This window comes from Vulpes vulpes, chromosome 8 (assembly GCF_048418805.1).
Source record: "Vulpes vulpes isolate BD-2025 chromosome 8, VulVul3, whole genome shotgun sequence".
Lineage (NCBI taxonomy): Eukaryota > Metazoa > Chordata > Mammalia > Carnivora > Canidae > Vulpes > Vulpes vulpes.
Genome location: NC_132787.1, coordinates 42,187,267 through 43,272,896, shown reverse-complemented (window position 1 = coordinate 43,272,896; position 1,085,630 = coordinate 42,187,267). Strand labels below are relative to the sequence as shown.

The 1,085,630-nt window shown below is 38.9% G+C and overlaps 6 protein-coding genes, 1 non-coding gene and 10 pseudogenes across 83 annotated transcripts; 13 read left to right on the top strand and 4 right to left on the bottom strand.

Moving 5' to 3' along the window:
* Positions 1-1,496: 1,496 nt before the first annotated feature.
* ADIPOR2 (adiponectin receptor 2) lies at positions 1,497-139,558 on the bottom strand. 6 transcript variants are annotated; one of them, XM_072766336.1, is made up of 9 exons: positions 139,478-139,558; positions 117,276-117,347; positions 40,970-41,223; positions 16,744-16,863; positions 11,669-11,840; positions 9,027-9,213; positions 8,601-8,788; positions 6,328-6,521; positions 1,497-4,305 (listed from the first exon to the last, which is right to left on the bottom strand). In XM_072766336.1, exons 3-9 carry the CDS (start codon positions 41,135-41,137, stop codon positions 4,177-4,179), a joined length of 1,158 nt encoding a protein of 385 aa, XP_072622437.1. In that variant the 5' UTR covers positions 41,138-41,223; positions 117,276-117,347; positions 139,478-139,558; the 3' UTR covers positions 1,497-4,176. The 6 variants fall into 6 exon arrangements, with proteins under 6 accessions (XP_072622437.1, XP_072622438.1, XP_072622435.1 ...); XM_072766337.1 differs by lacking the exon at positions 139,478-139,558 and adding an exon at positions 117,492-117,827; XM_072766334.1 differs by lacking the exon at positions 139,478-139,558 and having other exon boundaries at positions 117,276-117,897.
* LOC112917606 (protein SDA1 homolog) lies at positions 88,217-90,286 on the top strand (annotated as a pseudogene).
* Positions 100,637-100,709, top strand: LOC112917617 (U4 spliceosomal RNA; annotated as a pseudogene).
* Positions 139,559-155,027: 15,469 nt separating the features above from the next.
* WNT5B (Wnt family member 5B) lies at positions 155,028-267,869 on the bottom strand. 3 transcript variants are annotated; one of them, XM_072766331.1, is made up of 5 exons: positions 267,440-267,869; positions 171,844-171,995; positions 170,401-170,648; positions 164,241-164,533; positions 155,028-158,707 (listed from the first exon to the last, which is right to left on the bottom strand). In XM_072766331.1, the coding sequence occupies exons 1-5, from the start codon at positions 267,443-267,445 to the stop codon at positions 158,249-158,251; spliced, it is 1,158 nt and encodes a 385-aa protein (XP_072622432.1). In that variant the 5' UTR covers positions 267,446-267,869; the 3' UTR covers positions 155,028-158,248. The 3 variants fall into 3 exon arrangements, with proteins under 3 accessions (XP_072622432.1, XP_072622431.1, XP_072622433.1); XM_072766330.1 differs by lacking the exon at positions 267,440-267,869 and adding an exon at positions 173,172-173,409; XM_072766332.1 differs by lacking the exon at positions 267,440-267,869 and having other exon boundaries at positions 171,796-171,904.
* LOC112917526 (RNA transcription, translation and transport factor protein pseudogene) lies at positions 204,598-209,259 on the top strand (annotated as a pseudogene).
* Positions 209,340-211,316, top strand: FBXL14 (F-box and leucine rich repeat protein 14). The gene has a single exon (XM_025995473.2). The coding sequence runs from the start codon at positions 209,622-209,624 to the stop codon at positions 210,822-210,824; it is 1,203 nt and encodes a 400-aa protein (XP_025851258.2). The 5' UTR covers positions 209,340-209,621; the 3' UTR covers positions 210,825-211,316.
* LOC112917525 (tetraspanin-15 pseudogene) lies at positions 238,671-239,262 on the top strand (annotated as a pseudogene).
* A 3,046-nt stretch (positions 267,870-270,915) lies between the features above and the next one.
* LOC112917596 (small ribosomal subunit protein uS5 pseudogene) lies at positions 270,916-272,026 on the top strand (annotated as a pseudogene).
* Positions 272,027-293,536: 21,510 nt separating this feature from the next.
* On the bottom strand, positions 293,537-830,961 carry ERC1 (ELKS/RAB6-interacting/CAST family member 1). 16 transcript variants are annotated; one of them, XR_012003002.1, is made up of 20 exons: positions 830,677-830,955; positions 791,385-792,208; positions 743,218-743,634; positions 726,168-726,242; positions 719,385-719,540; positions 718,052-718,135; positions 714,428-714,595; positions 690,653-690,820; positions 667,027-667,164; positions 665,361-665,501; positions 664,062-664,202; positions 652,759-652,952; positions 611,009-611,144; positions 595,922-596,053; positions 562,483-562,643; positions 442,322-442,466; positions 381,555-381,653; positions 379,990-380,056; positions 342,197-342,385; positions 293,537-298,991 (listed from the first exon to the last, which is right to left on the bottom strand). XR_012003002.1 is itself a non-coding variant. In XM_025995461.2 (20 exons), the coding sequence occupies exons 2-20, from the start codon at positions 792,051-792,053 to the stop codon at positions 298,854-298,856; spliced, it is 3,363 nt and encodes a 1,120-aa protein (XP_025851246.1). In that variant the 5' UTR covers positions 792,054-792,208; positions 830,677-830,941; the 3' UTR covers positions 293,537-298,853. The 16 variants fall into 16 exon arrangements, 10 of the variants coding, with proteins under 10 accessions (XP_025851246.1, XP_025851247.1, XP_072622424.1 ...); XR_012003003.1 differs by having other exon boundaries at positions 830,837-830,955; XR_012003005.1 differs by lacking the exon at positions 595,922-596,053 and adding an exon at positions 638,959-638,970 and having other exon boundaries at positions 830,677-830,941.
* Positions 299,797-300,301, top strand: LOC112917418 (small ribosomal subunit protein eS19 pseudogene; annotated as a pseudogene).
* On the top strand, positions 363,738-364,158 carry LOC112917447 (small ribosomal subunit protein eS26 pseudogene; annotated as a pseudogene).
* Positions 781,100-781,206, top strand: LOC112917618 (U6 spliceosomal RNA). Its single transcript, XR_003234484.1, has one exon. It is a non-coding gene; the product is annotated as a U6 spliceosomal RNA (small nuclear RNA).
* An 85-nt stretch (positions 830,962-831,046) lies between the features above and the next one.
* Positions 831,047-918,373, top strand: RAD52 (RAD52 homolog, DNA repair protein). 6 transcript variants are annotated; one of them, XM_072766319.1, is made up of 13 exons: positions 881,540-881,593; positions 889,031-889,193; positions 896,585-896,686; positions 897,778-897,879; positions 898,543-898,636; positions 898,816-898,883; positions 901,421-901,539; positions 902,434-902,509; positions 914,629-914,825; positions 915,004-915,146; positions 916,378-916,461; positions 916,834-917,022; positions 917,654-918,373. In XM_072766319.1, exons 3-13 carry the CDS (start codon positions 896,603-896,605, stop codon positions 917,713-917,715), a joined length of 1,218 nt encoding a protein of 405 aa, XP_072622420.1. In that variant the 5' UTR covers positions 881,540-881,593; positions 889,031-889,193; positions 896,585-896,602; the 3' UTR covers positions 917,716-918,373. The 6 variants fall into 6 exon arrangements, 5 of the variants coding, with proteins under 5 accessions (XP_072622422.1, XP_025851243.1, XP_072622420.1 ...); XM_072766321.1 differs by lacking the exons at positions 881,540-881,593; positions 889,031-889,193 and adding an exon at positions 831,047-831,128; XR_012003001.1 differs by lacking the exons at positions 881,540-881,593; positions 889,031-889,193 and adding an exon at positions 831,048-831,128 and having other exon boundaries at positions 916,624-917,022.
* On the top strand, positions 832,961-833,055 carry LOC112917628 (U6 spliceosomal RNA; annotated as a pseudogene).
* On the top strand, positions 846,069-847,119 carry LOC112917414 (WD repeat-containing protein 31 pseudogene; annotated as a pseudogene).
* Positions 884,189-884,538, top strand: LOC112917415 (ATP synthase subunit ATP5MJ, mitochondrial pseudogene; annotated as a pseudogene).
* A 719-nt stretch (positions 918,374-919,092) lies between the features above and the next one.
* On the bottom strand, positions 919,093-1,069,302 carry WNK1 (WNK lysine deficient protein kinase 1). 50 transcript variants are annotated; one of them, XM_072766273.1, is made up of 33 exons: positions 1,067,939-1,069,187; positions 1,006,398-1,006,570; positions 990,832-991,052; positions 988,670-988,827; positions 969,666-969,754; positions 967,382-967,601; positions 965,253-965,586; positions 964,174-964,361; positions 958,236-959,465; positions 956,021-956,098; positions 949,030-949,179; positions 947,291-947,749; positions 946,262-946,543; positions 946,070-946,123; positions 945,485-945,573; positions 945,225-945,387; positions 944,477-944,593; positions 943,989-944,162; positions 943,724-943,781; positions 943,466-943,588; positions 941,257-942,704; positions 940,058-940,141; positions 938,105-938,188; positions 937,408-937,468; positions 934,394-934,467; positions 932,101-932,762; positions 931,258-931,460; positions 929,095-929,289; positions 927,844-927,936; positions 925,547-925,588; positions 923,581-923,607; positions 922,456-922,643; positions 919,093-922,067 (listed from the first exon to the last, which is right to left on the bottom strand). In XM_072766273.1, the coding sequence occupies exons 1-33, from the start codon at positions 1,068,698-1,068,700 to the stop codon at positions 921,750-921,752; spliced, it is 8,601 nt and encodes a 2,866-aa protein (XP_072622374.1). In that variant the 5' UTR covers positions 1,068,701-1,069,187; the 3' UTR covers positions 919,093-921,749. The 50 variants fall into 50 exon arrangements, with proteins under 50 accessions (XP_072622374.1, XP_072622376.1, XP_072622375.1 ...); XM_072766275.1 differs by having other exon boundaries at positions 927,865-927,936; XM_072766274.1 differs by having other exon boundaries at positions 949,030-949,176.
* Between the last annotated feature and the right edge of the window lie 16,328 nt (positions 1,069,303-1,085,630).

Sequence of the window (1,085,630 nt, the reverse complement as noted above, 5' to 3'; positions counted from 1 at the left end):
CTTCTTGTTTTAAGTCAGCATAGCCAAGGCAGCAATGAGATGTGCTATCATGAGAGGCTTTCACATTTGTGCAGCTAGGTTCCCTGCTTCCTTAGTTTCCCTGATCCCTGCTCCAGGCCATCTCAAGTATAAGTTATGAAGTCAGATTGACATCTTTGTTTTTTACCAAGTCACGTTGCTGAAGGCAGAAAAACCTTGTACGTAAGGACACAAGGAGTGGTGGCCAATAGTCGATGACTAATGAGGGAAGGAAAACACCAAACATACTGTAACTGAAGCAAAATATTCTCTAGAGACAAGGATATTTCTAGGATAATTGTAAACAATACTGCCCAAGGGCTTCTTTAGGAAACCCAGAGCACTAGCATTCTATGAAGTCAAGGTTCAAACTTGTCCTTAATTTCCTTTACAATACCCATGGACACCACGTGAGAAAAGGAAGGCATACAGTTTTTAAGGGAAAAACAAAAATTGGAAAAAAATCAAGTGGCTCTTTGTAAAGGCCTCAAAGGAGCAGAATGCGATCCAAGGTTCTATACCCGGATAATATATGGGGAAACCCTAAAGTTGTATCTACAATTAAAAATGACAATTCAGGAAGCCTGGGTGATGCAGCTGGTTAAGCATCCAACTCTTGGGTTTTAGCTCAGGTTGTGATCTCAGAGTCATGAGGTTGAGCCCTGCCTCCTGCTCCATGCTTAGCGGGAGACTGCTTGAGATTCTCACTCTCCCTCTCCCGCTCGTGCTCTTTCTAAAATAAATTAATCTTTAAAAAAAATAAGAAATGAGAATTCAAATACTGGAAATTCCCCTGCAAAAACAATTTACCTAAGGCAAAGGGGTTGGGATTCCTTAAATTACACAAAAGGTTAACAAACCCCAAAACTTTAAATCAACACACATTAGATTATTTATTCCAAACTCTCTTCTTTGTAAAGATTGCTGGCACAAAAGTCACACTTGGTTTTTCCAAGCTTCAGTCTCCTCACTTAGGAAATGAGTAATGCTGATCAGTTAACAGGGAGGTGGTTACAAGTATCTGAGACACCTTCACATAAAGTGTCCATTATGTTAGGTATTATACTTACAAACTTTAATCATAAATTAAGAACTGCCCCTTGGAGTCAGCTCTCCTCTCCATTCTAAACCTGGTTCCAGCTGTAATGAAAGCTTAAGAGAGGTTGAGGGGCTCCTGGGTGGTTTCAGTGATTAAGCATCTGCCTTTGGCTCAGGTCATGATCCCAGGGTGTTGGGACTGAGCCCACATGGGGCTCCCTGCTCAGGGGGAGCTGCTTCTTCCTCTACACTCCCCCTGCTTGTGCTCTCTCTGAAATAAATACATAAATAAAATCTTTTTTAAAAAAGAGGGAAAGGTTGGGGAAATGTGAGTTAGGCATAAATCCTTTGATTTGTGCATTCAGAATGGGGGGAGGAGTCTGAAAATTTCTTAAGCTTCAGTGTTTAAGCTGAGGCAATAAAAAAGCACACGACATAAGTTCATATTCCATTTGGTTCTTTTTATTAGAAGTTGAGAATACAGCGAGTAAGGGAAATCCCATGGTGAATGGAACCATCACACAAGAGGCCTTTCTGGAACCCCAACCTTCTATGATCCCCAAAAATGTGCTTTGTGGCTTCAGCATTTTATAAAGGGAAAGGGAGGAAATACTGAAAAAGGCCACTATTTAATGGTGAAAGAACGAAGCTGTAGAGGTCCTAACCAGCCCAGGGCCAACAAAGAAAATTAAAAATCTGCACAGAGCAAGCCAGCCTCTGATGCTGAGAGTAAGGCATTCAGGCGCCAACCTGGTGAGAGTTCTCAGCGAGCACTGTGAAGACCAAGTGCACAGTGAGGCTGTTGGTAGTGAGTTGCACATAGACACACACATATAAATGGGCGCGCACACACACCCACCCACCCACACACACACACACACACACACACGCACACACACCCTAAAGAGGGAGATTTTTACTGGACTACATATCATTGATGTTAATTTCATTTTTCCTAACAGTTTGTGCTATGTTGAACCAGATTCAGCTCCTCCTTTGGGGTGTGGGGTGACTGGGCCCAGAAACTACTACTTCTGTTGGTGTTGTTACAGGGCTGCATCTTATACCCTGTATCCCAAAATGCATGACCGAAAAGTAAGTCTGGCTTCTGATATGTGCTGTTGCTTCCATGAGACTGTCTTTCCTTCCAGATGGCCACTGACCAAAGAGAGTAATACTGTTCTTTATTCTGTCAGGCACTCCATCAGTTCACACAAGTCTTTTGCTGGGTCCCCTAGCCTCCAGGCAGTGACTTTATCCAGAACCAAAAAACTCTTTAAGTTCTTCCCAAGTTCTACAATGGATTCTTTCTCCCAGCAAAAGCTGGGAGATTAGAAGGGAAGAGAAAGGAAGTTAATGACCAAGAAAACACTACTGGACAGGAGACCCTATCCATACACCAAACACCTATTTGAGGATGCCAGCCCCCAGGCACAGGGCTTCAATGTTTAGCTCTAAAACCTACAATCCCCAGATGTAACTCAATCACCTGAAGTCTTGGATGACAGCAAATAACCTTAGACTCAAGTGCTATTTTGGTGGTTTGCCTATGAGCCAAGATTAGAATTCTATGGTACCTCTGGGGTATGAGTAACCTTTTTCCTACTTTCAGCAGCTCTTTAAAGATATAGCTTAAGGACTGTATAAGACTCCCTGAAAGATCCAACTTTCTTTTAAAACTTCCCACCATGCTATCCTCAAAAACTGGGGTTCAGGGAATACTGATAACTCCATGGTGGGACTGGACCTTGCTTTACAAGAGTTCTACTGGCTTTCTTGTTTAAAGACAGCCAATATGTGTGTCACAACTAGGCTTACTAAGACAGTAGTGTCAGAGGTGCAATTCACCTTTCCTGATCCAAAGGAAGCATTCTTCCAACCTATGTAAATGAGCTCAGGAGGCACCTGGACAAGGGGAATCTCTTTTGTGGTTGGCTCCATGCCAGGAACTATGATGTCAGGTCCATTTGTATTCCCAGGAGGAGGAAGGGTAATTAGGGCAGTGACTGTAACAAAAGGATATTTTGGGGACGTTCCAGAGCTCCACAGCAAAGATCTGGAAAACTGTCACATTTCTGTAGATAAAAGTCACCACAAAATTGAATAGGAAGCCAGTAAGTAATTAGATCAGCCTCTATGCTAACATTTCCAGAGCTCCTCCCACTGTCTTCATTACCCCTTTGCTGGCATAATTAACTTTCCCAAGTAAATGGCTCTACTCTTTAGAAGGAGTCACTCTCAGCACAGAAAACCAGTCTCTCAAACGATACCTTAACTAGAGCCTTTATCTAACACATCCTGTCAGCCATTCACATGCTGCTTCCACTGAGAAACACATACAGCTTCCCTCTACCTCGGGATTCCCAAAGGCTCTCAAACATGAGAGTGGTCAAGCAATCAATGGGCCGGGGCTGTACTTTCTGCCCCGCAGGGTCCAAGGTATGCCAGCCTTTAGAAGGCACCTTGGTGCACCAAGGCATTATACATTCTGGGGCCATCACCTGATCTTCCTACAGTCACTTTGTGCAAAATTGAAACAGTGTGTGGTACTTGCATGTTTCATTCTATACAAAAATTCCCCTCCCTCCCCTACCCCTATGTTTTAAACATTTATATAAATTCTTATTTAAACAGTAAGTTAGAAATCTTATTTACATTAATTTCTTTGTTCTTTCAAAAGAGCATCTAAAATCACATTCCCACCCTTTAATAGGATATAAATGTTCACCTAAATTGGTTTGTATTACTGATTAAGGAGAGAGAAAGGGAGAAGAACAAACCACCAGCTAAACTGTGTTCCCAATCTTCTACAAAATAATGTGACACGGATCAGAAGCCAGTTTGCCCAGGTCGTGCAAAACCCTCAATCAGGAAATCCCAAATACAAGTCAAGGTTTGGGTCATTTCTCCTTGTCTCCAAACTGACGCACTTCATCCTTTGAGGTATGGTTTATTTGTTTTTCTCTTCTCAGTCGTGTACCAGGTGGAGCCCCGGGAGCATCACAAAGCCCATGAGGCTGTCAAAGTTTCAGGGCTCTTCTGGCACTGGCCTCAATGGCCGGAAAGGGAGGCCTGCAGATGCTACAGGCTCTGTTCAGGGTCCCTGGCTCACGGAAGGTGTCACAGTGTGTCCTCTTCGCTGCAGCCTCCACCAATCATGAAACGGAACTCCTGGAGGTTCGAGACGCCGTGGAAGTGAACAAACGCGCCCGCCACCACAAAGATGTGAAATAGCTGATGAGAGTGAAACTAGAGGCAAGGGGGAGGGGGGAGAAATCCATTCATTATTAAAGTCTGCTAAAGAGTCTTCACGCCATTTGTGCTGAGCAAGGCAGGGAATTTAGGTGACAAGAGCTCAAATTCAAGGTGTCCACAGATCTTGGAATATCCACTGGGCGTATCACATTCTGTCCCCAAAAAAGTCAAGGTGCTGCCACTAAATTCTAACCATGAAGACGTGTACACATAACACAGGAGTATCTGGTGAACTCAGGGGCAAATGGCATAAACACACTCTTGCCAACAGACTACAAAGGCCCAAAGATCCCTCTGTGCCTACCTGTGGGCTAGTCAGACAGGGGGAGGTTTTCCTCTCTGCTGAAGGAGGTTTTTATCATGGCCTAAGTAAAGCACAAAGCTATGGCCAATTTAAATGTGCTTTCTCTCTCAGAAAAACTAAAGGGGGGATCCCTGGGTCGCGCAGCGGTTTGGCGCCTGCCTTTGGCACAGGGCGCGATCCTGGAGACCCGGGATCGAATCCCACGTTGGGCTCCTGGTGCATGGAGCCTGCTTCTCCCTCTGCCTGTGTCTCTGCCTCTCTCTCTGTGTGTGTGTGTGTGTGTGTGAGACTATCATAAAGAAAAAAAAAAAAAGAAAAAGAAAAAAGAAAAAAATGTAAAAAAAAAAAAAAAAAAAGAAAGAAAAACTAAAGGGATTTCCAGGATTAGGTAGATGATTAAAACATGTCTCCTTAGCTCTAAGACTCCAGAATTACACAAATGACATCCTATATCAAAAGGCCAGCAAAGCTGGCCCTTTTCCTTCCTTCTCAAATCAGAAGCTGGTCTATAAGCACATTAGTATTTTTTTCTGATTCAATCTGTTGAATGCTAGTTCATTTCTTAAAAGGGGTTTATTGATTGCTCAGTGAACCAAACATACTTCAAAAATTCTACTATTCTATTATCATCTCAAAATGAAAAAGTACAGCTGCAAAACAGTATTCATCAAGAAAAAAATACTGATTTTAGAGGTGCAACAAGAAGGAGCCACATCTCAGGAAATGCTTCCCTGGAAATCAAAGGGGATTCATTCTCCCAAAAAAGTAGGGGGAGAAATATTTCCACAATCAATGTCAATATGATGATGAGGCAATCTCCAAAAGACAAATTAACTAATTTGAACCTGAACAGATTGCCTAAATTAGCATTATCTTCATTTTATGGAGGGCTAAATTGAACTTCGAAGACTAGGTGATCAGTTTAGTCTACAATGATCAGCAACAGGTAGAGGAACAGAATTCCAAAAGTGACTTCATAATCAAACAATTCCGCAATTCTGTACCTACTGAAAATCTTTCAGGACATCATCAATTACAAAATATCCCACCTATTGGTCCCTTACATTTCTTTTCTACTTCTCTTTCGCTCTCTCTTAACCACAATCTAGTTAGCTCTCCCTCCTCTTGCAACCAACACATGTATACACGATCTCTCATTACAAATCATTGGATTTTAGTATCAAAAAGGACTCTGGCAAACAATCTAGTCCATCACCCTCATTTTCTAAATGAGGAAACTAAAACAAACTAAATGCCTTGCCAGTTCAATGTAGTATAAAGGAGCATAGACTCTGATATTAGACTAGCCTGATTCAAATTCCACTCCTACCAGTTATAATTTGTTCTAATGTTGGACAAGTTACTAATCCCCCTAAGCTTCATTTCCTAATCCTTAAAATGAAAACATTGATATTTGTCGTATCACAGGACCAACGTATTAAATGAGGTAATCTGTGTAAAGTGTTCATACAGTACCATACCAGCCACCAAGTCAGTGCTCAGTAAATGTTAATCATCACTGTACTTAGTGTCCTGAGAAACATAACTTAATGAAGAAGAGTTACAACTAAAATACAGGTCTCTCAATTTTTAGTCTAAACCTTTTTCCAGTATTTTACTTCCCGGTCTGCCAATACACACTAACAGATATATACGTGTACACACTAACAGATATATACGTGTGCATACTAACTGCTCCTGGTCCTACTTACCCAGATATCACATTTGCCAGGAAAGAAGCGCTCAGGGATGCGGGCAGCATAGAGAGCGGCGCCTGTGATGTAGAGGCTGGCCATTAGCATGAGCCAGCCGATCTGCCCTATGGTGGCTGCCTTCAGGAACCCCTCCGCGATGACATAGTGCAAGGTAGGAATGATTCCACTCAGACCAAGGCCCAAAAATACTCCTACAATCACAAGAATAAAATAAAGTAAAAATGCACAAGACAAATGAGGAAGAAGTCAATATTACAGCACAGTACTAGTAATTCTATAAGCTGAGTATTTCAAGTATGATGCTTGTTTGAAAGGGAAAGGAAGGTTCTTCAAACTCTGAGGATACTGCCACCCCAGACAGCACAGATATGTTCTAAATGATAGATCGATTTACAAATCCAAGGAGCCTCCCACTAAGAGAAGCTTAACAAGTCAGCAGTCCTCAAAGGGTTTAGATATGTGTTGCTAAGTGTTTGAGGAATACACAGCTCTAGGAGTTTAGACTTTCCTAAATGATTCCTCTTTATAGACACATATTGCAATACAAAGCAATTTCACACATTTTATCTCTCCTTTAAAGGAACAGACATTCCTGGGTTGGAGTGGCATGGACTGGTGGGGGTGGCAATGGAGGGGGGGGTGCGGTTATGAATGCTCCCAGGCCCAAAAGTACCAATCCGGTACAGAAATCTATCAGAATCATTCCACCACAGCCCCACTGCCTTCAAAACTATCTACAGAAGTGTTTTTCAAACTTCTTGATATGACCTAGGTTATAAGATCAACTAAGTGAATTTAGATTAGCAATTTTTTTTAAGTGAACTACAATAAAATTAAAAAAAAATCACTGTTGCAAATGGAGTGTTAAGTTTTTAGAAGTTGAATAATATGACTGTGAATTTATGAGTATATACACAAATCTGTGTCAATCAAACCACCAAAGGAACACCTCATATGCTACAGCCAGTAACTGCTCCTACATTCTGACATAGGGAGTTAAACATGACACTTAACTCTCAAAATACAAGACAAGGAGCCCGTTACTTGCTTTGGACATGACCTAATAAGGTGTTGGTATACAACAATACATATACATGCACATACAAATAAATAATGGGCATCTGTAAGAGAAGAGGAAAATGGCAATGTTCCTCTCATAAAAGAAGGGAATGAAGCAGGGCTAAATAAAAACCTTTTCCTACTTCTATTCCTCACTAAAGAAAAATCCTCATGATCCTGTTTCACTTGCTATTTTCCTCCACATGCTAAACAAAGGCTCTAGTGGTCTTGTCTACCATTCTAGAAGTCAAAAGCTCAGGAACTTGGTTCTTCTGATGTGTACCACAGTAGAACATTCAGCTGTACTCTTATCTCCTGGGCTGAAGCAGGCTTAGCACCACAGTTAAGTAGTACTGGAAGCCAACCCTGACCACTGCTTCTCTACTTATATAATCACTTAAAAACCTAAGTGGGTAGACTATTGCAGTCATTAACAAGAAGTTAAATTCTTACTTCTAACCTTCTAGGTAGCTGCAGATGAACCATGGCTTGGATTTTAATATGAGATTTTCTTTTAAAAAAGGTCAAAAGGAAAAATACTCCTTTTACTAATACTTGTTCATTCTCAATAGGCACCAAGTTTGATACTGAGGACAGAACACTGAAAGACATGGCCCTGGCTATAAGGAGTCCTCGGTCCACTGAAAGAAACAAAAACATATCTCTGTGAACTCCCCACTCCTAGAGGAAGGTTCAACTTGAGGCTTTTGGCTTTCCATATGATCTCCAGAGAAACAGGCATGATCCTAAATATAAAAAGCCTCCTTATCCCTACATTAGAAGAGATATATGGTGCTCACTTTAACAGAATACAATTGTGGAGTCTTATTTACCTAAGCAGTACACATTTTCAAATAAAAATACAAAACAAAGAATGACAACAACAAAAGAATCAATCACTAAAAAGTACACTCCAAGCTGAGAAAGAGTAATCATTTTTTTTTTTTTTTTTACAAAGGTTACAGAACCACTGCCTTATGGGCATAAACTCTAGTGAATTACATTGGCCAATAAAGCTCACCATGCCCCTCAACTCTAAGCACTTTAAGACAACTAATGAACACTACTACATTAAAGCCCCTGAAGAACAGGAACTATGACTTATTTATCTTTGCATCACAAGTACATAGCACAGGACTTGGCATGTAGACCTTTAATAAGTGACTGGTAAATAAATGGAATGTCCAATGTAAAACCTTCATATCTCTTACCTGCTCTTACTCCTCGATACTGAGGGGTAGCAAACATGTCCCACTGAGAAACTATAATGGCTGCAATGCCCAGCACACAGATGACAATTAAGTAGATGAAGCAAGGTTGTGGATTACAGTAGAAAGAATAATAAAGCCATGGAACAAAACTTCCCATTATCAGAAGAGCAATACCAGAGTAATCCAATCTAAAATAAGAAAAGAAAAATTCATGTGATGTTAAAAAGTATGGCCCACTACAGGTTCCAATTGATCCCCTATGACATGAGCTAGCACTAACAGACAAGAGGCAAACAGGGATGCCTGCTTTAATTTAAAAAATGTTTTTAAGTTCCCATCAGATAGTATCAGGAATTCTGACAACTGTGCTGGATGTTTTTCCCCAACTCTAATATTTGATTACAACGTAGACTTTCTGATACTTACTTAGAGAAGAGCCGGGAGACCCCTTCTGAGTGGCAGTAGACTGTGTGGAAGAGCCATGAAAAAGAAAGGCAGAGAATGGCCCCCAAGAAGAATAATCCAAAGACCACCTTCTCCTGCAGAGGGGCCACAAAGGAGATGTTTGGGCGAAACATATAAAAGATCCCCAGGCACAGGAAGAATACACAACCTATGAAAGGAGGACAGGGAGAGAAAAAATGATCCTTGTCAACAACAGTGTTGTGTGTTGATGACATCCTCAGTCCTTCACAATCATGAATGATACCTGAATCAAAAACTCCATGAGAAAGATTTTCCAAATAACTAAAGCTTATCCAAAATTTTGGTCCACTTCAAACACTGCTGGTACCATATACTCCTGGGCTTTATAAACTGAGTGTACAGAAAATAATAATTTATTTATCTAAGAACATAATCCAAAAACCAGACAATGCTGCTAAATTAGTCTACTTCTACCTCTAGATCTAGTATAAAATTTCATTTAGAAAGTTTTTGGCATATATGTTGGAACCCAGTTTTCACAGATCCATTTTGTGTTTGCTTTTGCAATGAATTCTAATACCTCCAAACTCTGTCAAGAAATACACCTTTCCTCTACCAATAGCTGTCAGGGAACATTATGCTTCTCTGGTCCTCACCAGTTGGTCCCATAGATTCGAGTTAAGGACAATAAAATGCCTACTCATGCTATTTCATGACCAGTTTTTAAACTGCCTTTCTTCACAGTAAGATACATGTTCTTACTGCTTAGGGAAAGGGTCACTTAACACAAGGACAGAAATTAAGAAGTTAAACATGTGGTAAGTGACTGTTCTATTTAATAAAACTTTTACCTTTGAGTTAGACACTAGCAATGAACTGGATTTGACACTCTATTCTGTTCTCACTATACTAGCAGGTAGAAATTTGGGGACATAACAGAAATCAAATGTGTGATATGAAATGTAAGTCAAATGGGGTAAGCCACAAAAAAATTTTCACAAGGCTGTGCAACCATCTCTATTATTTAATTTCAGAATATCTTCATCACACCAAAAAGAAGCCCATACCTACTGCATTCATCTCCCACTCCCTACTACTCCCAGCCCTAGACAACCAATAATCTACTTTCTGTCTCTATGGATCTTCACATTCTGGGCATTTCATGTGTATGGATTATACAGTATGTGGCCTTTTGTGTCTGGCATGTTTCAAGGCTCACCCACACTGTAGCACATATTAGTACTTCATCTCTTTTTATAATATTTCATTTGCAGGGATATACAACATTTTATTCATCCATTCACCAGCTAAAAGATGTTTCAGTTGTTTCTACTTTTTAACTATTATAGATAATGTTGCAGAAAACATTTGTATACATGTTTTTGTATGAACATGTTTTCAATTCTCTTGAGTACATAATTAAGAAGCAGAACTACTGATAACTCTGTTTAACTTTTTGAGGAACTGTCAAACTACTTTCCATAAAGGCTGTATGTACCATTTTCATCCCTAATAGAAAAGTATCAAAGTTGTAATTTTTCTGTATCCTTGCCAAAACTTGTTACTTTCCATTTTCTTGATTATAGCCATTCTAGTGTGTGAAGTGGTATCTCATTACAATTTTCAAAGTATTTGATTTGCATTTTCCAAAATGACTAATGATGTTGAGCATCCACTTTTTGTTCTTCTTTTTTTTTTTTAATTGAAATAGAGTTGACACTTGAGCATCTTTTCATGTGTATACTGGCCATTTGTAGATCTTTGGAGAAATGTCTATTTGTATGCTTTACCCATTTTTTAAACTGGGTTGTCCTTTTATTGTTTAGTTGTAGAAGTTATTTACTAGATCCTCATCAGATATATGATTTGCAAGCATTTTCTCCCATTCTGTGGGTTACCTTTACACTTTCTTGATAATGTCCTTTGACATATAAAATTTTTAATTTCGAGAAAGTCCAAAATATTTTTTCTTTGGTTGTTTGTACTAAATTTAGGTGTTAATTGTAAGAAATTATCACCTAATCCAAGGTCACAAAGATTTACATCTATGTTTGCACCTACTGGTTTTATAGTTTTAGTCCTTATGTTTAAGTCTTTGATCCATTTTGAGTTAATTGTATAATGGAATGAGGCAAGGTCCAACTTGACCCTTTTACATGTAATTACTCAGTTTCCCCAATACTGTTTGCTGAAATGACTATTCTTCCCCCACTGTAATCTTTAATATGCAATTATGATGGAAAAAATATTAGATTACATTCTACTTCAAGCAAAACTGAAATTTAATTGTGAATATTCCAAGTGATGATTTTGAAAAATCAGCTTATTTGTATTAAATAAAGCATCCTCCTCACAGTGTTCATTAAAACATTATACCACATTTTGTATAGCACCTTTCCCTTGGCCTGGTTCAAAGACACTATCTGAAAATCTAGTAGAGAAAATTATGACTTAGCTATAATAAAATCAGAAGGCAAACTAGAATAACCACAGAATAAACCAGTAAGAAACTGCATCATTAGAAATTCAGAAAACAAAATGGCTGATCCCAAATACATTTTTTGTTTTATCCTTCTCCTCAAATACATAGAAAAAAAAATTTAAGTGAATCACTAATGCATTACACCACTGACATTACATACCTAAAAGATGTGTCCAGATGTTGCCTGTCTCTGTATGTATTCTGAAAATGCTCTTAAAACAGGCCCGGAAAGAAGGCATTGGGGGCCGATGTCCATGTAAAAGGAAATCATTATCCTTGAGCCAGTCTGGTAGTACATCATGAGGGATTACTCGCCATCGACCTTCCCATACCTGGAAGAAGAGTATCAAAAATCTTTGTGGTTTTGTCAATGTGGCAACACTGGCTGCCCTAAAAGCATAGTTTCAAGACTCATTTCAGTCTGGCTAAAGGTAGGGTCCACCTGTACAAACTCCCCTTCCTTTATCACCCACAACAGACTTTACTCTGAAATGTCCCTGTGAGATTAAATATGACTGTTTTTATACTTAATATTTCTGATGGTGGAAAAAGAACTACAGTTGACCCTTGAATGCTTGAACTATGTGTGTTGACTTATATGCAGATTTTTTACAGTATCATCCTATAAATGAATTTTCTCTTCCTTATGATGTTACTTTTTTCCTCTAGCTTATTTTAAGTGTAAATATAGTTTATAATACATATAATGTACAAAATATGTGTTGAATTTTTATGCTAATAGTAAGGCTCCCAGATGATAGTAGGCTATTAGTAGTTAAGTTTTGGAGGAGTCAAAAGTTATACATGGATTTTCAACTGCAAAGTAGTCAGTACCTTTAACCACTGCATCATTCAGGGCCAACCTGTATATAGAAATCACTTTTGTGCTTTCTGCTAAATTCTCTCCCTCTCCCTTCTTTTCCCACCACAACAAACATGCTGAAGTTAAAAAAAAAAAAGTACACAGGAGTCACAATCTTGGATCTCTACCATTAACCAGTTGAAGGGACTTTCATCAGAAAATCACCAAGTCTGTTTCCTCATTTATAAAGTGAGGGTAATGGTACTTTGATTACTTCATAAGAATCAAATGAAATGACCCAGAGTACTTCATAAATGAATTAGCGAGCCCCAGCATCCACCCCACAGATGGTAGGTAACCCTGACCCTCTCCAAAGGCTATTATCTATGTAAGAGTTAGTGACTAATCCACCCTTTTCATGCTGGAGAGATGGCAAAGAGACTCAATGTTAAGGGCCTTCAAAAGTCCCATCACCACCACCCCACCCCCTTCTCCTTTTTCTTCATTGTCCCTCCCTCACAGACCCTAACAGAAAAGGGATCAGGAATTTGGTACCCGTCCTTAAAAACCTGTCAACCTGTGCACTCTGCTCCTTTTAATGTATTTCAGCCCAGAGAGCTCAGATCACAAGGATCACTTAATTCTAATCTAACTTGTTTCTACTAATCAGAAAGGTATAAGGAAAAAAGTCAGGTACATGATCTACCTATAGGCTTCAGGTTCAGACAATGACCCCACTCCTACTCCCTAGGTTCTTGTGACAAACAACATGGCCAGGCAACACAAACTCAGCTCTCTTTCTACTATGCAAAGTGACTGCCAGCTGAGCCCATTCTTTTTGCTTCATGTCTTCCTGTTCTCTGCTCTCCTTAATCCTTCTTTTTGAAATACACTTGTAAAAGAACTGATCCTCTGTGTAACTCCAAAGGAGAACTAACAATTTAAGAGCAGAAGTGGCCCTCTTAACACTACTAAAACTCTCTCTCTAGCCTCCCCACTTCTTTTCTCACCTTCTAAACTCAAAACCTGAGGCCTATAGTTACTAGTGATAATCTGGCCATTCCATGCTTGTGTGTAACATACAATAAAATACAATAGTGCCAACAAAAGACTAATCTAAATTTTTAATGTCTACTGGTAATAATATTTACCACTTGTTGGTCTTTTTTTTTAAGATTTATTTATTCATGAGAGAGAGAGAGAGACAGAGAGAGAGAGAGAGAGAGAAAGAGAGAGAGGCAGAGACACAGGCAGAGGGAGAAGCAGGCTCTTTGCAGGAGCCTGATACCGGCCTCAATCCCAGATCACGACCTGAACCGAAGGCAGCCGCCCAACCACTAAGCCACCCAGGCATCCCTAGGATTACCACTTGGAAAAGTAACTGAGATCTACCAAAGGACTTTCTGGAAAGAATGATAATATTCCAAGATACTGAATTTCTTTTATCTAATCTAGACTTAAAAAAAAAAAAAAAGCGATTGTTAACATTAACTTTACAAGATGCTATTCTGTTTTACTTTGGGAGAACTGTATTTTTAAGAGAGAGAAGAAAAGAGAAATTAATCCCTTCATCCTCAAGGCAGTTCACAATATGCAAACAGCTCTGCTGTGACCATATGAAAAGTGTTACCCCACACAGCCAAGATGCTCCCTTTTAGTAGTCAGAAAAAATATGTTGAGTTTTTTACTAGTTATATTTGCATATAACGTCAGTAATTTTTCTCCATTATTTAAAAGATTTTATTTACTTATTCATGAGAGACACAGAGAGAAGCAGAGACACAGGCAAAGAGAGAAGCAGACTCCACGCAGGGAGCCCAATGTGGGACTCATCCCAGGACATGCCCTGAGCCAAAGGCAGATGCTTAACTGCTGAGCCACCCAGGCGTCCCTCTCCATTGTTTCTCAACAACCAATCTAGTGGTTTAAACTGAGCCAAGGAGCTATACTTCCATTATTATACTGAAGTTGGTGTCACATTCAACAGACACTGCACCCTCAATTCTCAACTTGGAGTCGATCCAAATGCAAACCAAAGCAGGCATCCTCTTTAACCCCCCCAGGGAAAAAAAGAACAGGATCACAGCTTGGCCAAACACATATTCCTTTATAAGCTTGACAAAGGCACTGCATAAACATCTGAGCAATGGTCCACTGGATTTATATTAGACCTTTAATACACAAACATTTCTTTTTAATTGAAGGCTGAGGAAAAAAAGCATGATGGAACTTGGATACTCTATAAAGACTAAATGATTTTTATTTCCCCTATTCCTGTAAGAAAAGCTTTTCCAAAAGGGAGTGGATACCACCACCACCACAGGACACTTCATTTAAAATTGTTTACTTGCTTCTGATCCAAGAAAAAAAAAAATTGGGGGATCCCTGGGTGGCGCAGTGGTTTGGCGCCTGCCTTTGGCCCAGGGCGCGATCCTGGAGACCCGGGATCGAATCCCACATCGGGCTCCCGGTGCATGGAGCTTGCTTCTCCCTCTGCCTGTGTCTCTGCCTCTCTCTCTCTCTCTCTGTGACTATCATAAATAAATAAAAATTTTTAAAAAAGAATTAAAAAAAAAAGAAAAAAAAAAAGAAAAAAAAAAATTTGTGTCACTAGACCCAGTTAATTTTCAAGTACACTCAATTGCATGACTGCAGTAGGCGGAGCAAACCTGGAGAATGCCATGTCACAGGAAGCCTCTCCAGTCCACTCTCACAGACAAACTGCTAAAGAATAATAAGGGAATGGTAGTAAATTTTGTGTTCCATTCACTTTTGTTTTTTTTTTCCCCAGTAAATCACAGTTTGGAGCTAACAAATGCCCTGTTTATTCTCCCATTAGCTGTTACACTGGATTTTTTTTTAAAGATTATTTATTTATTCATTCATTCATTCATTCATTCGAGACACAGAAGGAGAGAGAGGCAGAGCCACAGGCAGAGGGAGAAGCAGGCTCCATGCAGGGAGCCCAACGTGGGACTCGATCCCAGGTCTCCAGGATCACACGCCCCAGACTAAAGGCAGCAGCGCTAAACCGCTGAGCCATCGGGGCTGCCCTGGAAATTTTATTTACTTTATTCTTTACTCTCAGTTCAGAAAATGAGAATAAAAGGGCAGTCAAGTTAGCTACAGTTCCCCACTGATCTGTAAATATTAAACATCCCTAATGGCCCAGACACTAAATATTCAACTTTGAGAGATTTAACACAAAACTTGCTTTATGAAAAACAAAATATCTCCTTTACAAAATCCCTGTGTGTTAATTCTCCTGAGACAGCAATCACTAGAAAGAATCTATGATTCTGCTTAGCATTTTCTTCACCAATTTTCAAACACTGATTAAAATTTCCTGTGCTCTAAAAAAAAATAAAAATAAAAAATAAAATAAAATAAAAAAAAATTTCCTGTGCTCTGAGTAGATCCATAAATGTGTATACCCCTCCCCCAGCACTCTCCATGCATCCCCTTTATCTTAGAAGGAATGTCTATAATCAGATTATAATGTTTTCTCATCCTCAGGTCCAAAGTACAGTAGTCTATAGTCAACTGGCCCCAATTATTTCTACCACCACTGTGAATGTGGGAAAACCTAATTTAGTTTTCAGGATCTAAGACTACATGCAAAAAAAGTCTTGGTTCTATGAAACCTATATAAAAAAAAAAGCTAAGAGTCATAAAAATTCCTTTCTAAATATTTAATCAAGAATTCTCCAGAAATGTTTAACAAATGAATTTATTCATACATACTAACATAAACTGACTTATGACTTTGGATCAGTCCCACCGGGTCCCCATCAGTCAGATTATCAAGTAGCTTTAAACTTACCAGAGCCCCTGACTCTCTTCTCTAAGAAAGCAACCTCCAATTCCAGTTGCCATTTTAGAAGGGAAAAAAATGCCCACAATAGATCCCTTAAAAATCCGATAACGCATTATAAGATAGAGACAAAACATGCCAGCTGAACTAGAAATACTAAATCTGCATGAAAACTGGGAAATATGTATCTAAAGATCAGATTGATTACTTACAGAATCCTTAGAAAGATTAGCACGTTGGCCATCACAGTTCTATAGAAGAGATTCAAGGGACTTGGAAATGGCATTTTACTATCTCTAGGCATCAACCACACCCAACTTTGATCCTGTCTTATCTGAATTATCAATAAGACTTCTACTATGTTAACCTTACATCAGGAAACACTTGTTTCCCAGATGGATATTTGAGTTTTATCACAACTTTATCATGTGTACTATAGGTAAACAAATGTGTTTTGTCTTAAACAGGATTAAAGTTATAAGACTGTTTCTGTCCCCATTTTGCCACAGATTATCTCCAAAGTAAACCAACAGCTAAGGTACTGCAACTCTCCTTAAAGATTCCTGTTTGGGAAGGGGTAAACATATAGCATAGAAATGATAACAAACTGTCATCTTACCTTACAAACAAATTCTTCCATTCTTTCCATAGCATGATGGGCTTGTAAAAGAGGGGACATACCCATAAACCCCTCATCTTCCTGAGAAGCTTCATCATTGCACTCATGTTCCTCAGAGATCTGAAAGGCAATCACAGAAAGTCAGAAACAGAGACCAGGAGCCAAATGAAACTATCAACACACTAACCTTGAAAAATTATAATGAAATAATTCCCTCTTAAAGTCAAAGCAAGGCCTCAAACAAGTAATGTCAGTTTATTATAGAATCATGAGTATTAAAAATGAACAGTTATTCAATTCTTCTCTGACAGACAGATGAAATACAAGAGCATTCCCATGGCTTTTTCAGTAGCAAATTCCTGGAGTAGCTTGAATGGTTTGTTTTTTTGTTTTAATAATTATATTCACAGATATATATGTATATATAATATATGTGTATATATATATTCTCTCTCTCTCTCTCTCTCAAGAAATTGCTGAGGGGGAAAACAAGAACCCCACCTGGTACATATAAAATCAATAATTGTAAATACAATGGGGGAGGGGAGGGGAGAGGAGGAAAGAAATTTACTCAATTCTTAAGATATGCCAAGCATAAAAGAAAGGCCTTTGTATAGGCTATCTAAATTAATCCTGACAGTCTATTATTATTAGGTAAGTATTCTTATCCCCATTTAACAAAGAACATTAGGCGAAGAGGTTAAAATAAGTTGCCCAAGGTTAAGACTAGTCAAGGAAAAAAGTAAAAATAATCTGGTTAGACCTTAAGGGATAAATCAATAAAATTAAGATTTCTGTTTCCAGATGAAGCTTCATACTAGTTTAGACAGAATGATACTGAGAAGGGCAATGGACCAGAAGTCAGGAGACCTAAGTAGTTAAGTGTGGTTTTGCCACTAATATAGATGGAACCATATATAGATTTCTCGATATGAACCTCAACTTTCTCATTTCTATCTAAAATAAGGAGTTTAAAACTAAATAATCGGGATCCCTGGGTGGCGCAGCGGTTTGGCACCTGCCTTTGGCCCAGGGCGCGATCCTGGAGACCTGGGATCAAATCCCACGTCGGGCTCCTGGTGCATGGAGCCTGCTTCTCCCTCTGCCTGTGTCTCTGCCTCTCTCTCTCTCTGTGACTATCATAAATAAATAAAGCTAAATAATCTCTACAGTCTTCCCTATTCTCTAAAATTCTGAGATTCTGCAACTCACTGAAAAATGATAGCACAACTCAGTGAAAAACGACAGCACTAATTGGACTTCTGTATCAGAGTCAGCTAGATAAACAGGACAAGTTAACATGACTGAATGAAGAAATGAGTAACTTTCTATCTCCAGTCAGAAAACTGTTAAGGATGAATGTGTAGGCACAATAAGTAATCTACCACAATACTTGAATTTGAACATGTTTAAAAAGAAATCCTAAGATTTCATTTTCCTACTCTTCACTGTTCAAGATAACTAGGGGCTTAATATTAAGCATGTGAGACATGTTGCATACCCAATCTCAATTGTTACAAAGTTATGTTCTCCAAGAAATCTATCTTGATTCTGCTTCTCTACTATTCTTACTTATAAAACATCCTCCATTCATTACTTCCCTAAAACTTACCTGTCTGTCCTTCAGTGCCCAGTTTTTCTCAACCTTTCTTTCATGACTGCCACCCTCCCCTCTCCCACCAAGCATTTTTAGATTGCTTCTTCCATCCTCAGGAAATTTTATTAACACAATATACTATATATCTGTGTACATACTAGGCCCTTTGGAGGGCTACAAACTGTGGAGGCCGAGAAAAATTAAGGCCATCCCACCTAAAGTTTAGCATTAGCACAAGTACAGCCATCTTAGGCCCCTGTGAATAAGAGCTGAACTTTATTGGGAAAAACTGCAGAATGTCCAGAATTACCTGTCCTTGGCAGGTAATCCCATATCAGAAAGACAACAGAGCCCACACCCATGGTAGAAAATCCCCTAGACCAGCCTAATTCTTCCATCCCTTCTGGAAATCCCCTAGACCAGCCTATAAAAAACCCAGCTGAAAAAAAAAAAAAAAAAAAAAAACCAGCTGTAACCCACTTTGGGGTCCAAGTCCCTGCTCCGCTGTGTCGGGTATACTTGGATCCAAGCTCGAGCTTGTAAATAAACCCTCGTGTGTTTGCATCGGTGACGGCTCCTTGGTGGTTTCTCAGATTCGCAATCTTGGGCACAACACAAACCACTGTAATATTTTAGAATTTTTCCATCCCCTCTAAATCAATAAGTAATTTTCACCACAGAATGTATATATGCCCTACCTAATCCACAGCAACTGCCTCCTCTTCTGAACTTCTCTAGCAACTGAAGTTTGTAGCCCTTATTTGACAATGAATATATCTGAATTACAGCTCTTTTTTTACTTACACTTTTTTATTTCATGCTTGACAGAATTTTGCTTTTTTTTAATGTATCATTTCCTAAATGAGATTTTAAGTGCCCCGGCCCCCAGAACAGTTCTGTGTAATGGGTTACATACTTCACTATGGCTCAAGTAATTAATGCTTTAAAATTTCTTCAACAAAAAAATTTAAAAGATGCCTAATTTAAACATAAAATAAAAATGATAAAGTACCATTAAAACATCAACTTACAAATAAATTATGCCAACAGTTTCTAATAAAACTACAAATAAATGAGCATATAATGTAGGATTAGTTAAATGTTTCCTGCACCAACATAAGTAAAACCCAATTAAGTCGAAGAACTGGTCTGAAATGTCAATGGGATTACTCAATGTCAGTAGTTTAGAATATCAGGCTAATAATACATTTGGATCCATAGAAGACTACTCCTAGAAAAAGGCAAGCCAGATTCCCTGGCAAAAGAAAGGGCATTTCACACAATTAATCTTAGAAACTTAGATAAGAAAAAATGAGAATAGAATGCCTCTCTCCATAGGTACTCACAATATCTACATAAAAGAGAGAAGAATGGTTTAACCTCTAACCATAAGGTTAGGGTTAATGACACTGTTGTTGGAGATAAATACGCGTTTATTGAAAGAAAAGTACATTCATAATGTACACAGAGAGAGACAGAGAGAGAGAGAGAGAGAGAGAGGCAGGCAGAGGGAGAAGCAGGCTCCATGCACTGGGAGCCCGATGTGGGATTCGATCCCGGGTCTCCAGGATCGCGCCCTGGGCCAAAGGCAGGCGCCAAACCGCTGCGCCACCCAGGGATCCCGAGAGTTGTATTTCAATAGGTACAGAGTTCCTGTATGGGATGATGAAAAATTGTGGAAATAGTGGTGATGGTCATTCAACACTGTGAATGCAGTATTGTACGCTGAAAAATGTCTAGAATGGCAAATTTTATGCTATATGTTTTACCACGATAAAATTTTCTTTAAAAAAAAAAAAAAAGACACAGGGGTCCATAGCACCATTATTTGTAACAGTCAAAAACCAGAAACAATCCAAATGTCTATCAATAAGAAAACGGAAAAACAAGTGTGACATATTTATGTAACAGAATACTACTCAGTAATTAAAAAGAACTCTAACATACAAAAGAGTATGGGTAAGTAGCAAAAACATGCTAATCATAAAGAGTATATACTAAATGATTCCACTTATATTAAGTCCATCAACAAGCAAAGCAATCTATTGTGGTAAAAGTCAGAATAACAGTTATCTCTGGGAATAAGCAAGATGGAGAGAGGTTACAGACTTGAAAAAGGCATGAGAGAAGTTTCTGAAATGATGAAAATAATCTGAATCTTGTTCTGTGGTGATCATATGTAGGTAGTGTCATGAAGATCTGAGTAACTTTACTGTGTTTAAATCATTCCTCAATAAAATACTGTTTGTGTAAATCATCCCTCAATAAAAATGCCTTTTTTTTTTTAAAGATTTTATTTATTTACTCATGAGAGATACAGAGAGAGGCAGAGACACAGGCAGAGGAAGAAGCAGGCTCCATGCAGGGAGCCCGATGTGGGACTCGATCCCGGGACTCCAGGATCACACCCTGGGCCGAAGGTGAGTGATAAACCACTGAGCCACCCAGGGATCCCAATAAAATGTTTTCAAAAAGAAAAACAGGAGAGAGGAAAAGAGGTGCTATAGATTTTTCATATTAAAGGGTTTTAGGTTTTATTATGTAGGCAAAGCTGAGCGTTTAAATTATGAGGTTGAGCCAACCTGAACACAATTATATTTGTTTTTAGAAACTTACTTTGGCAACAGAGAGAAGGCAACAATGAAGAAGGGAGGCAGGAAAGAAGAGAAATAAATCAATACTTACCAAAGTCTAAAGCAGTTGTTCTCAACTAGAGGCATTTTTGCCTGACCCCCAACCTAAAGGACATCTGGCAATATCTAGAATCATCTTTACTTGTCACAAGGAGAGGAAATGATACTGGCAACTAGTAGGTAGGGGCCAGGATGCTGTTAAACATCCAATAATGCAAAAGACAGTTCTCCAAAACAAAGAACTATCTGGTTAAAATGTTAACAGCCAAAGAGAAACTGATCTAAAGAAATGATGGGGATCCCTGGGTGGCGCAGCGGTTTAGCGCCTGCCTTTGACCCAGGGCGCGATCCTGGAGACCCGGGATCGAATCCCACGTCGGGCTCCTGGTGCATGGAGCCTGCTTCTCCCTCTGCCTGTGTCTCTGCCTCTCTCTCTCTCTCTCTCTCTCTCTATGTGTGTGACTATCATAAATAAATAAAAATTAAAAAAAAAAAAAAAAGAAATGATGACGGAAGATCTATACACCCACTACAGTATTATGTAATAACAGATCTATACACCCACTATAGTATTATGTGTTCACATCAGAAAAAATTATACTTTATCAGATACTTCATACTTCTTACCAATAAGTGGTTACTAGTGCCACTAGCTAAGCTAAATGGCAACCATTCATTCAAAAAATATACAAAGTACTCATTGAGCAGCTACCATCTGACAGACAAAGAACCTGAGGCTAAATGATTTGCCCAAGATCACTAGAAAATACCAGTCAAGGGAAGCCCGGGTGCCTCAGCAGTTAGCGCCGCCTTCAGCCCAGGTTGTGATCCTGGAGACCCGGGCTCAAGTGCTCTGTCTCTCTCATGAATAAATAAATAAAAATCTTTAAAAAGAGAAGAAGACGACAACGAAGAAGACGACGACCACCACCACCACGACGAAGACGAAGAAGGAGGAGGAGGAAGAGGAGGAGAAAATACCAGTCAAGAAGTTCAACTCAGGTCCATACAAGTTCCAAAGTTCACGCTGTAGTCTTTCCACTCTCTTGTTTTCTAATTATAAAAGTGCCTGATTTTGTAGGTAACAGACATTTGACTGAAAGGCGACAACATATACAGGCAGGCCTTGCTTTCTAGTAGTGCAGGATACTAAAAATGACTGTGCAAGCCAAAATCATGTAAAGCAATCTTATAAACAATAAGGAAAATGGCTATTCTGTGACCTTTAAAAATTAACAAAGTATTAAAAACTGTCAATTATAAATGTACAAGGAAATTTTAAAAACAGTAAAACCAGTATGCTATATTTTACAACAGAAACATTGAGAATTAAGTATTTATTTGTAAAAAAAAAAAACTTACCAAGAGTAATTTGAACAGTGCAGGTCTTTTTTTTTTTTTTAAAGTAGGCTCTATACCCCATATAGGGTTTGAACTCACAATCCCGAGATTAAGAGTCACCTGCTTTGCCTGCTTTACTGACTGAGCCAGCCAGGCGCCTCAGTGCTTGCCTTCTTATCAAATAAATTACAATACAAAGTAAGCATCTTTTCTCTGCCTTGGCAAATTGTCCATATTCTAAGTTTGGATCAGCTTTCAACATTTCATTCTTTGTGCTTTCATGTCATGAAATTCCTAGAAGCTTTCCTTTAGATTTAACTCTTTTGCCTATATCACTTCTCTGGACATCTTCATCCTTTTTGTCACAAATGCTTTACTCCTTTATGTTGACAAGTATGCCCCACTATGTCCCTCTGGCTGCACATCTAGAATATCTTTACGTGGTAGCAGGGTCAACATTTCCCATCCCAATCAGGTTATTTCTTCTATAGCCATTTATGTTTGTTCTGACATACAATTGCAGCAGTATCAGTTTCATTTCACTGCTTTTATCTTTATTACCCAATTTCCCTTCTAAATATCTATTTTTGTAAAAAGTCACATGGTTTTATTAATGGGAAACAACACAACCGTACACTTGGTTGTCTTATGCATTAAATAGAAGATAGATGTACGATAGCCAGTCAGTCATGAAGACTTTCAAAGAAGTGACATGACTGGTCACTAATCATGATGCATATCTATTTGCACAGTAGATTGTAGACTGTAGACTGAAGACTGAAGAACTAGCACAAAAGTTTGTACTTCGTGCAATTACAGTAAATACACCACAGTAAGTGAAATCTGAGCCATAGTATTGAGGGCCTGGTATCATTTAACTAACTAACCCATGATAACTGAAACTCATGCATATTGGAACCTTGCAAAAGCATTAAAGCTGCTTGTCCACATTTTCTCTTCTCATCTTTTACAACTGCCCTTTCTATCCAAAATAGTGCTTCTAAAAAAACTAAACTCAATATAATGCAAGCCTATATGTAAGGCAACAATTTCACTGTGGATTACATTTCTAAGATATAGAACTACATCCAGTTTTCTAAGTCAGTTTTTTTTTAATAAATACCAAAAGTAATACAGCTAACCTGAACGTGGATTTGAATAGCACAGAGCCACTTACACAGGAATTTTTTACAGTACAATACCATAAATGTATTTTCTCTTCTTTATGGTCTTCTTAATAATACTTCTTTCCTCTAGCTTATACAGTATATAATACTGTATATAATAATACATATATATAAAATATGTGTTAATCAACTTGATATGTTATGGTAAGGTTTCCAATCAACCGTGGGTTACCAGTAGTTAAGTTTTGGGGGAAGTCAAAAGTTACACACAGATTTTTGAAAAGTTAGCAACCCTAATCCTGCACTGTTCAAGGGTCAACTACAATTCCTCTCTAGTAGTCTAATATATGCTTTGGAGGCAGAATGTGGTCAGTGGTCAGAAATACATAACCCAGTAAAGATAAATATCCATCCCAGTATGTCAGCAAAATTTGAGTATTTATAAAAGAATGTTTCATTCAGAAGTACAAAGTACTAAGTCTGTTAATTTATCAAGTATTATCTCCAGTTCTCACCCTCCAAAAACAGAAGACTCACAAATACATCCTCAAAAAACAAGCATCCAAAATACTAGCCCATAATTAGCTATTTATTGTGTTCAAGCACTATGGAGTTACTAATTAAGAGAGCTACATAGAGTGGATGGAAGTAAACACAGTTTCCTGGATTAGACAGAGGATAACAAGAAACAATAAAGGGTAGTGTCAAACACTGGCTAGAACATAGAATTAAAAAATGCTTTCTCTAGGGTACTGGAGCAACTTCATAGTTATGTCACACAACAATGGTTTAGAAAGCCTATCCTGGGCACTGTATGTAAAACAGTCTTTGACTTTGAATATGAACTCTAAACTACCCTGTCAAGAGCAGAAATGACTTTCAATTTCCCATTAGCAGGCACTAAAGCACGGTACCCAAAGATCTCTCTTTCAAAAATAGCAACTGTATGAAGATGATCACATACATTGTTAAATACATGATATATTCTGTTTCTGTTGTCATATTCTAATCCTCATCAAAATATGAAGAGAAACAAGACATTGTGAAAGATTAAGTGATTAAAACCAAAGCTGCCTTAAAAAGGCATAAAATTTAATTCTATAAGGCTTTCTACAAATGACTTACTCTAAACTTAAAGAAAGGTCAATGCTCTGAAGTACAAAACCACTTTTAAATATTTTTCTCGGGATCCCTGGGTGGCGCAGCGGTTTGGCGCCTGCCTTTGGCCCAGGGCGCGATCCTGGAGACCCGGGGTTGAATCCCACATCGGGCTCCCAGCGCATGGAGCCTGCTTCTCCCTCTGCCTGTGTCTCTGCCTCTCTCTCTCTCTCTCTCTGTGTGACTATCATAAATAAGTAAAAATTAAAAAATAAAATAAAATAAAATAAAAAATAAATATTTTTCTCCTACATTCAATTTAGTCCATCTGTGAAAAGACTAAGTTAAAAAAATTATTATACATCAGGGGGGCACCTGGGTGGCTGAGTTGGTTAAGTGTCTACCTTCAGCTCAGGTCATGACCTCAGGGTCCTAGAATCAAGCCCCATGTTGTGGGAGAGGAGGTTCCCCTGCTCAGTGGGGAGTCGGCTTCTTCCTCTTTCTCTGCCCCTCCCCCACTTGTGCTCTCTAATAAATAAAATCTTTTAAAAAATTATTATACTTCAAAATACAATGATATCCAACTTTGATGATCTATCCACAGTGCAACAACCTAAAATAACAATTCTGTAAAGTATATTTTGCCTTAATGATAAAGATGAATGCCTTTAAGATCAGTCTAATATGGAAAGAATTCATTTGGGCATTTACCTGTTTTATCCAAACTCAGTTCAATTCCATTAATTCCGTTAACAAATGTCTACTAAAATATTCTTAAATAGATGAGTAAAGTATAATCTTTCTTACATGAGCTTACAACCTAATGAGGGGCTGACTTAGCCATATAAATGATTAAAATAGAAATAAGGTATAACTAATTTAAAGGTGGGTAGGGAGATGTGGAGCTCAGAAAATGCTGCATGAGAAACAGAATTCTGGAAAGATGAAAGAGAATCGTCAAGAGGGGGAAAAAGCAAAAGCACCCCTTTGAAGACAAGATATCCATTCAGTTCGATTGAAACTAAGGATGCATTCAGGAGAACAGCAAGACACAAATTATAAACGTAAGTATTAGTTGAAGTAGACAGAATGTCACAGAGATTCACAATTGTAATACCTTCCACAGTTAGAAAATAAAGATAAAAGAAATGGTAAAATACCTCATTACCCTGAGATATTGGGCTTGGGACAATAAATCTTTGGTTAAAATTTGTCTGCTTTTATGGATGTCACTGAGCACTGATATCTTCTGCATTCAAGTACAGCTTAGTTATGAGGACTAAAATCTAAGGCCCCTATTTTATCATCTGTTCCAGGGAATTCCTGCCAAGGAAGGTAAGAATATAAATCAGTAAATAACTTTATTATTAGCTTTAGAAACTTCTCAAAAACTCATTTAACTAAACAACAGACTGCTCAACCAGACCCTTAGTATAATCAATTGTTCAACTGGATGAATCTGTTCACTTATCAAACAAATATTTGTTAATCAAGACTTGCTCCACCAATCCTATCTATCAAATCACAAACTTTGCAATGCCAATATGATTGCTGTATTCTTTTTCTTTAAAAAAGATTTGAGAGAGGGCAGCCCAGGTAGCTAAGCAGTTTAGCGCCACCTTCCACCCAGGGTAGAATTCTGGAAACCCAGGATCGAGTGCCACGTCTGGCTCCCTGCATGGAGCCTGCTTCTCCTTCTGCCTGTGTCTCTGCCTCTCTCTCTCTCTTTCTCTGTCTCTCATGAATTAATAAATAAAATCTTTAAAAAAAAAAAAGATTATATATAGAGAGAGAGTGTGTGCACGTGCACACACCCACTAGGGGGGAGGGGCAGAGGGAGAAGAGAGAAACTCTTAAGCAGACGCTCTGCTGAGCGCAGAGCCCAATGTAGGGCTTGATCTCATTACCCTGAGATAACCACCTGAGTCAAAATCAAGAGTTGGATGTTCAACCAACTGAGCCACCCAGGCACCCCATGAATGCTATATTCAAACACGTGACTTAAACCACTAGAACCCAGACCCTCAAACCCTATAAATATCCATCCATGACCTCTCCTTTGTAAAACATTACTAGGATGTTTTACAGTGGTATGCACTTACTGCAGCCAAGTAATAAACTTGGCTTAGTTTGAGCAACAGGTAACTTAATGGTCTTTTTGGAAAGCTGACAGGCTGGATCCAGCTTAAAATTTAAAATCTGGGACAGCCCGGGTGGCTTAGTGGTTTGGCGCCATCTTCAGTCCAGGGCCTGATCCTGGAGACTGGGGATTGAGTCCCAGGTCAGGCTCCCTGCATGGAGACTGCTTCTCCCTCAGCCTGTGTCTCTGCCTCTCTCTCTCTCTCTCTCTCTCTCTCTCTCTCTCGAATAAAAAAATAAAATCTTTAAAAAAAATGTTTTTTAATCTGAAATGTGTAGCTAAAGCTTTAAAAAAAAAAGGAAAATGAGAAAAGGTGTTAGTAAGCTGATATAGCTAACAAATACACAGGGGTTAATGGAAATTAAGGTGTCTACAGAAAATGAAAGCTGAGGGACACCTGGGTGGCTCAGCAGTTGAGCACCTGCCTTCAGCTCAGGGCATGATCTCAGGGTCCAGGACTGAGTCCCACATTGGGCTCCTTGCAGGAAGCCTACCTCTCCTTCTGCCTATGTCTCTGCCTTTCTCTCTCTGTGTCTCTCATGAATAAATAAAAAATCTTAAAAAAAAAAAGAAAGGAAGGAAGGAAGGAAGAAAATGAAAGCTGAAAGAGAAAGCACTGATGAATGCATCTCCTGAACTGTCCAGTAAAATAAGTACAATATCTAATGTATATGGACATTCATTTTGGACTGCCTAAATATATATATACTCTTAGCCTATACAGACTAGTTATCTCTATCAAAGCCTAACAGAAAAGATCTTTAAAATCATCCAATTTTTTTATTGTCACATAGCAACTCTCTCTAATCTTAACTGAATGTCCTAAATACACTTCCTCCAGAAAAGAAAATGCTGGGATCAGCAGACAATAGTGTATTTACAATTTAACTTTCTTAGGATAAAGTAATATAGAGTGGCATTATTACAAGTTTGGTTAAAGCAAAACTGCTCAATAAGTAATTCCTAGGTTAAATGAGTAAAAGTTGGCTCCTAATCCCCATTTATGAAGAAGAATCTGGAGTAAAAGAAAAGTAAGGCAATCATAAAGGCTGCTGCTCTCTTCAACTTAATACCTTGAAAATTCAGAGATGTGAAGAGAACCTGTAAAACTAAAGATCAGGGCAATCTGGAAGCCTCTTTTGTGGCTTTGTCTTAGCTTTCAAAACCCTTAAATAGGGCAGCCCCTGTGGCTCAGTGGTTTAGCGCCGCTTGCAGCCTGGGGTGTGATCCTGGAGACCCAGGATCAAGTCCCGCGTCGGGCTCCTTGCATGGAGCCTGCTTCTCCCTCTGCCTGTGTCTCTGACTCTCTCTCTCTGTCATAAATAAATAAAATCTTTAAAAAACAAAACCTTAAATATACTTTAGCATATATAGTTAAAGGAATCCAGGTTTTAAAATCAGAGGCCTAAAGAAATGGCCTATTCATTTTAACCAATATACCACATTATATATTTCAAAACTAATTTTTGATGATAAAAAGTACTGCACCAGAAGTCTAGAGACCTGGATTTTAGGCCTCAATTGTCTAGGCTTACTTGCTACCAAACCCTCCACTACTTTGCACTCTTGATCCTTCATTCTAACTATGCTGAACACTTACCAGGTTTAGACACCAGTACATACCAATGTATACTCAATACATGTTAGCTATTATTGGTACTATTCCCTAAAAAGCATCGTGCTATTTTTTACTTTTGTGTCTTCATATCTGCTGTTCCCTCTGCTTAAAATATCCTTAATTTTTTCTCTTAGTTAACTCTGAAACTCAAGTTTTGCCTCCCTAGACCCTAGTTGATGACAGAATTGCTCCCACAGTACCCTGCACAATCACACAACCAATACCACAAACGTACTGATTTCCTTGTCTGTCCCTCCAACTGGACTGTCAGCTGTTTAAGAGCAGAAACTATGTTTTATTTTTGTATTCCCAGAATGCCAATACATCCTTAAATAAAACAAAACACAAAACACAACGCTGGGGTGCCTGGGTGGCTCAGTTGGTTAAGCATCCGACTCTTGATTTTGGCTCAGGTCATGATCTTAGGGTCCTGAGACTGAGTCCCTCGTTGGGCTCCTCACTGAGTGTGGAGTCTGCTTGTCCCAGTCCCTTCCCCTACTTGTTCTCTCTCTTTCTTTAAAAATAAATAAATAAAATTCTAAAAAACAAAACAAAAACCTAAAAAATATCTGCAGAAAGAATAAATGCATGCATCTTTACTAAACTAAATTTGGTATTCCCTCCACTCTGACATTCTAGGAACCAAGTTTGGATACTTGGAAGAAAGCTGAGACTATTTGATAGAAATCAGGACATCAAAAGGAAAAGCTGATGGGGGAGGGAGCAGGCTAAATTAGTTCAATTTAAAACAGTTTAAGGAAAAAATAAATAAAAATAAATAAAACAGTTTAAGGTCCAATAAAGAGGTCACTACTAAGATGAGAGATTTAAAAATCACCTTTGTGAAAAGACTGTTGAAGTCAAGGATGGCTGAGATGGAAGAATAAGTTCAGGATGTGACTACTAGGATTTATTGTAATTACCGGACTACTATTACAAAGGAAGGACAGGGTAACAGAATTCTTATTTATTGTGCACTAACTACATGCTGGACACTTACTAAGTGCCTTTATAAATTAAATAATCAAATCCTCAGCAACCTTCTGAGATGAGTATTTCTATTCTCATTTTATGATGTGGAAAACCAGATCAAGCATGGTAAATAAAGAAATGCAATCTAAGGAAGTTACATAGCTCCCAGTGGTACCTTGATTCCCAGCCTAATGACATAATCTTATATAAATGAAGTACATTCCTGGTCAATTTCCTTCACACACTTTGTTTCAAACTAATATTAAAAATATGACCATATGAGGGTCTGTTAAATGTTTTTAATGTTTAAAGGGGGAAAGGGGTCATTCCTGATCCAGCAATTCCCCTCCTAGGTATAGAGCTAACAGAAATGCGACTATACATTCACCAGAAGACAAGTACTAAAATAGTTATAGAAATACTATTTAGAAGAGCCCAGAACTTCAAACAACCCACTAGCTATCATTAAGAGAACATATTATAGTCACACAAAGAAAACTAAAGGACAGTAAAAATGAACAAAACTACAGCTACACAAGGTATAGATGAATTTCACAAACATGATGCTGAGTGAAAGAAGCCAGATACAAGAGTATTTAATGGTTCCAATGACATGAAGTACAAAATTAGGCAAAACTAATCTATACCATTAGAAATCAGGACAATGGTTACCTCTGGGAAAAGGACGGGCTTCACTATGGAGGAGGGAAGGCATTAAGGGGACCTCTAGGGGTATTGGTTACACAGGTTACCATACATGCACTTTTCTGTATGCATTATACACTTCAATAATGTTTTTGTTGCTTTTTTCTTAAAAACGTTGGGAAATAAAAATATAGAAAAGATCAGAGATTTAAATCTAGGTCTCTCTGAACCCAAAACTTTGCTTTTGTTTTTCCTTTTCTTTTTAAAAACTGCTTCCTTAGAGATTACTGAAGCACAGTAGCTTCACTAAATAAAAACAAACTTGGTTTAAGTGATAAAAGTAGCTATTACATAATAATTTAATAAGCAAAGACACCTAATTAGACCAATCCATGAAAAACTAATTATGACCTTCATTTATCTTTTATCCTCTAACAAACAAGAGTTTACAACTATAGTACGGGGACCACAGAAATGTGGAGGTTGAGAAACCTTAGATATCACCTGGTTCTAACAACTCATTTCAATATTAAGAAAATGAGGCCCAAAGAAATAACGAAAATTGGCCAAAATCACACAACTCGCTGGTAGTGGACCAGGGCCAAAACTTAGGTTCAATCATTCATTGCTTATTTATTAAGCAAATACAATATTCCAAACTATTTTAAGTACTGGGGATAAGAATTATGTTCAGATTAGCAAAAACAGTAACAATCTTTTTTTTTTTTAAAGATGATTGCAAAGTATAATAACAATATCTAATAGATTATGCCTGGTCCTTAAACAGGCATAGAAAAAGAATCTGCCTAAGATGATTTTTTTTTTAAGATTTTATTTATTTACTCCTGAGAGACACAGGCAGAGACAAAGGCAGACGCTCAAGCATTGAGCCACCCAGGCATCCAAGATGAAATTTAAGCAAATCTTTTCTTATTGACACAAATGATATGCCATATCCAACATTTGTAAGTACTTTCCATGTACCACACACAGTTCTCACTACCACACTATGAGACAAAGTATACACTATCAGGTATTCCATTTACGGATAAGGACATACTCAGTTACTCTGGGCCTAGGTTTAACTGCCAAAAGTTTCATCAGTCTAGAACCTATACATACACATCTTATGAAAAGGAGAAGGCTATAATCACTAGTTCCCAAAACTTAAGTGTGCCCCCAGATTCATGTGAGGGAGCTTATGAAAAATAGATTCCTATTCCAGAGATTTTAAAGTACGGTTAACCCTTAAACAACCAAGGGGTGGGGCACTGCCTCCCCAAGTAGTCAAAAATCCACATAAAACTTTTGATTCTTCAAAAACTTACCTAATTGTCTACTATGGACCAAAAGCCTTACCAATAACATAATAACATAAACAGTTGATTAACACATATTTTGTATGTTATATACTGTATTCTTACAATGAAGTAAGCTAAAGAAAATGCTACTAAAAACTCATAAATAGGGGATCCATTGATGGCTCAGCGGTTTAGTGCTTGCCTTTGGCCCAGGGCGTGGTCCTGGAGTCCCAGGATCAAGTCCCACATCGGGCTTCCTGCATGGAGTCTGCTTCTCTCTCTGACTGTGTCTCTGCCTCTCTCTCTCTCTCTCTCTCTCTCTCTGTGTCTCTCATGAATAAATAAATTTTTTAAATCATAAATAAGAGAATCTATATTTATAGTACTGGTGGTACTGCATATTTCAAAAAAATCCATGTATGAGTAGACTCATGCAGTTTAAATCTGTATTGTTCAAGGGTCAACTGTATTTGATTTCTAGTCCTCTGTTTTTTAAAAAAAATCATTTTTTTTTTAAGATTTTATTTTTTTCATGAGAGACACTGAGAGAGGGGGCGGGGGGGCAAGAGACACAGGCAGAGGGAGAAGTAGGCTCCACACAGGAAGCCCGATGTGGGACTTGATCCTGGGACTCCAGGATCATACCCTGGGCCTAAGGCAGGCCAAACAGCTGAGCCACCCAGGGATCCCTAGTTTCTTAAGGAATAAAGTAAATTAACCTCTCCACTGCCTCAAATAAAGGACTCTCACACATAGGGAAATGAATGCAACTGTACAGATATTTCATTTGAAGCTCCCTAAGAGTCAATTCCACAATTACAATGGGTCAGTACCACAAGCAGGGTCTCCTTTTCCACAATTTTGACTATCTATGAAAAGTGTCCTTTAAAATGTATTAAAGACAAATAACCACTCAAACTGCCAAATCACACTTTTGACAATAAACCAGTGAAAGGAAAATCCAGCCCCATGAAGAGAAGTAGTATATTAAGTCCTCTAATAAGAGTCCCAGTGTATCACTCACATAAATTCAATGGAACCTCTGTTTCTTCATCTGTAAAACAGATTTTACTAATACCTACTCTATAAGGCTACTCTAGGAATGAATGAGATAATATGTGTAAAAGAGCTTAGAAAGTTGCCCCACACGTTGTACAGGCTCAATAAATATGAGCTATCATTCTTCTGGTAAATAATAAAAATACACTTATTCTATCATGGATTTAAAAAAGTATGTTAACTAATTTTCCCTGAACTCAAAACAGCATACTCCAATATTCTCTTTCTGTACATCTCTTTATGGAAACTACTTGAAACAGTTTAGACCTAGAACACTATATTGGCTACTGATAAATTCATTCAACAACTATGTGTTATATGCCTAGCATGAATCAAAAAGACTGGGCTTGAGTCTGAGGATGTGGTGATAAAACGAAAGATTTGTTCCACCATGGAACACAGTCTGCAAGCAAAAATAATTACTAAACATCTCATCAAACAAATACATAATTACAAGTTACGGTGTGTACTGTGATGAAATATAAAATATAAAAGACATGATTAAATATATGAGTGGGAAAGATGAAATAGAAATCAGCGGCCTAGAGTTAGGGTGTGGAGATAGGAATGATAGCTAGCTAATGGATAAAAGATTTACTCAGAGATAATAAAAATATTCTAAATTAAACTGTTCTGATGGTTGCATAATTCTGTGAATATACTAAAACTTGAATTGTACACTATAAATGGGTGAATTTTATATATGATTATCTCAATATTTTTTAAATGGTGAACTGTGAGTAACTGTGACATTTTCCTTTAACAAACAGCAAAAAATCTAATTCAATTTCCCAAATATTCCTCAGAGCATACAGAGATTGGTCTTTTTGTGAACCATGCTCCTGAGAAGATTTTAATACATTATTTTAAATAAAAGAACTATAGGGGCGCGCCTGGGTAGCACAGTTAGTTAAGCATCTGGCTCTTGATTTCAGGTCAGGTCACGATCTCAGGGTCATGATATCAAGCCCCACATCCAGCTCCATGCTAGGCAGGGAGTCTGCTTGAGATTCTCTCTTTTATTCCACTGCCTCTCCCTCTCGTGCTCTTTCTCTCTAAAAATAAAGAAGTACATCTTTTAAGGAAAAAAAAAAGGCGGGGGGATCCCTGGGTGGCTCAGCGATTTAGCGCCTGCCTTTGGCCTTTGGCCCAAGGAGTGATTATGGAGTCCTGGGATCAAGTCCCGCATCGGGCTCCCTGCCATGGAGCCTGCTCCTCCCTCTGCCTGCGTCTCTTGCCTCTCTCTGTGTCTCTCATGAATAAATAAAATCTTAAAAAAAAAAAAAAAAAAAAAACTATAACTTTAAGCACTGATTTTTAAACAGTAGTGAGTTTCTTAGTTACTTGTGAAGATTTTTAAAAATACATTCATCCAAGACCCAAAGATTCTGACTTAGTAGGTTAGGATTAAATCCTGGCATTTGTGTTTATTTTCCTTAAAGGGCATAGGTGATCCATCAGATGAGTATTCCAAAATAGATTCACTGATTTAAAGGAATCTTCTGATAAACACCTACACAAAAAGATGTATCACTCTGTAATGGATACAACTGCTTACAGAACTTTGTTTTTACAAATTCAGAATTTCACTTGATTTTTATTTTTAAAAAAAAGACACCCCTGGTGCTTTTCCTATTACATTTTTATCCTTATGCACAACTTACATTTAACATAGCTAGAGAATCTAAGGTAATTAACACATTTTTTTAAAGCCTACACAATCTACTTAAGCTCTACATTTTATTTTTTTTGTTTTTTGTTTTTTAAAGATTTTATTTATTCATGAGAGACAGAGAGAGAGAGAGGCAGAGACACAGGCAGAGGGAGAAGCAAGCAGGCTCCACACAGGGAGCCTGACATGAGACTCGATCCCGAGTCTCCAGGATCAGGCCCTGGGCTGAAGGCAGCGCTGAGCCACCCGGGCTGCCCCGAAGTTCTACATTTTATAACAAGGGAATGGGGGCCTGGGTAGCTCAGTTGGTTAAGCATCTGCCTTCAGCTCGGGTCATGATCTCAGAGTCCTGGGATAGAGCCAAACATCCAGTTCCCCGCTCAGCAAATACTTTGCTTCTTTCTCTCCCTCTCTCTCAAACAAATTTTTTTAAAAAAAATCATTTTAAAAATAAGTAAAAATAAAATGAAGGAACAAGTACTCAAAGAAAATTATACAAAATCATTAGAAATGTGAAAGAACACACCATGATGATAATGTTAGGTTATTTACTTTCAAAATAACAAAAAACTCACCGAAAAATTAGAATGCATCCAAGAAGCAAAGTTACCCTGGCCTAAAAGAAAAATGAAGTGTGTGTAACAATTCTGTCAAAAAACAAGTACCAATGATTGAATCTAACCTCTGGGCTTAACATAAATACTCAAGAGGCAGAGTTTTTTGTTTTTTTTTTTTAAGATTTTATTTATTTATTCATAGAGACACAGAGAGAGAATGAGAGGCAGAGACACAGGCAGAGGGAGAAGCAGAGAGCCCGACGTGGGACTTGATCCAGGATCTCCAGGATCACGCCCTGGGCTGCAGGCGGCGCTAAACCGCTGCGCCACGGGGGCTGCCAGAGGCAGAGTTTAGAACTGAGAAACATGAAGTCAGTCTGCTGCCAATTTTCATAAAGGCAGTTTTGTTCAGCAGAAAATACAGTCAGAAGACCTGGCACATGTTCTCATTTGGCCATGTGACCTTGGGCATATTACTCTAAACTTTCTAAATCTTACTTTCATCCACTTTTAAAAAGAAATCAGGGGATCCATCCCTGGGTGGCTCAGCGGTTTGGGGCCTGCCTTTGGCCCAGGGTGTGATCCTGGAATCCCGGGATCGAGTCCCACGTCGGGCTCCCTGTGTGGAGCCTGCTTCTCCCTCTGCCTGTGTCTCTGCCTCTATGTCTATCATAAATAAATAAATAAATAAATAAATAAATAAATAAATAAATAAACAAACAAACAAACAAATAAGTAAACAAACAAACAAACAAATCTTTAAAAAAATAAAAAATAAAAAGAGATCATATCTGGTCTTCCTATTTGAGTGCAATTTTGAGAAGCAAATGAGATAATGTCTGGAGAAGGCTACATACAAATTTAAGGCACTACTGGAATTATTCAGACAGATATACTCTATTTGCTAACAGCTAACATATTTCCACTTCAAAACTGGAAATTTCAAGAAAGAAATCCTTCCTCCAAAAACAAACCAAGGGTAGCCCGGATGGCTCAGCAGTTTAGCACTGCCCAGGGTGTGATTCTGGAGATCCAGGATCAAGTCCCACATCAGGCTCCCTGCATGAAGACTGCTTCTCCGTCTGCCTGTGTTTGCCTCTCTCTCTCTCTGTCTCTCATGAATAAATAAATAAAATCTTTAAAAAAAAAAAAATCTTAAAAAAAAAAAAAACAAACCAAAAAATTGGTGTATGGAATTCATTAAGTCCCTTGAAGATATTAATGAATTGTCTTTAATTTCAGTCTCAAAATTAAATTTTTTTATAACTCTATCTTCCTTTTCTAGCTCCTATTCTATATTATTATTATAGTATAGTATTCTTCTATACTAACATCTCTGAAATTAGCAGCAAGGGGCAGTACTGTATACAGATTAAATACAGAACAAAAGTTGCAATTAATGAAGAGGAAGGGCAAGGGAAAACTAGAGCAGTAGAAGTTTTCACTGCTTAAATGACCCAGTATGTTGAAACCACCTCTCATACAGATGCACTGGTCTCTTCATAAACCACCTTCTCATTTGCAGCAAAGAACTTCTACTCCAAAGAGAAACAATACTGAAAGGACAAATTTTCATTAGGAACAAAAACACACAATTTCCTCATTAGTAAATTGAGGAAGTTAAAACCAAAATGGCTTCAGAGAGTCTTTTCAACTCTAACATTTGACAATCTAATGCTCTCATTCCATGATTCCTCACAGAAAACCTGTTAAAGCAGATGGGAACAAAGAAATGGTTCTTTTGTTCAGGTTGTTGGCTTCTGGGTTAACTCTAAGATTAAAGGAAATTCAAATAGAGGTTTTTAAGGCAATCTAATGAGTTCATTCATAAGGATGAAAAAAATCACATTTGCTTGATAATTTGTTATTGAAACAAGGAGCACAAACATATTCAGAAGATACCACTCTATCAAGTGAAAATAATAAATAAAAATACATAGCATAATGAGAAACAGATAACCACTGTGAATCTGACACAAAAGGGACAGGATGGACAAATTCTGAATTCTAAAAACATTTTAGTCTCATAACTCATATTATAAATACAACTTCGCTGCCATTTTAAATCTCAGTCTAATTGGCTAGTCTGAAATTTCTCTAGCTTGTTTAACAGAAGTCTTCAGCTTCAATAAGCACACTTGTCAGTTTTGAATATAGTTAAGGAAAGTGGTACATTAAAAAGCATAAAGTGATACAGTTACTACCTATTCAATTATCTCTTCTAAGATGACTAAAGAGAACCTCAAATCTCATATTCTAAAATATGAAATGCTTGATTCCACCTTTTTAAAGCCTGCCCCCTCATCTTACCCATCTCAGTTTTTGCACAGTTAAAATATCCAATAATGATCTTTGATTACCCTCTTTTCCTCAATCTCTACATTGAATCCATCAGGAGGTCCTAATATATATATATATTTTGGTCCTCCAAAATATACTGGGAATCCCTCCACTTCTGCTGCTACTGCCACCCTATTTCATGCAAACATTTCTCTCACCTAGAATATTCTACAGGCTCCTGTCCTTCCATTCTGTCTTCTTACAGTACCTTCTCCACATCCAGAGTGATGGTATAAAAAAGTCACCAATCCCTCCCTCCCTCCTGTTTAGACACTCCAAAGACAGTCCACTTTCTAGCAGATTTTATTAAAATAAGACCTAAAGTCCTTCTATACACCTATATGATCAAGGTCCCTCCCTGGCCTACTGACCTCCTCTCATTTCACTTTTCCTTCTTATTCCTCATGCTCTAATTGCACTGGCCTTCTTTCAGTCCTCAGGGGGAAGAAAAGGGAAGGACAGGATATAAGAGAATACAGAGTAGCAGAGGGGGAAAAGCTTATTCCACCTCTGGCTCCCTATGGTAGCTTGTTTCCTCTACCTGGAAATACTCTTCTTGCTGGTGTTCCTTATCATTCAGGCCTCAACTCAAACATACTTTCCTTAAGTACAGCTAAGGAACTCGGGGATGGGGGGATAGGGATGGAAAGAAACGGAGCAGAGAGGATTTTTTGGGCACTGAAACTACTCTGTATAAGACCATAATGGATATATGTCCAAATTCATAGTATACAAAACATCAAGAGTAAATTGTAATATAAACTATGAACTTTGGGTGTCAATTATAGGCTCATCAAATATAACAAAGATAGCATTCTGGTGGAGGATATTGATAGTGGGGGAGGCTATGCATGTGAGGGCAGGAAGTCTCTATTTCTTCTCTCAATTTTTCTGTGAATTTAAAAACTGCTCTAAAACTAAAATCTTAGTAAGAAATAATTTATTTTTCAAAATTCTCTCAACTCCCTATGTTAGCATACTTTTCTCTTCATAACAATTATCACTTTGAAATTATCTTATTTATGTGTTTCGGGGGTTTGTTGTCTGTGTCTCCTCCACTTCTGTAATGCAGCCAACAAATTGTGGCTCTTACCCATCACCATATTCCTAGCACCTAGCCCAGCGTACCCAAACAGGGTCACTGTGTTCCACCCTGTAAGCTGTGCACATTAAAAATCACAACTTAAGATGGATCATTTACATGGATGATGATTTGATGAAATCTCTTGGGAGAACTGCAAAATGAAAGACCTGGGATCTGAAAAAATACATTCCTACAATACTTCCATTAATCAAAAGCATAATATTTTTAGATCTGCTATTGTGACAATGTGCCAATGAGGTAATCAGAACATGTATTAGCTTTCTCAACCCTGGCACTTACATACTCAGCTAGGTACTTCTTTGTTGTGGGGGCTGTCTGTGTATTATAGGATGTTTAGCAGCATCCTTGGTCTCTACCCCCAAGATGCTAGTAGTGCAATTCCCCTAGTTTTGACCAGCAAAAATGTGTCCAGACACTGCAAAGTATTTCCTGGGAGTCAAAATTGCCCCAAACAGGAAACCACTGGAATGGTCACTTAAGCTTTCACTGTCTCAGTTTTCTCATCTAGAACACAGGTTCAACATATCATAAAAATAGTCAGTTCAACTGTACACACCAGTTTATATCTTAGGAAATCTCTGGATATTTACACTACTAAATTTGTTTTGTTTGCTTTTGCTCATTATTAAAATTCAAGACAACAAACAGGAAATTAGAATTCAGGGCAATAGACAGGAACAGTTTTGTTGACTGTTTCTTTTGCTGTGCAGAAACTTTTTATCTTTTTTTTTTTTAAGATTTTTTTTATTTATTCATGAGAGGCACAGAGAGAGGGGGGGCGGGCAGAGACACAGGCAGAGGGAGAAGCAGGCTCCATGCAGGGAGCCCGATGTGGGACTCGATCCCAGGACTCCAGGATCACACCCTGGCCCAAAGATAGGCACTAAACCACTAAGCCACCCAGGGAGCCCAAAAACATTGGTTTTGGTAATGACTTCTTGGATATGACACCAAAAGCACAATTAGACAAGTGGAACTACGTCACCTAAAAAGCTCCCGCACATCACATCTGTTAGAACACCCATTACCAAAAAAGAAAATAGTAAGTATTGGTAAAGATGTGGAGAAATGAGAACCCTTGTGCACTGCTGACGGGAATATAAAATAATGCAACTCCTATGGAAAACAGTATGGAGGTCCCCCCCCAAAAAAAAACTAAAAATAGAACTGCCAAATGACCCAGTAATCCGACTTCTGGGTATACACACACACACACACAAAAAAAAAAAAAAAAAACTGAAAACAGTATTGGTGGCATTATTCACAACGGCCAAGAAGTACAAACAACCTAAATGTCCATCAGTGGATGAATGGATAAAGATAATGCAGTATATACCCACAAAGGAATAGTACTTAGCCTTAGAAAAGAAGTATTGTCATATACTACATGTACAAAACTTGAGGATATTATGCTAAGTGAAATAAGCCAGTAATAGAAGGAGAGATACTGCAGAATTCCACTTATATGAGATATCTAAAGCAGTCAGGCTCATAAAAGCAGCACAATGGTGGCTGACAAGGGCTGGCAGGGGCAGAGAAAATGAGAGGTGCTATTCAATGGCTATAGAGTTTCAGTCATGCAAGCTGTAAAAGTTCTAGAGATCTAATGAGCATATAGTTATCAATAATTCACATCGTGCTTACGGTAATTAAGAAAAAAACAAAACAAAACACCACCCCAGTCACCACTTAGGCCTTAGTAGCAAATGAGGGAAACAGCTTGCTCAGCATAGATAAGTCATAGTTAGCTGCTAGTACACATTACTGTAAAATGGCAGCAAGAAAGCAAGGTCTTAAGTGTGGATCCAAGTTCTTGCCCCAGATATCTGTGAAACTTCTTGTAAACTGTAATAATGCTGGTTTAAAGACCAAATTATATTTACTGTAGGCAAATAAGTGCTTTTACTTTTACTGATCTGTCCTGTGTACATGTGGGCATACACACGTGCATACATGTAAATCATTCACTATAACACCATTAGCCAAGAAGATAAAGATGGCTTATAAAGTATCATTAAGAATAGAAAAAATATCTTAAATTTCCTATATTGTACCTATATTGCTATAATGCTTTGATGAAATTCTTGTTAAGAGACCTGAAAGGACAAGACAACCCTCTGTAGTTCAAACCGACACCACTATTACCCACATGATAAACATTATCTCTTAAGATGGTAAATATGCAGTATGGAGTAGAGGCTTTAAAAATGTTTTAACTACAACCCACATTAAGAAATGCATACCTTATTCATATCTATATATTACCTATATAAAACTAAAGAATTTCATCAAATAATATGGTTTAATTGTATATTACTACATACATGTCCCTCTTTGTTCTCTTGCTGTTTAATTTTTTAAACACTGCTTGTACCAAAATCAATTTCACAAACCACTAATGGACACAACCTACAGTTTGAGAAACACTGTACTAGAGCCACAACAGTGGACACATGCTACATAATTCCAAGGATACAAAGCACATAACAAAATACATAAAACAATGACTTTCTGATGCTGTTCACAGATACTTATACCTTTGCTCTCTAGGTATAGTTGCTTAAATAATTTAAAAGCTGCTCTTTTCCCTGGGGAGTAAAAGGAAAGATTAGTATCTGCCTTCTGTTCCAAGAATTCTAATGACTTTCAAGGTATGCACTGGAGATAAACCATATTTGGAAAAGTAGTTCCAGCACAGAGTTAGAATTTCTCCAAAAATATACAAGATATTGTCATAACTAAAACATGGCTGAACTACAAAAACCCATTTCTCTTCTCAAGTAAGATAAAGCAGATTAAGTGTGATTTGACTATCAGCAGAAAAGGATTAACTATAAAATCAAATAATACCTAGCTAACTTAAATTTTTAAGAGACTTCAAATTATCCCGAACAAAAACTTACAAATGTGCTCAAGATTCCTTTTCAAAACCCCATCCTCTCTCCAGCATTCCTAAATATCCTCCTGCAATCACATTCCCATATATGTTTTTTTACTTACCATACTTCCCCTTTAACTTACTTTTTTATGATGGGAAGAAAGAACAGATGCCTCTAAAACAGGCTCCAAATTTCTTTGATGGCTGTCATTATCACTTCTTGTACCATCCAGTTGGTGCCCTTTTCTGAGCCTTATATCTGGCTCTGGAGTCCTGCTGCACCCCAATCGGTTTTCTGCTGTCTGGTTCATGGGATACCCAAGACTTTCTTACAAAGAGGTCTTTCTTTCTGTCCCTTCTTCTTGGGAGGATGGACTTTCTGGAGGGTGAGTTGACCCTAAGGAGAGGAAAGCTGTGAATTAACATATTTTAAATAAACACATTAAATGAGTGCTGGGGGAAGATAAAGGTTATGTTATTATACACTCAAACAAGAGAATACCTAACAATCATTAAGAACAATAAAACAATGTATAAAATATCCACATGTACTAATAGTAAAGACTGTCAAAATCTGGGACTCCTGGGTAGCCCAGTAGTTGAACATCTGCCTTTAGCTCAGGACATGATCTCGGGGTCCTGGGATTGAGTCTCACTTCGGGCTCCCCATGGGAAGTCTGCTTCTCCCTCTGCCTATGTCTCTGCCTCTCTCTGGGTCTCTCATGAATAAATAAATAAAATCTTTAAAAAGGCTGTCAAAATAAATTTTTTCTCAAAATAAATTTTTAAATGAAAAAGGCAAGATATAACATGTACAACATCCCCAGAATTTATAAAAGTATAATTGTATATGTACACAGAATAATTACTGGAAAATATTCAAAACTGTGCTTGTGGTACAGAAGTACACAGGGAAGAATCAAAGGTCTCAACTGGGGAAACTTTTCATTTTTTTCTGCCTGCATATTTTTTTTTTTTTTTTTACAATATGTCATTTTACAATATGCCAGGACTATTTTCAAACAGACCATTTTACAATCACTTTTTCAATTAAAAACAGACCAAACTGCAGAAAGAATACGTGGATTTTATGCATAAAGCTGGGTCTTACATATCCAATCTCTTAAACATCACAATGACCTCACCAGGTATATTTGTATATCTACATTTCAGGCGAGGAAACCGAAATTCACCATACTTTATATGAAATAAATAGGACAAAGTCTCTTTCATAGCACATATTAGTAATGTTTTGCATTTAAGTTCCTCAAATGTCTGACATTTCAACATCTGAGATGTTTTGAAACCTAACTAACTTGCAGGGCAAGAAACTCAGGACCAGAGCATATTCCTTTATATCCCTTCAGTTCCCAGAAAGTGCTATGCACATAAACGGTTAATGAAAATTTGACAGATGACATTTAAATATTCTTGAGTGGTAAAAACACTTTCAGAGACCATCACTATCTTTCTAAATTAGACTGACATAAGTTTCTTGGGAGTTCAATTATTTCATGTCCTTGGTCCTCTAAACTTGCAGTACAAAAGCTTTATTTAGACATGTAGTTACATATACTAATAAGGTCATTATAACAGTCAATCCAATTAGAAACACTAAAACAGGAAGAAGCCAGGGTATGCATTATGCTCATAAAATCCCATGAGATTCAGAGTTCTTACTGGGGGAAAGGAGAGTAGGGCAAAGTGGGAGGGCCTGCATAGCATCAAAAGAAGGTGAAAATATGTATTTGGTTTTCATATACATAGGCACTAAGAATTAGCCCTAAAATTTGAATTAGACTAAAAAATAGCCAACTCTTTCATATAATCAAGTGAGTTTACTGCAGGATTTCTCTAATGGCTTTCAAAGTTTCTGGAGCAAGAACAGACACAAACCTTTAAGGATCACCAAACCTTAGCATGTGCCTATCACATAAGGGCCTGAGCATGCATATTAATAATATGAGATTATAAACTATGCTATTAATGCCCAAATCTAAAAGAAAAAGCAATGCTAATAACATCTTTATTTATGTACAGCTCACAAAACTATCTGACAACAACCATTTCATTTTATCTCAGGGAAAGGAAGCTAGTATTTACTGTGGATCAATGATTCAACAAAGTTAAATTCTGTACCAGAGAATTTACACATCACATGGTATCTCTCATAATCCTAATATATAGCCAGCCCCTGAGGTGAGGTGTTGTTATAAAATGGTATTTTATCATCCATTTTACAGATGTGGAAAACTGTGGCTTCCGAAATTAATTTATTAATTTATTTTAATAAAAATAAAGAGGAACGGTTGAGATTTACACCCAGGTCTTTCTGGCCCTCATGATGTTCATGTTCTTTCTACTACCCAAAAGATTAAGACTAGGGGAAAAAAAGATAAAAATTTGAACCCTAAAGTCATTTGGCTTACATCACAAGTAAACTACAGAATCAGAATCTTTATTCTCAAATTGTTGCAAGTAAAATAAAGCTTTCTGCAAAGCAGCCTTGAAATATGACCACATCTCATAAGCCGGAGCTGTATGTGGAGTGTTGCTCATTTGTGAGAATGTTAATGGGACGTTCTATTAGAATTATTTTTGTAATCCACAACTCAGAAAAAAAGAAAGTAACATGAAGTAAGTTTTCCCAAAGAATTTGTAAAGGATTCATCTTAAAATAAAAAAATAAAAAATAAATTTCCAGGAAAGGCCTGAGATTAATATACATTCCGAACAATGTTTACCAAATTTGTAAGTAAAATAAAAAAATGAACAAAATAAGGCACTGTAAAATCTTCAATTAAAAGAACTTAATTCTATTCACTACTTTATAAGCAATGCAAGAAGGCCTAACAAAATGTTTTGAACAATAAAATTATTGAAGGAAAAAGGATTTATGTCAGTTCTGAGGTTCCTAAAGATTTAACAAAACACTCCAGTTCTAAAACACTCAAGAATTGTAATGTGCTATACATTTTAGTTTATTTGCATTCTATCTAATGACAAAAAATACTGCTACTGGATGCAATGCTTTGATACCAAAAGCATTGATACTAAGAATCTAAGATAAGTCTTAGCATGAAAACAAGATAATGGCAAGCTTACTCTAAAATCTATATGGAAGGCACAGGTCCTACTAAAAACAATCTTGAAAAATAATAAAGTGGGGAAAATCCCTCTAACTAATATGAAGACCTATTATATAGCTACAGCAGTAAAGACAGTGTGGTAATGGCAGAAGAAAAGACACACAGATTGATGAAAAACAGAGATCCAAAATGTATACCCAACTCTTATTTTTAAAGCCATTTAGTGTAAAGTAGCCTTTTTAACAAATGGTGACAGCCAAAGAAAGAAGAACTTCAATCTTAGCCTCACGGGTTATACAAAAGTTAACTTAAAATGGATCATGGACTTAAAAGTAAAATGCAAAAGTGTAAAACTTTTCTAAAAAACTCAGGATAAAATCTTCATATTCTACAGCTATGCAGATTATTGAGACCTGATACCAAAAGTAAGATCCATAAAAGAAAAAAAGTGATAAATTGGACTTCATCAAAATTAACTCCTCTCTGAAGCACTCTAAGAAGTTGAAAAGACAAGTTGTTGACTGAGAGAAAATATTTGTAAATCACATATCCAACAATAAGCTATTATCTAAACTATATAAAGAACTCACAATTCAACAGTACTTAAAAATACTGCAACTAGAAATGGGCAAGATGGCAGAGGAGTAGGGGTCCTCAACTGATCTAGTCCCACAAACTTACCTAGATACCTTCCAAAACATCCTGAACACCTAAAAATTCAACCTGAGAGGTAGAGAACAGCTGGAATGCTAAGGAGAGAAAAATTTTCCCTTCTAACAAGGTAGGAAGGTGAAAAAAATAAAAATAAAATAAATAAAAATAAAAAAGAAATAAAGTGGGGGAGGGGAACCACAACTACCTGGGCAAAAGCCTCAGGGCACGAAAGCCCAGCACTGGACAAGTGGGAACTTTAAAAATCCAAGCCTGAGTTTTCACTGACAGAAAAGTGCTTAGCAGGGAAATCGGGCAGAATTGCAGGAGGGGCAGTGAAGCATCAAGATCCCCAGATACACTTTAAGACCAGGGCCAGATGGCTTCCCAGGGGAATTCTACAAACCTTTAAAGAAGAAATAATACCTATTCTACTAAAGCTGTTTTGAAGGACAGAAAGGGAGGAAATACTTCCAAACTCATTTTATGAGGCCAGCATTACCTTGATCTCAAAACCACACAAAGACCCCACCAAAAAGGAGAACAGCAGACCATTATCACTGATGAACATGGATGCAAAAATTCTCAACAAGATACTAGCCAACAGGATCCAACAGTACATTAAGAAGATTAAGTACATTAAAAGATCCAACAGTACATGACCAAGTGGGATGTATCCCCCCAGGATTGCAAGGGTGGTTCAACACTCATAAAACAATCAACGTGATAGATCACATCAACAGGAGAAAAATAAGAACCATATGATCCTCTCAATAGGTGCTGAGAAAGCATTTGAAAAAATACAGCATCCATTCCTGATTAAAACTCTGCAAAGTGTAGGGATAGAGGGAACATTCCGCAATATCTTAAAAGCCATTTATGAAAAGCCCGCAGCAAATATCATTCTCAAGGGGGAAACACCTGAGGGCCTTTCCTCTAAGATCAGGAACAAGACAGGGATGTCCACTCTCACTATTGTTATTGAACATAGTACTAGAAGTCCTGGCCTCAGCAATCAGACGACACAAAGAAATAAAAAGCATTCAAACTGGCAAAGAAAAAGTCAAACTCTCCCTCTTTGCAGATGACATGATACTGTATATAGAAAACCCAAATGACTCCACCCCAAGATTGCCAGAACTCATACCGCAATTCAGCAATGTGGCAGGATACAAAATCAATGCACAGAAATCAGTGGCATTTCTATACACTAACAATGAGACTAAAGCAAGAGAAATTAAGGAATTCAACCCATTTACAATTGCACCCAAAACCATAAAATACCTAGGAATAAACCTAACCAAAGAGGCAAAGAATCTATACCCTAAAAACTACACAACACTTCTGAAAGAAATCGAGGAAGTCGTAATGAGATGGAAAAACACTCAGTGCTCATGTATTGGAAGAATAAACATTGTGAAAATATCTATGCTTCCCAGGGCAATTTACACGTTCACTGCAATCCCTATCAAAATACCATGGGCTTTCTTCACAGAGTTGGAACAAATCATCTTAAGATTTGTAAGGAATCAGAAAAGACCCTGAATAGCCAGAGGAGCACTGGAAAAGAAAACCAATGCCGGAGGCATCACATTGCTGGATTTCAAACTGTATTACAAAGCTGTAATCAAGACAGTATGGTACTGGCATTAAAACAGACACATGATCAATGAAACAGAATAGAGAACCCAGATATGGGCCCTCAACTCTATGGTCAACTAATATTCCACAAAGCAGGAAAAACTATCCACTGGAAAAAGGACAGTCTCTTCAATAAATGATGCTGGGAAAATTGGACAGCCACATGCAGAAAATGAAATGAACCATTCTCTTACATCATACACAAAGATAAATTCAAAATGGTTGGAAGATCTGGGATGCCTGGGTGGCTCAGCAGTAGGGAGTCTGCCTTCGGCTCAGGGTGTGATCCTGGAGTCCCAGGATCGAGTCCCACATCGGGCTCCCTGCATGGAGCCTGCTTCTCCTTCTGCCTATGTCTCTGCCGCTCCCTGTCTGTGTCTCTCCTAAATAAATAAATAAAATCTTAAAAAAAAAAAAAAGATAAAAAGTTTCTGCACAGCAAAAGAAACAGTCAACAAAACTAAAAGACCACCCTAGAGAATGGGAGAAGATATTTGCAAATGACATATAAAATAAAGGGCAAGTATCCAAGATCTATACAGAACTTATCAAACTCAACACCCAAGAAACAAAAAATCCAATCATGAAATGGGCAGAAGACATAAACAGAAATTTCACCAAAGACGACATACACATGCCCAACAAGCACATGAGAAAATGCTCATCACTGCCATCAAGGAAATACAAATCAAAACCACAATGACATACCACCTCACACCAGTGAGAAGAGCGAAAATTAACAAGACAGGAAACAACAAGGTTGGAGAGGATATGGAGAAAATGGATCCCTCTTGCACTGTTGATGGGAAACTGGTGCAGCCACTCTGGAAAACTGTGGAGGTTCCTCAAGAAGTTAAAAATAGACCTGCCCTACAACCCAGCAATTGCGCTACTGGGTATTTACCCCAAAGACACAGACGTAGTGAAAAGCCAGAACACCTGCACCCCAATGTTTATAATAGCAGCAATGTCCACAATAGCCAAACTGTGGAAAGAGCCTCGATGTCCTTCAACAGATTAATGGATAAAGAAGATGTGGTATATAAATACAATGGAATATTACTCAGCCATCAGAAGAGATGAATACCCATCATTTGCTTCGACATGGATGGAACTGGAGAGTATTATGCTGAGTGAAATAAATCAAATTGGAGAAGGACAATCATCATATGGCTTCACTCATACATGGAATACAAGAAATAGTGAAAGGGACTGTAAGGGATAGGAGAGGAACTGAGGGGATCCCTGGGTGGCGCAGAGGTTTAGCGCCTGCCTTTGGCCCAGGGCGCGATCCTGGAGACCCGGGATCGAATCCCACATCGGGCTCCTGGTGCATGGAGCCTGCTTCTCCCTCTGCCTATGTCTCTGCCTTTCTCTCTCTCTCTCTCTCTCTCTCTCTCTCTGTGTGACTATCATAAATAAATAAAAATTAAAAAAAAAAAAAAGGAGGGGAACTGAGTGGGAAAAATGAGAGAGGCAGACAAACTATGAGAGACTCCTAACACTGGGAAACAAAGGGTTGTAGAAGGGGAGGTGGGTGGGGGCTTCGGGTAACTGGGTGACAGGCAATGAGGGCATTTAATGGGAAGAGCATTGGGTGTTATATTGTATGTTGGCAAACTGAATTTAAATTTAAAAATGTAAAAAAAATTTAAAAACACTCCAACCAGAAAATGGACAAATGACAAGAGCAGCCGTTTCACCAAAGAGGATATACAAATGGCAAGTAATAAAAATAATCACGTGTTTGACATCATTAACCATCAGGGAAATGCAAATTAAAACTTAAATGAACTATCATTACAAACCTAATCAGAATGGTTAAAAAAAAAAAACCAACAACAATTTCTGGCATGACAGCATGAGGAGCTCTGCTGACCTGCTCCCCAATGAAAATGATAAAAACAAACTAAAACAAAAAATTAAAAACCTCTGGAAACAGTCCCAAAGGTAAACAGCATATAGAAAGAAACATTCGGGATCCCTGGGTGGCGCAGTGGTTTAGCGTCTGCCTTTGGCCCAGGGCGTGATCCTGGAGACCCAGGATCGAGTCCCACATCGGGCTCCCGGTGCATGGAGCCTGCTTATCCCTCTGCCTGTGTCTCCGCCTCTCTCTCTCTCTCTCTCTCTCTCTCTCTCTCTCTGACTATCATAAATAAATTTAAAAAAAAAAAATTAAGAAAGAAAGAAACATTCAAAATTACCGACAAAAATTCAGTAAGAAAAGTAAAAAATCTTTGGTATCTGAACCAAGATGTCTCTCTCTTCCCCCTCCCAACTCAGAGGGGCAGAGAAACTACTCCAGGCTCTTGCAGCCAAAAACACAGGGCCCTTTGGCCTCCAGCACCCAGATGGAGAGGTTTCCTCCGTGGAGGAACAGGAGGACATCAGTATTTCTTATTCTGTCTGGGGGTACCTACTGCCAAGGCTAATCCCAGATAAACACAGTTTACCAGTAGGGGCTCTCTTCCTCCTACAAGCCCTACTTGTGGAATTGAGGCAATTGCCATTGACCACTGAATGGTGAGAACAGCAGGGCACTGATCATTCTTGACACAGCTCAGGAGGTAGAGGTTCTACACCAGTAGAAACAAGCTGAGAGGACCCAAGACCAAAGCCCAGTGGCCCACCAAGCACTCATCCCTTAAGAGTGTGGGGCTATCACTTAGGAACTTTTCATTGTCCCCATATCTCTAGAGCCCTGGTTCAGATATTTTGCCTGGGGGTGAGAAGCTGGAAGGGAGTGGGCAGGAAGGCCTAATTCTTCCCAAAAGGCTTAACTTTATTTGCAACACTGGGTGAAGAAGCCTAAAGGCATTCTGAAGAACAGTGGAAGTATTGGGAGCAGAATCAAAATACAGACTAAACTAGGGACATCTAGGTGGCTCCACTGGTTAAGTATTAGACTACTGATTTCTGCTCAGGTCATGATCTCAGCATGGGAAGATTGAGCCCTGCCTCAGGGTCCACACTGGGCATGGAGCCTGCCTAAGATTCTCTCCTCCCACTCTACCCCTCCCCACTTCTAAAAATAAAAAGTAAAATAAAAAAGATACAGGCTAAACTCTAGGCAGGTTAGTTTGCAGAAGAGTACCAGAAAATAAGATAACTGAGAGGAGTCTAGTATGTAACAAAAATTAAACACTAAACTCAGAAACCAAACCGTTCCTTCAAAGGAGCTAGAATTTGATGGGATTAGTCCGCAGAAAAATTAAGAGTCCAAGGCATTCTTAAAATCATCAGAGCAATCATCTGGCAATTAATGAAGTTTAACAGCCAAGTGTGGTCAGGGAAAACAGAAAAGAGAGCCCAACCCAAACTAGTATCATCCCTGGGTAACTGTGGACATATCCAAAATGACACCTCCCTGAGAAATAGTAACAGAAGCTAAACACTAGGGGCACCTGGGTAGTTCAGTCAGTTAAGCAGCCGCCTTCAGCTCACATCAGGATGCCCAGGGTCCCAGGAGGGAGCACCACATCCACGTTCCCATCTGGGCTCCATGCTCAGCAGGGTGCCTGCTTCTCCCTTTCTTTCTGCTGTTCCCCCTGCTTGTGCTCTCTGGCAGAGCTCTCTCTCTCTCTGTTAAATAAATGAATAAAATCTTTAAAAAAAAAAAAAACTGAACACTAATGGGGAAAAAGACTCAATTAAAACAATCAGTCACTACTCCAGGTAACAACCAAATAACAAACATTGGAAGAGGGAGGCCAGTACCTAGATTTGCCACATTATCTAAGAGGTCCAGTACCCAATAAAAAGTTAGGGGGCATGCAAAGAAACAGGAAAGTATATCCATACACTAGGAAGAAAGGGGGGAAAAACGGTCAAAAGGTACAGACTTCCACTCATAAAATAAGTCCCGGGGATGTAATGTACAGATGATGACTATAGTTAATAAAAGTGTATTGTATATTCAAAAGTTGCTAAAAGAATAAATCTTCAAAGTTCTCATCACAAGGAAGAAAAAAAAGAACTTGCACTGTGGGGAAAAAAAGTCTCCTGTGAGAGAGACTTATCAAATAAAGACTTTATAATGTAACCATATAAACATGTTCACACAACTAAAGGAAACTAAGGTTAAAGAAGTGAAGGAAAGCACAGTAACAATGTCACATTAGGGGCACCTATCTGGCTGGCTGGCTCAGCTGGAAGAGCATGTGACTCTTGATCTTAGGGTCATGAGTCTGAGCCTGACACTGGGTGTAGAAATTACTTAAGTAAAAAAAAACTTAACAAAATCATATAGAAAATATCAATAAAGAGAGACAAAGTAGAAAAAAATTCAACAGAAATTTTGGCATTAAAAAGTACAACAAATTTAACAGTCATTATGTGGACTCAACAGCACTGAAGAAGAAAAAAATAGCAAACTTGGGTATAGAGAAGATCTTATGCAAACCAAAACACCAGAAGAAAAAAAAAGTAGTAAAATGAAGAGACCCTCAAAGATATTTCAGAAACCAAAAAGAAAAAAAAAAAGAAAAAGATATTTCAGAAACCACAAACAATGTAAAGACAGGAGAGAGCATGAGAAACTTCCAAATGCCCAGGGTTCAGTTTACAGGTCAACCACTGGTTATGTCCTCTTAATTACCTCCTCCCAAAAATTGTCAACCAAGAACCCTACGTCCAGTGAAACTATACTTCAAAAGCAAGGGAGATATCAACATTCACAGACAGACAAAAGCTGAAGTAGTTTGTGACTAGACCTGCCCTGCAAAAAATACTCAAGGGACGTCTACAAGGTGAAATAAAAAGGAACTAGACAATACCCTGAAACCATACAGAGAAATAAACAATTATAAATAAATAATTTGAAAAGCTATTATTGCTATAACAAGTGTTTCATAACTCTCATTTTCTTTGTGATTTAAAAGACTAACACATTTATTTTTTTTAAGATTGATTTGAGAGAGAAAACACACACACACACACACACACACACACACACACACACACATGTGGAGGGACAGAGGTGAGGGAGGGATTCCCCAAACAGACTCCCCATTAAACACACAGCCCAATGCAGGGCTCGATCCCAGGACCTCTAGGATCAACAATCTGGCCAAAATCAGGAGCCAGAAATGCAATAGACTGAGCTGCCCAGGTGCCCCAAGAGACTAATACATTGAAAGGAAATTAGTATTCCTTAAATACATTTAAAGGAAAAAACAACTATTAGTATAACAGCTAGTACTACTCTAACTTTGTAACACCAATCTTATTTTCTACTTAATTTAGGAGACAGGCATTTAAAAAAATTATTTGCTTTATGTTTGGGGGCAAACAACACATAAAGATGTAATTTTGTGACAATAAAAATAAATGGAAACAGAGCTGTAAGAGATTTTACACATTCTTGAAGTTAACCCGCTACAAATTCAAATTACAGTACTATAACTTGAGAATGTTAAAGGCAACAGCATGAAAACCACACACACACACACACACACACACTATAAAATATACGAAAAAGAACATTAAGAAACTTAATGCACTGCAAAACACTGTATGTTTTTTTAATCAAGAAATACAAGCAGGAATGCAAGAAGGGACAAAAAAGCTATAGGGCATATAGAAAATAAAACAGGCTGAAAGTGAAAGGATGGAAAAAGATATTCCATGTAAATAGTAACCAAAAGAGCACAGAATAGCTGTACTGATATTAGAACAGACTTTACATCAAAAAAGATTTTAAGAGGAAAAAAAAAAAGGGCATTATATACTAATGAAAGTTTCAGAAAAGAAGATACAAGTAAACATTTAGGCACCTAATAACAAACCATCAAAATATATTAAGCAAAACTGATGGAATTAGAAGCCAGAGAAAAATATTACAAAAATACTACAGACCAATCTCCCTTGTGAACACTGACACAAAAATCCACAACAAAATACTACCAAAAATTCAGCAGTATATTAAGATTATACACATGACAATTTAATTTATTCCTGGAATGCAAGAATAGTTCAACACAGAAAACTGATCGATGTAATATACTACATCAACAAAATTAAGGGGGAAAAAAGCATGTGCATCATAACTAGTGTCAGAAATTCAACATCCTCTCATGATAAAAAAAAATAAAACAGTAAATAGGAAAGGAAGGAAATCATCTTGGAAGTCATACATGAAAAAAACACAAACATCATACTCAACAGTGAAAGACTGAAAACTTTTCCTCTAAGATCAGTACTTTGTACTTTATGTATCTATTCCAAGATAAATTTAATAGTTCTAAAGAATAACAAGTAATGAAAATCCCAAACACTGAATGCGGTGTTTTTATTACCAAAATCATGAGGTATAAGCACTTTTTAAAAATTTCCAAGAATCTGGAACATAACAGGAAATTAGGCATTCCTTTCTGCATTTTATTTTTTTTTTTAAGATTTTATTTATTCATGAGAGACACAGAGAGGCAGAGACACAGGCAGAGGGAGAAGTGGGCTCCATGCAGGGAGCCTGATGTGGGACTCGATCCCAGGTCTCCAGGATCACACCCCAGGCTGAAGGTGGCACTAAACCACTGAGCCCCCCAGGCTGCCCTCCTTTCTGCATTTTAATATAGTGTCCTATAACCTCCTAAAATTAATTTTAAAAACATGACTAGTGGTCTCATTTCTCATACATACCCAATGACAATCTGAAAAAAAATAAAAGACTGATCATTAAATGACAACTTCAAAAAGTCACATTTTTTAATGTAGTAAAGGAGTTAATTATATATACATAATTATTGTAGATAGTATAGCCTATTTATCTCTCAAGCCAGACCTTTACACAGATAGAAATCACCAAAAATGATCTTTAATTTTAACAATTCAACATAACTCATCAATAACAGTATATAGATATCTGAGTTACATGCCTCATAGAATATGAGCTACTGCTTGCCAATACCACTTGACAAATTGTGGACCATCTTTCCACAAGCAATTTTTAAAAAGCAATTCTCAAAGAGCTGTACTTGACAAATGTCTTTAGAATTGCTATAACCTCCCAAAATAAGAAAGTAATAACATTATTAAACTCTTTAATTCCCAACTCCTCAAAAGGAAAACAAAACTTAGTGATCTTGAAATAGAGAGGGTTGCTATTATATTAACTTTAGTTTTTGTACATTCCATTCAACCCTGAACTACTGTCTCTGAACACTTTCTTCTATTAGATGCCTGTCTTAAATGGAGGACCTGAGCCTCAGAGGTGGAGAGCTAGCCACAGAAATATGTAGCAAAAACCAGATCCAGATCTCACAACTCTGACCTCCCACTGAGTTCAAATTCTTGGCAGAGAATGTTTAAATTCCCAAAAATAAAGTCATCTTTACCTATCATTATGTTATATATCATACCTTTCACCTAAGGGCTGCTACACTTTAAAAACATTTATCTTAGAATAAAGAGCTCTAGCTCTAAAGAAAATCACTATAGCATAGAAGACATAGCATTCATAGTCATCCCATCAAACTTGACATTTATTATAAGAGTCTCTAAGGCTTTTTAGTTCCAGGCAGGTTATTTGTCCCAAAGGCACACTTTCTGGCAAACTGTGAATTCCCTACTTGTTTTCTAATAGTTATAAGCCTGTCAGTTGGACACTGAATTAAACCAAACCACTGTTTATTTGCCTTAAGTTTTGCTACTTAACAATTTAAAGCTTTATCTTTCCAAGTTATATTCTCCAACTTGCTGACATAGCAATCAATTTGCTACTAATACAGAGTTATTTGCCTTAGTGGACAGTATTATACAACATTATTGCTAAAGATACTCCTCCCTTATCCCAAATCCCTATATCCAATCCATTAGCAAATGCTATTAGATATTAGAGATATACCTCTCAAATTCTTTCCATTTCTTTCCCTTTTCTCTATCACTTCTTAGGCCAGGTTATAAATATCTCTGACCAAGAATACTTTTGATAATCCCCTAATAATGGGTCTCCCTGTCTCTATTCTCAAACCTGCAGTCTGTACAGTGGCCAAAGTGTTCTTTCAAACAGAAAAATCATACCAATTACTCCACTAAAATTCCTCCAGTAGTACATTTTATTCCTCATGCAAAAGAAAACCAACATCTTTTCCAGAATCTCCACAGGCCTTTCATGATTGGGCCAACAATCTTTCCAACTTAACTCATAAAGTTCCCTAACCTGTTCAGTTATTCTTCTGATCCTTGTCTATACGAATCCTGACCATCATGAAGACCTGGAAAAAGATCTGGGCCCTAACGTCACCTTTTCCAAATACATTCACAAGACTATCCTTACCTAACAAAGCATTACCCCAACCTCCATACCAGTTACTGATAGCTGTTTAATTTCCTTCATAGCACTTCCCACTCTGTGAAATCATATTTCGTCTTTCTATTATCTATCTTCCCTCACTAAACCATCAGTTCCTAAAGTGTCAAATTTTGTCTGTCCTGTTTACCATAGTACATAGGCTGTCACATAGTACAGCCTCAAAATTTACCTAATGATTAAATGAAGCTTTCAATTAGAAATTCCTCAGTATTGGGGTGGCCGAGTGGCTCAGTTGGTTAACTGTCTTCAGTTCAGGCCATGATCTCAGGGTCCTGGGATTGAGCCGCGCATCAGGCTCCCTGCATGATGAATCTTTAAAGCAGAAGTATGCTTCCCTCTCTCTCCATCTGCCCTTGCCCCATCATGCTGTATGCTCTCTCAAATAAATAAATAAAATCTTTAAAAAAAAGAAAGAACTCCTTTGATGTTATGGACTGAATTCTGTCCCCCCAAATTCATCGTATAACCCTAGCCCCAAGTACTTTAGAATGTGATTATATATGATGATAGGGCTATTAAATTTTTAACAGTGGGCTCTTATGCACTAGAACTGGTATTCTTATAAAAAGAGGACACCAGAGATGCACATGCATAGAAAAAAGGCCATTTGAGGACACAGCAAGAAGGCAACTGCCTGCAAGCCAAGAAGAGAGACCTCAGGAGAAACCAAAAGTGCCAGCCCCTTGATGTTAGGCCTCTAGCCTCCACAATTATGGGGGGGAAATGTCTATTGTTTAAACCACCCAGTCTGTGATATTCTATGGAAGTCCTAGCAAACAAATACATTTGCCTTTCAAAAGTAGCACTTTTCTTCAGAAATAAATGAAAATTAATTACATCTCAATGTTTATCTCTAGTCGCAGACATCATCATGGCCCTTTATATACTCCTTTACCACTTAATTTTTAACCATTTAATAAGTAATTTGGGGAAACCGTTTCAAGAGCATATATGACTTAGCTAATAACTAATCAGCATTCAAGACACTCAGGCAGGATCAACAAACTTTTTCTGTAAAAGTCCAGACAGTAAACATTTTAGACTTTGTAGACCATAAAAGGCATCTACCACAGCTACTTAATTCTGTTACTGTAGTGAAAAACTGGCCTTAGATAGTACATAAGCAAATGGGTGTGGCTGTATACCGATGAAGTTTTATTTATGGACACTGAAACTTACGGGTCATATAATTTACATTCATATGTCATAAAACAACTTTTTAAAAGTATTTAAAAATGCAAAAACCACTCTTAGCTCATGAGCCATTAAAAAAAAAAAAAAAACAGGTGAAAGCCTGAGGGCTACATTTCACCAACCCCACCCTAAAACAGTAAATTTACTTTATCACTCCCATTTTGCAGATTAGAAAATCTCCAGAACAATGATTAACATAGCAACCCAATACCTAGACTGCAAGTATATTCATCTATCTCTAAAGTCTACAAAACTATGCAAATAGCAGAACAAAAAGGTATCACAAATTGGGTTTATTCTATCCTGAAGAGCTGTCTTTACTAAACCTAAAATATCATTCTTCCATAAATTATATTTCTTCTCATACCATGAAGAAATTTTTAAAAATTATATAAATTGACAGATCAAATGACATGTCCCACTATTTGACAGCAATTAGTAAGCACCAGAAATAAGATACAGAAAAATACAAGACCATTAGATTCTGGTTTCATAAAGATTTTTAAAATGGAACAAGTGAGGGCAGCCTGGGTGGCTCAGTGGTTTAGTGCCGCCTTTGGCCCAGGGTCTGATCCTGGAGACCCAGGATCGAGTCCCACATCAGGCTCCCTGCATGGAGCCTGCTTCTCCCTCTGCCTGTGTCTCTGCCTCTCCCTCTCTCTCTCTCTCTCTCTCTCTCTGTGTGTGTCTCTCTAAAGAAAGAATAAATAAAATCTTTAAAAAAAAAAAAATGGAACAAGTCACAGATAACAAAATTTATAAAACCACTCGAGGTCACAATTCTGTTTCCAGGTGCCTTCCTTCTTTGCATTCAACAACAACAACCTTTATTTTTTAACTCTTAAAAAAAATTTTTTTTCGGGGGATGCCTGGGTGGCTCAGAAGTTGAACATCTGACTTCGGCTCAGGGAATGATCCTGAAATCCAGGGTTGAGTCCCACATCAGGCTCCCTGTGCCTGCTTCTCCCTCTGCCTATGTCTCTGTCTCTGCGTCTCTCTCTCTCTCTCTCTCTCTCTCTCTCATGAATAAATAAATAAATCTTTAAAGAAAAAATAATTTTTGCCCTGCTTAGGTAAATGGAAAACAGAAAACGCATTTAGAAATATCCTCACCACTGAGAAAATGGCTGTTGGGATATCAGAAAAGAATGGCTTAAATTACCTTCTTTTTAAAAAGTTAAACATAAAGTTATTTCTTCAAAAGAAAAATTTCAACCTGGAGGTAAGAATTAAGTTTGCCAACTGAGTCAGACCTGAAACATGCCTAAAAATTCCTTTCTTTTTTAAGAGTATAAAGGAGCCCTGAGACCAAAAAAAATTGTTAAACCCTAAGCTAAAAGCCCAACGGCCAATGAAAAATGAAATTAGATAGTGGAGTGTGATTTGGGTTCTTCAAATTTTCATCTTTCACCACGTCCAGACAAATCTACGTTTTTATATTTGTAATTTTTAAGCCATTTAATTTATTCAAATTAAAATAAGGTAATGTGTCACCCCCACTTAAAATCTTTAAACGAATGCTCACAGCTTGTAGAATAAATAAAAACGCTTCAGTGCAGCACAGAAGACATCCAATCTTCTTACTAGAAAGCCACTTCAGGCATACTAAATTCTAGAGTACCCAATGCACTCAGCTCCCTCTTCTCTCTAGGTGTCCTCCATGTTGCACTGGATATACAACCACCTCTACTCTCATTTTTAAGTCTCTCCTTTTTCAGAACTCCAGTCAGGTATTCCCATCTCCTCCAGGAAGCATCTCAAAATAGGGTGATTACCACTGTGTTTTATAATTTCAAATGGTCCAACTCACTGTTCCCTTACTCACCTATTGTTCCCACTAGAATACAAGCAAAAGTAGACCAGAGAGCAGTACTTTAATCATCTTTTAAATCCACAGCTAAGTACACTTCCTGGCACACAGTAAATTTTCAATTTCCTTCTAAAGGAATTCACGTTTTATTATTCTCTAACTTAAGATTTTCCTTTCAGTTCTATTACTGCCCCCTCCAAAAAAAAAAGCCTCTCTGCTAAGTTCTCAAGAAAAAAAAAAAATTTTATTGCAGTAGAAAATTTATATTTTTTTAAAAAGTTTTTTTTTCATTTAAGATTTTATTTATTAATTCATGAGAGACACAGAGAGAGAGGCAGAGACACAGGCAGAGACACAGGCAGAGGGAAAAGCAGGCTCCATGCAGGGAGGGCAGAGACACAGGCAGAGGGAGAAGCAGGCTCCATGCAGGGAGCCCATTGTGGGACTCAATCCCGGGTCTCCAGGATCAGGCCCTGGCCTGAAGGTGGCGCTAAACCGCTGAGCACCCAGGCGGCCCTGCAGTAGAAAATTTAAAATGAAATCTTGGGACACCTGGGTGGCTCAGTGGTTGAGCATCTGCCTTCGGCTAGGGTCATGGTCCCAGGGTCTGGGATCAGGTCCCACGTCAGGCTCCCTGCAAGGAGCCTGCTTCTCCCTCTGCCTGTGTCTCTGCCTCTCCCTGTGTCTCTCATGAATAAATAAAATCTTTTTTAAAAAATTAAAAAAATAAAAAAGAAATAAAAATAAAAAGAAATCTTGCACTAAAGAGTACGTCACTCAAAAACTTATTCTTTAAAAACAAGTGATCTGGGCAGCCCGGGCAGCTCAGTGGTTTAGCGCTGCCTTCAGCCCAGGGCCTGATCCTGGAGATCCAGGATCAAGTCTCACATCGGGCTCCCTGCATGGAGCCTGCTTCTACCTCTACCTTCTACCTCTGCCTGTGTCTCTGCTCCTCTCTCTCTCTCTCTCTCTCTCATGAATAAATAAATAAAATCTTAAAAAAAAAAAAAAGTGCTCTGCTCCCAAATATACTTAACAGAAATGGACTTTTTATTAATTAATACAACTATTAATTTGCATTTTTAAGAACATTCCTATGTTCTTCAAAGGATTATGAATATAAAAATTTAGTCTCAGATCAAAATAGAGAAAATCATCCATGAAAATGGCTTCACCATTCAACAGAGAAGAAAATCTGTCTCTTAACTGTACCCACTCCATTAATAAAAATGCTTATGAAGCTACCAGATAGTTTTGAGGGACAGAGTTCATCCACCCACAAAAGGTCATCACCTGGGAAGACAGGAGAGACCAGCCTAACTACCAATTTAAGATAAGATAATTATTGCAGGCTGCAGAACTCACTTAATTACTTATTCAGTATTTTATTCTTTTAGGCCCTAGAATTTCACCAAACACTCTTTAAGGGAAAAAATAAGAAGGGGATAAAAATACAAACTCCTTGGGGAGGAGGGGGAAAAAAGTTGTTTTGGTTTTCTCTAAAACAAGAAATGACAGAATTAGAGCTTTTTCTGGTTCAACATGAAAAATTAAACCCAATTTATAAATAAAACAAAATAATAAAACTTATTAAAGTGTGACCATAAGGGAATCAAGTACTGAAATCAAGTATTGAGGGGGACCAGAGTGGCTCAATTAAGCAGCTGCCTTCCAGTCAGGTCATAATCCCACGGTGCTGGGATCAAGGCAAAGTCAGGCTCCCTGCTCAGTAAGGAGTCTGCTCTCCCTCTTCTTCTGCAGCTCCACCTGCTTGTGCTCACTCACACTCTCTGTCAAATAAATAAATAAATAATCAAGTATTGATAATATTCTAACATTTATTTCCACTTCTGAATAGAAAACAAAATTATCAAAAAAAAGTGAACCTGACATTTGACAAATCTAATTAAAGACACTGACCATATCTTAAATTCTAAGTAAGAATACGGAATGGGTGGGGATAATGCTTCCCTTCTACAGCTAAGGAACCTGAGGCTCAAACAGGTTGAGCAGGTAACTCCCAAGTCTCACATATGGCAAGTGGAAGAAAATAATTCAAACTCACATCCTTCAGACTTTCTCCACTCAGCCATGATGCCCTAAGTAGAAGTGAAAATAGGCCAAAAATATGCACAGAAGCTCTGATCAAATTTTTGTACCAAAAATAAGGCACATGGCTTAACTGGAAATATATTTTCCTAACTTTAAATTCCTATATTTGAAATGTACCTTTAAAAAGTCCAATTTAATAACCTATAAAAAGAGGAAAAAAATTTGATCTAGTAATTCTATTGATATTTAACTTGCAAAAAAAGAAGTTAATGCAAGTCTCAAGAGTTCAAATATTACTCAAAGCTATATCGAAGAGTATGCTGTGTCAAGGAAAGCCTGTTTCCCCACCTATAAAAAGAAGTATTTGAGAAAGAATCTTATTTAACTATACTAAATGCAGATTTAGACTATACTATAATAAGAGAAAGTTAGGCATGTAGTAAAACTATGTATCTAAAACTTTCAATAAACTACTACATAAAGTTCTCAAGTAATCAAGAACAGAAGATCCAGATGACAAACATTAATTTCTGAACAACAAAAAAACACAATACCACCACTTTCTTAAAGGAACAGTGAAAACCTTAAAAACAAAAAAGTTGGACTTTAGAATCACACATATAACTGGTATTACTCTTGTCTGGATAGCAACATAAACTGTAGTAAATCTCCAATGTACATAAAACAGGATCCGAAACCCTTAGTAAAGAATTATCTTAAAAAAATGGCCCTGACTCCTTGACCTACTCCTACTCTTTGGAATTTCCCTTGAAATTTATATTAAAGCAATATAAAAGAGGGAAATCTATATGTACAAAAGCATTTTATTTTAGGGGGAAGAAAAGAAGCAATAAGAATGATAAAGTATGTTCATTTTTTTCTTTAGAATATTAAGTACATTTAGAAAATGTACAAATGATTTGTTTATGGTATCTTAAAAGTAAAGAGCAAGACAAAATGCTCATTGCAATTAGATGAAATAAGTTTTACAGCTATATAAAAAAGTGTGTGCCTAAATATAAAAGTTAAAAGGCAATTTGCCTAAATGAGGTGAAAACTTAGGTCCACACAAAAAGTTGTGTAAATGTTTATAGTAGCTTTATTCACAACTGTCAAAAGTTGAAAGCAAGTTAAGATAGTGATAGGTGAATAAACTCTGATATATGGACATAACAAGGAATTATTCAGTAATAAAAACAAACAAGCTATCAAACCATGCAAAGAAACTTACATAGACCAAACTTATATGAATATTGCTAATGGAGAGATGCCAATCTGAAAAGCTACATAATGTATGATTTCAACTATATGACACTCTAGAAAAGGCAAAATTAGACAATAAAAAGATTAGTGACTAACAGGGGAGTTCAGGGGAGAGAAATGAATAGGTGAAGCACAGAGTATTTTTAGGGCAGTGGAACTATTCTGTCTGATACTGTAATGGTGAATACATATAATTATACGTTTGTCACAACCCACACAAAGAATAAACCCTATTGTACACTATGAAATTTAGTTAGTAATAACACCAATATTGGCATATCAACCATAATATACTATACTAATGAAAGATATCAGTACTAGAAGAAACTGGAGGGAATGAGAAGGTATATGGGAACTCTGTACTTTCTGCTCGATTTTTCTAAAACCTTAAAATTGCTTAGAAAAAAAACAAAGTATGAATTTTTTTAGAATAAACTTTCATAAATTGAAAAAAAATACAAAAAGCTAAAACCATCTGAATAGTGAATTATCAGTGATTTTTCCCTTTAAAATTAGTTATTTTCATGTGTCCTTTCTAGGAATAAATCACCATGAAATACAATTCTAGCAATGTCTGTAATAGCTGCCCAGTCCCCAAGAAAAAAAGAATCCATTAATTCCCAGCTTTACCTACATAAAACCGGGCATAAATTGCCCATCTGGGATGTTTTTAATTGTCCTTAATTTTACAATAAAAAAACAGTTGAGTGGCAGTTTTCAATTATTATACCACATATTGAGGGGCAGGAGAATGATGTGAGGAATTCATACAATTGTCAGCTAAGTTCAGTCTGCTTACTTAGGGAATCACTAATGATTTCAATGGAAAGTGAAGAACTAAAGGCCACTGTGAACAACGGGGACATATGCCTCAGATTTTTAAGACCTTAGAAGAAATGAGCTCTACATTTTTTACTCATCTCTCATAATTACCACAAAACCATCCATCAGACCACGACAACTTTATTGCTAACAAGGTACTATATAGTTATAATGAAAACCAACACTAAAAATAAATGTCTGACTGAATCCATCACATTTTTCAACAGCTAGACATTTGTCTCAACCCCACTTTAAAGCTGCTTTTTTATAGCTAGGAATTCATACACCAATTTCTTGAAAATTCAATATAAAGTCCAATCTAAAATCATTCTAGGGCAGCCCGGGGTGGCTTAGCAGTTTAGCGCCGCCTTCAGCCCAGGGCATGATCCTGGAGACCCAGGATCGGGTCCCACGTTCGGCTCCCTGCATGGAGCCTGCTTCTCCCTCTGCCTGTGTCTTTGCCTCCCTCTCTCTCCTGTGTATTCTCATGAATAAGTAAATAAAATCTTTTTTAATTTATAAATAAATAAATAAATAAAATCATTCTAAATATTTCCAATATTATTGTTTGTTATCTGAGTTAACATGACCAGCTAAAGTCATGCATACATCATGAAAAATCTCGTAAATATAAATGTTGCATTAAAAGAAATCTACAAAGAGTGACACCAACATGAAGGAATAGGGAGTTTTCAGCACTCATTTCTCATACAAACAACAATTTTGACAACTGCCTATGGCCTAGAGTACCTTTGTGAAAACCCTGGGGTCAGTAGAGAAGTACCATCACTCATCTCACACTTTCCCTACAGCAGCACACATCAGTGCCAAGAAAGAACCGCCTGTGATTTCTCCCATAGGGGAAACTGAGAATAGAATGTGCACCCACCTCCCCAGCTCTATGGGATGCTGCTCAGGGGTCCCTTCATTCTCACTCCACCCAGAACATTGAGAGCATCAGGAAAGCAGGGAAAAATAAATGGATGCACAACAATCAGGGCACAGCATTCAACAAAGGGCGGATGATTTTACTGACTACTCCCAGGTTCCAGCAAGAGGCCTACCCACAATCCTCAGAAGACACATTACCTGATGACAACCCCAACTAGGCCCCATCTAGTGGGGCCTGATGACAATCCCTACTAGTGTCCCTAGCACTCCACTATGCTCCTTCTCAATGAAACCAGCTCACACAAGGCACTGCAAAACATAGACAAGCAATCACAGATGGCTGGCTCAACACTCCTGGATTGAAAGAAGGTACATATAATCTTGAAAACATCAGGTCACTGCCCTGGGAAAAAATAAATGGGCACCTTTCAGCATAAACAAACTAACTGTTTTTAAGGAAGCTCAGTGAGCTACACGAGAGCACAGATAAACAACTCAACAAAATCAGGAAGATACACAAAACAAGAAGTTCAACAAAACGAAATCACAAGAAATAATCAAACATTAATTCTGGAGCAGAAGAATACAATTAATGAAACAAAAAATGCAATAGAAAGCTTTAACACGGGCAGCCCAGGTGGCTCAGCAGTTTAGCGCTGCCTTCAGCCCAGGGTGTGATCCTAGAGACCTGGGATTGAGTCCCAAGTCCGGCTATCTGCATGGGACCTGCTTCTCCCTCTGCCTGTGTCTCTACTTCTCTCTCTCTCTCTGTGTCTCTCATGAATGAATAAATAAAATCTTTAAAAAAAAAAAAAAAAAAGGCTTTAACAGCATATTTGATCAAGCACAGCAAAGAATCTCTGAACTCAAACACATATTTCAAATTATCACGTGAGAGAAGAAAAAAGAAAAATGAATTTAAAAAGTGAAAACACCTATAAGAATAATTTATGGGCTATGATCAAATGAAGCAATATACCCATTGTGGGAGTCCCAAAAAGAGAAAAGGGAGAGAAAAGGCAGAAAGTTTATTTAAAGAAACAATGAAACTTCCTAAATTATGGATGGATATAGACATCCAGATCCTTAAGGCTTGGAGGTCCCAAAACAGGGTAAGTCCTCAACTGATTACAAAACAACACATTATAACCAAAGTTCAAAAGTTAAAGACAAAGTGAAAAGTGTGAAATCAGAAAGAGAAACGCAACTCATAGCTACAAGGAAATCTCCTTTAAGGCAATAAGATTTATCAGCAGAAACGGCAGGCCAGAAGAAAACGAGATTACATTAAAAGCGCTAAAAGAAAATGCAGACAAAAACAAAAAAACTACAAGGGCGTCTGGGTGTCTCAGTGGTTGAGCATCTGCCTTTGGCTCAGTTTGTGATCCTGGGGTCCTAGAATGGAGTCCTGCATCAGGCTCCCTACGGGGAGCCTGCTTCTCCCTCCGCCTATGTCTCTGCCTTTCTCCGTGTCTCTCATGAATAAATAAATAAAATCTTTGGGGGGGGAAACAGTAATAGTAACAACAACAACAAAAACTACCTACACCAAGAATGCCGAGCAAAACAGTCCTTCAAAAACTAGAGATAAAGACTTTCTCAAACAAAAGCTGAGGGAGTTCCTCAACACACCTTCCTTACAAGAAATGCTAGAATTCTTCAAACTGAAATCAAAGGATACTAATTAATAACATGAAAACATGAAATTCTAACACTCACTGACAAAGTATATATTCAAATACAGACTAATACTGTACTGATGATGTGCACATCACTTGCAACTCTAATATAAAAGTTAAAAAAAACTATTAAAAAGACAGTCATTATGTAATAATAAAGGGGTCAACTCATCAAAAGGATATAAAAATTGTAAATACACATGCAACCAATATCAGAGAACTTAAATATATAAAGTAAATATTAACCAAGCTAAAAGGACACATAAATAGCAATACCCACTTTCAAAAATAGATCATCCCAACACAGTAAGCAAATACTGGGCTTGGAAAACACTTTAGACCAAGTAGACCTAATAGTTATGTATAGAACATTCCATCCAATAGCAGCAAAATACACATTCTTCTTAGGCACCCAGAAAACATTCTCTAGGATGGATCACATGTTAGGCCTCAAAATAAACCGTAACTAATGTAAAGGACTAAAAGTATACCTAGTATCTTTTCCAACCATAATGGTATGAAACTAGAAATCAACAGCAGGAGGAAAATGGGAACATTCAAAAAAAAATGCAGAAATTATATGCCAGGCCCCTGAACAACCAATAGGTCAAAACAAAAATCAAAAGAGAAATAAAAAAATATGCTAAGATAAAGATGGAAAAACAAATCAAAACTTCTAGTAAAAAGGGTTCTAAGAGGGAAGTTTAAACCAATAAATATCTACCTTGAGAAAAAAGAAAAATCTCAAATAAACAATCTAACTTTACACTTCAAGGAGCTAGAAAAAGAACAAACTGCTAACCAAAGTTAGCAGAAAGAAGTAAATAATAAGATTATTTTTATCTTTTTTAAAAAACTTTATTTGTACACACATATGGGGCAGAGGGGCAAGGAGAAGCAGACTCTCTGCCAAGCAGGGAGCCAGGCATCGGACTCAATCACAGGACTCCTGGATTATGACCTGAGCAAGGAAGGTGTTTAACCAACTGAGCCACCCGGGTGCCTGGGGTTTTGTTTTGTTTTGTTTTAAATATATTTTATTTTTTCATTTTAGAGAGAGAGAGCAAGCAAGAGCTGGGGAGGCAGAGGGAACAAGAGAAGTAAACTCCCCGTGAGCAAGGAGCCCAATGTGGGGCTCAATCCCAGGACCCTGGGATCAGGACGTGAGCCAAAGGCAAATGTTTAACCAAGTGAGACACCCAAGAATCCCTGTTTTGTTTTTAAGATAAAACTGACAAACCTTTGGATTGGCTAATCAAGCAAAAAGATTCAAATAAATCATATTATAAATGACAATGGAGATATTATAAATGATACTGAAGAAATGAAAAAGATCATAAAATACTACTATAAAGAATTACACTCCAACAAATTGGATAATCTGGAAGAAATGGATAAACGACAATCATACAACCTACCAAGACATAATCATGAAGAAAAAAAAATCTGGGCAGCCCGGGTGGTTCAGCGGTTTGGTGGCGCCTTCAGCCCAGGGCGTGATCCTGGAGACCGGGGATCAAGTCCCTTGTCGGGCTCCCTCCATGGGGCCTGCTTCTCCCTCTGCCTGTATATCTCTGCCTCTCTCTCTCTCTCTCTCTCTCTCTCTCTCTCTGGTCTCATGAATAAATAAATAAAATCTTTAAAAGACAAAAGAAGAAAAAGAAAAAAAATCTGAACAAACCATACCAAAAGAAGATTGAAACAGTAATCAAACATCTTGAACAAAGAAAAGCCTATGACCGGATGACTTGACTGGTGAATTCTATCAATAATTTAAAGAACATAGATGCAAAAATCCTCAACAAAATATTAGGAAACCTAATTCAACAGCACATTTAAACAATCACATAACATGATAAAGTCAAATTTATACCTGGGATGCAAGGAACAGTTCAACATATGCAAATCAACAAATGTATTATATACCAGTTAACAAGATCAGTATGATCACAGTTCATATGACCATCTCAATAGCTAACATCTCAATAGCTAATGACAACCTTACACCATATTCAATGATAAAATGCTAAAAGCTATACATCTAAGATCAGGAACAAGACAAAGATGCCAATTCTCACCCCTTCTATTCAATATAGCATTGGAAGTCCTAACTAGAAGATTTGGGCAAGAAAAAGAAAAGGCATCCAAATTGGAAAAGAAGTAAAATCTCTATTTGCAGATGACATGATCTGATATAGAAAAGAACCCAAAGGGACACATGGGTGCTTCAGTCAGTTAAGCCTTGGGCTCAGGTCCTGATCCCAGGGTCCTGGGATTGAGCCCCGTGTTGGGCTCCCCGCTCAGCTGGCAGTATGCTTCTCCCTCTCTCTCTGCACCTCCCACCCTTCACCCTGTGCTCTCTCTCTAGCTCAGATAAATAAATATTATATAATTATTTATTAATTAAATATTATATTTAATTATAAATAAATATTTTTTTAAAAGAGAAAAAGACCAAAAAAACCAAAGACAAAGACAAGACAAAACCAAGACAAAGAAACCAAAGACTTCACCAAAAAATTTTAGAATAAACAAATTCAATAAATATGCAGACACAAAACCAATATACAAAAATTGCACTGAACCATCCAAAAAAAATAAAAAAGCAATCTTTTACAATAGCTTTAAAAGGAATGAAATTTAAAACTAATAAAAATTTTTAAAAATAAATAATAAAATTTTAAAAATAAAAGAATGAAATACTTAGAAATAAATTTAACCAAGGAACTGAAAGATCTATACACTGAAAAGTCTATGATACTGATGAAAGAAACTGAAGACAACACAAATAAATGGCAAGTTATTCCATGCTCATGAATTGGAAGAATTAACAATGTTAAATGTGCATACTACTCAAAGCAATCTACAAATTCAAGGCAATCCCTACCAAAATTCCAGTGACATTTTTCAAGAAATAGAGGGGGGAAAGGTACTAAAATCCATATGGTACCAAAATGAATTCCAAGTAGTCAAAGTAACCTTGGGCTAAAAGAACAAAGCTGAAGGCATTACACGTCTTGATTTCAAAATCTATTACAAAGCTACAGTATTGGCATAAAGAGTCATAGACTAATGGAACAAAACAGAGAGTCCAGAAATAAACCCATACATCTACAGTCAACTGATCTTCAACAATGGTGGCAAAAACACATAATGAGGAAACAATAGTCTCTTTAATAAATGGTGTTGCGAAAACTGGCTATTCACATGCAAAAGAACAGAACTGGACCATTATCTCACACAAAAATCAACTCAAAATAAATTAGACTTAAATGTAAGACTTGATGTTGTAAAACCTAAAGAAACCTAAAGAAAAAACGGGGAAAAGTTTCTTGACATTAGCCCAGGAATGATTTTTTGCATAGGCCCCCAAAGCAAAAGTAATCAAAGCAAAAAGATGGTGGGATTACATTAAACTAAAAAGCTTCTGCACAGCAAAGAAAACAATCAGCAGAGTGAAGAGACAACCCACAGAAAGAGAGAAAATATTTGCAAACCATACATCTAATTAGGGGTAATATTTGAAATACACAAGTAACTCAACTCAACAGCAAAGAAACAAATAATTCAAACTAAAAAATAAGCAAAGGATCTGAGAAGACACATCTTCAAAGAAAACACATAAATGGCAACAGGTATATGAAAAGATGCTCAATATCACTAGTTATCAGGGAAAGCAAATCAAACCCAGGAGATATCACCTCACACCTGTTAGAACAGCTATTACCAAAAAGATAAAAAGTAACATGAACTGATGAGGATGATCCAGCAATCCCACTTCTGGATATACAGCCAAAAATGAAAGGATATCAGGATCGCAAAAAGATGTCTGCACTTCCATGTTCATTGGAAGCATTATTCACAATATATTCATGGGAAAAACCAGTGTCCACTGACAGATGAATGAATAAAGAAATTAGGATACATAGTATCCCATTACACACAGGCATAGCACTAAAAGATGGAAATCCTGCCACTTGCATCAACATAAACTGAAGGATATTATGCTAAGTAAAATGAGCCAGACACAAATTGACAAATACTGCATAAACTCACTTATATGTGGAATCTTAAAAAGTCAAACTCAAAAAAACAGGAAGTAAATTGGCAGTTGCCAGGGGCTAGGTAGTTGGGACATGGAAAAACTGAAGAGTACAAAGTTTCAGTAACACAGGATGAGTAATTTCTGGAGATCTAATATACAGCATGGTGACTACAGTTAATAATGCTCTACTGTATACTTGCTATCTACTAAGAGGGTAAATCTGAAGTGCTTTCAGGGCCAAATAAAAAGGGAGGGGGAGATAACTGTAAGGTGACGGATATGTTAATTATTTGTTTGCAGTAACCACTTCACAATATATATATGTGCATATACATATGTATGTGTATATGTACATATGTATATCAATCAAATCATCCTATTCTCCTGAATTATATATAATGTTTTATTTGTCACTTTAAGCCTCAGTAAAGGGCAGCCCAGGTGGCTCAGTGGTTTAGCGCCACCTTCAGCCCAGGGCGTGATCCCGGACACCAGGGATGAAGTCCCACGTCCGGCTCTCTGCATGGAGCCTGCTTCTCCGCCTCTCTCTCTCCTCTCTGTGTATTCTCATGAATAAATAAATAAATAAATCTTAAAAAAAAAAAAAAAGCCTCAGTAAAGCTAGAAAGATCAGGGAAGGAATCTACATAGCAGTACTATTCACAATGGCCAAAAAGTTTGAACAACAGATGAATGGATACACAAAATGTGGTATAATCGTAATATAGAATATTCTCCAGCCATAAAAAGAAATGAAATTCTAGGGCAGCCCGGTGGCTCAGTGGTTTAGTGCTCCTTCAGTCCAGGGTGTGGTCTTCAAGTCCCAGGATCAAGTCCCACATCAGGCTCCCTTGCAAGGAGCTTGCTTCTCCCTCTGCCTGTGTCTCTGCCTCTCTCTCTCTCTCACTCTCTTTCTCTATGTCTCTCATAAATGAATAAAAAAAAATCTTTAAAACAATGTGATATAAACTAATTTTTAATTAGGTAAAGCATAATTTACCTGTCACAGTAGCCAAAAAAAAGTTATTGAAATTTGTAATTAATTGAAGATCATTGAAATTTGTAAATACACAGTTTTAATTTGCTTCTACCCCAAACCTTTAATTAAGGTAAAAAAAAAAATATCCCTTTGAGTTATGATTTACACTCTTCCATTCTGTGCTTTGTCTCCTTAAAGAGGTGCTAATGATCAGCAAATTGACCAGGAAATTTTGTAGTTAAAGAAATAAAAAGCTAAGAATTTAAGTAATCTGAAACCCAGGTCATCAAATGTTAGCTATAAACAATATAGAGGGCTCATCAAGTGTTTCTGCTGTAACAGTACTGATTAAATAGTCCTTTCAAAAAATTTGTCTCTTAGGATTTTGAGTAAAAGTCACTACTCAAGGTAAAGACCTACTAATTATAATTTTTCCTGCCTAAGCTCTAGTAAGAAAACTTTAATACCCATAACTATAGTGACTATGATTATGTGAAGTCCTAGAGGTATATCCAATTATCTCTAGAGATGCCTTGGAATTTTCCCAAACAACTTAGCTTAGCTTTAAATTAGCTTAAAATGTAAACAAGAATCACAATGCACTTTCAGAAATGGGGACATACTATATACAGGTACACAGCAGTTGCTTAAATGATATATAATACTCTTTCCTCCACATTTTTTTATTTGTTCTTTTCCAATGTGCCTCAGTTCTTAGCTAAGGATCCTAGGATGAATAGTACCACTAAACAAGGTGGTATTCCTATCGTGTGAATTCAGCTTTGTTTCCTATTCATCCATTCACTCACTCATTTCTTTTTTTTTTTTTAAGATTTTATTTATTTATTCATAGAGACAGAGAGAGAGAGAGAGAGGCAGAGACACAGGCAGAGGGAGAAGCAGGCATCATACAGAGAGCCTGACATGGGACTCGATCCAGGGTCTCCAGGATCATGCCCTGGGCTGCAGGCGGCGCTAAACCACTGCGCCACCGGGGCTGCCCACTCACTCATTTCTTTAAATTAAAATTTACTATATGCCAAATTTTGTGCTTTTCCCTGCCTTCTCACTACAGTCTTACTACAAGGCAAGAAATAGTTATATAGATGACATTTCTTTCTCCTAAGAAGTAAGTAGAAGCAATACAATATACAGCAAAAAAACAAAATACAGGATTTTGGGGGAGAATGGAAACTAAATTTGGAAGTCAACTATTCAGGATAGGATAAGAAAATAACTAGAAGCTATTAAAAGCAAACATTACTCAAAAAACAAAAAAGCATATAGTAATATATATATCACTTTCTATGCTTATCATTCTAAAGAAAAAAACTATAAAAAAGATTGTCTAATTATGATTTCTAAACTACTAATAAAGGAAAAACATTCCAAGTCAAAAAATCTAGGAACTTAAACTTTCTCCAAAAACTAATACACAAACAATACATGAAAGCCAATATTCAAATATTTATTATAGTATAATACCAGGAATCAAAAAACCAACCTCTGTCTAATAAAACCTCCAGCACATTCTTGGGATAACAGAGAAGACATAGTCCTGAGGCACAATATTTTTATCTATATCATGATGATCTACTGCAAGTTCCAAAAAGAAATTATGAGTGGAGGAGAAAAAAAGATTTAGATAAAGCACAGAACAAAAGTATTAAAACTATGAACTGCCCCACTGTGCTTAAACAAATGATTGTCTAGTGAGGAAGAGTGAAAATAGGAAAAGTACTTGGAACTAGGTTTTAATTTGCTCTAAGATTCTTAACAGTAAAAGGGAGTAATGTAGGAGATGGAAAGTAAGACTTCTGAGTATCATTATGTCAGTCAGAATAATCTTTATTCTACTTACACGGGAAAATTTTCATTGATCAAGATGCTATGCGAGCACCTGGGTGGCTCAGGTGGTTAAGTGTCTGCCTTTGGCCTCGGTCATGATCCTGGAGTCCCAGGATTGAGCTCCATATGGGGACTACGCCCCACATCAGGCTCCCCACTCAGCAGGGAGTCTGCTTCTCCCTCACCCCACTCTCTTCTCTCTCACTCTCTTGCTCTAACTAAATGAATTTTTTTTTTTAAGATTTTATTTATTTATTCATGAGAGACACAGAGAGAGGCAGAGACAGAGGCAGAGGGAGGAGAAACAGGCTCCATGCAGGAGCCCAATGCGGGACTTGATCCTGAAACTCTGGGATCACATCCTGGGCTCAACTGCTGAGCCACCCAGGAGTCCTCAATTTTTCAAATCTTACACCTCCTCCTATTACAAGGCTCCTCCTTCCCAATGTCTACATTAAATATCCTCTTACTCGGGCGCCTGGGTGGCTCAGTTAAGCGTCTCCTTCGATTCAGGTCATAATCCCAGGGTCCTGGAATCAAGCCTCACATCAGGTTCTGCTCAGCAGGAAGCCAGCTTCTCCCTCTCCTCGGCCTGCTGCTCCCCCTGCTTGTGCTATCAAATAAATAAATAAATATCCTCTCATTGAGTGAATTATTATGCCTACAATGTTCGTTGTAAAAGAGACTCATTTTCTGTATAAGATCATTTAAGCATAAGTTCTACTACTTTTCTTTTTAGAAAATACATTCTCACAAAATAATTTTTCTGTAGGCAGACTTACTTTTAAGTTTGCTAAGGCTATGTTCTCAGAAGACAATAATAGATGTTCTATAGATGATCAAATATGAAACTATAAAACTACAGACTTACAAGAGAGACTTGGCCTTACATGCTCTAGGAGCAGACTCAAGGAGTCACTAATTCTGTCCAAAAGAGATGTCGAAGGTCTATAAAAGGGGTTTGACAATCACAACAGATGAAAAGTATTCATAAAGGTACAAAGAAAATAGCATATGCAAACAAGGACTGCAAGGTGTGTTCAGAAATTAAAGAACAAGGGGCAGATTAAAAATATACTAGTAAAGAAAAATCAACATCTGAATGATTGATTAAATAAGGGTCAATGAAGAATATAAAAAAAATCAGATGACTCAGGTTTTCTGCTTAAGTGGAGTGTATTTAGAGTATGGCATTCACTGAGATAAAAGGATGATAAAGGGGACAATAATATGGAACCAGAATGAACTTGTTTTTGGAAAGGAAGTTTGAGATGACAAATATTCTGTTGACATTAGGAAACACATTCATTTGTGTTTCCTTAATGAAAATAAGCTTGAAAAAAGAACTGGGTATTATCAGTATATAAAGTGATGTACTAAATGGTTAGCCTGGGCAGCCCCGGTGGCGCAGCAGTTTAATGCCGCCTGCAGCCTGGGCTGTGATCCTGGAGACCTGGGATCGAGTCCCACGTCAGGCTCCCTGCATGGAGCCTGCTTCTCCTTCTGCCTGTGTCTCTGCCTCTCTCTGTGTCTCTATGAATAAATAAAATAAAAAATCTTGTAAAAAATTTTTAAAAAAATAAATGGTTAGCCTAACAGTGGTCAAAATCCTTTATAAAGAAAAAAAAGTGGGCAGCCCGGGTAGCTCAGCAGTTTAGCACCACGTTCAGCCAATCTCTCCATGTGACCCTGGAGACCCAGGATTGAGTCCCACATCAGGCTCTCTGCCTGCTTCTCTCTCTGCCTGTGTCTCTGCCTCTCTTTCTCTGTGTGTCTCATGAATAAAATAAATAAAATCTTTAAAAAAAAAGAAAAAAAGCTATGAAGCACCTGAGTGGCTCAGTCGGTTAAACATCCAACTTTTGATCTCAGCTCAGGTCTTAATCTCATAGTGTGAGTTCAAGTCCTGCACTGGGCTCCACATTGGGCATGGAATTTACTTTAAAAAAAAAAAAAGTGAAGAAGTGAGGAGGGACAAAAATGAAATGAAGACTCCAGGAGAATACCAAATATTTCATGATGAAGTCAAGACTAGAACCTAGATCTCTTGACTCCCAGTCAAATGTACCAAGTTGCCTTCCTAATGGGAAAGCAATGGAATGGAAAAGTTTAAATTCTCACTTCTTAGACTTCACTTTCCTTTAAAATAATACTGCATTAAATTATTACATTGCTTAAAAGTACCATGGTTACTTAAATGTACCTCAAGCAATTTTTTCTACCTAAAGAAATTGCTAACTTAATTGTCTGACATCAGCTCTAGTAATAAACTCTATTGCAGGAAAAGTATTCTTAGGAAATCAAGTTTGTATGTTCTATGAGGGCAAGGATTTTTGTTCACTGCTGAAATCTAAACTGCAACAGACACAGTAGACATTCAATATAGGTTGTTTGAATGAATTAATGAATGAACGTCCCATTCTCTAGGGGGACAAAAGGAAAGAAGGAATTAAAATTATTTATACTTAATCGTAGTTCAACTGGGCTTGTCAAGATGGATTATATTAGTAAAATGTATTACTTCACCTATTTCATAATTTTGATTTTTATGTTGCCCTCAATTTTAAAAGAGCAGGAAAGATGTGGAAAACAGTATGGTAGTTCCACAAAAAAATTAAAAACAGAAATACTACAGGATCTAGCAATTCTATTTCTGGGTATACATGCAAAAGAATTGAAAGCAGGGTCCGCAGAGACATTTATACACTCATGCGTATAACACAACATTACTTATAACAGCTAATATATGGAAGCAACCCAAGTCTCTATCAATGGATGAGTCAATAATATAGTCTATACATAAAATAAAATACTATTTAGCCTCAATAAGGAAGGAAATTCCAGGGCACCTGGGTGGCTCAGTCAGGTAAGTGACCAACCCTTGCTTTCGGCTCAGGTTGTGATCTCAGGGTCATGGGATCAAGTCCTGAGTTGGGCTCCATGCTGAGCGTGGAGTCTGCTTAGGATTCTCTCCCTTTCCCTCTGCCTTTCTCTCTATTCATGCACACACTCTCTTTCTCTCAAATGAATCAATCTTAAAAAAAAAGAAAAAAAGGAAGGAAATTCTGGCACAAGCTACAACCTGGATGAACCTCGGCATTATGCTAAATGAAATAAGCCAATCACAAAATACGAAGACTGTATGATTCTACTTATATGATATAACTTAAGTAGTCAAAATCATAGAAAGTAGAATGATGGTTGCAGGGTTTGGGGGTAGGAGAGAACAGGGAATTATTGTTTAATGGGTATAGAGTTTTTGTTTTGCGAGATAAATGGTTCTAAAGATGAATGGTAGTGATGGCTGCATAACATGAATGTACATGACTGCACACTTTAAAAGTGCATAATAACAAAAGAAAGTAAATTTTATATGTATTTTACAATTTTTTCAATTGAGAGAAAATGCCAATCTCAAAGTTACATACTGTATGAATCCATTTTTATAACATCCTTGAAATAATAAAAATAAAGAAATGGAGAACAGACCAGTGATTGTCAAAAGTTAAGGCACAGGCATGAGAAAAAGTGGGTATGGGGCATTTGGGTAAACTCAGTCAGTTAAGCATGACTCTTGGGTAGCCCGGGTGGCTCAGCGGTTTAGTGCCGCCTTCAGCCCAGAGTGTGATCCTGGAGCCCCGGGATCGAGTCCCAGCATGGAGCCTGCTTCTCCCTCTGCCTGTGTCTCTGCCTCTCTCTCTCTCTCTCTCTCTCTCTCTCATAAATAAATAAAATCTTAAAAAAAAAAAAAAAAAAAAGCATCTGACTCTTGATCTCAGCTCAGACCTTGATCTTAGGGCTGTGAGTTCAAGCCCTGCACTGGGCTCCATGCTGGGGATGGAGCCTACTTTAAAAAAAAAAAAAAAAAAAGAAAGAAAGAAAGAAAGAAAGAAGAAAGAAAGAAAGAAAGAAAGAAAGAAAGAAAGAAAGAAAGAAAGAATGAATAAGTGGGTATGGCCATAAATGGGCACCTTGGGGTAAAAGAATTGTTCTGTATCTTGAAAATGCCAGTATCATGATTATAATATTGCACTGTATTAATTTTCTAAGATTTTACTACCGGTAGAAACTAGGCAAAGCATATGGGGGAATCTCTCAACATCATATCTTACAACTGCACATAAATGTACAATTATCTCCAAATGAAAAGTTTAATGAAAAAAAAAGAAGGGCACCTGGGTGGTTCATCTTGATCTCAGCTCAGGTCTTGGTCTCAGAGTCGAGTTCAAGCCCCATGTTGGGCTCCACACTGGGCATGGAGAAAGAAAGAAAAGAAAGAAGAGAAAGAAAGAAAGAAAGAAAGAAAGAAAGAAAGAAAGAAAGAAAGAAAGAAAGAAAGAAAGAAAGAAAGAAAGAAAGAAAGAAAGAAAGAAAAGAAAGAAAGAAAGAAAGAAAGAAAGAAAGAAAGAAAGAAAGAGAGGGAAGGAAGGGGAAGAAAGAAGAAAAGAAAAGAAAAGAAAAGAAAAGAAAAGAAAAGAAAAGAAAGAGAAAGAAAGAAAAGAGAGAGCAAGCAAGGCAAGCCCAGCTCCACAGCTTTAAACGTAATACTCCACAACAAAAATTCCAATTCAAGGAGTGGAAAATTATGCACACAGCTTCCAATAAACATGTATACCACAATGCTAATAGCACCTGGGTAATAATAATTTCTAAAAAATAAAAGCTCATCCATACATTTTACCAAATGATGATAATGGTAATAAAAACGACAGTGACAAGTTCCTCAAAAAGTTAAACACAGAATTACTGTGATTCGGCAATACTACTCCGAGATATACAGCCAAAATAATTGAAAGCAGGGATTCAGATATTTGTATACCAACACTCCCAAAAGCCAAAACATAGTAACTCTACTAGTATCCATGGACAGATGATACAAAGACCGATTAAGCTACCAATGATAAAAGAGCCCCCCCGCAAAAAATTTTTTTAATGATAACAAAAGAGAATGAAGTTCAGATTCATGCTACAGAATGATCACAGGTAGAACATTATCAGGGCTAGTCACAGAGAGTAAAGGGAAGTTATTGCTAATGTTTAATTTTTGTTTTAGGTGATAGAGAAGTTTTGGGATACTGGTGTTGGCTACATAACATTGTGAATGTATTTAATATTTAATACTCCTGAAGTGTAAACTTAAAAATGGTCAAAATGGTAAGCTACATATGTATATTTTATCACCACAAGAAATATGGTAATAGCAGCTATAACTTATTTTGTGTTTTACCATATGCCAGGCACTGTGTCTTTTAAAGAATATATAAGAATTAACTCCGTAAAAACCCTATTATATGCATATTATCAATCCCCACTTTATAGATGAGGAAATAAAGCAAGACAGTCTGTATAACTAACATACAACTAGTAACTGGTGAGTTAGAATTTGAATCCAGTCAGTCTCACTCCTGGTGCTCTTAACTTAGCTACTTCTATAATTTTATTAATAAATGATTAATAACAGCAAAGAAAAGCTAAATCCGCTGATCATTATTTGAGGAATAAATGAAAAAAGGTAAATTTTTTTAAGATGTTATTTATTTATTCATAGAGACACACAGCCACCGGGGCTGCGCAAAAGGTAAAATTTTTTAAAAGTAAAATTACGGGCAGCCTATGTGGCTCAGCAGTTTGGTGATGCCTTCAGCCCAGGGTGTAATCCTGGAGACCTGGGATCAAGTCCCACATCGAGCTCCCTGCATGGAGCCTGCTTCTCCCTCTGCCTGTGTCTCTGCCTCTCTATAATCTTTAATAATAATAATAATAATAATAATAACCCCATTCCACTAATAGTTGATTTTTATCCACTATATTTTACTTCACATTGAAGTCTGAAAGAAGTAGTAATAAGGGATACAACATAGCAATATCTGGGCAGCCTGGGTGGCTCAGCGGTTTAGCGCCACCTTCAGCCCAGGGCATGATCCTGGAGTCCCAGGATTGAGTCCCAGGTCAGGCTCCCTGCATGGAGCCTGCTTCTCTCTCGGCCTGTGTCTCTGCCTCTCTCTCCTCTCTGTGCATTCTCATGAATAAATAAATAAAATCTTAAAAAAAAAACAAAAACATAGCAATACTTCATGTAGAACATTTGGTACCACTCAGGTTTCCAATGAAGGAAAAAGCATGAACTTGATAACAAATCTCAGGATAACAGAAATCTTGTTAACCATGCACCAACGTCATAGGCATACTTCAGTGTGCAATGACAGACCACACTAGAATAGTTTCCATATACAACTTTAAGTCACTCTGAAATTAGCTACTTTCACCTTAGAGGAAGTCAACAAAACCGTAGAACGTATTTTGCAGCCCATCCTCTACTACTGAATAATCTAATTATAGAACTAGAAAGTGATGCCACTAGATTTCAACTATTACATTCTATGCACTGTGTCCCAACTAACACAAAGAGACATCACACTATTGGCTCTCAGAATGTGAAAACTTAACATCCTAATTTTTAACAACAAAGGTCCATGGCAGATAAGAAGTTAATCTGTAAAAAAACTAACAATCTCTACTTCATATGTCGTTGTGAGAACTGAATAAGCTAACAAAGCCCCAAGAATTAATTTAAATCATGCCCTATGAGGTTAGTGATAGACTGGGATCTTTGGTGAGAAAGCCTAGCCAAAATACCACATGCCAAAAAAACAAAAACAAAAACAATAACAAAATACCACATGCCAAGTAGTGGTAGTCATACTTGAAGATTCAGAAGCTTCTGATCACAACAAACACTAATAACAAGCAATTTAAAAACCACCTTAATGTCATTTCATCCTCAATTTCTACATTCTCTTTGCTATTTTTTATTTGGAAGATGACATACCTACAGTATAAAAAAGGATTAACTAAGTATAAATTTAACTTTTAAAATATATGGCTGAAGCCCTAGCTCACAATCATATGATGAACTGGAAAATTATGGAAATACAACAAATAAACAAAAATACCTAATCTTCTTTCATTAAGCAATATAAAGAATAAAGCCAAATACAAGATTTCAAAATATGTGCCAGATTCAATGCTTTATGTTACCAAGTGAAAAACATTCAATATGTTCTTAAAGGTCTCTAAGGATGGTGATCTACAAGGGTTTCTTTAAATGTTCAATAGTCTGTAAGATCTAGAAATTAATTCTATTTAGAGTGAATGTCAAAAGACATCATCTATTTTAGTTCTCCACAATAACATCCACTACTTTACTACAAATATTTATTAATTCAATATTTGACTAATCCAGGTTAAATAATTCTTATTCAGGGTCACCTGCCTGGCTCAGTCAGTTAATCCCAGGATTGTTAAGTTTGAGCCCCACGATGGGTGTAGAGATTGCTTAAAAATAAAATCTTTAAAAACCCAATAACAATTATTGGGGCTCCTGGGTAGCTCAGTCAGTTAAGTATCTGCCTTCAGTCCAGATCATGATCTCAGGGCCCTGGAATGGAGCCCTGCATCAAGCTCCCTGCTCAGCCTCTCTCTCTGCCATTCCCCCTGCTTTTATGCACCCGCTCTCTTTCTGTCAAATAAAGAAATAAATGAAAGAAAGAAAGAAAGAAATTATTTCTTATTTGCTAAACTTTCCATAAAGAATCCATCTTCTGATTTCTCATCATTTCCTGGAGACTATGCTAGAACTAGTCCACAGTTTTTTCTGTGGACTATGCTAGTCCACAGTTTTTTCATATCATACCTAGCATAAGAAACTGAAAATCAGTTACAATATTAATAAAATGCTTACATAAATTACAGGAATTACCATGTGGTGATACAACATATACCTGTAAAACATTATTTAAGCGTCAAAGAGCATTATTATCCTGTAATAAAGTTTCTGCTAAATTTCTGAGTTGTATAATTTTATTTTTTTTTAAAGATTTTATGTATTTATTCATGAGAGAGAGATGAGAGAGAGAGAGAGAGAGAGAGAAAGAGGCAGAGAGACAGGCAGAGAGACAGGCAGATGGAGAAGCAGGCTCCCCACAAGGTGCCCGATGCGGGACTCGATCCAGCATCCTGGGATCACGCCCTGGGCCAAAGGCAGACACTCAACCGCTGAGCCACCCAGGTGTCCCAGAGTTGTATAATTTTATTAAGAACTATAATTAGGGGATGCCTGGGTGGCTCAGCGGTTGAGTGTCTGCCTTCGGCCCAGGGCGTGATCCTGGGGTCCCAGGATCAAGTCCCACATCAGGCTCCCTGCAAAGCCTGTTTCTCCTTCTTCCTATGTCTTTGCCTCTATCTCTATGTCTCTCATGAATAAATAAAATGTTTTTAAAAAGAACTATAGTCAGCTTTTTATATTAAATAACCTAACAATTAGCTACATGATTCGTACTGTTACCTATCAAAGTTTCTTGTTTCACAAAAAAGGATATCAAGAAAAGATTCTCCCAAAGAATCTGTGACAATTTACAGCTTATAAAGAATTTTCACATCTTTCATCTTGTAATCTTTTAAAAAACTCGTAGATGGGACTTGAACAAATTCATAAAAATTTAAAGGGCATTTTGGTATATCAAAAAGTACCCTATATGGGATATCAAAGTGAGTACAATTACAGGTTCCATCGCCTTGTAAATTCTTGAATTGTCACTTAACTTTCTTAGACTAAAATCTCTCATGTCACAAAAGGAAAAGTATCATTTATCTCAAAACTATACAGATGACTGGGTAAGGTACATAAAATAATCTTTAGAATGCACTCAAATAATAACTGCATCCAAGCTAGGCCTTACATATAGACACAACTATTTTTCTGCTTCCCTTAAACAGGAAAATGTCTCAAAGAGGAGTCTATGGTTGCTGTCTCCATTCCCCAACCTCACTCTCGCACTCCATCCTCAAACCTTTCTACAACCTATCTTCTATTTCCACTGAGCCTACACTTAACAAAGTTGAAATCCTCACCAAATCTAGCAGATACAAGTCAGTGCCAAATATTTATCTCTCACTGAACCCCATAACCTAGAACTACTATTACTTACCACCAAGTATAAAAACTCTACACAGATGTCTAATTGGCACCTCAAACTTAACAGAACTCATGATTTTCCACAAAACCTCTTCTCCCCTCCAGAATTACCTATTCCAGTTAAAATACACTACCAATCTTCTAATTGCATTAAGTCCCAGGATTTCTCTCACTGGTCATAATTCAGTCAGCAGGTCCTACTAATTAATTCAGTCTTCAAAACACAGCCCAAATCTACCCATTTCTCTCTTCTATTATGTTCTGGTTCAAGCCAGAAATTAAAATCTCTCTCACCCATCCTAAATACAATAGCCTATAAAGATCTCCTTGGTTCCATCTTTGTTACCCAACTATCCTCACTCCTTATCCTCAGAATCCAGAATCTACTCCCCAAACACAGCAGTCATAGTGATCTTCATCAAGAGGCACTCCCTTGCTTTGAGTTCTTCAATAACTTTCTTTTATAACTAAGAAATCTTTACTATGGTTTACAAAACCTTAAATGACTTAGCCCCTACCTCTGGCCTCATATTGTACTCCTCTGCCCCTTGCACACTACATTCCAGCCACACTGACCTATATGTTCCTCTAACACTCCAAAAGCTCAATCAGCTTTGTTACCTGGTTTCCCAAAGCCTGGAATGCTCATCCTCTCATAATTACCCATTACAGGCTCCCTCTCCACAGGCTAATCTCAACTTCAAGGTCACCTACTCAAAGAATCCTTCCCTGTCCACAATCTAAATCACCTCCTCTAACTCCACTTACTCTTTATCACATGACCTTTTAATTTTAATCTCTTTTACAGTACCGGTCCGTGACTTTTTTACTACGGGTCTTCTCCTATTAGAATGAAAGTTTCTGAGAAGGGACCTTGCCTTCTTTACTCCTATATTCCCAGGACCTAAAATAGCAACTGGCAAACAGTAGCTGTATTCAAAAAAGTATGTGCCCAAGAAATTAACGGGCAATTTCTACTCACACTTCTTAAGAAGTTCAGAGGCAGAAATTAATTTCCCTGATCTCCCCAGGCTCCTGATACTATGTCCTTTATTCTTCTCACTTACTGTTTTTATTACGGTACCTGTCACAATTTATTTCATTTATCTGTTTACATACCTGTCTTCCCCTCCTGAAGAGTGAAACTTCTTAGGGTCAAGAAGCCTCTAGAATCCATTTTTGTATCACAACACCAAGCACAGTTTGGACGCAAAAGCAGGTCAAAAACCTTTGCTGGATGTAGAGGACGAGAACAACTAACATGCACTGAATATTACACACAAAGAACATTTCCCGAGAATTATCTCTTTAATCTTTACAATAATCCTGGGAGACAAGTACAACTATTTTCTACATTTTGGAAATGACAAAATACCCATGAAAGTTATAAATAACTTGCCTGAGTTAACTATATAAGTGGCAAACTAATCTACCTAATCAACCTACTCTGCCTAACATCCAAATCAATGCTCTTATCCACAACTGTTTCCAAAAACCATAAGCTGTACTCAATAAAAGCATACTACTTAAATGCCAAAAGCAGGAGTTTCGACACTGATAATATATCATACTTGACAACAATGTTGAAAATATTTTGAAACAGTCAAAAATGGGGGAGAATATAGAGCCTTGCTACAGGTTGAAAACAACTGATTAAAATTGGAATTCTTTCCCAAACACTTGGAACATTTTTGAGTAGAAAAATGTCAATAAAACAAAACTGGTAACTGAAAAAAAAAGTGGTAAAATGGGTAAAGTTCCCAACATGTTACAGATACAGCCCTTAAGAAAATGACAGTTGAGGGATCCCTGGGTGGCACAGCGGTTTGGCGCCTGCCTTTGGCCCGGTGCGCGATCCTGGAGACCCGGGATCGAGTCCCACGTCGGGCTCCCTGCATGGAGCCTGCTTCTCCCTCTGCCTGGGTCTCTGCCCCTCTCTCTCTCTCTCTGTATGACTATCATGAATAAATAAATAAAATCTTTAAAAAAAAAAGTTTAAAAAGAAAATGATAGTTGATAACTGAGAAGAGGTAACATCTTAATTTTTTTTTTTAAGATTTATTTATTTTATGATAGACACAGAGAGAGAGAGAAGCAGAGACACAGGCGGAGGGAGAAGCAGGCTCCATGCCAGGAGCCTGATGCGGGACTCGATCCCGGGTCTCCAGGATCGCGCCCTGGGCCAAAGGCAGGCGCCAAACCGCTGAGCCACCCAGGGATCCCCACATCTTAATTTTTAAGACAAGCACTCTCAAGCCTTCATGTTCATAAAGTCGCAACTGCTATAAACCACACACACAAAAAAAAACATGTCAAATCAGTTTGTTTTTAAGAAATTATTTTGGACATATAACGAAAGGCAACATTTTCTATCATTTACACTACTTTTTCCCCCTGGCATGTAGGCCAAATTTTAAGTGAAATCACATGTTCTAACTGCCACATCCTACTGACTAACTTTTCTGAGGAAGAGACAAGTATCATCACGTGAAGCAGAGACTGGAGGGGCAGGGGGGACCCAGTAGAGCTGACGACACAACTGGTCTCTTGTTAGGCCTAATGCAAAGATTTCCAAAGTGATAAAAAGATGCCAATGTTATATGCTGAGCTTCTGTTAGGCCTTCCCACTAGTTATCAAGTCCATTTTGGCCATTTAAAAATCCTTCAGCAATGTTTGTAAAAATTCACAGAACTGGACATCTAAAAAAAGAGTGAATTTTACTAAGTATAAACTATTACTAATAAATTTGACTTTAAAAAGCTAACAAAAAAATAAAAAGTCAATTTTAAAAAATAGCTGACAAATACCATAAACATGACAAAAAAAAAAAAATGTTTTTACTCCTCAGTAAAAATCATCTGATTTTGTCAATCCCAAAATAAAAGTCAAGTTCTAAGGCTTTAAAAAACAGGGTTGGTGGGGGATCCCTGGATGGCGCAGCGGTTTGCTGCCTGCCTTTGACCCAGGGCACGATCCTGGAGACCGGGGATCAAGTCCCACATCGGGCTCCAGTGCATGGAGCCTGCTTCTCCCTCTGCCTGTGTCTCTGCCTCTCTCTCTCTCTCTCTCTCTCTCTCTCTCTGTGACTATCATAAATTAAAAAAAAATAAACAGGGTTGGAGGTAAGACACTGGACTTACATCATGTGTTATATACTATATTATCATAATAAAGTTACAGTAGAGAAAAGCTTCTGAAAAAAATCATAATAGAAAATACACTTGAAGTACTGTACTGTAAAAAAAAAAAAACAAAAAAAACAAAAACATGTTTAAGTAGACCTGAGCAGTCCAAACCCAAGTTGTTCAAGGGTCAACTGTATTCCGAAGTTTCAAGTATCAAGAGGTCAATTGAACACCTGCTTATCTAGTTTCCAAAGTCTGTGAATATGAATCACCAATGTTAAAAGCTAGCAACCTGTGTCCTCACCAGTGTAGCCTCAAACTGTCAGCAACCTAGTTTTTATTACAAAAATGGTTAAAGAAATGACATTTGGGTGAGATCTACTAAATATGCTTTGTATCTCTCTCTCCTCTAGGTTATATTTCTGAATCAAGTAATCACTCAATCACATTACTCTTCCTCAGAAGTCACAAACTTGAACATGTGAAGCAGCCTAATGAAAGACAAAACGGCCATTACTATGCTGAACCAAAAACTGCTTGAAAGAATTCAAATTTTAAAACACATTGTTAAATGGTGTTGTAGTAACCAGCTATGCATATAAAAAATTGAATTAGATCCTTGCCTCACATCATACATACACACAAAAAAACTTTTCCTCCAGGCAGAATCAAGACTTAAATGTCAAATTAATTAATTAATTAATTTTTTAAAAGATTTTATTTATTTATGAGAGAAAGAGAGAATCCAAAGCAGATCCCACACTGAGCACAGAGCCAAATACGGGGCTCAATCCCACTTCAAAATGATGACCTGAGCCAAAACCAAGAGAAACCAAGAGTTGGGTGCTTAACTAAGCCAAGGCAACTGAAAACTTTTAGAAAAAATATGCAAAACTCTTAATGACTCTGGGGTATGGAACAGATTTCTTAAGATATAAATGAATAAGAAAAATAGTGATAGATTTAATAATCACTTCTATTCAACAAAACCATATAAAAAGTTAACAGATAAATCATGTACTAAAAGAAAATATTTGCAATTCACTTAACAGACATAAAGAGAATATGTCATAAACTCCTCAATTTAAAAAAAAAAACACAAAGCAAGGGTGACTGGGTGGCTCAGGCATCTGACTTTTTGTTTTTGGCTCAGATCATGATCTCAGGATTTTAAGATTGGCTTCATCTGGGGCTCTTTGCTGGATGTGGAATTTACTTGGGATTCTCCCTCCCTCTCCCCCTTTTGTCCGCCCCACTCCACAGACTCCCACACCCTCACCCCTGCTCTGCTGGCAACATACATGTGCACTCGCTTTAAAAAAAAAAAAAAAAGGCAAAGCAACGAGCATGGGGGTGTGGAAGGGAAGAGGCAGAGAGTCAATTTAAAAAGCAGAAACTTAAACAGTCACTCAACATTTGAAAAAATGCTCAACTTCATAATTAACCAAGAAAAATCTTAATTAAAAGATTAAAATGATGTGGTATCATCTTATCTGTAAAAATCACATCTCATTTGTAAACATGTAAAAAATATGACAATGCCATGGATCACAGAATTTGGAAACAGCAAATTCTCATATTCTCATGATAAAACAAAGTGGGACAATTTTGGAGAGTAATTTGGCAATATCTGATACAGTTCAAAGTTCACATAAGGGCAGCCTGGGGGGCTCAGCGGTTTAGCAAGGCCTTCAGCCCAGGGAGTGATCCTGGAGACCTGGGATCAAGTCCCACGTCTGGTTCCCTGCATGGAGCCTGCTTCTCCCTCTGCCTGTGCCTCTGCCTATCTCTCTCTCTGTCTCTCATGATTAAATGAATAAAAATGAAATGAAATGAAATGAAAATGGAAAGGAAAAGGAAAAGGAAAAGGAAAAGGAAAAGGAAAAGGAAAAGGAAAAGAAAAGAAAATCCCTGGGTGGCGCAGAGGTTTAGCGCCTGCCTTTGGCCCAGGGTGCGATCCTAGAGACCGGGGATCGAATCCCACGTCGGGCTCCCGGTGCATGGAGCCTGCTTCTCCCTCTGCCTACGTCTCTGCCTCTCTCTCTCTGTGTGTGTGACTATCATAAATAAATAAAAATTAAAAAAAAAAAAGAAAAGAAAAAGAAAGAAAATGTCCCAATAACTTCCCTTCTGGGTAATACTCACTACAAAACTTCATTCAAACTTAATAATCACACGGGGGCCTGGCTGTCTCAGTCAGAACAGCATGTGACTCTGGATCTTGGGGTTGTGAGTTCAAGCCCCACGTTGGGTACAGAGATTATTTAAAAATAAATGAACTTTTAAAAAAACAAACTTAGGGGCATCTGTATGGCTCAGTGGTTGAGCATCTGCCTTTGGTTCAGGTCGTGATCCTGAGGTCCTGGGACCGAGTCCCCCACCTGACTCCCTGCATGGAGCCTGCTTCTCCCTCTGCCTGAGTCTCTGCCTCTCTCTCTCTCTTTCATGAATAAACAAATAAATCTTTATTTTTATTTTTTTTTTAATTTTTTATTTATTTACGATAGTCACAGAGAGAGAGAGAGAGGCAGAGACACAGGCCGAGGGAGAAGCAGGCTCCATGCACCGGGAGCCTGATGTGGGATTCGATCCCGGGTCTCCAGGATCGCGCCCTGGGCCAAAGGCAGGCGCCAAACCGCTGCGCCACCCAGGGATCCCAACAAATAAATCTTTAAAAAAAAAAACAAAAAACTTAGTGGGCAGCCCTGGTGGCTCAGCAGTTTAGCGCCACCTTCAGCCCAGGGTGTGATCCTGAAGTCCCGGGATCAAGTTCCACTTCAGGCTCCCTGCATGGAGCCTGCTTCTCCCTCTGCCTGTGTCTCTGCCCCCCACACCCCGTGTATCTCTAATAAATAAATAAAATCTTTAAAAAATAAAAAGAAATGACCAACACCAAATTCATGATAATCATTACTTCTGGGAACAAAGTGCAATGCAATCCAAGGATATGCTTCAAGGGTGTGTGCAACCTTAAAAATGGAAAGTAGGAGGGCACCTGGGTGGCTCAGTGGTTGGATGTCTGCCTTTGGCTCAGGGCGTGACCCCCGGGGTCCTGGAATCAAGTCCCACATCCGGCTCCCCACAGAGAGCCTGCTTCTCCCTCTGCCTGTGTCTCTGCCTCTCTCTCAATCTCTGTCATGAATAAATAAATAAAATCTTTAAAAAAAAAAAAAAAAAAGAAAGTAGGAGAAAAATGTCAACATTTGATACAGCTGCATGGTGGATATACGAATTTTAATTATATTTGTCTCTATTCTCCTGAATGTCTGAAATACTTTAAGGAAAAAAATCCATTAGCCAAAAAAAAAACCACACACCTGCAGCCTAAATTCAAACCAAAACCCATGCAAAATTACTTTAATTGCCTTGAAATGTTAACTCTTAGTCCTCACCCTATAACCCCTTTAACTAGGCCTCTAGCAAAAACAAGAAAAAAAACAAAAAACAAAAAAAACAAGAAAACAAAACAAACCCAACAGTTTTTATGTACTTCCCAACTTAAATAGTTCTTTAAAATCTGTCAAGAAAAGATTTACCCCTGGAAAACTGGGTCTTGTTCCTCCTCCCTGTGTAGTGCTATGTATTTTATCATATTTCCATCTTTACCTTTGCTGCCAAGAACACTCAAATCCAAATTTTATTCTTAGTCATGGAATTATGCTTCTTTCTTTTCCTCCTTTCCTCCTTATACTTTATTACACTTCTGGATGAAATAGGATATAAATATATTCCACGAAAATAAAAAGTAACCTGTCTGTTCCACCATGCTGAAGAGTTTTTACCACACCACTTTCTTCCACGACCAATGGAACGCATGTATAGATACAATCATGTATATATGCTCACTAAACTAAGATTTCAGGGCATACAGGATTAAAGTGAATATACTGCCAGTGAAAAATAATTAGCTAATACACTAACAAACAAAACAAAACAAAAAAGCATACAAAAGGCCTAGATGGCCAAAATTTAACAAGGTAAGTTTATCTCTTCAAGATCATATGCTTTACAACGCTTTGTTTTCACACATGGATACTTTGGAAAATACAAAAGTCTAACAAGAATATGTAATACTATAAATCAGCTATCAAAAAAATTCTATTTTTCTGTACTCTTACATTTAAAAAATTCAAGTGTCCTTTCCCACAGGTATTTTCCCCATGTCTGAAGATACTCTGGCAGTTTCCAGAATTCAGCTTTGCTTTTCCTTCTCTCTGGACACTTATAATGTCTAATTAAGCCAGACTACAAAATCATTTAGCCAGCATACACCCCCTCTAACACATAGTTTACTCCAATACAGAAAAATCAAAACCATGGGTTACATGAAACAAATCCATTTAATCCATTCCTTAACTTCCAAAACTGAATACAAAATGCTACAAATTGAATAGGTTAGGCTAATTACTCCTAACAGGTCCTTGGATATCCATCTGCCTTTTTTATCTCATTTCAGAATTAAAGAATGAGACAGAGAACATATATCAAGATGACAATTTTATGCTGCAGTTTTTTTAAGTTTATATTTCAAAGACTTTGAAAAGTTTATTTTTTTTTTGAAAAGGTTATTTTTAACAAAATTAAAGCACTTCACTCAGCATAAGAACACAACCTAATTTAAGTTTTAAAAAGACCATTTACTTCCCACTTGCTATATGCTAGGATTGCTGTTCGATATAAAGAAAGTTACACTCTCCTTATCCAAGAAAGCTACACTCTCCTTATCCTTAAGAAATACATAGTCTACTGGCCATCCCTCAGACTCTTAACAGGAGTGGCAAAATCATACTGCTTTCAAGAGCTAGGGAGGGATCTAAATAGGTGAGCAGATCTAAAAAAAAAAAGTACTAGGAAGAACTACGGAATATAAACTCCACCTAAAATAATTCTAAATCAACTTCAAAAGAATGCCATCACAACAAAACACACCTCCTAGTGAGAGAGAACAATACACTGCAAGAAATGTTTAACTGACAATCAGATAAACAAAGATTAAAAAAAAAGTTGGCAATAACATGGAGAAGCTAGACCTCACCCACATTTGTGGTGAGCATTTATATTGCTGTGACCTTTCTGGATGGTACTCTGATAACATGAAAACCATGTTGCACTGTATGGTAACTAAAATTAAATTAAAAATGCAAAAAAAAAAAAAAAAACGGAAACCATGTATTTCCTTCAACTCAGTAACCAGATTCTTAGAAAGTTATCCTAGAGTCATTAGCATCAACAATTGTACTATAATGGGTATATACATAATACAACAAATTTAAACAATCTAAATATCCACTAATATGAACGCTATTAAATTATGACTCACCCATTCCAAAAAAAAACTAAAAAGAACTACTAAAGAACTACTACAGATGGACTAAGAAGCTATTGTGAATATTAATTTTAAAAGCAATGAGCCAATATGGCGCCACCTGCCAAGCTCCAAGGCTATTTCTATTCACATCCAGAAGCAGGATTCCAAGCCAGCTGAGAAGGGTCGGCTGGTATCAGGTGTGGGTTTTCTGAGAGCTGCTTATCGCCAGCCAATCTGAACTCATCAAGTCCAGTGGAAACGAACACTAGCTGCCCCGCACCCTGCAGCAGTTACAGAATTAGTAAAGTGGATGCTCTGTCCTATGCTGAGGAGTTTCTACAATCCAAGTGGAGATTTTCAAATTGCAACCAAATAAACCCAGCAAAGAACTGGCAAAGCTGGTGATGTTTATGGCACTGACTGGTCACTGCTACCCAGAACATCTAGATGACTTTCCTCAAGAGCTGAAAGTTCTATTCTCCTAAAATTACACCGTCTTGAATGTAGATCTTCCGATAACATTTTGCAAAGCTTCTGAGAGAAGAATCTCATCAATCCATCAAGTTTGCTACTGCTCTTCTCTGAACTTCTATATACTATACAAGCTTTTATGACTTAATACACTCATTTTGTGACTAACAAAATGAATCAAAGTCCAAAATACAAGAATGAAATGAATATACTATTGCAGAATTTCATGTACAGGTTAGGAAACAGAAATGCAATTGCAGCCAAGATATCTATGAAAGTGTAAGCGAACTCTTCAGAAAAAGCATCTGAAATGATGCCAAGACTGTCAATATTATCGTAATTCAAGCTCTTCTGAGGTCACCAAAGTATTAGTTGCTGCCCTGACCTTTTTAGGAAAAGATGGACAAGAGAAAAAGGACAGCAACCAAGAACGTTAGTGCAGTATGCCACAGGGAAAACAGGCTCCAAACAAGAGTAAAGGTTGAAAGGTAATGAAAGTACTTAGAAACAAAAGATGGAGAGAAAAAAAACCACACACACACACACACACACACACACACACACAGAGGTGTTTAACTTCTCAAGTATCCACTTGATTCATGATTCTCCAAATTCTGCAAAAAAACTACTACTGCAGTTGAGCTAGAGCTCTAAAGAGATGTTTGAATTATGATGCTCTAGAAACTTTTGTCCAGATTGGTGGGAATTCATGAGCTTTTTCTAACTTATATCCCTTTGTGCAAAGGTTTCTACAGGAGCACCAAAGTAGTAAGAGCCTTCTGTTTGGTGCACAAACACACAAACATCTCATCACCTGGTAGTCCCAAAGATCATGCAGTCACTCATGATTGTGGCCACCTATTTTGTTACGGACAAAAATTCTGGGGGAACCATGACAGAGGAATCAATGAAAGAGATTCTATGAAAGACATAACAGCTCAATGACTTAACTTCCTCAAGGCCTGGTCCACAATAAAACACGCAAAGTTAAGGAAGTGATAAATGTCTCTCAAGTCTGACTCAGTTCTTCCAAACACTGAATCTCCTAGATGCAGAAGAAATTGCAAGGTTAAGACCAGATAAAATCCAGAGTACAAGAATATGGAGAATTAGGTGAAGTTTACATTCTAGGAACAAAAGTGTTGGAAACTGAAAGAGGAAAAGAATGCTAAGAACAAAAAAGATGGATGAAGAAATATCTCTCAGTAAGGAAGATGTTAATGGTAACTAGGTTGATATGCATCACTCTTCCAATGAAGAAGAGCATGAAAATCTCCAAGAAGCTGAACAGCTGGCAGCGGTTTAGCTTTGGCGCCTGCCTTCGGCCCAGGGCCTGATCCTGGAGACCTGGGATAGAGTCCCACGTCGGGCTCCCTGCAGGGAGCCTGCTTCTCCCTGTGTCTCTGCCTCTCTCTCTCTCTCTCTCTCTCTCTCTCATGAATGAATAAATAAAATCTTAAAAAAAAAAAAAAAAAAAAAAGCTGAGCAGCTTCGAGGAGTCAGAATGTCCAGAATGCATTCCTCCCAAGAAAAGCAACTGGCACCGCAACAAACTTTTTAAGAAAAAAAGAATCCTATAGCTTCCAAGCAACTGTTCCATTCAAAAAGACCATTAAAATTGTGTTAATCTGAAAATTAGTGAATTAATGGGTTTTTTGCATTGAAAAGTCCAGAAGCATGATACTTTAAAAGGCACCCAAAAAACCACACTGCAGAACAATGACTGGCTGGATCTTTTTTTAAAAAAACAACTCTGCAACATAAAAAGGAGCCCTTTTATAAAAGATAGATTTTAATTAATGACTATGTAACAATATTGGTTCATCAACTGTAACAAATATCCCACATTAATGCATGATATTAATAACAAAAAAAAGGTGATACAGGAAGTTTCTATACTATCTGCAAAATTTTCTGTAAACTAAAACTGCTCTAAAAAATGAAGTCTATTAACTTTTTTAAAACCTGCATACAGACAGACTTGTGAATAAACATTTGTATAAGCAGACAAAGAGCTGGAAATCTCTATATCAGACCGCAGTGGACTTCTACAGAGACTGAAACTGGAAAGAAGGGCACAAGGACTTTTTTTTAAGATTTTATTTATTTATTCATGAGAGACACAGAGAGAGGCAGAGACAATGGCAGAGAGAGAAGCAGGCTCCATACAGGGAGCCCGATGTGGGACTCGATCCCGGGACTCCAGGATCATGCCCCGGGCCAAAGGCAGGCACCAAACCGCTGAGCCACCCAGGGATCCCACAAGGACAAATTTTTATACTGATTATACCAGAGGTATATATATCATATATCTCTATGTTGTCTCAACTTTCTTATCCTGAGCAGTGCTCTAATGAGACACTCTGGCATATTGTGAGCCTGGGTACAGACACCAGAGTGCATAGATTCAAATCCCAACTACATTATTAATTGGCTGATAAACTTGACCAGTTAATTTCTCTGTGCCTCAGTTTCTTCATCTTTAACTATGGATACTAGTACCTGTATCCACAGAGCTGCTTCAGGTATTAAATAATACATGTAAGGTATTGAAAAACTACCTAGTACACAATAAGTGCTCAATAAATGGTTTCACCACCACCACCACCATCGAGCATCTATTATCCCTGATTTTTTTTTAATCTTAACTAGTAAGACAAATCAGGAAAACGTTGGTTCATCAAACCCCTTTCTAGTAAGCTCTTCAAAGCAGAAAAGATAAATGTATTCAATAGCCAAATAACAACAATCTGAGGTGTTTTTTTAGTAAATTTGTTTTTTATTGGTGTTCAATTTGCCTATACATATATATATGTATATTTTTTTTAAGGTAGATTACACACAGGTGTGTCCAGCTGGCTCAGTCCTTGCAATTTGTGATCTCAGGGTCATGAATTCAAGACCCATCTTGGGGGGATCCCTGGGTGGCTGGGTGGCGCAGCGGTTTGGTGCCTCCCTTTGGCCCGGGGCACGATCCTGGAGACCTGGGATCGAATCCCACATCGGGCTCCCTGCATGGAACCTGCTTCTCCCTCTGCCTCTCTGTCTCTCTCTGTGTGACTATCATGAATAAATAAATAAAATATTTTTAAAAAAAAAAAAAAAGACCCATCTTGGGTGCAGAGATGAACTTAAAAAAATAAAATCTTGGGGATCCCTGGGTGTCTTAGCGGTTTAGCGCCTGCCTTAGGCCCAGGGAGTGATCCTGGAGTTCCAGGATCAAGTCCTGCATCGGGCTCCCTGCATGGAGCCTGCTTCTCCCTCTGCCTGTGTCTCTCTCTCTCTCCTCTGTCACTCATGAATAAATAAAATCCTTAAAAAATAATAAATTAATTAAAAAATAAAATCTTAAAAAAAAAGACTACAAACCACCACTTAACAAGATGAGTCCATTTATACAAAAACAATCGCTAACATATTCTGTAAGAATCACAAAAACAAACCCCTCTGAGTGGTGTGATTCTGGACAATTTTTACTTTCTTCTTTATACTTTTCATTTTAATTTTCTACGTTACATATGCATGATTTTTAACAAAATAAAGTAGGAGTCAGCAAGCTTTTCCTATCAGGGGCCAGATAGTATATATTTTAGGCTTTGCAGGCCATGAGTCTGTCCCACTACTTAATTCTACCCTTGCACTGCAAAAGCAACCACAAACAACATCAAAATGAATAAAGATGGCTATATCTCAATAAAAACTTAATTTACAAAGACAGCAAAACTTGCCCCACAAGCTTGTTGGCCCCTGAAATAAATTATAAATAATATATTATATTATATATAAATAAAATTAATTTCATTTGGAACACAAGAAACTGCAGCAGCTAAAATGACACTACTGGTGGAAAAAAATCGATCCATTTATTTATTCGTACTAGTCTAGGAATAGAAAAACTCTCTTTTAGGCTCTGGAAATCCTTTTCTCATAGCTAGTGTTCAGATAAGAGAAAATTTGCTATGAGGTAGCCTATAAAGTTCAGGTATGGACGTATACTGGTGGGTATGCAGTTACAAATGAAAACTAAAAGAAATAGCTTTCATATTTTAATCAATCTGAATTTTTTTCAAAGATCATATTAATTCAGCACCAAGTAGCTGCCACCACAAGCATGCAAGTCCCAACTACTAATGAAATTGTTACACATTGTCATCAGTCAGCACTCCAACAAATTTGTGAGAATGCATGAAAACATCTATGAACAACAACATAAGAAAAGAAATTTCTGGGCAGCCCAGGTGGCTCAGGGGTTTGGCGCCGCCTTCAGCCCAGGGCTGATCCCAGAGACCCAGGATCCAGTCCCACGTAGGGCTCCCCATGGAACCTGCTTCTCGCTCTGCCTCTGCCTCTCTCTCTCTCATAAATAAATAAAATAAGAAAAATAAATAAAAAAATAAATAAGTAAGAAAGAAAAGAAAGAAAGAAAGAAAGAAAGAAAGAAAGAAAGGAAATGTCTACGAAATAAAAATCACAAATGAAAATCTTCATTCTAGGGATCCCTGGGTGGCGCAGCGGTTTGGCGCCTGCCTTTGGCCCAGGGCACGATCCTGGAGACCCAGGATCGAATCCCACATCGGGCTCCCGGTGCATGGAGCCTGCTTCTCCCTCGGCCTGTGTCTCTGCCTCTCTCTCTCTCTCTCTCTATGTGACTATCTTAAATAAATTTAAAAAAAAAAAAGAAAGAAAGAAAATCTTCATTCTATAAAATGAAAAACTAGTAGTTTTTCAAATTATCAAATTCTGTTTTTTTTTAATCAAATTCTAACAGAATGAGAGAGAGTGATAAAAGGAGACCAACGGGTGGGCTTTAATAAGAAAACACTTCAGACTTCAGAAATGACAGTCTAAGATCTTCCCTCCAAAATTAAAGCTTTGGGTTGAAGAAATTATTTTTAACATTTCATTGAGTAGCTCTGTGATCAAATGATTTTAAATGTTACAAAAGATTTCTTCGAGTTTTAAACGGTTTCTTGGGAGCTGGGGGACTGTCTCTGGAAGAGATCTAATGGGATTAACAGAAGGCTGAGAAATCCAGAATCTAAAAATAAAGTATCAAAAGGCCATCCTACTAAAAAGAATGCCAACAACCTGCACTCAAGTTACCATATCCAGTACAATTCCGGCCGGACATCTGAATCTACCAAAAGTCACAGTTGGGCTGTCTCGTCTGGTTGCCAAATTCCAGAGACAAACGTATTTATATCTAACGTCAGATGCGAGAGGGAGAAGGTCGCTATCAGTTCCCACTCCGAACTCTCTCACAGACCCCTGGAACTGATTTAAACCCTGTTTTCACTCGTTCTAAGCGCAGCACACAGGGACAGCGGAAAAGCCAAAGGGGCTTGGCAAACCAGGGCCCAAGGCACTATCCCCAGTCGGCTGCCTGGAGCGCCACCGAAGGGAAGGTAGAAGAATCTTCCACCCGAGGACTATAAAAGTAGCACTGGGCAGAACCCGTTCGAAGCCTGCAACCAAAGAAATTCCTAGAACTAGTCAGAGACCGAGATGAAGACGGGGACCCGGGGGGGGGGGGGGGCAGTAGGAAGGGCAACTGCACGCACCGGGAGAGGAGCGGAGGGGGCTCCAGACCCGCGCCGGGAGGGGCGACGCGGGCGGGGGACGCCGGGCACACACAGCGGCAGGACCGAGGGCGGATCCAGGCCCCGACGGACGGCCCCGGGGCCACAGCGCCGCACGCCGTGCCCCGCGGCGACGCAGGGAGGGAGGCCAAGTTGAAGGCTGGGACCCGCGCGCTGCCCGGCCCGCGCCGGGAACACTATCCCCCTCACAGCCCTCACCTCCTCCTCGACCCGGGCTCCCTCCGCCCGGGAAACGGCGCTCACACTCCAGAGACCCTCACCCAGAGCTTGTCGCCGCCTCGCCGCGTGTCTCGGAGTCGTCGGGAACCACGGCTGAGGGGAGGGGGAGGAAGGGGAAGCGGAGGAGGGAGGGGACCCGGTGGAGCCGCGCCGCTGCCGCCGCCGCGATACCGCGTCTGAGATCCTGCTCGCGCCGCCGCGACAGCCGCCGCCGCGTCTTCCCGCCCCCACGACTGCGCGTCGACGTGACGCGCATCGCACGAGGCAGTTCGAACCAATAGGGCCCCAGATCGTACGCAGGCGCACTAGCCCAGACCGGAAACTGCTCTTCTGACCGCTCAAGAATGTGGATGCATCCTGGGAGTTGTGGTTCGGCCGGAAATTCAGCGAAAGCAGGACTGAGCATCGAGACACAGAGAGAAGGAGTGCTACTCGGGCGGGCACACAAATCCCCTTCGTTTTTTCCCTCCCACCGAAAGCGGAAGCAGTTTAGATCAGAGGAGGCAGGGGCCAGCTCGGGACGCTTTTTCCGGTCTCTATGGATACGGGCTACACACCTTGGGCGGAAGCCAAAATTGAGGGATTTAGACTGGATCATGTTTCTGCCAATAGCCAATATTCTGCTGGGCGTCGTCTGTGAAAGCTTCCGAAATAAGTCTTGGGCATTAGCCAAGTCTTGTACAAAACAATAGCGTTTGCCTTTTATTACCTTAGTACAAGGCTCCTCAAAAACATGTAAACTCACTCACTCTTACTCATGTAATTCAGGATGATTTGTAAAATGTGTTTAATGTAATGGCAGATCAGAAACTAATTCGGCATTCAATACTGTGTCCCTTTCCCAAAGTGAGTGATTTTCTACATATGAGCTTTCAACGGAGCTCTAACTTCTTAGAAATCAAATAGATGGTTTGGTTACCTACTTATTCTAAAAGAAAGGGAAGTACAAGCTCCCTACTCTCTCAGCCGAAAGCTCGGTTTTTCAATAACCAACAGAATTACAAAAAAGGGTTTTCACTTTTCCAAACTGGTAATTGTTTCTGTGCCTTCGCCTGGGCTTCGGAAAGGCTTCCTAAGAACAACAATTTGCATTTTTGCATTTTTGGATAGGCGGAGAAACCTGGATAGAAAGTGGTTGGCTTTATAAAAATGTTTTCCTCACGTTCGGTTCTGAGATGAACGTATCACACTCTGAAGAGGTAATTGCTTTAACTGTAAAACCCCTTGTTAACGATTAGAGGAAATCCGTAAGCTTTCAAGAGCGTTATGCCTATACCTTGCTTGTCCTACCCGTGATCCACAGCAACAGGAAACAAAGAATTCTGGAAAAAGCTGCACAGATCTCATACTAGAAGGCCTAGAGTCTAATGTATGAGGGACTCCCCACTCACCCCCCCCCAAAAAAGATAAAGAACTCTTCAAGCCTGGAGGTGTAAATTCTAGAAATGAGTAGTTACTAAAATCACAAAAAGCATGAATAAGATGGTCGTAATACTGGTATTTTAGGCCACCCAGTTAAGCATGCAAGAGATAAAATTAATACAAATTAAATAATAGAAATTAAATTTGAAGGACCAAATTCCCTTCAATAATGACTTCTATTTTTCCATAGATACATAAAGTTTTAGAAATTGAAATTCAGGAAGACATTCATTCATACACTTCCACAGCACATCAGAAACAAAATACAGGCAGCTTTGAATAGCAAATTTGAAACCCAAATTTGAATAGCAAATTTAAATTTTGAATAGCAAATATCACCTCACATAGCGAAAAGTTGAGAACAGGAGCCTCAATAAAAGATCTGCTGAAGGTGACAGATCTATATAAAAAAGACAATTTTAAAAAGAGATTGTTCCAAGATCTCAAATCTTTTCTTAAATCATCCTCTCTCTTAATGACTTGCTTTGACAAAGTGCTTTACTCTATGAAACTTCCTCTGGAATGGTCCAATGTGTGGTAAAACGTGAAAGTGTTCTCATTTTCCCACCAACATTTTACCTCTCATTCTCTGTCACCTTGATCTCATTCCCAGATCACTATTGCCAATCCCTGATGCTTTCTTTTTTTTATACATTTTTTAAAATATTTTATTTATTTATTCATGGCAGACACAGAGAGAGAGAGAGGCAGAGACACAGGCAGAGGGAGAAGCAGGCTCCATGCAGGGAGCCGGATGTGGGACTCGATCCCGGGTCTCCAGGATCACGCCCTGATCCACTGAAGGCCCTAAACCACTGGGCCACTGGGGCTGCCCTCCCTGATGCTTTCAATGATAAAATAAACCACATCATTTCCTCAGAATGCTCACACCTTCTCAGCTAGTGAGGATGGTGCCACCATACATCCCATACATGTCCCATGTCCATGCTGGCTTCACCCATGTCCCTTACCTAAATGTCACCATTCAGTGTTCCAAAGCAGATTTCTCAGGCCTGTCTCCCAGGCTGTACTTCAGTTAGTAATCCCTGTATATTATCTTATGACTAGATGTTCAAAAACCAAGGAGGAATCGGTAAAATTCTGTATCCTCCAGTGTCAGCTGTGGATCTTTAGAATCTCTGCTCTCTCCATTCTTATCGTGTCACACTTCCCCATAGGAGAGTGGAGTTCTTCATCTTTGGCAGCACTAAGAGAAGAGTCCTGTCCACCCCTACTCCCTATACTAGTCACCAGTGACACAACAGTGCCCTGTGGCACAGCTAGTCTGATGTAGTCATCCCCACAATTATCAGATGTTGTTGACAAGGAGAACGCATCACTGGGTGAGTAACATTCATAATCTATTGTGGCCATCCCAGAAGGAGGCTTCAGTGACATTATAGTATGTTGCTGAAATGGTGATATTGGACTTGCTCTAGGAACAGACTTAGCGTGCATTGTGATATGCAAGTCAATAGACAAGTTGAAGATGTGTCTAAAACAACAAGCAAATGAAGGTGCAGCTTCCAAATTCTAAAGGGTAAAAAAAAAAAAAAGGCACTCTGAACTCCATTGAACTTAAACTTGAGTTCAGAACTGATTTCTGTTACTTTTATAAATAGAAGAGGAATTATTTCATTCATTATTTTTCTAATCAGAGCAATTGCTATTTTCAAAAAGAAGGGAAAAAGTCAAATTATCTGCTAGGTAAAACCAAAATTATCAGTCTTCTTTGAGAGAACTGTTTTATGACTTTCCCCTAAAAGATCACAAAGAGAAATCAACTTCATTATTACAAAATAGTTAAAGCCCTCTAAACTCTGCTTTTCTCTCCCAATATCTTTTTTTTTTTAATTTTTTATTTTATGATAGTCACACACACACACACACAGAGAGAGAGAGAGAGGCAGAGACACAGGCAGAGGGAGAAGCAGGCTCCATGCACCGGGAGCCCGACGTGGGATTCGATCCGGGGTCTCCAGGATCATGCCCGGGGCCAAAGGCAGGCGCTAAACCACTGCACCATCCAGGGATCCCTCTGCCAATATCTATAAGCTTTTGAAATATAAACATTAGAACTGAAGGAAAAATCTGGACAATATAGAACTTGGACCATAAAAAACAGAAACCAAAAAAGAAAGAGCAAGGAATGTCAAAGCAGTCCCTGTAACTATCTCATATATATGCCGTAAGAGAGGAAAAACTTTCTTCTATCCTCTTATGTTTGTTCCACGGCTGGCCTACGAATTAAAATGACATAAAACAGATGAAGAGGAGAAAAGCACACCAATATATTAAATATCTTTACGGGTACACGGGAATCTCCAGAAGGAAAATGAAGACCTGCGGAAGACTTTAGACGTAAAAGCTTTTTACACAAAAATTGAAAAACTGTAGGGATGTGACAAGACAAAGGCACTTCCTCTAAAAACAGTAAATTGTGGGACAATGACTAGGAGCTATACTTGGCAAACTAAGAGTTGCCATTCTAGGCTTATTTGTACATGTCCATTTTAGCATTGAATCTCAGTATCTGATGATACGAATGTTCTTCTCATGGGATGGATGTCAATTAAACTTATTATGGTGATCACTTTGCAATATATACATATATCCCATCATGTTGTACAACTTAAATTCAGACAATGTTAAATGTCAATTATGTCACAATAAAACTGGGAGCAAAAGAAGAATGTTCTCTTCCTGATACAGAAAGGGTACCTTTCTCATGGGAAATTTTATGACCTGTTTTTAGATAGAAAGGGTAAGGGTAGAAAACCCTTTGTGCATCTGTTGTTTCTCAAAGTGCTCTCAGCTCAAAATAACCAACTCCACAAAGTGTCATATTTTAGGGTGGCACATTCTGAGCCCCTTCAAATGTAAAACAGTCAAACTGGACTTTGAAGCATTGGGATTCAATGGTATTAGTTGCTGTAAAAATAATCGAGTAATTTAGGGGGATCCCTGGGTGGCTCAGCGGTTTAGTGCCTCCTTTGGCCCAGGGCGTGATCCTTGAGTCCCGGGATCGAGTTCTGAGTCGGGCTCCCTGCATGGAGCCTGCTTCTCCCTCTGCCTGTGTCTCTGCCCCTCTCTCTCTCTCTCTCTCTCTCTCTCTCTCATGAATAAATAAATAAAATCTTTAAAAATAATAATAATCTAGTAATCTACATGGAAAAATTAGAGTGAAAAGCATAAGTATCTGTATTCTGTCTTAATTGCAGTTACAGTGATATCAAATATATATTGATAATTATCACAGTCTTTGATTTGAAGGTTTTCGAGGAGTCCGTTTCCAACACTTAGAGAAACATCATAACACTAAATTTCCATTTAGGTCACATTTTAGTATTGTTTAAAACTGAGGATAAAGAGCAGTGTAAACATTCTCATAATTACACAAATTATAACAGCAGCTCCACAAACACCAGTTAAGTAACATAACTCTGAGGAAAGAGCAGGAGACTGAGAACATTACTAGTGACTGTTCTGCTAACTGACTCACTGTTTAACTCTGACCTACGTGCAATTCCTGTTAAGTTTTGATATTTTCATCAATGAAATGAAGATGTCTATTAATACTTTTTTTAAATGGACAGAGAAAAGGAACACACAACTTTATGAAATGTGCTTGCTGGTGATAAGGGGTGAACAATAAGTATGGGAATTAAATACTTCACCTTCATTAGTAATAGTTCATGTCTAATATAAGAAAATAGATAAAGCAAATGACAGATGTTTAACATCATTTATTAATGCTGGGTGATGTGTCTTAGAGTCTTTAGAGTCTTCTCTAAACATTTTTTTAAACAAACTTTTGAGTAAGATATTTTATTTATTTTATTTATTTTATATTTTATTTTATTTTATTTTATTTTATTCTATTCTATTCTATTCTATTCTATTCTATTCTATTCTATTCTATTTTATTGGGGGTGGGGGTGGGGGTGGGAAGGGACAGAGGAAAGAGAGAATCTTAAGCAGGCTCTAAGCCCAGCCCAGAGCCTGACGCAGACTTGATCTCACAACCCTGAGATCATGACCTGAGCCAAAATCAAGAGACTAACGTTTAACCAACTGAGCCACCTGGGCACCCCTTCTCTAAACATGCTTTTGTAGTTTGTAAAAATCGACTTTATCGAAGTATACTTTACATACAATAAAATGTACCAATTTTTTGTGCACAGTTCAAATAATGGGCTTTCCTCAGTTTTATTGCAGCACAATGAACTAACAAAATTGTAAGACATTTAAAGTTTACAACATGATTTGATATACATGTACATTGTAAAAGGATCTCCCCACCTCCCCACCAGCGAGTTAATCAACACATACATCACCTCATATATTTACTATTGTGTGTATTAGTGAAAACACTGAGGTTCTACTCTCTTAGTAAGTTTCAATGATAAAATACAGGCTTTGCACAGTGGCAGTATCGTAGCCAATGAGGCTTATCCGAGGCACAATTATTGTTAATGATAAAATAGAGTGTTATCAACCATGGTCATCCTATTATAACTTAGATCCCCCTAAGACCTTCCTTACCTTATAACTGAAAGTCTGTACCCTTTTACCAACCTATTTCCCCTACCCTGCAGCCCCTGGCAACCTCTTTTCTACTCCATGATTCTACAAGTTCAACTTTTTGTTTTAGATTCCACATGTGATATCATGCAGTAGTATTTGTATTTCTCTGTCTAGCTTATTTCATTTAGCAATGAACTCCAGCTTCACCCATGTTGTAGCAAGTGACAAGATTTTCTTCTTTTTATGGCTAATTATATTCCACTGTGTATATATATACACACACATATATATACATATATATATACACATATATACACACACATATATATATATCGATCCATTCATGTGTTGATAGACACTTGAGTTGTTTCCACACCTTGGCTATTGTGAATAATTCTGCAATAAACACAGGACTGTAAATATCTCTTCAAGGCAATAGATTTGTTTCCTTTGGATATATATCCAGAAGTGGGATAGCTGAATCATCTGGTAGTTCTAAAGTAAACTCTAAATCCCATGTGGGGCTCAAACTCATGAACCTAAGATCAAGAGTTGCATGCTCTAACAAGTAGGCCAACCACATGGCCCAGTAGTACTACTTTTCATTTTTGAGGAACCTATATACTGATTTATATTGCTACCAGCAGCATACAGCCAGTAGCATACAAGGGTTCCCTTTTCTCATTTTTTTTCCAGCATAGAGCCCAATGCCCAGTGTGGAGCCCAACACAGGGCTTATACTCACAACCCTGAGATCAAGACCCTAACTGGGATGAGCCAGATGTTTATCCAACTGAGCCACCAGGTGCCCACCTTTTCTACACATTCTTGACAGGATTTGTTAGCTCTTGTATTTTTTTTTTAAAGATTTTATTTATTCATAGAGGCACAGAGAGAGAGAGAGAGAGAGAGAGAGAGAGAGGCAGAGACACAGGTAGAGGGAGAAGCGGGCTCCATGCAAGGAGCCCAACGTGGGACTCGATCCCGGGTCTCCAGGATCATGCCCCGGGCTGCAGGCGGCGCTAAATCGCTGTGCCACTGGGGCTGCCCAGCTCTTGTATTTTTGATAATAACCATTCTAACAGGTGTGAGGTTATATCTTATCATTTTTATTTAATTTCCCTGAAGATTAGTGATGTTGATCTTTTCATGTATTTGTTGGCCTTTGGATGTTTTCTTTGGAAAAATGTATATTCAGGTCCTTTGGCCATTTTGAAATTGGATTGGTTGTTTTTTGTTTTTTCTCTTTTTGTTTCTGCTGTTGGGTTGTAGGAGTTCCTTCTATATTTTGGATATTGACCACTTATCAGATATGTGGTTTCCAATATTTTAAGCCATTTCATAGGTTGCCTTTTCATTTTGTTGTTGATGGTTTCACTTGCTAAGCAGAAGTTTTTTTTTTTTTTAATTTGATTTCTTTATTTCAGACAGAGAGAGAAAGCATGAGCAGGAGGAGGGGCAGAGGGAGAAGCAAACTCCCCGCTGAGCTGGACTCAGGGCTCACCAGGACCCCGGAATCATGATCTAAGCCGAAGACAGACGCTTAACCAACTGAGCCACCCAGGTGCCCTGAGCAAAAGCTTTTTAATTTAATGTTGTCCCACTTGCTTATTTTTGCTTTTGTTGCCTTTGGTTTTAGCGTCAAATCCAAAAATCATTACCAAGACCAATGTCAAGGAAATTATCCACTATGTTTTCTCCTAGGAGTTCTATGATTTCAAGTCATACAGTCAAGTCTAATGCATTTGGAGTTGATTTTTGTATATCCTGTGACATAATGGTCCAATATCACTCTTTTGCATATGGATATCCAGTTTTTTCCAACACCATTTATTAAAGAGACTATCATTTTCTTATTGTGTATTCTTGGCTTTGTCAAAAATTAATTTACCATATATGCCTGAGGTTTTTTCTGTGCTCTCTATTCTGTTCTATTGGTTATTGTGTCTATTTTTATGCCAACACTATACAATACTATATAGCTTTGTAATGTAATTTGAAATCAAGAAGCATGATCCCTCTAGCTTTGTTCTTCAAGATTGTTTGGCTATTCAGTGTCTTTTGTGATTCCATGCAAACTTTAGGATTGTTTTTCTATTTCTGTGAAAAATCCCATTGAAACTTTGATAGAGGGGATCCCTGGGTGGCTCAGCGGTTGGGTGCCTGCCTTTGACCCAGGGTGTGGTCCTGGAGTCCCACAATCGAGTCCCACGATCAACTCCCACAATTGAGTCCCACATCGGGCTCCCTGCATGGAGCCTGCTTCTCTCTCTGCCTGTGTCTCTGCCTCTCTCTCTCTGTGTCTCTCATGAATAAATAAAATAAAATCTTTAGAAAAAAAAAAAAGAAACTTTGATAGAGATTGCATTTAATCTACAGATCACTTTGGATAGTATGCACATTTTAACTATTAATCCTTCCAATCCGTAAACATGAAATATCTTTCTATTTATTTGTGTCTTCAATTTTTTTTTCACCAATACCGTATAGTTTTCAGCATATAGAACTTTTACCACCTTGGTTAAATTTATTCCTAAGTGTTCTATTCTTTCTGAAGCTACAGTAAATGAGATTGTTTTCTTGATTTCTCTCTCAGGTAGTTTATCATTAATGTATAAAAACACAATTGATTTTTGTATAGTGATTTTTTAACCTGTAAATTTGCCGAGTTCATTGATTAGTTATGGCAGATTTTGTTTATTTTTTTATCATTATTTTTTATTTATTCATGATAGTCACACAGAGAGAGAGAGAGAGAGAGAGTGAGAGAGAGAGAGAGGCAGAGACACAGGCAGAGGGAGAAGCAGGCTCCATGCACTGGGAGCCCGACATGGGACTAGATCCCGGGTCTCCAGGATCGCGCCCTGGGCCAAAGGCAGGCGCTAAACCGCTGCACCACCCAGGGGTCCCCAGTTATAGCAGATTTTGGATACAGTCTTTTGGGTTTTCTTCTTTTAAGGTCGGGTCATCTGCACATAGAGACAATTTTATTTCCTCTGGATGCCTTTTATTTCTTTTTCTCACCTAATTGCTCTAAGACTTCAAATTCAATGTTGAATAAAAGTAGTAGGAGTGATCATACTCATCTTGTTCCTGAGCTTAGAGGGAACACTTTCTACCTTTTATCATTGAGTGTAATGTTAGCTGTGGGTTTGATACAATGGCCTTTATTATGATGAACTACATACCTTCTATATCAAGTTTGTTGAGAGTTTTGTTAAATGTTTTTTCTGCATCTATTGAGATGATCATGACTTTTATCCTTCATTTTGTTGATGTAGTGTATCACATTGACTTATGGATGTTGAACCATTCTTGTATCTCAGATAAATCCCACTTAATCATGGAATTTCATCCTTTTAATGTACTGTCAAATTTTGGTTTGCTAGTATTTTTTCAGGATTTTTGCATCTATGTCCTTTAGTGATATTGGCCTCTAATTTTCTTTTCATGCAGTGCCCTTACCTGGCTTTGGTATCAAAGTAATTCTGACTACATAAAATGAGGGAAATGTTTCCTCCTCTATTTTTTGGAAGACTTTGAGAAGGATTAGTATTAATTCTTCTTTAAATGTTTGGAAGAATTCACTAGTAAAGACATCTTACCCTGGACTTTTGTTTATTGGGAGGTATTTGGTTACTGATTCAGTCTCCTTACTAGTAACTGATCTCTTCAGATTTTCTATTTCTTTATGATTTAGACTTAGTAAGTTGTATATTTCTAGGAATTTATCCATTTCCTCTAGGTTATCTAATCTATGGGCATATAATTGTTCATAGTAGTCTCTTACGATCCTTATTTGTTTGGTATCAGTTGTAACTTCTCTACTTTTATTTATAATTTTATTTGTTTGCATTCTCTATTGCTTTTTGGTAAATCTAGCTAAAAGTTTATGATTTTGTTTATCTTTTCAAGAAAAAAACAGGTCTCGGTTTCATTGATCTTTTCTATTGTCCTTTTAGTCTCTATTTTTACTATGATCTTTATTGCTTTCTTCCTTCTACTAGCTTTGAACTTCATTTGTGCTTCTTTTCTAGTGCCCTAAAGTGTAAAGTTAGATTGTTTAATTGATATATTTCTTTTTTCTTAATGTAGGCATTTATCACCATGAACTTCTTTCTTAGAATTGCTTTTGCTGCCTCCCATAAGTTTTAGTATGTTTATTTCCATTTTAATTTGTCTCAAGATATTTTTTTATTTCTCTTTTGATGTATTTGACCCATGGATTGTTCAGTAGCATATTGTTTAATCTCCACATATTGGGTTAATTATTCAGTTTTCTTCTCTAGTTTTATACCATTATGGTCAAAAAAGACACTTGACATGACTTAAATCTTCTTGAAGTTATTAAGACTTGTTTTGTGGTCTAAAATAAAATCTATCCTGGAGAATGTTCCATGTGTGTTGGAGAAAACTGTGTATTCTGCTGCTGTTCAATGGAATGTTATGTAATATGCCTGTTAAATCCATCTGATCAAACATGTAGTTTAAGTCCAATGTTTCCATATTGATTTTCTGTCTGGAAGTTCTATCCATTGTTGAAAATGTGGTATTGAAGTCTCCTACCTACTATTATTGTGTTGCTGTCTATTTTTCCCTAGCAATCTGTTAACATTTGCTTTATATATTTAAGTTCTCCTATGATGGGAACATAAATATTTACCAGTGTTCTATCATCTTGATGAATCGACCCCTTCATACAATGGCTTTTGTCTCGTTACTATCTTTGGCTTAAAGTCTGTTTTCTGTTATAAGTATAGTTAACTCTGTTTTCATTTGCATGGACTACCTTTTCCATCTCTTCACTTTCAGGCTATGTGTGTCTTTAAAGCTGAAGTGAGGGGCACCAGAGTAGCTCAGTTGGTTGGGCATCCAACTTTTTGATTTCTGCTCAGGTCATGATCTCAAGGTCCTGAAATTGAGTTCCAAGTTGGGCTCCATGCTCAACAGGGCATCTGCTTGAGATTCTCTCTCTTCCTCTCCCTCTGCCCTTCCTCCTGCTCATGCTTGCATGCTCTTTCTCTCACAAATAAATTTTAAAAAAAAATTTTTTTTTTTTAGTTGAAATGAGTCTCTTGTAGGCAGCATATAACTGGATCTTGTTTTTATCTGCCTTCAGCTCAGGTCATGACCCCAAGGTCCTGGGATTGAGCCCCACATTGGGCTCCCTGCTCAGCGGGGAGCCTGCTTCTCCCTCTTCCTTCTGTTCACACTTTCTCTCTCACTCTCTTTCAAATAAACAAATAAGATATTTAAATCTTTTTTAATTTTAAAGAGTATAGAATGTCCCCAACATCTGCCCCAATTCCCTCTTGCCCCTTTGGAGTTCAACAGCCCCCTCCCAAACCTGGCTGCAGCCAAGCATTGATCTTCTTTCTGTCATGGCACATTAGTTTGGCTCTTCTAGAATCCAAATCAACGGAATTGTGCAATATGTACTCCTTTGTATCTGGCTTCTCTCTTTCAGCATAATGTTTTTGAGTTCATTCATGTTATTTATACATATCAGTAATTCATTCCTTTCTATTGCTAAGTAGTATGCATATACCACAGTTTCATCTATTCACCCATTGATGAATTTATGTATAATCTCCAGTTCTTGACTGCTATGAATAAAGCTGCTATGAACATTCATGAATAAATCTTTGAGAAGACATATATTTTCATTTCTTTTAGGTAAATACCTAAGAGTGAAATAGTTGGGTGATATGATAAGTTTATGTTTAAACTTATGTTTATGAGAAATTGCCAAATTGTTTCTCAATGTAATTTTATCATTTTACACTCTTACCAGCAATGTATGAGATTCCCAATTGCTCCACATCCTTCCCAACACTTGGTTTGGTCAGATACTTTTATTTTAACTGTTCTAGTGACTATGTTAGCATTATCTTATTGTAACTTGTCTTTCTCTGATGACAAATGATGTTGCAACTTTTTCATGTGCTTATTGGCCATTCTTATATTTTCTTCTGTAATAAGTCTATTCCAATTTTTTGCCTTTTTAAAACTTGAGTTGAAAAAAAATAAAAAATAAAAAATAAATAAAATAAAACTTGAGTTGTTTCCCTTCTTTTTATTGAGTTGTAAGAGTTCTTTATATATTCTTGTATGGAAGTCCTTTGCCAAAATAAAAAGCAAGCAGAAAATATTTTTTAAGAACTTCAGGGTTACAGGGGTGTCTGGGTGGCTCAGTTGGTTAAGTGTCTGACACTTGATTTTAGCACAGGTCATGATCTCATGGGTCATGAGATTTAGCCCCAAGTCAGTCTCCACACTGCGTGAGGAGTCTGCTTGAGATTCTCACCCTTTGCCCCTCCTTCTCATATGCACTTGTACACTCTCTCTCTAAAACAAATAAGTAAATTGGGCTTCCTGAGGGAGCCTGCTTCTCCCTCTGCATGTGTCTCTGTCTCTCTCTCTCTCTCTCTGTGTCTTTCATGAATAAATAAATACAATCTTTTTTTAAAAAAAAGAGTAATAAAACTCCAGAAATACTAGAGGAAAAAACAGAGAACAGAGATGAAAATCAATAAAGAGAAAAATAGTTTCATAAGGAATTTGGAAGCACCTGTTAGTAAAAATTTGTCGACTTTGAAGTAAGCAAAAATTCAAGACAGCATCTGCTCTGCTTAGTGACTACTTAAGCAATCACCCACACAGAGAAAACTGTGAGCCAAAAAGAAAAAAAAAATTAAAAAGAGCATTTGTTGTGCTAAACTTTGATATCCATAACATAAAAAAGTTTATTAACCCTGAAATATCTTGATGATATTTAGTTAGACTCAGAACTTTTTTTTAGAAATTTTATTTTCTTTAAAGGTTTTATTTTATTTATTCGTGAGAGACACAGAAAGAGAGGCATAGACACAGGCAGAGGGAGAAGCAGGCTTGCTCTATTCAGGGAGCCTGATGTGGAACTTGATCCCAGGACTCTAGGATCACGCCCTGAGCTGAAGGCAGGTGCTCAACTGCTGAGCCACCCAAGTGTCTCTAGACTCAGAACTTAAAACCAAGTGTTTAGGGTAATTTGATAAGAATTCTTTCATGGGGACACCTGGGTGGCTCAGCAGTTGAGCATCTGCCTTTGACTCAGGGCATGATCCTAGAGTCCCGGGATCAAGTTCCACATCAGGCTCCCTGCATGGAGCCTGCTTCTCCCTCTGCCTGTGTCCTGCCTCTTTCTCTTTCTGTCTCTCGTGAATAAATAAGTAAAATCTTAAAAAAAAAAAAAAAAAAAAGGAAAGAAAGAATTCTTTCATGAAGTTACCCAGGATGAACCCCTGAGTCCTTGGGGTTACAATTTTGTGAAGAGACAACTGGCAGAAATAAGTTCCAAGAACTGACAGACATTCACTGGGGAGGAGATGGACTGATCTGGGATCAAATTCCAAAGTATTCGACCAAAGAGTCACTGAGGATGGGGCTATAGGATCGGGATTATTCTCGTAGCATTGTTTCTCTGATGTTTTTCCTTTTCTGTTTTTTTTTTTAGAAGTAAAAATAAACTTGGCTCTGGCAAACAACATAATCCCTACAGAAAAACTGCCTAGATCACTGAAAGTCTCCCCTCTCCTCTCAAATTTTCTTTGTTTAATCGTTTCATATGCCTTGGGTGTCATCAGCAAAGTTTAGCCATGCCTCGCATACTAGTGACAGGCTGCAAACAAATGTAGAAGAGGAAAGGGAAGAAGGAGTGCAAAGAGGGAAAGAAAGTGGAAAGAAAAGCTGAAGGTGGCACAGGGCAGCTGCCTCAGGTAGCTATCAAGGCAAGCAAGCCATACACTTTTAAAAGACAGAATTGAAAAAAATAAATAAATAAAAGATAGAATTGCTTTTTCTTCCCAAGCCAATGAAAGTGAAAGGTTATCAACTTTTTATGTGTACAAAATTAACATCAGAGAGCTTGTTGAGAATGATGATTCACACACGCTATCTCCAGAGATTCGAATTCATTAACTCGCCAGTAAGCCCCAGATATCGGATTTACCAGTAAGACTGCAGAGCTTCTGATACCATCGGCTCCACACAGGCTTGGTTGGGCTCATGGGTGTATGCCAGTGCCAAGGCACAGGGCTCTGTGCTCTAAAGGACTCTTCACTTACGTGTGTGTGTGTGTGTGTGTGTGTGTGTGTGTGTGTATTTATTCATTCACGAGAGACACAGACAGAGGGAGAGGCAGAGACACAGGCAGAGGGAGAGGCAGGCCCCATGCAGGGAGCCCGATGCGGGACTCGATTCCGGACCCCGGGACCACGCCCTGCGCCAAAGGCAGACGCTCAGCCGCTGAGCCACCCGGGCGTCCCTTCACTTACGGTTAACGCTCCTGCAGCTCTTGAAATTCTTACCTTTGAACAAGAGATACCACAAGCCCCACCATGTTCATTATACCCTGAGTCTTGGAGACATAGCAGGTCTTGTCCCCACGGACCACACTTTGAAAGACAATGCAGGGGATCCCTGGGGGGCTCAGCGGTTTGGCGCCTGCTTTTGGCCCAGGGCGGGATCCTGGAGTCCCGGGATCGAGTCCCGCATCAGGCTTCCGGCGTGGAGCCTGCTTCTCCCACCTCCTGTGTCTCTGCCTCTCTCTCTCTCTCTCTCTCTCTCTATCATGAATAAATAAATAAATAAATAAATAAATCTTTAAAAAAAAGAAAAGAAAGAAGAAAGAAAAAGAAAGAAAGAGAAAGAAAGAAAGAAGAAAGAAAGAAAGAAAGAAAGAAAGAAAGAAAGAAAGAAAGAGGGCAATGCAACAGGGGTTAGATCTTAGATGCCAAACTTTCACTACCAAAAATATTCAGGCAATTATCTCTAGGTCTGCCGGATTTTTTTTTTAATTTTTTTTATTTATGATAACCACAGAGAGAGAGGCAGAGACACAGGCAGAGGGAGAAGCAGGCTCCATGCACCGGGAGCCCGACGTGGGATTCGATACCAGGCCTCCAGGATCACGCCCTGGGCCAAAGGCAGGTGCTAAACCGCTGCACCACCCAGGGATCCTGGTCCCTCAGATTTTAAGTCTGACAGGTAACCAGCATCTGAATAAAATCACTTTACACAATTTCTACTTGGCACTCCTGGATCCAGGGTTCCCAAGTGGATTTGTTTTCAGAGGGAGCGCCCACAGAGACAAGTAGCCCGGAAGCAAATTTCTGGGGCAGTTGTCACAGGAATTGGAAATTTTTTTGTACAAGGAAGGGAGGGGAAAAAAAAAAAAGAGAGAGACCTCCAAAATGTTTGTCAGATTGTGCCAGTATTTTGTGGGAGAACTGTAACCGAAAAGCTTTAGGACAGCTAATCAAAAGATCCCATTAAAAAATTTTTTTTCCCCATTTCTCCATGCATTATTATTGGTAAAGCATCAAAAATGCATATTCAATGGAGTAGAAAAACAGAAGCACAGCAGTGAGTCAGTTCCAACCCAGGATGAAAAAGAAAATCAGTGTATATGTTAGTTAAATCTAAAAAGCAAACTGCTTTTGCTCCTGTAATGTAACTTGAATATACTCATCTCAGCGGTCGAATCATTACCCTGGCTTAAAAGTCTGGCTATCTTTAAAGTAGAACAAGAAGAGAAAAGCTGTATTAGCTTTACCGAGGATGGTCAGCAGGTTATAAAACATTTCTTATGGTTACTCATTTTCATTCACTCTTAAGTGGCTTCAGGAAGGTATAAGTCATCATGATTTCACCATCATTATTACCAATGCCATATCTATGTAATAATTATAATAACAATAGCTAATATATAGAATATATACTATGTGCTAAGCATTTTCTGAGTTATTTACACATGGTTGTTAACTCATGGCATAGTACTATCATTATCTCCATTTTACAGATGAGGAAACTGATGCACAGAGAGGTTAAGTGACTTGCTTATGGTCACACAGCTACATAGCAGAGCTAAGATTCAAACACAAGGACTGTGACTACATTACCCAAGCACTTAACCACTAGACAATGTAGCAAAGGGAGCTTAATGAAGCAAGGCAGAATTGCTTTTAACATTTTTTGGGGTTATGAACTCTTTTGAGAAGTTATATCCTTCAGAAAAATAAATTTATACTCCACACATTTACAAACCACTAGAGGACTGCCTATGTTCCTCCAAGACCACACATTTACCTCTATGACTCAATCTCGGGCTAAAAATGCCTACTCTAGACACTCATTACTTAAAATTATAAAATAGCTGTCACTAGCAAAGACAAAAATATTTTTAAAATCTAATGGCTGTGAAGTATAGACTCAGAGCAATAATAAAACTGTAAGCCTCATGCTTGTGCCATGTCATCAAATTGAAGAACTGGTTATTTTTAAATAACAAACTTTAAAGCTTTTCATCAACTGCCAAATTATTTCAAGATGAAAAAACAAATCACTGTAATTTCCAGCATTTTATGTTATGCTTACCTGTACTTAGTGCTCAATAAATGCTAATAGAAGGAAAGGGAGAAAAGGAATATAAAGGTATCTTAATATTCTTTGGTAGTATAGTAATGTGTTTCCAAAATATCATGCAACTTCTGTTTTTTAAGATTTTTTTAAAAATTTTTTACCTTTTAAGTAATCTCTACATCCAGTATGGGGCTGGAACTCACAACCCAGACATCAAGAGTCACATGCTGAACCAAGTGAGCCAGCCAGGTGCCCCTCAATTTCTTTTTAATAGCATCCACCCATTCAATCATTTATTTAACAAGATTCATTGAATATTTATTGGTAATAAAAACCAAGTGAGGCCGTCAAAAGTATGAATTTAAAAAACACTATGGAACAGACACACCAAAAATTGAGATAAGTTGTCACACCATGAACAAAACTAGCAATTAGAAAAACACATAAAGGAACATATAAAGGTTTAAAGCAAATTCCAGATAGATAGATGTTGCAAATTTGTTTTTTGTTTTTTTTTGTTTTTTTTTTTAAATGTTGCAAATTTGGTGAGGGAGCATCAATATCTGCCTTTACTTTCCAGGTTCTTTCTTTCCTCTGTCCATACCCACACCTTGACAACTCATTCTCAGAATTAAGTTATTTGAGTTCTTTTCCAATAAACTTCTTAGCTTCATAGTTCTATTGCTTTTGTCAGTTCACTCATTCATTAGCTACTAAATGTGGCATTTCTCAATAGCTAGTATTCATTTAAATTTAGCCAACTAAGAAACAAGTTAGAAAACAACACACAACAATCTGGGAAAGGGAGACTCCCACTCAAGACATGGAAGAAAATAACCTCAGAACATACCAGAGAAATAAGAGAACAAGCACAAACCAAGATAGTTTGGGTTTCCATCATGCCAACTGGACATATGACCTAGTAAAAACAAGTGATCAAATTGGCTTGTTATGAAATTTGGTAGAATGTCCAGATCAATGATTTCAGAAAATCTTGTTAACACTAGAAGCAAACAATGGGAGACCACTTAAAACTCTTACTGCTGATGCTAAGAACAGTTGTTCAGGGGCACCTGGCTGGCTCAGTGGTTGAGCATCTGCCTTTGGCTCAGGTCATGATCCCAGGGTCCTGGGATTGAGTCCTGCATTTGAGGTCCCCACTGGGATCCTGCTTCTCCCTCTGCCTATGTCTCTGCCTCTCTCATGAATAAATAAAATCTTAAAAAAAAACTTGTTCATACTCTGTGGAGCTATGGATCATTGTTTTACTCTAATTTCTCTGTTTTAAAACCACTTTTCAAACTATAGCGATGCATGCTTTTCAAGCCTGGGTTCAATCACAGGAAAGTTCTAACTAGTGCCACAGGCTAATGAGCAGACATTTTATAAATAGCATGTCTAAAAGTTCTTCCATTGGGAAGCAACTTAGCTCTATAGAATGATGTCATATGTCTATATCAGCATCTTTCCTCAGCCCCAATTTGGTTAATAACTACAATTATGGATTGGTTATTTCAACAGCTCTGAGACTTTGTCAAACCTTACTCCTATTATGTGTTTTCATACCTTTTTCTTAGGCTACTACAATAAGTTCCTAATTAGTCTCACTGCCATCAATCTCACCACCCTCTAAATAATTCTATATACTGCTGCAAACACCAATCTTCAAACTGAATGAAGTTCAAGGAGTGCCTAGGTGGCTTAGCTGGTTAAGCATCCAACTTTTTTTTTTTAACATTTTATTCATTTATGAAAGACAAAGAGAGAGAGAGAAGCAGGCTCCACACAGGGAGCCCGATGTGGGACTCGATCCCAGGACTCCAGGATCACACACCCTGGGCCCAAGGCAGGTGCTAAACCACTGAGCCACCCAGGGATCCCCAAGCATCCAACTTTTGATTTCAGCTCAGGTCATGATCTCAGGGTTGTGGGATTGAGCCGTATGTTGAGCTTTGTGCTTAGCACAGAGTCTGCTTTTCCCTCTCCCTCTGCTCCCCCACCCCCAGCTCTCTATCAAATAAATAAATAAATAAATAAATAAATAAATAAATAAATTCCTTAAAAATACAAAGAACTAATTTTGAAACCTTCGCAGACTTTCAAAGTCCAAATTCCCTCAGGTGGAAAGCCAAGGCCCTCTACAGTCCATTAATTTACTATTCCAGAAATTTGCTCACATTATCCCATGTACCATGTACTGCAATACAGCCAAACCAACTATTTTCCTTTCCCAGAATATGTCGTCCAATCTCTGCCTCTCTGTCACTCATTCCCTTGGAAAACCTACTAACCTTCCTACTAACCTATTAATAAGTACTTTTAATTTTGCAACTAAAAATGGGTATTCTTTGTGAAGTTTTACCCTGCATATAAAAGCTAATTAATATATTTTATGGTATGTGCTTTACCATAATTTAAAAATTGTTTAAATTAAAACCACACACAATTTAATAATCAAGTTTGGCAACTTGGCAGACCAGATAACCTGAAAATTCTCCTGTGATAAACACCTAGAACTGATTAATAAATTCAAAAGCTTTCTTTTAAATGCCAAGCTGAATACTCAAGAAAGAAAGTTAAACTCTCAGGTTTCAGAAACACAAAGGGAATGAAAACCACTGTAGGGAATGTGAATTAAAACTTCATTTGCCCCTGAAGATAGGGAGGAGAAAGAAAAAAAGCCTTCCCTGAGGAATTAATAACCTTGCAATAACCATGTAGCCTAGGATTTAAATGCAGAACAATATTATTGAAGCTAAAAAATAAGTATCTTAAAATTATAAGCTATCTAAAAGGAAAAAATGTAAGAAAGAGCAAAAACAAATGAAACAAGAACAAGTAGGGCAGTCTGGGTGACTCAGCGGTTTAGCACCACCTTCAGCCCAGGGTGTGATCCTGGAGACCCAGGATCAAGTCCCACGTCCCCTGCACAGAGCCTGCTTCTCCCTCTGCCTGTGTCTCTGCCTCTCTCTGTGTCTCTGTGTGTCTCTCATGAATAAATAAATATTTTTTTAAAAAAAGAAACAAGAGCAAGTAGAAATGCAAAACAAATTTCTAAAAACTAAAAATAAAAATTTAGTGAATAAATTGAACTGTAGATTAGCTATCACTAAAGAGAAAATCAAGAGATGGATTGTATTTACCTGGAAGACATCACAGAATGAGAGAGAAAAAATAGAGATTTAGAGAAAAGAGGGTAATATGTCCACTATAACTCTAATAATAGAGAAAACGGAAAGGGGAAGATGGTGATAGTGTAGGAGAATCCTAGGCTCACCTCGTCCCATGAACACCATATAATTACCAAATCATCTTAAGTACTCTAGAAATTGATCTGAAGACAGGCAGAACAAACTCCACGACTAAAGGTAGTGAATAGATGGAATATTACTCATCAAAAAGAATGAAATCTTGCCATTTGCAACAATGTGGATAGAATTAGAGGGCACTATGCTAAGTGAAATAAGTCAGTAAAGAAAGACAAATACCATATGATTTCACTCATATGGGGAATTTAAGAACAAAAACAGATGAACATAAGAGAAGGGAAGGAAAAATAAAATAAGATGAAAATAGAGCAGGAAGCAACCATAAGAGATGCTGAACTCTAAGAAACAAACTGAGAGTTGCTGGAGGGGAAGTAGGTGAGGAGATAGGGTAACTGGGTGATGAGCATTAAAGGAGGCACTTAATATAATGAGCACTGGGTGTTCTATGCAATTGATGCATCACTGAATTCTACCCTGGTAACTAATAATACAGTATATGTTAACTAAATTGAAATTAAATAAAGAATTTTTAAAAATAAAAAATAAAAGTAGTAAAGAAGTCACATTGAAGAAGGTAGGAAGTGCAGAAGCATGGTTTGGGAGAGAAACAGATTATGGTCGCTGCAGTGGGGAGAGTTAGGTCTCAGAAAAGGATGAGAAACAAACCAGCACACAGGGGAGCACATGGGAAAACGAATCCCCACAGCAATTGGCTTGTAAAGTGAGAAGGTCCATATTTTGTGAGTTCTTAAACCAGTGGGGCTTAAAGCCTGGAGTTTTAAAGGTCATTATGCTTGGCTTTAGGAGAGCTCAGAGGCCACTGGGACTGCTCTTGAAGAGAAGGCAAGCAAACAATCCATGGACATATGGCATGGAAAGTGTGATCTGAAGAATGCCTGGGGCACACAGTAGTGAGGTTAGTTGCGTTAGTTGCTCATCTTGGAGCATGTCCCAGAGAAGCAGCATAGATGGAGAGACCCCTTTGGAAACAAAGGAGTTAGCTTGCACCATTTCCCTCCCTCACCACTCAGCATAAGCACAGAGCCACCTGTGGAACCAGCATAGCACCCACACTCACTACCTAACTTACTCACATCAAACCCCACCCCCACACACTTCAGAATAACCACCCTTCTCAGTCACACAGTCCCAACACAGTGGGCCCCTCCCCCAACCCAGCCCAAAGTCATCCCAACACCATGTCTCCTGACCCAAGAGCTTTACAAGGCCTTGGATCTGGTGGTGGTGGTGATGAGTCTCATTTCTAAAGCAGGCCAGAGCACACATAGTTAAAACTTACTTTATTCAGGCCAGGGACCAAACACTGCCCACAACAGGCAAAGAGAACCTCTGCAGACAATTGGCCTGAAAATTGAAGTAGCTAGGACAAAATAACAGAGCACATGACGCACACATTGGAGACACTCCTAGAAGCTCCAGGCCCTGGGGAACAGAGGACACTACACTGTAGGGCACAACAGGACCTCTTCTTCATAAAGCCATTACCCTCAAGAACAAGAGACATAGCTGACTTTCCTAACACAGGAGACAGGCTCAAAGACTTAGATAAAATGAGAAGACAGAGGAGTTTGTTCCAAATGAAATAACAGGACAAGGCCATGGCCAGAAATCTAAGCAAAAAACACATAAGTAACATGCCTGATGGAGAATTATTTTTTTAAGATTTTATTTATTTATTCATGAGGGACACAGAGAGAGAGGCAGAGGGAGAAGCATAGACAGATGGAAAAGCAGGCTCCTTGTGGGGAACCTGATGCAGGACTCAATCCCCAGACCCAGGATCACGACCTGAGCTGAAGGCAATGCTCAACCACTGAGCCATCCAGGCATCCCTGTCTGATGGATAATTTAAAGGAATGATCATAATGATGATCTCACTGAACTTGAGAAAAGATGGAGGACATCTGTGAGATGTTTAACACAGAAAAAAGGACTAATACACCAGAGATAAAGGACTCAAATGAAGGGAAACATGCTTGATAGAAAGAACATCAGGTGGGAAGAAACAGAGGAACAAATGAATAACATAGGAGACATAGTAACATAAAGTAATCAAGTGGACACAAGAGAAAAAAAGGAATTACGCAAAATGAGATTTTACTTACATAATAACATTTGTATTATAGGAGTCCCAGAAGAAGAAAAAAGAGAAAAGCAGGCAGAGAATTTATTTGAAGAAAAATAGCTATAAACTTTCCTAATCTGGGGAAAGAAACAGATATCCAGACCCAACGGTCACAGAGAACCCCCAACAAAATCAACCAAATCAGATCCACACCAACACATGTTGTAATTAAAATGGCAAAATAGAGTGATTAAAAATATATATATATTAGGGCAGCCCGGGTGGCTCAGCGGTTTGGCGCCTGCCTTTGGCCCCAGGGCGCGATCCTGGAGACCCGGGATCGAATCCCACGTCGGGCTCCCGGTGCATGGAGCCTGCTTCTCCCTCTGCCTATCTCTCTGCCTCTCTCTCTCTCTCACTGTGTGCCTATCATAAATAAAAAAAATAATAATAATAAAAATAATAAAATTAAAAAAAATAGAATTAGAAGTCTCTCAATAACTGGGACATATCAAGAATAAATCAGGTTGCTTAGACAATCATTAAAGTTTGGGGAAACAACCAAGGGCTAAACAAAGTCAAATGATAAGCTTTCTTTCCTACAAAAGGCCATTCCTTCAAGACTGAAGGATATAAGCTGTTTCTCACCTAATGCATAGAAACAAACAGAGAGTCAAGCAAAATAAGAAGATAGGGGTATGTTCCAAACAAAAGAACAAGATAAAACCCCAGGGGGGAAAGTCTTTAATGAAATAAAGTTAAGTAACTTACCTGATAAAATGTTCAGGGTAATGGTCATAAAGATGTTCACTGAACTTGGAGAATGGAGGAACACAGTGAGAACTTTAACAAAGAGAGAGAAAATATAAGAAAGTACCAAACAGAAGTTAAAGAACTAAAAAACACAATAACTGAACTGAGAAACTACACTAGAGGGGTTCAGCAGCAGACCTGATGAAGCAGAAGAAAGAGGGAAGTGGAACTCACCCAATCAGAGCAGCAAAAAGAAAAAAGAATTTTAAAAAGTGAGACAACACCACACAGAATAACATCTGCATTAGAGGCGTCCCAAAAGGAGAAGAGAAAGGAGAAAGGAGCAGAAAATTTATTTGAAAAAATAATGGCTGAAAACTACCCTAACCTGGGGAAGGAAAAAGACATCGAGATTCAGAAAATCCAAAGAATTTCAAAAAAGATAAACCCAGGGAAACCCACACCAGGACACATTATAATTAAAATGTCAATAGTTAAAGAAGAGGAGAAAAATCTTTAAAGCAGCAAGAGAAAAATAAATCATTATGTAAAGGAGAAAGGTTTCAGGCCAGAAGGAGTGTTATGATGTATTCAAGTGCTGAAAGGGAAAAACATCCAATCTGGAGCACTGTATTTGGCAAGGTTATCATTCAGAATTAAAGGAGAGATAAAGAGCTTTCCAGAGAAACAAAAGCTAAAGGATTAGTTCATTACCACTAAATTGGCCCTACAAGAAATGTTAAAGGAATTTCTTTAAGCAGGGTTAGGGGGTGCAGAGGGAAGGGGGGCGAGCACAAATTAGTAAGAAGAAAACATGTAAGAGTAAAAATCCCAATGGTAAATATATAGTAAAGGTAGTGGGTTAATCATTTATAAAACTATTATGAAGTTTAAAAGGCAAATGTAGCAAAAATAACTGTAACCACAGTAATTAGATAAGGGATATACAAAATAGGGATGCCTGGGTGACTCAGCAATTAAGTGTCTGCCTTCTGCTCAGGGCATGATCCTGGGGTCCTGGGATGGAGTCCCACATCGGGCTCCCTGCCAGGAGCCTGCTTCTCCCTCTGCCTACGTCCCTGCCTCTCTCTCTCTGTTTCTCATGAGTAAATAAATAAAATCTTAAAAAAAAAAAAGGGATATACAAAATAAAAAGATGTGAATTGTGACACCAAAATGCAGTCTATCTTAAGCTGATAACAAGTTTGAATACATTCTAACACTTTATATTTTTACACCTCCCCGTAACTTTCTGTTTTTGATGTCACATTTTGCATCTAATATCAGAGAAATACAAGGGATCATAAGAAATCACTATGAACAATTATATAACCACAAATTTAACAAACTAGAAAAAAATAGATAAATTGATAGAAACATAGTCTTCCAAAACTGATTCATGAAAAAAATAGAAAATTGGAATAAGCCAATTACTGCAAAGGATTTTTGCAGATGAAAACTAGACATTGTAGTGATCATTTTGTAATGAAATGTCAAATCATGTTGTACACCTGAAAACTAATATGATGTATGTCAACTATACTTCAATTTTTAAAAGCTACAGTAGCATAAATGAATTGCAAAACATAACGTGTTTTGAAATAAACAAGTCACAGTAGAATACATACAATATGATTTTACTTATACAAAATTTTAAAAATATAGGCAAAACTATCTAATTTATTGTTTTCGGTTAGATACGCAGTCAGCTTTATTTATTTTTTTAAATAAATTTATTTTTATTGGTGTTCAATTTACCAACATACAAAATAACACCCAGTGCTCATTCCATCAAGTGGCCACCTCAGTGCCCGTCACCCATTCCCCCCCACCTCCCACCCTCCTCCCCTTCCACCACCCCTAGTTCGTTTCCCAGAGTTAAGAGTCTTTACGTTCTGTCTCCCTTTCTGATATTTCCTACCCATTTCTTCTCCCTTCCCTTCTATTCCCTTTCACTATTATTTATATTCCCCAAATGAATAAGAACATACACTGTTTGTCCTTCTCCGATTGACTTACTTCACTCAGCATAATACCCTCCAGTTCCATCCACGTGGAAGCAAATGGTGGGTATTTGTCGTTTCTAATGGCTGAGTAATATTCCATTGTATACATAGACCACAGCTTCTTTATCCATTCATCTTTCGATGGACACCGAGGCTCCTTCCACAGTTTGGCTATTGTGGACATTGCTGCTAGAAATATCGAGGTGCAGGTGTCCTGGCGTTTCATTGCATCTGTATCTTTGGGGTAAATCCCCAACAGTGCAATTGCTGGGTCGTAGGGCAGGTCTATTTTTAACTCTTTGAGGAACCTCCACACAGTTTTCCAGAGGGGCTGCACCAGTTCACATTCCCACCAACAGTGTAAGAGGGTTCCCCTTTCTCCACATCCTCTCCAAAATTTGTTGTTTCCTGCCTTGTTAATGTTCCCCATTCTCACTGGTGTGAGGTGGTATCTCATTGTGGTTTTGATTTGTATTCCCCTGATGGCAAGTGATGCAGAGCATTTTCTCATGTGCATGTTGGCCATATCTATGTCTTCCTCTATGAGATTTCTGTTCATGTCTTTTGCCCATTTCATGATTGGATTGTTTGTTTCTTTGGTGTTGAGTTTAATAAGTTCTTTATAGATCTTGGAAACTAGCCCTTTATCTGATACGTCATTTGCAAATATCTTCTCCCATTCTGTAGGTTGTCTTTTAGTTTTGTTGACTGTTTCTTTTGCTGTGCAGAAGCTTCTTATCTTGATGAAGTCCCAATAGTTCCTTTTTGCTTTTGTTTCTTTTGCCTTCGTGGATGTATCTTGCAAGAAGTTACTGTGGCTGAGTTCAAAAAGGGTGTTGCCTGTGTTCTCCTCTAGGATTTTGATGGAATCTTGTCTCACATTTAGATCTTTCATCCATTTTGAGTTTATCTTTGTGTATGGTGAAAGAGAGTGGTCTAGTTTCATTCTTCTGCATGTGGATGTCCAATTTTCCCAGCACCATTTATTGAAGAGACTGTCTTTCTTCCAGTGGATAGTCTTTCCTCCTTTATCGAATATTAGTTGACCATAAAGTTCAGGGTCCACTTCTGGGTTCTCTATTCTGTTCCATTGATCTATGTATCTGTTTTTGTGCCAGTACCACACTGTCTTGATGCAGTCAGCTTTAAAAGACAAAAGTGGGGCAGCCTGGGTGGCTCAGAGGTTTAGTGCCGCCTTCAGCCCAGGGCCTGATCCTGGACCCAGGATCGAGTCCCACATCGGGCTCCCCACATGGAGCCTGCTTCACCCTATGCCTGTGTCTCTGCCTCTCTCTCTCTCTCTCTCTCTCTCTCTCTCTCTCTCTCTCTCTCCCCCCACCCCTCTCCTCTTTCTGTGTCTTAGGAATAAATAAAATCTTTAAAAAAATTAAAAAGAAAAGAAAAAAGCACAGAAATGATGAGGAAGTTTGATCAAGGAGTGACATACAAGTGCCCCCCCTTTTTTTTAAAGATTTTATTTATTTATTCATGAGGCACATAGAGAGAGAGGCAGAGACACAGGCAGAGAGAAGCAGGCTCTATGCAAGAAGCCCGATGCAGGACTTGATCCCTGGATTCCAGGATCACGCCCTGAGCCAGGGGCAGACGCTCAACCGCTGAGCCATCCAGGCGTCCCACAAGTGGCTTTTGAGGTATAATAATGTTCTATATCATGGCTTGGGTACATTTTATTGCTATTTTTTTTAACTACTTTTTTTCCAGGATGCCTGGGTGGCTCAGCAGTTGGGCATCTGCCTCCAACTCAGGGCATGATCCCAGGATGCCTGGATCAAGTTCTGCATCAGGCTCCCTGTATGGAGCCTGCTTCTCCCTCTGTGTCTCTGCCTCTCTGTGTGTGTCTCTCATGAATGAATAAATAAAATCTTAAAAAAATAAAAAATTAAATTAAATTAAATTTAAAAAGGATGCCTTGGTGGCTCAGTGGTTGAGCGTCTGCCTTTGGCTCAGGGCATGATCCTGGGGTTAGGGGATTGGTCTGCATCCGGCTTCCTGTATGGAGCCTGCTTCTCCCTCTCCGTGTCTCTGCCTCTCTCTGTGTGTCTTTCATGAATAAGTAAATAAAATATTTAAAAACAAATAAACTACTTTTTTCCCCATTCATTTATAAAATATTGAGAACCTACTCTCAGTCCATCCCTGTGCTGGGTGTTGGAGATACAACAATAAACAAGTTAAACAAGTCCTCATTGAGTAGTTTGATAGGAATTAGATTTATGAATACCAATAACCTTTTTTGTAGAAGTAGAAAACTGATTCTAAAACTAACAGGAAAAAGCAAGGAACATGGAATTGCCAAAACAATCTTGAAAAGAATAGTCAAAGGGCTTACACTTCTCAGCTTCAACTTCAACTTCTCAGCTTCAAAATTTACTTCAAAGTTTGATTAATTACAGTAATCAAAACAATATGATATTGGCATAAGAATAAACATATCAATGGAATAGAATGAATAGTCTAAAAATAAGCCCATATATCTATGGTCAGTTGATTTCCAACGAGGGTGCCAAGATCGCTCATTTGGAGAAAGGATAGTCTTTTCAATAAATGGTGCTGGGGCATATTCAAAATCATAAATTTAGGCCTCTACCTCACACCATATACAAAAATTAACTCAAAATGGCTCAAAGATCGAATGTCAGAACTAAAAGGATGAAGTTCTTAGAAGGAAACATAGGTATTAATCTTCATGATCTCAGATTAGCAACAATGTCTTAGATATGACAACTAAAACATAGCCAACCAAAGAAAGATAGATAAATTAGATTTTATAAAATGACTTTGGGAGAGCCTGGATGGCTCAGTCTATTAAGCATCTGACTCTTGATATTGGCTCAGGTCATGATCTCAGGATTGTGGGGTTTAGCCATGCATCCAGCTCCATGCTCAGCAGGCTGTCTGCTTAAGATTCTCTCCTTTTGGGATGCCTGGGTGGTTCAGCGGTTGAGTGTCTGCTTTCAGCTCAGGGTGTGATCCTGGAGTCCTGGGATCAAGTCCCACATTGGGCTATCTGCATGGAGCCTGCTTCTCCCTGTCTATGTCTCTGCCTTCTCTCTGTGTCTCTCATGAATAAATAAATAAAATCTTAAAAAAAAATAAAAAAGATTCTCTCCTTTTCCCTCTGCCCCTCCCCCTGATCATGCTCTCTCTCTCTCTCTCTCTGTCTCAAATAAATAAATTAATTAAATCTTTTTAAAAAGGAAAGTCTTTTATGTAACAAAAAAGAAAAAAGACAAGTCACAACATGGGAGAAGTATTTAAAATCATATTTTGATAGGAGTCTAGATCTAGAACATATCAAGAACACTTATAACTCAATAAAAAAGAAAACAGCTCATTTAAAAATGGACAGGGGTGCCTGTTTCCCCATTTGGTAGAGCATGAGGCTCTTAATCTCAGCTCCACTTTGGGCAGGGAGCCTACTTAAAAAAGAAAAAGACAAAATATTTGAAGAAACATTTCCCCACAGAACATCTATAGATTGCCAAAAAGCACTTGAAAAGATGCTCAACATCATTAGTCACTAGGGAAATGCAAATCATTTTGCATAAAAATCAAAAACCAGGGATCCCTGAGTGGCGCAGCGGTTTGGCGCCTGCCTTTGGCCCAGGGCGCGATCCTGGAGACGCGGGATCGAGTCCCACGTCAGGCTCCCGGTGCATGGAGCCTGCTTCTCCCTCTGCCTGTATCTCTGCCTCTCTCTCTCTCTCTGTGACTATCATAAATAAATAAAAATTAAAAAAAAAAATCAAAAACCAGGGGGGAGGGGCAGGATGGCGGAAGAGCAGGGTCTCCAAATCACCTGTCCTCAACAAATTACCTAGAAAACCATCCAATCATCCTGAAAATCTACGAATTCGGCCTGAGATTTAAAGAGAGACCAGCTGGAACGCTACAGTGAGAAGAGTTCGCGCTTCTATCAAGGTAGGAAGACGGGAAAAAAGAAATAAAGGAACAAAAGGCCTCCAAGGGGGAGGGGCCCCGCGAGGAGCCAGGCTGAGGCCGGGGCGAGTGTCCCCAGGACAGGAGAGCCCCGTCCCGAAGGAGCAGGAGCTGCACCAACCTTCCCCGCGGAAAGGGGCTCCCCGGGAATTGGAGCAGGATCCCCAGAAAGGCAGGGATGCCCTCGGGCTCCCTGGGACAGTAACAGAGGAACTGAGCCCCGGGGAGATGCGCCGAGCTCCCTAAAGGCTGCTGCGCCGAGCTCCCTAAAGGCTGCAGCGCTCGGCGGGACCCGGAGCAGCTCGGAGGGGCTCGGGCAGCGGCTCCGCGGAGGGGGCTGCGCGGCTCCGGGAGCAGCTCAGCGGCGGCGGCTCGGACGGAGGAAGAAGCTCCGCGCGGAGGGGGCGGCGCGGCTCCGGGAACAGCTCGGAGGGGCTCGGGCGGCGGCTCCGCGGAGGGGGCTGCGGGGCTCCGGGAGCAGCTCAGCGGCGGCGGCTCGGGCGGAGGAAGAAGCTCCGCGGAGGGGGCGGCGCGGCTCCGGGAACAGCTCGGAGGGGCTCAGGCGGCGTCTCCGCGGAGGGGGCTGCGGGGCGGGAGCGCGAATCCAACAGCGCAGGCCCCGGAGCACAGGGCGCCGGGACACAGCCCAGGATCCGGCCTCCCCCGGGACAGGCAGAGGCCGGGAGGGCCCAGGACAGCGAGGACGCTCCTGTCCCGAGCTGAGCAGATCAGCGGCCCCGCCCGGGAGCCCCCAGGCCCTGCAGACGGAGAGCCCCGGAGCTACTGCGGGAGCTGACTCCAGGGTCCCAGAGCTGCCCCCGCCACTGTGGCTTCCTCCGGGGGCCTCACGGGGTGAACAACCCCCACCGAGCCCTGCACCAGGCAGGGGCAGAGCAGCTCCCCCAAGTGCTAACACCTGAGAATCAGCACAGCAGGCCCCTCCCCCAGAAGACCAAGGAGACGGACCAGTTCCAAGGGAAGTCAAGGGACTTAAAGTATACAGAATCTGAAGACACTCCCCCGTGTTTTTTTTTGTTTTTTTTGTTTTTGTTTTTGTGTTTTTGTTTTTTTTTTTTTTTTGTTTTGTTTTGTGCTTTTGTTTTCTTTCTTCTTGATTTCTGATTGCTTTTCCCACCCCCCCTTTTTTCTTTTTTCTCCTTTCTTTCTTTTTCTTTTTCTTCTCTTTTTCCCCTTTTTTTTCTTCTTTCTCTTTTTTCTTTTTCTCTTTTCTTTCCTTCTCTCTCTTTTTCTCCTTTTCCCAATACAACTTGTTTTTGGCCACTCTGCACTGAGCAAAATGACTAGAAGGAAAACCTCACCTCAAAAAAAAGAATCAGAAACAGCCCTCTCTCCAACAGAGTTACAAAATCTGGATTACAATTCAATGTCAGAAAGCCAATTCAGAAGCACTATTTTACAGCTACTGGTGGCTCTAGAAAAAACCATAAAGGACTCAAGAGACTTCATGACTGCAGAATTTAGATCCAATCAGGCAGAAATTAAAAATCAATTAAATGAGATGCAATCCAAGCTAGAAGTCCTAACGACAAGGGTTAACGAGGTGGAAGAACGAGTGAGTGACATAGAAGACAAGTTGATGGCAAAGAGGGAAACTGAGGAAAAAAGAGACAAACAATTAAAAGACCATGAGGATAGATTAAGGGAAATAAATGACAGCCTGAGGAAGAAAAACCTACGTTTAATTGGGGTTCCTGAGGGCGCCGAAAGGGACAGAGGGCCAGAATATGTATTTGAACAAATCATAGCTGAAAACGTTCCTAATCTGGGAAGGGAAACAGGCATTCAGATCCAGGAAATAGAGAGATCCCCCCCTAAAATCAACAAAAACCGTTCAACACCTCGACATTTCATAGTGTAGCTTGCAAATTCCAAAGATAAGGAGAAGATCCTTAAAGCAGCAAGAGAAAAAAAGTCCCTGACTTTTATGGGGAGGAATATTAGGGTAACAGCAGACCTCTCCACAGAGACCTGGCAGGCTATATCCAGCTATATCTAGCTATACTAGATACTATACTATATCCAGCAAGGCTCTCAGATCTATACTATACTATACTATACTCCAGATCTATACTATATCCAGCAAGGCTCTCATTCAAAATGGAAGGAGAGATAAAGAGCTTCCAAGACAGGCAGGAACTGAAAGAATATGTAACCTCCAAACCAGCTCTGCAAGAAATTTTAAGGGGGACTCTTAAAATTCCCCTTTAAGAAGAAGTTCAGTGGAACAATCCACAAAAACAAGGACTGAATAGATATGATGACACTAAACTCATATCTATCAATAGTAACTCTGAACGTGAACGGGCTTAATGACCCCATCAAAAGGCGCAGGGTTTCAGACTGGATAAAAAAGCAGGACCCATCTATTTGCTGTCTACAAGAGACTCATTTTAGACAGAAGGACATCTACAACCTGAAAATAAAAGGTTGGAGAACCATTTACCATTCAAATGGTCCTCAAAAGAAAGCAGGGGTTGCCATCCTTATATCAGATAAATTAAAATTTACCCCAAAGACTATAGTGAGAGATGAAGAGGGACACTATCTCATACTCAAAGGATCTATCCAACAAGAGGACTTAACAATCCTCAATATATATGCCCCGAATGTGGGAGCTGCAAAATATTTAAACCAGTTAATAACCAAACTGAAGAAATACTTTGATAATAATACACTTATACTTGGTGACTTCAATCTAGCTCTTTCTACCCTCGATAGGTCTTCTAAGCACAACATATCCAAAGAAACGAGAGCTTTAAATGATACACTGGACCAGATGGATTTCACAGATATCTACAGAACTTTACATCCAAACTCAACTGAATACACATTCTTCTCAAGTGCACATGGAACTTTCTCCAGAATAGACCACATACTGGGTCACAAATCGGGTCTGAACCGATACCAAAAGATCGGGATAGTCCCCTGTATATTCTCAGACCATAATGCCTTGAAATTAGAACTTAATCACAACAAGAAGTTTGGAAGGACCACAAACACGTGGAGGTTAAGCACCATCCTGCTAAAAGATGAAAAGGTCAACCAGGAAATTAAGGAAGAATTAAAAAGATTCATGGAAACTAATGAGAATGAAGATACAACCGTTCAAAATCTTTGGGATGCAGCAAAAGCAGTCCTGAGGGGGAAATACATCGCAATACAAGCATCCATTCAAAAACTGGAAAGATCTCAAATTCAAAAGCTCACCTTACACATAAAGGAACTAGAGAAAAAGCAACAAATAGACCCCACCCCCAGCAGAAGAAGACAGTTAATTAAAATTCGAGCAGAACTCAATGATATCGAGACCAAAAGAACTGTGGAACAGATCAACAGAACCAGGAGTTGGTTCTTTGAAAGAATTAATAAGATAGATAAACCATTAGCCAACCTTATTAAAAAGAAGAGAGAGAAGACTCAAATTAATAAAATCATGAATGAGAAAGGAGAGATCACTACCAACACCAAGGAAATACAAACGATTTTGAAAACATATTATGAACAGCTGTACGCCAATAAATTAGGAAATCTAGAAGAAATGGATGCATTCCTGGAAAGCCACAAACTACCAAAACTGGAGCAGGAAGAAATAGAAAACCTGAACAGGCCAATAACCAGGGAGGAAATTGAAGCAGTCATCAAAAACCTCCCAAGACACAAGAGTCCAGGGCCAGATGGCTTCCCAGGGGAATTCTATCAAACGTTTAAAGAAGAAATCATACCTATTCTACTAAAGCTGTTTGGAAAGATAGAAAGAGATGGAGTACTTCCAAATTCGTTCTATGAGGCCAGCATCACCTTAATTCTGAAACCAGACAAAGACCCCACCAAAAAGGAGAATTACAGACCAATATCCCTGATGAACATGGATGCAAAAATTCTCAACAAGATACTAGCCAATAGGATCCAACAACACATTAAGAAAATTATTCACCATGACCAAGTAGGATTTATCCCTGGGACACAAGGCTGGTTCAACACTCGTAAAACCATCAATGTGATTCATCATATCAGCAAGAGAAAAACCAAGAACCATATGATACTCTCATTAGATGCAGAGAAAGCATTTGACAAAATACAGCATCCATTCCTGATCAAAACCCTTCAGAGTGTTGGGATAGAGGGAACTTTCCTCGACATCTTAAAGGCCATTTACGAAAAGCCCACAGCAAATATCATTCTCAATGGGGAAGCACTGGGAGCCTTTCCCCTAAGATCGGGAACAAGACAGGGATGTCCACTCTCACCACTGCTGTTCAACATAGTTCTGGAAGTCCTCGCCTCAGCAATCAGACAACAAAAAGACATTAAAGGCATTCAAATTGGCAAAGAAGAAGTCAAACTCTCCCTCTTCGCCGATGACATGATACTCTACTTAGAAAACCCAAAAGCCTCCACCCCAAGATTGCTAGAACTCATACAGCAATTTGGTAGTGTGGCAGGATACAAAATCAATGCCCAGAAATCAATGGCATTTCTATACACTAACAATGAGACTGAAGAAAGAGAAATTAAGGAGTCAATCCCATTTACAATTGCACCCAAAAGCATAAGATACCTAGGAATAAACCTAACCAAAGAGGTAAAAGATCTATATCCTAAAAACTATAGAACACTTCTGAAAGAAATTGAGGAAGACACAAAGAGATGGAAAAATATTCCATGCTCATGGATTGGCAGAATTAATATTGTAAAAATGTCAATGTTACCCAGGGCAATTTATACGTTTAATGCAATCCCTATCAAAATACCATGGACTTTCTTCAGAGAGTTAGAACAAATTATTTTAAGATTTGTGTGGAATCAGAAAAGACCCCAAATAGCCAGGGGAATTTTAAAAAAGAAAACCATAAAAAAAATTAAAAAAAAAGAAAACCATAGCTGGGGGCATCACAATGCCAGATTTCAGGTTGTACTACAAAGCTGTGGTCATCAAGACAGTGTGGTACTGGCACAAAAACAGACACATAGATCAATGGAACAGAATAGAGAACCCAGAAGTGGATCCTGAAATGTATGGTCATCTAATATTCGATAAAGGAGGAAAGACTATCCACTGGAAGAAAGACAGTCTCTTCAATAAATGGTGCTGGGAAAATTGGACATCCACATGCAGAAGAATGAAACTGGACCACTCTCTTTCACCATACACAAAGATAAACTCAAAATGGATGAGAGATCTAAATGTGAGACAAGAGTCCATCAAAATCATAGAAGAGAACACGGGCAACACCCTCTTTGAACTCGGCCACAGTAACTTCTTGCAAGATACATCCACAAAGGCAAAAGAAACAAAAGCAAAAATGAACTATTGGGACTTCATCAAGATAAGAAGCTTTTGCACAGCAAAGGATACAGTCAACAAAACTAAAAGACAACCTACAGAATGGGAGAAGATATTTGCAAATGACATATCAGATAAAGGGCTAGTTTCCAAAATCTATAAAGAACTTATTAAACTCAACACCAAAGAAACAAACAATCCAATCATGAAATGGGCAAAAGACATGAAGAGAAATCTCACAGAGGAAGACATGGACATGGCCAACATGCACATGAGAAAATGCTCTGCATCACTTGCCATCAGGGAAATACAAATCAAAACCACAATGAGATACCACCTCACACCAGTGAGAATGGGGAAAATTAACAAGGCAGGAAACAACAAATGTTGGAGAGGATGCGGAGAAAAGGGAACCCTCTTACACTGTTGGTGGGAATGTGAACTGGTGCAGCCCCTCTGGAAAACTGTGTGGAGGTTCCTCAAAGAGTTAAAAATAGACCTGCCCTACGACCCAGCAATTGCACTGTTGGGGATTTACCCCAAAGATTCAGATGCAGTGAAACGTCGGGACACCTGCACCCCGATGTTTCTATCAGCAATGGCCACAATAGCCAAACTGTGGAAGGAGCCTCGGTGTCCATCGAAAGATGAATGGATAAAGAAGATGTGGTTTATGTATACAATGGAATATTACTCAGCAATTAGAAAATACAAATACCCACCATTTGCTTCAACATGGATGGAACTGGAGGGTATTATGCTGAGTGAAATAAGTCAATCGGAGAAGGACAAACAGTGTATGTTCTCATTCATTTGGGGAATATGAATAATAGTGAAAGGGAATATAAAGGAAGGGAAAAGAAATGTTGGGAAATATCAGGAAGGGAGATAGAACATAAAGACTCCTAACTCGGGGAAACGAACTAGGGGTGGTGGAAGGGGAGGAGGGCGGGTGTTGGAGGGGAATGGGTGACGGGCACTGAGGTGGACACTTGACGGGATGAGCACTGGGTGTTTTTCTGTATGTTGGTAAATTGAACACCAATAAAAATTAATTTAAAAAAAAAAATCAAAAACCATAATGACCAGGATAGCTACAAATAGAAAGAAGAAAGAAACCACAGACAATAACAAGTGTTGGTGCGGATGTGAAAAAAGTGGGACCCTTAAGCATTGCTGGTGGTAATGTAAAATGATGCCTCACTGTGGAAAACAGTCTGGTAGTTTCTCAAAAAATTAAATATAGATGATTCAGCATCATCTCTAGGTTCATGCTAAAGAGAATTGATATGTTTACACAAACACATAGATATGAATGTTTCTTGCAGCATTATTCCTGAGAGCCAAAAACAGTAAATAACCCAAACATCCATCAACTGATAAGTGATTAAACAAAATGTATTATCCATAGAATGGAATATTCTTTGGCCATAAAAAGGAATGAAGTACTAGTACACGTTACAATTGGATGATCCTTGAAAACATTTTGCTAAGTGAGAGAATGATCTAATTCCATTTATATGAAATGTCCAAAACAGGTAAATCCATAGAGACAGAAAGTAGATTAGTAGTGGGGCGCCAGGGTGGCTCAGTTGGATAAGAGTTAAGTGTCTGACTCTTGATTTCTGCTCAGGTCATGATCTCAGGGTTGTGAGACTGGGCTCCATGCTGGGCATGGAATCTGCTTAGGATTCTTTATGCCCTTCCCTCTTGCCCTCCCTCATTCCTACAAAAAAATAAATAAATAAAAGTAGATTAGTGGTTGCTAGGGACTATGGTAAGAAAAGAATTTTGAGTGACTGCTAATGAGTATGGGATTCCATTTTGGAGTGATGAACATGTTCTAGGATGAAATGGTAGTGATGGTTATACAACCTTATAAATATACTAACCACTGAATTGTACAACTTAAAATGGTGAATTCTATGGTATGGGAATTATATCTCAATAAAAATAAAAAACAATAGCAAAATGAAAAGGATTTATGATGTTTCCGGCCATATCTAAGCAGGAAGGGATTTTAAATATCATCTGGTTCAACTCTCATTTTAAAGAGAAGAAACTTGAGACCTAGAGGAAGGAAGTGGCTTGTAAAAAGTGACACAGCTAGTCAGCTGATGAATGAGTGTGGGAGCCCAGGACCTTTGCTGCCAGTACAGTGCTTTTTCTTTTTTCTAAATTCCTTAACATGTATGACAATTTTCAGTTATACACAAAAATAGAGCAAATAGCATAAGCTCCTTGTATCCATAACCCAACTTCAATAATCTTCAGAACACAACCAATATTACTTCATCTATGCCATCACCAACTTTCTCCCCTCCCAGGTTATTTCAAAGTGTATCTCAGATCTCACATTACTCATACATAAAGGCTGTAGTACTTGCACATTTTCATATAGTTTTATTTGCATGTTCTATTTCTCACACACATACATACACATACTAAAGAAAAAATAAATGATCCCTGAAAAAATGGTGAGCAAAGAAACTGATAAAGCTTTAAATAAATCTAAATATGCATTCACTGTCTAAGTGTATATTATATTGATGATGAATACATAAAGAAAGTGGAACTAAAGCACCTCATGAAATAGCATGTATGATAAGGTGGTGCTGTATAAAATTAAAGTTTCTTGTATTTTTCAAAAGGAGGTGAGAGATCCTGAGTAACATGTCAGCTCCTGTGCAGTGCACTAGAGAACACATACAAGAATGGTCTTAGAACATTCTCCAGAATAGCAAAAGAACTGGAAACAACCTAAATATACATCAGTAGAGGAATGGATAAAAAATATGGTATATGGATAGTGTAATACTGTGATGTCATTAAAAGGAATAAACTAGATCCATGCAGTTTTGTGTGCACATATCTCAAAAACACATGGATTAAAAACAAGTTTTAAAACAACTTGAATAGTAAATGACATTGATCTGAATCAAAAAGAAGAACTTATCTGCTCATGGGATGGAGAGGGAGAGGGAAGAACTAAGAATGGTGGTTAAAAGGACTTTTAGCTACACTCATAATATTTTATTTCTTCAGAGAAATAAAGATAAAGCTCATAGGACAAAAGTATACAGTTATAAATCTTAGATTGTGGGACGCCTGGGTGGCTCAGCAGTTGAGCATCTGCCTTTGTCCCAGGGCGTGAATCGGGAGTTCTGGGATGAAGTCCCATGTTGGGCTCCCTGCAGGGAGCCTGCTTCTCCCTCTGCCTGTGTCCCTGCCTTCTCTCCATGTCTCTCATGAATAAATAAATGAATAAATAAAATCTTTAAAAAAAACCTTTGTGAGAATAGAAGTGTTTGCTATTTGTTTTCTATATTATCTGTGCTTAAAATTTTTAAAATATCTTATAAATGTCCTTTAAAAAGAAGAATTAAAGAGTCCAAAGAGCACTCTAAAATTTTGGCCTAATGTCATCTATACTATAGAAATATATGCTGTATAAATAATCCCCTCTAATTTTCTTGGAGCTATGCACCTGCTCCATGGAAAGATATCCACCACTTTTGCTCGCCATCGTCCCATTTCTAGATTCTGACAAAGTTGATCTACATTTTCAGATTTCCTCTTCTCACAAATTAACTCCAGAATAGAATTCAGGGTAAGTTAGAAAACAACATTCTATTTGAAGTAGTCAAAGATAACTCACGAATTAAAGAAAAAATGTTTATCTTGCATTTGTTTTTTATACTTTTTTTAAAAGATTTTATTTATTTATTCATGAGACACACACAGAGAGAGAGGCAGAGACACAGGCAGAGGGAGAAGCAGGCTCCATGCAGGGAGCCCGATGTGGGACTCTATACTGGGTCTCCAGGATCACACCCCGGGCTGAAAGCAGAGCTAAACCGCTGAGCCACCCAGGCTGCCCTGTTTTTTATACTTACCATATTTACATTGTCATAGTAAAATGCAAGATAAGTGAGAGAATGATCTAATTCCATTTATATGAAATGTCCAAAACAGGTAAATCCATAGAGACAGAAAGTAGATTAGTAGTGGGGCGCCAGGGTGGCTCAGTTGGATAAGAGTTAAGCGTCTGACTCTTGATTTCTGCTCAGGTCATGATCTCAGTAAATCATAGTAAAATAGATTCTATTTCAGATATGTAGGTTTGTGGACAAGGGTACAGGCAAATGTTAAGTAGACCAAAGGAACTGAAGAAACAGACCCGGTGGCAGAGGCTAAAAAGGGAAGCATCCCAGGGCAAGTTCTGCCATAGTTAGGGTAGATATCAGCCCCGAGGATAAGGGACAGATGATTATTTGACATTTGGGATATAGTAGCCCCATTAAAAGTGTTGGGTGTTGGGTGAGATTAAAGGTCACGCTGTGGCAACAGTGCAATTGCTGTGGTAATCTACTACTTATGTCAGTATTCCAGCAGATATACAGAATCAATATTCTGGTAAAGGGATTTGGTAATGACTAGTCAAAATCTTAAGAAGGGTAGGGTTTTTGTATTGGTCAAGAATTGTTTAGTTCCTATTAATAGAAACTCAACTCACATAATCGAGTGGCATTGACCTCAGATGCAATGTGATCAAGGGTTTAAATGATACACTCAGAACTCAGTATAGGTTTGCTATACTCATGCTCTATAGCAAGTAGCACTCAAATCTCAAATGCTAATGTAACAAGTAATGTCAAAATGTCAATGGCCTATGACAACAAACATTTATTTATTTCATGCTCACAGGTCTGCAGATTGACTATGTTTAGACTAGTTTTGGCTGGATGTGGCTGGGCTCAGGTGGACTCTAGGCTTCAGGTTGGCTACAGATCTACTCCATGTCTTCATCCTGGGATGAAACCAGAAGGATGAACAGCTATCTGTTCTCTTCCTGAGCGAGAACAGGAGATCCAAAATTGTTGGTGGAAAGTAATAAGGCCTCAACTTAGAATGGGCACACTAGTCATTTCCACCCATAGTCTACTGGTCAAAGCAAGTCATATGGCCAAGACCAAAGTCAATGGACATGGATGTAAATTACATTTACTATAGTGGGAGGTGCTGCAAAGTCAAATGGCAAAAGATTAGATAAATGATAGATAGATGATAGATAGATAGAGATGGATAGAGGAGAGAGAGGGAGAGATAGATAATAGATTGATAAATAGGTAAATCTATCTATTTATGTAATTTCAAATTAAGCATGAAGATTGGAAGCAATAATCCTTGCCCCTGCTTGTCTTCCCCTTAATGTAGGCTCTGTTGTCAAAGGCAAGATGGCTGTTAGCTACTCCTGTCTCACTTTCTCCAAGTGTGACAGTCCTAATAGATAGAGAACATCTTTCCAGGTATCTTAAGTTATTTTTTTTTTAAGTTTTATTTATTTATTCATGAGAGACACAGAGAGAGAGAGGCAGAGACACAGGCAAAGGGAGAAGAGGCTCTATGCAGGGAGCCCGATGCGGGACTCAATCCCGGGACCCCAGGATCATGCCCTGGGCCAAAGGCAGGCGCTAAACTGTTAACCACCCAGGGATCCTCTCCAGGTATCTTAAGTTTAAAAAAAAGGTCTAAGAAGGGCTCTGTTTGGGCTGGCGTGGGTTCTACTTATTCCTGAACCAACCACCACAGTCAAGGAAGATAGAGTCCTCTGACTGGCCAACCTAGGCCACAGGCCCATACTTTATTATCTGGGGATTAGGAGGGAGATGAAGCCAACCTTCACAGCTTCACCAGGATCACATCAAACTTTAGAGGGTGCCTAAAGGAACCAATACCGGGAAGACATAGACACCACAGTCTTTAATCTCAATAGGAAACCAGAAGCCTTGGGATGCCTGGGTGGCTCAGTGGTTGAGCGTCTGCCTTCGGCTCAGGGTGTGACCCCAGAGTCCTGGCATCAAGTCCTGCATCGGTCTTCCTGCACAGAGCCTGCTTCTCTCTCTGCCTGTGTCTCTGCCTCTCTCTCTTTGTGTGTGTCTCTCATGAATAAATAAATAAAATCTTAAAAAAAAAAAAAAAAAAAAAGGAAACTAGAAGCCTAGACAAGGAAACCAAGAAAAAACCCAGACCTATGGGATCAATGTGAGAAACTAGGAAGGAAACAGCAGACCTCTGGGCACCAGAATTAAAGCAATGGGACTTAGGCTGAAGCTTGTGTACTTCTCATTACTATTGTGCACTGGGGATGGGCCTGGTAGGGATGTGAAGCTCCGAGAACATCCAGCTTTAAGAGCTAGTGGGAGAGAAAACAGTATGTATTTAGCGGTATTGGTGAAGTTAAAATGCTGTTTTTTCAAAGGTGGAAAGCTAAGTACCTCTGAATCTCAGGGAACAGCTATACAGCTTCAAGATGAAAACATTGGTGCTAGTGAGAACCACAGGGTAAAATGAGCACTGCACTCACGGGTATAAATACACGGGGGCAACGTGGCAGACCTTTTACCAGATACCAGGTGTAGACTCGTGATTCACAACACTCTGTTGGACATTGTCTGATACCTTCATATCGAAAAACGAAATTATAGCTTACTTGAAGTGAGAAATTTACAAGTAAAGTCTTCTCAAAGAGTTGTAAATTTTTTTTTTAAAGAGTTGTAAATTATATCACTTCTTAAATTAACAGAATGAAGTCTAAGTCTTTAGTGTAAAATATGTGCTCAGTAAAAGCAAGGTGAATGAATGAACAAATCATCAGGATTTCTGCCATGAACCAGTTTTGTGGAGGACCTGCGCCACCAATGTGAAAAATATGGGGATAAAAACAGGAAAGAATAAGAAAGAGAGAGTGCCAACCTGAGGGGCAGTGTAGAGAATTGCATGCCATGGAAACGCTAAGGCAGGCAGGTTAAAGTTGGAAGTAAGTGAAGAGGTGACAGCACGGTTGCTCCAAGATGAAGCTGTTGCCTCCAAGGAAGTTCTTCAAAGAAAGCTTTAAAGGGCCCAAGCAGTCCCATGCATGCCCTTCCTGGTTTGATTTATTCTCCCTCCTTTGGGATGGATTACCCTCCATCCTCAAATTCTCAGCCCTCAGAAAGGGATGTGACATTAGCACTTGCCTCTCCATGTTTTTCCAGAAAAAGAGTCAGGTTAGAGTGTGGAAGAAGCCAAGAATCACCTGTGGCCTGATTGTTTGGAGTTATGGAAGAGTGTAGAATGAGCCCTGTTTTTTCTAACACCAGAAAAAATAAGATGTATTGAAGGGTTCTTTGGTCTCAGAGAGCAAAAGCTTGTAATATTTCTGACAATTAATTAGAGATTGTTTGAGGGTGGTACAAACAAAAACTACTGTGTCAAGGATTCAAATTGCATCCAATTTGTCTTTCTCCCCAATCCTGCTCCCTGAGCCAGAGCTCCTATTTGCTGGACAAATAAACTCCAACTGAAATAAAAGTTCTTTTTAGACAAGGGTGAAGGTTGAATGGGAATATTTTAGCTAGATTTCCCAATCAGTAATGGGTGTTTCAATTTCTCCCTGGTCTGAGTCTGATGGAAGTGATGTTTTCCCACCATTAGGCCATGTACTGATCACATGGTGCCAAGTGGGAGGTTTGGGGTCCAGAGCACAAGCCTGGGAGGGGCACACCAGCTGGGTCCTCTCATTGGTAGAGGCACTATAGGGTGACATGCCACAGGACACCTTGTTTTTCACTCAGACTGTTGTTTCAAAAGCAGAATAAAGTGGGTGTTGGGGCAAGCAGGGATTGGGTCATGGCTACACAAAGTTACAAAACCAGCCTTTGGCTGGCATAAGTAGACAGCAATATCTCTCCCAGATACCAGGTTCCCTCTGCCCTAGTTCTAGTCAAAGTTCAGAGACCAGAACTCTCCCTAAAGTGCAGAGCTTGAGATATGCTGGCTCACATATATTATGACACTGTCTTTGGAAAGAAATTCAGTTAGGACACTGGTGAAAAGGTCAAAAAGCAGTGAAATCTCATCCACTTGAACATTGTTAGCAAGCGGTGGCTTTGTGTGAAAGGAGTGGGGCAGAGAGTGCTCTCGCAGCTGCAAATTTTCTCCTCTGTTGGCCATCACAGAAAACAGAAATGGATTTATTGGATGTTTCCATCTATTGTGAAGGAAATCTAAGACTCACTGCCTTTATCACTTAAGAGCTGTCTGTTTAGTTTGGTTTCCTTGTTGTTGTTAGTTACATATACATTGGTTTTTTTTTGTTGTTTTTTTTTTTATTTTTTTTTAATTAACTTTTATTGGTGTTCAATTTACCAACATACAGAAAAACACCCAGTGCTCATCCCGTCAAGTGTCCACCTCAGTGCCCGTCACCCATTCCCCTCCAACACCCGCCCTCCTCCCCTTCCACCACCCCTAGTTCGTTTCCCCGAGTTAGGAGTCTTTATGTTCTGTCTCCCTTCCTGATATTTCCCAACATTTCTTTTCCCTTCCTTTATATTCCCTTTCACTATTATTCATATTCCCCAAATGAATGAGAACATACACTGTTTGTCCTTCTCCGATTGACTTATTTCACTCAGCGTAATACCCTCCAGTTCCATCCATGTTGAAGCAAATGGTGGGTATTTGTCGTTTCTAATTGCTGAGTAATATTCCATTGTATACATAAACCACATCTTCTTTATCCATTCATCTTTCGATGGACACCGAGGCTCCTTACATATACATTGTTATGTTAGCAGTGCACGCACACCACGCTTACCTATGAATGTCAAAGTCGTATCTCACTCACACTCTCCTCAGAACACTTACAGGGAGAGGCACCCGGGTGGCTCAGTTGGTTGAGTATCTGCCTTCAGCTCAGCTCATGATCCCATGGTCCTGGGATAGAGCCCCATATTGGGCTCTTTGCTCAAGGGGAGCCTTCTCCCTGTCCTCTTCGCTCATGCTCTCTCTTTCTCAAACCAATAAAATCTCGAAAGAAAGTAAAAGAGAGAAAGAGAGAGAGAAGGAAAGAAAGAAGAAAGAAAGAAAGAAAAAAGAAAGAAAGAAAGAAAGAAAGAAAGAAAGAAAGAAAGAAAGAAAGAAAGAAAAAGAAGGAAAATTTATAGGGAAAAAAATAAAGGAGGGTTTGGTTAAGGATCACGAGGCAGTAATACGACTGGTTAAGCATTGCACCTTCAAATGTCTAGTGAAAGACTTTAGGCTTGTCAGGCTTGTCAGCCACCTGGGTAGGCAACTTTTTTTCCCTCATAGAAATGGAACCATACAGGGTACGTCCTTTTGTGACTGGTCTATTTCACTCAGCATGATGTCTTCAAGGTTCATCCATGTTTGTCATTAGATTTGTATGGCTTGTTTTCCATTGGTTGAATTGTTTGTTTTGTTTTCTTGCCGAGGACTCAGACTTGAAAACAGGAAAACCATCTGAAAGTTTGCCTGGCCATGGAGTTTCCTTCCCACCACCCTAAAACATACTTATCTTTGCCACACGACATTTTTCAGTGTTTTTTTCCTGCATTGTTCATTACATAATCTCTGTGTTAGTGGCTGCTTCTAGCTTTTAGCATGGGTCCCTCAGGGGGGATTGGAGGGTGTGCACTCCTGCTTCTCCCCCCTCTCCGCCAGCAAAGACTTCAGAGCACAAAAGAAGCCTTTCCTTCCAAGGGTAATTGGACGTGACTCCATACCTAGAGGGCAGGCCACGCCTATCTTCCTCTCTAAGTACGGCTGGCTCTTAACACGGCTTTTTGTTTGTTTGCTCTTTATAATTATTAAGTAGTACATTCACATGGTTAAATATATACACAGTTGGAATGTGCAGTGAAAAATAAATCTCCCTCCCACCCCTAACAGGCTCCCTTGTTCCCCTTGCCAGCGGTCAACACTGTCACCTTGTCTACCCCTCCAGAGACAATTCCATGTAAACAAGCACACAGGTGCCTTTTTCACGCAAAAGATACCACCTTATACCCACTAATCTGTATCGTGCCTTCTGGAAAAACACAGAAAAGTAAGAGGATAAAACACAGTTTCATTGTGTTATGAATTGATGAGAATGTTTAGTCATAATTGTTTCTTTTTTCCTTAGATAAATGAAATGAAATGTTATAGACAAAACTGAAATATTCTACAACCAGAAAAAAGCAGAAAATTCTATGACCTTCACAGCCAATCCTGTTTCCCTCTCCTCCCCATCCCCAGGGTTGAGCAGTATCATAAATTTATTATATCCTTTCAGTAAATTTCTATATTTTCACATTTGTGCATATATATGTTAATGAACAATTTTGAGTAATTTTTCAATTTACATAATAGCCATGTTTAATATTCATTCCCTCAATTGACAGACATTTAGATTTTTTTAGACTTTTCCTCCCCAAATAATGATGCAGGAAGTGTTCTCTGCATATGTTTTTGTACACACATGTGAAGGTATGTTTAGGATAATTCTGCAGAGGTGGGTTCCCTAGAGCAAAGGATATGTGCATTTTTAATTCTGATAGATTGTTCCAAAGAAGTGGTATCACTTTTTACTTCCACTAACTAGTACCTGTTTCTCCATACCCTCTCTCACACAGTAATTTATCCAAAAATTGTTCATCTTTACTCATCTATTAGGCAAAAAAAAAAATTGAATTTACATACTCTTATAATTTGAATTTACAGGTTTTGTTTTGCTGAAAATGAGGTTGATCACTTTTTTATGGTTTGAAAGCCATGCATATTTCTTCCTTTTTGATTTTTTTGAAGCTCCTTTGCCCACTTTTCTTTTGAGTTAAATGGTCTTATTGACTTCCAACTGTACTTTGCATGTACAAATGAAAATGAGCTCTTTCTCATGATGTACACAACAGAGATTTTCCCAGTTTACTGCTAATATTCTGATTTGCCTTATTATTTTTGTCACATGGAAATTTTATTTTGTATGCCGTCAACTTTATCTGTCTTTACAAATATTTTAAAGTGATGGTACATCTATAGCTTCCTCTTCCTCCTCTTTCACTCTTCCCTTCCCGTTTTCTCCAAATACCAAAATTAATCTGATACCATTCTAACCAAAATCGTACCTCAGATTCCTGGATCTCAGGAAAGATCAGCAGCAGAAGTTACCCAGAGATCACCCAAGTGAACCCTGGGGGTTTGACATAAGCACAGAGGCTCTAGCTGGCTTTGCCTCAACTCTGCCCTGGTGTATATTTATAGAGTGTCCTAAATCAATCTCAAGCAGTGACATTTCTGGGACTTCTTACAATCTAGGGGTGCCCTACAACCAAGCTGGTCTGCTTACACTGCTTCTGCCCTAGTCTGACCTCCACCCTTGGAGGCATTGCAGGGAGGCTGGCACATGGGAGGCCAAGATCACAGTGACCTATTGCTTTTTTTTAATTCTTTTCAATTCCTTCAAATATTCCCCCTTGGAGCCAGGTTTCTCACTGTCAGAGAAAACAAGAATGAACTTTCTGATGTCCACTGGAATCAGAAGATGGTTATGTGTGAACTCATGATTTCCAATCCCTAGAATACAGATGTATAGCTGTGTGCACAATTGTGAGTTTGCTTTTGTGTATTCTTCAAAGGTTACACACACACACACACACACACCTTTTCATATTCATTGAAGTTTTCTTCCCTCCTTTGTGAACACAAAGCCAGCTATTTCCTTTGCCCTCTTCACATCTCTTCTATCATGAATACAAAGAGCTGCACAAAATATCATTAGTTAAGCACTGCTTTGGCGGGGGGGGGGGGGGGGGGGGGTTAAAAAATAAGACTGAAGAGAAAAACCAAAACAGAGTGGGGGGAATGGGGTAACTGGGTGACGGGCATTAAGGAGGGCATGTGATGAGATGAGCACTGGGTGTTATGCTATGTGTTGGAAAATTGAATTTAAATAAAATATTTTAAAAATTAATTGAATTAATTTAATTTAAATTTAAAAGTAAATAAATAAAAGTAAAAAAAAAATCTAAAAAGCTCATGAGTTGTTCTGGCCTGAGTGGTGCATTCCTGAGAGGCTTTTTGCCTTCCATGGAACTTCTCAGGGGGCTGACCTTCTGCACCTTCTACAGGCCCTTACATGAGTGCATCCTCCCTAGAAACATCTACCCCTGAGCTCTTTCTTCCCTCCCACAGATGCTTACTGAACTTTTAACACCTGTCAGTCACAGGTGCTGGGTACAGGCAACCAGCAGTGCCCTGGTGCTGTAGCCTTTGGACACAGATATACAACCTAATGGACAGAACGTAGTGAATCACTAAATAAAGCAGTGCCCTTCCTTCCAGAAGCCAACCCTCACCAGAAACGGGGGCTATTCGCAGATACCTACTGTAGCCTCAAGAAAAAGTGCTTTTCTCTCTCCTGCTGGAAGAGAGAGCTTTGAAGTACTCTGATCCCCTTGGCTCCCTGGATCTTCACACGGTGAAAGAGAAGACCTGATCCAGATTAGAATTGGGGGCTGGCCTAAGAGCCCAGAGCAGGCGGTGCTGCTGTGGGAGAAGAGACTATGAGGGCAGGCCAGCCCATCCATTCTGGTCTCACCTTCTTCCCCAGGAATCCAGACTCCTGTTCTGCTCTAGACAAGACAGCAGACTGATGGTGGCCCTGCTTCCAAAAGGGATCTGACTGATACTGTATCATATTCATTCCTTTAGCACTGCAGTCCTGTTCTGTATTTTGCTCTCTTAACTTCAGATGGTCCTTCTAGTTCTTTATATTTGTAGGCACAGGCTCATAGGCACACAAACCCATGGGGCAACCCATCGTGGACCAGGTATATGAGGGACAGTCCCCACCCTTAAAGAGCTAGTGTTTCAAGAGGCAAAACAGTGGGGTGCCTGGGTAGCTGAGTCAGTTAGGCGTCTGCCTTCAGCTCAGGTCATGATGGGGGGGGAGGGGGGGTCCTGGGATTGAGTCCCACCTGGGGAATCCCTGCCCAGTGGGGAGTCTGCTTCTCCCTCTCCCCCTACTCATACTTGCTCTCTCTCTAGTGCTTTCTCTGTCTCAAATAAATAAATAAAAATTTAAAAGAAAAACCAGAAGAAGAAGAAGGGAAACAGAAATGCAGACCCCTGCGTTGGTAGTAAGGAGGGCACCTCCGGAGGTATTAGCAAAACCACCCTGGGGAACTTCCTCGAACCCTCTCCTCTCCTCTCCTCTCCTCTCCTCTCCTCTCCTCTCCTCTCCTCTCCTCTCCTCTCCTCTCCTCTCCATAGTGAAGGTTGTCAAGGAAGAGTGAAGTTAGGGACACGTTTGGAGGGAGAGGGGAAGAGAAGTAGCGGAAACCCCTGACACTCCTAGTCTCTAACCTAGGGCGGAGCAGAGTCCGCGGAGGGAGAGGACCCGGAGGGGCAGGAGACCCCAGGGGAGGGGACGCAGCTGAGGAGCCGGGAGGTGGAGCCGCTGGGGCCTATCTAGGGGCCCAGTGGCTCGGTTTGCGCTTTTCTTCAGCAAACTCCGCAGCAGGAGGAGGAAGGAACAAAGAGAAATGAGAGCGCTAGGTCAAGGTGGGGAGGGAACCGTCCAAGGCCCCACGGGGGGGGGGGGGGGCCGCTTTGAATGTACGAAAGCTTTATGCATATAGATGCAAGAGACCCTTATTTTTCTAAAGATTTTATTTATTTATTCATGAGAGAAACAGAGAGAGGCAGAGACACAGGCAGAGGGAGGAGGAGCCCGATGCGGGACTCGATCCTCAGACCCCAAGGCAGGCGCTCAACCACCGAGCCTCCCAGGCGCCCAGCAAGAGACCCTCGTTACCCTGCGGGGCAGGGACGAGATTGCCTGAGGGCTCTGACAAGGCCCTGACCCGGCCCTGACCCGGTGGGAGAGGCAGTAAGGTGTTTCCTCGGAGGTCGGGCTGCGAGCCCCGCTCTGCCCCCGGCGGGCTGCCGGCGCTGGGGTCCGAGGGGGCCCGGCCTGGCGGGGGGCCCGGCCCGGAGGAGGGAGCGCGGGAGGCGAGGTCAGGAAGGCACCGCGCAGGGCCGAGGCTGGGGGAGGCCGCGGCGCGGGAGCCGGGCTGTGGGGCTGCGCGGGACGAGTCCACAGCGGCGGCCACCTGCTGTCGCCGAGGGACGGGCGAGGAGGAGGCGGCCCGGGCCCCGGCGGTGGGCCGGGGTAAGGACTGCTGCCGGGCTTGCAGGGCAAGCTCTGGGATGGAAGAGCTGCAGGCGGGAACCACCCCCCACCTACCCACCTACCCCCCCCGCACCCCCCCCCAGACCACAGCGTGGGGGCACTGGAGAAGGAAGAGCCTTTACCCTCAGAGAGTTTTTCGGTTTTGCAACTAGAAGGCGCTGTCAGGGAAAATCCAGCATCCAGATAGGGCAAGAAGGAGTGAGGATGTTTTACGATGAGTAATTCAAGGCTCTGTAAGATTTTCGTTGAATCTTCTGCATACTTCCCCTAGAACCAGAGTTGACTTACATGAGGTGGATGAGGATTAAACCCCAGGGCCTCTCTCTTGCTTTGTAAGGCTCTAGTCATAATTTTGTATTCAGGATTTTTTTCATTGCCGCCCCCCCCCCCGACCCCCATTGCATAGCCTTTTGTTTGTTTAAGATTTTATTTATTTATTCATGAGACACACACACACACAGAGGCAGAGACACAGGCAGAGGGAGAAGCAGGCTCCCTGCAGGGAGCCCGATGTGGGACTGGATCCCCGGTCTCCAGGATCACGCCCTGGGCCAAAGGCAGGCGCTAAACCGCTGAGCCACCCAGGGATCCCCTTGCATAGCCTTTAAGCTCCACAAAAGCTTAATCTACTTCTGCCTAGAACTCTGCAAATTGTGGGTTTGGAGGAAGCCCGGTTTCTATACATAAGTACTGGGAATGTAATGTACAGCCTGATGACTGTTAGCAGGGCTCTATGGTACGTTTGAAAGTTGCTAAGAGGGTAGATCCTAAAAGTTCTCATCATAAGGAAAAAAAGTATTTCTCTCTATCTCTCTGGGGTTTTTGTTTTGTTTTATTTATTTATTTATTTGTTTATTTGTTTATTTTGTTTTGTTTTGTTTTGTTTTAGTATTTACCTGAGATGATGGGTGCTAACTAAACTTACTGTGGCAGTTTTTCTGCAATATATGGAAGCCAGGTCACCATGCTGTACAGCTTAAGCTTGTAGAGGTACTTATGGCAATGGTATATATATATATATATATATATATATATATATATATATGTGTGTGTGTGTATATATACATATATATATACATAAACCGAAATAGAAATAAATAAAACTCTCTGTATGCAATGCAAAACAACAAAAACAACAACCAAAAAAACAAAAACCACCTCAGAGTTCTGATTTCCAAATCAGAACTAAACTTACTGTGGCAGTTTTTCTGCAATATATGGAAGCCAGGTCACCATGCTGTACAGCTTAAGCTTGTAGAGGTACTTATGGCAATGGTATATATATATATATATATATATATATATATATATATATATATATATATATGTGTGTGTGTGTGTATACATATATATATACATAAACCGAAATAGAAATAAATAAAACTCTCTGTATGCAATGCAAAACAACAAAAACAACAACCAAAAAAACAAAAACCACCTCAGAGTTCTGATTTCCAAATAATTTCTTGACTTCTCTATTGTGAAAAGATGAGCAAGAAAGGGGCACTTGGTGGTCTCAGTGGGTGTGAGGCTGATCTTGGGATTGTGAGTTCCAAGCCCATACTAGGCATAGAAATGACTTCAAAAAAAAAAAAGAAAGAAAGAAAGAAAGAAATGACTTCAAAATAAAATCTTAGGGGGCACCTGGGTGGCCTTTGGCTCAAGACCTGATCCCAGGGTCCTGGGATCAAGTCCCATACCGAGCTTCCCACAGGGAGCCTGCTTCTCCCTCTGCCTGTGTCTCTGCCTCTCTCTGCATCTCTCATGAATAAATAAATAAAATCTTTAAAATAAAATAAAATAAAAAATAAAATCTTAAAAAATAAAAACTTAGCAGGAAAAAATAAGAAGTGTGCTACCTGGCAGGTAATTTTTCTTTAGCATTGTTGCCCTGGTTAATACCTGAAGCTGTGTTACTGTGTCCTCAGCAAAGGTCACAATTACCCAATATTCTTCAACTCCGAGTAAAGGTTAGGTGACACGATGTTAGGGCCTGTGACTATCACATGTACAGGGTGTGTTCGTCTGGGCAGGTCTGGACCAGTCACCGCTGTGTGCTTCTGTGTCCCTAACAAACACTGGAAGTTTCTAAGCACACCCTACTCTGTAGGGGTGACACCCTGCCCACCTCCCTCTCTGGAGAACTCTGACTGAGACCAGCAATTGTTTGCACAGAATGTCCCCAACTCATGAATGGGCATTGTTCTCAGAAAGGGAATTTGTAAGTCAATTGTTTAGAATTGGAAGGCATTTCCGCTAGATAAAGAAGGCTGTGTGTAATCTTTATTACTCAGGACAGCCCCAAAGAACTCAGTGATGTGTGCCTGAAATCATGGCCTGTGCAAAGGTCAGAAACCCCACCTTGTGTAAACATGTCTTCTTCAAAAAACACCTTCCAGTTTCTTTCTTTTTTTTTTTTAAGACTTTATTTATTTATTCACGAGAGAAAGAGGGAGAGAGGGAGAGAGAGACAGAGAGAGAGGCAGAGACACAGGCAGAAGGAGACGCAGGCTCCATGCAGGGAGCCCGATGTGGGGACTGATCCTGGAACCCCAGGATCACGCCCTGGACTGAAGGTGGCGCTAAACCGCCGAGCCACCGGGGCTGCCCGCCCACCTTCCAATTTCTAACCCGCGGTCCTGGGAATCTTCTTCCCTCATCACAGACTGTCTTTGGGGGGCAGCAGGACTTCCCCAATTCTCAGCCATCCTGTGATTACCATGGCGTGGGGTTGAAGCCAAAGAGGAGAGAGAGCTATGAGCGGGATGGCCAGACAAGGAGGAAGGCAGAGAAAATTCCAGAACTCCTTTGAGCCTCTGGCTCCCCATCCACATTTTCTGAAGGCCCCAAGGAGAAGCCTACTTCTGTTTTGCTTCTAGTCCAGGTTCCTTGAGCTTTTTGAAGTTTCCTAAGATCTTTGTACCCCAGAAACAAAGGTAAACAGACTGCAGCTCTAAAAAATGTCTCCCTTTTGAAGAGTAGGGGACTTTTTAACTTAATTTTTCACTGTCACTTTTTTGAAATTTTATACATTTTACACATTTTCACTTATTTTTCAGTTAATGACCCTTTCAGGAAAAGACCACGGTTGATGTAGGAAAGAATAGTGGCTTTCCAGGTATACCAAAGAGTAAACTAAATCCAGATTAGATTCCTTGCGTTTGTAGTTGGCTTCAATTAAGAGATAATCCCCAAGATGTCATATGTTAAAATCATGTTTCAAAAATCTTGTTTTCTAAAAAAACAAAACAAAACATCTTGTTTTCTTTGCTCTTGCCTCGATAGACTCAACACATCTATGCCAGTATCTCACTCTTTCAAAGGATTATATTTTACAAAAGGTTTTCACATCTATTATCTTACTTGAGGTTAAAGATATTATTCTTCCTGTTTTATTGCTAGAGATCATTTAGCTCGTTGTTGGGGAAGCCGGGTCTTCTGCACCAAAACTGTGGCCTTGTTAATGTTTTTTTGGAGCTTGGTTAATTCCCTAAGGGAAGCAGGCCTCACAGGATCCTGTAGCTGAAGCAAGTCTCTGGAGTACGTCTGCTTTTCTCCCCATCCCCAGACTCTACTTAATTCTCCCAGAACATCTAAATGCCTCTTGTTTTCTTAAATTTCTCGAGGGAATGAAATCTATAATTCTCAGTTACCTGTCCTGGTGACAAAGAGCCTCTGTCCAGTTAGAAAGACATCCTTTATATCCACCTTGATTCTTTTTGTTACCAAAAGGAAAAAAAAAAAAAGTTTGTTTGGCAGAGAAAGTGTTTTTTACTACTTTAGGAAAACACAATGGGGAGCTCAGAAAACAGGTACTAGCCTGTAATGACTGGGTCCTTTCACAGCAGTCAACAGCACAACTGAAATAATGACTAGCAAGAGAAGGGACTGTGTACGTTTTCAATATTACTTCCTCCTCGGTGGCAGCTAACCCTTACAAAGCCCCCATGGGTGGGCTGAGCAGGCTGGAAGCCTGATGTATTGTTCAAGGTCTTACACAGATCGACGACAGAGATGACTAGAATTTGGCTCTCTGGCTCTGGGGACTAAAGCACCATGTCTCCACGCCCATCAAAAAGTCATGTTGACTTCATAGGTTACCTAGGTTTTTATTGGGGTGAGTTCTTAATTTAGTGACAAGCCCCAATTCAGGACGGCTGAGGGCAGAAACGGAGATGCTCCCTGGGGACTTTCCTTAGAGAACATGAAGCCCCAGTTGGCTTCTGCCAGCTCCTGGGCCACAGCCAGCGGGTGTGTGCACTGAGCAGTTGCTGGCTGTGCCCTGCGCAGGCTGCGTGGGAACCACAACGTTCAGAGGCTTCTCCCGAGCCGTTACCTATCAGGCCTGCCCAGGCCTGCCCAGACCTGCCCAGACCTGCACAGGAGCCGCACGGTCTCGTACGGTCGGAGTGCAGTGCTGCTTGATGCACGCTGTGCTTTGTGCATCTCTCCAAAGCTAGAGGAGTCAGCTGACCACAGTGGAGATTAGAAATGGGTTCAGGAGGTTATATTCACACAGCTTAGTATGTAGGAGGATCTGGGGACAGACTGTATCATTCTTAGTCTTTTGGGAGATTCTAATCCAGGACGGTTTGCCAGTCCCTCTCCCAGTTCACTCCTGAGTGTGTAGACATGGACGATTTACTCCAGGTTTCCATCCTCAGACCTCTAACACCCTGAGGCCTTGGTCACACCTCTTTTAAGCCCACCTGTTCCTGCAAACAGCCATTTCAATGCGTGGAACACTTTGGGTAGTCATACTAGCAACCTATCAGCAATTCTCAAAAGCTTGCTACAGAACAAAATCACCCCCAAGGTGTCTTTTTAAAACACAGGTTCCCTTGGGGCACCTGGGTGGCTCAGTTGGTTAAGGGTCTGCCTTTGGCTCAGGTCTTGATTCCAGGGTCCTGGGATGGAGCCCTGCATCCGTACCCTGCTCAGCGGGGAGTCTGTTTCTCCCTCTCCTCTTCCTCTGCGCTTCTGCCTGCTTGTACTCATTCTCTTTCTCTTTCAAATAAATACATAAAATCTTTAAAAAAAAAAAAAAAAGAAAAAAACATAGGTTCCTAGGCCCCACTCCCAGATTCACTCAGCAGTATCTCTAGGTCTGGGTCCTGGCTGGGTTCTGGGAGCCCAGATTGAGGGCAAGCAATGAGGAACTAGTGCCCAGCACACAACGGTCTCCCTCCTTACCACCACCACCAAAAGGGGAACAAAACCACTTATCTCACCATTTCCATACCCCAGATAGAGCAAGTGTTGCTTCAGACTGGACTCAAAGTAACCAGCTATATTCTAAGCTCTGCTCAGTGTCCATTTCAAACTTCCTGTCCTGTCTTGCTCTGACCTGGGCTCCTTTCTCTGAGTAGCTGGAGGATGGGGAGCCCCAAGAGCTGCTCGCTCCACAGCACTCCCTTGCTCCTATGCTCTGAGCCCAGAAACCCCGTGTGAGCTGCTCCCCTGCGCACACCCAGAAAGTGAGTGAGAAGAGCTCCATGTTTGCACTTGGCATCAAAATACCTGCCCTCTGTCTCCAAAGTACCTCTGACCCCATTCAGCCTCCTCGCCCTGACCAGTCTGGCTGTACCAGCAGCACAGCCAAGTGCCAAGTCTCTGCTGAGTTTGGGGAAGGGGCCTTTCAGTGGCTGAATATGTCATGAAATTCAAAAGCATTTCTGGTTGCCTCCTTTTCTTGCCATAGAAATTACTTCTTTGGATGAGGAGGTAAGTCCTGGCACAGAGACTGCACAGCTGGAAGAGCACCTTGGGAAAGAAGTTCAGAAGCTCAGTTCACGGTTTTGTCTGTTTGCTAGCAGACATTTTCAGAGCACTTGTGAATTAGGAAGAGCGCTATTACCCACAGGTCAGACTCCTAATACCTGAGAGAGGCAACCGGAAGAGCATTTCTCTTTATGTGAAGTGGGGGAAGCAGCACAGTAGAGAGTGACAATTCTCTGCCGGGAGCCTCCGGGGCCCCTTCCTGAGGCCTGGCCAGATTTCTACCCTCCTCGTATGGGAAGGACATTTCTGCCAGGAGACTTGGCTGCTTACTGACTGGAAAGGAAATTCCTGGAGCGAGACCTCACTGCTCCAAGATTTTTGAGACACAAGGGAATCCCAGTAATGAAGGATGATGGGGAAGGCTGGAAAGCTGATGCTCCCAGTCCCACGAGCTCAGGCCATCTTCTCAGAAGGAAGACATGCTGCTCTGGCCCCAGAGGATGATGGCCAAGCCCAGGGTTTGATTCATCAACCCAGGGACCTGTGTGACTCCCCTCCTTACTCTTGCTCTCCCACTAGCCCAATCCTGTTGTTTCCTCTGCTCCGTACATCCTGTCCTGTCCTGTAGGTCCGGGCAGGGGCAGGCCATGAGCAACTTGCATCCTTCCCCTCACTCCTCTTCCTAATAATTAAAAGTAAGGGTATTTTTCTTTTTAAATGCCACAGTAAGGCTGGGACAGTTCATTCTCTCCCTCTTAACGCTTGGGTCCGGACACCTGAAACCTCCCTATCGTTCCTCTGTGCGGCTCATTCCTTTCCCATGTGGAGTCCATCTTACTGCATCTGCCAGCCTGGTGCTTCTTCCAAGGGCCAGGACGTCTTGCCTAGCCTGAGGTCTTAAGTCCCTTTTTTAAGATTTTATTGATTTATTCAAGAGAGACACAGAGAGGGAGAGGCAGAGTCACAGGCAGAGGGAGAAGTCCGATGCAGTCTCTACCCCAGCACCCTGGGATCACGCCCTGAGCCCAACGCAGACGCTCAACCACTGAGTCGCCCAGGTCACCCTGAGGGCTTAAGTCCTAATGCTATATTAGTCACATTGCCAGAACAAATTAAGATTTTCAGAGAGAGAGAGAAAAAAAAAGCCAGGGTGCCTGGCTGGCTCAGTTGGTAGAGCATGCCACTTTTGATCTGAGTTGTGAGTTCAAGCCTCATGTTAGGTGTGGAGCTTACTTAAAAAAAAAAAAAGGACGCCTGGGTGGCTTAGCCGGTTAGCGCCTGCCTTTAGCCCAGGGCATATTTCTGGAGTCCCGGGTTTGATTCCTGAATCAGGCTCCCTGCAGGGAGCCTGCTTCTCCCTCTGCCTGTGTCTCTTTCTCTCTCTCTCTTTCTTTCTCTGTCTCTCATGAATAAATAAATAAAATCTTAAAAAAGAAAAGCCAACTCTTATGTATAATGATGCACCAGGAGGGAGCACTATAATTCATACTAACTGTGAGCTGCCTGGCTGGTTGCATTGTCCTGGGCATGTAACTCCCCAAGGCCAGCTATACACACTTCTCTCAGGTGCCTGGGTGGCTCAGTTGGGTAAGCATCTACCTTCGGCTCCCTGCTCATGGAGGGAGTGGAGTGTCTGCTTCTCTTTCTCCCTCCTGCTCATGATCTCTCTATCTCTCTCAAATAAATAAAATCTTCAAAGAAAAAATAGTTCTCTCTTTGCTTCAACATGTATGTCAATATACACTGGTTATTTTGTGCCTGGTGTTCTGTCATTAGCCTTGTATGCCTTGTCCTTTTATTTATTTTTTTTTAAGATTTTATTTATTTATTCATGAGACACACACACACACAGAGAGGCAGAGACACAGGCGGAGAGAGAGGCAGGCTCCATGCAGGGAGCCCAATGTGGGACTCGATCCCAGGACTCTAGTATCATGCCCTGACCTGAAGGCAGGTGCTCAACCACTGAGCAACCCAGGTGTCCCTGTTTTTTTTTTTTTTTTAAACTAATCTCTACACCCAATGTGGGGCTCGAACTCACAACCCCTAGATGGGGAGTTGTGTGCCCCACCAGCTAAGCCAGCCAGGCACCCCTGTCCTTTTACTTTAGATTTAGATTCGAGATCACTACGTTCCCTCTGCCATGTGCCCCATCAAAAGAAATTTCCTTACTCTTCTCATTCAGAATTCATGGTGGCCAGATGGGGAAGATTACTGTACATGCCTTGAGACTTAGAAGGAAATGGGCACCTCTTATTTCAGGTGACTATATACTGTAATTACCTAGAAATCCACTGAGGAACCAGAAAGAGCTCTGGTGTCAGCATCAATTATTAGCTGTGTGAGTCAAATGATGTTACTTAACCTCTCTGAGTCTTTGTTTTCCCATCTGTCATGTGTGGGTAATGATGCCTAGCTTACTGAGGTCTGGAGACAATGATGTACAATGTATGTTAAAGCAGCTGGTACACAATAAGCACCCGATAATTGGCAGCTATAATTATTCCCCACCTCTATAATGATAACCTTCAAACATGCAAAGTATTTGGCTGCATAGAAACCAGCCAGGGGCAGGGGATAAGCCCCAGCTAAATGCGTGCCAGGGCTGCAGCCACCTCCCCAGCCCTCACTCCACTGTCATCGCTTGTGTTCCGGGGCCCACCTGGCTGGACTAGGCACTGTGCTCGTGGTTTCCTTTTGTCTCCACCACCCCTCCACCCCATCATGGTAGCTTGATTTTTTAAATCTCATTGGTTTCCTTGACTGCACTACTTCCACACTCAATCTTTTAAAAAAATAAGTAAATTAACACCTAACTCTTCCCAAATTGGTCCAAATGAAAAATCTGAAATTCAGCTTTGCTGCTGTTCAGATTGTTTCTGCCATCTGCCCGAGGATGCCACTGCCCAAGCGTGAAACTAAGGTGGGAGCTACCAAGATGTCTGGCCAAGAACTGATGGAACGGCGACACCGTGTGGCCAGACAGACATGCGGCCCAGCCCTGTGCCGGAGCAGCCTGACCACAGCCTGCAGGTGCAGGCGGACCAGCCCTTGGAGCTGTCGGGGAGAACACAAGGTGAAGAGGGAACACGGCACCTTGCAAGGGTGAGAGGAATTGGTTCCTACCTGACAAATGTGTCCTCCCTGTCACAGCCTAAGATCTGAAGGCTGGGTGGCTCGTGCTCTCAGCGCAAGAAGGACCCAAATAGGCTAGCCCTAGGGCATGTGTAAAGTTTCAAGTGTTTGCTGTGTCGCTCCGGAGCTGTGGAAGGTTTACTGAAAAACCTTGTAATCCTTATTACAAGGATTGTAAATCCAGGCAGCCCGGGTGGTGCAGCGGTTTGGTGCCTGCCTTCAGCCCGGGGCGTGATCCTGGAGTCCCGGGATCGAGTCCCACGTCTGGCTCCCTGCATGGAGCCTGCTTCTCCCTCTGCCTGTGTCTCTGCCTCTCACTCTCTCTGTGTGTGTCTCTCATGAATAAATAAATAAAATCTTTAAAAAAAAAAAAAGGGATTGTAAATCCTTGGGTATTTCTTTTTGGTGTGTCCTCGGGACCTCAGAGACCTGGGAAAGTATGAAGGAAGCGACTGACGCTGTAGACGGGCACCGTCAAAAGGAAGGTATGGGGACACCCGGGTGGCTCAGCGGTTGAGCGTCTGCCTTCAGCTCAGAGCGTGATCCCAGGGTCCTGGGATTGAGTCCTGCGTCGGGCTCCCTGCATGGAGCCTGCTTCTCCCTCTGCCTGTGTCTCTGCCTCTCTCTGTGTGTCTCTCATGAATAAATAAATAAAATCCTTTTTCTTTTTTTAAAAAAGGGAAGATAACTCTAAATCATTACCGGAATGACAGTATAAAAGAACAGTATAAATATTGCTCCATCCGTGGGATGAAATGTCAGCCAGGACTTGTCACTAGGCCTAGTCATACACTTCTTCACAGCTTCACTCCCTAGGGCAGCCCCGGTGGCGCAGCGGTTTAGCGCCGCCTGCAGCCCAGGGCGTGATCCTGGAGTCGCGGGATCGAGTCCCACGTCGGGCTCCCTGCAAGGAGCCTGCTTCTCCCTCTGCCTGTGTCTCTGCCCCCCTCTCTCTCTCTGCATCTCTATGAATAAATAAATAAAATCTTTAAAAACAAAAAACACAATTTCACTCCCTCAACTCCATCAGACACATCAAGGAGCTATTCAGCTCCTCCCAGAAGTCTTCACACCGCTGGGCTCATGTGTTTACCTCTTTGAGAAGAGTTTAGGACTTGCCCAATAATTCTGCATTTCTACAGATAAAAGACTCTTCATGAACATTTCCAGGGTAAACACTTGGGCATTTCCATGCACAGCAACAAGCTCGATTACATATTGTCTGATCTACCATCAGCAGAGAAATCAATGAGGACAGAGTAACTTCTCTTGCTTCAATGAATTCTTAAATCCTTCCACTTCACTGACTTGAACCACTGTGAGGTCACAGGATGGTTGAGAGGGCCCCGGCCCAGGAGCCTCTGCCCCAGGGAATTTGGCACAGGCGTCTGGAGAGATTCGGGAGTCATTAACCATGGCTACAGCTGGAGCCTGTTAACTCAGATGCTTTTGGCTGCCACGTTTCCCACCACGAGGAGCAGAGGAAGTTGATCTGCTGAGGCACAAGGGAAGAGGACCCACCAAGAAGAGGGAGGAGGAGGGAGAGCAAGCCAGAGGTGTCTGCTTTCAGCTCCCAGAGACACTGGAATCTCTCTTGAACCCTTATACAACGTCCTTCCCTTTAAGCTGATTCAGGTTGATTTCTGTGGCTTCCAACTTTGAGAGAAGAAACTACTCAGTGGCCCAGGCAATTAATTTCCTCAGTTTCCTCATCTGTTCAGTAAAAATCATCTTTCACTGATCCATGCAGCAAGTATTTGTTAAACACTTTCTCTGTGCTAGGTACTTTTTAAAGTTCTAGGAGACACAGCTGGAAACAAAGGAGATTTTCTTTTTAAAAAAAAAAATTATTTACTTATTAAAGAGAAAGAGAGCACAAGCAGGGGGAGCAGCAGAGGGAGAGGGAGAAGCAGACTTCCCACTGAGCAGGGAGCCTGATGAGAGGCTCATCTCAGGACCCTGGGATCATGACCTGAGACAAAGGCAGATGCTTCACTGACTGATCCCCACAAAAGAGATTTTAAAAAAATCCTTTATGAAACTTATTTTCTACTAAAACAATCTCTGGAAATGATGTAAGTATGTGAAAGGAGGACATAAACTTCAAATCGAATGCCAGCAGAAGGGCTGGTTGACCCAACACATAGAGCACAAGCCCCAGGTCTGAGAACGCGTCCTGGAGGGCCAGGGCCACTTAAAACAATACCCATTCCTTTGGGCTTTATGATAAAACTGGGTTAAAAAGGTTTACCCTGGGGCCTCTGGGTGGGTCAGTTGGCTGGGTTTCTGCTCTGGGTCGTGATCTCAGGGTCTTGGGATCGAGCACCACGTGGGGCTCCCTGCTCAGTGGGGAGTCTGCTTCCTCGCGTGCACTCTCTCTCTCTCTCTCTCTGCCCTTCCTCCCACTTGTGCGCACTCGCTCTCTCTCTCTAAGGTAGAAGATAAATAAATAAATCTTTAAGAAAAAAAGTTCACCCTTCCTATAGTGTCTTTTCTTCTGCATCTTGGGTCCCTGACAGGGGATGCGTTACTGACAGGCCCCACACCTAGGCAAACTGTCCTGACAGATACTGTGGTTTCCTACCTGCTGTGGCTGTGGACAGCTTCTGTCTATTCTCAGTTATCAGGGGGAGCAGTAGGTAATCCACACAAGTGACACGTTAAATTCACAGATAGTTTTAAAATCTAATTTTAGCCACTCCTTTTCCCACTCAGTTATTTATCAAAAACTACTCAGGAGGCCCGAGTGAACAGATTTGGTGCAGCCTCTGGTAGAGCTGCAAATGAACAGATTGAAGACCAAAAGGCAGACAGCAGGAGGGAAAAGCAAAGAATGTAGATAATCTACAGGACGAATGCCCAAACTCTCAAACAATCTAGAAAATTAGCTGTGTGAGAGCTCAGTCTTTGGGTTGCCTAATAATGTCTGACACTCAAATCTATGGAGAAGCTTCCTACTTAGGGGCAAACTACCCACAGATCTTACATAAAACCAGGGATTAAAGCTTCCTTTACTTATTGTTTTGGTATAAATACAGGACAGGGATTCTTGAATAATAAAGGACTAACAGGAATATTTAGCAAGCAAGAGCAGTGAGCCCTTCTCAACATTCCTTCCAGAGATAGGAAGCTTGTCATCACTAGTCAATCATCAGCAAGGACTTCCAGTAAAGACAGAACAATCCGCATTCTGCAGCAGCTCAACCAGAGTGGTGACAGTGATTTTTACCTTTTTTTTTTTATAGCTTCCTTACCTTTAGTGCCTCCCCATCGCCCCTCCAAACTTAATGAAAAACACCCATTCCTACATGCATGGGTGTGCCTGGCATGTGTGCACACCCCCCACACCCACCCACAGACATGCAGGCACACACTGAAGTTCTCCTGAGGCACAAGTGACCAGTGCCAGTGGGATCTGGCCATGCATCAGAGCCTGTTTTAAGATGGAAATGACTACTTTCCTCCACCTTCTTGGGACCGTGTGGCTCTCTGCCCAAGACGTAGGTGTCTTCTCTGATAAACTACTGCAGCTGGGAGAGCTGTATGTCGCAGAGCCATCTCAACCATAGATGTCTTGCTAGCCCCTAGAACTCCCGTGGATGACAAAGCCAGAGTGAGGCAGCAGCCAGGCGGAATAAACGCAGTTTAATAAGTTTTGTTTCCCACCTCAAAGGACAGAGAGCAGACAACCAGTAAGGGTTTTGAACCCAAGTTCTTGAAAGACTCATCAGGATGCCTTTATGAACAGGAGCCTGGTCTCACCTTAATCCTAGCTGTGACTGCCTTCCTACCCTCCTGTCTACTTTTAAATGGAGGCAGTCAGACATACCTTTCTCCTGATTTTGTCTTGAAGGCAAGATGAATATATGCAATCAAAGAGCCAAGCAAGTATTACGTTACCACATTTGTAATAGGTCTGTCCCAGGTAAAGGAGGGAGGTAGAACACCCAGGGCAAACACGTTCTGTTCTGTGCCAGAATGTTCTCTCCCCTCTCGATAGAAAGGATCCCCTGGATGGCTAGGATTTCTTGGTCCAGGCATTACATCCAGTGCAATGATCCTTCAGTTAGACCATGTGTTAATCATAATAAATTTCAGGTACTGGAAAATCCTGCACAGGGTCGCCCTGTGGATCATGGGCTAGCTCATCCTGATGCTGGGTCCAGTGCAGTCTCGGGACGACCACCAGCACAGGGTCCCCTCGAGGCCTTGTTAAAGATTCAGACAGCTGTCCCGCTCCCCCAGACCAACTGAATAAAAATCTCTGATGCAGGAGGCCTAGGACTGTGTATTTTTTACAGCACACTGACGTTTGGGACTTGCTCAAGATTTGGAGGCCCTTCTCTGGAAACCCAGGAGCAGGAGATCTGACCGCACATTCTGTCCCTGCTCTAACATGTGGTTTCCAAGCAGAGGTTCGTTTTCTTAGGTTGGTCTTCATATTTTCCAGCCACATTCCTACAGCATTCCTGGTTACATCATAGACAACTGCCAGTCCACCAGGACTTAACATGTCTGTAACTATAACTACACCCCAATCTATTTTGAAGATTAAATCTTTCCTAACCTTGGTTGTCAGTGGCTGCAACAATTACACTGGTATTCAAACATGTGACTTCCTCCTTAGGTCAGAAAGAAAACATTTAAAGTTTCCTCAGTCCCCTTGCCATGACTCTGCAGGAAGACCTCAACATAATGGGGATGATGCACCTCCTTTCATGAACATGAAAGTCGCTTTCTATGGACCGTCCCTCACAGCTAATTTCCTGAAGTTGCTAAAGATGAACTGGATTTTGGCTTTTCAGGCCGAAAAGCTCAAGATGAACTTTGAGCACCTGACATAAGGTAACCCTCCAGGAGTTACAAGGGTGATGTAGGGGAAGAGCAATAGTGCCAGCCAGTGTTCAAAACCCTTATTATCGTCGATCTGTGTGACCAAGTTAGTTTGGCTAAATGCCAACTAATGAAGCCAAGGACATGGTTTGCATCTTTTGTAGGCCAGTAGGCTTCAATCACTTTCTCTTGTGGACTATTCATCTTGAAAATGTCAACCAAAGGAATCTGAGTAATAGCGTGAGGAATAAGGTGAAATAACCCTAGGTCTGATGTCCTTTGATGACAAATCAGAAGGCTCTTCTTTAGGCCCTAAAGAGACAAGTGGTATACGTGGCATGATTCCAATCCAGACAGAATCCCTTTTAGACTGTTTTGAAATATAATTTGCTCATTATAACCCAAGTTGACTCTTTAATTCCACCATCTCCCCAGAAGTAGACTTTTCTAGAATAAGACTGGTGTCTCTCTGTGGGGTGACTTACTGGGTCACCTGCAGGCCGGCCACTCTAATGCACCTGGATCAAGGTGTCCCAGGAACTACCTCCTCCCTTTCTAGGATATAACATCTCCCTTTTGGGTCATCCCTGAGCTCTGCCCTCCTGTCTCTCCTGGCTCCAGATCCTGGAGTCCGAGACTGGAGATGGCAACATAGAGAAGCCAGCAGAGTGTCCCCATCACCTGTGCCTTCCCAAGGACCCAGTGAACAGACCAGGGGGTGACCGGGTGAGTTGTAAGATGGAAGAAGGGAAGGGAAACATGAGGTTTAAACCTTAATCTCTGAATTCTTTTGTTCATAATACTAATAGTAGTAGCTAGCATTTATGAGTATTCAAATTGGCGTTGGCCCTGGGGGCGAGTGCTTCAGTGCATTACCTTATCCTCATAGTCCTCTGTCTCTGTCTCCAACCACCAGACCAGAGCTCTAAAAAGTTTCCATTTCCTTACCTCTTCCACACGCACACTGGGTAGCAAGGTTCTGAGGATCAGATCAAAAATAAAAGGAGACTCATGAAAGATACTCGTGTGTCCAAAGAAGGAAGGGGAGAGAAGTCCAGTGAAGGGGGTTTAATGTCAGAGAGAAACTGTACATCTGGGGCAGAGATGACAAGAGCGAGCCAGGCCAGCCAAGCCTGACCAGGCCACGCATCCTGTCATTTGGGGGGTCTCCACGGTGAAGGAAGTGACAACAGCAGCATCCCGTTTCCTCTCCCTGTGGGAGCACAGTGCAGCACTCGGACCAGTTACGCTCCTGGCTCTCTGCAGCTCGGGCACAAATATTCAGTTCGTGTCTCTCCTAACATGTCAGGCTAATTGACCCCTGTGCTCCTCAGCGCAGGAAGCTGGTGGCAGGAGCCAGTGAGCTGTGGAGGGAGAATAATTCTCACTGGACAGACAGGCCTGGGGTCTGGGGAGGTGCAGGTCCCTTTGTGGTCACCTGTCAGAGATGACATCGGGCCTCTTCTCATTCCTGTAACTCTGGGTTCTGCCGGGATGCACCCGAGTGAAAGGGTAAGAAAGCACTGGACCCTTTTACGGAACCAAGCAGTATTTTGGACAAGACCCTGAAGACATGACATGGCTGACTTCCTGCCACCTTGCACAGGGCCTCCTGGCCTCATGACGGGGGTCACAGGGCAGCCATCCAGCCAGCAAAGACTCCAGACATCCAGACAAAACCATCTTCTCCATCTAATCGCCACTTGTCTTCTTAAGGCCATAGTGGGTAGGCAGTGAATATCCCCAAGTCCCTACATCCTGAGAGTCCCCGGCAGAGGGAGGGAGGGGGAGAAGCCCCTTGCCCCATCTGCCGGGAGTAGAGAACCAGCAAAGTTCAATCCTCAAAGATCTCCAGCATCTCTTAAATAAGCTTTTCCTTTCCATTTTCTTCTTTTAATTATTTATCATCCATCCATTTCTTTATACAAATATATAATAGATTTATATAGATTTATATAATATAAACTTTGTGAGGCAGAGTGGAGAAGAGGCCAGAAGAGGGGGCCTTTGCAGGCTATTTACAGACATACTGGTCGACGATCTCGGTGCACTTCTTGCACTTGACATAGCAGCACCAGTGGAACTTGCAGTGGCAGCGCTCCACCTGGACGCTCTTGAACTGGTCATAGCCACGGCCACAGCACATGAGCTCGCAGCCATCCATGCCCTCCGAGGTCTTGTTGCAGAGGCGGCCCTGGGTACCCAGGGAGCCCGTGGTCTCATTGCGCAGACAGTAGTCTGGGCTGGAGTCCACATAGACCAGGTCCTCAGGGGTGGGCTGGTTGAAGCGGCTGTTGACCAGCTCCAGTTTGCCCTTGCGGGTGATGCGCATGGCGGCTGCGCTGTCATACTTCTCCTTCAGCTGGTCCCCTACTTTGCGGAACTCGGCCAGCTGGAGCCAGCAGGTCTTGAGGCTGCAGGACCCTGAGACGCCGTGGCACTTGCAGGCTACATCTGCCATCTTATACACAGCCTGAGGGGAGCAGAAAGAAGGCAATAAGAAGGAGCATCCCTGGTGGAGGATGTCAAGAGGGTGGTGAGGGGCACCTGAGGCCAAACACGGAAGGGGACTGAAGCTGGTGTGGGGGGCAGGGGAGGAGTAGTTTTTCAAAGATCTTTCCAGGAAGCTCAGTTATCCTGATTGGAAGCAGATAAAAGGAGAACCACCTAGAAAAACACCGAGGAGGCAAAGTCCATGTCTGGTCAGCTACAAGGATGGTGGCATTTTGTGCACTTGCTTTGTCTAGTGTGTCCATTTCTTATTATTTGAAAGTTGTTATGATAAATGTATCATCTTTACCACCAGGGAAAAAAAAGATATTTCTACCTTGACCAAAGTCTCAAACAAATACCAACCAACAAACCGTGTGCAATTTTTGCATGATATGGAGTACATTCGGGCAAAAAAAATCCAGTCATATTACCAGCCTGCAACAGAGCCTGCTGGCATGGCCCCCAGTTTGCCAAAAGCTCTCCCTGACTCTGCCAAATTGCCTAAGAACTAAACAGTCCCTTTTTCTGTGTTAATATTTGGTGATTAACTCCACGGAGTCACAGGGGCCTTGCTACAAACCACACCACTTTCAAGAGCAAGACCATTATCTTCCACCCCAGAACCCGCAGACACCCTCCCAGACATCCAGAGGCTGAGTACAGAGGAAGAGGGTGGAGCCCTGTGTCAAGCAAGAGCAAGTGTGGGGGGAAGGCACCAACAGGGGTGATTTTTCCAAAAACAAATCCACCTGAAGCCACTGAACCACGACAATGTGGAGTGGATTTGAACTTGGGCTATCCCAAATCAAAATTTTAAAAGCAAAAGTAGATCAGAATGCTGCTTTCCAAAATGTTTTTCGATGAAAGCATCCTGATGCATTGTGTCAAATGGCCTTGGCAGCGGGCCCAGGCATACAGATGGCAGGATAAAAATGCAAGCCTGCTGCAGAACACTTTCTTATGCCACAGCCATTGTCACTAACTGGGTCGGAACTCATTTTTCAAGGTTTCTCACAGATTTCTTTTCAAGAGTTCCCAGATTGTGTCTTTATTCAGCACTGCACTGAGACCACTGCAGGTGCAAGAAATAGCTTGATCATCATCAGCTCATATTACAATTGTCAAAACTCTTCCTGATTTTTTTTTCTGGTGTGGAATTATTCCTATTATTTTGTGGTGGAGAAACTGAAGTTCTGGAGAGGCCCAATAATTTGTTGGGGCCACCCAGAAGGGAGTCAAGAATGACGAGCGCTTTTGCACTCCAATCTGGGGGCTTAAAAACGGCTTACAGTTGAGAAGGAAGGAGGCTCCTCCCCAAGGTTAAAGGTACCAGCTCCAGGCCCAGGGCATAAAGGAACCAACACCCCATCCCAACAGGCACTTCAAAGACGGAGTCTGCAATTACCCTCTTCTGGCAACCGCCCCCCCCCCCACCCCCCCCCCCCCACCCCCCGCCAGTCTGAGCTGGGGCCTCACATTCCTCTGGAAAAGGTACTTGGTGTAGCCAGGGAGGTCAGGTATCCGGTACCACTGGAAGAAGGAAACATTTAGGGCCTAAACCTCCTGCCACTAAGTGACCAATGGGACAGGATAAGCATCTCTCCTGGGAGCCAACACTTAGGGAGATTAGAGGAAAGACAGATGAAGAAGACTCCACAGAGTAAGAACAGAAGCATTAGTAAAACAAATCCAAGAGGAAGAGTGTCACTGATCTTCACTCTGTAGACATTCATTCTGGTCCTCCTTTGTGAAGAAAGACACTGTAATACTTGTATTTTTAAATATTTTATTATTGATAATATATATAAGCTCCTCTTACAGGAGAAGGCAGAAAAGAAATCCAAATCTTTAGCCTTTCCTGCTAATTGAAAAAGCAATAAAAGCTGATTAAAAAAATATTTTTAAAGGTTTTATTTATTTATTTGAGAGAGAGAGAGAACAAAAGAAGGAGAGTGACAGGGAGAAGCCAACTCCCTGCTGAGTGGAGAGCCCAACTCAGGACTTGATCCCAGGACCCCAAGATCATGACCCAAGCCAAAGGCAGATGCCCAACCAGCTGAGCCACTGAGGCACCCCTAAAAGCTAATTTTTAAAACATTTTCTTAGTTCTGGATCCTGCCTCCTGACAAAGCCCTAAGTCCCTCTTCTGCACTGTCTAATGGTGTGACTGAGCTCAGTAACTGATATGAATGTCACGAGGATTAGACAGCTTTTATCTGGAAAATGCTTGAGCCCTTGAGTGACAGACAAGGCAATATCCACCCACTGCTCTGGCCATCAGTGTCTAAAATGGGGTTACTAGAGACTCTCAAAGGCCAAGAGAAGTTTCCTGCAAAGTATGCCTCAGATTTACTCTGTGGCCAAGATGTCAGATCCTAGGTATCCTACTAAAAAAAAAAAAAAAATTAGTTGGGGTGCCCTGCTGGCTCAGTCGTTGGAGTGTGTGACTCCTGGTCTCAGGGTTGTGAGTTTGAGCCTCATGTTGGGTGTAGAGATAACTTGAAAATAAAATCTCTAACTGGCTGTAAAATATCAACCCAGGGAATCTGCAATCCCTGCCACTGTTTTAGTCTTCCCTAAGGAATTTTTTGTGTAGGTGTGAGGCGGTGGGAGGTGCATACCTTTGGCCTCAGATGGTGATTGATGGTGGAGGCCTGTTCCTTGGAGAGGGGATAAACATTAGAGAGGGACAGGAATCCCCCACTTGGAGCAGACAGATAAAGGCTGTGGAAGAGGTGCGGAGGCTGGGGGGAGAGGCGAGGGACTGAGGAAGGCAGGGAAGGTGTGTGAGTGAGAAACAAGGCAGATGGAAGGAAGGTGGGCCAGATAAGGGTCAGGACAAACAAACAAACAATTAAGGGCAATAAAACGAGGAGCCAGGAGAAGTGAGGTCAAGACTGTGACTGAGACGAGCCCAGATCAGGATGAAAGCCTAGTCACCTCGGCATCTGCCACCAACACCCCCAGGACAGCACAGAGCGGACACAGGAAACGACCTTCCATGAATTTGACCTCTTCTTGGTGGCAGAGCAGGAACTTTGCTCTGCATGTTCCACTCGCACTGGCCTCCCCATGCAAAACACAGAGAGTTGTTATAAGAGCTGTGGGTAGATCCCAGAATACGGGGCAGGGGGAGGAGGGGAACTAAGCCAGAGCCCAAAAGGTAGCCAAGGCCCTATTGTAGTTCAGACGCAGAGAGACCACTAGTTATAGGGCATGGGAAAAGTTGTAAGAAGTAGGTGGTATCTGAACTGGAATCTTAAAAAATGAATAGAATTTGGACGTTTGGGACATAAAGTGAATATCTTAAACTTTTTTTTTTTTTTAATCAGTCTCTCCTGGGTTAGATACCCAAAGACTGCCAAGCAGACTGCCACACACAGAGAAGTCCTGGGGAACAGAGGTGGCCTCACAGATGCCCTTAGAGTGGAAGGTCATCTAAGCCACGGCTGCTCTCCGTGCCCTGGTTTGTACCAGAGCAACAACCTCAACTCCTAACCCCGCCACAGATTAACACCACTGCTCACACCCAGATCAAGCCTCTGGACATGGGCTCTGAAAGGAAGACACTGGGCAAATGACCAATTCTAATTTCGACTTGACATCACGCTATTGAGGACACTAAGTTTACACAAGCATCCACCAAGCCAACATCACAGATCCCAATTTGTATAAGACATTTCAATTACATTTATTTGATATGTGTGCCTGTGAAACATGAGTCGATTTTTTGAATTAGTAAGCACTTTTCTAGAATTATATCCATATCTTGTTACTGAATCACCAATGAACCCACATTAAATTTCTGGATTGATTTCTTGTCAAAAAACTGCTAGTCTCGCTGTTTAATTATTTCATCTTTGGTCTCATTATAGTATCTTGCCTGGGCCCCTGAGCCACCTGTCTTGACACAGACTTGAATGTGGACAACACTCCTAGAAAGAAGTCTGAGTAGTTTCCTGAGAGGTCTGTGGTCCCCTAGCCCTGTGCCGGGAGCAACCCCCTACCACCCAGCACTCAGACCTAACATCTCTCTATAAGGGAGACCTGGAGGGGCGCCTGGGTGGCTCAGTTGGTAAAGTGTCTGCCTATGGCTTAGATCATGATCTCAGGGTCATGGGATGGAGTCCTATACTGGGCTCCCTGCTCAGCAGGGAGTCTGCTTCTCCCTTTCCCTCTGCCCCTCCCCCTGCTTGTGCTCTCTTGCTTGCTCTCACTCTCAAATAAATTAATAAAATCTTTAAAAAAAGAGAGAGAGAGAGGGCAGCCTGGATGGCTCAGTGGTTTAGCGCTGCCTTCAGCCCAGGGTGTGATCCTGGAGACCCGGGATCAAGTCCCATGTCGGGCTCCCTGCATGGAGCCTGCTTCTCCCTCTGTCTATGTCTCTGCCTTTCTGTGTCTCTCATGAATAAATAAATAAAATCTTTTAAAAAGAGAGAGAGAGAGAGAGAGAGACACCTTGATGCACATTCACACTCCCCTCCACATGGGAAAACACTGAGCCAGCAGAAGGCAGAGTGTCTGACTGAGCAAGCGTCCCGGTATCCTGCAGCAGAGGCAGACCACCTCAGGTGCATCCAAGGGAAATGGAGACAGAGTGTGCACTCAGGGGAGGTCTTCAGGAGCCGGGTGCAGGCAGAGAAGGCACACGCTCTCTGGCATAGCATCAAGGAAACCTAGAGTGTGGCCCAGGCATGCTCTGCACAGGCAGTAAACCATGTTCACCTCAAAACCCACACTTTAGTTTCTACTGAAATTGAGGCTGAAAAACAGTCACGTCTCACTTGAGATTGGCCATACAGACAACCTTCAGAAGATGGTTATCTTTTCCACTCCCCTCTGCAGGGCACTCTGCGTTTAGAAGTCTGTGTGCCGTGGGGCACCTGGGTGGCCTAGCGGCTGAGCGTCTGCCTGTGGCTCAGGGCGTGATCCCGGGGTCCTGGGATCGAGTCCCACATCAGGCTTCCCACAGGGGGCCTGCTCCTCCCTCGGCCTGTGTCTCTTCCTTCTCTCTGTGTGTCTCTCATGAATAAATAAAATCTTAAAAATTAAAGAAAAGGGTGTTTGCCGTTAGCATCTACACGTGCTTTTGGATTGGGCGTGGATGCGCATGACAGCCGCCCTAGAAAGTCAGCTGTGCTTCTGCACCTCATAAACCCCAGGCTGGGTCCAATGGCCTTAGCTTCCAGCCACCTTGGCTGCTCTCCTTACGAGGGTCGAGACAAGACCTGTACGTGGAGCGCCTGGAATCCTGACGCCACGGAGCCTGAGTCTTCCCGACACAGCCGTCCCGTGGGGAAAGAAGCAAGGTCCAGCAGCACGACGCTCGCGCGCACCCTGTCGGGACGGCGCCTCGAGGAGCAGGTCCGAAGCCCCGCGGGCGTCCGGGTCAGGCCTGCAGGGAGGTGAGGCCCGCGCGGCCCGGCGCCCCGCCCCGCCCCGCCCCCCGCCCCGCCCCGCACGGAGGCGGGGAGCCCCAGGCGGGGAGCCCCCGGCGGGGAGCCCCAGCTTACCCTCCGCCCCGCCTCGTTGTTCTGCAGGTTCATGAGCACTCGGGCCTGCTCCTCCGACCCCTTGGCGAAGTTCTTCTCCCGCTCGCGGGCGTCCACGAACTCTTTAGCAAAGCGGTAGCCGTAGTCCACGTTGTCCCCGCAGCCGCCCCACAGCCAGTCCCGGGGCAGGTCCTGGGGCCGCGCGGCCCGGCTGCAGCCGCAGGTGGACAGCTCGCCCTCGCGGCAGGCCCGGCTCACGGCGTCCGCCACGCCCGCGGCGCTCACCGCGTAGGCGAAGGCGGTCTCCCGGCTCCCTGCAAGGCGAGGCAGGCGAGGCAGGCGGGGCAGGCGGGGCAGGCGGGGCGGGCAGGGGCGGGGGGGGCGGGGGGGCCTGGGGCGGGGCAGGCGGGCGGGGGCAGGGGGGCGGGGGGGGCCTGGGGCGGGGCAGGGGGGCGGGGCAGGGGGGCGGGGGGGCCTGGGGCGGGGCAGGGGGGCGGGGGCAGGGGGGCGGGGGGGGCCTGGGGCAGGGGGGGCGGGGGGGGCCTGGGGCAGGGGGGCAGGGGGGCAGGGGGGCCTGGGGCGGGGCGGGGGCCAGCTCCCCGGGCGGCCCCGGCCTCCTCCGCCCCTCCCTCTCCCGGGCCAGCACCACCGCCCCAGGCGCCCGGGCGGGAAACACCGTCAGGGGAAGCCTCCACACTTCCAGGCCACGTCCCCTGCTCTGCCGCTTAGAGACCTCTCCATAAGGAGCAGGAATGTGCCTCCTCCAGCCCTTGAACACAGAGTACAACGAATCCCTCCGGCCTCGGCCCACACCAGTACCCAGGGAAGCGTATGTGGTGGGTAGATTCTTAGGAGGCAGAGCTAAAGAGGGGACATGGGCATTAAGGAGTTTAGGGGACCCGTGGGACCAGCAGAACGAGCTACAGTGGAAATCGCAGGACCAATAGTGGGGCTCTGCAGCCTTGCAATAACCTCCCTCTCGCAGATGCCAATTTCTGACCACTCCGTGGGCCACACGTCTGTCTCTTTCATTGTTGCCATCATCTAGCTAGATAGTAGAAAAGGCCAGGAGGAAAGTGAGGCAGAATTAAAGTCCAGAACAATCCACACTGTTTCCCTGTCTTCCATGGGGTCCACACTGCCTCCCAACTTAGAGCTCAAGTGAACCAGGTCTGCAGGACACTCAGCAAAGTCTCTCCAAATGTCCAGATCATTTCCAGGAGAAAATGTGAAACGTGTTCCTCTCTATTTCTGTAGTGAACCACTTAAAAACTCATATGATCCATGTTCCACTTCAATAAAAATGTTTCTGGGATCCCTGAGTGGCTCAGCGGTTTGGTGCCTGCCTTTGGCTCAGGGCATGATCCTGGAGTCCCAGGATTGAGTCCCACATCGGGCTGCATGGAGCCTGCTTCTCCCTCTGCCTGTGTCTCTGCCTCTCTCTCTCTCCCATGAGTAAACAAATAAAATATTTTTAAAAATAAAAAAAAAATAAAAATGTCTCTAAAAAATAATACTCAGTCACCAGGGAAATGCAAATCAAAATCACCATAAGATACCACTGTACACTCAGAAGGACGGCTAGAATCAAAAAGGCCACGAATAGGGCGCCTGGCTGGATCAGTTGGCAGAGCACGCAACTCCTCTGATCTCAGGGTTGTAAATTCAAGCTCCATGATGGGTATAGCGACTGCTTAAAAAAAAAAAAATCTTAAAAATAAAACAAAATAGGGACATCTGGGTGGTTCGGTCAGTTAAGCTTCTGCCTTTGACTCAGGTCATAATCTCAGGGTCCTGAGATGGAGCCCCATGTTGGGCTCCCTGCTTGGCGGGGAGACTGTTTCTCCCTCTCTCTCTGCCCCTACCCCCTGCCTGTGCCCACACCCCCTCTCATTCTCTCTCTCAAATAAATAAAATCTTTAAAATAAATAAAATCTTAAAATAAAAGGCAACTAGTAAGTTGGCGAAGATATGTGAAAAGACTGGAACCCTCATGTACCGTTCGTGGGAATCTTAAGCTTTGAAAAATTCTGGCAACTCTCAAAAGGTTACACATGTAATTAACATATGACGTAGTGATTCCATTCTTTTTTTTTTTTTTTTTTTAAAGATTTTATTTATTCGTGATAGAGAGAGAGAGAGGGGCAGAGACACAGGCAGAGAGAGAAGCAGGCTCCATGCACCGGGAGCCCGACGTGGGATTCGATCCCGGGTCTCCAGGATCGCGCCCTGGGCCAAAGGCAGGCGCCAAACCGCTGCGCCACCCAGGGATCCCCGTGATTCCATTCTTAAGATATATCCAAGATAAATAAAAACATGCTCACACAAAAACTTAGACATGAATGTTGACTGAAGCATTATTCATAATAGCAGGAAGTGGCAACAGCTCATATTGTCCACCAGTGGATGAATGGGTAAACAAAAGGTGGCATCATCCTCGCAGTGGAATATTATTCAGCCATACAAAGTAATAAAGTACTGGTACATGCTGCAATGTGGATGAAACTTGAATTATTATACTAAGTGAATCATGTAGCATTTTTTTAAGGTTTTATTTTTAAGTAATCTCTGTACCCAATGTGGGGCGGGAACCCATAGCCCCGAGATCAAGAGCACACGCTCTACCAGTTGAGCTAGGCAGGTGTCCCTAGCATTTTGTATCTGTACTGAACTAGATACAAAAGGTGATCTCATTAATATGAAATGTCCATAATAAGAAAATTCATAGAGACAGAAAGAGTATTGGTTGCCTAGGGTTTCAGAAGCGGGAGGGAATGGAGGATGATTACCAATGGGTCTGCAGGGTTTTTTTCATAGGGTCACAAAAACGTTCTGCAATTAGACCGTGGTGCTGGTTGCACAATCCTGTGAATTCATATACGGAACTATTCACTTGAAAATGGTGAATTGTATGGCACGCAAATTCTATTTCACTACAGCTGTTATAAGAAATAATACATAATATTCAAAAAAACTCAGGTGTAGAGGAGCAGGGAGAGGTTCTTAGCAGGAAGCTGAGATTCTATCTTGATCTCAGTGATTACATTAGGCAGAATCTCCTGTTCTCTACTTCATCCTCTCCTGAGTCTTGTGGTCAGAAGTAGACATCCCATAATCCCGCCTTGGCAGGTGGAGACGGAAGGAGTCTGCAACCCTCAATACGTCTAGAATGACCTCCCACTTTGCCCTACTTCTTGATTATCTAGGCAGGACACAGTCAAGCTTGCAACCAGACAAGACTGGGCAAGTCCTGTCTTTCTCAAGAGGTAACCTGATGGTCAGCTTCTGCCATCAGGATGGACATTTGAGTCAGTGCTGAATCGCTGCCAGAGACCAGGGATCTATCTAGTTGAGGGTGGTCAGACTATGAGAATGAGCCACTGGGATGCTAGGGTGACCAACAGGTTCTTAGGCAGGAGGGCCTAACTCTCTCCTTGAGGGAGCCATGCCTGAGAAGTCTTTCTGAAATGGAGTCTCAAGCCCCTGCCCTGGTATCCCTGGGAGGAAAGAGCCCTGATCTGCAGCCCCATCTACATCCCAAACACTGTGACTCTTCCTTTTCACAGCATACCTCAGAGAAGCAGGCTGGGTTTTCAAGGCAACCCAGCCCATCGTCTTTTAATGACTTTAATCACCAGAACGTTCTTCCTTATAGTAAGATGAAAAATATCTCCCTGTAACTTCCGTCTGCTGGAGCTACACTATCCGATCCCTTCCGATTTGACAGCCCTTCCACATTGGAAAACAACTGATATGCCTTTTATGTTTTGTCTTTTCCAGGCTACATGTCTGATTTCTTCCTCAGTTCTTTAGCAAACATGCTTTTCTGAACTGAATCACTCCTCTCAGAATTGCCTTTAAAAATAATGTGCTTGCATCTGAGCATAATACTGCAGATACTATGTGCTCTGACGGTCCTGGTCTGTCACTAAGGGTTCAGATCCCAGTCTGTCCTCGAGTGCATTAGCTATCCTTGCAACTGCTCTGCTTCTTTTTTTTTTTTTTTTTCTCCTAAGGATTTTATTTATTCATGAGAGACAAGAGAGAGGCAGAGACACAGGCAGAGGGAGAAGCAGGCTCCCTGCAGGGATCCCAACGTGGGACTGGATCCCAGGACCCCTGGGATCATGCCTGGGCCAAAGACAGGCACTCCATGAGCCACCGAGGAGTCCCTGCTCTGCATCATTAGGCACCGAGGGTGGGTAGTTCCTCATTCATGAGGAGCAACTGGGTCCTCCTGTGAGCCTGGAGGTACATACTACTAGGGCTACTCTCAGCCAGCAAGACATAATGCAGGGCTTCAGAATGGACAGGCAAGGTGGGGGCTTCTCTATACGTGAAACAACTCAGAGGCAACTCAAACCATTTCAAGGATAAAGGCTAATAAACCAGCAGCCATGGGACTCCTAGAGATACCTGGCATCGTCCTCCTACAAGGAGGCAGTAGGATCATACCACACCCTCTCTCTCTGTTCCACAGTAGATCCAGCCAGCTCCCAGGAAGGCGCCCCTACGCTCCCCTGCCCAAGGCTGGGTGCAGTGCCAGCGGCTCCCGCCAAGCTGCTCTGCTGCCCTCTGGTGTTAGACTCTTGTAGTGCTTCAGAGAGGGCAGGACTTTCTTGGAAGTCCTAGGTACCCACAACAGCTGCAGGAGAGGGAGAGGCCTCAGGGGAGCCACTCCCCGCCCAAAGGGCTTGAGTGGAGGGTACCTTCCCAGGTAGCATAAGCCTGCAGGAGAGCTACAAAAGGAAACTGAAAAGAAGGCAAGCAGAGGGTTCCATCTGTAACAGAATAGGGTACCGAGAGAACAGGAGGGTCTGTTTTCATTCCCCCAAGCAAGTCTGCACCCAGTGGAGTTGCCATTTCTGGTAACTCCTTCCTTTCCTAAAGTAAAGCTCACTTTTTGGCCCTCACTCAAACAAAATTACACACGAAAAGGATCTAGCCAATATCAGGCACACATTAGGTCCCAGAGAAACGTAAGTTCCCCAAAAGTGATCAGTGGATGCCTCTCTCTCCACCTGGAGTCATCCTCCTCCCCACACCCGGAACCCAGCACAGGCAGTGCTGCTGAGACTTTACCAGATGCTAAGTGTACTTGAGAAGAATCAATAAACTATGAGCAATTCCCACTTCACCCCAAGTCCAATCTCTTAGGAAAGCTGCCCCGGAAGACTGTTGCAGGAACATGCGAGCACTCCTTGTCTGGACCTTGAGTTAATAGTGAAGGAAGAAAGCGGTTCAACGTGTGCTTTCCCCTGGTCCTCATTTATCAATATGGGCAGGGGAAAGAGCTCAGGAGGGAGGGGCCTTCCACATACCCTGCTTCCTGCTAAAGTCATTCTTCAGCCTCAGTGAACTCCCCAACGCCATCCTTGGCAGGCAAACTCTTGGAGAATGGGCCACAGGAGAATACAGGGCTCTAACACCTTCCTTCTATGGCCCTGGGGATCAGACCCCCATAGAATAGGGCCGGATTTCTCAATTTCTTGCCAGGGAGGGGAGGATTGCATTTCAAAAGGACCTAAAACAATTAGACCCCAGATCACACCTCCATTTAAGCAATAGGGCAGCCAGAGAGTCCCAAGGGAGTGGGGTGAGGGGAAGGGACAGGAATCCTGGAAGAGCTGGCCTCTCATCTTTCTTCTTGGTCTGTCCCCTTCCCCCACTTTCACACACATCCCTTTGGAATGAAAGAGCCAGGACTGGACCTAGGGCCAGGTTATGACAGCTATCACCAATTTGGCCCAAAGTTTCTATCTCTCTCAGAGTCCAAGTGGAAGAGGCAAACATCATACAGACATTCAGGGCTGCAACTTTTGGTTCTCCACACAGCACCGTCAAAGGGGCCCCTGGGCTGAGATAAGGGGCAGTGGCGGAGAGCATGTTTGCTAATCCACTTTAACAGCTCCACTGTTCTGCCTCTTTCCCAGAGTGAGCCACATGCGGATTGCCCCCAACAGGGTGAAGCTGGGAGCAGAGAGCTGGTGGAGCGTGAGCTGGGTGGTCAACACATGATCTAAGACTCGTCTTCCTGTCTCTTTGCACACCGCTTCCAAGCCTTGGAGAACTCCCCTAAACACTCGCGAGGGCCCTCTGTGCCAGGCTCAGGAGAGCGTTCTTGCACCCAGGCAGGTGAACCTGGGTCCTCTAGCCAAGCCATGTGTTGGTGGCCTCTTACCTATCTGCATGACTCTCCCAAAGACAGACATGTTGTCCACAGTGCTGCAGTTCCACCGCCTCTGACGGAACTGGTACTGGCACTCCTTGATGCCCGTCTTGGCTCCCTCCCCGATGTAGGCCATGTGCTCCTGGTACAACTGGCACAGCTTCCTCTGGCCAGGGGAGAGCCCAGGAAGCTGGCTGCACACGGGCTGGGCACCGATGATAAACATCTCAGGTCTCTGTACAGGGCTCATAGCTAATGACCTACAGCGGAGATCCAGAAAGGGGACAAAAGACCAAGGAGTGAGCACAGGCTGTGTGCAGCACTAAGTCATTCATTCAACACATTTACCCAGTGCTTTCTTTCTGTGCGCAAGGCCCTGTACTAAGGCATGAAAAGGAAACTTAGTAAAACAGAGGCCTTGCCTTCAAAGGGTGTTGTGTGGGAAACTGAGGCACAAATGCAGATGACATGGAAGATGTCAAATGATCAGACAGAGAAAGAGCTCTTGCAGCTGGAGAGAAGATTTTATAAGGCAATGGCCAGAGTGCGAACTGGGTCTCAAAGGCCGGGGGTGGGGGTGGAGGGCAGGCAGGGAAGGGCGATAGGGAGGGCATAGGACATTCATTCCAGGCAGGGGACGGAAACAGCCAAATCTCAACAGGAAAGAGGAGAGCACATGACTTATTCAAGGAGTAGGCGTGATTCATTCACTTGAGCCCCAGTGCAGGATGTATGATGGAAAGCAATAAATTCCTTTAACTAGACCTGCCCCTATGCCTGGCAAACAGAAGAAGCCAATTTACATACATCACAACACTGTCTAAATCCCCTGACCCACCCCTTCTCTGTTCAGCGGCTTTCCCTTGGCTCATCTTCAACCAGATATAGTAAAGTGTGCAGTTAGATGAGAAGACTGTATAGATATGTCATCTGAGTGCAAACGTGAGCGGGGCACAGACCTTGCAAAATAGATGAGGAGTGCCTGCCGTTTGCTTGCACGTTGACTTGGCAATGACAATAGTCTTAAGAACACAACAGAAGGCCCCACACGGTCCTGTGGATCTCTCAACTTCTCATCTGGTCATCAGACTTATAAAACAGGAATTCTACTCTCCTTGCCCACATTGGGGGAAAAAATCAATATTCTTATTGATCCAATAGCAACGCAAGAGCTATTTCTAACAACACATGGGGATGGAGGAAGGTCCAGGAAAAGGGGAAAGCAGACAGGATCAGAGGAAAATACCAAACGAACTCCTCCTCCTTTATCCTCAGTGAACCTCTACCTCTGGGGGCTTGTGAAAGACAAGGCTGTCCTAGTTTTCCTGGGATAAAAGCGATTCTTAGGATTCCTACGAATAAAGGGATGATCACAACACACGGTGACCTTTCTCTGCATTCAATTACCAAAGGAGGCGTAGGTTGTAGAGAAGGGCCTCAGCCCCCCTCACTCACCACCAGGAGCTGGCTTCGGCCGGAAGATGAGCCCAGCTGGACAGCAGTGCAGCGGCGAGCAGCAGCCGGCTGGGCATGGTGGGCCTCAGCCTTGGCCCTCCCCAGTGCCCTGGGAAGACCCCAGGGGCGGTCGGCTTCTGAAGCGGGGCTCCCTGGAGAAGAGAGAATGGACAGAGAATCAACATGGAGATGAAGCTGATGAGGCAGGACCAGAGGAGAGGGCGGGGTGGGAGCACCAAGGATGAGCTCCAGGGTGGGGGGTGGGGGCGGGGATGGGGGTCTAGTCAAGTTCTGCTCAGCCGGCAAAGAGATCCAGCCTCTTTCCATCTTCCATCTCCTAGTGCTGCTCTTCTCACCAGGGGAGCCTTTGCGTCTCCTACCCCCACGAGTGGGAACCCTACTCAGGACCTCATTCCAAAGGAAACAGTAAGCTGGGAAACTAGAAAAGAGGAATGAAAACGAGTCCTTTCAGGCCCAGAGCCTGTTCCATATAGCATGAAGGAAGATGCTTTGGTTGCTGCAGCATCCACCTGCCCTTCCTCCAGAGCATCCGAAGAAACCAGGGCACCATCCACTCCTTCCTGTTCATCTCCCTCCAGCCAGAGGCTCTCCTTCATGGGCTACGAACAGCTGGTGAGTGAGATTTACCTGCAGCCCAGTAGGAGTCTCCCCTCCCGATCCGTACCCTTCTCACTCCAAGAAAGTTTCCGTGTTCCAGCCCTTGTTTCCCAGGAATATAGCAGACAGAAGGGCGAGGACTGCACTTTCTCAAGGCAACTCCTCTGAGCAATACCATGTGTCCCTAAAGCTGCCTGGGGAGGGGGGGGACATGGCATCTTCCTAGGTGGCCTTCCTCCCCTCCTCTACACTGTGGCCCTCGAGGGGCAGCCAAGAGCACTGCTGGCAACGGTAGGGCACCACCAGCTCTGGGTTTTGCGGTCCTGATCTCAGAAGTCTGGGCCGAGGATGCATCTTCTAAAAGCAAGGACCCTTCCCTCCCGGCTCAGGACCTTCCCGCATCTTTGCCTCTGCTTTTTTATAACTCATGCCTGTGCCTGTATCCCAGGAAAGAGCACCTTTCCTCCAGCCCTTGGAAACAAATGTAAAATCCTTGCTTCTGGATCTTAGAGCAAGTCTATTAAAACACGCCCCCTCCCACTCACCCCCACCTCCTCTCCCCCTCAGCTTCCATCCAGGGCGTGACCCCACATTTCCAGTGAGTCTTCTCCCCGGGACCCCTTAACACCTCCAACTGTACACACACACACACACACACACACACACACACTGGCGCACGCGCACCCAGCGCCCCCCACCCCCCATCTCACCACGCGGCTCCCGCAGCCCTGGGTCTCCAGGCTCTCCGGGAGGGGGCGGCAGGTGCTGTGGGTCATCAGCCTAGGAGATACTTTTGTCCTGGGACCACCAAGCGAGGAAGGTGGCCTGAACAGGACCCGGGGAAGCTGGGCCACAGCCCGGTCTCCACCCCCCTTTGGTTTTTCTTCTTGAGGTTTCAGCTGGGACAGGAGTACCAACAGGCAGGTGTGTGGGGCCGGCAGGGGGCAGATCAAAGAGGAAACTTGCTCCTTCCCCTTTGTCATGCAGAGCCAGCTCGGAAATGATCCGGCCTCTGGCCCGGCCCGACTAACAGCTCCCCACACCCTACTTTCCCAACAGACCTCTCCTCCTCTAAAGGACGCCCCCTCCCCCTTTGCCTCCCCCCCCCCATAAATCCTCCCTGTCCCTCAGGGCAGGAGGTCTGTGAATGCACCGACTGGAACCAAGAGAGATGGAGCAGAGATAGGGCTGGCACCAGAAGCTAATGGCTTTATGAGGGGAGGTAACCAGGTCCAGAGTAGGGAGGCCAAGAGAAGAGCTTCAAAGGGTTTCCTTATGCAAACATCCTCAACTCCACCTCCCAGTCCTTCTAGGGGCCGAGGAGTCGGAGCAGGCCCGTCCCGGAGCCCTGCGGTCCTCCTCCCTCCCGGCCGGGCCGGCAGACCCCCTACTCCTGCCCGCCCCACCTACGTCTTCACACGTTCCCACTGCCCAAGGCTCAACGGGTGCCACCTCTGATCCCCAGAGATGTTCCCCTTATGCCAGTGTCTCTCACATCTGTCACACCTTTTCATCAAGCTCCTGTGAAATCTCTGCTTCTGCAACTCCTAGGTTCACCGAGGCCACGGCACCGGGGGTGGGGGGGGGGGCACCGTTTCTGAGCCAAGGATGGGAGTCGCTGCCCACTCACAGTCACTGTGGCTTTGACTCCCCAGTGACAGGCCGGCTAAGGCCAGGAGCTGCTAATCCCGCCCCTCAGTGCCTCCGAACACCAACAGACGGGGCTCACTGCCCAGCTGTTCCCACCAAGCCCTGATTTCCACCAAACTTTCAGCTCATTAAAAAAATATATATATGTAAAAACAAACAACAAACAAAAAAGGCCAAAGCGCATGTGGTGACTTCTTTTTCTGCCTTCTCAATTCTCAAGTCCCTGGAATTGAACGCCATCCCCCCTTCCCACCTCCCCCAGGACGACCCCTGGCGGGGACAGACACATGGGAACCACCCTATGTGTGGTCACAGAACCCAAAGGCCAGCTCTCTGCCCTGGCTGACATTCTTTTCTTTCCTTGTGAGGAGCTGGAAGGAGAAAAGTGAAGATGGGCAACTGGTTTCATCAGCATGGGCAGCATGGAAACTTCTGGCCTCAGCCCAGCTGGGCTGGAGGGTGGGCACTGAGGCTTTGGCTTTAATGACTGGGACACATTGAAAGCCCTGTGGGTTACAGGTGAGTTTTACAGTGGGGCTCATCCAGGGAAGGCTCTCCTTTGTGTAGGAAGAAATATCTAGTAAATATAGAAAAGACTGGAGAGGGAACCCCTCATGCTGCCTTTTGTCATAACTACAGATTATCTCAGATAATGAAAGCATCTCCCCTTCCTAGGAGGGGGAACATCATGTCAAACACAGCAAACACAGCTGAGCATGAGGGAATCCAGGGTCTGTATCCTTTTGTGGTAGAGGGTCAGGGAGGGGAAGACGCCTCCAGAGGGCCAGAGGAGCTGGTCAGACATCTGCTCTGCCCTACTTCTTCAGTCACTTATGTATTTATTCATTAAAGTCATTAATCAAATGTGTACTGGGGTCCTCGTATGTGCCAGTTACTACTCTAAGGGCTGGAGATAGGTCCGTGAACAAGGAAACACATGATATGTTAGGTCCAGTGAACACTGTAAGGAAAAGTAAAGCGAGGACAAGAATCAAGAATGGTAGAGGCGCCTGAGCGGCTCAGTGAATGAGCATCTGCCTTTGGCTCAGGTCATGATCCCGGGGTCCTGGGATGGATTCCCACACCAGGGTCCTTATGGGGAGCCTGCTTCTCCCTCTGCCTGTGTCCCTGCCTCTCTGTATCTCTCATGAATAAATAAAGAAGTAAAATACTAAAAACAAAAAAAGGGGGGTGTCTTGGTGGCTCAGTCAGTTAAGCATCTACCTTCAGCTCAGGTCATGATCCTAGGGCTCTGAGATCGAGCCCTGCATCAGGCTCCTGCTCCTCAGGGAGCTTGCTTCTCCCTATCCCTCTGCCTGCCACTCCCCCAGCTTGTGCTCTCTCTTTACCTGTCAAGTAAATAAATAAATAAATAAATAAATAAATAAATAAAATCTTTAAAAAATAAAAATAAATAAAATCTTTAAAAAGTTAAAAAAGAAAAAGAATGGTAAAGGGTGATAGCTTACATTCCTTGGGGCCCTTTAGGGAAAGCCAAATTCTGAAATATCTGCCCAGCTCACATCTCTTCAAACCGTTATGGAGACAGGGAAATGGTGGCAGGGCCGTAACCCTGCTACACAACCCAGACTGCACTGTGCCATGTCCCAGGTCCCTTACTGGGACTGCAATGCCCGTCTTTGCCATCGCAATTAAAGGCGTGCATATTTGAAAACAGGGTTCCAGGTTCCTCTTCCTTTCCTTCCTTTTTTGGACTCAGTCACCAACTTTCATTCTCTTAAGTAGCTCCATGCAGTTAGCCCAGAGGTAGGAGACCGAGGAGAGAGACTCGGGCAAGTGGGGCTGACCCCAGCCAGTCTGTCCTAAAGGGGCACCTCTGTGCTTCCACACACACTTCAGAGCAGTGTACCCCAGAAGCTCCTCCACACATGGCAAGAGCTTTGACAAGGTCATAGCTGTTCACAAAAGCCACCATCGGGTGTTCAGGACTGACCTCCCTCAGCACCTGAGAACTCAAGCAAGTCCTGCATGAAATGGTGTCACGTCCCGCACCCGCCCCGTTGCTCCAGACAGGCACCCTCACACCTAGAAACCTACCCAGAAAGAACCAACAGCTTCCATGGGAGCCTCTTCCTGTCATTGGCTAATTCTTTCTGTGTGACCCAAGGAGGAGCTATGTAATGTGTGATTAAAAAATACATTTGCGAGACACCTGGGTGGCTCAGTGGTTGAGCAGCTGCCTTCGGCTCAGGGCATGATCCCAGGGTCCCAGGATGGAGTTCCACATCGGGCTCCCTGCATGGAGCCTGCTTGTGTCTGCCTCTCTCTCTCTGTGTGTGTCTCTCATGAATAAATAAATTAAAATCTTTTTTTAAAAAATTACATTTGCAGGGGGCCTGGCTGGCTCAGTCCGTAGAGCACAGTGACTCTTGATCTCCAGGTTGTAAGTTTGAGCTGGGGTGTGGAACCTACACTTGCAACTTTGTTAGCATTCCTGACATAACAAGATAGAGGCTCTTAGGAGTCCTTGGGAAGAGAGTGTCTCCCTTTGAGAACTTATGACTATGCTGGTGTCCCAATGTCTGCCAGTGATGTGATGATTTCCATGGGGTGGTACAGGTGGGGGAGGAGCAGGACAGATGGAGAGCCTTCTCTCCCCTTGGCCATTTAATTTCCACCACTGTAGAGAAAGATTTTTTTTTTTTAAAGTAGGTTCCACACCCAGCATGGAGCCCAAGTCAGGGCTTGAACTCATGACCCTAAGATCAAGAGTCACACACTTAACCAACTGATTACCCAGGCACCCCGAGAAAGATTCTTTATGGATCTCAAAACACTTGACAAACACCTCCTAAAATGCACTCAGGTTCCCTAATTTCCTCCTCTATTTTCATGTAAGTACTCATCCTTCTTAAACCTGAACACCAAATCAGTGCTCTGTGGTCTAACCCAATGGTTCCCACACCAGTCTTCCTGAAACACTAATCATTTCCATTTGGAGACCTACTGTGGTTCCTAGCTCTTCAACCATTCTAAACTTCCTGGCCTGGCTTCCTTTAATTTATGTCTCATTTGGGACACCTAGGTGGCTCAGCGGTTGAGCATCTACCTTTGGCGCAGGTCATGATCCTAGGGTCCTAGGATCAAGTCCTGCACTGGGTTCTCCACAGGGAGCCTGCTTCTCCCTCTGCCTGTGTCTCTACCTTTCTCTCTGTGTCTCTTATGAATAAATAAAATCTTAAAAAAATAATTTATGTCTCATTCTTCTGAAATTCCCATTGTGGGGTTTCTTATCCAATCTCCTCCTGTTCTTGTTCTAGGAACAAGAACTGCTTTCCCCCAAGCCCCCATCTGATCCTCTTCCCAGGGATGCCTTCTGGTCTCCAACAGTACTTCCAAGTCTGCTCAAGATTCATCTCCTCCATAAAACTGTCTTTGATTAATCCCATGCCATGAAAATCTTTCCATCTACTTGATATTTCCTTGGCACTTGGGAGGACCCCATCCCACACCAGCTGCCTCATAACTGTGCATTTTTTTTCAGTAGATCCAAAGTTTCCCAAATGCATAAACTTACCTCCCCTACTTTCTCTGTATGCCTCCTTGTGCCTAGTATAGTTTTACTAGACAATAATAAATGACTGCTAACCAGTGACAATACTTGATATTAATGAACATTTATTGAGCACCTTCTACATGCATTGAGCCGAATATTGTATATCCAATTTTCTCACTTAATTTTCACTAAAATTCTATGTGGTCCATGGCATCATTAGGTTCACTTTGAATATAAGGAAAGTAAGTATAAAAAGAATAAGATGGCACCTGGGTAGCTCAGTCAGTTGAGCATCTGCCTTCATCTCAGGTTATAATGTCGGGGTCCTGCTCAGTTGGGAGTCTGTTTCTCCCTCTCCCTCTATCTCCTCTCCCCTGCTCATGCTCATGCTCTGTCTCTCTCTCAAATAAATAAATAAAATCTTTAAGAAAAAAGGCTGATCCCAAAGTTACTAGTATAAACACACACACACACACACACACACACACAGCCTTTTGGGGGTTGGGGGGGGAGACATGCTTTCCCCAACAAAAATGATATCTGGATTGAGAATAAGTCTGGCTGCTTAATGCTGGAGAAATTAAAATAGAACAGTAGTTTTTAGAGAGCTAGTGTTTATGTTGGGATGGAAAAGACAAGTCAGGCCAAGAGGTAAACGTGAGGGAAGATGGACCCTGGCACGGTTTCAGATGCTTATGGGAGACACCAGCAGAGGCAAGGAGCAGAATGGTTACCTAAAAAAATGTAAGGTTTGGAGAGAGAGTGGAAAGAAATCTTAGATCCCTCATAACAGAGAAGCTGACCAAGAGACTATATCCTAAGCAAGAGAAGATTCTATTTGATAGCATAACATTGCACTACCTTTCAGAGAATATAGTTACCAAGGAGCTCCTTTCAAAACTCATATATGACCATGTGACTTCCCTGCTTAAAACACTTCAAAGGTTCTCCATTTCTTTTCTTTTTTTTTTTAAAGATTTATTTGTTTATTTATTTTTATTTGTGATAGACAGAGAGAGAGAAAGAGGCAGAGACACAGGCAGAGGGAGAAGCAGGCTCCATGCCGGGAGCCTGACGTGGGACTCGATCCCGGTACTCCAGGATCGCACCCTGGGCTGAAGGCAGGCGCCAAACCGCTGAGCCACCCAGGGATCCCAGGTTCTCCATTTCTTAAAGGGTGAAGTCCTCATCACATTATATAAGTCTTTTCAAAAATTCGACCCTCACCAGTGTTTCCATCCTATTTGGGTTTTTGCTCTGTGCTCCAGAAACCGCAAACTGCTGTATATACTTCCTTATCCACCCCTCACACTGTTTCTCCCTTTGTGCGGTGCGGACTTCTGGGAATGTTTCTCCTCTCTCTGTACGGGTCAGGCTCCTTTGTCCTGAGGTCACATCTTCAAAGAAACCTTCCCTGCTCATCCCATCCAGAGAAGGCCTCCACTTCCATCAACCTCTCGCTAGCTGGCTTTGTATTTTTGTCCCAGGATTTATTTTTATTTTATTTTTTAAAAGATTTAATTATTTATTCATGAGAGACACACTCCCTGCAGAGAGCCTGATGCGGGACCTGATCCTATGGATCATGTCCTGAGCCAAAGGCAGACACTCAACCACTGAGCCACCCAGGTGCCCCTTGTCCCAGGATTTAATATAGTGTGGTATAATCTGGCAGGCTGACTGCTGATCTGTGTTTTGTTTCTTTCCTCATACACCCTGCAAATGGTCTTGTTCACCATTTTCTCCCCAATGGTTGGGAGAGTGCCCAAGGGTACCTGGTAGGTGCTCAATAAATATTTGTTGACCAAAGGAAAAGAAAAGGCCTCTTTGGCTCTCAAGAAAATAAAAGGCAGGCTGCGGAGGCCAGCCTCTCATGGAGACAAAGTAGTCCTTTTGGCGTCCACATGGTCCAGCCCACAAAAAACTGCCTCTACCGATGTATGAGATTCTGGAGATTCCGGGTCTCAGCTTTGTTTCTACCTTTTCCTCAAAGGCATGAGTGGCAGGCAACCTCTAAAGCTGTGCATTAAAAGATAATGTGAAAACGTCTAAGACATTGCTCCTTGAGATGCTTTAGTCTAGCAGCAGGAAACATGAAAAATCTACTCTGAAAGGCAAGACATCCCAAATGCCCAAGGAGTCCAAGGGAGCCTCCACAGTCAGGACATGGGATTGAAGTAGGGCCTTGAAGAATGTGTAGGCTTTAAAAAGGAGCAAAGGGGAAGGAGGATTTCCCATTAAGATGGGGTTTGGTCAAACCAGAAAATTTCAAGGTGCTTTGGAGAAGGGTAGGAGAGATTTTGCAAAAAGAAGGACTTCCATAATCTCCAATGTTCTTAGAATCATTCTTATTCATTAAATTTATGGAGTGTCCCTCTGAACCCCGATACTGATTTCTCACCAAGCATTCAGTATCCATCACCCCGGAGAAACTCCTGGGATCTGCAAGAATGGGACCTGAAGGGGATCAGTCACCTTTTGACCATGAAGTGATGGCTGGGTAAATCTTCCCAGAGAGCCAAGTACAGAAGTTGAGATACTGGTTGATCACACTCCTCCCTCACAATCTTGCTTGTTCTTTGTCCCCCAATTCTCTTCCTGGGTCCAGGCCTAAAATCTCACTGCTCATCCTGCCTCCTCCCTCTCCTTTACCCTCCATGCCCAACCAACAGTCAACTCCTCTTGACTGGGCCTCCATGGTATTTAGGAAGCCCATTCCCTACTCTCAGCTCCTGCTGCCCTCTCCGAGCTACTACAAGAGCCTGCAAGTGGTCTCCTTTGCTTCCAACAATTTGCTAGTGTCTTTTGTCTAATTCTTATCTATGGAACGATTGAACGAATTCCTTCCACTCAGTTCTCTAATTGCCAAGGTAATAGCTGGCTACCACGTTGCTCAAAGTGTGGTCCCCAGACTGCCAATATCAGTATCACGTGGAAACTGATTAGATATACAAATTCTCAAGCCCCACCTAGACCTGCTCAATCTGTAACTCTGTGGCCAGTGCCTAGCAATCTGTTGACACAAGCCTTCCAGGCGCTTCTGAGGCACACCAAAATTTGAGAACCTCTGCCATAAAGCAGTTCGGGGGACAATGTAAGGAATTAATGCGCTAAACCTTTCAAGGAACATGTGTCTCTGTTAACAGCAAATGTCTACCTTTTAGTGCCTTAAACTAGTGAGTGGTTCCTTAGCTGGGGCCACAGAACCACAAAGCATGCAAACCAAGCTTTATCTCTAGAAGGAATACATGTGTCCACCTACTTCTACTGTGATGGTCTACATGTATGTAGCCCCTTATAGTTAATGCAATACTAACTCATTTGAAAGCATTACTGATGATTGTGGTGGTGGTTGCACAACTCCAGGAATATATTAAAAACCACTGGATTGTACACTTAAAAAGGTGAATGGTATGGCACAGAAGTTATATCTCAACAATGCTGTTACTTTTTTTTTTAATTTTTATTTATTTATGATAGTCACACACACACACAGAGAGAGAGAGAGAGAGAGGCAGAGACACTGGCAGAGGGAGAAGCAGGCTCCATGCACCGGGAGCCTGACGTGGGATTCGATCCTAGGTCTCCAGGATCGCGCCCTGGGCCAAAGGCAGGCGCCAAACCTCTGCACCACCCAAGGATCCCTACTTTTTTTTTTTTTAGTGTCCTGATGGTGCAGCAGTTCCGTTTTCGTGGAGACGTCTGCCCACGTATACACCAGAATGCATCTCAAGAATAGCAGTGCTATTAAGAGCCTCACACTGGAGGGGTGCCTGGGTGGCTCAGTTGGCTAAGGCCTCTGACTACTGGTTTAGGCTACAGTCCCAATCTCAGGGTCATGGGATTATTTATTTTTATTTTTATTTATTTTATTTTTTATTTTTTAGATTTTATTTATTTATTCATGAGAGACACACACACAGAGAGGCAGAGACACAGGCAGAGGGAGAAGCAGGCTCCATGCACGGAGCCCGATGTGGGACTTGATCCCGGGTCCGCAGTATCACACCCTGGACTGAAGGCAGCACTTAAACCGCTGAGCCTCCAGGGCTGCCCCAGGGTCGTGGGATTAAACCCCATGTGGGACTCAGAATGGAGTCTGCTTGTTGCTCTCCATCTGCTCCTCTCTCTGCTCTCTTTCTCTCTCATGAATAAATAAAATCTTAAAAGATTCTCTCTCCCTCCCTCTGCTCTTCTCCCTTACTCCGACTTGAACAATCCCACTCTCTCTCCAAAAAAAAAAAAAAAAAAAAACCGGCCTCAAACTAGAAACAACACACATATCCATCAACATGATCAATGAATGGATCAATTAATTGTGATATAGTAATGCAAAGAAATATCAGGATGAAAGTGAATGAATGAAGCACAGTTCCATGCAACAACATGCATGCATCTTACAAACGTAATTTTGAGAAAAAGCAAATCACAAAATAATATATAAATTATGATTCCAGGGCAGCCCCAGTGGCCCAGCGGTTTAGCGCCACCTTCTGCCTGGGAATGCGATCCTGGAGACCAGGGATGGAGTCCCAAGTCTGGCTCCCTGCTTGGAGCCTGCTTCTCCCTCTGCCTGTGTCTCTGCCTCTCTCTCTCTCTCTGTGTGTCTGTCCTGAATAAATAAATAAAATCTTAAAAAAAAAAAAAAAAAAAAAAGGAGGACAGCCTGGGTGGCTCAGTGGTTTAGCACCCTCTTCAGTCCAGGGCGTGATCCTGGAGACCCAAAATCGATTCCCACATCGGGCTCCCTGCATGGAGCCTGCTTCTAACTTTGCCTGTGTCTCTGCCTTTCTCTCTATGTCTCTCATGAATAAATAAATAAAAATTTTTTTAAAAAAGGACAGAACAAGTTGAGATGCCTGGCTGGTTCAGTCAGTAGAGCACAGGACTCTTGATTTTAGGGTTGTGAGTTCTCCCCTGCTCCTGTGCTCCCACACTCTCTCTCTTTCTGTCTCTCGCTCTCTGTCAAACAAATAAATAAAATCTTTAAAAATAAAAACACTTAAAAATCATGAATGGGTATTAGATTAAAAAAATAATATAAATAAATAAATAAATAAATAAATTAATTAATTAATAATAAATAAATAAGGAAAAGGTCTCATTAATACCTAACGGTTTAGGGGGATCTTTTAAAAAAGATTTTATTTGAGTGTGCACGAGAGAGAGAGAGAGAGAGAGAGAGAGACCGAGACACAGAGAGAGAAAGCATGCAGAGGGAGAGGGACAAGCAGGCTCCCCACTGAGTAGGGAGCCTGATGCAGGACTCGATCCTGGGACCCTGAGATTGTGACCTGATCCAAAGGCAGAAGCTCTACCAACTAAGCCATTCAGGCACTCCATGGGGATCTTTATATATCTCCTCTCAGTGTAAAGTACGACTATAGCCTCATGGGGCATGTGACCTTTTGTAGGGGGTGAAGCTTACAAAAGGGTCCTCATCCTCAAAAAGAAACCTCTGCCTTAAATGCATGTTGAAAAATGGAGGCACAGAGACAACCACTTGGGATAACTACTTGAGGACAGATAGGGGTGCTGGAAAGGGAGGGGGTTCTGTGCAAACCACACCTACTGGCCACTGAATGCTAGGCCGGGATTGACTATACACATAAGAGCAGCTGCCATGACCATGACAGGGGCCAGCACAGTATTTTGTTTCTTCTCTTCCCACTCCAAGAAATAAGGGTCTGACGAAACTACCTTCTGGTACAACCACCTTTGCCGACCCTCCACCCCCTCCCCCTCATCAATTCTTAACAGTCCTGTAGCTAGTTGTTTCTTTTATATAGATCTCTTCACAGATAATTTTTTCCCTTAAAAATATTTTTAAAGTAGTGACCAAAGATGAATGCAATTATGTTTATGTAGCCAAGACTTGATCAGAAAATCCCATAACCTCTAGAAAGAATCCCCAGATGCTCATCTTTCTTCTCAGCTCAATTAACATAGCCTTTCCCTGCCAGCCTTAATTATTTCTCCCAAGAGTCTCTCTCTGTCTCTAGGTCTCTAGTTCTTCCTTCCAAGCTTTTCCCAATGAATCCTCTCAGCCCTAAGGCAGATCATTCTTTTGTGTGATCTACTTTCCCAACGGTTGAAGATGAAAATTAAAGGGGTTTTTTTTGGAGCAGGTATTCCCAGCCTCCAGCATACAGCTCATCTCCCATAGTGTCTTTTCTCTTTGTTTCATTTGCAGGAGAAATAATGCCCTGGCGATGGGGGGATGAAGGGATTAGAGGGGGTAAGAGTGATGTGATTTTCATCTGGCCCTCAAGAAAAATGCAAAAGTGCCCTTCCCGGAAACTGCGCTTGCCATTTACAATGAGAAATTTCTCACAATCTGGGAAGAATAGACCTAATCATCGTACAGGGTGACAGGGGCACAGAAATACATCCTGAGGCCTCCATGCTAATATCTAGTTCTTGATGTTTCAGAGAAAAGCGATTCCCCCGATCCGTCTCCAGCTCCTAGTGCCTGGAGAAGTGTGAAAGTGGCCACTCACACCCAGCAAGAATCATCCTACACACTGGGCAGAGCAAATCCCCAAGACCCCAGGGCCCATACAGGTCCCAAAGGTGTTCCATCCCAGCTGACTCCTTCTTGGCTGTTACACTTGGAGGGGGAATAAAAGAGCAGTGTCCTCCCCTGCCCCAGAATCCCAGGACCGTGAGATCACTACCTGAGCCAATGGCAGGTGCTCAACCGAATGAGCCATGTAGGCGCCTCAGAAATCTTATTCTGCGCAGAAAATAAGAAAATAATTTTTCCTCCTCCTAAATCCTGATAAATTATTATTTTTAAAAAAGATTTTATTTATTTATTCATGACACACACACACACACACACAGAGACACAGGCAAAGGGAGAAGCAGGCTCCATGCAGGGAGTCCAATGTGGGACCCGAACCTGAGGCTCTGAGACCACGCCCTGAGCCAAAGGCAGACACTCAACCAGTGAGCCACCCATGCATTCCTAAATTCTGATAAATTAAATTCTAAAGATGCTCTAGCAAAGAAGGCAGAGAGGTATGGCCACCGGTCAGTGTAGTATAGGAAATTGTTCTAGAAGCATGACAGCCATGGTTGTGGACTTTGTTTTAAGAGAGTTGGAGAGCTGATGGGAAAGTGGTCTAGAGGTACTGATCTTTCTCCAAGTAACCTTATTTCCTCTGAGTCTGGTTCTGTGGGTAAAAGTATTCTTCTGGGACATGGCCACCCGCTTCTGCCAATTCCCTGGCTTAGACAGAATGAATGAAGCAGAGAAATGGAACTCTGGATCCCCATCCTGGGCAGAAGGATGACCTCCCTATGCCTTTGGGCTGGTTAGAATAAAAATATATCTTGTGCTGTCAGGTAAATGTGTTCCTATTTTTGCAAACTGAAGCATATTTTAAGACATGGAAAAATCTTACTATTTAAAAAAGCAGGATCACCAACTGGCAGACAACAAAATCTCTTTGGCTAACACAATGATTTAAAATTTTTGGAATATGAATCCTTGGTGAGTGGGGGGTGGTGTACAGGCTCCCGAATTTCCCCAAATCCCCACTTTTCTCCATCGTATTTCTCCTGGCTGCTTCACATATTCATTTTGCTTGTCAGGTGCCCAAAGGCTATTAAGTACACACTGTTACAGCACCTGGGTGGCTCAGTCAGTTAGGCATCTGTCTTGGGCTCAGGTCATGATCCTGAGGTCCTGGGATCAAGTCCCACATACGGGTTTCCTGCTCAGCGGGAAGTCTGCTTACTCTCTCCCTCTGCCCCTCCCCCTGCTTGTGCTCTCTCTCAAATAAATAAATAAAATCTTTAAAAAATTACTACGCCACTGTTATTGAAAGGAATGGTAATATGTGTATTTTATATTATATATTACATACACAATAGTCATTTTACTATATGAATAATCACTCTGAACTATTTATAAATCTGGATTCGCACATACAGAGTTTTCTGAACACAGTTATGCTAACTCTTCTTTTTTCTGAACAATTCTGTCATTCCATCCCAGGAACTAAGTTTGGATGAGAATTTCTGCTTCCCCTTACTCGAGTCTTTTCACTCTCTTGGAATCTCACTGAAGCTGCCAAACTTAGCCTCCAAGAATTGGCAATTTCCACTTGGAAAAACAGGATAATGGTTTTGTTTTTATTAATGGGGGGCGTGTGTGTGAATACTGCTGTGTTAAGAGTATCGGAAGCAGCTGCCCTGGATTCAGGGGCCTGGAGTGGTAAGTGCCAGGGACTGTCCTCTGGCTGCCCTGGGCCAGGTACGCAGAAGAAAGCCTGGCTGGCTGCACTCCAGTGGCAGTGGTGGCAGGGACAGCCAGCCAGCAACCTCCCCCTGCGGCCGACTACTCATGCAGAAATGACACTTGGGGGGCACCCAGGTGGTTCAGTGGTTGAGCGTCTGCCTTCGGCTCAGGTCATGATCCCAGGATCCTGGGATCGAGTCCCACATCGGGTTCCCTGCAGGGAGCCTGCTTCTCCCTCTACCTGTGTCTCTGCCTCTCTCTGTGTGTCTCCCATGAATAAATACATAAAATCTTTAAAAGTTTTAAAAAAGGAAATGACACTTGGTTTTTTTTATTTGGGGGGAAAACAGTAACTCTAAGTTATATGGGTCTGCCTATCAACTCCCCCGAGCTATTGCTCCTATGTTTCAAATGGACCCCGAGATGCTGCTATGGAAGAGCTCCTGAACCCTCAAAGGGAAGAAGTGTCAAGCAGCTTTCTAATAAAAAACACAGACAGAGCAAAAGCATTCAGTCCCTCTCAGACAGCCTCACTTCCTTGTCACCGGGTGAGAAGCCAAGCAGGTCACCTTTCTCACCTCCCCCAGGGCTTAAACATTCCCACCTCCTGCACCACCGCTGGTGTCATGGCCAGCAGTCTTTAGACCAGGTCTGTGAGCCTCACAGGTTCTGATTTGGGGAATTCAATAACATGTAACTCTGTGGCTGCTTCAGGAAAAAGCATGGTCACCAAATTCAGGCAGGCCTGGGCACGTTCAAGAGGCTTTTGGTTCACCGCTGAGATTCTTTGGGTTTCTTTTATGGCTCTGCCAGGCCTCTTTCACCAAGCTCCACCCCTCCTGCTAAATCGCTCCTGTGGCTGCCTGCTGGCTTCCCCGGTGAAGGCCAGGGTGCTAGAGGCCGCGCCTCACGGTCTGTGCCACCTCAGCACAGGGGCTCTGTGGAAAATGAACCACACCAACAGCCCCTGGCAAACACCTAGCATTAGGCAGCTGTTTGATGAATGTTAAACGTTCATCGTTGAACCAATATTTATTGTGGGCCTACTGAGCATCCAACACTATATAGGAGGTTATAATAAAGTAATAAGATGTTACTCTCCTGGGAACTCGGTATCACTACCCTGTCCGGTATGGTAGCCACTGGCCACATGTGGCTTTTCAACAGAACATTTCCTTTTTTTTTTTTTTTTTTCAACAAAACATTTCCATGATCACAGACAGTTTATGGAAGCTAGAAGGGGCATTTGGGTGGCTCAGCTGGTTGAGTGTCTGCCTTCAGCTCAGGTCATGATCCCAAGGGCCTGGGATCAAGTTCCATGTCAGGCTCCCTGCTCAGCAGGGATTCTCCTCTCCTTTCTCTCTCTGCCCTCCTCCTGCTCATTCTCTCTCTCTCAAATAGATAAATAGGTAAATAAAGTCTTTTTATTTTTATTTTTTTTTAATATTTTTTTTAAATTTTTTATTTATTTATGATAGTCACAGAGAGAGAGAGAGAGAGAGAGAGAGAGAGAGGCAGAGACATAGGCAGAGGGAGAAGCAGGCTCCATGCACCGGGAGCCCGATATGGGATTCGATCCCGGGTCTCCAGGATCGCGCCCTGGGCCAAAGGCAGGCGCCAAACCGCTGCGCCACCCAGGGATCCCCTCTAAGGTCTTTTTAAAAATACAGTGGGAGCTAGAGGGATCCCTGGGTGGCGCAGCGGTTTGGCGCCTGCCTTTGGCCCAGGGCGCGATCCTGGAGACCCGGGATCGAATCCCACATCAGGCTCCCGGTGCATGGAGCCTGCTTCTCCCTCCGCCTGTGTCTCTGCCTCTCTCTCTCTTTCTGTGACTATCATAAATAAATAAAAAATTAAAAAAAATAAATAAAAATAAAAATAAAAATACAGTGGGAGCTAGAAATCAAATCATCACTGATACAAAATCAAAAGCTCCATTTGAAAACAATTATTTAAGTTTGGTGCAATAAGGGCGCCATAATAGAGGGAATACATAAGGTACTGCAGACACTTGAGTAAGGGCAACCAACTGTAATCCATGGCCGGGGACCAACACCCCACCTATGGGCCAGGGAGATAAATTTTTTCTATTCCAATGATAACCTCCACTCACTGTCTTCAGAATCACCAGTAGGAAAAAGAGACAATGTAACAAAGTTGGGAGCAATTTTTCACCATCAGAACTAAATGGGTAGCTATTTTGCATTTCCTACTCAAGAGAAAAGGAACAAGTTCAGACCCAATGAAAACACCAGAAAATAATGTAAATGGAATTCTTTCTGTGACTCCAATTCAAATCAATAAACAGTATTGAGCATCTACTAGGTCCTACTCAAAGAGAGAAATTCTTCTAATCTTGTAGTGGTGGACAAACACACACAAGATGACAATATTTAGGGCAGCCTGGGTGGCTCAGCGGTTTAGTGTTGCCTTCTGCCCAGGGCCTGATCCTGAAGTCCCGGGATCGAGTCCCATGTCGGGCTCCCTGCATGGAGCCTGCTTCTCCCTCTGCCTGTGTCTCTGCCCCTCTCTCTATAGTGTGTCTCTCATGAATGAATAAATAAAATCTTAAAAAAAAAAAGACAATATTTACCAGAGTGACATGTTATAATGAAGGTGACAACTACTTTCCAAATGTTATCCTTGGTATCCAAGTACTAGTCCTGAAGTAGACTAATTAATTCCCAAGGAGGACATGTTTCATGATAGAGTTAAGCTTGTCCCTAGGAGACAGATAGAATTCCCACAAGTGGAGACAGGACAGGGAGACCCTCCCATTGGGCAAAGTGCAGAGGCCTGAAAACATAGGACACATTTTCAGAATGATAAGAACATCACACAACAATTTCATGTCCAAAATTCAATGATAAAAACCAAAGAGACAGCTGTCTGGGTGACTCAGTCCATTGAGCATCCGAATGTTGATCTCAGCTCAGGTCTTAAGCTCAGGGTCATAGGGCTGAATTGGGCTCTGCCCTAGAAGTGGATCCTATTTAAAAATAAATAAGTAAATAAATAAATAAAAACAGAGAGAGAGAACCAAAGCCAAAATTCAAAGAAAAATAAGTCATTAACTGTGAGTGAAGCAGGACCTTCATTCTGGGACTTGCTCATGGAAGACCTGAGGCTCCACTGGGAGTCTGGGCTTCATTCTGTCATCTGCAGGAGTCATCCAAGGCATCTTAACAGGAGAGGCATCATCGGATCTGTCTTTGGCAAAACTTCTGATGGTCTGCCAGCAATAATGATTGATGGGGCATAGAGAGTGAGAGTATAGGGGCTGGGAGCCCAGCTGGGAGGGCTAGTCCAGGAGAAATAGGATAAGGGGCAGAAAAAGAACATTGTCAACCCAAGTGGAAAGAAAGGGAAGAGGTGTGGTCTGTGCATTACGTTAGTGGTGGGAATCAACCACCAGTACAGGCCCTCAGACCACTTGATTTTGGTCCCTGTTGAGCTGAAATAAAGAATACTGAGGGTAGTATATCTGCATGTGGCTGTGGAGAGAGCCTACTATTTTTATCCTCATCTCCAAGGCTACAGTAGGTGCTTGGCACAGGTCTGATATCCATGGAATCTTGCCATCTGGCAAATACATGTCATCGATCAAAAAGAGGCACCATTCTTGAAGAAACAAAGAGCTCAAAGTACATTTACCACCTCGAATGAGTCAGCAGAAACATGTGTATTAAAATTAACCAAAAATAAAAAAAAATAACCAAAAATATATATATTTAATAGTAGAAATAGGGGCACCCAGCTGGCTTAGTCAGGGGAGCATGCAACTCTTGATCTCGGGTTTGGAAGTTCAAGCCCCACACTGGGTATAGAGATTACTTAAAAAGAAAATCTTTGTCTATTTTAAAAGATTTTACTTATTTATTCATGAGAGACACAGAGAAAGGGAGAGACATAGGCAGAGGGAGAAGCAGGCCCCCTGAGGGGAGCCCGATGCAGGACTTGATCCCAGGACCCCGGGATCACACCCTGAGCCGAGGGCAGACGCTCAACCACTGAGCCACCCAGGCGTCTCCAAAAGAAAATCTTTAAAAAAAAAATAGTAGAAATAATTACCAATAACTTCTGCATTCCTGGGTTTGTATGTATGGATATACACACACATATATATGTTTGCCCAGAAAGTTACTTCACCCCCATGTGCTGTCTTCCCACTTTAGATCTTCAAAGCTATTCGTGGCAGAGGCCACTTGACAGTCACTGAAACCACACACAGCTTGACTACATCCTCCAGCCTCCATTGCACTAAGATGTTGTTATGTGACTGGGTTCTTTCTAAAGGAATGTTAGAAGAAATGAGGTCTACTACTTCCACTCCGGGCCCATAAAATCCACCAACAGGCAGTCTTCCTGGCTCACTTTCCTTCTCTCACCTTGCTGCAGATAAGCATGGTGGCTTTCAAAGTGAGGGCTGAGGACGGAGTCATTAAGACAGAAGCAGCCCAGGTCCCCAAATGACCACCTGGAGAACTGCCTGCCAATAAGGAACACGCATTTTGTCTTTTACCTGGGCTAGAAACAAACTTTGATGGTTTTAGAGCCAAGCTACATTTGGGTGTTTGTTCATCAAAGAAGCTAACATTAGCTTAACACACACTCTTACAACCTTCATTTTACCTTGTATTAGACTCATCTCTGTACTTTTAGAAAAATTCCCCTTTTGGGGACACCTGGGTGGCTCAGTCAGTTAAGCGCCCGACTCTTGGTTTCAGCTTAGGTCGTGATCTCATGAGTTGTGAGATTGAGCCCCACATCGGGCTCGGTGCTCAGTGGAAAGAAAATCCCCTTTATAGAATGTAAAAACCCCATTTCTATTTATAGTTGCTCAAATGGTTTCTAAGACTACCAAAGGGACCTCAATTGTAGATTGCTCTCCTCATTAAAAATATATAGGTCTTACCTAAAAATAAAATCATAAAAAAGTAAAAATATATTGAGGTATCCAACCACTCAGTTCTATGAGGACAGACTAAATGAGGGTAACTATGCTTGAATTTCTGTTCTTTGAGGTCTAAGACATTCTGTCTGTCTAGAAAGACATTAAAGCACAACATCTTTGAGGAATTAAAAGAGAAAAAAAGTTTAATCCTATATTAAACTATTTTACCTACAGCAAGAGCTAAGTAACAGCCCATCATATTTCACCTATGCAGTCTCAGCTCTTCATAACTGTGTGACCCTAGACAAGTCTGAGCCTTGGTTTCTCAATTACATAATGAAAGACTGAACTGTATAATCCCTAACATTTTGTGCAACCCTAACATTTCTGGCACCTACTGACCAGTCAACCAATGCAGTGAAATTGCCTCATTAAGTACATTGGGCAATTTATTGCTCTTTTGAAATAAATTATTTTTAAGAATTCCAACCTTTAATGAAAGTAAAGCTTAATAAAACATGACACTAAATTTTAGTTTTAAATGACAGAAGCTAATTAAGATATTTGGATAGTGTCACTTAAAAAAAATCTTTTATTGGCATGCCAAGGTGGCTCAGTGGCTGAGGGTCTGCCTTTGGCTCAGGTCGTGATCCCTGGATCCTGGGATCAAGTCTCATGTCAGGCTCTCTGTGGGGAGCTTGCTTCTCCCTCTGTGTATGTCTCTACCTCTCTCTTTGGGTCTCTCATGAATAAATAAATAAAAATCTTTAATAAAAAGTTTTAAAACAGGATGCCTGGGTGGCTCAGCAGTTAAGCATCTGCTTTCAGCTGAGGGTGTGATCCTGGAGTCCCGGGATTGACTACCACATCGGGCTCCCTGCAGGGAGCCTGCTTCTCCTTCAGCCTGTGTCTGTGCCTCTCTGTGTCTCTCATGAATAAATAAATAAAATCTTTAAAAACAAATCTTTTCTCATAATAGGTAAAAATGACTCTCTGATTTTAAGCTGCATTTCCTTGATCGTTAGTGAGGATATACACCTCTACATGTTTATTTTTTTTTATTTTTATTTTTAACCTCTACATGTTTATTAGCCATTTTGTTATTTCCCCTTTCACAGGTCATTTAGGTTTAAGATTAGAACACTGGCAGTAGGATCACAGAAGGGTACATCACTGCCTGCATCTTTCCGCCAGTGGCCAACCAAAGGGTCCTACAGCATCTTGCCCACACCCACCACCAGCTCAACCGACAGAATTGTAGGACTCTCAGCCTCTGTGCCTCCCAGAATATGCCTGCCTTTCATTATGTATTCAATTCAGTGGAATAAAAGTGGCTGCAAGCATAGCATTGCGGGGTTCCATATTTATTCTCTTTCTTTGACAGCCACATCCAATTTTCTCAGTTGAGAAGTCAAAAAGGTTACAAATTCCACTCAGGACCTGGAAATCCAGTTGGGCTGTTTGAGCTTCTTTCTGCTTCTCCATGAATAAAGATTCAAGAGGCCTTGAGCCAATAATGCTGCTCATGACGTACGAGGCAGATGGGTCCTCTTACTCAACTGGCCAAGGAGACACTGGCTTTGCCTGGCTAACTCTCCCACTCAAATTTGTTTTTGCCAAAAGAAACCCTGTAACTAGATATGTGCTGAAGTCACACAGAGAACGGAAGTGTTGAATCAGAAGGCATGTGTTGGCTTTGCTGCTTTTCCAAACCTCACCATGCTCTGTGGCCACAGCACTGTCCTGACATCACCATTCTGCATCTAGGTGATGCAGTGTGTATGTGTGTGTGCAGTGATTCAAATAAATGACAGAAACGAACAACTCTCTCCTGCCATCTGGGTTCTATCAGCAAAATAAAATAAGACTGTTGATTTCAAGAGCACTGAGAAATTCCATCTAAAAAAAAAATCGTTTTAAAAAACTGACAGAGAGGGATATGCAGATCTTTGAGGATTCTTTGCAAAAACTGCCCAGTAGCCAGTGTCCCAGAGCTGAAATCAAGAAAACATTAGCTGGAGTGCTGTAGGATCACAGCCACTGGAGTACGAATAAGGGAGGAGTGGCCCTTGATCTTCTGCAGCAAGGGCCCAGTCCTAGTGGATGTCACCGTCTGGTATGGAAGTAACAGGCAAAGATAGCTGGATCCGAAGCTCTGATAGACTACAGACAAATGTGCATTAATGGCACACAGCATTACCATGGTTGGCTTGACTTCCTGGCTGTATCAGAGAAGCTGCATTTTTCTACTCCTATGTAGTACATCCACTATACCCTGGAAAGCCTCTGCCATGGGTGGTATCCACAGATGACAGCAAGAACAGGGATGTAAAAATGCATCCCAAGGACAATTTCCAGTTTAAGATGACCAGACCCCTAGGGACATTTCAGTGGTAAATGTGCTCATTAAGAGTCATTAAGACAGCAGCAGCCCAGGTCCCCAAATGACCACCTGGAGAACTGTCTGCCAATAAGGAACATGCATTTTGCCTTTTACTTGGGCTAGAGAAATCACATACCCAACCCTAAAGGCCAATATCAGCAACCAGAAAGTCGATGTAGGGACACCTGGGTGGCTCAGCGGTCGGGGGTCTGCCTTTGGGTCAAGGCATGATCCTGGAGTGAGAGATCCCGTCCCTGTGGGGAGCCTGCTTCTCCCTCTGCCTATGTCTCCGCCTCTCTCTGTCTGTCTCTCAAGAATAAATAAATAAATAATTTTTAAAAAGGCAATGGAAAACAGCACAGCATAACATAGCAAGTATAATGTGACCTGATTTGGTTCAGTAGGGAACAGCATGGAATGGTGTACAGCAAATGATAAAACTCTTGCATTTTTCCAACATTAAGAAAACAATCCTCAAAGACTCAGGCAAAACCAGAAAGGTCTGTGTGTTTTCTATTCCAGCTCCTGCCTCCATCCCAGGCTGTTTCCCACAACCCGATTCATTCACTGATCCAATTCTTTAAAGAAACAGCTTCCTCTTCCCCTCTCTCTCACCACTCTACTGCGAACCCCCAACACGTATTAATCCAAGAAATGCGATCAGAATTAGAGGCAGTATTTGCTGAGTGCTGATTGCATACATGTACCAGGAGCTGAAGGACGGGGAGGAGCGGAGGCAGGCAGGTGAAGAGTAACAAAACAGACACAACCCTTGCCCTCTCTGCAGCGAGAGCAGCCAAGCCAGGAAGGTCCAGGGAGGGAGTGACAATCACAAGACAGGGCTGTGGGGTTGAAGAGTAGGGCCGAGTTCCCGTCCCTGTTAAATTCTAGGCAGGAGCTGCTGCAGAAATCTCTACCTGTTTGGTTAGCCTGTTGAACAAACAGAACTTGTGATAATTTGTATGCATAGAAGTAAACTTTCCTTGACCCATTAAACCCCCTCTGACTTAAACAAACAAACAGCTTTTTTATTGAAACAAAATATGGAGAGAAATGCACACATCTTAAATATAAGCCTGATGAATTTTTACATTTGTATACACCCAAGAAACCATCACCCAGATCAAGAACCATTTAACCATGAAGCAAATCAAATTGATATGCTACAGAAAAATGCAGGAATAGAAACCAGTTGGATCTCTAATGCGCCTTTTAAAAGCTGTGTTATTGTTGTTGATTTTATTTCGATGTTTAGAGATAGCTTATTCTTTGTGAGCAGGAAGGGAGCAGAAAGAAGTCCCTCAAGCAGGAGCCAGGCACACAGACACTCATTCAGAATAGAGTTTTCTTTCTTTTTCTTTCTTTCTTAGATTTTATTTATTTATTCATGAGAGACAGACAGAGGGAGAGAGGGGGAGAGGCAGAGACACAGGCAGAGGGAGAAGCAGGCTCCATGCAGGGAGCCCAACATGGGACTCGCTCCTGGGACTCCAGGATCCCGCCCCGGGCCGAAGCCGGTGCTAAACCGCTGAGCCACCCGGGCTGCCCGCAGTGGAGGGTTTTAGAGGAAGTAACAGGGTCAGATCTGTGACTAAGGGCAGGAAGACAAGTAAAAAACAAACAAACAAAATGCTCAGTTTGGAACATCAGAACTGAACAACCAGCTTTCTCCCAGAGCCGTGGATAATTTAAGACAATCTAATGTTAACCATATGATTCTTTACGTTGTTCAAGGATTGAGAAGTGCTTGAATTTTAAGCACTTACTATCTTACACGATAGAACACAGAAAAACTTTAGTTAGCATTTCATGTACTTCTGCAAATGTCTGATTATCCTTCCCACTGCAAATGGCGAGTACAAATGTAATCTTGAGTGTGCACCTGAGTGAAGAATTCAGAGATACTCTGTAGATCTAGGAAAGATGCACTCAATCTCAATTTTTCCCAGGACCCTGAGAAAATCACTTCTTTCTTCTGTGTTTTATTTTCTCCATTTGCAAAACAAACAAGTGTTGCCATTAAATGTCTACACGGTATTCTCAGAGGTTAAAAGGGAAGGTGTCATTTAATAAGTTTTGTCATTGTGCCAAAATGTTGACAAGTCCAATTTCAGTTTGTGCCCTTACCCAGCTAAATCAAGGAATTCTCCATATAGCCACTGATTTTTTGAGTAAGTTATTTGAACGCTCTGGCCTTAAATGGTAAGTGAAATTTAAAAATAAAAAGTAGGGGGCAGCCTGGGTGGCTCAGTGGGTTAGAGCTGTCTTCAGCCCATGGCATGATCCTGGAGACCCGGGATCAGGTCCCACGTCGGGCTCCCTGCATGGAGCCTGCTTCTCCCTCTGCCTGTGTCTTTGTCTCTCCCCCTCTCTCTGTGTCTCTATGAATAAATAAATAAAATCTTTTAAAAAAATAATAAATAAATAAATAAAAATAAAAGTAGGGAACACCTGGGTGGCTCAGTGGTTGAGCAGCTGCCTTTGGCTCAAGTCATGATCCCGGGGTCCTGGGATCGAGTCCTGCTTCGGGCTCCCTTCATGGAGCCTGCTTCTCCCTCTGCCTGTGTCTCTGCCTCTCTCTGTGTCTCTCATGAATAAAGAAATAAAATATTTTAATATAATAAAAATAAAACGTAAATTAAAAATCTCACTGAATTCTAGGTCTCCAAACTGAGAGGTGTTCCGAATTTAGAAAACATTTGGACAGGGTTTTTGTACTGTTTTCATGTCCCTCCCAGGAGAGGGAAAAGCCAATGCTTGGTGTGATTGACATCTTTAGGAATGACTGGTATTCAGGAAAACAGCAGTCAGTATCACATGATGGAAAAATCTGACTTTTATCTCCTAACCATCTTTTTTCTGGGTTGTGAAGAGTTAATTCTGGCTGTTTTCTAAACCTTTCACCCTAACCTCTTGGCAGAAAAGGGAAGCTGGCTGTGAGCTCTGCTACAGGGCCAGGGCCAGTCCCTCAGATTCCTTTGGGTCTGGCATTATGTAAGAAATGTAAATGCTCTGGTTCCTCCACATAGAACTTTCCAGAAAAGCCTGGCTCAGCCCCAGCACCCTTTCAAAATAGGAACAACCTTCAAACTCCAGCTAAATACGGCTTTAGACAGCAGAGTCCCAGGTCCGATGTGGAGTCACAAACTAGTTCTGAATAAGATTGATCTTGATCCCTCCTTGCCTTTTTTTTTTTTTTTAAAGATTATTTATTTACTTATTTATGAGAGAGAGAGAGAGAGAGAGGCAGAGACACAGGCAGAAGGAGAGACAGGCTCCGTGCAGGGAGCCCGATGTGGGACTTGATCCCGGGTTTCCAGGATCACACCCTGGGCTGAAGGCAGCACTAAACCACTGAGCCACAGGGGCTGCCCCCTCCTTGCCTTTTGAAATATATATCAAGATATGACAAACCTAGGAGAATGACCTTAATGGGCAGAAAGAAGCACAGCCTTAGGCTATGGAGAAGCAGGAAAGTGAGGCTTCCACTCCAGGGCACTGAGAGCCTGCAACACAGTCAGCCTGTTGGCCCCCGTCTGGGCTCACCACCCTTGGAAAAGGGAATTAAAACTGGCCAAGAATATTCCTTCTCCACTCCCACTTCAGCCTTCACCCCTGAAGCTCTGGAGAGAGCTCTGGGTGGGGTCACTGCGCCATCCCACAAATACAAAATGCTACTTGATGAAGGCTGACGATGTGGGAGCTGCACTTGAGAGCAGCTTCCTTCCCAGGCCTCTCCTCCGTCCGGAATGCCTGTCTTTTCTGCCTCCCCTTCCTCCTGGCCCAGCCCAGGGCCGTTGGTCTTTAGTTATTTCCCGTAGTGTAGTGCGTCTTCCTTTCTTCACAGCCTGCTGCTCTCTTCTTGCCCCAGGCCTCGCTCCTTTTCTCTCAGCCCAGGCCTTCTGTGCCCACCTCTCTTCCAAGTCCTGCTCAGGGAGTCTCATTTGGAAGAAGCACGACATTGACATTGAGTGGGCTGTTCAGTGGAGAAAGGGCTACTGGGGAAGTAACCACTAGAGGGTGACATAATTACACACAAGTGCACTCCTTGGGGACAATAAAAGGTCGGAGCCAGCCAGGCATCCACAGTGGGTCTGGAGGTACAAGATGGATGATCAGTGTATCTACCCACAGCATGCATGCACACATGGGCTTGCACATGCACTCTCTCTCTCTCACACACCACACACACACACACACACACACACACACACACACACACACACAAATACTGACCTACCTTGGCTAGCAAATCAACCAGGGTCTTCAAGTGTTTTGCATGGAAGCCACACCTGGCCCCTGGCCCAATGCTGCTCATGGTACAGTCACTATTTCAGTCACTGCTAACCATTGTTTTCATGGACCCCTCCGTCTTTGATGTCATATAGAAACTGCATCTTAGGAGAACCTGGGTGGCTCAGTGGTTGAGCATCTGCCTTTGGCTCAGGGCGTGATCCCGGAGTCCTGGGATTAAGTCCCGCATCGGGCTCCCCACAGGGAGCCTGGTTCTCCCTCTGCCTGTGTCTCTGCCTTTCTGTGTCTCATGAATGAATAAATAAAATCTTAAAAAAAAGAAAGAAACTGCATCCTAGCAAGACAGAATAAACCTATACTGAAGGCAGCAAGCATAGTGACTTTGAATGTGGTCTCCAGATCTAGACTAAGTTCAAATTCTAGTTCTGCTAGCTGTTTGGTCTTGAGCAAGTCACTTCTCTGTGTCATAGCTTCTTCGCCTGTAAAATGCGAACTTTCTCCATAGGTGGTACAGGTTGCAACTTTGCAACAAGTTGTTGCAAAGAACAGGTAAGTCCTTATATGTAAAGACCTTAAAGGAAAGACTAATATATAATAAATGCTTTGTAAATAGTAGCTATTTTTACGATGGTCAGGAACTGTACTAGGAGGTTACACACGTTACCCCATCCAACTCTCCCCAAACTCCCAAGATACAAAAATCACTAGTCTTGTTTCACAGACAAGAAAACCGAGGCCCTAGCTGGTTAAATAACTTGTCCAAAGTCACGAAGCTAGTAAGTTAGAGTCAAGATTTTAAACCAGAATCTGATTACAAAACTTATATTCTTTTCACTCTATCACTGGGGGAAAAATGCAGTCATCATGAGCTTATGATCTAAAAAGATAAAAGATGAATGGGGGTGGGGTGGCTGGGTGGCTCAGTCAGTTAAGGGGTAAAGCATCTGCCTTCATGATCAGGTCATGATCCTAGGGTCCTGGGAGCGTGATCTTGAGGTCCTGGGATGGACCTGCTTTTCCCTCTCCCTGCCCCCTGCTCGTGCTCTCTCTATCTTTTTTCTCTCAAATATTTAAATTAATAATAATAAAAAAAGATGAATGGGGGAACGTAGTTTTTTCTATATTATTTTTTTCTTACTAAAAAGGGAGAGCCTTTAATTTAATAGAAGTTTTAAAGCAGGAGAAAGAAAACTGGGTAGTTGGCAGTTGCTCACCAATGGTCATTGATGCCTGTGACCAGTGGTCATTGGGATCACCTGTGATCCCAGGTCAGCAGCATCAATATCACCTGGGAACTTGCTAGAAATGCCAATCCTCGGCCCCACCCCAGACCTTCTGACTCAGAAGCCTTCACAGGCATTCCAACGCACGCAAGTTTGAGAACAATTGCTCTGAGCAAAAGTGTGAGAATTGGTCATGAAAACATACTTTAAGGAAACAAGTTGGATGTTCCTCTGGCAGAAGAGGAGTCTGGGACTCTTGGTGGCTGAATGGAACATGCTGCTCTTCCTGACTTTGGGAAGAGAAAACGAGGTGCAGAGAGATAGATGGCTTGCCCTAACTGAAAAATCAGTTTATTATACTCTTGCTATGTTTCTGCTCCTTTAACCTGCACATTTATCGAAAACAGGAAATAACATCAAAAAAATGTTGAACTGTCAGCAAATGTATATCTATACAACTTGGAGGCGCACACCTGTGTGGGGCTCCCCCACCCAGTGCATTTATCAAAGAAAAAATTAGCATTTATTAGATGTCTCCGATGTGCCAGGTTCCACACTAGGCCCTTCCTTTCCTGTGGATTTCCCTCCCCCAGGGAATTTGCACAACAGTTCGTGAACAGGAATTACTTTCATTTTATAGATGAGGAAATTGAAGCTCAAAGAATTTCAGTCACTTTGCCGGAGGCCATGTGTCTATAATGGGAGAGCCAGGATTGCAATTCACGACTTCAGACTCAGAGCCTGGTGGAGATTGAGCTCACGATGCTGCCTTGGGAGCAGAGGCGATCTAAGGAGCCCCCATGTCACAAGCGCTCAAGGAAGACACACATGGAAGCCAGAACTCTGAACGGCTGCTCTCCTCCTTCCCTGCCTGAATGTGCACCTTCAGGCTCTACCTGTCAGCAGTGAATTGGGCAAATGAGGAGAAAGATAGCCAATTAAGAGCATTTTTTTCCAAGGCAATCTGGTTTGTAAAAACAGTAGCTAAGTCCAAGCCATGAACTCAAATTTTCTGACTTCAGATACTGAATTCCAATTCCAGATACATAAGAATTAAAGTTTCCTTGTTCTTAAAGGGAAAAAAAAAGCCAAAACTTCTTTGAAAAGGTGATTTGTTTAAGTTAACCTAACCGACGCCTCAAGATGGTAGAACCATAACAAAGTATGACAATGTAGGGCCGCTATTACAGAGTTCTTATCATTTTTCTCTAAACAAGTAAGGAAACACTTCAGCCTGTTCTCTAAATAAGTTTCCACCCTATATAATGACCTTTCTCCATCAACACCTACTTATAAATTCTAGGCTTCCCTATGGTGACCCTCTAAACTGAAACAGTTTCTTTTTGTCACTCTGGTGGCCCTTGGAACATCAGCAAACACACCACAGCAGGTACTCTCCAGCTCATTGCTTGGTCCTAAATATTTTTCTTTGCTTTTTCTTTCTTTTTCTTTTTTTAAAAAAATATTTTATTCATTCATTCATGAGAAACACAGAGAGAGAGGCAGAGACACAGGCAGAGGGAGAAACAGGCTCTTTCCTGAGCAGGGAGCCCGATGTGGGACTCGATCCCAAGACCCTGAGATTAGGACCTGAGCCAAAGGTACACGCTCAATCACTGAGCCACCCAGGTGCCCTGGTCCTAAATCCTTAAATGCAAAACACCACTTCAACATCTTTGTCTACTACAAAGCACCAAGTAGTGCACAAAAGTTGTTTTAATGCTTCCTGAACTCCTGACTGATTAAAAATCTACCTTGTTAGGTGTTCACTGCCCTGATAATAGTTGTATAGACAACACAATTTATTTATTTGTTTATTTGTTTATTTATTTAAGAGTTACTATATCTATCTGCTTTGTCACAAGTTCTAAGGTTTATGTTAATATTAACAAATATAGCAGATATTTGAGATCACTCTATCAAAGTATTTCTAATACTGTGGTTAGGTGCCTGATAATATGAAAACGTACATTAGAGTTAATGCTCAAAAATTGTAAATTACAGATTACCAAGGGCAAACCATTTCCAAAAAAGGAGTAGGGAGTGACCATTCGGGAAGTGATCGTTAGTAGCACCCTCTTTCACTCTCATGAGTTTTTCCAACTCCGACAGCAAAGTGCACAGTCATGGGGCACCTCGGTGGCTTAGTGGTTGAGCATCTGCATTTCGCTTGGTCATGATCCCAGGGTCCTGGGATCGAGTCCTACATCAGGCTCCATGCAGGGAGCCTGCTTCTCTCTCTCTCCCCATGTCTCTGCCTCTCTCTGTGTGTCTCTCATGAATAAATAAATAAATCTTAAAAAGAAAAAAAAGTGCACAGTTGCTCTCCGTGGGTGGCTGCCAGAGCATGGAGGGTGTCCTGAAGGCCTGGGCACACTGCAGAGAACAAGGTGGTGCCCCGCCACCTGCCCACCCCAGATGCTGCACTCAGCACCTCCACTGCCTGCGAATTTTTCCATCTAGTCCAATGGTCGCCAAGTCCTCCTTCTGGTGCTTTGTGTCTTTGCCGAAGATGATGAAGAAGTCGTCAGGGGAAACTGTCCAAGTGTGGACAGGTGTTGGAGGAATCCCCCCTGGCAGGTTTGGAACTTTGGGGCGGCAACATTAGGAATCTGAAGCACCACCCATACACAACATGTACTGGGAGTATTGGTGCCTGAATGCTGTCATCCAGTGCTATCCAGATGTGGGCGCTGCCCCAGTGCCCACTCCATCTAGATCATGAAGGTGGAGGAGACTGCAGCCAGCAAGTGCCACCAACCACCACTAAGGTGGTTCCACCACTTCCAGATCAAGTCCCTGCAGCTCCCCACATCCTGGGGCACCACACAAGCCACGCTTTACCACCAAGAGGCCCAACACTTTCTTTTTATTTTTATTTATTTTATTTTATTTTTATTTTATTTTATTTTATTTTTATTTATTTATGATAGTCACAGAGAGAGAGAGAGAGAGAGAGAGAGAGAGAGGCAGAGACATAGGCAGAGGGAGAAGCAGGCTCCATGCACCGGGAGCCCGACGTGGGATTCGATCCCGGGTCTCCAGGATCGCGCCCTGGGCCAAAGGCAGGCGCTAAACCGCTGCACTACCCAGGGATCCCTATTTTTATTTATTTTAAATATTTTATTTATTTATTCATAAGAGACATAGAGAGAGGCAGAGACATAGGCAGAGGGAGAAGCAGGCTCCCTGCTGTGAGCCTGATGTGGGACTCGATCCCAGGACCCGGGGATCATAACTTAAGCCAAAGGCAGACAGTCAACACTGAGCCACTCAGGTGTCCCCCAACACCTTTTAGATGCAGTTTCTCTGTCCCCAGGTCCACCCAAATTAACTCCTTGGGAAACACCCTCTCCTCCTCCCCCAATAATAATAAAAATAAAAAAATAAAGTGCACAGTCAGCCTAATGAGAGGGCTCTAGCTACCCAGATCCCAGGCCCTTATTTTTATTGTGGTGGTTAAAGCCCATGTTTATAGGATTTAGCAGACTAATGATTTGGGAAGAGTAAACAAATATTTCAGGGTATTCCTGGCAATTTGTTGATAGGAGAACAGTTTTCACCTATATTTTTCCTTTAATTTACATCTTTTATTTCAAAATTTTTGTTCTAGTTAAATATTCTCATTTTTAATTATGGTGAGATAAATATAATGTAAAATTCACCATCTTAACTATTTTTGAGCATATAATTCAGTAGTGTTAAGTATATTCACATTGTACAACAAATCTCCAGAACTTTCCATCTTGCAAAAATGAAACTATATCCAAATAAACAACTCCCATTTCTTCTTCCCTCAGGCCTTTGGGAAACAACCATTCTACTTTGTTTCTTTGACTTTGATTATTCTACATATTTCATATGAGTGAAATCATACAGTATTTGTCTTTTTGTGACTGGCTTGTTTCACTTAGCATTATGTCCTGAAGATTCCTCCATGTGGTAGCCTGTGACCAGAATTTCCTTCTTTTTTAAAGCTCAGTAATATTCCATTGCATGTGTATACCCCATTTTGCTTACCCAGTCATCATCGAAGGACACTTGGGTTGCTTCCACATTTCAGCTATTGTAAATAATGCTATGAAGATGGGTATACAAATATATCTTTGAGACCCTACTTTAATTTGGGGAGATATAAACCCAGAAGTAGAATTTCTGGATCATACACGTGGTAGTTCTACTTTTAATTTTTTTTTAAAGAAGATTTTATTTATTTGAGAGAGAGAGAGCACAGGCAGGGGAAGCAGCAGAGGGAGACAGAGAAGCAGCCTCCCCGCAGAGCAGGGAGCCTGATGCAGGACTCCATCCCAGTACTCTGGACTGGGACCATGACCTCAGCCAAAAGCAGATGCTTAACCAATTGAGCCACCTGGCGCCCCTATTTTTAAGTTTCTGAGTACCTATCATACTTTCTCACAGGGGTTGAACCATTTTACATTCCCACCAACAGTATGTCAGTGTTAGAATCTCCCTATATTTTCACAACACTTGCTATTTCCTGTTTTATGAATAGCAGCTATCCTAAGAGATGTGAGATGCTCTCTTATTGTGCTTTTAATTTGCATTTCCCTAACAATTCCTGGTGTTTAGCATCTGCTCATATGCTCGTTGTCCATTTGTATATTTTCTTTGGAGAAATCTCTATTCAAGTCCTTTGCCCATTGTAAAATCAGGGTATTTGTTCCTTTGCTATTGCTTGAATCTTTTTTTTTTTTTTTTAAGATTTTATTTATTTATTCATGAGAGACATGCAGAGAGAGGCAGAGACACAGGCAGAGGGAGAAGCAGGCTCCATGCAGGGAGCCCGGTGTGGAAACTCGATCCTGGGACTCCGGGACTCCGGGATCACGTTCCAAGCTGAAGGTAGACACTCAATCACTGAGCCACCCAGGTGTCCCCTGCTTAAATCTTTTATTTGCAATCCATGAATTATGTCCTCACCTTTCTTATCTTTAACATTCTCTAACAGAGAGATGCCTCATGGTATTCTCTAGTAATACTAGGAATAGAGAGAATGTTGCTGCCAAGAAATCTCGAAGTTGGAAAGGTACCATTTTATAAACATCAGAGATCCATTGTTTTGGTTGTCCAGACTCTTGGAGAAGTTTTGATATGCATGAAATCTTTCATAAAGCTATTATGTTATTACTGTTCTCATTCATTTCAGTACAAAAATATTTACAGAGTGCCTACTACATAGTAGACATTGTGTCATGGATACTTTAGAGTTAAAAGAAAAAAAACCACGAAAAACATTTTAACTCCTTTGATAATAATAATACCTACCAGCTAGACTCTAGGTCACTAATTTTGGATTTTTTTTAATTTTAAGATTTTATTTATTTATTTGACAGAGAGAGAGAGGGAGAGAGAAAACATAAGCAGGGGGAGCAGAAGGCAGAGGGAGAGGGAGAGGGAGAAGCAGACTCCCTGCAAAGCAGAGAGACCTCTGCAGGACTCCATCCCAGGACCCTGGGATCAAGACCTGAGCTGAAGGCAGACGCTTAATCGACTGAGTCACCCAGGGGCTCCAGATCTATATATTTTTTTGAATGAGTTTAAAAAGCTACAGAAGAGTCTGATCTTTCCTGCCAGATCTTTCCTCTCTGAATGAGGAAGTATACACACCCTTAAGAAAGCTTGATATTTGGGTTGGGCCTCTTAATTTTCCCAGGCCTCACCCAAGTGAAAAACACACCCTATCTGAAAATCTAGTTCCCTTAAAATTCTTGGTAAGGCTTTGGAGAGATTCCTTATATAAGGCTATCATTTCTGCTTCTCTACAGAGGCTCACTCTGAAAAAAAACTTTCTGGTTGCAACTTGTTGAATCATATTCAAAAGTCTCAACAAGTCCTTAAAATATGAACAGTCACTCAGCGTCACCAGTAGTGGGGTTGCCTGCCTGCAACTCTTCGCCTCTCGTCTCACAGTTGAAGCCCCAGGAACTAGAGTGAGAAGCCAGGACCATGTTCCAAGGCAAGCTGATGATGGCTCTCGACTACCACAGCCCTGCTGGCTTCAACTGTAAAGATGAACCAGAATTTAGAAACTTTATTGTTTGGCTTGAAGACCAGAAAAATCAGACACTACAAGATTTAAGGCAGAGGGATTTTAAGAAACATCCACAGTAGTGACTGGCCCAAGTTCTTTGAAAAGTATCTTAGAGATGCTAACTGTCCTTTCAAGATTCAAGGTCGACAAGAAACAATTAATTGGCTTCTTGGTTTAGCTGTTAGACTTCAGTCTGGAGATGATGCTGAGAAATAAAAGGACTTGGTACATGATAATAATCAAAATGGCAATGTAGAGGCATTCATCAATTTGGATGTAAATAATCCTGTTTTAAAGATTTTATTTATTTGCTCATAAGAGACTCAGAGAGAGACATAGAAACACAGGCAGAGGGAGAAGCAGACTTCCCTGGGGAGCCTGATGCAGGACTCAATCCCAGGATTCCGGAATCACATCCTGAGCCAAAGGCATATGCTCAACCACTGAGCCATGCTGGTGCCCCAATAATCCTGATTTTAAGGCTGGTCTAATGGCTTTGGCTAAGCTTCTTCAGGTTAGTGTCAGGATGATTACCTAGTAATGTTTAAGGCAAATTGTATTTTGGTCCAGGATGCAGTTACCAAAGCAAATCAAACAAGAGGGCTTGCCTGTGGCTTTAGACAAACATGTTCTTGGTTTTGACACAGCAGATGCAGTTCTTAATGAAGCTGCTCAAATTCTGTGATTCCTGCACATAGAAGAGCTCAGAGAACTACAGACAAAAAATCACAAAGCCGTAGTAGCTGTTCAGGCAATAACTGCAGACCCAAAGACAGATCACAGACTGGGGAATATTTTAGGATTTCAGCTTCGTACCTATTTAGTACAATTGGGAACCAAGCATGATCTGGCATGTGTTCAGAAATCAAATGTCACATTTTTGAGGAAGAATCCCAGAAAATCAACTACATTCTAGGGATTTACCATAATTGTTTTTCTTTAATAAAGTCCAGGGAAGTGGTGGGGTGGGATAGGGTGGGAAATGAACAGCTATCCTCAAGATTTTCTACATTGGTACACATTTTTTTCAGATAATTAATGTCTCTGCTCCGTAATACCCTCCATCTATTTTTGTGTCCCAGATCTGAACCTAAACGAAAACCCCCAAGAAGCCACTGCATGTGAAAATACTCTTAATCTCTGGCCGGCCTTAGGAAAAATCCATAAATTCCAAGGTTGAGAAGACAGCAGGACCCATCTAAGCTCATGGTCTTCTAGAGTGTTACTAATCATATAAAGACCCCTGAAAATTATCCAGTCAAATCGCCCTAGTGTCACATGAGGAAACTGAGAGCCAGCAAGGGGACACATTTTCTCAAGGCCATACAAAGTCACCATGTCTCCAGACAGCACAGGGCTCCTTTGATGCCACACTTCTTTTTCTCACTAATGTTCATTTTCTGAGATGCCTCTTGATGTTTATTTTCCTATTTACTGAACGTGGAAATAATCATATTACTGGAAATCCTTGAAATATGTTTGAATGTCTTTTTTTTTTAATTTTTATTTATTTATTATAGTCACAGAGAGAGAAAGAGAGAGAGGCAGAGACACAGGCAGAGGGAGAAGCAGGCTCCATGCACCGGGAGCCCGACATGGGATTCGATCCCAGGTCTCCAGGATCGCGCCCTGGGCCAAAGGCAGGCGCCAAACCGCTGCGCCACCCAGGGATCCCTGAATGTCTTTTTTTAAAATATTTTATTTATTCATGAGAGACATACACAGAGAGAGAGAGAGAGAGAGAGAGAGAGGCTGAGACACAGGCAGAGGGAGAAGCAGGCTCCATGCAGGGAGCCCAACATGGGACTCGCTCCTGGGACTCCAGGATCCCGCCCCGGGCCGAAGCCGGTGCTAAACCGCTGAGCCACATGGGCTGCCCATGTTTGAATGTCTTAAACAAAAGGCTCTGTATTAATAAAATTCTAGAGTTCAACCCAAGAAAAAGTTTTGATAAAACTAGGATCAAGTGGTCAACTTCTAGAGAAGGTGTTTCTGGGCATCTCTGAATGTCTCTTCAGACTTGAGCTGAGAACAACAGCCTGTCTAGTGGAAGAAAACCATTAAGTTCTTTTCTTGAGGTCATGCTCCCAAGTCTACAAATACACTCCCCTCTGCCCCGTGTGGTCTAGCACTTTGTTTTGTGTTCAGCAGGATTAAGGTGTTTGGGATTCATACTTTGACATCAATACAAACACATCCACATCCACAAATCAACAACCAAAAAAAGTGACTTTCATGTAGAGTTTAGGTAAAAGTTTAGGCAGAAGTGACTGAGATAAATATAAGGCCAGATACACATTAGGAGAAGAGTATTAGCTCAGGTATGGCCAGGAATTGGGACATCTTATTGCCACAGCACATCTGGATCATCTAGGTGACTAACAGTACAGTCTATTATTTCAGAAAGGTTATAAAAATCTATGGGCCTCATATCATGTGTAATATGGGTGGGGTAGCAAACCTGTAAAAATTTTTGCTTCTGTATTTCCTGATTGAGGAACAGGAGAGGTAGGTGGATGGGGTCTGAAATACATTAGGCCTGTTAGTGAATCTGTAGTACTTGGCCTAGTATTGGTCTCTTGGGCAAAGAGAAGTGGCCAAAAGTTCACCTCACATACTGAATATGGAACCCATTCAAAATCTTGCTTAGGTCCTCAACGAGTCAATGAGACCATTTTCCTTTTCTGATAAATACATCAGGTTGTCCTATATCAAGTTATATGAACTCATGAGTTCATTAAAAATACAGAAGGTCAGGCCACCCAGGTGGCTCAGTGGTTGAGCATGTACCTTTGGCTCAAGGCATGATCCTCGAGTCCTGGGATCAAGTCCCAGGTCAGCCTTCCTGTGTGGAGCCTGCTTCTCTCTCTGCCTCTCATGAATAAATAAAATCTTAAAAAAAAAAAAATACAGAGGGTCATTTTCTCTGACCCAAAGATTCTTGGTTTGGGGATAGTTAAAGGGAAATGCTGAAATCCTATCTGTGTAGGCACTGAAGAACCACATTTTTTTTTTTTTTTTAAGAACCACATTTTAAAAGAGAGCAGTGCCCTGGTTCCATAAAACACGGTTAATAAACCAACAGATGTTTGCTTGCAGCGCCTTAAACCAAGTCCAGCAGTCATGGTATTTTATTTAAAAAGTATCTTTGGGGCACCTGGGTGGCTCAGTAGTTGAGCCCCTGCCTTGGGCTCAGGTCGTGATCCCAGGGTCCTGGGATGGAGTACCCCATTGGGCTCCCTGGGAAAGCCTGTTTCTCCATCTGCCTATGTCTCTCATGAATAAATAAAAAAAATTAAGTATCTTTTTGTTATATACATATCATATATACATATACAGTTGATCAGTAGAACTGTGCATACAATTTATATTTAGTCCAAGAGGCTGGTGAGAAAAAAAATCCTCAGGCCAGGCTGAGGGGGGGCTGCTCTCTTCCAAGTGCAGAGCAGGCTGAGAGATGCGAGGGCAGCCGTGGCGCTGCCGACAGTTCCCAACAAAGTGCGGAAGTGCAGTGAAGTTTTGATGCACAAAGTACCACCGCGGAGCCTGGAAACAAGCAGAAGATGCTGGAAGGCAGCAGCGATGGGTCATGCTAGGACGAGGGCTAGGGAGGGTCAGTGTTAAACTAGGTCGTGATGAGTAAGGCCGAGTTTCTCGGCGGTTGGAGGCACAAGACCGGTGAGAAGGGAGGCAGCCGGGGTGGGGAGCAGCGAGCGTGTGCTGAGACGTGCTACGGGGCGAGCGGGAGGACGACTGGGAGCCTCCGCGCCGGGAGGAGGGTCTGGCAGGGCTGATAAAGGAGAGGGTGGGAGCAGGGCTCAGGGAGGGCCGCGGAGCTCCAGGGGAGGGCTGCGCGGCCGTCAGCAGCCGAGACGCGAGGGGCTGGGCCGGGGCGTGGCCCAGAGAGGGGCCGCCCCCCGCGGGCTGCGGGCGGCGGCGGCGGGCGCGGAAGCCTGACAGCCGCTCCCCCGCGGCGCCCACAGGGTTAACCGCCCCGGCGCTCCGACCGGGAGGAACTCGGTTTCCAGGGCAACGGCTCCGCCAGTTCCGGCAGCGCAGGCTCGTACCATTGCGCGGGCGCGCGCGGGGGAGCGCGGCGGGAGGGGCCGCGCGGAGGGCCCGGGGCGCGGGGTCCGGCCCGACCCGGCCGCACGTGCGCCCGCCCGCCCGCCAGGCCCGGCGCCGAGCCGCGCTCCCGCCGCCGCGTGCCCCGCGTGCCCCGCGTGCCCCGGGCCCGGGCCGGCAGCTCCCACCCGTCCGCGGACGGCGGGGGGGTGCGAGGAGCGTGCGCCCGGTGGCCCGGATTGGCCTCCGGGTCCCCCCGCCTGGGCGGCGGAGTGCGGGCGGCCCGGGCTGGGAGGTTTGAAAAGCGGGCGAGAGACAAAGGCAGCAGGAAGCCTGCTCGGCGCCCGGACCCCGAGCCCGCAGCCCCCGGGGCCCCCCGGAGCAGCGGCGGCAGCGGAGGGAGGCAGAGGATGCGGCAGGGGGCGTGGGAGCGGCGGCGGGAGCGCGGCGGGCGGCGCGGGCGGCGCGGGCGGAGCGGGCGGAGCGGCGCGGCCCGGGCGCGGCGCGCTTAGACCCCAGGCGGCGGCGGTGTTGGCGGCGGCGGCGGCGGCGGCGGCGGCCCGGCCGGGCTCGGGAGTGAGTGAGAGGGCGCCTTCCCCGCCCGGGATGTGAGGACCGAGCGGAGCCCGGGGCGGGGGGAGGGAAGGGAAGGGAGGCGACGCCGGCAGGAAGGAAGGAAGCGCGGACGGACCCGGAGGAGGAGCGGCGGCGGCGGCGGCCGGAGCCGGAAGGCGGGGAGGGGCCGGCCGTTGGGCCCGAGGCGGCGGCGGCAGCGGCGGCGGCGGCCGGGCGGACCGCTCTTGTCGCCTCTCGGGACAGGAGCGGCGGGGCCCGCGCCTCCTCCCCCCGGCGCCGCGGAGGGGGGAGGAGGAAGATGGAGACCCACATCTCGTGCTTGTTCCCCGAGCTGCTGGCCATGATCTTCGGCTACCTGGACGTCCGGGATAAGGGGCGCGCGGCGCAGGTGTGCACGGCCTGGCGGGACGCCGCCTACCACAAGTCGGTGTGGCGGGGGGTGGAGGCCAAGCTGCACCTGCGCCGGGCCAACCCGTCGCTGTTCCCCAGCCTGCAGGCCCGGGGCATCCGCCGCGTGCAGATCCTGAGCCTCCGCCGCAGCCTCAGCTACGTGATCCAGGGCATGGCCAACATCGAGAGCCTCAACCTCAGCGGCTGCTACAACCTCACCGACAACGGGCTGGGCCACGCGTTTGTGCAGGAGATCGGCTCCTTGCGCGCCCTCAACCTGAGCCTCTGCAAGCAGATCACCGACAGCAGCCTGGGCCGCATCGCCCAGTATCTCAAGGGCCTGGAGGTGCTGGAGCTGGGGGGCTGCAGCAACATCACCAACACCGGCCTCCTGCTCATCGCCTGGGGCCTGCAGCGCCTCAAGAGCCTCAACCTCCGCAGCTGCCGCCACCTGTCGGACGTGGGCATCGGGCACCTGGCCGGCATGACGCGCAGCGCGGCCGAGGGCTGCCTGGGCCTGGAGCAGCTCACGCTGCAGGACTGCCAGAAGCTCACGGACCTTTCCCTAAAGCACATCTCGCGGGGGCTGACGGGCCTGAGGCTCCTAAACCTCAGCTTCTGCGGGGGCATCTCAGACGCGGGTCTCCTGCACCTGTCGCACATGGGCAGCCTGCGCAGCCTCAACCTGCGCTCCTGCGATAACATCAGTGACACGGGCATCATGCATCTGGCCATGGGCAGCCTGCGCCTCTCCGGGCTGGATGTGTCCTTCTGTGACAAAGTGGGGGACCAGAGCCTGGCTTACATCGCCCAGGGCCTGGACGGCCTCAAGTCCCTGTCCCTCTGCTCCTGCCACATCAGCGACGATGGCATCAACCGCATGGTGCGGCAGATGCATGGGCTGCGCACGCTCAACATCGGACAGTGCGTGCGTATCACAGACAAGGGCCTGGAGCTGATCGCTGAGCACCTGAGCCAACTCACCGGCATAGACCTGTATGGCTGCACCCGCATCACCAAGCGCGGTCTGGAGCGCATCACGCAGCTGCCCTGCCTGAAGGTACTCAACCTGGGACTCTGGCAGATGACGGACAGTGAGAAGGTCAGGTGAGGGCAGCAGCACCTGCTCCCCTTGTCCCGCCCCGTTCATCCTCCGGTCACTACCACGCCCCATCCCCCTCGTTCGACATGCACACTTACACACGACACAGATCATTGTAGTGGATGAGATGGGGGCAGTGACACGAAGCCTCGGGCTCTCTTTTTCTCCCTCTTCTGGCACCTCGAGCCCCACTACACGCCCATTCCCCTGGCATCTGGGGTTCCTCTGCTACCCCGACCTTACTCCCCTCCCTCTCTTCCTGAGGGCGGAGATGGATTCAGCTACTTACCCACCCAACTCCTCTCTGCAGGGGGATGGAGGACTGTTTGAGCTACTGTATCCTCACTGCTTTGCATTTGGAAATGGGGGAGGGGGCGGAGAGTGACTAGTTCTTAAAACCCTGGGGAGTTGAGGAAAATGTCTGCCTTCACTTAAGCTTTCATTTGAATACTGTGATCTGGTTTTTATTTTGAAATGTATAAAGAGCAAACCCAACTACCACGGCCTTTTCACCCTTCTTCCTTCCACTTTGTAACTAATCCCAGGCTCTTCTCATCACTTCTCCTACAGTACTCTGCTACTCACGCCCATTTCCTTTTAATTGTCTTTCTTTTTCAAGTTTTTATTTTTTTGAAGAAATTTGAAATCACGGTCCTTTTTTTTCTGCTGAATATAGTCTATATATTATATATATATAAATTATATATATATATACATATATATATGTCTGGCTACCTCGTTTTAGTTTACTTTTTTCTCTGAAGCCCTGGAATTCTACAAGAGAGATATTTTGAGACTGAAACATTTTTGTGCCTAGACTGGAAAGATGCCCATTGGGTTTGTACGTCTTTTTTGTTTTGGCTTCTTCCCAAACCCCATCCATCCAGTATATCCCACTTCCACATTCTGGCTATAATTTTTTTTTTCTCCTTGCCCATTGGGATTTGAGGGCCCAACGGTGTTCGTAAATTTTGACTTAATTTATAGCACAAATGTGTGGAAGAAATGAGAATTGAACTTTTGTTTGTTTGAGATGCAGATTGTGTCTTGAAAATGATTATTATATATGCAAATCCTGCCCTACCCTCACCCTCTTCCAATTTTCCCCACAAAAAGGTCACATGGTGAGGCTTCCTGTTGGAAGCAGAGGAGCAGAGTTGGCCTACGGAGCCCCAGGGGCTGTAACGTGAAGGGGAGGAGACTGAAACTCTTGTCTTATCTCTGTTAATAAAATGGGTGTTTGTGGGTTTTACAAAAATCAGTTTCTAAATGGAGGAATAGATGGCTTTCTTTATTTTGGTGGGGGTTGGGACTTGTGGCTTTAAAAAAAAATCGCTTTTGAGTAGGATGTATATTTTTGTTGGAGTTTTTGTTTGTTTATTTTTTTAGAATCCTCCACTGCAACAAGAGAGACCATGGAGTTAAAGAAACCCAGAGACCTTTATCAATTAATTGTACTGTTTGTGAATTTGTATAAATAATAACAAAGATCCTCTTAAAACGTTTATATTCTTACAGTAAAAGGTTAAACTGATATTTATATAATAAAAGAGGAAATATGAAGTATGTTTTTGAAAAAAAAAAAAAAACAAACAAAAAACCTTGTATCTGTGAATTATTTTGAAGGCAGTGTGTGTTTGGGTACATGCCAAAGTCGGAGGTGCTGTTTGTGTACTCTAAGGAAATACAGTATAGAGTTCAGTGCATCCTAGGTGGTGTAAGTAAGCTCACAGTTAAAAATTTATTCTGTAAGAGATTTACTACTGACATCTAAATGTTGTGTTTCTAGAAATGTGACTGGACTGGAGACTTATATAATTTTTGGTTTTGAACTGTCAACAACATGGGAATTTAAAGAAATGGAACTTTTAAAAAAACTAGATCTGTAAGAATCACAATTTCCCCAGGGTGGAAAGGAGATCTAGGGGTCCTGTTGAATAATGGGGTCATGAGATGTGGAAGTGGGGAAGAAAAGATGGGTTGCTTTCCACTTTGAGTGGGTGTGGGGAGGATGTGAAATGGTGAAGAGTGGAGGGAACTGAAGCCATTGTTCAGAAAAGTTAAAAGAACGCTGTACGCTGTCCTTGCCTGCTCGCTTACTTTGCTCAGTCATGCATGCTGAATCTCACAGTGTGAGTGAGGGTCCTGGTAGAAAGGAGGAAGGCAGTTCAGCCCCTCTCTTTAACATTCTCCTCCAGGCCCCGCTGTATTTAAGCACTTTCCTGGGGGATGGGGAGGTTGGCCAGAAGTTCTTGCACATTTGCATTTTAAGCACTTCCAGCACTGAAGCTTGCCACTCGGGTCCACTGTGGTGTGAGGGTTCTTAGACTGAATTCGGGGCACATAAATGAATACCAACAATTCTAGCAAAGAGTTCCCTTTGATAGACAATAACTAAATGATCAACGCCCTGTGGTTGGGCTGCGGAAGTGGCAGGGTATAAATGCTCCAACAGTAGAGTAATTCACATTCACATTCCTGGTTTCACATAGGTCTTAGTTTCTGAGATTTTTTTTTTTTACCAAAAACAACAACAACAACAACAAATACAGATCCCAGCAAGAGCTAGTAAGGGGTATAAAACTTTCCTGCAAAGACACCTCTTTCCAGGAAGAGAGCTAGAACCTAAGTTTCTCTTGGGGTAGGATTGTTTTGTAAAATTTCCAAGCTTTCTGCTTGAGCATATCACAAAAGCTACATTGTTCCTTTTTGGAGAGCCATCACAATTGGGTCTAATTGAGCCTGACACTAGATCCATCTTCCTTTTCTTGGGGGAAGGTGTGGATCTCTTTATTCCCTCTTAGGTTACAGTGCTTATTGCCTGGAAAAAAAAAAAAGAAAATGTGTGAACCCTAGTAAGTCGGGATTTGGAATTAGGGTCAGCTTTCTAATTTAGCATTTGACACTATAACGCATGAAGGCTCCACAAGCTGTAAGTTCTTAGACTTTTTCTTCCTCCAAAAGACTGCATGACTGTACAGATTCAGTCAATAAAAATTTGAGCACCTCCTAAGTCTCAGACTCTGCTCACATTCCTCACTTTCATACAAAAAATAAGGGTTTTCCTTTTTTTTTTTTACTTGAAAGGCTAAATATAAGCTTGACTAAAGGTCAGTAAATTAATGTTTGAAAGTTAAGGTCACGGGCCTACTGTTCTCAACCTTGAATTGGGTATACTTAATATATCTGGAGTGTCTGGAAACCATGAATAAACCATTTATTTTCATCAGCCAAGGTTAACTGTTTATCTCTCAACCTTTGTGGATGGAAAGAAATGAATGTGTTGAGAACCCATGGTATGCTTTGCATGGTATCTGTAAATTTCTTTTAGTCCTCAAAACAGCCTGTTGAAACAGGTATCCTGATTTCTAGATAAGGCATACTGCTTGCCTTAAATCACCCAGACACTAACTGAGGGAAACCAGGACGCAAAGCAGGACCAGTTCCAAAGTCCAGCTCCCTTCTGTTCTCCGAGAAAGTTCAGTTACTGATCATACCTTGAGTCCCAGTAAGGTGACTTCACAGAAATGAGTGGTATCTGTTTGATCACAGTGCAGACAAGCTCAGGCCACAGGGCACTTACTCTTAAAGGGAATATGGGTGGATCCGATCTCCACCATACCTATTGGAATGGAAAGAAATGCTTTTAAAGACTAAAAGCACCAAAGAAAATGACTTGATATTTTTGTGAGTGCTACAAAAGTTAAAAGGCACTTCAGGGCAGTTTTTAGAGTGGCAGAAAAAAAAACTGGTGCAGGTATTTGCTGACACTTCAGAAGTGAAAAACCATTTCAAAATGGGAACTTGGTGTAAACTTTCTCACCTAGAGGTAATAAACCTCATAGGAACTGTTTGGGGGGGGTGGGGAAAGGGCTCCACACATCTTTCCTTTCTGAGTTTCATTGGGCAGTAGCCCTTAAAGTCTGTCTGGAAAAGATTATAAATGCAATGGTGGGGTTCAGACGGTTTCTGTGGTCCCCTAAGGGCCCTGACAGGCCTCCGGCTACAAATGCTGGGCAGTGTTCATGATTCTCCCTGCTGTGGTCTCCCTCCTGCGGGACTTCTCAGTCCTAAAGAGGGGAGGGGCACCCGATTCACCTCACATTTGGCAACAGGGATAAGGACTTACAGCATGTCTTTCAATAGTTAAGAGAATTCAAATTCTTTCATGATTCAAATCAATGACAAAGATCTGAAAAAGCAAATGTTTTTTTTTTTTTTATTGGAGTCTCCTTTTAGGTAAGAACTTTCTTCTAAAAAATGACACTTGACATGTAAATTGAAGCATGGTCTCTCCCCTAAATCCTGCTGGTTGCCTGCAGTGCTTACTAGATAGACGCTGGTCTTGGAATAAGCAGAACCTTTTTCACTTTTGACTTAGAAAATGTGAACTCACATGTTCAAAGGGGAAAAGGTAGTGGCCCCCAGGGACCACTGTATTTCCAAAGCACAAGAACCTCTTGATTAAAAGATCAGATTTGTAAAACAAAACCAGGACTTCATGCAGCTTCTGACAAACGTCTCTTGCCAGTCCCCTGAAAGGGTGGGCCCCTGGCCTCTGCTGGTGGCTGCCCCGCTGCCCTGCCGAGGGGGAGGATATATGGGAAGTCACCCAGTGGTCCTCTCCCTGTTGCCCTTCCCTGCAGCTCACCTCATTCCCTTTTCAGGTCATTCTATCCCTTTAGTAGAGGGCAAGACCTAAATTTTGTGCCCCTCCGAGCCCCTGTGGATGGAAAGGTGAAACTTTCTTATTTTTTATTTTTTAAAGATTTTACGTATTTATTCATGAGAAAGAGAGAAAAAGAGAGACGCAGAGACACAGGCAGAGGGAGAAGCAGGTTCGATGAAGGGAGCCGGATGTGGGACTCGATCCCAGAACTCCGGGATCACGCCCTGGGCCAAAGGCAGGCACTACACCGCTGAGCCACCCAGGCGTCCTTATTTTATTTTTTTAAAGATTCTATTTATTTATTCATGAGAGATACAGGCAGAAGGAGAAGCAGGTTCCATGCAGGGAGCCCGATGCCAGACTGGATCCCGGGACTCCAGGATCATGCCTGGGGCCGAAGGCAGGCGCCAAACCGCTGAGCCACCTGGGGATCCCCAAGGGTGAAACTTTATGATGAACTAATTCAGAGTACAGGATTCTACACTGGAAAGCTATGTTCAAACACAGTTCTTTGCTTAGTCTACGTCTCTCATTTTTGTTCAAACATAGCAAGTTAAAATATTTTGCAAAGTGAATGGTATCAAACAGATAAGACATTCATATTTGGATCATTGCCAACCATTAATCATTGAGAACTTAGCAAAGGTAAGTGCACAGCTAGAATAAGAACGTGTACTCTTAGGTCTTGGATAGAAGATGCATTATTTCTAGACGGCGAGTAAATTTAAATGTCCACAAATGATCAGTTTCAGTCTTTTCCTCTTTTCCAGGGATTGCTCTGATTTTGCCTAGTGGAGTTGCCTGTGCCAACCCAGCACACTTGGTACTATGTAAAGTCAAGTCTTCCAGGTGCAAGTAAGCTTGAAATCTTAACTGTGCAGCCCTAGCGTGGGCTCTGCTAAACATCCCTGCAAATAAAACAAATAGAAGTGGGAATTCCTATTCTTGCTGTTTGTTAACCCAGAAAAGCTCACATTATTTTCTTAAAAAAGGAAGACAGGTTTTTATTCTCTCATTCCTCTTCGACTCTTACTTGTTTAAAGGACAAATGCCACATATGCTTGTAAGTTTGCTTTTATTTGTGATGGTGGAAAATAGTGTCAGTTACAAAGAAAGAAGAATGAGGTCCTTCTGCAGCAGCAAAGAAGCCTGTGAGACAGTGTTAGGGACATGAACGCAATCTGCTGGAAGAATTTAGGCATGACTTAGTGTTCAGTTTCTGTCTCAAGATGTCTGTTTTCACAAATCTCATTGACACCGTACATTTAATTTTATAAATGGGGAAAGAGGCTTGACAAGCTGGAAAGGTTTTGCCTGGGTGATGTGAGGAGCGCATATCAGAACAATGACTGCTTCAGAGTTTAATGACCACATCAGAAGGTGATAAACATGCAGGTAGTTCTTTGATCTTTCCCCGAGACACTGCAAAATACCACCCTGACCCCTTGGCTTCAGAAAGGTGCTAATAAACCAGAGCCTATCTTCACTGGGAATAGGAAAAACACCCCAAGAGCTGAAAGTTACTATTTAATATGCATTACATTATGCAAACTTTAGATACGTTTTGCAAACATTCTGTATAGGCTTATCCAAGAAGCCAAAAAACTAGTGCAATTTGGTGAATGGGCTACAGGGTACTGAAGTAGCTAGCAGTGTCAAACCTGTCACCTGTTGTCCTCCGGGGACTTGAGCCAGTTTCTAAAGCACTGCTTTGTCACAAATAGTGATGCAAAGTACGAGTGTTGTAAGTCTGTGCTTGCAGTAGTCTCAAACCTAAGGACTTACGCGTGTTCAGCGCACTACAAATGTCTGCTGCACAATCCTTGTAAAGTAGAATCGGGTTGCCCCATCACCAGCTATTCTTCTTCATTCAAAGGTAAAAAGGCTTGACTTAACAGATGCGTTAGTTACAAATCCATCTTGTCCAGAAAGACTACACAGGTCTAATTTGTTAATACCAGGCATGCTGTCCATGTTGATTGCTCCTCAATTTAAGTAATCAACAATCCAGAAGCACGGGGCTCAGCATACAGCTCTCTGTTCAATAATTACTCCTGCTATCATGGATTGGAGTCACTGGAATCCGACTGTGGGAAAATTGTTCTTTGAGACCAGATTAACTTTTTATAAATAGCACAAGATAACTCAACATGGCTTGGAAAGTACTGTTTTCCTCATCTGAAAATAATATGAAAACACTTACAAACATTCATGATATTTCTCTTTAGGAAAGCCTTACCCTAACCTGGCATTTTTATGTACACATTTCTGTAGAACAGCTTACCTGCTACCATTTTGCTTTTTGAGGCATGGTCAAGACTTTCATGGGAGGAACCGAAAAAGTTGTCACAGTACTCCTAGAATCTTTAGTAAAATCACTGAGGCTAAAATTGGATAGATGGATAAAATAAGGGAGGAATTGCAGCAGTTAACCCCTTCAAATTCTTAATGTCCTTACATGGAAGACAACTAACTTGTACCTTCCATTTTTACTTTAGTGTTTTAAGCCTTAGCTTCATAGCTCAAAAGCTCACTGCCCAGAACAACAACAAAAAAGACCAGTAGGCAGTAGATGTGTCCCTAAGCAAACAATATGGAAATGACAAAGTGACAATTTCTAGCTCTTCTAGTTCATTTTAAATGCACACAATTTAGAGAGTTTCAGGAATCTGTAAAAATGGTATGGTCAGGTTCTCTGATCTCCAAAGCTTTATCGGGCTCACAGCTTGCAGAGAAGGTCTCCACATTCTCTGAGTCTGGAATAGCCCAACTGGCTCTTCCAGTCCTAGCTGACATCTCTGCACTTGAGCCAGATGCCCTGCTATTGTGCTAAGTGTCAACTGGCGACAATCAGAACAGTGTGGTCCAAAGGAAGACAGCTGCCCTATCGTTTTTCCACACATAAGGGTCTAAATTTTGGTGGAATCACAAGAGGAACTGCAGAAATTCACTTGAGTAAATACGACACAGGATTTAGCAGCAAGCAGCCTGCCTCATTGCTGCTTACTTTAGAAGTAAGAATGCGCAGGGGCGCCAGGCTGACTCAGTCTGAAGAGCATGCGACTCGGGGTCGTGAATTCAAGCTCCACGTTGGGTGTAGAGATTACTTAAATAAAAAACTTAGAGGGGATCCCTGGGTAGCTCAGTGGTTTAGTGTCTGCCTTTGGCCCAAGGTGTGATCCTGGAGTCCTGGGATCAAGTCCCACATCAGGCTCCCTGTATGGAGCCTCCTTCTCCCTCTGCCTGTGTCTCTGCCTCTCTCTCTGTGTCTCTCATGAATAAATAAAATCTTAACAAACAAACAAAAAAAAACTTAGGAAAAAAAAAAACTTAGGAAAAATGTATATATGCAAGTTAGGAGACAGAAGTCAAGCAGGGGTGAAAAATCAATTTTGACTCCTAGATTGTTCTCTTTCCCATCCCCACAGAAACCAAAACCAGCACACCTTTCCCAATGACACAAGATTGGCCCTCCCTCCCCATTGTGATGTAGCTATGAGTCAGGTCTAGCTAGGAGCCCGACCTTGTGTTTTTCTTTCCCTTAAGTTGGCGAAGATGACCTTACGATCCACCATAAAGCAGAAAAAGAAAGTATGGTTAATGTAAACAATGGAAGTTTGTTTTCTAATGTGAAAGGTGGAAACTGGAAAGATGAAACTGCTTTATCCACAGAGTCTGCAAGCCCTCTGTTTTGTCAGCAGGCGGCAGCATTGCCTGCGAATTGGAGACGATTTACAGTGGGGCGCCCAGACCTCCTCCCCTCTGACAAATGCCCTCCGGTCACCTCACACACCACCTTCCCCCAACCCAAAGAATTTCCCCAGGGTCTGAGAGTTGACAAACAAGGAATCGCGTGTTGCCAAAAAGATGAAATCTAATTTTACGACATCAGATAAACTATTTGAAGGTGCCCAGGTGTGCAGCACTTTGTTTTCCAAGCAAGGTAACAGATGTGACTTCACAAAGCTTCTCTAATGTAGCTCGCAGTGAGTGATTTGCTTCTGGAGGCTGTTGGGATCAAACATCAATTTCTAATTTTTCTTAAAGACTTTTTTTTAAATTTACTGATTTGAGAGAGAGCGTGCTTGAGCACCAGTGAAGGGGGAGGAGCAGAGGGAGAGGGACAAGCAGTCTCCCCGCCAAGCAGGGAGCCTGACGTGGGGCTCGATCCCGGGACCCCAAGATCATGACCTGAGCAGAAGTCAGATGTGTCACGGACTGAGCCATCCAGACGCCCCTCTTAAAGACTATCTTGTACAAATCCTGTTATATTGCCATATTTGGGAAGTTTGGGAGAAGAAATGGGGTGAAATTTTACAATCATACGTGGAGATAGTTTTAATAGCAAGAGTCAAAGTGCTGGCTTTTTTATTGTCAAAAAAAGAGAGCACATCATCTGTAATGAAAAATTCTGGAAAGCCTTTGAGGAAAAATAAAAATATTTTAAAATTTTTAATTAGGAATACCTATTTTTTATTATTTTATTATAAAATGGGCATCTTTATTGCCCAGATGAAGACATCTTCATAAAATCTAAAGAGGTCTATGAAATTGAAAACGTTTAAGAGCTTGACAGAGAAGTAAGGTTGCTCATGTATCTAAATTCCTCCTGTGGAAAATAGACACTAGAGAAAGGTAGGAGAAATTAAAACAAAGAGAACTTCTAAGCCAAGTTGGCCCAATTCCAGAAAATGCCACAATACGGGACAGGCTGAGGGCAGGCAAGGCCTCGGGGCTCTTGCCCTCTCTGAGCTCAATAGTCAGGCTTCCCGGGATCACCGTGTGGGTCTGAAGAGCCATTGGCACAGCCACGAAATGAAAATCTGGAAGGTGGAAGGTGAACAGCCCCTATGGCTCCTTCCAGCTGGCTGTAGTCACTGGATGAGGCATAGCTTTATTAGCTCAGTAACACAGAGGTCATCACTGGTTAGAGAATGAGAGAAAAGAAAGGAAAACCTTCTGGAACTCAGGGCTCAGCCAGAAAGCAAATGACCATTCCCGGTACCATTCATAAAAGTCTTAAAAAAGCAGAGAACCTTCCCAGGTGGCTCTATGGACATCGTAGCTCAAATATGCCCCTGTTGGTGACGGCACCAAATAAAGATTCAAGGACAGCAGCCCAAGCAGGGAAAGGAGGTTGCAGTGGCAGGGAGGAAGCATGTATCACTTCATGCGCAGCTGAGGAGGAGAAAACACCGGGCAGGCCAGGCTGGAGGAGACAGATGACAGGGCACCAAGTGAGGGAGAGCATGAACTATTCAACCACCAGCAGCTCCTCCAAATGGTGGGGGTGCCTCATTAGAAGGAACCAGGAGGGCTGCCCCTTGACTGGCAGCCCCCAGGAACAGTTCTCCTGAGCTAGCACACATCCACAAGAAGACGGGCCCTCCTCTTTCTTTGGTTGTCTGATGTGACTTGAGGCAGAACTACCCAGTCGTGGGCCACCAGGCTGGCCTGGAGGTGAGTCATGCCTGAGGACGTGAATGGAAGGTGACTGTCCTGCCCAGACACGTAGCTGCTGGGCTGCCCCCCTCCGCAGCCATCCTGTCTGTAGGTCTCTAGCCCCTGCAACGGGCAGGACTCGCATTTCCTTCTAGCCACCATCCTGGTTTTGCAGGGAAAACAAGCCAGGATTGACAGTGTGGCTAGGGAGACCCAGAAAAGAGGTGTTTCCAGGGCCACAGTGCAGCCACAGCCCTCGCCCAGGCCCTGCAGGCGACAGCCGGCCCCAGGGCCCCAAGACTGCCCTGGGGCTTTCCTCAGGCTGCCCTGGGCTGCAGCTTCTCGGCTCTGATGGGCAGAGAAGGTAGAGCGGACCGGACCGTGCTAGCACTAGGGATCTCCCAAAGACACCTGGATACCTCCCTAAATCCTGAGCGAGAGGGCTCCCAGAGCAGGGCTCGCCGGTCCAGGCAGCCTGACTGCTTGTCTGTGGCCTGGGCAGCCACTGCCGCTGCCGTCCTAACATCCCTTCCATCCCTGCAAGGCGTCCACACAGACATCGAAGTTAAGCCAGCACAGCCACTGCCCGGGTTTCCCAAGTTTCATCTGCCCGGTCTATGGAGAGAGTGAAGAGGGGCACAGAGAGAAGGGGGGACAGGGACAGATGACACAGACGTAGATGGCCTATTCCGAGGCACCGCTCAGGCCTCTGATACCCCATCCAGCAGGTCTCCCGCATTCCCCTGCAACCCTCCTGGATTTGGGGTGCCTCGCACTTGATGACCCCGGGGGAACCCCCCCATGTACCATTCCCAAGCCCATCAGCTCCCACCCCTATGCTCATTCCTGTCTCTGCACCTGCCCAGAGCTTGCAGGGAAACGGCAGCGCTTGTGTGCAGGGCTGCAGACACGTTCCCACCCTTCCACCGGTTGCCCAAAACAAGCCTGCTAATGCTAATCTACCCCCTCACTTGCAGCTCAACAGCTTTTCTTCTTAAGCCCCTGATAATGGTTTTACTAAAATCCCCTTTTGATGGAAAAAAATCCCAGCTGGACATTTCAGGCCTCAGCACAATGTACAAGGCTGCAGGTCCCTTTCCCTACCTCACAAAGGCCTCTAATCAAGTGGAAAATGTGCTGGAGGCCAGAGGTTTGGGTCTGCAATTATTTTTTAAGGGATTACTAGAGAAGAATAGGGAACAGCAAAGACCCCCCCCCCCTTTGTTTTCCATTTGGTCCTGCTTTTAGACATACTGAACCAGTGGCAGCGTCCAGTTCCCCAAGCACAAGAGCCCCATGTCTCCCTTCCCTGGTGGAAAGGTGTCATCTCTGGACACCATCGCTTCAAAAAGATTTAGGTAGTTTGGAAGCAATATGCAGGTCCTAGTCTGACCCCATTTAAGCCCTCATTTATAAAACCACCATCGAACAGGATCTCGTGTGTGAGGAGAGCACTCATTCATTAACCTCTAACCCCCACTCTGTCTGCAGAGGGGAGAGTTCACACCATGTCCATACACTGCTAAGATTGGGAGCATTCACGAGGGCTTCCCAGGCTTTGGAGGGCAAGAGGTCATGTTCCCAATCTTGCCAGATATCCTTCTTCTTATTTATATACATTGACCCTTCCCCTTAACATGAAGCCCTGATGAGAACCATGGATAAAAATATAAAACCCTAACCAGTCTTAGTAGCCTATTCAAAAATGTACACTATGGAAGGGAGTTGTCTCCTCTGTATATTGTCATTGATACATAAATGCTCGTTAAAGACTAATCAATAAATGAACGTTTCAGGTTGGCCCTCCATTCTCCTCATTCTGTTTCAGCACAGAGAGACTGCTCATCCTTCTAAACCGAGCTGGTTAGTGATGTATGCAAATACCCAGTAAAAAGGAAATTTTTACAAACTCCTAAACTCATTCTGGGATGATCAAGGATTAGGCTGTGCAGCGCTGAAAGTTAGAAGTCAGCACATACTGCAAAATAAATGCCAGGCTGAGTAATAATTCTCAGGTCCTTTCTTCAAAGTCCCTAAAATGTCTTTGGTCAAAAAACGAAAACCAAAAACCAACCCTGTCTGGTTTTGTCAGTAGAAATGCCTTCCTGATCTAGTTTACCTTACTAATTTTTCAGTTCTCCCTCAGAAAAGCCCGAAACAGGTGAGAACCAGATGGATAAGAGCGCAATTATTACATTTAATATCTTACATTTACTACTGCATACTAACACCACATTCATACTTTATGTTGGCCTTCATGCTTCATTGGGGTGGGTTGCAGGAAAAGGGGGCCATACAATTTTCCTAAAGAAAGCAAGTAAGGGTGGCCCCTCTGGAGTCCTCTCCCCAGATAATGAGAGCCAGCCTTGTTGAATCACTTCTGCTGGTTATCAAGGTGTTGTGACAGTCTTCTCCAGGAGTGAATAATTTTCACCCTACTTTTGATGCAGATGAACTTGTTTATTAGCAAGATGAAGTGATACACTCAAGGGCATCAGAGGGGACAGTGGACTAGATCTAAAGAGTCTAAGGGGGCCTGATTCCTTAAATAAGGAGCAAATCATGAGATAAGTCTGCCCTGCAGGAAAAGTTTGTTCCAAACCTTCCTATCCCAGATACACTTCCTGAATCATTACCCAGGATGTCCATTTGCTTCTTTCCTTGGCTTATCAGCATTATTTTATTTTGTCTTATTTATTTGTTCTATTTTTTTGAGAGGGGGAGGGGGAGGGGCAGAAAGAGAATCTTAAGCAGGCTCGATGCCCAGCACAGAGCTCGATCTGATGACCCCGATATCATGACCAGAACTGAAATCAAGAGTCGGACGCTTAAGTGACTGAGTCACCCAGGTGTCCCAGCATCATCTTAATACTCATTATTATTCTTATACTTCTCCTGTCTTTTAACATACTGTATCTAGCAGAGTATCAATTATTTTAGAAGTCATTCTTCCTACCAAAACCAGTTTAGGGAAGAGTAAATTAGCAATTTGAAAAAACAATAATTTGATAAAACAGTGATGATGATGCACTTCCGATTCTTCAGGGCAGTTGACTATTTTACTACATTGGGAGGTAAACATCTTTCAGGCTCTCATTAGATCACAAAGGTATGTAAAAACCAACCTAAGACCAACTTTCTTAATTTTCCACTCAAAAATCAAGATTACCATAATTAGAATTAAGAAGTACAAAGTATGGGCTTTCAGATTAAAAGAAAAATTTTCTTTAATGACTTAAGAGAGAAGAAAATTATATCTTGAGGTTGAAATGTTATCGGTCCAAAGTTCATTGCGTCTAGCGGGCATATCTAAAATAGTTCGGAAATGGGGTGCCTGGGTGGCTCAGTGGTTTAGCGCCTGCCTTTGGCCCAGGGCATGATCCTGGAGTCCCGGGATCGAGTCCCACGTCGGGTTCCCTGCATGGAGCCTGCTTCTCCCTCTGCCTGTGTCTTTGCCTCTCTCTGTGTGTCTCTCATGAACAAATAAATAAAATCTTTAAAAATAAATAAATAAAATAGTTGGGAACTACCCTTGAATCCATGGAGAAGAGAGAAAATATTCTTCAGATTGTACCAGGCAGGGTAACCTACAGAGAGAAAAGGAGCCTTCCTTCTCTACAGTGTCTTCTCTAGCTCCTCTCATGCTCTTAATAACTGAGGTCTACACCTAACTTCTGCTCAGATCACCTGTGTTGTACTGCTTCATATTTCTAAAATTCTCCCTGTTCACTCATTTCCATCATTATGGGCACACTCATCATCTGGCTCCCCCAGCTCTCAAAACCTCCACTTCTACGCCTATAATCTCGACTCAGCCACTGAAGACCCTGCCTGGGAATCGTGGTGCACTTGACTCTGGCTTCCTCTACTTGCCCTGCTCTGCCCCAGAACCTCCCAACAGCTATGGAACTTTCCAGAATCATCCAGAGTGGTGGTGGCATTCCCTACACCACAGTTTTAAATATTGTTTTTACTAAAGCATGCCTGCCTATTTAAGGCTGTTCTTCAAAGGGATACATAAATCCTTATATAAAAAAAAATACCATCCAGGAAGAGAAACATTTAGATGACAAAGCAAAGCCACCCTTCAGTCCCTCATCGAATGCCACTTTCCTCCCCTGGGAGGTCCCAGGTGACAGAGAGGGCTGTATCCTTCTGGACCCAATTCCAGCCTTCAGAGTTCAGAGCTGCCAACAGCAGCGAGGTGACAAATGCCCCAAATTTGGATCTGATACAGAATCTTATCCTTGTGTAACATCTTGAAATTAACCTCTTGCCAGCCTATGCGAAGCCCCCAAAGGGTCTATGGTAATCAGGCAACATAAAAAATATCTCTCCCCTGGTCTCCTGCTTAAGAATCTCTTAAAAAGTTCCTCCCTGGGAACTATTATGAGTTTATCTACATAGTGCTGACAGGCAAGTGGCAGGACTGATAAAGCTTGTGCTTGGCTTTATCAGTTATAGAGCTAAAACTACTTTAAGACCCTATAAAAATGCTAACAAATATTCCATCTGACCAACCACAGAACAGTCATTCACAATCACAAGATCCTGCTGGTTTATTGGGATTAATTGCTCACTAATAGTTAAAATGCTAGAATTTATGAATGACTTTTCAGAAATCCAAATCAGTGTGGATTCAAAGCTATCTTTCACTCAGGAAATATTTATTTGGGAGCTACTAATGGCCAAGATCCTGCACCTAGGGCTCAAGATACAGTGTAACGCCTTACACTCCCTGGTATGGAGGTCTGCTTTCTTGAGTGGGAGAGAAAGAAGTGGAGTTTCACTGGAAACTGCTCCTAACCCACAGCCTGATTTATCTGTGCCGCAGCCTATAATCTCGATATGCCCATGGGAGTGTGCCTCATGTGTGTTTTAGAGAAAAAAAAGCAGAAAGTTGGAGTTGTTGCTTTAAGAGTTCCCAGTGCAGGAGGAAACAGCCAGTGGATGATAAGGACAGGGACTAAGATGTGTGTACAGACGACACTAAATTCCTTCCAACTTTCCCCAAGGAGTGACCTCCGGGTCCCACTCGCACCAGAACCACTCCCCCTGGGTCTCTCCCCTCCTGGCACTGCCCTCTGTGTCAGTTTCAACTTGATTTCCCAGGGACCCAAGTACAGAGTGAGAGGCCACAGAAGCCGCCAGGGCCTACACTGCCCCCTGCCCCTGGGCTCTGGAACCGCCACCGGCCTCTGGGTCAGGTCAGCTTAGCCCGCCTGGCCTTTACTGGCAGAGCACAAGCTGAAAAAAGTCTCCAAGGGAGGCCAAGTCAAGCCAGGTCCTTGATTTAAATGACTATTTGAATTATTTTCTGCTTCATCTCCGGTAATTTTGTTTTATTACAGAAAAGGTTTGTGAGAAGAGAGGAAATATTTAAAGTTTCCTCCTGCTGTTCAAAGCTAGTTAAATGTAAACAGAAAAAAACCTGTTGGGCTGTGAGGAGGCATTGCGCACAATTTGTCATGTGAGTCTCGGAGTGGACGCAAACATACATGCCCAAAGCCTCCACAAGCAAGGGGACATTCCCCTGAGCTGCTTTCTTTCTTTTTTTTTTTCCTGAGCTGCTTTCTTAGGATAAGACTTTCTCTACTGAAGACCCTGTGGAGAGAGGAAGTCCAGAGTTTGTGCCCAAGCTGCATACCACTTTATTATTATGTTATTTATTTATTATTTTAAGATGGATTTATTTATTTGAGTGTGAGCAGGAGAAGAGGAGGAGGGAGAGAGATTTCCAAGCAGAGGGCAGAGCCCCTCCCGAGGCTCAATCTCACAACCCTGAGATCATGACCTGAGCTGAAATCAAGAGTTGGATGCTCAACCACCCAGGCACCCCTCTTAATACTTTTCATTTTAAAAAGTTTTTTTTTTTTTTTAAAGTAATCTCATGACCTGGAGATCAAGAGTTGCATGCTCTACTGACTGAGCCAGCCAGGTGCCACCCTCAAATGCACACCACTTTGTAATAATTCCCCAGGGTGGAAGCACAGACAGTTCCCCAAAGATACTCCCACGGAGATGGTAACCCTGTCTGTGCTCTTCCTCCAATGGGCAACTGGAAACTGACCTCATACTCCCCACTCACTGTTTTCCTTCCCGCTAACCACCAGGTACCTCTGCAAGCTCCCACGACTGTCAGCTCCAGATGCTGACACATAGTATGGATGGCAGCCAAATTCAACTCCAGCAGCAAGGACCACAGTGTGCCAGGTGGTGGGGGTGGTGGGAAGGAGTGTGTGTGTGTGTGTGTGTGTGTGTGTGTGTGTGAGATTCAGGTCCCAGAGAGCCCTTGCATGGAGCCTGCTTCTCCCTCTGCCTGTGTCTCTGCCTCTCTGTTTCTGTCTCTCATGAATAAATAAATAAATAATTTTTTAAAAATTATTTATTCATTAGAGACACACAGAGAGAGGCAGAGACACAGGCAAAGGGAGAAGCAGGCCCCGTGCAGGGATCCCAATATGGGACTCGATCCCAGGACTCTGGGATCACGCCCTGAGCCAAAGGCAGATAGATGCTCAACCACTAAGCCATGCAGGCCGCCCAATAAATACAATCTTAAAAAAAAAAAAAAAAGAAAGAAAGGTCTCTGCTAATGGCTGGAATGTTCAGGGCCAGAGATAAGTGGATAGGAAGGTAGATGGATGGATGGATGGATGGATGGATGGATGGATAGATAGATAGATGATAGATAAAAATACTTTCTTTTTGTTCAACTCTTAATCAGCATCTCCTGAGAAACTGAAGTACTTCTATCTCAAAGTGGAATAAAGGAACCCCAGTGAGCAAAGGATAAAGCTGTGGGGGATCTTTATTTTTATTTTATTTTAAATCTTTTTTTAAAGATTTTTATTTATTTATTCGAGAGAGAGAGAGAGAGGCAGAGACACAGGCAGAGGGAGAAGCAGGCTCCATGCAGGGAGCCCGACTTGGGCCTTGATCCCGGGTCTCCAGGATCCCACCCTGGACTGAAGGCGGCGCTAAACTGCTAAACCGCTGAGCCACCCGGGCTGCCCTATTTTTATTTTAATAGAAGTTTTTTTCTCCCTAGGGGTTTTGCTTATCTGTCCACAGAAAATATCATTCTTAGAGTCCAGAGTCTGCTTATGTTTGTTTGTTTTTAAGATTTTTTACTTATTTATTTATTCCTAGAGACAGACAGAGAGAGAGAGAGAGAAAGAAGAGGCAGAGACACAGGCAGAGGGACAATCAGGCTCCATGCAGGGAACCCAACGTGGGACTCGATCCCGGGTCTCCAGGATCACACCCCGAGCTGCAGGTGGTGCTAAACCGCTGCGCCACCAGGGCTGCCCTGCTTATGTTTGTTTGAACAGATTTTTAAGGGCAAATAAAGATAATCAGAGATACTATTGATACTGCTGTGCTTAGAGGATGTGTTTAGATCTTTCTCATCTAGTTCAGAAGCAATTTGTTTGTCATTACTGGCCAAAAAGTACTTTTGAAATATGCCATTAAGTTCATCAAAGATGACTTGTAAAGAAGACCCCTGGCTTTTCCAGTGAATTCCTACCAAAATCTTACCGACAAGCATAATAATGCTCACATTAGGACTAAAATGGTCATCAGGACACCAGGACCTGTGGCCAGATTACATCTGAAGTAAGGTAGGACCCTACTGGCTGTGTCCCCAAAGTTTTCTGCCCACATCCAACCATGAAAGCATGCATGTGGCAGGATTGCCTTCATGTGGCCTTATTGTCACCAATGCTGTGGGACCTCCAAGGTCTCAAGTTTTAGATGCCTCAGAAGAAGGTTTTTTTGTTTTGTTTTGTTTTAAAGATCTTATTTGAGAGAGAGAGAGAGAGAGAGAGAGAGAGAGAGAGGGAGGGAGAGAGAGGGAGAGAGAGCATGTGAGTGCATGAGTCAGGGGAGGGGCAAAGGGAGAGGGAGAAGCAGACTCCCTGCTGCTGCTGAGCAGAGAGCTGGACACGGAACTCCATCCCAGGACTTTGGATCATGACCTGATCCGAAGGTAGATGCCTAACCCCCTGAGCCAGCCAGCCCCCCAGAAGAAGGTTCTGAAGACTCCTTTGGCTGACTAGTCGGGATGGCCCTCATCAGCTCCCAGTGGACTCACTGTACCTGCCTCCCAGGGCACCTCTTCTGCCACCAGCCTTAACTTGCTCCAGCTTCTCCCACACACCTCTGTTTCTTCACGTGTGGTCTCGGGATGACCTGAGGAAGAATCACCTGGGTGCTTGGCAAAAATGCATTTTCCAGGGGGAAGGATGTGAAATTTCACTATTCTATCCCAGAGGTTTCTTCCTAAAACTGTAATTTGATCATATTGCTATCCTGCTTAGAAACCTCCACTAGCTTTCTGTTGCATCAAGAGTCCAGTCCCAAATTCTTGCTCTAGAACCATAAGCTTGCAGGGTCTCCAGTGACTCCTCAAGATCCATCTCTTGCCACTTCTCATCCTTCCAATCCCACCCTCCTATGCTGGTCATATGCAATTTTCACTCTTTTGTGCCCGTACTATATCCCCAGGCCTATAATGTGCTTCCCTCCCAGCTTGATTGGAGAACTCTTTCTCACCCCTCAAGGCCTGGCTCAATCGAACTTTGTAGAACCTTCCATTATTTTCTCCTATATGTCCCCACAACATGTTGCAGGAGGCTCTGGTTTTAGGGCTTCTGGCACTGTCTTATAATACTGTCTTATAATATCTTCCCTGCCTCCCTCCTCTCCTTAGAAGGATCTCCTAGTTGTGGGTGGTTGGGGTGGCATTTAACTGACCGGCATGAAAGTATGTGTTGAGTTTCTACTAGGTGCCCAGCTTTGTGAGAGGGGCTGAGGATATGGCAACGAACCAAGTTTGGTGCTACTCACAAGCTCACAGCCTCGTGGGGAAAAGAAACAATTAGGAAGTAATTACCATAATGGGGGATGAATGTTTTGATAGGAAAAGTACCTAAAACAGGTTGAGCGGTGAAGGATCCAAATCAAAAGGATCTAACCTGCCCTTGGAGTCAGAGACTGCTTCCCAGACAGCCAGGACTTTGCTTTTCTAGCTGTTAGTTGCACACTGGGAGGTCCCAAACACATTTTCTTACGTGTGATTTGAATGAGGATGATCCTGAAATAGTCGGTCCAGACCCACAGGCCCAACTATCTCTCGTCAGCAGACATCTCAACCCAGCACATCTAAAACTAAACGTCTTCCTTTTCAAACCTACTCTACCTGCCCAAATAATCTACAGCTTCCATAAAAAGCTCCCCCTGGTTGGCCAAACAATAAGCCTTGGAGTTATGTATGATTTCTCTTGCTCTCTTATTAAACCCTATGCCCAACCAGAGCATCTCAGCCCATCAATACTACTTTCTAGATTTCACATGTTTTTTGCCCCCCTCCATTCCTACTACGAGCTCTGCCTTAAATCAATCCTTATCATTTGTAACTTTGACTCAATTTCAATCAAGTCGGTGATTTTTCAAATGTGCAAATCTGATTTTATCACTTTCTCAGTCACAATTCTCCAATGACTCTTGCCTATAGGTTAAAATCTAAAGTCTGTCACACATCAGCCAGGACCCTTGGCAATCAGCCCTGCCTTTCCTCTCTACTGCCGCCTCCCCTTAACCTGCATATGCCAGCAGCTCTGTACCCCTGAAGCTTCCTTCCAACCTCTCCTGCCCTCCTCCAGAAATGGGGAAAGACCCCTGGATTTAGGGGTCCAGTGCAAAGGATTCTTGGGAGTACCTGATGGCCTGCAACTTAAGGACAGTTCATGGTGCCTGGTGTCAAAAATGCCAAAAGTATAATGAATACTGTTTTGATCAGATGAAAGTGTTCCTGACTTTCAAAAGGCACATTGTTTGCATTAAAATGTTTCCTGTGTCAGGTTGCAAAAGGCGCAGGAGGAAACTTTTTGGGATGATGAAAAGTTCTGTATCTTGACTGTGGTCGTGATTTCATGGGGTTTATATCTGTCAAAACTCACCATATTGTATACCTTATTATTTTTTAAAAGATTTTATTTATTTATTTATTTGACAGAAAGAGAGCACGAGCAGGGCGAGAGAGTCAGGGAGAAGGAGAAGCAGACTCCTCACAGAGCAGAGAACCTGACACAGGGCTCAATCCCAGGGCCCCGGGACCATGACCTGAGCTGAAGGCAGATGCTCAACTGAATGAGCCACCCAGGTGCCCCTATATTGTAATATTTTAAATGAGTGAAATTTGTTCTACACGAATTGTATCTCAGTACAGTTGTTATAAAATTTGTTCCCTCCATCAAAACTGTTTCATGAATGATCATACTGTTACCTTGAAATGCTCTATCCCAGGACACCTGGGTGGCTCAGTTGGTTAGGTGTCTGGCTCCACACTCAGTGCAGAGTCTGCTTGGGATTCTCTCTACTCCTCTGCCCCTCCCCATGCTCATGCTCTCTCTCTCAAATAAATGAATGAGGTCTTGAAAAAAAAAATTAAGTCCTCATTGAATTAAAAGGAAAATAAAATAAAATGCTCTATCCTGCCTACCTGCCTGTAAATCTTCTTTTATCCTCACTACTTCATGAAGCCTTTCCTGACTCCCCCAGGCAAACTTGGGTGTCATTTCTTCTGTCGCCTTCAGTTTTGGTCATCCCTCCCCATCCTTGATGGTGAGGTCTTTGAAATCCCCTTGGTAGAAGAATTTCCAGTTATGGAATTTATAGAAATGCCAGGCTCAGAGTGGTGAGGTCTCAAGTAACCACATTACAGAACTGTCTTCATTTTGGTGACCCCTACATTCAGGGAAGAGCCTGGTGTGTCGCAGGTGTTCAGTAAGTATCTGAGAAACACGTGAAGGAGAAGGTACATACTTGTACACAAGGCTCAAGTGAGTCTGACTTGAAGGAGGTAGATGAAGCTCTTAGTTATGATCATAAATGGAATAGGGATGATCTTGCATGAACCTTGCTAGTGAGAAATCTATTCAGAGCCCAGATTTATTAATAAGTCACTCTTTGATAACTGCAATATCTCTGCCCCATGGTAACCATTTCAAGATTCAATTAGAATATTTCAAGTATCTTTTTAAAAGTTTATGCAATTGATGAGGTATGTTGTTAAGCTTTGCTGATCAAAAAGTAAGTGTCTCACAACTACTGCCATACAAAAACATGCTTTTGGAGATATACACAAGTATATATAAAAATCTAAGATATTTACAAGATTCAAAAACAGTTAATGAAGGACTGTTCGGTCATAGAATGACCAATTATTAGTAATGAAGGAATGTCACACGAGATTTCAGAGACCTCACCATGAAGGATGACAAGGATGACAACAATGGCATATTTAGTTTGCCACTGTCTCAAAGGGATCTCTCACTCGAGATTCAGCAGACAGGGGAAGAGGACCCGCTGTGACAATGCTGGCATCTGCACTTGCCCCTGGCGCCACCACTCCCCCATACTCCCGGCCCCGGGCATCACCACAACCACTCTGGAGACCACCGGAGGAGTAAACATCAAGAGACAGAGGAGAATTAATACCATTTGGTCTCCATGACCATATCATCAAAAATTTATCGAATGTTTAGTGTATGCTCCAACTAAAATAGGCAAAATAGTCAAGAACCTTGGGTTCTATTCTGCTTTGCTCATTCAGTCCCTGGCCTAGCTTGACTGACCTTCCCTTGTTTCTTTTTTTTTTTTTTTTCACTTGAAAAACCTGAAAAATATTATACATAACTCTTGCCATTAGGAAATCCAGGAAAGACTATAAGAGTGAAAATATAGTGCAATTCAACAAGGATGCATTGCAGGTATAGAGCATGCAGGTGTAGGGCATGCAGCTGGTGCCCCGCCCCCCAGGCCCCTTCCCACTTCAGGGCATAGGAGCCCACCTTTCAACTGGACATTGCTTAGCAAAGCCCTCTTTGCTCTTCCTAGTAGGACTTAAGCACTGGGAAGCAAAGCTCCCTGGGACACCCTCAGCCAATGACAGAGGGCTCAACCTCAAAGGGCCCAGTGGTAACCAGCTCAGTGGCCCACCTGTTACTGGCCACCTGCCCTTCGCTGCCTCACTCTCCCACTGCCTGACCACTGGTTCTCTCACCACGCAAACAATCTACACAAACCATCACTACCTTTCCTCAACTTAGAAAGAAAAGAAAAATGAAAAGGAGAAAAATGAGAAGGCAAGACAGAGACAGGATGAGTCAGGCTATCTCATTACTTTGACTTACAGACAGGGTCTCCATAAATACATACACATATGCACATAAAGACAACATCGATTCTGTTAGCACACATAAAGATGCACCTTTTTTTTCTTCTTCTGTTCCACAGTTCTGTAGGAATTTTACTGTGTTCTTTATCCCTCACCCTTATGAAGATGTTTTTTAAGATTATTATGATTATGGTATTAAAGGTAATTATTCTAGGTTATTCTTAATGTCTCAGGGCTATACTTTGTACTGCCCAGCCCAAAGTCACCTCAGGGAAGCACATTTTAATTATAGAAACATATGTATGTTTATATATACATGCATATGTACATACATGTATATGTGTATGGATATATACACACATAAGATGATGACATATATATATATATATAATGATTATACATCTTTCTGAGAGAGCAAACTAAGATTACACAGTGATAGCCGGACACACAAGGAATTCACAACCCCTCAAAGAAAAGATGTCTGGATGGCTTGCCTAGCAATTCCCCACTAAGATATAAGAATGTCCCTATGTTTCCTCCCCTGTTCCTTCCCTGAAACACTTGCAGTCGCTTGACAAATCATTATCATTCATTAATAATGTTTCCTGAGTGCCCATATGTGAAAGAAATCCACTGCACACTTCACAGTTACAATTCCCTTCCCCACAGAGCTTTCGTTTTAATGGAAACTATAGAATATGTATGTCTTCCTCTCACATATTCTGTTTGGGTTTGTTGTTGTTTCCTGTCTTTCTCTCTTCTCTCTCTCTGGTCCAGAGGAATGATTTCCTGGTTTACAATCTAAGCTGGATCGGGGACCTGGGTGGCTCAGCGGGTGAGCATCTACCTTTGGCTCAGGTCATGATCCCAGGATCCTGAGATCGAGTCCCACATCAGGCTCTTCACAGGGAGCCTGCTTCTCCATCTCCCTACATCTCTGCCTCTCTCTGTGTCTCTCATGAATAAATAAATAAAATCTTAAAAAACCCACAATCTAAGCTGGATCATTTCACTTCCACGAGTCAGGGAACCTTTTGTGAACATATAAGAGGACAGGGGGTAAGGGGTGTAAGGAAGCAGAGCAGAGGTGAAGGGAACCGGCTAGCAGTGATGGCTGCCCCTCCTCAGCAGGGGGCAAGCATCTACCTTTGGCTCAGGTCATGATCCCAGGATCCTGAGATCGAGTCCCACATCAGGCTCTTCACAGGGAGCCTGCTTCTCCATCTCCCTACATCTCTGCCTCTCTCTGTGTCTCTCATGAATAAATAAATAAAATCTTAAAAAACCCACAATCTAAGCTGGATCATTTCACTTCCACGAGTCAGGGAACCTTTTGTGAACATATAAGAGGACAGGGGGTAAGGGGTGTAAGGAAGCAGAGCAGAGGTGAAGGGAACCGGCTAGCAGTGATGGCTGCCCCTCCTCAGCAGGGGGAAGCTTCCTGGTGGCAGGCCATCATAGGCAGGGGTCAAGGAAGAATCACTGGTGCAGAAAGAGCATACATCAAAGAGGCCAAACTGATAACAAGAAACGACTGTCCCATCATCACACCTTACATTGCCTTTTCTCAAATTACCTTGTCAGCTTGAGGGGACCCAACTCTCCTGGTCCCCATTTCAGAGCTGCAGATACTGGTTTCTGCACTACACAGCTTAAGAAGTCGGGAGAGGTGGAACCTCATTCTCTCTTCCACAACTCTCTACTAGGTCTCCCTTAGTCCAGCCAGGATGGTTGAGGTGTTAGAGAACTTTACCTCTTTTGATTGTTCTAAAAAATGCTGCCAATACCCTAAGAACCCTCTCTCTGTAACCCAAAGGACCTTCTGGCTTGGACTCTAGTAGAAGGGTCCCAAGGCGTGAGCTTGCCTATATGCTGAACCTGGTTGACTTGCCTTTTGGTGTAGAGACCCTTCCTTAAAACACGAGAGTATCATTCAGTGATGTAGACAGTTTGATGGGCAGACCTGATAGTGCATCAGAAAGATCTAGAGCAAAAAAATAAAAATAGAAAGATCTAGAGATGGTGATGATCTAATCCAGTGGTTTTAAACTTTTTTTTTAAGAACTACAACCTTTTTTTTTTTTTTTTTTTTACTAAAATTGTATGCTGAAACACATGAAATAAAAACATTTATGCAGGTGAAACTTGGGAAAGGGAAAGGATCTCCACACTAGCCCCTTAGTAAGAACTTTCTCAAGAACCACCTGTCCAGCCTGGCCCATCCATCTTATAGGCAACAGAATGGGTGCACAGAGAGGTCAGGCAAACTGCTCAGGGTTGCAGAATTAGGGACCAATCAACTTTCTGGACGCTTAATTTCTTGCTCTTTCGATACAGTATTCTGTCTTGGAGAATTTTCTGAGCCTACAAAACTGCACGTGGCACTATTAAGCTACAAAAATTACTGACTCAATGCTTTCATTCAAGAATCACTCCTGTTCACATCCTCTGAATAAGAAGTTTGGATTTCTTTGTGCCACATTAACTCTGATTGGTAACTCTGAATTCCCTGCTGGCAGAAGTAATACAGGTCAGATTCTATTAAACACATATCACTACAATAAAAAACAATTAGAATCCAGCTCATAGTCTACAAACTTCAGGAAGATTTAATCAGCAAAAGTTTAGTGCTGTATCACCAAGGAATTTGGATAGTGTAAAAAGACTGCCTATGGAGGCACCTGGGTGGCTCAGTCAGTGAAGCATCTGACTCTCGATTTCTGCTCAGTTCATGATGTCAGGGTCATGACACTGAGCCCCACATCAGGCTCTGTGCTGAGCATGGCGCCTGCTTGGGATTTTCTCTCCCTCAGCTCCTCTTCCTGCTTGCTTGCACGAGCTCTTTCTCGAAATAAATAAAATCCTAAAAAAAAAAAAGGATTTTTGTCTATAGTGTGTGTGTGTGTGTGTGTGTGTGTGTGTATTGACCTCGTGGCGATAGATCCAATAATTCAGACAACAGATGGCTTCCAAGTACCTCACCATAAAAGTGGCTGCATATTACACAACTCAACACTGAAACACCTCTTCCCGAGACCCCCTCACTTCATTCAGTTTTCCTAGGTACTTAGGCAATTTGCTACCTTGGCATAAGAAGAAAAAAAACTGTCGGCACTCCCAAGGCCCACCCATGGCCTCAATGGGACCCCTTTGGGAGTGGAGTCTCCAGCCCAGCTTCATTTGGAAGGAGTCTTAGTTATTTACAAAACCAGAGTCCTAAAACAAAAACAAAAACAAAACAAAACATAAAAAACCAGAATCCTTAAAGTAATTCTGTTCAAGGCCCTTTAAAAGAAGGGAGGATAGGGGCTTCTGGGTGGCTCAGTGGTTGAGCATCTGCCTTCAGCTCAGATTGTGATCCTGGGGTCCTGGGATCGAGTCCTACATCGGGCGCCCCACCGGGAGCCTGCTTCTCCCTCTGCCTATGTCTCTGCTTCTTTCTGTCTCTCATGAAAAAAATAAATAAAATCTTAAAAAAATTTTTTTAAATAAAAGAAAGGAGGATAAGTAAGAATTTGAAACCAATGTATGTACATATTTGAAAAATTCAGGGACAGGGTGGAAGTGTGCTTGGAAGTAGGAGGAGGCAGGGTATGGGAGTGGAAGGCTGGCCCCTCTGCAAAAGAACCTGTGAGTACAGGCCCCGCTTACTCACTCCTCTGCCCCTGAGGCTGGATGGGGGAGGGGTGACCTTAAAGTTCAGAAAGGATTGATCTCCGAAGCAATGAAAAGGAGGCCGTAAGGAATGAGGAAATTGTCGACATGGAGAATACATTCAAGGTCAAGAACCAAGTAAAATATCAAACTGGAAAGAAAAAAATAACAGAAACATTTGAGATGACAAAGCTGAAACTCTGTCTCTGGGATGTGGCTACTTGGGTTTCTCTCTCATGCCTGACAGCTCGGATCAGACCCCTGCCATTTCTAGACATGGAGTTTCTGACACGTAATGCCTCTGGTACAGATGAAACCCGCTCACTGTGCAAGTGATCTGGGCTGGGGACTAGGTGTGTGGGGCCAACTCACACCCCCTACTCGGGTTTCCCAGCCATCGGCTCGTATTTGAAACTTAGTAGTAGAACAGTTCATGCTAGGACACTCTCTGAACTCTGCTTGCCCTGGTGCTAGCATTCTGCCCTACAAAGGGAGGGCATTCTAAAAGCATTTTTTTTTTCTAAAAGCATTTTTAAAAAGGCACGGGAAAGAAGACGAAACACTTGTAAAAGCTTTTGATAGCACTGAGTCATGCTCAGAGAAGCATTCAAGTAGTCAGGGTACTGTATGTTCTGAAACACACACAATAACACTCTCAGTGGGTCAACTTCCCTATTACCTCGTGGGGCAGCAAGGCTGACTTACAGCTATGATCTAAGCTGAGGTTTCTGGAACTTTTAAATCCCCTTGCACTCAATATTGTTTTGGGGTGATTTACAGCTTCTGAAGAGAACCAGGCACTGAAGACAGAGCTGGTGTTTAAAGCTCAGTTATGTCAGGGATCCCTGGGTGGCTCAGCGGTTTGGCGCCTGCCTTCGGCTCAGGGTGTTGGTCCTGGAGACCCCGGATTGGTCCCGTGTCGGGCTCCCTGCATGGAGCTTGCTTTTCCCTCTGCCTGTGTCTCTGGCGCTCTCTCTCTCTCTCTCTCTGTGTGTGTGTGTGTCTATCATGAATAAATAAATAAAATCTTAAAAAAAAAAAAAACTCAGTTATGTCAATTACTGGCTGCACAGCCCTGAACAAATTATCTAACCTCTGGCCCTCAGTTTCCTCATCTGTAAAATGGGAGTATTAAAACCTGCTTCATAGGGTTATAGTTGAGATCAGTGAAATGAGATGATGTATGTAAACCATCCACTACAGTGCAGGCACTGTACATTTCTACCATAGTGCTTCGAGGCTCTACAGACAATCTGATGGATGACATAGAAAGGGCAATAGATGATGGTGTTAATACCTTCAAAGTTCTCACAAGGGATAAACGTCTTGTTCCTGGAGGTGGAGCAACAGAAATTGAATTAGCCAAACAGATCACATCGTATGGAGAGACACGTCCTGGACTTGAACAGTATGCCATAAAGAAGTTTGCTGAGGCATTCGAAGCTATTCCCCGGGCACTGGCAGAAAACTCTGGAGTTAAGGCCAATGAAGTAATCTCTAAACTCTATGCAGTACATCAAGAAGGAAATAAGAACGTCAGATTAGATATTGAGGCTGAAGTTCCTGCTGTAAAGGACATGTTGGAAGCTGGTATTCTAGACACTTACTTGGGAAAATACTGGGCTATCAAGCTGGCTACGAATGCTGCCATCACTGTCCTTAGAGTGGATCAGATCATCATGGCAAAACCAGCTGGTGGGCCCAAACCTCTAAGTGCGAAGAAAGACTGGGATGAAGACCAAAATGATTGACTGGCTTAGTTTTTTACTGTAGGTGAAGACTACATTTGTAGTAGTAGTCTAGGAATTGCCTGATGTTTTCATATTTTTACTTAAGAAGTGTTTTGTGTTTATATCCTCAGCTGGATGATAAAATAAACATGTTGTTGCTGTCAAAGCCTAAAAAAAAAAAAAAAAAAAAAGTCCATGTACCATGGACTTTGTTCAGAAGGAGTTTAAGTGCTGTGGCGGGGAAGACTACCGGGATTGGAGCAAAAACCAGTACCACGACTACAACGCCCCCGGACCCCTGGCCTGCGGGGTGCCCTACACCTGCTGCGTCAGAAACACGACAGAAGTGATCAACACCATGTGCGGCTACAGAACTATTGACAAGGAGCGCCTCAGCGTGCAGGATGTCATCTACGTGCGGGGCTGCACCAACGCCGTGCTCATCTGGTTCATGGACAACTACACCATCATGGCAGGCCTCCTGCTGGGCATCCTGCTCCCCCAGTTCCTGGGGGTGCTGCTGACATTCCTGTACATCACCCGGGTGGAGGACATCATCATGGAGCACTCGGTCACCGACGGGCTCTTGGGGCCTGGCACCAAGCCCAGCGTGGAGGCGGCAGGCACAGGATGCTGCATGTGCTACCCCAACTAGCGCCCCCATCTGGGCCAGCAGCTGGGCAGGACCGTGCCGCGACAGCACCACTCGGGCCACATCACGGTGGCTGGACGGGACTGTGGGTCCTCCCCCCACACTGGGCACTGACCAAAGCCCCAGCCGAGTTTGGGGGGCCTGCTCAGGCCTCCCGCGGCCACGGCCTCTCGGGAGAGCCGAGGCCCTCCCCGGGGCCGGGTCCTGCACCTGCCCGGCCTCCTGGGCGTGGGGAGCAAGGACGCCCCTTCAGCAGGCCTGGGCCCCCGGGAAAGGGGTGCCGAGCACTCAGCTCAGGGCCCATCTGGTTTCTGGCAGTGCCGTGGCCTGTGGTGTTTCGGCCCCCGTGAGGGCAATCTTGTAGTAAAATGAGCACGAAGGAGAGCACGTGTGGTGGCAGGTGTGTGGGCCCCAGGGTCCCTGGAGTCCCTCGGCCACGACCCAGAGGCCAGGTTGGGCGCATTTCGCAGCCTCCCAGGGGCCTTGAGCTGCTGCTTTGCTGACCCCGTTTTTTACGTGATTTTTGTAACATTCATTTTGTACACAGTTAACAGGAGTTTCTGACTAATCAGAGCTGGGTGTTGCCCACACGCCCCACTCTTGCCCCTCCAAGCCCGTTTATTAATCAAACAATAAAGACGTGATTTTTTTTTGCCATGGTACATGGCAGATGCTTTGTGCATTCAACCAATATTAACTGACACCTTACTATTTGCCAGGCCTTATGCCAGGTAAGCAAAGACAGATGTAGTAACTGCCCTCTTGGAGCTTTCCATATGGCCACTAGCCTATTGACTCAACAGTAGCACCTACTCTGAATTCCTTGTCTAGACTGATGAAGACTGATGGTAGCACATAGTTACAAAGATAAGAGAGATACAGACTCTGCTCCTCAGCTTCAATCTGACTGAGAAAGTAAGAGAACCATATCACTGGATGGCTCTGCTACTAATTATGTGACCTTGGGCAATTCATACAACAATTTTGGAGCTCAGCTTCCTTGTAAGTAAAATAAGGAGGTTGGATTGGATGATTGGTTCTCAAACTTGACTGGCCATCAGAATCTCTGGAAGACCTTTTGGAAGTACAGACTCCAGGCCCCCACCAACACCCGCTGGTCAGAATCTCGAAGTGTGGGGCTCAGGGATCTATCACAGTTTTTAAAATGCCCCCATGTGGTCAAATGCAGACCTCTTGGTCTTGGCCCATCTGTAAGACGCCTTCTAACAGGAGTAAAGTTCTGTGATACATCACTGTCACGGGAAGTGGAAGCGAACAGTGCCATGGAGGAGGCACCGAGTGCAGAACCAGGGTTAGGAGAAGGCAGACATCAGTGGGGTGGTGGCAGTGTGGATGTGAACTTGAGAGAGGCCAAGCTCCAAGAGGGCAGTTACTACATCTGTCTGAACTTGCAGAGGCTGGGAAAGGAAAGAGTATAGAGAAGGGAAGCCAAACATTGGGCCAGAGGACAGAGTGCTTGGATGGGAATAAATGGCTCAGAGGTTGGGAAGGCAGACTGAGACCAACTTGACTAATTATTTCATCCATCCATTTATCCATCCATCTATAATGTGACCTTATTTGGAAATAGGAAGTTAAAGTAAGGTCATTAGGTTGGGCCCTAATCCAATATGACCAGTGTGCTGATAACAAGGGGAAATTCAGGGACACCGGGGTGGGGGGGCTCAGCCAGGTAAGTGTCCACCTTCAGCTCACGGTCCTGGGGCCCAGGCGCACATCGGGTTCCCTGCTCCGTGAGGAGCCTGCTTCTTCCTCTGCCCCTGCTGCTGCTCCTGCTCACATGCTCTCATAAATAAAGTCTCTTAAAAGTGGGGGGGAAATTCAGACTGAGAGACATGCACGGAGAGAAGGCTATGTGCAGAGACACAGGGAGGCTGCTGTGTGAGGGTGGAGGAGCGGAATGCATCCCCAGACCCAGGACGCCAGAGACTGCTGCTAAACCACCAGCAGCTGGGACGGAGGCACAGAACAGATTCTCCCTCCCAGGCTGCAGCAGGACCACGGCTGCTGATGCCTTGATTTCAGACTCAAGAAGTGTGAGCCAAGAAATGTCCGCAGTTTTAAGTTCCCTCGTCTGTGGCACTTTGTTCCTGCAGCCCTAGAAAGTTAACACACGATGGAAGGGGAAGGAAATAGAGGCCAAAGAACTATGAGAGACTGTGGATTAGAGGCTGGACAACTCATTTTCTGAATTCAGAAAATTAGAAGAACCCACTAATTATGTGCCAAGAATGGTGCCGGACACCTGTCATTTAGTATCATCCAGTAGCAACAGATATTGGCTGAGTAATTAATGAGATGTTGGGGGTCAAGGAGGAGGAAAGATGGGTTCTTGGGGAGGTTGGTGGCATGTGGGAAGAAATGGAGGTTTTGTGTCAGACAAGTGAACTCCTCCTTCTAGAGGCAGCCAAAGCACAGAAATGAAGCTCAGGAGAGAAGTCTGGGCAGAGATTAAGTTTTGGGAATCACTCTTATAGCAACAATAGGTTAGATGCCATAAGAAAAAAATCTTCTAGGAAAAGGAAAGAGAGCTGAAGGCAGACTCACTGTAAGTCAGGGTCAGAAGAGGATGAAGAAAGAGGAGAGGACATAGGTGAGTCTGGTGGCACAGAAGCCAGGAGAGATGTGGAGGGATAGGCCCTAGCTATGACAGAAACAGAAAGAAAGACATGGGTTTGGGCATATTTCAAGCTATTCTCTTTTCATATAACAGTAGTTTTGTTGTTTGGGGTTTTTTTTCTTTTAACATAAATCCACACAAGTCTTGAATGGTTTTAAATGGAGCAGCTTTTGAATTTCTTAAATTCAAGAAGAGTTCTGGGACGAAAAAAAGTGTTAGTGTTAATTTCCTGAGTGTTTTAATAGCAACTTTAACCTGAAAAGCTCAAAGAGTGTTGGGTCAGACAAATGATCTAGTAGTGAGGATAACGTCCCAATGTCATAGATATGAAGGCTCAGAGAAGTAAAGGTTTGTGGATCTATTGACGCAGAACATCAGGTTCCAGTGAAGGGCTGATTCTGATTCTTGGACAAATATTCTGATCCGAGCACCAGCTGGCTCACCTGTTGATTCATTCATTGAGTACACTGCTGACCACCGCACTGCAGCAGAGAACAAGGATAAATGAAGTCACCAAGGAGCTCACAGTCCAGTGGAAACACTACCAGGTGTTAAAAGCCTTCACTAGGGAATCCCTGGGAGGCGCAGCAGTTTGGTGCCTGCCTTCAGCCCAGGGCATGATCCTGGAGTTCCAAGATTGAGTCCCGCATCAGGTTCCCTGCATGGAGCCTGCTTCTCCCTCTGCCTGTGTCTCTGCCTCTCTTTCTGTGTCTCTCATGAACAAATAGATAAAATCTTAAAAAAAAAAAAAAAGCCTTCACTAAAGAAACTTTAAAAAACAATAGTGTTCAATGATGACTGACTGGATAAGCAAAATGTGGTTCATGCATACATGCAACGCAGATGACCTCTGAAGGCATCATGCAAAGTGAAATAAGGCAGACACAAAAAGACAATTATTGTATAATTCCACTTATATGAAGTACCCAGTGGCATCACGTTCACAGAGGCAGAAGGCAAAATGGTGGTTGCCAGGGGCTGGAGGAAGGAGACAGGATTGGGTAGAGTTTCAGTTGGGGATGACAAGAGTTTTGGGGGTGGATGGTAGTGATGGTTTTGCACAACACCATGAGTATACTAAAACCACAGAACTGTACACTTAATGGTAAATTTTACATCATATACATTAACAATTTTGTTGGGGATCCCTGGGTGGCGCAGCGGTTTAGCACCTGCCTTTGGCCCAGGGCGCGATCCTGGAGACCCGGGATCGAATCCCACGTCAGGCTCCCGGTGCATGGAGTCTGCTTCTCCCTCTGCCTATGTCTCTGCCTCTCTCTCTCTCTCTCACTGTGTGCCTATCATAAATAAATAAAATTTTAAAAAATTAAAAAAAAACAATTTTGTTATCGTGTGTTTTTTTTTTTTTTTAAGATTTTTATTTACTTGAGAGAGAGAGGGAGTGAGCATGAGCAGTGGGGAGAGGCAGAGGGAGGGAGAGGAGCAGGCTCCCTGCCCAGTGCAGAGCCTGACACAGGACTCAACCCCACGATCCCAAGATCACAACCCTGAGATCATGACCCGAGCCGAAACCAAGAGTCAGATGCTCAACTGACAGGCCACCCAAGAGATGGCATCCTAAATTTCTTTCTAATACAAAGAATAGGTATGGAGAAGTTGAGTGCTGAATACGAAGTCAGTGTCAGGGTTAAGTAAAGAGCAGGTCTTAGCTGCTATTCCAGTACATCCTACATCTTTTTTATTACAACTAATTAGCATTTGCCTATTTAAAAACTCTTGGGTTTTACCTCTTTCACCTGTTTCCTTTTAGAAATGTTAGAAAACAAGAAGTGGGAATAAATAAGACTGAAAATTCTCTTACCCAGAGAGAACTACCATTAACACTCCGGCATAGCACCTTTTAGCTGGAAAAATGTCCTCTCTTCATTTTTTTTTAAAGTTCAGTCCTTTAAGTTCAATCCTTTAAGTTCAATCCATTCTCCCTCAGTACAAATGGCAAACTGTGATCTAGCAGAAAGGGTCAGGCAACTTTCTCAGCACCTCATAGTCAGGAGGGAGGTCAGAATTGCAATTCAATTCTAAGTCAGCTATCCAAGCCTCTCTGCCACTGCCACGACTATCTGGATGATTAGAGTCATCACCTACCACAGCCAGAGCCCCTGGCTAAAAATACACCCTCCTCTGAGACGGTTTCCGTCATTTAGATGTTTGAGAGCCAGCCAGGGCCTGGCCTGGGCACAGCGAACATCTGGGTAAGGCACTGACCACAGAACCACCGGGCAGCTGGAAGCCATATGGGCACGGAGCCTATGCATTTGGTGAGGCCACCCTCACCTCCACCTCCCTCCACCTCCTCATGCTGCCCGTTGGGCCTTCAAAGCCCTCCACCCTCTCTTTTGCCAGATCACAGCTCTTCTTTGCTTCTCTGCCCTACCTCACTTCCCTAATCTGTCCCAGAGGATAATTTCTCCTGCCTTCTCTGTTCCTGCTTCCCTGCCACACCTCCATGGTCTTTCTCTTCCACTCTACCCTGCATCTGGAAGAGTTTTTCCCTCTCTTGCTTGCCAGCCTGATGGCTTCCTCCAAGTGCTTCCTCAAAAGCCATTTGTCTCTGAAAGGCTTCCATGGATTTCCCACACTGGTGGCTTCCCTGCCACTTCCCTTGACTGGGTAGCCTCACCCGAGAAGGATCATTCATTTAAACCAAATTCACCAAAATCTACGCTGGTGTGATGCTACGGGCACAGTGTGCTGCAGTGGGCACAGAAGTGAATGAGAAGGGGTGTTTTCCCTCAAGGGCCCAAGTCTGGTGAAGAAACAAACAAAAAGCAAATAGTTAAAGGAATGTGCTAGGTTGTGTGTTAGAATTTGGGCGGACAATTTTGTTAGAATTTTGGGAGCTTCGAGGAAAAAGTAATTTTGCCCAAGGAGGCCAGGAGGCATGAGAAGAGGGCTCCTCTGAATGAATCTAGTGGTAAATGTGGTCATCTGATGGGCTTGCAAAGTGCAAAAGGGCACTGTCAATAGGGGATGAGGGAACGTGCAAAGGTCCAGGGCAGAATAACTCAGGCAGGAAGGGCTTGGAACTCCACATTTGGGAGTGAGGCTTCAGCTGCTCCTGGGTCCCTAGTGAAAAGGCTGACACTGGCTATGAGCTCACCAGATTCTGTAGCTAATTCTCATTATCAGTTGGGAAAGTTTAGAACAGTTTTGCGCAGGCATCATAGCAGAGTTCAAACCCTTGCTGAATGCGTTGTTAGAGGTTCATAAACATCACACAGAGTGGCCACAATGCAGTCACTGGAGTCCACTAAAGACGAATAACCTCAGTGATGTCAGATGCTTAGTCCGTGTGAGTTTGCTCATCTGCTAAATATGGCAATGGATGAGGCCAGTGATGTGCTGAACAAAAGAGGGTTTCATCGTCAAATATGGGAAACACTCCCCCTCCTTAGGGATTCACATTTGCCTATGAACACGTTAAAGTTTGTGGTGGGTGGAAACCAAAGTGTTTAATTTGGTCAAAACCAGCATTTCTCAAACTTATTTAATCACACAATTCTTCCCCCGCCCCCCTCTCCCACCAAGTATCTCTTAATCTCTAGGGAGGAAACACATGTGGGAAAGTGCTGGATGAAATGGTTAGCAGCCTGCCTTCCAGCCATTAAAACCCAGGGCTGTATGGACTGAGGATGTCACTGGGCTGGAACTGGAGCAACTGAAATATAACTGAAGCATAGACATTAACATTCATTCTAAGAAGATAAAGGGACTGCGGGTGGGCATGACTCTGGGAACGGGTGTGATGCTAACGGTGAATGGTCACCTGGAAAGCCCAGTGTGAGGACAGAAATGATGCAGAAAGCCTGAAAATGTTCTAAGGGGAAACCAAACTGGTGGAAAGCTAAAGGCAGGAAAACTTTGATCAGAAGGGATAAAGGACCCAATCAGTCAGGAAAGTTTGGGAAAGTAAGAGGGTCCTGTGGAGATTCTTCTGGTAAGGCTGAGATAGGGCTTGGGGCAGGGGGCCTTCAGGAGAAACACTCTGCCTCAGAGTAAGAGAAGTCGAGTCCTCGGGGACCACAGGCCTGTGAGAGGGATGCCAGGCAGCACGAGGAAAAGAAAGGAGAGTCCAGGGAGAAAGCACAGCGTGACCACAAGGAAGAGGAGAAGAATCAGATAACCTTGGGATGAGAAGGGCTAATGAGTACCTGGGACCCTGGAACGGCAAGCCACCCTTACCTGGAACCCATGCTCTCCTGGTGCGAACAGCCACAGGTTCACCCTTTCCCTCCTGGGGCCTCTGGCACCTTGCTCTGCTACCCACACTGTCTCTCGTGCATCTTATGCCCCCTTCCCGACCCATTGCCAAGTTCTCCTTACCTCTGGTCCCCCTGCAGCCACTGCCCTGTTCCTGACTTTGCTGCCCAGTTTTTTTTTTTTTTTTAAGATTTTATTTATTTATTCATGAGAGACAGAGACAGAGGGAGGCAGAGACACAGGCAGAGGGAGAAGCAGGCTCCATACAGGGAGCCTGATATGGGACTCGAACCCGGGACTCCAGGATCACATCCTGGGCTGAAGGCAGGGGCTAAACCGCTGAGCTACCCAGAGATCCCTGCCCAGCTTCTTTGAAAGGAGCTCCAGGGCTATACTTACAACCTCCTGGATAGACTAGCCACCTTCAATTCAACCTGTGCAAAGGTGAATCTGCAGGTGCCTGGGTGGCTCAGCGGGTTAAGCGTCTGTCTTCAGCTCAGGTAGTGATCCCAGGGTCCTGGTATTGAGTCTAGCGGCAGGCTTCCTGCTCAGTGGGATTTCTGCTCCTCCCTCTCCCTCTGCCCCCCTCCCCCTCTGCTGTGCTCTCTCTCAAACAAATAACTAAAATATTTTTTTAAAAAACCCCACAAAACCCAAAAGCCAAAATGAATCTGCCCCCTTCCCATCAATCCAGCCCCGAAGGCAGTCATTCCCATGAGGGCCACAGCCATGTTCCAGTCAGCCAGACCTCAAGCCCAGCAAGTTACGGCCCATGACTAAACGCAGGTGGCAAGTTTCATCAAATCTGCCTCCCTGCCGCTCTGTGGAGTCTCACTGTGCCACTGACCCCTATTATAGTGGCCGTATAAATGTTCTCCATACTCAGACCCTGTGAGAGCAAAGCATCACACACAGGCCGCCGCTCTCCCTCTGAGCTTCCCCAGACGCCAATCAGAAGACATCAGTAATGGATCACAGCTCTTGTTCCTGCAGAGCCTGCACTTGGCCTCACGATCCTCCTTAACAAAGTGTACGATCCAAAGAAGCCAGCAGCCGCCAATAAAAGTTGACACTCAAGATGACACTCAAGCATACATTTTATCACAGTTGAACAACTCTGAAACCTGAATGCAAATGCCAATGTCAAACACATTTCCATGCAGTCGTGACATAACTGTCACTGCCTATGAGTGGCAGAACTCGGTCACAGTTTTTCATATCATTGTCACCTCATCTGAGTAGTGTGCATGGTTGGTACTACCTGTGCTGAGTTTAACTGCCATTTTAAATGTCTTCAAAAAGATGACACCATGATTCAGCACTGAAACCCAAAGTTATTGGTACACAGAAAGGCATGGAAACAGAACAACAGAATATAAATTTTACATTAAATATTTGCCACTGGAGGAATGATCAAAATTCTAAATTTTATTGCAAAACAATAATCTAAAGCTTCGTGGGACCTAAGAAAGATACCCACAGGTAGAAAAAGTTAAGCTACTTCCTACAAAAATATGCTGATTACAGGCCAAACAATGCACGTGGAGGTAAGAGAAATGGATGAATCCTTCGGAACATATGAAAGAAACTGCAAAGCAAGAGTGGCTGGCATCAGTTCCTGTGTTCCACAGGATTATCTCAGAGGCACTGTATTGTAGCTTATTGACAGGGTTGGTCTTTCTTTACCACACAGAAATAAAAGTAGAGTGTAAAACCAAAGGCATCTTAGAGTTGATAAGCTCTTGGTTCTTGTCAGGCTTAGCATCTCAATACCTTTTCGTGCAGTGCCTGGGCCAAAGGAAATGCCCAACAGTAGGGGAGCCTGAGTGGCTCAGTCTGTTAAGCATGTCCTGGGATCAGGCCCCAGGAGGGCTCCCTGCTCAGCAGGGAGTCTGCTTCTCCCTCTCCCTCTGCCCCGCCCCCACTCATTCTTTCTTTCTTAAATAAAATCTAATGGTTCCATTTCTTAAGTAGTTAAGTCCAATGAAGTTAATAAGCCTTTATGTTCCAACAACTTAGTAGCCATTTGAAAAGACGATACACATAAATTGAAAGAAAAAACATATTCTTTCATCTTAAATTACTTCACAATAACTCTTGTAGGTGAAAACCCATAACCCCCTTTAGAGACTGGGAAGTTGAAGCTCGGAGTTGGGTGACTTTCCCCAGGTTCCAGAGCTAATAGATGGTTCAGCCTTATAATATAGTAATTTGTGCCTTAAAAAAAAATAGTCCTCCTTTAGAGCATAAGCTCCTCAGAGACAAGGAGCCTCAGTCATGTCTGTAGTTGGCAGAACTCAGCACAACATCATGCCACAAATAGACGGTGAATAAACAGTTCTTGGATTAAATCATCTCCATCCAAAGAACCCCTCTTCTTATAGTACCTCTGGCATTTTTGGGAGTCAACTGAGCTTGCCACGTTGAAGAGGATGGTGAGGAAAAGATACCAAAGGAAACAGAAGGAAGAGAGAAGAGTTGATTGTAGGGCCCGCACGGAGGCGGCCAAGAGTTGCCCGGGGGGTGACCCTCCTGCCGGCAGCAAGGAAGCCAGGGAACAACTCAGAAGCCTCCGGGTGGGCTGCTTGGCCTTCTCAGACTTGGATCTGCGGGGCCTGGAAGGCAGTGGCTGTGTCACCATGTTGCAGTCCGGGCCTGATGCCTGGTGAATCCACTGCCAGGCCCACACTGAAAAGCTCCTGTCACAGCTCTCGGCCCCTCCGCACCTTCCCAGCAGGCGCTCTGGCTGGCAAGGTACTAAGTGGCTCCAGCTGTCTGTCAGGAGACCCCACGTGACTTCTGTCGTAGTGACCGAGCACAGTGAAATCCCAGCCGCACACACTTAGACTGACGCAGGGCCGTGAGCCACATTTCCCAGTTATCTGTCCCGAGAAAGGGTTTAGATTTCCCCTCTGGAGAAAGATCCCCTCTGAGGAGAGTGCAGAGTATGTTGGAGCGAGAACAGCTGTCCGCAGGAATTCGTTTAATTCACTTCACCTCACATACCCTCCTAAATCCTGAGGCTGAGGTATGTATGGATGTTTAATACGGGGTGGCTGACAGAAAATGTGTCCCCAGGGAAAAAGCCAAGGAGCAAGTCCATGAGGATTAAGTGGATCTGCCATGGCGAAACACTGACAAGCCCATGCAGCTGACATGACAGCAAGTGAAGAAGGCAGGATTCATAGACCTCCCGAGACCGCAGAAGTCATCTGGTGGAAGTTACACGTGAGACAGAGCTTAGTAAACAGGGCCATACAGAAATAATCTGGGACCAAAGCCCTGAACCGGGAAGTTCCCACATTCCTCCTCCTGGACCTCCCAGTTCTCAAACCGTCCATTCCTGAGTAGGCAATCTGTCCAACAGGGTGGCCACCACCCAACCCTCGTCCCAAAACAAATCCTAATGGTACCTCCTATGATCTTCCGCATCTGAGGACACGAGTGCCACTTTAAAGGCCCCCTAAAACATATCCTTTCATGGATCCTCACCACACCTCAGGGAAGTTGTGGGGGCTCGCAAGAGCTCCTCAAGAAACTGTTACTCAGGAAAGGCAAGTATTGGCCTGAGGTCAGATGGTGAGTTCTCACACTCAGACCTCTCCAAGTCAGGACTTGTCTACCTCATCTTTAATCCAAACACCTCAAAGTATTCTTACTACCACACAAATTGGCAAATGGCAGAGTGAAATGATTTGCCTGAGGTCACATACACATGCAAAGCATTATCATATTATCACCTGCTCTGGGAAAATGATTCCCATGAACTACAAGCTTGCTAGCTGATGGAAAGAACAGGCTGTTGTGGGAGACTTGACTCATCCCTGATGACGGACGTGCCATTGAAATATGACTCCTAGAAACGCTTTTCAGAATATTTAATCAGATGGTTGATACTCAATTAGAATTTTGTGTTATCTCAAATTCGCTCCAATTATCTTAGAGGTGTCATGAAATACAACACTAAAATTCACACTTCAAAGACACACAGCATGTTGTATTTTGGGAAAAGAGAGAGAAGAGTTCTCACAACATGTGAGACACATATAATGACACATGTTTCCGTTCCAAAAAGTTTGCTTTTATTTTCAGGGGACTTTCACTCGCCTATAAGCTTCTAAAATTATGAAAAGACAGTACAGATACAGAAAGCTCAAGTTACTGTGGAATTTGAACATCCCTAAGATCCCTGAGCTCTAACCACTAGGTGCCTCACTCAGCCAACACTCCCCTTCAACAAGCCAGCTGTCAGATGGGGCTTTCACGCACAAGTCATCTGTTCCAAAGGAAGTCCCTAGGCTTCTGAGCTCCTGGAACCCTAACAATATTGACTAGTGACAACTGCAGGATTTTCTACTTATTTATACAAGAATACAACATTCAACACTCTCTCTATATAAGAAATTTATATTTAGGCAATTTTTCACAGCTTGACTGGCTTCTCTAAGGATGTTCAGGTCACTTCCTCTATCGATTCCTAATGCAGGATGCCTCAGAGTCCTGTATTACCTACTCAATATGTTTCAAAGTTTCTTCTTTAGTGATGCAAACAATGTATCCAAGAGTACATAACCCACAAAACAAGAGAAAGTAATTGCAAACATAATATCTGGTAACCTATGACATATTAAGAATGCTCACACTCAATAAAAGACAAATAATCCAATTTTTTAAATGGGCAAAGGATAAATAGACATTTCTCCACAGAAGATGTACAGATGGCCAATAACACAAATTAAAACCACAATGAAATGTCACTTCATATGTGTCTCAGTCTTACGTAGCCTGGGTAGCTTAAACAACAAATTTATTTTCTCACAGTTATGGAGCCTGTCAGTCCAAAATTAAGGGGTAAGAAAGGTTGAGTTCTGGTGAAGGCTCCCTTCCTATTTCACAGACAGCCACTTCTCACTGTGTCCTCAACAAGGCAAAGAGACAGTGTTTGTACTCTGATGTCTCTTCTTATCATCAGAGTGCTCCCCGTTACATCCTCAGCTAGCCCTAATTACTTCCCAAAGGCCCCATACCCATCACATTGGGAGTTATGGCTTCAACATGTGAATCTGAGGGGAACATAAATCAGTCTATACCAATACCTACTGGGGTGGCTATAATAAAAAAGTCAGACAATAACAGGTGCTACAAGAATGTGGAGAAACTGGAACACTTACACACTGCTGGTGGCACTACAGAGTGGTAGAGCTGCTTCAAAAAGTAGTCTGCTAGTTCCTCAAAAGGCTAACATGGAGTGACCAAATGACCCAGTGACTCACTGCTAGCTCTCTGCTCAGGAGACTCAAATACTGGAACACAACTGTTGGTAACAACACTATCCATAATAGCTAAAACGTAAAAACAACCCTAATGTCCATCAGCTGATGAAAGAAGAAAAGGTGATATATGTGTACAGTGGAATAGTATTCAGCCACAAGGAGAAATGAAGTACTGACCCATGCTATAAAACTGATTAACCTTGAAATCATCATGCTAAACAACAGAATCCAGTACAAAACACCACATATCGCATGATTCCATTTTTATGAAATGTCCAGAGTAGACAAATCTATAGAGGCAGAAAGCAGACTGGTGGTGGCCTGGGACTGGTAGGCGGACATGGGCAAAACAGAGTGACTGATAATGGGTATGGGGATTCTTTTAGGGGGTATGGAAATGTTCTAAAACTGATTGTGAGATGGTTGCACAACTCAGTGAATATAATAAAAACCACTGAGTTGTAGACCTTAAATCACTGAATTGTATGGTATGTGAATTATATCACAATAAAACTTTATATATATATATATATGTAAACTAAGTGGTAGTTAACATCCCTGGAATCCAGCTGACACATGCCCTAGGAGTAAGTGCCATGCCCTACAGTAAGGCCTCCTCTAAACCCAAAATAATAAACCGAGCTCTAACAAGATCTACCAAAAAAGATGAAGTTAGGGTTTGAGTCCTGCCAAGTTAGTTTGTGCTTTCTAGTGATCCAAAGTAATAAAGTGTTAAACCAAACCAAACCACTGGCACAAAGTGATCACCCAGCAATTAAACTGTCTGCCAAAACAAGAATCAACACACTTTAGAATGCTAACAATATCTGGAGTCTTTAAAATACACTATCACCCAATATTTAATAAAAAATCAATAGACAAAAATAAACAGGGGAAAGTTGAGACAAAATAGTCAAAACAAATCAAATTTGAGGGGCGCTTGGGTGGCTCAGTTGGTTAAGCATCTGCCTTCGGCTCAGGTCGTGGTCTCAGGGTCCTGGGATCAAGCCCTGCATTAGGCTACCTGCTCAGTGGCAAGTCTGTTTCTCCCTCTCCTTCTGCCCCTCCCTCCTGTTCCTGCTCTCTCTCTCTCTCTCTCTCAAATAAATAAAATCTTAAAAAAAAAATCAAATTTGACATGCCTAAATATTGAACTTACCTGACAAAGACTCTGAAGTAGCTATTACAACTATATTTAGATAATTAAAGAAAAATATGTTCAAAGAAATTAATAAAAGTAGGATCTTCATATAGAAATAAGGAAATCTCAGCAGAAAAACGGAAACTATAAAAAGAACCAAATGAAAATTTAAGGACTAAAAAGAGCAGTAACTAAATGAAAAATTCACTGGATTATCTTAACATCAAATTGGAGATGGTAGAAGAAAGAGTCAGTGAACACTAAGACACATCAATAGAAGCTACCTAATCTGAAGCACAGAGAGAAAAGAGGATTAAAGAGAAATGAACTGTATTTCAGAACCTGAGTCATAGTATCCATCAGTCTAATACAAATATAATTAAAATATCACAAGAGGATAATAAAAAACCACCAGAAGAATAACCAAAAATTTCCCAAATGTGATGAAAACCACTCACTGATAGCTATAAGAAGCTTACCAGACAGCAAGAAAGATAAACATTAAAAGAACCATGCCTAGACCCATCATAGTCAAAATTCTGAAAGATAAGGATAAAATCTTGAAAGTAGTGGAGGATGGGGATGGAGGAGACACATTATGCACAGGAACAAAAAGTTTTTAAAAAGATAGCCAATTTCTCATCAAAAACTACGGGGGGGGGGGGTGTGCCTCGGTGGCTCAGTCAGTTAAAGCACCTGCCTTCGGCTCAGGTTATGATCTCAGGGTCCTGGGATCAAGCCCCATATCAGGCTCCACAGTCAGTAGGGAGTCTGCTTGTGATTCTCTCTCTCTCTGCCCCTCCTGCTCATGCTGCCTCTCTCTTTCTCTCTCTCTCTAAAATAAATAAATAAGTATATCTTTTAAAAAATAAATAATTTAAGACTGATGAATTACTGATTTCTACTTCTGAAACTAATAATGTATGTTAACTAATTGAATTTAAATTTAAAAAAATACTGAAAGAAACCACAAAAAAGAAAACTCCTATTAATAAACTAAAAATCTCTTCTAATAAAAATAGAGAGATAAATGACAGATTATTATATTAACCAAATATCTAGAATAATCCAAATATCCATCAAAAGGGAATAAACAAATTGTCTTACATTCTTTCAATGGAATACTACTCAGCAATAAAAAGGAGGAAAAAGCAACCAAAAAGCTAAAAGAAAAAACAGAATTCTGATACAGTTCTATTTATGTGAAATTCTAGAACAGGTCAAAGTAATCTAAAATGTCATAAATCAGATCAGTGTTCGCTTGAAGGGGGGGAGTAGCCTGTGGAGATTATAAGGGGGGACTTTCTCAGGAAGCAGAGATAGGATTGAGGTGGTGGCTGCATGGGTGTCCAGGTTTACTAAAGTGTGCACTTACAACCTGTGAATTTTACTGTATACAAATTATACTCAATAAAGTTGATTAAAAAGGAAAAGTGGGGAGCATCCCCACCACTCAGCTGTGGCAATGTAGGGCAGCATGTGAAGAAACAGAGGACATGATATATGAAGTGTTGGAGTCTGGGCACTGACAGTTTACCGAACCCCCAGAAACAGACTGTGGAAGTAAGATCACGATATTTTCTCAGAAGCGTGCACTCCCACCTGAACCAGAGCTAGCAAGAGCACACCATCTCCCAGCTCACTCTGAGGGTGGCCATTGCAGGTTTTTAAGGATGAAAGGAGGATGCCACTTAAGAACAGTCCTCAGCACATGGATGGCGAACAGTATGCTTCGAGAATCTCACTCAAAAGAAAATATTTAAAAAGCTGTCTGGTAAGCTTCTGACTAGGATTCTCTTTGATTTGGTTACAGTATAATAAACTGTATGTATCCAATAATGCCATGTTATTGAGGTCCAATGACTGCTGAATTGACAGGCTTGTGAAGCTTTATTAAAGCCGTGCTTAACTATGAAAATAATACCAACTCCATCGCTTCTTTCCAGACATAACCAAGCTTTTGGTGATGTCAGCAGAATAAGTGACTGGTGATTGCACAACAGCATTTTTCGTGGTTGTTTAGGAGCATAGTTAGAGCAAATGGCTACTGAGTGATTTCTGTGCAAGCACCCTGTGAAGTGCTTTCCACACATTCTGTGTAATCCTCACCATGGCCTCTTAAGGGCTTTAACAGACCAGAAAACTGAGGAAACTGAAGTCAAGCGGGTTTGGGAATAAAAAGGAAAAAAGCGTGCACTCATTATAGGATATAACTTGTCTTTGATCCTTTGGGATACTATTTCACCTCACCAGACAAGCTTCTACAAAGTTTCAAAGACTCTTTCCTAGAAATAAAGAAATAAGAAGACAAGTGCCAGATATGAATCACTGCTGAGTCGACACCTGGGGCTGCATTTTATCAGTGGATTTAAGAAGTCTCTGTCTGGGCCACATTTCCACTCTGCACCTTTCCACTTCTGCAGATAGGAGTGGTTATAAACCACTTTCATACACACCGTCTCAATCCTACTAACTAACTACTCTGTGAGTCAGGCAAGGCGGGGCTGAGTTGTGAACCCATTTACGAATGAGGACAGGGAGACTTGCCCAAGCTCCCTGGTAACACAGGGGCAGAGACCACAGACTTCTGATTCCCAAGTGACTGCTGGGAGGCTGAGCATCAAGGAGCACCAGGGGCCAGGGCCCATGGGACATCTGCTCTTTGCCTAATATTTCCGATCTCAATTTCAACTCTTAGTGAGTAGATATTCAACATGAAGATGACATTCTAACTATCCTATTTGGCAAAATAACAGAAGGAACGCTAAGGCAGGCACCAAGAAATGACGCAGGTCATCTTGGTAAATAGTAATCCATAATATAACCTTATTTATTAGATGCTACAGATTCTAAAATGCACCATTATTTCATATCACTAAGAAAGAAAGGTCCTTGAATTAAACTATGACACGTACTGATTTTAAGATGTGTCCTAATCTCAGATCTATGAAAATTTATCTTAGTACTGATAAAAGATGACAATTCAAGACTAGTTTTCTCAAACTGGGGATTATAATCTCTTCAGAAGCCACCAGCTCATTAATTTATCAGTATTGTTAAGCAGTAACAATGCTGAGTGCTGGGCCTGTCATTGGGAAGACAGGAGCAAATATGACTAAAGGCATCATCTCCAGCATTCAGAACCCACCTCTCAGATCAGGTTCTTAAGGAGAATTCCAAGAACCAGGAGCTGCAGAGCTTTGAACAGTGTTTTTCAGGTCTTCTTTGTCTCCTCAAAGTCAAGATGAGTCAAATTATGAGACTTGTTCAGCCTTCCTCAGTTCTTCTGGACCAAACTCTGAGCAGGTACCTGGAGCAACTCAGTGACAATTTCTTGACACTTTTTCCCCCCCTCAGTGACAAATTAAAGACAGGTGCTAATACCGAGTACATACTAAGTGCCAGGAATTGTCCTGATTCACATCCATTATCACATTGAATTCCCAAAATAACCTTATGATCTGAGCCTTATTAACCCATTAATAATGTTTAAAGGATGAAGAACTAATGGCTCAGAAAAGCTGAACAGCCAGAGTGTGGTTGATCAGGATTCAAACCTGAGTCCATTTTGCTTCCCAAAGGCCATGTGCTTTCTACTGGAGAGGGGACAGAAAGCAGGGAGGATGAAAGCTTTTGAAATTTTGAAAATAATTGCTAAACTAACTTGAAATCTAAAAGGCTGATATTCTATCTAAACAATGACACAGTAAATAACAAAACCCTTTGGCTACAGGACACCTCACTCAAGCTGGGGACCCGTTTGATCTGTAGGATGGCTGTCCACCTTTTGGAGGTGATCTGAGTACAGTCCTAGCTGCATGTGGGAAGACAATTTAGCCAACCACATAACTGGCAGTGAAAAAAGACGTGAACACAAGTAACTGCAACATAGGGCAAAGTGTGGAAAGGGCCATGATAACGAATGTCTCCTGAACGGTAACAGCTCTTTGGGGGGCCAACTTCAAGCCACAGAGAGATTATTTCCGACAGAGATGACCAGGGAGATGGCATCTGAGCTATACCGTAAGAATAGGTAGGTATGGATAGGAAGAGAAGGAAGGAGAAGGAAGGGGTCTGAGAGGAACAAGTGGCATGAGCAAACTCTAAGAAACAGGACTTCTGGTTTGGCTGCAATATAGGGAAATAGCAGGAGAGAAATCTGGAAAGCTGGGTCAGGGTAAGATTTTGGAGGGCACTGAATAGCAGAGTAAAGATATGTGTTTGATAGGGAAGTAAGGAGTCACCCATGAATTTTGAGCAGGACAGGGGCCTAGAGCAATAGCAGGATTCATGTGGGAACAGGGTAAGAGTGTCCTTGTGGGGTGTGGGCCAGGGACACACAGCTAGGGGGGAAATTGAGGCCATAATTCACATCTGATCATAACTCGCACTCAGGCAGTGGTACAGAACTAGGAAGCAAGACGGATAACAATTCTAAAGGATTTAGGGGAGACAAAAACAAGGGAAATAATAGAAATGCTTTAGAACAGTGGTGCTTAGTCAGGGAAGACATTGCCCCCACCCAACACCTGGCAATGTCTAGCGACACTTTTACTTACTACTCCTCGGTGGGGGGGGAGGGTGCCTCTGGCATCTGGGGGGTAGAGGTCAGAGATGCTGCTAAACAGTCCACGATGCACAGGACAGCCTTCCTCAACCAAGAGTTATCAGGTCCAGAAACACCATTTTAGGACCATAAAGAAACAAGAGTGGTAAAGATGTGACACTGGCCCTGCAGCTCAAAAGACAAAGGGGTAAAGAAACCCAGGGGCTGGCCCCACACAGACTACAACTGCTCACCAAGGCAATAGACCACACGCCTTTTCATCATTCCTCTCATCTATGATCTTGCGCACCTGCTACCAGCCAGGCCCCAAGACACCTAGAAGGTGAGAACAGGCACAGTCCTCATTCTCAAGGCATCGCCACTGGGAAGGGAGAAAGTATGTAGGAAACACACCAATCTAGGGGCTCCTGGGTGGCTCAGTTGGTTAAGTGTCTGCCTTCGGCTCAGGTCATGATCCCGAGGTCCTAGGATGGAGCCCTGCAGCAGGCTCCTTGCTTCTCTCTCTCCTCCCTGCTCATTCTCTCTCTCTCTCTCTCTCTCTCTCTCCCTCCCTCAAATAAATAAAGCCTTGAAACAAAAAAAGAATGACTCCGAGGTTTGTGGCACAAGAAGGATGAGGCAGAGAAAGCTGTGGGAATGGCAGGTTTAAGGGAAGAGGCCAGAAGGGAGGCAGAGATGCCTCCTCAATCTCCTAAAGGAGATGTTTCTTAAGCAATCGGACACGCCAGTCTGAAGCTCAAGGGAGACAAGCAGGCAGGAGACGAGAATGTGGGACAGGTAGGAGCACGGATGGCATTTCCAGCCACCAGAGTGGATGGAAAGAGAAGGTCTGAGGGAATAAAGGAAACCAGGAAAGCTGCCACCAGTGAGAGAGAAGGGGAACTCGGAGATCACACATCAGAGAGGAGACGATGGTGCAACTGTCCATAGCGACCTGGAGGAGATCTTTTCCTATCAGTTCTTTTCAAATTATACTCAAGGTGGCTTTCTTGGATGCCTGTGCTAGGCAATCTGGGATGAAAGAGATGAGATCTAGTAACTTCGAGATGGTGCCAGTCATCTGGAATGACAGCCTAGCAAGGGACATGACTGAGTGCCTGGGATATAAGGCTCCCGGGGAACTCCTAAACCAGTTCCTTCACCATGTCTCAATCTGGTCATAGGCATGGGTGAAAACTATCCTACCAGCAGTGGCAGCAGTGGCAGCATGCAGGGATGTTGTAGCTTTCCTCGAGAGCAGCTGAGGATCCAGCCTGGGCAACAGGTCAGGTCAGTGCTTCATATCTTGGACCTACCACTGGGCCTGGATGGCTTCCTCTGGCTTCCTGTTCCTTCTGCATTTCTGCCCTACATTGCATGCCCAAACTGCCTGTGCCATGCACGGTCACAGGATGGGTCTGAAGCACAGGATATGGGAGGATAAAACAGTTGAGAGGCTTTGGAATACTGCACATTTGCTACTTGCATGTAGTAGAAGTTACCAGAAGGAAAGCTACTGAAGTTCAAAAACTGTATCTTGCACCTCCAGCACCTGGGGGCATGTCTGGGTCATATTTGTAATATGAATAATTCAATCATCATCAGAAAATCAGTAAGGGACGGCACTCATATTAGGCAAAATGGACCAATTTCTAGCCATGAACATACTATACAATTCCAAAGTTCATTGCCTTAGATCAACAATAACAAATATACACTGGAAAGCTTTTGAGCCCAGACATTGTTCAGATGCTGTTTTAGCTCTGAGGATGCAGAGACTTTTTAACAAGAACTAGGAGATGAACAGGAGACTTACAGATGGCAGGAAGGGCTACAGAGGAAACAGAGAGGGCCAGGGGACAGGTGGCAATTCTGCTCGGTGCGACCTCTCTGAGGAGCTGAGGCCTGGATGAGTGGGGAGGAGCCATCGGGCACAGAGAGGGTAGGAGGGAGCAGGCAGAGGGAGCAGCAGGTGCAGACGCCCTGAATGAGCTTGGGGTGTTTGAGCAGTATCAGGCACACCCATGTGGGGCAGGAGCTGGGTGTGACAGAGAGAAGTGCAAGATGAGGCTGGAGAGGCAGGAGCCAGGCCATGAAGGGCTTGGTAGACCGTTGTGAAGGGCTGGGTTGTATTCATTCATTCACTCATTCATTCATTCAGAGCGAGAGTGTGTATGTGCAGGAGTTGGGGAGAGGGAGAGAGAATCTCAAGCAGGCTCCAGGCTTAGCACCCAGCCCAATGTGAGGCTCGATCTCAAGACTTGAGTCAGAGACTCAGATCATGACCTGAGCTGAAATCAGGAGTTGGACGCTTAACCGACTGAGCCCCCCAGGTGCCCCAGGGCTGGGTGGAGTTTAAGTTGCAGTGGACATAAGGAGGCTTATTCTCTGGGAAGTGTGTACGTTCCCTGTGAATTTCAGGAATGATACACAGAACCTGTAGGAAACCCCGTTGGTGATGGCTCTGTTTCTGATGCCTCTGAGAGAGGTGCCATTCTCTTAGAGAAACTGGAAGATTATGTTAGAAGCGACTACGTCAGGCCTGGAGATGGGTAATCTCTGAGGTTCGACAAACTAACAGACCCAAGCGGAGCCGCTAGGGACAGTCTCCCCTCCAGTCTGGAAAAGGGTTTTTAGCTGGGGAAGCAAGTGGGTGTCTGCAAGGGCAGAGGAGTCGGGAGGGCTGACAGCAGTTTTAAATGTCAGGATTACAACAGCCCAGGTGGCTCAGCAGTTTAGTGCCGACTTCAGCCCAGGGTGTGATCCTGGAGACCCAGGATCGAGTCCCACGTCAGGCTCCCTGCTTGGGGCCTGCTTCTCCCTCTGCCTGTGTCTCTGTTCCCCTCTCTCTCTCTCTCTCTCTCTCTCTGTGTGTGTGTGTGTGTCTCGTGAATAAATAAATAAAATACTTAAAAAAAAATAAATGTCAGGATTAGAATGCCTCGAAGTGGCAAGGTCCTCTCCAGTTTGCCACAGGGAACTCTTCCTCACACATTCCTGTGTCACAGACCCTCTCCTCCTCCCTCCCTCAGGCTACCAGCTTGGCCTTTGGGGAAGTGTCAGGGGAGACTCCCACCCTGTTTCCTTTCACAGGTCTACTGTACTGCTCTGTCTCACAGCAGCAGCCAGACCTGGGCCAGGGGAGAAAGGGAAACTCTCAAATCTCAGCTGCCCCTTTATATTTAAAACTCATTTTAGGGGCAGCCCAGGTGGCTCAGTGGTTTAGCGCTGCCTTCAGCCCAGGGTGTGATCCTGGAGACCAGGGAACGAGTCCCATGTCCGGCTCCCTGCGTGGAACCTGCTTTTCATTCTGCCTGTGTCTCTGCCTCTGTGTGTGTGTCTGTGTGTCTCATGAATAAATGAATAAAATATTAAAAAATAAATAAATAAAACTTATTTTAGATTTGCTACCACAGAGGTTATCCTTTTAAGAGTAAGAAAATATGACATGTCAAGAATTTGAGTGGTTTCCAAACACAAGGAATATATCAGGATCTGCTTAGTTTAAACACCAGGACTTGCTTGAGATGGTGAGTCAGCAGGACCCTTTCCCTCTCAACCAGGGACTCCCTCCTCTCTCAACTCGACAGGCCCACATCCGAATCCACTCCCCTCGCACTCTTAGCCAGCCCTGAACATTTGTGCTCTCCTGTCTCGGGTCATTCCTCACACTGGGCCCCTCAATTCTTCTTAATGTATGATCAAAATATCTAAGCTTGCGGCACCTGGGGGGTTTCTGTCAGTGAAGTGTCTGCCTTTGGCTCTGGTCATGATCTCAGGGTCCTGGGATGGAGCCCCACATGGGGCCCCTGCACAGCGGGAAGCCTGCTTCTCCCTCTCCCTCTGCCCTTCCCCCTGCTCATGCTCTCTCTCTCTCTCTCATGCTGTCTCTCTCTCTCAAATAAATAAATAAAATCTTAAAAAACAAAACAAGACAAAACATCTATCTTGATTGGGCACCATCAATGTTGAGAGTCCTTCGAGAACTGGCAAGTACATGCTGACTTAAGCAGCGGGTATGCTTGTAGCATCCCACACAAGACAGCCCCCATCTTTAAATGCAGAGCAAGTAGGGCAGGGGGAGGGCCAGGGAGTTCTAACTGCACTGCTAACCGGCCTTCATCATCGGTGACCCTGTAACAGCTCACGCTTCCATAGCCCTGCGAAGTCCTGGGCACAACTGTAGTGCTTTACACACACTAAGCATACTACAGCCTACCTCATAACAATCACAGAAGATAAGTGTAAAGTTACTGTTTCTACTCTACAAGAGAGGGGACTGAGGCACAGAGAAGTCAGGGAACCTGCCTCGCCTAAGGTTACATAGCTAGCCACTAAGTGCTGGGATTCATGCCCGGGCAAGGCAGTCTGACGCCAAAGCCCTGGTCTCTCTTATCTTTGCTTTCTATAGTCTCTGTTTTGTTTTTTTTTTTTTTTTTAAGATTTTATTTATTCATGACAGACACACAGAGAGAAGCAGAGACACAGGCAGAGAGAGAAGCAGGCTCTCTATGGGGAGCCCAACTCGGCACTAGATCCTGGGACCCCGGGATCACACCCTGAGCCGAAGGCGGACGCTCAACCAGAGCCACCCAGGCGTCCCTCTATGGCCTCTTACATCAGGGCATCTCCTGATAATACAATCTAGAACTCCTCCCCAGCCTCTTCTCCCCTCCCCCTGCCCAAGCCCCATTCACAGCTCCCGCTCCTGAATGTGACCTGGAATGTTCTAGTTCTAATGTGCAAAATCCCTTTAAAGTCTTAATTACCTTGACTGCAGCTCTTGCACCTCAAACAAGATTTGTGCAAAGTTTTTAGTAATTCATCACTGAAATTGTCCTGAGAGAAACTTCTCAACAGCAAAGTCTGAAACTGTAAAGACGATCTATGAAGGGCCTCATCTGAGCCGCAGCCTCCTGCAGCAATAGAAGCCTCCTACCAGTGCCAGGGTACTCGATGGGAGGTGTTTGATGGGAGGAGAAATGCAGGAGGGCGCAGAAGTCCTGGTTCAGACCCAGGAGATGCCACAAGAGCAGGAACAGGAGTTCAGGCTGCTTGTGGCTTCTCCCCTTAAGTCCTGGCTCCTCCTCTGGGGAAGGAGGGCGGCAGTACACAGGATAATCCCCAGCCAGTGTCAGAAAAGCTTTGTTACCATACTTTTCGCTCCCCCAGCAGGAATCAGAGCAGATCTACCGACTGAACTTTCTAGATAACTCTAAAGTGACCTTTCGGGGCTAAGGTTTGTAAACTCAAAACTTCTAATCCACTGCCTTTTCTCACTAAGCCCAGCTATGCTTCCCAGGCCTGAGGAAATCTACTCCTGACCCTTTATCAATTAGGCAGACAAGAGCAACCTTTGAGGAGGTAGCATATCTGGGGGCACAAGGGAGTTGCAGAGGAGAAAAGGACTGGAATCCCTTTTAAGAATGGACTCCCAGGGCCTCCCAGCAGGAGTTTAGGCACCAGCCCCAAGTCACCCGAAGCTGGAGACAGAGCCTCGAGGTAATCCTCCTCAGGAGGGAGGCGGACAACCACAGAGGCTCCTGCCAGGCCAGAGCCCAAAGCCAGAAGCACAACCAGAGCCTGCAGCCTCAACCACAAACCCTGCCTGCAAGACCACGATCTGTGAAACAGCGACTGTGAAAGCAGCCGCTGGCCCAGGCCGCCCCTCCGCCCCTCCGGTGGGAACGCACCTCTTTGATTGACTGCTTCCCCTCCCCAGGCTGGGGCCAGAGCAGAGGGGTTTCCAAACGGAACCAGCTAAAGCTATTGAAAAAGACAGCAAGTTAGCACTGGAAGGGGCCTCCAACACCCTCACTTTACGAGAGACAACTGACACCCCGAAAGCAGAAGCTACAATGCATCCAGACCCCCGACGCCCACCACCCCTCACAATATAACCTTCAAGGTAACACCTCAGGAGAAGAGGCTAATGCCAAAAACCGACTTAGGTGGGGATTTGGGAGGCTGGGAGGTTTGGGGGCGCAAAAAGGAAGTCTGAGAAAACACCCCTGTGCCTTTAAGGACTGCGCTGCTGCCCGGCACTACACTTGCTCTTAGGGGCTCCCAGAGCCTGGCGGGCAGGGCTGGGTAATGACCACTCAGCAGGGGCCCTGGGGACCTTTGATGGCAGCCTGAGTCTAGGAGTCCTGAACCCTTCGAGCATGGCACTTTGAGGGCCCCCCCAAGTACCAAGCCAGGTTCCAAGTCACCCAGGAGGACAAGAGTTGGGAAGAAAGCCATACAGGTGCAGCAGGGAGGAGAGGCCAACTTTAGAAAGTCTAGAAGAGGAGTCAAGCAGCACAGAAAGACTCAACTGCACCCGCAAGGGCAAAGCCAGGAAATGCTGCTGGAGCAGCCAGCCCAAGTGGCCAGATCGCCAGCCAGTGGGTCCAATTGGGGTGGAGGGGGTGGAGGTTTAAATTTAGCCACGTAAACAGGGCCTCCACTGGGGGAGTCATCTACTCTGTTGGGGTTGGGGCACCTCTTGCTGAAGGGAGGGTGCGACAGGAACTGCCCCTCCCCGCCAACAGCAGGCCTGCTCCCAGGGCCCTGCCAGCAGGGTGGTCACGCTGCTGCTCAGAGTTGCGTAGGTTATTTTTGCTCTGATCAGAGCTTCTTACCTCCATCACAGTATCTATTCCCAACCCCCTTGCTGGATTTTTCTGGACTCCTGCATACAGTTTGGAGATGCTCAGTAGAAACCAGCCAAGGATGCCCAGGTAAGGCTGGGGACCCCATATTTGCTCCCTGCTAGGGGACCTTTCTATTAGTGCCATTGTGTGTCTTGAGAGAGACCTGAGGGAGTTATACTGCTACCACCGCCACCACCACTGCTGCCACCTCCACCACCAAAACTCAGGATTGTATTCAGGGGTGGAGCTGGAACAAAGGTGAGGTCTGAGGGAAGACTTATGTAGAAGACTGAGAAAAAGGACGGGTAGTTTGAAAAGGAGCTGGGGAGAACAGAATCAGAAGAGCGAACAGGCAAGCTTTTGTGGACATGTTGGTTTTTATTTCAGAGGAGGCTGGAACTATCACCTCATATAAAAATTTCCTCCCCTGCTGGAGATGCCAGGTGTGGCAATCCAGAAACCAGACGAACCATCCTAGAAGTAAAACTCAGAACTAGTCCTCTGCCCTTCTTGAAGAAGAGCAAACAAACAAAATCTTTCGACTGCCACTGCAGTAAGGGGGAGGGGCATGAAATATTCAGGTGAATGACCATCCCAGAATTCTGCTTTTCACAGCAGATTCTGCTTTTCACAGCAATTGCCCAGCAATTTGGCAACAGCCCTTTCACTTACACTTTTGGGATAGAAAAAATTTTAGGAAACAGTTTTTTCAAGTCAATAAGACACCCTTTGAGATATTACAACCTCCAAATGGACTAAAGAGGAGACTGGTTTCAGACACCCTGAGCAAACACCTAATGCACACACACCCTCACTCATATATTCATACTCAAATATATAAGAAATAGAGCCTGGGAAAGTAGGAAATCCATGGATGGAAGAAGGCCAGCAAGCTCCTGCAAGGCTGGCTCCTGCTCTACTGGCAGTCAGAACCCCAGGCCTCCATCCAACCTGCCCCCAGTGTGCCACATGCCCTCTGTGTGATTTTCTTTAGGAAATGAAAGGGAGCTGTGGCTGCCCTTAGGTATTCATCCACAAATTGTCTCTTTAGGTCCTTTGATTCCATTCAGCTCCTACCCTGGTGTCAGCGCCACCCACACAGTTTAGTGCTGAGACCTGGTGTTAAGTCTGCCTCTTCCCTTGGACTCATGGACTTGGCATCGCCATGGAGAGCCCAGCTACACGGCTCCTTGCAATTGTGCAAAAGAGGTCTCTCAGCATTGCCTTTCCTTCCCAGGAGACACACCTCCTTCTTACTATTTATAACCACAAATCTTCTGTGTCAAAGAGAGAACAGACATTATTTTCAAATGGAGGGAAACCACCACTCAGCCTTTCATAGGTTGGTATGTTTGCCAGGACTTGTGTTTGAGCCTGGACAGGCGTGTGGGCACAAGCTTGGGGCCTGGCACCCACTCATCCATGCCTGAGATTCGGAGTCCTGCCTTTGATAAGCCCACATCTGAATCAGACAGCAGGAGGAGCAGCTGGGTCCTGGGAAAGGGTCCCCAGGCTTCCTGAGGGTGTGTCTGCTGCTCCCAGCATCCTACGTTGCCTTAGGGGCCAGCCATAGAAGGAGCCACCCACCCTATGGTTCCACCCATGTGTGTGCATAAGTGCTGGTATTGGGCCCTGCCCATCTGGCACAGAGTTTTCTGCACCCACATGGAGGGCATGGCTCAGGTGTCCCATCACAGCTCTCTCTGTCAAGTGGGCACATTCCTGGGTGACTGTAGCAGCTCGGAGGATTGGTAACATGATCCCGAGCCTTCCTCCTCCAGGTACCAGGCTGAAACTCTGCCCAGGGTGGTAGTAACTGAAAGCTGCCGCCAGTGCCGTCAGGTGGCAAAAGCCACGAGGCGGGGGCGGTGGGCAGAGTGGAGAGCAGATGCCTCCATTCACAGCTGGGTGACCAATCCCGCCCCCCCCCCCCCCCCCAGCCACTTCAGTTTCTCTCTTGCAAAACAGAAGCCATCCGGCTCCACGCACATTGAATCATCTCTCACAGTGATTTGCAGGATGGAGATTTCTAGGAAATTTGGCTCCGACTACAGTGCACGACCAAATAGCCACTGAGGGAGGCTCCACGAGAAGATGGGGAAAGAGGTCACTTCTCACTTCTCCCAGGGCAGAGGCGGATGAGGCAGAGGAGCGGAAGAGCAATGAAAGGACCTGCTCTGAGGCACAGGCACAGGCATTCGGGCACCCACTAACCCGGCTCGTGGGGGTTAAAATAACAGATGGAGTCCTCGCTGCGGTCGGCCGGTGCGGGCGCAGACTCCCGCACCGGGTCCAGCGGGGCCGACCGGCCCGGGAAAGTGAACGGAGCTGCGAGGGGCTCGCGCGGGCCGGTCCCCGGGGCGGGGGTGCGGGGCTGCGGGGGTGCGGGGGTGTGGGACTGAGGGGCTGCGGGGGTGCGGGGGTGCGGGGCTGAGGGGCTGCGGGGGTGCGGGACTGAGGGGCTGCGGGGGTGCGGGACTGAGGGGCTGCGGGGGTGCGGGGCTGAGGGGCTGAGGGGCTGCGGGGGTGCGGGACTGAGGGGCTGCGGGGGTGCGGGACTGAGGGGCTGCGGGGGTGCGGGGCTGAGGGGCTGAGGGGCTGAGGGGCTGCGGGGGTGCGGGGCTGAGGGGCTGCGGGGGTGCGGGGGTGCGGGGGTGCGGGGCTGCGGGGGTGCGGGACTGAGGGGCTGAGGGGGTGCGGGGCTGCGGGACTGAGGGGCTGCGGGGGTGCGGGGGTGCGGGGCTGCGGGGGTGCGGGACTGCGGGGGTGCGGGACTGAGGGGCTGAGGGGCTGAGGGGGTGCGGGGCTGAGGGGCTGCGGGACTGAGGGACTGAGGGGCTGCGGGGGTGCGGGGCTGCGGGGGTGCGGGGCTGCGGGGGTGCGGGACTGAGGGGCTGAGGGGCTGCGGGGGTGCGGGGCTGCGGGGGTGCGGGGGTGAGGGACTGAGGGGCTGCGGGGGTGCGGGGGTGAGGGACTGAGGGGCTGCGGGGGTGCGGGGGTGAGGGACTGAGGGGCTGCGGGGCTGCGGGGGTGCGGGACTGAGGGGCTGCGGGGGTGAGGGGCTGCGGGGGTGCGGGGCTGCGGGGGTGCGGGGGTGAGGGACTGAGGGGGTGCGGGGGTGAGGGACTGAGGGGCTGCGGGGCTGCGGGGGTGCGGGACTGCGGGACTGAGGGGCTGAGGGGCTGAGGGGCTGCGGGGGTGCGGGGCTGCGGGGGTGCGGGGGTGAGGGACTGAGGGGGTGCGGGGGTGAGGGACTGAGGGGCTGCGGGGCTGCGGGGGTGCGGGACTGAGGGGCTGAGGGGCTGAGGGGCTGCGGGGGTGCGGGGCTGCGGGGGTGCGGGGGTGAGGGACTGAGGGGCTGCGGGGGTGCGGGGGTGAGGGACTGAGGGACTGAGGGGCTGCGGGGGTGAGGGACTGAGGGGCTGCGGGGGTGCGGGGGTGAGGGACTGAGGGGCTGCGGGGCTGCGGGGGTGCGGGACTGAGGGACTGAGGGGCTGCGGGGCTGCGGGGCTGCGGGACTGAGGGGCTGCGGGGGTGCGGGGCTGCGGGGCTGCGGGGGTGAGGGACTGAGGGACTGAGGGGCTGCGGGGGTGAGGGACTGAGGGGCTGCGGGGGTGCGGGACTGAGGGGCTGCGGGGGGTGCGGGGGTGCGCGCGCCGGGCCGGGCTACCTGCCCGCCCGCCCTCCGCGCCCTCCGCGCCCGGCCCCGCACGCTCGCCCACAGCCTCCCCCGCTTTGTTCGCGCCCCCCCACCCCCCGCGCCGCGGCCGCTGCGGGAAGGTCGGGCCGCGCAGCCCGGACCGGGGGCGCCTCCGCAGCGGGCGGCCGGCGCTTACCTGCATGTCCCGCCGCCCCGCGGGCCCGCGGGCTCCGGTGGCCGCTCGGCTCGGCTCGGCCCGGCTGCGCGCCGTCGGGGCCCGGCCTCGGGGGGGGGCCGGGGCCCGCCTGCTCCTCTCCGCCGCGCCCAAGTCCTCGTCCGCCGCCCGCGCGGGGCTGGGGGCGCGGACCCTCCCTCCGCTGCGCCCCGCTGCTCCCCGGGGCCCCGCCGGGCGCCTGCTCGGTCCCCAGGCGCGCGGGCAGCCTCCGCGGGGCCCGGGAGCGCCCCCTGCCCCGGCGGCCCCGGGTCTCGGCAGCGCGCGCCCTGCTCGGCGCCGGGACCCCCGAGCTCGGCGGGCGGGGCGGGCGGGAGCGCAGCCGCGGCGGAGCGCGGGAGGGAGGCCGGGCCCGGGGCGCGCTCTCCTCGGAGCGCGGGACCCGAGAAGTTTCCGCCCCAGCAGGCGGCGGGCGGGCGGCGGCCGCGGCTCGGAGTGCGGGGGCCGGCGCCGGGCGAGTGGATCCCGGGCCCCGCCGCCTCCGCCCCGCCCCGCCCCCGCGCCTGCTCCCCGCCCCCGGCCCCGGCCCCGGCCCCGGCTCGCTCCTTCCCACCGGCCGAGCGCGCGACGCCCCTCCCCAGGGCCCCTCCCCGGCCCTGGGACCGTGACCTCGCACCTGCCTGCTGCCGCCCGGCGCGCTCGCACCGCCCCCGGCCCCGGCCCCGGCCCCGGCCCCTCCGCGGAGCGGCCCGGCCTGGACGCAGCGGTGCCAGGGCCCCCGCCCCGCCCCGCCCTCCGGCGCCGCCCGCCGCCTGCTCCTCCTGGGACTCGACCTGGTCCCCCGAGAGGACCTGCGGGACTCCCGGGTCCAGCAGCCCCTCGGGGCCGCCCGCGCTGCGGCCGGGAGCCCCGACCTCGGGGCCGCGGAGCTGGAGGTGCCGGGAGCCGGGAGCCTTAGGGCAGCAGCAGCCCTTACGTTGGCATCAGCCGCGCACGCGTCCGCTCGCCTTCAGTGCCCCCGAGAAGCAGAGGGGTCTGTTACTTCGGCGTTACAAGCCCACGGCATCCCCTGGGACCCTGGGCCTGGACCCCCACCCTTCTCCTACAGCGCCCAGCAGAGATCTCCGGGATAGGGAAACCTAGCGGAGGAGGGGCCACACCAAGTAAACTGTGTCCAAACGGAAAATGCATTCTCTGATGGCTTGTGGGCTGAAATACTGGCCTTCCTTTTTATGGAGAAACTGAGGCATAGAACACTGGCACGCTGAAGGGAGTCAGTAGTCTGAAAAGTCCCTAGGGGCCCAGTTTTTAGCCTCAGCGCAGATCAATGTTTAAATGCTTGTATTGAGGTGCCCAAGTCCTGTTGATAAGTTAGCTCATAGCACCCCTGGGTGATCTGTCCAGGGAGTTCCAAGGCTTCACGAGAGGGGAGCTCCAGCTCCAGCCGCTGACCCTGTTCCAGACCTAGTAACAGGGTACCAAGGCACAGCAGCCAGCAAGGTTTGAGGTGCGCAGTACAAATGCCTTTTTTTTTTTTTTACACTCTGAAACCCCCCTCTCTTCCCTGAGTGAGTCAGAGGTCACCCTGGCTAAAGAAATTGCCTTTGAGTGCAGTACAGTGAGGAAACAAAACAAAACAATAGTAATAATCTAAGGCTTTGCCTTTTCTTAATTAGTAACCAAACAAGGTGACAGCCTCCCCCTTTGGGTGGGGGAAGGGGCCACAGGGAGCCTGAGGGAATGAGGGACCAGGAGCCCACCACATCGGCTGGGCAATAAGGAGCTATTGTCCTCTGGCTTTTACAATAAGGAAAGTAAGAGCTGTTTTAGCAAATACCTGACTAATTAGAGGGAAAGGCTTCCTTGGAATTGTGCTGCCTTGGGCCGGAGGTTCTCTACGACTTTTCTCACCTCGCAGTGAATGGGGTTTATGAGACCAGGTCCAGCAACCTTAAATGAATGGCCTATAATTGGCATGGGGGGGGGGGGCTGCCTTCACCGAGGAGAGCTAGTTCAAGGCTTTATCTTTGGAGACAGATGGGATTGGGGGCAGAGCTGGTCTAAAGCAGTCATAAAAGCTTTCAATCCACTTTGTCAAATCACAAATAGGCTCAGTTCCTCTCCTTCTCAGAAGAAAGCATCAGTCTTGGGGTGAGGGTCTTTGTAGGAGGTCAAGGGGAAGTCTTGTCTAGAAGGGCCTATCATTCTGGAATGCAGCCTAGGGTTTTTTTGGGGTCCACTTCATATACCCCTTTATCGAGCCCTACACACACAGAGATGACTGAGCTGGGTTCCCAGCTCAGGAAGTTTCAGGTCTGAAGGGTGGAGTTAGGGGACAAACTGCTCATTTGGGGCCTCGAATGAGCATGAGAAGGAGCACCTTTGCCTGGTGTCTAGCTGGTGACTCAGGAGAAGGGCAGGTGGTAGACGACGGCACCCCCAGCTGAATGCCAGCACAGAGTCCTTTCCCTCCTGCCACAGTCTCTGTCCAGGATGAGTCAAAACTTGGGCCCACGGAGGAAAGCTGCAGTGCCCCCAGGAAAGGAGCTTGTGGCCCAGTAACTGGGAAAACATTCGAATGAGGAGCGGGCCGAGTCCTGGGCCAGATTCCCAGGGGAAGTGGTGAGCGCCCCATTGCTTGAGTCACTGGGCTGCTGAGGAGTCCAGAGCCAGCCCTGGAGGCAAGCCCTGATGGGAATGCGGACACATCTCACCCATGTTTTGTCTGTGATTGCTGGGTGGGGTCTCTCGCCTTCTCCCCCAAATAAAACATATCCTGACTTGGCATTTGTGGTTTCAACAAAGAAAGAAAAACCAAATATTTGGGCTATGAAAACGCGTACTGATTCCGCTCCGTTTGTTGGAGACACTGTTCCTCCCTTCCTGCCATGCCCCCACAGGCCACCAACCACCCCCAGAGGTCTCTTCTGAGCCAGATGGGCTAACAAAACCTTGTCAGAGTCAGAGAGGAGCCAGCCTCCTCTATTTCCTTAGCCCCCTGTGGCTTTCCTGTATCAAGGACTGACCTCTGGCCCTTGGACTGCGCCTTCTTGGGCAGTCTTTATGCCCCTGAATAAAAAAGATTAAAAAAAAAAAAAAAACAAGAACCATGTCTTATATGGTATATACTCAACAAATATTAATGATAGTATTATTACTACTAAATAAACATGACCTGGGGCACTTGGGTGGCTCAGTGGTTGAGCGTCCGCCTTCAGCTCAGGTTGGGATCCTGGGATCCTGGGATCGAGTCCCACATCGGGCTCCGCGCAGGAGTCTGCCTCTCCCTCTCCTCTTTCTGTGTCTCTCATGAATAAATTTTTTAAAAATAGACATGACTGATTTTCTATTTGAAAGTTGAATGTTGCTCTTAATTCTCGAACTCCTGGATTTTAATCCCTACTTTTTTTTCTCCCAAGAGAAGACAGAGTCCTAAATTGTCCTTTGAGTGAATTCTTGCTTTACAAATATCTAGAATGACTTCTGCGAGAGAACACCAAATGGCAGATGACGCTGGTGCTGGGGGTGTGTGAGGGGGCCGGGGGCCCCAGGGGGCCCGGAAGGGGACGCCCTGGCCGTAGCAGTGGCAGTGGTCGGTGGGGGGGGGGGGGGCGGGCCGCGGAGCTGGTTCGTGGCAGGGGGTGGGGGGAGGCAGAGGACCAGGAGTGGATCCCCGTCACCAAGGTGGGCCGCCTAGTCCAGGACATGAAGATCAAGTCCCTGGAGGAGATCTCTTTTCTCTACCCATCAAGGAATCTGAGCTCATTGACTTTCTTTTAGGGGGCATCCCTCAAGGATGAAGTTTTGAAAATCCTGCCCCTGAAAAAGCAGACCCGTGCTGGCCCGCGGACCAGGTTCAAGGCATTTGTTGCCATCGGAGATTACAACGACAGGTCGGTCTGGCCGTCAAGTGCTCTAAGGAGGTAGCCACTGCCATCCGTGGGCCATCATCCTGGCCAAGCTTTCCGTCGTCCCCGAGCGACGAGGCTACTGGGGGAACAAGATCGTCAAGCCCCACACCGTCCCATGCAGGGTGACTGGCCGCTGTGGCTCTGTGCTGGTGCTCCTCATCCCTGCCCCCAGAGACACTGGCATTGCCTCAGCCCCTGTGCCCAAGAAGCTGCTGATGATGGCTGGTGTTGACGACTGCTACACTTCGGCCAGGGGCTGTACTGCCACCCTGGGGAACTTTGCCAAGGCTACTTTTGATGCGATCTCCGAGACCTACAGCTATCTCACCCCTGATCTCTGGAAAGAGACTGTGTTCACCAAGTCTCCCTAACAGGAATTCACTGACCATCTTGTAAAGACCCACACCAGAGTCTCCGTGTAGAGGACCCAGGCTCCATCTGTGGCTACCACATAGTTTTCTACAAGAAAAATAAAAGTGAATTAGAGCTTGTTAAGAAAACACACACACACACAGACAAATATCTAGAATGAGGCAGGCAAAGGTGTCACTAAGAATTGGCAAAACCTGGAGCCCCCAGCTGACTGGGGAGGCAAGAGTTTCAAGTGCATGCCACCTGCCACAGTCCCATAATGAGAAAATTGGGGCGGGGGGTGGGTGCAGTAGGGAGAGTGCGTGACTCTTGATCTCGGGGTTGTGAGTTCGAGCCCTGCATTGGGTATAGAGATTACTTTTAAAAAATCTTAAAAAAATAAGTAATTAAAGGGGATTCCGAGGTGGCTCAGTGGTTTAGCACCTGCCTTTGGCCCAGGGCGTGATCCTGGAGACCAGGGATCGAGTCCCACATCGACCTCCCTGCATGGAGCCTGCTTCTCCCTCTGCATGTGTCTCTGCTTCTCTTTCTCTCTGTGTGTCTCTCATGAATAAATAAATAAAATCTTTAAAAAAATAAGTAATTAAAAAGTAAAATCAGAAGTGCTAATGAATGCAGTTCTATTAATAGGCGGCAGCTCCAATACTTGATCAAAATATGAGGCACTGTTCGGAATTGTCATCAATATGAATTTCGATTTTCCCTTTAGACACCGTCACGTCCCTCCTGTGTCCCCGCTTCTCAGCTTTGACTGAGATCCTTTCTTGTATTCCATGCTGAGACATGTACTGAGGGAAGGGGGACAAGGCAGCTGCCTGCAAGGAGCTTTGCTCTAGAGGTGGGGCCAGGGTACAGGCAAAGGGAAACAAAAGGAAGGACAGATGCCCATAGTGTATACCCCCAGGAGCTGAAGCCCTGGCAGCTATGGCCGTCCATCAGGACCAAGGGTAGAGGCCTGGGCTATTCCCTTCTCCTTCCTGGAGGGGCTCCTTTACCCTGGACACCTGGCCTCCTCTCTCCGGACCTCAGTGTCCTCACCTGTAAAGCGCATGAGTCTCCCTAAATAATCCCTAAGATTTCTTCCAGGACTAAATGAATCTATGGTTGAGTCAAAGGGGAAATTGAGAAAGACGGAAGTGTGTGTGGAAGACAATGATTCTGACTGCACCATTTCATTTAGAGTGCCAGCAGGGGCATCAGGTGTTGACAGCCAGACTGGAGAACAGGGGTGGAAGGTTAAAGGTCAGGGTGGCTGGAGTGTGGTCCCCATGGAGGGAGCTGCTGTGAGGGTCAAGTCTCAGGAGATGGCAGAGACCTTGCACAAAAGTGCAGATAAACCCTAAACTAAGGAGGGCCAAAGAAGGACTTGACATCGGCACAGCAAGGGGCCCTGGGGTCAAATGATGTGGTTTTCTAGATAAGAGAGCCCTGGCCATGCTTGAAAGCAGAGAGGAGAAAAGTGGGGCGGACATCCCCCCTGTGAAGAAGGAATGGGACAGCTCTCCAGCAAGATCTCACTCCTTGTGAGCAGGGAGGCCAGGGGCTCAGCCTAGGGGGGTGGGGAGCATTCCAGAGCATGAGGGGCCCCTTCTTCCTTCCTCTCCAGAGGCTGTTAAGATGCCAGAGAACAGGGGAGGAAGAAAGGCTGCATTTGCAGTGAAGAGCACTGAAGTGGCCCTAAGGAGGAGAGACACCTAGGCCTATGACCAGAGGCTGTCTCAAGGTCATTGGCTCTAAAATACCTCCCTGGGAGGACTCCTAGGGCCCTAATGGGTTGAACTGCTCGTTTATCAGAATTTCCCAGCAAAGAATGAATGCTGAAAGCAGATTCCCAGGCTGTCTAAGCGTGTGTGGTTGCGGTCTGTAATGTCTAAGGCCCCACAGATGATTTTGACCCTCCGCCCGGTGTGAGATGCCATCACTGGGTCCCAGAGGTCCCGCACCTGACCAGCCACTCCCAGGGGTGGGGAGGCTCTTGCTGACATGTGTCAGCATAAACCTGGCTGCGGCCACCCCTGAGCCCCAGGATATTACCAGTTAAGTTCTCGAACACTACACTGCAGTGGAGGTAGAGGGGAAGGGGCCAGGGTAGAGCTCGAATCTACCCGGGTTTCCATCAGCCTGGTTCCTTCCTGCGACCGACCGCCTTGGCAAGATCTGGGCAGGTGCCCCCAGCCTGAGTGATACTGGATTCCAGATGCCACCAGCACAACCATGTTTGAGTTAATAACTTTTGCTAACTGGGTACTAATAAGGATGATAAAAGAAATCCATAGGTAATCCAAACATCTCGAGGTAAGTAACAGTTTGTCTCCTGACCCATAATTATCATCAAAAGTATTTATAAACTCCTGAATTCCACTCTACCGGCTGGCATGCTTGGCCAGGCAGTTTCCTATGTGAAGTGTGTGTTTGGCTTGAGGGAGAGTGCTGGTACCACAAGAGGCAAACAGTGATATGTGAAAATGTATAGCTGTAATGGACAATTGTTAACCCTTCAGGAGGTTAACTCTATTTTACATTTTATTTATTTATCCATGAGAGACACGAGAGAGAGGCAGAGACTTAGGCAGAGGGAGAAGCAGGCTCCCTGTGGGGAGCCCAATGTGGGACTCGATCCTGGGACCCTGGGATCACAATCTGAGCCGAAGCAGGCGCTCAACAGCTGAGCCACCCAGGCGTCCCCAGAAGGTTAACTTTAAAGCATTTGGCTCAACACCCTCCCTAGTTTTGTGACTCTTGCCATGTGGTTATGCAGGCATCTGGGGCCCACCACAGACTAACTTGAGGGTCCTGCATTAATCCTTGAGGTTCTTAAATAGATCAGAAAAAAGAATGTCTCGGAAAAAAACAGCGATCTGCTCCACTGGGAATTAGACTTGAACATTTCTCCTGTCCTAGAAGTCCTTCTCGAGACACAGGTGTGTCGCGGCCATCAAGGCACCGAGATGGAGAAAGATGACCAGCAGAGCTGGCAGTGGCCGTCGGAACTTCCTTTGCTGCCAGGTCTCAGCAATGGGCCTTGAACACCTTTGGCTCTGAGAGGAGAAGGCGCAGATAAACACCATTGGTTTTTAGAGGCTTAGCAACATGTTGGAGGGGCTGACTTGCTTTTTCCCTGAGCTGAGCAGGTAGGAGGGAAGCAGAAAAGGAGAGAGCAGGGCAAGAGGCGACGAGTCCGGGGAGGGCAGAGCCGGCCGTGACCTCACCCTAGCAAGGAGCGCTCTGGTCCTCAGTCTTCTTTTGTGCCCTAGCCTCCTACCTCCCCTTTTCATTTCCTCTTTGCCTTGCTGGTGCCTGGTAAGCCCCCTGTATCCCCACCCGCCTATCTCGTTCTTGGGCTGCCATCTGTGGTGTGCCGTAAGCAGGACATTCTGGAAACAAGAGCTACACAGCAGACGATGCTCCAGGGGTGGAATTTCAGGCACAGAGGCCTCTGTGTGCAGGAGGTGTTTCAGGGCCCCAGAGCAGGTAGGGGGAGCCCCCGGGGAGCTTCCCTGGTGTCTTTGGGTCCTACCACCCAAGCGGCTGCCTGCCTCCACCGTCTCCCTAAGGTGCTCTGCTCAGGGTTCCCCACCGCCCCAGCGGGTGGCAGCCAGCCAGCCAGGAGCTGCCAGCCTGGCTGCTTTAATTTAAATGCCCGACTGGCTTTGCAGTAAGTCTCAGGGACGGGGGTCTCTGGACACTGCTGGTGGAGGCCCAGGTCATTGAAACCTGTGCCAGGGAATCCATGGGCCTCAGGACTTTCCCTCCCTGGGAGGGGTTTTCAACGTGTGTTTCAAAGATGCCTTCATTCTACCAGGGAAAGGATCAGAACAAATCTGGTCACCATCAGCATTTTAAAACCTTCTCCCTTTGCACTTAGAGAATCCTCAGCCTGGCCCTGCTTGCCATGATGGCTGATGACAGTGACCCAGACAAAGGACACTCATTTGCGCCCAAGAACCAAGTACATAAATATTTACTTCAGTCCAGGCCAGGTCTCGTGTGCCTTTTATGTGGTGGGAAAGAGGATGGACCAGGCAGGTTGGTAGTTGGGCCAAGACGGGGAGAGAAAAGGGAGTTTCTTTTCTGGGGAGCGGCTGTATAAAAGCTGCCAGAAGTAGGAGAGGGAGGCTTGGAACTGGCAGTACTCGGGCATGGGATGTCCTGAGAGGGCACGTCCAGAGTGGGTGTACCATGAGGACTGAGCCCCACCTGAGGGGGCCTTGGGTCACCCTCACCAGCAAATGCCAGGGTCAGAGGGGTTCTCACCACCATTTGAGACAGAGTGTGATGGCCACAGACAGGAGGAGGAGACGGAGTAACACCTAGTGAGGGAGGGAGGTGACCACAGGCCCTTGCTCAGTGCCCTGGGCCAGAAGGACAGACTGGATTCCGGAATCTATAGTGCCCAGAAGGTGGTCCCAACATAGGTTATACCAGAGACCATGTGTCTTCTCCTACACAAGGAGCACAACACCCTACTCACATCCCAGTCCCTGGGGCCAAGACCCACAGAACCCCACTGCAACTTGATTTCCAATCTCGGTGGGGGCGGGTCAGTGAGGGGCTGGCCGACTGGTAGCAATTAAGGATATTTTGAGCAGCTGACTCCATGGGCATAATCTCGGCTCTTGGAGCCCTGGGATGAGATCGGGGCAGCCCCAGGGTGCCATCTTTTCTGTCAGCTGACTCTTCATCACTCAGGCTGCACCAACAAGGGGAACCACTTCACCTGAGGCTGTTTCTGGGACTTTCCACTTGACCACTGCTCTGCTCCAGAGGGCAGCCAAGAGAGATGGAGGAAGGAGGTGGAAGTAACTCTTTGGCCCTTGTTTCTAACTGAAGGGGATGCCTATTTTCTCCTGCACCAGCTCCTGCACCAGGCCCAGCAGCAACTTCCTCTCTGCTTTCACTCCAAGGCCCCAGGCATGGTTAGAGTGGGGTTGATGGTTTCCTGGCGGTTGGGAGGGAACGTTTTCTCCAGTAGAACCCAGCCTTAGAAGCACAGTCTCAGTAGCATAGATGCTGGAGTTCAGTCCTCAGGAGACGCTTTTGGACTAGAATAGCTTCCATGGCTACTAATGAGGGAGTCATCATGCTGTACCGTATGTATAGGTGTTAGTTTTTATAGACATTTATTGGGCTGCGGTGTGAGAAAGTATGCAATGGGAGGGACGTCTGCTTTAGTCCAGGACTAAATTCTGCAGGAGAATTATAACATCAGGACAACAATAATAATAACCAGTCCTAATTAAGGGCTTGCGGAAGGGATTTAATCCTTACAACACTACAAGATTGGCACTATTATCATCCCATTTTACAGATGAGGAAACTGAGAGGTCAGTTACCTACCCACACCTCCACAGCTTGCTGGCATCTGGGCCAGCTCCACACCAGTTGTGAGAGAGCCTGTAGGAGAGAGAATGGGGAGGACGCTTGCTGCTGTTTAGGTCAAAGTCCCTGGCCTAGAGCACCACAGACTGGCAAGGAATCCTCCATTCCCACCGCCTACAGTCACTCAAAGACAGGATATCTACTCTGGCCCTAATTCTATCAATAGTGGGAGAGGAAGAGTGGGGCTGTAGAACTTAAGGAAAATGTGGAAGATAAAGTGCTTTTTGTATATAATCTGTCCAAGTTCACAATAAAGCAGGAAACCAATTTTCCCCAAACTAAGAATTGAGGAAAGGCCAGTTCTTTGATTCCTTAATCTCTCATGCCCAGGGGCACAGATGTGGTTCTTTTAATAAACTCCACTGCACAAAACCCCTGAAGTCTCCTCAGGCTGTGACTGCGTCAAACTCAGGAGGAATGGCCTCTGATAGCGCAGAGGGCTGCTCTTTCCCTCATTGTAGTCTCACTGTGTCCTTTATCACCTCCAGCAAGCTGCAAAAAAAGCAAAGACCCCACCAAATCCCAGGGTGGGGAGCTCCCCCTAGTGGCCCCATGGACCCACTTGCTGATGGCCCCTGAGGTCTTGACAAAAGAGGAGGAAGCAGGTGGTTTAAACAAATCCTGAGTCTGGAATGAGAATGGCCCACTTGTACGATTGTGCCCGAAAAAATTGAAAGCAGGGACTCCAAGGCATATTTGTACACTGATGTTTATAGCAGTCTTATTCACAATATCCAAAAGGTGGAAATGACTTAAATGTCCATTGAGAGAATAATGGAACATTATTCAGTCTTTTTTTTTTTTTTTTAAGATTTATTTATTTATCTTAGAGAGAGAGAGAGAGGGCAGAGGGAGAGGGGGGAGAGAGAATCTTGAGCAGGCTCCATGCCCTGTGCAGAGACCCACGCCCTGCGCAGAGACCCACACAGGGCTCAATCTCACAACCTTTGACCTGAGCCAAAACCAAGAGTTGGATGCTTAACCAACTGAATCCCCAGGTGCCCCAGAACACTATTCAGTCTTAAGAAAGAAGGACATTCTGACACGTGCTACATTATGAATGACACTTGAGGACGTGATGCTCAGTGAAATAAGCCAGACACAAAAGGACAAATATTGTATAATTGCACTTTATAGGAAGTACCTAGTTAAACTCATAAAACAGAAAGTAGACTTGTGGTTGCCAGAGGCGTGGGAGAAGAGAGGGTGGGTTTTTAATTATTTGATAGGCACAGAAATTCAGTTGGGGATAATGAAAAAGTTCTGGAGATGGATTGCATATGCATTCACCTTGCATAACAATGTGAGTATACTTGATGGCACTGAATTGTGTACTTAGAAATGATTAAGATGGTAAAGTTTATGTTGTGTGTATTTTACCATGATAAGAAAAACAAACAAAAAAAGAGACAGAATAGATTCACTCATTTATGTGGAAAAAACACATCTTTTACAGGTTCCTAAAACATTTTTTTTCAAATCACCCAAATTATGTTGAAATTTCCTGCCTGTTTTGAAATCTGTGGTGAATAATGTCTTAAAGTCCACTGTTTGGAAGAGTAAAATGGGAGGAATTACTCTGCTTGTTGTGAAAACCTATCATATAGTTAGAGTAATCGAGGCAATATGGTCTTAGTGGAAGGAAAGACAGATCAATGGAACAGAGTAAAGAACTCAGAAACCCAGAGACCAAAACAAATGTGCTCAACTGACTTTTGGTAAAGATACAACAGCAACCCAATGGAGGAAGACTAGCCTTTTAGCAAACAGTCAGTGCTGGAGCTATTGTAGATTAAAAGTATAAACCTCAACCTAAATCTCACACTTTATACAAAATTACCATGCTTGTCATTAACTACTAGAGAAATGCAAACGAAAGCTACCATGAGGTATCACTACACACATATTAATGAACAACTAAAACACACATATGTGACAACAGATAACTTTATGGAAAAACTGGATTTCTCATGCATTGCCAGTGAATATATAGAATAGTACAGCCCCTCTGGAAAATGGGTTGGCAGTTTCCTAAAAACAAAACAAAACAAAAACAAAAACAAAAAACCTAAGCTGACACTGACCATACAACGCAGTAATTGCATACCTGGGTGTTTATCCTGGAGAAACGAAAACTGATGCTCACGCAGAAACCGTGAAAGTCCATAGCAGCTCTATTGGTAATAGCCCCAATTTGGAAACAGTCCCGGTATCCTTCAATAGATGACTGTTTGCACAAACTGTGGTATATCCACGCCATAGAATACTACTCAGCAACAAAAAAGAACCAACTACTGACACATGCAACAATTCGGATGGCTGTCAGAGGCATTATACTGAAAAAAGCCAAACTCAAAAGGTTACCAATTGCACGACTCCATTAATATAAAAATCTCAAACTGACAAAATTATAAAAATGGGAATATATCCATGGTATCAGGGATGAAGAATGAGGTGGGCAGGAGGAGGATGGAGTATTTAGAATAGCATAAGTGAATGGCAATGGATCAATTCTGTATCTTGACTGATAAGAATCCACATGTGACAATATTGCGTAGAAACACACACATGCAGGACGCCTGGGTGGACCAGTGGTTGAATGTCTGCCTTCAGCTCAGGTTGTGATCCTGGGGTCTCGGGATTGAGTCCTGCATTGGGTTCCCTGCAGGGAGCCTGCTTCTCCCTCTGCCTGTGTCTCTACCTCTCTCTGTATCTGTCACGAATAAATAAATAAAATCTTATATATAAAAAAAAGGAAACACACACATGCAAATGAGTAAGGTTTATACCATGTCAGTTTCCTGGTTTTGATACTGTCCCACAGTTATGGAAGATGTGGCCATTGGCAGAAACTAGGTGAAGGGTGCAGGGGACCTCTCTGTACTATTTTTGTAACATCTTGTGAATCTAGACTCATTAAAAAAAAAGACAGGAAAAATGCACTCAGCTCTTCAAGAGACAAGGAAGAGAAGGGAAGTGAGTGTTATGGAACATTTACCCTCTGCCCAGACCTGAGCCAGGCATACTCCTAGGATCCTCATTTGACCTCCTCATGGCCGTGTGAAGTGTCTATTATTATCCCATTTTATAGACAAGGAGACTAAGGCCCCAAAGTTGCGGAATTGTGTTTCAAACCAAGTCTGCCTGACCTGAAAGCCTGTCCTCTCTTAGGGAACTGAAGTGATATGAGCTCTTGAGGTTGAGTGTGTGAGGAAGAATATATAGTGGAGCTTTGGCTCTGCTTGCCAAAATTAGCACCACTCAGAAATGAGCCCTGTGCACTCATTTCAGTCATTGTTAACTGAACAGCTCATTCCTCAGGTTATCCTGTTTTGATGGCATCCATCTAAGCTAATCAGAACAAATCCTTGCCTTCTGAAAGCTTATGTCTTTTCTTAAACACTACTTTTGCATGTTATTTTCCTACACATAAGTCTAGGGCCAAATCCTTGGCTTGGTACTTGGGCACTTGAGGCCCCTGACCAACTGTCACCTTCGGAAATGTCCAGTAATGGGGTGTCTGGACAGAGGGCTCAGTCGATTAAGTGTCCAACTCCTGATCCCAGCTTAGGTCTTGATCTCAAGGTTGTGAGTTCAAGCCCCACACTGGGCTCCATGCTGGGCATGAAGCCTACTTAAAAAAAAAAAAATCCAGTGCTCCATTCCACTGTCGTCCACATGAACTGTCTCCTCTAGCTGAAACAGTTTATGGTCCCAGACTGACTTACACATCATTACTCCCAGAGACCCTTTCATCATTCTTAGCCCATCTAGATTCTATCCATGTAGCCCACTCTGTCTACTCCAACACTCAAGAACCTAGGTCTCTACCTCACTCACAGTAGGCACTCAGCACAGGTTTGACGAATAAGTGAATTATGGACTTATCACGTATGGCCCTGTAATGACATTAAATGTTTATTTATATAAATAACGTTTATATAATATATTAAAACATATTATATACTATTATTAATTATTAATATATTATATATAAATATATAATAAACATTTATTTATATAAATATATAATATTTACTTATATAAATAACATTTATATGTTCGTTTTACCTTTCGAACAAGATGGTCCGTTCCGTAGCTTAGCATGCTTTGTATTTTCACCAGCCCTTTGCCCAATTTGTTCCATTTTATAACAGTCGCTAATAATGAGAGCTATTTTCATGCCCATGGCTGGATGTCCCCTCCACCTCTGGTCCGCTGTTTGCATGATTCTGTGTCAGACACGCTCACTGCTAGGGTGCTGGTGGCCTGAGGTCCAGCCATCCGTTCCATTCTAATTCTTACTTCTTCTCTTCTTTGGTGGAGAAATCCAAGTTGCAAAGGGCTCAGATGTGCGGGGTCTTTACCCATCCCCCACCCCTCTTCCCATGATTATCTCCTTCAGCAATTGTAACCTTCCCTGGGGGGCTGAGTTGGCTCCTCCAGTTTCAAGATGTGAGTCCGGAATGAGCTCGGACCCCAGGACTTAGCCGCGGTCACCCATCTCTCGGATGAGCCACTAGGAGGGAGCTACGGAAAGTGTAACTGAAGGAGAATTGGAAGCGGGAAAGGGCTGGGCCGCTGCGGAGCCGGCCTGAGCGCAGGGGGCTGAGGCTCCGAGGCTCGGCGGGCCAGAGGCGGTGGGTGGGGCGGGTCGCCTCTCCTCTGTCCCCCTGCGTCTCCGAGGGCTGTTGAGCCAGTTCTGGACGCTGCTCAGGGTGCCTCTGAGAGGGAGGTTCTGGGGGTTCCCGAGCCCTGAGGCTCTGGGGTCGAGCTGGGGCTTTGCCATCTGCCAGCACTTCTCCGGAGGAACACGTGTAAGAGGCTTCTAGAAGGATTCAGCACGTGTCCAGACCGAGGTCTCTCGTGGCCCTCCTGCCCCCTGGTCAGGCAGAGGAAGGTGTCCTGACATCACAACCTAATGGCTTTGTAGGACGAGGGAGGGAGGCGAAGGGGAAGGGAGCGGGGGCTGAATCTCCACGTCTGCTTTCAGTGGTGGGTCCAGACCCAGGGTGTCAGGAGGAGCCGGTGAAGTCCCTGGAAGGCTGCTGCCCTGTGCACCTGCCCTCCGCCGCCGTCCGGCCCCCCTGCACCGGCGCAGCACCCCAGCACGGCACCCCAGCACGGCCCTTCTCCCAGGAAGCCGAACCAACATCCAGGATTTCAACAAGTGGAAAATTACGGTCTTCCCAGATTTTTCTCTAGGCTAGGGCTCAGCCAACTATACCTGAGGGCCAGAACCCAGACTACAACCTATTTTTGCCTGGCCTGCAAGCTAAGAATGGCTTTTACATTTTTTGATGGTTGGAAAAAAATGTTTTTGAAGGCTGGTATTTCATGACATGTGAAAATTGTATGAAATTCTAATTTCAGCGTCTACAAATAAAGCTTAATTAGAACACATGCATTTGCGCACATATCGCCCATGGTGGCCGTAGCGCTGCCACAGCGTGGCTAAGCAATTATATCAGACATTGTATGGGCCTGGAGAACAAGACGGGCTACAAAATCTGCAGTACAAATGAAAATGTGGGGCCTCTTGATAAAAGAGAATTTTTATTCCATGATGGCAACTATGGAGCATTAAGCCAAGTTTGGTGCCTCTCTAAAGCCAGGGGCCTCTGACTGCTGATGAAGCCAGCACTGACTTACTTATTTACTCTCTGGCTCCTTACAGAAAAGTTTGCTGGAGCACCTGGCTGGCTCAGTCAGTGGAGCACACGGCTCTTGATCTCGGGGTCGTGGCTTTAAGCCCTATGTTGAATATAGAGAAAATAAATAAATAAACCTAAAAAAAAGTTTTCTACTGTCTGCACACGCCTGCGCCCACACACACACACACACACACACACGCACACACACACACGTATGATTAATGTTAGTCTCCAGTAAAAATTTAGAGAAAATTATTAAATTGTTTCTGGATACTTTGAAAAGAAATGATTACATCTAGGATCCATTTGGTGTCACTAAAAATCATTCCAAATTAGACTCCTTTTCTTTTTGCTAAGATTGCCTATTGGGACAGGAGGGAGCACAAGGCAGTGTAGGTCAGTGTTGTAGGTATGTCCTCACACGGACACCAAAGTATTGGGGAAAAGATGTGATGTTCTCTTTATGCATGAAGTTCAAGTTTAAAAGTGCAAATTGTTTTGAGTCTTCTTGTTTCTCAGATACCATAATAACTGGTTTGAATGGTTTGAGATGGTTTCAATAACTCATTTGAAAGTCTACTCCATATAGCTCTATAAGGCTAAAAAGTTATTTTTGAAAGTGATTTCAAAGTTATTTGGGCTTCATTTCCTCAAGCCATTCCAGAGGCTCTGTTATGAAGCTGAATCTATTAGTATCTTTGTCAGATGCAGTGATTGAATTTGGTGCAGACCTCGACAGCAGATCCATGGTTCATGACTCCGAAGTGAGGAACTGGTGAATCCCCCTCTCATCCCCAAAGGGTCACATCTACACTTTGTAGTCACTGGCAATTTTGGAACATAAGTGAACATTGTAGTTTGCAAGCTGCACACGGTGTTCTGCTATTTCTGCTTCATAACACTGGCTTGTTAAATAAATGAGAGATGCAGCTTTCACGGGAGGTCCCGGGAGGGTTCCCATTTCTTGTTGCAGCAAATGATATTGATCTTTGCCATTTCTGGCCAGACAGATTTATTCTTACAATGTTGAAGTAGGAAGGACTGGGGGATGGGTGTCCGGGCTGAGCCTGTGCCTGGCCCCCTGCTCTTGGGTTAACCCTGGGGAAGGCGTGCTCTCTCTGTTGCCAGACGGCTGGGGGGGTGGGGGGGGAGTCCCCTGAGCAGGGGAGCATGTTGTCCTGGCTACAACGGGAGGAAGGGGGACAGAGATTCTAGCCGGCATCCGATTCAGCTGGGGCTGGGTCATCCCAGCTCAGAGGTCATGGGTGGCATGCTGGGGAGCCTGTGGCTATAGAGCAGGGCTCTGGGTGCTGCCAGAAGGGGGATCTTGACCGCGTTGCTTCATATTTCTAGGCTGTCTTCTGTTTCAAATGAAGAGAGTGGACAGGAGTATTTCTAAAATCCTTTCCAGCTCTCATTATCTATGAACTTATAAGGAAGAGTTTTCTAACATAAAAATCTGTTCAAAAATGAAACCAACTGTTTTACAGAGTAAAAGGGGGTCCTGTAGCAAGAGGGAAGTTAGGGCGACCCCCACTGCTCTACTTCCAATGACCTTAATCGAAAGCAGCCTTTCTTTAATATAAAGTGAATTCCTCAGGAGCATTCTCCTCTAAACTGAACAAATCTAATAAAAGGTAGTTTACTCAACCTCCTTGTGCCCTATTCCCCACTAGAAAATGGAAGGAGCCCTCAGGTGTGCTTTGAGAAGAGACAAGAAGGGGCAAGAACAGCCAGACAGCCTGGGGCATCAGGATGGAAGCCTCCCGGCTGTTTGTTGAACCGGCCAGGGCCCAGCAAGGTGCTTCCCGAGGCTTCAGCTGCCACAGGAACACTAGCTTTACACAGGCCAACACTGAGTAAAGGAGGTGGGAGGGTAGGAGCTGCTGGAAGGAGGCTCAGAGAGCAGTGTCCCGGCGAGTGCAGAGGCCTTGGTACGAGGAGGACACGTTCAGGCTTCGTGTTTGGCTAGAAGGAGGCTTTGAAAGATTCTCAACCAGGGAACAGTGGTGACGAAAGCAGTGTCCAGGACTTTAAGGATTTGGTGTGGGGGGTAGCTTGGGAAATAAACAAAGGTTCTTACCATGGTAAAAAAAAATACAGAATGGAGACTTTATCATTTTAACCATCCGTAGGTACACAGGGCAGAGGCATGAAGCATCATGATGTTAGTCACTCATCACCACAGTCTATACCTAAAACTTTCCCATCATTTCCAAGAAAAACTCTATTCTACCTTCTGTTTGTATTTTTATTATTATTATTTTTTAAGGATTTTATTTATTTATTTATGAGAGACACACAGAGAGAGAGGCAGAGACACAGGCAGAGGGAGAAGCAGTTTCCATGCAGGGAGCCTGATGCGGGACTCGATCCTGTGACCCTGGGATCATCCCACAAGCTAAAGGCAGACGTTCAACCTCTGAGCCACCCAGGCATCCCAAAACTCCCTCCTTTGTAAGGCAGAATAATATTCCACCTAAGGATATTTTGTTTTATGCACACATCCACTGATGGCCGCTTGGGTTGCTTCCACTTTTTGGCTGTGGTGAATAAGGCTGCCGTGAACAACTGTACAAATATCTCTTTGAGTCCCCGCCTTCAGTTCTCTGGAGATATACCTAGAAGTGGGGTTGCTGAATCATCCGGTAGTCCCATTTTTTTTTTTTTTTAGTTCCATGTTTAATTGTTTGAGGAGACACTGTATTGTTTGGGTCAAACACCAGCCTTTGAAAGAGCCCCAGGAGCTTCACGGAGAGAAGATGATGAAGGCCCATGGAAGGTGGAAGGGAAGGGGCCAAGGCTGAGGGCCAGGCCAGCCTGGGCATTCGTCCATTTGGTCACGGCCAGATTGTGTGACTCCACGTCAGCGCCATCCCTTGCTGAACCTCTGTTTCCCTTCCATTCGTTTATGGAACGCATTTTCATTGAACATCTAGAATGCTCCAGCCACTCTTCTAAGCACAAAGCTGTGCTAATGACAAAACAGATGTGGCCCGTGTTCTCGCTCAACATCTGTCTAAAATGTGGACAGTGAGCCCCGTCACATATGAATGGGCTGACGCGGGGTCTGAGTCATCAGAAGCACTTAATAAAGGGTCCTTTCCTTCCCTCTAACTCGGCAGCTGGATGATCAAGGACACTGTATGTTCTCGTATAAATAACCTCCTGTGGAGGTACTCCTATAAATAACTCTCTTCTAATTCTCTCTTTTTCTCTCTCTCTCTCTTCTAATTCTCATTTCTAAAATGCCCAGAAGACCACAGTGAAAATAACAGCAAACCCAAGGGTGCTGTGGGTGAGGGCAAGGCAGCAAGTGCAAGGGGGGCCTAGGCGGGAGCCGGTTTGGGTGGGCTGGGCGCCTCCAGGGTGGGGGCCCTGGGAGGCGTGGTGGGGAGCCCGCTGGGCCGGTTCACCCTGGCAACTGAAGCTTCCCACGGTGAACAGTGACTGATGCAAACCCAGGGACAAACACAGATCGGCAAACCCCAAAAGCTGGTGAGAGACATGGGACATAAATGGTGGGGCCTGGTCCACACCGCTTGGTGACTTCCGGCCGCAGGCCAGCCCGCAAGCCCGCCCCGGGGGTTCTCGGGGTGGTTCTCCAGCCGGCTGCCACCTATGGAAGGAGAGAAGCCTTCTTCCACTGTTTTTCCCCTTTCCTTATGGTCCCTTTCATTATTTAACACCTTATAATAAAACCAATCCTGGGAACCTGGGTTGGCTCAGTGGTTGAGCGTCTGCCTTTGGCCCAGGGCGTGATCCCGGGATCAGGGATCCAATCTTGCGTTGGGCTCCCTGCGTGGAGCCTGCTTCTCCCTCTGCCTGTGTCTCTGCCTCTCTGTGTGTGTGTGTCTCTCATGAATGAATAAATAAAATCTTAAAAAACAAAACGCTCCTTGCAAGCAGTGATCTTATTCATATTTCTGTGTCTTGTGGGCATAGACCCTGCCCCCGGTGAAGAGGCAGTTAATCTTTGGAGGAGGGAGGCTGCCTCGGGTTGGGTGGAGACCAGCCTGGTGGGGGAGCAGCTGGGGTGTTCCTGTCCTGCTTGTCTCTCAAAGGTTACTCACTGGGCAATTTGGGCCGGTTCTGAGACTGGCTGGAGTGCATGCTCCCCTGCCTTGCCAGGAGTCTGTGAGGTATAAGTGAGTGAACAGTATGAGGAAAGGTAGGAAAGAAGTTTCAATACGTTGAAGGCCTTACCTGGGCTCCTGCCCCATCCTCTTGCTCAGCCATTCTGGGCGGCCCCCACTCCACCTTCCAGAGGTGGGATGCCTTGGCTCACTCCCACCCACTGTATTCCTCTGCTTGATTCCTTCTGGATTAGCTCAGTGTAGTTTTACCCCAAAGACTCTGTCCGAGTTGGCAAGAGTCACATACTGGGCTGCTTGGCTTTTAATAAAGTTTATGATTTAAATCTTGTGCTCTTAACACCTTCTTTGCAAGCCTCAGAGGGAAACAGAAATGTTGAGCTTGTTTACTTATTCCGTTCCTGACACGGAGATCCTCACACCCGGCCAAAGCCCGCGTGTACGTGTGTGTGAGTGTGTGCGTACTAACGCGGAGTTCGGGTGTAGGCTGTGTGCATGCGTGCACTCAGGGGGACAAGAGAAAGCTTCAGAAACACTGGCTGCCTTTCAGACCCTGGCAGGCCCCCAAGACATCGACCGAGCCCTTCAGCATGAAGATTTCCTCGTGAAGAGCAACGAGCTGCATCAGATCCCTCACAGGGAAACCGGCGAAGAGTCTGGCCCGGGGGGACCTGGAGAGGCTGCGGGGAGACCCTTGCGCAGGATCCCAAGGCTCTGGGGTCAAACCCTAGGTGCGTCCCTCCCAGCTGTTTATACCCGAAATGCAATCATGGGGGCTGGGGGGTAGGGGTCCCTGCTGCTCCAGGGCCTGGCCTGGAAACAGGATTTGCTGGACCAGGCAGCAGACGGGAGTCCCCGTGACACCAACCAAGCAGCTGCTGCACGGGCTTGCTCTGCCCGCCCTGCCCTCGGGGGCCCTGGGGTCGTGACATGTGTTGGCACAAACGTTATCAGGGGCTGAGATATTTCCAGTGACACAGCTGTGGTGACGAGGATCCCAGGGCACAGACAAGTGAGCTAAACCATCCGAACCACTGCGGGCCTGCAGGGACTCAGAAGGGAGGCCATGTGTTCCTTGCTGTCGGGGACCTTCCGTGGGGGGTGGGGGGAGAGGGGACCAGAGCAGAGCGGCCTGGGGTTCGGGCAGAGGGGCCTCTCACTTGTGGGGGGAGTGGGGACAAGGCAGGTGCCTTCCGTGAGTCTCAGCCCACGTGGGAGCTCGAGGTACTGGCTGGCCTGGGCTTGTACTCCGTGGCCTGGACTCCATGACGTGATGTCCCGGCCAAGGAATCCAACGTTGGGCCCCAGTCTCCCTGGGTCTCTTTTGTCACAGTGACTAACAGGCTAGGCAGACAAAGCTCACATTCAAGAGCCCATCCCTGCAGGAGGATAACATGGCCCAGCCGATGAGGCAGGCACATTGGCATCTGGGGTTTTTTCCTCCTGAGCAAAAGCAATATGATTGTTGGCATTCGACTCCCCTGGGGGAGGGCACTGCGGCCTCGGCCCCAGCCCGGGCTCCCAGCGGGCAGGCCCAGAGGTGTCTGATGTGCCTTCCTGAGTTCACACAGGGCCAGGACGGAGCCTGGGAGGGGGAGAGTGAGGAGGTGGGTGGTGATTCCCCTGCATGACACTCCCGGTTCTGGGCCTCAGTTTCCCCATCTGTAGGATTTCAGGTAGGGGGAAACAGCACTTGGGGGCTCTCATCAAAGTGGGATGACCTTTCAGACAAATGATGGTCCCGTTGTCAAGTCTTTAGGCAAAACAATATGTGGATTTACTCATAGGCCACGGGGATAATTCTACCCCCAGACGGTGGCTGCAGCCCAGCAGGGTTTCCCTGGCAAAGGACGGCTCTCCCGAGCTGAGGCACACAATGGACAGCCGCTGGGGCCCCGTGTGCTTTCCCACGCATTAGTGCACCCACCTGTGAAGTAGGCACTGTTATTTCCTTATTTTTATTTTCATTTTTTAAAGACTTATTTATTTATTTGAGAGAGAGAGAGTTTGAGGAGAGGGGCAGAGGGAGAGAGAGAGAGAAAGAGAGAGAGAGAGAGAATCACGAGGCAGACTCCCAGATAAACGCAGAGCCTGACATGGGGCTCCATCCCACAACCCTGAGATCATGACCTAGCCCAAACCAAGATTCAGACACTTAACTGACTGAGCCTCCCAGGTACCCCTGGGCACTATTATTTCTATTTTTATTTTGTTTTATTTATTTATTTGAGAAAGAGAGAGTGAGAGGGAGTGTGAGTACACAAGCAGGGGCAGGGGCAGAGGGAGATGTGGGGCTCCATCCCGGGACCCCAGGATCATGACCTGAGCTGAAGGCAGACGCTCAACTGACTGAGCCACCCAGGCGCCCCTGGGAATTATTATTTCTATTTTAAAAATGAGAAAATTGAAGGTCAAAGATGTCCAGTGAATTCTCCGAGACTGCACAGCTCATGCGTAAGCAGTGAAGACGAGACGAGAGCGTAGGTCTCCCTTGCTCTTCAGGGCCAGGGCTCCCACACGCCCAGCTCTACGCCGCTTTTGTTCTCTGGCCGGTCAGCGGGCTGGCACCCTGTCCCCTGCGCCCGGGAGCCGGGTGGCCTGCAGACAGCCAGCCTGAGATGGTACAGCCCCTCTGACCGGTGTCCCCGGCCCGCGGGAAGGCCGCCTGGCTTCTTGAGTTTTCCCCGGAGGCGGGTGACTCCTAAAAGCTGTGGGACCTTCCTGACGTCAGCACTTGTGACAATGGCCAGGGGAGGGCAAGGCCCTCCAGTCACTCGGTCATCCTGGGGCCCACCGTGCTTGAGGGCTCCCCTGTGCCCTGGGAGGCGAGCATGGCAGGAGGGTCACACCGAGGCCCCAGGATGGCCCGCCCCACACGTGGCCCTGCAGGGCCGCCCTGGTAACGGCGCGGGGACTGCACACAGACGCCCCGCAAAGCCTCACTTCCCACAGTCCGAAGGAACAGAATCATCACAACAAGGAAACTCAAGCCCAGGCCAGAGGAAATGGGAGTGTGGATTCCAGCAGGGCCCAGGCGGGGGAGCGCTGCAGTGTCGGCGGACCTTCTCCCCACGCAGCCCGCGCTCCCTCTTATTGAACGTGGGTCAAGTTATTCACCCGCACAAGCGAGGCTGAAGCGCTGGGGCAGCTGGGGAGGCACCGGACCGGACAGACAGACAGACACAGGGAGGAGCAGCTGCTCAGGGAGGAAGAGGGGAAGGTGGGCTCACGGTGGGAACAGCTGACCTGCCTGCGGATCCTTCAGATCCCCTGTGAGCAGGAGGGTCGCTGCTTCCTCACACCATGTGACGAGGGGCCCGAGGCGGCATCACTGACGCTTTACACCTCACGACTTTCTCACCAAGGGCTGAAGGAGGGAGCCTGCACAGTGCGTCATCTCTCATCCTTGGGGAATAGATGGCACCCAGAGCCGGACAGCACACGCTCCTGGCGTGACTCATCCAGCCTGCAGCGGACAAGGGGGCGTTTTCTTCCCTTGTTCCCTCTGCTGTCCCTAGGCTGGCCCGGATGCCTCGTGCCCTGCAGGCTGGCAAGTCTCCTCAGAGTCCCAGCTCACGGGGAGCCTCCCATCTGGCTTCAAGCTCTGATGGTGCCCGGGGTTAGTGAAAGGAACCGCCGAGAAACACCAGCAAACAGATGGCCCCAGCTTTGACCCCAGGCCCAATGGCTTCCTGGCCTTGTAATGTGGAGCGACTCTTCCACGGCTCCAGCCATGGCCTGCTCTTTACTACCTCGAACAGCCCCCATGGTCCCTGGGCCTGGACACTTTCCAGAGTTGACACACACAGGTGCTTTTCTTTTTCTTTTTCTTTTTTTTTTTGGCGGCGGGGGGGGGGGGGGGCGGTGATCAACCTCTCATGGCGGCTGTGGTTAGGTCACTGGTGGTGTGGCTTAGGCTCCCCCAAGTTGGCCTTCTTCTCCCGTGCATTAGAGATCTTTCACAGTGTGGACTCATCCAACCTCCTTTTAAGCTATGTTTGCGGCCACCATGTCTTCTCCTCCATGGTCTTTTTTCTTTTTAAAGATTTTATTTATTCATTTATTTGGAAGGGAGAGAGCACAAATGGGAGTGCGGTGGGGCAGAGGGAGAAACAGACTCCCTGCTGAGCAGGGAGCCTGCAGTGGGGCTTGATCCCAGGACCCCAGGATCATGACCTGAGCTGAAGGCAGACGATCAACCACTGAGCCACCCAGGTGCCCCACTCTCCTCCATGGTCTTAAGCCAAGATCTTGACATTAGACTGCTTGCAATCCCCAAATACCCTATGGCCTTTGCCCCCTTCCTGTTTTTGCTCAGGCCTTTTCTGCCTCCCCCATCCTTGAACTCCTTTGCTGGCAAAATTCAGTTTGCCATTCAAGATCAAACTTGTAGGTCTATGAAGAGCATTGCCTGCTCTTCTGTGCTCCCAGATTTTATTGGGATACCTTTCTTCCACTGGACTGAGGTCTCTAACAGAAGTGGCCACAGTCGAAGAGCACGAGCCCTGGAGACGGAGCTGGGTTTAACCTCTGGCCCTACCACTTATGAGCTACAGGACCAGGAGAAAGTTGTTTCATTGCCCCATGCTTCATCTGTAAAACGGGAACAACAGCACCTGCTTCATAGGATTGCTATGACAATGAAATGAGATAAACATGGGAAGTGCTGACACCTGAGCCTGACACCTGGAAGGCATGCCCCAAACTGCTGTTTGCATCTGTGGAGCCCAGAACACAGAAGAGTCTGAATACTGAACTGAGGGCTCTGGTGGCAGTTTGTGTGGGCAGATTACTTGAATCCTGAAGAAGGTCCATGTGTGATGACTGGGCCAGCAAATTGAAGGATGTGAGTATTTAACTCAGAGAAATTTCAAACATTCACGATAATGGAACAGTATAACGAACCTGGTGCATCTGAACCCGTTTCAACAGGTACCAATTCACGGCCCATCTTTCCATATGTATGACTGGCCTCTCACCACCTCCCCAGCACACATACTGGATTATCCTAAAGCAAATGGCAGATGTGAAAAAAGCAATTTTGTTTTACACTCTTAAAGGAGTTTTCAAAAAGGAAACACATAATCATATATTATTCCTCATGGGTTATGGCTTGTGACCTAGTAGAAGGTGGCCTTATTTTCAAGGGAAAGGTTGAAGAGAGGCTGAGAGGTCAAGGGGTAGCTGAAGGCTCCCGCTGGGAGTCCAGGGCTCTTTCCAGGACATCTAGGAAAGCTTGTGGATCTCAGAACACTCTCTCACCCCAGACTCTAACTAGTTTTGTTTTTGAGAGAGAGAGAGAGAGAGTAAGAGGGGGTAGGGGGTGGGGAAGGGAGGGGAGAGACAGAATCTTGAGCAGGCTCCACACTCAGCATGGACCTGGTGTGGGGCTCGATCTTAAAATCCTGAGATGGTGACCTGAGCTAAAACCCAGTTGAGTGCTTAATGGACTAGGCACCCAGGCACCCCGAGGCTAATGAGTTCTTAAACATCTTTTAGCCAGCCTGAGATATTCCACCTCAAAAAATTAAATAATAGCAGTCTTTTCCTAATTCAGAGGAAAAAACAAGTTAATGGATGAAATTCTCAATTGCAAGTTCTCCTCTCAAATATTTTCCTTAAACCTTGTGGTCTCTGTGTCCATTTGTCTGCAATTGAGTGCTGGTAGACCATAGAGTGAATAAACAAATAGTGAGATGAGATTAATGGAAACCCTGGAAACAGCTGACCAGTGTAATCTGACAGTTTTCTGTGGACACATCTGCTTGTGATTTTATATTTTGCAGTATGATACATGTTCTGCAAGTGAAATTGTTCCTGCTTCATGGTGACAAAACGAGCAACATTGGGTTCCCAGGCCTGTAAACAGCACCGTCTCCCAGGTGTTCTTCCACCTGGCAGGATTTCGCAGCAGCTGCTCGGGCTGAGGCAGGCAGGGCTAGAGCCCAGGTGTGGGGGAACCTGCCAGCAGGGGCCACATCGGACTCGCCTGCCTCCGAGTGCCAACACAGGTGGACAGGAATCTCCACAGGAGGGGGGCAGGGGAGCCAGCAGGTTGATCCCTCCCCGGGTAGATGCAGAAATGGAGAGAGGCAGAAAACACATTCTCATACATGTCCACCCAGAATAATTTCTTATTGAGCGTAAGGCCCAAGAGAGACACCCAAACTGGGAATTTTCTTTTATTTTTTCCTTTTTTTTTCTCCAAACTGGGAATTTTCAAGCACAGGTTCTCTGGTTCCTTTATTTTTGGTATTTGCAGTTCCTGTCGGCTGCTATGGCTCCCACATCCCTGAGCTAATACATCGGGTACACCCCAATGAAGCCCAAGGAGTCCCGAGTGGAGGCCCCTCGGTCACACCCTGGCTGCTCCCCCACCTGAGCTCAAGCTCCAGAAACGCAGCTAGATGTAATGGGGACCTGGCTCAGGGCCTAACAGGGCAGGAGGGAGGAGGCAGGTGGGAACCGACTCTAGAGAGCTGGAAGGAGGCTGCCAGTGCAGAGCTGGCGCCGGACCCGCAGGAGGCCCACTCCTCTGAGGACACGCCCGGCCAGGCCCGCCAGGCCCAGCCAGCCTTGGCTCCTCCGCCCCTGCCTTCACCCGGGGCAACGCGGTTCCTGGCCAGCCGCGGCCCGCTGCGGCGCTGGCATCTGAGGACTCCTCTGCTTGCATCAGCAGACTGGATGAGACTCAAAGAAAGACAAGGCACACAGCTTTTAAATAACTTTATAATTTCCTGATGGATTTAGTTTGTGAATAAAAAAGAAAAAATGGACAAAGTGTTTACAATAATTATCAAGGCAAAGTTGACCATAACACAATTTGTTTGTAATGTCATTATCCTGTCAGTGACATGACTCCGGCCGTCACACACACACACACACACACACACACTTGAAGGCAGCGGGTGCATTTGCATCACAGACATGATCATTGCAGCTGCTACTGTCACCACAAGGAACTCAAGCTAGAAGGAGTCGTGCCCGTGCGTTGAGAGAGGGGAGCAGGTCCTGGGGACATCAGGCCTGCACCCCGGCCGCCCTGAGCGCTCAGTGGGGTCCCGGGCAGGCGAGCCGGGGGTGCCCGCCACACCACGGCGGATCGCAGTTACTGGCGGGCACGGGCAGGAGAGCTGGGCTCACAGCCGGAGGCTGAATTCTCTGGCTTGGCCGCGTTCCTGTCCTTGCCCCACTGGGGTCCAGAGAGGCAGCCCTGGCCAGGGTGGCAGGCGGCCTGAAAAGCTTTAAGGGAAAGCATCCGGGGACCGAAGCCAGAAGGAAGTGAGACGTGAGTGTGGCCCTTCGGCCTGCGTGCCAGGGGTGGGGTGTCGCTGGCTGCTATAGCACCTACTGGCAGGAAAGAGGCTGAAGGAGCGTGGGGGGGGGGGGGCTCCCACACAGGATCAGGCACACTGACAAGGGACCCAGGCAGGTCTGAGGGTGGTTACAGGCTCACACACTCCGAAACCTCTACCCCGAGGTCCTGAGGATGTACAGGGGATCTCTGGCACAAATGGGACCCTCAGAGCCCCAGATTCCAATTCCTTTGACTCAGCAGTTGTCTCTGTCCCCCAGGCAGTCCTACCTGGAGAGTGTTTCCAAGTGGGGAGCCTGGCTGTCACCTCAGCCCAGCTTGGGAGAAGGGGTAGGAGTTCGACTGCCCCGTAGCTTGAATTCCTTTATTAACATGATATCGCTTTGCATTTTTTAAAAACACAGCTCTTTAACTGTTCAGTTCTACAAACTACTTTTTAATATCTTAATCATCTCAACAATGGACACAATGTAACTGCCCCAATGCTCTGAACCACACAGACAATATTGACAAGCAGAGAAACAAAAGAGGTGGGATGGGTCAAAGATCCGCTCCCCCCAAATCAATCCCTAAAACCACCTTTCCCCCAAAAGAGTCAGGAGAAGAAATACCTACAAGAGGGTCACAGCACTCACTAAACACATTGGGGAAAAAATCAGGAGACACTTGGTTACAGTTTTGACACTAAAAAGTCTGGAAACAGTTTTTGCTTAAAAAGAGTAAGTGAAGACAGCCATTTTGTTCAGAAGGATTTCCCTGTAATGTGTGTGTGTTTTTTCTTGCCCAGACATTCCCTTAGTCCACGTGGGGAAAACTCCAGATTCTTTTAAAAACAATTCTTTGACCAGTTCAAGTCGTTGTCCTGAGAAGCACTGGCAGTGATGGAGGGTTGGCCTTGCAGGCTTGGCAAAGGGTGGGATGCCCTACTGCATCTACGCTCTGTCCTCACCTGCTTTTCCACAGCTCTGAACTCTTGTGGGTGGGAGGTAAGGCTGGAGAGGCAGACATGGATGTTACTGATATGACGGACACAGGGCCCACCATGACTCAGGAAGCGCCATGTGAAGGACACATTCCAAGTAGCAACGTATTCCTTGATTTGCTCTTTCCTCAAAACCCCTGAGGGTAGCTGGTGGGCTTGTGCTTCACTACTGGGGTCAAAGGGGAGGACAGGATGGTTCTGGGATCAGCAGGACTTTCTAGCAGCAAATCCAAATGCCAATCCTGAACGTCATAGGGGAGGGATCAGCTCAGCAGTTGACTAAAACTTTGTGAGGATTTCCTCTTCCTCTTCTGAGGAGTGGGTGAGCCAACCAGCTCCTTGTGGAAAACCAAACAGATTTTCAGTGACAAAAGGTGAAAAAGGTGCCAAGTCACACTGACACTATCAACACTGAAGGCAGTCTTGGGTCCCATCTGCTTTACTAGTATTTCTAATGATCAACTGTAAGGGAGAGAAGCATTTAGCTCTTCATTAGACTAGAAGATACCAGGTTAAAGGTTAGAGCTAAGATGGATTTGGGGATTCTCATTCATATTTCTTAATCTATTAAAGCCCATTTACAATCTTTTCCATTTCAAATGGTACCCAAGTCCTTGTAAATCTCAATTGAGATACTTCATCAAGGACTCAATGAGTACCTGGGATAGAGGTATATGAAAAGATGAAAAAAAATCACATTGTATTTTTTTAGTCATGAGCCCTGCATTGGATCCCACCCACTCTTCTTCCTGTCCCCTTTTATGATGACCTTGATTTGGGGCACAGATCTCTAGGTGCTAAGGGGCAACTAGACTTGCCAACGGAATGGATGAGTTTGGTGAAAGGAATAGGCAACGTGCAGTGAGTTTTCAAGGCTACAGACCTTCGCCAGCAGTTGAGTGACTTTGTGAAACCATGAAAATCAGAGGAGTGTCATGCAATGATAAGTCTTTGTGTGATAGAAACTGCACATTTAGTAAAAGTTGGCTTGATGAATGAGCTCAACTTGGTAAGATGCTCTATGTACTAGACACTGTATTAATTTTTCCCCTGTAATATAAAGTCAGGTCATGTTTGTTATTAAAGTTTGGCCAGAGCCTACTTTCATCTAGAACCAAACAGTCCCCAGAACCATTTGAGATGCTAGGATGACCACCCAAGAGGAATCAAGGTGCTTCCCTGGTATGGTTCACAGATACCAGACATATGATGTTTGTCCCAGGAGTTGTTCTTCTTAGAAACACTGCCAGAGGTCTTCCATAAGGTTTTGGAGGGGAAGCAACAGGAAGGGTTGGAATGAAAAGGGGACGAAAGGAAGTGCAGTCAGAGTCACACAGCAGGTGGGTGAGTGTGGCAGATACTGTATTTGAGAGTAGAGACAGAATGCGCAGGATCTAGTGAGACCTGACTGATGCCCTCCCCTGCCAAACCTGCTGGAGAATGGCAGCCAGGGCCACATCACTTCTCCGGGCATGGCCTCCTGCCTGTCTGCTCTGGCCTGCTGTAGTCCTGTGAAGGGTATCATCAAACCTCAGTTCTCTGCATTATGGTAGATAAAGTGACGTTCCAATACTTCAGGCCTAAGTACTGGGGACTTTCTATATGATTTATGGGCAGTGCAATAAATAAACAGAATTGAGGTGACTGAGCACAAACGACCACTACTTACTATCTAATCCCTACATCTCCCACCTCCCCCACTTCTGGCCAGCCTGGCTATCAGGAAGCATCTCAGTAAGAAGTTTATGAGCAGAGCCCACTTAACCTTCGATAAGAAACAGTCTACAGCTTCTCACAGGACAGACTGTTTTACACCAGGGAATTAGGGCAGCTGGAGATATGACCATATAAGTTAATGGGACAGTTGAGGGCTGCTGGTGGGAAGATACTGGGCTGATGGCCGTGGGTCACTTTACAGGCAGCACCAGATTCTCTGGAGGAATAACTGGGGAGGGGGAAGGGGGAGAATGCAAGGGAAGCACATCTAGCCCAGCAACTCTTATCAGAAGATGTGAGTGTCTGGTGGGCGTCTGGCCAGAGAGGTGGTCAAAGGGCTAGATTTGGGTTAAGTAGTCTCTTTCTTGGTGCCTGATTATTTATGACTGCCACTGTCTAAGCTTGGGAAGATGCCCTTCAAGATGTCAATACCTTCAACGGGATTTGCAATGTTAGGGTCAATTTTCTGATCTGTGACACGGGGCTGGCCAGGTTCCATGCAGTGTGCGCAGATGTGTTAAGAAAACACTATCCACTGCTGTAGCCACCCCCGCAAACGCTACACTCTTGTAGAGTAACAGCAACAACAACAAAAATCCTGAACCATCAACTAAGATCCTGCAGGCAAGTAAGCAACTCAGCTTCGTGCTCCCCAAACTCATCAATTCCATTACAGTGAGCAATGAGAAAGGCTCATTGTGGAAGATTCTTCTGGAAAAGAGGACTTCTACTAAGATAAAAGGAGTGGGGAGGGGAAGGGCAGGCCTTCTGCTGCTTTGATTCAATCAGGTATGTCTCATGGAATCCTTTATACTTCTCCATTCCTGGAGAGAGACTTTTTTCAAGGATGGGTACCTAACAGTGACTTACACACAGTAGGCATTTCATAAATATTCTTTGCATGAAAGAATGGAGAAAGGAATGTGTGTGGGATGAGAAATATTCACTGTGCCAGAGGAGGTTCTAGACAATGCACAAGCCATGGTTCTGTGGGAAGGGAGGAAGGCTAGTCATGAACATCAGCAAACACTGGGCTGCAAGAATAGGGAACGTGGGTGGTGGGTAGCATCAAGGGTCTATCTAGCATGCCAATGAAGGGGAGCTTTAGAAGAAACCAGCCTGGCCCCACAGAACGGTCATCTTCTAAAGAAGCAGAGCTGCGGGTGGTGACGGCAGGGCCTCAGGTCAAACCTCAGGTCAAACCCTTCTTCTCTTTCAGATCGAGATATATGATCTGACAGACTAAATAGAATAGGGTCAAAGGTCTTAAGCAAGAGGGACCAGGGGGAGAACTGTCCACACCATCCTCTTGTTAACTGGCTGAGGAGGGCAAGGATGAGTGAGATAAACAGGGCTGGATAAAGACTCCAAACTTGGGGTATTAGTGTTCACTAAGCCATCATGAGGCCTTGCAGCTCCCCTGCATGAAACATTACATGTGAAAGCAAGCAAAAGAGACAGTAAAAAGAAGAGTCAGTTTCTCTTTGTCTCTGTTCTCTTTTCCCCTCTCTTTTTTAAAGATTTTTTTTTTTAACCCTTTTAGGAGAAAGCACCTATTGTAATATTAGAACACTCAGCTCTCTTAGTCCATTGGGAAGTTTCTTTCAATATGCTGAACTCCAAGGAGATTCCAGATTTACTTCTCGTGTCAAGGACAGAAGGAAAAAGGGCTCTCTACTCCATGTCCCTCTATTAAGGGCAGAACCACCAGCTTCCACAGTTGTCCACTGCTGATGACTGGATGGCAGTTCTTCACGGAAATCTGGCCACTTACCAACCTGGACATCAAGAAAATTAGTGTAGAGACAATATCCAAAGTAGAAAGGCAGAGTTAAGCGGTCAACTGTAGAAAGGGTGCTGGAATCACACTTGAAGGACCAACCAAGACAGGATACAGTTTGTAGTGTTTTTGGGTGCCAAGAAGTTTCTGGGTGCCCGTTCCTTATAGCTCTTCTTTCTTGGCTCCCGGATTTACTATAGCAGGCTGCTGGGCTGGCCACTCCCATGAAGCAGGGTCAGGAAGACTCTTCTAATGCGTTGACCACTTGCTCCAGGATATCGGGGCAATGATCTGCTATCTGCTGGAGAATGGCATTGGCAAACTCCTGTAGTTCTGCATTGTCCCGTTCACCTTTTTCTAACTCATTCTGAAGCTGAAAGGGAAAGGAAAGATGGGCTTCAGATAAAATTAAATGATCCTGTTTGCACTGGGTTAAGAATTATTGTTCATGAACAAAGAAATGGCATTTCTAACAACAAGAGGGAATGGAGGGCATTATGCTAAGTGAAACAAACCAGAAAGACAAATACTGCATGGTATTGCTTGTAAGTGGAATCCGGGGGGGAAAGGAGTCACATTCACAGAAACACAAAGTAGAACAGTAGCTACCAAGGGCTGGGGAGTTGGGGGAAATGGAGACAGGTTGGTAAAAGGGTACAAACTTTCAGTTATAACATGAACTGAGGATCTAATGTATAATATGACTACAGTTGATAACATTGTACTGCATTATTATTACATATGCTAAAAGAGGGGCGCCTGGGTGGCTCAGGTGGTCAAGTGTCCAGACTCTTGGTTTCAGCTCAGGTCATGATCTCAGGGTTGTGGGAATGAGCCCCATGTCGGGCTCTGCACCAAGCACAGACCCTGCTTGGGATTCTCTCTCTCCCTTTCCTTCTTCCTCTACGTTAAAAAAAAAAAAAAATCCTAAGAGAGTAAAAAAGTGTTCTCATAAGGAAAAAAAGAAAGAAATATTTGAGATGATATATGTGTTATCTCGACTGTGGGAATCTTCATAATGTGAATCAAATCATCATGTTGTACACTTATATCACAGTTTTGTCAATTAAACCTTAATAAGCTGAAAATGAAAAAAGAAATGACCAAAAAAGTAGAGGCTTCTATGGGAAGTCTTCCTGCAACAAAGTTAACAACCAGGAAGTGGCACTTTCCCCTGGCTGGCAGCGCAGAGGCCGCACGATGCCTGGAGTTACTGTAAAAGACGTGAACCAGCAGGGGTTCATCAGAGCTCTGGCAGCCTTCCTCAAAAAGTCTGGGAAGCTGAAAGTCCCTGAATGAGTGGACACTGTCAAGCTGGCCAAGCATAAAGAGCTTGCTCCCTACGATGAGAACTGGTTCTACACACAAGCTGCTTCCACAGCACGGCACCTGTACCTCCGGGCAGGCGCTGGGGTTGGCTCCATGACTAAGATCTACGGGGGACGTCAGAGAAACGGGGTCATGCCCAGCCACTTCAGCACTTCAGGCTCTAAGAGCATGGCCTGCAGGGTCCTCCAAGCCCTAGAGGGCCTGAAAATGGTGGAAAAGAACCAAGATGGGGGCCACAAACTGACACCTCAGGGACAGCGGGATCTGGACAGAATCGCCGGACAGGTGGCAGCTGCCAACAAGAAGCATTAGAACAAATGCTGGGTTAATAAATTGCCTCATTCGTAAAAACAACAACAACAACAACAACAACAACAACCCGGAAGTGTACATGTTAACATCAAATGTTTGTTCATGAAGGTGTGACTAGTCTGAGTCCCAGAGATGGTAATCCAGCCCCAGAGCTCTCACGCCAGATGGAATATTCTCCCCACTGTGTCACAGTATCACAACCATGCCCAGCATGAGGAGAGGGGTACAGGCATGATCTCAGGATCTTAGTCTTGCATAATGGTCCTTGTCCTAGGCAAACTTATATTTAAAAGACCTATCCTGTTTGCTATGTACCACTTGTATTCAGTATGTTGGACTATCTGCTAATTTAGCTAAAGATTATGCTGAGAAACACAGAAGACAGTCCTCTGTTTAGGATTAAGTATAATTCTAACTTCTTATTGTTTCAAACACCATCTTGGACATTCCTTCAAGCATTAAACCAGCATTTAGTAAGGGCCTACTGTGTGCTAGGTCCTGAAAGGTGAATGGATTTGGTCCTTGCCCTGGAGATAACCCATTTAGGTTAATGGAAGAGACAAACACAGAAATGGATAATTAATTGGCACAGAGTTTGGTGAGTGCCACAACCAAGGCCTACACATGTGCTCCAGGGGAAGAACAGGAATCGCTGTGCATCCTGGAGGGGTCTGGGAAGATGTTACTGCGGGCAATATCTGATGTAGCTCTCAAGAATGGGGTAGGAGTCTGTAGAGGAGATCAAAGAAGAGGCTCTCAAGTAGATGAAAGAAATGCAGATGTGCAGAGCATCGGAAGGGCTTGGCATAGAGCTAGGGAAGATGGAACCCTTCCATGTGGCTGGAGCATAAGGTAAGGGGACTGGGGAGGGGATGGCAGGAAATGAAACTGAAGAGGCAGAGTGGGGCCAGACTGCAGCTTTATAGCTAAGCAGTTCAGAGTTAATCTGGCTAACAAACAAACAAACAAACAAACAAGGAAGTCTACTAAGAGTTTTTAAATAGTGCGGGGACGTGATCAGCTTCATGTTCTGAGAAGGGAACTGTGAAGATACATGCACATTAGACTGAGTGGAAGGAAAAATAAGCTGAGGGAGGTTCCTGTGGCAGGGGATATGGAGCAGGGCCAGGGGACATGGAGGGCAACAGATGGGCGGGCTTCCCAAAGGTAGGGTGATAGGAGTTGAAGTTCAGTGAGAGGGGATGGAGGATCATTTTGACAGTTCTGGTTGGGGACATGAGGCAAATAAGACTGAAAATACAGAAGGCAGAGCAAGTTTTAGGAAAGGAGAGAGATAAACGCTGAATTTCAAGTGTATTAAGGATGTGGGCTTTGGAGTTAGGCTACCTCGATCTCAATGTCAGCTGGCACTTACTAGTTTGTAGGACCTGGACCTTTCTGAGCCTCAGTCTTCTCATTTATAAAATGGGGCAAATACATTTATAGGGTTGCTTTAAGGATTTAATGAGATATTCATATAAAGTGTAGTACAATGCCCGACATAGAATGTTAGATGTTGTTATTAATTATTGTTAAATTGGTAAGATTACCTTGACAGAGCATGTAGATTAAAGAGCAAACAGAACCCAATTTTAATTACACTGCTGACAGAAGCTACATGCTATGAGCCAAGAATTAGCATGCTGCTTCTTCAAATATATCAAAGAGTTGGGAATAGATTTTGCAATCTTCTTTCTGTTAAATGAGGACATGCAAGGACCAGATTTAGACTACACTAAGTCTCCCTCTCTCTCTCTCTCTTTTTTTTAGGATTTTACTTATTTGAGAGACAGCAAGAGCGAGAGTGAGAGAGAGAGAATGGAGGGGGAAAGGCACGAGCAGGGGAAAGGCAGAGAGGGAGAAGTAGACTCCCCGCTAAGTAGGGAGCCTGACTCAGGGCTCAATCCCAACACCCTGGGATCATTACCTGAACTGAAGGCAGACACTTAAACAACTGAGCCACCCAGGCACTCCTAGACTACACTAAGTCTTAACGCATCTCAAGGTCTGGCTGTCCTATGAAAGAAGCCAAAGAAGCCAGGTGTCTTTTTAAATACAGCTGCACAGACTATAACCCAGAAAGACTGCCAGGTGAAGAGGCTACTAGTCTCAAATGTCTCGAACAGAACTGAAGTCAACCATGCAAAGTAACGGAGGAGGGTTACCAGATTATAAAACATACTGCAAAAAGACACTAATTAGCAGAGTATAATACTGATAAAATTAGATCACAGGGATTTAGAATATGATCAGGAGGCATTTGAAATCGATGAATTATATTAGGTCAACTAGGCCTCATGGTTGGATTCCTGCTCATACCATATGTAAGCATAAATTTAAAATTATCTAAAGATCTAAATTTAAAAATTATGCCACGAGTATATATTCTTCTCATGCCCACACAAAGCATTCTCTAGGATATCATATGTAAAGCCATAAAACAAATCTTAATAAATATAAGATTGAAATCACATCAAGAGGGACACCTGGGTGGTTCAGTGGTTGAGCATCTGGCTTCGGCTTAGAGTGTGACCCCGGGGTCCTGGGTTGGAGTCTCGCACTGGGCTCCCTGCAAGGAGCCTGTTTCTCCCTCTGCCTTATGTCTCTGCCTCTCTCTCTGTCTCTCATGAATAAATGAAAATGGAAATACAATATACCAAACCTGTGGGATACAGGAAAAGCAGTTTTTTAAAAAAGATTTATTTATTTATTTGAGAGAGGGGAGTAGAGGGGTGGAGGGAGATGGAGAGAGGGAATCTCAAGCAGACTCCCCACTGAGTGTGGAGCCCAACACAGGGCAGGGCTTGATCCCACAAACCTGAGATCATGACCTGAGCTAAAACTGAGAGTTGGAGGCTTGCTGGACTGAGCCACCCAGGTGTCCCTAAAAGCAGTTCTTAAGAGGGAAGCTCTTATTATTATTATTTTTAAAGGTTTTATTTATTTATGAGACACAGGCAGAGGGAGAAGCAGAAGGGGGGGGGGGGCGGATAGCCCGGGTGGCTTAGCGGTTTAGTGCTGCTTCGGCCCAGGGCGTCATCATGGAGACCCAGGATTGAGTCCTGCATCGTGCTCCCTGCCTGGAGCTTGCTTTGCCCTCTGCTTGTGTCTCTGTCTCTCTCTGTCTCTCAGGAATCTTAAAAAAAAAAAAAAAAAAGCAGAAGAGGGAAGCTATTAGTAATAAATGCCTACAGTAAGAAGCAAGACAGAGCTCCATCTAACTTTGTATCTCGAGGATCCCTGGGTGGCTCAGCGGTTTGGCGCCTGCCTTTGGCCCAGGGCATGATCCTGGAGTCCTGGGATCGAGTCCCACATCGGGCTCCCGGCATGGAGCCTGCTTCTCCCTCCTCCTGTGTCTCTGCCTCTCTCTCTCTCTCTCTCTCTCTGTCTATCATAAATAAATAAATCTTTAAAAAAAATAACTTTGTATCTCAAGGAACGTGAAAAAACCCAGTTAGTAGAAGGAACAAAATAACAAAGATGAAGGTGAAAATAAATGAAATAGAAACTAAAAAGACAACAGAAAAGATCAATGAAACCAACAGCTGGTCTTCCGAAAAGGCAAGCAAAATAGATAAACCTTTAGCGAAACTTATCAAGAAAGCAAGAGAACTCAAATAAATAAAATCAGAAATGAAAGAAGAGATGTTACAACTTATACCAGAGAAATGCAAAAGAATCAAAAAAGACTACTATAAAAAATTATAGGCCAACAAATTGGACAACCTATTAGAAATGGATAAATTCCTAGAAACATACAACCTACCAAAACTACATCATGAAGAAATAAAAAATCTGAAGAGACACTTAGCAAGGAAACTGAATCATTAATCATTAATCAACCTTCAAACAAACAAAATCCAGGACCAGATGACTTCACTAGTGAGATCTACCAAACACTGAAAGAAGAATGAATACTAATCCTACTCAAATTCTTCCAAAAATAGAAGAGAGGGATGCTCCCAGATTTATTTTACAAGGCCAGCATTACTCTGATACCAAAACTAGGAAACGACACCACAAAGAAAAAAATTGCAGGCTAATATCCCTGATGAACATAGATACAAAGATCCTCAATGAAGTATTAGCAAATTGAATTTGATACTTCATTAAAAGGATCACACACCATGATCAAGGAGATTTATTCCAAGGATGCAAGGATGCTTCAATATCTGTAAGAGAGTAAATATGATACACCACATTAACAAAATGAAGAATAGAAATCATTCTACTTGATGACCTTTTCAACAGATGCAGAAAAAGCATTTGACAAAATTCAACATCCATGTATGATAACAAAGAGGGTACAGAGAGAATATACCTCAACATAAAATAAAGGAAAAAAAAAAGACAAAAGGACAAGGATTGGTATCACTGATTATGGAAGTGGTACTACAAGCCTAATAACCTAATAGAAAACTGGTCAGAGGATATGAACAAAAACTCACTGAAGAAATGCAAATGGCTAGTAAGCACATAAAAAATACTCAACTTCGATTAGTAATTAAAGAAATACAAATTAAACAAGATAGGGTTTTGTTCTCTCTATCACACTGGCACAAGTCTTTTAAAGACTGTTAACAATCAGGGCATCTGGGTGGCTCAGTGGTTGAGCGTCTGCCTTCGGCCCAGGGCGTGATCCTGGGATCCTGGGATTGAGTCCCACATCGGGCTCCCTACATGGAGCCTGCTTCTCCCTCTGCCTGTGTCTCTGCCTCTCTCTCTCTCTCATGAATAAATAAAATATTAAAAAAAAATATTGTTAACAATCAGTGTTGGGGAAGTGGGTACTTTTATACTACTACGGGAATACAGTGAGCAATTTGGACTCATTAACCAAATTTAAACACAAATATCCTTTGACCAAATAATTCCACTCTTAAGAGTCTACTCTATAGAAATATCAGTAAGAAATTCAAGAACAGATACACAAGTTTGTTTGCCAAGACAATTTGTAAGAACAAAAATTTACTAACAACCTCAGTGTCAAACAAGAGATGAGAGAGACTGGTATGTTTGGAGAGATATATGCACGTAATAAAAGTGAAATCCAAAACTATTAAGAATGGTTAGATTGAGTGGATGGAAGGACCTTTTCAATTTTACCCGATCTGTTTTTTTTTTTTAATTCTTTTTAAAAACACTGAAGTATAGTTGACACACAATATCACCTTAGTTTCAGGTGTACAATACAGTGACTTAACAAATCTGCATGTTATGCTATGTTCACCATATGTGTAGTTACCATCTGTCACCATATGACACTATTACAATACCATTGATTATATTCCCTATGCTGGACCTTTTATTCTCATGACTTATTCATTTTATAACTGGAAGCCTATATTCCTCATTTCCCTATCCATTTTGCCCAGCCACCTACCCTGCTTCCTTTGGCACCAGCCAGTTTATTGTATTTATGGATCTCTTTCTGCTTTATGTTTATTCATTTGTTTTTTTTTTTTAATTCCACATATAAGTGAGATCATATGGTGTTTGTCTTTCTCTAATTTCACTTTGTATAATACCCTATAGGTCCATCCAGATTATTACAAGTGGCAAGACCTCATTCCTTTTTTATTTTTACTTATTTTTATTTATTTATTTTTAAAGATTTTATTTACTTATGAGAGACACGGAGACATAGGCAGAGGGAGAAGCAGACTCCCTGTAAGGAGCCTGATGTGGGACTAGATACCAGATCCTGAGATCACGCCCTGAGCTGAAGCAGACGCTCAACCGCTGAGCCACCCAGGCGTCCCTCATTACTTTTTTTTTTATAGCTAAGTAATATTCTATTGTATATTTGTATGTGTATAGATCTATCTGTCTCTCACATATCACATCATCTTCATCATTCCTCTATTGACAGTTGTCACCTGAGTTGCTTCCATAATTTGGCTATTGTAAATAATGCTGCAATAAACATAGGGGTACATATATCTTTTCTAATCTAATCAGTGTTTTAATTTGCTTTAGGTAATTGGCCGTAGAGGAATTACTGGATCATATGGTACTTCAAGTTTTAATTTTTTGAGGAATTTCCAATACTGTTTTCCACAGTAGCTGCACTGATTTACATTCTTGCCAAGAGTGCACAAGGGTTTCCCTTTCCGCACATCCTCACCAACACTTATTACTTCTTTTCTTAGTCTAGCCATTCTGACAGGTGTGAAGTGACATCTCATCACGGTTTAATTTGCATTTCCTTAATGATCAGTGATGTTAAGCATCTTTTCATGTCTTCTGGCCATCAGTATGTCTTCTTTGGAAAAATGTCTATTCAAGTCCTCTGCCCATTTTTAACTGGATTAGTTGGGTTTTTTTTTCTTCTTTTTTTGGTGATGAGTGGCATAAGTTTTTTTTAGTATATTTTGGATATTAACCTCTTACTGGATGTATCAGTTGCAGATATTTTCCCCCATTCAGTAGGTTACCTTTTTGTTTTGTCGATGGTTTCCTTTACTGTGCAAAAGCTTTTTATTTTGGTATAATTCCAATAGTTTATTATTATTATTATTATTATTATTATTTTTTTTTTTTTTTTCCCCTCACCCAAGGAGACAAATCTGGAAAAATGTGGCCAAGGCAAATGGCAAAAGAAATTACCATGTTTTCTCCTAGGATTTTTATGGTTTCAGGTCTCAATTTAGATCTTTAATCCATTTTGTTTATATACTTCTGTACTGTTTGATTTCATGTCACAAGCAGCATCAATGTAATAAGAAATATGGATAAAAATATATAATATAAATATTCAAAGCTGCATGGATTTTTAACATGTAATTATGTAATTCTGATATAGACACCGAAAAGGGACAAATAAAAATGTATAAAATATTCATTCAAAAAGTATTGACTGTTTGCCAATGAAAAGGAATTTAGTTCTGATACATGGTATGAGATGAACCATGAATACCTATGCTAAATGAAAGAAGCTAGTCACAGAAGACCACATATTATAGGATTCTATTTTTATTTTATGTCCAGAATAGGCAAATCAAAAGTCAGAAAGTAGATTAGAAGCTGCCTAGAACTGAAGCAGGATAGGGTAATTGGGAGTGATTGCAAATAAGTATAGGTTTCTTTTTAGAATGATGAAAATATTTGAAAATTGATGTGCTGATGGTTGTACAGTTCTGAGAATGTACTAAACCTACTGAATTGTGCACTTTAAACAGGTTAAGTGTATAGTGTATGGATTATGGCTCAATAAAACTGTAAAAAAATACTGAGTAATCAGTGCACGATGTAGTAAATGCCCACAGACAGGTATAAAGTGCTACTGTCTTCAGTTTGGACAGAAAAAAGGAGAGGAGGGAGGGGAAGTTTCCTGAGGAATATGGCTGTTAGATATGAGAGGATAGACGAGAGGGTTGTTCTAAATGGAGGAACAGTATGAGCTCACAAGGCACAGAGGAGGAGGATGTGCACTTGGCTGCTTGCTGAAGTTCAGGAATACAGGAATTACTGGGTCTTGACAGAAGCAATACCAGTTCCTGAGGATGATAAAAGGCTGGCAAGGCTTGGGCACAATCCCTGAGGACCCTCATTCTGTTAGGTGGTTTCAGTGAGGCCACACCTAGGGCACTGCATTCCATTTCAGGCACCTCATTACCCGAAAAATGGAGACAAACTGGAATAAGTTCAAAGGAAAATGGCAGGCATGACTAAGAAGCTGAAAGGATCACTTTAAGAGGCAGGATTAGAAGAACTAAGCAGGAGGCCTGAACTAAGTGAAAACTAAGGGAAGGGGATGTGATTCTGACCTGCAAATGTCAGGAGGGTGTACACGAGAAGCAGAGGACTGACTGCTAACAGGAGGAAGTATAACTACAAGTAACAGAAAAAGATTAAGGGGAAAAAACCAGAGGTGGACTGTAAGACTAGGCTTTTTCCAAGGGCTAAATGAATGGTTGGCCCCGGAAAAAGGTGTTTAAAAAGGGAGGGGATCAGAAGAATCAAAATTTTAGAGAAAGGACCACCCGGGGGGTGGTGGGGTGGTGGGGTGGTGGAAGTGGGTGGGGTGGGGGGGTGGCTCAGCGGTTTAGCCACCTTCAGCCCAGGGCGTGATCCTGGAGTCCCACATCAGGCTCCCTGTACAGGGCCTGCTTTTCCCTCTGCCTGTGTCTCTGCCTCTGTCTCTCTCTCTCTGTATGTCATGAATAAAAAAAAAAAAAAAAAAGTTTAGAGAAGGAAGTGTTCCTTTATTAGCTGGAATTGCTTTCCCTCTGGTGGGGCTTTCTCTGTTCTCCAGGGATCATGCATGGTTTGAGTTTTATCTGCAAGCACTATTAGATGTGGACATGGCTGAGCAGGGGGAGAGTTCACTGGCACTCCATCCATTATATGCTAATATTTCCCGTCTTGAAAAAAAAAATCTCATAGATCAACTTTTCTTGTGAAACTGGAATTACATTTAAAATGAGGATTTTTATTTTGACTTTGAAACGCAAAGCTTTAGTCATTCTGAATTCAAAGGAGTACAGGAATGTATGAAAGAAAAAAAAAAGACCACTTAGGAAAGAAAGGCAACGTGAAGTAAATCAAACTAAAAATGTAGACAGATGTGTTATACAGCACAGGTGTGGAAACAAACCTTAAAATGTGTTAGTACCTTGTTATTTTAAAATACTTCTTTAGCATGCGTATCACATGTTAAGAAAGGAAGTTTTTGTACAGTATCAGTATGCAGCAGGTCCTATGGTTAAATTGGGAAAAGGGTGTTCTAGCTTCTGAAGTGTAATTTACCAGATCTCACTCAAGATATTCTGGCTCCCTCTACCCTCCGCCCACTGCCCATACCCTGCCCCCCACGCTTGCCTATTCAACACTTACCTCCTCCTCAAAGAAAGACCCCTTTAGACTTCACATCAGAAAAGAATTTCCCAAAAAAGCACAAACATGTAATATTTGGGATTTAATGAAAATGCTTATTATATCTTAGCTGCAATGAATTAAATCTGTTTCTCTCCTTCTTTCCCTCCCTTGTTAAAGCTACATATCCAAACTTAGTGGATGTAAGACTGAGTAATCCAAAAAGATCTTCCACTTCCTATTCTCTATAATATTGGTGGGCTAATTCTGCCACTGCAAGAATTGCAGTGAAAAATACTGCCTTCTTGGTTTACTTTCTTAAAAATACCATAATTATAATGTAGCACGTAAATTCACACGATGCCCTCTATAGATAGAAAGATGCAATTTTCTGTACATGTATTGAAAGCTTTGCATCTAAAGCAAACAACAAACTTAAAAACACTTCCAAAGTAAAATAATTTCCATGAAACTGCAAAACAGATTGGTTCCCATGAATCCTGCAAGCTCCTTCTAGAACTTAAACATTAAATCCCTTATCTCAGCACCCTCGTTTTCCCCATATTTAAAGTTTCTACTACAAAATCTTCCTCAAGTCTCTTGGGCACCTCAAGATTTAGTGGAAAGGGACTCCTGGGTGGCTCAGTGGTTGAGCGTCTGCCTTCGGCTCAGGGCATGATCCTGGAGTCCTGGGATTGAGTCCCACGTCGGGCTCCCTGCATGGAGCCTGCTTCTCCCGTTGCTGATGTCTCTGCTTCTCTCTCTCTCTCTCTCTGTGTGTGTCTCTCATGAATAAATAAATATTTTAAAAAAAGGTTTAGTGGAAAAGCCCAAACATACTAAACCTTAATTTAACTAAGATACTCTGGAAGAAGGGATTAATGGAACAACAGATGAATAGGTATGCACAGTAGAGAGAATATAAAATGATGTGCTTTGCACAAAGAAACAGAAATTTGAAAGTGTGGATTAGGGATGACTGTGAGGGTAGCAAGTCCCGCTGAACCAAACATCCTGCATGTGGGATGTGGTGCCATTAGTGACAAAGGGCACAGCACTCAGGATGGCTCAGTACTGTTCATTGTGTAAGCAACCAGTGAATCTGTGGAAATTGCTACTAAGGTAATTGCAGACATTAAACACACTACCTCAAAATAACCTCACAACACTCCTTGTTCCTAATTTCTTCTCCAGACTAACTTGAGCAACCCTTGCATGCCTCTGTCTCTTGAATGAACTCTGTGTTTCTAGTCTCTCCTCTCCCGGTCTTTATTGTGGTTTCAGAGGGCACTCTCATCCTGAAACTTTTTTAATCTGCTTCTCTCACAAGCTAGCACCCATTTTTCTCTTCTTTCACCATCAAACATCTCAATGGAATAGTCTATATTTGCTACCTCTGTTTCCCATTTCCCTCATTAGCATCTAAGAATTTACTTTCTGCTATTCACTGAAACTGCTCTCTCAAAAGGTTACTAAACCAAGACTTCTACATTGAAAACTATAAAACATTATTTAAAGAAATAAAGATATCTTAACGGCAGGAATACAACATGACCATGCCTCGGAAGAATCAGAAGTATAAAGTGTTGATTCTGCCCAAACTGATCTACAGATTCAATGCAGTCCAAATAAAAACCTTGGCAGGTGCATGTACACATGAGTGTAAACTGACAAACTAATTTAAGGTGTAAGTGGAAATGTAAAGAGCCAAGAATAGCCAAAGCAATATCAAGGAACAAAGTTATAAGAACATGAAGAACAATCATGAAGAAAGGTATTACCATTAAAGCTACAGTTTTTTTTTAATTTTTATTTATTTATGATAGTCACAGAGAGAGAGAGAGGCAGAGACATAAGCAGAGGGAGAAGCAGGCTCCATACACTGGGAGCCCGACATGGGATCCGATCCCGGGTCTCCAGGATCGCGCCCTGGGCCAAAGGCAGGCGCTAAACCACTGCACCACCCAGGGATCCCAAAGCTACAGTTATTAACAGAGCTTGCTACAGGCACAAGAACAAGCATAAAGACCAATGGAACAGGGACTGTTGGAAAAGGGACTCCAGAAAAACAGCCCCAGCCTGGGAATAACCCCAACGTCCTTCAACAACTAGGTGACAAATAATGGTATATTCATTCACACAATGGATTATCACACAGCAATGAGAATGAACTATACCTATGCATATCATAATGGACACATTTCATAAACATGATGTTGAATGAAAGAAGCAAGACATAAAAGGGTTCACACTGTAGGATTCCAGGTATATAAAGTAAAAAAACAGGCAAGGCTAGTCTCCAGTGTTAGAAGTCAGTTACCCACAGAGGGTAGAGCAGTGGCATGACAAGAGGTTACTGAGGTGCTGGTTACTTTCTGCTTCTTGTTCCAGATATTACATGAGTGTGTAAAAATTCACTGATACTCCACACTAAGCCACCCAGGCAGCCCCCATCTGTATTTTTTTGGATGCATGTTATAAAAGAAACACAAAGACCAAAACTCTAACAGCACAATCCAATGGCTGTAACTGCCTTCAACCTACTTGAGCTCCTCTGTGATATCTGTTCTGGTAACATCTTTGAAAATCTCTCTCCCTCTTGGCTCTCTGGCTCTCCTCTGCCTGTCCCTGTATTTCTACTCTGTCCTGTTGCTGTTTCTCTTTCCTTCTGCTTCTTCCCACACATGCAGGGGTTTCCTGGGCTCAAGGCAGACATTCCTCTGTTCTTCCTCTTTTGTCCTCTGCTTGGGTCATACCATCTATCTTTAGCTTTATAAAGTGGTAATAAAACCAGGAAGTAACTTAGTGGACATTTATTATGGGCCAGGTATTATTCTAAGTACTTTAGTGTACTAACACATTCAATCAATCTATTTTCTTTGCCAACTTAATTATTTCTTTTGAGGTGGGTTTTTGTGTGTTTTGTGGAGTTTGAATAACTATTAGCATAGAAAGCTTCACACGTATACAAGTGAAAGTAGTAAACTAACCTGTACATGACCTAAACTTAAGGAGTACCAAGGTATGTCAATGTAATTATAACTCTGACTCCCTTCTCTGAGTTTGACTCACATTTTTGAAATGCTTAATAAACACTTCTTTGTGAATGTTCACAAAGAAAACACATCAATTCACAGGTTCATATTGTTTAATGAACTGTTGTTTTCACTTAGTAATTATGACAGTTTTTCACATAATTAAATATTCTTCTAAAACACAATTTTTATTTTTAAAAATATTTTTAAAATTTATTTATTCATGAGAGACAGAGAGAGAGAGAGAGAGAGAGAGGCAGAGAGAGAGGCAGAGACATAGGCAGAGGGAGAGGCAGGGACACAGGCAGAGGGAGAAGCAGGCTCCATGCAGGGAGCCTGATGTGGGACTTGATCCTGGGACTCCAGGATCACACCCTGGGTCAAAGGCAAGTGCTAAACTGTTGAGCCACCCAGGGATCCCCATAAAACACAATTTTTTTTAAATTAATTTTTATTGGTGTTCAATTTACCAACATACAGAAAAACACCCAGTGCTCATCCCGTCAAGTGTCCACCTCAGTGCCCGTCACCCATTCCCCTCCAACACCCGCCCTCCTCCCCCCTTCCACCACCCCTAGTTCGTTTCCCCAAGTTAGGAGTCTTTATGTTCTGCCTCCCTTCCTGATATTTCCCAACAGTTCTTTTCCCTTCCTTTATATTCCCTTTCACTATTATTTATATTCCCCAAATGAATGAGAACATACACTGTTTGTCCTTCTCCGATTGACTTATTTCACTCAGCATAATACCCTCCAGTTCCATCCACGTTGAAGCAAATGGTGGGTATTTGTCGTTTCTAATTGCTGAGTAATATTCCATTGTATACATAAACCACAGCTTCTTTATCCATTCATCTTTCGATGGACACCGAGGCTCCTTCCACAGTTTGGCTATTGTGGCCATTGCTGATAGAAACATCGGGGTGCAGGTATCCCGACGTTTCATTGCATCTGAATCATTGGGGTAAATCCCCAACAGTGCAATTGCTGGGTCGTAGGGCAGGTCTATTTTTAACTCTTTGAGGAACCTCCACACAGTTTTCCAGAGGGGCTGCACCAGTTCACATTCCCACCAACAGTGTAAGAGGGTTCCCTTTTCTCCGCATCCTCTCCAACATTTGTTGTTTCCTGCCTTGTTAATTTTCCCCATTCTCACTGGTGTGAGGTGGTATCTCATTGTGGTTTTGATTTGTATTTCCCTGATGGCAAGTGATGCAGAGCATTTTCTCATGTGCATGTTGGCCATGTCCATGTCTTCCTCTGTGAGATTTCTCTTCATGTCTTTTGCCCATTTCATGATTGGATTGTTTGTTTCTTTGGTGTTGAGTTTAATAAGTTCTTTATAGATTTTGGAAACTAGCCCTTTATCTGATATGTCGTTTGCAAATATCTTCTCCCATTCTGTAGGTTGTCTTTTAGTTTTGTTGACTGTATCCTTTGCTGTGCAAAAGCTTCTTATCTTGATGAAGTCCCAATAGTTCATTTTTGCTTTTGTTTCTTTTGCCTTTGTGGATGTATCTTGCAAGAAGTTACTGTGGCCGAGCTCAAAAAGGGTGTTGCCTGTGTTCTCTTCTATGATTTTGATGGACTCTTGTCTCACATTTAGATCTCTCATCCATTTTGAGTTTATCTTTGTGTATGGTGAAAGAGAGTGGTCCAGTTTCATTCTTCTGCATGTGGATGTCCAATTTTCCCAGCACCATTTATTGAAGAGACTGTCTTTCTTCCAATGGATAGTCTTTCCTCCTTTATCGAATATTAGATGACCATACATTTCAGGGTCCACTTCTGGGTTCTCTATTCTGTTCCATTGATCTATGTGTCTGTTTTTGTGCCAGTACCACACTGTCTTGATGACCACAGCTTTGTAGTACAACCTGAAATCTGGCATTGTGATGCCCCCAGCTATGGTTTTCTTTTTTAAAATTCCCCTGGCTATTTGGGGTCTTTTCTGATTCCACACAAATCTTAAAATAATTTGTTCCAACTCTCTGAAGAAAGTCCATGGTATTTTGATAGGGATTGCATTAAACGTGTAAATTGCCCTGGGTAACATTGACATTTTCACAATATTAATTCTGCCAATCCATGAGCATGGAATATTTTTCCATCTCTTTGTGTCTTCCTCAATTTCTTTCAGAAGTGTTCTATAGTTTTTAGGGTATAGATCCTTCACCTCTTTGGTTAGGTTTATTCCTAGGTATCTTATGCTTTTGGGTGCAGTTGTAAATGGGATTGACTCCTTAATTTCTCTTTCTTCAGTCTCATTGTTAGTGTATAGAAATGCCATTGATTTCTGGGCATTGATTTTGTATCCTGCCACGCTACCAAATTGCTGTATGAGTTCTAGCAATCTTGGGGTGGAGGCTTTTGGGTTTTCTATGTAGAGTATCATGTCATCGGCGAAGAGGGAGAGTTTGACTTCTTCTTTGCCAATTTGAATGCCTTTAATGTCTTTTTGTTGTCTGATTGCTGAGGCGAGGACTTCCAGAACTATGTTGAACAGCAGTGGTGAGAGTGGACATCCCTGTCTTGTTCCAGATCTTAGGGGAAACGCTCCCAGTGCTTCCCCATTGAGAATGATATTTGCTGTGGGCTTTTCGTAAATGGCTTTTAAGATGTCGAGGAAAGTTCCCTCTATCCCAACACTCTGAAGTGTTTTGATCAGGAATGGATGCTGTATTTTGTCAAATGCTTTCTCTGCATCTAATGAGAGGATCATATGGTTCTTGGTTTTTCTCTTGCTGATATGATGAATCACATTGATGGTTTTACGAGTGTTGAACCAGCCTTGTGTCCCGGAGATAAATCCTACTTGGTCATGGTGAATAATTTTCTTAATGTGTTGTTGGATCCTATTGGCTAGTATCTTGTTGAGAATTTTTGCATCCATGTTCATCAAGGATATTGGTCTGTAATTCTCCTTTTTGGTGGGGTCTTTGTCTGGTTTCGGAATTAAGGTGATGCTGGCCTTATAGAACGAATTTGGAAGTACTCCATCTCTTTCTATCTTTCCAAACAGCTTTAGTAGAATAGGTATGATTTCTTCTTTAAACGTTTGATAGAATTCCCCTGGGAAGCCATCTGGCCCTGGACTCTTGTGTCTCGGGAGGTTTTTGATGACTGCTTCAATTTCCTCCCTGGTTATTGGCCTGTTCAGGTTTTCTATTTCTTCCTGCTCCAGTTTTGGTAGTTTGTGGCTTTCCAGGAATGCATCCAATTTTTCTAGATTTCCTAATTTATTGGCGTACAGCTGTTCATAATATGTTTTTAGAATCGTTTGTATTTCCTTGGTGTTGGTAGTGATCTCCCCTTTCTCATTCATGATTTTATTAATTTGAGTCTTCTCTCTCTTCTTTTTAATAAGGTTGGCTAATGGTTTATCTATCTTATTAATTCTTTCAAAGAACCAACTCCTGGTTCTGTTGATCTGTTCCACAGTTCTTTTGGTCTCGATATCATTGAGTTCTGCTCGAATTTTAATTAACTGTCTTCTTCTGCTGGGGGTGGGGTCTAATTGTTGCTTTTTCTCTAGTTCCTTTATGTGTAAGGTGAGCTTTTGAATTTGAGTTCTTTCCAGTTTTTGAATGGATGCTTGTATTGCGATGTATTTCCCCCTCAGGACTGCTTTTGCTGCGTCCCAAAGATTTTGAACGGTTGTATCTTCATTGTCATTAGTTTCCATGAATCTTCTCAATTCTTCCTTAATTTCCTGGTTGACCTTTTCATCTTTTAGCAGGATGGTCCTTAACCTCCACGTGTTTGTGGTCCTTCCAAACTTCTTGTTGTGATTAAGTTCTAATTTCAAGGCATTATGGTCTGAGAATATACAGGGGACTATCCCGATCTTTTGGTATCGGTTCAGACCCGATTTGTGACCCAGTATGTGGTCTATTCTGGAGAAAGTTCCATGTGCACTTGAGAAGAATGTGTATTCAGTTGAGTTTGGATGTAAAGTTCTGTAGATATCTGTGAAATCCATCTGGTCCAGTGTATCATTTAAAGCTCTCGTTTCTTTGGATATGTTGTGCTTAGAAGATCTATCTAGTATAGAAAGAGCTAGATTGAAGTCACCAAGTATAAGTGTATTATTATCAAAGTATTTCTTCAGTTTGGTTATTAATTGGTTTAAATATTTGGCAGCTCCCACATTCGGGGCATATATATTAAGGATTGTTAAGTCCTCTTGTTGGATAGATCCTTTGAGTATGAGATAGTGTCCCTCTTCATCTCTCACTATAGTCTTCGGGGTAAATTTTAATTTATCTGATATAAGGATGGCTACCCCTGCTTTCTTTTGAGGACCATTTGAATGGTAAATGGTTCTCCAACCTTTTATTTTCAGGTTGTATGTGTCCTTCTGTCTAAAATGAGTCTCTTGTAGACAGCAAATAGATGGGTCCTGCTTTTTTATCCAGTCTGAAACCCTGCGCCTTTTGATGGGGTCATTAAGCCCGTTCACGTTCAGAGTTACTATTGATAGATATGAGTTTAGTGTCATCATATCTATTCAGTCCTTGTTTCTGTGGATTGTTCCACTGAACTTCTTCTTAAAGGGGAATATTAAGAGTCCCCCTTAAAATTTCTTGCAGAGCTGGTTTGGAGGTTACATATTCTTTCAGTTCCTGCCTGTCTTGGAAGCTCTTTATCTCTCCTTCCATTTTGAATGAGAGCCTTGCTGGATATAGTATTCTTGGTTGCATGTTCTTTTCATTTAGGACCCTGAATATATCCTGCCAGCCCTTTCTGGCCTGCCAGGTCTCTGTGGAGAGGTCTGCTGTTACCCTAATATTCCTCCCCATAAAAGTCAGGGACTTTTTTTCTCTTGCTGCTTTAAGGATCTTCTCCTTATCTTTGGAATTTGCAAGCTTCACTATTAAATGTCGAGGTGTTGATCGGTTTTTGTTGATTTTAGGGGGGGATCTCTCTATTTCCTGGATCTGAATGCCTGTTTCCCTTCCCAGATTAGGAAAGTTTTCAGCTAGGATTTGTTCAAATACATATTCTGGCCCTCTGTCACTTTCCGCGCCCTCGGGAACCCCAATTAAACGTAGGTTTTTCTTCCTCAGGCTGTCATTTATTTCCCTTAATCTATCCTCATGGTCTTTTAATTGCCTGTCTCTTTTTTCCTCAGTTTCCCTCTTTGCCATCAACTTGTCTTCTATGTCACTCACTCGTTCTTCCACCTCGTCAAGCCTCGTCGTTAGGACTTCTAGCTTGGATTGCATCTCATTTAATTGATTTTTAATTTCTGCCTGATTGGATCTAAATTCTGCAGTCATGAAGTCTCTTGAGTCCTTTATGGTTTTTTCTAGAGCCACCAGTAGCTGTATAATAGTGCTTCTGAATTGGCTTTCTGACATTGAATTGTAATCCAGATTTTGTAACTCTGTGGGAGAGAGGGCTGTTTCTGATTCTTTTTTTTGAGGTAAAACACAATTTTTAAATGGGTTATACATGATCCATTTTATGGATGTATTATAATTCAAGTAATTCCATTAGGAGAAATTTAGTTTGTTTTCAATTTCTCATTACTACCAATAGTAGTATGTTGAGTTTTCTAGTACATAAATCTTTGTATATTCATGATAATTTTCCTAAAATTTCTGGGTCAAAGGGCATATACCTCTTTAAGCTTTTGACATGTTACCAAACTGTTCCAGAAGTGTTGTACTAATTGTCAGCCCATAGGCAACAAATAAGGGAGCTCATTTCCCCACCACTCAATACACTGGGCAACACACACACACACACACACACACCAACTCTGCTGTCAGATACACACACACACACCAACTCTGCTGCTATGACAGGGCTATTTTCATTTGTAATTCTTTTCATTTGTAGTGAAGCCAAAATCAAGGCAAAACATTTATAAATATATTTATTGGCCATTTCTTCTTCTGGGAAATTCCTGTTAATGCCCTTTTCAGGCTGTTTTTTTTTTTTTTTTTTTTTTTTTTGGTTTAGTTTCTTCCTTGCTGATCTCCTGGTCACAGCTCTCTTATTCTAGTATTTTTGCTTATTGAAATAGCTTCACAAGCACATCAACCTTGGTTTGTAAAAGCACTCTTTCTAAAAACAGGTTGGATTAGGTTCCCTCCTCCTCTTACAATATTTTAAATGATCTCCTACCTATAAAACAGAGTCTAATGTCTTTGGCATGGCAGCCACAATCTGACTACATCCTACTTTCCCAATTTCAGGTCCTGTATATAGCCTTGTCATGTGCATAGAGCTTCCTGGTATTTGCCCTCATCTTTGCTTTTATTTTGATGTGTTTCCTTCATCTACAATGCGGACAGTCTTCCCTCCTACAAAGCTCTCTTCCCTGTCTTACTCATCCATCATGACTCAGCACAATTGGCTCTTCTCTCTGAGCCTTCTCTGTTCATACCTTGCTGGAAAATTAATTTGGTTTGGTGTTTCGAGAGTTGGCTATTTGTTTAATTCCCCAACTCTTCTTCAAATTCCTTACGAAGCAGGAATACCAATGCTGCTTAGCAAAATACCCTGCACAAAACTGGTGATCGATCGAGAAGTGACTGGTGCATAAACTGAAGGAACATATGCTAATCCTGGAGGGAAAACACTGATAACTTTCCAAAGAGCCTTTAAGATAAAATGTGAAGCATCTCAGAATCAAGGCGGTATGACGATGCAGATGTTATAGCAGAGCACATAAACTGTATACTGTGGCATCTCACTTGTTTTAAGGTTCTCAAAAAATGGAAATGGGCCAAGTAAAGGATACTAAGGTGGTCTCTGGCAGGAATTTTCTGGCTTTGTCTGCTGAATGTTATTATAATGTATTCTGTTCTTAGTAGCTATTCCAGCCCTCCCTGAACTCAGAGTAGTAATATGATTTCTAGAGGGACTCAAGCCAAGAATCACAAATGCAAAAGCAACTCCATCTGAATGCTTGAAGCAACACATACTAGAAGTGTGTGAACCCAAGGGAAGGAGAGAATGCTTCAGCCTCCACCACTGCTCAGGGGACAAGTAGACAGAGGAACTCAGAAAGAAACTGAGGTATTTCACAGATGATGTTTTACAACCTCATACCCATCCAAAATATTGTTATAAAAGGCTAGCAGTAAGGGAAGGCATCCAAGTTCCCTTCCTGGTTTCAGTGTTAGGATGGTTCTCTTTCAGAGCACAGAGCTGATGCATGTTATCATGGTGTGAAGAATAATAAGGAGCATAGCTGGGCTGGATGGAGGAACAGAAGTACAGTGGGGGGAAGGATGGGCCAATTGGTTCAGGGAAATTTCCCCAGAACATTTACTGCTCAGGACAGGTCATGATTTCAGAATAGCTACTATATATCTTCATAGCCAAGTAAAGACATAGAGAGGGCTAACAGAAGTTCACAAAATTAGTCTTAAGGGAGAGAAAATAGCTTTATTTCAATATAAAGAGTTCTATTCATAGTCACTGGAGATGAAGTGAAAGAAGATGATGTATGGATGGATATGAAGAAGGGATGGTTATAAGAGATGTAACTGAATGAATTCAGTTGTGTTTGGCAGTGACTCAGACTAATTGTTTTCTGTGGATGGTTTTGTGGTAGGCAGGAAATTATACAGAGATGCCTAGTTTGGTTGAAGCAGACAAGAATCTGAACTAGCAACTGGCATGATAATTGGAGCCTTTCGAAGATAATGGATCAAGCTGAAATGGTTGACTACCCTGGCCAGATCTGGGCTGGAGCCTTCCAGTCCAAATCAGCAGGCCATTCAACCACATCTGCTGAGGAGATATGAAGACATTTAACTTCTGAGTTTGGATTTTCAAAAAAACTAGAATAAAATGAAATGCCTTTTGCCATAGTATCTGTTGATAAACCACAAAATGCATGTGGTCAGAGGGATCTGAGTACATGGTGGATATTTCTTGCCTAGTCATTCACTTTTCAACAGGTATTTGGCCCCCTTTTCACTCTGTAGAATCCCTTTAGCATTTAATACCAGGAAAAGCTAAAGTTCCTCTTGAAGTATGTTCTATGATTATTTCCCACAGATTAAGACTAACTCCCAAATCCTTTCTTCCTTGGTATTTCAAGTCTGAGCTTGCAGCTTGAATCTCCTAGTTTTCTTTCTGAAGTCTCCATCTGCCCCAGTAGCTTGTCAAGTAGAGCCTGAAGCAACTGTCACCATGGCCTGAGGTTCTATGCCATGCTGAGTGGAAATGGGTCATGATCTTGAGGTTGCTACTGGTTCTGGTCCTCCTCTCTAACTTGTAATGAACTCCTTTGTCAGGCAATGTCTGATTTTGTTCTCATAAGAAGGCAAGGGTAGGGGTGCCAGGGTGGCTCAGACAGATGGTGGCTGACTCGATTTTAGTTGGGGTCATGGGATTGAACCCTGCACTGGACTCATCATGAAGTCTGCTTGTCCCTCTGTTGTGTTTTCTCTCTCTCAAATAAATAATAAAGAAAAGAAAAGAAAAGAAATAGAAGGAAAGGCTATTTATTGTCTTAGACCAAAAGTAAATACGATGTTGCTCTTCCATGACTAATCTTCAACAAAACGGCATAATAAAAACAAGAGTTTAGCACCATTCCACCAAGGGGGCCTGTAGATACATGATCCACACTCAAAATTCCACTGCTGAACAGTTTGATAGTCCAGTGATCTCCTCAAGGTTCATTAGGTTTTATATCACTAAAGGGACTTCCTCCTTTCATTCCCTCAGGACAAAAGCATCAAGGTAGGAAGGAACCCCAGGTACTTGAGCCTCTCAAAGCAAGAAAATCATAAATTACTTTCTAGTATTTTCTAGTACTTTCAAGAACATGTTATGCCTGGCATATAGTAGGTGCCCCCCAAATAGTAATTGAATGAATGCATGCCATATGCCTTGGTGTAGCTAGATTTCTCTTTAGTTTTCAAAGGTTAAAAAGAAAACAAAAACAAAAGCAACTCAGGAGCTGCTCTCTTTCTTAACTACTACAGCTCTGAAAATTCACAGTGCCACACTGGCAGCTCCCTAGCTCTAAAAGAAATAAGTAGTTAAGATTTTTAGTCAACCTGTATCAACACAAAACATATAACTTAGTTTTTTTTTTTTGAAGATTTTATTTACTTGAGAGAGAGCGAGTGAGAGAGCATGAGCAGGGGTAGAGCAGAGGGAGAGGGAGCAGCAGACTCCCCGCTGAGCAGGGAGCCTGACCTGGGGATCTATCCCAGGGCCCTGAGATCACCACCTGGGCCAAAGGCAGATGCTTAACTGACTGAGCCCACCAGGTGCCCCATAAAGTTTTCTACACTAATCTCCTCCCCAGCAAAATATCAAATAGTAGAAGTTTTGATTCTGAAATTGAGAATCATTAACCACAAGAGAGCTGAGAACTATCAGTTCAACTCTCTAGTCCTTCAAGTAAGACAACCAAGGCCTAAGGAGGTGCAGTGGCCAGTAGAGTTCAGACTGACAGAAGTGCCTGCCTTAGGAACACCTGTGTATTATCCTTCAAGCCCAACTACTAGTAGCTAGGGGATCAAACTACTCTCTCCAGAAGCACAAGATCTCCAGAGAAGAAAGGAAGTCCCCCCCTGCTTCAGAGGAAAGTTCTACAAGAAATCTGGTCTCACTAGTTAACTTCTAGATCTCTTAAGACTTGTCATATTGGGGCGCCTGGCTGGTGCAGTTGGTTAGGTATCTGACTCTTGGTTTCAGCTCAGGTCATCTGGTCTCAGGGTTGTGGGACTGAGCTCTGCACTGGGCTCCATGCTTGACACAGACTCTGCTTTAGATTCTCTCTCCCTCTCTCTCTGCTCTTCTTGCTTGTGCTCTGTTTTTCCCTCTAAGGTAAATAAATACATCTTAAAAAAAAAAAGTTGTCATATTGCTCACTGTTGTTTATTATTCTTTTCAAAGTCAGTCAGTCATGAATTTGAGAAAGGCAACAACTGAGAGGTCAAGTAACCCAAGTCAAAATGGTAAAATGAGTCAGGGTTAGTGGCACCAAAACACATCCTGCCACTCTAAATTAACCTCCTTACATACAGCAGGGGCTGGAACCAGGCAAGTAAAATGGATGTAACAATCCAGATTTAGACTGTTATCTGTACATAAACCAGCACAAACTTTTGCTTTCTGATAACTCTATTTTGTATTTGCAGATGTCACTAACAGTTTAATTTCTAAGCTACTTCTGTCTAGACACCTCAAAAACACTGGCTGCTGCTTTCTGCCTATATCATTCTTCCTTCACTGAGATAATGTGAAGGATAATGTGAATGTTTTCTGTGTAGCATTCTGTGCCTAGGAGAACCTCTCAGGTACTGTCTTTCTAAAAGACTGTATCTTGATATAGGTGTTATACTTCTCTGAGCAAGTGAAGGAGTGAACAGAGGAGTATAGCAAGAAAGCAGAAGGCATGACTGCAAAAGATAAAAGTGGGAATAGAAAACCCTCTTAACACCCAGTAAGAGATTAACATTGGTCTGTCTGGTCCCCGATACAAGAGAATAAGGAATCATCTTTAGTGTAAAAATGTCCCTGGAACATTGAGGGAACTGTGATGCATCAGCCTACTCAAAGAACAAGACTACAGTTGGTAACACTGTATTGTATAATTGAACTATAACTGAAATTTGCTAAGAGAGTAGAAGTTAAAAAAAAGGGAACTATGTGAGGTGATGGGTATGTTAACTCAATGGCGTTGGGGGATCCTTCCACAATGTAGATCAAGTCATCACACTGTACACTTTAAAAATCTTACAATTTTATTTGTCGATTATACCTCAGTAAAGCTGAAAAGAACCAGCCCATTTGGGTGGGGTGCTCACATGAAGCATGCACTTGAGGCAGAGAAATGGATGGCACTGTCTCCAATGGCTTTGCCAGTCCAAAGACTTGCTGAGTTAGTACATGACTTGCTGAGTTAGTACATGAGGCTTGAGAAAGTTAGAACCATATTTCTAGCTAGGCAGAATTTTATATGGTTGCCTAAGTTGGTCTGGTAGTATCTCACATTATCTCTTACAAATCTGTTAACTGACATAAATAGAGACATTAAAATTAAGGGCCTGTCATTATCAAAATAGTGAAAAATTTCCTTCCTTGCCAAAGAGATCCATCAGGACAGCAGCAGAGTTCTGGGAATCGCAGACACAGACAGGCTAGCTCGCCAGCCCAGTGTATTTGGTTTGGCTCTCATAAAAGAAAAGTGTCAAAAGGGAGAGGATGAAACAACAACAAAAAAGCCCCAAACCCAAACAACTAATAAGAAATCTAATGCTGAAACTGTCAGGGCAGTGAGAACTAGGCTTGCTGCAGCTGAGATTTTAGTGCTAAACCAGCACAAAGCCTGATCCAGTCCCACCTCATTTCTCTGACCAAGCAGGAGGAGAGAAGGAAACTTCCTCCACCACAGTGGCACGTGCTCAAAACACACCCTATGCCCAGGACTGCTGCCTGCTATTTCTAGCACCTGGGTCTGATTCTGGGGTGAGTGTGGCAGGGAGAGACTGGAAAACCTCCCATAGGGATCCTGCTTGAGGTTTTCTGTTTTCACTGCCAACCTGACATATTCCTGGAGTGGTGTCTCCTGACTCCTTGGTGGATGACAGAAGACCCCTCAATGTGGTACAAGTTCCTGGCTCAATAATTCAGAAGGGCCTTGGGAGGGGTGCTCTGGAATCACGTGGGCTGTTCTGAATGATTCCCCTGGGTATGCATGGCCATCTTACAGAGGACCATGAGCAGCTGTGAGGGGCAAGCATAATACAATGATGTAGCATTACCTTTCTATATGTGACATGGACAAGGCTGGGGATGAGGTAGGTGTCTGGAATTCTATGTAACTAATTCAGATTGCTAAAGGGAAGAAAATATGTGATGTGACTTGAAAGTTCTTGGGGATGGTTGAGGTTCAAAGGATATTCTCATAGCCCCTAATGCTCAGAATTTTGCAGTCAGTGTTGAGAATGAGAGGCTCCAGGGACATTTCTAGTCCAGTCTGACTCAATGAATGTTAAGGCTTACCACACTCATAGCATAGTTCCTCCAGAAAGTATGGGCAAAGCCATGGCAGTCCAGAGCTCAAATGGCCTCACCCAGCTTTATTTCCACATGGAAAGAGTGACCAAAGCTTGAGAAGGCAAGTCCACAGCAAAGCAAGTACTTCTCTGAAGTTTCATGTAGCTTATGGAGGGAAGGATCACCAGATCTTTTCTCTCTGAGGAAGCAGCTGGAGCGGGAGGTGAACTGAACCTTAAGAAGTTGCCAAGTGAGAATGTGAGCTCTTCAAGAGATGATGGAGAAGTCATGGGATCATCCCACTGCACACAACCCAAGGAGGCCAAATAAACACCCCAGCAACACCCCAGCATGTGGCTCTTCCCAGTTATGCCTGGCACCTATAGGATGGTTGCCTGTGGGCTGCAGTACACTAGCTGGTACATAAGGGCCTAACGCTGAGGGTTCAACTGAGTGTGTATGGAACAAGAGAGGTGCTGGCAAAGCTGCATCCCTGAGGTTCCAGAAACTTCTTCATAGATACTTTAAATGATCTACCATGAACTTTTCTCCCCTGAAGAAAGTCACAGTACTTGGTCTGTGCACAATGCAGGAAGACATGCACCTCTCTGCTGTGATCCATTATTAACACACACTCTGCTTGGGTTAGAAGGCAAGTGGCCTTGCAGCATCATATGGATTATAACACTAACCAAAAGAGAATACTGTTATTACTAGAGCCTCCTCTGACCAGCCAAGAGGATTTTCTTCCAGAGGGGGTTTTGATGTGCAGTAGTGGGGAGAGGTCTGAAATGGAAGGAAATGTCCTATCCCAACTGTGCCATTTAGCTTCATCATCTTGGGCAGGTCACTTTACCTCTGTGGCCTCAGCCTCCTTGTATGCAAAAGTGCAAAAGAAAAAAAAGGGGAGTGGAGATTCAAAGATCTCTAAATTCTCTCCAGCTTATCCATGTACGAATAAACATAGCTCATTCCTGATAAAATACCATTAGAACAGTGATCCTCTTACACTGTTGGTGGGAATGTGAACTGGTGCAGCCACTCTGGAAAACTGTGTGGAGGTTCCTCAAAGAGTGAAAAATAGACCTGCCCTACGACCCAGCAATTGCACTGTTGGGGATTTACCCCAAAGATTCAGATGCAATGAAACGTCGGGACACCTGCACCCCGATGTTTCTATCAGCAATGGCCACAATAGCCAAACTGTGGAAGGAGCCTCGGTGTCCATCGAAAGATGAATGGATAAAGAAGCTGTGGTTTATGTATACAATGGAATATTACTCAGCAATTAGAAACGACAAATACCCACCATTTGCTTCAACGTGGATGGAACTGGAGGGTATTATGCTGAGTGAAATAAGTCAATCGGAGAAGGACAAACAGTGTATGTTCTCATTCATTTGGGGAATATGAATAATAGTGAAAGGGAATATAAAGGAAGGGAGAAGAAATGTTGGGAAATATCAGGAAGGGAGACAGAACATAAAGACTCCTAACTCGGGGAAACGAACTAGGGGTGGTGGAAGGGGAGGAGGGCGGGTGTTGGAGGGGAATGGGTGACGGGCACTGAGGTGGACACTTGACGGGATGAGCACTGGGTGTTTTTCTGTATGTTGGTAAATTGAACACCAATAAAAATTAATTAAAAAAAAAAAAAAAAGAACAATGATTCCCAAATGAGAGCCTGCAGCCTATTTCTAGTTAGAGGAGTTCTTTAGATCTCATGAAGACTTCTCATTGTGCCTTCCCTGTGTCTCATCATAGGATGCTAGAGAAAATCTAGTTAGGTAACTTTTCAATGATTCCCTACCTTCCTGCTAGGTGCATCCTAACATGCCTCTATGGTAAACATACTTTTAGGAATAGTATCTACTGATTCAAATTTAGGCTAAAGACTTGCAAAATGTTGGTATGATTTCCCATTACTCTTGATGCATCAAATAGCCTAAAACCAGAGAATCTGAAGTATAATGATGTTTTATCACCAGGCCTGGTTTACACTGAGAAGATTAATCTGGTTTTTAATCTGGCAATGTGGCCTTTTTTTTTTTTTTTAAAGATTTCATTTATTTATTCATGAGAGACAGAGAGAGAGAAAGAGGTAGAGACACAGGCAGAGGGAGAAACAGGCTCCATGCAGGGAGCCCGATGTAGGACTTGATCCCAGGACTCCGGGATCACACCCCGGACCAAAGGCAGGCACTAAACCGCTGAGCCACCCAGGGATCCCTTATGTGGCCCTTTTTTGAACTTTCCCAGTTACTCACTGTTCTTAACATTCTGGTGTTCAGGTACCCCAGGTATGCAAAGGTGATGATGCCAATGTGCTATCCTTCCTGAATATCTGCATTTAAAAAGGCAGTGTCTTGGAGGGATAACTGATTCAAAGGAATAAACTGAACAGTGAAATTTCAGACATATAGGCAGGAGCTTTATCAAACATCCCATCCTATTACTTTTTTTTCTAAAAGATTTATTTTATTCGTGAAAGACACAGAGAGAGAGAGAGAGGCGGAGACACAGGCAGAGGGAGAAGCAGGCTCCCCGCAGAAAGCCCGGGACTTGATCCCGGATCCTGGGATCACACCCTGAGCCGAAGGCAGACACTCAATCGCTGAGCCACCCAGGCGTCCCACATCCTACTACTTTTAAGCCACTACTATCATGCTTTTCTGTTAGGTTGGCAAAAGGATGTTAGTGTCTGACCTTTTGGCTTAGGTTTACACTAGAAAACGGTATGATTAGGGGCGCCTGGGTGGCTCAGTCGGGTAAGTGTCTGCCTTCAGCTCTGGTCATAATCCTGGAGTCCAGGGATTGAACCCTGAATCAGGCTCCCTGCTCAGTGGGGAGTCTGGTTTTCCCTCTCCCTCTGCTCCTACTCCCGCAACCCCTGGTTCATGCTCTCTCTCTCTCTCTCTCTCTCTCTCGCTCACCCTAATAAATAAATAAACTCTTAAAAAAAACGGTAATATTAAGGGGTCTTGCTGGCTCAATCAGTGGAACATGTGACTCTTGATCTTGGGGTTGTGAGTTTGAGCCCCACACTGGGTACAGAGATTATCTAAGAATAAAATCTTAAAAAAAAAAAGGTAAGATTTTTAAAGTCTGATAATATTAAAACCTAATTCATCAACCAAAACCTAATTTATAGTACTACTAAGTATCACTGCAATTTAAAACAAGATCTGTTAAGTGTTAAAATTAAAGGCTCCCTTTCACTAGGAGAACACAGGCCAGGTAGGGAGATTTTCTTTTGTGCCTAAGTGGTCTTTTATATAAAAATTAGTAGGCAGAGCAATAAAGGGGCATTCATACAGTATAGAAGAATACCTCTAGAAAATTCCTGATTTCATTCATTCACTAAACAAGTATCAGCTTCATGTTTTATGTGCCTTTATGTCGATTACACAGCTTTTTTGAGGAAGGTCCAATGACTAACTTCTTTTCACATAGCATTTTGGACTGAAGTCACCAGCACACCCTGCAACTCCCCTGGGGGGAGTATTCTGTAATTAGTGGATGTGAGTAACAGATTGTGCAGTAGTGCAGCCCCCCCCCCCCCTTTTAATAAGCAGGGCCTCATGATTTATTTGGAATGCTGTTTCCAGAGTTTGTTTGAAAGTCAGTTGTTTGAAACCCAGAAACAATTACCTAAGTGGTAGTTAGGTTCCCAAGCAGTCCCCATGAGATACTGACCCATAATGCTTGCTCTGGGCTGAATCATGCTCCCTCCCCCAACTCACATATTGAAGCTCTAATCCCATATCCTCAGAATGCAGATAATTAAAGGAGCAATATCTACTTTAAAGATCTGAAGAGGTAACTGAGTTAAGATGAGGCTGTTAGGGGGCGTCCTATTGCAATGACTGGTGTCCTTGTGAAGAAGGGGAGGCAATCTGGACACAGGGACACCAGGGATGCATGTACATGAAGGAAAGGCCATGTGAGGATACAGTGAGGAGGCGGCCATCTGCAAGCCAAGGACGAGGCCTCAGGAGGAACCAACCGTGCCAATGTCTCAGTCTTGAACTGCTAGCTTCCAGAACTGTAAGAAATAAATTACTGTTGTTCAAGCCACCTGGTCTGTGGTATTTTGTTATGGCAGCCTTGCAAACTAATACAATACTGTTGGTATATGATATCATAGAACTTAACTGCCATTCGTAACATTTTACATATTGGAAGATGCCTTCTGGGCTCTAACTCCGGACTTTAGAAAAACATTTTCGCTTGCCTCAGTGGCGGGTGAGTGTGGTCCAGTCCCATCTCTCCTACTTAGCAGAAAACCTCACTTCTATGGAGTAGCTCCAGCAGCAAGATATTCTTAAAAGGGGTACAGGAGGTTCTCTTAGAGACTTAGGGAGTAACAGCAACAACAGCTAGAACAGTAACTAGTGGCCGCTGTGAAGGGCTAGGTCATTCAAGTAGCAGGGACTCGTCAGACTGCAGGAAGGGAGGTCTGTGGCAGTATTTCCTCATACTGTCTGGAAGCAGGGCTTTAGGTTGTGGGGCACAGGAGAGCCAAGTCAGGAATGGTAGTACAGCCTGTACATAGACTGAAGATTGCTTTTATTTTTTTTTTAATTTTTATTTATTTATGATAGTCACACAGAGAGAGAGAGGCAGAGACATAGGCAGAGGGAGAAGCAGGCTCCATGCACCGGGAGCCCGACGTGGGATTCGATCCCGGGTCTCCAGGATCGCGCCCTGGGCCAAAGGTAGGCACTAAACCGCTGCACCACCCAGGGATCCCTGAAGATTGCTTTTATGTCAAGGTATCCTTTTGATTTTACATCTAAAAGGTTCTGTCCCATTGGGAGAGAGGTGTACTCCCCCATCTTTGTCTTTTCTTAAGTTTAAATAAGTTTCCCTTAGAGAATGACTGTTGCACCTAGCCACTGTTACCACAGGAGCTTTGTATCCTTCTGGTGTGCTGGGGTAGAAATACGGTGGAGCCCCTGGCATACACCATAGGAGATGCTGCCCATAGAAAATCTATTTCTAGACTGTCCCACCAAACATTTGGTAAAGAAATAGTTTGGAAGAAAGCTTAGGGCCATTTATTTCAAATGTTCTGACTAGACCAAAAACCTGTCATTTCCAAAGTTTCTAAGTTCTACTGGCTTTAAGTTTGCAGTGCTTATGCTGGTCATGTTTTTTTTTTTTTTTTTTTTTTTTGTATCCACAGGATTAATTTTCTTCTTTGCTTCATCGTGGGAGCACTATCTGTGTAAGATGACATTGGAGATGACAGAGCCGTGTTTAATGTACTGGACTGTAGCAATTGTCAAGACTCATTAAAATACCAAGATGGTAAATAATTGCTCCTGCAGGAGCTCTAGGGAATCACGAGTGTTAACCTCTTCTCCCACGGGAATACTTTAAACACAAAAGGAAAAATGCAGTTAGGGAAGCTAGAAAACATTAAGATCTCTATAAACACAGAGCTTTGTAATTAACAAAACATTCCATATTCATACTTTAGAACTCTAAAGAGTCCAGTGCAAGACCAAGCTAATAAAAACTAGACTAAAAAAAGGTTCTTGCATTTTTTGTTGCAAAGTTAAGGACATGAGACCTGAATTCAGAGTAGGTGTTTTATGTTCACTTTTATTTAGTACAGGCTAGTTGGGGGTAGGCACCAGTAACGAGGACCAAGAGCTATCCTAGTCAAGAAGTGGAGGGAAAGACCTGCAGACAAAACAGAAAAAGGAGAATTCCCCTCCTCTGAGAGAAGTAAGAAAGGAAATGGTTGGAGGGATCTTGATCTTTTCTATCAAAAAAAGTTCTGGTCTAGCTAAGCCTTTTAATATTCTCTCTCCACAAGCAAGATTATACTCCATTCTGCACCAAGCCTGTAGCTCTGTCCCCATTTAAGTGCATCCTTTCATGGGTGCACCATAAGGATACTCTCACACTGGGAGTGAGTGCAAATAAAGCTTAATATCTGTGTAATTTCAGCTATGTAAGAGGTCCTTATTGTCTTTATATTCAAATCCTCATTTCCTCATCCTTTCCCCAACTCAGCTTTTGGAGGTTTTATCAGAAGACAACAGCAGGGTGTCCTATGGCCCAGCTTAGCACCCTGTCAGCCCCCATCCTCTCTTGTGGTGTCTGCCCAGCTCTTCCCTATCTTCCTCCCCCTTTTTTTTTGAACAAGCTTTTCTCTGACAGATTTTCAACATCCAACTGGCAAGATACTCTGCTCTTTGCAGAAAAAGGTTAATGGCAGCTGTCAGAGGGAGGAGAAAGTGCCAGACTGTATGAGAGCAGAGGGAGAGAAGCAGTGAGGCTACTCCACAGGGTTTTTCTCATAAATTTGTTCACACACACACACACACACACACACACACTATACTCAAGCCCAGTTCTGATACAGACACACATTTATCTTCACAGCTCTGCAGTTATTTTTGCTGGATTGCTGGTCTTGCCTCTCTCTTAGCCTCTCAAACTCTGCTGCTCTTAGTTTTTTGGATAAGGAGTTCAAACATCACAAAAAGAAGAAAGCCAGATTAGAAACAGTCAGGCTGGGAACCAGAACAAAGTTTGTTGCCCCACAAAGAACTATTCTGTTTCTTTTCTTATGTTCTCTTCCTGCTGTCCCCTATCCCTTGCCCCCCAACAGCTCATAAGTCCATTTGGCTCACTCGTGTGGGACAACAATCTGTGCAAATGCATTCAAGAGAGAAGAATGAAACGTTATGTTGTGACTGATAATTGATGCATTCCCTGAGTGAGGGTAGATGACTTTTAGGTTCTGTGCCCAATACTGCCCCAGCATTACACACTCCTGATTCACCATCTTGAAAAGAGAGGGATACAAGCCAAAGAGTGATTGATCAAAATCAAGAAAACAAATGAAGAAGGAATCCAAGGAGATGACAAGGTCTGAGCCAAGTTTTGGAACAATACTTCCCTGGAAATTAAAAAATGGGACAGAGTGCTGGGAAAGAGAGCTGGAATTCAAAGCTCCATGACCCACAGAGCAGGCTGGCTGATATAAGTTCATTCCAGTGTGTTTGGGCCCCTGATTGGAGGCTGGCATTCATGGTGGAAAAAAAGAATTTGTTTTCTAAGGAGAAACGCCATTTTTAGCTTTTTAGCAAATGTTGCTTATCAGTCTAACTGCTTCAAAAAGTTAAAAAGAGACTAGTTGTGGGGTATGATTTCTCTGTTTTCATATTTTACTAAAGTTTTTTTTTTTAAAAAAAGTTTACTTATTTTTTAAAAGTAGGCTCCATGCCCAATTTGGGGCTCAAACTCATGTCCCCGAGATCAAGAGTCACATGCTCTTCTGATTGAGCCAGCCAAACGCCACTGTTTTCATTTTAACTACCATCGACATATTGTGAAATGCATAGATCTTTAAGTGTACAATTTGATGAATTTTGGTAAATCCATTTACCCACATAACTGTCTCCCTAGCCAAATTATAGAACATTTCCAACATTCCAGAAAGTCTCTTGTATTCTTTTTTTCAGTCAATTCCTTTGGTAACCAGTGTACTAATTTTACCAACACGGATTAGTTTACCCTGTTCATAAATGTCATACAAATGAAATCATACATTAATTACATTTTATTTTGTATCTGGCTTTTTTGATATAGTGTTTTTGAGGTTCATTTGTAAAGTTACTTGTATTACTAGTTCATTGTTGCTTACTGCTTAGTAGTATTCCATTACATGATACATAATAGTTAAAAATATCTAATTTGTTAATGACATGTGGACTGTTTCCAGTTTGGGGCTTTTAAAAATAAAGTTGTTCTGAACACTCTAGTACACATCTTTTTGTGCACACTTCTCTTTAGTAAGAAGGGAACTGCTGGATTATAGAATAGGAGTATATCTAATTTAGTAAGAAACTGCCTAACGGTTCCCCAAAGTCTTGTACCACATTACATTCTTACTAGCAATGTAGCTGAGTTCTAGGGGCTGCATATCCTTACTAACAACTGTATTACCAGTTTTGTTAATTTCAACCATTTTTTTGTGAGATTGTAGTACAATCTTATTGTGGCTTTCATTTGTGCATTTTTTCATATGTTTAATTTGTGTATTTTCATCTTGTGAAATGTCTATTCAAGTCTTCTGTCTGCTTAAAAATTACGTTGTTTTGTCTTTTTGTTATTGACTTTTATTTATTTTTAAAATTTTTTAAAAGATTTTATTTATTTATTCATGAGAGACACACACAAAGAGAGGGGCAGAGACACGGGCAGAGGGAGAAGCAGGCTCCATGCAAGGAGCCCGATATGGGACTCGATCCTGGGACCCCGGGTCACGACCTGAGCCAAAGGCAGATGCTCAACCGCTGAGCCACCCAGGTGTCCCTGTTATTGACTTTTAAAACTTATCTTCTCAATGGAAGTCCTTTGTTCAACACACACACACACACACACACACACACAGAAAATATTTTCTCACAGCATTTTGATGAACACAAGCTTAAAGTTTTGATAAAGTCCAATTTTTTTCATTTTTCTCTTATGTTTAGTGTTTTATGTTTCTATACCTGCTAAATTTGGGGCACTTTTGGCTATATACCTACCATTTAGCTAATATCTGAAATTAAAACACATTTCTTTATTAAGGCCTAAAACCAACTACCCATTGCTAACCCTTGTTTACGAAGGCACAATTTTAGAACCAAAAACACTGGCTTTACCTAAAATTCCAGGGCTATTAAAGTTGCAGAAATGAAAGCTGCATTTTCAAAAATATTCAATCATTCAACATATAGGCTAAATATATTTATGGATAGCATGACATGATTTGTATCAAATGGGCAAAATATTGACAACTATGATGGGGTTAGGGTGGGGGCACTAAAGGTCTGGGACTCAATGTTAGTTTTTAAATCTCTGAAAGCAAAATCTATCATAGCCCTTTGAAATTTATTCCATGTTCACAGATTCTTCCCTGTTTAACCGGAATGTTTCTTTTTGTAATTTAATATACCCTCTCATTCTGTCCTCAGAAGAAACAGAAAAAAAAAGGAGAAACATGGGCCTTCTTACCATTTGGAAAAAAACCCTTCACCCTATAACTGAGCTCTGTGCCTTTAATTGTTCTATATAAGCTGCCCTTTTGAAACAATTATTTTAAAAATATTCCTGTCTTCCTCTTAAGTCTTCTACTTATTTTATATTTTGTTTGAGCTACAATGTCATATTCAAATACAGTCCTAAAATTTTGAGAGGCAATATTTACATTCCCTTTACCCTAGAACAATAGACAATCAGGGTTGGGGGGAAAAAAACAACCTTAAAAATAATCTGATTCAAATCATCTCCCAATGCTGAATCCTTTCTACAACCCCAAGTGAACAGCTTCTCATCCAATGAAAAACAGATTTCATATATGGCTATCCATTTGCTTGCTGACAGATCCAGTAAGCTTTTCTTTCTGTTGAACTAAAAACTGCCTTCTTAAAATGTCTACCCACAGGTCATGGGGTAACACTGCATTAGTCAATATACAAATATACAATATACAGTTACAGTTCATTCTGTAACTGATTGTATCATCTTGTTGCTGCCTATAAGTAATATTTTGGAGTTGTCTATACTAGTACACTTCTTCATATTTTTAATACTCTTAGGCATCTCCATTTTCACAAGATGATGAAAATCTGAACCTCATATTTACTGACCTAAGTTTAAAATTTTTTAAAATTTTGAAATAATTTCAAACTTACAGAAAAGTTGCAAGAATATAAAGACCTGTCCAACTCTTCATCCAGAATACTTGATAACATTTTACTATCTTTGCTTTATCATTCATTTGTTGTATCTACATATAAATTCATATATGCTTCCTAATCGTTAAATTTAGATTACATATTGTTTAGTAGAAGTATATCTTTGTTCTTCTTGTGCATATTATCAGAAAATATATAATGCTGATTTGTCCTACTAATGGTGATGTTAATTTACTTCAGTCACTTGGTTTAAATGGTATCTTTTAGGTTTTTCCAATATAAATTAACTAAAAGAGTTTTGTGTTAATTGAGTGGAATACCTTATTTATGAAGAGATACTTTCACTATGCAAATACAAACTTTTACATACTGGTTTCCACATTTATTGATGATTCTTGCCCAAAGCAGTTATTACTATGATGGTTGCCAAATAGTGATTCTCTAATTCCATCATTCCTTCCACTTTTATTAGCCCACACTCTTCTATAGGATACAGCTTTCCTTTCTCTCCTATTCGTTTATTCATTCATTTCTTTATACTGGTATAGATTCATAGATTTCCATTTTATTCAATGGGCTTCATTTTGTTCAAAGGGCATAGATTTCCATTTAATTCAATCTATTATCAATATTGATTTTGTTGCTCAAATTCTTCAAAATTTTTCATTGAGAGTCCCATGTCCTTTTGACATACCCTACCACTCTTGAACACTTCCTTACTTTCTGATATAATAAGATGTTCTGGATTTACGTTGTTCTATGCCATACACAGCCTTAGACTCAGACAGGACTCTAAGGAGTCCTGAATATCTGAATACTTGGGCAGTAATATTTAGGGTCTCCTTAAAATCATGTCTATTTAAATGAACTCTGGTGTTGTTATACATTGAGATGTTAAAAAAAAGAAAAAGCCTATGGAAACTCACTGTATATACTGGAAGGATATTGAAGACGTGACTTATAATTTGATTCTAGATGAGGACCCATGGGGACTCCTCATTGGGTTTTATCTGTTACACAAACTCCATAACTAATCAAGTTTCTCTCTTGACACTGCCTGAGAGCTCACTTCTGGATTCACCTTATTTTTCTCTAACTTCATTTCCCCTTGATTATTAGAATCATGAAAATTGGAACAAAGAATAGAGGACATTTCTTTAAGAGATTCTGAAACTCTCTATCCCTCTAGGGAGGCACTGCTTCCAGAACTACTCACTCAATTCAGATATTGTAAGATTTAGAACTGAGTTGCTGATTATTCATTTCATCCTTTTGGAACATGCTTCCCTTTAACCTCAAAGCTAACTGAATACAATTCTATGAATATAACTTCTTAATTTTATGATAAGTAAAAATAATGTAATGTGAGCTTGAAAAAAATTATCTCAAAGATAAAATGATGGTTCTTTTGTATATAAAGATGTTTAAAAACAAGCTTTCTTTGGCCATAAGCTATCTGAAATATGACCTATTCCAAATTTAATTGGTTGTCGGACCTTAACAAGATTGCAGCTAGAGATGAAGTAGCCTTAAATTCACTATTTGAACAATGTATCCCTGGTAAAGTGTAGAGATAAAAAACCAAAGGAGGGCAGCCCTGGTGGCTCAGCGGTTTAGCACCGCCTGCAGCCCAGGGTGTGATCCTGGAGACCCTGGATCGAGTCCCACGTCAGGCTCCCTGCATGAAGCCTGCTTCTCCCTCTGCCTGTGTCTCTGCCTCTCTCTCCTCTCTGTGTATTCTCATGAATAAATAAATAAAATCTTAAAAAAAAGAAAAAGAAAACCAAAGGAATAGGACCCAAATACCAAGTCTTTAAAATATAATCTGCATGTATCCATTTACCTGCACACCAAAATGCTTAAAGTGTAAACAACTAACTATAGGTATTCATTCCCAAATGAATCTGTTTAGTGTTTGGTGACTATATTGACTCTGGCCAGTGTGTGTAAATCACAATACATACAATTTCTTCAAATCAGGGTACTTTGACCCATGAACGATATTATGCTCCAACCTCGTTTCTACATTCACTTTCTATGAACCATTGTGCTGGTGACAAGTTGAAAAGTTGTTCATTGTTGTAGGGAAATCATGTTATACAACACAAAAGTGTATAAATAGGAGAGCCATAGACTTATAAATGTTTCCTCACCTCATTGTAAAGTTGAATACAATCACTTGCAGCTATGAGAAAGGTTACACATAGGGGTGTGGTATTTCCAGTATCTGCATCTGCAAATATCTAGAGTAACCCACCTTATTGTATCTTCCTGAAACCAAGGAGATAATATGTAGCATATGTTTGACATAACCTTTTAAAGACATACCTAACATTTAGGTCAAACTCATTTTTATCCCTCCCAAATACACCAAGACCCAAATTCATGAGCTCAGTGAAAATAAGTCTGAAAATTTAAAGCCTCTAATTGCCTGCATATACTGACAAGTTTTAGTTGAAAATTTCCCACAATTTTCACATAGTTCTATTAATACTTGCCCCAAGAACCAATAACTCAACTCCTTGAAGAGATGTTAGTTGTATGTTATCTAGTGTCAATGCTGGATTCATGGAGAATTGTCTGTCACTGGGGATGGGGCAGAAACACTGAAACCAGGGCTGCCTAAGACTGAGTCTGGAGCAGAAAAATGAAAAAACTTCCCCTGACCCGACCATGAGTACTGGACTGAGAAACAAAAGCAGTCTGCTACTTGAAGGGAAAGAGCATACAGAAAGAGCCTTCCATGACAAAGGCATGGGGAACCTACTGAAAGCTGAGAACACAGTGGAAAAACAAAAAAATCAATACTCTAGAATTTATATTAAAGACATGATAGTAAAAAGAAAAAAAAAATAAAAAAAAATAAATAAAGACATGATAGTGGTGGGACGCCTGGGTGGCTCAGCAGTTGGGTGTCTGTCTTTGGTTTAGGGCGTGATCCCAGGATTTCAGGACTGAGTTCTGCACTGGGCTCCCTGCATAGAACCTGCTTCTCCCTCTGCTTATGTCTCTACCTCTCTCTGGGTCTTTCATGAGTAAAATAAATAAAATCTTAAAAAAAAAAAAAGACATGATAGTGGTAGCTCACTGGAAAATTTGAAGCCTGTGGTGCACTAAAGGTAACTATAGCAAAAACAAGACTCAAATCCAGCTCAATTACTGACTTATGGAAGAGGAATGCCTATTTCCAGACATAAATATTACTGACCTCAGTTCCAATTGTTCTTTTACATATAATATTTACCATTTAATAAAAAAATTATGAGGCACACAAAAAACACAAGCAAACTTAAAGACAGACCAATGGAAATTATCCAGATTCATAGTAGGAATCACAAAATATAACATGAAAGACAAAACAAAACAGACATCCAAAAGATATGGGACAAGATCAAATAATTGAACAAATATGTAGGTGTAGTCGTAGAAGAGAGAAAGGGGCAAAAAATATTTGAAGAGATAATAGCCAAGAATTTTCTAAAATTAATGAAAGACAACAAAACACAGATCCAAGAGATTCAGAGATCCAAAACAGGATTTTAGTCCAAACAGGAAATATAAAGAAAAACACAAGTAGGCAGATTATTTTCAAATGGCTGAAAACAAAAGATAAAAAGAGAATCTTGAAAGCAGTCAGAGAAAAAAGAAACATGACCAAGGAAAAAATATGTACATGAATATAAAAGACTTTTTATCTGAAACTGTGGAAGCCAGGTAAAAATGTAACAGCATCTCTAAAATATTAAAAAATGAAACAGTCAACCTAGGATTCTATATCCAGAGAAGAGTATCTTTCAAAAAGAAGGCATATTAGCTTGCAAGGCTGCTATATAAAGTACAACAGACTGGGTGTATTTTAACAACAGAAATGTATTTTCTCACAGTTCTGGAACTTAGAAGTTCAAGATCAAGGTGTTGGGGGTTGATTTCTACTGAGGTCTCTCCTTGGCTTTCAGATGACTGCCTTCCTCACATGTTTTTTTTTCTTCTGTGATTACGTACTCCTAGCATCTCTCTGTAGGTTCTAATCTCTTCTTTTAAGGACACCAGTTATATTGGATTAGGGCCCATCCTATCAGCCTCATTTTAACTTAATTACCTCGTTGAAGGCTCTATCTGCAAATACAGTCACATTTTGGGAGTTAGGGATTCAATATACAAATTTGGTGGGACATAATTCAGCTTGTAATATCCCACCTCCACTCCCCCAAGATTCCTGTGTTTCTCACATGCAAAACACATTTATTCTCATCCCAACACCCCAAAAGTCTTAACTCATTTCAGCCTCAATTCTAAATTCCAAATCTCATCTAAATCAAATGTGGATGAGACTCAAGGTATGATTCATCCTAAGGCAAAAATTCCTCTCTAGATATGAACCTGTTGAAACCAGACAACTTATCTACTTCTAAAGTACAGCAGTAGTAGGACAGTTAGACATTCCTATTCCAGGAGGGGTCATGGGTCTCAAGCAAGTTGAAAACCTTGCAAGGTAAATTCTATTAGATTTTAAGGCTTAAGAATAATCCTCTTTGGCAGGATGCTCTGTCCTCTAGGTCCTCTGGGGTGGCAACTCCACCCCTCTAGCCCTAGGTGATAACCTGGCCTACTGAAACCTAGGAGGTAGCCCTGCCCTGTGGAACCAAGGAGGAAGAAATAGCCTTGCCTGCTAGACCTGTGCCTGGTGCTGGTGGAATATATGCTGTCTTCAAGAAACTTTTTTTACATATAAAGACCCAGATAGCTTAAAAGCAAATATATGGAAAGATATACCACACACACATTAACCTAAAGAAAACTAGAATGGTTATGCGAATGTCAGGCAAAACACATTTCAGAGCATGGAATACCACTAGTTTTCAAGGGAGACATTACATAATAATAAATCAATTCATCAAGAACACATACCAATTGTTAATGTGTATGTACTCAATAACAGAGCTTTAGGATACATAAAGCAAAAAACAATAAATAATAAAAAAAAAGCAAATCTGTAAGTTTAGTTGGTGTGATAGCCAGCCTCTAAAAAGGCAAAGGAAATAAAACAATTCTGTGAAATCTTCTGATATAAGTTTCTATTTCTATAGGCTGAGCAGTTGCAGATTATAGGGTTATGACTCAGGATGAGTCTGAATGGTTACTAACATCAATAGTAAGCTTATCCAAAGCTACTGAATGGCACTGAGGAAACTGTCTTGGGTTGCCCAATGGATAAATAATCAGCTAAGTATATACTAAACATTCTCTACACATATAATACTGTGCTAGGCACTTAAAAAATACAAGATGGTTCTGGCAGTGAAGAAGCTTCCCTAATTGGAGAAATAAGAATCTCAAATATGAAATACAAACTAGTAAACTATGCAGAACTCACCAGAATTCACTTGCTCATTTAAGTTACTGAGAAAGTGGTACTTGTTGATGTGGTGCTAATTTTAAGATGAAAATTTTGTAGTTCAGGTCTTTAACAGACAGGAAGGCTAGAATAGGAAGATGGATATGAAAACAAATATAAGTGTAGTAGTACTACAGAAACCCTAAAGAGGGAGTGGCACATTCTGCCTAGGGTTTCAGGAATGGATACATAGAAGAAATGATGTCTGAGCTGAGCTTATAAAAACTCAGATTCCTATTTAGGTATTGCCCAGGGAGACAAGGTAGGGAAGGGCATATTAGGCAGAAGGAACAACATGAGCAAAAGGGCAGAAGTATAAAAACTGTAGGTATAAAACTAAGTGCTTGAGTATGCTTCAAGGCTTAGATGAGAAGAGATGTGCATTTAATAAATAGGCCAAATGAAAGAAAGCCTTGTAGCATATGATAAGGAGTATGGGATTTATCCAATCTCTCTTCTTCTCTTATTCATTCAACAAATATTTATTTATTTATTTATTTATTTGATTTTTTAAAAAAGATTTTATTTATTTATTCATGATAGACACAGAGAGGGAGAGGCAGAGACACAGACAGAGGGAGAAGCAGACTCCCTGCAGGGAGCCCAACGTGGGACTCGATCCCGGGACTCCAGGATCACGCCCTGGGCCGAAGGCAGGTGCCAAACAGCTGAGCCACCCAGGGATCCCCTCATTCAACAAATATTTATTGAGCAGATACTATATGCTAGGCATTATTCTTGGGACAGACAAGGCTCCTGTCCTGTCCCATGAGGGTGTTACTGGGAGGTGGGGATGGTGGCAGTGAATGGCACTGGACATACACAGTTGGCTAACACAAATGTTAGCTGCAGAGGGCTCTTCATCCCCCAAAACAAATACGTAAACACACTACACACACACACACACACACACACACACACACACAAAATCGATGTCCATATTTGGCAATGATTTGGGTCTTATGTTTCTTGGGCTTCAAAAAAACTAAGGTAAACCTTGATCGTAATACTTTCACAGACCAATCATTTTGAGTATTAGGGGTCATCTTTCTCAAAAACCTGCACTGTTCCCTTAAATTCTTACTTGCAGTGAGGTAGCAGAAAACTGTTTGGTTTCTCTGCCAATCTTTAGCAGCCAAGGAGCAGCTTATAGAAGGTAGTGTTAGTTGCTGTATTATTCCTTTATGGATGACCTAAGTCTCCTGTTTCTCCGGATTCCCAGAGAAGCCTGCTAAAGACACAACTTCACACACCTCAGGCAGTAACTACAGTGACTGAGCATATTCTCAATCAAGAAAAAACTTATAGGGGAGATCCCTGGGTGGCTCAGTGGTTTAGCGCCTGCCTTTGGCCCAGGGTGTGATCCTGGAGTCCTGGGATCGAGTCCCACATCAGGCTCCCTGCGAGGAGCCTGCTTCTCCCTCTGCCTGTGTCTCTGCCTCTCTCTCTGTGTGTCTCACATAAGTAAATGAATAAAATCTTTAAAAAAAAAAAAAGAAGAAACTTATAACACAGTTCATAAATGTGAACAAAACTCTTTTGATGATTACAGTAGCCTGATTGTAACATAATGTATCATGACAAGCCTATTAATGAATTCTTGGTTTCATTCACTTAAAACTTTCAGAAAAATTCCTAGTTTGAAATTTCCTGTTTTGGTCTCAGCCTGGAGATATTTTTTTTTTCCCTTAGAAAAACTGAGTTAAGTCCACTTCAGCGTATTTGAAAAAGAGAACTAAGCAAAAATACTTTTTCATTTCAAAGACAAGCTGTTATACAAAGAAAGTTTAATGTCAGTTCAGTTTTGATATAGCAGTATGTCAGTGCTTTAAGAAGCACTGTTCTTCTGTAAAATTTTGAAGTGAAAGTTTTTAAAATTAACTAGGCATGCATTCTCCTTCCAGTGGGCTTTTAGTTGCATTTTCACTATATGGCTATTAATATCCAAAGGAGCTATTAGGAATCCAATTTCATTCTCTTCTTTAGATTCTTCCCTCCTTCAAAAAGAGAGAAGTTAAATTTTCTATGGCAATATGCTAAATTTGAACGGTAGGCCTTATCTTTACTCATCAAATAAGTAGATAACTAAATCAGCTACAATGTCTGCTATGAGGCAATATCCATATCATGGAGAAGTAAATACAGCTCTAAGACTCCAGTGTGCATTTCTTGATCTATGGGTTGACATTGCTGTCTTTAACATTATACCATGGAAATGTCTGTATTTAACAAAATTTTCCATCACACATTATGAGGAAACAAACAGTGTTTAACAAACAGCAAGGATTTAGCTGGAAAATAGCACATAACTTCAAAATTCTGGAGAATTTTCTAAATTTACAACATGAATGCAATTAAGTCTCTCAGTTGGTATGACCATAGCCTAGGTAGGGATATCATCAACCCCTCTGTAAACTAAGAACAAAAGGAGCTAAGAGTTTATATTTTAAAAATGGTTCTATTTCTCTTTTTCTGTGTTCATTCAATTTTTCTTTTGTTCACTTTCCATGTCTGTTCTCTATAGCTATCCTCATCCATTTTTATCTTTCTTTTTTTTCCATAAAGATTTATTTGAAAGAAAGCATGTGCGCACATGCACAAGTGTAAGCATCAGTGGCAGGGGCCCGGGGTAGGTGGAGGCAGCAGGAGAGAGAGAAGGTGACTCTCCACTGAGCAGGAAGCTCAATGTGGGGCTTGATTCCAGGATCCTGAGGTCATGACCTGAGGTGAAGGCAAATGCTTAACTGACTGAGCCACTCAAGTGCCCCAACTCTCTCCTTTCTAAGCAGCCCTTTCTAGTAACGGAGCAAGTCACACTGAGGGAAGAATAAAGTGGTACTTCTTGCAAAAGGTAATTCCTATTATCTGTTGAAGAACTGCTCATTGCTAAGAATCTTCAATCTGAACACTGAACTTCCCAAGGGAGCTCCTCTTACACCAATCTAAGTAGTAGCTGAATTTTACCAGTGCCTTGTCAAAAGTTCAAGTGAGAGACAGACCTGTTCCTGGGTCATCTTCTGCAGCTCATTCTCCCAAGCTGCCTGGTCATCGTCCAAGTTATAGGAAGCTGGTGGAGTAAGTCCACGGAGGATCAGGGGGTCTCGGTCATGGCAGAGGGCTGTCAGGTGTCCAATATACAACTTTAACTTGCTTCTATTTTGGTCAAGTTCTAAGAGGGGCTGGATGATCTGAAGTGAAAAAATTGAGGAAAGTCAAGGTCATTCTGAAACAAGAAGTTCAAATATCTTTATGCCTCCCAAGTTAAAGACAACTAAAGCTCCTCTAATCACCATTGACATCTTCAGGATTATAAAGAGATACAGTTCCACACACTCGAACATTTACACTGTCCCACCCAACCACTTCTGTGAGACAGGTAGAGAATGTTGGCTTAGTCTATCAATGCGAAACTGAGAGTTCCGTATTTAGGCAGGGGATTAAACACAGGACTAACTTGTTTTTAAAGAGATGACATTCCTGATATAAGAAGACTCCAGTTATCTCACGATTTGTCTTCCCATTTATTTATGAGTGGTTACAAAAAACTGCTAGTGAAATCTGCTCACTGAAATCTGGACAACATATACTTCATGTGTTCCTTCACCTCCTGGAATGGAAGAAAAATTCTGTCTCTGGAGAAGGTGCATGTTTTTCTTGGCCATGAGATGTGATGAGTGAACTCATTACTAAATCTGCCTCATTCTGGCTTAAGCTCCCTTCATTCATTTCACAGAGCTATCCGATATTCTTTTTAAACAGTGGTTGATAAATTCTTATATAACACCAAACACCTGACTCACAGCCAAGGACTCTGAAATTCTCTCAGTTCTAACAATGGTTTGATGTTTTTCTTGAAAAAACAGTCCTGAATTTAAAAATTTTTTCTATTTCCTTTACCCTGGATGAATAACTATCCCTTGACTCCCTTTGTAAGCACATTAAATGACAGATGGCTTCTGCTCCAGAATTTCATCTGACAGCCCTCATGACAACACTCTGGTCAGGTACTTGGTAGTTGGTCAAAGCCTGGTGTGCTTAGGAAGAATCCGTCCCAATCTCACATCTCAGAATGCTGAAATGTTAGAGCAGCATCTGCTTGATATATAGCAGCTGTGAGAGCTGTGAAGCCCCATCAAAATGCTGGCAATTCTTACAATGTTCCCAGGGCATACAAGGCAGAGGTCTACACCTACTGCATGTCACTAGGCTGGCATTTTCGATACACAGGACACCTCTGGCCCACCTCATGAATAAGGAGCTCAATAATCTTCATTTACAGAAACAAGGACTGGCATTACTTTCAAAAGTGACACTGATTTCTCCCTGGCCTCCTCAGAGGCCTGCTCTTGATTCTTTGTGTCTTTCAGAATTCTTTAAATGAACAAAGTTTTATATTTTTTATTATGAAATCAATACATGTTTTATTCTGAAAAATATGGGGAAAAAGTATAAAAGTAGTAAAATAGTAATAAAGTAATAAAATAGGCTATCAGTGCTCCAACAAGACTACCATTTGCAACATTGGTGATCTTCTTGTATGTCTTTTTATAAACTTTTATACATCAGCTTTTAACACTTTTGCTTGATACACTGTTTATCTGTTCAGTGCTGTATTATAAGTACTATTCCAACATCATGTATTCCTGGAAAACATGGTTTTTAATGGTTGCTTTATAAATATACCACATTTCCTCTCTCTGATATTATTTCCATGAGATAATTGAGAGGGAACAGCCAGGGCTTAATGGCTAAAATAACCTTTAGCTTACTAAAGAGATCAGAGTTCAGAGTTTAGGCCTATTTAATATTACATATGATAGAAACTGAAGCCTGGATATACAAACCAGAGAAAGTAAATCAACTTAGCATTATTTTACTTTTTAAACTCACATACACAATTCTTTAAGATAAAGGTTAAACACTTGGGTGCTGGTGTGGAAGGCTCTTGGGTTCTATAAGAGAACCCGAGTCAGCAGGCTCATGGTACCAGTTCTATCTGGCATTTCCTACCTACGATAGACATATTAATACTGTCAATCACAGAAGGAAGGGATTGTTTCAGTTAAAGCAGAGGATTTGGAAAGTTGGATGATTTTTCACAAACATCTCCAATCTCTTGAAAAGAGTTGCATTTTATTTCTGACCACAAATGCATACTCACTGCAGAAAGTTTTACAAGGAATTCCAAAGCATAATCTTTAAAAGCAGTTTAAAAGCAGTATTTCTTTTTTTTTTTTTAAACAATTTTATTTATTCATGAGAGGCACAGAGAGAGAGAGGCGGAGACACAGGCAGAGGGAGGAGCAGGCTCCATGCAGGGAGCCCGAGTTGGGACCTGATCCCGGGTCTCCAGGATCACGCCCTGGGCTGAAGACAGCGCCAAACTGCTGAGCCACCGGGCTGCCCTAAAAGCAGTATTTCTTTAAATGCATGCACACTTTGCACTTCAGTAACTAAACTGCCTAGTCATGGTTCTATTACCACACACCCAACCCTTAAGGCCTCCACACAATGCATCCCTATTTCATTTTACTTTTTTTTTTTTTTTAAGTTTGGCCTTTTCTTCCATAGACACACTGATAACAAATTTGGGGGAGGGAGTTCCCTTTTGGGATTTCCACTTATTCCTATTCTGTGTGTGTCTATAGTTGTTATCACATCTGGGCTACAAGGCTGAATAAGCTGGTATCTCAGATAATCAATGTTTGAATGTGAAAACTGGCATAGAAATGACCACAGAGAAAGGGGACAATGTGATAAATGGTAGTATTGGAGAAGTCAAATTTCTTATAAGTAAATGGAATTTAGAAAGACACTACCTCACCACTATATGACTTGAGATGAAAAAATTTTTCGTTTTAGGGATTCCTGGGTGGCTCAGTTTAGCGCCTGCCTTTGGCCCAGGGCGTGATCCTGGAGTCCCAAGATCAAGTCCCGCATCAGGCTCCCGGCATGGAGTCTGCTTCTCCCTCTGCCTGTGTCTCTGCCTCTCTCTCTCTCCCTCTATGTCTATCATGAATAAATAAAATCTTAAAAAAAATTTTTCTTTCATTTTAGGTCCTTGCTCTTAAAGATAAATTTCAAGTTGATTTAAATGCATTTCATGCTGAAGTGCTAACTGATTAAAAAACATGAGAGTCAAAACAAAACCAAAACCATGAGAGTCTTTTGCACTCTAGAATTTTTCAAAGTCAAATTTGAAAAGTTAAAAAATGATGGAATTTGACATTTTTTCCATGATAAAGTAATAGCCCAGATGTCTGTCCTTTCTTTCCATGTTAAAGGAAATCACTTAAAAAAAACAAAAAGAAAAAAACCCCATAGAGTTTACTATGTGAAAGCATAGGAAACAGCCCAAATAGCATATTCCCAAATCTACCATTAAAAAAAAAAAAAGAAAAGAAAAAAAAAAAAAGAAAAAAGAAAAAATCACTTTGACCTCTCTGGGACACATTTTAACCATGTCAATCATGTAGGAAATGCCCTTATCTCTTCCTTTTCCCTTCTATCTTACTTTCAGGCCACTTAGAAAAGAAATCACATTTCCCACAAGGTGGAACTGCCACTGTCTAATCTCAAGAGGGAAGAGGGACACTTGCCAAGTAGAATGAGGGTGCCTTCCATAAATTATGTCTTCTGTCCACATGTAACCTCAATATACTGCCAAGAAGTCTTACCAAAAATGATCAGAAATGTGGTAAGGCCACATTAATTCTATAGTTATGCAGAACAATAGTTATACACCTTTTTTGGATAAAAGAAGTTAAAAAGTGAACTTGTCAAGACAACTTCTGCTTATATAAAATATAATGCCAAATGGCAATATTCCCCCAATCCTATATTTACCAAATTGTTAAGGAAAAGAATTAAAATTGTAAAAAGGAATGAGAGACTTTTTGGTTGACATACAGATAGCTTTGCTTTGTTTCTTCTTGCAAGGATTTATTTGCTTATGTACTCGATTCTCAAACTGACTTCACAGGCCAGCATTTGATGACATATGCTGACAGAGGACAGTGATCTTCTGCAGTGTTTTTTTTAACCTCCTTTCCACTTAAGTGAGATTAGATGGGTAAAGGTTTTTGAGAAGACAGATGAGTTGCTCCTGTATTGTTCGATGTAGATTGTAACTGAAAATTCCAGAGTATTCCATTTCTGCAACCCATTTACCTCTGATATCTAAACATACTTTCTTAGACCATTTGGCTCTTCATACCAAGAGGGAATGTGCAGAGTGAGACTCCTAATTAGTCCAGTATATAGCCTGCTTTTCTCTTCCTACTCTGTTTTCTGTGTCAGACATGTACTCTAAGTATAGGTTAATCTGTTGTAACACATTCTAGGAATTCATTTTGAAAGGAATGGGGTATCTTCACGATAAAGACTGAATGAATAGGTACTGAATATTATTTGGGACTTAGGCATTTACCTTTGGGGTAACTCATATTTTGTTGTTTGGAAGATACCATTAAAAAAAAATTGGAAGATACCATTTTTTAAAAAAACTAATATTTATTGATCATTTACTGTGTTCCTGGTAATTTATTTTTAAATTTACTATGATTCTTCTGTAGTTAACTCACTGCCCTTAATTGGCTACAAAATTTTTTTTGTTCCTCTTTCTCTGCTGCTGAAGCTTTCAGAGGCAAGTTCAAACGTCCACATGTTAACAGCATAAATGCTAGTGGTAGTTTTGACTTCTCACTGGGTTACCATTATACTTCTGTCCCCCAAAGTAGGTACATCAAGAAAGTCCCAGAACAAGTAACATATTAACTTCCCAGAGACATTACTCTCTTAATTGAATTCTTGTCCAGAGGCCCAGCAGAGAGCTAATTCTGAAAAGTAAAAAATGAAACAAGAAAATAAAATTCATCGATCTAGTTTCAAAGCCTTTTTCTCCTCAATAACTAAGTTTATCTTCTTGGTCAAAAAAGGACTTCAGCTTCAGAAAGATGAAGGATAGTGTAAGTCTCTTCACAAAGGTTTGGAGCTTTGTATTACGTTTTCACGTAAGTGCAGCTATTCGGTGAAAGGATAGAATTCTTAAAAAAATATAGTAATCCTCATAAATATTTTTGCTACATTGATTAGATATGCTGCATATCAAATAACATATAGTGAAACTAAAGTTATATAATTCACTTAACATTTAGTGAATGCCTTTGTGCCATGCCATTTCACATTTATTTTAGCGAAGAGAATATTTAAAATAGGTGTGGTTCTAGTATACATTTAAAAAAATCATGAAATAATGGAACAAATGGTTGACTGTATATAAAACCTGAAATGCATTAAATTCATGATTTATCTTTAAGTTTACTTTTGAAGTTTACTTCAGGAAAACACTTAAATTGCTAAATAAACTTGGCCTCGATTGATTTCTTAAAGATTTTATTTATTGCATCAAGATTTTATTTATTCATGAGAGACACAGTGAGAGAGGCAGAGACATAGGCAGAGGGAGAAGCAGGCACCCTATGGGGAGCCTGATGCCGAACTCAGTCCTAGGAACTCAGGATCACGACTTGAGCCAAAGGCTGACGTTCAACCATTGAGCAACCCAAGTGCCCTGAGATTTTATTTATTTGAGACAGAGAGAGGGGAAGAAAGGGGCGGGGGGAGAGAATGAGCAGGTGGTGAGCGGCAGAGGGAGAGGGAGAAGCAGACTCCTCCCTGAGCAGGGAGCCGGATGCAGGCTCAATCCCACGACCCCTGGGATCATGACTTGAGCTGAAGGTAGATGCTTACCTCACTGAGCCACGCAGACACCCTCTCTTTGCCTTGATTTGAAGCTTAGCTTAACTTAGTCTTCATGCAAAAAGTTATAAAATTCAAGTTTTTAAAAAATTTTAATAGTCCCTGAGATCTAACCTCTTTTTTTTTTTTTTTCTTTTGGGAGGCAGAATGAGAATCTTAAGCAGGCCCCACACTCAGCATGGAGTCCACCATGGGGCTTGATCTCATGACCCTGATATCATGACCTCAGCCAAAATCAAGAGTTGGATGTTTAGTTGACTGAGCCACACAGGCACCCCTGAGTTCCAACTTCTTAATTAACTTTCCTATTTGAAGCCCAAACGGGAGGACATTAATGGATTCTCTAAATATTTTTGGTGTTACAGTCCTTACCCATTTTTAATCCTACCAAATAGAAAAAAAAAATACATACATTTGAGAATGGCCTCTTGATACTTCTCCTGCATGAGGTACACTGAACAAAGATATGCCTACCAGGTCTGCACTCTCAAAATAACCCATAAAAAGTCAAAACTTCATATCACTTTATGAGATAAACCTATATGGCCCCCATCAAAAACCAAACCTTATTGTTAAAATTGAGAATTTGGGGAATTTTAATAGCTTTTGACTTCGTTTTAGAGGGCTAGTCATTGAAAATCAATTCTATAGTAGCACAGCTGCTTTTCTTATCGTCAATAAACCTCCAAAATTTCAGGAAAAATTTACACATAACCCAAAATTAAAGGCAAGTAACTTAAAGGCTCCCAATCCTGACCCTCATTTCATAACTATTTTTCACGTTTATCTACTATTTTATAGAATGTGACCATCTTACATTTATCTTCCAAGCCAAAAATAAAGATCATGACAAAAGGAAAACAATACAGAATATTCCTTGTGTTAGAAATATTTACTAAGTAACTCAAATATGAATTCTGCAGCAAATCAGAATCCTTTCTTCAGCCTCCCTTACAAAAGACCTGCTATCATTATGACAGTTAATGAAAAATTTAGACCAGCTCAATTAACATTCTCAGGACTATATCTATATACTGGTGACAAAAATTCTCTCTTTAACCTAACTTTAATTATGCTTCCCTGAACTCTCTTCTCAACTGCGCCTTAAATTTGTGGCTTCTGTGTTCATCTCTACATTGCCCAGCCCTAGCAAGAATTCTGCTAAATTGGTTTATTAAGAATCTCCCATTCTTGCTATTTAATCGCCATAAATGTCAGATCAGGTTCCTCATCCTGCACCATTCCCCAGGTTGATATCCGGCCTGCCTTTAGCATGGATCCTATAGGGTCAGTTTAGCCAGAATGCACTTCGCCCTGATGTGTCCTCTCAGTAAGCAACCATCCACTGATCCCCACCCTGCTCCCTACCTAACCAATTCCATTATTTTTGTTGTATTCACTTCAAAGATTATTAAGCACAATCTTTCTGCCCACTGAAAAACTCCATTGCAGTGGTCCCTATACCTATCACAATGGTCCTGAATAAAGTCTGTCTTACTGTTTTTAAATGAGAATGGATTTTTTTTTTTTTCTTTAACACTGGGTAAAGGAGAGGAATAGTAAATACTCAGCTATCGCTAGGAGTTCAGATCCAAAGACCACTGGGGTCACTGAGATGAATAAACGTTAATCACAAATCTTACCACAGGGGATCCCTGGGTGGCTCAGCGGTTTAGCGCCTGCCTTTGGCCCAGGGCGTGATTCTGGAGTCCCAGGATTGAGTCCCGCATCAGGCTCCCTACATGGAGCCTGCTTCTCCCTCTGCCTGTGTCTCTGCCTCTTTCTCTCTCTCTCTCTCTCTCTCTCTGTGTGTGTGTCTCTCACGAATAAATGAATAAAATCTTAAAAAAAAACAAAAACAGATGAATGACTTCCCCATTCTATAGTCAAGTTCCACGGCTATTTACTTAGGAATGAGAAATTATGAGGAAAAAATTCTAGGGATGGGGGAGAAAAATGAGGCAGAAGAGAGGCTCCTACTCTTTGAGTAGGGGAGCCAAATGAAAGCTGATGCTATGTTTAAAAGGAAAAAACTAGCTAGGCAGTTGGCCACAGGCAAAAATGGCAGCTTCAACTCCTTGCATGCCTGTGCACATACCTGAGTACTGAAATTGGAACTCATGCTTTATTTGATCCTTTGAGATCTGGTGTCTAAAGTACCCCTGCTATAACTGTTTGCTACAGTCAGGTACAACTGTACTTGGCATGATTACATGACTGCTAGACAGATGGATTTGAAAAACAGTAACATACTTGTTGCCTGCTGGGCAAACCACAATAACAACCTATCACAACATCTCATTTTCTTCTCTAATGAAATGTACCAACTGCACTGGAAGTGGAAGAGAAGACCAAGTGGAACCTTCTAACCTTGCCAGTACGTCAACAAACAAGGAATGACATAAGAAAGGATGTGAAGATACATTATAGGGAGCACATCCATTGGCTCCTTCTCAGTTTATAGGAACACAGAAAAGAGTCAAGTGTGATTATCTAGTAACTATGAGATTGGATAGTTTATCTGTATAAGAGCTCCCAAACAGAGGCTAGTGTCTAGAGGGGACTGTTTTGTGATTAGCTTATTTCAAGGTCAGTTTAAAGGTGTGTATGTGTACATCTTAAAGAGTTGAAGGGGTAGACAAAGATAGTTTGCCATTAGTCATTATTATTTCAACTATAGTGTCAAATCAAATGCAATAGGACTACGTAGATATTTAGAAGTCCACTATGGAATGCTCACAGAGAGGCTGTGGCCACTGAGGGGCTCATTCTAGCATAGCAAGAGATCATTTAATATTTTCTCTGTCAACATGGCTCCTCGTTAAATGGTGCTTAACAAGAACATGGCCAAGGCAGGTATAAGTGGGAGAGAAGGAGTGTCTATCACTTGGAATGCATGGGACAACATAAATGTATCTGGAGCTATGTACAGATATCAGAAATGGGTGCTATTTAGAGAAAGATTATTTACATATAAGAATTTGATCTCTTAAAGTTAAAATCAGAAATAACCAGGAAACAAACTGACAAGTTAGAGACACATGATTTGGTGTGTATGAGAAGGCACAGTTATGTGCTTGCAGTGGCAGGAGGGTGACAAGGAAAAGATGAAAGGAAAGATCTGAGCAAAATGGCCCTTAGCCATTTATTTTCAGCTTGAGCACAACTCTGCCAACTGAAAGGATAGGTGTGTTTCTGGATATTATAAAAGAGCACTTCAAGAACTGAAACCAGTACCACGACAAGAGGCACAAAGGGTGACTCCTTAACTTCTTTTTTTCATTACTATAGATTGAAATAAAGCTAGGATCCTACTGAGGTCACAGTGAATTCCAGGAGAGGTTAGGGTATGCATCCCCTACTTTCACCCAAGCAGCATCACTATGCTGCTCTTCCTTTCCTCTCTACCTCTCTCCTCCTGACCTACCAGCATGAAGAATCTTTATTTCCATTCAAAACATACATATCAAAAAATATCATATATCTGAGAATATAGGAGGGATCTTGGCTGCTCTGACAGAGGTATCCTTGGATTTATGTCTGCCATAGTCAATCAGGAAATCATATTTATTTATTTATTTTTTAAAGATTTTATTTATTTATTCATGAAAGACACACACACACACAGAGAGAGAGAGAGAGAGAGAGAGAGAGAGAGAGAGGCAGAGACACAGGCAGAGGGAGAAGCAGGCTCCATGCAGGGAGCCTGACATGGGACTCGATCCCAGGTCTCCAGGATCAGGTCCTGGGTTGAAGGCGGCGCTAAACTGCTGAGCCACCCGGGCTGCCGTAGGAAATCATATTTAAAAAGCAAATTCTTTAAAAAAAAAATAAAAAAAAAATAAAAAGCAAATTCTTTCTTTTTTTTTTTTAATTTTATTTATTTATTCATGAGAGACAGACAGAGAGAGAGAGAGAGAGAGAGAGAGAGAGAGAGAGAGAGGCAGAGACACAGGAAGAGGGAGAAGCAGGCTCCACGCAGGGAGCCCGATGTGGGACTCAATCCCGGGTCTCCAGGATCACGCCCTGGGCCGAAGGCAGGCGCCAAACCGCTGAGCCATCCAGGGATCCCAAAAGCAAATTCTTTCTGAAAATTTTATACACCATGAACAACAAATCCCACGGATTAACGATTTCTAAACATTACCTCTTTCACCTTTGGAGTAATCCAGGCTTTGGGTGGAAGAAAAAAAAATTTGGGGAAAACAAAAATTAGGAAGATGGTTTTCTCTACTCATTTTCTTTGAGAATAAAACCTCCCATATAGTCACTGAATTAATCTCCTCCCTCTAAAACTTAAAATTGCTTAGCAAAACACAAACTCTGATGGATATCACCATTTCATTATTACTAGTAGGCTGATGCTAAGCAAAGCTTTATTATTTGAGGATAAAAATGTTACTATGACAAAATAGGCTCATCATAAAAATACCAGAAATCCTACAAATTGTGACTGATGTTACATAACTTAACAGCTAGGGGGAATTCAGGATTAAGGAACCTGGGGCAGGCCAAGCCTTTTTGTGTATGTATGACTCAATTTTTGGAAGAAGGATCCATGTGCCCTGATTCCCTCTGATCTAAGACAGGGCTTATTAAGTATTGATTAATGATCAACTCTGAAGTCTATGGCAGAGTACAGCAGTCCCAAAAGAATGCAAGGAACAGAGTGGTCAGAAAGAACAACACAAGTGCTCTGACAGAGCTGACAGATGCTGAGGAAAAATGGCAGAGTTCCTAGCAAGTAAAAAAATGCCAGCAGACCAAGGGAGAAAGCTCCAAGGATCCAGAAATGGGAGTCCGTCTAGGCTGAAGCAGGTGAAGTTATGATATTCAACAGAGTAGGGAGGCTCCTAGTATAGCTGTAAAGTCACTTGATAGTGGGGGAAAAGGTTATGTTTGTACAGAATCTTCATATTTCTTTTATCTACCAGGCTCTAGCCCCAGCTTTTAGTCCTCATGAAAAAGCTACCAAACCTATGGACCCACATTCAAATTTTTAACAGTTTTAGTGAGGAAATACAAAAGACATAGACCATGTTTCTGATATAATCAGAATACCTAACACATGATGGGTGTTTAGAAAATAGGAAACAGAATGAAAAAGTGAAGTAGAAATTCCAATTCTAAAGATGAAGCAAAGTGGAAAAGCAACAAGAGAATGTAGAATACATCTTCGCTTCACCATGTTAACCTGCTGATGTCATTAGTGCTCTTCTTGGTCTCCTTCCAGAGAGTATACTTTCAGTGTCACTCACAGCAACTAATAGAAAGAACAGCTCTCTCCATGCTTTAAGCAATCTGCTCAAATACAATTTGAGGGGTTTCTTCATACTCTGTTGCTTTGTAGGCTTCAGCAGCTGAAACCTTATATATTGAGCTGTTAATGCTGATAAGAAATAGAAAGCCTTAGATCATCCACAGGAAGCAAAGTCTTTGCCATCTTCATCTAAGCAGTAAGGTCTCATTTGGTTTGGTGTACTTCTGTATTTGTCTATCTTATAAACCATATTCACATTATTCCCAGATGTATCATTTCAAAGAATACTGCAAAGCCATTCTAAGCCTGACATTTGTGTCTCAGACTATCTTGTGAGTTCAGTGGTGTATGTTTTATGTACCCGATGGTTTTCAGATTTCCCTGATTTCATTAACATGTCCATCTAAACGATCATATTTTTCTGTGCAGAAGAATAAAACATCAGGTTCATGTATTACTTAACACCCCCCTCCCCGCCCCCATACTGTATGGTTTCATTGGCAGGCATCAGGCTCCTCTGAGCTGGAAATCCTGCATCCCAGTGTCTCTTGGAGCAATTACAACTTGTACCTTCCAGGAAACCACATTTGTTTGCCTGGCTGCTTGCCTTATCTGCTTTCCTGTTAGTTACTTCACTCATGAAATTTTTTGCTAGTTAACTATGGAATTAAAGTAATGTAGATGGTCCTCTGTATCTTATGATTTAACTTAGAATCTTACTGACTTGAATATTTGGCAAAAGCTGCTGTGGCATCTCACACCTTACAGCACCACACTCCAAGCAGACACAGTAGCCTCCATTCTTTAGTGCCAAGGAAGGCAATGTGGCTAGCTGTGGCCATAAACATAACTCAAACATGGTAGCCATAAGCAGGCAGGGCCTTGGCTGGTAATGTTAATTACTGGGCATCTAGTTTCAAAGACCGGTGAAGAAAGGCTTTTTCACCCAGAGGCTGCCCTTACCAGAGTCAGATTTGTATCACTGATGTTATCTGCTATAGAACATTTGCACTGTATTGGTAGCTCTGTGAGGAAGTGAAAAACTCTACAGCAATACTGTGGAGTAGTTAAGAACATTGGCTCTGGAGATTGGTTTAATTCCAGGCTCTGCAACATTCCCACTATGAGACCTAGGACAGTTACTTGGGGGTTGTATACAGTGTATACAGTGTATTTTACGGGGTTGTAATAGTCCTGTGTCTACTATATAGAAAATTCCTTCAAAAATTATTAACTATTATTTTCAAGAATCGATTTCATCATCTATAAAATGCATTCAAATCCATGTAAAATATAAGTAATTCTTCATAGCTTTAGCTGACAATTTTTTAAAAAGATTTTATTTATTTATTCATGAGAGACAGAGAGAGAGTGGCAGAGACAAAGGCAGAGGGAGAAGCAGGCTCTATGTAGGGTGCCTGATGTGGGACTCGATCCAGGCATCCCAGGATCACGCCCTGAGCTGAAGGCAGACGCCCACCACTGAGCCACCCAGACATCCCTGACATTCTTTAAAAAAAAAAAAAAAACGATTTTATTTACTTATTTGAGAGAGCAAGTGAGTGAGAGAAGAGGAAGGGGAAGGGGCAGAGGGATAAGGAGCAGCAGACCTCCTGCTGCGCAAGGAGCCTGACATGGGGCTCCATCTTGGGGTTCTGGGACCATGACCTGAGTCGAAGGAAGGTACCCAACTGACTGAACCACCCGAGTGCTCCTTTAGCTGACATTCTGACCCTGAGGACATTTTAGCCCTATCATCTGTATTTAGCTCTGCCAACTACTGTGGACAGTGAGATAACAACATGGGAAATGTTGAGCAATAGACCAGAGGTTGGTAAATTACAGTCCACGAACCAAATTTAACACCACTGCCTGTTTTTCTATAATCCATCATCTAAGAATGGTTTTTATGTTTTCAAAGGGTTGAAAAGAGAGAAAAGAATATTTGATAACATGTAGAAATTATATAAAAATCAAATTTCAGCACCCATAAAGTTGTATTAGATCAGAGTCATGCTCATTTATTTACACATTGCTTTCACACTGCAGCAGCAGAGCTGAATAGTGGTAACAGAGTGCAGAGTTCATAAAATATAAACTATTGACTGTATGAATCTTTATAAAAAAATCTGCCAATCCCCACAATGGATCAATTGCAGACGATAGGGTTAAGTGTAATATTAAGAAATTCTTATAATTTTCTCAAAGACTAGTTAAGAAATAAGTAATAATAACCATTAAAAAGTTCAATTCATAACTACAATGAGATTATTACCTTACTCCTGTCAGAATGGCTAAAATAAAAAACACAAGACACAAAAGTTTTGGCGAGGATGTGGAGAAAAAGGAACCTTGTGCACTGTTGGTAGGAATGCAAACTGGTACAGTCACTGTGAAAACAGATGGCGGTTCCTCAAAAAAATTAAAAATAGAACTACCCTATGATCTAGTAATTGCATTACTGGCTACTTATTAAGAATACAAAAACACTAATTCAAAGTGATACAGGCACCCCTATGTTTATTGCAGCATGATCTATAATAGCCAAACTATGGAGGCAGCTCAAGTGTCCATTGATAGATGAATGGATAAAGAAGATGCGGTCTATATATACAATGGAATATTATTCATCCATAAAAAAGAGTGAAATCTTGCCATTTGCAATGACGTGGATGGAGCCAGAGTATTATGCTAAGTGAAATAAGTCAGAGAAAGGCAAACATCATATGATCTCACTCATATATGAAATTTAAGAAAGAAAACAAATGAGTAAAATAAAAAAAAGGAAAGGTAAACCAAAAACCACACTATTAAATATAGAACATGCTGATGGTTACCAGAGGGGAGGTAGGTAGGAGGATGGAGAAAATAGAGGATGAAGATTAAAGAGAATACATTTATCATGATTAAAAAAAATGAAATGAAAGAAAAATCAATTCACAATGAATATTATTTGCATCAAGAGTAATATTGAGGGATCCCTGGGTGGCGCAGCGGTTTGGCACCTGCCTTTGGCCTGGGGCACGATCTTGGAGACCCGGGATCGAATCCCACGTCAGGCTCCTGGTGCATGGAGCCTGATTCTCCCTCTGCGTGTGACTATCATAAATAAATTTAAAAAAAAATAAAAGGAGTAATATCAAAACAAAACAAAACAAAACAATGGTGAAATAGAAAAATGAATTTGGCAATAAGCATAGAAAGAAAATTCAGTTGCAGAAAGTTATAATTAGTAAAATCTGATATGGGCAAAACTCTGAATGATAAATAAAATCATTATACATTATATATTGAAAAGAACCGATACTAAAATGGTTCAGTAGAATAAGAATATTGAAAAAATTGGATGTTTTCAATTACACATATGGAAAATTGATAAAATTAAATGGAATTAACTTGGTTTCAGCTCCAGCAAATATTCAGTGAAAATTCCCTGACAGTGCGTCTATCTTGATTTAAATGTTTGTGAATACGTCAAATATTTCTATCGAGTCAAACATTCTCAAGGTTAAACAAAAATTAAACATTAATGGGATCAAAACAGCATCCTGTACTCATTTTCAGGACAGAACATAAAAGATGGGAGGAATTTTAGAGATCATGTAGGTCATCTACTCCCCTTCTCCTCACTCTACTTTCTAAATGAAAATTTCAAGACCTGAAGAGGTAACATGACCTGTAAATATGGGTAGGAGCTATGTTACTCAGTTAGTGGCTATACATCACAGCTGATGCTTCTCACCTTGAACAATTATAGAACATGCAGGTTTTATTAACTGCTTTTTATCTGAATAGTCCCTGTGGACAAGGTAACTTTCTGAATGGTAACCGGGCATTCAGACTGTGTTCTCTATTTTCTTTCTTTTTCTTTCTTTCTTTCTTTCTTTCTTTCTTTCTTTCTTTCTTTCTTTCTTTCTTTCTTCTTTCTTTCTTTCTTTTTTTTTTAAGATTTTATTTATTCATGAGAGACACAGAAAGAGACAGAGACACAGGCAGAGGGAGAAGCAGGCTCCATGCAGGGAGCCCAATGTGGGACTCGATCCTGGGACTCCAGGATCACGCCCTGGGCCGAAGGCAGACGCCAAACTGCTGAGCCACCTAGGGATCCCCCGTTCTCTATTTTCTGAACCAAAGAAGATTAGAAACAATCTGGGACATTTCTTAGAAGAATTAATGTTTTTTGATACTGAATATATTCCTGCTTCACTAACTCTTCCACCACTGCATCCATTCTGGCTTTCAACATTACTCTCCAGGACAAAATAAGAAATGAATCTTAATTGGCCTTCTTGTTTCCAGTATTCCTTTTTGTCCATCTTGTATAGACTGCAAAGGCACACTAAGGTCTTCATGATCTACCTGCTGATTGCATCAGCCTCATGGCTTGTCATCCCCCTACCCTGACACGTGGGGTATTTTAATATAAGCCCATGAATTCTAGGACACACCTCTTATCAAAAAGGAGAGCCTAAAATACTCTGCTCCATTAAATGTGGGATGGTCTTAGTGACCTGCTTCTAAGGAACAGAATATGATAAGAGTGATGGTATGTAACTTTTGATTCTAGGTCACAGAAACCATTTGTGGCTTCATCCTTGTTCTCTTCTCCTGAATCATTTATTTGGGGTGAAGTTAGCCACCTTGTTGGGGGAGAAATCCATTTGGCGAGGAACCGAAGGTTCTTGCCAAGAACCAGCATGAACTGTGGATGAGCCATCTTAAAACTGGATGCTCCAGGGCAGCCCCGGTGGCGCAGTGGTTTAGCGCTGCCTGCAGCCCAGGGTGTGATCCTGGAAACCTGGGATCAAGTCCCAAGTCAGGCTCCTGCATGGAGCCTGCTTCTCCCTTCTCCTGTGTCTCTGCCTCTCTCTTTATGTCTATCATAAATAAGTAAATCTTAAAAAAAAAATCTTTAAAACTGGATGCTCCATTCCTATCCCAGTCAAGTTTTTGGATAACTGCAGTCCCAACTGACATCTTGACTGTAACCCCATGAGACATTCTACGTAAGGACTAAGCTGTTCAGAGGTTCCGGAATTCTTGACCCACAGAAACCACTGAGATAATAAAGGCTTACTGTTTTCTTTATGCTGCCAAGTTCGGGTTAATATGTTATGTAGAAATAATATATACCTTAAGCACTATCCATCATAAACTAAGAGCATACTAAATTTGTTATGCTGTTTATGCTTCTATGACATTGTCTAAAATCATATCTGCTGGGGAAATGCTAACTGCTCCTTTAAGAGGCAGCTCAAGTGTCACCTTCTCTGTGAAAATTTGAGTCTCTTGTGGAGGCCTGGGCGGGCTTTCCCATTGTACCTTGTATAATTCTTTTCTGTTTGAGAAAATGTAGTTTCGTATTTGTTTTATAGTCTTGAAACATATATTTTAATCCATATACCTAAAGCAGTATATGGATTGGGAGTAGACTCCCAATAAATATTTTAGAGTTAGTTTTCTCATTTCAGTCAGTTTTAAATCAAATGATAAAAATCTCAAACTACACTTACAGAATTATTCTATGTGAAGTTAGGACTCAGATGTCAATGATAAAGGATTGTGGAGAATGGGGCTTTCAGTTTGTTAAAACACGAAGTGAGGAAATCAACATCCTGGTTCAATTTCTGGAAGATAAAACAATATGAATGCTAGATTTTAAAGAGTGACCCACCAACAAAATGACTATGAAAATCTAAACATTTAAGGTATTTTCATTTAATACCCAAAATGCCAAAAGCAAAATTTGAATTATTTTATATTGACGTGAAAAGGAACCCAGACAGTCCAAGTGCTTTCTAGTTTTGCCAAATCCCTTCTCATGCAAAAAGTCTGTGATTCTACTCTTAAAACTGAGGAAGAAAGAGTAGTATATGTTCAATGTTGACTATTCTTTCAATGAAAAGAAATGAAGTCTTGCTAACAAGTGGTTTGCCTTAAAATCTGAATTTTCACCAAAAAGAACCAGCCATCTGTTTTGAATATTTTAAAGACTAACCCCCATTTTGTGCTCTGCTTTGATCTCCCAGGATAATAGGAAGACACTGATACAGTCCAGCTACACCTCAATCAAGTGTGCTCATTTAATTTATCCCAGAAATGCTGACTGCCAGATCCAGCTGGAAACTTTAGCCTCGTCATCCTCAGATCAGGAAGAAGGAGGAAGACACATCAATGGAGAATAACTCTTTTGTTTTGGTTGATGACGCATTTTTGTATCCAAGAAAATATTCCTTTAACCCAAAACAGATAGTAATATTAAAGACGGGGAGAATGTATAGAAAATAACAAATTAGTGAGAAGCTGAGGACAAGTTAATGAAAGGAATACTTTAGAACCCTATTGTAACAAGGTTGTCTAATAGTTCAGATAAAATGTGATTCAAATCATATCCTCCAGGGATGCCTGGGTGGCTCAGCAGGTTGAGCTGATCCTGGAGTTCCAGGATCGAGTCACACATCGGGCTCCTGCCTGAAGCCTGCTTCTCCTCCCTCTGCCTGTATCTCTGCCTCTCTCTGTGTCTCTCATGAATAAATAAATAACATCTTAAAAAAACAACAAATCATATTCTCCAAAACATAACTCTATAAAATAAAAACGTGATATAATAGGCAACTGCTAGGCCGGTCTTCCAAAATGATTAAAAAGGGGTCCTATCATATGTTCGCTGGTAGGTGTGGGTGGTGAACTTAATGATGTTATTCTAGAAGGTACCCTAGATATTGACTGGAGCTAAAATCAAGCTGAGAAACTGATACACATGAATGGTGTCAGATTATAGGATAAATAACTTATTAAGATGAAATTAAAACATTAAAAATATCTACTACTTAAAATGCATAAAACCTTAAATAAAATATAAGCAACTTTCTGGGGTGCCTGGCTGGCTCAGTCAGTACAGCATGCAACTCTTGATTTTGGGGTTGTGAGTTCAAGCCTGACATGTACCACTGTGCAAGGTGTATAGCCTACCTTAAAAAAGAAAAAGAAAAACAAAAACAAAAACATGTAACTTTCCTTTAGGGTAAAAACTCACCAGCTTTTTCATTCAATAAATATATATTGAACACTGTAGGGTCCTCATGTTTTCAGATGACTGTGAAAATTATGTAAGATGTGAAGAATTTTATTTTACACAAAGTGCAAGGATATTTTAAAGATTTATTTATTTGAGAGAGACAGTGTGTGTGCACTAGCAGGGGGAGGGGCAGAGGGAGAAGGAGGACCCTGGAGCAGACTTCCTGCTGAATGGAGTGCCCTACATGAGGCTTGAACCCAGGACCCTGAGGATTATAACTTGAGCAGAAATCAAGAGCTGAATGCTTAACTGACTGAGCCTAAACTGCAAGGATATTTTTATTGCCCAGGATAAATGAATGTCTCAATCATGTCCAATATAATTTGGGACAAATTATATCCCAAAGAGGAAAAAGATAGCTTTTCCTCATTAGACAAATGGTCATAATCATTAAGAACCAATGGATCTGAGAGCATATATTCCACAGACATTTAAAACACTGTAATTTTGAATTAGAGAAATAAACCATATGAGTCACAAGATAATGTCACCTTAAATTATTCAGCAAAAACTACAAAAATGTAGGATGTATACCTGTGGAACACTATAATCATGTCTTCAGAAAACATAAGAGAAAAGTCTCTCTCCCAAATTACAACTTTCTCATGTAGTCTAAGAGGTCTCTATGTCTGTTAAGCCCATGTAATCATTACGCCTGTCCAGAATTACTTTAGAAGCACAGTGCAAGGTGGTAGCTTCTACTTCTTACTATTGCCTGAAAATCATTCTCAGGTCAGAAAATTCCAGAAGATGAAATCACCTGCCATCATGGGGTGCTTCTGAAAGGTAATTAGGTCTGATTTAATGTGTGTGGCTAATTTCCCATGACCTGAGGCCTTGGAGAGGTACCGATATAGTTGCTCAGGAATACTGGTAAACTTGAACAATTCAATTAGAGATTCAGGAAAGAAGATTAATTTCTATTGCTGCAGAAAAAATTAATTACTAGGATTATGGGTTCCTTGTGCAATTAATGTTAAGAGAGAGGAGAAATCTGTAAAATAAACCATAGCATCAATGATCTTATAAATATTCTGGGGTTGTATCACAACCACTAAAACTGTCATTGCCACTATCATTTATTGAGCACTTCCTGTATGCCAGGCAAAGGGCTAAGTGCACTAAATATCTTACATATTTAATCTGCACAATAGCCTTTGTTGCAGGTTTTATTATTGCCGTTTAACAAATGAGGAACCTGATGCTGAGAAAAGAAGTTAAGTGATTTGTGGGAGAGTATATAGCTACTGAGCAACATTCAAATTGGGTCTAAAGACAAAACGTACTATTTACTATCAAGCTAAAAGGCTGTAAAAATAATATAACTGCCTCATAAAGGACACAAAAGAAAAAATATTTTGGCAGTTTCATAGATGGGAGGTTACTACATTTTTAAGAAAGTAGAAACCTGTAAGTGCACAACTGTGCATGTATCACAATTATGACAAGAACACACATCAGAAAGACAGTAACGAATATTAACTGAGGTTGTATCAGGGTGGTGGGATTATGGCTAATTCTTTTCCTTTTTTCTTTTTCCTTTTCTATTTTCCAAGTTAAGTGGTTAGTGTTGACTACAAATTCTCCTTTTCTCAATCCCCTTTCCTATAGCCCACCTGGCTTGTCCACTGGCCTCTTCAGGACTTGGGGCTCTACTCTTCACTCCTCTGCAACACGCTGCAGCCCCCACACCTCAGGGCCAGGGTAGCTGGGGGAGCAGCAGAGTGGACAGTAGGTGTAGGAAAGTTGGTGGTCCAGCTGCTACCCCCCATTAAAATACACACACAAAAAATCAGCATCTAAAGTGAAATAATCATAAAGTGAAAATATATCCTCAAATAGCCCCCAAGATCCCCACAGGGGTAAGCAGCATCAGGTGGGAGGCAGGTGAGGCTGGCTGGGCCACCGCCCCTCCCTACCACCCAACCCAGGGGCTCCAGGACTGTGAGTGCCAACAGCCCAGGCAGCCCCTGGCTCAGAAAACAGTAACTTGGGCCCTGGCAGGAGGGGAGGGGATCCGAGAAGTTAGGCTGGTCAGGACACCAGTATAGGGCTTGGTCTGGCCAGCCATGCTTGGCAAAGGGACACATGATGACATGTGCATGCGAATGCACACACCCTGGAAGCATCTGCCTTGCCTCGGTCCCTTCCTTTGATCACCACTTCCTCAAGAGGCTCACCAAATGTGGGACGGGGCAGGGATACCAAAGTCTTTGGACAGTGGCCTCCTCCTTCAAAGCCAGCCTCCCTGGATGGGGACCATTATTGCTTTAAAGGAATAGGGAAGGGACAAGAGCTGCAGCCCAGGTTAGGATCCTGAAGGATAAGGGCTGACCCTCTTCACTCCGCTGGGAACACCAGCTGGGGCCTGGACCTCGGAAAGCTTCCCTGAAGGTTCTGTTCCTTTTTCCAGACAACAGAGGTCCTGGAGGTAGGGTGAGGCCCTGCCCCCTAAGTTGGTCCTGGGGCCCAATCTTCCTCAGTCAAGTGGCCCGAAGGTAGGGTGGGAAGGCAGTCTCTGACCCTCTTGCCTCCCAGCTGGGGTCCAAACCCAGTCCCAAGACAGAAAAATATTTTGATATATTAAAAAGTGCCCAAGGAGGGAATGGGCTCAAAGGAGCAGGCAGGCAGTAGGTGATGTCAAAGGGCGCTCTGGTCTTTGATAAAGGCAGCCGTTTGGCCCTGGCCCTCATCCTTTTCTGAGTCAGATGGGCACTCTTCCTGTCAGGCTTTGGGGGGCAGCCACTTACAGGAGATGGCAGGAGGGGGAGGGGATCCGAGAAGGTAGGGTGGTCCATGGTGTACACCTTCACCCGCTGGAAGCTGAAGCCTGACTACAGCTGCAGGACCAGGAAGACAGTGACAAAGACTAGCATGATGAAGGTGTAGCTGAGGCTGGCCACCACCTTGGGCAGGTCTTATATAAAAGCTCAGATATGTATCAAGACACCAAGGTTTCACATAAAGGAAGTCCTCGCATAGTTACTTATGCATTGTGTGTGCATTCTGACAGGTAGAGAGGAGAGAGTGCATACACACACACACACACACACACACACACACACACACACACACACACCTAGGAGATACAGTGAGGCCTACTCCTTTCCTGCTTCTGGAATGGAAAATGGAACTGGGTATGGCTTTATCTTCATGGTAATCCAGTTCTAGAGGACTCTGTCCAGCTTTTAAGAAAAAAAGTAGTGAAAAGGGGTTTGAGATATTTCTAGGCTAGTGACCAGTTACCAGAGAAATCCTAGTTGGGAATAAGATAAGTAAATTCACCTGGAGTTGTGGCTCCTGGGGGCCTAAATGTTCTAGTGGGCTATTAGAAGAAGGGCAGAGGCAGTCATCTTGAAGGAATCCCAACACTTACAACACCTCTACAGCACAAAAATGTTTTTCTAAGAAAAAGTGGAACCCTTGGGTGCTTGCTTCCAATATGACCAAGAAAAGAAGGAATAATTACCATGAAGAAAAGGGCTGCCAACCATGTGCAGCTTATTCATTGCACCAACTGTGCCTGATGTGAGCTCTAGCAGTAGGCCATTAAGATGTTCATTGTTTGAAACACAGTAGAGGATGCAGCCATCAGGACATTTCTGAAGCAGGGGTCTTTGACACCTTTATGCTTCTCAAGCTGTAAACGAAACTTCTCAAGCTGTTACTGCAGGAATTATGCCATTCACAGCAAGGCAGTCAGGAATGGTATTCGTGAAGCCCAGAAGGACCAAACACCCTTATCCTGATTTAGACTTGCAGGTGCTGCCCTATCACCTTTGCCAAAGCCAATGTATGGAGCTAAATTTTTAAGTCTGATGAAAAGCTATCCTCTGGGGGGAAAAATGGAAATTATACTTTAAAAGAAAAGGAAAGAAAAAGAAAAAAGTTGGAGATAAAATCTGGTTCAATCACAGACGTTCTAAATTATGAAAGGATAGGGATCCCTGGGTGGCGCAGCGGTTTAGTGCCTGCCTTTGGCCCAGGGCGCGATCCTGGAGACCCGGGATCGAATCCCACGTCAGGCTCCCGGTGCATGGAGCCTGCTTCTCCCTCTGCCTGTGTCTCTGCCTCTCTCTCTCTCTCTCTCTCTGTGACTATCATAAATTAAAAAAAAATAATAAATAAATTATGAAAGGATAAAGAAAGGTAAGTTGAATTTAGAAGTATAAAGGTAGGGACGCCTGGGTGGCTCAGTGGTTGAGCATATGCCTTTGGCCCAGGGCATGATCCTGGAGTCCTGGGATCGAGTCCCACATCAGGCTCCCTGTATGGAGTCTGCTTCTCCTTCTGCCTCTTTCTCTGCGTCTCTCATGAATAAATAAATAAAATCTTAAAAAAAAAAAAAAAGAAGAAGTACAAAGGTAGACAAAATATGGTGAAAAAAATTGAGGCATGATTATCATTAGGAAATAGAAGCAGTATTCTATTTCCGTGATCATGTTTATAGAGCATTCAAATCTCACCAGCATGTACTACTTTATCTTACTCTATCAACTATTATAGTCCACAAAACATATAGTTGTAGTTTGAATTTGGCAAAAAACTGCAGCCTAGAGCAAAGGTTCTAGAATTCTGAGAATATCTGCAAATTATCACAAAGCATGTGGGCTTCAGAAAATGTTGATTTTTTTGGAAGAGTGACTAATCCAGAAATATTGAAAGTTGGTGTTAAACAGAGATTTGGTGTCAAACAACTATATCCCGCTCCCATGAGGATTCCCTTGATGTATTAAAAGGAACATTAAACATGTTCTAAAAACTAAAAACAAGGACTACTTGTATACACTTCAAGTACCACACAAAAGGTGTAGAGGAGGGTGTGCTAGTTGTGTGCAGGTCACCAAATACCTATTGTTTGTATAGCAAATTATGAATTTACAAACAACTTTCACAGTCATACTGCCTTAAGAGAAATACAATAGTTATCATCACACTCATTTTAAGGATGAATAAACTGAGGTTCTAAGAGGTTAATGAATTACTTAAAGTCTCTGACCTTCATTCTTTTTTAATTATATCAAACAGCTATCTACATTTTTCTTGGATAGTTCATATGAAACAGAAAAACAGACATATTTGAACTTTGAGGAATTTAATATCTTAGTGCATTAGGGCCAGAAAAATGATAGTTGATCCTAATTCTGAGTCTGTCAGAGAAAAACAACTTTGGCAGTTGAAAGGTTGTGCTAAAAGCTAAAAGTTCTGTTCGAGTCATGTAAACAGATCAACATTGTCCTGCAGTTATTCTGGAAAGCCCAAAACACATCAAGGAGGAATGATGTGCATGAGAGCTTTGTTCATAGAGGAATAATTATTTTTGTAACCAATACCTTTTCTGTCTCTTCCTTGCTGTGAGATAAGGCTGAATAGATACAGATAACTGGCACCTTTCTTAGTTGAATGAGATTCAGGATCTGGTGAAGCTGGTGAGAATGCTGATGAACAATGCTTGTTTCTGTGCTCTGCTTATCAAGGACTGTTAGCAGTTTGGGGGAAAGAGGAAAACAGAAAGTAGAAAAGGATATCATCCACTGTTGCAGGAAAATATTACTGTCCCCCCAGGAGACGTAGCAAAGTCACATACCAAAAAGTACTCTCACTTCCAACTATTAAACACAATCCAGCACAAGTGTCTTAACATTACACATGTACCCTTTATATAACAGAAATACAAATCTGAAAGAAATAATTCCTTGTAGAAAAGAATCCTAACTTTCTTCTAGTCTAAGCAGCAAAGTGCTATTCCAAAGTTAAAAAGATTAACAACCAATTGAACAGAAAGAAAAGAGAAAAAAAAGTTTCTTAGGTTTTAAAGATTCAAATAAAAGCTTCTTGAGGTCCCAAGCCATTCTGATATTTTCCCTGGTTATGAGTTAGTGAAGTATATATATCATCATCTCTTCTCAAGACATAATATTTCAGCAGATAGCCGGTAAAGAAAACCAGAAGGGAGTACTTCACTGTTTACTTTATTTCTCTTTAAAAGGTCAAAACCAATCTAAAAGAGAAGTTCATAGCAATAAATGCCTACCTCAAAAAACAAGAAAAGTCTCAAATAAACAATCTAACTTTACACCTCAAGGAACTAGAAAAAGGAAAAATGAAGTCCAAAGGAAGTAGTAGGAGGAAATACCAAAGATTAGAGCAGAAATAAATGAAACAGAAAAAAGACAATAGAAAAAAAAATCAGTGAAACTAAGCTGGTTTTTTGAAAAGATAAACAAAATTGACAAACAATAGCTAGACTCCCCAAGAAAGAAAGGAGAGAGGATTCAAATAAATAAAATCAGAAATAAAAGAGATGTTACAACTGAGACCAGAGAAATACCAAGATCATGAGATTACTGGGCATAATTATATGCCAAAAAATTGGACAACCGAGAAGAAAAGTATGAATTCCTATAAACATACAACCTACCAAGTTTGAATCATGAAGAAATAGAAAATCTAAACGGACTAATACTGAGTAAGGAGATTGAATCAGTAATCAAAACCCTCCCCAAACAGAAAAGCCCAGAACCAGATGGTTTCACTGGTGAATTCTATCAAACATTTAAAGAATTAACAGCTGGGCAGCCTGGGTGGCTCAGGGGTTTAGCGCTGCACCTGCAGCCCAGGGCCTGGTCCTGAAGACCTGGGATGAAGTCCCAGGTTGGGCTCCCTGCATGGAGCGTGCTTCTCTCTCTGCCTGTGTCTCTGCCTCTCTCTCTCTCTCTCTCTCTCTCTCTCTGTTTCTTGTGAATAAATGGATAGGGTCTTTAAAAATAAATAAAGAATTAACAGCAATTCTCCCACTTTTTAAAAACAAATAGAAGAGGGAGAACTCTTCCAAACTCATTTTATGATACCAAAATCAGAAAAAAAAAAAAGCCATAGGAAAAGAATAATTACAGGCCAATATCCCTGATGAATACAGACACAAAAATACTCAAGAATATATGAGCAAACTGAATTCAACAATACATAAAAGGATCATACCTCTGATTGGGATTCCTTCCAATAATGGAAGGATGATTCAACATTTGCAAAATTAGTCAACACAATACATCACACTAACAAAATGAAGGATAAAAATCATATGATCATCTCAATAGAGGCATAAAAAGCATTTGACAAAACTAAACATCCCCATGTATGATATAAACTCTCAACCAAGGAGGCAGAGAGGGACCATACCTCAACATAATAAAGGCTACAGTTAACATATTTCAATAACAAAAAACTGGGAGTGCTTCCTCTAAGATTAGGACAAAACAAGAATGTCTATTTTTACATTTTTCCAGCACAGTATTGGAAGTCCTAGCCAGAGCAATTAAGCAAGAAAAAGACATAAAAGCCATCCAAATCAGAAAGGAAGATATAAAACTGACACTGTTTGCAGATGACATAATATTATATAGAGAGAACCTTAAACACTATAATAAAAACTGTTAACAACTAATAAATGAATTCTATAAAGTTGTAGGATACAAAGTCAATACACGAAAACTTTTTGTGTTTCTACACACACAATAATAAAATATCAGAAAGAGAAATTAAGGAAACAATTCTGTTAACAAGAACATCAAAAAGAATAACATACCTAGGAATAAATTTAACAAAGGAGGTAAAAGACCTGTATATTGAATTTATAGTAAAACATTAACCAAAGAAGACACAAATAAATGGAAAGATACTCCAAGCTCATGGATTGGAAGAAATGACATTGTTAAAATGTCCATACTACACAAAGCAATCCAATCTAGGATTCAGTATAATCCTTATCAAATTTCCAATGACATTTTTCACAGAAAGAAATAATCATAAAATATATAATGGAACCATGAAAGACCATGAATAGTCAAAAAAGTAATCCTGAGATAAACTAAAGCTGGAGAAAGTCAATATTCAAGAAGTATTTACTGAAGGCCTATTATTTGCCAGACAACATTTAAGTGTCCTCTACTGTCACTATATATTGCTCCTTGTTGATTTAAGACTAATAAAATATTTTCGGGCAGCCCCGGTGGTGCAGCGGTTTAGCGCTGCCTGCAGCCCGGGGTGTGATCCTGGGGACCCGGGATTGAGTCCCACATCAGGCTCCCTGCATGGTGCCTGCTTCTCCTTCTGCCTGTGTCTCTGCCTCTCTCTCTCTAACTGTGTCTCTATGAATAAATAAAGTATTAAAAAAAAGACTAATAAAATATTTTCAAGACAAAAGGCATTCTTAGAAATAAAGATATTTCATAAAGACAAGAACAGTTTAATAAGAGTACAAAACAATCATAAATGGGTATACAAATAATAACAGCTTCCAAATGCATGAAGCAACAGTTGAAGAATTCAAAGAATGAATTAAAAAATTCCAATCATACTCAAAGATTTTAATAATTCTTTCTCAGCAACTAATAGACTGGGCTCCCCCACCCCATAAGTTTTTTAGTAAGGTCATGGAATATCTGAACGAGTACCTATACCTAACTGATATTTATAGAACACTGTATGTAATAACTAAAGAATACCATTCTTTTCAGGAGTACATAGTGGATTCACCACTTTTGGGTTCACCAAAGTGGACCATATTCTGGACTCATAAAACAGAAGTCTCAGAAAATGTAAAATATTAAAATAATACAAAGTATACTCTCTGATCACAATGGGATTAACATAGAAATCAATAACAATACAACCCAAAAAAAAAAAAACCCTCTCAAATTTAAAACTAGATACTTTTGCAAATCTACAGGAAAAAAAGAAGATATTTTAAAATAATAATAATTAGGATACGGGCGCCTGGGTGGCTCAGTTGCTTAAGAGTCTGCCTTCGGCTTGTATCATGATCCCAGAGTTCTGGGATATCAAGCCCCATGTCGGATTCCTTGCTCAGTAGAGCCTGCTTCTCCCTTTCCCTCTGCTGCTCCCCTGCTTGTGCTTTCTCTCTGTCAAATAAATGAATAAAATCTTTTTTTTTTAAACTACTAGGATAAGTGATGTTAGCAAAGTTGTAAGGTATTTCAATTATAAAAAAGTCACCTGTATTTTATATATTAGCAAATAACTGAAATTAAACATCATAGATAAAAAGTTAAAGATCTAATTAAATGGAGAAATATACTGTGTTCATGATTTGAAAGACTTAATAGTGTTAGGATGTCAACTGTTCCCAAATTGATTTACAGAATCAATGCAACCTCAATACCCCTCCTGCAGGATTTGTCATAGAAACTGACAAATTGAAATTTATATGAAAATACAAACAACCTGAAATAACTAAAACACCTTTAAAAAGATTAACAATTGGAAAGAGACTATCTGACTTTAACACATTATAAAACTATAATGGTTAAGACAGTGTGGTAATATAGATCAAATTAAATGATGAAAGAAAACAAAGCACAAACATAGATACATATTTATATCTTTGACTTTTTTTTTTTTTTTTACAAAGGTGCATAGAAATCCATGGAGACAGGACAGTATTTAAAAACAATTGGATATACATTCGGGAAAAAAAGAACCTTGACTCCTACCTTAATATACACCAAAATTAATTTGAGATGGGTTATAGAAATAAACATGGAAACAAAACAATAGTGTCTGGAAAAAGGAAAAAAACAGGGGGAAATATTTTAGCTCTTACATGTTATGCAAAAGTTTCTTAGAACCCAGAAAGCAATAACCATTAAAAACTGATAAGACTTCAACAGATTAAAGACTTCTGATAATGAAAAGGCACCACTGAAAAACTGAATACACAAGCCACAGACTAGGAGAAAATATTTGCAAAATATTTTTCTCAAAAAGGACTGGTATCTAAGCCATATAAAGAATGCCTATAACTTAATAATAAGATAAAATCCAATTAAAAATACACATTGGAGCAGATGCTTCAGAAAGGGCTACATACAAACAGCCACTCCATACACAGTGATGACAAAGTGTTCATCACTAATCAGTAGCAGAATTAAAATGAAAACCACAATGAAATACCTCTACACAGCCATAAAAATGGTCAAAATTAAAAATATGGAAAGTATCAAATGTTTAGAAAGATATGAAGCAACCAGAACTCTTATTTGTTGCTGATGGGAGCATTAAATGATATAACCACTTTGAAAAAGTAGCAGTTTCTTATAAAACTCAATACATAACTATGGTGTAACTAAGGCAAGTCTATTTGTAGGTAGTTACCCCCCAAAATAAAAGCATATGTCCACCAAAAGACATGTGTAAGAATGTTCATAGTAGCTTTATCCATAATTGTCCCAAACTGGAAACAGGCCAGATTATTCAAGAGATCCAAATAAACTGTGATCAGTCATCACACAATGGGATACTACTCAGCAATAAAAATGAATGAGTTTAATTCCAGTATAGTTAACATACAGTGTTATAATAGTTTTAGGTGTACAATATAGTGATTCAACAATTCTATGCATTACTCACTGCTCATCATAAGTGTGTACTCTTAATCTCCTTTTATTTCACCCATCCCTCACCCATCTCCTCTCATGATCATCAGAGTGTTTTCTAAGATTCAGAGTCTGTTTTTTGGTTTCTTTTTCTTTATTGATTTTTTGTTTCTTAAATTTATACATATGAGTGAAATTATATGGTATCTGTCTTTCTCTGACTGGCTTTTTAAGCTTAGCCTTATACTCTCTAGTTTCATCCATGTTGTTGCAAATGGCAAGATTTCATTCTTTTTTATGGCTGAATAATATTCTGTCACACACACACATCTTCTGTATCCATTCATCTTTTGATGGACACTTGGGTTGCTTCCATAATTTGGCCATGGTAAATAATACTGCAATAAACACAAGGACACATATATCCCTTCAAATTAGTGTTTCTGTATTCTTTGGCTAAATACCTCGTAGTATGATTACTGGATCATAGGGCAGTTATATATATTTTTTCCATGCCCAGCATCGAGCGTAAGGTGGGGCTTGAACTCATGACCCTGATATTAAGACCTAGCTGAGATCAAGAATCAGATGCTCAACTGACTGAGCCACTCAGGAGCCCCTGGTGGTTCTGTTTTTAGTTTTTGAGTAATCTCCAATACTGTCTTCCACATTGGCTGCACAAGTTTGCATTCCCACCAAGAGAGCATCAGGTTTCCTTTTTTCCCCATATTCTCATCAACACTTGTTATTTTCTGACCTTTTAATTTTAGTATCCTGGCAGGTGTGAGGTGATATCTCACTGCGGTTTTGATTTGCATTTTCCTCATAATGAGAGATGTTGAATATCTTTTCATGTGTCTGTGGGCTATCTGGATGTCTTCTTTGGAGAAATATCTATTCATGTCTTCTGCCACCTTTTAATTGGATTATTTTTTTTTTTGGTGTTGAGTTAGGTCTAAGTTCTTTACATATTTTGGATATGTAACACTTTATCAGATATGTCATTTGCAAATATCTTCTTCTTCTATTCAGTAGGTTGTATCTTAGTTTTGTTGGCTGTTTCCTTTGCTGTGCAGAAACTTTTAATTTTGATGTAGTCCCAATAGTTATTTTTGCTTTTGTTTCCTTTGCTTCAGGAGACATATCTAGAAAGATGTTGGTACAGCTGATGTCAGAGAAATTACTGCCTGTGCTCTCTTAGTGGATTTTTATGGTTTTGGGTCTCACATTTAGGTCTTTAATCCAAAAAAAAAAAAAAAAAAAGAATGAATTTTAAATGTAAAAGTAGTCTTACACAAGAGTACAGACTATATGATTCCATTTATATGGGGTTCTAGAACAGAAAACTAATTTATGTCAAACAAACAAAAACATTAACTGTGTTTGTCTATAGGTCTAAGAGTAGGTACAGACTGGGAAAAGGCAAGAGAAAATTTTCTTGGGAGATGTTAATGTTCTGTATCAGGAGTGGGCAAACTTCAACGGGCAAAGGCAGCCATCGTTTTTTGTATGCCTACAGGCGAAGAATAGTTTTTGCATTTTCTAATGGTTGGAAAAAACTATTTCATTATATATGAAAATTCTTTTTTTTAAAGATTTTATTTTTTATTTATTCATGAGAGACACAGAACAAGAGAGAGAGGCAGAGACACAGGAAGAGGGAGAAGCGGGCCCCATGCAGGGAGCCCGATATGGGACTCGATCCCGGGTCTCCAGGATCACACCCCGGGCTGGAGGCGGCACTAAACCGCTGTGCCACCGGGGCTGCCCGATATATGAAATTCTATAAAATAAATCTCAGTAACTATAAATAAAGCTTTACTGGAACAGAGCCATTCTTAATAATTACTTATTGTCCACTGATGCTTTCTCACTACAGTGACAGACTAGGACCCTACAACATCAGAACTAGATGTAGTTGCTACAGAGACCTTAATATTTACTATGTGACTTTTTTTTTAAGTAGGCTCCATTACCAGTGTGGAGTCCAATGCAGGGCTCAAACTCACAACTATGAGATCAAGACCTGAACCAAGATCAGGAGTCAGATACTCAACAACTGAGCCACCCAGGTACCTGTCCTATGTGATTCTTAAAAAAAAAAGTTTGCCTATTCCTTCTTTATTCAATAGGGGTTTAGGTTACATAAGTATGCATATATATTTGTAAAAAATCATAGAATAGTATAACTTAAGACTTGAGCATTTCAATTTAAAAATATCCATAAACTTATTTTGGACTTTATTATTTATTTATTTATTTTTTTAAGATTTTATTTATTTATTCATGAGAATACACAGAGAGGAGACAGAGAGAGGCAGAGACATAGGCAGAGGAAGAAGCAGGCTCCATACAGGGAACCCAACATGGGACTCGATTCCGGGTCTCCAGGATTAGGCCCTGGGCTGAAGGCAGCGCTAAACCGCTAAGCCACCCAGGCTGCCCTATTTTGGACTTTAATTAATACTCATGGGGTGATGTATATAAGTGTTTCTTAACTTACTTTGAAGTAATGAAAAAATGAGATCAACTGATGTGTAAGATGGAAAGATATATGATACATACAACAAAATCTTAGAGACTAGTTTTTTTTTTTAAGATTATTTATTTATTCATTCATGAGAGACACAGAGAGAGAGGCAAAGAGAAAGGCAGCAAGAGAAGCAGGCTCCATGCAGGGAGCCTGATGTGGGCCCAAGCCCTGGGCCCAAGGCAGATAAGGTCAACTTCATTAAAATAAAACTTCTATGCGAAAGACAATCTCAAGATTTAAGACAAGCTACACTTTGGGAGAAGATATCTGCAAAATACATATTTGATAAAGAACTATTGTCCAAAATATACAAATAATTCTTGAAACCCAACAATAAGAAAACAATTTAAAAAAAAAAAGGGTCAAAGACCAAAACCTTAACAGGTACCTCACCAAAGAAGATATACAGATGGAAAATAAGCACGTGAAAAGATGCTTCACATAATATGTCTTCAGAGAAATACAAAACTAGTGAGATGCCACTACACATCTATTAAAATGACCAAAATCCAGATAACACCAAATGCTGCCAAGAATAACACAGACTTTCATTCATTGTTGGTGGGTATGCAAATGCTAATAGTCACACTTTAGAAGACAACGGCAGTTTCTTGCTTATAAAATGAAACCTACTCTTACTATATAATCCAGTAATCTGTGGTCCTTGGTATTTATCTAAAGGAGGTGAAAATTTACATCCACACAAAAACGTGCAACACAGACAGTAGGCAGTATACCTAGGACAAAGAAGGAACTAGTTAAGACATTTCTGAGGAGAGTATACACGAAATGCTATCTATTAAACTGGAGTTTACCTGGTGTAAGTATAGTTGGAATCCTTCTCACCCAATTCCCTATTTAAAGGAACAAGAGAACTAAGAGGAAAAAAAGAGAATGCAGTAAGAGAGGGAGGGAGGCAGAAAGGGAGATGGGTATTATGCTGTAAACTGTCAACATGTGTCTTCATTATGTAAACTTCATGTAAAGTTTATGTAACTTACATGTCTTCATGTAAACTTCAACATGCAACTTCAACAGGTTGCAGACATTAATGATTAACATTAATCAAGCAATCATGACATACGGAGACACTGTTTTAAAGGCTTTTTATTATATCATTTAATCACCCGATTAATCATTATATTTATATTATATCATGTAATTACCCAATAACCCAACGAGGTAGGTATATTGTTCCCATCTTACAAATGAATAAAGTAGATACACAGAGGTTTGGAACCAGGCAATCTGGTCCAAAAGCCTACATTCTGACTAGGACCCTACAACATCAGAACTAGATGAAGAGGCAATCAACTCAGAACACAGGGATTCAGACAATGTCTAGAGGAAGCTGACTGCTATTTTATTCTTTTGTAAAATTCAATATGAATTGTTCTTGTGAGATACTCATATTTGCAGGTTTTTAAAATTTGAATTATACTCTATATTAAAACAGGAATGTGGGTGGGACATAACCATGAAAAAATAAAGGGACAATGACAGCCTCTATTCTAGCAAGGCTGGGTTTCTTCTCTTTTCTTTTCTTTTCTTTCTTTCTTTCTTTCTTTCTTTTTTTCTTTCTTTCTTTCTTTCTTTTTAATTGAGGCCTATAAGGATCAGAGATACTTCATTTTTCTTTTTTAAAGATTTTATTTATTCATGAGAGACAGAGAGAGAGACAGAGAGAGAGAGAGAGAGAGAGAGAGAGGCAGAGACACAGGCAGAGGGATAAACAGGCTCCATGCAGGAAGTCTGACGCGGGACTTGATCCCAGGTCTCCAGGATCATGCCCTGGGCTGAAGGCGGCGCTAAACTGCTGAGCCACCCCGGCTGCCCAAAGGCTGGGTTTCTACACTGGCCGCTTCTCCTTTTTAGGGTCTTCCTTCAAATTGGTTCCCATCTAAAATTCTTTTTTCGGAAGCCTTCCATCCACCTCAACTTTATCCAACCTTCAAGATCCACTTCTTGCTTCTAATCTCTACAGTTCCAAATTTGTCACCAGATTTCTGGGTAGTTGTATAAAAAAAAAATCAGTAACGTGAGGTCAGAAATCCACTTAGGTTCCTTTTATAAAGGAAATCCCTTACTGTTTTGTTATTTTCCTACACAGGAATACAATTCAATTCAACATACTTCTACCAAGTGTCTATTATGTCCAAAGAACTTTAAAGTAGAATATTCCTTCTCTTTTAATTATGGTATAATGTGAAGGGCACGGGATCTGATGTCAGTCCTGGGTTTAAATGTTTTCCACCTGTTACCTGTGAATCTTGGAAAATTACTTAACTTCCATGAACTCTGTTTCCTCATTTATAAACATCTTAGAGTGGTTGTGAAAACTAAAGATGGGGTAAGAGACATGAAAGTGGCCCATAGTGTTTAACAAATGTTACTTTCCTCTGCAATTAGGATCCTCCCGCTTGCTAAATTCTAATGGCTTTTCCAGGCTTTTAAAGAAAGAAGCATCTTGCTAAAATCTCTGATCCACTTCTGAAAATACAAGGTCAAATTCCTTCTTGCCTGTTAAGTCAAAAACTGATCCTGGTATTGGTCCAAACTGTTTAAACAGCTGGTCCAATAAACAATTTGGACCACACTGACAAAACATTCTAATTCACTACACCAATCAATTTTGTAACATCTTAATCTAATACTTCCCTTCTAGAGACATATTCTCTGGAGATTTAAGAGATTTCCACTGTAGTACTAATCAAGAGAATACTTTCAGGATGTTTCAAGCTGATAAGATTATGTGGACAACCCAACTAGGACACACCATAAGGAAAAGGAAATGCCAAAAGAAAAAGAGACTTGTTTTTAAAACACTTGTTTTAAAAGCTTAACACTGATATCATCTCTAATTAAAAAAGAAAAGGTTCATAACACACTGGTTCAAATCATGTTTTGAGAGCTATAGTGCTGATCTAATAGTCCTGCAACTCATTTCCAGATTTTAGTCAGTGGGATGGTGTGATACCAAGACCAACTGTTAAACCTCTTGACAAGTACATCCTTTATTGGAGGGGTCTGGTGCTAGTCTACAAAGTGCTTCCACAGAATGAGGTCCACAAAGAACACATGGCCATGGTACCTCTTCTTGATGGCTATGTACCACACGCTACTAGCAGAAAAGTTTCCACCTGAAAGATGTTCAGTTTTCAAGTAGAAAAGATTTCTGAATTATACTTTTTTATTTAGCATGAAATTACAGAAGCTAGATTCTCTGACTTACTTATGACTTTCCTTTGAATTTTTAACATTTCTCTCTACAAGTCTTTTGTTTCTAGACACTTCCTATCTTCCCTTTCAAAACTTCCCTTTCTTGTACTAGTAATATTTATATTAAAGCTAACAGCTAATTCAATGCTCCTAGTTTCAATGTAAACTTTACTGTTTCTTCTCTGGATCTCATGAATTTAGAAGTTAATTAATTCAATATATACTTAGTGAGGGCCTACTGGATACCAGGCATTGTTCTAGATGATAGAAATATAAAAGCAAACATATTAAAGTCCCTGTTCCCAGTGGGCCTACATTCTACTATTAAAGGAACAAAGAAAGAAAAAAAACAGGGACGCATGTGTGGCTCAGTCAGTCAAGCATCTGCCTTCAGCTCAGGTCATGATCTCAGGATCCTGGGATTGAGCTTCTGGCTTCCGGCTCCCTGCTTGATGGGGAGTCTGCTTCTCCTTCTCCCTTTGCTCCTCCCCCTGCTCATGTCCTTGCTCTGTCTCTCTCTCTCTCTCTCTTACAAATAAATACATACATACAATTAAAAAAAAAGAAAACAGATTAAAAGGATAGACAGTAGCAGGGACACATTTCACATGGATTTTCTATAGGTTGAGGGGAGAGAGAAGGGACTCTCATGCTTTCTAACTGGAGGTAACACTCACTTTATTCTGTGTGTCTCAGGAGGGTTACCTGACAGCAAATTCTTTCAAAGAAAGTTTCAATGAATACATTTCTTTCTTTTTTTTTTTTTTTTTAAAGATTTATTTATTTATTCATTCAGAGAGAGAGAGAGGCAGAGACACAGGCAGAGGGAGAAGCAGGCTCCATGCAGGAAGCCCGACGCGGGACTCGATCTGGGGTCTCCAGGATCACGCCCTGGGCTGCAGGCAGTGCTAAACCACTGCGCCACCGGGGCTGCCCAATACATTTCTTTTATAGAAAAATTCAAGGTGTTTTCTTAAGGAAAAAAATTCCTCAGCATATAAGAGATTAAAATTTTGGTGATTAAAAAGGAGATAAAATCATCAATATGTCTTAGATGAGCTACTAGTTCCTCTTTTCAGACCACAGAAATGCCTGGGGGCCTTAACATCACATCTAAATCCTCTTATTTATTATTATTATTTTTTACACCCTTACCTACAGAATGGGGGCACTGGACTAGATATTAATAGTCCTTCTCCCTCTCTGTCCTTCCTCCTTCCCACACTCTCTCTCAAAATAAAATAAAATAAAATAAAATAAAATAAAATAAAATGAAATAAACCCATTTTTACAAAAAAACTGGAGTTCAAAGATTGAGTTAATTTCCCTAGGCCACAAAGAATGTGGAGGAGTCGAGATGCAAAGTTATGTGGTCTGGCTCCATAGTTTATGCCTCTAACAAACAATTCATCTACTTCTCATAACAACCTCCATTTGAAAGATGAAGAAATTGAAGTATGAGGAGGCTAAATACTTCGTTCAAAGTCACAAGCTAATACACCGTGGTGGTAGGATCTCACCAGAGGCATTCTGCTCCAAAGCCTAGACTCCTAACCATTATGTTCTCCCACTTCTTGTGAAATTGCCTAGACCCTTTTAGCTCTATACTTCTATGATTCAATTCCTGTCTCAGTATTGATTATATCCAGTAAGACTGCTTTGCTGACATATATATATATATATATATATATATATATATATATATATATACCGTGTTACAAAATGTTTTAGATGTAAAACATTATTTATATTCTTAAGTTTGATAAGGTAAATCATCAATTTCAAAAATTTGAAATTTTGTTAGAATTCTGCAATGTTTTAGGAGTCACTCATGCATTTCTTAAGGTAAAACCCTTATGATATTATGACATTTATAGCACATTTTAAAAACGTGAAAGATCATATCATAGGAACTCCAGTTAAGGCCAGCTAATTACAACTGCACTGTGTTAAATCCATGGCAGTTAATATTTTCGTGCAATAAGCTCAATAGTGCAATAATTGAAAAAAAAACACCCAAATCAATAGCATTTGAACTCTTGATAGGAGTCATTCTATTAGGGAAGAAGAGAAAATAAAATGGAGACTTTAGGAACAAGTCTATGTGTAGGTTTGTTCAGTTTTCAGTCTCCTGGTGAAGTTATCTATGGGCCTTCTTTCCTGTGACATTAACCTATTTCTTCTGATTGGCTAGAAACGGCATACAACCAATATAATTACTTCCAACTAAGGCATGCCAAGAAGCTCCTATGTTCTGCCAAAATAGACAAGGCAGGTTCTTTTAGAAGGAAGGGACTGGTATTCTCTATACAACTACTGTATGGCCCGCACATCCTTCATGATGATAAATAACTACCCTTGCAGGAGGGAGTGTAGATAAAGAGAATTAACACATGAACTTGCTCAGCTTTAGCTTTGGCATGCAATGCTTTAACCCAAATAGCTTTTTGGCTGGTATACATTTTGCCTTGTACACCCTCAGGATAAAGTCATTTGGAAAGAATCCCATCTTCACAGTATATGCCCCTTTGTACAACTTACCTCATCATCCTTCTTGGCTGTGTTTGCTAGTGAGAGATCTACACATGTCCTCATCATTTTAAGAAGTATAACACCAAGATACAGACTTTTCAGGGAGAACTGACTCCAAAAGAGTGAGATCACCAATAAGCAAGGGCAGTGAATCCAGGGAGTGCAAGGCCACCAATATGTGTGAACTTATTAATTGTAATTATTATTTTTTCTAAGAAAAGGATTTCCTTAGTCAAACCTCCAGGGCATCAGATCAAAGGGAGATACTGCCACAGCTGGACTATATTTTCTAGCCAATTGGCCTGGAAAGGAGAATCTAGACAGTGTCCTGGCAACTGTTTAACACAGCAGCAATCCATAAAAGAGAGGATAAAGAATTCTTTAGACTGACTTTTTAAAAGGTCTTCCTTTACTTCTTTACTTTTTATTTTTAAGGATAGTTTGAGAGTAATGCCAAAGCCCTAGGGGATGTCCTTAGTAGAACCACTGACCTTGAGAATTCAGAGAATCCTTTTATAGATAGAAACCAAAGGTTTCAGTTCACAGTACAATTTTTTTAAAGACATATATTTATAATTAATTATCATGAAAAGTAGACCTCAAGCCTACTGACAGAATATTTGAACAATTTTCTAGTTCCAGTTTGATGCAAGTCACTATAAACCTTACCAGGACACTGTAATATAACACTAGATAAGGTAGTTTATAAATAAGATCAAAACAGGACAAATTTAAATATATGCCCTGGAAGTTCTCCCAAAAATGTAAAAAAAGAAATTATAAAAGTGACTATTAACACACAAAAAGAAAAAAAAAAAGCCACAAAACCCAACCCCACTATGTCAGAAGCATAGCAATACACACAGGAACCAGGTGAAAATCAGAAAACAGAAAGCACACCAAACAATTTCATGAATTACAGAGAAACAGGATGTGAGAATGATTGTGTAAAAAAAAAAAAAAAAATTGAGAGCAAACAATAAACATTTCTAGAGTTAAGGAAAGGTGTTTCTCACCGTTCTGAACAAAATGGCTGAACTAAGAGCATCTGATTGGCTATGCCCATATACCCTCCTCCTCATCCTAGGGAAGAGAGATGACAAAGGGAACAATGCCCCAGAGCAGCATGGGAATGAAAAAGAGTTGGTTAGTATTTAAAACAAAGACATAAGCATAATGTAGTAGAAGAAAATGGTCTCTAACTTCTTGACTCTTTTTATATTAGATTCGAATTCCCTAAATTCACTAACCTACCCAAAATAGTAATCAGTTTGCCATTACACTTCTACTCTTCCTACCTTTCCAAGACACTATCTCTAATCCAGGGCTGGATCTGGGCAAAATTACAAGGTTGGAGGCTTTTCTTTATTTTGCCTTTTCTTCAAACTTTCCTTGTTTTTTTTTTTTTCTTCCCACTACTCCCAGGCATCTGATTCCTTGTATTTATTCATTATCAAAACCTGTTTCAAGGTTAGGATCTAATACTCATCTTATGTACACTGGCATAAATTTAATTCTGAGTATCAGGAACAGGCACAGATAGCAAAATGATTTCTTGGCAAAGAAAGACTCCTGACATCAGGCAGACAGTTCTGCATTCTGCCTACATTAAGACTGGTATTGTTTTTCCCTTTTTAAAATGTAAGGCTTGCCTCAACTGGCGTAGTAAATGTCATAATACTGTGACTATACCTTCTGAATCTTAGAAAAAATTGCAATTTGGATATTGTTGGCTGCTCTCATCTGCAATATTTCTTCCTCTAAGACAATGCCATGGCTATCATTCAGTGGAGATATTTAGTGGGGGAGTTGCCCTTGACTCTTTAGTCATATGGATGTAATTACTTAACTATTATTTTTTCCCCTTCAGCTATATATTTTAAGATTGAGTGTGATGGAGATGTTGAAATTTGATTTTTGGCAATGGGATATGAGGTAATCTGTTCACCACTCTCCCCATCCATCATTTTCAAGATTTTGGGAGAGTTCCCTTCTTCCAAAAGATTGGAGTTGAATATGGTTCTCTTCAGACTCATCAATGCCTTTTTTGCATTGATGAAAAGTTGAAGGCTACAATTTTCCTTGAGAATAATAAATACTGCAGGGATCAATCAAGGAAATGGGAAAGAAGAAGTTTCCACTCTTCATAACAGGTGATGATCAGAGATTTAAAATTCTGCAACCAAACAACAGTTATCTCTAAACAGAGCTATGTCTTATTGAGCTCACAACAAGAGTCTTTTTTTTTTTTTTAATAAGGCATTGTTTTAACAGGAAAAGTAGGACACTTACAAATTAGTATGTATTTCTGAGGTTAATTGTTTTTTCTCAACCCAGTTCAAGGATTCCTTATAGTCCTCAAATCTTTTGAGTATCTCCTCTTAAAATAATCAGAATCATCTAGCACCACCTTCCTGTACAGAAATTGAATCTGTGTTTAAAAACACGAGTAAGGAGACTTCAGAAACTGATTATTTTTATTTTTCTAAACTTATAGTCTGGAATCTGTAACATGCTAGCATAAGATACATGAAAATAAAAGCACATTTATTTTTTATAAAACATTCAAGAGCGGTCTTACCTGGTCTGGGGAGGGTTTATGATTGGTTTGATTGGAATGGGAGGATTTGAAGTGGTCATCCTCATAATTGTCAGCCATTAGCTTCATGCGATTTTGTGTCTAAGAGGAAAAGATTTATGAAATTAAACTGCGATAAAATTTCTGTGATACACTGTAAAGTAACAAGTGCCTTAAGCTAATTCTGTCTGAAACAAAATTAAACAGAGGATTTCTGAAGAATCAGGGGAAAAAATGTAGGCACTGCTTTGAACAGAATTGTGTACTACCCCCCCTCCCCTTCATGTTCAAGCCCTAATCCTCAGTGTAAATATATGGGGCTAGACTTTAGGAGGCAATTAAGGTTAAATGAGGCCATAGGATGGGGCTCTAATCTGATAGGACTGTGGCCTTTTAAGAAGAGGAAGAGAGATCATTCTCATTCTCTCTCATTCTCATTCATTTAAGCTCTTTCTCTCTCTTTTTTCTCTCTTTGATATGGGAGGAGACAATAAGAAGTTGGCTTCTGCAAGCTCGGAAGAAAGCTCACACCAGGAACTGAATCACCTGGCACCTTATCTTGGACTTCTCAGCCTCCAGAAATTCCTGTTGTTTAAGCCATCCAGTCTATGTTATTTTGTTATGGCAGCCCAAGCAAACTAAGACAGGCACTTAAATTAGTACAGAATTTTTGAGGGAAAGAGTAATCTCCCCCAATCAAGTCCTCTATGCAGTGCTTGCTTTATTTTTAAAAATAGAGACAGAATTATTTTTTAAAATAAAGACAAAATTATTGCATACATAGGATAGGACTCCGTAACTCTATTTTTTCACTTCATGATATGCAGGACTCATATTTCCACATTACTACGGGAACTACTCATTTTTTAAACAACTATTCCATTTTGGGAGATGTTCTATAACATACAGACCATAAATATTGGAGGAAAAAGTTATTACCTGTAAATGAAATGATTATACACCTAGAAAATCTAAGAGAATTAACTGAAAAACTATTACAACTTATAATAAAGTTGAGTAAAATGGTGAGATGCTACAAAGATAAAATTCAATAATTTTTCTGTACACCATCGATAAACATTCAGGTTTCCAAAATAAGTCAGAGGTTCTGAAATTCTCTTCAACCCTAGGCTAGAAGATTAATATCCCATTGTCTTTTCTCCACGCTTACCAAAAGGAGAACTGGATTGGTGATTTTGTATGATCTGTTAATACAAGGCCTGAATAAATGAATGAATTATATATATATATATATATACACACACACACATAATGTATATACATACATAAATGTATTATATAAATATAAAAATAAATGTAGAGGCTGCTTTTAGGCAACAGGCTTGGGCAATGGAACTTGAGTGAGACAAATGGCACACAGCAAGGGCCCATAGCGACCACCCATCACTGGGTTGATGCAAACTGGCTCATTAAGCAACCCACCTTGAAATAGCCACAGGCCATAACTAACCATGGGCTACTTATAACCAGGCACAGTTACCAAAAAGGAGAAAATCCAATACATTTCCATACCTCCTCACTCTGCCCTATAACTTATCCCTCATCACTGCCTTGTTACAGTCTCTCCTTTGCTGTTCTGCTGCAGTATATTCAATAAATTTCTTTCTTTGTACTGCTTCGGGTGAATTCTTTTACTGCCTATGCCACTGGCCCCTCATCTGATTGGGATGCCCTACAATTCATATATGCATAAACCAAATAGCAACATATATATTGCACTAACAAAATATTGCCAAAACTGAAAGTTTTAAAAAGCACTGAAAATAAACTTGCTAATATTAGGTGATTTAAAAATGCTCACTGTAGGGACGCCTGGGTGGCTCAGCAGTTGAGCATCTGCCTTCAGCCCAGGGCGTGATCCTGGGGACCTGGGATCGAGTCCCGCATCGGGTTCCCTGCATGGAGCCTGCTTCTCCCTCTACCTGTGTCTCTGCCTCCCTCTCTCTGCGTCTCTAATGAATAAATAAGTAAAATATTAAAAAAAAATGCTCACTGTAGATAATTGAAAAATTAGAAAAAATTTACCTGTAAATCCCTCTCTGAAAATAATCACTCTTACTATTTAGGTGTATCCATTCAGCCTCTTCCTTATGAACATAAAAAGTTGCATATTCTTGATTTTTTTCCTCTATTTCTTCCCTATTTCTACTACAATATGATATTTTTTAAAAAAGATTTATTTATTTTAGAGAAAGAGAGCAAGCAAGCAGGAAAGAGACACAGAGGGAGAGGGAGAGAGTCTTAAGCAGAATCTATGCTGAGCATGCAGCCCAATGTGGGACTTGATCTCTTGACCCAGAGATCACACAACCTGAGCCTAAACCAAGAGTTGGATGCTTAACTGACTATGCCACCTATGTGCCCTAATATGGTATTTTAAAAATTACTATATTTTATAGTGTATTTTGATAGCTGGTACAACAAGTTGTCCTTCTCCTCTACCAATTCTGCTTTGTCAAAATTTGATTGGGTATTTTTAACACATTTTCTTCCCTAGATTAAAAGCACTTTGCTTAGTTCCATGAGAAAGTTTATAGAAAGTTTTCTTTGGTATTTTTTCATGTAATAATGCATGAGTAAGGGTTTAAGAGGCAAATGGCCTGGGTCTGAATTTTAGTTCTGCTCTTATCAGATATCTAAGTTTGGGGAAGCTACTTAAGTGCTCTGAGCTTCAGTTTATTTACTTTTAAAATGAGGATAACAATACTTTTAAGACATTTATGAGGATCAACTGAGTTAATGCAAACACTTAGAAAGGTGCCTAGCATAAAACACACACTAATTTAGCATCATCATTACTATGAACATTCTTTATCATGTCATTATTATTCTAGAGTCTATTGAAAATGGCAGCAGAATAGGAGGACCTGAAGCTCACCTTGTCCCAGGAACACAAATAGATAACTATCAAATCATCCTAAATACCCTAAAAATCAACCTGAAGACTAAGAGAACAAACTTCACAAATAAAGGGAGAAAAGAGGCCATCCTAAAGAATGTAGGAAGTACAGATATGTGGTTTAGGGGAGAAAGGGATTGCAGATGCTGCAGAGTAAAGGGAGACATGGTTGTAGAGAAGGGAGAGGGAGAAAGAGAGAGAGAGAGGGAAAAATAAACAAAGAGAATGTTTCCCAAAGCCATTGGCTTGGAAATTGAGAGGGACTGAATTTTCTGAGTTCTTACAACCAGCAGGGCTTACAGCCTGGAGTTTTAAATGTCAGCAGGCTTGCTCAGGATAGAGCCCCAAGGGCATTTCACTGCTCCTGGAGAGAAGCAAACAACCTGGGGGCAGACAGCCTAGAAACCACAATCTGAAAAACACCTGGGGTGCACAGGGGCCCGATTATAGAGTGCATCCCTGAGAGGCAGCATTCAGAGGAAGCCCCTCTGGGAACAAAGAAGCTGGCTGGTGCCATTTTCCTTCCTGGACCCTCCACATAAAACAGAACCACCTGTGAGAAGCAGCACAGGGCCTATACTGGTTGCCTAACTTGCTTCGTAGTGTAAGCCCCACCAACCTGTGCTCTGTGGCAGGACTGCCCTTCTCAGTCATGCTTGCCCCAGTCCTAGTGCAGTGGGTTCCTCTCCCAAAAATCCATGCCCACATCACATCTCATAACTAGAGAGTTTTGTAGGGCCTCAGTTCTGGTGGAGTTGGTGTCGGATCTCATTTCACAAGCAGACCACCATAGAGCTGGTTAAAACTTGCCACATTCAGGCCAGGAACCAAACATTGCTCACAGCAAGCAAGGAGAGCCTCTGCAGACCATGGGCCTGAAGGATAGAGGAGCCAAAACACAAGAGCATGCAACACGTACCAGAGACAGTCCCTGAAGTTCCAGGCCTGGGGCACTATACGGCCTCTTTTTCATAAGGCCATTACTCTCAGGAGCAAGAGATATAACTAGCTTTTCTAACACAGAGAAGAAAGCAGAGACTTAGACAAAAATGCCAAGACAGAGAAATTTATCCCAAATGAAAGAACAAGATAAGGCCATGGCCAGAAATCTAGGTGAAACAGACATAAGTAACTGGTCTAATGGAGAACTTAAAGCAATAATCATAAGGACATAGGATACTCACTAGGTTCGAGAAAAGAATAGAGGACATTAGTAAAACCCTTATCACAGATATAAAAGAGTTAAAAAAATCAGAGATGAAAAATGCAATAAACAAAATTGGAAACAGGCTAATGCAATGACTAGCAGGCTGAAAGAATCAAAGTAATGAACTAGTGTCCTAGAAGACAAAGCAGCGGAAAATAATGAAGTGGAACAAAAGAGAGAAAGAAAAATTATGCCACATGAGAACAGACTTAGGGAACTCATCCTATCAAATGTAGTAACATTCATATTATAGAATAAATACAAGAAAAAGAGTGAGAAAAAGGGCAGAAAATTTATTTCAAGAAATAATAGGAAAAAAACAAAGAATAGTAGGAAACTCCCTTAATCTGGGGAAGGAAACAGACATCCAGATCCAGGCGGTTCAGTGATCTTCTATCAAAATCAACAAAAGCAGGCCAACACCAACATATAATTAAATTGCAAAATATGGTGGTAAAGAAAAATTTTAAAAGCAGCAAGACAAAAGATGCCCTTAACTTACAAGGGAAAACTCATAAAGCTAGCTGGAGATTTCTTAACAGAACATACCAAGTCAGAGGGATTGGCATCATATATTCAAAATGCTGAATGGGGGACACGTGGGTGGCTCAGTCAGTTAAGCATCTGCCTTCGGCTCAAGTCATGATTCCAGGGTTCCTGGGATCAAGTCCTGCACTGGGCTCCCTGCTCGGTATGGAGTCTGTTTCTTCCTCTGCCACTCCCCATGGCTCATGCTCATTCTCTCTCTCTTTCTCATTCAAAAGTAAATAAATAAAATCTTTAAAACAACAACAACAACAACAACAAAGTACTGAATAGGAAAAATCTGTAGCCAAGAATACTCTCTCTCCAAGGCTGTCATTCAGAATAGAAGGACAGATAGCTTCCCAGAGAAATAAAAACTAAAGGAGTTAGTGACAACTAAACCAGCCCTGCAAGAAATATTAAAGGAGACTGAGTGCAAAGGAAAGACCGAATATGACAAAGACAGGAAAAGATAGAGAAAATCTCCAGAAACAATAAAACAAGTAATAAAATGGCAATAAATACATATTTGTCAATAACTGAATGTAAACAGACTACACACTCCAATCAAAAGGCATAGGGTGTCAGAATGGATAAAAAAAATAAGACCTACCTATATGCTGCCTACAAGAGACTCATTTTATTTTTATATATTTTTTAAAGATTTTATTTACTTAATCATGAGAGAGAGAGAGAGAGAGAGGGGCAGAGACACAGGCAGAGGGAGAAGCAGGCTCCATGCCGGGAGCCCAATGCGGGACTCGATCCTGGGACTCCAGGATCACGCCCTGGGCCAAAGGCAGGCACTAAACCGCTGAGCCACCCAGGGATCCCCAAGATCCCCAAGAGACTCATTTTGGACTTACAGACACCTGCAGATTGAGAATGAAGGGGTGGAGAAAGATTTATCATGCCAACGGATGTCAAAAGAAAGCTTGAGTAGCAATATTTGTATCGGACAAACTAGATTACTTTGTTCTTGTATTATTTTTGTCCTGCCTTGATATGAGTGATGCAGGCCTCATAGAATTTTTTTTTTTTTTAAGATCTGAGTGAGAGTAAGCAAGTGCATGTGAGCGAGAGAGCACAAGTAGGGGGAGTAGCAGAGAAGAAGCAAGGTCCCACTGAGCAGCAAGCTTGATGCAGAGCTTGATCCTAGGACCCCGGAATCATAACCTGAGCTAACAGAGGTTTAACCAACTGAGCCACCCAGGAGCCCTCACAGATTTTGAATGTATTTTCTCTATTCTGTTATTTGTAAGGTTTTGATAAAGATTGTCACTATTTTTTAAAACGTTTGCTAGAATTCACCAATGATGCCATATAGTCTTGGGCTTTTGTGTGCTGGGAGATTTTTTATTTTTATTTTTTAAATCTTTTTTTTTTTTAATTTTTATTTATTTATGATAGTCACACAGAGAGAGAGAGAGAGGCAGAGACACAGGCAGAGGGAGAAGCAGGCTCCATGCAGGGAGCCCGATGTGGGACTCGATCCCGGGACTACAGGATCATGCCCTGGGCTGAAGGCAGGTGCTAAATTGCTGAGCCACCCAGGGATCCCTGAGATTTTTTATTTTTAATTCAATTTTCATTCTTCCATTTCTTTCATGTTATTGGTCTGAGAAGATTTCTAAATTCTTGTATTAAAAATTCATGATTCAATCTTGGTAACTCGTGTGTTTTTAGGAATTATCTGTTTTTTTCTAAGCTATTTGATTTGTTAGTGTATAATTGCTTACTGTAATCTGTTATCGCACCATGTATTTCTATCACACCATGTATTATCTCTTATATTATTTTCTCTTTCTCAGATTTTGGCATTTGAGTCTTCTCTCTTTTTTGTTTTAGTGAATGTAGTTAAAGCATTATCAGTTATATATATTTTTTAAGCTCGCCATTATTTTCAATGTTATATTATTATTTATTCTGGTCTCTATTTTATTTATCCTGATTTTCTTTGTTATTTCATTCCTATACTAAATTTCAGTCAAGTTTCTTCTTTTTCTAGTTCCTTGTGGTGTAATGTATGTTGTTTATTTGAACTTTTTTTCTTAATATAAGCATTTGTAGCATAACTTTCACTGCTTTTGCTTCATCTCCCCCAAAGGAGTACATTATTGCGATGAGCATTGACTGATGTACAGAATTATCACCACTTTTTAAAAGATTTATTTTAAAGAAAGAGGGTGGGGCAAAAGGGGAGTAAAGGGAAAGTAGGGGCAAAAGGAGAGGGAGAAGGAGAAAAGCAGATTCTCTGCTAAGCATGAAGCACAGATGTGGGGTTCCATCTCATGATCCTGAGATCATGACCTGAACTGAAATCACAAGTCAGATGCTTAACCAACTGAGCCACCCAGGTGCCCCTGTATAGAACTATTAAATCATAATATTGCATCTGAAACTAATGTAACATTGTATATTTATTAGAATTTAATAAAATAAATAATAGAAAAGGAAAACTGAACATTTAAAAAAATTAAAGAATGTATTTTAAAAGTAACTTATGAATTAAAGCAGAGAAAATTGAAGTGCCTGGATGACTTAATCAGTTAAGCACCTGCCTTCGGCCCAGGTCATGATCCCAGGGTCCTGGGATTGAGCTCAACACCTGGCTCTCTGCTCAGCAGGGAGTCTGCTTCTCCCTCTTCCTGCCACTCTGCCTACTTGTGTTCTCTGTCTCTGTCAAATAAATAAATAATATCTTTTAAAAAATAAAGTAGAGGAAATCATAATGGAAACTATAAGCTATTTATAATCAACAACAAAAATGGAAAATACAACATACCAAAACTTGAGAATCTAACTTAAAGTAGTCTCAGATGAAAATTTATAACCTCAAACAAACTTTGAATATACTTATTTTAAAAAACAGTGAAGGGGTGCCTGAATGGCACAGTTGGTTAAGCGTCAGACTCTTGGTTTTGGCTCAGATTGTGATCTCAGGGTTGTGAGATGGAGTCCCATGGTAGGGTTCTGCACTCAGTGTGGAGACTACTTGAGTTTCTCTCTCCATCTCCTTCGGCCCCTCCCCCACATGCTCACACTCACTCTAAAATAAATAAATAAATCTTTAAAAAATAAAGTCAAGACAAAATAAGTTAAGCCTAAAGGAAACTGAAGAAAAAAGATAAAGGCAAATATTAGTGAACTTTAAAAGACAGATAAAAAAAGAGATAACTAACAACATAAAAATCAGGTTCTTTGAAATTAAAAATAAATGTCCAGCAAAATAAATAAGACATAAACACATAGTAAAAGGAACCAAAATAGGAGAGCATAACTATAGACAACGATTTAAAAAATCATCAAATACTATATGTATGCCAATACATTTGAATACTTAGGTAAAGGGGATACTTTTCTTAAAAAACAACTTAACAAAAATGATGCCAAAAGAAGTATCAAATAAATCAACAGTTAATGAAGAACTTGCTCTTCATTTCACTAGAGAGTAATCATTCTGTGTAATGTTGAAAGTCTGAAATGAAAACATTAAATTGAGGGACAAGAGAGGGTTATCTTTAACACTGCTCTTATTCAACATTATAATGAAAGTTCCAGCCTGGGAAATAAGGATATCAAATAAAATCAAAGACATAGAAATAGTAAAGGAAAAGATAAAACAAAACTTTCAATATTTGCATTTGCTCACTGTCTAAAGTATCCATGACATCTATATGCTATGAGACAAACGACTGTTAAATCTAAGTATTAACCAATTAACAATGTAACATGAGAAAATAAAACACAGCAATAGGATATGAAGAACTTAAAAAAGTACATATTTTTCTATATGTAAATTTTCTGTGCATGAAATCACAAACTATTACTTAAGAGCACTAAAGAATAACTTCAAAATGGGAGAGATAGAACATGGTCTTAGAATCCATGATGCCATTCACATAAGTCTTAAAAGCGTAGGAAGCAATGGTAGTGGTTGCTTTGGAATATATACATACACAGTACAAGTGTCCATAAAAGTAGAAGTTAGTGGTATGGAAGGTGGGAAAGGGGAAAGGATTGATGTTTATGATTTGGAATGGGTGACACAGTTATCTCTAGCAATTTTGTATTTGTTTCTTAATCTGTTTGGTGAGTATATGGATAGATACTACCATTCTCATTAAATACTATGAGTCCTATTTCCTTTTATGAATCTTATGTTCTCCAAGCTATTATTATTTCATTATTTTATAATTCAAAAATAATCATGGGAACCATATGTTCCTTCTATAGGCTTTAAAATTACAAGCAAAAATGTGAGTTATAAAAATTTTAAAAGTCAACAGGCTGACATGCTGTATATATTAAACTTATTCTTGCAATGAAGGGGGGAAAAGAAGAGAGTGAGAGAGACAAATAAGAACAGACTATTTAAAAAAAAGACTGAGAGAGAGAGAGAGAGAGAGAGAATGAGTGATGAGTGATAGGGAGAGAGAGAGAAAGAGAGAAGCAGACTCCCTGCTGCGCAGGGAGCACTATGCAGGGATTGATCCCAGGACCTAGAGATCATGACCTGAGCTGAAGGCAGATGGTTAACTGACTGAGCCACCCCAAGAAACAGACTTTTTTTTTTAAAGATTGTATTTATTTATTCATGAGAGAGAGATACACACACACACAGAGGCAGAAACACAGGCAAAGGGAGAAGCAGGCTCCATGCAGGGAGCCAGATGTGGGACTCAATCCCAGGTCTCCAGGATCAAGCCCTGGGCTGAAGGCGGCACTAAACCGCTGAGCCACCTGGGCTGCCCATGACTCTGTGTCTTAAGGAGCTCTCATACTATGCTCTTCTTAAGATAAGACCAACAAACAAAAGGAATAAATCCTCAAGTTTTACTGACATGAAAGGTACTTTATATCCAGATATTTTCCTTCTTAAACCATGCCATGTGCATGTGCAGGTAACTGAATTCTGCTGGTCATTGGGGAAAGAAAGAGAGGGAAAGAAAAAGGAAGACATTTACTAAAATAAACTTCTTTAGTTGTAAGTGCATATCTATGTATAAAGGTATACATACCCTTTCAGAGGAAAAGGAGTTCATTGTTTATTCTGTAATCTTTTCTTTTAAGACTGAGATGTCAGTGCTCAAACAAGGTATTAGAGAAACTGTATTTGACAGAAAAAATACTTAAGGTAAGAAATGGTGTATGTTAGTTATCCAAACCTAGGTATTAAAAGAATAGTGCAAGGGAACCACAAGGGAAGGAGGAGAAAATGAATGAGGCAAAATAAGAGAGGAAGACAAACCATGAGAAACTCTCAAATCTGGGAAACAAACTGAAGGTTGCTGACGGGGAGGTGGGTGGGAGGATGGAGTAACTGGGTGATGGACATTAAAGAGGGCATGTGTTGTGATGAGCACTGAGTGTTTTACAATACACTGGCAAATTTAATTTAAATTAAAAAAATATGAAAAGAAAAGGTTTGAATTCCAGAGTTCTCCAGTTCACTAATCTTTGCTTTTCAGTCTGTGATTATCTTACTAACCTATCTAAATAAGTTTTAGAAATAATAATACTTGGAAATCTTCTGAGATATTTTAGAAAACATATTCTAAATAAATTTTACCCTTATTAGTAAACTTGGGTTATTTCCAATTATCTTCAGGAAAATATTAAAATTACTTCTGCCTATATTTGCTAAATCTTGGAAATAATTTTATCATAATTAATTTTATAATTACATTCTATTTTTTTAAAAGATTTTATTTATTTATTCATGAGAGACATACACACACAGAGAGGCACAGACACAGGCAGAGGGAGAAGCAGGCTCCATGCAGGGAACCTGACATGGGACCCAATCCTGGTAATTTTATAATTAAACTTTAATTAGTTATATTGGTATTTGATATACAAAATGAAAAAGACATAATCCCAATCAATTTCAGTGAGATGTGTTAGATTCTGTGCTTGTTATACATTTAACAAAATATCAACAAATTATTTCTGAGCTTTTTTTTAAACTTCATATCATGAAAAACTATAAATTAGTCATTAATTCTTTTTTTTTAAGATTTTATTTTATTTTTTTAGTAATCTTAATATCCAACATGGGGATTGAACTTACAACCCCGAGATCAAGGGTTGCATGCTCTACTGATGGAGCCAGTCAGGTGCCCCAGTCATTACTTATTCTTGAGTTATGCTATGTATTTGTCTTTCTTTTTTTTTTTTTTAAAGATTTATTTATTTATTTATTTATTTATTTATTTACTTACTTATTTATTTATTTATTTATTTATTTATTTATTTATTTATGATGGATAGAGAGAGAGAGGCAGAGACATAGGCAGAGGGAGAAGCAGGCTCCAGGCAGGGAGTCTGATGCAGGACTCGATCCCGGGACTCCAGGATTGCACCCTGGGCCAAAGGCAGGCGCAAACCACTGAGCCACCCAGGGATCCCCCTGTATTTGTCTTTTTATACTCAAATGATTGAATATTATTATTGTAGTCAGGAAAATTTGTTTTCCACTGGTTGAACAGCTTTCAGAAAAACAATGTGAGGCAGTAAAGTATGATGAGGGTGGTAGCAAGATTAGAAGGAATATCTGTGCTGAATTTAGCCTAACAGCTGTCATGGTAATATTACCTTTACATTCTATTTTATTTTCTCAACTGATGTTTAAGTTCTATAACAGAAAAGTATATCTTCCACTGATTTTGTTTTGATTCTGAAATAAATCAATTTGGTAGTTTAATTTTGGTCCTGATTAGTACTTTTGGTTTTTAGATGGAATCCTGAAGCTTATTATCCTGCAAACACTTTCTATTACACACCAAGAAAAGTGAAGCCATAAAGAATCTTAGCTGCAGCAACCCAAACTGACTAATTCTTCCCATTACTATGTTATTTTTAAAAACGTAATTATTATCTTTTGAATATTCTTATACATATATCTGGCACAAGAATTTGTTACAGTAAAAGTAAGTCTATCTTCTGCTCGTGACGGTTCCTTTTCAAGGAGCTACCACAGGGATACCTCGGTGGGTCAGCGGTTCAGTGTCTGCCTTCCGTCCAGGTCATGATCCTGGAGACCCAGGATCAAGTCCCACATCGGGCTTCCTGCATGGAGCCTGCTTCTCCCTTTGCCTGTGTCTCTCATGAGTAAATAAATAAAATCTTAAAAAAAAAGGGCTACCACAGTTACCAGTTTCTTGTGTGTAATGCCAAAGATTTCCCGACATTCCATGGCTATGTAACTGTGTAGCCACATGCACACACACACACATTTCCCTCCAACAAATGGTAGCATATTTGATTCACTGTTCTTAGCTATTTTTTCCTAATTATCTTGAACAGTCTTCTGTATCAGTAAATAAAGAGCTGCCTTGTTGTCTTTGCTGACTTGTTGATGTAGACTTAGATTATTTCTAATATTTTGCTGTTACAAATAATGTTGTAAAGAATAATCTTATGATAACTGACAAATTTAAATTGTTAAAACTATCTATCATTAGGTTTTACATCATCTTCCTCCAAATAACAGCTTTCCTCTTAAGGTAAAAAGCCTAAATTTGTTTGGTCATATGGCTGGAATGTTAGATAGTCCAGGTTCCTAAGATACATACCTGGTTTTACACAAAGGTAAGGAGAGGTAAGAATAGATAAAAACACCCATATATTTGGTGGGCTTTTACTTAATTTATATAAAGACCAATGAATAATGATGGCATAAAAAAATATATACCACCTGTTAGAAAAATGTATTCCTATTTAGTATGGAAGGGCCAATATATTCAAGTAGCATATTTGCCCTCATTTATTATTTCTGAGGTTTATGGAAATAATGACATAAGTGTATATTATGTTTTCATTACTGATAAAAAGCATCTAAGAGTTATAGTTGCAGGCTCTGTTTACCAGCCTAAAAAAATTTCTTAATCCTTCCACAGAGTTGTAAAGGGCATCAGATGAAATCACTTTTAAAAGTATACTTGTGACAAATAGGAGTATGATAGAGCTCATTACGAATCAGAAATTGTTCTTCCATACTGCTATGTTATTTCCTTTACACCTTGTTTCCTCATATCAGTGTGGCAATTTCATGATGAAGACACATAAAGGATAGTGTATGTCAAACATATCACCGTGTAGAAGCACTATGAGCTTCCCGCTCCTTCCCCAGGCTTCTCACCATTCCACGTGTAACTCTCTAATTGGTGTTTCTCATCTCCATGAATGTAGTCATTATTCACTGAGTTGCTCAATCTAAAAATTTCAGAATCACTCTAGACTCCTCCTTTTCCACTAATGTCTATATCCAATTAAGCCACAAAGCCCTGGTGATCCTGTTTCCAAATATTTCTCCTATAAATATTTCCCCTATAATTAACTGTACAGTTTCATCTACATTACCTTTGATGTACTATTTTATTGCTTTTTCTAAATTGCTCTCAGTTTTATAGACTATTTGATTCTGATACTATCCTGCTTAAAAAAAAAAAAAAACCTATCCACGGACAGCAGGCAACCACCAGAGTCCAACTTTCTCAGTGAACACACTAAAGGCCTTCACTATCAGACCACATCATACCACTCTAGCTTCATTTTCATAATATGTTGAGATTATCCTTTTTTCTCCTTTTCTCTGAATCTTAATATTAAACCATCCCCAAATTCCTAAGATAAATTTTGTTAACTGTGTAACATTTTTACACATTGTTGAATTTGCTCATATTTTATTTAGAATTTTTGTATCAATATTCATAGGTAATACTGCTCTATGATTTGTTTTTTGTATTTGCAGTTTCAGCATCCAAGTTATGCTAAACTCATGAAATGTATCAAGGAGCTTTCCCTTTTTTGTATTCTTTGGAATAGTTGTGTTTTTTAAGATTAAAAAAAATTTTTTTTTATTTGCAAGAGAGCACAAGCAGGTAGAGCAGCCATTAGAGGGAGAAGCAGGATCCCTGCTGAGCAAGGAGCCCAATGTGGGACTCAGTCCCAGGATCCTGGGATCATGACCTGAGCCACCCAGACATCTCTGGAATAGTTGTTTTAAGGTAGAAATTATTTGCTGTTTGCTGTCTGCTGGAACTTACCTCTAAAAACAACTAGGCTTTGTATCCACTACTAGGAAGATTTTAAGCTGAATCTAAATTTGTTGGCTTCAAGAACTGCTCAGAGGAAGACGGAGAAAGAGAGAGAGAGTGAGAGAGAGAGAGAGAGAGAGAGAGACACTAAGAACCAGAGGGGGGATGGGCCGTGAGATGTCTGAAACAGGTGATGAAGATTAAAGAGGACATTTATCATGATGGGCACCAGGTATGGTATGGAAGTACTGGGTCACTATATTGTACACCTGAAACTGATATAACACTGTACTAACAACTATACTAGAAAATAAAAAAACTTCAAAAAACCCGAAACTGCTCAGATTTGGTGAGTTACAGATTGTCATGAAGGTTATCTTATTTTCCTATTATTTTAAGTCTGTTTTCTAGATGGAGATGTGTCTCCTTTGCCTTTTTCAAATATTGTTTATCTATATCTGGTCTTTTTCATAAACAATCTGTCCCCCTATCTTTCATTTCTAATTAAGTCATTAAATTCTATTTTGTAAGTCTTCTCCAAGAATGAGCTCTTATTTTCATTAACTTCCTCTATGGTTTGTTTTCTGTTTCATTAATTTCTGCTTGTATTTCTTGCCTCTCCTCCCCCTTCCCTTTCTCCTCCTCCTACTCCTTGTGTGTGAAAAGGGGGAATTTGCTCTGATGTCTTTTTATTTTTTATTTTAATTTTTTTAGTAGTATTTTCACTGTTGCTCTAAATATTCTGCATTTCTCTTAAGATTTATACTTTGACTCATGATTAAAATGAGCTTTAAAATTTCCAAATGCATATATTTATTGTTATCATTGATTTTTAACATTATTGAATTATATTCAGAGAACTTGGTCAGAATAGTTTAAACTCACAGGCATATGATGGTCTTGTTCTAAGATTTAGTATGAGATCACTTTTAATAAATGTTTCGTGTGTGCTTCTAAAGAATGCATATTGTCTAACTGTTGGGTCCAGGGCTCTATATGTATACACAGATAAAGACTGTCAATAATGTCTTTTATGTCCTTCTTAGTTTTTTCATGTTTGATCTGTTAAATTTCTCAACATGGGTATAAACTTGTGAATTTCTCTTTTTAGGCAATGTCGTTCTTAGATCCATAGAGCTTCATGTGTGTTATATCATTCAAGTGAATTACTCCATTTGTAATTATAATGAATATTTTTATGCCTAAATTTGCTTTTTGGCTTTAAAGCCTGTTTTGTCCAATAATCAGAGCTCTAATGGCTTTCTTTTGGTCAGTATCTGCCTGGTTTATTTTTAAAAAATCATTTAACTCTCTTTCATTCTGTATCATTTTGTTTTAGGTATGTTTCTCAAAAATATCATATTCATTCATTCAACAAATACCAGGTGCTGTGATAAATGAACAAACAAAGCTCCTTCCCTCATGGAGCTTACATTTTAAAGAATATTAGCTAAAGTTAAAAACAGCCTAGAGGTAGATTTTGTATTTTTCCATCTGTCTTCAATAAAATTTAACTTATTTACAGTTAATATATTACTGATATCTTTAGATTTATTCTTATTATTATTTTGGATAATATATAGGTATTTTTCCTACTACCTTTTTCATAACTTTAGGTGAATGGATGAAGAAAATTTTTATTCAATGTTTTTCCTCATTATTTTGAAGTTTCACATTCTATTTCTTTTACTTTACTGCTTACCTATAATATCAGTGTATACTTGACAAGTATCACAAAGTTATCACATCTTTATTCTTTCTTTCTTTTTTTTTTTTTAAAGATTTTATTTATTTATTCATAGAGACGCAGAGAGAGACAGAGAGGCAGAGACAGAGCAGGCACCATGCAGAGAGCCTGACATGGGACTCCACTCGATCCAGGGTCTCCAGGATCATGCCCTGGGCTGCAGGCGGCGCTAAGCCGCTAAACCGCTGCGCCACCGGGGCTGCCCCTTTATTCTTCTTTCTTAATAATATGAAGACTTGGGGCAATCTGTCATTGTTATTAAATTAACGTTTTATGCTCAATGCTTATTTAGATTTGCAGCACTGCTTTTGGCATATGACCTAATTTCTTCCTTACTGAAGCAGTTCATTTTTAAATGAGAGAGAGAGCATGAGTGATAAACTAACTCAGTGTTTGTTTGAAAATATTATTTCACCCATACTTGTGGATGCAGAATTTTAGATTTGCAGTTATTTTTCCTCAACACTTTGAAGATACTTATCACCTCACTTTCTCATGCTTTTTTATTGATTCTATTGAATCTACTGACAAATTCTTGTATCCTTGTACATGATCTGTCCTTTTTGCTGGCTTGTAATAGGTCTCTTTGATGTTCTGCAGTTTCACTAAAAGATTTGTATAATTATGTCTTTCTCAAGACTTCAAGTGCTTCTTCAGTTTGATCTTACATCAATAATAAAAATGTTTTATCCATTTTAATATTGTCTCTCCTGAATTTTTCTTTTTTTTTCCTGATTTTTTTAAAATCATTTTTCTTAAAACTCCTATTGGATGGATGCTGTACCATTTTAGTCTATTTCCCATGTATCTTATTTTCTATCCCAGTTTATCTCTCTCTTCTGTATTTTGGGTAATTTTTGCAATGTTATCCTTCAAATCATTAATTTTCTTTTTAGATGTGTTAATTGGCTCACTACATTTTTAATTAAATGGCTAGATTTTTTGTTTCATTTCATATTATTTGGCAAATATATATGTACTTTTTTAATAGTCCTTCCCCCCCCCCCCCCCACCAGCCCAATGCTTACTATGTGCCAAGCACTACTGTAAGAGCTTTAGGTAACTTAACTAATTTAATCCTCATAGCAACAATGTGAAGCTAGACTGTTTGTATTTGATTCTAGCTCTGTGTATTCATCCTATGAACTCTATTATATCACTTAGGCTCTCTGTACTCCAGTTTCTTCATATATAAAATTGGGATAATTGCACCTGTGTCTCTGCCTCTCACAAATGAGTAAATAAAACCTTATTCATGAGAGACACACTGAGAGAGGCAGAGACATATGCAGAGGGAGAAGCAGGCTCCATGCAAGGAGCCTGACATGGGACTTGATCCTGGGACTTCAGGATCACGACCTGAGCCAAAGGCAGATGCTCAACTGTTGAGCCACCCAGACGTTCCCCAATAAAATCTTAAAAAAAAAAAAAAAAAGGTAAAGGATATGAACCAATGTTTCTCCAAAGAAAACATACAAATAAGCAAAACGCACACTAATGATGTTCAGCATCATTAGTCATTAGGGAAATGTATATGAAAACCATGATGAGATAACACAATAATCAGGATAGCTATAATAAACAATAACAAGTGCTGGTGAGAATGTGGAGGAATGCTAATATAATGATAGTGGGATTGTAAAATGGTATTACTCCTTGGAAAACACTTTCAGTTCTTCAAGAGGTTAAACATAAAGTTACCATATGACCTAGTAACTCTAGTCATATGTGTATACTCAGGATAACTGAAAATACATTTGACACAAAAAACTGTATACAAATGTTCACAGTAGATTATAGTAAAAAAAGAAATAATAATTATTTAGCAACTTATGAATGGGTAAATAAAATGAGGTTTATCCATAATGAAATATTAGTCAGTCACAAAAGGTATCAAAGTACTGATACAACAAACGTGGATGAAACTTGAAAATACTTTGCTAAGTAAAATAAGCCAAACAAAAAGGCACATGTAGATGATTCCATTTATATGAAATGCCTAGAATAGGCAAATTCATCTACTTTTCTTCCCTATGACCTTTTATTCCTATCCTTTAAATATTTTTCCTCTATTAAATTATTTCCTCAATTTTTAGGAATGCTTTTTATTAGGGACATTAGGGACATTAGGTGACATAATTTCCTTTTTGTAGTCTCACATTTGTTTTAATTTTAAAAGCCCCATACTCTTAACTACCACACTACACTGCATCCCTTGTTCTTTCCTTACACTGTTATCTCTTAGGTTATTTTAAAATTATTTAATAATATTGCTCCTGGGGTGCCTGGGTGGTATAGTCAGTTAAGTGTCCAACTCTTGGTTTCACTTCAGGTTGTGATCTCATGAGTTCTGGGATTAAGTCCCAAGTTGGGCTTTGAGCTCAGCACGGAGTTTGCTTAAGACTTTCTCTCCTCCCTCTGCATCTCCCCTGTGCCTGAGTGTGTGTTCTCTCTCAAATCAATCAATTTAAAAAAAACAAAAATAAAAATACTGCTCTTCTATAATCTCAAGTCTTTAAAAGATGTGGTCTTTCTGTTACATCTTTCTCATGGTGGACTGATTGTGAACTCATCTTAAGGGGCACCTATTTTTTTTTTTTTTTTCCTCCATGGGAATACTGTGAAATTTGGGTTGTTGAAGGATCTTACAGTGATACTGGGGTTACTTTATTTTTTAAAGATTTTATTTATTTATTCATGAGACACAGAGAAAGAGGCAGGGACACAGGCAGAGGGAGAAGCTGGCTCCATGCAGGGAGCCCGACATGGGACTCAATCCCGGGACTCCAGGATCACGCCGTGGGCCAAAGGCAGATGCTCAACTGCTGAGCCACCCAGGCATCCCTTGTGATTGCTTTAAAGGGGCATATACGTCTGGGATAAATTTTTATACTAATATTTCAGGTAGAAACTTCCCACACATAAGAGTAAATATGCACTCTGAATCTGCAGGAGGTACAGGCTTCAAATTTTTGACATCTTATAGGGGATTTTGGGTTCCTTTCCAGAGGTATGACAGAGAAAAAGCTTCTTTGTTACCTACCAGTTGTGAAAGTTTGACTGAATTAGTCTTTCTTTCCCTTATATTTCTCTGACTGTTCTGTCCTGTAGCAAAGGTTCAACTCCAACTCCTCACCTCATGTAATCCTAATGTGTCTCTCCTCCTTTCTCTATATAGGCATGGAAATCCAAGCTCGTAGTTATACCTGGGTTATAACCAATTGTAACTTCCAGGGCTGCTGCTTCATCTGTTCACTTCCACCTCTGCATTTCAATCCCCTCTTTGCTTCTGACACCTGAGACTTTCCTTTTTCTCAATGAGCTCAATCATGCATCACACATTTTGAGAGGTGGTTAAGGCTTGCTAGCATCTTTAGGTTTGGAACAAAAGCATTTCAGTGTTATCTGGAACCTCTGTCAGACTGCAATAATCTATTTAAATATATTTTCTTCCAATAGATCATGAGTTTATGAGGGCTGGGACAAAGACTCACTCACCTTTGTATCAACCCAGTTCCTAGCAAAATTGTCAGCATTTATAAGATCTTTGATATGTTTGCCAATTCAAGAGTCTATTTTTCATGGTTGATACAAAATGAAAATAAGTTAGTAGTTCCCACTTTTCTCATCCTTTAGGACTATATTTTATTATCTTTCCAGCAATGAGATTCATATTTTGAAAGCTTTTCTACTGAATTATTTTTATTAAGTAATGTACTTTTCCACTTACATTAATTAAAAATAGATATACCAAACAGAATTTCTCATGACTATGAAAAATCTAGCATTACCACAATGAGTTATCTAAGCAAAAAGGAGAGAAAATGGACATTTTTACTAACTAGCATTTTATCCCCCCAAAACCTATAGTTGCTATTACTTGTACTAGTTTCAAAAAACCTCCAGAATCCAGGGACTCTGGTTTATAAGTATTTATGAAGTTTTTTTCTTTGATTTTCTCATACACATACAGATTCATTTAAGAAAAGGAAAACTTTTGACTACAGATATTCATGTATTTATTTTAGTGCTCAGTGGACTTTTTAAAAAAGGTCTCATGTAATTTTCCTCTCTTAATCTCAAGAGTACTCTTAGGGAAAAAAAAGTACTCTTGGGTACATCACCACTTATGGCATTAAGCTCACAGGATATCTGTTCTTTTAATATTCTGTATTTCCTACCAAAACCCTTTCTTTTTTCTCGTGGTAGAAAGCAAAACAAGTAAATATAAAACACAAAAAAACCCCAAAACAACAACAACAGATACACACAAAACTGTCTATCTGCTTGTTTGCAGGAGGCTAACCTCTTCCATCTCATTACAATCATTCCTTAATTCTTAGAGAGGCTTGCATGTGAGTCTTTGCTTCTATAACAGAGACACATAATATAGCTAGGAGAATTTTTAAATATAGTTAATAGATTTCACTAAACTGAAGATAATCCATCTTAGCTGCCAGAAAGAATATATTAATGGTCCATCCTGATTATCATGTATATCTAACAGTTTCCTATATGCCATGCAGATATTAGCTTTCAATGACAGAAGCCTATACTTTCCTTTGTCCAAAAAAAAAAAAAAAAAAAAAAAATTAACACGATGATAAAGACATAACAGCATTTTTAAATTAAAGAAATTTTAATAAAAATTTGTATTCTACTTAAAAAAAAGATTTTATTTATTTATGAGAGAAATACAGAGAGAGGCAGAGACATAGGCAGAGGGAGAAGCAGGCTCCCTGAGGGGAGCCCAATGCAGGACTCGATTCCAGGACCCTGGGATCACACCCTGAGACAAAGGAAGATGCTCAATCACTGAACCACCCAGGTGTTCCTCTATTCTACTCTTAATTTTGAAAGCTGTCATGTTTTCTGGCAAGGCCTAGTGTGTAACCGCTATACACTAGAGTGATAAAGTCAGAGTCAGATCCATAAAATCATTCCTAAAATTAAGTCACAAACTTAAGTTCCAGGAAATAAAATATCTTGATGCCAACTTGCCTACACTGACCCAAACTAATGACTAAAATGATACTGTTCAAAAACAAAGTACAACTGAAATTTTATTCCAATATAACCACCTTACTTTCTAGTATATATTTCCTCATCCTTGCAAGAAGCCTAGCATAAATCTATTCCAGTATTATTATCATCAGGATAATTTCTGCCAGCTTTACCTCTTTTCAAAGAAATGGGACACCCTACATTCTGGAAAGCAACCAAAACATTTAAGAGGAATATTAGCTGGATCCGGTGAGAGTCACTATCATACCTAAGGAAAGAAGAAAATGCAGGCAGGTGTTTTCTGTTATTCTAGAAATCAAACAAAGGCCAGGATCTGAGAACATTTACCACAGAGTTTTTGTCTATGGCTAAGGCTATCTGGATGGTTGAGTATACAATTAATGTTTTACCAATACAGAAGGCGGCCAGGAAAAAGTGACACTAAACTTCTTTACATGTAAGATACCTTAAGAAAAAAATCTTGAATGGTATTAAATACAAGTTAAAGAAATCATTTTCTGGGGCAACCCTGGTGGCTCTGCGGTTTGGCGCCTGCCTTCAGCCCAGGGTGTAATCCTGAAGACCTGGGATCGAGTCCCACATCTGGCTCCCTGCATGGAGTCTGCTTCTCCCTCTGCCTGTGTCTCTGCCTCTCTCTCATGAATGAATAAAAAATCTAAAAAAAAAAAAAATTTTCTCAAGGACAGTAGTACAAACCATAGGTATTGGTTACAACACACCCCCCCACCAAACAATTTAGTGCTGGAAAGCAGAGAAATTTAGTATTATCCCTTCAAATAAAGCCTTTTCCTTAGTAAATACATAGAAATCAACTTAAAATTATTTAATGACTTTTATTTTTAAAAAGATTTTATTTATTTATTCATTCATTCATTCATTCATTCATTCAAGACATAGAGAAAGAGGCAGAGGGAGAACCAGGCTCCCTGAAGGGAGCCAGATGCAGGACTCGATCCCTAAGCCCAGGGATCACAATCCAAGCCAAAGGCAGACGCTCAGCCACTGAGCCACCCAGGCGTCCCCATGTAATGCTTTTGATTAAAAAAAAAAAAAACTTATGTTGTTTGAGAATAACTGAGCAGGCAGAGGAGTGACCTTCAAGAATTCTGAGCATTTTAAATACACGTATACACAAAGAAAAAAAAAACACTTTAGATGACATGAATAAAAAAATCCTTAAAATAAGAAGTTTTGAGGAAATTTTATCTTTTCACAAAATCACGGTGCATGTGTGGGAAAAGAAAGAATGAAACTGGCACAAAACATAAGTTAGCTACAAATTGTACAACCAAGTGCATGTACACTGAAGTATCTTTAAATAAATCCGGGGATAGGAAAGCATTCAGATTTTTATTGAAAACCATTCACACTGAAAGCAACTGACATACAGTCAAACTCTGCAATCCCACCTTTTCTTCCTAGTCTATGAGAATTCAATATAAAAGGACTTCTCTGTTCTTACGTGACTGTACAAACTTTTATATGTGGGTAAATCATTAGAACTGGCATACCACGACCAGTGCATTCTTGGTGTTTTCTCCATTCCCCAGTTATCTCTTAAATTATAGAAAAGTACTTTAAATGATCTTATATATTTATGATGTTGAAATAATTCACTTACCATTTGATAAACTCAAGTATCTTAAAAACTTTGATTTCTAGGGATGGCTCAGTCAGTAAAGCATGAGACACTTGTAAGCCTGAGCCTCACGTTGGGTGTAGAGATTACTTAAAATCTTTAAAAAAGACACTTTGAATTTTAGAAATCAACAAGAAGCAGTAAGTATAGACAGATTCTAATAAGGAATACATACCCATTAAGGGCCATTTAAAAGAAATTAGAGAGGTGCCTGGGTGGCTCAATTGGTTAAGCATCTGCTTCTTGATTCCGAGTCAGGTCATGATCTCAGGGTCGTGGGATTGGGTTCTACATTTGGCATGGAACCTGCTTAAGATTCTCTCTCCCTCCCCCCACTCCTTGCTCATGTATGCTCTCTCTTCCTCTAAAAAAAAAAAGAAAAATAAATAAATATAAAATAAACAAAATTAGAGACTGAATATATTAATGATACTAGACAGTAAAATTTGCTACTGGAGGCAACATTTTCTAAAACACATTTATATGTGACTGGGGTTGGGGGAATGGTAATCAGTGAAAACTATGATTTAAAAAATTGGGTTATTGGGATGCCTGGGTGGCTCAGCGGTTTAGCACCTGCCTTCGGCCCAGGGTGTGATCCTGGAGACCCGGGATCGAGTCCCACATCGGGCTCCCTGCATGGAGCCTGCTATTCCCTCCGCCTGTGTCTCTGTCTCTCTCTCTCTGTGTCTCTCATGAATAAATAAAATCTTTAAAAAATAAATAAATAAAAATAAAAAATTGGGTTATTGGGCAGCCCAGGTGGCTCAGTGGTTTAGCACTGCCATTGGCCCGGGGTGTGATCCTGGAGTCCCGGGATCAAGTCCTACATCAGGCTCCCCGCATGCAGCCTGCTTCTCCCTCTGCCTGTGTCTCTGCCTCTCTCTCTCCTCTCTGTGTTTCTCATGAATAAGTAAATAAAATCTTTAAAAAAAAATTGGGTTATCTAAAATATAAGCAGTAAAATTTAGCCTATTGATTGCTTAGATATCTAAACTCAAGATACGCTTTTTGTTTTCCGAATAGAAAAGGCAGTTCTGCCTGTCTTGCTTTAAGAATAAATGTTAGCTTTAATTTCTACTTCCAGAAGATGGAGCAGATATACTTTTCCCTAATCCTTCCAAAAAATACAAAAATACCGCTAAAAAAAAAGTAAAACTAAATACTGTCTATAAGCTATATATATCCATATAAAACTACATTCAGGGGCGCCTGTGTGGAACAGCTGGTTAAGCACCTGACTCTTGGTTTCAGCTCAGGTCTGATCTCAGGGTTGAAAGATTAAGTCCCAGGTCTGGCTCCACAAACAGTGGGGAGTCTGCTTGAGTTTCTCTCTTTCTCTTCCTCTGCCCCCTCCCCTCTTTGGTCTCTCTCTTACTGAAATAAATAAATCTTTATCCCCTCCCCGCCAAAACTATATCCACATGTAAACTCACATCCATACAAACATAAAAAGGATGGTGAAAACTGGGGCCGAAAGCATGATACAAATGGTAAATTCCCTAGATTTCCTTTTTGCTTCGTATGTCCAGACTTGAGCTGAATAACCCCGCAGCCTGGAAATGCCTATAGTGACAAACTGCAAACACCTCTGTTCTCCAGCCACAGAAGTCTAGAAAGGGAAGCGTCAGCATAGCAAGACAGAAACTAGACAATCACTCGACTCCAAATGCCACAAAAAAACCCCCTGTGGTCTAGTGATGCAACTGGGTTCATCTAATCACCCATAATTCATGTTTGACATCTGATTCATTTCAGAAGTAATTAAATGCTCTCCATACCCTTCCAGAAGAATTGATAATATCTCTGGACTTCCTAAGCATGTTCAGATAGGAACTTCCAATTTTCCTTCCTGTTTTAGGTAAAAAAAAAAAAAAGTTCCTTCTTTGTCACACATGTAGCTCCTTCCCATTTAGATTAATGACAATAAGTACTAATTTTATTAGCTCAGTAATTTGTCAATAAATTAATATTTACTTTTATCAACTTGAAAAATTAATTTTTAAAGTTGCTGATTTATCAATATTCATGGACATTTGGTATTCATTGTATAATTGATTTTTAAAAACTCTAAATTTATGTTACAGGGGTTATACTGTTCTATAAATACACAGAAATATACTGGCTAAGGATCAGTTTAATGATATCAAGAGACAGATTTATCACCAAACAGGCTGATTTGTTTCCATTAAAATGTTTTTTATAAGGTAATTAGTATTTATAATATAGAATTTTTGTTACTATGATTGGAAGGAAATAATTTCCCAAAATTAAAAAAAAATCATACTTCCACTGGTATTTTGAAGCTCAATTGACTAGCCAAATATATGAAAGAACTAAATGGCAATTAAAATGAACAGGTTAACCTATCCAAGAGTATAAACAAACAAAAGGTCACTATACAGTTTTGCTAAGGAATTGAAAGCATTGAAGATTGAAAACCTCAGATGCTTTAAGGGAAATAAAGAAAACCACTTGTAATTGATAGGATTCAGACTGAATTATTTTCTTTAAGGAATTTTTTTTAGACTGCATTTATTTTACCTCTTCAAAATATTAGTGTAGCATTTATACCCCCCATCCTCCTTGTTTCCAGGAATCTATTTAAATTTGCAATGTTAAAACAGTAAAATGGCTGTGGGGTACATGATATCACAACTGCCTGTGATATACTGTGCCATAAATGCTTAAAGGATTTTTAAGACCTACAACATGGAAAAAAGATCTTAAAAACCCTGAAACTTCATTAAAAAACTTGTAGCAGCTCATATCCAATAAGGCAAATTCTGAAATTAGTTAACAGTAAGTTGTATTGAGAGCATATATTCATTATGTAACGATGAAAAGAATGGCATGTATTAATATTTTAATAGGTCTCAGAAACAGTAAACAGTAAACAAAACTTACCTATATTTTCTCTTAAGGTAATCTATTTTTGTGGTTTCAATTATAGGCACTTCTGTTTTGATGACTCCAAAATCAGTATTTCTAGCTCTCACTTTTATCTGAAACATCATACATATTAGACTTAATAGCCTTCTTGACATCTCTACCTAAGGATATGCCACAAATACCTTCAATTCAACTTTAGGAAAGAGGAATGTTCTACCTTCTCCAAATATGGTCTTTCTTCTGGAATAATTGTCTCAACTAGTGTAACTACCTCCACTCACTCACCCAAAACAGATAATCTGGCCAACGGTCTGTGGGTAGAAGTGACCTTGGGCCCCAGCATAGAAAAAACTGCACAGAACCCTCTAGCTGTCCCTTCCTTCTGCAATGACTAAGGAGACTTCATAGTGACAGAGTTAAGCTATAAAAATGTAAATAGATCAAGACCATTGCACTATGGCACAGAGAACAATTCCTCAGAGTCACCAAGACATGTAGCAGATTCTGCATAATTGAGAAACATACTATCTCTTGGTCTCAACTGTCCTTTATTTTTAAAAAAATTTAACTTAAAACCTTTTTCTTTTCTAAATTGTGGTAAAACATACATAAAATTTGCCATTTTGACGATTTTTACATGTACAGTTTAGTGGTATCAAATACATTCACACTGTTGTGCAACCATCACTACCATCTAATTTTATGGCTCCTTGTATCCTGTGACTCTGAAACTCTATAACTTTTAGACAGTAAGTCTCCAATCTCTCCTCTCCCTAGTGCCTAGCAACCACCATTACATTTTCTGTCTTTATTATTTTGATTCCTCTAAACACCCCATATAAGTGCATTCATATAGTATTTGATTTTTTGTGACTGGTTATTTTTATTTTGCGTAATGACTCAAGTTTCATTCATGTTGCAGCATACTGCAAAATTTCCTTCCATTTTAAGGCCAAATAATATTTCATTGTATGTGCAGTTGCCCCTTGAACAACATGGAAGTTATAGGCACTAACCTACCATGCAGCTGAAAATCTGCATATTACTTTTGGCTCCCTCAAAAATTAACTACTAGTAACCTACTGTTGTTTTAAAGCCATACTGGTAACATAAACAGTTGATTAACCCATATCTTATATGTTATATGTATCATATACCTCAGTCTTACAGTAAAGGAAACTAGAAAAAATATTAAGGGGAATACATCATAGTACCCTATTTTTTGAAAAAAAAAAAAAATCCATGTATAAGTGGACCCATGCAGTTCAAACCTATGTTGTTGAAGAGTCATCAGTATACTTATCCATTCACATTTTACTTATCCATTCATTCTTTGATTGGGTAAGACATTAAGGTTGCTTCTACATTTTAGCTATTATGAATAATGCTGCTATAAACATGGGCATACAAATGTCTCTTTGAGACTCTGTTTTCAATTCTTTTGGGTATATACCCCAAGGTGGAAATTCTGGATATGATAACTCTATTTTTAACTTTGTGAGGGACGGCCATATTGTTTCTCACAGCAGCTATATCATTTCACATTCCCACCAATATGGCACAAAGGTTCTAATTTATCCACATCCTTGGGAACACCTGTTTTCTATTTTTTTGATAGTAATCATCCTAACTGCTGTGCTATGATATCTCATTGTACTTTTAATTTGCATTTCCCCAATGATTAGTAATGTTGACATCTTTTCATGTTTTTATTGGCCATTTGTCTATCTTCAGAGAAATTCTACTCAAGTCGCTTGCACATTTTTTAATTGGGCTGTTTACTGTTGTTGAGTTTTAGGAGTTCTCTATATATTCTGGATACTAATTCCTTATCAAACATGTGATCTGCAAATTTTTTCCCATTTTGTTAGTTGCCATTTTACTCTTTGGATAATGTCTTTTGGTATACAAATTTAAAATTTTTCATTAAGTCTAATTTGTCTACTTTTTTCCTTTTGTTATCTATGTTTTTGGAGTCATATCCAAGAAATTATCACCAAATCCAATTTCATAAAGCTTTTACAAGAATTCTATTGTTTTAGGTCTTACATTCAGGTCCTTGATCTATTTTATTTTTAAAAAGATTTTATTTACTTATTCATGAGAGACAGACTGAGAGAGAGAGAGGTAGAGACACAGGCAGAGGGAGAAACAGACTCTACGCAGGGAGCCCGATGTGGGACTTGATCGTGGGATTCTGGGATCATGCCCTGAGCTGAAGGCAGATGCTCAACTGCTTAGCCACCCAGGCATCCCAGTCCTTGATCTATTTTAAATTACATTTTTTGTATATATTGCTTTAGGTAAGGGTCCAACTTCATTCTTTTGCATGTGGCTATCTGGTCTTCCCAGTATCATTTGTTGAAAAGATAGTTCTTTCCTCATTGAATGATCCTGGCACCTTTGTTAAAAATCATTTGATCATATATGTGAAGGTTTATTTCTGGGCTCCATATCCCACTGGTCTGTATGTCTATCTGTATGCCAATTAGCATACTGTTTTGATGACTATAGCATTGTAATAAGTTTTGAAATCAGAAAGTGTGGGTCTTCTAGTTTTGTTCTTTTTAAAAATTGTTTTGGTTATTTGAGGCCCCTTGAGATTCCAGATGAATTTTTGAATGGATTTCTCTATTTCCACAAAGGCATCACTGGAATTTATAAAACATTGAATGGACTTTTTAGATTGCTTTGAATACTACTGACATTTTAACAATATTGTCTTCTTTTTTTAAAGATTTATTTATTCAGAGAGAGAGCATGTGTGCAAGAAGGGGGATGAGCAGAGGGAGAAGGAGACACAGACTCCCTGAGTGGGGAGTCCCATGTGGGGCTTGATCTCAGGCCTCTGAGAATCATGGCCTGAGTTGAAATCAAGGGTTGGACGCTCAACTGACTTAGCCACCCAGGCACCCCAAATAGTAAGTCTTCAAATCCATGAACATGGGACATGTTTCCATTTATTTATGTCTTCTTCAATTTCTTTTAGCAGTATTGTTTGTAGTTTTCATATTTTAAGTTTCCCTGGTTAATTCCTAATATTTTATTCTTCTTAAAAATTATATTCCTTTTTTCCTTGTTTAAAATTGAAGTATACTTAATGTACAATATTATATTATTTTCAATATATTCATTCAATATATACAATATATTCATTCAACAACTCTATACATTACTCAGTGTTCACAGTAAGTATAGTCACTGTCACTAAACATCATTATTACAATATTACTGACTATATTCTCTATATTGTACTTTTCATCTTCATGAGTTATTTACTTTATAATTGGAAGTTTATACTTCTTAGTCCCCATTATTTATTTATTTTACCAATACCCCCATTTACCTACCTTCTGGCAACCATCAGTTTGTTCTATAAATTTAGGACTATACTTATTTGTTTTAAATTCCACATAAATGAAATCATATGGTATTTCTCTTTCTCTCTGACTTATTTCATTTAGTCTAATACCCTCTCCCATTCATGTTGCCACAAATGACAAATCTCATTCTTTTTTATAGCTGAGTAATATTTCATTGTTTTTATATACCACCTTTTCCGTATTGATTTGTCTACTGATAGACACTGGGTTGCTTCCATAATCTGGCTATTGTAAATAATGCTTCGATAACCAAAGGGTTGCATATTTTTTCTAATTAGTGTTTTTGTTTTCTTTAGGTAAATTTTTTTTGATGCTATTGTAAATGGAATTGTTTTTGTAATTTCCTTTTCAGACTATTCATTGTTGGTGTATAGAAATATAACTGATTTTCTATGTTGACTTTTTAAAAAAGTAGCATCTTGCTACTTTGCTGAATTCATTTTTAAGTTCTAACAGGTTTCTTTTGTGTGGAGTCTTTAGGGTTTTCTGCATAAAAGATCATATCATCTACACAAAGACATAATGTTCCTTTCCAATTTGGATATTTCATTTTTTTTTGCCTAGTCTTAGCTAGGACTCCCAGTACTATATTGAATAGAAATGGTGAAAGTGGGCATTCTTTCCTTGTTCCTCATCTGAAAGGAAAGCTTTCATTTCAGTCTTTCACACTGAGGATGATGCTTGCTGCAGGTTTTTAATATGGCTTTATTACGTGAAGGTAGCTTCCTTTTATTCCTACTTTGTTGAGTGTTTTTATAATGAAAATGTGTTACATTTCAACAAATACTTGTTCTTCATCAATTGAGATGATCATGCAGTTTCTCCCTCACTTCTTTCTGTTGATGTGGTGTATTACATCGTTAAATTTTTGCATATGGAATCATTCTTGCATTCCAGGAATAAATCTCTGACATGGTGTATAATCTTTTTAATATACTGATGAATTTTGTATGTTAGTATTTTGCTGAGGATTTCTGCAGGAATGTTCAAAAGGGATAGTGGTCTGTGGTTTTCTTGTAGTCTCTGGCTTTGGTAATGCTGGCCTTACAGAATGAGTTAGGGAGTATTTCCTGGACTTCATATTTTTGGAAAAGTTTGAGAAAGATAGGCATTCGTAAATGTCTGGTAAATTTCATAAGAAAAGCCATCAGGACCAGGGCTTTCTTTATTGAGATATTTTTGATTATTGATTCAATCTTCTTACTAGTTAGAAAATCTGAGTAGACCTATAACTATTTCTTTGTGATTTAGTCTTGGTAGGTTTTGTATTTTTAGGAATTTGTCCATTTCATGCATGCTGGCATACAATTTTCACAGTACTCTCTTATAATTACTTTTATTTCTATAGAATCAGTAGTAATGTCTGCACTTACATTTCTGATTTTAGGAGTTTGAGATTTCTCTCTTTATTCTTATTCCCTCTAGCTAAAGGTTTACCAATTTAGTGGACTTTTTCAAAGAATCAACTTTTGGTTTCATTGATTTTTTTCTTTCTATTCTCTACTTCATTTATCTATTTACATATAGTCTTTATTCGCTTCTTCTGCTCACTTTGGATTAGTTTGTTCTACTTCTGTAAGTTGTGAGAGGGCAGGTTGTGGACTTGAGATCTTCGCTTTTTAAAGTAAGCATTTACAGCTGTGAATTTCCCTTTTAGCATTGCTTTCACTTTATCCCATAAGTTTTGGCATGTTGTATCTACATTTTCATTCATCTCTATTTTCTAATTTCACCTGTGATTTTTTGATCTATTGTTTAAATGTATATTAATTTTCACGGTTTTGTAATTTTTTCAGTTTTACTTTTGTTATTGATTTCTATCTTCATCTTGTGCTCAGATAAGATATTTTGTATGATATCTTTTCAAATCTACAGAGACTGAATTTGTGATCTAACATACATTCTGTGGTGGAAAATGTGTCCTGTTCACAAGAGAAGAATGTATACGCCGCTATTGTTGGGTAGAGTGCACTTTATGTATCTGTGGTCTAGTTGGTTCACTGTGTTGTTTAATCCTTTGTTTATAATCTGATTGTTATATCCATAATTGTGAGTGGGATACTGAAGTCTCCAACTATTACTGTAGAACTATTTCTCCTATCACTTGTCAGGTTTTGCTTCATATATTTTAAAGTCAACAGGCATGTAAATGTTTATATTTCTTATATATTTTCTTGCTGTGTTGAACCTTTTATTAATATATAATATCCTTCATTGTCTTTTGTAAGTTTTTGATTTTAAAGTCTCTGTCTGTTATTAGTAGAGCCACTCCTGCTCTTTTTGATTATTGTTTGTATGTAACTGTTTCCCCATCCTTTCATTTTTAACTGTTTTTGTCTTTTGATCTCAAGAGAGTCTCTTGCAGACAGCATATAGTTGGATCCTGTGTTTTGCACCATTCTGCCAATATGCCTTTTGGAGAGTTTAATCCATTACATTTAAAGTACTTACTGGGGCAGCCCAGGTGGCTCAGCGGTTTAGTGCTTGCCTTCGGCCTGGGGCATGATCCTGGAGACCTGGGATCGAGTCCCATGTCAGGCTCCCTGCATGGAGCCTGCTTCTCCCTCTGCCTCTCTCTTTCTCTCTGTGTCTTTCATGAATAGATGAATACAATCTTAAAAAAAAAAATTTACTGATAAGGAGGGACTTACTCTTGTTATTGTGCTATTTGTTTCTTTATATGCTTTATGGTTTTTTTATCCCTGATTTCTTACATTACTGTCTTATTTTGTGTTTCATTTATTTTGTTTTGTAGTGGAATGTTTAAATTCTTTCCTCAGGGCAGCCCCGGTGGCGCAGCAGTTTGGCGCCGCCTGCAGCCTGGGATGTGATCCTGGAGACCCAGGATCGAGTCCCATGTCGGGCTTCCTGCATGGAGCCTGCTTCTCCCTCTGCCTGTGTCTCTGCCTCTCTCTTCGCTCTCTCTGAATGAATAAATAAATAAATCTTAAAAAAAAAATAAATTCTTTCCTCATTCTTTTTCTGTATATTCTATAGCTATTTTGTTGATGTTACCATAAGAATTACATTTAACAACCTAAGGTTGTAACATGCTAATTTGAATTTATATCAGCTTAACTGCAATAACATTAAAACTCTGCTCCTATTCAGCTATGTCCTTTATGTTTTTAGTATTTAATGTACAAAATTATGTCTTTATACATTGTGTACCTGAAACCATAAACTAGTAATCCTTTTAAATTACTCATCTCCTAAATAGAAAATGAGATGTGGACTTATAAACCAAAGTTAGACTAATATGAGCTTTTATGTTAATAATTGTTTTTGAAAGTATATTAGCCTCTTAAATCACACAGAAAACAAAAAATAAAGTCACAAACCATTGCAACAATAAGTAACAAAAGTGCCATTTGTTTACCTATATTGAAATCTTTATTTCTCCATAGGGTTTCAAGTTACTGTTTCAAGTTACGGTCAAGTTACTATACTAGTAACTTGAGACTAGTAACTTATCTCTCATTTTATGGCAGGACTCCCTTTAATTGGGAATGTCTTATTTTTTCCTCATTTTTGAAGGCCAGTTTTATCAGATAGAGGATTCCTTTTGTTTGTGTTTTCTTTTTCTTTTAGGGCTCTGAATATATTGGCCCACTATCTTCTGGCTTCAAAGTTTCTGATGATAAATCTGCTGAAAATCATTTGAAAACTTGTATGTGATGATTCACTTCACTTCTCTTTTTGCTTTCCAAGTTCACTCTTTATCTTTTGAAATTATGTTTAGGTGTGGATCTCTTTAAATTCATTCTACTCGGAGTTTGTTGAGATTCCTGAATGTTTATGTTGATGTCTTTCATCAAACTTGGGAAGTCTTAAGCCTTTATTTCTTCAATTATTCTCTCCAATCCTTTCTCCTCTTCTTTGGGAATTCCTTTAATACATATATGTTTATCCACTTGTTGATCTCTTAGGCTATGCTCACTTTTCTTTAATCTTTTTTCTTTCTCCTTGACAATTTCCATTATCCTACCTCAAGTACACTGATTCTTCTGCCTTACTATACTTTTTATACTAGAAAAGCTACTGTACTTTTCAACTTCGAAATTTCTTTGGTTTATTATTTTCTATTTATTGATTGATATTTCCACTTTATTCCCACATTTTTTCTTAACTTTTCCCACATCTTCTGTTAGGTCTTTGACCATCTTGAAGACTGTTGTTTTAATGTCTGTGTCTAATAATTCTGCCATTAAATCTTTTTTAGAGACAGTTTCTCTTGATTTTTTTTCCCCCCTTTAAACAGCACAAACTTTTACCTATTTCTTAAAATGCCTTGGGATTTTTTTGTTGAATACTGGACATCTGAATTTGCTAATATGGTAATTCTGGAAATCAAATTCTCCCTCTTCCCTAGGGTTTGCTTTATTTTTTTAAGATTTTATTTATTCATGAGAGACAGAGAGAGAGAGAGAGAGAGAGGCAGAGACACAGGCAGAGGGAGAAGCAGGCTCCCTGTGGGGAGCCCAATGTAGGACTCAATCCCAGGACCCTAAGATCATGACCTGAGCCAAAGGCAGATGCTCAACCACAGAGCTACCCAGGCACTCAGGTTTCTTTTTATTTAAAAATTAAAAAAATTTTTTTTAAATTGATTTAATTTAATTAAATTGATTGATTGAATGTTGTAGGTTCTCTGCTGAGGATCAGCCTGAGGTATAAACTTAAGTCTTTTCAGGTCTTTTCTGAGCCTTTCCCTGAGCATACATGGTCATTTTCTAATTTTCCTTGTATATTCAACTGTTTTTGAATGTCCTTGTCTTTAAAGCTTGGCTCTCAATAGGGAAAAATGTAAAGAATGAAGGGGGAGAAAATGGGGCTAGCCCTATAAGTCCCTTGGAAGTCTTTCCAGCTAGAGGAGGAACTGCCTTACAACAATTGGGGGAAGGGAGGGACAACAACAATGGCTACCTGCTTCTTTGCACCTCCATGATCAGAAGCAGCAATCAGTGATTAGAGAGCACAGATTCCCAGAATTTGGAGGACAGGGCTCTTTTTGCCAATTCTGCCTCCTGCAAGCTGTGTGTAAGCTGCTGTAGGAACACATGCACAGCTGCCTGCCACATGGCTCCTGGTGGAGGATGGGTAGCTGTTACTTTGCTAAGAGCTGAAATTGACTATAATTAACCATAATTTACCAACCAAGTCCTCCCCCTGGAAACTGCAAGCCTTCAACAGACTCCAGAGTTCCAAAAAATTTACATCAGACAGATTCTGCCAGAACAACTGTTTTGATGGGGATTCCTGGTGCCTCCTACTATGCCACCTTACCAGAATCAAGATTTCTTGATTCTGCCCTGTATTCTCAGCTTCATCATTTCCTACCTAGATAATTGGAATAGACTCTAAATCTTCCTGTCTTTAACCTTACCATCCTGTTATCACTCCAGGCCCCCTCAAACTTCTATTAACTGCCAGAGTTATTTATCTAAAAGAACACTCTGAAAACATCAGTGAGACTAAAAACCTCTCCAGAGCTTGGCATTACCTACACGATCAATTCCAAACTAACTTCAGCATTGTGAATACAAGGCTTTCTATGATATTCTTTTCCAGCTCTAGGATCTCATCTTATGTCACTCCCACATAAGCAGTATATATTTGGTAATAACCTCTTGTAGTCCTCTGATCTTATGATGCTTCATGCTTTTAGCACTCCCTATTGATGTTGATGGCTCTGCCTAAGAAGAATTCTTTACCAGTTTTTTTCATGAGGCAACCTCGTATTAGTCTTTTTAGGATTCTCCTTTCTCAGAAAATATTATTTCACCTCAGTTGCTTCCTGGCTGTCTCAACAATGTCTGTTGATAGAATGCATACATCTATATCAATGAATGCTAATCATTACATAGAAATGATTTATATTTCTCTTTCAAATAAAGAGCAAGCCTAACACATTCAAAGACAACAAATTTGTCCCATTCGTCCTCTTATTCCAATACCTAGAAAAATACTTGGCACAAAATAAAAGGTGAAACTGAATTCCTACCCCACATCCCAAAGTAAACTTGAGACAAAACAATATTCAGAATATTGGTGTAAAAAGTAATGTATTTTTATAACCAGTTCTATTTATATATTATGGAATCCTGAAGATATAGGAGAATGAAACTGTTAGGATGAAGGAATCAAGAAGTTATGTCATATTCACCCACATAGTAGTTTCCTAAATCTGTCATAACAAATCACCACAAACTTAGTGGCTTAAAACAACATATATATATTTTCTCACAGTTCTAGAGGCAAGAAGTCCAAAAGTTGGCAGGGCTTACTCCCTCAGAAGACTCTAGGGGGAGAATTCTTCCTCACCTCTTTCAGCTTCTGGTGGCTGTTGGTATTCCTTGGCTAATGGCCACATCACTCCAATCTCTGCCTCTGCACTGCCTTCTCCTCTGTGTCTGTCTTCTCTTCTGAGTCTTACTGGATTTGGGACCAATCCAGATAACCCAGAATGATCTCATCTTGAGATCTTTAACTTAATTCCTTCTGCAAAGATTGCTTTTCCAATTATTTGAAAATTATTTGGACCTCATGGTCATTTACAGATTCTAGGGATTTGGACATGGACATAGACTTTTAGAGCCCACCATTCAGCCCACTATAGCATGTTCTCTATCCCCCCAAATTCATATCCTCATATGCAAAATTAATTCACTCTAACCCAACATTCCCCAAAGTCTTAACCTACTACAGCATCAAGTCTTAATTTAAAATCTCATCTAAATACTAGCAGCTCAAAAGTTTCAAATCTCATCATCAGAATCGGGTTAAGAACACTCTGGGTATGATCCATTCTGGGGAAGATTCCTCTCTGTTTGTTGACATGTGGAACTAGAAAACAAATGATCAGTTTCTAAACTACAATGCTGGGTCAGGTATAGACAGGATAGACATTTCCATTCCAAAAGAGAAAAAACTGGAAATAACAAGCAAGTTTGAAATCCAGCAGAACAAATTCCATTAAGTTTCAAGACTTGTGACTAAGCCTGTGTGGCTCATAGCTCTACCCTCTGGCCATGTGCTGGCTCCACTGGCCTCTGCCTCTGGGCCTCCTTACCCGCAGCAGCTCCATTAACAAATTTATCTTAAATTTTAAAGTCTTGATTTTAAGGTAAAACTAATCAATACTGTTGGAAGTCAAGAGAGCAGTTACTCTTTCTGGACTGGGTATAGTGCCTGAAAGGCAGCATGAGGGCTAGTTTTTGGAGGTGTTGGTAATTAATGATCTGCTTTTTAGATGTGCATGTTGGCTACATGAATATGTTCCTTTATGAACATTCACTGATATGTATACTTATAACATGAATTTTCTATGTGTAAGTTATAATTTAATAAAAAAGATGTTTTCAAAAGGTTATATCACAAAAAACTTCAAGCAACAGAGGAAATGATCTCTGATAGAAACTCATTTCCTTCAATTATAGCCCATATTTTGTTTTTCTATAATTACAATATTATGGCAATGAAAAGATATTAAGTTATGAGTGCTGTCACCAGATGACATAAAAGTGGGAAACTCAGTCTCAGATTAAATGATATAATTTAGCTATCTTTTCTATTACATATATAAGATAAACATTTATTTCAGTGCACACCATAAGAATAGCTGCAAGGTGGCAGAACTGGTAATATCATTCAAGACAATAATTTGGATTAGGAAATATTGCTACTATTTGTTTTGATGTCTAAATACAAATATAGTCAATAATGGCAATTAGCTGAAGTAGACCCAGCATTGAAAACTGGTTTCCTGTGCCATATAATTCCAGTTGGCTATTTTTTCTAAATAATAAAGCAAATACACAGTTGTGGGAAAACCAATATGATCTGGAAATAAAAGGCATCCAAATTGGTAAGGAAGAAGTAAAACTTTCACTATTTGCAGATGACAGGATACTATACATTAGAAAACCCTAGGAGGGAAGGGCAAGATGGCGGGAGAGTAGGGTCCCCAAATCACCTGTCCCCACCACATTACCTAGATAACCTTCAAATCATCCTGAAAATCTACAAATTCGGCCTGAGATTTAAAGAGAGAACAGCTGGAATGCTACAGTGAGAAGGGTTCGCGCTTCTATCAAGGTAGGAAGACAGGGAAAAAGAAATAAAGAAACAAAAGGCCTCCAAGGGGGATGGGGCGAGTGTCCCCAGGACAGGAGAGCCCCGTCCCGGAGCAGCAGGAGCTGCACCAACATTCCCGGGCGGAAAGGGCCTCGCAGGGAGTTGGAGGAGGACCCAGGAGGGCGGGGATGCCCTCGGTCTCCCTGGGACACTAACAGGCACCTGTGCCCCGGGAGAGGCGCCGAGCTCCCTAAGGGCTGCAGCGTGCACGGCGGGACCCGGAGCAGCTTGGAGGGGCTCGGGCGATGGCTCCGCGGAGGGGGCTGCGGGGCGGGAGTGCGAATCCACCAGCGTAGGCCCCGGAGCACTGGGAGCCGGGACACAGCCCAGGGTCCGGCCTCCCCCGGGGACAGGCAGAGGCCAGGAGGGCCCAGGACCGCAAGGACGCTCCTGCCCCAAGCTGAGCAGATCAGCGGACCCACCCTGGAGCCTCCAGGCCCTGCAGACAGAGAGCTCCGGAGTTACTGCGGGGGCTGACTCCAGGGCTCCAGAGCTGGCCCCGCCACTGGGGTTGTTCTTCCTGGGGCCTCACAGGGTAAACAACCCCCACAGAGCCCTGCACCAGGCAGGGGGCAGAGCAGCTCCCCCAAGTGCTAACACCTGAAAATCAGCACAACAGGCCCCTCCCCCAGAAGACCAACTAGATAGACCAGTTCCAGGGGAAGTCAAGGGATTTAAAGTATACAGAATCAGAAGATACTCCCCCCGTGTTTCTTTTTTTCTTTTTTTGCTTTTTGATTTGTTTGCTTCCCCCACCCCTTTTTCCCCTTTTTTTCTTTTTTTCTTCTTTTTTTTTTTGTCTTTTTCTCTTTTCTTTCCTTTTTTTCTCTCTTTTTCTCCTTTTCCCAATACAACTTGTTTTTGGCCACTCTGCACTGAGCAAAATGACTAGAAGGAAAACCTCACCTCAAAAGAAAGAATCAGAAACAGTCTTCTCTCCCACAGAGTTACAAAATCTGGATTACAATTCAATGTCAGAAAGCCAATTCAGAAGCACTATTATACAGCTACTGGTGGCTCTAGAAAAAAGTATAAAGGACTCAAGAGACTTCATGACTGCAGAATTTAGATCCAATCAGGCAGAAATTAAAAATCAATTGAATGAGATGCAATCCAAACTAGAAGTCCTAACGATGAGGGTTAACGAGGTGGAAGAACGAGTGAGTGACATAGAAGACAAGTTGATGGCAAAGAGGGAAACTGAGGAAAAAAGAGACAGGCAATCAAAAGACCATGAGGATAGATTAAGGGAAATAAATGACAGCCTGAGGAAGAAAAACCTACGTTTAATTGGGGTTCCTAAAAAAAAAATTGGGGTTCCTGAGGGCGCCGAAAGGGACAGAGGGCCAGAATATGTATTTGAACAAATCCTAGCTGAAAACTTTCCTAATCTGGGAAGGGAAACAGGCATTCAGATCCAGGAAATAGAGAGATCCCCCCCCCCCTAAAATCAATAAAAACCGTTCAACACCTTGACATTTAATAGTTAAGCTTGCAAATTCCAAAGATAAAGAGAAGATCCTAAAGCAGCAAGAGACAAGAAATCCCTGACTTTTATGGGGAGGAGTATTACGGTAACAGCAGACCTCTCCACAGAGACCTGGCAGGCCAGAAAGGGCTGACAGGATATATTCAGGGTCCTAAATGAGAAGAACATGCAACCAAGAATACTTTATCCAGCAAAGCTCTCATTCAAAATGGAAGGAGAGATAAAGAGCTTCCAAGATAGGCAGGAACTGAAAGAATATGTGACCTCCAAACCAGCTCTGCAAGAAATTTTAAGGGGGACTCTTAAAATTCCCCTTTAAGAAGAAGTTCAGTGGAACAATCCACAAAAACAAGGACTGAATAGATATCATGATGACACTAAACTCATATTTGTCAATAGTAACTCTGAACGTGAACGGGCTTAATAACCCCATCAAAAGAAGCAGGGTTTCAGACTAGATAAAAAAGCAGGACCCATCTATTTGCTGTCTACAAGAGACTCATATTAGACAGAAGGACACCTACAGCCTGAAAATAAAAGGTTGGAGAACCATTTACCATTCAAATGGTCCTCAAAAGAAAGCAGGGGTAGCCATCCTTATATCAGATAAACTAAAATTTACCACGAAGACTGTAGTAAGAGATGAAGAGGGACACTATATCATACTCAAATGATCTATCCAAGAAGAGGACTTAACAATCCTCAATATATATGCCCCAAATGTGGGAGCTGCCAAATATTAAAATCAATTAATAACCAAAGTGAAGAAATACTTAGATAATAATACACTTATACTTGGTGACTTCAATCTAACTCTTTCTATACTCGATAGGTCTTCTAAGCACAACATCTCTAAAGAAACAAGAGCTTTAAATGATACACTGGACCAGATGGATTTCACAGATATCTACAGAACTTTACATCCAAACTCAACTGAATACACATTCTTCTCAAGTGCACATGGAACTTTCTCCAGAATAGACCACATACGGGGTCACAAATCGGGTCTGAACCGATACCAAAAGATTGGGATCATCCCCTGCATATTCTCAGACCATAATGCCTTGAAATTAGAACTAAATCACAACAAGAAGTTTGGAAGGACCTCAAACACGTGGAGGTTAAAGACCATCCTGCTAAAAGATGAAAAGGTCAACCAGGAAGTTAAGGAAGAATTAAAAAGATTCATGGAAACTAATGAGAATGAAGATACAACCGTTCAAAATCTTTGGGATGCAGCAAAAGCAGTCCTGAGGGGGAAATACATCGCAATACAAGCATCCATTCAAAAACTGGAAAGAACTCAAATACAGAAGCTACCTTACACATAAAGGAGCTAGAGAAAAAACAGCAAATAGATCCTACACCCAGCAGAAGAAGAGAGTTAATAAAGATTCGAGCAGAACTCAACGAAATCGAGACCAGAAGAACTGTGGAACAGATCAACAGAACCAGGAGTTGGTTCTTTGAAGAATTAATAAGATAGATAAACCATTAGCCAGCCTTATTAAAAAGAAGAGAGAGAAGACTCAAATTAATAAAATCATGAATGAGAAAGGAGAGATCACTACCAACACAAAGGAAATACAAACGATTTTAAAAACATATTATGAGCAGCTATATGCCAATAAATTAGGCAATATAGAAGAAATGGACGCATTCCTGGAAAGCCAAAAACTACCAAAACTGGAGCAGGAAGAAATAGAAAACCTGAAAGGCCAATAACCAGGGAGGAAATTGAAGCAGTCATCAAAAACCTCCCAAGACACAAAAGTCCAGGGCCTGATGGCTTCCCAGGGGAATTCTATCAAACTTTTAAAGAAGAAACCATACCTATTCTACTAAAGCTGTTTGGAAAGATAGAAAGAGATGGAGTACTTCCAAATTCGTTCTATGAGGCCAGCATCACTTTAATTCCAAAACCAGACAAAGACTCCACCAAAAAGGAGAATTACAGACCAATATCCCTGATGAACATGGATGCAAAAATTCTCAACAAGATACTAGCCAATAGGATACAACAATACATTAAGAAAATTATTCACCATGACCAAGTAGGATTTATCCCCGGGACACAAGGCTGGTTCAACACTCGGAAAACAATCAATGTGATTCATCATATCAGCAAGAGAAAAACCAAGAACCATATGATCCTCTCATTAGATGCAGAGAAAGCATTTGACAAAATACAGCATCCATTCCTGATCAAAACTCTTCAGAGTATAGGGATAGAGGGAACATTCCTCAACATCTTAAAAGCCATTTACGAAAAGCCCACAGCAAATATCATTCTCAATGGGGAAGCACTGGGAGCCTTTCCCCTAAGATCTGGAACAAGACAGGGATGTCAACTCTCACCACTACTATTCAACATAGTACTGGAAGTCCTCGCCTCAGCAATCCCAAGATTGCTAGAACTCATACAGCAATTTGGTAGTGTGGCAGGATACAAAATCAATGCCCAGAAATCAGTGGCATTTCTAAACACTAACAATGAGATTGAAGAAAGAGAAATTAAGGATTCAATCCCATTTACAACTGCACCCAAAAGCATAAGATATCTAGGAATAAACCTAACCAAAGAGGTAAAGGATCTATACCCGAAAAACTATAGAACACTTCTGAAAGAAATTGAGGAAGACACAAAGAGATGGAAAAATATTCCATGCTCATGGATTGGCAGAATTAATATTGTGAAAATGTCAATGTTACCCAGGGCAATTTACACGTTTAATGCAATCCCTATCAAAATACCATGGACTTTCTTCAGAGAGTTAGAACAAATTATTTTAAAATTTGTGTGGAATCAGAAAAGACCCCGAATAGCTGGGGGAATTTTAAAAAAGAAAACCGTGGTCATCAAGACAGTGTGGTACTGGCACAAAAACAGACACATAGATCAATGGAACAGAATAGAGAACCCAGAAGTGAACCCTGAACTTTATGGTCAACTAATATTCAATAAAGGAGGAAAGACTATCCATTGGAAGAAAGACAGTCTCTTCGATAAATGGTGCTGGGAAAACTGGACATCCACATGCAGAAGAATGAAACTAGACCCACTCTCTTGCACCAGACACAAAGATAAACTCAAAATGGATGAAAGATCTAAATGTGAGACAAGATTCCATCAAAATCCTAGAGGAGAACACAGGCAACACCCTTTTTGAACTCAGCCACAGTAACTTCTTGCAAGATACATCTACGAAGGCAAAAGAAACAAAAGCAAAAATGAACTATTGGGACTTCATCAAGATAAGAAGCCTTTGCACAGCAAAGGATACAGTCCACAAAACTAAAAGACAACCTACAGAATGGGAGAAGATATTTGCAAATGACGTATCAGATAAAGGGTTAGTTTCCAAGATCTATAAAGAACTTATTAAACTCAACACCAAAGCAACAAACAATCCAATCCTGAAATGGGCAAAAGACATGAAGAGAAATCTCACAGAGGAAGACATAGACATGGTCAACACACACATGAGAAAATGCTCTGCATCACTTGCCATCAGGGAAATACAAATCAAAACCATAATGAGATACCACCTCACACCAGTGAGAATGGGGAAAATTAACAAGGCAGGAAACCACAAATGTTGAAGAGGATGTGGAGAAAAGGGAACCCTCTTACACTGTTGGTGGGAATGTGAACTGGTACATCCACTCTGGAAAACTGTGTGGAGGTTCCTCAAAGAGTTAAAAATAGACCTGCCCTACAATCCAGCAATTGCACTGTTGGGGATTTACCCCAAAGATACAGATGCAATGAAACGCCGGGACACCTGCACCCCAATGTTTATAGCAGCAATGTCCACAATAGCTAAACTGTGGAAGGAGCCTCGGTGTCCATCGAAAGATGAATGGATAAAGAAGATGTGGTTTATATATACAATGGAATATTACTCAGCCATTAGAAACGACAAATACCCACCATATGCTTCAATGTGGATGGAACTGGAGGGTATTATGCTGAGTGAAGTAAGTCAATCGGAGAAGGACAAATATTATATGTTCTCATCATTTGGGGAATATAAATAATAGTGAAAGGGAATATAAGGGAAGGGAGAAGAAATGTGTGGAAATATCAGAAAGGGAGACAGAACATAAAGACTCCTAACTCTGGGAAATGAACTAGGGGTGGTGGAAGGGGAGGGGGGTGGGGGGTGGAGGTGAATGGGTGACAGGCACTGAGGGGGGCACTTGACGGGATGAGCACTGGGTGTTATTCTGTATGTTGGTAAACTGAACACCAATAAAAAATAAATTTATTTTAAAAAAAAAGAAAACCCTAAAGATTCCACCCAACTACTAGAACCTGTAAACAAATTCAGTAAAGTCACAAGATACAAAATCAACATATAAAGACCTGTTCCATCTTTTGCATTTGTATACACTAATAATGAAGTTGCATAGAAAGAGAAATTAATAAAACAATCGTATTTCAATTACACTAAAATAATAAAATACCTACGAATAAACTTAATCAAAGGGTAAAAGACATGTACTCTGAAAAGTATAAAATGCTGATGAAAGAAATTGAAGACAACACAAAGAAATGGAAATATATTCTATGATCATGGGTTGGAAGAAAAAGTATTGTTAAAATGTCTGTATTATCCAAAGCAATCTACAGATTCAATGCAATCCCTATCAAAATACCAACAGCATTTTTCACATAACTAGAACAAACAATCCTAAAATTTGTATGGGATCACACAAGACTCTGAATAGCCAAAGCTATCTTGAAAAAGAACAAAACAAGGTATCACAATCCTGGATATCAAAATATACTACAAACCCATAGTAAATAAAACAGTATGGTATTGGCACTACAAGAGACCCAAGATCAGTGGAAGAGAAGAGAGACCCCAGATATAAGCCATATGGTCAATTAATCTTTGACAAAAGAGGAAAGAATATGCAAGAGGAAAAAATTTCTTCAACAAATGGTGATGGGAAAACTGGAGAGTTACATGCAAAAGAATGAAACTGGACCACTTTCTTACACCATTCACAAAATAAATTCAAAATGGATTAAAGAGCTAAATGTGACACTTGAAACCATAAAAATCCTAGAAGAGTGCACAGTCAGTAATTTTTCTGACATCAGTGTTAGCAGCATTTTTCTAGATTTTCTAGATTTTTCTAGACTAAGACAAGAGAAACAAAGGCAAAAATTAACTATTTGGGACTACATCAAAATTAAAAGCTTTTGTACAGCCACAGAAACAAAACCAAAAGACAATTTATGGAATTGGAGAAGATATTTGCAAATGGCATACTCAATAAAGGGTTAGTATCCAAATTATATAAAGAACTTACACAATCCAACACCAAAAAAACAAATAATCCTATTAAAAAATGAGAAGACATGAACAGACATTTCCTCAAAGAATACATCCAGATGGTCAACAGATTCATAAAAAGGATCAGGGAAATACATATCAAAACCACAATGAGGGGATCCCTGGGTGGCGCAGCGGTTTGGCGCCTGCCTTTGGCCCAGGGCGCGATCCTGGAGACCTGGGATCGAATCCCACATCAGGCTCCCGGTGCATGGAGCCTGCTTCTTCCTCCGCCTGTGTCTCTGCCTCTCTCTCTCTCTCTGTGACTATCATAAAAAAATTTAAAAAAATAAAAAATAAAAGTAAAAAAAAAAAAAAACCACAATGAGATACTACCTCATACCTGTCAGAATGGCTAAAATCAGCAACATAAGAAACAATAGCTATTGGCAAGAATGTGGAGAGAAAGGGTGCACTGTTGGTAGGAATGCCACAGTGGAAAATAATATGGAGATTTCTCAAAAAGTAAAAATAAAATTACCATATCATCCAGTAATCACACTATGGGGTATTTACCCAAAGAATACAAAAACACTAATTTGAAGGCATATATGCACTCCCAGGTTTACTGCAGCATTATTTACAATAGACAAATTAAGGAAACAGCCCAAATGCCCATTTACTGATGAATGGATGAAGAAAGTATGGTATATATACACAATGGAATACAACTCAGTCATAAAAAAGAATGAAATCTTACCATTTTGAACATGGATAGATCTAGAGGGCAAAATACTAAGGGAAATAAATCAATCAGAGTAAAACAAACATCATATGATTTCACTCGTATGTGAAATTTAAGAAACAAATGAAAAAAGAAAACAGACTCTTCAATATAGAAAACAAACTGGAGGTTGCCAGAAAGTGGGGGGGGGGGCAAGGGTGAAATAAGCGAAATGGATTAAGAATACACTTATTATGATGAACACTGAGACATATATAGAATTATTGAATCACCATACTGTACATGTGAAACTAATATAACACTGTATATTAATTACACTGGAATATAAACAAACAAGTACATAAGAGATTATTAAAGTACTATTTATCACAAGACAGAATTACAGGATGAATACAGGATCATTCAAAATGGCTGAAGGCTACTGAAATCTCTAACCAAAAGCATACAGTGATGGCAACACATTTTGGTATAGTGATTAGCATTGTCAGCACTGGAATGATAGGATCTGTTATGATTCTAGCCCAGTCACTGACTAGCCATGTGACCCGGGGCAAATTACTTAATGTCTCTCTCTGAGCATCTCCTTAGTAAAATTAAGAATTTCTACTTCACAGGGTTGTTGTAAAGATTAATTAATTCATGTGAAGCACTTGAAATAAGGCTTATAGGTAAAAAAAAGTTAGATAAAAAAAATGTTAGATATTATTACTGTGAGATGACTAATGGTATGAGTACTGTTTTCTAGAGAGCTGTGTAACAGTATAGATAATTTAATCTGGTTATGTAAACTGCCCATGTAAAGGGCACTCTGTGATACCAAATGCTATAGTTTACCTAATATCACTCTTTTTGTTCTTATTTTTTTTTTAAGATTTATTTATTTATTTATTTATTTTTCATGAGACAGAGAGAGAGAGAGAGAGAGAGAGAGAGAGAGAGGCAGAGACACAGGCAGAGGGAGAAGTAGGCTCCATGTAGGGAGCCCGACATGGGACTCAATCCCGGGACTCTAGGATCAGGCCCTGGGCCGAAGGCAGGCGCAAAACCGCTGAGCCACCAGGGCTGCCCACTCTTTTTGTTCTTAAATGTAAATATCATTTAATTCTATATTCACTTTTAATAAGTATCCACATTAGTTCTAAAGAGACCAAAAGAGGCAGTAGGAATAAACTCTGTGGAATATACTAGTCTGATTCCTACCAAGAGAAGTTTAGTGGGGGAAAGGGGAAATAACCCTCAAACCAATCTTTCTAGTTTTACTTATGCTTAATGAGTTCCTCAGACCTCTCAATGAGTATAAGAGACACAATGATAGATCATGCCACCTAACAGACACAAAAGTAAGCAGGAATGGAAGGGGTACAAGCATGGGGGCAGGAAATCTAGGATGATTTATTCGCATTGAGACAATTCAAGAGGGATCAGGAAACTCAGATTTAGAAATTCCCTGTTGTTGGGATGCCTGGGTGGCTCAGCGGCTGAGCATCTGCCTTTGGCTCAGGGCATGATCCCAGGATACAGGATCTAGTCGTCCCATCAGGCTCCCTGTGACAAGCCTGCTTCTCTCTGTGTCTCTCATGAAGAAGTAAATAAATCTTAAAAAAAAAAAAAATTCCCTGTTGCATCGTAAAAGGCAGCAGCCTGATAACAGGAAGGGCAAGTTAGATTTGATGCTAGAAAAGAAGGGAAGAAAAGAGTCTTATCAATTTTTGGGAAGAATTTTCCTACATCTGGAATTGATGACAGAAACAATGGAACAGATGGATGAAAGGAGTCTCGGAGGAATCCAGATTTCCCCCATATCTCCCAACCTCTGGACTTCACTTAACTCCAAACAAGCAAAACTCATCAAAAGATGATCTATTTCTTTGTATAATACAAAAAAGGTTTTGAAAGGGATACTAAGTAACCAGGATTTATTTTTTTAACTTCAAAATGCAATACTTACTACATGCATAAAATAAGCAAATTCCTATAGATGGACTTAAACAATCCTTACATACATGTTTTCTTATGCTTTAGAATTGCTTTTTTTTAAACAATCCCAAATGTCAAAAATTAGCAGGTAATACAGCTATAAGTAAATAATTTGTCAAAACATGGAAAATAAAGAACTTTAGACTTCAAAATTCCTTTTCTCTATCCACTCAATATTACAGATGAAGAAGATAAAACTCAGAGAGGTAAGTTAGTTAGGTAGCTTGTGGTCTGGCTTTATATAAAAAACAAACAAAAAATAAATTAGATGCCAATATTTAGATATCAAGAGATTTAAAGGGGAAGAGGGTCAAAAAATACAAACTTCCAGTTACAGGATAAATAAATCCCAAGAATGTCATGGATAGCAAAGTGGCCATTGTTAACAATACTGTTCTGGATATTTGTAAGTTGAGAATAGCAGATCTTAGAGTTCTCATCACAAGAAAAAATGTGTGTGTGTGATGATGTTAATGACATTTATCATAGCAATCATTTCATAGTACATACATATATCAAATTATGCTGCACACTTAAAACTAATACAGTGTTGTATGTTGATTATATCTCAATTAAGAGAAGAGATTTATTTAAAATTGTGGATTTTCTGAAAAGGAAAAAAAAAGAAATGATGTCTGTGTAACATGAAGCTCACATCATGTATGGTCACGAGTTGGAATTAAAATTGGCTGCTTTCATAAGAAAAGCATGTGGCCCCCAGTTAATCACAGTTTCTCTCTCTTACACATTTCACTCAGTTCTTTAACTTATGATATCTGCCTGGCTCATTCAGCCACAGGGTTAGATGCTATAAAGTATTTGAATAGAACTTTGTAAATTCTGAACTGTATGTGTTAGTTGACTGTGTTATTACTGCTTAAGATTACACACTTAGTTATCAACAGAGTTGGAACTAGAGCTCAGGTCTCTTGACACTCAGTTTTATGCTATTTCTACTATACCACATGGCTTCACACATACAAGAAAACCAGACAGCAACAGTTACAGAATGGGAATTTCTACATCTGAAAAAACAGCCATGCTGATGAGAATAATTTGGCCTACAATAAATAGAATTAACAACTGTAGTACAATCAGTGAATAATTTCTCTTTTTCTTTCTTCCTCTCTTCTCATGTTTCAATTTATCCCCAAAAGAGGATAAATGTGTGAATGGAAAAGGGCACAGAATGACTTTGCTAATGATTAAAAAAAAAAAAAAAAAAGAAAAAAAACCCACCCAAACAAACCAGATTTCATGGCTAGGAAATTCCAAACTACAAAGATGAGTCTTGAAGTGAAGATTAAAGTAGAGATTAAGATGAGGAAGTAGGAGGCAATTCCAGAGGTGAGGACAGTGAATGGGAAATGCTTTGCATCCAGTTCCTTTAAAATAAATCTGGATACCATCAGCAGAAAAAATCTAGCTGATCCTAACGTTTGTAGTGGTTTCGAGAAGGAAGTATGTATACTGAATAGTTAACACATAAAAATCTAAATTGAAGGGAGATAGGATAATTAAAAATAGATTAACATTTTCATCTCACCCAGTCAGTAAGAGCTGTTAAATCATTAAATACTGATTGAATTGCAATCTTCTAGTCTGGCAACTGCTGAATATTGTGTATTTTAGCGTCTATAGACAAAAGGTTTTCACATGTTCTGTGATCACTCTCAGGAGACAATGTCAGGACTGCCCAGAGGTGGACATGTACATATCGCAAATAAAGGAGAAAGTGGGCACAGTCAAGTGCAACAACAGGGGGTTGTCTAGCAGTTCCTGCATGTATGTCTTCTCGAAGAACGTCTGCCCTGTCAAGTAAAAGATACCTGGCACTACATATGTGTGGTGGACAAATGGATATGTGAATGCTCTCCAGGGCTGGTTTCGTTATCAGGAATTTAAATTGTTTAATGAGAAGAACAGAGGACTACCAAATTTTACTTTCTATCAACAGCTTCTGTACTACTCAAGGTACTTCAACACTTGCTATTTATTTTCCCCTTTGTTCATTAACAACTCAGGAGCTCTTTGTAGCTTTCCCTGATTAATGTTCTCTGTCTAAAGGATGTAACATAGTTTTATTGTTCTCTCTCCAATTTTGAAGGTCACTTTTAAACTAGTTCTAACACTATGATGAATGGAGTTTTATAGTTGTTCCTGAGCTGTTTCTGAACAAGCCATTTTATAAAGAGAGCTTGCTGAGAGGTGGCAGAAAAGGCACTACTGCCCACCAGTCCAACACATCAGCACATGCCTTTTTAGCTTGAGACTGCTATGGGGGTGATGCTAGGACTGGGAGAGGAATCTTGATGGCACAGGAATTCATGCACAGGAGGGTCCCTCTGTCTGAGCTGAGTGGGAGAGCTCAAACACAAGTCAAGCCTAAGTCCTAGTGTATTCAATCCTAAACACTGGGTGAGAGTAAAAGGAAAGGAAACTGGCATCTCATTCCTGTGTTTGGTACTTACTTGCGCATCAGACTTATTATGTGCCCTGTGCTTAGCTGAGAAGGAAAAAGGACGACTGATGGGGTGCCTGGGTGGCTCAGTCGGTTAAGCGTTATAGAGGGCTGGTTTACGTGATCAATAGAATAAGGTTCAGGTGATGGTATGTCACTTCTGAGATTAGATTATGAAAGACATTGTAGCTTCCATCTTCATTGCTCTCTTCCTCTCTTTTGGGTCACACAATCAGGGGAAGCCAGCTGCCATGTACTAAGTAACATTACAGAGAAGACTTCATGGTGTAGAGCCAAGAGTCATATGAGCGAATCTGGAAATGAATCTTGTAGCTCCAGTCAAGCATTCAGATAACTGTAGACCTAGCCAATAGCCTGACTGCACACTCACCAGGGACCCTGAATCAGAACAATGAGCTAAGCTGGTCTCGATTCCTGACACTCAGAAACTATGTGAGATAATAAATGTTTATGTGTATGTTTTTTTCCTAAGATTTTATTTATTCATGAGAGACACACAGAGAGAGACAGAGACATAGGCAGAGGGAGAAGCAGGCTCCATGCAAACCCCGATATGGGGCTCAATCCCAGGACTCCAGGACATTGTCCTGAGCCAAAGGCAGACACTTAACCACTGAGCTACCCAGGCGTCCCTATGTGTATGTTTTTTTAAAAGATTTTCTTTTTAAGTAATCTCTATACCCACTGTGGGGCTTGAACCTACAACCCCGAGATCAAGAGTCACATGCTCCACCGACTGAGCCAGCCAGCCCTAAATAAATGTTTATTTTAAGATACTAAATTTAAGGTAATTTTTATGCAGTGATAGATAATAGATTTTGGTAACTGCCATGACAAAAAATGTGGGAGTGGCTTTGGCATTGGGCAGTGGGGTGGAAGCTGGAAGAGCTGAAAGATTTTGAAGACAAGTGTTAGTGAAATTCAAACATGCCCTGAATAGGCTCTTGGTAAAGACAGCCTTCGAGGAGGCTACCAACGGGGCCCTCAAGAGAAGTGAGCAGCATGTAAAACTAGGCATCCTTCTTAAGTAGTAACAGAAAGTTCAATAACATTACCAGCCGTAACATGGAAGGTAAAAAAAAATTGCACTTGATGAACTGAATGATTTAGTTAAGGAGACCTCCGGCTAGAGGCCAGAAGGTGTGTGTCCTGGTTTCTTCTTGCTTCTTATACGAGAGGGAAAAAAAAGCACTAATGTGTCCGCCTCAAGGACAGCTTAGCCTGGTCTTTTTATGTGTTTATGGGAACTTAACAAATAATAAACTTACTGGCAACACACTTCCTGTGAAGAATTTCATTCAAAAGGAAAAGGCTTTAAATGAGTAACTCAGCCTTTGAAATATCTATTTTCTTGGGTAGTTAAGAGTTTTTGTAAATTTTTTTCTGCTTAGGAAAAAAAAAAAAGATAAATCCAAAGTCATGACTTTCATTATATTGGGTTCATACTGGTGTATTATTAGTATGTCCTCAAACTGTTTTAACTCTGCTCAGAAGAAAAATCTATGCATACTACAGAGAATCAACAATAAGATTAGCAAGTAAGAATTCAATTATTTATCATGCTTCCAACTTGGTAGTTCTAAATGTCACTTTAATAAGTGGGTCAGGGGGATCCATGGGTGGCGCAGCGGTTTAGCGCCTGCCTTTGGCCCAGGGCACGATCCTGGAGACCCGGGATCAAATCCCACGTCGGGCTCCCGGTGCATGGAGCCTGCTTCTCCCTCTGCCTATGTCTCTGCCTCTCTCTCTCTCTCTCTGTGTGACTATCATAAATAAATAAAAATTAAAAAAAAATAATAAGTGGGTCAGGGCCTGGGGCCAAGAATATGAAAACCAAATATGAGTTGTGTTTAATGTATCTGACCTACAGTTTCATTTTTCAGAACAAAGTTGCACCAGTTCTTCCCAAAACTTAGCAAATAAGAACCAATCACATTTTTACGTACAATAGCTCTTTACATTCTCTACTCAAAACTATGAGACAGGGGCAGCCCCGGTGGCTCAGCAGTTTAGCGCTGCATTCAGCCCAGGGTGTGATCCTGGAGACCCGGGATCGAGTCCCACGTCGGGCACCCTGAATGGAGCCTGCTTCTCCCTCTGCGTGTGTCTCTGTCTCTCTCTCTCTCTGTCTCTCATGAATAAATAAATAAAATCTTTAAAAAAAAAAACAAAAAACTATGAGACAGGTAGAAGAAGACACTTCGAACAAAATAAAATGATTTGAGTTTGGCCTACTTAGAATCAATATTTAAACTATTTTTGGGATGCCTGGGTGGCTTAGTAGTTAAACGTCTGCCTTCGGCTCTGGGCATGATCCTGGAGTCCCAGAACCAAGTCCCACATCAGGCTCCCTGCATGGAGCCTGCTTCTCCCTCTGCCTGTGTCTCTGCCTCTCCCTCTCTGTGTCTCTCATGAATAAATAAACAAAATCTTTAAAAAAATGAAATAAAAAAAAGAAACAGCATTTTCTTTCATCAAAACTGTGATAAAAAAAACATGTGCACCAAAGTTGGGATTTGGAATAAATGATATTTTGTTGCACCCTAACCCTCAGTACCAAACAAAAGGAATTTACTGAACTTTCAGAAATTTATTCTCCTTTGGACCATGGATAAGCATGAGAAATTTTAGTCCAAAGGATAATTTATTTGCAAAGTTCCAAGTGCTTGGAGTGATTATGGTAAGTGCCTTTTCAACTATAACTTCACAGTTAGCATATCATGCTACATAATATTAGCCTTCACTGCTATGAGGAGGAAAAGAGAGATGAAGGATTTCTCTTTAAATGGTCAGCCTTAGGACATGTGAGAAAAGGGGTCTAAGTCAAAATAAGAAGGGCATTAAAAATAAATTATAAAAAAAAAGAAAAAAATAAGAAGGGCATTAACTTATTTACACATTCTGCTCACTATTAACAAGGGTATAACATAATCCAAAATAAAGGAAGCAAAAGAGAACAAGTTCATATTATAGACTAGGTTATTTCTGAGATATGGGGATACTGCACACTGAATACTGTCATTCTCAGTAACCAGCATGATCCTAGGGATGAGGAAGTCTGAAAGAATATACAGAAGCGGGTTTATGGATAAGTGAAGGTATGCTAAGCTGGACTACAGTAAGTGCCAACAGAAAGCAGAGGCCAGGTTCCTGGGCCTAATCAGAAGCTGTCAAAGTCCTCAGCTCTACTTGATAAAGCATTAATAAAAGTATCATATATGTCATATATAGTTCCTTGCAAGAGACTAAAAAACTAGAGAGTGGGCAGAACCTAATAAAAGACAATTAAAGTATACTTCAGGTATTTTTCATATTGTACTTATTGAAAATACTTGGAGCAATACTGAAGCAACCCATTTCCATCAAGAATTTAGAGATTAGGGAAATAAAGTGGTCTTATGAGGGTTAAAAAATTAAAATACACGCAACACAAAAGAAAACTAAGAAAGCATACAGTAACACTTGACTGAAGAGTAGAGGTTATCCCTAGTACCAATCAGAATCACCTGAGTGTAAGAAAGCAGAACTGGGACAACTGGGAAAGACCGTGTGAACAGAAAGGTGTTGTTCAGACTGAACAGGACAAAGACATGGAGGGCAGGCTCTGGGTAGCTGAGCACTGTGCAGATGAAGGTTGGCATTAGTATCTGACAGTTGACCAGCTTCCCCACGTGACAACCTTTCTGCAGAATATACACCAGGAGATCCTGACACATCACACAGCTCTGTACTTATATACTACATACAGATTTTCTTCTCCAGAAGAGCTTGGTTCTTGTTTTGTTTTCAAGATTTTATTTATTTAGAAAGAGAGCTTGAGCAAGCGGGGGGCAGGACAGAGGGAGAGAGAAAATCTCAAGCAGACTCCCCGCTGAGTGTGGAGCCTCACATGGGGCTTGATCTCACAACTCCAAGATCATTACCCCAGCCAAAATCAAGAGTTGGGTGCTCAACCAACTGAGCCACCCAGATGCCTCAAGAAGATCTTGGTTCTAACTGATCTTCAAACTTCCTGAACAGAAACAGGAGAGGGGTAATACTGACTTTGTTGGGGGGAAATGAAGCACAGATACATAGCAACTTATCCAAGGTTTTTCTGTATTCACCAAACTATATATATGTACTATTTATCATTCTTCAGGCTCACTCAGCTAGTAAATTTAGCTATCCTGAATCTATTTATAGTTCTTCTATTTGAGCATTTTGGAAACTGACAATTTGTTCAGAATATATAAATATGGGCAAATTAAAATTAGTTTAGAATTCTTACAGTGAGACAGACTGAGCAATCTGAAATTGTGTGACAAATCACTAATAAATATTTTTGCTCAATTTTCTTATGTAGTATGAAAGAAGTATAACTTCTATGCCAAACTAGGTAACCTGAAAATTCTTATGTAACAAATTACCTAGAAATGCTAGATAAAGTAGTTGAATGTGCAATAAAGAGAAGTTTCCCAGGGCAGCCTGGGTGGCTCAGCGGTTTAGTGCTGCTTTCAGCCCAGGGTGTGATCCTGGGGACCCGGGATTGAGTCCCATGTTGGGTTTCTTGCATGGAGCCTGCTTCTCCCCCTGCCTGTGTCTCTGCCTCTCTCTCTCTCTCTCATGAATAAATAAAATCTTAAAAAAAAAAACAACAAAAAACGAGAAGTTTCCCAGAGCCCTGCTTACCCTTCACCTAGGAGAGGGCTTGGTATATAGCAAGCATTAAATAATAATTGGTGAATTATTATCAATTTAGATGAGGGTCTGGAAGAATCTGTTAACAGTAAAGGATGTGGATCAAGGAAGAAGGGATTCCTGTACAGCAGGGGAAATGTGAAGGCTGTCTTGAATTATAGCCGCAGAATTATAATTAGGAACAGTGATGGGATAGTGAATGCCATCTGTGCTTAAATATGACCTTCTTTAATATTTATAGCTGATTTGTGCTGTCAGTGGCCTTGATCAGTGGCCTTGATTTTACCTTCTGTGAAATGGAACTACATTATTAATAACCTGTTTTCCTCAAAGGAGATGTTGTTAGAAGATGATGACAAAATTTTGCAAACACACCAAAGGGAAGCAAGAATGCTCAACATTACAGATAGCCAAGTATGTGTATGTAATGAAAAATATGAGGCCATCCTGACTTTATAAAGATCTTTTTGAAACTCAACTGATTTTTGAGGTCAGTATCATCACAGAAGAGAGTTCCTGATAGTTGTCTTAATAGTTCTTTGAGAATAGTTCATTGGAGGAGGAGGAGAATGGGAATACAGAAGGTATGAAGAATCACAGGTTTAATGCTGACAATAATTTTCATAATAAATTATAAATAAATATTGAGAAGAAAAGGTTAAAGCCTAAAACATTTTATGTGATATAATTCAAAAAGTGATTGATTTAAAAACAAAAAAAGAGCAACCAATCAAAATTTTGGGCTTCTCATAAGTGAATTGACTTTTCTACTTATCTTACTTAGACCTAATTTAGCATTATTCTATTATAGAAAGTAGAAGCATTTGCCTACAGAACTCAAGAGTTGAAAAGTTCACAGTGAATAACATCATCAAGAATTAAGTTTCCAGGGTAATGTGATTATGAAAAATAAGTATTTTAGAGGTAGTTACTTGAGATTATTTTTTAAAAGCATAATGATTTTCTAATTTTTGTTCTCTTAAAAAAAAAAAACTCATCCTAAAAAAACAACTAAATTAATTCAGTCTAAATCTCAAGTCAGTGGTCAGCTAAATATTCTTTAAGAACAATAGTCTTAAACCTGTAGGACCCTGGAACGACTACTCTGATTGCCTGCTCTCAGAAGTTGACTATAACTACTCTTTATTTAATTCATGCACATCATGCTCACAGGTGATCAAGGTTCAGGTACCAAAGTTTAGGTGGGCAATTTTCTTGACCCCATGTAAAGGCCACACAAACTGGCCTTACAGGCTACCTGCTGAGTACCTACAGGGTTAGAGTATCTCTTCACCACCATATATAGGTTGGGGATCCAGGGAACCAAATACTCCTCTATAATCACTCTGAAGTTTTCAAGTCTCCATTTACTCAAGATGGTCAAAGTCTCTGGCAGGCTGGCTCCCAGCTGGTGCTTTTAGGAGTTGTTTGCAGATAGTTCAAAGAAGGCAGACTGTGAAGGCGCACTGTTAGAGCAGCAGCATGTTTAGTTCTGATATAGTACTGCCATCTCCAAAGACATAAAAGAAGCTAAATTATACTTCACTGTAATTTTATAGCTTTGAGTTTCTATCACTTCTCAGTAATTTGGAAAACAGGGACAAATTCATCATTTCTTTTTTGTTTCAGGTTCTTCGGAGGCAGAGAAGGGAGGGACTGGTATATAAATACCCTTTCCTATCTCAGGGGAACAAATGATTGTCAGAAAGACTTGAAATAGCACTGTTTGTATTATTATAATTCCAATATAACTTTTTGAATTACCAATTGTCTGAAATTTCCATATAAAGATGGTAGGAATAAGAACAAAATCACCTCTTTTCTACCACTTAGTCCTTATGGAAATTTACCCAAGAAATTTAATCTTTTGGAGTCTCAGGTACTTCATCTACCTAATAGAGATAATAATTGTGGTAAGGATTAAATATGATGTATACAAAACTGTGCCCAGCATATTATAGTCAACTGATAAGTGGTAGTCATTTTTGCAGTATTCCTATTTTCACATATTTCTGAAAAGTCATAGAAGAGGGATGTATGCAAGCAAAAAGTCACAAAACTAGAACGTGAGTGAAGCAAAATATAAGCTTGGGAGTTCTAATATTCCTAATGCTGATAATTAAAGGCACGCTGGCATTTCAACAATGCTCTTTGATGATGAAAATGTTTAAGACTTAAGAAAGACATATTAATTATTTTTGAGGGCACCTGGGTTGTTCAGCCAGTAAGGTGTCTGTTGTTGGCTCAGGTCACGATCCCTGGGTTCTGGGATGGAGCCCTGCATCGGGCTCCCTGCATAGCAGGGAGTGTGCTTCTCCCTCTGTCCCTTCCCCTTGCTCATGCATGGGTGGGCCCTCTCAAATAAATAAAGTCTTGGGCAGCCTGGGTGGCTCAGTGGTTTAGCGCCACCTTCAGCCCAGGGTGTGATCCTGGAGACCTGGGATTGAGTCCCACAGACTCCCTGTGTAGAGCCTGCTTCTCCCTCTACCTGTGTCTCTGCATCTCTCTCTCTCTCTCTCTCTCTCTGTGTGTGTGTGTCTCATGAATAAATAAATAAAATCTTAAAAATAAAGTCTTAAAAAATTAATTTTGAAAAATGCTGTATTACAGTTGTATCATTATAAAACAGGTAAAAGAAAGGAAGGATAAAATGTACACTTACTATCCTCACTGCTCTGAGAAATATGTTCTTCCTCACAGGAGTAGAACACAATGTGCTGATTGTATAATTCTAAATACTACAGTCATACTGAGGGGCACCTGGCTGGCTCAGTCAGTAGAGCATGTGACTCTTGATCTTGACCCCCTTCTTTTAATGTAGCATGTATCACCCATAGCACTGTTCTCATTGTGAAACAGAAATCTTTTAAAGGGAATAGAAGTGGGAGTCTAAGTGCTTTGGATTTGCTGTATTACTTAATTTCACACTAATCCTGTGAGGTAGGTAAGTAAAATTATCCAAATGCTATAGAGGAGGAATATGAATCTCAGAGAAGTAATTTGTCTAACTGGTAGAAGAGACAGCTAGAGGTATAACCTAGGTTTGATTAGCTGCCAGGCTGTTAACTAGGAAGAAAGACATTCATTTTCCAATAATACAATATTTGACACACAGTAGATACTCAAAAAATCTGAAATGAATGGGCAAATAAATCAATGCAGGGATGTAATGCTGAGTAATGCAGGGATGATTTGCTGAGGCTGTCAGCAGGAAAAGATGGTAAAGCTACCTTCTATAGAATGGTTTTGTCACATGTTTAGAAAAACTAGGATTTTAAGCACTATAGTGTGAGCTTCTTTTTTAAGGCAAGAACTCTCTCTTTATGTCTCTCATGCCTAGACAATGCTGGAATAAAGGAATATATTGTCTGACTTCTCATCCTAATGCAGAAGATTCTAAAATTGTACTTGTAGTTGTCTAGAATCGAACCAAATTAGTTTTATAGTCTTTCCTCTTACAATGTTATAGAGGACCTTTAAAAACCAGAAAAAAAAAAACTAAAACCAAATCACATAGGTTTGAAATCCCAATCGGCCCATTACACATCTGTATAGAGCACACAGGGGCAGAGCCAGACTTCACACTAACAGCAAATACAATATGGAGGTTGTAAAATTCTTGAGGTGAAAAGAAGAAAATAATGCTGAGAGAAAGGCCATTTTGTGACAGCTGCTGTGGCTAAATAGATTGTGTTAATGCTTTCCAGGGTTCCATGTGAGAGTTTACATTAAATCCAGCATGGGGCTTGACAATCACAGCAGGGGCTTCTTCATGACTTATAATCTGAACACACTGGTTGGCACCCACCACAGCACATCTGGAGTTTGTTAGACAACCTTTATTTTTTATTGGCTCTGGCCCCTTCCTCCAATGAAGCCTCTCCAAGTGCTGCTTTGCCATGAATGAGTCAAGGAGACAAGTTACCCAGGGGTGGGTATGTAAATTGGGACCATCTTAGAGGGTGACCCCCAAATCTGTAAATCCCTTGTTGCTTCACCTCTTTCTGACAATAGGAACTCCACATGCATGCCAAAGCTCATCAGGCAGTGGCAGTTCCACTTACTGGAAAGCCTGGTCAACGATGACTGCTTTCCTTCTTAGGAAATGGCCTTTAGATTGAGGTACATTCCAGCAATCCAAGGATTAGAAGCTTTAAATTAAAACAATATTGATGCCATATCCTCTTTCCAAAGGCCTCTCCCTTGTCTAAAAGTTAGTACACACACTTAGAAAAATTAAAGAATCAAATATCTTTGGCAAGACTAGTTCCTTCTTGGGACGCCTGGGTGGCTCAGCGGTTGAGCGTCTGCCTTTGGCTCAGGACATGATCCTGGGTCCTGGGATTCAGTTCCACGTCGGGCTCCCTGCATGGAGCCTGCATCTCCCTCTGCCTGTGTCTCTGTCTCTCTCTCAGTGTCTCTAATGAATAAATAAATAAAATCCTTAAAAAAAAAAAAAAAAAAGACTAGTTCCTTCTTGCTCACAGCATCTTAGATACTCTTTTAGAGGGCAGGAATGTGAAACTCTACATGGAAAGGAAACAGGAAAATACTGTTAGGAAGGACTCCCAAGAACTACATTTATTTTTCTCTTTACATAGATCACATCACTACAGAATATTCAGGGCATATAGTTAGATGGAAGGACATTAAGCTGGTCTTTTTTTAAGCTTATAAATTTATAGATTAATTAATATCCTTAACTTTCACCTATTGAAAACATATAAGTCTTGAGAACCAAGTAATCAAAAGCCACTGTGAATGAGATGCAGTACTCTAGTCTGCTAGATATTTTATTCTCTTTGGCATCTGAAAGTAGAGGAATCATGAGCTACTTAAATCTTATGCCTGTACATTCAGGCTTGTCTACTTAGGAGAACCTATATTGCTAAATATACAGACTCCCAAAATAGTGAATGCCTTTTCTCAATAATACCCTTCTTTTTTATATATCAGCACCACTCCCAATGAAGTATTAACTGACAGATTGACAGATATAAGCTATACATTTAAGGTATACAACATAATGTTTTAATATGTTTATATCATGAAATCATTATCACAATAAAGCTAATTAACACTTCTGTCACTTCACAGTTACCTTTATAAAGAACACTTTAAATCTACTCTTAGCATATTCCAAATATACAATATATTAACTATAGTTACCATGATGTATATTAGATCCCCAGAACTTATCATCTTGCATAACTGAAATTCTGTACTCTGGACCAACACCTTCCCATTTCTCCCACCCTCCTCGGCCATGGCAACCACTATTCAACTCATATTATCAGCTTTGATAAGCCAAATTTCAGTTTTGAACTACTGGACAGATGTCTTTAATATTAAGCACATTCTTCTTGTTTTACCTAACAGGTATCCAAATACTGGATGATCTCTTCTTATGACAAAATCTTTTAGAACACTGGAAAAGATTCTTCTGCTTATAAATGAGTAATGGGGTTGATTTTTGCTGGTCATCCCTCTATCCTGTAGAAAAGGGACATCTTTTGGTATTTTCCTTTTTTTATAGGTTGTTTATTCTTTAAGATTTTATTTATTTATTCATCAGAGACACACAGAGAGAGACAGAGACACAGGCAGAGGGAGAAGCAGGCTCCATGCAGGGAGCCCAACGTGGGACTCAATCCCGGGTCTCCAGGATCACACTCTAGACTGGTGGCGCTAAACCGCTGAGCCACCCGGGCTGCCCCTTTTGGTACTTTCTCAACAAAGTGGGCCACATAAATAGACATAAAAATCTATTTCTAAGCAGTTTTTTAAAAAGATTTTATTTATTTATTCATGAGACACAGAGAGAGAGAGGCAGAGATACAGGCAGAGGAAGAGGGAGAAGCAGGCTCCATGCTGGGAGCCTGATATGGGACTTGATCCTGGCACTCCAGGATCATGCCCTGGGCTGAAAGCAGATGCTCAACCACTGAGCCACCCAGGAGTCCCTCTAAGCAGTTTTAATGCTGGTCTAGAAACAAATATATTTATTGTGTCAATATTGATTCTTGTTAATTTGAACATTAAATATTTTACCAAAAATGCCATCAATTGGGATGCCTGGGTGGCTCAGCAGTTGAGCATCTGACTTTAATCAGAGTATGATCCTGGAGACTTGGGATTGAGTCCCACATGGGGCTCCCTGCATGGAGCCTGTTTCTTTCTCTGCCTGTGTCTCTGCCTCTCTCTCTCTCTCTCTGTGTTTCTCATGAATAAATAAAATCTTAAAAAAAAAAATGCCATCAATTGATGACTGATCTGCCAGAATAGAAAAGAAGTTTCTTCACTTGAAAAACTCCCAATCTTATTACTTCAGGCAGAAGAGCAAACCTTGGCAAACATGATGCACAGAAAATGTGACTAAGAATGCAGGAGATGATATTAGAAAAGAAGATTTAAGGACACTGCAAATAGTACAGGAATGGCCAGTGAAGAGCACTGAAGATAAAGAAGCGGACTTAAAGATTCAGGTTTCTCTTTATTTTATTTTATTTAAATTTTTTTATTTTTAATTTTTAAAGATTTTATTTATTTATTCATGAGACAGAGGGAGAGAGGCAGAGACACAGGCAGAGGGAGAAGCAGGCTCCTTACAGGGAGCCCTATGTGGGACTCGATCCCAGGCTTCCAGGATCAGGCCCTGGGCTGAAGGCGGCGCTAAACCGCTGAGCCATTCGGGCTGCCCCTTCTCTTTATTTTAAAAGATTTCTTCCCTCAAGTTTTAAAATGTTAAGATATATATATATATAACAAAATTTATCATTTTAACTATTTTTAAGTGTATATTCTTTCCATTAAGCACATTTACATTGTTGTCCAACCATTATCAAAGGGAAAATGATTAGCTTTTATTTTCACAGGTCTTATATAAATATTAAACATTAAATTTGGGGGGATTAGGTTGGAAAAGAAAAGGGCAAAACTTTGCTCTTATCTTCAGAGCCTACTCATCTCTGAGTAGCTAGAAATTAAGTAAAGATATACTGAGTGCCTTCCATAGTAGGGCTTTGGTTAGATGTAAAAAATCAGGCTTTTCATTTTAAGTGTGCAGAATTTTGCTAATTTCATCCAGCTAGCTTAAAAAGAAAAAAAAAAAACTTTTCATAGAAGACTTATAAATAACATCTTCTAAACCAGTGCTCTTACCAAGAACACTCCAATTCCTAGATATAGTCAGAAACTTGTGAGGAAGATTAAAGTCTCTGCTTATGAAAACTAGAGGGACTCTTGGGTGGCTCAGCTGGTTAAGCGACCAATTCTAGATTTGGGCTCAGATCACGATCTGGGGGCTGTGAGATGGAGCCATGCAGCGGCTTCTGCTGGGTGTGGAGCTTGCCTAGGATTCTCTCTCTCCCTCTCCCTCTGTTTTTTTCCCCCTCCTTCCTCTCCCTCTGGAGAAAAGAAAACAACAATCTAACTAGATACAAAGATCAGATGTCTAACATGAAACGCAAGACCTTAAAGTACAAACTGGCAAAGACAAGTAGGACTTTCACACCAAGTCCCACTGGTAGGGACTGGTGTGAAAGCTAGTCCCGTTGCCCCTCCACCATGGGCCCTCCCTAGCATTTTAGTATACCTGCTGCTTGAGTTGCTGCACCAGACGATCCTTCTCCCGCTTCAGGGCAGCCACTTCCTCTTGGGTCTTTTTCTTAGAGGATGAAAGCTCCAGAAGAGCTATGTTGGCATCTTTTTCACTAATGGCAGCCAGAAGAGCTTCTTGCCTACAAAATAAAGAAAATTCCAGGACTTTCATTTATCCTCAAAACAATCCTTTGAAGTTATTATCATCACCCCCATTTTATGGGTGATGAAACCGAGGCTGAGAGAATTTATATACCTTGCTCAAATTCACACTTGAAGTAAATAGTGCAGCTAGGAATCCCACACAGGTTTCTCTGACTCTAAATGCTTTTATCAAGTGTTATATGGACATCTTAATAAAGAGTTCCTATAGTTAAATGAAAAAGCAAACAAAATTAATGCCTTTTAAAAACCAAGAATAATACTAATGATGGGGGAACACAGGGCTAGCTGAGGACAAGGCACGAGCTTGGGGCAACACACTGACAAGTCCTTGAAACAGGCAGAGGGACATTCCTCTACGGACTCAACTGCCTCAATGTTAATACTTTGGTAAGGGCAAAAGACAATCTTAGCCCCACCCTCAGGAGCCTTTAAGTTTACTTTAAAATATAAAAATTCCTTAAAAATTTTCCTTTATCTCTAAACCCCCAAGATATGTGTTGGCAATCATTCCCCAAGCACATGGCCCACCAACATACATCTGAAGGGTCTTATGATTCAGGTTTTATTAGACGGTAATAAGTGACCTTTTCCCAAAGATAGCCAGCCCCCTCAAGGTCCTGGAAACCTTGCTTCCAAAATTCCTTAGAGAGTACGTTATCCTTAAACCCCTCCCAACTCCCAGGTATATCAGCCACCCATCACAGGCCTAGGGGTGGGATGTGGGGGTGGGGGACAGCTGGTCTTCCTGCCCACAGGTCCTGTCCCTCTGCTTTAACAAAACCATTTTGCACCAAAGATGTCTCAAGAATTCTTTCTTGGTCGTCGGCTCCAGACCTCACCTATGATCCCAAAACTTCATCACTTACACTTCTACATTCTACCCATTTAATTCATTCTTTTGATAAGCATTCTGTACCATCCAGGAAAATTGAAGCATTACTGAAACCGAAAACATTCTTATGAACAGAATGTACAACAAACTGTAAACATTAGGAAATAGGATTTAGAAAATCATCCATCTGTTCTTGGGGCATTCTAAACATCTACAGTTCTCTTTCCCTCATCGATGCAAGTAAGTTTCCAGTTGTGGCTTTATTTGGCAATGATCTGTGCACTTAGAAACAATAACTTAAATCTTACAGATTCCTTGTAGTTTAGCTAACTACTTTTTGGTTCACATCCAGAAGGAAAAGAAGGTGGGATTTAGGAAAGAGGTGAACACAAGAAATTTACAAAATAATCTTAAGGAAGTTGGTGAACAGTCTCCTCGGCAAAATGCTCCTCAATAGCTCATCTATTATTTAAGACATCTCTAAGAATGCAGGTTTGATTTATAGGAACTAACTATTCAAGTGGCCTGAGCTTTTGACCTGAGGAAATGCTGAATCTGAGAATGAACTGCCCAAGTTTAACCTTGCTTCTGTCTTTTGTTAAGATAATTATGCTTCAATAGCAGTCATCTGGAAGAGTTTTAGTTTAGCCACAAACTGGAAGACTATCTTTTGCATATCCTGACAAGGATTTTCTGTTTTCTGGATGGGCAGGTCTGGAGAACTCTGACCAAGCAGTACTAACAAATGGAGGAGACAGATCAGCTTACATCATAGAAATAAAGATTTGTTTAACCAGTCTTTGCTGCTGGAAGGGAAGAAGATTCTCATTGACCCCAGTGTAATTTTCCACTGTCCCCACACTCAATATAATTCTAAAAAATGGCAGATGGCTTATCCCATGATGCTTTAGTCAACAGCAAAGGGATAACAATAGTCTAAATATATCCACTGATCACTTGAAAGAAATATGTTAAGTGGAGAAATGAGCTTAAAGGTGAAGGAGTTCAAGTTGGTCTCACTATGCACAATTTCCTGCTGATTGCTGTCATCTGTTCCCTTTGGGGAAGCTCAAAGACTTGACAACGCTGGAATGAGAAATGTGTTTTCTCAATAAGGGTGCTGAAGCATTTCTGTGCACCAACAGAATTACATGTTTAGCAGCAGGCAAATAACAGAATATGAATGAAACATAAACCACTCTAATTAGATCAAATAAATGAACACCTTTGCAAAATGCAAGATACAAAGGTGATGGGATCGGAGCTCCATTGTGTGCTTAAGGAAATCATCATAATGTGAAAAAGTAAAAAGTATTCTATGTTGGTGAAGCATCTTGACTGAATTCCAAATTCTTTTATAAATGATATGCTTGGCCAGCTAGTGTGGTACAGTTAATCTCTGGGGTAAAATATCACATTCCTAAACTGCAATATAACAGGTGACAATTCAGATTCTAAATTTTAAAATAAAGGATGTAGTATTAGACTCTGAGCCACTGGAATAATGATGCCTTTTTACCAAAATGTATCATTTTACGTCTTTTGTTCTTTTTATATAAAATTCAAATAGATATTTTATTATGTTGGTTATGTTATTTTTTATTGAGCATTGATAATATACTACAAACTGCACAGAATCAAACTTTTTCTCCCATACCCATCGTTCCAAACTTCTAAAAATTCCCTAACTTAACATACCACTGTCTTTTCCATTTTAAAAGCATACTCTTGATACTGATTTCTACAGGTGTATGTGGCTAAAAAGGGCAATTGATAGTCAAGAGAATAAAATGTTATGATCACATATTGTGTGGAGGCCGAGAAAAATCAAGGCCATCCCACCTAAAGTTTAGCATTAGCACAAGTACAGCCATCTTAGGCCCCTGTGAATAAGAGCTGAACTTAAGGGAAAAACTGCAGAATGTCCTCAATGTCCTCGGCAGGTAATCCCATATCAGAAACACAACAGAGCCCACACCCGCGGTAGAAAGTCCCATATTAGAATGAGAACAGAGTTCAATGCCCTTGAAAGCCCCACATCAAAATGTAAACAGAACTTGAGAAATTCCTCCACCCCTTCTGAAAATCCCCTATAAAAAAACCAGCTGTAACCCACTTCGGGGTCCAAGTCCCTGCTCTGCTGTGTCCGGTATACTTGGACCCAAGCTCGAGCTTGTAAATAAACCCTCGTGTGTTTGCATCGGTGTCGGCTCCTTGGTGGTTTCTCGGATTCTCAATCTTGGGCACAACACTGCACATATAAACATATAAACTTTGGGCAATGTCAGTATCTTTTATTGGGTATATTAGCGTTTATGTTTTCCTTTTGTTTTGGAAAGAAAGAGAGATGGTATTGTTCTCTTATCTGCAATTTTGTTAAATCTGAAATGGACAACCATAGGAGAGAGCAACCTCTTAAAAATTTTGGAAGATAGGCAAGAAGATTAAAGCTAATAAACAGGGCAGCCTGGGTGGGTCAGGGGTCCCAGGGTGTGATCCTGAAGACCCAGATTTGAGTCCCACGTCGGGCTCCCTGCATGGGGCCTGCTTCTCCCTCTGCCCGTGTCTCTGCCTCTCCGTGTCTCTCATGAATTAAAAAAAAAAAAAAAAAAAAAAAAAAGCTAAGGTTGTTTAGCCCTCTACCAAAGAATTAAAATTAAAAAAAATAATAAAGCTAATAAACAGTCACAGTCATCTAATTTTTGAGAATAAGAAAAATTGTTGTTCCCTCAATACAACTTGGAAAAGACTGTATGGAGGATGCCTGAGTGGCTCAGCAGTTGTCGGCTATCTTCGGCTCAGGGCATAGTCCAGAAGTTCTGGGATGAGCCCCATATCAGGCTTCCTGCATGGAGCCTGCTTCTTCCTCTGCCTTTGTCTCTGTCTCTCTCTCTCATGAATAAATAAATAAAATCTTAAAAAAAAAAAAAAAGAAAAAAGAAAAGACTGTATGGTATAGTTGAACTTGGGCAGTTAAGTTTTATAGAGAGCACTCAAAAGTGTCAAAACTAAAAAATTTTAGGGGATCCCTGGGTGGCGCAGTGGTTTGGCGCCTGCCTTTGGCCCAGGGCGCGATCCTGGAGACCCGGGATCGAATCCCACATCAGGCTCCCGGTGCATGGAGCCTGCTTCTTCCTCCGCCTGTGTCTCTGCCTCTCTCTCTCTCTGTGACTATCATAAATAAATAAAAAATTAAAAAAAAAAAAAAAAAAAAAAACAAAAACAAAACAAAACTAAAAAATTTTAAAGAGCACTCTGCTTTTCAGAGGGAATGGAATTCAGGGTGAAATTTAAAAAAAGCAAATTACAAAAAGAATCTTATTTTAGTAGCCCTTTAACACTTAATAAAATTGGTTCTTTGAAAAAAGAAAGGTGTTTTCTGATAAAAGTAATATCCATTTATGGAAGAAAAACTGGAGATCCAGAAAAGTAAACAGAAGAAAACAGAGGTATCAAAAATGGTTCCTTTTCAATGAGTCTTGAGATGTGGAAGTCACCTATTCTAAGTCTAATATGGCTATTTTAAAGAAAGTGAACCTTGATGGGGATTAGTAATTGACTTTAAGAGCTTTACTAACTAAAGTCTATTTGCAGAAGAGGAAGACTTCTAGTGAGGCACATTCTGATTTCATTTCCCATGAGCCCCAAGGGAGCAATACAAGCCCGTATAATATGAAAGGTAACGTATGTATGCCACAAGCACAGAGCAAAATAAGAACTGCAATGCTCTTCCTGCTAAATTACTCTCCTAGTTCTGTTAATGTCTTTCCTCAGTTGAAAAAAAAAAAAGAGAAAGAGAAAGAAAATGTATACACAGACATTTCAAAGTGATTGGTGACCCCCTACCGCTTGACTAAGATGCCAAATTACTGCATAATGAGTAGGTAGTAGCAGAAATCCAACTTTTAAGTCATTAAAGAGGTCTTTTCACTCTATCCCTGGTGCTTTAAACTACATACAGTTGAACCTGCCCTTTGACCTGAAAATTTTAATAGCATCAAGATGTCACTAAAAGTACTCTACGGTGTCATTTGAGCTTTAAGAAATAGTAAGACCACCTCTCCCTTCTGAGAACATTTGGAAACAGGAGGCAAATATCCAAGGCAAATGGAGTTCAAAATCTTTCTGATAAGGCTTGAATTTTTGAGAACACTACCACATTAGCCTGCAATTGCTAGTAAATAAGAAATACAATCATTGTTGGAATGATGGTGGTTAACAATTTAAGAGTGAGTCCTAAATATGTGAGTGTTTTTAATGGAAATGTCACACAGAAAAGGGGTATGCATGAAGGGATGCCACCAAGGTTTACTTTTCCCCCTCCTCCTCCAACTGGGTATTTCAAATTCAATGATTACACAGTCATGTAGTGCTCACTTCGGCAGCACATATACGCAATCATGTTTCATAAATATCGTAATACTGAAAACATCAGGAGATAGATCAGATGAAAGTAAAAATAAGGTCAGTTGCTTTAGATGTGTTATTGTCATGGACATGCAAGCACAGTTTAATTTTAAGATAAATTTGGAATCTAGATTCTCTTATTGATGCTTCCTTGATTCTGATGCTTCCTTTACTTATTTAACCATTTGACTATCCACAGTGAGCAGTAAATTACTAGGATATCTCTTCCACTCTTTTATCTCATTTCCTGAAGAAATCCTTCTGATTATTATTTTCTCTAACTTCACTTACAGAGGTCTCAGAGTATGGCAGACTTACTACCTTAATTAAGCTTAGTGAAAACCAGTCTGTGGGCGAGCCTACTTGGGCATGTCTGACCTTGCAAGTTTCCGTCACCTATTGTCTTATTATCTGTTTTAGGTACTCCAAAATATCTTCTTCGATGTAGAATGTCAACACTAAATAAAACTTTTCACCTATCATAATAAATTTCTTTTTCAATATCAATTAAATCACCACATTCCTAGATCCACAGGCTGACAACATCTAAATAATTTGACTTCTTTGCACCCCATAACCAATATTCACATTTTGTCGGTTTTTCCTTTCTAATGGTTTTTAATGAACCTGTGGCTTTGAATCTGCATGTTCACTATCATAGTCACTACCATCCTTTGATCATGGGTCTATATTATTCTTAAACCCATTCTGATTTGCCCATCCTTCTACAATGTCCTCTCCTAATTCACTTTCATCTGGTTTCTTACCACTCTACCTGAAATGCCTGTAGCTTTCTCTTTAAACTTGGCTGCTAATTTTTCTCTGTTCAGCATTTCTGTTCAGTATGTTCACAGTTTAAGTGATATTAATAAGCATGTGCCCTGTAAATGTCCTTCAACTGTTCTACACCTTCACGGTCTGCTTCCTCAACTGTGTTATGTTTATGGCTTATGTCTTTAAATTTTTCTTTTAATGTTTCTATGTATTTATTGGTCGGTCTTCCAATTTATTAGCTCACTAATTTAAAAATATTTTTGAACTTTTTATTTTTAATTGTGGTAAAATACATATAACAACATTTACCATTTTCACCATTTTTAACTGTACATTCAGTAGTGTTAAGTTCATTCATACTGCTGTGCAACCAAACTCTAGAACTCTTTATATTGCAAAACTCAAACTGTAACTATTAATAACTCCCTATTCTCCCTTTCTGCCTCCAACCTTTGGCAACCATCATTTACTTTCTGTCTCTATGATTTTGATTACTCTAGGAATCTCATATAAAGGGAATCACACAGTATTTGTCTTACTGTGTCTGGTTTATTCACTTAACATAATGTCTTCAAGGTTCATCTGTGTGGTAGCATGTGTGTCAGAATTTCCTTCTTTTTCAAGGCTGAATAACATTCCACTGTATATATACACCACACTGTTTATCCATTCATCAATTTGAGTTGCTTCTGCCTCTGCCTATTGTAAATAATATCCCATTTTTAATTTTAAAATATATTGTTTTCGGGATCCCTGGGTGGCTCAGCGGTTTAGTGCCTGCCTTCGGCCCAGGGCGTGATCCTGGAGACCCGGGATAGAGTCCCACATCGGGCTCCCTGCATGGAGCCTACTTCTTCCTCTGCCTATGTCTCTGCCTCTCTCTCTCCTCTGTGTCTTTCATGAATAAATAAATAAAATATTAAAAAAATAAATAAAATATATTGTTTTCTTTCTAGAATCTTATTCATGGCTTTCCACACCAGAAGCTTATAAATATTATTAATTCTATGCATTGCATATGCCTAAACTATTTTCTTTTATTTGTTATGAATTACTCTCAGTACTCTATATATTCTGGTATTATTTGCCAGTCTTCCTTTTCTGTCAAAAGCCTTTGCTTCGAAAAATAGCTGGAATATAAGCTCCACAAAAGAAGGATCTTCATCTGTTCTGTTCACTAAGGTATTCCAAATTCCAAGAATAGTTCCTGGCATGGAGTAGGCACTTCACAAATGTATCTTCAACTAATAACTCCTCCAATTATGACTCCATTTCTATCCAATGTGGTGGTGGTTTGGTTTCCCAACTATTCCAACATATTCCCTTATTGAAGCTTTTCCCTTATTTCACTTTATTTTTTTTTTTTAAAGATTTTATTTATTTATTCATGAGATACACACAGAGAGAGATAGAGAGAGGCAGAGACACAGGCAGAGGGAGAAGTAGGCTCCATGCAGGGAACCTGATGCGGGACTTGATCCTGGGTCTCCAGGATCAGGCCCTGGGCTGAAGGCGGTGCTAAACCGCTGAGACACCCAGGCTGCCCTCACTTTATTTTTAAAGGTCCTCCTCACCCCCCGCCCCCGCCCCCCAGTAGCATGCTGGAAGGCAAGTGTATAGAGGGAATGGAAAAAATTTGAAAACATGAAGAAAATCAAGACTGCAAAAGAGACCACTAACTTTGGCTAATTTATATTTCATTTAAAGAGTTCTGATTTTCTCTAAGTAGAGAGATGACAACTGGAATCATAGGTTCAATTCTAGATGTCATAATTTAAGAGACAAAGTAAAGGGTATACAAGGGAAGGTGACATGATGGGGTTATAAAAGGGCATGTTAATCCAAAAAGATTTATCCATATAACATGGTAATTGCTCTCAGAATAGCAGGAACAGGAAGAGCAGAAATAAGACATTTAATCTATGTTCCTCTAGAGGGCACAAATGGCATTAAAAGGAAGAAAGTCACAAAGATTTCAGTTTAAATGATGAACATCTAATGTATTAACTCTTGTTAACAAGAAGAATTGAGGGCAGCCCCAGTGGCGCAGTGGTTTAGCGCCGCCTGCAGCCCGGGGCATGATCCTGGAGACCCAGAATCGAGTCCCACATCAGGCTCCGCGCATGGAGCCTGCTTCTCCCTCTGCCTGTGTCTCTGCCTCTGTCTCTCTCTCTGTGTCTCTCTGTGTGTCTCTATGAATAAATAAAAAAAACAAAACAAAAACCAAACAAGTAGAATTGGGAAGTCCAAAAACTGGTAGAGCTTTCCACGAGTGGGTATTTAAAGAGATTATTAAAGAAACTATATAAATTGTTTTGTTTTTGAGTAGTATGTCTATCCTCTTTAACTGTAATATTTCAATAAAAACTAATGAGATGAGACAATAAGTGATAAGTGCCAATAAATCTTATGGATAATAAATGCTCAAGTAATACAGTAGACAAATCACCTTAGGCTGAGGACATAGGAACTGAGAGACCTTATTTTGACAGAGATAATAAGACAGAGAAAGTGACAAGTGTAAAATCATAGGCATATGTGAGGACACAATACATAAGTGGATTCAAGGGTTTCTATAGGGAAAGAGAAACTGAAAAGATGGCTTTGAATCAGAGTAGAGATGGTCTGGAATATCAGTAAGGAATACAGAGATTAGGAAATCCTTGAGGGTTCTGACCCAAACTTGACAAACAGAGGTTAATCAAAATACGGAATGATTTGATTTTGATAATACAGTAGCATTAGAAGTTCCAGAAAAGTAAAGCAAGGGTTTAGAAAGACTGATTTAAAGACAACAAGGGGAGATTGAATGATTCTTAAAACAGGAAGGTCAGGATGCTACCTCTGGAAATGTATTATGAATAGAATTCTCATATTATAAAAATTATTTTTAAGGAATGAAGGATAAAATGATGCTGTCTGAATTTTGGATTTAAGAGTCAGAGGTGGGGGCACCTGGGTGGCTCAGTGGTTGAGCATCTGCCTTTGGCTTGGGTCATGATCCTGAAGTCCCAGGATTGAGTCCCACATCAGGCTGCCTGTGAGGAGCCTCCTTCTCCCTCGGCCTATGTCCCTGCCTCTTTCTCTGTATCTCTCATAAATAAACAAATAAAATCTTAAAAAAAAAAAAAGAGTCACAGGTGGACTATAATAAACTGATATATAATTCAATGAATATTAAATTATAAAATATATCACATTTCTGTTTTGATGCTGGAAAGTAACTTCATTTTTAAAAATTTATTTATTTATTTATGACAGAGAAAGCACATGTGTGTGGAAGGGGTCGGGGGGAGCAGAGGCCTGACATGGTGGCCAATCTTAGGACCCTAAGGTCATGACCTGAGCAGAAACCAAGAGTCAGACACTTAATCCACTGAGCCACCCAGGAGCCCATGTAAAGTAACTTCCAAATGTCATCAAATACAGATTATCGTAAGGCCTTTGATCCAATAATAAATTGCATGCTGGGGCCCTGCCTCATAGAACCTTCTTGCAGCACAGTAGCAAGGCAAACTTTGCCCAGAATAATCTGGAATCTTCTCGACCTTCTCTTGCTTTATGTCTGTCTCCTGAAATAAGGGAAGAAAATTGATTTATATTAAGATATACACTGACATAAGTATGGGTAGAGAAGTTTATCCCAACTTGGACTGGTTTATTTTTCAGAAGTCCTTGAAAAGAATCAAAGTTAACACAATAAAAACAGAAACTGCTGGTAGTTACAGCTCAGTAAGTGAGGTTGATTAAACAAAATTTAGCATGGAAAACCTGTATTCATTCTTCTCCTCACTTTTTATGAAATATGAGCATTTTGGTATTCCCAAACAGTAGAGGTTATGACACATTTGGAAAACAGTTCTACTGTGATATTGACACCTCTGTTATGAAGCTTCTGCCTGCTTCTCAAACTGGCAAAAACTTGATGTTTGTATCTACATTTGTAAGAAAAAACAAAAGTTTGTATCTTTTCCATTTGTTTTAAAAAATAAAAATTAATTGAAATCTAATCCACAAAGAGACATAAAGCAAATCAGTGGTTGCCAGAAAATTAGACCTGGGGTTGAAGAAAGACAGGACAGGGAAGCAACAGAGCTTTCTGGAAATGTACTACAGCTTGACTATGGTGGCTGTAACACAGTGTATATGTTTGTCAAAACTCACCATACTGTACCCTTAACATGTATACATTTTATTGTATTGATAAAAGTCAATAATTTTTAAAATCATAAGAATTTTCTGAATGAGGAATGTTACATAGCAAACATGACAACAATAAGGACAATGCATTTTTAAATTATGGTAAAATATACATAACACTAAATTTATTATTTTAATCATTTTTTAGTATATGGTTCTGTGGCACCATATACTGACAATGTCGTGCAACCATCAAAATCACGATCTTTCTCCAGAACTTGTTTTCTCCAACTAAAACTCTATACCCATAAAATACTAACTCCTCATTCTCTCCTCCCCCAACCCAGGGCAACCACCATTCTAATTTCCCTCTTCTTCTTTTTTTTTTTTTAAGATTTTATTTATTTATTCATGAGAGACACAGAGAGAGAGAGAGAGAGAGAGAGAGAGAGAGGCAGAGACACAGGCAGAGAGAGAAGCAGGCTCCATGCAGGTAGCCTGATGTGGGACTTGATCCTGGTCTCCAGGATCACGCCCTGGGCTGAAGGCAGCGCTAAACCACTGAGCCACCTGGGCTGCCCAACTTCTGACATCTTTCACTTGTCTAATCACATTGAACATTACCACCTATACTATATATAATGTTTTGAAGAAGCATTGCTGGTAAGCTGGAGGAGGGTCTTTAATTTTTTAATGTATTTATTATTTAATTTAATTTAATATTTTTTTTTAAATTTCTTTTGCCCCCCCCCCCTAAGATTTTATTTATTTGAGAGAGAGCGTGCACATATGAGAGACTGAGAGGATGGGGGGGGGGGAGGGGGAGGAGGGGCCGAGGGGGAAGGAGACGCCCCACTGAGCAGCAGCGTGTCCAATGCAGAACTCAATTCCAGGACCCTGGGATCATGACTTGAGTCAAAGGCAGACACTTAATGATTGAGCCATCCAGGTGCCCTGAGGACAGTTTTTTAAAAGGGAATTTTGCGGGATGCCTGGGTGGCTCAGTCGGTTAGCCATCCAACTCTTCATTTTGGCTCAGGTCATGATTAGGGTTCTGGGACTAAGCTCCAAGTAGGGCTCCCCACTCAGCAGACAGTCTACTTGAGGTTTCTCTCTCTCTCCTTTTGCCCCTCCCCGGGGTCAAGCTCTCCTCTCTCTAAAATAAATAAACAGATCTTTAAAACGGAATTTTGTACATATTTAAGTCTTGAGTATTTAAGTAGGATGTAAGTTTCTTGAGTATAGGGATTATGTCTTTTTTTTAAGAGTTTTTTTTTTTAATTTTTACTTATTTATGATAGTCACACAGAGAGAGAGAGAGAGGCAGAGACATAGGCAGAGGGAGAAGCAGGCTCCATGCACCGGGAGCCCGATGTGGGATTCGATCCCGGGTCTCCAGGATTGTGCCCTGGGCCAAAGGCAGGCGCCAAACCGCTGCACCACCCAGGGATCCTGGGATTATGTTTTAATTTCACTATATCTTCCACATATAAGCTCTTCATATAGTAAGCACTCAATAAATTAGAGCCAATTAAAACTAAACTAGTTCAGAACTAAAAATAATTTTTGGTCAATTATCACTGAACCAAGGGCAGGAAAGCCCATTTACCCAAACATAAGAGAAAAGAAAATGATAAATGATTTAATAATAGCGTTATCTATTCTATATGCAACAAGGCAGACCTTCTAAGAATCAAATAAATTTTCCTCAATAATACATAATTATGTATTACAGAAAGCAAATAATTCTTTGCGTAAGAGCTCATCTAGAATCATTGCTATGCTCACTCTTTATGTTGATCTTTTAAAAGTAAAACTTTCTTGAAGAAGCCCCAGTACATTAAATGTGGGTAGAGCCCTACAGAAAACAGCATCCCTTTCTGACTCTAGTTAAGAAACATCTACCATAAAAACTGAATAGGATTGTAGAGGGAAAGCATGGTATGATTTTTAAGGAAGAAACACTTTGGCATTATGCCAGATCCTTTAAGATTTCTGAATGTGAGGCTTTTGACTCAAGCTATTCTGCAAAATTGAATGACTTCAAGGGTTCTTCAGAGGAAAAAATATAATTCCAGTTTGTCAAAAAACACATAAGAAACTTATACCATTCTTATTCTATTGAATAAGAATTATTATTCTTATTCCAATTGTTAATGGTTGAACAAACAGCAAAGACATCTTTAAGAAAATGCAGGCTCCCCTCTTGCCCGCCCCCCCCCCGCCTCCCCCCCCCCCCCCCCCCCCCCCCCCCGCAGGGAGTCCAGGACAGGGATCAGGAAGCTCAACCGCTGAGCCACCCAGGCATCCCGCCAAGACTGAGTTTTTATTTGGGATTTGCATTTACTGTTCCGAATTCAATAAGTACATAGAAAATCTTCCAATTCTATAGTGAAAATGACCCGTTTTTTTAACTCTTAAATTCTGATGATACTGCAGACACTTAATAATATTGACCATTACTGGATTTAGAAATATCATGCAGAGAGGACTTCTATAGTGTAACTCTACCAGCAGATTGTTTGAAAAAAAGTTTACGGAACATCTCCTAATGCATTCATACGTAAATTTCCTCCTTTATGGCGAGGGCCATCACAAGACAGGTGAATTTAGGATCTTCTGCTTTCTAAATCTCTGCCTTTAACAATAGCTGGCAGCCACAGGAGTTTTTGTTGGGGATTATTCAAATCCTATCAAAATCCCTAGTGAATTATGTTCTTAAACCCACTGATTTCTGTTGGAGATGGTGGGGGATGGATAGAGGGATAGCTTAGCATGAGCCTCAAGAGATGAAGCTAAGTGGTGGGTTCACAGTAACATCTGGGGATGATGTATAGAAAAAGATTTATACTGGTCTTTCTTTCATTTTGTCTTTACTATTTCATAATAGTATGTCTGTTCTGCCTCAAGTTTAATGGTATAATATGAACAGAAAATAAAATACAAACCTCCCTTATAAAGATATAGTCCCTTCAAAATAAGGCACACCTGTTATTGTTTTACTCACACTTTCGGGTTATACCACTTGTTATGTCTTTTAAGGAAGTCTCTGTTTCCAAAGGAAAATAAAGTCTTACATTGTTTCTCAGAATTCAAACTCCAGAAACCTCCATTTATTTAGTTGTCTGTTTTAAGAATTATTGAACGCTTTAAGCAATTAATCCCTGCACTTTGTCACTGTCCCACTGTTTAGTTAACCTTTCCCAGTCATAGATGGATAACATGTCCATACCAGCTGTCCACACTGTGCTACCATAGAGGCTTGCTTGCCTCTGTTTTTAAATCTCCTATTGCATTCCAAGCCTGTTTGCTATGACATTTGTTAGAAGAATGTCAGTGGTATCATGGTACTCATTTCTCCATCCTGCAGTATAATCAAGAGCTAAGTGTGCCTTGATTTAAAAAATTATCCAACATTACACAGAACATGTAATGTTTGAATTGGTTGGTACACTGCCTGAAAAAAAGTGGGTAATGTTCCAATAACTAAATATCCATAATATTCTTCAGGCTATATATGAAACATATAAAATCTATAGGGATATATGTAACTGTGGATGGTGCTGAGAGGGGACTAGAGATACTAGGGTTCCTGAGATCTTAAAGGTCACCAAAAGCACTTGGTGGCCAAAATAGATGAAAACAAATTCAGTAGTTTATTACCTTCCTCTACTAATGATTCAACAATTCTATCCATCTGCTATCAATTTGTTGGCAAAAATGATAACAACTCCTCTCCTACACAGATTTGGAATGAAACATCTGGTGGGGAAATTCTATAGGAATGGGCAAGGGGCTGTGCTTGCATTTGGCAGATGAATCATTATTGTTGTCAGCTTGGATGATCCTACCTTCTCTGCATCTTTTCTTAGGTTCTAGCTACTTGTAAAATGCCAAACATAATTTGGAAAGCATGGTTATCACACCTATTCTTCCTTTGTATGTATATAAGGAGCACATGGTTACAGCAGGCATAAAACAACGAGAAATGCAAAACCTTCTGGTAAGTTTGTGGTTTTTAAAAAAAATTTAAGTTTCCCTGCATAGCAATGGTATTATTTTTATTAGAGAAAATATGCTCAAAAGTAGTAAAGCAATAACCATCACTCCCTACTATGTCACACATTTACTTCTCGAAGACACAGGAAAATGACAGGTAAAATATTATTTCAGGGGCAGCCCGGGTGGCTCAGATGTTTAGCGCCGCCTTCAGCCCATGGCCTAATCCTGGAAACCCGGGATCGAGTCCCATGTTGGGCTCCCTGCATAGAGCCTGCTTCTTCTTCTGCCTGTGTCTCTGCCTCTCTCTCTCTCTCTCTCGAATGAATAAAATCTTTTAAAAATATATTATTTCAGAACAAGTTTTAGAATTTTACTATATGTATAATTTTTTAAAAATACTTTATTTATTTATTTATTTATTTGATATATATAGACAGAGCACAAGCAGGAGTGGCAAAGGGAGAGGGAGAAGCAGGACCCTTGCTGAGCAGGGAGCCCAACTGGGGGTGGGGTGGTCGGCTGGATCCCAGGACCTTGAGATTATGACCTGAGCTGAAGGCAGACACTTAACCCAAGGGCCGCTGTAAACTAAAAGTTTTTAAAATCTTTTAGAGGTGTTGGGCTATCTCAGTCAGTGGAATGTGCAACTTTTGATCTCGGGGTTCTAAGTTTGTGCCCCATATTGGTAAAGAGATTACTTAAAAATATAATAAACTTTTAAACTTTATTACTCTAAAAAGAATAGTAAAGTTTTTAAAGCTAGAGAAAATGATAACTATTATTGATTACATTTTGTTTGTGGCCTCTGGTTATCTTTGTCCTCAACTATTTTATCTTAGAGTACCTCTATTTTGTCATACACCATAGCAATGTACACATTTTCCCTATTTCTGAAAGCTGATTGACGGCAGTAATGTTATCAAGTCTACTTTTGACTCAGGCAATCTGCTCAGCTGTAGTGTCTAACTGGTGCCTTCCCTGCAGGGGTAAATTCCATTTTCCAAAGTATACTCTCTCTATGTCTAGTTACCTCACCTGGTCAGAGGAGTAATAAAGACAAGATAGTTTTCTGTTATTTCTAGTCTGTTCCACAGCCCAAAATTTCACTGCTAGCACACACAGTTATTCTCTAGGTTGGCATTTCTCAAAAGTATGTTCCACAGAAGTATGGAAAGAGATATCAACAAATGTCCCATGAAAAAAAGATTTGCATGGTCAAATATAGGGTATAGGTTACATATTTTTAAAAAGATGCTATATTTTAAAGCAGGGGTAGCCAAACTACTGCCCACAGGCCAACCCTGACAAACCACCTGTTGATGTAGAGCCTGTGTGCAAAAAATGGCTTTTACATTTTTAAGCGGTGGAAAAATCAAAAAGAAAAATATTTTTGTGACATATTATGTATGAAATATATGACTTATAATATATGAGAATATATAAAATAATACAACATTTTATAAAGATTTGAAATGCAAAATTTCAATGTCTATAAACAAAATATGAATGGGGCAAAACATACACATTTATGTATTTTCTTTTCTTTTTTTTTTTTTGAATTGTTTATGTATTTTCTATGGCAACTTTACTATGGCAATAGAAAATCTGGGTGGGGGCAGCCCCGGTGGCGCAGCGGTTTAGCGCCGCCTGCAGCCCGGGGTGTGATCCTGGAGACCCGGGATCGAGTCCCATGTCGGGCTCCCTGCATGGAGCCTGCCTCTCTCTCTCTGTGTCTCTCATGAATAAATAAAATCTTTTTAAAAAAAAAAGAAAAAGAAAAAGAAAATCTGGGTGGTTGTGGCAGACATCAAATTGTCCCCAAAGCTCAACATACTTACTATTTGGCTCTTCACAGAAAAAGTTTGCCAGCCCTCTTGTAAACTATTTTCCTTTTTTTTCTTCTCTAAAGATTTATTTATTTATTCAGAGAGAGCGAAAGAGAGGCAGAAACACAGGCAGAGAGAGACGCAGGCTCCATACAGGGAGCCCGACATGGGACTCGATCCCCCGTCTCCAGGATCACACCCTGGGCTGCAGGCGGCGCCAAACCACTGCACCACCAGGGCTGCCCCTGTAAACTATTTTCCAAACTTAATGACCATGGAACCCTACCTTCCTCAGTTTTCTGGGGAACACCAATTAACACTTGGAAACATACTAATATTCTAAGAAAACAGTTTGGAAAGTGATGACTTAACAATAAGTCAGTGGATCTCAAAAGAATGAATAAAAGAGCATGAACATCTGGGAAAAAATTGACTGTAATCTACTACAGAGTCGGCTACTCCGCTAAACATTTTACATGGATTAAGTAATTTAATCCTTATTATAAAAACCCTATGAATTTGTGAAAGGAGGTATCTAATAGGCAGTTATATTGATGGGCATGGAGCCAGGCCCTGAATTATAAATAGATGTGGAAATGATGAGCATAGAAGGTAGGTGAAACAAAAGGAGTGCATGAAACCACCACGATTAGAAGAGAGGCACATAGCACTGTTGTAATAAAAGTCTGTAAAGAACTGAGGAGAGAATAGTCTTAGGAGTAGAAGAAAACAAGGAGACAATGTATCTTGAAAGCTAAAGAAAGTGAATTTCAAGAAATAAGTGATCAAATACTTTGAAGGGTTTATAGACAAAGTCAAAACAAAGAATGCAAAATTTCCATTTGGTTTAGCTTTTAGAAGGTTTCCAGTTATGATGGAAAAGTAGTTTCAGGGCCGGTAGCACAAGCCATATTGGAAAAGGTTGAGGAAACACACACAGTGATATACTGTTCAGCCATGAAAAAGGAATGAAACCTTGCCATTTGCAACAATATGAATGTACTTTGAAGATACTATGCTAAGTGAAAGAAGTCAGAGAAAGACAAATATTGTATGATTTTCACCTGTATGTATAATCTAAAATATCAAAACAAATGAACAAACAAAACAAAATATATAGAGATAACAGATTGGCAGTAACCAGAGAGGAAGGGGGGGTGAAAGGTGGGCAAATGAGTGAAGGGATTATATGTGTGTTTGTATGTCTCTCTGCATGTGTTTATATAGATACACACATACACAATATTTTCTTTATCCATTAACCCATTAAGGAACATTTAGGTTGTTACCATTACTTGGTTATTGTAAATAATGCTACAATAAACATACCTCTTTTTAATATATCTTTTCCAATCAGCATTTTTTTTGAATTCTTTGAATAAATACCCACAGGAGGAAGGGCTGGTTCATATGGTAGTTCTATTCTTAATTTTTTCATTAATCTCTATACTGCTTTCTCTAGTGGCTGTACCCATTCTACATTCCCACCAAGAGTACATGAGACATCCTTTTTCTCCACATCCTCGTCAATGCTTGTTATTTCTAGTCTTTTTGATATCAGTGATAATAGCCATTCTAACTGGTATGAGGCAATACTGCATTACAGATTTAATTTGCAATTCCCTAATTATTAGTGATGCTGAACAACTTTTCATGTCCCTGTTGGCCATCTGTGTCTTCTTTGAAAAATACCTTTTTAGGGGGGAGGGGCAAGATGGCGGAAGAGTAGGGTCTCCAAGTCACCTGTCCTCAACAAATTACCCAGAAAACCATCCAATCATCCTGAAAATCTACGAATTCGGCCTGAGATTTAAAGAGAGACCAGCCGGAACGCTACAGTGAGAAGAGTTCGCGCTTCTATCAAGGTAGGAAGACGGGAAAAAGAAATAAAGGAACAAAAGGCCTCCAAGGGGGAGGGGCCCGCGAGGAGCCGGGCTGAGGCCGGGGCGAGTGTCCCCAGGACAGGAGAGCCCCGTCCCGGAGGAGCAGGAGCTGCACCAACCTTCCCCGCGGAAAGAGGCTCCCCGGGAATTGGAGCAGGATCCCCAGAAAGGTGGGGATGCCCTCGGGCTCCCTGGGACAGTAACAGAGGAACTGCGGCCCGGGAGAGTGCGCCGAGCTCCCTAAAGGCTGCAGCGCTCGGCGGGACCGGAGCAGCCGGAGGGGCTCGGGCGGCGGCTCCGCGGAGGGGGCTGCGCGGCTCCGGGAACAGCTCAGCGGCGGCGGCTCGGGCGGAGGAAGAAGCTCCGCGGAGGGGGCTGCGCGGCTCCGGGAACAGCTCAGCGGCGGCGGCTCGGGCGGAGGAAGAAGCTCCGCGGAGGGGGCGGCGCGGCTCCGGGAACAGCTCGGAGGGGCTCGGGCGGCGGCTCCGCGGAGGGGACTGCGGGGCGGGAGCGGGAATCCAACAGGGCAGGCTCCGGAGCACAGGGCGCCGGGACACAGCCTAGGATCCGGCCTCCCCCGGGACAGGCAGAGGCCGGGAGGGCCCAGGACAGCAAGGACGCTCCTGCCCGAGCTGAGCAGATCAGCAGCCCCGCCCCGGAGCCCCCAAGCCCTGCAGACAGAGAGCCCCGGAGCTACTGCGGGAGCTGACTCCAGGGTCCCAGAGCTGCCCTCGCCACTATGGCTTCCTCCCGGGGCCTCACGGGGTGAACAACCCCCACTGAGCCCTGCACCAGGCAGGGGCAGAGCAGCTCCCCCAAGTGCTAACACCTGAGAATCAGCACAGCAGGCCCCTCCCCCAGAAGACCAGCGAGACGGACCAGTTCCAAGGGAAGTCAAGGGACTTAAAGTACACAGAATCAGAAGATACTCCCCGTGGTTTTTGTTTTTGGTTTTTTTTGTTTTTGGTTTTGGTTTTTTTGTGTTTTTTTTTTTTTGTTTGTTTTGTTTTGTGCTTTTTTTTTTCTTTCTTCTTGATTTCTGATTGCTTACCCCGCCCCACCCCCCCTTTTTTCTTTTATCTCCTTTCTTTTTCTTTCTTTTTCTTCTCTTTTTCCCCTTTTTTCTTCTTTCTCTTTTTTCTTTTTCTCTTTTCTTTCCTTCTCTCTCTTTTTCTCCTTTTCCCAATACAACTTGTTTTTGGCCACTCTGCACTGAGCAAAATGACTAGAAGGAAAACCTCACCTCAAAAAAAAAGAATCAGAAACAGCCCTCTCTCCCACAGAGTTGCAAAATATGGATTACAATTCAATGTCAGAAAGCCAATTCAGAAGCACTATTTTACAATTACTGGTGGCTCTAGAAAAAACCATAAAGGACTCAAGAGACTTCATGACTGCAGAATTTAGATCCAATCAGACAGAAATTAAAAATCAATTAAATGAGATGCAATCCAAGCTAGAAGTCCTAACGACGAGGGTTAACGAGGTGGAAGAACGAGTGAGTGACATAGAAGACAAGTTGATGGCAAAGAGGGAAACTGAGGAAAAAAGAGACAAACAATTAAAAGACCATGAGGATAGATTAAGGCAAATAAATGACAGCCTGAGGAAGAAAAACCTACGTTTAATTGGGGTTCCTGAGGGCGCCGAAAGGGACAGAGGGCCAGAATATGTATTTGAACAAATCCTAGCTGAAAACTTTCCGAATCTGGGAAGGGAAACAGGCATTCAGATCCAGGAAAGAGAGAGATCCCCCCCCTAAAATCAACAAAAACCGTTCAACACCTCGACATTTAATAGTGAAGCTTGCAAATTCCAAAGATAAGGAGAAGATCCTTAAAGCAACAAGAGAAAAAAAGTCCCTGACTTTTATGGGGAGGAATATTAGGGTAACAGCAGACCTCTCCACAGAGACCTGGCAGGCCAGAAAGGGCTGGCAGGATATATTCAGGGTCCTAAATGAAAAGAACATGCAACCAAGAATACTTTATCCAGCAAGGCTTTCATTCAAAATGGAAGGAGAGATAAAGAGCTTCCAAGACAGGCAGGAACTGAAAGAATATGTAACCTCCAAACCAGCTCTGCAAGAAATTTTAAGGGGGACTCTTAAAATTCCCCTTTAAGAAGAAGTTCAGTGGAACAATCCACAAAAACAAGGACTGAATAGATATGATGACACTAAACTCATATCTATCAATAGTAACTCTGAACGTGAACGGGCTTAATGACCCCATCAAAAGGCGCAGGGTTTCAGACTGGATAAAAAAGCAGGACCCATCTATTTGCTGTCTACAAGAGACTCATTTTAGACAGAAGGACACATACAACCTGAAAATAAGAGGTTGGAGAACCATTTACCATTCAAATGGTCCTCAAAAGAAAGCAGGGGTTGCCATCCTTATATCAGATAAATTAAAATTTACCCCAAAGACTATAGTGAGAGATGAAGAGGGACACTATCTCATACTCAAAGGATCTATCCAACAAGAGGACTTAACAATCCTCAATATATATGCCCCGAATGTGGGAGCTGCCAAATATTTAAACCAATTAATAACCAAACTCAAGAACACTTATACTTGGTGACTTCAATCTAGCTCTTTCTACCCTGGATAGGTCTTCTAAGCACAACATATCCAAAGAAACGAGAGCTTTAAATGATACACTGGACCAGATGGATTTCACAGATATCTACAGAACTTTACATCCAAACTCAACTGAATACACATTCTTCTCAAGTGCACATGGAACTTTCTCCAGAATAGACCACATACTGGGTCACAAATCGGGTCTGAACCGATACCAAAAGATCGGAATAGTCCCCTGTATATTCTCAGACCATAATGCCTTGAAATTAGAACTTAATCACAACAAGAAGTATGGAAGGACCACAAACACGTGGAGGTTAAGGACCATCCTGCTAAAAGATGAAAAGGTCAACCAGGAAATTAAGGAAGAATTGAGAAGATTCATGGAAACTAATGACAATGAAGATACAACCGTTCAAAATCTTTGGGATGCAGCAAAAGCAGTCCTGAGGGGGAAATACATCGCAATACAAGCATCCATTCAAAAACTGGACATATCTCAAATTCAAAAGCTCACCTTACACATAAAGGAACTAGAGAAAAAGCAACAAATAGACCCCACCCCCAGCAGAAGAAGACAGTTAATTAAAATTCGAGTAGAACTCAATGATATCGAGACCAAAAGAACTGTGGAACAGATCAACAGAACCAGGAGTTGGTTCTTTGAAAGAATTAATAAGATAGATAAACCATTAGCCAACCTTATTAAAAAGAAGAGAGAGAAGACTCAAATTAATAAAATCATGAATGAGAAAGGAGAGATCACTACCAACACCAAGGAAATACAAACGATTTTAAAAACATATTATGAACAGCTGTACGCCAATAAATTAGGAAATCTAGAAGAAATGGACGCATTCCTGGAAAGCCACAAACTACCAAAACTGGAGCAGGAAGAAATAGAAAACCTGAACAGGCCAATAACCAGGGAGGAAATTGAAGCAGTCATCAAAAACCTCCCAAGACACAAGAGTCCAGGGCCAGATGGCTTCCCAGGGGAATTCTATCAAACGTTTAAAGAAGAAATCATACCTATTCTACTAAAGCTGTTTGGAAAGATAGAAAGAGATGGAGTACTTCCAAATTCGTTCTACGAGGCCAGCATCACCTTAATTCCGAAACCAGACAAAGACCCCACCAAAAAGGAGAATTACAGACCAATATCCCTGATGAACATGGATGCAAAAATTCTCAACAAGATACTAGCCAATAGGATCCAACAACACATTAAGAAAATTATTCACCATGACCAAGTAGGATTTATCCCTGGGACACAAGGCTGGTTCAACACTTGTAAAACCATCAATGTGATTCATCATATCAGCAAGAGAAAAACCAAGAACCATATGATACTCTCATTAGATGCAGAGAAAGCATTTGACAAAATACAGCATCCATTCCTGATCAAAAACCCTTCAGAGTGTTGGGATAGAGGGAACTTTCCTCGACATCTTTAAAGCCATCTACGAAAAGCCCACAGCAAATATCATTCTCAATGGGGAAGCACTGGGAGCCTTTCCCCTAAGATCAGGAACAAGACAGGGATGTCCACTCTCACCACTGCTGTTCAACATAGTTCTGGAAGTCCTCGCCTCAGCAATCAGACAACATAAAGACATTAAAGGCATTCAAATTGGCAAAGAAGAAGTCAAACTCTCCCTCTTCACCGATGACATGATACTCTACATAGAAAACCCAAAAGCCTCCACCCCAAGATTGCTAGAACTCATACAGCAATTTGGTAGCATGGCAGGATACAAAATCAATGCCCAGAAATCAATGGCATTTCTATACACTAACAATGAGACTGAAGAAAGAGAAATTAAGGAGTCAATCCCATTTACAATTGCACCCAAAAGCATAAGATACCTAGGAATAAACCTAACCAAAGAGGTAAAAGATCTATACCCTAAAAACTATAGAACATTCTGAAAGAAATTGAGGAAGACACAAAGAGATGGAAAAATATTCCATGCTCATGGATTGGCAGAATTAATATTGTAAAAATGTCAATGTTACCCAGGGCAATTTATACATTTAATGCAATCCCTATCAAAATACCATGGACTTTCTTCAGAGAGTTAGAACAAATTATTTTAAGATTTGTGTGGAATCAGAAAAGACCCCGAATAGCCAGGGGAATTTTAAAAAAGAAAACCATAGCTGGGGGCATTACAATGCCAGATTTCAGGTTGTACTACAAAGCTGTGGTCATCAAGACAGTGTGGTACTGGCACAAAAACAGACACATAGATCAATGGAACAGAATAGAGAACCCAGAAGTGGACCCTGAAATGTACGGTCATCTAATATTCGATAAAGGAGGAAAGACTATCCATTGGAAGAAAGACAGTCTCTTCAATAAATGGTGCTGGGAAAATTGGACATCCACATGCAGAAGAATGAAACTGGACCACTCTCTTTCACCATACACAAAGATAAACTCAAAATGGATGAGAGATCTAAATGTGAGACAAGATTCCATCAAAATCCTAGAGGAGAACACAGGCAACACCCTTTTTGAACTCGGCCACAGTAATTTCTTGCAAGATACATCCACAAAGGCAAAAGAAACAAAAGCAAAAATGAACTATTGGGACTTCATCAAGATAAGAAGCTTTTGCACAGCAAAGGATACAGTCAACAAAACTAAAAGACAACCTACAGAATGGGAGAAGATATTTGCAAATGACATATCAGATAAAGGGCTAGTTTCCAAAGTCTATAAAGAACTTATTAAACTCAACACCAAAGAAACAAACAATCCAATCATGAAATGGGCAAAAGACATGAAGAGAAATCTCACAGAGGAAGACATGGACATGGCCAACATGCACATGAGAAAATGCTCTGCATCACTTGCCATCAGGGAAATACAAATCAAAACCACAATGAGATACCACCTCACACCAGTGAGAATGGGGAAAATTAACAAGGCAGGAAACAACAAATGTTGAAGAGGATGCGGAGAAAAGGGAACCCTCTTACACTGTTGGTGGGAATGTGAACTGGTGCAGCCACTCTGGAAAACTGTGTGGAGGTTCCTCAAAGAGTGAAAAATAGACCTGCCCTACGACCCAGCAATTGCACTGTTGGGGATTTACCCCAAAGATTCAGATGCAATGAAACGTCGGGACACCTGCACCCCGATGTTTCTATCAGCAATGGCCACAATAGCCAAACTGTGGAAGGAGCCTCGGTGTCCATCGAAAGATGAATGGATAAAGAAGCTGTGGTTTATGTATACAATGGAATATTACTCAGCAATTAGAAACGACAAATACCCACCATTTGCTTCAACGTGGATGGAACTGGAGGGTATTATGCTGAGTGAAATAAGTCAATCGGAGAAGGACAAACAGTGTATGTTCTCATTCATTTGGGGAATATGAATAATAGTGAAAGGGAATATAAAGGAAGGGAGAAGAAATGTTGGGAAATATCAGGAAGGGAGACAGAACATAAAGACTCCTAACTCGGGGAAACGAACTAGGGGTGGTGGAAGGGGAGGAGGGCGGGTGTTGGAGGGGAATGGGTGACGGGCACTGAGGTGGACACTTGACGGGATGAGCACTGGGTGTTTTTCTGTATTTTGGTAAATTGAACACCAATAAAAATTAATTAAAAAAAAAAAAAAAGAAAAATACCTTTTTAGAAACTCTGTCCATTTTTAATTGGGTTGGTTTTTGTTGGTGTTGTGATGTGTTGTACAAGTTCTTTATATATTTTAGATATTAATCCCTTGCTGGATATATGATTTGCAAAATTCTTTTCCCATTCAGTAGGTTTCCTGTTTTGATGATGACTTCTTTCACTGTGCAGCTTTGTAGTTTTGATATAATCCATTTATTTTTTTTTTGTTTCCCTTGCCTCTGGAGTCAGATCCACAAAAAAGCACTAAGACCAATATCAACAGTTATCACCTATGTTTTATTCCAGCTATTTTATGTTTTGAGGTCTAACATTCAAGACTTTAATCCATTTTGAGTTAATTTTTGTATATGGTATAAAATAGTGGTCTAGTTTCACTCTTTTGCATATGTCTGTCCAGTTTTCCCAATGACATTTATTGAAAAGACTGTCCTTTCTCCATTATGTGTTCTTGGCTCCTTTCTTGTAAATTAGTTGTCTGTATGTATTTGAGTTTAGTTCTGGGATCTCAATTCTTTTTTTTTTTTTTTTAAGATTTTATTTATTTATTCATGAGAGAGAGAGAGAGAGAGAGAGAGGCAGAGACACAGGTAGACAGAGAAGCAGGCTGCATGCAAGGAGCCTGATGTAGGACTTGAACCTGGGAATCCAGGATCACACATTGAGCCAAAGGCAGGCACTCAACCGCTGAGCCACCCAGGCGTCCCTGGGATCTCAATTCTGTTCTATTGATTTGTGTACTTGTTTTTATCCCCAATATCACACTATTTTGATTACTATAGCTTTGTAGTATAGTTAAAAACCAGAGAGAGCACGATTTCTTCAGTTTTACTATTCTTTCTCAAGCTTGCTTTGATGATTTAGGATCTTTTGTGTTTCCAAATTTTAGGATTACTTATTTTATTTTTTTTAAAAATATTTTATTTATTTATTAATGAGAGACACAGAGAGAGAGGCACAGACACAGGCAGAGGGAGAAGCAGGCTCCATGCAGGGAGCCTAACATGGGACTCAATCCCGGGTCTCCAGGACCAGGCCCTGGGCTGAAGGCAGCGCTAAACCCCTAAGTCACCCGGGCCGCTCAAGGATTACTTATTATAGTTCTGTGGAAAATGCCCTTGGAATTTACATAGGGATTACACTGAATCTATAGATTCCTTTGGGTAGTATGGACATTTTAACAATATTCCTGTAATCTAGAAGCATGGAATATCTATTACTCGTGTCTTCTTCAATCTCTTTCATCAGTATCTTATAGTTTCACTGTACAGATCTTTCACCTCCTTGGTTAAATTTTCCTTGGGTATTTTATTCTTTTTGATGTAACTGTAAATAGGATTGCTTTCCTAATTTCCTGTTAATTCACTATTCGTGTATAGAAATGCCACTGATTTCTGTATATTGATTTTGTATACTGCTACCTTGCTGAATTAATTTATTGATTTTAACAGTTGTTTGGTGAAGTCTTTGGGTTTTTAATATATAATATTATGTCATCTGCAAATAGTCACAGTTTTACTTTTTCCTCTCAGATTTGGATCCATTTTATTTCTTTTTAAGCCTAATTGGTAACAGCTACGATTTCCAATACTATGCTGAATAAAAGTGGTTAAGAGTGGACATTCTTGTCTTGTTCCAGATCTGAGAAGAAAAGTGTTCAGTTATTTACCAGAGTTTGATGTTAGCTGTTGGTCACATGTGGCCTTTATTATGTTGATATACATTCACTTGATACAGTTTGTTGAATTTTTACCATAAATGGATGTTGAATTTTTGTCAAATGTTTTTTCTGTATCTACTGAGATGATCACATGATATTTTCTCTTCATTTTGTTACTGTGGTGTATCAAGTTGATTGACTTGTGGCTACCGAACCATCCTTACATCCCTGTAATAAATCCCACTTGATTATGGCATACCTACTGATATAATAGTTGATCCAATGTGTGGAACAGGAGCAATACCAACAGAGGGGGCTACTGAATGGTCTTACTGTTATCATACTGCTGGTGATAATAATCCGTTGGCTGTGAATAGAGCAGCAAATAACATCTCATCTTTATTGACTAAGAGCCAAATTAAAGAAGGCAAAATGTCCTGGGGCTTGCCCATAGATGCTGTTCAGTGGGATATCTGCAATCTGCCATTGAGAACTGGCTCCGTGGACATTATTGTAACAGACATGCCATTTGGAAAAAGGATGGGCTCCAAAAAGAGAAACTGGAACCTTTACCCAGCTTGCCTACGGGAGATGAGCCGTGTCTGTAGACCAGGGACAGGCCGAGCTGCACTACTTACTCAGGACAAGTAATGCTTTGCCAAGGCATTATCTGGAATGCTTTTTTTTTTTTTTTTTTTTGGTATTGGATTTTATAGTTACATTTCATAAAGATGTTATTTCTATCAACAGGGAATACTGTCCCTTTTAAATATTTTTCAAAGTTGTTAATTTTTACTACAATAATTATTGATACATTTAAACCACATGAACAAAAACTTGGGAAGACTCAGTAATTTTAAGAAGATAAAATGGGGGGGGGGGGGGAAGAAGGAAAAAAAAGAAGATAAAATGGGTCCAGAGAACAAAAAGCTTCAGAACCACAGCCTTAGTGAAAACAATGGGTCCAGATGCTTTGGTTGGGAGGAGGAGAGGAGTATAAGGAGATCGAGGACAAATCTTAGACATCTTTTTAATATCTTCATTGACAAATAGGTGGTAATTTTTTTTTGAGCGTTAAGGTTAATAAGGTCTTTTCAGAGATGCAGCCTGTGAAGAACCCCCAACACTACATAGATAGTGAACAACAAACAGCAGAAGGAAGTCTTGACTCAAGTGAAGAAGATAGAAAAATATTTACATTAAAGAAAGAGTTCAGAATGAAGTAATATTTACAGGATGCTAAAAAATTAATCTTCAGCCATAATAAGGCCTCTTCAAGCTCCCAAAACCTTTGCTTTCTTCTCCTTTCGTCTTTGTTCATGTTGCTTCCGTTGTGCTTCCCGAGTCTGGAGAGGAGGTTGTTTATAAGCTTTCTTGTGGAAGCTAACTCTGTTGGCATGTTGCTTGAGAGAACTATTTTCTTTAGGTTGACCCCATGGTTTCAGTTTGCCTTTGTGTGGCTCATAGTTGAGGGGACGAGACAGACTTGCTTTGAGATCCAACACCGGTTTCTTGTTGGAGACTGGAGTCTGTGCTGCCTCAGTTGTCAATTTGAATGGGGTAACAACAGAAGCAGAATTCCCCTTTGCGGTCTTTAACTTGCATGTCCCGAGCACAGCCTGGCCTTTTGGGGTACTCCCACATACGGTCACATGTGGAGACTTTCTGGCTGGAGTCTTGGTCAGGGAACGCTTATGTTCATTATCTTTGGTAGCAGCTGAAAACCTGACGTTCATCTTAGTTGCTGATAGAATGGAACACCTGGCAGACCCCTTCCCACACAAGGTGCTCTGGCCTGTAGGGCCCAGGGGCTGGCCCTGTGAGTGGCGCTGGCTGGAGGGAGTTCGAGCTTCAGGGAGCCTTCCCCGGAGAGGAACTGGAGTCACTACCACTTCTTCTTTGTGTGTGTGTGTGTGTTCCAATAAAATTTATTTACAAAAACAGGCAGTAGGACAGATTGGGCCAAAGGACTGTAATTTGCCAACCTCTGTCCATGTCCTTGATGACACTTAGTAAATGATCTAGTTGATTGAGGGGACTGTGGTCCATTTTGCACCACTGTGAACTGGAAACCTCTAAGGTCTGCTGCTTTGCTGAGTCGTACATGGGTGTAGAACAGGACAGTATGTATGGGAACTGCCAACCAGGTGGTGGGTGCAGGGCAGAATGTGAGGAGGACACTGGAATAGGCTGAGCCTCCTTCTTCCTAAGCAACATCAACAGATCTAATCCTGATCAGGCCCAACCCTCCTACCCCATACACACATGGTCCATGGGTGGGCACTGTCCGTACGGGACCCTTACGAGCCCTTATGCTGTGGTCTGACCACCAGCCCTTCCCTGGTGATGGCCCAATTGTAGCTCTTCGGCGGCGAGTCCAATGCTTCTTCCACCCATGCCTCCAGGTTCTCTCGGGTTCATAATAGTTTTTAAAAATTCTTTGCATTTCTGTGGTGTCAGTTTAACTTTTCCTCTATCATTTCTGATTTTATTAAAGCTTGTCTTTTCTTGATTAGTGTAGCCAAAGGTGTGTCAATTTTGTTTATCTTTCAAAGAACCACCTCATAATTTCACTGATCTTTTTGTTCATTTTGGTCTCTATTTCATGCATTTCTGTCTGATCTTTATTATTTCCTTCCTTTCACTGACTTTAGACTTCATTTGTTCTTTTTTTTTTTTAAAGATTGATTGATTGGTTTATGACAAAGAGAGAGAGAGAGAGAGAGAGAGAGAGAGAGAGAGGCAGAGACACAGGAGGAGGGAGAAGCAGGCTCCATGCTGGGAGCCCGACGTGGGACTCGATCCTGGGACTCCAGGATCATGCCCTGGGCCAAAGGCAGGCGCTAAACAGCTGAGCCACCCAGGGATCTCCCAGACTTCATTTGTTCTTTTTCTTCCTAGGTGTAGAGTTAGATTGTTTGATATTTATCCTGTTTCTTGTTAGATTGTTTGATATTTATCCTGTTTCTTGCTATGATCTTCTTTATAAGAACCACTTCTGCTGCATTTCAAAGATTTTTATATGTTGTTTTTATATTTTCATTTGTCTCTAGCTATTTTTTATTTCTTTGATTTCTTTGGTGACCCATCAGTAGTTCAGTAGAATGTTGTTTAATCTCCACATTTCTGTGTTTTTTTTCTGCGTTTCTTCTTGTAATTGGTTTCTAGATTCACACCATTTTGTTCAGAGAAGATTCTAATTTTAATCTTTTGGGATTTATTGAGACTTGTTCTGTGGCCTAACATGTGATCTATCTTGGAGAATGTTCCACATGTACCTGAGAAAAATATGCCTTCTGTTGTTTTGGGATAGAATGTTCTGTATATATCTATTAGTCCCTTTGGTCTAATGTGTCATTTATGGCCAATGATTCTCTTTAATCAAATTTGTTTGAATGATTTACCCACTGATCTAAGGGAGTGTTAAAGTCCTCTACTGTTGTATTGCTGTCAGTTTCTCCCCTTTGGTCCCTTAATATTTGCTTTATATATCTCGGTGTTATGTTGGATGCATATATATTTATAAATGTTATGTCTTCTTGTTGGATTGATCCCTTTATCATTATGTAATGACCATTTTGTCTATTATGACAGTCTTATTTTAAAAACTTAGTATGCTATAAGTATAGATACACCAGATTTCTTTTCATTTCCATTTGCATGGTTTCTATATCCTTTCACTTTCCGTCTCTGTGTCCTTACTTCTGAAGTGAGTCTCTTGTAGGCAGTATATAAGTATATATATGGGTCTTGTTTTAATTTATCCATTCAGCACTCAATTTCTTGACTGGAGTTTAGTCTCTTTACATTTAAAGTAATTATTGATAGGTATGTACTTACCATTTTTTAAATTGCTTTCTGTCTGTCCTTTTTCATGTACTTTCCAGTATTTATTTATGTTTTTGTTTTGTGGTTACCAAGAGGTTCACATACAGCTTCTTATGTATAGAATGAGCTATTTTGAATTGATACCAATTTAATTTTTTTTAAAGATTTTATTTATTCATGAGAGACAGAGAGAGAGAGAGAGAGAGAGAGAGAGAGAGAGGCAGAGACACAGGCAGAGGGAGAAGCAGGCTCCAGGCAGGGAGCCTAATACGGGACTCGATCCTGGGTCCCCAGGATCAGGCCCTGGGCTGAAGGCAGTGCCAAACCACTGAGCTACTCGGGCTGCCCGATAGCAACTTAATTTGAATACACTTCAAAATTTTACATTCCTGCCTTCCTGCCCAAGTAATCTATTATTTATGTTTTGTTTTATATCTTTTCATTTTAGGCATCTCTTAGTGTCTAAACTTAACTACTTATTGTAGTTTTAGTTAATTTTTCTTTTGTATTTTAACCTTCCTGTTTCATTTATAAGTGATTGGTCTACTACCTTTACTATATATTTACATTTTCCAGTGAGATTTTTATTTCCATATGTTTTCTTGTAACTAATTAGTGCTTTCCCCTCCAGTTTAGAGAGGTTCCTTTATCATTTCTTGCTAAGGTTGGTTTAGTAGTGAAGAACTCCTTTAATTTTTGTTTGGAAAACTTTTTTTTTTTTCAATTTTGTTTATTTAATAGGTAGTAATTAGTCTCAGAAATCTTTTTTTTTTTTTTTTAAATTTATGATAGTCACAGAGAGAGAGAGAGAGAGAGAGGCAGAGACACAGGCAGAGGGAGAAGCAGGCTCCATGCACGGGGAGCCCGATGTGGGATTCGATCCCGAGTCTCCAGGATTGCGCCCTGGGCCAAAGGCAGGCGCCAAACTGCTGCGCCACCCAGGGATCCCAGAAATCTTTTTCTTCATCAGATATTTGATACCTCCTTGCAAAGCTTTGGTTTTGAACTTGAAAGTGAAGCTTTACTCCAACAATATGATATTCTTGTGCATGCTGAAGTTCTTCTAAAGAAAACTGAATTCAATCCATACTTCTATGAAATCCAGTCTTGTGTCAGAAGGTACATTGTACTTTTGTACATGGCCAAACTGTGCAAGGTGTTTGCTCAGCTTACTTGAGACTGCAGTCCAGGGAATTTTTCTGACAAAAGCCACACGTTGGTTTGTACTCATGTATAGCACCAGAGAGTCCCAAGCTGCGAAAGCTGTCATCTTTAGATCTGTCTGGAAAACTCTTAATTTCTCCAAGTCTGAATGATAATCCTGCTAGGTTGAGAATTAAATTTTTTTTTTCCCTTCCACTTTCGGCCCTTTGAGTATGATGTACCACTCTCTCCTGGTTTGCAAAGTCTCTGCTGAAAAATTTGCTGATAGTCTTATGGAGTTTCCCTTGTACGTATTAACTTGTTTTTACCTTGTTGCTTTTAAGATTTACTCTTTAGCTTGTTACCATTTTAATTATAATATATCTGGTGTGGATTTCTTTGTGTTAATCTTTTCTGGAGCTCTCTGGGTTTTCTGGACCTGTATGTCTGCTTCCTTTCCAAGATTAGGTAAGTTTTTAGGCGTTATTTCTTCAAATAAGTTTTCTGGCCCTTATTCTTTCTTTTTTCTTCTGGAAGCCCTATAATGCAAATGTTATTCCACTTCACATTGTCCCCAAAATGAATTTATCTTCATTTTTAAAAATTCCTTTTTTCTTTATTTTCTTATTTTGCTGTTTTATTTAGGGAAATTCTATTGCTTTGTCTTCCAGTTTGTTAATCTAATCTTCAGGTTCATCCAGTCTGCTAGTGATCTCTTCCAATGTATTTTTGAGTTCAGTTATATTCTTCAGCTCTGTCAACTCTGTCTGAAACTTTCTTAAGTTTTCTATCTCTTATGTTAAGGATCTCACTGTGTTCATTCATTCTTCTACTGAGTTTGGTGAGTTTATGAGGATTGCTTTGAACACTTTACAAGGTGAATTGCTTATCTCCATTTCATTAATGTCTTTCTCTGATGTTTTGTCATGTTCTTTCATTTGGGACATTATTTTCTGTCTCCTCATTTTGCCTGGCTCTGTTTGTTTTTATGTGTTAGGCAAAAGAACTACCTCTCCCACTCTAAAAGGAGTCAGCCACCTTTTTAAGGAAATGGTACATGGATCCCAGAAGTGCAACCCCCTCTGACCACCAGAGCTAGGTACTCAAGGAGTGTCTCCTGTGTGGGCTGTGTAATCCCATCTGTTATGACGGGGCATATCTGTTGTGTGGGGGTTGGCAGGGCTGTCACTCAACCTGGCTGTGACACATACTTGCACCAAGTAAGTGGAGCACTGACAATGGAAAGGTAGGATGAAATCTCAAACATGGCATATGCCAATGTCCCCATTCATGGAGAAAGTCCCAACGGTTTCCTTCCTTTCCAGTAGGCGCTTTAAGATTAGTAAGTGGGACTTCTCCACATGTGGTCTATGTGCTTTTCAAATTGGTGTTTTTGCATTAGGTCACAGGGAGAATGAGTCTGTGAGTGAGCCCTCTAAGGGAGGGGGGAGTAGGGTTCTCTGTTCCCTACAGATCTATAGTTTTTCTGGGCATACTCCTTACTGTTTTTGCAAAACCTGGCATTTAGGGGTCTTATATTTAGTGTAGGATTCAAGGGTTGGCATGCCTGATGTGGAGCAGAAACTGCTCATTCACCAGGGAATAGTTCAGTATTTTTGAGATCTTTGATGATGGTGAACTGCTGCAAATGGGATGGGTCTTTTTTGGCAAGACAGTGTCTCTCCCTTTGCCTACTCATCTCAATGCTCTCTCTTTTTTGTAGCAGCTCTGCTCATCCAGTTTTCTGGTCTTTTTCAGAGAAATTATTCCATATATAGTTGCATTCTCTTTGGATCCATGGGAGGGAGTGAATTTATGAACTTCATAAGCTGCCATCTTGAACCTAAACCCTAATTATTTTATTTAAAGCAGTCTATAAGCTGGTATACATGAGTAAAGTATATTCTTAAAATCTCAGTTAAATGAAGAGTTAGTTGACATTGGAACTCCTGCTTTGATTATTTTGGAGAACAAAATAAACCTTAAGAAACTACTATAAAGAGTACAAACAACACATGTACATCTTCCATGGTTTTTTCATGATTAGAGTGATACTATTAAATTTTATAGGGATTAAAATGTAACATTATCATAGAATGTTCTTTCTTGAGTCAGATGAGGCCAAATGAAATAACTCCCTGTGAATTATATCACAGCTGACAAAGGGGCTTATTATTATCTATTGATTGGCTGGGAGTTCTGTTATCTTCCCTATGGTAGGTTTTATGACACTCTCTGCAGAGCAGTAATTCTTTTTTTTTTTAAACTTTATTTATTTATTCATGATGCACAGAGAGAGAGAGAGAGAGAGAGGCAGGCAGAGACACAGGCAGAGGGAGAAGCAGGCTCCATACAGGGAGTCCAATATGGGACTTGATCTTGGGACTCCAGGATCATGCCCTGGGGTGAAGGCAGGCGCTTAAACCACTGAGCCACCCAGGCTGCCCCTGGAGCAGTAACTCTTTTTTTTTCTTTTTTTAAGATTTTATTTATTTATTCATGAGACACAGAGAGGGGGGGGGGGGCAGAGACACAGACAGAGGGAGAAGCAGGCTCCATGCAGGGAGCCCGACATCGGACTCGATCCTGGGACTCCAGAATCACACCCTGGGCTGAAGGCAGCACTAAACCGCTAGGCCACCAGGGCTGCCCTGAAGCAGTAATTCTTAATACACCTTAGCTCTGCTACTATTCTAGCAAGCTAAGAAAATTAAAAGCTTTTTATGAAGGTAAAAACAACACAACAACAAAAAACAACAACAAAAAAAACCAACACAACATTTTATACTAATTTATAAAGCTGATTATTTGATTTGTCCAAACACACGTTTGGGTAAGAAGACTTGATTGCTTATTATACCCGAGAATTTTATCACAATGAAAACTAAGAGACTGGATTGAGTACACATCCTGAACTGGCATTTAATGTTATATTTGTAAAAGAAGAAAGGAATATCAAATTTAAAATAGTCCTATTGTAGAGCAAACATACATTTGTCTTACATAGAAGATTATGAATATAAGAAGTTGTATTTGGATGTACAAAAGAAACAAAAAGAAAGCAACGGAAAGAATAAAAGCAAGTTTCAAAAAACACCTCCGATCATCTCTGATTATGTGTGTTAGTTTTTGCAAATTTTTCTGAATTCTAGTTGCTTGTGCCAGTATACTTGAGGATACCTGCTTTAAGACTGAGGTATAGGAGAATGAGAAATTATTTGAGCATCTATTGAAAGATTGCAATTTGATGTTTTTTGGATTAAGAACATAAAATCGAAGTACTTTTTATCTATAAAAAGTCGCCATTCTATGTAAAAGATAAGTATATCAATTTACAAAGTACAGAACAAACCATTCACAGTTTGGCTTCAACCCAAATTTTCCAGCCTGATGCTTTAGATATTTGAAAATTTTCATGTTTCCCAAATATATACTTTCTTTTATGAGTACCTTTTATTTAAATCTTTTTCACTTAAAATTCAGTCTTCTAATCCATTTTGCTCCAGCTGGTTCAGCTCAGTTCAGTACACATTCATTAAATGTCTTGTAAAAGTGACAAAGGTCACAATGAGGATTAAGCCAAGATAAGGCCTCAATCTTAAAATGTTATCCTGAGAAATCTAGGTGACTAGAACTTGGGTGCATTATGAAGTTTGGTGGACTGAGCCTGGAGTGCCCTATAAACCCTTTGAGGCAATAAGGTAGGTGAAACCTTTGGCCTTTTGAACCTCTGAGGAGAATAGTATGTTGTTCTGGGTGGAAACTGGTGGCCTAATGGATTCTGCAGCCTTCTGAGGCAGTATATACTAAATAGTTAATTTATTTTTCAACTGTTTAATTTTGTTTTAAAAAGGAATTGGTTATTTCCACCTAAAAAGTTATTTGTAAATGACACTTGTAAACCTGGAAAATAATCCCTCTACTATTTGGTTGGTTAACATGTATATCAAAAAATTATTTCCCCTACATTAATAATGTCTTCCCATTAAAAGAAAAGAATCTTAAGTTGTTTAATGTAAGCATAGAAGTCTTTTAATTTGGGACTTCTGTTGTAAAACAAACATATATCATTATTCCATCAAACATACGTGTTTAAAAATTTCAGATATCAAGAGACTGAGAAGACAAGCCTTAGACTGAGAGAAAATATATACAAAAGGTACAACTGATAAAGGACTGTTACCCAGAATATACAAAAACCTCTCAAAACTCAACAATAATAAAATGAATAACCTGATTTAAAGATGGGCAAAAAACCTGGACATCTCTCCAAAAAAGACACATAAATGAAAAAAAGTTCAACATCATATATCGCTAGGAACTGCAAATTAAAACAACGAAATATCACTATACACAAATTAGAATGGCCAAAATCCAAAACACAGACATCAAATGCTGGTGAGAATAAATGACTCTCATCATTGCTGGCAATGCAAAACTGTACAGGCACTTTATAAGACAGTTTGGTGGTTTCTGCTCAAAAAACTAACTCTTACTCTTCCCATACAATCTAACAATCACACTCTTTGGTATTTACCCAAATGAACTAAAAACTTCTGTTCATGGAAACCTTATGTCCAAAAATCTGGACAGTGAAGTTTATAGCAGCCTTATTCATAATTGCCAAAAACTGGAAACAAGCAAGATATCCTTCAGTAGGCGAATGGATAAGCTATGGTACATCAAGACAATGGAATATTTTTTGGTGCTAAAAAGAAATAAGCTATAAAAGCCATAAAAAAAGATTTGAAAGAAACTCAAGTACGAATTACTAAGTGAAAGAGCCATTTTGAAAAAGATACATAGTATAAAATTCCAGCTATACAACATTTTGGAAAAGGCAAAACTATGGAGACAGTAAAAAGATAGATGGCTTCCAGGGGTTAGGGAGTGGGAGAGATAAGTGAGAGCACAGAGGATTTTTAGGGCACAAAACTTCTATATGATACTATAACGGTTGATACATGATATTATACATTTTTCAAAATCAAAAGAATGTAAAAAACTGTTAGTGAACTCTAATATAAACTACAGGCTTTGGCTAACAATGATGTAATATAGATTCACTGATTGTAATAAATATACTATCCTGGTACCTATAGTTGATAGCGGGGGATATTGTGATTATATGGGGGAAGATTGTGTATATATGGGGGATGGCAGTGTATGAGGGCTTTTTGTAATTTCTATTTGATTTTCCTATTAACCTAAAACTGCCCTATTGGGAGGGGCAAGATGTCAGAAAAGTAGGGGTCCTCAACTTACCTGGCCCCACAAACTTACTGAGATAACTGAAAGCTTGGGACAGGAAAGCCAGCCCCGGAGAAGTGGAAACTTTAAAAATCCATGCCAGAGTTTTCCCTGATGGAAAACTGCTTAGCAGAGACACTGGGCAGAATCGCTGGAGGGGCAGTGAAGCCTCAAGATTCCTAGAGTCACTATAAGAGGAGGAGCACCTAGGGGAAAGCTCACCACAAACTGCTGTCTGATCTGGTAAATGGCTGGAGTGCTGCAGCCCTCGGGGCATTTGGGAGAAGCACTGGAGGTGGCTATTACCTCATTCCCTTCAGAAGAGGCGGTCCCTGGGAGCATGGGTTCACTGGCACAGGGTCCTGGATTCCAGGACACCAAGTGGACAAAGCTGGCAATCCTGTGTTCCCCCTGGGGCAGGTGGAAGCAGGGAGAGAACAGAACATTGAGAACTCCCCTGCTGCTGGGCACCTCGCAAGCTGTGCAGACCAGTGCACCCGTGCCTGCCCCCAGGAGCATCTAGAGGCCAGTGTGGACTGGGAGCCTGTGGTTAGTTGCTAGTGGAGAGCTGACTCCAGAGTTGGAAATCTGGCTGCTGCCATTGTTGTTTTTCCTCTTTGTTTCACCCTGTACCTGGGAGAGGCAGGGCCTCTAGGGAACAAAGGCCTTGCAGGATAAACAGCTCACACTGAACCCCGGACCTGGGAAAGGGTGGGACATCTCTGCCCAGGAACAGACACCTGAGAATCAGTACAGCAGACCCCGCCCCCAGAAGACGAGCTGGAAGAACAAGGGATGAGCAAGTTTACTGACCAAGCAGCACTGGAAAGCTCCAGGACGGAGGGAAAATAGTATATAGACTAGAGGGTCCTTTTCTTTTTTTTTTTCTTTTTCCATTATGACTTGTTTTTATATCAGACTAATTATTTTCCCATACTCTTTCTCTTTTCCCACCTTAATTACAATATTTTACCAGCTCTTCATTTTTAAGCTTTTTCCTTTCTGACATTCATATTTCTAAATTACAGGTCTTAGATATGTTTTCCACTTCTGGATTCCCTTCAACATATTCAATTTAATTTTGGTAGATATACGGGATACAGGTTTTTGTTTTTTGTGACTTGTTTGGTTTACAACAGTGGAAGTCAGTACCTTCTAAAACACAACGAACATACACCCAGAACCAAGTGGAACACCATGTTGGTTCATTCTGTGAGACTATATTCTCTCTTTCTTCCCATTATACCCCTTCTTTTATCTTGTTTATGTTTTGGTGGTCAATATTGGGGCTTTATATAAGTATTGCCGGTTTATATAAATTTGGGATTGAGCATCTCTAACATACAGAACAAGATACACTCAGAACCAAGAGGATCACCCTCTAGGACCCCTCAGGTAGACAACATTCTCTCTCCACTACCATTTCTTCTTCACCATCACCCCTCCCCTCCTTTTTTTCCTCTTTGCTTTTTTATTCTCTTTTTCTTCTTTGTTTTTGGCTTTTATTTTTACTACTTTGTTTTAAAATTTGTTTTTCACTTTAGTGGTCCTTTTATTTTGTTCTCTTCTTTTATTTTCTGGTCTCTGACCTCTTCGGAATCATCTAGGGTATATTTTACTTAGGTTGTGGTTGATATTTTTGACTCAGCTTGCTCATAGAGCCACTCTGCACTGAACAAAATGACTAGAAGGAAGAATTCACGACAAAGAAAGAACCAGAATCAGAACTCTCTGCCACAGAGTTACAGAATTTGGATTTCAATAAAATGTCAGAAATTCATTTCAGAAGTACAATTATAAAGCTACTGGTGACTCTGGGGAAAAGCATAAAGGACTCTAGAGACTTTGTTCCTGCAGAATTGAGATGTAATCAGGCTGAAATTAAAAACAGATTAAATGAGATGCAATCCAAACTCGATGTTCTAACTGCTAGGGTTAATGAGGTGGAAGAGAGAGTGAGTGACATAGAAGACAAGTTGATGGAAAGGTAGGAAGCTGAGGAAAAAAGAGAAAAACAATTAAGAGCCCATGAGGAAAGGCTTACGGAAATAAATGGTAGCTTGAGAAGGAAGAATATACATCTACCTGAGATCCCAGAAAAGTCTGATAGAAAGAACTACAAAGTATCTTTGAACAAATCATAGTTGAGAACTTCCCCAAATCTGGGGAAGGAAACAGGCATTCAGATCCAAGAGATAGAGAGACCCTCCCCCCCCCCAAAAAAAAATCAAAAAAACTGTTCAACACTTTGACATTTAATAGTGAAACCTGCAAATTTCAGAGATAAAGAGAAAGTTCCTTTTTTTTAAAAAAAAGATTTTATTTATTCATGATAGACACAGAGAGAGAGAGGCAGAGGGGAGAAGCAGGTTCCATGCAGGGAGCCCGATGTGGGACTCGATCCCAGGACTCCAGGGATCATGCCTGGACCAAAGGCAGGTGCCAAACCGCTAAGCCACCCAGGGATCCCCAAGAGAAAGTTCTTAAAGCAGCAAGAGACAAGGGAATCTTAACCTTTATGGGGAGAGATGTCAGATTAACAGCAGACCTCTCTACAGAGACCTGGCAGGCCAGAGAGATGGCAGGCCAGAAAGGGCTGGCATGATATATACAGGGTACTAAATGAGAAGAACTTGCAACCAAGAAAACTTTATCCAGCAAAGCTGTCATTCAGAATAGGAGGAGAGATAAAGAGCTTCCAGGATAGGGAGAAACTGAAAGAATATGTGACTACCAAACTGGGTCTGCAATAAATATTAAGGGGGACCCTGTAAAAGAAAGGAGTCCAAACAAACAATCCACAAAAACAGGGACTGAATAGGTAATACGATGACACTATATTTATATCTTTCAATAGTTACTCTGGACATGAATGGGCTAAATGATCCCATCAAAAGACGCAGAGTACTGGACTGGATAAAACAGCAAGACCCATCTATGTACTGTCTACAAGAGACTCATTTTAGACTTAAGGACACCGCCCAGCCTGAAACTGAACGGGGTAGAAAACCACTTACCACTCAAATTGTCCTCAAAAGAGCTAGGGTAGCAATCCTCATATCAGATAAATTAAAGTTTATACCAAAGACCGTAGTAAGAGATGAAGAGGGATACTATATCATACGTAAAGGATCTATCCAACAAGAAGACCTAAAAATCATTATTTATGCCCCCAATGTGGGAGCTGCCAAGTATATCAATCAATTAATAACCAAAGTAAAGATACTTAGATAATAGTACACTAATAATAGGAGACTTCAACGTGGCACTTTCAGCAAATGACAGATCTTCTAAGCAGAACATTGCCAAAGAAACAAGGGCCTTAAATGATACACTGGACCAAATAGATTTCACAGATATATAAAGAACTTTCCATCTGAACACGACTGAATACACATTCCTCTCAGGTGCATATGGAATTTCTCCTGAATAGATCACATACTGGGTCACAAATCAGGTCTAAACTGACACCAAAACATTGGGATTGTCCCTGCATATTTTCAGACCACAGTGCTTTGAAACTAGAACTCAATCACAAGAAGAAATTTGGAAGAAACTCAAACACATAGAGATTAAAGAGCATCCTACTAAAAGATGAATGGGTCAACCAGGAAATTAGAGAAGAATTAAAAAGATTAATGGAAACTAATGAAAATGAAGACACAACCATTCAAAATCTTTGGGATACAGCAAAAGCAGTCCTAAGAGGGAAATACATCACAATACAAGCCTCCCTCAAAAAATTGGAAAAAACTCAAATACACAAGCTAATCTCGCACCTAAAGGAACCGGTGAAAGAACAACAAATAAAGTCTTGCAAGTCTTCTTCTTGCTTCTACCAAGCAGAAGAGAGATAATGAAAATTTGAGCAGAACTCAGTGAAATAGAGACTAGAAGAACTGTAGAAGAGATCAACAAAACTAGGAGTTGGTTCTTTGAAAGAATTAATAAGATAGATAAACCCCTAGCCAGCCTTATTAAAAAGAAAAGAGACTCAAATTAATAAATCATGACGAAAGAGAGATCACCACCAATACCAAGGAAATACAAATGATTTAAAAAACGTAATATGAGCAAGTGTATGCCAACAAATTAGGCAATCTAGAAATGGATGCATTTCTGGAAAACCACAAATTACCAAAACTGGAATAGGAAGGAATAGAAAAACCTGAACAGGGCAATAGCCAGCAAGGAAATTGAAGCAGTCATCAAAAACCTCCCAAGACACAAAAGTCCAGGGCCAGATGGCTTCCCAGGGGAATTCTATCAAACGTTTAAAGAATAAAAAATACCTATTCTATTGAAGCTGTTTTGTAGGGTAGAAAGGGACGGAATACTTCTAAACGCATTTTATGAGGCCAATATTACCTTGATTCCAAAACCAGACTAAGACCCCATCAAAAAGGAGAACTACAGGCTAATATCCCTGATGAACACAGATGCAAAAATTCTAAAAAAGATACTAGCCAATAGGATCCAACAGTACATTAAGATTATTCACCATGACCAAGTGGGATGTATCCCTGGGATGCAACGGTGGTTCAACACTTACAAAACAATCAACGTGATAGATCATATCAACAAGAGAAAAACAAGAACCATATAATCCTCTCAATAGATGCAGAGAAATCATTTGACAAAATACAGCATCCATTCCTGATTAAAATTCTGCCAAGTATAGGGAAACAGGGAACATTCCTCAGCATCTTAAAAGCCATTTATGAAAAGCCCACAGCGAGTATCATTCTCAATGGGGAAAAACTGATAGCCTTTCCCCTAAGATCAGGAACATGATAGGGATGTCCACTCTCATCACTGTTATTCAACACAGTACTAGAAGTCCTAGCCTTAGCAATCAGACAACAAAAAGAAATAAAAGCCATTCAAATTGACAAAGAAAAAGTCAAAATCTCCCTCTTTCGAGATGACATGATACTGTATATAGAAAACCCAAGGGGATCCCTGGGTAGCTCAGTGGTTGAGCACCTGCCTTCAGCCCGGGGCGTGATCCTGGAGACCTGGGATCGAGTCCCACATCGGGCTCCCTGCATGGAGCCTGCTTCTCCCTCTGTGTCTCTGCCTCTCTCTCTCTCTCTCTCTCTCTCTCTCTCTCTATCTCATGAATAAGTAAATTTTAAAAAATCTTAAAAAAAATAATAAAAAAAGAAAACCCAAAAGACTCCACCTTAAGATTGCTACAATTCATAAAGCAATTCAGCAATGTGGCAGGATACAAAATCAATACCAAGAAATCAGTGGCATCTCTATACACTGAATCTGAAGAAAGCAAAATTAAGGAATTGATCCTATTTACAATTGCACCAAAACTATGAGATACCTAGGAATAAACATAACCAAAGAGATAAAAGATCTGTATTCTAAAAACTACAGAACAGTTACGAAAGAAATTGACGAAGACACAAAGAGATGGAAAGCCATTCCATCTCATGGATTGGAAGAATAAACACTGTCAAAATGTCTATGCTACCCAGGGCAATGTACACATTCAATGCAATTCCTACCAAAATACCATGGACTTTCTCCACAGAGTTGGAACAAATAATCTTAAGATTTGTGTGGAATCAGAAAAGACTCCGAATAGCCAAGGGGATAATGAAAAAGAAAATCAATGCTGGGGCATTACAATGCTGGATTTCAAGCTGTATTACAAAGCTCTGATAATCAAGACTGTATGGTACTGGAACAAAAACAGACACATGGATCAATGGAACAGAATAGAGAACCCAGAAATCGGCACTCAATTCTATGGTCAACTAATAAACACAAAGCAGGAAAGAATATCCACTGGAAAAAGGACAATCTCTTCAATAAATGGTGTTGGGAAAATTGGACAGCCACATGAAGAAGAATGAAGAAACTAGACCATTGTCTTGCACCAGACAAAAAGATAAACTCAAAATGGTTGAAAGATCTAAATGTGAGACAAGAATCCATCAAAATCCTAGAGATGAACACAGGCAACAACATTTCTGAACTTGGCCACAGTAACTTCTTTCAAGATACATCTATGAAGGCAAGGAAAACAAAACCAAAAATGAACTATTGGGACTTAATCAAGATAAAAAGCTTCTGCACAGCAAAAGAAACAGTCAACAAAACTAAAAGACAGGGATCCCTGGGTGGCGCAGCGGTTTGGTGCCTGCCTTTGGCCCAGGGCGCGATCCTGGAGACCCAGGATCGAATCCCACGTCGGGCTCTCGGTGCATGGAGCCTGCTTCTCCCTCTGCCTGTGTCTCTGCCTGTTTCTCTCTCTCTCTCTGTGTGTGACTATCATAAATAAAAAAAATAATAATAAAAACATTAAAAAACAAAACAAAACAAAAAAACCCTAAAAGACAGCCTGTAGAATGGGAGAAGATATTTGCAAATGACATATCAGATAAAGGGCTAGTATTCAAAAATCTATAAAGAACTTATCAAACTCAACACCCAAGAAACCAAAAATCCAATCATGAAATGGGCAGAAGACATGAACAGGAATTTCACCAAACAAATACACATGGCCAACAAGCACATGAGAAAATGATCCACATCACTTGCCATCAGGGAAATACAAATCAAAACCACAATGAGATACCACCTCACACCAGTGAGAATGGGGAAAATTAACAAGACAGGAAACAACCAATGTTGGAAAGGATGTGGAGAAGGGGGAACCCTCTTGCATTGTTAATGGTAATGCAAACTGGTGCAGCCACTCTGGAAAACTGTGTGGAGCTTCCTCAAAGAGTTCAAAATAGGAGTACCCTAGTAGCAATTGCACTACTGGGGATTTACCTCAAAGATACAGATGTAGTGAAACGCTGGGAAACCTTATCACAATGTTCATAGCAGCAATGTCTCCAATAGCCAAACTGTGGAAGGAGCCTTGGTGTCCATCGAAACATGAATGGATAAAGAAGATGTAGTCTGGGATCCCTGGGTGGCGCAGTGGTTTAGCGCCTGCCTTTGGCCCAGGGCGCAATCCTGGAGACCCAGGATCGAATCCCACGTCAGGCTCCCGGTGCATGGAGCCTGCTTCTCCCTCTGCCTGTGTCTCTGCCTCTCTCTCTCTCTCTCTCTCTCTCTCTCTCTCTCTCTCTCTGTGACTATCATAAAAAATAAAAAATAAAAATTAAAAAAAAAGAAGATGTGGTCTATATATACAATGGAATATTACTCAGCCATCAGAAAGGATGATTACCCACCATTTGCTTTGACATGCTTAGTGAAATAAGTTAATTGGAGAAGGACAATCATATTGTTTCACTCATACGGGGAATATAAGAAATAATAAAAGGGATTGTAAGGGAAAGGAGGGGAACTGAGTGGGAAAAGTTAGAGAGGGACACAAACCACGAGAGATTCCTAACTCTGGGAAATGAACAAAGGGTTGTGGAAGGGGAAGTGGGCGGGAGGTTAGGGTAACTGGGTGCTAGGCAATGAGGAGGCCACTCGATGGGATGAGCACCAGGTGTTATACTATATGTTGGCAAATCGAACTTCAATAAAAATAAATAAATAAAACTGCCCTAAAAAATAAAATTAATTTAAAAGATATACTGAATTACTAAAGACATAGTTAAGAGTCTGTTTAGAGGACACTTAAGTCTGTCTGTCTAGAGGATGAAAAGATAAGATACAGACTGGGGGAAAATATTTGCAAACTACATATCTGACACAAGACTAATATTCAGAGTAAAGAATTATTAAAATTCAACAATAAACAAATACTCTAATTAGAAAGTGGAAAGAAAACATGAAGAGGTATTTCACTAAAAAGAATATACATGTAACAAGCACATGAAAAGACAGTCAACGTCATTGTCCTTCAGAGAGACACAAAGTAAAAACTACAATGAGATATGATTATACAATTATCAGAACTGCTGAAATAAAAATAGAGACAAAATCAAATGCTAGCAAGGATGTGGAAAGATAGGACCCCTTACACACTGTAAGAATGTAATATGGTGCTATGAGTTTGGAAAACAGTTTGGCAGTTTCTTTTTTCCTTTTTTAAGATTTCTTTACTTACTTGAGAAAGAGAGAGAGAAAGAGCATGTGTGTGTGAGACAGTGTGAGTGTGGGGAGAAAGAGAGGGAGAGAATCTTCAAACAGATTCTCCAGTGACAGGCTGTATCTCATGATCCCTGAGGTCATGACCTGAGCCAAATCCAAGAGTCAGACACTTAACTGACTGAGCCACCCAGGTGCCCCTGGTTGGACAGTTCCCTAAAATATTAAACATGCAACTACTCTACGGTCCAGCAACTGTACAACTGGGCATTAACTCCAGAAAACTGGAAATTTAAGTTACAAAAAAACATGTACACAAATGTTTGCAGCAGGGCTTTTTTGTAACAGACAAAAACGAAACAATTCTGGTGTCCTCCTTCAGGTGACTGGTTACCATAGTACAGAATATCACTCAGTAATAAAAAGGAATGAAATATAGATGGGACAATCTGGATAAATCTCCAGATAATTGTCAGAGTGAAAAAATCATCTGAAAAGATCATATACTGCATGATTCCATTTATATAATGTTCTTAAAATGATAAAAATGGAAAATAGATTAGTGGCTGCCAAGATATAAGGAAGGTAGGATGAGAGGAGTGCATATGACATAAAAGGGGATCTCTGTAGTGACAGAAATGTTCTGTATTTTTTAAAAAAGATTTTATTTATTTATTCATGATAGATTTTATTTATTTATTCATGATAGACAAAGAGAGAGGCAGAGACACAGACAGAGGGAGAAGCAGGCTCCATGCCAGGAGCCCGACGTGGGACTCGATCCCAGGACTCCAGGATCATGCCCTGGGCCAAAGGCAGGCGCCAAACCACTGAGCCACCCAGGGATCCCCCTGTATTTTGACCATATCAACGTCCATATCCTGGATGTGCTACTGTATACAGTATCTTGGTATTGCAAGATGTTACCACTGGGGAAAATGCCTGTAGAGTACAATGGGATCTCTTTGTATTATTTCTCACAACTACATGTGAATCTTAAGATAATCTATAATTATCTTAAAAGAAAAAGTTTATTAAAATAGAGATTTCGTTCGGATTAAAATGAAAAATTATTATCTTGTCCATTTTGGCTCAATATTTGAATAGCCTAAGACTAGCCTAAATCCTAAGTGCAATTCTTTTTTTTTTTTTTAAAGATGTTATTTATTTATTCATCACACACACACACACACACACACACACACACACACACACACACACAGGCAGAGACACAAGCAGAGGGAGAAGCAGGCTCCATACAGGGAGCCTAATGTGGGACTCGATCCCAGGTCTCCAGGATCACACCCTGGCTGGTGGCGGTGCTAAACCACTGAGCCACCTGGGCTGCCCCCTAAGTGCAATTCTAAGAGAATCTATTAGTGCTGGGAATCAAATGAAGTTCAAACACGAGGCAAAATTCTAATCTTATTGCAATACTGGCAATCACAAGATTAGATACAAGAGATCATTAAAGTAATGAATCCAAGAGTAGGCAGACTAAAACATAGTATACAAAAAGCCCATGGACACATTACAAGAAGAATATTAAAGTCAACCAGTTATATATATATAAAATAGGAAGAGATCTCTTGGACATGAGCTGTGGCTGGCTCTACCCTGTCACTTTATGGATTTATGGCAGTTTTCCTGTTAAGGAACCATCCCAGAAACCATGTGTGCCTTACATATTTGCCATTCCTACTATGGTATGACATAAATAAATCATGGGGCTTGGGTCAGTACAGCCAGTCTGTAAAGTGATTCATGAGGCCAGCAGTATCATCCCCTAGGACTGTGTACTTTATTACAGTAAACCTCAGAACAAGATACAATTTCCTGACTCAAGAAGCAGCCTTTAAATCAGGACACCTGGACAGCCCTGGAATCACTTAAAAAAAATACAGTAGGTCTCAATCCAGCATTGTTACTTAGTGCTGGCCTGCACTTGCCCCAGCTCTGTTCCTTTTAACATTAAATATTAAATTCAAAATGAATTCCTTTTGAGTGAATTATGGTAACAGAACTACAGAATAAATTTAAATACATCCCATCCTTATATGTTCTTTGTTCCCTGTTTTTCCTAACTTTATTTAGCCACTCAAAAAAAAAATAATATTCCTCATGTCAAATTTCCCAGTCTTTAAAACTCATAAATCAAGAAGAGCATCTTTTGGTGCCTAAAATAAAAAGCAAATGATTTTGAACCTGGTTTCCCTCTAGTCAACTCATTAAGGAGCACCATGTTAGAGCAATCTTGGAGACAAAGTCATCTGGGCATTCTTTGGGCTTGGAGACCTACTCCTGCAATCACTGTGATTTATGTAGGTATCATACATACTTTAAGCCAAGACTTGAAATAGTTCCATACTCTTGTTCAGGAAAACTGGAAATCTACACAGTTGTAAAAGTTGTTTGTTGAATTCCTACATTACATTAGGATCTAATCATGAAGTTATCTTTTTATGTACTCAAATTTTTTTAATAAAACGCTTAAAGCCACTAAAACAAACAAAATCACATTCCTAGTTATCAAAAAGAACTGCTTTTAAGCCAAAATGTGAGTTTTTAGCTAGATAATTAATATCGCTTTATGAATTTACTGAAGCCTCCAAGCCAAAGGTCCATCACATACTAATATTATTTTATACTTCTTGAAGAAACTGGAGAAAAAGTGTTGGGATTCTCCATTATGACCATAGAACTAACCCCAATACCTGATCTTTTGGGAAACAACTGATACAAATTTACTTTTATTCAATAAAGACTCACTTGATTGAACAGGTTTTGGCTCACATGCAGCCAAAAGATACACAAAGCTAGGAGGATGCCTGGGTGGCTCAGTGGTTGAGCACCTGCCTTTGGGCCAGGGTGTGATCCTAGAGTCCTGGGATCGAGTTCCACATTGGGCTCCCTGCATGGAGCCTGCTTCTCTCTGTGCCTATGTCTCTGCATCTCTCTCTCTCTGTTTCCCATGAATAAATAAATAAAATCTTAAAAAAAAAAAAAAAGACTGTTCTAGTCTAAAAAAAAAAAAAAAAAGAAAAAGAAAAAAGAAACACAAAGCTGTAGTACTTTACTACATTCCTTTGCAGTAAGAAACTGGCCAAGAGAAAAGATGGACATTAGCTCCTTAGACTCTTCACACTCAAGTCATTAAAGTAACTGGACTTACACATGCATGAGGTGTTCAAAAAATCTGAGCATGGCAACTGAGGATGAAGGCAAACTATAATAACTGAATCATAGGCCTATAAAGACAAATGCTTTCTAGTGAGTCAAAAGAGAAAAGAAATGACTAGGAATTCTCAGCAACTACAAACAAACTACGTGTTGATGACAATGGGATTGATCACATAAATCTCAAGGGACACAGATTTTTGTAAATCTTGTCATACTATGTTTTAGGGCATTTTAGGGACCCCTGGGTGGTGCAGTTGTTGAGGGTGGAAAGGACATGATCCTGGCCTGAGGATCGAATCCCACATCAGGCTTTCTCTGAGGAAACTGCTTCTCCCTCTAATACTCTGCCCCTCTCTCTGTCTTTCATGAATAAATAAATAAAATCTTTATAAAAAAAAAAGGCATTTTACATTTTTTTCCTCTTAAAAGCGGATTCTTTACCATTGACCATACGGTCCAACAAGTTTCCTAAAAAAGAATTCAGTAACAACAGTTTTTTAATTAATAAATACTAAAACTTCTATTAAAGCGTCTGTAAACAAGAGGGGCAGATATAGTTCTTCTTAATGAGCTCTGGCTCACTTCCTGCATTTGTGTCTTGCTAGAAAAGATACCCAAATCAGGAAGAGGCAGTTGGCAAATCATTTACATTGGTCATGGAGTTGTTTTTCTCTAGGAAATGCCATAAGCCTTAAGGCACAGCCTGCCAGAGAGTGTAAATAAACACTGCAGAAAAGCTTTAAAATGGATGACATTCTAAAGAATCAACACATTGGAGAGATATATGGAAAAGTAGCATGAAAAAAAATGCTCTTTTCTAGAGAAGCCTTCAATTCTTAACCTGACAACAAAAGAATACTTTTTTGGGCTCATGTGAAAACTGATACCAATCACAAAATTTATTTAGTATTCTGCAGGAAATATAGCTAAGGACCATCAAAACAGACATGGTTGAGTTTTACAGAATTCTTCTACATAGAAATTACTATATTATTTCAGTTTTTCCATTCTAGGTAATTACTTTTGATTTGGATGCATTTTACATTTACCAAGCAGTTTCAAAAAGTAAACTGTGGCACTAGTACTGGCACTAAAATATATCCTAGTATTTCAATGACATATTTCAAGAAGATACATAAGAAAATTTCCAAGAGTCTTAACTCAATTCTTTTTTTTTTTTTAAGATTTTATTTATTCATGAGAGACACAGAGAGAGAGGCAGACATACAGGCAGAGGGAGAAGCAGCCTCCATGCAGGGAGCCTGACGTGGGACTCGATCCGAGGTCTCCAGGATCACACCCTGGGCTGAAGGTGGCGCTAAACCGCTGAGGCAGCCGGGCTGCCCCAACTCAATTCTACTTAAACAATGAACTAGAAAATACCATCCTCTATTGATTCTCTGACTCCCAAGTCTAAAAAGAAAACAAAAAACCAAAAAGAGGGCAGCCCCGGTGGCTCAGTGGTTTAGCGCTGCCTTCAGCGTCAGGCAAGAATCTGTTTCTCCTTTTCCCTCTACTCCTCCCCACTGCTAATGCTCTCTCTCTCTCAAATACATAAATCTTTAAAAGATAAGAAAAAGAAAAAGAGAAACTCATTGGATATTTTCTCCAGTAAGTGGTTTCTGTAGATTGATATGCAGCTACACAGAAAGTCAAAAGCTACTCTGGTGTCACTCAGGTCTACTTCTCACCCAAATTTATTATCACAGATTCTACCATAAAGATAAGCCAGTTACTGTGCAAAATCTAAGGCTTTTATTTACATGTGCAAAGAGAAAATGTAAACATTTGAGTATCATATAAGTTTATTAGAATTGATATATATATTTTAAAAGATTCTATTTATTTACTTGAGAGAGAGAGCAAGCAGGAGAGAGAGCACTGAGGGGGAGAAGAAGAAGCAGACTCCCAGCAGAGAAGAGAGCCTGATTCAGAGCTTGATTCCAGGACCCCGAGATCATGACCCGAGCCAAAGGCAGATGCTTAACCAACTGAGCCACCTAGGTGCCTGAAGAACTGATATTTTTCAAAATTGTATGGAGAAGATTACAGTCATTTAATGTTGTGGGGGTTTTTTTGTTTTGTTTGTTTTGTTTTGTTTTTTTTTAGGATTTTATTTATTTGAGATAGAGAGCGATGAGAGTGAGAGCACGCACAAGTTGGAAGGAGAGTCAGAGGGAGAGGGAGTAGACTCTCCACTGAGCAGAGAGGCAAATGCGGGGCTCAATCCCAGGACCCTGAGATAATGACCCAAGCTGAAGGTAGATGCTTAAGTGACTGAGCCATCCAGGCACCCCAAGTCATTTAATGTTTAATGATAAAAATATATTTTCTTTTTTCTCCTGTGATCTTAAGACATCATAGAGTAAATGTGTTCAATGTACAATAAAAAATTAAGTACTAAACATTAAACAAATTATGAAAATAATCAAGTAAAAAATAAAGATCCAAATTCTTAATTTCATTTGGCTATGCTGAGCTTCATTTGGATATGTTACATCTTCAGTAAAATAGCTGTGTCAGTTAGAAGCTAAGTTGAAAGAAACACAATCTCTGTACTCAAGAGTTTATAGTTCAGGGACTGGTAAACTATAACCCAGGAGCCAAATTTATCCTGCTGCCTATTTTATGATTATTGTTGGTATTGTTAATTGTAGTAAAATATACAGAAAATTTACCAGTTTAACCATTAAGTGTGCAAGTCGGTGGCATTAAGTACATCACAGTGTTATATAACTATCACCACTATTCATTTCTGGAACTTGTTCATAATTTTAAACAGAAATTCTGTACCAGTCAAACAATAACTCACCATTTCTTTTTTTTTTTTTAAGATTTATTTATTTATGATAGACAGAGAGAGAGAGAGAGAGAGAGAGAGGCAGAGTCACAGGCAGAGGGAGAACCAGGCTCCATGTAGGAAGCCTGATGTGGGACTCGATCCCGAGACTCCAGGATCACGCCCTGGGCCAAAGGCAGGCGCTAAACCGCTGGGCCACCCAGGGATCCCCTAACTCACCATTTCCCACTTGCCCAGCCCTTGGTTAATGTCTAGCCTACTTTCTCTCTACATGAATTTGCCTATTCTATGTACCTCAGTAAGTAGAACTATATAATATTTGTTCTTCTGTGTCCAGCTTCTTTCACTTATCATATGATTGCGAGGTTCATCCATATGGTAGCATATGCCAGAATTTCATTTCTTTCCAAGGCTGAAATATATTGTGTATATACATATACATACCACATTTTGTTCATCTGCTTATTTGTTGATGAATACTTAGGTGCTTCCACCTTTTGGCTATTGTAAATAATGCTACTAAAAACAATGGTGTCCAAATATCTGAGTTCCTGCTTTCAATTCTTTTGGGTACATACGTAGGAGTAAAACTGCTGTGCCACTTGGTTTTGCAAATAAAGCTGTACTGTTACCCAGCCACATGTATTTATTTATATATTGTCTACGATTGCTCTTATACTGTAGTGACACATTTGAGTAGTTGTAAAAGAGACTATAACATCTTTTCTATCTGGCTCTTTATGGAAAAAAGTTTGCTGTCTCCTTTTATTGTCTGTTACAGTAAGATACGGAAGGGGTGTAGAAGAAGCTAATTTTGTCTTATAAAGTTATGTGGGCTCTATGTGTGTGGGAGGGTGGGTGCAAATGTGCAATGTTATGTGTGTGTACGTGTGAGTATGTATATTTTGGAGGGGGTAATGGAAAGGGGATCATTAGATCCTAACACTACAACCTTGAAAGAATTATTTATATTTTGTTTTCACACCGAGGTTAGGGTCACGTACCAACTAATTTTAATTTAGGCTTTTCAAACTATACTTCAGAGCTTCACTGAGCTTTACATTTTAATGATTATAGGTTAGCTAAACTTCCTTATTTTCTCAACACTGTATTCTCCCTTGGCTTCCATAAAATCATGCTTTGCTGGTTTACTACCTAGCTCCTAACATCTCTTCTTTATCTCCTTTGCAGGATGATTTCCCCCTCATCCATGTGTTGAATTCCCTAGTGATCTATGCAGGCCCTCTTCTCATTTTATCTGACTCCCTTCTGTTTGAGTTTCAGACCTAAAGATATTCAAATGTATATTGGATAGATCTATGTTATCATCCTGCATCTCAGTGGGTCACACGAACAACCACTTAGTTTCTCAACCCAGACACCCGATAGTCATCCTTAACTCCTCCTACTCTACTTCCTAACTCACCATATAAATTCAGCAACCAATAAATTATGCCTTTTCTATCTTTTAAATATTTCTCAAAAATCTCTTAAAGCTCATAAGTACTACTTTTTTTTTTCATAAATGCTACTTTATTTCAGCATCTCAAGAACTCTTGACTACTAGTGTTTTCATGATTAATTTTGTCCCCTACACTTCATTTTCCACAGCAGAATCATATATATGAAATGTAAATATAAATGTCACCTCTATACTCAAAACATGTAATAGCTCTTTATTGATTCCAGGATAGGATAGTCAGCCTCCAGCATGGTCTCCACTGACCTCCCACAATCTGGTATTCATACCATTTATAGACTCTCTTTCTATATTATACCAGTGGTGATCTGTGTGGTCAATATAAGACAAGATGGTTGAAGTGATTTACATATTGTATTATAAAAAATACTGTAGGTTTTGTCTTCAGCATCCTATCACCCTGGGATCACTCACTCTATGGGAAGCTAGCTGCCATGCTGTGAACAGCCCTACAGAGAGACCCATTCTGTGAGGAAGTAAAGTCTCCTGCAAATAGCCAGTGAAAAAATGAGGACTCTTCTCAACAGCTAGGTGAGTTAGCCATCCTGGCCATAGCTTTTGAACCCACAATCAACCTTCAGATGACTGCAGTCTGAACTGACATCTTAACTACAGTCTCATGAGAGGTCTGGGGTCAGAAGCACACAGATAAGGGGTTCCCAAATTCCTGACCATCAGAAGCTGAGATACTAATTTTTGTTTTAGGCGACTAAATATGGGATAAAACTTGTTATGTAGATATATATAAGTAATAAAAGATAAAGGCTAAATTCCTTACCATGGCACATGAGCTAGGATTATATTTTTCTCTCTTCCATTATCCATTTTAATTTATGCTTCAATATTACTCAATTACTCACAATTTTCCATGCCTTATCAATTGCTATCCAGCTTTTCTTTCTCTTTTTTTAAGATTTCATTTATTAATGAGAGGCACAGACAGAAAGGCAGAGACATAGGCAGAAGGAGAAGCAGGCTCCTCGTGGGAAGCCTAATGTGGGACTTGATCCCAGGACTCTGGGATCACGGCCTAGGCCAAAGGCAGATGCTTAACCACTGAGCCACCTAGGCACTTGCTATCCAGCTTTTCTGATATCACAACCTCCTAGAAGCTGTCCCTGTTCATCAATTCCTTAATGACTCATATAATTTGATGACCAGTGCCAGAATTGTGTGCCACTTTTATACATGGCCAACTGCATAGCACAACCTGAGTTGTAGTTAATATGTGAATGATAGAGTGTGACCACACACACATGGTTTTATGTATACACTCCCATTTTTTATTTTGATCATGCTTTAATATATTTGTTTATACATCCCTCCTAGCATCTGAAATAGGTACTCAATAAGCTCGTATTGAATTAACAGACTTGTGTTAAATTTTCAATATAACCAGATTATATGAACATTTAAAATATGTAATTTTACTGATAAAAGATTAACATCCAAAAAATATAAAGAACTCATTAAACTAAATTTAAAAAATATTTTAAAATGGGCACAAGAGCAAAAAAAAAAGGGCGGGGGGTAGAAGAAAAGATGCTTAACATCACTAACCATCAGGAAAATGCAAATCAAAACCTCACACCTGTCAGAATGGCTACTATCAAAAGACTAGAAATAACAAGTCTTGGCGAGGATGTGGACAAAAGGGAACCACCATGGATTGTTAGTGGGAATGTAAATTTGATGCAGCCATTATGGAAAATAGTAATGGAGGGGCGCCTGGGTTGCTCAGTTGGTTAAGTTTCTGACTCATCGTTTCAGCTCAGGTCATGATCACAGGGTCATCGGATCAGGCCCACCCACACTGGGCTCCATGCTCAGTGCAGAGTCTTCTTGAGATTCCCTTTAGCCTCTCTTGGCCCCTCCCTCTGCTCATGCTTTCTATCTCTCTCTAAAAATAAAGAAAATATATATTTTAAAGATTTTATTTATTCATGAGACACACACATACACACACACACACACACACACACACACACACAGAATGGCAGAGACACAGGCAGAGGGAGAAGCAGGCTCCATGCAGGGAGCCCGACGTGGGACTCGATCCTGGGTTTCCAGGATCACACCCTGGGCTGAAGGCGGCGCTAAACCGCTGGGCCACCGGGGCTGCCCAAAATAAAGAAAATCTTAAAAAAAAAAAAAAGAAAAAAAGAAAAAAGGTAACAGTAATGGAAATTTCCCCCTAAATTAAAAACAGAACTACCATATGACCCAGCAATTCCACTTTTAGGCATTTATCCATAGAAAATGAAAACATTAATTCCAAAAGACACATGCACTCCTATGTTTCTCACAGTATTATTTACAATAGTCATGATACAGAAGCAACCTAAGTATCCATGAATAGATGAATGGCTAAAGAAAATATACACAATGGGAAATGTATACAATGTGATATTATTACCCAGCCATTAAACAAAAAAGAAGAGGAATCTTGTCACTTGCAACATGGATGGACAAGATGGACAAGAGGGTACTATGCTAAGTGAAATAAATCAGACAGAGATGAACAAATACCTTATGACTTCACTTACATGTGAAATCTGAAAAACAAAACAAATGAACAAACAGAAGCGGACTCATAAATATACAGAACTGATGGTTGTGAACACAGGTGGGTGGCGGATGAGATAGAAAGAGGGAATTAAAAGGTATAGTATTCCAGTTTTAAAGTAAGTAACACACAGAGATATAATGTACAGCATACAGTCAACAATATCGTAACAACTACCTGTGGTAATATAAGGTAACCAGACTTCCTGTGGTGACCATTTCATAATGTATACAAATACTGAATCACTATGTTGTACATCTGAAACCAATATTGTATATCAATTATTCTGATAAAACATATACAACTTTAAAAAACAAGAATTGTGCAGAACCAATAATTATAATTCTCATCCATTTTTAATTATTCTAACTACAGACCAAAACTTTTTATCCTAGAAAAGAAATAGCCTACAGAGATATGGAGAATGTATCCTAGGTAATCCATATCCAAAACAAAAGAAAAATTTTGTTGTTGTTAAAAGAACTAAACATGTGGATTTCAGGTCCTGAGTTTATTTTTTTTTTTATTTAAAAATTTTTTAAAAAAATTTTTATTTATTTATGATAGTCACACACACAGAGAGAGAGGCAGAGACACAGGCAGAGGGAGAAGCAGGCTCCATGCATGGGGAGCCAGACGTGGGACCCGATCCCGGGTCTCCAGGATCGCGCCCTGGGCCAAAGGCAGGCGCTAAACCACTGCGACACCCAGGGATACCAGGTCCTGAGTTTAGATCAGTGTTTCCTAATCTTTTTCAGATCATGGAATGAACACAAGGAAGTGATATTTGTTTTCATTTTTTAAAAGATTGTATTTATTTATTCATGAGAGACAGAGGCAGAGACACAGGCAGAGGGAGAAGCAGGCTCCCTTTGGGGAGCCTGCTGTGGGACTTGATCCCTGAACTCCAGGATCATGCCACGCCCTGAGCCAAAAGCAGAGCTCAACTGCTGAGCCATCCAGGCATCTCAAGGAAGTGATATTTGTTCAGAAAACTGAGATAATAAATGAGGCTGCTCTTGGCCCACACCTGACACAGCAGTCTGTTGTAGCACCCTGCTTAAATTGTATTCTTTTTAAAAACACTTTAATTAAAGTACAGTTGATATATTATGTTTCAGGTATACAACATATTGATTTTGACAATTCTATACATTACTCAATGCTCACCAAGATAAGTGTAGTCATCACACAAGGTTATTGGCCTATTATTGGTGATATTCCCTATGCTGGACTTTTCATCTCCATGATTTATTTTATAACAAGAAGTCTGTACTTCTTAGTCTCTTTCACCTATTTTGCCCTTATCCCCACCACCCATCCCTCTGGCAACCATCAGTTTGTTCTCTGTATTTATGAATCTGTTTCTATTTGTTTATTCATTTTTTTCTTTAGATTCCACATTAAATGAGATCATATAGATTGCCTTTAAATTAAATTTTAAATTAAAGTTAAATTTTAGGCAATTCTGCCTAAAGGTGACAGATTTCAGAATGTCTTCTCCAATACTTAGAAGAAATACATAAAACACTGTAAAAGCCTGCAAAATATTCACTTGCAGGAACCAAATAAGACAAAGGACAAAACCTTAATTTGAGGTGCAGATAAGGAAATAAAAACAAAAATGCTGGTGGGGAATGGAGGAATTCTTAACTATGGCCAGAAACAATACCAAAGTTGGAAGTGAGGTTACATAATGGTGAGGATTCTGAGTAATAACCCCAAATTTGGAGAAAATAAGATTGAAGTGTGAATTAACAGCTCACGAAATGAAAGTGAGGAGAAATATTTATGTACAGAAGCCTCAGTAGAGGCAAAAAGAAATGAGGGGGATAAGAGTTATTATCTGAGGGTCATTAAAGAATTTCACAAATGATCTGAACCCTACTCATTCCTACCAGGATGAACATGTAACATTTTATCAAATTTCAGAACACAAAAATAATGAGCCTAGGTTCTACAACAAAGACTGCATGGCTCTACTTGAGTACTGTCCCTTCTCCTTACCTCCCTCAGACTATACAAAAACAGACCAAAATCATTTCAGCCCTACACTACTGTCTAGAAGGAGGAAGAAACCAGGTTTCAGTTAAGGTGGGAGTTGGAAAGATATCAGAGAATATTCATTCATTCTACATTAGAAGAAACACATCTGAGAGTTTTATAATCAGCTAAGTAGTTCTTCAAGTATAATGGCAAAATGAACATCAGACATGCAAAAATAAAAAAATGAAAAGAATTCAATGCCCATTAATCTTTCCTGAAAAAGCCAATTAAAGATAAAATTTAAGAAGTGCTTGGGTAGCTCAGTCCTTCAAGCCGTTGCCTTTAGATCAGGTCATGATCTCATTAGGGAGTCTGCTTCTCCCTCTCCCTCTACCCCTTCCCACCGCTCATCCTCGTGTGTGCATGTTCTCTCCTACAAATAAATAAAATCTTTAAAAAAATTAAAAATTAAAAAAAGGTAACATTCAATAAACAAAAAAGAAACAAAGCAAAGAATTCAGCAAAGTAAAGAGAAAATGTAATAAAGGACAGTGATAAGCACTGAATTTAAATGTAGAACCTAGACTAAGTAAATTTGAGAATTATAGTTAAAAAAAAATGTAAATGATACAAACCTCAGCAAAGCTGCGATGACAAAAATGTCTTTAAATATTGGTAAAAAGTGTTAATTTCCTAATTTTTTAGAGCAAAGGGTGAATTAACACTGATAGAGTATTGTTGAAAAACATGACCCTAATCTCATTAATCTTTTTTCTTATCCTTGAGAGGAAGTCTTGGAAATTCTTCTCCTGTTCAGTAAAGAAATATCCAGTTTAAATTCCATTTGATTTGTTCATGGCTAAAATTAAAAAGAGAGGAAACAACAAATGATGGCAATGATGTGAAGAAAGGGGAACCCTCTTGTACTGTTGGTGGGAATGCAAGCTGGTGCAGCCACTCTGGAAAATAGTGTGGGGGTTTCTCAAGAAGCTAAAAATAGAGGCACCCTATGACCCAGCAATTGCACTACTAGGTATTTACCCCCAGGATACAGATGTAGTGAAACGACGGTACACCTGCACCCCAATGTTCATAGTAGCCCTGTCCACAATAGCTCAACTGCAGAAGGACCAAAATGTCCTTCAACAGATGAATGGATAAAGAAGATGTGGTATACATATAAAATGGAATATTACTCCACCTTCAGAAAGGATGAATACCTATCATTTACATAGACATGGATGGAACTAGAGGGTATGATGCTGAGTGAAATAAGTCAATCGGAGAAAGACAATTATTATATGATTTCAGTCATATGTGGAATATAAGAAATAGTTAAAGGGACCGTAATGGAGGAGGGGAAACTGAGTGAGGAAAAATAAGAGGAAGACAGACCATAAGAGACTCCTGACTCTGGGAAACAAAGGGTTGTAGAAGGGGGGGGGGGGGGAAGATAGGGTAACTGGGTGATGGGCATTAAGGAAGGCACACGAGGGGATGAGCACTAGATATACTGTATGTTGGCAAAGTGAATTTAAATAAAAAGATTTAAAAAATTCCATTTGTTCATTCTGTTAAAATCAAGTAAAATTAAATTAAATTTTTACTCAAAATGGCATGCTGTTATGAGTGAATTATCTACCCCCTATTTTCCCTTTTGTATATGTGCACAGAAAAATGACAGGAATCAATACTGACTCCAAATGATTATTTCCTAAGCACTTAACTTTTGAGCTTTTTTTTGTTTTATTCTGCTTTTATTGCTTAAATTTTTAAATATTTATTTATTTATTTTAGAGAGAAAGAGACTGTGTGTGTGGGGGGGGCAGGGGAGACAGGAACAGAGTACAGAATCTCAAGTAGACTCTCCACTGAGAGCCCAATGTGGGGCTTGATCCCAGGATTCTGAGATCATGACCTGGGCCAAAACCAAGAGTTGGATGCTTAACTGATGACTGAGCTACTAGGTCCCCCTGCTATTTTTTAAAGTTTTAAAAAGAAAAGTATAACAAATAGATAAAGACTTCTGACTTGAGCTGCATTATCAGACATAAGAGCATGTGCTTTGGACTTCAAAGTTGCCATATACTTACTACCTGTGTGACCTGAGAACAGGTGATTTCTTGAACTTCATTTTTCTTATCTATAAAGTGGTAGTGCAAAGTCTTAAACTTCCCAAGATTGAGACATAAATAATATACCTCATTACAGCTGTGAATCTGGCACATGGAAAGCACTTAACAAATACTAATTTTCCTTAGGGAGCTCAGGTTTTGAGAACAGAAATAGAAAGAAGAAATTCAATTATACCCTGGGTTTTATATTTCCTCTCCAATTATATCTTTAACCTCTAGTCAAGAGTCCTTTAGTCACGAGTCTTACCTCCCTAGATTCGTGTGGCTAACTAAGTTCTGTTTGCTTTGTTACAACAGGACTAAAATGCACTGTAAAGGGGTTTCACAATATAAACTATTGTGTAGTTCTAGAATCTCCTCCTGCTGAGAAATCAGTATCTTCTTGACTCAATGCAAAAATATTATATTTAAAGCATATTAAACATCTCTTTTCCCCATTGAGATGCTGACAGGATCTATTGCCAACTGAAAGTAAGGTCATGATTAGTAAAGAAGAGCAACATGGGAATGATCAGTGATCTTAAAAAAAAAAAATAGAAAGAAGTAAAATAACTCTCCCCAAAGTGGACACTACCCTGCCTTCAGTTCTATAAAACTACAGTTACATGCTTTGTTTATAAGGAAAACGTTTTTACAATGAAATCCATTATTTAAAAGATAAGCCTCAGGATACAGTTTATTTAAATTAGCATGTAGGAAAGCCTTATTTAATAAGGGAAGCCCAGCACTACAAATTATATATGTGCTGATCTTTACAGGACTGCAGAGAATGAAGTAAAAGCATCTGAGAACTGAGTTAAGAAGGGAAAGAGTGAAGAAGATGCATAACACAGATGTTCTGAGAGCATAGGAAGGGTAAGTCACTGGTTGTTAAAGTGATGAGTTGACAGTAACCACGTAACTTCCTAAAAATGACTCAATATCAATACCAACAGAACTAAACTCCAAAGTTGCAATCTGCTTCAAGGAAGAGACGTGTAGTTTTTCCCCTAGGTACAGTATTTCTGATGTAGTTAAGAACAACCTTTTAAATTAAAAGCACCATGATGACTGCACGGGATGCTTTCATGCCAAAATGATGAGAAGCAGAATTCTGAAACTGTAAAATGCAAAGACTGATATCAAAGCTGCTATAATTTAAATGTCCCATGAAATATTTTAAAATCAGTGATCCAGGTAAAAGGGGAAAAACTAGTTTAACAAATGGTGCTTTCTTTTGGAGTGATGGAATCTGTAACAGAAAAAAAATGGTCATCTGCTTATAAAGCTTACTTGCACAGAGCTCTGTTGATCCCATGTTGCCTACTTGGGAAATACCCAGGGGATTTACAAGTCTGTTGTAAATCCAGGTGCTACTACTCTTGTCTGTCAAAACAGGGACATTTTCTTAATAAACATTTCAAAGCTGCCTACCATCAGTATTGACTAGTTTAGGGGCTGGAAGGAGGTGTAGACAGCATGAGTGACAGGCAAAAAAGAAACATTACATATATATTGATATTTATTTCATTCAAGTTCTAAGAGTATGCTTAATTCTTAAATTTACTCTAAATTCCCTTCTGGATACATCTAATGGATTCTTTACTGGTCTTGTGATCTAGTCTCTCAATTGTTAACAGAGCCAGCATTATCTTCCTGAATATGGATCGGATCATGTCACTTTCCTGTTCCCTATACCTACAGAATAAAAATTTTAATTAGCAGCATAGCATCAGAGACCCTTCTAGCTTTATCCTTCAGAATTCACCTAGAACATAATTAGTTCCAACAATACTAAATTTCAGGTAGTTTCTCAAATATACCTTAATATTTCACACCATTATGACTTTTCATATTTCATTTTCTCTACTAAGAATACTTCCAATGCTTTCTTGTCTTAGTTCTTTTTTTTTTTTTTTCTTCTTCTTAGTTCTTTGTAAGAAATAGCGAAAGGGTCTATGAAGCCTACCTTAATTCCAGGTAGACTTGGGTGCCTCCCACTCTTAAGCTCCCATTGAATCCTGTTCATATCTCCATTCTATCTACCATTACAATACATTATGATTTCTTGTTTTCCATGGCTTTCATCTATGAATTTTACCAAAAGACCAGTAACGGGCACAAACTGCTTAACATTTAGTGAAATATAAAAAGTTCTTACAAATATTTTTCCAAAGTTCCAAATTTTGAATATCTATTCTGCGATTCAGAAATAAACTTGTCAACAGAATTACCTAAAGTATGCCAAACTAATCTCAAAGTCTCAAATTCCTGGCCTATAAAAAAAATAAGTCCTGTCATACACATGCTACAACGTGGATGAATCTTGAGGATACTATGCTAAGTGACATACGCCAATCACAAAAGCCCAAATGCTGTATGATTCCACTTACATTTACCTAAAGTAGTCAAATTCATAGAAACAGAAAGTAGAATGGTAGTTACCAGGGGCAGAGGGGAAGGGGTAAAGAATAAATGTTTAATGCAAGATAAAGATCTGGAGATCAGTTTTACAGCAGTGTAAAATACATAACACTAGGGAACTACACATTTAAAAACTTGTTGAAATGGTAAATTTAATGTCTGTGGTTTTTATCTAATTCAAATCCTTGAATTAATAAGAAAACTGCAAGTTAAAACATGACTATGATAAAGTCTGCTTTAGCAGTGCTTGATATATAGTAGACATTCAAATAGTTTTAATCATTGGATATGTTAAATAACTAATTTCTCTAGCAGGTAATGTGTATTTCTGGGATATAGTTTATGATAAAGATAAAGTCTCTGCGAATCTTCATTCAACCTCCAAATTCTGTCTGGTATTTTGTATAGTATAGAATGAACAGAATTTCAAGGGAAAATAGGAATGTTAATATCTAATGCTTTAAACCGTTATGTATTTGTTCCTCTGGAAGAACAGTAAAACGGAGATGCAGTAAAGTGACAACATACTACTTACAGATAAAATAATTAGGAAATGAAAAACACCATATTCTTAACAAAAGGGGGCCAGAAAAATAATTTATGGTATATCATTTACAGGAATATTATGTTACCACTGAAAATAATGATAAAGATCAGTATTAGTTGATTTTAAAAGATTTTCATACTTTTTTTTTTTTGGTAAAGATTTTATTTATTTATCCACAAGAGACACAAAGAAAGAGAGAGAGAGAGAGAGAGACACACACACAGAGAGAGACATAGGCAAAGGGAGAAGCAGGCGCCCTACAAGGAGCCCAATGTGGGACTTGATCCCGGATCCCAAGATCACGCCCTGACGTGAAGGCAGACACTCAACTGCTGAGCCACTCAGGGATCCCAAAAGATTTTCATACTTATTGCTAAACTGGAAAATTCTTTTTCTTGAAGATACAGAGAATGAAGTCTGACCAGTTATATAATGACTAGTTAGCTCTAATGAGGACTGCAAGTGATTTTCATTTCCTTTAAAAATATTTATCACTGAATTTAAATATATCAGCACTCTTTTATAAGGAGAAAAATTAATAGCATTATAGTTATCATGTTGTACATTACATCCCCAATACTTACCAATTTTATAACTGGAAGTTTGTACCTTCTGAACATCTTAACCCAACCCAATTTCCCCATTCCCCATCTTTGGAAACCACATATTTTATTTCTTTTCCATGAGTTTGGTCTATTTAACATGTAAGTGAAATCATAGAGTTTATGTCTAGCTCTGACTTACCATAATGCTCTCAGGCTCCATTTATGCTGTTACAAATGACAGAATTTCCATATTTTTTATGGCTGAATAACATTCCATTGTGTATATCTACTACATTTTCTTCATCTATTCATCTATTCTGTCGATGGACACTTAGGTTGTTTCTATGTCTTGGCTACAGTAAATAATGTCACAATGAACATGGAGGTGCAGATATTTTTGAGATAGTGACTTTGTTTTTTTTCGGATATATACCCAGACATTAAATTGCTAGATGATATAGTAGGTTCTATTTTTAATTTTTTGAGGAACTCCATACTGTTTTCGATAGTGCCTATATCACTTTGCTTTCTTAATAACAGTGCACAAGACTTTCCTTTTCTCCACATCCTCCCCACCACTTGCTATTTCTTGTCCTTTTGATGAAAGCCATTCTCATAGGCATGAGGTGACTGCTATCTTATTTGTGGTCTTGATGTGCATTTTTCTGATGATTAGTGATGCTAAGCACCTTTTCATATAAGTGTTGGCTGTTTGGATATCTTTTTTGGAACAATGCCTATTCAGGTCCTGTGCCCATTTTTTTTTTTAAAGATTTTATTTATCTATTCATGAGAGACAGAGAGAGAGAGAGAGAGAGGCAGAGACACAGGCAGAGGGAGAAGCAGGCTCCATGCAGGGAGCCTGACATGGGATTCGATCCCAGGTTCCCAGGATCAGGCCCTGGGCTGAAGGCGGCGCTAAACCACTGAGCCACCTGGGCTGCCCCCCCCCCCCTTTTAAGATTTTGTTTATTTTTGAGAGTGGGTGTGTACACACAAGCAGTGGGTAGGGGCAGAGGGAGAGGGAGAAGCAGACTTCCTGTTGAGCAGGGAGCTGGACATGGGGCTTGATCTCAGGACCCTAGGATCATGACCTGAGCCAAAGGTAAATGCTTAATGGACTGAGCCACCCAGGCACCTCCAGGTGCCCATTTTTAATTGGATAATCTGGGGAGTTCTTTTGCAATTAAATTGTAGGAGTTCTTTATATATTTTAGAAATTAACATACTATCAGATATATGATTTGCAAATATTTTCTCTCATTCCATGGGTTGTTTTTCATTTTATTTACACTTTCCTCTGCCGTACAAAAGCTTTTCAGTTTGATATAGTCCTATTTATTGATTTCTGCTTTTGTTTCCTTTGCTTTTATTATCAAATTCAAAAAAACATCTTGAAGACTGACATTAAAGAGCTTACACCTGTTATCTAACCAGGAGTTTTCATGGTTTCAGGTTTTATGTTTAAGTCTTTAATCTATTTTGATCTGAGTTTTGTGTATGGTAAATGATAGTGGTCCAGTGTTCTCAAAACCATTTGTTAATTATATTTTCCCATTGAATATTTTTGACTCTTTTGTCATAAATTAATTGACTGTATATGTGTAGGTTTATATATGGGCTCTCAGTTCTGTTCCACTAATATATATGTCTTTTTGTACGCCTATACCATACTGTTTTACCATAGCTTTGTAATATCATCTGAAATCAAGGAATGTGATACTTCCAGCTCTGTTCTTTCTCAGGATTGCTTTGGCTATTCAGGGTCTTTTGGGATTCCATACAAATTTTAGGATTGTTTTTTTCTACTTCTGTATAAAATGTCATAAGAATATTGGTAGGGATTATACTGCATGTATAGATTTCTTTGGATAGTATGGACATTTAACAACATTAATTCTTCCAATCTATGAACAGAGGATATCTTTTAATGTGTTTATGTTTTCTTCAATTTCATTCATAAATGTCTGGTAGTTTACACTGTAGAGATTTTTCACCTCCTTGGTTAAATTTATTCTTTTTTTTTTTTTTATTTGGTTAAATTTATTCTTAACTATTTTATTGTCTAGATGCTATTGCAAATGTGATTATTTCTTTTTCATAAAACTCACTGTTAGTGATAGAAATGCAACTAATTTTATATGTTGATTTTCCATCTTGCAACTTTACTGAATTCACTGATTAGATCTAACAGGCTTCTGGTGATATTTTTAGGATTTTCTATATATAAAACTACATTTCTACTAATAAAGACACTTTTACTTTATCCTTTCCATTCTGATGTCTTTAATTTCTATTTCTTGTCTAATTGTTTGGGCTAGGATTTTCAGTACTATGTTGAATAGAAAGGAGAGGACTTCTTAAAGTTGATTTTGTTGGGTGACTTAAAAGCTTCATGAACTTGGATATCCAAATCTCTCAACAGATTTGGGAAGTCCTTTTTTAATTTCATTACATAGACTTTCTGTCCCCTCCCCCATTCTCTTCTCCTTCTGGAACTCCAACAATTCACAAATTGGTCCTTTTGTTAGCATCACTTATTATCACTTAGACATTCTTTTTCCTGTGTTCTCTTCTGACTGGATAATTTCAAAGTTCCTGTCTTCATTCTCACTGATTCCTTCTTCAGCTTGATCAAGTCAGCTACTGAGGCATTTTTAATTTACTTCACTGAATTCTTCAGCACCAGAGTTTCTGTTTCGTTCCACTTTACAATGTTTATCTCATCATGAAACTTTTTGTTTTAGTCATACAGTGTTTTCAGGGTTTTGTTGAGTTGTCTTTCTGTGTTTTCTTGCGTTCTTCTTGTTCATTGAATTTCCTTAAAATAGTTATTTGGAACTCATTAAAGTATAAGTTGTAGATTCCCATGTTTTGGGGGTTTGATAATTGGAAGATTATGATCCTGTGGTGGTGATGATGATCATGTTTCTTTGATTTCTGGTGTTCCTTTGAATTTTGTGTTGTCTTCACATTTGAAGTAGGAGCCACAACCCACTCCAGGATGTTCAAATTCATATTCTGTTTGCTCCAATAGAGTGCTGCATCCTCTGTGCACCTAGAGTTTCACAAAGGCTTTCTTCTTTGTTGGTGACTAAGTAAGTGTTCCCCAGAGGTTCACAGACCTCAGTCAAGAGCTGATTTATGGATCACTTCAGTGTCCACAGACAGGAACAAGGTCTGTCTCCCTATTATATGTTGCATGGGTGGGCACAATTCTTGCCATTCTTCCCTTGGTGTATAGTGGGAAATCCCACAGTTCCCACAAAGGCACTTCTGTTTGCATATGGATGCCAAGTATTTATTGTTAGGAGTATGTGGGAAGGACTAAAATGAGAAACATCTTATATAGCCACAAAGCTGACATCACTTCTCTGTATTTCCACTCCACCCCTCCCCCACTTTAAGAACTGAAAAAAATTATAGAGAGATGTAAGAAATTGCTTCCCGCAGTATAAATATGGTTTACTATATTTTTATTTATCTCCATGCCATTTGTTTTGCTTTTCAGTGAAGTTGACTGCCTTAGGCTGTCCTACTTCAACCATTATATTACATCTCATTTCAATAATTTATATGACCTATTTGGTCTCTGAATACATCTGAATTTGCTTCTATAGGTGTACAAGATTGAAAAACCAGAGCAAACAGCTAAGGTGGAATCCTCCTACTTAAGTCGACTGAACAGCACACTCCTCACATTCATGTAGTTTCTTAAAAATTTAGAGTTGTCTCATAAATTCAAAAACATGACACTTTGGTGGGAGAGGACTAGTTCTAGTAAAGCATTTTGCTAAGCTCATAAGTCTTTCTGATTTTACCCACCTTAGATATGCCAAATAAATGTCTGAGCATTTCAGTGTAAATTAGAAACCTTAGAACCTAAGGAGGGGTCACCACTGTGGCCACTGCAGTAATGTGAGCCACCCAAGGCACAGCACCATATCAAAATAGGAGTATCCCTAGAACTAAGCAGGATCAACTATTCAAGCCAAAAACAAATGAGCCATTCTTGATCTCTGTTTCCTTAACCTCAATATTTAATCCATGAGAATGCCAAAAGCTCAACCTACAAAGTATATTCTAGATGTGTAAGCTTTAAAACCATTAATTGGACCAGGGCAATACCCTCTTTAAGTACTTCAAAGGCTTCATACTTCATTTAGAATAAAACTCAAACTCCTTTAAAGTCTTAAATGACCTGGGTCTTTTCAACCTCTTTGGGCACATTTCCTATGAATCTCTTATTATACTCAAAGGTGTCTTTTTTTCTATTTTCCTATTTTTTTTTTTCTATTTTCCAAGCTCAATTCTGCCTCAGAGACTTTGTATTCGCACTATCTTCTGCCAGGAATGCTCTTATCCTAGATATTCACATGGTTAGTTTTCAATATTAAGGAGATAAATTCAAGAAAGACCTAAAAGATGGTTCAGTATCTGCAAATCAATAGATGCGATACATCACATTATAAAAGGAAAGAAAAGAACCATATAATTATTTCAATAGAGGCAGAAAAAGCATTTAACAAAGTACAATATCCATTCATGATAAAAACCCTCAACAGGGGATCCCTGGGTAGCTCAGCGGTTTAGCGCCTGCCTTCAGCCCAGGGCATGATCCTGGAGACCTGGGATCGAGTCCCGCATCGGGCTCCCTGCATGGAGCCTGCTTCTCCCTCTGCCTGTGTCTCTGCCTCTCTCTCTCTGTGTCTCTCATAAATAAATAAAATCTAAAAAAAAAACAAAAAACCCAAAAAACCCTCAACAAAGTAGCTTTAAAAGAAACACACCTCAATGTAATAAAGGACATATAGGAAAAATCCACAGCTAATACCCTCAATGGGGAAAAACTGAGAGCGTTTCCTCTATGGTCAGGAAATATAGGGATGTCCACTCTCACTACTTCTATTCCACATGGTACTCGAAGTCCTAGCCACAGCAATCAGATAAAAAAAGAAATAAAAGGCATTCAAATTAGCAAGGAAGTGAAACACTATCTGCAAATGACATGACACTGTATATAGAAAATCTGGAAGACACCACCCAAAAATTGCTAGAACTAATCAACAAATTCAGGAAAGTTGCAGGATATAAAATCAATGTACAGAAATCTGTTGCATTTCTATATGTCAATAGTGAAGCAGGAGAAAGAGAAATTAGGCAATCAATTCCATTTACAATTGCACCAAAATCAGTAAAATACCTAGGGATAAACCTAATTAAAGGGATGGAATACCTGTACTCTGAAAAACTGCAAAACACTGGTGAAAGAAATTATAGGTGACACAAAGAAATGCAAAAACATTCCATGCTCATGGATTAGAGGAACAAATATTGTTAAAATGTCTATACTACCCAAAGCAATCCCTATCAAAATACAAAGAGCAGTTTCCACAGACCAAGAAGAAGCAATCCTAAAATTTGTACAGAACCAAAAAAGACCCTCGACAGCCAAAGCAAATCAAAGAAAAAGAAAATCAAAATAAAGTAAAGCTGGAGGCATCACAATTCTGGATTTCAAGTTATATTACAAAGCTGTAATATCAAAACAGTATGGTACTGGCACAAAAACAGACACACAGATCAATGGAACAGAATAGAAAACCTAGACATTAACCCATAAGTATATGGTCAATTAATCTTCAACAAGGCAGGAAAGAATATGCAATGGGAAAAAGACTATCTCTTCAATAAATGGTGTTGGGAAAACTGGACAGCAACATGCAAAAGAATGAAACTGAATCACTTTCTTATGGTATACACAAAAACGAATTCAAAATGGATTAAAAACCTCAATGTGAGACCTGAAACTACAGAAATCCTTGAAAAGCACATAAGCAGCAACTCTTTTCTAGATACATCTCCTGAGGGAAGGGAAATAAAATAAACTACTGGGACTACATTAAAAAAAAAAGTTTCTACACATTGAAGGAAAAAAAAACTAAAAGGCAACTTATGGAATGGGGAAAGGTATCCGCAAATGACATATCTGTTAAAGGGTTAGTATCCAAAAAATATATATAACTTTAAAAACTCAACACACACAAAACAGAATAATCTAAAAATGGGCACACCTGGATAGAAATTTTTCCAAAGAAGACATAGATATGGACAACAGACATATGAAAAGATGCTCAACACCACTTATCATAAAGGAAATGGAAATCAAAACTATAATGAGGGGATCCCTGGGTGGCACAGCGGTTTGGCGCCTGCCTTTGGCCCAGGGCACGATCCTGGAGACCCGGGATCGAATCCCACGTTGGGCTCCCGGTGCATGGAGCCTGCTTCTCCCTCCGCCTGTGTCTCTGCCTCTCTCTCTCTCTTTCTCTCTCTCTCTCTCTTTCTCATGAATAAATAAATAAAATCTTTAAAAAAAAAACTATAATGAGATATGACCTCACATTTCTCAGAATAGCTAAAATCAACAGTACAAGAAAAATAGGCTTTGGAGAGGATATAGAGAAAGGGGAACCCTCTTGTACTGTTGATGGGAATGCAAATTGGTGCAGTCATTCTGGAAAAAAGTATGGAGGTCCTCAAAAAGTTAAAAATACAGAACACTACTATGATTCAGCAATTGCACTACTAGGTATTTAGACAAAGAACACAAAAATATTAATTCAAAGGGATATGTGAGCCCTGATGTTAACAGCAGCAGTGTCTGCAATAACAAAATTATAAAAACAGCCCAAGTGTCCACTGACTGATGAATGGATAAAGAATACATGATGTATACACACAACCACACACACACACAATTAAGGATCATCAGATACATGTGATAAACCTCTAAAATGAGAGAGGGCCAATTGGGTGGCTTAGTTGTTAAGCATCCAATTCTCACTTTTGGCTCAAGTCACGATCTCACAGATTAGGTGATTGAGTCCTGTGTGGGGCTCCACACTTAGCAGGGAGTCTGCTTGAGATTTTCTCCCTCCACTCTACCCCTTCCCAACCCTGCCGCTGGCATGTGCATGTATTCTCTCAAATAATACATAAATCTTAAAAAAATAAGATGAGAAATTTTTAAATCTTAATAATTGAGGTAGAAGGAAAAACAATTCAGAAAACAAAAAAAAAAGGTTTTTAAAAAGATCTAATTTTCTCAGAGAAATTCAAGAAGATATAAAAGCTACAAAACAAGATTTAAGAGGTCATGAAAAAGAACATTCAGAATATGAGAAGTTAGAATCTCATTACCAAAATAAAAAAATTCAGAAGGACTGAAGATAAAGTCAAGAAAATAACCCCAGAGCTGGAGGAAAGAAAGAAGTTAAAAATGTAAAATAAACTGAAGATTAATCTAGTGAGATCCTAAATCCAACTATTAGAGATTTTAGAAGGTAAGATCAATGAAATGGAGAAAAGAAAATGATCAAAGAACTAATTCTAGAATTTTTCTGAGCTTAAACAAAGGGGGAAAGAGAGACAATATATTCCTAAACCCAGGAGTCTTCATAAAAAGACTCTGGTCAAGATGTTTTAGTAAATTCATGTTTTGGGGCATATAATATATAGCAGTGACAGAGCACTCTAAAAAGCTACAGCTGGGATTAAATATAATCTAAACTATTAAATTAAATCTAATCTAAATTAATCTAAATATAATCTAAACATATTTGTGGATCAGAATGGAACACAAGTATAAAGTGAAATGGGATTAAATATAATCTAAATATATTTGTGGATCAGAATGGAACACAAGTATAAAGTGAAATGCAGGGCTGGATACACAGCCTGCCTGTAATTTGGATCAGCAAGTAAACTGGGGTGGTTAGAATTTGACTTTCAAAGAATGATGAGACTAAAAGCAGTTTATAAGATATATAAGCTCATTACTTAAAACTAGAAGCCAAATTTCCCTACCTTTATCCTTCCCAATAATTAATTGCTCTCTAGGATTAGGGCACAGAGAATCAGGAAGATAACCTCAAGAATAGAAACAGAAACAAGGCATTTATTGGCTGTACGGGTTGATCTCTGTAAAAGCTTCAATATCATGGTGGGTCAGAAACTACCATTAAACTGAAAATATTCATGGTACCACTATTTTTAAGTGCTCTTAACTAAAAAAATCTGTGTCTCCATCAACATTACAGAAATTATTAGATAGAATAAATGCTAAATAAATAAGTGATGTAGTCACATGTAATACAAATAGCACAAGACTGAAAGGAAATGTATTAAGTGGAACAAAAACAAAGCACAAGAACCCAGACACAGTATTTACTTTATAACACCATTTAAAGTAATTAAAAAACAGGTAAAATCAATATATGCTTTTAGAAGTCAGAATTCTGGTTACTGAAAGGAGGGGAACACAAAGATGGCTTCTGAAGATAGTTATTACCGTATTTCTTAAACTAGGATCAATTTACAATATATTTTTCAGTTTCTGAAAATGTAGTGAACTGAACAAAATACATTCTCCTGTAAGTGTGGTGTACTTGAGTAAAGAACTTAACAAATAAGTTACTGAAATTAAAAAGAAAAACTAAACAAGTGTGAGACTTACCACTGAACATAGTTGAAGACAGTAAATAAACTGGAAGATAGTATCAGGAACTCAGAACACAGAAAAGACAGATAAGGAGATAAAGACAGAGAAATTAAGAGATATGGAAGAAAGATTTGAGAGACTCTAGTATAGGTCTACCAAGAGTTGCAAAAGAAAACAACTCTAGAGAGACTGGGGATAAGATACTTGAAGAGGTAATTGTTGCTAATTTCTCTAAAATAGTGGAAAAAATGAGTTTTCAACTTTAAAGCACTGCTGCATATCTTGTATAAAATGAATAAAAATAAAAGTTCTACTGTCAACATTTAGGAGCTCAAGCTAAAGGGGAAAAAAACTGGGAGAAGAATAGAGGTACTGACAAACTTATTTTGCATAGTAGCTCATCAGAGAGCCTATGAGACATTGACAGAACAGCAATTACAGTTTTAAATGTATGATTCAAAGTCACAAGTAACAAACAGGAATACTGGGAGAGTGAGGGAAGGCAAGGAGCAGTTTAAGTGAGCTAAATCTTAACCTGCGTAGCAAAGAGTCAATAAAAAAAAAAACCCAGTATTGAGGCTAGAGTAATGAAGAAACTTCAAAAAGAAAAAATAATGTACTACAGGAGGTGGAACTGAAAGCAGAAAAGATAGTAATGTTGCCTTTCTTTTTAAGTCCTTTTGTACTATTTGATTTCGCACCATGGTCATGTAGTATGTTAATTATATATCTCACAAAATAGGATAACAGATAATGTTGGGCCTACAAAAAGTGAAGTTGCTGTTCCTAGCTACATAATAGAGGATGTTGATTCTCAGTCATTAAACAAAAGATATTACTTAAAATTTTAGCATTAAGTCCCCTGCTGCTGGCTCTAGGATTTAAATATCCCCATCTCAGAAACATGCACCCTTATGTTTAGAGCAGCATTATTTACAGTAGCCAAATTATGAAAGCAGCCTAAGTGTCTATCGATAGATGAATGGATAAAGAAGATGTGATACACACACATACTCTTATTATTCAGCCATAGAAAAGAATGAAGTCTTGGCATTTGCAAGAATGTGGATGGAGCTAGAGTGTACAATGCTAAGTGAAACAAGTCAGAGAAAAACAAATACCATGTAATTTCACTCACATATGGAATTTAAGAAACAAAACAAGTGAGCAAAGGGAAAAAGAGAAAGACAAACCAAGAGACAGACTCTTAACTATAGAGAACAAACCGATGTTACCAGAGGGGAGGTCAGCGGCGGGAGGCGGGGCGGGGGGGGGGGGGCATGAGTGAAATGGATGATGGGGTTTAAGGAGTGTGATTGTCATGATGAGCACCAGGTGATTAAAATAAAAACTTAAAAAAAATCACATATAGGGATGCCTCGGTGGCTCAGCAGTTGAGTGTCTGCCTTCGGCTCAGGGTGTGATCCTGGAGTCCTGGGATCGAGTCCTGCATCGGGCTCCCTGCATGGAGCCTGCTTCTCCCTCTGCCTATGTCTCTGCCTCTCTCTCTCTCCATGTCTCTCATGAATAAATAAATAAAATCTTAAAAAAAAAAAGGTAAATAAATGAAATGTGAGGATATTTAAAAATAAATATGGGGTGCCTGGACGGCTCAGTAGTTGAGTGTCTGCCTTTGGCTCAGGTCATGATCCCAGGGTCCTAGGATTGAGTCCTGTATCAGGTTTTTTCTGTATGTCTCTCATGAATAAATAAATAAAATCTGGGCAGCCTGGGTGGCTCAGAGGTTTAGCGCCACCTTCAGCCCAGGGTGTGATCCTGGAGACCCGGGATCGAGTCCCACATCAGGCTCCCTGCATAGAGCCTGCTTCTCCCTCTGCCTGTGTCTGTGCCTCTCTCTCTCCGTCTCTCATGAATCCAGAAATAAAATCTTTTAAAAAATTAAATAAAATCTTAAAAATAAATAAACAACTATGTCTAGAAATTGAAAAAGAATGGCAAAAATAAGGAACATGATATGAAGAAAGGACAATGTGAAAGGCTGAGATATGAGCACAAGGCAGATAGTGAAGGGCCCAGCATGTGTTGCCACATTGTTAATTTTTATTTATTTATTTTTTAAAGATTTTACTTATTTATTCATGAGAGACAGAGAGGCAGAGGCACAGGTAGAGGGACAAGCAGGCTCCCTACAGGGAGCCTGATGTGGGACTTGATCCCGGCACTCCAGGATCATGCCCTGAGCCAAAAGCAGATGCTCAACCGCTGAGCCACACAGGCATCCCTGTTAATTTTTATCTTGAAAGCCAGAATGAAACATGTGAGGCCTCTAAGTAGTCAAGAGACAGGATTAGCTTTATACTGAGAAAAGATCACTCAAGCAGCAAGTGGCATACAGAACAAATAGGGAAAGAATAAAGACACATGGGTAGAAAACCTGCAGAAACAGTGGAGAAAGAACAAGAAGATAAGTTTATGCAGAAGTTGACCTAAGAAGTTTATGGGATGGTTTTGAGTGATATAATACAATTAAATATAAATAATGATTAAATAGAGACATAGCTTCATCATTTTGAGAAGAGTACAGATTTCTGGTTTGAAAAACCGAATGAATTAAACATTCACTGAGACAGAAAAAACAAAAATAAATAAGTAGCTCCATCTCAGCTTTTATAATTTGTTTCCAGTGGGAATTGTTAAACTATTCTCCAGTCTCTTTAAAGGAGAAACCAAGCATACCAGAAAATTGAGGTCAAAAGTCTTGGGAGCTTTTAGCTTAAATCACTGTTGACTATTCCCTTTCCTTCAGAGTCCACATATCCCTTTGTCATTAAATCTTCTGTTCATTCTACCTCCTCAAATTTTCTTCATTGTCTAACCCTAATTCATTATTTCTTCCCTGGATTACTTTAATGTCTCTTTTTAGTACCTTAATTATTCACATTTTCCCATTCCTTTTTTTTTTTTCTCATTTTCCCATTCCTAAATCAGGTAAGATTTATAAGAGTGGCATTAGGTGACAAAAGGAAACCAAAGTTTCAGATCTGTTCCTTCCCATTTATTAGTATAACTGGCAAAATTACTCACTTTATTAGAGCCTCAGTCTCCTCAATTATATGAGTACATTGAAGACAGCTTTCTCACAGGCAGCTGAGAGGCTTCCATAAATTAACCCAGTATGTATTCAGAACACATGAAACAATCTAATAATAATTTTATTATTGGTGGTAGTGTATTTATTGTAACCTTCTGTATATCAAATAGGATTTCATTCACAGAAGGCGATCATTAAATATTTGTGTGACATGCAGTTGGTTTGGTTTAGGCTGTTATAAAATTACTTTTGAGATATTAGATGTATATAGAGAAATTGACAAAAATACAACTTTTTCTAAGATTTAATAAAAGCTACCTTTTAAAGAGACATCTATTCATTTGTCAAATGAACTCTTTAGGACTCCAAGAATGAAAAAGATGAGAGCCCTCCTTTCTTCCTTGAGAACAGAGACTGTGTCTTACAGTTATACTGCCAGGATGTAAAACAGCTCCTAACAATTTAATAGAAAAGAAAACATGCACACAGATCATTTCAACTGGTGGTAGAAAATGACAAGCAGTAAGAGAAGTTCAGATTAAACTCAGAGAAAGTGGTGACTATTCCCTGCTGTGATAACAAACTGACAAAGAAAGACGGGGGAAGGGATAAAAAAAAAGAAAAACAGAAGGAGAGAAGTTAAGAAGGGAAGAAACGAGATGAAAGTGAGGTACAAGGGCCAGGGAACAGTGAACAGAAGGAAAGGGCCAGATAAAGAATCTTGAATAATATGCTAATGAGCCTGAATTTTATCATGAAAACAATGAATAACCTTTGGAAAATTTGAAGGGGAAATGACATGGTCATATATGTGTTTTAAAAAGTATTAATCAGGAAGAAATAGAATAAAAAGACTAGCAAAGGACAAAACTAGCCAGAGGGTCAATTATTTAAGATAGTGTTGCAAAAAGAAAAAATGCTACAAGGAGAAAATATGTTGCAGAGATATAATTCTAAAGATGAGTAAGATGTGATTGAAAATGCTGTGGTGGGGGGTGGGGCAAGAGAAAGTAAGCCATTAGTAATTATTTACTGGTTTCTGCCTTGACCAACTGAGTAAATGGATCACATCTATTACTATTAGATATAGTGGTATAAAGAGGGTTTTGTTTGTTTTTGATTCCTAAGTAATTTCTACACCCCAACATGGCTCAAACTCAGAACCCTGATATCAAGTCACACGTTCCACCGACAGAACCAGTCAGGTGAAGTGCTTTTGTAAAAGAAAATGATGAGCATAATTTTAGCCATGTTGAGGCTGTTGGAATATTCAGGGGGTCATTTACAGTTGGTTGCTGATACAAATGTTCAAATCTTGAAAGAAAGACATGTGCTGGAGTAAAATATGCATATGTGTGTTTATCTATTTACTTGGAAGTCATCAGCACGTATAGATGGTAGAAGCCATTAAACAGTTAAAATTTACTGGGGAGAAAATATCAGGAGTAGAAGTATAAGAGAAGAGACCTAAAAATGGACTCATGGGGAGTATAAACCTTAAGGGAAAGAAAAATGAGCCCTTTAAAAAATGGCCAAACATGCAGGAGGAAAACCAGGATAAGGAATTAAAAGAACCAAAGATCAATCTTTAAACAATGCGAAGAACTTTCTATAAAGAATTTATTCAGGCTAGATCTCATTTAATGCTATATGCTCATCAGGATAAAGGCCTCGATATGCTCCTTAAAGTAACTAAAATACTTGTGAGTATACATTTATTCTGCTAAAAATTTATAAGAAGTTCACCGTTAGAGCATAAAGATATGAGAAATGATTCTGAAGGAATGGGTCTATAAAGACATGTAAAAAATCATCCTCATTACTTTAATAGGAACATTTTATGTTTTCCTCTTCAGTCACCAGATTAACCTTTAAAAAATGTGTGAGTATAGGGGGTTGTTATAAATTTGAAGTAATATGGCAACTAGAAAACCGAGGACCCAAGATTTAGAACTAAAACCAGGCCATAAAATAATTTTAAATCGTGTTGATTTTCAATGTTAGATATAAAGAGTAACAAAAACCTCAGAATTTATGGACCATTATAAATGAGTTAATGTGACAGATACTGTACATTTGATTACCAATAAAAATAATCTAGTTTTAGTAGAATGTAGGCAAACTTATTATATGTCATCCATAGGCTTCTGAAATTATTTTAAAAAATAGCACAGTAAAAGATTATCTAAAAATTGAGCCTGGAGTAATGTGACTGTGCTATATTCTTCATTTTGAAAAGACAAACAGAAGTTCTACTTTCTGTTGGCAACTTTTCAAGAGGGAGAAATAATTTTAAATGACTGAAGATATCACCCTATGAATTATTCATAAACAGGAAACAAACCCCAAAATACTTGGATTCTTAACCTAAAACATTTCCTTATATGCAGTTTCTATTAAAACTCACAGGAGAGGGATCTAAGGAGAGGTTTAGCGCCTGCCTTTGGCCCAGGGCGCGATCCTGGGGACCCGGGATCGAGTCCCATGTCGGGCTCCCGGTTCATGGAGCCTGCTTCTCCCTCTGCCTGTGTCTCTGCCTCTCTCTCTCTCTCTCTCTGTGACTACCATAAATAAATAAAAATTAAACAAACAAACAAAAAACGGGAGAGTTTTTGCTCTATATCTAAAACCTCACATTTCAAACACAAAGAATTATGGCACCTAGTCAGGCCTAAGTTCTTTTTGCATATAATCTTTCTGGTTTTGATAAAAAAATGTTTTAACAAAGTTCAATGTGGAAACAGTATTATCATGCAGGATCAAAACTTAGTTTGCATCCTTTCTGGTCATAGATTAATTGCTCTTCTGCTTCAAAGGCAATATATTAAAAAATATATTACTCCTTTTGTTAGGAGTACTTTCAGTTTTATAGATTCAGGATTATCCTAAGGCTGTCTAGAAGTTATCAGCTGATGATTAGGTAATTTAGGTGGAATAATGGATTTAACGCAGTTAGTTCTTCAATCTAATTTGTCAGGCCAAGGACTGTTAGGGCAGACTCTGACTTACCCTTTAACTAATAAGCTTTGAGTAAAATGTCTTGCTTCTAACCTTGTTTCACTTTGCCATAGGTGACAGATCAGTATAGTGAGGCTCTTTCTACCTTACTTTCATAAAACCAGGATTCATACCACATATATAAAATAGTCTGAAATTCTTTAAGAAATCAGAATGCATTTTCAGGACTACTAACACCATACTAACTTTGGCTCATTTTCTCAAAAAAAAAAAAAGTTTTTCCATCATAAATATCAAAATAGAAGAGTGATGGTTTTGTATTGCAAGCAAGTCCCTGAAAATGATAAGGTTTATTTGACTTCAGTATGTATATTACAAAATTAAAACAAATATCAAATTGAAGTAACTGTGTCCTGTGGTAACAATTAATAACCAAAAAAAGAAATAAGACACAAAGAAGCAAGCAGGCATGGGGAAGTGAAGAGCAATCAGTAGACAAATTATTCCATATCTTTTGTTATGAAAAAGGTTAAAAGATATACTGATGAAAGAAGAAATGCTGAGTCAAAATTGGTATCCTTAGATTATTCTTTAATGTCTACATATTTTTGTTTATTCTTTTTTTTCTCAAGAAAAAGGGATAAGTGATTGGTAAGGTCAAGTATCAGAATAGCAATCTTTAAAAATCAAATCTGAAAAGTAAATGGAATGAAGAAAGTTAAAATTATAATATTCTTTTTACTGAATTATCTTCCTCAACTTAGGTCCTTCTAATGTTAAATTTATAGAATTCTGTGAAACGTGCCTTCATCCATATGCTTACAATAAAATCAGTTGTCTTGGCTTCTGAGGGTTGTTTTCCTATTGCAGAAAATGCTAGTTAAAAAGAACAAGAAACAAAGCCAAACTGAGGGGTTATTGGACAAGATCAGCAATTTTGACCAAACCTCCAGACATAATCAGTTGGCATTTTTTTCAACATCTAATCTAGCTTAAAACAGTACATTGTAAGTTCCTTGATATTTATCAATGGAAGTTAAACAAGAAAGACTTGACATTTTGGAAACATGCATCAGACTCCTCTAACACTGAAGCAAACTGCTTTTATTTATAATCTTTCCTTTTTAAAAATGTGATTTTCTCTTTCCTCCTTATCAATCTCTTAAACTGCTAGACTACTACTGCAGATTAAAGGATAAAGGGACACCTAGATGGGTATTAATGAGACAATTTTTAAAAATTTTCCAAATTTCACGTTCTACCTAAAACTGAAAAGGGGAAGCCAAAGAACTTATGAATACCAAAACAAGCTTTTCATTACATAGTAGGACATTGTTCTATCAAATATTTCTTGAAATCAGTGGACTACTTTCAAGCCATTGATTAATCTTTTGATTACTATGATCATGTTGCCACATGATCCACAACCACAACCAATAATGATAATAATTTAATTTTCACAACCCCAAAAGGTAAATGTATCTTCATTTTAGAGATAGTTAAGATACAGAGAAGTTAATTAACTTGTTCAAATTTACAAAAAAGTGGCAGAGATTTTATCTCTAGTTTTGACCTGTCTTTATTTTTTTAAAAGATTTACTTATTCATGAGAGACAAAGAGAGAGGTAGAGGCATAGGTGGAGGGAGAAGCAGGCTCCATGAAAAGAGCCCAATGTGGGACTTGATCCTGGGACTCCAGGATCACGCCCTGAGCCAAAGGCAGATGCTTAAACGCTGAGCCACCTTTAAAAATATTTAAATTTTTGCTACATACAATTATTTTTAAATTTCAGAGACTTTCAAAGCCCACCAATATTCCATGTTCAGTACACAACCAGCAATCAACTTAAAAAATTTTGTACATTTACATCAAGTTGAGTACTGTGCTAAAAAGCGTATGTGTACAAGGGGGTATTTACCAGCAGAGACACAGTATGTAAAGAGGGGAAGAGATGCATAAGGTATTAAATAATCTATTGTTGTGAAACCTGAAAAAAAAAAAAAGGTATCAATGGAAGTATAAACTGAATTTGGGATTACAAGAGATTCATCAGCATTCATAATGAAAACAAAACTGGAAGTCTTAAACTTTAAATATTGACATTGTTTTCAAGTGATTTTGAGATTATTAGAAAACATTTTCAGAAATCAAATAGAGGTAGCTAAGGCACCGGGGTGGTACAGCCAGTTAAGCATCCGACCTTTCGTTTCCGCTCAAGTCATGATTTCAGGATCACGGATCAAACCCCATGTTGGGTTCTGCACTCAGTACAGAGTCTGCTTAAGACTCTCTCTTCCCGGGACGCCTGGGTGGCTTGGTGGTTGGGTGTCTGCCTTTGGCTCAGGGCCTGATCCCAGATTCCCAGGATTGAGTCCCATGTCGGGCTCCCTGCATGGAGCCTGCTTTTCCCTCTGCCTGTGTCTCTGCCTCTCTTTGTCTCTTATGAATAAATAAACAAAATCTTAAAAAAAAAAAAAAAGACTCTCTCTCCCCTGGGACACCTGGGTGGCTCAATGGTTGGGCATCTGTCTTCAGCTCAAGGTGTGATCCTGGAGTCCCGGGATTGAGTCCCACACCAGGCTCCCTGCATGGAGCTGCTTCTCCCTCTGCCTGTGTCTCTGCCTCTCTTCTGTGTGTCTTGCATGAATAAATAAATGAAAATCTTAAAAAAAAAAAAATGACTCTCTGCCCCTCCCCTCCATGCACCAGTTCTCTCTCTCAAATAATCTTATAAAAAAAAAAGGACATCAAATACAAGTAGCTAATAATTCTGATGTCGCACACAATATGTATCAGATAATTTTTTAATGGAAGGAAAAGATATTTAGAGAGAGAGATATATAATATCTTTTAAAGGTATGTATGAGATACTGTATGGAAGCTCAAAGGAACAGTCGGCTCACTGGGAATCTGAAGAGGGGGAGATCACCAAGGAGATGATATATATATTTATCCCAACCACCCTGTAAAATGTGGCCATTGTTAATTCTCTGCAAATAATTCTCTCTCTCACACACACACACTCATGCCTGCACATGTGTGTACACATGCACAGACTCTGTATTCAAATCCTACTTCCAATGCTTTCTCTGTGACTAAGATTTCTGACTTGCTACATTCAGAGTAAGATAACATACATTCCTCTTTGGTACCCATGAATGACATGTTACACTTCTGACAAGTATCCAAGAATACATAATCTTGAAATGTATTCTATTAAAAAGTAAAAAATCTTGGCAGGCTCCAGTGAGGCATGTCTAGGTTCCTTTCCCACTCAGTCACTGGTGAGACTTTTGAGTTCATTATCACCTCATCAGTATGTTTGTCAGCTGCTAATGGTGAGAGAAGACTAAGCCACTTACTAACAGAACTTTCTGACTTTTCTAAAGCAAAAGTAAACCCATGACAGATGGATACTTTTTAGGGCTACCATACCCATTTATTCATTTTAATTTATTGGATCAATTAATTCAGAATAGGCAACAACTAACACTAGATATGTGATTAAATGGGCACCATTCAAATACTCTATTGTCACTAAGAGCAAGCTGGCAGAGTTAAAAGCACTAAACTTTTTTGGAATGTGGGTTCAGGTCTTCAATTTTTCTCTGGGTAAAAGGTGGGCACAGTTAAATCTCTAACAAATCTAATCACTAACTAATTTGTTACATTTTTCTGTCCATACTCAGAAAGAAAATTTACTTGAAGAATACTGAGAAAACAGATTTTAGACATAAACATAAGAGAATATATTCTAGACAGGGCTGTGTTTTTCCCTACTGCATTTGATTCCCTACATACAGTTTATAGTATGCATAGAACAACAAGCTTTGAAGTCTTCTTCAAATGGTGTGACAGTAAAAGAATCATAAACACTGACCATATTTTTACATTGAAATATAGTTTTATTCATTTACATATACATCATTAATATACAAATATGCTTTGAAAAGTTGAAATATGTAAATGTAAGTAGATTTTATCTTCAAAATTAATAGCTTACCGTGGCAGGAGGGAAAGCTGATACTCAAAGTGAAGGCAGAATACATTGTAAGGAACTGTAACTGTGGTATCGCTGGTTGTAAGCTTTTGTTTCTTCTATTACCAGCCTCCTAATTCAAGCCATCAAGTGTGCTGACATTCAAATTAGAAATCTTCGACACTCCATACTTATGTCCAAAATTATTTGTCAAAGTTAAATATTCATATTCTTCATTAAATATATATAATATATATATATATATATATATATATATATATATATACACACACACACTTGGGCTCTTGTTTTTAAGATACAAAATTATGTTACAAATGTAATTTTCCTATTGTGATGCTGAAGAAGCAATAAGAAGAAAGGTGCAAGAGCTAGTAGGTTTCTCAATTCCTAGAGTTTTCATCAATCTACTACTAAGGCATATAAACTTAATATTTAATCAGCAAGACTAAGGAAAATCAGATGTAAAAAATGAAGTCAGAGATTACTGAATTAATCTAGCAAAATCATAGATAGTATGGCTGTTCTAAAATGGGCAAACTGGGTGCCTGGGTGGCTCAGTTGGTTAAGTGTCTGACTCTTAGCTTTTAGCTGAACTCATGATCTCAGAGTCATAGAATCAGGACCCACATTGGGCTCCATGCTCAGCAGGGAGTCTGCTTGAGGATTCTTTCTCCTCCCTCCCTTTGCCTCCAAAATAAATAAATAAATCTTTAAAAAATTAAAATAAAATGGGTAAACTGAGTTTGGCAAACTGGAAAACAAAGTCAGAAATAAAAATTTAGAAAACATAAATATACTCAAAATGGAAAAATGTGTTGAGGCAAGATGTAGCAGCTTTCATTAAGGATAAAAATTCAGATATGGAAAACTTTATCAGTTGAGAAGAGGCGAACCTAAAAGTAACTGCTGAGAATTGTGGAATTATCATTAGTGAAGATGATTATACTGGAACTCAACACCCATCTTTCTGGAAGGGGGTTAGTATAATGAGTGCTTAATTCTTAGCAATTTCTACAAGTACTAGATCCTATAAAGAGGGGAAAAAAGATAAACCAGTAGTTTTGTTTTTTTTTTTCTCACTGAAAACTGTACACATGAGGATAAATGAATATGGATGTTGCTTGACATGTTGGAAAGAATCCATGGGCAACTCTAGTTACAGATCTAGTTCCAGTTCTGTCACTAAATTGGCCTTTTGACTATGCACAAATTACTTAGCCATTCTGAATGCCTCTTTCCTTACATGTAAATTAAAAGAATGGAAAGGAAGAGAGGAAGCCAACATGTGCTGAAGAGTCCACTATGTACACTACACATTCTTATTTTCACATGTTGATGATACTCAATGTTATGTTTACAGTATCTTTGTGAATTAGTATTCTATTTTCATAAGTGATGAAAGTCGATTGAAGGAGACTAATCTGCCCAAAGTCACATCTATAGAATAGGCAAGAGAGTCAGAATATGTGCTCAGCTCTATGTGCCTCTGAAGTCCACGATTTAAAAAAAAAAAAAAAAATGCATTAACAGCTTCAAAAGGTGTCAGTAACCTTAATTCTCTATGGGTTTCTAATTAGAAACAAGCCATCCCTTTTGCCTTTTTCTTACTGAAGACCTTTCTTCTGACATACTGACCTAGCTCCCCGACAGGTTCTTCCTGCCCCAATTTCTCTTCTCCCTCATCTACTTCCCATTTTGTGACCAGAGTGATCTGGTCGAAGAGATACAAAGTTGCTTTTATATTCTTGCATAAAGGCTCAAAATATAGGGCCAAAAACTTCGGGATGTTTTCCGTGTTGCTTCCAACTTCCGCTCCTAACCTCATTATTCCAGTCATAACAAGCTCCTCACTATTGCCCATTATCAAAAGATTAAAAGGACTAGTAGAAGACAAATAAGTACGAGAGTGAGGTATCACACAGCCAAAGGGAGGAGATAGCTTTAAGGGAAAAAAGGAATGGTGGGAATTAGTAGGGTAGCAAATACTACAGAGCATCTATATAGAATGAGGACAGTTTGCTCCTTAACTTCTGTTAAGTAAACAAATTCTGCAATTTCATACTGAAAAGCGTGTTTTTTCAGTTAGGTATTTTCCCCCAAATGCAGATTAGAAATTACTATAATTCCAAACACTGTATATGACAAATTCAAGTATCAAAAACTTTAACAGTTGAGACCTAAGCCCCTCACTACATCAAACAGGTAGACAGGGACATTTATTTACTCTCCCAATAACAAACTTGGAAGAAGAGGACTGGCTACTTCTCAAAGCATTAAAACACAGAAACTTCTCTGATCATTGGTTCTAAAAGGATTAGCACTGCGAACATGATATGGAAAGAACCTCTTATTTGTAGGAATACACTATTAATGTAGTAATGATTCTTAGTCTTTAATTTTATTAGCAAAAAATGAGAGAAGTGCTTAATACCATATCGTTGAGGCAGTGAATTCAATAAACTTATGGAAGAGAAGTAGGAAATGTTAAAGGAAGATAAATATTTATTATGTAAATACACAAGTGTTATTTATAAAATCTTCTAAAGCAACTACATACTTTCCCAGTGTATCACCTAAAGCCACGGGCAAAAGATATTCTATTTAAAGTGCCCATAGAGAATATTCATGCTTTGCAACATGCTTTAGAGGTCTTAAGTTTCTAGGAATAAAGGCGCTTTACCTTTATTTATTTATTTTTTTGAAGATTTTATTTATTTACTGAGACACACAGAGATAGAGAGGCAGAGAGAGAAGCAGGCTCCATGCAGGGAACCCTATGCGGGACTCGATCCTGGGTCCCCAAGATCACGCCCGGGCTGCAGGTGGCGCTAAACCGCTGCACCACCGGGGCTGCCCAGTACTTTACCTTTAAATTATACTCTAAAGTGAACCAGAAAATTCAAAGCAGAAGCGGCATTTACTACACTGACAATTTGATGTATAACTGATGAAATAAAAACCATCACTGACAATCAAGTTCCACTGGGTATATGTGTAGTAGGCACCTGCTACTTTCACAAGGGATATCTGTCTCATATGAGAATATGTAGCAAAAGAAATTTAAGCTTGAGATAAAGTTACATATGTTTACAGCAAAGTGAAGGGCAACTGTTTTGTATTAAGTGTTAGAGGAAAAAGGACTGAGAAAATAGCAATAAATTTAGCTTGATAACAGCAGGAATAAAAGGCAATCAAGTAGAGTTAGTACTTCTTATTCGTGGTAGTTAGATTATATAAAGTAGTTGCAAATACTGAATTAGCAAATACTGAACTTCTGCTTCTAAGGGAAGTACCGTGTTAAGTTTGGGTAAGTATCCAGTTACAAGATTTTCATCAACCAATCAATACATAACTATATTTTATGTGTGTTCTTGTTAGAAGGTATCTTATTAGGGATGCCTGGGTGGCTCAGTGGTTGAGCATCTGCCTTTGGCTCAGGGAGTGATCCTAGGGTCTTGGGATCAAGTCCCACATTGGGCTCCCTATATGGAGCCGGCTACTCCCTCTCCCTATGGCTCTGCCCCTTTTTCTGTCTCTCATGAATAAATAAATAAAATCTTTTAAAAAAAAGGTATCTTATTAAATATATATTATTAATCTGTTAACATCAAACTCATCACCAACAACACTGTATCTCATGCCTGAACGGAGGTTCACTAACACACGTAGTTTCTCCATAAGGTCCATCACAGCCTTGTGTCTTAGGAACACTGAATGGCACTTTGTGCAAAAATGGGAAACAAGTGGCTAAAATAGAGTGTGCAAAGGATACCAGTTTACAGTTTTGGAGCTAAAACAAGAAGGCAAAACATCACCTTGTTCAACCTCAGCTGGTGATGAGTATGTAGGGTGAGTCAAAAGTTTTGCCACTCTACCAATGTCCAAAAATGACTGTAAAAGTGTCATGAAAACTGGTATCAGAGTTACAAGTAAATGATTATACTTGTTTCTCAAATTTATTACATGAAAACAAACCGTAATTTCCTACCCAGTTAGTCAATCCTGATTCCTCTTAGAGTGACTATGATCTGAAAGGGGTCACTTTTTCACTTTCAGTGAAGTTTCCACTTTAGAAAATAAGCAGGGTAACTGCACATCAAGGAACTAAATGGATAACAAAATACCTATTCACTATGCCTCAATCACGTCACTATAACTTCCTGAATCAGAACATGTAAATAAAACTGTAGATAAAATCAGTAAATACTGAGTTTAAGAACAGATCCGAAGAAGAAATTGGAATTCGTGATTTTTACCTCCTTGAATTATAATCCATGATAAGGATTCCCTTTTGCCAATTGTTTTCTTTTTTTTTTTTTAAGATTTTATTTATTTATTCATGACAGACACACAGAGCGAGCGAGAGGCAGAGACACAGGCAGAGGGAGAAGCAGGCTCCATGCAGGGAGCCTAATGTAGGAATCGATCCCAGGTCTCCAGGATCACACCCCGGGCTGAAGGTGGCACTAAATCACTGGGCCACTGGGGATGCCCCCCTTTTGCCAATTGCAAGGTGGAATCATTCTTAGAGGATTCTTAAGATGGAAAGGCTCAGAAAGGTATTGGTTTGATTCCTTGTCATCCATATTCTTTCAGCAACTCTAACAGTTTGACTATATATATGAATACTCTACCACTGATTTCATGTAGATGACATCGTCTCTAAGAGAACTAAAAATGTGCTCAGTAGTCAGAGAAGAAAAATTTACTAAGTAGAGATATGGAGAAGTGGCATCTTAATAAATTCCTAAAGTTCTGAAAAGAGATACTGAGAGTTTGCTTTTCTATTACAAAGTCCTATGAGTGACTTGTATTAAGTGTTAGAGGAAAAAGGACTGAGAAAATAGCAATAAATTTAGCTTGATAACAGCAGGAATAAAAGGCAATCAAGTAGAGTTAGTACTTCTTATTCGTGGTAGTTAGATTATATAAAGTAGTTGCAAATACTGAATTAGCAAATACTGAACACAGCTATAGTAAGGAGTCTGAGAAATATAGGGCAGATTTCTTTTTTTTAATTACCATTCTAAGAAGGGCAATGGGTATTATCAGTAGTGGTAAAAAAACAGTAGAGTAACATTTCCGCTCCTTCTCTCCATTCTTTCAAAAACACTTATATGCCAAGCAATGTCTTAGCAATGGGCTGGAAATTAGAGAATAAAACGATATGCAGCATTAATAAATTCAGGATCTATATGGAAGAGACTATAGGTAAAGAAGCAAATAAAATACAATGTGTTCCATCTGTAATCTCTCTAAACTGGAAACAACCCAAATTTCTATGGTTGAATGGATAAATTGTGGTATAGACATGGACTGGAATACTACATAGCAGTGAGAATAAATGAACTCAAACTGTATGTAGATGTAACAGAAAGCAAGAAAGAGATTGTGAAGATCTAAACATACTGTACTAAGAAAAATATTTTTGTGTAGGAGTGATATGAAGAAAGGAAATACAGACACTGAAGAATTTTGCGTCGAAGATTCACCATATCCAAACTATATGCCAAGCATTATGGTGGGCATTATGAAGCATGTATTATAATGAGGCAAGGCCACTTAGGAGGCAATTAAGGAAATTCAAGCAAAAATCATCATGAAGGTACAAATTATAGTAGTGACAGTTGTGCTAAAAAGAAAAGGACACGGGATATCAAGTATTTTAGAGTGAAATGGACTGGGTGCTAAAATGGTTGTGAGCAATGGAGGAGTCAAAGATGAGCCCTAGAATCATTCCAGAAGGAGCAGAAAGCATTTTTTTCTTTGTAGTATCTGTGTCACATTACACAGTATGTGTGTCCTTTCTGTAAGGACAGAAAACAAAATAAACTTACTCTTTAGTGTTAGCCAAGCCTTGCAGCCACATAAAAAAATTCTGAACTAGAAATTATAAGAGTTGCCAAAAATATTTTTGAATATTCTATAAATTGGCTAGTTCTTCCATATCACATAGGTAGAATGGGATACAAATAGAACACGGCAGACCTGCTGCATAATTGTGTATGTTGCAATCTACATGTAGAAACTATGTTTATAGATAAGGCAGTATTATGGGCAGGCTGACCTTATAAGGAAAATACTTGAAAACCACCCAGGTGTTACAGTATCTTCAAAAGGTTAGAAATGCTGGTCACCAGAACTCATGATAAACAACCTAAAGAACATAGTAATATATCCATTAATTTAGTGCTGCTCTAACTATAGTAAACAAGTGAAATAATATAAAAGAATGTTCTACATTTGAAAAAGTATTATTAAATGAAACTCTTTTCAGTAGGACAGAATGCAATGTGTGTATGTGTATATTACATGTTTAGATATTTTGCTAAATTTAGCAAAGGGGGCAGCCCCGGTGGCGCAGCGGTTTAGCACCGCCTGCAGCCCAGGGCGTGATCCTGGAGGCCCTGGATCGAGTCCCACGTCGGGCTCTCTGTATGATGCCTGCTTCTCCCTCTGCCTGTGTCTCTGCCTCTCTCTCTCTCTCTCTCTCTCTGTCTCTATGAATAAATAAAATCTTTAAAAAAAAAATAAATAAATTGAGCAAAGGTCATCCAAAAACTCATGGGAGAAATAGCTAGCAAGTTAGCTCTAGAATAACTTACACTGCTTGAGTATGCTTCTGAATATGAATTCTTATGACATTTCAAGAAAAGTCTAGAGAATAATTAGATCAATATCTTACCAAGTTAATTTAAATTGCCTAAAATGATGTTCAATTCTCTTAAGCAGTAGATATAAAAAGAGGGACTTTCATAGCTACACATTTGGTTGTGTTAGTAATTTCTCTTTTATAATTGCTGGCCATCCAAAGTGGCAGAGAGTAGATTGGGTAATCTGAAGTACTCCCAAGGAAACTGATAGAAAAAAGATGAAAATTAGTATAGAGGACATAAAATTTTATTTTATTAATTTTTAAAAAGATTTTGTTTATTCATGAGAGAGAGAGAGAGAGAGGCAGACACAGGCAGAGGGAAAAGCAGGCTCCATGCAGGGAGCCCAATGTGGGACTTGATCCCAGGACCCCAGGATCACGCCCTGAGCTGAAGGCAGACACTTAACAGCTGAGCCACCCAGGCATCCCAGGATATAAAATTTTAGAAGGCAAAAAAAAAAAAGAAATTGCATTTCGTTCCAATCTCTTCAATTCTTTGGACTTGGAGACCTGTGCCCAAGGCACAGAAAACTCTAAGGACAAACTTGCCAAAGCAGTCTTTTCTAATTTGGCATCTTTGACAAAAAAAGTTTCATGAAATCTTTGAGGTACAAATGATTTAGAAGTAAAACCTAGTGAAGTGAATTTGTAAGAAACATGAAACATTTAAATATATTGTAGTGATGTACTTGTTATTTTATTTATTTTCTCATATTTTAGTTTTTTAAGTAATCTCTATACCCAATGTTGGACTCGAACTCATAACTCTGAGGTCAAGACTTGCATGCTCTACTAACTGGGCCAGCCAGGTACTCCTGTATTTGTTATTTTAAAAAGCTAATATTCCTTTGTATAAATATATATATCACAATTCAAAATATCTTTACAGAATTTCCCAGAAGCTATCACTGGCTAAATTTTAGTGGCTTTTAAGGACATCCCATTGACTGACACACAAACATACACACACCCCAATGCAAGACTGCAACAGACATGCCTGACAACATATGAACCTGGCCAAAGGACTGCTTGAATCAGCCATAGCTTCTGAATAAGTGTTTTGTTCAAAGAAGCACTATAACAGCTCTTGTGTGTGTGTATATACAGATACATATTAGTTTCCAACTCATGTTCATTTTTTCACTGTCTGGTAACATAAGAGAAGTCACTGTCACAAAAATCAGGCCAGGATAAAGGCCTCCTTCCTGGTAAACTAAATGGTTCACCTCTGCCTCTATATTCACATTTACATAGAGTGGAATAAATAACAGACATTTTGTAACTAAGTTTTATCCCTCTAACATTACCTCTCAGGATTTCATAGTACAGAAGTAACTCTGGCAGAAAGAATGAAAGAAATCTAAAAGAACTTATTATTTACAAAAATGTGTCAAATGCTGGCCACTGTGTATATGCTTTTCCAAACAATTTCTTATTTCAGTTTCCTAAATCTACAAAACAGCATTTACCAGTTTCATATACATACATGAGGAAATTGAGATCCAGAGTAAACTAAATACTGAAGGTTACACAGGGCACATTAAATTTAGTTTTATCACAACATTAAGGAAATACTTAAAATATTATATAGAAGTAATACATTCTCATGGTTAAATTTTTTAAAAATTATTTTTATGTATGTAGAGAGAAAAATATCCCTCTAACCCTTGTCCATCATTTTGTACCTTCACTGATCCAGAAAACAGCAAGTGTGTGTGTATCTGCATATGTACATCTCCATGCTTCCCTCTTTTCAACAAATGGCAGCATATTGCACACATTGTTTTCCATTTTGCTTTTTTCATTTAATAATATCAGCTAGCATTTCAGATGCATATGCTATCTAACCCTACAATTCTACTTCTGGGCCTTTATTCTACAGATATACTTGCATACATGCAAAATACTTTTGTATAGGGGTATTTGTATCTTTATACAAATTTTGTATTATTACAAATTTATTACTGTTTTGTAGCACTGTATTTAAAATAGCTAAGTATTAGAAGTGACTTAAATGCCCAACAATGGAGAACTCACTGAATATAGTACCATGGAACACTCTTCTGCTGGAGTAGAAAGAGTAATGATATGGAAAGATATCTCAAATATAAAACTAGGTCAGCAAAAGTTTAGAAGATGGGTAATGTACAGTATGCCTGATAGTGTGAGGAAGTATACTCTCTCATATACAGCTGGTGAAAGCCTATGTGGTAAAACCTTTGTTGAGAACAATTTAACAACAAGGTACTAAAATAAAATACACATTATGTTTTGAGTCAACAATTCCACTAAGAATCTAGTCTAGAGAAATATGCTTACATGTGAAAAGATGCACATAAAATAATGTTCTCTGAAGTTTGGCTGCAATACTGCAAAACTGGAAATGATCTAAATGGCCTTCAACAGAGAAATAATTTTAAAAATAGTATAACATCTATATAATGGAACACTAACCAGTTGCTAAACAGAATATAACAGATCTTTATGTTGACATTAAAAAATAACCATGATATATTCTTCAGTTAAAATACAAAAGGCAGAACAATCTAACATTTCATTTACATACATAAAATCAGAAAAACAAATGTAAATGAAATAAGAACCCTACCCCCACTACAAACATACGAACAGACACACAAATATTCTATATGCTTTCCCATTTCTACTGAATAAAGACCTGCTACTTTGAAAATGAAAATTTGTTATAGTTAAGTAAAAACATGCAGATTTAAACACACCAAGAATATCTCTGTGGTGGCTACAAGTTTAACACAATAATCACATTAATAAAATTCCAAGTCCTTTATTTTCTAACACTAAAACTCAATTTGTGATGTTTCAGTGGTGATATGAAAATGTCATATGTAGGAACCTAAATGGAAGATGAAACCTGAAATAATACCTCACTACAATAAATGCTTGTGATAAAATCCAAGTGATACTTTTAATAACATAAATATATAGGACTAACTAGCTATATGTATGCATGGACACTAATTGGTAAATTCCTTGAGAGAAAAGAACAGGTATCCCATAAAGCACCAGAGACTGTTCTGCATACCCAAAGGACTTAGAACATAAATGGCAAAAAACAATGTTAAGAAACAGAAATTCTGTAATACAGAAACTCAATCTGAGTCATGTAATAAGAAGCAATCATCTGGGGACTTTCGAACCAGTAACCAGATCAGAGATGGGGTAAATGATTTAAATTTTTTCTTTTCTGGGTAAAACAAAGCAGAAAGCTAACAAATAAAGACGCAATGCTATCCTTAAAGCACATATGCAAAACTACACCCATATATAACATAAACAATATGGGATAAATTAAACATCCAAATTGTTTCTTAAATTATAATCTTAGCATAACTGGATAATATCACTGTTGACTTTTAGAAATAGGCAAACAGATACTGACCTGACACTAAGGAATGAAAAATGAAGAAAATAATCATGATGGAATAGAAAATAGCAGAAATAATAAGACAGCAAGCATAAAGCCAGCATTAGTAAGTTCAAAAGTCAGGAACACAGAAGAAACATGGGCTTAAAATTCTTTTCTTTGGGAATTCTCCTCCTTTTTGTTGGGAAGGACAAATTCTGACAATTATTCCCACAGAGGAAATGCTTTTCTATAAAGTCTTTCTCAAAATTACAAAGAGATGAGAATTACACAGTAAATGTTTGGCAGTTAATCTTGGAGAGACTGTTGCTTGAAGCAGCTATACCCAAACACTAAGCTTCTCAGCACACAGGGCCTGCTGTGGCCCATAAACTAATCTCTGTGGAGGGCCCCACTGAGAATACCCACATGTTCTACAGCTAGTGCTAACACCCCTTTCAATCCTCCAAAGGGTCACTTGCAACTCTGTAGAAATTGCCAGTTTCTCTTGGCTCCAGAGTCAGCTTCACCTGCAGGGTTTCATTTTTCTGTTTGACACTTTAACGTTGATTTTCCTATATAATACAAAAGAGCCCTCTCCAGTGCTTCTCACACAATTACACAATCACTCCATTGTAACTTGGGAGAGGATTAATGATTGGGTTTTATTTGATTGTAGTTTTGATTAATCCTGACTTTAATTTGTGACCTTTGCTGGAATCCCAAGGGCTGAGAATTAGAAAATGCACACTGTACCACTGTACTCTGAGTAGTCTAAGTGTGCCAATTTATTTCATGCCTCATTAGCCACAAAAGCTATGAAATTTTAGTCCAAAACAGCTTCACATTTTTTCAGGGTATGGGTACAAAATTCTGTAAGCTTTTCATTCTGATTTGAATATAGCAAGCCAATAATTAAGTCTATCCTGATTATACCCATAGGGTCTTAATTCCAATTGGCAGTTATCTCAGTAAAATATCATACGAAGGCAAGTCATATCATGATGCAGCTGTCTTGACTTCCTAAGGATTAGAATTAGTTTTTGTGAAGGCTGAAAAAAAATTACATTTTAGAATGTAAAAATTAAAATATTTGTTGATAAAGTTGTCTTTGGAATTCAAACCAAACCCATATGAAAAGATTTAACCCAGTTTGTATTATATCTTAAAGATATTACATCATAGAAAAGGTGCTGTAGGTTTTAGTTACGTATCATTTGAGAATCAGGTATTTATAACATTTTTATAAATAATTTATACTACACAATACTCTCTATAAAAATTTTCTCTTTTGAGGCTCCCAGAATCAACAAATTATGTATAAGAAATTACAGAAGATGCTCTTTTTATGACACTCAATTCTGCTAGTTGATTAACTTTAAAAAAAGTGACTAAAGGGATCCCTGGGTGGCGCAGCGGTTTGGCGCCTGCCTTTGGCCCAGGGCGCGATCCTGGAGACCCGGGATCAAATCCCACATCAGGCTCCCGGTGCATGGAGCCTGCTTCTCCCTCCGCCTGTGTCTCTGCCTCTCTCTCTCTCTCTCTGTGACTATCATAAATAAATAAAAAATTAAAAAAAAAAAGATTAAAAAAGTGACTAAAGAATGGGAAAATTACATATAAAACTGTACATTGTTTCTCCAATTCTTGTTGCAGATGAGGTCCAAAGCTCACCATATGATCCATTGACTTTAATTGTTCATTTTTTTTGTATCTTGTCCAGTTTTTGTTAAAGTAGGATTAGAATAGAATTTAAAGATTTCTGAAAATGATGAGTCTAAAACACCTTTAGATTTAAAAAATTCCCTCAATATTTAATAATTATCTTACTCTTCATTCAACAATGATTTTTAAATGACTTCCTTGTATCCTTTTCAACAACATTCAGCTTCATAAAAATATCTGGTCTTTCAAATGTCACTGGTTTCATATAATCATAAAAATACTTATGCCACTTATTCTTCATATTGTAATTAACAACATAATTATATTCTTGATATATATGAAAACAAACATAACAAACAGCTAATCATACAACTCAAAAAGTTAACTGAGATGGGCAGGGTATATTTGAGAGTAGTCTACTAGCTGTCCTAGCATTCTTCTAGGATCTTTAACAGAGTGAAAATAAAGCCTCAATTAATCTAACAAGTATCTTAGGGGTTAGATAAATCCCATTACATCATTTGTCTCTTATATTTCTGTCTCTCAAAGTACTGAGTCTAGAAGGTAAATGAACAGAATACTGTGTAGGTAGAATAGTACTAGGAAAGGAAAAATCCTATCTTATTTTATATGACATATACTTACTGTAATGGTGTATTATCTCTGCTATATGTTTAAGAAAGGCATCTTTTAAATTAAATAAATGTTCTTTTGTCATAAAAACTGAGGCTTCATATTTTTTTAATAATCTTTTTAAAGATTTTATTTTTTTATTCATGAATGAGAGACACAGAGAGAGAGAGAGAGGCAGAGACACAGGCAGAGGGAGAAGCAGGCTCCATGCAGGGAGCCCGACGTGGGACTTGATCCAGGGTCTCCAGGATCACACCCTGGGTTGAAGGCAGCGCTAAACCGCTGAGCCACCCGGGCTGCCCAAGGCTTCATATTTTTTAAAATAATTCTACTGGCCAAATGCATTCCTACTTTTTTGAGCAGCTTATTTATATTTTTTGCCTACTTTTCTATTGGGACCAATGTTCTCATTTCATAGATGATGAAACAGAGGCCCTGACAGATTAACTTCCTTAAGGCTCTAAAGTGAATTAATCATATCCCTGGAGTTAACATCTGGGTATCTTTCTATCACAATTGGTATACAGGAAGTACTGAGGAAATACTGATTGGCAGTAAGCTTGGCATACTGCCAAGGTATGCCAAGTCGGGATACCTCTAGCCCACGACCACCAAAAACAACAAAACAAAAAATGTTTTAAAAATAACATTTGTTATTTTTGAAAAAATACTGTAACAGTAATGGAAAACATCAGAATGTTTTTGATCTTCTTTACATGTATTTTGTTCAATTGGTGATAAAGTTTGAATTACATATAGGAGGCAACTAACCTCTTTTTGCAGAGTGGTTTAGGGTCTCTAAATGCCTGACTCTGGCATTTTATTTTATCATTTTATCATTTTATCATTCTAGCTCAGCTGAAGAGTCTCATACTCTAGGCAAAATGGAATTATTTTTCTAAACAGGAGACCTTGGCAGACACTGTTAGCTATTATTCAATATCTATTCCATCCTTCCTCCTTCGCTCTCTGTTTCTTTCTTTTTTAAAGATTTTATGTATTTGAGAGAGAGAGAGAAAGCACACCTCCAGTGGGGAGCAGCAGATGAAGGAAGAAAGAATCTGAAGCCAACTCCACACTGAGCGGGGAGCCTGGTGTGGGCTGGATCCTATAACCACAAGATCATGACCTGAGCTGAAATCAAGAGTCAGACACTTAACCGACTGAACCACCCCGGTGCCCTTCCATTTTCCTTGTTTTCTAATGGAATCTATGTTTTGAATCAGGGAATCCCTGCCCAACTAAGGCAGGATTTTCTAAGCTCTTTTGTCAGTAAGAAATAAAAGGAAATCTAGTGGGTGGGTCTTTAATAAAAGAATTAGACTCATTTGGCAAATACCTTTTGCCCCTTGTATGTGTCTTTGTCTGTAATATGCCTGCAAAGCTGCAATACCCAGACATTTTGAGAAAAGCCACGTACTAAAGAAACAGCGGGGGAAAAAATGAACCCAGACCCTTTTTGTATCACGGAACCACAAAAGTTGTTCTAGATTGCCCTCCTCCACACTTCTTGTTAGGTGAGAAAAATAAAACCCTGTCCTACTAATATTTTCTTTTACTTTTATTGGAATAGGGGCATGATTTGGATTTTCATTAAAAATGAAAACAATGCGGGGATCCCTGGATGGCTCGGCGGTTTAGCGCCATCTGCAGCCCAGGGTGTGATCCTGGAGACCGGGGATCGAGTCCCACATCAGGCTCCCTGTGTGGAGCCTGCTTCTCTCTGTCTCTCTATAGTACTTAAAAGTACTTTAAAAAAAAAAAATGAAAACAATGCTAAATTATATTAAAATAACCTGTCAAAAGTAATTACTGAGAAAAAATCGTTCTAGTATTACAGGTCAGTTTAGAGCTGAGAAAAGAGGAAGATGGACTGCAGTTACTCAGGGATAACTCACTAAATGCTAACATATAAGTGGCTGTAGCAGAAACAGAAAAGATATGAAATGTAAAAGATTTTGCAAGTAAAATATCTCAAAACAAATTCAATTCATGTGAAAGAATGGACCAATTCATAAATTTGGTAGATAATTCAAGCCTAAAAATAAACGTAATTTAAAAGAGAAAGGGAATTATTTTAGGAGTGAGCAAAGAACTGCCTTTGTTTAAAGGCAATATATAAATGTTTGTGGATTACAAGCAAACATACACTCCCCCCACCCCTGTTTTTTTTTTCTATCACCTTTCATGCTTAAGGCCAGGGGACAAGCTCAAGGTACTGAAAGTATATTCAGCTGTATACCAATTTTTTAAAAGATTTTATTTATTTATTCAACAGAGAGAGGGAGTATGCACAACTAGGCAGAGTGGCAGGCAGAGGGAGAGGGAGAAGCAGGCTTCCCACCGAGCAGAGTCCGATGTGGGATACGGGCTCAATCCCAGGAACCTGGGATCATGACCGGAGCTGAAGGCAGACGTTAACCAACTGAGCCACCCAGGTGCCCCAGCAGTATACTGCATCTTTAACAGAAATTATATATGGAGTGTGCAATCATACCTGATTACAAATAAAGAGCCCCACTTATACCTGTTGAAATAATACAAACAGTAGCCACAGACAGGAGAAAATGCACTGCTAAGAAAAGAAAATATGCTATCCAACCCCTGAATTGAGATGCAAAAAAATACCCCCAAATTATGTTCTTGGGGTAAAAGAGGGTATACAGTTTTCGAAAAATATAATTACATATTTTGGGAAGCATACATAATACCTGGCTTAATTTTCCAGAGTACAAATTCAATCTTACAAAGCCAATGAAAAAGTATTCAAATTACTCAGATCTAATGGAATACCATTCCATTTCGCTTATTTAGTCATAAGTGAAAACACTTATTTTTGACTATATATCTCCACAGGAAAAAGGAAAGCATGGCGAGCTCAAGTGAAATAGCCAGAAGGATAATTGATAACTCTATACAAGAAAGCAACTGCTCTTTTTTGAGTAAAGAAAAAAAAAAAAAAAAAGACACAACAGTGCTTGTAAATTTTCTGCCACGGATAGCAATCATTTCTAGGAATTTCTAGTCTAAAATAAGATCATCTGCAAATCAATAAACTTTAAGAATCTAATTCTTTCCAAATAAAACCAAAGACCTCTAATTGTGTTTCTTAAAGAACAAAGTCTCAGTGGGAGAATGGGAAAGGAAATAAGAAACCATTCAAAATAGTTCATCCATGTAAGTCAACACATTATATTAAATCAGAATTATAAAATTCAACACTAAAGATGGGATAGAAATTTAAAATTAAGCAAATCATCTTAGGATTTATGTGTAAAATTCTTGATCTATGCTAAAAGATCCTTTATGATGTAAGTCCTGCCATCCTCACATATCTTGGATACTTTTACCCCATTTTCTATATACTTAACCATCCTCACTTTCTTTCAGATATTTGAATAAACTAAGCTCTTTGCCACCACTGGACCTCTGTTATGTTGGTTCCTCTGCTTGGAATATTCTTCTCCTCTCCTGACCCCTAACTGGCATCCTTAGTCAGATGGCACTCCTATTCATTCTTCAAGTCTTTCTAATCTAAATCTTTAGAAATATAAATATTTTCTTCAGCTTACTGAGATACTGGTATACAACTAATGTAAGTTTAAGGTATACTACAATGTATGTACTGTAAAATGATTACCACAATACAGTTAGCTAACACCTCCATTCCATTACATAATTATGATTTTTATTCTTGGTGATAACATTTAAGACATACGCTCTTTAATAACTTTCAAGCATATAACAGAACATTGTAAATTACACTCACCATACCATATCTTAGATTCTCAAAACTTAATTTATAGCTCAAAGTTTATACCCCTGTACCAATACCTACCTCTTCATTTCACAAAGCCAAAGCCCCTGGCAAACACGATTCTACTCTCATTTCTATGAGCTCAGCTCTTTTAAGATTCCACAAAAAAATGAGAATATACAGTATTTGTCTTTCTCTGACTTATTTCCCCAAAGTCCATACATAAGAGTCATAAAAGAGAGAACCCCTTTTTTTGGCTGAATAATATTCTACTGTATATACTATACCACATTTCCTGTATCTACTCATCCACTCTGGACATTAACCTAGTCTTCCACATGTTGGTTACTGTAAATAACACTGCAATGAATATAAGGGTACAGATATCTCTTTGAAATAGTGTCATTTCCTTCAGATATATGCAAAGAAGTCAGACTGATGGCTGATATGGCAGTTTTATATTTAATATTTGGGGGAAACTCCATATTGCTTTCTCTGGTGGCTGTATCAATTTACATTCCTATTCAGAGTATAAAAGGGTTCACTTTTCTCCACAGACTGGTGAACACTTGCTAATGTCTTTTCTTGTCTTTTTGTTAGTAGCCACTTTAGAAAATGTGAGGGGATATCTCATAGTGGCTTTTATTTGCATTTTCCTGATGATTAGTAAAGCTGAATGTCTTTTCATGTACCTGTTGGCCATCTGTATGTCTTCCTTGAACACATTTACTTCAACTCCTTTGCCACTTAAAAAATCAGGTTGTTTTGTTGCTGCTGTTTTACTGTTGAGTTATATAAATTCCTATGCATTTTGGATATTAAGACCTTATTAGATAGAAGGTTTGCAATATTTTCTTCCATTTTGTAGGTTGCCTTTTCATTTTGCTGATTGTCTCTTTAGCCACGAAGAAACTTTTTAGGTTGATGTAGTCCCAACTGTTTATTTTTGCTTTTGTTGAGTTTTTGCTGTCACATTAAAAAAAAAATCACTGCCAAGACAATTCCCTCCCTATTTCCCAACCCTGTTTTCTACTAGTAGTTTTACACTTTACAGCCTTATATTTAAGTCTTTAATTCATTTTGAATTATTTTTGTGTTCTATACGACAGATGTCCAATTTCATTCTTTTGCATGAGAATATCCAGTTTTCTCAACCACATTTACTGAAGAGACAAACCTCTTTCTATTGAGTATTTGTGGCTCCCTTGTCAAATATTATCGACTGTATGTACAGGGGTTTATTTTTGGGCTCTCAATTCTGTTCTACTGTTCTGTGTGTCTGCTTTTATGCAAGTTATCATAGTGCTGTGATTACTATAGCTTTATAATGAGGTTTGATGCCAGGGATTGTGATGCATACAGCCTTGTTTTTCTTTCTTGGGATTACTTTGGCTATTTGGGAGCCTTTGCAGTTTCAGAAGTATTTCAGGATTGTTTTCTCTGAGAAAAATGCTGCTCTAATCTTAACAGGGATTGTACTGATTCTATAGATGGTTTTGAGTAATACGGACATTTGAACAATATTAATTCTTGTAATCCATAAACATGGGATATCTTTCTACTTATTTTTCTTCAAATTCTTTCCTCAATGTCATCATTTGTAGTGTAGAGAGCTTTTACCTCCTTGGTTAAATTTTTTCCAGGTATTTCATTATTTCTGACACTATTATTAATGGGGTCGTTTTATTTCTTTTTTAGAGTACACTGTTAGTATATGGAAACACAACTGACTTGTACATTGATTTTTTATCCTGAAATTTTATGGAATTTGTTTCATAGTTGTGATTTTTGGTATAGTCTTTAGGATTTTCTATATAAACGATCACGTCCTCTCTGCAGAGACAAGGTAACTTATCCCTTTCTGATTCAGATACCTTTTATTTTTTATTCTCACCTAACTATTCTAGTTATCTATCATCTAACTATTCTAGTTATCTAACATCTAACTATGTTGACTATGAGTGCTGCAAGTGGGCACACTTGTCTTTTTCCTGACTCCATTGAGAAATCTTTCAACCTTTCACCATTCAGCATGATATTGACTGTGGGTTTGGCATATATGGACTTTATTATGTTGTGGTAGATTCTTTCTATACCTAGTATGTTGAGAAATCTTATTATGAAAGGATGCTGAAGTTTATCAAATCCTTTTTCTGCATCTACTGAGATGATAATATGATTTTTATTATAAATGTGGTGAATGACATTGGCTGATTTGCCTATGTTGTTATATTCAGTTTGTTTGAGGATTTTTATGTCTATGGTTATCAGGGATATTGGACTGTAATTTTCTTTTTTTTTTTTCTGGACTGTAATTTTCTTTTCCTGTGGTGTCCTTATCTGACTTTGGTACCAGGAAATATTGGCTTTGTAAAATGAGTTTGTGAGTGTTCTTCCTCTTCACTTTTTTTGAAGTGTTTCAGAAAGACGTGGTACTTCTTTAAATGTTTGGTAGAATTCAAATCAGTGAAATGATCTGTCCTCAGCTTTGCTTCACTGAGAGGTTTGTGATTGCAGATTTTTATTGTAGGTCAATAACAAGCAAACATTAGTAAATTTAAAAGTGTATGAATGGAACAGGGAAGAGAAGTGAGTGGTCAATTTTTCTGACAAAGCAGCTGGATCTCTTTTAAGGCTCCTCGAAATTCTAGGTTGCCCAAGTCAGTACAATTAAATGAGACTGGCAAGATTCAAATCTTGATGTGTCTATCCTTAAAGTTCATACCAGCAAAGATACCTAATTGCTAAAAGTTATGAAATACAAACTTGATCATGGGCTTCCTATATCCCTGCAAGATATTCCCATTGTAGGGTAATATTACTCATTCTTCATATTTCTATGTCTCTGTTCCCAATTTCACTCCCTTGAGAGCTGCCTGGCAAGTCTTGAACAAAGAGATACACATGCTTGTTTCAGCCTCTAATGCTCTCCTTTCCTCTGATTTGTCTATGTAGAAAGTACATCCTGTTCTGCTCTCTGCCATGTAGTAAAACATCTACAGTTAATTGGCTGTGCTAGTGTGTAGATCTGTCTAATTCAGGACTAAAATATTAGAAAGGCCACTAGGTTGCAAATATAAAGTCATTTATGCTCATCAGCTTTAACAGTATAAAAATAACATTTCCATCTCCCTTGATCTGTCTTCTCTATCTCTTAACTGGATCCAAATTCAGAAGTATAAATCCAGAAAATCTAAAATAAATAAATTAATTAATCAATTTTAAAAATCCAGAAAATCTTTGCCAAGGGATACCAAATTTATCTGCCTGGGAGTAAAAATCCAGAAAAAAATGCGGCCCTTTAACTACATATATAGTACCACTTTTAAAGGTTGAAATTATTGTTTTTTCCCCAGTTCCCAAAAGTCCTAACCTCATTAGGATATTTGGGGATTATTTGTTGAGATTATTCAATTAAGATTCTAATAATAAAATACAGTGGAAGTTAATAGCCAAAGTCTGTTTTAAGTGTTTCATATGTATTTGTTTATTTAATTCCCTCAACACTGTAATTTTTTTTAAAGATTTTATTTATTCATAAGATACACAGAGAGAGGCAGAGACAGAAGCAAGGGAGAAGCCAGCTCAATGCAGGGAGGCCGTATGCAGGACTCGAACCCGGGGACCGCGGGATCATGCCCTGAGCCGAAGGCAGATGCCACTGAGCTAACCAGGCATCCCAACACTGTATTTTATTAATTCCCATTTTGTAAATGAGAAAATTCACTGTTAAATCATGTTTCACTTATGTGTATATGTGTGCATGAGAGTGAAAGGAGAGAGAGGAGCAGAGAAGAGGGAAAGAAGAGAGAGAGAACGGGAAAGGGAGAAGATGTAAAATGTTTTTCTTACTGGAGTCAAAGGGAGTTTGAAAGCCACTGTTCTTAATATGTTGAGCTGTCTCCCTACAGGTAGATGACGAGTCTATTAATTGCCTCATATACAATTTACTCACTTCCTTTATAGTTTGATAGAGCAATAATTAATGTTGAACTAAGATGCCACCAATACTTATTATTAGTTAATCTTATTAACTCTACGATACTACCACAGTTCCTGAATGGCCCAGAGAACTCACAGGGGCACTACAGAATATTTTAAATTTGTGGGGGAAACTTAGCGATATCTGTCAGATGTGAAAATTACTAGCTGGTGCTAAACTCCTGAGCCACCGGGACTGCCCGGTTCTTATTTTTCATTACCAATTCCTCATTTTAACATAATTGCAAGTGAGCTCTTTTAAAATCTCAGGTCTTTATCTGCTTCTAATCTGCTATAATACTTTAGGGCCCAAGGGAAAACTGCCTATGAAGTGATCACTACTCTTCATGCAAAAAAGCTTATAGCTGGGCAGCCTGGGTGGCTCAGCAGTCTTGTGCTGCCTTCGGCCCGGGGCATGGTTCTGGAGACCCAGGATCGGGATCGAGTCCTGCATTGGCTCCCTGCATGGAGCCTGCTTCTCCCTCTGCCTGTGTCTCTGCCTCTCTCTCTCTGTGTCTCTCATGAATTAAAAAAAAAAAAAAAATATATATATATATATATATATATATATATGCTTATAGCTAAAGCACAAAAAGAATCTCAAATGCACTGAGCATTGTAATTCAGCAGCCACTCACCTTTCATGTTACCTCTATCCCTGCCACAGCCTACAATACTGCCCTATACTGTAAGAGCAATACTGCTGTTCTTTAAATAATGAAATAAGGTCTTACATATGTCAATAAGCATTCCCACAAATGTGACCTCTGGGATTTATCTCCTGATATTTTTAACCATGTTGTCAGTATTCAGATGGGATTTACAATGAATCAAAGCTAGTCTGTTCACACTACATTACACCTACAATAGAATGCAATAAGATACCATAATATTTTCATTTGGTACTTTTTATTAGCCTATAGTTCAGTTTAGTTCTAGTCAATGAAATACACAGTGCTTTCAAAGTTGAAAGCCTCTATTTATAGCACTTCTTTAAGAAGCTGAGATGAAAAAGGAATACCACAGAGGACATGAGTCCTCTGACCTAAAAACCAAGTAAAAAATGCTTGAGCAAATTTTATTTTATTTTTTAAAAAAATTTTGTGGTCTGTGTTTTTTTTTTTAAATTTATTCATGAGAGACAGAGAGAGAGAGAGAGAGAGAGAGAGAGACAGACAGACAGACAGAGAGAAAGAGGCAGAGACACAGGCAGAGGGAAAAGCAGGCTCCATGCAGGGAGCCTGATGTGGGACTCGATCCCAGGACTCCAGTATCATGCCCTGGGCCAAAGGCAGGTGCTAAACCACTGAGCCACCCAGGGATCCCCAAATTTTAAATAAAAAATCTTAGGTAGCATAAAGGCATCACTAACTTAGCAGAACAGTGATTGGTGACCACAGAGGTACTCCAGTATTAGTTTAAAATAAAGACAAAACACAGCTCTAAAACAATCTTAGTCTTTACAAATGAAAACAAAGATGTAAATATTAGAAAGATACAACAGGTAAGCACCAAAGCTAAAAAGTGGTAGGATGAGAAGAAACTCCTTCAAACTGCTGACACCCAGAGCTAACTTCAAAGGGAGTAAATTCTATTCAATCCCAAGTACTAAAATGTGACAAACATGATTCCTGGGCCTGTGGCTCACTAAAGCATTCTGTTGAAAACCTCAAAGTAAGGGGTGGGGGATGGAAGGATTTTGGGGATTGACAAAAGGGAAGAAAATACCTTAACTCAGGAGTCAAATCACAAAGAACTTATTTTATGCAACACTTACCAAACTTTACTATTCCTTCTGTATTTACTGGCTCAAAATTAACTGATGTGATTAACTATCTGCATGACAAAAACAGAATTAATTTATTTTCAGTCTGAAGAAACTGACAGCTGCCATTTGCTAAAATAGCTCTCAAATCAGTGATAAAAGAGAGGGTTATAAATGGTCTCTAGGGCCATTCTTGCTCTGGAGTCCATCAGTACTTACCAGGATGGTGACTGGGAAGAAGGGGGTATTTACCCACACTATTCCCAGATGAAACCTCCCCAAAACAACCATGTCAATATATTTCTCTTGTTTGCGTGTGACAAATGCATAAAAGTTTGTGTGTAGTGCAATTATTTGGATATTTTCTAACAAATGGAATAACGACAAAATGAGAGGAAAACACTCTTTTAATTAGCACAGACTCAACTAGAATATGTGTATTTGTTTTGGTGAAGAAACACTGCCTACGCTCTTTCACATCTGGAAATTATCGACATCTTTAAACAATATTACTTTATCATAATAGGGCTTTATGTCTAGTAAGAAGAGTTATAGAGTCTATTTCATAATATAACAACAATTTAATCTACCTCCTGGTGTCTTAGAATTTTAGTACTGAAGGTTTTAATTACATTAAGCCTGCCAATAAAATAAAAATAAAATGAATTAAAATATCAGACCTAGAAATAACAAGAATCCTTAAATACAATTTTACATGAGAGCTGGAAATACACAAGCACAGTGTGACTGTCTTATCTCTTCAGGAAATTAGTAGCAAAAAAAGGTTCATTCCTTCAGTTTCTACTTCAATATTACCACATGGAACAAGCCCCTTTAATACCACCTGGTCTACTTCCCAGCAGTAAATTCCACTCCCAGGCTTGTCATGGCTCATTTAGATAATACAGTAAGTTTCCTCTAAAAGTCTGCTTGGAGAGCTTACAGAGTTTAAGTTATAATGAGATATGAAGGTGTTTATCATGAGGTAGAATGAACTGTGAGCCAAAGCAACAGGAGCTGGATATCATGAGTAAGCTGAGAACAGAAAGGTTTTTTTTTTTCTCCCTCTATAGTATATTGGAAAAATAAACTATTCCATAAGACACACAAAGTGTGGGTAAAGATGAACATTTTTAAGCAGAAGTAAATCTCTACCTTACAAAAACTTAAACAAAATAACAATTCAGAAATACAGATGAAGAGGGGCAAGCACGTATTTCATCACTGTTTCTTCTACCTTCCCACATAAAATTTGGTTTAAGAGTTGTGATTTACCCCATACCTTAAGAAACAGCAAACTTTTTGAAACACATACTCTGACTTAAAAGTAGCAATCAACTGAAAAAAAGTAGCAATCAAAACCCTTGTTATGGATTTTGAAGCATTCAGGAAAGAAAAATATGTATACAAAAATAAAGGCCACCAAAAATTAGGAGAGAAGGAGAAAAAGCTAACATACTGAAAATAAATTTGGTTTAAATGGAACTTATAATTCTGATAAATATTTATGAACTAAGCCAACATAAAAAGACACTCCCCTCCCGCTTGAGACTCATGAAAATACTGCATAAAACAGAAAGTAACAATGAGGTATCAAGCATGAGCTAGACCAGAAGTGTCAATAATGAACATAGAACGCAAAGTCAGAGCACGGATGAGAGCTTAAGTGAAAATAGCTGTGAGAGGTAAAAAACTGGGTTACAGACCTGAAAAGCTAAGGAAGGACAAGGGAGGAGATTCCAGGATTCAGGCTTAAGAAGAGATGGAAATGATCTACATATATAAAGCTAGAAAAAAGTCACAAAGGTTGGCTCCTTCTGTAAAGTGGGGACCAGAAAAACTTTGCCTACCAGGCCAGTGGAACAGCAAAGAGTCTACAGTTACCGGTGGGAAAATAATCATCTATGGAAATCATTAGGTTCATGAGATACACAGAATTCTAAGCACAGATATTCATATAAATATTGATCCAGAAACAACAAATGTATTTGGTCCCTGCACAAACTCAAAGCTGATCTGAATAAGACTTCCAAGAAAAGCAGTCCCACAGAAGATGAGCTCATTATTAAAAATTACAAATCATGAAAGAAAAATCCTTAAGAGAAAAAGTTAAAAGTTAACAAAAATCTGGAGAACTCATATTGTAAAAACTGGAAATAACTGAACTGTATTAAAGGACATTTACACAGAAATAACAGAAGTTCTCCTAATATAAGGGCACGTATCAAATTCTCCAGATGAATCGACATCCTTTTTCTCCCTTCCGGTAACTTTAGTGATGCTCAAGGCATACTGAAATATGGCAACTAGGAGGCAACTGTAGAAGACTATACTGGGCTGTCAAACCAACATCCATACTCCTACCTCCTGTCTTCTTCCTTCCAAATCCTTCCACAGTGTGACTCAATGATAAAGACCCTTTCTCCAGACCTCAGGGGTAGACAGATACTAATTAAAACAATGCAAAAATGGTAAGCCCCTTTTCTCTTCCCAATCATTAGGCATGTAACTCAGGCTGGCCACATGAATTTGAAGGGAAGCCTATTATGGGAGGAGAGAGGAGAAGACTTCTGAGAAAGCTGTTCTTATATCTAAGGAGGAGTCTCAAGAGCACCTATAAATGGTGGCATCATCTTGATAACAGCCCGAAGATATAATCAACATACAGTCTAAGGCCAGTATATTCAGTCAATGGATAATTTTAAACATTTCTATATTAAACTTAGCTATTTTTGCACCTCTTTGGCTTACTTTTTATAGACTATGTTTTCTTACTACAGTGCAATACTGTGAAATCAACACTGAGTACTCTCCCAATTTCATGAAAAGAAACCACCACACCTTGGATAGATAAAGGAGATTAAGGAGAAAAGCTCAGGAAACCAAAAGACTTTTATAATACACAAGGATGTACCCTACTCATACTGGCCATTTATTTTTAAAGATTTTATTTATTTATTTGAGAGTGAACAAGACAGAACACGAGCAGGGGGAGGGGCTAAGGGAGAGGGAGAAGCTGGATCCCTGCTGAGCAGGGATCCTGATGTGTGGCTCAATTCTAGGACCCTGGGATCATGACCTGAGCTAAGGGCATAATCTACCAAGGTTACTGAGCCACCCAGGCACCTCCATTTTTATACTCACCCATGGAACCCTATGCTTCATTTTACAAAAAAACTGTGTTTAGGTCTATGAGCTCTGTGAAGGTAAGAAATTGGCAAGATTTAGGCAGGTTTCTCTATAGCCGATACGATTTGGTGTGAACTGTGAGAATAAAGTGTAACCACAAAAGGAAGAATTATGAAAAAAACATTTAAGACAGAAGAATGCTTTTAGCAAAAGCACTGGGAAGGAGAATATAAAATAACTGTGAATAGATGTTTCTGGAGAATGAATATAAAAAGTATAAAAGGATGCATAGCCAGAAATTTATCAAGGGACAAAATTACAGAGGTTTGATTGAAATACGGGCCTTCTAAAGGTTTGTAAACGGAAGTACAACATAATCAGATTAATGTTATCATTGAAAGTAGGAACTGGTTATAACTAAATGTTTCAAACAGAAGCCTGGATATTAGAAAGGTCATGATAGTATTTAATCTGTTTCATATTTAATTCAGTGATATGGATTACACTGCTCACTCCCAAAGATAAAAAAAGATCAAAGAAGTAACATGAGACTTTATTATATTTCATGTTATGGGAAATGGAACCATGATATGAAATTAATAATTCTAATGTCTGCCTTTCAACAACAACAAAATAATAGTGAATAGAAATCTTGATTGTTTTTAATATATAAATAATATCCATAAACATATCTGAATCGAATACATTTTTATGACAGAAGAGAATCATCTTATTTTCACCACCTTGCTCTTTTTACAATCTTAAACCCCAGCTCCAGATTTAACCATTTCATAATTCTGAGTGCTGCAAATGTTTTATACTTGAGCTAAGAAAAAGCAAACACAAAGAAAAAGAAACAAGAGATGGGCAGCCGGGGTGACTCCGGTTAGTGCCGCCTTCAGCCCAAGGCCTGATCCTGGAGACCAGGGATCGAGTACCATGTCAGGCTCCCTGCATGGAGCCTGCTTCTCCCTCTGCATGTCTCTCCCTGTCTCTTTCTTTTTCTCTCTCTCTCTCCTCTCTGTGTCTCTCATGAATAAATAAATACAATCTTTAAAAAAAAAAGAGAGCAAAACAAAACTCCAAAATCCCAAAAAACGCAAAAAAAACCCACCAACAAACAAAAAAACAAGAAATAATCAAAGAAAAGGTAAGTTATATGAGGTAGATGTACCCAAAGACAAAGGAATATCAAAAAAGACTGCTATATATTTGTGGGTACGCTGAACTTGAAAGGTAATACCAAACATGATGCCAGAGTCCTGAGTTGGGAGATATATTCTGGTAAGTCCACTCCAGATGTGAACACTACCACCTGTGAAACTCAAGCTTAATTTCAAGACCAGAAGTATTTGCTATCTCTAGTAGCTAATAACCAGCCACTTTGCTCTAAAAAGCAACAGTATCTCTAATAAGAAAATGCATGACCACAAATAAACAGAAAGAATAACTTCATTCTAGGTGGAAAATTATACCAGTGTTAATGGGGTATTATAAGAATATCACTATGTGGAAGAAAAGACAAAGAAGAAAAAGAGTGAGTCCAGCCACAATTACTTTCACATACACAGCAAGATATTCTGTTAAAATGAGAGGTTCATCTTTTTTCCCTCTGAGAAGGACGTATGTGTAAAATTGATGTGTATATCACACATATTTTCCATAGCAATAGTTCCTAGCCAAATTAGCATCTTATATTTAATTTCCTAAATTATTAAACTAGAGAGAAAAGGTGAACTCTGGGCCTAAACAATATTCAATGTGTTGTAAAGACCAAACATGTAAAAAAAGACAAACACAAAGGCTTTTTAAAAAAAGTTATTTGGCTTTATATTCTCTTAAAATACTTTCACTTTGAAGATAAAAATAATTCAGTACAATTCAAAAAATATTTACTGAGTGCCAGTTATATGTTGGGTACTAGGCTTTTTTCCACAGATTCAAGATGAGCAACACTTCTAAATGTCAGGTATCTGGAGGAAGGAAATAAAGCTTGCAAATAAATGACTGTAACACAATGGGGTAAATCCTATTTACATATATGTAATTAATAGATATCATTTGAAAGTTCTATACAAAATATTTTTCACATAAACACCTTTTATCTTTGACAATTATTTTCATTTTCTTAGTGGTGTCTTTTGAAGAACAGCTTTTAATTTTGGTCAAATCCAGTTAATCAATATTTTCTTTTATGGTTAACATATTTTATATACCATGAAATCTTTGTCTACTCCAAAGTTTCCAATTTTCCTCCAGAAGATCATGGCTTACCATTTATGTTTAGCCTCATGATCCATTTTGAATTAATTTTTGCATATGGTATAAGGTTTTTACTTCATCTTGACCCTACAAATATCTAGTTGTATCTCCATCCATTACTGAAAAGAAGTCTATTTCTCCACTGATGCCTTTGACCATATGTATCTAGGTCTATTTCTATACTCTTTATTCTGTTTCATTATTTTATGTGCCAGTCTTCATGCCAATACTATTATTTCTTTTAGTGCAAGTCTTCCAAATCTGTTCTTTTCAAAATTGACTTAGCTCTGCTATATCCATTTCAATCTCCTATAAATTTTAGAATTCAATTGTCAGTTCCTATCCAAAAAGATGATTTTGGCTATGATTCAGGTGCAAATATAAATCAATTTGGAGAATATGGCATCTCAAATCATGAGCTAGATATACCTCTATTTATTTAGATATTTTAAAAATTTTCTCTAAGTAATGTTCTGTAGTTTTCAGTGTAGAGATCTTGTATATTTTTTGTTAAATATATTCTGAAACACTTTATGCATTTTGATGCCATTGTAAATATTTTCTAAAATATCAGTTTCCATGTGTTTGCTGCTAATGTATGGAAATACAACTGATTTTTATGTATTGTCCTGCTTAGACAATCATGTTATCTGTGTATAAAGAAAACTGTATTACTTCTTTTGAATTAATTATTATTTTTCTTGACATACTACATAACTAGGATCTCCAATATAATTAAGAACAGAGAGGTAAAAAGCAGACATCTTTATATCCTTTGCAATTCTCAGAGGGAAGTGTTCAACTTGCATCATTAGGCATGATGTTAGCTGTAAATATGTCATAAATGCCCTTTATTGAGCTGAGGAAACTGTTCTCTACTCCTAGTCAGCTAAGAGCTTTTATCATGAATGGATGTTACCTTTTATCAAAAGAGATTTCTCAATGAAGTGATAATTGTATCATTTTTATTCTCTTAATGTAGTGAACTTATTAATTCATTTTCAAATACTGAACAAGCCTTATATCCCAGAAAAAAGCCTAACTTGGTTGTTAATGTATTAGCTTTTTCCTTATGTTAGACTGAATTTGCTATGACTTTATTGAGGACTTTTATGCCAATGTTCATGAGGCAGATTGACCAGCAATATTTTCCTTTCGTAACGTCTCTGCCAGATTTAGGCATGAGGGTAATTCTGGTCTTGTAAGGTGAATTAAGTATTTCTTTCTCTATTTTCTGAAAGAGGTTCTATAAGATTGTTATTCTTTGTTTTTTTTTTTTTTAAGATTTATTTATGAGAGACAGAGAGAGAGAGAGAGAGGCAGAGACATAAGCAGAGGGAAACGTGATCCCAGGACCCTGGGATCATGACCTGAGCCAAAGGCAGACACTCAACCACTGAGCCACCAGGTGTCCCAAGATTATTATTTCTTACTTCAATATGTAGTATTAATTTACCAGTGAAGCTACCTGGGCCTGGAGTTTTCTTTATGGAAACATTTTTATTACAAATTCAGTATCTTTAATAGATACAGAATGGACAATTTTATATTCCTGATTTTGAGCCAGTTTTAATAAACTTTTTCAAGGAATTTGTCTATTATATCTAAGTTATCAAATTTATTAGTATAAACTTATTCAAAATATTCTATTATTTTTTTCAAATGCCCTTAGAATCTTGAATGATATCCCCCTTCCTCTTTTTCCTTCCAAAAAATGTTAATTCATGTGTCTTCCTTCTTCCTTGGATGAATCTGCTAGGGGCCTATCAATTTTATTAATTCTCTGACAAATCATAGTTGACTTTTTGAATTTTCTGTGTTTTCTCTATCCTTGATTTCTGTTCTTATGTTTATTATTTCCTTCTTTCAATTTACTTTGGTTTACATTGCTCTTTCTTTTTCTAGTTTCATAGTGTAGGAACTCAGCTGGATTTAAACTTTCTTCTTTTCTAATACAATCAAAGATACAAGCACTAGTTGAATTGTAGAAAACAAAGTTTAACATTTGTATTTTCATTTTCATTCAGTACAAAATGATTTCTCATATTCCTTATGATTTCTCTGAGCCATGGTATTTAGAACTGTATGATTTAATTTCTATACACTTAGGGGCTTTTGAGATACCTTATTTAACTTCTAACTTAATTCCACTGTGGTCAGAGAAACAATTCTGACATATTTAGTCTTATGAAACTTATTAAGATTTCTTTTTATGGCCCAGCTTATGGTCTACATTGGTGAACATTCCATACACATTCAGAAAACATACATATCCTTCAGTTGTTGGGTGTACTATTCTATACATATTAAATAGGTCAAGTTGATAGTCTCAAATATTCCATATTATTACTGCTTGGGTTGTTTTTTTTTTTTTTTTGGTCACTTATTCTATCAATTTCTGAGAAACAGGGATTATAATCTCCAGTGATGACTGATGACTATGGATTTGTCTGCATTCCAGTTTAGTTCTTTCAGTTTGCCCTTCAGGAATTTTGAGGGTACATACATTACAAAGAACTATTATGTCCTTCTGACTATTTGTCTCTTCTAACATTATGATATATCCTTCTTTAATTCAGAAAGACTCTTTGGAAGTCTCCTTTATCTGATATTAATATAGCCATACTAAGCTTCCTCTGATTGCTGTCTTTTTCCATTCTTTAATTTCAACATATTTGTGTTTATTACAGTCTGTGTGTTATAGACAACACTGCTTCTTTTTCTGAATTCATTCTGATAATCTCTGTCCTTTAACTGGAGTGTTTTAGTTCATTTGATTTTGATGTAAGACTATATGCTGAATTTCTATTATCTACTTATCCCTTCTATTCTTTGTTCCTGTTGTTCCTTTTCCTTTTTCTTCTGATTAAATGAAATAATTTTTAGTATTGTTTTATTACCTCTATTGGGTTTTTTAATTTTTGTTTTTGTACTTAACTTTGTGAAGTTGCTCTATAGCTAACAATATGCATCTTTAACTTACACCATCCAGTAAGATTAGAAATTATAAAACTTTGTAACTGATTCTTCCTACTTTCTACTGTGCAAAGATAACCTTAAAACAATACAGAGCTACTCCCCAACCGCTTGTGTTATTGTTGGCATATTCACTTTTATATATATTGTAAATTCCACCACACAATACTGTTATTTTTGCTTTAAATAGTCAGTTGTGGGCAGCCCTGGTGGCTCAGCGGTTTAGCGCTGCCTTCAGCCCAGGGCCTGATCCTGGAGACCCGGGATCGAGTCCCACGTCAGGCTCCCTGCATAGAGCCTGCTTCTCCCTCTGCCTGTGTCTCTGCCTCTCTCTCTCTCTCTCTGTATCTCTCATTAATAAATGCATTTAAAGAAAAATAGTTGTCTTTTAAGTAGAGTATGAGAAGAAAAAGTTAAGTTTTCTATATATGCCAACTAATTTGCCAGGTCTGATGTTCTTTATTCTTTCCTACAGATACATGCTCCCATCTGGTTTCATTTCCTCTTAGCTAGAGGAACATCAATTTACACTTCTTATAAAGCATGTTTTCTAGAAACGAAGCCTTCTCATGTTTGTTTGCCTGAAAATGTCCATATTTAACTCTAAATTTTTAATCAGTCTTTTATTAGGCCATAGAATTTTAGTCTAACAATTTTTCTCCCCAGTATTTTTTTTTTTTTTTTAATGGTAGACAGAGAGAGAGAGAGAGGCAGAGACACAGGCAGAGGGATAAGCAGGCTCCAGGCCGGGAGCCTGACACGGAACTTGATCCCGCGTCTCCATGATCACGCCCTGGGCCAAAGGTAGGTACCAAACCGCTGAGCCACCCAGGGATCCCCTCTCTCCAGTATTTTACTTTATTTATTTTTTTGAAAGATTTTATTTATTTATTCATGAGAGACACAGAGAAAGAGAGAGAGAGAGAGAGAGGCAGAGACACAGGCAGAGGGAGAAGCAGGCTCCATGCAGGAAGCCTGATGTGGGACTCGATCCCGGGTCTCCAGGATCATGCCCTGGGCTGAAGGTGGAGCTAAACCGCTGACCCACCTGGGCTGCCCGCTCCCCAGTATTTTAAAAGAAGTTCCATTTTCTTCTGATCTCCAATGTTTTTGATAAGAATTCAACTATCATGTTTTCTCTCTATGTAGTATGTCGTTTTTTCCTTGCTGCTTTTGTTTTTCTCCTTATGTTTTGTTTCCACATTTGAATTACAAGGTCAACAGATGTGGTTTTCTTTCTATTTATGCTGCTAGGTTTCACTAAGTTTCTGGGATCTATAAATATATGTGTGTTATTTCTAAAAGATTTTTATTTTATTATTTTTTAAGATTTATTTATTCATGAGACACACACACACACACACACACACACACACACACACACACAGAGAGAGAGAGAGAGAGAGAGAGAGAGAGAGAGAGAGGCAGAGACACAGGCAGAGGGAGAAGCAGGCTCCATGCAGGGAGCCTGATGTTGGACTCGATCCCGGGACTCCAGGATCATGCCCTAGGCCAAAGGCAGGCGCTAAACCGCTGAGCCACCCAGGGATCCCCTCTAAAAGATTTTTAGAGCAGTTATAAGGTTTATAAAAAAATTGATAAGGAGATACACAGATTTCCTATAGACTTCCTTATATTTATGTATTTGGAATCAAATTAGAGAAATACTTCAACCATTATTTTTTCAAAAATTTTTTCTGCCTCTTTCTTACTCTTTTATCTTTTTTATGTGTAGTTATCTGTATGTTAGTATATCTCTATGGCTCCATTCATTGTGTAACACTCCTCATTCTCCCCATTCTTCAAATTGACTATCTACTGATCTCTTTTAAAATTTATGGACTCTTTTCAGCTCTAATCTGTTACTAGGACCATTCAATGAACTTTTCATTAAATTTCAGTTTCCAAATTTCTACTTCTCAATAGTTTTCCTTAGTTGGCTAAGATTTCCTGTATCATCGATAGGGCATTTTCTTTTAAGTTCTTGACACATATTTATAATAGTGACTTTAAAGTCTTTATCTGTTAAACATGATTCTTAGGACTTCTTGGAGTTGATGTCTACTGCATGCTTTTCTTCATTAGGAGTTATGTGTTACTGTTTCTTTCCATGTCTGACAAATTTTGAAACCCAATATAGTATGTTGTAGTTGATACACTGTAAAGGCTCTGGATTCTGTTATGTTATTCTGAAGAGCAATAATTTTTATTCTAGTAGGTCACTTTTTTTTTTTAAGATTTTGTTTATTCATGAGAGACACAGAGAGGCACAAAGACATAGGCAGAGGGAGAAACAGGCTCCCTGCGGGGAGCCTAGTGTCCGACTTGATCCCAGGATCCTGGGATCATGACCAGGGCCGAAGGTGGATACTCAACCACTGGGTCAACCAGGTGTCCCTATGCTAGTAGGTAATTTAGTTAATAGTTGACCTCCTTGTACTTTTGTAGTCTTACATTTATCCTTTGTTAGTCTGATCTGCTGAAAGCTCAGGGTACTTCCCAAACCTCTCTATCTTGGTAAGACTTATCCTCCAAATTCAATCTTCCCTACTGACTTTCTTGGAACTTTAAGTTTTGTTGGTATGGCTCTACAGCAGGCTTTATCGTATGTCATGATCCCTATTCTTAAAACCTAGCTTTCTGTTACTTCAACAAAATGCCAGAAGTTTTAACAAGCATTTTGCCACTCTGAATGGACTGGAACTTCAAATTCCTTAGCACTACTCTACCTTTAGTATCACAATTCCACTTTCATCCCCATAGTGGTTAGTCTCTGGTAAACCCTGGGTAGTCTCCTGTCAATGTGCAGCCTAGTCCTCAGCCAAGAAATCATGGACATCTGACTCCCAACTTCTTTTCAGTATACTGTTTATTCATAAGTTATTTCCAAGATTTACTCAGAGCATTTACAACTACAGAATCAAGACATCTCAGAAGGTCACTCAAAGAACTATACAATTTTTAAATGATAGAGATCTTAGAGATTTAAGAAACCCTTTCATTTCTGATTAAAAGAACTGCAGACCTAAGAAGTTAAGTACAGAGTGGGTCTTCCATTCTGAATATCTTGCTTTGCAAATATTCAGCTTCACTAATTTCAGAGAGTTTCCATTACTTTACCTCATTTGATCCTCACAACAATATGAGGTGGGTCTAAGTATTACTATACCGGTTTTATATGTAAGCAAATTGGTTCAAATGTAAACACATTCTTTGCTGCAGGGAGCATCTTTGATACTCCTACTCGATCTTCTAAGGAAAATCTTATGGTTAAATGGATGGATTACTACCATCTACATCCAAAGCTCAACAGAAATTTTATCCATTCACAGAATGAGTAATTACCTCTATGGTACTTTCTGAGGGCATTGTAAAGGAAGGTCCTGAAAGGAAAAGTTCGCTTTAACTCCCAAACCAAAAAAAGTTCTCATCCTGGTATATTATATAACAGATTTTCTCAAAATGATATTGCAATTAGGTTAAGGCTTATCTAGCTGCATCAGTTAGCTCTTTAGCTGATACATTCCCACACCTCCAGTAGAGAAGAAAATGAAAAGAAGTAGGACAATAATCCTACTCCTTTCCTCTTTGGGAGAAAGAAGATAACCTATATTCTTGATTTCATCCTTGCACAGTACGGACATTCTTACACACAAACCACATATATTGATGGGGCAGAGAAAGCACAATAAAACCTGAAAAAGAAAGGTTCTTTGGGGCCCTTCATCTGAAATGTTTTAGTTGCTACTTAGAGATTATTCCAGCCATTTGAGGGTCTTTACATGAAAAGATGATTAAGAAGAATGATTTTTTGAAGAATACGGTTTCTTCTATTTGGAAAGTATATGTGGCTCTAAATGGCTAAAAGGTAGATTAAAGTTTTAAGGGAGGAGAAAGGCATGGGATTATTTGTAATTGATTCCAATTCAGGTTTCAAGAAAATAAAAAGGTTTGAGAAAAACATAATACACATGCCGTATCTCTTGAGAAAAGCAGAGATCATGGTCAAAGTTTAGGAGCAGAAAGGGGTTAAAAATTCTAACAATTACTATATTTAATTCATTTCTTCCATTGTTCTATAACAACTCAGAGCCCCAAGTAAACTATTAGTCTAAGAAGGGAAGATGCTAGTAACAGTTAAGATCACACATTCTATAAAGTGGGTACGTAAGCGAGCTGGAGATAATGGTAGAAAAAAGGGGGCAGAATCAAAGAGTTAAGCAAGACTAGAAAGGAAGACCCTAAGTCCCAAGGGATAGTTGATTATAGACACAAACTCTGCTTTGTGTCTATACAAAGGACCAGTTCCACCATTGTTACTTGTTTATAGTTATGCTATATAGCATACTTTGTTTTCTTTTTCAAGTATAGGAATTTTAAAAATTAATTTATATGATTTCCTACAGAATATTTAAAATTCAATATTTTAGGCTTCCAAGTTCACTCTAAGACCTTTATTATATGTCTACTGCCTCTAATAAGGGCATTTGATGTAGGTATAAATAAATGTGGCTTTGCAAAAAGTATACAAGTTCTTATGTAACTTAGAAAACACCTCAATTTGTTACTAGGGTATAACTGTTCCTAGGATATATTTGTATAACTTTTTAATTTTCTGGTTAATTTGGAAGGTTGTCATAAATCCTTAGTTGGGATTTCTTTTCTTTTTTTGTTTTTTTAAAGATTTTTAAGGGATCCCTGGGTGGCTTAGCGGTTCAGTGCCTGCCTTTGGCCCAGGGCATGATCCTGGAGTCCCGGGATCGAGTCCCGTGTTGGGCTCCCGGCGTGGAGCCTGCTTCTCCCTCTGCCTGTGTCTCTGTCTCTCTCTCTGTGTTTATCATGAATAAATATAAAATAAAATAAAATAATAAAAAAATAAAATAAAATAAAGATTATTTATTTATTCATGAGAGAGAGAGAGAGAGAGACACAGAGGAAGAAGCAGGCTCCATACCAGGAGCCGGACATAGGACTTGACGCTGGGCCTCCAGGATCACATCCTGGGCTGAAGGTGGTGATAAACCGCTGAGCCACCCAGCTGCTCAGGATTTCTTTTTTTTTTTTTTTTAATATCAGTAACTTTAAAATAAATTTCAAAATGAAATACTACAGGATATCAGAAGATAAAATAATTTAAAATATGGACTCTTTGGGCACCTGGGTGGCTCAGTTGGTTAATTGTCTGCCTTCAGCTTGGTTCATGATCCCAGGGTCCTAGGTTGGAGCTCAGCATTGGGCTCCCTGTTCCTGCTTCTCCCTCTCCTTTTGCCCCTCCTCCCATTCGTGTTTGCTCTCTTGCTCTTTTTTGCACTCTCTCAAATAAATCTGGAAAAAAAAATACAGACTCATTTTAACTATTCAAGGTGTAACAGACTGACATTTAACCTATACTATCCCCAAATAGCCTGAACTTTTTCAAGTAACCATTTTCAACTGCTTTCTTAATTCGAAACATATTCTATTTTTCTCTCTTAGAAGATTCTTTAAATTTCAGAATTTAGTTTATATTCCTGGACTCTCCTGGACTCCACATGAAAATTTACTTTCTGTTTCATAAAGTTAGAACTTTCTTTAGCCAAAAGGCATCTCAAGAGTATATAATTTAGCCCACAGAGGATTTGATTTCTCTGCCAACTTTACTAGTGGAATGCTACTTAACAAAAAGTTCTGGAATATCAAAGAAACAAAAGAGCTCTTCCATCACTTCCCCAAACATACTTGTTTTCAGGATGGTGAAATTCATAGTTTCATAAAAATTTTTATTAAGCATGAAAAATGAGTCTTTTTATTCATAGTGCCAACATAGGGTGAGATGGCAGCAGGAGTGTGAATGCAAGGCACTGGAACCAGCTATTCTAGAAATTGTACCACTCAAACTCATGACCTGAATTGATACTTAAAATTTACTATGGTTATTATAACAGTTATTTTATTATTTTGGCCCCTTCTCCAATACACCCTTTCTTTCTTAGGGAAGGAGAGTAATATAAAAGTGGAATAAGAAAATAATGGCTAACAAAATCACAGCATAAGGAAAGGAAGAACCAACATGGGATCTGCCAATAAAAATGTTCCTTTGAGGATGGCTAATCAACTCAAGCATTTCTACTGACTCACTAACATGCTACCAAGTGAACAGTTTTACATGTCTTCAAACGCAGGATCACCATCTGTTTGTTGCAGATGCTCAAAAATTACAATTATAAATGCTAGGGTTAGAGAAAAATGATTAGGTCATTCCTTTTGGTCTGACTTGGTCAGAATTATTGCAGAAAACTAGACTATTCCAGTGCTTTGCTAAAACAAAGTCTGTATTTTTTAGATATATAGGTCAGCTCTGCCTTTTCCTCGGGGAGACCTTTCTTATTCTAGATTCCTTAAATATGCATGTTTCATTTCTCTTGCAGAGTGCATTCCTCCCATATTTCTTCAACATTTCAAATTATCTGGTTAAAATGAAAAATTCCTTTTACTTATTCAATTATCCATAATTAAACAATGTAAACATTTAAAATATGGCAGGTTCTGCCATGATTAGAGTGAAGAATCTGGTCGTCACAGTCAATATCCAAAAGAAAGATAATATCTTTTTCCATTGTAATTTATTTTATTATCATGAAAATTCTATGAAGCAGGAACTATTACTACTATTTTAAAAATGAGCAGACTGAGGCAGAGAGTGGTTAAAGAACTTGCTGAAGTCACAGAGCTAATAAATTCAGATTCAGGCTCTTTTATTCCAGGAAGTATGTTCCTACTAATCGTCATAAGTAATTAGAGGCAGGTATCACATACAACTAGTTGGAAGGAATAAACTCCTTACAAATTAACAAAAGAATGAAGTGAATTCTGAGCAAACTGTAGAAACTGAGAACCCCCAACTGAGGAAGGATGATTAGCAGAACTTGCTCAACCTATGGAAAATAGGTACAGAATATAGCAGAATAAAGACTATTCTCTTATTCAGTTTCATAGTGAAAAGGAATTGAAAGGGACTGTATTAGAACCCAAAATATATCATTCATAGTATTTTGTGTATAATTAAGTTTAGGTTATAGTTTTCAATGGAGGTTTTATGAATCATTACTTTTTTATTTGTATGGCATACTTTGGAAATCTACATTTTTTAAAAAACAGGGAATTTAATTCACTGTTCCAGAGGTAAAAATAAGGTAAAAACTGTTCCTTCTTTGACTTGGTAGTGCCATGTGGGTTGGCCTACAGGGCAGTGCAAACAGAGAGGGCCAGTTAAAGAACGACCACTCTCTCAACAGATTATCTAGGTAGAGGATTATGTCTAAAGTGCTGAGATAACTTATTAAAAGAAAGGTATTAAATGACCACTTTACTAAGATACGAAACTGAAAGACAGCAACAAGGGGAAATTTAAAAGGAAATTAAAGCAAGGACTACTTTTAAAACTTTATGTTGCTAAATCTGTATGACATAAAACTTGTGAAACATAGAACTAAGAACATCATGGTGCCACAGAATATATTCTGAGCAACTGAAGAAAGTGATTTGAGAGACAAGGTCATCTATCAGAGCCAGATTTTAGCATTTTCTAGAACTTTCGTTTAATGTTTGTTTACTAAATTTCTACACTACTTACAAATTTCTCTTAGATACTTGAATCATTTATCCTATGCCCTGTGTGAGTGCTTGATGTTACCAAAAATAGTTTTGCTAATTGTAGTAGTTTTCAGAAATGTAATCTCTGACCTGGTTGGAAAGGGAAGTCCCAATAGAGTGTAACACTGTGATACCAAAAAGGAAAAACAATTACACACAACTCCCTTTCCATGGCTTGAAGTCAAGCATTCGTTTAAAACTTCTTCCATATCTTCCCAAAGTTCTAATGATAAAGGAAAATTCCCACACAAATACACCACTATTCTGTTATACACAGATACCTGTACTTAGTAGGAAAGATGTGACAGGTAAAAATCAAAATATTAGTGCATGGAGAAAAGAAAACAAAACTTATCAATACTGTGACTTTAGTGAGGCCTGTTTCTGCTTCAGAACATCACATGGGAATACTTTATTTTCCACAACATGATATCCATCCTTCTTCCATTTTCTTAAATCCTCTGGGCTCTGATTTAATTTGCTTCTCAGCTCTATCCCCTACCACGTTTTACGAATGGTTCCCAGACCTCTCCCATTCAAATAATTTTGCTTTATCACTCAAAAGTTAACTCTGCTACTCCATTTCCAAAATATCTTTTAATTTCACCTACCAGTGACAAAAAATTTGTCTTACACCTCTTTCACTAACTGCTCCCTAAGCACATGTTAACTAATTTTATCCTGATGATACTCAGAACACTAATTTCTCCCTATTTTTCCAGCATATAAATTTATTTCTGGCTTCACATACTCATCACTTCCAAGAGTAGATCATCTGTAATGCTTTTCCAAAAGGTTAGAATCTCTTAACCTTGCACTGTGGCCTAATAATCTATACATGCAGGTGACAACTCAACAACTGCTTCCTCTGTTCTTAGGTAGCTGTCAGGATATCACATGTGCCATGAAAACAACTCACGCTAAGGTATCATGGCAAGATCCTCTTCTAGTCTGTAATCTAGGTACTCAACATTTATTGATAGTTCAAAGCTGTAGAAAAGAAAAGGTGATGTTACCCTGAAGCACTACCTGAGCCGAGAAGTCTGGTTATTCTAAGTCAGAGATACTCAGTATTTATGCAGAGAAGAAACTAATAGAAAGTGAGCAGAGATTATATGAGAGAAAACTAACAGATGAAGATTGCAGAGAAGAGGACCTGTGCTTCAAATATGTGGTAGAGATCAGAAGCTAGCCTTATGATGGAGAGAGAATATTTCTTCTGAAACTGAAGAAAAGACAACAAAAATATAGATAACTGCTAAAGTAAAGAAGGGTAATCGAGCTATCCCAGGATAAATCTGTCTTCATAAAACCTGAGAGCAGGATAATTATGTAGGGGTGAGAGCTGGGCATGGTACCACAATAAAGAAAAGGCAGCATCTATTATGGACTAGCTGACCTGCATATGCTCACAACAGATTATCTCAGGGAGCTACAAGATGTGGGACTAGTGGGAAAATGATGTACAGCAAGCTTCTACTAATATTGACAATTTGTAAAAACTGACTAGAGTGTAGCAAAACATTAATTGTTACATATGGGGAATATATACATAGGGTCTCATTATACTACTCTCTCTACTTTTGCATACCTTTGAAGTGTTTATAAGAAAAAATGCTTTAAAAAAGTGCCTCGCTATCACACGGTCTCAGGACCAACAGTCATGTCCCTCACTAAGCTCAACAATATGGCTGAACTTTCCATAAGATTTTAGAAATTTCAGAGATGCAATTGGATGTAGTTATACACACACACACACACACACACACACACAAACTCTCCCTCACTTGGATTTTAAAATTCAATAAAGAGGCAAAAATAATTCTATTTTACCAGAATTTGTTCCAAATTTGTTCTAAGGAGTGAGAAATACAAATCTGCATTAAAATTAAGCTAAATGTTTTGGTGGTAATAAACTGGGTCAGATGATGAAAACAATGAGAAAAAGATTTTCTACTAAGCACATGCTTAAAAAATAAGATTATAAACACTTACTTCATCTCCAGAACTTCCTCTAAGTGTTTCCTTCTCTCTGCCCGAAGATTGGTCAAATGAGTTTCCTTTTCTGCTAGAGACTGTTGAGTGGAGGACAGCTTTGCTTTCATGGACTCCAGTTCTTGCTTTACTTTCTCCATGGCCATCAGTAATTCCTCCACCTATGATAAGTATAGAAAAGAGAAAAACTTAGCATTTTGACCAATTAAAGACAGAGGAGCTAGGTAATGGGCAAAGATTAAAAGCGCATACACACATCAAAAATCCTGTACTCTTGCTGGATCAAACATATATATCAAGACAATACACCAGATAAAGAAATAAAATCTCTGGCCTTCCCACCACTATAATTCTTCTCAGGTTATGCCAAAAAGAACTTCATTTTCTTTTTGATAAACACAAGAGCTTGAATGGCATCAGTTCAAGAAGTCACACTTTGCTATAGTCTGCCCCCTTAGAGAATTTATTTGGAAATGGTTGACAAATTTTCATGGAAATAACAACATAACACACATAAAAACATAAGGAACAAAATCATAGTAAATATCTCTACAAGGATTTTAGGAAATAAAAAACATAAACTTGACTAATAACATTCAACATAAACACAAAGAAGTAATTTTCATTCATCCAAAGATTTTTCTGTTTACACCAATTAAAAAGAATTTTTTTTGGAGAAAACAGCTAAAATTCAATCAGATAATTTCTTGTTCTAAAGCCAGGTAGGTAGAGTTTACGTGACCTCATAGAGAGGAGAGAGAAAAGACCTGAAAAAAATTCTGAGAGAAAGGAAACAGAACTCAAAAACACAAGGAACGAAGAGAACACAATATGTACTTCATCAGTTACTTCCACTTATTCTAGGTGGTGTTCAAACCAGAATTACTTAAGTAAACATATTCATTTTAATTCTGAAGCAAAATATATGTCGGCAAAAATGTGTTAATACCAAAACCAATCTGAACCAGGTAATCAACCAGCCAACTGAACCTTTCACAAGAGCTTACATCAGGTTGTTGCTTGCCAAAAGGTAATTTTGGTGACAACAAGCTTTTTCAGAGGAAGAGATGAGGGATTTGCCATTCAATGACTTCTACATAAATAAAACCAATCTGTATGATACTAAAACTGAGAACAATTTAGAAACAAAAATGCAATAGAACAAAAATCAGAGTTGTTAATAGATCCCAGGATGTTAGCACCTTAGACCTAACCAAAACTTCCATGTTGATTGGGAACAGCTGTTAAACACTGATAATAAACAGATACATTTAGTGTTTTGGCACCTAAATCACTTTACTTTGTCTATCTTTTCAGAAGTGATCCAGTTAATGTTCTCAGTTAATAGCTGTGAGAACACTGCTATGAGAGTATATATTATTATACAGCTCTCCTTGGATATGTATTCACATATTTACAAGCTTTACTTATTAAACATGTATCACCCCTTCGAAAACTGCAAATAAGTATGATTCCATTTTAATCAGTTAATTCATGTAAAATCTTATTTAAAACTAAGTTGAAATGATATACCAAGGTATGTTGTTATAACACGAAATCAGTAATGGACAGCATCATTTATAAAAGCTCTAATAGAATATGGGATTATGCCCATCTTTTATGAACTCATCTTAAATCTCAAAAAAAAAATCTCCCTCCCAACTTTTTTTTCACTACCTCAAGCAAGTTATGGTATCAGTTTCTTACATAACATAGATATTATTTATTTATTTATCTATTTATTTATTTATTTATTTATCTATCTATTTATTTCATAGATATTCTATACATACATAAGCAAGCATGTATAAATAACTTATTCCTCCTTTTTGTACAACAAAAGGAAGCCCACTTTATATATACATGTATACATCTAAAATTTTTGGTGAATGTTTTATTGAAATACAACATAAACACAGAAAAATACACAAATGATAAATGTGCCACTTAAATAATTTTCTCTAAGTTGAACACACCAATGTAATGAGAACACAGACCAATAAACGAAACATTAAAGTCCCCAAGAAACGCATCTCAAATCCCCTTCCCAGATGAAGAGTTACCATTACTCTAGCATTCTACATTAGTTTCTCCTATTTAACTTTGTACAAATGGAATTACATAGTATATAATTTGAAGTACAGCTTTTCTTCACTCAGTGTTATATCCGTGAGAGCCTTGTTGGGTATAATTATAGTTCTACAATTCTCTTAACTGTATAGACTGTGTGAAAATAACAAAATTTACTGAAGGCACTTTTGACAATAGGAATGAAAATTTTTTTTTCTAGTTTTACCGAGAAATAACTGACATACATTACTGTGTAATTCTAAGTTGTACTGTACAATAGTTAGAGTTACACATATTGTGAAATGATTACCACCATAGGGTCAGCTAACATCCATCTTCTCCCACAAACACAATAAAAAGAATGAAGAGAAAAACCTGATTTCCTTCTTTTGATGGCAAATCTTAGGATATGCTCTCTTAACAACATTCCTATACCACAGAGCACTATTGTTACAGTTGCCTACTACTACAGTTGCCTACTACTTATCTTGTAACTGGAAGTTTGTACTTTTTGACCACCTTCCTCCAAATTCCACTTGACCCACCCCCTACGTCTGGTAATAAGACTGATCTCTTTTTCTATGAGTTTTTATTTGTTTTGTTTTGTCTTAGATTCCATATATAAGTAACATCATACATTATTCGTCTTTCTCTTAACTTCTTTCACTTAGCATGATACCTTCAAGATCCATCCACCTTTTAATTTTTTAGGTTAAAAACTAGGGAAATTTTTATTAATTTTAGTGGGCTAACTAGTTTTTTCATTTCTATTTCTTTTATGATTAGAGCTTCTTGTATACTAGATAAGAAAATTTTGTCTACCACAATGTCATGGAAATATCCTATTCTTCTAAATCTTTTATTTAATTACTCATTTCACATTTAGATCTACAATATAAATACAACTGAATAAATACCGTGTAATGGTCAAAATTCATTTTTATCAAAATGGATATTCAACTAAGCACTATAAATAGTAGAAGGACTTTAATAGGCATGGTAGGAAGGCACTTTTGGTCTACTCAGCAAATGATCAGAAATAATCTATTTTTTAAGGGTTATTTATTTTTAGAGGGAGGGGAAGAGACAGCATGCAAAAGAAAAGGAGGAGCAGAGGGATAGAGAGAGAATCTCTAGTAGACTTCCTGCTGAGCACGGAGCCCAACACAGGGCTTGATCTCATAACCCTGAGATCATGACCTGAGCCAAAACCAAAAGTCAGCATCCAGAAGCCCAAGACCAGAAATTAAAGTCTACTTACAAATTGTAGGAAAGATAATTTCACAATGCTTCCTATTATACATACTTTTAAATTTCATAAATAGACAATATAATATATACATACTTTTAAATTTCATAAATAAGCAATGTGAAATATTACATATATATAAAAGGAATATGTATATATTCCAGAACCAAGAACAATCCACACATCTATATACTCACTAACCATAAGCTTTTTGAGTGCAATTATCCAATTGTATGCCCTCAGTACCCCTTGATAGGTCATCACCATTCTAAATTTGTTACTTAAACTCTTCCTTCCATTTCTTTGTTTTTGCCTTTGATACATATATTCCAAAATAAATAACTTTCATTCTATCAGTTTATGAACATTGTATAAATGGAATCTTCTGACCTTATTTCATCCAACATTATGATTTTTCTTGCATATAAAAAAAGGGCCTACCCTATGTATATATTCAAGAACCAAAAGGAAAACATCACCTACATACTCACTACATAGGAGTTAAAAGCAATGAGAGCCAACAACTTTGAGCACCTCAGCACCCAGATTATAGTTTGCTACTAAAGTGAATGGGCTTCTTAAAAACAGAGCTGATTCCAGATTTAGGGGAAGAAACGTACAAAAGATGAACTTTGAACAATTTATGCCAGAAAGCAAGAAAAATGGGAATCGTGGCAAACAAGGATCACAATGCAGAAACCCTGGTAAGAAAACCAGAAAAATATATCACGAGAAAGAAAAAAAAGGAAATTATACAGGAATATTCCTACTGATTATAGGAACAAAAAATACTAGGAAATCAAACAGAGGGAGATTAAAAAATTGAGATTTATCCTAAGACTGCAAGGTTTGTTTAATACATAAAAATATATTTCCAACAACCTTTCATGATAGAAACAGTCAAGAAAGTAGAGAAAAAAATGTTCTCAATGTGATAAAGGGCATTTATGAAAAACCCACAGCTAATATAATCTTTAATGATGAAAGATGGAATACTTTCCTTCTAAGACCAGCACCAAGAACAAGATTAGAATGTCCCTTCTCACCATGTTTATTTAATATTGTACTAGAAGCAATAGCCAGGAAAATCAGAATATACAAAAAGTTAAAAGGTATCCACACTGGAAAGGAAGACAAAACATTATCTAATTGAAAATGACATGATTTTATATAGTGAAAAACGCTAAGAAATCTACTAAAAAAATTATAATCAACAAGTATACAAAGGTTGCATGATATAAGGTCAATATACAAAATCAACTGTCAATACACAAGCAAAGCACATTCCAAAAATGAAACTAAGAAAATAATTCCATTTAAAATAGCATCAAAAATAAAGAAATAGCTAGGTATAAATTTAATTTTAAAAATACATAACATGTATATTAAAAAACTGTAAGATTACTGAAAGAAATTAACAAAGATTTAAGTAAATGGCAAAACATCATCTTCACAGACTGAAAGTCCAAAGTGATCTACAGGTTTAATGTAATCCCTATAAAGACTCACTATTTATGGAACATGGGGTTTTTATTACTTTTGGCTAAAGACATATCTTTTTAGTAACAATAAATATGTTTTAAAAGAAGCCTCCTTTTTCTTAATACACCTTGAAAGGTTTTTAAATTGTTTGATATCTCGTCAAGTTGAGATTTTTAAAAGCCTCATTTTTATTTGGAATAAAAGTTTACAACTTGATTTTTTTAAAAAAGTCAACAAACGGCAAGCACCTATTAATAAAGGTCTTAAATACTTGTCAGAAAACACACACACAGAAAAAATTGTCACAGCCACCCCCAACTTCAGCAACCACAACCCAGACCAGTCACAGCCATCAATGTGGAGGAATCTCCACCAGCAAAAATATTACAACTTGCTGAAAGCTCAGATGCTAGTCAGCATTTTTTGGCAATAAAATATTTTTAATTAAGGCATGTACATTGTTTTTTTAGACATAATGCTATTGCACACCTAATAAACTACAATATAGTGTAAACATAACACACACACACACACACACACACACGGAAACCAAAAAATTCATTTGACTCACTTTATTGCCATATTCGATTTATTGTAGTGGTCTGGAACCAAACTGGCAATGTCTCCAAAGTATGCCTGTATACGCATGTATATGCAAACATGTAGCACACACATACACACTGTATTCAATATATACCCAATTGGTTTTGTTTCTCTGGGGAAACCTAACCAATAAATAACAAATATATAATACTGTTAAATTAATACAACTAAGTATATTAATATAACATCATATAGCAATTATATTAACATATAAAATATATAACATATGTTAAATGTACATTTTATAAGAAACTATATATAATACATAATGCACAATATAGATTATAAAATACATATATGTTTCATATATGTGTGTGTGTTTTATATAAGTGCTGGCTCATGTGATTATGGAATCTGACAGGTGCCAGGGCCTGTAAACTGAATGGGCATGCTCAAGACCCAAGAGAGGCAATAGTGAAGTTCTGGTCCAAAGATTGGCCGACACAAGACTCAGGAAGAGCCAGTATTCCAGTTAGAATTAAAAACAGGCAAAAGCCAACATCTCACTTCAAACACAGTCAGGATTTACTCTTATAGTCAGGGGAGAGGAATCAACTGACTGGAAAGCCTGAATAGAACAGGATGATGGCCACTCACCTTACAGAAAGCAATGTGATTGATTCAAATGTTAATCTCATTGATTTAAATGTTAATCTCATCCAAAACACCCTCACAAAAACACCTAAAATAAAGTCTGACTAAGTATCTGGGCAACCTGTGGCCCAGGCAAGTTGACACATAAAATTAACCATCACAGTTTACTGTTATTTTGTAGTTGTTATATAATACCTGACTGAAAAGCTATCTAAGAGTGTTAAGTATTGTGTTTGACATCTGATCTTTAACTACCTGGAATTGCTTTTTTGTGTATCATGTGAGGTAGGGAGCCAATTTCATTTTTCCCCAGAAGAACATCCAATATCTCAGTATAATTTATTAAAAATCCATTCTATCCTAACCTTTGACATTCATCAAGTATCTTCATAAGCATGGGTAAGTGTCTGTGCTTTCTATTATAATCCACTAGTTTGCCTATTCTTAAAAAACTACACTGTCTTAATTGTTATAGCTTTATATCTAGAACAAATCTTCTCTTTTCAAAAGCATCTTTGCTATTTTTGAATTTTTGCAAAAAATATTTACTAAGTCTACCATAGTCTGCACTGCCTCAGTCTACCACAATGTTGAACAGAAATGATGACAGCATGTATTCTATTTTATTTTTCATCCTAAAAGAATTGCTTTAACAGTTTTATCTGTAAGTAGTATAACTTTTTAAAAAAAGATTTATATGTTTATTTGAGAGAGAGCAAGCCTGACTGGGAGGGGTGAGGAAGAGAGAATCTCAAACAGATTCCATGCTAAACATGGAGACTGATGTGAGTCTCAATCTCCTGACCCTGAGATCACGACCTGAGTGAAAGCCAAGAATCAGATGCTCAAATGACTTCACCACCTAGGTGCACAAGTAGTATAATTTTTAATAGATATTCTTTATCAGGATAAGGAAATTTCCTTCTTAGATATTCTCCCAAAGAAGACATATAGACGGGGATGCCTGGGTGGCTCAGCGGTTGAGCGTCTGCCTTTGGCTCAGGTCATGATCTCAGGGTCATGGGACTGAGTCCCGCATTGGGCTCCCCACAGGGAGCCTGCTTCTCCCTCTGCCTATGCCTCTGCCTTTCTCTCTGTGTCTCTCATGAATAAATAAAAAATCTTTAAAAAAAATTTTTAAAAAGACATATAGATGGCCAACAGACACATGAAAAGATTCTATTCATCACTTATCATAAAGGAAAGGCAATTCAAAATTACAATGACATATCACCTTACATCTCTTGGAATAGTAAAAATCAGTATACAAGAAACTGGTGTTGGCAAGGATGTGGACAAAGGGGAACCCTCTTGTACTACTGGTGGGAATGCAAACTGGTGCAGCCATTCTGGAAAACAGTATGGAGTTTCTTAAAAAAGTTAAAAATAGATGATCCAGCAACTGCACTACTAGATATTTACCCAAATAATACAAAAATACTAATTCAAAGGGACACATGAACCCCAATGTTTATAGCAGCATTACCTACAATAGCTGAATTAAATTATAGAAAGAGCCCAAGTGTCCACCAACTGATGAACGGATTAAGAAGATGTGGTGTGTGTATACATGTGTATAAACATACACAGACACATGTGCACACAACAGATTATTCAATCATAAAAAAGAATGAAATCTTGCCATTTGCAGCTAAATGGATAGAGCTAGAGAGTATTATGCTAAGTAAAATAGAGAAAGACATGTGATTTCACTCATATGCAGAATTTAAGGAAAAGAAAAAAAAGCAAGCAAAGGGGGGAAAAAAAGAGAGAGAGAGGAAAACCAAGAAAGAGCCTCTTAACTACAGAGAACAAACTGATGGGTTACCGAATAGGGTAGGGGTTGGGGGGAGATGGGGCTCAATAGGTGATATATCGAAGTGTTGAATCATTATATTATACACCTGAAACTAATATTACACTGTAGTTAATTAACTGTAATTTAAATAAAAACTTAAAAAAATTCCTTCTTACCAGTTAAACAAATTAAAGTTTCTACATTTATTGAGATGATATGACTTTTTCCCTATCATTAAAAAAAATTTTTTCTCTATCACCTTTTAATGTGGCAGACTATAGTAATGAATTTCTTAAAGACATCAATCTTGACTCCTGGAATAGGCCTAAAACAAATGTCTTCATGCTTATTTTTCTCTTTCATATACACTAACTTTATTTATTTATTTATTTATTTATTTATTTATTTATTTATTTATTTATTTATTTATTTATTTATCATTTATTCATGGGGGGAGGCAGAGACATAGGCAGAGGGAGAAGCAGGCTCCATGCAGGGAGCCTGACATGGGATTCGATCTCCGTACTCCAGGATCACGCCCTGGGCTGAAGGCAGTGAAGGCTGCTAAGCCACCTAGGGATCCCGCACACACACACTAACTTTAAATTGGCAATATTTTATTTAGGAATTTTTGCATTTATGTTCATGGTTGAGATAGACCTAAACTTTACCTTTCCTATAGTAACTTTGTCAAGTTTTGTTTTGTTTTAAAGATTTTATTTATTTATTCATCAAAGACACAGAGACATAGATGGAGGGGGAAGCAGGCTCCCTGTAGGGAGCCTGATGTGGGACCTGATCCCAAGACCCCAGGATCATGACCTGAGCCAAAGGTAGACGCTCAACTGCTAAGCCACCCAGGTGCCACAACTTTTCAAGTTTTGATATGAAGTTATGCTTATCTTATAAAATATGTTGGTGATTAATTATTTCCTCTTTTTTATTTTCTGGAATTGTTTCTGTAAGACTAAGATTATTTGTTCCTTTTACATTTATTACAAAATCACCATTGTAACTCTCTAGGCTTGAAATCTGTAGGAAAAAAATTATTACTGACAAAGTTTTTTCAAGTTTTCTTTTTCAGATTTAGCTAGTATTGCTAAATTTTTTTTTTTGCATTTGCTCATTTAGTCTATATTTGATATGTACTAGCAAAATATTCTTGTATCTTTTTAATACTTATAGGACTTGTAGTTATAAGTCCTGTATCACTTCAAACATTGTTCACTGTGACGACTTTTTTTTTTTTTTTCAGTATGACCAAAGGCCAGTCAATTTTCTTAATTTTTCAAAGGACCAATTTTGGGCATTGTGAGTCTCTTTTAAACAGGGTGAGAAGGGGTGCCTGGGTGGTTCTGTTCATTAAGCATCAGACTCTTGATCTCAGCTCAGGGGCTTGATCATGAGTCCAGGCCTTGTGTTGAGCTCCATTAAAAAAAATAATAATAAATAAAATAAAAAGGTTGGGGAAGTTGGTTGTCCATTAGATTCTCCATCTTGGGCTGCCATGGACCTTTTTTCTTACAAGATGTTCAAGTTTAACAGCTACTGTTCAAGTTTAACAGCTCATCAAGTACCTATATTTGAATTCCCTGTCTATTCATCTCCTGATTATTTATTTTCTTCCCAACTTATGATACATATTTCATTAACCCTCTTCAATTGTTTCTGTGGAAGTTATTTTCCTAACATCTAGTCTTCTGTGTTGACAGACATGTTTTAACTTTCATCCTATACTTCCACTTACAGGATTTTGCTGTTAGTAAAATTTAATTTTCTTCACAATTGCTTTATTTTTCCATCCATTTTAGTGCCAGATCTCAAGGTATTCCTACCTCAGATTATACATACAACCAAGTAAGTTTTAAAGCCTTTTTGTATTTAAGGCTAGAATGGTACCACAGGCCAGGATTTCCAAATAATTATCTCATTTGTGCTTGGGCTCTAGCCAGGGAAACAGTTTCAAGGTCAAACTGAAATACTCTGTTACTTTTCTACAACCCCAGCAAACACATCCTACTATCTCCATTTGGATAATCTATTCCATCGCATGCCTACCACACAGCAGTTATTACAATTTTAGGTATAGTCACTGAGAGATGGAGGTAATGAAAGTTGAGGAGAAGAAACGAAGAGATATATTACACATTAAACAATGAAGAAATTCTCCACCATTTAAAAATGTGCTCCAGGTCACAGTATGATCTTCAGAAACATATGTTTCAAGACAAAAAAAGCCCAGGCCAGAGCTGGATTCAAGTATGCAACTTAACTGCCTCCAGTAACATATTAAGAGAAAGCACAGGGCTTGATAGTGTGCATTGCCAGCAGGACCAGATGGTTTGCTTAAATCACAAGCTAATAAACTTTTACTCAGAATAAGGAGGAACAAATTATGACTTTACCACAGACCCATTTTCCTTAAGAAACCAAAGCAATTAGGTGCTTCAGGTGCTGGCAAGAATGTGTTTTCAAGTTTCCCACCTTCTTCTGTTCTCCAATCGAGAACAAAATACTTTTTTGTAGTTTCCAAGATGCTTATGGAAAATCTCGTTACAGTTTCTTAGGGGGGTAAGAAGCATAAGCCTCCAAAGGAATAAAACGATTAGAGAAAAAAAGAAGTGTACAAAGGGAAGATTACCTAGAGGTTAAGCATTCATCATAGAAGTCAGATTTTCATTTGAGAAGTCCACTAGTTCTTTTGATTTCAAAGAAATTCTAGACTAGGAACACTCTATTATATAATTACCAAAATTTTTTTAAAAATTTGCCATGTTCCTTAGTTGAGCATTTTTGAAGTATTAGTTGAGTACTTACACACATACATATCTTCTACTGTCCTCTCCCAACAAACTCCTTTAGGTATCACACAACACTACTACTGAGAATTTAAATTTATGGAATTTCTAAAACATGTATCCTAGTATTTATACTAGAAATATTCTCTTTTCCCATTATGCTATTTTTGTCAACACATGGTAATTATTTGACAAGATATATGCCAATCATACAGCATTTTATGAATAGAAAATAGCTATAGCTATTATAACAATAGTAACAACACAATAGCAACTTACCTTGTTTGAATACTTTGTTCAAAGCACTTTACAGGTATCATTTGTTAAATGCTCAAAATGATCCTATGAGGCTGGATATTAGGTATTATTATTATTTCACTTTTACAGAAGACAATACAGGTTTGGAGGGTTGAAGTGCCTTATTCAAGGTCATAATATCTAGAGAGGATAGAATCAGGATTGCAACCTAGGCAGTGAGACTCCACTGTATTCAGAGTTAATGCTGCTTTGCTACAGTGTGTCAGTATTCCACAACAGCTTTCCACAATTATATCTAATAAGTCACTCTGTGGAGTGTTCCCATGCCCAATTTTGCATCTTTCCATCTTTCCTTTCTCTCCCTTTTCTCCTACTCCCTAAATATTAATTCCTACCCTGTGCTAGGTATTATGTGTAAGCACTGAAGATGTAACAAAAACAAAACAGAAATAGTTCTGTATAGCTCTTGAGCTTTCAGTCCATATAGAAATAGTCATTAATAAAATTCATAAATACTTAATTATAAACTGTGTATAGTGCTATGTAGGATGTACATAATACCATGAGAGTAACATGAGGCTTTGATCTGTTTTGGGGGCCTGGAGAGTTTCCCCAAGAAAGTAAGGAGCAGATGGGGAGGAAAGGGGCATTCTGACTTGTATAATAGCCCTAAAGGGGGAAAATAAAGCGAGAAGATAAAAGATAAAAGTCCTGAGAACAAGGAGAAGGGTGCAAATGTGGTAGGAAAGGGAGAAAGGGGCCAGATGTAGAAGGATCTTTATAGGCCGTACGAGGGATTTGGGCTTTTATTGCAAATACAGTAGGAAGATACCAAAGGAATCTGACTAAATAGAGGAGCAAGAGGATTCAGAATGTGAAAATTAGAATTACTAAAATAATGGAACAAGGATTCTAAGCTGAACAAAGAGAGAAACAAAGATAGGGACTACAGAGGGAAGGAAAGACAGGGCTAATGGATTAGGATGAAGCAAAAGGAGAAAAAGAGGTTCAAATGACATGGAAAGATAGTTCAAATGAACAAGAATGCTAAAATAATATGCAGTTGTGTACGTGTGTTTTTTAAGATTTTATTTATTTTTCATCAGTGACACAGAAAGAGAGACAAAGAAACAGGCAGAGGGAGAAGCAGGCTCCATGCAGGGATCCTGATGTGGGACTTGATCCTCGAACTCCAGGATCATGCCCTGGGCCAAAGGCAGGCGCTAAACCGCTGAGCCACCCAGGGATGCCTGCAGTTGTGTTTAAAGAGGAAGATATTATAATGAGTGAATGTGGCGGTAGGCTAGATTACAACAAAATTTAGAATGTCAAATATAGGATGAAGAAAGTCAATGGAGACAAAGGTCAAGAAACTGAAAGAACAAGGTAACAAATGAATCATCCATGCAGATTCTAAAGTCAATGGGATAACAATCTTTAATGAAGACCTTCATTGCTCTATCTGAATGGCATGAGACTTGAAGAAGTAGGGGTTCTCATAAGGATGTCATATATTAATAGTCTGAAGGTATAAAAGAAAACAAGAAGGCTGAAAGTCCCACCTCTAACCCTGTGGTTCAGAAGAAACTTGTATTTGTCACCAGAAAGAGTTGCTGCAAGTCATAAAGGAAAGGCCAAATTATACTTCAGGCAAAGAAGGTGAAAGCTTGTTCAAGAAGAAAAAGAGAAGATCAAATATGGCATGATTTCACTCATATGTGAAATTCAAGAAACAAACAAACGAACAAAAATGAGCAAACACAAAAGAGAGAAAGAAACAAACTCTTCAATACAGAGAACCAACTGATGGTTACCAGAGGAGAGGTGGGTGGGCATATGGGTGAAATAAAGAGGATTAAGACAAATGAATCTGTGATCACACAGTAGGAAGATGTAGAAGGAATAAGGAGAATATTCTGAGCCAAGAAAGTACTGAACAGATAGGGATAATGATGTGGTACAGATGATTGGGGGTTTATTTTCTGGATGAAGTCTAATGAAATTTAGAATGAAAAGTGCAGTAAAATTAACTCTACTAGATTCTTTGAAAAGGGTGGGCACTGGTCCCATTGTACCATGACTTCGAAATAAAGATGTTACCAAAGTAAGAATTAATAATTATTTTCTTAATGCATATGACTTATATGATAGGATTGATTTAATTTTCTGTTTATTGAAAATAAGATATTATAAGTCAGTCCTGAAGTAACTTAATGGTAACAGATACCACTGAATTCAGCAGTATATTCAACTTAGGAATTGTAAGATACTACTGCTTTCTTTTCCTCCTGATTTAATGAAGAACCCAAATATGAGTCGGAGTCACATATATATAGCACTGAGAAAGAAACCAAAGAAAACACATTTCTCCAATTCAACTTTGAGACACATTAGATTTCCTGACTTTTTTATTTATTTATTTGAGAGAGACACAGATAGCAAGAGAGAATATAAGCACAGAGAAAAGGGAGAAGCAGGTTCCACTGAGCAGGGCACCTGACATGGGGCTCAATCCCAGGACCTGGGAATCATAACCTGAGCTGAAGACAGATGCTCTACTGATTGGGCCACCCAGGTGCCCTGATTTCTTGACCTTTTAAGTAGTGTCACATTTATCTAATAAGTAAACATTGTCAAAGGTTTGTGAATGTAAATAAAATTAGCAATGAGACTTTAAATAATTAAAGTGCTCCACTGGTAAGCAATTTACAAAATGTTTTTACCATCCCTCATAGATCACATTCCCACTGGGCACTTAATGATGTTGGGTATTTCTATAAAAGCATATGGTTTATAAGAATCTACAGTTAAGACTGACTTGTAGAAGATGTCTTAGAATGTAAATGCACATTGATTGGCTGTGTTTTTTCATCAGCAACTGCCTTTAAGTTTCTAGTAATATTATGCTGTGGTAACAAATCTTTAGCTGAAGATAAATTTTTTTAATTGAAGTATAATTGATATACAATACCCTTTTAGTTTGAGGTGTATATCATGGTGATTTAATATCTTTATACATTATGAAATGATCTCCACAATATGTCTAGTTACCATCTGTCATATTCCATATGCTGTATATTACATCCCCATGACTAATTTATTTTTTTGACTAATTTATTTTATAACTGGATGTTTGTACCTCTTAATCCCCTTCATCTATTTCACCCATCCCCCAAATCTTCTCTACTCTAATAACCAATAGTCTGTTCTCTGTAAGTCTCTTTCTGTTTTCTTTGATCATGTTCTTTTTTTATATTCCACATATAAGTAAAATCATATAGTATTTGTCTTTCGCTGACTTATTTCACACAGCATAATACCTTCTAGGTCCATCCATGTTGTTGCAAATGGCAAGATTTCATTGTTTTCAAAAGTTTAAAGAGTGGAAACAAAACAATAGAAAGAACAAGCCATCTCAATTTTTCTTTTTTCTTTATCAACCCAGAGGCCTTGGGTAGATAAATCCTATAAAAAAGCCTCATCATTCTTTTTTTTTTTTTTTAATTTTTATTTATTTATGATAGTCACACACACAGAGAGAGAGAGAGGCAGAGACACAGGCAGAGGGAGAAGCAGGCTCCATGCACCGGGAGCCTGACGTGGGATTCGATCCCGGGTCTCCAGGATCGCGCCCTGGGCCAAAGGCAGGCGCCAAACCGCTGCGCCACCCAGGGATCCCCAGCCTCATCATTCTTAAGTGGGGCTTTAAAAATCAGACAACAATAAAATGTGGGTGCACATTTTCAAAGCAAAGCAAATGTTCCCCTGCTACTATGAATCTCATCATTTGAGTCACTGAGGCTGGAAAGCATCTTTAGGAAGGGCTAATGTTTTTTTCACTGCCCATTCCACTTAGGTGATTTTTTGGTAACAAAGCATCAAAACTAAAAACTAAAAATCTGAATTAAAGCACTCAAAACCAGTTTTTTTAAATTTTTTTTATTTATGATAGTCACACAGAGAGAGAGAGAGGCAGAGACACAGGCAGAGGGAGAAGCAGGCTCCATGCACTGGGAGCCCGATGTGGGATTCGATCCCGGGTCTCCAGGATCGCGCCCTGGGCCAAAGGCAGGCGCTAAACCGCTGCGCCACCCAGGGATCCCGTTTGTTTCTTTTTTTCAGAAGATTGTTACTTGATTAAGATCTTTTATAATTTGCTTACTTCAGGCACCTAGCAGTTCATACCAGAATCAAGTAAAACAAAAATTTAGTAATTGCCTGGGTTCACATACACTCCATGGCTCTTCTCTAGAAAAGGATAGAAATAATCTAAGTAACATCACATTTTCTTTCTCTAGCATTAGTAACAAAGATGTGGTAACCATAATTTTACACTCTTCTGCATCTGGGTCTGAAAGCTCTTTATATCTCATTAGAGTTTGTGACAAACAAGTAATTCAGGGAAATATAAATAGAGGTGGAAAGACAAGACTTCCCTTGAACTTTGAGCTCTAGAAAATTCTCTTCTAAAAAAAAATTGTGTGTGTGGGGGGAATCTCTAGGAAGTCAAGACATCAGGCTAAAGTACATGCTAGGAGAGTTGTACAAGCTGTCCAGCTTTTGAGAAGAAATTTCCTTTGTAATTGTAATCATTTGGCCATTTCATATGGAAAAAACATTAATTTCTTTTCATCACAGAGAACAGCAATCCCCTGACTAGCATAAAGTCACAGAGAACAAAGCATTAGAATTTGAGCTGCTTTTCTAAGATCAAATGAACAATTTGAATAAAACAGCTTCATACTCTTCCCTTAGGTTTTCAACAATGTAAGTTTCGGGCACTTTAGTGGAAATTTTTAATCCCTCATATTTGCATTGCTGGAAAAAAGTCAAACAGTTATCTAAAAGTAAAAAGAGTGATATTTCATCTATTGCAGATACATTTTTGTGGAGAAAACATGATTTCAATATAACCTCTGGAAAATGGTTACCAAAAAATACTAACAAATGAAATGACAGTTATATGACCTTATCAAAAATTTATTAGTCAAAGAAGAAAAATAAAAGGGTAGGATTTAAGATCTGCAACCCAAGAATACCAGAGAGAACTCATAAGCATCCCGTAAGTGTGTATGTACACACACTCACACACACACACACACGTACATACACAATTATTATGGCCACAGTAACAACAAAGCTCAACATTTGTCTTTATAGGCCACTAAAACACTTGTGGGGCTAATAATTTAGTTCACTCCACTACAGAGGCTTAGAAAGATTATGAGCCATACCCGAAATCATAGATAGTAAACAGAAGAGCTAGAAGCCACATCATTAACTTCTGGTTCACTACACTAGCCCTTATTACCCTTTTATTCATTCATTAAAGAGAGTGGAGATATAGAAACTATCTGTTATGTAGGATAAATCCTGCTGTGCATATTTCTCTAGGAAAAGGTGCAGCCAAGGAGAACATAAACTGCATATAAAAATCAGTGGAGGGGATCCCTGGGTGGCGCAGTGGTTTGGCGCCTGCCTTTGGCCCAGGGCGCGATCCTGGAGACCCGGGACTGAATCCCACGTCAGGCTCCCGGTGCATGGAGCCTGCTTCTCCCTCTGCCTATGTCTCTGCCTCTCTCTATCTCTCTCTCTCTCTGTGACTATTATAAATAAATAAAAATTTAAAAAAAATTTAAAAAATGACAAATATTTTAAAAAAAAATCAGTGGGAAGCCATCTGACTCTCATGACTTCACCTTCAGTGATACCTTGGATGACTGCCTCTACCATGAGTAACTTGGTTTATCAAACTTCTCAGTAGGAGATAATAGAATAATGGCCAAACACCCCAAGAATTCATTGCAAGCAAACTAAATATCATCTGTTACAGATCTGCCACATAGATTCCAAAAGTGCTTCCCAGTGCAGTAGAGGTTATATAGTTTAGTCAGAAGTACAAAAACATGTCTACTTTGAAAACCAATATTGGGCAGCCCGGGTGGCTCAGCGGTTTAGCGCCGCCTTCAGCCCGGGGCGTGATCCTGAAGACCTAGGATCGAGTCCCACATCGGGCTCCCTGCATGGAGCCTGCTTCTCCCTCTGCCTGTGTCTCTGCCTCTCTCTGTCTCTGTCTCTGTCTCTCTCGAATGAATGAATGAAAGAATGAATACATAAATAAAATCCTTAAAAAAAAAGAATGAAAGAAAACCAGTATCTACAGATTTTGCCACTCATCTCTGTGGTTCAGTTTTGGGGTATGCCAAGGTTTTATTTCTTTTCCACTGCAGTTAATTTTTCATTTGATTATAACTTTTGAAAACACAGATGTGGTCCTTTTATTGAATGAAAAAGAAAAATCAAGCCAAAATTTAGAAACATAGATATTTCCTGAACTTCCATAATAATATAATCATATACTATTTTATCAAATATTTTTCAAGAGCAAAAAACTATAATAAAAAAGGCAAACCAGGGATGCCTGGTGGCTCAGTGCCCTCGGCTCAGCGCGTGATCTCCAGTGCAGGGATCAAGTCCCATACTGGGCTCCCTGTGAGGAGCCTGCTTCTCCCTCTATGTCTCTGTCTCTCTCTGTGTCTCTCATGAATAAATAAATAAATAAAAATTTTTTAAGGCAAACTCAAATGCATTTACTTTAAGAATTACTGTTACAAACCACTTGTGTAAGAAGATTAAAAAAAAATTTTTTTTTGGTCATACCATTGCATGTGGTTATTTCTTGGGAGCTCCAGTTTCCCCTTCAGAATTTCTTAACTTGTTGTCTACTGACCCCATCTGGCAAAATTATAGAGGAAGTCATAGTGCCTAAAGCTTCTGCCAAAGTCAGCCCTTTTGATATATATATATATGGAAGTTTTAAGGGGGGAAAAAAACCTCAAGATCAGGGGGCAAAATAATATAAGGATTCTTAGCTTTATCCTTCTATAATAGATGATGAGAAGGAAAACACTGTAGTTTTAAAAAGGTCATGCCACTGACTTGTAATAATTTTAAATTCCAGGCTGAGCCCTACTCTCACTGCATGCCACATATAAAATCTCCGTATTTTTACTGCCCTGTTATTTATAAAGTTTCCTGTCTTCTTTTTCAAGTATAATACACATGACTCCATCAAATGATTATCTTTTAGGGCTGTCAGTATTCTAAATCAAAGAATTCATGTTCCTGCCTTTTCCTTGTTACTCTTCAAGATGCTTGTTAGTATTTTGATCTTTTATTGGAAGAGTTTTATTAAAACCCTAAGCTCTTTTCTTTGTTTAACACAATGATGAGGAAATTATTTCAAAATTGATCCAGCATACGTGGGTGAATAACATTTTAAACAGTGTAAGGTAGCTTAAATTTCAAGTACAGAGTTACTAAAAGGGGAGAAAGAGAAATGTCTGTTTAAACCATGCAAATTGGACTTGAACCTACAGGCTTTAGTTGTCGGCCATTCCTACTATCTACTAAAGGGGATAAAAATTATGAGGAAAAATTAAAGGAGAGTTTTAAGAACACACTGAAAACTCCATTTTATTCACCATCTGACTTACTGCACTTCTGTGAAAGTGGCTACAACATTAACATGAAATTTCATTCTTCTTTTGAAAATTCATCCTCTGAGACATTTGAGTTTTTAGTCCTACAGTTATTTGAAGATATCTGGGTAATTTCCATTAATAAGTGAATTGAAATGCAGAATAATATCGGGTTGCCATTGCTACAGAATCTATCATTCCTTTAACTTAAAGCCCATTTCATACATCTTTCTAAGATCAAAAGAAGAAGAAGTCTAAACATGAAGATTTCTGCTATGGCAGGGTACAGCCATTTACTTCTTCTTTCAACAAGCCATAGATGGCAGAATTCTCTTTGAAGTGGCAGCCCTGTTGGCCTTTGAAGTCCCTTGTCAATTGCAGAATGGCTCTGGAGGGGTTTGTTTTGTAGCCAGCTGTCACCATGAAGGCAGACATGACGTATTTCCAGCAGTCTCACTTCAGGGTCTGTCAAGTGACTGATTTCATAACCAGTCACCATAACAAAGGAGATTCAAACTCATTGACATTAGAACAAGAGTCTACAATGAAACTAAGTTCCTCTTGACAGAGCTTGATTTAAATATTGAAATGATTACACAATGGCAAAGAGAAAATGATTGTGAATTTAACTGTCACCATTTCAGACTCTTGGAATATTAAAAATGTACTATGTGTTTACCAATAAAATGTTTCATAATAACTTATTTTTTTAAATGAAGTATCTCTGAACAAAATACCTTCAATCTTCGCACTGACCAAAAACGATTGACTTCTGCAGACATCAGTAATCTGTTTTAAAAGCACAGCTTATACTGCTAATTTACAACTGGATTTTCTTCCAAGACTGAATGATTCCACACAGTTCTGAGAAACATGTTTGTCTTTCTACTTTTAGACTGCTCACTCACCTCAAAAATCCCTATCACTACCAACATAAAAATAGGTTTAAGACATAAAAGGATAGTGAAAAAAACGATAAACTTCTACAAACTATATAGATAGCCCATTAGAGTACTGTATACAAGCAAACAATCTTAATAGTACAAATCTAGCTTTAAGGTAGGAGATGTGACACAAATCCTGAAAAACCTAATGTCAAATTTACCAATGATGATCAGAAGTATCAGTCTTACTGGAAGGAAATAAAGTAGGATCAAAAACATTTTCATCCTAATTTGATCACATCTGTTCTGTAGAATGTTTTGAATTTTTACATGTTTGTATAACATGGCTTACTGCTATTTCAGAGTTGAAGACTAGGTGATACATAACACCACTCTTTGCTAGCACCCACTATCTGCTAGGTGGGACAGAGTGCTATGCATTCACTGCATGAGACATAAGTCTTCTTACTTCCCACCATAAGGGTAAGTCAAGGATAATGAGGATTTCTAAATTTTATTTTTCCATTATAGCTAACCATGCTCTAAAATCAAACACTCTATACCACAAAAAAAATAAGCCTTCAAATAATAATATCTAATTCGTTAAATCTACAATTATGAAATCTTTCTTGTTTCTCTGGCAGATGACAAAGTACTTCATCAAATCTCATGAAGAGGAACTGCAGGGGCACCTACGTGGCTCAGGGGTTGAGTGTCTGCCTTTGGCTCAGGTAGTGATCCTGGGGTCCTGAGATTGAGTCCCTGCAGGGAGCCTGCTTCTCCCTCTGCCTATGTCTCTGGCTCTTTCTCTGTGTCTCTCGTGAATAAATAAATAAAATCTTAAAAAAACAAAAAAAAGGGGGCAGCCTGGATGGCTGAGCAGTTTAGCACCGCCTTCAGTCCAGGGTGTGATCCCAGAGACCCAGGATCGAGTTCCACATTGGGCTCCCTGCATGCTCCTTGCTTTTCCCTCTGCCTGTGTTTCTGCTTCTCTCTCTCTGTCTCTATGAATAAATAAAGAAAATGTTTAAAAAAAGAAGAAGAATTGCAAGAAAGAATAAAAAGAACTCAAAGTATTTTTGTAATAACTCAAAATATTTTTTTGGTAACTAATATAAATCTCATAAAATTGCCATTGAACTTTTACATCGTTTAGTATATAAAGTGAGGCTTCTGTTACCAGGAGTACAAAGATTCAGGAGGTCAGAATAAAATGTCATTCATTCACTCCCTATTAATTCATACACTCAACAAATATTCACTGAATGCCACTATGTACCAGACATGATGGTAGGTCCTAAGGATACGACAGTAAACAATACAGCCTCTGCCCTCAAGGAGCTTTCATTCTAATAGAGAAGATGGAGATACTCTCTTAAAGTAACAGACAGTAAATAAGTAATAATAACACAATGTTGTCCAACAAATAGTACAGAATGCTGCTGAGAAACATGGGAGAGACATATAACTCAGTCTTAGGAAGTAAGAGAAGGTTTTATGGAAAGAGAATTAAGATTTATCCAGACAAGAGAATGGAATAAAGGGAGGGAACATAAAGTTCAATAAATGTAAACCATTCTTCATTCTTCTGCAAAAGGACCCAATGAGGTCTGATGTTCTTTTTCTCTCTAGGAAACATTTCTATATCTAATAATTTAAGTGATTAAATACTATTAAGTATTTCTCATGATTACCAGCAGTTAATAGGTAATCAATAAATGTCAGTATCTCATGCCCTTTAATTGTATTAAAGAGTAAGATGCTATGTACTTTCAGTATGTCACATTTTCTAGCAATAATAGAGAGTAAAGAGGTACTTTCTCAATTTATGTGCATTAGAGAGTAATTGAAGTGTATATTTTTAGCTTACAGCACATTTCTGAGCTAAAGCCATATATCAAAATCCCTAGGTGACAACTCCTTCAGGAGAAAGAAGGCAAGGTATCCCAAAATTGATATACACATAACTGAATCCCCACCCTAAACTCTTCTTCCTCCAGTTTTCCCCATAGTTCAATAAACACCACCACCAACTTAGCCTTCAGGGCAGAAAATATGGCCATCAGCCTTGCCCCCTCCCTCTCCCTGATCTTCACATGGAAAAATCAGCAAATCCTAAAGAAATCTCCAAAGAAATCTCTCCATCTCAACTGCCAACACTCTACCGCCTTCCTGGATTATTATGCAAGATCTTCCTAACAGGTACTCCCCATTGTGCCCTTGTTTATTTATTTTTTCCCTACTTATCCTCTATTTATTTTTCATAAAATTGCCAGGAATAATTTTAAAACATAAATGGATTTTTATCATTCTTCTGCTTAAAATGATTTAAAGGCTAACCATTACAATTAAGATAAAATCTAAAATCACTGATACGACCATCCTGCATAATCAGGTTCCTGCCTACCTCTCCAGTTTCATGTCATACCATCTGTTCTTTTATTCCTTTATTCACTCACTCACTCACCTACCTACCCACTCAGCCACCAACTCACTTCTACTCAGCATTCTCCACTAACTGGTAGTTTTCTTTTAGTTCTATAGCATAACTGTGCCATGCTCTTCCCATTATTAGGGTGTTCACACATGTGGTCTCCACTGAAGTAAATTCCTCAGCATTCTAAATCTCACCCATTCCTATTTACTTTTCATGTGTCAATTTAAGTATCAATGTCTTAGAGATGCCTTCATGTGTCAATTTAAGTATCAATGTCTTAGAGATGCCTTCTCTGGCCATTTATTCTAAATAAGTTCCCTTTGTTATACTTTTTAAAATAATTCTATACTTCCATTTATTTGCCTGTATCACAATCCTAAAGAATATGTTTATGTCTGTGATCATGTGATTAATTTCCCTAGGATAGAAGCACCAGGAGGAAAGGGACCATATTTGGTTTGTTCACTAATATATTCTCAGTTTCTAGCACATAGTAGACCCTCAATAAGCATTACTTGGAATGAATAACAGAGTAATGGAAGAAACGGTAACTCCAAAGCCATTAAATTCTTAACAACATTACGGCGGCATATTCTATGGACAGACACCTCTTTCTCACTTCTATAATTTTTCTGCTTTTCCTACTTGAATTCCATCATGCATGCTATTAACTGAAGTATCTGATATTGTATGAACATTGGGTAATCCACACACACACACACAAAATTATGATATCTCTTGAAAGTGACCTAGTCCTTTACTAACCTAGTCTTTTCAACATTATTTCTTAAAGGAATAATTATTTTTGACAAATAGGTTTTTAGACCGCAGATGTTTTTCCAAAAAGGAAAAAAAAGGATCAACAACATCAGGAAAGTGCTTGTCCTTATATTTATCAGTACAACAACTCTGTCAGGCTCAGAAGGAAAACTAAATGGTAGTTGCTCTATGTGTATGTGTAAGTATCCATCCATCTAACACAGTATTCATTACAGAAGCCACTAGTCAGAGATGGTCATTTAAATTTAGTTAACATTAAAAAAAATGTAAAAATTCAGTTTTTAGAGGTTTTAGACATATTTTAAGTATTCAACAGCAATGTGTGGCTAGGAGCTGCCATACTGAACAGAAGAGGTATAAAACATTTCCACTGTGTAAAAGTTATATTGAATAGTGCTGCTATAAAGACTACAGAGGCTTTGGTCACAATAAGCACTTGTGAAGAAAAAATGTATACTCCTAGAATTCACTTTATGTCAAAAGAAAAAAGTAACTTCTGTTTGGAACTCAAATCCTTTTAATACAGAATGGTATTTGGATACCATACCTGGGCACTAGGAGGGTACACTACAACTGAAATTAATTTTTTAAGGTATTTTTGGGACACAGGAAATGTGTGTTTGTGTGTGTGTTCGCGAGCCCGCGCATGCGTGCACATCTGAGTGTTTAAGAGAAAAAAAACATGACTATCCAAACAGATATTTCTAATTTAAGATTATGCTGATCAAACACAAATTTTTTTTAATCTTAAATTTTCTGTATCTTCCTACTTCTACAAATAAGGTCTAAGCATAATGTTCTCAAATCCTTATTTTGTTTTAAATTGTGTTAAAGAAAGTATTATTTTTCTTTCCCTCTCTACTTTCCTTCCTAAAGGAAATCACAGAATAACACATGACTTTGTAAAACTGAAGGATAGCATCAGAATTGGATTTTACAGCATACATTTGTAGCCATTTACTAAAACTATTTTTATGAGAGAGATCTAAAAGAAAATTGGAAAATAATGGATAGACTAAGATCCTGTGTTAACCTAAGATAGACACTCAGAGAATGAATAACTCAACAATAAGAACGATACTCATCTGACTGACCTATTAGTTGGTTGTGGTATTCTCAGCTGATACACATACTCTACATTCTAGGCTGGGAAATGGCAGGGAACAAGATTTTCTCAAGTCAAAAGGATTAAAACTTGATATATGAAAATGGGAACTTTGAACAAAAAGCAGATTATCACTTGTGCTGAATTGACCAGGTGGTGTCTGTAGATACTAAGTTTCTCTTGGGCATTTTGCTAATCAGTACAACCCCTTCCCCTCCAGCTATCAAGAGCCATAGTAACAAAAGCTCAGGAGTAGCTAATGTTTACTGGGTGCTTACTATATGCCAACTCTGTTATAAGTGCTTTGTACATATGACCTCTCTTTAGTGTGGCAGTTACGGTAAGTATCATCAACAGCTCAGGGAACTGACACAGAAGTAACCTGCCTGCAATTACAATTTTGAAGGGATGGAACCTAATTCCAATCAAGGATTCTAACCCAGAACCCACTTTCTAAGCCATGATGTAATATAGCTCTCCTAAAGTTCTGGAATAGCTTTCTCAACTAGAGAACCATAGTTTACAATCTTTGTTGTTGTTGTTGTTGTTTAAGATTTTATTTATTTATTCATGAGAGACAGAGACAGAGGCAGGCTCCATGCAGGGAGCCCAATGTGGGACTCGATCCCAAGGCTCCAGGATCAAGTCCTGGGCTAAAGGCTGCGCTAAACCGCTGAGCCACCAGGGCTGCCCAGCTTACAATTTTGTACCTAATCTATCACTTCTGCCTTCCTTGAACTTGCTTCTCCTAACACTCACCATGACTAATTTCAGCTTTTTAGGGTAAGCGTTTTCTCACTTAAGATGAAAAAGCCTGGGGGAAGAAAATTGATTTGAGGCAAGGAATATAGAGTTCTGGATATGGATGGTTTCAGGTTGAGATGTCAATGAAATATCTGAAAAAAGGTATTAAGGAGACATGAAACAGACTACCATCTACTTCACTGGTTTGGACCTCAAAAGAGAATACTGGGTTGACATACACATTTGATGTGGTAAAACTCTACTACTACTACTAATGCAGGTATCTTTTTTCTTTTTTTTAAGATTTATTTATTCATGAAAGACACAGAGAGACAGAGGCAGAGACATAGGCAGAGGAAGAAGCAGGCTCCATGCAGGAAGCCCGATGCGGGACTTGATCCAGGACTCTGGGCCAAAGGCAGGCGCTCAACTGCAGAGCCACCCAGGCGCCCCCGGGTATCATTTTTTAGCACAATTTCTTGATTCTTATCCTCAAACAAGTTTTTCCCTTAGGATTTCTCATCTTAGAAAATGAAACCACTGTCTGCTCAGTTGCCTAACGAAATTGGAGAATCATCTTTGTTCTTCTCCTTCATCTTTACCCATACATGCAATTCACCAAGTCTTTTAGTTTTATTTGCAAATGACATTCTAAATCCATCTACTTGTCTCTATCCCCACTGCTGCTATGTAATTTACCTATTTCTTAATTTACAGATTCTTGCCTGGACCAGGAATCTACATAATTTTGCTTGCATGCTTCCTCAAAGATTTTATATAATTCTAACTTGATATTTATTTTTTTTAACATTATAAGTTTAAAGAGTTGCAAAGAATATGATTTCTTAGGTATTTAAAAAATTGTTTTTAAAAATAAAGCATCACTCTTTTTTAAAAAAGTATCCAATTAAATATAAAATGCTATGATGACAATATTTACTTTTATCTATTTAAAAACTGTAAAGACAAACTAATCTTTCTTTTTTTTTAAGATTTTATTTATTTATTTATTCATAATAGACAGAGGGGGGCGGGCAGAGACACAGGCAGAGGGAGAAGCAGGCTCCATGCAGGGAACCCGATGTGGGACTCGATCCCGGGTCTCCAGGATCATGCCCTGGGCTGAAGGCAGATGCTGTACCACTGGGCCACCCAGGGATCCCAAGACAAACTATTCTTAAGTAATTAAGAATTTTATGTGTTCCTTTTTCACTTTGACTTGGTATTTATGTTACATTTCTTCCTAAAATTTTATACTGATGTAATTTATTTTATGCTAGACTCTATATAAATCCTCTACTGTAATTTTATGAATCAAAGATATAAGTTTAAATTTCATATTTACAAAATTTCCTGTGGTCATAACTCTATTAAGAAATTCAAATTGAGGGCAACCCCAGTGGCACAGAGGTTTAGCGCTGCCTGCGGCCCGGGGTGTGATCCTGGAGACCTGGCATCGAGTCCCACGTCCCATGTCAGGCTCCCTGCATGGAGCCCGCTTCTCCCTCTGCCTGTGTCTCTGCCTCTCTCTCTGTGTCTCTATGAATAAATTAAAAAAAAAAAAGAAATTCAAATTGAGTGATCATGACAATTAATAACAAAACATTTTATATTTTGAAAGAATACTATTAAATATGAAAAGTAAAATTTTATTAAACTGTGTCTTATCATTAAACATATTTACCTTAATGAAATTTATGGTATTTTTATTTTATTAGTTTATATATTCCTTGATGAATATTACTTATTCAGGGTTCAGTATCCATTCTATCATATGCTTCATTTACAGGTGTAAGCACTAAGTAACCTTTATAAAAATATATAGATAAGAACGGAAGGAGCTTTGTTATAGCGATATATCTCAATTTTTTGCCCTCCTTCAGAATTATATGCCCCAAATCACACAGTAGCTTATCATTAAAAATTACTTAAAATCATCATCTGGTAACTTAATCAAGCTATCCTTCAATTCTATTGAAAAGAAAGAATTATAAACAATCTAACTTTCTGATCCATCTTCTTAATACCAATATTTGGAACTATCTGTTTGTAATTGCTACACAGAGGTTTTTTTCCTTCCCTACAAGAATAAAATACTAAGATTCAGGAGAGGCATGCCTATTGTAAAGTGAGGGGTGCACACTGTGAAAAGGGAAGTAAAAAAAGAATCTGCTCATCTTAGGTGCCTTCTGAGGCAGATCAATTTTAGAAGCTGAGGACCTGTGGCAGTGCACTCTTTTGGAAAATGTTTGCGCATCTCCAGGTATATGTGTATCTCAATTTAAATACCTCTGGCCTAGACTACTCTAATAACTCATCTGATCTTGCTTCCACTATAAGTCTTGTGGAATCCATTTTCCAACTAGTGGCCAGATGGTCTTTTAAAAACACAAATCAGCAGATGTTATGCACTGATTAAACCTCTTTAATGGCTTCCACCATTCTTAAACATAAACTCCTGGCCACCCCTTAATAGGCCCTGCATGCCTTTCACTGCTCCGATCCCCCCCTCCTGCCCCCTCATACCAGTTGTCCTCACACATGCCCAGTTCTTCTCACCTTACTATCGTCAAAAACACTGATTCCTCCCTACTCCTCACATGGCATGCTTCTTAGCCTTCAAGACCCAGGTAAATGTTACTTTCTCAGAGGACCCTCTCTGAGCACGCAATCAAAAATAGGTTCTAACCTCCCCAAATTCCACCAAATAATATATTGTCTTTTGCAGAAAACCTGTTCCTATTCTTTATAGCACTTTTGGTAACATGTAATTAAATGGTTTTTTTGTTGGATTAGTGTCTGTGATCCTCTGCAGACTGGAAGCTCTCTTAGGGGAGAAACTACAGCTGCTTTACTCATCACAATATATTACTCCAGACTACCACAGCACCACTGGATACTCGATAAAGATCTGTTGAATGACTGTGCAAGCAAACTCATGAAAAAATTTAGTTATTTGCTTAAAATGCTTCAATAGTTCTCCACTGCCTTGAACATAAAATTAAATGCTGGAGTACAACATGAGACTAAATGATCAGACTGTGTGCAATTCCCACTCCCTTCCCTCCACCCTCCCATTCCTAGCTCGTGCCAAACATATTTGTCCTGAACTATAGCTATTAACCACTACTTAAAGTTTCCTGGATATTTCTAGCATTCACATATGCTGACCCCTCTATATGGAATATGGTGAATATCCTTCCACCTCTTTTTGGCTTATTTCTTTTTAAGACTCCCCTCATGCATTAGCCATCTCCTCCAAGAGGTCTTCTATGCACCTCTCCAATCTGGTAACATGCCTGACCTTCCTCTTCTACTCTTTTTTTTTCTTTTTTTAAGATTTTATTTATTTACTCATGAGAGAGAGAGAGAGAGACAGAGACAGAGACAGAGACAGAGACACAGGCAGAGAGAGAAGCAGGCTCCATGCAGGGAGCCCGACGTGGGACTCGATCCTGATCCCGGGTCTCCAGGATCAGGCCCTGGGCTGAAGGCGGTGCTAAACCACTGAGCCACCTGGGCTGCCCCTTCCTCTTCTACTCTTAAATCTCTCTATTCAGATCACAACCATGACACTTATCAAACTGAACCATATTTTAGGTTCATTCTTCAGTGTTTCCATATAAACTATGAACTTCTTGAGGCAGAGGTTGTCTTTATTACCTATTTCCAGTGCTTAGTGTAATATCTGGGAAACTACAAGGTATTCAATAAATGTTTGTCAAAAGAGTAGGATTAGTAAAAGGGTCATTATTTATTTTCTGAGCATCACTACCATTTAATTTACAAAATGAGAAATATAACTTACTATAAATATTCAGATCAGTACAGGACTATGTTATATGGCCAGAGAATAAGCTATCAACTCTGGGAACAATTAAAAGAAGGCAAGCACCAAAAAAAAAAAAAAAAAAAAAAAAAAAAAGGTAAGAGGGCAACAGAAAGGATTGGAGGGTACAATTATAACTTTATTAGCATACATTATCGTCTATAGGCTACTCAGTTACTAGTGATGCTTCACTAGTGGCGACTTGTTTTGTCTGAGAAAGTATTTGGGCATCCTGGTGATAAATGACATGTAACTAACTGGGTAGATTCACAGCCAAAAGAGAATTTAATAAATCTTTAAAGAGTAAAAAGATGGGACACTTGGTGATTGCCAATTGTAGTCTGCACCCCACTCACTCATGTACCTTGCTCCATTTCCTCCACAAGTGTGTCTGACAAACCAGATGTGGCTGAGGATAAGAAATTTGACTAAGCTGAAATGAAGAAGACAGAAACACAAGAAAAAAATCCACTGTCTTCAAAACGAACAATGGAATAGGAGAAGCAGGAAGCGAATCATGATGAAGCATGTGCCACCAATATGCATTCCATTAGCACTGCCTTCTTATTTTACTTTTTTTTAGCTATTTAACTTTGTAAGATGCAAAGAGGCTGGATCAAGTTTAAATGACTATACTACCCATTTTCACAATAAAGAATCAAGAACTACAGAAAGTGAAGGACAAGTCTGGCTCTCCCACCTGCCCATCTGGCTGGCAGGGAAGGAAAAGAACTTGAATGCTGAAGAAAGAAGTTGGGTACTCTGTGAGATCCAGAATAAAAACCAAGTGAATCCAATGTGTCCTGTTAGGCTGTAAAATGCCATTTAATTAGAGTGCCATTTTTTGTTGTTGCTCAAGTGATTTTAATTATTAGAATGCACAATATTTAATATGCAAGTATCTGGAGAAAAATCTTTAGGATATAATCCTAAAAAATGCTCAGTGATCTAAAACTACCTGTAAATCATAGGTAAAACCTTATGATCTTCTGGGTCAAAATTTATAAGTAACATACAAGCCAAATAACAACAAAATAGTAATTTAAAAAATGAGTACCACTATGAAAAATGAATGTTGAAAAATAAAAGAATTCATGAGCAAATTTTAGTTATATTGAAAGGATACGTCTTTATCACTGCTCAAAACACTAAGAAATACTCTTTAGGAACAGATAGAAATCCAGCTTATTGAGCCATAAGAAAATGTCTTATTAATTTAGAGGCATTTTTTAAACTTTTAGTTAGCAATGTAGTTGCAAAAGACTTCAAAGAATAAGCTTACTCTTAGTGAAGATATTTAGAACATTCTTTTCTAGTAAAAAGAAAAAAGAATTTCAAGAATTTAAGTTTATAGCAGCACTGCTGAACTAATGATACTGTTCCTACCTCCTCACAATTCTGAGACATAAAAGAATGAATTTTACTCTAGTCTCATTTTAAGAAAATGGGACTCACAATCAACAAAACACAAAACCTGCTAAAACTTGAGCAGAGACAAGTTTCAGAAGAAGAAAGTCCACATAGAAAAGTACAAAGCAAAAGTAAAAGGAGCCCTTGGGCTTCCCCTGAAGGGATTATCCACTTTCATCTCTCTACTTGCCCACACAGGTTATAGAACATCTTCCCTCTTTTTTTTTTTTTTAAGATTTATTTATTTATTCATAATAGACAGAGAGAGAGGCAGAGGTACAGGCAGAGGGAGAAGGAGGCTCCATGCCAGGAGCCCAATGCGGGACTCGATTCCGGTACTCCAGGATTGCGCCCTGGGCCAAAGGCAGGCGCTAAACTGCTGAGCCACCCAGGGATCCCCGAACATCTTCCCTCATGAGATCATTATACAATTTCTTTATATTTTGGGCATGAGCTCAATATAGAGCAGCATATATTGGGAATAAAGAAACTATAAGGGGGTCCTATAAGAAGAAATGTTTTCTTTTGTGAGTTTTTCCTCTCAAACTTTAAAAGGTAATGTTTTTTATTTTAGTAAGAGAGATTATTCCTAAACAATTTTACTTTGCTCTTTAAGAAATCAAGAGATACAGATATCCTTCCCTTCTAACAGAGGGAGTTATTTCTTCTCAGAGGCTAAATTTAGGTAAGAGACAGATAATTTCTGGACCTGAGTAAGATAGTAAGAATAATGTCCCTAGCCAAAAAAAAAACTTTACCCATTTAAGATACTTCAAATGAATATGTGTAGATTACCTTGGTATTACAATATACAATTAATACATATAAGTAAAATTAACAGTGGAGTTAGAAGACAGAAAAATATAAAAATAAGAAAAGAAAACAGAAGATGACAGAAAGAGGGGACAGTGGATGAAGGTCACATGGCCTCAGAAATACAAACATAAAAGTGGCTTTTTCATAGCTTAAACCACTTAGGACCCAAATGACTGGTCTCATGCAATATTTCACTCAACAGCTTCAGATAGGCAGTGAGTAGCAGAATGGTAGAAAGAAAGATAAACAGGAAGAGAGAAAGAAAAAAGCATGCAATTAAAAAGCAAATTATATATAGCTACTTTGGAAGACAGTTTCACAGTTTCTTACAAAGCTAAATATAGTCTTACCATACAATCCAGCAATTCCCAGGTATTTACCTAAATGAATTGATAATTTATGTTCATACAAAAACCTACACATAAATGTTTATAGAAAAGCTTTATCCTTAATTGCCAAACATTGGAAGTAATCAAGATGTTCTTCAGTAGGTGAAGGAATAAACAAATTGTGGCATGTCTATACAATGAAATATTATTCAGAAGTAAAACAAAATGAGCTATCAGGCCACAAAAACCGATGGAAGAACCTAAAAATGCATATGCTAAATGAAAGAAGCCACTCATCCCTGGGTGGCGCAGCGGTTTAGCGCCTGCCTTTGGCCCGGGGCGCGATCCTGGAGACCCGGGATCGAGTCCCACGTCGGGCTCCCGGTGCATGGAGCCTGCTTCTCCCTCTGCCTGTGTCTCTGCCTCTCTCTCTCTCTCTCTCACTGTGTGCCTATCATAAATAAATAAATAAATGAAAAATTAAAAAAAAAAACAAAAAAGGCTACCCACTGTGTGATTCCACCTACAGGACATTCGAGAAAAAGAGAAACTATGGAGACAGCAAAAAGATCAAGGATTGGGGAGATGAAGGACGGATGAATAGCTGGAATACAGGGGAACTTTGGGGCAAACTATTCTAAATAATACTGCAATGGTGAATACATAACACAATACATTTGAATACAATACATTTGGCAAAACCCACAGAACTGTATGAGATGAAAGTGAACCAAAATGTAAGCTATGGACCAGTTAATAATGTATCAATATTGGCTCATCAATTCTAATAAATCTAGCAAAGCAATCCAATATGTTGACAATATGGAAAACTTAGGTGAAGGAAGGAATATATGGGAATTCCATGTAGTTTCTGCTCAACTTTTCTGTAAACTAAAAAAACAAAACTGATCTAAAGTAAGTCTATTATAAATAAATAACACATAAATATATTAAAATCTACCACCAAGAAAGCAAATGATAACTAGTTCACACAATAATACATTTTTAAATGTGTACTACCAATTTATATGTCATAGTTACAAGATGTATTATTGCCAACATTTCTATATGATCCCCAATATGTCAAGCAGAAAGAACTCTGTACAGAAAGAAAAAATAGGGACATTTTGAAAATGAAGGTAAGAATACAAAAAAGGTAAAATCAAGATGAAAAAATCCCTCTTCACCTTGGAACAATGACTGTAACCATCCCTTTTCTGAAGCTCTCTACTACTACCCAATCTCTATTTAACTGTGTCTCAGGAAGTATTCAAGTAAGAAGTGGACAAGGCATTTATATAGGAACAGGGCACTAAAAAACACTACAGACTGTGAAAAGTTCCATTTTTCTTCAGTTTCACTAGTAAATGTCAGTTTGTCTTTCTATACTAAGCACTAAAGAAATCATATCCTCATACTAACACAGTTATGGAGGGACTCCCTTACGGCACATATTACAACATGTCTGCTTTAAAATGTACCTTTCGGGGACCTCCGGGTGGCTCAGCAGTTTGGCACCTGCCTTCAGCCCAGGGCATGATCCTGGAGTCCTGGGATCGAGTCCCACATCAGGCTCCTTGCATGGAGCCTGCTTCTCCTCTGTGTCTCTGCCTCTCTCTCTCTCTCTGTGTCTCTCATGAATAAATAAATAAAAATCTTTTAAAAAATTAAATAAATAAAATAAAAATAAAAAATAAAATGCACCCTTCTTGCAATGCAACTACCTTAACACATAAGACCACAGGGTCTCATCTTGGTGGTTTCCCAAAAGATTCAAGTTGCCCTCTCATTGAATTTTTCACCCTTTTGGCATGTATATTTCTCCAACAAAGAAATGGAAAGGAACAATACCTGAAAAAATTAAATGTCACGCATCTCTGTAAGGGAGATTCAAAACCTCAAATCAGGGCAACCCTGATGGCCCAGCGGTTTGGTGCCGCCTTCAGCCCAGGGTATGATCTTGGAGACCCGGGATCGAGTTCCACGTCAGGCTCCCTCCATGGAGTCTGCTTCTTCCTCTGCCTATGTCTCTGCCTCTCTCTCTCTCTGTCATGAATAAATAAATAAAATCTTAAAAAAAAAAAAAAAAAAGCAAAACTTCAAATCATACTCATTTGAATTGAGATTAGAGCCTTCACTTGTTGAAACCATTTTTTCCATTAACATTTCCTATCTTTAGTTATCCTTCCTAACAAAATGTTAAAAGCAAGTGTAGAGGAATCTAAAAGACACAGAAAAATATGTAAAGCAAACACCACACACAGCAGCAGTAGAACTCTTCAACAAGTCACTTCGGAAATGAGGCATGCCACTCTGGTGCTCTCAAGTGCCATGATAACTATGTCCGTCATACTTACTATTAACCTTGTTAATATCTTGTTATAATTTTAACTGCTCTTTCCAATAAGACAGGGTATAAAATAAATAAACCATCTGATATTTAAAATTAACATTTTAACTCAGAAATGTTTGGCTTTCCCATTCAACTTAAAAGCAGGATTGTGACCATCTTGCAATAAACAGACAAGTTCCATTTCATCTCACCAGATACATGAGCATATAGCATATACATTTTACTAACGCAGAGACTTTCAACATGAGTCATTCTTATGCAATCACATTTCAATTCTTATTTAAGTCTCGATACTTACACCTGATGAAGTGCTTCTGAAACCCTATAAACACATGGACAGTTTCCCTAAACTATACTGGTTGAGTTTTTACCTTTGGTTTAACCAGCAGCATTGCCAGTAACTGTATAAAATTGCAGACCTGTTTTTCAGCACTGGTCCTGGCTGACTCCTCTTGTGCTAGCACCATTTCTCGCTCTGCAGTTATCTGTACACTCTCTCTTAGTGCTTCTTCCAGCTCTTCAATCCTGTCATCCTTCTTACGGAGACTGTCCTAGAAAACGATGGAAGACTAAGTGAAGTAGACTAATTAGTTAACCCAGGAGAGCCTATTTATCAAGAAAGGATTATTTGCTTATTAAATATTCTTCCTTCAGAAAAATCCAGGCCAGAAAAATATCTTCAACAGAGGAAAGAACAAGGGAAGAAAAGAAGTATAATAAGAGGTTGAAAAAGAATATTACTAAGAGCAAAAGGTCGAGTTAGTTAAGCAAGACAAGTTTGTGATGGATTTGTTCTCTGTAACAGAGAGAATAAAACTGTTAAGCAGCATAGGCAGCAAGAGCACGATTACTTAAAACACAAAGCTGTTTTGAACTACTTTCTAAACTGGGCTTTAAGCCAGCTTTGATGAAGCCTAAGTAATAAGACTCAATACCAAAACATTCTCTCTCTCTCCAAAGTTCAGCCTCGATGAAAAAGTTAAATAAATAGCATGACTTTTTAGATTATATTCTTCATACAGACAATTGTTAGCAAACTAATTTAGAAATGAAAAAGAAAGTGATTTTCTAAATGATTTCAAGATAACAGAGTTTTCTCTTAATCTCATATGAGGAAACTAAAAATGGATATAAGTGGTTGGGCTAAGCATGAAAAATTTATAGTTAGCCAACCAATTCCCACTATCCTTGATATTTTAAATAAGCTTAAAAATTAACTCCTGGGAATGTAAATATGGATTTCTAGCAGAAAGACAATCCTACAGAACTTTAAGAACAAGTAAGAAAGGAAAGATCTTAGAATAGAAAGGATACATGAAGAATTCAAACAGTATTAAAAATAGATTCATCAGGTTACTCTAAGCATTTCCTCTTGAAATTCTTCTAGAATGCAAAGATTAAAAATAAAATGCTGCCTTTTATTAATATAATTAAATTAAAAACAACAGAACAAGAGTTGATAAAGCATTCTCCAACTTTCAGAATACTTGTATCAGTAAAAGATGTATCAAAGGATTTTGTCTTTCATCTATGCAACTCTCATTTAATTAGACTGCAGTTCACTTTTATAAGTGCAAGGCACAGAAAGTCCTTTCTAACTCTGTCTTCAGAAATCCAGACTGGAAATCTGTCAAAGTTAAGTCAGTTTTTTCTTTGAGCACTGAAAGAATGACATCTTACTATTTAAGATCTTTCATAATAAAAAGTTGACAAAATTTGTTTTCTCTCAGTTTTCTCAACTAAAAAAAATGAGGTTTAAAAAAAGAATATTAAAAAAAAAGAATATTCACATTTCAGTAATATATGTCATGTTCATTTTTTTTTTAAAGTGTTCACTCTTCTAGGAGAAAATGTTATAAAATACTGTGATTTAACCCCTAAGTAAGGTTCTATCTTCTACATGGCAGTTTAGCTATATAAAAAAAATACTTTCTTGAAATCTTAATGCTTCCAGGTGGCTTGCCATGAGCATGAGTGCAGCTTCCAAAACGGAAGTCACTGCTCAGGGTTTCTAAAACAATGTCAAGCAGAAAGGGACATGAAATGATTCTTGTAAAAACAAAGGTTTCTTTTGATTCAAAGAAAATGAAAGGTAACAGAAGGATCCCATGGAAAGGGACAGATGCAATCATCAGTGAGTTCAGTCCTCTCAAAATCTCTGATGAATAACTATTTGTAGTACCGTGGGATTCTGAATTACAGACTACTGTAAGTGAAAAGAAACATGAATGTTTCCCATTACCAACTGGTTGTGAATAACTAACTCAGTATGTTTTTGTCCAGTCTGCTGTATTCTTTACTCTTAAACTGTCTTTGGGAGATCTCGCAAGAGGTTTTTGTTATTCTAACCGAAACTGAGGCCAAAAAACATATCCCAAATAACTTCCCAAAACCTATTTCTTTTTTTTTTTTTTTTTTTTTATTTATGATAGTCACACACAGAGAGAGAGAGAGAGGCAGAGACACAGGCGGAGGGAGAAGCAGGCTCCATGCACCGGGAGCCCGATGTGGGATTCGATCCCGGGTCTACCAGGATCGCGCCCTGGGCCAAAGGCAGGCGCCAAACCGCTGCGCCACCCAGGGATCCCCCCAAAACCTATTTCAAACAAACAGGTTTATCTGCATTTCTGCATGGCTGAAAACCAGCTCTGTGGCTTTATCAGTAAAACTTCTTTAGAGAGAGGATACTTGGTAATTTGTCATAATGCAGATAATCACTACAGGTTTTCATACTGAAAGTTTTATCAAAACCAGTTGGAAAATCAGAGGGTTTTTTGTTTTTTTTTTACTATTTAAGAAAAGTTTATTTTTTACTATTTAAGAAAAATTTATTTAAGAAAAGTTTTCTGGGGGGATCCCTGGGTGGCGCAGTGGTTTGGCGCTTGCCTTTGGCCCAGGGCGCGATCCTGGAGACCCGGGATCGAATCCCACATCAGGCTCCCGGTGCATGGAGCCTGTTTCTCCCTCTGCCTATGTCTCTGCCTCTCTCTCTGTCTCTCTGTGACTATCATAAATAAATAAAAATTTAAAAAAAAAAAAAAGAAAAAAAGAAAAGTTTTCTGGACTTAATGGTAAAGCCTGGCTCAAAATTCGTGTGTATAATAAGGACAAAGAACAAAAGCCAACAAATACCAAAAATAAAAAGCAGAAAACTGTTAAATGATATTTATTAAATACTATAAATTACATAATTATAATACAGTCGAAAATCAATGTAAAACTAAGTGTGGAGCCATATGCTCTAAGAAAGCTGTATCAAACCAGGGTGGTAACAAGAGAAATGAAGACAGTGAATACTCTTATCACCTTCAACACTAACAAAGTCCCTAACTACTTAATCCATCTAGTGAGAAAATTTGGCTCCAGTTTTATTTTCAGAATCTTAATATCTCAGATATCTGCTAAGGTAAACCAAGGAAGTTTCCTTTATATTGAATTCCACACCTTGAATCTGTTTCATTTAATAAAATCCTGAGCCAATGCCAGAAATGAATAGAATCTTTTAGTTTTATAAATACTGGAGTTCTAAGCACACTACTAGATCATTATTTATAATTATCCTTTCTTGTTTTTATACTTTAAATGAAGACTAAATACATTTTTATATACTTAGACTATAACATGGGTATTCTATGTTTTTTAGTTTAGAATACTAGAGAAAAGATTCTAAGTTTTAGAAAGGCCAAAAATGATCGCCCACAAAGAATAAAGTATAGGAAGGCACTGGAATTTTTTATGGAACACAAGGAATTAGAAGTCAACTGAAGTAATGCCTTCAAAACTCCGAAGGCAAAATGCTTTCTGATCTAGAACTCTATATCCAAACTATCAATCAAATGTAAGGGAAGAAGGCAAAGTCTTAAAAAATTTACCTCACATCACAGATTCTCTCAGAAAGCTACTAGGGATGTGCTCCATCACTTAAGAAGTCAACCTAGAAAGAGGAAGACATGGGACCCAGAAAAAAAGGGATCTACCACAAACGGGAAAGGGAACCTTGAGGATAATGGTAAGCCTAGAGAATAAGTACAATTCAGAGGAAAGGGCAGAAGCTCAAGGTAAGATGTTTCCAAGAAAAAAAAAAGTGGATGAATAGATTACAAGGTTAATAAAATAAGGGATGATGTATTCTCTAACAGTACCAACATCAAAAGAAATGTTATAGTAGGAGAAAGGAACTTGGGAATAAACTGGTGATATGTATACACATAAAAAATCCAAAGCTATTATTGCACCAGGAAAAACTATAAGTACGGGAAAGGAAATGTAAGCATAATATACTATATGCCTGAGACATAATAATGTAAAACTTGTAAAGAGGAAGAAAGAGGAAAGTGTGTGTGGTAACTTGCATTGAAAGGCTAATTCCTCATCATTCAAAGTAAGAAATCAATAGATAACTATATAAATAAAAAAATAAGAAAACAGCAGTATAAAAATGTCATCTGGAGAGGTGGAAGTAAACTGCAGAAGAAACAACCAAAAAAGGTGAAAGCATCTTATCTTAGGGGAGCAGGAATCCAGGTAAGACAATGAGATAGAGGACTAGCATTATTTATTATAAGCCCTATAGTATCACATCACTTCGTAAATGATAATAAATAATTATTGTTCAGAAAAAAATTCAAAATCAAATTTTAAAATGTTAAAGGAAAAAGCACATACTGCAAAATAATTAATAAGAATACATGAATTTCTGGGGGGGCCCTGGGTGGCTCAGTGGGTTAAATGTCTGTCTTCAGCTCACGTCATGATCCCAGCATCCTGGGATTGAGCCCCAGATCGGGCTCCCTGCTCAGGCGGGGGGGGGGGGGGGGGGGGGGGCGGTGTCTGCTTCTCCTTCCCCCCTGCTCTTGTGCTCACTCTATCTTGCTCTCCCCCCTTCTCAAATAAATAAATAAAATAGTCTTAAAAATAATACATGAATTTCTGGAAATAATTATAAATGCAGTGACTATTTGAGGTATGGATACTCTATAAATACATGGGTTAACTATTTACTGGAAAGAGAATAGACTGGGCAAATACATCTCAAGAAAGGGCAAATGGTGAAAAAAATACATGAATTTTAAGTCACTTTTCCTCAGTTTTTTATTCAAAAGTTGAAGTTCTTTATGCCAATAATTTGCATAGCTGGTCGAAATTATGAGAAATTCTTTTCAGTCTTTAGGAAACCAGGTAATATTCTAAATAACATTTTTTAAAGAGATAAAATATTGCAATAAGTTCTGCTGTTATTCTGAAAATACCTAAAGATTAAATATCCCAATAGCATATGTGTAAGACGAAGTACCAAGCCAAGAGCTTTGAAAACTGTCCCCTATCTCCCCTCCTGTGCAAATAGTTTTTTTTTTTTTAATACCTATGAAAATAGTACTGAGTAGATTTCAGTGATAGTTTGACAAAATTCTACAGACAACATAGCTCATTTACATTGAACTTACTGGTATTTGGGTTTGAAGGAAGAGAAAAATCTTGTAATCAATTCGATGCCAATGCATGGTTACTACCCAACTTCTCTGAGCCAAAAAAATATCCGTTAGTAAAGAAGTATAGGACTTCAGAAACTGCAAAACACAAAAGAGTTGGTATACTTCTACTCTTGGTAAATAGAGTCTAGAGAAAGTAAGGGGATGTGCTGAAATGCCCAGGAAGTGTTTCAGTGGCTCCAGTAGTGACGGTGGTTACAACAGCTATATCCTAAGCCTCCAGATATATGCTGTACACATTTAATTATACGCTCTCTTTTAAAAAGTCCACATTCACCAGTCTTCAAGATAAATCGTGAGGTAGTCCTGCCATTCTAAGTCTGTAATCCCAGAGAAAAGTACACAGAACCTCTAATATCCCTAAATCCTTCTATTCTTAGGATATTCCACAGCTTCAAAGGATCTGAAGTATTCAGAAAATAGAGGGTGACTTACTGGAAACTAACTATAGACAGAGATTAAAGTTAAGGTATGACTGGCACACTTTAGTTTGTGAAAATCATTCCAGTTGCTTATGTGTATTAATGACTTCTTGCTTTAGCTTGGAAAAAAATCCTAACTTCTCCAACTAAATATATATTTGTACTTCCCAATACAGTAGCCACTAGTACATGTGGCTACTGAGCACTTAAATTGTGGCTAGGCTATATTGAAATGAGCTATAAATACACACTAAATTTTGAAGAAAGTACAAAAAAAGTGAAACATTTAATCAATAATCTTCACATTGATTATATGTTGAAATGATAATATTTTAGACATACTGGATTACATAAAGTATGTTACTAAAATTATGTTCCCTTTTGGTTTTTTAAGTGAAGCTATCAGAAAATTCAAAATTATATACATTTTTATTTCTTCTGGATAACACAGCAATAACTAGAACATGTTATAAATTTATCCCTTGGGGCACCTGGGTGGCTCAGTCAGACTCAGCGTCTGCCTTTGGCTCAGGTCATAATCCCAGGGTGCTGGGATCAAGCTCCACATCTAGTTCCCTGCTAGTGCTCAACTCACTCGCTCTCTGTTAAATAAATAAATAAAATCTTAAAAAAAAAATAAATCATCTCTGTTCTTAGTTTACAGCCTATCAGCATACAGGTATGAGTTACATGGGTGAGAATTCTTATAGTAAACTGCCTCAAGTTCTAATAATCCAAAGCACTGAAAATTACTGCAGTGATAATATTAATAAAACAAATTCCAATAGCATTAACTCTTCTGCCAACAGAGAAAACCAAACTGGATTTTGGGAAAAAAAAAAAAAATCAACATATGACATATCGCTTTAATACCTAGGATATAAAGTGCCTGTATTCGTTGTTCACTGTTACATAACAAGTTGCCTCAAAACACAGCAGCTTAAAACAATAGTGAACATTTTTTATCTCATACAGTTTCTGTGGGTCTGGAACTAAAAAACAGCTTAGCCAAACAGTTCTTGTTCCAGGGGATCTCATGGTGTTACAGTCAAGATGCTAGTCAGGATTCAGTCCTCTGCTTCCACTTACACAGTTGGCAAGTTAGTGATAGCTACTGGCGAGGGGCCTCTGTTCCTCTCCACAGGGCTACTGGAGTGTCATTATGATATGGCACCTGGCTTTCCTCAAAGCAAGTGATCCAAGAGAACAAGGCAGACACATCAACATCTTTTATGATCTTCAGAAGTCACATACTACCACTTCTGACATTTTCTATCGTTCATACAGACTAATCCTGATACAATGTGGGAGCAGACTACACAAGGGCTCAAACACCGGGAGGTAAGGATGATCTGGGACCATCTTGGAAGATGATTATCATAGCACCCTAGAGTATACTTCCAGCCTAAGAAAACTGAACTATCAATGAAGCAATGAGGCATGAAAACAGTGATTCTCAAAACTGCTGAGAGAAAAATACCTGTTAGGATAACAGGGTCTTTACCAGAAAGACACAGCTTTTTTTAATGAGATTATATTAAGGTGGAACTGAATAACACTAGATTTCCTGAAATGTCAAAGGCAGACATTAAAGATACTTCACAAAATTAGGATATCCAATGGATATGAGATCAGCAAAATATACATTTTTTCAAAAATTATTCAGAATAAAACCTGCAATTGGATTGAGGTCTAATGAAATATTTTATGATTCTGGTAGAAATGAAGAGTAATCCAACTTAATTTGTTAGTAGTTCAGTACTAAAGAATACTCAACAATATGCCAATCAAAGGTGAACTGAAAAAAATCACTGGGTAGACGTTTAAAGAGCTATACATAATAGATGTTATTAATAAGTTTAGTCCTCACATTTTAGTGAAGTTCCTTTCTTTTGGGAATAAACACAGTTTTTAGGAAATTATGAGAATGAAGTATTCCTGGTCCTATTGGCCCCCATGGACTAAAGACTCTCCTCCTTAAATTCTGTTCCCTTATGCATTTTCATTATAATTGATTTTACTCTTAAGGGGGAAAAAATCACAAAATTTAGTGAAAAATAACAGCCTAATTTAAAATTACAAAGAGGGGGCTGGTGGCCGGAGCCAGCACGGCAAGAACCATGTTGCTTCCGAACACCTGCTCACCGGTACACCAGGGGTTGGAAAAACCACACTAGGCAAAGAACTTGCATCAAGATCAGGACTGAAATACATTAATGTGGGTGATTTAGCTCAAGAAGGGTAATTATATAAAGGCTACGATGAAGAGTATGATTGCCCCATTTTAGATGAAGACAGAGTAGTACTAACAAAGACCAGTTTTCCTACCACTAGATCAGGTGCTGAAACCTACTTACTATGCCAACTACACTTATCAAATGAGGTCGCATAAGACCACTTCATTTGCAGAGTATAGGGTTCAAAGCAGGGGATTTGTGTGACTAGTTTTGGGGGAATGCGGGAAGCTATCAAAGAATTCTTCATATCCTTGAATAAGAAGATGCCTAGAGTCGAATGAGATTAGGGCAAAAGCTGTGACAGCTGTAACATCAGGAAAATTAACAGTTTGACTGGATTATAGCAAATCCTATACTACTACTAACTCTCCTAATACACTCATCTGAACTATGCTTCTTAACATCAGCTCTGTCAACATCAACTACATAGCACTGCAGCTGTAAAACTCTAAGTCTCCACAGCTTTTCCTTCAAATCAAACATTCAATAAGAACAGCAAAGGCAAAACAAAAAACGTAGAAATTTTAAAATAATTTTTTTGTTCTCTTCAAATATCACTCACAAAAGTAAAAGAAAAAAAGGTTCAATACTACAATAAAAGAAAAAGAAACCACTTGACAATGACAGATCTTTATAAGCTTTTTTGTCAGCAGCAGAAGGAAAGTCACTGCAGATCTCACATAGATTATCCAAAGTAACCCAGCCTCTCCTGTTCACCTGTCCCTTTTTCAACTTGGACTCTGCCTTGGTTATGGAGGTCATTTCTTTGGGTTAATATTAAGAGCTGCTTCCTTTGGAGTAACCCGCATTTACCAAAGAGGCTTTAACATGTTCTGAAAGATACTGATATTTTCCTTAACGTAAAGAGACAGTAACTCTGTATTACCCTCCACCCTACTGCTTATTCTTCCTCCCTTTTCCCCGTCCCCCAAGCATACACACACCTGCAGAAGATTTTATGAAAATCATTCAACATGGCAGAATTCAATTTCCAACTACTCATATGTTTACTGGGGGGAAAAAATTGAAGCCAGATGCACTGATGAAGTCAATTTTAAGAAAAGAAAGCTAGCCTAACACAGAGACAGAATTTGGTTATATGCACAACTAAACTTTTTACTTTAAAGAGATGTTTTGGGTTAAATTTTAATTTTATTTTCTTCCCCCTTCTGTCCAAAGTCCCTCAAATATCTCCCCTATTTAGAGAACTCTGTTACAAACCTTAATTTAAAAATCAAACAAGAGTAGATGGATTTTATGAAAGAAATGGACATATATACATATAAAATGGTGCTCTACATAAATAACTTTTACAGAGCATATAGTACCAATCCCCCTTGCAGATGAGCCAGGTTCTTATCTTAAAAATTCTGGGAGCTGGGTATCAGAAACTTGAGCAAGGACATAGGGTTTTCCTAATCTTACTGCATGTCTCCTCTGATCGATAATGCTTATAAAAAGAACAAGCAAAAATTTTCCAAGTCTTTACCAAAAATTCCAAAGATAACCTTTTACTTAAAATAATAAACAACTGATGTGGTCTATAAAAGGATGACTTTTCCCTTGAGGTCTTGGTAAAGGGAAGAATAAGGCCTTCTAATGCTCTCTCTTAAAAATAAAAAGAATCTTCTCAGAGACTTCACTTTCCAAATATAAAGGGGAAGTTTCCACAACAACATAAAGGATTAAACCATTCATTTCATTGAGGTGAGGACATAGTACTAAAAATTTTGGTGCCAAATGTAACTTTAACCACTTATTTTTTTTTTAAGATTTTATTTTTTTATTCATGAGACACACACACAGAGAGAGGCAGAGACACAGGCAGAGGGAGAAGCAGGCTCCATGCCGGTGCCTGACGTGGGACTCGATCCTGGGTCTCAAGGATCACACCCAGGGCTGAAGGCGGCGCTAAACCGCTGAGCCACCTGGGCTGTCCCCACTTATTATTTTATGGGGAGTATTCTTGTATTAAGCTAAAAGGATTTGGCTTAACAGTTCCCATAGAATAGGGGTAACCTAACAGTAGGAAGTAGCTTTGTTAGGCTACCTACACATTAATATTATCAGTAAACATTCTTTCAGTACATTTCACTGGCTGTCAAAAAGAACTGAATTTTGGCCAGAGAGAAAAGTTATCTCAAGAGTCCATTTCAACCACTGCTGAGCCTTAAAATGATTATGACTTGTTTTGCTTTTTTCTAAATGGTAAAAAGCAGCACAGTTTAGGCTAAAAGCTTTAGAAAATCGCACACAGGCCAATAATTTGAGTAGGTGCTTCATCTGCAGGAAAATCAAATTTTGAAGTTAATTTCAGCATATTTGCACAAGGTTGTTAAAATGGATGCTAATTTGTATGTATATTTTTCCAGTATGATCCCTAGCTCCATTTAATACTTGCCCGTAACATCCTAAAAATCTACCTATGCCCGTAGTCTAGACAGAAAAAAGACCTGTCTTGCCAAGAAAAAAAAATTAATTAAAGAAGAAAAGATGACATAAGATTAAATCTTTCAACAGGTCAAGGAAAATATCTGTTAAGAAACCAAAATTGATTTTTACAAGAAAATCATTAATATATCAGAGGTATCTAATCAGGTGACACATCACATACTATTTCTAGAAAAGACATCAGATAATCTTAATTTTTTTAAAGGTTTTCTTAATTATCCTCATGGCCAATGTGAAAACCAAAGATAAGTAATCCTCATTTCAGAAAGGAAAACAAAATTTCTTACCAAAATGGAAGAATTTTCATTTTTGATAGAGTAAATCCAAGCGAATTTTAAAGATAAACACAAACATTTCACTGATAAGTCATCTAAAAAGAGAATATGCCTAAATATATGTAAAGTTTCCCTATCTCTATTTCTATTGTTTTCATTCTCTTTGAACTTTATTCTTAATATTCACTGGTCTCAGAAGAGCTGACTCACAAGAACCACAGTGTTCTTCCAGCAATCCCATTAATCTCCTTGACAGTACCCTTTCTCAAGGTTAAATTCAAATACTTATCTTTGTTATAAATAAAAACAAAGCACCAAACCACTGTTGATATGAGGTTCCTCCCCCACCAACCTTCAGTCTACTTTGTCTTATTAGAATATGACTAAAACTTATAGTTTCATCCAAAGACAAAGTGAGTGTTACTGCTTAAAGAATAAAAATATGTAAGGTAAATATTCTCAGCTAACTGAAGACCTGACATTTTCTTTTTTAAAATATGCAAACTCCTTAAAGGGTAACCTATAAAATTTTAGAGAATATTAGAATGCTAAATGTAGCATCAGGCAAATATTTTTTTAGGTTATAACTAAACCTTTAAATTTTATTTTATTACTTATAACAATGATTTTTAGCTACACTTAATGAACGGCTACCTATGTAAAACAGTATTTCAATATCTCTGAAATGTTTAAAACAGCCCTTAATCTAAGGCAGATATAAACTGGTTGAGAAGGGAAAGTGATTAAATCACACAGGCTCAATTATAAAATAATATATTAAAAAGCAGAAAACAATAAAGTATAATTAAAGTATAATTAAACATACAGGCCGAGGAACAGGGATAAGACAATAACAAAACAGGGTGTAGAGATCAACAGCAAAGGCTAATTTTAAGCCAGAATCTTTAGGTGGTAATAATAGAAATCCAAAGAAAAAAGATCGTGTGTAAGAAAAAGATCATAGATCAGAATATCAATTTACTATATTTAAGAAACACCAACACTATCAACTTCTCTAGAATATAGTAGCTATGCTAAGTAAGTATCTCACCTAAAGATGAGGTTAGAAATACTTAAAGGTTTGGCTGATGAAAGACTCCAAAGGTCATGCTAAAATGCTTGTGAATGAGAGTTCTGGACATCTACTGAAATGCCACTGAAATAAATAAACACTTTTAGAGAGAACCAACTATGTACCATATACCAAGACCTGGTTCACAAATTCAAATATGCGGGGGAAACAACACACAAATTATGAGTATATAATACAAAGCAAGAGAAAATAAGCTCTGAAAATTTTTTTTAAAGATTTTATTTATTTATTCATGAGAGGCACAGAGAGAGAGAGAGAGAGGCAGAGACACAGGCAGAGGGAGAAGCAGGCTCCATGCAGGGAGCCCGATGTGGGACTCGATCCCGGGGCTCCAGGATCACGCCCTGGGCCGAAGTCAGTGCTAAACTGCTGAGCCACCAGGGCTGCCCAGCTCTGAAATTTTTAAAGCAGAAATAAAGTCTAATGGAATTAAAACGGGCTGATCAATTCCAACTGTGAGGATTCAGGCATGCTGCACAAGGGAGGGAAGAGAGCATTTGATCTGAATTTTGGAAGATGGGTAGGCTTTCAACAGAGAGCTTTTCTAATTGCAACATCACCATCAGTCAAATCAGCTAAGATTATGCTTTCATATACCATTTATTTAGGAGGTCCTTATTGCTGGGATTTGCCTAATTTCAGTTTTTTATACAGCAATTACTTATGAATTGCACAATAACACCCTTTTGGACATATCCAGCATATCCCAGTACTCAGCCTAGTGACTGTTCCATAATAGGCACTCAATACATTTTTACTGAAGACAGCTACAGATTATCCTGAAATATTATTAGCCAATTAAAATAAAATATGGCTTACAAAAAATAATAACCACTGTAAAATCAAGTCTTAATATTAGTCAAATATATGCCTAAGAAAAGCATTACAAAGACTTTGTTATAAAGGCAGTGAATTTTGATAAGTGTATGACAGAAAAATTGGCCAAGGCAAGGGTCTGCATCAATACAGGATTATCAAAAAACAAAACAAAACAAAACAGAACAAAACAAAACAAAACAAAAAAATACAAGATCATCCATCTCCAAAGTCAATAAGGTATAATGGAAGACATCTATCCACCTTAACCCAGGGAGATCCCGCTCTTTCTTGACCATTCTAAACACAATGGATCACATCACTCATCTCTATGCTGTCCTCTTTCTCAGCCTCTCAGCACCACTAATATGATGTACTTCCTCCCCTTCTCTGAAGACAATCTTCTCTCTTGCCTTCTATAATGCCACACTCTCCTTTTTCTCTCCCACCCCTCAAGTGATCTTTCCATTTTAGTTTCTTTTCAAACACCACCTTCTACCCAACCCCATCTCTACAGGCTCAACTCTAACTCTAATGTTCTTCTGTCAGTATTTTACTTCCAGATGTTATCACTGATTCTTATGGACTTCCATATGATTTTTAAACTCAAGTCCCCAAAATTACTTATTCTAATTTCAACAGCTTTTCCCTAATGTCTTATATCTGTTCCAGGATTCAATGCAGGATCTCACATTTCATTTAGTTAACATTTCTTCTAAGTTCTTGCCAATCCACCTATAACAGTGTTTAGTCTTTGTCTTTCACGATCTTGATACTTTTAAAGTATACTGTGCAGTTATTTTATAAAATGTCCCAGAATTTGGATTTGTCTGATATTTTCTGATGACTGGAATAAGATTATACATTTTGAAGAAAAAAGCAACACAAAAATGATATTGTATCCTCAGTATCTCATACTACTGGTAATGTTACAACCTTCATTTTATTAAGGTGGTGTCTGCTAGGTCTATTCATTGAACAGTTACATTCTTCCCTTTATAATTAGTAAACATCTCAAGGTATATATTCTGAGACTATGTCTGTCTTATTATTTCTCAAAAGTTCACTAACTTTCACAACTATCTGGTCTATAACAATTATTACTGAGTTGTTTGTTTCATGGTGATTATTTAAAATCTACTTCCTGGGGATCCCTGGGTGGCTCAGCGGTTTGGCGCCTGCCTTTGGCCCAGGGCATGATCCTGGAGTCCCGGGTTCGAGTCCCACATCAGGCTCCTGGCATGGAGCCTGCTTCTCCCTCTGCCTGTATCTCTGCCTCTCTATCTCTCTCTGTCTATTGTGAATAAATAAAATCTTAAAAAAATAAAAATAAAAATAAAATAATATCTACTTCCTTCTATACTTATTAATTAGAAATCTTCTTCAGGAGAAAGCTGTCCTTAACAATACATTTGATTATTTATAGCAGTATGGACTCACGAATATTTATTTCATTCTATGGATTAAATTAAAATATTATTATTTATTTTTTTACTCCAATTGTTTTAGCATGAGACATCAGGTGCTCCTTTAGGTTGGCTCCTCTGTGCTTTCCACAAGCCCCCATTCTTTGTTGAGCACTTTCCCATTTTCTGGAACCACAAGGTTATCACTGTATTTTCCATGCCCCAGCCCTGGAATCAACCACTTCTCCAAGATGCCTTGCTCCATTTCACTGGAGACAGGTGCATAGAAACCAAAATCTGGGTGTTAGTTATGCTTACTGCTTCTAAGCCTTCTTAATGGACATTTAGGAAATACAAGCATGTATAATAACCATATATATGTATATATATATATGTTTCTTATATACATATCAATATTATTTCTAATATTTCTTATGATATTCTTCTTTAAAATTTAAACCTTCATTCTGACAGGCTAGAGATCCAGAAAGTCTCAGTTAAAATCATGGCTGAGCCACTTAGAAAACTGTGTGGAAAAAAAAAAGAAAGAAAGAAAACTGTGTGCATTTAGGTAAATAATTCAATTTCTCTGGGTCTATTTCCTTATCTATAAAATGTGCACAAAACCATCTGCTCCACAAGAGCAATGTAAAGGTTAGAAACAATGAATTACCAGGGCCTACGGCCAAAAGTATTGGGCACATATGGTCACTTATCATACCGTCACTACTCCTATTGTTATGGAGTCTAGTTTCACCTAATTTGTGAATAGTTAGGGTTACACATCAATTATCACACCACTGAAGTGAAAAAGAGTTTATACATCATATAAGACCATGAAATATGCTCTCTGAATTGAATATTTAAAAAGAAGGGAAAGAAAGAAGGAGGGCAAAAAGGAAAAGGCAGGGGAAAAGGCAAAAGAAGAATGAAACACACAGAATGAAGTTAAACAGATACGAACCAAGTTTAGCAATGCAGTTTGATGAAGGAAAATGGCAAACAGTAACACCGACCCCCTGGAACTTAAAAGAACCCACTCATTAAACTGACATTAAACTTACCAATGAAATGTGATCAACTTGAAGCAAGATGAAATTTCTCCTATGCTGAGGTGTCCTCACAAAGCTGTGGAATAAAACTTGCCTTTTCTATTTAAAGCCATTCCTTTACTGCTAACCAGTTGATCTCAGAGGAAGGCAGCAAGCAGGGTTAGAAAGAGAAAAAAGAGGAGGATAAAGATGAAGAGGAAAACAACATGCAATTACGGATCAAATCTCTTCACCCGATCTTTTCAGACTGTCCTCGAGTTCTAACCTGTAGTTGTTGGGAGCTGTCATTGAGATTGTCCTCCCTTCGTCGAGCCTCCTCAAGCATCTGTGCACTCTTCTTCTTTTCCACCTGTTCCTTGTGCTTCAGATTCGCTACCTTCTTATTCTGGTCCTTCACTTGCCTATTGATAAAAGTGAGAAAAGCAAAGCTTTTCACATATATATATGCACGGAGAAGAATATTTTCATTTACAAATTTATACCGCTGACACCAAGGAACAGCTGAAAACCAACAAAGAAGTCTTGCTGCAAGATTTTTCTAACAATTCAAAATTCTTTCCTACCAAGGGTAGCAAATTGGTAACAATGATGTTCAGAAACTATGTTTAAGCATGTACTTTAGGAAGCACAAAACCATAAAACAAAAGAAAGGCATGAGATAGTCTGAAATGACAGGAGAAATCAGTTCAGAGATTTATGTTGGAAATAGGAAAAGTCTAGTACTGGCAACAATGCTATGAAACAGTAGATCAGCTGATTAAGAAAAGTTTGGAAACCTAACTCTAATTTTACTATTATTAAATATATCAAACTTTCAAAAGACTATAAATGATATATATGAATATGAAAATAACAATATAGTCTGCTTCTATTTTTCTGTGTACTCGCATGCTCATAAATAAACAAATAAATCTTTTTTTTTCTTTAAGAGGGGGTGCCACATGGGTGGCTCATTTGGTTAAGCATCTGCCTTCAGCTCAGGTCATGATCTCAGGGTCCTGGGATCCCTGCTCAATGGGGAGTCTGCTTCTCCTTCTCCCTCTCCATGCTCACCCAGTCTCTTGCTCCCAAATAAATAAATCAATAAATCTTAAAAAAAAGAAAAGAATGATATAACAATCTGGGAACCTAGCTTAAGCAACAATCTTACCTAATTCAGAAGTTCCCAATTATATTCCACTACCTCCATACTAAAATAAGGATGACTTATATTCTAAATGATGTGTTTAAAAATCCCTTTGCTTTTATTATAATATGCTACATATAAAGTATATTTCACTTAGTTTGCATACTTTGAAATTCATATGCAGTTTATTAAGAAATGATTTTTTCTTTTCCATACATGTCTTGAGATTCACACTAAACAATGAGTGTTAATGAAGTTTTTTCAATCCCCTCAATTTTCACTAAAGTATAAATATAAAAAATTGTTTCAACCCATTCCCAAAGTGATGAACAGTGCAGTTCGTTTTTCTTACTATTATATACAATGCTGCTAGATATACTCTGATAGATCTATGCAAGAGTTTCTCCAAGGCATGGGCCTAGACACTGAAATGCTAGGCCATACAATAGGTATACCTTCCAATTCACTATTTTCCAAAAAATTGTGTATTAACTTGTATTTTCACTATAGTACACAGCGATATCTGTTACACTTCTAGGAAATGAGTGACACTTGGTACTATCTGATTTTCAATATTAACAACCTGATAGATATAAATAGTATCTCGTCATAGTTTTAAAACGCATGTAGCTTGGGATCCCTGGGTGGCTCAACAGTTTGGCGCTTGCTTTTGGCCCAGGGCGTGATCCAGGAGTCCTCCCAGGATCGAGTCCCACGTCGGGCTCCCTGCATGGAGCCTTCTTCTCCCTCTGCCTGTGTCTCTGCCCCCCCCCCCCAAAAATGAATAAAAATCTTTAAAAAAATAAAATGCATGTAGCTGACTATTTAAGTTGAATATCTTTTATTATTTCTCTTTTCTTAAATTTTAACTCTAGTACAGTTAACATACTAGTTATATTAGTTTCAGGTGTACAATACAGTGATCCAACAATTCTATACATTATTCAGTGCCCATCATGGTAAGTGTACTCTTTTTTTCTTTTTTTTTTTTTTTTTATGATAGTCAGACACAGAGAGAAAGAGAGAGAGAGAGAGAGAGAGAGAGAGGGAGGGGCAGAGACACAGGCAGAGGGAGAAGCAGGCTCCATGCACCGGGAGCCCGACGTGGGATTCGACCCCGGATCTCCAGGATCGCGCCCTGGGCCAAAGGCAGGCGCCAAACCGCTGCGCCACCCAGGGATCCCGGTAAGTGTACTCTTAATCCCCTTCACCTATTTTATCCATCCCCAACTCTCCTCCCCTCTGGTAACCATCTGTTTGTTCTCTAGTTAAGAGTCTGTTTTTTGGCTTGTCTCTTTTTTTCTTCATTTGTTCTATTTCTTAAATTCCATATTGTGGAATCATATGGTACTTGTCTTTCTCTGACATATTTCACTCAGCAGGATACTCTCTACCTCCAATTTACACTGTGGGAAAAAGGCAAGATTTCATTCTTTTTACAGCTGAATAATATTCTTGTGTGTGTGTGAGAGAGACCTTCCATTCATCTATCCATAAACATTAGGGCTGCTTCCATAATCTGGCTATTTAATGCTGCACTAAACATAGGAGTACATACATCTTCTGGTTTTGATCATATCCATTCTGACAGTTGTGAGGTCATACTTCATTGTGGTTTTCATTTGTTTCCCTGATGATGAGTGGTATTGACCAATTTTTGTGTGTCTGTCAGCATACTGTATGTCTTCCTTGGAGAAATGTCTGTTCACATCTTCTGCCTTTTCTTAAATTGGACTTTGATTTTTTTTTTCATGTTGAGTTGTGTAAATTCTTTATATATTTTGGGTACTAACCCTTTAGCAGATATGTCATTTGCAAATATCCTCTCCCGTTCACTGGTTCTGTTTTGTTGACTGCTTCCTATGCTGTGCAGAAGCTTTTTATTTTACTCTGGTCCCAGTAGTTTATTTTTGCTTTTGTTTCCCTTGCCTCAAGAAACATAGCTAGAAAAATGTTATTACAGCTGATGTTAGAGAAATTACTGCCTGTGCTCTCTTTCAGGATTTTTAAGGTTTCAAGTATCACATGTAGGTTTTAGGTCAATTTTGAATTTATTTTTGTGTATGGTATAAGAAAGTGGTCCAGTTTCATTCATTTGCACATAGCTATATCATTTTCCCAACACCATTTGTTAAATAGACTTTTTCCTCACGAATTCTTGTGTATTCTTGCCTCCTTTGTCGAAGATTAACTGACCATGTAATTGTGGGTTTATTTCTGGGTTTTTATTCTGTTCCATTGATCTATGTGTCTATTCTTATGCCAGCATCATACTGTTTTGATTACTATAGCTTTGTAACCGCATCTTGAAATCTGGGATTATCTGTGTTATCTCTAGTTTTGTTCTTTTTCAAGATCGCTTTGGCTATTCAGGATCTTGTGTGTTCCATAGATATTTTAGAATGATTTGTTCTAATTCTGTGAAAAATGCTATGAATATTTTCATAGGGACTGCATTAAATCTATACATTACTTCAGTTGTATGGACACTTTCACAGTGTTTACTCTTCCAAACTGTGAGCATGGAATATCTTCCCATTTCTTACTGTTGTCTTCCATTTTTTTCATCAATATTTTATAGTTTTCAGAGTACAGGTTTTTTACTTCTTTGGTTAAATTTATTTCTAGGTATTATACTTTGGGAGCAATTGTATATGGAATTATTTTCTTAATTTCTCTTTCTGTTGCTTCAATATCAGTGTATAGAAAAGTAACAGATTTCTATATATTGGTTTTGTATACTGCAACCTTACTGAATTTATTTATCAATTCTAGTAGGCTTTTGGTGGAATCTTTAGGGTTTTTTGTATACAGTATCATGCCATTTTCAAATAATGAAAGCTTTTCTTCCTTGCCAATCTGAATGCTTTATATTTCTTTTTGTTGTCTGATGGCTATGGCTAGAACTTCCAGTACCATGCTGAATGAAGGTGGTGAGAGTAGATATCCTTATCTTGTTCCTGATCTTAGGGGGAAAAACTCTCACTTTTTCCCCATTGAGGATGATGTTTGTTGTTTCATATAGGGCCTTTATTATGTTTAAGTATGGTCCCCATACCCTGTTAAGGGTTTTTATCATGAATGGATGTTATACTTTGTCAAAAGCTTCTTCTGTATCTTTTAAAATGATCATGTGTTTTTTTTTTTTATCCTTTCTCTTGTGGATGTGACATATGATATAATTTATGACTACTGAACCACTCTTGCATCCCAGGAATAAATCTTGCTTGGTGATGGTGAATGATTTCTTAAAAATGTATTGTTGAATTTGGTTTGATAGCATTTTGCTGAGGATTTCTGCATATACAGTCATGAGAGATACTGGCCTGCAGTTCTCTTTTTAAGTGGAGTCTTTAACTGGTTTTGGTATCAGGGTAGTGCTGGCCTCACAGAATGAATTCGGAAGCTTCCTTTCTTTCTATTTTTTTGAATAGTTGGAGAATAATAACTATTGACTCTTTTTATTTATTTATTTATTTATTTATTTATTTATTTATTTATTTGTTTGTTTGTTTATTTAAAGATTTTATTTATTCATGAGAGACACACAGAGAGAGGCAGAGACATAGGCAAAGGGAGAAGCAGGCGCTTTGCAGGGAGCCTGAAATGGGACTTGATCCTGGGATTCTGAAGGCAGGTGCTCAACCACTGAGCCACCTAGGTGTCCCGGTCTCTCCTTTAAAAATTTGGTAGAATTCATCTGTAAAACACGCTAGTCCTAAACTTCTTGCTTTGTTTATCTGAGTCCTCTCTTTTTTCTGGGGAGTTTGGCTATAGGTTTATTAATCTTGTTGATCTTTAAAAAAAAAAAAAACAGCTCCTGGTTTCATTGACTTCTTCTATTGGTTTCTTTTCTTTTCTTTTAGTTTCTATTTATTTCTGCTCTACTCTTTATTATTTCCTTCCTTCTATGGCTTTCGTTTGTTCTTCTCTCCCTAGCTCCTTTAGGAGGTTTATTTGAGGTTTCCCTTGCTTCTTGAGGCTGGCATGTATTGCTGGAATCTTCCTTTTAGAACTGCTTTTGCTACAGCCTAAAGGTTTTGGACCACTGTCTTTTCATTTTCATTTGACTCCATATATTTTTTGATTTCCTCTTTGGTTTCATTGTTTAGTAGCATGTTACTTAGTCTCCACTTATTTGTGGTCTTTCTAGATTTTTTCTTATGGTTGATTTCTAGTTTCATAGTGTTGTGGTTGGAAATGACATTGCAGGACTTTGACCTTTTTGAATTTGTTGAGACTTGTCTTGTAGCCTAATATGTGATCTATTCTGGAGAATGTACCAATATGCACTTAGAAAAAAAGGTGTATTCTACTATTTTAAAATGGAATGTTCTGGGATCCCTGGGGTGGCGCAGCGGTTTGGCGCCTGCCTTTGGCCCAGGGCGCAATCCTGGAGACCCGGGATCGAATCCCACGTCGGGCTCCCGGTGCATGGAGCCTGCTTCTCCCTCTGCCTGTGTCTCTGCCTCTCTCTCTGTCTATCATACAAAAAAAAAAAAAAAAAAAAAAAAATTAAAATGGAATGTTCTGAATGTATCTGTCAGATCCACCTGGTCCAATGTGTCTTTCACAGGCACTGTTTCCTTGTTATCTTCTGTTTAGATGATCTGTCCATTGATGTGAGGTATTAAAGTCCCTACTATTATTATATTACAACCAATTACTTCCTTTATGTTTGTTATTAGCTGTTTTATGTATCTGAGTTCTGCCCTGTTTGGTACAGACATATCTATAATTGCTATACTTTCTTGTTGAATTGTTCCCTTGATATAGTGTCCTTGTCTCGTTACAGCCTTAGTTCGAAAGTCTATTTTGTTCAATATAAGTATTTCTACTCCAGGTTTCTTTTCACTTTAATTTGCGTAATAGATGATTTTACAACCCATCACTCTCAATCTTTAGGTCTGAAATGAGTCTCTTGTAGGTAGCAGAGAGATGGGTCTTTTTTATCGGTTACCACATACGTCTTTTGATTGAAGCATTTAGCCCATTTATATTGAAAGTTATTTTTGATAGGTATGTATTTATTGCTATTTTGTTGCTTCTTTTATGACTGTTTTTGTAGTTCTTCTCTTTTCTTCTCCACTGTCTCAGTTTGTTGACTTTCTTTAGTGATTTACTTGGATTTCTTTCTCTTTATATTTAGCATATCTATTACCAGTTTTTGATTTATGATTACCATTAGGTTTATATATAACATCTTATGCATGTAGCAGTCTATAGTAAGTTGATGATAGCTTAAGTTTGAGCTCATTCTTTACTCCTCCCCCCATGCCCACCACATTTTAGGTATATGGTGTCATACCCTACATCTCATTGAATCCTGTGGATGATTTTTACAGATTTACTTAATTTCATTGCTTCTGTGCTTCATACTTTCCTTACTCCTGCTTATGGTCTTTCTTTTCCATTCCAGAGAACCCCCTTTAACATTTCTTGTAGAACTGGGTTAGTGGTCATGAATTCCCTAACTTTTGTTTGGGAAAAACTCTTTCTCTCTCCTATTTTGAATGACAGCCCTGCTGGATAGAGTATGCTTGTTCACAGGATTTTTTCTTCCAGCACTTTGAATATATCATGCCACACCCTCTGGCCCACAAAGTTTCTACTAAAAGTTAGCTGATAGCCTTATGGGGTTTCCCTTTTATTTAACTGTTCTCCTTTCTCTTGCTGCTTTTAAAATTCTCTATCACTACTTTCTGCCATTTTAATTACTATGTGTCTTTCTGTGCCCCTCCTTGGGTTGATTTTGTTATGGGCTCTTTGTGCTTGCTGGATCTGGATTTTTGTTTCTTTCCTGATATTCGGGAAGTTATCTTTTTTTTTCTTAAAGATTTTATTTATTTATTCATGAGAGAGAGAGAGAGAGAGAGAGAGAGAGAGAGAGAGAGAGGGGCAGAGACACAGGCAGAGGGAGAAGCACGCTCCACGCAGGAAGCCCGACGTGGGACTCGATCTCAGGTCTCCAGGATCAGGCCCTGGGCCAAAGATGGCGCTAAACCGCGGAGCCACCAGGGCTGCCCAGGAAGTTTTCATCAGCTATTACTTCTTCAAATAAATTTTCTACCTCATTTTCTCTCTCCTTTTTCTAGGATCCCTATAATATAAATGTTTTACACTTGATGGTGTTAATGAGTTCCCTAAGTCTATTATCATGTATTATATTTTTTTTTCTCTCTCCTGTTCAGCTTGATTGCTTTCCATTACTCTGTCCTGCAGGTTGCTGATCCATTCTTCCATGTCCTCTAGTCTATTTGTTCCATACTGTATTTTTTAAAAATAGATTTATTTGTTTATTTCAGAGAGAGACAGGGCAGAAAGGGCAGAGGGAGAGAAACCCAGCAGACTCCTCAGTGAGTACTGAGCCCAACACAGGGCTAGATCCCACAACCCATGAATAATGACCCAAGCCAAAATCTTCAGTTGGATGCTCAACCAACTGAGCCACCCAGGTGCCCCATATAGTGTATTTTTAATTTCTGTCATTGAGTTCATCTCTGATTGTTTTTTTCTAATGTTTTCTATCTGTTAAGGGTCCCACTCTTTTCTCAAGTCCAGTGAGTATCTTTTTAACCACTATTTAAATCTCTATCAGTCATATTAATTATCTCCATTTTGTTTAGGTCTCTTGCTGTGATTTGGTCCTGTTCTATCATTTGGGATATATTCCTTAGTGTCCTCATTTTGTCTAACTCTCTGTGATTGTTTCTATATGTTAGGAAATCAGCTACATCTCCTGTTCTTGAAATAATGGCCTTATGAAGAGGTCCTGTGTTGTCCTGGACACAATGTCCCCTGTTCACCAGAACCAGGTGCTTCAGGAATGTCTCCTTGTGTGCTTCTTGTGCCCTGCTACTGTGGTTAAGCCACTTTTGCCTTCAGTTCAGTCATCTGAAATGGCTATCTTTGCCTTTTATGGGTAGGATTTTGTCCCTCTGTTGTTAGTGCACTAGTCCAGGGATCGCCTGGGCTTTAACGGAGTCAGACCAGGCATTTGCCAGAGATGTTGGGGCAGGGCATGAGGTGCCAGCAACATCCATGCTGGTGGGAGGGGACCTGTAGCAGACTGGGACTAAGCTAGGTTAGAAGGAATAGTTCCACAGAAATGCTGCAGGGATGAGATGCACAGTGTCAGCAAGGTTTGCATGGATCTGCTGAGGGAGAGTAGCTGGTGTCCAGGCCTGGCTGGAGGGGGCATGTCCACTGTCAGTAAGTTAGGTAGCAAGTATGGGTACAGTGCTTGTTCCCACAGGTAGTCATGTGTTTACACTTGTGGGCCCAGAAGGGAAATGGTGCCCAAGAGCTTCTTTATTCCTGGAGAAATCTCACCAGGATGGCTCCCCTTCCAACACACACTCTGATAGTAAACAAATCTCTCTCCAATACACCCCAGGTGTTTTTCAAACTGTTCCTTCTATCCTGAATCTCTAGGGAGCTATTTGTTGTGCTTTCTCTTTAAAAGTGGGAGCTGAGTTTCCTGTTACTCTCCTGGTTCTCCCGTGAGCCTGCTGATTTTCAAATTTCCAGGTTTTAGGCCCCACTGATATATTAAGAATTCAAGAAATTCAGCACCTCTGGTTTTCAAAGACAAATGTCACCGGAATTCCTCTTCCCCACCCAGGCTCCATAGTGTGAGTATCTATTTCTTTGACCTCTGCATGTCCAAGGCATCTCTCCCCTCCACAGAAAATCCTGGGTCCACTGAGCTCCTTACTACTTTTCCACCCCTCCTACTCTCTTCAATGTTGCCTCTTCTCTACATTTAGCTACGGAGAGTCTGTTCTGCGAGTCTTTGGATCCTTTTCTGGGTTGTTTTGAGTTATGTGGCTGTTATCTAGTTGTATCCACGGGATGAGGTACACTTAGGGTACTCCTATTCTGTCATCTTCCCCAGTAGTTCTGAACATTTTTTATATGGTATTTGGCCATTCTTGTTTCCACACTTGCAAAACAGCTATTTATGTATTTTGCTAATTTTAAAATTAGGTATCTTTTTCTTAATGACTTACAAGTATTCTTTATATATTCTGTATAATAATCTCTTATCTATTATATGTTATATAAATATTTTCTTCCAATCTACAAATTATTTATTTTATAGCTGCATGGTATGTTTTCAAATATAAAATTTTAAATTTTTAATGGGGGACGCCTGGGTGGCTCAGTGGTTAGGTGCATCTGCCTTCAGCTCAGGGCGTGATCCCAGAGTCCCAGGATTGAGTCCCACATAGGGCTCCCTGCATGGAGCCTGCTTCTCCCTCTGCCTCTCTCTCTCTGTATGTGTCTCTCATGAATAAATAAATGAAATCTTTTAAAAATTAATTAATTAAAAATAAATCAAAAAAATAAAATTTTTAATGGTATCAAATGTACCAATCTTCATTGTGGTTTGCAATTTTATGACTTTTTCACAGTATCTTCCCTATTCCAAGCTCATAAAGATATTCTCTTTAAAATTTTGTAACTTTGTCTTTCATACTGAAGTCATTAATCCATCTGACACTGATGGTATATATTGTATAAGCTAAAGATATAATTTCATTTTTGGGGTATGATATAAGGTAAGAATAAAATTTCACTTTTTACATATATATAGATAACTCATTGTCCCAGCAATACTAACATGCATTGTCACAACTGTCATATATAAAGTTTCTGAAACATGTGTGCCTATCTTGTCGCTCTCTGATATCTTTGTGTATTTCTGTGTCAAATCTATACCTCCTTAAATAGTATACCTTTATAAGACATCTCAATAGTTATTTCAGGCAAGCCTGCCTACCTTGTTCTTATCAGGACTATGCTGGTGCTTCCTGACCTTTTCAACTTCTCATATAAATTTCAGAACCAGACCCAGACTGTCAAGTTACACAAAACCAGCCAATCAACCAATCAACCAACCAATCAACAACAGCAATCTAAACTCAGCAGCAGCCTTTTGGGATTTTTATTGAAACTGCACTGAATCTATTTAGGAAGAACAGACACCTTCCTGCTCTTGAATCTTTCGATTCATTGACAAAGTATGTCTCTCTAGTTAGTTATCCTTAAAAGGTTTTCAACAAAATGGTATAATTTCTTCAAATAGAAGACTTCCATTTATTTTATTCCTAGGCACCTTATATGTTTTGTAGTCATTTTAAATTCCAGACACCATGTCATTATACACAGTTCCTTATACAAAATAATCCCCCAAAAGTAGTTTTCAACAATGTAGGTATTGACAAAATTAACAATTCATTGTTCTCTAGTATCCAGTACATATTCAATGTTCCCTAGTTATCTCAAAAGAAATCTTTTCACAGTTGGTTTGTTTGAATCAAAATCCATAAAAGGTCTACAGCATTCTTTGTTAAATCCTTGAAGCCTTTATTAATCTAGAGAAAAGTCCCTTACTTTTTCCTCCACCCCCTTTTGTTTAATGCTAACTTCTTAAACTGATTCGGTTGTTCTGTAAAATGACTTACATTTTGGGTTGTCTGTTTCTTCATGGACTCATTTAACTCATTTCCTGCTTTTTCTTTTTTCACTCTTAGATATTAAGAGTTAGCTTTAAATATTTGACCAGAATCAGTTTTAACTTTGTAAGTCATATTAAACAATCGTGTTGTATACTTCTTATTGCCTCACATTGGAAAGCATATAATGTCTGGTTTTCCTACCTCAATGAAGCTAAGATTCATCAGTGGATTAAGGTAATGACAGCCTTCTCTTCTGTGTATAAAACTCATCTTTCATCAACTTTTCACCTAATGGCCCCAAACATTTATGAACTTTTCCTGAATAAATTATTCCAGTGATGTATTTTATTACATTAACTTTATTCTAATGTTTTTTTTGCTAGAGTTTATCATGCTGATGTTTTGATTTTGTATTTTCATTTCATTGACAGTCTAAAACACACATATGTACGTATTTTGGGTCATCTGGGTGAAATCCTGTAACTAGCATATTTATCCGTATTCATTTTGTGGTATCCGTATTCTAATTGTTACCAAATATTACTGATATAATTGCAATGGACCAATAAGAAAAGAAAGTGGCTTTTATTTCAGGCAAGGTTTAAATGATGTTATGATGCACTGTAGGAAGCAAACTTGTCTTTAACCACTTTGACAAACAAAAGTTTGGGGACAATTTAATCTTCTTATTACTCAGAAGCACTTGGACCATAGTAGTAAGTACCATACATATACTGTGAGCAGTGATTTGCCTGCATATTAAATCAATATTGGCAATTTGAATTTCACTGTATATTTTAGCTTTTCTTATATTTAATCTGTAACTCTAGAGTTAATATTTTTGTATTTTAAGTATTGCCCCTGAAATTGCAGTTTTAAATGAAGTGCTCAGGAAAAGCCATACTGTGAATGTAACATTTAAGTAAAGATGTAAAGGAAAAAGAGGAAATAAGCCACAGCTACACATGTATTAAGGAGAAAGTGTTCCACACAGGGCAAGCGGTGTATAAAAAGATCCCAATTTAAGAGCGTGCCTGGCAGACATGATCAAAGTAGATGGAGACACATCATAACTGGTAGATGAGGACATACAGGAAATGAAGGGGCAGACCCTTCAACAAGGGTGAACAAAAAAATTTATTTTTGGAAAAGGCCAGACAGTAAATATTTTACACTTTGTAAACCATTTATAATCCATGTCACCTATTCTTTTGTTGTCTTTAACTGTTTTAAATATGTGAAAGCCAGTCTTAGCTTGCAGGCTATATAAAGGGTACAGGAAACTATAGTTTGCTAATCCTTGTTGCAGAGTTTTGTAGGTCACTGAAAAGTCTTTTGCATCTTTTTAAAAGATTTATTTATTTATTTGGGGGGTTGGGAAGAGGGAGAGGAAGTAGAATCTCAAGCCTCCCAGCTGAGTGGTGAGCCTGATACAGGGCTTGATCCCATGACTGTAAAATCATGACTTGAGCCAAAATCAAGAGTTGGACACTTAATCAACTGAACCACCCAGGCACTCAACCTTTTGCTTTAGGAAATAATTCCCTGGTATCATAAAGTACAAAAGAGTATCTCATAAAAACTAATAAAAATAGCCTGATAAAAATTCAAGTTTCTATCAACTAAGCTACACATTTGTCTATAATTTAAAACCAGCATGCATTCTGGGACACGCAGGTGGCTCAGTTGGTTGAGCATCTGAATGGTGATTTCAGCTGACATCATGATCTCACGGGTAGTAAGATGGAGCCGCAAATTGGGCTCAGTGCTCAGCAGGGAGTCTGCCTGAGATTTTCTCTGTCCCTTTCCCTATGCCCCTCCCTTCACTCGTGTTTTCTTTCTCTCTCAAATAAATAAATCTTAAAACAAACAAAAAAAACAACATGCATTCTAAACCTGTCAAATTTTTCAGAAAAGAGTTATCCTTCACTTACTTATTTAGCAAATATTTACTGAATGCTAACCAAGCACTGCACAGTTTTAAGGAAGAAAATAGAATATAACCTCATTGCCCTAATAGAATTTATTTTTGAAAGAGGCAAAACAACATAAACTAACAAAGAAGCATCTCATAGCACAGTGGCATGTACTATGGGGAAAATAAAGCTGAGCAATGTAATAGAAATACTGAATGTGATAGCACAGTTTATTTAGCTACAAGGGACAGGGTAGACATCATTGAGGATCAGTCACAGAGGATGTGAAGAGAGAGCCATATAAAAGAACCAGGGGAAGAGATAGAGACAACATAAGTACAACTGCTTTGAAAATAGTAAAAGCTTGGCTCATTTTTTTTAAAGTTGATATGGTGATATATAACAAAGTGAAAATAGAGGTGGCGAGAAGTCAGATGACCAAGAGCCTTATAAACCATGGTAAGGAGACTGAGTTTTATTCAGAGCATATGGAGAGAGCACACTAAAAAGTCTTAAGCAGGGAGTGACAGCATTTACTCTAATTTTTAAGAGTCAGTCTAGCTGCTATAGGGAAGAGACTAGTAGAGAACCAAAATGTAGAAGTAAAGGTACCAGTCAGAAACCTAATCTGGGTAGTTTGAGCAAGAGATAATGCTTCATAGGAGGGCATGAAGAGAAATGGTTAAATATATATATTTGTGATGTGTGATAGGACTTACTGACAGATTTAATGGGGAGTGGAAAGAGAGAAGAATTAGGACTTAGTTGGTGATTTATCACCTAAGCAATGGGTGAATGACAATATTATTTATTGAACTGGAGAACACTGGGGACGAAGTTTTGAAAAGGATGGGCAAAATGAAGAGATCTGTTCTGGGCAAAGTTTGATATCTAATTAAAGACATGGAGAAATTATCTCCACAATACATTATTCTGGACGTGTGTGTATGTGTGTGTGTGCATGTGTACACATATCTATATACATGACACATATGTCCCATATACACAATAGATGAGAGCCATAAATATATGATTAATGTTGAAAGTCATGAGACTTGAAGACATTTTCTGAGAAATGTATATGTAAAAAGGACAACAGGGCTGAGAATGGAGCCCTTTGAGTTCTAGGGGAATATGGGAGAGTCAAAATAACAACAGAGAAGAAATGACAATTGAAGGACAGAGAAAATAAATAGAAAAGCCAAAAGAAAACAGTGTTTCAAGGAAGGGAGAGTACAAAATGATGCTGAAAGGAAAAGTAAGGTGACAGAAAGTGACTTTCGGACCTGGCACTGGAAATATACCACTGGAAAAACCCTGGCAAAAGCAGTTTTAAGGAAGTGATAAAAATAGATTTAAAAAATAGATAAAAGAGAAGCCTGACTTGATGAATTTGAAGAAAGGTAAGAAAATATAGATAGCAATTATACACAATTTTTTTTTAACAAGATTTACTGAGCAGGAAAAGAGAAAAAGCGTGCGTCAGCTAGAAAGGACTATCATGTTAAGGGAAGTACTTTCAAAGATGGAGGGTGGAAATGTTAAAGCAGGTTTATGATAAGCTAGGAAAGAGCAAATTTTTAAAATAAAGGAAAGAATTATCATTAAACTGGGGAACTACGATGGGATGAAGAGGAAAAGTAGTAGAGCCAAACTCAGAACAGTGACACTACTGTAAGAGAACACGCAAAACAAACCAGTACAGATGCATGGAAGCTGGGGGATCTAATGCTGGGATTAGGTAGCATCTGATTCTCATTTTCTCAACGTAATATGAAATGAAGTCAGCAGCTCTGAGGTACGGGATCGGGATTTTGAGGATTTGGACAAGGGAAGACAAAGTAGGATATAATCATCTCTGAAAAATGTAAAATCAAATTAATTAATTAATTTATTTATTTATTTATTTATTTATTTTAAAGATTTGTTTTTATTTATGATAGACATAGAGAGAGAGAGAGAGAGAGAGAGAGAGTCAGAGACACAGGCAGAGGGAGAAGCAGGCTCCATGCCGGGAACCCGACGCAGGACTCGATCCCGGGATTTCAGGATCGCGCCCTGGGCCAAAGGCAGGTGAGAAATTGCTGAGCCACCCAGGGATCCTCTGTAAAGTCAAATTTAATAGGTATCTGCATTATAACTGCCTGTATAATTGGGAGCACATTTGAAATATGTGGCCATAAATCTGAAATGAAACCTGACAGTAGTGTGACTTTTTTCCAAACTACCATGCAGCATCTCTGTGCAAAGGCAGTAAAGGACAGGAAGTAGTGGTCAGAACTGCACTATTATTTTGCAGCAGCACTTAGCCAAGGTGTAGAATTCCAACAGATAATCATCAACTCCACATATTTAAATACACAGGAAAGGAAAGAGGGAAGTTTTAGGCTGGCCAGAAGAGGCACACAATCCCCCGATCCAAGAAAGACACTGCTTAGGAATAGCACCAGAACAGAAAAAAAGAAAAGCAGAGAACCCATTCTCACATTTCTTAGTATAACTTGTAGAGCTGTTTTACTACAATGGATGGTGCTTGTTACCCAAACTATATAAAGAATCCAGCACTGTTGGTATATTCAAGATCAATTAAAAAGTCTGAGAAAAAAAAACACACGAAGGGCATGACACAATGCTACAGTTGTACTGTGCCAAGAAATCTGAATATGTGCCAGAGAAACAGAGAACCAAAGAAAATTCCTGTCTTAAAATAATGACTTGACTTTTTGGATCTGTGGCAGAATAAATACACTGTCATTTGTTTTCATTCTTTAAAGAAAGCTGGTCTGTGTTGTTCACTCTGGATTTCTCCTTGATTTACCGATAAAGATACAGGAAAGCACAAGCACTGTATGGAGAATATCCCCATTTATTTTATGCATCATCATAATTTCTATCATTGTCTAAAACAAGACATATAACCTTAGACTTTTGAGCAAAATTTTGGTACTTAGGCCTCACCTCTATTTTTCCTCCCTTTTCAATTTTATTCTTCTTCTCCAACACTCCTACTTCATTTAATTTTCTTCTCCCTTTCCTATTTTTCTGTTTCTACGCTTCAGGCCTCACAGAATAAACCAGAGATCCAAGCCTTCTTGGTAGAAGTCAGACCTAGGAGATGGATGGCCCCATGACCTAGGAAAAGTAACGTTCTAGCATGAACAGGACAATGAAACACATATAGCTTTTTTACTTTGTTACCTTGTTTCCCCACTTTCCAATCTGAAAAGTGCTTTGTGGATATTAAGGCATTTATTTTCATTGCCCCAAGGCTCTGTCAATGATGAGCACTGTGAATGCCACAGTTTAATCATACCACACAATAGTGTATTAAGTTGGGTGTGCAGAAAGAACACACCATTCATACGGCTCAACTTAAAAACTTGAACATTTTTCTGTAATACGCACAGGGAGAGCTGGAAGCTACTGTGAGAATCAAGGCATTTTAATATAGCATTAATAAAAAGTAGATATATTAAGTAGGTAATGGTAACATTTTTTTCCTCTGGTGAAAACAAAAGCTAGGGATGAGCAAATCCCAGAAGTGGTTTTCTTCATAACTTTTGGGTAAAACACAATGAAAATGATCAAGTCAATATTAACCACCATAGCATTCCACTGAAATGGAAGGAAAGAAAAAAGTGTAAAGTTTCTGATTTCATTAATACAGGATGGGCCTAGAGGAAGAAAAGGAGGCAAAAAAAAAATTGTAACTTATGAATCTGAAGATTTTCACTATATTTTCATCACAAAGACATTTAAATTCAACCTCCAAGGGGTCTTTGGCCAATAGAGTTCTGACTGCACACAAAATATGATTTAATTTATAAAAACTCAGTATTCCACAAGTGAATTATAGAAGTTTAATGTACATTCCTCTCTTGCTTTTTACTTTTGTTAGAAATATACTGACCTCATACTAAAATCCAAACCCCTTTAATTAGCACCAAAGGTCCTTAACAATCATCTGTATTTCTAGTCTATATTTCTACTCTTTTTTTTTTTTTAAGATTTTATTTATTTATTCATGAGAGACACAGAGAGAGGCAGAGAGAGAGGCAGAGACACAGGCAGAGGGAGAAGCAGGCTCCACTCAAGGAGCCCGACACGGGACTCAATCCTGGGTCTCCGGGATCATGCCATGGACTGAAGGCGGTGCTAAGCCGCTGAACCACCCGGGCCGCCCTCTACTCCCTTTTGCACTAAGATTTTTGTTCTGGGGTGTTTTTGTTTGTGCCTCTTCACATGTCTCTCTCTGCCTAGCATATAAGTAGTCATCCTTCAAAGAGAAGTTCAAATGGCAGCATTTGGCAAAGCTTTCTAACACTCCCCTGAACCGAACTGCTTCACCCCCATGTCTGCACCTGGACTACAGGTATATTATAGCATACATGTAAAGGGAAATATTTTCTAGATTCTCTGTTCATAAATTATAATACTTAAAATACAAAAATATTAACTCTAGAGTTACAGATTAAATATAAGAAAAGCTAAAATATACAGTGAAATTCAAATTGCCAATATTGATTTAATATGCAGGCAAATCACTGCTCACAGTATATGTATGGTACTTACTACTATGGTCCAAGTGCTTCTGAGTAATAAGAAGATTAAATTGTCCCCAAACTTTTGTTTGTCAAAGTGGTTAAAGACAAGTTTGCTTCCTACAGTGCATCATAACATCATTTAAACCTTGCCTGAAATAAAAGCCACTTTCTTTTCTTATTGGTCCATTGCAATTATATCAGTAATATTTGGTAACAATTAGAATACGGATACCACAAAATGAATACGGATAAATATGCTAGTTACAGGATTTCACCCAGATGACCCAAAATACGTACATATGTGTGTTTTAGACTGTCAATGAAATGAAAATACAAAATCAAAACATCAGCATGGTAAACTCATCAATCTCAAAACATGTTCAAGGTCCCCAGGGATGTGAGAGCCCCTGATAGGAATATAATGATAAGAGAGAACTATGGATTAAATATTGGTTTACAATTCATTACTTATGTGATCATTAGGCTTTCTAAGCTTCAGGGTTGATTCTGTTTGTTTAGCTTTTTATTTGTGATACAGAGTGGTTATGTGGGAAAATAATGTATGAAAAATGCACAGCAAAGGATTTGGCAAAGAGCAAGAAGCTAGTGACATTCACTGTCACACATGCCCACAAACATGGATATCTAACTTATTATATTTTAATACATAAATTTAAATACCTAAATTCCCCATACATTAACCTGCAGAGAATCACAGAATATGCTTTTCCTATTTTGCAGGTGGTAGGAAGGGTGTGTATATGACTGAATGTTCTGTGTTTGAACGTTAGTCTAGCATTATGTCAGATAAGATTCTATAAGAAACATCTTTATGAGGATCCCTGAGTGGCTCAGTGGTTTGGTGCCTGCCTTCAGCCCAGGGCCTGATCATGGAGCCCCGCGATCGAGTCCCACGTCGGGCTCCTTGCGCTTCTCCCTCTGCCTGTGTCCCTGCGTCTTACTCTCTCTGTCTCTCTCTCTCCCTTTCTCTTGTGTCTCTCATGAATAAATGAATAAATCTTTAAAAAAAAAAATCTTTATAAGTTTCTCATCATATACCAAGTACCTTAATGTTTATCATTAATCTTTTCTTTCGTCACCTATTCAAAACACTTTCATGAGGTTTTATTAATTCAACTTCATAGACAAAAAGCCCAGACCTTCAATAAAGTTTAGTAATTAGCCCCAAATCACAATTTTACACATTATGGAAATGGTACTCAACTCCAGTCTGTCTGACCGCAACTACCTTATACTCACCCTCTCTGCTATAGTAATTGTAAGTGAAAATTGCTTATTTCATAACATTTCTGAAACCAAATATTGATTGAATATGTCTTACATGATACATACAAAAATCAATGAGAAGGTGGAAAGTCATTGCTTTATAGAGCTGTTATCTTCCATGGCTTCCTTTGTTCTGAAGAAATTCATCCTTCATTCTTTTTTTCCTCTTTCCAAAAGAGCAGCATCTATCTTACCATTCTCATATTGACTCATTTCATCTTTTTTAATTGATCTCTTCAGCCCTAAGGTTGGGAGCATTGCTATGCAGTTCTGCCTTTTAAAAACTACATGTTCCCTCCATTTGAAATGATGAGTGGAAAAAATAATACTTTATTCTACCACAGATTTGTCTCTTCATTTATATTAGATGGTAGATGTGAAAGTGTACTGTAAACTTAGAAACTAAATAAATGTAAAACATTTTAACTTTTTAACTTTATGTAGACAGCCCAAAAAAGGAGCCAAAGGCTTCAGGCAGAAAGAGTCAGGGAATAATTCTACATTTATAAGAAATTACCTCAGGGCACCTGGGTGGCTCAGTCTGTTAAGCATGTGCCTTTAGCTCAGGTCACGATCTTAGGGTCCTGGGATGGAGCCGTGCATCGGGCTCCCTGCTCAGTGGGAAGCCTGCTTCTCCCTCTCCCCGCCCCCAACTCATCTGCTCACTGGCTCTTATGTGTACGTGCGCGCGCTCTCTCTCTTAAATAAATAAACAATATTTTTTTAAAAGATTTTATTTATTCATGAGAGACACACAGAGAGAGAGAGAGAGAGGCAGAGAGACAGGCAGAGGGAGAAGGAGGTTCCATGCAGGGAGCCCGATGTGGGACTCGATCTGGGGTCTCCAGGATCAGGCCCTGGGCTGAAGGCGGCGCTAAACCGCTGAGCCACCAGGCTGCCCATAAACAATATTTTTAAAAAATTTACCTCAAAGTCATATGGTTGCCAAAAACTAAACCAAATACCAGGTCACAGGTAAAGGTCAATCTCACCAAAGGGTAGAACCCACATTACCAATTAATTAAAAAAAAATATGTCTAAGGCATTGCTTGGGAGGAAATGGGCTGTGGAATGTAAGATGGTCTATGTTTCTCTAAGCTTTAATAGCCTGCAAAGTTCTTTACATTTCATTACTCATTAAATCAACAAGTATTTGGTTAAACAACACCATCAGCTGTCAAACACTAGGGATATAAATCCATGAATAAAAATAATTCCTGTTCTCAAAAACCTCCCAGGCATCCAAGCAAATACAGTATACATACTGAGTACTACAAGAGTATATAGAGGAAAGGGACCTAACCTTATCTGGAAGTAGGCATGATAGTGATAATCAGGAAACACTTTCTGAAAAGTCATACAGGAACTTCCTTAAGGGATCACTCCAGGTTACTAAGCAGAGGATATAGTAATAGGTAAAGAGAACTGTACCAATAGAGCCCTGATGAAAAGGGAAATGAGTTATGTTGGGTGAAAACCATATTCAGTATGACTACAGCTTACTTTTTTTTTTTTTTTGACTACAGCTTAAAATTGGAGGAGAGTAAAGAAAAAGGAAGCTAAACTTAACAAAAAACAAATAACTATTTTATGCTAAGCAAGGAACTGGTATTTATCCCAAATGCGTAATAGAGAAATGATATAATCAGATTTCCAAAATTTAGAAAACACACTGAAGGGGAATCATAATTTGGGGGACAAAGGGACAATTAAATAGCTTTTATAGCAATGCAAAAAAAAAAATCAATTTGACTTTGCCCTGAAGTTACATTGATAAACTGAACTAGTAATGATAACAGATAAGCTACTATGCTTTATACTAACCTCTTTTAAATCAGGTAATGATAGACTGAGCTGATAGACTTTTCCTCTTACAATACATTCTATAAAAGTTTTCTGATTATTTCCAAACTAAATTATCATGATCACTTCTCCAAACCCATTATTCCTTGCTTCTAGTTCTCTTAGAAAATTATCTGCAAAGAACTCTCCTTTTTACATCTCAATTCAAAGATCACATATGAGGGGCACCTGGGTGGCTCAGCTGGTTAAATGTCTGCCTTCAGCTCAGGTCATGATCCCAGGGGACTGGGATCGAGCCCCACGTAGGGCTCCTCACTCATTGGGGAGTCTGCTTCTCCTTCTCCCTCTGCCTCAGCCACTCCCTCTCTGTCTGTGCTCACTTGCTCTCTCTCTGTCAAATAAAGAAATAAAATCTTTAAAAATAAAATAATCAGATATGAAGGGAATCAATTTTTGCTACCACTTTGAAAATAGTTAAGTTTTACAAGCTTAAGTGATTTTTGAATTTAGAAACTCATAACTAACATTGAAATGCTTAATACAGAGACCAAATAGCTAGCTACAGCATCTTAAATGTCTTTTGTGGCCAGCGGGGGCATCCCAAACACAACAGAAACAAAATAATCGCACCTTAAGAAAAACAAAGTAAAGAAAATTAAAGCAGATACATTTCTTCCTGCCTATGACAAAGGTCGTTCTTCCATTCCACTAGACTTGTATTGTCTTCACTGACAAAGACCAACACAAATCACCAAACATCAACAATGGATAAACACTGCAGCTTAATTTTTTTTTAAAGAGAGCGTAGTATCAATGTGTATGCAAATAAACCAAATCACCTTAAAACGGACCATTAAGATTACTAATTTCCTCATCTTCATCTCCCAGTCTACAATCTCAAATTCTGAGATCTCGAAGTCATATAGGTTATAGAAACTGGAGGTTGGAAAGTTTCTGCAAAAGTGTAATCCGTACCCAAGCAGCTAACTGTCCTGAAGTTTTGTGATTCACTCCCTTCCCCTTGCTACACTCTCAATTCCCTGTTACTCCGTTATACTGCTCAACATGTTTTTGTACATAAAATGACAAGGTAACAGGGGCCAATGAAAACAATGCTTTTTAGTATCCTAAGAAGTTTAACTTGCCTCTGTACCCATGCCAATATGACGCTTCAGATGATGGTCTTTAACAGAGGCAATGGGTGGTACTGCCATCCTGAAATCAATAGAAAATGGATTTTTTATAAGTTCAAAATATGAGCTGATATAGAGAAATCAACAGGGATAATGTTAAATGTTGGTGAAAATGTTTTAAAAAGGATAAAGATAAATTCCAAAAATATTCTTTCATAGATAACCACTGTTCTAAAGCCTTGCCAGTCAAAGCATTCTCCGTAGCTGCTTTGACTGTTAGAGCTGTTAGAAATGTAAAAAAGCCCAGGCCTTATCCAAACCCACATCAGAACTACATTTTAACAAACTCCAATACAATTTGTACATTAAAATTTGAGAAGCACGGTTCTAAATTGCCTTACCAAATAAATCATATTTTCTAAAACGTTAAGCTGTTGTGGAGCCCCCCCCCCCCCCCCCCCCAGCAAGGCTTAAAGTATTGTGTGAATCATCAGGGCAACACCCAGAAATAATCTTGTCACTACTAGGGTGGATACAAGCAGGCTACAACTGGCAAAAAGGTGGCAATTCTCACCAAAGTATAACACATTCAATCCAACTTCTGACCTTCACACTCAGAGGAGCTAAAAAACATAAACTTAAAAAACCTATCAATCTACATATTGCATCTAGACCTCACAAGGACATACAAAACAAGAAATAGAGGAAAGTTAAGGTATGTGGTAAACATGAAAGATGAGAAACTGAATTTGTACTGAAGACTGTGCCATAAAGTGGCAACGACCCTGATGAGTAAGTCCACTAATGCTGAACCTCAATTTTCTCATTTGTAAAACAGGAAAATATCATCCATTTCTTACAATTGTTATGATCTTAAGTGAGATAAAGAATGAGATTGGGAGGGACAAGGTTTTTCAGATAAAATACTAAACTCCACTCAAATTTATATTTCAGATATGTGACAATGTTTTAGTATAAGTATGTCCTGGTACTTACAAGACATCAAATACTAAAAAAAAAAATAGTCATTGTTAAACAACAACAACAACAACAAAAAAAATAGTCATTGTTTATGTGAAATACAAATTTAACTGATAGCCCAAATGTGAATTTGCTAAATCTGGCAACCACATAAAATTCAAATTTTAACTAACTGTAAATTTAGCCTTCCTCCCTTCTCTATTGAATTTACCATCTTTAGCTCATGTAGAGAATGCCAGGTAACTGTCTACAGCTGCTACCAAGAAAAAATACCTTTGCCACTTCTCGATGCATGATAGCACAAAACTCAATACTTCTCAATAGAACAGTTAGGTAGATCAGTACAAGTATGTGCTCACACGTTTTTTTTTTCTACCAATGATTCATTCAAAATAGTAGCACTATATTTCAGGAGTAGTTAATGGGAGGGTGTGGCAACCCACCACCCTTGTGTGACCCAATCCAAAAACACTAGGCAATATTCTTGCTTGAAAGGAAAGAAAATGAGGAAAAGTCTCTTGAACAATAAGGATGTTTTAAAAAGTTAAAAGAATGGCAAATAGGTGCAAAAAATGCAATTAACAACAGATCATTCTCCTAGATTATAAACTCTTGTCTACAAATAAAACTCTCTGAAACAGAACAAAGTCAAAAATACTCTTGGGCCTATAAAATCCTGAACACTGCAGCTAGAAAACAAAAAGGAAAGGAATGAAGCCTTCAAAATACAGACATATCTCTTCTTTGTAAATGATACCTTATGAGATTTTAGTGCCTAGTCAGACAATAATGAAAAAAACCTCTAAGATGTGCAATCAGAGAAATGGCTGGTTGACAAAGTCAGATTTTAGGAATTAATGTAGAACTCTTTTATCAAATTAGATGAAAGTAACAAGTAACTATAACAACAGGAATAAATCTGAGCAACACATCAAGTATGTAGCTTTTATTATGTAATAATATAGGCACTCTGGTCTAAATGCAGTTGATAGAAAGTATCCCACAGACTTCAAACATTTGAAGATCAGCCTGCAATAGGCACTGCTAAATAAAATGGAGTAATAATAATATTGAGCCCAATTTGTGTATACCTGAAAGTGAGTAAAAGAGATATTTATAGGCTTCACTTATTGAATGTCTTGCCTTTAGCCAAAGTTGCTGTGAAATAAAAAGTAACAATGATTCTGAATCAAATCATATATTTTCATCTATTCATGGAATCATTTCTTTGCATTCCTTCTCTGGAGATAATGTCATTGAATAGTAACGAAAGACATGTATATATGTTTAAGGATAGAGATCGTGAATCTTCAGTCATCTCTCTAAAAATCTCTCTGCTCTGTATTAAATGGAAACAGGGACAGAGGGAAACAGGAGAGAACCAGAGAGAGAGGAAGAGAGAAAGCAAATAAATCTATTCAAATCAGAAATGCTTAGTGGAGGACACTAAAAAACAAATACTACGGTTAAGGTTAAGTGTCACTACTAACTCAAAACAGGTGGTTAAAACATACATTTAAGAGTTAAGTATCTTGCCCAAGGTCCCATAATGAAGTTATCCAAATATCTAATCTAATCTTAAACTATCAATACTCTCTTGATGATCTGCTCCATTGGACTTGATAAAACAATAACTAAAATGGTGAAATGCTTCTGTATAGAAAAAATACTGCAAAAAATAATTTCAACCAGGAACAAAAAAGGCTTTATTACACACTACAACCAAAACTATCTTTGCTACTGAAAAAATAAATAAAGATCATTGCTCCTGGGGCACCTGGGTGGCTCGGTGGGTTAAGCCTCTGCCTTTGGTTCAGGTTGTGATTGATCCCTGAGTCCTGGGATCGAGTCCCTCATGGGGCTCCCTGGTCAGTGGGGAGCATGCTTCTGCCCCTCCCCCTGCTTATGCTTTTTTTCTCTCAAGTAAATAAATAACATCTTTAAAAAAATCATTGCCACTGTTTTATTTTGTATTCCTTGGAAAATAAACTTATTTAGAAATAAGTATACTTCAATGGCATTTATTGCTAGAGTAAAAACTACTAAAATGAACCAGCTAACAATATTATAATTAACATAACTTATAACTCAGAAAATTATGTATACAATAATGGCTTCCACAGACAAATTATTCCAGGGCAGAGTTTTGTTTAGAGATATTTAGATCAAAACCTGTCATACAAGAGACACAGTGAAAAAACCTCCCTGTAAAAATATGTCCACTTGATGCTTAAGTCAGAGATGAAAGTTCTCCAAAGACAAGGCTTCAATGGTATTTTGTTACTAAAGCTGAACTGTGTTCAGACTATGCCATACTTGGAATTACACAAGGAGAAAAACATTTACAATAGAAAATGGGAAAATCACTTTTTAAATACAGTATTTGGGCTTGCTATTTTTATTGCAAACAATGTAAGATTTGTTCTGTAATAAATATGGTTTGAAATAGAAGTTCCATAAAAACTTAAACAAAATAAATAAAACTGGGAGTAGTAGGCAGGTTAACCAATAATGTAAGTGAAAATGAAATTTCTTACAAGAACATGAGAAAGCCCAAAAGTTAAGGAACATGTATAAAGAAGAAAAGGAGCAGTGCCTGGGTGACTCAGTTGTTTAAGTGTCTGACTTCAGTTTGGTCATGATCTTGGGGTCCTGAGATTGAGCCCTGCATCAGGCTCTGTGCTCAATGGGGCATCTACTTGTCTTTCTCCCTCTACCCCTCCCTCTGCTTGTGCACACACACACACTCTCTCTAATGAATAGGTAAAATCTTTAAAAAAAGAAGGAGAAAAGAAAAACAGACTGAAAAATGTCAATGAGGTGTTAAGAGAGCTAGCAGAAAACAATGTCACATAAACTACAAAGAAGAGTTTCTAAAGGAAAAGAGATTATAATATTTAAAACCCCAAAAAGGTCAGTAGGCCCAAGACAAAGTCACTCAGTTTGGCAACCAGTATATCACTGAAGCAGTGAGAGAAGAATCCAGATTACATTTGGAAAACAAAGATAGGGCAGCCCGGGTGGCTCAGCGGTTCAGCGCCTGCCTTCAGCCCAGGGCATGATCCTGGAGATCTGGGATCGAGTCCCATGTCAGGCTCCCTGCATGGAGCCTGCTTCTCCCACTGCCTGTGTCTCTGCTTCTCTCTCTCTCTCTCTCTCTCTCTCTGTGTGTGTGTGTGTCTCTCATGAGAAAATAAATAAAATCTTTAAAAAAAAATAAAAAAGGAAAACAAAGATAAACGTGGAAGTGGTGGCAGGGAGCATAAAAGATTATTTCAAAAACTGTGCAAGCCTGCAGAAAAAGAAAGATAAAAGTAAGGTACTAGGGATCCCTGGGTGGCGCAGTGGTTTGGCGCTTGCCTTTGGCCCAGGGCGCGATCCTGGAGACCCGGGATCGAATCCCACATCGGGCTCCCGGTGCATGGAGCCTGCTTCTCCCTCTGCCTATGTCTCTGCCTGCCTCTCTCTCTCTCTCTGTGACTATCATAAATAAAAAAAAAAAAAAAAAGTAAGGTACTGTACTGAATTGAGGCCAAGGAAAAGATACTTAGATTATTTCCATTTCTTTTTAAGGATGGGGAAACTAGTATATGTTTTATATTTGGAAGAATCTGTGGAAAGGAAAAGAATATAAGTAAGGAGAAGTTCATTTATAGAGCAAGGGTCTAAAAACTGAGAATAGGGTAAGAATAAAAGAGAATAGGAAAATTTAGCCTTGGAAAAGAGCTGGGGCATGAGATCCACTGAAATAAAAGGAAGATTAACATGAGTGAAATTAAAACCCAGGACTGTGGATACCCTAAAACTCTATTTACCAGGCAAAGGGAGGGAAGACGGGGGAGGTCATCTGCTAAGAGAGAAGGAGGAGGACAGTGTAAATCTGACTGGAGAAGCCTCTTTATAAACTAGATTAGTATAAATAAGTATGAAAGAAGAGCTTACTGTGTTTCTTACTGTATTTACAACTCACACAAATTGCTTTTCTCTTAAATGAATCAAAAGTAAGGGGACTTTTTCAAAAATATCACTTAGGTTATCAATTTAAACACTGAGAAGATTGGGATCCCTGGGTGGCGCAGCGGTTTGGCGCCTGCCTTTGGCCCAGGGCGCGATCCTGGAGACCCGGGATCGAATCCCACGTCGGGCTCCCGGTGCATGGAGCCTGCTTCTCCCTCTGCCTGTGTCTCTGCCTCTCTCTCTCTCTCTCTCTCTCTGTGACTATCATAAATAAATAAAATTTAAAAAAAAAAAATAAAAATAAAAAAAATAAACACTGAGAAGAAATACCAGGGAGTAGAAATGGGAAAGGGAATCTTTTTTCCTAAAATGCTTCAACATCTTATCTTTCTACCTATATAGAAATATAGCAACTGAAAAGGTAAGTCAAGTCTTAAAATACCATTACAGAAGAAATGTTTCCTTTTCTCATTTTCTACACATACACAACTTTGCACTACGATTCTACTTTGCATTTTCTATTAATAGTGGTAAGAACCAATAAGAACAGTATAGTGTTTTAAAGAATCTGAAATATATCACCTCATGCTATCATATGCTGGATCAAATAGGACTCAATGAAAAATGCAAAAAGGAGCTCTATATATCAACTGTTTACCCTGTATCAGATACTGTTCTAAGTGCTATTTATACGAACTCATTCAATGTTTACATCAACCCTTTAGATTAGGTAATTATCCCAATTCTACAGATGAAAAATCTACCTAAGAAAATTTAAGCCATCTGGAGCTCTATGGCTCATACTCTAATTCTGACAGTACAGTACATAAAATACATAAAGTCCTGAGGTTGAAATGAGAAGATCTGGCTTCAGATCTAAGTTCCACCACTTACTAGTCGGTTGACCCCAGGGAAATCATGTTCCCTACTCTTAGTTCCTCATCAGAATGATAATCTGTCCTGTGTAACCCATATGCTATCTGTGAGACTCCAAGACAGGAAGGAGGCTTTTATAAACAGTAATATATATGATACCATTACTATTAGAAAACAGCTGCTAGGTTAAGCACATACAGTCATATCATTTTTGGAACCATATCAGAAATTCTCATGCCTTGATTTACATTTCCATGCTCACATGCAAAAGAAATAACTTCTAAAATTCATGTTTCAGGGGTGCTTGGGTAGCTCAGTTAAGTGTCTGACTCTTATTTTTTCAGCTTGTCATGATCTCACAGTTATGAGATCAAGAACCACATCCGGCTCCACACTGGGCAAGGAACCTGCCTGGGATTCTCACTCTCTCCCTCTGCGCCCCCCTCAAAAAAAATTCATGTTTTCAATTGTGCTGTTAGCTTTTCTTCCTAATAAAGATGGACAAATAACTTAATGGGCTTGGAAACTGTGGTATTGACCTCAAGAGTGGAAATAATAAATCTCTACATATTTGCTGGGAAGATCATTTGAAATAAAATATGTAAAGGTTCTATTATAGTGCCTCTGGCACTTATAAATCAAAGTAGCGCTGGCTGCTTCATTATCATTTGTTCTACCATTCAGCAGAATCACAAAACAAAACCAAAATTTCAAGGGTGCATTGGTTTATGTATAGTAAAATAATTTCAAGATTCTTCTAAAATCCACAGACTATGGCAACTTTCCCTCCAACATTCACTCTGCATTTTGTCTCTGATGAAATTTTAATTAAATTAAAGCAATTTTTCTTCTCATTCCCCTGGTGACTCCTCCTTTCATCTTCGTTTCGCTCTGAGTCAAAACCTGCTCAGTCTGATTCTTGCTTTCTGACTACTTTATCTTTTGAAGCACAGAACTTTGAATCCACTCTTCGGTAAACCTAAAACTTCTGACATTTTATGCACTCATAACTAGATTTCTAGACATATCTTTCCTGGAGTAAGTGCTATCATTTCAGTTCCTCATTAGAGTTCAAGATAATGTTAGTATACTATGCTCTTATCTTTGTTAAAGTACAAGCATACTGACCTTGAGGTGAGACTGAAGACACAGCAAATCCAGGGAGAAAATGTGAAAGAGAAAGTTAGAAAGAATTAATAAGGACAATATTCAGGAAATAATGTTATTTATAGACACAAACAAAACATAAAAGCACAGGATTAGAGAAGGGAAAGGTGTAACAGATTCTGCACAGGCACTAAAAATTAGTAATATCAGATTTTCAACTCTCAAAAAGTGTATTTTCACATTAGATTACACCATCGTACCTTAACGTAAGTTTGAAAGAAAATTTTTTGTCTAGAATTCACCATTTCTTAAAGGAGGGGAAAAAAGACAATTTATTAAACACAAAGGAAAAGAAGAGAAGGTCAGCACTTCCCCTTTTTCATTTAAGTAGCTAACTGTGACTTCACAATTTAAATCATCTTAATTTTATACATATCCACCTTATAACTACTCCTTTAACCCACCCCACTCCATTTCTTGAATCCAAGTTATCCATAACAAAAGCAGAAAAACATTTAGAGCTTTAATCATTCTGTAGAATACAGACAGAATTCTAATTGATGAGGAAGAACTTGAAATAATGGTCCCAAATGTGAAAACAATAATAATTTTTTCCTAATTAAAACCTAATTTTTTTCTCATTCCAAATCTACCAAACTCTCTCAAATGGTGCAATCTAAAAGCAATAATGAACAAGAACATACAGCTCTATAAACAACACTCCATTTCCAATACTGCTCAGCAGTTAGAGATGCAAAGTTGCCATGCTCAATATTCCTACATAGCATGAAGCCCCAGTGGTTCATTATTGCTTTTTATAGTAACAAGCAGTTTTCCCTTTTAAAACATTAATCAATTTCACTGAAGTTAGTATTATTCTTCAAATACTTAAGACTTCTAATGGCCAGTGCCATCCAGATTGTGTTCAGGATCTAAATTTTACTTCAAGAATCTAAAACAAAAGGTTTATTTCTTGGATGCAAGCACCATTTCAATTTGTACTTTAATATTTTCTTATGTTTCAGTATTTAAAACCAGGATTTTTAAACCATTGTGAAAATAACAAAAGATAAGGATGACAAGATTTATTACTTCCACTATATAAAATAAAGAGAAATGAAAAACAGATTAAAAATGACTCCCCTCAATCACACACTGAGTAAGTGGCAGATCCAGGATAAAAATGGGGGTCTTTGACATCTCCCTGGGCATATTTTACATGTTCTATGATGCTTACAGCTTTTTTTTTTTTTTTTATGATAGTCACACAGAGGGGGGGTGGGGCAGAGACACAGGCAGAGGAGAAGCAGGCTCCATGCAGGGAGCCTGATGTGGGACTCGATCCCAGGACTCCAGGATCACACCCTGGGTCAAAGGCAGGCACTAAACCACTGAGCCACCCAGGGATCCCATGCTTACAGATTCTTAAGGGGGAATGTATAAAATAAATCCATGCATCTTTGGCATATATAAAACAGTAGAGAATGCAGATAACATTCAAAGGCAAAACCGGCCAATCTCTAAATGACTGTTCCCAATTATCTTTTCTATCTTTGTTAGTTATGACACAATAAATTAGAATAATTTTAGATCAACAATGACACTAACTGAAATTTCCGATAGTTGCAAGACTTTATTTTTTTTTAAATTTTTATTTATTTATGATAGTCACAGAGAGATAGAGAGAGAGGCAGAGACACAGGCAGAGGGAGAAGCAGGCTCCATGCACCGGGAGCCCGACGTGGGATTCGATCCCGGGTCTCCAGGATCACGCCCTGGGCCAAAGGCAGGCGCCAAACCGCTGCGCCACCCAGGGATCCCAGTTGCAAGACTTTAAATAAGACTTGGATGGGGCACCTGGGTGGCTCAGGGGTTGAGCATCTGCCTTTGACTCAGGTCATGATTCTGGGATTCTGGGATCAAGTTCCACATCAAGCTCCCCACAGGGAGCCTGCTTTTCCCTCTGCCTGTGTCTCTGCCGCTATCTCTCTGTGTCTCTCATGAATGAATAAATAAAATATTTTTAAAATAAAATAATTAAGACTTGGGTAAATCTTAAGGGAGGGATCCCTGGGTGGCGCAGCGGTTTAGCGCCTGCCTTTGGCCCAGGGCGCGATCCTGGAGACCCAGGATCGAATCCCACGTCGGGCTCCCGGTGCATGGAGCCTGCTTCTCCCTCTGCCTATGTCTCTGCCTCTCTCTCCCTCTCTCTCTCTCTCTCTCTCTCTCTCTGTGACTATCATAAATAAATAAATAAATTAATTAATTAAAAAAAATCTTAAGGGAAAAAAATTAAGCTTACTGCTATCAACAGTGAGCAACTTTTTATCTATTTTATTGTTCTGGGTCATATTTCACTTTGGCATCAAACTATAGCTCTTGAGAAATTAATGTGGAAGAAAAAATCTACATATAGAATAATCCTATAAAATTCTAATGTTTGCACTTTCAAGTAAAAATTTAAGGTGATCACTAAACAAAAATTCCTATAAAGACTGTACTATCAAATTACAAGGTGCTGTGCCACAAGAAATTTTGGCAAGATGACCTAATATAATTGACTATGCAAAGCTGTGTAATTTATTCTTCTTTAACATGAAATCAGTGAAATTCATCAAGGAGGAAAAGAAAGAAACAAGCAGCTTCCTGAGAAAGCAAGCTGAAGCAAGCAGGATCAGATAAAGAACCAGTCATCTTCAGTTATTCATAGTCTTAGTATCCTTTCTCTCTCTTTTTTTTTAAACACTATCATTCTTACTCAGTCAAGAACACACAACTTCCACAGCAGTGGTCACATCTCTTCTCCTCAAACTATAGGAAGACCACAATCTCTGACACTGAACTTCATGAGTCAAAAATACATAACCATGAATCTAAAAGTAAGGAAATTCTTCTCTAAGGAACCATTTTCCTTATGAATTGTTTACTAGTTTATACCACAGCTATATACAGCTTAACATTAATTTTTAGACAGAAGATCTCTGCAGATCTTAAACTGAGTATCATTTTGGCATTTCTGTACAAAGAAATTATAAATATAAAGACTAAGTATGTAGGTTTGCATTTTTAGGTTATACTGTATAGATGGCTAAATATACAGTGATACCAATATGAAGCAATCACAAACATAAAGCCCATGTTCACAATGAAAGGTTCAAAAATAATTTTTAGGTCAACTGACATAAATAAACAAGGAGGTGGGTAAAACAGTCAAATATCTAATTATAATAGTATATTTATTCATTTGGTTATACACACATTTAAAATAGGATACATTAGAAAATAAAGTTAATTTGGAAATATTTCTTCTCCTCCCACATTCTCTGTAACAGTTTTATCTACTCTCTTTACGTGCATCTTCAATATCAATTAGCCAAGGACAGAATATTACCATTACTTTATGTATCACTAAGAAAGAAAAAAGTATATATACTAATTAAATTATGTTATGCCATTATTTATACATGTATCCCAGATTTAGAGATGTTAAAACATAAAAATAAAAGTTATAATTGGTATTTCATTGTGATAAAAGAGGGAGGAGACTATCTATATTTCTATCTAATCTACAGATCAAAAAATAATCCCACTGGATCATATTAAATTATATAAAAATATTTTATAGATATGAATTTACTTACACTTTGTTACAGAGGGAAAAGGATAGGTGCATGTATAAACACATTACAAACATATAGAAGAAATGAATATAAAAATAATATCTAAAAAATAATAATATCTAAAATATATATATAACTAACAAATGTATAAGGGACTAAAATCTCCATATGTTTGATTGGTGGAAGGTCTGAATACATAGGTGATGGAAAGATAAAAAGGAAGAAATATGGGATGATTAGATAGTGAAACAAGAAAGGCATTCTCCTTGTATTAACATTTTATGTAGTTATTAGGCCCTCAATAATGTAGAGTCATAGGACAGAACATGGTAAACACCATTAAAAAATAGCACATATAAAGGAAACAGAAATTACTACCTCAGGAGGTCAGGAAAGCTGGCTTTCTTTTCCAAAAATATAACAGTTAAACAGAGTCAAATTCCCACAAATGAAAGTAGAAAAACAAAATTTTAATAAAAGAGAAAAAAATAAGAAAAAGCAGATAAAAAAGGACTCATCTTCTAATTTTGAGGTCCATTTTTTTTTACAAAAAGATGTAATTCTACAAAGACTACCAAACCAAAAATTGAAAATATCATCCTGTAAACTAGTTCACATTTCCCAACACATTTTAGAGGATTTATGAAAAATAAAGACAACTCCATTTTCATTACATAAAATTTCAGACACTAGTAATCTTTAAAAGCAAATCAAAAATTCAAAAGGCCAAATCCTTGAGCCACGGGATTTAAGCCTACCAACTATCTTCCCTAATTTCTCCAAGTACCACCAGAAAAGTGCTTTCTCTTATACAGACACACATGCAAATAACACCTAGATTATATCTCACTCATGGCAGGATAGGAAAATGACCCCAATCTTTGTGTTCAAGCTCAGTTCAGTACGTTGATCTTGATCTACAGAAGTACAGACTTATCTCACTTACCAAATGAGATTAAGTTACTACTTTATCGGCTCAGACAGCTAATTCAGGGGTTAATTACCTTGAGCCTAAATTCTGAGCAAAGTGAGAACACTCCTGCTTAAAAAAAAAAAAAAAAAAAAAAAAAAAATCAGGGTGGGGGAAGGTGGCAAAATCAACGAAAATGGCTCCAAATCTTACTGGATACAGTCCACTTTAAATAAAGCCAGTTGTTTATAAATCAGAATGTAATTCCCGGGCAGCCTGGGTGGCTCAGCGGTTTAAGCGCCTGTCTTCCGCCCAGGGCATGATCCTGGAGACCCGGGATCGGGCCCCACATCGGGCTCCCTGCATGGAGCCTGTTTCTCCCTCTGCCTGTGTCTCTGTCTCTCTGTGTCTATCATGAATAAATAAATAAAATCTTTTTTTTAAAAAAAGAATGTAATTCCCTTGGAAATAATATTATAGATGCAGTTTAGGTATTTTTGCTGGCCCACAAAATTTAAGTTTAGGCATGATGCAAACGCCTAGAACTCACAGTTCAAGATGAAGTCTAAAAAAGATGGTTAGCAGGGAAAATAAAATTAACCATCAAAAAGTGGAAAAACTAAGTGTCCTCTATTAGAAGTACTTACAGGACTGGCCTAGTAATATACGTGAGTGTGAATGAATAAATAAAGCGTGTCTTGGCTTCTCTTGCTTCCTTACCATAGTAGCAGCAGCATCCTGGCTTCCCCTTGTCTCTATGTACACCTGAGTTCACAGACCTGAAATTAAAAGTCTACAGTCCAGAACTACCTACTAATGCTCCAACTAACAACCTCGCAAGACATCATGACTGAATATTGGTCTTAGAAATTAAAAGACCATACTGAAGAGTACAAAGTTCAAGAAGTCTCATATTCAGGGGCACATATTAACTGGATACCTTGAGTAGTACTTCTCAGGAGAGCTTAACCAAACCTTAAATTGAAACCTTATCACTGAAATTTCCATCCATTACACAAGCCATGGAAAGATGCCTCTGCTAGCACCATCACAAAGGAAAAGACAACAGCTGCTTTCTGTTGAAGTCTTAGTCTTCAGGGGCCAGAAATATCTCTTTATTGAGTCTAGACTGACAGGAAGGCTGAGTCAGACATGGAGAAACTGGCACCAGGCAACAAAGCGACCCACATTTCAATTCCAAAGTACCTGTCCTCTAAGATAGCATTCTAGAATGTGGGAAAAACCTTTGGCCTCAGCAAGATCTTCAAGTGAACAGCCTCTGAATCATCCAATTGTCTTCATCTTCCTCTTCTAGAATATAAGCTCATTAATAAAATCTAGAACATAGGATTGGAGGGGGGAGGAAGGGAAAGACTCTGGAATTTTAGAATTCTTAGGCATAACTCTATTACCACCCACCTACTTATGTGATACAGGACCAGCCATCTAATCTCTGTGCCTCAGCCTCCTTATCTGTATTTTAAAAATCTATATAAGAACCCTTTTCAAAAACAAACGAAAAGGTCATGATGCAAGAAGGGGCAACTAAAATCAACAAATACAACTACTAAACAAATTATATTAAAAGTCTGGGGCATCTTTCTTAGAAAAATAAGATGTACCTGATAAATATCAAAAGGAAGACATGTAAGGTTTGCAGAGTTCCTACAGGAAATCTTCACCCAAAATATGTGCCATTTTGCTTTTTAATGTTTCCACTAAAGGACAGAAAAAAAACTGATAGTCGAATATAAATGAGCTCATGCTCATGGCTCAGTCAGTTAAGCAGTTAAGAGTCTGCCTTCAGCTCAGGTTAAGATCCCAGGTCCTGGGATCCAGCCATGCCCTGGGATTAGGCTTCCTGCTCAACAGGGAGCCTGCTTCACCCTCTTTCTCTGCCCCTCCCACCAACTTCCCAACCCTCCACTCCCCCTCCCCATGCGCTCTCTCTGCACTTTCTCTCTCAAATACATAAATAAAATCTTAAAAAAAAAAAAAATACAAATGAGGTAAGAGTAATGTCCACATCTGTCACACTGAAACTTTGTTTTTAGGGGATCCCTGGGTGGCGCAGCGGTTTGGCGCCTGCCTTTGGCCCAGGGCGCGATCCTGGAGACCCGGGATCGAATCCCACATCAGGCTCCCGGTGCATGGGGCCTGCTTCTCCTTCCGCCTGTGTCTCTGCCTCTCTCTCTCTCTCTCTGTGACTATCATAAATTAAAAAAAAAAAAAAAAAAAAGAAACTTTGTTTTTAAAACGTATGCTTTTTTAATATATGCTTCTTTAAAATAGTTGCCTGAGAGCAAAAATCTCCTGTATAAGGAATAAATACAATTTCAAAAAGTGAAGGGATGGGACGCCTCAGTGGCTCAGCGGTTCAGCTTCCGCCTTTGGCTCAGAGCATGATCCTGGAGTCCCAGGATCCAGTCCTGCATCAGGCTTCCTGTATGGAGCCTACTTCTCCCTCTGCCTATGTCGCTGCCTTTCTCTCTCTGTCTCTCATGAATAAATAAATCTAAGAGAAGAGAAGAGAAGAGAAGAGAAGAGAAGAGAAGAGAGAAGAGAAGGAGAGAGAGAGAGAGAGAGAGAGAGAGAGAGAAAGAGAGAGAAAGAGAAAGAGAGAGAGAGAAAGAAAGAAAGAGAGAAAGAGAGAAAGAAAGAAAGAAAGAAAGAAAGGAAAGAAAGAAAAGAAAGAAAGAAAGAAAGAAAGAAAGAAAGAAAGAAAGAAAGAAAGAAAGAAAGAAAGAAAGAAAAGTGAAGGGATGAGATCTGTTCCAGGCATTTGGGTGGAGATAAAGTGAGAAGAGACAGAGAGAGGACTAAAACAAAGGTAAAGGAGCACTGGCCTCTGTGTGGACGTCTGAACATCAGCATAGAATTATTTGCAACCACTTTGACTAGTATCCTCAAATCACTGCCTTATTTAAAAGAATCAAAATTGGCATAACAAGGGAATCACTCATGATTTCAGGCAATAATTAAAAGTGAGGAAGTTAACTGTTTTATTCATAAAGTATTAGGTAGACAAAGATAGCCCAACCTTGGTCAAGGCCTCTAAGCTACTTCTGTTCTAGCTCCTTCAAATCTTGTTTAACTTCCGAAAACTTTAAATCTTTTCAAAATGGTTGCTTCTACTATAGAAACACTTATAAAAGAAAACAAAAAAGAGAGAAATAAGTTTGTAATTACTATAACGGTTTGAATGCTTTGGGTGGCAAATTATAAAAAATCTTGTTTCAAAATAGCTTAAACTGTAAGAAAATGTACTTTTTAACGTAACAGGAAGTCTGGTTTCAGGAATACTTCCAAAATGAGTTCAAGAATACTCCCAAATTGGGCAGCCCTGGTGGCTCAGTGGTTTAGCGCTGCCTCCAGCCCAGGGTGGGATCCCAAAGACCCAGGATTGAGTCCCATGTCAGGCTTCCTGCATGGAGCCTGCTTCTCCCCCTGCCTGTGTCTCTGCCTCTGTCTCTCTGTGTCTTTCATGAATAAATAAATAAAATCTTTTTTAAAAAAAAGAAAAGAATACTCCCAAATTGAAGATGACACAAACAAATGAAAACACATATTATGCTCATGGGCTGGAAGAATATTGTTAAAATGTCCATGCTATCCAAAGCAATCTACATTCAATGCAATTTTTATCAAAATACCAATATGTTTTGCACAGAACTAGAACAATCCTAAAATTTTTAATAAAACACAAAAGACTCTCAATAGCAAAAGTAATCAAGAAAGAAGAAGAAAGCTGGAAGTATCACAATTTCAGATTTTAAACTATACTACAAAGTAATCAAAACAGTATGGAACTGGAACAAAACAGACACATAGATCAATGAAACAGGACAAAGAGCCATGAAATAAATGCACACTTACACAGTCAGTCTACAACAAAGGAGGCAAGAATATACAATGAGGAAAAGACAGTCTCTTCAGGAAGTGGTGTTGGGAACACTAAACAGCTACATACAGAAGAATAAAACCAGACTACTTTCTATCATTATATGTTTTTAAAAACTCACAAAACTCCTAGAAGAAACCATAAGCAATAAATACTCAGACATCAGTTTTAGCAATATTTTCTGGCTCGGACTCCTCAAAGTTAACAAAAGTGAAAAAAAAAAAACAAACTATTGAGTCTACACCAAATCAAAGAGCTTTTACATAGCAAAGAAAACCATCAACAAAATGAAAAGGCAACTTACTGAATAGGAGAAGATATATGCAAAAGATATATCTGATAAGGGTTAATATCCAAAACATATAAAGAATTCATACAACTGAACAACAAACAACTAAAAAATAGGCAGAGGATAGAACAGATTTCCAAAGAAGACATAAAGATGGCCAATTGACAAACGATGCTCAAAACAATGAATTATCAAGGAAAAGCAAATCAAAACCACAGTTGAGATATTACCTCACATCAGTCAGAATGTCCAATATCAAAAAAGGCAAGAAATAACAAGTATTGGTAAAGATGTGGAGAAAAGAGAACCCTGGGGGCACTGCTGGTGGGAATGTAAACTGGTGCAGCCACTAAAGAAAACAGTATGGAGGTTCCTCAAAAAATTAAAAATAGAAATTCTGTAAGACCCGGTAATCAAGGTTCACCCAAAGAAAGCGAAGACACAAATTCAGAAAGATATATGCATCCCGTGTTTACTGCAGCATTATATATAATAGCCAAGATATGGAAGCTAGCTAAGTGCCCACTGATGGATAAAGAAGATGCGGTATACATTTATAATGGAATATCACTCATTCATAAAAAATTTTAAAAAAAGAATGAAATTGTTGCCATTTGGGACAACTGGATGGACCTAGATGCTAAATGAGGTAAGTCAAACAAACAAAAAAAGACAAATGCCAGAATAAAAACCATAACAAATACCAAAAACAAAATAAACGAAAACAGAAATAGACTCATAAATACAGAGAACAAACTGGTGGTTGTCAGAAAGGAGGGGAAAGGAGGAATAGGTGAAATAGGTGAAAGGGTAGAAAAGGGTACAAACGTCCAGCATAAATGAATTAGGTCATGGGGATGAAACATATAGAGAATATAGTCAGCAATGTTATAACTTTGTACGACAGATGGTCACCACACTTATTGTGGTGAGCATTTCATAATGTATATAAATGTCAAACCATTATGTTGTCTACCTGAAACTAATATATTATTGTATGTCAACTCTACTTCAATTAAAATATATATACAAAATAACCCAAAATGAATTCATAGATACAGAAAACAGACAAGCGGTTGCCAGAAGCATGGGTTGAGGGGGTGTGGAATGGGTGAAAGCTGTCAAAAGGTATACATTTCCTGGGATGTAATGCTGAGCATAGTGATTCTAATTAACAATACTGTAAGATATATCTGAAAGTTACTAAGAGAATAGATCTTTAAAGTTCTTATCAGGTGAAAAAATATTTCTGTAACTGTGTATGGTAACAGATATTAACTACAGTATAATGTTGATCATTTTGCAACCTACACAAATACTGAATCATTATGTTGCATACCTGAAATTAATATAATGTCATATGCCAATTATATCTCAAAAAAAACCAATTTGTTTAATTAAAAAAATTTTTACATAACTATTGAAGTCTGAAAAGATATTAAATCAGAATTCTTTTAGCTTACATTACTCTTCTCTCAATATTTTAAACATTATGCCAAAGATAAGCCTCTTAGAAACTCTACTATGATCATTTTAGAAGCGAAATTCTTAACTACAATGTTTCTGAGCTAATCTAAATTGATCTACTTATAGAAGGATAGGTAAAGCTCTAGGGTTTTTTTGTTTTTGTTTTTGTTCTTCCTTAAATTGATCTATGAAGACTCCAAAAATCACCACGTAATAACTTTTTAAAATGTCAGCTTGGCTGGGCTAAAGTGCTCAGTTACGTAACCAAACTCTAATTTAGATGTTGCTATGAAGGTATTTTGTAGATATAATTAAATCCTCTAATCCATTTAAGTAAAGGAGAGATTATCCCAGATAATCAGAGTGGGCATAACTGAATCCTCTGGAACGCCTCTAAAAGCAGGCTGAGGTTTCCCCAGGAGGGAAAAAAAAACTCTGCCTGTGGACTTGGCAGAATTTTTGCCTGTACCCATGAAATTTCTACCCTGGTGATCTTCTCTTCCTGTCAGCTAGACATCCTGATTTCAGACTTCTTTTGTCAGTCCCCCACAATCATGCAAAACAACTCCTTGTAATAAATTTCTGAAGAGATACAGATACATATACATACATATATATCTCCCACTTCTTCTGCCTCTTTGGTTGCACTCCCAAATTACATACACTTCAGTATAAAATATGAATCCAGAAGTAGTACTTCTTACATGCAATTGGGAAAAAATTTAAATGTGCAGACATACGGATGGGCTTACATAATCCTTTTAAAATCTGCAATAAGTCAGTGATAAACAATGGTACAACACTAAATCATCTAACAGGAGCTCCTATTGTTCTACAAGAGCAATGCAAAGGACTAATCATTTGTATCTAGATCACAAAGAATAGGTCTGCAAATTCTTTATGAATTCTTTAAACCTTTTAACGTTGGAGATCCTTATATAAGAAGCACTAGGACATACACAAAGACTACTACGAATTTTTTCTAGTACAATGATCATAACAGTCCACTTTTTTCTCTTTCTTTCTTTTTTTTTTTTTTCATTTGGAAGGTTGCTGAACACCCTTTAAAGATGAATTCTGTATCCTGAGTAATGGGGTGGCACTACCATCATACTAGTTAAGGGGCTACTACCTAAAGGGCATTTCAGCATTAGAGCCACATACAAGATGGTCTAGAAACAAAGATGAAGACAATCATAATCAACAATATCAGAATCTTACCAGAGAGAACACACACTTTTTCCACACAATAAGGTACCCAAGAGGTGCATTTCAACTTGACACATACCGGCTGTTCTTTAATTCTGATCAAGCAAAATTCCCCGCAAGCCTCAGCAGTAGCAAGAGCAGCAGTAGCAATTCAGTCTAGTACAGAACTGTAGCCTTACATAACACTCACTTTCCCAGGAAGTCCCAAACAAACCCCCCTGACGGTGCAGGGACAGAAACCTGGCGTGGAAGGTACAGATTGCGGGATACTGGCTTTCTGAGAAACAGCATGGCCAAGAGGGGACACACACAGAAACACACAGAGACCAAAACCCCAATGGATTAGGACCATGGTAAGACAAATCAAAATAAAGGTGACAAAATTCAAATGATAAATTATGGGGAGACAGACACCCACACACAGAAAATAGTGGAATGGCAACACAAGAAGCAAATGGTTAGTAAAAAACACAGCAGCCACACACATGCACCTCAGTAGTACATATGGGAACAAAAGGCACAATATAATCTTAACTGTCATTAACTATTATTCATATCTTAAATAGTATAGCTGGTCAACAAATTACAAAGCAGATAGCAAAATGGAGTTTTAAACTTTCTCCTTTTTGGTAGCCAAGAAACTTTGTGCCAAATCCTAAAACAAAATTACAATGCTACTGGCCAGAGGCTAAAACTGTAGAGTGCTTTTCAACCTTCTCAGTTAACATTCCATGGAAAGAATAGATCCCTTACAACTTTTTCAAAAATGTGAGAAATACAGTAGTTAATAAAAGCAATTGGTTGTGCTTTGGGTATCATATATAGATTTAATCCCATTTCTAAGTCACAACCAACTCAAGAAATCAGTAGTAGGTCCAAAAATGAATTGAAAAGTTTTTCAAACAAACTGCCTGGAATGACAAGCAATAATTTCAATGAAGACTTCTAATATAAGAAAACAAACTAAAAAATGAAACTTGATCAAGGAATTTCTCTTCTAAAATATTAAAATATTTGGCAGGAAGTCACTAAGTCATCAAAAGTATTACATTTTAAAACTTCTACAGCACTGCCGCTGATTTCAGGCCAACACAAATGCAGAAATGCATGTGTTCATGTGAATATGCAAGTGTGTCTGTGTGCATGCGTGCACGCATGTGCGTGCTAGAGGGAAAACTGAAGCACAAACATGAGAAAAGGCATACAAAAATACAATAATCTAATCTTGAGATTGGTAGTTTCTTAGGTCTAACCTAAAGAAGTCTATCCATTCATCTTATCCAGAACCAGAAAATACTGTTCATATGAACTCTGTTCGAGTTCATATCAAAGTAAGAGCAATCTAGTATGTGGTCAGTATACATTATTCACACTTTCACTATAGTGAAGAAAACCTGTGAGGGTTAGACTTCCTTGTTTTAGTTTCTTGCAATCAAAATTCTATGGGTACAGAAAAGGAGAAAAATCAATTCCAGAGGGGAGTATCAAGTCTACTTGTCACCCCAAAATTTTAAACTTAATAAACTTATGAAAGTCATCTCATATCTCCTAATCTTCAAGAACATAAAAATAAAATTTTCCTAGGAATCAGCTCCAAGGAACCACATAGGCTAATGATTTCATTCTGTCACTGTTGTCTCTGATTATTTAAAAGAATATAGGTAATTGATGAAGTTCTACTAGAACTACTTCAATGTACTTGTAAATTATGTTAAATACATGCTCTAAAAGAAGAGGTCAAAAAACATATACATAATATTTAGTATAAAACATTCTAATTTTAAAAAAAATGGCAGAAAATTCCAACAGAGTCGTCTGGCTACATCTGTAAACACAGCTCATTTTATAGAATTCAAAGTCAGAGACCCATAATAATTATAACCAAGTCTCTTAAATTATCCCCACAATGTCCCTTCTTCTAAATTTGACCTGTGCGATGTAACAGCCTGCTTCTCCACAATACAAAGTGTGTAAAGTCTAAAAATTCATAGCCAAAAGGAGCATCGGGCTCAATGAAAAAGGTCTTAGCCAATGAAAAAACATTACCTCCTTGAAGTTGAGGTTCATTTGCTCTGTAGATAATAAGTAATTAGAGAGCAAGTAGCTATTTGTACCCTCCTGATTAGCTAGTAGAAAGCTTTAATTTCTCCACTGATGAATACTTTCTCACTTTCCAATCAATGATGTTGATGTCCACAGCTTCCTAATACATCCCCATTCTATGCTGCCTTTCAAATGTTACAGCAATGCATTTACAATGACTTAGAATAAAAAGTCTATTAAAAAAATAACATAAGCATTCTAGAATCTAAATCCCAAAAAGCAGATACACTAAACAAGTATGCCCCCAAAAGTATACAGCTTTAAAACCATACTTTAACCTTTCTAACATAGTAAGTCCACCATTCAGCTATCCTATCCTTACCTTTCCAACTCTGCAATCTTCTTATCTTTGTCATTCTTCTCATTTTCCACCTCCTTCAAGATTTCCAAGAGACGGTCAACTTCTGCCTGGGCCTTGCTAGATTCATCTTTGTACCTGGAAATCTCTCTCTCCAATTGCTGTATTCGGTCACTCATCTCTGGACTGGCTCTGGCTTCCAATGTTGCCTCATGTGCCTACAAAGAAAAGTGTTCAAATTCTATCAGATACATATACTGGCAGTGGGCAAATCATGTCCAAAGGACTATCTATATTTCAAATTAAATAGATCATTATCAAATATGTACTAGCTAGTCTTTAATTTATGAAGTTTTTCTCTACTTAAATATTACATAGACAAAACATTAGTAATAAAATGAGAAAAGTTATCATGGATTTCAAACGGATTTGTGTTTAGATGTATAACTCTGAATATCAGGCCAAAAATCATCATATAACAAGACATGTTTTTCTGAGTCTGAGACATACAAACAAGCCATGAGACTATTATAGATCTACTATTGATCTCCTCAATCTTTCTAAAAAAGGCATCACCAGAAATTCACTGCTCCTGTTACTATAACCCATGCCAATGCTGAAATCAATTCCCACTTGATCCTTCCCTTCCCTTTTCTTATATACTGCTTTACCAAGCATGTATGAATCACAAGACCTGGAGCAGACAATCATATAGATATGACAAATGTGACGCCATAAAAAAGAAGGTAGGTTATGGGACACCTGGGTGGCTCCGTCAGTTAAGCAGCTAACTCTTGGCTTCAGCTCAGATTGTGATCTCAGGGTCATGAGATTAAGACCCACATCCAGGTCCACACTCAGCATGGAATCAGCTTAAGATTCTCTCCCTCTGCCACTCCTCCACTCTCTCTCAATCTCTCTAATAACTAACTAAATCTTAGAAAAGAAAAGAAAAGAAAAGAAAAGAAAAGAAAAGAAAAGAAAAGAAAAGAAAAGAAAAGAAATTGGGCTAAGAAAATGGCTATTCGCACATAGGTACCTTCCTAAGATAAGGATTCAGTATTTTACAAGATACAAAGTCAGAAATCAACAATCCCATTTAGAACCAGGAAAAAATTTTTATTCAGATTCCTGTTGCAAGGTGGCTCAGTGGTTGAGCGTCTACCTTTGGCTCAGGTTGTGATCCCGGGGTCCCGGATCAAGTCCCACATCGGACTCCCTGCAGGGAGCCTGCTTCTCCCTCTGCCTGTGTCTCTGCCTCTCTCATAAATAAATAGATAAACAAACAAATAAACAAACCTTTAAAAAAAAGAATCCTGTTGCAAATGTAACTAATACCTTCAATGTATTCTGGAATGCAAAGCAATTTCAATAATTAAAAACTATCAAGTCTTCAATTTTCCTCCTGAATCTCTAAAACCATGCATGTATAATGTATTTAAAGAGAAGGCAGAGGTGAAGATGTTTTATTTTCCTTTATTTAACAGACAATACTACTACTTAGTTCTTTAAAATGGTTTGAAAAACATTAAAGGAGTAAATATATATTATTAGGAAATATTTCAGAAAGCTCTGATGCAAAATGCCTAGAGTACAAGAGAAATGTTTCCATAAACTGAGCTAAAAATTTAAAGCTGAACTTCTAAGATTAAGACCTTTACAAACATCTTTTGTTTCAGGTTTAATCAATTATGAAAATCCAGTTAATAATAGTGGCCTTTAAAAAAGATTTCACTGGCAGATATGTATTTTAATGTATTAGCAAAATTCTAACCTAAACTGGTATGGTTAACAGCCATAACAAAGTAAAATCAAGAGGAAAGAGAGCAACCTGGAATGAATTAACTCATTAAGAATAAAAAACAAGGGAAAAGCAGTGGAAATGCAGACACTTTCCAATGCTTGGCGGGGGGGGGGGGGGGGGGGGTTGATCTCACAAAACCTTTTCCACTTTGGATGCACCCCAATATACTTTAGAAAGGAGTAAAATTTTTTTCAAAGTATAGAGTTCCTACTTGAGGAAGGGAGAGACAAGGTCAAGTGCATTCACTTTCTACAGAGTAGTAAAAAAACCACTCATACAAAATAAAGAAAAAACACCAACCAGAGCTTTATGGCACTACTCTGTCACATCATTTACTGGTTTGAATGAGTGAGTTAACACTATTTCAGGATCCTGAAGAGAGAAGAGACAGGAAGAAGGAAAAAAGGTAGAAGGAAATGGTATAAGAAGAGAAGAAAGAAAAAGAAAAGTAAAAGAACAAAAAATGTAATTTTTTAAAACTTGCAATAAAAAAAAATTTCTCCAGGAGGGAGACCAAAAAAAAAAAAAAAAAAAGAATTTAGCACTTTTTACAATTTCAATAATTCAGAAGTTGAATTTGAATGTTTTCCTTAAGAATTCTGAGATTAGGGGGATCCCTGGGTGGCGCAGCGGTTTGGCGCCTGCCTTTGGCCCAGGGCGCGATCCTGGAGACCCGGGATCGAATCCCACGTCGGGCTCCCGGTGCATGGAGCCTGCTTCTCCCTCTGCCTGTGTCTCTGCCTCTCTCTCTCTCTCTCTCTGTGTGGCTGTCATAAATAAATAAAAATTTAAAAAAAATATTTAAAAAAAAAAAGAATTCTGAGATTATAATCTCATGCTTAAAACACAAAATATGGAAAATCATGTACAGGGTGTAAATTCATAAGCTAGAAGTATTTCTGTTCCATTTCTATTCTGTTGTATTTTTTTGCTGGCACCCTAACTGTTTTTTGATGATATAGCTTTGTAATACAACTTTAAGTCCAGAATTGTGATGCCTCCAGCTTTGCTTTTCTTTTTCAAGATTACTTTGGCTATTCAGGGTATTCTGTGGTTCCATACAAATTTTAGGATTGCTTGTTCTAGCTCTATGAAAAATGCTGGTGGTATTTTTTTTTTTAAATATTTTACACTTCTTTATTTAAGAGAGAGGCTGGGTGGGGGGCGAGGGGGAGCGGTGCATGGGGAAAGAGCAGAAGCAGAGGCAAAAGCAGGCTCTTGCTCAGCAGAGTCTGACTTGGGGCTCTATCCCAGGACCCTGAAATCATGACCTGAGCTGAAGGCAGAGGCTTAAGTGACTGAGTCACCCATGCTGGTGGTATTGTGACAGACCCTGCATTAAATGTATTGATTGCTTTGGGTAGTATAGACATTTTAATAGTGTTTGTTCTTCCAATCCATAAGCAATAGTGTCTTTTCATTTCTTTGTGTCTCCTTCCTTTTCTTTCATCAGTGTTATTTTATCGTTCTTGGAGTATGAGTCTTTTACCTCGTTGGTTAGGTTAATTCCTAGGCCAATTGCTTTTGGTACAACTGTGCTGCTTCATTATTAGTATATAAAAATGCAATGAATTTCTCAACATTTATATTGTATCCTTGTGACTTTACTGAATTCGTTGATCAGTTCTAGCAGTTTTTTTCATGGAGTCTTTGGGGTTTTCTATACAAAGTATCACATCTGCAAATATTGAGAGTTTGTCTTTTTCCTTGCCAATCTGGATGCCTTCTATTTCTTTTTGTTGTCTGATTGCTGACAGTTGTTAAACTGTTAAATAACTGTGGTGAGAGGAGACATCCCTGTAATGTTCCTGACCATAGAGGAAAAGCTCTCAGTTTTTCTCCAATGAAGATGACATTAGTTGTGGGTTTTTTGTATATGGCCTTTATTATGTTGAGGTATATGCCCTCTAGACCTACTTTGTTGAGGGTTTTTATCATGAATGGATGTTATACTTTATCAAATGCTTTCTCTCCATCTACTGAAATGATCATATGGTTCTTTTCTATTATTAATGTGGTGTATCACATTGATTGATTTGTGAATACTGAACCACTGCTGCAACCCAGGAATAAATTCTACTTGACTGTGATAAATGATTTTTTTAAATATATTGTTGTGTTCAGTTTGCTATTATTTTATTAAGAATTTCTGCAGTCATATTCATCAGGGATCTTGGCTTGCAGTTCTCTTTTTTAATGGAGTCTTTATCTAGTTTTGGTATCAGGGTAATGCTGGCCTCATAAATGAATTTGGAAGTTTTCCTCCCTTTTCTATTTTTTAGAATAGTTTGAGAAGAAAAAAAAGAAATAACAAGTATGGTGGGGATGTACAGAAAAGTGAACAATTATACACTGTTAGTGGGAATGAATTTGATATAGACACTACAGAAAACAGTATGAAGTTTCCTCAAAAATTTAAAAATCGAAGTACCATACAATTCAGGAACTCTGCTTCAGGGTATATATCCAAAGGAAACAAAATCACTATTTCGAAAAGACTTTCTGTACCCCCATACTCACTGTAGTATTATTTATAGTAGCCAAGACAGGAATCAACCTAAGTGTCCATTGATGTATGAATGAATAAAAAAGTCATACAGAATAGAATACTATTTACCCATTTAAAAAAAAAGAAGAAATTCCTTCCATTTGTAACAATATGGATGAACCTTGAGGGCATTATGCAAAATTAAATATGTCAGAGAACAAGAAATACTATATGATCTCACCTATACGTGAAATATAAAAAACTGAACTCAGACCAACACAAAACAAATGACTGGTTGCCAGGAGCAGAGAGAAGTGTGTGTGAAATGGGCAAAAGTGGTCAAAGAGTACAAACTTCCAATTATAAGATGAGTAAGTTCTCAGAATATACTACATAGTATGGTGACTAGGGTTAAGTATCGTTTTGTATGTTTGAAAATTGTTGAGAAGTAGGTTTTAAAAGTGCCCACAAATAGGGCAGCCCTGGTGGCACAGTGGTTTGGTGCCGCCTGCAGCCTGGGGTGTGATCCTGGAGACCCAGGATCAAGTCCCACATCAGGCTCCCTGCATGGAGCCTGCTTCTCCCTCTCCCTGTGTCTCTGCCTCTCTCTGTGTGTCTATGAATAAATAAATAAAATCTTTAAAAAAAAAAAATTCCCACAAATAAAAAAACAAATTGTATCCACATAAAAAAGTAAACAAAAATAAACCTACAAATACACTATAAAACAAAGCAAAAAAATGCTAATATAGAAAACAAAGACAACAAAATCCTAGACCTAATAAACTACTAAGAATTAAAATTGTAACAAATAACAAACCGAAATACCATCTGACAGTATTTGGTTCTATTTATTTATTTACTTTAAATACAACTGACATATAACATTATATTAGTTCCAGGTGTACACCATAATGATTTGACATATGTATAGTTACTGTAAAATGATCATAATATATCTAATTAATATCTATTACTACAAAATTACAAATAATTTTCTTCTTGGGATAAGAACTTTTAAGATCTACTCTCTTAGCAATTTTCAAATGTATGATAAAGTAATATTAACTATAGTCACCATGCTGTACATTATATCCCAGGACTTATTTTATAACTGGAAATTTTTACCTTTTGACTCCCTTTGCTCATTTCACCTGCTAACCACCACACTCCCCACCCTCTCTGGCAACCACCAATCTGTTCACTGTATCTATGGGTTCAGGTTTTTATTTTTGTTTTTATAATCCACACATAAGTGAGATCATATGGTATTTGTCTTTCTCTATTTCAATGCCCTGTTTTTAAAATGTAATAATGCTAGAGAAGTATTTATGTCATTTACTAGAATGAGATAAAATCTGAAGTAAAATATTTAACAATTGTTATAAATCTTATTACATCTTATTGCTTAACTCTTATTTCAATCTTACATTAGGAAATACATTTTCATTTATTCTAGGATATATTTTAAAGTCAAAGGTTTTTTTCTTCTTTCTTGAGAAGTAATTTCCAATATAAATTAATGAGTTTAAAAACATTCAATAATATAAAATACTCAAATTCACTTGACATCTAGAACTAAAAAAGCTATATAAGACATGTACATTGGGGGCGTCTGGGTGGCTCAGTCACATGAGCCTCCAACTCTTCATTTCAACTCAAATCCTGATTTCAGGGTCCTGAAAAAGAGCCCCACATCAGCTGTGAGTCTGTTTATCTCCCTTTGTCCCTCCACCCCATTCACACACATGCACGCTCATGTTCTCTCATTTTCTCTCTCTCTCTCTCTCTCTCTGAAATAAATAGCCGTGTATATTGTTAATTCAGACCTCTGTGATATACTCTCAAATTCCTTGGGATAGACAACCTATTGATTCCATATATATTTATGTGTTAATAAAACTAAAGCTGATTCCCAAATATAGGCAAAAACTGTTTTTTTTATTTTAGGTTTTAGATGTTATTCTAAACAGCAAAATTCACATATGTATCTTCACAAAACAAGAATGCATAGGTCTGTTCCAAATGGAAAACTGCTATAACTTCAGCTCCAACATGTAAAAAGTCTGGAAATCATGACCCACTCTTAAAACAAGAACAAGTTAAACTGAAAATCAACTACTTTTCTTGGACCTATCGGAGAACTGAGGTCAAAAGGCAAATTACAACTCCAAAATGAAGAGACACAGACAAATCCAGAGAGTCACAGTTGAGATCTACCCACCTGGAGCAAAGCTGTTGGGAAAAACACTTCAATGGTGACTTTGAGGAGTTACTAGAGGCTGAATGTGGACAAACATGAAAGTGAAAAAGTATTAGAAGCTGAAGCTGCAGTTTTGAGCAGACCCACCTTACTTTCACAGGCTTTCCCCTGAGGAACCCCACCAGATTCTGAAAGTGAAGAACTGACAAAAACCCCCTTGTGGTTCTTGCAAGGGTGGGAGGCGAGGGTAGTAATTGTGAAATATGCCCAAAGTATACTCTCCCCAAAGGCAGATTCTCCAGGAATAAATATTTTAACAGAATTTTATCCCACCTGACAGATAGGGATTTCTCCCATTCTAGTCACTGCTAGCTAAGGGGGAAAGCCTTTGTGAAGATCACAGCCAAGGACACAGGCTCATAAAAGATCAAGACTTAATCACTAGACTATAGAAAGATTATCTTCGCTCACACCTTACTACCACACCAATAGGGCTCCAGTAAAATAACAAAGGATAACAGCTGAAAAAGCTACAGGATGCAGACTCTCTCTGAAGAGAAAAACCCAAAGTCAACATAGAACACTAGAGGAATTTGAAGCCTCTGGCACCTACAGCTACAGCAAACATTAAATACAGCTCAACTTCTAGCCAGATTAAAACCTCACATATACACCTATTTACCTGCTATCTGATACGACATATCTGGCTTTCAACAAAAAAATTACAAAGTATGCTAAAAAGCAAGAAAAGACACAGTCTGAAGAGAAGAAGAGACATAGCAAGCATCAAAATTAGACTCAGATATCTGACATTGATGTTGGAATTAATCAGTCAGGGAATTTAAAATAACTGATTAATATTTAAGGTCCCTAATGGGAAAAGTAGACAATATCCAAGAACAGATGGGTGATATAGTCAGAGAGGTGGACATTCTAAGAGAGAATCAAAAGGAAATTCTAGGTGTAAAAAACATGTAAGAATAATTAATACTTAAAAAAATAATTAATGCTTTTGATGGATTCATTAATAGACCAGATGTGGCTAAAGAAATAATCAGTAAGCTTAAAGACAGGTCAATAGAAACTTAACAAAATGGGGGCACTTGAGTGAGCATCTGCCTTTGGCTCAGGTCATGATCTCAGGGTTCTGAGATCAAGCCCCACATCGGGCTCCCTGCTCAGCAAGGAGTCTGCTTCTCCCTCTCCCTCTGCCCCTTTCCTCTCTGCTTGTGCTCTCTCTCTCCCACACCAAAATAAATAAATAAAATCTTTAAAAAAAAAACTTCCCAAAATGAAAAGAGAAAAAAAATAATAAAAAGAACAGTACAGAACATGGAGCAATTTCAAAAGGTGCAACATACATATAATTGGAATACCAACAGGAAAGGAAAGGAGAAGAAATATTATAAGTAATAATGGCTGAAAATTTTCCAATGTTAATGATACACACCAAATCGAGGAGCTCAGAACACCAGGAAATACAAATTTTAAACACCCATACATAGGCACATCATATTAAAACTATAGAAAATGAAAGACAAAGAGAAAAGTTTAAGGGAAGCCAGAGGGGAAAAAACACCTTACCTATAGAATAATGTTAAGAACTACAGTAACTTCTCATCAGAAATCACAAAAGAAGACAGCTGAGACAGCGTTACAGAGAAAATAATCTCATCAATCTAGAAATCCATACCCAGTGTTATTATCTTTCAAAAGTGAACAAGAAATAAAGACTTTAATCTTAAACAAAAACTGAGAAATTCATAGCCAGGAGACCTACCCTGCAAAAATATATTAAAAGAAGTTCTTCAGTGGGCACCTGAGCAGTTCAGTCAATTAAGCATACAACTTTTGATTTCAGCTCAGGTCATGATCTCAGGGATGTGAGACCGAACCACGTGCTGGGAGTGGAGCCTGCTTCAGATTCTGTCTCTCATCTGCCCCTCCCACCTGCCCCTGCTCATGCTCTCTCTTAAAACAAAAAAAAAAAGAAAAAGAAAAAGTTCTTCAGGCAGAAGCAAATTATATAGGTCAGAAATTCACATTTACATAAAGAGAACTAGAAAAGGAATGAAGAAAAAAAAAAAAGAAAAAAGAAAAGGAATGAAGCTACAATTACAACTTTTATTATTCTTCATCACTTAAAAGATAACACTTTAAAGTAGTAACAGTAATGTACTGGGTGATTATCAGATATGGATAAGTGAAATGAATGATAACAATGTCATCAGGGAAGAGAGGAAGGAATTGGGAGGATTCTGTTGTATGGTACCTGCATGATACATAAAGTGGGATAACATTTTTTGAAAGTGAATTTAGTTTAAAAATACTTACTACATGATTTTTTGATATGACACCAAAAGCACAGGCAACAAAAGCAAAAACAGGTAGACTACATCAAACTAAAAACCTTCTATACAACAAAGAAAATTATCAACAAAATGAAAAGGCAACCTACAGAATAGATGGCAGTATTTGTAAACGTTATAGCTAACAACAGATTAATATTCAAAATATGTAAGGAATCACACAACTTGATAGCACAAATACAAATAATCCTATTAAAACAGGGAAAGGACCTGAACAGATACTCTTCCAAAGAAGACACACACATTGAAGTGTTTTTCCCAACAGCTACACGAAAAGAAGCTCAACATCACTAACCATCAAGGAAATGCAAATCAAAACCACCTTGAGATAACAACTAACCCCTGTTAGAACGGCAATTATCAAAAAGACTAGAAATAAGAGTTGGCAGGAGTATAGAGATGAGGGAGCCTTTTTATCCTGCTGGTGGGAATGCAAATTCAAACAGCCATTATGGTAAACAGTAAGATGCTTCCTCAGAAATTCTTACATGGAGCTACTATATGATCCGGCAATCTCATTCCTGGATATACATCCAAAAGAAATGAAATCAGTATTTTAAAGAGATGTCTACACTCTCGTGTTCATTGCAGCATTATTCACAAGACCCAATATATGGAAAGAATCAAACTGTCCAACAACAGATGAATGGATAAAGGAAATATGATGTGTATGTGTGTCTGTGTATACTGAAATTATTAATCACAAAAAGAAAGGAAATCTTGCCATTTGTGACAACATGGATGAACATGGAGTACATTATGCTAAGTGAAACAAGCTAGAAACAGAAAGATAAATACTGTAAGATCTCACTTATATGCAGAATCTAAAACAGCTGAACTTAGAATGGTGGGTGTCAAGGGCTGGAGGGTGGAGAAATGAAGAGATGCTAATCAAAGGAAGGGTATAAACTTTCAGTTATATAAGATGAATAAGCTCTGGGGATTAACATAGATAGTGACCACACTTAATAATACTATCCTGTATACTTGAAATTTGCTGAAAGAGTATATTTTAAAAAGTGCTCTCACCACAAAAAAATAAAATGGTAATTATGAGAGGTAATGAATGTGCTAACTAGCTTGACTGTGGTAATCATTCCACAATGTATACACAAATCATCATCTTGTACCCCTTAAATATATACAATTATTACTTGTTAATTATATCTCAATAAAGTTGGGGAGACAAGTAAAAAATGTATACAGCAAACTCTAAGGCAATTACTTGAAAACTATAACAAATACAACTGATATGCTAAAAGGAACGAGAAAATGGAATTACATAAAATGCTCAATTAAAAGAGGGGAGAAAAAGCAAAACACAGATGAAACATGAAAAACTACAGTAACAACCTCCTTTTCGGATTTAGGTGTTGAAGGCAATATATAGGAAAACATCAGTAATGAATTAAAATGAAAGAAACAAAAATCCAGAATGAAACAAGGGAAAATATGAAGAGCAAAATGTCCATTAGTAAAACAGGTAATTGAAATAATAATAGAGGAAAGCCCTCAACCTCCTCTACCCAAAGATAACTTTATTTTTTCTCATAAACCTAAATATAAAGCCCAAGATAGAAGAGAGTATCTTCTAGAGAGATCAAAAATAAGGGGTGCCTGTGTGGCTCAGTCAGTTAAGTGTCTGTCTTCAGCTAAGGTCATGATCTTGGGGTACTGGGATTGAGCCCTGCATTGGGATTCCTGCTCAGCAGAGACCCTGCTGCTTCTCCCTCTCCCTCCACTGCTCCCCCTGCTTGTGCACATGTTCACGCGTATATGCTCATGTGCTCTCTCTTTCCCCCCGCCCCAACCTTCCTGGTTGAATAAGTAAATAAAATCTTAAAAAAAAAAAAAAAAAAAAAAACAATATATGGAAAGAGAATGAGATTTAAAGTGTCATGACGAGGCCATACGCTTTCTCATTAGTCATCAATATGAAATGAACTCAGTTAATGTAACTGCTCAAAAGTCACAGCTCCATTCTCACCGAGTTGGTAGCTCAGAGATTATAAATATGATAGTGTTTTTGAAAACTACAAACTGCCATATAAATCTTAGAGGGAAATAAATCAAAGAAATGGAAAATAAATATCCATACCATATCCTAATATTCACCAGTATGGGTGACTATCACTGTTAAGTTATCTTAAGGAAGCTCAATATTAATGGAAGGAAAATATCACATAATTAAGATTTCTACACTGTATTCTTATACAGTTTGTCCATAAAGGAGCTGCATTTTTTCATCTTCCTCTGATCTGTCAATTTTCTAAGAGCTTAAGAATTCTCAGTAGCAAGATAAAATAGGACAAGAACATTAAGAGAACTGATGAAGGTATAAATGGTATTTTGAACTTCAGGGATTATTACATCATTGGTAATTTATTACACAATGAGCACTATAGAGCTCTACTATATTCTTATCTAAAGCAAAGTAAGAAAAGTGGAAAATTTTTCTTTAACCTTTTTCAAATGTGATTCCATTTTCAGACACTCCTCCTTCTTCTGTTCCAAAGCAATTTCCAGTGTCTTAAGCCGTGAGTCCTTTTTGAGTCCTGAGGAAGCCAGGGAAGAAGCATGCTCTTTCAGATCCAAGAGTGAAGCCTGAAAAAAGTCACACACATGTAGAATAAATACTAACTACAAACAAAGTGGAAATGTAAATGTTAAAATTTATTATCTTGGTGGCTTGTAGTTTCTGTTTATTACTATTAGCTAACATTTCCATCTCAAGAACATTCATGAAATACAAAACAATGCCAGCTTTAGCTTTCAAGGTCCTACTAAAGTTGAATTCCCAAGGAATATCAATTGAATTATAATTTAGAGTTCTATCAATACATATCCATTTCCATAAAATAAATGGAAGTAGATCAAGCTTTGTGAATATAAGTAGTCACTAGCAGTAGTAGTCACTACTTATTACCGTAGTAGCTACACTGACTTAAATACAAAATACTTTTCCCTTTTAAAAGGAAAGTTGACTAGAAACTTAAATTTCCACATAATGTCTTAAAGATATTTAAAAGAAAATCTGAGAGTGTCCCTAAAGCTCAGGTATTATTACATGATCACAAGGCATTAGGTATTTTTACTGTTTAGGTCACATTAACAGGATATTCCAAAAGCAAGACCAAAGTATACTAAGTCATCTAATTGGTCAGCAATTACTTTAAGATTTCTCTGCCAATATTGAAATGCATTTTAAGAGCTAGTGTAGGGATACTGGGGTGGCTCAGCAGTTGAGCATCTGCCTTGGGCTCAGGGTATAATCCTGGATCTGAGGATTAAATCCCACATCGGGCTCTGTGAGGAGCCTGCTTCTCCCTCTGTCTATGTCTCTGCCTCTCTCTGTGTGTCTCTCATGAATAAATAAATAAAATCTTAAAAAAAAAAAAAAAAGAGCTAGTGTAAATAAGCTAGCCTCCATCTGCATATTCTTTTCATCTATCACCTTTCTTACCATTAGCACTGTATTTTTCCATTTAAAACTGCTTCACTTATTTTAGGATCTATGAGAATGTCATTAACAAGTAATAAATCAACTCATAACATATTGAAAGAGCTAAAGACTTAGGAAATGAATGATCTACTACATTTCTGCAAAGCTTCCCAAAATACCCCTTAAGGTCTTCTAAAAAAGCCTGCTATTAAGAAAATCTCGTTCAAATACATTTTTATAAGCATTATGTAAACACCAACAACAACATATACATACAATGCACTAAGCAAACCAAATCATTCTATTTTGGTAATCTTAACCTCTTTTTCTGAGAGGTCGCCTTGCAATAAGCTGACTTTTTCTTTCAAGTCTTTAAGATCTTTTTTGTAGTTATCAATTTCCTCTTGCTTCTCTCTCTCATCTCTGTCTCGCTGCTCCTTTAAGCGTTCAATTGTCCGCTCCTGATGAGAGAGCACATCAATATGTAAGAAAATTCCTTTCATACTTATCTCATATGACTAATTCAGCTTTTCACTGATAAAATTTCACACTTTCATGCTCCATTCAAAAGACAGTGGTAGGTTGCTAATAATCTACTTTTCACGGAATTCATCCTTCCTACCACTCTTGCAGTAACAAAGATGTGGCTTTGTTCTTCTGATTCCTCTAGTTTTCTTTTCCTATAATCTCAGATAGAACTGAAAGTCCTTAAAGTATTCTATTGGAAAAATTACATTTATTCCAAGTATCCAGAAACTTTACACACACACACACAACACACACACACACACACACACACACACAGCTCTAAGGGCGGTAACAGATATTTCTTTTTTATACGTAATTCACATGTTGCCCACAAGGCAATGGAAAACAATTCACACACCAAAAATGGAGGAGATTTGAGAGATTATGATATGCTGAGTTTAAAGCATAAAAAGGAGAGGGGGAGAGAACCCATTAAAATTTCTGTCAACAGATACTCAGGCAGTCTAAAAGTTTAACCAATTCAGGTACATTTCTGGGTATTATTTCTGACTATATTCAGGGATCAAGCCTTGATCCCTGGCACATAGCCGATAGTATTGTGAGTCCAAGAGGCTTAAGGAACAGTGATCCTGTTCCTTTAAAAAATCCAATTAAAATGCCCCACCAAAATTCCTTAAACTTCCTTTCAAGACATTAACACCTATCCAACTGGGCCACTTATTTAGTTAACCACTCCTAAAAATCAGGTTTGCTCATAAACACAAAATGAAGTAGCAAGGCCAAGAGTAGAAAAATACCAAGTATATTATGTTAATAACTAAACCCCAGGACTATATACTAGGTACCAATATGATACAGTAAAGAAGAACTAATTATATATTGCTTCCTGGTGGTCAATGTCTGATATTCCCATATCCTCAAATTCTAGTTGATGAGATAAATAAAAAGAACTTTTCTTTTCCTTCAGAAGATAGTAAATGAGAACATTTAATCTTTAAAAATTTTAGCCACTGGAGGTGCTTGGGTGGTAGAGTTGGTTAAGTGAGTGACTCTTGGTTTTGGCTCGGTCACAATCTCAGGGTGGTGAGATCGAGCCCTAGGTTGGGCTCCTAGCTCAGTGTCGAGTCCGCTTGAGTTTCTCTCCCCCTTTCCCTCTGCCATCCCTACCCTCTCTCTAAAATAAATCTTTAAAAAAGAAAAGAATAGAAAAGAAAGGAAAAAGGAAAGGAAAGGAGAAATGAAAAACTTTCAGCCACTACCCTCTAGTGTGAAATCCATCTTGCCCAACAACAGATGCTTACAATGACAAAAACAAAATAAAAACAAAATGAATTTTCTATCCTCTTATACTATGTCAGAAATAGTACAGAAAGCTCTTTTCTCTTTTGCCCTAAGAGATTCCTTTTGCCTTTTATATCCAAGTCTCATTGCCAGAGAAAATTTTAGATTAATGAGAAAGCAGAGGAAATCTGTCTAGGAAGAGGCCAAATCACTCACTTTCTCTGCAAGGGCCTCCTCCAAAGTCGTCAAGGCAGTGTCAGTGTTCGTAGTGTCAGCCTGCAAGGATTTGACTCGTTCTTTCAAGCTGCTCATTTGCTTTTCCTTATCTCTAAGTTGCTCTTGAAGATTTTCAATCTGAGTGTGGAGGAAAAAACGAAATTAACAGAAATACATATAATCACAATAAAAATCATTTTTAGTTGGAAACAAGTAGATTAGGGTTGTCTCTGAGTGTGTGTTTCATAGAAATTTAGTGCTAAAGGCTTCATAACTTCATTGCAAAATTTTAAAGCCAGAATTTATAGCAGAACAGAGAAAAGACACACATATAGCTATGGACATGTGTGCATAAATAAATCTCTAAAAAAATAAGGAAAACAGCTAGAGAGAAAAGACTCAACATACAGAGATGAGATTGAGAGAGGAAAGACATGAGAAATGGGAGTACCTCAATAATGACACTGTAAATCACTTCACAGTGAATTGAGGATTAGAATAACAAGACAGTAAGTAAGAAAGACAAATCAGCTGTATAAAGAAAAATTATTCTTAAATGCTTGTTTAAAATATATTTTTATATCACCTTTTATCTAAGCAGAAATCATTTTTCAATGAAATTCCTTATTGCAGTCATTTCTTCATACACATTTGTATGCATTCATTTACTCAAAGAAGTATTTACTCAATTCTTTATTATATTACCAGGCACTAGCGGTACAAAGAAAAATGAATACACCGATTTTTATTATGTTATAAGATAAGAGAATTTACCATTATGTAGCTGAATCCAAGCTATGGATGGCCCCAAGTATGATCTAAAGAGCACAGATTTTATTCTAGACACATGGGAACCATTAGGTATTTAAGCTAAGAAATGGTCTGGTCAGTATTTTAGATAGGTAATTCTGATGGCTGTGTAGAAAAAATTTAAGGGGACTTGCATAGAGACATGGAAAATAATTAGAGCTTATCAATTCAGGTAAGTGATACTGAAGATTAAATGAGCTAAGAGAGATGGAAAAGAGGGGATGGGTTTGAGAAACATTATAAAGATAGCATGTTATCTGGGAGATTCAAAGTACACATAATGAAAAATATTGGGCAAAAAATATGAAGGAACTAGAGAAAGATAGTCTTAATAAATGAAAAGAAAATAAGGCAATTACTGTAAAACTCACAAACTTCATTCACTCACTCAACACATACTTGAGCTCTTGCTATATGTCAGAAACTTTTCTAGGTGTTGAGAATATAGAAGTAATCAAAACAGATAAAAATCCCTATCCTCAAAGAGATTACATCCTAATACAGAAGACAACGAATGAATGAAATAAACAGTATGTAGGATGGTAATAAGTTCTATAGAGAAAACTCAAACAGAATAGTCTCCTCTTGAGCTAATACTAAAGCTAACTAGTACATTTTACATGGCTTTCAAAAAGCAACATAAATGTCATCTCCTTTGAAAAGATTTTCTTGCTCCATGAGAACAAAATGCTCTTTGTACTCTATCACAATACACGTTATATATACATACACACTCTCCATTCCTTCATCTATCTATATGTTTATCACCTTTATTACTATTTATCCAATCTATATACACATTATAACACTAATTCCCTGATCATATTGTAATTCTTTGTTTGATTCATATCTCCACAAGGGGACTGGATCCTGCCCCTCCCTGTTTTCTATCTTCATATCTGGCACACAGTAGGTATATAATAAATATTGCTTCACTAATCAGTAAATGAATAATATAGACGCTTGCACTTTTAAAAACTGTATTTAGGCATACACATAAACTCCTGAAAAGAATTGAACTACAAAAGAAGCCTAGATATTGGCTAACAGACACATGAAAAGATGCTCAATATCACTCATCATCAGAGAAATACAAATCAAAACTACAATAAGATACCACCTCACACTGGTCAGAATGGCTAAAATTAACACAAGAACAACAGATGTTGGTAAGGATGCAGAGAAAGGGAAACTCTCTTGCATTATTGGTGGGAATGCAAATTGATGCAGACACTTTGGAAAAGAGTATGGAAGTTCCTCAAAAAGTTAAAAAAAGAACTACCCTACAACCCAACAACTGCACTAGTAGGTATTTACCCAAAGGATACAAAAATACTGATTCAAAGGGGCACCTGCACCCCAATGTTTATAAGTATTATAAGTTTATAAGCATTATAAGTAGCCAAATTATGGAACAAGCCCAATGTCCATCAACCGATGAATGGATAAAGAAGATGTGGAGGGCAGCCCCGGTGGCTTAGTGGTTTAGCGCCATCTTCCACCCAGGGCGTGATCCTGGAGACCCGGGATCGAGTCCCATGTCAGGCTCCCTGCATGGAGACTGCTTCTCCCTCTGCCTGTTTCTCTCTCTCTTTCTATACCTCTCTAATAAATAAATAATCTTAAAAAAAAAAAAAAAAAGATGTGGTGTGTGTGTGTACACACACACACACACACACACACACACACACACACACACGAGAGGAATATTATTCAGCCATCAAAAAGAATGAAATCTTGCCATTTACAACAACTTGGATGGAATGAGAGGGTACTAAGCTAAGAGAAATAAGTCAGAGAAAGACAAGTACCATATGATTTCACTCATATGTGAAATTTAAGAAACAAAACAGATGGCTATAAGGGAAAGGAAAAAAAGAGACAAACTATAAAAGAGACTCTTAACTATAGAGAACAAACTGATGGTTACCAGGGAGGAGGCAGGTGGGGGGGATGAGCTAAATGGGAAATGGATATTAAGGAGGGCAGTGTGCTGTAAGTGATGAATTACTAAATTCTGCACCTGAAAATAATATTACACTATATGTTAACTAATCAGAATTTAAATAAAAATTTGAAACAAAACAAAAATCAAAACAAAAGAAGCCTACATACAATGTTCAGATAATTTTCTGCTTTTATCAATTTAGTATAAACTCGTTAAGGACCTGGGAAAGAAACTATAGGGAAAAGAAACATCTTCTCTAGAGTCAATGAGAATTCCACAAGCAGAACAAACAAGCTATGCAAAAAGATCTGGTAAATTCAGAATAAAGTACTGTAAATACTGTGTAAGGCTTAGATTTTTATTTTTTAACAAAGAAATAATCATACAGGTAAAACCACTAAAATGTCTGAAATGGGCTCCAGTCTTTTCCATGCCATTAAAAGTACAAAAGCTACTGTCAGAGAAAAGACCATCTCAGGTAAAAATCACTTGTCTTCCTTTAATCAGACACTACTATTAGAATCTCATATGGATCAATACTTAGGTTAAATTCACAATCACTAAAAAGAATTTTCCCACTTAAAAATCTAATACTCCATATACAAAGAGAATGCAATGCCCTGGTTTACATGTTTAACCAGCTATGCATGTCATCCCAGTTGCTAACATATAAACTTTAATCTTTTCTTTGGTATAATTACACTGCCAATTAGACTTTCTTGTCAAGAAAGGACAGTACAAGAGCCATTATTTAAAATGAAATTTCACAGAATCAACCAAGTTTTACAGCTCACCTGAAATACAAATAGCGCTTACATGCATCATAAAGATAACCACCCTTCTTTCTCCCTCATCATCAGAATTTAAGAAAGAAATTAAGTTAAACTGCTAACAATACCAGTCATATAATTTAAGTGTAGTCACACTATTATAGGAATCCACTATTCTTTGCTGGCCAAAACTTTTCACAATATACTCAGGTACAAAAGCTACTAAACTTGGTAAAATCCTCATTAACTACTTTTCCCTAAGCTATGTTCTGTTTCAATTACCCAGGTGTCTAAACAGAGTGTTGAGTTGGAGGGGAGGAAAAGGATGCCTATTCACTTCTAAAGAGGAGGAATAAACATTCCATAAAGAAAAGAACTGATGAAATGAAAGACAGTGGACGGTAAAACTGTCTCCTTTGGGCAAGTTTCCCTCAGCAAGAAGACCTGAAATAGACACAGTTATGTACAAACTAGCTGGGTAAGCACAGAATAAACCCAAAGATGCTGTGTGGGGGTATGTGGGAGAAGGTGTATATACAAAACTACTTCTCTTTTAGTTTGTTTACCTAGCAACATGATGGATAACATGAACCCTACTGAAAGCTGCTGTTTTTTGTTTCTTTTTCTTTTTTTTTGAAAGCTGCTGTTATACATCCTCACTTTGGTTGAGATTCAAAATCATGTTCTCACCTGATGTTGAAGATGTAAAGGTGATCACCCAGGTGGTGTCATATCATGGCATTTCAGTATTAATTATGCAATTTCTTTCTTTTTTTTTTTTTTTTTTTTTTTTTTTTTTAAGATTTTACTGGGACGCCTGGGTGGTTCAGTAGTTAAGCATCTGCCTTTGGCTCAGGGCGTGATCCCGGGGTCCTGGTATCAAGTCCTGCATCAGGCTCCCTACAAAGAGTCTGCTTCTCCCTCTGCCTGTGTTTCTGCCCTGCTCCCCCTCTCTCATTCTCTCCCCCTTTGTGTGTCTCTCATGAATAAATAAAATCTTTCAAAAAAAAAAAAAAGAAAAATACTCCGTTAAATATACTCAGACTACCTGCAAAAACAGAAACAAACACAAAAACAAAACCACCTCTCCATTTTGTAGGAATAAAAACCACAGAATCTGTAAAATAACAATGTAACAATAACAAAAAATAATAATAATGGTGGTGATGGTGAGAAGGTGGTGGTGGTGATAATAGGTAATAACTAACACTTAAAAAGAACAGTTTTCTTTTTAAGTCAGGCATTGTTGTAAAAACTTTAAACATAACAACTATTTAAGTATCACCAGAAGACTATGAGATAATTACTAGGCAATCTACCTCTAGAATCCTACTCTTCTTTTTTTTAGGATTTTATTTTATTTATGTATTTATTCATTCATTCATTCATTCGAGACAGACAGAGAGAGAGAGAGAGAGAGAGAGAGAGAAAGGCAGAGATATAGGCAGAGGGAGAAGCAGGCTCCACACAGGGAGCCTGACGTAGGACTTGATCCCAGGTCTCCAGGACCAGGCCCTGGGCTGAAGGCAGCACTAAACCGCTGAGCCACCCAGGCTGCCCTAGAATCCTACTCTTAATAACTATGCTATAAATAAGTTCTGTGATGAAAAACAAACAAACAGGAAAAAGAGTCATATAAATGACTCAAGCATCTTTACATTAACCATCCCTTATTTTAAAATAGTGTTCCCTAATAAACATAGTACATTATTACTATGGTCACTTATATTAACATGTTATCCTCTACTGAAGGAATGAAGGGTAGAGGAGGTAGCAAACCACTGCAAATGCAAAAGTACATCTGCCACGGAACGTATGTCCAAACTCAATACACTCAAGCTAGTGGGCAAAGCCAAACACACTTGATGTTCAGGATTTCAGTATCATGAACGTAATTAAAACAGTCTGTGTAGCCTGACTTCCAAGGCCTAAAAAGCAGCTAGCATCGACTAGAACACACTTGACAATGAAACTGTTAAAAAGATTTTCTTTCTCTTACTGTTTTTAATCATATTGAAAATTAGTGACTGGTGCAGAAAATGACATATTTTATATTCTTATGGGCTTTTTCCCTACTTTCCAGAAACCCTGATACAGAAAGAGATCATGACGTACCTACTAGCATATATTCAATATTTGCATGAGTATAATTTTATAGAGATCAAAGGAATTGGTGTTCATTCTCTATGTCTATATCCGTGATGATAAATAGGAGGGGAATCAATCAGGTTTACACATATAGTTTATTATCAGAGAAAAGAACTAATTAAGAATTCACAATTTTTTAAAAGGACTACTTATAGAAAGATGACATTTCCTTCTCTAATCATAGTATAGTTATGTTAACTGGGTTGTAAAAAAAAAAAGCAGAAATAACATAATTATTATATGAAGCCTTTCTCTCCTCAATTTTTATTTTACAAAGAGAGAGAAAATGTATAAAACAAGAGGAAGACTAAGGCCAAATGCATGCTACATGTGAATTTATCAAAGCTGCATACCAATTCCACAATGGCACAGATTTCTTGACATCTTTTGTTTTGGTTTTATCAGGCTTGCCAGTTGTCAGGAACTATCATGTTTCAACATGGGTGATTTATTCTTAGTCAAGAGGAACTGATTACTCCGTTATTGAGGTTCTAATCACTGAGTAAAGGTAAAAGAGACTTCCTCTAGGATACAGTTCTAAGGACAAGGAATCCCAAAACACTTCTTGCAATCACCTAGCTACTTTAAACATCATTTCAAGAAAATGTTTAATGCTGTCTCCACAGTTGTTCTAAGTCATCAGCATCAACTTACTGTGTGAAGCAAGTTACTCTGGCTCTGACCATTGCCTACTTTGTTAATGGTACCTTCCAGTATCAATTATGTCTGCCTGAACTATCATAATATCAAGAGAAAAAAGGAATCTACAATAATTAATAAAATATAAAAAGAAAAAAATCACTAAGTACCTAATTTCTAGGCAAATGTTTATCTACTACCCTATGCTCTGGCAAAAAGTATCAAGTAGGCACAACTATAATTTACCAAAATAAGCTTTTCCATTTATATTGGCTTTTAGATGTTACTTGTCCAATCATGTGGTTCCAGGGATTAGAAGACAAGAACAACAAAATCATAAGAAACCCTAAGCAACGTTTTAAACTGTTTAAAATGTTTAAGTTGTGAAAGGCTTCCATATCTATATTGGCAATTACTATTTATGGTCTTTAATAAGCCCAGCAAAGATTCTGGTGGATAACCAATTATTTCTTTGGTTGAGTTTCCTGCTCAACTGTGCTACTCTCTCATCATGTAAGTTATGGAACAGATTACTGTAATGAAAAAATAGCTGGCTATGTCACCTTGGGCAAGTTACTTGATCGAATTACTTTACTATAAAACGACACTAACATTCCTTTTAATTCTAAAATACAACTGTATTCTTGGGGGGGGGGCTGAAAACATTTAAAAAGTAATAAATTTCATCAGAGTACCACTATATTTTATCTTAAAAACTGTTCAGTTTGGGACAGCCCAGATGGCTCAGCAGTTTAGTGCCGCCTTCAGCCCAGGGACTGATCCTGGAGACTCGGGATCAAGTCCCATGTCGGGCTCCCTGCATGGAGCCTGCTTCTACTTCTCCCTCTGGCTGTGTCTGTCTGTCTCTCTCTCTCTCTCTCTCTCTCTCTCATGAATAAGAAAATCTTTAAAAAGCAAAACACTGTTCAGTTTGAACTATACAAAAAGTGTAGGTATGACCTTTAGGAAAAGACACTTAGAGTCCACTGCTCCTGACATTTTATTAATTGCTGAGAGGGAAAGTTAAGTTTCTTGATACATTTGCTTATGGAACAGATAATGGAACTAGGGACCTCTTGAGTTAAAATAACTGGATAATGTGAAGCAAAATTGAGGAGACCAAAGGTCACTGCTAGTGAAGCTCTGCTTGGTAAACAATTCTATAAATGTCTCAAATACTTTTTTTACCTGGCAGGCATACATAAAAATTTGCCTGAGCTTCTGGTGCTAAAAACCAAACAAAGAAGATCTATAAATGCACGATGACAGGCAATCCTTCTGAGGCAGTGATACTGGTGACATTGCACTTAGGAACTCAACTCACGTCATCTGTATAAACGATATCCCTTTACAAAACACTGCACAATAAAAATGGCTATCTAGATAGAACAGTCTTACATCTAATGGTTCAGTACATCTTAGTGATGAAAGAACCTAGTATTTTTAAATAACAAATTAAAGCAGACATACTAGGCTTAGTTTTGAAGAAAAAAGCAATCGTGATTTTTGTTATTAACAATAACAAAGCCGAGAAAAATCAAAGACAAAACATCAGGTGGCTAGCTAGGTTACACCTGTTCTACCCACTGAATGGAATATTATGCAACCATTACAACCCATATACTTAAGGATTAATTGGGGATATGGAAACCTATTTATGGTATACTATAACATGAAAAAGAAAAGTTATCAAAAAGTATGTATAATATTATCCCAATTTGAAGGAAGGAAAAGTTTATTTTTACATAGTTTTCCTTGTCATAGGGTTCTCATCTTTTTCAAATATTTAGAATAGACATACATCACTTTGATAATAATGACAAAAGCAATAATTTTCTAAATGCTATCCAAAAAAGACATCTTAGGATTTGTGATAAGTAATTCGATTAGGATTATGACAAGAGGAGTTTTCTTATCATATGTACTTATCAGCATGGGCAATCTCTAGGGATTTCTGCAGGACGTGTAAGCAACTCTTCATTTAACCTACACCTTCCTAGGTTCATACTGTGTGACCAAACAAATCAAGCTTTGGGTGGTTTCTGCAAAGCTAAAACAAGACTCGGAGACCACTAAAAAGTTCAAAGAAACTCAGATTTCCAAAAACCACTGGAAATATCAGGTCTGAAGGGAATACTAATGAGATGCTTCACATATTTTCAGTTTAAATTCAAGGTCATCTCATTGAACTTTTATGTTAGCCAAGCCAATTTTTATGGCCTGAAGTAAGCTAACTTGTACTAATACTCAACCCTAGTGTGTGAAGGATGGGTTTTCCAAGAAGCAGACCTTGAGACAGATTTCACTATGCAAGAAGTTTATTAAAGGGTGCTCTTTGGATCACTACCAGTGGAAAGGAAGGGGGTTGGGGGACAACAGGATTGTGTAGGGGGAGAAATTCAGCTGCCACAAAGTTCCAAAGGATTCAGACAACCCCTGAGGAGCTCTGAATCTGGGATGATCTTTCAGAGTTGTCTCAAGTCAGGACAATAGATTCAATTCCTTGTAGCCTACAGAGATCAACCACTGGGACTTCTATGCCCTTATGCAAGGGAAGTCTCTAGCCAAGGCAACCTCCACAGGGGCTAACAACTAAGGACTATGTCAACAGCACTTCCAGCACCTGGGCAATTACATCCTCAACCCTCAGGGGGCCTGGGGCACTCATCACAGTATCCATCATACCCAGCAGCTATACTCTTTCTAGTTAAATTACGGTTAACATGAAATTGTTTGTATTTGAACAATTGATCTTGTATTTGAACCACACACATAATTTTATGTTACGAAACACAGAAGCCTTTCTTCCAAGCTTGTTTGTTTCACAAATGGTGGACATTTTTAATCAGGAGTCCATGGATGGCAGGGATGTATGATATCCCAGTCCACATAAATGAGCTATATACATTTTTATATGGAAAGAGCCCACAGCTTTCATCAGATTGTCAAAAAGGTAGGGGGAGTTAAAAATCATTCATCAGTGGCATTCTTTTAAAATATCCAGAATACTGTTTAAAATGAACAGCCATCTTACTTAAAATTGTTCACTTAGATACTTTATTAAAAATACTGTGTTACCAAATTTGCTGAGTCTAAAATAAGAGTCTGGCCTGAGAGAGATGTAGGGAGAATGGATCCAAACAACAGTTCCTTGTCTATATACAATGGAAATCTAAATCAAATTTAGTAAATTTTCCTTGGTAGATTTGGATAAATTTTCTAATCCAAAAAAATTCCTCTAGGAAAAACAGGGGTAGGAGAAAAAAGCAAGCAAGTCTGACAATTACAGGAAGATAAAGTAGATAAAGAACAAAATACATGTATGATACTTGAAGCTATTTTCTGGTTAGGGTGCACATACTGGTGCAGAAAGAGAAAACAGCATGAAAAGTTATTCCATCGAAGTCTGATTTAATAGCTTCTTCAGGTAGTTAATTATTTCAACTTCTTAATCAGAGTTGACAGGTAACTGGGCATATATCCAAATGGCTATTCCCACAGGTGAGAATGCAATGCAAGTTAATTCATGTCAAATTAAAAGCAGTTTCTAAGCAAAAGAAAATACTATGCTTCAAAACTTTGATCCAGTATTTTTTTAAATCCTTTGTCCCTTTCTAGATACTTATCTATGTATTTACTACTCTGACAAGTTCCTGCTACAAGAAACCCCTAAGAACAACCTTTATCACAATAGGGATCTGACCCTTCCTATTTGCTTGCTAAGTACCATTTTCAAGTTTAAAATATGTGCTCAGTCAAAATAGAAATCAGGGCACTATGAACTAGAGCTTGCAAAACTATATGGCATTATATGGCACTCTATCAATAGAAAATGGACCCAGATAAACATAAATTCTCAAGCTATTCACTAATTACTCAGAGTTAAAAATCCAAGGAAATGATGTTTTAATAAGGGTCAAAATTATTTCTGTGTTGTACAAAGCATTACAATATAAGCCTCTGAATGGTTCTTATTTATATTATACCTTAGCACTTAAAAATAAGGCATTTATCCAAAGGCTATGTTCTCTCAGGTCCATTCCTATTGCCAACATGATAATGTTGACAGAACAAGTTTCCACATTTCTCCAAATGAAAACTGCAAGGCTATGTAAAAACACCCATCCCTATCCCAGGAATGCAAGGTTGGTTCAACATACAAAAATGAATCAATATAATGTACCATATTAATAAAGAACGAAACCACACAATCATCTCAATAAATCTAGAAAAACCATCTGACAAAGTACAACACTTTTTCATGATAAAAACACTTGATTAAAAAAAAAAAAACACTCGATAAACTAGGAATAAAAGGGAACTTCCTCAACCTAATAAAGGACTTCTATGAAAAATCTACACTGAACATCCTACTTAATGGTGAAAGCCTTTTTCCTAAGATAAAGAACAAAACAATGGGGCACCTGGCTGGCTCAGCCAACAGAGTATGTAACTCTTAATCTCAAAGTTGTGAGTTCAAGCCCCACGTTGGGTGCAGAGATCTCTCACAAAAATAATAAAATAAATAAAAATAAAAGATAAGGATACAGGCTTTCCCTAGGTCTATTCACCATTGTACTAGACATTTGGGAATAGCAATTAAGGAAGAAAAAATAATAAAAGACAGCCACATTGAAAAAGAAATATAAATATCTCTTTGCAGATGGCATAATCTTATATACAGAAATTATTTAAAAATCCACTCAAACACTATTAGAGCTAATAAGTTTATTAGCAAAGTTGCAAAACACAAAACCAATATACAAAAATCAGTTGTATATCTGTATACTAAAAATTAATCTGATAATGAAGAAAACAATTTCATTTATAATAGCATCAAAAAGAATAAAATATTCAGGAATAAATGTAAAGAAGTTCAAGACTTACAGATTGAAAACTACAAAACACTGAAAAAGGAAATTAACAACAGAAATGGATACACTGATCTCAAAATTCATATAGAATTACAAGAGACCCCCAAAAGCTAAAACAATCTTAAAAAGGAACACAGAGGATACACAATTCCCAATACACAAACCTACAAAAATCTACAGTAATCAAGACAGGGTGGGATGACACATAGAGAGGCATATACATTGATGGAACAGAATTAGGAGTTCAGAATGAACACAGGTGTCTATAACCAATGGAGTTTTAGCAAGGGTCACAAGACCATTCAATGAGAAAAGATTTGTCTTTCAACAAATGGTGCTAGGACAACTGGATACCCACATACAAAATATCAAAGTTGGACTCCTACCTCACACCAAAAATTAACTTGGAATTGAGTAAAGATCTAAACATAAAATCTAAAGCTACAAAACTCATAGAAGAAAATGTAGGAGGAAATCTTTGTGATCTTCAATTAAGCAATGGTTTATTTGCTACAACACCAAAAGCAGAAGAAACCAAGAAAAAAAAGATAAAGTGGCCTTCATCAAAATTTAAATCTCTTGCATGTGTACCAAAGGATGCTATCAAGAAAGTGAAAAGATAACCAGAGACTAGGAGAAATATCTGCAAATCTGTTATGAGTGGAATCTTCAATATATAAAGACTTTCCAGAACTCAATCATAAGAAAACAAATAATTGAAAAGTAAACAAAAAAATATGAATAGGCATTTCTCTAAAGAAGATATACAAATGGCCAAGTATATGAAAAGATGTTCAACATCATTAGTCATGGAAATTCAAATGAAAACAACGAAAAGATACTACTGCATACCCATTAGAATGACTATTTTAAAAAGAAAAATACCACATGTTGATAGGAATCCAAAATCATAGAGCTGCTTTAGAAATAGTTTGGCAGTTTCTCAAAAAGTTAAACATGAAGTTAACATCAATTCCATTCTTAGATATATACACAAGAGGATGAAAACATACAAGTTCATACAAAAACTTGTACATCATTATTCATAGTAGGCAAAAACTGTAAACAACCCAAATGTCCATAAACTGATGAATGGATACACAAAATATGCTATATTCATCCTAATAGAATATTATTCGGACATAAAAAGGAATGTAGTACTGATACTTGAGTGAAGTATTACAACATGATGGACCTTGAAAACACTTCAAAAAACCAGACACAAAAAGCTGCATGTGATATGATTGTCCAGAACAGGCAAATCCATAGAGATAAAAAATAGATTAGAAGTTGCCAGAGGATAAGGAGTTATGACTGCTGACAGGTTCTTAAAAATGTTCTGTAATTGAATAGTGGTGATGGTTGCACAAATGTGTACGTATACACAAAACAATGAATTCTACAGCTTAAAATGGTAAATTCTATGATATATGGCTTATAGCTCAATTAGGAAAAAAAATCTAATCAACCCCTAGTGCTAGCTTAAATGTCAAAGTTCCATAATATCCATCAATGAAGTGTGAAAGTACTCTAAGCCTAAGATTTATCCTGTTTTATTCCCCAAATTAACACAAAACAATTTAGCCATATTTCTCTGTTATTTAAGGACTTAAAATTCTTTTGATAAAAAAAAAAATTCTTTTGAATCTATGCAATACTCACTCCAATTATCTTCCAGATGGCAATCTCTTCCACTTAGAGCACCAATATGCAAAGTTTTCATCTAGACAAGTGTGCTTCTCACCTAAGGTGAATCTCTCTCAAGTAAATACGTAGCTACGTTAACTCACCTTCTGTTGTTAGGCCATCCTTTGTATCCCTTCTTTACACCTTATTCCCTTGTACTTTTTTAAAAAATATTTTTATACCCTGTGATAATTCCTGAAGTGGGTAAAACAATTTTAGACTGTTTGGAATTCCTTCTGATTTGAGGTGACTTCTGTTGGGAACAGTGGATGACAGCAGAAGCTCTATGAATAACAGATTAAAACGCTGAGTAACAGAGAAATAGAAAAATCCCTCTTCCATTCTGATTAATAAGGCTGCAACATCATAAGAAAACAAAAAAGGGACTAAAAGCTTTATCACCTATCACACACAAAAAAAAAAGGGACTAAGAGCTTTATCACCTATCACACACAAAAAAATCCTAACTTTATATTCTCAACCCCTTATTCAACATTTTTACTGAACTGGAGCAGATATTTTCCAAAGATGGCCACAATAATACCTCCCACGTACAGATTCTTGTGCAATGTGACTTTGCCATGCCTCCATTAAGAAGTGAAGTCTATTTCTTGACCCCCCGAATCAAGGTAAGTCCTATGACTATGACAAAGAGAGTACAAAGGAATAAAAAGGAACCTTCTGCCACTTCCAAACCCACTCATAGCATAACCCATAAACAGTCAGACAGCTTCTGCTTCTAACATCTATGACTGTGGAGTCAGGTGCCACATAAGAAGTGTGACAACTCTCATCATGCTATGGGATACCCAGGACATATGCAGAAGCCCTGAGGCAAAAAAACACCATGTAGCCATTTAGCCAGAGGCCAACGAGTACCTAGACAGAATGTAGGCAAATGAAAAAGCCAGCTTGGCAGTGGATCATCCAACTGCTGACACCCCCAGCTGTCACCAAACAAAGCAAGGACAAACTACCCAGGAGAGCCCTCCCTGAATTCATGACTCACAAATAAATGAGCATTCAAAAATGGTTTTTTAAGCTTCTAAGCTTTAGAAATACTTCATTATGCAGAATAGGATTTTCTCCAACTACTATTAAGCAGTGCTATTGTTGCTTTAATCACTTATATCTGAAGTTTATTGTTTTTAGATGATCAGAATGTAGGGATGAGGGGTTTTACAGTTTTTATTTTTTTGGAGAGAACTGTTTTGGAAGTAGAAGGGATGGTGAACAGAAATACATCATAATTAAAACAATTTATAATGAGGTAAACTTTTCCTAGGGAATAACTGATGAGTTATTACACTCATTACAAAATGTCACTTGTATAAGACCAACATTATTAACAAACTGGAAGTTAAATCAGACTTTCCAAGTTCAGATATCAACCTCCTTAAGGTTTACTTGAAAAAGCGAGGGTGGGGGAAATGAGACAGAGGAAGGTTATATGAAGCAAAGTAAATTCATATGGTGTATATTCCCCAACAAAAATACCATCATCAGATTTCATCTACTATCCATTCTGCCTTTTGATAAAATATTTCAAGAATTTAGCTGTACATGTTCTCCATAAACAAAGAAAATTCTTTAATAATAAATTTATTTTTTATTGGTGTTCAATTTGCCAACATACAGAATAACACCCAGTGCTCATCCCGTCAAGTGCCCCCCTCAGTGCCCGTCACCCATTCACCCCCACCCCCCGCCCTCCTCCCTTTCCACTACCCCTAGTTCGTTTCCCAGAGTTAGGAGTCTTTATGTTCTGTCTCCCTTTCTGATATTTCCTACCCATTTCTTCTCCCTTTCCTTCTATTCCCTTTCACTATTATTTATATTCCCCAAATGAATGAGAACATATAATGTTTGTCCTTCTCCAATTGACTTATTTCACTCAGCATAATACCCTCCAGTTTAAACAAAAAATTTTAAACTGTGTTCTATTAGAAAAAGAAGTTAAAAAAATGAAAAAAGAAAATTCTAATGTCTAAGTATATTAAGTTTTCAACTTAATGTTCGATTAGACTGACTTGGTCATCTCTAGCTTCATTAACAGCTGGGCTGTGACTTTAAAACAGTAACATTTAGAAAACATTGCAATGAATCCTTATTAAAAATAAAATATGACAATTTTTTAAAATACTAATTTAAAATACTAAATACTGTTTTTTAGTGATAAAACATATATTCTTCTATTTTATGATATTGGAAAAGTGAAGAAAGTAGCACTACCTTAGCCTAGACTCCAGAGAAAACAAATAGAACATATTAAAAAAACCTATTCTTTGACTTCCTACCCAAAACAAAATAACAGAGGTGACTTAAAGAGCCAATCTAGGACCAAACAAACCAACTGCAACCTTCTAATTCTATATATCAATCAACTTTCTGCTACTGTTAAATCTAAACTCTAAATACCCAAGCCTAGGAAACTGGAGAAGTAAGCAAGGGGAAACCAACAGAAGTTACAGAAGCATAGAAGGGAATGATGGTAACATCTGTGTCACCAAATTAAACTCCAAGCTACATTATCATTTATAATCAATCAAGCAAGAAGCTGTACAATTTTAACACAGATTTTTGATGCAGCTCAGATTCAAATGCTCAATTACATTTTCCAGGTCAGTGATTTATTATAAAGATAAGAAATTTACAGTAACACAAAACTACTTAAAACCATAGGGGAGAACCCTCGGAAGGAGAAGACCAATGCTAATCCCATTGTACAGCATGCTTGGCCATCTGCTATTGTCCCATTTTGTTTTCTGAGCACAGCGTTATCTTAATACCCCACTGTAGGTAAATTTCTAGTTTTTGACAGAAAATCCTTAGGGCCAGAGAAAAGAAAAGCTGAATTCTCTTATTAATTTCCTAAATAAACTAAACAGAAAATAAAGATGAGAGTATTCACTGAAAACTTTCTCGTTATGTAAGAACTGGAAATAATTTTCCCAGAGACCAGGTAATAAGAGAGTTCACAATAAGAAAGAAAAGACAGTTGTGGACAGGGGTCTGCCAGAAATTTTTAAGAATTCCTGTTACAAAATGTTTAAAAAGCAAAGGCAGAATTCCAAGGCATAACACTGTGTAAAGGAACACTATTCCCATGTTTTCATTTACACTGCTCTCTTGGCTTGGGATATCTCACTCCTTCCCCATCTGCTCAGCAAAGTTTCAAGAGCTCCTTTCACACAAGTTCAAAAAAAAAAAAAAAACTCCTTGCTTTGTACCTCACTATACACCAGGTATATCCCCACTTCTTTAACTCCCAGAAATTCAAAACTATGAGAGAAGAAGCCACATCTTATTTAATTATCTTTGTATTTAGCACAATACCTACTATATAGAAGGCTCTATACCAAATGGATGAATGAAGGCAGTTTAGAGGGATGGGGGAGCCACAAAACACAATTTGACCACGCAGCTACAAATGTACTCAGTGAGGAAGAAAAAGAAGAAACAGCAAACAATACTCTAGTGTATATAAATATACACACTGCTTAGAAAGCTAGGAAAATGTGGGGGTAGTGGTCCTGAAAAAGCCCAAAACAGCTGAGTATATCACTGGCTCATGACCAAGGCATCACTGTAAAAGAATTATACAGAGTGATCTCTCCAACTGACTCAGATTTTTAAGACAGGTTTATAAGGATCTGAATGAAGAACACAGAGAAATAAATTTTTTTAAAAAGGCTAGACCTGAAAACAAACTTACAAAAAAAAATTCTACAGACAACAAAAAGAGCTTTGAGAATTGCTTTAATAAATAATAAATTTGAAAGAGGTAGAATATATCACAAAAGTCTTTTCTGGGTCTACTAAATATTTTATCACTTAAATGAAAGTATAAAGAATACGCTCATAAATAAGTAGAAGGCATAAAGCTGAAGATCCTCAAAGATTAACTGGCTGAATTCAGCAACGTAAAATTTAAATTTAGTTAAGAATGAACAATATTAAGGTGTGCCTGGGTGGCTCAGTCTGTTAAGCATCTGCCTTCAGTTCAGGTCATGATCTCACATTCCTGGGATCGTTCACATCAGGCTTAGTACAGAGTTGCCTTGCCCCTCTCCCTCTGCACCCCCTCCCACTTGTGTGTGCTCTCTCTGAAGTAAATAAATAAAAATCTTTTTAAAAAGAATAAACAAGATTAACACCTTATAGCCACAGTGTGCAACACCTTACAGGTTCCAAGACACTTTAATACACATTACATCATTTAACAAAAACCTCCCGAGATAACTATTATGCCCTGCCTATAGATGAGAAAACTGAAGACTAATCAGTTTTATTGAGTTTCCCAATATCACATTTCATCTAGGGCCAAGAATATTAATATTGTTCTAATCATCTCTCTTGCAATTAGGTCCAAAGTTCCAACTGGAAAAGTAAAGTATGGAAGAAAAATGAGTTAAGACAAATAATTGCCATTAGAAAAATTAACCAGGGCAAATGAGAACACTGGGAGGAAGAGAAATATTTCATGTAGGAAAATATGATTTGAGGGTTGTCAAATGGCAAGTTCCCAATACCTAAAAAGTCATTCTACAGGAAGAAGATTATACTTGTTCAATATGACCCTAAGTCAATCTCAATCAGCAAATACTATTAAGTATCTGAATTCTGATTCAAGGAAAGAAGGTCAAACTGTCCAAGTCATTAATTCATCATAAGTGGACATATTTGATCATAAGCTGAATAAACCTTTTGCCAGAGAATTTACATGAAATTTTTTTATCAGACAGTAAAATTTTATCAAGACTGTACATCTGTATCAGACATTGTTTCAAAATGTATAAATGAACTTCTAGGGAAAAGTAATTCTGATTTTAGAATTATAAAAATGTACCATGCAAATTTAACAAAACTTAACCTGCCTCATTATTTTAAGTTATGTTAAATAATATTTAATACATACATATTATGAAGGATAATAAATATACACAAACTCATTACCCATCTTTTTTTTTTCATTACCCATCTTAAGATACTTACATATCCCTCCTTATGCATCTCTCTGCCTTCCCTATTTCTAAAAGAAATGACTGTGTTGAATTTTTATCCTAAACATTTCTTTCCCTTAAAATAATAGGTTCCATTGTGTGACTATACCATAGTTACCTACTCATTCTTCTCTTAAGAACATTTGTATAATATTTCCTCAGTTTTGTTATGTTTTTATTCCAAACAAGGCTACTATGAACATTCCTATACATGTCTTAGAGTTCATCTACAGTATCTGTATCCAGAAGGTTATGTTTATGTTTAATTTTATAACTACTTTCCAAAGTAGTTGTACCAATTTAAAAATCCAACAGCACTGTTCAAGAAATCCAGTTGCCATATTTATCAACACTTGATACTGCCACAGACTTCATAATGTTTGCCAACAGAACATAAAAGGATAGGTATAAAATTGCTTCTAAATCTGGTTTTATTTTACAGTCCCCTGATTACAGTCAGGGTAAATTGCTCGTATTTATTTGTAAGATGTATTTCCCCATATTTTACATATATATATATATTTTTTCATTAATAGGTACATAGTTATAAAAGTATAAAAACATGTATCCTGCTCTAATATATGTGGTATGCATAAACATCAAAATTAAGTGTTCAACTCTGGAATAGAATGGAGAACAATACTATCAAGTAAAGCTATGCCAAGGAATGTCAACTGTATTTGAAGTTTTACTTCTTAATAAGCTGAATAATTACCATTACTTATATTATTCCCTATATTCTTTGTATCTCTGAAACAATTAGTTATAAAATCTAGAAAGACAATATAAATATAATCAATAAGCAAGAACTTAGGAAACATAGCACCTATGACTTTTCTGGAAAAAATTTCAAAGGAATTCTAGAACATCCAAGAATTAAATAAAAATTTAAATTGGGACGCCTGGGTGGCTCAGTGGTTAAGCATCTACCTTTGGCTCAGGGCGTGATCTCTGGTCCTGGGATCAAGTCCCACATCAGGCTCCCTGTGGGGAGTGCTTCTCCCTCTGCCTGTCTCTGCCTATGTCTCTGCCTCTCTCTCTCTCTTTCTGTGTGTGTCTCTCATGAATAAATAAAAAATCCTTAAAAAAAGAAAAATTTAAAGCTTGCAGTATGAAGCAGGAAGATGGTGGCAGAGTAGGAGGACCCAAGGCTCACCTTGTCCTACTAACACAACTAGGTAACTATAAAATTTTCCTAAATACCTCTGAAATCAGCCTCATGATGGAGAGAACAAACTCTACAACTAAAGGGAGAGAAGAAACCACATGGAAGAAGGTAGACATGGTTTATGGAGACATAGTTTCAGGGAGACAAAGATCTCAGGTACTGTGGGGGAAGGGTCAGAGAGAAGGGCAAGAAAGAGAGAGTGGAGCACACAGGGGAAAGCACAAGGAAAACATTTCCCCAAAGCCACTGACTTGGAAAATGAGAGGAGCCGAATTTCATCAGTTCTTGCAAGCAGTGGAGACTAAAGCCTAGAGTTTAAAGGTCAGCGGGCTTGGCTGGGATAGAGTCCTGGAGAGACAGCAGGCAAACAACCTGGGGGCAGACAATGCAGAAACACCTGGGGCACACAGTGGGGAAATTACACACTCTTCTCAGAGCACTCCCTTCAGAGATAGCATTCACAAAGACACCTCTCTGGGAACAATGGAGCTTGCCAGCACCATTTCTTTCCCTGCCCCTCAGCATAACTACAAGGCCACCTGTGGGAAGCAGCACAGCACCCACACTGGGCTGCTTAACTTGCTTACACTAAGCTCCACTCCCCTGGGCTCCAGTGGAACTGCCCTTCTCAGTCACACCTGCCTCAGTCTCAGGGCAGTGGGACCCTGTTCCAGAAGATCAGTACATATCCCTCCATACCACGTCTTCAGACCAGAGAGTTTTGAAGGGCCTCAATTACAGTGGAGATGGTGGCAGGTCTCATTTCACAAGCAGAGCAGAGTATACCAAGCTAAAACTTGCCACATTCAAGCCAGGAAGCAAACACTGCTGACAGCAGGCAAGGAGGGCCTCTAGCAATGACTGGATGAAGGGCAGAGCAGCCAGAACACAAAAGCAGAGCACATGCAGCATACACAGGAGACACTAACACTCCCCTGCTTGGGCAATACATGACCTCTCCTTCCTCATAAGGCCTGACTTTTCTAACACCTAGAAGAAGGCAGACACTTAGATAAAAAGTAAAGACAGAGGAATTTATCTCAAATAAAAGATCAAGATAAGGCCATACCCAGAGATCTTTGAAACAGATATAAGGAACATACCTGATGAAGAATTTAAAGCAATGATGATAAGGATACTCATTGGCCTTTAGAAAAGAAGCCATTTGGTGAGACCCTTACCACAGAGATAAAAGAGTTAAAACAGAATCAGAGATGAAGAGTGCAATAAATGAGATCAGAACCACACCTGATGCAATGAACAGCAGGCAAGAAGAAGCAGAGGAACAAATTAATGACTAGGAGACAAAATAATGATAAGCAATGAGGCTGAACAAAAGAGAGAAAGAAGAATTATGCCACAGGAGAATAGACTTAGGGAATTCAGTGACTCCATCAAACATAGTTAACATTCATATTATAGGAGTCCCAGAATAAAAAGAGAAAAGGGGGCAGAAAATTTATTTCAAGAAATAATAGCTGAAAACTTACCTCACGGGGGAAGTAAACATACACCTCCAGAAAGCACAGGGCACTCTGCTCAAGATCAGTAACAGCAGGCAAACACTTGTAAAACATATTGTAATCACATTTGCAAAATAGAGTGATAAAGTCTTAAAAGCGCTACACAAATAAGTCATTAACTTACAAAGGAAAACCCATAAGGCTAGCTGGAGATTTCTCAACAAACTTGGCAAGCCAGAAGGGAATGGCACGATATATTCAAAGTGCTGAACGAGAAAAATCTGCAACCAAGAATACTCTATAGGGCAAGGCTGTCATTCAGAATAGGAGAGAGGGTTTCCCAGGCAAAGAAGAACTAAAGGAGTTTGTGACCACTAAACCAGCCCTGCAAGAAATATTAAAGGGGACTCTTTGAATGGAAAGGAGAGATCAAAAGTGACAGTATAAAGGTAGGAAAAACAAAAACAGTATAATTAAATAATTCATTAAAAACCAATATAGGAACTCACACACCAAAAGGATATAAATAAAATAACATCTACCTAAAATGGGAGAGGAGAGGAAGAAAGAATGGATACAAACTTGAACAACCATCAACTTAATATAGACTGATATTTGGGGGCACCTGAGTGGCTCAGTCAGCTAAGCGTCCTGACTTCATTTGGGCTCAGGTCATGAAATGGAGCCCTCTGTCAAGCTCCACACTAGCAAGAAGTCTGCTAAAAGTCTCTCTCTCCCTCTCCCCCTGCTCATCCCCATTTACGTGCTCTAAAAATAAAAAAATAAATCTTTAAAATGTGTGTGTGTATAGCCTGATATTGCAGAAGAGGTTATATGCAAACCTAATGGTAACCATGTAACAAAAGCACTAATAAACCTGCAAAGAATAAAGAAAGAAATCCAAATATATCACTATAGAAAATCAGCAAAAACATGAAAAAGGATCAGAGAAAATCTCCAGAAACAACCACAAAACAAGTAATAAAATGGCAATAAATACATATCAATAATTACTCCAAATGTAAATAAATCATATGCTCCAATCAAAAGACATAGGGTTGACAGAGTAGATGAAAAAACCAACACCATCTATATGCAGCCTACAAGAGACTCATTTTAGATCTAAGACACCTAGAGATTGAAAGGGAAGAGATGGAGAAACAATCACCACACAAATGGATGTCAAAAGAAAGCTGAATACCAATACTTTATCAGACAAACTAAACTTCAAAGACGGTAACAAGAGACGAAGAAAGGCATTGTATAATAACAAAGGGGAAAATTCAACAAGAAGATACAACAATTGTAAATATTTATGCACCCAACATAGAAGCACCCAAATATATAAAACAATTAATAACAAACATAAAGGAACTAATTGATAATAAAATAATAGTTGGGAATTTTAACACCCTACTTACATCAATGGACAGATCATCTAAGCAGAAATCAATAAGAAGACAATGGCTTTGAATGACACACTGGATCAGATGGACTTAACAGATATATTCAGAACCTTCCATTCTAAAATAGCAGAATACACATTCTTTTCAAGTGCATATGGAACATTCTCCTAGAACACGTATTAGATCATAATACAGGACTCAATAAATACAAAATGACTGAAGTCCTACTACACACCTTTTCTAACCACAGTGCTATGAAACTAGAAGTCAACCACAAGGAAAAGTCTAGAAAGACCACAAATACATGAAAGTTAAACACCATGTCAAGTAAGAACTCAAAGAAAAAATTTTAAAAGTACATGGAAACAAATGAAAACGAAAATACAATGGTCCAAAACCTCTGGGATGCAGCAAAAACTGTTCTAAGAGGGAAGTTAATAGCAATTCAGGGCTATCCCAAGAAGCAACAGAAACCTCAAAGAACCTAAACTTATACCTAAAAGAGCTAGAAAAAGACCAACAAAGCCTATAGCCAGCAGAAGAAAGGAAATAAAGATTAGAGCAGAAATAAAATATTTAAAAAAAAAAAAAAAAGATCGGTGAAACCAGGAGGAGCTGATTCTTTGAAAAAATTAATAAAATTGATAAACCCCTACCCAGACTTACCAAAAAGAAAAAAGGACCCAAATAAATAAAATCACAAATGAGAGAAGAGAAATAACCAACATCACAAAAATACAAACTGTACAAGAATTTTTTTTTTAATTTATTTATTTATGATAGTCACAGAGAGAGAGAGAGAGAGGCAGAGACATAGGCAGAGGGAGAAGCAGGCTCCACGCACCGGGAGTCCGACGTGGGATTCGATCCCGGGTCTCCAGGATCACGCCCTGGGCCAAAGGCAGGCGCCAAACCGCTGCACCACCCAGGGATCCCTGTACAAGAATATTATAAAAAACTATATGCCAACAAATTGGACAAATTGGACAACCTAAAAGAAATGAATACATTCCAGGACATATAAACTATCAAAACTGAAACAGGAAGAAATAGGAATTGAATAGACCAATTACCAGCAAAGCAACTGAATCAGTAATCAAAAATCTGCCAACAAAAAAGTCCAGGACCAGATGGCTTCACGAGGGTGATTTCTAACAAATATTTAAATGAGTTATTATGTATTCTTCTCAAACTATTCCAAATAAACAAAAAGGAAGGAAAACTTTCAAATTCATTCTATAAGGCCAACATTACCCTGATACCAAAATCAGATAAAGAAATCACAACAGAAGAGAATTACAAGGGCGTCTACATGGCTCAGTAGGTTAAGCATCTGATTCTTGATCTCAGAATCATGAGTTCAAGCCCCATGTTGGGCTCCATTCTGGGTATAGAGCCTACATTAGAAAAGAGAGACAGAGAGAGAACTAGAGGCCAACGTCCTTGATGAGTAATCATACTTAATGATGAGCATTGAGTAATGTATAGAATTCCTGAATCACTATACTGTACATCTAAAACTAATATAACACTGTATGTTAACTATACTAGAATTAAAATTTAAAAAAACAACAACAACAAAATTTTTTAAGAGAGCATTTTAGGAGAAAGGGTGAGGAGGAGATATATATACACATATAGGCATACACAGACAGTAAGAACGAGATATAGCCAGAGGTAGGAAACTAAATTCCAAACACCTGCACCTCACCTTCTTCTGAAGAACATTAACCTTCCTCTCCTTCACATCCAGCATGTCCTTGAGGTCATGTATCTCTCCAGCTTGTGTCCCCTTCTCCTCCGCCATATCCTGAATTTGTTTTGTCTTCTTATTCAGCATGGTTTCCTTTTCTTCCAAACGCAATCGGAGAGCATCCACCTAAGAATTTTTTTTTTTACAAATGATTAATTGAAAGAAAGGAATGTAATCCCTTCCAAATACATGTGTATAGTTGCCCAAATGAAATCAAATAGTGTGGTATTCTATTATTGGTAAATATAATTATTGCTATTTAGAAATTAAACCCTAAAACTTTATGAGCGCTTTTGTAATAAAAATAAAATTTACATCAGTTAAGTAAACAATGATATCAGGATAAATAGATCTGAATCAAAGAAAATATGAAGAACTATTATAAAGAGATCAAGTTTTGCCAATTCTATTGAAGAGTTTCAACAGATTCCTGGGCCCAGCCACAAGAGTTTCTGATTCAATGGGTTTGGGGCTCAAGAATTAAGTTTTTCTCACAAGTTCCTAAGTGATGCTACACTGCTTTAGAAAATCTAAAATTAGAAAGAAAACCATAAACATCCCAAAGCATGACTCTTGCTGCATCACAAAATAGAAACTAGAGGTAGAATATGATGCTTTTTAGACTAACAATCCCGTAATGCACTGAAACATCTGTGCAAAGGAAAGCAAGGTCTACTTTCAGGCCCAAAGACTAGTCTGCTAAAGTCTGGCATCCAATTACCTTTATCCCCCAAGTTTAACAGTTTTCTCTAAATATAACTTCAAATAACTAGAAATCTAATGACAGTACTTATTTTTAAATCCATTCAAACCAAATTTCACTAAGCAAACTCATACACCAAAATTATTTTGGTTTTTTGTTTTTTTTTTTTTTGCTTTTCCACTAAGGATTTATAATTCAGCAAACAGTTACCTACTTATTATAGCAGAACAGGGAGGTAGATTTCTTTCATCTTAAGACAGTGTTGTTCAACAGAAATATAATGTGAGTCATATGCAAGCCACATATGAAATTTTAAACTTTCTAGCAGCTACATTAAAAAATAAAAAATAGATAAATTTTAATAATATATCCTGTTTAATTTATGATATTATCATTCCAAACATGTAATCCTTAATAAAAAGTATTAATGAGCTCTTTTATTTTACATTCTTTATTTCATACTACATCTTAAAAGTCCAATGCATATTTTATATACCATATTTCAAGTGCTCAATAACCATATATGGCTGGTGGCTACCACACTGAAAATACAAATCTAAGATATCAAGTATGTTTCTATAAAACTTCCTTATCTTGAACTTATCGTGCATTATTTTTCCTGGCTGTCTGTGGATTAACCAATCCAGAAAGAAAAATTAGTTAACATAGGTAATGACTCACATTTAGAGTATACCAAAATTATCAGGAAAAATCTAATATTATATCTAAACTATAAGGTATCTGAGAACCAGTACTGTGTGTATGGTAGTACTTACTGCTTAGTAAGTACTATGGAAAATTTCCCACAAGACTAATCTCACTTGAGACTCTATAGTTAAGTCATTATGCACTTATAAATTATCTTAGACTATGTTGGAAAGGAAAAATATGTAAATAAACTAGATTTCACTCTGCTAAACTGAATTTCTACCAACCATGTCAATGCCACTAATTCCACCAAGCCAGTAATTGGGGAGTAGTCTTTTTAGTGTCCATTTGTAATTCTTCAAAGTTCTACCGTGCCCCCTCAATAAATACTTTTCACTTGTGATTTCCTTCTATTTTATTTTAATAAATGATATATTGTAACCTTATTATATTCTGGAAAGGTCCACCTAAGAACTTTCAAACTCTTAAACTCTTATTTCTGAAATCCGTTTTCTTTCTTCTACACCTACTAAATCTATTCTTTATGCATAGCATAACCTTTGATATATCATCTCTTTTTTCATCATTCATCCCTATTCTGGTTTATCTTGTTTTTCTCCCAGCCTGAGCAATCCTTTCAAACAGCCTCTTATCATTTCAAATGGTTTTCTTCATTCCACCCTCAAGATTTCTGAACTTTTCTGCATATGGTCATGTATATGCTCGCCAACCATATATACAGTATATTAAAAATTCTCCCAATTCTATCCTCAAGCATCATATCTTCACTTGTATTCTCCCTGTGTAAAATTTCACTTTCCCATGGCAATCTGGGAAACCAGGACTTAGAAAAGGTAGTTATAAATAAGCAATAGAGCAAGAATTTAAGATTAACTGGTCTATCACCAGATCCTACAATCTTAACCACTTAATACACTACCCCTCTAAGAGCTAGACAAAAATGTATATATTTCATTTAAGTAAAATTCTAGAAAATGTACACTAATTACAGTAATAGAAAAGAATAGTAATAGATCAAGAATTCCCTGGAAAGAGGATGAAAGGGGGAGCAGTGAAGAATATCAGGCAAAGGCAAAAGAAAGGGATTACAAAGAGGTATGAGAAATATGGGGAGCATGTTCATTATCTTCACTGAGGTACTGGAAGGAAATATAGGAAAATACTTTTAAGACATTGAGGCATGGAAGGCTTCATTTTTAAAGACACAGAAAGGATACACCATAAAGAAAACATACTGTTAAATCTAACTGTGCTAAAATTTAAAATTTCACATCATGATACCATTTTACAGTGTTGTTTTCCTTTTATCTATACTTTATGTGCCTGAAATAGTTCTTAATAACAGTAATATTAGAGAAAATTGGTGAATGTTTATACTTGCTTTAAAAATGTCAATATTTTATAAATGAGTAAAATTAAATGTGATCCAATACTGAATTTCAACTTTTTAAATTTATGACCATTTATAATCACTCTGAAAAAATTTAAATATCTAGGTATAAATCTAACAAAACATGTAAAGGATCTATATACTGAAAATTACAACTAATAAAAGAAATCAAAGATCTAAACATGTTCTTCCCTTGACTATCTTATAAAATGTCATGTGTCAAGATAGCCACCCTACTTAAAATTTTCCTCAGAGACCTGGAAAAAGAAAAGATTAAAGTAATTTTAAAAAATGTTTTGCTAACAAACAGTAGAACTACAATAAATCAAGGCCAATGAATCCAAGAGATATCACCAACAAAAATGTGCAAGTTTTGCTGCCTGCATAGAGTACTAAAGATCTCAGAGTAAGAATTAAAATCCAATACAAAACAATGATGAATTAGGTGATTTCCAGAGTTCCCCAACAGTCCTTTCTAAAGTGCAGGATGACAAAAGTCTTTACACTTCCTTGGTTTTCCGTCACCAACCTATTCAAATCACAAACACTCTACCATGCAAACAAACAAAAAGATCTACAAGACAAATGTCAGAACTGAATACTGATTCAATTTGGAGAAAAGGATTGCCACCACAGAGCAAAGACCTTTGTGGAATATGAAATTCAACAACCAGCCTGCTTAAGATGCCAAAAGAGCCCATTGACCCTTATCCACTTGGCATTCAGGCGCAGCTCAAGCTGGCCTGTGTGGCTACTAATCCTATTTGACAGTATCAGATTTGGTTCCAATTAGCTGAATCCATTACAGGGCATCAGTCACGGTTAATTCAAGAGGGTACTTATTGAACCCACAGACTCTTCTGCACAGTTAAAGAGGTCAAAATCTTAGAAAAGTATACATGTCAGAAATTTTTAAAATACATAAATTATATGCTAAATCATTTGCACCTAATTTCTACATTCTAATTTGTATTCTGTATACTCTATATTCTACTTCTAACCATATACCACATATCCCAATAACCACAAGCAAAAAACAAAGTAAATCACCTAAAGACGTTTCACAATATTCCCAAAATACATTAAATTCTTTTAAAGGGCAAAAGCCCAGACATTTAAACTTATAGATAAATCTTAACTGCCGAATTTCCTTGTCTCGCAGTTCTTCTCTACATTAATTTCAGAAAAATGAAATGTTTTCCAACTATGGGTAAGGAATCAGAATACAACATGAATACATCCCTTAGCATTTCTAAATGTTTCTCATCCTGATAGTAACAAAGTCCCACAGAACAATAACTGTAAGACCTCATATTGCTATTCTTTACCAAGAGTCCCTAGATGTCGTCGCTGCATTTTTACATTATACCTCACTCACTTAACTGACCCGTCAACGTGCCAGTGCTACCAAGTCATAAATACCTGCATGCCATTTTGGGAGAATGTCAGGTATGAGACCCACAGGAATTGATGACTGAAAAGGTAAAAAATGAAAACTCTCGTAATAAACATACAAATCTTTGGTGTAAGAGTAGCTGGAAATGCAGACTTTCATATAAAAAGTATCTCACATCACAAATATTATGTACTCAAGTCCATTTTATAATCACTAAGTGATCTTTTCTTTACTAAGTATTCAGTTCAAATTACCAAATACACTTTCTCTTGGTCTGCTTTTCTCATGCAATGCAGAATTTAAATGTGCTGGTCTGGAGATCTAAGATAAAAATAACCACAAAAACCACTCTGCTACTATTAGATTGATTGCTCTGAATTCTACACTGATCTTTTTGGTTAGTAGTGAGTACATAGTACAATTTTGCGTGAGGTCCATATTTTGCAAACCACAAAAAAACATTCAGGAAAGCCCCTCAGCGACTAGCGGGACACACGTCATCACACTAATACTATGGCTGGTAGGAGGAATAAGACACTGTTTATTCCACCAAATGCACTGGAGGAACAGCATCCATCTAGCTTGCCAAGAGTCAAGGTCTGTGGCAAACAGGTTATGCCAACTTCAACAAAAACAGGTTTTTCTCTACAAGATTTTCTCTACCAATGGACATGAACAGAAAAATAGCTACCTTGCTCTTTTGGTCTCTCACCAATGATCACAAAACTATTAATTATCTTAAGCTATCTTAACCTTCTTTCATTTTACATCAATAAATACATCTATTTAAATATACATGAGCAGTAAGAATTGCACGGATACAATGGCTTGTTTCCTAAAACTCCTATCTTGGCTTTGCCAATGATTTACATCTTTATAACTCTCTGACCCCATCTCTTCCATTTTTTTCCACTGAATCCTCTGTCATTTTCCCCTCCTTACATCTCTACTTTATAAAACTTCCTCTGTAGAAATCAATTCAATCTTAGGCTTTAACCACCATCTCCAATTAGCAATAACCATGCCTCGGATAAACCTCACTGGCTACGTACGACAGATACTGCCACTGCACAAAGCTAACCACTATCTCCATAACAGCCTCCAAATCTTTATTCTTAACCCCAACCATCTCTAAAATCCTGAGATTCTAACAAAATATTCTTTTTAACCCAGAACTCTCACTGAATATTTAGTTTAGAATGAGAGTTTCTAAAGAATCTTTTATTTTAAAGAATATTTAAAGATCACCTACTATGGTCAAACACTAACACAAGTTAAATCTTATGGTGTTTATTATTACTTTCTGCATTTTTTCCGGTATTTGGCAGTATTTCACAAATGTTTTAGAAATTAATAATCTAAACTCCTAATTTTAAAACCAATGAACTCAAAGCCCAAACTAAGTGATTTGCCTAAGATCACTAAGTCTAATTTCCTATCATTACATTTCCCATTGTTCTCATCTAACAAAGAGGCTGAATGAAGAGCACTGGGCCATGGGATTGACAACATCCACAAGGAAGCATTTTATGGTTTTCTTTTTTTAAGATCTTATTTATTTGTTCATGAGAGACACAGAGAGAGAGAGGCAGAGACACAGGAAGAGGGAGAAGCAGGCTCCATGCAGGGAGCCTGAAGTGGGAATGGATCCCGGGTCTCCAGGATCACGCCCTGGGCCGAAGGTGGCACTAAACCGCTGAGCCACTGGGGGCTGCCCCAGGAAGCATTTTAAAAGGCTATTTTGACAAACTGCATTGAGCTCTGCTTAAAGCCTTATACATGACAAAAAGGCTGAAGAGCTCAGAGAAACATCAAAAAGACCAAGGGTATAGATGTGCCATTCCATGGTACACAGTACATAGTACCCAGTACACAGTATTTTGCTCACAAACACACACAAAAGGCTGCAAATTTAGTCTGAAAAAAACCAATGTCAATATTGTTTCCATGCACTTTACCCTGAAAATTCATAATCTTCATAACAATCATGGTGATTCATAGACAATGATGTTGTTTTAAAGACAACATGGTAACAACTGTACAAACTATACAAAGAATAAAATACAAAGCTGTATTCAGCTACGTAGCTACAGTAGAAATGTTAATGTTGGTCTCGGCAAATATGATAAAGCAAAGCAGTCAGCCAACCTAGTTCTTCTACCCCGACCCCTCTAAGCTAACACATCTGTAATGCTTCCTTATACTGGTATCAGACTAACATTTAAGTAAACCTTAGAGCCCTAGCCCTCTCTGCATGGAACTCAAAATCACAGAAAGAGACAATTTCCCCATTGGAAGTACCTTAACAGTCACCTGATTCCATCTCTAATCTAAATTCTGGGTCTCTATATCTCCAGTAAACAGTCTTCTCTAGTATATGAACACCTCCAGTAAAATCCAGGCACATAGTTCCCCTCTAGAGGCTGCCCATGCTCTGCTTTTACCAGGCATAAAAACAATTTCTGATCTAGAAGTTTAAAAATATTTTTTTTCTGTAATTTTAACCACTGGCCCAGTTCAATCCCTTAGGCTAGATGTTCTTCCATGTAACATCCATTCAGACACATGCAGAATATCATGGACTCCCAAAGCATTTCTTTTCCAAGCTACCCTTCAACTATTCCTTAATATGCCATGGTTTCAGACTCTTTCCATCTAAACACACTTAAAAGTGCCAACATCCTTTAAATCATTATACCCAGAACTCAATACATCACAGCTGATTCTCTCATCCTTACTTCTGGACACTTTGAAAACTGAAGATTGCATATGATTTTTTTGTTTTGAGGGGGTTTTCTGGCAGTCACTACACAGATATTGAAGGATTACTAAAGTAGATTGTTTTTGCTTTTGTCAGTGTTTATGAATTTGGTTTTTTCTTTTTTTTTTTTAAGAATTATTTATTTAGTCATGAGAGACACAGAGAGAGAAAGAGGCAGACACAGGCTGAGGGAGAAGCAAGCTCCATGCAGGGATCCCGGGTCTCCAGGATCAGGCCCTGGGCTGAAGGTGGCGCTAAACCACCGAGCCACCCAGGCTGCCCATATTTTTATTTTATTGGCTAGCTTTTTATTTTTTTTTATTTTTTATTTATTTTTTTTTTTGGCTAGCTTTTTAAAAAAGATTTATTTATTGAAAGAGAGAACATGCATGAGTTGGGGGAAGGGCAGAGAGAGAAGCAAACTCCCTGCTGAGTGGGGAGCCCAAACCACAGCTTGATCCCAGGACCAGATCATGTCTTAAGCCAAAATCAAGAGACAGGCACTCAACCAGACTGAGCCACCTAGGCACCCCTACTGGCCCCTACTGACTTTTTTTGGAGAAAAGGAGGGACAGAAAACTAAAGATATTTATTTATTTGTTTGTTTGTTTATTCATTTATTTATTTATTTATTCATTCATTTATTCATTCATTCATTTATTCATTCATTCATTTATTCATTTATTTATGATAGTCACAGAGAGAGAGAGAGAGAGAGAGAGAGAGGCAGAGACACAGGCAGAGGGAGAAGCAGGCTCCATACACCGGGAGCCCGACGTGGGATTCGATCCCAGGTCTCCAGGATCGCGCCCTGGGCCAAAGGCAGGTGCCAAACCGCTGCGCCACCCAGGGATCCCGAAAACTAAAGATTTTTATAGGCATCCTATTAAATTTTTATCCTGCTTGGTTTAGCCCATTACTCTGCTCTTTAAAGATCTTTTGGAATGCTGAAATTTTTTTAAAAGATTTTATTTATTTATTCATGAGAGACACAGAGACAGGAAGACAGAGACATAGGTAGAGGGAGAAGCAGACTGCCTACAGTGAGCCTGATGTGGGACTCGATCCCAGGACCCCGGGCTCACAACTCAAGCCAAACGCAGATTCTCAATCACTGAGTCACACAGGGGTCCCTGGAATGCTGAATTTCTTATCTAACATGCACATTAGCCATCCCTCCTCCATATTTTGTTCCATCCAATTCATTAATAAAAATATTTAACAAAAGAAGAGTCAAGGTTAGAGAGATACATAATCCCACCACAAACTTTTATGTAGGTTAACATAAACCATTAAACACCACCTTTGGGAAAAGTCATTTTATAGTTATGAAGTAACCTAATTATCATCTTATCTTACATTTCTTCATCTTATTTACGCTCCCTTCCTTGTCAGTGCCTTGAAGAGGTATAGGTCTACTCCCCACTTCCCTCTGGCTGGCCCCCCCTTGCACCCCTTCTCATCGCTGCCACACCACCATCACCCGTCTCTTCGCCAGCTGACATGCCCCCTTGCCCCCTGCACAGCACCATCCCTGCATTCCACAGGGGACTTCAGCAAGGGTGCCAAAGGTAGGCAAGAGGCACACAGAAACAAACCAACTGGCAGCCAGGCAGCCCCTGAGGAGAGACATTCAGACAAAGTCTCCCTACCTCCCATTCCTTCCAAGATCAGAAAAACTTGTCACCCCGCCTCCACAATGATGCTGGGGAGGTGGGAGGAAGAAGTGGGAATTCCCCTTCCCAGTACCCCAAGAATGTCTGAGCCTTCAATGTTGAATTTTTTTCTTTATTAAAATGTACTTTTATCTTATAAAATCAACCAATCCAAAATGATGCAGACAATAGCAGTGGCTCTGTGAAGACGGCATCTCTGGTTTGGGAGTAGACAGGCCATGGGGACAGAGGGGGCACAAAGATGTGGTTACTGTCTCTTGCCTCCAGCTCTGTGGAGGTGGGTAAGGTCTAGAGTGCAAGCCGGGGTGGGGGCAGGGGGCAGGTGTCTTGTGGGCTTTGGACAATGAGACTCTGACCTTGCTGCATTCCTACTGCTTCCACACCACTACCACTGCCACCGCCACCACTTTCACCACTACCACTGGGTCTCTTCGGAATCTTGGGGTGGGGGGCACCTTTGAGGATCATGGCTGCTACCGCCCAGGATTTGAGCGTGGGGAGTGGGCGCAGCCTCAGCAGATGGGACACCCGTGCCCTGCAGGTGTTGACAAGATCCACCATCTGTAATGTCCTTGGCACAATAAAACCGAATGTCAGTTTCAAAAAACAAAAACAAAAACAAAAACAAAAAACCCTCTTCCACGCTGGAAATCCTACCAAAAAATAATGTAAAATTCACCTTAGATGGCCTAGTTTTAATGCTGACTTTTAGTGATCACCATTTCCAATGAAAAAGTCCAATGGTGACTTTTGGTGATCACCATTTCCAATGAAAAAGATTAGGTGCACAAATGCGGCAATCCTCTTTGTACTCAATTGAAAATCAAAGTGACATTTGCTCAAAGCCAATCTCAAAAACCCCTCTCATCTTCATGATTCCTAAAGGATGACCAATAACAGATTAGTAATTTTATTTGCATGTGGCCCTAGCCAAAAAACAAAACATTTTATAGCACTTCCCAGACTAAGGAAACTTAAAATGTAGACTCTGATTCAACAGGTCTAAAATATAATTCAAGATTTTGTTTCCACATTTAATGCAATGCCTATCAAAATACCACAGCACTTTTCACAGAGCTAGAACAAACAATCCTAAAATTTTTATGAAACCACAATAGACCCCCAGTAGCCAAAGCAATCTTGAAAAAGAAAAAAATTAAAGGCATCATAATTCCAGATTTTAAACTATATTAGAAAGTTATAATCATCAAGACTGGCACAAAAAACAGACATATTAAATCAATGGAGCAGAACAGAAAACTCAGAAATGGGCCCACAACCATATGGTCAATTAATCAACAAAGCAGTAAAGAATATTCAATGGAAAAAAGTCTCTTTAACAAATGGTGTTGGAAAAACTGGGCAGCAACATGCAGAAGAATGAAATTGGACCACTTTCTTATACATGAAAACAAATTCAAAATGGATGAAAGACCTAAACATGAGGCAGGAAACCATCAAAATCCTAGAGGAAAACATAGGCAGAACCTCTCTGACCTCAGCCATAGCAACTTCTTTCTTACTAGACAGGCGCATCACCAGAGGCAAGGGAAACAAAAGTGAAAATGAACTACTGGGACCATCAAGATAAAAAGCTTCTACATAGCAAAGGAAACAATCAACAAAACTAAAAGGCAGCCTACAGAATGGGAGAAGATATTTGCAAATAATATATCTGATAAAGGGTTAATATTCAAAATCTAAAAGAAACTTATCAAGCTTAACACTCAAAAATAAAAAAATCCAATTAAGAAATGGGCATAAGACATGAATAGCCATTGTTTCAAAGAAGACATCCAGATAGCTAACAAACACATGAAGATATGCTCAACATAATTCATCATCAGGGAAACACAAATCAAAACTACAATGAAGTATCATCTCACACCTGTCAGAATGGCTAACATTAACAACACAAGAAACCATGGATGTTGGCAAGGATGCAGAGAAAGGGGAACTCTCTTACATTATTGGTGGGGATGCCAACTGGTGCAGCCTCTCTGGAGAACAGTATGGAGGTTCCTCAAAAAGTTAAAAATAGAACTAGCCTACAATCCAGCAATTGCACTACCAGGTCTTTACTCAAAGAATACAAAGATACAGATTCGAAAGGGTACAGTCACCCCAATGTTTACAGTAGCATTATCAATAATAGCCAAACTATGGAGAGAGCCCATATGTCCACCAACTGATGAATGGATAAAGAAGATGTGGTGTATACACACACACACACACACACACACACAGAGAGAGAGAGAGAGAGAGAGAGAGAGAAATATTATTCAGCCATAAAAAAGAATGAAATCTTGCCATTTGCAATGATGTGGATAGAGCTAGAGTGTATTATGCGAAGTGAAATAAGTCAGAGAAAGACAAATACCATGATTTCATTCATATGTGGAATTTAAGAAATGAAACAGATGAACATATGGGGAAGGGGGAAAGAGAAAAAGAGGAAAACAAAAGAGAGAGACACACCATAAAAGACTCTTAATGGCAGAAAACAGAGGGTTGATGGAGGGATGTGGATAAGGAATGGGCTACATGGGTGATAGGTATTAAGGAATGCACTTGTTGTGATGAATCACTGAATTCTACTCCGAAAAAAATAATGCATTGTATGTTAACTAGAATTTAAATAATTTTTTTTTTAAACAGGGCACCTGGGGGGCTCTGTCAGTTAAGCATCTGTCTTCAGCTCAGGTCCCGACGTCAGGGTTCTGAGATTGAGCCCCACACTGGGCTCCCTGCTCGGCCTCTCTCCCTCTAACTCTGCTCCCATTCGTGCATGCATTCTCTCGCTCTCAAATAAATAAAATCTTTTAAAAAATAAGATGATTTTGTGTTTCCAGTAAGTTCTTAAGTGAGTGGATGCTGCTGGTCTTTGAAGCACACTTTGAATAGATCTCTTGGATGCTTTAGCATAACTTCTGTTTTTACACATCTTAAGCTTTCATTTTCATTTTTCATGATTAAAATATGCAAGGCACTCTTTTCAGTCCTACGATGGAGAAGACAACAACTATATGCAGAATTTCACTTGCTCTATCATGTAACATGATACCAATGATGGGCACCTGGGTGGTTCTGTGGTTGAGCAGACCTCTACCTTTGGCTTGGGTCACGATCCCAGACTCCTAGGATCAAGTCCCACATCGGGCTCCCCGTAAAGAGCCTGCTTCTCCCTCTGTTTGTCTCCACCTCTCTCTCTGTGTCTGACTAAACAAAATCTTAAAAAAAAAAAAAAAATTGTACCAATGAGTATATACCAACTGGATAAGCTCTACTTTTTATGATCTTTCTCCAAAAGTCTTTACTTTTATCAGATAACCTCAATTATTTTGGAGTTTTGGTATTAATGCCACTGTTCTTATATGGGTCTGTGCCAAATTCTTACATTGATATTTGACTTTTTTTTTCCTGTCACCATAATATCCCTTTTCTACTACTTTTTTTTTTTTTTTTGCATCTCACTCCTTCCTTGTAGAGACAATTTTGTTCTTTTTAGCAGTTCTTTCTATGTGATCCATAGGTGGTAAACTCTCAGTTTGCATTAGTCTAGGAAAAAAAAAGTCTTTATTCTACCTCCACTGATGAATGATGGTTTCACTGGGTTCAGAATTATGAACTGAAGTTTTTCACTAAATTTGAAGATTTTTACTCTTATTCTCTCTTGCTCCGTTGATGTTGTTGAAAAGCCTGCTGCTGGCCTGTTAATCCTTTTTAGGTAAACTATTATTTCCTCTCTGGTAGCTTTTAAAATCAGTTTATCTATGGTTTCATTGTGATTTATGGTAAGTGTGGATATCCTCCTATTCAAGAATTATTTGCTCCTAAAATGAAGATCTATTCCTATTATCTAGTCAGAAATACTCTCAGTGGGATGCCTGGGTCAGAGGCATGGCTCAGAGGTCGAGCATCTACCTTTGGCTCAAGGCGTGATCCCGGGGTCCTGGGATCAAGTCCCATTATCAGGCTCCCTGAGAGGAGCCTGCTTCTCCCTCTGCCTATGTCTCTGCCTCTCTCTGTGTGTGTCTCTCATGAATAAATAAATAAAATCTTAAAAAAAAATGAAATATTCTCAGCAATTACCTCTCCTAAAATTGCCTATTTCCTCTATCCTACCCTTTTGAAACTCCCATAGATGTTAGATTTCTATTTCAACAGACTTTGCTTTAATTCCTATCTTTTCTTGTTTCTTACTGCTCTCTTCATAAGAGACTTCTCCCTCAGACTCCTCAGATGTATCTTCCAATTCACTAACTGTACCTGCAGCATTCTCTAGTCTGCAGTTTAACCACTATATTTCTCCTTCACTTTAGTTATTATGTATTTCATATCTAAAACCCTGCTTTGTTCTTTAACAACCTGCCTGGTATTATTTATAGTGTTTTGCCCTTTCCTCATGTTTTAAATCCTTCATGTATTTCATAATGGTACTATTTACTGAGTGTTGTATGTACATGCATTAACTCATTTAACTCTCACAATACTCTATTGTAATGCTATTATTCTTCTCATAAATGCTATTTATTCTTCTCATGGTACTGCTATTACTCTTCTCATAAATAAGGAAATTGAAGCACAAAACGTATAAACTTACAAACAAGTAAGTGGCAAAGCCAAGATTAAAAGACATTAAACAATTATAGCTAGTGCTACCCTTTATTACACTGAAAACCTTCAGCTTTTACTCTTCCCCATACTGAAACAACAGCCCAATAAGTTTTATCTTCTCCTCTATCCTAAAGAGTGCTCCTATGCTTACTACTCCATTCTTTATTTCTAATCATTTCATTTATGGTCTCATTCTACTACCCAATGTTCCTAAGGGTCTAATCACTCTATTTGTTCTTACTTCTGATATTGGTTTGGAGTAGGTTAAATTTCACAGGTGATTTAGTAATTTGGGATTGTAAATTCATTCTAAGCAGAGCTCTCATCTGTGGGAATCTGTAAAGACCAGGCTAAAATCAGTGTTGACAGCAGCTGTACTTACTCAACTCAAAGCTCATGAGAAGATACTTTCTTCTAACTCTAAGACCAGGTGAGTAAGTCAGTTTCTCATGTTGTCAACTGATACTGGAAAGAGGAATTTTTTCTAGTCCACTTTTTCCCAGGATTTATGAAGGAGTCTCGGTTTCAAATCTCTACCCCAGTTAGTGTCTGCTATCCACACATCACCATTAAAATCCAAGCCCCTGGGAACCCTGGATGGCTCAGGGTTTAGCGCCTGCCTTTGGCCCAGGGCACGATCCCCGAGCCCCGGGATTGAGCTCTGAGTCGGGCTCCGGCATGGAGCCTGCTACTCCCTCTGCCTGTGTCTCTACCTCTCTCTATCATGAATCAATCAATAAATAAAATCTTAATAAAATCTTAATAAAAAAATAAAATAAAATAAAAAAATAAAATAAAATAAAATAAAATAAAATATAAAATACAATAAAATATAAAATACAGTAAAATAAAATAAAATCCAAGCCCCTTAGTTACCAAAAAGAATAACCCTTCTAAACCTTAGTTAGAATCCTTGCTGACAGATGACTGTGTTGGAAGAGACAATAAGAAAGAGGTACATCTGCCCTGCCAGAGAGGTCTGCCAAAACAACTCTGAGAATCAATATGGTAAATACACTATATTCAACATACCTTACAGTAGTTACACAGTCAGAATTACTGCTTTCAAACTTCTATCAAGTTGAAGAAGGAACTAAATTGCTCTTAATCTTCAATTCATTTAAAACTATCCAACCACAGTTTTATTGTTATTTTATTATTTTTCCATCGACATTCAATATCCATTCCTCATTCAGTATGTAGCCATTCTAACGTGTGATGTTATTGAATATGCATGTAACTTAGAAATAGAGGCTTATTTTTATATGCATATATTTTTAATTTATATGAATGTTATATACATCATTTTGTTCTCTTACTTTTAAAAAAATATATACCCGTGGCCCTATGAATACTTCTAGATCATTGCTTTTGACTTTTCTATAGTATTACATGATATATTATCTACTGTAGTTTACTCATCTAACTCCTCTAGTGAAAAACATTTGGGCTGCCTTCAATTCCTTATTCTATAGTGAACATCCTTATGCATGTCCTCCTGTGGACCAATGGTAAATTTTCTCTAGGGAACATACCCAGGAATGGCATTACTGGAGCCAACAATGCCGTCTATGTTCCTTTAGCCCAAATCCTTACAAGCCCTGAATATTAACTTATTTGCTAATTTTTACTAATTTGATCAATGGAATATAGCATTTCATCATCTCTGAAATTTGCATTTATTTACTAATGAGGTTGAGGATCCTATGCTATATTTATTTGCTAACCACTTAGGTTTCCTTATTAGTTAATTGCCTATTTAAACCCTTCTCTCCTTCCCTCCCACGGGGGAGTGGAGGGTTAGGTAAATTGGGGAAGGGGAGTGAGATATGGGTTTCCAGTTATGGAATAAGTAAGTCATGGGAACAAATGCAAGCATTAAGAATACAATGATATTGTAAATGGCAATATTACAGTATACATGCTCACTTTTCCTGTGGTGAACACAGCATAATGTATAAACTTTCTTATAGTTTTGCAAGCATCTCTTTTTTATTCTGTATCTCAATCTTTGTTATTTTGGGAGGTGGTGAAAATATCTTCTCCCAGTTACACATTTGTTAACTCTGTCAATAGTGTTCTTTCTTGAACAGAAATCCTTAAATTTGATGGTGTCACTTAAAATATTCTACCTAAGATACATTTTTATTGATTAGTTTTATAGTTTTCTCTTTCACATTGAGATCTTTGATACGGAGTTCACTGTTATATCTGGCACCAGGTAGGTAGCCAATTTTATTCTCCCTATAGTATATCAGTTTCCTAACACTCAGTTAACTAGCACTAGTTTATGATGATCCCAACTATATACACAGCTAACTCTCTATATTTATTTATTTACTTTTAGTGCTCTATCTGCCCAATTCCTGTACCAGTACTATACCAATCTGGGATATACTGTTTGGTTTGGTTAAGTTTATGGCTCTGTAGTATATTTTCAGATGTGTTAAGGCAGATCTCCCATTTATTTTATTTTTCTTCACTTTAATGTTAGAAGAGCTTTACTTGTCCATATAATATTTAAAATTTTTCAATTGTGGTAAAATACACAAAACATAAAATTAGCCATCTTAACCATTTTTAACTGTACAGTTCAGTGAATTTCTAAAAAAATTACTGCTAGGAATTTTCATTGGAATTGATATATATACTAACTTAGGGAGAACTGATATCCTTACAGTATTAAATTATACCATCTACTGATATCAACAGGTATCTCTGAATTTCTTTTTCCTCATATCCTCCTATTGTCTTGGGCTTTCTTACTTTCTCTGTTTTTTGGAAAAACCTCAACATAAAAATGATTATTTTTGAACTTTTGATAAAGAGCCATCTGAACCATGGAATTTAAGAAGAGGCTGATTAGCAATTTAATTTTCATAATGATTGTTGTTCATGTTTTCTATTATCTCTTCAACCTTCTTTGTCATATTTTCCAGAAATCTATTTATTTGTTCTATATTTTCAAGCTTATTAGAATATAACTGTTTATAATTGTCCTTTATTTTTTTTATTTTTTAAGAGTAGTTTTAGCTCTTAAGAGAAGATGGTATAGAGGTTTCCCATATACCTCTTGCCCCTACAGACGAACAGCCTCCCCCCATTATTGACATCATTTATCAGAGTGGTACTCTCTTTTATCAAGATGAAATTCATTTTACTTTAAGTTTTTGTGGGTAAGTCACAAAAAGACATATCATTTCACTTTTAGTAACTACTTAAGTTAAATTCATAAAGACAGAAGTAGAATGGTGGTTGCTATGACCTAGAAGGAATGGCGAGGTTTTTGTTTTTTGTTTTTTCTTAATGGTACGGAGTGTTTGTTTTGCAAAATGAAGGGAGTTCTAGAGATTGGATATACAACAATGTGAATATCCTGAACACCAGTGTTCAGTCTTTTCAATCTTTTCAGATTGGCTTCTTTCATAAAGGAATATCCATTTAAGATTTCTCCATGTTTTTCACAGCTTGATGGCTGTTTTTAGCACTGAATAATACTCCATTGTCTAGATGTACCACAGTTTATCCATTCACCAACTGAAGAAAATCTTTTATTATTTTTAAATTGTATGGTACTGGTAGTCACTTCTTTACCATTTTGTAAGAGATGATCCTGTCTGATTAATGTTTTTAAAACAACTAACTCACCTTATTGTATCCTCTATATTGATTGCTGATTTAGTATCTATTACCCTCCATCTTACTGTTCCTTTGGTTTTGATTCTAGTGTTTTTTCCCTAGTTTCCTGATTTGTATACTCAGCTTATTTGCTTTCATTTATTGTTTTCTGATAAATATAAGAATAAGACATTTCCCTCTAAATGCTAGAGGATTAATTATATCCCACAGATTTTCATTTGCTTTCTAGTCTTTTTTTTTTAAGTAGGCTACAAACCCAGTGCTGTGCCCAATATGGGGCTTGAATTCACAATCCTGAGATCAAGATCTGGGCTGAGATCAAGAGTTGGATGCTTAACTGATTGTGCCACCCAGGCACCCCTATTCTAGTCTCCTTTAACCCGAAGGCCATTAAGTAGTATATTTTCAAAACAAATCCAGAAGTATGTGTATCCCTATGTTTATTTCAGCATTATTTCTGACAGCCAAGATATGGAAGTAATGTAAGTGTCCATTAATAGACAAAGAAAACATGGTATATGTGTACACACACACACACACACTGAAATATTACACAGCCATAAAAGGGATGAGGTCATGCCTTTGAAATAACATGGATGGACCTAGAGAGCACTATGCTTAGTGAAGTAAGTCAGAGAAAGACAAGTACCATATCATTCCATTCATAAGTGGCAATCAAAACAACAAATAAACAAAAAGGAGAATTAGACCTATAAATACAGAGAACAAACTGATGGGTACCAAGAGCAGGGGAGTGGAGGGTTAGGCAAATTGGGGAAGGGGAGTGAGAGGTACAGGTTTTCAGTTATGGAATAAGTAAGTCACAGGAATAAATGCATAGCATTAATATACAATGATATTGTAATGGCAATATTACAGGACACATGCGGGCTTTTCCTGTGGTGAACACAACATACTGTATAAACTTGGTAAGTCACTAAGCTATATACCCAAAACTAAATGTAACACTGTGTCAACTATACTCAAAAACAAACAAACAAAAAAACAAAAAAACCACCCACCACCACCTAAATTTTCAGATTCCAGACTTTAGTTTTATGTTGCAATTCTTCATTACTGATTTCTAATTTTGCCACATTAGGGAGTCAAAGAATATAGTCCATGTAACTTGAATTCTTGGGAATTTTGACATTTCCTCTGTGGCCTAGGACATTTGATTTTTATGACTATTCAGTAAGTTCTCAAGAACACTGCACATTCTCCATTTGTTAGTGCAATATTCTACAGAATAACTGTTTATGCTTATTGATGTTCTTGAAATTTTCTAAATTATTTTTGGTTTCTTTTTTTTTTAAAGACTTATTTGTTCATGATAGACAGAAGGGGGGAGGGGGCGCAGAGACACAGGCAGAGGGAGAAGCAGGCTCCATGCCAGGAGCCCGACGCAGGACTCAATCCCGGGACTCCAGGATTGTGCCCTGAGCCAAAGGCAGGCGCTAAACCACTGAGCCACCCAGGGATCCCCTTATTTTTGTTTCTTTGATCAAGTTCTGAAAGGAACATGTACTAATGACCAGCTAATTGTTGATGTATCTATTTCTCTCCATTACTGTTTTATACACTTGAAGGCAAATGCAATGTTGTTAGATGCATAAATGTCCACAATCATTGTATTTCTTGATCTACTGTTCTTTTTATTAATATATAATATTGCTCTGTATGGTTTATAACTGCTTTGCTCAGTCTGTTAACTTGATTTCGGCTCATGTCACAATCTCAAGACCTCACAATTGAGCTGCATGTCAGGCTCCCATGTCAGGCTCCATGCTTAGCACAGTCTGCTTTTCCCTCTTCCTCTGCTCCCCACACACTCCCCACCAGTGTGCTCTTTAAAAAAAATTAAAAAAATAAAAATAAATAATTAGTGGCACCTGCGTGGCTCAGTCAGCTAAGTGTCTGACTCTTGTTCTCAGCTCAGGTCTTGATCTCAGGGTCATGAGTTCAAGCCCCTCATTGTGCCCACACTCAGCGTGGAGCCTACTTAAAATATATACATATATACATATATATATATATACACATATATATATATAAAATTATAAAATTATATAATATATATATAATTTAATGTTAAAATAAATCAGATTGGGAAGACATTTTCTTGATAGTCCTTTTATTTTTTTAAATTTTTCTATTCTTTTATTTTTAATTCTGTTATTTTTTTTGTCCTATGCTTAACTCTTATTGACAATATATTCTGTATCTTATTTTCTAATGCAACTGAGATTTGTATTTTAATCTAAATTTAACTTATTTGCACATACTGCCTTTACCATTATTCATACCATTTTGGCCAACATTTTTCATATGGCATCCACATACCTCTTGTTCTTCCCCACCCCCTCCCCAATTCTTTTCTGTTCTCCACTAGATAAACTGAGTGTCATACTTAAGATCTGAAACTTAAAACATTGTATTGATCCTAGTGTATTAACAACCATACTTATACTTCTATTTTCCTGTCATTTTCTCAAGTTTATCATTATCTGCATCTCCTCAAATAAGACACTGCCCTATCACTACTGTGAATGGTGCCAACTTACCCTTTGGAGTTGGAGGACTGGTGGTGGTGGGCAGGAAGCCCCAAAATCTGAGAACCTCTGATGTAAAAATATGAACTTCTACTCTGCCAACACTCTTTCTGAAGTGATCTTCTACTCAGGCATAGGTAATGTGGAGGGAAAAGGGGGTGTTCAGAAGCTAATCAGGCCATCTTCACAAGCCAGCTTGAATACTACATCAATGTTATACTACAAGAACTGCCCCCCCCACTACTCCGTGGTTCATACCAGGCTAAGCACTGCTCAGAGTAGTAATGGAGCAATGATCCACCTAGAGCAATGAGAAAGAAACAGTTACTGAAAAATATGCCAAAACACCTCTTCATGCCAAGTCCTCTTTTATTCTGAAAAACTGTTCCATATATACACACATATATTCAGATTCCACACAGGGAAGCATTATAGCATTATGTCAAGAACATAAACTCTGGAGTTTCAACTGATCAAATTCTGAATCCCAGGTAATCATGCAATAACTCACATAACCTCAATCTCTCCAAGCTTCAGTATGCCATCTTTAAAATGTTATGACAATTCTTATTTCTTAGAAGATTACTGCAAGGATTAACTGAGAAAATGAAAGAAAGTATATGCCCCTGCATGACACAGAAAGCATTCAATGTTAGACATTATCAAATATGTTTTATAAATTATGGAAAAATTAGATGATCTCTAAAATGCACTCAGTCCTAAGGATATACTACTAACTCTAAGTATCCTGAGGAAGTCAAAACTCTAACTTGAAAAGCACAGCATACTGGGGCACTGGGTTAGGAAAGCAAGCAGAAGGTGCACGTCAAACAACATTCAGGTTTCACTGCCTAAACATCCTACAGCCATGGCAGCTCTTTATTTTGTGCTAAATGCTGATTCCCTGATTCATCTATAAAAGAACTACTCCCTATAAACTGTCAGTAAGATACAGATGATAATATTCACCTATAATGAATAGAATTCTAAAATTCAATATCTGGGAGAAGAAAAAATTACACTAATTTGAAGCAGTAAGGTCTCCATTATTTTAATTTATTGATAAAATCGGTTCTACACATGAAGAACTCAAACAGAAAATAAACTCACTAGAACGTCCACAGTATGTATCAAGAATCAGAAACAAGAAAGTGACCATAAAACAGAAAATTTCCTGAAAATCTTATAACCAGTATTGAAAGTCCCAGGGTACCAGTGAGATTAGACCAAGGACCAACCAAAAGTCATATGGTAATTAAAAACTTCATATAATTCCCCACAATGAAAGCAAAAAAACAATATTTATCTTGCTTAATCCATAAAATTAATCTGAGGATCACATGAAACAACAGAGATCAAATAAACAATGCTTATAAACTTTAAGGTAGGTAAAAAAAAAATTGAAACCCATTGATATTTAATATTTCCCTCTAAATTCAGATAAGAGCTACATAATTAAACATCTATTCTAGCCACAACAACCTTAGGAAGTTGGTACTATTAATTATTCCCACTTACAAATGAGGAAATGAAGGATTATAGAGATAAAGGTAAATCATCCAAGGTCATATAACTGATAAACATAGATAGTTGCATTCAAATTTAGATCTGACTCCAAAGCTCATGCTTTTAACCACCATGTTACTAAATCCAGACCACCTCTGTAAAGACCAACAGATTAAAAGAAATGTTCATAAAATAGGAACCATTCCAGAGATACTATATATTGTACACTGCCCAACACAAAAGGGCCTCATTCCCTAGACCATGAATAGAAAGAAAATCAGTTCTTTTCCCATATCCTATTTTTCTTTAAAGGATTTTTTTTAAACTCCCTGATGCATGTTCTTTCTCAGACATACTTGAATTTAGTGATATGACAGTTAGATCAAAGTCTAGGACAGCTGCAGAGATGAGGACAATATCAGTTAGGAGCAAATTATAAAAATATGTGACAATTTTCACAGAGCTGGCTCAAAGTGCCTCTTATTGGGCTCTAACATAAGAGGATACCTTAGAAAAAGTGACCCTGGTCAAATGTCACCAGAGTAATTTGAGAAAAAAAGCACATGCTAATAAATCAGCATATCATTTTCATGTAATTATCTTAGACTCAAAAGATTGTTAGCTTTTACACTGTTATCTTTTGTTAGCTTTTACATTGTTATCTTTTAGGATGAGATGGTCATGTTTCAGGCGGCTGTCCTAGTAACTTATAAGGGTAATCACTGAAACTGAGTTACTCCCACAATGGCTAAAAACAAATATAAAAACTATTCAAGAATGACACAAATACAGTCTTTACTCCCTATGGTACAAGAAATCAATCACAAGCCCATCTGTGTGAGACCTAGCGAATAAGAACACTATATGAGAGGGGTATGAAGAAAAGGATGGATTGCCAAGAGGAAAAAAAGTCATTTATTAGACTGTGACAAGCTTTTCAATGTTTGTATTATCATTAACCAACTGCCTGGTTCTCTTTATACACCTGTCACGTCTAGCCAGTGCTATCATAGTAGTAAACTTGGAAATCGGCTCACCTCTAAAACACTGGCACCCTCTTCTGACCCTTTTGTAGTACTGCATGCACACCAGTTACTGGGGTGAAAACTCCTTTTTTGGGGGGGGGGGGGGGAACTCTTAATAAGCCGTAAGTTAGTAACTTTGCAGGTAACATTTTCCAGATAATTTTATATTTGCAATTCCCTGAACATAAAATCAGCTTAATAAAACTATAAAACAAATCTTCTAAATAAAATGTATGCCAATGAAAAGAAAGCCGTATTCTTTTAATATTTTCAGTTTATATATATAAGCTGATTTTAATATAATAGCTATAATGATGCCAGTAATAGACAAAGGCTTTATACTGTATGCAATAAACTAGTTTAATCCTAACAACCTGATGAAGCAAACACATCTTACAGATGTAGGAAAAGTGAGGCACAGTGAAGTTAAATAACGTGCCCAGGATCACATTCTTGGTAGGTAACTAGTAAAGCTGAATTTCAAACTCAGGAACTATGACCCCAGAGCCAAAACTAATTTTTATCTAAAATATCCTTGTGAGGAAGAATGAGGTTGATATCCTGCTAATATGAAACATGATTGATAAAAAAAAAAAAAAGTCCAAGTTGTAAGGAAAATTACAAATTCATCATCCAAATCTCTCATTTTCAGCAAAGTCCCAAACTGTACAAAAATCAAATATTACATGAAAGAGTTTTGGTGATTTCCCCATTCCTCCACACTTGATGATTCTCATCTTCCGCCATCTATATTGTTTTTATGCATTCTTTTTAATCCTCATTCCTCTTTTCCATCTAAGTATGCCCTTACTTACCTATCTGATTCTTTAAAAGAAAAAGGAAAAAAAAACTAATCCACATTGTATGCTTTATTTTTCTTCTATACAGCAGAACTACTTATCTATTTCTACCTAAATTCCCTATTTCACTAGGCCTTTTAAAAAATATTTAAGACAATAAATTCATATAGCATCATCAATTCCTTCTCTTGGATCATTACAAATATGATAGATTCTCATCTGTATGGAATGATTTACGGTACTCCTACCTATAAATAGGGCTGACAGACTAATCTCCTAAGGTTTCTAAAAATATTAACTTCATTTTTTTCCAAAGATTTTATTTATTCATGAGAGACAGAGAGAGAGAGAGGCAGAGACATATGAAGAGGGAGAAGCAAGCTCCATGCAGGGAGTCTGATGCAGAACTTGATCCCGGGACTTCAGGAGAATGCCCCTAAGCCACAGGCAGATGCTCCACCACTGAACCACCCAGGCATCCCCTAACTTCACTTTCAAACAAGATATGAGGGCACATTGTCTCATGATCTGTAGTTCAAAACAAGATCTACCTAGAACATTTCTAGATTCTGCAGTTTGCCTACATAAAGCTATTCATAATATCAGAAATTAAGAACACAATAATCTCAACAGAGAGTAACCACCCTCACTGCCTTTCATGACTAGAAGATTCACCATGGGTGAAAACAAAAGATTCCTTTGGATTTCTTTTTTACAACTATCTTTTCATTTCATAATGTTAAAGTATACTTGGAAGTACAAACTTGGGGAATGTTCAAAGAATTAAAAAACACATAAACTACACCAAATTTAATTAGTTAGATCTAAGAACAATTGAAACAAGACAGTTATATTTTAGTATAGGAAGTGATCACATTGCTAAAGAATCATTATATTATTCATATCTCCCAAATCTAAGTATAACAAAAACAGCACAGGTGATATACATGAAAAGGTGTCAAGGAACTGATTCCCTGCAAATGCCAGAATTCTTTTTACCTCAGTCTGTAGGATGGCAGCCCGTTGTTCTTTAGCAGTCAAGGACTCCTTCAGCACTTCAATGTGTTGCTTACTGTCTGAGAACTGGTTTGTGAGTGTTTCTAGCTTTGTCTGTAGGGCTAGTAGTTCTGTGTCCTTTCTGGACAGCTCCTGCTTCACCTGACCAATCTAGAGAAGAAAATAAAACACTGTAAGGAACAAAGAAATGAAACAACCATGTTTGATCTAGATCTTTGATAGAGCTTAGTCACAAAATAGGAAACTAAATATAGTACTATTAGTTTTATGACAAAACATAATTAATTCATCCTTTAGCATCATCTAATCTTGGATAACCACCCATCACAAAAAAAAAAAAAAAAAAGGAGTTTGTCAACAAATAGGGAAATTCCAGTTTTCATTTATTATATCTCCTAAATACTCTTCAAAATCCCTTAAAGAACAGCAGGAGAAAAATTCCAAATTCAATTAGATTAATATGAAATAGCAGGAAGCATCTGAATATCACTGTGCTAATCAGTTTTCATTTTATTAAGTCAGACCTCTTAAAACATAAAGCACAATTAGTGTAGAGGTAAAACAGAAGGGAAAAAGAAAACTTCCTAGCATTGCTATTTAAAGTTAAATTCGAAAGGTGCTGCTGGTATACTTTTTATTTTTTCATTTGCAAACAAAAGTTCACATAAAATCCTCTTAAAAAGCTCACTTTCGTGTTATGTGGCATTATCAACCCATGCCTTTTAGAAATCATTTAATTTTGATGAGTTAAGAGATATTGACCTAAGAAAAGATTCCACCTACAAAGTCACATCATCTACAACATGTCATACCAACTAAATGGATAAAAGTATATGACTTAAATGCATAAAGGCTCATTCTTTAAGAATCTACATGTGTAATTTGAATCTGAATTACTGACAGAGTAATCCATAAGTCAAGAGGTGCCATTCACTCTCCCATAAACTTTTCCCCTCTTAAAAAAATTTTTATGTAATACCTCATTTACATTTCTGTTTCTAAGAATTTTCTAAATAGTCTCTCACTCTAAATGTACACCAAATAAACAAAAATCAGACTTGCTTTTACCTTCTGTCTCCTGCCTAGTAAAGTAGCTGTGCACTAACAGATTAATTATTGGAAGTATAAATCTGATAAGTTGCTAATTTCAATATTACTGATGAAATGAAAAGTCCTTTGTTATTGTTTTTCATTGAACATATCTACAGTATTTTCACTATAATAATCTTTGGTATAAAGGACAATTTTGAGAACAATTTCCCATGAGGAAATATGAAATAAATATTATTTGAAATAAAATTAGGCTTTTAAGAAGCCCTAAAAATATATTTCTGATTTACTCTTCTTGTTTAGCAAGAAGACAAGCATTTTTTCATATGCATGAAAATTCTATTTGTAGATTTAGTTATTCATTAACCCCACAAATATTTCTATTTGCTTACTGTATGCATACTACTGAGGATACTAAGAACATCAGTGGAAGAAGACTATACATGGCAGCTATTTTCACCCTGTAATATGAGTATGTACCCTGGAACTACCACATACTATAATGCTGGGGCATCTCCACCCTGTAATATGAATATGTGCCCTCAAACTACCACGAACTGAATACTAGAGCATCTTTCACGACATCCCCTCTCCAACAAAAAAACACCTATTTATAGCATTCCATCCTTAACGCACAGGTTGCACTAAAAACACACTTGCTGTATGAATGAACATACGGGAGAAATGTTTAAAATGTTATCACTCCCTCAACTAAAGAACTGCTATAATTTAAAAATTATTCATATTTCCAATTACCTCCAATCACCTGGTTAAAAATAATTATAAAATCCCTGTTTTCTCATCATCTACTTTATTAAATAATCCTCAAATAATGCTATATTGGCCATAAAGACTGAGAAGGGAAAGAAAATATTCTAATGGAAAGCAGAGTTTAGAATTAGAAGTACACATTTTCCAGAAAAGCTTGGAGCACGAGGCTTTGCAATCACTCACACCTGAGGACAAGTGTGTCTTTTAGTATTTACCTCTCTAAGCTTTGCCTTCCCAATCAATAAAATGGGAACAGGAAACCAATACTACTGTACTGTTTGGAGATTAAATAAAATAATGTCTGGACTGCGCTTAGCCTGTTGTCTGACACAGCAAAGAAATATTTATAATAGCTAAGGGGAAAATAGTAAACTTACACATCAACTAGTCCTCTAGACAATCGTTACCATAAACCAAATGAGTTCCTTCTAGATAAAATATTTCACTTTACTAGCTGTACTATAAAGGGGTCCATAAACAATAAAAACATCAAATTACCACAAGTTTTTATTTTTTAATGCTGCATTCCTGTCTTATCCCACAATTATTTTCAGTAGCAGTTTTTTCCTGACTTTGTGCAACATATGTGCACATGGCCTAGGACAGGCTAGAATACTGAAGAGCTCACCAGCACAGGTTCTAGAACCAGATTGCTTGATTTTAAAAAAAAATCAAGCTCTGCCTCTTACCAGCTATTACCTGAGCGTCATTCTGCTACCTTGGTTTCCACATCTATGAATTGGGCTTAGATGATATACCGACCTCAGCAGGTTGTAAGTGCTTGAGTGTTAGCTATTTTATTATTTTTTTATATTTTGAAATGGAATTTTAAGTTCTTTAGACAGAAGATTAAACTAGATTGAGAGACTTTATGTTTCATGCTAATTCTAATCTACTAGATAACTCTAATCAAATCACTTTCTGTTCTAAAATAAGTAACATTTGTTGAAAAATCACCTAATGAAGAGTTAATACATATGAAGCTAAAGCACTTTACTCATGAATTTCAAATTCTAGGAAAGCTGATCTTAAAAGTTCTCATCACAAGAAGAAAAAAATTTCGGGGCAGCCCTGGTGGCGCAGCGGTTTAGTGCCACCTTCAGCCCAGGGCCTGATCCTGGAGACCTGGGATTGAGTCCCATGTCGGGCACCCTGCATGGAGCCTGCTTCTCCCTCTGTCTGTGTCTCTGCCTTTCTCTCTCTCTCTCTCTGTGTGTGTGTGTGTCTCTCATGAATAAATAAATAAAATCTTTAAAAATAAAAAAAAAAGAAAAGAAAAAAATTTCAGACTATGTATGGTGATGGATGTTAACTAGACTTATTGTGGAGATTTCACTATATGTAAATATCTTAAATCATTATGTTACAAATCTGAAACTAATATAAAGATAGATCAATTATACCTTACTTCGTTAAAAAAAAAGAATTTCAAATTCAAATAATCTCAGAACCTAGAACATCTGCAGAAATAAATCACCATTCATGTAAATCAACAAGTATCTACAAAAAGAAAAGAGAAAAAAAACACACTTTGAAGTACCATCCATAGAGTGAAAAAAGCAACAATAAAGAACCAGAACAAGTGAGGGCTCACTGCACACAAAGTGACATATGGGTCAAACTGGTGAACAGGAGTCGGTTAAAGAGCAGAGCAGGCTGGTTAGTGCTAGTATTGGCAAAGCTGCCGACCAAAGAGAATGAAAGTATAAGCCACCCAGAAGCCAGAGCTAGCAGGGTCCCACTGTGGGATCACTGCACACAGAGAGTAAATCTTACGGCAAAGACCTCAGCCTGAAGACCAGCCGCTCTCTTTTTCAGCTCCTCCCCTTGAGCCTCTTTCGAACTTAGTTCCTCCTTCAGTTGCTCTACCTGTCACGACATTGTTATTCTTTTTCACTTATGTGTCAACTTTGGTCTTATTATCTGCTTTTCAGCCAGATATAACAATAACCTATATAACACAATCAAATTTGTTTCCCTAGTTCCCTCTTGAAAGCACCCTAGATAGTTTCTCTATTTTCAAGGGTTTTTTTAAATGGATTTAAATGTGCCAATCAGCAAGTGGAAAGCACAGATTATACTGTAAGCATATTTTATTATAAAATTGGGGTGAAAAATACAAACTAATAGAACATTGGATATGTGAATTTTTAGGTTCTAAAATTAACATAAATTGTCAGTAGTCACTGATAAAAGATTCTTAAAATAATAAAGGAATATTCTACTGACTTTTATGCCAGGTATGGGCACCACAGCAAGAAGCCAGAAACTGGAAAGGAAATTAGAATAATTGTGTATCATTCCTTTACAGTTTTCCGCTCTGAGAAACTGGGAAACTAACGCAAGTGAGACAGAAGAGTTATTTTCTAGCTAATATTTCATAATCACAATTATGATTTTTAATTAAACCAAAACAAAGCTAGCTAATTTATAACTATGATAAACTAATATCCTTCAATTTGCCTACATAGTTCATAGAATCAAACTAAATGGCTTTGGATCTAAGGAAAAACTACTATGACTGAGTTTCTAAATATGGACTGACATGTCTTGCTGATATGTATTCCACTGTAGATATATCTGAGTGCACATGGGAAACCTGATACAAATGGATCTTCTCCAAGGGACAGAGCATAGAGCCTCCCTTTATGGAACTTTCCCTTTCCCTTTATGAAGGGAAAATAATATATGATCTAAGTCATTTCAGGGGGAAAAAAAGGTGGAGGGACTGGGTTCAGCCTCTTAGGGTTTTGACTTTTAAAATACCACACAAGAGTTGCAGAACTTGGTTGGTATCTCATGTAGTGAGAAAAACTCAATTTGGATATAATTCTACTAAATCACCTCAGAAGTACTGATAGATATAAACATTAAACTGTGACAATACAGATCAGCCTCACAGGAATAATTTTCTTTTAAGTGAAAACTTGAAGTAACTATACATCAGTAATTCTGACTTCAGTTTTAGGAAAGTTCCATTTGAAAGAATTCTAAGAATTCTATCTTTCCCTGAAGTCTGACAAAACAATGTGAAGTTCTTCATCATCACTAAGGAAACAGAGATATGCATCAGGTTTCTTAAACCTCTTTTAAAAATTACAGTATCACACACCATTACCTTATTTTTCATAAATTTAGAATGGCTCCGATAGACCTCCATTTGTTTCATTTCTTCCTCCCGTTCTTCAGTACTCAAGGCCCCATTTGATTTCAGCATCTGAATTTCCTCTTCCAAGTCTCGGAGCCCACGCTCCATAGAGGAAATTTTTGAATCCTGAAGACAATGGAAGATTTAGACATTAAAGTATTCACAAAGAATCAGAGAAGCTGAAAAACTCAGTCTTTACGGATAGTGAATTTAATAAAGATAAACAACTATCCAGGAAAACTGCTGTCTAGAAATTGGTGCCTTGCTTCTAAATTATATCTTTATGGCCACTTGAGTGAAAGGAGGAGAGTTCATATCTAGAATATGATTTTTCTTCTGTCTCTTCCTCCAGTCTGTGCCCTTTCATTAAAGAAGTAGAAGCAATGGAAAGTTAAAGTTTCTTTGTACTTCATGGTCAATCAACTTCTAGGAAAAAATCTTATAATATTAACAGCAAAACCATTCCTAGCTACTCTATCATTCTACTCTGTGACCCCTAAAATAAACCTAAAAGGTTTATTTCTGCTCCCAAAGGAGGAAGAAGAGTAAAAATGTCTCAAAGATTTATGTAATAATATTCTCAATATTCTATAAGCATCCTACTGTAAGAATAACAAAGGGATGAATAATTATGCTAACAATTACAGTTTATCATATTACTTATTCTCTATAGTTCTCTACACATTTGAATAGTTCTCTACATATTTGAAGTATTTTGCATAACTTTTTTCAAATCACTATCCTTATAAACCATCATCTCCACAAATATCACCTCTCAGTAGAACATTCTTCTATGTTCAATTTCTTGGTTTGGTTTGTCACAGTATCTAGTTTATCCACAGATTACTTTAGACGTTATCAATTACAGGAAGATCATTTTAGATGTCAATTACAGAAAAATTCCTACATAGAATGAACACTTTTATATCTAGAGTTGTATATGTTTATTCACCTAAGAAATAAAGTAGAAGAAGCATAAATTAAGTACAGTTTTGTTTTATTTGGAATTTTAGAGAAATCAATCCTTTAGAAAGAAAGCAATTTTAAAATTACCTCCTTTTGTACTTTACTTCAAAGATTTCTTGATTGACATTCTTGCCTACCATAATTCTTAGAGCATGCAGATGAAAGTTAAAGCATTTATCATGAGACAACTACAACTAGCAATTTTTAGGTTCAAGAGAGAGAAGGGAGATAGGATGTATTCCCTGTTTTGCATTGTATTATCTTTAAAAATATAACAAAAATTTTCCTTTATCAATCTATTCAAATTAAACTTACATTTGGTTCAAAATTATTTTTTAAATATTTTATTTATTTATTCATGAGAGACACAGAGAGAGGGGCAGAGACATAGACAGAGCTTCATGCAGGGAGCCCAATGTGGGGCTCAATCCCGGAACTCCAAGATCACGCCCTGAGCCAAAGGCAGACGCTCAACCACTGAGCAACCCAGGCATTCTTATTTGGTTCCAAATTAAATGCACTGAATTAATACAATCAAAAGATACTCTAACCCTAAATTCTCAATTACTTGTTTAAAATTAGTGGGTACATCCCATTTCTATCATAGCCCCCCCCAAAATAAAATTTAGTGGGCCACAATTAATCTCCTGGCCTATAAAGAATAAATACAGGCATAACTTGAAGATACTGTGGGCTGGCTCCAGATCACTGCAGTAAAGTAAATATCACAATAAAGCAAATCAAATAAATGTTTTGGTTTCCCACTGCATATAAAAAAATTATGTTTCCACGAACATAATTTTTAATGAAAAAAGTATATAACTTAATCTAAAAATAACTTATTGCTAAAAAATACTATCATTTGAGCTTACAGCAAAGTCATGACCTTTTTTGCTAGTAGAGGGTCTTGCCTACATGTTGATAGGTGCTGACTGGTCAGGGTGGTGGTTGCTAAATTTGGGGTGACTGTGACAATTTCTTAAATAAGGCAACAAAGAAGCTTGCTGCATTAATTAAAACTTTTCCTTTCACGAACAATTTCTCTATAGCATGTGATACTGTCTAACAGTATTTTACCCACAGGAAAAATTCTTTCAGAACTGGAGTCAATACTCTCAAACCCTGCTGCTGCTGCTGCTGCTTCTTTACCAACTAAGATTATATAATATTCTAAAGCATTGGTTGTCATTTCAACAACCTTCACGGCATCTTCACCAGGAGTAGATCCCATCCTAAGAAACCACTTTTTTTTTTTGCTCATCCATTAAAAGCAACTCCTCACCTATTCAAGTTTTAGCATAAGATTCAAGAAGAAATTCAGCCACACCTCAAGTTCTACTCCTAATTCTAGTTCTCTTGCTCTTTCCACCACATCTGCAGCTCTTCCTCCACTGAAGTCCTAAACCCCTCAAAGTCATCCAGGAGGTTGAAATCAACTTCTTTCAAACTCCTATTCAGGTTGATATTTTTACCTCTTCCCATGAATCACAAATGTTCTTATTGGCATCTAGAGTGGTGAATTCTTTCCAAAAGGTTTTTGATTTACTTGGCCCAGAGATCCTTCAGAAGCAAAAATTAAGTATAGTTTTATTTGGAATTTAACAAATTTTACAGCTGCTCTCTATGGCAGCTATAGCCATAGAGATAATATAAATAGAGATAAATAGCCATAGAGATAAATATATAAATATATTTATAATATATTTCTTAAATAATAAGACCTGGAAGTCCAGGGGCACTTAGGTGGCTCAGTCAGTTAAGCATCTGCTTTCAGCTCAGGTCATGAACCCAGGACCCTGGGATTGAGCCCCACATCGGGCTCCCTGATCAGCACAGAGTCTACTTTTCTCTCTCTCTCTCTCTCTCTCTCTCTCTCTCTCTCTCCCACTTCCCCTGCTTGTGCTCACTCTCTTTCTCTGTCAAACAAATAAATAAAATCTTAAAAAAAAAAAGGCCTGGAAGTCAAAATGACTCCCTGATCCATGGGGGGCAGAATGAATGTTTTGTTATTAGGCACAAAAACAACAATAATCTCTATCAGAGCTCTTCAGTGAACAGGTGCATTGTCAATGAACAGCCATATTTTGAAAGGAATCTCTTTTTCTCTGTAGTGGGTCCCATCAGTGGCCTTAAAATATTTAGTAAACCATGCTACAAATAGATGCACTGCCATCTAGGCTTTGTTTATAGAGCACAGACAGCAGAGACTAAGCATAATTCTTTTTTTTTTTTAATTTTTTATTTATTTATGATAGTCAAAGAGAGAGAGAGAGAGAGGCAGAGACACAGGCGGAGGGAGAAGCAGGCTCCATGCACCGGGAGCCCGATGTGGGATTCGATCCCGGGTCTCCAGGATCGCGCCCTGGGCCAAAGGCAGGCGCCAAACCGCTGCGCCACCCAGGGATCCCCACTAAGCATAATTCTTAAGGCCCTAGGATTTCTGGAATGGTAAATGAGTACTGGCTTCAACTTAAAGTCATCAGCGCATTAGCTCCTAACAAGAGATTCAGCCTATCTTTTCATGCTTTGAAGCCAGGCACTGACTTCTCTAGGTATTAAAGTCCTAGATGGGGATCCCTGGGTGGCGCAGCGGTTTGGCGCCTGCCTTTGGCCCAGGGCGCGATTCTGGAGACCGGGGATCGAATCCCACGTCGGGCTCCCGGTGCATGGAGCCTGCTTCTCCCTCTGCCTGTGTCTCTGCCTCTCTCTCTCTTTCTGTGTAACTATCATAAAAAAATTTTTAAAAATTAAAAAAAAAAATAAAGTCCTAGATGGCATCTCCTTCCAATAGAAAGTTGTTTCATCTACATTGAAAATCTGTTGTTTGGTGGAGCCACTCTCATAGTGAACCTTCTAGATCTTCTGGGTAACTTGCTGCACTGTCTCCGTCAGTACCTGCTATTTTACCCTGCACTTTTATGTCATGGAGATGGCTTCTTTTCTTAAACCTCATGAACCAACCTCTGCTAGCTTCAAGCATTCCTTTGCTGCTTCCTCACCTCTTTCAGCCTTCACAGAATTGAGAGACTTATAGCCTTGCCCGGGATTAGGTTTTGGCTCAAGAGAATGTTGTGGCTGGTTTAATCTTCTATCCAGACCACTAAAACTTTCTCCATGTGAGCAATAAGGCTGTTTCACTTTTTATCATTCATATGTTTACTAGAGTAGCAGCTTTTAATTTCCTTCAAGAGTTTCCCTTTGCATTCATAATTTGGCTGTTTGGTGCAAGAGGCCTAGCTTTCAAGCCTATCTTAGCTTTGGACATGCCTTCCTCACTAAGCTTAATCATTCCTAGTTTTTCATTTAAAACGAGACATGTGACTCTTTTCACTTGAACATCAAGACCACTGTAGGGTTATTAGTTGGCCTAACTTTAACATTATTGTGTCTCAGGGAACAGGGAGGCCTGAGGAGAGGGGGAGTTAGTTCTAGGGGAATGGCAGGTCAGTGAGGCAGGCAGAACACACAGATTTATCAAGTGGCGCCATTTATCAGTGACACCCAAAACAACTACAACAGTAACATCAAAGATCACAGATCACCATAACAAATAGAATAATAATGAAAAAGTGTGAAATATTGCAAGAATTACTAAAATGTGACACAAAGACACGAAGTGGGCAAATGCTGTTGAAAAAATAGCATCAAAAGATATGCCTGATGCAAGGTTGCCACAAACCTTCAATTTGTAAAATACAGTATCTGCAAAACACAATAAAGTGAAGCAGAGTAAAACAAGGTTATGCCTATAAACTATTTTCATTGTACTATCTGAAAATTCACCTTTAAGATTACTATACATCTTCCTGGAAATATCAGGATATAGTCCCTTAAGAATAACTAAGATACTAGGCATTTGCATGTGACTATCCAATAAATGAAATGTGGCTTACTTCTGACATTAATTGGGGGTTTTGGGGGGATGAAAAGGGGCCAATGAAAGAGGGACTGGTGCTCCACACAAGACAAATCACCTCCAGCTATGAACTCCAGTTCTGTTCATTACATAGCTTACAAAGCCCCCACAAGGCCCCAAGAAACATTATCCATCTTAAGAAGAAATCATTTAAATTCAGAGAAAAGTTCTTATAACTATACTTAAGAAGCACCTATTTGCATAAAACCATATACCAATAAACTAAATATTCTTGTCATATACCAAATATTAAATAAAGGCCCACAAAGTAAAAATAGTGTCAAACTTTCAAGGGAATATGAAGAGGCTAAAAAAAGAGAAAGATAGGTTCTTATCTATAAGAGTCTTTCCACTTTTGTAAGAAAGAATATGATGTTCATAAAAATAACAGCAGTAGCAGCTAACAGTTTACAATATACCAGGTATTATTCAAAATATTTTACTTGCTTAACTAATTTAAAACTCAAAACCAACTACAGGATGGTGGTTTATCATCGCCTTCTATCAATAAAGAAATTGAGGCATAGGGAGAGGTTAGGTAACTTGCTCTGTGTCATACAACTGATTCAAGTAAACCCAAAATTTTGAACCCAAGGAATTTAGAAGACAAGCTCTTGATCAACGTAACACAGAGCCTAAAGATTTCTAACTATTCATTAACTTAAGGCATAGTTTTTCAAAGTATGGTCCATGTTCTATGTTCTGGATCCCCCAGACCTTTTCAAGACATCTACATAGTCAAAACTATTTTCATAATAATATTATGACTTTATTTGCCTTCTCCACTATGTTAACATTTGTACTAAAGGTATATAATGGTGGAAAAACTGCTAGTGTATCAGGACAACAGGGAGTAGCACCAAACCACACCAGCAGTCATTGTACTTTACAGGTCAGGCACTCACAGAAAAAAAAGAAAAATATATTAAGGGGGGAAAAAAAGAATTAAGTAAGCTCTAGGCCCAATGTGGGGTTTACAATCATGACCCTGAGGTAAGAATCACATGCTCTGCCAATTGAGCTAGCCAGGTGCCCCTAGAAATAAAATTTTTGGAAGACTGCTTCCCTTGAGAATGTCCCTAATGAAGCAGTAAAAAATATTACTTTTAATTAATCGCAACCCTTAGGAATGCATCTTTTTAATATTCTTTGTGATGAAATGGGAAGGAGCTAGGCATCTCTGCCCATTGAAGTATGACAGTTGTTCCTTAGAAATAGCACTTATGTGCCTCTTTGAGTTGCAAGCCACATTAGATACTATTTTTATAGAACATCATTTTTACCTGAAAGAACAATTGACAAATTATAGTTTCTAGGCTATTAGGCAGACATTTTCTAAAAACGAATGAATGAGCTTGTCTTAAGAGAATAGAAGAGGGTCCCTGGGTGGCTCAGCGGTTTGGCGCCTGCCTTGGGCCCAGGGTGTGATCCTGGAGACCCAGGATCGAGTCCCACATCGGGCTCCCTGCATGGACCCTGCTTCTCCCTCTGCCTGTGTCTCTGCCTCTCTCTCTCTCTCTCTCTCTCTCTGTCTCTCATGAGTAAATAAATAAAATATTTTAAAAAGAAAAAGAAAAAAAGAGAATAGAAGAGTCCTGAGATCAAAAGGTTTAAGCAGAGCTGATTTAAAGAAATTCTGGACAAGTCTTTTTGGTCCCATTTGAGTTATGATCTATAACTAAAAGGGAATAAAACTGAAGTTCTTTTACAGTGTCATTTTCATTGTCTTACTATTTCTTCTCAATCTACAAAGTAAGTGAAATATTATCACATACCACTTTCTAAAATACACACGGAAGTGTGTAATCATTTAAAAGTTTAAAAATCACTTAAAACTGACTCAGAAGATTTTTTCATAGATTCTTACGTACCTTCATTTCAATAACAGTTTGCAGAGCTTTTGTTTTGGCGGAATCAGGAGCATTCTCAAATCTCCGGTGCATCTCCTATACAAGAGAAGCAAAAGAGAGAGTAAGTGTCTTCATTTTCGCTCTTCTTTTGTCTTAAATAGAGGTTAGAGAAAGATGGGGAGAGAGAGTAATTGTGTAAAAAAGATATTATACCATCCTTGTAAGACTGATCCCTGTGTACCAGACCTTCCTAGTGGATCAGAGAACCGACAGACTGCATCCAGGCTAAGGAACTCTAAGGGTCAAGCACACAGGGATAGAGTCCCTGTCTATGAACACCTAGATATTTAAAATTAGTCAAACAGATAAAATCAGTACGACAGATGGAAACTACAGCACAAACCCAGATTGGTCTGTCAATTTTCCACATGATCCTAAGACATATAAATCAGAACTCCAAGATCCAAACGGTAGACTAGAAATATTCCCTTTTTAAAAAGAGAAATAAAAGCAGTCACAATCAGCCCGCACTGCACAAAGCTACTAAAAGCATTTGTGTTACCCACATCCTTTCTCTAACATCTACCCTGGAGTAACAACCTGGCTACCTATAATGAAAATCTCTCTCCAGTGGGGTGACAAGTAGAAAGACAAAAGAAAATAAGGTTGTTGGGCAAGTTTCCTCATAGTTCATGTTTATAAAATGTCAGAAAAGCACAGCTATTCTTTTTAATCTCAATTTTAGTGAGTTCAGAATCAAGAAGAAAGGAAGCAATGGTAGTAATATCACAATTAGGGTCTTCGAGGGTCACAGTAAGGTTATCAGTCCACCTCAGGATATTTCCTGTCAGATTTTGTGAATGTCTCTGACTTAATCAGTCAACATTTCCAAAGTACCCTGGCACAGCTTTCTAGTGATCCCAGAGAATACGCAGTTGAATACTTTCCATCTGAACCATACTTAACCATAAGAAAAGGAAGGTATAATACTTTAATTATACCTTTCACCTAATTTATTCATTCCTGCCTGACCAGGAAGAATGGTTTAAGAGAAACAGAAAATAGAACTGCGCAATTCACCAAATTACCTCTTCCTGGAAGAACTGTCCTGAACTGACAAAAGTTCTAAATTATAAACAGTCAACAGTTTAAAAACCAGTAACTTCTGAACATCCACATTTACCAGCTGGTTGCTGAAACTATAGTGCAAACCACTATTAATACATACCACCCTTTCTGCTACTTTTCTCCCTGACTCTAGCCTTAAATATTCAAACAAGGTATCCCATCTGTATGTTTAATAAATATCTCAAACTCTTCATGCCCAAGAGTAAATTAAATTCTTGGTGGTACTCTAAACCCTGCTCCATCCTTCCAGTTACTCAGGTGAAAAACCTAATTCTTAATGCCTTCCTTTCTCTTTCAAGCCACAGTCAATCAGGAAATCCAGTTAACTCAACCTTCAAAATATATCCAAAACGCAAACACTGTTACCATTTGGAGGGAGCCACTAACAAAAATGTGTCTTTTAGGGGTGGCTGGGTGACACAGTTGGTTAAGCATTCGACTCTTGGTTTTCTGCTCAGAGTGTGATCTCAAGGTCCTGAGATCCAGCCCTGCACCAGGTCTACTTGGGACTCTCTCTCCCTCTCTCTCTGCCCATCCCCCCATATTTTCTCTCCCCCTCCCTCTCTCCCAAATAAATAAATCAATCTTAATATATACGTGTGTGTGCCTATATATATATGTAGATATATATACACATATATCTCTATATCTATATAGATATAGATATATATCTCTTTTAAATCTAAAAACAAGCTCCTAACTAGGTTCCTCACTTTTTATGTTGCTCCCCTACAGTCTATTCTCAACAGAGCACTCAGAGTGACCTTTTAGAGTATGAATTTAATCTTGTCACTCTTCTGCTCAAAACTCTTATCATGGTTCCCTATGTGACTCAAAGCAAGCCAAAGTCGCTCAGTAGTCTACAAGACCTCATGTTTTATCACTCTTCCCTCAGTCACCATGCTTTAACTACACTGGACTCCCTGCTGTTCCTCAAATATGCTAGGCATTCTCCCATTCCTTAGGACTTTACACCAGATGTTTCCATTACCTAAACTCTTTTTCATCAATCAGCTCATGGAGAGGACTTTCTCTCCTTCATTCAAATCTTGACTCAAATGTCTCTTCTAGATTATTAGGTTTATGAGTTGTGATAATCATATTGTGGTTATACAAAAAAAAAAAAAAAAAGTCCAAATGTTTTGGCGGTGCATACCAAAGTCTACAGAGAGGTAAGTTACATCATGTCAGGAATTTGTTTTAAAATCTTTGGTGAGGGTGATGATGGAAGGGGAGGAGGGCCGGCGGTCGGGGTGAATGGGTGACGGGCACTGAGGGGGGCACTTGACGGGATGAGCACTGGGTGTTATTCTGTATGTTGGCAAATTGAACACCAATAAAAAATAAATTTATTATTTAAAAAAAAAATAACTTAAAAAAAAAAGAAAAAAAAGAAAAGACATTTCTCCAAAGAAGACAAACAAATGCCCAGCAATACATGAAAAGATAATCAACATCACTTGGGATCAGGGAAATACAATTCAAACCCATGAGGAGTTACCAACTCACACTAGTCAGAATAGCTAAGATCAACACCTCAGGAAACAACAGATGCTGGTGAAGATGCAGAGAAATGGGACCTTCTGTTGGTGGGAAGGCAGCTGTTGCAGCCATTCTGGAAATAAAAATATTTAAAAAAATAAAAATAAAAATAAAATCTTTGGTAAAAAAGAAGGAAAGGGCAAAAATAGGACACGGAAACAAAGTGTGGCAAAATTTTGGTAATTGGTGTATCTGAGTGATAATTATAGGTTTGAAATTTTTCATTAAAAAATTAATGTTTAATGTAGCACAGCATATCTTATTTTAAAACTTAAAACTGACAAAAAAGAATCCACATGTCCCTTCCCCTTTACCTTACTCTGTTTTTCCTATTCATAGCATGTACCTTCTAACCTATACATGAATGATGAGTGAATGAAAGCAAATGGCTACCAAACTTTCAAGACTTAAGGGAACCTATGAACCCCTTTCTATCCCTGTGCTGAGTTACATACACCTCCTCTTACTTCTAGATAATCTTCCTCTAACACTTACTACATTATATTTGGAATAATCTTCTCTAATATACCAGACTGTAAACTCCTTCAGGGCAAAACTGTCCTTTGTATTCCTTAAACACTGTGAGACATGTAAGTAATCATTAAAAATTATCTCTCCTCCATATCCATTCCTCTTTTGTTGGATGAAGGAAAGACTGAAAAAATGAATAAATTGTCAGCTAGTGTTAATCTTCACCTCTCTATTGGACCACTCTCTCTACTATATCAAATAAAGAAAGGTCTTCTTGTTTCTAAATCTTATAGCTGTTGTCAGTCCACATCCTTTCTGAACTCATTTAATAGTTTTCTTTTCTATTTTTTTTTTAATGAGAGAGACAGTTAAGGGAGGAACATCTTTAAAATTTTCAACTGCCTTCCATTAAAGAATTATCCTAGCTCTAAAGACTTGTTCTCTGTCCTTTCCCCTATCATAACCACAGACAGACATTTTCTAAATTCAATCCTTAGAACTCTTCTCAGTTCTATATCCCCAATCCAGGGACTCCACTAGCCCACATAGAAACTTACTAGGAATTAGAAAAAAAAACACAACCCCTGTAGAGTAGAAGCAACCTCAGCATGAAACACTGGTTGAGTTTTAGGCCCCACTTGCTCCATCAGCAGGAAGCTCTTGTTTGGCTGAACAACAGGCACACCAACAATACCAACAATACAGGGTAGCCCTTCTCCCAAATCCCACAAATTCAACTACAGTTGACCCTTGAACAACATGGGTTTGAAATGTGCTGGTCCACTTATACAAGTATTATTCTTTTTTTTTTTTAAGATTTTATAATTTTTATTTATTAGAGAGAGAGAGAGAGAGAGAGAAAACATGAGCAGGGGGAGGGGCGGAGGGAGAGGGAGAAGCAGACTCCTGGCTGAGTGGGGAGCCCACCTGGGGCTCCATCCCAGGACCTCAGGACCATGACCTAAGCTGGAAGGCAGACACTTAACCGACTGAGCCACCCAGGCACCCCTACATGTATTATTTTTTCAATAAATATAGTACGGTACTATAAATGCGTTTTCTCTTATGATTTTTAAATAACATTTGCTTTTCTCTAGCTCACTTAAAGAATATGGTAAATAATACATATGACATACAAACTACATGTAAATCAACCATTTATGTTATCAGTAAGGCTTGCAGTCAACAGTAGGTTATCAGTAGTTAAGTTCTGGAAGAGTCAGACACTCTATACAGATTTTCAACTAAACAGGGGTCAGCTTCCAACCCCGTCATTATCCAAAAGTCAACTATATTACATATTACATTTCCATCAATAACCTGCAAAATCTATTTCTCTAGCCTTGTAGTGGACATCTATTACTCTTTCTTGCCATGGTATCTAATCTCCCTTCTATGTTTGGGGATTCCATATTTTATTTTTTTTAATTTTTATTTATTTATCATAGTCACACAGAGAGAGAGAGAGAGGCAGAGACATAGGCAGAGGGAGAAGCAGGCTCCATGCACCGGGAGCCCGACATGGGATTCGATCCTGGGTCTCCAGGATCGCGCCCTGGGCCAAAGGCAGGCGCTAAACCGCTGCGCCACCCAGGGATCCCCAGATTCCACATTTTAAGACAGTCTTCCTTCCACAAGAGAAACTAAGGATGTCACATACTTTTTCCTCAGCCTTTCTGGCAGTTAAAATCCAAACACAAGACCTAATCTCCCCAGTCAGACACATATATCACTTTGATTCAGAACCTTTTAACAGAAGAATCAGGGACCTGAATAGAGACAAGTCTGACAATGAGTGGCAGAGGCAGCAGTTACCTCAAGCTCTCAGTCTCAGGAATGGCAGAGGTTCCAAGGGTAGTGAGCAGTGTCAGTGATGTCAGCCAAACAGTGATGTCTTGGTGCTGTGTTTGTACCCTGTACCAAGAAAAGCACTGTCTACACTAAACCAATAAAGGAACATGATGGATTTGAGACTGTTTTTGGCTATATAACTTCTGTACCCAGCATTTCTAACCCTCCTAGAAATTCTGGGACTGGGACAGCTGGATAGCTCAGTAGTTGAGTGTCTGCCCTCAGCTCAGGTAATGATCACGGGGTCCTGGGATCGAGTCCCTGCAGGGAGCAGGGAGCCTGCTTCTCCTTCTGCCTATATTTCTGTCCCACTCCCTCTGTCATTCATATTTCATTATAAATAAATAATCTTTAAAAAAAAACAAAGAATTTCTGGAACCATCATCTGTCTGGATTATAGCAACAGGATCCCAAAATCAACCTCCCTAGTAACACACTGGAAGACTATTGCTTTAATTTATTTTAATTCTTTCTCTACTTCTCCATTCAAGCAATTCAGCCACATTACCAGTGAATTCCAGGGTGCCAAATCTAGTGGACATCTTTCTGTCCTCATCTTCCTAAAACTCTCAGAGGCCTTCAAAGCAGTGGGTCACTCCCTCCTATACACGCATTTTCTCTTGACTTATTATGAGACTACACTCTCTTCTTCTTTCTCTCCAAGTGCTCCTTCTGTTTCTTTTGCAGTTTCTTCCTTCTAAATTAGACCCCTAAATACTATAATGACCAGGTGACAAGTCCTAAACCCTCTTCTCTTTTCCTGCTAAACTCTCTATTCCATAACATTGCTTAAAATTCAACTGAAATACTAGTGAATTCCTAGGCCCTCTGCTCTGATTTCAGACTCATTTATCCAACTGCCCATTTGACATCTCTGTTTAGATGTCTAACAGGTAATTTAACCTATATACTGTCCATAACAAATCTCTTAATTTTTCTTTTCCTTAATAGAGCCCCTGATCTGATGAGTGTGATGAGAAAGGAGTCTTCTCCATCTCATTAAACGGCACTACCTTCCCAGTGGCTCAAGCCAAACACCAATGTCTCATTTTTCCCAGATCTTTATTTCCCACAACCGATTCAAACTGCGTGCAGTTATTGTTCTAGCTTCAAAATATGTCTTGAATTCTTCCACTTCATTCCATTTCCAGTTCAGTTTAACCCTGGATTACTACAACTGCCCCTAGTTTCCTTCCACTTCCTCTGTCCATTCTCAAGAGAGCACCAGGGTAATCTTCATAAAGCATCAACAAATCATATAACAGTTTAGTCTGCTTTGAATCCTTCATGGAATTTCCCATTCACTTCTCACTCTCTACCAAAGCAACATGTTCTGACCATAATGGATAGAAAACTGGCCCTCCTGTTGTAAACTATTTTAAAATTAGGTAAAATGCATGAAATAACTTTTCAGACACTGGAAAACAAGCACATAGATCTATGGTACTTGAAAGAAGGGGAAAAAACACTGATGGTTCAGACTTGCTATCCCATCTATGATGCAAGGAGAGGAAGCCCAAACAGAAAACAGCAGTCCTACAAATCTCAGAAGACAGATCAATGGATAAGACTCCTGAGACAGTGGAAACGTGCAAAGCAGACTATCACAGAGAAGGAAGCCAGCCATAAAAGCAACAGTGTCTAATCTGACAGGGGTCCCTTTGAGTCTCTGGCCAAACACTAAGTGTGTGCGCACAGGGCAAGATTCCACAATGTCAGACAAAGAACAATCACCAGCAACAGAACTACCAGAGAGCTATGAGTTGAGCAACTACCTGAATTCACATGGACCTGGGAAAAATTCTAGTTCCAAATAGCCAAAATAAGGAGAACATCAGAGGAACCAGACAAGCCAAGTCTTAAAAGTTAACTAATTTATTCCTGAAAGAGGAAAGACTATCTACATCAACCCTAATCGCATTTACAAGCCGGTCTTCTAAAGATCAAGTTAATCCACAATTTCACAAGGCAAAACTTCATTAAGAGAGTAAAATCTAGAACACACTAATCCAGAAGAAAATCTCAACACATTAGTTCAGGCCATAATAATCTCTCACTTATATTAAAACAACAAACTCATCATTTTCTTCTGAGCCTCTAGTTTGTCCACATTTAATCTATTCTCCATATTGTAAGCAAGAGATCAATTGGGCACACAGCAGATATTTAATAACATTTATTCAGTAAAATGAGTGTAAAACTTTAAAAAGTATAAGCAAAAATAAAATGAATCCCTCTAATTGCAAATAATCTTCATCTATTAATAAAATTCTATAACCTATACATTTTTCATTTGCTATTTCTTTCTTTTAAAATTTTTTAAAGATTTTATTTATTCATGAGAGACACAGAGACAGAGAGGCAGAGACACAGGCAGAGAGAGAAGCAGCTCCCTGCGGGGGAGCCCGATGTGGGACTCGATCTCAGGACCTCAGGATCATGACCTGAGCCAAAGGAAGATGCTCAACTGAGCCAGCCACCCAGGTGTCCCTCATTTGGTATTTCTGTATCAACTTGAAAATATTAAAACTGCATTTCTTTGAAATACCTCACAATTCAGGTAGTGAGGTAATTTTATCTGACTTCTTTCCCATTACCTAACTCCAAATAAGATAGATTTGCAGATGTGTTATGGTTAAACAATAATAATTTCATTTTGAATCCTAACAAGCATGTAAGTAAAACATAAAGAAAACAAATCCATTTGAACAAAAAAAATCCTCCTTTGCTAAGCAGGAACTAGGATGCATTTTAAACCATTCACAGGCATAAAGTTTTCCTGGTAAGACATCTGTAAATCATATCACTTGTAACAAATTTCCATTCAGAGGCCTGCACCTTAAAACTCATTATGAACACACCTGGCAGTTGGTGAGATGACAAGCTCCCTTTCCCACTGAGTACATCAAGTCTCTGATTCTTGCACTATTAATAAAGAGAGGAGACTGAAAATAGAAATGAATGTACTATTCACATAAAAATAACAACTAGAATATTCTATTTGTTTGTTCTACTTCACTCCTTTGGCCTGAAATTTTTCTTTCAGAAACAATAAGAGTACAGGTAGAATTATCTGGATCTTGTTAAACTGTCCAACAGAAAATACGTTCATTTTCTCATTATTTTACCAAAGAGTAATGACTAATCTAGAGTTAGAAGACAAGTTAGGAAATTTCATATTTTTCTCTCTTTAGTAATTTCTTTTAAAAAGTCAGTCAACTTTTACTTACACAACAGAGAGAAAGGGGAATTTGTGACTGAATAGTAGTATTTATGTCTGAAAAAAATTGTTTTTCAAGTTTTAGGTTTTAGCCTCCAGCACTCTTGGCTCAAGGGTAGAAGCTCCAGATTGTGACACTCCTTCACAGATTCAATCCTCCCCACAAGTTCTGGGTTTACTGTACTCAAAACACAGAGGAGACAGGAATAAAAATGAGGAGGAGAATAAGCAGAAAGAATCCTCGCTGTTGTGTCTGTCAGACACCATTATACTTTAACCCTTTACCATCTCTAATGGCATTACTCTAGAAAATGTGATTTTCTTGTCAAAATGGAAATGGGCACAAATGACACAAAGAAAGAGGGAAGAATAACCTGAAAAAAGGTATGTAACTATCTATATTTTCCAAAATCACTTTCAGGGCAACAAACAAACTTCGGATCCCCTCTTTTTTTTAATTCTTCCTATGCTTTGTCTGCTGTTTCTCTTTTTTCTCTTCTCTCTTTTATCTATCTTCTCTTACACTTTACACAACTGCCAATGATAACAATAGGTATTCCTCAGATATACTAGTTAGATTCAGAATTCCTAGCATAGAACCTTGTCAAATATTAGTGCTTTCAACTTCAAAGATTCCTGTAAACTCCAACATCATAGCAGTTATGCTTAACAAGGTTTGTTGATTGAAATATTACAGAGACAAAAACTAGCATGAATATGTTTTAAAACAAATTTATACTTTATTTACCACATCTACATTTTTAAAGTTCAGAGCATATATAGGCATCAAATATATTATTTATTTGGCCTGTTGGGTATGTACATGGAATGCAGATGCAAAAAATTCCATAGCCAACTTGGTATGTTCTGCCAATAGACTGAGAACCCAAACTCGGGTCTCAAATTTTGGTGTATAACAGAATTGCCTATAAAGCTTGTTAAAACTCTGTATGCTAAAGCCCCAAGAACTGGCCAAGACAAGTCCTGACTATGGTTCAATATTTGTCCAATAAATGTCTTCACGCTTCTATCAACCAAAGGAAAAGTATTACAGTAAATAATATAAAATCTAACAATCAGTAGTCCCATAAAAATGTAATTTCAGTACAAATAAAATACGATGCTTAAACTTATTTTTTTCTTCTTTGGCTTTTATTTGGGGGAATTATTATCTGTTATCTACAGAACCATTTTCATAAACAAAATGGAAATCTAATCACAAAAGCTATCAGATATGAATGCCATTATAATGTTACAGTATTTCATCAAATCTAAGATGCCATTGTAGTAGATACCACTGTTTTATGTAATGGAAAGAAAGGGAAAAAATACCTCCAAATAAATCATGACACAAAGCTTTATCATTCAAAATTTTTATTTTATACTGACTGTGAATTCTCTTCTACTTATTTAACTACAGTTTAATTATATATCATTTTGAACTGTTTTTATAACTTTCTCCATGCCAGTAACCTTGGTTTCAATGCCAATTCACCGCATATTACTGATGACATGTTGACCAACAATTAAAGTTAACATGAGAAATACCAACAATGTTCATACCCTCAACTAAAGTGGTAACAAAAGGAACAGGTACTGTCTGTGAAAGTACAAACAAATCCAGCACAACTACTGCCTCACTGACAGACTGTGAGATGCCATCAAGGGTAAGATGTAACTCAATTCCGTATTATTTAAATAAGAAAAACAGTGAGTCTTAGAATTGAAGAAATACTGATTTTTTTAAAAGATGGACAATAAGTCCAATAAATAACAAAACCTATGGACATCCTGGTGTTGCCAGCTCACAATTCATTTTGACTTTCTTGATATAATGTGCAATGGTCATTTCAAGTCGCCACTCACCTAACCTAGATGAGAGCTGTTAAGTTTGTATTAGACTATCCTATTCACATTTGACTCTCCCTCCCCCACTCATTCTCAACACAACCAGAGTAAACTATAAAAGGCAAACTAGATCTTAATATTCCCCTGATTAAACACCGGAATGGATTCTTCTTGCACTTTGAGTATAACAGATGCATTTACTTGCAAGGATCATGAAGGCAAGTGCTTGCCTCCTAGAGGGCAGGTTTCCTTCACTATTTCCCTACTGCTCTGCACCTGGTTAGTGCCCAGTAAACATTGATGAATCAAAGGAATGTACTTGGCCCTGGCTACCTCTTCAACCTGTCATCTGATGCCAGCCTTCACCTTATACAATTTGCTTTTGCCTTCCAGCCATCTTGTTGTGCCCTCAAAATTCCTTCCTATCAGACCTTCTGAAACTGTTAACCCTTCTTCATGAAATGATTTTATCTAAATGCTCAGCAAGAGTTTCTCCTTGTCTTTCTTCAGGTCTCCCTTATGGAGCACCACCTCAAAATGCTTATTCTATTTACAGAAATGCCCTCCCCCAAACATAATTAGACTCCACCCAATCATGTAGTTCATCTCATAATTATCAGTTAACTGTCTCCCACCAGATTTTTAAATTCTAAGAAGGCAGAGTCCATGTGTGCTGACATGAAAAATGTATACCCCATGCTTATCCCTAGATCAAACACCTGTCAGAAGCTCAATAGATATTTGTTGAATAATGAGAAAGGAAACATGATACCAAGTGCCTCTGGCCTCTTACTGTTTTAGAAACAATCTTTAGAAACAATCTTTATGTATTAGTTTAGCCAAGCTTTACCCCAAATTATCATTTTAACTTTTGTTAACTGTATTTTCTAACATACACAAATTTAATTCTTTAAGATTTCTTACTATGGCAATGAAAGATTCTTTCCTATCTCAAGATTATATTAAAAGCTTTTGACTTAGGGATGCCTGGGTGGCTCAGTGGTTGAGCACCTACCTACCTTCAGCCCAGGGTGTGATCCCAGAGTCCGTGGATCAAGTCCCACATCGGGCTCCCTGCATGGAGCCCACTTCTCTCTCTCTCTGCCTATGTCTCAGCCTCTCCCTCTGCATCTCTCATGAGTAAATAATAAAATCTTTAAAAAAGAAAAAGCTTTTGACCTATATTTTCTTCTTTTTATTTTTTTATTTTTATTTTTTTTAAGTTTTTTTTTCTACTTCGTCTAAAATTTAATTTGAATGTACGACGTAATAACTATTTTCCAAATGGATGGCCGCTATTTCAAAACATCCATCATATACTGAAAACTGCATTACTTCTGGATTCCATTCTATTTCATTGATCTAGGTATCTATTGCTTTGCCAGTGCCACACACATTTTAATAACATCGGGTTTAAAATATGTGCATCATGATCTGTTTAAGCAAGTGTTCCTACACTGTTCTTCTTGCAAATAAACAACAGTATCATTAGGACATGTTTCAAAATAATTCCCAACTGTGATTATGTTAAATTTACAGATTTAGGGTAAAGTGACATCTTTATATTAATATTTCTATCTATACTATAATGAAAACTTAGCCCAGCCTCTCCATTACCATTACTGATATTATGTATTCCATTTCCTTATCTAATTTCATGACCTAATACTTCCAAAATAATGTTAAACACTAATGAACACAGTCATCTTTGATCTCTAACTTCAATGGGTATGAAGTATGTCCAGTATGTCACAGTAAGCTTGATGCTGGCTGTTAGTTTGAAATATGTTTATAAGATATCTTTATTATGTTATTATTTATTTAAATCTTATCATAAAAGTAACATTCAATTATTTTTAGTTCATTTTATTTTCAAAGAAAATGAAAATGTCAGCAACATTTTTTTTTGTCTGCCACATTTTATCTAATACCCTTGAAACAGCCATCAAATACCACAAGGTTCACTATTCCTTTTACCTAATACAAATTATAACTGTGTATGATATATTGAGGCATTCTGGTATTCCAGGAATAAACTCCTTTGGATTGGAGTCTTATCATTTTATCATAATGCTGACTCTATCTGCTAATATTTTATTTATAATACATATAACTGAACTCATAAGCAAAACTAGCTTTAGGATTTAATTTGTTTTGAAACCTTCATCAGGTTTTAGTACCTAGTGGTCACACCAGGGGGATGCCTGAATGGTTCAGTCAGTTAAGTGTCTGACTGGATTTTGGCTCAGGTCATGATCTCAAGGCCCTGAGATTAAGCCCCACATCAGGCTCCATGCTTAAAGTTCTCTCTGCCACTTCACCTATCCTCAACCCCCCAAACTCACACACTCTCCTCCCAAAAAATAAAAATAAAATCTTTTTAAAAATTTATCTTTGATGTAAAAGATTAAGTGAATGAGGAAGAAGCATACATGTAAATATAAATACATTATGTTTGGTTCATCTACATATATGTATAGAGCTGCACAAGTAAAACTTTACAGAAAAACTGAAATTTGATCTAAGTCTTGAAGGTAAATAGGTGAAACAGAAAAGAAAACAAGAATGCTAAACATTTTTCTTTTTTCTTTTTCTTTTTCTTTTTTTTTTTTGACATGTGGTTCCAGGGGTACCTGGGAGGCTCAGCCAGTTAAGTATCTGATTCTTGATTTTGCTCAGGTCATAATCTCAGGGTTGTGAGATCAAGCCCTGCTTAGGGCCTCGTGCTCAGTAGGGAGTCTGCTTCTTTCCCTCTCTCTACTTCTCGTTCTGCCTCCCCCACTCATGCTCTCTTTCTCTAAAATAAGTAAATAAATCTTTAAGAAAAAGAATAACATTTGTTTCTGAAGCAATCATTTCCACTTGCTCTTAAATAATTTTAACTCACATGACTGTTTCTCCTATAAAATGATGCTGTTACTAATGGCAACTGGAACTGTGTGTTGGTATGACTGACAAGGCCTATATTTCTTTCTACATTACATACATAAGCAGGACTTAATATTTGTAGAGCTTGTTATTTGAAAATTGGTCTTAAATTCATTTTTCTTTCCCACTAGTTTTTCAAATTCATCATATCTGATTGTTCTCTGCCAGAATACCAATGTAGCTTTTTACAATCCTTAACTATTCACCACCTATTAACTCCAAAACTCAAAATTAAATACAATAAAAAAGAATGTGATCTCGCCACTTATGACAACATGGTTAGACCTTGAGGGTATTATGCTAAGTGAGATAAAGTGAGACAAATGCCATATGATCTTACTTATCTGTGGAATCTAAAAAACAAAATAAATGAAAAAGCAAAAGCAGAAACAGTCCTGTAAATATAGACAACAAATTGATGGTTGCAAGAGGGGAGATGGGTCAGGGGGATGGGCAAAATGGGTAAAAGGGAGTGGAAGATAGAAGCTACCAGTTATGAAATGAATAAATCACAAGGATAAAAGATACAGCATAGGAAGTATAGTCAGTAGTATTGTAATAGCATTGTACGTTGACAAATGGTAGCTACACTTGTTGGTGAGCATAGCTCATTATATATAGAGCTATCAAATCATCAATATTGTACACTTGAAAATAGCATGACATTGTATGTCAACTCTACTTCAGTTTAAAATTTTAAATAAATAACGGTGCCTGATGGCTCAGTCAGTGAAGCCTCTGACTCTTGGTTTCAGCTTACATTATGATCTTAGGGTCATAAGATCGGGCCCCACATGAAGCTTGTACTCAGTGCAGAGACTGCTTCAGATTCTCACTCCCTCTCCCTCTGCCCATCCTGCTCATGTGCTCTCTCAAATAAATAATCTTTTTTTAAGATTTTATTTATTTACTCATGAGAGACATAGAGAAAGAGCAGAGACATAGGCAGAGAGAGAGGCATGCTCCCTGTGGGGAGCCTGATACAGGACTCAATCCTGGTATCCTGGGATCACGCCCTGAGCCAAAAGCAGATGCTCAACACTGACCTACCCAGATGTCCCTAAATAAATAAATCTTTAAAGAAAAGAAAAGAAAAGAAAATTTTATATAAAATAAATAATATAATAAAATTTTAAATAAATGGGCATATCTCAAGATATTCAGAACAGAAGCACTATAAACATAATATTCAAAATTCACAATACTGACATAGACTTCATATTGCATGCTAAGATTATTACAATTTCTCTAACAGTGTTCAATGGCCAGGCCATAAAGTAAAGTAAACACATTCTATGCTGCTGGGAAGATAAACTGGTCCAATCATTCTGGAAGTTAAGATTATTCAGTTTCAAAATGTACACACACTTTAAGCAAATTCATTTCTAGGAATTTATCCTAAACACAAAATTTAATGTACAGAGATGAATGACATTCAGTGACATAGTTTTATATTACTAAAAATATAACATGGTCTAAATTTTCACCATTAAAAGGTATTCAAATAAATATAATGGAACTTTATAAATTCATCTGAAATTATAAAATTCTACATGTACCTGACAAAAGAAAGGTGGTCAAAACAAATTATTAAGAAAAGTGGGTGACATTGCATTATGCATACATGCACTAATATAGTAGCCACTAGCTGCATATAGATACTTTAAAATTGATTAATTATATTTAAATAGAATTTAAAATTCAGCTCCTCGGTCACAGTAGCCACATTTCAAGGGCTCAACAGGCACATGTGACTAGTGGCTACCATAATGAACAGATACAAAACATTTTCATCATCACAGAAAGTAATATCAGACAATACTAATAGATAGCATTCTATCTTTTTAAGATTTACTTATTCATTTGAGAGAGAGAGAGAGAGAGCACAAGCAAGCACATGCAGGGTGGGATGGGGTAGAAAGAGAGAATCCCAAGCAGACTCCCCACCAAGCGCACAATCCTGAGATCATGACCTAAGCCAAAAACAAGAGTCAGGGAACCCTGGGTGGTGCAGTGGTTTGGCGCCTGCCTTTGGCCCAGGGCGCGATCCGGGAGACCCAGGATCGAATCCCACGTCAGGCTCCCGGTGCATGGAGCCTGCTTCTCCCTCTGCCTGTGTCTCTGCCTCTCTCTCTCTCTGTGTGTGTGTGTGACTATCATAAATAAATAAAAATTAAAAAACAAAAACAAAAACAAGAGTCAGATGCTTGGGACACCTGGGTGGCTCAGTGGTTGAGCATCTGCCTTTGGCTCAGGGAGTGATCCCAAGGCTCTTGGATCGAATCCTGCATCAGGCTCCATGCAGGGAGCCTGCTTCTCCCTCTGCCTGTGTCTCTGCCTCTTTCTGTATATCTCTCATGAATAAATAAATAAAATCTTAAAAAAAAAAAAAAGATAGTCAGCCTACTGAGCCACCCAGGCACCCCTAGTATTCTTTCTAAAGAAAAGAAAGAAAGATAGAATGTATACATAATAAAAATGATCACTTATACATATATAGTATATATATTGCACATGTGTATATTATGCATTATAAGTATGAACATATACATACAACATACATTTATATACATTGTATGTATATGTATATATATATGCATGTGTGTATATGTATATATACATACACAATAGTTATCACTAGGTAATGATACCTGAGGTTTTTATTTTTCACTAATCTATTTTCTAATTTTACTATAATAACCTACAGTGAATTTACTGTGTAACAAAATCATGTTTTTAAAAAATTCAGAATTTCCCCTTTATCAAAACTAAAATGTCCTCACTGTTAATAAATATTTCAGATTTTTAAAAAAATATTTTATTTATTTATTCATGAGAGACACAGACTGAGAGAGAGCAGAGACACAGGCAGAGGGAGAAGCAGGCTCCATGCAGGGAGCCCGATGTGGGACCTGATCCCGGGACTCCAGGATCACACCCTGGACCGAAGGCAGGTGCTAAACCGCTGAGCCACCTAGGGATCCCCGAAATATTTTAGATTTTTTACAAAAGGAAAAGTTATAGAACTTCAAAATTAGAAATATCCTCTTTAAGTTGCTATTTTGCTATTCTGGGAATATTCCATTTTTTTAATCTCTTTCCTCATATTTCATTTAGTCTGGTACTAACACGTTATGAGATTTTTTTTTCCTTACCCAAATGGCTGAAGTCTCTGATCACACATAGAGAATTACAGCTGTCAACTTTTTAATACAAGATGAATTTTTCATTTTTAATTTCTTGAAATCAATCATTATCTAAAAAAGTGAAAAATTATCAACAGTCACAGTGGTCAGCTAAAGTCTGAGTTTCCTCTATAAAAAGGAAATGCAGTGTGTCTCTATATCATTCTTTCTCACTGTGCCTCCGTGGCAGCAAATGATTTTTACTATATATCTTTAATAGCAAAATAAGTCTCCATGGAAACCACAGGGCAAACATCCATTACTACTGTCAAGGACTATACAAGCACACCTAAACTGAGGTAACCACTTACTTTCTCGTAGAAATATTCTAAAATTGGGCAGCCCCGGTGGCACAGAGGTTTGGCGCCGCCTGCAGCCCGGGGCATGATCCTGGATACCCTGGATCAAGTCCCATGTCGGGCTCTCTGCATGGAGCCTGCTTCTCCCTCTGCCTGTTTCTCTGCCTCTCATACTCTCTCTGTGTCTCTATAAATAAATAAATAAAATCTTAAAAAAAAAAAAAGAAATATTCTAAAATTAAGTAATAGATACTCTGATTCTGGTTTTGTTCATAAAATTCTGGTTTTATGAACACATCAAGAAGTGAGTAACAACGAATATTCTGTGCCCCTCTAGCAACAAAGTGAGTATACAGAAACCAAATAGGGGGCTGGCGGAGACCCAGAAAGTTAGTAAGCCAGTATATATACCAGTCAATGCCATTTCGTGCAAGAGAGCAAATCAGAATAGAAATCAGTGAAGCACTTAAATACTAAAGAAGAAATTCTCTCCACTAACTCAGTAGAACATATAAATTTATCTAAGCCAAGATGCTGACTAATCAGTGGGAAAAAAAGGCAATCAGTAAGTCTTAACAACCAAAAAATCAGTCACTCACCTCTCTCAACATACTGTTCTCTTTTTCCTTCTGCTCCAAAAGGCTCTCTAGGTGGTGCACGTGCATCTCTGCCTCTGCCAGTCGTCTTGTTCTCTCGTGGTCTTCTTCAGTAGCCTTAGCAGAAAGCCCTTTGCTCTGCAACATCTCCAGAAGTTTCTTGATGGATTCATCCCGAGCATTTAGGGTTTGCTTCTGAGTCTCAATACGCAGCTCCATTTCCTCCAAAGTCTTTCGAAGGAGGAACAGCTCTTTGGCCTGCCGCTCGTGCTCAGCATGTAGTCTCTGAAAGTTCTCCTCAGTCAGCTCTGTCACACAAGGTTCACCAGTCCTACTGCTACTATCTTGCTGAAAGAGCTGGTTCAAGTCCCTCTGGATCCGCAATTCATCCTGAAGAGCCTGGATTGTCATTTGCATGTGCTAGAACGAAGACAAAAGAGAAAAACCCAAATCAGCTTTCCTCCTCAAGTAGAAAAAAAAGAAGCAGATTGGGGAAGCCACAAAGTAGCTACCACGGCTCTCAGAACCCTGAATAAATTAGGATTCACATTATTCTGTTTTACATTTTCTTAAAAAATGATTGAGATAATCTATAAAATCTCAGTTACTTAACATGTGTTTACTCCCAACAGGAAATAAGTATGGCAGCTCCTCCTTTTGTACAAGCCATGACAAAATATATTATTCCAAATCAATAGAATGTATTACATAGAATTAAAGGAGAGGGGAGGAAAGAAGAAGAGGAAATCTACAGGAATACAAATACATCATATAGAAGTTTAATCGAAATGGGTGTCTGGATGGCTCAGTCAATTGACCATCCAACTCAGGTCATGATCTCAGGTTTGTGAGATCCAGTTAAGATAACCCACTCAGCAAGGAGTCTGCTTGAAATTCTCTCTCTCTCTCTCTCTCTCTCCCTCTCTCATGTTTGTGTACGCTTTGTCTCAAATTTTTTTAAAACGTTTCATCAGGGATCCCTGGGTGGCTCAACGGTTTGGCGCCTGCCTTTGACCCAGGGTGTGATCCTGGAGACCCAGGTTCAAGTCCCACATCAGGCTCCCTGCATGGAGCCTGCTTCTCCCTCTGCCTGTGTCTCTGCCTTTCTCTCTGTCTCTCATGAATAAATAAATAAAATCTTAAAAATAAATAAATTAATAATAAAAAAATTAAAAGTTCAAAAAAAAGTTTCATCAAAAAATACAAAGGATATCAAAACACAAAATGACTTTTAAGGACTTAAATTCACACATTAAGTAATTCTAATATTTAATGAGTAGTATCTACATGCCAAATTGTGCCAAGCACTTTTTATGTGTTAATTCATTTAATCTTCATGACACATGTACTATTATTTTGATTTTATGGATGATGACACTAGTCTTACAGAGATTTAAGTAACTTGCCCAAGATCACACAGTAAATGATGGAGCTGTCACTGAAACCAAAGCTATTCTCCCAGCCCAACTGAAACTAGTACTACCCAGAGAAAATAACTTCAATCTTTCAAAAGGGGCGGGGAGGGGAAGAGGACAGACTACAGAACTTTTTTTTTTCTGAGCTTTTCATAAAGATAACAATATAGATGAACAATTACATGAAGATGTTAATGCAGATAAACTGCAAAATGTCTGGGAGGGCATATCTTTAGCCTGTACTCCCCAATGAAGGTATATGAACCTTTAATCTGAATGGAAAACTGCAGCACATTATACAAGGATTCTAAAAGTGTATCACAAGAATCATATTTTTAAAAATGAAGAAGCAACAACAAAATCACTCCTTGTATTGAAGGTATTTAAGGACTGGCAGTGTGCCACAGTGGAAAAAACACTAACCTACAATCAGAAAACATGAGTTTTAGTGCCAGCTCTCACACTAACTGCTATGCAATGTTAGACGCAATGCCACTTTCTGCATTTCAGATTTCCTCATATTTAAAAGTAATTAAGGATTTAAATACCTGCACCATCTTTTCAGAGTTAATAATATTGTGGAAATCTTTGTAGTTTATATTTTAAAACACATATTGAAAAAATTTGGCAGACTGCAAAATAGCAGGGTAGTAAACATTTCAAATTATCTGGCAAGGGTACAAAGGTGTACATACAAAGATACTCATTCTTGTTTATCATAGTGACAAAATTAGATAAAACCTAAACAGATATTAATAGATGATGAGTAAATGAGAAATGCCCACATAGTTTAATACTATGCAACCCTAAAAAAATAAAAAAATAAAAAAAAAAAAAAAAACAATGCAGATTTATATTTACTGCTTGAAAACTAGGGTCATAATATATTAAGTGTAAAAAAGCAGACTTCACAATATCAAGTTTAGGATGATCTCAATTCTAATTTTTAAAAGAGTATATATACATACAGAGAAAAGTGTAAAAGAATATAAACAATTAGCAATAACTATCTCTGGGTATGGATAGCTCTTACATTTCTCTTCATACTTTTCTATACTAACTAACCATGTAATCCTTTTATAATTTAAAGAAAAAAACCTTTTTACCAAAAAATAAAAGAAACAGACCTCAGAGATGTCTGCTTTGGTGCAGAACACCATGTTCAATTTACTATCACTTACATTAAAAGGGAGGAATATTTACTATTTACTATAAATAAAAAATGACTTATAAGAAATAAAAATATTTCTGAAAAGATACACAAGAAATAATTTTTTTTTTTTTTAAGTAAAACTGGGGACGCCTGGGTGGCTCAGTGGTTGAGCGTCCGCCTTTGGCTCAGGTCATGATCCTGGGATCTGGGATCGAGTCTCACATCAGGCTCCCCCACAGGGAGACTGCTTCTCCCTCTGCCTGTGTTCTGGTCGGTCTCTCTCTCTCTCTCTCTCACTGTGCGTGTGTGTGTGTCTCTCAGGAGTAAATAAAATCTTTCTTTTTTTTAAAGATTTTATTTATTTATTCCTGAGAGACACGGGGGGTGGGGGCAGAGACACACGGGGGGTAGAGGGAGAAAGAGGCTCCATGTGGGGAGCCTGATGTGAGACTCGATCCTGATCCCAGGTCCCCAGGATCAGGCCCTAGGCTGAAGGTGGCACTCAACCACTGAGCCATCCGGGTTGCCAATAAAATCTTTAAAAAACAACAAAAAAAAGTAAAACTAGAGGGCCTGTGGGTGACTCAGTTGGTTGGGCATCTAACTCTTACTTTCAGTTTGGGTCATGATCTCAGGATAATGAGATGGAGCCCTGCAATTAGCTCTATGTTGGGTGTGGAGCCTGCCTGGGATTCTCTCTCTTCCTCTCCCTTCGCCCTTCCCTATCTAACTCTCTAATAAAAAAACAAAAAATTTTTTTAAAAAAAGTAAAACTAGAGTAGTTGAGAGACAACTTGTAAAAACACTTTACTAGAAATTTATTCTATTCCTTTGTAAATTCAGTTAAATTTTTTTAACTGAAATATAATGGACATTAAAATTTTTTAGTAATAGCTTTACTGAAATACAATTCACATACCATAGAGTTCACCTGTTTTAAGTGTACAATTCAGTGGTTTTCAACATAGTGAAAGTTCTACATCAAACACTACTGATTCTAGAACACTTCCATTACCCCTTAGAGAAATCCTATGCAATTAGCAATCGCTTCCCATCTTCTCTCCTCCCAACCTTCCTCTTGAATTTGAACTAAATAGAAGTACTGCCCACTCAAAAATTAAATTTAAAAAATGTCTATAATATATTTCAAACTTAAAAAAGAGTGAAATTCTAATATGCTACAACACGGAGGAAACTTGATCGTGCTAAATAAATCAGTCACAAAAGACAAATATTATATGATTCCACTTATATGAGGTATCTACAGTAGTCAAATTTATAGATGCAGAAAGTAGAAGAGAGGCTGCCAGGACCTGGAAAAAGTGGGGGTTGGGGATGGGTAGTCACTGTTTAACAGATATGAAGATTCACGTTCTACAGGATGAAATGAGTTCTAGAGATGGATGGCGGTAATGTTTGCACAACAACATAAGTACTTTATGCCAATGACTATACATTTGAAAAGTAGTTAAGATGGTAAATGTAAGATGTATTTTATTTACAACAATTAAAAAATGAGGAAAAAATCATGCCTGCCATAAAATTCCAATGTATAGATATTGAATAATTTATTTATGACTACTGATAAATATTTAGGTCGGTTTTCACTATTAGAACAGGTACCTTCATGTATATCTTTGTACATGTATTCCAATTTTTCCTGGGGATAAATTCTCAAAGGCAGAACTGCTAAACTGGAGGATATACAATTATAATTTTGATATATATTACAAATTATCTCTAAAAGTGTCTGTATACACTTAAACTTACACCAAATGATACCTGGGAATGCCCATTTCCCACACATTTGAAAATTCTGGGTACTTCTTTTACTGGTATTTCTTTAATTATAAGCATGGTTGACTATCTATCCACATATTTACCAGCACCTTATATTCCTTCCCTTGTGACTTAGCTGTTCTTGTTCTTTGCCCATTGTTATTTTTCTAAGTGGATTAAATAACTGTTGCTTGCTGTGTATGTTACAAATATATTGCCAAGTCTGTCATTTTTTTAAATATTTTTTTAATTTTTTTATTTATTTATGATAGTCACAGAGAGAGAGAGAGAGAGAGAGGCAGAGACGCAGGCAGAGGGAGAAGCAGGCTCCATGCACCGGGAGCCCAATGTGGGATTCGATCCCGGGTCTTCAGGATTGCGCCCTGGGCCAAAGGCAGGCGCCAAACCGTTGCGCCACCCAGGGATCCCTGTCATTTTTCTTTTAACAAAGTTTATGCTATTACAGATTTTTTTTTTTTTAAGTACAAATATATCAGCTGTTTCTTTCATCATTCCTGGTTTTTCTATTATGTTTAGGAAATAGTGAATTTTCAACTCTGGTAATCTTCAAACTTTTGAAAAGCTTTCTTTCTTACCAAGAATAAACTTATAATAAAATTATCATTGGATGCCTGGGTGGCTCAGCGGTTTGGCGCCTGCCTTCAGCCCAGGGCGTAATCCTGGGGCACCGAGATCAAGTCCCACGTTGGGCTCCCTTGCATGGAGCCTGCTTCTCCCTCTGCCTGTGTCTCTACCTCCTCTCTCTCTCTCTGTCTCTCAGGAATAAATAAATAAAATCTTTAAGAAAACAAAATAAAATTATCAGATACTTTCACTCAGGAACTAGATTTTTTAAATGCATTTAACTGTTAGCATCTGTAAAGATTCTTAACAGTTGTTAAGAGTTCAAAATCCGGGGATCCCTGGGTGGCTCATCGGTTTAGCGCCTGCCTTTGGCCCAGGGCACGATCCTGGAGTCCCGGGATCGAGTCCCGCGTCGGGCTCCCGGCATGGAGCCTGCTTCTCCCTCTGCCTGTGTCTCTGCCTCATTCTCTCTCTCTCTATCATAAATAAATAAATAAATCTTTAGGAAAAAAAAAAGAGATCAAAATCCTTAATAAAAAGATATGCAAAGTGTTAATAATTATCTGAGGACTATGATCAATCCTAGTTTCCTTCTTTACTTCTAGAAGTCAAAAAACAGGGATCCCTGGGTGGCGCAGCGGTCTGGCGCCTGCCTTTGGCCCAGGGCGCAATCCTGGAGACCCGGGATCGAATCCCACATCAGGCTCCCGGTGCATGGAGCCTGCTTCTCCCTCCGCCTGTGTCTCTGCCTCTCTCTCTCTCTCTGTGACTATCATAAATAAATAAAAAAATTAAAAAAAAAAATTAAAAAAAAAAAAAATAGAAGTCAAAAAACCCAGATAAAATCTGAGTAAATTTATCCCAATGGAAATTATCAGAAGTCAAAGTCAACAATGAACCTGATTTCTAGGTACAACTGTTCTTCCTTTCCTTCCTTTCCTTCCTCCTTCCTCCTTTCAAGTCAAAAGAAACAGATGCTAACTACAGATAACAGCCTCACATATACTTCAGCACTTATGATTAAAATTACTGCAGCAATTATCATTTTGGTGAATAAATACAGCTACTACTTCTTCAGCTCTGCTTGCACCCATTGTACTATGAAACAAATAAAACGATGGTCTAACTGGTAGCCTACAAAGCTACACAGCAATTTTCTCCACTGAAATAGGAATCAACATCCCTACTTTAGACTACATCCAAACTAGCTTTACTTTGTAAAAATTCTTGCCAACTCCCTTGGGAGAAGAAAGAAGCAGCGGGCTAGAAGCCAGGCTACTCCTTCTCCAGTATAATCATACAGATGATAAAATGAGTAAACCTGCACATCTCAGACATTTATAATGATTCACCAAAAACAGATATATTGAATTTAGTGGAAAGATCTTGGTTGTAAGGCATTAGCAGAATTTCTATTTGAGAATTCTGCTAATGACACTCTCCAAAACAATCTCACACTTCTCACATTCTAAATGTTAGACCAACACTTACTAGTCTACCATTTTCACTCTGACATTCAGTTGATTTGGAAAGACTGGTAAAGTAACTGCTTAAAATTTACTCCAAGGATTGTGCTATTATTATGCCACGCTATATCTCAATGAAATGATAGGATACTGTGAACGACAGTAATGAAAATTCTTTTTTTAAAAAGATTTTATTTATTCATGAGAGAGGCAGAGACACAGGCAGAGACACAGGCAGAGGGAGAAGGTTCCCCGCAGGGAGCCTGATGCAGAACTCAATCCCAGGATCACGACCTCAGCCAAAGGCAGACACTCAACCACTGAGCCACTCAGATGCCCCTAGTAATGAAAATTCTTAAATCTCTGACAGGGACTATGACTTTTATTAGAAAAAAAATACATCTATATGCAAAAACTACAAAGAGATCACAACCCTTCATACAAGATATTTTAGATAAATATCAAAAACTCCCATGAGGCAGAACTTCCCAAATATAATCTTCAGTTTCTTGGAACAACAGAACACTTCAGTCCAGTTTATCCTGATTTCTAAAATGACAGAACTTTGTAGTCTAGAGCTATTTTTACTTAGAAAAAAAAATACAGTAGTCCCCCCACTTTTCCACAAGGAATATGTTCCAAGACCCTCAGTGGATGCCTAAAACTATGGATAGTACCAAATCCTATATACCCTATGTTTTTTTCCAATAATACATACCCATGATAAAATTTAATTTACAAATTAGGCACAGTAAGAGATTAACAAAAAAAACTACAATAAAATATGCTGTAATAAAAGTTATGTGACTGTGGTCTCTCTCTCTCTCTCAAAACACTTCATTGTACTGTATTCAACCTTTTGGTGATGATGTGAGATGATAAAATGCCTATGTGACAACCTGAAGTAAGGTGAATGTCTCAGGCACTGTGAGGTAGTGTTAGGCTATTAAGTGACCTTCTAACAGTAAGTTAGAAGGAAAAAGAGGTCTACTTCTGGACTGCCAGTGAGCACCAGTAACTGAAACCACAGAAAGCAAAACCATATAAAGGGGGTACCACTGTATTATGGGTACAAGAACATGGTCATCATTACAAACAATACATCATGGAGAACTCTATGCACTATTTGTCAAGATGACCAGTTAGAAAAAGTGCCAGTACTGCACCATATTATGTTAAATTAAGAACAATTTTTTTCTGAATCATGTAAATGTATACATTAAGTAACTTTACCCATGTAAGATGCAAAACAGCTTATGATTACTCTTACTGAAGTCATCTGAGTAAAGCTTACAACTTCCTCAGGCTATATGATGTTCTGCTCTGTACCATCACATTACTATCCAAAATACATAACACAATCCTAACAAAAAAATGTTAACTATATGCCCTAGATTTATTCGTGTTGTGTCTGTTATTTTTTTAAAGTAATCTCTACGCCCAATGTGGCATTTGAACACACAATCCTGAGATCAAGAGTCACATGCTCCACTGACTGAGCCAGGCAAGCACCCCTGGATTTATTCATGTTTGATCCAAAGCAAAGCATATTCAGATAATCAAGAGTAAACAAGAATCTTTCATACTTTTAGTTCTATACAGAGCACATAGAGTTCTTGTCCAAAAATAAAGCTTAGAAATTGATAAAACACAATAGTTACACAGACACACTCACTCACCGGCACTACCCCGTTACAAATTTTAAATTAAGAACAATATGCAGGATGCTTGAGTGGTTCAGTGGTTGAACGTCTTCCATCAGCTCAGGGCATGCTTCTGGGATCCTGGGATGGAGTCCCATATCCGGCTCCCCCACAGGGAACCTGCTTCTCCCTCTGCCTGTGTCTCTGCCTCTCTCTGTGTGTCTCTTATGAATAAATAAATAAAATCTTAAAAAAAAATTAAGAACTATATGCAACATGGTTCTGTCAGCTCTGTAATGTTTGCTTGACCTTATTATGAGGGGTATGAATTCACATAGCTTCTTTCCTGGCAAGTTGGCCTACAATAAACCATGTACACTTGAGTGGATGTGGATAAACAACAATTTATTACTGTGGATTTGTTCCTTGGTAATTGTTTCGTGTATCTTCCCATAAATATGGTAATCTTTTTATATCCTTTTGTATATGACAGACACAAAACTGGGTAGAAAAATAAATGGACAGTTTTTCTGAATGGGACTACTGATTTAAAAAAAAACAATATTCAGGAGAGAAGTGGAACACATACATGTAAAGCACTCATTCTACATGCAATATATTCAAATGAAATTTGGAACCTATTAGAGAGGACTATGAATAGATTCATAAATCTTTAATATGAAAAGATAGTATTCTAATTTCTATCATTTTAGAAGGAAGTTGGTGAGTAATTTAATCAGTCTGAATCTCAGACACTGAGACAGTGGGAGAGTCTCTAAGGTAATTCATTTTTTCTAATCATCAATTTACTATTCTTTCAGTTGATGATAAAGATTTATTTTCTGTGTAGCAAATATTAAACCCAGGGATCCCCAAACCGAAACCAAGTTCTCAGGCTAATCTGAACACCAGCAAAAGATACACTACAATGCAAGAAACAACCACATAGAATTCAAATGGATATATTGAAATTGTTTAATATTCTTACCCACTTACTTTGAGCTGATTCTCCTCTAAAAAAAAAGACAGAGTCAAGAAAATGAACGGGCAATTATACTAGAAGTCTAGCAGCTACTCTCTGCTACTGAATCCAGGAAATATTAGAACATCTATCTTTACCCTAGTACAACCTAGACTGGAAGTTAAAGAATAAATGAAAATGCTATCAAAACAGAGAAATCCTAAGGTCAAAATATAGTTGACCCTTGAATGAACAACATGGGTTTGAACAGCCTGGGTCCACTTATACATGGATTTTTTTCAATGAACAGTACTATAAATGTAAACACATTTTCTCTTCTTCATGGTTTCCTTAATAACATTTTCTCTTCTCTTCCTTGCTTTAAGAACACGGTGTATAAAACATACAACATACAAAAAATATGTAATTGACTTTTTATTTATCAGTACAGCTTCTAGTCAACAGAAGGCTATTAATAGTTAATTCTGGTGGGAGTCCAAAGTTACGTGCAGATTTTCAACTACACAGGGAACTGTGCCCCTAACCCCCACATTCCTCAAGGGTCAACTGTATATTTTATATCTTATGGCCCCAATAATTCAAGTAACAATAAATCGTTTTTAGTACAAGTCCTAGAAATTCCAAATAACCTTAAGTTACGTAAATTGCCATACTATTTATTATCTAGCCCTTCATCTCTATTTACATAGTCTCTTCTGCCGTTTCCCTCTTTCACTCCCAGTTAAATCCTACCTGTCCTTTCATTCTTAGCTCAGGCATTATTCTATCCTCTAGAAATCCTGTTCTGACTTGCCAAACTGAACGACAGAAAAGGGTAAGAAGGAATTGGTAAAGGAAGTACAGAAAGGATAGTACCCCAAACCAGAAATTATAATAGTAAAAATGTCATGCTAACCAATATCGGGACTGAAGAGATTCATTTCATTATAAATAACATCCAAATAATTTTTTTTAAAAAATCTCAAAATTAAAATTGACCAACAAAGGGATCCTATAACAACCACTTCCATAAATGTTTAACTTGAGAACACGCAGCAGTTAACAATCCAATGACAGAACTATAAGAGACCAAAAAGATACTGTTCATTCCAGCAGCATTTCAAGTAATAAATTCAAGTAATAAATTCATTCTCTACAACAAAACCCAAAAGTTGCAAACACCTGCAAAAAAGGTAAATGAGGTTAACAAACTCCTCAAATTTAGTCACTGAAATACTGGTATGTGAATCAAAAAGAAAGAAAAAAAAGAACAAAGAGTTAGGTGATATCTATCAGCTATGAAAGTGATAACAGCTAATCCTGGCAATGCTGCTTTGGGGAGTAGATTTTGCTCAATGAATGAGGCAACCAGCTTGGTGATCTGAAGGGAGTCCCTGCTGACATTCAGCTGCAGCACACAACATAAAGCTGACAGGGCTGATGTCTGTGTCCCACAGAGCTATGTCAACACTGAAGTCACTGTGTACCCACAGCTGATCAGAAACTATAGAATTTCTCTCTCCCTCCCCCACCTTCTTTTCTAGAGAAAGAAAAGTAGCAAGGAAGACTGATACTGAGTACGGAGATCACGACTTTATACAGTCTTACAGAAAAACATTCATGTACGTTGCTATTGCTTAAGATGCTATCACATACACCATCACCAAAAAATTTTAAATTGAGAGGAAGCTCAAAAATTATTTATATAATTAATTCTCTCTGGAGAAAACAACATAAAACATATACAAAGAACATCAGTAAACCAGAATAAACCAACCAAAATCATTCACATCTTATTTCAATACTTAGATTTTTACTAAACGTGCTTCCCTACAAAAATCAAACTATTAAGCAAATCAGAATGAAACTGACTACACTAGGCAGCACTCTACTACAGAAATACTAAGAACAAGTGTAATCAGATGAGGAGATGAAAGGTATCAGAATTAGAAAAGATGAACAGTCATTATATAAAACTATATGATGAAAACAGAAAAAAATACAAGATACCAGTATCATTAAGAGTTCAGCAACCTGGTAAATGTAAGATTAACATGTAAAATTTAACTGCATTTCTCTATACAAGAACAAATCTTTCAAAAGTGTAATTAAAAAGAGAAAGAAACTTGATAAGAACAAAAGGCATCTGGGAATAAAAATACGAACAATAACAACTGTATAAAAATACAAAGCTTTTATAGATAAAATCATAAATCTTTACTGAAAGTAACTGAGATATATTTACTGCTCACAATCTTTTAATATTCTCCATGGCAATCATCAAATAAGGTATTACTAATATTCTTACACCTGCTTCTGTAAAAATAGAATAAAACAGGATAAAAAAATCTTTAAAAATTAATGAAAACTTTTTGAAAAATGACGAAAGAAAAGAAATGAATTAGGTAGTAAACAGCATAAAAATTGCTTCATGATTTAGCAGCACTGTGAAGTACAAATAAGAACACCAGATAGATCTTCAGGGGGTATTTAAAGGGAAATAAATTTGTTTTCCTGACTCCCATCAATTCTATCTTATAAACCCCAAAACATACATTTGTTACCATTATTTTCAAACAAGTATTTAACTCCTGTATCCATATTTGCAGAAAGTTTACTTACGACATCATATTTTCAATTCAAATACTTAGGCCTATGTTTACAAAATCTTTCATCATCACTTCATCTGACTGCATACATTTAGCTAAAAGATATTTAGACACTATGTTAGAAAGCACACTTGATAAAATTAAAACCTGACACATTGGACTTAATCAAAATTACAATTTTATCAAAATTTTTATCAAAGTGATCATTATAAAAATAAACTAGCAAGCCAAATACTGGGATAAATACCAACTGTCAAAGGACTCATACCCTGAATATATAAACAACTCCTATAACACAAATAAAAACACACAGGCAAATGCCTTAAAAATGAGTGAACGTGGGATGCCTGGGTGGCTCAGTGATTGAGAGTCTGCCTTCGGCTCAGGGCATGATCCCAGGTCTGGGGATGGAGTCCCACATCTGGCTCCCTGCGAAGAGCCCACTTCTCCCTCTACCTATGTCTCCTGCTTCAGGAGGAAGCCTCTCATGAGTGTGCCTCTCATGAATGAATAAATAAAATCTTTAAAAAAAAAAAGAGTGAAAGATACACTTTTAAAAAAGGAAGATATATAACTAGCCAATGTACAAATGAAAAAGTGACCAATATCATTAGTAATTACAAAAATGAAAAAATCAGAAAGATACCATCACACACCCACTAGAATAGCTCACATGTAAACACCACCAATGTTAGCAAGATGTAAAGTGACCAGAATGTGAAATTATACCAATACTCTGGAAATCAGTCTGCCAGTTTCTCATGAAGTTTTTTTCTTTTTTTTTTAAATGTATTTATTTGAGAGACAGAGCATGAGCCACAGGGAGGGGGGCAGAGGGAGAAGGAAGAGCAGACTCCCCATTGAGCAGGGTGCCCAATGTGGGGCTCAGTCCCAGGACCTGGAGACCTGAAGGACCTGAGCTGAAGGCAGATGCTTAACTGACTGAGTCACCCAGGTGCCCCAGCCAGTTTCTCATAAAGTTAAACATGTATCGGGATGCCTGGGTGGCTCAGTGGTTGAGCATCTGCCTTTGGCTCAAGGTGTGATCCCGCAGTCCAGGATTGAGTCTGCATTGGGCTTCTCGCAGGGAGCCTACTTATCCCTCTGCCTCTGTCTCTCTCTCTGTGTATCTCTTGGGGGGGTAAAAAAAAAACTTAAAAAAAAAATTAAACATGTATCTATCCTGTGACCCAACAGTTACCATCCTAGATATCTCCCTAAGAGAAGCGAAAACATGTCTACAAGCACACGTGTATAAAAATGTACACGGGGACCCCAGGTGACAGAGTCTGTTAAGCGTCTGACTCTTGGTTTCAGCTCAGGTCATGATCTTAGGGTCCTGAGATGCAGCATCACAACAAGTTCTGAGTTCAGCAAGGAGTCTGCTAAAGTGTCTCTCTCCCTCCTCCCTGCTTGCCTTCATACTCTCTCTAAAATAAAATAAATAAATCTTAAATAAATAGTTTATAACAGGGGCGCCTGGGTGGTGATGTTGTTAGTTAAGTGACTGACTCTTGGTTTTCGCTCAGGTCTGATTTCAGGGTGGTAAGGTAGAGCCTTGCATCAGACTCCCTGCTCACAGAGCAGAATCTGCTTGAGTTTCTCTTTCCCACTTCCTCTGCCCCATCCCTTCCTAATGCACATGTGCTCGCTCGCTCTCTCTCAAATAAATAAATCTCTTTAAAAAATGTTATAAAAGCTTCATTCATAATAGCCAAAAACTGGAAACACTCCAACAACATGAAAATGGATAAGCTGATTACACAATGTCCATATAAATAAGACTACTCGATATTAAGAAGGATAACTACAGATACATGCAACAAGTCGAATAAATGTAAAACACAATATGTTGAGCAAAAGAAGCCAAACACAACAGAAAACAGAGTAGATAATTCCATTTACATGAAGTTCCAGAACAGGCAAAATTAATCTAAGGTGGAGGAAATTAGAACATTATTTGTTGGAGGGCAGGGAAGATAAGATAGTAAGTGAGAATGGGTACAGTGAACCTTATGGGATGATGAAAATATATCTTGCTTGATAAGACTGCAGATTATATTGGTATTGGCATTTGTCAAAATTCTATGATGCTTAAGATCTATGTATTTCACTGTATGTAAACTACATTTCAACAAAAAAAATCAAAAGAGAAAGTTACAGTTATAAGTTTGAGAATGAAAAACTAAATATTTAACAACTGGTAATGACTTCGCTTGAAAAAAGGATAATAATTTAGTAAATTTAATAACTCTTCCAGTTCTAACATGCTCTGTAGGATACTCTATCATCTAATTCAACGGTAACATTACATTCTTAAAAAGAGAAAAGAGAGAAAGGCAGAAGCTTAGGGTTATAAAGACTCATGCAGGGGTTCTGGGGTGGCTCAGTCAAGTTGAGCATCCAACTCCTGGTTTTGGCTCAGGTCAACATCTTGGAGTCATGAGATTGCAAGGCTGTTACTCAACCTAATGTGTCTGAGAATGAAAATTGGGGTAGTCACTATTGGGAAAGAGTAGGGAGCTCCTCAAAAATATAAAAATAGAACTATGGAGGTGCCTAGGTGGCTCAGGCAGGTAAGCATCTGGCTCTTGATTTCAGCTCTGGTCATGATCTCAAGGTGGTGGGGCCAAGCCCTGAATTGGGCTCCACACTGAGCATGGAGCCTAGTGGGGACTCACTCTCTCCCTCTCCTTCTGACTTCCCCTCCCACCACTTACTCTTTCTAAAATAAAATTAAAAATAAAAATAAAAATAGAACTGCCATATGATACAAGTCCTCAACTGTTTAGGCTCTTTGCCATTTCTTTATCCAATTTAATGTGAATATACCCAAGCTACACTACAGATACAGTAGTATGCTTGATTGCTCAGTGCTGCCAAATACAAAATTGTATTTATATATATATTTATACACACACACACACTGGATTATCCTTCAAAATCTGAAACAATCTAAATTCCAAAATACATCTGCCATAAGTATTTCAGCAGAAGGGATTTTGTATCTATATCCCATTTATGAGTAAATACCAATTTATCTACTCACCTACTAAGAAGCAGTTAGGTATCCACCTTCTCACTATTATAATAAACACATGTACCTCTATCTCCTCGTACACATGTGTAAAAGTTTCTTAAGCAGACATACTAAGATGGAACTGCTAGGTAGTAGAATATGTTCTTACAACTCATTTAAACTTAACTTTTTCAACTTAGTATACAATAAGGTACGTAATACAGATGATGAAAGGGGACAGATTACCAAGCTTAGAATGTTCTTATCTATAGAGCCATTAATCATACAACGCCTTCCATTAATCATATAAACATTTTCCTAAGAGGAAACTTTTGATAGAAATGGACTGAGTTGCTATTTGGAAAAAACACAAAACACAAAACAAAAAGCCAAATGATTATGTATTCAATTCCATCCATATGAAAAAAAATGCAGAGTATTTTCAAAGAAAGTTTTTAATTATGAAGCTGCTTTAGAATAACCCTAGCTTCATTCTGAGGCATGAGAATTCTTAAAAAAAAAAAAAAAAAAAAAAAAAAGTTCTACCCATAGAATCCTCTGTCTCTGGAAGACAAAATGAGAAAATAGAAGAGATTGGGAAGAATTCTAATTTCTCTCCTCCTCTCACACTACTTCTGCAAATGACATCTTTCTTTTGAGAATCCCCATGCCATGAAACTAAGTTAATCCTAACATCAAAACTTTTATCTCAAAGATGCCTATAGAATTATCTTCAACATGAGGACCCTGGAAATTTGAAAGCAAAAATAATCAACAATTTCCCTTCTGTCCCATTCTTATTGATTGAAAAAATAAACATACAGGTCTCCTTTTTGTATCATGTATTTGAAAAAAAAAAAGTCATACGGAGATACCTATTATTAGCATCAAAAATATTTTTAAACTAAAAATATGAACTAGGTTACCTATAATTCTTTTATTCTGACAGATTTTAATAACAAATTCTTTGATCCTCCTATTAAAGGGAAAATTGGCATGTTGAGTAAAGCTACTTGTTTAACCTAAAGTATCTAAACAAGAAAAAAATCAGTAACAAGGAAAATTGTTAAAATATTTTTTATATTTAATTTCAGTATAATTAACATACAGCATTATATGTTTCAGATGTACAATGCAGTGATTCAACAATTATATACATCACTCAGTGCTCAACATGGTAAGTGTATTCTTTAATCCCCATCACCTATTTCACCCATCTCACCACCCACATCCCCTCTTGAAACCATCAACTTGTTCTCTCTATAGTTAAGAATCTGTTTCCTGGTTTGTCTTTCTTTTTTTTTCTCCTTGCTCATTTGTTTTATTTCTTAAACTCCATATGAGTGAAAACTTTTGGTATTTATCTTTCTTTGACTTATTTCACTTAGAATTATAGTCCCTAGTTCCATCCATGTCATTGCAAATGGCAAGATTTGTTCTTTATGGCTGAATTATATTGTATCATATGTATGTATGTGTACATATGTATGTGTATAATATACACATCTTCTTTATCCATTCACCTATTGATAGACACTTTGGCTGCTTCCATACTTTGGCTATAATAAATAATGCTGCAATTAACATAGGAGTGCATTTAACCTTAGAATTAGTGTTTTCATATTTTGGGGGAAAATACATAGAAGTGTGATTGGTGGATCATAGCATACCTCTATTTTTAATTTTCTGAGTAACCTCCAAACTGTTTTGCACAGTGGCTGCACCAGTTTGCATTCCCACCAACAGAGCATGAGGGCTCCTTTTTCTCCACATCCTCGTCAACACTTTATTTCTCATCTTTGGTTTTAGCCTTTCTAACAGGTGTGAGGTTTGATTTGCATTTCCCTGATGATAAGTGATGTTGAGCATCTTTTCATGTGTTTGTTGGTCAGCTGTATATCTTCTCTAGAGAAATGTCTGTTCGCGTCTTCTGCCTATTCTTTAATTGGATTATTTGGTTTTTGAGCTATTGAGTTATATAAGTTATATATTTTGGATACTAATCCTATATCAGATATGTCATTTGCAGATACCTTCTCCCATTCCACAGGTTCCTTTTAGCTTTGTTGATTGTTTCCTTCACGTGCAGAAGCTTTTTATTTTAATGCAGTCCAAATAGTTTATTTTTGCTTTTATTTCCCTCATCTCAAGAAAATACCTATAAAAATGTTGCTCTAGCCAACGTCAGAGAAATTACTGTCTGTGTTCTCTTCTGGGATTTTTACAGTTTCAGGTCTTGCAATGTCTTTAATCCATTTTGAATGTACTTTTATATGGTATAAGAAAGTGATCTGGTTTCATTTTGCACATAGCTCTCCAGATTTCCCAAAACCATTTGTTGAAGGGACTACCTTTATCCCACTGCATATCCTTGTTTACTTTGTCAAAAATTAATTGACCACATAAAAGTAGGTTTATTTCTGGGTTTTTAATTCTGTTCTGTTAATCTATGTGTCTACTTTTGTACACATACTGTCTTGATTACAACAGCTTTGCAATAACTTGAAGTCTAGAATGTGATACCTCCAGTTTTTTTCTTTTCCAGGATTGCTTTGGCTATTTGGGGATATTTTAGTTCCTTACAAATTTTAGGACTGTTTCTTCTAATTCTGTAAAAAATGCCATTGGTATTTTGATAGGAATTGCATTAAATCTGTAGATTGCTTTAAGCAGTATAGGCATTTCCACAATATTTGTTCTTCTAATCCATAAGCATGAAATGTCTTTCCATTTCTTATTGTCTTCTTCAATTTCTTTCATAAATGTTTTATAGTTTTCAGAGCACAAGTCTTTCACTCCTAAGTTTATTTCTAAGTAGTTTATCATTTTTGGTAAAACTATAAATCAAACTGTTTTCTTAATTTCTCTTTCTGCTGCTTTATTATATAGAAGTGCATCTTTGTATCCTGTGACTTTACTGAACTGATTCATCAGTTCTAGCAGTTCTTTGAGGGGAGTCTTTTCAGTTTTCTATATATAGTATCATGTCATCTGCAAATAAAGTTTTATTTTTCCCTTGTCAATTTGGGGGCTATTACTTTTTGTATTCTGATTGCTGTGGCTAAGACTTCCAGCACTACTTAATAAAAGTGGTGGAACGCGGGGATGCCTGGATGGCTCAGTCAGTTAAGTGTCTGCCTTCAGCTCAAGTCATGATCCCAGGGACCTGGGATCAAGACCCACACATCAGGCTCCTTACTCATCAGGGAGCCTGTTTCTTCCTCCCCGCCGCCTTGTGCTCTCTTGCTTTGTCAAATAAAAAAAGTCTTAACAACAACGACAAAAAATCTTCCTGATCTAAGGGAAAAACTCTGTTTTTCATAATTGAGCATGATGTTCACTGTAGGTTTTTCCTATGTCTTTATTATGTTGAGGTATGGCCCCTCTAAATCTACTTTGTTGAGGGTTTTTATCACAAATGGATGTGGTACTTTGTGAAATGCTTTTTCTGCATCTATTGAAATGATCATATGGTTTTTATCCTTTCTCTTATTGATATGATACATGTTGATTGACTTCTAAATATTGAACCATCCCTGCACCCCTGGAATAAATCCCACTTATCATGGTGAATGTTTCTTTAGCGTAGTGGTGAATTGGTTTGCTAGTATCTTGTTGAGAATTCTTGCATCTATAGTCATCAGAGATATGTAGTCCTTTCTTTTTTACTGGTGTCTTCATCTGGTTTTGGTGTTGGGCTGATACTGGCCTCACTGAATGAATTTGGAAGTTTTCCCTCCTGTTCTATTTTTTGGAATAGTCTGAGAATAGGTACTGACTCTTCTTTAAATGTTTGGTAGAACTCACCTGTGAGGATGTCTAGTCCTAGACTTTAGTTTGTTGGGAGCCTTTTGATTACTGATTCAATTTCACTTTTGGTAATCGATCTATTCAAATTTTCTATTTCTTCCTGATTCAGTTTTGGAATGTTTTATGTTTCTAGGGATGTATCCATTTCTTCTAGGTTGCCCAATTTGTTGGCATACATTTTTCAAAATATTCTCGTAATTGTTTGTACTTCTGTAGTATCCATTGTTGTTTCTCCTCTTTCATTCTGATTTTGTTTACTTGAGTCCTCTTGGATTTTTTATGAATCTGGCTAGAGGTTTATCAGTTTAGTCAATCTTTTCAAAGAACCAGCTCCTGGTTTCATTGGTCTGTTCTATTGGGTGTTTTAGTTTCTGCATCATTTATTTCTGCTCTAATCTTTATTATTTCCTTCCTCTGTTGGTTTGGGGTTTCGATTGTTATTTTTTCTAGCTCCTTTAGGTGTAAAGTTAAATTGTTCGATCTTGAGATAGGTTTATCAGTTTAGTCAATCTTTTCAAAGAACCAGCTCCTGGTTTCATTGGTCTGTTCTATTGGGTGTTTTAGTTTCTGCATCATTTATTTCTGCTCTAATCTTTATTATTTCCTTCCTCTGTTGGTTTGGGGTTTTGATTGTTATTTTTTCTAGCTCCTTTAGGTGTAAAGTTAAATTGTTTGATCTTGAGATAGGCCTATATTGCTATAAACTTCCCTCTTAGAACTGATTTTGCTGCATCCCACTGTGTTTCATTTTAATTTGTTCCCAGGTAATTTTTAATTTCTTTGATTTCTTGGTTGACCCATTCATTATTTAGTAGCATGTTATTTAGTCTTCATGTATTTGTGGTCTTCCCAGATTTTTTCTTCCGGTTGATTTCTGGTTTCATAGCATTGGGTCAGAAAACATGCATGGTATGACTTCAATCTTTTAAAATTTGTTTAAACTTGTTCTGTGGCCTAATATATGATCTATTCTGAAGAATGTGGCATGTGCACTTGAAAAGAATGTGTATTCTGCTGCTTTAGGATAGACTGTTCTGAATATATATTAGATATATCTGATTCAGTGTGTCATTCAAAGCCACCATTTCCTTGTTGATTTTTTAAATTTATTTTTCAGTAATTTCTACACCCAACGTAGGGCTTAAAGCCACAACCCTGAGATTAAGAGTCACATGCTCCCCCTACTGTGCCAGCCAGCCACCCCTACTTTGCTGATTTTCTGTTTGGATGATCTGTCCACTGATGTTAAGTGGGGTAGTAGAAGTCCGCTACTATTATTGTTTTACAATTGACTAGTTCTTTTATACTTGTCATTAACTGTTTTATGAGAGCTCCCATGGTGAGTGCATAAATATTTACAATTGTTATAGCTTCTTGTCCCCTTTGTTATTATGTAATATCCTGCTTAGTCTCTTCTTACAACTTTAGTTTAAGGAGGAGACAGAGATATTTGCAAATATTATTATGCTTGATGAAATCATTGAATCCCTAAGTCTGTTCTCATTTTGAATAGTTTTTCTTCTCTTATTTCCGCAGCTTGAATACTTTCCATTACTCTGTCTTCCAGGTCATTAATCTGTTCCTCTGCTTCCTCTATCCTGCTATTAATTCCATCAAATGTATTCTTAATTTCAATTGTTGTGTTCATCTCTGATTGGTTCTTTTTTATCTCTGTGTTAAGGGTCTCACTGATGTCCTCTACTCTCTTCTCAAGTCCAATCAATATATTACTTGAAATTCTCCATCAGCTATATTACTTACTGTCTCACTCAGGTCTCTTGGTGTGATTTTGTCCTGTTCTTTCATTTGGGACATATTACTCTGTCTCCTCATTTTGCCTAACTCTGTTTCTGTGTGTTAGGAAGTCAACTACATCTCTTGCTCTTGAAAGAAGTGGGCAGGCACACATTTTTAACAAGGTGGTGCTGGTCCTCTTCCACAGGGAATATGTAGCTGCTATTGAGACCAGGCCACAGGGATCTGCCCCCCAAAGGATGTACACAGGCTGGGTACAACTTCAACAAAGCATGAGCATCCTCTGCAGGAGGTCAGGAGAAGAAGTGTTGGCAAGGTTTGTGTTGGTCTCCTCCGGGAGTGGACCCACAGGCCGGGTGTAGGGGGCAGGGTGTAGTGTAAGCAAGTTAGGTAATGAATGCCAGTACTGTACGAGTTTTAGCAGGCAGCTGTGTGATTATGCTAGGGGCAGAGGTAGGAAACTACAAGTCAGTTCCCTTCTTCCTAGAGAAGTGTCTCAGCAAAAGGAGTTTATAAAGTAACTAATTCTCCCTCCCTCCTATATGCCCCGAGCATTTTCTCAAACTGCTGTTTCTAAGCAATCTCTCCAAGGGCTATTCGTCGTGCTGTCTCTTTAAGAGTGAGGACTCAGGGGATCCCTGGGTGGCGCAGCGGTTTAGCGCCTGCCTTTGGCCCAGGGCGCGATCCTGGAGACCCGGGATTGAGTCCCACGTCGGTGCACGTCGGTGCACGTCGGTGCATGGAGCCTGCTTCTCCCTCTGCCTGTCTCTTTGCCCCCCCCCACCCCCTATCTCTGTGTGTGTGTGTGTCTCATGAATAGATAAATAAAATCTTAAATAAAATAATAAAATAAAATAAATTAAAAAATAAAAATAAAATAAAATAAAATAAAATATAAAATAAAATAAAAAATAAAATAAAATAAAATACTACTTTAACTAGCTGCCTGGCTGGCTCAGTTGGAAAAGCATGTGCCTCTTGATGTCTAGACTGTGAGTTCAAGCCCCCTGGTGGGTGTAGAGTTTACTTATATACATACACCTTTTCAAAAAAAATTAAAAAGCTACATTAAGCAATACTTTTCCTTGAGATTTGGCCTATATGTAAAATCCACTTGCTGTGAAAATCTATTCCCCACCTAGTGTCATCAAGTTTTCTAACCAAGTTCAAAACTCACAGAAGTGTAAAACTTAGCAAATAACCTAAAGTCAATATATAAAAATTTCACTAGGCAATATAAATGTAATCTCTAGACTCAAGTGACTCTCATTTAAGCAATACACATAGAATTTACAGATACAGAAACAAAGAAACTGTAAAATCATCTAATGCTCTAACAAAGCACTAGTAAGAGTTTGTGCCTATGGCATTTTGAACAAGACTATATAATAAGATCTTTGAAATCAAAATGTCGTGCTAACACAACCAGCTACGGCAATCTCTCTAAAAAGCAGTGGCTAAAACAGAATACAGTCGAAGTGGCAAACTCCAAAGGGACATATATACAGTCTGTTTTGCTATAAAGTGTGTTTTTTTATTATGTATTAGCTCATACATAATCACAATAAATAGAGAACTATCATCACATCAAAGCTGTGCTGATTCATAAGTAATTTCTCCTAGGCAAAGAAACAACAAAGACCAGAAAAACAATTACAGCCTTCAGCAGAAAGGAAAATGCCCTTAGCTTGGCTGTTGCATAAACAGGAATTCTTTCAGCTCTATTTTAGGAAAATTAAAAATGAGCACCTACAGCCAGGGCACTCCCTTCCCACAGGAGCACACCCCTAAGCATGCATGGCTCTCTGTTCAAGGCAGGCTGCACTTCCTCCTGGGCTTAGAAATCCACTTCCATCTGCACTGTCTCAGCACTGCAAGCAAGCATTTCTACTCTATTATTTTTATGAATTTTTAGTATCTGCTGGAGCAGCCTCAAGCCAAAATGACCCGCCATCCTGGAGCTATCCAAGTTATCTCCTGAGGTACCATTTATTATTTCATTAACTGTCATGGTTATAAAGTTGCATATATTTTAGTAGTCTCCCCCAACCTAACCTTCCTATAGTGAAATTTTTCAGAACCTGGTGGTGTCTACATAACACTAACAATTTTCAAGCTGACTTGTTATGAGTTGTAAAATAAATTTAGTGGTTGACAACCAATATTTTCTCAGAAAAAATAAAATTTAAAATATCTAAGTACAACTCCCCTAGATGGCAAGTGTTTTATCATGAAATGCGTATGTTGATTATTTAGGCATATATATATTACATGACATATTTCTACAAGTTATGATCAAAAAGCATTTAGGTTATGCCAAATTAAAATATATATTGCTAAAATGATTTCAAATTTTATTTTTTTAAAGATTTTATTTATTTATTCATGAGAGACAGAGAGAAAGGCAGACATAGGCAGAGGGAGAAGCAGGTTCCATGCAGGGAGCCTGACGTGGGACCCCCAAGATCACATCCTGGGCCGAAGGCAGGCACTAAACCGCTGAGCCACCCAGGGATCCCCATAATTCAAACTTTTAGATGTCAGTAAATGGCTTAAAAAGAAATATTAGTGTTAACTACTAAATGTTACAAAAATTTTGTAAGAAACGACCACCAGGGGGCACCAGGCTGATTCAGTCCGTAGAGCATTTAAAGAGATCTCAGAGTCGTGAGTTCAAGCGCACCTTGCACCCAGAGCTTACTTTAAAATTAAAAAAAAAAAAAAAAAAAAAAAAATGAAAAAATGACTAGCAGTTTTTAAGTTCCAAGTACTACTGAAGGAGGCAAACCTTCATTCATATAATGTTCATATAACGTTAATGTTCATATAACGACCGACCAGTCGTGCCTAAAACATCAGTATCTGGCAAACACAAAAAAGTATATTTAACCAGGATTTAGAACTAGGTACAAACAAACAAAATGGACTATCAAAAAGGAAATTCCTTTCTTAGTTTAAAAAATAATAATTTACTCTTTCTTTTAAACAAATCACACAACACATATATTTTTACCAAGTTTTTAACTATAATTTTCATAGTTTCTTTTAAATAAAGAGTATCCTGGGTGGCTCAGCGGTTGGGCACCTGCCTTCAGCGCAGGTCGTGATCTCAGGATCCGGGATTGAGTCCCACATCGGGCTCCCTGCGAGGAGCCTGCTTCTCCCTTGCCTATTATCTCTGCCTCTCTCTCTGTGTCTCTCACGAATAAATAATCTTTAAAAAATAAAGAAAGAATATCATGCTTTCAATCCTGAAGTTGCAAATATACCTCTTCTATGGCAAAGAAAGAAAGAGAGAGAGAGAGAGAGAGAGAAAGAAAGAAAGAAAGAGAAAGAAAAGCAGCTTTTCAACAATACTGAAAACTGGAAGATAAAACACAACTCAAAGAACTACAAGTTCAATGCTTCCAGCTGGCAATTTCCAAACTATCAACTTCATACAACAAACTTAAATTTATGATATAAGGTGCTCTAAACATAATCAGAGCAACGTTAAGTAACAAGAGAGCTCCCTACAGATCAATCTTTGATTAGATTTCAAAAGTTCACTTAATTTGATAAAACAGTTTTAAAGTGATTCAAAGTCAGTATTTTAAACTGTAAAGATTTTTTTAACCCACTAATACATAGTTCTTTGTTTTCTTGTCCCTAATACCTATCTTGCAATGTTGCCATAAGCATCAGAATCAATGTGAAGCCTTATACAGTAAATAAATTATCATCTTCATAGTGAACATGTTTTATTAATGGCTGCTTGTAAACTTTTTAAAAAATAATTTAGAGGTGAAATTCGCATAACATAAAATCAACCACTTCAAAGTGAACAACTCAGTGGCATTTAGTATATGCACAATGTTGTGCAACCACCACCTTTATTCTAGTTACAAAATACTTTCATCCCTCTCAAGTAAAACTCCTTACTCCTAATCAGTTTCCATCCACTCCTCCTGCCCCACAGACCAACTACCAACTACTGTTCTAGCTCCATAAATCTATTCTAGATATTTCATAAAAATAGAATGAAACAATATATGATCTTTTTTATCTGCCTTCTTTCACTTAATATAACGTTTTGGAGGTACTCTCACATAATCTGTATCAGAACCTCATTCCTTCTTATGCCTGAATAATATTGTTGTATGTATATATCACAATTTGTTTATCCACTATCCACTGATGAATATGTGGAATGTTTCCAAACTTTGCTTATCGTGAATTATGCTACTATAAACATATATATACTTGTACTTGGTGGAGTGTCAGTTCTTATTTCTTTGGGGTATATACCTAGGAGTGAAACTGCATGGTCATATGGTAATTCTATATTTAACTTTTTCAGGACCTGCCAAATGGATTTCCACAGCAGATGAACCATGTACCTTCCCACCGGCAATGTAAAAGCCTTCCAATTTCTCTACATCCTCAACACTTGTTATTTCCTCTTTTTTCTATTACTCATATTATACCCATCCTAGTGGATGGTTTTGATTTACATTCCCCTAAAAACTAACACTGTAGAACATCTTTTCCTGTGCTTGTGCTCATAATCTTTTAAGTAGTCTTTCTACATGTGAAGAAATCCCTTTGTTATGAATCCTGCTTCCCTAGGGTAGAAATAAAAACTCAAAATTCCCATATTCCCCTGTAGCTAGACCCAGGCATGTGACCCAGACTCAGCCAATCAGATATATGCATAGAAGACTACCTTGGAATTGAGTACAGAAAGAGGCTTTATTTCCATTTTTACTGGTGCAGATTGTGACAGATGAATCTTTGCTCTGGGAGATGGGAATACCAGCAGTTTCCCAGAGATTACGAGGTCAACTTTTGACTATTAAGTGATATCGAAGCGTCAACTATAGAATGACACCCAGGATCCAACGAAGCAATAAGGTTTCTTCATCGCCACAGTAAAGAACATTGTGGAAGCTAAACCTCACCAGCCTACCAGCAATTCTGTAAGCTACTCAATATCCATTTGGTAAACTCCTTTTCTATTATATCATTAACCTGGAAGAAGCATTACACAGAGGCAGGTCTACTTCAATCTAAGAAAATTTCCTGACATTTAGATGTCTTATCAAAAAACCTTTTTTTAAGTTGAATAAATTACCTCAAAATAGAGTAAACAATGAGTCACTGCAAATTTAATGTTGATAATGCATGTCAGGGACACTGAAAGAGGTGGATAGAGTTGAACAAGACTACCTTTAGAACTTCTTCCCCTCTGTATTCCTACCATGTTTCTTATACTACATCGTGAATTTAAAGATAATATCATACCTTCGTAGTCCATTCAATACCAAATACTCAAATACTTACTAATTTACTAGCAAATGATTGCCCATTCATTACCACTCATTTACTAATTCCTAGCAATTAATTCTAGCTTCTGTCATATAACAACTCCTATAAACATTCTGACTAAATCTTATTCATTATCTTTTACTTCATTATATAAGAAAAGCATGCCCGTAAGAGAACAAAAGGAATTACAAACAAAAAGAAAAAAATCCATAATCCTACTCATCTGAGAAAATTGCTGAAAATGCCCTGCTGAGTATCCTTCAAAACATTTTTTCCTATGTTGAATTTCACCCTTCAAAGTGATTATAATAAAAATAAGGGCACCGGGGTGGCTCAGTGGTTGAGTGGCTGCCTTTGGCTCAGGTAGTGATCCTGGGGTCCTGGGATGAGTCCCACATCAGGCTCCCCCGCAGGGAATCTACTTCTCTTTCTGCCTTTGTCTCTCTCTGTGTGTCTCTCATAAATAAATAAATAAAATCTTAAAAAATAAAACAGCTAGCATTTAATTTAATTAGTGCCACTCCATATTTTAAATGCTCTATATATTTTTAATTTATATAAATCTCACGTAATTCCCCATGATGCACAATTATTATTTGCAAAGGAGGAAACCAAAACACAAAGAAGAAAAGTAACCAGCCCATCCCTAGGTCATCTTCATAAGAACCACCCAGCATCCTGACTCCATATAGTTTGTGTGCTTTTAACACTATATTAGAACTCTATACTTCCTCCAAAAACTTGACCATAGTATATATACCATATGAATATCTTTCCACTTCAATAACTTTTTTAAAGCTTGAAATTGTGGGAAATACACTATATATTTTAAGAAATAATGATTTTTTAAAAATCTATAAACACCAAATTTAAAGAAATTCTTAACATTAAATAATATTCCACTTACATGAACAAATTGTATGCACTTTAGTGAGGAAACAGTTTACTCTTATGAATAATTCAAATCTTGAAGCTAGTCTAAGCCAAAACACTCTAGAATTCTACCATTCTTGAAATTTATCTTCATGAAGCCACAGAGCATATATATATCATGACAACATGGTTTTAAACTCCTCACAAGCACGTCTGTTCCTCTTTCTCCCCCCGCCCCTCTTCTTAATCACTCAAAGCACCCAGCATATTACTGGGCATTTACAGTAGGCACTCAATAAATATTTATTGACAGACTAGTTAGACAATGCTATGTTGAAATAGAGAATATGCAGAAACAAAGGTCGTCTTGTGACAGTGAATGCAACTGGACCAGCTTTCTCTCATTAGGAAACCACAGGAGACCCACAAAGCATTCCATCCCAGACAATGCATAGTGACATACCAGAGAAACAGTTAACTTTGCCACCCACTTGCCTAAATGCTGACCTTTGTATCATCTAAGGTCAGGTAAATATACAAACAGGCAAAGTACAAACTAAGTGAATTATTTCTAAAAGGGGGCAAGAATCCCAGTGACATATGAATGACAGGCAAAAACGAAAATCCTGAAGGGTTTAGAACATGCTATTCCTAACCAACTGCAATTGTTTTATAATGTTCTTCATACCACATAGTATGCCCAGGTCCTGAAAAATCATCTGGTTTAGAGAAGCCCCCTACAAGAAGGGCAGTCAGCTAATGATTGGCCTTAGATTTCAAAGTTTGGCTAATTCTCGTGATCTTAAAGTTGTGATAGTTCAAACTTTGAATACTTGATTCTTCATAGCATATAATATGCAAAATAATGTATTTTGTGAATTTTCAGATCCTTACCCATAAATATGAGAAATTCAGTTAAGAAAAAAACAATAACCTATTTTTCTCTGAATCTAGAAGACCCAAACATCAGAAATAACATAGGTAGTGTGCTTTGACATGTTGGTTCTAATTACTGCAAACATTTGAAAGACAATCAAATACTAACTAGAAAGTCAAGGCTGGGGGCTGTCCGGGTGGCTTAGCAGTTTTGCGCCGCCTTCAGCCCAGGGCCTGATACTGGAGACCCAGAATCAAGTCACATGTCGGGCTTCCTGCATGGAGCCTGCTTCTTCCTCTGCCTGTGTCTCTACCTCTCTCCCTCTCTCTCTCCCTCTCTCTCTCTCTCTCTCTCTCTATCTGTGTGTCTCTCATGAATAAATAAATAGAATCTTAAAAAAAAAAACAGTCAAGACTGCCTTAAAGACCATGCTCCCATTTGCAAAGGAAGGAAAGAGAGGGAGGGAGTAGAAAGGAAGGAAGAAAGAAAACGAAAGGAAAATAGAGGGAGGGAAAGGGAGGGGAGGGGAGGGAGGGAGGGAGGGGAGGGGAGGGGAGGGGAGGGGAGGGGAGGGGAGGGGAGGGGAGGGAGGGAGGGAGGGAGGGAGGGAGGGAGGAAGGAAGGAAGGAAGGAAGGAAGGAAGGAAGGAAGGACGGACGAACAGACGGACCAGACGGACGGACACTTTCCAAAGAGGAGAAAGAAAATCCCCAGACTGAATGAAAACTGGAGAAAACATCTCAATAATTTGTATGGTCTCTGCATTTATCCATCTTCCACTGCTTGTACATCCTTACTATGTGAACTGCAAATATAAGCTGGCTTCCTTGTTAAAAGAAAAAATGGAAAAGGTTATCTTCCTAAGGTCTACTTGTGACTGATGATACACGGGAGGGATGCCTGCGTGGCTCAGTAGTTGAGTGTCTGCCTTCAGCTCAGGTCATGATCCCCGGGTCCTGGGATCAAGTCCCACATCAGGCCCCCCCCCCCCCCCAGCCTATTTTTCCCTCTACCTATGTCTCTGCCTCTCTTGTGTGTCTGTCATGAATAAATAAAATCTTTAAAAAAAAAAAAATTCTACCAAGAGGGAACAAATACTCCCAGAAGGAAAGCAAACAGAAGAGTCTAAAAAGAAAAAAACAAGTGTACCAAGACAATAATTACAGGAAATACTATGATATGAAGAATGAATGGAGAGACAGATGCATGGATGAGAGGAAAGGAAGAAGGAAAGGATGGAAAGAGGAAAACAAACTGAAGCAATACAAGGATTTTCATCAGACAGTAAGTCCATACGTTATAAAGCCATGCATCATAAAATCTTCACTTCAAAAAGTGGTGAGAGGCATCTGGGTGGGTCAGTTGGTTTAAGCGTCTGACTCTTGGTTTTGGCGCTCTCTCTCCCTCTGCCCCTACCAACCCCCCTAAAAAAGTTTAATTTTAAATTTTTTAAATGGTGAGGAAAATTCAGAGTCTAGCGAGTTCAGGGAATCCTGACATTAGCTCCAAGATTTTTTTAAAAATACATAGAAGTGATTAATAATTTCCTTCAGAAGAATATAAAAATAGCATCATGCCTATCTCCAAAACTAAATTGGCTGGAGAGATCTGTACTAAAATGAAGCAACTATTTAAAGCATGACAAAAAGCTAGGCGATCAAAACTACCTCAACTGTTGCAGAATCAAGTTGATGGCACTGATTATGAATTCAGTGTTAATTAAATAAATTATATCCGTCAGTACTCTTACCCCCTCAACCCATATGTTTGTACAGAATGTCAGTTATCCACAGGGAGAACATGCTGTTTTAAAACCGAACAAATGATGTAGTTATTCCTTCAGGTTCTAAGTTCCTATGTTTTCACCACACTGTCAAACTGTTTATACCACCACACATAACAGCTTACTCTTTCTCCTCCCAAGTTTCTAGCATGTAAATAAATACAGCTTATTAAGTCCGTGATCTTTTTGAATAAAGAAATTATTTAAATGGAAAAATATAGTTTAACCTAAAGATCACTGATCTTAAACCCAGAAAAGTTAACATGTTTTATTCCTTGTACTCAAAAGTGTGAAATAGGATACCTATTTCCTAAAATGACCAGAACGTGAATATGAATTCATAATGAATATTTCTCCACACATTAACATTGGTAATTCTAGGTAATGGAAACAAGGGTTTATGTTTATCATTTTTTAAGTTTTCTGGATATTTAGAGAAAAAAATAAATCTAAGTCTAATGTTCTAGGTTTCTAGACCAGATGGATCAGCAATATAAGTATCACCTGGGAAACTGTTGGTACAAAAATCTTGGTCCTCAACCCAGCCTACTCAATTAGAAATTATGAAGGTAAGTCCCAACAATTTATGCTTTAACAAACCCTCCCCATGTATTCTGATGCATACTCAAGTTTGAAGACTACCTGACTAGATTAAAAAATCTTAACCATTCTTCAAGAACAGAAAACAGGAGAAGCAGGTTGAGGCAGAGGAGATAATGAGGATAAAAAGTGTTGGTGCTTTACCAATTCACCTTCTTTGACCTCCTTCCTGACAGACCCCTATGTGGCCACTGTCTTCCTTATTTTTCTAATTCTACCCAGATATATTTAGCACTCATGAATTTACTTCTTAGTCTATTTACATTGTATTTTTTTAATCTCTAAATTCTCAGCCCAAAATATATATTACAATTACCTAAGGGAATGTTTTTAAAAACTGATGACCAGTTCCTATCCCACACCAATTAAATCAGATTTTGGGGGGACGGGGACCAGCCAAAAGTATCTTAAAAGCACCCTGGGCAACTTTAGTGTGCAATCAGAGCTGAAAACCACTCAGTCTAAATGAAAGTTCTTGTCTCTATTTGCTATATTTCCGAGTATAATGAGAAAACTACTGTATCAGAATCACTAGAGAGATAATCAAAATTAAGATAATCTTCAGTGATAATATACATATATGAAACCTTTTTAAATAACTATGTATTCTCTTTTACAGTTTTTTGTTAATTGCAAGAGATATGTTTTCCATGGGTGTCAGTAAGGACTTCTAGTAAGATTCCATTTTTTTAATGTCAATTTTTAAATTTTTTTTTAAATAATTAAGAACAGTACAAGAAATAAGGCAAACATTGTGAAGACAACAGTAAACAAACAAAAACATCTGGTAACTCTGACCAAGGTGCTTAATAAAAATACAGATTTTGAGCCCTACCCCAGGCAGTCCTAAACCATGAAGGCTGGAAGCAGCACCTATAAATGTTAAGGTGATTCTTATTCACGAAAGCTTGAGAAATGCTCCAATAATAGGTTGTTCGGTCTTTTGCCACAGGGCAGAGAACAAGTCTGGATGTAAAAAAAGAGCCCTTTCATTCCATTTATTTCATTAGCATCACTTCCTGGTCTCTTAGAAGGGTGAGCCCCAGCTACACCTGCCTAGTGAGAAAGAAGTACAGTTTCTACTTCAAGACTTAGATTCCATCCTGTCTTCTCAGTCCATCCTCCCTAATTACAAGTCTCCAGAAGCCAGAGCTCATTCTTACTTTACTCCTTTTCACCCTTCTCATCTTCCTTACAAGAGCCCCATGCTTGCTCTGAGTATTCCCACTCCAAATGACCACCTTTTGTTCCACACTCATTCACCTTTCCAACTACCCTGTGAAGCTAATTCTTTTAAAATATCACAAAATACTGGCACCAGTTAATCATCCTCAGGTTATATTTGTACTCTCAATTTCCAACAACAAACATTCTCTGTACCCCTTCAAATTGAAAATTGTTTTAAACGTTCATAGATTATGCCATGTTTATAAACCACCTCACTAGACAGAGGATTGAAAAATAGATTTCAGTTCAAGTACTGACTCTTACCCGTTAATAGTAACCAGTTTCTCAACCTTTAAAAAAAAAAAAAAAAAGATTTTATTTATTTATTCATGAGAGACACAGAGAAAGAGAGGCAGAGACACAGAAGGAGAGGCAGTCTCCTCGCTGGAAGCCCGATGTGGGACTCGATCCTGGGACTCCAGGATCACGCCCTGAGCCAAAGGCAGACACTCAACCGCTGAACCACCTAGGCATCCCAAGAGTTCCTCAATCTTAACCAAACACTGGAATTATCCAGGGAACTTTTAAAAATCTCCACATGGCGACCACACTTCAGCCCCAATTAAATCAGAAATTAAATTGGATGAGGAAGAGTAGGCATCTTTTTCTTTTTTTATAAGCTCCTCAGGTAATACTAGCACACAACCAAGATTGAAAACCACTGAGCTAAAAAAGATTAACAAGATAGATTTAGATGTTGTCGGCCATGGGTGGGCAATACTTTTACCATTACTACACTAGATGCACTTAGCCAAATACAGGAGACTCTTGAGAGAACAGTGACTTCAGAGGAGAGAAATCCCAAATTCCAACACTAATAAGAGTAATATGCAAGTATTTGTTTGTAGTTCTTTTTTGTCAAGAAATACCTTCTATTTGTTTAATCTATTTGTTTAATCTAGTTTTAAAGGCAAACACCATACATCCAAATATGAATAGAATTTTTACAGAACTAAACTAGTTCAGATTTAGACTTACAACTTTCTTCAGTGCCTACAATGATATCATTTATATCCACCAATAAAGAAGAGAGATACTGAGCAAGAAAGTTAAAATGAACAGATACTAGTGCCCACATGTACCACAAAGCATATTCACCTATATTTGAATATGCTTTCATATTTCAATACCATACACCACAAACAATTTCAATTGTTTTTGGAGTCTCTATGATATAAATCTCTTTCAAGATTATATTTACTATACTCAGTAAATTAAATCTATTCAGTATCTTGTACAGACAGCAATCGTATACACCATAAATCTTTGAGTATGTGAAATTCAGGTTTAAAAACCTATTTTTGTAATAAATATGCCACCAAAAAATATTTACTATGTATCATCAAGTAAAAAGCATATTCGAAAAAAAAGTAATCAAATTCACTTTACTGTTTTTTTCGACTTTACTCTTGGTATGACAAAGAAATAATGTTTAATTTTAGGAAGCTACAATTCTTCTAATAAATGAACACCTGGCAAAGAGAGTCGCAGTTGTATTAACTTCCTGCCACAAATGCCAGCAGCAAGTACATCCAATTTCAAATTCCTCTGAAGCCAATGAGTGGGCAGAAGACAATCACAGCCAAAATGGAGAACACATGGTACTCATTCTTTGAAAAAAATCAGTTGATTACAACCAGGAGGGGTAGCCATCTGTCACAAGAAAAAGAGGTGGCAGTAGCTGTCAAGGACTGTGAGGTGCCCCTTAACCCGGGCAGGTAAGACTTAGGTTTAAATTCCAGATAACTCTTATAATAAACACTTATTCAAACTTATTAGCGTCAAATTATGAATGGAATGGGTAAGAGGAAGGAAAACCACCAAAACTGTAATTCTTCCAACACTGACTCTTATCTCCCTACTACGAACAGCAACTACAGAGCAGGCAAAAACCACACATGGAAAAATTCACAAACAAGTCAACACCCGGACAAATTCAATTCCCTCTACAGAAAGCACTGGCTGTTTTATCTGCATTACATTTCCTGCCTATGCATTTACCTAAAATTAAAAAAAAAAAAAAAAAGAAAGAAAGAAAGAAAGCAACTTCCCAAATATGAAGGTAAAGTGAACCACAAGTCAAAAATCAACCTTTACTATGGCCCTACCCTTCACTAACACTCCTCCAACCACCCTAATCATTCCCAGCCCCTGCAAAACAATTTAATGCTACATTTTGAAGCTCAGTGGAGTAAATAATGTGAGCAAAGCATCCTTTTTAGTGACATTTATTTATGTAATATTTCAGCTTAAAAAAACACATACAGCACAGAAATTAATAGCTTAAAATAAACATAATGAAGAAGTATAAGCATTCTGTGTTGCCTGTTTTTAAGAAATCTCCACTGTCTTGTGAAGGTTAAGGCTTCTTCATACAAAGGCACATAGTTTAAATTATTTGCGGAGAGTTTTAGGTCCAACTAACCAGCCAGGAACTCCTTGCCACAGAAAGAAAATAGAGCAGTGAAAAAATTATTTCCAGCAATATTACATTCCTTTTGGGAAAGCACTCTATAATTCATGGATGAGTCATTGTGGAAATATAAATGTTAAATAATGGATATGACTGTAACTGAAAATTCTGAGAGCTAATTACACTATTCAAAGTTGCTGGTAACTCCTTCAGGAATATTAAGGCTACACTGGTAGTGATTAGTTATCCAAATGAAACTTATTATCCATTGTGACCCACTTTCCAGAAAAACTATATAGATCCCATGCTCCTGTTTTTCTTCTCAGAGCAGATTACAAGGTACATTGCATACTTCAAAAAATGTTATACAATATTATTTGTATTTATGAAATATTTGACTCAATTAACATCTTGTAGTGCATACCTATTATGTCAAGTAGCCTTGTCCATAAATTTATGCCTATTATCTCCTTTAATTTCATTTACTATCACAACCATAACAGCATCTTCCCAAATTGACAAGTGACAAAACTCACATGAAAGCTCTCTGCTCTTTATATACAAACATTGATTTTGTGCTGTCTGTGCTCACTTCGGCAGCACACACACTAAAGATTTTGTGCTGTCTACCTTAGAAAGAACATCAACAGTCAAGAATTTCTCATTCCCAGAAGTGCTAACTTGATTATATGAATCAGTAATTAGGGCATTATAATCAAGGTGAAGAGACTACTAGAGAACTCCATTAGAATAAGTGACAAAACTAAAATCAGATCATTTTTTTTAAGATTTTATTTATTTATTCATGGGGGCGAGGAGCAGAGACACAGGTAGAGGGAGAAACAGGCTCCACACAAGGAGCCTGATATGGGACTCAATCCTGGGACTCCAGGATCACGCCCTTAGCCAAAGGCAGACACTCAACCGCTGAGCCACCCAGGTAACTGCTGAGCCACCCAGGTGTTCCAAATCAGATCATTTTAGAAGGAATTTCCAAAGACCACCTTGTCCAACATTCTGGGTTTTATAGATGAAAAGCCTGGGTTCAAAGACTGAACAATGTGCTCATGATCACACACCTGTTACTGATTAGCAAGGCCAGGACCAAAACTCCCTTTTTAAAATTCAGTATCCACTAGGTCAGTGATTTCAAACTCATCAGACTCAAAACCACCCCTCCCCTTTTTATAACAAATATTTTGTAATGTGCCCTTTACTATTCTGAAATGAAGTTCACAGATAATAAGCCTACCCTCAGATGTAATCAAAAACCTACTGTAATGGCCTATTTTTTTAAAAAGAAGATTATGTAATAAAATGTGTGTTAATACGCTAAATATATATGTGTGTGCATGTGTAAATGCTGTGGCACAGCTACACCCAAAGACATATGCACTCCCAGATAGGGGCTGAATAAATGGGTTGCATCCAATAAGCAATGCTGCTATTAAAGTGACTTGGTAAGGTTCTAAACAAAATACAATCTTCCATCAATTTACACAGCACTCCCACTGCTACAAAATTCAGCATATATTGAAACCATTCAAAAAATGCTATTGTATTTATGCATATTTACATAGTTAGGATCTTATACACAGATATTTTACCTACACAAATTTCCAGCAAGACATGTAAAAATCATGGAACATGGGAGAACTTTTAAATACTCAGGGCCATCCTAAGCATCGCAAGGTAACTAGCAACCCTAAGCACTGTCTACCCGAAATCCAAAAAATACCTTCTGCCTCTAAGCTCTTCTAGCAATCAATATTGTTAGCACAACTTCCCAATAAATGAGAAACAATGCACTTCACCTTGAAAATTAGTACCTGTCATCAGAAATACCGAGAAAATCTGGAATTTATCTGCCATCATATACATAGATTTTCTTTTATTTGTTTCATCTGTTGAAAATGCTCTGCAGCGTGGATAACATGCTTTCATAGAGAACCAAGAAATGTACTCCAGGAAAGGAGAGAAAATGATGGAAATATCAGAGAGGGTGACAGAACATGAGAGACTCCTAACTCTGGGAAATGAACAAGGGATAGTGGAAAGAGAGGTGGGCGGGGGGAATGGGGTGACTGGGTGATGGGGGGGCATTTGACAGGATGAGCGCTGGGTGTTATATGTTGGCAAATCAAACTCCAATAAAAATATATATATAAAAAAAAGAAATGTACCCCAGGAAATTACAGGAAAAGACTAGAAGTACTCATTAAGGTACGCTTCTCTCCTAAAAATCTTGCACCTATTATTACATTCCTGTGTCCATTAAGAAGAGCTATGTGGCAAGAATAAGTTACTAATTATTCAGGTTATCAAATCTATGAAAGATAATCAAAATTAAGAATTTTTCTGAATATATTCTTCCAATATCTCAGATTTTCAGTCCTATATAACTGTCCCTTCACTTTGCTCCCAATAAGTTTATAATGTAAACACACATGATGCAACAATGTAAGAACATTTTTTAAATACCATACTTAAATATTTATCTGTGAACAGATAAAGCAGTTTTGCTTTCATTTTAATACGATTATCTCAGACCAACAACGGCAATGACACACACACACTTTTTTTCTTTTATTTTTTATTAAAGATTTTATTTATTCATTCATGAGAGACACAGAGAGAGAGAGAGGCAGAGACACAGGCAGAGGGAGAAGCAGGCTCCACGCAGAAAGCCTGATGCGGGACTCGATCCCGGGACTCCAAGATCACGCCGTGGGCCAAAGGCAGGCGCTAAACCACTGAGCCACCCAGGGATCCCCTCTTTCTCTTTTAAAAAGAAAGAGAGAGTAAGTAGAGAGAGGAGGAAAGAAAGAGGAGCCAAGAAACAGACTCTTTACAGAGAACTGATGGTTTACCAGAGGGAAGATGTGTGGGGGGGACAGGTGAACTAGGTGAAGAGGATAGAGTACATTTATCTTGACAAGCACTGAGTAATATGTGGAACTGTTGGTTCACTATATTGCACACCTGAAACTAATATAACATTGTATGTTAAATACACCAGAATTAAAATGTTTTAAAAATATATTTAACTGCATAAAAGTTACATAAAATTTTCCAGGAGACTGATTAATATGCATTGCCTGCCAATATTCTTAGTCTTTAAAACTGAGCTCTCTCTTTCAGAATTTTACCATGCTTTCTAATAGTTAAGCAATGATAATATAGATTCCTAATGTCAAGATATTCTAGATGATTTGCTCTCTTCTTTTTCAAGGCAATGAATTATAGTGCTCAAGCACTGCTAATGAGATAATTTGGAGGATTTGCCTATGGTTTTTGCCATACCCTGCCAGTCCCAGATTGCAATTCTCTGCTATTCCCAAATAAACCCTTCTTTTGCTGGTTTAAAAAAAAAAAAAAAAAAAAAGATAATTTTTAAAGCATACGATTCTTGAAAAATTTAAGTCCTCCTTCTTTTAGGCCTATGGATATGGTTATTTTAAACAGCTCCCAGAGAGTGGGAGAACAAAATTAAGTATTAGTGAGAACACAACAGCAATCAAAATAGATTATATCCTTTCTTTTTTTTAATTTCATCACAGTAAAAACTGAGTAATTGACGAGACAAAGTGGAATTCTTACTACAAAACACTCAATAAGAATACTAGTTAGACAACTATAACTACTGGCTATTTAAAAGCCTCCCAAGGAAACTCTAGGACAGAAATACATGCTATCAACAAACAAGAAAAAAAAGTACTGGTTCTTTTGGTCTTTTCACATTGTTGCTCTTGCTTTCACTGATGCCTTTTCTAAGAGTTATTATATATTTATAGGAGTCTAGTATCTCCATATCCATTTTGCCCTACAAAATAAGACTATGTTCAAAAAATCCAAGAGAATATGTATTCTTTGCACATATTCTCTAAATCACTAAAATTACTTTAATTTTAATGTTAATTCAGGAGTCCAAAAACTCAAGGATACAAGTTACTACCTTGTAACGTTTTCACATTGCTTTCAGCTTTATTTCTACTTAGGGCAGTTCACCAGAAAAATATAATGATTAAAAGAAGGTACTCAATATTTGTTATCAAAAATAAATAATAAATAATAAACATTAAAGCTAGTAATTAATAATAGATGAACCCTTTCATAGCTTGCCAGGAAAAGGGTGGCCTCTCTAATCAGTTATATCTGATATCTGATGCACAATCAAAAAACATTATCAATAGACCTCAAAGCAGGATTTTTAATTCAATGTGCATAGATAAACTCACTCCAAAACTTTAAAAAAAATACTTTTGGGGCACCTGGGTGGCTCAGTCGTTTGAGTGTCTGACTCTGGATTTCAGCTCAGGTTGTGACCTCAAGATCATGAGATCAAGTTCCGCCTTGGACTCCACGCTCACCATGGAGTCTGCTTGAGATTCTCCCTCTCTATAACTGCCCCTCTCTCCACTAGTGCTGCCTATAAATAAATAAATAAGATCTTAAAAAATAAAAGTACTGTTTTGGCCTTCTACAACAGTGAAGCTTTCTCCTTTTATTTAACATTGGGCTAAATTTTGGCCTATTAGGTTTAAGCCAGTGTTTTCCCATTACTGAAGAAATAATATACCCTCCTAAATCACGGTAAAGAAGCAAAAGCCGTGCTCGCTTCGGCAGCACATATACTAAAATTGGAACGATACAGAGAAGATTAGCATGGCCCCTGCGCAAGGATGACACGCAAATTCGTGAAGCGTTCCATATTTTAAAAAAAAAAAAAAAAAAAAAGAAGCAAAAGCCTTGTTGATGTCAAAGACCATAACATCTTATTATAATACCGAATAGACAGGAGAAGAGGAACATTAGCTAAAGAATAATCTAGTTAAGACCCTTAGTGACAACGTCTTATCAGAGTCAAAAGATCCTAAGGATTTTGGACTGTTAGTCCCTTCTGCCTGGAATATATTACCCTAGTCACATCACTCAGGTCTCTGCTCAAGCAACATTTTCAAAGAGGCATAAAACACTTTTGCTGCATATTGAAATACAATGATTATCTCAATGATTATCTCATTTTAATTTAAAAGATTGAACTGATAACCTATGATTACTCAAATTCGTGTATAACTATATTTTTCTCAAAAATTAACAAAACATGTTACTTCAAAAACCATAACAGACAATACTTCCTGCCAATGATAAAACTTGTATTTTCAAGGAAAAAAAAATCAGAATTTTGGAAAATCTGTATCTCCCATCTGGTGAGCTTGATAGCCTACCAAAACTTAAAAGACTTTTCTGATGAGCTATGAATTAATATTAATGAATGCAAATTTTAAAAATTTGTCTAATGAAATACGGCAACATTTGGAAGATATGCATACTTCAACCAACCAAAATACTTTCCAAAAGACCAATACACAATGTTACAAACGTTGGAGAAAGCATATGTATTCATGTACATCCTCTACATGTAAAAGCTCTGCTCAAAGTACAAGACAGACCATTTTAATGTAAAAAATTATGGAAAACTCATTGGTAATATTTCAGATTCCACAGTGAATTTACCATTTGCTAATGAAAATGTTCTAAAACTATTATGGTTATGATTGCACACCTCAGTAAATTTACCAAAAAAAAACAAATCATTGAACTGTATGTACAGTTCATCAATGAGTCTTATAGCATACAAAACATACCTCAATGAAATGTCAAAAATCTGGGTGTGGTTTCAAAATATATCCATGATTGATTATCTAAAGAGGCTTTTAAAACACTCCTGCTTTGGGGATCCCTGGGTGGCTCAGTGGTTTAGCACCTACCTTGGGCCCAGGGCATGATGCTGGAGTCCCGGGATCAAGTCCCACATCGGGCTCCCTTCATGGAGCTTGCTTCTCCCTTTGCCTATGTCTCTGCCTCTCTCTCTCTCTCATGAATAAATAAATAAAATCTTAAAAAAAAAAACCAAAACTTAAAAAAAAAAAAAACCACTCCTGCTTTTTGCAACCACATATTTACTTGAGGCCTGATTTTCTTCAAATATTTCATCCAAAACAAAAAACTGCAACAGATCATTGAAAGCAGCAATTATGACAATCAGCTGTCTTCTATTAAGCCAGACATGAGACTTAAAACTATTTTCCATGTAAAATGTTATTTTTGTTAATATTTAATGGGTTTATTATTAAATATATTAATAAATTGTTTTAAATTTCTATTTTAGCCTCTAATATAACAAATATTGAAGCCCACATAAACAAAAGCTGCTTTGGGATCAACAATTTTTACAAGTGTACAACATCCTAAGGCAAAAAAAACTGAGAATTGCTGCTAAAGGTAATCACACAAGTGCCTGAGGGCTCACCAAAGACTAGAAGAGTTATCCCAGGGTGTTTTCAAAGTAAAATAGGCCTCTGAGTATCACAATCCCTGGAAGTATATAAGCCACCACACTGTTAAAGGATGGTACTGTATGCCATCGAAGTTGAACTATTTCTCACCTTCTCAGCCCACAAGGTCTCCACAGATGAAATGAAGCTACAGAGGTATCACTTCAACCCACTATTCTCTTTTTTTTTTTTTTAATATTTTATTTATTTATTCATGAGAGACACAGAGTGAGAGAGAGAGAGAGGCAGAGACACAGGCAGAGGGAGAAGCAGGCTCCATGCATGGAGCCTGATGTGGGAACTTGATCCCGGGACTCCAGGATCACACCCTGGACCAAAGGCAGGCGCCAAACCACTGAGCCACCCAGGGATCTCCCCACTATTCTCCATCAATTGTCAAAATGTAACAGAATTTACCATGAGCTTACCAGATAGGAAAGACTGCCAGAACAAAGAGAAAGGGATGTAGTTCCAATAAGCATTATTGATAATAATATGAAAAAAATTAAAGGAACAGATCTGTGTTAAAAACTCCCACACTCCAGGAAGAAAAACTAGTATTTTCAGAGATACATATGGCAACAGAGAAAAAGAAAAATACAGCTCAAAAAAGCACTTCTAATCTTGTCCATAAGGAAGAACAGAACATTTTTAATACAAAGCTAATCATTTCCTTACTGAAAGCCCATTTTCTGCAATGTGTTTTTGACAAATTCACTCCAAATTCATCATGCAAAGGTACATGATGATCTTCAATGAACTTGTTAACTAAAATAAAACAAAAGACATCTATTACCAAAGTTCGTTCATCACAAAAATATAAACATTACCCCTTTTTAATGAATAGTGACTTTCAGGAATTGAGAGACTCAAGCTGTCTGCCTTCAAAGATGTATACCACAACAGCAGCTCAGCGGTTTAGCACCTGCCTTTTGCTCAGAACATGATCCTGGAGTCCTGGGATCGAGTCCTACATCGGGCTTCCTGCATGGAGCCTGCTTCTCCCTCTGCCTATGTCTCTGCCTCTCTCTCTCTCTCTCTCTGTCTCTCATGAATAAATAAATAAGATCTTTAAAAAAAAAAAGATATACACCACAACAAAGACGGCTAAAACACAAAAACAGGTGAGAAAATACACACAAAACATGTACCATTTAATGGCTTCTCTCTCCTTCTCCAGTCCTTACTCCCATAAGCAGAGACATGTAGGTGGGATACTGAACTAACTAGACCTGTGAATTTACCAACGTTAACAAGCATACATCTATGTGCATGTTACCTAAGGTCACAATCATTAGTCTCTTATTTCCAATACGTATGCATTCTAGTTCCGCTTCCACTCTCCATCAATGACCAAAACATTTCCCCTATCTCATTACCATGGTTCATCACAGTATTCTCTCTTGATATCATAGTCTATATTCAAATATTTCTTTGAAAATATCTCATGATTGTGCACCGTCCTCTTCGTTCCTATTACCCACATTAATCCAAGCCTTCTTCTTCCAATTGACACAAAGTCAATTGCTTTCTCCCCTTCCTTGCTCAACCCATTCTGCTGAGAGCAATAAAAGCTGTTCCTAAATAGTATTTTTTATTATGTCATTCATTTCCTTGTTCAAGAAATCCCTAGAGCAACTTCCTACTATTCAAATTCTTCTTCAAATAAATTCCAGACTAAGAAATAAAAAATTATCTTAAAGGATGAACTGAATTATATCTAGATAAAGCTGTCAAGAAGATAGAGAGGAAGCAAGGGAGGGCAGGGAAAAAGGGAGTGGAGGGGGGGGGGACAACTCCCCAAATGGTTCTCTACAAAAGTTCCACTTTATTCCACACCATTTCCAACATTCTGAAAAGCTAAAAGATTTAGAACACCCATACCAGAGGCATTCTGGCCTCCCCGTAACCAATTCTAGCGATGATCAAGCATTACTTTCTGGAACTGACTCTTTCATCAAATGGATATAGCTTTGTTAGAAAATACAGTATATTTCCTCCACGGAGCCAAAATCCGTAACCCTATTTTCTGCACTCATTTTTCTAGCATTGGCCTTTCCCCCAAAAAAATAATGAAAAAGAAAAAAAAAAAAACTTCCTTCTATATGGCTGCCCATCAAATACAGAGTATAACTAAAATGTCACAAGTCTCCTCTTCTTTAGTTCCCTCAACCACTCCTTATGAAGCATGGTTTCTAGCCACCACCTCCCTCCCTGGGCACCCATAATATGATGTCAAGTTCTAGGAGTATATGATTTTAAAAAGTGAAATGCAACTCTGTCCTCCCTTAATAGAACTAAAAACTAAGTTCATTTTCTGGTTTCCTTGCACAATAAAATAAAAACTGGGTTTCCCAACTCATATTTAAGCTACTATCTGCAAAGCTGCTGTAAATTAGCAAATCTCTAAAAACTATTCTGTCACTGAGATGAAATCACACACTAGACTACAGTGTGAAATGCAAGAAGGGAGAGTAGAGGGAAGAAGCTGCAATCCCCTGGCAAATCCTTATTTCCTCACAAATAAGCCCTGTCAGATATTTGCACATTTTTTATTAGATTCAATGAATAATTTTTCATAGCATTCCACTACATTCCAACTGAAGCAAATTTACCAACTCTACAAGCAGCCAATTTCTCATACCCACCTACGTTACCTCTGTATGTGACAAAGTCCAATGGATAGGTAGCTTAAATTTGTAGAAGACAAACATGAACAAATTTCCTTCTCAAAATGATTGTTAACTCACCAAAAGGAACATATCTATTTTAGATCTGACTTTATATTTCTCAGGACATTCTGCACAGTTCCTTTAACACATCCCATTTCTGAAACACCTAAAAAGATCACATCTATCTGTAAAATAAATTAGAATATTGATTTATCTACCATACTCTGCTTTATTATTCATAATCTATTTCTATGTTAAAGCAGAATTATCAAAAAGAAAAGTTATAACAGTCCAAGACACAGATTCCAGATTTTAATATCAGACTTAAATAACAGTAAAACAATTAGCAACCTCATGATAAAGCTTACTTAAATTCAAAGAATGATAGCTTTCACCATATGACAAATGAAGGTACAACCTAAACTGTAAAAATGTTAATAGCCACCAGTGTCCTAACAGAACAAATGACAAAGATTTTTATAAATTTATCTTTTTTGTATTTCTGAACTTGGAAATTCTCTTGATCCCTAAACAAAATCAAAATTCAAAAATCAAAATCCTGAATAAGGGGATCCCTAGATGGCTCAGCGGTTTAGCGCCTGCCTTCGGCTCAGGGTGTGATCCTGGAGTCCTGGGATGGAGTCCCACATCGGGCTCTCTGCATGAAGCCTGCTTCTCCCTCCGACTGTGTCTCTGCCTCTCTCTCTGTGTGTGTCTTTCATGAATAAATAAATAAAATCTTAAAAAAAAAAATGCTCCAAAATCCTAAATAAAATCAGACTCTAAAAACAAAAAAATACACAAAACATTAAACTCACTTGCCACACTATAATACTGGATTTTGACCACACAAAATCCCAATGAAAGTGCTTTAGAACTGTTATTATTTATTTTTTTTTTAATTTTTTATTTATTTATTTATTTATTTATTATAGTCACAGAGAGAGAGAGAGAGGCAGAGACACAGGCAGAGGGAGAAGCAGGCTCCATGCACCGGGAGCCTGACGTGGGATTCGATCCCGGGTCTCCAGGATCGCGCCCTGGGCCAAAGGCAGGCGCCAAACCGCTGCGCCACCCAGGGATCCCAGAACTGTTATTATTTAAATTAAGGTTCCAACTAAACTCAACATATAAAAATATAACAAGGCATATATCAAAAAAAAAAAAGTATGACAGTATCCTGTTAAGCGTTGGTTAGAATAAAATAAAACAGAAATCATTCAAAGCCATAGCTTTGCAATTCAAACAAGCTCACAGCTGGACTTGTATTCTTACCAAACCGTACACTAAAAACCTTCCTCATTTTCAATTTAAGAAGAGAAAAAGAAAAGGTCTTTCCTGTTAAAACATGTATCGCTCCATATCTCCAACCATTAGTATTTGAAAGTTCAATAACAAAAAGTGTTGAGACATAAAAACAGCTGGGAATTTATTTTAGAAACAATTTTTTTAAAGGACTCTATATAATGAACCATACACACTGGCAATTCTAAGAAAATGTGTTTTTACATTTGATATGATTCTAGAACAGACCTCTGTGGCCCAATCAGATCAAACATTTAGAATGCATCTAAATCCCCAGTCTCAAACTGGAATGGGGAAATCTATTTAATTACTGTAAATCCTATTAAACCAATCTTCTTTGTAAAGTGGAAAATGTCTGACCTCTGAGGGCTCTGGAGGGTATAATGAATGCAGAGTTTAATTAGGGCCCACTGTTGGCTCACTATAATCTATTAATTAGCATTCTCAGTCCTCTCAGTATCTCACTGCAGTGTCTCACTTTACTTTAAAATTGCACCCTATGCTTTTTGGACCAAAGTTACACAATTTTAGGATTGTGTGGTAATTATAGTGGGTGCAGGAAGAATATATTCCTGCCAGCACTAGTGCTTAATTAGGGCAAGGGGCGGAATCTAGATAAGGCTGTGTTCACCCTCCTTCAGTGCATATGGGTTTTTTTTGGCATCATACGCCTGTGGACTATTTCACTTCCACTGGACTTCAGCGCTGACTCCTCACCTCACTCTTTACAGAAGATTCAAATACTTTGCTTTTAAATGTAGTTTGATAATTACAAAGGATATTGTCATTGCTTTTTATCCTTTCGCAATATAGGCATAATTAGCTGCCTCAATTATTTGAAAATAAAGACATATATCAGTAATTTTTTCCTTGTTAAAATGGACATTTCCAAGTTGCTTGATAATAAAAATCATCTTTAGTGAAAGGCATATTTTCAGCATCATCAGAAAGGTATACTAGAGGCCAGCTAATTCAGTGTAAATCTAGTAGTCTCAATTCAACTTTTACCAAAATCCACTTTAAATTATATATACGCTTATATTTATACATATTACATTTATACACACACAAATGTAGTGTCAATATACTCTTGAAAGGTAGAAACTTTAAAGGGAATTGTTTACTCATGTGTAATCTTGACACAATATATTTATCACAAAAAGTTATAGCTCAGCCATTGATTTTTATTAATAATTTGAGACTGAATAATATTTAAGTAAGACATACTATGTTAATGCCTGTCTAAATACATATACAAAGTACCTCATATTTGAGCACTGAAATACCATCAATATGTACTCTAATTTATCAATCTGATTTTTACAAATTAAAAAACCTAATATCGGGCAGCCTGGGTGGCTCAGCAGTTTAGCGCCGCCTTCAGCCCAGTGATCCTGGGGTCCTGGGATCGAGTCCCACATCAGGCTCCCTGCATGTAACCTGCTTTTCCCTCTGCCTGTGTCTCTGCCTCTCTCTGTGTCTCTCATGAATAAATAAATAAAATCTTTAAATAAATAAATAACCTAATATCCTTGAAATACAGATACATAATGATTTTTTTTAAGATTTTATTTATTTATTTACTTACTTGCTCACTTATTTATGAGAAACAGAAAGAGAGAGAGGGCAGAGACACAGGCAGAAGGATAAGCAGACTCACTGTGGGGAGCCTGATGCAAACCTCGATCCCAGGACCCCAGGATCATGACCTGAACCAACGGCAGATGCTCAACCACTGAGCCACCCAGGTGCCCCCAGATACAATTTTTAAGACATTATGCTACATTGATACCTTACCACAAGACTAAATAAAGCAAATTCTTTTTTTCTGTCTTGAAATTTACAATTCAACACCAATTGTAAAAACTTTCAGAATGTATCTAGGAATGATAAACTTTTGGTGTTGTACTTCACCTTCTGAGAACAAAAATGTGAACTGAGGAAAACACATTCCCTCCCCCCCCCCCCATGTCATATGTCATCTGAATATTTTATCTATACATCCATGATTCTCAAGGTGAGGAGATACCAAAATCACCAGGATGGGCTTTTTTGTTTAAACATATCTAAGATTTTAAACACTTTTTCCTAAACATACATTCCTTCTACCAAGGGTCACTGTCACAGTTAACAATCATTATGCACAGGAGTCTGTCACTATCCTGAAGTGCAGTAGGCAGAAAAAAGGTTAAGAAGCACTGAGCCAACCGTGCTTTGTTTGTTTTCCCTTCTGTCACAACTGAGCTCAAATCATCATCATGAATTCCCTACGGCAGATGAGCAATACACTAGTTTAAGAATTAGATGTACCACATTCTAAAGATCCCAAAATTGGCTTATCTCAGAACTACCAGGGAAGCTGGACTCCATCTCCAAACATTTATAAAGCGAGACCTGGAAATCTATATTTTAAATAAATGTATCAGAACCAACATTTAGGAACCTCGTCCTTACTTTTAAGATCTAACACTTGGGGTCTATTTTAGTTTTTCTCTTTCTTTTCACATTTTTGTTTTTAAAGTCTTAAAGATTAAATCCCAAAAACTTCCTAAGGAATACCTTTTAAAGGACATTTCTTCTTTTTTAATCTCTAAGAGACTTAGAGATTTAACTATACTAATAAGACATTCCAAGTCTGTGTAATAACAGATTATATTTAATTGCTGGTTAAAAAGTAAATGCAAAGTAGTATGAGGCTATAATATATCTGAGAAGAGAAAATTATCATAATTTCTAATTATTTTGAAATCTCTGATTCAAAAGAATTAAACGTTTAGGCATTTTTTTAAAGATTTATTTATTTGAGAGAGAGGAGGTGCAGAGGGAGAGGGAGAGACAATCTTAAGCAGACTCTGCACTGAGTGTGGAGCCCCATGCTAGACCTGATCCCACAACCCTTAGATCATAGCCTGAGCTGAAACCAAGAGTTGGATCCTTAACCAACTAAGCCACCCAGGTGCTCCAATATTTAGTTTTTAATTCATATTGTACTATCAAGTAAATTTGAAGATTTTTAACTCTGTGATGTTAAATTAAGTAGTACAGAGAATAGTAAATAGGCATTAAAATAATGATTCAGACATAGGGCTTTAATATACAGCAGATGTGTTGGCTACAAAAGATAATAAAAATAAAAGATCACAATACCTATAATATTCCTTTGTATAAATTATATCTGTGTGTATGCACAGAGATGTTCATTAGGGAGAAACAACAAAATGTTAACCATGGAATAGCAAAGTTACCATATATGGGAGGATCTAGAGCAAATTTTGATTTCATATCTATGTTTTTCAGTATTATTTTTATGATCAGAGAAAAGAAGCTATTTTTACTACTAGAAAATTAAGTCTGGGGCTTTAACATACAAAACAATATAACTAGCAATCTTCTTCAAGTAACCAAAACAGTAGACATGAATGCCTGAATTAAGTGTTAGTTAATAGAATGGTAAAACAATCAACAAATCTTAGATTTACTTCGTCAAAGACATCACTTCTAACTCCTTTCTTAGCATTATTCAAGAATCCTAAAGAAATCCAAGTAAGTTTATTACTTTCTTCATAATTTTTATTAACCAAACTCCAAAACAAAGTATAATATTAATAAGGTAGTTACTTTAAAATTTTTCTTTAAGAGTAGAATTTTTTAAGGAGGCAAATAATTCAAACTCGTAAATTTAAGAAAAGTTGTAAAAGTCTCAAATAAAAAGTATGATTAAGATTTTAGTTGCTGGGGTGCCTGGGTTCTCAGTTGGTTTAGCATCTGCCTTCAGCTCAGGTCATGATCCCAGGGTCCTGGGATCCAGCTGCATTTGGCTCCCTGCTCATTGGGAAGTCTGTTTCTCCCTCTCCCTCTGCCCCTCCCCTCTGTTCATGCTTGCTATCTCTCTCAAATAAATAAATAAAATCTTTAAAAATGTATTTTTTAATTGCTGGAAGCATGAATAGGATTTGTTCACATCTCTGGAGTCATGTTACTCAATGTGACATGACAGTGGCCAAAAACATCAACTATAACTTGGGAGAGGAAAAAAAAAATGTCTCATATATCTAATAAAATAGCATTTAGCTCTCAAACTGCAAAGCCCTAAGTATAATGCCTAGTTACTTCATTTATTTTCTAGAAGCAATCTACCAAATTGCCTTTCTTCCACCGTAAGTTAGTATGTGCTACCAAAGTAAGCACCATGGTAAATCTTACTCCTATCCCTCACACTTAAGATATGTAGCCTGAGTAATTCCGTTAAAGCATCTTAGAGCACATGGCAAAATTATACTCTCTCTCGAGAACTGGAGAAAGGTAATACAGGCTTAAAGAAAAGACAGGAAGAGAAAGAGAAGCAGGGAAATGCAAGCAGGAAAGCAAGCAAGAACAGCGAGCAAAGAGACATGGCAACCAGAAAAAAACTACAGCACCGGGCAAAAAAGGTTAAGAAAAGGACAGAAAATAGATAAATAGGAAAAAGATAAATGAACCAAGAAGAAGAAAACCTAAGGAAGAAAAGAAAGAGAATAGCTCGTTTCATTCACACACACGATTTCAGTCAAAAAAAAGGTAAGCATACATATAACACTAACCTGGTTTTCCTCCTGCACCACTCTATACTGTTCCTTCCAAATAGTGATTTTGGAAGCTTCATCTTTTCTCAGGGCTCGTTCTTTCTTCAGCTCTGGGCTCCAGAAAGTCTTGATGCTATTCATTGAAGAACTTAATTTGCTCTCCTTTACTTCCACATCCTTCCGCAAGAGATCATTTTCTCTTAACACTTCTTTCAGCTGTGTCTGCAGATCCATGATTGTATTATCTCTTGCCTGACGAAGAGAGTGAGGAACAGTGGATGCCATACTCACAGGAGGGAGGTGATGCTCTCCAAATGCTATGGTGTCACTAGCTACCCCACTGCTAGCTATATTGGGGCTACTGCCCATAGCAGTCATCCTGACACCATACGGCAGACGTCCCCCAGAACGCCCAAGCGTCATGGTGCTTTTAGGGGTTTCTGAACCCACATTTTCATGGTCACTTAGGTACATAGGTCCAGATGTAGCATAAGCAGCATTTAAGGATTGGATATTCTCCATTGAAAGGGTTTTTCCACCGCCACCTCCAACACTGCTTCCAGAACTCCCTCCTGTACTATTGGTTCGACGATGACCCAAGCGAGGGGAACGAGGAAGCCTAGGTGAACGCCCAGGGCTCTGGTTGCTTGGTTCCACCTTCCCAACTGAGCGAGCACTTCCATACATGGTTGCAAGATGAACTTCAGTGCCAAGAAAGGTGTAAAGCAGAAAGCAAAGTATGAAATTCCGTGAGGTTTCTCAATGGCTGTAAGTCTGCTAAGGCTACTCAGAAATAACAGGTCTCCAGCTGTTCAGTCTTGAAGAAATGCCTAACACCATATCTGTAATGAAAAGATCACACATTAAATCCTCCCTCTCAGAAAATTTTTCATTATCCTCACATAAGAAAGATCTCCCTGTCATCTATTTATTCATGCATTCAAAATTTGTCTACAGCACATTTCACTTTAAACATCATTTTAACAGTATTTTGCATGTCTCAAAACTAAATACTGAAACCATGCCACACAAATGGAAAAAAGAAATAAGAGGTACAAAGACTAACAATAAAAGGATAAAACTCTATGTTTGAACCTAAGATTTTCTAACTAGAAAACCCAGGATCACTCACAGTTATTAAAATAACAGGATTCTACAAATCGGTTAGATATAAAATAAATATATAAATATCAGTATCTTCCTATACATTAGTAACACAATTAGAAAATACAATTTTTTACTCACAAATAGCACAAAATCATAAAAACACTTTAAGTACAAATCTAACAAAAAGGTGCAAGCATGAAATACTTCATATCCTAAAGAAAATCCCTACAGGATTCTCCAAATAATCCAACAAGCTGACCCTAAAATTCAAATTGAAGAGTTAAGGTATAAGAATAACGTAAACAATTTGTAACACAAGAACAAAGGAGAAAGCTGTTCCCTAAATACCAAGATAAGTTACAGGTCCATGATTCCGCCTCACTTTCAATGCCAAAATCAAAAGAGCTATACGTTTTGTTTCTTCTTAACTCATTTAACAGCAAAACCTGACCTGATCTGGTATGAGGTCATTTATTATTTATAGGTATTATTCACACACTTACTGAGAAAACAATGTATATGATTACAGGATACTGCATAATGTCCACTGGGTATCACGAGGGAAAAAATCTGGACTTCAAGCCAAATAAGACCCCGCAGAATTTCTCATAAGAACTCAGAGCTTTGGGGAGCCCGGGTGGCTCAGCGGTTTAGCGCCGCCTTCAGCCCAGGGTGTGATCCTGGAGACCTGGGATAGAGTCCCACGTCAGGCTCCCTGCATGGAGCCTGCTTCTCCCTCTGCCTGTGTCTCTGCCTCTCTTTCTCTCTGTGTCTCTCATGAATTAATAAAATCTTTAAAAAAAAAAAAAAAACTCAGAGCCTATTAAAACCACAGTATTTAAAATTGTATAGTACTGGCACAGGAACATAGTCTAAAGTGTATATGTAAGTTAGTATATGCTATAAGTAACATTTCAAAAGAATGAGGAAAAGACAAATCATTTCAATAAATGAGGTTTGAACAACTGGTGCTCTTGGAAAAATAAATTACATCCCTACTTCACACAGTACACAAAAATAAATTCTATGTACATTAAAGATACAAACTTAGTTGTTTTTTTCTTTGAGAGTGTGTGTATGCATATGCTTATGTGAACAGGGGGTGTGGGTAGGGGAAAGAGAAAGAGAAGACCAAGCAGCCTCCGTTCCCAGCATGGAGCCCAACCTTGACCTGAGATGAAATCAAGAGTTGGATGCTTGACTCACTGAGCCATCTAGGTGCCCCAAAGATACAAATTTTAAAACTATCAAAAGTACTAGAAGAAAACTTAGGAGAATACCCTTCTACCCTTGTGAACTTGAGTTAAGGTAGGATCTCTTACAGTAAGAAACAAAAAGCAAAACCATAAAGAAACACAATGTATTTAAATATGCTAAAATGGCATATTAAGTATTACATCAAAAAATACTATAAGCAAAATTAAAAGAAAAACCAAAAACTAGGTGATATATATCTAACATAGATATATAGATATATACAACCTGTATAAAGAATTCCTACACGGAAATGCCAAATTTCAAAGAGCAATGGTATAGGCGGAAGGGAGCTTGTATTGTAAGGGGAAGTTGGGGGCAAAAAATCTAAAGTGAACTTTAGGTTCACTTTACATTCATAAAGCTTGAATTTTATTTATTTATTTATTTATTTATTTATTTATTTATTTATTTATTTATTTTTAAAGATTTTACTTATTTATTCATGAGAAACACAGAGAAAGAGAGAGGCAGAGACACAGGCAGAGGGAGAAGCAAGCTCCACGTAGGAAGCCTGACATGGGACTCAATCCCGGGTCTCCAGGATCAGGCCCTGGACTGAAGGAGACGCTAAACTGCTGAGCCACGCAGGCTGCCTAAACTTGAATTTTTTAAAAGCAAAGTATGTTCATATTCCACAAGCATAATAAAAACCAATTTTAAAAACATTTATCACAACTATCTACTTTCAATTCTCTCAAAAAATAAATCAACTAGATCTCCATGGTACTCCAATACAGTACCAAAAGAACTGGCTCAGGTCAAGTAACGGGGATCAGCACATTAAATAATATTTTCCAAAAATCCACTGTTATGTAGAAGTCTTAAGTGTTTCTTCACCAGGGCACCTAGGTGGCTCAGCTGGTTAAGCATCCGACTCTTGATTTCCGCCCTTGATTTCTCCTTGGGTCATGATCTCAGGGTCATAAGATCATCATCATTATCTGTTCCTCCCTCAGCAGAGAGTCTGCTTGTCCTTCTTCCCTCCCCTTCTTGCCCGCCCCCCAAGAGTCTGCTTGTCCCTCTCTCTCCCCTTCTTGCCCCTCCAAGAGTCTGCTTGTCCCTCTCCCTCCCCTTCTTGCCCCCCCCCCATTCACATGCACACTTTGTCTCTAAATTTTTTTAAATGTTTCTTCACTGAAAACACTACCCAAGGGAACCCTGGGTGGCGCAGTGGTTTAACGCCTGCCTTTGGCCCAGGGCATGATCCTGGAGACCTGGGATCGAATCCCACGTCGGGCTCCCAATGCATGGAGCCTGCTTCTCCCTCTGCCTATGTCTCTGCCTCTCTCTCTCTGTGTCTCTCTCTCTCTCTGTGACTCATAAATAATTTTTTTTCAAATTTAAAAATTTTTAAAAATATATTAAAAAAAAAAAACACTACCCAAGTAACTCACATAGTCAAAATTAGGAATTTAAAGAATCCATATACTTCACTCAAACTCAAAGAGGTTATTTTTCAGAAATATAAATTCACTGGCAGTCTCACCTTAACATTAGTAAAGCCCTAGGGTAATAGCAAGAAGAACAGAAAGTACATAGAGCCTGAATCTTTAAGGTTCCATCTCAGAAACAGCAATAGTTGGACGCCTGGGTGGCTCAGGGGTTGACGATGTGCCTTCAGCTTAGGTCATGATCCTCCCTACAGGGAGCCTGCTTCTCCCTCTGCCTATGTCTCTGCCTCTTTCTCTGTGTCTCTCATGAATAAATAAATAAAGAAATCCTTTAAAAAAGAAATAGCAATAGTACATCAAGTTCAGAAATTACAATACTCTACTAGTAATGTTTGGAAATTCCTCTCTGGGAATAACCTAGATTAAGAAGTAAAAATTTCTTGGGATGCCTGGGTGGCTCAGTGGTAGAGCATCTATCTGCCTTCAGCTCAGGGCATGGTCCCAAGGTCCTGCATCAGGTTCCCCACGGGGAGCCTGCTTCTCCCTCTGCCTATGTCTCTGCTTCTCTCTGGGTTTCTCATGATTAAAATTAAAAAAAAAAAAAAAGTAAAAATTCCATGTTTTGTTTTGTTTTTTAGGTAAACTCTATGCCTAACATGTGGCTTGAACTCACAACCCAAGATCAAAATTCACATGCTCTACCAAGTGAGCCAGCCAGCACCCTTCCTTTTCATGATTAATCTGGACTGTGAGGTAGGTGACAATAACCTACATATTGCTGTTTGAATGAATTCTATTTCAAGATCAAAGAGGGATGCAAAGTTTTTCTCTTTTTAAGTAAGATGAATTGCTTAAAATAAGAGCCATTCATTATCCAGAATCCCTTGAACGATAACAAAAGCTAACATTTAGTATTTACCATATGTCAGGCATTGTGCTAAAAACTTTATAAGATCTAATATATTTTTTAAGATTTTATTTATTCATTCATAAGAGACACAGAGAGAGGGGCAAAGACATAGCCATAAGGAAAAGCATGCTCCCCACAGGGAACCCCATGCGAGACTCAATCCCAGGACCCCAAAATCAACACCCGAGCCAAAGGCAGACACTCAACCATAAGCCACCCAAGTGCCCCTCTAATGTAATATTTAAAAGCCTCCCATAACATAGGTACTGTCATTGTCTCCATTTTAGAGATGATGAAAGTAAGGCTTATAGGTGTTAAGTGACATCTGAAGTCACATACCCATTAAGTGGTAGGGTCAAGATTTGAATTAGGGCACCTAATTCCACAGCTCTGGAGGCTCTTAACTACTGTGCTTTAACCACAATCATCTGCTGAGAACGTCTCAACTCGCCATAGGGTATTAAAGGCTGCCACAGTTTTAAGGCAGTGTGTGCTGCTAATCTAGTACTTAGGCCTTCCAGATATAAAGCTTAAATAATCACATTTACCTTTCTATTAAGGAGAAAGTCTTTTTTAAAAGATGATGGGCAAAAGAACAAAGTAAGTCAGACTAACAAAATAAGGAGTAAGTCAAGAGTCTCAAGAATCATGCCATGAGAACAATACCCTGCCACATTCAAGAAAAAAATTCTCAACTGTGCTTTTGTGCAGAATTCTATTTTCTTGTAGTCAAGTAACTAAATCACACTGAATAGGCTAAGATACAATAACAAAAATTCCAATCAAGTTTTCAACATTAGCAGGTGCACTCTAATGTTCAAGTCACTTTCATATCCAAAATGGCACTGGCATGTGGAGTCTTTATTATTATGAGAACTATATTCATTTACACAACAAAAGAAAAAAAATTACTAGCTCTGAATTCTTCACACTAGCTTTTTAATCTCAGGAGCTTCAGGAAAGATAGTGTTCCAAAAAAAAAAAATCTTTTAAAAATATTCCAGGGCAGCCTGAGTGGCTCAGCCGTTTGGCCCCGCCTTCCGCTCAGGGCCAAATCCTGGAGACCGGGGATCGAGTCCCACGTCAGACTCCCTGCATGGAGCCTGCTTCTCCCTCTGCCTGTGTCTCTGCCTCTCTCTCTCTCTCTCTCTCTCTCTCTCTCATGAATGAATAAATAAATAGAATCTTTAAAAATAAATAAATATTCCAGATATACAACCACAAAATATTAATTCTTGCCCTTTAAACAACTGACAAAAAAGAACATGCAGTATGATTCCATGTATGTAAAATTCTAGAACTTATTATGACAGGAATCAGTGTGCCTGGGGATGGGGTTGGGAAAGGCATGATCAAAAAGGAGGAGGAAACTTTCTCGGGGTGATGCAAATGTTCATTATCTTGACTGGGGTAATGGTTTCATGGGTGTATACATGTCAAAATTCATCAAATTATATATTTTTTAAGTTTTTTATTTTTAAAGAAATCTCTACACCTAACATGGGGCTCAAACTTACAACTACGATATCAAGAACCACATGCTTTACTTACTGAGTGAGCCAGGCTCCCCTCATCAAACTATATACTTTAAATACATTCGGTTTATTGTACATTAATTATACTACAAAAGTCTGGGGAAAAAATTTCACACTCCAAACTGCCTTGTCCTTGATTAATCCAAAAGAAACACCTTCACTGATTATACAACTGGAATACTAATTGCCCGTGAAAAAAATCATACAGCTATACAGTTTGAGCCCATAATATTACTCCCAGGGTCCTTCAGTTAGCTTCCTATTTAAATTTTGTAACTCCCTATCTACTTAATCTGTTGTGGTTACTTCAAATCTTCCCCCTCTGCCTATCAGACAGAATACATGAGTCTCTCCTGGGTCAGAGACAAAAAACTTTATTACTCACAGGACAGCAGAGAATATGTGCATCATGTCTGCATTGGGTCCTTGTTACCCTCAAGTCCCACAGGTGACAAGAGGGGTCCAGATAGATACTACACATGCAGCGGGTCTGCATCGCAGCTGAGGATAGTGAGTTTAGGGAATCCACCACTTTTATAACAAGCAGTAAGCCTGCTCTGTCCCAATGGGAAACATTACCTCAAGATGGCTTGCTGCAAACACAATCCTGAGAAATGGCCCAGGTTAAAAGTACTCAGGGCCTTGAATTCTTAGCATACCCAGCAAGCCTTGCAGCAAAGAAAAAACCCATGGATGACTCACCCTCCTGACAAGTATTTGTGGTAGTTTTTAAGGTATCTCCATAAATTCTTTGATACTGCTCCCTTCAAGAGGGAAAGCAAAATTCCTCTTTCTCTGAATGTGAACTGGACTTAGTGATTTGCTTCTGATGATGCATCACTTCCAAGACAACTCGTAAAGGACAATGGGCCTTCTGTCTTGGTCACTCTCTTGGATCTCTCATTTTGTGAGGAGCTAGTTACCATCTGTAAGCATATTCAGCTACCCTACAAGAGAGCCATACAGTGAGAATTTGAAGCCTCCTGCCAACAGTCACGTGAGATAGCTTCAAAAAAGATCTTCCAAACCCAATCAAGCCTTCAGATGACTGCAACCTCATGAAATACCTTGAGCCAGAAACCTGAGTCAGCTGTGCTCCGCATAACAGAAAGATGTTTGTTTTTTTAATTTAGTTTTTTTTTTTACTTTTAATACCACAAGAAACTAATACAGTTTTCCTGAAATCTTTGCTTCAGAGGGGGCATATACCCACACATGTACATACTGTATCACATTTAAAAACGTGTTTCTTTTTGCAGGTTCTAAAAAATTCAACACCAATGCCAAAATGATCTTCTAATAGAGAGTCAGGAACCCCCAAGACTCTAAGATCCTTTCAGGAGGTCTGTGAGAGCAAAACTATTTTCATAGTACAATGATATCATTTGCCTTTTCCACTGTACACTCTTACAAATGTATAGTAGTGTCTTCCAGAAGCCACATAATATGTAGCATATCCCACTGACAACTAATGGAATTATGCTCAGGTACTCTTACGCTTTAAATTTTTCAGTTTTACTTTTTTCAGTTTTACTTTCCAAAATAGTAAACAGTAATAGATATAACCTACATAAACAAAAGCTATTTATAGTCCTCACTGATATTCAAAAGCATATAGGGATGGTGGAACAAAAAAGTTTAAGAACCACTGCTCTAAAATATATTTAAATATAACATGAGCACACATACATACTTCCTTTGATGGCTTCCCAAAATAAAAATCTAAATTCCTTGGCAGTGCATGTAAGATTTTCATGGCTTCAGTCTTGCCTTCCTCCCTACAGCAGTTTACTTAACCACTCTCCTTTTCCATGTGACAACGATTAACAAGTACCTACAATTTCCTAAAATACCATGCCCTCTTCTTGTTTCTATGACCCTCCTCTTCCCCCATCAACTGGCTAACTACCTACTGCTCATTCTTCCAAACTGTTGGAAGAATAGTCACAGTTCTACATAGACCCTTAAACCCTTCAATCTAATTTAGGTACCCCCTCATGGAACCAAGGGCTTTCAAAATAATGTACTTACTCTGTTTTAGTTAATTAATTGCATCCTTAAAGGAATGTCTTATTTCCAAAACCTAGCCTAACACCTATTACAAATCAAGTATGCAATGTTTGCTGAATCTACAAGTTAACCGAAATCTGAATACAATTCATTAAAATAGTTCTTATATTGAGAAGGTTGTAGTAAGCTTGAAATTAGTTTAAGGAAACTGCAACTAAATGCAACGTAAGGGGCAGCCCCAGTGGCCCAGCAGTTTAGTGCTGCCTTCGACCTGAGGTGTGATCCTGAAGACCAGCGGTCGACTCCCACGTCGGGCTCCCTACATAGAGCCTGCTTCTCCCTCTGCGCCTGTGTCTGTGTCTGTGCCTGTGTGTGTGTGTGTGTGATGAATAAATAAATAAAATCTTTTAAAAAGTTAAAATAAAAAAATGCAATGTAAGACAAATATAATAAAAGCCCTTTTTTCACTTTTCAAGTTAATAAACTTTATTTTTAAATTGTAACCAAATTCCATAAATTTGACAACCTCCTTCTCTATATGTATTATGTATTTCTGTCCTCTAACATTATGCCCTGAAAATCACAGAAATGTTCTAAACGGTCAAGACTTAAATTTTTTAAAAACAAACTGCTCTTCCTAGATAAATAAAAATAGGAAATTCGCTGGCTACATTTTAATTCCAAAAAGACATCATAAGCTCAATAAGAACAAACTAGTTCCTCTCGTTTTGTAAGAAAAAAATTTTAAATTCTATCCTCTCTCTCTCACACACACACACACACACACACACACACAGCAACCACGTGTAAAAAATATGCCTATGGATACAACACTGCTTTTAATACTGAACAGTCTATTAAATTCTCTGGCAAGTTAATATTATAGCCTAAGACCTATCAAGTACTTCATATGAGTATTCTTACCCTATATTTTGAGTTTTTAAAAATACTAAAAAATATCAGCACAGCATTTAAAACTCTGCAAGTTTATCCAGAGTTATGTTTAGAAAAATTTCCTAAAATCTCCTTCTGATAAGAACTTTACTAAAAATCTGGTTTATCTTAGATTTGGTGTTTATTAATGACATAGTTTCACCATCAAATTATATTTCCATGTTCCCACAAAAAAATTATAATTTTTACAGCATTTCTATTTTTCACCAAAGCATTCTTAACTCAAAATTAGCCTAAAAGGCTCAAAACAGTGGGTTTCCCTATCAAGATAAATTTCAATGTGTTCTCAGAAAATAAAGTCAAGCAACCTAAAATTGGGGTGCCTGGGTGGCTCATCAGTTAAGCATCTGCCTTTGGCTCAGGTCATGATCTCAGGGTCCTGGGATTGAGCCCCACATCAGGCCCCAACCTCGGTGGGGAGTCTGCTTGTCCCTCGCTCTCTGCCCCTCCCCCTGTTTACGTTTTCTCTCTCAAATAAAATCTTTAAAGAAAATACCTAAAATTAATCCAGTTTTGGTGGTATACACTTATAAGCAAGGAAATTAATAGTTTTGGTGGTACACACTTAGCAAAGAATTTTTTAAAGGTATAAAAGACTATCAACATTCATAATGATTAGGTTTATTTTTTAAATAGCCATTTTTTAAATTTTTAAGTCATTTTCTTAAAGTTCCCTAAATGAATTGGAATGGCAAAAATTAAAAATACAATTCCAAATCATGAAGCAACAGTGCTCAGAATACAGAGATGTAATTTTTATAGTATCCTCCTTAACACTGTTGCTCTTTGTACTAAAGCATATTAGTAATACTGTGCTCAAGTATGAAACCAAAAGGATGACCTAAAATCTTTTCTGGGGAGCAAGTATAAAAATGTGCAGTAACAAAAATGTAATTCTAGACCTTACATACATTTCATCCCAACAAGCTCCCTGTGAATTAATTCTTACCGGACTCCTGAGGCTTAGTCATGTAGTAGGAAAGCTTGCACTCGCGCTGGTTGGTTCAGCTCCATGATTTAAATATGTAACATTAAACAAATGAATCTGTCAGAGCCTCAGTATTTTCATCTATAAAAATGGACAGAGTATTCTCCTCAAAAGATGGCTAAAAGAATCAAATCAGTGAATAAGTATAAAATATCTATCTAGGGACACCTGGGTGGCTCAGCCGTTGAGCATCTGCCTTTGGCTCAGGTTGTGATCCTGGGGTCCTGGGATCAAGTCCGGCATCAGGCTCCCTGCAGGGAACCTGCTTCTCCCTCTGCCTGTGCCTCTGCCTCTCTCTCTCTGTGTCTCACATGAATAAATAAAATCTTTTTTAAAAAAAATCTATCTAGTTCTAAGTTTTCAATAAATGTTAGTCATTACATTTCTAGGAATTCATCTTACACATACTTTCACACAAGTGGGAAAACTGAGTAAGAATAAACTAAATTCTTTGAAATGACAAGACTCAGGAGCACCTAGGTGGCTCAGTCAGTTAAGAGTCCTCCAGCTCAGGTCATGATCCTGGGGTCCTGGGACTGAGCCCTGTATTGGGCTCCCTGCTCAGAGGGGAGTCTACTTCTCCTTCTCCCTGTCTCCCTCCCTGCTGTGCTCTCTTGCTCTCTCAAATAAATAAAATCTTAAAAAAAAAAAAAAAGACTCTGGTAATAGTCTAAAATTATGGTAATACTATTAAAAACAATAAGTCTGGGATGCCTGCGGTGATCAGTCAGTTAAGCATCTGACTCTTTTTTTTTTTTTTTTTTTTTTTTTTATTTATGATAGTCACAGAGAGAGAGAGAGAGAGAGAGAGAGAGGCAGAGACACAGGCAGAGGAAGAAGCAGGCTCCATGCACCGGGAGCCCGATGTGGGATTCGATCCGGGGGTCTCGAGGATCGCGCCCTGGGCCAAAGGCAAGCGCCAAACCGCTGCGCCACCCAGGGATCCCAGCATCTGACTCTTGATTTTGGCTCTGGTCATGATCTCAGGGTTGTGAGATCAAACCCCACATAGGGCTCCACACTGGGCTTTGGAGCCGGCTTAGGATCCTCCCTCTCCTTTTGCTCCCTCCCAACCGCTCGAAAGAAAGAAAGAAAGAGAGAAAACAGAAAACAGAAAAGAGAAGGAAGGAAGGAAGGAAGGAAGGAAGGAAGGAAGGAAGGAAGGAAGGAAAGAAAAGAAAGTCTGTGAGTAGTAAGAGACACAAGATACATTTTTTTCAATTTATAAGAAAAATACAAGAAATCATGAGGAGAGGTGGGTTTTTACATTTTTTCATTTCTACACTGATTCAGGTTTTAACATAAATATGAATTACTTTCATAATTTAAAAAGTAAAATACACCCACACATATATGGACGACTTATTTTTGACAAAAGTACAAAGGCAATAAAGTAGGAAATGTGAGGCAATTCTGGGCAGCCCCGGTGGCTCAGAGGTTTAGCACCACCTTCAGCCAGGGGCGTGATCCTGGAGACCCGGGATCGAGTCCCACATCGGGCTCCCTGCATGGAGCCTACTTCTCCCTCTGCCTGTGTCTCTGCCTCTTTTTCTCTCTGTGTGTCTCTCACCAATCAATAAACAAAATCTTTAAAAAAAAAAAAAAAAAGTGAGGCAATTCTGCTCCCCACAACAGGAGATCTGAACAGTACATTTGTGTGGCTGCACAGTCCACCCCTTGCACGCTGCAGGATCACTTCCCCACCCAGGAACAGGAAGCAGCTTCTCCATGATTCTCGTAGGCCTCTGTTCTTGAGGGGTTCACAGAAGAGGAAGGTTCCTGGAAACAAACTACCGATGCTGGCAGTCTCTCAAGAACATAAATGGTACTCATCTTTTCCCTCCTCCACTAATTTCATCCTGTTTACAGGTCTTAGTGGCTTATCTGATGGCAACCCAAACTATCATTCCCAAGGGGCCTAAGTTCTTGATGATCATATTCATCTTAGGCCAAGATTGCTGCGTTATGTCCATCCAGTTAAGATGGGGCAAGGGAGTGGCCAGCTAGATCACCGACTACATATATTATTCCATTATGTTGATAAGAGGGAAAAATTACAATCTAAATGTCCAACAATGGGGCATTGGCTATGTAAGTTAAGGCAAAACTATAAAATGAACTACTATCTGCAATAGGATGAATAGTGTCACCCCTAAGTTCACGTCAATTAGGAACCTATGTATGTGATCTCATTTGGAAAAAGAGTCTGCAGATGTAACCAAGTGATGATGAGTTCACACTGGATTATGGTAGGTTCTAAATCCAATGACTGGTGTCCTATGAGAAAAGAGATTCAGTTGTAGACACACATGCAGAAGATGGAGGCAGAGACTAGAATGGTACAGCTATGAGCCACACAGCAAACCAAGGACTGCCAAGACCCACCAGAAGCCAGGAAGAGGAAACCAGGAATTCTCTCTTGTGCCTTCATAGGGAGCAAGGTCTGCCCATACTGACTTTGGATTTCTAGCCTCCAAGACTGAAACAGAATAAATTTCTGTTTTTTTACTTCACCACGTCTGTGGCAATTATGTTACAGCAAACCTAGAAAACTAATATACCATCTCATAATACATGATGATGTAGCTCTATACTCAATGACAGAGAAAGATGTTTGTGATCTATTGTCAAACGAAAGAGAAAAAAGAAAAAGTTATAAACACAGACTCTACCTGAGATTGTTGTTGTTTTTGTTGTTACTGTTTTGGGGTTTTTTGTTTTTTTTTTTTTTTTTTTGAAGTTTCAGCAGGATGTACAATTCTAGGTAGTAAGATTTCTGGTGGTTATCTCACTTTCTTGTCAAACCACAGATTTTTTTCAAGCACGTACTATTTTTTATAATCAGGACAAAAAAAAACTTTTTCAGGAATGGTTGGTATAAAGATATCCAACAGAAATGGTATATTGGCATAAAATAAAGGTCTAGGCACTAAAACTCCCACTAACACTTTTAGAGTAAAGCCAGAATGGTTTCCTTATAAGCCAAAATCAACAGATTCTCTTTACTTTCACTGCATTTGACACTACTGACCACTTTTATCTTGAAACCCTTATTTGAGTGTCTCTAATACTACTCTTCTGCTTCTACTATCTAAGGCAATCCCTCTTTCATACATTTTATTGGCTCTTCTTCCTCTGCCTATCCTTAAAACACTGGTACACGTACCTTATACCTCTATCCCCAAACATGTTGGTGTCTCCTGCTTAATTTTATCTTCCTAGCCCAACATACTTAAGGGATAGGACATGCTACCAGTAATAATAGTTCATTTTGATAGACATTATCAAATTAAGGGTGGGAGACATATTAAAAATGCCAAATGGTCATTCTTCACTTAATAAAAGCCCCATATTCCAATACTAATACTCTTTTTTCCCCTCCACGCCCCACCGAGAATCAATATACTTTTCTTTGTATGCCTTTTCATTTTTGCTTCAATATTTAACTGAGCTATAATTCACATATCAAAAAATTCACCATTTAAAGTGTACAGTCATTTTTAGTATATTCACCAGGTTGTACAATTATACCACCAATTGCAGAATATTTTCATCATTGCGAAAAGAAGTCCCACAAACCCATAAGATTCACTCCCCATTTCCCAGGCCCTGATAACCACTGTCTCCATATATTTGTCTACTGTGGATATTTCATATAAATGGAATCATATAATATGAGGCCTTTTGTGTCTCTTCAATTCAGCATAATGTTTTCAAGGTTCATTCATGGCGCAGTATGTATCATTATTTCATTCCATATAATGGCTAAATAATATTTTGTTGGATGGAAATTCCACATTTTGCTCATCCATTCATTAGTTGGTGGACATTTGGGTTCCTTCCCTTATTAATAATCCTACTATGAACATTCATGTACAAATTTTTGTATAGACATATATTTGTAATTCTCTTAGGTATATACCTCAGAGTAAAATTATTTGAGCAATATGAAAACTCTACGTAACATTTGAAGAAAATGTCAAACTGTCTTCCAAAGTATCTGCAACAGTTTACATTCTCAGTAGCAATGTATGAGAGTTCTAATCTGTCCACACCTTCATGGACACTTGTTACTGTCCATCTAGCCATCCTACCTGATGTGAAGTGTTAACTTACTGTGAACTTGATGTTATGACTTTTTATTTAAATAATAATCTTCAAAAAATTATAAGCATGTTTGGAGTCAAATATATTTAGTGTCCATTTTGGTAATATATGTTTTTAATATATTTATACCTATGACATTAACTATTACTATTAAACTAGTAATATATACACGTAGAAATAAAAATTCAAATAATAAAAATTAAACTATCTTCCCCTCAGTCATTACAAATAACCACTTCTGACCATTCTGCTTTTAAGTCTAGTCTAGTTACCTCCATAACTCTAAATTATTTAACTTTTTCTTCATAGCTTTTATTACTATATAATATGCAATTTGTTTCATTTCTTCATTTTGATATTGCCAGCCTCCTTCACTGGAATTAAAGCTCCAAGAGGACAGTAAATGTTCCCTTTTTTGTTCACTGCTGTAACTCACCACTTAGAATGGGGCCTAGCACATAAAAGGTAGATGATAAATACATTAAATGGGGACGCCTGGGTGGCTCAGTGGTTGAGCATCTATCTGCCTTCAGCCCAGGGTGTGATCCTGGAATCCCGGGATCGAGTCCCATGTCAGGCTCCCTGCATGGAGCCTGCCTCTCCCTCTGCCTATGTCTCTGACTCCCACTGTGTGTCTCTCATGAAGAAATAAATAAAATGTTAAAAAAAAAAAAATGTACATTTCTTTCTTGATTTATCTAAACTTCAAATATATTTTCTTGAGTCTCTCCTCATAAAAGGTGAGGAAATTTGTTCATAATCATTTTTTCCCCAATTTTTGTTGGGCTACAGTTTAGTTTCATTATTTTTAATGGTTATCTTTATCATTTTAACTAATATGCTTTAACTTGTTTTTTTTCTCCATCAAATTTAAACTCTTAGCCTCCTACTACCTATATTTCAGTATAAGATGAGGAATCCAAGTTTCCTGTACATCCAACTACCTCCCATGAATCTTTTCTTCTCTTTTCTTCTCTTTTCTTTTCTTTTCAAGTAAGCTCCACACCCAGTGTGGATCCCAACCCAGGGCCTGAACTTACAATCAAGATGTGAGCTAAAATCAAGAGCTGGATGCTTTACCAACTGAGCCATCCAGGTGCCCCTCACATGAATCACCTTTACTGTTATTTTTACACTGTATAGGTCCATAATATTTATTTTCCGATCTATAACTGTCTTTTGTCTACAAATCAATTCTAAAAACAGAAAGCCAAAAAAACAGTTTAAAATATGATGATATGTAAACATTACTCACTGCAGAACCAAGTAGTAGTAGGAACTACAGAGAAAATGTGATGCTGCTTGTTCCCTTCTTAAGATGCACTAGAATTTAGGAATACTTTATGTGTTTTGTCTATATTTCTTACTACACTATACACTCTATGAAAATAGGATTTTAATACACACACACGTTACTCGTTAGTATATCATAGCATGTGTTCAGTCACTACATGTTTATAAGCATATGGACAGAGTGGTGGAAAGAAGGGAAGGGGAGAAAAGAAGTGGGAAGGCCAGGCCATCAAGAATGTGAAAGCCAATCTACTTCAGACATTATGTGTCTTTATATAATATACATCCCTAGCATCAATGTGAGACAATTAAGGTGAAAGGAAATTAATGTATATATCCTATAAGCTCTACCAGCCTGGGAAATGTCAACTAAAGGTTAAATGAGAATAAGAAAGTAGTATCCTGGGTGCCTGGGTGGCTCAGTCAGTTAAGTGACTGCCTTTGATTCAGGTCGATCCCAGAGTCTTGGGGCTGAGTCCTGCATCTGGCTCCCTGCTCAGTGGGGAGTCTGCTTCTCTCTCAGCCCCTCACCACATTCATGCTGGCTCTCCCTCACTCTCTCAAATAAAATCTTTTTTTAAAAAAAGGCCAAAAAAACCCATAGTATCCTGTCTCTGTAAATTTTATAATTTTTACAATAAACACATACTACTTTAAATAACCCATTTCTCTTATTTTTAAAACGTTCTATAAAAGTGGGGGACAAGGGTAGCCCAGGTGGCTCAGCGGTTCAGTGCTGCCTTCAGCCCAGGGCGTGATCCTAGAAACCCAGGATCAAGTCCCATGTCAGGCTCCCTGCATGGAGCCTGCTTCTCCCTCTGCCTGTGTCTCTGCCTCTCTCTGTGTGTGTCTCATGAATAAATAAATAAAATCTTTAAAAAAAAAAAAGTGGGGGGCAGGTGAGATTTGGGGTTTTACTCCCTTAGTTCTTTAGTAAAGTTCCTTCTGGAAAACTCCAATTTAAGCTCCTACAGGAAAAGTGTTTTTTGTATCCCTTAACCAGAATATACAGATGGCCATACAAGAAGTAGTAATTATGAGAATAATCTACTTCAAAGCTTCTAAAAGGAACCAAAATGCTGCTGAAACAAAATGGAAGGTGAGAGAGGCATAGCTGTGGAGGTCAATTCTTTATGATCTAAGGTTTTTCTTAACATCCTAAATCCTACTTCCCATATTCATTACCAAATCTCCTTGAGGTCTTCAAATAAAACAACAAAACTCAGTTCAGACCTGGCCACTACTACATATTCACCCCACAAAGTTTGTCAAGTAGGTTAGGAAAACCATTAAGAGAATACCAGAAAATTCCAGAATCCTAATTCCCTGCAAGAAGAGCATTTGTACCAACACCTATATGCATACTGCGAAAAACACACCCTCGCGGGGCCCACCCCACAGACACCCATATACAGCTTCTCAGAATCCTGAAATACACCCAGAGGCCTAAAAATAAAAAGGCTTCAACACACAATGATTGTATGTCAGCCTTTAATTCTCACTCTTCCCACAAATAGCTACAAGCATAACATGAAAATGCAAACAGTAGTCTCAACTCTTTCTTCACAGATTAGAAGGATAATAATAGCTCTCTACAACCTAAATCTCCAAAGAACACCAAAAATTCATAAATCTAAGGAAAGCAGAAAATCTTTCAATAGCAACCTACTTCAAATTAATTGCAACTGGACAGGCTGCCGTAGATGTGCTCTGAGATATGTGCAAGGTGAACTAGAAAATATATCACCTATTAGCTATTTAAAACACAGTATGTGGGATCCCTGGGTGGCGCAGCGGTTTGGCGCCTGCCTTTGGCCCAGGGCGCGATCCTGGAGACCCAGGATCGAATCCCACATCAGGCTCCCGGTGCATGGAGTGTGCTTCTCCCTCCGCCTGTGTCTCTGCCTCTCTCTCTCTCTCTCTGTGACTATCATAAATAAATAAAAAATTTTAAAAAAATTTATATTAAAACACGGTATGTGGGGATCCCTGGGTGGCTCAACGGTTTAGCGCCTCCCTCTGGCCCAGAGCGTGATCCTGGAGTCCAGGGATCAAGTCCCACGTTGGGCTCCCTGCATGGAGCCTGCTTCTCCCTCTGCCTGTGTCTCTGCTCTCAATCTCAATCTCTCTCTCTCTCTCTCTCTCTCTCTCTCCCCCTCCCCGTGTGTGTCTCTCATGAATAAATAAATAAAATTTTTAAAAAATTTAAAAAAATAAAACATGATATGTGAAATTGTGACTAAATCTCAAAATTACTAGTCCAACCTGCTGTGATGAGTTATATATATCGGCATTAGCATTTATTATCAGAAAATGAACTGAATATTTTAAACACTATTTCAACATTTTTAAGATGCTGTTCATTTTGTTAAAGGGTTATAAATGTTACGAGGGGCAAGAAACATGCTGCTTTCTTAAGCAATCCATGCAAAGATTAACAGACCAAATTTTAAAATTCCATTCAAGTACAATTTGGCAGAATCTATCACATCCATTTCAAGTGTGCATGCCATCTGACCTTAGAAGTCTCACTTTTAAAATTTCACAGATTTAAGGATATATGTGCAAGGATGTTCAATTATTTTATGATTTGTACCAGCAAAAAGGGAGAGAACTTGAATTTTCATCAACAGATTAAATAATGGTATCTCCAAACCATAAAATAAAATTCTATTAAAAATTTTTCTTAAATCTGTATCTGACCTCTATAAAGACATCTATGATATCTTTTGAAAGAAGAAAGAAAGTTATAGAAGAATTGTATAATATGTATAATACAATCCCATCAATATACAAAAGGTTACACATATGTATGTATGTATGTATGTATACACACAGGAATTATCTGGAGAGTAAGCAACTATTTCTGAAAACTCAGATGGAATCACTTTTTCCCTTGCACAGATACTTTTCTTTTTAATCCTTTAACAGTATATATTACTTTTATACACACACGAGCACGCACGCACGCACACACACACACATACACACTTCTCACTATAAACTAATGGCTTAAAAAAGGCCTCAACCATTCAGCACTACTATATGGTAATTAACGGGCTAGGCTCCTGGCTGATAAAGTCTCTGAGTAGTAGGTTAAACACACAGACACATACACACACACACACACACACACACACCCCTATCAGTTAAAACACAGATGTGTCTGCTTCCACTCTCAGTACACAGCTTATCAGGTTTGCTAACACTGTGCATCACATTGCATGACCCTAATCTGATTCTCGCAGAAACCAAAAATTACAGAATTATATGGCAACAGTAGCAGTGTTTTGGTGACATTCTTACCAGAAAAAGCCCCTCTGCTAGGACCAGCAATAATACTTAACACTTGTCATCAGTGCCATTACATTCTTCTTTATGGAAGGTTAACTCTATAGTCAAGGTAATCATGGTTTTTAGTAATTCTTATCAATCAGTTAATCAAGTTAATTGTAAGGTCTATATCAAAGTTCTCACTATGACAAACATCTTGTCAAGCAGATACTTAGAAGCAAATACAAGGTTATTAATCATAGTTGTTCCTAATTATATCACAATCTGTGCCACTTAGTGTAATGGAGTCCAGTTGGAAGCTGTACAGCCCTTCCAAACCACTCCAGTCCTCACTGATACCCTGGTATCTTAAAATCCTAAAATATGAAATTGTTTGAATTGTAGATATATAACCTTTCACTTTACACATCTCACACTAAACTATTATTAGTTCGACAGAAAGATGAACATATCCTACCAGATTAAACTGAACAAATCCAGTGAATAGATGCACATGTTCACAAGCCATTATCCTCAAATCTGAATTCTAAAAATCTCTGAAAACCAAAACCTTTTATAACCAATTTGGTGGCAAAACCACACCTAAATTGATTCAGAAATACCTCCGTGTTTGACGAAGGAATTGGAAGATGCCCCTCAATCCTGCTTGGAAAGTTAAATTCATATGGTATATGCATCATACCATCTTTCTAAAATCTGAGAATTTCTGAATTCTGACCCAAAAAATCTGGGACTTAGACTTGTATAATTGAAGACTAAATATCCACATCATTGTTTATCAAGACATTTATAATCAAGGAAAGTTACACAAGGAGATTTTAGCCCTACAATATTTTATTTCTTAAGCTGGGTGGTGGGTATACAAGTATTAATTATACAATTCTATCTCTTTGCATGTCTGAAACATTTCATAAACTTTAAAAGTTTAAGTGAAACAAGTGAAAAATTGTAGGTATTCAATGTTTAATTTTTTCCCTAAAATAATAAAAGCATTTGTATTCAAAGCATTTGTTTCCTTCCTTAAAATGTAAAAGCATTTGGGAAGCAGCAAATCTGACAATGGTTATGCTTAGGGTCTTAAAAACATTCGTATTTTTTAATACAATAATTCCACACACAAGAATCCTATCTACTTAAATGACCTAAAATGTAGAAAGATCCGGGATCCCTGGTGGCGCAGCGGTTTGGCGCCTGCCTTTGGCCCAGGGCGCGATCCTGGAGACCCGGGATCGAATCCCACGTCGGGCTCCCGGTGCATGGAGCCTGCTTCTCCCTCTGCCTGTGTCTCTGCCTCTCTCTCTCTCTCTCTCTCTCTCTGTGACTATCATAAATAAATAAAAATTAAAAAAAAATTAAAAAAAAAAAATGTAGAAAGATCCATTACATTACAAATTATGATATGCCAGCCTTATTAATCATTCGAGAAATATTTAAGTAAAATCTTTATGATTTAATACACCATCTACAAAAAAATACATTTATAACTAATGCCTGATATAAAAAATATTTACAGCACAGTGAACGAAAATGGATATACATTTAACAGTATATTCTAGATTTTGCAAATTTCCATATAAGCAAAACAAAAAGAATGGGAGGAAATGCGTTTACTTTGTTCTTAGTAGTTGCCAAAATTTTCCAAATGGGTATATAACACTTGTTAAAAAAGAACAAATGTTTACAAGTTTTAAACAGAAACAAAAGGGAAAAGCCACCTTAAATTACATTAAGATGAGCAATTCCTCCTTTTGAACCTGGTCTCAAAATCCTTCCCAACACAGGAATGTAATACCAAACCTATCTGCTGGCCCTAAAGGCATCATACCTTTTTTTTCATGATTTGCAATAATACAGATGTAAGACATCTAATATTATTTCAGACCTGAGTGAGTATACAGAACTACTAAGAAGAAGACATCAAGATTTCTTAACACATATGAGATATTCAACACATGGGATAAGCATTATAAAAATGTCTCTCTTCTCCAGTACACTTAAAAAAGGTACACTGCCAGATAAAAGGTTAAGATGGGACTTAAAAAGACGAAAAAAATCATTTGTGGAGCCAGTAAAAATCATAATTCCTTTCTCTTTGAGAGACCATTTTTCTCCTGTTACCATGGTTCTCTGAATAAACTCTACCAAGGGTATTTCTTTTAATCATAATTCTTTACATGTATATACACAAATGTAGAATTACAGACTCTTTAAGTTCTATAGATTGAGCCCTGAGTGCTACAAAATCATAAATTTAAGACAGCCAAAGAGATTCAAGCAGAATTCAATGATTCCTGGACTAACTTAAAAAAGACTTAGACCATCATACATCTCAAAGTTTCAAAATTAAAATAGACTTTCTATTACAAAAATCTGCTTATGTGAAACTTTACAATAGAAACGGGCTACACCACACCTTTTTAAAAAAAAAAAAAACCTTTCTATCATGTAAAGCATTTAACATAATATGTGGATCATAATGAGCACTCATCAGTACAAGCAATAAGTATATTTCTTCTATTTTAAGATAAACATTCTTTCATAATATGAAGTTTCTAAAGTTGGGATTCAGCTTATATCAAGATGTATAATTTTTTAAAACAAATTAATTTTTTAAGATTTATTTATTTATTTATTCATAGAGATGCAGAGACAGAGAGGCAGAGATACAGGCAGAGGGAGAAGCAGGCTCCATGCAGAGAGCCCGACACGGGACTCGATCCAGGGTCTCCAGGATCACGCCCTGGGCTGGAGGCGGTGCTAAACTGCTGCACCACCGGGACTGCCCTTTTAAAACAAATTATTAAGGAGTGCCTGGGTGGTATAGTCAGTTGGGCATCCAACTCTTGGTTTCTGCTCAGGTGGTAATCTTGGGGCTGTGGGATCGGCCTCCCTGCATCAGGCTCTGTACTCAATGCAGTGTCTGCTTGAGTTTCTCTCTCCATTTCCCTTTGCCCCCACTTGCACTCTCACACTCTCTCTCAAATGGATAAATCTTTAAAAAATAAAGAAATTATTAAATTGATGGTACACTCCAAAAGAAATAAATGGAAACTTAGAAATGAGACATGTATTATACGTGATAAATACTCACGAATTCTTCCTATAACCCTCCCAGCAAAGCTTTCAGGGAAAAAGATTTTATTATCCCATTTCTAGATGAGGAAATTTAGGCTTAGAAAAGCTCGGTAAAGGGCACCTGGGTGGCTCAGAGTTGAGCATCTGCCTTTGGCTCAGGTCGTGGTCCCAGCATCCGGGGATCGATTCCCATATCTGGCTCCCCACAGGGAGCCTGCTTCTCCCTCTGCCTGTGTCTCTGCCTCTCTGTGTCTCTCATGAATAAATAAAATCTTTTTTTTAAAACAACTCAGTAAGCACCCATGATCACACATCTGACTCTAAAGTCACACTCTTAACCACTACCATACACTGCATACTCATCTACTATTTTAACTCATATCAGATACATTTATGGGTTTTTTTAATGAAACATGAAAAAGTTAATATTAGTTTGTCCTAAAACACAAACTATTTATCTCCCCATTCCTCAGTCTCTGCCATCTAGCTGGTCTATTTCTATACCTCTTTCCTGAGATCCAGACCGGAATTTCCAAATATCAAGTGAATGCACTTGGTTATTCCAGAGCTGCACTGCCCAAGATGGTAGTCACTAACCATATGTAGTTGCTAAGCGTTTATTATATGGCTAGTGAAACCGAGGAACTGAATTTTTAATTTTATGTCACTGTATTTTAAAGTTAAATTTAGGGGCACCTGGGTGGCTCAGCTGGAAGAGCACTGAGGCTCTTGATTGGGGTTGTAAATTCAGGCCCCACGATGGGTGTAGAGATTACTTTAAAAATTAATTAATTTTAAAAACAAAAACAGACATGCTACCAAAAAAAGTATACAGATGATTTCAAAAACTTAGTATGAAAAAATAACGTAGAATTGCTCATTTAAAGTTTTTTTAATGTATGTTTTAACACGTTGAAAATGGTTATTTTGGATGTATTGATTTAAATAAGGTATTATAAAAATTATAAGATCTAATATTTTCTCTTTATAATGTGAATTACTACAATTTTAATTAATATGTGGCTTACATTATATTTCTATTGGACAGTACCGCCCAGAGGTTCCTATTGCCCTCACTGTAGCAATCAATAGTTCAATGAATGGCATCACTGTCCCTCTAGCTCAGTGCTCCAACACAACCTTCTCTATTATAGAAGTGTTCTAAACCTGATGATGATTGGTGCTGGTGGTGACGGTGATGACGGTGTGAGACTCAGAGAATCCCTTAAATATCGTGAAGCCAGAATTCCTAGGAGACTTAGGCAAACACCATCTATTATTCTGACTTTCCTCTGGGGAAAAGGTACTAGGTACAAAAACTGCAGACCGGTGTTGTGCAACAGAACTTTCTGTCACAATAAAAATGTTCTGTATCTGCACTTTCCAATACAGAGGTCACTAGTCCCATTTGGCTATTAAGCACATCAAATATGGCTACTACAACTGAAGAACTAACTTTTACATTTTACTTCATTTAAATCACTTTAAATAGCCATGTATGGCTAGTAGCTACTAATTAGACAGCACTATTGTACTTGCTGCATCTGAAAGTCTGGAAGTCATCTTAGTCTCCTCCTTCCCCATCAACTGTCCTTTCCCCTACATCTAAAAACGTAAACACACACACACACACACACACACACACACACACACACACAGATTCTGAATTACCTAGTCCTGTATTCTTTAAAGCTTTCAATTCTGTCTGCATCCCTATTTCCACTTCTACTACTTTGGTTTTCAAGCTTTGATGGATTAAGGCCACAACCTCCTAGTTAGCCTCCTCACTTAGCTTCCTCCTACCTACTCTTCATAAAATGTAAATATAAACTTATTTCCTTTATTCAAAAGTCTCCAAAGTCTTGCCATTGCCCCAAGGTAAAATTCCAGACTCTACATGATTTACAAAACCTTTCATGATCCAAACCCAATCTCCAGCCTCATCTTTCACCACTCCCTTCCACTCCAGCTCTTACCCATATCATTAACACGTATCAGGCTCTACTAACATTGCCTATTTACTTGTCCTCCTTAGCAGGCACTACCATCCTGAGGGCAGAGACAATGTTTCAAACATTATATTGTTAAGACAGAACACAATATACAGTCACAGTACAGGAACAAGGTATGCTAGATTTTCCATAAATCTTTTTTGAATGAGGGAAGAAAAGGAAAAAAAAAAGGAAATAGATATATAGTATTCTTGAACAACTATGAAAATAAAAATTTGGCAAAGTAGATATTTTTGTTATACTATTTGAAAAGAATTTTAATGTGAATTTGTTAAGAATCAACCTATTTTGATTTTTCCAAGGAAATCTTGATACTTTAAAATATATATATATACCTGCTATGTAAATATGAGAACCTATTTACCTATATTTGTGAGTATAAATCTAAAGAATTTATATCCATTTTCCATTATTTTTTAACTGAAGTATAATTAACATACAGTGTTATATTAGTTTCATGTGTACAACATATTGATTCAACAATTCTATACATTACTCAGTGCTCATCATGATAAACACAGTCACCATCTCTCACCAAATGTTACTACAACATTATTGCTTATATTCCCTACCCTGTACTTTTCATCTCCATGAGTTACTTATTTTATAACTGAAAGTTTTTCCCTCTTAATCCCCACTATCTATTTCCCCCATCCCTCCACCCACCTCTCCTCTGGCAATCAGCAGTTTGTTCTCCCCATTTAAGAGTCTGTTTTCAGTTAACTTGTTAATAACAAGCAAGTAAACAGATAAAAATTGCTGCTCTATTAACATTTAAAAATACCAACCCATAAGCATAACCAAACAATTTCAAAATGGATTCAGAAATGTGGCAAAAAAAAAAAGATAAAGAAAGAAAGAAAGAAAGAAAGAAAGAAAGAAAGAAAGAAAGGCAATAGTATAAAATTAACTACCATCAGACCATTAGAAAAGCCACCAGAACAAACTGAGTGAAATGTTCAACAACTCTATTTTCAATCATTCTTTCTACTTAATAAACTTTCTACTTATTCAGGAAGAAAAACATCAAGCAAAGGTTTGATCTAAATTTAATAGAATAGAAAAGGAATGGAAAACTATTTGAAATATTCAAAATTATCTCCCACTAATTAAAGTGAAGTCAATATTGCCATGAAGGTAGAAAAGTCACCTGTGTGGTATCCATAAGGATGTATACTAAAAGATCTGAAGGGATATACTCAAAAAGATGTCAAACATAGCTACTTCTTGTATCAGAAGAATTCTAAGAATCTCTTAGATCACTAATAACTTACTGACCAATTTTAAGTTCAAATCAGTCTTTTTTCCTTGAAAAGGTCAGCAACAGTAAATTCTATATGTACAATATATGTACAAGGACAAAGTTCTAGGTATACTCAAGGGGAGAAAAAAAGGCAGGCAGTCAGAGAAAATAAAGTCTCTATCAATATTTTTTTTCCAAATAAGTGAAAGCTTAGAAAGGAAAACAAATGTTAAGAAACTCTATCCTGGGGCACCTGGGTGGCTCAACGGTTGAGCGTCTGCCTTTGGCTCAAAGCATGATCCCGGGATCCGGGATTGAGTCCCACGCTGGGCTCCCTGCAAGGAGTCTGCTTCTCCCTCTGCCTGTGTCTCTCTCTGCCTCTCTGTCTGTGTCTCTCATGAATAAATAAAATCATTTAAAAATAAAAAATAGGGATCCCTGGGTGGCGCAGCGGTTTGGCGCCTGCCTTTGGCCCAGGGCGCGATCCTGGAGACCCGGGATCGAATCCCACATCAGGCTCCCGGTGCGTGGAGCCTGCTTCTCCCTCTGCCTGTGTCTCTGCCTCTCTCTCTCTCTCTCTCTCTCTCTCTCTCTCTGTGACTATCATAAATAAAAAAATAAAATAAAATAAAATAAAAAAACAAATTACAGTTTAAAAAAATAAAAAATAAAATAAAAATAAAAATAAAAAAACTCTATCCAGTAGAAATTCTGCTTCAAAAATCCATGTGAGGGATCCCTGGGTGGCGCAGCCGTTTGGTGCCTGCCTTTGGCCCAGGGCGCGATCCTGGAGACCCAGGATCGAATCCCACGTCGGGCTCCCAGTGCATGGAGCCTGCTTCTCCCTCTGCCTGTGTCTCTGCCTCTCTCTCTCTCTCTCTCTCTCTCTCTCTGTGACTATCATAAATAAATAAAAATCAAAAAAAAAATTATTAAAAAAAAAAAAAAAAAATCCATGTGATAAGCCATATTAACAGGTTAAAAAATTCTGATTCTCTCAATAGATATGAAAATGCATCAGGTAGATTTTTAGCATTTGTTAATGATCAAAAACCTTACATTAGGGAATCCCTGGGTAGCGCAGCGGTTTGGCGCCTGCCTTTGGCCCAGGGTGCAATCCTGGAGACCCGGGATCGAATCCCACGTCGGGCTCCCGGTGCATGGAGCCTGCTTCTCCCTCTGCCTATGTCTCTGCCTCTCTCTCTTTCTTTCTCTCTCTCTGTGTGTGACTATCATAAATAAATAAAAAATAAAAATTAAAAAAAAAAAAAAAAACTTACATTAGGGACACCTGGGTGGCTCAGCGGTTAAGCCTGCCCTCGGCTTAGGGCATGATCCCAGGGTACTGGGATTGAGTCCCACTTCAGGCTCCCTGCAGAGAACCTGCTTCTCCCTCTATGTCTCCACCTCTCTCTGTGTGTCTCCCATGAATAAATACAATCTTTTAAAAATAAAATAAAAATAAAAAATTTACATTAGGAATAGAAAGAAACTTTGTTAATCTAATAAAGGATATATGCAAAAGCAAGTAAGTTCTGTAGAGAAACTGCTCTGCTGTACCATATTTGGCAACTTGTAGCTTATCTGAATCTGGGCAGAATGCCTTGTGATCCCCCCCAGAACAGGAAAGGATGGGCAGCCCATAAGGAGCTGCTCCCAGGCCATTTTCCTCTGCTTTTCTATCTCCCTTGGAGGACAACATAAGACAGCTTCTCATCACTGGATACTGATGAGGCATGTGACTTTCAGGCTGCCCATTTCAGAACAGAGCTATAGACCACAAAACAGCTTTGGGGCAAATTAGAATGGGCTCCTTCATCAATAGAGCGTTTCCCACAACTTAAGACTGTAGTCATTAGCAAGGCTTTTGTTCTGATGTTGACTTTTTTGATGTGTGGGACAATGGTCACATGGAGCTGGCACCTTTGGCTTATTCACCTTTCCACTGCCCACGTAAGTGATAAACTGCTTAAACCTAAAGGGTTCATTGTATCCATACCAGTCAAATCAGTCAGGCCTTGTCTTGCCTTACGTCTGTATACTTCACAATATCATACTTTATAGTGAAAAGTTAAACAATTTCCCTTTGAGATGGGAAAATAACATGGATCTCTATCACCAGTCCATTCAACCAACACACCACAGATCCTAGCCAAAAGACAAGAAAAAGGTATAAGAAATGCAAGGAAAGACACAAAACAGTAATTATCCACAAATGACATGATTATACAGGTGGAAAATCCAAGAGAATCTACTGATAAAATTATTAGAATTTATCAGACTTGGTCAAAATCTGGCAAAATAGAGCCAATATTTAAATTCAATTTTATTCCATATACCAACAATAGAAAATAAAATTTATTTTAAAACCCCACTTAAGGGGATCTCCCTGGGTGGCGCAGCGGTTTAGCGCCTGCCTTTGGCCCAGGGCATGATCCTGGAGACCCGGGATCAAATCCCACGTCAGGCTCCCGGTGCATGGAGCCTGCTTCTCCCTCTGCCTGTGTCTCTGCCTCTCTCTCTCTCTCTCTCTTTGTGACTACCATAAATAAATTTAAAAATTTTTTTTAAAATAAAAAAAAATAAAACCCCACTTAAAATACCATCAGAAACCTAAGATTAATCTACAAGAGATATATACAAACACTGTACAGAAAACATTAGCTAACCATACAGGAAAAATATAAACCATAACTCCTACCTCACAGCATACACAAAAAAATCAATTATAGACAGACCATAGTGCTATATAGAAAGGTGTAATAGTGACACTTTCAGAATACAGTAAAAGAAAATAACTTCATAACCTTAGGGTAGGGAATGGTCCCAATGTCGACATAAAAAACACTAACCATAAAGGAAAACATTAATTGGACTACACTAAAATTAAGAATCTTGTTCTTCAAGGGACCCGTGAGTGGTTCAGTCAGTTAAGAATCGGCCTACAGAGGGATGCCTGAGTGGCTCAGTGGTTGGGCCCCTGCCTTTGGCTCGGATCTGATCCCGGGGACCCAGGATGGGGTCCCACACCGGGCTCCCTGCACAGAGCTTGCTTCTCCCTCCGCCTGTGTCTCTGCCTTTCTCTGTGTGTCTCTCATGAATAAACAAAAAAATGTTTTTTTTTTTAAATATTAAAAAAAAAAAAAAGGAATCTACCTTCGGCTCAGGTCAAGATCCCAGGGTCCTGGGATTGAGCCCTGTATTGTCAGGCTCCCTGCTCAGCGGGAAGTCAGCTTCTTCCACTTTCTCTGTCCCTCCCCCCTGCTTATGCTCTCTCTCACTCAAATAAATAAAATCATTTTTAAAGAAAAAAAGAATCTCCTTTCTTCAAAAGACACCATTAAGAAAGCAAAATATCAACCAACAGATTAGAGTGGAATATTTGCAACACAAATAACAAAGGGCTCATACCCAAAGTATGTAATCTTATAAATTAATTAAAACAGGGACACCTGGGTGGCTCAGCGGTTAAACATCTGCCTTTGGCTTGGGGTGTGATCCTGGAGTCCTGGGTTCAAATCCCACATTGGGCTCCCTGCATGGAGCCTACTTCTCTCTCTATGTCTCTGCCTCTTTCTCTCTCTGTCTCTCATGAATAAATTTTAAAAATATATATTTTAGGGGATCCCTGAGTGGCGCAGCAGTTTGGCGCCTGCCTTTGGCCCAGGGCGCAATCCTGGAGACCCGGGATAGAATCCCACGTCGGGCTCCCTGCATGGAGCCTGCTTCTCCCTCTACCTGTGTCTCTGCCTCTCTCTCTCTCTCTCTCTCTCTCTCTCTGTGACTATCATGAATAAATAAATAAAATCTTTAAAAAATATATTTTTAAAAAAAATTAATTAGAACAGAAAAGACAAAATTGGGCAAAAATTTTGAATAAGCACTTCACAAAAAGTTTTCAAATGATCAAAAGACAAAGTTACTCAACCTCACTAACAATCAGTGAAATGCAAATTAAACCATGTGCTATCTCCATAAATCTACCAGAATGGCTGAAATCAGTAACACTGACAATACCAAATGCTAGCAAAGATAGAGAACAAAAGGGGCACCCGGGGTGGCTCAGTGGTTTAGCGCCTGCCTTTGGCCCAGGGCCTGATCCTGGAGTCCCAGGATCGAGTCCAGCGTCGGGCTCCCTGCATGGAGCCTGCTTCTCCCTCTGCCTGTGTCTGTCTGTCTGTCTGTCTGTCTCTCTCTCTCTCTCTCTCTGTCTCTCATGAATAAATAAATAAAACCTTAAAAAAAAGAGAGAGAACAAAAGAACTCTCACATATTGCTTTGGAGCATGTTAGTTTGTACCACACAGAAATATTGTTTGGCTAAACTAAAATTTCACATATGCATCCTCTATGACTCAAAACTTTCACTCCAAACTCTTACAGTAATCAGAAATATATGCACCATAAGAATGTACAAAGAATGGCCCTGGTGGAATAATTCATAATGACCTGAAACTGGAAGCAACCTAAATATCCATCATTGATATATGGATAAATTGTAGTGTATTTATACAATGGAAGACTATTTAGCAATGAAAATGAACAAACTACACAACAAATCTAAATTTCACAAAACGTTGAGTCAAAGCAACCAAGCATAAAATATATACAAAAGAAGCCCATGTATATAAAATTGAAAAACAGGCAAAACTAAACATCCGTTTATATAAATAAAAGCAAGAAAATGATTCCCATAAAAGTCAAGACAACAGTAATCTTTATGTGATTGGGAAGAGGTAAAGAAAGTTTCTGGAATGCTAGCAAGGTGCTAGTGTTTGACCTGGATGACGGTTATACAAATGTTTGTTTCATAAGTTGTTAACCTATATTTTTTGTTTTACATACTTTCCTGTATGCGTGTTACATTCAAAAAGGGCCTCAAGGAGAACCTAATTCCTTCCCTTAATAAACTATACTACCATAATAAAATTATGTTTAAGGTACAGATTCATTTCTTGAAATATTTTCACAATTTCAGAGATGTTTAACTGAAGGTTAGACAAATTTTTTTCCATTAGTTACCTAATTTCCATACAAAGGTCTTTCAAACAAAAAAGTAAAACAATAAAATAAGGAGAAAATGTAAATAATAAGTATACGTAAATAACTGATGAAAATCACTGTCTATTCATCACACAACATATAATAAATAAAATTAAAGGAAGACAAAGTTTAGTTTCATTCTTGATGAACCACTAAAAATGAGAGTTCATATGGACTTTGAATGACAATGATGTGTTGATCAAGGATCACCTGTAATAAATGTACTGCTCTGGTGGGAGATGATAATGGAGAAAGTTCTGCATTGTGGGGTGGGAGTGGGGATCTATGGGAAATCTCTGTACCTTCCACTCAAATGTGCTATACACCTAAAACTGCCCTAAAAAATTTTTTTTAATATATTCAAGAGTTGCTATATCTATGAAGCACAGCTGAATCATGTGTCTTCTAATCAAAAATCTTCACTAGTACCCAACATAGTAACTCAAAATTGGAAGGAGCCTTAAAAATCACCTAGCAAACATTCATTCAATTCTTGGAATCTGACAAGGGATGCACTACCTCATAAAAACATGTATACCATCACTGGACAGTCATGACTTTTATAAAATCAATAAGGAACAGTAAAATGGAAGGTGGAAGAATGAGAGAAATCAAGAATACTACACGTCTCTGGCTTGAGCAACTGGAAGTGTCATTTAATTAGTTAAAGAACAAGAGAGAAGAGTAGGGATAATACATTTAGTTTTGGATGTGCTGAGTTTAAGGGGCATCCAAATAGAAATACTAAGTAACAATGGTCCTTACACTCAGCAAAGAGGTAAAAGCTAAAGTCAGAAAAATGAATACTCAGCATGTAGATGAAAAATTAAATAGGAGAGATCACTCATAGAAATTTATACATTTAATAAATGGCTAGAGAAGAATTCAACAAAGGTGACAGAAGGAGAGCCCCAAAACCAGAAGAAAATACAAAAACATGAGCTAATGATGGCAAATGAAATGAGCCTTACAAAGGAAGGAGAAATCAACTGTACCAAATGCTACTGTAGTAGGTAATCTTGATATTGGCTCTGAATGATCTCTGCCTCTTAGTAATCATGCTTTTGTAGAAGCCCCCCTTGCATATGTTAGACCTTAAGAGATTCTAATGAACAGAACAAAACAATATAGAGAATGGCACTTCCAAGAATAGGTTACAAAAAACTCTGGTTAATATATCCCCTCCTCCTCCACAGAGCTCTCAATGGAAGCAAGGTGCCATGTTGCAAGAACTCCTATGCAGAGACCCAAATGGCAAGGTGACTACAAACAACAAGGACCAACAAGGACCTCAGGCCTGCCAACAGCTTGGAAACAGACCCTCCCCCCCAGTGGAACTTTGAGAACACTGCAGTCCTAGTCAACATTTGATTGCAGCCTTATAAGTGACACTGAATCAGACATACCACATCCAGATGCCTGACCCACAGATACTGTGAAACAATAAATGTTTGTTGTTTTAAGTTGGGAGGTAATTTGTTGCATAGCAATAGGCAACTAGTACAGCAAAGAGGTTAAATAAGAAGACAGAAAAATAGCCATTGGCTTTAAACACATCAGTAACCCAGCAAAACAGTTTTAATAAAATTCTGAAAACAGAAACAATATAGAAATAGGTTGAAAAGAGAACAAGAGGCAAAGAAATGGAGACATATGGCAAATGTAGCAAGTCTTTCAAAAAGTGTGGTGGTAAAGCAGACAGTAACTTAAAGCATGAAGTTGGGAGAAGAGTTTTTTGTTAAGACAAGAGAGACATTTTAAAGTTTAAGTCATGGGGCACCTACCTGGCTCAGTCTGAAGAACATGTGACTTGATCTCCGAGTCATGAGTTCAAGCCCCATACTGGGTGTAAAGATTACATACATACATATATACGTTTTAAAAATAGTTTAAGTGATGAGGAGTGCCTGGCTGGTTCAGTCAGTAGCAGAGCCTACTTTAAAAAAAAATAAAGTTTAAGTGATGATAAGAAGCCAGTAAGGTAGAAAAATACTCTCAAGGAATTTTATTCCATTATGAAGAAATTCTTCTGAAAGTTCTCACTGCCTCTCTGCCTTAACTGAAAACTGATTTTCCTAAGACACCTCTTCTCAAGCGGCCCTTTCAAGGAGGCTCTCAGGTCTCTCACACTCTACACCCAATGTTGGGAAATCAGACTGGTACCCTTCTTTCTTCCAATGCCACCTCTAGACCATGTAAAATCCTGAACCCCCATGTAAAATCTTTGTTATTCTGATACTCATGTTTTTCAGCAACACAGTCTTCTATTTTCTCCCTTTTCACTATCAGCTAATGACCACCTGGACATCCTCCACACTCAGTGAGGAGATACTGGCAACCAGTTCACACTGCCATTGTCTTTTATACCACCACTCCACTCCTGGGTTATTTCTTTTTTTTTTTTTTAATATTTTATTTATTTATTCATGAAAGACACACAGAGAAAGAGAGGCAGAGACACAGGCAGAGGGAGAAGCAGGCTCCATGCAGGGAGCCCGAAGTGGGACTCGACCCCAGGACCACGCCCTGGGCCGAAGGCAGGCGCCAAACCGCTGAGCCACCCGCTGAGCCACCCAGGGATCCCGTCCTGGGCTATTTCAATACACCCATGGATGAGTCATCTAATACCAGTTCCTCAAATCCATTATCCTCAGTAAGCAACTCTATTCTCTGGGTATATCTATTCACAGCCAGTTGGGAATTCACTTAATTGTCTTATCAAACATTCATTCATCAAATATTTAACAAGTACCTACTATCTGCTCAGTAGAGAACACATGACAGTCCCTGCCCTCATAAAAGATCTCATATTTTCCGCAAAGACAGCATGAAAAGATCTAGCTGAAGTCTAAATACAACTACTACATTTCCTTTACAGTTTAGGAACCATGTCAACTCTAGAAAACTGAAATTATTACCTGAAATGACCTCATGAATCCATACTATATCCCAGTGATCAATGTATCACTTGACAAGGCTTCTAAAGCTACTCTTTTTTTTAAAAGATAATTTACTTATATTAGAGAGAGAGCGCGTGCACGTGCGCGCGCACACGCACACGCGCGCGCACACACACACACACACACACACACGAGTGCAGAGTGAAAGGCAGAGGGAATCTCAGGCCAACTTTGAGCTGAACTCAGAGCTCAAAGCAGGGCTTAATCCCATGACCCGAGACCATGACCTCAGCTATAATAGTAAATCGGATGCTTAACCAACTGAGCCCCCCGAGAATCCCTAAAACTACCTTTTAAATAATGTATGCTAAAATACTGCCAGAGTTCAGTATCAGATTCATCAGTCTATGACCATATTGCCGTGCTGCCCAATACACTAAATCACCAGTTACAGTGCCTATTTAATTTTTTTAAAACTAATAATTTTAATTATTTCTCAACAATTATACTAGCCACATTTTTTTTTAAGATTTTACTTATTTATTCATGAGACACACACACACAGAGAGAGACAGAGAGAGAGAGAGAGAGAGAGAGAGAGGCAGAGACACAGGCAGAGGAAGAAGCAGGCTCTATGCAGGGAGCCCAACATGGGACTCGATTCCGGGTCTCCAGGATCACGCACTGAGCGGAAGGCGGTGCTAAACCTGTGAGCGACCCGGGCTGAAGTGGCTACTATATCAAATGGTATATAGAACATTTCTATCATCACAGTTCTATTGAACAGTGCTGACCTAAAGTTTTTAGTATTCACTTCATCCCTCCCAGAAAAAAAATTTAAAAGACAGGTATCATTTTCCAGTCTCCTGAGAACTCCCTGGGGTTCCACAACATCCTAAGGAATTCCACAAATCAGGTATCATTATCAACATCACCACACTCTATCATCACCATCAGAATGTTGATTTTTATTGAGTACTTACTCTATTCCTAGCACTTTATTAAAAGCTTTATTAATATATTTCATTTGTTCTTCATAACAATCACATGAGATAGGACTATTTTTCCCATTTTACAGGTGAGAAAATTAACTGAGTTTTAGACAGTAAAGTAACTCATTCAAAGCTATACAGCTACAAAATGACAGCAATCCATAGAGTTTAAGCAAATTAAAAATGTAATAATTTTGCCTTTTCAAGACAACACGCTATTTAATATAAAGGAGGACTGACACAAACCTCACACTAGCACTCAACATTCCAGCAGACCAAACCATTTTCAGGTCGTTCAATTTGCCCTACAGCTTTCTGGCATTTGGGCTCTGCAAACTCTGTTCCTTCTACTTGCATCCTTTTCATTCAGCCAAATCCTACATATCCTTAAGATCCCACTGCAGATCTTCCAACGATTCAGTTTAGGAATCCAGTATGTGTGCTGATGTAGAACCCTAAAGTTACCTATTGAAGCACAGCAGCCCACAAACTCCTATTAATGTTTCCTCTTCTCTCACTAGAATAAAACTCCTTAAGAATAAGGGACCCTGTCCACTATTCATCATGGATTCCATCTGGGCTACCCTAGGATTTAGGACATTAAAAGTACTCAACAAATATGTGATAAATGAAGGAATAATGAAAAGACACTTAAGTAATCAAATCATTTCACAAGCATGTACTCAACCAAATAAAATGCTAAGTTGACTTACACAAACCTATGTTTCTATTCAATCAAAGAATATTAAAAGTACACACTAAATGGCTTACTTGCCATTTTAGTTGGTAAACAAGTATTTTACAAACATTATCTCCCACAGAAATACAAAAGAAAACTGAAAAACTGGGATCCCTGGGTGGCGCAGTGGTTTAGCGCCTGCCTTTGGCCCAGGGCATGATCCTGGAGACCCGGGATCGAATCCCACGTCGGGCTCCCGGTGCATGGAGCCTGCTTCTCCCTCTGCCTATGTCTCTGCCTCTCTCTCTGTGTGACTATCATAAATAAATAAAATTTTTTTAAAAAACTGAAAAACTAAAGGTCAAGAAAGTAACTGCTAATGGGTTTAGGGTTTCTCTTGAGGGTGAATTCAGAAAACATTGCAAAATTGATTGTGGTGATAGTTATACACACTAAAAAAAATTGAATTATACACTTTACATGAGTGAATTGTGTAGTATATGAATTATTTCTCAATAAAGCTCTTATAAATGTTTTTTAAAAGGACTACAGGTAGCTACGCTTAAATTATGAAAATACTAAACCTGAAAAAAAAAAAGACCTAGAAAAGAAAATGTTATATTTATGCAATTTTAAAATAGCTAACCCATATTATTGCACAAAATTTCACTGGTTAGGAAAAACAACAACTTGGAAACAGTGACTGCCTTCAGGAATAACATGATGGGACAGGAGACTTACTTTTCCACATGTACTCTTGCATACCTTCTGACTTGGTACATGTCTTACCTATTTTTTTTTTTTTTTTGGTAAAGATTTATTTATTTATTTATTCATGATAGACATAGAGAGAAAGAGAGAGGCTGAGACACCGGCAGAGGGAGAAGCAGGCCCTATGCCGGGAGCCCGATGTGGGACCCAATCCGGGGACCTCAGGATCGCGCCCCCGGGGCCAAAGGCAGGGCCAAACCAATGAGCCACCCAGGGATCCTCCAATGTCTTACCTATTTCTTAAATGAGTATAACAGTTATTAATATATTTTTAAATAACAAAAATGTCATATCTGTCCTTAGTCTAAGTATACTTTCATTGACTGCCTATTTTGTTCTGAGAAGAATAAAAACTGAACTATATGTTTCTAAAAAATCAATCCAGGGAGGGCAGCCTGGGTGGCTCAGCAGTTTAGCGCCACCTTCAGCCCAGGGCATGATCCTGGAGACCCGGGATCAAGTCCCACGTTGGGCTCCCTACATGGAGCCTGTTTCTCCCTCTGCCTGTGTCTCTGCCTGCCTCTGTGTGTGTGTGTGTGTGTGTGTGTGTGTGTGTCTCATGAATAAATAAATAAATAAAATCTTTTAAAAAATAAAACAAATCAATCTAGGGAAGTAAAAAACTGACAAATTCTTACATCTATTTCATCTCACACTAAAAAGCATTTACTCATTTTCTGATATTAGACATTATAATCATATAAATTCTCCCTTACCCAACACTCTGACACCTCTTTAAACAATGACACACACTTAATCATTCCCTCCTCCCTGAAAACTTCCTTTTCTTCACCTCTAGTACATCACACTCTCCTGGTTTTCCTGACCCAATAACCTTTTATCAATCTCCTTTGCCAGGTTTCTCTTCATCTCCGCAAAAGGTATCCAGAAAGTAAGTTCCATGAAGGCAGGGATCTTTGTCAGTTTTGTTCACTACCCCAATAAGCTAAAAAAAGCACCCAGAACCATACTCAATAAGTAACCATTGACTGAATCAGTGCCCCAAGGATCAGATGTTGAAGAGCTACAGAAATAAACTATATTCTATATAATCTGAATGCTGTTTACTTCATTCCATTTTGTCAAACTTGATAATGAATGTATGTACTGATTATTTGGTTAACAAAATACTTCATTCCCTGGTCTTCCTCCATTGATGTTTTGGTATGATTATGTGTAAAATACACATTTAACAGTTCTACTACTTTTATTTTTCTTCTACTACTCCTAAAAGCATAAACTTAGAGCAGAAAAAGAGCTATAGAACTATAAGAACTATCACTTTTATCTTGCTTCGAGGACTAAAGTTGAATTAACAGACATACTTACCTAACTAGAAATGAGGGCGGGGGGGGGGGGGGGGGGGTCTCAGTAAATTCCACAAGAACATCACAGTAATGACTAGCAAGCAACATTCTTGAAAAATAAAATGTAGTAATTTTTTCAGGCATAAGAAATTCTAAAGAGAAACAGACCACTCCTACCTTAACCTTTCTCCCAAATCCCATGATTTCATTCCCACAAAGAATCACATCCCACTGTCAGCCATTCAAATGTAATTTTAGCAATATACATACAAAGTTTCACTTGATATTTTAGTTCACATTTGTCTTCATGAGTACCCAATTAAATCAAAGTATAATTTAAAAATCAAAACTAGATATGTGAATTTTAATTTTTCCTTCTAAGTAATCCAAAATCAAAACTTCTAATTTGATCTGAATACATTTAATCTTTTAGAATTACAAATTGTGGACACACCCTTTCTCACTTAGTAACTACTGTATCATCTGTTGCCTATAAGTCTCTCCAAACAGAAGTATCTTTTAAAAGATAACAGTCTGCTCATTAATTAGGCATGTTAAAAAAGGCAATGATCTGCAACTACTGACACTCATATCTGTATATTTCTCTCTTGGGTTACAGGAAAGCATTTCTCTGGCTACGTTCCCAAAAAAAATGAGTAAGCCTTGGGAAAGTCACTGCTTAAATTCCATTTCATGACGGTTTCTCTTCCTCCACAAATGAATTATTGAGAGTCATACCTACTTCCATCCATTACATAATACATGTCCATCACAGGACCTGTCTTCTGAGCAAGAAACAGCTTAAATGACACTAACTGATAGGTAAGGTCAGTGAATACTGTGATCTAATAGGGAGCAGGAATCGAGAAAAGATTCTGATTTAATGTGCAAAGTTGTGAAACGCTGATGTTTTGAACATTGAACACCGTTTACTCTGCCGCCCCTATGAAGTGAGTTACATGCCCCCAAAATGTTAGTAAAGAGCATTTTAAAAGCACTTGACTCCAGGAACATATCTCAGAAATTGAAGGACCTGCCGAAAAAAATTAATTCCACTTCATTTTTAAAGGGTCTAATAACATTGAGAAATAAAAAGAATCTCCAATAATTGTGTTGAACACAAAGAGTCTAAATGTTAAGGTCTGTTGAAAAACGAGCTGTAAATTAGAAACGACAAATACCCACCATTTGCTTCAATGTGGATGGAACTGGAGGGTATTATGCTGAGTGAAGTAAGTCAATCGGAGAAGGACAAACAGTGTATGTTCTCATTCATTTGGGGAATATAAATAATAGTGAAAGGGAATATAAAGGAAGGGAAAAGAAATGTTGGGAAATATCAGGAAGGGAGACGGATCATAAAGACTCCTAACTCGGGGAAACGAACTAGGGGTGGTGGAAGGGGAGGAGGGCGGGGGGTGGGGGTGAATGGGTGACGGGCACTGAGGTGGACACTTGACGGGATGAGCGCTGGGTGTTTTTCTGTATGTTGGTAAATTGAACACCAATAAAAATTAATTTTAAAAAAAAAAAAGAAAAACGAGCTGTAAAAGACAACTGTGCTTTAAAAACATTTTTCATATAATTAGCTCCAACAGAACTGTTCAAATTATCCATCCAAAGCAGTCAACCACAGCCACCTGCAACTATTACTCAGAAATGTGTCTTCCAAAGCAACCACCTGATTTTCAGGCCTTCCCTTAAGGGGACAGGATAAAGCTTGTAAGTGAGATGGTATAAAGAGATCTTTCAGGCACAGAAAAAAGACTGGAAGATAACACCTTTAAGGAACTAGGTGTAATGGGACCTACACCTTTATGTTGTTGCCAGAATGAAGTTGTCTTAACCCAAGATCTCACTCTTCTTGAAGGGTGTAAAACTTTAAACCCAGCCACCCTCACAGTTTACCCACCTGCGCCAAAAGCAGAGGGCTTCTCTTCCCTCTCGACCCATCCCGCCAGGAGGGAAATAATAATAATCAAACACCAAAGTAGAAATGTGAGAGCTAGTGCAATAGCTTCTCCTACTGCCTCAAAGGCAACATCCACAGCTCCTCTCCCTTTTGAAATAGTCCTTCATCTCCTATCTTACCATTTCACAGAAAAAAAATCCTCCTCTCTTTCAACGTTTGACAACGGTCGCCTGAACACACAGATCCACCCTGACCGCACCCCAACCTCCTCACGGCTCCCCATTTCCCCACCTCGCCACCACCCCGCCCGCACCACCACGCCTCAGAAAGCCTGGCTCTCCAAGCCCCGGGAACCCCGACTCCCGTCTCCCTCCTCGGGCTCCCGCCCAACCCTGGAGCGCGCGGGGTGGAGCCCGCGGGGGGCTGGGATGGGCTGGGGTGGGCTGGGGTGGGCTGGGGTGGGGTCCGCCCCTCCCCGGACGGTCCCATCCCCCCGGTGCGGAGAGGGGGGAGGGGGTCCTGAAGCCTCACCTACGGCTCCGCCCCTCCCAGGGGCGCGCTGCCCAGCCCTAGCCAGGGCCGTGAGGAAGAAGCAGGCTAAGAAAAGGCAAAAAAGCCTCAGCGCCAGCGGCAGGCGGGAAGCTCTCAGTCCCGCCCGACTTCCGAGCTGCCTACACGGCGGCCGTCTCACCCTCCTCAGGGGGGCTGCTGCTGCTGTTGCCGCTGCTGCCGCCCGGGCGCCGCCGCCACCGCCGCCGCCGCCACTACCGCCGCCGCCGTCGCCGCCGCCACAGCCACAGCACGGCCCCAGCGCCCGCCGACGTCACCGCGCCCCGCCCCCTGCGCGAGCACCTAGCCCCGCCCCGGCCCGGCCGCGAGACCTCGCGAGCTCCGCCCCCTCCTGTCCCAGCCACCTAGGCTGCCCGCACCCTCCTGGGAGCGCGCGTAGCAGCCCGCCCGCCTCCGGGGCCTTCCGGACGGAGGTGGGTCAGGGGTGACGAGTGGGGTGACAAGATTCCCAGGGCGATCGCGCGCTCGAGCACAGCTACGGGCGCGGGGCTTCCACACCCCCACGCGCGGCCCCTGCGGCCACGGGAAGGGAGAGCCGGACTCGGCTCCGGGAAGCGGCGGTAGGTGGGAACGCGGCCAGGCGGCGTTTGTCTCCTTGGGCTTGCCGTAGGAAGCGGACTGGCAGGGCCCGAGGATCGGAGTCGTAGCTTTCCCGAACCTTAGGGTCGCCCCACCCCCTGCTCCGAGGGGCCGTCCACCAGCCCCGGGACCGCCGCCGCCGCGGAGTGGGTGTGAGGTCGTCGTGCGTTCCGGGCTGCGCTCCCACGGCTGCAGTGGGAGCCCTTTGTTCGGGGGAATTGTATTTTCCTCCACCCTTTGCTTCTGCGAATGTGGCCGCGGGGCTGCCCACTAGACCTCAGGGAAAAACAGGCGTCGCAGAAGACCCACAACAGGGTGCTTGGTTTTTCTGTGGGAGCTCCGCGGGGCGGAAGAGCGCCGGCGGGATTTAAGGCGCAGGTTCAGCTGTGCGATGTGCCACCTGCGGTGCTACGTTGTCTTATTCGGCCCTCAGAGCATCTAGGCGAGTCCGCTGGGCAAATGGGACTTCCTTTCAGGAAACCCAATTTTCTTGTCCTGAATTGCAGTCGATTTTCTTCCATCGGAGTCATGCAAAGGGGACAGCTGCACCTATTAAGAATGTAGGTAAACTATGCCTTAACCAAGAAAGTAGGAGTGCTGTGAATTACATTTGCCCCAGCGTTTTCGGTTGCGTCAAATAATTTAAAATGGCCTTACAAGGAGTAGCCTCGTCATTTAACCCCTACTTATTCTCCACCACAGTTAACCAATTTACACTCCATAATTCCACTAACATTTTCCCGTCCCTCTTCAATGTTAACATTCATTCACCAAATTCTGTTTCATCCCGCCCAGACTCTGTTCCCTCCCAGATCACCAGGCACTTGGATTATTGCAGTTCCCCGTCCCGCTGTATAGTCGCCCCCTTCAGTACATTCAACATATGCCTACCATTTGTTAAGATGTGCTTGCTGCCAGAGAAGGTTGTATAGCTGCCAAATAAGCATCCTAAAATACTTCATTTTTTTAGACATCTGGCCTTCCCCCCCCCCCAGAAAAAAGCCATCCTTCTTCCACTATTTTTCAAGATCTTTCTCATCTAACTGCTGATTTATTCATCCTGTTACTCCCCGGCAGGGTGGTGAGGTAAAAGAAAAGTGGGAGTCCCATCCTAGTTTCCATTATGCCACTTTCTACTTGTATGATCTAGGGAAAATCACTTTATTTCTGGGTTCTACTTTTCTTAACTGTAAAATGGGATGTGAACTAGATGTCTGAGATCCAACATATCACTAAAATGTGTGGGTTAGTATGCTAAGCACTAAGTTATACATACAACAGGGTGCTAGCAATATCACAGACTCAGAATTTTGGCAGCTTGTTTTCTTATGTTTTGGGATGGGGTTTGTATTTTGTGGGGTTCTTTTTTTCCCTCCCCTTGGTTGTTTTTTCTTATTCCCGACTCTGCCCCAGATTTTTTTTTAAGCTTACGTTTAGGATTTTTTTAATTAAAGCCAGCTGAGTGCTCCCTTCGGCAGCACATATACTAAAATTGAAATGTAGGACGCCTGGGTGGCTCAGCGGTTAAGCGTCTGCCTTCAGCCCAGGGTGTGATCCTGGAGACCCGGCATCCAGTCCCGTATCGTGCTCCCTGCATGAAGCCTGCTTCTCCACCTGCCTGTGTCTCTGCCTCTGTGTGTGTCTCTCATGAATAAGTAACTAAAAATCTTTAAAAAAAAAAACTAAAATTGGAATGTTAGAAGATTAGTATAGCTCCTGTGCAAGGATGACACTCAAATTAATGAAGCATTCCATAATTTGCAACTAATGTAACATTGGTTGTCAACTATACTTCAGTATATACTTTTTTATATACTTAAATAAGCTGGGGGAGCCTAGGTGGCTCAGTTGGTTAAGTGTCTGCCTTTGGCTCAGGTCATGATCCCAGCGCAAGGCATGATGCCAGGTCCTGGGATCCAAGCCTCTGTCAGGTTCCTTGTTGGGGGGGAGGAGGGGTTCTGCTTCTCCCTCCCCCTGCTCTTGCCCCCTTGCTCGCATTCTCCGTCTCTCTCCCTCTCAAATAAAATCTTTTAAAATTTAAAAATAATTTTTTTAAAAAGCTAGCTAACTAAGCACATGCATTCATTACCTCTTCTTCCTGAGACCCGTTAAAATGATACGAAACTCATACATCATAGAAAGTGGGAAGAGACCACCAAGACATAATTTTTTCTTAATTTATACACCAAGTGAGTACAGTCTGACTAAACAAAATGAAAGAAACTGTAATGTGTAATAGATGCAGGAGGTGCTACAGCCAATAGGGAAGTGAAATAAACATTTCTATATAGAAGAGAAGAACCCTTCCTTATCTTGGATACAGTACCCTAGGCATTTATTCCAGGCTAAAAATCAAGAGTTCTCATAATCTCTGGGGAGGAGCTGGGTGGCTATTTGAGCATTTAATGTCTAAGAGTAAAGCAGTCTTCATTCTGGCACAATAGCTATTTCTCTACCCACTCACCCCTGAGTGAAGTTGTACAATTTGGCAAGACCCTCCCAAGTTCACAAGGTTTCTAATCAGCATTCCAATTACTTCATCTTAAACATAAACAGACAACCAAGGATTAGATTATTTGATATTTAAAAGCAGTTTCAATTTAGGGAGAGGGAAGAAAGATAAACAGAAACAGTGGCCATAGAGGAAATAGAGAAACTTCACAGAACTTGAAAAATAATTAGTATACTCATGGACTTTTTCATTACACCTGTGAACAAGAATATCATATTCAGTATACTTAGATGAAGTATTTTATTTATTTATTTATCCATGAATAAAAGGTAGGTCTTGAAATCATAAATAAGAAATCTCCAAAATTATCAATTCACTTGAAGTGTTAAAAGATTAAGTGAATGAAATTTTTTAAAATAGGAGAAATACAGGGGCACCTAGATAGCTCAGTCAAAAAAGCACACGATTCTTGATCTCCCAATCATGAGTTTGAGCCCCATGTTGGATGTAGAGATTACGTAAATAAATAAATAAATAAACTTTAAAAGAAGAAGAAGGGACACCTGGGTGGCTCAGCAGTTGAGCATCTGCCTTTGACTTAGGGTGTGACCCTGGGCCTGGGGATTAAGTCCCGCATCGGTGGACACCGAACCTATACATATACAATGGAATATTACTCAGCCATTAGAAACTACAAATACCCACCATTTGCTTCAATGTGGATGGAACTGGAGGGTATTATGCTGAGGAAGTAAGTCAATCGGAGAAGGACAAACATTATATGGTCTCATTCATTTGGGGAATATAAAAAATAGTGAAAGGGAATAAAGGGGAAAGAAGAGAAAATGGGAAATATCAGTGAGGGTGACAGAACATGAGAGACTCCTAACTCTGGGAAACAAACAAGGGGTGGTGGAAGGGGAGGTGGGTGGGGGGTTGGGGTGACTGGGTGATGGGCACTGGGGGGGGCACTTGACGGGATGAGCACTGGGTGTTATGCTATATGTTGGCAAATCAAACTCCAATAAAAAAATTATATACAGGGGCAGCCTGGGTGGCTCAGCGGTTTAGCGCCGCCTGCAGCCCAGGCCCTGATCCTGGAGACCCAGATCCAGTCCCACGTCAGGCTCCCTGCATGGAGCCTGCTTCTCCCTCTGCCTGTGTCTCTGCCTCTCTCTCTCTCTGTGTCTCTCATGAATAAATAAAATCTTAAAAAAAAAAAAAAAGTAATTCTACTTCTGTGATTAAATCTTCCTTTAAAAATATATATATATATTTATATACAAAAAAAAAAAAAAGGAAAAAAGAGATCTGTAGATCAGAGCACTTGGAGTGCTTGTTGAAGCCAAAAATGTCCTACCCCCATCCCCACTCACCTCACCACCAATTTTGATTCATTAGATATGGAATAAAATTGGAAAATATGCATTTAAAAAAAAAAGTCCCACATCGGGCTCTATGTAAGAAGCCTGCTTCTCCTGCCTATGTCTCTGCTTCTCTCTGTGTCTCTCACGAATAAGTAAATAAAATCTTTTTTAAAATAAAAAATAATAAAAGAAGAAAATCAATCCAAGAGGACTCATATTACAAGAGAAAGCAAAGTAAATAAAAGATGGAAAATTACGAAAAAAATAATGGAAGAAAACTTCCCAGAGCTTAAAGTGTCTACTAGTGCAGAGCAATAACAAAGAAAAAACCTTGTAAAATGTTGAAGTTCAAACATTATACCATTATTGATGATATAAAGGTAAAAATAGAGTGGACAGTTAAAGATATGGAACTTAGGGAGAAAAGATACAAGTAAAGATAAAAGTATTCATACAAGTAAAGATAAAAGTATTTAAGAGATTATTATTGGCAGAACTTTTCTGGTTTTAAAAAGCATGTTAGAAGTAGAAAAAGTAACCAATGGAGGAACAAGGAATTGTTAGTCTATTTTGAGAGGGTAGGAAGACACAAGAAACAGGATTTATAAGTAAGCTAAATCATCATTAATCTAGGTAGTTCATCAAGAAATGGTAGCAGAAGACTTAAAGTATTATAATGGCAATACTCCCCTATTCTTCTGCAGATTCTATGCAATACTATTAAAATCTCAGCAAACACTTATTCTTCCTGATTTCAAAACTGACTACAAAACCACAGTGATCTAGGGATGTCTGGGTGGCTCAGCGGTTGGGCATCTGCCTTCGGCTCAGTGCGTGATCCTGGACTTCTGGGATCAAGTCCCACATCAGGGTCCCTGCATGGAGCCTGCTTCTCCCTCTGCCTGTGTCTCTGCCTCTCTATCTCTCTGTGTCTCTCATGAATAAATAAATAATTTTAAAAAAACAAACCCACAGTGATCTAGATAATGTAATACTGGAAAAGTGGTGGACATATATACCAGTGAAATAGAATTTAGTATTCAGAAATAACATGCATTTACGAACAATTTTTAATAAAAACATCAAGACAGGTCAATGAGAAAAGAATAGTCTTTTCAACAGAGTGTTGTAACAGTTGTATATCTAAATGCAAAAGAATGAAACTGGACCCCTGCCTCACCCATACAAAATTTAATTCAAAATGGACCATAGGGGATGCCTCGTTGGCTCAGAAGTTAAGCGTCCACCTTCAGCTCAGGGTATGATCCTGGAGTCCTGGGATGGAGTTCCACATCGGGCTCCCTGCATGGAGCCTGCTTCTCCCTCTGCCTGTGTCTCTGCCTCTCTCCATGTCTCTCATGAATTAAGTAAAATCAAAAAAAATTTTTTTAATCATTTTTTTAAAATTTTTAATAAAAAAATAAAAAATAAGTAAAATCTTTTTTTAAAAATGGATCATAGATCTAAATATAAATGTTAATACTATAGTACTGGGCAGCCCTGGTGGCTCAGCGGTTTAGCGCCACCTTCAGCCCAGGGCGGGATCCTGGAGACCCAGGATCGAGTCCCACATCAGGCTCCCTGCATGGAGCCTGCTTCTCCCTCTCCCTGTGTCTCTGCCTCTCTCTCTCTCTCTCCCCCTCTGTCTCCCATGAATAAGTAAATAAAATATTTTTAAAACATAAGATAAAAATAAAACTATAGTACTTTCAGAGAAAATATAGGTATATTTCTGTGTGACCTTGGATTAGGCAATAGTTTTTTAGCTATAAAACCAAACATACAAGTGACAAAAGAAAAAAAAATAGGAAAATTAGACCTCACCAAAATGGAAAACTTTTGTATTATTCAACCTTAAAAAGGAAGGAAATCCTAGCATGTTACAATGTAGCGCTCATTTCGGCAGCATATATACATGTTACAATATGAATGAATCTTGGAGACCTTATGCCAAGTGAAATAACCCACCCACAGAAGGCCTGTATATTGTACAGTTCCATCTATATAAGATACCTAGAGTACTCAAATTCATAGAGTCAGAAAGTAAAAAGGTGATTGCCAGGGGCTTGGGGGAAGAAGAATATGGAGTTAGTGTTTAGGAATTAGAGTACTTTGCATACTTCAGTTTGGAAAGATGAAGTTCTGGGTATGATGGTGGTAATGATTGCATCTCAATACAAATGCACTTAATGCCATACAATTGTACACTTAAAAATGGTTAAAATGGTAAATTTTATGTTGTATATATTTTACCACAATAAAAAAAATTTATCTCTTGTACTTCAAGTACACTGGTTTGGACTGAATTGTGTTCCTTCAAAGTTCCTCACTCTTTCCCAAACCCTCAACATATTTGAAGAAAGGCCTTCCAAAGGTAATTAAATTTAAATGAAGTTGTAAGAGTGAAACCTTAATCCAATAGGACTAGTGTCCTTGTAGGAAGAGGAAGAGACACTTGGGGGATAAGCATAAAGCAAAGGCTTCATGAGGACACAACCAGAAGATGGCCATCTGCAAGATGGCCAAACCTACTAGCACCTTGATCTTGGATACCCAGCCTCCAGAACTGTGAAAAATAAATTTTTGCTGTTGAATGAGATTTTGTTATGATATCCCTACCAGACTAATGCAGATTTTGACACTGAGAAGTGAGGTGTTGCTCCAACAAATAGTTTAAAAATGTGGAAGTAGGGCAGCCCCAGTGGCTCAGCAGTTAGCGCTGCCTTCAGTCTAGGATGTGATCCTGGGGTCCTGGGATCAAGTCCCATGTCCCCATGTCCGGCTCCCTGCATGGAGCCTGCTTCTCCCTCTGCCTCAACCTCTCTCTCTCACTCTCTCTCTCTCTGTCTCTCATGAATAAGTAAATTTTTTTTTTTTTTTAATGTGGAAGTAGCTTTGGAATTGGTTTGTGAATAGAGGCTGGAAGATTTTTGAGGTTCATGTTAGAAAAGGCCCAGATTGCCTTTGAAGAGAGACTGTTGTTTCAAAAATGGATATTTAGGGCAGCCCAGGTGGCTAGCGGTTTAGCACCACCTTCAGCCCAGGGCGTGATCCTGGAGACCCGGGATCGAGTCCCACGTTGGGTTCCCTGCATGGAGTCTGCTTCTCCCTCTGCCTATGTCTCTGCCTGTCTCTTTGTGTCTCTCACGAATAAAATTATATATATATATATAGTTGGTTTTTTTTGAAGGGTGGGATTTGGAGAGTTTCTGGGATGGTGAACACGTGGAGGTACGGAAAAGTGATGCACCTAGAGAGGGCACTGTACCTTGCCCAATGCCTCTCTTCCATCTGGCTGTTCCTGAGTTATATCCTTTTGTAATAAACTGATATTCTACTAAGAAAGATGTGTCTCTGAGTTCTGTGAACCACTCCAGGAAGTTCTCAACCCTAGGGAGAGGGTCATGGGAACCTCTGATTTACAGCCAACTGGTCAGAAGTACAGATAACAATCTGAACTTGCAGATGGCATCCTGAGTTGGAGGGGATCACTGGAACCTCCAATTTGTGGCCAGTTGGCCAGAGACACAGGTAATAACATAGGCTTGCATCTGGCATATGAAGGAGCAGGGAAAAGAGTAGTAGGACAGCACTCTTGTGGGACTGAGCCCTTAATCTGTGGAATCTGATATTATCTCTGGGTAGATACTGTCAGAATTGAATTGCATTGTAAGATATCCAACAGGTTTCTGGAAAATTGCTCCTTGGTGATGTGGGAAACCCCCCCACACACACACATGTTGGAATTGGGCACAGTACCTAATTACTATCCATATTACAAAAAGAAAAGGTATATTCTAGAAAGCACACCAAAGGGGTGGCTGGAAAATTGTATGATAAAGAGTTCATGGGTGCTGTAGGGTCCAAGGGCAGGCTGCCTGAGGGCAGGCTGCCTGAAGACAGGCCACTTTGGCATGAACACTGTTTTGAATTAAACACAATGGAAACCCAGTAGATTCATAAAAAGCTTTTCACCTCCCCCTCAACTGACTCTTTGAACCAGGAAAAGAGCTATTAATAGAGACTTCTCTTTACCTAAGAAACTTACCTACATAATAAGGTAACCTTGGTTTTCCAAGCATCTTTCAACTTCCTGCTAATGGTCTTTCCCCACTTTGGATCCTCAGATACCTTCCCTTTGTTCATACAAGCATCATATTGCTTCACTGTCTTTGGAAAATCCATGTCTATGTGGATTCCCTGTATGTATGCTATTAAATTTGATTTTCCTTTGTTAATCTGTCTCCTATCAATTTGATTCTTAGCCCAGCCAAAAGGACATTAAAGGTAGAGAAAATTCTTCCTCCTGATAGTGTGATTCATAGATTTAATCAGCCATCTCAGAAGTATCCAGGAATAGCGATGGAACTGTCAGCTTGGAATAAAGGGGACAGAGTCAACAAAATAAAGGAATCCTGTTGGACTTCTGGGATTCCACAGAATAAAAAAATTGAACTATGTGGTTGCCAGTCCCCATTATCCTTAAAGAAAAGGGAGGAATAGCACCAAAAGCTGTTCAGAAATAAGCATAACTGTCACTCCTACCATGAGTCTGGAGGATACAGGTCTAGGAGGTCAAGTCTGTATCTTCAGTTTTAGTGGGTCAGGCTGCTACCAACCAGTCCCTCAGGAACAAAGTTATTGCCCAGTAACAAGAAGATGATGCTGCCACCCCTGGAGCTCCAGAGGCAAAGCTTTGAGCCAAAGGAGATTTCTCTTGAGCCTTAAAATCTAATGGAATTATCTTGCTAAGTTTTGGACTTCCTTTGGATCCACACCCCCCCCCCTTTCTTCTTTCTGATTTCTCTCTTTTATTATTATTACTTTTTAAGATTTTGTTTATTTGTCAGAGAGAAAGAGTGTAAGCAGGCAGAATAGCAGGCAGAGGGAGAAGCAGGCTCCCTGCTGAGCAAGAAGCTGGATGCTGGACTCTGGACTCAATCTCAAGAGCCTGGGATCATGACCTGAGCTGAAGGCTGATGCTTAACTGACTGAGCCACGCAGGCATCCTGATTTCTCTTTTAAAATATGAATGTTGTAGTAGCAAATTAGTTCTGAATTATGAAACGTTTGCTATTTAGCAAGCTAGCAAATGATGCACATATTTTGTTTTTCATGTACTGGGCAATATAAGTGAAATTAAATCTGTCCTTTTTCCCCTCTTGAATGAGGTTTCCATGTTTGGAAAAAAGACTTGCACTGTTGCATATGTTCTGGGGACATAGACTTCTCATAATTTCAACTTAGGGGCACTTAAAGATTTTTTCCTATTGGAACACTTTTACACTTTCTGATGTATAGTACTTGAAGTTCTTGCCAGAAAATTGCTTTTGAGTTTTGAAGGCTTTATTCGAACTACTTTTAAATAAGTGGTTTATTGTCAGTGCTGTGTTTCATTTTGTTTTATAGAATATTTTTCCTCTACCCTTTTATTTCTTTCCTTCCCATTTTAAACATATATATAATTTCCAATCCAGGATATTGCCTTGCCACCCACGAAAACTGTTCTGGCACCAAAAGTAATGAGAAATGTTCAGTGTATTAGAAAATTAGAGTAAGGAGCCACTCAGCTTCAGTTTTTACATACCATGAATAAAACATTAAAACATCACATGGAGAAGTTTACATGGTGATTGTTCACCTGCAGTACTGCAGACTTTTAACATTTTGTATCCTTTTCAGTGAACCAGAGTAAAAATATTCATTGACCATTATGGTTATTTGCTGATTTTTTTTTGATGGTAATCTATCCTTATGACACTATTGCAACCAAACTGGCTTTACCATCTTCGCTTTAGCAGTTATCGAAGACAATGGATTATCATCTTTATTACTATACTGTCTTAAGCATTATATGCTAGTAGAATCTAGTTTAATTGTTTCAGGTGGAAAAGTATTTGAATTTCCATTTTGAATGTGTTTGGACTAAACAAACAATAAACCACTGATGTCTGCAGCATTTATCTATGTCCCTAATTTAATCTGTAGGTTTGTGTTCCAGAGTATTTTCTCCCAATTGCATTTCATACAACTTAAGTAAAAATAAGTAATTGTTCTAAAACAAAAACAAAAAACACACAAAACATTTTTTTTTAAATTTTAATTTATTTATGTATTATAGTCACACAGAGAGAGAGAGAGGCAGAGACACAGGCAGAGGGAGAAGCAGGCTCCATGCACCGGGAGCCTGATGTGGGATTCGATCCCGGGTCTCCAGGATTGCACCCTGGGCCAGAGGCAGGCGCTAAACCGCTGCGCCACCCAGGGATCCCCACAAAACATTTTTTAAATAAAATGCAGGTGCCCGAGTGGCTCAGTCAGTTAAGCATCTGCCTTGGGTTAAGGTAATGATCCCAGGGCCCTGGGATTGAGTCCAAATCCCCATTTGGGCTCCCAGCTCAGTAGAGAGTCTACTCCTCCCTCTCCCAACCTTCCTGCCTGTGTGCACTTGCTCTCTCTCTTTCTAATATAAATAAATAAATAAATCTTGAAAAACATAAAATGGAAATGTCTGTGCATGCCTATCTCGCCATTCTATCTTGGAAGCACAGAATTTCTGTTTCACAGGCTCAAAGCTGAAAGAAGAATTTGCCTCAGGATCAATCATATTTCAAGTCTCATCCATACCTGGTTGAGATGATATTTAGATGAAGCTTTTGACATAGAGCTGCTTCTGGGTTAAGAATTTGGTATTAGGGTGCATGTATTTCGCATTTTAAAAAGATATAAATTTTGGGTACCCAGAAGGTAGAGTTGTTTGGGACAGAACTGTGTTCTCCTAATATTTATATGTGGAAGCTTTAACCCACAATGTGGCTATATTTGAAGACAGGGCCTTTTAAAAAGTGATAAAGGGGCACCCCCGGTGGCGCAGCGGTTTAGCGCCGCCTGCAGCCCGGGGTCTGATCCTGGAGACCCTGAATCGAGTCCCGCGTCAGGCTCCCTGCATGGAGCCTGCTTCTCCCTCTGCCTGTGTCTCTGCCTCTCAGTCTCTCTCTCTCTCTCTCTCTCTCTCTCTCTCTCTCTGAATAAATAAAAATTTAAATAAATAAATAAATAAATAAATAAATAAATAGTGATAAAAGGGGCAGCCTCGGTGGCGCAGCAGTTTAGCGCCGCCTGCAGCCCAGGGCGTGATCCTGGAGACCCTGGATGGAGTCCCGTGTCGGGCTCCCTGCATGGAGCCTGCTTCTCCCTCTGCCTGTGTCTCTGCCTCTCTCTCTCTGTCTCTATGAATAAAAGAATAAAATCTTAAAAAAAAAATAAAAATAAAAGGTGATAAAGGTTAAATTAGGTCATATCCAGTCTGTAGTATTTTGTTATGGCAGCCCTAGTAGACTAACTCAGACACTACCAGGAAAGTGAAATGACAGCACACAGAATGGGAAAAAATTTTACAAACCGTATATCTGATATAATATCTAGAATATATAAGTAACTCTTAAAATTCAATGATAAAAAGACAACCCCATTTTAAAAAATGGGTACAAAATGTGAACAGATATTTCTCCAAATATATATACAAATAGGCAAAAAGGAAACTTTGTGAAAATTATGCACACCATTTCTTTTTTTTTTTTTTTCCTATTGTTAACTGTGCACACCATTTCTGCTTGTATACCACAGTCAGTGTTTGCTCAAGCAAACTGGAAATACTGGAAATACAGCTTTTGTTGTGAATGATCATGGATCCATCAAAATTAAGAAGTTTTTTTTTTAATTAAGAAGTTTTATAATTAAATATGGAGAAAGTGACTAAGGAATGACAATTATCCATCTCTGCCACAAACCTCTACCTAGAAAGCAGCACAGAGACACAAGGAGATGAAAATGTGACAGGCCAAGGACATGAGGCAGTTCCCTAATTTAAATCTACTTAGAGGGGATGCCTGTGTGGCTCAGCAGTTGATCTTCTACCTTTGGCTCAGAGTGTGATCCTGGAGTCCCAGGATCAAGTCTCACATCGGGCTCCCCTGCAGGGAGCCTGCTTCTCACTCTGCCTGTGTCTCTGCCTCTCTCTGTGTCTCTCATGAATAAATAAATAAAATCTTAAAAAAAAAAAAATCTGCTTAGAGTCCCAGAAGGAGAATCAAGAGAATGGAGGTGAAAAAAATAAAAAATAAAAAAAGAGAGAATGGAGGTGAGCTTATATCCATATAATGAATGAGGATTTTCCATATTGATAAAAAACATAAATCCACACATCAGAAGTCACTAAGAATACTAAGTAAAAAGAAAATCTAACCCAGAAAATTCCAGCGAAACTGACAACATAAAAGACAATACTTTTTCTTTCTTTCTTCCTTTTTTTTTTGACAACATTTTTTTTGGCATATTTTTTATTGGAGTTCAATTTGCCAACATATAACACCCAGTGCTCAGCCTGTCCAGTGGCCCACTCAGTGCCGGTCACCCAGTCACCCCGTCTCCCCGCCCACCTCCTTTTCCACTACCCCTTGTTTGTTTCCCAGAGTTAGGAGTCTCTCATGTTCTGATACCCTTTCTGACATTTTCCACTCATTTTCTCTCCTGTCCCCTGACAAAATATTTTAAAATCAATTTCATTTCTTTTCCTAAGGGCTGCTGTAACACAGTGCCACAAACCAGGTGGCTTAATATAACAGAAACTTATTGTTTCACAGTTTTGAAGTCTAGAAGTCCAAAAACAAGGTGTCACAAGGTCATGCTTCCTCTGAACTGATAGGATAAAATCCTTCCTTGTTTCTGATGATTTGCTAGCAATCTTTGTCATTCTTTGTCTCAGAGCTGCAAAACCTCAATCTCTGCCTCCATCATGTGTTATCTCTTCATACATCTGTGTCTCTGCATCTCTTTTCCTCTCCTAAAAGGACACCAGTCATATTGGATTAATGGACTACTCATCCAATATGACCTTACTTAACTAATTATATCTTCAATTGTCTATCTCAAAATAAGGTCACATTCTTAGGTACTAGGGCTTAAGGCTTTAATATACCTTTTTGAGTGATACAATTCAACCCATAACATCAGACTGAAAAAAAAAAATCAGCTTATTTACAAAGTCATAGTAATTAGAATAACAGCAGACTTGTTAACACAATAGGGAAGCCAGAAGCCAGGATAATATCTTCAAGTGCTGAGATAAAATAACTGTCATCTAGTAACACTACTTTTTAATTTTTTTAAAGTTAAATTCAATTAGCCAACATATAGTACATTATTAGTTTCAGAGGTAGAGCTCAGTAATTCATGAGTTGTGCGTAACACCCAGTGTTCATCCCATCACATGCCCTCCTTAAGTAACACTATTTTATAAGACTAAGGACAAAATAAAGACATTTCAAATAAACCAGAGCACAGGGTTTATTACTAGTTGATCTTCACTGAAGGGAAGGATAAATGATACTTCAGAAAAAAATAATCCTAGAAAAAGTTCTGAAAGACAGGAATATGGTGATCAAAGAAATTAGTGAACACGTGGAGATATCTAAATACACATAGTTTGTAACTTTCCAAAGCTGATTGAAGAAGAAATAGTAAGCCTGAATGTTTCTATAACAAAGAAATTTGAGGGGTACCTGGGTGGCTCGGTCGGTTGAGTGTCTGCCCCGGCAACGGGCTCCCTGTTCAGTGGAGAGCCTGCTTCTCTCTCCACCTCTGCTTGTGCTCTCTCTCTTTCTTGCCCTCTCTCAAATAAATAAATAAAATAAATCTTAAAAAAAAAAATTTGATTGGTAGTAAAAACTCTTTTATTTAAGAAAAAAAAGTCCACAAGTTTTTACAAATCGGTTCTACAAAATATTTAAGGAGCAAAGCATTTTAAACTTATTTTCAACTCTTCCAGAGAATTTATAAAAAACAGAATTAGAGAGAAAATGCCCAGTCCCACTCATTTACTGAAGTTAATAAAATATTAATACCAAAGCCCTACAAGGGCAATATAAGAACATTAAATTAGGGATCCCTGGGTGGCGCAGCGGTTTAGCGCCTGCCTTTGGCCCAGGGCGCAATCCTGGAGACCCAGGATCGAATCCCACGTCGGGCTCCCAGTGCATGGAGCCTGCTTCTCCCTCTGCCTATGTCTCTGCCTCTCTCTCTCTCTCTCTCTGTGACTATCATAAATAAAATAAAATTAAAATTAAAAAAAAAGAACATTAAGTTATAGAGCAATACTCATGAAGAAGGGTACAAAAAAATAAGTTAGTAGCAAACCAAATATGACAATATATTTAAAAGATAATGTATTATACCTAGGTTGAGTTTACCCAAGTGTACAAATATATTGTAATATTTGAAAATTAATGTAATTTACCACATTAAGATATTAAAGAAAAATAGTCTATCAATAGGTACACAAAATAATATTTGGTAAAATCCAATACACATTTCTGATAAAAAAAAATTCTAGCAAAACACCTCCTATCCTAGCAATATACCTCCCTGCTGGGGCCTAAGAGGAACGAGAGGCTGTGGAGTATGGTAGCTGTGTATGCCCTCCACTCTGTGTCCTACTGGCCTCAGCTCCCTGCCTGGCCAGCCCTCCATAATCACAGAGATTAGGAAGCAGCTGCCTGAACTATTTTCCAAAGGATAAACATTACAAGGCGTTGAGATTGAGTATGGCAGCTCATCAAGAAAATCCTATTTTAAAAAAAAAATTATTTTTAAGTAATCTCTACACCCAGGCTCACAATCTCTACACTCAGACTCACAATTCTGAGTTTAAGAGTCTCAAAAAAAAAAAAGGGGGGGGTCTCATGCTCTACCAACGGAGTCATCCAGGCACCCCAAGAAAATCCTATTGGTCTGTGGGGAGCACAACTTTCAGCAGCCACTAGGGATGCTGCTGTTCAGGTGCCATCTGAAATCAATTCTTTCTAAGGTTTTGTGTCTTTTCTCTGCAGTGAACTGCAAAGTAAACTCAAACACAGCACTTCTGAATACAGCCCAATGGAAATATAGAAGAGGGAATTCTAAGTAAAGCTTGTCGGGAGTATAGCCCAGCCCACGTGGACACTGTCTCTGTTGTTGCTGCTCTGAACTCAGACCTGTGTGTCTCCAGAGAAAAAGATAAGACAGTTGTGGCCAAAACTGGAAAATCGGAAATGTGATCAAAGGCTCAGAGGACATTAATGAAAGAAATCACTAAGGTAGCCTGTATTCACAAATCAAGCCAGTTCTTCAGCGTCTGTTGTGACAGGATGGTCATGATGTGGAACTTGTGTGGTCCTTCACAACCAAGGCAACAGTTCTCCGTAATGCCACGGTGGTCACTGGATTGGCTGTGACTCCAGGCATGTCACATCTGGGCCCTGGCTTTTGGGACAACACCCTGCTTCTGTGGGATGTTGGGACGGGACAGTGCACAGAGAGAGCCTCCATTTCCAGGAACCTGCTCACTTACCTGTGCTGGGTCCCCTAAGAACCACAGACTTCTAAGGATAAAACCATCAGATTATGGGACAGTTGGGGCTGCAGATACCTCATACATTTCTTGCAAAGCAGCATATTCAGACTTACTTTGAGGTCAGTGAGGACAAACACAAGTGTATCTCCTGCAGCAATGGCTTTGGAGGGAAGGCTCCAAATGTGAAGCCACATTGTGGAAGCTAAGGCAGACGTGGAACAGAATATGAGAATATAAGAGGCATTTTCAGATTGTTGCATCTTGTGTCTTTCTACCAAGCGTGTTGGCCTTCATGCCTATCATTGCTACTTCATCATATGACTGCAAAGTGACAACTGGGAACCAGTATACTGGAGCCTGCCTGTTCACCTTGTCTCTGGATAGATTAGGACCTTTGACTTCCCTGGTTGTTGGTGACACTGTCTCCTTATGATATGCAAGTTTCAGCAGGGGAATTCATCTACTCAGAGGGCTGAGGGCTGGAACTGTAGGAAGTGGCAGCCTTGTGAGGCCAGAAGATGTTTCACTGGACAATATCAACCATGGCAAGTCAAAAACAAAAACAAAGGCAAAGAAACCTCTTAGCAAAACAATTACAGAGGAGAAATTTAATCTAATACAAAGCTATTTTGGGGGTACCTGGGTGGTTTAGTCGGTTAAGCATTCAATTCTTGGTATCAGCTCAGGTCTTGGTCTCAGGGTTTTGAGTCCAAGCCCCATGTTGGGCTCCATGCTCAGTGTGGAGCCTACTTAGGAAAAAGACCAATTATTTCTAAAAATGCTTAAAGTAAAAAATAATAATTTAAAAATAAATAAAAATGCTCATAGCAAACATTACATTTAGTGGGAAAACATTAAAATCATTCTCTTTAAAATCAGGAACAAGACAAAGCCACTATTGTCTCTTCCACTTAACATTATATCATTGTTCTAAATAGCATACTAACATAAGAACAGAAATAAAGTTTAAATATATATATTCTAATAACTACAAAGAAATTTTTAAAATTTTTATTTATTTATTCATGAGAGAGAGAGAAAGAGAGGCAGAGACACAGAGGGAGAAGCAGGCTCCATGCACAGAGCCTGATGTGGGACTTGATCCCGGGACTCCAGGATCATGTCTTGAGCTGAAGGGAGGTGCTTAACTGCTGAGCCACCCAGGCTCAGCAAAGAAATTTTGAAAAAAAAAAGAAAAGAAAAGAAAAGAAATTTTGAAAATTACTTAGATTTTTTTGTTGATGACATCAATGGAATAGTAATTCTGAAATTATTTTGTCTTTGTTGTAGGATAGAGAAAACAAGTAAATATATTATTATGAGGAATGGTGCTTTATACTGTTGGACAGCAATAATAGTAATCACAGAGTCATTCTCTTGTGCCAGTTTCCCAAGCACCAGTTCCTCCAGGATGATACAAGAGCTAGGTAATAACCTGCACGTAATATATGTTGTTACATGAGAGGAATCCTAAACTCAAGGAGCCCAAATTTTTTATAATGGGCTGCAAGCAAACATGCCTAACTTTTGCCTTAGAGAGATATTTGCTTTATTACACTATGGTAATAATAAACAAGCCTGTCTTGATGGGAGACATTAGCTTCCAAGGCTGTTCGCTATCCAAATATCTTTGGATTAGGTAATCCAGAGCAGAAGGACAGTTAGTGCTTCTTCTCACAAGTCACAAAGAAGTGTGAGACCATGGAACACTATCTCACAGCAGCCAGTATATAGAACATTCTACAAAATAATTGTTCTGGAGAGGCGCCTGGCTGGCTTAGCCAGTGAAATGTGCAACTCTTGATTTCAGGGTTGTAAATTTGGGATCCACATTGGGCATAGAGATTACTTAAAATCTTTAAACAGTAACAACAAGAACAATACAATAAACAATTGTCCTGGAATCATTAAAATATTAATGTCCTAGCAAATGCTGTTAGAGTCCTGCTCATATTTCCTCAATTTACCCACTTCAGTGTGCACCCCACTCCCAGGGTTATCATTTCTTTGCCTGAGGGCTTTTTTCCTAAATATCTGCCTAAAGCTGATTTCAGGGAATTCACTTCCCCAGGAGCAGCCCTCAACCAGTGACTCACACAAGTTAGCGTGTTCCAGTTCCCTTGCCCTCTGAGTGTGAAAACTATGAGAGACATGTTTTACATTAATTCTCCGAGTTTCCCAATAGCATGAAGCAGTTTTCTTCGGTGATAATTGGCTTAATAACACATCCATTATTGTCAGCCTTCTCTCTCATCTCACTTCCCCTCTCCTCTGCTGGTGTTTCTTGAGGTCACCTCCGGGGGAAGCTACTTGCATCTGAATCCTCATCTTGGAGTCTGCTTCTGGTAGAATCCCAAATAAGACATATCCAAGTGGAAATGTCAGATATGCAATTAAATATGGAATTCAGGTGAGGCATTCAGGCAATTGTGGGTCATCAGCAAAAAAGATGATTCTCTCTTCTGATTATCTATCGCAACAAGAAAGGCCAACCTGGGATGCCTGGGTGGCTTAGTGGTTGAGCACCTTTGGCTCAGGTCGGTATCCCAGAGTCCTGGGACTGAGTCCCACATTGGGCTCCTCGCAGGAAGCCTACTTCTCCCTCTGCCTGTGTCTCTGTCTCTCTCTCTCTCTCTCTCTCTCTCTGTCTCTATCTCTCATGAATGAATAAATAAAATCTTAAAAAAAAAAAAAGAGAGAAAGAGAGAAGTTAACCTAAAATTTAGTCTCTGAAATAACTTTTTTTTTTTTTTAGCTCACAATTTTGAGAATCGGAAATTTAAGCCTGTCTCAAATGGGCAATTATTCTCCTTCACATGGCATCACCTGAGGTTACTCACTGCATGATATTCAACTGCCAGATGAGTTTTAATCCACCACAGCGCATAAAACTGAGCCAAGATGAGAACACCAAAGGCATGAGTGGAAATGAAGTCCAAACACTGAAACTTCCAACGTGGAGACCAGTGAACTGAAGAACCAGCCACAGAGGCTGAGGACTATGCCATATGCTGCTGATAAATTAATAAGATGAGGATTAACAATAGATGTTGGGGGAGGCACCTGGCTGGCTCAGTGGTCATGAGGTTAAGGCCTCATGTTGGGCTTAGAGCTTACTTTAAAAAAAATGCATAGGGGATCCCTGGGTGGCGCAGCGGTTTGGCGCCTGCCTTTGGCCCAGGGTGCGATCCTGGAGACCCGGGAGTCCCACGTCGGGCTCCTGGTGCATGGAGCCTGCTTCTCCCTCTGCCTGTGTCTCTGCCTCTCTCTCTCTCTCTCTCTCACTGTGTGCCTATCATGAATAAATAAAATTTTAAAAATTTTTAAAAAATTAAAAAATATATATATAATAGACATTGGATTAGTGATGTAAACATCAAGATGATAAGAACAGTTTATTCAGGTGGTTAAGTTGAAAGTTTGATCGGCTCAAGAGAGAATGGAAATGGAGTAGCAATGTAAGTTGTGAGAACTAGCAATTCTTTTTAAAAATTTTTTAAAAGATCTTGTTTATTTATTCATGAGAGAGAGAGAGAGAGAGAGAGAGAGGCAGAGACACAAGCAGAGGGAAAAGAAGGCTCCATGCAGGGAGCCTGATATGGGACTCAGTCCCAGGACTCCAGGATCACACCCTGAGCCGAAGGCAGATGCTCAACCAGAGCCACCCAGGAATCCTGAGAACTAGCAATTCTTTAGAGAATTTCTGCTATAAACAGGAGTGAGGAAATGCATCAGAGGCCAGTGGGAAAAGTGAGGTCAACCTTAGGTTCCTATGTATCTTTCTCCTATCCCCAAATTCCATTTGACATCATTCACTTCTGGTGACTTCTGGTTTGGGACTTGTAGGTAAAGGATGCATACTGGCTGGTTGAATAGCTTGAAATCCTCCTTTATTACCTATTTCATGTGCATAATGATAAGATAACTAAACTTGCTTTAAGTATATCCTAAAGAATTTAAATTTTTTAAAGATTTTTTTAAAAATTTATTTGAGAGAAAGAGAGACGGCATGAGCAGGGGGAGGGGCAGAGGGAGAAGCAGACTCCCTGCTGAACAGGGATGTAGGGCTCAGTCCCAGGACCCCAAGATCATGACCTGAGCCAAAGGCAGATGCTTCCTGACTGAACATTTTAAATCCAAAATTGCAGAGAAGAGTATGAGAATTTTGAGTCACTATTTGGCTGCAGATCTAACTTTACCCTCTGTATTTGAAGCTTTTTATACTTGATAAATGTCCATATTATAAATATAAAAAAAAACTTGCCACAGTAAAGTTTATGGTTATAGTTTTATGTCAGATTATAGAACCACAAGTACTGGAAGGTAGTATAGCAAAGTAGTTTTGGGTAAGGGCTCTGGAATCAGACTGCTGGGTTCACCTCATGCCTTAATTCTCCATGCTTCAATATCCTTATCTGAAGTGGAGATAATAATAGTAACTACTTCACTGCCTGAGTGGCACAATCAGCTAAGCCTCTGACTCTTGATTTCAGCTCAGGTCATGATCTCGGGGTGGTGAGATGGAGCACCACATGAGGCTTCATACTCAGCAGGGAGTCTGCTTGAGATTCTTTCTCTCTCCCTCTCCCTCTGCCCTTCCCATTCCTGTATGCATGTGCACTCATTCTCTCTCTCTTTCTCCCTAAAATAAATGAATATATCTTTTAAAGAAATCATAGTAACTATCTCACAAAGTTATTACAAGGATTAAATGAGAAAATACATGTAAAGTGCTTAGACTAGTACTTGATCACGTTAGCTAGATTATATTTACGATCATTATGCATCAGTTAGGAATGCTTTCAACTGTTAAGTAAGAAAATACCTGATTTACAGTGACTTAAATACAAAGAGTTTGTTTCTCTCACATTGCAGGCACCCTGGAGATAAGTGGTTGCTAAAATTGGTTTATTTCTACAATGCCAGAGCTTGGCTTCTCTTCCATTCCCTTGGAATTTCTTTGATGATTGCAATACCACCAATCATCACATTTCCAAACAAATATATTCTAAAGCAGAAAGCAGAGAGCAAGGAAGGGCAAAGAGATTTCTCCACGTGTGCCTTTCTCTTATTAAAGAGGAAGTCTGTGTATTGTATTGTTCTGTATTGAGTTGTGCTGTGTTGTGTTTTTCAAGAATGTCTTAGTCTGAGAAAGCCCCCTGGCCAAGAAATGGAGGTGCAGGCAGTGGGTCAGGCTGTCCTAAGTGCACAATGGTGGTATAGCCAAAGGGGGGTAGGAGTGAGGCATCAACCTGCTGTTACAGCTGTCTACATGGTGTCTGAAATCTTACATGATCAAAAACAAACTTCTGCTTTCTACCCCCAAATCCATTCTCCCCACCTCTTCCCCATCTCAGTAGAGGCAACTCCATCCTTCCAGCTACTTAGACCAAAGGCTGGCATCCTCCTAAATTCCTTTCTCTTGTCCGTCACATTTAATCTACTTTCAGAATCCAACCTCATTCATCACCCCATTATCACCACCGTGACCCAACCCACTGTGGTTTCTTGTTTGGATTATTTAAATAGTTCCCTGACTGCTCTCTGTACTTTCTTTCCCCCTCTTCACCATCCTTTTAAAACTTAGATCATATTATATTGCCTTTGTACTCAAAATACTCCAATGGCTTCCAGCCTTATTGATAGTAAAATCCAAATTCTTAGAAGGCGTATCATCCTATACAATTTGGTCCTCTCTCTTTGACCTTAATCCACTCCTCTCCTTCTAGTTCATTCTGCTCCAGTTGCACTGAGTTCTTTGCTATTTCTCAACAATGCCAAGCATGCTTTTGCTTCAAGACTTGCTCCTTCTGACGGGCACATCTTCTGCCAGATACCTTCAAGGCTTGTTTCCTCACTTCCTTCAGATCTCAGATGTCACCATCCCTGAAGCCTCCCTGATTCCCTATACAGAACAGCCAGTTCTCTACATGCAGGGACAATAAAAAAAAAAAAAAAAAAAACACACAAACAAACAAACAAGTGAACAGCCATCTTTCCATCTATTCTGTGTCCCCCTTATTGTTTCATTTTTCTCCATCTGATATACTTATATAGTATATATATATATATATATATATATATATATATATACACACACACATATATATATAATGTTTGTTTATTTTCCTTTTTTTTAAGATTTTATTTATTTATTCATGAGAGACACACACAGAGAGAGGCAGAGACACAGGCAGAGAGAGAAGCAGGCTCCATGCAGTGAGCCTGACATGGGACTCGATCCTGGACCCCAGGATCATGCCCTGAGCCAAAGGCAGATGCTTAACCACTGAGCCACCCAGTCATCCTTGTTTATTTTCTTTTTTTATGGTTTATTTTATTTATTTTATTTTATTTTATTTCTTTGAGACAGAGTTCACAGCATGAGTGGCAGAAGGAGAGGAGAAGCAGACTCCTCTCTGTGCAGGGAGCCCAATACTAGCTCCATTCCAGGACCCTGAGATCATGACCTGAGCCAAAAGCGGATGCTTAACTGACAGAGCCACCCAGGTGTCCCTTCTTTGTTTATCTTCTATCTCCTCTGAAATGTAATTTCTGTGAGGAGAGGAACTTTCTTTTTAGTCCCTGTTTTACCCCTAGTGCTTGGAACATAGTTGGTACTTAGAAAAAAATTGCTTAATGAATAAACGAATGAGCAAATAAGATTGGACATTTGGGTTGCTTCAAGCTTTATGTGTACCAAGTTTTATTTATTTTTTTATTTTTTAAAATTTATTTATGATAGTCACAGAGAGAGAGAGAGAGACGCAGAGACATAGGCAGAGGGAGAAGCAGGCTCCATGCATCGGGAGCCCGATGTGGGATTCGATCCCGGGTCTCCAGGATCACGCCCTGGGCCAAAGTCAGGCGCCAAACCGCTGCGCCACCCAGGGATCCCATGTACCAAGTTTTATGTATATTACTTCCAAATTTTATGATTAATTCCTTTGTATTTATTTCCAAAATTAGAGTATTGAAAAAAAAAAAGCATTTTTTGGCTTTTTAATATGTTATCAAATTGCTTCCCAAAATAATTAATACAATTAGATAGAGGGTACTAGTTATAAGATGCTCCTGCTAGGCATTATACTTTGAAACTTTCCCACAAATTTCATAGAAAAGACTAGCAGATTTGATTATTTTTCCATATTTTTTTAAAGTTTATTTTTTTTTTAGTAATCCCTACACCCAATATGAGGCTCGAATCCATGACCCAAGATCAAGAGTCTCATATGGGCAGCCTGAGTGGCTCCGCAGTTTAGTGCAGCCTTCAGCCTAGGGCCTGATCCTGGAGACCTGGGATTGAGTCCCGCGTTGGGCTCCCTGCATGGAGCCTGCTTCTCCCTCTGCCTGTGTCTCTGTCTCTCTCTCTCTCTGTGTCCCTCATGAGTAAATAAATAAAATCTTAAAAAAAAAAACAAAAAACAAAAACGAGTCACATGCTCTACTGACTGAGCCAGCCAGGTGACCCTCCATATTTATTTATAACCATCAATAGTATGTTTAAGTAAACTAATATAATATAATAAAAATAGTACTTTAAAAAAATTAAAATCTCATCCACAGGCTTTCTCAGGTTTATTCACCTTTGTGGCTCTGACCTAATCTTGGCTAACTATAATTAAAAGTGAACTTAATAATCTATTCTAAACACTGCTTTCTACTTTCCTCCATTAAGTGTCGTACTGGCCCCCACAAGTGTAGGATTCTAAGTCCTACTTATTAGTTTTTATCTTAGTTAAAGAGTCTCACACTAGAGGGAGAGGCCATTTTTCTGCCTTCATAACTATGCCTTATTAAAAAAATACCATGCCTCTCCTCACAATGTCTTTTGTACCCTGTAATTTATGAATGTATACATATGGATTATATGTTTCTGCTTGAGTAACTTCATATAATTATATTTTCATAGGATGAGAGTAGTTCGATACAAAGTCTCAGCAAGGAATATGCCTGGCTTTGATTATCGATAAGAAAAGTAGTTAATATAACATTAAAATTGCTATGATACCCTATCCAAACTCAGTTACTAGTTCACTTTCTTCAGATACCACCTTATCTCATGAGTCACCTACTCCTAAATGTTACTTTAAATTACCATTTGCAACCACTTCCTCCTAATGCCCGCTCCCAACTGCCTCTCTAAATCAATGTTTCATAGTTCCTACATTGTTGCTATTCTTTGTCATTTTTTAAAAATATTTTATTTTTTAAGTAATCTCTACATATAACATGGAACTCAAATTTACAACCCCAAGATCAACGTCACCCATCCAGTTGTTATTTTAACCCAACAGCTAATTATCTTTGTCAACCACCATTCCAAATAGGCCAAACTATAAGAATATCAGGAAAAATTTTGGTTAAGGTATGCCTGGGTGGCTCAGTGGTTTAGAGTGTCTGCCTTCCGCTCAGGGTGTGATCCTGGAGTCCCGGGATCGAGTCCCACATCGGGCTCCCCGCTTGGAGCCTGCTTCTCCTCCCTCTGCCTATGTCTCTGCCTCTCTCTCTCTCTCTGTGTTTCTCATGAATAAATAAATAAAATCTTTAAAAAATATATATAATAATACATACTAATAATAGTTGTTAATAATACAGACCCTGAGACATCAAGAAAATGTTAAATTATGTGTACCAATCTTCTGTAAAGAAAGCAAAGGTGTATATGATACATTTTCTGTAGATGTCTATCCAAAATATCAAATATTTAAAAATTGGGGCATGTAGGTAAAAACTAGTAATCTATGTAGTTCACATTGTGCTAAAATGCACTAATATTTTTCTTTTTTCCTTTTATTTTTTAAGTAGCCTCTACTCCCAACCTGGGGCTTGAACTCATGACCCCAAGATCAAAAGCTGAAGGCTCTACCAACTGAGCCAGCCTGGTACCCCTAATGTGCTAATATCTTCAAAAAAGAGATTGATGAGAAACTTTAACTCAGAATTTGCTCAATCCTACTTTTCAAAGCAACTATATTTAATCCTTTCAGGAATCATTTGTAGGAAACAATGGAAAAGATGGGAAAACCTGTTTACCCCAAAAGAGGTCAACTTAACATAGTGGCAATGTGAAAATTAATTTAATAAAAAAATAAATTTAGTTTAACAACTTTGTTTAGACTGATTTGGACATTTCTCTCAAAGGCCAATAATCAGTACATTTTTTAGAACAAATAGCATATTCCTCAGTGAATCCTTGTGTTTATTAATGAAAAGAAACCTTTGGCTTCTTTTTTTTAAGATTTATTAATTTGAGAGAGAGACAGCATATGCAGGTGTGTGTGCACACACAAGTTGGGGAGGGGCAGAAGGAAAGAATCTTCAAACAGACTTCCTGCTGAGCACCGAGCCCAATGCAGGGCTCCATCTCAGGACCTGTGAAATCATGACCTGAGCCAAAACCAAGAGTCAGACGCTCAACTGACTAAGCCATCCAGGTGCCCCAACCCTTTGGCTTTGTAAATAGTAAATGCAAACATTATTTCAGAAGCTCAAAAGTAGAAACAAGTGCTAATGCATATGTAATAAATTTGACTACATTGCTTTAATTCTAGTCACTGAATAACCCACTCAACAATTAAGAGTAATATTTATGATTAAAACAAAAGTCACTCTGAAAATTTTATAAAGTTAAAGAAAAATTCTCGACTTCTTTTGCTCCCAGCCTGTATCCAATTCGTCAGTAAATCTTTGAGTTATACCTTCAGAAGAAATAGTTCTGTCCAACTCTTCCATTTCCAGCTCAGGTCACTATCATCTGTCATCCAGATTCTTGAAATAAGCTTCTAACTAGTCTCCTGTATAACATCGTTGCCCCCTTTAGTTTGAACATAGCAGCAAGTAAGATCTTTTAAAATTTATAATTTAAAAATTTTATAAGTAATATCACTCTTCTGATTAAAATCCTTCCATGGCTTTCCTTCTTATGTGGAATAAATAAAACTACCATATGATCCAGCAATTCTATTTCTGGGTATTTATCCAAAGGAAGAGACAATACTAACGTGAAAAGATACTGTGCACCGCTGTGCTCATTGCAGCATTATTTTCAGCTGCCAAGACATGGAATCGACTCAGGGCTGCTGATAGCCTCGGAGGCCTCCCCATGTACCCAGAGGGCAGCAGGCCTGACCTCTGTGCCAGTCACCTACAATTTGATCCTTTGGAGACAATTGTAAATAAATGTCTCATGCCTTTTGCTCTCAAGTCTTTAAAAAAAAAAAATCCCGGTGAAAATAAATGAAACCATGCAGCTCAAACCCATGTTGTTCAAGGTCAGCTGTATAAATAAAATAGAATATTATTCAGCTACAAATAAGGAAATCCTGTAATCTGCGACAACACAGATAGATCTTGAGGTCATTATGCTAAATAAAATAAGTCAGACAGAGAAAGACAAATACTATATCATCTGATTTAGGTGTGGAATGTAAAAACAAAAACAAAAACAAAAAACCCAAAAAACTAAACTCATGGAAACAATGTAGATTGGTGGCAAAGGGGAGAAGGGGAAGGATGGCTGAGGGTGGTCAAAGGGTACAGTCTTCCAGTTATAAGATAAATAAGTTCTAGAGGCATAATATATAACATAGTGATTCTAGTTAATACTACACTGTATACTTGAAAATTGCTAAGAGAGTACATCTTAAAAGTTCTCATCACACACACACAAAAGATAACTATGTGAGATGATGAATGTGTTAACCAGCCTTTCGGTGGTAATCATTTCACAGCATATCAAATTATCACATTATACGTGTTAAATGTGTACAATGGGATAAAGATAGGGGAAAAAAAGAAAGAAAAAAACATAAATATATATTGGTTTTTGTTCTCGGTTCCCAGGACAGAAATCCTAAAACCACTGTATTTTCCTAAGTGACAAGACCACCAGCAGTATCCTTCGTTCTAATACTTGATGTTCAGGCAGCCCTGGTGGCGCAGTGGTTTAGCGCCGCCTGCAGCCCAGGGCATGATCTGGAGACCCTGGATTGAGTCCCAGGTCAGGCTCTCTGCATGGAGCCTGCTTGTGTCTCTGCCTCTCTCTCTTTCTCTCCCTGCATCTCTATGAATAAATAAATAAAATCTTTAAAAAAAAACAACAACTTGATCTTTGACTCTGGGTTCCTGACACAGAGATTTAGAAAACATGGTATTTCCTGGGTAATAGGAGTGTCTTTTTTTTTTTTTTTAAAGGCTTTATTTTTAAGTAATCTCTACACCAAATGTGCCGCTCAAACTTAGAACCATGAGGTCAGGGATCCCTGGGTGGCTCAGCGGTTTGGCACCTGCCTTTGGCCCAGGGCGTGATCCTGGAGACCCGGGATCGAATCCCACATCGGGCTCCCGCTGCATGAAGCCTGCTTCTCCCTCTCCCTCTGCCTATGTCTCTGACTCTCTCTGTGTGACTATCATAAATAAATAAAAATTAAAAAAAAAAGAACCCTGAGGTCAAGGGTCACATGCTCTACTGACTGAACCAGCCAGGCACCCCAGGAACGTCTTTTGTTTTAACTGGGTAACTCTTGGTGGGCTTCTGAATAGTTTCAGGATGGAGGCTCATCACCAGAAAGAGCTGTCATTCCACCCCTCATCCTCTGGGAAGGGGAGAGGGACTGGAGATTGAGTTAATGATCATTGTATATACCTACATGAGGAAGTCTTCATATAAAGCTCAAAAGTGGTGTTTGGAAAGCTTCTGGGTTGGTGCACACATCCATGTGTCGGGGTGGTGGCACATCCCAAGTTCATGAGGACCTAAACTCCTGTGCTTGGGACTCTTCCAAACCTCTTTGTATGTAATTCTTCATCTAGCTATTCATCAGTATCCTTTATCATAGCCTTTATTATTTAATAAAGTAGTAAACATAAGTGTTTCCCTGATTTCTGTTGAGCTGTTCTAGAAAATGATTTAATCCAAAGAGGGGATCATGGGAACCCCTGGTTTTGCAGCCAACTTGGGAAAAATGGTGGGTAACCTGGGGACCTTCTACTTGCAATAGGAGTTTGAAGTGAGGAGCAATCTCACAGGACTGAGCCCTTAACTGTGGAGTCTGCCTAACTCAGGTTAGTGTCAGAAATGACTTGAGTTGTAGAACACCCAGCTGGTGTTGCAGAGAATTGCTTGATGTGTGGAAAACCCGCACATCTGTTATCAGAAGCAAGTATGACAGCATTATGGGAGTAAAGGAGATATGCAACAGGAGGAAGAGTGCAGTTTTCTCTATACTAATACTCATTTTATTTAGTTCTTGGCAAATGTCACCTTATCAGATGCCTTTCCCAAGAAATCACTCCATCTAAAATAGCACCATTTTAGGGCGCCTGACTGGCTCAGGTGGTGGAGCATGTGACTCTCCATCTCAAGGTCATGGTTTGGGCCCCACATCAGGTATAGAGATTACTTTAAAAAAAACTTTAAAAAATAAATAAATAAAATGTTACCATTTTTGTCATCACTTTCTAGCTTCAGCCTTATTTTTTTAATAGCACTTACTTCTACCAGCCATACTACATATTTATTTGTTTACTTGTTTATTATGTTTCTGCCTTCTAAAATACAAGCTCCACGAGAGCCTGGACTTTGTTCTTTGCTCTGTCCTCAGTGCCTAGATTAGGGCCTTTCACAAAGGAGTATCTTAATATGTATTTATTTGATGAAACATGAATAAAAGAATTATTGAGACATATTAGCTATTACTAAATACTATAGGAGCCCTTAGCTGGTAAAATATTCAGAACTGGCATTTTATACAGCATTGTCTGCAAAACAGAAAGAACCCACACATTTCACATGGAAACATAAGACGATTTCAACTAACTAAATAAATTTTTTTCTTTAAAAAACTTTGCTCCTCTATTTTTGTTCCAGTCTCATTAATGTTCCTTAAATCTAGTAAGAATAAGTCCAGACAAACATTCTCAAGTAACTGCCTTAAATAATGTCTTCCTTGACTCTACATTTCCCTCCATTGACACCCATTTCTCTGATCACTTTTCTGACCCTTCTTGAGAGTGTGGCCTCTAGGAACCATTTCTACTTCCTCATTTCCCATTCTCTCAATTCTACTCAGGCTTCCACAGAACTGCTCCTTTCAGAGTCATCAAGGTATCTGCTTAACCATTTCTTCATCCTTATTTCATTCCATCTCTTGTCAGCAACCTACACAGCTGAACATTCCCTCCTTCTGAAACATTTTCCTCTCTATTTCTGGAATAAAATGCCATGTTGCTTTGCTGGAGCTGGCTGCCATAACAAAAAAAAACATAGACTGGGTGACTTAATTGACAGAATTGAATTTTCTCACAGTTGTGGAGGCTAGAAGTATAAGATCAAGGTGTGAGCAGGTTTGGTCTCTCCTGGAGCCTCTCTCCTCAGTTCACAAGATGGCCTCCCTCCTGCCGTGCCCTCATCTGCTCTTTCCTCTATGCTGGTGCATCCCTGGTATCCCTCTGTGCATCTCAATTTCTTCTTCTTATAAGGACACCAAGCAAACTGAATGAGTGCCCACACTAAGAGTTTCTTTTTAACTTAATTGCCTCTTTGAAGGCTTATCTCACATTCTGAGACACTGGTGTTTCAGGCTTCAACCTACACATTTTGGAACACAAATCAGCTTAAAAGAAATAACTTCCTGGCTTTCTTCCTTTCCTCACTGGTCATTCTTTTTTTTTTTTTTTTTTTTTCTTGGTTTATTCATTTTCTGTCTTGTCTCTCCATGTCAGAGTACTCAGGATTCAGTTTTGGCATTCCTTCTCTTCCTTAAATAAACTTTATTCTTATATTATCTCATCCACTCCCACAGCTTTAAATATTATATGTGTATACCAATGATACCTCTTGCTTTCCTCCAAACCTGCTCTACCCTCTGTCTTCCCATTTCAGTAAATTGCCCTACCACCTACTCAGTTACTCAAGCCAAGAACCAAGTGTTATTCTTAACTTCTTTCTTTACCCCATCTCCATCATCCAAACTGACGTCAACTGCTATCACCTGGAAATTTGGATTGTCTATGGATTCTCAATAAACATATTTCCCAACTCTGTTCTCTTTTCTACAGCTTCACTAAGCCACCATCTATCAGTTCCACATCAGCACCCCCTCCATCCTTAGTTATTCTGCTACAATCTGTTCTCCACACAACAAGTAGAATGATGTTTTCACCCAGATCATATTTCTTAAAATTTCTGAAGGACTTCCCATAACACTTAAGATAGAGTGCAAAATCTTTATCCTGCTTTTTTTTTTAATTTTTTTTTATTATTTATTTATGATAGTCATACAGAGAGAGAGAGAGAGAGGCAGAGACACAGGCAGAGGGAGAAGCAGGCTCCATGCACCCGGAGCCCGACGTGGGATTCGATCCCGGGCCTCCAGGATCACGCCCTGGGCCAAAGGCAGGCGCCAAACCGCTGTGCCACCCAGGGATCCCCCTTTATCCTGCTTTTAAAGCTGAGGTGATCTGACCTCTGTGCCTTCATTCTCTATATCTTGTGCTAATTTCCCTTTGGATTCCCCAAATTCCTTCCCACCTCTGGACCTTTGTATTTGCTCTTCTCAGCCAGAATTGCTCATTCCCCAAATTTAGCCATGCCCGCCTTCTTCCTGTTACTCAGATAGACATCAAGTTGTCACCAGACATTGCCCTCATTTAATATCATCTTTTTTTTTTTAATATATTTTTTTAAATTTTTATTTATTTATGATAGTCACAGAGAGATAGAGAGAGGCAGAGACACAGGCAGAGGGAGAAGCAGGCTCCATGCACCGGGAGCCTGACGTGGGATTCGATCCCAGGTCTCCAGGATCGCGCCCTGGGCCAAAGGCAGGCGCCAAACCGCTGCGCCACCCAGGGATCCCTCATTTAATATCATCTTAACACTTCCCTCGATATGTGATCATTCTCTGTCCACTAGAAGGAAGTTCCATGACAAAATAGACTTTATCTGCTTCATTGGCAGGTGAATTCTTGTGCCTAGAACAATGCTAATGTTCACCATAGGGCCTAACAAATGTGTTAAATGCTTATGTGTCTGTTTATGCATATATTTAATTATTTTATTTATTTATTTGAAGGGGGGGGCAGAGACCCAGGCAGAGGGAGAAGCAGGTTTCATGCAGGGAGCCTGATGTGGGCTTGATCTAGGACTCCAGGATCATTACCTGGGCCAAAGGCAGGCACTAAACAGCTGAGCCATCTGGATGTCCCCAAAATGATAATTCTTAATAATTAAAAATTGTATTTCATTCTTCAGATTCTTTTAATTCTTCAATTTAAACAATGTTATTTACTTGTTAATCTCTGAAATGTTTTTATTATTATTATTATTATTATTATTATTATTATTATTTACTGAGACCTGAAGGTAATTTCCCAAGCAAGGACTTTCGTCCATGGAATACTTATGCTTCTCTCCTTTTATTCAGTGGGCTTATTATAAGATGTAGAATTGAGAATGAATGCAACAAACATTTCTGGAACATCTTTTAAATATCAGATACTAACCTGTGTGCTTTATACATCAACTTATTTAATTCTGCAATCTGATTAGAGTTGATGATTTCCATTTTAAGAGAAAGGAAGCTGATGTTCAGAGGCATAGAGCAAAATGTTCAAGTTGTAGTGCTGCCTGAATCCAAAATTCATCCTCTTTTTTTTTTTTTAAGATTTTATTTATTTATTCATGAGAGACACACAGAGAGAAAGACAGAGACAGAAGCAGGCTTCTTGCAGGTAACCTGATGTGGGACTTGATTTCAGGATCCTAGGATCATGACCTGACCTGGGATCATGACTGAGCCACCCAGGTGCCCCAACAAAAAAATTTTTTAAGTAAACTCTACCCCCAGCATGGCGCTTAAACTCACAACACCAAAATCAACAGTAGCTGGCTCCCCCCACTGAGCCAGCCAGGTACCCCAGGGAATCCAGAGATTTTATAGGGAACGTTGTTATAGGTGAATCTTGCCTCAGGTTTATGTATTGTGTCAGAATGTGATTGGCTACAAGTAACAGAAAACCCCAAAACAGTATGCTCATCCAGAAGGATACTTACTGTTAACAGGTAGTTTGGAAATAGGAGATTCCAGAATTTATATTGTTACCCTAATAAGGACTTGCTGCATAATTTATGAGGTCCAGTGCAAAATGGTGATGCAAGGTCCCTTCTTAAAAATTATTCCTAATTTTAGGACAGTGACCACAGAGTGCTAAACCAAGTGTAAGGTTGTTCTAGGTGCTGAGGCCTGTGCAACTGCTCCCATGAAGCTGAATCTGGTTCTGATGATGTCAGGACTCTGGGTTTCCATCTGCAATTTTCTTGTCCGTTCCCATTTGGACACAAGATGCCAAATAGAAGTGAATGGACAGGAAAAGATCTGGGAGATATTCACTTGCATTTTGTTGGCCAGAACTGAGTTATATGGCTACCTCTTGTTGAAGGGAGTCTAGGAAAGTATCAGGCAAAGGGGAACTGAATTGCCACCACAGACTTAGATAAATCAAGATCCATTGCCATCCGAAATCAGGGTTCTGTGAGCAAAGATGAAGGGTTGAGGTAGTTGCCATTGGGCAATTTGTCCTCTACGAAGACCTTTTCAGAGTGTCAGAACATGCTAAACTTTTTTGTATTCTATGATCCAGACAAATTTGGCATGTTTGTCCAATTTTGATACAATCCTAATTTCTTGCCCTTGCATTTTTGTTATGCTTTTTCCTCTAATTAAAAGTCACTACACATGTAGTTTCTTATGGGTCTTAATCTTACCCACACACTTAGTCCATTGAAAATGTCATTTCTGGGGTCTCAATCAGTTGAGTATCTGCCTTCGGCTCAGGTTGTAATTCCAGGGTCCTGCCTGGGATCAAGCCCTGTGTTGGGCTCTCTCCTCAGTAGGAAGTCTGCTTCTCCCTCTCCTTGTGCCCCCTCCCCAGCTTGTGCTTCCTCTCTCTCCCTCTAATAAATAAATAAAATCTTAAAGAGAAAAAGAAAGTGTCATTTCTGTCATGAAAAATTATCTGGTTTCCCCACTAGGGTGTGATTGTTCCTACATCTGAAGTCTTAAGAACTTTTAACTTTAAATTCTAATTAATAGGTATATTTATCTTATCACTTCTTTTTTTTTTAAGATTTATTAATTTATTTTAGAGAGAGAGAACTTGAGCAGGGGGAGGGGCAGAGAGAGAGAGAATCCTTAAGAAGACTCCCCACGGAGCATGGAGCGTGGAGCCCAGGGCCCATTATGGCCCTGGATGCCAGAACCCTGAGATCACGACCTGAGCCAAAATCAAGAGTTGGCCGCTTAACCAACTAAGCCACCTAGGCACCCCTGTTATCACTCCTATAGTGACTATTGTTTTGTTTGCCTAGCACTTGGTAAGGTATCTTGGTAATCAGGCCATAGTAATGGGTATGTGACTCAAGCTAGTTAATCCTTCTCTATAATTTTTCAAATTGAATCTAGAGAAAAGAATCCCTTGCCCTATTGTGACAGAATTAAGCTGCAAATCTGGAATGCTTCAGTAACATCCCTCATGGATCCCTAACCAATACCACATTTAAAGGAAAATTCTAGATTAATAGCTTAAAAATAAAAGATTACACTATCTATATTTAATTTATAATTTTAATGGATACGTAAGATAATAATAGCCGTGAAGGGATTTTTAGATATTTTAAAAATACAAGCCAATAAAGAAAAATATCTGTGAATGTTATTACATAAAATTTAAGGATTTGTGGTGAAGAAAAGGCACCATGTACAAAGAGGCAGCTAACAGAATAAAAGCAGATATTTACACAATCAAAATCTACCAAGAGATTAACATCCAGCATTTCAATAATACCCTCAAATCAACAAGAAAAAGTCATTGCCATGTAGAAAAAAGAAACATATCAATAGAAGAATGATATGAACAGCCAATTTAAAGAATAAAAAACCAAAAAACTTATGCAGGGCTTGCATACATGCATAGGAAAAAATGCTTAAAATCACTAGTAATTAGAAATATAATTTTAAACAATAAAGTATCTTTTTACACCTATTAGACTGCCAAAGGTTGGAAGGCTAGATAATATGAAGTATATAAACACCAAGGGATAGAAAAATATAGGAAACTTCTCATGCATTGCAGCTATTGTGGAGTACAATCTGTCATTGCTCAGGCAAATAAAACATATGTCTATGACTCAAACATTTAGTGATAAAATAATGTCTATTCTATGTAAAACATTTCAGAAAATCAAGGAAGGAATACTTTCTAGATAATTTTGTGTAAGAAGCTTTAACCTAGGGCAGCCCCGGGTGGCTCAGCGGTTTAGTGCCGCTTTCGGCCCAGGGCCTGATCCTCGAGACCGGGGATGGAGTCCCACATGGGGCTTCTTGCATGGAGCCTGCTTCTTCCTCTGCCTGTGTCTCTGTCTCTCTGTCTCTCTGTCTCTCTGTCTCTCTCTCTCTCTCTCTCTCTCTCTGTCTCACTCTCTCTGTGTGTCTCTCCTGAATAAATAAATAAAATCTTAAAAAAAAAAAAAAAACCAAGAAGCTTTAACCTGATGCCAAAACCAGACAAATGTATGAGTAAAACTACAAGAGTGCCTGGGTTGCTCAGTTGGTTAAGCGTCTGCCTTTAGCTCAGGGATCCTAGGATGGAGCCCTGCACCGAGCTTCCTGCTCGGTGGGGAGTCTGCTTCTCTCTATTCCTCTGCCTACTGTTCCCCCTGCGTGTGTTCTCTCTCTCTGTCAAATAAATAAATAAAACCTTAAAAAAAGAAAAGAAAAGAAAAGAAACTACAGACCAATATCTCATGAATATAAATGCAAAAATCTCTAATAAGTTTTAGCAAGCCAAATCTAGCAATACAAAAACCATCATGACTCAGTGAGGTTTTTCCCAGAAATGAAATATTGATTTAACATAGGAACATAAATCAATGTTATTCATACTAACAGACTAAAAAAGAAAAGTCATATGATTATCTTAATAGCCGCAGTAAAAGCATTTGGCAACATTCAACATAATTAAAACTCTCAGCAAAGTAGTAATAGAAAGGAACTTTCTGACTCTGATAAAGTACATCTATTAAAAAAGAACAACTGGACAATCCCAGTGGTTCAGCGGTTTGGCGTTACCTTCAGCCCAGGGTGTGATCCTGGAACCTCAGAATTGAGTCCGATGTTGGGCTCCTTGCATGGAGCCTGCTTCTCCCTCTATCTGTGTCTCTGCCTCTCTCTCTCTGTGTCTCTCATGAATAAATAAATACAACCTTTAAAAAAAAAATAAGTAAATAGAAAAGAACAACCAACCTACAGCTAATTTTATGTTTAATGATGAAAGACTGAATGCTTTTACTCTAAGATTGTGAAAATTTTAAGGATGTTTGCTTTTATAATGTCTATTCAACAATCTAATAGGAATCTTAGTACAAGAAGTCAGATACAAACAAACATAGAGGTTGAAAAGTAAACATAAAGTAGTTTTTATTCAGAAGTGTGACATAATAATCTATGTCAAAATTTTGAGAGAACTACAAAAAATTATTAATAAATGAGTTTAACAGGACAAAGGATTAAAAAAAATTTTTTTTAATTTTTGATTACATATTATGTAGGCTAGTAACAATCTGAAACTAGATAAATGCCATTGAAAGCATCAAAAAAAAAAAAGCTATTCAGGAATAAATTTAACAAATGCAAATATTACTGAGAGAAATTAAAGGATACCTGAATAAATGGAGAGCTGTACCATATTCATGGATCAGAAGTATTATTAGGATAGTCTCTCTCAAATTGATCTATAGATTCAATATAATCCAAAGTGAATTTCTGGCAGGATTTTTTTATTTTTTATTTTTTGGTAGAAATTGACAAGCTTATCTTAAAATTTATGAAATGCAAACAACCTAGAGGAGGTAAAATTTTTGAAAAAAAATTGAAGAATTTAAGCTGCTTATTTTGGAACTTACTACAAGGCTGCAATAATCAATACAGTAATACAGTGGAATATTAGTGTAAAAATAAGCATATAGACCCTAGAACAGAATATAAAGTCCAGAAATACACTCTCATATACTTTGTCAATTATTTTGTTTTGTGTTTGACAAAGATTTCAAGATGATTCAATGAGGAAAGAATAATCTATTTAATAAATGGTGCTAGAACAATTGAATATATATATGCCCCCCCAAAAAAGAATCTTGATGTTTACCCACACCGTGTACAAAAACTAACTTGAAAAGGAACATAGACCTAATACAAGAACCAACACTACAGGGTTCTTGAAGAAAACATAGGAAGAAATCTTTCTGACATTGAATTGACCAAAGATTTTTAAAATAGGTATAAAAGCACAAACTATTAAAAATTGATAACACTTAATCAAAATTAAAAACTATTTATCTTGGGGTGCCTGGGTAGCTCAGTCAGTTAAGTGCCTAACTCTTGATTTCAGCTCAGGTCATGATTTCAGGATCATGATTCTCTCTCTGTCTCTCCCTCTGCCTCTCCCCCCACCCCCATGTGCCCACTCTCTTTCTCTCTTAAAATAAAAATCTATTGCTCTCAAAAGACACTGTTAATGAATAAAAGGCAAACCACAGTCTAGGAGAAAATGCTTACAAAACATATGTCTGACCAAGAAGTTATATAGAAAATATATAAAGAACTCTTGCACTTCAATAATAATAAGACCCTCTGATTTCTTTAAAATGGTCAAGTAATTTTAGGGACACCTCACCACAGAATATATAAAAGTGGGAAATAAACACATGAGAAGATGATCACCATTATTAATCATTAGGGGAAAATAAGTTAAAATTACACTTAGAGGGGCACCTAAGTGGCTCAGTTGATTGAGTGTCTGCTTTTGGCTGATGTCATGATCCTGGAGTCCTGAGATCAAGCCTGGCTTCAGGCTCCCTTCTCAGCAGGGAGCATGCTTCTCTCTCTCCTCCACTTGTGCTATCTTGGTCACTATTCCTGTCGCTCTCTCTCAAATAAATAAATAAAATCTTAAAAAAAAATTCCCTACTAGAATGGCTAAATTTTGAATTTTTTATTTTTTAGAGAGAGAGAAAAAGAGTGGCAGGGTGAGACACAGGGAGAGGAAGAGAAAGAATCTTAAGCAGGCTCTACACGGAGCAGAGAGCCCTACTCTGGGCTCTATGTGGGGCTTGATCCCATGACCCTGAGGTCATGATCTGTTCCTAAATCAGGAGTTGGACACTTAACTGACTGAGCCACCCAAGCACCTCTAGAATGGCTGAACTTAAGAAGATTGGTAGTACCTAGTGTTTATGAGAATGTGAAACAAGAACAAGCTTAACTTCTATACATCGCTACTAGGAAACCAAACTAACTTCCATGCTACTAGTACGACTATTCTGGAAAATAGTTTGGCAGTTTCTTATAAAGTTGTAAAGTTATAATGGTTGTATCATTTCAATGAAATAAATCAAATTGATTCTTTTCATTTTCTTATTGAGATATACTTGAAATATAACATTATGAAGGTGCCTGGCTGGCACCCTCTACTCAGTAGAGCATGTGACTCTTCATCTCAGGGTTGTGAGTTCAAGCCCCACGTTGAGCATGGAGCCTACATAAACAAGATAGAATGAAATATAATATTATGCAAGTTTAAGGTATACAATATGTTGATTTGATACACATATATTGAGATATGATTATCATTGTAGCATTAGCTAACACCTCTATCACATCACATTATTATCATTTCTTTTTTCTGATGAGAACATTTATGATGGAATCTCATAGCAACTTTAATGTATATTATAATTATAATGCTGTGCATTAGATCCCCAAAACTTATTCATCTTCTAACAACAAATCTGTACCCTTTGAGGAACATCTCCCTAATTCTACCCCCATCCTCAGTGCCTGGTAATCACCATTCTACTCTCTATTTCTACAGATTTAAGTTTTTTTCAAATCCAAATATAAGTGATATCATACAGTATTTGTTTTTCTCTGTCCGACTTATCTCACTCAGTATAATATCCTCAAAGTCCATTTGATTGTTCATTTTTCTTTCTATCTATCTATCACCTATCTATCTAATTATCTGTCCATCACATGTTCTTTATCCATTCATCCCTCAAGGGACACTTAGGTTATTTCCATATCTTGGCTATTATGAATAATGCTGCAATAAATATGGAAGTTCAGATATCTTTTCAATATTCTATTTTCATTTCTTTTGGATAGATACCCAGAACTGGCAATACTGGATTATATGTTAATGCTATTTTTATTTTTTTGAGGAATTTCCATACTGTTTTCATAGTGGCTGTGTCAGTTTTCAATCCCATCAACAGGGCACAAGGATTCCCTTTTTTCCATATCCTTTCCAAAACTTGTGATTCCTTATCGTCTTGATACTGGCCATTCTTACAGGTAGGTGATATCTCATTGTGGTTTTGATTTGCATTTCCTGATAATTAGTGGTGTCCATCATCTTTTCATGTATCTGTTGGCTATATACATGTCTTCTTTTGGAAAAAGGTCCTCTACTCATTTTCTAACTGATTTTTTCTAGTGAATTGTATAAATTATTTATAATTTTGGATATTAATTCCCTATCAGATATATCATGGGCAAATAATTTCTTCCATTCTATAGGTTGCCTTTTAACTTTGTTTCTTTTGCTGCTTAGAAGCTTTTTAAGTTTGATGTAGTCCCATTTGTCTATTTTTGCTTTTATTGCTTTTGTTTTTGGAAATTGATTCTTTAAATGAAACATAACAACTAAGGCATTAAAGCGATAATTGATGGGGGCTTCTTAAGATTCTAGATTGAGAGATAAAAATAGTCACATTAATTCATCTGTCTCCCCAAACCCCCCCTTCTCCCTACAACTGTTTATGGGTCACTTGCTCTGTGCCTAGCACCACACAAGATTTCTATCAGGAATTCACAGTCTTAAGGAGGATACATACAACTAAACAGATAAATTACAGTAACAACACAGTGAAAGCCTTATATAGATAAAAAAATTTGTCAATAAGGAAGACTGAAATGATACCAGGCAGAGAGCCCAGATTCTTGTAGAAGATTTCTTTCACAATTTAAACAATGGTGCCTGTTTTTATTTCTGCCATTGATATGCAAATCATTTCCTCCCAGACTTTCTTTCTTTTTTTTTTTAAATTAATTTTTATTGGTGTTCAATTTACCAACATACAGAAAAACACCCAGTGCTCATCCCGTCAAGTGTCCGCCTCAGTGCCCGTCACCCATTCCCCCCGCCCTCCTCCCCTTCCACCACCCCTAGTTCGTTTCCCAGAGTTAGGAGTCTTTATGTTCTGTCTCCCTTCCAGACTTTCATTAGCTTAGGAACAATTGCATATAAACCAACTAATGATTTTACTTGGCAACAGAGGAAACTGATATTTCTTTTTTTTTTTTTAAAGTAATTTTCTTTTCCTTTTTTTAAAATTTTCATTTATTATTTATGATAGTCACACAGAGAGAGAGACAGGGAGAAGCAGGCTCCATGCACCGGGAGCCCGACGCGGGACTCGATCCCGAGTCTCCAGGATCGCACCCTGGGCCAAAGGCAGGTGCCAAACCCCTGCGCCACCCAGGGGTACCAGAAATTGATGTTTCATGAACAACTAGAATCTACAGGAATTCTCAGGTTACATTGAAGGCAATAATCTCAACCTAATTTACCTAATATTTTACCAGAATTGCTATAGCAAAATAGGTTGTAGTTGTTAATAAGTTGTGAAAAGACCAGACTGTAGTCATTCAGAAGGGAAGGGAAGGGAAGCAAGCAGTCTGAATAATCCAACACTACATATCTATTAGTGTCAGAATAAATAAATAAGGAACACCTCTTAATATATATGTAATAGGTTAGCTCAACCATAGGTTTTTTTTTTTTTTAAGATTTTATTTATTTATTCATTAGAGACACACACACAGAGAGAGAGAGACAGAGACACAGGCAGAGAAGCAGGTTCCATGCAAGGAGCCCGATGTGGGACTCGATCCCAGGTCTCCAGGATCACACCCTGGGCTGCAGGTGGTGCTAAACCGCTGAGACACCCGGGCTGCCCAACCATAGGTTTAAAAGATAAGAAATTGCTGATACTCAACCATTTTGGACATATAAAAATGGCTACTTCTTATGGTTCTAACTAATATGTCAAGCAAAAGAAAAATATGTCAGAAATAGGGAACAAAAATGGGCTAGATCAAATTTACAGAAGCTCTTTACTCTGCCTTTTAGTGTTCATTTATATATATATATTAGCACTGAGCACCTACTATGTGCCAGCCTGCCACAGTTCAGTCAATTAGTACATAGAGTCAAAAAAAGATAGCATTGTGGCCCAGCCATGGAATGATACAAGCACCAGTCCTCCTATGGATGGCTTTTCTGAATTGCTTCTGTTAAATCATAAAATTCCAGTGTTGGAAAGGGACGTTGGAGGACATTTAGTTTCAGGCAGTAAATACAGAAGAGACAATTTCTCAGGATATAGTTTTTTTGTAATAAATGAGGTAATAAAATTACTGTTGATCACCGATCCTCTAAAATAATGAAACCAAAGGGCAATGCTTTTGACTTAAAAAAGTCTTCTCTCAGAGGAACAATAATTGAGTTAATGGATACAGAACTAGACTTATTCTCTGTAGAAGCAATAAAAATGCAATAAAAATAATTGTTTTACATTTGTAGAGAACCCTATAGCTTATAAAGCTCTTTTCAGTAGCAATAATTATGTTCTACATTTGTAGGGAGACTTATAGTTTAAAAAGCTCTTTTGTAAAGATCAAAAATCAAAGATTTTATTTGATCTTTCTCAAAATTATATGAAGTGCATAAGCAGGTATTATTTCCATTGTAAAAAGCATTTCTTTTTGACATAATTACAGTTTTAAAGAAAAGTTTCAATAGGACAAAAATTTTGCATATACTCCACTTTCAGATTTTCCAGCTGTTGACATTTAATCACATTTGCTTTATAGCTGTTCGTTTTTTTCTGAATTGTTTGAAAATTATAGCCCTTTCTCTCTAAATATTTCAATGTGAATATTCTAGAAACAAGAGTATTTTTTACATGACCATGACATAATTTTCAAAATCAGGAAATTAACATTAATATGATTCATTTAGCCAGTTTACAGACATTACTCAAATATTGACAATTGTTCCATACTGCCATTCATAGAAAAAGAACATTTGAAATCACAGATTTCATTCAGTTTTCCTATCTCAAGTCTTCAAATCCTCAGTTTTTCTTATCTTTCATGACCCTGGCATTTTTATGAGTACAGGCTAGTTATTTTGTACAATGTCTCTCAGTCTGAGTTTTTCTGTTTCATTTCCATTTTTTAGGTGAGGAAAATAAGAACCGAAGTTTGAAAGATGGATAATAAATGGAGAAGACTCAAATTTCAGTCTTTTGACTACAATATTAATTGTCCTATGCCTCCAAAATAACAACTTAATTCACTTATATGTATAACTTACTTTTGCAAATATTATAATAATCTGTCAAGACAGATGTTCAAACGCCAGCTGCTTGACTATTTGCCATTTAAATTCAACCTTTGAATGGGGAGTTGGTAGTGATTGTTCTGCAGAGGCGCTTCAAGGTTAAGAGCGCAGGGCTTCATGTTCCTGCATCAATTTAATCAGGACAGAACCACTACATTTTCTCTGTTGGTTGTATCTACAATTTCATTTTTTTTAAAAAAGCATACTTTCTCGAAGATTTTGAAAAATATTAAGTGGGCTGATCCTTAAGCTGATTTCAAGTAGTGCTGAATAGAAGAATGGAAGAATAGGTAAGAGGTGTAGATGTAGAGACCTATACAGGCAAGAGGAAGAAAAAGAAAAAAAAAAAACCCAAATTACTGAAATTACTTTAGAAAAAGCAATTTCTAAAAATTCAACAAACTTTCAAATAATATCCCTAAGATATCACATTAGGTATAATGTCTATCTTTCTATAGCCTAAGTTCTGATATTTGTTCAGGCAGATACTAAATCTCAGTTCACACGCTGCTCCCTCTATGAAGTCTTCCTGCTGACTCTTTAGAAGTAGCATCTTCATTCACTTCAAATTCCATTATCTGAACTTCTTATCATATAACATTTTAAAACTGTGTTGTAGTTATTTCTGTATATGTCTTATTTCTCTACTATATTGTTAAGTTCTTAAGAGTAGGTACTGTCTTTCATTCTCTTTGTATTTTTTGTAGTTCCTTGCATGGTATTTTGCACATAATAAATGCTCAATAAATACGTGTTGCATGAATGCAATACAACCAGTCCCCTCATTATTTGGGAAAATAAAATGAAAATATTATCATATGATAGAGGCATTCAACTTGTTCTTTGTGGTCTCAAAGGGTGAATCAAGAAGGGCAGAAGTTTGATACTGATGCATTTTCTTTCTTAAGATTTTATTTATTTATTCATGAGAGACACAGAGAGAGGCAGAGACAATAGGCAGAGGGAGAAGAAGGCTCCCTGCAGGGAGCTCGATGAGGGACTTGATCCCAGGACCCTAGAGTCATGCCCTGAGCTGAAGGCAGATGCTCAGCCACTGAGCCACCCAGATGCCCCTCACTTCATTTTTTAAAAAAGATTTATTTATTTATTTTAGAGAGAGAGATCATGAGCCAGAGCAGGGACAGAGGGAAATGGAGAGAATCTCAAGCAGACTCCCCGCTGAGCAGAGAGCCCAACCTGGGGCTTGATCCCATGACCCTGAGATCTCGACCAGGGCTGAAACCAAGAGCCATAGGCCCAACTGACTGAGCCACCAAGGCACCCCTAGACTTGCTTCACTTTAAACACTTACTGATACTTCAGTGATAGGAAGAGAGCAGTACATCTCCAAACTTCCTTGCCTGCCACTGCCTCAAGTCCAGCTAAAATAGCTTCTTCCAGGGAGTAGATTAACAGGGAAAAGATGTTTTGCACTGAGGCAGGGTAGTTCTGATCCTAACTGGTGCTACCTCAGAACCACTTGTTTGGATATTCAGCCCAAGGTGGGCTTTGTGGAATGAAAAATGTTGAAAGAATGCAGGATGGAGATTTCCATATGATATCTGATAGTTTGAGTTCTAAAGCTTATTTCCTTGTTAAGAAACAGGTAGTAGAATGTATGGGAAATGAAGGACTAAGTGGGTATACTCTACAGCTGAGCCCCACACCGATGTATTAAGTCTCTCCCAGGATTGTCAGCTGCTGCTTTTCTTTCTTTCTTTCAAGATTTTATTTATTTATTCATGAGAGACACACGGAGAGAGAGGCAGAGACACAGGCAGAGGGGGAAGCAGGCTCCATGCAGGGAGCCCAATGCAGGACTCGATCCTGGGTCTCCAGGATCAGGCGCTGGGCCGAAGGCAGGCGCTAAACCGCTGAGCCATCTGGGCTGCCCAGCTGCTGCTTTTCAACACACAATAGTTAGCCACTCATCTACTAAAGTTTCACTGGTGTTATTCCAGGGATCAGGTTTACTTCTGCCATCACCTCAGTAGGGTCAAGCAATGGGGGAAGGAACTGAGGGGCTAGGAGGATCCGTAAGCTCGGGAAAATATGCTAGATTGCTGTTCTGTCTTCTCCACATCCCCTCTTTCTGGCCCTAGAAACATAAAGATTCAGTTTTCCTTACGATGGGGTGACAACTCAGGAAGGAAAGATTATTTTTCATATGTCTGGTTTAAGTGTTGCTTGGAGGCAGTTACAGAATCTATCAGCAGTAGTGGAAGAGAGTAGAATGCACGACTCACAGGAGAGTCTCTAAGGTTGTGGAGTAATGCCCTTGTTATGAGGTATGACTCAACCCGTCTCTACCCCAAAGAATTATGCTCGGGGGAGAGGATAAAAATAAAAAAAGAATTATGCTCAGGATAAAGCAGAATTTTAAAATCATGGAGCATGTTAGAAGGAGCGTGTTCGAGGAACTCCAGGTATTTTAATTAATTAATTTAAAGTAGGTTCTGTGTCCAATGTGGGGGTTAAACTTATGACTCTGAGATCAACAGTCTTTTTTTTTTTTTAAGATTTTATTTATTTATTCATGAGAGACACACACACACACACACACAGAGAAAGAGAGAGAGAGAGAGAGGCAGAGACAACAGGCAGAGGGAGAAGCAGGTTCCATGCAGGGACTCCATCCCAGGCCTCCAGGATCCCACCCTGGGCTGAAGGTGGCATTAAACCACTGAGCCACCAGGGCTGCCCACATCAGACGTATTAATATGAATAATTTGATTGTTGTGAGGCAACTTGAGGAAGTATCAGAATGTCAATCTGCTCTGCAGTGGTGCAGGTGGGGGTGAAGGCATATACCAAGAAAAACAAAGAGAATTCTTCAGCGGCCATTTAAGCAATATATTTTTTCTCTTTTTTGGGGATAGGGGAAACAGAAATGTGTAAGTTTATATAAAAAAAAAAAGATAAAATCACCTCTGGTCCTATCGACCAGAAAAATCTGTTGTTTCCTTTTAGTCTTTTTTAAAAAACAAATACAGGGCCCCTGGGTGCCTCAGTGATTGAGCATCTGCCTTTGGCTCAGGGCATGATCCCAGGGTCCTGGGATTAAGGGTCCTGGGGTCGAGAGTCCCACATCGGACTCCCCCAGGGAGCTGGCTTCTCTCTCTGCCTACGTCTCTGTGTCTCTTATGAATAAATTTTTAAAAATAAAAATTAAAAAATGAATACATATACAACATATATGATCCAAAATTAGTATCATATTGCATTTACAGTATTTTATTTATTCGGAAATAGTTGCAAACTCAAAAAAGTTACAAAAATAAAAATAGCATACAAAAATACCTGTCTACCCTTCACCCAGATACAGTTTCTAGTTAACATTTTACTCCATCTGCTTTGTCATTTCTTTGTCATCTGTCCGTATCTATATATGTAGAATGTAAGGATGAGTTACATACATCATCGCTCTCACACCCCTGAATGCTTCAGTGTGTATTCCCCAAGTCTAAGGATTTTTCTCCTACATAACCACAATTGTCAGCAATATAAACTTATAAATTTACATTAGTTTAAGAATTTTATCCTATCGGGATGCCTTAGCTCAGTTGGTTAAGCATTTGCCTTCAGCTCTGGTCATGATCCCAGGATCCTGGGATCTAGCCCCACATTGGGCTCCCTGCTTGGTGGCGAGCCTGGCGTCGCTTCTCCCTCTCCCACTTCCCCGCTTGTGCTTGCTCTCTCTCTTTCTTTGATAAATAAAATCTTTTAAAAAAGGAATTTTATTTTATCTACCATCCATATTCCGATGTTATCAAATGAGCCAAAAATGCCCTTTATAGCATTTCCCCTGTCCAGCACAGGATCCAGTATAGGGTCAGGTATTACACTTGGTTGTCAAATCTCCTTAGCCTCCTTTATTCTGGCACCTTGTCATAGCCTTTATCTTTTCTGACATTGACGTTTTGAAGAATGTGGTGCCTCATGCCCCTGCCCCTAACACATACCCTTTTCCTTGTAATTGAACGCTCATTTTATTTGTCTGATGTTGCTTTGCAATTAGATCTAGGTTATGCATTCTTTACAGAACACTTGCACAGGTGATGGTGTGTCTTTCTCAGGGTATCACATCTGGAGACAATGTCCTGCTACTCTTCATTGGTAATGTTAATTTGATCACCTGGTCAAATTTTGCCCAGTTGCTCCACTATACCCTTACTGTTTTTCCCCTCCTTTGCAACTTATAAGTTTATGGGGAGATCATTTAGGGTCATGCAAATATTCCACTCATCAAAATTTCCCCTTAGATTTAGCATCCATTGATGATGCTTGCCTGCTTCCATCTTTACTGATGGATGCCAAATGACAATTTTCCAACTCTGGCATTTGACTTTTGCCAGTTAGCCTTTGTCTTTCTGCTATAACAAGAGACCCCTCTTTTATTATTATGTTTTAACTGGGAAGGACTCATTAATTATTCTCACTTTTTCCACATGTCAAAAAAGTCAGGTTGTCTATTGTCACTATCCCCCCACCCCATCCTGTAGACATTCCATCTGCATTGATGGGCCTCTAATCTGCTGTACAGCTAGCCTTCCTGAGATTTTTACTTCTTACCATCTCAGAAATTTCACAGCCTTTCTTCTGTGTTGGATCCTGTTTCCCTGGTTCCTAAATCCTGTGACTTCCTTTTACTTAGGTTCTGTTTTGTTTTTGATTTTAGTAGGTTCCACACACAGCATGGAGACCAATGCAGGGCTTGAACTCATGTCCCAGAGATCAAGACCTGACCTGAGACCAAGAGTTGGAACCTCAACTGCCTGAGCCACCCAGGCATCCCCTTCTTCCTTAGTTTTGTTTTACATTTTGATACATTTCTCTCACCTTCTGAGAAAATGTGGGCGATATAATTTTTTTTTTCTGAGGACATATTTGTCCACCCACTTTCACTCTCACTTTATTGATAGTTTAGGTATTGAATTCTAGGTTGGAAATTGTTTTCCCTCAGAGTTTTGAAGGCATTGCTTTGGTGTCTTTTAGCTTCTATTGCTTTGCTGGGGAAGCCCAAGGCCATCCTGATTCCTGATACCTTTGATGTAACTGGATACTCTGTATGTAATGATACTTTTTAGGTATTCATTTTGGACGTTTTCATTTAAGATATTTCCACCACCTCTTATGATCTAAAATTTCTCAGCATAGCTTCTTTTAAATTAATCATACCAAGCTGTAGTATGAGTCCCTTCAATATGAAGATTTTTATCTTTCAGTTCTTAAAAGTTCTTTGTGTGTTTTTTCTTTGTTAATTTCTTCCTAGTGTTTTGCTATTCTCTTTTTCCAGAATAGTTATTTGTCAGATATTGGACTTCCTTGACTGATATATTAATTTTCTTATTATTTCTCTTTTGTTATCCATCATTTTGATCAACTCTCTGGGAGAGTTTCTTGGCTTTATCTTCCAAACCTATTACTGAGATGTTTATGTTAGATATGTTAGATATCATATTTTTAATTTCTAAGAGCTTTTTAAAAATGTATTTTTCTTTTTATTAGAACATATTACTCAATTCATGAATAGAATACAATATCTTGTTGCCTGAGAATATTATTTATGTTTTCTTTGAAAAAAATGTTTTCCTGTCTGCCTTGTCTCCTGGGTTACTTTTTTATTTGTTTTCATAGCTTTGATGTCAAAGATATGCCTTGGATCCTTTACTGCCCTTACATTTAAGAATGAACTATTAAGGGCAGCCCCGTGACGCAGCGGTTTAGCGCCGCCTGCCGCCTGGAGTGTGATCCTGGGGACCCGGGATGGAGTCCCACGTCGGGCTCCCTGCATGGAGCCTGCTTCTCCCTCCGCATGTGTCTCTGCCTCTCTCTTCGCTCTCTCTGAATGAATGAGTGAATAAATAAAATCCTTAAAAAAAAAAAAAAGAAAAGAATGAACTATTAATTAGTTATTGGAGACTTAAGAAAAGATTTTATTTATTTATTTGAGAGAGAGAGTGTATGGGCATGAGCAGGGGGTAGGAATAGAGGGAGAGGGAGAGACAGACTCCTGGCTGAGCAGGGAGCCCAACACAGGGCTGTATCCCAGGACCCTGAGATCATGATCTGAGCCAAAGGCAGATACTTAACTGACTCAGTCACCCACGTGCCCCTCATTGGAGACTTTTGAGGGTATGGAAGCTCTTGATTTACTTCATTGTAGGCAAGCTTTTAAAACTTACTCTAAAAAAACAAAACAAAAACCAAAAACCAAAAAAACTTACTCTAATTTAAAAATGTTTGTCTTAAAATACATATAATATAAAATTTGCCAGCTTAACCATTTTTAAGTGTACAGCTCAGTAGTATTAAGTACATTGACATTGGCTGTTGTGCAATCTCCAGAACTCTTTTCCTCTTGCACAACTGAAATTCGAGGTGCAGTAAATAACAACTCTCTATTTCCCCCTTCCTTTAGCCCCTGGTAACACTCTTCTACTCTTGGTCTTTATGAATTTGACTACTTTAAGTATCTCCTATAAGCAGAATTGTACAGTATTTGTCTTTTTGTGATGGCCTTACTTCACTTGACCTAATGTTCTTAAATTTTATCCACATTGTACCAGGTGTCAGAATTTACTTCCTTCTTCCTTTTTTTTTTTTTTTTTTAAAGATTTTATTTAATTATTTATGAGAGACTCAGAGCAAGAGGTAGAGATATAGGGAGAGGGAGAAGCAGGCTCCTTGTGGGAAGCCTGATAAGGAACTCCCCCAGGACCCTGGGATCATGCCCTAAGCCAAAGGCAGATGCTCAACCACTGAGCCACCTAGGCCTCTCTACTATTAGCCATCCTAATAGATGTAGGCAAGCTGTTTTATGTAGATAGTTTTGGACTCTGCTTCTTCCACAGAAAATTATCTTAAACATTTTTGCATGTCAGTGGACATTTCTCTAAACATGATTTTTTAATGGTGGTATTATTGAACAGATCCCATAATGTGGTATTTTATTTTGTTTCCAGTAATTTTTAGGGTAGAAATCTTTGTATACATCCCTGATATTTTCTTTAGTTGATAAGGTCCTGGAGGTTGAATTCCTGGGTCAGAGTGTATATATATATGTATATATATATATATTAAGATTTTTATTTTATTTATTCATGAGATACACAGAGAGAGGGAGAGAGAGAGGCAGAGACACAGGCAGAGGGAGAAGCAGGCTCCATGCAGGGAGCCAGATGTGGGACTGGATTCCACGACTCCAGGATCATGCCTTGGGCAGAAGGCAGGTGCTAAACCCCTGACCCACCCAGGGATCCCTATATACTTATTTTAATATTCATGATTTCTAAATTTTTACTAAAGTTAAACTTTTGTCATATTTATTGTATTCACCCTTTTGTGAAATATCTACTCATTTCATTTGCCTGTTATTCTTGAGTTGTTAGAACTTTTTACATGTGAGTTCTTTTAAAAATATTTTATTTATTTATTTGAGAGAGAGAGAGAGAGAGAAAGTGTGAACACAAGGAGGGGGAGCAGCAGAGGGAGAGGGAAAAACAGCACCCCAACCCAGCAGGGAGCCAAAAGCAGGGCTTGATATCAGGACCCTGGGATCATGATCTGACCAGAAGGCAGACGCTTAACCAATCGAGCTACCCCTATATAAGGTTTTTTACCATTCATGATATTCCCCTTTTTTCTTGTTTACTTCTTTTTTTTTTAAATATATTTTTTTAACATTTTTTTAAATCTTTACTTATTTATGATAGTCACAGAGAGAGAGAGAGAGGCAGAGACACAGGCAGAGGGAGAAGCAGGCTCCATGCACCGGGAGCCCGACGTGGGATTCGATTCCGGGTCTCCAGGATCGCGCCCTGGGCCAAAGGCAGGCGCCAAACCGCTGCGCCACCCAGGGATCCCTACTTCTAAAGTTTATTTTGTTTTCAGGAGGCTTGAGTGGCTCAGTGGTTGAGCCTTTCACTCAGGGTGTGAGGCTCAGGGTGTGATTCGGAGATCCTGGATGAGTCTTGCAGCTGGTTAGCAGCGGGGAGCCCACTTCTCCCTATGCCTGTGTCTCTGCCTCTAGGTCTCTCATGAATAAATGAATAAAATCTTTTTAAAAAGTTTATTTTATTTTCAACTTCCAGAAGTTTAAAAAGTTTTATGTACCTTGTTACATTTGTCCCTCTTTTACAATTTATGTCCCATTTTTATACTTAGAAAGTCCTTCTCCATTCTGAGGTTGGGTACTCATCTGTGTATTTTTTACTTTGTTTTATGTGTATCCCTGTGTTTTACATTTCACTCTTGAAGTCCATTGTAATTTTAGTATGTATTTTTTTTTTAAATTTTTTTTATTTATGATAGTCACAGAGAGAGAGAGAGGCAGAGACACAGGCAGAGGGAGAAGCAGGCTCCATGCACCAGGAGCCCGATGTGGGATTCGATCCCGGGTCTCCAGGATCGCGCCCTGGGCCAAAGGCAGGCGCCAAACCGCTGCGCCACCCAGGGATCCCTTTAGTATGTATTTTGATAGGAATCTAACTCGAATGGTTAACTAATGGTCCCAGCATCATTTAAAAAGTAAACCATTCTTTTATTGTTTGATTTGAAAAGGAGCCTTTACCAAATTGTTTATGCATAGGGTCTGATTCTCAGCTTCCCACGGGGTTCCCGGGAAGAGTGAGTAGTCATCCAGGAAATGACTTGCTCTGGAACATTACTGCTCAGATAATAAGCTGTCTGGTTAAAAGGATGTCTTGGAACAATGAATTTGAGAAAGAGAATGCTTTTGTTGAAGTTCTTAAAGCACTTAAGACAGGGTTGTGAGGACTACACATTTTAATCTTCTTTCTGATTACTAATAGGATGCTAATACTGCTAACAGGATGTGCAGTCATCTCCCAGTTGCAAGTCACCGTTCCAAGGGCCATTCTCAGGAGCTCCCTTCCTCCAGGTCGCCACACTCACTTCCCTGGGGTCCAGCTGATTGAGGAGGCCATCAGGTGATGGGTGGGTGCGGGCGGCCACGGCGGGGGCCGGAGGGGAAGAACGTCCCTCTGCCTCGGTTTGCAGTGCCTGTCTGGGGCGGGATCTATGAAGGACTCGGATGACTGTTCTCAAGAAGACTTAAATGGATGGTTTCTGGGAAGTTCCTACCCGGCGCCAACGCCGCATTCCATCTGGGGATTGGGTTTACTAGGCCTTTCAAGAATGCGCCAGGATGCCCCGCGTGAGCTCGCCCAGTCCGCCGGGGGGCAGCAGAGGCCTGAGCGGCCGCAGAACCAGAAGGAGCGCTGGGGAAGACGGGGCCCGAGAGTGACGCGGCACGACTGGCCCTGGCGGATCGAAGTTACCACCGCGCTGCCAGCTTGCTTTACGGCTTTCGGCCATTTGCTTTGCGGCGGCCCTTCTCCCTTTCCGACTTGATTTTCGGCTCCTTCTCCTGTACTTCCCGCCGGTCCCTGGCCCGCTCTGGGTTATGACCTTCTTCCCAGGGTTCTCTTCCCCTTCCTTCCCAGGCTCCCCTGCGCGGCTCTATCTAAACTCCCTTCCCCAAGTGTTTAGTGTAGACCGAGCTCCGAGCTCCCTGCGTGCACCGCGCGCTGCCCGAGGCGCGTAAGTGGGGAAGGAGGGAGGGCGGGCGGCCCAGTGGGGTGGTTCCAGGCCGGGCTGCGGAGCGCGGGCCGCGCCTTCCCAGTGGCTCGCTGGCGGCGGGAGTCGGGCTCGTCCTGTGGGCCCCCGCACAGTGACCCTGAGTCCGGGGCGTGCGCTCGCTGGCCCAGTAGCGGTTCGGGATCAGGGCCTCCCGAGGATTTGGAAGGAGGGACGGGTGCGGAGACCCGGGTCGGTGTGCAGGTGCGCGGTGCTCGAGTGGCGGTCCTGGCGCCCCGGCGTCAGGCCTCCAGGGCGCCGTCTGCGCGGGGCGGAGGGGCTCGGGTGTGTGTCTGCAGCCAGGCGGGGTCAGGCGGAAAGGCCGTGGTTGGGGAGCAGTTACCTGTTTCAAAGGAATTTGACATTCACGTGTAGCCGCATATTTAGCCTTCATAGGGGTGTTTGTTTTCAATTGAGATACAATTCACATACGATTAAATTCGTCCATTGAAAGAGTTGGGTGGTTTTCGTATATTCACAGGGTTGTGCAGCCATCGTCGTTATCGAGTCCCATAGGTTTGTATCACCCACAACTGGTTATCAGGCACTTCTCGTTTGCCCCTGTCCCCACCCCACTAATTTACTTTTTGTTTCTGAATTCACTAGTTCTAGATATTTCACATACGGGGAATCCTACAGTGTTTGTTTCTGTGTGGGGGGCTTATGTCACCGAGCATAACGTTTTCAGGGCTCCTGCACGCTGTAGCATTGTCAGTACTTCACTCCTTTTAATGGCAGAATAACAAGCCATTGTAGGGGCATTTGGGTGGTTTCTACTTGTGGCTTCGAAGAGCTTTTAAGATCTGTTCACAGAACTCACAGTCTGAGACACATTTTTTTTTAAAAAGAGATTTTAATTGTTTATTTGAGAGACAAAATGAGCAGGAGGAGGGCAGAGGGAGAGGGAGAAGCAGCAGCAGACTTCCCCAGGTGGAGCAGGCAGCCTGACTCCTGCTCGGATCATGACTTGAGCCCTGGCAGATGCCCCCCCCTTCCCCCAGGCACATTTTTAAAGGAAATTCTTATAAGCCAGCATTTAACTCTGAGGCTGGCTTAGATATTTGTGTCCTCAGGTCTGGTATCTTTTGGGGAAGTTTGTCTTTTTAAAGTCCTCTCCTGGATCATTAATTGTAGTGATAACTGGCAGAGAAATAGTTGTACTGCTGCGTTATGTGTGCCATGACCTGTTTCTCTTGTGATAAGAACTGGGTGTAGCTGGAGATGAGTGTATGAAAATGTGGCTGAGGGGATCCCTGGGTGGCTCAGCGGTTTGGCGCCTGCCTTTGGCCCGGGGCGTGATCCTGGAGTCCCGGGATCAAGTCCCATGTCCGGCTCCTGACATGGAGCCTGCTTCTCCCTCCTCCTGTGTCTCTGCCTCTCTCTCTCTCTCTCTCTCTCTCTCTCTCTCTCTCTGTCTATCATAAGTAAATAAATCTTTAGGAAAAAAAAAAAAAGAAAGAAAATGTGGCTGAGAGAGCTGTGGGAGAGGTTTTATTGAAAACAAAACAAAACAAAAACCTGTAGTGTATTGTCATTATTCATGGAATCTGCTTTGAGAATGTACCTATTCACAGATTTCTTTGTAACCCCTAAATCAACACTCACGGTGCTTTTAGGTATATTTAGTGTCATATTTTTCTCATTTTTTGTACTTTTTGTTAGTGATCTTGCAGTTTGGAACAGCCTTTCTCTTCTTGAATGGCTGGGTGTGGATTATGGTGTAATAATGTGCTTTGATGTGTGTCTAAAATGCTAGGGAAACATAGGATTAATTCTATTTAGAGTGTAAGCTCCATAGCACTTCAAAGAGGACATGACATCTGAAGTTTCACAAATGTTACAGCAGCATGTACTTGAAAAGAAAGGAACTCAGTCTGCTGTCCTGCTGTTTTTGATCCTTGCAATCAGATCCATGCCCGTACTGACGTCTCTCAGTTCTGCCCTGTAATATATCCAGAGTCCATTCTTCCTCCACGTGGCCATGGTATTTCTTTATCATTTTCTCTCTGGACTGTTGTAACAGACTTCTAACTGATCCCTCCGTCAATTATTCTCTGTTGACAAAGAGCCTTTTGAGACAGTATAATCTCATCATTCTCAGCTTAAAATTTCCATTGGACTCATACTAAAGTTTCATATTTTTTAAGGTGGACAATATTATTCTTCATAATCATGCCCTGCCTGTGCTTTTTTTTTCCTTTCAGTTTTTTAAAAAAAGATTTATTTATGATAGACACAGAGATTGAGAGAGAGGCAGAGACACAGGAGGAGGGAGAAGCAGGCTCCATGCGGGGAGCCCGATGTGGGACTCAGATCCCGGGACTCCAGGATGGGGACTCCAGGATTGTGCCCTGGGCCAAAGGCAGGCGCCAAACCGTTGAGCCACCCAGGGATCCTCTCCTGTGCTGTCTTTAACAAAGATAAAAGAAAGGTCAGATGAAAGAGGAAAGTTGCCATATGCAACATGCCTCATTCCCTCTTCTTCCTCCTCCCTTCTTCCACATATAATTAGAAATGCTTTATGTGAAAAGGAAGTGGATACCTTTCTGAGTCGGTGGCGGTGGTGTCGGTGGTGTCGCGGCGGCCTGAGGGGGGGGGGGGTCGCGCCGAGATGCTTCAAAACCTTGTTAAAAATGTTTGGGTCCCCATGAAGCCCTACTATACCCAAGCTTACCAGGAGATTTGGTTAGGAATGGGGTTGATGAGTCTCATCATTTATAAAATCAGGAGTGCTGATAAAAGAAGTAAAGCTTTGAAAGCCTCGAGTCCTGCCCCTGCTCATGGCCATCATTAACCAGCTCGGGGAACACATGAGATGGAACGTCAGTCTGGCTGTAAATCTCTGCTCGCTCGGTTAGCCAGGAACGTGGAGCCCCGATATACACGTGTACATGTGTCGTGTCCGCTGCGACGTGAATAAGCTTATGTAACTCTGAGGTGAAAAAAAAAAAAAAGGAAGTGGATAAAAATAAAAACAATTTTGTCAATCTTGTTTATCTTAATGTCTCTCAAATTCATCCATTTGCTCACAGCCCTGCTCTGGTTCAGGCTCTTACCCTTTCTATCCCACTTTTTTTTTTTTTTTTTTTTGGTAAGAGAGGGTGGTGGAAAGGGAGAGGGAGAGAGAGAATCTTAAACAGGCTCCATGCCCAGCGCAGAGCCCAATGGGGGGCTTGATCGATCACAATCCTGAGATCATGGCCTGAGCCAAAATCAAGAGTCGATGCTTAACCAACTGAACCAGGTTGGTGCCACCTGTTCTACAAATCTTTTCTTGGTCATATGTTTTTATTTCTCTGAGAAAATACTTAGAAGAATTCTTGGGTCATATGGCAGTTGCATGTTTAATTTCTAAGGAAATTATCAGTTTTATTTACAAATTAAAAAACATAAGGCTTCTAGAAGAAAATATAAAAATATGTTCATGACCGGGGGTGTGCAGAGATTTCTTTCTTTCTTTTTTTTTTTTTTTTTTTGTGCAGAGATTTCTTTCTTTTTTTGTGTGTGTGTGCAGAGATTTCTTAGACAAGATTTAGAAAGCAATACCCACTTAAAATGAGATTACATCAAATTTAAAACTCATCAAAGACAGCTCTAAGAAAACAAATAGGCAAGCACCAACACCTACCTCACAAAGGACTGATCTCCAGGGTGTAAAAAGTGCCATTAGGGTTCAAGGCCTGGGGATAATCCTCTGTGGCCTGCTGTTCTATCCTCTGAACCTATGCTATGGTTCTATGCTGTGCTATCTTCTAGTCATTATTATTTTTTCATGGAGGATAGCGTGTGCTTACAACTGAATAGTTTTATCAGTTTGTTTCCAGCCAATGGTGTATGAGAATTCTAGTTGCTTCACATCCTTGCCAAATTTTGGTGCTGTAGTCGTTATTTTTAGCCATTCTGGAGGGTTTAGAAGGGTATGTCATTACGGTTTTAAGTTCTTGATTACTAATGAAGTTGAACTTTCCTGTGCTTTTTGACATTTGTGTATCTTCCTTTAAGTGCCTCTTCAGATGTTTGACTACTTAAAATTAGATTGTCTTCATTGAGTTGTAGGAGTTAAGTCTTTTTTATATCCTGGGTATCACCTTTGGTGTTGCATATTCATTTTCATAGAGTGCTCTTTAATAAGCAAAGTATTACATATTGATGTAGTCATATTTATCATTTTTTTCTTTTATTACTGCTTTCTGAGTCCTAAGAAATCTTGACCACCTCTAGGATATGAAGATATAATTCTATATTTTCTTCTAGAAAATTTGTAATTGTAGCTTTTATATTAGGCCTAATATCCATCTCTAGTTTTTGTGGATTGTGTAAAAAATATTTTGTGGAAAATTTTAAAATTTTTTCTTCATATAGATATCCTGTTATCCCAGAATCATCTGTTGAGAATGCCATTGCATTATATTTGTACCTTTGCAATTCACATTGCCATTCAGATGACTGTATAAATGGTGGTTGGTTTCTAGGCTTTTTTTCCTGTTCCACTGATCAATTCTTTTTAATTAAAGATTTATTTATTTGAGAGAGAAAGAGAGCAAGAGTAGAGGGAGGGGCAGAAGGAGATAGAGAGGATCTCCAGCAGACTCCTTTGGTGAGCACAGAGCCTGATGTTGATACCTCATCCCCAAGACCATGACCCAGAGACCACGACCTGAGCTGAAACTTAGAGTCGGTCACCTAACTGATTCAGCCACCCAGGCACCCCACCAATAATAAATTCTTATGTCAGTTTTAGTTACTTCTATTTTAATTATGATAGCTGTAGAGTAAGTCGGGAAGTCACATAGTGTAGGTCCTTCAACTTTGTTGTTTTTCGTGATTGATCTGGACAGTCTAGTTCCTTTGCATTTTCCATATAAATATTAGAATCATTTTATCAATTTCTTTATTTTATCAATTTCTATAAAAAGTCTGTTAGGATTATGACTGAGATGACATTTAATCTTTAGATTAATTTGGGAAAAATTAACATCGAAATAGTATTGACTTGAAATTTATGAACATGGTACATCTCCTTTTTTACTAGGTCTAATTTCTTTTTATTTATTGTGTGCTGTTTGGTTTTCAGTGGGGACGTCTTATACTATCTTTTGTTAAATTTGTTTCTAGGTATGCCTTTTTTAACTCTATTGTAAGGTGGAGTCATCATTTTTATCGTTATTTTATATATAATGGGCCATTTTTCTTTGACAGCTTCCCAGATTTTCTCTTTATTTTTGTTTTCAGCAGTTTGCCTATAGTGTGTCTGGGTGTGATTGGTTTTCTTTATATTTATCTTGCTTGAGTTTTGTTGACCTTTAATCTGTAAATTTATGCCTGTCACCCAATTTAGGAGATTTCGAGTTATTAATTTTTTTTTTCTATTTTCTTTAACTTTTTTTGTGCCTTCAGTTGTATTTGTGTTAGCTGTTTTTATATTATTCTACAGGACTCTGTGGCTTTTGCTTATTTTCAGTCTGTCTTTTTTTTCCTCTTCGGGTTATATAATTTCTTTTGAACTATCTTCAAGTTCACTGACTTTTTTATCTTCAGTTTTGCATTTTGTGAACAGGATTGATAGATAATTTATGAGTTTCCTAGATTGAGAATAGTTTCTTTTCTGTAAGTATAGTGAGTATGGTTTCTTTATTAGACGCAAAAAGCCAAAAAAGGGGAAGTGGTTCTATATCCTTTGACTTTTTTTTTTTTTGGAATATCCTTTGACTTTTAAATTTTCTCTTGTCTTATAGGATCTATACTGCCTTTTCTGTCCTTTACAGCACAGTTTCGAAGGCACCTCTTATTCCTTTTTGCCCTCTTTCCCCCAGAAACACTGACTTTTCAAGACTGCCTCCTTGAGTTGTATATATACTTTTTTTCTGGATGGCTCTGACATGCCAGAACTCTTTGTCAGTATCTTCATACTTAGTGTGGGTATGCTTTTCCTGGGAGCAATTTTAGTTCCATTTTAGGCTCTCTATCCTCCTCTGCTCTCTTTTACATATTTCTCTTCCCTTCTATGTCCCACCTTACTCTCCTTGAAGAGTTAGGATGAACATTTGAGAACTATCTCCACCAGAAGTTGATATTTGTTTTTTCTAATTCCAGGCAATTTGAAGCCTGTAGTATTTTCAGTTTTCTAGTTATATTAGTAGTTATGCGGTATTTGTGATTATATTTGTTCCTCTTTTTGATCTACGTTGGATGAATTGGGATATATAGATTTTTTTTTTAAAATTTTTATTTATTTATGATAGTCACAGAGAGAGAGAGAGAGAGGCAGAGACACAGGCAGAGGGAGAAGCAGGCTCCATGCACCGGGAGCCCGACGTGGGATTCGATCCTGGGTCTCCAGGATCGCGCCCTGGGCCAAAGGCAGGCGCCAAACTGCTGCGCCACCCAGGGTTCCCCCGGGATATATAGATTTATGTAGCTGCCATAAGTGGCTGTGGAGGAAGTCTTTCCTAACACTTTATTTTGAAACACTTGAAGCCTTCAGAAAAGTTACACAAGGGATGTCTGCATATCCTTCACCAAGATTCATAAATTTGTTACTTTGCTTTATCTTCCTCTCCTCCTCTTTGCATTTACCCACACACATATTTTGTTAGTTGAATGATTTGAGAGTAAGTTGCAGAAAACATGACTGTTCACTTCACTCCATCATGTATCTCCTAGTGACAAGATTGTTCTCTTATATAACTGTGATAGGACCTTAACAACAATGCAATACCATCGAATAATATTCAGTCCATCATTAAAATCCCCCCTTGTTCCCATACTAGCCTTTACAGCTTTTTTTTTCCTGATCTAAAACCCTCTCAAGGACCACACTGTAGTTGTAGTTGTGTGTTGTGTATCTTTAGTCCCTTGATCTAGAAGAGTTCACGAGCCTTTTTGTTTTGCTTTATTTTTTGAGACATTGATACGATTTGAGTCTAACCCTTATAGATTTCAACTTGTCTATTTCCTCTTGATTAGAGTCATAATTAAATTCGTAGAAATACTCCCTAAGTGATGTTGTGACCTTTTCAGTATATCCATCAGGAAGCTTATGATGAGAATATTATTGATGACATTATGTTTAATTACCTGATTAAGGTAGCATCTGCTAGATTTCTCCATTGCTAGGGTATTTTTTGCTCTCCCTACATTTTTCTCCAAGCATTAAGTAGCTTATCTGAGAGAAGAGCCCAGGATGTCTTGGTAGAGGTGAGGGAAGTGAGATGGGGAAGAAAAGGCAGTCAACAGAGGGTGCATAGCTAAGCCAGTTAACACTAGTGGGCAACCAAACCTAATTTCACTGGGGAACTCAAGCCAATGTAGGACTCACAGCTCAGTGTTATTTCACAAAGTAGGTAAGAAATCTGGCCACCCCTTGGTGACAAGTACAACTAACTGCTTGATCTCCTTAAGCTGTTTCTCAGGAGCATGTATGAAGTACTATATCCCAGGACAACCCACCCAAAGGAAGAAAGGAGAAGAATTTACCCTTTAAAGCTACCGTATCTCATTGGTAAAAAGTTTGCCTCATGGTGTATTAACTCCCTCAGACTTCCTGGTTGTGCATGGGCTTCAGGTGGGTCCTACAGGTTCTCATACTTCCAAGGCAAGAGGGAACCCAGGGGTGGGAGCAAGAGGCATCTAGCATGACTAGGAAGTAAGGGACCGGTGGTGGTGCCTCTGTACATTCACTCAACTCATACATATTTAGTTGACCTAATAATGGCAGCTGGGGTAGAAAAGTGGTCAAGGGCCTCAGAGACTGACGAGGCCAAGAAGATTTGAGGTGCTGCATAAGATATGCGTGATAAATTAGGATTCTACTCTTGTTTAGCAAATATGCTCATACATATATACACATAAAACATACATACATAAACTCAATCTTTTTTTAAAAAAGAGTTACCTGGGGATCCCTGGGTGGCTCAGCGGTTTAGCGCCTGCCTTCGGCCCAGGGCGTGGATCCTGGAGTCTTGGGATCGAGTCCCACGTTGGGCTCCCTGCATGGAGCCTGCTTCTCCCTCTGCTTGTGTCTCTGCCTCTCTCTGTGTCTCTCATGAATAAATAAATAAAATCTTAAAAAAAATAAAAATAAAAAAGAGTACCTGTTGCGGTTGGTGATCCAGCCAAATTTTACTTCCATATTTTTTGATAAATGTTTAAAGCTTTCTACAGTAAAGATATTTTAATTTCATAATGGGAAAATGGTCGTGGGCAGTTTTAAAAGGAAGATAGCTGTTTTTCAAAGTAGTAACTGGCAAAAAAAAAAAAAAAAAAGAATGATTCCATGTTTTACTTTTTATAGGGCAGAGATGAAGTTATCCTTTTCTGTGATGAAAGGTTGACTCTTCTAAGATACTGTTTAGAAAAGTAGAAAGTTGCTTTTTAAGTGTGAGAAATATAACTCTTGCCTTATAAAATGAGTTTTTAAGAATTAAAAAATAAACTTAGTATCCTACGTTATGTATTTCATTCATCCATCCATCCATTCATTCATTTAATCACTCACCACTTTCCTCCCTGACCCATTACTATGAGCCAGGTACCATGCTACTCACTGGGGTGCCAAGAAGAATCAAGAATCTCCTGTCTTCTAGGGGGTTTCATTGGAGTGGGGAACATGGATATAATAGAGACAGCACTCACCAAATGCTTTCTTACATTTTCTAACCTCCATTGCAATTAAGCTGGGGCCTTGTGACAAGTTCTGTCCAGTGAACTGTGACCAGAAGTGATGCATATCACTTCTGGCCTAAGGCAGCTATGAACTGGTGTGACTTTTCCAACTCTTTCTCCCCACTGTAGTGGTGACCTTGGAGGTCACATATCTTAGATGTACAGCCACAGGATGGGCAGAGCCACCAGACTGCATTAGATCTTGCATGAAAGATGTAAACCTTTATTGTATTAAGTTATTCTTCCTCCTTTTTTTTATTGTTGTAAAATATACATACTTAAATTTCAATCACTTCAACTATTTTTTTTTTAAGATTTTATTTATTTGACAGAGAGAGAGAGAACACAATCAGGGTAAGTAACAGGAGAAGGAGAAGCAGGATCCCCGCCAAGCAGGAAGCCTGACGTGGGGCTCCATCCCAGGACCTGGGATCATGATCTGACCTGAAGGCAGACAATGCTTTACTGATTCAGCCACCCAGGTGCCCCAACTTCAACCATTTTTAAGTGTACAACTCAGTAGTATTAGGTATATTCCCAATGTATACCCCTTTATTTTAACAAATAAGTGGACAAGTGCTCATTTGAGACTTTGTAAATATCCTCCACAACTTTCTAGTATCCATTGGTGATTTTTACTGGATACTGTTATCACATCATTTTCTTTTAATTTATTTATTCGTGAGAGATGTAGAGAGAGAGGCAGAGACATAGGCAGAGGGAGAAGCAGGCCTCCTGAGCCATCCAAGTGTCCCACATCATTTTTTTTTTTAAATTTTTATTTATTTATGATAGTCACACACAGAGAGGCAGAGACACAGGCAGAGGGAGAAGCAGGCTCCATGCACTGGGAGCCCGATGTGGGATTCGATCCTGGGTCTCCAGGATTGCGCCCTGAGCCAAAGGCAGGCGCCAAACTGCTGCGCCACCCAGGGATCCCTTTTTTTAAAGATTTTATTTATTTATTCATGAGAGACACAGAGAGAGGCAGAGACATAGGCAGAGGGAGAAGCAGGCTCTCCACAGGGAGCCTGATGGGAGAGTCCATCCCAGGACCCCAGGATCATGACCTGAGCCAAAGGCAGCTGCTCAGCCATTGAACCACCCAGGTGCCCCTCACATTTTATTTATTTATTTATTTATTTATTTATTTATTTATTTATTTATTTAGAATTTTTAAAAAAGATTTATTTATTTATTCATGAGAGACACAGACTGAGAGAGAGGCAGAGACACAGGCAGAGGGAAAAACAGGTTTCTCCCAGGGAGCCCAAGGTGGGTCCCGATCCCAGATCCTGGGATCACGACCTGAACCGAAGGCAGCCGCCCAACCGCTGAGTCACCCAGGCATCACATCATTTTAATATGATAAATTTATGAGGTTGATTTTACTAATATTCCCCTTTAGAGATGAGGAAATTGGAGTGCAGAAAGTTTAAGTAATTGCCCAATTTAAATACCTGGTTGGGTGGAGCTGGATATTGATCAGCATTTTGACTGTAATATTCAAAGCATGCTTTATAGCAGTGATTGGCACACTATGGCTTGTGGACCGAATCTGCCACCTCTTTTTGTAATAAAATTTTATTGGGATACAACCATGTCCATTTGTTTATGTATTATCTATGGTTGCTTTCACATTAAAATGCCAGGGTTGTATAGTTGTGACAGAGACCATGTAGCCTGCAAAACCTAAAATATTTATCATCTGGCACTTGACAGAAAAAGTTGCTGACCTCTGCTTTATGTAATAGGTCTTTCTTTAAATTTTTTTTTTTAATTTTTATTTATTTATGATAGTCACACACAGAGAGAGAGAGAGGCAGAGACATAGGCAGAGGGAGAAGCAGGCTCTGTGCACCGGGAGCCCGACGTGGGATTCAATCCTGGGTCTCCAGGATCGTGCCCTGGGCCAAAGCCAGGTGCCAAACCGCTGCGCCACCCAGGGATCCCCCTAAATTTTTTATTTTAATTTTTATTAAAATAATACATGCACATATTTGGAGAATGAAATAGTGCTAAAAGTTTTATTTGGAAAAAGTAGATTCCTGCTACATTGTTCTCCACCCCAGTCCCACCCCTTGGAGACAGATCTGCTGTATTCTTTTTTTTTTTAAAGTAGGCTTCACACCCCGTGTGGATCTCATTTTGGGGCTCAAACTCAGGACCCTGAGATCAAGACCTGAGTTGAGATCAAGAGTTGGACACCTAACCGACTGAGCCAACCAGGCACCCCTGCTTCATTCTTTTAAGTGTTTTTTTCTGGCATTTATAGTTGCATTTTTTTTTTTTTAAAGATTTTTATTTATTCATGAGAGACACACAGAGGCAGAGGCAGAGACAGGCAGGCTCCCTGATGTGGGACTAGATTCCGGGACCTCAGGATCACAACCTGAACCAAAGGCAGACGCTTAACCACTGAGCTACCCAGGTGCCCTATAGTTGCATTCTAAATACCATCCTTATTCCACTATATCTTTTTGTAACAATTTTAAGTTTTTTTAAATTTTGTTTTGTTTTTTTGTTTTTTTTTTTTAGGTAATCTCTGTGCTTAATGTAGGGCTTGATCTCACAACCCTAGATCAAGAGTTGAGTGCTCTATCAGCTGAGTCAGGCAGGCACACAACCTGTTTTAACAGATTGTGTGTGTGTGTGTGTGTGTGTGTGTGTGTGTGTGTTCCAGTTTTTCCACATCCTCACTAACGTTGGTTATCCACTGTCTTTTATTGTAGCCATCCCTGTGTGTGTGAAGTGTTTTGTACTTTTTAAAAGTTTTTATTTAAATTCCAGTTAGTTAACATACAGTGTAATATATTTTTTTAAGATTATTTATTTATTCATAGAGACAGAGAGAGAGGCAGAGACACAGGCAGAGGGAGAAGCAGGCACCATGCAGAGAGCCTGATGTGGGACTCGATTCAGGGTCTCCAGGATCACGCCCTAGGCTGCAGGTGGCACTAAACCACTGCGCCACCAGGGCTGCCCCATACAGTGTAATATTAGTTTCAAGTGTGTAATATAGTGATTCTGTTTTAACAATTTAATTTTTTATTTTATTTTTTTAAAAGTTTATTTATTTATTTAAATAATTTCTACCCCTAGCATGGGGCTTGAACTCACGACCTCAAGATCAAGAGTCACATGCTCTTCAGACTGAGCCATCCAGGCATCCCCATTATAACAATTTTAGGCATTAATTATTGACTCACCTAGTTTAGGCCACTCTTCTACTTATTTGGTGCCAGATTAGAATAATTTATCATTCTTAGCTGAAATACAATGTTTTATGATCATTTTTTTTGTTTTATGATCATTTAAATAGTTGTTTGCATTTTCATCATATTTTAGAAAATTGAGACACCCTTAGCAATAGCTAACCTTTTAGTACTTCATGTGTGCATTCTTTTTTTTTTTTTTTTTTAAGATTTTGTTCATTCATGAGAGACAGAGAGAGAAAGGCAGAGACATAGGCAGAGGGAGAAGCAGCCTCCCCTCAGGGATCCCAATGTGGGACTTGATCCCTGAACTCCAGGATCACGCCCTGAGCTAAAGCAGAGCTTATCTGCTGAGCCATCTAGGCATCCCCATGTTGCACAATTCTAATGCAGTTTCATGCAATATGTTAATCTTGATAGAACCCCTAGGAAATGTAGGTATTATTATGTCCATTTTCTAGATGAGAGAACATCATTTGGTAGAGGTTATGTGATTTTTCCCGTGGTCAAGCACCTAGTGAATGATAGAGCCAGAAACTGACATTTAGAACTTGAGCCCCTAAATGCTGTATTGTAATGACACATGGAGCGTCCTGCCACTTGACATTCCCAGGTCTGAAGTTTTACTGTCTGCAAATAACCTGAAGACTACAGCTTGGAAGTTTGCTGAGGCACAGCTTTCTTTTTCCCTCAGAACTGTTTTATCTTTATTTTGCACACACCCACAGCCAGTTAGTTTGCACACACCTACTGAGTAATTTCATTTTACAAAAGGAGGCAGGAGTTGGGTGATACCAAGAAGAGTGACATGTAGAAAAGAACAGGAAGGCAAACGTGGGAAGCAAATAATTTTTAATTTTTTTAAAACACACCAAAGAATCATGCAGTGTTGCCAATAGTGGACGCAGGTATGCACATTCCTTTGCAACTGGTCCTGTGAAAGCAGCACCTTTCATTTCACCTTTTCTGTTTACCATGACCCCTGCGTTATCTTCAAAACAGAGAAATACACCAGCTTTTCTCCTGTAGGACTTTTGTTGTCCAGTTATCACTGCTGGACGTACCTTTTCTTTTTTCTTTTTTTTTCTTTTTCTTCTTTCACAGAGAGACAGACAGAGACACAGGCAGAGGGAGAATCGGGCTCCATGCAGGGAGCCTGAAGGGGGACTTGATCCTGGGTCTCCAGGATCACGTCCTGGGCCGAAGGCAGCACCAAACTGCTGAGCCACCCATGGTGCCCCTGTACCTTCTTTCTGAGCTCTGGTTTGTCATCTTCACTGTGGCCATCACCATATCACCCCCACCAGCAGCAGGAAGTCTGTTCAGTCCCTGATCCTCTTTGAGGAGATGATCTACAGATTTTTGGCTCCTGTGCTGAGCACAATTGATCACGGCTCCTACTGGAAGACCCAGGAAGTCCTAGAATTTTACACTGGAGGACCCACCATGTCCTTGTTTCTGGATCTTGAGTATTGGAAAGGGACAGAAAGGCTGGGCACAACACTGAATCCATCTGATCTGAGACAGGTGTAGGGGTAGTCAGGTAGTGGGTCAGCCAGTTGCAGGTGCTTCTTCTGAGGGTAATTCTGTTTTCTCATGGACTATATATTTACATAGTCTCAGTGTAATACATTGGCTCCTAAACTTGAGTTTGTGTTAGAATCACCTGGTAGGCTTGGGCAACCATTGACTTCTGGAGCTCACCTCTAGTTTCTGAGGTCCACAAGGTCTAGGGTAGGACTTGAGGATTTGCATTTCTGTTTTTTTTTTTTTTTTTTAAGATTTTATTTATTTATTCATAAGAGACAGAGAGGCAGAGAGAGAAGCAATTGTTATGCAAGGAGCCTAATGTGGGACTTGATCCTGAGACTCTGGGATCACACCCTGAGGCAAAGGCAGACACTCAGCCACTGAGCCACCCAGGGATCCTGAGGATTTGCATTTCTAATAAGCTCCCAGGTGATGCTGATGCTGCAAGAGACCTCACTGGTCTAATGCTTTATTCCTGAATGTTAGGGTCACCGTATTGCCTTCTCTTGCTCTTTATTTTTTTTTAAAGATTTTATGTATTTATTTATTTGAGAGAGAGACAGCATAAGGGGGAAAGGGAGAAGCAGAGGGAGAGGGAGAAGCAGACTCCTTGCTAAAGGGGAGCCTAGCCAGGGGCTGATGTGGGACTTGATTCCAGGACTTTAGGATCATGACCTGAAGGCAGATGCTAAACCAACTGAGCCACCCAGGTGCCCCTTCTCTTGCTCTTTAATTTTCCTGTCTATGAGTCTTCTACCAGCTAGCTTGTTAGGTCCTGGAAAGCAGATCAGTTATTGTGGCTTTTAGTTTTTTTGTTGTTTATGTATATTTTATTTATTTGAGAGAGAGAGCATGAGTGAACATGAATTGGGGGGAGGGGCGGAAGGAGAGGGAGAAGCAGACTCTGTATTGAGCAGGGAGCCAGCCAGGGGACTGTATCCCAGCATCCTGAGATCATGACCTGAGCTAAAGACAGACACTTCACTGACTGAGCCACCCAGGTACTCTTGGCTTATACTTCTTTTATGACCTCACTGAGGCCAAGGTCATGTTGCTCATATGATAGGTAGTAATCAGTTGGTTGGTTACTCTCCCTTGGTGTGTTTTGTAATTTTGACTTTTCCAATTATAAATATTACGGGTATACATTCTAATTATAAAAATCACCTTTAATAATACAATTGTCCTAGCAAAATTTTTATTGTGTATTTTATTGTGTATTTAAGTAGGCTATATACCCAGCATGAGGCTTGAACTCATGACCCTGAGATCAGGCTTCCCATGCTCTACTGACTCAGCCAGCCAGGTGCCCCAACTCTAGAAAAATTTTAACAAAGATGGAAGTGGACTCTAAAGGATCTTCAGTGATAGCTAAACACTGAGGAACTTAGTCTGATTGGGGCAGTGCTTATAAATAAAGTGTTAAGTAAATAAAAAAACTTGTTAGAATACTGCATATGGATGCTTTAATCTGATTTTAAGTGGAGGTTCTTGTTTTTTACCTTTACCATTCTTTGAGATCTTTTTTAATCTTCTGTTTTTATAGAGGTTACTCAAAATCAACATGTTTGGGGCTGAGGAAGCAGTTCTTGGAGGCCGTGGCAGCCATCCTTCTGCTGGTGGCAACTCTGTATTATGCTTTGGACAGGTAACTGTGTTTATCATACCTGGAAAGAATGAGGTTAAGTGAAAAGGTAGGAGAATGTAATTTGTAGAGCATTGTCATAGATGTAGAAGCTATTTATTGTCAGTGGTTTTCCTGTTAGGTGCCTTATTTTGCGAGTCTGATGAACTCTCAGGCCATTTTGGAACTTTGACATCAAAAGACAAATAGTACTGGAGATTACATTTAGATTTATATTTTGTTTATTTTTTTGGCTAGATTACATATTCATATGGTATAACACTCAAAATGAAACGTAGACTGTGAATGAAAAATCTCATTTATTTCCCCATCACTCCTGTTCACATTTCATCCAGTTCGTTTTATTGGAGGCATCCAAAGATTCCCATGTCATATTCTTTGTGGAGATAGTCTGTGCTTATCAAAGAGATTCTTGCTTTGTCCACTCAAATTCTGTCTTTACCAGAGATCTGTTGATGAAGATTTATTTCATTTAAATAGGGAAGGAAAAAATTACTAAGGGGACAAAAATCAAAACTAGTAGCAGTATATTTAGCTACATATACAGGGTGGGAAATTGTTGAAGCGGAGAAGAGGTATACAACTTTGGAGAGGACGGTGGGTCTCCCCTACTCCCTCGCAGGCATAAATGTCACACACAGACTCTGAAGCAGGAAGTTTCAGTTTACCAGTTGTGGCTTGAGGAAGTTTTGTAAGGATGGTAGTGACACCTAAGGCGATGCCTGTCTACATGTGGCCCTGTGACCCCTGGGAGTCCCCAAGACCTTTTCTGAGTCCATGAGGTCAAGAAGAGTTCCATAATAATACTAAAGTACTTCTTGCCTTTTCCTTTTCACACGAGTGAAGAGTGGGACTTGCCAGGCCATGGGCAGCCTGTTGTGATACTGCTAGGATGGCTGATGGAAGAAGGTGTGCCTTAAAGGTTTCTCAGTTTCAATTCCTAACATTGGTAGTTATAACCCACATAAACAAAAGCTCTTAGGGTCCTCAATACTTTTTGAGAGTGTAAAAGGGTCTGTAGACCAAAAAGTTGAAGATTTGCTGATGTAGGAATGGGAGAAATGTTAATTTAATTTTTCCTTTCTGAATTGCAGTATCAGTACACAGCAGAAGAGTACCAGGCCATCCAGAATGCTCTGAGGCAGAGGCTGGGCCCAGAATACATCAGTAGCCGCATGTCTGGAGGAGGCCAGAGGGTAGGAGAATTGATATGCTTGAAAAGTGGGTGCTCCTAATAGCTAGCTACTCAGATGATCTCAACAGCTCCCTCTCTGGGTCCTCATGGATTCAGGTCTCTTGCTCCCTGTTGCTAGATGTTCCCTCGTGTCTTTGGGAGAGGATGGGTTCCAGCCATCATTGTCATTTGAAGTGACCCAAGTCTTGTCTTGAGACTTCCATGCCTGCCTTCTTGGGATTTTTATACCATCTTTTAAAAATGTTTCTTTTGCCTTTTGCTTCTAAATTTAACTTCTGTGTATATTTTTGGTCTTCTGTAATATATGTCAACCTGAGACTTGTACTTTTTTGGAAATTGCTAAGTGAGTGGATATCTTTCCCCTCTGAGTCTAGTCCCTCCCCTGAGACAGAACATTAGTTCTAACTGGTTCCTTCTGGAAGATCTTTGAAATAAGTTCACTGAGAATTTCCCTGGAATGTTAAAGGGCAGTTTTGCCAAAAAAAAAACAAAAAACAAAAAAACAAACAAACAAAACAAAAAACAAAAAACAAAAACAAAAAAAACTGGTAAGGAATAAATTAAGTAAATTTTGATTCTTATTTAAATATGGCAAGGAATTTTAACAAGCTTTTTTTTTTTTTCTTTTTTTTTTTTTTTCTTCCCCTTAACTTTCTTTTTCCAGGTATGTTACATCGAGGGTCACAGGGTAATTAATTTGGCCAATGAAATGTTTGGTTATAATGGCTGGGCACACTCTATCACACAGCAGAATGTGGGTGAGTATATTTCCTGGCAATGGTGACTTCTTCATTTCCCTTACTTTTATACTAATTTCTGATGAGAGTATTTTGTGGGTGAGGATGTAGGGTAGGTATGTTTGGTTGGTAATAGGAAGAATATGGGTGAGGCACAGGGATCAGTATCCTCTTCAACTGGTTCTCTTTCCCACTCCTAGATTTTGTTGACCTTAACAATGGCAAGTTCTACGTGGGAGTCTGTGCATTTGTGAGAGTCCAGTTGAAGGTGAGGGTGATGGAATAGACCTGCTGCCTCCAAGGATTGGGTGGGTGGTAAGAGAATGAGCAGGTAGAGAATTCTCTGGACTGTAGCACAACCATGCTAGAGATCTAGGCTCAGAGCTGGGACTCAGCCAGTGTTCCTTACGATGGTGGTATCTAAAGATTCTTACTCATGTGGCCTCTAAATGAATTCTGAAAAACTCACATTTTCTTGCACATTTTAAGTTGACACCTGAAAGTTTTCACCATAAGTATAAATGAGATCCTCTGCGTTTCAAAAAGTTTGCGTTACACTGCTTTGCTTTTATGAAAGACCTATTTTCGCTTAACTGAAAGAAATCCGGAGAGGATTTTTCACTTTTTTTTTTTTTTTATTTTTTTTTTATTTATTTATGATAGTCACAGAGAGAGAGAGAGAGGCAGAGACACAGGCAGAGGGAGAAGCAGGCTCCATGCACTGGGAAATACACTGGAATGTGTATTTCAGACGGGTCTCCAGGATCGCGCCCCGGGCCAAAGGCAGGCGCCAAACCGCTGCGCCACCCAGGGATCCCTTCACTTTTACAATAAACGGCATACGCTGGCAGCAAGAGTGGCCCTGCCAGTCCATCCCTGGGAACTCCCCTCAGCATCTCGACATCAAGCTGCCAGAGCTTTGAACTGTATTTGCTTTATCTGGATTTATTGTTTGCATCTTTAGCAAGATGTGTCCTAAGGTGTCAGAAAAGCAAAACAAGTTATTTTCCAGATCTGGGAATGCTCAAAAATTTTTCCATATAAATTAATGGTAATTGCTTCTTTGCTTTACACCATTTTGGCTTAAGAAAGTTTTCATAAGAATGTTCTACTTTCAGATAGTGGGGTAAGCCTGTACTTGCAACGATATGTTTTTAGCATATTGTAGAATTTGACATCCTAAAATAAATGTTACATCTTTCTCTTTCTTTTTTTATTCTGGTATAATGAACATACAGTGCTATATTAGTGTCAGGTGTACAATGTAATGATTCAACACTTCTGTACATCTCTCATAGCTCCTCAGGATAAGTGTGTTCTTCATCCCTTTTAGTCCATGCATCTTTTTTTGTTACATCATTTTTAAATGAACCAATGGATTTTAAATATCATAAATGATTAAATACCGTCATCCACTTAAAACAATACATGAGCAAACTCTTCTCTAATCATGAGAAATTTTACATTGTTTCTTCTCAAACCCCTATTTCCCATATTGGCTTTTGTCCATATATACGTGTGCATGTATAAATATATGTGTGTGTATATGTATATGTATATATAAATAAAATGTATTATTTATAAATAAATATGTTTAGAATATATATATGTTTGGAGTATGTAATATATATGTTATATATATTCAGAACATTTTAATGAAACCTTAACATATTCCTCTGTGTGTGTATGTATGTGTATATAAAGGTAATTTTGGGGGGTAAATATTCAGTGATCTTAAGGCTCTAAATTATAAAAAAATTTTTCTGGATTGAGTTACCATTTACAGGTATTATTAACACACAATTGATCAGTCAGTTGTGTCTGTGAGGAGGACAAAATAACTACATCAAAATTTATATACTTAATAAAAATAAATTTTTGTGGAAAATGCATTTCTTAATGAGATGGATGAAGCTTTTTTTGTTGTTTTAAAGATTTTTTATTTATTTGAGACAGAGCGAGGGTGCACACATGAGCACGGGGGAGGGGCAGAAGGAGAGGGAGAAGCAGACTGGCAGCTGAGCAGGGAGCCGGATGTGGGACTCCATCCCAGGGCCCTGGGATCATGACCTGAGCTGAAGGCAGACGCTTAGCTGACTGAGCCACTCAGGCGTCCCATAGCTCTTTTTTCTTTTTGGGTAGTTTATATGTTCATAGTTTCATATTACTTTTTCTTAGATGTTCAGCATTAATTCTATTCTAACTTCTTATTTTTATAAATAGTACTGAAAAACCTGTTCATATAAACTGGGAATAGAGAGAGTTTTGTTACAGTGTCACTCATTTCTTTGAATAAGCTTTCTGAGTTATATCTCAAAAATCAGAGTGCTATCATCCAAAATTACATTTGGTTCTTTACCAGGTACTAACTTGATCAGGTGAACCTTCATTTTTGGCGAAAGCCAAGAAATGGATACCACCTGACCTGTGAGTTTTGCTATTCAGTCATTAGAATCTGTTAAATATAATATTTCATCTTTTCCTTTTGTTCACTGTCCCAGAGGTTTTTAGACCTTGGAGTAATGTACCTTAGGAAGATTTAGGGTAGGTTAGTTGTGTGCCTTTTTTATGTGAAAGAGGAAGAGGGAAGGGAAAATTGTCTCACACATTCCCAGGCAGATGAGGTCTAGGATGCAGTATTCAAAATGAGTTCTGTTACAGTTCTCGGTGCCCATGTGTCCTGAAGCAAGGTGCCTGGGTCCTCTTCGCCCAGTGTGAACGCTCTTGAGGGTGAGAAGAGCTGTGGAACCAGGGAGAGGCCTGCAGCTTTTCACGTTGGACTCTGAGCTCTTTTTCTACCTGTAGGATGGCTCGTATCACGAAGACGTGGGCTACGGTGTCAGCGAGGGCCTCAAGTCCAAAGCCTTGTCTTTGGAGAAGGCCCGGAAGGAGGCCGTGACTGATGGGCTGAAGCGGGCACTGAGGTAAGCGCAAGAGCTGGAGTCTAACCTGCTTCCGTTTGGCTCTGCTTTCAGAGCAGTTGTGATTTCTGTTCATTTGTTTAAAAGTTAAAATAACCCAAGTCTCACGTGTCTCCCTACCCCCATCAGCCCTGCCTCCACCTTCTCGTATTTCTCTCCTGCTTTGTTATGCCTATGTTTCCCTTCTTTGGGAACAGGTGTAGAATACCATGTTCTCTATTCTGTCCTTGATTTTACACACCCCCATCCCCGTCTTGAATCCTGAGACCTTTCCACACGAGTACAGAGATAGCTTTCCTATTCTGTCAGAACACCTGAACAGTTTCTCATTGTGTATGTACAACTTAGTTACATAGAACAGGTTTTGTTCAGTTTTACTTTTCTGGGGGTCATACATGGCCTTCGAGAATCAAAGTGAATTGAATCCCCAGAAAAACGTGTTTGAACATACATGAAAAACTTACAGTATTGTAACCTGTGCATGAGGCCAGATGTCTCAAGCAAAGTGCTTCAGTCATGGAGACAGATTGTGCTCTAAGCATGTGTCACCCACTGTTACTGGGGGAATTAGAACAGTCCTTAGAAAAAAAAAATCTCTGCTCCGGAATTAGTGCTTCATGGCAGGACGTAGCTAATGGTGTTTTCTTAGTCTTTTTGTACCCCCTGCCTCTTGTTGAGGGCAGAGACTGGCAACGGCTGTGCCCAGTGCTGTATTCTGAGAGCCTGATACAGTGTATGAACATGGCAGGTACTCAAGAAACATTTCTGAATGTATATTAGGGTCCATCTCCTTTGCCGCAGTTGGGAAGCACTGTGCACAAAGGTCGTAACTCTGTTCTCTGATATTTACATGTAATCATTCTCAATCTGTTGCACTCTTTTTTTCCTTATCCTTAGAAGTTTCGGGAATGCACTTGGAAATTGTATTCTGGATAAAGACTATCTGAGGTCACTAAATAAGCTTCCACGCCAGGTATGTTCGAAGTGGATGAATGGACTGCATCATAGGAAAGCTAGAGCCAGTTCCCTGGTGGCATGGGTTGAGTATTCCTGGAAGGAGAGAGAAGACAGGGAGACCCAACCCTTTCAAGGTCTGGAATGTGTATTTCAGACTTGTTAGACGACCAGAGGCAACACGAACCAATCACCTTATTTTCCAGCTGAAGGGATTGAAACCTAGAGAATCCGTGCCACTTGTTTTCTTCTCCACGGAGAACTGCGTTCAGGAATGGTCTGTGAAACCTCAAAAGGAGCACAGAGCCCCCTGCAGTACCCCTGTCATTCTTTAAAAACACTCAAAGAACCTCAGCTCTTCAATCTTGCTGCTCCTGCTGTTTAGGGGTCTAGAATCATGCATCCCTGGAGTCACTCTTGGCCAGGGCTGAGTCAGGCAGAGGAGCCTTCCTGTTGTCTGGGTGGAGTGGCTGCTGTCTCCAGGGTGGTCTCGAGGCCCCCTGCAGTGCTGCCGCCCAAGGCCGCAGTCCCGTACTTGTCCTGGAGGGGTTCTTCTTGTGGAGACGCTGACAGAGGGGGGTGGCACTTGGCATCTGTCAAAATGCCACACTTTCCCTTGTTAAAATCCTTTTCATATGTTACTGGACTCCACTTGCTTTATCTTGGTAAGGCTTTTTGCATCTGTGTTTATGAGGTATATTAGTCATGTTTTTTTTTTTCTTATGGTAAAACACCCATAACATAAAATTTAACATTTTAGCCATTTTTAAGTGTACAGTTCACTGATGAAACAGATTTCCAGAACTTTTTAGTCTTGAGATCCTGCAACTCTATACCCATAGGACAACTCCCCTTTCCCCCTTCTAACAGCCCCTGGTTATCACCATTCTACTTACTGTTACTATGAATTTGACTACTTTAGATGCCTCGTGTAAGTGAAATCATCCTGGTTTTTTACTTTTTTTGGTGACTTATTTCACTTAGCATAAAGTCCTCAAGTTTCATCTATGTTGAGCCTATGGCAGAATTATCTTCCTTTTTTTTGGTGCACTTGACTGGCTTATTAGTCAGTTGAGCACGCAGCTCTTAATCTCAGCTTGTAAATTTGAGCCCTGTGTTGGGTGTAGAGATTACTTACGCATAAAATCCTTTTTTAAAAAAAAGAATTACCTTCTTTTTTAAGGCTGAACAATATTCCACTGAATGTATACACTGCATTTTCTTTTTTTCTTTTCCATCAATGGACATTTGGGTGGCTTTCATCTCTTGATTTGGGAATAGTGCTGTTAGGAACATGGGTTTGCAAATACCTCTTCAAGATCCTGCTTTCAGTTATTTTGGATAAATATCTAGGTGGGATTGCTGGATCATATGGTAGGGTTTTATTTTATTTTATTTTATTTTATTTTATTTTATTTTATTTTATTTTTTATTTATTTATACATACATACATACATACATACATACATACATACACACACAGAGCTTGAGCTCATCTGAGCTCAAAACCTGAGCTGAGATCAAGAGTCATGCACATGGGACACCTGGGTGGCTAAGCCGTTGAGCCTTTGGCTCAGGGCGCGATCCCAGAATCCGGGATTGAGTCCCACATCGGGCTCCCTGCATGGAGCCTGTTTCTCCCTCTGCCTGTGTCTCTGCCTCTCTCTGTCTCTCATGAATAAATAAATAAAATCGTAAAAAAACAAAAAAAAGAGTCAGGCACTTAACCAAATGAGCCACCCAGACACCTTCATATGGTAGTTTTTTGAGGAACTTTGGCACTGTTTTCTATAACGGCCACATCATTTTATAGTTCAACCAACAGTGCACAAGTGTTCCAATTTCTTTGTATCTTCACCAACACTTTCATTTTCATTCACCAACACCAACATTTTCTGTGTTTTTTGATAGCAGCCATTCTAGTGGGTATGAAGTACTATCTTCTTGTGGGTTTGATTTACATTTCTCTGATGATGAGTTTCAATATTGAACATCTTTTCATATGCTTTTTGGCCATTTGTACATCATCTTTGGAAAAATGACTATTCAAGTTTCTTGCCCATTTTTTAAAATTTTTATTTATTTATTTATTTATTTTTTAAAAAAGTTTTTAATTATTTATTCATGAGAATGCACAGAGAGGAGAGAGAGAGAGAGAGAGAGAGAGAGGCAGAGACACAGGCAGAAGGAGAAGCAGGCTCCATGCAGGGAGCCCGACGTGGGACTCTATCCAGGGTCTCCAGAATCACACCCTGGGCTGCAGGCGGCGCTAAACTGCTGAGCCACCAGGGCTGCCCTTGCCCATTTTTTTTTAAATGGGCTATCTAGTTTTTTGTTACTGGGTTATAGGAATTCTGTATATATTCTGAACATTAACCCCTTTTCAGAGACAGGATTGCAAATTTTTCTATTTCATAGGTTGCATTTAAAGTATTTAAGTTTGACATTGTCCCATTTGTATATTTTTTGCTTTGGTTGCCTGTGGTTTTGGTGTCATATGTAAGAAATCATTGTCAAATCCAGTGTCCTGAAGCTTTTCCCCTAAATTTTCTTCTATGAGTTTTATGGTTTGAGGTCTTTAATCTGTCTTGAATTTATTTTTGTTTATGTTGTAAGACACAGGTCTAACTTCATTCTTTTGCATGTGGATATCCAGTTTTCCTAGCATCATTTGTTGAAAAGACTTTCCTTTTCCTCATTGAGTGGTCTTGGCACACCTGCTGATACTCACTTGATCATATATGCAAAGTTTTATGTCTGGATTCTCTATTCCATTGGACTGTGTGTCTTTATTTATGGCAGTATCATACCATTTTGATCACTGTATCTTTGCAGTATGTTTTGAAATCAGAAGGTATGAGTCCTTTAATTTTGTTCTTTTTCAATACTGTTTTCATTATTTGAAGTCTTTTGAGGTTCTATATGAAATTTTAGGGTGAATTTTTTTATGCAAATGATGCTATGAGAATTTGATAGGGTTTGTGTTGAATCAGTAGGTCTCTTAACCATGTCAAGTCTTCCAATTTATGAACATGGGATGTCTTTCCATTTATTTGTGGCTTCTTTAATTACTTTCAGCAGTGTTTTGTAGTTTTCTGTGTACAGGTCTTTCCCATTCTTGGTTAGGTTTATTCCTGAGTATTTTATTCTTTTTGATGCTATTATAAATGGATTGTTTTCTTCATTTTCTTTTTGGGTTGTTCATTACTAGTGTATAGACAGAACTAATTTTTGTGTATTGATTTTTGTATCCTTCAACTTTGCTGAATTTGTTTATTCTAACAATTTTTTTGTAGTTAGGTTTTTCTGCATATGAGATCATGTAATCTACATCTAGAGATACTTTTCTTTTCCACTTTGGATTCCTTTTATTTCTTTTTCTTGCTGAATTGCTCTGCCTAGGACTTCCAGTATGCTAAGTATAAGTTGTGAGAGTGGGCATCCTTGCCTCGTTCCTTATATTATAGAAAAGCTTTCAGTCTTTCACCATTGAGTATGATGTTAGCTGTGGGTTTTTCATATATGGCCTTTATTATGTTGAGGTATATTCCTTCTATTTCTAGTTTGTTGAATATTTTTATCATGAAAAGGTATTGAGTCTTAATTGAATGCTTTTTCTGCATTAATAGAGATTACCATGTACTTTTGTTCCTTCTTCGTGTTACTCTGGTAACATTGATTGATTTGTGGAGTTGAACCATCTTTGCCTTCTATGAATAAATCCCCCTTGGTTGTGGTATATAATTCTTTTAATGTGCTATTGAATTCAGTATGCTAGTATTCGGAGGGTCTTTTTTTTTTTTTTTTTTTAAAGATTTATTTATTTGTTTGAGAGAGAGAAAGAGTGCATATGCATGAGCCAGGAGAGGGGCAGAGGGAAAGAAGCAGACTCCTTGCTAAGCATGGAGTCCGATGATCTGGAGCTCAGTCCCATGACCCTGAGATCATGACCTGAGCTGAAATCAAGAGTCAGCCGCTTATCCATCTGGGCCACCCAGGTGCCCCCAGAGGATCTTTGTATCAATATTCATCAAGGATATTGTTCTATAGTTATATTGTTCTATAGTTTTCTCACAGTCTTTTTTTTTTCCCCCTTCTTGTAGTGTCATTGGTTTTGTTTTGTTTTGGTTTTATTAAGTTTCTTATTTTAGTTCCAGTCTAGTTAATACGCAGTGTTATATTAGTTTCAGGGGTATGATATAGTCGATTCAACAATTCTGTATATTACTCAGTGCTCATCATGATCAATGTTTGTAGTGTCATTGTTTGACTTTGGTCTTACAAAATGAATTGGAAATGTTCCTCTGCTTTAGCTTTTGGAAGAGTTTGAGTACTGGTGTTAATTCTTTAAATGTTTGGTAGAATTGTCCCACGAAGCCATCTAGTTCTGGGCTTTGTTGTTGGTAGGTTTTGGACTAGTGATTTAATCTCTTAACTAGTTACTGATCTCTTCAGGTGTTGACTTCTTCATGTTTAAGTCTGGGAAGGTTGTATGTTTCTAGGAATTTGTCCATTTCTTCTAGGTTATCTGATTTGTTGTATTATAATCTTATTTCTGTGGCATTTGTTATAATGTCCCTACTTTCTGATTTTAGTTATTTGAGTCTTCTCCCTTTTTTTTCTTAGTTAATCTAGCTAAGGGTTTCTCAATTTTGTTGATCTTTTAAAAAAATTAAAAAAAACTAACTCTTGGTTTTGTTTTGTTTCTTTTCTTTAAGATTTATTTATTTATTTATTTATGATAGAGAGAGAGAGAGAGAGAGAGACAGGCAGAGACACAGGAGAAGGGAGAAGCAGGTTCCATGCCAGGAGCCCGACGTGGGACTTGATCCCGGGATTCCAGGATCGCGCCCCAGGCCAAAGGCAGGCGCCAAACAGCTGAGCCACCCAGGGATCCCCTAATTCTTAGTTTTGTCAATTTTTTGTCTATTGCTTTTCTATTCTGTAGGTCATGTATCTCTGCTCAAGCTTTATTTCATTTTACCACTAGCTTATGTCAGCTATAAACTTTTCTGTTAGCACTGCTTTTGCTGCAAACCATAAGTTTTGATATGTTGTGTTTCATTTTCATTGTCTCAAGATATTTTCTAACTTCCCCTGTGACTTGTTCTTTGACCCACTGGTTAAGAGTGTACTGTTTAATTTACACATGTTTGTGGATTTTCCACTTTTTTCTTCTGCTATTGATTTCTGGTTTCATTCCACTGTGATCAGTAAGCATACTTTTGTATGATTTCTGTATTCTTCAACTGGTTAAGACTTGTTTTGTTGCCTAACATGTGGTCTCTCCTAGAGAATATTTCATGTATATTGAGAAGAATTTATATTCTGTTTTTGGATAGTATTGGGTATAAGTCAGTTAGGTCCAGCTGGCTTTATAATGTTCAATTCCTCTATTTCCTTATTGATCTCCTATTTGGTTATTCTACCCACTATTGGAAGTACAATTTGACAACTCCTACTATTATTGTATTGTGTTGCTATTTATTTCTCCTTCCAGTTCTGTCAGTTTTCTTTATGTGTTTAGGAGCTCTGGTGTTTGGTACACAAAGATTTATAATTGTTATACCTATTCGGTGAATTGACCCTTTAATCGTTATATAATGTCCTCCTTTGTCTCTTGTAACAGTTTTTGACTTAAAGTCTGTTTTGTCTGGTATTAGTATAACCTGCCTTGCTCTTTTTTTGTATCAGTTATATGGAATATCTTTTTTCATCCTTTCACCTTTACCATGTGTCCTTAGATATAAAGTGAGTCTCTCATAAGAAGCATATAGTTGTATCTTGTTTTTTTTTTAAATCTGACTAGCCAATCTGTCACTTGATTGGGGTGTTTAATCCATTTACATTTGAAGTATTGATAGGGAAGGCCTTACTATTGCCATTTTATTGTTTTCTGTATTTTGTAGCTTTTTTGTTCCTCCTTTCCCTCTTACTGCCTTCATTTGTGTTCTGTTGACTTTTGGGTAGTGACATGATTTGATTCCCTTCTTATTTCCTTTTGTGTATATTCTATAGCTATTTCCCTGTGGTTATCATTGCAACTTTTTTTATTTTATTTTATTTTATTTTATTTTATTTTATTTATTTATTTATTTATTTATTTATTTATTTATAATTTTTATTTATTTATGATAGTCACACACAGAGAGAGAGGCAGAGACACAGGCAGAGGGAGAAGCAGGCTCCATGCACCGGGAGCCCGATGTGGGATTCGATCCCGGGTCTCCAGGATCGCGCCCTGGGCCAAAGGCAGGTGCCAAACCGCTGCGCCACCCAGGGATCCCATCATTGCAATTTTAAAACATCTTAAAGTTGTAGCATTCTAACTTGATAAGTTCAGTTGCATACAACAACTCTATTCCTTTACAACTCCACCCTTGTTCCACTATATCTCATTGGTGTTACATCCTTATATATTGTATACCCCGTATCCGAGATTTGCTGTTATAAAAACTGTAATTTTTTTTAATTGTAATTGTTTTTAAAAATTCTATATTCATGGAGCACCTGGGTGGCTCAGTGGTTGAGTGTCTGCCTTTGGCTCAGGTCATGATCCTGGGGTCTTGGGATCGAGTTCTGCATCGGGCTCCCTACGGGGAGCCTGCTTCTCCCTCTGCCTGTGTCTCTGCCTCTCTCTGTGTGTCTCTCATGAATGGAAAGAAAAATTCTGTGCATCAAAAGTACAATAATATAGGCTACTATATTTATGTCTGTATTTACCTTTACTGGAGAATTTATTATTTTCATATAGCTTTGTGTTGGTGTCTAGCATCCTTTTGTTTCAGTTTGAAGAACTCCTTTTACCATTTCTTGCAGAGCAGGTCTAGTAGAAATGAACTCCCTCTGCTTTTGTTTTTATAATAGTCTTAATTTCTCTATTTTTGAAAGATAGTTTTGCTGGATACAGTATTCTTGACTGAGTCTTTTTCTTTCAGCACTTTGAATATTTCATCCCACTCTGTTCTGGCCAATAAGGAGAAACCTAATAATCTTATGGAGGCTCTCTTGTATGTGATACTTTGTTTTTCTCTTGCTGCTTTCAAGATTTCTTTTTGTCTTTGACTTTTTAAAAATTGAGATATAATTGAATATAACATTATTTTAGTTTTAGGATACAGCATAACTTGATATTTGATAGATTATTAAATTATCAACATAATAAGTCTAGATAACATCCGTCACCATACCTAGTTACAGTTTTTTTTAAATGATAACTTTTAAGATTTACTGTTTTAGCAATTTTCAAATACACAGTATTATTAACTTTAGACACTATGCTGTGCATTATATTCCCATGACTTATTTTATAACTGGAAGTTTGTGCTTTTTCACACACCCTCCCACCTCCTATTTTGCCTGCCACCTGCCTGTTCCTGGCAACTACCGATCTGTTCTCTGTACCTATGAGCTCCCTCTCCCCCTTGAGATTCCACATGTAAGTGAGATGATACGGTGTTTGTCTTTCTCTGTCTCACTTCAGTAGCATAATGCCCTCAAGGTGCATCCACATTGTGGAAAATAGTAAGAATTCCTTCTTCTTTATGGCTGAATAATATTCCAATGTATATTTATTACATTTTCTTTATCCATTCATCCATGGTTGGACACTTAGGTTATTTCCATACCTTGGCTATTGTAAATAATGCTGCAGTGGACATGGGGTGCAGATATCTTTCTGAGTAAGTATTTTTGTTTTCTTTGGATAAATACCCAGAAGTGGAATTGATGGATCACATGGTAGTTCTATTTTTAATTATTTGAGGACCCTCCATACTGTTTTCCACAGTGGCTATACCAGTTTGTATTCCCACCAGCAGTGCATAAGGGTTCATCTTTCTCTACATCCTTGCCAACGCTTTTTTTTTTTTTTTTTTTTTTTTATAATTGCCATTTTGACAGGTGTGAAGTGGTATCTCATTTTGGTTTTGATTTGTCTTTCCCTGATGATTGGTGATGTTGAGCATCCTTTCAAACATCTGTTGACCATCTGTGTATCTTTGGAAAAATGTCCATTTTTAAAAAAGAAATTATTTAGGTGGTTTTTTTTTTTTTTTTTTTTTTTTGCTATTGAGTTGTGAGTTCTTTACATATTTTGGAATTAACTCCCTATCATTTACAAATATTTCATCCCATTCACTAGGTTACTTTCTCATGTTTATAGTTTCTGTTGCTCTGCAGAAGCATTTTAGTTTGATGTAGTCACACTTGTTTATTTTTGCTTTTGTTGGCTTTGCTTTGGTGTCAGATCCAAAAAGTCATCACCAAAACCAATATTAAGGGCTTATCTCCTGTGTTTTCTTCTAGGAGTTTTATGGTTTCAAGTCTTACACTCAAGTCTGTCTTCATTTTGAGTATATTTCTGCATTGTGTCAGATAGTGGTCTAGTTTCATTCGTTAGCATATACTGTCCAGTTTTCCCAACATTTATTTATTGAAGAGATTGTCCTTTCTACATTGTACATTCTTGGCTTCTTTGTCATAAATTTGCTGATTTATGGGTTATTTCTGAGCTCTCTATTCTGTTCCATTATTCTAGGTGTCTGTATTTATGTCAGTACCACACTGTTTTGATTACAATAGCTTTTTAATACAGTTTGAAATCAGGTAGCAGGATGCCTTCAGCTTTGTTCTCAAGTTGGCTTCAACTATTTGGGGTCTTTTGTGATTCATGACAAATTTAATATTGTTTGTTCTATTTCTGTAGAAAATGCCATTGGAATTTTGATAGGAATTGTCCTGAATCTATAGATTGTTTTGGTTTGTTTGGACATTCTGTATTAATTCTTCCAGTCTGTAGCATGGAATATGTTTCTATTTATTCTTCAGTTTCTTTCATCAGTGTCTTACAGTTTTCACTGTACAGGTATTTTACCTCCTTGGTTCATTTGTTGCTAAAAGTGTTTTATTCTTTTTGTTGAAATTATAAGTGGATTTGTTAATTTCTCTTTCTGGTAGTCTGTTATTAATGTACTGTCTCTGACTTCTGGCAGTTTGATTATAATGTGCCTTGGTGTGTGCCTCTTTGGGTTTATCCTAGAAGTAGTTTTTTGAGCTTCTTGAATTTATCCTTCCTTTTCCTCAGATTTTGGCCATTATTTCTTTAGATAATCTTTCTGCCCCTTTCTCTTTTTCTTCTTCTGAGACTCTTTTAGTATACAGTGTGACAGGTGTCCTATAGGCCCCGTAGGCTCTGTCATGTTTCTTCATTCTTTTTTTGTTTCTCTGATGAGATGATTTCAAATAACCTGTTTCCATGTTGCTGATTCTTTCTTCTGTGAGATCAAGTCTGCTGTAAAACCCCTCTAGTGAATTTTCCAGCTGTTATTATATTTAAAAATTTTTTATATTGTTAGCTGCTTTTTTATAGCTTTTTAAAAAATATTTATTTATTTATTTATTTATTTATTTATTTATTTATTTATTTATTATTTATGATAGACACAGAGAGAGAAATAGAGAGAGAGAGAGGCAGAGACACAGGAGGAGGGAGAAGCAGGCTCCATGCCAGGAGCCCGATGCGGGACTCGATCCTGGGACTCCAGGATCGTGCCCTGGGCCAAAAGGCAGGTGCCAAACCACTGAGCCACCCAGGTACCCCTATGACAGTTATTTTGTTAATATTCTTCTCATGGTATTCATGCATCACTGTCCTGGTTTCATTTAGCTATCTGTGTTCTCTCTTACTGATTGAGCATCTTTATGACAGTTATTTTATTTTATTTATGTATTTTAAAGATTTTATTTATTTGACAGAGAGAGCACAAGCAGTAGGAGCTGGAGGGAGAGGGAGAAGCAGACTCCCGGCTGAGCAGGGAGCCCAATATGGGGCTCAATCTCAGGACTCTGGGATCATGACCTGAGCCAAAGGCAGACACCCTACCAACTGAGCCACCCAGGTACCCCTGTGACAGTTATTTTAAATTTGTTGTTAGCTCATAGATTGTGGTTTTTTTAAGGTCAGTTTTGGAGTTTCATTTTGTTCCTTTGGGCCACGTTTCCCTTTTTTTTTTTTTTTTTTTTTTTTTTTTTTTTGAGAAAATAGCCATCTGTCCCAGTCTTTATGTATTGGTTTGGTGCAGGGGAAGACCTTCACCAGTCAGCCCAGCTAGAGGTTCTACTACTGCTCAAACCTTTTGTGATTCCCCTCTTCCTGGCCTCTCACTTTGTAACTGTAGCTCTAATGTGTTCTGGTGCTCATCTCTGTTTTTAGGGCTTTCAAACTCTGCTGACCCCATCAGCATGCTGAGTCAGGTGAGACAAAAACCAATGCCTTGGGCAACCCCCAGACAAACCACAACACTGGATGCACAGTTTACTCTTTGTTTCTATCCCAGGGGAAGAGCCCAGGATGGGAAGTATTGCTGGTTGTATTGCTCTGTGCTGGGTCAGGGCAGGGGCAGAGGCACGAGTGGGCATGCAAAATGCCATGAATTTTCCTACCTCTTTTGTTGGAATCTTGTCTTGGTTTTATGCTGGCCTGAGTCCTATAGCTTCTCAGCTGGTCACTGGAGTGCTCACAAAGGTACTCTAGTCTGTATGTTGTTAACTCAGTGTCTATAGGAGAAGGGGTGGGGACCTTGGAGCTTCAGAGTCTACCATTCTGTTAACATCCTTCTCCTTTTCTTTTTCACTTTTATTTTTTTTAAGATTTTAAAAAATGAAGTGCAACATATACACAGAAAACTACGTAATTCATAATGTCACAGCCTGATGAATTTTTAGAAGTGAACAGAGCTATTTATCTCTCAGATAAGAAAATTACCATTACCAGCACCCCCCAGCACCATATGCCCCCTCTCATTCACTACTTGACTTCTTTGAAAAGTAACTATTGTCCTGATGTCCTTATTCTGACTTTTATTTAGCCTAATAGATTTTTTTTCTTTCTTTCTTTTTTTTAAAAAATAATCTCTACACTCAGTGTGGGGCTCAAACTCACAACCCTGAGATAAAGAGTTGGATGCTGTACCGACTGAGTCAGCCAGGTGCACCAGCCTTGTAGATTTTTTTTCTTGTTTTAGAACTTTATGTAAATGAAATTGTACTTTATAAAAATTGATTGTGCTTGCTTCGGCAGCACATGTACTATAAAAATTGATTGAAGTATGAAAATGTACCTATAAACATGTAGAAAAGTATACGCATCATAAACGTTCAGCTTGATGAAGACATCCACTTAACTAGCATCTAAATCAAGATAAAACATTACCAGTGTCCTAGAAGTCGCAATAGTGTCCCTTGCAGTCACTGCCAAGTCGTCCTCCCCTTCTCTTCACTACTAAGCAACTAAGAAACCACTTTTAGCAACATAGATTAGTGTAGACTCTTTGTACTTCTGGGAACCAAACAGTATGAACTGTTTTGTGTTTGGCTTTCATTTGGTGTTAGTTCTCACAGATGGTGAGATGCAGGAATGGCCCCAGGTTGGGAGATTGCCTGTGGCCTTGGCTAGCATCTTACATCTGTGCTTTGCCGGTTTTCCTCTTCCTGTGTTTTGAAGGACACTGAGCTGTGCCATAGCAGCCTGAGGCTTCTTCAGTGGTATGGGGTATTTTAGGGGGAGATCCTGGAAGAAAGGGCTGGGAAAGGGCAGGCCTCCAAAAAGACTATGTGTGATCATTTCCATGAAAAAGAAAAAGTCCACAGCATCAGACAGATCCAGCTGCCAAGGATTCAAATTAGAGCTTACAGACCATTTGCCTTGAATCATAAAGTAAGATCCCTTTTTATCAAAACTTGATTAATACAGAACGATGTAAAGTAAAAAATAGTTTTACTTCTTCTCTTGTAATTAAAAATATTAGTTGAAGTGTGGATCCTTTGTCTCAGCTTTTTTAAATTTAATTTATTCATGAGAGACATAGAGACAGAGACACAGGCAGAGGGAGAAGCAGGCTGCATGCAAGGAGCCTGATGTGGGACTCGAACCCGGGAATCTGGGATCACGCCCTGACCCAAATGCAGGCATTCAAACGCTGAGCCCACCCAGGTGTCCCCTTTGTCTCAGCTTCTGAAGACCAAGAGGGGTGACGGATGAGGACTGTCAGATACTGCTCTCCAGGAACCCAGGTAGTCAGGCTGGGACAAGGGAGGGAAGTGCAGCTGGAGGGTTATTTACCCCCTCTCTTCCCTTAGTTGCCTCTTGAAGTGGATTTAACCAAAGCCAAGAGACAAGATTTTGAACCATCTGTGGAACAAGCAAGATATAGCAGCTGCCGGCAGAACGTGGTCCTGGGACCCCCCAAAGCACAGGAGGTGACCTCCCCTTGCAGACTGAGCCGCTCAGAGGATCCCCCCTGTGTGGTGCAGGAAGAGAAGGCTGGCAGCTCCCGGTGAGGCCACGGTTCCCAGTTTCCTCCCTTTCCACTCTTCCTCCTCAGGTGGTCCAAGGGACCTTCGTTCTTTACCCACTGAGCCGGCCAGTTGGTCTGTGCACAACCCCAGAAGTTGCACATGGGTTACTCCCTTAGCTCAGGACCTCACGCCTGCCTTGTGGCTCTTGTGCTGCAGGAGCCTGACTTCTGCCATGGAGAGCGATACCACGTACCAACGGAAGCTCCGGCAGAAACAGCTGCAGCAGAAGTTCCGGGAAGAGATGGAGAAACAGCAGCAAGTCCAACTACTTGCCTCGTCAGTTGAAAAGAAGAATCTGGGTGTGTGAGAAGGACGGGAGTGGAGGCGGTGGGGAGCTGTCCCAAGGGGCCTGCCCGACCCCCGGCCAGCGGGAACCCCATGGCACTTGCCCCAGGTTCCACGCAGGAGAGGAGTCTAGGTGATTGAGAGAACAAAGTCCCATTTTAGAAGACATTGCTCTGTTTTAAGGGAAGGCAACAGGCCTTGACATCATCTAGAACTAGATACTGCAGCGGATAGAACTTTTCTCCCTTCCAGGTACCGTGGCCACCTCTGCTAGGAGGCCTAAGTGGTCTGCAAATATCAGGCAGAATTCCTGGAAGGTAATGCTTCATCCTAGGCTTTGGTTTACTCGAGTCTAGACTCCGTGGTACTGGGACAGATTCCTGGGGAGTCTTGCCTGGAGAATAGAAACAAAGGGCTTATCTCAGACCAATGGGATCTTTGTCTAGCTTCTCCCGAAGAATTATAATGATTCAGAGGACCTTCTTCGGGTTAACTCATTAGTATTCCCCTCAGCACCGACAGGCTTAAATTAATGTAGGGGGAAAACACATCTTACTGTGCTGGGGACGTTCTTAATCTATTATTCTGGACCTGGAGCTTCCGACCACTGCAGAAACTCCTGGTGGGGAAGGGTGTGCGGAGTGTCCCCACCCTGACCACACAACCAGAGCCACTGTTGTTTTTTTTTTTTCTTTATTTATTTATGATAGTCACACACACACAGAGAGAGAGAGAGAGAGAGAGGCAGAGACGCAGGCAGAGGGAGAAGCAGGCTCCATGCACCGGGAGCCCGACGTGGGATTCGATCTCGGGTCTCCAGGATTGTGCCCTGGGCCAAAGGCAGGCCCCAAACCGCTGCGCCACCCAGGGATCCCCTGGAGCCACTGTTTCTATTGGTTTTACATACTGAATTTCTGCTTAAGATTTTTTTGGAACAAGGGTTATAGCTTTAAAAAGTAAAAAAATGGACCAGAGAGCTTCTCACAACCCCTCTATTTTATATGCTGCTTAAGGAGAAATGAACCCCAGTTTGGTGAGAAGAAAAAAAGAATACAGTCTTTCTGATCTCTTATAGATCTGCAGGTAGGGACGGGCAGTCAGGAAGCTTGACTTGGCTGCTGGCTGTGCCAGGAGCCGGTGTAACTCTAGGCGGCTTTGCACTTCTGAGGCTCTCCTGCAGTTCACTGATTGTGTGTATTTGTCTCGCTCCTTGCTCCTCGCTCGCTGCTTGCGTGGGAACTGTAGCAGCACCGCCAGCACCTCCTCTGAGGCAGAGCACTCCTGTGATTGCTGTTTCGGAGCCAGCCACGGACAATGACTTCCTTACAGGTAAGAGCCACGTGAATGACAGTGAGTACCTACGAAATGCACCTTTGGTTGTCACTAACACATTTTGTTTTTTAATTTTTATTTATTCATTTATTTTTGTCACTAATACATTTTAAAAGAGGCATAAAAATCCTCATTTTTATCTGTTTTATGGCCCCGAAGGTTTTGGGACAAAAGAAGACCCATAACTGGCTGATGGCAGTTCTGCTAGCACACAGCTCCTCTGTTGTCCTAAGAGAAGCTCTGCTGTACTTTTGGGTGGGGGACAGAGCAGTCCCAGAATCTGTCATAGTCCACTTGTGACGTGGAATTTCCTATTTGTGTGAGAATGCTTGTTTGATTCTGCATTTCCCATGATCCTGGTCCTCACAGACAGCCTTGGAATGTGGGATGTGGGTCTAGAAGCAGGCGAGAGTGATACCAAGGCCTTGTGTAAACCAGAGCCCCTCCAGATCCCTGACACCACAGTCCTGAAGAACCAGGTGGTGACCTGGAACCTCTGCCAGCAGAATCCACAAGCAAAGTCTGGACCCTTGCACGGCATCAACCAAGATGTCACAGGTAGTAATGTGTTTAGGGACAAAAATGGAAAGAACTTGGGTTTAATTCTATGCATTTTAGAGGAAGAATGCCATTTCATTTTAAGAAGTTGGGTGGTATGCTGGAGGAACAGCAGTCTGAGAAAATGAAAGATGACTGGCTTATGAGCCAGAACCTTTCTTTTGCAGTCCTGACCAGAGCTGTAGCCCGTGTAACCCTTGCTTGCAGTAGGGAGCTTACATGACAGAATGGAGAGCTTCTCCATTGCGTTTGGTTATTGTAACTTGGTTTAGTGTTAATAGAGTGATCTGCCCTAATAGTTTTCACTCTTAGCCTTTTAGTTTATGTTAGGGTTTTTAACTAACATCAGAAATTATTCATGGTCAGTTTATTCCTCATTTGAAAATCACAGCAGCCATATATATGTATGAATAAAATTATATATATTTAATTTTATTTATTTATTCATGAGAGATACAGAGAGAGGCAGAGACACAGGCAGAGGGAGAAACAGGCTCCATGCAGGGAGCATGACGTGGGACTCGATCCCAGGACTCTGGGATCATGCCCTGAGCCAAAGGGAGATGCTCAACCACTGAGCCACCCAGGGATCCCCACAGCAACCATATTTAAATGATTTTTTCTTCCACAGGAAACTGTGATATCTATAGGAAGAACCAGGACTTGAAGAAAAGGAAATTGGATCCATCCTGAGGCTTAGGTCACATCCTTGGACTTTGTCACAAAGGGACTTTCTAAAGCTACTTTTTGGTCATAATATTGTTCATCATTCCTAGGGAATGAGCTTATTTCCAAGGATTTACCTTGCTTCATTCTGACCTTAACCCAGAAGATCTATTGGAGCCTTCTGCAGATAAAGCTGAGCAGTGAGAAGACAAGTGCTTTAAGAAAGCTCGTCACACACCGCAGGAGGAGGCGTGGAGATTAAAATCCTTTTATTTGGCTCTTGATGTTCTTCACTGTTTATTCCTAAGCTACTTACTGTGTTAATATGGATAGAAATTTTAGGGATCCTCAGTGGCTTCCTGCATTCAAGCAATATAAGCTATACTACTAAGTACCTGCAACTGCCTCCACAAAATTATTGTAATGTCTGCCTCCTTTCACTTTGGGTGGGGCTCACTGTTTAGCGTTGTCCACACCATATTGCGTATCCTTCTGAGAACAAAAGCTACAGTGTTTTACTACTTTGCAGCAATCCAGGTTACGTTTTTCATCTGTGATACCATCTCTGATTTACAGGTTCACGGTGGCACTATCCTGCAGTTTTTTCCTAATGGAGGAAATAACCTAAGAAGACCAAAGAAAAGGCATTTTAAGAAAGCAAAATAAATTACTTTGTAACAAAAAATGTGAATAGGTGTTTGTATTTCTCCTTTTTAGGTGGGAGATAGAACTCAACGTAAATGGATTTTTCCCAGTTTCAGACGTTCATAATTCTACCCCCAGCCAATAATGAGTTTACAAGTTTACTTTTTAAGATGCATCTTGGGCAGCTGTGCCTTTTACCTAATCTTCAAGCTGTGGCTTTTATTAATTTTTGGATCACAGATCCATTTGTGGGAAGCTATGGACCCGAGGCAAGGTACTTTTTAAAGATTTTATTTTTTCATGAGACACAGCAGAGACACAGGTAGAGGGAGAAGCAGGCTCTGTGCTGGGAGCCTGATGTGGGGCTCTGTCCCAGGACCGCAGGATCATGACCTGAGCTGAACGCAGATGCTTAACCGCTGAGCCCCCAGGTGCCCCCCAAAGCAAGGAACTCTTGAAGTACAAGGCAGCAGCCAGCCATTTCTATTTCTATGGAAGATGAAGAGGCCATAGCTTACCCTGATTTCTCCTTTATCTTACCAACTTAATTAATGGACTTGGTCATATGTTCATCTTTTGGTTCTGACCATTTTTTTCAGAAAAAAAATCTCTCCCTTGTCTCAAGCATAATCTTAGTTTAGTTCAGATCTGCTTTAAAGTCCCCAGAGTGAGGAATCCAGTTATAAACTGTACACAACTCAAAACATGAGCTAACAAGATCATGAGAAAGGAAATTTTCTGGAAATGAAACCCCACAGCTCAACAAAAGCAAGTTTGGTTTATTTGAATGGTTTCATTAAATAAGTCTACAAAGGTAACAAACTGAAGCACAGAGCGCAATCTTACAAGAAGCGCAACACCCAGAGTTAGTGCAAAATGTACAATTAACGGCTGCTGAGAAACCCCCACGGTTTGAATTCAGTTTATTTGTTTTTTAAACAGTGTACATTGTTAAATAATGTAAGGAAAACATTTATAAGCCAGAAAAGATTTTTGTAATGTGGAAAAAGATACTCAAAGTGTACTATTAACACAAAAATAATTTAAACAGTTCAGTAGCACTAGTTCATTCCTCTAGGCTTCAGTTACTTCATCCACAGGAGGGGAAAAAAAAATCAACAGTAAATAAAACCAGTTCTTATTTTTTGTGTGTAAGTGAAGAGATCTCAAAATTAAACCAAAATAACAAAAAATAATGTGCTGCATTTGGTTCCCTCGTTCCTCTGGTAGAAAGTATGGTTTCATTCATCTTAGGTGGTCTGTTTCTCATTTACTTGGCACCTTCTTTGTTCTATCCTTACTCTTACCATCTCCCCAAGGATCTTAAGCAGAGAATAAATAAGTAAACAACCTTGAAGCAGGGCTTGGAACCCCTGTCCTTTTCATTTCTACTTTGCTAAACCTTCGGCTTTTGTTTGCATCTTTGGGACCTAGGTTAACTTACTAAAGAAAACTGGGCCCGCGAAGGAACAACAGCTTAGGACAGCCAACCAGGCTCCCCTTCTGGTGATTCCTGGGATGTGCCGTTGAGGTGGGTAAGAGATTGGAAACATGTTAATTTCCCAACTCAAGAGTCAAGAGAAGAAGCACCCAAAAAATCAGGAGTCCTAGCTTCTTTCTCCATCTTTGGAGATAATAGATATCCCAAACATAGCCAATTAGAGTATTTTCTGAAAGCTCTGAAAATAACAGAACTGCCCATTACGACTAGGCATAGCACTAAATAATACTGGTTGGTTGCAGTTACTGAAGGGGAGTAGTTATATCAGAATGTGAGAATATCAGTTGCAATTCTAGAAACAGGTGGCATGACAGATTTAAGATCCTGCAACCATGTGGACATCACAGAGGAAATGAGTAGGAATAAGCACTCTTTCTTAAAATGCTCAATTCAGATGTGGGTCCACTTTCCATAAAATACAGTACCCCAAGCTGAGAAATGCAGGATACATTTGCAACAAGAGGAAAGCAATCCAAAGTTCTTAGAGCAACTTTCTCCATCTGTGACTTTTCCAATCAACGTTTCCCAACTTAAAAACTAGCCCCCACCCCCTTCCCTTTATATTCAGCCATTTCCACTAGGTGTTGTCTGTCCAAACCTGGCTTGAGTAAGTAAGGCTCATGGCACCTGCAGGCCAGGCAGCACATATTTTCCTGACAAGTTTGTTCTCTCGTTCTTAGTCTTTCTTTTTCTTTATCACAACCACCCTTAATCTTTTAAATTGCTCAATTTTGTTACCACACCCCTCCTTACTGTTCCTGAAACAGAACTTTCTGCTTTCAACCACTGATGTCAACTTAACTTCTCACCCTGCTCATCTTACACCTGCTCTAGACAAAATTGAATGACTTAAAAAAAAAAAAATACTCTTTCAGTTTCCCTTTGGCATAATCCTCTGCTGGGGTCACATGGACCTAATATCCTTCCATACGCCCTCTGCTGATCTGGGGTCTGATGAGAAGTTGGTGCTAATGGCAGAAGCAGTAGAGTCCAAGGCACTAAAATATCCAGCCAGCAATACTGGGAGAACAGAAGTATTCAAGTACAGTAATTTATACAATCTTACATTCACATTTATTTATCTACTACAATGGAAATACAAAGGAAAAAGCTAAAGTGTCTCAATAAGTAAAGGACAGAGCTTGCTTTTTTTGCAACTTTTTAAACCTTTCATATCTTACTCTTAAAACTACTGTTGTCCAACAACATTTATATATCACAGTGTTTCCACATCAAAACTGATGGCAAAGTTACATGTCCGCAGGGGACTTAATTTTTTTCCTAATTGCTAATGCTGCAGTCAAAGCTGCTAATATCATTTGCTTAAAGCACTAATGACCTATCATAAGAAAGGGTTGAAACCTCAGTCCCCTGGTGTTTTTCAACTGGTTCTAAAGCAAAAAGAAAGAACCAAAGAAGAAACAGAAAAAAAAAGGGGGAGGGGAAACAGGGTAGGAGAGACTCCCAATAGTTTTTTTTTTTTTTTGTCTTGTGGTTTAGATTCTTGAGGAAATAAGGGATTTGGGGTAGGTACCAAAATTAAGAGCTCCACCCACTTGAAAATACTGATGGGTTTGGTTTTACACTGAGCTCTCTCATAGTTTTCTGATAAATGATTCTCTTTTCTAGCCCTCACTATTGGGTGTAGAGAAATAGGAAAGCATGGTTTGAAGCTGCCCCATCACAAGAAAGCTGCTCTTTCCTTCTTGTTCCACTCCAATAAATGGTGAAGGGGAGGGAGAGTCTCAATTCTGAGGGCTCTAAGCGGTATTAAAAAACATTCCTTTCTGGCAAGAAATAACCAGTTAAATGCAGCACTAGTAGTTAGTATATAGGCTACTTTCCCATCCCCCCCCCCCCACCCCTCAGCATTCCATCTCCTGCCCCCAAATCTACTCAGTTAAAGTCTCTAGGTCTAAGTGGTCCGCAGGTTGGAACCTGGGGGGTTGCTGATGGATTTCTGCAAATTGCTGATGTTGAAATTCTGTAAGGAGGCAGTTCCCACAGGCTGGAACTGGCCAAGTGGCTGTGGTGCCGGGCCACCTGTCCCACTCCACTGAGTGCCAAAGGGGGGAGCTGGAAAACCGTACTGCTGTGGGGGGCACATAGACTTGGTGAAGTGACCTAGAGAGGTAGCTGATGCTGCAGAGATGGGGGCAGAAGCACCCAGATTTGAGGTCATGGAGATGCACAGCTGACCAGGTGCGGAGAACTTTCTTGCCATTCCAGGGCCCTGAAAAGAAAACAGCTACATGTAAAGTTTGGTGTGGGTATAACTCAAAGGTGAAATGGGTGGTACTGAAATCTAATTCTAGAATCAGGGCTGTTCAAATCTTATAGAGTATAGTGAAACCCGAACCATACCTTTTTAAAATATGTGTATGCAATTAAGGGTGGTGAAAGAAAAGGGGAGAAAAAAAAAAAACGAGTTGACACCTAGGGATTCAAAAACAGAGTAACTGGATGATTTTGTTTTTTCTAAAAGTGTTTAAATTTATTAGCTACAGAAGGCTATGGCATGAAATGCTAAGCACTAGCTAGGCAGTTGATATCACCTCTGATTCAGATGTGTGCTAAGTGATACTCTGCTGGTCAGCAAATGACAAAAAGGGAAGACTTGCCTCATAATTCATGTGTCCTTTGCTTCCTCTTCTGCCTGAGAGATTCATGGCATCTCGGGCCCAATTGTCTACCAACTTGTGTAGGTCATCTGTGAATGTGCCCTTCCTACTGGATGTCATGGCAGGAGGCTGAGCTGGGGCAGCTTGGCTGTTCACTGTTCCCCCGACAGTGTTTGTGCTGCTGGTCCCTAAAATTAGAGGAAGCAACAGAATACAACCATTAAAAGGAGTTTGGGTTAGAACTTCAGGAAGAGGGAAAACTTCACAGGATGACAAATGGCAAGCCACTGAATGATGAGAGGATAAGCTGAGAAGGCATGCAAGAAGGGAAGGTCCCATAGGTTTGTTTAGCCATGTTTGGGCAGGGCAGGGTAATAAAAACAGATTCTCTTTAGGAGCTGCGGATGAGGCTAAATAACTCCGGATAATGGTAGGGCACAAAGGGGAGGGACCTCTTTCAGCCCATTCACATGGTATCAGTACTGAAACTTACTTTCAGTACCCTATTCCCAGCATCCTGTTGATGAAGGAGGTGCGTTAAGGTTATTGAGGCTCTAGACTGCTGCAGAATGCAGGGTAAAAGAGGATTTCTAGAGCCCCGAGGCAGGATTAAAAGTAGGAGTTAAAGGGATACAAAGGTAGATGCTTGGCCCAGAAAAGATGAGGTTCTGAAACCATGTGGATATTGTGCCACAGTCTTTAGCCATTCTTTAACAGAAAGAGGTGACAGGAGAGATAGCATGCTCTGTTCAAAACCTTTTTCACCTGGACCCATATACACAAATTTGTAAACATAAACTTGGGAGGAATGGAAGCTTCAACCTCTCCCAATTGCCTATGAGTTAAGAACCAAGATTACTCCTGAGGAAGGTTCTCTGTCGTATGCCTGAATCACTCAACTCCAGGAAGACATGGTTTTCCTGAAGATGACCTCAGTTTCAACTGGTTCGTGGATTCTCACTAACACATCCCTCACCCCCCAAAGAGCAAGCACTTGCATGTGGAAGCAACAGGAACATTCAGCTGAGGTAGGAGAGCAAAAGGAAGGAGGAAGCTTTGAGGTTATGATGAAGGAATTCTATTTCTATGGTTTGATGAGAAAGGAAGAAGGGGTCTGTGTCCTGCCTGATTTCGGCTCTGCTGGAGGGCACACTGAAGATTATTCGAAGAGGCAAGTTTTAGGGAAGAGGGAAAGAAAAGTCATGATCTTGTTTTCTTCCCTCACCCCCCACTTTCTTACCAGATCTCACATTTGCTGCAGAATAAATAAAAGCTTCTAAGATAAGTTGTCAGCCACTAGGCCTTCAGATATCTAAGTAATGCTCAGGGGCTAAATAAATGCATACATATTCCTGCTTTCCAGGTCCAAGCGGCACCAGAGCATAGCAGCATGCCCAAAGCAACTCTGCCATTTAAAAGCCCTTTATAATCCATTGCTGGTCTCAAGTCAAGTTTAAACCCCACCACCCTGGGAATGGCACACACAAGCATGTCTGTAGTAGAGTGAGCTAATTCTGAGGTGAAGCTGCAGAGTGAGGAAGGTCACATGCTTCTTACCCTCAAGGCAAGACATGGATCTACTACAGTGTATATTTAGCTTACTTTTTATGCCCACTGGAACCACGAGGGGTAGCTATTGCACATACAGCGTAAAGGAAGAGTAAGTTCCCCTAAGGTATGGGAAACCCAAGTGGAAAAGGATAAGAGCACAGGAAACAGCCTTCCTCGAAAAGCAAGAGAGACAGTGGTGGGGGAAGTACAGAGCAGGAAGCGCAAGCAATGAGTGTGGCAGTCATGATAGTGATAAAATCCAGAGAGCAAGCATATCACATGCATGAGGACTATTTTCCTGTTTGAATAATAATTGCTTGGTAAGCTTGATGATGAGTGAGACAATCAAAATGAAAACCGGAAACAATCACATGTGAGCAGAACTGTCAAAAGCCAAATACAAGAAGCTCGGTAGAGGCGAACACTGCTTATTCACAAAGAGCTCATGCTGGGAGTCACATCTCTCTAGTCTCCTGCCAGTCGCCTCTGATGCTGTGAGGCTCCTTTACATCCACATTTCATTTTTCATTTTAATCTGTCTTACACTCTACTGGATTCTCAAGTAGGGTTTATACACCCAAGGTGGCAGGGGTCAATCACATAGTTAACCTTCTTACTCTGGCTTCTGCAGACTTTCTCATTAAAGAAGGAAACAAACACACTCCTCTCTGACTGGAAATTAACGCCTGGAAAAAGGTGACTTGACTATGAAAGCTAGGAGAACGGATGGCACGTTTAGTCCACCTTAGTAGTAAATGGTTTAAGAACACTGCTTGTAAATGCAGATATTTCTGAGACTGCTGCTTGCCTTCCAGAGAGTTATACTGAATAATCTTGAAACCTTTCTGAGTTCTGCTGCAAAGCTCTAAGAGGTAGTGTTTTACTACCTCAAATCCATTTTTAAATTTTCTCCTGGCATAAGACATTTCCCTGACCCCACACCACCAGATCCTAGCCACAATACCTTACTCTGAGTCATACGTAGCTCATTGCCCAGTATCGCAAATACGTGTGTTTTCTGATTGGCCCTGTAGGGGGCCTGTTGGGCAGTGGAACTATCTGCACATTAAGAAGCCACCAGTCTAAGAACCCAAACTCTAGTAAGTAGTGTTTCTCTCTTCACCAACCTAGCAGACATCTCCCACTATGACGTGCATATATGGACTTTTCTACATTTTGATCAGTGCTGATCTCCCAGCAGGTAGAACAGTGGCCGGCACGTATCTGTTGACTAAAGAACTCTCCTCAAGGAGCCAGGCATCCCCAATCTCTATATATATATCATGGGCATTATCAATCCATAATTGTCACAAAGCCAGGCTCACAGGGGGTCATCTTGTGAGAGAAGACTATGAGGTGATTTCTTAATCTGCCAGTAGTCAGCAATTAAGCATGTTGAAAAGTATCTTAGATAAGGGTGCAGAATTAGACAGATGGAAGTCGGGAATGAGGACGTTGTGAAGCTTCAGGGTTCCAAGAACTCATGGATAACAGGCTTTGCAATCAAGGACCAAAAGTAAGAGAAAGAAAAGATAATTACTACAGAGCTGGTTGCAAGGACAGACTTTTTTCACCATCTTCCCTGAAGCACAAAGAGAGAGCAACATGTTAAAGATAAAGAAACATCAGTGTAAAATACTTAGAATCTCCAAACAGCACACAAAGTCCCAGCAAGAGAAAGCAGAATGCGAGACAGACTGGTGGTACCCGGGAGCCGCTGCCACAGGTAAAGTTCTATGGGACATAGATCTTACTGGCTGTTAGCCTTCACATGGTTGTCTGATGGCTGACAGCTGAGCTTCCACATCCAATCTTTGTATCTAAGAGTGCTTGGCACTGAGATTCTGGGATGGGGGAGGAACTCCAACACAGTCTCTCAGGTCTTACTGCTTGAATTTCAAATACTCAAGCAGTCTTTCCACTGACCCCGTCCCACTTTCTATTTCTCCTGCTGGGTTGTTAAAAAGCACTTAATTAAATGCATTAGTAATTCTACTCCAGTAGACTGACAGGAACACTATTACAGTTTTGAGTATATTTAAATTGGCTAATATATTTCCAAATCCTAGATATACACACTAATCCCTTCCCCTCCAGAAAAATCCTTAAAAGTATGTGGAAAATAAGCAACTTTTAAACATAAATAAAGCATTAAGCCAAGCCGTGCTTCCAAACCGGAATCTATTTTGAGAGCACAGAATAACGCATCCAAAACTAGAAAGACCCCACGCCTGTTACGTATGTTTTCTCTTCCATATTTGCTTTAAATCTGCCTCTTGCAATTTGTTCACCAAGGCTTAAAAGATGTATAATCAAGTGCCTTCAACAGATGTAAGGCTTCTCTTTTTAGACCCAAAAGGAAGTAAGATTTAATATCTCTAACATTTGATGTTACAAGTGTGCCACCACCTACCTTTAAGAGTATGTGAGAATTTAATTAATTAATTAATCTGAAGTGTAGCTCTCACGTTACGCTTCACAAAAAAGCCTTGGTTCTCTTTCTTCCCTCTCAGACATCTCAGGCTATATGATATAGGCCTGACATGTTATATACCACTTTACAACACTTGTCTCCTACGTGTCTTTTCACTTTGCCAGCTGGACATAGAAATTAAATGCTTATTTAAGTGTCAAGGTGCTAATAACATATCTGGTCCAGCCTGGTCTAACCTGTAAAGTTATCAATCTCAGTACCCAAAAACCACACATGCTTTGGAAAACTGCCACACTGGATAACACCGTCCACCTCTCTTGTTTAAAAGTCCTGGGCTGGTGATATGTGAGGCCCGAGAACCTCTGGACCATACTCAGAAACAATGATGACTTTTGCACATGCATTTAAAAAGCACTTCAATAACCACATCAGAAGTTTGAGGCCTTAACAAAGAAGGTCTTTAACCAAACTCTAACAGGTTTTCTACCTGAGCCTTATTTTTGTTTTTTTAATTTTTTATTTCAATATACATTTATTGACCATCTACTATGTGGCAGGCAGGCACTGGCTAATTAGAAGGAAATGATGTGTGCTTCCCAATGCTGCCCGTGTCTGTGCACACCACCTTACTTGATTTGTACAAGAGCCCTAGGAGATAGGCATCATCTTCATTTCACATATGGGAAAGACAGGCTGGGGAAGTTGGGTGATCTGCCATTGTACCTTACTTTTAAGAAGAGAGCAGAGAAATCCTAGATATTATGTTAAAAAAGACCATTTTCATTGGCAAGTGCTGGGCTTTGGTCCTTAAAAAAATTAATGCTTAATCAGAGTAACTATACTGAAACCCTTTTTGAACTACCGATTTTATGGAGTTAGAGGGTGAGGGGGGAAGTGAAAGGATCCAATGAAGAGACTCTAACATCATTTCAACTGATAGGCTTAACTGAGAAGAAAAATAATTTCAATCTACTCTGAAAAAGAATAAAAAATAGGGTGTAATTCTCCCCTGCTGCCAGGATCAAAGTACATCAGTGGTCAAGACGCGCTCTGTCACTTCTAATGCCAGAGACAAGGGGGGCGTACATGACTATGGACTTCAGTCTTCATTTATTCCAAATGGCCCAGCAGTCTCTATAGCATAGCCATCTTTTCTACTCTCTGTCATGGATCTATGAAGAAGCACTTCTACCTGAAAATTATTTTGAAGTTTATGGAAACCTAATTATTATCTCTATATTTTTTATCATAATTAACAAAGAGACCCAAACTTCTGAGGTTAATAGTTCAGCCAAGCCACTGAGTAGATGATATACAAAGAGACAATGAAAATGGACTGCATGAAACATCAGATCCAAGCAGCAGAAAAACAAGGACAAGGAAGGAGTAAAGGTGTTACACACAAAGAGCCAAGCAGGGCGTACTCAGAAATCGGGTCCTCCTGCCACCAGGTTTGAATGTCACCTGCTCAGATGCACAGTTAAACTTCGCACAGCCTGTGAGAGGGGAAAAACAGGGAAGAACAGAGAGAGAAGAGACAGAACACAACTACAAGATGTTAGAAACTTGAGGCCGGAGTGGTGAAATGCGCTAAGATGGCACACAGAAGAACAAGTTTCCAGGAAAAGGTTAGATATCTAGGCCAGGAAATAGGTCTCAATTCCCACCCTCTGCCAAATGCTGAAGCTCTTCCCAGTGGGAATAATGCCAGCTAGCTTGCGGTCCTAGTGAACAAGTACACTCCTCTTATGAAGAGACAGTCTCATCTTTATTTTGTTAAAATTATTTTTATTTTATTATTTTTTAAAGATTTTATTTGTTTATTCAGGAGGGACACGAGAGAGAGAGAGAGAGAGAGAGAGAGAGAGAGAGAGAGAGGCAGAGAGAGAAGCAGGCTCCATGCAGGTAGCCTGACGTGGGACTCGATCCCGGGTCTCCAGGGTCACACCCTGGGCTGAAGGTGGCGCTATAACCGCTGAGCCACCCATGCTGCCCTGATCTCATCTTTAATTTCCGTTATATTGTGGCAAAAGCACCTATGCGAGTTACCTGTAACTTCTCTTACTCTTTTCCACCCAGATGATACCTAAGTCCTTCCAGTTCTCGTTCTACTATTGCTAGCAGCTCTTTCCTCGACAGGAAAGTTCTGAATGATCATTAGTAAATAAAACTATATTTAGGAAGTAGATTACAGATACTTGTACGGCTATTTATCTTAGTATGCTACTCCCATACTTAAAAGTTTAAAAAATCTGCACTGGCTAAGCAAATGTATTAGCTCTTCAGAAACTGCTACAACTCCTTCAATTTTGGTTCAGGAAATTTCAGTCTAGTATTAAAGCATATGTTCCAATCCCAAATGAGTTATTAATTTGATTAAAGTCCTCACGTAAGTCACAAATGCAACTTTTTGCTGTAATCCTTTGAAAAAGGCAATTTCATCTGATAGAAGCAATGAACTCACCTAATCTAATCATTGCCCAACTGCCCCTTCCAGCTCAGAATCTGTAGGTATACAACAAATAGGTTGTGTTCTGGCCAGCTGGTTTTCCAACTGACCTTAACAATAGGTTACTCTTCAGGCTTTTGTGGCAGGTATGATAGCTTCTCCGTTTTAATGTTTTTAGAAGATGATGGTTGCTTTGATTGCCTACCTTGACCTGGAGCAGAAAGGCTTGGGACTGAAATGGCACCATCACTGGTAAAGGCTGAGTAGAGGTTGTCACTGGAGGGAGATGGCTTAAGGGGCTGTAACAGCTGATTTGGCCCAGTCTCAGGGATGTTGCCAGGAGGGTGGAGGGTCTGCTGAGCGTGCAAAACTGAAGCAGCACTCTGACCAGACAGGTTACCTGTCAAAAGATAAAGCGGCATGAAGAAACATGTACAGCTTTCCCAACACCCTAAATGGCACTATTCTTATTCCTATAATGTGTCCCATTAAGTGACTAATCACAGGTCAGAAGCTATAACTGATGAAAGAACAAAAAGCCTCCCTCATGGGAGGGGAAGTGAGAGAATCAACAGGCAATAGGGCCAGAGATAGCTTTAGATATCCGAGATGGTACCCAAGTGTCATCTGGATGGAACATGAAGAGGGTATGACCGAATTCCACAATTGCTTTCCTAAATCCTATTATAAAACACTGAGTCAGAGCACAACATCAATAGGCTTGATGGGCAGTCTTTGCTTAGTCTTTATTCTTAGCATGTGTCAGATCAAGTAAAAAGTGGTGTCAAGGGATCCCTGGGTGGCGCAGCGGTTTGGCGCCTGCTTTTGGCCCAGGGCGCGATCCTGGAGACCCGGGATCGAATCCCACATCGGGCTCCCGGTGCGTGGAGCCTGCTTCTCCCTCTGCCTGTGTCTCTGCCTCTCTCTCTCTCTCTCTGTATGACTATCATAAGTAAATAAATAAATAAAATTAAAAAAAAAAAAGTGGTGTCAAAATAGACACAAGTGACTACAGAGTAATGCAAATTTAAAATTTGTGGCAGGTGGCTTTTAGTTTCTAATCAATTGTCTTTAAATTGACAAACGTGTCTGTTTCCTACTAACTGGTGGAATAGAAGGCCACTCAAAAAGTCAAAATTGGGGTAAGGATCTAAATTAGCTAATATCCCTTATAATCATAATCACATTTCCACTACTGAATTGGTTCTAATATACTAGAGAAAAAGTCTGGGTTTCTGAAAGCTTCCAGAGAATGGAAAGCTGCTATGAAATTTGAACTGTTTTCCAACATATTTATATTAGATCTGGAGAGCAAATATGGGTACAAGCTTATTTCAGTTTTTTTTTTTAACTTTTCAACTATTTTTTTTTTTTAAGATTTTATTTATTCATGAGAGATACAGAAGAGAGAGAGAGGCAGAGACAGAGGCAGAGGGAGAAGCAGGCTCCATGCAGGGAGCCCGATATAGGACTCGATCCCAAGACCCGAGGATCATGCCCTGAGCCAAAGGCAGATGCTCAACCCCTGAGCTACCCAGGTGCCCCTACTTTTCAACTAATTATCTGTTAACATCACAATTTCACCAAAGGGTAAAAATTCTATCACAATTAAAATAGACAAACTATAGTTCATTATAAGATATTGTGATTTAACTATTTTTTTATTACAACCACAAACAAGTTTTTTTCTTTCTTTCTTTCTTTTTTTTTTTTTTTTAAGATTTTACTTATTTATTCATAGAGATGGGGGGGGGGGGCAGAGGCACAGGCAGAGGGAGAAGCAGGCTCCATGCAGGGAGCCCGATGTGGGACTCGATTCAGGGTCCCCAGGATCAAACCCCGGGCTGCAGGTGGCACTAAACCGCTGCGCCACCGGGGCTCCCTGTTTTTTTATTTCAATACAGAAATAAAAACTTGAATCAAGAAAATTACTACCTGTGACATATATGAAATTTACATTCCTCCTAGCTGCAATGATGAATAATTCATGCATTGAAAAGAAAAATCTACCTGAACTTTACTAAAATAGAGTACAGTTGCTTATGAGTTTGGTGAAATGTGAATTATATGAGTAACCAGGCATTGCTACATTGTTTATCCTTTAGAACAACTGTAAGTGGCTACCAGTAGAGAGTCATATGGATCACAATGGAATAAGGCATTGTACTCACCCAGTCTACTTTCATAGACTCAACAAAAGAGATACTATAAACATAGGGAGTAGAAAAGTCAAGGAAGCAAGAATATTAGGAAAGTCGAACTCCTTTGAAATTTAACAAAAACAACAAATGTTCATATGTTACATATAGAGTTGGAGACAGAAAAAGAAATGGGACAGCCAAAGCTGACCTGGACCATGGCTTTTTACCTGAAAGCTGGGGACTTTTATTCCCCAAGGAACTGCTGCGACTAGACTTGCTGCCTTTGCTTTTAGTGGGTCGCCTTCTTCTCCCTGAAAGAGGAGCAGCTGGGGGGATAATGACAGCAGGGGGAACCTTTCCCAGTTTGGTATACAAAGATTCAATTTCATGCTTCTGGCGACTCTGCAGGTCTTGAATCTCTTTAAGATGTCTATGAAAGATAACCAAACATAATTCAAAAACATTATCAACATTTTTGTTCAAATGAGATTTAATAACATATTCTTTAACCTCCATTCAAGTATTTACTCATTTATTTTTCCCCCAATATACTTAACCCAAGTTCTACTATCTTGAAATTCTAGTTTGTCATCTCATATTGTTGGCCTCCATTACCCAAGCCAAATTCCAATCAGCTCCTAACCAACAACAGATAGTTAATGATGTGTTAGGAGAAAAGGTTTCCTGACTTTTGAGACTACACACAGAAGTACTGAATTTGCTACTCTGATCCAGTTTATCAACTATGATCTATAAAACCTGCCCACATAATCTATATCCCAGTGCCATTACTGGATTCATTTGGTAGACTAGTAAGTAGATTAATAATGATAAAGAGTACTATTAACAAAAACAACCATATAATAACAAAAGGTAAAGAAGTAGAAATGCTATGGGTCCTTATAAGAGACCTAATGAGAACATTCAGATAACTAGCTTTTGCTTACCACTCTCTCTTGAAAAGAAATGAGGTATAAGCATTTTGCTTGAAAAAACACTAATCTAGGCACCAGTAGCTAGGTCTTAATACAGTTCTGCCATTATTCTTTCATAGAAGAAAATAGACTTACTTTTCTCGTAGTCTTCGCAGCTCTAATTTTAAATCTTCATCTTCAATATCTGACTCATTGTCACTACTCATGTAAGAGGAGTTGAATGAATTACTAAGGCTTTGACTTAGATTCTGGATAGGCAGGCTCTTTGAGCTCAGCTGATGGGGGGAGTGTGGACTACCTGAACCATCATCCACATCCCTGCTCAGGAAGGCAGCCTCCAGGTCAGAAGATGGTCCGTTCAGATGTGAAGGGTCTGACAGTTCAGGCTTTTCTTTCTTTGGTATCACAGCTGGAAGAACACCTTGTTCCAAATCCATAAAAGGAGGAGACGCTATTGGTCCCTCTTTCTTTGCCTCAATGAGCTTGTCTTCAGTTCTTGACACAGAGAAACGACCTACTTTGTTTGCTGTAGTTGTCACCTGAAAACGTCCAACCTTGGTAGGCTGCCCAGTTTCTGACTTTGCTTCTGAGGCAGGAGTTTTGTGGGCACTATCTGGCATATCTGATGAGATGCCAGGGATGGTTATCCCATTAGGCTCTGTCTTCACCAGGGTACTTTCTGGACTACTACTTGATAGCACTGAGGACTCTGAAGTGCTGGATTCAAAATGAACAGACTTTCCATCTTCTAACTTATTTTTACCCTCCTTTTGAACATCATCCATTGCAACTGAAACCTGACAGAAAGAAACCAAAGTGAGGTTAAAAAACAAAGTCCCCAATAATCAATTTTTAAAATGGACCCCCCCTCAAAAAATTGAGGGGGGCCTGGCTGGCTCAGTCAGTAGAGCGTGTGACTATTGATCTCAGGATTGTGAGTTTGAGCTCCACACTGGATGTAGAGATTACTAACAAAATCTTTTTAAAAAGTGCATTACTTTGTTTCCCAGTGAATAGGCTGAGTATGTCTTTACTTAAGTCCCTCTATTTCCACTGTGAAAATAAATGGAATACCATTATAGAGAACAATATATCTGTACTGAGATGTACACATTAGATATATAGATTCTCAGTGGCTGGCAAAGCTTACTAAGTAAATAATTGCTTTCATATCTCATGTTATACACAGGACTTAGATTTATGTCTTTGTGGAAATATAATTAACAAGGAATGGAATCTTTTTTTTTTTTTTAAAGATTTTATTTATTTACTCATGAGAGACACACACACAGAGAGGCAGAGACACAGGCAGAGGGAGAAGCAGGCTCCATGCAGGGAGCCCGACATGGGACTCGATCCTGGGTCTCCAGGATCATGCACTGGGCTGAAGGCGGCGCTAAACCGCTGAGCCACCCGGGCTGCCCTAAGGAATGGAATCTTGAAGGTTGCTTGTGAATATAAAAACTACAAAGATTAAATCCAGTAAATGTTAAATGCCAGCTAAGCTTCAAGAATCAACACAACTAAATGGGACTATGAGGATCCACATCCTTATTCTAATTTGCCCATGTGTTATAAACTCAGCCCAGCTATAAACTCTCAGAACCTCAGTTTACAAACATCACCTACCAACCCCAACTCCCAGTGGTATCCTGAGAATAACTGGAAAGCAATTCTAAAAAGCAGTAAAAAAAGAAAGTAAGAAAAAGAAAAATTCACTTGTTGGATCAGCTGGGAAAATATAATGATATGGTATCACACTTGATGCTCAGTAAGTAGTTTCACTTCAGAAATTAATCCTAAAAAATTATCCTAAACACGCAAAGTATTTGTACATACAAAAATGTTTCCTGTTACTTTACTATGTTGGAAAAATTAGAAACAATGTAATGACTAACAATAGGAGAATGAGTTAGGTAAATAAAAAAGATGGGGCGAGGGAGCCACAAAATATCATTCAAAGAAGCAGCAGGGTCAACTGTAGATACACCCATGGCATAGAAAAATCAATGGAAGGGAACACAACCCTATAAAGTAATCCTGGATGGGGAAGGGAGGTGGTGGGGATGGGCAGATAGTTCATTGTTTCTCTACTAAGTATTCTATATTTTCTTTGAGATGTGTTATTATTATTTTTTAAAGTTTACTTATCTACTTATTTTTAGTAATTTCTTTGTCCAAAGTGGGGCTCGAACTCATGACCCCAAGACTAAGGCACATGCTCTTCCAACTGAGCCAGCCAGGCACCGTAGCATGTATTTTTTTTTTTTTTGCATGTATTATTTTTAAGAGGGGAAAATGACAAAGAGCTATAAAAAAGAAATATATCATTAAATTGGCAATTACGTCCCAAAGGTAAGTAATAATTTTATTATATACCTATTCACCCCAAAGAGGAATTCACGGCAAGGAAAAGTGGTTGTCTTACCTGAAATCTTCCCATCTTAAAAACACCAGTTCCTGAAGTAGTTGCTAGGACAGGACCTTCTGTGATCTGAGAAACTGAAGTAAGTACGTGGAGGAGAAAAAGAACTTAAATTACCATTTCTGTTTAGCTAGCTTCTTTTCCCTTTGGCCAGAAATACAGCAAAATAAAACTATGTGTCAGGTGAGGAAAATTGTTCAAGGCAGGGAAAATTTCCTTACCTCCTCTTCCCCTTAAGTTTTGTCCAACAACGGAAAAGTTATTATTTACTTTCCTACTAGATATCTCTAGTCTGAAAAATTATATTGTTTGTGAAACACTGTCAAAATCTGAAAATTAACCCTTTACTTTTCCTTATACCCATGTACAGCTGTTACGGTATTATTTGGAGGAATAAAACAGCTTCACAGCTTAACTACAACATAAAAGAGATACTACAAAAACTATGGTTAACAGGCAGTAAGAATTCAATTACTCATTCTTTAACTCAAAGATAGCTATAAATAAAAGAAAGGATGAGATTTTACCAAGGACATTAAAGACCCATTTTTTTGTTTTTTTAAAGATTCTATTCATTTGACAGAAAGAGAGAGAGAGAGAGAGAGAGAGAGAGAGAGAGAATGCACCCCTGCATGTGCAGGGGGAGCTGAAGGCAGAGGGAGAAGCAGGCTCCGTGAGGAGCAGGGAGCCTGATGCAGAGCTTTGATCCCAGGATCATGACCTGAGCCAAAGGTAGACCTTCAACTGACTTGAGTCACCCAGGGGCCCTAAAGACCCATTTTAAAATGAAAATCAACTATGATAAATTGGTTTAGGCAATACTTAGGCAAAATCCTAAAACAGCAAGTACAGGTATCAGAATTACTGTTAAGTAGTTTTGAGCAAATTTAAAGCCACCTAGGTCCCCCTCTCTAGGGACAATCATTTGTTTGAAGTTTTTTTTTCTGGAGATAATGTAGACCTATACCAGCATTTTCTTTATTTTGCAAAACTAATAAGTTGTGTTTTATATATACATATATATGTATACATATAATATATATGTATATATATGAAACACTGGTTTTGATTTTTTTAAAGATTTTATTTATTTGAGATAGAGTGTGAGCGAGCGAGCGAGCACAAGCAGGGGGAGGGGCAGAGGGAGAGGGAGAAGCAGGCTCTCCACAGAGCAGGGAGCCCGATGTGGGGCTTGATCCCAGGACCCCAGGATCATGCCCTGAGCTGAAGGCAGGTGCCCAACTGAGCCACCCAGGTGTCCCTGATTTTGATATTTTAACCATATATCTTAGAGAACATTCCATATCGATGTCTCATTCTTTTTAATGGCTGCACAGTATTTTATGTTTGTCTGTACACTATATGTATGCAAAGGTAATGTAATTTAAGCAGACTTCTGCTGATGGACATTCAAGTTTTTTAGAACTGGCTATTATAAAAGTGCTCTAAATATTTTCTTACAGATCTGTGGAATAAATACCTAAGAGTGGACATGCTAAACCATACCCATTTAAAACTCTGATAGATATTACTAAATCGATCTCCAAGGAGGTTGTATCTAATCACCAGTGGCTATTAAACTTCTGAATTTACCAGTAAGAGGTAAGAAATGTTATCACTTAGTAGTCTTTTTTGTGATATGAATACACCCCTCTAACCCAGTTTTTTATTATCTTTGGCGCTACAGTAGGAGATTCGAGTAATGGTGACAGACTATATGGCCCGCAAAGCCTGAAATGTATACTTTCCGGCCTTTTACAGAAAGTTTGTTGACCCTGCTTTCTACAGAAAAAGAAGAAAAGGATTCCTTTTATGTTTTGTTACAGTACTATTTTTAGTATCATTTTCTATCTTTGGGCCATTTGGAATTTATTTTGGTTGAGGTTGGTGATCTATCTTTGCTTTTCTCCAGATGGCTGTCTAGTTGTCACAAAGCATTTACTGAAATATCCCAGCATTTTCTTACTGATTTGCAAGCCCATCTTTTTCATATTCTACATTCTCTTATAGTTTGTCCATTTCTAGACTTTCCTGGTCTGTTCCACTAATTTTCAAGTCACTCCTTTAAGAGAGAGCTTTGAAGTAAAATTTAGAATTTAATGAAGAGAGAGAGAAAGCTGAGCATTCCAGGTAATCTTATTAATAGTTACACAGGGGAAACTATATCTATGTAGGTGGTAGTGAGGAGAATGGATAAACTATAAAGAGGAAAAGTATTAAGCAAGTGCTCTAACAAAATCACGTTGAATAAGTACAGCTCACATTGAATTATATCCACATTTGAACCTAAATGGTTCTAAGGGAAAAGCTAACAGAAAATAAACGCTTTAAATTTCCTAGCTTTTGGGGGACTAGTGATGTGGTGAAAAAAGAGATTCACAACAAAACTTTAGAAAAGAAGTACTTAATGTGAATTTATGACCACATGCATGCTCATAAAAGTTCTCATTGTTGGTATGGATTATTTTTACAAAATTAAGTTGGAAATATACCTTTCTCAGGAGACTATATGTATGATCATGCCAATTCTTTTTTTTTTTAACACAATTCTAAAGACTCTAGAAATAGATAAAAATGTTTTTAAACTGATTAAAATCTTATATTTGTATTTCTACCATTCATGCTATTCAAGATTATCTAGTGTCACAAAATCCAAGAAGTTAAGGTAAAATTTTTTGTAAGTATGCCTGAATTTCCTTACCTCTTTTAGTCAAGTATCTGACCCAGCTAATAACAAAGGGTCTTATTCTGAGAATCGACCCTTTGCATGCCCCTCTTGCAAAAAACAAAACAAAAAACCCAAAACAACAAACAAAACATAAAAGATTTATTAATTTGCTAATATGACATGTTCTAGATACTAGTATTGATGCTCCTCAATCATGAAATACATAAAAATGTTCCTTAGAACGGTCTCAAATACACCTACATTCTTAAGAAAGTCTTTCAAATGGTAACCTCTATATCGATTATGGAGAGGACTGGAAATGATAACATAAAAGAAGGATGCTTCTCACCATCCTTCTGAGGCTGTGCTCCTGCTTCTGTGACTGCTGTTGGAGCCACCACGGACACAGGCTGCAAAACACATACGCAAAGATACCACAAAATCTTTAGCTTCAGTTACTTTTAAAGTTTTGCCATGCTGCCTTCTCTCTTTTGCCCTTATAATGGCCAAATAAATGCAGTATATACATATGTGAAGAAACACTTATGTCCACAAGAGTTTTCTATTTTTTTCAGCATAAAAATAAGTCTGATGTAAAAAAGATTTTTAAAAGGAAGAAATTCTGAGCTGTTTCTATATTGCTTTCTTTTACTTTCCTCATGGGATACTTGGATATTCATAGAGAAATAGTTTTAATCAGAACACTATTGTGTGACAAACTTAAAAGAAGTTAAAACTTTTAAAGTATAGCTTCCTCCAAAGCATAAATGCAAATCCATAGGATTAATCTATGGTATAATTCTATGGTAAAACAAGAAAAGTATCTTTCAAAACAATAAAAATAATCTTCTCCACAGTTACACCAAGGGGTCAGTTGTTAATCTTACATTATTCATGTGCCTTATTTCTGCTTGCTGGGACAAGCAAAGATTGAATTAATACTTTTAACTCTGTAGGTGTTAAACATATTAATAGGTTACAGTATGCTCTGAGAATATGATATATTAGAATTATGGAAAGACATCATCAAGATTTTCAAAACTTACACCAATTGTAGATGTCACCGCAATAGTCTCTGGACTAAGTGTTCTTCTCAACTGAGCATCAAGATCTTCCAGAGGTTGCTGGGACTGAACGAAAATAAGTACAATAAGGAGAGGTCTTTGGCATAGTCAGAGCCACTATATATAGCTAATCTATACAGAATACTGTTTGGTGCTTTAGGTTAACACAACATAACATCTATTCACTGAGTATAAAACTCAATATACTAAATTTACATTGCCTGAATGATTTCTGTCAATTTCCCAAACCTTGGAGAAATTTAGTTACATTAATGTTTTTATAGTTTTGAAGTCTTCTTACCTTCTATGTTTGATGTTACTTGAAGTGATAGAAAAGTTTCTATTTGTCCTCTCTTTAAAAAATTCTGTCCTCTGTTCTCTCTTTAAAACATTCTGATAACTGTATCAAGATCTATCAGTAGATTATTGTATCACATGTTCCCTCTTTTCCTTTTTAGTTTAGGTCCGTCTGACAACTTGACCTTATGAATTGCATTAATACATCCTGTCACTATCAAGGGATATTACTCTTTTCTTTAGGTCTTAATAATCTATACTTCTTATACTCTACAGATGACAGCAAGAAGGAACTGGAGGTTTGGACATTCCATCCTGTTAACCAGGTCTTAACTATCATCCACCCCAAGGCCATAACTTTTTACCTTTGAAACAGACCATAATTCCATATCTATCTTAGCTTCTGTCAACCTGTTCTTCTGCAGCCTTCATTTATACTTCTCCTTCTATATGCAGGCATTATCCACTTACCCTCACCATCAACCACCCCTGTCTTATTTGCTGTTTCTCATCTCATTTGCACCCTCTCAAAAGTCTGAATGGATTGTTTTTAATGAATGGATTGTTTTTAATGAGAAGATAGGGGTAAAACCCCTAATTTACAGAGTTTCACAATGAATTTTTTCCAAAATTTAGTGGCTGATGGAGTTCCTTTTGGAATTATTACTTTACTCTAGCAAGTTCTTAAAGTTATGTTCTTCTGTACACCTGAGATTAAAGAAGTAGGGACAAGTTTAGACTTCTCAAGCTAGAAATTTATATTTTCCTTAGACACAATTTTAAAATAAAGCACACAACTGTAAAATCAAATCTAATCATGATTTAGTTTCATTGTTTACTGCTTTGTCTCAGGGCAGAAGCTTTTTTACAGTTATAATGAATTCATAATAAGTACTTTCCTTATGGGAATTCAATTAAATGTGTGGAGTGGTGGGGTATGGTGGGAAAGGGAAATGATAATTTAAATATTGCAGGCAGTTTTACCCTCTGGTTACAACTGATAGTGACATAGGAAATTAACATTCATGTCACTGGTCTGAGCTGTGTGGGTTTTCTATTGAAGGATATAATACATATTTGTTCATGAAGCATGACCATCCATACATAAACCAATTACTTTTATTAGGTGATCAGTGAAAGAAATGTCAAATATTCAAAAAAAACACTGGTTGACTGAACTCACAGAAAAGGGGCATTATCAGTTTTCAGTGTGGTATCTTTTCCTAAGGAACTTTCAAAGTTAATTTTGATTACTTATTTTTACTTCCACAATTGTTTAGAACCTAGTTCTCATTCCTTAGATGTAATTTTACTCTACAAAACTCTGAATGATAGGAGTTATATTTGTCCAGTAATAGGTAAACTTTGCTATTTTCTTCCTTCATAAAATATGAAAAAGTATTAATATTAAATGTTTTCTAGATGACTTGAAGTAATAATAAAAACAAAAGAACTATGAAGCTTCTTACTTTAAGTAGGGCCTGGATAATTAGCTACACTGTTTTAATAGAAAGTTGTTACTAAGTCAAAACCAAAGAGGAGCCAGAAGCCAAGATCATGCAATGGAGAATTTAAATAAGTAAGCTTTGTGAAAGAAAAGTAAGGGTACAAAAAGACATCTGCCAAGTCTTAGGGCACCTGAGTTAGTGAAGGTCCTGGAAAAGGTGGCAGCTGCTCGCTGGGTGGAGTACCAGCTGGAAGTTCAGTACCCACTGGCAGCACCTGAGACAATGAAGGGAAATTCAAGTCCATGAGACACTGAGAGTACAGAATGCGTACTGGAGAGCAAATCAACTAATTCCAATGTAGAAATATAAGAGTAAAATATATAAGTAAGACATGCTGTCACCTGGCTTATATTCTGGTATCTATCTTAAATAAAGGACATTATAACCATGATACTATTATAGGGGTTACTACTACATGGCAATAGAATAAATAGTAAAATTTAGTAAAAGGTTTTTCCCTAGGGAAAACAGAATCAAAGGCTGTCTGGCAGGAGAGGCCAAGTCCAGATATTCTTGAGCCACTGTTTTAGTACAGTATCATTAGACTTTTCTGAGAAAACAGTATAGTTCAGAAATAACCAAGGGTCGGTCTGAGAACAAAAGTCACCAGAAATCTAGTACTATTAGCAATTTGTACAAAGCCTCTACTGTTACCCTACTATAAAAAAAAAAAATTTGCGATCAATGGCAAAGCAGAAAAGATGAGTGAAGCACAGAATATAGTAGGAAAAACACAGCCTTGTTATTTAGAGAAGATTTCAGAGACTAAAGATGGCAGAATGAGAGGAAATCCACCATTGCAGAATTAGAAAACACATTTTAGTTATTTTATTCCTAGGATTAGATTCTTTCTTCCTCTTTACAAAATTCATCACCAACTTTCAGTTTTATAAACCTCAAATTTTACATCTTGGAATCTAAGCAAATCAGAAAATTTGCTTCATCCTCACTGAAACAAAGGCTGTTATCTGCTATATTACTATGTATAATTGCTAGCAGAGGCATTTAGCTTCCTTTTAGGATAAAGATTTCTTTAGCTGGTACCAATTATTAAGAAATGTCTATTTTACCTATCATACAACCTTAGAAAATCATGTAGTATAATCCTGCTATATTTCAAAAGAAAAAAGTATCTTGTGTTCAATATACATATATCCTAAAGTCATTTTCAATTTATTTAATAAATACAGAATGCTACTATATGCCAGGGTATCTTTATAACTGCATTTCTAATTTGCAAAGCTGAGCTAAAAAAAATGCTCTTATGGGAGTGGGGGGGGGGGGGAGAATGATCATATTTATCAAATTATTTTAAAACAAGAATCTTACTGGAGCTTTAGTCAAAGGTGGCTTTGATGGAGCAGTTCCAGCTTTCACTCCTGATGTAGTGCTGACTGGGGCTGACACATAGCTGACTGGGGTAGAAACCTGCCCAGGCGTGACCACTGGTATAACTGACAAACCAGATGTTCCTAATTGCAAACTGGTTGGTGGTAAGCATGTACTCGTAGTAGATGTCATGAGCTTGCTTGGTGCAATAGCAGTGGTTGGGATACCTGGCGTGACAGTGGTCTCTACTACCAGTGAAGTCTCTAGTGAGACCGATGTATGTTGGGCTCCAGATGAGCTTGGTTCACTAAAGAGAGACCGCAGCTTTTCCTCTAGAGTCTTTATGTCATCAATTCCAGGAGCTTTGGGCTGTAAGTCAGCATCTATTTCAGGACAGTGAGTGTGGGGCTGGTTGGGAAGTAAAGCTGGTTGAGGCTGACTATGAATTAGTGTCTGCTGCACAGCAGGCACACTGGCAACAGGTTGTACCAAGGGTGGGATACTAAGTACTTGGGGCAATAAAGGTGTAGAAGTAGGTCCTGCTGTTTGAGGAAGGGCAGGAATAGAAGCCATAGCTGATGGGGTAACCAAAGGATGCACCCCACCAGGCTGAGAAATAGAACTAGATAATCCTGCTCCAGGGGAGGAAGATGATGCAGACAGGGACAAAGCCAATCCAGTTGTACTGCTATGAGATGTTTTATCTAGTGAGTGTGCACTAACCACCACTGTTTCAGCTAGAGTTGGAGCAGAGGTGCTGCTGCTAAGCTGAAGAGATGGCTGTGAAGCTATGCTTGGTAACGGAGTGATGGCAGGAACGGATGTTAATGTGGCTGCCCCAGTAGTACTGCCTGCTGCCTGCTGTGATAGTACAGGTGGAGGCTTAGCACCTGGGACAGCAACACTGCCCACTGCAGAGGCTAAAGTTGTTGAAACTGGTATAGAAGGCAAAGTTCCTATGCTAGAAACAGTGCTCCCAGATGTGGGAGCTTGAACTGGCTGGGATGTTGCTGATATTGAGACAACTGTAGGTACTGTGATGCTTGAAACCATAGTGGAAAATATTGGTGATTCAGATATGGGTGGTACAGGGAGACCACTTGAAGGCATTACACTTGTGCAGGTGGGAACTCCACCAACCCCTGTTTCAGTGGGCACTGGAATCTCAGATTGAATTACTGATGTGGAAATGTCATTTAGAGGGCTGCTAGTTGCAGGGACTGATACTGAAGGTGTGGCTACTGCTGTGGTTGGGACTCCAGCAATGCTACTCATGGAAGGAGGAACAACTGGAAATGTTGGTCCTGTATGACTGAAGTTGGGAGGTGCTGTGCTGGGCCCTTCTGTCATCTGTGCATGTCTAAGTTCAGAAAAGGCTTGCTGTAGGCTAAGGGATGAAGCAGAGTGAGACAAGTTCATTCCAGCGCTGTGAGAAGTAGAGGCAGCAACTGTAAAGGAAAATACAAAATTCAGAATCAGTTCATTTTATTTTATTTTATTGTAAAAGATTTTATTTATTTATTCATGAGACACACAGAAAGAGAGAGAGAGAGGCAGAGACATAGGCAGAGGGAGAAGCAGGCTCCATGCAGGAAGCCCAATGTGGGACTCGATCCCAGGACTCTGGGATCATGCTCTCAGCCAAAGGCAAATGCTCAACCACTGAGCCACCCAGGAATCTCAAGAATCAGTCCATTTTAAAAGGGTCGATTCAAAACAGTCCTAACAATCTATTTTTGGATTACCAATATTGCCACGTACCAACAAGGTTTAAAACTTCTCCTAAGGAAATGACAGGATCTAAAGCACCAAAGTAAAAGAGCTGTTTGATCAAAATAAGTTAGCTTCTATGAGTATCTATTTCTAGGGGCAAAAAAAAATTAATAGAAAGGAAAAAAGGGAAAAAAAAGTCACCACAAAACACCTACAATAGTCCTAAATAGAGAAACGAACACATACTATTGTAGGTATACAGTATCTATTACACAGGCTGCATCTAGTGCAGGTGTCTTTTCTGCCTCTTATCTTTTAGTCCCCTATTCATCATCTATTTCCCTCCCCCAGTATTTATCTATTGATTATAATCTCAACTTTCTACTCTTCTTTACTGTCTATGTCATTATTTGAACTACTATTTGATAACCAGCCTTCCAATATAGCAGAGATGCTGTAAGATTAATAGAAGTTTGTGGTAGAAGCAATTTCTTACCTGTATCTGGTATTTCACTAGTGAAAACTTTTGATTCTCGTAATCGACTTTCTGGCACAGGACTCACTATAAACCGTCTTCCAGCAGAATGAACAACTTGAGTTAAAGAACTGGTAGGAATGCCTGGTAAAAAAGAAACAAACCACTTAATTGTGTTACTTATATACTGTCACCAATATGAAGTTTCAAGATTTCATTATTAGTATTCAACTTCTTAGGTCAAAGGTAAAAGGAAACATGGAAAGAAAAGAAATTCACCTATTTGCTGTGGCATGGAAGACGCAGGAACTGGTTGTTTGAATTCTCCTTCCAATTTCTACAACAAACAAATGTGATCAAATTCATTCTCAACCACAATCTTTATCACTGAGCACAGCAAAAGGTCATGTGCAAAGAGAACTTAAATGTTTGATAATCTTAATCAGAGATGTAATGTGGTATCACTGAACATTTTGCATGGCAGATTTAACACCACAGCAATATTTCAAGTAAACAAACTTCTCTATGGGGATGATGATCTTACTTGAGAACCTGTAAAGCCATAGTCATCCTTTCCCTGCAGACTCTCCAATCCCTGGTCACCCTCTGGTTCCACACTGACATCCTCACTGAGCATTTCATCAGCTTTTTCAATAATTTCTCGTACTTGATCCACAAAGGACTCTCTCTCCATTGCTAGAATAAAGTCATTGTTCACCTGTAAAAGAAATGTGATGTCAGTCTGATTAGTAGAGTGTTACTCATGTTTTAAGTTATTCCAATTACCACTTGTTCATGACTTTTGTCTGACAAATCTGCATATTACCTGTATCATTATTTGATACGTAAATTAGTTCTTCAATACCCAGAATTGGACATGTCCTAGACAAAATATCTCTAAGTCACAGGTAATTCATATTGAAATAAACACATAACTCTCAAAATAGATTACAAAATGCTGCACATTTTCGTAGGGCAGTGGATACTGAAAAAGTACTAAAGCAAAATCTGGAACTCCAAATGCACACATACCATAATTGTAGCTATCTCCTCAGGATTGTCACCATCTAAATCAAATTTGAATGTAACCATTTTCCGATTATGAGTCTCTAGTTGACATTCTACTACTCGGTCTCCTTTATTTGAAACCTAAAAAGAAAAAAAAAAAAAGGAACTTAATATTGCAGAAGCCATATTCAGCACTGTTACTGAATTTGAGAAAGTAATGCAGACTATCACTTGAACTTAAACCTGCCTGGTGTTACCACTGTTCCTTGAAGATTTGTTGGTACTTGATCTCTTAAATTGGTAGCAAGAAAACGTTAAGAAAATATTGGCCTTTGTGCTACTTCCTCACCTTCCACTAAAGAGTCTGGAAGGAATGTAATAAAGTATCCATTCTACAAATTAAAACTCTTTTTCTAGAAGGCAAATTATGCCTTACTATAAAAATATGGAATTTAATAATATTATTGGGGAATTAGAAAATTCCAAATTTTCATCAATACACCTGAGCCTTAGAAATATTTAAAGATTATTTATTTATTTGACAGAGAGAGAAAGAGTACACACATGTGCGCATGAGCATGAGCAGAGAGAGGGGAAAAGCAGACTCCTTAATGAGCAGGGAGCTGGATTCAGGACTCAATCCCAGGACTCCGGGATCATGAGCTGAGCTGAAGGCAGATGCTCAACCAGCTGAGCCACCCAGGCACCCACCTTAGAAACAATTAAATGACATTAAGTAATTATATGAAACCCATAAGTTAGCAACACTTACATTCAAAATTCTTAATTTTGGACGCGAAGTCTTTTCATGACGAGAGCGACTTCTTACAGATTTTCGGTAATGTCGTTTTGTAGCTCTCCCTTCATGCCTTCCACTGGAGGACGGGACATTCTCATTGCCATCACTCATTCCTGAAGCAACATCTGAATGTGCACTTAAAAAAAAAATAGTTCAGTGTTTAAAAATTTGATATTTTGAAGTTTTCTATCATCCTTCCCTACCAGTCAAGGTAGAACTTTACTTTTACATACCTGTCTATAGAGGAGACCAAAGTGGTAGGCTGTGCCTGTGCCACTGGAACTGGCTCTGGAGGAGCAACTTGAGAGACTCCCTGAGTGCTCTGTAAATAGAAAGGATGATGCAGATCTTGGCAGTAATATATTTTATCTATTATTCAGCATCTCCAAAAAGCTACTTTTTTTTCCCTTTACCCCTCCACCCCCAAGTCCTAGAAGCACTAAATGTACTAGTAATTCCCAGTATTCAGCATCTAGAGACAGTGGTCTTAAAATTCCAAAGGAAGTCTCTAAAGCTAAATCTCATATAGACTGCATGGTGTGACGTCAGCCGACATAACTGCTACGTAGTGAGAAAGTACAACTTGCATGCAGCCAGCATCTTCCTAGAAGTGTGCAACAGGGCAGGCAGAGCAGAGTGCAAAGATGATTCAGATCTTTCTCCTAATAGGGCAAAAATGATTATTGGGAGCACAGCAGGACAAGATACTTTCATGACTGCCAATGGCAAGAATTTGTGAAAGGATAAGAATAATGGCTAAAGTACTAGCTAGAGAAGTGAAGTGCTAATAGGGTTAATCTTCTCCAAGGCACACTCACTTCCCAACAGAACAGCCAGTGGCAACAAGGCCCCCACATTGGCATTTCATTCTGCTGGAAGAAAAAGTGATTTAGAAGTTAGTTTGAAAATAGTCTCCAAATGAGTTCGAAAACAGGGGAACCTTTGTTTCTTGTCATTTTTATCCCACTGTGTAGATGTTTTATATATAAACATGCAGTAATTCCATTTACCTCCAGAGCTGCTTGCTGGGAGGATGTAGTGGGGGCTTGTTGTGCTAAACTCACTGCTGGCTGGGACACTTGAACCTGTCCTCCTATACTGCCCACAGGAACCAAAATGTTAGATTCCACAAAAGGCTGCACCACTGTAGGAAAGTAACCCGGTGCAGCCAGTGCTTCTGTGGGCATGGGAGGGGATAGGACTGTAGAAGGGATGCAAATAGAAGCCACGCTGGAAGAAGGAGCAATATTTGAATCTCCTGGGTACTGTGGTGGCAGTCGAGATGGAAAGCCCTGTGACAGAAATGAGGAAGGTGAGTTAGTGCAGCTTGGGTCATCAAATTAGCAAAACAGTAAGACATGCACACACACAAAAAACAAATGAAAAAAACAACCAGACAAAAACACCAAAAAAACCCCAAACCCCAACAAAAAAAGAAAGTACACAGCAAAGAATAGTAGTAGCCCAATGTCTTTCTAATAATTTAAAAATGATTCTTGAAATGGTAGACTGGTTTCAAATTTAGGGGACAGGACTCTACAACTATAAATTGCTGAGTTTTCTCCTCTTGGAGAGTAAAGAGGAAAAATAAACATAATTCCTTTTAGAAAAATATCAACTTTCTAGCCAATCTTAAGTGGAAGAATGCAAAAATTCTTCAAGGTATCAATCATTCTAGTCATATGATGACAGGATAATCTAAGGCTTTTTATTGGTACCATGTTGGCTACTCTATTTATCCCACCTATAAAAAAAAAAGTACCCTGATATACTCTATCATTAGCTATATCTAGCATTTAGTCAGCTTACATCAAATAGAGAGAAGCATCTTTCTCCTAAGAAGTATCTTGAGAAAAATGGAAATTTCTATCTTTTCTCTGAATTTTACTATATTAGCTTCCCTAGTTGAGACCAGCTACACCTTTATTATTGCTAAATATTCTGATATTCAACTATTAGGTTTTCAAGTCCTTTGATGGTCTACTATTAGAACCAAGCCCTCTGTCTAGTGTCTTCCTTTTTGCTAGCCAACACAATACCTGGTACAGAACATCTCCAGAGGGAAGTGGAACCTCAGCAGCTTGTCCAAGGTTAGCTGGTATTCCCATGGACTGAACTGCTGGTTGCAGGAGTTGTGGGTGAACCTGACTTGGCAGCTGAGTCACAGGCTGCAGAAGGGTTGGAAGCTGACTAGGAACCACAGTTGGTCCCCCTGGGATCGCAGCTACTGTAGCAGATGAAGCCAAGGTGAGCAGAGGCTGATTAATGCCAGCTGCCATTGTAATGGGAAGGGATGAAAAACCTGTCTGGGGCGCAGACACATGAGGAGTTGATATGGGAATTTGAGAGACCGGGTACTGAGGGAGTAAGGAAGTAGAGAGTGGCTGTCCCACAGGGAGGAAATGAGCACCAGAGTGGACTGGAACAACTGAGGGTTGTGCCGCAACTGGGATCTGAGGTTCGCCTTGGATAGTTGGTACTGGCTGGGAAACTGGAAGCTGGGAAGGTAAAGAAAAACAAAACAGACAGACTTTAAAAAAAAAAAAAAAAAAAAGGGAAAAAAAAAAGAGCAAGGCTGCCAAAAGCAAGAGTTATGTATTAGCCAAAAAGAAGGAAAATCCTCCCCAAACCTCCGCGCACATTAGTGTGGGTTAGTGTGCCACAAGAGAACAGGAAAGTATAATAGGAGACAAAGAGGCTGACAGACTGGCTATTTCAAATCTTTTGCTGTAAAAAATTCTGCTCATGCTTCATCATTTAACAATAGAAAGAGGACACTTTCATAGGCAAAGTCTGTTTCTTACAGTTTTATTTAGATATATTTCACATATCCTAATCCTCTGGCATATGTGTTGTCACTACATCTATGACTGCTATTATAGTAGTTACTGGAATTCAAGTGAATTCCTTCTCACTGGAGTTAGATTTCAGTTCATATTGCTTCTACAATTCTGAAGTCTCACATTGGCCTATGAAAGTAGGTATAAGTACCGTATTTTCACTGATTCCAGGACACAATCATCCCTCTCTACAATCTGCTCTTTGTAACCTTTGTGAAACGGAGATGTATCTTACAATTAATGGTGTGCCAGTACCTGGTTACATAAAATAACGGTGCATCTGATAATTACAGTATCTCAGATGCAATGAAATACGAGAGAAACAATACACTATGCCAAAATACAAGGACAACAAGTCCCAATGTTAAAGTTAAAAAGAAGTCATTCTGTAAAATATACCTTCCAAAGGGCACTTTTCAAGTGATTAGAAGGATGACTTAGAACAAACACCACTCCATATAAGGAGGTTTTATGACCTACTGTCAGGAGGCAATGAAGGAGGAAGCAATGCATAATCTACATGAAAAATACAGCAGAAATAAACATCTGCATTAAAGGGAATTAAAGCAATTAAAAAAGAAATACAGCAGAGCTGTAAAACTAGAATGTTGGATACAGCTGACGCAATTCTAGAAAATGTCCAGGTTCAAGTACCAAAGTACTGTTATTTAATCTACCAGTTCAAATGCCTGTTAAATGGACTTTAGACTGATAAACCTAAAAGTCAGTTTGATTTATGAATGCTGTTAATATGTACCTATTTACATTAACCAATGCGTGTGCACAAAAGGAACAATTGTCAATTCATTTCTGTGAATGAATTTCTGTGGTGAAAATAACCAACTTCAGTATTTCACTATCACAGAAGATAAAACCCTTCCATGAGAAAGTTATATGGAGATTCTTTTTTATCATCTATTTAGAAATTAAGAACGTACCTGTTTTCCAGCTGATATTTGAGGCAAGACCTGTGGAGCCTGAGACTGACTGACTGGTTGTGCAATCGTGGCCTCACTGGAGGCTGATGTCTGTGGAAGCGAATACTGCGCTGTCTGTTGTGGAGGGACTGTCTGCTGTACTCCCTGCTGCTGAAAATAAAATAGAATAATTCAGTTTTGTTTCAAATCATTAATCACATGGTTCTAAGGAAGTATATCTGCCTAAGGCCTTCTGTATCTGTAAATGACAGTATTAGGAATTAAGACATGCATAAACTCAGATTAATCAATTCCCTTTTACATTTACTTCTCTTTTTCCTCTGGTGTTCTTCATGATGGTACAACCAAGAGCAATTAGCCAATGTTTCAAAATTTGAGTCACCACTGGTTCTTCGCCTATTATCCCTCTGACCCCAACAGGAGGTCATTCACAAACACCTTTAGATCACATACCCAAATAAATACTCCCTCCTCCAAAACTGCCCTCCCCATTTCTCTACCCTATTTCTTGGTGTCACCTCTCGTTTTGGTCCTATATTAAACAAATCTAATCTCCTCCTTTAATCTTTCTCTTATTGTATTTTATCAACTGTATAATTAATTTCCTTGAAGAATAGCTCTGATTACAGCCACAAAATAGTGAGAAAAGCATTGAATGTGGAATTTTAGCTCTCTCATTTGCTAGTTGTAATACCTTAGAGACTGCTCATTTTACTGCCAAAAAGGTATTTCCTTCTTTGAAAAGGACACTATCACTGAATTCAAAGTAGGGCAAAGGGAATAAGTGACATTTAGTAATCAACCATGTGCTAGGCATTTTTTTTTTATTCTGCGTTGGCTTTTATTTAATGAAAAAAGCTAATTTCAAATCTACATTAAGCTAAGCTGAATACAAAGTCTTAGTGACCATGTCTAGGCACTGTGGTAATAATACACCTAAACTTAAAGCATGGAGCATAAATGTACTCTCAATACTAAATTTTATAATAAATAAATGGCTCTCTCTAGCCTAACAAAAATCTGAACTTCATACCAGATTTTCAAAATTCTCTAATACCTATAATTTAAAATTCTTATTAATATAAAACAACAGCTGTTTATAATAAAAAATTTAACCAACCTATTGGAATATCAAGTTGAATGAAATAGCCTACTCACACCAATTCTCCAGAGGCAACTACTATTAGTGGTTTGGTTATCATTTTTGTGATTTTTTCCCCTATATTTAAGTGGTCATTTACAAAAAATGACATATTTGTTTTCTGAAACAAAAGCATGCCCATTCTGTAAATACTGTTCTCTAACATGCTATTTTCATATAATTTATCAAGGGCATCAATATCCTAATGATGAACATTTAAGCTGATTGTTCTTTTGCTACTTAATGCTACAACCAGTAGCTTTTTACATATATCCCGGTCTATACAACTAATTAGTTACTGCTGGTAAAAAAGATAAGCTAGCTATTTGTTTATATGTGTGGGTATATATTAAAACAGATTTAAGTGACATATAATGATTCAATATATATACACATATTGTGAAATGATCACCACAGTAAATCTAGTTAACATCCATCACGACACAGTTAAAATTTTTTTCTTGCAATGATAACATTTAAGATCTACTCTCTTAGTAACTTTCAAATACACAATACTACAGCAACTGTAGTCACTATGCTATATACTGCATCCCTAGGACTTATTTATTTTTGTTTTATATATACTATGAACCTAGCCACCTTCATGAACATCCTAGATTTTGTTAGATGACAATCTGCAAATAATAGTTTTGCTCTCCTGATATTTTTATTTTTTAAAATATTTATTTATTCATGAGAGATAGAGAGGCAGAGACACAGGCAGAGGGAGAAGCAGACTCCCTGCAGGGAGCCTGATGTGGGACTTGATCCCAGGACCCTAGGATCACAACCTGAACCAAAGCATATGCTCAACCACTGAGCCAACCAGGTGCCTCTCTCCTGTTATTTCTTACTTTGTTCTTATTGTATCAATTAAAATTACCTCCTCCAAAATGCTGAAACACAATGGTAGTCATGTTTGTTTTATTCTTCTTTCTGATAATGTATTCTTTTTTTAACTTAAATCAGGAGCAGATGGCTACTGAATTATGTAATATGTCTTTTCAGCAACTAAGATATATCATATATATCCAAATTTAAGGCAACTCTGAATATAAAATAATTTTCCATATTTCCACTGAGAAAGAACCATAAAAAAAACCAGAAAATCTTTTCGGTCAACTTGAATATATTTTGACTTTAAGGAGTTTACACACCTAAATAACATGGCACATTACATAAATATATTAATTTAGAAATATTGTTCTGCCTCTCTCATTCAAACTCTTCCCACATAATAAACCAGTCTCCTTTACTGGAGCTATACTACGAAGGCTCTAGTTTTCTGGAACATAGCAAATACTTTCTCTGTAAGTTGTGTCTTGAGGTAGAATCTGCAGTAACAAGCATCATGAGTAATATTAGGACAGTTGTTGGGGAGCCTGAATGGTTCAGTTGGTTAAGTGTCCAACACTTGATTTCAGTTCAAGTCATGATCTCAGGGTCATGGGATCAAGCCCCACAGTGGGATCTGCACTCAGCAGGGAGTCTCCTTGAGATTCTCTCTTTCTCAAATAAATCTTTAAAAAAATTAGGACAGCTGGGATTTTTGTGCTTTTGTCTTAACAGGTTTATATTTGTGTGATCTTTGTATTAACTCCTTACAGTGATCTTTAAACAAATTGTTTACAATGACATACAGAACCTGGAATAGTTAAGTCGTTTTCCTAAGAATAAGGACCAAATCTATGTTTAACTTCCTATCTTTTATTTTAAAAGCAACCCGGTCAGATATGCTCTATAAACATTTCCAACTACATATACTACTTTAAGGTCCTTATAGGCACATGTGTTTTCACCAGTTCTGTTTTATTCCATTAACATCTTTTTGGTTATTTCAAAATAAAGGAAGTGAAAGTCTGTAATATGGAAATATTATAAAGGTTTAAATTTATGTTGATTTCCTTCTTTACTGAGGGAAAGAGGAAAATTTGAGGAAAAAATCCCTACCTTATATATGGGCATATGATTACCTCTCACTCACCCCTATTAATGCAGAACTATGCTTACATCTAGATTTGCCCTCAACCAGCTATTCTATGAACCTATACATTCATTTATATTGTATTCTAGCTAAACTGAACTACAGGTGTTTCTGTCTCACGTTTTCCTACCTTTGTGCTTTTACCTTTGCTTACACTGCCCTCCACTTTCCTTTTGGCCTAGAATATTCTTTATTCTTACATCTGAGTCTAACTCAGATTCCAGTCAAATGCTCTTTCATAAAGCCTTCCTGATATTTCCTGCCCCCCCCCCCACTTGAAGGTGATGTTAATTTCTCTCCTTTCATGGCATAATTGGCATGTAGTTAACTAGTGAGTTGTGGAGTAAGACAACTGGATTTAAATTCTGTTTCTACCTCTTCTAAGTTGTTTAAGCTTGGTTAAGTTACTTAGGTTTTCCAGATCTCATCTCAGCCTTCCCATCTGTACAATGAAAATGACAGTATACATACAGGGTTCATATAAGAATTAAATAAAAATACAGGTAAAGTGCTTTGCACATTGTATGAAATCTTAATTTATTATGCTTATTTGTTTTGTAGGAGTTGACAGATATGTTTAGATTATTTAGGATCTTTTGAAAGTAGTCCTATCTGGTCCATCTTGATAGACCCTCAGTGCCTACCTAGCACATAGTCCTTGGGAACATGAACTCAATTATGAAAAAAATCTGTTTAATTGGTGTGTGTGTGTGAGAGAGAGAGAGAGAGAGAGAGAGAGAGAAAGAGAGAGAGAGAGAGCTGTCAAGAAACAAGTTTTTAGACATATGAATGAGAAGCACGTATACAAATTATACCTTAAGAGTATTTAAGGTATAATTCACTTTGTGCTTAACATATGAATGAGAAGCACGTATACCAATTATACCTTAAGAGTATTTAGGGAAAAGTGGCACCTCTGCGTAGGCCAGGAGAATATGGTGATCTTTTTGTGCACAATCCTACTGGCTAACACTCAGTGCTTCAGCCAAACAAGTATTGTGTGTAGCAACTTGAAATCATGTTTTTTTATTAACTTGCCTCATGAAACCAGTTCAAATAGCCTATATGGACTACATACTATCTGTTGGACAAGGAATGGTGCTTGATGAAAAAAAAATGTTCATGAGCCTCAGTTGAACAGAAAGTGAAATACCTGAAGATTCCACATGGTCCTACGAAGAAATTAAGTAAGCTGGGTTATGGCCTATATGGCGTATGGCAAAGAACTACTAAGTTTTCTAGTAGAAGGAAGGTATTTTTGGTACATTAAGATACAGCATACCACTAGAAGGGACTCTTGATAAAAACATGAAAAAAGCAATCCCTTATTGGTTACATTCCAGAAACCCATGAAACAAAGTAAATTTTAGCTAAAGTACATTTCTTTCCTCATTCTAGTAAAACCAGAGATACAGTTTCCTAAGATGGGGTTGGAAACTGATAGTATGTAAAGTGAAACTCACATCTAAAAAACTCCACCCATATAGTAAAGAGGGCTCAAAACCTTTTAAAAAAAAATACATGAAACCGCAGATCCCTGGGTGACTCAGTGGTTTAGCGCCTGCCTTCAGACCAGGGCATGATCCTGAAGTCCCAGGACTGAGTCCCACATCAGGCTCCCTGCATGGAGCCTGCTTCTCCCTCTGTGTCTCTGCCTTCCCCCCCCTCCCCATGTCTCTCATGAAAAAATAAATAAAATCTTAAAAAAAAAAATACATGAAACCCCAGTTGCTGAAGCCAATAAATGCAGCTTCTTAAGCACCTCTGCAGAATCAGAAGTCCCTGATATAGAAGAACCTTAATATAGAAAAAAAAAAAAACCTCAATATTCTAGAAATGTTGAATTCTGACTTGTAATTTTTAGTTCTATTCATTTACTGGCTATGTAACCCTGAAAAAGTTAAGTATTCTAGACTATATACACTTACATAAACTGAGGGCTCCGTTTTATGATTCTACGTAACTTAAATACCACTCTATATTTAAAGCAATTCACAAAATAAAACTATCTTAAAAAAAGCATACTGACACATAAATTTTTTAGTATGACAATAGCCATATTTAGCTACATTTTTTTTCCCCAGGAGAGTCAACTACCTGATTCTTTTAACCTGACATTTATCGAATTGCCCTCCTTTACCCCCACATATTTTTCTTATCAATGACCTGAATGGTTTCACTATCTTCATTTGCTCATAAATGCCCACATATAAGATATATGAAAAATTCCTTTGGAAAAGGAAAAACAGTGCACACACTTAAATTTGCTCAGTTTATTGGTATTGGCCTCTGTCCAAAGACACAGGAGAGTGGTATCCATTATAGTCCTTCTGTCCTCAAATATCTTTATGTACTTTTTAATTTGTACTTTTTTTTTTAAAGCAAGCTTCCAAATAAATAAATAAATAAATAAATAAATAAATAAATAAATAAAGCAAGCAAGCTTCCTGCCTAGCATGGAGTCCAATGTAGGGCTTGAACTCACGAGACCCTGAGATCCAGACCTAATTGAGGTCAAGAGTCAGAGATGCTTAACAGAATGAACTACCCAGGTGTCCCATAATTTGTATCCTTATTAGGGATTGTTACTATAATTAAAATAGAATTTGTTAAGTTTGGCAAAAATATGACTACTCAAATTTATAATTATATACAGATTCTACTGCTTTTCTGAAAGAAAGGAAAGAAGCAAGACAAAGCAAATTCTGTGACAGGGCTGTTGGTCACCAAATAAATGTACATATGACCAAACTAATTTTGAACAAGGAACATCTAATCTTAAACTAGTATCAAATGACTGTATGAACATGCTGGACTAGAAGAAGACCATTTGTAATAAAAACTAAAAGTTTTGTTTAAAAAATTAATAGAAACAGAAACCAATTTATGATTTGGTGGTTGGAAAACACATGTCATAGGGAACTATCAATGAAATAGTTCATCAGAAAGTTTTTAGGACATATGTAGTGTCACATATAAATTTTATTGAAACAGTTAATAAATATTTGATAGTGCCAAAAAACCCACTTATTCCTATGCAAATAATTGCTATTAACTAATATCAGTAAATGAACTACAGATATTTAATTTTAGAATTAATAGTTTTGCTATTGAATACATCAACACTGTACTAATAATCTTTTTAGCTCCTTGAACGTTGGGGGCTTAAACTCCTCAAATCAAAAGTTTAAAAAAACGTTTAAGGGGCAGCCTGGGTGGCTCAGTGGTTTAGCGCTGCCTTCAGCCCAAGGCCTGATCCTGGGGACCCAGGATCAAGTCCCACGTCAGGCTCCCTGCATGGAGCCTGCTTCTCCCTCTGCCTGTGTCTCTCTGCCTCTCTCTCTCTTTCTCTGTGTCTCTCATGAATAAATAAATAAAATCTTAAACAAACAAAAACATTTAAGAAGTTCCTAAAGTAGCTGTTCAGTTTCTTTTAGCATAAAATCTGATATCCCACTCCACAAATTAGAAATAATTAAGTTGTTTAGCATTATTAGAGTTAAATACAATGAAGGCAATGGCAAAATGCTCATAAAAGAATAAGTCACAAATATAAAAATGAAACTGACATTCTTTGTATTGTTAAATTATGTGTAGAATCATCTATTTCAGAAGGCAGATGAATAAAGTTATAAGTTAACAATGATTCTTTTGAATTTCAACATTATGTCTAACTTTAATAGTTTAAAAATACATTAAAAGACTTTCTAGAATGTTACTAAACACAAGAAATGTTATGCCTCTTGATTTTTCTTTCAAAAACATAGCAAGCCTATTTATAATATCAGGAATCTAATTCATGAAAAGATGTTAAGCGGTGTTTGGCTACTGTTAATCCATAAAATGTAGCAATGAGTTGTTCTCACCTGCTGAGAATGTTGTATGGGGAGGGAGGATGGAATTCCTGTTAAGCTACTTGAGGATGGCTGACCCTGGCTTTGCCCCTGTGCGTGATGGAAAGAAGTGAATACAACAAATTAGCAAAGCCCCAGATAAATATATAGAAAGGTCAGGCTTTTGTAATAAATATTTAAACTCCTGCGAGTTTGCCTAAGCAAAATAAAACATTAGTTTGATTGTATGGGAGAGATCACTGAGGTATCTTTTGTAAGAAAAGCTTGGAAGATTATATCACAGAACATATCCTGATTCCACGCAAAAACCACTCATGGTTAAAACTAATACTGCCATGCTCTGGCTATAATTTTAGCTATTCAAAATACTAAGATTCATAATAAAATTCTTACTGAAAATATAATAATCAGGAAAATAGTAGTACAATTACTGATGTGAAAAACTCCTCTATCTGAACAATTAAAGACAAAAGGGTATTTGATAGTGCTAATTTGGTTCCTTTTGCTACTTCTTCTAGTGCCATGGTGACTTTTACCAAAAATGTAAAAAAGTCTGTTATCATCACTGACCTAGAGCAACAGTTGTCAAAACTAGAAGTGATTTTGCCCTCCCAGGGATCATTTAGTTTCACAACTGGCGGAAGTGGCTGCTACAGGCATCTAGTGATTAGAAGCCAAGGATGCTGCTAAACATCCTACAATGCACAGAACCATGACCCACAACAAAGAATTTGTCCAACCTAAAACATCAATAGTGATGAATTTGAGAAACCTTGACCTATAAGTCACCTAAGTTAAGATAAATAGAAGGTGAAAAATGAATACAGGATTTTATACAGTAAGTTAAGGAAATGAAAATGCCCACTTTTGGTGTTCCATTTCAGTTTCTTTGAAGCTTACTTGGATTTGATACCACATTCTACTCCATCTTAACCTTGTTTAAAGAATAAACATTTACATAGTATGCATTCTTCGGGCAGTATGTCTATAAATTAACCACCTGATATTTTACTTTGAAAAGCTTAAAGAATGGCTGGCAGTGCAGTAAGATTTATAGTATAGGCTAACAACTAGCACATTAATGTGAGTACACTGCATGCCCATGAAGCATAATTTTCAAGTTTCTGGATCTTTTTGCTTCTTAGAACTATTCTAAATAATTGACACTTTATGTATACTTTTGGAGTTGTTTACGCCCCTGAGGGAAAAACATAGGAAGCAAGTATTAAGAACATGTGATACTTTATAAGAATGGAATATTAAGAAGATCCAAATGATGCCCTGAAAATATAATTGGAAAATCTCCTATACAGATTTTATGTAAGACTTATACATGGATAAATATATGATAAAATATACAGAATATATCAAATAGTTAATACTGACTCCACTTGTTGAATTCTATTATGTCCATTACTTTGTTTTTACTCACAAGGGAGTACATATGTCCATATGTATAAATAAAATTTAATTTGTTGAGGAAAGAACCAAGGCCCGAGATACCTGTTTTTTAGTTTGCAACATATATCACAAATTCTTAAAAAAAAAACAACAAACCAAAAATCCACCACCCACACTAGATTATAACATTGTTGCTAAAAATTAGAATTTTATGGTTAACATTTGGACATATAATACAAAGTGACTTGTTCAAATGATGCCATTTTAAAATGCATTTTCATTTTTTCCTAAATTCTTAAGATGTTTCCTTTCTCTTTTAAGATTCTTCCACATTAATGAAAATTTTGGGTATTCTTAATACTCTTTAAAAATTTTTTCCTATTTTCCATTCTTTTCATTTTACAGAAAAAATATTATCCTTTCTGTTTTTTAAAAAATTAGTCCTGTTTGTTTCTAGGGAGAAATACTTCACATTAGCATTTATAAATAGTCAATGCTGAGTCAACTTTACATTACAGACATTTACATTTTCACTACAAGTTGAAATCATTCTACATACAGATAGAAGTAACTGATTTTGATGAGGGACTAAAATTCTAGTTTTTGTGTTCTCTTTTTCAAGGGTTTGCACATATTATAGGTAAATGAGGCAGATTCTCTCTCGTATTTTGTTCTTATATACAAGTAGTTTGTAATCCCCCCAAAGGAGAAACTCTACTAATAAAAGTAAAAATAATCCTTATAAATGTAAAGGAGTGATAGAAAACTTAAATGTAATGATGCATAGTAGGGTAGTTTAAAAGAATTGTGGAAGTTTTCCTATAACCTGTGGATGGAGTGCAGATCCTCCTGAAGAAAATGAGGCAGATAAAACCTGCTGAGATGTGGTTCCTTGGGGGAAACAGAAGAAAAGTGGGGATTCTTGTAACACTGTCTGAGGCAGATGGATAAAGGGTAATGAGACGTCAGAGCCAAATGGTGCAGCTGCTCCCCCTGTAGGGGGAGGTGATTGAAAATCACTGGGGTCTGAAGAAGTAATTTGTGAGGAATCACTGGAGTATTCTGGGCTTCCTATTGGCCAGGTCTGTCCGATAGGCTCTACCACAGAAATGGTCAATTCTGGGGCATGGTAATTACGCTGTTCTTCAGTCACAGGCTGTAGGCGGCCGTGTAATCCAACTGATTGAGGAGGTGGTTCTTCTTGTTTCAAGTCCACTGCAACCTGCCGATTTCGGTAAACACGCTGAGGTAAAATTCCTCCTCCTTCTCCTGAAGAGGAGCTTGGAGTGTGAACATGAAACTCAAATACACAATTGCTTCTGCTCTCATTGTTATGAGTTAACACAGCAGGTGCAGAATGAGGAACAAAGACAGGGTGAAATTTCAAACATGTAGCATCTGTACTGATAGGTGCAGAAATACTAGAGAGGGGAGATCCTGGACTCAATCCAGAACCTAACCTTAGATTTTGAAGGTGTCCTACCAGGAAAGCCTGTCCAGTTGGAAATTCAAAGACAGAACTTGAAGTAGGGCCCCCTTGTACTGGCTTCTGTTCAGGTATCTGTTTCATAGGACTTGACGGTACTGGTGAGTTGTATGGAATACCCTCATACTGTTCTGTCATCTGGGCCTGGTAAGCTAGATACATTGCTTCCTGAGGAATAAAATAGTGAGCTTCTTCTGGAAGTACCATTCCAGGTCTATAGTCACTGTGAACTTGAGTTGGTTCAAACATAGGTTGGACCTGTATCTCACATGGCTCTCCAGTTATTCTACTGGCTGTAGTGCCCAACATAACTACAGCCTCTGGTGTCCAGTTAGTTGGGCTGCCACCAGGTGGAAGAAGATTCTGGCCAACAGTCCTCAGCAGGGGTTGGAAGTGGCGAGTTTGGGCTTCCAAGAAGGAGGTGCTCTTACGTCGCTGGGAAATGGCCACCTTCGGTGGACAGGTGGGAGGTGGTGAAAAAGAAACTGGACGTTCATGAATAGTTGGGAAAAATATCTGTGATTCTGGGTATGTTGGGGTCCCCCCACACGGATGCGCCATGGACTGAGGCTGTATCAACATGAATAAGACAAGTAATTCATACATTCATATGTGAAATTACATTAGACATGCAAAACTGGGTAGCTTTGTGTAACACTATGAAATGGTTACACCAAATTTATAATTAAGAAATAACAATGCTTTTGTTATTATGAAATTATGTGCATAGTAAAAATCCATTAAATACATCCAGGGTCAATAAGTTATTCTGTGGGACTTTTTGCATTAGATAAGAACTACTTTTCCACAACAATCTTTCTTAAAGGAGATGGAAGAATTTTTTAAGTGTCTGTTCTGTTTTTACCTCCAATAAATATACTCACTCTTAAGATTTAATATAAATTACATCAATGGGAAAAAGAGTTAAAATAATAATAAGGGAAGACAACATGACAATATAAGCCCAGCATTTTAAAAACGTAAGATGCTTCAATTAAAGCTGCAATACAAAGTTTTCCTATACTGTCTTATCCTGTGCTGTATCAGAGGCTCCGTATTATTTTTCTTATCAACTAATATATGCCTTCTAACTAGAAATCAAAAGAGCTATTTTTTGTGGACAGAAAAAAACACTACTGACTGCTGACAGTAATGTCCTTCATCCATCAATCCCAAACTGATGCAGTTAATTTTACTACATGAGACATGTTACAGATGCCACATCACTGAATGTCCACTTTTCTGATCCTAGTTAAGAGTTGAATAATTTTGTGTTCAAATCAAGTGAAAAGGATAAAATAATAACACTGACTTAACAGCACTTTGTTGTGGCAGAGGCAGTTCTAGGCATAAGACTCTAAATTTAGAACCTACCTTGCCAAATGCAAACAGTGTACACTGTAATAATGCACTTTCATGGACTCTTTTTAAAAATAATAGATTGGTCTCATTCTTTCAGTAGGGATGGTCCCCATCAAGTTAATAAAATGGCTCAACTGTCACTTCTTCATAACAGCTAAAAGAGCACCTCTATTTCTAAGCAGAATGCTCCATTTTACTGTTTATTCAAGGAGTATCCCAAAGCCATTATATACTATATGGTTAATCATTACCCTAAGTAAAAATTTGAAGATTTTGGTATCGCTAAACTGGAATGTTAACTATATTCTCTCTCTGGAAAAGCAGCAGCAAGGTCCCACAGTGTTTAACATAACTTTAAAAGACAGATTTTTTTTTTATAGATATAAGTGGGGCCAAAGGAAATCTTATGCACTATATGTGTATCTAATGTATTCATTAGGGTCAAGATTCAACCTTATTCAATCTCAGAGAAAAATTTTCACAAGGGAACATGAAGCCTTTTAGTCATCAATACACTTTTTTAAACAGCTAATAAATAAACTAAAACGAACTTTCTCTCTTCAATTACTCTTCACTATGGGGAAAAATGGGACTAATCCAGCTTCATGAATGTCTCTTTAGAATAAAGTGAAGAGAAAATATACTTGGGTTAATTTTTGATAAAGAGAAAATTTGCTTTTGATTAAGCCAATGAATTTAAAAATGAAGTAATACATATTCATTATTAATGTATGAAAATACAAGGATCTGTATAGGTCATTGGGATAGAAGAATATAATAGAAGCTAAATTTTATTGTGTACATATTGTGCCCAGAGCGTTATGAGCATTCTCTCTCTACCTCCTTGCTTTTTAAATTTTCTCCCCCTTAAAGTTTTATAACAAAAAGTTGCCTATAGGAAGAACTGGTACCCTAAAAGCATAATATATTACGTAATATATACATAATATATTACATAATATATTATGTAATCCTTTTAATTTTTATGAAAATTCTTGATGCCTGGATGTATTCACTGGAAATAAATTTTCATTTGTCAGGAAGTTTATGGTTACATACAGTACTGACAAAGAGGGAAGGCAGGCTGGAGCGTCGGTGCTTGCGCTGACAGGCAGAGTGCATAGGCAGGACACTCTCCAATGCTTTAGAAAGCTTTTCGGCAAAAGTTTCCTCAGGGGCAATCCGAAGGAGGGAAGGAGAAAGAGGTGCAGACAGCACTGGTGGTGGGGTGGAAGGAGCACTGGGAGAGATGCGGGACAGAGAGGGAACAGCAGAAAGATGGGGAACGCAAACTGACATGCTACGGCCACGATGAGGCTAAACAGAAAACAAACACACAAATGAAAACACAGTACTGTGAACACAAAATAACCAAATGTACAATGAAAACAGGGCATAGCTGACATAAAGTATTCCATCCTCCCCCAATCCCACAAATTCAATTTTTTTGAGGATAGGTATAATTCCACAAAGCAAATCTGGTAGATCATAACTATTCTCTCTATACCATTGGTCAAGTACAGGTTTTTTATAAACTATGAAAATGATCAATTCTCTTCCTAAATATCCTAAAATAACATTAATTGTTATTAATGTATGAATAAGAATGGCCGACTGAGGTAGTATAATAGGGAAAACAATGAACACTGGCTTGCAGTTTTCTGCAAACTTATTAAGATTAAACAAGAATAAATTCTATTAGTTTAATGTACATTATAAGGTGTAGATTTTAAGACTCGGTTAGTTTGCAGGAATTCTGGAAACCTCAAAAAAGGTTTCTCAATTCTATTTTAGAAGGCATCAGACTAAAAAAAGTTTGTTGGCTCAGAGTATTTTATTTATTACACTTCCTATCTTTATAAAGGGTAGAAAGTCATTTTCTAGTAGGAAAAGCATTAGATTTCTAGAGTTAATTCACGATATAGACACATTCTGCAGGTTTACTAAAGTAGTCAATGGAAAAACATCTTAAATGTGAATCTCTAAAGAGTAACTAACAATTTTCCAACATATCAGAGATTCAACCTAAGTTTATAAAGTTTGAGGTGTCTTAACATAAAAATTTTAATTTAGCTAGAAAGCAGTACACCTAATACTGTAGTAAGGTTGTCTTGAGCAAGTTCGTTACTTCCTTTTAGGTATTGTGAACTGTGTTGCTAATTATATTTTCTTTTCCAAAATTGGTTGCAGAGAATGCACTGAGCCAAATTTGTGGCCTACCAGTAGCAAGTACAAGATCATCATACTTATCATACTTAGTTCATTCCTAGTTCTATTTTTCTCCACCCTTGTTTCTTTTTTACCCTAATTTTTTTATTCCATATTGATACATTGTTGTAAGCCATAATAAATTCTTTCTGTGGTAAGAAAGAAACAGAATCATAAAACTTAAAAAAATCCTCAATATTTAGTAACCCTTCATGCTACCTCTACAGAATACTGTCATTAAAAGGCAAGACCGTCAGTAACAGTCTGCTTTTAGAGCATCAACTAATACAGCTATGTTTGTGGCTCAAATATTTAAAATCTTCATAAATGATCATTCTGTTTCCTTCTCTCAATAGAGACACTAATGTTCATTACCCTGTGGTGCAGGAAGCCAGGATATTAAAAATAGTTTTAAAAAATCTAGTTATTATGATCCACAAAAAATCAATGTAAACAATAGAAATGAACATGAAATGCTGACAAAAAATATATATCAAAACAAAGAAACATCTACATAGTCTTTATAAACTCTTCTACCTTACTTAATGATTTTAAAGGTCAGAAAAGTAGACTGTTAAAACAGTGTATTAGTAGTTTATGTTACTGTGGCCATTCATCTTGAGACCTAGCCACTGCAGGACTGATGAATGGACTCTGAAACAATACAAACATCTTTTATTCCAAGTTGTAGGATAAAAGAACAGAGCAAGCAGAAGTATTTTCTTAAAGAGAGAAAGATTTTCATTTAATGCAGAGCAGAAGTTCCACAAAATTCAGATTTAAAAGCTTTCTGCGAAAGAGAAAATATGTCTAAAGATCTCACTAAACAAGTGCTATACAGTGTCCAGTTGTTCTCCAATTCTTCCCTGAGGCAGATGATGTCCTTTATTTACCTCTGAAGACTTCACGCAGGGCCAAAAAAAGAAATGAGGTATTACCTGATGATCTATTTTAACATTTTCTCTATGAGAAGAGTGGCTAATGTAAAACAGGGGCTGTGTCTGTATGTCTATATAAATGCATAAAATATTTCAGGAAATAATTTCCATAAATTGATTCTGAAAATAAATCTGTAATTAAACAATACCAAATAAAGAGAAAAAGCAATGAACATATACTGGGGAAGGAATTTGTGTCCAACACAGACTTTAAGGCAGGAACACGCATAGCAACTGATGGTTAACTAAACACAAGCGCTAAATTAAATGGTTATACAAATAAAGGATTCCTTCACTCTAAAGTATTAACATGCAGCATTCTATAATGGTTTGAACATCTTACCTGTGTTTTATACAGTAAGAAATCTTACAAGAAATGCTCAGTAATACTTTTAGTAAGAAAGCTTTTGAAAACTCTCCTTGTGCCCATCCCCAAATCATTCCTATGTCCAACTTATGCTGCTTTGAACAGTTTCAACTCTAAAATGCTAAAGAGAGCATTATCTTTAATAAATGCAGATTAGTCTAAGTCTTGTACATAGTTTCTTCACGTACAAAGTTCAGCTAATTCTCACATGTTAATGTTATGTCCTAACCTGCCTGAACTACTCTCATTGTACTCTGTAAGAAACCTACTCCCTTCAGAAATATACCATTTACATTTTCTACTTCGGATTTATGCTATTGCTTGGATAGTAGAAAGAATGTAAATTTAACATGTATCTATTGGCTTTTATTACAGGCTTACACTCTCTTATGCAGCTACTTACCACACTTGAGGGTGGATAGACCCCATGGGGCTGAGATTGTGCCTGGACAACAGAAGCTGTATGCCCTGGGAGTGTGCCAGTAGAATGTGCCTGTTCATGCTGGGACCCATATGAAACTGTCTGTTGGCTGCTCACTCGAGATTCTGTGAAGACAGAAGATCCTTGACCACTGTCAACAGTCCCGTCAGCTGAAGAAGAAATAAATTGTGAAAAAAACAGAGAAAAATCACAAAAAGGAGGCTTATATTTTCCCATCACAAACCCAGACTTTCTTTTTCTTTGGGGTTAGATCTTCTTTGCAAAGATCTGACCTAAATAAAAAATAAATACTAGTTTTTAATAAGTAGGTGTCTATGCTTAAAAACATGAAGGATCCATATGGGAAAAAAGTTTTGATGTCTTAAAAAAAAAAAAACTTCATAGCTATCATAGAATCTTATTATCTGAAGAATAAGGAAAATAAAATGGAATGCTGTTAGCTGTAAGTTTGACACACCTTTCAAAGTCTTAACTTTGGGGACCAGTACATTTTTTGTGTTAAGCAGGTAGTTTAATCAAAAACTAGTAACCTCATTAGTTTCTACTTTATATATTATTGAGCTTTGCTAAAAAAGCTGAACCTGGCTAATGGGTTCAGTTACAAATAGCTAAGATAAACTTGTTCATTTTTCATTATTAGTTACATTTCATTTTATTTATTTTTGTAGACTTAAGTTTTAAAAAAGTTTTAATTTAAATTCCAGTTAACATACAGTGTAGTATTAGTTTCATAATTATATTTTATTTTAAGGAATTGTGAAAAGTAGAAATCTACATATTGGAATTTTCAAGATGTTGGAACCTGTAAAATTATTTTACACTCTAATCACATTTTCTTATCTTTTTAGTCTATTAGTGATAGATGTAGGTGATAATCATTTGACACATGGGAAAAGGTAGGGTGGTAATCATTTCAAATTTCTTATTATATGTTAGATTTATGATTCAAACCAAGAGGCCAGTACAAAATGATGAACAAGAAGTTGAAAAGTCAATTAGGGGTATCCTTAGCATACCTGTGCACATCACAAAATACTTACATAATACAGATATACTAGTTTGTTGGTACTGTAGCTGTTGATGTTGATCTGCCTCAGGTTCTTCAGGTTCTACTTGCGTAGAAACTGAAGCTGAAGTGGTAGAAGCAGTAGGCATGCCAGTGCTGACAGAAGGGATCTGCTTGACTCCTGCCTGGGAAGTACTTGATTGTTGTTCTACCTGCTGTTTGAGACTGCCCTCTTCCTGCTTTCTTTTTTCTTGCTCCTCTCGAACCAACTGCCGCTGTTCTCGTTTTCTCTTAATTAATGATACTCTATCTTTGATGGCTTTTGCCATGGTCTTGTGATCACCTTCACAGACGTACCCAGACTCTACCTACAAGATACAAGAGTGCATTAGGAAGCAGAAGAAAACAAACAGAAAACAAAAAAGGCACCTTTAGGGGGAAAAAAATAAGAAAGGGGAAAGAGAAAGACCTCTCCAAGGACTGGCCTTAACCAAACTGTGAAATTACTTGTCTGCATCATGAATTTCTCCATTTTTTTTGTAGATACTCATGGGGTGGGTGCCATCATCTCTGTAGAAACTCTTAGGGTAGGTGTACCTTCACTTCTTACAACAACAAAACAATGGGGAACCTAAAACCAAAGTTTGTTTTTTTTTTTAAATTTTTCTTACAGATTTTATTTATTCATGAGACATAGAGAGAAAGGGGGTGTGGGGCAGAGACACAGGCAGAGGGAGAAGCAGGCTCCATGCAGGGAGCCCAACATGGGACTCGATGCCTGGTCTCCAGGATCATGCCCTGGACTGAAGGCGGCACTACACCGCTGAGCCACCTGGGCTGCCCCCCAAAGTTTTTAAACCAAGTAAGGCTCTTCTACTCTAGTCAATCTATTTTCCCCTTACATGTAACTATTAATGTTAACTTGTGTTTTTACTTCTTTTCCCTAGGCAATAACTTAACCAGATAAAACAATTTTGATAAATACATGAAAGTTAAAAATACACACAGACACAAATCTCTAAAGGTATAAAAAACTAACAATTAAAATAAGTATCTCTTTCATACCTGACCCCTTCTCAGAAGCAACTTCTATCAAATGGTTCTGATAAATTCTGGTAGAGAGTCTATGAGTATCTCTGCATATTAACAGTTTAGACACTATGGTGAGCCTAAAATTGGTAAAGTGTTTCCTTTCTGAAAAATGACCTTTTAGACATACTTCAAAAGATGATTCACCAAAGGCTGCCTACTAATAATTGATCTTAAAAATTCCCTCAAAGTAAAAACAATTCATGATATATTTATAGGGTTTATCCAGATGACTGATCAGATGTTATCAGTATTTAGAAAATATAACTTGTCATTCTAACTCAGTAGGTTCATATAAATTAGGAGTCATTCAATCTCACAGATGTTTGCATTACTTCAGAATGCATTCTAGATCTACTCATTCATCCATCTATCCATCCTAATATATCTACTTCTATATATCTTTTCCTCAAATAAAAAGAACTTCGGGGGCCACCAATCAACACAATTTTATATTTATGAGATCTTCCACCCACAATGCTTCAGAAACTTTTTTGCTCAACATTACTGTTTACTTATTTTATTTTTTAAAAAGATTTATTTATTTATCTATTCGTGAGAGACAGAGAGTGAGGCAGAGACATAGGCAGAGGGAGAAGCAAGCTCCATGCAGGGAGCCTGATGTGGGACTTGCTGCCAGGTCTCCAGGATCACACCCTGGGCATGCACTAAGCTGTTGAGCCACCCAGGCATCCCAACATTAATGTTTATAAATCTACATCAATTTTTAAATAGCAGATCAACACTAATTTACCATTTCTTTTAAAAAAATTTTAAATTTAAATTCAATTCAATTAACATATTAGTTAATAATTAACATTATTAGTTTCAGAGGAAGAATTTAGAGATTCACATATAACACCTACTGCTCGTTCCATCAAGTGTTCTCCCTAACAGTTAAGAGTCTCTTATGGTTTATCTCCCTCTGTTTCCATCTTATTTTTCCTTCCCTTCCCCTGTGTACAACAGTTTTGTTTCTTAAATTTCACATATGAATGAAATCATAGGATATTTGTCTTTCCTGACTGACTTATTTAGCTTAGCATAATACCCTCTAGTTCCATCCACATTTACCATTTCTTGAGCAACATCTTCCGGCACATCTCTTTCCAAGTCAAAGGAAAACTCAATAGCTTCATTGTCTTTGTATTTCCCCTTTAATTTCTTAATATCTTCAATACGTAGCCATAATTTAATGGCTATCTTTTCTCCATCATCTTCTTCTGCTAATTCTACCCGTACCCCTGTTTCCTCCTGGAAGAAGGCATGGTTCAAAAGGTCTTTGATAGAATACCTTCCAAAGAGAGAGAAATGAAACAAAAAAACAAACAAAATGTCATTAGATTGAAAATATAATTTTCACGTGCGGCTGATTATTGTTATGCTTGGAATAATATAGGCAGACTATAAAAAAAAAGGAAACTTTATAACTACATGAGTTCCATGTGAATAGTCATTACAGTTTTACTCTGAAGTTACACAACATCAGAACAATTTCATTTATAAATAAGAGCTGAAAGCTAATACTTTTTAATCTAAGTGATCTAATCTCTTATTGGTTAACAAATAGCAAGTAATACACAGAATATCACAGGTTAACAAATAGCAAGTAATACACAGAATACACAAATAGCAAGTAATAGGTTAACAAATAGCAAGTAATACACAGAATATCATAGCTTCAAAATACACACATAATTTATGCAGAATTTATAGTTAGCAAATACTCCTCTTATTTATGATCCCCTCTGATCTTTGACCAACATCCAATGAGGTATTTTCTGATTACTAGGAAATAGAGGCTTAGAGAGAGTGAAAATCTTGCTCACAATTATAAACCTCAACTGGTTGAATCAAAATTTGAAACTAAGTTTTGTGATTTCTAGTTCTTTACCTTCTACTACAACTTTGTTTACTGATATAAATTCTCTCAATTCCTTGGTCAACAATTTGTGTACTATAGGTAAGAAGTCTGATTATGGAATAATCTTCTTTAGATAAATGGTTTCAAAGAACCAGTAGTCTAGTAAACTGCACCATCCAGAAAAGAAACAGAGTAATATGTTCTAAGACTGGAAACAAATATTCCTTTGTTTATAGTAAAAACAAACAAACAAAAAGTTCTTAGATTAAGGACTCTCCTTTCCAAATGTATATAAAATTAGAAACCCAAACTAAAGTTCTACTAAACAGCCTTACAGATCATGATGTTAAACTCTTCCAAATAACAATGTTATTAAAAGAATATGAGACTGGCGAAGTGAAGATCCTGAATTCTTTAATTTGGCTGATATACTTGATCACTCACATTTTTTAGGAACTGGATTACACTCAACTTACAATTTATATTTATACTGGCTGGTCTACTTTTTCTTTCTTGGAGGGTGAGGGTAGATTATTTTTAAAAAAGCAGACACTGGATCTTTGCCATGCCTAACGGGTGATGAATCAGCTATGACAGATCAGATACTTGTCACTCCTCTGAGAAGAGTCCTGTTAGTACAAATGACTAAGCCAAATCTCCTCCTAAGCTTTGGGCAAAGTTGTCTCTTTTTACTGAAAGGCATTTTGATGTTTGTTCTTCAATTCTGGCATAATGAAAGCAAATTAAGATGTGTAGAGTTGAGCTGATTTTAAAGAGCCAAGATTTTATTTCACCTTTTAGAATTCAATTGGTAAAAAAGTAAGGAACAAATCTGCTGGTTAGAGAGAAACTGAACCCTACTGGTTTCATAAGTCATGCGGACGCTACAAGTAATTAATTCTTACTGAATGTAGCAGCTATGTTTAAGGTGGTTCTGGTTTATGTAAACTCTACCATACCACATTTTAATAACATTCAGTGTATCAAATCTCAACACTGCCTTAAATGGACAGAACTCTACTTTTTTTAAAAAAAAGATTAAAAAAATTTTTTATATTATTTTTTAAGTAATCTCTACATCCAACATGGGGCTTAAATTCACCATCCCAAGATCAAGAGTAGCATGCTCTACTGACCGAGCCAACCAGGCAGCCCCAGAACTCTTTTTTTTTTTAAAGATTTTATTTATTTATTCATGAGACAGAGAGAGAGAAAGAGAGAGAGGCAGGCCGAGACACAGGCAGAGGAAGAAGCAGGTTTCATGCAGGGAGCCCAATGTGGGACTCGATCCCGGAACCTCGGGATCATGCCCTGAGTCAAAGGCAGATGCTCAACCACTAGCCGCCCAGGCTTCCCTAGAACTCTACTTTTAAAGATATTATGTAAGTAGAGAAATTAATCACAAGTATTAAGTAGTTTGGATTGAGTACTGTATTCAGAGCATATCATATTTTAGGTTTTTAAGCAACACCTAAATCAAAAGTGGAAACTTACCTTTCATCTTTGTTTTGCCTTATGCATCCTTCAATAATTTCCTTCACTTCAGGAATTGCTACTTTGTCAAAACTGGCTGGCTTTACTCCCTGAGAAACATAAAAATAGCAAAGGAAACACATTAATAAAGGCAGGTTCTTTGAACTCTGATTTTGAATTGCCTCTTAAGGTTCTATTAGATTGCCTTCTCACCATCCTGGCTTTTTTCTGATTTGCCTGAAGGAGCTGGTCCATTGCAGGGTCAGAATTGGGTAGTGGCTATTTAGCTCCCACAAGAAAACAATAAGGAACAGTCAGACAGTGGGATCACTTACTTCCATGGCCTCTATATGTAGCTAAGGAAAAATTTAAGCTGTTGTCAATATCTTCTGCTGTTTCAGGTAAAGGAAATTACTGGCTCAAGAGAAGAGCCAAATGTTCTAACTGGTTAGAAGATCTTTTGTGCAGCCTTGTTCCCCAACACATTAATCAACACAGTATTTAACCATTTTAAACAGTGAATCCATGAATGGGCATGAATTCACATGCTTAGTTTGGCAGGTATTCTATTATCATAGTACTCTTTAACAAACTCAACAGAGGAGGTAAGGATTTGGGTTGGTTTGGCATGATAACAGAAGAACAAATTGTCTTGTACATATGAAACATAAAAAGTGATAAACCAGGCCCATATAAAAGACAAGGTTTCTAATTAATTTCAGAAGAAAATTCAATACCACTATTTTAGGTAATACTATATAGTATCCTAGTAGCATTTTAGAACCTTCGTAACATGTAAATTTTTTGCAAAAATTTCAGCCATGTGTGGAAAATATACGTAAGATGTAACAAAATACCCCTGCTGAAAGGTGAAATGGAGAAAAACATTTCATTTTCTCTTCCCATCGTGTCTAAGTAACCACATGGATTGATGCAGCTGCACTGATACACTGTCCAAGTGGCAGTGTAAGTCTATAAACACATAAAACGCAGAGAACGGGAAATAAGGGAGAGGGACTAGAAAAGTCAGAATATAGCATATAAATTTTAATCACCTATTGTCTCAGTGACAAGACAGATTAAAACAGAATTAGAGATAATTTGATAAATCACAGAAATGCATGTAACCTCTCACAGATTAAAATGAAATGCATCAAATGGTTAGCACTTTGTCTTTAAATACTGGAGTTGTGATTGGGTAAGTCTCATCAATTACTCAACTGTGTTATTCAAAACTCCTGATTTGGAGGATTCTACCTCTCCCTCTAGGGATAACTTTCCACACCAAGGAACTGTAAGTAGGGCTGACCCTAAAGTTAAATCCATGCATTTATGCCCCAACATATCTCAGCACTACCTGGGTCCTTTACCAAGATCTAGGACACTGATACATATATAAGAGACTTGTGAAATATTTATGTCCAAATATAACATGTATTTTGTATATTTAAATGAAATATATAACTTTCTCTTTTAGCATTTGACAAAATTTTGACGGTAGAATGAGTAAAGTGGGCAGATGGATGATGGGATCTTTCTGTAGTGCTTTCACCACCTCTAAAACAGCAACTGGAAGAGATGTATATAAACAACATGACCCAACCATTAGATTTTCTTATAAATAAAAACTGCAACACATATTCTAAATGATAATATAGAAAACATAAAAGGTTGCTTAACTGATTTTAATAACATGACATAAAGCCCCTACACTTGATAGAATCGCTATACAAAATATAGATGAATACTGTCTTTTAAAAATATAAAATAAGACGTGAAAATAGGCAAGTTTCCATTAAATAAATAAAGAAAATTAAATCATTCAATCAATCCATGCATTTAAAAGGTTAGTTTCTAAGTACTGACTAAGTACTGACTAAAAGTTTGTATTTTCCTCAATTTTCTTATTTTTCAAAAACAGCTTAGCTTTCCCAACTGGTCTTTGTCTTCATATAATAATTCTAATGAGAACAAGAAAATAATGTTGCTGAAGCAAAAAGTTGCTTTACTTCAGCAAGCTGGTTTGGTATTTCAGACTAAGGCTTAAGAAAATAGGAACTGTTTTAAGAAAAAAAAAAAAAAAGATGACATACCCTAAAAGTTCTCTGATAGTGGAAACACTGGAGATTTTGTTTTATGTTTGTTTTTAATGTTGTGTAACAAACATGTAAAACTGTATAAAAGCAAATTTTAAAGATGCTATTTATAAACAATGTAGAGAACAATCTAAAATATATTAAGTTTGTAGAACATTCACTATTAGCAGAATATAAAAGAATGTTCTTTGGTAAAACTGGACACTAAATACATATTTGGCCTTTGCATGTAAAGACAATCCAAATATTACAGGAAACTGGATAAAGGGAATATAGAATATGATTAGGAGAAATGCTTCTTCATCTATAAACATGTATTTTAGGGAAATGTAGTTTCACCTGCTATCAGTGAAACTACATATTAATAAGACACACATACACTGATTATATTAAAAGACTCTTCTATTCCAATTTAGCACAGACATCTTGGAAAGATGATTTCAGATTCCTTGTCTAGCAAGTAGGGATAGTATCTGTCCAACTTCACGGCAGCTAGAATCAGATGTATTATCTAGACTGAAAGCTCTTTGAATTACTAAGTTTGCTTTTGAATTCAGAGGCAATCACTGAAGATAATAAAGCATAGGTCTAAAAGGAAGCAAATAATTCTCTTGAAAAATAATCACCACAATCTATAGTGAACCTACTTTCATTCTTGGTTGTCTTTATTTTTTTTTAATTTTTAAAAATTTTTTATTTATTTATGATAGTCACACACACAGAGAGAGAGAGAGAGAGAGAGAGAGAGAAGCAGAGACATAGGCAGAGGGAGAAGCAGGCTCCATGCACTGGGAGCCTGACGTGGGATTCGATCTTGGGTCCCCAGGATCGCGCCCTCGGCCAAAGGCAGGCACTAAACTGCTGCGCCACCCAGGGATCCCTCTTGGTTGTCTTTAAATAATACTCTTGTTAATCCTACCCATGCAAACATACACACACACACACACACACACACACACACTACTTTAAAATAGGAATTCCTATTTACAAATAGAAATACTAGTTGAACAAATGAGCTATGTAAGGTTATAAAAGCAAAACCAGCATCTGTGAGTCATAAACACCTGGAATCTACTAGGTTAAGCTGCTTTCTCAACCTAGTCAAGATTCAAATAGAGAAGACTCCATACCAATGCTATCTAACATTCTGACACCACCACTGACTTAAAAAAATGTATCGCAGGTACCAAGGGAGCCAGTAAAACTGAGATATACCTTACTAGTCCAGTAGCTGATATTAAAAGATTAGTGCGGTTTATGGCTACCCACTTAGATAATGAAAAAGGTAGAAGAAATTTCAGCTACCAGTCAGCTACTATCAAGCCAGCCAGGATTATCAAAATACCTAGCAGAAGTATTCTGAATCATTTTGAGAAGAATATATGGGGTTGTATACTGAAAATGATCCCCAAAATGTAAAAACGAGCATGAAACTTCACTCCTGAAAGTGACCTTACAAAAAAGTCATCTGGGACAGACATATCATAGAAAGCTGCTTAAAATAAACAAGTACAGGTTTTGATACTTTCATCATACTTACAGGTTTAAGAAATGAAAGAACTCAATATATTTTAAAATATTTTTGGTAACTGTTGACTTTTTAAATTAAAAAAAAAAAAAAAGATCCAGATTATTCTAAAACATGGTTTTAAGCACCAGACAGAACAAAAATACTGATGAGAAAATATTTGACAAGATTTCATTTTCATCTTTTTCCCTTTCATATACTTCAACAAAGATAATCAACTTAGAGTCTTTAAAATCCTAATGTAACCCCTTTACTTCCTGATTTAACTTCACTAAGTACTACTCTAGTCCAGTTTCAACCAGTAAAGGCAAAGTTCTGCTCACTTCTTCTGGATGAGGGTTAAAAACCCAAAACAGAAGAGTACTAAGGTAGACAAATTGGGCTAATACATTACACATAAGAAAAATCTGGTTAGAGACACTCCTTCTTATTCCATTTTTCTACAGCCAGCAACCCACTGGCTCTAGAAATATTCTTGCTTACTTTTGTAATTCACAGGATCCCTCTTTAGGCAAATAGTGCTATGTTATGTTTTTTTGACATGTGAGAGTAGCATGTTTCCCTCCATTAAACAAAAGTACCTCTTGAATATTTAACGTATATATCCATTTACTTCTGGGTTTATACAAAATTATATGTTCTCTTATATTTTTTCTAAGATTTTATTTATTTAATAAATAAATAATAAATAAAATAAATAAAATCTGGCTCCCTGTAAGGAGCCAGATGTGGGACTAGATCCCGGATCCCGGGATCATGCCCTGAGCTGAAGGCAGATGCTCAACCGCTAAGCCACCTAGGCGTCCCTATATGTTCTCTTAAAACAAAAACAAAGACTACTTTTGTGCAATTTTAGAGTACAAAAAACAAAACAAAAAAATGAACCCAAAGACAAACAAAAAAACCCAACAATTGTGACTCCCCCCAAAGTCACGTTAAGAGTTGATATGCTTATAAAATGTTGATTTGAACCAAGAAAAATGAAAAACACATACATGCATTTTATAAACTCAGTTTTCCTTTGAATTCTATTTACTTATAGTTTGCCAACTAGCCTGCTTGAAAAGTGATTCATAATATAGTATTTTCTGGTTCAATATTCTAGCTCTTAAAACTGTCAGTACTTGCTTCTTGCTTATTAAAAGCTCAGGTTTCAAATGTGTTAGGGTAACATTTATCTATACTTTCATAAAAGTAAAACTCTTTCTATCTATCTATCTATCTATCTATCTATCTATCTATCTATCTATTTTTTCTTCCTAACAATTTAGAATTGAGAAAAGCCTCCTTCCCCCTCTACAAAATGTAGTGGAAGTTAACTAAACCACAAAACTTCAAGTGTTTTAAAAGCCATTCTAAAATAAATAATTTCACATTGCTACATATATTACCAAATGGCTACAATACACCTTTTGTATATATCAGAAATTCTTACCCACCTCATTTACACAGTCCTTTTGAGGGCAGCAGCAGCAATGAGAATTTATGATGACAAACACTGAACAGAAGTCTTTCTTTGTAAAATCCATCACAAAAGACAAAACAAACTTGTTACAGTTAGAGGAAAAGGGAGGAAATTGATAAAAATGGAAATTAACAGTAAATTAGCCTACAGCATAAGCAAGGCAGACATCAAAGTCAGACTGAAGCATAGTTTCTTGTTTAACACTAGCCATGCTTCTCCAACTTTCAGACATGAGTGCTCTGCTCAGCCAATTATCTACTTATTCTAGATCAGCCCTTTAAACAATTCTACATGCTGAAAAGCAGGGACACTGTTCTGCTACTGCTCCTCCTGCTTTTCCTCTAAAAGCAACAGAGCCCAAGGCAAGCAAAATGAGATTTTTACTTGCTCAAAGCTCCACCCATTATATCCACAGGTTCTGCCTCCTTGACATCAAAACCCACACTAGAAATCTATTTATCTAAACACACTCCCTCACTCCTAATCATGTTGGAACTATGCTTTTAAAAGAAAAGGGGATTAAGCTCAACAACCAAAATGTAAACTCTGAATATGAAGCCAAAAGAAACACTGTTCAGGGAAATCACAATACCAGAGTTGGGTTCTCCAGTTGACTTCTCATATACCAAGTCTATGTGTCACCTGAGCCATATCCCTTAAACTCACTTGAAAACTATAGATAATAGTTTATCTAAATTATGTGATTGAAATGTTTACCTAACTTAAAAAGAGGTGATATTAAAGCCTTACTACTCTCTCATGACATTAAAAATAAACAAACAGCCCTTAGTACACAGAATCGTTAAGAATTTACTCTTCTCCCTTCCCTTCTATTAAAAGCCTCAATATGCATTTATAACTAAAGACATTTGCATTTGACAAGATCATCTCATGAACCCAAGTAAGTACTACTTTGACTTTAGTGATTAAGGAAAGGTTTTTCTTCATGGCATTAACAAAGATGGCAGAATAAGCACTGTTCAATGCACTGTCGTAATAGGTAACCCAAGTCTATCCCTTTTAATTTGGTAAGCTGGAATCCCCATCAAGGAAGCAGGTATTTAGTCTTTACTCAATTAACAATAACATACAATAAGAGCTTAGAAGCTAGGGAATGGTAGGAATACTTCTCTAAAGACTAAAAATGACTATTAATTCTAACAACCTATCTCAAAGTAACTGCCGTTGATCTTGGACTCAACACAATTCATCACTACTTAAGTAAGTAGTCTAGAATGTCAGGTATTGGTCAGAAATACAGTAATGTGTGCAGCATTACCTTTAACTTAAATGTCTGAGTAAGCCTGCTTAGGACTATGCTTAACCAAATGAAAATAAGAGTTAGAAAACAGGTGACTTGTTGCCTGGCTTTTAAAATTCTGCTGGGCAACACACAAAACTACAGCAGTGAGATCACTTTTTTTTTTTGGATAAAGGTATAATGTAGGCACTAATATCTAAATCTATAAAGACCAGTCTTTTCTATATATCAAAATAAGAATTTTCAACATATACAATAAAAATACCATTCAAACCATTCAAAAGTTTACATACCTAAGCTCTAATTCCTCTTAGAGTCAGTGCTTTTCTCTACATTTCCTCATTTCTTTCAATGCTATCATCTCTATTTCCATGATTCAGAGTAGAAAACTAGTTACTCTTATATGATACTTCTCCCAAAATAGTTAAGTACTATTATTCTCTATGAGCTCTTTAAACAAAGATAAATGTTTAAAACAACGGTAAACACTTCTGCTACTAGTATTCCGACTGTTCCTGCAACAAAGATCTCTGGACAGGCAAAACGAGATTTTTACTAATTTTTTTGTTCCCTCTCAAAATCATTGCTTCTTTTGTATAACTGTAACCATCAAAGTCCAAATTATCAACACCTCATCTCCATTTAAAAAAATTTTGGGGGGAAGATTTTTATTTATTCATGAGAGACAGAGAGAGAGAAGCAGACACATATGTAGAGGGAGAAGCACGCTCCCTTTGGGCCTGGAGAGCCTGCTCTCTCCAAAGGGAGCCTGATGCAGGACTTGATCCCAAGAACCCGGGATCTAGTCATTATCATTATTAGATACCTGCCAAATACACTGTACTATCTTCAGCACCTAGAATAAAACAGCCTGTTTTTGTGGGTAAGGGCCTGTTGGTAAGGGCCTCGTCAACATAAAGCAAAATATAGAAACCAGATTCCACAATGTCTAGTTCAATGTTACTTCTAGTCTGTGTGTTATAGTCCTTTTAATTTCCTTAATCTGGTGTTTTTGAAAAATCCTCAAAATCTAATTTCCACCGTTTTCTCTACTCTTATCTCCCCAATAAGTCCAATGAAACTGGTTACTTGTTGACCAAATACTTAGTGCACATTTTCACTGACAAGAATAATTTCTACTCTGCTTTTTAGCCACTGAGTTTCACACTTTTTTCAAGATATACCATGAATCATACATATATAATGAGAAGGCAGCAACTACAAAGCATCTATATATCAATCTTTTGGCACAGAAGTTATTTGTAAGATACCAGGAAACTCATTATTGCTATAATATAATTAAATATAGAAACCATCATTTATATACCACAAGTTTTTATTCTATAGTCTAATGCTTTACGAATTATAGATCAACATTCAGTGAGTATTAAAAAAAAACAACTCAGTTTTGAGAAATTCTGAAAAAAGGATTTCACAATTGTTCTTTAGTACCTAAAACATTAAGAATACCCAGAACTGTCCGGTTTAAGATTAACAGTCTGATTAAGAACCTTTAATATTAACCAAATCACAGAATAATGGAATGCCTCTGAAAATCATGCAAAATGTTACCAAGATATAGCCCATGATACACAAAGTTTTCTTTTACAGGTAGAATCCAAATTTATTGGATGAGAACAGGAACAAAACTTATAAAGCAACAATTTTCAGCTAATTCCAGTGTGTTTAGGTCTCTGGGATAGCACAAAAAATCCTAGCTGCTAAAGAAAAAAAATACAAAGTTTTCCTCAATTTTTCAAACACTAATCAGTAATCAGCCTCACTTATTTCTGTAAAAAAAAAAAAAAAAAAAAAAGTGAACTGTAATCTGTTATATAAAAAAACTAAAAGGAATTTCACCCTAACTGCTTTAATTCTGTTTTTCCCAGACAGAATGTTCAAACCTTGCAATCCAATAGCTAATGGAATCAGTGACAAAGTCAAATTACACAAACAAAGTAATTAAAAATCCCCATTATTTCTAACTCGGTTGTTATGAGGCTGGATTCAGCCAGATTCTTATTGGTATGAACCATTAGTTTACAGGAATTTGAACATACCTTATGATCCCACTGGAAAACAAACCTCTTCAAACTCCCTACCAAATCCAGTAGCTCTATCAAAAGAAATTAGTTTACCTCATGATTCTCCAAGGCTCATTACTCTCTGGATACACGAAAGCTTGTGTGTGGCTCCAACCTCAGGCATACTATCCTTCAAATAAAAAATTGATGCCATTGCTTCCTATAGTTTCTCTTCTTTTAAAAGAGAGCAGACAAAAAATTGTGCTAAGGACATTACTACTGTTATTTGGATTCTCTCATTACCAATGGCAGATTTTCAAGATAACTGAAGTTTTTTCTCCTTTAAACAGCAATCATGAACCCTCTACACTGGGCTCAAACCTGTAATACCAGTCTTATGCTATCCTTGTACTGTAATTTTTTTAAATTCGGACTTTTTTCTCGAGGTCTTAAAAAAAAGTTAAAAAACCAAAAAAGGCAAAGAAAAAATTTTAAGGTTTGTATTAATATCATGTTAGAGATGCTTGATTTCTGACACCACCATCACCACCACTATTATTATTATCAATACTATTTCTCCTGCATGTCCTGAGGACAAAATGCTTAACCTCTGATTCTATTTTCATTTCATTTATCTGTGAAATGAAGATATTATCTACTTACCAGGATAAAAATAAGATAGTATATGTAAAGCACTTTCGAAGGTTATTGGCAAGAAGGATTACATTATATAAATGTTAGCTCATTTACTCTAAAACTTGACTTTTAATAACTGCAAATTAACAGATACCACTGGATAAAGAATGGAACAAGAGACAACGTATTTCACGATTAAGCATGTCATAATGATGTTAACAGTAACAACAGCAATACCTACTAAGTAGTGAATGATAACTGCATGTCAGGCACTTGGCTGTGTTCTACATGCATTTCTCCTTTATTCTTCATAAACCCGTTAGGTTCAGATAAGTTAAATAACTTGCCCAAGGTATCCTGGCTAGGAAATGACATTGCTGGGATTTAAACTTAAGCAGACCCAACCCAACTCCAGAGTTCCCCCAGAGGCAACATAAAATTGAGTTTCACTCCCTAAGTTCTGTATTCATTTCACAAAAACTGAGTGCCTATGATTTGTCAGTCTCTAAACTCTAGGAATACAGCAAAGAGTAAGTCAAATAAAACCCCCAGCCCACAGAATTTGTATACTAATTGGGGCTTTAGATGAATACTGGAAGGCTGCGATAAAAGTCATGAAGAAAAATAAAACCATAAAGGAATAGAAGTGTGTGCACACTAAAAAATATTTTAGAGGGTAAGCATGGAAAGCCCCTCTGAGCAAGTAACATTTCAAGTACAGACCTGAATAAACTGCATTATGGAACAATGACATATAGCAATTTATTCTCAGTGCAGTGTAGAATGTAATTGTTAAACTAGTTTACATTTACCTCCTCCACATTAACACTTACACAGATATGTTTAAATACCCTTAGGCTACAGATTGACACTGTAATTGACAGTTATAAATACAGTATTGTATTTTGATATAAGCATGGGATCTGGGATCAGATAATAACAGAATGCACTGTTACCTTCTAGATATGTAATTTTGGGCTAGCTTTCCTGGGCTTCAGACCTTTATTTATAAAATGTTGATTAAGAGCAGCATTTACCCACTTCCCACCCCAAGTTGTTGGAAAAATTAAATTATTTAACATATGCAAAGTGTTTAATGCAATGTCTGGCACAAAAGAATGTATATTAATATTTACATTGCTATCACTCACTATTTGTATGACAGTGCACCACTGCAGGTGTCAGACATGTAGTAGTGAATTAATCTACAGAGGAAAAAAGAAACCTTTCCTTGAGGGGCTCAGTTCTAATGGGGGGACAATAGTTAATATGAATGTAATAATTATTATATTAATAAAACAGAGGTAGAGTATGATGAGAACATAGAAGAGGGAATGATACTGGCATGGCTTTCTTCCAAGAATCCTAAAATATTTCTGGTAAAGAGTACCAAGAGGCTGAAGCTACTAATGATTACTTCATATAAAATTTGCCTCACCCCTTCTGTGACAGGAGGTCAATAAAGTTCTCAACTTAAACACACTTTTTCATGAATACGGTCTTTGACCCTCTGAAGGAGATCAAAATCCCCCACTTCTTTAGGTCTATAAAATCCATCTGCTTCAGTGCAATTACTACTTCAATGTTTACTGATTACTGACAGAATGATATACATAGTAGATCTGGGATGGAAACCAGAAATACAGGAGTGGTAAGGACACTGGCTGGGCAATGTCAAGCTCCATCCCCTGGAAGTTACATTTAGCATCCAGATACCATAGTTCTGAATTGTGCTTATGAACACCTGTGCTTTATATTGACTTATTTTATGAGTCTGTTAGCAAGATATGTCCTAAGGTATTAGAAAAGCCTGAGAGTAGTTATTTTTGGGGTTTGAGAGTACTTAAAATTTTTTAATATAAATGTAAGCTAATACTAATTATTCCTTCACTTTATTCCTTTTCAGGTTACAAAAGATTTCACAGGACTGTTCTGCTTGAAAACGGTGGGTTCTCAATGAGAAAGGACTCATGAATTAGGAATTGTCCTGAAAGGGCACCTGAGTGGCTCAGCTGGTTAAGTGTCTGCCTTTGGCTCAGGTCACGATCCCAGGTCCTGGGGACCAAGCCACATCAGGCTTCCTACTCAGTGGGGAGCCTGGTTCTCCCTCTCCTCCCTGCTCATGCTCTCTTGTTCTCTCTCTCTCCTATAATAAAATAAATAAAAATTTTTTTTAAAGGAATTGTCCTAAAACATCTGAGGTATTAACAAGTGAAATCATGATTTGGTTTTCCCTATGAAATCTCAGAGAATAAAGTCAGAGTCATCAGAGGGTAAAAATTATAGTGAAATGCTTCAATATAGACCTAGCCTCACAATAGAAAGAGTTACTTATAAAATAGTTGTTTAGACATTACAGCTATGAGGGGCACCTAGTTGGCACAGTCAGTTAGGCATCCAACTCTTGGTTTGGGCTCAGGTTGTGATCTCATAGCCCTGGGATGAGCCCTGCATCGGGCTCCACACTCAGTGCAGAGTCTATTTGAAATTCTCTCTCTCTTTCTTCTGCCCCTCCTGCTTGTGCTCTTTCTCTCAAATAAATAATTAAACCTTGAAAAAAAAATCACAAATACAAGATTTTTAGGAACAAAGCAAATGTATGTATATAGATGACTTTCTTGAATGCACTTCTTATCCTGGAGTTTTGACTCTTTCTAACTGGTAAAGTCATTGTTTCCAGCTCTATTTGTACCAAGTGGTTTTACTCACCCTATAAAATGTATTGCTTTTATATGGGTATCAGTTCCTACTTACTACAATTCATTTTCATTTTAGGATAATTTTGTTAATACTTCAGAGGTTGCCTTAAGTTTCATTCCTCTTTTGCAAGGTAAATTCAACCTCCCAAACTTATATAATGTCTTTGGGATTCCTTTAATTAAAAGTCATTTATTCTTCAAAATATTACTAAGTGCCTAGAATGTGCTATGCTATCGACACAATATGTATAAACAAAGACTTGATAAATCAGGCTACAGGACAGAATCTTTTAAGACACTATGTATTTCATTCTTTGTGTTCTCAGTCCCTCTCCACAAGGGAAGCTGGCTATAGGTTCCAACAGTTTAACAATAAGAGGAGGAAGAAATACAATTTGTTGAACATAATAAATGTGGTATATCAACACAATGGAATATTATTCAGTTATAAAAAAGAATGAAATGCTTATACATGCTACAACATGGATAAACCCTAAGAACATTATGCTAACTAAGTCAAAGCATAACACAAAAGGTATAATGGAAAACAAAGTATAATGCAAAAGTTCATATATCATATGATTCCATTTGTATGAAATGTCCACCACGACAGGCAAATCAAATCCAGACACATAAAGTAGATTAGTAGTTGCCAGGGGCTCTGTAGAAAGGGAAATGGAGAGTGAATGCCAATAGGTATGGGATTTCTTTTTGGGGGTGATGGAAAGGTTCAGTATGAATTTATTTTTAAAAAACTGAATTGTATACCTTAAATTATTTAAATGATGAATTTTATGGTATGTGAATTTTACCTTAAAGACTGGTGAAAAACTGGGGCACCTTGGTGGCTAATTAAATGTCTGCCTTCATCTCACATCATGATCCCAAGGTCCTGGGTTGAGCCCACATTGGGTTCCCTGCTTCTCCCTCTCCCTCTGCCTGCCACTCCCCCTGCTTGTGTGCTCTAACAACAACAACAACAACAAAAAACGTTTTAAAAAAAGGAACAAAAAAAACAGTGAAAAACTGAAAACAGGTAGATACTATACTAAGAATATGGAAAAGTGACTTTGGCCTTTCTTGGTTCTATTAAATTAACATGAAAAACTTCTCTCATTTAAGAGGATTTTGAGCTTGAATCTGCATTTGCAAATAAAGATGTATCAGCGTAGTGTCTCAAATTGTCTTTTATCAAAAAAAATTGTCTTTTATTAAATATTGAAGTAATTTGTTTTTTTATTTTTATAAAATAATTGCTTATATAAATTTTTATCTGATCTTATGGTGGTTCTTAAAAGTCTGAAGCCAAAGAACTCTGAAACACTGGTTTTAGCTCTAAGCTTCTAGTGAACTTCTGAATTAACAGGGTTTGAGCAACTTTTGAATCAACAGTGTTTAGCTATGTTTTTCCCCTACTCAGCCTACGAGTCAATATTTTTCATCATTTAATCATATTTGCTGGGTTAAATAAAGAACAAGGATAAAATTTAGTATTGGTCACCTAGATAATTTTCATTTAAGAAAACTGGTACTAGGGCACCTGGGTGGTTCAGTGGTTGAGCATCTATCTGCCTTTGGGTTCAAGTCGTGGTCCTAGCATCCTGGGATCGAGTCCCATATTGGGTTCCCCACAGAGAGCCTGCCTCTCCCTCTGCCTGTGTGTGTCTCTGCCTCTATGTCTTTCATGAATAAATAACTAAAATCTTAAAAAGAAAAAAAAAAACAACAAAAAACAAAACTGGTACTACCATATAATACAACTTGAGTTCTCTAAGTAGCAGTTATTTTTATACTTCATTTTATATATAGAAACCTAAAATTCCGGGCAGCCCGAGTGTCTCGACGGTTTAGCACCGCCTTTGGCTTAGGGTGTGATCCTGGAGACCCTGGATTGAGTCCCACATTGGGCTCCCTGCATAGAGCCTGCTTCTCCCTCTGCCTGTGTCTCTGCCTCTCTCTCTCTCTCTTTGTGGGTTGTCATGAATAAATAAAAAAATCTTAAAAAAAAAAAAAAGGAAAGAAACCTAAAATTTCATGATCCCTTGAGACATTTTCAACACCAACTTTGATTTAGAGAAATAATAAGAATGTGAATTTGCAAGATTAATCAGACTAATAGAGACAACACAGTTGAGTGTCTCCAACAGCAGCGCCATTGTCTGCTGGTACGTAACAAAATTTCCCCCATCTCAAAATAGAAATATTAACTAACTAATAATACTAACAAAGGAAACTGGTATGACTGAGAGAGAGCAGAGAATGCTCACATATATGGCTATAGCTATCTGATGTGTATATTGCATCTATCTAGTCTGTTTGATATTAAAAAAACATTCAGCACTGCTTTCAAGTAAATAAAGGATACTGGTTCACAAACCCTTGTGTTTAAAATCCAGCATGATCACCTCAAGCAGTAATACTGGGTTTCAGATGTTATTTCTTAGGCCAGTACCAGTATTAAGTATGGCCACTGAAAAAACTGTTATATATTAAAACCTCTTATGTTTTCATCATAGAATTAAAGAATTAAAGTAATATTTCTACTTTTGACAGAAAAGTGCCCACAAATTTTCAGAGCTAAAAATTTAAGAGCTAAAAATTTAACTTGCATGCACTGAGATTCTCAGGTCTATTGTAAGTGCAGAGGCAAACAGAATTCCAACAGAGGAACATTTTATCACTACTTTTACAGATGAGTAATTACTTACACAGAACTCTTCAGTGGAGAATTTTTTTAAAAGAAGTTCTGGTGACCTGTGTTTAGAATAGCAGTCTACAGCTATTTCTGTTAAAAGCCCAAATAGTACATATTTTAAGCTTTTGGGACTACATAGTCTTCCAGTTACTCACTCTGCCACTGTAATACGTGAATACAAAGATAATACAGAAACAAATCAGCGTGGCTGTGATTTATTACTTTATTTATGGACACTGAAAGGTTCACATGACATGACATATTTTTCTTCTTTTTCCCCAATCACTTAAAATGTAAAAACTGTTCTTAGTCCTTTACCACAATCTGACTCATGTCTTTATAAGAGAAGACACAGATGAGAGAAGACCATCATATGAGACAGAGACTGAAGTGCTGCAGGTGCAAGGTATGGAATGCTAAGGATTGCTAGCAAAGCATCAGAAGGTAAGAGGCAATGGAAAGTTCTCCCCTCCATGTGTTAGAGAGAACATGACCTTGCTAAAACCTTGATTTGGGACTTCTGGCCTCAGAATTGTGAGACAATAAATTTCTGCGGTTTAAATCACCCAGTTTGTGGTTCTTTGTTACAACAGCCCCTGAAAACTATGCTCAAATACTTGGACCAATGATAGTTTCCTGTGTCTCTCTATACACCAAATCTTAACTTTTCCTTGAAAATTAGGTTAAAAAAATGTAATCAATATGAGTGCACATGGTGAGTTAACTTTAATGTAATAGGATATGATAGAATAAATGATTAAATTCACATATTTGGATTCAAACAAGGATCTGAACCTATCAAAACAACTGGGTAGTTCAGATTTGTTTTAATTCAATATTTTAATTTGTCAACCATTCTATCATTTCTAGCAAAATCAGGAGCGTTAATGAAACAAAATAAAATCCAAGACAACTTTTTTAAAAATGGCAAATTACCCTTAAGTAAAAAAATAAAAGTAATTCACTTATAAAGTTTTACTTATTCCTGTAGTTAACTTTTAAAAATAAACTCTTACTGGTTATTTTCCTGAAAATGTTGAGAATTACATGTTAATCTTCTCACATACACAAACTGTATAAATTACAATGGGAGTAGACCTGACATATCAGGAGATAGGTCTCTTTTTTCTCACTAGAAAATTCCCAGAAGCCAACCACACACAGTCTTTTGTTTTGTTTTCAACTTTATCCCTAAATTCTATTCATTAAACCAAAAGTCATTTTGTTTTTCAATTCTTTCTTTACAAGAATTCTTTCTTACAAGCATACACCCACACTGCCAAGTCTTATGTTTGCTTGTTTGTTTTAAAAGATTTTATTTATTCATGAAAGACACGGAGAGAAAGGCAAAGACACAGATGGAGGGAGAAGCAGGCTCCTCTCTGGGAGCCCAACGTGGGACTCATCGCTGGACCACGCCCTGAGCCCAAAGCAGACACCCAACCACTGAGGCACCTAGGTGTCCCAAGACTTAAGTTCTTTTAATAACTATGTTTGCAGATTAAATTAGCTTGTATATAGAAAATCCTAAGGAATCTACTAAAGAACTATTAAAACTAATAAATTCAGTAAGTTTGTGAGTCAAAATCAATATGCAAAAACCAGTGGTATTTGTAATCAACAATCAAAAATTGAAATAAACTCAATTCCATGTATAATAGAATCTCTCCCAAAAATATATTACTTAGAATGAACTTAATCAAAGAAGTACAAGACTTATACTCTGAAAACTATAAAACACGACTGAAGTAAATTACAGATCTAAGTAAATGGAAAAACATTCCATGTTCATGAACTAGAAGATTCAGTATGGTTAAGATGGCAAGTCTCCAAACTGATCTATGGATTCAATGCCATATGTATCAAGATTCCAGCTGAACTGTAAAAACTGACAAGCGGAATCTAAAATTTATATAGAGTTGCAAAGGACCAAGAAGAGTCAAAACTTGAAGAATAATTAGAAGGACTCACACTTCCCAATTCAAAACTTACTACAAAACAATGGTAATCAAGACATATAGATCCACGGAACAGAACTGAGAGTCCAGGAATAAACTCATGTGCCTATGCTCAACTGATGATCAGCAAGGGTGAAATCTTTAAATCGAGAAGTAATGGTCTTTTCAATAAATGGTGCTGGGACAGCTGGACAGTTGTCACAAGCAAAAGAATCAAGTTAAAACCCTTACCTCAGACCACATATAAAAATTATCTCAAAATAAATCAAAGATCTAATTACAAGAACTAAAAACTCCTGAAAGAAAACACACCTGATCTGAGGTTTGGAAATAGATTTATTGATATTACCAAAAGCATGAGAAAAACAAGATAAACTATGTAAACTTGGTCTCATCAAAATGAAAAACTTTTGTGTTCTAAAGGGCAATAATAATATATCGACACTCTTAAGAAAAGACAACTCGGGTGTTTGGGGTATCTGAGTCAATTAAGCATCCAACTCTTGATTTTGGCTCAGGTCATGATCTTGGGGTTGAGAGATTAAGCCCTGTGTTGGGCTCCGTACTTAGTGTGTGGAGTCTACTTGAGATTCTCTGATTCTCTCTTCCTCTCTCTCAAATAAATCTTAAAAAAAAAAAAAAAAAAAAGGACAACTGACAGAATGGGAGAAAATAATTCAGAATCATCTATCTCATAAAGGATTTCTATCTAGAATATACAAAGAACTTACTCAACCCAATAATAAAAAGAAAACCCAATTAAAAAACAAGCAAAGGATATGAATAGGCATTTTTCCAAAGGAAAAAAAAAAACCTGCCAATAAGCCATCATACTGTAATTACAACTGTTTGCTTACACATTTATCTTCTATGTTAGAGTTAGTTTTCTGAAGACAGGGAATATGCATGTTACCCATCTTTAATTTACCTTATGTCAGGCTCTGGACTTGGCATGTAGCAGGGATTAAGAAAATGTTGCATGTATTTGCACTTGAGACTTATTTTAAAATTCTTTAGGATTAATTCAATTTTTGAACTCCTAAGTAAAAATCAATTACAAATAAAATGCTATGATTCAGGGGATCCCTGGGTGGCTCAGCAGTTTGGCGCCTGCCTTTGGCCCAGGGTGCAATCCTAGAGTCCCGGATCGAGTCCCGTGTCGGGCTCCCTGCATGGAACCTGCTTCTCCCTCTGCCTGTGTCTCTGCCTCTCTCTCTCTCTTAGTCTATCATGAATGAATGAATGAATGAATAAATAAATAAATAAACAAATAAATAAATAAATAAATCTTAAAAAAAAAAAAAAAAGCTATGATTCAGACCAGTTAAGAAGCTCAGCTCAGAGAAGGCAAAAATCATTATGTAATGAAGCCCATGAAATAAAATTTTGTGGGGAAGTCTGTTAAATCCAGTATAAAAACTGACTGGATAGTAGAAGCGCATGCACAAAAGGTAGTGTGTACAAATGGAGAGGGAAAAAAGGAGAGGATGTGGCATGTGTGCAAGATGATAAAAAGGACTAGCTTGACTAAAAAAAGGTGTTTAGATAAAATGAGGAACAGCAAACATTATAATAAGAACCTGTACATGCTTTCATAAGCAAACTGATTTTATATAAGTTCCCAATAACAAAAAGAAATAGCAAGAAATTTCAACTAGTTCAAGTGAAGCAGAGAAACAAATTCATAATGTTAACTACTTCAGGAATATAGTGTAAGGAATGAAGCAAGGAAGACGTGAAATCAGAGTTCTGACAATGGGAATGAAGTCTATATCTAAGAATTATTCTGAACCAAGAACCTGATAAACAGAAGATGTGAATAAAAAACAAGGAATCAAACATACTTCTTGAGGTTTCAGGAATTCTAAATAAAATACAAGGAGGAATTATCCAGTGAATAATCCATCTACTCCATCCTACCCCAAAGAAAAAAGTGATAATGTAAATTATTAGGCATTGGGGGAAGAATGGAGAGTACTGAATACTTGTCAGAATTATCCAAAGGCTAAACAAACTACATTTATGACACTTCTCCTGCTCTCACCTAGCCTGAGAAAAAGAAAGTAGGGGGCAACAGTTGTAGATTAAGAGACATAAAAATGAAGTATCTTCTGTGGACTCTGATGCATCCTATTTTGAACACTGACTGTAAACAGACATCTCTGAAACGACAGGGCAAATATCTTAATAGGTTAGGGTATATAGATGATCCAGAAATTATTGTTATGCCTTAAACCCTGTGGTACTTATAAATGATTTAATAAATTCATAAATCAATTTTAAACCACTTAGGGAAAGGTCTATGAACAAAGCAACTTGAGTTAAGAGCATTATTTTTAACTCAGAAAATACGTTTTATGGTTGAAGGGAATGAGAACTTAGATGAATAAATAGAGGTTTGAAAGGTAGTAATGAGAGCATTTTTAAACATAATATATCTCAGAGATTTAAATGAATGCAAGGAGGATCCAGAATATACTGGTATTTCTTTGATCTTTATTTTTGTGCTCACTAAATCAGGAGCAATAAAATCTTTCAACTCCCTCTTACCCCAACACCTGAGTATGCTTTCTACTATTGTTTCCTTTTGCATGGTTTGATGATATCCAGCTTGGCATTCCTTCTTTGGTGTGACTTAAGCTCACAGTTAAGGGAAGACTTACACTGGTCACTCGACGGTAGATCTGCGCAGCATTTTGGCACTCTGAGTAAGGGTATTCAGATGTGGCCATCTCAAGCATGCACATTCCAAAAGCGTAAACGTCAACAGATTCATCATATTTTTCCTCATACATCTCAGGGGCCATGAACTCTGGGGTACCTTAAATTAAAAGAACAATTCAGACTCAACGTGAACAGAGTAACAAATATTACTCACTTGGGGGAGAAGCCAAGGGGATGACCAGTAAAATAGAAGAAAGTGAAAGTGGGGGAAAAGAAGAGAGAAGAGTGGCAGAGAAGAGGGAAAAAATCTTAGTCTCTTCCACCAAATATCTTATAGATCTTCTGCTGCATGGCCTTCATGAAAGAAACTGAACAGGGTCTAGTGTCTATTTATTTGCTATTTCAAATGGATTACTGTTATACAATGTCAAAATAGAGACCTGGTTAGGAGAGAAACTGATATAACTCATAATGAAAACAAATGGAAGAAAAAGTAAGGGATTAGCAAGAAATATAATGGCATCTACCAATAAGACAGGATGGGTTAAAAAAGATCAAAATACTTGTCTGCCCCCTACTGTATGGTAGCTGTAAGATTAATATTTATAGCTAGTCTTTGGCCATTAACCTGATCAGTTTTACTTTTAGGAAGGCCTTGCAGTGGAAAATCCAACATTCAATATGTTTTTAAAATAGTAATAAAGTGTAATTGTCTATAAAGGCCACTCCCCAGAGCCCCTTTCTTCACATACTTACCATACTACCTGCAGTACACAAATAAGCCTACTGCAGATACAAGAAATATAGTGAAGGACATTTTACAGATCTTGCAGACAAAAAACAAATGCACACAGAGAACTCAAATACAAACTGAATTATGAGTGTGTGATCCTATAGACCAAGTTTTCCAATGTTTCCAAAGAAATTAAGTTTGGATACCTCATATTGTGGGACACTTCCAAGAATGGAAAAAAAAAAATAGATCCTAGTATGTAATATGACCTAAACAAAAAAGTAGGGGAGGGGAGCCACCTTTCTTAGGTTAGAGATTTTTAAGGAGTCAAAGGAAATCAAAGAAATGTTTCCTTTTCCTGTAAGGAAGGCAAAAAGGAAACTGAGCTTTAAATAACTCTTCTCCAATTTTTCTTGTTAATCTATTGTAAGAAAATTGAAAACTAGCATTCTGAATCCAAGTTACATAATATTCTAAGGAGGACACTATAAGAATGTACAAATTACTGGTATTCTATGTTTTCTATTAATACATAAAATTCTAGTGCACTTAAAAACTAATGGTTTCCTTGTGGTAACCACCTTTGGGGGGAGAACAGAGTATTTGTGAATATTTCACGTTTTAAAATTGTCATAGCCTCTTCAGAGTGAAAGTTTATCAAAATAATAAGCATTAAATTATTTTTCCAGCTGCAACTTTCTAACACATAGCTGAAAGTCTGAAAGGCTAGCCTTGTTCTTTAGATCAGCAATTCTCAATAAGGGGTTGATTTTGTTATCCGGGAACATTTAGCAATGCTCAGAGATCTTTTTGGTTGTAACAACTGGGGGAGAACTGGAAAGGGGATGTGCTTTTGGCATCTAAATAATCTTACAATGCACAAGAAAGCCCTTACAACAAAGAACTATTCAACTCCAAATGCCAAATAATACTAGGATTGAAAAGCCCTGTTTCAGATATATCTTCTGAAGAGTAGGAGTAAGAAAAGTTAAAACCAAGCTTGCATAATAAACTCATATTTTCACTTTTTAAAATAAAGTCTTAACAGGTAATTACTTTTGAATACTTTTTGAATACATATTTAACACTTTTTTATAAACTAAACTACATATAAATTCAATTTCTTTTATAAGAAAGTAACTCGATATCTATTATACAAATAAGTATATAATACTAAATATCAACAGGATGACCCAATAAGATTGTTTACATAAGGTTTTGTCAACAAAGTTCACCTTACTTCTCTTCATATGATTCTAAAAGCATTTAGAGAACTCCACATCTCATAAGTAAAACTGATCACTTCCTGAGTTCAAGCTATGAATTTCTGAAGGCTTATTTCACATAATAAAGGCTCTGACAGGCTCAGGTTTCTAAGTAAAGAGTATCAGAAAACCAGTTAGGATGCAAGGTACACCTGAAACATACCTATCACACTCTTGGCAAAAGAAGCCCGCTTCAGGGTTGCCAGACCTAGGTCTCCAATCTTGACTGAGCCTGTAGGGCCAGTGATAAAGATATTGTCACACTTAAGATCTCGGTGAATAATAGGTGGAGTTCGAGTATGAAGAAACTGAAGTCCTTTAAGGATCTGACGGCACCAGCTTCTTAGAACTTTGATCTTCATCACCTTAAACCTTTTCAGGTACCTAGAAAAGGCAAAATACACCAAACAGGTTATCAATGATATGTGTTTACTGCTTTGAAGAATTCCATTAAATTCTAGCATATCTGAGATGGGAATATCAAATTCACAGTATTAAGATTCAGTAACCTTAAAGGTTAGTGATACTTTTAGCAAGGTTAAAGGGGAAAGGATAATAAGTGGTTGGCAAATGAATTTTAATAACAAAGCACAAAAAAATGAATTCCTTAAAATTGGGTCAGTGCTAAAATAATTTAGAAGTTAAGAGGTAGAAAAATAAACAAAAATAAAAAATAAAGTGTGGAGTTTGACTTCTGATTAAGTGGAGTAATTCTTACTGGACACAAATATAATTATAAACTATAGTAAAAAAATATAAGAACAACTACTTCAGGTCTCTGGAGAGCAATCAAAATTATGCATAAATTGGAAGGGAGGGAAAAAAAGAGTACTGCTTGAGCTTCCCAGTTTCTAAATCATTACACAGTTGAGGGAAGGCTCCAGCTTGACTGCACCGATCAGCTTAATTCTAAATAAAAGCCTCTAGCCTTATTATTAGCTGAGAAATAGGAAGATGACCACAGAAGCTACGACAGTGCTGTCCAAAAGAACTTTCTTTAATGACAGTCTATTCAATATAGTATTCACTAGACAATGTGAATATATTTAAATATAAATTAAAATTTAAAATTCCATTTTTTAGCTGCACTAGCCACATTTTAAGTGTTCAAAAGCCACATGTATTAAGTAGCTACCATTTTGGATAGTACAGATTATAATATGGAAATATTTTTCCATCACCAGAGAGTTCCAGTGAACAAGCAGAGATCTAGAAACAAACGGAAATTCCAGAAGGGGACCTTCAAATCCTGCATATTCATTCTGCCCAAATCTCTGGTTGACCTTTGAAATATGTATATGTGGAGCAGATTCCAAGTTGCCCAGCTAATGCTAAAAAAACAGAACAGAGATTTCTGATGCTACCCATTGCAGGAAAGATAAAGTTTGTGGATTGGCTGCAGATGAGTATTTTATCTGAAAATATTCAGAAATATGAAGATATAAAAATTATATTAGCCTCTTAGTATCTTTAAAATATGCAAGCCTAATTAAAGAACATAGAACACTGTATTATGACCTACAAAATACACAAATATAACATACATAAAAATTATAGCACAAAGAGCAAGTATTAGGGACACCTGAAATTTTATCTGTGCGAGGTTCCTTTACATGAAATTATACAGGATCAACCTAAAGTTTATTATGAAAAGTTAAAAGATTTTAACAATTGCTCCAAAGCAATTGCTTAAAAAACAAAAAACAAACAAACAAAAAAACAACACAAGGAAGCTTTAACTGAAAAGCTAAAACAGGAATTAAAATGAACTACCTCTGGAGGGTGAGGGAAGGGCTGCCTAGGAAGAGCCATAAGGGTATTTTTACTAAGATAATAAAAATGTTCTATACTTTAACAGAATTTTGACTACATGAGTGAATGCCTTTGTCAAAACTCATAGAATGATACCACTATGATTACACTTTTCATTGTATTTAAATTTTATTGTAAGGAAAAACAAAGCATATAAACATGAGATTTTATTTTTTTTATTTTTTAAATTTTTTTTTTTTTTTTTTTTTTTTTTTTTTTTTTTTTTTTTTTATGATAGTCACAGAGAGAGAGAGAGAGGCAGAGACACAGGCGGAGGGAGAAGCAGGCTCCATGCACCGGGAGCCTGATGTGGGATTCAATCCCGGGTCTCCAGGATCGCGCCCTGGGCCAAAGGCAGGCGCCAAACCGCTGCGCCACCCAGGGATCCCTAAACATGAGATTTTAATGAAACAAGCGTTACACATGAAGCATTACTGAGGTCTACAACTTATTTTGGAATGAATAAAATTAAGATAGATAGGTGAGTGATTAGATGGACTATTTGGTAAAGTAAATGCAGCAAAAGTTAATAAACTACAGAACCTAGGCAGTGAATATGTGTAATGTTCATTGTGTGGTTCTTATAACTTCTCTGTATAATTGAAAAATTCTATAATAAAAATTTGGGGAAAAGTTGAGTCTGGCTTGTATCTCTTTCACATTTATAAAATGATCAAGTATATAAAATATGATAGATAATTATATATTAACCTTGTATAACTTCATTAAATTTGTTTAGAATCATTGAAATTTTTCTATGTGAACAATTACATAATCTGCAAACAAGGACAATGGTATTTCTTCCTTTCCAATCTTTATGCCTTTTACTAGTTTTCCCTGCGTTTATGCCTTATTGCAACGAGTGGCCCTCTGAAACAATAATGAATGTAAGCGGTTAAAACGAGCATTTTTGCTTTGTTCCTAATCTCAGGGAGCAGTGGTTAAATTTGACATTAGCTATATAGGTTGGTGGATGTTGTTTATCAGTTGGAAGGAGTTCCCTACTATTCCTCGTTTGGCTAAGAGTTTTTAGCCATGGACAGATACTGAATTGTCAAATACTTTTCAACATATTTTGAAATAATCATATGGCTTTTCTCCTTCATTGTTAATGTGATGAATAACACTGATTCATTCAATTTTAAACCAACTTTGTAATACTGGGATAAACCCTCTCTGGTACTGATGTATTGTGATTGCTGGATCCAATCTGCTATTATTATTTTGTAAATGATTTCTGCATCCATATTCACGAAGGACACTGTTCTTTAACAATTTCTTTTTTGGGGTGTCCGGGGGGCTCAGTTGGTTAGGCAGTTAAGCATCTGCCTTTGGCTCAGGTCCTCATCCCAGGGTCCTGGGATCAAGCCCCACACTGGACTCTCTGCTTAGTGGGGAGCTTGCTTCTCCCTCTTCCTCTGCCTGCCACTCCCCCTGCTTGTAGTCTCCCCTCTCTCTCTCTCGGTCAAATAAATAAATCTTTAAAAAAATTATTTTTTTATATTTTAGGTTTTGGTATTAGTGTTATGCTGGCTTCACAAAATGGGACACACTATTCTACCTTTATTTTTGAGAAAACTCAACACAGTGGATTTTCCCATTTTGTATTAAGATATACATAAAATTTACCATTTTAAAGTTCACACAATTATGAAATCATTGCCACCAACTATCTCCAGAACTCTTTTCTCTTGAAAAACTGAAATGACATACCCATTACACAGTAACTCCCAAGGCCCCCTCCCTCCTTGGGTTCTGGCAACCAGCATTCTACTTTCTGTTTCTATGAACTGACTACTCTTGGTATCTCAAAGAAAGTGAAATCAAACAGTATCTGTATGTGACTTTTTGTTACTGGCTTATTTCTCTTTGCATAATGTTCTCAAGGTTCACTCACATTACAGCATGTGTTAGAATTTCCTTACCATTTAAGGCTGAAAAACATTCTACCGTGCGTGTATATTCATAATACCCCCCCCATATTTTGCTTATTCATTCTTTCCTTGATGGACATTTGGGCTGCTTCCACCTTTTAGCTATTGTAAATAATGCTGCTATAAATAGGAGTATGCAAATATCTCTTCAAGACCGAGCTTACAATTCTTTGGGTATGAACCCACAAGTCTTGGATCATGTGGTAATTGAGATATAACTGACATGTAACATATTTGTCTCAGATGTACAATGATTCAAAATGATCTGTATACATTGCAAAATGATCATCACAGTAAGTCTAGTTAACATCTATCACCATACAGTTACAGGTTTTTCTCTTGTGATGAGAATTTTTAAGATCTATTCTTAGCAACTTTAAAATACATAATAAAGTTTTGTTAACTATAGTCACTATGCTATACATTACATCCCCAGGATTTATTATTTTATAAATAAAAGTTTGTACCTTTTGACCACTGTCATCCTACACACACTCAACCCCTGTCCCCTCCACGTTGGTCAATCACCAATCTGTTCTCTGTGTTTATGAGTTCTGTGTTTTGTTTTAGTTGGGTATTTTTAGTTTTTTTTAGAGGTCACATATAAATGAGATCATAAAGTATTTGTCTTGCTCTGACTTATTTAACTTAGTACAATGTCTTCAAAATCCATTCACATTGTTACAAATGGCAAATTTTCCTTCTTTTTTTGGAAGAACAATATTAATAATACATTGTATATATACACCATGTGTTCTTTATCCATTCATCCACTAATGGTCACTTAGGGTACTTCTATGGTTTGGCTGTAAATAAAGCTGTAATGAACCGGGGGTACATATATCTTTTCTTTTTTTATTTTTTATTTTATTTTTATTTATTTATGATAGTCACACACAGAGAGAGAGAGAGAGAGGCAGAGACACAGGCAGAGGGAGAAGCAGGCCCCATGCACAGGGAGCCCGACGTGGGACTCAATCCCGGGTCTCCAGGATTGCGCCCTGGGCCAAAGGCAGGCGCCACCCAGGGATCCCCCATATATCTTTTCAATTAGTGTTTTTATTTTCTTCAAGTAAACATCCAGAAGTCAAATTGTTGGATCATATGGTAGTTCTATTTTTAATGTTTTGAGGAACCCCCATATAGCTTTTCTGCAATGGCTGCACCAATTTACATGTCCACTAACAGTACACAAGAGTTCCTTTTTTTCCACATCCTTGCAAACATTTGCTTTCCTCGTCTTTTTGCTAATAGCCTTTCTGAAAGGTATGAGGTATCTCAGTATGATTTTGATTTGTGTTTCCCTAACGACTAATGATGATGATAATCTTTTTCATGTATTTGTTGGCCATTTGTATATCTTTTTTGGAGAAATGTCTATCCAGGTCTTTTGCACATTTTCGAATAGGATTGTTTGTTTTTAATGTTGTTGAATTTGGGGAGTTCTCTATCTGTTCCAAATGTTAATCCCGTTTGAGTTATATGACCTGTAAATATTTTCTCCCTTTCTGTGAATTGCCTTTTTACTCTATTAATATATCTTTCAAAAAAATATATATATCTTTCATTGTACAGAAGTTTTTAATTTTCAAAAGTCCAATTTTAAAGACATTAGATTTTAAAAACTTTGATATATAGCATACATTTCAGGCGATGCTAATAACAAAGTTACTTCTAGGGCAGCCCGGGTGGCTCAGGTGGCTCAGTGGTTTAGCGCTGCCTTTGGCCCAGGGCCTGATTGATCCTAGAGACCCGGGATTGAGTCCCACACATCAGGCTCCCTGCAAGGAGCCTGCTTCTCCCTCTGCCTGTCTCTGCCTCTCTCACTCTGTGTGTGTCTCTCATGAATAAATAAATAAATAAAATATTAAAAAAAAAAAGTCACTTCTACTTTCTGATACAGAGTACTCAGTTTTCTTTTTATTGATGAAGACAGTGAGCCCAAAGTTATGCAACTACAACAAGACAGAGATGGGAAAGGAATTCTTAGGCTTGAACTACTGCTACCGCCTGACTGGCTACACAGTTGCTAATCTGTTATGTATTCATTTAATTAAATTAATATATGCATTTAATTAAAAAGCAAAATATATGTGGCACCTAGGTGGCTCAGTGGTTGAGTGTCTGTCTGCCTTTGGCTCAGGTCATGATCTCCGGACCCAGAGTCTGGCACTGGGCTCCCCACAGGGAGCCTGCTTCTCCCTCTCTCCGTGTCTCTAATGAATAAATAAAATCTTTTAAAAAATAAATAAAATATTAAACATTTCACATATATTTGGAGTTACATTTTTGAAAATCTATTTCTATTGATATAAATAAGGACATAGGTATATACAGGATTACTGTAGCATTGTCTAAAAGAGGAGAATGTGGACAAGAAGAGATCTGACTTGCCCATACAAACACAAATGGGACATTTACAAACCTGAAAACCTAAATATGGTGAGAATGAGAAGTGGTGCTAAAGATAGGGATACTAGTCAATAATCACTATAACCAAACAAGAAAAGTGACAACCAAGTACCATCAGTACAGATGACTGACTAAATAAATAAAGGGTCTCTGTGATACACCATCTTTTAGTCCTTCATTATGGTTGACTCATGTCCAATCACCTTGAAGAAGTCTAGTAGCTGAGAAGTCCTACCCTCAAAACTTTAGCTCCTAATCAGCTCTTAAATGCTGAATTATTTAATATAAACTGACAACCAACTCATGGTTAAATAGGGTTAATTACGTACTCATCCCACAAAACTGGAAGACTAAAAGCTAAGAACAATGGCTGCCAAAAACTAGAGTGCAGGAAGTTTTAGCTCAACAGAGAATTATCAATAAAGAAATTATTATAAAGACCAAAACAGAAGTTCTGTCACTGAAAAAATAACTGGAATGAAAAATTCACTAAGAGATTTTAACATCAAATGATGCAAGCAGAAAAAAGCTGCAAACCTGAAAATACAACTGAAATTAAGTAGTCTAAGAGCAGAAAGTAAACAAAAATAAAGAAAACTCAATAGAGCCTAACAGTCCTGTGGGATACCATCAAATTGATCAATATATGCATAATGGGAGCCTCAAATAAGAAGAAATGAGCAGAAAGAGTATTTGATAAAATAATGGTCACAAACTTTCTAAATCTGATGAAAGACATGAATCTATGTATCTGAGAAAGTCAACAAACTCCAAGAAGGATATAAGTATGAGATTCACACTGATATATTACATTCAAGCTGTTGAAAACCAAAGCTGAGAGAATCTTTAAGATTTCATTTTATTTGAGACAGAGAATGGGCAGTGCAGGGCAGGGGCAGAGAGAGAGAGAGAAAGAGAAGCAGACTCCCTGCTGAGCAGGAAGCCCGATATGGGGCTCAGTTACAGGATATGGAGATCATGACCTGAGCTGAAAGGCAGACACTTAACCAACTGAGAGCCACCCAGCATCCCAACAAGAGAAGATCTTGAAAACGAGAGAAGCAACTTTTCATGATCAAGAGATCCTCAGTAAGATTATCAGCCAACTTCTCAGCAGAAACCACAGAGGCATGACATATTTAAAGTGCTGGGGCGGGGGGAGGGGGGAGGCAGGGGAACCTGTGAACCAAGAATTTTGTATCTAGCAAACATATCCTTCAAAAATGAAGGCAAAATGAAGACATACCCAGATGAACAAAAGCTGAGGGAGTTTGCTGTTAGTAAGTCCTTGAGGCTGAAATGAAATGATACCAGACAGTAACTTGGAAGCCACAGGAAGAAATAAAATCTCTGGTAAAGATAACTACATAGCTAAATATAAAAACCGGTATTAATGTTTTTTTGGCTTATAACTTCTCTGCTCATTTCCTACATGATTTAAAAGGCAAATGCATAAGCGATAATTATAAATCTATATTAATGGGAACACAATGTATAAAGATGCAATTTGCATATCTGCAAAATCTACAAAAACAAGAGGTACAAAGCTGTATAGGAGCAAGGATTTTGAAGCTACTGAAGCTAAGTTGGTAAACATTTCAAACCAGACTGTTAAAAATTTATGGTTTTAATTGTAATTCTTAAGGTAACCACTAAGAAAATATTTTAAAAATATATACAAGGGAGGGAATGTCTGTGTGGCTCAGCGGTTGGGCATCTGTCTTCAGTTCAGGGAATGGTCTCAGAGTCCCAGGATCAAGTCCTAAATCGGGCTCCCCTCCAGGAGCCTGCTTCCCCCTCTGCCTGTGTCTCTGCCTCTCTGTCTTTCATGAATAAATAAATAAAATCTTAAATACACACACACACACACACACACACACACACACACACACACACACACGAGAAATGAGAAGGGCATTAAAATGGTACACTCAAAAAAAAAAACCCACACAATTAAAAAAAAAGCAGTAATGAAGGAACAAAAAAGGTGTTAAAATACACACATACACACACACACACACAAAAACCCAAAAGATTCCTTATCACCAATTACTTCAAGTATAAATGGATTAAATTTTCTAATCAAAAGACAAGAGAGATGGCAGAATGGAGATATATGTGATCCAACTAAATGCTTACTTCAGATTCAAAGATCCACACAGGTTGAAAATCAAAGGACAGAAAAAGATACTCCATGCAAATAGTAACCAAAAGAGAAAGAACGAGGTGGCTATATTAACATCAGACAAAACAGACTACATCAAAAACTGATAAAAGAGATAAAGAACATTATATATTGATAAAGAGGTCAATTTATTAAGGTCATAACAATTATAAACATAATACACATCAAACAGAGCTCCTAAATACATGAAGCAAATACTGACAGAATGGAGTACACAGTTCTATAGTAATAGCTGGAGATTTCATAGCCCACTTTCAAAAATGGATAGACCATCTAGACAGAAGACCATTAAGGCAGGAGAGGATTTGAACAACACTATAAATCACCTAAACATAAGAGAAATATATGGAACATGACACCCAACAACAGATGAATACATATTCTTAAGAATACATGGAAATATCCCCTTAAGAAACTTCCCAATAAAGAAAAATCCAGGACGACATGGTTTCACTGTTGAGTTCTACCAAACATTTAAAGGAAAAACACTCTTCCAAAAAGTAGAGAAGGAGGAAACACTTCACAAGTCATTCATTTGCCCTTACAACAAAGACACCACAAGAAAACTCCATACAATATTTTTTATGAATATAGATGCAAAAGTCATCAAGAAGCCTTTCTGCCCCTGGACGCCGCCGAGTAAGCATCGTTAGTCTCCCCTCCCACCGTCATCAGGTCTAAGTCAGAGTCTCCCAAAGAGCCTGAGCAGCTGCGGAAGCTCTTCATTAGAGGTTTGAGCTTTGAAACAACTGATGAGAGTCTGAAGAGCCATTCTGAGCAATGGGGAACACTTACGAACTGTATGGTAATGAGAGATCCAATCACCAAGCACTCCAGAGGCTTTGGGTTTGTCATGTATGCCACCACGGAGGAGGTGGATGCAGCCATGAATGCAAGGCCACACACGGTGGATGGAAGAGTTATGGAACCGAAGAGGGCTGTCTCAAGAGAAGACTCTCAAAGACCTGGTGCCCACAGTTCACTGTGAAAAAGATTTTTGTTGGTGGCACTAAAGAAGACACTGAAGAACATCATCTAAGAGGTTATTTTGAACAGTATGGGAAAACTGAAGTGATTGAGATCATAATTGACTGAGGCACTGGCAAAAAGACAGGTTTTGCTTTTGTGATATTTGATGACCATGACTCTGTAGACAAGATTGTTATTCAAAAATACCATACTGTGTTGGGCAGCCCCAGTGGCTCAGTGGTTTAGTGCCACCTTCAGGCCTGGGTATGATCCTGGAGATCTGGGATCAGTCCCATGTCAGGCTCCCTGCATGGAGCCTGCTTCTCCCTTTGCCTGTGTCTCTGCCCCCCACCCCCCACCCCCGCCGTGCCTCTCATGAATAAATAAATAAAATCTTAAAAAAACAAAACAAAACATACTGTGAATGGCCACAACTGTGAAGTAAGGAAAGTCCTATAGAAGCAAGAGATGGCTAGTGCTTCATCCAGCAAAAGAGGCCGAAGTGGTTCTGGAAACTTTGGTGGTGGTCGTGGAGGTGGTTTTGGTAGAAATGACAACTTTGATCGTGGAGGGAACGTCAGTGGTTGAGGTAGCTTTGGTGGCAGTCGAGGTGGTGGTGGATATGGTGGCAGTGGGGATGGCTATAACGGATTTGGTAATGATGGAAGCAACTTTGGAGGTGGTGGAAGCTATAATGATTTTGGCAATTACAACAATCAATCCTCAATTTTGGACCCATGAAAGGAAGAAATTTTGGAGGCAGAAGCTCTGGCCCCTATGGTGGTGGAGGCCAATACTTTGCCAAACCACGAAACCAAGGTGGCTATGGCGGTTCCAGAAGCAGCAGCAGCTATGGCAGTGACAGAAGGTTTTAATTACTGCCAGGAAACAAAGCTTAGCAGGAGAGGAAAGCCAGAGAAGTGACAGGGAAGCTACAGGTTACAACAAATTTGTGAACTCAGCCAAGCACAGTGGTGGCAGGGCCTAGCTGCTACAAAGAAGACATGTTTTAGATAATACTCATGTGTATGAGCAAAAAACTTGAGGACTGTATTTGTGACTAATTGTATAACAGGTTATTTTAGTTTCTGTTCTGTGGAAAGTGTAAAGCATTACAACAAAGGGTTTTAATGTAGATTTTTTTTTTGCACCCATGCTGTTGATTGCTAAATGTAATAGTCTGATCATGACGCTGAATGTGTCAAATGTGTCAAAAAAAAAAAAAAGTCATCAAGAAAACATTAGCTAACTGAATCCAACAGCACAGTAAAAAGATTATACACCAAGTACAATTTATCTATGAAATGGAAGTATCCCTCAACATTAGAGAATCAGTCAACATAATACATATTAATAGAACAAAGTTTAAAAAAAACCCACAATCATCTCAATTGATGTAGAAAAAGGCATTAGACAAATTCCAATACCTTTCCATGATAAAAATACTCAAACTAGAAATAACAGAGAATATATGATAAAGAACAATTATGAAAAACCCAAACCTTACATCATACTCAATAATGAAACACTAAAAGCTTTCTCACTAGTATTAGGAATAAGACAACAATAACCACTGTTATTCAACATTGTACTAGAAATTCTAGCCAGAACAATTTAGAAAAAGAAATAAAAGTATCCAAATTGGAAAGCAAGTAAGACTTTATTTGTAGATGTCAAGATCATATATATAGAAAATACCAAAGAACACACACACACTCTCGCAATTAGAGTTAATAAAAGAATTCATCACAGTTTCAAGAGCGCAAGATCAACACAAATCAGTTGTGTTCTATACCCCAACAATTAACTGAAAAGGAAAGTAAGAAAACAATTCCACTTTGCGAAAGCATCAAAAAGAATAAAATACACTGTAATAAATTTAGCCAAGGAAGTGAAAGACTTATATGCTGGAAACTAGAAAACGCTGTTGAAAAATTTAATAAAATATAAAAACATCTTGTGTTCATGGATCAGAAAACTTAATATAGTTAGTTAGATGGCAATACTACCTAAAGTGACTTACAGATTCAATGTATAAATATATTTTATTCTATCTACAGATATAATCAAAATTCAATCAGCCTTCTGTAGAAATGGAAAACTGATTCTCAAATTCTTATGGAATTACAAGGGCCTCAAATAACCAAAACAATACTGAAAAAGAAGGACAATATTGGAGAACTCACACCCAATTTGAAAACATATTACAAAAAGCTACAAAATCAAAACAGTGTGGTACATATCTGCTAGGGACAGATATGCAGACCAAAAGCATAGTACCAAGAGTCCAGAAATAAACCCATACATCTATGCTTAAATGATTTTTGACAGGAATACTAAGACCATTCAATACAGAAAGAACAGTCTCTTCAACAAATGGTGCTGAGTAACTGGCTATCCCCATACAACTGAATGAAGTTGGGTCCCACAGCTCACAGCTATACAAAAGTTTACTCAAAATGAAACAACAACCTAAATGTAAGAGACAAACCTGTAGAAGTTTTAGAAGAAAATCTGGGGACAAATCTGCATGACCTTGGGTTTTGGCAAAAAAAAATTCTTAGATATAATACCAAAAAAAGTACAAGCAACAAGAAAAAACAAATAAACTGAACTTCATCAACATTAAAAATTTTACACATCACAGGGCATTATCAAGGAAGTTAAAAGACAACCTATAGAATGTGAGACAGTATTTGCAAATCATGTATCTGAGAAAGGCTTACAGAATATATAAAGAACTCTTTCTTATAACTCAAAAATGAATTTAAAAAATTTAAAATGTGCAAAAGACCTGAACAGACATTTGTACAAAAACATGATGGAACAGACATTTCTTCAAAGATAGATAAATGGTCAACATGCACATGACAAGATGCTCAACATCATTAGTCACTAGGAAAATGCAAATAAAAAATAAAATGAAATAAAAATAAAAACAAGCGTTGGCAAGAATTTGGAGAAACTGAAACTCTTACACACTGTTGGTGGGGATGTAAAATGGTTCAGCCACTGTGGAAAATGCTTGGTGGTTCCTCAAAAAGTTAAACAGAATTACCATGACTTAGCTATTCTACTTGTAGGCATACATCCAAAAGAAATGAAAATATATACTCAAAACTTATACACAAGTTATATACACAAGTTATAAAAAGCAGGACTATACGATAGCTAAAAGGTGGAAATAGATCGAATGTCTATCAAGAAATAAATGGATAAAGAAATTGTGATATATCTACAAACAAAATATTATGTAGTCACAAAAAGGAATAAAGTACTGGTATGTGCAACATCATGAACCTTGAAAAATTATGCTAAGTGAAAGCCAAATACAAAAGGCCTCATTATTTTAGGATTCCATTTACATGAAATACCTTGATCAGATAAAACTAGAGAGAAAAACCAGTTAGTATTTGCCAAAGCCTGGGATAAGGGGAAAATGGGGAGTTGTGTAATAGGTATCAGTTTTGTAGAACTGAAGAGTGCTGGAGAATGGTTGCACAGAAATGTGAATGTACTTAACATTACTGAACTGCACATTTAAAAATGATTAAGATGGTAAATTTTATGCTATATATATTTTTTAAGATTTTATTTATTTGCAAGAGCAATAACGAGAGAGAACACGAGCAGGGGTGGGGAGGGGGCAGAGGGAGAGGCAGAAGCAGACTCCCTGCTGAGGACGGAGACCGATGTGGGGCTCGATCCCAGGACCCTGAGATCATGACCTGAGCCAAAGGCAGATGCTTAACTGACTGAACCACCCAGGTGCCCCAGTGTATGTTTTTTTATCACAGTAAAAAAATTCCTCTCCATAAATCCTAAAAGTCAGTACAATCCTTCATTTTTGCACATGGAGAACTGAGGCCTAGAATGGGGAGCTACTTGCCCCAAATCAGAGCTGGGCAGAAGCAGAGCTGGGAGTAGAACTCACTACTCTTACTCTGTTCTAAGTGCTCTTTCTACTATATCGTCTAGCTCCTCTAGCTCTGAGGCTCAGAAACAGAAACAAAGATGGAGAAAGAGAACTTTAAGCTTAGAAAAAAGCCAAGAACTTAGATGGCATGCAATTAAAGAGTAAATACATTTTACGTGGGAAGAAAAATGGGTAATAATGAGTACAGTGTTCCTTTGAGGTGATGAAAATGTTTAGGAACTTGATAGATGTAGTGGTTATACAACATTGTGTAGGTACAAAAACGCCACTGAATTATACACTTTAAAAATGTTAATTTTGGGACGCCTGGGTGGCTCAGTGGTTGGGCGCCTGCCTTTGGCTCAGGTCGCGATTCTGGGATCTGGAATCGAGTCCTGCATCGGGCTCCCTGTGAGGAGCCTGTTTGTCCCTCTGCCTATGTCTCTGTCTCTCTCTGTCTTCTGGGTCTCTCATGGATACATAAATAAATCTTAAAAAAAAAAAAAAAAGTTAATTTTGTGTTCTGTGAATTTCATCTCAATTAAAAAAAAAATCCAGCTTTATTTCCATTTCCTGAACCAAATTTTCTAACCAATATCTACTACACTATCCAAAGTCTCTCAATAAACTTTTTAAAACAAACTGTTGTAGGGAACTTGTAGGGCATGCCTGACAGATTACTGACAGTCCACTAACGTAGCCAAACTGGCATACAGATATTCACATAACTACTACCACACAATTTTCCTTAATTCATTTAAATACTTCTTAAGTTTCAGGCATAGTGCTAGGGAGCACAATCTAGTAGAAGAAACAGACATATGAATAACAAGCAGCTTGCATGACTAGGATAAAGGTGTTGCCATAAATATAGAGAAGCTGGGTGGGGAAACTAGAATTTGCAGGAGGGAAATAATATGTTGGTTTTTCAACGTGTTAATCTTGAGCATCCAAGAGCACATGCAAGTGATTATATCCAGGAGATATAAAACTATGTTTCAAAGATCTGGGATGAATCAGCTCTGTAGTATTCACTAAAGAAAGTAGTAAGGAATGAATACATACTAAAGAGACAATTTTTAAAAATCAAATTCCTCCACAATAAAAAGAAATAATAAACCATGTAATTCATACTACATTTGACCCTTGAACAACATAGGTTTGAACTGTGTGGGTCTACTTATATGCAGATTTTTAAAAGTATAATATTATAAATGTATTTTCTCATCATTTTATTTTTTCTAGCTTACTTCATTATAAGAATACAGTATATAATACATACAATATATAAATATGTGTTAATAGAGTATGGATGTTATCAGTAAGGTTTCCAGTCAACAGTAGGCTACTCAGTAATTCAGTTTGCAGGATTCAAAAGTTATAATCGGGGCAGCCCCGGTGGCTCAGCGGTTTAGCGCCGCCTTCAGCCCAGGGCCTGATCCTGGAGACCTAGGATCAAGTCCCGCGTCAGGCTCCCTGCATGGAGCCTGCTTCTCTCTCTCCCTCTCTCTCTGTGTGTCTCTCATGAATAAATAAATAAAATCTTTAAAAAAAATTAAAAAAAAAACAAAAGTTATAATCGGATTGTCAACTACATGGAGGGTCAATTCCCCTAACCCCCATGTTACTTGAGGGAAACTGATTCCCCCCAGTTTCCTCTTTGAATACAAACAGATACTCTGAGAGACCTGGGATTCCAAAGGCAAACTCCCACTCTTTAAAGCTCTTCTAGGGGGCGCCTGGGTGGTTCAGTGATTAAGAGTCTACCTTCTGCTCAGGATGTGGTCCTGAAGTCCTGGGATCTGAGTCCCACCACTGGCTCCCTGCAGGGAGCCTGCTTCTCTCTCTGCCTATGTCTCTGCCTCTCTCATGAATATATAAATAAAATCTTTTATAAATCAATCTCTATCTACCTATCTAATCTCTTTTTAGGGGAAGAGGAAATACCTTGTCAGGAATTGTTTTAATAGGAACAAGAAATTTCTACATTTGACCTGTTTTCCTGAAAGAAATGATAAGTCTAACTACTTTGGCTTTAATTTCTGATACTATGGCAAATGGATTTATCTAGTAAAAATTGTCACAGTACAATTTGAATTTGATATAATAGTTGCAGCAAATACTGTCCAATACAAGGTGATAAAATAAATGGGGAAACCTTCTCACTAAGCTTCAACCGCGTTTTAACCACTAGAGGGCTACCTTGTCATGATTTCGTGATCCTTTAGCCATTCAATTTCAGAACTGCAAATCAACAGGATTTAAAATAACCAGGTTTACTCTGTAATAACTTTTTATTTTAATATTACCACTAAATAATTATCAAATCACTTTATACACCAGAGGACTTTGTGGGCAGGAAAATGTGCTATCAAGAATTGAAGGGGCTGTTCCCTCCTTGGTACACTGGGTAACAAAACCAAAACTGATAAAAAATGATGTAAGACGACTCAAGTTCTTTCATACTTCTTGGTCAACTTTTATAATATAGATAGACTTACGTTTTAAGTGTTCCAGATGTCATAAGTTCAGTCACCAAAACAATGCACTTCTTTCCTTTTACTGTGGACTCCCAGGAATCATAGAATCGAACAATATTGGGATGCTGAAGGCCCTTTAACATTTCAGCCTCTTCTTTAAATCTCTGCCTCTCAGACTTTGTTAATTTGCGATCCTAAAATCAAGAACCCAAACAGAAGGTGGTTTAAAAGAACAGAACACCAAGTTACAAAGTCAAATTTAAATGTTAAGAGTAACTTATCTTGATGAGCCTGGAGAAATGTATAGAACTGCTGAATCATAACGCAAACCTGAAACTAATATAGCACTGTATGCTAATTATACTTAAATAAAAATAAAATAGTTCAAATAGAAAAAAAAACCATAAAAATAAATTCAAATGCTAAACGTGTACTAAATTGTACATGTTTAAAGGGAAACAGGAACACTGTAACATTAATGTTACTAATAATTTCTTCAGCCTTTCATTCATGAGTGTGGGACAGGCTAAAGCATATTTAAGAAAACTGGATTATAATGTGATGCTTGAGATTATTTCAGTGTCTTCACTGTTAATATGTGCCTCAGATACAGTCTCATTTTGTGGGTGCAGTTAACTTACCACTTCTAAAATATGTCATTTATTTCTAGATATGCAATTTAACAACATGGAACAGGCATATGATTTTGGAGGCAAACGGATCCAAATATAAGTTCTAGTTCCATCTTTGATTAGAATTTTCTTTCTTACTATATTAAATAATCTACTAGGTATGCTTTCATCACATGTTTAAAGCACCTGGCACTTCATAGGTTAATTCACCTCTCTCTGAGAGGAACTAGGGAAAAGCACTTAATTTGCTGATCTTCCCTTGACAAGATCCAATATACACAAACTATTCTATATATTAAAATTGAAACTATCTCTGTCATATTAATATTCTGTCAAATCATGCAATACATATTTTTAACAACATATTCCAGGCATACAATAATGTGCCCATTATACTGTTAAAGAAAACATAGATATAATTAAAAGCCCCCTATGTAGCTAGATTGTCCTTTCCATCACTACTTATCCTTGAATAACTACTAGACTAAATTTGGACATATCACTCCCATATAGGTTTTTACACTTTGTGTTAAAATGTTAAAATTTCATAAAATGTTAGAGTATGTTTTCTTTGAAAGCTTGCTTTTTTCACTCAATATTGTTTGAAGTCACCTGTGATGATATTCAAGGAGACACTACAAGATATCTACCATATTACTGTAATTTGGCTTTGTTCATTATCACTGTTACAGTTATTAGCTGATACCTAAATATATCACAATTTAAATAATCTATTAACTAATCTTTAGGCTGATCCCCATTTTTTGCTACTACAATATTGCAGTGGTGTTACAATATTTAATCTCTTTGGATATACATTTAAATGTATCTTTAGTACGCGGGTTCTTAAATTATTACAAAGCTATCATAATCAAAACAGTGTGGTATTGGCATAAGAATAGATATATATACCAAGGAAAAGCATTAGAAGACTAGAAATGAGCCCATACATCACTTATGAATATATATACCTGACAGCACCCAGTAATCCTTGTGATTTTTGTCACCAACAACCCTAGATATTTTGACACTACATAGAAGTGGTTATAGATTATCTCAAAGTATCGTTTACATTAATCATTACTTTGAAATTCAGAGTTATTACATCTTTCAATTGGTCTGATTAGTATGTACTAACAATGCATACTATATCACAAATCTGAAAATTTTTAGAACTATTTTAATTAGTTTTCATTATAATCCTATGTATTTTACATATAGACTTAAAAACAAAACGGGCACAAAAAATACTAACATCTATTTAGGATACATGTTCTAGCCTTCAAAACGGGCACAAAAAATACTAACATCTATTTAGGATACATGTCTAGAATAACTGAATCATAAAAAATAACAGGCACCTTCAATTTTCACAGGTATCAACAAACTGCTTTTCAAGGGGGCTGTACCAATGTACACTCTCTTAATAGCATTGTATGAAGGTTGCCATTGCTGTACAGGGTCACCAGCAATTGGTATAATCAGATATTAATTTTTATCCATTTGATGGGTATAAACTCCTATCCCTGTTGTTTAATTTGTATTTTTAAAGGCAATAGTAAGAAAAAACTTTTGTTTTCTTTGCAGACTTGAGATTCTTCTTCTGTGAGATGCCCAACCATATCATTTGTTACTTTTCTCCTTTATAGAAGTTCTCAGTATATTCTGGATACAAATCTTTTATTAATTTTATGTTAGAAACATGTTTTCTCAACTTGTGGTTTGTATCTCCACCTTACTTATGATGTCTTTTGATTTTGATGTTTTTATTTCACTGTACTTCATCTTTTACTCCGTGGTAGGGTGGGCTTTATCTCTTTAGTAATTTTTCCAGACACCGAGACCCTACCTTTTCTTTTCCTTTTTAAGATATAAATCTGTTTTGTTTGCCACACTTGGGAATTTATTCACTGAGGAATTTATTTAGTTGCATTCAAGAAGGATTGGCTGCTTTTATCAACCAATAACCCAATACCATCTGATGAACAAATCCATCCTTTCCATGAAAGTGTGATTTTGTTTCTGGATTCTATATTGTCTTCCAATGGTCTGTCTATTCTGCACTAATACCACATTTTCTTAATCATTATAGTTTTAAAATAACTCATCCTTGGTAGAACCACTTCCTGTAACACCTTCTTCAACTTTATTCTCCAAATTATCTTGGTTATTTTTTCCAATAAGATTTTTATTTTTTATGTATAATTTTTATATAGATTTATAATGTAGACATTATTATTTTTGTAATATAGGAATTATAGCATAGACCAACTAGAACTATCAGAATATTATCAAGAATTTTAATTAAACGCATATAATTTATAATGGTATGGAGACTGTATAGATAATCTGTTCAACAACTTTTTCCCCAAGCAGTATATATTTTAAATTTTTATTGTAAATTTACATCCATTAAAAAAAACCACTATTCTCATCACCCCTCCCCATCTTATACATTATTTTCTCTATTACTTTAATTCTCTCTCATCCTATCACTTAAGACAATATTATAATTGTTATTTAACAGTTTATGCTTAAATATACCCATGTATCTTTTTATTCACCTTTCCATTTTGCTCCTTATTCTCTTATCTGGGCTAATTTTTCTTCTTTTGTAAAATATATTTTTCTAAATTCTTTCAGCAAATGTTCCATTAGTGGTATAATCCTAGGTTGTTTGAAATGTTTACTTCTAATCAAAACTATCTTGAACGATAGTTTTTAGATGGATGCAGAATTCTAGGCCAGCTTATTTTTCTTTTAGCATTTTTTTTCCAGATTTTTTATTGATTTATTCATGAGAGACAGTGAGAGAAAGACTAAGACAGAGACAGAGACATAGGCAGAGGGAGAAGCAGGCTCCACGCAAGCCTGACGTGGGACTCCAACACATAGGTTTTGAATGAGACATGAAAACTGGCAGCTCAATTTGCAAAGAACCCCTTTACAGCCTCCCTCCAATTCCCTGTTTCATGAACATTTAAGATTTCCCAGTACCTTACTTGGAATCTCCTCTCTCCCAGAATCCTGTTCCATCTCCAAATTATCACAAGCTTGACTCTTCTCAAAGTTCCATAAAAGCCCCCTTTCATAGCCCATAGTCACTTCTACTCCCAATCTCAACTAGAGGCTGCAATCAACCAAGTCATATACCCTGTCAACCGAGACTCAGATCCATAGCAGCAGAGCTATTGTATCCTGGGTTATTCTCCAAAAATGTTCCTGCTCTGGAGAGAACAGACTGTGAAAGGACGAAGTCAAAATATCTAAAACCGGATGACTGAGGAAAGGAGCACTTGTTATTTAGTTTTTAATTACAATGCACTTTCATTTCTTGAATCTCTTTTTGAATCTATATTAAATCAGTCATACACTATCCCTTCTCCAACACTAACTTGACATTATTAGCCCTTTAACTCTTTTATATTTAACTATTTTATATTTTTAAATAACTTACTTTAAAGGCTCAATTCAATACCAATCTTCTCTGAGTTACTGGGGCTCTAATTTTACCTATTGCTTTGTTTTACCTGTGGTGGTTTGTTTCTTCATGTGATTTACAATACTGAATAAAATGGTTATCTTAAACTTTGATTTGTCTGTTGGAATATCTTCAGTTACAGGTATATTCCTGTATATGGCCTGGAGTTTGTTTAGGCCTAGTGCCCTAGGAATAACTCCATGCAATCAGTTCCAACTCAAACTCTATGCGATCAGTTCAAAACCATAATCATCTGTGTGAATACAGGTCCTTGTTTATAAACTTCCAGGGTCAACTTTTCTTTCACCTGACCTGAAGAAGCTTGTCTTTTCTTGTCTTAGAAACAGAATTTCTCTTTAGCCTGTATTTTCATTAAAGGTATAGGTCTCCGGGCTCCCTGTATGGAGCCTGCTTCTCCCTCTGCCTGTGTCTCTGCCTCTCTCTCTCTCTGTGTGTCTCTCATGAATAAATAAACAAAATCTTTGAGGAAAAAAAAAAAGTATAGGTCTCTTTAAGGAACAACTTTATTGCACTCGATTCCATTTACCTGCTTGGGTTTAAGACTTCATCTATCATTAGATGATAAAACCATGCCTCTTAGTTATTAACAAGATTGGTAACTGTCCCAGAAAAGTCCTTGCATCAGGTTCACACTTCTCCCACTCTGGTGTTTCTTCTTAGTTTTTAGACCTTAGAAGGATTATTCTTACTTTCTTACAAGGTTAATCATGCTTAAAAAGAAAGGTTTTTATTTTTCTATTAATAAAAATTTTCAAAATATCTGGTGTTTTACAGTGGGAATTGTTTTCAGCTTATTTGGGTTTTCATTTATTGACCTACAATATGGTTTCCCAATATACTTTTTTATTTTTTCAAGATTTTATTTATTCATTCATGAGAGAGAGAGAGAGAGAGAGAGAGAGGCAGAGACACAGGCAGAGGGAGAAGCAGGCTCTATGCAGGGAGCCCAATGTGGGACTCGATCCCGGGACCCCAAGATCACACCCTGGGCCAAAGGTGCTAAACCACTGAGCCACCCAGGGATCCCACTTTTTTATTTTTTTAAAGATTTATTTATGGAGAGGAGAGGAGAGAGGTTTAAGCATACTCCATGCTGAGTACAGAGCCCAACGCAGGGCTCAATCCCAGGACCCTAAGATCACAATCTGAGCCAAAATCGAGTCCAACACTTAACTGACTGCACTGAACGTTTGCTTAATTTTAACAAATATTTGGGTACCCTGTATCAGACAACAGGATATGATGAATATCAGAGGAAAAGTTCCTGCTACCATAGACTTTCAAGGATTAAGAGGCAAAGGCATTAATTTTATTATGATAAAGAGGAAAAAACTGGGTACTCTGAGAACATATCACAAAAGACCCAATTCTGTGTATATGAGTGTGCACAAGCTAGAGTTAACCATGTAAGAAGAGAAGAACCTCTATCAGCAGGATACTCTAAGGATTAAGTGATATCATGGGCATGAAAGTACCCATAGTTCTGGTCATGTAATACTTGAATCGAAGATATAGATTAGGGGCAAGGAGACTCAAAACTCTAATAATAGTGAACTCTGAAACTAAAACGTTTTATTTAAATTTTATTCACCAATAGTTTAAAACTGCTGGAAAATATATCACTTACAGTAGACCACTGTAGCAGAAACTTAGAATGAATATACACTATACAGGATAAGGGAGAATAATGCTTAAGAGTAATAGTTTAAATATAAATTGCATAAATATGATCACTGTTGTACAAATAGAAAGTTAATTTTAAGTCTGAATAATTCTCTGTAAAGAGTTTTCACAAAATCTTTAGTTTAAAATACACACTGAACCTTCAATTGGGCAGTGTTTTCTCTCAAGTGATATGTAATTTTAGATCAAAATTGTTACTAGATGTAAAACAGGACATTAACAAAAATCACTCTACTTTGTTACTTAAATTGTATTTAAAATCTAAAGACTTGGGCAGCCCCAGTGCCCCAGCAGTTTAGCGCCGTCTTCAGCCTGGGGTATGATCCTGGAGACCTGGGATCAAGTCCCACGTCAGGCTCCCTGCACGGAACCTGCTTCTCCCTCTGCCTGTCTCTCTCTCTGTCATGAATAAATAAATAAAATCTTAAAAAAAAAAAAATCTAAAGACTCTTCTATCTAGAATTCAGAGTTTTCAATAATGTTTTAAAGCACACAAAGCTTGGTAAATTTTGTTGAAATTCATTCAAAGTAATTCACTTATGTCTTTCTCTACTACCACTCTTATTTCAAGCCATCATGATCCCCTCTGAATCCTATAATAACCTATGAAGTTGTTTCCCAAATCTAATCTTAACCTTATATAATCTTTTCCATTTTGTCCATATACAGCCAGAATGTTTTTAGTGCCAATTTAATCAATTCTGAAGTATGTCTACATAATTTTTAGAAATATCCTTTTTCACATTTTTAATATACCTGAAATTAGAATGTGTCATGCTACTGGAGTTTTAGATCCAATGAAATATTTTACATCATAATCCTGATTAAACTGCTAAATAACTTTCTACAGCTTTTAGGACAAAGGGGAAAATCACTGTGACCTATGAGGTCCCATAATTTATGGTCCTTGCCTACTCTTCAAGCCTAATTTCTTATCACTCTAAACTTTCCCATTCTCAAGCATATTATGCTTCTTCCCATACAGGTCTTTCATACATTGTTTCCTCTATATCTAAGACAGCCTTCGATCAACCTTTTTTGCCTAGTTAATGCCCGGCCATCTCTCAAAGATCAATTTAAGTCATTTCCTCAGGGACACCTCCCCTGACTGTCCCTTACTCTAGGTCATCATACCCCCTACACACACACACACACACACACACACACACACATACACATACACACCTCTTTTACAAACTATGTATATGCCTCTTGTATAGTACTTAATCAGTAGCCATTTTACATTGAGACTTATTCTGAAAGCAGTGACAAACTGCCTTTTCAGTGTTCTATCTTTAGCATTTGACAATCTTGCATAATGACTTACTCAATAGCCATGTATTGAATGAATCCATGGAAGTGCTTTCCAAGAAAAAAAAAAGTACACATATATCCTTAACAAGCAGTTAGCATTTTCCCAGGAATAAAATAAATTTCAATGACTTAAAAGAAAGGTAAGAATTGAAATTGGGCCTCTGATTCTCAGTAAGTCTAATATAATGACTGCCGCTGCCATTTTGATTTTTTAAAATAATTTGTAAAAGCTCATTGTAAAAGGTGCCAACTACTTATTTATAGCAAAGTACAAAAAGAGGAGGGGGGAACCTCAAACAGGGATTTCTTCCTCACCAAAAAAACTAGAACCAATTTTCCTTGTGAACACAATAAATCTGCCAAATCTTAAAATTCTATCAAAATACTTTTATCTAATTTTGCCTACAAGTCATCTATATTGTAATAGAGGGTATTTTAGATATCTGTAAATTTTTTTTCCTCCCTGAAAATTACTGGTGATTTATTTAAAGAGGTCTGAGAAAATCTTTATTTTTTTTTTTAGAAAATCTTTAAAATTGGAAATATAAAATTACATGAATATAGATTATCAACTAGTGGGGGAAAAAACCCAAATAAGTAATCTGGTGCTTCTTTCAATAATTTGTCAACTTGGTCTACCTATAACTAAGTCTTCTATTTTTTAATCTAGGAGCAATTCATAAAATATCTCAGAACGATATTATTTTAGCACCCCTAAATTTTTTAAAGACAATAGTAAAATATATCAAAACCAACAAGCACACAGACCAGTAAGAACAGTTAGGGTTTTAAAAATACTTGCCAATTGTTTGCTACTTTATAGCTGGTTGTTTATTCTGTTCTCATTAATTCTCAGAAAAACCTTGTGACTTATTAGGTAATATGACTTTAACAGATAAGCAGATTGAGAAAAAAAATTTAACATATCCCTTAAGTTCACAGGAAAAGCAGAACCAAGAATTAAATGAAGATTTGATTCAAAGCTCATGTTTCATTTATTATACTAGAACAAGTATCTTAGATTTTTTGTGAAGCTTCTAAAACAATGTTCTCATGTTCAACATCAACCATGTTATTTCTATTAACTAGGGATCACTGAAAAGAACTAGTCACTTTTATTAAATTATAATTGAAGGTCAAGTAAGAGGAATATATATTATTTAAATATTACCATCAATCAAATATTCAGGATGACAATGATAAAATTTTTAAATAATCAAATGAGATTTAGAACAGATGAGCTACTCTACTGCTTTTTAGTAACTTCTCACCACCATTACCAAGCTGGATATTCCTGGGGGCTTGGTACATACACTCTCATTCATTACCTTCAGTGTAAACTAGAGCTGATGCAGCTAACCCACTCTATTCATTTCATTCATTTCTTTCCACCTACATAAAATTGTTTGGACAGGCTAAATGAACAAAACCAAGGATCACTGTCACATGACCTCCCATATATGCATAGCTCCAGGCTGCTGAGGGGTGGAGGTGGGGAGCTGGTCAACAACTAAAACAATTGTCCATCTCAGTACCATTCAAATAACAGTACTCAGTAGATTATTTGCTGATGCAATTTCTTCTTGGGTAAAAAACACAATGTTAATATTTGGTACAATGGCCTTACAGCAATTTGTACATCATCGTTTGCTGTTTTTTTTTTTTTTAAGATTTATTTCTTTATTTATGATAGACAGAGAGAGAGAGAGAGAGGCAGAGACACAGGAGGAGAGAAGCAGGCTCCATGCCGGGAGCCTGACGTGGGACTCGATCCCAGGACTCTAGGATCGCACCATGGGCCAAAGGCAGCCGCCAAACCGCTGAGCCACCCAGGAATCCCTTTGTTTGCTTCTTTTAAGAAGCTATTTTATTATTATTTTTAAAGATTTTATTTATTCATGAGAGACACACTCAGAGAGTGGCAGAGACACAGGCAGAGGAAGAAGCAGGCTCCACGCAGGGAGCCTGATGCGGGACTCAATCCCAGGACTCCAGGATCATGCCCTGGGCCAAAGGCAGGCGCTAAACTGCTGAGCCACCCAGGGATCCCCAAGAAGCTATTTTAAACATCCTCTAGAGGCATTTTCTCTTTATCCCCATTTTAACTATTTTCTAAAGAAGCAATTCTATTCCCTAACTAATGCTATTTTTTTAGCCCCAGAAGCAAACCTTCTAAACAAACTGCAATGAAAGTGAGAATGGTTTTCATTAATTAATTTTATTTTAATTTTTTAAAAAGATTTTATTTATTTATTCATGAGACACACACAGAGAGAGAGGCAGAGACACGGGCAGAGGGAGAAGCAGGCTCCATGCAGGGAGCCTGATGCAGGACTCAATCCCGGGACTCCAGGATCATGCTCTGGGCCAAAGGCAGGTGCTAAATTGCTGAGCCACCCAAGGATCCCCTCATTAATTTTATTGGCTAACATCTGTACCCCAAAAATATCTGATTCTCAAGTCTTATTAGCATTCAAGCTTCTACAGCATTTTATTTTTAGCAATATTCAAAGTTTTACTGCTAAATTAAGACCACAGACATATCAAAATATGGGTGGAGAGAAGTGCCTGGAATTCTGTGATTAAAATATTTTAGGTCAATATTGGAGTCCTCCCTCCTTATCATTTTTTTGCACCACACTGACTTAGCAAAGACCTGGGCATCTACTACATCTTTTAAAGTGACACTTAATTGTGGGTTCTGGGATAAAGAAATAAAAATTTGTCTTTAGGTAGAAAGCAGTTTGAAACTTTCCAGTGCAGCATGGGTTTCAGTTACCATTGAGTAAAGAAGTAATTAAAACAAACAAACAAAAAAACCAACTATTCTGTATTTTGAAAGAAAGGAATCATGTAAGTAATTAAGTTTGACATATCACTTATAGGTCTACATAGTCTAATAATAATTCCAAGATGATAAAAGTATTTTGTACTTCTAAATACTTCTACAGTAAATATTTTGCTTTTTAAGCTGTATAGGTAACTTGTATTCTTTTCTTGAAATTTTCAGAATAGAGATTGAAGGCCTGGGGAAAGGTGGGAAAATAACTAGAAGGAAAGTAATTCTCATGCAAAAACTCTTAAATGTTATAACAGCAAAAATGACTAACAGGGCCGTTAAGGTGTTTTGAAATACAATATGAAAATTAAACCTGGATTTTAAGTGGCCAAATCTACAGAGTAAATTTCTACTACAAATTTCTTTATGGCCTTCTATCAGGTACCCTTAGAATGGAATTGGGTCTGTCCATAGAGAAGAGTTTAATTTTAGGTCAATATATGTGATAATTACTGGGGCGAGGGAGGGTAGAAGGATTATTTTTAAAATGAATTGTGTCACCTGCTTCTCCATTGAGTCTGTTTTGTTTTCAAAGATTTTATTTATTCATTCATTCATTCATTCATTCATTCATTTATTTATTTATTTATTTATTTATTTGAGAGAGAGAGCAGAAAACACAAGCAGGAAGTTGGGGGAGTGCGCAGAGGGAGAAGCAGACTCCCTGTGGAGCAGAGGGGGGGGGGGGCGCTGTGGGGCTCCAGGATCAAGACCTGAGCCAAAGGCAGATGCTTAACCCACTGAGCCACCCAGCCACCCCTCCACAGTCTTTTAGGAACTATTTTGAAAGAGTTGAGTACCAGTTTTGGGGACCAAAGAAGAAAAAAAAGGGTCACAAAAAGAACAGTAAAAAACAAAACCAAAAAAGCCCTGGTTTTTCTAACTCCCAATCAGACCCTTCTTCCCAATGTGGCTCATTTTTATTTGCATTTCATTTATTTACAAAAAGGTTCTCTGTTTCAAAGCAGCAAGAAAAAAATGATCTACTTAAACAAAAGTCAAGAGTGCTTTCTCAAACCAGACTAATTTATATAGTTCTATCCTTAAGCATCCTCCAATTCATCCCCAGTCTGGGCCACAAATATGTAAATCTGGAGTCTAAGAGATTCTCTCCACCCATCTCCTTGTAGGGGGAGGGGGGCAGGCACAAAAGTCAAATAATTCAAACATATCTAGAACCTGGCACAAACAGAAAGCTTTATGTTAATGCTACAAATATAGCAGATACTTATAAATAGCTAAACCACAAAATGAAAGTAAACACATTCAATCCTATTAAAAAATAGCAATTTTCACTAAATGACTTGCAATATCCACTATAGTAGCAAAACTCAGAACACTACTTAGCCATCCACATAAATTCAAAAGTTTTTACTGAAATAGATTCGATTCATTTGAATGTGAAGGCAATGAACTGAGAGAGCTAAACCCCAACTGTTACAGGTAGAGCCTTATACAAAAACTTTCTAAAGAAAGCAAAAAGAGTTGAGAAGGGGACAAAGAAGGGACGCTGAATGTGGACAGAAAGATAAAAAAAAATTCTCGTTCATTATAAGGAAATTTTACACTTCAGAGACAAATGATACCCTGCAGTGGCTATGAAAAAGTTTCCAAAGTTATTTGAATGGGGAATGAAGGGTTGCCAAAGGTGAGATCAACAATATATAACTGGGGCATCAGTGGTTTAGCACCATCTTCGGCCCAGGGCGTGATCCTGGAGACCTGGGATCGAGTCCCACGTCAGGCTTCCTGCATGGAGCCTGCTTCTCCCTCTGTCTCTGTCTGTGCCTCTCTCTCTCTCTGTGTCTCTAATGAATAAATAAAAATCTTAAACAACAACAACATATAACTGAAAACTCCCCACGGAGTTATTAGCACTGAAACTCAGTAGATCATCCTGTTAAGAATCCGCCACCACAGGAAAGCTACATGCCGTAGCTGCACATTGCAAAGCAAGAATCTCATCAAAGAATTCCCTGAGCTTTATTCCCAAAACTGGTCTCATTTAGTCCAGGAGGAAAATCAATAAAATTAAGTCCAGTATATAAGAACACAATGCATTAGCTTTTCAATAGGCATAATCTAAGGAAATAAGACCGAAGTAAAACTTTTAAAAACCTCCTAAAAGAGGGAAGACACACACACACACACACACACACACACACGAGGATTCTGAGTATATACTCATTCATATTAAATATAAATACTTGTGTATCACTTCTTCTGGGATCCTCTCCGTATCAGCTCAATCTTAACCCCTCCCTTCTTCTCATATCCACTTGGGGGACAGGGAATAAATATTTCCACTTTACAAGGAGACCCAGAAATACAGAAAACAGTAAGATGTGAAGAGTAAAGAAAAAAAAAAACTAAAAGCCCAATTTGCGCAAGTGCACCTGCCTTAATGAAGTTTTATGTTCATGTTCGGTAGGGTGTATTTTAATGTAATGCTTTACTAATTCTGGAATTCAAATTACTATTTACAAAGGTCTAGTGCACAGTTTATGACCCAAGACTCAATATATCTCCAACCCTACAAAGTTTCTTCCATAAATTAGCGCATTATCAATTTCAATTTCCCAATTTCTCTTTGTCTTCCCAGGCAATAGGCTGAAACTTTTTTAATCCTTATAATTCTGTAATTCCATCATTCTTCATATCTCATTTCCACTGCTGCACACTAGTAAAACATACAACTAATTCATATCAAAACAACTATTAAACTTTTCCTACATCAATCTATCCTTTTAATGGCAGATGTTCTCCAAAACACTAATTTTATCATGCCAACTCCCTGGCTCAAAAATAGTGAGTGTAAAATTAGCCAACTTTGCCTAACGCTAAGAATTTTCTGGGGCATCTGTCAACTAAGTTATTCTAGGGGCATTACCGTAAAATCAATCACCAGGGGAAGGACCTCTTATGCTCAGTATGTTTGAAAAGTTCTCTATTACATTAAAATCCAAATTCAAAAGCCATTCAGATTCATCCTTTTTCCCCCAACACTTTCCAAAATAACCCAACCACATATAGGAAGGATTCCTACATTCTCACACGCCATGTTCATCTCTTCTTTTGTACTCCTATAACTAAAGTAATTGATATGAGTCTTATTTTCCTTGCCTGTAAAATGGAAACATCATCTTTCTTGACTAAGAATTATTTTTAGAATTTAACATACTGCATGCAAGTTTTCAAAACTATGACAATAATTACATAAAGAACATTTTTAAAAGATTTATTTATTGGAAGGAGAGAGAGAGAGATAGAGAAAGAAAATGAGAACACCTGGTGGGGAGGAACAGAGGGAAAGAATCTTTCAAGCAAACTCCTGCTGAGCACATAGCTCAATCTTGCCACCCATGAGATCACGACCTGAGCAGAAACTAGGAGTCAGATGCTTAACTGACTGGGCCACCCAGGCACCCTAAGAACATTATTTTTATGGCATCTACTCCATTCACAGGGATTTATTATCACATACGAATTCCTGAATATATTCACACTTGGCCATTTTACACAGCAGTGTAAGAGACTGATGAGAAAGTCATCAGAAATCATCTCCCATTTCCTTAATTTGGGACTACAGACATATCAGGAATTGGTAAAAGAATTCTATGCTCTTAGACAATTAAATACAAATTTATATACGTATATTCTGACTCAACTAGTTGACCAAAAGATTTCACGAGGAAGTTTATTTTTTTAATTACATTAGCAATCAAATGATTAGCTAAGTGGCAATTTATAAATCCCATGTATTGCTAATTTTGCTAAAAGATTTTGGCTGCAGATAGATTGGCATGTCATAATGTCAGCTAATTTCCTGTCAACTATTTACTCTAAATTCCTTTACTATTTAAAGATAAAATTGCTGCAGTTATAATTTGTAACTGAAAAAGACATTCTTTTAAGACTAACTTACTTATAAAAGAAGACTAACTGCAACAATTTGATTCAGACTACTAAGTAAACACTAATTTGGTTTTAGTTAATTTGCATTTAAATCGAAAGTGTGTTTTATTTTATAGTTGGGTATAACCTAAAAGCACAAGAATTGTGTATTTTGTTGTCTATTTACATATGTAACATTTCAATAATTAAGTAATATTAAGGGTAATATTGCTTTTTCCTTTAAAACACATCTGACAATGAGATACCACTTTAAATGCATTAGGTTGACTATTATTTAAAAAAAAAAAAAATACAGAGGCACCTGGGTGGCTATCAGTTAAGCCTCTGCCTTTGGCTCAAGTCATAATCCCAGGGTCCTGGGATCCAGCCCAGAATCAGATTCCCTGCTCAATAGGGAGTCTGCTTCTCTCTTTCCCTCTGGGCTTGCTCTCTCACTCTCTCTTGCTCTCAAATAAGTAAATAAAATCTTTAACAAAACAAAAAAATGTTACCAAGGATACAGAGTAATTGGCACCCTTGTGCAATACTGGTAGGAATGTAAAATGATATAACCACTATGGAAAAACAGTATGGCACTTCTCCAAAAAACTAAACACAGAATTACGTATGACCCAGTAGGTCCACTCCTCCCATATATCCAAAAGCATTAAGAGCAGGGACTTTATTCACAACAGCCATGGGTAAAAACAACGCAAGTGCCCATCAACAGATGAATGGAAAACAAAACATGGCAAATATGTACAGCAGAATACTATTCAGCCTTTAAAAGGAAATTCTGACACATGTTATGACATGGATGAACCATAAGGACATTATACTAAGTAAAATAATCCAAGATGCAAAAGGACAAATACTGTATGATTCCATTTCTATGAGGTACGTAGAATAGACAAATTCAGAGACAAAAAGTAGAAAAGCAGTTACAAGAGGTTGGGGAAGGGTAGAATGGTAAGTAAATGTTTAATGAGTTTAGATTTTCAGTTTGGGATGAAGAAAAGTTCTGGATATGGATGGTGGTGATGAATGTACGTCACTAAGAGTGTAATTAATATCACTGAAATTATATACACTTACAAAGTGTTACATTTTTGTAAATTAATGTTATATATATTTTACCACCTAAACAAAAAAGTCTATTAAGATTTCTTGATTTTGAGGAACTCTGCTCTTAACGCTTAAGAAAATGAAATGCAAAATTCAGGACAGGGGAGGCCAGGGGATGCCACTGGGGAGAATCACACAGAAAGCTTCAAAGTTATAGATAATGTTCTACTTCCTACATTAGGATATATACTAGATGAAGATCTTGAAATAAATATGAGATACTGTATATGATCCTTTTACACTTAAGAGAAAAATGCCTACTAGTCATCTTATCAACTCTCTAAATAAGAAAAAAGATAAGTTACAAATCTCACATTTTCTTATTTTCAAGGCAAGTAATTAATTCTACCTCAATACTGACCTCTTGATAAGTTTAACTAGGAACTAGACTAGTTTTCATTATTATTAAAACCTAAACCAAGTGTCATTTCACCCAATGAATTGGTTTTAACATACCTTTTTAAAAAATCAGTTACAGTATGATCAGTGGGTATGTGGGGAATTTAAATATTTTGAAACTTTAGATGAACTTTTTCAGCATAGAGAAATGTAGAATATATGTGTGTGTGTGTGTGTGTATATATATATATGCCCTGTTTTTGTCACATCTTCATATTTTGCCATATTTGTTTTAGATTATTTTATATGAAATAAAAATGTCATTTCCTTCTCTTCCTCTCATACCTACCCACTGTCTGAAATTTGTCACTCTACTGTATATTTTAACAGTTTTACAACATATGTACACATTCATGAATGATACTGCTTTATATGTTTTGACTTTTATATAAATGCTATTTCTGAACTTTTTCCTGGCTTTTTTGCTTGTGATCTTTTTTTTTTTTTTTTTTAAGATTTTACTTATTTATTCATAGAGATGCAGAGAGAGAGAGAGAGGCAGAGACACAGGTAGAGGGAGAAGCAAGCTCCATGCAGAGAGCCTGACGTGGGACTGGATCCAGGGTCTCCAGGATCACGCCCTGGGCTGCAGGCGGCGCTAAACCGCTGTGCCACCGGGGCTGCCCCTGCTTGTGATCTTTTTAATGAACTAATTTCCTATCCCAACAGAGAAGGCCATCCTTCAAGTATATAATATATATATTGAAATATAATTAACCATATTATAAAATTGAACCAAATATAATTGTCTTGTCAGTCATCATGGGTGATGTACAGGCTATATCATATAATTCATGGTTGTACTGTACAGTACAACCTGTACCTGTACTCATGGTTGAGTACAGGCTATATCATATAATTCAACCTAACACAGGATGGAATTATTTTCATTTTTCTCCCAGTGGTTTAGAAGATACCTTATTTAATTCTACTAGTGCTTACTTTTTAAGTTGTCCAACAACATTCTTTAACTTATATCTAGGATCAGGATCTTTGGAGTATCTTACATTTGAATTCAAAACATGTTTACCACCTTCCTTACCTACTTCTTAGTTGTTAAAGTAATCTAAAGATTGATTATGGCTTCCTTTTTGATGCCAGAAACTGCTGGTCACATGGCATTTATATTCCCTGTATAGTCAAGTTTACAATTTTAGCCATTTCATATGTATTGTCAGTCATTATAAAATGAATTCAATCTTTGATACCCTAATTCTTGTTTTAATACGCTAGTCCCTTTAACAAAGTTGGTGCCATGGTCTTCTAGCACCTAATATTGGAGTGAAGAATCTGATTTTAGATCTTTAATAAATAATAGCACTGTTCTACATGGATATTTAGAAGTTGCCCTTTCCTCATACTTTATAGTTCAATTATTTTACTAGAATGTGCCTAAGATGTAGGTCTCTTTTGTTTTTGTTTTGTTTTGTTTTTCTGTTTTGTTTTTTTTTTAAAGAAGGGAGTGAGTTCTTTCTGTGTACAAAGAACTTCTTTTTCAAAACTCAGGAAAGTTTTATTCTAGTCTGTCAATTATTGGTCCTTTAGGAATGGGTAAGTCATGGGAATAAAAGGGACAGCACAGATGTTCCAGAGTTTATGGTCTGTTACACATGTAACAGAAGAAGTAGTCAAATTCCCTTCTCATATTTATATTGTGATATACATAAATAGCAATACCATTGCCAGTTCCTAATAAGCTTTTAACTAGTGGAGATGTTTCTCAAACTTCTGTCATTTGCCTATCATTTTCACGGTATTTTTCCAAAACCAATACTAGCTATAATATTTACTTGATATTTTTATTTACAACATATCACTTTATTTAATACCTAATTTGGCATCCTCTTAATCAATTAGTATTGCATTGCTGGTGATTAAAACAAATTTATAAGTGGGGTGCCTAGGTGGCTCAGTTGATTAAGTGTCATACTCTTGCTTTTGGCTTAGGTCATGATCTCAAGATTGTGCAACTGAGCTGCAACAAAAGCACCAGAATCAGACTGCACTGAGCAGGGAGCCTGCTTAAGATTTTCTCTCTCTTTCTGCCCCACTTCCCCCTTAAAAATTTTTAAGAATTAAAATGCTTTTCTTTCATATATCACCTGAAAATATCTCATGTCTAGAAGTATATACACCATATTTTGGATAACAATCCCCAATACACTACATGTACAACAGAATTACCACCAAGTATTCCTCTCTCCCTACCGCCTCATTTACTGATATGCTTCCATACAGAAAATTTGTGAGGGACACACACTAGAAACACTGAAAAAGACACAAAAAGACAGTTCATCTCATGGAAGAGTGGGTGAAGTTGATGGTGGATTAACTTTGTGGTTAGCTCAGGCCCCAGGTCAGACTTTTTAACAAATAATGGGGATAAGGATTTTTTTTTTCCCTGCCTGTGGTGATTTTCATTTCAAAAAACAGTCAATATAAATTCCATGTGCTGAAATCTACATAGTATTCCTCTATCTGGCTGAATCTGCCTTATTATTAGTAATACTTATTCCCACTTCTGTCTTTATGTTTATCAATTTTCATTTCTATTAATATTAGGAGTTTTAATTCATTCTTGATTTCATGATTATTTTCATGAGAAAAATAAGAAAGCCTGTCTTTGCAATTGTTAGCCATCATTTTAAAACTTCCCCACCCCTACACCAGTTTTTAAGTTCTGCTAACCAAATAACCAACTAACACCAAGGAACAAGCTTGTCACTCCATATAAAAAGGTGATTAACATCATTTTAGAAGTTGGCAGGAGTTTCCAACTGAAATGGTAGAATAAACATCTTATCTTACTTTCCCTCCAGACCCCATTAACATAGTAACCCAAGGAAGCTCAAGAAATAAATACTAAATGCAAAATGATAAAAGATGGAGGGGAGTTTCAGCAGAAGAAAGATGTCTGGCAAACACTGACTTTTTTTTTTTTAAGATTTTATTTATTTATTTATTCATAAGAGACAAAGAGAGAGGCAGAGACACAGGCAGAGGGAGAAGAAGGCTCCATACAGGGAGCCCGATGTGGGACTCAATCCCAGGTCTCCAGGATCACGCCCTGGGCTGAAGGCAGGCGCTAAACTGCTGAGCTACCCAGGGATCCCAAACACTGACATTCTGAACCAAGAAGTAACATTATTCTAGAATATAGAAGGCACCTAAGAAGGGAGGCAATCTTTTCCTGAAAAATGATGAGGCTCAGTAGAGCAGAAATGAAATATTGGATTAAAAAAAAAATTGTAAGGCAGACTAATCAATGCCCCTTCCCTTCCTTCTACTCAGCAAAATGCTCAGTCAAGAGCTTACCTTTGGGTGGTAGGAAAAAAATTAAGGTTTATTCTAAAGAAATTAAAGCAACTAGTGGAGCAATTAAAGCAGAAGTTGGTACCCCTAAACAAAACCCATTACCGGTAGTTCTACCATTTTAGGAGCTCCCTGACTGTTCTGGGAGAGTGACAGTTAAAAAGTCCACCCATTTTCAGAGCTCACAGTAAGCCTTATTCTTAAATATCAACAGACAATCACCACACTTGAGAGAATCTGTAAAGGAAAAATTCCACACCCTGCCAAAATAAGGAAGAGAGAAAGCAGGATTAACAAAAAAAAACAAAACAAATTCAGGAACTAGAGTAAACCAAAACAAATAAACAAATCCTTTGTTTAATGAATACAGAGTTTCTGTTTGGGATAATGAAAAGTTCTGGAAATTGGTAATGGTAAGGGTTTCAAATATTGTGAATGTATTTAAAACCATTGAATTGTACATATAAAAATATTGAAATGGTAAGCTTTATGTTATATTTTTAATCACAAAAAATATTACTACAAGTGAAATGGAAAAATGGAAACAATGTAGCAAGAAACTTGAATGCTAGAGGAAAGCTGAATGATCTTGTGGTATTGTATCACAAATTCTTTGCCAAATGAAAATGTGATCAAAGAGAATGAAGCCCAAAAATGCAGGGGGAGAAAAGGATTTAGAGCTAAGTGTGGAAGTTAATAAAATTTTTTCTGTATTTTGTGATATTTTTGGTATTAGCTTTTGTAAGTTTGTAATTTGTTGTGATTTCTCATTACACATAAATATTCATTTTCATAATTTCTTTAAAAAATTTATAGAGTACCTTAAAAATATTAGGACTATAAAACAATCACAGAAAATGATGGGGGGGAGGGAGGGACCAGAAGGAACTCACAGAAATTAAAGATATGCTCACCAAAAGAAAAATTCGATGAAAGCATGCAAGAATAATGCCAAACCAAAAAGAAAGAAAAAAGAAAAAAAAAAAGGCAGACAAAAAGGTTGGGGGTGAAGCTGGGAGGTGCAAGTAGGGGAGAATACAGTCTGCAAGAGTTTCAACATATAAACAAATATGCCCCAGAAAAACAAACAAACAAACAAACAAACAAACAGAAAACAGGAAAAATAGAGGAGTGGAAATTATCCAAGAATGAAAACATTTCCCAAAGCATAAAAACATACAAGGGCTGTTAACAACCAAACACAATGGATGGTAGTGAAAATGGAAAAAAAAAAAAAAGGGGAGACCCATTTCTGTAAGACAACTTTCCAAAACCAAAAGTATTTAGGGGATAGGGAGGAATTAACAGCAGAACTGTGGAAAGAAAATAATATAAACAGAATCCTAAATAAATCCAGAATTTAAAAAAAAAAAAAAGGAGAAGTATTTCATATATGGAAGCAAAGTTTACCATACATGCATACTTTCTTATTAGCAATAGGCTTATGACGTTTTCACAAATTAAATTTTTAAAAAGTGGTGGAGAGGGGACACAAGGGATTCAGGAAACAGGAGATAGTAGATTCAATCCATGAAAGAAAACAAGCAAACAAACAAGACAGTTGTACAGTATACTTAAAGAGAATATAGAAAGATCAAGTCCAGAACAGGGGCATAGAAAATTCTGAAAGTAGTCTCTGGGAGTGAGACAACTCAATATATTTGATGGGATAAAAAAAAAAAAGACTTGAAAATATGGTAAGAAAAACATAAAGGTAACTGAAAACTGTAAGAAAAACAGCAGTACAAGGCAAAGGAACTTCACCCATACTGTTTGGCTCAAAGATAAATACTGGCAATCATTAACATTTGATTTTCACTTTTAGATACTGTTAAAGGATAGAAAACAGAATGTTAGTATTAATCATGTTGCTAGTTTAAAATACATATAATGGGGGATCCCTGGGTGGCGCAGCATTTTGGCGCCTGCCTTTGGCCCAGGGCGTGATCCTGGAGATCTGAGATCGAATCCCACGTCGGGCTCCCGGTGCATGGAGCCTGCTTCTCCCTCTGCCTATGTCTCTGCCTCTCTCTCTCTGTGTGTGACTTATCATAAATAAATAAAAATTTTAAAAAATAAAATACATATAATGGAGGTTTAACAGAATTGAAGAAAAGAATAAGAATGATATTATCTTCATCTTGCAAAGCAGAAAATAGAAACTGCTTGTCTTTGATGGAACAAATAAAGGTTTGGCATGGGTAGATTATGTAAAGTTGCAAATGAGTTAAACTCCAATCACTTCAATATCACCATTAGAACTGCTACTGTATTATGACTTTAACTTTCAAAAATCTATCTTTTTATAAAACAAATTTATGGATAAAAGGAAATTTTACATTATTGCTGACTGAAAACCAATTATGTTATTTGCCTTATGTAAAAGGTAATTATAAAATTGGGAAAATATTACCAAATTTTAGCTAAACTGTTCAATCTTTATTCAATACATGTGCTCTAAAGATGAGAATCAAAAGTCTCAAAGAATCTACTATGTACTGAGGGTAGGAAATAATCTCTATAAGGATACAACCAATACTAGAATACCCAAGTATAGCAAAGAGACAGAAAAAAAGATCAATTTAGATAAAGTAATGACAATATAAGCAGGGAAATGAAAAAAAATACCTATATAGATAACATCAAAATAAAAAGTTCAGGAACTGTTTAAACATATAATTTTAGAATGGAAATGGTAAGGAGGTAAACGTTAGTAAAATCTTAGGAGAACTTTATACTCCAATAAGGAGATTTATATTTTATAATATATTTATATTATAAATTCACATTATAGGGGATCCCTGGGTGGCGCAGCGGTTTGGCGCCCGCCTTTGGCGCGATCCTGGAATCCCGGGATCCAGTCCCGCGTCGGGCTCCCGACGTGGAGCCTGCTTCTCCGTCCTCCTGTGTCTGTCTCCCTCTTTCTCTCTCTACATCTATCATGAATGAATAAATAAATAAATTATTAAAAAAAATAAAAATAAATTCACATTATAGAGAATAGAACACCAATGAAAATTTTTAAATATGTGATCAAATTTGCATCTTCAAAAGATCACACTGGCATTGATGTGAATCACATATTAGAGAAATGCATCTAGGCTTCTTAGGGAAATCATTTTTGGTGACAACTGCACTGATACAGAAACGACAGAATCAAGGTGACAAAGTGGTTGATTATAAATGGGAAGTAGATATGGAAGAAGATATAAAGGAAAAAGAAATCTAAGATGATTCTCAGGATTTTTTGCAACCATTTAAAAAATATCAAAACCAAAACACTTATTAAGCCAATGATGGAGATAAAATAGACATGCTCAATCAACCCAAATGCAGAAAGATTTTTAAAAATAATAATAACTGGAACAAAGAGAAAACAACTAGCGACATTATTAGTAATCTTATTAAGTTTAAATGACCTGTTATGAGGGAATTCTATGGAAAACTATATAGCAACAAATTAGATAATCTAGATGAAACAGAAAAAGTTCCTAGAAGGACACAAATTGTAGAAATGGACACAAGAAGAAATAATCTGACTAGATGTATAACAAGTAAGGAGACTGAATTGGTAATTTTTAAAAACTTCTCTCATTGAAAAACCCAGACATAGATGGCTTCACTAGTAAACACTATCAAAAGTTTAAAGTAATACCAATCCTTCACAAACTCTTCCAAAAAATAGAAGAGAAATTCTAGGATGCCAGTATTAACCTAATACCAAAACTAGATAAAGACATAACAGGAAAACTACAGAACAGTATATTTTATGAATATAGACACACAAATCCTCACCAAAATACAAGCAAACTAAATCCAGCAACAAATAAAAAGAACTCTATCCCATGATCAAGTGAGATTTATCCCAAGAATGCAAGATGATTTAACATCTGAAAATCAGTCAATGCAATATGCCACATTAACAGAGTGCAAAAAGCCCACAAGTTCATCTCAGTAGATACAAAAGAAGCACTGAACAAAATTAAATACACTTCCATAAAAAAAAAATTCAACAACCTAGAGTACAAGTGAACAAATTCAATCTAACAAAGGGCATCTACAGAAAACCCCACACCTAACCATATTTAACCTTAATGGTGAAAGACTAAGCGCTTTTCTCCAAGATTAGGAACAATCTCCAAGAAAAGGATGCCTGGTCTCACTACTTCTATTTAACATTGTTCTGAAAATTCTAAGTAGGGCCATTAAAGGGTAAAAAAAATTTTAAAGACATCTAGATTTGAAAGGAAGAAGTAAAACTATCTTTATTTGCAGATGACATGATCTTGTATGTAAAAAATCCTAAGGCATCTACAAAAAGAATTAGAGCTAATAAATGAGTTCAGTAAGGTTGCAAGATTCAAGATCAATATACAAAATCTATTATATTTCTAAAGGCTTGCACTGTTTCTACACACTAACAATTCAAAATTAAACAAAATTTCATTTAAAATAGCATCAAAAAGAATAATATTTCACAATAAATTTAACCAAAGAAACATTAAGACTTACATGCTGGAAAGCAAAAAACATTGTGAAGAAATCAAAGATGACCCAAATAGATGAAAAGATATTCATGCTCGTAGTTCAGAAAACTTAATATTGTTAAGATGATGATACTCTTCAAATTGATCTACAGATTCAATGAAGTCCTTACCAAAACTCCCCCTGAAGTCTGTCATTTTGGGCATAAATGGACAAACTAATCATATGTAAATGTAAGGCACTCAAGTCAAACAATCTTAAAAAAAAAAAGAACAAGATTTGAGAACTCCTACTTTCTGATTTTAGAACTTACTACAAAGAATTACTGCAGTAATCAAAACAGTGTGGGACTGGCATTAAGGCAAGACATACATAGATAAACAGAATGGATTAGAGTCCAGAAATAAGCCCTAGTATCTATGGTCAACTGATTTTCAACAAGGGTACCAAGACAATTCAACAGGGGAAAAAATTGTCTTTGAAAAAAAAAAAAAAAGTTGCTGGGACAACTGGATACTATTTTTTTGCAAAAGAATGAAACTGGAGCCCTCAACTCACACCATATAGAAAAACCAACTCAAATGGATTAAGACTTAAATGTAAGAATTAAAACTACCAAACAGAAGAAAACATAGGAGTCAATCTTTGCGACCTTCGGTTGGGCATGGCTTATTAGATATACAACCATAAGAACAAGTGACAAAATAAAAATCAACTAGACTCCACTGAAATGCAAACTTTTCTTGCTTAGAGGACACTACCAAGAAAGTGAAAAGACAATCAACAGAATGGGAGAAAACCTTTGCAAATCCTATCTCTGAGAAAGGACTTGTATCCAGTCTATATAGAGAACTCTTGGAACTTGACAGTAAAAGAACCCAATATAAAAATGTACAAAGGATCTGAACAGATCTACAAATGGCTACAAAGATGCCCAACATCACAAATCACTGGAAAAATACAATCAAAATCACAATAAGACACCACACCCACTTGAGGCTAAAATAAAAAAGGTAAAAAAAAAAAAAGTGTTGCTAAGGATGCAGAGAAATTAGAATTCTCATTCATTGCAGTCAGAATGTAAAACGGTGCAGCCAATTTGGAAAACAGGCTGGCAGATCCTCAAAAGATTCAATGTTAAGCTACCATATTACCTAGCAGTTCTTATCTTCAGTATCTGCCCAAGAGAAATGAAAGTATATGTCCATATGAAAGCCAGTGCATTAATGTTCACAGCAACATTATTCACGAGAACTTAAAAAAATGGGAAACACAAATGCCAATCAACTGATGAATAAACAAAATGTAGTATAATCCATACAATGAAACATTACTCAAAAAAAAAAAAAGAAAGAAACATTACTCAACCATAAAAAAAAATAAATGAAGTACTGATACATGCTACAACATAAATAAATCTTGAAAACATGCTAAGGCAAAGAAGCCAGAAAAGCCCATATACTGTATTATGTCGTTTGTATAAAATGTCCAGAATAGGCAAATCTATGGAGACAGAAAATAAGTCAGTGGTTTCTTAAAGCCGCAAGGGTTACAGAGAAATGGGGAAAATGGGTTTCTTTGGCAGGTGATGAGAAGTTCTAAAACTGTTACAATGGCTACACCAACTCTGTGACTGTATTACTAAAAAAAAAATCACTAAAATCGTATACTTTAACAGGTAAAACATAATATATGTTTATGATCTCAAGAAAGTTGTTTTTAAAAATGCAAATGTCAAGCTAATACAATAATACAAACCATCAAACAGATTTTAGAATTGCCATATTTAGTCAAATTCATGGTCTCTCTAATCCAGTGTTCTTAGATAATAATATAAATACTGTACAGTGAGAAGAAATGGCTTGTTTCCTTCTGAAAGGATTGTAAAGAGATTCCTAAAACAATACTGTCACTCAATATGAATCTCTATTATCTAAATCCTTATCATCTTCTCTTTTTACTTAAAATAATTAGTTCCAGGGGCACGTGGGTAGCTCAGGTCGTGATCCCAGATCCTGAGATCAAGTCCCCTAAGGGAGCCTGCTTCTCCCTCTGCCTAGGTCTCTGCCTCTCTCTTTGTCTCTCATGAATAAATAAATAAAATCTTAATAATAATTAGTTCCAATGTTTACTATCCATCAAATAGACAACTATAATCCTTATTTTTGTCCTAAATTTACTATTTAGCTCTTTTGTGGGTGTCCCTTATTTTAATATATGATAATTAGGAAAACCAATATGTTTACTCTTCTATCATTTTATAGACTTTTCAGATCATCAAACTTTGGTAACCTTGGCTTTATAAAGTTCTTCCATAAACAGCTAACAATTTCATATCTGAACGGTTCTAAAAACTACAGAGAAAGGCCTGGTTTTTCTTCATGAAACAATCCTTTAATCTTACCTGGTAAAGTCATCACTGCCACATTGGTAGGCCCCATAAAGACTTTATTCTCTAGATTTAGAGGTAGACTGATGGAGCTTTACTGCTACAAGTTCATTTAAGTATAGGAAGATAATATAGAAATGTACTGGTCTTGTGTATTAGTAATAGTAGCTACCACAGGTTAGTTTACCAAGAACTACCATGCTAAAGAGCCCATAGAGAGTCTCATTTAATCTTTGTAATAATCCTAAAAGGTAGATGTTATCATTACTCTCATTTCACAAATGAAGAAAACAGAGGCTTAATAGCTAGTGGTATTTGAATCCAAATCATGTCTCTCTTCCTCAGAGTTCTACAGGACCTGATAAGAGCTCAAGGGGTTAGAGCTAATGAAAAGAAAAAGCATGTAAAAAAAACATATTTATGGTTTTTTTGTTGTTGTTTTCTTTAAGATTTTATTTACTTGATAGAGAGAGAGAGAGAGAGAGAGAGCACAAGCAGGGGGAGCAGCAGGCAGATGCAGAGGGTGCAGGAGAAGCAGGCTCCCAGCTGAGCAGGGAGTCTGATGCGGGGCTGGATCCCAAGACCCTGAGATCAAGATCTAAGTGAAGGCAGACGCTTAATTGACTGAGCCACCAGGAACCCCAGTTTTGTTTTTTTAATGGGAACATATACTGGTGTAAATAAATGGAGAACTGGAAGCACCCACAAATATATGGGTACCTCTGGGCAAGGTGAAAGCAGTAAGGCAGGATCAAGTAGAAACTTTCAGGTTCTGCTGTAAGCATTTACATATTGCTTTAATATTAAACAATGTAAATTCTTTCCTATTTGCATGTTTCTTCTAAGAATATTAAAAAATGAAAAAAATAGTTTTATTAATCAGAACTAATACACATAATACTGTAGTTCTGTGGCAAGTTCTCTCATTTTTAGACTTCCGTTCTTCCTCAGTCTACAATATACATTATCAACATACATTATTTCCCTTCCCCAAATCTATGTAGCTAATTTCTCCCTCCAGAAAACTTTAATGAACTCTCTCATCTCTCACTCTGGGGAGCCTGAGGATACAGGAGTACCAGTGTTTAGGTCTAGGTGGGGAAAAAAAGCAGTTTGATGTAATGAGGAATCCTCTAGTGCCCATTGTAGGCACTCTAACTATAGGTCTTGAGTAAAATAAAACTTCTGGAGGTGAGAACATGAGTATTATGAAGTGTTTTTATTTTTTTAAGATTTCATTTATTCATTCATGAGAGACACAGAGAGAGAGAGGCAGAGACATAGGTAGAGGGAGAAGCAGGCTCCCTGCAGGGAGCCCGATGTGGGACTTAATCCTGGGACCTGGGATCACAACCTGAGCCAAAGGCAGATGCTCAACCACTGAGCCACCGAGGTGCCTTTATGAAGTGCTTTAAACCTGGACTAATAAATGTTTCTTTTATCACTCTATGTATTTTAAGTTTAAAAAAGCAAACATCATCCTCCCCCAATTTAAGATTAGAAATGGACAGAAAGGGCGTCTGGGTGGCTCAGTCAGTTAAGGGTCTCCCTAATCCAGGTATCAGGGTCCTGGGGATGGAACCAGATGGTGGGCTCCCTGCTCAGCAGGGAGTCTGCTTCTGCCCCTCCCACCCTGCTTGTGTGTACACTCTCAAATAAATAAAATCTTAAAAAAAAAAAAAAACCGGAAAGAAAATTATCAGAAAAATCTATCAATCATATTAATAAACTTCAAGTACAACGTCCTGTGCTAAGTAAGCTGTAAACACAGACAATTTTATCTGCTCTCCTTAGGATCTTTCACCAAGTAAATCATTAATAAATACCCGATGAACTAAAATAAAATGGCTTACCATGTTAGGGTGGCAGGTTACCTATGAAATGTAATTTTTGTTGTTGTTGTTTTAAAAAGAAGCTCTCCAAGCAAAGTACCTCTTCTCAGGTCAAGTATATGTATGTATGTGTGTATATATATATATATATATATATATATATATTTTTTTTTTTTTTTTTTTTTTTGGTCAAGTATAAACTTAAACCAAGAATATAGAAAAGCAGAGATCTAGGTTTTAGGTAAGTTAAGGACCATGTTGTAGAAAAAGTTCTTATCAGGTGATAAGAACCAATATTTGTAACAGCATTCTAGTATCCCTAAAATTTTGTGTATGCACAGAAAATTCCCAGAAGAGCCTCATTATTCATGTAATTATCTATTTTTCTCACAGTTACAAGAAAGACCTTTTTCAGATGTTCATAATTTTAAAATGGTAAAATTCTGCTCCTGACATTTCTAAGGGTGCTACTTAATTACTATATCCTGTGGTACTATGACATCCACAAAATTATAATAACTCACCAATCCTAACAGTTTTATACCCCTTTTTAAAATATCAGGCTCTCTTGATTATATAGACAACTGTCTATATAGATTATAAAGATAAGACAATTGTCTCTAGAATCTTAACAGGGCATATTTCCCCTAGTTTTCCATTACAGCTGCATTTCATTTCCCTAAATAACCTGACTTCTAAGCCTAGCTCTACTAGCCAAATGATCTCATACAAATCATTTAATCTTTTTGGATTTCTACATTTTCATCTCTAAAATCAAAAGGACAAGATCAGGCAGAGAGAGCCAAAAGATAGTACTCAAGGCCCATTCCAAAAAGAATCTTGGTAGGGAAAAAGAGGGAGGCAAGGAAGAAAGGGAGAAGGAATAAACACTAAAACAAAATAACACTTAGGCTGTAAACTCTTAATATCTTCCAAAGTTTAAAAAGAAAAAAAAAAAAGTTAACTTTAAGGTTTGAGAATCAATATTTTTTTTGTCATTTTAAAACAATGATTAGCACTTTTCCTACAAAGCCTTTATCCTACAGAATGTATTTTATTCAACTGAACCAGCTGCTACATATTCCTTTTAAATAAATCCACGAGGGATCCCTGGGTGGCGCAGCGGTTTGGCGCCTGCCTTTGGCCCAGGGCGCGATCCTGGAGACCCGGGATCGAATCCCACGTCAGGCTCCCGGTGCATGGAGCCTGCTTCTCCCTCTGCCTGTGTCTCTGCCTCTCTCTCTCTCTGTGACTATCATAAATAAATAAAAATTAAAAAAAATAAAAATAAAAATAAATAAATAAATAAATAAATAAATCCACGATATAACTCATACATATATACATAGAAGGTCATGATACATTCCTAGAGAAATATGTTAAACAGGTTTGCTATTCTTAAAAAGAAAACACAAGTACAACTGGCTTAGAAGAATAAGGAAAGGTCTCTCTATTGATCTTCCCTTGTTCACAAAACTCAGCTTAGAAATCACTTTATCGAAAAGGTTGTTTCCTTCTTCTATTTCCTTCTCACTCCTTAAGACTGAATTAAGTAGCAGGCATTGTCAATTGTCTGCCAGCCATTCCCAAGCCCCCTTCTCTTTGCTAGCCATCATCATTTATCTGGTTCAAGTACCTACCCTGTGCTAAAAGAAGGGTAGGCCCAATCTCCAGTGCAAGGGAATGTCGGCATGTGACCACAACTCTGGCCAGTGAGGTATGAGACAATCAAGTAACTGTTACTTCTGGTGTTGAATGCTGTTCATGATGCTGAGACACTTGGGAATGGGACCATAGGAGCACTGGTCTGAGATATATGCTGAGAATGGCAAAGAGATCATTAATGACATAACTGAGTCAAACTATCTGGAAATGCCCTACCTCTTATGAAAAATTAAAATCTTTACTGATGAAAGTTGGATTTTCTGCTACTATAGCCAAAAACATCCTAAAAGTTCCTAGTCCTTTCAGAAGACACTTTATCAAGCAGAAGTATCACAGAAAATGCTACTACAGGACTTCTTACAAAGAATATTTGCAACTTGAGAACAAAAAAAATGGCTTCTTAATCCCTACAATGTCTTGAGAGTATCTCCTCAGTATGCATTCCTTGAATGTGTGTATAAGATAGAAAAGATATAAAGCTAAAATATTGGTTGGAGCAAGACTAAAAACCTCACCAAGCCAAGGAATTTAGGCTTTATCTTGTAACAGGCCAGGACTTCCCGAAAATGGTGTCACAGAACACTGTTCTGAAATGTTAAAAGACATGCCCACAAGAGTATGCATGGGGAAAATGTTGGCAAAACTAAGTTAAACTGGTTTCCTCAATGCAGGACTTATGAACTTACAATATAAATTCTCAATTTCCAAATTTCAGTCAGGAAAATTAAATTTTAGGCAATAGAAAGTAACATGAAACATGAAGTCTTGAGTCTGATAGTAGTATAGGAAATTAAAGATCTGTATGTATGAGTGGGTGGGGTAGTGTGGGTACCTGCACAGGGATGATGCAGTTGGATGCTGCATGACATGATGGTCTAAATTAAAGCAATGGGGACAGAACGAGAGAACAGAAAAAAGGCATTTCTCAGATAGAATAGGTAAGGTTTAATGAAGAATCAAGATGTAATCACACAGTTTCTACCTCAGAGAAATGAAGGTAAAAGTGATACAATTAACATGAGCATTGAATAGAGAAACAAGGACTAATATAGGATATAACTGGGAAGAGAATGTAAATGTACAACTGGTATTATACATCATTTACCACAACATACTATACTTTAACAGTTATGTTTTAATTTTAAAAGCAAAATATTCTGTGGCCTTATGTTATTCTTTAATGTTATCTATACATAGTATACTGTCATGCTTCTCAATAACTAGAATGGAAAACCATTGAGGTTTTGTGCTATAGCTTTTTCTCTAATTATGACTCTTCTCATAAATTAGCAGCCCTGTGAGGTGCCTGGGTGGCTCAGTCAATTAAGCGGTTGACTGACTTGATTTTAGCTCAGGTGGTGATTGAGCTCCATTTTGGCTCTGCACTGGGGGGTGAAGCCTGCTTAAGATTCCCCCCCCCCCCCGCCCTTCTGTTCTCTTAAGCTTATACATAAGCTACCATAAAGCTGCCATAAAACTCCAAAAGGATGGGGTTTGGAGAGCTTTAGGTTTGGTGAACACGTGGAGATTCAGGGTGAGTGGAGTCCCTGGAGAAGACATGAAAGTTACATGCCGCCTCCCACATATCTTGTCCTGTGTATCTCCTCTTCCATTTGGCTGTTCCTGTGTCGTACCATTTTATAAATAAACCAGTAACATAATAACTAAGATGTTTCTGGAGTTCAATAAGTTGCCCTGGCAAATTAACTGAACCAGAGAAGGGAGTTGTTGTCTGATCTATAGCCAGTCAGAAGCACAGAGAACAATCTGGACTTGTGATTAGTGTCCAAAGTGGGACCAGCAGCAGTTTCGTAGGATACCATCTCTAGGTAGAAAGAGTCTAAATTGAGTTGAACTGTAGGATACCCAACACTCAGCTAGTGTCAAAAATTGTTTGGTGGTATGGAAAAAACACACATACAATAAATATCTCCTACCAGTTCTGTTTCTCTGGAGAACCCTGACAAACTATCTCTCACACCCAAATTACACATACACACACAAATATACAGAATGTATAATTAAAGGTGGCTCAGCCAGTTGAGTGTGGGATTCTTGGATTAAGCTATGGTCATGATCTCATGGGTCCTGGGATCTAATCCCGGGTGGGGCTCAGCAGAGGAGTCGCTTTAAGATTCTCTCCCTTTGCCTCTCCCCCGACTCATGTGTACATTCTCTCTCAAATGGATAAATAAATCTTTAAAAAAAGGCAACTAAAATCAGTAAAGGAATGGAAAAAGCAGAAGCTATAAAAATGAAAATGTCAGGAAAAAAAAAGATTCTAAAATGAGAAAATCTTGTATACATAAAATAAGATGCTTTTTTTCCCCTTAAGATTTCTTGGAAGTTAAAAAATATGATAGGAAAAAAAACCACACACACACACACACACACACACACACACACACACACAATAGCATGGTCAGGTCAAGATCATCCAAGAAGAAACCTAGAGAACAGAACTAAAAAATAAAGATATGAAAAATAAGAGAAGGAATGCCTTGGGTGGCCCAGTGGTTGAACATCTGCCTTTGGCTCAGGTTGTGATCTCAGAGTCCTGGAATCGAGTTTCACATCAGGATTACCGCAGGGAACCTGCTTCTCCCTTTGCTTATGTGTCTTCCTGTCTCCTGAATAAATATATAAAATCTTTTAAAAAAAAAAAAAAAAAGAAAAAGACAAGGAAAGGAAATTAGACCACTGGTTTAAGAGAAACAACATACATATAACAGGAGCACCAGATGAAGCAACAGAGAAAACAGAGAGTAAGAAATAAAGCAACAGAAGGAAAATTAATTATCTGAGTTAATGACCAATGAATTTCCAGATACAAAGAGCCACAATGGGAAAAATAATAAAGAAAGACAGCAAGGCATATCACTTAAGTTTCAAAACACAGGTCATGTAGAGAGTCTAAAAACTTCCAAAGGAAAAAAAAAAAAGATTATAGGGAACAGATTCCTATTAGCATCAGACTTTAACAGTAACCCTACAAGTTAGAAGAAAATAGAGCAAGGTCTTTAAAATTCTGAAGGAAAATTGATTCTTATCTAGAATTCCGTATCCAAACTCCCAAATAAGGAGGGGAATAAAAGAATGGTGAAGGAAGATATTTTCATAAATCCAAGACCTTAAAAAAAACTCTCTCCCAAATGCCTTTTCTCAAACAACTACTAGGGTATACCTTCAAAAATGAGGGAAGAGATCAAGAAAGAAATGGAATTCTAGAAACAAGACCCAACATCAGCTAGAGATAAAGGGACTCCTGAAATGAGTGATACAAGACCTCTAACCTGGGCATCAACAAAAGCAATCAGTATAGACTGGTGAAAGTTACAACTAAGTCCTTAAAAGAGGCATCTTCAAAATGGAAGAAGATACAGAAGTTTCAAAGTATTGACAAAAGATTTAAACAACTAGGGAAGAATTCAGCAAAAATACTTAATAAATACACAGGAAACTAAGCAAAAACTCAACATAAACTCCAGAGAAAGCAAAAGTTTGTATGATAAAATAATCATATTTATTACTAGGCTCAGTTTTGTACAGCACTTACAGAATCATAATGATATAAACACTAAATATTTCAACTTCATTGGGGAAATGACAGAGGAAAGTATGCATAAAAGACATGGTAATTAATCAATAGGGAGAATTTAAAACAATGTTGAGAACTGAAAAACTAAGAAATGTAGTTTGTTACATAAATAAATGGAAGTAAATACCAAAAGAAATAGCTAAAAAAAATTGCAAGTAGGTACTTCCAGGGACTAGGAAGTAGGAAGAAGGTGGAAAGAGAAACAGAGGCATTGCTATTTTCTATAGTTAGCTTCATAGAACTACTTACCTCTTCAAATTATGTAAGCATAGAACTTATTATAAAACCAATAACATAAGTAATAAATGAAAAAAAAAAGTAATAAATGTGCATTATCTAGCTCCTTAGCAATTCAAATGGGGATCCATCCTACACAAGCATGTTTACACTAAGCAAGGATATTTAATTTTTTATATTGCTAGGAAGGTATAAATCTGAATATATAGCCTAAATGTCCCCTCAAAATATGACATAGTACTTTATGACATAGCCACACTATTAAAAGATACAAAACTGTCAGAGACTACTATCAGTGTGATATAAAATATTATCAAAGTTTAAAATTTGGGCAGCAGGGGCAGGGGCAATAACATTTCGACTTTTGCAAAAAGTTACTAATTTATGCAAAAGTTCATTAGTGAGTACTAACACATACAACAGTATCTTTTGGGGGTGATAAAAACTGATTGTGGTAATGGTTGCACAACTCAGTGAAGACACCAAAAGCCAACTAATTATACATTTAATAGGCGAATTTTATATCTCATGAATATCTCAAAAAAGCTGACCAAAAAATAAATGAGAAACTAGAGACCTGGGTGGTTCAGTCAGTTAAGCATCTGACTCTTGATCTCAGCTCAGGTCCTGGGATCAAGCCCCACATGGGGCTCCCTGCTCAGCTAGGAGTGTGCTTCTCCTTCTCCATCTCCCTTTGTCCTTCCCCCCTTCCCTGCACTCACTCTCTCAAATAAATAATTTTTTAAAGAAAGGGGGAAAAATGAATGAGGGACAACTGATTTTCAAAGGAAGTATAAAAACTCAGTGAAGTTTCAATAAACAGTGCTGTAACAATTAGATATTCATATGCAAAAATAATGAACTTCAATCTATACCTCATACCATATGCAAATATTAACTCCTAGACCTAAATGCAAACCCGAAACTATATAAAACTTTTAGAAAATCTCTGTGATGTTGGGTTATGCAAAGCTTTTTTAGATATGTCACCCAAAGGATAATCTATAAAAAAACAAATTGATAAATTAAGACTTCATTGAAATTAAAAACTACTGCTCTTTGAAAGGCATGTGAAGAAAATGCAGACACTCCATGGATGTTAAGAAAATTTAAAGATTCATACAGCTGTCAAAGGACTTCTATCCAGAATATATAAAGAATTTGCAAAACCCAGTAATGAAACAAACCAATAAAAAAGTGGGAAAAATATTTGAACAGACATACATATAGATATAGAGATGGTAAATAAGCACATGAAAAGATGCCAAAATACATTATTCATTAGGGAAATGCAAATTAAAACCACGTCTAAAATTAAAAAGACTGAACATACCATGTATTAGTGAACATGTGTATCAACTAGACTCTCATACACTGCATGCAGAAATGTAAAATGGTATTATAATACTTTAGAAAACTGTTTGACAGTACTCCAAAAAACTAAACATTTGACCCTGCCTTTCCACTCATGGTATTTACCCAAGAGAAATGAAAGCACATATTCATACAAAGACTTGCACACAAATATATGTATCACACCTCTATCTGAAATAGCAGAAATTATAAAAACTCAAATGTTCATGGGCAAGTAAAATCAGTAAACAGATTTAATACATCCATTCAGTGGAATACTCCTCAGTCATAAAAAAGACACTAAAACATGGATGATACTCTAATAAAACTGAGTGAAAAAAGCCAAACAAAAGGGGCACAAGGGAAGTTTTTGGAGGTGATAAATATGTTATCTTGACTGTGGTGATGGTTTCACAGACTTGTACATATATCAAAACTTATGAAATTGTACACTTTAAACACATGCAGCTTTTCTGTATCAACTGTACTTTAAACTATTAAAAATAAAAATGTCATAAAAATATTCAAGTTACATGCTAAAATAAACTATGTATTACAAAGCAAGACACTAATAATCACATGAAAAGCAAAAATAAACCAAACCATTGGATGAAAATTCACTAAAATACTGGCAGTAATATTTCTGGATGGTGGGAACAGTTTTAGGTTTGTTTTTTTTTTGGTTTTTTGGTTTTTCTTTTTACTGAAGTATAATTGACACATAACATCCTCCAAATTTTAGGTGTATATAGTGTCACGATTCTGTATGTGTATAAACTGTGAAATGATCAGTCCAGCTAATGTCTAGTTAACATCCTTCACCATACATAATTACATTTTTCTTCTGATGAGAACTTTTAAGATCTATTCTTTTTACAACTTTCAAATATGTAACATAATGTTATTAACTAGAGTCACCATGCTGTATATTACAACCCCAGGACTTATTTATTTTGGGAGTTTTTACCTTTTGACCTCTTTCACCCATTTTTACCATCCCTTCTCCTTCCCCTCTGGCAACAACCAATCTGTTCTCTAAGAGCTCTGTTAGGTAATTATCTATCAGACTTATTTCACTTAAGATAACACTCTCAAGGTCTATCCATGTTGTTATTAAGTGGCAAGATTTCCTTCTTTTTTGAATGGCTGGATAATATTCCACTGTTAATATATAAGAAAAACAGGTAGTTTTTCTTTTCCATCTGTAGATCTTCCAAAATACGCATAATGAGCCAGGATTAATACTCTAATCATGATGAAGGGGTGCCTGGGTGGCTCAGTCCGTTGAGCACCCAACTCTTGATTTCAGCACAGATCATCATCTAGGGGTCCTGGAATTGAGCTCTGAGTTGGGCTCTACACTCAGCGGAGGAGCCTGCGTAAGATTCTCAATCTCTCTCTGTTTTGCTCCCCGCCCCAGGGTCACACTCTAAAATAAATAAATCTTAAAAAAAAAAAAAATCTAATAATGAAAACCTTTAAAAATTAATTTATTTTCTTAAACTTGAAACTGGGGAGCACTCAGACACTCTTATTTCATCTATGCCTGCAACCACAGCCTCACTACTGATACGGCATAATTTAAAACTATCACTAACTTCTTGAGATGGTAGGAAAAGGTTCCTTAAGAAAGTCTAATGAAGGGCACATGGGTGGCTCAGTTGGTTAAGTGTCTGCCTTCAGCTCAGGTCCCGATCCCCAAGTCCTGGGATGGAGCCCCCACACACACTTCCTGCTCAGTGGGGGTTCCACTTCTCCTTCTGCCCCTCATCATTTGTGTTCTCTTTCTCATTTACTCTCTCTCTCTGCCTCTCAAAACAAATAAAATATTTACATAATATTTTGTGTAAAAAAAAGAATAGTTTAATGAGGTTCTTAGCATTCAGAAATTAAAAAAAAAAAAAAAAAAGACACCACAGAACTGAGTTATCAGTAATGGTACTTACTAGCCAGATACAACTAGTGAGTACTTCATTGAAATGTTGCTGGTGTGAACTGAGTTAAGTGTAAAATATGGATTTTGAATATTTAATAGAAAAAAGGAATACAAAACATCATTTTAATATTTATACTAATCACATGTTGAAATGATACTTAGTATAGTGGACTATATAATGTTTAATTCCACCTGTTTGGGGTTTTTTGTGTGAAAATGTAAAGAAAATTTAAACTACATCTGTACACATTATATATTTCTATTTAGGACAATGCTAATTTAAGACATTTATTTTTTAAGCTATTTAACTTGTCATTGATAAATATAGGTAGATAAAATATCTCACTACTATTTTCTTCCCATCATGTTTTTCCTTGGATTTAGATTTCTAAATTCTAATTAACGTCAAAGACTTAGGAACTCCAAAGTGATATATTCAATTATACACTACTAAGTCCCATGGGAGGATTCCTGATTTTACAAACATATTCCACCAAAAAGTTCCCTTGATTTTCTCATCTATGAAAGAAGGATGACAACATACTATGTATGGGTTACTGAAAGAATTAAATGAGATGAAGTACTACAGAAGAACTAACTGGCATTGTTCTAGACTTCCTAGATTAAATAGTCAGCTACTTAGCTACTTCTGTACTATTTTCTCTCAGAATTCAGGATTCGAATTCAAATTTCAATAAAATGATAATTAGGTCACGAACTTTCAGGATCGCTTTAGGACAAAAAACTCAGAAGTTAATTTCCAAAGTCAAGTCTACCATAGTGAGTTACAATTTGTATAAACTTTCACCTTTACTGTGAATGTACTATATTTTTTCATTATTTGTTATTTAAAACAATCCAGTCAAGTACACAAAATTATCACTTTCAAATAAGGAAAAGGATCTTAAGGGAGTGGAATGTCCAGGATCATACAAATATTAATACTTTAGAAAACTTTATTTTAATCCTTAGAACAAGTAAGCTACAAATCCTGTAAGGCAATAGGGAAAAGAGATAAAAGAATTTGACAGAACTACAACATTGGCAAGTTCAAGGTTTAAAAACAATGTATCTTTAGGGACTCTTGGGTGGCTCAGCAGTTTAGCACCTGCCTTCCGCTCAGGGTGTGATCCTGGGAGTTCCCAGGATCAAGTCCCACATTGGGCTCCCTGCATGGAGTCTGCTTCTCCCTCTGCCTGTGTCTCTGCCTCTCTCTCTCTCTCTCTCTCTCTCTCTCTCTGGGTTTCTCATGAATAAATAAATGAAATGTTTAAAACAAACAAACAGAAAATGTATCTTTATGGTTAAAACACAAAAGCAAAAAACTCACTTAAAATAACAGCACAAGTATGCCTGAAGATGAATGTGTTTGCCACAAAATACCTTCCAAAAACTCAAATCTCAAAAGGTGCTAAAGATTTTTATTGCCACTGATTTTGCCAATGCTAGTAGTATTGTGCCTACAATTCTGAATTTCCTATTTTGGTTTCTAATAACCAAAAGAAATTGCAGCTTAACACATGCAACTGTTTCCTCAAATACTATTCTAACAGATTAATGACCTTACCAGCTCTCCCATTAAAAGTTTTTTCCAGCTAGTTACTTGGTACTTAGCTTTTTATGGCACTTTTCTTTTCCCATTATGCTCAGCAGTGCATGCAAATACAGTGGTTAAGAATGCAACACACTGCTTTTGAAAAATGCATGACCAGGGCCATAACATAACTGAAATTTTCCTAAATTTCTACATTCTGTCCAAATTTTTGAAGCAAAGTACTACAACTTTAATTAAATCAGACCATAGTTTTTGTGATCTGTATAGCTCACTATATTCAAACACTATAAATATCTTAAGAGGTCTCCTTTAGAGTAACATATGCAAAGTACTTCATTTCCATCTCCTGACAAATCTTCAACAACAAAGTCAGTAAGAGAAGAAACACGTAAGGACTGAAGTCTAAACATAAGGGATATCTCTACAAAGAGCTAAAAAGTTTAAACCCTGAAAACAGGAGGCAGATCATCACCACTTCATCCTACAAGCAAAGACCTATTTCTACATCCTCTCCCAATATCCATAACTCTTGCAAAGAACACCGCACTAATGCCTCAAATTACTTCTCTAAAGAATATTCATTGTTTACACTTAAACAATTGCTGATGATTACCAACAAAATGAAGATTTTAAAAACTGCTAAATCTATAGCAGAGATAGAAAGTTTATTTCTTCTGACTTCTGAGCCTTATAGAACTACATAGAAATTTCAAACAAATACAGGAAAGGGGGAACTGACAGAGGCACAATGTCTGTCCTTCACACCCAAACAATAAGAAATGTCCTCTTCTTTGCTTTATTTTTTTTTTTTTAAGATTTTATTTATTCATGAGAGACACAGAGAGAGAGAGAGGCAGAGATACAGGCAGAGGGAGAAGCAGGCTCCATGCAGGGAGCCCGACGTAGGACTTGATCCCGGGTCTCCAGGATCTCACCTTGGGCCGAAGGCAGGTGCTAAACCACTGAGCCACCCAGGGATCCCCCTCTTCTTTATTTTTTAAACCTGTACTGTAGTGGTAGAAACATTAAAAAATTCAACATTTTTAACCTATGGTCCCAGCTAATTTGCAAGATTAAATGTGAAATTTTCTCTTAGAAGATTAAAGAAATGGAAATTTATAAATATGCGTGTGTGTATGCATAAATTATACTCCCAGCAACATAACCGAGATTATTTTCCCAACAGGGACTTCTAAAAGTGAGTACCACTCACAAGCCAAATATAGGAGCTGCCAAAGTTCATTTACTCATTTTTCTAAAATAAAATGGAGCAGTGATATGCTGGCAGAGCGCTGGAGCCAACAGCGCCCAGCCCAGGGTATAGGGTTGAGAGAAGATGATGTAGATGGCAGAGCTCAGGGAGATTTGTTGGCGGGAGAGGAGTAGAGTAAAATAAATTTTTAAAAGTCATAATCACAGGTATGAAAAATCTAAATATGAAATACAATTAGACAATAGTCCTGTTCTGGTTTCTCATAGCTCAACTAAACAGTTTAAACAAAATTTAACCCTAATTTATAAGCAATGGCATGAAATCACTTGGGCTTGGAAGGTAATTCCTCTTAGATGAAAATATAATTTAAATCATTAGGAAACCAGGAGCCACCTACTACTTAGATTTCTAGATATGGCACTAAGTGAAGCTTAACGTCCTCCTAAATCAACTATCACCAAAACTTCTGAAATATGTTTGAGTCCTATTTACCTGTCACTACAACTCAAAATTAAATACTACTAAAAGCTTAAGTTTAATAGTAAAATCCTGCCATATCTCAACAAAACACAAAAATGAAAAATACTGTAAATTTTTAGGAGCCAAACATCTAGTTTCCTGAGTGTATAGTAAATTGTTTTTAAAACAGCTACATATAACATTAACATTTGTTTCCTTGAGTAGCTACAAAGCACTTTGATACTAAATATTTACCATTTATCATTTCAAAAGAAATACCATACTTATAAGCAAGCTTTGCTTTCACTGTTGCTCTTCAAATGCTTCCTAGATCAGAATAATAATGAGAAATTATACAGCTGGCAAGAACAGTTCCATGGTAGACCATATCTAGCTATATCTCAAAATTCTAGCAGACTATGCTTAGCTCAAAGTAACAGAAGCATCTACCTCCATGACAAAATCTTGTCTTTCACAAAGAAACCAATCTAACTCTTTAGCTATTTAAAAACTGCAGAAGAGGCGTGCCCGAGTGGCTCAGCTGGTTAAGCATCTGCTTTCAGCTGAGGTCACGATCTCAGGGTCCTGGGATAGAGCCCCATATGAGGCTCTTGTTCCTGGATGGAGGTGTCATCTGTTTCTCCTTTTGCCCCTCCCCCCCCCCCCCCCCCCCCGGCTCCTGTGCTCCCTCTCTCATGCTCTCTCAAGTAAGTAAAATATTTTTTTAAATAATTAAAAATAAAAAAAATAAAATGCAAATGAAGCACAGACGCTAACTGATTTTATCTATTGAGAATAATTAATTAAAAGTCACACTGCACATCATGGAATGAGTTTAACATATGCACATAATTCTCAATAAATCACAGAATAGTAGTAATAAAAGGGACCAAGGTCATCTGTCCAGTCTTTGTCTCAAAACTTCTGTATACACACCCACTTCTGTGAGGCATTTGTAAACATTCTAGTCAACAATTATGACTCCAGAAAGGGTTTATTGGTTAATTTCCTTCAGTTCATATTCTTACCTAGATCCCTATTTTATTTTACTGCCTCTTGGAAGTTGTTGGAAAACCATACAACTTCTTTCTCAAAGCACCAGATCAGTTACAAATGCCATACACAGGATGAACATAATGAGATCCAATTTTAACTTCATATAACTTCAAACGCCAGATTAAAAACTGAAAAATTATCAATTTGGTCTTTAAATCACAAACAACCTGAACTATTCCTTTTTTTTTTTTTTTTGAACTATTCCTTTTTAGTGTGCACTACAAGATAGTTACAAAGTCTGAAGAGAAGCACCCTAGCTTTGAAAACACAAATGAAAAGGAAACAAAGGAAAGAGACAAGAAAGATCCATTCTCAATTCCACTTCTACCATTTGCTAGTTTCAGTGATCTTCGCAAAATATTTGACTTTTACAGCCTCTTCGCCTATAAAATGGTGATTGAGTTTTACCTGTTACAAGAATTAAATGTAAAACACAGGACCTTCCCCCTTCCCAAGTCCTTGAAACACAGATGCGCATACACTTCAAGTTTCTGATCAAATGTCATTAGATCTCAGAAGTTTATAATAAAAATACAGTTTGTCACTGGGACACCTGGGTGGTTTAGTCAGAAAAGTACGAGACTCTTAATCTCAGAGTTGTGAGTTTGAACCCCTCTCTGGTGTAGAGGTTACTTAAATAAACTTAAAAAAAATTCCAACCACCATTTAAAAAAAAATAAATAAAGGCCACAGGAACACCTGGGTGGCTTACTGGTTGAGCCTCTATGCCTTCAGCACTGGGTGTGATCCCGGGATCCTGGGAGTTCCACATTGGGCTTCCTGCATGGAGCCTGCTTCTCCCTCTGCCTGTGTCTCTGCCTCTCTCTCTCTCTCTCTCTATCATAAATAAATAAAAATAAAAAATAAAAAAATAAAGACAACTAAATTAAAAACTGTTGTGTCATAAGAAACCATCTTACTCAATAAGCCATTTACCTCATCACAATAAGTAATCTCTTAATTTACTCTCTAAATAATAAAAAAAAAACATAAAAATGAGAGAATACCACTAATTTTTAAAACACTGATGAGGAGCTAGAAAAATAAAACGAAAAATAAACATTAAAAAATCTATTTGTGTTAAATTAAAATTTGGATAATACTCTAGCATAAATATGCTCAAAAAGTCAAGCCACTTTTTTTCTTTAAAGATTTTATTTATTTATTCACTGAGCCACCCAGGTGCCCTGAAAAGCCACTTTTTTAATACCAAGATCGGGCAGATGAGAAATTAGAAATTCACTTATTACCTTTAGAGGAGTGAAGACTCACTATAATCAAAAGTAATGAAACAGAATCAATGAATACAAAAGAACAGGAAGACATGCCACAGATAAGTTATTTGTAAAAGGTACATCTGAATAAAGGACTATTATCCAAAATATACCAAGAACTCTGAAAACTCAACAATAAGAGGGACGTCTGGGTGGCTCAGTCGGTTAAGCATCTGCCTTCAGCTCAGGTCGTGATCCTGGGGTCCTGGGATTGAGCCCACCACCCCTTCTCCGGTTCCCTGCTCATAGGGAGTCAGCTTCTCCCTCTCTCTGCACCTCAATTTGTGCACTCTCTATCAAATTACTAAATAAAATCTTTTAAAAACCCTCAACAAGGGATCCCTGGGTGGCGCAGCGGTTTGGCACCTGCCTTTGGCCCAGGGCGCGATCCTGGAGACCCGGGATCGAATCCCACGTCAGGCTCCCGGTGCATTGAGCCTGCTTCTCCCTCTGCCTATGTCTCTGCCTCTCTCTCTCTCTCTCTCTATCATAAATAAATAAAAAAATTTTAAACCCTCAACAAGAAGAAAACAAATAACCTGATTTTAAAATGGGCCAAAGACTTAACACCTCACTGAAGAAGAGATACAAAGGGGAAATAAGCATATGAAATGATACTCTACTGTCATCAGGAAAATGCAAATTAAAACAACAATGAGATACCACTACACATACACTAGAGTGACCAAAATCTGGATCACCTATAATACCAAATGACTGCCAGCATGTGGAGCAACAGGAACTCTCATTCATTGCTAGTGGGAATACAAAATGATACAGCCACTTTGGAAAAGTCTGGCAGTTTCTTCCAAAACTAAACATAGTCCCACCATCCAATTCAGCAACCGTGCTCCTTGGCATTTACCCAAAGGAGTCGAAAACACAAAAACCTGCAACAGGTTTTTATAGCAGTATAAAGCAATTACAGATAAACCGTAATTGTCAAAACTAGGAAGCAACCAAGATGTCCTTTAGTAAATAAAAGGATAAACTGGTATACTCCCACAATGAAATATGATCCAGCCCTAAAAAGACATGAGCTAAAGGGCCCACGGAATAACCATAAGCGCATATTATTAAGTGTAAGAAGCCAATGTGAAAAGATGTGTACTGTATCATTCTAAGGATGCGACATTCGGGGGGAAAAAAAACTGGAGACAGTGAAATGATCTGCAGTTGCTAGGAGTGAGGGTGACACAAAGATGATTAAGGACAACCCCAAGGATTTCTTGAGCAGTGAAGATACTCTGAATGATATAATAATAATAGGTAAATGTTATTACACATTTGTCCAAACCAACAGAATATACAACATTCTAAGAAAAAAAGCCCTAAGGAAAACCATGGACATTGGGTGGTTAATGATGTGTCAGTTTTGGTTCATCCTTAGTTTTAAAAAAAAAAAAAAAGAAAGAAAAAGGTACCACTCTGGTCAGTAATGTTGACTGATAGAGGGAGGCAATGAATGTGTGGGGGCAGGGAGGAATATGGAAAATCTCTATACCTCTCTCTCAATTTTGTTCTAAATCTAAAACTGCTCTAAAAAACAATTAACTCTAATGAAGGAAAAAAGAGTATCATATTGACACTCGATTCCCAGCACTGAAAAACATTTTCCAAAAATATAACAAAGGATTATTAATTTTGCTTTGAAAATTGATTAGGGGAGTAAAGCACCTGAAAGTAGGCAAAATATCAAAACACAAAATATACAATTTGTTATCAAGTATACGGGGAAAGTCCTTAAGAAATAAAATATAAAACAATGAGAAAGTTTTAAGATTATAGTATTGATAAATAAAAGAGCTCTCACTTGGGGCACTGAAAATATACATGAGTTTATACCTTATGGAAACAATCTGATTGTAGAAAATATTTAAATGCTCATAACCTTAGAAACCAATAATTACATTCTGAAATTTAATCCTAAAAAAAAACAGGTCTAAATAGTGAAATCTCAAGTATTAATTTGTGTTTTTTTCACAAGGCAATAGGTAAATTCCTTTCCCCCACTCCAAAATCTTTTGTGTTATTTCAGAACCAGCAATTAGAAGACAATCTCCTCATCTGGCTTGTCTGAGAAACTCCAGGCCCAAAAAGAGAAGTTCAGCTAGACTATACTAGAGAGGGAGGGTATGGAAAGAATGAAGAGTTGAAGAGGTAGAAACTGGGGGAAAAGAAGGGACTGGACTCAGAGGATTCATCCAGATCAAGATGAATACCCCTGCCCCTAATCCCACTGGAAGTGGCATGTGGAAGAAGAGGATGGGGGTGTGGTGGGGTTAAGAGAGAGACAAAGACAGCAAGAACTTTGTTTTAGAAAATTCTGCATAGGATACTCACAGTTCTCCATAAGTTGGCCTTGGAAAGAACTTTTCAGGCTTATAAATAGCATGTCATTGACAAGCAGTGTAGGTAGTAGACTGGAAAGCCCTTTCCTGATAAATGTACTAGAATATATGAAGCTATCCAAAGACTGGGGGGAGGAGTAATTGTACAGGGGAATAATAATGAACACAATTAGGTAAGGTCACAATAGATTAAATTTTAGTAAAATTAGAATATATTTCACAGTTACAATCTTACAGATAAGACTCATGCCTACTGTATTTATAAGAGAAAATATAACTTAATAACAATTGGTAAATTATGGTGTTTCTGCATAAGGAACTATCATGCAGCTGCTAAAATGTTTATACTAATTCCTACATTCCGATGAATTATAAAATTATCATAAAATAAAATTATACATACACACATGCCCATGATGCCAGCAGAAACATAAGTTCTGTGAGGGCAGGGTTTTTTCCTCTACTTGCCAACTAAGACAGTACCATGCACATAGAGTTTAACAAATATTGGTTGAATAAATATAAAACCCATTTTAGGGGAGAGAGAAAAGGAAAATATTCCCAACTGATACACTAGCATTGTCTTTTAGTGACAGAACTTTAGTGGGCTTATTTTGGTTTCTATTCTTCTGTCTTCTAAGATGTCCCTAAGTATATATTGCTTCTGGAACGGGGTAAAAAACAACTAGGAAGTAACTCCCTTTAAATGCATTAAGAATTTCCTATATTTTAAAAACATCTTTGGCATGCTCTAGAATAGACTTAACACAATTTAAATAAAGGAAGAAGATTTTAAGTTATTTTGCCCTAGTCCCTTGACCTCTTGCAGTGACAGACAACTCCAGCTAAAAGTGTTTGGTGTTCTTAGCTTCATCCTTTTTCCCACTTTGCTTATCCTCATCCTCAGACAGAAGCCTCTTGCTTTTACAAGTCGGATATAACTCTATGACTTTGGGTTCTCAGTCTCTGTAAAGGGAGAGACTGGAGAAAAGGAACTAAGCCAGTTGCTCTCCTGGTGAGCCATTTGGATGAGTCCACCAGAGGCTCAGTAGTGTGACCAGTAACTTTGAGTCTTCCCAGCTCTTGAGGCAGTATGTGGATGTGTGTGCGTGGATATTTATATACGTACCCTACACTTGTGAATGTAGGAACTGGAGGAAGTTACTACAGTGGAAGGGTTCTTAATAACAAGGTCTGCCTAGTATGAAGTATTTAACAATCTCCCACCCCTTTAAAAATATACATTTTTATAAATGAAAACCATAATAAATATTTTGAATATTTAAAAAATTAACCTACAGAAGTAAATTAATGGAGAGAGCTATTTGCCTTGTACTTTTTCCACAACTGCTGCTGCTAGTTGTACACATCTCTAGTTCAGCTCTTGCCCATGGGACACTCATCAATTAGATATATAATCTTTATTTCTCTCCTTTACCCCCAAAAACAAGCCTGTTAATTTTTTTTTCCTTCTCCTCTGGCAACTGTGTGGTGAATCATTTCTTGTGTGATCAGGTTGCAGATAGTCTTGCAAGGGTGTTTACTGCATACAGTATAAGTATTGTGACGGCCAACAGACTTCAATGGTTTCTACTGGGGGGGGGGGGGGGGGGACTTCCCAGGGGTAGGAAGTAGAAAAAACACACTAAGGCATTTTCTCTTGTAGTTTAGTCAATATACAAAATTACCCTTCCTCAAAGAATTTTCGATGTACTAATACTTGGCTCTTTAAAACTGTACCAGTACAGTAACACTGTTCTAAAAGCAAACTACTGATTTAAAATATTCTGACTGGGGCCAGCCCCGGTGGCTCAGCAGTTTAGCACCGTCTTCTGAGGACCTGGGATCGAGTCCCACGTCAGGCTCCCTGCACGGAGCCTGGTTCTCCCTCTGCCTGTCTCTGCCTCTCTCTCTCTCTCTCTCTCTCTCTCATGAATAAATAAATAAAATCTTTAAAATATATATATAAAATAAATAAAATAAAATAAAATATTAAAATAAAATAATAAAAATAAAATAAAATAATAAAATAAATAAAATAAAATAAAATAATAAAAAAATAAATAAAATAAAATAATAAAATAAAATAAAATAAAATAAAATAAATAAAATAAAATAAAATAAAATAAAATAAAATAAAATAAAATAAAATAAAATAAAATAAAATAAAATAAAAATATTCTGACCGGGAGGCTGGGTGGCTCAGTGGTTGAGTGTCTGCATTGGGCCCAGGGTGTGGTCCCAGGGTCCTGGGATCAAGTCCTACATCAGGCTCCCTGCAGGGAGCCTACTTCTCCCTCTACTTATGTCTCTGCCTTTCTCTCTGTCTCTCTGCCTCTCTCATGAATAAATAAAATCTTTTAAAAATGATAAAATAAAATATTCTGACCATCCCAAAATCATGAGAGGTAGTGAATGAACTTTCTGCAAATTTCTGAACAAAGGGTGAGAGTGAAAAAAATCAGTTTCGCAATATATCAACCATGACTTTTAAACTTCTGCTGATAATCACCAAATGCATCAATGACCAATTTACTAGACAGTTGTAACTAATTGTTAGCAATTTGTGGGCCAAACATTCTGACTGATTTTTCTCTTGAGAATTAAAAATACATAGTCAAGTAGGAATTCAAGTGTTACACACTCTAAGATCAAAATGTTAGTTCTGAAACTGATGTCACAACTGCATGTGTAGTAGTAGTACAAAGTCTCAAAAAACAATTACAAAAAATAATACATATTTTTATCTAAAATTTCTTATTTTTAACATAAGAAATGTGTTTTTTTGTGAGGTAAATCAGGCAAATTATGCCACTATACAGAACAATCAAAACTAGGGGAACACATACCCCAATTAGGATTAAAGTATACAAACAGTATTTGTTGTTTTGATCTAAATAGGTCAAATTTTTAAATAGGAAAATGCTTTTGCTATGCAGTAAAACAGGCAAACTACCACCATACAATATGATCACACTATAAAAACAAAAATCACGAAGAGAAATTAGACTGTTTGAAATGGTAACAAGACTTATCTCCAGATATAGGGATTCAATGCAGGTCATTTATTTATATTTCTTTTCCTCTAATTTCCTAATTTTTACAATGAGAATATATTACTTCTATAATTATTCAAAATTCAATATTACTTCAAAATTATTTTGTGTGATTTAAGGATAATTACAAAACCTAAGGTAGAAATAAGTTACGACTCCAGTAACAGAGTCAAAATCAAATTAGCATTTTCTAAACAATGACTATCAAACAACCTTATACAAAAAGTGAAGGAAGCTTCTGTGATTATTACTATTTAGATTTTGAAAAGCACTGCTAAAAAAGAAAAAGAAAAAGAAAAAGAAGAAAAAGAAAAAGAGAGAATAAAGAGAAAAGAGAAAAGAGAAAAGAGAAAAGAGAAAAGAGAAAAGAGAAAAGAGAAAAGAGAAAAGAGAAAAGAGAAAGGAAAGGAAAGGAAAGGAAAGGAAAGGAAAGGAAAGGAAAGGAAAGGAAAGGAAAGGAAAGGAAAGGAAAGGAAAGAAAGCACTGCTTTGGGATCTCAGCTATTTTACAGCTTGGGACGCCTGGATGGCTCAGCGGTTCAGGATCACGCCCTGGAGTCCTGGGATTTAGTCCCTCATTAGGCTTCCTGCATGGTGCCTGCTTCTCCCTCTGCCTATGTCTCTGCCTCTCTCTGTGTCTCTCATGAATAAATAAATAAAATCTTAAAAAAAAAAAAGAAGTATTTTAGAGCTTTATGAAAATAAAGCAATTAGAGATGTTTTCATTGATCTTTTCACCTTTATTGTACACCCCTATTTACTGTACCCTTTTCACTAATCTTTTCACCCTTATTCACCTGGCCATGAATCAACTCTTTAGGGAAAAAGTTAACGTAAATAGTTGAACTACAAATGCTATCTCTTTCATAAGCAAAAGATATCAAAAATCAACTTAACCTTTTTCTCACTTTCATTAAAATATGAATATGGGCACTAAGTTGGTTAACAAGTTTAAGGAGACACAATGGCCAGAAATAATTTAAAAATATAAATAAAGCAGCAAGTTTACATATTCAGTATACATCTAAACATGTACTAGCAGTTTATGCAAAATAGACAAAAGTATTTACCAAATATTTCAAGATATTTGCAATAAAAACTGACTTCTAACATTCTTAGCAACAACTAAAATACTGAAAGAACAAGACCACAAGAAGTATTTCTGATACAGACATTTGGTAAATAACAAAATACAAGATAAAATTTTAAAGGACTAAAATGCCAATTTCATAAAATAATCAGATATTAAAAGCACCACAGAAAAGACTTTAAAAACCCAAATTTCTCTGTTCAGCAACAGCAAAAGAATTATGGTTTGTAAAGGGTACTAATAAAAGAAACCACAAAAAGGAAGGTGCTAACATTTTTTTTAAAGGAAGTAGTATACTTAATTTACTATAGCATGAGCTCTTTTACAGCATTTTATTTTAACACATAGTCTAGGTCAGAGGTGGCCAAGAGAAACAATGTGAACTACACATGCAATGTTAAATTGTCAAGTAGCCACATTTAAAAAAGTAAAAAGAATCAGATGAAATATATTTACCCAATATATCCAAATATGATTGTTTCAACATGTAATCAATTTTTTTAATTGGAATATTTTAACTTTGTTTTTTACTAAGTCTTCAAAATCCAGTGTGTAACTTACACCTGCACATCTCAGTCTGGATGCTAAATTTTCTTTCCTCCACTAATTACCTTGGTACCTTTATTGAAAATCAATTAATCAAGGGCACCTGGGTGGCTCAGTTGGTTAAGTATCTGCCTTTGGCTTAGGTCATGATCCCAGGATTCTGGGATCCCTGCTAAAATGGGGAGCATGCTTCTCCCTCTCCCTTTGCCTCTCCCCCCTGCTCCTGTGCTCTTTCTCTTGCACTGCTCTCTCTCTCAAATAAAATATTTAAAATATATACATATGCACACATATACACAGAGGCACACGCACTCATGTATACATATAAATACTTCCTAACTCTTCACTTAAAAATCTGGAAACTGTGATGCCCCAGTATCCATGAGTACATCCAAACTCAGACATTGCTTTCTGAATTCTATTCTATACTATAAGGGACCTGCCTCCTTGGAGAAATGGCTGGTCCAGGGCCAGGGTGGGGAAAGAACATCTTGTGCAGAAAATAAGGACATCATCCAAAAACGACAGGGACATGTTAATAAAAAGGATACAAAAGGCAGCTTCTGGCCCAATCTGGAACAACTGTTAAGTATTTCATAGTAAAAAGGTTTTTTGAGGTTTTAGTATATCTATCACATAAAGAGGAAAAAAGTTCCTATTGTGTAATAGCTAAGTACTGGTTGTTGTCATTTTTACATATGAAGAGGGTTAAGGATGATAGATGTTTAAAACATTAAAATAAAATACTCAAGTAGAGTATTATTCAGTAAGATCTGTGAAAGCCATTATGTAATAGTGGTATTTTTGACAAATATGGATGCTTGACTTCTGTTCTTAGAAGAGGGATAGAAAATGGTCAAGATTCTCCCCAGCAGAGTATCATTATGCCCTGCCCCCTCCACTTATGATACCAAAAGTAATATCTAAAGTAGCACCTCTATGTAATAGGATGCTTGGTCAGGCAGAACAAATATTTAAGTTGAGAGTCTACCATTTAAAAAATTGCTGGTGGCTTTTTTTGTCTAGGCAGAAAAGAGCAATGCACCTAGGCATCACCTACTTTGTTCTGGGAAGAATCAGTTGAGTGATGCTTCTCAGTAATGTAATTGAAGCGAACAGAGAAGGTACAGAGCAGACTCTGTTTTTGACTTGATAAAAGTACCCCTACCAATGATATTAAGTGGGATTGACCTAAGAGAAAGTGTGTAGAAGTATGCAAAAAAAGGTAAGTGTGGAGATTCCAAGACCTTCCCTTTTAAGTTTACTGTTATTCGAAATTCTGACAGACTTAAAATAAATGGCCCTGAATGAGGACCACTGGCTGGAAAGTCTCCCCCATCCTGAACAACCAAAATAATGCAACTTACCTTAAAGGAAAAGAGAATGAAAGCCTAAATCTATGGTTGGGATGAAAGAAGGATGGGTGATTTGTACTCTATATAGCTGAAGCTGAAAACCCCTACAGACCCAGTTACTCTAAACAAAACAAGAATATTTTGAACAATCTGCCATACTTTGAGGCAAGATCTTATGTGCCTAAGCATGGATTACTCCTGGTATAACAGGCTGCGAAACTGACTGACTTCAAAGAACAATTTTAGTCTAAAGAACATACAGGGATCCAGGCTGATGGCATGATATGCTTATTAGTCTGTGCTGGTGTATTACACAGGCAAATAATATCAAGTGATACACTTCAAGTGTTTTACTAAATTAATACAAAGCCTTGATACTTCAGGAAGAAAATCGCATTTATCTGGAAATCTTACTGGAGGTAAGCTAACATCTTATTCCCATAACAATGCTGATTAAACATTCCAGAAGATTTCAAAACATAATTATGTAATTTAAATGAGCTTTCTATCTGTAGCTCATACATGAGAGCCAAATCCTTCTCAAGAGCATATGTAATATGTCAAACTACACAGTGAAGGAAAAAAGTAACAAGATTTTTTTTTTAAATCAAGGAAGAAGGTCAATTCATACCATCAGTATCAAGAACTAAACTAGTTATAACTTCAATCTCCACAAATAAAACTAAGTCCTATGTTAATTATACAGTAACAACATGTTGATCTATTCATTAAATACTCCAACATCCTTTAATTCTGCTTTCCTGGTTAAGTAAAAAATAGCATCGGTACCTAACAACTTTAGGAATTTAGAAATTTAATTTTTACATACAATGTAATACTTGAAAATGAACAATATACATAGAAGTTGTTAAAGAGCACTGACAAAAATCGTACTAACACTACAGCCACTCAATTTGTCTCTATTAGGAAATCTGATACACATAGACCACAGAAATGTTGCTTCACCTTAAATACTTAAATGTAAACAGAACATCCTGTGATAGCCAATGGATGAAAATAGCATCTAAAAAACTCTGAACACACAATAAAAGTTCATTTAAAAAGCCCTGCCATCTCCCTCCTTATAGTATCTACATATAAAGCTAAAAGAACATTTAAATAAAGATTTATTTCATGAAGTGAAAGTAAAGGTATAAGATGCTCAAGAATTAGTTATAATTGCTAAGTAAAGCAAAAGGACTTAGAATTCCACAAGAATTCAAACTCTTCTTCCTGGTTTAACTGAAGCATTCTGCAGTGGAAAAAACAAAATATGCCATGATCTTAATTAAATAAGTTATTAAAACTGAGTTAGTTTCTTCAGATATAAAATTAAGAAAACATATGCCTTATACTATTATGAGAATTACAAATAATTATTTAATAATTAAATTATTAATAAATAAAACAGCACTGTGCCTGTTGCCAAAAAAAAGGCTCTTATTAGCTAGGTATTAGTGATTTTCTTTAAGATTTCATTTATTTATTCATGAGAGACAGAGAGAGAGGCAGAGACATAGGCAGAGGGAGAAGCAGGCTCCTTGCAGGGACCCCAAAATGAAACTCAATTCCAGGATTCCAAGATCATGCCCTGAGCCAAAGGCAGACACTCACACTGAGCCACCAAGGCGTTCCGGTATTAGTGATTATTAACACTTTTCCAGATTAATTAGTAAGGTACATTTTGGAAAAAAAAAAAAAAAAAAGGCCTGAAGAAAGGTACGCAGTATTTAGGGCTTTTGTTATAGAAAAGCGCATTTTTACCACATCCTAGAAACAGTATAGTAACTCAGAATCTTTCCTATGATAAAATTTTATTTTAAATCTGGCTGTATCCTCAAGTGACAAAGATGGTTATTTCAGAGAGATGCTCACTTATAAAGTATGTATCACCACACTATTACGTAAATGTAAAAACACTTTAATCAAAACATTACTTTCAAAGAGTATTCTGGTAAGTATTCTTCTGAACACTAGTTAATAAATAGCATGAAGTATGAAAACTTATTTGGACTAAACCTAACTATTCATAAAGAATAACCAAAAATAAAACAATTAGCTTAGAACAGAAACTTAACACAGATAATGAAGTAGAGTAAGCAAATACTATATTTCAGTGTTTCAAGTTTTAAAGACCTTTTCCTTATCTATCCATCTCATCCTTGATCATGCCTTCTACTTAGCCAATCTTTCTTGACCCATACTCATTCAAACTTGTCTAAAGAAATAGCCTACTCTTATTATCTCTAGTTCTTAACCTTCCTCAGCCACTCCCTTAAATCCACCACAAATTTTCCACTATTCTGAAATTGTAAGATCACCAAATATCTGGAGCATAACGTGATATATGTAAATCTGTTAATTCTGCACATATATTTGAGTTTGTGATAACATCCTTTGCTTATCTTTTCCCCCAAAAAAATTTTTTATTAATACAGAATACATACATTTTTTAAATATGTAATTTAAGCTATAAAAGCACTATGCTGTGTGTATATTTCGGGAGGGAGGGGGCGCAGCAGAGGGGCAAAGGAAGAGAAGTATCTTAAGCAGGGTCCACATCCAGTGTGCTACTGACCTCACAACCCTGAGATCATGATGACCTGAGCCAAAATCGAGTCAGATGCTTAACTGAGCCACCCAGGTGCCCCACACTGTATGTTCTTTATGATGTGCAAATTATATCTCAATCAAGCTATTGAAAAAAAAAAAACACAACTCTACCCAAGATCTAGATACAGCATGTTCCAACAGAACTCCCCACAATGATGGAAATGCTCTATATCTGTACCATCCAATATGGTACACTCACATGGCTTTTGAGTGCCTGAAATGTGGCTAGTGCAAAGAATTGAGTTTTAAAATTTTATTTTAATTAAGTTAAATAGCCACAGGAGGCTAGCAAACAGTATATATATCTAGGATGTTATCGGTGACTTACACCTACCCTTGCTCATATCTCCTCTTAGATATTCCTGAATTTTGCTGTTAATGACTTAATACCCAAATGCAATAAACAATTTCCAAAGCCTAACTATTCTCTATAATTCTTTTCTAGTCCTTCTAAAATCTATTCTCCAAAATTACTACTATGCAAATTGGATTTCTCTACTATAATCCTTTCTTAAAATTTTATTCCCTTGATATTGCCATTCTTCTAGTGTTCTAGTTAGCCCAACCCCTGGTCTCTTTTAATCCTCTGTCCACTTGTTAATTATTCCTATTTTGCCCTGGGAAAATTATCATCCCCTATCTCTTCCTCCATCTCTATGTATTTAGATATATCCTCTCCCTGGATGATTTCATGTACTTGCATTATTTCAGCTATGACTAACAGACATTTGGGAATCTATAGCTTTACCTTGAACCTATTCTTTGAGCTTCAGTAATGTAATGAGCTTCAGTAATGTTCCTCTCATGTAGAATATAAAATAATCAATCTTTTAAAAAGTACACACAATATTAAGTAAGCCACCTGATAAAGACAATTGCCTACTGAACTTCTTTCAGGAGGTTTCCCAAGTACCTCAGACTTAACATGTCAACTGAATAGATCTCCATAGCCTTTCCCCTCCCCCAAAACAAAACCCTTAATTCTTATTCTCTCAGTTGACAGCACAATCATCTATCTCTACCCTTTTATCTGTGCTTTATTTTTCCTCCAAATGCCAATTCATCACTAAACTCTGCATATTTTATCTCCAAAATACTTAAAGATTCTTTTAACCACTACTGCCCTCATTCAGGCTGCAGAGGTCTCATATTCGTACCCCTAACTAAACTCTACACATCCCTTGTACACCTTAAATCCATTCTCCACTATTATTACTATGCAAATCTACCTAAAATCATTTTGTTTACTCTCCGTTTCCTATAGTTGAGTATTTGTGTGGGAGAGGTGTGTGAAGCATTCAAAGAGCATGTAAATATAAATATGATAATGATGTCTAGGATATCTTCAGCATGTCAAAGAGATGACCTGTGAATTTCCCAAATTTACTTTCATCCACAATGACCAGTCCAAATAAGGAGAATATCCAGACAGAGATGGATATATCAGGTTATTTAACACAAAACTATTAGCCATTAAGGTGATCTTATTATCCCAAGCATATCAATAACGATTTGATTTACTAATTAGTTTCACCTCTCACTGCTTAGTTCATATATTAGTTTGTGTTTAAGTAACACAAGACCATCCACCATGCACATACTGACAAAAAAGAAATCGCCTATCTCTGAGAAGCTGAACCTTGGCTGCATAAAAGCAATTATTTCTACAGAAATAATTAGTGTGGTTTTTCTTCACTAATCTGATGATTTTACCAAGTAGATTTCTAAACACTTTCTTAAATTATTCCTAAATTCTTAAATTTCTTAAGAATTCTTGAATTCCTCGAAAAACTGTATCTGCTTGTGATGACAGTTTAACTGAGGATTCTTTCCTAAAAATTATTAAGCACATTTAGTATAGCACACCTAATATGTCAATCTTACAATACCAAGATTCACGTCACAATGTCAAAAAATAAAATCTTTATGAAACCTCATCTGAAATGTGCCTGGATGGCTCAGTTGGTTAAGCATCCAACTGGTGATTTCAGCTCAGGTCATGATCTCAGGATTGTGAGGTCAGTTGTGTACGGGCATGGACTCTGCTTAAGATTCTTTCCCTCTGTCCCCACCTCTTAAAAAAAAAAAAAAAGAAAAGAAAAAAAAAAGACTATCTGAAAAATCTAAATGAATATAAATTAAGGTGGAGATATGATCAAATAAGTCAATTACAGAACAAAGCAAATTACTGACATCATTCCTCTCATGCAGAATATCAAATAACCAATTTTTTAAAAAGTACATACAATATTAAGTAAGCCACCTGATAAAGACACCACCCTCTCCCAAATAATAAAACTCTTAAGAAGAGCTTCTGGCAACTTCTCTTCAATCTGCTCCCCTTTTTCTTAAAATTTTATAAAATTCCTAAAACTGAAAAACCAAAAAGTTCCTAAAAACCAATTTTTTTTTCTAACTAGGAACTTTATTTCTTTACTGATTTTTATTTGGATTAATCCAGTTGAGATCAATTAGGAAAAGGTGGGGATAGAAAGAATCCATGTCAATACTAGAATATGAATGAGTGCTATTCTCTTCCAGATTTTTAAAATTTTGCTTTTTAACTTTCCCAGAGCTAAACAAAGTTGTGAACAAAGCAATTATATCTTTCTAATGTAGCTTATTAACTCAAACATTATAATTCCAGTGCCTTTCCCCTAATTTTCTCTTGCATGTCCTAAAACCCAACTTTAAGTAGTTCAAAATAGTCAACCCAATTTGTAACAAGTGACAACATAAACCTTTTCAAAATGGATTTTTTTTAAAGCACCATTATCCTTTCATTATCTGTAACACTTCACAAAGTACCCTCACACAGTTTTTCAGTTATCTTCAACAATCTAGTTAAGTCAGGGTGCCTGGGTGTCTGTCTTCTAAGTGACTACCCTTACCTCAGGTCATGATCCCAGGATCCTGGGATTGAGCCCCACATCAAGCTCCCTGCTCAGTGGGGAATCTGCTTCTCTCTCTCCCTCTGTATGTGCTTGTACTCTCTCTCTCACTCTAGCTCTCACTCTTTCTCAAATAAATAAAATCTTAAAAAAAAAAATCCAGTTAGGTCATATTACTAATAAATCAGCATTACAAATTAAATTCCTTACTCAGGGTCAGAAAACTGAGTACCAGAGAACTCAAATGTTCTGCCTTAGAGGTCTTTTCCATTATATAGTATTGTGTTATACTACAGTGAACTCTCCAAATACAAGATTAGAAAATCTGCTGTGGACCAAAGAGAGGAAAAGAGTATGGATAAAACAACTCTAAGATCTACAACTACTTCTAACTTAGAAAAGAACATAGTATTTATTAAAGTACACTGAGAATCTACTTATATCTTCAAAGAGCTCAAGGACTGGTTAAAGTAGCCAAAGAATATAAACAGTTTCCAATTATTTTGAAGAATATCATAAGAATGATCCCAAAAGGAAAAACATCTTAGCAAATTCAAAAAGTCTGGCATCTGAGATAGTGACAGGTCATGAAATTACAAAGTTAGGCTAGAATACAGGCAAAGCTAAAGAATTTCAAAGCACTGATGATAATATGTTCAACTCCAAAGTTCCCCCTAAAAATGATAAGCAACAATAAGAGTTTTGCTACATGAATTTTCAAGAATATAGACAAATCAAACAAAATGTTCACAGCCTCAAAAAAAAAAAACAGTCTAAAAACCTGATGTATCATCATAGTTAACACTTATGTGCCAGGCCCTGTCCTAAATGTTTTATATTTATGTAATTCATTTAATAGTCACAACTCTATCAAGTAGGTACTCTTATTACATTCCATTTTATCGATAGGAAACTAGCACAGATGTTTCCCAAAGTGACAGAATCATTAGCTGAGTCAGCATTTGAATTCAGGCAGTTAAGTTCTTAATGACTTGTTACACTGCAGAAAAATAAAGCCCTCTTCAAATCTAAATTCAGGTCACGCATGGTAAGTCTCACCTATTCCTGCACATTACAGTGGTCCTGTTTAAAAAAAAAAAAAAGAAAGAAAAATAAAATGCAAGATGCTACATAAGTAAATATAAAGAGCTGTTACCACAAAACCTAATAGCTATTATGAATTTTTTCATGTTATACTAACATTTTTAGGAAGTATAATTTGAACATAACCACTCTTGCTACTTTTACAGCTTTATCTAAAACACTGAAAAGGGGATCCCTGGGTGGCGCAGCGGTTTAGCCCCTGCCTTTGGCCCAGGGCGTGATCCTGGAGACCCAGGATCGAATCCCACGTCAGGCTCCTGGTGCATGGAGCCTGCTTCTCTCTCTGCCTATGTCTCTGCCTCTCTCTCTCTTTCTCTCTGTGACTATCATAAATAAATAAAAATTAAAAAAATAAAAATAAAACACACTGAAAAGCTATTATAAAACCCAAACAACAGGTTTAGAATAATTTCTAAAAAAGAGAGCCCAAAAAAAAAAAAAAAAAAAGAGAGCCCAGTTTTAGTTGAATGTTTCCATAGAGATTAAGTAGAATGACTTTCAAATGACCAGGATCTTGCACTAAAACCTAGATAATCAAGAAATGAACTCAATCACCATACAACAGATTCCCCATTTGTTTTACACAAAAACACCCTTCACTAGGAACAGCTGTGATACTTATCATGAGAGAAAAAAAGTAAGTAGAAAACATTTAAAACTTTAACACCAAGTAAGAAAAAATCATTGAAAAATCAACTTAGATATAATTCTCAATATCTCTGCCCCAAAGGTTACAGAGATAACCTACAGCAATAAATTTATGTATATTTTAAATCATTATATTACCTAACCAAAATTATCCTGTCTTTAATTACACTGTCTTGTTAATAGGAAAAAAGGATTACTTCAAGCAAGTTACCAATCATTCTTTAATTTGCATAGCAGTTACACTTGTGTTATCTCAATGTTGCCCATACTCATCACTAACTCTGAGACTTTAAAACAAAAAAACCTGCAGACTATTCCCAGGAATCTTGTTCCTGGTCCTGAAAATTACTGAAGATTCTCATCCTGAAAAACAAGGAATTTGGCACAAATGTAAAAAATAAAGGCAAAAAAAGCTATCAATATTCAAATGGAAGATTCAGTTCAAGGAGTTATTTTAAGAACTAAAGCAAAGAAATAAGTTACGGTTTCTTAATCACAGAACCACATCACATTTCTGCAGCACTGCTAAACTTTTTATGAAAACATTAATTTAAACCTGTGCACCTGAAACTAATGTAACATTGTGCGTCAACTATACTTCAACTTAAAAAAAAAAAAAAATGGAAATTAAGTCCCAAAAATATATCCTATGCTCTTGATGAGATATGACCCTTAATTTACTTAGGGGGTGGGGGAGAAAGCCAGAGCCAAGCACTAGGAATATTGCAGGTTAAACAAAATTTGACTTTCCCTTCCAAACTGGAAACAATCTTATCAATGTACAAAGCGAATATATCAAGTTACCATGTGAACTTTATTTAGAAGCAATTTGGGAGAAAAGTACTAAAGAAAGTAAAATCATTTACAAATCTCAGTAGAAATACATTTTCTTAAGAAAATTATGCTACATTTCTTAAATCCTTCCATAGAAAAGCAATATAAACTCTGCAAAATCCAGCACTAACATTTTCTGACCAAAGAAACTGAGTATTAAAATTAAGGCATGTCATTTGCCTAACAAAATCAAGCAAAGAAATCTGTATCTTAAAGGATTAAAGTTAGTACTTAAGATCCTTGGTATCTTAAGTATTACTTAATATTATTTATTAGGAATTAATACTTACTTTAATAGTTACGCATATTGTGACTCTAAAAATTAGCTTGATGGAAACAAGTTTGATTTGTATACCACATTCACTCATTCTCCGTCCCAAAAAGTCTATTTATATACTTGAATTGATAAAATCAATATCCAAACCAAAGAATAGAATTTGCTATGTTTACAGAATTCTAAAGAAATCTGACAGTGACTTTCACACCAAAATACAATAGCCTCATTTGAGATGCACTAATTAGCCATGTACGAGACTAACAAATGCTTTAACATTTCCCAAATCATCAGATCCTAACCAGTTTAAAATTTGTTCTTTACGATTCTAAGCAAGTCATTTACCTGCTCTGTAATTTCAAGTTCTTTATCAAGTAGTCAGGCAGAATAATTTCTTCCAATTTTAATACACTAAGATTTTTAACTTAATAACTGAATATTTTTCTTTCTATAGAAAAATATGTATATTAGATGTATACTTTTAGTGAAAAAGCCTTCCTTTCTTTTCAATGTTTCAGTAATCCCTTGACTAGTCCTTTAATTTGTATCCAAAAACTCAGTCATCTAATGAATAGGTTATTAGGCAAACATCCTGGTCAAGAAACCAAAAATACTACCCGACATACTGCTATAAAGGCTAGGAAAATCATATTTCAAAAAACAAAATGAAAAATTGTACAAACAGGGTCAAATGACATATGGAAGTTCCTAAACTAGGGTACCATTCAAAGAGCTAGGATGTATTTGGTTCTGCTGTCAAATCCTGAACTGCTTTAAAAATAATATGGTGATATGATAAGGTATCAGATACTCTTTAATTTGACCATGCCATGCCTAGACAGAGAAAAGCCATGAATTCAAAGAAAAGCTGAGAAGCTTAGACAAAATTATTATGACATCAGACAAACTGATTTCTTCCACTGTATCATTAATTTCAAGATAAATAAACTATCAAAAAATTCCAGGTGAGGGGTGCCTGGGTGGCTCAGTTGGTTAAGTGCCTGCCTTTGGCTCAAGTCTTGATCTCAGGATCCTGGGATGGAGCCCCAAGACTAGTTCCCTGCTTGGGGAGCAGGGTAGTCTGCTTGTTTTCCTCTCTCTGCCCCTCCCCCACACCTTGTGTCCTGGCACACACTCTCTCAAATAAATCAATAAAATCATTAAAAAAAAATCCAGGTGATTAAGGAAAACACACATTATATTCTGTAAGTCTTCAAAGTTAAGTAATTGAAACTAACACAATCCATAAAGTGCTCAACATTTACTTGGGTCCAGTCTTAAGAAAGTAAGGTAACCAAATAAAATTTATCTAAAAAGCACCTATTCAAATAAAACCTTAACAGAAGAATAAAATCCAAGATCAGCAGCAATAGGCACCCCTGTACCAAAAAAAAAAAAAAAGTGTATAAATGGAATTTTTGCCTGTAAACCAAAAGGAATCAGTTTTTGAGGACTGTCCAATAAAAATAAGGCTATGGCTTGACAAGACTTTTTAAAAAACGTCTGCACCCAATATAAACTGCCAAAAATAGTTTTTATTTCACAATGCCTTAGTAGTTCTACATCATTTGCTGTAAAACTTAAGAAATTATTATGTTCCTAAAGAACTTGCCAGTCTTTAAGTTCACTTCCTTCCACATGCTAACTTCCCTTCACATTTGATATGGCCTTGGTCATTTGTAGGGTGACATTCAAAGTACTGACATATTAGTTTATGGATAAAATAAACTAGACTATTCAGTAACATTCATATCCTATTTTAGTCCATTCAGGTCCATTTTCTTGACAAGAATAAGGATATCAGCATTTTTCGTCTATAATGTAACTGACTTTTTCAGTGGAACTCTGCTTCTTCCAATAATCTCCGTTCACTTCTGGATGAGGACACATTCAATCAAGTTGCTATAGGTCAAGCAACAAGTTACCCAAACCTAGCTATTTAAACATAGAATATACTTGTCAACCAGAATGACACACCATTATTTACACCATGAAAACCTCCCCGAGACGTTAAAAAAGCAAAGCATTTGAGTCCTTTGGACTCCTGGAAAAAGTCTGGCTTAAATTCATAACAATAACCGTAGTGATGTTCCAACTCTCAAACCACTTACAGAACTTTACATGGGCTCGTGTACTATTCAGGGGATAGTGAATGGGCTGAAGACATACTAGTTTTTTTTTTGTTTTGTTTTAAGATTTTATTTATTTAGTCACAAGAGACACAGAGAGAGAAAGAGAGAGAGGCAGAGACACAGGCAGAGGGAGAAGCAGGCCCCATGCAGGCAGCCCGATGTGGGACTCGATCCCGGGTCTCCAGGATCAGGCCCTGGGCCGAAGGCAGGCTCTAAACCGCTGAGCCACCCAGGGATCCCGAAGACATACTAGTTTTAATTAACGCTGTCAGAAAACTACCAGCTACCAACAGGCTTAATTAAGCATCATTAGGTAGAACAATATCAAACACTTATTGTACCTTTCTAGCCCCAAAGCATTTACCGAGAGAAGAAAGTCTTTTCTATGGTTTATGTTAAATGCCTGTGCAATTACCAACTAAGATATATCCCAAGTAAGGTCATTGAGGCACGAAGTCGTTCCTATTTGAAAAGTACAGCCTGATCTCGGGGATGGAAACTCGCATGTAACACACCAGCAGCTCAAAAGTGCAGAGCCTCTGCTAAGACTGAAACGCACGGGGCAAGAAGACTGTACTTTCCTAACTCAGAAACTTTCCCACTAATTCCGGGTTTCCTGCCAAACACTAAAACAATAACAAGTAGGTAATGCGTTTGTACTAAGATGATTTTCACCACTCCTTCCCTAAGTGGCAAGCCTCTCTGGTTACCAGTAACTCTTATCCTACGTAGGTACATGCCCCAAATTCTAGTTTCAATCTCTTTTCAAAGTTGCCCCCTCCCCACTCCCCTCCACCCCTGCCCGCCGCGGGAGCGAATAGTTAAAAGAACGACTTTAAAGGAGGAATTGGGAGTAACTGGCTTAGTCGAGCCAAACGTAGCTCCAAACCACCGTAAGCGATGGGGCCATCCATACCTGCAGTTCACACCAGGCGACCTCCACCGTGGTTTCAGTGTCCAGACCTTTGTAGACGGTCTTAAAGGAGCCTCTGCCAATTTCGATGTCGAACTTGAGAAAGCGGCCATCGTTGGACATTCCCACGGCCTTGGTCTCCAGCTCTTCGATATCATCCTGCTGCTGGCTGCGCTCCTCCTGTGGTTCCTTGGCGCTGCCGCCGCCGCTGCCGCTCCTGGCCGCCGAAGGCTCCTCTTTGCTCCCCACATGGTTGGGCTGGGACGCCTGCCGATCTCTGCCGGCACTGCTGGGGGCGGCGGCGGCAGCGGCAGGGCCTGAGCTGACTGGCTCCCCGGGGCCGGCAGCGGCGGGGGGCGGCTGGGCTACTTGCACGGCGGCGGCGGCCGTCAAGGTCTCCTCACGGGGCGGCTCCGGCGGGGCGCTCTGCGGCGCAGCCACCGACACCGCGGGCTGGGGCAGAGGCAGAGGGAGGCCGGGCAGCTCCAGCGCCGTGGCGTTGGAGTCGCAGATGACGCTGCGGCGGAAGAAGCGGTGCTCGGTGGTGGTGGTGGTCGCCGCCGCGCCACGGCTGTCCTTGTCCATGGTGTGGCGGCGACGCCGGTACTCCTCCGTGCGGCCGGCCCCAGCTTCGGGCGCCGCGCCGCCCAGTTTCTCCCCCACCGAGGAGTCGGAGCTGGAGCCATTCTTGGGGGAGGGCGCCGGTGGCGAGAGGAACAGGGAGCTCGGAGTGCTGCTCTGCTTCTCTGCGGCGCCACCAGACATGGTCGGTCCGCAGGAGCGAGCGAGCGGGCTCGAACTTGTGAACGAAGGGAGGGCGAGGGGCCGCGCCCGACGGACGGCGAGGCGTGCGGGTCCCGCTGCGGGCTCCCGGCGGGCTCCGGTGCACCCGGACGGCTCCTCACTCAGCACTGACAAGCCGACCCGACGGAGACGCGGGCCCCGGGACCCAGTTGCGGCGGCTGCTGCGGCTCACGAGGCGGGCTCGTCGGCGGGCGGGCGGGGGTTAGCGCCTCACGGTCCGCATCCATCCTGCGGCGAGCGGCGGCCCGGAAGGCGGGAGCGGCAGGGGCGCCGCAGTCATGAGGGGCAGGGCGGGCAGCCGGCACTGGGACGAGGCGGATGCGGCGGCGGCTCCAGGTCCTCGCCGCCGCCGCTTCCCAAGCCGGGCGGGTTAGGCCCCGGGGCGGCGGCGACGCCAAGAACGGACGAGCACCGACCGCCGGGCGGCGGCGGCCCGGGAGCCGCGGAGAGTGGGAGGGGCCGAGAGAGGCGAGGAGGGCCGGCCGGGGATCCGGTCAGTCAGTCGGTCGGTCGCTTCCTCCCACACGCGCCCCCAGCTCGGGGGACAGTCTCACAGGGCGCCCATCGCCCGGACGGAAAGAGCCGAAGCGACGAAGCCTCGGTGCCTGAGGAGCGGGCCCCCCCTTCCCCGAGGCCTCCCCGCCCGCCCCGGGCCTGGCAAACCCCCGTCTCCGTCCGGGCCGGTGCCGGGGGCTGACTGAGGGAGGGAACGGTGGGGAGGGGAGGGCCGCTCACCGCGGGGCCCGAGCTCCGCTGCTTCTCTGGGCCGAGAGTCGGGGAGACCGAGAGGACTGGGTGAAGGGAGTCAGGGAGTGGAAAGAGTAGTCACCCCCACCAGGCGCCTTCTGTCACCGAAGATGCGGGGTGCAGAGTGGCCGAGGGTGAAGAGCCGCGTCCGCCGGGGAAACTCTCCACGCTAAATGGCGCCGGGACTCTGAAGCCTCCACACAGCCCGCTCGGACCCCGCCCCCCGCCGCCGGGGCGCCCCACCCCCACCCCGCTCTCGGGGCTCTTGCGCAGGCGTGCTCGTATTGGGGCTCCCTGGGATTTGTAGTTTTCGCCTTTGAAGAATGAAAGGGATTGTGGAGAAGGGAGCCTACGACTTCCGTGATGCTCTGTGGTTGCTTTAGCCTGATGCCTCATGGGAGCTGTAGTTTTCTTTGGAAACCGCCCCTTCTGCGAGGCTGATGGGAGCGTCGCCGTGGGTCGCTAAACCCCATCCTTAAGTCAAAGCTAGCTAGGAAGATCTTCATTTAGGGTTTAATTCTGGAAAAGGGGACGAGAGAAAAAAAAAAAAAAAAAAAAGAAGACGGAGGCAGGACCAGAGGAGAGACTCCCGTCATGCTTTGCTGAGGGGAGAGAGAGCTAAGAGGTTGCCATGCGATGAAAGATGATCCGTTGTTCATCTTTAATGGAGAGAGCCGCAGTAGCGTTGAGTGATTTTAGCGTGATGGGGGTGGAGAAAAGGAAAGCAGAAAGAACCAGAACCTGGGCTCAGAGAGCCAAAGGGACTGAAGGACTCCTTCCATAGGGTTAAGGAAATTTTGTGAAGATTGGCCAATGGGAAGGAGACACGGACTTTTTATTACCTCTTCTCCTCTTCCCTTCCATAACAATTAAGGCCACACTCTTAGCTCCAGCCTCAAGATACATATTCTGGGTCTCGAAGATGGTTTGCCCTCCTGAAATCAGGATCATAGCGAATCTTTCGTTTTGCCAGAAAAAATTAATGGCGCGGTGAGCGAGGATTCGAGAAAAGAGAAGGTCCACGTATCTGTGCATCTTTTACCACAAACTTGTGAGAGTGGAGTTGAATTTTGCTATATAGTTAGTTAAGTTTAATTTCCATCTTTCATTTGCCCGAGGGCTTAGAGAGAGGCCATCCCCTTTCTCCAGAGGTGCATGAATGCGCACATGTAGTTTTTACCGTGGCTTTGGACATAGAGGAAATCTAGATCCATGCAGTTCACAGTGATGGAAGGCTTTCCTTGAAAGCATCCTTACACTCTGGACCCCTTCGCTCCTCGCAGGACTCAAGATTCTACAGGTGGTGAGCACCAGGGGGCATCAGAGTGGGAAGCCAGGCCAGTTAGACGGCAGTTAGAAGTCTTAAGAGCGGGAAGATCTTAAAGGTCCGCTGCTAGTTCATCAGAGCGTCCTCAGGCTCCTGCCTCTGATCAGCGCCCGCTATAGAACAAACTCAAAAGCACACTTCCTAGCCCAGCGCCACATTAAGAGGATGAGTCGTTTGGAAGCAACTTGACTAGAGTCGTTACCACCAGTTTCCTAGAAAATACCCACAACTTATCAGGATGAACTCCACATAGAGAACATTTGCTATATAATTCATATTACTTCATCTAATGTGTAAAATACACTTTTTCAATTTTTTCCTCAAAAAAATTTTTCTCTACACTTTCAGGTTTACAAAAAAGCTGGGTTTAAAAACAAAGGTTGTTAGGTTTCATAAAGCTAATAGATTATGAACACTTTAAAATATAAATTCAGTGAAGAAGAGGTGGGTGGGGATGGGGTACCTGGGTAATGGGAATTAAGGAGGGCACATGATGTGATAAGCACTGTTATACACAGCTGATGAATTATTGAAAACTACATCTGAAACTAATGATGTACTATATGTTGGCTAATTGAATTTAAGTTAAATAAAAATATATAAATTCAGTGGGGGCAACTGGAATACACACAGTCAAGGCCCTTGATAATCATGCCTTATCAACATGTTTTTTTCAACAACAAACTACTAAATTTGTTGTAAATAATTTAATTAACTGTCAAGGTAAAGCCCCCCCTTGCCCACCTGACAGCTTTTCTTACTTGTTTAACATTAACTTTATTATAAAAACAAGTACAACTTTACTTTTTAAAAAGATTTTATTTATTTATTCATGAGAGACACACACACACAGAGAGAGAGAGACATAGGCAGAGGAGAAGCAGGCTCCCCACAGGGAGTCCAATGCAGGACTCCATCCCAGGACCCCGGAATCACGACCTGAGCCAAAGGTAGACGCTCAAACACAGAGCCACTCAGGTGCCCCTGGGTACAATTTTATATTGAATGTAACCATATTGTGTACAATGGTTCAATTTAAGTTCGATGTCTATCTCCCACCCTTCACAAAACTAACGTCCATATAATTTAAAGAAAATTTTCAAAATAAGCTCTAAGAATTTTTAGAATCTCGGAAAACATGGGAGAGGAAGGGACATCAAAGAACAACCCACGAGCCATAAAGAAAAATACTTGACTATTTCAAAATTAACAATTCTGTTCAATAGAACACAAATGATGAGCTGACAGAAAAATTTTGAAACCTGTATAACAAAAGACTAATATTCAAAATATGTAAATCACACCTTAAATCACAAAGGGTAATACAAGGACACCTGATTGTGATCCCGGAGTCCTGGGATTGAGTCCCTCCTCATCCGGCTCCCTGTGGGGAGCCTGCTTCTCTCTCTGCCTATGTCTCTGCTTCTCTGTGTGTCTCTCATGAATAAATAAATAAAATCTTTTAAAAAACAAAACAAAACAAAAGGATAATACAATCCTATAGAAAAAGGAGACCATTGAAACAGGAGGAAATCCAAATGACAAAAATAAGCTTTAAAAAAATGGTGAAATTCAGTAACAAAGGAAGTGCAAATTAAAACAAGATATATGCTTTTCCCTTACAAAATTGGCAAAATTTGTAAGCATTTATAATATCAAGCGTAAACAAGAATGTGGAGAAACATGTGCTATTAGTGATAACATAAATTAGAAAAACCTTTTATTGCGGGTAATTTGTTAGTACTTAATGAAATGTACAACTTGCAAAGCCTTGGAGCTAGCAGTTTCCCTTCTTGGTAGCTGCTTTCTACAAATACTTGGCATATATGCACCAACAGACATCTGTGAGAAGATCCACTGCAGCTTTGCCTGTAACAAGAATTTGAAACAATCTGCATGTACCCTATAATAGTTAAACTATAGTATATTTAATTTTGGGAACATCATGCAACAGGAGAAGAGAAGGAGGTAGTTATATATGTGGTGGCATAAAAAATAGTTGTTGAGTAGTATGCACTTGATAGTATGCATATGTTGTATTTTTAAAATTGTGTTTCTCTATGTATCTCAATGCACAGAGTAAAAGTGTGGTCAGTACACGCCAAAATGAAAAGTGAGAGGTTACTTCTGGGGAGTACTCTGATCTATATTGTATGAATTTCTTAATATATTCTCACTTATTGCAGACAATTTGAAAAATACAATAGAATATGAAAGTACAAATCCTCAGCAACTCTACTAGCCTTTGAGATATCAGCTTTTGCATTTGACAAAATACAGCATTGGACATTACATTGGACAGCATTATATTGGATATAATACGCATTACATTGGGCAAAATCTGTTATTGACAAAAACTCTCAACAGAGTAGGGATAGAGGTAACATACCTCAACATCATAAAGGCCATGTATGAAAGAGCCACAGCTAATATCCTTAATGGGGATGAGGGCAGGAATTGAAACAGGGATGCCACCCTGAACATTGTTAATTTAACATAGTTCTGGAAGTCATGGCCTCAGCAATCAGACAACAGAAATAAAAGGCATCCATGCCAGCAAGAAAGAAATCAGACATTCACTATTTGCAGACACATGATACTCTATGTAGAAAACCTGAAAAACTCCAGCAAAAAAATTCTAAGAACTGATAACATGAATTCAGGAACATCACAGGACATAAAATCAATGTATAGGAATCTGTTCTGTTTCCCTACACCAATAGTTAAGCAGCAGAAAGAGAAATTAAGGAATCAATCCCATTTACAATTGCACCAAAAACCGTAAGATACCTAGGAAGAAACCTAATCAAAGAGGTAAGAGATCTGTACTCTGAAAACTATAGAAAACGTATGAAAGAAATTGACACAAAGAAATGGAAAAACATTCCAGGCTCATGATTTGGAAGAACAGATACTATTAAAATGTCTATTCTACCCGAAGTAATCTACACATTTAATATATCCCTATCAAAATACCATCAGCATTTTTCACAGAACTATAACAAACAATCCTAAATCACAAAGACCCCCAAATAGCCAAAGCAATTTGAAAAAGGAAAACAAAGCTGGAGGCTTCAAAATTCTGTACTTCAAGCTATATTACAAAGCTGTAATCATCAAGACAGTATACTACTGGCACAGAAACGGATGCATATACCAATGGAACAGAATAGAAAACCCAGAAATGGATCCATAACACTATGGTCAACTAATCTTCAACAAAGCAGGAAACTATGCAATGGGGAAAAAAAGCCAGACTCTTCAACAAATGATATTGAGAAAACTGGACAACAACATGCAAAAGAATGAAACTGGGCCGCTTTCTTACACCATACACAAAAACAAACTAAAAATGGATGAAAGACCTAAATGTGAGATGGGAATCCATCAAAATCCTAGAGGAGAACATAGGCAGCAACCTCTTTGACATTGACTGTAGCAACTTCTTACTAGACATGTCTTCGGAGGTAAGGGAAACAAAAGCAAAAATTAACTATTGGGACTTAAAGTAAAAAGCTTCTATACAGAGAAGGAAACAACAAAACTAAAAGGCAGCCTACAGAATGGGGGAAGATATTTGCAAATGACATATCTGATAAAGGGTTAATATCCAAAATCTATAAAGAACTTATCAAATTCAACACCCAAAAAACAAATAATCCAGTTGATAGGAAGAAAACATGAATAGATAGCTGTCCAAAGAAGACATCCAGATGACTAATAGGCACATGAAAAGATGCTCAACATCACTTATTATCAGGGAAATACAAATCAAAACCACAATGAGATACCACTTCACATCTGTCAGAATAGCTAAAATTAACAACATTGGAAACAACAGATGTTGGAAAGGATGCAGAGAAAGGGTACCCTCTTACACTGTTGGTGGGAATGCAAACTGGTGCAGCCACTCTGGGAAACAATGTGGATGTTCCTGAAAAAGTTAAAAATAGAATACCCTCTGACCCAGCAATTGCACTACTACGTATTTACCCAAAAGATACAAAAATATAGATTTGAAGGGGCACATTCACTCTGATATTTATAAGCATTATCAACTGTAGCCAAACTGTGGAGAGAGAAAGAGCCCAAATGTCCATCAACTGACGAATGAATAAAGACATGATACACACACACACACACACACACACACACACACATACACACACACACGAATATTATTCAGCCATCAAAAAGAATGACATTTTGCCATTTGCAATGACATGGATGGAACTAGAGGGTATCATACTAAGTGATAAGTCAGTCAGAGGAAAACAAATACCACATGATTTCATTCATTTGTAGAATTTAAGAAACAAAATAGATGAACATAGAGGAAGTGGGAGAAATGAGGGAAGAAGGCAAACCATAAGAGATTCTTAACTATAGAAAATAAACTGAGGGTTGCTGGAGGGGCGGTGGGTGGGGGATGGGCTAAATGGGTGATGGACATTAAGGAGGGCACTTATGATGAGCACTGGGTGTTATATGGAAGTGATGAATCACTAAATTCTATTCCTAAAACCAATATTACACTAATAACCAGAATTTAAATAAAAATTTGAAACAAACAAAAAAACTGAATATAAGAAAGCCAGACTAAAAGAATATATATTGCATCATTCCATTTTTTAAATTTTCAAAAATTTCTAATAATAAAATAATGGCATGATTATGAAATGAGATATCATGCAGCTTTTGAAACATTTAAGTATATTGGAAAATGTTCATAATTTAATGAATGACAGTAATATTTTGAAAAAGAGATATCAGCCTTTGATATTTAGGTATCATTCTTTCCAGAATGATAAAAAGATTGATAATTATAAGCATTTACAAGGTTATTAAACATTTTTTAGAAACATCATTTAAAAAAATTTTTTTTTGTTGTTATCTATTCATGAGAGACAGAGAGAGGGAGGCAGAGACACAGGCAGAGGAAGAAGCAGCCTCCACACAGGGAGCCTGATGCGGGATTCAATCCCGGGACTCCAGGATCATGCCCCAGGCCGAAGGCAGGTGCCAAACCACTGAGCCACCCAAGGATCTCCTAGAAACATCATTTTTAATGGCTGCATAGGATTCCATCATATGGCATTATCAAGTATAAGTTTGTTATATCATTTAGAAAGAACATAGGGAAAAATATTTATAAAAATAGGAATCCCTATCATGTTTAGGCCTTTGTTAAGCTCTCACAGGAAGAGATTTATCAGAATCACCTAGGAAGCCATTACAAAATATACCTATTGGAGTGTTTTATCAACACTACTCCACCCAAATCAGGTGTATATTTGATGAGAGAATCCATTGCAAGTAGACCTGCACTATAAGAAGTGTTATTTTTTTAAATCTTCGGAAAAAGAAAATATTAGTAGATGAATTAGTAAATTAGGATTTTCTTAAATTTAGGAAAAATAAATATGTTGTGAAATAGAAAAGACATTTTTTAGTTATATCTTAATAGATGTAGAAAATAGATGTAGAAAAATAGATGCAACAAGACTCAATAAATATTTATTAAAAAAAAACACCACAAAAATTTCAGCTGACCATAGGTAAAAGGGAACTTTCTCAACATAATTAAGTATATCTATTAGAAAAAGAAAAAAACCCACCTAGAGTAGCATTATACTTAAAGGTAAAAGAGCAAATGCTTTCTAAAATGGCAGACAAGGGGGGAACTGGGGGCTCAGTGGTTGAGTGTCTGCTTTTGGCTCAGGTCATGATCACAGGATCCTGGGAACGAGTCCCGTATCAGGTCTCCCGCAGGGAGCCTGCTTCTCCCTCTGCATATGTCTTTGCATCTCTGTGTCTCTCATGAATAAATAAATAAAATTCTTAAAAATAAAAATAAAATGGAAGACAAGGTAAGAATATTCACTCTTGGGGTGCCTGGGTGGTGCAGTTGGTTAAGTATCCGACTGCCAGTTTCAGCTCAGGTCTGATTTCAGGGTCATGAGATCAAGCCCCCCTCCATCAGGTTCTGTGCTTAGTGGGGTGTCTCCCTGAGTTTCTCTCTCCCTCTTCCTCTGCACCCTCATGCGTGCTCTCTCTCTCTTATTGAAATAAGTAAATAAATCTTTAAAAAAAAGAGTATTCACTCTTGCCATTTCTCATAACATGGTACTGGCTGTCCTACTTGACACAATAAGAGAAGGAAGAAGATGAGTGACATGCAGACTACAAAGAAGGAAGTAAAACTACCTTTAATTCATAGACCTCATGATGATTATATATATAGGATACCCTAAGGAAGCTCAAAAATAAACCCTACTAAAACTAATAAGAGATTTAACAATGACACTAGATACAAAGTTAATATACAAAAAATCAATTGCATTTGCATATATAAGCAATGGACAATTTAAAATTTAAAAATCTATCATTTGACTCTCAGACATGAGCAAGTTGACACCTCACAGAAATAACAGTTTGAACAAATATCTATACATGAAAATACCATCACAAGAACTCAGGATTCCAGGTGGAAATTATGGCACCTGGCTGGAGCAAAGAATAAGAAAGGATGCATTGAGAGGGTAGAAAATACAGTTTCACATGACTCCTGTCATTCCTTCCTCAACACCAAGCAGTCTTGACCCTAAAGAAATGGAGATGTATGAACTATCTGACAAAGAATTGAGAATAATTCTCTAAAAGAAATTCAGTGAACTACAAGAAAACACAAAGAGGGGCATCTGGGTAGCTTAGCTGGTTAAGCATCCATCTCTTGGTTTTGACTCAGGTCATGATCTCATGGGTTGTGAGATCAAGCCCTTCATGGGGCTTCCCACTCAGCATGGAGTCTGCTTGAAGATTCTCTCCCTCTACCCCTCCCCACATTCTCTCTCAAATAAATAAATAAAACTTAAAAAAAAACACAGATAGACAACAAAATTAGTGATTTCCTGGATATAAACCAAAAGCACAAGCACCAAAAGCAAAAATGAATGAGACTTAACAACAAACTAAAAAGCTTCTGCAAAGCAAAGAAACAATTAGTAAAATGAAAAGACAATCTACAAAATGGAGAAAATACTTGGAAACCATATAGCTGATAAGGAGTTACTATGCTACATGTGTAAGGAACTCATACAATTCAGTAGCAAAGAAAAAAATTAAAATTAAGAAATGGGCAAAGGATCTGAATAGATATTTTTCAAAAGAAGACATCCAAATGGCACACATCCAAAAGGTGCCCAACGTCATTAATTATCAGGGAAATGCAAGTCAATACCTCAATGAGATAATACCTCACCCATTTAAGAATGGCTATTATCAAAAAAGACAAAAAGATAACATGTTGAGGAGTTGTGGAGAAAAGAGAATCCTTGTACACTCTTGGTGGGAATGTAAATCAGTGCAGCCATTATGAAAAAATATGGAAATTTCTCAAAAAAATAAAAATAGAACCATATGATCTAGCAATTGCAATTCAGGAAAGGAAATGATATCCAAAGGAAATAAAAAATAAGATCTGGAAGAGACATTTGCACTCCCATGTTTATTGCAGTATTATTCACAACAGCCAAGATATAGAAATGATCTAAGTGACCATTGACAAAACGAGTGGATAAAGAAGATGTAGTATAAATATACAATGAAATATTATTCAGCCATGAGATAGAAGGAAATCCTGCCATTTGTGACAACATGGATGAAACTTGAAAACAGTATGCTAAGTGAAACAAGCCAGATAGAGAAAGACAAATATCGTATGATCTAAGTCATATGTGGATCTAGCAGAAGAAGAAGAAGAAGAAGAAGAAGAAGAAGAAGAAGAAGAAGAAAAAGAAGAAGAAGAAGAAGAATAAAAGTCAAACTCATAGAATCAGAGAGTAGTTGTGGTTACCAGAGGTGGTAGCAATAGAGAAATGAGGAGATGTTGGCTAAAGGGTACCAAATCATAGTTATGTAGGATGAGTTGGTCTAGAGAGCTAATGTATAGGCATGATGACTATACTTAATTATACTGTATTGAATACTTGAAATGTGCTAAGAGAGTAGATTTCAGGTGCACTCACCACACACAAAAATTGGTAATTTTGTGAAGAGATGATATGTCATTAGCCTGACTATATCATCATTTCATTATGGATATGTATATCAAATTGTCATGTTGTACTAAAAAATCTTAGATGTATATAACTTTTCTTTTTTAATGTAAATAAAGAATTTTAAATATCATTTAAGATAGTGTCAAAAAACATGCTTGAGGAAAAATTTAACAAACTATGTACAAGATTTATATGTCAAAAGCCACAAAATATAGCTGAGGGAAATTAAAAACCCAAATAAATTCAGAGATATGCCCTGTTATGGATCAGAACACTCAATATCATTAAGGTCAGCTCTCCCCAAACTAATCTATAGATGCAACACAATCTCAGTTAAAATCCCAGAAATCTGTTTAAAAACAGAAATTGACAAACTGGCTCTAGATTTACATAGAAAATCGAAGAACTTAGTATAGCCAAAATAGTTTGCAAAAAGAGCATAGTTGAAAGACTTATACTATCTGATTTCAAGACTTAATTATAAAGCTGTGATCATCAAGACAGTGGGGTAGGGACATAAAGATTAACAAATGATCATTGGACCAAAATAGGGTGCCAAGACACAAGGCGAATGTGCTAAGGTAATTCAACAGGGAAAGGAAATAACTTTACAACAAATAATGCTGGAACAATTGGATGGTCATATAGAAAAAAAATAAACCTTGATCCTTTCCTCACAATATCCACAAAAAATTAACTCAAAATGAATTATATGTTTAAATATGAATTAAGTCTATGAAACTTCCAGAAGAAAACACAGCAGAAAATCCTTGTGAGTTTGGGTTAAGTAAAGAATTTCTAGGGCACAGGAAGCACAAACTTTATAAAAGAAAAAATTATTAAAGTGGGCTTCATCAAAATAAAAAATAATTTGTTCTTTAAAAAGAATATTAAAAAATGAAAAGGCCAGAGACTGAGAGTAAATATTATAAACAAATACCTGGAAAAACATTCATAAACAGAATACATATAAGCCTCTTACAATTCAACATTAGAATAAATAGTACCCAAAAAAAGTATGCAAAAGATTTGAACAGGTACTTTACCAAAGAAGATAAATGAAAGACAAACAAACATATGAAAAGATGCACAACATCATTAGTCATTAAGGAAGTGAAAATTAAAACCACTATGAAATATTAGCACATACTCACTAGAATGGCTAAAGTGAAAAAGAGATCACCAAGTGTTGACAAGGATGTAGAACATCTGGTTCTCTAATATGTTGCTAAGGGGAATACAATGGTAGATCCAATTTGGAAAATAGACTTTCTAACAAAGTTGAATGTACACTCAAGATATGATCCAGCAAATCCACTGCTAGGCATTTACCCAAGAGAAATGGAAACATTTGTCCACACAAAGACTTACATGAAAGATTTCATAGTGTTTTTTCATAATAGCTCAAAACCAGAAGCAAACCAAATATCTATCAACAGGTAAGGGGGTAAGTAAATTGTGGTGTTCCCATATAATGCAATGCTACTCAGCAATAAAAATAAATAAACTACTGATATGTATAATACTATGGATGAATCTCAAAAGCTTAATGTAAGTGAAAGAAGCCAGACACAAAGACTACCAATTTCATTTATATGTCAATCTAGAAAAGGCAAAACTATACTAATAGAAAGATCAGTTCCAGGGTCAGAGGATGAGGAGGCTGACTGGAAAGGAGCATAGGGAACTTTCTGAGTGATGGAAATGTTTTTTATCTTGATTTTGGTGGTGGTCCCATGACTGTGTTCATTCAAAATTCACCAAACAGTACCCTTTAAATGGGCAATTTTTATCTTACATAAGTTTACCCCAATAAAGTAGATTTGTAAAGTGGCAGATAATTCTGCCAAGATTATTGAAACATAAATATTCTACAAAGCATTCTATTGTGTTTATAATTAAACAAAATACTCAAAGTCTACATGAACTTTCTGAATAAAAATGAAATACTGGTTCAGTTAGATAAACCCCTGAGCAGTGGTCATGTTCATCCATCTCCATTGGTTGGAAGGACAGGGATACCTGTGAAGAAAAATACTGAAGAGAATGATGAACATAATCACTGCTCATCTTCTGAGTACCTTCTTTTTTTTTTTAATTTTTTTTTTTATGTATTTATGATAGAGAGAGAGAGAGGCAGAGACACAGGCAGAGGGAGAAGCAGGCTCCAATGCACCGGGAGCCCGACGTGGGACTCGATCCCAGGTCTCCAGGATCACGCCCTGGGCCAAAGGCAGGCGCCAAACCGCTGCGCCACCCAGGGATCCCTTCTGAGTACCTTCTTACCAATAAATTGTAAGATAAGCTTTCCAGCTCCATATGGTCTCTCCTGCTTGCATTATTTAGTCATCTATGACCAAGGGAAATCTATGTTTTACTTCAATATCAATAAATTAACATTCAGTAATAATTTTCTGCATCTAAAGATGATGATTTTGCTGAATGGATTTTGCTTAATAACCCTCACAGTCTGGTTCACTCTGTGACTATAAAAAGTATTTGGGGGGTGGGTACTGGGTGGCTCAGGTCCTGGGATCAAGCCCCACATAGGGTTCCCCACAGGGAGCCTGCTTCTCCTTCTGCCTATATCTCTGCCTCTCTCTCTCTCTCTCTCTCTCTCTCTCTCTCTCTGTGTGTGTCTCTCATGAATAAATACATAAAATCTTTAAAAAAAAAAATAAAAGTGAGTATTTGGTAATTTTTCTTAAAGATTTTATTCATCTATTCATGAAAGACACACACACACACAGAGAGAGAGAGAGAGAGAGAGAGAGAGAGAGGCAGAAGCACAGGCAGAGGGAGAAGCAGACTCCATGAAGGGAGCCCGATGTGGGACTCAATCCCGAGACTCCAGGATCACGCCCTGGGCCTAAGGCTCAACCCGCTGAGCCACCCAGGCTGCCCAGTATTTGGTAAATTTAATAAACAACAGTAATAATATTTTCATCTTCCCAATGTCTATGTGTTGAGGCCAATTGAAGATATTGTAAATGTGCTTTCTTAGAATAGCTGAGAATTAGGAAAAGAGCTCCAACTTCTACATTGGGTAACACTCTATAGTAGACAGAAGTGTACATTCTAAAACAGTAATAATAGTCTTTTAAATAGTAGTCTCATTTTTCTTTTTTTTTTTTTTTCATTTTTCTTTTACTTAATCACAAAGCTCATAAAATTATACACGATACAAGGAAACAATAGAGGAAGAAGATGAAGAAAAAAAAAAAAAAAGGAACCTGGGCCATTCAGGTTAGTAGTGGATGAGACCTTAGCAGAGCTGGACCTTTCATTAAACTGAATTAATAATAAGCTGGTATTCCATTGTCAGAGTGGCAGGTGACCTCAGTCTCCTCCCTTTGGGACTTCCTGTAAAGTTCCTTTATACTTTCTCTAGGAAAATCCTAAAACGATTATTACTTTGCCTTCCCTCTTCCCTCTCTCCTAAGATAGTTCTAAATTTCTTTTGTGTGTGTATCTAGATTAGGTTCTCTTGGGAGAGGAAGCATGTTGAATTTCACATTTTGTATGTAGTGCAATTTTAATTCTTTGATAAGGGTGCTAAGCAATAATAACAGTCATGATGATAATAGGGGCCAGGTTAGATAAGCATGTGGAATCTAAATTTGGAATGTAGGGGTTTCCTAGAGAAAGACAAGATAATGTTGCCGTACAGCTTAGTACGTGTTGTGAGTAGCTTCTCAAAGTAGATATTTGCAACTGTCGGACTGATTTTAGCTCTCTATCTGCGCATCTTTACAGCCCTTATCACTGAACTTTGACAGAGGTATAAAGCTATGACAGAACAGGTTTGGAGAATCTTATCACTTGTCTCTGCCTATAACAAACCAGAATAGGTTGAACTGTTGGATTAGCTACCCAAGTTCTAGGTCTTTTCTATTTTTAATATTTATTTATTTATTTATTTATGATAGTCACACACAGAGAGAGAGGCAGAGACACAGGCAGAGGGAGAAGCAGGCTCCATGCACCGGGAGCCCAACGTGGGATTCGATCCCGGGTCTCCAGGATCGCTCCCTGGGCCAAAGGCAGGCGCCAAACCACTGCGCCACCCAGGGATCCCCTCTAGGTCTTGATTAGAAAAAATAAAGTCACACGTGCTAATTAGGAGACCCAAAAGGCTGAACCCTGGCCTAAAAAGAAACTTACAGTCCTGTAAAGGCTTGGCCCCTATCTTATGCTGAATCAATTTCAATTCAAAAAATTCTTAAAGATTTTATTTATTTGAGAAAAAAAGAGAGCTTGAGCAGGGGGAGAGGCAGAGGGAGAGGGCGAGGGAGAAGCAAACTCTCCACTGAGCAGGAAGCCTAATGTGAGGCTTGATTCCAGGACCCTGGGATCATGACCTGAGCCAAAGGCAGACACTTAACCAACTGAGCCACCCAGGTACAATTTTTTAATAGAAAAAAATGTCCTTCCTCTTCAGATTCCTATGATACATGATTATTACCTAAAGATAGATAATGTTACCAAAAAAGATAGGCTAAGATGTTTTCAAGAGGCATCTTCCAGTCATCGAGTTACATGCTTGAAACATCATGTAATGACTCATGGAAAAACACATCAGCTAGTCATGGGAATTATTATTGATATTTCTGCTGCCTTAAGCCTTGTTTCAACAGCCAGATGTAAGCCTTCTATAAACAAGGTCTATGCCTCATAATAATTCTGTCCTCTACAATATCTGTGAAGGCACCCTGTTCCTAGCAGGTGTGAACTATTGATTATTTCAAAATATTAAATTTAACTTTGTTTATCCAACACCACTCCCATACATACATTCATACAACAAACTAGGTTTTTAATAAATATTCTGTTTATTATAACAGCAAAAGCCATACTTTATAAATTACATTATTTTATCTCTTTAAAGGCAAGAAACCTCTTTATTTGTTGCAGTTTTTTTAAAAAGTTGTTGTTTTATTAGTCCAACAGTATATATGTTCTTCAAAAATTTAGAAAATAGGGATGCCTGGGTGGCTCAGCGTTGCCTTTGGCTCAGGTCGTGATCCCAGGGTCCCGGAATTGAGTCCCACATCAGGCTCCCTGCAGGGAGCCTGCTTCTCCCTCTGCCTCTCTCTCTCTCTCTCTCTCTCATGAATAAATAAATAAAATCTTTTTAAAAAATTTAGAAAATAAGGGGATCCCTGGGTGGCTCAGTGGTTTAGCACCTGCCTTCCGCCCAGGGTGTGCTTCTGGAGTCCTGGAATCGAGTCCTACGTCAGGCTCCCTGCATGGAGCCTGCTTCTCCCTCTGCCTGTGTCTCTGCCTCTCTCTCTCTTTCTGTGTCTCATGAATGAATAAATAAAATCTTAAATAAATTTAGAAATTAAAAATAAGCAAAAAAAGTAAAACTCACTCATAATTCTACCACAGAGAAATAACCACATTATCTGACATTTTCCAAAAATATTTCCCAGTATTTTTCTATTCTTTTATTTTTATACTTTTTACATGTTACTTTATTTTTACCTAACAATATAATAATATTTGCATATTTCAATAAAAATTATCACTAATTTTTACTTACAATATTATTTTAAATGACAGCATAGTCTAAATCAAGACTTATTTAAACTCTACTTCTTTACAGGACTTTTAACTTGTTACTAATATTTCACTATTATATATAATATGCTTTTGGACGATTTGTCTCTAAAATGGAAGCTGTGAATAGTAGGAAATAGAAATCGAGTATAATGTGAACCAACTTCACTCCCCCAGAGGCCTTCTTTTCACTCAGGCCTGACCCATCAACAGACCTTCTTTAAGAAATATTTTTTTAATTATTATTTAAATACCAAATATAAGATGACCTAGAGCTTAATTTGCTTTCCCTCTCCGTGCCAGTTGGACTCACCCAGTCATCTGATTTACCCTAATTCATCGTTATACTCATTTCTCCTTCCCAAAATTTGATTTCTCTCTTCACACTAATACAATGACAGTTAACTTCATAAGAAGACCCCTTCAAAGTCTATGCAATCTGATAATGCTGTTGCATTTTACTCACATGTAGAAAATATACATTTGGACTAGATAGTATCACTAAAACATTCTCTTGAGGGGGAAGACCAAAATGAACATCTTGATGAAATTCTGTTTGTTGGTACAAGCTTTGTGTTAAAGGCTCTTATTCTTACTGTTAGAAGCTTTGTGTAACGAGCCCAAATGAAATACATCAGTAAACTGATGTTTAGTATGTTAACTAAACTTATGGTGATCATTTTGTAATATATACAAATATAGAATCATTGTGTTATACATCTGAAACTAATATAATGTTGTATGTCAATTATACCTTAAAAAAAGAAATATTTTAATAAGGAGGAGAGATGACCTGCCAGTCTGTGTTGTTCTGGTCACACTAAGACTCTCAAACTAATATATTTTTCCATGACCATTGAGAATAACAAGAGTTGACAATGGGGGAAAAGGTGGGGAAGGAAATAAGTAGGAAATTGTGACAAATAGACATGAGAGCCAAGCTCCGATTTAAAGGTCAACAAATCCATTTAGATATTACGATACCTTGTCAGTTTCTAACACATTACAAGCTTTCAGTATTTATTTAATATTAACTGGGATTTTTAAAAGACCTTCCCACTCAGTTTTTATATAAACTTTTTTCATGTAAAAATAAAGCCATAAGAGACCGTCAATGTTGCATCAAATAAAATATGATCTGTCTAATCCTGACAACAGTCCATTCCACAGTTAAAATCCCTCATCAACAATAATC

Excerpts from the sequence above, each read along its gene's own strand:
- FBXL14 (XM_025995473.2), top strand. The coding sequence starts at position 209,622 with ATGGAGACCCACATCTCGTGCTTGTTCCCCGAGCTGCTGGCCATGATC.
- ADIPOR2 (XM_072766336.1), bottom strand. The coding sequence starts at position 41,137 with ATGAACCAGACAGCAGAAAACCGATTGGGGTGCAGCAGGACTCCAGAG. Across the intron at positions 16,864-40,969 it reads TTTCTTCCCATCATAAAAAA|ATCTCTGAGGAACATGAGTG; the intron begins GTAAGTTAAAGG and ends ATTGCCTTTCAG. Across the intron at positions 9,214-11,668 it reads CATCTGGACACATCTTTTAG|GTTGTGTATTCTTCCTGTGC; the intron begins GTATGTAATGTC and ends CTCCTTTCATAG.
- WNK1 (XM_072766273.1), bottom strand. The coding sequence starts at position 1,068,700 with ATGTCTGGTGGCGCCGCAGAGAAGCAGAGCAGCACTCCGAGCTCCCTG. Across the intron at positions 940,142-941,256 it reads CACCTTTGACTAAAGCTCCA|GTGCTGCCAGTGGGTACTGA; the intron begins GTAAGATTCTTG and ends TCATTGTCTCAG. Across the intron at positions 927,937-929,094 it reads CCTTTCTGCTCCAGGTCAAG|GCTGTGCGAAGTTTAACTGT; the intron begins GTAGGCAATCAA and ends CCCCTCTCACAG.
- RAD52 (XM_072766321.1), top strand. The coding sequence starts at position 896,603 with ATGTTTGGGGCTGAGGAAGCAGTTCTTGGAGGCCGTGGCAGCCATCCT. Across the intron at positions 902,510-914,628 it reads TAAATAAGCTTCCACGCCAG|TTGCCTCTTGAAGTGGATTT; the intron begins GTATGTTCGAAG and ends CTCTTCCCTTAG. Across the intron at positions 915,147-916,377 it reads AGTTGAAAAGAAGAATCTGG|CAGCACCGCCAGCACCTCCT; the intron begins GTGTGTGAGAAG and ends TGGGAACTGTAG.
- WNT5B (XM_072766330.1), bottom strand. The coding sequence starts at position 173,237 with ATGACCCACAGCACCTGCCGCCCCCTCCCGGAGAGCCTGGAGACCCAG. Across the intron at positions 171,996-173,171 it reads AGGGCTGCGGGAGCCGCGTG|GGAGCCCCGCTTCAGAAGCC; the intron begins GTGAGATGGGGG and ends TCTCTTCTCCAG. Across the intron at positions 158,708-164,240 it reads ACAACGAGGCGGGGCGGAGG|GCTGTGTATAAGATGGCAGA; the intron begins GTAAGCTGGGGC and ends TGCTCCCCTCAG.
- ERC1 (XM_025995461.2), bottom strand. The coding sequence starts at position 792,053 with ATGTATGGAAGTGCTCGCTCAGTTGGGAAGGTGGAACCAAGCAACCAG. Across the intron at positions 690,821-714,427 it reads CTGCCATCCTACAGACTGAG|GTGGATGCTCTCCGATTGCG; the intron begins GTAAAAAGAATT and ends AAAAATTCTTAG. Across the intron at positions 562,644-595,921 it reads GGACCAGTGCTGAAAAACAG|GTGGAGGAATTACTGATGGC; the intron begins GTCTGCAATTTT and ends TACTTATCATAG.